Source organism: Homo sapiens, chromosome 6 (assembly GCF_000001405.40).
Source record: "Homo sapiens chromosome 6, GRCh38.p14 Primary Assembly".
Classification (NCBI taxonomy): Eukaryota; Metazoa; Chordata; class Mammalia; order Primates; family Hominidae; genus Homo; species Homo sapiens.
Window position 1 is genome coordinate 142,964,439 of NC_000006.12, and position 974,254 is coordinate 143,938,692.

The 974,254-nt window shown below is 39.6% G+C and overlaps 7 protein-coding genes, 6 long non-coding RNA genes and 6 pseudogenes across 59 annotated transcripts, besides 51 other annotated features; 14 read left to right on the forward strand and 5 right to left on the reverse strand.

Annotated features, from left to right (window-relative positions):
• Positions 1 to 1,982: 1,982 nt before the first annotated feature.
• On the reverse strand, positions 1,983 to 73,144 carry LINC01277 (long intergenic non-protein coding RNA 1277). The gene is made up of 3 exons (NR_038987.1): positions 72,551 to 73,144; positions 57,228 to 57,515; positions 1,983 to 3,003 (listed from the first exon to the last, which is right to left on the reverse strand). It is a non-coding gene; the product is annotated as a long intergenic non-protein coding RNA 1277 (long non-coding RNA).
• Positions 38,300 to 39,499: an enhancer, noted in NCBI's record as "BRD4-independent group 4 enhancer chr6:143323875-143325074 (GRCh37/hg19 assembly coordinates)". NCBI's record gives its function as "activates an origin of replication core promoter dependent on BRD2, P300/CBP, MED14 and CDK7 cofactors, and independent of BRD4, by STARR-seq in HCT116 cells {active_cell/tissue: HCT116}" and the evidence as "EXISTENCE:reporter gene assay evidence [ECO:0000049][PMID:35650434]".
• Positions 47,480 to 47,680: a silencer, noted in NCBI's record as "peak6176 fragment used in MPRA reporter construct". NCBI's record gives its function as "represses an SCP1 promoter by STARR-seq MPRAs in K562 erythroleukemia cells {active_cell/tissue: K562}" and the evidence as "EXISTENCE:reporter gene assay evidence [ECO:0000049][PMID:32103011]".
• Positions 70,520 to 70,689: an enhancer, noted in NCBI's record as "active region_25190". NCBI's record gives its function as "activates an Ori minimal core promoter by ATAC-STARR-seq in GM12878 lymphoblastoid cells {active_cell/tissue: GM12878}" and the evidence as "EXISTENCE:reporter gene assay evidence [ECO:0000049][PMID:35858748]".
• Positions 75,402 to 75,471: an enhancer, noted in NCBI's record as "active region_25191". NCBI's record gives its function as "activates an Ori minimal core promoter by ATAC-STARR-seq in GM12878 lymphoblastoid cells {active_cell/tissue: GM12878}" and the evidence as "EXISTENCE:reporter gene assay evidence [ECO:0000049][PMID:35858748]".
• AIG1 (androgen induced 1) lies at positions 94,775 to 379,445 on the forward strand. 26 transcript variants are annotated; one of them, NR_158896.1, is made up of 8 exons: positions 96,025 to 96,215; positions 96,509 to 96,628; positions 172,397 to 172,552; positions 200,644 to 200,745; positions 319,672 to 319,787; positions 368,844 to 369,007; positions 369,640 to 369,952; positions 375,201 to 376,620. NR_158896.1 is itself a non-coding variant. In NM_001366347.1 (8 exons), the coding sequence occupies exons 1-7, from the start codon at positions 96,488 to 96,490 to the stop codon at positions 370,651 to 370,653; spliced, it is 738 nt and encodes a 245-aa protein (NP_001353276.1). In that variant the 5' UTR covers positions 96,451 to 96,487; the 3' UTR covers positions 370,654 to 370,681; positions 375,201 to 376,620. The 26 variants fall into 26 exon arrangements, 24 of the variants coding, with proteins under 24 accessions (NP_001273516.1, NP_001353274.1, NP_001353280.1 ...); NM_001366347.1 differs by lacking the exon at positions 96,025 to 96,215 and adding an exon at positions 370,613 to 370,681 and having other exon boundaries at positions 96,451 to 96,628; positions 369,640 to 369,657; NM_001286587.2 differs by lacking the exons at positions 96,025 to 96,215; positions 369,640 to 369,952 and adding an exon at positions 94,775 to 94,972.
• Positions 95,447 to 96,385: an enhancer, noted in NCBI's record as "H3K27ac-H3K4me1 hESC enhancer chr6:143381022-143381960 (GRCh37/hg19 assembly coordinates)". NCBI's record gives its function as "activates a minimal SCP1, AML or CMV promoter by ChIP-STARR-seq in primed H9 embryonic stem cells {active_cell/tissue: H9 hESC(primed)}" and the evidence as "EXISTENCE:reporter gene assay evidence [ECO:0000049][PMID:30033119]".
• Positions 95,447 to 96,430: a biological region, named in NCBI's record as "H3K27ac-H3K4me1 hESC enhancer GRCh37_chr6:143381022-143381960".
• Positions 96,211 to 96,340: an enhancer, noted in NCBI's record as "active region_25192". NCBI's record gives its function as "activates an Ori minimal core promoter by ATAC-STARR-seq in GM12878 lymphoblastoid cells {active_cell/tissue: GM12878}" and the evidence as "EXISTENCE:reporter gene assay evidence [ECO:0000049][PMID:35858748]".
• Positions 96,341 to 96,430: a silencer, noted in NCBI's record as "silent region_17623". NCBI's record gives its function as "represses an Ori minimal core promoter by ATAC-STARR-seq in GM12878 lymphoblastoid cells {active_cell/tissue: GM12878}" and the evidence as "EXISTENCE:reporter gene assay evidence [ECO:0000049][PMID:35858748]".
• Positions 96,681 to 96,750: a silencer, noted in NCBI's record as "silent region_17624". NCBI's record gives its function as "represses an Ori minimal core promoter by ATAC-STARR-seq in GM12878 lymphoblastoid cells {active_cell/tissue: GM12878}" and the evidence as "EXISTENCE:reporter gene assay evidence [ECO:0000049][PMID:35858748]".
• Positions 96,941 to 96,990: an enhancer, noted in NCBI's record as "active region_25193". NCBI's record gives its function as "activates an Ori minimal core promoter by ATAC-STARR-seq in GM12878 lymphoblastoid cells {active_cell/tissue: GM12878}" and the evidence as "EXISTENCE:reporter gene assay evidence [ECO:0000049][PMID:35858748]".
• Positions 147,651 to 147,740: an enhancer, noted in NCBI's record as "active region_25194". NCBI's record gives its function as "activates an Ori minimal core promoter by ATAC-STARR-seq in GM12878 lymphoblastoid cells {active_cell/tissue: GM12878}" and the evidence as "EXISTENCE:reporter gene assay evidence [ECO:0000049][PMID:35858748]".
• Positions 150,953 to 200,650, reverse strand: LOC124901416 (uncharacterized). The gene is made up of 4 exons (XR_007059794.1): positions 200,466 to 200,650; positions 170,768 to 170,894; positions 155,038 to 155,136; positions 150,953 to 151,421 (listed from the first exon to the last, which is right to left on the reverse strand). It is a non-coding gene; the product is annotated as an uncharacterized LOC124901416 (long non-coding RNA).
• Positions 212,260 to 212,760: an enhancer, noted in NCBI's record as "H3K4me1 hESC enhancer chr6:143497835-143498335 (GRCh37/hg19 assembly coordinates)". NCBI's record gives its function as "activates a minimal SCP1, AML or CMV promoter by ChIP-STARR-seq in naive H9 embryonic stem cells {active_cell/tissue: H9 hESC(naive)}" and the evidence as "EXISTENCE:reporter gene assay evidence [ECO:0000049][PMID:30033119]".
• Positions 311,965 to 312,094: an enhancer, noted in NCBI's record as "active region_25195". NCBI's record gives its function as "activates an Ori minimal core promoter by ATAC-STARR-seq in GM12878 lymphoblastoid cells {active_cell/tissue: GM12878}" and the evidence as "EXISTENCE:reporter gene assay evidence [ECO:0000049][PMID:35858748]".
• Positions 314,994 to 315,288: a silencer, noted in NCBI's record as "tiled region #5457; HepG2 Repressive non-DNase unmatched - State 12:CtcfO". NCBI's record gives its function as "represses a minimal TATA promoter and a strong SV40 promoter by Sharpr-MPRA in HepG2 cells {active_cell/tissue: HepG2}" and the evidence as "EXISTENCE:reporter gene assay evidence [ECO:0000049][PMID:27701403]".
• Positions 324,207 to 325,090: an enhancer, noted in NCBI's record as "OCT4-NANOG-H3K27ac-H3K4me1 hESC enhancer chr6:143609782-143610665 (GRCh37/hg19 assembly coordinates)". NCBI's record gives its function as "activates a minimal SCP1, AML or CMV promoter by ChIP-STARR-seq in naive H9 embryonic stem cells {active_cell/tissue: H9 hESC(naive)}" and the evidence as "EXISTENCE:reporter gene assay evidence [ECO:0000049][PMID:30033119]".
• Positions 335,237 to 335,286: an enhancer, noted in NCBI's record as "active region_25196". NCBI's record gives its function as "activates an Ori minimal core promoter by ATAC-STARR-seq in GM12878 lymphoblastoid cells {active_cell/tissue: GM12878}" and the evidence as "EXISTENCE:reporter gene assay evidence [ECO:0000049][PMID:35858748]".
• On the forward strand, positions 362,796 to 363,187 carry RPL31P27 (ribosomal protein L31 pseudogene 27; annotated as a pseudogene).
• Positions 368,529 to 369,728: an enhancer, noted in NCBI's record as "CDK7 strongly-dependent group 2 enhancer chr6:143654104-143655303 (GRCh37/hg19 assembly coordinates)". NCBI's record gives its function as "activates an origin of replication core promoter dependent on BRD2, BRD4, P300/CBP, MED14 and CDK7 cofactors, with strong dependence on CDK7, by STARR-seq in HCT116 cells {active_cell/tissue: HCT116}" and the evidence as "EXISTENCE:reporter gene assay evidence [ECO:0000049][PMID:35650434]".
• Positions 377,801 to 379,139, forward strand: PARLP2 (PARL pseudogene 2; annotated as a pseudogene).
• Positions 410,857 to 410,916: an enhancer, noted in NCBI's record as "active region_25197". NCBI's record gives its function as "activates an Ori minimal core promoter by ATAC-STARR-seq in GM12878 lymphoblastoid cells {active_cell/tissue: GM12878}" and the evidence as "EXISTENCE:reporter gene assay evidence [ECO:0000049][PMID:35858748]".
• Positions 413,178 to 424,598, forward strand: LOC107986656 (uncharacterized). The gene is made up of 2 exons (XR_001744401.2): positions 413,178 to 417,952; positions 418,775 to 424,598. It is a non-coding gene; the product is annotated as an uncharacterized LOC107986656 (long non-coding RNA).
• Positions 424,474 to 425,108, forward strand: C4orf46P4 (C4orf46 pseudogene 4; annotated as a pseudogene).
• ADAT2 (adenosine deaminase tRNA specific 2) lies at positions 458,394 to 486,257 on the reverse strand. Of its 8 annotated transcripts, XM_011535439.3 has the most exons (9): positions 486,125 to 486,257; positions 482,397 to 482,460; positions 480,490 to 480,531; positions 477,000 to 477,010; positions 474,152 to 474,256; positions 469,393 to 469,543; positions 468,067 to 468,173; positions 464,174 to 464,246; positions 458,394 to 464,068 (listed from the first exon to the last, which is right to left on the reverse strand). In XM_011535439.3, the coding sequence occupies exons 1-9, from the start codon at positions 486,218 to 486,220 to the stop codon at positions 464,025 to 464,027; spliced, it is 693 nt and encodes a 230-aa protein (XP_011533741.1). In that variant the 5' UTR covers positions 486,221 to 486,257; the 3' UTR covers positions 458,394 to 464,024. The 8 variants fall into 8 exon arrangements, with proteins under 8 accessions (XP_011533741.1, XP_016865749.1, XP_047274145.1 ...); XM_017010260.3 differs by lacking the exon at positions 486,125 to 486,257 and adding an exon at positions 476,615 to 476,702 and having other exon boundaries at positions 477,000 to 480,531; positions 482,397 to 482,453; XM_047418189.1 differs by lacking the exons at positions 477,000 to 477,010; positions 482,397 to 482,460.
• Positions 463,031 to 463,100: an enhancer, noted in NCBI's record as "active region_25198". NCBI's record gives its function as "activates an Ori minimal core promoter by ATAC-STARR-seq in GM12878 lymphoblastoid cells {active_cell/tissue: GM12878}" and the evidence as "EXISTENCE:reporter gene assay evidence [ECO:0000049][PMID:35858748]".
• TUBB8P2 (tubulin beta 8 class VIII pseudogene 2) lies at positions 471,778 to 472,272 on the forward strand (annotated as a pseudogene).
• Positions 485,263 to 486,245: an enhancer, noted in NCBI's record as "H3K27ac hESC enhancer chr6:143770838-143771820 (GRCh37/hg19 assembly coordinates)". NCBI's record gives its function as "activates a minimal SCP1, AML or CMV promoter by ChIP-STARR-seq in primed H9 embryonic stem cells {active_cell/tissue: H9 hESC(primed)}" and the evidence as "EXISTENCE:reporter gene assay evidence [ECO:0000049][PMID:30033119]".
• Positions 485,288 to 485,367: a silencer, noted in NCBI's record as "silent region_17625". NCBI's record gives its function as "represses an Ori minimal core promoter by ATAC-STARR-seq in GM12878 lymphoblastoid cells {active_cell/tissue: GM12878}" and the evidence as "EXISTENCE:reporter gene assay evidence [ECO:0000049][PMID:35858748]".
• RNA5SP221 (RNA, 5S ribosomal pseudogene 221) lies at positions 485,371 to 485,473 on the forward strand (annotated as a pseudogene).
• Positions 485,428 to 485,507: a silencer, noted in NCBI's record as "silent region_17626". NCBI's record gives its function as "represses an Ori minimal core promoter by ATAC-STARR-seq in GM12878 lymphoblastoid cells {active_cell/tissue: GM12878}" and the evidence as "EXISTENCE:reporter gene assay evidence [ECO:0000049][PMID:35858748]".
• Positions 486,048 to 486,207: an enhancer, noted in NCBI's record as "active region_25199". NCBI's record gives its function as "activates an Ori minimal core promoter by ATAC-STARR-seq in GM12878 lymphoblastoid cells {active_cell/tissue: GM12878}" and the evidence as "EXISTENCE:reporter gene assay evidence [ECO:0000049][PMID:35858748]".
• PEX3 (peroxisomal biogenesis factor 3) lies at positions 486,367 to 526,178 on the forward strand. Its single transcript, NM_003630.3, has 12 exons — positions 486,367 to 486,677; positions 494,647 to 494,778; positions 498,478 to 498,559; positions 503,684 to 503,727; positions 506,523 to 506,647; positions 506,945 to 507,011; positions 507,119 to 507,173; positions 507,722 to 507,890; positions 510,348 to 510,418; positions 514,638 to 514,760; positions 520,714 to 520,810; positions 524,705 to 526,178. The coding sequence occupies exons 1-12, from the start codon at positions 486,605 to 486,607 to the stop codon at positions 524,786 to 524,788; spliced, it is 1,122 nt and encodes a 373-aa protein (NP_003621.1). The 5' UTR covers positions 486,367 to 486,604; the 3' UTR covers positions 524,789 to 526,178.
• Positions 526,070 to 527,760, forward strand: VDAC1P8 (voltage dependent anion channel 1 pseudogene 8; annotated as a pseudogene).
• On the reverse strand, positions 530,374 to 547,282 carry FUCA2 (alpha-L-fucosidase 2). Its single transcript, NM_032020.5, has 7 exons — positions 546,973 to 547,282; positions 542,799 to 542,986; positions 539,475 to 539,814; positions 537,917 to 538,127; positions 537,494 to 537,684; positions 532,951 to 533,059; positions 530,374 to 531,409 (listed from the first exon to the last, which is right to left on the reverse strand). The coding sequence occupies exons 1-7, from the start codon at positions 547,194 to 547,196 to the stop codon at positions 531,269 to 531,271; spliced, it is 1,404 nt and encodes a 467-aa protein (NP_114409.2). The 5' UTR covers positions 547,197 to 547,282; the 3' UTR covers positions 530,374 to 531,268.
• LOC124901417 (uncharacterized) lies at positions 540,978 to 542,892 on the forward strand. Its single transcript, XR_007059798.1, has 2 exons — positions 540,978 to 541,019; positions 541,532 to 542,892. It is a non-coding gene; the product is annotated as an uncharacterized LOC124901417 (long non-coding RNA).
• Positions 546,515 to 546,718: a silencer, noted in NCBI's record as "fragment chr6:143832090-143832293 (GRCh37/hg19 assembly coordinates)". NCBI's record gives its function as "represses an EF-1alpha promoter that drives an FKBP-Casp9 reporter gene in an ReSE screen in K562 erythroleukemia cells {active_cell/tissue: K562}" and the evidence as "EXISTENCE:reporter gene assay evidence [ECO:0000049][PMID:32094911]".
• Positions 546,919 to 547,581: an enhancer, noted in NCBI's record as "H3K27ac-H3K4me1 hESC enhancer chr6:143832494-143833156 (GRCh37/hg19 assembly coordinates)". NCBI's record gives its function as "activates a minimal SCP1, AML or CMV promoter by ChIP-STARR-seq in naive H9 embryonic stem cells {active_cell/tissue: H9 hESC(naive)}" and the evidence as "EXISTENCE:reporter gene assay evidence [ECO:0000049][PMID:30033119]".
• Positions 547,141 to 547,270: an enhancer, noted in NCBI's record as "active region_25200". NCBI's record gives its function as "activates an Ori minimal core promoter by ATAC-STARR-seq in GM12878 lymphoblastoid cells {active_cell/tissue: GM12878}" and the evidence as "EXISTENCE:reporter gene assay evidence [ECO:0000049][PMID:35858748]".
• Positions 547,347 to 561,485, forward strand: LOC105378035 (uncharacterized). Of its 4 annotated transcripts, none has more exons than XR_007059796.1 (4): positions 547,347 to 548,338; positions 548,556 to 550,971; positions 553,725 to 559,954; positions 560,041 to 561,485. It is a non-coding gene; the product is annotated as an uncharacterized LOC105378035 (long non-coding RNA). The 4 variants fall into 4 exon arrangements; XR_001744402.3 differs by lacking the exon at positions 547,347 to 548,338 and having other exon boundaries at positions 549,528 to 550,971; positions 553,725 to 553,797; positions 559,774 to 559,954; XR_007059795.1 differs by having other exon boundaries at positions 553,725 to 561,485.
• Positions 547,381 to 547,560: an enhancer, noted in NCBI's record as "active region_25201". NCBI's record gives its function as "activates an Ori minimal core promoter by ATAC-STARR-seq in GM12878 lymphoblastoid cells {active_cell/tissue: GM12878}" and the evidence as "EXISTENCE:reporter gene assay evidence [ECO:0000049][PMID:35858748]".
• Positions 547,582 to 548,242: an enhancer, noted in NCBI's record as "H3K27ac-H3K4me1 hESC enhancer chr6:143833157-143833817 (GRCh37/hg19 assembly coordinates)". NCBI's record gives its function as "activates a minimal SCP1, AML or CMV promoter by ChIP-STARR-seq in naive H9 embryonic stem cells {active_cell/tissue: H9 hESC(naive)}" and the evidence as "EXISTENCE:reporter gene assay evidence [ECO:0000049][PMID:30033119]".
• Positions 570,431 to 570,520: a silencer, noted in NCBI's record as "silent region_17627". NCBI's record gives its function as "represses an Ori minimal core promoter by ATAC-STARR-seq in GM12878 lymphoblastoid cells {active_cell/tissue: GM12878}" and the evidence as "EXISTENCE:reporter gene assay evidence [ECO:0000049][PMID:35858748]".
• Positions 572,107 to 572,536: a silencer, noted in NCBI's record as "silent region_17628". NCBI's record gives its function as "represses an Ori minimal core promoter by ATAC-STARR-seq in GM12878 lymphoblastoid cells {active_cell/tissue: GM12878}" and the evidence as "EXISTENCE:reporter gene assay evidence [ECO:0000049][PMID:35858748]".
• PHACTR2 (phosphatase and actin regulator 2) lies at positions 572,440 to 866,747 on the forward strand. Of its 8 annotated transcripts, NR_172205.1 has the most exons (14): positions 713,527 to 713,771; positions 747,578 to 747,745; positions 784,547 to 784,627; positions 789,316 to 789,474; positions 795,963 to 796,202; positions 800,823 to 801,360; positions 807,820 to 808,019; positions 809,621 to 809,777; positions 812,890 to 812,945; positions 818,781 to 818,842; positions 824,335 to 824,472; positions 825,327 to 825,782; positions 842,619 to 842,695; positions 859,236 to 866,747. NR_172205.1 is itself a non-coding variant. In NM_014721.3 (13 exons), the coding sequence occupies exons 1-13, from the start codon at positions 643,872 to 643,874 to the stop codon at positions 859,249 to 859,251; spliced, it is 1,905 nt and encodes a 634-aa protein (NP_055536.2). In that variant the 5' UTR covers positions 643,742 to 643,871; the 3' UTR covers positions 859,252 to 866,747. The 8 variants fall into 8 exon arrangements, 6 of the variants coding, with proteins under 6 accessions (NP_001381665.1, NP_055536.2, NP_001093636.1 ...); NR_172204.1 differs by lacking the exons at positions 713,527 to 713,771; positions 795,963 to 796,202 and adding an exon at positions 643,742 to 643,884; NM_014721.3 differs by lacking the exons at positions 713,527 to 713,771; positions 825,327 to 825,782 and adding an exon at positions 643,742 to 643,884.
• Positions 572,557 to 572,916: a silencer, noted in NCBI's record as "silent region_17629". NCBI's record gives its function as "represses an Ori minimal core promoter by ATAC-STARR-seq in GM12878 lymphoblastoid cells {active_cell/tissue: GM12878}" and the evidence as "EXISTENCE:reporter gene assay evidence [ECO:0000049][PMID:35858748]".
• Positions 574,750 to 574,799: an enhancer, noted in NCBI's record as "active region_25202". NCBI's record gives its function as "activates an Ori minimal core promoter by ATAC-STARR-seq in GM12878 lymphoblastoid cells {active_cell/tissue: GM12878}" and the evidence as "EXISTENCE:reporter gene assay evidence [ECO:0000049][PMID:35858748]".
• Positions 585,253 to 585,342: an enhancer, noted in NCBI's record as "active region_25203". NCBI's record gives its function as "activates an Ori minimal core promoter by ATAC-STARR-seq in GM12878 lymphoblastoid cells {active_cell/tissue: GM12878}" and the evidence as "EXISTENCE:reporter gene assay evidence [ECO:0000049][PMID:35858748]".
• On the reverse strand, positions 589,677 to 604,901 carry PHACTR2-AS1 (PHACTR2 antisense RNA 1). 4 transcript variants are annotated; one of them, NR_110148.1, is made up of 5 exons: positions 597,447 to 597,613; positions 596,729 to 597,030; positions 593,561 to 593,693; positions 593,093 to 593,303; positions 589,677 to 590,792 (listed from the first exon to the last, which is right to left on the reverse strand). It is a non-coding gene; the product is annotated as a PHACTR2 antisense RNA 1 (long non-coding RNA). The 4 variants fall into 4 exon arrangements; NR_027113.2 differs by lacking the exons at positions 593,093 to 593,303; positions 596,729 to 597,030; positions 597,447 to 597,613 and adding an exon at positions 604,422 to 604,901; NR_110149.1 differs by lacking the exons at positions 593,093 to 593,303; positions 596,729 to 597,030 and having other exon boundaries at positions 597,392 to 597,613.
• Positions 611,015 to 611,064: a silencer, noted in NCBI's record as "silent region_17630". NCBI's record gives its function as "represses an Ori minimal core promoter by ATAC-STARR-seq in GM12878 lymphoblastoid cells {active_cell/tissue: GM12878}" and the evidence as "EXISTENCE:reporter gene assay evidence [ECO:0000049][PMID:35858748]".
• Positions 639,140 to 639,340: a silencer, noted in NCBI's record as "peak6177 fragment used in MPRA reporter construct". NCBI's record gives its function as "represses an SCP1 promoter by STARR-seq MPRAs in K562 erythroleukemia cells {active_cell/tissue: K562}" and the evidence as "EXISTENCE:reporter gene assay evidence [ECO:0000049][PMID:32103011]".
• Positions 673,127 to 673,670: an enhancer, noted in NCBI's record as "OCT4-NANOG hESC enhancer chr6:143958702-143959245 (GRCh37/hg19 assembly coordinates)". NCBI's record gives its function as "activates a minimal SCP1, AML or CMV promoter by ChIP-STARR-seq in naive H9 embryonic stem cells {active_cell/tissue: H9 hESC(naive)}" and the evidence as "EXISTENCE:reporter gene assay evidence [ECO:0000049][PMID:30033119]".
• Positions 712,871 to 713,719: an enhancer, noted in NCBI's record as "NANOG-H3K27ac hESC enhancer chr6:143998446-143999294 (GRCh37/hg19 assembly coordinates)". NCBI's record gives its function as "activates a minimal SCP1, AML or CMV promoter by ChIP-STARR-seq in naive and primed H9 embryonic stem cells {active_cell/tissue: H9 hESC(naive and primed)}" and the evidence as "EXISTENCE:reporter gene assay evidence [ECO:0000049][PMID:30033119]".
• Positions 712,871 to 713,768: a biological region, named in NCBI's record as "NANOG-H3K27ac hESC enhancer GRCh37_chr6:143998446-143999294".
• Positions 713,469 to 713,768: a silencer, noted in NCBI's record as "silent region_17631". NCBI's record gives its function as "represses an Ori minimal core promoter by ATAC-STARR-seq in GM12878 lymphoblastoid cells {active_cell/tissue: GM12878}" and the evidence as "EXISTENCE:reporter gene assay evidence [ECO:0000049][PMID:35858748]".
• Positions 741,920 to 742,120: a silencer, noted in NCBI's record as "peak6179 fragment used in MPRA reporter construct". NCBI's record gives its function as "represses an SCP1 promoter by STARR-seq MPRAs in K562 erythroleukemia cells {active_cell/tissue: K562}" and the evidence as "EXISTENCE:reporter gene assay evidence [ECO:0000049][PMID:32103011]".
• Positions 774,345 to 774,845: an enhancer, noted in NCBI's record as "H3K27ac hESC enhancer chr6:144059920-144060420 (GRCh37/hg19 assembly coordinates)". NCBI's record gives its function as "activates a minimal SCP1, AML or CMV promoter by ChIP-STARR-seq in primed H9 embryonic stem cells {active_cell/tissue: H9 hESC(primed)}" and the evidence as "EXISTENCE:reporter gene assay evidence [ECO:0000049][PMID:30033119]".
• Positions 779,592 to 780,261: an enhancer, noted in NCBI's record as "H3K27ac-H3K4me1 hESC enhancer chr6:144065167-144065836 (GRCh37/hg19 assembly coordinates)". NCBI's record gives its function as "activates a minimal SCP1, AML or CMV promoter by ChIP-STARR-seq in primed H9 embryonic stem cells {active_cell/tissue: H9 hESC(primed)}" and the evidence as "EXISTENCE:reporter gene assay evidence [ECO:0000049][PMID:30033119]".
• Positions 781,603 to 782,273: an enhancer, noted in NCBI's record as "OCT4-NANOG-H3K27ac hESC enhancer chr6:144067178-144067848 (GRCh37/hg19 assembly coordinates)". NCBI's record gives its function as "activates a minimal SCP1, AML or CMV promoter by ChIP-STARR-seq in naive H9 embryonic stem cells {active_cell/tissue: H9 hESC(naive)}" and the evidence as "EXISTENCE:reporter gene assay evidence [ECO:0000049][PMID:30033119]".
• Positions 782,274 to 782,943: an enhancer, noted in NCBI's record as "OCT4-NANOG-H3K27ac-H3K4me1 hESC enhancer chr6:144067849-144068518 (GRCh37/hg19 assembly coordinates)". NCBI's record gives its function as "activates a minimal SCP1, AML or CMV promoter by ChIP-STARR-seq in naive H9 embryonic stem cells {active_cell/tissue: H9 hESC(naive)}" and the evidence as "EXISTENCE:reporter gene assay evidence [ECO:0000049][PMID:30033119]".
• Positions 782,944 to 783,613: an enhancer, noted in NCBI's record as "OCT4-NANOG-H3K27ac-H3K4me1 hESC enhancer chr6:144068519-144069188 (GRCh37/hg19 assembly coordinates)". NCBI's record gives its function as "activates a minimal SCP1, AML or CMV promoter by ChIP-STARR-seq in naive H9 embryonic stem cells {active_cell/tissue: H9 hESC(naive)}" and the evidence as "EXISTENCE:reporter gene assay evidence [ECO:0000049][PMID:30033119]".
• Positions 878,704 to 878,753: an enhancer, noted in NCBI's record as "active region_25204". NCBI's record gives its function as "activates an Ori minimal core promoter by ATAC-STARR-seq in GM12878 lymphoblastoid cells {active_cell/tissue: GM12878}" and the evidence as "EXISTENCE:reporter gene assay evidence [ECO:0000049][PMID:35858748]".
• LTV1 (LTV1 ribosome biogenesis factor) lies at positions 878,900 to 899,374 on the forward strand. 2 transcript variants are annotated; one of them, NM_001329953.2, is made up of 11 exons: positions 878,900 to 879,042; positions 880,048 to 880,179; positions 881,613 to 881,786; positions 885,693 to 885,780; positions 892,865 to 893,145; positions 893,314 to 893,569; positions 895,988 to 896,115; positions 897,666 to 897,805; positions 898,406 to 898,458; positions 898,648 to 898,848; positions 898,979 to 899,374. In NM_001329953.2, coding segments are annotated over exons 5-11 (891 nt in total). In that variant the 5' UTR covers positions 878,900 to 879,042; positions 880,048 to 880,179; positions 881,613 to 881,786; positions 885,693 to 885,780; positions 892,865 to 893,143; the 3' UTR covers positions 899,090 to 899,374. The 2 variants fall into 2 exon arrangements, with proteins under 2 accessions (NP_001316882.1, NP_116249.2); NM_032860.5 differs by having other exon boundaries at positions 892,865 to 893,006.
• Positions 878,934 to 879,143: an enhancer, noted in NCBI's record as "active region_25205". NCBI's record gives its function as "activates an Ori minimal core promoter by ATAC-STARR-seq in GM12878 lymphoblastoid cells {active_cell/tissue: GM12878}" and the evidence as "EXISTENCE:reporter gene assay evidence [ECO:0000049][PMID:35858748]".
• Positions 879,334 to 879,403: an enhancer, noted in NCBI's record as "active region_25206". NCBI's record gives its function as "activates an Ori minimal core promoter by ATAC-STARR-seq in GM12878 lymphoblastoid cells {active_cell/tissue: GM12878}" and the evidence as "EXISTENCE:reporter gene assay evidence [ECO:0000049][PMID:35858748]".
• A 661-nt stretch (positions 899,375 to 900,035) lies between the features above and the next one.
• Positions 900,036 to 973,905, forward strand: ZC2HC1B (zinc finger C2HC-type containing 1B). The gene is made up of 8 exons (NM_001013623.3): positions 900,036 to 900,129; positions 919,866 to 919,927; positions 921,594 to 921,713; positions 922,245 to 922,383; positions 934,114 to 934,253; positions 938,606 to 938,714; positions 973,211 to 973,295; positions 973,704 to 973,905. The coding sequence occupies exons 1-7, from the start codon at positions 900,102 to 900,104 to the stop codon at positions 973,279 to 973,281; spliced, it is 669 nt and encodes a 222-aa protein (NP_001013645.1). The 5' UTR covers positions 900,036 to 900,101; the 3' UTR covers positions 973,282 to 973,295; positions 973,704 to 973,905.
• Positions 902,040 to 902,240: a silencer, noted in NCBI's record as "peak6180 fragment used in MPRA reporter construct". NCBI's record gives its function as "represses an SCP1 promoter by STARR-seq MPRAs in K562 erythroleukemia cells {active_cell/tissue: K562}" and the evidence as "EXISTENCE:reporter gene assay evidence [ECO:0000049][PMID:32103011]".
• Positions 914,160 to 914,360: a silencer, noted in NCBI's record as "peak6181 fragment used in MPRA reporter construct". NCBI's record gives its function as "represses an SCP1 promoter by STARR-seq MPRAs in K562 erythroleukemia cells {active_cell/tissue: K562}" and the evidence as "EXISTENCE:reporter gene assay evidence [ECO:0000049][PMID:32103011]".
• Positions 937,496 to 937,715: an enhancer, noted in NCBI's record as "active region_25207". NCBI's record gives its function as "activates an Ori minimal core promoter by ATAC-STARR-seq in GM12878 lymphoblastoid cells {active_cell/tissue: GM12878}" and the evidence as "EXISTENCE:reporter gene assay evidence [ECO:0000049][PMID:35858748]".

Consider the following 974,254-nt stretch of genomic DNA (forward strand, 5'->3'; position numbering starts at 1 on the left):
TTAAAAGAAATACTCTTGTTGGCATTTTAAAAGTTGAGGTAAAATTACCATTCAATAAAATGTACATATCATAGTGTTCAGCTCAATGAGTTTTGAATAGGCCAGGCGCATTGACTCACTCCTGTAATCCCAGCACTTTGGGAAGCCAAGGCAGGTGGATCATGAGATCAGGAGTTCAAGACCAGCATGACCAACATGGTGAAACCCCGTCTCTGCTAAAGAATACAAAAATTAGCCAGGCGTGGTGGCACGTGCCTGTAGTCCCAGCTACTTGGGAGGCTGAGGCAGGAGAATCGCTTGAACCTGGGAGGCGGAGGCTGCAGTGAGCCGAGATAGCACCACTGCACTCCAGCCTGGGCGACAGAGCGAGACTCTGTCTCAAAAAGACAAAACAAATAGAGGGCATTTCCAGCATCCAGAAAGTTCCCTTTCTCATCCGTACCCCCTTCCTCATCCATCCTCACCCCCAGAGCAACCCTTTTCTAATTCTGTCACCATAATACATTTCGCCTACTCTCAGACTTCACATCAGTGGAATCACTCAGTATGTAATCTTTTGTGTCTTATTTTGCTCAGCATGATTTTGAGAATCAACCACATTGTTGCATGTATGGACAGTTTGTTCTGTCTTATTATGAAGTGTTATTTCACTATATAAATATACCATTATTTGTTTATTCATTCTCCTATCGATGGACATTTAGGTTCTTTCCAGCTGGGGCTGTTATTAATAAGGATGCTTTGAATGTTCTTATACAAGTCTTTGCATGGACATGTGTTTTCATTTCTCTTGGCTACCTATCTGAGAATACAATTGTTCAGTAATAGAGTAGATATATGTTTAACTTTATTAGAAACATGGCATATGTATTTTACGTACTCCCTCTATAAGAAAAACACAAAAACAAGACATGTAATTGTTGCACAATACTGAAGTGGCCCAAGAATTAGGGTTCCTTAAAGGAAGCCTTCTTCCACCTGTATTGATCATCCATGGTATTGATCATCCATGGCTCCTCACCAGGCATCATTCTTTGGGTCAGCTAGGCAGAATGACTTGCTGCTCCCTGAGTATGTGATGCAGTCTCTTCCCTATGAGTCTCCCTACTAGGTACTTCCTCTGACTGGCTGCTCTGCTCTCATCCTTTACCTGCCCTGTCTAATCTTAAAGACTGGATTTAATCATTTTCATCTCTGGGAGGCCTTTCATACCACCCTCCCCAAACCCCCATCATCACTGTCAAGGTTGAATTAAGTGTCTCTTCTCTGTGCTCCCATAGAAACTCAGGTTTTTCTCTATAACTGCTAGTCTATTTGTCTATCTCCACTGCTAGACTATAAGCTCCCTATGGGTGGAATCCTGTTCACTGTTATGATCTATTGCCTAGCAAAGTTCTTGACCCAGAATAGGTGCCTGACAAGTATCAATTGAATCCATGAATAAATAGTTGAGCAGGTTTGATGTTGTTGGCATTGGGTGAAGTTTATTTATACTTTATGATATTCAGGTAGAAATAGGTTGTTAGTTGTATAGGTCTGGAGTTCAAATATTGGGCTTACGGGCAGGAGGAGGACAAGAGGTATGGATATGGGAACTCCCCTTACTTTCAGTCACATTGTATACAGGTAAGAACTGAAAGTTTGGGATTCAATACAAATACTTGAGGAAAGTTTCCAGTTTTGAAGATAATTAAGAGAGAATGAGAGAAGGGGCCAAATTGCAGTAGATTATGGTGTAAATGAAAAGAGAAGGGGAGAAATGCAAACAGTATAGACAGATAATTCAAGAATTTTGGTGCTGAGATTCCAAGTAGAGCAATTACAATATGTCCCAACAAACAGATGAGATTGGATAATGTTGTTTCTTTCACTTTTATTTTTGTTAGTTTAAGAAGGAAAAGACAGCTAAGACTATCGAAGGACCAGTGTCATTGGACAGAGGAAATTCTGTGACAGGTATGAGAAGATACAAATGAGACAAATTTAGTTCATATAAAGTTTTTACTGAGGTCTCACACCATTAAGTCATGATATGAGTTGGTTGGTTTGTTTGTGTCATGAATAGGGACTGCCTGACACTGTATTTTCACTTCAAGGCATTGATTAAGTTGGGGGTCAAAAGTACTTAGGTGACTCAAAGCAGAAGCCTTTATCCATAATGAGTAGAACTCAGTGAAGGCTGTATGAGAAGTTTGAATTTCCAACAGGAACTTCATGTGTTTGTTCTACTTCTTGTATTACAGATCTCATAGTGCTAAGAGAGGCCATTTTATAATGGGTTTGAGGAAAATAATAACATTTGGAGCTGGAAATAAGCTTCGAGATGATCTTGTCCAGTAGCTAGGAGACTTTATTTCATGGTTGGGACACTGCTTAGGCATCATCTCTTCTGGGAATCCTTCCTTGGGATGTGAATAAACACTTTAAAAAAAGTCACAGGCAACTCTTCTGTCCTCCTGGAGTTTTCATAAGGCTTATGATAATTAAATGTACATGTTAAAGCCTCTTAGAAGTTCTACAGTAAATAAACCAATTTAATTCTGATTCACAAAATAGTTTTCCATCTTATTTGTACCTGGAAACCATCATACTCTTATTTTGTGGACACTTATATGCATCCAAGAAAGTCTTTTAAGAATCACTAATCTAATCTACTAATCCTTTCATTCAGACAGAGTCCAAGTCAGTATTTTTATCTCCTTATTTCACATATTTAAACTTAATAGCTGAAAACAATTTTATGATCTTGGTTGACTGGGATGATCTGGGATGACTGGGATGTTCCACATAATGTTAGCTGGGACTGCAGTTAGCTGTGGCTTGACTGATGCCTCTGCACAGATGCTGGGAGGCTGAGTGCAGCCCTGGATGCAGGCATGGCTGGCTTCTCCCTCCCCATCTAGTTTCAGGCCTCTAGCTCTTCACCTGTGCTCACCACACGTTATACCTCCTTATGGTGTCTTCATAAGGTAAGCAGACAATTTAGATAGTGGCTCAGGGTACCTGAAAGTACAAAATCAGAAACTTCTGACACTTTCTTCAGGTTTAGACTCAGAACTGGAATAACATCCCTTCTATCACATTATATTGGTTAAAGCAGTCACAGGGCCAGCCCAGATTCAAAAGGAGCAAAAACAAACTCTACCTTTCCATCAGGTGGTGTGCACGGAAGGAGAGATGACAAATAATTTACGGTCATATTTAATCCATCACACTTCTCATGGGCTTTTAGCATATTGTGAGATAAAGAACCTGTCCCCTGACACTGTAAAATTCCCCAGATAACTCTAAATACCTAAGCTTCTTGGCATCACAGAGATAGCTGGGTCCATTGATATCTTCCCTAATATCCAGGATCAGTATGTTAGGCAAATGGCCAATAGGACCCAGATCCAAACACATCAAATCAAGGAAATGGGCTTGGCATGGTGCCTCACACTTATAATCCTAGCACTTTGAGAAGCTGAAGTGGGCAGATTGTTTGAGCCCAGGAGTCTGAGACCAGCCTGGGCAACATGGCAGAAACTTGTCTCTACAGAAAAATACCAAAAAAAATTAGGCAGACATGGTGATATGTGCCTGTAGTCCCAGCTACTCAAGAAGTTGAGGTGAGAGGATCACTTGAGCCCACCAGGCCAAGGTTGTAGTGAGCCATAACTGCACTACTGCACTGCACTCTGAGTGACAGGGAAAGACCCTGTCTCGAAAAAAAACAAAACAAAAATGGGAAATATTGAAAGACTGACACTAGTTCTAATGGTCTGAACTAGAGGTGAGCAAACTACGTTCTGTAGGCCAAATCCACCTACTGCTGGTTTTTGTAAATAACATTTTGCTGGAACACTGCCACACCAATGCATTTGTCTATTGTCTATGGCTGCATTTGTGCTAAAAGTCAGAGTTGAATAGTTGCGACTAAGACCATCTGGCTTGCAAACCTAACATACTGATCATCTGGCCCTTTACATTAAAAGTTTGCCAGCCCCATTCTAGACTATATAAGCATTACAAAATGATGCCCACTTCATTGTGATTTGACTCTATCTATACATTAGGAAATGTGGAATATTAGCAAGCTATAAAACAGTTTCAATGGAGATAAAAATTATTGTACTGTTGCACGTATCAACAGAACACTCTTATTGCTGCTTGTATTCTATTTGATTATTGTAAATAAAGCTATTATGAACATTTATGTGCAGGTCTTTGAAGGAATATATGCTTTTATTTCTCTTGGGAAAATATGTAAGAGTTAAATGACTGGATCATGTGGTCAGGATATCTTTAACTTTTTAAAAAATTGCCAATATGTTTTCCAAATATTCTTATCAGCAGTTTAAGAGGGTTCCTGTTCCACCACATCCTTGTCTGCACTTGCTATAGTCAGTCCTTTAATTTTAGCCACTGTAATAGGTATGTAGTAGAATCACACTGTAGTTTTAACTTGCATTTTTCTAATGACTGATGATGTTTATCATCTTTTCATATGCTTATTTGACATCCACACACTTCTTTGATGAAGTGTCTGTTGAGATTTTTTGCCCATTTTCAAAAATTGAGGGTTTCTTATCGTTGAGTTTTGAGAACTCTTTATATATTTTGGGTAGAAATTCTTTATCAGATATGTAAATTATAAATATTTTTTCTAGTCTATGATTTGTCTTTCATTCTCTTTTGAAGAGAAGTTTTAAGGCCAGGCATGATGGCTCACACCTGTAATCCCAGCACTTTGGGAGGCTGAGGCAGGTGGATCATGAGGTCTGGAGTCTGAGACCAGCCTGGGCAACATAGTGAAACCCCATCTTTACTAAAAATACAAAAAAATTAGCCAGGTATGGTGGTGGGTGCCCATAATCCCAGCTACTTGGGAGGCTGAAGCAAGGAGAATCACTTGAACCTGGGAAGCGGAGGTTGCAATGAGCCAAGATCATGCCACTGTACTCCAGCCTGGGCAAGAGTGCGAGACTCTGTCTCAAAAACAAAAAAAAACAAAAAAAGATAAATAAAGAGAAGTTTTACATTTTTATGAAGTTCAGTATATCCATTTCTTTTCTTTTTTTTTTTTTCTTCTTTTTTTTGAGATGGAGTTTTGCTCTTGCTGCCCAGACTGAGTGCAATGGCATGATCTCGGCCCACTGCAACCTCCACCTCCCAGGTTCAAGCAATTCTCCTGCATCAGCCTCCTGAGTAGCTGGGATTATAGGTGCCCTCCACCACACCCAGCTAATTTTTCCATTTTTGGTAGAGACAGAGTTTCACCATGTTGGCCAGGCTAGTTTCGAACTCCTGATCTCAGGTGATCTGCCCACCTCAGCCTCCTAAAGTGCTGGGATTACAGGAGTGGCCACCATGCCTGGCCCATTTTTTTCTCTTATGGATAATACTTTTGGTATCATATAAGAAATCTCTGCCGGGCAGGTGGATCACGAGGTCAGGGGTTCGAGACCAGCCTGGCCAATATGGTGAAACCCCATCTCTACTAAAAATACAAAAATTAGCCAGGCGTGAAGGTGCATGCCTGTAATCCCAGCTACTGGGGAGGCTGAGGCAGAAGAATCGCTTGAACCCAAGAGGTGGCAGTTGCAGTGAGCCGAGATTGCACCACTGCACTCCAGCCAGGGTGACAGAGCAAGACTCCATCACACACACACACACACACACGCACACACAGAAATCTTTGCCTAATCAAAGGTCACAAACATTTCTGCTTATATTTTCTTCTAGAGGTGTGATTGTTTTAGGTTTTACATTTAGGTCAATAATCCATTTTGAGTTAATTTCTTTAATAAGGCACAAGATACGGTTTCAAGTTTATTTTCTTTTTTGGCATATGGGCATCCAATGATTCTAATATCACTTATTGAAAACACTATCCTTCCTCCATTAAACTGCATTTGCCCCTTTGTCAAAGATCAGTTGTCATTATTTTTGTATCTGGACTCTCTGTTCTGTTCCACAGATTTGTGTGTCTTGATGCCAGTACTGCAGTATTCTGATTACTGTAAATCTTGACATCAGAAAATATTAGTTCTCTATTTTTTTCTTTTTCAAAGCTGTTGCAGGCATTTTATGTCCTTTGTATTTCCATACTAATTTTAGAGTCAGTTTGTCAATTTCTGCCTGTAGCTTTGTTGAACAAATCCCATACACTCCAATGACTTGCTACTTTATGTAGCTGCCCCTCTCTGACTGAGGTTGTTCTCGGCCTGTAGACACATGCGCAATCCAAATGCTGGCAGGCCAGAAGTGCCTAGGAATGAATACCCCCAGGAACAACTCTCAACCACTAAGAGGCGTGAGTTGGAAAACAAATATCTAAACTTTCTTGTCCCTTTGGAGCTATTCTGAGGTGTGACTTAGGGTCTCCGAGGTTTCTAGCAAAACCAAGCTTCAATTGCCCACTCATTAACATATTAACATATCTTTTATTTACATATCTACCTTGATTTTCTCACCTCTCCACTACCTATTTATCTATTATTTCATTTTCACGTGGCTGATAAAGACATACCCAAAACTGGGAACAAAAAGAGGTTTAATTGGACTTACAGTTCCACATGGCTGGGGAGGCCTCAGAATCATGGCAGGAGGCGAAAGGCTCTTCTTACATGGTGACAGCAAGAGAAAAATGAGGAAGAAGCAAAAGTGGAAACCCCTGATTGACCCATTAGATTTCATGAGACTTAATCACTATCCTGAGAGTAGAATGGGAAAGACCAGCCCCCATGATTCAGTTACATCCTCGTGGGTCCCTCCCACAACACATGGGAATTCTAGGAGATACAATTCAAGTTGAGATTTAGGTGGGGACACAGCCAAACTATATCACTCACTGGGCTGCGTAGAACCATTTGAACTCAAATTCTTATCTCAGGGTCTGCTTTTGGTACCTGATCCAAGATTGTTGGTACCAGGAATGGTTCTAGAAGGGAGAACCTAGGAATGAAACTCTACAATGAAATAATGAACCTGAACTCCTTCTAATACCAGAAGACTCAAGGTACTCTCATAGCTCCCCAGTTACATTGTGGACAAAACAGAAGACAGGCAATAAATGGAATCCTGGACCAAATCCATCTCACAGTGGGTTCACAGACTCAACCTGTTCATGTTATCCCAGTCTCTGAGTGTCTCACCAAGATGGACAGACTTAAGTGCTTGCAGAAGCCCCCTTTTGGTTTCTGACTTGTGAGATAAGTGATATACTAGTAGGAAAAGCTAAGTGGAAGCACATGAAACTACTGCTTTCTCTCCAACCAGCCAAGACAGCAAATTGGAAGGAATACCACAAATTAGGCAGCAGGCAGTCATTAACAATACTCTCAGAGACTTACAGGATGCACAGGTAATGTTTTCCATCATGTCCCTATTTAACTCATCATTATGGCTTCTATTAAAAAAAAAGAGAATGGAGGTGGAACATGGTGGATTATAGTGGACTACTGTGAATGTAACCAAGGGAGGCCTCAGCCACAACTGCCATGCTATATATATGTGGCATCTTCCTAAAACAGATTAATACAGCCTCTGACACTTAATATGCAGATATTGATCTGACCAATGCCTTTCATATCCCCATTAGAAAGGATGATCCATAGCAAGTTGCATTCACCTGGAGTGGTGGCCCGAATACTTATTTTATTTTATTATTTGATTTTTTAGGTTTCCTTTTTTTTTCTAGTTTCATTTTCTCAGTTCCTCTACTCCTGTGATCACCTCCCAAATGCATAACTTGTAACCAAATCCTTATTTCAGAGTTTGCTTAAGGGGGAATCCAAACTAAAATAGTAATTAATTACCTTAGTGAAATCTTTTGGTGAATATAAATATATAAAAATATCAACAATTTCAATAAATCTAAATGAATTAAACTCATCAAACTTTCTGATTAAATTTTAAAGAAGATATACAAACCGCCAACAAACATATGAAAAAATGCTCAACATCACTAATCATCAGGGAAATGCAAATCAAAACCACAGTGAGATGCCACTTTACTCCTGCAAGAATGGCCATAATTAAAAAGTCAAGAAACAATAGATGTTGGCATGAGTGTGGTAAAAAGGGAACACTTTCACACTGCTGGTGGAATGTAAATTAGTACAACTACTACGGAAAACAGTATGGGGATTCCTTGAAGAACTAAAAGTCAATCTACCATTCAATCCAGCAATCCCACTAGTGGGTATCTACCCAAAGGAAAAAAGTTATTATATGTAAATGATATATGCATACACATGTTTATGGCAGCACAATTCGCAATTGCAAAGATATGGAACTAACCCACCTAAGTGCTCATTGACCAATGAGTGGATAAAGAAAATGTGGTATATTTACACCTTGGAATACTACTCAGCCATAAAAAGGAATGAAATAATGTCTTTTGCAACAACTCGGATGGAGCTGGAGGCCATTATTCTAAGTGAAGTAACTCAGAAATAGAAAACCAAATACCCTATGTTCTCACTTATAAGTGGGAGCTAAGCTATGAGAATGCAAAAACATATAGAGTGATATAAAGGACTATGGGAACTTGTGGTGGGGAGGTTGGGAGGAAGGTGAGAGATAAGAGACTGCATATTGGATACAGTGTACACCGTTAGGGTGATGGGTGCACTAAAATCTCAGAATATACTACTATAGAACTTATTTGAGTAACCAAAACCACCTGTACCCCAAAAGCTATTGAAATAAAAAAAATTCCAGATATGTGGCTTTTATAAGAGACATACTAAAGCATAGGATATGTTATGTCAGCCAGCTTTGGCTGTGTAGCAGCTGCATAATCTCAGTCTCATGCAATAACAGTTTCCTACTCATGCATCTGTGGATCAGCTTGGGTACAGCTGATTTTGCCCACCTGGGGTTTGCTCTAAAATATAGGTTCAGCCTTAGTCTGTTCCAAATATTTCTTACCTTCCTTGGACCAGTGGCTACCCAAGGCAGGGTCTTATCATGGCAAAAGTCAGGAATACAAGAGAATTTGTCCAACCTTTCAAGCATGTTTAAAGCCACTAACTGTATCATCCCACCAATATTCTGTTGGCTAAGGCAAGTCACATAACAAGGGTTCATAAGGTACCGAGAAGAGACAACAAACTGGGAATAACAATGCAATCTGTGTTAAAAATAATAGAATGGCAAAAATTAGAAAAATGGTAGCCAAAAGAAAGCTTGTGTGGCTGTATTACTGTCGGATCAAATGGATTTTAAGACAAAAACACGATTAGAGTCAGAGAAGATCTCTATTTATCTATCTATACACATCAATAAAGTATAAATATTCTAAACACCATGCACCTAATAGCCTCAAAATATATAAAGGGAGTAAACAAAGCTCCACCAAATAGTGAGAAATTTCATTAAATTTCCCTCATTGTTTGAAGTGTTAATCCATTGATTCTAAGCAAGAACATAGAAGATCTCAACAACACAATTTAAAAACTTGACCTAACGAACATAGATGGAATTCTGCACCCAACAATTAGATAATGTAAACTGCATTATTCTCAAGCACACATAGAACACTTACAAATATTGATCATGTATTTAGACAAAATATAAGCCTCAAAAATATCTTAAAATATATATAATATAGACCACATTTTCTGACATCAACTCAATTAAGTTAATAGATAATAAGAAAAAATAAGAAAAATATGAATTGCCCACTTATTTAAAACTTAAAAACATGCTCTTTTTTATTATTATACTTTAAGTTTTAGGGTACATGTGCACAACGTGCAGGTTTATTACATATGTATACATGTGCCATGTTGGTGTGCTGCACCCATTAACTCGTCATTTAACATTAGGTATATCCCCTAATGCTATCCCTCCCCCTCCCCCCACCCCACAACAGGCCCCGGTGTGTGATGTTCCCCTTCCTGTGTCCATGTCTTCTCATTGTTCAATTCCCACCTATGAGTGAGAACATGCGGTGTTTGGTTTTTTATCCTTGCGATAGTTTGCTGAGAATGATGGTTTCTAGCTTCATCCATGTCCGTACAAAGGACATGAACTCATCTCAATATCGTGAAAATGGCCATACTGCCCAAGGTAATTTATAGATTCAATGCCATCCCCATCAAGCTACCAATGACTTTCTTCACAGAATTGGAAAAAACTACTTTTTTTTTTTTTTTGAGACGGAGTCTCGCTCTGTCGCCCAGGCTGGAGTGCAGTGGCGGGATCTCGGCTCACTGCAAGCTCCGCCTCCCGGGTTCACGCCATTCTCCCGCCTCAGCCTCCCAAGTAGCTGGGACTACAGGCGCCCGCCACTACGCCCGGCTAATTTTTTGTATTTTTAGTAGAGACGGGGTTTCACCGTTTTAGCCGGGATGGTCTCGATCTCCTGACCTCGTGATCCGCCCGCCTCGGCCTCCCAAAGTGCTGGGATTACAGGCGTGAGCCACCGCGCCCGGCCGGAAAAAACTACTTTAAAGTTCATAAGGAACATGCTCTTTAAATGACTCATGAGGTAAAGAAATCCTAATGGAAATTTTAAAGTGAATGATAATGACAACATTACATATCAGAACTTGTGAGATCCAACCAGAGCTAAGACCCAGCAATTCACTCCTACATAAGCACCAAAGAGGAACTCTTGCACGTGTGCACCAGGGATCAGATGAAGATCTTTATAGCAATATTATTTTAAAAATAGCAAAGACCTAGGAACAACCTACATGCCTGTTGTCAGCAGAATGTATAAAATAACTGGTGACCATCAAATGATGAAATATTATATAGCATTCAAAATGAATGACCTTCAGCTTCACATCACAATATGAATGAATATTAACAATATTGAGTGTAAAAAATAAATAAATAAATTGATGATATCTAGATAGACAGATGTATAAAATAAATTCCCAAAGATACATACAGAAAACATTTTTATAAACTTTGAAACACTAAAACTAAAAGCAATACTTCTAGACTATATAGATATGAAATAGAACTATGTAAATAAAAAAGGAAGGAAATGATCAGCATGATTCAGGGTAGTGGTTACCTCAGGTGGAGACAAACAGGAAGAAACACTGCCCTTAGATCCAGGCAAGAGGACCTCTGGACTCTTCTCTACAGGCCCAAATCTGGTCATCTTCTAACTATGCCTCTCCCCTTAAGGCAAGGAGTCTGTAGCACAAAAGGGATGTTCACACTCAAAGCCTACAGCGCCCTCTTATAGATCATGCTCTGAATACCCGGAAGCCAGGACTTCCCTGTCCCTACAGTGAGGGCCTCTCTCAGTGACTCCGTGGACCTCTGGCCTAAGTCTATTCTTCCAAGTGCAGATCATGATGTCTTTGTGCTCTGAGGCCTATGGAGTGGCCAAGGGGTGCTATTTACCAGTATGTGGACTGATCTTTGGGCCGAGTATCCATGCGTGTGCTCAAAGGACAGGCTGCCTAAGACCATCTCTCCTCACACTACTGCCACGCTCCAATGTAGCTAGAAACCTAAGAATTCAAAATTCCAGCCTGGCCTTACATGTTGGTATGAATATATTTAGTGAGATGGAAGGATAGAATACATTTTATTTAACAGTCTTAGCTAGATTGATAACTTTTAAATATTTAAATATATAGTACATGGGCCTTTTTCTCCAGGCTCCATAAATGTTTAAAAGCCTAGCAGAGGGATAGAACTGGGGAGCACCAAATGGGCAGATATAACTTGCTTTCAAAGTTCTAGTACCTATGAATTTAGCAAAATGGCATCTTGACTGGATCAGACACATATGGATTTTTCATGGTAATGATTGGTTTGAGTGTATGTGTTGGGAGCAACAGCAAAAGATAAGCTAGAGAGGGAAGCAAGGCCCAGATCATACAAGGTCTTGTAAGTTATACTGTAGAGCTTGGACTATCCTTAGAGTAACAAGGAGATACTGGATGATTAAGAGTGAGGCTGACATAATCAGGCTTGCATTTTAGAAAGATTAATGTAGCTCCAAAGTGAATGTTGGTTAAGGGACAGGACTGGAAGAAGGAGAACAAGTAATGAGTCTATTTCAGTAATCCTTGGGTAGGAGATGCAGATGATTTGGAGTAGAATGAAGGTAATAAGAGTAAGGTCCACAGGATCAACTTACAGAGAAATAGAAATTAAGGCTGATTCCTAGGTTTTCGGCTGGTGAAGTTGGGTGAGTGTTGTCTTTCAACGGGATATAGAATTGAAGTGGAAGTTTGTGAAATGTATAGGGAAAGATATTGGATTTAATTTGGATATACTGTGCTTAAGGGCCTGTAGGCAGCTAGTAAGCTTTTGGCACAAACTAGGCACATAGTAATTGTGCAATGTAAGTAAAAATGAAAAAATGAAGTAAAACTTGTTAATTTTTTTTTATTATTTTTTCCCTGAGGTTGGAAAAGATGAGGAGAGCTTCCTTGACGGTCTAAGGGACATTGAATCAATTGCTGCTCTTGTCAATTAGCATACTCTATGTAGATGTGTCAAGATATGAAGCAATGCTATTATTAGAGAAATTTTATTTTGTTCTAGACTTGCTCATTGTATTCAACAGGTTATAACTCCAAAATTAGAGACCTATTCTAAAACTGATCACATAATTGGAAGTAAAACACTCCTCAGCAAATGCAAAAGAATGGAAATAATAACAGTCTCTCAGACCACAGCAAAATCAAATTAGAACTCAGGATGAAGAAACTCACTCAAAATTGCACAGCTACATGGAAACTGAACAACCTGCTCCTGAATGACTAGTGGGTAAATAAAGAAATCAAGGCAGAAATAAATAAGTTCCTTAAAACCAATGATAACGAAGACACGCATACCAGAATCTCTGGCACACAGATAAAGTAGTGTTTAGAGGGAAATTTATAGCACTAAATGCCCACAGGAGAAAGCCGGAAAGATCCAAAATGAACACCCTAACATCACAATTAAAAGAACTAGAGAAGCAAGAGCAAACAAATTCAAAAGCTAGCAGAAGACAAGAAATAACTAAGATCAGAGCAGAACTGAAGGAGATAGTGGCACGAAAAACCCTTCAAAAAATCAACGAATCCAGGAGCTGGTTTTGTGAAAGGATTAACAAAATTGATAGACCGCTAGCAAGACTAACAAAGAAGAAAAGAGAAGAATCAAATAGACACAATAAAAAGTGATAAAGGGGATATCACCACAGATCCCACAGAAATACAAACTACCATCAGAGAATACTATAAACACCTCTATGCAAATAAACTAGAAAATCTAGAAGAAATGGATAAATTCCTGGAGACACACACCCTCCCAAGACTAAACCAGGAAGAAGTCTAATCCCTGAATAGACCAATAACAAGTTCTGAAATTGAGGCAGTGATTAACAGCCTACCAACCTAAAAAAGCCCAGGACCAGATGGATTCACAGCCGAAAGCTACCAGAGTTACAAAGAGGAGCTGGTACCATTCCTTCTGTAACTCTTCCAAACAATAGAAAAAGAGGCACTCCTTCCTAACTCATTTTATGAGGCCAGCATCCTCCTGATACCAAAACCTGGCAGAGACGCAACAAAAAAAGAAAATTTCAGGCCAATATCCCTGAAGAACATAAACCGGAAAATCCTCAATAAAATACTGGCAAACCAAATCCAGCAGTACATCAAAAAGCTTATCCACCAAGATCAAGTCGGCCACATCCCTGGGATGCAAGGCTTGTTCAACATACACAAATCAATAAACGTAATCCATCGCATAAAGAGAACCAATGACAAAAACCACATGATTATCTCAGTAGATGCAGAAAAGGCATCCAATAAAATTCAACACCGCTTGATACTAAAAACTCTCAATAAACTAGATATTGATGGAATGTATCTCAAAGTAATAAGAGCTAGTTATGACAAACCCATAGCCAATATCATAATGAATGGGCAAAAGCTGTAAGCATTCCCTTTGAAAATCGCCACAAGACAAGGATACCCTCTCTCACCACTCCTATTTAACATAGTATTGGAAGTTCTGGCCAGGGCAACCAGGCAAAGGAAAGAAAGAAAGCATATTCAAATAGAAAGAGAGGAAGTCAAATTGTCTGTGTTTGCTGATGACATGATCATTTATTTAGAAAACCCCATCGTCTCAGCCCAGAATCTCCTTAAGCTGATAAGCAACTTCAGCAAAGTCTCAGGAAACAAAATCAATATGCAAAAATCACAAGCATTCCTACATACCAGTAACAGACAAATAGAGAGCCAAATCTTGAGTGAACTTCCATTCACAATTGCTACAAAGAGACAAACCTGACAAAAACAAGCAATGGGGAAAGGATTCCCTATTTAATAAATGGTGTTGGGAAAACTGGCTAGCCATATGCAGAAAACTGAAACTGGAACCCTTCCTTACACCTTACACAAAAATTAACATGAGATAGATTAAAGACTTAAATGTAAAACCTGAAACCACAAAAACCCTAGAAAACCTAGGCAACACCATTCAGGACATAGTCATGGGTAAAAACTTCATAACTAAAACACCAAAAGCAATGGCAACAGAAGCCAAAATTGACAAATGGGATCTAATTAAACTAAAGAGCTTCTGCACAGCAAAAGAAACTATCATCAGAGTGAACAGGCAACCTACAGAATGGGAGAAATTTTTTGCAATCTATCCATCTGACAAAGTGCTAATATCCAGAATCTACAAAGAACTTCACCATTTTACAATAAAAAAAAACAACCCCATCAAAAACTGGGTGAAGGATATGAACAGACACTTGTCAAAAGAAGACATTTATGTGGCCAACAAATGTATGAAAAAAAGCTCATCATCAATGGTCATTAAAGAAATGCAAATCAAAACCACAATGAGATACCATCTCAAGCCAGTTAAAATAGTGATCAAGCGTTCCTATTTCTCCACATCCTCTCCAGCACCTGTTGTTTCCTGACTTTTTAATGATCGCCATTCTAACTGATGAGAGATGGTATCTCATTGTGGTTTTGATTTGCATTTCTATGTTGAATAGGAGTGGTGAGAGAGGGCATCCTTGTGCTGGTTTTCAAAGGGAATTCTTCCAATTTTTGCCCATTCAGTATGATATTGGCTGTGGGTTTGCCATAAATAGCTCTTATTATTTTGAGATACATTCTATCAATACCTAGTATATTGAGAGTTTTTAGCATGAAGTGCTGTTTAATTTTGTCAAAGGCCTTTTCTGCATCTGTTGAGATAATCATGTGGGTTTTGTTGTTGGTTCTGTTTATGTGATGGATTACGTTTATTGATTTGCATATGTTGAACCAGCCTTGCATCCCAGGGATGAAGCCAACTTGATCCTGGTGGATAAGGTTTTTGATGTGCTGCTGGATTTGGTTTGCCAGTATTTTATTGAGGATTTTTGCATCAATGTTCATCAAGGATATTGACCGAAAATTCTCTTTTTTTGTTGTGTCTCTACCAGGCTTTGATATCAGGATGATGCTAGCCTCCTAAAATGAATTAGGGAGGATTCCCTCTTTTTCTATTGATTGGGATAGTTTCAGAAGGAATGGTACCAGCTCCTCTTTTTACCTCTGGTAGATTTCGGCTGTGAATCCATCTGATCCTGAACTTTTTTTGGTTGGTAGGCTCTTAATTATTGCCTCAACTTCAGAGCCTGTTATTGGTCAATTCAGGGATTCAATTTCTTCCTGGTTTAGTCTTGGGAGGGTGTATGTGTCCAGGAATTTATCCATTTCTTCTAGATTTTCTAGTTTATTTGCATAGAGGTGTTTATAATATTCTCTGATGGTAGTTTGTATCTCTGTGGGATTGGTGGTGATATCCCGTTTATCATTTTTTATTGAGCATATTTGATTCTTCTCTCTTTTCTTCTTTATAAGTCTTGCTAGCGGTCTATCAATTTTGTTGATCTTTTCAAAAAACCAGCTCCTGGATTCATTGATTTTTTGAAGGGCTTTTTTGTCTCTATCTCCTTCAGTTCTGCTCTGATCTTAGTTATTTCTTGCCTTCTGCTAGCTTTTCAATGTGTTTGCTCTTGCTTCTCTAGTTCTTTTAATTGTGATGTTAGCGTGTCAATTTTAGATCTTTCCTGCTTTCTCTTGTGGGCATTTAATGCTATAAATTTCCCTATACACACTGCTTTAAATGTGTCCCAGAGATTCTGGTATATTGTGTCTTTGTTCTCATTGGTTTGAAAGAACATCTTTCTTTCTGCCTTCATTTTGTTATGTATCCAGTAGTCATTCAGGAGCAGCTTGTTCAGTTTCCATATAGTTGAGTGGTTTTGAGTGAGTTTCTTACCCTGAGTCCTAGTTTGATTGCACTGTGGTCTGTTATAGTTTATTATAATTATAAATTTATATATATAAATTTATAAAATTATAGTTTGTTATAATTTCTGTTCTTTTACATTTGCTGAGGAGTGCTTTACTTCCAACTATGTGGTCAATTTTGGAATAAGTGTGATGTGGTGCTGAGAAGAATGTATATTCTGTTGATTTGGGGTGGAGAGTTCTGTAGATGTCTATTAGGATTGCTTAGTGCAGAGCTGAGTTCAATTCCTGGATATCCTTGTTAACTTTCTGTCTTGTGGATCTGTCTAATGTGGACAGTGGGGTGTTAAAGTCTCCCATTATTATTGTGTGGGAGTCTAAGTCTCTTTGTAGGTCTCTAAGGACTTGCTTTATGAATCTGGATGCTCCTGTATTGTGTGCATATATATTTAGGATAGTTAGCTCTTCTTGTTGAATTGATCCCTTTACCATTATGTCACGGCCTTCGTTGTCTCATTTCATCTTTGTTGGTTTAAAGTCTGTTTTATCAGCGAGTAGGATTGCAACCCCTGCTTTTTTTTTGTTTTCCATTTGCTTGGTAGGTCTTCCTCTATCCCTTTATTTTGAGACTATGTGTGTCTCTGCACGTGAGATGGGTCTCCTGAATACAGCACACTGATGGGTCTTGACTCTTTATCCAATTTGCCAGTCTGTGTCTTTTAATTGGAGCATTTAGCCCATGTACATTTAAGTTAATATTGTTATGTGTGAATTTGATCCTGTCATTATGATGTTAGCTGGTTATTTTGCTCATTAGTTGATGCAGTTTCTTCCTAGCATCGATGGTCTTTACAATTTGGCATGTTTTTGCAGTGGCTGGTACCCTTTCCATGTTTAGTCCTTCCTTCAGGAGCTCTTGTAAGGCAGGCCTGGTGGTGACAAAATCTCTCAGCATTTGCTTGTCTGTAAAGGATTTTATTTCTCCTTCACTTATGAAGCTTAGTTTGGCTGGGTATGAAATTCTGGGTTGAAAATTCTTTTCTTTAAGAATGTTGAATATTGGCCCCCACACTCTACTGGCTTGTAGAGTTTCTGCTGAGAGATCTGCTGTTAGTCTGATGGGTTTCCCTTTGTAGGTAATCTGACCTTTCTCTCTGGCTGCCCTTAACATTTTTTCCTTCATTTCAACTTTGGCGAATTTGACAATTATGTGTCTTGGAGTTGCTCTTCTCCAGGAGTATCTTTGCGGCATTCTCTGTATTTCCTGAATTTGAATGTTGGCCTCTCTTGCTAGGTTGGGGAAGTTCTCCTGGATAATATCCTGAAGAGTGTTTTCCAGCTTGGTTCTATTATCCCCGTCACTTTCAGGTACACCAGTGAGACGTAGATTTGGTCTTTTCACATAGTCCCATATTTCTTGGAGGCTTTGTTCATTTCTTTTTACTCTTTTTTTCTCTAAACTTCTCTTCTCACTTCATTTATTTGATCTTCCATCACTGATACCCTTTCTTCCAATTGATCGAATCAGCTACTGAAGCTTGTGCATGTGTCACGCAGTTCTCATGCCATGGTTTTCAGCTCCATCAGGTCATTTAAGGTCTTCTCTATGCTGGTTATTCTAGTTAGCCATTCGTCTAATCTGTTTTCAAGGTTTTTACCTTCTTTGTTATGGGTTTGAACATCCTCCTTTAGCTCAGAGAAGTTTGTTATTACTGATTGCCTGAAGCCTTCTTCTCTCAACTCATCAAAGTCATTCTCTGTCTAGCTTTGTTCCGTGGCTGGTGAGGAGCTGCTTTCCTTTAAGGGAGAAGAGGAGCTCTGAGTTTTAGAATTTTCAGCTTTTCTGCTCTGGTTTCTCCCCACCTTTGTGGTTTTATCTACCTTTGGTCTTTGATGATGGTGACGTACAGATGGAGTTTTGGTGTGGATGCCATTTCTGTTTGTTAGTTTTCCTTCTAACAGTCAGGACCCTCAGCTGCAGGTCTGTTGGAGTTTGCTGGAGGTCCACTCCAGACCCTGTTTGCCTTGGTATCACCAGCGGAGGCTGCAGGACCGCAAATATTGCAGAACGGCAAATGTTGCTGCCTGATCATTCCTCTGGAAGCTTCGTCTCAGAGGGGCACCAGGCCGTATGAGGTGTCAGTTGGCCCCTACTGGGAGGTGCCTCCCAGTTAGACTACTCAGGGGTCAGGGACCCATTTGAGGAGGCAGTCTGTCCGTTCTCAGATCTCAAACTCCATGCTGGGACACCCACTACTCTCTTCAAAGCTGTCAGACAGGGACATTTAAGTCTGCAGAACTTTCTGCTGCCTTTTGTTCAGCTACACCCTGCCCCCAGAGATGGAGTCTACAGAGGCAGGCAGGCCTCCTTGTGCTGAGGTGGTGGGCTCCACCCAGTTCGAGCTTCCTGGCTGCTTTGTTTACCTATTAAAGCCTCAGCAATGGCGGGTGCCCCTTCCCCAGCCTCGCTGCCACCTTGTAAATGGATCTCAGACTGCTGTGCTAGCTGTGAGCAAGGCTCTGTGGGCGTGGGACCCTCTGAGCCAGGCGTGGGATATAATCTCCTGGCATGCTATTTGCTAGACCATTGGAAAAGCGCAGTATTATGGTTGGAGTGAACCAATTTTCTAGGAGCCTTCTCTCACGGCTTCCCTTGGTTAGCAAAGGGAATTCCCTGACCCCTTGCACTTCCCAGGTGAAGTGATGCCTCGCCCTGCTTCGGCTCATGGTCCATGGGCTGCACCCACTGTCCTGCACCCACGTCTGACAAGCCCCAGTGAGATGAACCCATTACCTCAGTTGGAAATGCAGAAATCACCCATCTTCTGCATCGCTCACACTGGGAGCTGTAGACTGGAGCTATTCCTATTCAGCCATCTTGGAGCCTCCAGTTCCTACAATCTTATGAATCTTTGAGGTGTGGTTTGCAAGGGTGTCACACTGGACAATAGGACTGAAGAACTGCCAGATCTAGAAGTGGCTTACATCACCTCTGCCATACTCCATCTACCCAACAGAGTCACCTGGTCTCAATCCAATGCAAAGGGGCTGATTCATCCAGACCTTATGTGTGCCCAGGAATAGGAACTAGGGCTGGTGACCATTTAACCAGTATCTAGAACACTTGAAAATCAAGAAAGCCAGTTTTCAGGTAAGTGCTCAAATAACAAATGTGCAATTCAAATGTCAAAATGCCTGCTTCCATGCAGATTTGTTCTAAGAATGACATACTGCATAATTGCAAAATAAGATCACACCACTATCTTCAACTCATTTAAAGTGCTTTGTTATTTGCTTGTCACAAGTTTGCTTAATTCTTTTAGAAGAATTTGAACTATTTTGCTGAAGATAATACTTTGTGGTCTTTTCTTCTGCAGTCAGCACCATGAGAGTTAGCCACCATGACTACAGAGGAGAACTTGGCAAAATGAAATGGAGATCCCTAAGAGATGTTTAACTCAGATGTTTCAAGTTATAAAATGCCTAATGGCATTATTGAAAACATAAACTCTTTTTAGATATATTTTAATTAACATCTGGCATAACACAAAATAATCCCTTATAGTCATGATATCTTACATATTTTATCTTATTTGATTATCATGACTACATATTATATGTATAATATTTTATACCTAATATATTCTCTTTGTCATAATAGCACCTAGATTTTCTATGGGGAGCTACTATTCCTCACCTACTCTCAAATTCCCACTGTTTGGCTGGGGCTGGCTCTCCACCCAAATTACGGGATAGGCATATGAACTAGACCTGACCAATCAACTCTCACATCTGCCTGATTACAAAGAGTGATTCAGAGATAAACACAACATCCAAGTCATGCTAATTGGGGTCATTGCCAATCAATTATTGGACTACCATTGTAACAGTTGAGAAACAGACCTCTTTCTGAAGCCAGTTGGATATAAGCCTGGAGTTATTGGAGGCCGTCTTGCCCCATGAGGAGAGCCTACCAGAGACTTGGGTCTAACAGAGAAAACAGGGCCAAGGCATAGAGAGTGACTCAGTTCTAATGACATTGTTTGAGCCAGGATCCAACCACAGTGATGCCAAGGTACTCCTGGACTTTCATCTACAGGAGTCAACGCATTCTTTTTCTTTCCTTTTGCCATTTCGATTTGGGTATCTTTCATTAGCAGCTGAAAGAGTCCTAAGCTTTTGGTTGGTTGGGTTGTTTCTATTTTCTGTAGTTTATAGGAAAATAAACTGGGTTTAGATAGTTTAAGTAACTTACTATATATGTAGTTTACTTCAAATGTAGTTGGGCAAAACAGAAAGGAAAATTGACTTAAACTGCAGTGCTTTAATTATATTTTACTTAGTTAAGATTATTTTTCAGTTTCAAAGCAATGCTCCTTTTTTCTCAAGACTTATGAAAAGTTTTGTCAGGATAGAATAATTACCACATTGTGTCTGGATTGTTCAGCTTTTCCAATATTTATTGGCAGTAGTTGTGTAGCATTTTAGTATAATAAATATGAATGGCTGAGTCATTCTCAAGAAATAAATAGCAAAATTTAAGTACTTTATGAGCCATATGATAGATAATTCAGCTTCTGTTCTGTACTTGAAATGAAATTTTTTTCTATAGTCAAGCCCCAGATCTGATTTAAAAGCAGTAGAGAGATTTTGAAATACTCAAATGTGTGCTACTTATGAAATCCAGTGGTTTTATAAAAAAGCATGTATGTACTGTATACTTCAAAATAACTAAATAACAGTATTCTTAATGGGAAAAAAATCCCATTTTTTCCTGGAACTGTGAATGGAAAACTCAACTGCATACCATTCCAATTCCAAGATCTGTAATCTTAGACGATTGAAGAGTTCCCCTTTCCAAGCAATGTTTCTCTGTGTGGTTTCTAAACCTCCTGACTTTCTGCAAAAATGTAGCATACCCTGGGAAGCATAAGAGGAATAACAATGTAAGAATATCATAGCTCTTCTTAAAAATTCACGTCTGACATACAGTTTTTCCATTTTTATCTATCCTCTTTAGTCATAATCTCTACTTCATTTGACTTTTGTCTTTAGAATAAAACAGAGAGCTGTAAGGGAGTGAGAAGGATTTCCTCCTTTAAATCAAATGTGAAGATAAAGTTGCTTAGACTCAGACTTAGGTACCACAAAGACATGTAAACAGCCAAGTCGTTAGGAATCTGATGTTCTACTTTATTCTTTTAAAAGTAAGTGGTTGTCATTTTAATGAAACTCTGTATCATTCTTAATAAGATTATCTACTATTAATAGTTGGTACAACAGTAATTGCCTGCCTCCTCTTGATGCACCGTTGACAATAGCTCATATGAATAAATAGCCCAACCAGAGTAACAGACTGGGTGTAGAAGGAAGCCGTTCTCACCTTTATGCAGTGATAAGAGTGATCCTGAAGCACAGCAGAGGGGCTTTCTGATGTTGCTGCCCAGATGTTTGGCCCAGATGTTAACACTGTAGTGAGGATTAGGAAACATAATCATTTATCTCTGAGCCTCAGTTTCTTCAGCTGTAAATGGAAATACTAATGCTTCCCTCATGAGGATGTGTGAAGATTGAAAGGTTAAATGTTCTTTTATTGTTTACTTATTCTTTTTAAAAAAAGCACTGTAAATTCTTGTGGATGTAAGATATTATAGACAATTGAGCATCAATTTTAGCCCTCCCCTTCATGCAAATTATGAAAAGTATAGTCAAAATCCAAGAATTACACAACTACAGTTACAAAAAAACCTGTAACAAATTAAAATCTAGTTGCCATAAAGTAAAAGTAATTGTACAATTAAATTGTATTACTGACTACAGTTATATATATGTCTACAGACACATACACACACACACAGAGTTTTAGGTTTAGACCTGACCAATCAAATCTCATGTCTGCCTGATTACAAAGAGTGATTCAGTGATAAACACAACATCCAAGTCATGCTAATTGGGGTCAATTAGACTACAATTATATATATGTTATTATATATGTCTGCAGACACATACACACACACTCACACACACAGAGTTTTAATTTAAGTTTGGCCAAATGGAGAAATTGGGTCTGAAAAAAAGTCCTCTTTAGTAGCTGAAGACATTGGATGTGATTTCCATGGCAGTAGCATGATAATTCATCTCTCTACTACCATGGTTTCTTAATTAAGTTGAGACATTATAATTAGACCCTTTCTCATTTTTTTCATTTTCACTTCCTCCCAGCATCTTTGGGTGGGATTAATCCCTCCCCTGCCCCACCCTCAGTGCACTCCAGCCCAGCCCTGGCAGCTGCCAGCCAAATTGCCGCTAGCTAGGAAAAGCCTTTCATCAGCCATCTACAAGGAGAATCAAGTGGCAATAGGATGGAAATAAAATTTGTCTTTGCTATCCACCATTTCACCTCAGTTTCTTGGCTCTCACTGTCTTCTTTCTCCTAACCCTTTCCTTATGCTGATGGAGATCCCACTCCCACCCCACAGCTCCACTCCCTAGGAATCTGATGTCTTCCAGCTCAGCTGACTACTTTTGTCTGCCTTCTCTAAAGGGTCTCCAGTTTCCGAATGATTACCATTTTTCTCCCCCAGCTTCTCTTTCAATCAAACTCACATTCGTTTAAGCTTGCTGGTCTCAGCACAGTATAAACAGGCAAACCAACTAAGCAATCCTAACGTGTAAATAACCGCTTTTTTTTTTCTTTCTGGGATTTTGCATTTTAAGCATGTAAGTCAATATTCATCTACAATTAGTGAAATCCCATGGAATGTAAAAGGAGTCCTAGGCTACTGAGTGGTAATACCTATGGGCAACAGACTTTTCTTTGTTTCAACTCATAAGTTTTCTCCCCTTTGGTTAGGGCCACTCTCTAGAGGTTCTACAATTATTTCTTGAGAAGAATCATTGCTTAGGAATTAGCAATCACTTCTGGCTGCCATCTTGGATTTGACACCAAGGATGCAGCTTTGTTTATGGAGCATGCAAATGGCTTGCAGAGTCCTGCTGATTGGCATGAACTCATGAGGAAATAAAGTTTGTCATTCATGTGTGCATGCACACACCCTTTATGAGGCACTACTTCTTCCTTATTCACAGACAAACACAATTTAAACTGCATTAGGCACTTGTCATCTTTCTAGTTTTGGAACATAGAAAGAATACAGGTGTTACTGGGACCTGATTAAATCCTGAAGTGTCCATTAACAAGTGCAGATGCTAAAAATATCTACAGATCAAGTTCCTTGGTCTTTGATTAATTGTTGCTCTTTAGAGGACTCAGAGTCTTGAGAAGAATGAGTATTGTGTTTAAATTTTATTATTTTTGCTGAATATGTGAAGTTGCAGTGATTCTTTCCAGGGCAATATTCACAAATTATTGTGATGTCTTCTTTTTAATTGTTTTATATAAGCTTACATACAATTTGTTGGTAGAAATAAATTGCATTTATGGCTTATTTGCTATTTTTCATTTGTATCCTTTAAGCCCCAAGAACCAGGAAGATCAGAATGTTCTAGGAGCACAGAATCACATATTCCCTTAATCTGAGCACATACCCATGAATGGAATGAAAAATGTACATTGTATTCTAAGAAGCAAAAATAAAGATAGGGCTACCAACCTGCTCAGGTGGAAAAAAATTACCTGTGTGACAGATCTTGAAAAAATTGTCTCAACTTTCTTCACATGTAGAATCTATTTTCTACCTCCACCATACTTACTAAAATAATTCACAGACTGATTACCAATTAATTCCCAATTTTCATATTTTAAGGCATCATTTTAGTCCTTATATTATGCTGTTGATGCATTCTTTCATTGGCCCTTAAAGATTGGGGTTCCCAGGATTCCATGCCTCTTTTTTATTCTCACTCTTTTTCAAAGTTTTGTTTGTTTGTTTGTTTGTTTTTTGAGGTATAGTCCCCCTCTGTTGCCCAGGCTGGAGTGCAGTGGCAAAATCTCGGCTCACCGCAACCTCCACCTCTCTGGTATAAGCAATTCTCCTGCCTCAGCCTCCCGAGTAGCACCCGCCACTACGCCCAGCTGGTTTAGTTTTGGCACCTGCCACTACGCCCAGCTAATTTTTGTATTTTTAGTAGAGACGAGATTTCACTATGTTGGCCAGGCTGGTCTCAAACTCCTGGCCTCAAATGATCCCCCCATCTTGGCCTCCCAAAGTGCTGGGATTACAGGAGTGAGCTACCACACCAGGCTACAAAGTTCTTAACATGGAGGCCCACAAAAACTGGATAGAGCCCATAAACGAATTCAATTTTGGTTAGACAATATTTCAGACAAATTTAAAACCAGAGATGTTCATTTATTCATTTAGATTTCCCACGTTCTTTTAAACATGGGAAAAGACGTTCAAAAATGGAAAGATCTGACAACACTACACCAATACTTATGCATAGGAATCATTAATTGGAACTAAATAGAGATTGTTCTTTAGAGATTGGACATCCCTCTCCATTTACTCTAGTCCTCACCACCGCCTGTCACATTAAATCCCTGGCCCATTCACTTTATCATTCCCACAATGAGCATTTGTAATACTCCTTGCATATTCACCCCGTGTAATTTCATCCTTGCTGTGATTTGATCTACCTCACCGTAAAATTCTAATCCAGAGCACGTTCTTAAACACTATCCATATTATTTTCTTTCTTCTTTTCTTTTTTCTTTTTTTTTTTTTTGAGACAGGGTCTCTTTCTGTCATCCAGGCTGGAGTGTAGTGGCGTGATCTCAGCTCACTGCAGCCTCTGCCTCTCAGGATCAAATGATTCTCATACCTCAGCCTCCAGAGTAGCTGGGATTACAGATGTATGCCACCACATCCAGCTAATATTTTGCATGTTTTCAGTAGAAATGGGGTTTTCCCATGTTGACCAGACTGGTTTCGAACTCCTGGCCTCAAGTGGTCCACCTGCCTCGGCCTCTCAAAGTGCTGGGATTATAGGAAATGGGCCACCATGCCCGGCCAAGCACATTATTTTCTCTCATTAGCTACTAACTTTGTGTTTCCAGTATTCTCTACAGAGTTAGTAGTGTCACCATCTGTGATGATCAGTTTCATGTGTCAATTTGGATAGTCTGTAATACCCAGTTATTCACATAAACACTAATCAAAGTTTTGCTGTGAAAGTATTTTATAGATGTGGTTAACATCTACAATCAGTTGACTTTAAGTAATTATCTTTGATAATCTAAATGGGCTTCATCCAATCAGTTGCAAAGCCATAAGAGCAAAACAGTCTTCCTTGAAGAAGAAGAAATTCAGTTTCAAGACAGCAGCATCAGCTCCTTCCTGAGAGTTCCAGCCTGCGGGCCTATCCTGCATTCTTCCAACTTGCCAGGACCCACAGTCCTACAAGTTCTGTTTCTGTGGAAAACCCTGACTGATATCTCATTAATGTAGACCTCCATGCTAAAAATCTAAGAGACTACCTAAACACTTCCTCCTGCCGCTGGCTTTTATACAGTTGTAGACCTTTCAAATTATTCTTCAAAATAAATATCAGATCTAATCTTGTAATTCTAGCATTCAAGTCTGATGTCTATTACCTAGAGATCAAAGTCCAGACTCTTAAGTAGGGCAAACATGGTTGCTCATTTCTGGTCTCTGCTTACTAGTCCATTTACTGCTGTACTACTCACTTCCCTTGCACTTATCACCCAGAGGGAGATGCTTCCATATTTTTGAAGGCACCACCATATTTTATTCCTCTATGATTATGCTGCTCCTACAACCTCAAATATTTTTCCTTACAGAGCACCTGGCAAAAATATACTCAATGTTCAAGACTTAGTTGAAATGTCTTTTCTTCTAGGAAACTTCCAGATCTTTTTCTTTCCCAGTAGAACTGATCAAGTCTTCCTTTGTACTCCAGCCCCCTATTGTATACTTCACTCAAGCACAGTCATAAAATAGAAATTTGTTTCATTTGTTCATCCATATACCTGTCTTTCTCTGTTAAACTGTGAAGCCTAATTCATTTCCTAATTTAGTAGACCCTTGTGGCAATAATTGTTAATTACCTCTCAATATCTATTCTCCCCTTCTTGCAAATTAATAGAATTTCTAGCTAAGCACACAGCCAACTGGAGCAAAACCTACACTTTCAACCTCCCTTACAACTTGGTATGGCCATGTCACTAAGTTCCAACCAATGGAATTTAAGTGAAAGTGTCCTGTACCAGCATACAATGACCTTCCATCAGAGGCAATTGTCACAGGCTCTTTGCCTCTTCTTTTTTCCTTCTTCTAGCCTGCTGTTCAGAACATGAAGGTATGACTGAAATTCCATCTTTGTTCTTGAGCACAAGTTTGCTCTTAGCATGGTCAAATGGAAAGCCACAGGGAACCTCGGTCCCAGGGGACTTGGGAGAGCAAAAACCTATACCGGCTCTAGACTTGTTATGGGTCCGAGTCAGAGGGGAGCTGACAGTCTCAGGAGTGAGCTGGCTATGTTTGGGTTTTTAAGCTTGGATCCTATGTTTGCATATGGTCTTCTCTTGTTTGTACCGGTTATCTTCTGTGGTTCAACCTGGAGACTTTGACTTAGTTCCACCTCCAGTCCCTCAAGAACCCAATCCTTGACATGGTCTTCTCCACTTGGCCAGAATCTGACTGACTAGGCCAATTCCATCTCCTACAAGAGAGGGTGAGTTAGTGAAGCAAACAAAGAAGAGGAATGGCTAGGTTAGAGCCAAGATGGAGGCTAGATAGGAGGCTGTGAGCTGAGTGGAGAAAATGGCAACACATAGCGAAGAATTTGAGCCCATAGTTGGTGCACAAGGACAGTAAAACTAAGCAATGGGAGAGAAATATGTCAAATTATTGCTGGGGTGATTTGATTTACTCTTTCAAAAATCATTTTCATGACAGATAAATGGACACATTACGACCTTTCCCAACATGAGTGTAAGTAAATGCAAACTCTTATAGGAGTATAAATTGCTAAAAATTGGGGGAGGCCAACTTGACACTTCTCATAAATATTTTAACTGTGTATTCACTAGGAACCAAAGATGTTCTAAAAGGTGAAGAAGAAGCTCAGCAGAAACACTGAAAACATGTGTCTTCATTATTTAATACTGTTAACAAGGTTCTAGTTATGCATTATGACAGACTGACTCACACTCACGTGTCTACTCTATTCCCAACATAACAAGAATTAAGAAGCATTTATTATATACTTAACAAGAAATATGTAAAATCAATATAGAAAACAGTAAATTTTCTCTGATATTTACTTGAGGGCTAAAACTGTCTTTCTTAGATGATGCTATCTATTATTCTCATATACAGAAAACCAAGAGAAATAGTTGATTTATTAACATCAGAGTTCAGTAAGATGGCTAGAAATAAAGGAAATACATAGGATTAATATGTAGGTAGAATTAATACACCAGTAACAGTAATTTGAAAACATAATGGAGGAAAAAGGCAAAAATTCAAACTGGCAGAAAACTGATGAATTGATCAATAAATAGTTTTGGGAAATTTGATAACCAAAATAGAAAAAAAATTAACAGTCTTTCCTTACACAGCACACATATGCACACACACAAACAATCCAGATGGTTTGAATATGCAAATAAGAATACAAAGAATAAAGTAGGATAGCACTGAAACAAAACTTGGGGGATGATTTCTAGGGGTAAAAAAGGTATACTGTGACCCTCCGTAAAAGTCCAAAACCAGAAAGGAAAATATTGACAATTGATTACATAAAATTAGAAACTTAGAGACCATAGAAAACTTGGCCAGCAAATAACAAACTAGGAGAAAATATTTGTGATGCCTTTGAGGAGTTGAATATCTTTGTTATAAAGGGCACCTACATAATAAGAAAAAGTGAAATACTCATTAGAAAATGGGCAAAGACCCCCACTTCAAGGAGAACCACAAACCACAGCTCCGTAAGCTGATAAGCAACTTCAGCAAAGTCTCAGGATACAAAATCAATGTGCAAAAATCACAAGCATTCTTATACACCAATAACAGACAAACAGCCAAATCATGAGTGAACTCCCATTCACAATTGCTTCGAAGAGAATAAAATACCTAGGAATCCAACTTACAAGGGATGTGAAGGACCTCTTCAAGGAGAACTACAAACCACTGCTCAATGAAATAAAAGAGGACACAAACAAATGGAAAAACATTCTATGCTCATGGATAGGAAGAATCAATATCGTGAAAATGGCCATAGTGCCCAGAGTAATTTACAGATTTAATGCTATCCTCATCAAGCTACCATTGACTTTCTTCACAGAACTAGAAAAAAACTACTTTAAATTTCATATGGAATCAAAAAAAGAACCTGTATAGCCCAGACAATCCTAAGCAAAAAGAACAAAGCTGGAGGCATCATGCTGCCTGACTTCAAAATATACTACAAGTCTACAGTAACCAAAACAGTATGGTGCTGGTATCAAAACAGATATATAGACCAATGGAACAGAACAGAGGCCTCAGAAATAACACCACACATCTACAACCATCTGATCTTTGACAAACCTGACAAAAACAAGCAATGGGGAAAGCATTCCCTATTTAATAAATGGTGCTAGGAAAACAGGCTAGCCATATGCAGAAAACTGAAACTGAAACCCTTCCTTACACCTTATACAAAAATTAACACAAGATGGATTATAGACTTAAATGTAAAACCTGAAACCATAAAAACCCTACGAGAAAACCTAGGCAATACCACTCAGGACATAGACATGGGCAAAGACTTCATGACTAAAACAGCAAAACCAATTGCAACAAAAGCCAAAATTGACAAACAGGATCTAATTATACTAAAGAGCTTCTGCACAGCAAAAGAAACTATCATCAGAGTGAACAGGCAGCCTACAGAAAGGGAGAAAATGTTTACAATCTATCCATCTGATAAAGGGCTAATATCCAGAATCTACAAAGAACTTAAACAAATTTACAAAAAAAAATACAAACAACCTCATCAAAATGTGGGTGAAGAATATGAACAGACATTCCTCAAAAGAAGATATTTATGTGGCCAGCAAACATATGAAAAAAAGCTCACCATCACTGGTCATTAGAGAAATGCAAATCAAGAGTCTCTTCCAAGATGGCCTAATAGGAACAGCTCTGGTCTGCAGATCTCAGCGAGATCGACGCAGAAGATGGGTGATTTCTGCATTTCCAACTGAGGTACCTGGTTCATCTCACTGGGACTGGTTGGACAGTGGGTGCAGCCCCACAGAGGGTGAGCTGAAGCAGGGTGGGGTGTCGCCTTACCCGGGAAGGGCAAGGGGTCAGGGGATTTCCCTTTCCTAGCCAAGGGAAGCCATGAGAGACTGTACCTGGAGAAATGCTGCACTCTTGACCAAATATTGTGCTTTTCCCACAGTCTTAGCAACCAGTAGACCAGGAGATACCCTCCTATGACTGGTTCAGTGGGTCCCACACCTCGCTCAGTGGGTCCCACGCCAACGGAGCTTTGCTCACTGCTAGCGCAGCAGTTTGAGATTGACCTGCAATGCTAAGCAGCTTGACGGGGGGAGGGGCGTCCGCCATTACTGAGGCTTGAGTAGGTCACAGTGTAAAAAAAGAGGCTGGGAAGCATGAACTGGGCAGAGCCCACCACAGCTCAGCAAGGCCTACTGCCTCTATAGATTCCACCTCTGGGGACAGGGCATAGTAGAACAAAGGGCAGCAGACAGCTTCTGCCAACTTAAATGTCCCTGTCTGACATCTCTGAAGAGAGCAGTGGTTCTCTCAGCACAGCGTTTGAGCTCCAAGAATAGACAGACTGCTTCCTCAAGCAGGTCCCTGACCCCTGTGTACCCTGACTGGGAAACACCTCCCAGTAGCGGCCGACAGACACCACAGATGCCCCTCTGGGAAGAAGCTTCCAGAGGAAGGATCAGGCAGCAATATTTGCTGTTCTGCAGCCTCTGCTGGTGATACCCAGGCAAAGAGGGTCTGGAGTGAACTTCCAGCAAACTCCAACACACCTGCAGCTGAGAGGCCTGTTAGAAGGAAAACTAACAAACAGAAAGAGTAGCATCAACATCAACAAAAACGACATCCACACTAAAACCCCATCTGTAGGTCACCAACATTAAAGAACAAAGGTAGATAAAACCACAAAGATAGGGAGAAACCAGAGCAGAAAAGCTGAAAATTCCAAAAACCAGAGTGCCTCTTCTCCTCTAAAGGATTGCAGCTCCTTGTCAGCAAGGGAACAAAACTGGACAGAGAATGAGTTTGATGAGTTGACAGAAGTAGGCTTCAGAGGGTTGGTAACAACGAACTTCTCCAAACGGAAGAAGCATGTTCTAACCCATCACAAGGAAGCTAAAAACCTTGAAAAACTGTTAGACGAATGGGTAACTACAATAAACAGTGTAGAGAAGACCTTAAATGGCCTGATGGAGCTGAAAACCACGGCATAACTTCATGACACATGCACAAGCTTCAATAGCCAATTCAATCAAGTGGAAGAAACGCTATCAGTGATTCAAGATCAAATTAATGAAATAAAGTGAGAAGACAAGATTAGAGAAAAAAGAGTGACAAGAAACGAACAAAGCCTCCAAGAAATATGGGACTATGTGAAAAGACCAAATCTACATTTGAATGGTGTACTGGAAAGTGACGGGGAGAATGAAAACAAGTTAGAAAACATCTCTTCAGGATATTATCCAGGAGAATTTCCCTAACCTAGCAAGGCAGGCCAACATTCAAATTCAGGAAATACAGAGAACACTGCAAAGATACTCCTCAAGAAGAGTAGCTCCAAGACACATAATTGTCAGATTCAACAAGGTTGAAAGGAAGGAAAAAGTGTTAAGGGCAGCCAAAGAGAAAGGTTGGGTTGCCCACAAAGGGAAGCTCATCAGACTAACAGCAGATCTCTCAGCAGAAACCCTACAAGACAGAAGAGACTGGGGGCCAATATTCAACATTCTTAAAGAAAAGAATTTTCAAAGCAGAATTTCATATCCAGCCAAACTAAGCTTCAGAAGTGAAGGAGAAATAAAATCCTTTACAGACAAGCAAATGCTGAGAGATTTTGTCACCACCAGGCCTGCCTTACAAGAGCTCCTGAAGGAAGTACTAAACATGGAAAGGAACAACGGGTACCAGCCACTGCAAAAACATGCCAAATTGTAAAGACCATCAATGCTATGAAGAAACTGCATGAACGAACGGGCAAAATAACCAGCTAGCATCATAATGACAGGATCAAATTCACACATAACAATATTAACCTTAAATGTAAATGGGCTAAATGTCCCAATTAAAAGACACAGAATGGCAAATTGGATAAAGAGTCAAGACCCATCGGTGTGCTGTATTCAGGAGACACATCTCAGGTGCAAAGATGCATATGGGTTCAAAATAAAGGGATGCAGAAATATTTACCAAGCAAATGGAAAACAAAAAATGCAGGAGTTGCAGTCCTTGTCTCTGATAAAACAGACTTTAAACCAACAAAGATCAGAAGAGACAAAGAAGGCCACTACATAATGGTAAAGGGATCAATCCAACAAGAAGAGCTAACTATCCTAAATATATATGCACCCAATACAGGAGCATCCAGATTCATAAAGCAAGTCCTTAGAGACCTACAAAGAGACTTATTCTACCACATAATAATAATGGGAGAGTTTAACACCCCACTGTCAATATTAGACAGATCCACGAGACAGAAGGATAACAAGAATATCCAGGACTTGAACTCAGCTCTGGCCCAAGTGGAACTAATAGACATCTACAGAACTCTACAACCCAAATCAATAGAATATACATTCTTCTCAGCAGCACATTGCACTTATTCTAAAATTGACCACATAATTGCTAGTAAAACACTCCTCAGCAAATGTAAAAGAACAGAAATCACAACAAACTCTCCCTCACAACACAGTGCAATCACGACAGAACCCAGGATTAAGAAACTCACTCAAAACTGCACAACTACTTGGAAACTGAACTACCTGCTCCTGAATGACTACTGGGTAAATAACGAAATGAAGGCAGAAATAAAGATGTTCTTTCAAACCAATGAGAACAAAGACACAATGTACCAGAATATCTGGGACACATTTAAAGCAGTGTGTAGAGGGAAATTTATAGCACTCAATTCCCATAAGAGAAAGCAGGAAAGATCTAAAATCGACACCCTAACATCACAATTAAAAGAACTAGAGAAGCAAGAGCAAACAAATTCAAAAGCTAGCAGAAGGCAAGAAATAACCAAGATCAGAGCAGAACTGAAGGAGATAGAACCACAAAAAAACCTTCAAAAAATAGATGAATCAAGGAGCTGGTTTTTTGAAAAGATAAACAAAATAGACCACTAGCAAGACAAATAAAGAAGAAAAGAGAGAAGAATCAAATAGACACAACAAAAAATGATAAAGGGGATATCACCACTGATCCCACAGAAATACAAGCTACCATCAGAGAATATTATAAACGCCTCTATGCAAATAAACTAGAAAATCTAGAAGAAATGGATAAATTCCTGGACACATACACCCTCCCAAGACTAAACCAGGAAGAGGTTGAATCTCTGAATAGGCCAATAACAGGCTCTGAAATTAAGGCAATAATTAAGAGCCTACCCACCAAAAAAAGTCCAGGACCAGATGGATTCACAGCCGAAATCTACCAGAGGTAAAAAGAGGAGCTGGTACCATTCCTTCTGAAACTATCCCAATCAATAGAAAAAGAGGGAATCCTCCCTAACTCATTTTAGGAGGCTAGCATCATCCTGATATCAAAGCCTGGTAGAGACACAACAAAAAAAGAGAATTTTCGGCCAATATCCTTGATGAACATCGATGCAAAAATCCTCAATAAAATACTGGCAAACCAAATCCAGCAGCACATCAAAAACCTTATCCACCAGGATCAAGTTGGCTTCATCCCTGGGATGCAAGGCTGGTTCAACATACGCAAACCAATAAACTTAATCCATCACATACACAGAACCAACAACAAAACCCACATGATTATCTCAACAGATGAAGAAAAGGCCTTTGACAAAATTAAACGCACTTCATGCTAAAAACTCTCAATACACTAGGTATTGATAGAATGTATCTCAAAATAATAAGAGCTATTTATGACAAACCCACAGCCAATATCATACTGAATGGGCAAAAATTGGAAGAATTCCCTTTGAAAACCAGCACAAGGATGCCCTCTCTCACCACTCCTATTCAACACAGAAATGCAAATCAAAACCACAATGAGATACCATCTCTCGCCAGTTAGAATGGCGATCATTAAAAAGTCAGGAAACAACAGGTGCTGGAGAGGATGTGGAGAAGTAGGAAAACTTTTACACTGTTGGTGGGAGTGTAAATTAGTTCAACTGTTGTGGAAGACAGTGTGGCGATTCCTCAAGGATCTAGAACCAGAAATACCATTTGGCCCAGCAATTCTATTACTGGGTATATACCCATAGGATTTTAAATCATTCTACTATAAAGACACATGCACACATATGGTTATTGCAACACTATTCACAATAGCAAAGACTTGGAACCAACCCAAATGCCCATCAATGATAGACTGGATAAAGAAAATGTGGCACATATACACCATAGAATACTGTGCAGCTATGAAAAAGAATGAGTTCATGTCCTTTGCAGGGACATGGATGAAGCTGAAAACCATCATTCTCAGCAAACACACACAGGAACAGAAAACCAAACACCACATGTTCTCATTCATAAGTGGCAGCTGAACAATGAGAACACATGGACACAGGGAGGGGAACATCACACACAAGGGCCTGTTGGGGTGTGTAGGGAGAGTATTAGGACAAATACCTAATGCATGCAGGGCTTAAAACGTAGATGATGGGTTGACGGGTACAGCAAACCACCATGGCATATGTATACCTATGTTACAAACCTGCACGTTCTGCATATAAATCCCAGAACTTAACGTATAATAAATAAAATTTATTTTATTTTAATTATTTATTTATTATACTTTAAGTTCCAGGGTACATGTGCACAATGTGCAGGTTTGTTACATATGTATACATGTGCCATGTTGGTGTGCTGCACCCATTAACTCATCATTTACATTAGGTATATCTCCTAATGCTATCCATCCTCCCTCCCCCCACACCACTACAGGCCCCAGTGTGTGATGTTCCCCACCCTATGTCCAAGTGTTCTCATTGTTCAACTCCCACCTACGAGTGAGAACATGCAGTGTTTGGTTTTCTGTCCTTGTGATAGTTTGCTCAGAATGATGGTTTCCAGCTTCATCCACATCCCTACAAAAGACATGAACTCATCCTTTTTTATGGCTGCATAGTATTCCATGGTGTATATGTGCCACATTTTCTTAATCCAGTCTATCATTGATGGACATTCGGGTTGGTTCCAAGTCTTTGCTATTGTGAATAGTGCTGCAATAAACATACGTGTGCATGTGTCTTTATAGCAGCATGATTTATAATCCTTTAGGTATATACACAGTAATGGGATGGCTGGGTCAAATGGTATTTCTAGTTCTAGATCCTTGAGGAAACACCACACTGTCTTCCACAATAGTTGAACTAATTTACACTCCCACCAACAGTGTAAAAGCGTTCCTATTTCTCCACATCCTCTCCAGCATCTGTTGTTTCCTGACTTTTTAATGATCAGCATTCTAAGTGGTGAGAAATGGTATCTCATTGTGGTTTTGATTTGCATGTCTCTAATGACCAGGGATGATGAGCTTTTTTTCACATGTTTGTTGGCTGCATAAATGTTTTCTTTTGAAAAGTGTCTGTTCATATCCTTCGCCCACTTTTTGATGTGGTTTTTTTTTTCTCATAAATTTGTTTAAGTTCTTTGTAGCTTCTGCATATTAGCCCTTTGTCAAATGGATAGATTGCAAAAATTTTCTCCCATTCTGTAGGTTGCCTGAGTGATCAGGCACCTCTCCTAGCTTCTGACAGCTGCTGGTCAATCTCAGCATTCCTTGGCTTGTGGATGCATCTCTCCAATCTCTGCTTTATCATCATGTCACCTCTTTCCTTTTCTCTTATAATGACATTTGTCATTGGATTTAGGGCCCATTATAATTGAGTATGACCTCATCTAGAGATCTTTAACTTTACATGTGCAAAGACACTTTTTGCAAGTAAGTCACATTCACAGGTTCCCAGTGGGCATATCTTTTGTAGGGCACCACTCATCATGGGACAGATATGTAGTAAAATGTTCCAATGGAAAAATATTTGAAGGATGTTATTTTGGAAGATAATTTTTTTGATGTACTTTAAAAACAAATTAGCGGCCAGGTGCTGTGGCTTATGCCTATAATCCCAGCACTCTGAGAGGCCGAGGCGGGCTGTTCACAAGGTCAGGAGATTGAGACCATCCTGAATAACACGGTGAAATCCCGTCTCTACTAAAAATACAAAAAAATTAGCCGGGCATGGTGGCAGGCACCTGTAGTCCCAGCTACTCAGGAGGCTGAGGCAGGAGAATGGCGTGAACTCAGGAGGCGGAGCTTGCAGTGAGCCGAGATCATGCCACTGCACTCCAGCCTGGGTGACAGAGTGAGACTCCATCTCAAAAAAATGACACAAAATAAAATAAAATAAAATAAAATAAAATAAAATAAAATAAAATAAATTAGCATGCATTATTTCCCCAAAACCAATCGGAAAAATAGACTTGTTAGTTTGCTGAGGTGTAAGGAATTGGCATTTTTAAGTGCCATTGATAGAACTGTAGATTGGTAGAGCCTTTCAGATAGCAATTTGGCAGTTCTGTTTCTAGGAATTTATACTACAGAAGTATGTGCGTCTTTACCCAAAGATATATGCCCAATCATGCTCATTATAGCATTGTTTGTGATAGCAAAAATATTTTTTAAAAAAGTATTTTTTGTGTCTTTTTCTCCTAGGAGAAGTTTCCTTATGGACCTGGTGCAAAAGTAGACATACAATTCTAAATTATGTGATCATTAAAAATTAGGAGAGAGAAAGTTTTTTGTATATTGACAAGGATAAAAAGCCATAATATGCTGCTAAATAAAAATAGCAAGTTAAAAAACATTATTTATAGTGTGATCTCATTTTACAATCAGTATTTTTATACACTGAGGAAAAAAAATGAAAAGGATGTACGCAGCAATTATCTTTGAGTGATGGGACTACAGAACTTTCATTCTTGCTTTATACATTTCTAGATTGAGTAGGAACATTTCACAATGAGCATCTATCATTTCTATTATAAGGGAGAAAACAATGAAGATTTTTTTTAAAAAAAAAAAAGAAAGACAAATTCTACAGAGAGTGGCATTGTTCCAGGGCTGGGTCTCGGGCCAAGCTTTAGACTCCGCTGCAAAGCAGTGGACAGGACCTCCCTCAGCGGGGCTTGTGAATAGCATGATTGACACTTTCTGCCTGGCCTGGGCTTTCATGCATCTGGCCTGGGTCAGCTGGGAACTCCCTCAAAATTTCCACCAAGGGGCCTCTCCACCTTTTGTACAGTGTTGACCATTTCTTCATTTTCTGTAAAGCCAGAGAGCCAAGAATGCTATTAGCTATGGAGGACTTCAAGCTCCAATCAGCTCATACTTCTCAGCTGTACGACTTTGAGTAAGTTATTTAACTGCCCTAGCCTGCCTACCTCAAGGGTTGATTTTGGAGATGAAGTTTAAAAAATACATAAAATTATTTCATGGACATCGCAACATAGTAAGTACACATAAATGTCAATTCACACCCACCACCTCTTCTACCACTTCTTTCTTCTTGTCCACATTCCTGGGCAGGTAGTGGGTAATTTTCAACAGTGGTTCTCAATGAGAGCTCTATCATCCCCTTGGTGGCAGTTTTAAAATGGGGAAGAGCACATGTTTTGGTTGTCGCCATGATAAAGAAGCTACTGGCTTTGTCTAGATCTTTGGCAGGTTCCAGGAATGCCAGATGTCCTACAATACATGAGACAGTTCCAGAGAATAAAGAATTGCTTTGTATCCCACGTAACTTTTCACTGACCCACAAGATATCTGTATAAGTTAAAAACCTGTTTATGCGGGGCCAGGCGCAATGGCTCACGCCTGTAATCCCAGCACTTTGGTAGGCCGAGGTGAGTGGATCACAAGGTCAAGAGATCGAGACCAGCCTGGCCAACATGGTGAAACCCCATCTCTACTAAAAACACAAAAATTAGCTGGGCGTGGTGGCAGGCACCTGTAATCCCAGTTACTGGAGAGGGTGAGGCAGAAGAATCGCTTCAACCTGGGAGGTGGAAGCTGCAGTGAGCTGAGATGGTGCCACTGCACTCCAGCCTGGCGATAGAGCGAGACTCTATATCAAAAAAAAAACAAAACAAAACCTGTTTATGTGATTTGAACCTGGAAGCTAATTTCATTTCATATAACAACATTGCATTTCCCAAGGAGAATATTGTATTTGTTTTGTTTTGATTTTACCACATTTTTTGAAAATCATATTTTTTATTATTATTATACTTTGAGTTTTAGGGTACACGTGCACAACATGCAAGTTTGTTACATATGTATACATGTGCCATGTTGGTGTGCTGCACCCATTAACTTGTCATTTAACATTAGGTATATCTCCTAATGCTATCTCTCCCCCCTCCCCCCACCCCGAAAATCATATTCTGATAGCAACACTACTTATGCAATTTTTGCCTCGAAATAAAACACACTTCTTGTATCAAAACATCCCATTGTATCCCATAAATATGTACAATTATTATGTGTCAATTAAAAATAAAAATTAAAAAATTTCCACCTCTAACCATCTGCCTCTGCAGCTGTCACAAGTTGGTTTGGTGCATAGGTGCAATCACCTGACAATATTCTTATTCCTCTGGAATACTCATTCTTAAACATTTATATAATGAAATCCATACTAATCTATTATAAATTACTTTTCTCTTATTTCTCTTTATACTAGTTTGTGCATTATATTGATTTTTTTGAAGTGATGTGTAGGTAGATCATATTATCCATCATTTTTATTTCAGAATCATAAAAGAAGTATTACAAACTATTTATTACCAAAAGAGAACATGATAAGATCAAGGACTGGTCTAGAAGATCATAAAGTTTTTCAATTGCAGCAAAAACCCAGAGGGGAATGTATTAGTTCGTTTTCATGCTGCTGATAAAGACGTACCCAAAATTGGGAACAAAAAGAGGTTTCATTGGACTTACAGTTCCACATGGCTGGCGAGGCCTCAGAATCATGGCAGGAGGCCAAAGGCACTTCTTCTATGATGGCAGCAAGTGAAGAATGAGAGAAGCAAAAGCGGAAATCCTTCAGATCCCGTGAGACTTATTCACTATCACGATAATAGCACAGGAAAGACCGGCCCCCATGAATCAATTACCTCCCCCTGGGTCCCTCCCACAACACTTGAGAATTCTGGGAGATACAATTCAAGTCAAGATTTGGTGGTGACACAGCCAAACCATATCAAGAATCATTTCTCCTGTGAAGTAGGGTGGGTTCAACAATTGCATGTTTTCAATTGTAGAATAGTGACATTGGCAAAAATTCCAGCATTTCCGGATCCTAGGTTCAAGATAACAGCCAACATCTGTCCATCTGGAGCCAGAACCAAGGAGGCAACAGGGCCCAGAATGAATCTTATGAGAAAAGGTCCTTAGCTCAGAAGGAGAGATCAAGTAATTAGTTTGTCCTTTCTAGTTTGCCAGACCAGAAGGCAGGAGATATATCATGAGCCTGTAGAAGAAGCGAAGGTCAAGAAGCCAGAGAGGCAAGTCCACTGAGGAGGGGCAGGGGTGGGGACAATTGTTGCTGGTGGTTAACAAAGTAGTTAGTTGGACAAGGGGTAAGGTAAAGAATGCGGAACAGGTTTAGCCTCAGCATCATTTTAATATGTGGGTTGGGACTCCTAGATCTGTGTCCTTCTACCAAACACTGAATATTTGTTGCATGATTTCTTAAAGGTGCCATCCAGCATCTGAAAAATAAGGAATGAAGTCATCTGATTTCCTCAAGTTTCTTTGCTAGTGGGCCAAAAGGTGGATAAAAAATATTGAAAATTGCCAACGAATAAATCATTATTTGTAGTTTGGAATACTTCGTGTTACTTTTATTTTAGTTTATATCTACTAGTGATGGAAAATCTGTTTTCACGATTCACAGAGAACACCAACGCAGAATGAGCTATGGTAACGGTGGTCTAGTTTCCACAGTTTTCCAAATTATGAGGAAGTGAATGATTGCCAAGACCTCCTAACAGGCTCCAGACTACAGAGAGTTTGCAGAAGTAAAATGACAACAACAGCGGCAAAAATAAAAGACAGAGTGGATAATTTGAAAACATTACGTCCATAGTCTAGTTTATTTTAAATCCAAACAAAATTGAAAGCAAGATTTGCTTAGGATAATGTGCAAAATGGATGCACTGTATCCAAAGAATAAAGCACTATTCTATTAGAGTGAGGAACTATATTTGGAAAAGAGTAGTGTTAAAAATAACCCTAAAGGAGGAAGTCAGAAAGGAATCAGAAAGACATTTTACACAGATCAGAAGTGAAGGGTTATCAAAGATAGAAGTCCTAAGACAGCGTATAAGTGTTCTAAAATATTTAGTCTAAGACACATTTAGACAACCTCCTACATCAGGAGTACCCACCTTGTCACTCACCAGACCTATCATCTTAAGAATTATATTATATGCGGTTCGTGCAAAAGTAATTGCTGTTTTGCCATTACTTTTAATATAATATATGTAACATTATATTTATCTATATTTATTATGTATTCATACATACATATTCATAATGATAGATATAGATAAAGGTAGAAAAAGAGATATATTCACTTATAAAAGTAAATCTTGCTACATGTTATTTTTTTTAAATAAATAAATAAAATTAAATCTTTCCAACCTAGGCTATGTTGGGGTGTAACTGGTGTACAGGACAGGCACAGCCCTGCCCTCACAAAGATAGCCAAGTCAGGGAGTCAGGCTGCTAAATGGGCAATAATAACACAGACCCATGCTGGAGCAGTGCATGAGCTGTCAGAGAATCTTGGAAGGGCACTTGTTTGAGTCCTGGATAGTCAGAGGGAGATTCCCAGAGGAAATGATGTCTAAGCAGAGATCCAAAGGATGAGTTGGAATTTGCTGAGGAATGAGGGTGGCAGAGGGGCAGGAAGATTATATCCCATAGAGGTAACAACATTTAGAAAGGCCCGGAGAGGGTAAGGACTCATCAGAGAGACAAGTTCAATGTGACAAGATCAGTGGCATGGAGTGGAGTGGAAGCTACTGAGGTAAATAGGAACCAGATCATAATGAGGTGTCTTAAGGGTTTCTGCATCCTAAAAGCAATGGTGAGATTTTAAAGGGCTTGAGCAGGGAAGCAACGTAAGCAGGTGGAACATCATTCTGGCTACAGTGTGGAGAACGAATTAAAAGAAAGAAAACATATATATTGTTTGTATAGTAATGTATCTATTCAATCATTATATGTTGCTCACCTGCCTTTTCCTATTTTCTAAATCCTATGTCTTAACTGGCCAAGGTGAACCCAACATATCACTGTCTCATAAGCATTTTTAAAAGATATGCCAGTATTTCCTGATTAACATATTAGGAAAGAATGAAACAAGAACTATAGATAATAAGGCAAGATTTTAATTGATAGAGACTCTTGAAGCAATCAGAAAATAATTATAAATGCAAGATAAAGTGTCAGCTCACCTGATAGAGCTAGAGCCTTAAATAATCTTGTATCTATAATATGGGTAACAAAAATTGTAATTCATAAGAGCCCATTTTTAAAGGAATCCTGGGAAGGCCTCACGGAGGAGGTAGAATTTTTGTCTGGGTTGTTTTTAAAGGATAAGTAAGTTTAAGAAACTGAGAATGGGAAGTAGGGTGGAAGGATCTTCCTGAAAAAGGGTCAGGAGAAGACACTATACATACAAAGTGTAAGTTTTCTTTGCATCTGGGGTCACGATGCTGGACAAGTGCAGGACCCTGACTGCCACAACTCATGGCCTCCGGAATGGAGAACAATCAAGTTTTGAAGGAGGAAGGACTTCCAACTCTGCCCTAGGAAATCTAAGCTCCCTGTGACAGGTGGCATAGATTAAAGTCTGAGGACTAGTGGCAGGGAGACCAACCTAGCTTTAACTGTGCAAACACAATGTGAAAAAGGCATCAACTTGGTGGCTCAATGAATATTGGAAGGAAAGGATTTAGAGAGAATGTGAAGTGAGGGAAACTACAAGGAGGGTGAGAGAGAAGAAGCCCTTCTGAATACTTGGGAATGCTAGTTGAAAATGGGCCAGTCAGCCTTGTTCTCATGCAGAAACTATGGGGATCATGCCAAACCAACGCAAATGTCAGCATAAGTATTTGCGTCTACTAGGAATGTGAGTACTAAGTTACCAGCCCTTGTAATAAACACAATTAACAGCATGGAAGCCATTAGACTGGTTCTTGGAAAAGGGCTCATGAGAAACATTTGCTTTGAATACTTGGCTTTAGTGCTGTTAAAAAGCAGAGCAAGAGCCGGGCGTGGTGGCTCATGCCTGTAATCCTAGCACTTTGGGAGGCCAAGGCAGGCAGATCACTTGAGGTCAGGAGTTCAAGACCAGTCTGGCCAACATGGTGAGACCCCATCTCTACTAAAAATACAAAAATTAGCCAGGTGTGGTGGCATGCGCCTGTAATCCTAGCTACTTGGGAGGCTGAGACAGGAGAATCACTTGAACCCAGGAGGCGGAGGTTGCAGTGAGCCGAGATCGTACCACTGCACTCCAGCCTAGGAGATAGGAGACAGAGTGAGACTCCATCTCAAGAAAAAAAAAAAAAAAGCAGAGCTAGAAAGCTAAGTTATTGTTATTTGGCCAGGGGCTTGTTTGTATGAAGTAATAGCAAACAATCTTAATGGTTTTAAATAGCCCTGAACAATTCTCTGATTTTGAGAAAAGCTAGTGAGTACATTGTTGTCTTGATGTAAATTAGCACATGGAGCCACAGACAAAGTTGTTTTCTCCACTTTCTCCTCTGTGGTTTCTGATAATTCTGCACGTGCTTCCCTACCTGTTACCACTGGCCAAGGAAAAGCCAAAGTAATGTGTCCGTTACAGGATTCTCTTCTACATACCTAGAAGCCTTTCTGGAAAAGAGTATTCAGAGAAAAATAAGGACGAAGCAAATCACAGGGCATTACTGGCTGGGAAGCCTTGAAACTTAGTTTCCATACTAACCTTAAGAAACTGTCAATTGAGAGGCAAGTTTCTGAACAAGGTAGTAATAATGAAAATCGCATTTTAATATTTCAGTATAGTTGCTAATACAAGGTAAATGACGGGAGGGAAAGACCACAAGGATTTACAGGAGGTTCTAAGAGGAAGATGTCATTGTGAATAAAATAGAAAATGAGTGGAGTTTGAGGTTTTTTTGGCGCCTAGAAAAAGAGAAAAGAAATGGTTACAAAAGGTGTCTTAGGTAAAGAGACACCATTAGTTGAAGCTGGGCCATGTATGGGAATGCAGGGCAGGGATGAGAGGTGTGAAGACACAGGAGCTACCACAGAACAGAGTAGTGTTAATCCTGGTAATTCTCATCCACACCAGTACAGGTAGATAAAATTTAGAGATGAAAGGCCACCGTATTTAACCAGAAGAAATCACTGTTACTTTCAAATGGATAGCCAATTTGAGGAGAGTCTAAAGGGGGGTGGGGGGAAATGTTAATAGAAAGCAAAAGGATAATGAGATTACAAATAAAGATATGATGAAGGTGTGGGATTTGAAGGAAGAAAGCAACAAAATATGGCTGGACCTCAGAAGATAGTGAGGTATGTAGATGAAGGATAAATCTGATTTCAAAACCATGAGCAAAGGCCAGAATAGCTCTGGTGGTTTAACGCCCAGTGCTTTTTATTGCTTTATGAAATACAAATTGTGAAGCCTTAAAATTGTATTGCGCATAGCGAAACGTAGGGGGAGTCACCTCGGCCCACAGCCCCTCTGTCTTGTTAGTTGTTGTTGTCCCATCCATGAGAAGGACAAAGCGGTGCCATGAACACAGGGGAAGAGGAGAGACCCAGGGATGAAAGCCAGGACAGGAAAGATGAACTCAGTAATAGGAACAATGAGGAAACAGTGTGGGGAGGGAATAAACATTTATTTCCTAATACAAACCAGATGCTCTAAATATATTATCTCATTCAACCTTCACCACAGCCACGAGGAGCAGATAGATGATTGAAGAAACACGAGGTTGAGGAACTTGCCCAAGAACACAGAACTGCATTGAAGTTGAGACTCCATTCAGAACCTAATAACACAACATTCTTCTCCTCGAGATGGGAAAAATAGCACTTGTAGGATAGAAGAAACAAGAAGTTGAAAACTGAAGATGAAAGTTATTACACAGAAAAAAAAATCATAGAAACAGAATGTTGAAAACATATTAAGCCACTAGTATTCAACGTCAAGGGTGTTATTGGACTGTTATGGAAACGCCCTGGACTATTAAGATAACTATTTAAGAAAAGCTAATTTTCACACATGGAATGATCGGAAGAAACTTGTACAATCAACTGAGACATCCGATGAAAACCGTAAATAACGAGGAGAATGTCCTCTTTCCTCTGGCATAAAAATATTGCCAGATTGTGGCGACAGTTCAAAAATTTTATGAAGGAGACCCCCCCCAACCCAGCCCTGGAGAAAAGTCATCCTTCCTTTTCTTTCCCCCAGCTCCTTCTCTCAGCCAGCCCTTTCTCAGCCACTCTGATTTTGGGAAATAAAAACGGCAGGAAATTCAGTATTTGCTCTCGGCATCACTTCCTCTCTTTCCAAGCCGCCCCCCACATTTCCCATTCAATCTATGAATTATAATGTGTATCCCCATCTCATGTCCTTGAGAAAGGCTTTCAAATAAAACAAGTACTACCTGTTTTGATAAAAGTATCTCCTTCAAAAGTTATTTTCTTAAATGTCATTACCTTAAGTCTACATAGGATAAATAAATCAATAAAACACAAAATGTCTCTTCCCTGGACAAAAAAATTCTGAAAATTGTTTATTTCATGAGAAATGCATGACAGATGGTATGAGTAGTGGTGAGGCGTTCAAAACAGAACAAAGTTTCCTACTGTTCTGTCAGATGTTTCCACTCTCTGTTCCATCCATTAAACGCTGACTTATTTTTCTTCCACAAATTCAGTTTGGCTTCTAAAAAAAAAATAAATAATGCTTTGGGTATTCATTTAAGATTTTCTTATACCTTTACTGGAAACCTCAATCTGAAATGTAACCTTCACACCGCAGGGATTAAGTGGCTGGAAGCATCTGTGATAACTATCGCAGCACATAAAAAATGATGCTTATTGTTCAAGGGAGCACTCAATTACCTATGATCACTCAGATTATTAAACTGGATGCGTAGAGTGGTACATAAGTAATATTTAAATGTTTCATGGGCTGGGCATGGTGGCTCACACCTGTAATCCTAATACTTTGGGAGGCCTAGGTGGGTGGATCACTTGAGGTCAGGAGTTCCAGACCAGCCTGGCCAACATGGTAAAATCCTGTCTCTACAAAAAATACAAAAATTAGCCAGGCATGGTGGCAGGCGCCTGTAATCCCAGCTATTCGGGAGGCTGAGGCTCGAGAATTGGTTGAACATGGGAGGCGGAGGTTTCAGTGAGCAGAAATGGAGCCCCTGCACTCCAGCCTGGGGGACAGAGCAAGATGCTGACTCAAATAAATAAATAAATAAATAAGTTTCAGGAAAGAAGGTTACTGTTAAAATCCCAAATGTTCAATTTGTTAGTAATGGGTTTGCTAAAACAATACCCATATTGCCTCAAGGATGGTTCTACGAAGCTTGTCTAACCCACAGTCCACGGGCCTCATGTGGCCCAAGACAGCTTTAAATACAGCCCAACACAAACATTTCATAAACTTTCTTAAAACATTTTGAGGTTTTTTTGCAATTATTATTTTTTTTTAGCTCATAAGCTATTGTTAGTCTTAGTGTATTTTATGTGTGGCCCAAGACAATTCTTCTTCTTCCAATGTGGCTCAGAGAAGCTAAAAGATTGGACACCCCTGTTTAGGCTATATTTTGGTAAACAATGAAAGGTATTCTCATAGACGTCCACTGTACCTTATGACTGAGATAAATGATGATAAATCATTTATAATAAATCAGTCATAAATGCATGAAATGGAAGCATTTGCATGACTTTATGCCCAATGTGCATGCACACACACGCACACACACAACTTTCAACAAGACATGATTAAATATGGTCATGTATGAACTTTGCCAACTCCTACATGACCCAGATGATCCATGCCTACTACATACTTCTCTCTCATGCAGTTTGTTTTGTTTACTTCCCCTTTTTTATTCTTTTGAATAAAATTTTTGGATGTAAAGGAACAATGAGCTTGTAGAAGAAAACTTGTAGAGATGTGGATGATAAAGTTTTCAACGGGCATTCTAGATGACAAGTGGATCATATTTTTATTCTTCCTGCTGAGTCAGATCCTTTATAGAATTGAGTGACTCCGCTCAGAATATGCTGATTTATGATAGGAACTGAGATTTATATCACTCTATTAAAAAGACTGTAATCTCTAAAAAGAAAATAATTAGGCAAGACGTTAAAAGATCCTAATTAAAAGCAAAAAACTTCTCAGCAAAACCATATCTGCTAAAAATCAGAGAAACATTTTCAAGGTTATTCTGGAAACAAATTGACTCTACTTGGCAATCTTCACAAAATGGAAAGTACTGCAGTCTGTCCTGCCAGTTTTCTTGTGTGTAACTGACCACTGCTAAATAAGAAACGAACCCAAAACTCCATTGCTTTAATTATTCGTCTGATTGACCAGCAAACCAACATTAAATATTATTTTATTTTTACAGAGGAGATTTGCAAAGTGGGTTGCCATCTGTAATTGTTTTTTTAAAAACACAGCATTCAGTAGTATAATTGGCTAAAATATTGTTGTTGATAGAATCCTAATGGTAATTACAAACTGAAAAGAAACAAGAATATTGAAATCTGAATAATTTAAAGCAGAATTTTTAAAGTGACGGCAAAATTATTGTGCTACTTTCAAGGCAAAGACTTGCCCTCTGGGTTTCTTTTCTTCAGAATTCAAATCTGTGACATGCACAGGTTAGTACTTAAGCCTTAATAGATTTAACTGTTAACTTTTACAGGGGATTACCAGGGAGTGGGTTGAGAAAAGTGGACATACAGGGATTATCTGTAAATGTCCTTGCAACTTCTCTGAAAATCTAAAATAACTGTTTTTAATGTAAGGATTATGGTTATTTAGAGAAGGAAATCTGGGAGAGGAAAAGAGCTTAGGGAGAGCTCCATGGAGCAAGCCCTGTTTGTATTGGACGGGCAGAATTAATACACAAATTAATGTGTAATAGTTACTCATTAATTGCCCTAAAGAGGAAGGGCATTCTAAAGAGAGGTAAAAACATTGAAAAGTACAAAGAGGTACGGTCCTGGCTAACCAGGAAATGTCAAACAGCTTTCACTCCTTCATTAAGTAAGGTTTAGAAGCATTCCTCTGTGAGATCTAAGATTTAGTGGCCGATCACCACAGCTAGGATTTTGTATCAAGTCCCCAAACTTCTTGTCAATTATACACTCAACCCTGTTCTCCCAGGGACTATCTCTCCCTGTCTAGTGGATCAAATTTTCTTCCTTGACCCATGATGGCAGACACATCACACATTGATACAGCTACTTTGACCTTGCCATTTTGACATGGGAGTATTTTGGCATACCGTTGCCCATGTTACAATTCTAATTCACATGACATTTAAACGAGGAAGTCTCCCTTCCTTTCTCATGGATTCCTGAGCATTTTGCTGGAGGAGTCTTAGTACTCATCACTTTTTGCCTTGAAATGTTACCCATGCCTGAAAAAAAGACACAGGGCTACAATGGAGAAGCACTCAGGGTCTGGAGTTACTGCTTACACCTGCCAGTGGTATAAGGCATGACCATAGCCATCTCAATCAGCCTTTCTGAACTGTTTCTTCATCCTTGTGATGATAGCACTTTAAGCGCCAGGTTGCAGTAAGGAAGTAATGAAGTCCAGTGCCTGGAATAAAATAAGTACTTAATAAATGCTTGCTGTTCTCAAGAAGTTTCTTCTTAGGAAGAAAGAGTCTGTCCTATTCATCTCGGAATCCCCCATAACCCAGTGCCTTATGCCTATTATGCTGCATTCTCTTATGAAAAGATAAACAACCCTTAGAGATACCTTTCAATCATACTTGAGAATTGTACTGTATTTCTTGTCTTTCATGTACAGAAATTATAATGTTTTGTATTGTAGCTATATTATCATTAAAGGGCTCTCATTGTATACGTTTTGCACAAAGAAACTGAAAATCCAAGGGGGTCATTTGCTCAAGGGTATGCAAGCTAGTTATTGGGCATATTACTCCTATGAGCTACTTCCTATTTCATAACAGGTCAGCCTCCCGTCCTTAGCATAGCTTTTTCCTTCACTCATATCTGTTTTCTCTGTTGCCCTATGACCAACAAACTCGCCATAAGAAAACTCCAGTCACATTTGCTGAATAGAAGTAACACTGTCTAATGCTTTCATTAAGGACAAAACACATCTGCTTCTTCACTCTATGTGAAAATTGTACCTAGTTCTAAGAAGATATGATGTCACAATATGTGAAAAGCATAACAGTTCATGGTAAAGGAACATCAACATTCCCTAGTGCTTTTAATGCAAAATTGTGTGCTGCTGTGTTCCATTTCTGTGATTATACATATGCAAGCTTAATGTAACTGATTTTCTTATTTGTAAACACTAGAAAATGTAAACAAAACTTGACATGTTAGTCACAATATTGAGGTGGTTGGAATGAATGCCTTAATTTTTCTATCATATTTTTAAATTAATAATATTTTATAGCAACCTATATTGCTCTTTAGACTTAATATGAAATAGCCCTTAGAGTTGAAACAGAGTAAAAACCTGAATATGGTGGAAAGCTATATTAAGATATTTTAAAAATTATTTCTAATAAAGTTTTATAGACTTTAGGGCATGTAGCATTTGTCAAATTAACTATTAATACATAGTAATTTCATTATTATGGATTCCCTTTTTATATTTTAAGAAATATATGAATGGCTTGGTGTAAAAGATGTAGAATGCAAATCTCATTCCTATGTAAGCAAAGCACTGATACACGCCTAAGTTCTTCCATTTGTTTTTTGTGTTTTGTTTTTGTTTTTGGTTTTGAGACAGAGTCTCATTCTGTTGCCGAGGCTGGAGTGCAGTGGCACTGTGTCGGCTCACTGCAACCTCCGTCTCCTGGGTTCAAGCAATTCTCCTGCCTCAGCCTCCCAAGTAGCTGGGATTACAGGCGTCCACCACCATGCCCGGCTAGTTTTTATATTTTTAGTAGAGACGGGGTTTCACCATGTTGGCCAGGCTGGTCTTGAACTCCTGACCTCAGGTGATCCACCCGCCTCGGCCTCCCAAAGTGCTGGGATTACAGGCATGAGCCAACGTGCTCGGCCAAGTTCTTCCATTTGACCAAGGTAAATCTGTTTACATCCTCCTCTTTCTTCCTGAAAAATTACTTTCTGCCAATGTATTTATTACAAATGTTTGTTTTATGCTTGTTAATTCTCCATTTGTCAGGTACCATGCCTTTTTGTTTGACCTGCTGGGTCCTCATGTAGACATTAGGGTGGATGGGTACATAAAGATTTTTCTTAAATTTTGAGTCATTCTTTGTTTCCTGAGGATAATATCTTTTATTAGTCTTCTGCATAAAAATTTTATCCTTTGAGCTGTGGGCAGCTTACAGAAAAAATGCCTAGGACTATGACTAAAATATTTAAAAACCATTATATTTTAAAAGCCAGTATTTTTATTTTTTATTTACATATTTATTTAATTGTAAGTTGATGGATTATAGCTATATATATTTATGGAGAATAAAGTGATATCATGATTTATGAGTACAATGTGTAATAATTAATAAAGCTAATATTTTAAAATTTATGAATGTCTTCTATTGAAACATGACATGCATAATTGGTGTCCTGAAATATTATAATTTCAAAAGAATTGCTTTACTATAACTTCTTTCATAATTTGCCTACACATGCACTCCTCTGCTTGATCTTTTGTTTCTGTTATGACAAGGGAGAAGTTTTTTAAATTACGTGTCATTCACAAAGAGTCCTTTCACACAATTGACTCTTGAAAAGCAGATACCTTCAATAAGTCAGCCAAGTAAATTCCCATGAAGTCAAAAGACAGAAGTAAATGCTCCCTACTCTAGTCCTTTCTTCACATACTTTTTTTTTTTTTTTTTTGGTTCCAAAACCTCTTTCTAAAAATATGCAGGGTTTCCAGGACAATACTTGATTCTGTTATTTCTAGTACAAATTTACAGGTCTAAAATTCCTTCTAGTTTTATTCCAAAAATGAAATTCCAGGTCTCTTTAATAAGTTGTTTTATATGAATTCCCTCATTCATTGATTTTCCTAACAAATTTTTATTATCTGACTAAAATGCATCAACTACAATATTGTAATCTGAAGATAAAAATATGAATAAGAAAGTTTCCCACCTTCATAAACTAATGGTGATACAGGTTTAGAATCATCAGAATGCAATATGATAAAGTGCTAACTGATGAAGAAGCACTAAGGAGAAAGAAAGAGATGATATTTGAACGAACCAAGAAAAGCCTCCCAGAAGTGTTGGGTCATAAAAATTGGGTAGGTGCTCATCAGATGAAAAGGAAGAGGATGGGCCTTCTAAGTGGCAGGAGATAAATGATAGGGCAGGCAGGTCAAAAGAAGAGTCAAGGAAAAATAGGATGTTGCCAGACACTAAAGGGTCTATATACCAATTACCTTGAGGACATGGAGGATTCATAACAGGTTTTCAAATACCGATCGAAATAAACACATTTAAGGTCATAACTATCTGTATGCAATGTATATTATTATCCTTTTTTCTGGCACATAATATTAATAGGTTGTTTAATGTGACTGTTATCTTTAGATATGACTTTATTGATGTTCCAACTTTTACACAGCCAAAAATGGTCCAGAACCATTTCTTGTTTGTTTAATTAATTATTCTCTCCAAGTGCCTAGTGAGTACTCATAAAATACTACACGACTACAGGAAAGCACTCTCTTCTGTAAAGAGTTTGGTTATTGGACAATCAAGATATAGCACATCTTTATGTTTATTTAATACTTCTTTGAGCGTAAGCATGCCTCAATGTTTTACTTATTATTCATTTCACTAGCCTGATGTGGTCTCAGTTCCTGTTTAGGTTTCTGCTCTAAGGAATTGAATCATAAAAGTGAAGGAGAAAGCCCTGCACAGGCTATGAAACATAGGTCAATCTTTGGGAAAATAGGTGTAGGGAACAGTGGCTTTCTGAGACATAACTTAGCAAATCAAAAGAAAAATAGACTTTTGCATTCAGCCTTGATGGGGTAACAGGACACAGATTTACCTTCCCACCACAAACAACTGGAGCATTGGACAAAATATATGAACAACTGTCTTTAGATGTTTGGCAATGAACTCTGCATGTTTGTGATCCCTAATAAAACAGTACAAAATAAAAAGAATGGTGCATTAGTGACCTGTAGCAAGCTAATCTAACATGTGTGTTGTATTAGTCTATTTTCATGCTGCTGATAAAACCATACCTGAGACTGGGTGATTCATAAAGAAAAAGTGGTTTAATGGACTCACAGTTCCACATGGCTGGGGAGGCCTCACAATCATGGTGGAAGGCGAAAGGCACTTCTTACATAGCATCAAGCAAGACAGAATGAGAACCAAATGAAAGGGGTTTCCCGTTATAAAATCATCAGATCTTGTGAGACTTATTCACTGCCATGAGAACAGAATGGGGGAAATCACTCCCATGATTCAATTATCTCTCACTGGCTCCCTCCCGTGACACATGAGGATTGTGAAAACTACAATTCAAGATGAGATTCGGGTGGGGACACAGCCAAATCATATCATGTGTAATTTTGGTTATGGGGAAATACTTGAATAATGGAATTTTTTTTCGTAAATTTGGTGAAAACTGTAAATGCAAAGGTTCAAGAAATGCAACAAATCCCAAGACAGATAAACATATACACAAGAAGACACAAACATGCCAAAGCCCATCATAATTAAAAGGCTGATAATAAGTGATGATGAGAAAAAAACTTTTCTTGTTGTTGTTTTTGTTTTGTTTTTTTGTTTTTTGTTTTGAGACAGGGTCTCACTCTGTCCCCCAGGCTGGAGTGCAGTGGCGTGATCTCAGCTCAGAAATTCTGTGAGTCAAAAGACATCTATAAAGTACTAAATGAAAAACACTCATGACCTAGACATATCCAGCAGAAATATCCTTTACTAGATCCTTTAAAAATAAAGAAAAAATATAAAGTTATTTTAGACAAGCAAAAGTTGAAAAATATTTGTCACTAGCAAATCTGTACTACAGAAATGTTAAAGGTTGTTCTTCAGGAAAATTATGTAATAAACTTAAATCTTTGCAAAGTATTGAAATTGAAAAGTACAGAAATAGTAAATGTGAATAAACAAATATTTTTCTCATTTTTTGATTCCTTAAGAGATAATTGTCAGTAAAAAAAAAATCAATATATTATATGTTTTGTAATACATGTAGAAGTAAAGTCTATGCAAAAATACAGGTTGAATATCTGTTGGCCAAAATGCTGGGGACCAGAAGGGTTTTGAATTTTGGATTTTTTTGAATATTGGAATATTTGAATACACATAATGAGGTATCTTGGGAATGGGACCCAAGTCTAAACACAAAATTAATCCATGTTTTATATACACCTTATACACATATCCTGAAGGTAATTTTATGTAAAATATTTAATATTTTCGTGCATGAAACAAAGTTTGTATGCATTGAGTTGTAGAAGGCAAAGATGTCAGGTATGGAATTTTCCACTTGAAGCATCAATTTGGTGCTCAAAATGTTTTGAATTTTGGAGCATTTCAAATTTCAGACAGAAAAGATGAAAAAGATGTATCCTGTTGTACAGTTCTTACTTTTCATAGGAAGAGGCATAATATTAATTGAAGGTAGACTGTGAAAAGTTAATGATGCATATTGTAAATCTTAAAGCAAACATTTTTAAAAATGGAGAGAGTAAGTCATAGTGCCAATGAAACAGACTAATATAAAATACTTGATTTATATAATAGAAGGCAGGAAAAGAGAAAAAAGAACTCAGAACAAGTGGGTCAAAGAGAACACAAATAGTAAGACGATGAATTTCAACATAACTGTATTGATAATTACATTAAACCCAAACGGTATAAACAGTCTAATTAAAAGGCAGAGATTGTAAGACCGAATAAAAAAATATGACCTGCTACTTACATACTGTCTACAAGAAATTCACTTTAAATATCAAAAAAGGATAAAAGTAAAAGGATGATAAAAGATGTAACATGCAAACACTGATCATAATAAAGCTGAACTGTGTCTTTTAAGATTACATGGGAATTCAAAACAAGAAATATCACCAGGGATAAAGAGGGCATTTCATGAGACTAAAGTGTTCAATTTATCAAAATATCGTATCTGTTATCAGCCATAACAGACCTGAAGTCAACATTCACTAATTCTGTGATCTTAAAGCATGTGACTTCAGCTTTCTTAGTCTAAGTTCCTTAATTTTATAAAATGGGGTTACTGCTTGACAGGACCGTTGCTACTAAAAGTACTCTGAGTTCTATGTGAAATATGAAATTATTTCTCTGCCCATTTTCATATGTTTATTTTTAATTTTTTAACTCTTCATTTTTAAATCATTTCAGGTTTATAAAGCAGCTACAAAAAATCTTTGTACATTTTCACCAAAATTTCCCAGAAGTTAACATCTTATGTAACTAAATTATCAAAATCAGGAGATTAAACATTGATTCAGTACAATTATTAAACCTTCTTTAAAGTTTTACCAATTGTCTCTGTAATGTCATTTTTATTGTCCAGGATCCAATCCATGATCACATGCTGGTTTTGGCTGCCATGTATATCTACTCTCCTTTATTCTAGAACTGATTCTCAGTGCTTCTTCGTCTTTCATGTTCTTGTCACTTTTGAAGGGCACTGGTCAGTTATGTTTAGAAATATTTCTAAATTTAGGGTTATTATGTTTTTTTATTTGAGACAGTCTCACTCTGTCACCCAGGCTGGAGTGCAGTGGCACAATCTCGACTCACTGAAACCTCCTCCTCCCAGGTTCAAAAGATTTCCCTGCCTCAGCCTCCTGAGTAGCTGGGATTAGAGGCTTGTGCCACCTTGTCAGACTAAGTTTTGTATTTTTAGTGGAGAGGGTGTTTCACCACGTTGACCAGGCTGGTCTCGAACTCCTGACCTCAAGTGATACCCCCACCTTGGCCTCCCAAAGTGCTGGGATTACAGGCGTGAGCCATTGTGCCTGGCCAAATTTAGGGCTATCTGATAGATTCCACAATTAAATATACATTAATTATTTTGAGTAAAAAAATCACAGGAATTATGCCATGTCCTTTTGAGTGCAGCATATCGGGAGACATAGGCCGTTGATTTGTCTCTTACTGATGATGTTAACTTTGATTAGTAGGTTAAGGTGGTGTCTTCCAGGCTTCTTTACCTTAAAGTTACTATTTTTCTTTTTGAAACCCTCAGAAAGTGTACCCTGTCACGTTTTCCCATTCAGCTTGGCATAAACAGAGAGAGGGAGGGAGGAAGGGGGGTGGAGAGAGAGAGAGAGAGAGAAAGAGAGGGGAGAGAGAGAACGTGAGAGGGAGTGTATTCCTGACATCTTTTTAGAGTACATTGTATCCATTTCTGCATTTCCATATCTTTTCTTAAACTACTTTAATTTAAAAAAAGAGATAGAAGGAATCTACTCTATCCTCATCCCAATCAAGTTGGAGCTAACTTAAGACTTGCCAAAGATAAAGAACCCCGCAGGAGCTGGGTGTGGTGGGTTATGCCTATAATTCCAGAGTTTTGGGGAGCCAAGGCAAGAGAATCCCTTGAGACCAGGAGTTCGAGGCTCCTGTGAGCTATGATTGCTCCATGGCACTCCACCCTGGGCAACAGACAGAGAGAGAGAGAGAGACCCTGCCTCTGAAAAAAAAGGAACTCCTCGGGCACCTGAATTGTGCTGATGTTAACTCCTGTTTCAGTGGGAAAGTGTAAGACCTGTAAGGGGAACAAGAGGAATATTGGTCTCTCCTTGGGTTTTTCTCCAGGTGGCATGTCATTTTCCCCTCCATCAGCTGAAGTCTCTCATTCCACCCTAGGAAGTTGTTCTTGAACTCGGGCACAGGAGGAGTTTCCTTTCTGGGATGTTGAGCAAGTCCATTTTTACCTAATAACTTCATCCAATATTCATTCTTGGCTCTGAAAGCTGGTCCTCCCACGTGGTCTGCAAAACAACACACCCTCATCCTACTCTGCCTGTTTATGTCACTGCTTCATCTGACGAGTGTTTGTAATGGTCACATCTGTTGCTTATCTGCCTTGTAGGAGGCAGTGGAGATGACCAAGGTAATATGCATTCAAAGGAAAGGAAAACATGTCCCGCTCTGAGCCACACTCTTTTTCGGGGGCACAACATCACTGAAGTCATCATCTGCCCAGGATACCTCATGATTTAATCATAAGAGATATCTTTTTACATGTAGGAAACTATAATTCCCGAAGAGTGAAGGGACTTAGTGAAAACACAATTGAAGATGTAAATAATCCAAACTTAGAACTCAAATTTCCAGATTGTAAGGACTCTGTTTAAAACACTACTGGCTCTCTGATGCCATGAGCACCTAAGAAAGTTGTATGAAGATGAGCAAGACCCAATTTCATATTTACACAAAATTGCAGTATTCTAGACACTAAAGTAAAGACAGAAATAATTCTTCTCATGGGGAAATGCATTTACTTAGGAGTAAGTCCATGTGTAACAATTTAAAAAATAATTTTATAGCCATTGACTTTACATTCATATCAGCTGAGTTCTAACCATGGTTTTAATTAAAAAAATAATATTTATTCTTTTTTGGTTGAAAAAGCAATACAAGAACAATGTAAAATTTGAAATTGTAGAAAAAATGTATTATACAAAATGTAAGATGTAATGTAAAAAAATAAAAAGCACTGTTAAAGATAATCACTACTATAGTTTTGGTTAGTAAAATCCTCCAACTTTTCTGCCTATGTAATATAAAAATATTTATATGTTTTATATTATTTTCTATATTTAATTATATAAGTATATTGATAATTTATAATCATATATTATATAATTATATGTAAGTAATCATTATAAATATGTAATTATCATTATATTAAAATGAGATTATTCCTACTTCTTTGAGAAAGCTCCTTTTTACACTTATTATGAAGCTTTTCCTGTGAAGTTATACAACCTGAGTTTTAATGAGTGTAAAGTATTCTATTGGATGGTTGAACCATAATTTATGTAAATATTATATAATATTTATGTAAATAATATATTGTTGGGATATAAAGTAGTTTTTTTTAATGCTACTAACAATGACCATGACCAGCTTGGGCAACATGGCAAAACCCCATCTCCACAAAAACATTTTAAAAAATTAGCCAGGCATGGTAGCATGTACCTACAGTCCCAGCTACCCACTAGGCTGAGGTGGAAGGATCAGTTGAGCCTGGGAGATGAAGGCTACAGTGAGCCGTGATCATATCACTGCACTCCAGCCTGAATGACAGAGTGAGACTCAAATAAAACCCCAAACCCAAAATGATTAAATTAATATTCAAATATTTGAATCTTTATGTACATTCACAATAGGTAAAATATGTACAAATTAAAGTTTAAACTTATTTACTAATAAGTTACCAAAATCAGGAGATTTTTGTTACATATTTCTGTATTTCCTCTAGAAAGATTTACCCCAATTTACAATCTTCAAGCACTGTCTGTTTACTTCTTTGTTGTGACTATGAGGAGTGCATTGGCCACAGACAACAGAAAACCTGACCACAGCAGTAAAAGTAAGAAGTCTGTTTTTCTCAGACCACAAGAAGGCCAGAGGTTATCAATCTTTTCATATTTTTCATTCAGTAGTGCTTCACATGCATTTGCCTATATACCACCTGTATTAGCCCATTCTCACACTGCTATAAAGAACTGCCAGAGACTGGGTAATTTATGAAGAGGTTTAATTGACTCACAGTTCCACGTGGCTGGGGAGGCCTCAGGAAACTTACAATCATGATGGAAGGGAAAGCAAACACACCCTTCTTCACATGATGGCAGGAAGGAGAAGTGCCTAGCAAATGGGGGAAAGCCCCTTATAAAACCATCAGATATCGTGAGAACTCACTACCATGAGAAGAGCAGCATGGGGGTAACCAACCCCATGATTCAATTACCTCCCACTAGGTCCCTCCCATGACACATGGGGATTATGGAAACTACAATTCAATATGAGATTTGGGTAAGGACATAGCCAAACCATACACATCACACCATGCTTTTTAAAAGTTGACATCATCAAATGGCTATAATTATACAATAATTTTATTCTAATCATTCCCTAATTTTCCTTTTTATGTTATTTTAATTAATCCTGTTTTGAACAGCTTTATGTATAATTTTTAGTTTACATCTTGGATTATAAGAGTCCTATGACTAAGGATTTCTACCTATTTTGATACCGTGGTCTAGTATTCTAAATATTTTAAAAATTTATTTTAAAATGAACTTTGTATTCTAGAATGGTCTTAGATTTATAGGGAAGTTGCAAAGATAGTACACAGGGTTCCCACAACCCTGCACCCAGTTTCTCTAATTGTTAACATCTTCCGTTACTATGGTACATTTGTCAAAACTAATGAATCAATATTGATACATCATTATTAATTAAAGTTCACACTTTATTCGTATGTTCTTAGATTTTACCTGTTGTCCTTTTGCTGTTCCAGAAACCCACCCCGAATACCACTGAGTCATCACGTTTCCCTGGATTGTCTTTAGGCTGTGGCAGTTTCTCAGACTTTCCTTGCTTTTGATGACCTTGACAGTTTCGATGAATATTAATCAGGCATTTTGTAGAATCTTCCTCAATTTGGACTTGTATGATGTTTTCCTCATGATTAGATGGTGGTTACAAATTTTGGGGAGGAAGAACACAGAGGTAGAATGCCATTTTCCTCACATCACATCGAAGGTTCATGCTGTCAACGTGACCTGTCATGGATGATGTCAAATGCGATTATGTGGCTGAAGCAGAGTTATTTTCCAATAAGAGTTACTCTTTCCCTTCCCTCCATGCTGTGTTCTTTAGAAGGAAGTCACTATGTGCAGCCCATACTTATGGGGGTTGTTGCAGGGGGAGTTATTCTCCATATCTTTGAGGGAATAGCTATACAAATTATTTGGAATTCTTTTGTACATGTTATTTATTCAATAACTCATGAATATTTGTTTTATACATTGGGATATAATGTAATACTGCACTATTTATTTTCTTGCTCCAATTATCCCAGCTGGGGCCATTGGAATATCTTTCTGTTGGCTTCTATATTCCTTTAACATACTCCGTTTTTGTTTTGTTTTTAGCATTTCCTTATTTGATGACACTACACGATGCTGCAGACTTGTCTTGTATATTTTCTGCCCCATTCCTAGAATCGGCCGTTTCTCCACAGAACCTGATGCTTTTTATTGGAGAATAGTATTACAAATCAAGATCTAGAAACTGAGTATGCTTAATACTTTATAACCTGTAATCAGCGATATTTTTTTCTAATTTTAATCCCATTCTCATTGCAATTAAAAATTCATATACAGACATGTAAAATATCTGCAATTAAGCCTATTCTTTGTGTCTTGTTCTCGACAGAGATAAAGCAAGGATGTTCTCAGGTATATGCTGGATTTCTTTTAATATTAATATGACTAAGGGTGATGCATGGATAGTTGCCTGCTGGGCAGAATGCCTTTTCACCCTTTCAGAGGTTCACCTGAAATCTCAGCCTCGGCCTCAGGGTCACCTCCTATAAGCTCTGTGAATTGCACAGGAGGAGGAACAAGGTCCACTCTGTCATTCTGCCTCACCTCAGTAAACACAGCCATGAAAAGCTACTTCTATTCTCATTTCTCTGACTTCACACCTTCCATTAAACAAACCCAAGATTCCACCTCTGAAAAATAAATTGTATATAGCAAGGCAGTACAACAGCAAAACAGATCCTGATTTGAAGCTCCATTTTGTACCATTCCATTCGTAACACAATTTTTATGAAACGACAAGACCAAAAGAACAAATTTAAGAAATATGAAGAACCACGTTCATTTTCATGCAGTCATTATAGGCATTGTCCAATGATCAAGACCGTTGGCATTGGAGCTAAAATAAGAATGGAGAAGTATTACAGTGGAGAATCGAATCCATCAATCACATTAACAGTAAATTGCACACTAATCCTTTATCTATTATTTACAGTATCAATAAGTGTATCCTGTCTAGACTACAGAGTACTTAAACTCAAAGGTGTCAATAATAACAAAGAATAACATTATTAAATAATAAGCATCAATTAAAAATTAAAATGAATAGAATATAAGAAAAAGCACCCTATAGATTGTGTTTATAAACCTAGCCTATTTTGTGAAACTGTTATAGGAATTATGATTTATGCTAGCTGATAAATCTGATTTTGACAATTGGGTAAACAAAAAAACTAAGATTTTTAAAATTAAATTTTTTTTGCTGGAAGAAGGATCCCTATATGAATAAAATTTTAAATTTACATAATCAATGTTTTAGTATTTCCAAATGTTTTATGTGGTTTTCAAATTTGTATCTTATCAGGGTCATGTCAAATAAAAAGAGCTAAAGTAAATGGTTTATCTTGACCAAATTTAACAATCATGACTTCTATAGCTGCAAACAAAGCTTATCCGTTACCAAATGCAGTGTAGAATTTAACTTATATTTAGATAAAGTCAGGAAATGGCCTCTAAATGGTCCTCAATTTTCTTTCATTTAGACAAAAACTGAGTTTCCCCCTTTTGCTGAGTTGTTCAGTTAAAAGACTGTTTCATTTGGAGAGTGTGACTGATGGCTCCCTGTGAGAATGGGCAGGGCAGAGCCAGGCCTGACCGGAGAGGGAGCCACTCTGTCCCCTAGGAAGCTGACTCAGGTTCCAAGGCTTATGACCTGGGCTTTGGCCCATGGGCATTTACTCAGAGAAAATTTGTAGAGTACAATCACAGTTGTTGAGTATAATCATGATGGCCCCTGACCAGTCATTCATTTCATATAGGAACTACTTGGCATGTGTTTCAGAGGACTGGGCTGAGAGTGGAGATCCATGACATGATACCAGTGATCATGTGGGTCCTAAGGACAGGTGGTGCAGGTGTCCATGGCGAAACAAGGCCTTAGCTGGTAGACTGGATTTCCAGGACAGGATCCTAATACCCACCAGGAAATCTGTCTGGAAGAAAAACAAGCTCCTAGGTTTCTGAGAGGAAAACCAGATAGGTTATTTAACAAAGATCTTAAATTAGATTACTGCAGAAGCTCAACTTTAGAATCAGTGGCACATAGCAAGGTTGAGCTTATAGACAAGACCACCTTCTTTTAAGAGCCTGACACTGAAGGATGCGTGACTAGGGTGTGAGCATAGGAGTCAAATTCAGCAGGAGACATTGATCCTAGATCAGATTAAAAGCAAAGGGGTCTTAGCCTCAGAAAAGTAGCTGCTGGAACAGAGTACATGGAAGGCCTGTAATTTGGGACTGACTGGCTAACTTGGTAGCTTTTAGTATGGGGTCAAACCTAATGGGACTTGATATTAAGAATGGGACTTGATACTGAGGCTTCTGCCTGGGGGATTAGCACAGTTTAAATATGGCCTGACACAGGGGTGGAGTTGCTCTTGTATATGGGATGTCAGGAGTCCCAGCTGTGAGGAACTGGGAATTATACAGACTGAAATCAGAAGACATGATGACTAAATGTAATGTCACACACCCTGAATTGGATCCTGGGGCAGAAAGAGGTTATTAGGTAAAAAGTAAAAATATTTGAATAACGTTTGGTCTTTAGTTAATTAAAATATGTCAATAACCATTCACTAGTTGTTAAAAATGAATCATAGAGATGTGGTATGTTAACAATAACAGAAACTGGGTACAGGTTATATAGCCACCTTCTGTACTATCATCACGACTTTTTTTTGTAAATCTGAAACTATTCAAAAGTAAAAGTTTTTTTTTTTTTTTTAAATCAGGCACCTTATTATCTTCCTCTTCTTTTTTGTTTTCTCATGGAGAAAATAGCATTTCCATTTCATTTTATCTGAGTGCTTTAGTATCTTTCCAGTAATATGTTTTATGTTTTTTTGTCTCTGTCATATATAAAAATGAGCCCATTTTGCTTACATACTACAATGTCTTAGTCTAGTCAGGCTGCTATAACAAAAATGCCATAAACTGAGTGATTTCTATGCAATAGGAATTTATTTCTCATAGTTCAGAAGGCCAGGAAGCTCAAGAACAAGGTGCCAGCAGATTTGCTACCAGGTGAGGGCCCACTCTGGTTCACAGAAGGCATCTTTTCCACCCTCACTTGGTGGAAGGGGTAAGGGGTCTTTCTTGGACCTCTTGTAAAAGGCACAACCTATTCATGAGGGTTCCATCTTCATGATCTAATCATTTCCCAAAGGTCTCACCTCCTAATACTGTCACATAAGAGAAGTTTTCAACTATTGAATTTCGAGGCACAAACACTCAGATCATAGCATAACAAAAATTGTTCAATAACAAAAAATAACATGTACTATGACTTCAGGTATGATATTAATTGAAGAAATGATTTCATAAATGTGAATAAAGCATATTTTTAAAATAGTGTTTAAAAACAGAATAAATTTACTTTCAAGTCAATAAAGGTTACTTTTTAAATTAATGCTTGACATCATTTTAAATTTAATTTATCCCCTTACTTCCTTCTTTCATCTCTCTCTCTCTACCTGTTGCATTTTGTTAAAAATCTACAATTATATTTGATAGTTATAAAAAGCTTAGAGTTGTCATACCTTTGACACCATCTACTTCAATTCTATCTTTTGATAAGGAAATGGAGGTTCAGGATTTTGATAAGCTACCCAAAATGAGCTATGCAATTCTATTTATTAATAAATAGCAAAACTGGGCCTAGATCCAGTAGTCTACCAGTATTAGTCGGTTTTCATGCTGCTGATAAAGACATACCCAAGACTGGGCAATTTACTAAAGAAAGAGGTTTATTGGACTTAACAGTTCCATGTGACTGGGGAGGTCTCACATCATGGTGGAAAGCAAGGAGGAGTAAGTCACATTTTATGTGGATGGCAGCAGACAAAGAGACCTTGTGCAGGGAAACTCCCAGTTTTAAAACCATCAGATCTCGTGGGACCCATTCACTATCACAAGAAAAGCACGGGAAAGACCAGCCCCCATGATTCCATCATCTTCCACTGGGTCCCTCACACAACACATGGGAATTATGGGAGCTACAAGATGAGATTTGGGTGGGGACACAGAGCCAATCCACATGACTACCTCCTAACAAAAAGCACATTTTAATGCACAGTCTTGCCTTCACTCTATAAAAATTACTTTGTTTCTAGAGTTATTCTTGAAATTTCCCTTCCTATAAAGACAAAGACAAGTTTGTGTCAATGGCTATTTGCTTGGACTTTATCATCCATTGTTTCAGCAGGACTGATGTGAATCCTTTTACAGCTTAACTTTATAACCTCTTTAAAAGGAAATGCTGAAAAAAATTCATGATTCTCATACTTAGATAAAAATGCCAGCCAGTTAATAATTTATAAAATAATTTTGCTACTATATGGATTTTCTCCCATCTAGTCCAATTTTCTGAGTTGCATATATGTGCTAAAATTTTAAGAGTGTAAACAGCAAAGTTGTTTTTAAAATTAGCTCTCCAAAGAATTATAAAGCAGTAAAGGAAATGAAATATGTTAGCCTTGAAGGTGATGCTATAAAGATATACAGTTAGTGTAGGAAGAAACATGTTCATTTGTATATTCTGGGCTGTTCTTTATTTTGTGGCTGCAGTCTACTTGCTATGATTTTCCCTGAGGGAATTTCTGTTTCCATTCCAAGTGGTCTGTGTTCCAAAACAGCTACCAAAGTTTATTGCTAATGTTCTTTCCATTCCCTACAATTCAGTGTCTTGCCACATTAAAGAGGTGTTTTCATGTCTTCAGAGCATCTCTTCTGTACCCATCCCATCCCCAAACTACAGCTACCAGGGGCAGTTTCCCTGACAGCAGCTGCTGTCATCTTACGTGGCCTCCAGGGGTGGTTCAAGGAACAATGGAAAGGCATTTAGAAGTGAAAGAAAATAGGGCTTGACAGGTCAGATTACTGTTATGATAGGCCTGGGTTCCTGGATTTGTTGGTTGGGGGCCCTACCTTGCCATAGCTCCTAAGTTTAATTTGGGGCTTGGTGACTCTCTGGCGCCACACTCTGGCATCCTCATCATCGGCAAAACCCTTTGGACTCCATCAAGCAGTGCAGCGCAGATCATCACAGAGAAATGTGTGGAGAAAACAACGTAAAAATCTCTGTGAAATTTATCATATTCCAGAGATATAGGACTAACTTGAGGAATTTTCTTTCAAAATTTGTTTTCTTCAGGTATTTAAAGTCAGAGTTAGGCACAAGTTTGGCTTTGAGTTCCCCAGTTGTACCATATACTTCTTCATTTTCATTTTTTTCTATATACAAACAACATAGGCATCATTGAACAAACTTATTCAAAAGGAATAATGAAATCTCCACCCCATCCTTACACCATGCCTGAGAGAAAACCACTGATCGCAATTGGTCTATATCCTTCCAGTTTTTGGACTATGTTTATGCAAATATGTACACAAATATACTACAAAAAATATATCATACTGTGCGTGTATGTGTAACTTGCACTTGCCTTTTTACTAAACAATATACACTGGGTATCTTTCCATATCAATATACACAGAGTCATTTCATTCTTTTTAATAGCCACATAGTATTCCACTCTATTATACAGAGTTATTATAATCTATTTAACCAGTCCCGCAATGATAGGCATTTGGATTAGTTTCACACTTGTAATAAAAGTGGCATCATTATACATATATAATGATGTATATAATGATACATATATCTGTGATTACTTGGAGAAATATTTTTGCATAATAAATTTCTAGAAGAGAAAGACAAAATATATCAATGTATGCTTCCATCAAGAATGATTAAAGTCCATATTTTTTCCTATTATCATACCTAACAATGTAAATTTGTAATACATTTTGGTCTTTGTTAGTCTAATTTTTTTTTACTTAATTATAAGTGAGTTTGTGTATTTTTTAAGAGCTATCTTTAATGATCATCTGTGTTCTTTGTGAATTCTGTGTTCATATTTGTTGTTTATTTTCTGTAGTGGTGTTTTCCTTTATCTTACAGATTTGTGAAAGATAATTTTAACACATTGGGTATCATTGCAATTTCCCTCATTTTGTCATCTGTCTTTTATCTTGTTTATATAGTCATTTCATTCATTTTTTTCTTTATGGTTTCTACTTATCTGATGTGTTTAGAAAGGTGTTCCTTACATAAAAATTATTTTCCACTGGTACACTTATTATTTTTGTTATTTTTAAAACATTAACCAATCTAGAGACCTTTTAGGATATGGTTCTGAAGTAGGAATACAGATTCATTTCTTCCCAATTGGGTAGGAAAATTTTGTAGCCCATTTATTGAACAATATGTCTTTTCTCCACTAATATGAAATATCACTTTTATTATATAGTAAAGCTCATATATATCAAGGTCTATTTTTTATTATGAATAACTCCTTGACCTATTGATTTTTATCTCTATTAGTGTCAGAGTATTTTAATTGCTGTATTTTATAATATGTTTTAATAAATTACAGATGAGGACTTAATCATTTTCACATTGCTCATAGCATTATAACTTATTTATTACATTCCAAATGAAATTTTAAACTTATTTTTCAAGGTTCTGAAAATGCTTAATTTGGTTTTTAATTGTAATTGCAATAATTTTATTATAACTTACTACTTTATACTCTTCCCTCAATGTAGTTATGTTTCCTCATTTATTTTAGTCTTTCTTTTGTGTTTAACTGAAAATCTTGCATCTTTCTTATTGGATTTATTTCTAGGTATGTTTATTAGCATTACTAATGAGTCTTGTTTCCCACTTCATTTTCTAACTTTTATTGATTTTTGGTATATTAATCTTGTATTAACTGCTTTCTCGTACTTTCTGTTGCTGTAGCAGACAGTTTTCTTGATTTTACTCCAAGGTAGTTATATAATTTTTGGTAAATAATCATACATTTTACAACCAATATATACTTTTTTCCTTTCCTTATATTCTTTTATTGTCCATAAGTTCCAGAATCTTGTTGAATAATAGAAGTATTAATAGAAAGCATTCTCTATTTTTTTTATATTATACTTTAAGTTCTGGGGTACATGTGCACCAAGTGCAGGTTTGTTACGTAGGTATACATGTGCCATGTTGGTGTGCTGCACCCATCAACCCGTCATTTATATTAGGTATTTTTCCTAATGCTATCCCTCCCCCAGTCCCCCACCCACCTACAGGCCCCAGTGTGTGATGAGCCCCTCCCTGTGTCCATGTGTTCTCATTGTTCAATTCCCACTTATGAGTGAGAACATGTGGTGCTTGGTTTTCTGTCCTTGTGATAGTTTGCTGAGAATGATGGTTTCCACTTTCATTCATGTCCCTGTAAAGAACATGAACTCATCTTTTTTATGGCTGCATAGTATTCCATGGTGTATATGTGCCACATTTTCTTTATCCAGTCTATTACTGATGGGCATTTGGGTTGGTTCCAAGTCTTTGCTATTGTGAATAGTGTCACAATAAACATACATGTGCTTGTGTCTCTATAGCAGCATAATTTATAATCCTTTGGGTATATACCCACTAATGGGATTGCTGGGTTAAATGGTATTTCTAGTTCTAGATCCTTGAGGAATCACCACACTGTCTTCCACAACGGTTGAACTAATTTACACTCCCACCAACAGTGTAAAAGCATTCCTATTTCTCCACATCCTCTCCAGCACCTGTTTTTTCCTGACTTTTTAATGATCACTATTCTAACTGGTGAGAGATTGTATCTCATTGTAGTTTTGATTTGCATTTCTCTAATGACCAGTGATGATGAGCATTTTTTCATAAGTCTGTTGGCTGCATAAATGTCTTCTTTTGAGAAGTGTCTGTTCATATCCTTTGCCCACTTTTCGATGGGGTTGTTTTTTTCTTATAAATTTGTTGAAGTTCTTTGCAGATTCTGGATATTAGCCCTTTGTCAGATGGATAGATTGCAAAAATTTTCTCCAATTCTGTAGGTTGCCTGTTCACTCTGCTAAGAGTTTCTTTTGCTGTGCAGAAGCTCTTTAGTATAATTAGATCCCATTTGTCAATTTTGGCTTTTGTTGCCATTGCTTTTGGTGTTTTAGTCATGAAGTCTTTGCCCATGCCTATGTCCTGAATGGTAATGCTTAGGTTTTCTTCTAGGGTTTTTATGGTTTTAGATCTTACATTTAAGTCTTTAATCCACCTTGAGTTAATTTTTGTATATGGTGTAAGGAAGGAATCCAGTTTCAGCTTTCTACATATGGCTAGCCAGTTTTCCCAGCACCATTTATTAAATAGGGAATCCTTTCCCCATTGCTTGTTTTCGTCAGGTTTGTCAAATATCAGATGGTTGTAGATGTGTGGCATTATTTCTGAGGCCTCTGATCTGTTCCATTGGTCTATATAACTGTTTTGGTACCAGTAACACGCTGTTTTGGTTACTGTAGACTTGTAGTACAGTTTGAAGTCAGGTAGTGTGATGCCTCCAGCTTTGTTCTTTTTGCTTAGAATTGTCTTGGCTATGCGGGCCCTTTTTTTTCCCATATGAAATTTAAAGTAGTTTTTTCCAATTCTGTGAAGGAAGTCAGTGGTAGCTTGATGGGGATAGCATTGAAGGTATAAATTACCTTGGGCAGTATGGCCATTTTCACAATATTGATTCTTCCTATCCATAAGCATGAAATGTTCTTGTATTTGTTTGTGTCCTCTTTTATTTCATTGAGCAGTGGTTTGTAGTTCTCCTTCACATCCCTTGTAAGTTGCATTCCTAGGTATTTTATTCTCTTTGTAGCAATTGTGAATGGGAGTTCATTCATTATTTCACTCTCTATTTGCTTGTAATTGGTGTATAGATATACTTGTGATTTTTGCACACTGATTTTGTATCCTGAGACACTGCTGAAGTTGCTTATCAGCTTAAGGAAATTTGGGATGAGATGATGGGGTTTTCTAAATATATAATCATGTCATCTGCAAACAGAGACAATTTGACTTCCTCTTTTCATAATTGAATACCCTTTATTTCTTTCTCTTGTCTGATTGCCCTGGCCAGAACTTCCAATACTATGCTGAATAGGAGTGGTGAGAGAGGGTATACTTGTCTTGTGCCAGCTTTCAAAGGGAATGCTTCCAGTTTTTGCCCATTCAGTATGATATTGGCTGTGGGTTTGTCATAAATAGCTCTTATTATTTTGAGGTATGTCCCATCAATACCTAGTTTATTGAGAGTTTTTATCATGAAGGGCTGTTGAATTTTGTCAAAGGTCTTTTCTGCATCTATTAAGATAAGCATGTGGGTTTTGTCGTTGGTTCTGTTTATGTGATGGATTACGTTTATTGATTTGCATGTGTTGAACCAGCCTTGCATCCCAGGGATGAAGCCAACTTGATCATGGTGGATAAGTTTTTGATGTGCTGCTGGATTCGGCTTGCCACTATTTTATTGAGGATTTTTGCATCGATGTTTATCAGGGATACTGACCTAAAATTCTTTTTTTGTTGTGTCTCTGCCAGTCTTTGGTATCAGGATGATGCTGGCCTCCTAAAATGAGTTAGGGAGGATTCCCTCTTTTTCTATTGATTGGGATAGTTTCAGAAGGAACGGTACCAGCTCCTCTTTGTACCTCTGGTACAATTTGGCTGTGAATCCATCTGGTCCTGGACTTTTTTTGGTTGGTAGGCTATTAATTATTGCCTCATTTCAGAACTTGCTATTGGTCTATTCAGAGATACGACTTCTTCCTGGTTTAGTCTTGGGAGGGTGTATGTGTCCATGAATGTATCCATTTCTTCTAGATTTTCTAGTTTATTTGCATAGAGGTGTTTATAGTATTTTCTGATAGTAGTTTGTATTTCTGTGGGATTGGTGGTGATATCCCCTTTATCATTTTTTATTACGTCTATTTGATTCTTCTCTTTCTTCCTTATTAGTCTTTCTAGCAGTCCATGAATTTTGTTGATCTTCTCAAAAAACCAGATCCTGGGTTCATTGATTTTTTTGAAGGTTTTTTTTTTTGAGTCTCTATCTCCTTCGGTTCTGCTCTGATCTTAGTTATTTCTTGTCTTCTGCTAGCTTTTCAATTTGTTTGCTCTTGCTTCTCTAGTTCTTTTAATTGTGATGTTAGAGTGTTGATTTTAGATATTTCCTACTTTCTCTTGTTGGCATTTAGTGCTATAAATTTCCCTCTAACCACTGCTTTAAATGTGTCTAGAGAATCTGGTACGTTGTGTCTTCATTCTCAATGGTTTCAAAGAACATCTTTATTTCTGCCATCATTTCATTAGTTACCCAGTAGTCATTCAGGAGCAAGTTGTTCAGTTTCCATGTAGTTGAGTGGTTTTGAGTGAGTTTCTTAATCCTGAATTCTAATTTGATTGCACTGTGGTCTGAGAGACAGTTTGTTGTGATTTCTGTTATTTCCATTTGCTGAGGAGTGTTTTACTTCCAAACACTTCTCCTGGTCCATTTTAGAATAAGTGCGATGTGGTGCTGAGAAGAATGTATATTTTGTTGATTTGGGGTGGAGTGTTCTGTAGAAGTCTATTAGGTCTGCTTGGTCCAGAGCTGAGTTCAAGTCCTGGATATCCTTGTTAATTTTCTGTCTTGTTGATCTGTCTAATATTAACAATGGGGTGTTAAAGTCTCCCACTATTATTGTGTGGGAGTCACAGTCTCTTTGTAGGTCTCTAAGTACTTGCTTTATGAATCTGGGTGCTCCTGTATTGGGTGCATATATATTTAGGATAGTTAGCTCTTCTTGTTGAATTGATCCCTTTACCATTATGTAATGGCCTTCTTTGTCTCTTTTGATCTTTGTTGGTTTAAAGTCTGTTTTATCTTTGTTATTGTGAATAGTGCCACAAGTTGATGTGTGCAGCAAACCAAAATGGCACATGTATACTTATGTATCAAACCTGCATTTTGTGCACATGTACCGTAGAACTTAAAGTATAATAATACAAAAAAGTCTGTTTTATCACAGACAAGGATTGCAACCCCTGCTTTTTTTTGCTTTCCATTTACTTGGTAGATCTTCCTCCATCCCTTTATTTTGAGCCTATTTGTGTCTTTGCACACGAGATGGGTCTCCTGAATACAGCACACTGATGGGTCTTGACTCTTTATCCAATTTGCCAGTCTGTGTCTTTTAATTGGGGCATTTAGCACATTTACATTTAAGGTCAATATTATTATGTGTGAATTTGATCCTGTCATTATGATGCTAGCTGGTTATTTTGCCCGTTCGTTCATGCAGTTTCTTCATAGCATCAGTGGACTTCACTATTTGGCATGTTTTTGCAGTGGCTGGTACCCGTTGTTCCTTTCCACATTTAGTGCTTCCTTCAGGAGCTCTTGTAAGGCAGGCCTGGTGGTGACAAAATCTCTCAGCATTTGCTTGTCTATAAAGGATTTTATTTCTCCTTCCCTTGTGAAGCTTAGTTTGGCTGGATATGAAATTCTGCGCTGAAAATTCTTTCCTTTAAGAATGTTGAATATTGGCCCCCACTCTCTTCTGGCTTGTAGGGTGTCTGCCAAGAGATCCACTGTTAGTCTGATGGGCTTCCCTTTGTGGGTAACCTAACCTTTCTCTTTGGCTGCCCTTAACATTTTTTCCTTCATTTCAACCTTGGTGAATCTGATGATTATATGACTTGGGGTTGCTTTTCTCAAGGAATATCTTTGTGGTATTCTTTGTATTTCCTGAATTTGAATCTTGGCCTGTCTTGCTAGGTTGGGAAAGTTTTCCTAGATAATATCCTGAAGAGTGTTTTCTAACTTGGTTCCATTCTCCCCGTCACTTTCCGGTACACCAATCAAATGTAGATTTGGTCTTTTCACATAGTCCCATATTTCTTGGGGGCTTTATTCATTTCTTTTCATTCTTTTTTCTCTAATCTTGTCTTCTCACTTTATTTCATTAATTTGATCTTCAATCACTGATATCCTTTCTTCCATTTGATCTAATCAGCTATTGAAGCTTGTGTATGCTTCATGAAGTTCTCGTGCTGTTTTTTTCAGCTCCCTCAGGTAATTTATGTTTTTCTCTACACTAGTTATTCTTATTCTAGTTAGCCATGCCTCTAACCTTTTTTCAAGGTTCTTAGCTTCCTTGCAATGGGTCAGAACATGCTCCTTTCGCTCGGAGAAGTTTGTTATTACCCACCTTCTGAACCCTACTTCTGTCAATGCATCAAACTCATTCTCCGTCCAGTTTTGTTCCCTTACTGGCGAGGAGTTGTGATCCTTTGGAGGAGAAGAGGCTTTCTGGTTCTTGGAATTTTTAGCCTTTCTGCTCTGGTTTCTCCCCATCTTTGTGGTTTTATCTACCTTTGGTCTTTTATCTACCTTTGGTCTTGATGTTGGTTTTGGTGTGGATGTCCTTTTTGTTGATGTTGATGCTATTCCTTTCTGTTTCTTGGTTTTCCTTCTAACAGTCAGGTCCCTCAGTTTCAGATCTGTTGGAGTTTGCTGGAGGTCCACTCCAGACCCTGTTCGCCTGGGTATCACCAGTGGAGGCTGCAGAACAGCAAATATTGCTGCCTGATCCTTCCTCTGGAAGCTTTGTCCCAGAGGGGCACCCACCAGATGCCAGCAAGAGCTCTCCTTAATGAGGTGTCTCTCAGCCCCTACTGGGAAGTGTCTCCCAGGCAGGCTACATGAGGGTCAGGGACCCACTTAAGGAGGCAGTCCATCCATTATCAGAGCTCGACCACCATGCTGGGTGAGCCACTGCTCTTTTCAGAGGTGTCAGCCAGGGACATTTAAGTCTGGAGAAGCTGTGCCCACAGTTGCCCCTTCCCCCACGTGCTCTGTCCCAGAGGGACGAGGGTTTTATCTGTAACTCCCTGACTGGGGCTGCTGCCTTTTGTTCAGATATGCCGTGCCCACAGAGGTGAAATCTAGAGAGGCAGTCAGCCTTGCTGAGCTTCAGTGGGCTCCGCCCAGTTCCAGTTTCCCGACAGCTTTGTTTACTCTATGAGCATAAAACCACCTACTCAAGCCTCAGCAATGGTGGATGCCCCTCCCCCTGCCAAACTCCAGCGTCCCAGGTCAATTTCAGACTGCTGCCCTTGCAGTGAGAATTTCAAGCCAATGGATCTTAGCTTGCTGGACTCCATGGGCATGGGACCCACTGAGCGAGCCACTGGAGGGAATCTCCTGGTCTGCCAGTTGTGAAGACCATGGGAAAAGCGCAGTATTTGGGCAGAAGCGTACTGTTCCTCCTGGCACAGTCTCTCATGGCTTCCCTTGGCTAGGGAAGGGAAATCCCCTGACACCTTGTGCTTCCCAGGTGAGGCGACGCCCCACCCTCCTTCGGCTAGCCCTCTGTGGGATGCACCCACTGTCCAACCAGTCTCAATGAGATGAACCAGATACCTCAGTTGGAAATGAAGAAATCACCCATCTTCTGCATCGATCTCACTGGGAGCTGCAGACCGGAGTTCCTACTAGGCCATCTTGGAAGAGTCCCTGGTTTTTCTTCTTGTGCTCCCATGTCCTCTTATTTATCACTTTAATGTGATTATTTTTGGTATTTCATTATTAAGTATTATATTGGCTTTGGATTTCTAAAAAATACTTGTTACCAAGTTAAGAAAGTCTGCTTTTCCCTTGGCACACCAGGAATTTTAATCAAAAGTAACGTTAACATTTATAAAATGTCCTTTAGCATCTACCAAGATTACATTAGCATATTTCCTAAATTTGAACAATTTTTGTACTCTTGAATAAATTTGATCAGGTAAAGTGTATTGCTCTTTTAGTATACTGTTGGATTTGATATTTCATAACAGACTTTTTATTTGTGCTTATTAGATAGATTGGCCCATGGTTTTGTGACATATTTATCAGGTTTATTGTATCAAAGTTATGATTTCTATAGCTTTGTAACAATTAAGTACTACAGAACTTAACTATTCGTCAGTATTTGGTAAAAATTTCTGAGAAAATGAACATGGCCCAGAGCCATTTTACAGTATTTTTTTTACAAAAGTTTCAACTTTTCTATGGATATTGATCTATTTTGGCTTCCTATATTTTATTCAGGCAAATTGGTTGTTTGTAGTTTCCTTAAAAATATCTATTTTAAAATTTTATACTCAGAAAAGTACAAAAATTTTATTTAAAAATTATAATTTCCTTTGGTTATACCTTTTCTGTTTTCTAATATTGTATTTGTGTTCTCTTAGGTTTCCTTTGGCTAGACTTGCTAGGGATTGATTGGTTTGTTTTGTTTTTATAACTTTTCAAATACAAGATCACTGTTTTTATCAATAAATTGTAATGTTTGGCTTTCTCATGTTTAAGTCATTGCTTTTACATTCTTTTACTTTCTTTTGATTTATTTTCTTCTTTTTAATTTCCTGAGTTATACATTTATGTTATTTTAAACAAAATTTTTCATAAGGTAAGATTTGGTTACAATTCACAAGATTATATTATGTTATCAGGATTCTTTTTTCCTCTTTGATACAAGAGTTATCTAGAAGACTATTTTTATTTCCAGGTGATTTTTAGAAATGCTTTATTTTGATGCTGATGTCAGTATTTATTGCATGGAGTCAAACATATATTTCCTATACAAAATTATTCATTTTCAAATATATTTCTAATTATACAAGTAGCACATGAATACATTTTTATTGTGAAAGATTTATATAATGTAGACAAAACTATTTCCTCTAACCCCATCTCTAGTGGCAACATTAGTTACTGGCTTATTGTATATCATTTCAGTCTCTTTTCTATTCATCTGTGTCCTCTCACCAGGAACTGGTACCATCCTGTACTTACTGTATGTAGCACACTGATCCATACATGCATAGGCATTGCTCCCACCTGCAGGCTGCTGCCTAGCTTGTGGCTAATACGGGGATATAGAGAAGCCAATTCATCTGGTTGCTCCTGCTGAAGTACACCAACTAATCACCTTCTTGATTACTTCTGATGCACTCCTGCTCATTGTATCTGCCAACCCAGAGCATGAAGTAACTCTTTTATAGAAGTTTTTCCTGCATGCAGTTTGACCATACATTTCTCCTTCAAGTGATTGTGTTTTCATCTTTCAGTTATTCAACATAATTTTGTGTAGTCAGTATTCATTTACAGTTACCAACACATTTACCCATCCAGTATTCTTCATTCCCTCCTTGAATTTCCATCTTTTCAAATGAGATCATTTTTACTTTTGCTAGTAGAAATCCCTTCAGCATTTCAGTGTAAAACTCCTAGCAATAAATTATGTGAATTTTTGTTTTTTGTTTACTTTTTGCTTCTTTTTGTTGCTTGTTTGTTTGAAAATGTCATCATTTAACGTTCATTTCTGAAGATTGTTTTTCACACGTTGGCCTTTAGTTTCTTTCAGTACTCTAGAGATAGCATTCCATTATCTTCTGGCTTCTATTGTTGCTATTAGAGACAGCTGCCAGTCTCATTGTTGCTCTTTTGTAGATAATGTGTCTTTTTTCTTCTGGCTGGTTTTTCCATCTTCTCTGTCTTTGGTTCAGCAGTTTTATTGTGAGTTGCATAATTGTGGTTTTCTCTATACTTATCCTGCTTGAGGGTTTGCTGAGCTTCTTAACCAGTGGGTTAAATGTATTTTATCTGCTTTAGAAAATTCCCAACCATTATCCCTTTGAATATTGCTTCTGCTCTATTTCTTTCTCCTTGCCCTCTGAAACTTCAGTTTTACATGGTAGACCTTTCATACTTGTCCTGTATGTCTCTTACATTTGTTTCTTATTTTTTCTCTTTCTTTTTTTCTTCCATGCTTCACTTTGTATATTTTTCATTGATATGTTTCCAGTTCACAAGTCTTGTATTCAATAGTGTCCAACCTATTGTTAAACTCATATATTGAGTTTTTAAATTTAATTTTGAAATAATTTACTTTGAAATATTTTTATCAGAAAAGTTGCAAGAACAGTAGAATGAACTCCCACATTCTCTTCATCCAGATTCCTCAGTTAATAGTTTCATATTTTCTCCATCTCTTTTTGTAAAGATGATAGATAGATAGATAGATAGATAGATAGATAGATAGATAGATAGATGTGTATTTTCAAGGATATGATACCTTTTTTGAATATTTTGAGAGCAAGTTAAGCAAGTTGAAACCTTTATGTCCTATCATCTGTAAATATTCCTATTACTACTTCTCCCAAAGACACTCTCCTACAGAGTAATTGCCAAGCCTTTCAAATCAGAAAATGGACAGCGATAAATACCAGCATTCAAACCACAGTTCATTATTATCCAACGTTCCAGGCTTATCTTGAAATTTCTCTACCTCCATCCTTGAATCATCCACTTTTACAAGGAGTCCTTGTTGTTTGTTATGGAAATTGGAACCTACATACTTGTTATTAATTGCTACTGGGGTGTCATTGCACCTAGGTCCTCTCCATGGTCAGAATTTTGAAATATATGTATGTATTCATGGATATGTACACAGACATATTCACTTGCATTGATAATTTTTTTTGTTTCTTTCCTCCCTTCCCTTTCACTCTTTCCTTCTTTCCTTCCTTTTGCTCTTTCCTTCCTTCCTTCTTCCTTCTTACCATAACAATAGCAATGAGTTATTTTTTTCGCTTCCCCTTTTCATATTTGTAAATTTGTTTTCCCACAGAGAGAAATCCAGCTTCCATTAGCTTCAATATAGATACTTTCTTGATCAATCCTCCTTTACATAATTAATTTCCTAAAAATGCTAGGTACTGCCATGGCCAACTCATCACTCCTGATTTCATCTCCAGGCAAGTTGTCACTTTTGAACTCTTCTCCCCACCAAACCCTGGTCTGTTTGATATGCCACTGCCTCCATGCCCCTGTCTCCACCTTCTGGCTGTTAGACACATTGTTAACTGTGCACCCCAACTTACTCTTACCTTCACCTCCCTGGTGCTTCTTCTGCTGAGCATACAACTGCCACCATATGTACCCCCTATACATGCTTCCTTGGACACCAGGCACTCTGCTGCCTCCACATGGCTTTCCCATTATGACTTCTTTTGCCCCTATGCACATCACTATCTGTATGCCCGCCACCCTACTTTCTTGGCTGTTGGACACACTGCTATCTCTACTGATCCTTTCCACTGCAGTTTTCTCCATATATTGATTTCTTAACTGACGATAGTATATTTTTTCAAATTTAGAATGCCTAAAGAAATCTTTTTTATAGGTTAGTTTTACTGAAAATTGTCCATTTCCTCATCAATTTTGCACTTTATTTTCTTAAACATATTCATAAAAATTATTTGTAAATTCTCATTTGCTGATTACAATATCTTGATCATCTATAATTGTGTTTCTATTGTGTGTGTTTTTTTCTCTTGATTATTGGGCAAATGAACTTGATCTTCCACATCTAGTAATTTAAAAAATGTTAGACATTATGTATAATAAAACCATAAAGGGTCCAGATGATATTGCCTTCCACCGAAAGTGTTCCCTTTTTCTTCTGTTGGGCAGGTAGAATAGCCTTTGATCACCTCAATCGAGTCAGAGATTATTCTGAATCAGAAGCTGGTTTCAGTTTTGCTAAGTGTACCTCCGATTCACTTCTGTTCTTAGGGTGTAGCCCTCCAGGGCTTTCAATTGAGAGCCTGGTGGATCTCTGTCTTCCAGCCCTAAAAGATAACAGCAAGTTTTCAGTTTAGCTCTTTAACCTCCTGCTCCATAAAGCTTCAAAATTCAGCAACTCGCTTGAAAGGAAGACTGGCAATGTGTTTGGGACACTCTATAGTCTTCTGTGAAGAATAGAGATCTCTTTTGTTGTTTTCTTTGAGGGACAGCCTGTAGCTTTGCTCAGAATCTGTAAATATTCCCATCAAAAAACCACCTGTAAATTACCAATGTCAATTCCCTACTCCCTCTTATGTTTTTATATTTTACTTCTTTTGTTTTGGGGCTCCTCTTTTCCATAGCAGTTCGTTGATTCTCTAGCACCATGACACTGTGGGGGACTTCACTTTGCATTTCAGAAGTTTGGGGACTACTGTTTTAGCCTCCATACAGTCTCAGAATTCAGTTAATGTCTTAATCATGTATTTAGGGTTTCTCACACCTTCAGTGAGTCACCAAAGCCCCATATAACTGCTAAAAGTTTTGTTAGTTTAACTTTTTTCCGCAGCTGCATCTTTCTGCCTGGACTCAGCCTCATCCTTAGCCTGCACTCCAACCTGGCAATTTTGCCAAGAGGAAAAAATTGTGGACATCATCAAGTCATTACTGGAAAGTTCTCACTTCTCTGGAATTTTAATCCATTTAGTTCTTGTTTTTAAAACCCTCTGATTCCTTTATAAATATATAATTTACCTAGGTTTTTCTCGTTGTTAGTCCAAGTGTTGGCCTGCCACACTGACTATATCCTTTCTGGAAATAGAAATTCTCTCTGTTGCCCTTAATGAATTTAAAAAAATATTTTATACCACTTTATTGTTTATTCTTAGTCCAAAACATGTTTTCTACCATTGTTGGAAGCAGAAGTTCTGGAATTGGTTTCTATATATTTTCAGATCCCGTAAAAATGAATTAAGGTGAATTTGATTAATGTAAATTAGATTTATGTGAATAAAGGATAAATAGTTAAGTTCATCATTGTTGCAATTAGAGAAGTGGTACAGGTTCCCCATTCTAGCACTGAGTATTTGAAATCATACCTCTGCTAAGATCCTGCAAATATTTCAGCTCACTCCCTGTGTGCATTGACACATATTATCAGCCCTCTCTTTTCTTATATTAAACAGGGCCACAAGATGCAACACACGCTTTCTCATTGCTTCACAATTTTTTCTTCTTTCACTTTCATTCAGTCACTTCATATCAGCTATGTGTTAAGCATAGGAGATTTGTCAGTGAAAAAAGTATCAAACTCCTCATCTTTATGGAGATTACATTGTAGTAGGAAGAGACAAACAATAAACAAGAGCAATAACACGCTTCATAGTAGACATATAATTCCAAGCATGTGTACCTATTAGTCTTAAATACAGGAGAGACACTCAAGACAGAAATAAAATGTAATAAAATCCAAACCCTACAGTCTGCAGGGGACTTGGACAAGACCCCAAGATTCTTCAAGGATAGGATAGGGGGGGACAACCTGTAACAATTAATGAAGGTGTAGTATTCAGCTCTTCTATTTCTACTGATAAAGTTCTTTCTCCATACATTATAAAACTTAGATTGTTATTGTTTTAAATTGGGAAGGTTGAAAATGTTGTGATGTACAGGAATAAGGAAAATGAATTCTTACGGTCTGTATATCTTGGTTTAAAAAATGTATGCCCTGGAGTTAAGTTTCAGGTGCCATTTTCCCCTCTCCTATGAGTCTATCCCATACAAATGTTGTAACATCTCCCCAGTTTCTACTGGTTAGATCAGTATTTGTTTTTGTTTCCAGAATTTTCTGATTTCTTGCTGATCCATGAAATAGGAACTTCTTCTTACCTTCTGAAAATATTAAAAGGAGACTTACACCCTTCTTCCTATGCTCACTACTCTTGGTGAAGAGTGATTAAGTGGTGAAAATGGGGAAAAAAAAGCCTATTTTAAAATTCTCTTTCAGATGAACATTCTCACAAAATACATTTTTCTCTTCTGCCCAGGGTAAACTTACTGGGTCAAGCTGCGCCCTTATAAGAGAGGTCAATAGCTTTACATACATATATTCATTTTTGCCAGAGGTCCAAGTCACACTCTCTAAATCATCTTAACCAACAACAGAACTGATATTGGGTTCCAAGCTGGCTCCCTTCTCCACTGATTAAGAACCTATAGACAAAAGGAGCAATTAGTCTCTCCAAGACACTCAATGAATTTTTTGAGTTACTCCAGAACTCCTAAGGGCCACATCTTCCCCCAGATTTCTGCTATTTGTATTATTTAAGCATCGCCCTTTCTCTTGAAGACCCATAGTGTGTACGTTTTAGGAGGCAAAAGTTCATAAACGATAAATAGAATAAGAAGGTTATACTTATACAGAGGAGGCAGATTGGTTGGGGTGGCAGTAGTGATGAAGCGATGAGGATAATGCTGGGGTAAATGTCGATGACAATGTGAGAGAAGCAAAGATGATTGACTTGGACCTGGAGTTCAGTACCTTTTCTATTCTTTCCTTTCTCCTGTATGATTAAGGGAGAAGGAAAAATGACTACAAAGAAATAGTATTTTCTGACTTCAAAGAGGTTATACATTACTATAATGAGACCTTTTGAAAGGAAATGAAATTTAAAAAATACTAAATCATTGCACTGAAAGTTGTTCATGAAAATTAGGACTTAGTGGAATCAAAATTACCCTGAAGTCACAATCCATACAAGCAAGATGAACACGGAGTGAAATATTTAAGGTGTTGAAAGAAAAAACCACCAACCTAGGATTCTGTCCTGGGTCATCCTTCAGAAGTTAGAAGTAATACTTTTAGACAAGTAAAAATCATGGAAATTTGTTATCAGTAGACGTGCTTTGCAAGAAATGTTAAAAAAAAAAAAGTCCTTCAAAGAGAAGAAAAACATATAGGCTAGGATATAATTCAGGAAAGGGAGAATGTTACAGAAAGAATAAATAAGGGTAAAATAAAACATTTTTTTCTTTTCTTTTTTCTTTCTTTCTCTTTCTTTTTTTTTTTCTTTTTTTTTTTTTTTAGACAGAGTCTCACTCTGTTGCCCCGGGCTGGAGTGGTGGAGTGGAGTGGCACAATCTTGGCTCACTGCAACCTCCGCCTCCCAGGTTCAAGCGATTCTCCAGCCTCAGCCTCCCAAATAGCTTGGATTACAGGCATGCACCACCATGCCTGGCTGATTTTTGTATTTTTTGTAGAGATGGGGTTTCACCATGTTGGCCAGGATGGTCTCGATCTCTTGGCCTCTTGATCAACCTGCCTTGGCCTCCCAAAGTGCTGGGATTACAGGCATGAGCCACCGAGCCTGGCTGACAGAAATGTTACAAGGCATGAAAGTAAAAAATTGAAATACTCAAGGATAAGATACTTCCACTACCCTTGAAGTGATATAGTGTTACTTAAAAGTAGAATTGGATTATTTGTAAGTGAGTATTTTAAACTCTAGGATAACCTCTGACAAAAATTTTAAAAAGAAGTATAGTTGATATGGTAAGAGATGAGAAAAAAATGGCATAATATAAAATGCTCAATCAAAATCAGAAGGTCAGAAAAACAGTGGAAAACAAAAATAAAAGGAACAAAGCACAAGGGCAATGAATAGATACTATTCACAAATAAGACAGATATAAATCCAACTATATAAATAATAACTTTAAACATAGTCTAAATATACTAATTAAAAGACAGAGACTGTCAAAGTAGATAAAAAACAAGAACCAACAATATATTGTATACGAGAAACCCACTTTAGACATAATGATACAGATAAATTAATATGAAGGAATAGAGAAAGGCATATCAAGCTAACACTAATCAAGAGGAAGCTGAAGTAGCTATATTAATCTCGACAAAGCAGACTTCAGAACCATAAAAATGATCAGGAATAAGGAGGTGTACTACATAATGGTAAAGGGGTCAATTCTCCAAGAAGACATAACAGCCCTTAATGTACAGGCACCTAACAAAAAAGCATTAAAATACATGAGGCAAAAATTTACAGAATTTCTAGGAGAAATAAATAAATCTACTATTTTAGTTGGGGAAGTCAACAACCTTCTATCACTAATTGACAGATCCAGCAGGCAGGAAATAAGTAATGACATAATTGAACCAAACAGCACCATCAATCACCTAGATCTTATTGACATTTATAGAATACTTCCTCCAACAACAGCAGAATATATATTCTTCTTAAGCTCATACAGAATAGTCACCAAGATAGAACAAATTCTGGATTATCAAACACCCCTTAACAAATTTAAAAGAATAGAACTCATATGAAGTATGCTCTAAGACCACAATGGAATTAAACTAGAAATTGATAACAGAAAAATAGCTAGGAAAATCGCAAGATATTTGAAGATTAAACAACATACTTCTTTCTTTTTATTTTTGTAATCTTTTTCTTCAGCGTTTAAGTTCCAGGGTACATGTGCAGGATGTGCAGGTTTGTTATACAGGTAAACATGTGCCATTGTGATTTGCTGTGCAGATCAACCCCTCACCTAGGTATTAAGCCCAGACTCCATTAGCTATTCTTCCTGATGCTCTCCCTCTCCCTGCCCCCTCAACAAGCTCCTGTGTGTGTTGTTCCTCCCCATGTGTCCATGTATTCTCATCGTTCTGCTCCCACTTATAAGTGAGAACATACGGTGTTTGGTTTTCTGTTCCTGTGTTAGTTTGTTGAGGATAATGGCTCCCAACTTCATCCGTGTCCCTGCAAAGGACGTGATCTCATTCCTTTTTATGGCTGCATAGTATTCCATAATGTATATGTACCACATTTTCTTTATCTAGTCTATCACTGATGGACATGTGGGTTGATTTTGTGTCTTTGCCATTGTGAATAGTGCTGCAATGAACATATGCATGCAAGTATCTTTATATTAGAATGATTTATAATCTTTTGGGTATATACCCAATAATGGGATTGCTGGGTCAAATGATATTTCTACTTCTAGATCTTTGAGGAATCGTCACACTTCCACAATGATTGAACATTCACATTCCCACCAACAGTGTAAAAGGGTTCCTTTTCTTCCACAACCTTGCTGGCATCTGTTGTTTCTTGACTTTTTAAATAATCACCATTCTGACTGGCATGAGATGGTATCTCATTGTGGTTTTGATTTGCATTTCTCTCTCTCTCTCTATTTTTTTTAAGACCAAGTCTCATTCTGTCACCCAGGCTGGAGAGCATTGGCGTGATCTCAGTTCACTGTAACCTCTGCCTCCCGGGTTCAAGTGATCCTCCTGCTTCAGCCTCCCAAGTAGCTAGGATTATAAGCATATGCCACCATGCCCAGCTAATTTTCAGTAGACACAGGGTTTTGCCATGTTTGCCAGGCTAGTCTTGAACTCCTGATCTCAAGTGATCCGCCTGCCTTGGCCTTCCAAAGTTCTGGGATTACAGGCGAGAGACATTGCACCCAGTGTGCGTTTTTCTAATCATCAGTGATGTTGAGCTTTTCTTCATATGTTTGCTGGCTGCATGAATGTCGTCTTTTGAGAAGTGTCTGTTTGTGTCCTTTGCCCACTTTTTAATGTTGTTTTTTTTTTGTAAATTTGTGTAAGCTCCTTGTAGACTCTGGAAATTAGACCTTTGTCAGATGGATAGATTGCAAAATTTTTCTCCCATTCTGTAGGTTGTCTGTTCACTCTGATGATAATTTCTTTTGCTGTGCAGAAGTTCTTTAGTTTAATTAGATCCCATTTGACAATTTTTGCTTTTGTTGCAAAGGCTTTTGGTGTTTTTGTCATGAAATCTTTATCTGTGCCTATGTCCTGAATGGTATTGCCTAGATTTTCTTCTAGAGTTTTTATAGTTTTCATAAACAACACAATTCTAAACAACAAATGAGTCAAAGAAGAAGTCTTAAGAGAAATTGAAAAATATTTTGAACTAAATAAAAAATGAAAGTACAACTTATCCAAATTTATGGAATGTAGGGAAAGCAGTGCTTAGGGGGACATTTATGGCATTAAATGCATATTTAGGGAAGAAGAGACACTTAAAATCAGTCAGTAATCTAAGCCCTCAAATTAGAAAATTAGAAAAAGAAGAGCAAATTAAATACTAAGTAAGCAGAAGAAATAATAAAAATTAGAGTAGAAATCAATGAAATGGAAAACAATAAAGAAAATCAGCAAACCAAAAGCTAGTTCTTTCACAAGACAATAGATTCGGTAAGTCTGCAGTCCCACTAGTCAAGAAAAAAGAGAGAAGACACAAGTTCCTAATATCACAAATGAGAGAGAAGTCATCACTACTGATCCCACAGACATTAAAATAATAATAAAGGAATATTATTAACAACTCTATGCCCACAGATTTGATAACCCAGGTGAAATAAACAAACTCCTTGAAAGACACAGTATCAAAATTCACAGAACCAGAAATAGACAATTTAAAGAGACCTATATCTATTAAAGAAATTGAATAAATAATTAATGTCTTCTAAAACAGAGGGAACCAGGCCAGGAGGAATCACTAGTACATCCTATGAAACATTTAAGGAATTAATGACACAAATTCCATACAATCTCTTCCATAAAATAGATGCAGAGAGACTACTTCTTAAGTCATTCTATCAGGGCAATATTACTCTGATACCAAAACCAGAAAAAGACATTATAAGGAAAAAAAAAAAAAAAAACTACAGAGCAATATCTCTCATGAATACAAGCAACATTCCTCAACAAATTATTAGCAAATCGAACCCAACAATGTAGAAAAAGAATTATACAACATGATCAAGTGTGATTTATTTGAGGTGTGCCATGCTTCTTCAACATTAAAAAATCAATTAATGTAATCTACCACATCAACAGGTAAAAGAAGAGAAATCATATAATTATATAAATAGATGCAGAAAAAGCATTTCACAAAATCCAACACGCATTCATAATAAAGACTTAGCAAACTGGGAATAGAGGGGAATGTCTTCAATTTGACAAAGAATAGCTTTAAAAAACATATAGCTAACATCATACTTAATGGTGAGAAACTAAATACTCTCTCCCTAAGATCAAGAATATGACAATAATGTCCCCTCCCACCACTCCTATTCTACATTGTACTGGAAGTCCTAGCTAATTCAATAAGGTAAGAAAGGAAATAAAAGGTATACAGATCAGGAAGGAAGAAATAAAGCTGTTTTTGTTCACAGATATCATGATTGTGTAAACAGAAAATCCCAAAGAATAAACCAAAAATCTTCTGGAACTTATGAATGATTAAAAAAACTACAGGATAAAAGATTAATAGACAAAAGTCTACTTTTTTCTATAAAACATCAATAAACGAATGGAATTGGAAAGCAAAAACAAAACACCATTTACATTAGCACCAAAAAAATAAGCTATTTAGGTACAAGTCTAATAAAATATGCATAAAATCTACACGAGGAAAACTACAAAATTTTGATGAAAGAAATCAGAGATCTAAATAAATTGTGAGATATTCATGCTTATGGGTAAGAAGACTCAGTATTGTTAAAATGTCAGTTCTTTCTATTGTGCATATAGATTCAATGCAATCCCAGTTAAATATCAGCAAGTTATTTTGGAAAGCTATTTCAAAAGTTGATATGAAAAGGCAAAAGAACCAGAAAGCTAACACAAACAAAATTTGGAGGACTGATACTACTTGATTTCAAAATGTACTGTATAGTCCTTAAAACAGCTGTGGTATTAGAGAAAAAAATAAATACATCAATATCACAGAACAGAGAGCCCATAAATTGACATAAATATAGTCAACTGACCTTTGACAAAGAAGAAGAGGCAATATAATGGAGCAAAAATAGTCTTTTAAACAAATGATGCTGGAACAGCTGGACATCCACGTGGTAACGAAAATTAATCTGGACACAGAACTTATACCTTCACAAAAATTAACTCAAAATGGATCATAGACATAAATTTAAAATGAAAAAATATAAAGCTTCTAGAAGATAACAATATCAAAGTGAGAAAATCAAGGTGACCTTGGGTTTGAAAATGAGTTTTTAGAAAAGACACCAAACGCATGATCCATGAAAAAAAAATTTTAAGTGAGACTTCCATAAACTTAACACTTCTGCTCTGCAAAAGACACTGTTAAGAAAATGATAAGCAAGCCATAGACTGGGAGAAAATATTTGCAAAACATATCTGTTGAAGAATTCGTATAGGAAATATGCAACAAACTCTTAAAATAACAGTAAGAAAGCAAACCTAAGTTTAAAATAGGCAAAAGATCTGAACAGACACCTCACCAAAAAAGGCATTCAGATGGCAAATAAGCATACAAGGTACTCTACATTGTATCTCAGCATGGAATTTCAAATTAAAATAACAATGAGATACTACTATATACTAATTACGGCAGCTAAAATTCAACATTGACAACACCAAATGCTGATAAGGATGTGGAGCAATAGGAACTCTCATTTTTTTTCTCATGGGAATCCAAAATAGTACAGCCACTTTGGAAGATAGTTTGGCAGTCTCTTACAAAGCTGAAAATAATCTTACCACATGATCTTGCAATTGTGTTCCCTGGTGTTTATCCAAATGAATCGAAAGTTTATGTTCACACAAAAACCTGCAAATAAATATTTATTAATAAGCGCCAAGACTTGGAAACAACCAAGATGCTCTTAAGTGAAGGTATAAAGACACTGTGATACATCCATAGAATGGAATTTAACTCAACTATGAAAACTAATTAGTTAATTATCAAGCCATAAAGAGACATGCAGGAACCTTAAATGCAGGAACCTATTAAATGTTGCTAAGTGAAAGAAGCTAGTAGGAAAAGGCTATATACAATATGATTCCAACTATATGACACCTGGAAAAGACAACACAATAGGACAGTCATAAGATCAGTGGTTTCCAGGGTCCCAGGGAAAGGGAGGGAGGGATGCAGAGCATAGTGGACTTTTAGGGCATTCTGTATCATACACTAATAGTAAATATATGACATTATATATTTGTCCAAACCCTTAGAACTATACAACACAAACAGTGAACTCTAATGTAAACTATGGACTTTAGTTAGTGATGATAATTCAATATGGTTCATTGGTTATAATAAATGTACCACACTAATGCAACAAATTGATATTAGGGTAAACTATGCAAGGTGGGGCAGTTGGTGGGGATGGAATATACGGGAATACAGGAACTCTACTTTTTGCTCAATTTTTCTGTAAACCTAAAACTGCTCTAAAAATAGTTTATTATTTCAAACAAAAAGAAAAGAAAAGCTACCCTAATAAAAGTTTAGACCCAGCTCTGCTACTGTTGTTGCAGGATCTTTGGGGTGTTGTTTTTCTGGCCAGAAACCTCTGTGGCCAGTGGAGCCTTTGCCTGAGTTCTTGTCCTGCATCTGGGAAGAATGAGGTACCAGATAAGTGGAAGGTGAACAAGATGAATAGAAGCTTTATTGAGTGTTACAACAGCTCGGAGGAAACCCACAGTGGGTAATTCCTCTCCATAGACAGGTCATCTTGCGGAATGTTCAGCTCTCAGCAGAGAGGAGGCCCTGAGAGGGTAGCTCCTCTATGCTGCTGGTCCTCCCATCCTCTCTCCATCCTCTGCCCTGCTCTTGCTGAGCTGGGGCTTTTATGGACCTCAGAGGGGAGTAAGTGCGTGCTGATTGGTCCATGGGTGGCCATGGGTGGGCCTGGAGGAGGCACCACAAGTCCCTACTCCAGTCTGCAGGACTGGCAGCCTGGCCCTCAGCCTTCAGGCCCTCCTTGGCTTGAAGGTGGGGCCTTACTGGGGACCCATCCCCTTCCGCCCAGGAATCTGTCTGTCTCTCCTGCCATTCATAGTCCTGGGGCTCAGTCCCAACCCGGCTCTGAGATTAGAGCAAGCACAAGGAGAGGAGAGAGGCCAGGCAGTGGGAGTGGACATCCCCGAGCCAGCAGAAATTGAATGGGTGGGGCTTTCCCAGGCCCCTGGGGATGCAGGCTACAGAGACGCCTAGGTCCTGCACCTGGGAGGGCAGTCACAGCTGCACCCAGCGAGCTCCTGCTCCACCAACTCGGAAGGGGCAGGTCTCCAACTTGTCCCCGGCTCCTGCCTGCTCTGTGGATGGAGTGGGACAACCAGGTCTGCAGCTGCAGGTCGGGCAGCTGCAGCGGCACCCAGGAGGGCAGACCCTGCCTGCTTCTGGCTCCCCCGCTGTCATCACTACCAACTGACTGTGATGTTAGGAAAGTAATTTAACTCTTCTGAGCCTCAGTTTCATCATTTATAAAATGAAAGACCTGAGCTAGATGATCTCTAAGTTTTTCTCCATAGAAGATTCTGTCATTCTGCATCTATCAATATAAAGATGTCTGGCCTCTGACATATATTAAGGTAGAAAGAAAGAGGATTTTGAACAAAAATAATTAATCAATTTAAGTAAAACCTAAAGGGACATCTGGCAAATTAAAATTTGCTTAAAATTCCAGCAAATAAATGAAAATGAATATAATTCTTGGATGAATCTAATGATGGAATGTAATTTACGTGAAAGAAATAATGGGGAAATGGAGCATACATAGGAATTTGATGAAGCATTCATTTCAAGAAGAAAGGTAACACCAGATGGCTCAGATATCATAAAATAAAATGGCATTGCCAAATGATAACAAAAAGCTTGTCAATACATGGAAAGTCTACAAAAATTATGAAATGATGTGTGACTCTTGGAATTATTATCTAGAATTTTCTCATCCTTATGAATCAGACAATTATGTCTACAGAGATGCTGAAATATAGGCATTGTTTCTGCCCGATATGAATGTGAATCAGAACCTAGGATAGGATATGCACTGACTACCTATCAAGCAGCTCAGTGTAATGTTTAAGAACCAAAATGCATGGGTTTCCTATCTTAGCTCTGCCATTGACAGGTTGTGTGACTTTGGGCAGTTTATCTAATTTACTCTGTTCTTCCATTTCCTCTTTTGTAAAATGGAGATAATAGTAACCATCCTCAAAGAGGATAAAATGAGTTAAAATTTGTAAAGTGTAAAGCTCAGAGCCTGACCCATAGTATTAGATGCGTGTTTGTTATTTTTTAAAAAATGCATAAAATTTGAATCCTGGTCTCCTTAAGACTAGCCCACTATCTTATAATTCAGCACTTTTTATTTTATTTTATTTATTTATTTTTTGAGACAGAGATTGGCTCTGTCACCCAGACTGGAGTGCAGTGGTGTGATCTCAGCTCACTGCAACATCTGCCTCTCAGGTTCAAGCAATTCTCCTGCCTCAGCCTCCCAAGTAGCTGGGATCTGGGATTATAGGTATGTGTCAGTACGCCCGGCTAATTTTTTGTATTTTTAGTAGGGATGAGGTTTCACCATGTTGGCCAGGCTGGTCTCGAACTCCTGACCTCAAGTGATCCACCCACCTTGGCCTCCCAAAGTGCTGGGATTACAGACGTGAGTCACCACACCCAGTCAGTTCAGCACTTTTTAAAAGGATAATCATAAAGGCGGGGCACGGTATCTCATGCCTGTAATCCCAGAACTTTGGGAGGCCGAAGCAGGTGGATCACCTGAGGTCAGGAGTTCAAGACCAGCCTGGGCAACATGGAGAAACCCCCATCTTTACTAAAAATACAAAAATTAGCTTGGCGAGGTGGTGCATGCCTGTAATCCCAGCTACTCAAGAGGGTGAGGCAGGAGAATTGCTTAAGCCCAGGAGGCAGAGGTTGCAGTGAGCTGAGATTGCACCATTGTACTCCAGCCTGGGCAAGAGAGCCAGACTCCATCACATAAAAAAAAAAAAAAAAAAAAAAAGGCTGGGGTTCAGTGGCTCATGCCTGTAATCCCAGCACTTTGGGAGGCCAAGGCAGGCAGATCACAAGGTCAAGAGATTGAGACCATCCTGGCCAACATGGTGAAACCCTGTCACTACTGAAAGTACAAAAATCAGCTGGGCGTGGTGGCGGGCACCTGTAGTCCCAGCTATTCAGGAGGCTGATGCAGAAGAATTGTTTGAACCTGTAAGGTGGAGGTTGCAGTGAGCCGAGATCACGCCACTGCACTCACTCCAGTCCGGCAACAGAGCGAGACTCCGTCTCATTAAAAAAAAAAAAAAAAATTGAATACCAGGAAATAACCCCACATATCTCTTTGTACCACCATTTTGCTGCACATAAGAGAACACTGTACTCCATTGGCTTAAACAAATAGGGGGTTGTTTTTCTTAAATCACAAGAAGTCTGGAAGGTGGTAACTGCCCACTTGGTTCAGCAGGTTATTGATATCAGGGCAAATATCTATGAAATTCTCTGTTCTTTCTCTCACGCTTACAAGATGGCAACTGCACCTCCAGCCATGATACGCACAGTGAATTCAAAAAACAGGGAAAGAAAAGGACTACACTAATAAAATATTTCTCAGCAGTCCTTCCAGCAGATTCTGACTTGACTCAGAATCATGGCTTGGCCCAGCCACCTCACTGTATTCCAGGTAATCTTCTAAACGTCCTTGTGGGTCTGATCATCTTCTACAGCCACAGCCTAGACATCAGTGATGTGAGCCATTCATCTGCTTTTTTTTGACAGGTGAAGTTTTGAGGGGAATGGAAACCGGATGCTGAGCTCCTGGGGGAACAAGGTGTCAGAACAAGCTTTGGTTCTGACAGGCCTGCTAAGGTCTTCTCTCGGGCGAGGGAAGCTGGAGTCCTCTGGGCTCTCAGTTGGCTAGCGTCACAGATAATTTAAACTGGCTTTTGGCACTTGGCAGGGCAGCTTGGTGCTAACATCTCTCATGGCAAATCCCATGTCTCTTGAAAACTAAATAATGGTGCTTAGTTTAATTTTGTTGCACTCCTCTTTTGTGCTGGATGTTTATTATGCTAGTTTCTAAAACTGACTTTCAACTACCTCTGTGGATGACTAACACAGGGGCCCAATAAATGGACTGCAGGCATTTTAGCTGCCTTTAATTCAAGGGAAAAAGTTACTTAATATGGTAAGAAGTATCAACCCATCCTATCATCCCTGCATTCCACATTTCTGTAATACTGCTTTGTGCAGAGGCTATCAATTTCCCCAAAGCCTTGCCTTCTATGGACAGAGTCTGGGTACAAAGAGGATAGTTTAATTAGCTGCTTCACATATCTCAAACTATTGGGAAATAAGATTTCCATCTTACACAAGAGAGGGAATGCCTGCTGATAACTGCCTCACCTATGGATTGGCTACTTGGATGTGAAGAGCATCCCAGGGCAATTCCTATTATATGGGGGATGGTCATTGTGCAGGAATGCCCAAGGGTTGAGATGCCACAGACATCTTGAGAAGATGCCATGATTGCATTTAGTATAATGTGAAAGTGCTTTCTAGATGGCACAGTACTATGCAAATGCAGGCATTATTATAGAATTTCAACCAGAGCTGGCCCTTGGAAGATGAGTAGAATTTCAGCAGATGGAGAAGGTAATATGAATCATTAGTGCTTGAAGGGTGTGGAAAAGTAAAAGTAAATGCTGAGTTTTGGGAGAAAATATGTATTCCTATAATAACGGAATACATAATTATTTAGAAAGATGCAGTTACAGAAGTTCAAAAACGGGGTTAAGGTCAGCCAAACCACAGAGGATGTTGAATGCCATGCTAAGGGAGTGAGATTTCCTGCAGGTCATGAGAAATCACTGACAATTTTTTAGGAGAGAAGTAATCTAATCTGATCTATATTTTCAGGAAGATAATCCTAGTGGCAGTGATAAGGATGACATGGAAATGCAAACGTGGAGGCAGTAAGACCACTTACAGAGCTTACTCAGTAAGGCAACAGCAGGAAAAATAGACTTGAAGGTTCAAATTGGAGAAACGTTGCAGAGAACAAATTACTAGAATTATACTATTGATGGGAAATTGTGGTAACAACTGTTAGTGGTCTCCTAATATCTCCTTTCTCTCTTGGATTAGTCTGCTTGGGCTGCCACAACAAAGTAACACAAACTGGGTGGCTGAAGTGACAGAAACATATTGTCTCTCAGTTCTGGAGGATATACCTCTGAAATCAAAGTTTCAGTGGGGTTAGTTACTTGTGGGGGCTGTGCGGGAGAATCTGTTGCACGCCTCTCTCCTTGTTCCTAGTGACAGCAGGCAGTCCTTGATGTTTCTCCCGTGTGTTTCTGTCTTTTCTTCTCTTTTTCTTTTTTCTTTTCTTTTCTTTCTTTTCTTTTCTGTTCCTCCTCTCCTGTCTTCATTCTTCTTCTTCTTCCTCTTCTTCCTCTTCCTCCTCTTCTTCTTCTTCTTCCTTTTCTCTCTCTCTCTCTCTGTCTCTTTCTTCTTCTTTCAACAGAGTCTCACTTTGTCACCCAGTCTGGAGTGCAGTAGTGCAAAACCAACTCACTGCAGCTTCCACCTTCTGGGCTCAAACAATCCTCTGACTTCAGGACTCCTACTTCAGTCCCAAGTAGCTGGGACTGCAGGCAGATGCCACCACACTCGCTTAATTTTGGTATTTTTTGCAGAGATAGGGTTTTGTCATATTGCCCAGGCTGGTCTCCAACTCCTGAGATCAGGCAATCCCCACCTATCTCAGCCCCCCAAAGTGCTGGGATTACAGGTGTGAACTATCGCACCTGGCCTTTTCTGTTTCTTTATAAGGACACCAGTCATATTAGATAAGGGACTCACCTTACTCCAGTATGATGTCATCTTGACTAATTATATCTGCAATATCCCTGTTTCCAAATAATGCCACATTCTGAGGTACTGGGAATTAGAACTTCAACATATCTTGTTAGGGGACACAATTCAATCCAGGACATCTCATTTCCATGCTAATGGAGTTCTGATTTCCGGCTGGCACATTTCTACCCAGAAAGGAGGCTACTTTTCCCAGCTGTGGCCACATGGATAAATGTGGGCCAAAGAAGTGAAGGTGGAAGTGTTGTGTGACAGTATCTTCTGCAAACTTTTCTTAAGGGTCAGTGTACATGCCCCTTTTGACTCATCTTCATGTTTTCCTCCACCCTGCTTTAAGAAATAGAGTCGTAAATTCCAGCCAAAGTAGCCTTAACTCTTACAGATGAGGAGGAGGGCTTGAGTAGGATTCCAAACTGGGCCTGCCAGGGTCCTGCAGACACTGTGGGTAAGACATTCACAGGGCACTCTTTCAAACAAAAAATCCAGAAATCCCAACTGCAGTCCACTATGAGCTGACTCTAGCACAAAGGTGGGCATTTTTTAATTTTAATTTTTGGCTGACACAATTTTTAAATATTTGAATGGAAATGTCTTTACTAAAGAGTAAATGGCATTTGCTCCACTTTTTCAGAGACTCAATCGTGCCCTATTACCTTACATCTAGATTTACTTATGATACATGCCTGATCTTTAAAGAATTTGACTATTATATCCTTTAAATATTCAACACTTATTTAGAATAGAGGCTGAAGGCTTCTATTCTAGAATGATCTAGAAGGATTGGAGAAGGAAGGTCCTCTGGTAGGATGTCCACCTCTTCTCTACTACTCAGAGCAATTTAGCTCTGCTCCAACTCCTAAATACTTCATTCAGCAAAACAAAACCTGTGCAATTACTCGAATGACAGCAGCAGTCCTTGGGATTCCTGGGATCCTCATCATTCCAATCTCTGTCTCTGCCTTCACATCTCATTTTCCCTGTGTATCTCTGTCTTCTAATAAGGATGCCAGTCAAATTGCATAAGGGACCCATCCTACTCTAGCATTATGTCATCTTGACTAATTACATCTGCAATGTATACCCATCGGGGGTGGAGATTTTATAATCATTTACTGTCACTCTAGAATGCTTTAGAAAGTCTCTCTCACCAGTCACCACCATCCATCCAACCAAGTAGCTTGTGATAACATTTCTTTTAACATCATACAGTAGTCTCCCTGAGAAGAATTTGGGTGAGTATATTACTTTCAACTTGCTAGCTTCCAGGGACATTTTAGCACCATTAAGAGACTGGCACCTCCAGGCCATCTGGCTCTGTCCTGACTTTTCTAATTGCAGTGGGTCAGTTTTTGAGGAGGAAATAATGAGTATAATGAATGCATGTAGGATTTGTGTCACCAGTAAGCCATCCAGGTAGACCATTCAGAGCAGGGTGGCTACAACATATGTCCCAAAGAGGGACTGTCAGATGAAGTGGACTTAATTGAGTCTTGCTGGATGTGTTGGGTTTGGATACATGCACACGAAGAGAGAGCATTCCAAGCTTGATGAGGAGCACTGGTAAATGCACTTCTAGTACTAGAGAGTGACGGAGATGTTTTGCATCTGTATGAGATCATGCAAGACTCACGACTCATCTAGACCCTAATTTTTCTAACACTTTTCAATGACCCTCCATAGAATCCTCGGTGTTTAGAAATCTTATAGAGTTCTCTGTAGCAAAAACAGTCCATTTTAAAATCAGTGAAAACTTGCAGCATCAACACAACCACTAGTAGCTGCTGCTCATTTGGCCTGTAAAGAACAATTTTTACTGGTTAATAGCAAAAAAAAGACAAACAAACAAACCAAATCCAAAACAAAAAAACAACAACCCCCAAAACAAACACAAAAAACACCTGGCTAATTAAATGCATTGGTACTGCATTTTGTGTCTATGGCAATTTGAAAAAGCTGTAATAAGCATCAATTGTAAGGAAAAAAAAGAGTAATTTTTACCTACTTCTTTCTCTTAATCTTTCCCAACTGCCCTCCAGGGTAAAAGAACTCTGTCACCTCAGTTCATATAAACAAACATGAACAACACACAGTAGGTTCTAGAAGTGTAGTTTCTTAATTGGTTTTGAGTTCCATATAATCCTAAAAAGTAGCTTTCTCAATTCAAAATACAGACATTACTGTGTATTTAGTGGTGAAAACTTTAAAAGAACATAAATATCCAAAAAGAAAAAAAGTTTAAGCAAAATATATGTCCATATGATGTTGTGCTATGCAATCATTAAACATGAGTTTTACAATGTTTTAAATAGGAGAAAATTGCTATTAAACTTGAGGCAGAAGAAATCTCTGTGATGCAAGTTGTTATATAGTATGTCACAATCAGCTAACTCTATATTGTAAAAGACTTGCAGGAATATGCTAAAATGTTCATTGTTTTCTCTGGGTGGAGAGAGTGGGGAAAATGTTTTTTTAAAAGTAGCGTTTCCATTTTAGTATCATAAATACGCTACATTTATAATGAATAAAAATAATTCAGAGGTATCTTTTCTGTAATACTGAAGACTTTTTCCATGCCCAGGCCTCTGAGGGGGACATGTCCTAACTTTCACCCTTGAAGTACAGATAAATGGGGAGAAAAAATTTGTTCCAAATATATTGATATTGTTAGAAAATGCTTATCTCATGTAAATGCAGAACCAAAGGAAATGTGTAAATATCGAATACTGCAAGGATATGTATAAACACAATTCTTCCTCCTGAACTTTTAAGCAACGACCAATAGTTACATAAAGTTGGCTTCTTGGAATACAATTTAAGGGTGACATAGGAGTCCCAGTCATTTCCCAAATTAACAGGTATTATCATCAGTATGTCAGACAGACATCCTCCCTGATACGGTTTGGCTGTGTCCCCACCCAAATTTCATCTTGAATTGTAGCTCCCTTAATCTCCACGCATTGTAGGGGGGGAACTGGTGGGAGGTAATTGAATCATGGGGGCAGGTTTTCCTGTGCTGTTCTTGTGATAGTGAATAAGTCTCAGGAGATCTGATGGTTTTATAAAGGGCAGTTTCCTGCACACACTCTTTTGCCTGCCACCACGTAAGATGTGACTTTGCTCTTCCTTTATCTTCTGCCATGAGGGTGAAGCCTCCCCAGCCATGTGGAACTGTGAGTCCATTAAGACTCTTTTTCTCTATGAATTATCCAATCACAGGTATTTCTTCATAGCAGTATGAAAATGGACTAATACACCCCCCCTCCAAAAGAAAAAAAAGGAATGAACAGTCTGTCTCAATTATTAGAAGTACTTAAGAAAGGGTATCTTCAGCCCCATATATAGTCTAAGAAATATTACAACAATCAAAGAATATAGCTTGAAGCTAAAACGGGTTCTTGAAATCTTCCCTTGGTGTTTCTTATGTTTACTGCTATTGATGAAATTCAACTGGATGAGGCTTTTCTCCTCCAGTCTCACTAACTGTGTAGTAGAATGAAAAAGATAAAAAAAAAGACATGCAAATATTTCTTCTATACATAGAAAACAGTATTATCTAAATCAAATATGGAATCATCATAAGAATACTTAGAAGTGAATAATGTATTATAGTTCATAAAAAGTAATAACTTACCTAATGAAGTTTTAAAAGCAATTGTTTACGCTGTAAAAACACAATGTGTGTAGATTAATATTTTCCACAAAAGTTATCTGTAAAACATGACTAAGATTGTTAGATATGGTCTGAAAAGCACAGAAAGCAAGCCTGGACATGTTAATAGTTATCAAGAAGTTCCAAAAATTGTGAACTGACATTCTCATAAAATAGTATTTGAGTCAAGTTTTATACAAACGCTTCATTTTTTTAAAGCACAAAACTATCTGATCATGGTTGGCAAATCATGAAAAAACAAAAGCAAACCCAGCAGAATAGGTTCTAAATACTTAATTAAGAGTTATAGTTATTTATTTAAAAGAAACTGGTCGGGCGCAGTGACTCACACCTGTAATCCCAGCACTTTGGGAGGCCGAGGCAGGTGGATCATTTGAAGTCAGGAGTTCAAGACCAACCTGGCCAACATGGTGAAACCCCATCTCTACTAAAGATACAAAAAAAATTAGCCAGGTGTGGTGGCATGCGCCTGTAGTCCCAGCTACTTGGGAGGCTGAGGCAGGAGAATAGTTGAACCCAGGAGGCAGAGGTTGCAGTGAGCTGAGATCATGCCACTGCACTTCCGCCTGGGTGACAGAGCTAGACTCTGTCTCACAAAAAAACAAAAAGAAAAACAAAACAAAAAACCTGACCATTAAAAATGGCTTTATGAAAATATTATTTCATTTTGTAACAATGGGGTTGGGGAGTCTTAATAATTGTCTAACATGTAAAGTAGGAAGGGTATATCAAACTTTGCAAATATCACATTAACTCATAAAACTTTATTAAGGCTCTATTGAGAGGTGAGGCCAGCTGGACCTCCTGAGACAAGTGGGGACTTGGGGAACTTGCCTGTCTTACAAGAGGAGTGTAAAATGCACCAATCAGCGCTCTGTAAAAAGCACCAATCAGCACTCTGTAAAACACACTAATCAGCACTCTGTAAAACGCACCAATCAGCAAGATTTTAAAAGTAGCCAATCGCAGGGAGGACTGAAAAAAGGGCACTCTCATAGGACAGAAACAGAACACTGGAGAGGACAATAAGGGAATAAAAGCTGGCCACCCCAGCCAGCAGCAGCAACCCGCTCCAGTCCCCTTTCATGCTGTGGAAGCTTTGTCCTTTCACTCTTCACAATAAACCTTGCTATCGCTCACTCTGGGTCTGTGCCATCTTTAAGAGCTGTAACACTTACCACCAAGGTCTGCCGCTTCATTCTTGAAGTCACTGAGACCACTAATCTACCGGCAGGAACCAATTCCAGACACATTATTAAGGTAGGTAGATCTTCAATAGATCTACTCTTTTTTATTTTTATTTTTTTGGCAGTTTATAACCATGTACCAAGGATGCACAATTAAAAAAATAAAGCCAACTTTTACATTAAGATTTAACCAAAAATCATCAATAATACATCGTTTTAATGCTAGTAGAATCTTCTTCTGACATCAGTTCTATTAGCATAATTATAATGCCAATTAAAAAAATCTAGTGGGTCTCTTCATTTTAGTTTAGAGCTTGATTGGAAACATTCAGGAAAACATCCATGGCTTGCTTGCTACTTTCTCTTTACCTCTAGCACTATGCTTCTCCCCACCAGCCCTCCCTCCACATCCTCTGACTCAGAGACTATTTGAAGAGGACACCTGTTTTAAATGGATCCACAGGAAATACCTATGTTGCCTTTTCATAATCCGAACCTGCAACTGGTTGGCTGAAATGAAAATGTTGCCCACAGACTGATGCAACTTCAGTGTGACAACATTTACTGGAAGGCAGGAGGGACTCCAGTTTATATTTATTTTCCTTCCATTAAGCCCTGGTAGTGTAGTGTAAGAAAAAAGTAAGGGCAAAACCAGTTTAACAACCAGATGATTAGTATTAAATTACACGCAGGGGTTTTACATCCAAAATTGGAATTTTTTAAAGCTGAATGCAATCTTGTGGCAGAAAGTTATTTGAAAATCCTTTCTTTATAGCTTTTTATCTATAAACCTCTTGTCCAAAGTTCATATTCTAGCTGATGTTATATACTGATATGACATTATTCAATCTGTCATGGAAAAGTGCTGCGTAGCCTACCCATTGAAAGCAGAATTGAGAGAGTTTCCTAGTGATTGACAGTCGTTTGTCAACACTGAAAACCTTATTGCCCCAAAATACTGAAAGTCACTCGCGGCTGCCTGTGCTCGGGTTTACACCCCACGTTCACACCCCCACCGGATCCCTCCGCACGGGGCACCAGCTCTCGGCCAACTGCAACTACCCCAGGAAGCGTCACCGCGATTCCGGGGCGGGAACATTTGTGGACACTGGGGTCCACTCCTTCAGTCTAGGTTCCCCGCCCCCTCGCCCGGCCCGGCGCCCACTAGCCACAGGGCCCGCTTCCCCCTGGAGATCAGCGCGCACTTCCCGAGCCCTCGTAGCACTCAGAGGTCGCATCCACACCTGGGATGCCTAGGGGGCGCCTCCTGGCCGGGTGTCCCGGGACCCTGCGAACGCAGGAGCAGAATGACGAAGGTGACGAAAGAGATGACGACACGCCGCCTGCCAGGCCGCGGCCGGCAGTGGAGAGCGTCCGCAAACCGCGCCCGGCCAGTACAGGTCACCCGGGCGCTCGCGGCCGCGCCAGTCCCCGGGGGCGCGCGCCCCGCCCCCGCCCCCGCCCCCGCCCCGCCCCGCCCCGCGCCCGCGCCCGCGCCCGGGTTCCCACGGCGCCCGCCCCCGCGCGCCCGGCGCCTCCCTCACGCCCGCCCTCCTTGCCGCCCAGCCGGTCCAGGCCTCTGGCGAACATGGCGCTTGTCCCCTGCCAGGTGCTGCGGATGGCAATCCTGCTGTCTTACTGCTCTATCCTGTGTAACTACAAGGCCATCGAAATGCCCTCACACCAGACCTACGGAGGGAGCTGGAAATTCCTGACGTTCATTGATCTGGTAAGGCCGTCCCCTCCCCCTGCTCGCCCCGCACCCCGTGCCTGTGTGTGCGTGTGTGTGTGTGTGTGTGTGTGTGTGTGTGGATGCGCGAGCACCTGCGCACGTGCGCGCCTCCAGCATCCACCCGTGTCCTCGCCTCTTCCCCAGTGATTGCGTGTGAAGGCCTGGCTGCCCCCGCAGCGGCACCTTCTGAACCACTCACCGTTACCTGGTAGCTGGGTACCCTTACCTGGCAACTGGGGGACAAATGGAGGTGGGGCGCAGCCAGGTGGTGGGCTCTTTGGAGGGGGACACCGAACTGCTTCTAAGAGGTGACACGGGAAGAATCTTCAACAAAAGCATCGGACCTGATCCTGAATGGCCTGAGACCCATTCGCCCTCAAGGTGCTTTTCAGAGCACCCACCGTGGGATGAACTTGTTGCAACTGAAGGAAACTGGGTATTGTCTAGTGATTTGGAACTTCACCTGAAAGAACCAAATCCTTCTCATAAGGGAGAGAAAGCACCTAATAAAGTTGTCTTCTTTGCATCTGTTTTTTTCCCCCATTGTCAATAATTTACTTTCAACCTTTACCCCGTACATATTAGGAGACAGAGATGTTCAAAGTGCATTTCCAAGGTGACTGTACACACTTCTCTGTCTTCCCATGTACAAATTTACAGTAGTTTGCATAAGCAGCTCCTCTGTTGGCACAATATGATAATCTTGACAGGTGCAGGTTATTATTAGTATATCATTTTGAAAGTTTTTCTATTTCTGGCACTAAAAGGCCCTCTTCAACCTCCCTGGAGAACAGAACATGGGCATAAGGCCCAATAATGAACTCATGGATGGACCTAGGAATTTCAGGGTAAAGGTGACTAAGACACACGCTAAAAGATTATTAGGAAGAGGCTTAAAACAAAAGCAATGAAGTTCTAAAGCACTCAGAGAAATTGTAGAACCAATTCCTGGGACTCCCTGAACTGTTTATCCAAGACTATACAGTTGGTTGGCTACACCAGCAAGATTATAATCTCTTGTTGACCCTCCATTCTGATGAAGAGAACATGATACCTGTTTTAAAAATTTCCAAAGGCTTAGGATGCCTCAAAGAAATGCAGAGAGGCTTTTGGTTTAAAAATAACACCTTATATTTGCATTATATTAGATACTTTCAGAGTGGAATTTCAATTCTGTTGCCCAGCAGTCTCCAAACTGTGCACATACCCTTAGGCCCACAAGACTTCACAGGGTATAGAATGTTGCAAGGGTTTTAATTTTCAGATCCTCATCTTCCAACTCTGCTTGAAACTAATTTCCCTCTGAACATGCGTGATGCCTGCCAGTTCTCCTTTCATTCTCCCCATTCATCCAAGTGAGGAGCCCGTGACAAGACTCTGAGGTGTGCTTTTCTGTCTGTTCCTTTTAGCTTCCAGAAGATAGATGGTTGTCACCAGGGCTATCTTTATATTTGATTGAACAACAATGTCGGAGTTGCCTTGACAGAAAGTCTTATTGGGTTGATTGGCTTGTCAATGAGGATTGGCTTTGCCAATTATGTTGTGTAGCAGACATTTTCTGTATACTGAATGAGCTAAATCTGCAACCCTGAGGTTCTGATGCATATGTATATGAAGCAAGCATACCACCCATAGAGCGCCAGAAAGATGTCCCTTTTTCAAGTGTTTACACTTAACTATGTTAAGGATGTTGAGATGTTATTTAAAAATATGTGCATAGATTTTCAGAATTCTTTGAGGGGCTATGTGAGCAAAACTCCTTTTGGGACACTGCCTTATCCCATTCCTAAGTCAGATCTTACTTAGAGCTGGCCTATTTGAATGTTGCTAAAGAGCAGTGCTGGGCAAGAATACAGAGATGCTGTGGGAGCCATAGGTTCTAGAAACAGCCCTCAGCATCACTCTTGCAGTAGATGCTGTGTTGTGGGAGCAAGGCAGGGGTCAGCAGGTGAACAGAGGTAGAAATTGAGGGTGTTGGTTAACCCAAGAGATGCCTGCTTTTCATAATTAGCATTGCTTACTGTGCATTGAAAAACAAGGCTCAGAAGAAATGATATACCTCTCATAACCTTTGTGTGACATGAAACCATAGTAGAGTCAGCTTGATATGCTGTCATATAATTTATCTTTTAGCATTCAATGATTGGACTTGCCTGTTTTAAATACTAATCACCATACAGGACTTTTTCTATCCCAGAAGTCAGACAGTAGATTCAAATGTGAAACATTTACTTTGCTTCATATTTAGCTTCAGATTGTATAGGACCTTTAGCCAGCGTTGTAATTTTTTACTCTGTGGCTCCTGATTGAAACATAATAATTATCTTTAACAAAGAGTGCCTGTGAGAAAGTATGTCTGAGATATATTCATAAAAACATTCATGCAAAGTGTTATTCTTTTTATTATTTGAGATTTAGAATCCTTAGAGCTTAAGCATTGTACAGCTGTTAAAACAACCAACCTGTCAATCCTCAGTAATGGCATGAAATGATTAGGCTACTATAATTTAGCCATTTTACTTTTCACTTTTAATGTTAAAAAGACCGTAAACTTTATTACCTAGTGCCTTGTACAATATTAATGAGTCTAAGTTTATTGGAGTAATTTTGCAAGAGTTTAACTTTTTAAAATTGTAATGTGAAGGCCCTTTTTTCTAGCCAACTTGGATTGCAGGAATCATTTATCCTGATAGCCACAGTTGGATTCCATATTCCATGGCTTCAGTTTACCAGGATCTGAGTCAGGAATCTCAGGCTCTATGCATCCAGGAGCAGATGATTATGTGGCAGTGGCCATTCTGGCTGTATTCATTTCTCTCCTTGGGTATGAGGGTCATTCCAGTAGATTCAGAGCTTATGGTCAAAAACTGAAATACACATTGTTGCTACCAGTAATCTTATACTGTTATTCTCCAATGGTTTCTTTTCCTAGTATTGAGAAACTGTAAGAGAACTAAGGTGTTTTTGGAAAATTGAAGTTAGTAAATGGAAAAAGAACACTGTCTTGGTGTGGTAGGCAGAATAATGGGCCTCCAAAGATGTTTACATTCTCATGCCAGGAACCTGTGAATACATTAGGTTACATGGCAAAGGGAAATTAAAGTTGCAGATGGAATTAAGATTGCAAATCAATTGACCTTAAAATAGGGTAATTATCCTGAGTTATCCCATTGGGCCCAATGTAATTACAAGGGTCCTTAAAAGGAATAGGGAAACAGAAGACAAGAGCTTGTTGGAGGAAGATGTGACTGGAAGAAAGTCAGAGAGAGATACGACAATGCTGGGTTTGAAGATGGAGGATGGAGCCAGGAGACAAGGGGTGTGAGAGGTGTCTAGAAGCTGGAGAGGACAAAAAAATGGTTTTCCTCCTAGAGTTTCCAGGAACACATACCTGCTGACAGCTTAATGGTAGTGTATTTTGGACTTCTGACCTCCAGAATTGTAAAATAATAAATTTGTGTCATTTAAGCCATTCAATTGATAGTAATTGGTTACCACAGTAATAGAAAACTAGTATACTTGGCTTTAAAGCCTCTGACTTAGAAAAAAAACTTAACTCTTTTTGTACTTATATGAAATAAATGCAGTGACTCAGCTAGCCCTTTATGTATAGTAGATAACTGGTTAATTTTAGCTTTAACAAAAATGCAAGTTTTTTCCTACTTCATCCATGAAATTATGTGGAGGAGACATACATATGTGTAACAGTGGGCAATATGAGGATTTGTAAAGACTGGACTGTCAAGCGTGTCTGTGTGAAGAGACCACCAAACAGGCTTTGTGTGAGCAATAAAGCTTTTAATTCACCTGGGTGCAGGCGGACTGAGTCTGAGAAAGGAGTCAGCGAAGGGAGATGGGGAAGGGGTTGCTTTATAGAAGTTGGGTAGCTAATGGAAAATTACAGTAAAAGGTGGTTATTTATTGTTAGCAGAGAAGGGGGTGACAAGGTACATGGTGGGGAGATCATAAGACTTATTGTCCAGAAGAAGAATGTCACAAGGTCGGTTGATCAGTTAAGGTAGGGCAGGGACAAGTCACAACGGTGGAATGTTGTAATGTTGGTTAATCAGTTAAGGCAGGAATTGGCTGTTTTACTTCTTTTGTGGTTTTTCGGTTGCCCCAGACTTCTTGGCTCCTGCAGGCCATCTGGATGTATATGTGTAGGTCACAGGGGTTACAATGGCTGAGCTTCGGCTTAGAGGCCTGACATGGACAACTTTGGAAAAACTAGGTCTTTACTATGAAGTATTTCAGAGACTATCATTAAGTAACATGTCAGGCCAGGAGAAGAAATACACTTAATTGGAAATAAGCTGGAAAGAAAGAAAATTTAAACTAGCTGTTACTCAAATATTAACACTTTCTTAGTCAATATCACAGCTGATGAATTTTCTTCAAGTGATGTGGATTCATTCACTAGCAAAATGATTATGCTGTGTGTTACATGATAATTGCCCCAAAAGATAATAAAGAAGAATTAGGATAAAACCAACATAAATAAATGAAAAGAAAAAGGCAAATGTATTTTGAGGTCTTAAAGTAGTATTTGGGGTATAATAGGTGTTTAGTAAATGTTTAAGTAAATGGAAGCTTTCTCTTCCCAAATTTTCATTGAGTATTCTTTTCTTGTCCTGTCTCCTCCCAAAAACATTCAAAATGATAGGAATTTAAAAATGTATCAACCAGAACATTATTCATATGTATATGGTAGAGTCTAACAGATGAGTCAGAATCAACTTCTTTGAAAACCATGAACTGGATTTTTTAGAAAACTTAAAATATTGATGATGGATGTAAGACATCTTGATTTTTAAAGATTGAAACATATCTGGGAATCCCATTGGCTCTAGTTTGTAGTACTGGCCATTTTGAGAGTCATCCTCTCTTAGGGCCGTATCATACCCATTATTCCTCCTAGACTGGCTTTTCATTCATGTCATGGCAGAATATTGTTCAGGCCCTGCCTACTCAAAGTGCGGGCTGAGGACCAGCAGGATCAACTTTGTCTGGGAGCCTGTAAGAAATGTGGCATCTCCAGCTCCACCCCAGAGCTTCTGAATCAGAGTCTGCATTTTAATAAGATCATCAGGTGATTTCTATGCACATTCAAGGTTGATAAATGCTGCTCTAAGTTGCATTGTTTTTTCATTTACATGGATTAATTGTAGGACCCTGTAGAGCAGTCTTAATATATGAATTCTGCCTATTTTCTTTGTTTTTTTTTTGAGACAGAGTTTCACTCTGTCACCCAGGCGAGTGCAGTGGTGATCTTGGCTCACTTCAACCTCCGCCTCCCAGGTTCAAGAAATTCTCCTGTCTCAGCCTCCCGAGTAGCTGGGATTACAGGCACCTGCCACCACACCTGGCTAATTTTTGTATTTTTAGTAGAGACAGGGTTTTACTATGTTGGCCACACTGGTCTCAAACTCTTGACCTCAAGTGATCTGTCTGCATTGGCCTCCCAAAGTGCTGGGATTACAGGTGTGAGCCACCGCGCCTGGCCTGAATTCTGCCTATTTTCAAAACATATTACAGATTGACTTTCACTGTGATATAACAAAAAAATGTAAGAAATTACAATTTGAAAATAAAAGAAAGATATGTTTCAGATACGAGAGATGGGTTAGTTATTGCTATTGAGAAACAAATTTAAATAATCTTCAGGGCAACTAAGGTGAAAAACAATACACATTTGATTGTATTGTCCTTATGTTGAAAGAAAGGAGGTATAACAATTTATTGGGAAAAATACAGTTCTTTCCAGGCACTGACTTTTCAAGGTAATTTATCACTCAGATATTTATTTAAAGAACATTAAGGGTGGGTATGGTGGCTCACACCTGTAATCCCAGCACTGTGGGAGGCCATGGTAGGAGGCTTGCTTAAACCCAGGAGTTCGAGACCAGCCTGGGCATCACAGCAAGGCTCCCACTACAAAAAATTAAACATTATTTGGGGGTGCTTGCATGTGCCTGTAGTCCCAGCTATGTGGGGGCTGGGGCAGGAGGATGACTTGAGCCCAGGAGTTCGAGTTTGCAATGAGCTATGATAGTGCCACTGCACTCCAGCCTGAGTGACAGAGCCAAATCCTGTCTGTAAATAAAAATAAAAAAAAAACATTGGTTAGCATAGTAGATAATGTCTTTGATTGGTTTTTAGTGTAATATATAGAAAAATTTTTATGGTTAATGTTTCTTATTTGATGGTTTTATGAAAGCCAAAGGCATGGTCTTATATTTTGGCTAGGTGAAGGCATTTTTGTAGAAGTTTAAGGTAATATAATCTAGGTACTTTTTTTGTTATCTAAATCTGTATTGCAAAGGAATTTCAGAAAACCAGAGAGAGATGAGGATAAATAAAGTCTCAGATGTGGAAAAGCTTGGGGTGCTCAAAGAATAGGAAATAGTCAAGTGTACCTGGACGATACCATTTTTGCTTTTAGACATGCTGAGAATTTTTGACATTTAAAAAATGTTAAAGAGGGAAAATAAGCTGCTTAAGTATACTACATTTTGCATTTGAGTTAGTCTTATATTTATTTACATACTTATCATAAAACATATTCTTGTCTCTAGTTCATGACTTAATTTTAAATAGGAAATAAAATACCTTGAGAAGAGATTCTGCATGTCATTATGTAACTATGGTACTTAGTTTTGCCAGTCAAAACCACACATTGCCACGTGAAGGCCAGTAGTTTATTGAGTACTCAGGGAACAAAATTAGGTGGATTTTTTTCTGTTTTTTGTTTTTTGGGGTTTTGGATATTATACAGAGAGTGTAAAATTGCAATTTTTTTCTTCAGGAGACTCAGACTTGACCCTAAAATATGCATATAAACTTGAAGGCTCAAATAATGTTTTTTCCTAACCTGGAGGAAGAATTGTGAGAATAATGCTTTGCATAGAATCCTCTTCACCTTCTTTGCATGTTTCTTTTGGATCAGGCATAAAATAGGGGCCTGGTTTTGTTAGAGTGGGGGAAATAGTTGATGATATAATCACCCATTCCCTCTTAGTTGCAAATGGTATTGAAATTACAGAAAGTCATCTGACCACTAGTTGAGGTCACTTCTTTTCCCATTCCTGCCATTCCCCCATGTCTGGTATAACATTTGGCAAAATTGGTAACTGCTCTTGAGGGTTTTCATTTGTTTCTGTGTGTTCCTCTGAAATGTCATGTTTCTGGGGGAAGCAAGAACAACAGTACAATTTTCCACATTGAATCAGATGTTCATGTGATCCAAGCGTGCTTGGAAAAATCTTACTGCTTAGGATTCTATACAACATAGCTCTCTTGTGCAGTCTGTAGTTAGACAGTTAAAGGGCCCATGCCTCACCTGCAGGGTAGCCCTTCTGAGTGCGGTGGAAGCAGAGCTTTCTTGGAAAGTGAGACACCACTTGATCAGATCCATTGTGGAATTGAACAAGATGTAAGACAGAAGCATGGAATTCTGAAAAGTCAGACAATGCATTAGTGCACTCACATTGTCTTATATTTAGGTCTGTCAGGTTGTGTTATAATTTTAAAAATTAATTTCAAAAGCGATACATACTTATTATAGAAAATTTGTGCAAATACAGGAAACAATAGAAATACAGGGAAGAAAATATAGTCCATCTTAATTCTCCCTAATTTTCCTTGCATCTTAGCATTTTAGTGCTTCAGGATGGTATTTATTTTGGAACTTTAGTACATACAGGAACATAGAGAGACTACAGTATATATGTATATGTGTGTTCATACGTATGTAGTCAGATATCAGAAAAAATCATATTCTTTAAAACTTATTTTAAAATTACGGATATCACTTAGAGATACTGATGTTAGTATTTTGATATTTGACTTTTCAGTCATATATATACTTCTGTTAAAAAAACAAAAAATTCAATATGAACATATGGTTTTTATAAATTCTTCATCCACATACACTAAAATTTATTCCTTTTTTTTTTTTTCTCTTGAAATGGAGTCTCACTCTGTCGCCCAGGTTAGAGTGCACTGGCGTGATCTCGGCTCACTGCAACCTCCATCTCCTAGGTTCAAGTGACTCTCCCGCCTCAGCCTCCCGAGTAGCTGGGATTACAGGTGCATGCCGCCACTCCTGGCTAATTTTTTTGTATTTTTAGTAGAGACGGGGTTTCGCCATGTTGCCCAGGTTGGGCTCGAACTCCTGGGCTCAAGCGATCCACCTGCCTTGGCCTCCCGAAGTATTGGGATTACAGGCATGAGCCACCGCGCGCGGCCAATTTATTCTTTTTAGTATACAATACTGTAAGTTTTGACAGATGCATAGTTTTGATAGATGCACAGTTTTGATAGATGCACAATTTTCCAGAGTGGATGTGCCATGTTGCATTACCACCAGCAATGTGTGAGAGCTCCACAGATGGGAACTCATATTGTATCTTCAGAGTGTGGCGTTGTCAATTTTTCTTTTATTTCAGCCATTCTAATAGGTGTGTAGCACTATCTCATTGTGGTTTTGAGTTCCCCTCATGACTGAAGTTGTTAATTATCTTTTCCTGTGCCTTTTAATAATATATTCATGTTCTTTGTGAAGTTTGCCCATTTAAAAAATACTGGGTTGTTTTATTATTATTAAGCTTTGAGAGGTTTTATGTTTGCCAAATGAAAGCTCTTTGGCAAATATGTGATTTGCAAATGTTTTCTTCCTGTCTGTAGTTTATTTTATCAATAGTGTCTTAAACAGAGCAAAAGTTCATTTTGATGATACAAAATTTACCATTTTTCTTCTTTTTATGGAACCTCCTAGAAGTTTTAAAGTTTTAGGTTTTACATTTTTATCTATAATCCTTTTTTTCTGGTATATGTTGTGCAATTTTCCCTGCACCGTGTCTTGAAAAGATTGTCATTTTGCCATTGAATTACGTTTGCACCTTTGTCAAAAATCAATTGACTACATTTGTGTGTCTGTTTCTGGATTCTGTTCTGCTCCACTGATGTGTGTGTCCCTTCACAGGTACCACACATTGTTGATTGCAGCTTTATAGTAAATCTTCGAAGCAGGTAGTGAGAATCATCTAACTTTGTTCTTTTTCAAAATTTGTTTATGCTATTCTAATTACTTTTCCTTTTTGTTTAAATTTAGAATAATCTTGTTAATATCTACAGATAATTGTACTTGGATTTTTTAGTAGAATTTAATTGAATCTATAAAACGATTTGGGGAAAGTTGGACATCTTAACAATATTTACTTTTCCAACCCATGAACATGACATATCTCTTCATTTATTTAGATTTTTAAATTTCTTTCATTGATGTTTTGTAGTTTTCAGCATATAGTTTGTGCGTGTATTTTGTTAGGTTTATACCTATTTTATTTTTGATTAGTGCTATTGTGAATGGTATTTTTAATTTTTTTTTAGAAATTTTTATTTTCTTAGTCCATTTTGTGTTGCTATCACAGAATACCACAGACTGGGTAATTTATAAAGAAAAGAAACTTATGTCTTACAGTTCTGGAGGCTCAAAAGTACAAAAGCATGGTGCTGGCATCTGGTGAGAGCCTTCTTGATGCACCATAGCATGGTGGAAGGCATCACAGGACAAGAGAGGCATAAGAGAAAGAGCCAAACTAGCTTTTATGACAGACCCACTCTTGTGATAACTAACTCTCCTGTGATAATCTGTTAACACATTAATCCATTAATGGCAGAATCCTCATGACTCAATCACCTCTTAAAAGGCCTTACTTCTTAATACTGTTAGATTGGGGATTAAGCTTCCACATGAATTTTAGAGACAAAAACATTCAACGGCAGTGACCCTTTTATATTTAATTGACATTTTAATTGAGGTAATTGTAGATTCACTTCAGTTGTAAGAAATACAGAGAGATACTGTGTAGGCTTCACCCACTTTCTCCCAGTGGTTACACCTTGCAAAACTGTATTATAATATCACAACCAAGATATTGATATTAAAACAGTAAAGTTATAGAACCTTTCCATTATCACGAAGATACCTCATGTAGCCCTTTTATGGCCACAACTACCTTCTCCCTTTGACCCATCCCTAACCTTTGACAGCCATTAATTTGTTCTTTCTATGATTTTTGTCATTTCAAGAATATTGTGTATCCATAACCATACATATGTGACTTCTGGGGATTGCTTTTTTTAAAAATCAGAATAATTACCTAGAAAGTCACCCAAGGTGTTACATGTATCAGTAGTTCGTTCCTTTTTAATTGCTAGTAGTATTACATAGTATGCATACACCACAGTTTAGCCATTTATCCGTTAAGGGATATCTGGATTGTTTCCAGTTTTGGCTATTATAAATAAAGCTGCTGTGGACATTCATGCAGAGGTTTTTGTGTGACCATAAGTTTTTATTTCTCTGATATAAACATCCAAGAAGAAAAATGCTGTATTCTGTGATAGTTGCAATTTTTAGTTTTACCGGAAGCTACCAAATGGTTGTCCAGAGTGGCTGTACCATTTTATATCTCCACCAGAAATATGTGACAGATAAAATTTAGCCCCATTCTTGCCAGTTATTTGATGTTGTCAATATTTTTAATTTTAGCCATTTTAATTGGTGTATAGTGATATCTCATCGTGGTGGTGGTGGTAGTGGTGGTTCTTTTTTTGTTGTTGTTGTTGTTGTTCTTCTTCTTCCTCCTTCTCCCTCTTTCTCCTCCCCCTCTTCCTCCTTCTTCTCTTCTTTTTTTTTCTTTTCTTGTGTGTGTGTGTGTATGTGTGTGTGACTGAGTCTCGCTCTGTCACCCAGGCTGGAGTGCAGTGGCATGATCATAGCTCACTGTCATCTCAAACTTCTGGGCTCAGTTGATCCTCCTACCTCAGCCTCCCGAGTAGCTGGGACTATAGGCATGTGCCACCGTGCCCAGATTGTTTTTTTTTAAATTTTTTTTTTGTGCAGACAGGGCTTTGCTGCATTACCCAGGCTGGTCTCAAACTCTTGGCCTCAAGTGATCCTCCCATTTCAGTCACCGAAAGTGCTAGGATTACAGGTGTGAGCCACTATGCCTGGCTCATTGTGGTTTTAATTTTCATTTTTCAAATGGCTAACGACGTTGAATATATTTTCATGTGCTTACTTGCCATCTGTATATCCTCTTTAGTGAAACAAATAGTACTGTTTTGTTAAATTTTGCTTTCTGGTTGTTTATTGTTAGTGTATAGACATATTTAATGTGTATATTTTGACCTTATGTCCTGGTGATTTAACTAAACTTATTTATTAATTCAAGGAGCTTTGCTTTAGATTCTATGGGAGTTTCTTTTTTTTATTTAGACTATCATGTCACCTGTTAATAGAGACATTTTATTTCTTCCTTTTCAATATGGATAGCTTTTATTTCCTTTTTATGGTTTATTGCCTTGGTTAAGACTTCTAGTAGGTTTTAGGTAGATGAGGAGAGAGCAGATATCCTTAGAAGGATCCTTTCTTGTTTCTTGTTCCTATCTTAGGAGGAAAACATGTAGTCTTTTGCAATTAAGTATGATGTTAGATATAGATTTTTTTTTTGTATATGCCCCTTATCAGTTGATCAGTTGAGTAAGTTTCTTTCTATTCCAAGTTTGCCGAGAGATTTAAAAAAACTACAAATGGATGTTGAATTTCGTCTTATGCTTTGATTTGTTCATATGGTTTTTCTTGACTTTTTTCCAAATTTTTAAAAAATAAATTTCATTGTGTGTATTTAAGGTATACAACATGATGTTATGGGATATATTTAGATGGTAAAAAGATTACTGTATTGAGGCAAATTAGCATATCCATTATTTCACAGATTTGCCCATTTTTTGATTTTGTGGCAAGAGCCACTAAAAGCCACTTGTTTAGCATGAATCCCAGATACAGTACAATTTTATTACATAGAGTCCTCATTTTGTACATTAGATGTCTGGACTTGGTCATCCTACATATCTGCTACTTTATGTCCTCTGACCTACTTCTCCCCATTTCCTCCCCACTTCCCACTCCCGTGCCTGGTAACCACTGTTTTGTTTTCTATCTCTGTATATTTGAATTTTTTTTGGATTTCACGTATAAATGAGACCATGCAATATTTTTCTTTCTCTGTCTGGCTTATTTTACTTAGCATCATGTCCTCTAGGCTCATTCATGTTGTGACAAATGGATCTCATTCTTCTTTAGGGCTGAATTGTATGTATATATACACTGCAGTTTCATTGTCCATTTGTCTATCAACAGAGAGTTAGGTTGTTTCCATATCTTGGCTATTGTGAATGATGCTGCAATGAACATGGGAGTGCAGATATCTTTGTGAGATGGTGATTTCATTTCCTTTGGTTATATGCCCAGAAGAGGGGTTGCTGGGTATATGGTGGTTCTATTTTTTATTTAATTTTATTTTTTAGAAACCTCCATACTCTTTTTCGTATGGCTCTACCAACCTACATTCCTGCCAACAGTGTACAAGAGTTCTCTTTTATCCACACCTTTGCCAACATTTCTTCTTTTTTGACGTTTTGATAATAGCCATTCTAATGGGTGTGAGATGGTATCTCATAGTGGTTTTGGTTTTCATTTCCATACCTGAGACTGGGTAATTTATAAGAAAAGAGGTTTAATTGGCTCATGGTTCTGCAGGCTGTGTAGGAAACATAACACTAGCATCTACTTCTGGGGAGGCCTCTGGAAGTTTACAGTCATGGCAGAAAGTGAAGTGGAAGCTTGTATGTTATATGGCAAAAGCAGGAGTGAGAGAATTAAGTGCTAAACACTTGTAAACAGCCAGATCTCACGAGAGGTCACTCACTATCACAAGGACAGCAACAGGGATGGTGCTAAACCATTCATGAGAAATCACCATGATCCAATAACTTCGCACCAGGCCTCACCTCCAACATTGGGGATTACATTTCAATATGAGATTTAGGCAGGAAAACACATTCGAACTATATCAGTGATATTGAGCACCTTTTCATAGACCTGTTGGTGATTTTTATGTCTTATTTGGACAAATGTCTATTCAAGTCTTTTGCCTGTTTTTAATTGGGTCATTTGTTTTTCTATGATTGAGTTGCATCAGTTCTTTATGAATTTTAGATGTTAAACCCTTATCAAATGTTGGTTTGCAAATATTTTTCCCAATTTGTAAGTTGCCATTTGATTTCATTGTTTCCTTTGCTGTGCAAAAGACTTTTAGTTTGATGTAGTCTCATTTATTTACTTTTGATTTGTGGCCTGAGCTTTTGGTATGATATCCAAATAAATAAGTAAATCATTGCCAAGACCATTTTCTGGGAACTATTCCCGTGTATTCTCTTCTAGGAGTTTTATAGTTTCTGGCCTTACATTGATGTCGATTATGCATTTCATGTTGAATTTTGTATATGGCGCAAGAGAATGGTCTAATTTTATTCTTCTGCCTGTGAAAATCTAGTTTTTCCAGCACCATTTATTGAAGAGATTATCCTTTCCCCATTGTGTTCTTTTGGTGGCTTTGTCAAAAATTAGTTGACTATATATCTTTGAATTCATTTCTGAGCTCTTGATTCTGTTGCACTGGTCCATGTTTATATCAGCAACTTACTGTTTTGATTACCATAGCTTTGTAGTGTAATTTAAAATAATGATGTGCGATGATTTTTGACTCGAACCAAGCTTGCATTTGTGGGGTGAATGCTACTTGGTTATGAGGTATTGCTCATTTTAGATATAGCTGGATTTAATTTGCTAATATTTTGTTGAGTTTTTTTGCCTCTCAGTTCATGAGGAACATTTGTCAATAGTGTGTTTTTCTTTTATTGTTTTTGGCTTTGATATTAGGATATGTTGGCCTCATTCCTCTTAAGTGTTCTGGAAGAGATTAAGCAAAATTAGTGTTACTTCTGTCCAGAATGTTTGGTAGAATTTACCAGTGAAAACCACTGGGCTTGTGCTTTTCTTTATTGGAAAATTTTATTCACAAATTCTATTTGATTTCAAAATGTAGGACTATTAATGTCAATTTTTAAAACAGATTTGGTATCTTTCAAATAATTGGTCAATTTCATCTTTCAGCATTTCCTTTTTATCTTTCTCTTATTGTCTGTAGGGTCTGTAGTGATAATCATACTTCATTGCTGATATGGGTAATTTGTGCCTTATCTCCTTTTTCTTTATCAGTCTGGGTAGGAGTTAAACAAATTTTTATTGATTTGTTTCAAAGATCAGCTTTTGATTTTTTTCGTCTATTTTTATTGTTCTCAATTTCATTGATTTCTCTCTTTTTTTGTTGCTGTTTTTTGTTTTGTTTTGTTTTTTGAGAAAAGGTCTCACTCTGTCACCCAGGCTGGAGTGCAGCTCACTGCAGCCTCAACCTCCCAGGTTTAGGTGATCTTCCCACCTCAGCCCCCCAAGTAGCAGGGACTACTGGCACACACCACCATGCCCAGACAATTTTTTGTACTTTTTGGTAGGGACGGGGTTTTGCCATGTTGCCCAGGTTGGTCTTGAACTCCTAGGCTCAAGCAATCCACCCCACTCAGCCTCCTAAAGTGCTAAGACCACAGGCATAAGCCACTGTGCGAGGCTGATTTCTGTTTTTAACTTTTATTATTTTCTTCCTTTTGTTTGTTTTGGGTTTGTTTTGTTCTTCTTTAACTAATTTCTTAATGGGGAAGCTTACATGATTAATATGAACCCTTTATTCTTTCCTATATAAGCATTCGATGCTAAAAATTTTACCCTAGGCACCACTTTAAATGTATCTCATGCTTTAATACATCTTATTTTCATTCAATTAAAAATATTTTTAAAAATTTCCTTTGATTCTATTTTACAGTGAGTTGTACACTATATTTTTTTACAGATAGCTTTTCATGGTTTACTTCTAATTTAATTACATTACAATCAGAGATCATTGTTTGCATGATTTCAGTTCTTTTAAATTTGTTAAGTTTGGTTTTATGGCTGAGAATATGGGCCATCATGTTACATATTCAGTGTGCACTTGAAATATGTATTTTGCTTTTAGTAAGTGGAGTGTTTCTTAAATGTCAACTAGGAGAAGTTTGTTGATGGTGTTATTCAGGTCTTGTATATTCTTGCTTGTTTTCTGGGTCTCTCATTAACTGAGAAAGGAGAATCGAAGTCTCTAAGTATAATTGTGGGTTTGTCTATTTCCTAATTCAGTTTTATTAGTTCTTGCATCATATATTTTGGAATGTACACCTTGTTAAAAGTACATACACATTTGGAAATGCTATGTAGCTTGGTGGATTGACCCTTTATCACTATAAAATGTTCTTATTCCTAGGTAAATATTTTCCTTGCTCTAAAGTCTGCTTTGTCTGATATTAGTATAGCTTCTCCAGCTTTCTTTGTATTAGTGTTTGCATGGTATGTCTTTTTCCATATTTTTACTTTTAACTTATCTTTATAAACACATTTAAAGTGAATTTTTTTGTAGATAACATATAGTTGCATCTTATTTTTAAAGTTTAATTTGATAATCTCTATTCTTTAATAGGTACAGTTTATGTTTAATGTAATTATTAAAATAGTTGGACTTAGGGCTACCATTTTATTATTAGGTTTTTATTTATTATCCTTTTTTTGTTCCCCCACCTCCATTTCCTGCCTTCTTCTGGGTTATTTGAATTTTTTTTTTTTTTTTTGAGATGGAGTCTTGCTTTGTTGCCCAGGGTGTAGTGCAGTGGCACGATCTCAGCTCACTGCAAGCTCCGCTTCCTGGTTCAAGCGATTCTCCTGCCTCAGCCTCCCGAGTAGCTGAGACTGCAGGCACCTACCACCACGCCCGGCTAATTTCTTGTATTTTTGGTAGAGACAGGGTTTCACCATGTTAGCCAGGATGGTCTTGATCTCCTGACCTCATGATCCACCTGCCTCAGCCTCCCAAAGTGCTGGGATTACAGGTGTGAGCGACCGTGCCCGGCCTTGAATATTTTTTAATATTTAACTTTATCTGTCGGCTGTTTGTATATATCTCTTTGAATTATTTTAGTTGTTTTTCTAGTGATTACCATATACAAACTTAGCTTTACACAATCTACTTAGAGGGAATAGTTTATCACTTCAAGTGAAATATATAAACCTTGTCACTTTACCCTCCTTGATTTGTGTCATAGTTGTCATTTTCATTATATCTACATGACTTGAGAACCCTATAGATAAGGTTATAATTTTTGCTATTAACAATAAATATGTTAAAGAACTTAGTATAGTAAAATATTATGTTACCCAGATATTTACCATTTCTGTTGCTCTCTTTAGTTCTTATGTTGATATTTCCCTCTGATATCATTTCCCTTCAGCTTTAGAATTTATTTCAGCATTTCATTAAGAAATCTGCTGGCAAGAAGTCTCTTGGTTTTTCTTCATTGAGTATGCTTTGTTTTGCCTTCATTCCTGAAGGATATTTTTGCTGGATATAAAGTTCTGGTTAGCAGTTCTTTTCTTTCATCACTTAAAAGATGTGTCACTGTCATCTAGCCTGTGTGATTTCTGAAGAGAAATTTGCAATTATTTAAGCCATTGTGCTCTTAAAGGCATATGTTGTTTTCCTCTGGTTGCCTTTATATTTTTTTCCTCATCTTTGGTTTTCAGCAGTCTGCATATGATGTTTCTGGGTATGGTTTTATAAGTTTACTTTGGTAGGAGTGTGCTGAGCTTCTTGAATCTCCAATTATGTCTTTCACTCAGTTTGAGAAGTTTTCAGCCATTATTTCTTCAAATATTTTTTCTATGATTACCTCTTTCTTTCATTTCTTCTTCTGCCAATTAAAATTCCACTTTACATCCAACCATCACTTTGGCTTTGAAGCCGCCACTTAATATTAACACTTGGTAGATGTAGTATGACTATTCTTATATGTCTCTATCTACTGATGAGGATCCTACTCCTTTAATACTACTGAAGAGTACTCTTTTTAGATCCTGCTCTTCCAGGACTCCATTGATATGCATGTCAGATCTTTTTATTATCATTCCATAGGTTGCTGAGGACTTGTTCATTTTTTTCTGTCTCTCTTTTTCTCTGTTTTTTAGATTGTTTAATTTCTATTGATCAATCTTCAAATTCACTGACTCTTTCCACTGTCATCTACATATTGCTATTGCATCCATCTAGTGGATTTTTAAATTTCCAATATTGTGTATTTCAGTTCTAAAATGTCCACCGGGTTCCATTTTATGGTTACTGTTTCTCAGCAATTAATTTCTATCTTTCATTCATTTTAACAGTGTTCATCTTTACCTCATGGAGGATTATTGAAGAGCTGCCCTAAAGTCCTTGCCTGATAATTCCACCATTGGTGTCCTTTTGGGGTTGACATCTGTTGATTGTGGGTTTCCCTTAATATTGATCCATTTTTCCTGGCTCTTTGTATGTCAAATTGTTTTGGATTATACCATGAACATTTTGAATATTGTATTAGTCTGTTTTCACACTGCTGATAAAGACATATTCGAGACTCGGTAATTTATAAAGAAAAAGAGGTTTAATGGACTCACAGTTCTACATGGCTGGGGAGGCCTCACAATCGTGGTGGAAGGCAAAAGGCATGTCTTACATGGTGGCAGGAAAGACAGAATGAGAGCCAAGCAAAAGGGAAAACCCCTTATAAAACCATCAGACCTCATGACACTTATTCACTACCTTGAGAACAGTATGGAGGAAACCACCCCCATGATTCAATTATCTCCCACTGGGTCCCTCCCACAACATGTGGGAATTATGAGAGCTACAATTCAAGATGAGATTTGGGTGGGGACACAGCCAAACCATATCAAACATTATGTGGTGAGGCTCAAGGTCCTGTTAAAATTCTGTGGAGAAATGTTGATTTTGTTTATCTGTTTAAGCAGGCAACCAACCAAGTTTCCTTTTTCCAGCTCTTCTTTTTGTGATTTCTTTTATACTCTCCAGCTCTCAAGATGTCCCTTTTTATGGTTTCTGCAGCCAGAAAGAGTCTTCTCAAAATTTTAGCCTCTTATGATGTCATGCGGTTCACACAATTGGTGACGCCTTCACAGTGAGGCAGCAGGAGAAAAGAGAGAGAGAGAGAGGAAAAACAAAACAAAACAAAACGTATTTTCTCTCCACTATTTACACAGCAGGACTTCCTCTTGCTTGGTTCCTCTGGTCATTGAGTTGGATTTTTCTTGGGGTTTTAGGTACTCATGCTAAAGGAAAAAAAAAGAGGGAATCATAATCTCTAGCAGAGATTATGATAGAGGACTTTTCCTCTATCCTCAGACTGGAAAGAAGGGGCTTCTCCTGGAGTTTTTGCTGTCAGTGTTTGCTTCCCAGTTCTAGAATGCAGTCTGCACTCAGGTCAAATAAGGGGAAGAAAGGAGAGTAAAAATCCACAAACTGTACCCTTATGGGTCCTTATTTATTTTTGCTTTAGTTCCCAATGCACCTGTCATTGTGTAATTTTCAAAGTCCTCAGGCAGTTGATTTTTGTACTCTGTTCAGAGTTCTTAGTTGTAATCAATGGGATTGATAGGCTGTAGTCAGCTTACTCCATTTGGGCTGGCACCAGAAGCCTACATATGTTTTCAATATCTACTTTTTTACACTTAAAATATTTTATAAACATTTTTCCGTGCCATTATACATTCTCCCATAACATAATTTTTAAGACTGCATATTCATTCGAGTGTTTATATTGATTGTCTTAGTGAATATATGAATAAATAAATCTTTACACACATCTGTGATTATTTTCTTAGGATAGATTCCTTTTTTTTTTTTTTTTTTTTTTGCAGTTGCAAGATTTAATAGAGTGAAAACAGAGCTCCTATACAATGGGAGGGGACCCAAAGGGGGTTGCCACTCCGTGCTCAAATGCCTGTGTTTATATCCCGATCATTATCCCTGCCCCATGCTCTCTGGCGATATATGATTTGACTATTTCTTTACCTCCTCTTTTTAGCCTAATTTGTATTTTAGTGAGCCCTCTTTATACCTGATTGGCTGAGTGTGAGCTGAGTTACAAGCCCTGTGTTTAAAGGTAGGTGTGGTCACCTTTCCCAGCTAGGCCTAGGAATTCTTAGTCAGCCTAGGAAATCCAGCTAGTCCTGTCTCTCAGTCCCACCTCTCAACAGGAAAACCCAAGTGCTGTTGGGGAGGTTGGCTGACAACCGCTCTTAACTGCTTCATGCTGAATTGGGGCATAGTAGGGGTCGTGCAGTTGAGATTTCCTTGGGAGGGGTGCCTTCAATGTCATCAACATTGGAGCATGGGCTAGCAGGCCAGTCCAGGGGTCCGCGGTAGATCTTAGTCATGGACTGCATCTGGGGCTCCATTTGAAGAACCATTTGTAGTTTTACAGCTTCGATTCTGGAAGAGACAAACGTAACAAGGAGGTTAAAGATACAAGGATTGAAATGTACGGCCTGAAGTGCAGGGGCATATGAGTGTGGGCGGTGCAAGTGGGGTTTCCTTTAGAAAAACTCCGATACAATAGGGCATCAATATTTCTAGGAAGCCACATTCTCCATAGAAGCTCTCGGTAAGGGGAGCTACTGGTAGTACAGCAGCATACAGGGGGTGCAGTGAGAGTGAAAGGGGGTAAGAGAACAGTAAAAAGAAAAATATGACAAGGGAGGGCCAAGAGGATCTACGATTCTAGTTACTTTCCTCACGGTTGTCGCCTGAAGAGCAGGCGCAGATCCTCTAGAGGTTCACAGGAATAGCTAGCATTGTCTGCTGGATTTTCGGGTTCCTTTGGCAGTATCCAGGGTTTGGCTCGAGTGTGACTTATCCAAGACTCCACTCCAGCCACTTAACTGCGGTTAGGGTAGATAAAATGACTGGGTAGGGTCCTTCCCAGGATGTGTGTAGGGATGGGGAATTAAAGGGGAAGGGACTTGACTAATACCATGTCACCAGGGTGGAATAATTCCTTTCCCTCCTCTCAGGGACAGGTTCCCTGTAATGTTTTAAGAACTCGTTGATATTTGGCTAAGGAGGTGATGTCTGCAACTAAGTTGGCCGTCTCTCAGTCAAGCACAAGGTCATTGGTTAGGAAGGGCTGTCCATACAGCATCTCATATGGACTAAGTCCTGCTTTTTGGGGACAGTTTCGGATTCTTAGTAAGGCTATAGGCAACAGAGCAGGCCATGCAAGGTGGGTTTCTTGGGTTAGCTTTTTTAGATGTCGTTTGAGTGTTTCATTCATTTTCTCAACTTTTCCTGAGGATCGTGGCCTCCAGGCACAGTGTAAGTGATATTGTATACCTAACGCCTGGGATACTCCCTGCGTTACTGCAGCCTTGAAATTGGGGCCATTGTCACTCTGTAAACCTCAGGGAAGTCCGAATCTGGGAATTATTTCATGAATTAGTACTTTTATTACCTCTTGGGCCTTTTCTGTCCTACAAGGGAAGGCCTCCACCCAACCAGTGAAAGTACCCAGATTAGTAGATACTGAAATCTCTGAGATTTGGGCATGTGGGTAAAATCTAGTTGCTAGTCTTCTCCTGGGTAATGGCCTGTTCTTTGTTCTCCTGAAGGAGCTTGGCAATAAGGCAGGGGATTATTTCTTTGGCACACTTCACAGGCCCTGACTATCTGCTTGACAGTTTTGAAAAGGCCTGGTCCAGTAAATAATGATTTGGCCATCTGATGGGTGCTGTCAATGCCTAAGTGAAAGGTCTGGTGAAGGGTTTTAAGTAATTTCCATTGGTTAGCTGCAGGCAAAAGTATTTTTTCTTTGGTGGCTGGCCATCCTGAGGAGAGGAAACTATGTCCTCGTGAGTTTCCCCATTCCATTTCTTCTGCTGAGTACTGGAGCTTGGTTTCCCAGAGGGGATTACCCCATACTAGGGGTCCTTCTGTAAGCATTTCTAATGGAGAGTCCTGCCTTGTGGCTCTTTTGGCTTCAATATCTGCTTGGCGATTCCCTATATTTCCCTTTCCTTTCCTTTCCTTTCTGATGACCCCAGCAGTGTAAGACTGCCATCTCTTTAGGTTTCTGTACAGCCAATAATAATGTCCTAATGGTTTCCTGATGTTTGATACGTGTTCCCTCGGAAGTTAGGAATTCCCTTTCTCTCCATATTGCTGCATGGGCATGGAGGACTAGGTAAGCATACTTAGTCTGTATATATTTACCCTTTTTCCTTCTAATTCTAGTGCCTGAGTGACGGCTATTAGTTCTGCCAGCTGAGTGCTAGTTCCTGGAGTGAGGGGATTACTTTCAAGTATTCCATTATCACTGAACACTGCGTAAGCCGCCTTTCGAAGTCCTTTTTCTACAAAGGAGCTTCCATCAGTATACAAGTTGAGGTCGGGATCAGTCAAGGGAACCTCTAAAAGGTCCCCTTGAGCGGCATAGGTTTGAGCAATTACTTGTTGCCAGTTATGTTCTATTTTTTCTTCATTGTCTGGAAGAAATGTGGCTGGATTAAGAGTTGCGCAAGTGTGCAGTCACAGCACTGGTCCTTCAAGTAATAGAGCCCGATATTTAAGCAAACGGTTGTCTGACAGCCACAAGTCCCCTTTAGCAGTGAGTATGCTGTTCACATCATGAGATGTCCACACAGTAAGAGCTCTTCCTTGTATCATTTTAACTGCTTTAGATACTAAGACTGCTATTGCTGCCACTACCCGTAAACAGTGAGGCCAACGCTTTGCCACTACATCAATTTCCTTACTCAGGTATGCCACGGGTTGCAAGCTGGTCCCAGTTTCCTTACTCAGGTATGCCACGGGTTGCAAGCTGGTCCTTCGGACCTGTGTAAGGACTCTTAGAGCTGTTCATGTTTTTTCTGTGACATATAAAGAAAAGTCTTGCCTCGTTGGTAAGCTTAACACTGGGGCTTGGGTTAGGCCCTACTTTAGGACCTGAAAAGCCACTTCTGCTTCAGGTGTCTATCTTACTAAATGGGTATTGGCTTTCTGAGTTTCCTTAATTAGTGTGTATAATGGCCTGGCTATTTTGCCATACCTGTTAATCCATATTTGGCAGAAGCCTGTTATGCCAAGGAACATTCTTAATTGCTTCAGGGTTTTGGGATGAGGATAAGCCGATATAGGCTGGATACGTTCCTCACTGAGGGCCCTGGTGCCTTTGGATAATTTTAGCCGTAAGTGTTTAACCTGCTGTAAGCAGAGCTGAGCCTTTGGTTTGGAAACCTTGTAGCCACAAGTGGCGAGGAAGTTTAAAAGCGCTTGGGTGGCTTGATGGCACAAGGTTTCTGAACGGGCAGCTAGAAGTAAATCATCCATGTACCAAAGGACATGAGTGTCCAAGTATGAGAACTGGCTCAAGTCTTGGGCTAATGCCTGGCCAAACAGATAGGGGCTATCCCTGAACCCTTGGGGTAAAACAGTCCAGGTGAGTTGAGACATTGGGTTCAAAGGATCTTCAAAGGCAAATAAGAATTGAGAGTCAGGATGTACAGGGATGCAGAAAAAAGCATCCCTAAGGTCCAGGACTGTAAACCACTCTGCTTCCTCTAGTATTTGGGAAAGTGGAGTATAAGGGTTAGGTACAGCTGGGTATAGAGGGACAATGGCCTCATTGATAATCCTGAGATCTTGCACTAACCTCCATTGTCCATTGGGTTTCTGTACTCCTAAAATTGGAGTATTGCAGGGGCTACTGCATGGTTTTACTAGGCCTTGGGCTTTTAGGTCCTTAACAATCTTTTGGAGTCCTTGCTGGGCCTCGGGTCTAAGTGGGTACTGCCTTTGGTAGGGAAAGGAGGCAGAATCCTTTAGTTTAACTTGAATGGGATGAGCATTCTTTGCTCGTCCATATTTTCCTTCTGTTGCCCAGACTTCAGGATTAATTCCTTCCTCAAGTAGGGGACAACAAACGTGTGTTCCTTCTCCTATGTTCAGGTGTCTAATGGCCCCTGCTTTTGCTAGAATGTCCTCTCTAACAAAGGAGTGGGGCTTTCAGGCATAATTAGAAAGGCATGTGAAAAGAGTAAAGTTCCCCAGTTACAACTTATTGGCTGGGAGAAGTATCTAGTGACTGGCTGTCATAGGACCCCTCAGATAGTGACAGATCTGGAGGACAGTTGTCCGGGACAGGAGAGTAAGACTGAGAAGGCCGCACCAGTGTCCAGGAGACAGTTAACCTTCTGGCCCTCAATGGTCAAGCATACCCGAGGCTCTGTGACGGTGATGGTATGGGCTGGTGCTTGCCCCGGGCACCCTCAGTCCTGCTACCGGCTCATGTGGTTAGTGGCTTCTGACTCAGAGGACCTTCATCCCCTGGGGCAGTGGGCCTTCCAGTGACTCCCTTGACATAAGGGGCATGGACGAGGGGGTGGCTTATTTCTATTCGGACAATCTTTTTTACAGTGTCCTTGTAGACTGCACTGGAAGCAAGCCCTATTAGGCATTTGATTTGCCCAGCCTTTCCCTGTTCCAGAGCCTCCAAAGTCTGCTTGCCTGAGGGCCATGACTAAAGCGGTGGCCTTTTTCTTATCCCGTTTGTCCCATTCCACCTGCTCCTCCTGATCTCTATTATAAAAAACCGAGGTTGCCAAGTTCAGTAGCATTTCTAAGCTTTGCTCCAGGCCTAAGGCGGACTTTTGAAGTTTTTTTCTAATGTCTGCAGCTGACTGAGTGATAAACTTATCCTTTAAGATTAGTTGGCCTTCAATAGAGTCGGGTGACAGGGAGGTTTGCTTCCTCAATGCCTTCCTTAGTCTCTCCAGAAAGGCAGTAGGATTTTCTTCCTTTCCCTGTGTTATAGTGGACATCATTGAATAATTTATAGGCTTTCTCCTAGTTTCCCTTAGTCCTTCTAGCACACAAGTTAGTAAATGTCTGCAGCACCAATCTCCATGTTCTGATTCTGCATCCTAATGAGGGTCTACACTGGGAAGTGCTTGCTGGCCAGTGGGGAATTGTTCTTTTCTCTGTTGTCATCCTATCATTGACTTAACTGTAACTGAGATATCAGAGATCGCCAAACTCTCGGGCTGCAGTTACGGTGGCACTTCTCTCATTTGGGGTTAGTGTCTGATCTAGCAGTAACATTACATCTCTCCATGTCAGATCAAAGTATTGTCCTAACCCTTGTAAAACATCAATATAGCCATCAGGGTCATCTGAGAATTTACCTAGGTCTATTTTAATTTGCTTCAAGTCTGAGAGGGAAAAAGGTACATGCACTCTGACTGGGCTGAATTCTCCAGAATACATCTTAGGGGTGTTTTTGCCTTGTGGAGAACGTTTCCCATCTGAAAATAGAACATAGGGATGCCAGCACCCCTAGTCATTTTCTGATGAGCATTAGTCATAGGTGTCCTCTGTGGTCCTAATGCTTATTCCTTTCCAGGACGTATAACAACCCATGGACCTCTGCTTATTGGATTCGTTACGCTCACCGATGTAGCAGTCCTGCACCCCTTTTCCCACCTTTCTTGACCACAAAGAAAGGGGTCCAGGCTGCTGGATTCTAGTGGTCCTTTTCCAGCGTGCCCAACATTGCCTTTGTGCTCAGGGGTGAGTCCTAGAGCTGGGCTGGGTTCCTGAGTATTTCATAGCAACCCAGCTGCTCCATCAAGATGCATTCCCATAAACAACAGTCCTTATGCAAATTCATTTCAGAGAGGGTGTAGGTAACCTTTTGAGTCAGGATTGAGATAGAGTTTTTTTGATTCCGTAAGTACTTTGAGGCTTGGCTAAGTGCAAACAGCTCAGACATTTGAGCAGACCAATTATTAGGCAATTCTCCTAACTCTGCTTCCACAAGAGTCTCCCTATCAATTACTGAATACCCATTGTGGTTTTTCTCTCAATCACCCGGGAGGTGCCATCTGTCCTCCTGTCCTGAAGGGAGTTCCTCCTAGGTCTGGTCGGACCTTTGTATGGTAATTAAGATTTAAATCCCCTGTTAGGAAATCTGCTGGGTTAAGGGAATTTTCAGTGATTAATGTTAAATCAACTTTTTCTAACAGAATAGCCCCATACTTTAAGATTTTTGAGTTAGTAAGCTACCTTTTTGCTTTTTTGACTTAGAATAGTTCTGAACTGGTGAGGTGTGCTCACAATGAGGTTTCCTCTAAAGGTTATTTTTCTATTTTATTCTGTTAGCAAAGCAGTTGCTGCTACAGATTGAATGCATTTGGGCCATCCATGGCTGAGATAAGGATTTTTGATAGGAAGGCTACGGGTTGTCAGTGGTTTCACTGTTTTCAGGCTACACCCTTGTTTACACTGACAACAAGGTAGTATTGGAGTGTTATAGGGTCATGGAGAAGACCTTCAATTATCAATTATAGGTTTTAAATTTACCCTGGCTTTTAAAGGAATAGGGCACACTTTTTTTCTTTACTACTTCTATCTCTCTTTTTCTCTCTTTCTGCCTCTCTTTCCCCACCCCCTGCCTCTCTTTCCCCTCTCTCTCTCTGCCTTGACTTACTCAATTCACTTTCATCCTGATCTGTTATGTTGTTGTAGACCCAGTTCCAGTTGTTAAAGTACTGGGTCATCAGTTCTAAGGCCCTGGCAAGGATGGTGGGGAACAGGTGTCACATAACTGCCCATGTTGAGAGCTGTATGCCTAAATTGGGAGGGACACGAGGGACAAGACACCCTGGGTTCATAGCCTAGGGCCCTAAGGACACAGTGTAGAGCTTCCTTAGATCCCTTTGGAGATACAACTTGCTCTAATACTTGGGAGAGGAAGTGAAAGTCTGAAGCATTAGTACCTAGGAGGCAGGGATCAGAGGAAGTAGATTCAAAGGTAAGGAGAATTTTGGGGCTATACTTTCAAGAAAGTTGTGGTCGGGACCTAGGAGGTATAGGTCAGAAGGAAAGATGGGGCGCACGCATGGGCAACTGTTGAAGAGAGACTTCTGGCTGTGCCATGATCTCAGCTGGCTTATGCCGGGAGTTCAGGACGACAGCTCTCTGCCTCTAGTTGGCCCTCGGCTTCCCCCAGAAAAATTGTGAAAGCGGAAGCTGGTTCCAGGCAGACCAACGCTCCCAACCCAGAGGGTTGGGGGTTGTTAGAAAGCGTTTTCCCAGGAAGCCTCACACCTGAGTCTTAAGTCAGGCAGCCATGCTCATTGTTTTTAACTGGCCAACAGGTGCCTAGTATTTTCCTTCAATTCTAAGGAAGGATAGGACAGAATAGCAAGTGAAAGTGGTCTCATATTACTCACCTCTTTGGAGAATCCCAGTACGGTCTACCAAATGTTACCGGCGGGTCTTTGTTCTTAGAGCTCCCAAGATGGTGGCGGGCTGCTCCCAAGGTGGTGGCAAGCCTTTTGTTCTCTCACCTGGGGTTCTTGGCCTCACACATTCCAAGGAATGGAACCTTGGGCCATGTGGTGACTGTTGTAGCTCTATTAGAAGCTGTGGGTCATGGAAGAGAACCATGGAACCCAGTGACTAGTGTTCAGCTCAATTAGGATGAACCCAGGTGCTTAGCCGTGCCCGAACATTGGTGAGACTTTAGTCTGATCAGAGCAGCAATGGACGCCTCACTCGATCAGGAGTGCAGTGGACACCTTGCCAGATCCAGAGGGATGGAAGTCAGCGGCGGGTCTGCGACGGCGGCAAACAACAGTGGTGGACAGCGAGCGAAAGCTCAGCTCAAGCTGTGAAAAGCACAGACCAGAAGAGTGTGCAGTTGCAAGATTTAATAGAGTGAAAACAGAGCTCCCATACAATGGGAGGGGACCCAAAAGGGGTTGCCCTTAGGATAAATTCTTAAAGGCAGAATTGCTATACTGACATCTTTAAGAGAATATCTTAACTTTAAATCAATTTAGACACCCTCCAATACTTGGAGTACTGATTTCTCTATATTCTCGCTATAGAATGGGATAGAATAGATAGAAAAATAATGGCAATGATCACTCAGGGTGTGTAAACCTGACAATTTCCTGTTTAGTAGATTAACTGCAGATCTTTCGCCACATATCTCATAAATATAAGTGACTAGCTGTCTTTGGCTTGATGTTTATAAAATTCAGTGATATCAGGCACATTTGGTTTGGGCTCATAAAACCTTGAGCCAGACATAAATCTTCAGTTTCATAGAGCATCCTAATTAGGATAGAATCGGCATGGCTGAAGAGAGCAGGAATGGCTTTCTGTGTGCAGTAATCATGGGGTCTGCCTTATGCATTCCATTCATCTTGCATTAAAATTGTGCTTTAGTCATGAGTGATTTATTAGGTCCAATTTGAAGAGTTGGCTTCTCAACTTTAGGAGTCTGAGGAAAGGGTATTTTCTATAACACTGCACATCTTTTTTTTTTTGTAATTACATATGTATACCTTTGCTGTTTTAAAATAGACATATGAACATTAAAAATCCCTATAGAATAGGAAAATATACTCTTCTAAACTATTATGACATATACTATGCCAGAGAAGATTACTTCTGTATCAGCCCAAGCCCTGGCAGAGAAGAGAACTGGTGCACTCAAAGTGGGTAATTTGAATGAGTTTAGTGAAAGAACCATTTACAATTGAGGGCAGGATGTAGAGATCACAAAATATAGCACGAAACGTGTAGGTTAGTAACTGGGGACTGGAGAGTATCACTTCTAGGCCTGGAGCTTTGACCTTTGGTGCTCATCCAGTGTGCAGGCTGCCTTCAGAGGGTGTGTGAACAGAACAAAGACCTCATGTTTCCTGTTCTTTCTTTGTCCAATACTCATTGGACAGTACTCATTGATTAAACCTATCAGAAGTCAGAGGGTCAGCATGCCTTTCAATGCAATGAACACAGATCTACCAAAGTGAATACAGGAAACATGGGATTGAAATCTCCTTCCACAAATGTGTTCCACAAATGTTGCTGGCTAATTTGCAACTAATTGTAAATGATGGAAGAACATTTCTATTTCACCAGGTATTTATAGTAGAATATAAAATGATAATTCGTAACATAAGACTTCTTAGCAGTGCCAGGCATGGTGCCTCATGCCTGTAATCCCAGCACTTTGGGAGGCTGAGACAGGTGGATCACTGGAGGTCAGGAGTTCGAAACTAGCCTGGCCAACATGGTGAAACCCCATCTCTACTAAAAATACAAAATTAGCCACAGGTGGTGGTGGGTGCCTGTAATCCCAGCTACTCAAGAGGCAGAGGCAGGAGAATCGCTTGAACCTGGGTGGCAGAGGTGCAGTGAGCCAAGATCATGCCATTGCACTCCAGCCTGGGCAACAGAGTGAGACTATGTCTCAAAAAAAGAAAAAAAAAAAGACTGCTTAGCAAAATATACTACCAATTTATTAGAGAATTATATATAGCATATTATACATCTATTAATACCTATGATATGAGGAATATATTAGACTTTATAATATAAGGGATAAGCACTTGGGCTTGGGAGTTACACTTAGTTTGAATCCCCTCTTTTCCATCTATGAGCTCTCTGACTTGGGGTGAGCTTATTACCTTCTGTAAGTCATAAAGCTTCTATTTTGTTTGTTTCATACGTTACACAGGAATATAATAGTACCTACCATATAGGATTGTTGTGAGGATTAAATGAGATAATGTATTTTTCTTAGTCCATTTGTATTGCTATAAAGGAATACCTGAGATGGGGTAATTTATAGAGGAAAAAGATTTATTTGGCTCATGATTCTGCTGGCTGGAAGACTGGGCATCTGGTGAAAGTCTCAGGCTACATAAACTCATGGTGAAATGTAACGGGGAGCCTGAGTATGAAGAGATCACGTGGCAAGGGAGGAAGCAAGAGAGAGAGGAGAGGTGCCACACTCTTTTTAGCAACCAGCTCTTGTGGGAACTAATAGAGATATAACCCATTTACTGCCCCCCAGAGAGGGGATTTACCTATTCCTGAGTGATCCACCCCCATAACTCAATCAATTCCCATTAGGCCCCACCTCCAGCACTGGGAATTAAATTTCAACATGAGTTTTGGAAGGATCAAACTTTCAAACTACAGTAGTATGGAAATTGCATAAGCCAATGTCTGGCACATATTAAGTATTGTACTTAATAAATGTCTATTATTCTAATTGTTACACATGTGTGACCAGGGACAAGAATGAAGAGTTGAGTTGGTTCATCCTCTCCTCATTTTAGGATGAAACTAATTGCTTAACTTAGTGTTTAGAAAGGATAGAGAGTTTAGTAATTAAGGGCACAGGTTCTGGAGAAAAATCTTTTGAGTTTGCAGCCTAGTTCTGCCTCTAGCTGTTTCTTTGACAAATACTTATCTGCTCATCTTCTCAGTGCTTTAATTTCTTCATCTGAAAATTGGGTTTGATATCTCTATCATCTATCTATCTATCTGTCTTTCTATCTATCTATCCATCCATCCATCCATAGATATAGTTATATTTTTAAAAGTTTATATACTGTATATATAAAAAGATAAGTATGAAAATTCATTATAATATCAAAAACTTAGAATTTATAGTCGATCTGTTTTCAGGATGTGAGAACATAGTCCCACAGAAGCCAGATCTGGTGAAATTGTTTTCCAATATAGGCATACCTTGGTGAGATTGTGGGTTTGGGTTCAGACCACAGCAGTAAAGTGAATATTGCAATAAAGTGACGCACATGAATTTTTTGGTTTCACAGTACATATAAAAGTTATGTTTACACTTTACTGTAATCTACCAAGTGTGCAATGCCATTATGTCTAAAAAATGTACATGCCTTAATTTAAAAATACTTTATTGCTAAAATATCTTAATGATCATCTGAGCCCTCATTGAGTAATTGTCTTTTACTAGTGGAGGCTCTTGCCTTGATGTTGATGGCTGCTGATTGATCTGGGTGGTGGTTGCTGAAGGTTGGGGTGACTGGCAGTTTCCTAAAATAGGACACCTGTGAAGTTTGCTGCATTGATTGACTTGTCCTTTCATGAAAGATTGTTCTGTACCGTGCAATGCTTGGTAGCATTTTACCCACAATAGAACTTCTTTCACAATTGTTGTCAATCCTCTCAGATCCTGCTGCTGCTTTATCAACTAAGTGTATGTAATGTTCTAAATCCTTTGTTGTCATTTCAACAGTGTTCACAGTATCTTCAACAGGTGTAGATTCCATTTCAAGAAAGCATTTTCTTTGCTCGTCTATAAGAAGCAATACCTGATCTGTTCAAGTGTGTCATGACGTTGCAGCAATTCAATCATATCTTCAGACTCCACTTTTAATTCCATTTCTCTTGTAATTTCTACCACATCTGCAGTTAACTTTCTCCTCTGATGTCTTGAACTCCTCAAAATCATCCATGAGGGTTGGAATTGACTTCTTCCAAACTCCTGTTAATGTTGACATTTTGACTTCCTCCCATAAATTACAAATATTCTTAATAGCTTGTAGAATGGTGAATCCTCTGGTGTTTAGCTATGTATAGAATGGCTCACATTAACCAGGGTCTCTGCTCTGCTTTCAAAGAAGTTTCGATCTGACAGTGCAACTGCAGATTATAATGAGCTTAACACCAGAGAAATCTTTTAATATATGTTTTAAAATAAATGAATAATGACTGTATTAATAAATGCTAAAAATCACAATCCTTGCTGACAACGAAGAGAAAAAAAGCTGTGTCTCTATCTTTGAAAGCACTAGTCTATTCCAAGGCACAGTTACGATGGTAAAACAAAATATTGTTAGTCTCATAGATGCACATCAATGAAAGACAGTAGGTTGGCATCTTAATAGCCATAGCTATAGAAATGGCTCTGCGAAACTGTAATTAACAAAACAATATAAACTGGAGAGAAACATATTTTAGTATGAGAGTACTAAAGTTAAAGGTTCCAAATATTATCAATTAATTAATCCCTAATTCATTCCAGGAAGGAAAGCTATACACATGCATAAGATGAAATGTACTATTGCTTCTCTTTGTTTAATTTTGTTACTTTTTTCCTCTATAAAATAGTAAATTCCAAGATAGTCATAAAATTAGGTGAGAGGAAACACCATCTGTAAGCAACGTCTGGTGCTTTTTAGGTGTATTAGTAATATTAATAAAATAATATTTTACCTAAAAAAAAATGGTGAATCCTTTCCAGAAAGTTTTCCATTTATTTTGCCCAGATCCATCAGAGGAATCACTGCCTGTGGCAGCTACAGCCTTATGAAATACATTTATTTATTTATTTTTTGAGATAGGATATATCTCTCTCACCCATGCTGGAATGCAGTGGCATGAACATGGCTCACTGCAGCCTTGACCTCCTGGGCTCAAGAGATCCTCCTGCCTCAGCCTCTCATGTAGCTGGGACTACAGGTGTGCATCACCATGCTGGGCTAATTTTTTGATTTTTTTTTTTTTTTTTTTTGTAGAGACAGGGTCTCACTTTGTTGCCCAGACTGATCTCAAACTCCTGGGCTCAGGCAGTCCTCCTGCCTCAGCCTCTCAAAGTGTTGGTGTTACAGGGATCAGCTACCATCCCCAACCTATATTTCTTAAATAATAAGACTTGAAAGTCAAAATTCCCTCTTGATCCATGGGCTGCAGAATGGGTGTTGTGTCAGAAGGCATGAAAACATTAATTTTCCTTTACATCTGCATCAAAGCTCTTGGGTGACTAGGTGCATTGTCAATGAGCAGTTATATTTTGAAAGAAGTCCTTTTGTTTTCTGAGCAGTAGATCTCAGTAGTGGGCTTAAAATATTCAGTAAACCATGCTGTAAACAGAACCCTTAGATTTTCGAAATGGTAAATGAGCATTGGCCTCAACTTCAAGTCACCAGTCTCATTAGCCCCTAACAAGAGAGTAAGCCTGTCCATCAAAGCTTTGAGGTCAGGTCAGGTGCAGTGGCTTGTGGCTGTAATCCCAGCGTTTTGAGAGTCTGAGGCGGGAGGATTGCTTGAGGCCAGGAGATTGAGACTAGCCTGGGCAACATAGCATGAGTCTATCTCTACTTAAAATTTAAAAATTAGCTATGTGTGGTGTCATATGGCTATAGTCCCAGGTACTCAGGAGGCTGAGGTGGGAGCATTGCTTGAGCCCAGGAATTCAAGGCTGCAGTGAGCTGTGATTGCACCACTGCACTCTAGCCTGGGTGACACAGTGAGACTCTTGTCTCTGAAAAAAACAAAACAATCATCCCTCCCCTCACAAAAAAATCACTTTGAAGCCAGGCATTGACTTCTCATTTCTAGCTGTGAGAGTCCTAGATGGCATCTTCTTCTAATAGAAGGTTGTTTTGTCTACATTGAAAATCTGTTGTTTATTGCAGTCATCTTCAGCAATGATCTTAGTTGGATCTTCTGTATAACTTGCTGCAACTTCTACTTCAGCACTTGCTGCTTCACCTTGCAGTTTATGTTATGAAGACAGCTTTTTTCCTTAAACCTCATGAATCGACCTCTGCTAGCTTCCAACTTTTCTTCTTCAGCTTCCTCATCCCTCTCAGCCCTCATAGAATTGAAGAGAGTTAGGACCTTGCTCTGGATTAGGTTTTGGCTTAAGGGAATGTTGTGTCTGGTTTGATCTTCTCTCCAGATCACTCAAACTTTCTCCGTGTCAGCAATAAGGCTGTTTTCTTTTTTATCATTTCAGTGTTCACTGGAGTAGTACTTTTAATTTCTTTCAATAACTTTTCCTTTGCATTCACAACTTGGGTAACTGTTTAGCACAAGAGGCCTAGTTTTTGGCCTGTCTAGGTTTCTGACATGTCTGGTTTCCTCACCAGGCTTAATCATTTCTAGCTTTTGCTTTAAAGTGAGAGATGTGCAACTCTTCTTTTCCCTTGATCACTTAGAGGCCATTGTAGGGATATTAATAGGCCCAATTTCAATATTATTTAATCTTGGGAAATAGGGAGGCCTGAAGAGAAGGAGAAAAATGGGGGAATAGCCGGTTGGTGGAGCAGTCAAAACACACACAACATGTATGGATTGCACTTGCCATCTTCTATGGGTGAGGTTTGAGGTGCCCCAAAACAATTATAATAGTAAGATCAAGGATTGCTGATCATAGATCACCATAACAGATATAATAATAATGAAAAATTTGAAATATTGCAAGGATTACCAAAATGGGACAGAGAGACAGGAAGTAAGCATATGCTGTTGGAAAAATGGCACTGATACCCTTGCTTGATGCAGGGTTGCCACAAAACCTTTAATTTGTTAAAAACAAAACAAAACTACCCATCTGTGAGTTGAGTGCGGTAAAATGAGGTGTGCCTCTATGTGATTGATGTCCCCCCATATCTGCTGGTCTAAAATCTGAGGTGGCGTCCATAAGATTCTTTTCCGTTTGACTCAGAGATAATAAGCATCTCGAAAGGCTTCTTTTCATTTCAGGGTGGTAGATCTGGGAGGCAGCCAATGTGTTGCCAAATTGGTGGCAGAAACCTAGAAAATGGGTAGGAAGAAGTAGTAAAAGCACTAACAGAAGTACGTTACATCCTGGGAGATGTAATATACACAAATAAAGTGTTGTAGGTTGTTGCTAATGGTAAGAGTTAGCAGCAGTGTACACTGAGGCCTGTAGTTTCTATTTTATGTACTCCATTGCTTCGGAGTGAGAGAACCAGCCGGTGAGTAGGGGAAAATACCTTCTCAATAGAGCTGAGGTTTGTTGCATGGAGGCCTACAAAGCACTATTTTACTAAATTGAGCTAGAATTGTACATACAAACATTTTCAACCATAGATCTGGGACTAGAATAGCACCCAAGTAAAAAAGTGACCCCTAGATAAGTCTCCGTATCCTATCTATTGAAAAATATTAATACTAGCATTAGACAAATATTTCCTTGCTCCAGGTTGATCAAATAGAAAAAAAAAACAACTTTATGCAACCATTGAAAATTATTGTAGAACAAAGGAAATATATATCATCCTGAAAACTCGAAAGAACACCAGTGAAAATTATTTACAATAGGAAACAAAAAAGTTTAGAAAACTGTTCAGAATCCTCACTATATTGAAAAAGGTGTAGTCTCAGTGAAACAGAGCACAATGCCATGAGTTGAGAATTGAGAAATGAAAAGGCAACAGGATGAGTTGAAAAGGGGAGTGGATGAAATGAGGTTAGTTGCAAGACTCTAAAAATGCAATGGCAAAAACAAAAAAGGAAATGCAATAGCAAAATTAACATCCACAATGGGGGCAGTAAAAGGTAAAATTGATACTGTGGGAAACCAGATCAGTGTGATGGAGAATAAGCTAAAGAAATGTTTTCAGAATTTAGAAGAAAAGGAAAAAGAAAATAATGAAAGAGAAACCGTGAGGTAAAGAGAATGGAACTTCAGTAACAATTATTGATTATTCCTGAATAATAAACTATAGTAATTAGAAAAAAATAATAAAACAAAATTGAAGAAAATTACTAGTGCAGGAAGCAAAAAAAATTAAAAGACTACTGTATGAATTGAAAGGTTAATTGTCTTTCAGGCAAAACACATAAGAAATGACATTTAGCTGGACTCATCCTGGCAAAGTTTGAGGTTTAAAATAATGATCAGCTATCATATAAGTAGCCATGCAAGAAAAACCAAATAAAACATACACAAAGAGCACTCCAGAAAATTACCTAGTAAGGAGCAAAAATTACAGTTTTTTGAATCATCTAAATTTATTATGTATTATTTAGACTCTGAGTCAAAGAGAGTAACAGAGCAACACCTAAAGAATTTTGAGGCAAAAATTGTCTTCTAAAAATTTTATACCTGACCAAGTTATCTTCCTAAGATAATTAAAATATATTATCAGTTATGTAAGTTTTCAGAACATACTATGCATATACCTCATCTTGTTTTTTCATCCCTTTATTACTGCATTTTAATTGAACAAGCCAAGAAAGGAATTAAAATAAAAAATTCAACAATGAAGTAGAAATGATATAAAACTAAAATGTCACTAATTTGCAGACTATTGGTCAAAAATTGAGCTGAGTTAGTGTGGTTTTAATTACAGCTACTTTATCTTTTTTTTTTTTTTTTTTTTTTTTGAGATGGAGTCTCACTCTGTCACCAGGCTGGAGTGCAGTGGCACGATCTCGGCTCACTGCAACCTCTGCCTCCTGTGTTCAAGCTATTCTCCTGCCTCAGCCTCCCGAGTAGCTGGGACTACAGGCGTGTGCCACCATGCCCGGGTAATTTTTTGTATTTTTAGTAGAGACAGGGTTTCACCATATTAGCCAGGGTGGTCTCGATCTCCTGACCTTGGAATTTGCCTGCTTTGGCCTGCCAAAGTGCTGGGATTACAGGCGTGAGCCACCACGCCCGGCCCTAGATACTTTTTAATGCTGTTTTCCTGGTTAAAGTTACAGAGAAATAATCTGGCCAGATATTTCCTACAGAAATGCTACTTTAATGAGTACTTAAGAATTATTTGTTAATTAGCACCTGAAAGTACTGATCTGAATATGGGCTTTTCCTGCCTTCATTGCTGTTTACATGAATGAATATAAATTGATAAGCTGGCTAAGGTATCTCTTCTGAAATTTTAATATGCTTTATCATTGGTCAGTTTCAAAGGTAAATTGCAGTCTAATTTAGGCCTATCTAGCATGAGAGTGACTAAGTTATTTTAAAGACCTCACCCAGTCAGATGGCTTCTCTTCTTGCTCTTAAATTGCGGTTTTAAATAGCAGAATCAAAAAGAGAAGATGAAGAGTGTTGTATTATTGTCACTGTAAATAGACTTATGCTTAATAGCTCACTGTGGGAATTCCCCTGAGATTTCATTTATGGGTACAGTATCAGAATGTCATGCTGATATGGATGGCCAATAGATAAGTATATATTAATAATTGATAGTTTCTTAATGACGCTTCTGTCTTTGAAAAAATGATTTTAAAAGAAGGAATATCTTTCAATCCAGTTATGGATCTCTATCAAATATAAGTCAGAGGTTAATAGGACTGTGTCATTGATACTGTAATACAATTGCAATTGCCTTATTCCTACTTTACATTTTTATTGAAAGTCAACCTAGCATATAATTTTAAAATGATTTTTTCCATCTTATACATTTAATTTTTCTATATATTAGCACAAATTAAACTCATAGCTTGACTGTAATCAACATATGTGAACCAATATCTGGTTACCACAGAAAACCATTATTATATGACCTAATTTGATATTTAAAAAATTGCCATTAGTGACCTTAGGCACAAATAGAAAGGGAATAGCCCTGTAACAGCAGACTTAAATTGTAAAGGAAAAGTGAAGTTTTTTGTTTTTTTTTTTCCTAAGAGAATGCCTATCAGATAGAATCTCCCTTGCTTTTTGATGAAGTGGGGCTTGCTCTGTTACTTTGTAGTGGGAGAATTTCTCAGACATTCTGCTGTAGCAAAAAATTTAGACCTTATCACCTTTCCCAATCCTATACCCCCTCATTTCCTCATTATTTTTCTTAGTGGCTTAGAGTGCATGGCCCAACCTTATAAGCACACCCCCAGCATACCCTCATCATATCCTGTTTACCTTCAATCTTACTCATTTGAAAAATCTATAATCCGGATTAAACTCAACTACTTGTCTACTCATGCCTGTACACTAGCAGCTAAGAATGATTGAAGAAAATCACAGAAGCCTCCCGTGTGATCTTGCTTGATGTTTATAACCACAAATATCCAATGAGCGCTCCGTACTGTGCTGACCAACCAGCTACTACACTTACCTAGGCAGTTTCATCTTCGATTCTCACAGTGCCTCTTTCACCTGTTTTCCTCTATCCTCAAATCTTGGGCATCCCTCTCTAATCCTCTCACTCAGCTGTCTCTTTCACTCAGAGAGCAATCTTCATATTAGCCAAAGGGCATGGTGACCTTGCTGCTTGTTTCAGTATAAGACAACAAAAGCAATCGGAAGAAGCTTCTACATTCTCCCATCATCAAATTTCTCAAACCACCTCCACTTGAAACTCTACTATACTTTCTCTCCTATTGCAGTAGAAGAAGTGTCTGTGCTTCTAAGGACAACTCTTCCATGTATACCTTGGAATCTATAACCTCATACCTACTCGAGCATTTTATTACTCAGAGTATCTCTCCTCCCTCCTGTGTTACAGTTTTCCATTTCAATTGCTTCATTTCCATCAGTCCACAAACATAGTGTGCTATCATCTCTCATCTTACACGAAACAAGACAAAATAAAATTTGTCTTTGTCTTAAATCTCCTAGTGTCACTCTATTTTTCTGGTTCTATTTTCAGCAAAACTCCTTGGAAGAAGTCTACACTTCTGGTTTTCACTTCCTCTTCCTCCATTCTCTCTGAAACACACTCTGCCCCAGTGAAGGAAGTCTAATCAAGGTCATCAGTAACCACTGCGTCAACACATACAGTGGCTAATTCTGATTTTTTACTTACATAACTCACAGGAATGACTAGCCTAGTAAATAACCTTCTTTTTCTTGAAGGATTTTCTTAAAACTTGGATTCTGGGAAGTGACACTCTTACCTTTCTTCTGACCATTCTGGCTATTTTCTGTTTCTTCTTAGCCTCCCTTACTGGTTCCTCTTCCTCTTCTTAACCTCTCAATGTTGAATTCCTGAGAAATCAGTTCTAGACCATCTTCCCCTTATAGTCTACATTCACTACCTTGGGGAACTCAACTAGCATTATGGTGGCTTTAAATACATTCTATCTGATGTTGGTCCCCCAAATTTATATTTTGAGCCCCAGTCTCTCTTGAGCTCTATATTCTTGTATCTAACCACCTGCTTTTCAAACTTATGTTAAAAAACTTTTCTTGATTTTACCTCCCAAACCTGCTTCTACTCCCTTATTCTCTATCTAAATAAATGGCACCCCATCATCCAAGACTTTTGTGTTGTACAACTCCGGGGTATGTTGTTCTTATGGATTAATTGGACCTTTGTTAGCATCTTCTGTGCATTTTTTTCCCATGGGTATCTCATTTATTTGAATTGGACTAAAAAATGTAAACCGTTTGGTAGCTGTATTTAGCTCTTGAAAGTTTCAGTCTATCTGGGTAGCTGCTATACTAATTACATGATGAAAATGAACAGCTAATATTCTTTTGTTTGAGAAATTGCCAAAGATCAGAGAACCATCTTCATATTGACTAAAGTGCATAACTCAAAAAATAATAATTTTAACTTTAACTTCAGATCTTGGAAACATTTCAGTGAAGAGTTTTTGATTTAAAAAGACCATCAGTTTTCACTTACCATTTAGGATAATAACCATATAATATTTTTCGATTCCACCAAAAATGGCCACATTTCTCTTTGACTAAAAAGTAGTAAATATCAGCAGCTCTTTTTATTTGCTGCTACTACTGCAGAAAGCTTCATAAACTTTTCAGCCAGAAATATTGTAAAGATCAAAGAGCTTTCAAATGAGTTTCTAACTAACAATGTAGATACTCTGTCTGCATTAGCCAAACTTGCTATGCTCTGTTCCCTAGAGCACACCATATTCTAAGCAAGACAGGGATTATTAAAAAGTTAACCGTGGAATAAATAATCAACATAAAATAGTATGCATGATATGTGCATAAGTTTTTAAAGCTAATTATAAAGATAATTTTACCTCTACTGCTGTTTTCCATATCATGTTATTTTCCCAGACTGTAATTTTGCCTCCTGCCCTGAAGTAGCTGCCATCCTGAATTTTGTGTTTATATCCTCCTCCTTTTTTAGTAGTATATACTCCTAAACAAAATATTGTGTTGGTTAGTTTTGCTTGATTAGGGGCTTCATAAAAGTGGTTTCATTATGAAAGCTTTCTTTATCCAAATAGAAATAGTGTGTTTAAGTGGGGTAAGCTTGGCAGAACAATGGACCATTGTGATATCATTTACATGCTTATGTTTTTTATTGCCTTCAGTACTATGTAATTTGGTCTTGTCACTGATTAGCCAATTAGGAATTGGAAGGATGATATGTAAATGTTACTGTCTAACTGACAGAATGATTTATTAGAAGTGTGTATTTGTAGAATTTCACCTGCTTTGTTGTTTGGGAGGCTCAGTGCCAAACCTAAACACAAGGGTCAATGGCAGACCTGTGGCCAGCGGTTTATAAGAAAATTCAGCCACAGTTGAATTTCATTCAAGTACGGTTTTGTTTGCTTGCCAGTGGTGCCATGCTGACTTTAGAATATATTTACCTTTTCTATAGTTTCCATCAGCATTGTTGATTTCAGCATGTATGGATATAACCCGTGGGTCCTGATGCCACCCACTGACAGCACTGGCTTGGTTTTTGGCCCTGCTTGTGCTGGTACTTTCTATTCTTCCAATGTCAGTGTTTCTACTCTATTCTTACTGCCAAATGGATCCTCTGAACCGTAAGATTTACATGAAGAGGGCTTCCCTTTGCTCTTGGAAAACTGTGTGGCTCATTGACCTAGGTTGTTTCCTTTGATTTCAGAGATGGGAGAGGTTTTGTTCTCATTAAAAATATTCTTTTGATTTCACGATTTTGTCTTAATGTGTTTTGGATAGAAAAATGCTAAAAATAATACTCTTACAAAGAAAGCAGAAAAAAAGAAGGAACTGATATTTGTCCATAGCTTTAATCCACAAAATTAAAAAGCATTCACTTATTTTAAGAAATAATAGGAGTCATTTTTATGAAAATGTGTTAGTTAGAGCTTACTAAGTTTAATCTTCTGATGTCCTTATTCTCTTTATTTTAAAAAGCAAGCAATATATACATTGCAAGCCTCTGTAAAGATTGCGTAAGATGCTAATGGAGAGAAGATAGTAATATAGTCATACTTAAAGTTTATTCTCTTTTTTTTTTTTTGAGATGAAGTCTTGCTCTGTTGCCCAGGCTAGAGTGCAGTGGTGCTATCTCCACTCACTGCAACCTATGCCTCCAGGTTCAAGCGATTCTCCTGCCTCAGCCTCCTGAGGAGCTGGGATTACAGCCACTCACCACTACACCCGGCTAATTTTTGTATTTTTAGGAGAGATGGGGTTTCACCATGTTGGCCAGGCTGGTCTCAAACTCCTGACCTCAAGTGATCCACCCGCCTCGGCCTCCCAAAGTGCTGGGATTACAGGCCTGAGCCACCGTGCCCAGCCTATTCTCTTATATAATTAATTTAAGCTCACTCTTATAAAATTTTCAAGTTTTATTTCATGTCATCTTTTTATGCATGCCTGAGAGGTTATTTTTCATATAATTTTTTTTGCTTACTGATGCTTTAAATAACCAGTGTAGGTAATGTTTATTAAAGTGAGATGTCAGGTTGCTGGCTTTCATTGTTGAAGAGTCTGTTTTAGGTGAATAAGGAGAGAAAATGAGGTAATGAGGTGGCGCATATAGTAGCATCTCGGAGACCACTGAGACCAATGCAGGAAAATATCCTGGAGTGCACAGTCCATCAATTCCAGTATGAGTAGCCTGCAAGGATGATCCACATCAACATTCACAACATTGTGTAAATTACACTAATTAAGTAATCACTTTGTTTTTCTTCCACCATTTTAGAAGAATTTCCAAGGAATTATTGGTTGGGGGAAAGAGGGATAAGTTGGAATAGACAAGGAGAGGAAGATAGGATTAAGGGTCTAGATTCCTTCAGTGAATGGTGGCTCTGAGCAGGTAGAGATGAAGGGGAGGAGACTGGAGACTCTTAGAGGACTGTATGAGGGATAGAGCTCTGAAAACTGGGAAGACGGAATCCAGAGTGGTTTGTCAGGTGTGACACCGTAGAAACTGCCTATTGTGTTGGACTTTGGAGACTTAGGGGGAAAGGGTAGGAAGTGGGTGAGGGATAAAAGACTAGAAATTGGGTTCAGTATATACTGCTCAGGTTATGGGTGCACCAAAATCTCACAAATCACCATTAAAGAACTTATTCATGTAACGAAATGCCACCTGTTCCCCCAAAACCAATGGAAATAAGAAATTAATAATAATAATAAAAACTTCTACTCTAAAAAACAAGAAAACAAACAAAAACAATCACTTGGGGAGTTTTTACAATTTCTAATGCCCAAGTTTCCCTTTATATCAATTAAATAAGAATCTCTAGTGGTAGACATTGGCATCAGTATTTTTCAAAGATTTCCCAGGTTATTCCAATGTGTTAGCAAAGTTTGGGAAACAGACCTAGCCTATGCTATTCAGTCTCCTACAGTATTAATATATTCCTGAAAATGTGTAAGAGTAAAGTGATGTTTTTTGCTGTTGTAGAATATGTTCATCCCTAGAGAACTTAAAATATAAATATTTTATAGCTTGCTTTATGACATATTATTCACTATATTGATAATATTTTATATGACTTTATTCTTTGTTTACATTTGAACACAATCTTGTGGATATGTGGTGCTAATATTTTCCTCTTTTGGCACATCTAATTAGTTCCATGTTTTCTCACAATTAAGTTTATAAGACTGAAGGTTTTTATTCTTAAAAAACAAACAAAAAAAACACCTATTGTGACTCCTCAATTAATGTCCGAGAAAATATTTTCAGCCGGAAGGGAAGGACTTAAAACGTTTCATGAGATATTAAATGGAAATGCATTGTTCAGGGCCTCTTAGGATATATATATATATATAAAATATAATATATATAAAAATATATAATATGATACATAATATATAATATAATATGTAAAATATATAATATAGTATATAAAAGATAATGTTATATAAATATATATAATATAATATATATAGGGTCATAGAACATATCCCAGGGGAGATTATGTTAATTGTCTATCATTGCATTTAACATGTAACAGTATTCTAGATAAAATAATAGTGGTTGATATTGTTTTTTCATCCCCTCTCTACTCCTTTACATTTTGTTTTGGTTAACAGATAACTGACTTAATAAAATTAAAAAGTTAGTTATGAGCAGAGACACATGTAGACATGTCAAAATAGTCATGCATTTCCATGTCAAGCCAAATAGTCATGTATTTCCATGTCAAGCCAAAGGCAAACTAAAAGAAGCAAATAAAACTCCATACAATGGATTTTTACTTTATTTTTTTGTTTGTTTTATCCCAGAATCCTGAAGATTTACATTAGGTGAAAATCTAGTGTACATATATATCTTAGGAAATGGATATTAGAGTACAATCATTACTAGAGAATCTGTTCTTCCAGAAAGTACCACTAAATTACACATTTAAAACCAGAACAAAGGCAATGAAGGAACAGTCATTTTTATTAGTTGACTTATTTATTTGATAAACACTTTCTGGATACCAGTGTGCCACTCTGCTAGTTTTAGTAATACAATGACAAGTAACACACAGCTCCTGCCTTCAAAAATATTGTGATGTAATGGGGGTGTCAGGCCCAATCAACAGCATAGAAGTATAGTGAAAGAGGCATGTACAGGATATTACAAATGATTAAAAACTCTACCCCTTCCAATTATTGTTGGATTCTAAGGTAACATTGATTAGCTAAATTAAGTCCACCCACATTAGGAGCCACACTGCTTTGTGGAATGTATATATACATTCTGCCTTTGCCCTGGGGAAGTCAATGGCTGTATTTAGAAGTACAAAGTTTTAGCACTTTGAGGTCATTTATAGCATTGACAAAGTAGATGTGATAAATACAGAAGTTTTCTTTTTTTTTTTTTTTTTTTTTTTTGAGACGGAGTCTCGCTCTGTCGCCCAGGCTGGAGTGCAGTGGCGGGATCTCGGCTCACTGCAAGCTCCGCCTCCCGGGTTCACGCCATTCTCCTGCCTCAGCCTCCCGAGTAGCTGGGACTACAGGCGCCCGCCACTACGCCCGGCTAATTTTTTGTATTTTTAGTAGAGACGGGGTTTCACCATTTTAGCCGGGATGGTCTCGATCTCCTGACCTCGTGATCCGCCCGCCTCGGCCTCCCAAAGTGCTGGGATAGAAGTTTTCTAAAATGAGCTACTGAACATCCTTCTTCCTGATAAGTTCTAACACAAAATTGTTCACTTAAAGGAGCATTACCTGGGCCTTTGAAGAGGTTTGGTCACTGGCCAGGATTCATATTAGTAAGTGAATGAAAAGTACTCTACTCAAAATGATTTGCCTTCATTTTCTGCCCTAAATGGAAGGAATTGACAATGTTTCTGATTGCTGTTGCTGCTGGTGGTGACAATAGTGGTGGGGATGATGGGAAGAGATTTCTGTTTTTATTTTAATCAACCACAGACTTGTTCCCCAGAAGCCATGTGATCAGCAAATTTAGAGGTGAGGGTTGGTCTATACTGGTTTCTGAGAAAGTCCCCTTTGTTGCCTTACTAGTCCCTCTTTGGGACCTTTTTAATTTAAGAGTGAATCTTGCAGCCAACCATTCTGTGGAAATAGAAATGATGCTACAATTAAAAATAGAAACATTGAAAAGTTACCGTGCTTAGAGCCTATTACATAAAAGTCTTTACCTAATATTCCTCTCATCCCTTCACAGAAGTAAATGAAAGACTCTGCCTCTCTTTTAATTATGAGGGTGAAGCTTCCTTCTGACCTTGCTATAGTGAAGGGATTCCTTTCTCCATGGGAGTCCCTCATTCCAGGCTAAAGATGCCATCTGTGCAGAAATATAGTGGTTGTTTGTCCCAAGTGGGCATTTTGTAGTTCCAAAGACCTTTGAGTATGTGACATTTGTTCACCAAAGACCTCTTAGCCTTTCCCAGGTGTGAGCTCTTCTGTTTGTGTTTTTATGTTTTAGTGCTGGATCAGAGAAAACATAGAAACTATAGAATACCCTGAGTGTAGGGCTTATGGCTATAATCCCAGTACTTTGGGAGGCCGAGGCAGGGAGGACTGCTTGAGGCCAGGAGTTCAAGACCTGCCTGAGCAACACAGAAAGCTTCATCTCTACAAAAATAAAAAATAAAAAATTAGCTGAGCATGGTGATGTGCGCCTGATATCCTAGCTACTTGGGAGGCTGAGGCAGGAGGATTGCTTGAGCCTAGGAGTTCAAGACTTTGATGTGATGCTGCCACTGCACTCCAGCCTGGGTTACAGAGCAAGACCGTGTCTCAAAAAAAGAAAAAAAAAAAAAGAACATTCTGAATGTGTGCAAGAGATATAGCTAGTAGGCCTCGAATTGAACTCCAAAGGTGAGGCTTGTCTATGCTGGGCATAAAATGGCATATTAACAGTTAAGCTCAGGTAAGGTAAGATCTCATGATTCCTCCCAGCTCATTGCTGCATTTCTACATTTTGATAAAATTTTGAATAAAAATAAGGGCAACATGGCACAGACCAGTGAGATCATAGCATAGTAGTGAGGGTGTGGTCAAGCCAGGGTAAGACAGATGGTTAATGGAGCATCCCATGCCACAAGAGCCAGATAAATCAAAGACTGAGAGAACGTACATTACACCACCACGGCCAGATACACTGAAACAGCCTTGTGAGAGCAAAAGGAAGACCCTGCATGGCCCTCAGAAGCGGGTGTGAGTAGTGTTCAAGATGAGGTTGCTGAGGAACCCATGAGAGTGAGCCAGTAGGGCACAGGCCTTCACACACCAGGAAGCGCAGAAATCTGTTGTGCATTGTAATGATAATATTGCTCACATCCTTAAGTCCAAAATATTTGTCCAGGAGTATCATAGCTGGAATGCTTTTCTCAAGCTGACTATAAACACTATGGAGAGTGGGTTTTACTGAGAAAAAACTGCCGAATGATACCAATATTTCTCCCACAGCTCCAGAAAAATGTGTCCACAAGCACAGTCCTATCCTTGAATTGGCAATATAAGCGAAGGATCGTTTTAGGTTAGGGGATGTATTGCTGAGTTCTCTAACTTGTCTTTTGGACACTTTTGAGTAGTCTGGGTTCTGCCATGGGGCTTTGCTTTGAAAGTTAAGAACAAGGTCAGGCCCCTCACACAGCTGTCATATGCATTCAGTGGTAGTAGTACATGTTCCTTGAGGTTTTAGCTGTGCAGGCAGCCAACTTCCACAATGGGCAGATGGCAGAATCAGGGGACTGACTTTTGGAAATGGATGGTAGGAATGGAGGCCATTATGGAAATGGTGGCTTTTCCACGAGGATGCCCAAAGGTCTGGTGAATGGTTCTAGTGAGCTCGTGTGCTTTTCCCCTCTGTTCTCATTGCCTTTCTGAATTGTTAAAGATTGAATTGTGTCCCTCTAAAATTCATGTTGAGTTCCTAACCTCAGTACTTTGGAATGCAACCTTATTTGGAAATCAGCTCATTTCGATGTAATTAATGAAGTTTAGGTGAGGTCATCCTGGAGTAGGGCAGGCCCTGAATCTGATGTGACTGGTATTCTTATAAAAAGGGGAAATATGGAAACAGGCATGCACACAGGGAGAACACCATGTGAGCATGACGGCAGAGATGGGAGTGATGCTTCTACAAGCCAAGGAACACGGAAGGTTGCCAGCAAACCACCAGAGAAAAGATATGGAACAGGTTCTCCCTCACAGCCCATCCTGCCGACATCTTGATTTCAGACTTCTGGCCCCCAAAACTGTGAGACAGTAATTTCTGTTGTTTAAATCATCCAGTGTATGATGCTTTGTTATGGCGGCCCTAGCAGACAAATGCATGGTTATCTGTTACTTGGCTGTCTCTTCTAGGGCACTCTACATTCATTGAGGTCAGGGACTGTGTCCTGATCATTTCCAAATCCTCATCACATACAGCAGTCCTGGTACACTTAGGCCTCCCCAAAATATTTACCAAATACAAAAAGTAGATATGTTGATTTCTGCCAATAAACATTTAGCTATCTCTCAAGTAGGAAAGCATATATACTGTTTTCCCAATTCTCAAACTCATTTCAGTTTAGCAACCTTGACCTTGGGTTAGGTTTGGGGTGACTTCCCTGTGTCTTAGTCTATTTGGGCTGCTATAAGGAAATATCATAGACTAGACGGCTTATCAGCAACAGATTTATTTCTCATAGTTCCCTCAGGTGGGAAGTCCAAGATAAAGGTACTTACAGATTCCTTGTCTGATGAGGACAAGGAATGATGGCTTCCTAGTTCATAGACAGTGGAAGGGAGGAAGGCTCTCTCTCGGGCCTCTTTTATAAGGACACTAATACCATTTATGAGAGCTCTACCCTCATGACTAATCACTTCCCAAAGCTCCATCTTCAAATACCCTCACATTGGGTGTGGAGTTGCAACATATGAAAGTTAGAGAGACACACACATTCAAACCATAGCACCTTGATCAGTTCTTCGTCTCCCTAAGTCCCATCAATTACCCTCATTATACTGTATTTAAAAAGTTAAGCCTAACAACTTTCATAGTATCCACAGGTAAATGAAGTTTTTATAACGTAGCACTGTTTTAGGAAAGCCTTCATTAAAAGAATGTGTATAGGCAGTATCAAGAATTTGATTAAGATTTTCTTGAGAAGAAAAGAAATTACTTAATTTTCACACAAATGAAGGATATTTTAATATAAAGATACCTACTCATTGTGAAGACATGTCCTGAATAAATATGGAATATAAGTGGACAATTTATTTAGACAGATAAAAGTCTCCAAAACATATTACCATAGATGCAGACATCTGTCTTCTAGATTGTAGAAGCTAGCTGTATAAAATTATGGTGATATACGAGTGAACTGAGATATTTTTAAACTATAAGTGAAAATGTAGGTCCTTAAAAGTAAACTAGAATAAAGCTTCCTTCATAACTGCAAGCAAAAAAAAAATATGCCAACTGGCTATATCTGGAAACCTCAGTATCTATTTACTTGAATTTTAACCTTTGTGCTAAAGGTCTGGGAAGCAGAGGGAAAAGAGGCTGACTGGAATGAGATGACACAGGACAGGAAAGAGGGGAAGAATTCTAGGTCAGAGGTGGAAGGGACATATTCTGTAATAGTTTTCTGGGCCCTCGAGTTATAAGTCATTTCTGAAAGCTTAGAGATCAACTAAAATATCCTTCCACTGTGATAAGGTGGAAACATTTTTAACTTCATTTATCTTTTGTGTGTTCCATTTTCTGTGGTTTCTTGTGTTTCTTCTAACAGAGGGAAAAAAAGAATTCTTTATTAAATTCCTGATCTAGTTAAATATATGACAGACAGCATGATTTTACATAAGACTTTCTCTGGAAACTGATTTGCTTGATTTACTGTTGTTTTAAGTTGGCTTATATGTTTTGCTTAAACGTTTAGACCTGTCAAAATGGCCACCCAAAGCTTTGATGCCAGATTGCATCTCTCAACTGACAGTTAAGTAAAACATAGTTTTAGAATATAGGCAAGGTCTTACCCTATGTAACAGAAGCGACTCTGCAGCACTTTTCTCTACTGTTTGTTTACTGCATAAGCACATTGTAACGGGTGTGATTTAGAAGCACTAGACTCAAATCTGTTTAAAAATCATTCCAGATTTACTCTACTAAAAATACTAAGAGAAAATTTTTCTTTAAGATTTCTTACTTGCAACATAGCATTTAAGAAAAATTACTCAATGTAAGACAATATCTTGAGAAACCTAAAACCAAGTGAAAAGACTTGGAAAACATCTCCTGACCACGATGGTCAAATGTTTGTGGTGTCTATTTGATAGCACAACAAGCGAAATAGAATGCCTTAACTTTTCCTTTTCCCTGATCTAACCTCTGTTTCTAGGAATAAAAAACAGAAGGGCAGTTTGCAGCTCAGAGATTTCTCACTTAACAACTTCAGCTGGGATGGGGCCCAGAATCTGGCTCTGGTGTATAAAATTACACTTTTAACTGTATGTGAGGATATTAACACTTGCCTTCGCCAGTTTTCAACAGACACATATATGTGGGATGCATGTAGGTATTTAACTTTCTAAGATGTTTATAGTTAGAAATGCCTTTAAAACCCCTGGACTATGGGTGTTTTCCTGTGGAATGCCATTATCCTGTTTATTTGTTTATATTCAAAGCAGTGCACACATCTTACATGAATTGACTACAGCTTACAGTGTTCTGTTTATTTGTATATTTTTATTTTCAAAGCAAACCAGGTATACGGAGAAGTCTTATATGAACAGCTCAATGAGTTTTTAGGAAACACATCTGTGTAACCACCACCCACATCAACATATCAAACATCACCAATACCCCAGAAGCTACTCTATCCCTTCCGTGTCATTAGCCCCTTAAAGGTAACCACCATTCTGACCTCTGTCACTGTAGATTATAGCTGCTCATTCTTCAATTCTACAGATTTCCATAGAAATTCCTATGGTATTCTGTAGGAATCATGCAGCTTACGTTGCTGTTTTTTTTTCCCCTAGATTCTTTTCTTCAGTGTGCGTCTGTGAGGTTCATTCTTGTGGTTGTGTGTTCTTTTTCATTACTATACAGGACTGCATTTGTTCTTTTTCATTACTATACAAGATTCCATTTTGTATGTTTTAAAATTTATACTCCATTCTATTGCTGATGCATTTCTGTGTTGTTTCCAACTTTCAGCTATCAAGAATAATGCTTCTATGAACGTGCTTATACATGTAACATTGGTACACAGGGATATGCATTTCTGGCGAGGAAGAGACTTACTGGGTTATAGAGTCCACATATGTTCAGCTTCGTGGAGACTGCCAGTTTTCCAAAGTGGTTTTAACAATTTACATTCCCTGCAGCAGTGTTTAAAAGTTCCAGTTATCCTGTGTCCTCACCAATGCTTTGTAGTGTCAACGTTTTTTTCTGATTTATTATTTTTTTTAATTTTAGCTATTCTATTGGCTATGCAGTAATCTTTTGTTGTGATTTTAATTTGGATTTCTCTGATCACTAGTATTGTTAATCATTTTTATTTCCTTACCTGCCATTTGAAATTGGTCTTTTTAATGACGTGTGTGTTAAAGTCCTTTGCCGTTTAAAAATACTGGGTAGTCTTTCTTTTACTCTGGCTTGTAGAAGGCAAGTTTTAAAAAAAATTTGTTCATTTTCAGTTATATACATGACAAATATATTTTCTTTCTTTATGGCTTATCTTCCCTCTTTATGACATCTTTTGATCAACTGAAGTTCTTACTTTCAATGAAGTTTAACTTATTAATCCATTCTATTATTGCATTGTTGTTTTTTGTCCTTTTCAGAAATATTTACCCAATCCAAGGTCATGAAGATATTCTCCTCTGCTATCTTCTAGAAGCTCTGTCATTTTGCCTTTCGCATTTCTGGTCTGTCTGGGAGTAATTTTTTTGTATAATGTGAGGTAGGAGGCAAGGATCATTTTTTCTCACATGGGTATCCATTCTTTTTCCCAGTGGCAGCTTTGCCCTATAGCAGTTGACCGTTTATGTGTGGGTCTGTGTCTGGACTCTGTGCTGCCCCACTGGTCTATTTACCTATCCTTGCACTGATACCATACCATTCCGATGACTATAACTGTAAATTAAATCTTGATATCTGGTAATATAAGTTCTCCAACTTTGTTCTTCAATATAATTTTTTTTATTCTTGAGCTTTTGCATTTCCATGTAATTTTAGAATCAGCTTGCCAAATTTCACACACAAAGATTTAGATTATTAATTGGGATAATAATGAATCAATTTAAGTAGAATTGACATTTTTCAATATTGTACCTTCCAGGAACCTAGTAGATGCCTCCATTTCTTAAGTCTTCTTTCACCTTGTCAGTAAAGTTTTGGGTTTTCTTTGTGGAGGACTGCACATCGTTCACTGGCTTTATTCCTAGTTATGTGTCCTCTTTTCAGTAGAGAGCTGCTTCCAGTTTGTATAAAAGCAAAATCTTCCTTTACGGTCACACCCTTAAACAAAACATTATAGAGGAACTATTTTGAAGCTGAAGAGAGGAAGTGCCCTTGAACCTTGAGGAGGAGGTGCGGAGTTTTTTTTGGTTGTTGGTTTGAGGTAGGTGAGATGCAGTATGTCTTGTCCAGATGGAATCTTTGGAATATCCTTAAAGGCAGCAGATGTGTGTGGGAAGAATGACAGAGTATATCGAGAAGCAGACTTAATGCATTGAGTAATCGCATAGTTGAATGAATAAACCAATGCATATTTTAAGTATCTGAAGTACATTCATTGATGCAAAGCAAATGACCATTCTAAACATAGGTTATATCCTGGATTTACCTTCTTAAATCTTTGATTTACCATCCCCAGTTGCCAGAGATGAAGTTATAAATTAAATGATTAAAATATTATCAAGGTAATTGATGGTTTAGATTTACCACCAATTATATTTCCCATTAAATAAGAAACATTTTGAAATTTAATAACTCATGTGTGAGTCAGTGACAGCATACTGTTTTAGAGTTAAAGTCTCTTGGAGTTCCTGCTGGTTACTACTCTGTTTTTCTTTTCTTTCCCAATCATGCTTTGGGAAAGAATATTCCTTCTTGCTGACACCAGTGTCTCAGCTCCAATTCACTTCTCATACCAGCCCCTGACTCCTGACATCCATCAAAACTGTTTTCATCCTTAAGACCCAAAGACCTCATAATTGCCAGATTCAGTAAAGAAGTTTTCTTCAAGTTCTTTCGACATTTGAGATTATTGAACTATTCCTTCTCCTTAAAACTCTTCTTTTGCGGCTTTCTTGATATTTATTCTCCTTTCCTGGTCTCCTTCCTACCTCTCTGACTCTTTCTCAGGCTGTCTTCATTCCACAAATGTTGTTATTGCACATGGCCTGCTTCAGACTCATTGCTTCTTCATTGTGAATTCTCAATCTGGTGGAACTCGTTCACTCTGTGGCTTCCTGACAATCAGTCTTCTGACGTTTTTGAAAGCTTATCCTGAAATATCCTACACTACAAACACGTATATCCAACTACCTGTTGGACCTCTCCATTTGAGTGCCCCAGAGACACTTAAAACTTAACATGTCAGAACAGGAAACATCTTAACATGTTCTGCACCTTGGTGAATGCCACCCTTTCTCCTGGGCCAGCAGCCTGGAAGTGGTTATTGACTATTCTCTCTTTTTTGTTTCCCCATGTCTAGTGAAAACATCCAACTCGTCTTCCTCCTTAATAGCCTTAATATGTCTGCAGTCTTGACCCTCTTCTCTATATCTCTCTCTTTTTTCTGTTCCCAAATAGCCTTACACCTGGCTTTTTAAAACAGGCTCCTAACTGGTCTCTCTGCCCATTCAATATGGTCATCCTCCAATCTCATATCTGCTTTCAAGATGATCTTTCCAAAATGTACTACTTCTCTATTTAAAACTCTACAGTGGTTCTATTTTTCCTTCAGCACAAAAGCCAAGACCTTCAATATGGCTTTACAAACCTAGCCATAAGGGAGCTCCTTCTGCTTCTCTAGTCTCCTCTTGACACTACCCCTTTTCACCTGCCTGACCTGTTATCCAGAGCCCCTGCAGTTCCTTCCATCACTCTGTGCCTTCCCTTCATAAATACTCTGCTTCTGCCCAGAACAGTCACATCTCTATCCACAACTTCTTCTGTGGGTGGTTTCTTACTCATTCTCCAAAACTTACCTTGGTTATGTCATGCTCTAGGGGGAACCTTTTCTCATTCCCCTGCACACACCAGTCTGGAATATATTATATTGCATTATATGTGTTTCTTTATCTCACTCTGAACTTTTCAAAGGCGAAAAACACATTTTTTCACGTTTGTATCCTCCCTCTGCAGGTACTTTTAGAAATAGGCACTATGTTAGGCTCTAGAGATGCAAAGATGAATAAGACATTATCCCTGCCTATGAGGCTCTCATAGTATAGAAAGTAAAACAGAAACATCAAAAGATAGTTACCGTGCAGTTTGACAAGTACCAGATGACAGGTATTTTTAAAACATGGAAGATAGAGCACCTGATTCTGGGTCTGAGTGAGTTCTATTTAAGTGTATACAAGGATTGTTTGAGAAATATGGACGGACAAATAATCCTCAGAGTAAATATCCTCTCCAGGAAAACTCCTGGCAACCCCATCACCCATTTCACCAGTTGATCTCCAGAGACTGTGCATTTTTGATCCTCACATGTAGAGAACTGCATGGGAGATAAAATATTAACAAATAGGACCCAAACATGTAAATAAACATGATATGGCTTGGTGGGAGAGGTAAACGTATTAAGCCATATTTTAGGACTTAGTTGAGACTTGAAAAAATAAGCATCTTATTTTGTGTGCTCAGGAGCTGTCTGACAAAATCCTAAGCCTGACTGAGATCATAGTCCACCCTGACTTTGTCTAAAAATGTTGCTGACTGGGCATGGTGGCTCACGTCTGAGATCCTAGCACTTTGGGAGACTGAGGTGGGAAGATGGCTTGAGCCTAGGAGGTTGAGGCTGCAGTGAGCTGGGATCACGCCACTACTGCACTCCAGCCTGGGCGAAAGAGCAAGACCCTGAAAGACCCTGTCTCAAAAAAGAAAAAAAAAAAGAGAAAAAAGGCGTTTGCCTTTATGGTAATAAGAACAGCCTAAAGCCTTGAAAGATTCATTCTACTTTTTCAGATACAATGTTAAAAAATTATTAAAGATTTCTGGCGGGGCGTGGGGGCTCACACCTGAAATCCTGGCACTTTGGGAGGCTGAGGTGGGCGGATCACGAGGTCAGGAGTTCGAGACCAGCCTGGCCAACATAGTGAAACCCCATCTCTACTAAAAATACAAAAATTAGCCGGGCATGGTGGCATGCGCCTGTAGTCCCAGCTACTTGGTAGGCTGAGGCAGGTGAATCGCTTGAACTCAGGAGGCGGAGGTTGTGGTCAGCCGAGATCACGCCACTGCACTCCAGCCTAGGCAACAGAGAGAGACTCCATCTCAAAAAAAAAAAACAAAAAAAAAGTTACAGATTTCTTTTTTCCAAAGCAGATTCATAAGCTGTCCCTTACGCTATGAAACTTACTGGAACGACTTTTAGGTTTGGTGAGTTTTCTTAGGACAGACAAACACTGTAAATGTTTTCTTAACCTAGTCCATGTTTATCTTATGTAAATGTTTTCTTTTTTTTTTGAGACGGAGTCTCCCTCCGTCACCCAGGCTAGAGTGCAGTGGCGTGATCTCGGCTCACTGCAAGCTCTGCCTCCCGGGTTCATGGCATTCTCCTGCCTCAGCTTCCGGAGTAGCTGGGACTACAGGCACCCACCACCACGCCCGGCTAACTTTTTGTATTTTTAGTAGAGATGGGGTTTCACCGTGTTAGGCAGGATGGTCTTGATCTTCTGACCTCGTGATCCGCCTGCCTCGACCTCCCAAAGTGCTAGGATTACAGGTGTGAGCCACCGCGCCTGGCCGGAAATGTTTTCTTAACCTGTTAAACAAACAGAATTTCAAACCTAACAAATAACCCAAATACATAGGTAACTGCTTTCATTTCATGGCCCTGAATGGCTGGAAAGTTAGTAGAAAAGTATATCTTCAAGCTGAGCTTTCAAAACACATATCTGTTTTCAAAAATCTTGTACAGGTGAAATATGTAATGCTTGGTTTTGTTTTGGTTTTGTTTTTCTCCTAAAAAACCAGTGTGACTAGTTTAAAACAATGCTAAATAATTCCTAAGGGAAAATGCTGCGAGAACCTTTCACCTAATGAGTTTACTGCCTTAGCTTGCTGTTTTAGTTACATGTTTTCAAGAAGTTCTCAGACGTATGAATGGAAGAACATCTCTGATTCCACTTTAAAATAGATGGGAAAAAAATGCACCAAGGTGGAAGTGGTTGGCAGGCAAAGAAGAAGAATATGAACAATATGAGGGCAGCACTATTTTTATTTTATTAAGGATTAGACATAGTGCATTACAATTGGAATAAAACGTTCAGGTTGTAAGTATGTATTTTTCCACTTGAATAAGTCAGTTAAACTTAGAAACTATTCAATGGGTGTCAGCTTGCAGGTTCTGGATCAATAGAACATAGTATCATGGCATACTGTCTACCATTATAGTATCATGATTGTCAGTTATTTGGAGTATTCTGGCTAAATGCTTTATTTCTAAATCATTATTTCTTCTTATGTGTTTTAATAAATTTGAGGTTATGTTATATGTAATATGCTTTTCTGTGCCTCTACTTCTTCATTTGTGAGATAGAGATAGCTGGAGTCCTGGCTCGTGGAGTTGTTACGAAGAGTAGATGAGAGGGGTGACTAAAGTGCCCAGCACAGAGCCTGGTGCCCAGTCAGCATCCAAGTAGGGTTTGTTGTTGCCTTACTTGTTTTTTATACTTTATTATACATCGTGAGCATTTTCTCAAGTTGCTAACCATTATTCAAAACCATGATGTCTCATGGATATGTAACAACCCACTTTTCTCTTAAGATTTAAATAATGTCATTTTGGTCAGTTTTGCAATTTCCAGATTGGCAATAACATAAATTCCACTGAACTAAACATTCTTATGCAGAAGTCTTTGTGACCAAGTAAGATACATTTCTAAAATAGAATGATTGGTCAAAATGTATACATATTTTAAAGGCTTTCATTTTCATTCATATGTCCAAATTCCATCCCTGAAAGATTGTAGCCATTTGAAAGTACCCCTTTCTCTTGCCATGTTTAAAGAAGAACTAAGGAAATGTAAAAGCATGTGGCAAAAATAATAGAAGGCTGGAAGTTTTAGAGCCAGAATATTTGCATTTATTTATTACTTATACCATGGTATTTATTTATACCAGGGAGGGAAGATAAATAAATTCCTATAATTTCTCATATTTAAAAGGAGCTTTTGTGTGATAAAGTAAAAGCACTGCATTGACTTTAAGCAGCCTGTTTCTTATATTGACTGATACAGGATTAAACACCAGCTTGAGGAAGTCACTCTACCTCTCATAGTTACAGACTCACAATTTGCAAAACGGTGATATCATACGTATACTATAGGACTTTTGTGGCAGTTAAATAATATTCTGCATGAGAAGCACCAAGCAAAGGTCTTGGCACATAGTAAGCACCTGTAGTTGATCACAGGCTTATTGACCATGAGTATCATTTTTGCTGCAGAGCCAGCCTTCAGCTTTCCTCGCTTTATTGCATCTGTAGATTCATAAAGTAGTAGAGTTCCCGACAGGTGTACTGGCTGTGTCCTGAATGAGGAGAGGGCAGAAATCCATGACATTTTTCAGCTGTAATGTCAACACACTTGATGGTCCTGGTTAGCATTAACATGACATAGTTTTATGACTTGACTTAGTGCACATCTAGCCCCTGCTTTGTGTCAGACACTGAATCAAGAGTTGGTGATACAGGAATGAATAAAAGGTAATCTTTGTCCTCGAAGGGCTCATAATCTAGACAGGAAGTGTTTACCATCTTTTCTGGGTGAAATTCTTCTTCTGTTTATACTTATTGAACATTCATTTGTGCTGTTCCCGTAAGACATGCACTGGTAGGTATTTGGAGGTGAAAGTAAGTAATGATAAAGCCAGACTGTGCCCCTAAGATGTTTAGAATGTGGTGGGTAGTTCAGTTAATTGGCATGCTGTGGTAGGAAAATAATGGGCTTTCAGTCAGAAGACCTTAGTTCATATTCAGGCCTCAAAACATACTTGTGGAATGATGGGTTGGGCAGGGAAGGCCCTTGTGTTCTAAGCAAGAAAATGAAAAGAGTTAAAATCCAGTTATTCATTCATCCATTTGGCAAGTATTTATTGAGTACCTGGGATTCAGCAGGGAATAAAATATACAAAAATCCCTGCCCTCATGGAGCATAGATTCAGTGGGGGTGACGAAGGATGTAAAAACTGCTGCCATGAAATTTTTAAAAGGCAGTGAAGGAAGCTATGGAGAATTGGGGAGGAGAGGTGGCATGTTTACAGAGAGTGGCAGGAGAGGCCTATTTTGCCAAATCCCTTTTTAAGCCAATGGGGATGGCACCAGGTTCAAGAGGCAGAAGAGACCCAGAGCCAGCACACGAGATGGGGTTTTATTGGGGAACTTTCATACTGGGGAGAGAGTCTAGTAGTGGTGGGATGGACAGGAGAACCACCTTACATACAGTCCAGGGGCGGCAAGTGGGCTGGACAGGAAAACCACAATGGCTTGTGAAAGGCATCCAGTTTATATAGCATTTTCACTTAACACCCTCTCCATAATGACCTCCACCTGGCAACCTTCATGCAATCCCAAATCGGGGCCTTGATTCCATGGGCAGCCTGTGTTGCATAGGACAGTATGGGGGCTCAGATGTTCCTCATCGACAAGGAACGAATCTCTGTTTCGCCATTCCCGGATTCCCTAGCTCAGAACACACATTCAGTGTGTCTGCCGTACAGGGTCTTTCTCAGGGTGTGCTTAAGTTATTGCTGTCAGGTGCCTTTAACATACAGGGCCTCATTACAAACTAACATTTGAATGAAGAGCTGGAGGAAGTGAGGGTGCAGTTCAAAGAGACAGCCCCAAACCCAGGAGACCAGTGGCACTGGAGCAGAGCGTGTATGGGGTGCAGTTAGGGGGAAGTGGCAGTGGCAGGAGGCAGGGAAGGGCCTGTGGGACATGTTGATAAGGACTTTGGCTTTTACTGGGCATAAGATAGGAAGCCTTTGAAGGAGTGTGAACAGAGTGATGGAAGGATGTTCCCACAACCCAGGGAGATGTGGACCAATGAGATAGCAGTAGATGTGGTGCACAGGGTCAGATTATGGAGGTTATTTTTAAAGATAGAGCCAACAGGATTTGCTAAAGAATGGCATTAGCAGGGTTTAGAGCTGAGTTACTATGAAGCCTGAGTGGCCATCCATTGAGATGAGGATGACGGTGGAAGAAGCAGATTGTCGGGGAGAGCTCAAGGAGTTCAGATTTGCACCAGTTAAGTTTGAGATGCCTGTCTGACTTTCAAATGCAGAAGTCTGGCTAACTGGAGTTCAAGGGAGAGGTCCTGGCTGAGGACGAAAATACCAGGATCATTAACATAGAGGCAGTATCTAAAGTCAAGAGTCGATCAGATCTCTAAGGTAGTGATTGCAGCTGCAAAAGAGAAGAGCTCCAACGACTGAGCATTGTGGTAAACTATCATGTAGATAGTAGTTATAACTATTATGCACTTCTGGGAAAATGTGGTACCTCATGAGGTACCTTCACTCTGTTCACTGTGGCCGCCTCCAAAAACATTGTGTTTGTTTACTAAATGCTGTCTTCATGACATGAAAAATTGAAGGTTTTTTCCTATCAGGGATTGGATTGATTCAGGCACAAAGATAATTTGGGCACCACTGGAGTTGGGCATAGGCAGTTCTGTGCAGGATGCTTCACAATAGTATTTCAACAGATATAGTGATCTCGGCTTCTGATTTTGTTACATAAAAACACATTGATTCAGAAAAGGACAAAAGCAATGTAGGTCCACAAAGATTAAAACATCACTAGGCCGGGTGCAGTGGCTCACGCCCGGTGAGCACATCATGCCCGGTGAGCACATCATGCCCGGTGATGTAATCCCAGCACTTTGGGAGGCCAAGGCAGTCAGATCATGAGGTCAGGAGATCGAGAGCATCCTGGCCAACATGGTGAAACCCTGTCTCTACCAAAATACAAAAAATTAGCCGAGTCTGGTGGCAGGTGCCTGTAGTCCCAGCTACTCGAGAGGCTGAGGCAGGGGTATTGCTTGAACCCAGGAGGCAGAGGTTGCAGTGAGCTGAGATCGTGCCACTGCACTCCAGCCTGGCAACAGAGCGAGACTCCGTCTCAAAAAAAAAAAAAAAATCACTAAAATGGATGTGTACATTATGTACAGCATGCTTTCAACATTAAGGTAAAAAAAAATACCGAAAGATTGGACTTAAGACGGGCCAGTTTTTCTAGGTTAAAGATGCCTTTCAGAAAAATGTTTGTTCAGCCATGCTTTAGCAATCACTTATGTGTAGAGAACTTTTCCACGTCTCCTGTATTTATTCAATCAACAGGAATTAGCTTAGCAGCATAACCCAAAGACTTATCATTTATGTTGCCTTATGACTGATAGTGCTAATAAGTAACTAAGTCCTATGATCCTATTAAGAATTTTACAACAAAGAGGGGCTTGAGTGACCTAAATAAAAATCAGTGCCAAAAAATTCCTATATGGAACTTCTGGAGAGTGTCCCAAAGAAAGAATTTTCTTTTTTTTTTTTTTTGTCTTTTTGAGACAGGGTCTTATTCTGTCACCCAGGCTGGAGTACAGTGGTATGATCATGGCTCACTGCAACCTCGACCTCCTGGGCTCAATTGATCCTCCTGCTTCAGGCTCCTGAGTAGCTGGTACTACAAGTGTGCACCATTGCATCCAACTAGTTTTTCTATTTTTTGTAGAGACAGAATTTCATCATGTTGCCCAGGCTGGTCTCGAACTTCTAGGCCCAAGGGATCCACCCTCCTTGGCCTCCCAAAGAGCAAAAGAATTTTCAAAGTACATAGCGTGCTTATCACCTGCTGACAAATTTCTCAGATCATGTCTGGGAGCACGCTGGCTATGTGGGGATTGTAGATTTTTGCCTATAAATGCTCAATTTAAGTATCAAACACTCCATAAACCTTGCGGTGCATCTCTTTAGAGATTTTTAAAGGCTCTACAATTCAAAAGTATTGTAATAATTTTCAAAGTATGCCACATTCTCAAGAGGTGTCCATCTATGGGGTGATACTTGGGTAGGGGGAATAAAGTCCACTTCTGAATTGTGGGTAATAAACACAAGTCCAAAAGTGCACAGGCAGGCAGCTTGTACTTACCTTAACAGATGCATACTTTGGAAGTGAACAGCATTGAAGCATTAGGGCTTTCTACACTCCAGTGGCAGCGTGGGCCTTACAAAACTGTAGGGCCTTCACCTAAGACAAAGATAACACTTTTGTGTTTGCAGTAACTCATGGACACTTTGGACTTAGTTTCTAAGGGGCTTATCCCTTCTCCACTCAGTGTTTCTGGACTTCTTCCTGGAGTAAGGACCTTGGGAAGAAGCCTTCGTTCCTGTCTGTAACCCCTATTTAGTGCACTGATTGGGGTGCTTAGCACAATCACACATAACAAAGGAAAATAATGCCACTAAAAAGAAAGATTGTTCTGACTCAATATTTGAGAAAATTTCATTCAAGATATTTTGAAGTCACAGAAGAGAAGTTGGACTTTGTATATTTACCAAAACAATTTGTCCTGGGCTCAGTGTTGGTAATATTAATATGTCCTTTTTTATTTTTATTTTTGAGATGGAGTTTCGCTCTTGTTGCCCAGGTTGGAGTGCAATGGCATGATCTTGGCTCACCACAACCTCTGCCTCCTGGGTTCAAGCAATTCTCCTGCCTCAGCCTCCCGAGTAGCTGGGATTGCAGGCATGTGCCAGCAATGCCTGGCTAATTTTTTTTGTATTTTTAGCAGAGATGGGGTCTCTCCATATTGGTCAGGCTGATCTCGAACTCCCGATCTCAGGTGATCTGCCTGCCTTGGCCTCCCAAAGTGCTGGGATTACAGGTGTGAGCCACCACACCCAGCCCAATATTTCCTTTTTTAAAATAACTGAGGCAGATGTTGTGGGTATTACATATAAACTTCCTCATAGACAATCTGTAAGTTGGCAGAATTTGATGAACACCTTTGGATAATGTATTAGTCCATTCTCACGCTGCTAATAAAGACATACCTGAGACTGGGTAATTTATAAAGAAAAAGAGGTTTAATGGACTCACAGATTCACATGGCTGGGGAGGCCTCACATTCATGATGGAAGGTGAAGGAGGAGCAAAGGCATGTCTTACATAGAGGCAGGGAAGAGAGTGTGTGCAGGGGAACTCCCCTTTATAAAACCATCCGATCTCATGAGACTTATTCACTATCACGAGAACAGCATGGGAAAACCTGCCTCCATGATTCAATTACGTTCCACCAGGTCCCTGTCATAACACGCGGGGATTATGGGAACTAAAATTCAAGATGAGGTTTGGGTGGGGACACACAGCCAAACCATATTAGATAATATTTTCAGTTCAGCTCTGGGATTCACTGTCAATTATGGCAGAAAAGATGGATAGAGTTGTGTTGGGAGCAGGCCCTCCATAAACTGGCCCCAAAACTGGCCATAAACAAAATCTCTGCAGCACTGTGACATGTTCGTGATGGCCGTGATGCCCATGCTGGAAGGTTGTGGGTTTACTGGAATGAGGGCAAGGAACACCTGGCCCACCCAGGGCGGAAAACCGCTTAAAGGCATTCTTAATCCACAAACAATAGCATGAGCAATCTGTGCCTTAAGGACATGCTCCTGCTGCAGATAACTAGCCCAACCCATCCTTTTATTTCGGCCCATCCCTTTGTTTCCCATAAGGAATACTTTTAGTTAATCTATAATTGATTAAAACAATGCTTATCACTGGCTTGCTGTCAATAAATACATGGGTAAATCTCTGTTTGAGGCTCTCTGCTTTGAAGGCTGTGAGACCCCTGATTTCCCATTCCACACCTCTGTATTTCTGTGTGTGTGTCTTTAATTCCTCTAGCGCTGCTGGGTTAGGGTCTTCCCGACCAAGCTGGTCTCAGCAGAGTTGCTCTTGTTTGCCCAGTATGTCTTCAAGTATGTGATTTCTTCCAGCATTTACCAGTTTGAATCATCATCTCTCAGGTGCTGCTCTCTGATCAAGTTGAACATATCATGTAATATACATATATTTTTCAAAGTGCCTGAGCATACCACAACTTTACATTACATAATCCTTTTTTCCCAAAGATCATTTATCTTCCTTTCCCTTACTTCCCTTCCTCCTTTCCTTCCATCTATCCTTTCTTGTTTATCTACAGACAGAATTGCCACAAAGATGTCACTGTTAGCTATTTGGAGAAGCTATTAAAACCATTTGCTAGGAGCAATTCCAGTGTGTGTCTGGTTAGCAACCAGGGCTTTCTCTGACAACTGGTAGAAGGGTCCAGTTGTGCATGTCTTAACCATTCATAAACCATAGGTATTTTATTTTCACTAGTAAAACTGTGTGATAATTATTTCAAATAATGTTATTGTTAATGACTGATTTTTAAAACACTTCTCAGGAAAATATTACTTGGATTCACTTAGAAATTTATAAACATCTTTTCACTAAATGTAATATATCATACCAAGTTTTATGTCAACTTGTTTTTCCTCGCTATCTTTAAAAGTTAGTATAAATTTAGTAAGCTTCCTAATGTAAAATTTAATATACTTCCTGATTTCTAACAAAGCACAGTTTAGTTTTGTTTATGGTATTCTGGTGAAAAAATTATTGATAGTTTTAAAATTAGTGTACCTTATAAAGCAGCATAAATTATGTATTTTCTTTGTTCTGAGTTCTTAGAGCTCTTAGTGCTATTTCTTCCTGATTTTAGATTTGTAAATTTTGTTTGACTTTTTGATGTGTGGGCATTGAATTAGTTTCTCTTAGGAGAAGTTTCCAGATGAGTACTGCTTTTAGAAAAAGAAACATATATTTTTATTAATACCTGTTGGAACTTCTCTGGAAGGTTTTGGATTTGTTTTCTTTCTTCTGTCTACTACAAAAGTGATGAGACTAGCCTTATCCTTTCATGGAGTGCTTTCATCAAAAAAATGTTTGTTGTTCTGTCCATGTACAACTTTGACTATTGATGGTTCTATTTATTAGAATTTAAACATATACTTTGTATGTTTGTAAGAATAGAAAGGTAAAAAAAAATCAAAAGGATATGCATCACTTTAATGTAACTCAACAGAAAAAATGCCATTGTTTATATTTCTGTTGATGCAAGATACTCCATTACTATTCACTGTTTTATAAACATACAGTTTATATTAATAATTGTGTACATAGTTGATAGATTTATAAAATCTCTAATTTTTAGAACATATGTTTCTTTCTATTCGATTCTAATTTCTCTTAACTATTTTCTTGCCCTACAATTTACAGTAACATAATGGGTACATGAGATTAGTTCTTCATAGTGTTTTTTTATCTCCTCAAATCCACTGAGTTTTATCTCATCCACCTGGGAGCTTACTACCATGGCCACCCCTGGATTTCACTGTCATTGAGAACAGCTTGACCTTTAAAACCCCCTACTGGCACCACAGATTCCCATCTTTTAGTTTGTTCCCTCCCACCATACCTGTGATCTACCCAAGCACCCTTGTTTTCTCTCCCTCCTGACTCCATGTTTTTCTTTAATCATTCTAAGCCCTATGATCTATCTCTAATTATTCATCTCCTGATACCCTCAGTGCCCCAGTGTCTTGTTGAGCTTCCTTACAAACCCTCAGACCCATTAATTCCCATTGGCATGTCCTATAACTATGGCACTGGGCACTGTTGAAAAAACAATCCTGTAACAGGTGGAAATATACTATTATGGCATCCTTCCTTATGGGGCCCTCCGCATTTCCTGGCTGTCCTTCTACCAGTCCCAAGTCAGGTCCCCTCCCACTCCACTCAGCTGCCTTCACTGCTATATTAATTCTGTAATTGGTAAATATGCATTAATACTACATCCCAGATGTGTGCTAAGCTCTAGGGATATGATGTTGAAATAAAAACTCTACCCACATAGTCTGCAAGAGAGTCAGACACTTATAAAGTAGCAACACTAATGATGATTTCATTACACTTGAATCAAGCAGTGAAAAACAAAATGTTGCCTGAGAATAGATTGAGATAGAGTCAGGCAGACTCTAACTTGGCTATGTGCAGGCTTTTCTTACTATTATTGCCTTACTTTTCCTTATTGTTTACTATATGTGGATTCCTGGGTTAATATTGTTGTTTCTTTCATTTCTTTTCAAAATTTATTTAAATGACATTATACTTTTTCAGTCATTTATATCTTGCTTTTATTTTTCAACATTATGCCCGTGCAGTTCATCCATGTTGATACATGTTACTTTAGGCAGTTTGTTTTCCCTGCTGTATATATATTTTTTAATATTTCTATTTATTTATCTATGGTTGAGTCTGTACATATTTGGGCTACTTTCTATTTTTTGTTATTCTTTATAGAATTCTGATATGAGCAGGAAAGATGTGATAAAGATTGGTTAATTTTCAATATACAGTTTAAAGTTACCTTCAGCCATTCACTGTAGCCTTCTTTATCTAACATAAGCATCACACATTACTAATAAATTAGCCCACTTTGAATGTTCTACCATATTTAAAACAATAAGATAATGTCTTCATAGGTTTTCCTGATCTACTTTCTTTGGAAGAGGATTGAAAATAATTAAATGTCCAAAGTCAGAAAGACAGAACTCAGACTGCCAGTCTGAATAATTTAAAAGCAAATGTTTTAAAATGATTCTTCTGCAGTTCATAAGAAGAACTGAAATAGTGTCAGCAATGCTACTAAAAATCAACAAAGTCATGGTGAATTACATGCTATCATATATAACATCTTTCAGTTCCAAATCACCCTTCAACACCTTCTGTTCCTTAGCAGACTGGATTTTATGAGCATTTCTCCTTCACAGAAAGGCCGATGTTGAGCTTTCTCAGTAAAGAGCGCTGAAGGGCCATTGCAGGAGGAAGGGCCTCTCTTACTGTTTTCAGCTGCTGCCCCACTCATCAGTGGTGTAGGTGTAAGGACATCCAGTGTTGCTCTGCCCCAGCCACAGGCAAGGGAATGTGCAGTCCCTCAGTGACTTCACAGCCCCAGCCTGTTCCGGTGACCACTTTCCTGCAGCCCTCCCAACGAGGACACTACATGCTCCAGGTCTCCTGCCCACGGTGGACCGTGAACTCCTTCTGTGCACCTGCTCATCGGTGGTGGCTCACTTGCCCCTGGGAAGGCTGCTTCCTGCTTGCCCAGCTGCTGTGGCTCTTCCAGCAGGCTGCAAACACACCTTTTCCAGTGAGGTCTTGTATTAGTCTGTTCTCACACTGCTATGAAGAAATACCCGAGGGTAATTTACAAAGGATAGAGGTTTAATTGACTCACAGTTCCATGTTGCTGGGGAGGTCTCAGGAAACTTACAATCATGGTGGAAGGCAAAGGAGAAGCAGGTACCTTCTTTACAGGGTGGCAGGACAGGAGTGGGTGCAAGTGGGGGAATGCCAGATGCTTATAAAACCATCAGATCTCATGAGACTCACTCACTATCACAAGAACAGCATGTAGAAACCACCCCCATGATCCAATTACCTCCACCTGGTCCTGCCCTTGACATATGGGGATTATGGGGATTACAATTCAAGGTGAGATTTTGGGTGGGGACACAGCCAAACCATATCAGGTCTGAAGCCCATCTTTGGGGAGGACGTCCTTTTCCAAGTTTTGTTTTTTTGGGGTACTCTTCCTGAGCTCCAGGGTACCTTTTATACTTTATATTTCATTTAGGTTTCAGAGTTATCTAGCTCTTTAATGATATTTTTAGCAGTTAAATTATCTTCTGTTGAAGAAAATTGTTACCATGAATAAAAATTTAGTGGGACAAAATATTTTACAAAGTTAGAAAATTTACTGCACTTCAGAACATGATCAAAGATGCAACATCTTTTTTCCCCCAGTAATTGCTTATCACTATTATTGTGCTTAAATCTAAATGTCATATACTTAGCAAAAGGAGATACTGCTAAGTTAGAGGTTAGGCACTTAAAAGCATATTCACCTTTGTAGCAGAGTGCATACTGGTTTCATAGTGTGCCTTTCTGCATTAGTAGTTTACTAAGTGCTTTGTACATAGCAATCAATAATTATTTGTTAAAAAAATCAATGGTATATTTAATTCAGTGTTCAAAAAGTTCATGCTAATATTAACTATGTAAAAATCTTTAAGCTTGTAAGATTTTTGAGTAGCTCATAGAGTCAGCATCTGCTCCACCCGGGTAGCTGAGGAAGCTCAGTCAGAACACCCTGGGGGGGAATTTTCTATCATAATTTGCAGATTAGAATGGAGTCTCTGGGGAGGTCCCTGCTGTGTGTTTATCCAGCAATTGAGGGAACATGGCGTGACTGTACCCATTACTGTGTGAAGAATATCCAAATGCCTTCTTTAGACGGTTGTTGTTCTTGCTACTTATATATTAAAAGCAATTATGTGATATTGTAATGAATTATGTTGACAAGCTTTCATTCCCAAAGCTGCTTATCTATGTACATTATTTCTGACTGGAAAACTTATGTTTTTTCCTGCCCGTTTGAATGAATTGCTTGCCACTGGTGACTTATGGCCTGTTTCATCGATTTTCAGTAATGAGATGGAGCAGTATGAGGTAAATATCTATGCACAAAAGCAGGGATTCTAAATCACATTCTGCAAACCACACATTTGATGGTGCAGTTAGCCCATCTCCTCAAAAATGTTTGTGGTGAAGTTTCCTTGAAAAAGCTTGGGCTTAAAGCATGTCACTTAGATGACAGATTTAGAAAGAATTTCGGTCATTACAGTGAGAAGTCCTCTTTGGCTCAGTCAGGCTAACCCGCTCCAAGGGTAGGAGAGGATAATTCACCAGGCGGTGCATCTAATGGACATCGTCTCTGGATGAGGGAGGTAGAGAGAGCCTGTGGTTCTTTTAAATGCATTGATTTCTCTACGGAGTAGCATTCAAATATGTAACTGATCATGGACTCCAGGTAAGTGATGATGGACTCCCCTGGTTGTAGAATTGCTACCGGGTGTTCAGATGTCTCAGGCAAGGAAAGCAGTGAAAACAGAGGCAAAGGAAACCCTTGTGGGATTCACTCATCTGGTTTCATACTGAGTCACTGTCTCACGGGGATGAAGTACCGTTGGAGTTCACTCTTGATAACAGGGAGAAAGAATTATGCGCTGTTAAAAAGAAAGATGTCTGTGGAAAGCGGGGGATCCCTTGAAGATGGTGTTTTATAGAACTGCTATTTTATGGCTCTTATATCCTTTCCATGCATTATTTAACTTCTTTTAGTCTTTGCTGAACATGGATACTGCCTAGGTTGGTTTCCAGCAAGAACTGCATTGAAAGTTTGATGAACTGAAAACAAAATAACTTTTTATGCTATAAAGTACCTCATGATATGTGACTGTAGGTGAAATACAGGAAGGTCTCAAGCTCACACCATTTCTCTGAATGTGCTACTTTCATTTCTGCATATGACAAACTACTCTCTCTTTTATGTGTATATAACTATGTATGTTTTATATGTACATATCATATATATCATATATATCTAGATAGATATATATAGTCCCTACTTGTGCTCCCCTACTCGGGACTATAGTACCTATATAGTTGGTACTATATATTCGGTACTATATAGATACTATAGTCCCAAGTAGGGGAGAAGAAGTAGGGAGATCTACAGAGTAATATCTATCTATCTAGACATATGTGACTTTTATAGAGAGATTTTATATGTAGATAGACTATTCCTCTCTGGATTACATATAAATTTATTAAATGTCACATAATACTTTATGTTCTCTAGTTAGAAAAGAGACCAGGTCGATTTTTCATTTCTTCCTTATCATTTCCCCTTTAATTAATGGTTTTATCCTCATATGGGGACTCTTCCAGGCCTTTCTTTATGACACCAATAAATCTCACTGCCTCTTTCCCATTTGTTCTCTCCACAGTTTTCCTTCATTCCATGATCCATGTCATTCCAGTTTCCATTGCTGCCCTTCTCAGCATTCCGTCTTCTTGTTTCTTCTGTCTGCTGTGCCTAAAATTAACTTGAAAACATGAACCATCTTCAAGACAAATCTATGGTGTTCTTTACATTAATTTTATAAAAGTACACCATAATCAAAATGTGGAACACCTTGACTACCAGTCACTGGGGATATGGCCAAAGGTCAAGACAAATATACTCTGGCCTTTTAAAATTCATACAAATAATGATTCCATTTTTATTTAAAATGCTGCTTTTCTTATTTGATTAATTCTTGTGTTTTGCCTGAGTTTAGTCAATTATGTAGAAATGTACAAATTAGCAACTAATTAAGGACATAACTTGATATTGTTTTTTGGTGCTGACCTTTCTTGTTTTTTTTTTGAGACAGAGTCTTGCTGTATCATCAAGGCTGGAGTGCAGTGGTACAATCTTGGCTCACTACAGCCTTCACCTCCCATGTTCAAGTGATTCTTATGCCTCAGCCTCCCAAGTAGCTGAGATTACAGGCATGCACCACCACGCCCAGCTACCTTTTGTATTTTTAGTAGAGATGGAGTTTTACCATGTTGGCCAGGCTGGTCTGGAACTCCTGACCTCAAGTGATCCACCTGCCTTGGCCTCCAAAAATGCTGGGATTACAGGCATGAGCCACCACATCCAGCCATAATTAAATTTAGTTGAGGATATTGAAGATGATGTAATGGGATGAAATAAAAGCAATTCTGGATAAATTATATATGTTTTAGGAATAAATGGTAGAAGTCTAATGAATTTGTCCTATATTACAAACAGGAGTGTAATAGTTTAGTGCATTCCAGAGAAGAAAAATAATAGACTATTACATTAATTTAATCAAAACCAATTGTGCATTTCAAAAAAGATAAAGACATGAATGGAATTTGAGTATACTTCCATACTTGCGAAAATGAATTTAAAATCTAACATGACTCAGTAAATCAGCTATGATTTCCTGACAGGGAGAGTTGGGGAGGTGTAGAAAAAAGATGGAGAAGGAATTAAACAGTAGAGAAGATTTTAGAGAAATGAATACTGAGTGACTCCAAAGTAATCCTGGGATTTTTGTTGTTGTTGTTCTGATCTATTCCTATTTATATTTCTTGGAGAGACATGATACATTTGACCACTTCATTTCAGCATGCAACGTAAAATAATAAGAGCAACTAGCCTGCTAAGAACCCAAAGCCAGATGGTGTATATGTGTGTCATGCTGAGTTGATGGTTTGGAAGTGCCAGCTCTGCAGAATGGCTGGAGTCGAATAATACTTCAAGGTAATCCTGCTTAAGATCCACTTGTGCATCTCCATATAACTTTTACATTTTTAACAGTTAAGTTAATGAATTTTAAGTTGCAGTGGTCAGCAGGATTCATGTAGGCAACAGAAAAACACACATAAAATGTCTGTAATGGGATTTGTTAACTGTCAGTTCAAATCAAACTCTTATAAACTGACAGAAACCTCAAGTGTTTTAATAGTATTGGCAAACTGCTTCTTAAATAAGCAAATAGCCAAAAGTGAGTTTATGCTTCTTTCCTGAGAAGGATAGACTGTTTCATCATTTTTAGAGATTATCTTTTGAGGACTAACCAGTGTGAGTTAAAGAAATAGTAGCATAACCCAAACATGTCCTCTTTGTCTCCTTGTGTTTAGAAAATAGGAAAAAATGGCTGGGCGCGGTGGCTCATGCCTGTAATCCCAGCATTTTGGGAGGCCGAGGCAGGCAGATCACGAGGTCAAGAGATTGAGACCATCCTGGCTGACATGGTGAAACCCCATTTCTACTAAAAATACAAAAAATTAGGCGGGTGTGGGGGCAGGCACCTGTAGTCCCAGCTATTTGGGAGGCCGAGGCAGGCGAATGGCATGAACCTGGGAGGCGGAGCTTGCAGTGAGCCGAGATCGCACCACTGCACTCCAGCCTGGGCAACATAGTGAGACTCCGTCTCAAAAAAAATAAAAAAAGAAAAAAGAAAATAGGAAAAAATCATTTTGTAGTACCTCCTTTCCCTGACCTCCACGTACACTCTTTGGGGAAGTCTTCTTAGCAGTTCAGGTGAGGTGGGGGCTGTACTATAGTCCCAAGTAGGGGAGAACCAGTAGGGAGGTCTACAAAGAGTGACAGGTAATAGTGAGGGGACTGCTGTGTTAGATGACACCATTGGGTAAGAAGATGAATCAACTGTAGAAAAGTATAAGACTTCATTTGTACATACTGTTAATTATATAAATCTGAGAAAGTGTTGCTTAGACTATTACATTTAGATTTGCAGAAATTATTTTGTTTTTTCGCTCTCCTAGAATTCGAGATTCTGTTTTTCCCTTTTTTTCATGTTAAGCTTCCTTCCTATTCCTATTTCTTTTCTTTTAAGTCTTTATAAAAGCAACTGTTTCACAAGAATTAGTAAATTACTTATTTATACAAAAAATTGTTGAGTAATTTAGTTAAATTAGTTTCTTTTTCCTCTATTTTGAAGGTCTGATATTAGGTACATCTATATTTAAGATCATTATTTCTTCCTGATTAATTGATTTTTTATCATTATGAAATGTTCCTCTATTTTTGGTAATATTCCTTATGTAAATAGACACTTTTTTTTTTTTTTTTTGGACGATGTCTCCCTTGGTCACCAGGCTGGAGTGCAGTGGCATGATCCTGGCTCACTGCGACCTCTGCCTCCTGGGTTCAAGTGATTCTCCTGCCTCAGCCTCCTGAGTAGCTGGGACCACAGGTGTGCACCACCATGCCCAGCTAATTTTTGCACTTTTAATAGAGATGGGGGTTCACCATGTTGGCCAGGATAGTCTTGATCTCTTGACCTCGTGATCCACCCATCTCAGTCTCCCAAAGTGCTGGGATTATAGGTGTGAGCCACCGCGCCCTGCTGATAGATACTTTAAAAAAAATTAAAGTTATCTTTTTATTGAGATGCTGGCTATCCTGAAGTTTGTGAAGTAGGAAAATCTAAGGTCTCACAAAGAAAAATATATCTCTACAGTGTTGCTGACTATGAAGGCTCAAAAGAGAAAAAAGTGTTCCCTACTGTATGCTTAGCTTGCTCTGGAAACCTATTTAATAAAAAGAACTTTTGGGGCCAGGTGTGGTGGCTCACACCTGCAATCCCAGCACTTTGGGAGGCTGAGGCGGGTAGATCACGAGGTCAGGAGTTCGAAACCTGCCAGTCTGGTCAACGTGGTGAGACCCCATCTCTACTAAAAATACAAAAATTAGCTGGGTGTGGTGGTGCGTGCCTGTAATCCTAGCTACTGGGGAGGCTGAGACAGGAGAATCGATTTAACCCAGGGGGCAGAAGTTGCAGTGAACTGAGATCTCACAACTGCACTCCAGCTTGGGAGACAGAGCAAGACTCTGTCTCAAGAAAAATAAAAGAAGTTTTAAATTCAGGGGTACATGTGCAAATTTGTTACACAGGTAAATGTGCATCATTGGGGTTTGTTGTACAGATTGTTTCATCACCCAGGTATTAGCTTGGTACCCATTAGTTATTATTCCTAATCCTCTCCCTCTTCCCACCTCCACCCCTCAATAGACCCCACTGTGTGTTGTTCCCCTCTCTGTGTCCATGTGTTCTCATCATTTAGCTGTCTCAGTTATAAGTGAGAACATGCTGGAAACCTACTTTAATGTTAGTGTAGTTACTTCAGCCTTCTTATGGTTAGCATTTGCATTCATTTACTTTTAACCAACGTTACATTTATACTTACATGCTTTTTTTTGTTTTGGTTTGGTTTTTAAAATCCAGTCTGATAATCCCTGCCTTTGCATTGGAGAGCTTAAACCATTTATATTTAGTGTAATTACAGACATTGTTGGGTTAAGTCTGATATCCTATTTTAGTTTTCTTTTTGTTCCATTTATTCTTTCTTCCTTTCCCCCAATTTTTGACTTTCCTGAATTAATTTAATATTGCTAATATTTCATTTTATTTCCACTATTGGCTTACTAGCTATGGGAGACAAAATTTTTTAAATGGCCCCCAGAGATGTTTCACACTAATGTCAGGAACCTGTGAATATGATGAGATATAATTCCTTTCATTGTGTTATGATATATGGCCTTAAGAAATGAACACTATCCAGGTGGGCTTGATTATATCACATGAGTCTTAAAGGCAGAGAGCTTTTTCAAGCCAATGAGAGATGAGGAAAGCAGAAAGGAAAGTCAGAGATCTGAAGCATAAGAAGGATTCAACATTCTCTTGCTGGCTTTGAAGATGGAAGGGACCATGTACAAGGACTGGAGAACAGACACAAGGAGCCGAGAGTGACCCTAGCCAACAGCCAATAAAGAAACACGAATCTTAGTCTCACAATGTCAAGGGACTGGATTCTACCAACCTGAATGAGCTTGGAAGTAGATCTTTTCTTTTGGCCTCCACGTAAGGGCCTAGCTTGGCCAACACATTAATTTTGGTGTTGTGGTACCCTAACCATAAAACCTAGAGTAACCTTCCTGGGCACCTGACCTACAAGCTGAGGAGTAATATATTGGTGGTGTTTTAGCTGCTAAGTTTGTGGTAACTTGTTATGCAGCAATGGACAACTAATACATTAGCTGATCCCCTCTATTCTTTTGATGGTTGCTCTGTGGTTTACAATATGCATATTTAACTTATCACAGTCTGCTGTCAACTAATATTATACAACTTTATGTGTAATGTAAGAACCTTACAACTATATACCTTCCATTCTTTCTTGTCCTTGGTGCTGTTGTTATTATAAATTTTACTTCTAAATATTCTTAAAACCTCACAAAATAGTTATATTTTTGCTGTAGTTAATTATCGTTAATAAATGTAGAAATTAGAAAAGTAAAAATCTTTTATATTTATTTTCATATCTATATTATCCACATCTATTTTTCAGCAATTGTCATTGATCTGTATAGATTTCCATATGTGATATCATTTCTTCATTCCTCTAATATATCCTTTAGTGAAAGTCTAATGATATTTAATTCTCTCAGTTTCTGTTTATCTGAAAAAGTCTTTCACCTTTGAGAGTTTTTTCTCCATTATAAGACTTAAAAGATATTGTTTCATTGTTTCTTGGCTTGGATCGTTTTACACAAGAAATATGTGTTAATTCTTTTTGTTCTGTATGGTGATATGTTTTTTTTCCCTCCAGTGGCTTTAAAATTTCCATCTTTGTCAAAATTTTATGAAATTTGATTACACTGGGGATTGATACGGTTTTCTTTGTGTGTACTCCACTGTTGAGCTTCTTGGATCTGTGGGTTTATAGTTTTCAGAAAACTTCGAAAAACTTCAGCCATTATTTCTTCAGTTTTTTTTTTTCTACCTGACCTTTGGGTCTCCAATACACATATATTAGACTGCTTGATATTTTCTCACAGTTCACTTAGATTGTTAATATTTAAAGTCTTTCTTCTTTCAGTGATTAATTTTGGAAAGTTTCTTTTCATGTATTCATGTTTTCTATGTATTCAATTTTTAATCTTTTCTTTTTTGGTGTCTAATCTGCTATTATTTCCATACAGTGACTTTTTGATTTCAGATTTTTTTTAACTTTTGAATATTAACTTTGATTCTTTTTAATGTCTTATTTCTCTCGCTATTTTTATGTCTTCCTTTAACTTTTTGAACTGATTTAATTTAGTTATTTAATGCACTTGTCTACCAATTCCAATATTTCTGTTATTTCTACATCTGTTTTTATTGAATGGCTTTTATTTTGGTTAAGGATATTTTTCTACTGCTTGACATGTTCAGTAATTTTTATTGGATGATGGACATTGTGCGCTATGTTGTTGAATGTCTGGAATTTGTTGTCTTCCTTTAAATAAAGTAGAATTTTGTTTTTAATAGGCATTTAAACTACTTGTAGATCAGCTTTTTTTTGTTTGTTTGAGGGCTATTTTTAAGTATTGTTTGGGTGGATCTATGTTAGCCTTTATTCCAGGGCTATGTTAGTGCCACTATTTAGGCATGAGACTTCTTGGGTCTCTACTGAATGCCTGTTGTAGACAATAAGGCCTCTTCTATGTGATTAGTCAGAACTGGAATACATCTCTATCCTGAATGAGCTTTGAGAATTGTTTAGCCTATTGCTTGTAGTAGGTAGACTTCTAAAATGACCCCCAAAGACATTCACCTTTGTGTATTCCCCTCCAATTGAGTTTGGGCAGGATGTGAATATGATTATTCTTGTAACTACATTACTTTATGTGGGAAAAAGGAAAATTTTCTAAGATGGGCTTGATTTCATCTGGTAAGCCCTTTAAAAAGAGATTTATCTGACTGATTGCTGAGTAAAAAGTCCATTATCTGAAAAGCCTGGTTCATATATTTAGTCCAAATGTCTAGTTGTTTATGGTGTGAAGGCAAACCTGGTCCAGTTACTATATCATGGAGTTTTTAGGTGAACAGTTGTAGTGAATTAACTTGTCCTTGGAGGGTATCGCAATAGCTTTAACCAGAACTTTCTTTCTTGGACTTATCCTCCATCATGTTTCCTTGCTTTCCAGGCTGCATAAAACAATTAAGTGGTCTCCAGGTATTTACACTTTATCAGTACCAAGGCAATATTCTACTTCCTCTGCCTATAAACAAAAATCCCACAGAAATTTTACATATAATGCAGTAACTAGGCTTTTTGAGCTTACCAAACCCTATTTTTTAGTCAATCTTTAAAACTAAGGGATATTGAATTAGAAGGGAAGGATTTGAAAGAGGCTAGCCAACTATATTTCAAAAGAATAAAAACCACTCTCTTTAAACTTTTAAGTTATTTGAAAATATTTTACACCAGTGAAATATAGAGAGAATAATACAATCAATTTCAGTATGCCAAATAACCAACTTAAGAAATAAAATATTATTTGTACAGTTGAAGCCCTGTGCAGATAATATTTCCTCCAATCTTATCCTTCTCTCTCTAGAGGTACCTTAATGCAATGTTATTAATTCCCATGCATTTCTTCATGTATTACTTCATATCCCTGCATCCTTAAATTTATCTTTGCATTTTTTTTTGAAATTGATTTTAATTGTCAGAATTCTTTCCTGGTTTCCTTTTTTTTTTTTTTTTTGGTTTAACATTTTGTTGTGAAAATAAAATGTTTATATTGGTTTAGATTTCCATTGTATGAATATAACACCATTATTTATCCAGTCAACTATTAAGAAACATAGTTATTTCAACTTTTTTGAAGCAATGAACACTCAAATTAACCTTTGGTAGATATGACTAGTACACATATATGAGAGTTTCTGCAGGAAATGCCCTTTATAATTATATCACGAAATAAATAGAGTATATGCATCTTTAAGTTACTATAGATGGTCCACAACTCAGAATTTTTGACTTATTATATTTCGACTTTATGCTGGTGTGAAAGTGATCGCATTCAATAGAAACCATACTTTGAGTACTCATGAAGCCATTCTGTTTTTCATGTTCAGCACAATATTTAATAAGTTACATGATATTTTCAACATTTTATCATAAAACAGGCTTTGTGTTAGATGATTTCTCCCAACTGCAGGCTAATGTGTGTGTTCTGAGCACATTTTAGATAGGCTAAGCTAAGCTATGCTATTCTATAGGTCGGGTGTATTAAATGCATTTCCAACTTAAGATATTTTCAGTTTACTATGAGTTTATAGGGACGTAGCTGCATCATAAGTTGAGGAGCATCTGTAGATATTGTCAGTTGTTTTTCAAAGCGGTTGTCCAGATTTGCATTCCTACCATAAGCTTTCTGGTTGTTCTACATCTTTGTAACACTTGGTATTGTAAGAATTAAATTGTAAATAATTACACTGGTGAGAAATGCTACCTCATTGTGGTCTTAGTTTGCATTTCCCTGGTTGTTAGTTACCTTTTTATGTTTACTAGCCAGATTAGCTAGTAATGAAGAATAATGAAGATTATTCTCCTCTGGTAGGGTCACTCCAGTTTAATCAAACTCCATTAGGGCCAACATAGAGATTCAAACATCTAAAGTCCTAGGATATGAAAAATAGAAAGATATGAATAGGAATATATGAAAAATAGAAAATAGAACATTTTTCTAAGTATGAAATTATTCCCTGAGTCATTTAAGTTATTTCTAGTTATCAAAACATGACTCTTGCCAACACTTTTATTGTGTCGTTCTCAATTGTGGCAGTCTTAGCTTCTTTTACTCTGGCTTTTCTGGCTGCAGAAAGAATGACAGTAAACCTTAAGTCACTGAAGCTAAAGACAGGCTACGTTATGAGGAAACAGAACATTACTCTGCCTAAGACTGACTAATAATAGTAAGATTTGATGAACTCCAAAAAGCCTAGGTTAACAATTTCTGTGTTCTAGTGCTATGCTAAGTGATGGAACTAAATACTTTTTAGGATCCTTCTTCCCTTGTGAGGACCCTATCCACAGAGCTTTCACAGACTCTTTCTACTGCCAATGAGGAAATTTACCAAAAAAGGTCCTTGCTATCTTTTCTAAAGAGGCAATGAGTAAAATTGTGTCTTTTACAAAGATATCATCTGTAAACTATTTTCAGTAGGAAAAAAGCCAGAAAAATTTTCCTGAATCTATCCTTGGTGCTAATTGGGTATGACTTTGTGTGCAGGGGATACATTTTCTGCCCTTTCCATAATTTGAATGATCATCTATCTAGCTGCATTACAGTATGCTGCCTGCAGTGTTCTCCTTTGCAATAGTCCAAGTAAATAAAACATAGCTGATCTAAATGCTTCCATTCATAATTGATTTGAGGAATGTATAACCTGTAGTTTTTTTGGGGGGGCGGTTAGAGAAATTGTATGGGTATCTCTGTTTATATTACTTTGGAAATATTTTATTTCATAAATACTAAAAACCTGAGTAGAAGGTCATTTAGTTCAAGTTTGACAACAGAAACTTGTTTCATATCAGCCTTAATTATTACATTCAGTCGATTTTTTTATGACTCAAGGACCCACTTCCTACCACTTCCTTTGATAGAAAAAATATCTAAATGTAAGAGATGAAAGCATAGGAAAGTTTTTCACATTTAGACTGAATTGTCTTGTTATTCAGACAGTCCTCACCCTTTTGTTTTCACTTCTTAGATATTTGTTAAAACTCACTAGTTATATTGACTAGTAGAAACCATAGATGTGATTTAGACATGACATAGAAGAAACCATGACAAACCATAGACATGATGCTTTAAAATAATGGCCCTGCTGGTTTGATCGTTGATACTTCTTTCTGATGGGCCCTATTTAGATGTGTGTGTGCATGCATGTTTTGCACTTGTCCCGAGGTGAGTGAAAATGGAAGTGGTGTTTTAAAGATGAACTTTCTGTATAAAAGCAAGTTGTAAATGTCTGTTCTCTATTTCTAGGAGCAGCTCTTTAAAATATGCTTCTGATCCTTTCTTATTAGATGTCATGTTGTACACCAGCAGCTCATTTGCTGTTCCACAGCTTGGGTCTCCAGATCTTAATGACTCATACCGGCTGTTGTCCCCCTACAGGTTATCCAGGCTGTCTTTTTTGGCATCTGTGTGCTGACTGATCTTTCCAGTCTTCTGACTCGAGGAAGTGGGAACCAGGAGCAAGAGAGGCAGCTCAAGAAGCTCATCTCTCTCCGGGACTGGATGTTAGCTGTGTTGGCCTTTCCTGTTGGGGTTGTGAGTATGATGGAGGATGCATTTAGCCACAAAAGAAACTTGGCTCTTATTTCAGACTTCTAAGAGAAAAAAAAAGAGTTCATTATAAGAGGTTTCTGTATTATTAGTTTGCTGGAGCTGTCAGTACCACAGATGCGGTGGCTTAAACAACAAACATTTATTTTCTCGTAGTTCTGGAGGCTGAAGTCTGAGATGCAGTTGTCCACAGGGTTCGTTTCTTCTGAGGCCTCTCTCCCCTTGGCTTGCAGACAGCGCCTTCTGACTGTGTCTTCACACACTCATCCCTCTGTGCCTGTCTTTGCCTAAACTTCCTATTTTTATAAGGTATAGCAGTCATATTAGATTAGGGCCCCCTAATGACCTCATTCAACCATATATAATCACCTCTTGAGAAACCCAGTCTCCAAATACAGTCACATTGTGAGATTCTGGGGGTTAGGGCTTCCACATATGAATTTTGCAGAGGACACAATTCAGTCTATCAGTTTCTTAAGCAGCCCAAACTTGAAAGGTAGGGTCCTTGGGTCAACCAGGCTTTTGAACTTGGGAGAGGAGATCAGTATTAGCTCATACTTCTTCAGTTACCCAGCTGTGCCATTAGCTACTATCACTGAAGTAAATGCCTCTTAATGTTTGGGTCTGTTTTGACTTCATTGATTTTCATTGTTTTCAGTTAGATTCTCTTCATAACTCAACTTCCTTCACAAGTCTGTTAATTTTCCATTGTCTGCACATAAACCATGTTTTTTTAAAGGCCCTCAGAGACCCTACAGATTTTAACCTCTGTGTAGCCAGGAGAAGAGAACTCATATATATCACAAACTGTAAAGATGAGTAAGAAGTTGTTATTTAATTCAAATTCAGACCTTTCATTTGCCAGCTGATTTCGGGGGAAAACAGAAGTCTCAGTGATGTGGTCTAGCACATGCACCAAGTCCATTGTAGGAAGAATCAGAAAGTTGATCATAAGTCCTTCCAGTGGATTACTCATATTTGTCAGGTTTGTAGCTGGTAGAAGGCCCTACATGCTTGCTTTAAGACCAATTAGTAGACACTCAGATGGTCACTGAATTGCTTTTTCTGTGTGCCAAATTATATTTTCTTGGATGAAATAAATAGCCCTTAACCCTGAGAAAAACACAATGGCCAGAGAGCATTATAATTTGTTGACACTCCTCATTCCCTCATCCTTGTCCTCTGAAAACTTAAATAAATGAGTACTCAGATTGAAGCTAACCAGCAAATCTCTCAGATTCCATTGTTTAGCATAGCAGAGTTTAATGCTTTCCATATTACTTAATATTTCCTTCTTTGGACTTTCCATATAAAATTCAAATACTTTCTATCAGAATAGTCATCTAAGAGAAAATTTCCATTAGCATAAAGCACAAAGATACATACTTTCTGCATAAAAGAATTATCTAGAAAATCTCAGTCTCTCTGTGTGTACATGTATATGCATCTATATCTAATATCTAATATATGCATGTATATTATATATATCATGTATACATTTTTTCTTTTTTAACGTCTACTCCCTTGGAATTTCTATAGCCATGTCATTGCCTGTGGAAGCCTTCGTTGGCTAGAAGGATTACAATAGTAATACAATAAAAAAGTAGGCCAGGCGCAGTGGCTCACGCCTGTAATCCCAGCACTTTGGGAGGCCGAGGCGGGCAGATCATGAGGCCAGGAGATCAAGACCATCCTGGCTAACACAGTGAAACCCCATCTCTACTAAAAATACAAAAAATGAGCCGGGCGTGGTGGTGGGCTCCTTTAGTCCCAGCTACTCAGGAGGCTGATGCAGGAGAATAGCTTGAACCTGGGAGGTGGAGGTTGCAGTGAGCTGAGATCTCACCACTGCATTCCAGCCTGGGCAACAGAGCAAGACTCTGTCTCAAAAAAAAAAAAAAAAAAAGTAAACATGAGTATAGTGTTAACATGTTTTCTCTTAGCTCCCTTCTGTATGTGATATCAAATTATGTCTCTACAGGGAAAATTTTGACTTATGTTGTAAATTTTGCTACTCTCCTCAAAAGCTCATGGCATATGCCCTTTAGACATTTTTGACCTTCCTTTGGGGGAAACTTTTGCACCTGCCTGAAGCTTGAAGTATATGTCAACTCTTGGTGTCTTTCCTAAAGTTATCCCATGTATGTTTCATGGTTTATAAAACAAGTGGTGGCCTTTTTGTTTAGTTATTTGTTTTAGTACATCTGATATTTTCCTCCATCTATCACTGTCTTTGTTGTTTTGCCTATGTTTTAGAAAAAAGAGGAATAAAAGTGCCTTTCATCCCCACCCACCCCATCCCTCTTAAACCAGAAGTCCCAGCATCACACTTTCATGGCGTGTGGGTGCAGCTGTCCTAGTGGCTCTCTGACAGCCCAGCCAGTCCTCATCACTGCGCCAGGGCCTCCCGTGTCACCCAGCACATGGAGGGGATCAGTGCTCTTGAGAATCACAAAAGAAATCAAAGAATAGATAAGGAATCAGAGATGTGTAACTCACTGATGTTTTTAACTCATTTTTTTTTTGCCCATTGATATTTTGTAGTCACTATTTCCATCTTTCATAATCATCCCTGTTACTGTGAGTCACTGTTCCCTTCATAGTTACTAGTCTATTATTTTCCTAAACTTTTAAATGTTCCTTTCAAAGAAAGTGACATTTCTTTCTCTCTTTTCCCCCCTCCTTTCTCTCTCTCCTCTCCTCTGTTTTAAGAAGAATCTAGGTCAGTATTCTCTAGAAATCATCATATGTTTTCTACTGTTTCTGTCTTGCTATGCTATTTGATGTTTTGTATCTATTTATGCAATTTCCACCAGACTTCTCACTCTAATACACAGAAATTCATTTTGAGGCCAAAAAAAGCCTGATAAATTGTTCATTCCCAAATCCCATTAATTTTATTGCAAAGTCATATTTATACAATATATGAATGTGCCTCTTTACAAGTATTTGTATTTGTCTGTTCTCAGACTGCTAATGAAGACATACCCGAGACTTGAGTAATTTATAAAGGAAAGAGGTTTAATTGACTCACAGTTTCACATGGCTGTGGAGGCCTCACAATCATGGGGGAAGCCAAAGGAGGAGCAAAGTCACGTCTTACATGGTGGCAAGAGAGTGTGTTCAGGGGAACTCCCCTTTATAAAGCCATCAGATCTTGTGAGACTTATTCACTATCACGAGAACAGCATGGGAAAAACTCGCCCCCATGATTCAATTACCTCCCACTGGGTCCCTCCCACGACACACAGAGATTATGGGAGCTACAATTCAAGATGAGATTTGCGTGGGGACACAGCCAAACTATATCAGTATTTTAACACAAAATTTTTTTTTCACTAAAACATTTAATTTTGTGATTTTTCGTCTTTCTGTCTCTAATGTTATTTCCCACCTTTCCTTTCCAAGGTGCTCTGTCTTCACCGTGGCTTCAGAGCTTCCCCTGTCCTTTCTGTACCTTTTTCCCTGTTCCCGCAACTGCTCAAAAGGGTCTAGAATCCTGCTGTAGTTTCATTCTTATGACTTAGGACTTTCTTCCTTATTAAAATGCAAACTCTCCCTGGAGCAATGCCACAAGGAATCACATGAAGAAGCATCATTTTTACTTTTTCTGTGCCTCCTGGCCTGGAATGGAAGTGCCAACCTGGACGGTTCATTACATCAGAAGGATGGAAGAGCATTAATGGCCAGGAACTGATGGAAGCAGAATTATGCCTGTAGGAATCTGTAGCATAAAAATGCTTATCATGTGTGCAGATGATTAGTGATAACATTTAGAAGTAAACATCTTCATCACTTTGGTGGACACAGTCAAAATCCTAAGGGGCAGAATTCTTAAGCACCCTCTCTGTGCCAGGGGAGTACCAGACATCCTATAGCTACAGGCGCAGAGCCTCAGCTTTGAGTCCTCCTGCAGTCCCCAGAGGCCTCCCCTGCTCTACCACCCTGACTGCTGGGGCACTGCCAACCTTGCAGAGTGCTTCCCTGGCTATTATCTACTGTCTTTCTTTGCCTACTGCCTTTCTACTTTTTGTCAGTCAGAAGTTGAAAGGGAAAGCAAAGTTATTTTTGCTTCATGGTGCAGGCAAATGGCATCGGGCATAAAAAGAAAGTAAAGAGTGAATGCATTACCTCTGTACAGCTGGATTTATCAACTTTGCACAAGTTTTCCTGAAGAGACCTATTGGCCCCTGAGCTTTTCCTGATGCTCCCATTATCAGTCTCTTTCTTTCTCTCTCACCTCAGCTGAAACCATGGCAGCAAGAAAGACATGGGTGGTTTATCTGGGATTTGTATTTTCTACATTAATGCTTCCTCCAGTAACGAGGTTAATTGAGAGTTGACAGTAATTGCTGTATGTGAGCATGAAGCCCTAAATATGATTTTGTGACCCATGCACCTAGTGCATCCACTTCATGGTCTCTGTTCATCTCAAGGATACATAAAAATCATGAAACATTCCAATCAAAGATAATTGGAGGAAAGTTTTATTTCAGCATAACCTAGAAGAAATCAGGCAGGGTTGCTTGGATGAACATGGCATGTATCATCCTGATTTGTGTAGATTCCCATAAATACGAAGCTGGCCTTGATTAGTAATGCTAATGGCCGGAAACCACCACCACTCCCAAAGCCTTGCAACTAATTTTGCAGGGATAACCCATGGGAGGCTCTTCTTACCATGTGCAGTTTATTTCTGAACCCTGTCACCCTTTTAAAGAAGCATTACAAATAATTCTATGACATTATGTGGTCTGGAAGCACTGAAGTTTATTAGCAGCAATCAGACCAAGAATGTCTTTTGTCTCCTGTGAGTTTGTTGACTTTTGTGTTGGCAGATACCATTATGGCTAAGAGACTAGGCTTAGGCTTTTAACCAAAAAGGGGAGGGGAGGCATGAGAGAAGAGCAGAAACAGCAAATAAATAAATAAATAAAATATATATATATATGAGTTTAATGACTATGAAAGTGCCCCTCTCAGGAATCTTAAATGTGTCTCCAACTGCCTACCAAAGCAGCCGTTTAATGAAAAAGAACAATTATTTATATATTTTATACATTTTAAACTTTCTGTCTTTGTTTTATAGAGGCAGGGTTTCGCCCTGTTGCCCAGGCTGGAATGTAGTGCAATGATATTTCACTGCAGCCTAAACCCCCTGGGTTTAGGGGTCCTCTCACCTCAGTCTCCCAAGTAGCTAGGACTACAGGCATGCACCACTATGCCCTGCTAAGTTAAAAAAATTATTTTGGAGACAGGGGTCCCACTAAATTTCCCAGGCTGGTCTTGAACTCCTGGCCTCAAATGATTCTCCTGCCTCAGCCTCCTGAGTATCCAGATTACAGGGACAAGCTACCATACCCAGCTAATTATACATTTTTTATTCATTCTAGATTGTGCATCCTATTCATTTGTAGCTGCTTAACTTGAATAATGCATGTAATCTAACCTCATAACCTCACCAGTACACTTTTGCCCTGGTGTTGGTTTGGTTGCTCTAGCCCCAGTGCTGGTCTGCTGCATCGCGGTATGAAGATGATAGCCCTTTCTGAGTGGGCCTGAGGAGATCTTGGAGGTTTTGATCAGTTCTAACCTGGGATGGGTGTCCAGGTTATTAGGAGCAAACTGGCATGTGCCTGTATTAACTTTTCGGAAATTTGACCTTCTTATCTGAGTTTAGACTCAAAGCTGTTTGTTAAGTAACTATTTTTAGTGTTATAATCATGTCTTGTAAAGACTTAGTGAAGATTTTATAGGTATCAACCTATTCTAGAATCCTTTAAAACTTGATTTTACTTGTAATGGGACTGTATGGTATCTGCTTCCTTAGGAAACATGGAAAATGGATTTAAAATCTCAAATGCAAACTCAAAGAAAAAGTATATTGCTATTGTTTTAAACAAGTAATTCCCAAAAGTCTTCGTTTGTTGACATAGTAGCTAATTCTAAGCTATCTTTAAGAGGTTTTGAGATGCATATAAATTTAGATAGTCATAAACCTACAACTTAAAAATCGCAGTTTCATTACTGATTTTTAAATGAAAGAGATTGGCTTAAATGGGAAACCAGAAAATTAATATTGATGACTAATATTAAGGTCTGTTAATATAACACATAAAGGAAGAGAATTTGATTCTATTTGAGATTATAAATAAAAGCAAATGTCTTTCCTTCTGTTTTGATATTAAGGGGGAAATTAAAAAAAATAAATTGTTTACCTTATTCCACAAACTCTGGATTCAACTTAAAAATACACATTTTAAAAATGATCATGAGGTCAGGAGATCGAGACCATCCTGGCTAACACAGTGAAACCCCATCTCTACTAAAAAAAAAATACAAAAAATTAGCCGGGCTTGGTGGCGGGTGCCTGTAGTCCTAGCTACTTGGGAAGCTGAGGCAGGAGAATGGCGTGAACCCAGGAGGCGGAGCTTGCAGTGAGCCGAGATCATGCCACCACACTCCAGCCTGGGTGACAGAGCGAGACTTCATCTCAAAAAAAAAAAAAAAAAAAAAAAAAAAAATATATATATATATATATATATATATACACACACACTTAATATCTTCTGATCCTCTCTTTATTAAATTTTCACACAGGTACCTAAAGTCAAGACTTTTCTATTTTCTTTAAGCCTTAACTGATGTTTTAAGTTTCTTTAAATGTCCTTTTCCTTTCTTTTCACCTCTGAAGTTAAAAGTACATCAGCTAGGTCATGTTTTATGGTAGAACCCAGTACACTGCAGGTGGAGTTAATCAAATGCTTGCCCCCTGCACTGAAATAAGAAATGTGAATTGAGTTACCTAAGAAGGAAGGTTTATAGATGAGGATTTATTCAAGATCAATAAGGAAAATGAGCCATGTTTTCCCAATACCAGGAGAAAGACTCAGAAAACTGTAATTACCAAAACTAGGTGAGTGGTCTTACAATTATTTTTTAATAGCTTTTCAAAAGACCAAGGACATCATATGTTTAAATGTATGTACCTGATAAGAAACCAGGTTGCTTCTCAATCATCTCATATATTCTTTTCTCCTAAATGAGAACCAAAGATTTTCTGCTTAGGTGACCTATTTAATTTGCACACATTTATGCTAGCTCAGAGTGGTCAGCTTTTTTGATGCTTCCAAGACAAATTTCTTAAACACAATAGTCACACATTAACAAAATTTCACATAGATGCCCACTTTAAAATATATGACAGGGAAAACCGTGCATTTATATGTAGACTGTTCAAAGGACAGAAGTTCTTGTTAAATCAGTGATTATTTGTGGGACCATGGAGCCTACTGTGTAGCAAGTACTGAGTGCTAAGAGTCAGGATAGTGTTGGCTGAGAATCGATCTGTCCTTCAAAGGTTTCACAGCCTAGGGAGGGTGGCTTTATAAGCTATATCAATAAGTAAATTAAAATAGGGTGTCATGAGTATAATAATACATGTGTTTAAGGTGCAGAGAAGTATCCCCAAAGAGAGAGGGGTTAATTTAAGTGGGTGGGAGGTCCTGAAAGACTTCTCAGAAATAATGACATCTAAGCTCTGTTTGAAGAATGACTAAGAACTTATTGGATGTATAAGTTAATGAGGTATTCAGTTGCAAGTAAGAGAATACCCTCAGAAATCCACCTGGCTCACTCTTTCACTTCATTCAAGTCTGCTCAAATAAGCTCAGCAAAGCTGCTTTGAATGATCTATATGAATTAGCCTCTCATTATTCTCTGTTCCCTTACCTTGCTTTATTTTATCCATGATGATTACCACTACCTGGCATATTATGTTTATTCTTTTATTTGTGTAGTGTCTATCTTCTCTGACTTAGTTCAGACTCTGTGAGACCAGGGAAGTTGTGTGTTTCATTTACTGCTTTATCCCAGCATTAGGAGCAGTGTCTAAATAATTCAATATTAGTTGAGTGTAATCCAGCCAACTATGGTTTAAGTAATAAAGATATTTAATATCTCACAAGACGTGGAGCTTGTTGACAGGCAGTTTCAGGGTGGTATTGCTCAGTATTTTCATATTTTGTAGTTTTTATTGAGATAGGGTCTCACTGTGTTGCCTAGACTGGAGTGCAGTGGCATGATCTCAGCTCACTGCAAACTCCACCTCTCAGGCTCAAGTGATCCTCGCACCTCAGCATCCCGAGTAGCTGGGACCACAGGTGTGTGCCACCATGCGTGGCTAATTTTTGTATTTTTTGTAGACATGGGGTTTCACCATGTTGCCCAGGCTGGTCTCAAACTCCTGAGCTCAAGCGATCCACCACCTTGGCATCCCAAAGTGCTGGGATTCTAAGCATCAACCACCATGCCCAGCCAGTATTTTCATTTGAGACTTGTACATTTTCTATTATCCACGTCTGTCTTCAGAGTATTACCTTTTTGTACTTGGAGTTGCCACCTAAATCCTAAAGAGGGTTATTAAAGCACCAAGCATCACATCCTTCACAACCATGTTCAAGGACAGAAAAGGAAGAAACTCTAGGGAGCCCTCCCCCAGTGTATGTCTCTTCATCAGGTGAAGAGATTATTCCCAGAAGCTCCACCTGCAGATTTCACCATAGGTCTCATTGGTCAGAACCATCACATAGCTAGAACCAGCAGTGTGGGAGCCTGGGAAGGCAAGAAGAGGCAGAAGGAAATGAAGTTACCATGAGGGCTTAAACTAATTATGGTTTATCCTTAGGGGCTGGGCATATTGCTACCCAAACAAAATCAGGAGTTTTAAAAAATGTAATAAGTAACAAATTTAGGGAATAACAATATGTAAAATAAGTAAAAACTAGTAGGATTCTAGGTAATTTATTTTTTATGTTAGTATGAAAAATATATACAGTAAAGTTGATAAGACTAATCATGGACATTTTCTGTTGTAACCAAAAAGATATATTTTTCCCATTCATTCTCTACCAATATCATTTTTAGTACATTCTTACCAGTAGTATCATAAACAACAACTGAAATCTGATATTTGAAGAAGTCCTTCTCAAAGAAAGATTTCTTACACATTTGATGAAATGGTTTAATTTCTAAAGCTCCATATAAAATTTGTCAGAGGTGTCCCTTGCTTTAGACCACAAACTCAAGAGATTCAGACAACGGGTTCAATAAGTAAAATCTTCCTTGAACACCCTTCCCCCTAGAAATTATCATGTCCTATAGATCATTTCACAGAGTTCCTACTCTCTCTGGGGAAAAAAAAATCACAGAAATATCTCACAAAATGAAGATATTTTCTTCCCATAATCATAGTCATAAGTAAAATATGTATTTGAAATTTGAGATCAAAAAAAGGTAGAATTGATTTTCATGAACACTAGACATGTGATTCCTGTCCTCAACAATGTGACCCGCAAAACCAGGATCTTATATATGCCCTTGTTTTGGGGACCAGGGACAAGATGCAATATTCTTGATTTTAAAAGAAAAGAAAAAAAGGATTCACACTTCTTCCTTCCCTGCATATCTCACTCCCCCCTCTTTCCCTCTATCTCCCCAACACCCCCATCTTTCTCTCTCTCTCTCTGCCTCACCCTCTTCTCTCTTTCTCTCTCTACCTTTCTCCTTTCACCTCATCCCTCCGCCCTAAACATTGCTTTCTATGTAGAAAAGGAAACTAACTTATTGGCTGTGTGGGTGATCCTGAAATTACTACTGTCCCTGTGGGTTTTTTGAGGTAACTCTTAACTCCTTTAGCTGGACCAAAGTGTACTGTTACATCAGCTGATAAAAAAGTAATTTCCCTTTAAGGAAGGAACTAGTGGACCTTCCACCTACACAAAATTTACTAACTTAATCGTGCCCATGTGATTACCATTCCAATGATTTGCTTATTTTACCACAAATAGCCAGTCTGGGATAGGACTTTCATTCATTGTACCTTTTTCTAATCCTCTTAGGGAACAAAAGTTAAGGCATAATTCTGGCTATTGGGAAGGTGACGCAGAAAATCAGGTGGGAAGGTGGGAAGATGAGGAGAGGGCAGATGGTGAGGAGAGAGAGTGTAGCCCTGCCAGCCAGCTCACAGTCTCCTAAGCACCCCTGAAGAGCACATTTTCCAGAAGTTTCCCACCAGAGAATGTCCTTTTAGGTTAGGTCTGTACATAGGTAGGCTACGTTGGTACTTGATTTACCCATAGCAACAAATGTATACTAGGAGTTTGAATTGTGTTGGTGAAGCTGTTGCCACGTGAGGAAATTGAAGGAAGCTATGCCGCAGAGGGAGTGAAAGGAGCCCTTAAGCCTTGGTCTGCTTTTGTGCTTTTCTGGATTCTCTGCGACTTTGTTCATTTTTGACCAGAAAAGATTGGAGAGGAATGTGAAATAAGAAAAAATCCTAGACACAAAGGAGTGGCATGCCCAAGTTTACAGGCATGATGGGAGAGGAATTTTGTCACCTTGCCACTTGATCCTAAGGACATCTCCCCTCCCCTTTGTTTCCTTAAAAATCAACTATGAAATAAGAAGACTGCATTGATACACGCACACATAACTCAAAAGAAAGAAGACTCCGCACTCCCTTGGCCAGAGGGTACTGTGAGTATGCCCTGGCCCAGGGGGCGGCTATTACACTAGATAATAAAATTAGCATTGAGTCAACAAAGGAAAATGGCCCCCAGATTCATTAATAAAGCAACGTTTTGGTCTGAATATTCAGAAATGCTACCTGCACCCACCCCATTAGCTCAGAGTTCTGAAGAAGACACCACATACGGAAGCCTCTGCTGTCACCTCTGTTTTAGTTCCTGCCTGTGAATGAGCAGTTCCACTTGCACTTTCTGAGGCTTCTCACCGTAGCCCTTCCCAAGGTGGCAAAACCTACAAACAACCCAAGAGCCTGAAAAATGGAATAATGAGAGTTGACTTTCACTTACATGCTTGCTGTGGGCCAGGCACTGTGCTAAGGGCTATACTGGAACGATTTATTTAATCTTCACATCCCCAGAAGGTAGGAATTTCCATCATTTTACTTCGCAGAAGACTCTTCTGTTTTGCAGTTTTACAGATGGGATTCCCATTTTATAGCTTGCCTGCTTGAGGTCACACAGCAAGTAAATGATGCTGGTAAATCAACCAGGCTTTGAACCCTAACACTCCAACTAACGGAGTGCTTGCTCTTAGCAACCACAGTTATGTGCTGTATAATGACGTTTTCATCAGTGACAGATGACATATACAGCAGTGGTCCCATAAGATTATAAACCTATATTATGGACTGGACATGGCGGCTCACACCTGTAATCCCAGCACTTTGAGAGGCCGAGGCAGGCAGATCACTAGAGCCCAGGAGTTTGACACCAGCCTGGGGAACATAGTGAGATCCCATCTCTACAAAAAAAAAAAAAAAAAAAAAATTAGCTAAGTGTGGTGGCACACGCCTGTAGTCCCAGCTACTTGGGAGGCTGAGCTGGGAGGATCCCTTGAGCCCAGGAGGTGGAGGTTTTAGTGAGCTGAGATGGTGCCACTGCACTCCAGGCTGGGCGATGGAGTGAGACCTTGTCTCAAAAACAGAACAAAAAGCAAAACAACTGTATTAGGGGCCAGATGTGGTGGCTCATGCTTGTAATCTCAGTGCTTTGGGAGGCTGAGATGGGAGGATTGCTTGAAGCCAGGAGTTCAAGACCAGCCTGGGGAACAACCAAACCCTGTTTTTACAAAACATTTAAAAAGTAACCTGCTTGGTAGCATGCTCCTGTAGTCCCTGCTACATGGGAGACTGCAGTAAGACTGATTGCTTGAGCCTAGAGATTCGAGCTGCAGTGAGCTGTGATCACTGCATTCCAGCCTGGGCAACAAGAGCATGACTATGTCTCCAAAAAAAAAAAGAGAGAGAGAGAAAAGAGAAAACCACCAACAACCTGCCTTTACTATGTTTAGGTGTGTTTAAATACACAAATAGTTACAATTGTGTTGCCGTTGCCTGTGGTATTCAGTAGTCTGTAGCTTAGGAGCAATAGGCTACACCATCTATAGAGCCTAGGTATGCAGTAGGCTATACCACCTAGGTTTGTGTAAGTACACTCTATGATGTTTACAGGATGGTAAAATAGCCTAATGACACATTTCTCAGAACCTGTCTCTGTTGTTGAATGATGCGTTACTGTACTCCAAACTTTTTGACAAACCTAACCTAATTTTGCTCTTCATTATATGCCTGATAGACATTTTTATCTATGTACATGAGGCCTGAGCTGACCAAAATTTCTAACTTTGGAGAATGTATCAGAATAAGAGTAGGAGGCTGGGTGCGGTGGCTTACACCTGTAATCCCAGCACTTTGGGAGGCTGAGGCAGGCGGATCACAAGGTCAGGAGATCGAGACCATCCTGGCTAACATGGTGAAACCCCGTCCCTACTAAAAAATACAAAAAATTAGCCAGGCGTGGTGGCGGGTGCCTGTAGTCCCAGCTACTAGGGAGGCTGAGGCAGGAGAATGGTGTGAACCCTGAAGGCGGGGCTTGCAGTGAGCCGAGATCGCGCCACTGCACTCGCACTCTAGGCTGGGAGAGAGAGTGAGACTCTGTCTCAAAAAAAAAAAAAAAAAAAAAAAAAGAAAGAAAATAGGAGTTGTGTAGAATCTGGATCAAAAATAACTGCTTTATCTTTTTCCTTGAGGTGGCTTAACAAAAGACTATATTCATTTGAGCTTCTGTTGTTTCCCTTTGATACACTGTTTCACACTGTAGAGCCAATGGTTTTATACAGTTTTACGGAACAGCTTGCAAAGTGCAAGTTTTGACAAGAAAAGAAAATCTTTCCTGCTTTGTCTTCTCATTTCAAATATTGCATGCAGATTTAAGCTACCACATGTTTACCCAACGTGCTTGTTTCTAATATGTGAAAATAAGGTTGTATCAGTAGAATTAGCTACCTTTAAAAAATTGGTTGCAAAATGTATCCAGTATATCATCTGTGAATCATCCCTGGGCTTCCAAGAAGGCATGGTTTGTAGCTACACAACTGCAAAAAACTTTTTGGCAAGAAGTGATCCAATGCATTCCATAGAAGTAGCAGCATCCTAAAAACTGAATGACACCTACACCGTGAAATATTTTAAAAGAATTCCCAAAACTCTGCTTCATCAAGAGTGAATTTTCAGTCAAATCTGCTTTTCTTTTTAAATTTATAATTGATTCCTCCACCCATTTTAAACAAGGATTTGAGGTGGTGTAAGTCAAATCTGTCACTCAGGCAAACACTCTAGCATCCTGAGCCCTATTGTTCATCAAAGTCCTTCTGTAATTAATCTTGGCTGTTTGGGTAAGTGCCTTCTATATTTTGGTGTAAGAAAGGCAGAGCAACTTTCTTATGCCTTTTATCTTAAAAAGGGATGAAAGTAAGGAAAATGGAAAGAAGCCTTCAATAGACCTTCTGGCAAGTTCTGTTATATATTGAGTGCTAAGTGCCAGTCACTAAGCTAACCACTATCATATGATTTCACTGACTCTGGAAGAGGATCTTACCTAATAAATAAGAGACACTGAGCAACAGGAAGCCACTCATCCCTACAGATTGTGATGTCAGGAAGAAGACTGGGGCCCATTAGGGTGGGAAAACTACTGCCATTGTGGCTGTGGCAGCTGGTTCTTTCTCTGCCTCTGTCCTATCGCAAGAAAATGCCTGCCCTATTAGATCTGGTCAGTAATGTTTGATGAACCACATTTGTGCTTGAAGAGTCTCAAGCAAAAAAAGGGTAGTAAGAGAGGAGAAAGAAAGAAAAGCTCATGGGGGAAAAAAATCACCCACATGAAGTAGATTTACATTGGATCCCCAGGTTCCCTTCACAGATCAGCGTCAAAGCAGATGTTTCTCCCCAATCTTGGCACCTTCCTCAACTGCTGATACTCAAAGTTAATTAGTTTAGTATAACTTTGTGTCTCTTAATTGATGAAAAGTGTTTTTCAACAACAAAAATATCTATAATTGGTCCACAATTCTAGATGGGGCCTAGGCAGTTGACAGGGAATTCAGGTAGACCAAATGCCAAGAAAAAACGCTCTGAAGTGCTCTCAAACAGAAAGATTGCAGACTCGTGGACAGTATATGTCTATCTTTGAGTCATATTGGTTCCAAAGATGACCAATTTTTTTTGCTAACTCCTCCCACTTTATTTATACAGCATAGATCATCATAGGAAAATTTTAAAGGCAAAATACAAAAATCCACACCAATTTCCACAATAAGCACTTATTACCCTTATAATAAGAAAGCCCCACAGAAAGGTATTAGAAAAGCCCTCATACAACTACTCATGTTTGGGAAATAAATCACAATTGTGTTTGTAAGTGTGCTCCCATTTAGAGACATTCATGTTCTAAATGTAAATGGCAAATGGTTCATAGAGAAAAACAAAAAATATTGATATGTTATTGATACAATACCAAGAAACAAATATGCCAGCCTCTCCAAAAGTTCTTTTCCCATTGCAAATTATGTGTATAACTTGCTATATATTTTCCTAGTTTTTAATGTATATAATCTAAAATAAACAAAACACAGAAAGCCATAGCCTTCGTCCTCTCCTAGCCCCATAGCAATTCCAGAGCAGTGAGATAGTCATTTGTGGGTGTCCTAGTGTGCTAGGAAGTCCCGAAATATTCTTGTAGCCCAGGACACTCTGTTTTGTTAGTCTATTTTGAGATAATCCTTCTCTCAGTAAGTGAACTTATGCTAACGAAATGATTATAGACTAAAGATTAAATCAGACAGATAAATAATTTATGTTGTGAAAAAATTATCAGGTGGACTAAAAAATTGTCAGATTGTCCACACTCTCCCTAGAGGCAATAACTGAAGAAGCCAGAAGGGAAGCCGAATTCTGGGTGAACTTGAATTGGATGATACTAGTGGCTAGTAGTCAAATTACTATAATCTGATGAATTCGGTTGCACAGTAGGGATTGACTGGCTTGGTAGACCAGAATGCTTTCTTGGGTGGCCAGAGAACCCTGTCCTGTCTACAAAGCTGGTGATGCATTATTGCTCTTTAATGCCCATACACCTACTCACTATTAAGATCATTTTTCTTCTGTTAACATATCTTTCTTGGGTAGGCTGTATTTCATTTGATTAGCCTTCAGTTTCCACTGTTACAGTAGTATTCTGGTCATAGTATTCTGTTACTCTGCTACTACACCCAAGGCATCAAATAGAGGCATTGACACATAGTCATCTAACATAGGATGCTTCTAAAAAAAGCACGGTTGATTTATTAATTAACTTTTACTAGATTGGATTAAATTAGATTTTTCTTACTTTTATCCTCAGGTAACTGAGATGTGTTTAGCTGGATGTCTCTCCTGTGTACTTATAGCTACCCTTTGAATATTCATATTAATGTAATTTTATCGAATAACTATAGTCCCCTTTTATTTAAAAAATGAGAAAGAAAGACAGCAAGAGTTTGATTATTCAGTGATTTTATGGTGGAGAAAAGGCCCAAATAGTTTTTTTTTTCCAAAAGAAACTTAAATCAATCCTAATTGATAGTGGTTCCCTAACATATTAAAAGGTCTTATGTGAGGTTTATGGATATCTGTTTAATTATTTTATTTATTGTCACTTGACAGAGCGTGAAAGAAGCCTTGCTTTGTTTGTTTGGAGTGGAGTTCAATTCTAAATGGATCTAACTCTGGGCCCATAACAGGAGGGTTAGTTATTAGAATGGTAAAATGTTCACCTTATGGGATGATCTCACCTGTGTGAGGCATAAGACCACCAGATATACAAAAGTTTCCTCCCTCCAGGCCTTATTTTCGCCACACCCTACCCTCTCACAATGCACACCACCTTGCCAACCAGACCCTTCAGACATCACTCTTCACAAAATAAGACTGCCACCACTGGAAGCCAAGCCCAGGCAATTTGGGTTCTGTAGGTGGGAAAGAAAATCAAACCTAATAGCCATCATTCTCATGTTTTGGTCAGTGGCAAAACTGGCCAGATAGAGATGCTGAGGCTGTGAGAAGAGACAGAACTGCAGGCGTATGGCAAGATTGGTGTGGTTTCAGCCTAAAGTCACGGGATGACACAGGGTACAACCTCAGAGACCCCATCTGCAAATCCAGAGCGACAACTGGTCACAGGGATCCATCCATGCAAGCTGGCATTCTGGGGAAGGATTTCCACCTCAAAGATGAAGTGAGAATATGATAGGAGCCTATTAACTAAAATTTGAGTAGGGAAGGAAATGTGCGAGGTACAAGGCAAGACCCAGGTATCAGTTAGGACCAGCAAGTATTCTAAGTCACTGCTACTTCTCTTTCTTATGGATATGAATTTCCTAGAGGGAAGATGTACCTGGTCAAATAATCCTGGTTGAAATGCTTGAGATTTTATTAATGCTTTTTATTTTTATTTTTGAGATGGAGTCTCGCTCTGTCACCCAGGCTGGAGTGCAGTGGTGTGATCTCAGCTCACTGCAAGCTCCACCTCCCGGGTTCAAGTGATTCTCCTGCCTCAGCCTCCCGAGTAGCTGGGACTACAGGTGCCTGCCAGCATGCCTGGCTAATTTTTTTGTATTTTAGTACAGACGGGATTTCACCATATTGGCCAGGCTGGTCTCGAACTCCGTACCTCGTGATCCACCTGCCTCGGCCTCCCAAAGTGCTGGGATTACAGGCGTGAGCCACCGTGCCCAGCTGAGATTTTTTAAATGCATTTATTACTATAAAAGACAAGAATGCTGCTACCCTGTGGCCTTGTGAGGCATGTTCAATCCAGAGGACCAGCTTGATGATTTTTCACCATTCATGACCATTTTCCTTTGCCTTTAGTTTCTTCTAGAATGATTAACCACATTTACTCGCCAAAACTTGAGTTCTGACTATATGCAGGTTCTTCTAGGGGACCCAGAACTAGCTATGAAATAATAGTCTCTGACATTTAATTTATTTATTCAACCAATTATTAATAGATTCAAAAGTATCTAGTATGTACAAAAAATGTTTAGAGAGGTTGAAAGTGGCCAGGTGTGGTGGTTCATGCCTATAATCCCAGCACTTTGGGAGGCCAAGGCTGGAGGATCACTTGAAACCAGGAGTTCGTGACCAGACTGGAAACAAAGTGAAACTCTGTCTCTACTCCCCTCGCAAAAAAGTTAAAAGCATAGGGGTCTCACTGCCTGACCTCACATTCTGGTTTGGACATTATTAACTTTTTGACTCTGGGAAACTTACTAAAATTAAAATTTTCTAAAGATATGTTTTTTTTCATCTATAAGGCTGGATAAAATAATAGTAGCTACCTTAAAGTAGTTATGATTCTTAAAGAACATGTTGCTTGTGAAATCTCTGGCCCATACATTGTTAAGACTAAACGAAGTCAAGCCAGCCTTAATAAAGCACTGAGAAAGATTGCATGCATATAATAGTCTCAAAATGATGAAACTGTAGTGATGAAGAACAAATCAACAGTTGCCAGGAGCTAGTTAAGGTTGTGGGGAGGGTGTGACTATCAGGAGTTAGTACCAGGCCTCCCTGGGCGATAGAGTGAGACTCTGTGTAAAAAGAAAGAAAGAAAGAAAAAAAAAGTTAGTACCAGGGAGTTTCTTTGTAATAACAGAATACTTCTGTATCTCGAGCAGGCAGTCGTGATACAAATATATATGTGTGATACCGCTCCCACCTCCACCAAAAATGAGTGCGTGTCAAAGCTGGTGAAACCCGAATTTGGTCTATAGTTTATAGTATCGTATCAATGTTAATTTTCTGGTTTTGAGGATGTACCATGGCTATGTAAGATGATATCGCTGGGGGAAGGATACACAGGAACACTGTGTTATCTTCCAATTTATGAGTCTTAGATTATTTCAAAATTGAGGGCTTTTTTGTTTTGTTTTGTTGTTGTTCTGTTTTGTTTTTGAGACAGTGTCTCACTCTGTAGCCCAGGCTGGAGTGCAGCGGTGTGATCTCGGTGCACTGCAGCCTCTACCTTCCAGATTCAAGTGATTCTCCTGCCTCAGCCTCCTGAATAGCTGAGATTTCAGACATACACCACCACATCTGGCTATTTTTTTTTTTTTTTTTGTATTTTTAGTAGTGATGTGGTTTCGCCATGTTGGCCAAGCTGGTCTCGAACTTCTGGCCTCAAATGATCCACCCACCTCAGCCTCCCAAAGTGCTGGGATTACAGGCGGGAGCCACTCAAAATAGTTTAAAAATATAAGGCACGAAAAGAGATGTGACAGTGTAACAGAGAAGAGATAGACTTGTCTCTGCCCTTATGGAGTTTACATTCTACTGGGAAGAGAAACCAGTAATTACACAGTCAGTTATTTCATGGTAACTGTGCTCAGTGTTACGAAGGAAAAATGTAATGTGCTATGACAGCATGTGCAAAGACAAGGGGGCCCAAAGCTGGGGCAGCTCAGGAGAGGCTTCTTCTTGTGGGGGGGATATCTAAGCTCCCATTTCTATGGTCGGGTGAGCTGGGTGGGATGGTGGGAGGCGTTCTAGGGAAGGGAGCAACATTGATGGGGACCTGGAGGGTGAAAGAGCCTTTGGCAGCTTAGAGGAACTGGCCGCCGTGCAGGAATCAGAGTTAAGTAGGCCGGTGTTACAAGCACAGTGTTGTGGGGGTCAAGGAGAGAAGTATGTCTGACAAGAAACTGGGGGGAGAAAACAAGTGCACCATGATGGTAGCAATGGATAAAGCTTAGATTTTGAAATGGGTTGTTTTTTAATGAATTTAAAGCTGCAATTATAAAACGCACAAAGGAATGGATACTTCAAGTGTGTGATGAGTTTGGGAAGCCACACATAGTCTGGTGAAGAGGGTCCCTGGAAGAAACTGGAAGGGGACTGGGAAGAGCATTTGGGGCTTGACCACAAAGGAAGTTTGATTTTTTGTCCTGCAGGCATGGAGGAGCCATTGGGACTTCTGAGCTGGCAAGTTCTTCAAAGTTTACTCAGAGGCCAAGATAAAGCATAGATGGAGTTAAAGAGAACTGAAACCAGTGAGCCTGGCCAAGAGGCTACTGCAGGAGTCCAGGATAGGGACATTAGAGCCTGAAGCTGGGGTGAAGGGAGTGGTACTGGGACAGGGAGTGACAAAGGAGCCTCATGTCAGCAGGCCCAGCCAACAATAGGGACCTCAGATCCTGGAGCATCTCTCCTAGTATTTAGGTTGGTGCAAACGTAATTGTGCTTTTTGCAATTTATCCCTCTGAGGTCTCTTGTAGGTATATAAAAACATACATGTAACACATCTACTGTGGCCTTGTTGGAAATTGGGAAATTGGAAAGAATGCATGTATCCGTTAGTGAGTACTTGAGTAAACTATGGTACATAATCCTACAATGGGGTTCTATGGAGCACTTAAGAACCATGGAGTATCTTCTTAAAATATTAAGTCAGAAGAATTGCAGAAGACTAGGTATAGTATGACCTAATTTCATAGAATAATGTGTAGAGTGCATTTTACATGCATAGAAAAAGATCTTGAAAGATATACCTCTTCCTTTGGCAATAAAGATCTTTGCAGGTGGAGATTGTAAAGAATGTTTACTTTTTATACATTTCCTTATAGTGATTTATTTATTACAAATATGTTCATGCTTCAGTATATCTGTCTGTTGCACTTCTACGTGAATGGTGTTGTCTTAGATTGGACTCCTGTGACCAGGCTTTGAGATGGAGACCACATGCAGAAGGAGGCAGCCCTTGGGAGGTTCCCCTGTTAGGAAGTAAGGAAGACAGCATTGGGCAGAGAGGGAAGCTCACCCATATTGCAGTTGTAACTGAGACATACTAGGAGCTTTTGAGCTGGGATGACCCTTCAGAGTCATCCTAAATTGGGGCAGGGTCTTTATATCCTTGCGTTAGCCAGTCATTGGGTTTGGACTGCCTTGAGGAGGGAGCATGACCTTGGGCTAGTCCATTCCCTGTAGCTGAGGGCAACTCCTGTTGAAGGATGCAGCTAAGAATGGCCAGCAACTGATAGTCCTATGCACTGGCCAATGGATGCCCTGACTCTGAAGAGGGAATCTGGGAAAGCACTACAGTATCCATTACAGTTATTTGGTGTAAGTTTAAAATTTATTTTTAGACCTTGCAGACCTTGCTTAATTATCTTAACTTTGCTTTCACTAATACAAAGGTAAAAGAGGAAAAAATGATTATCTCAATGTGAAAAAAATTAAATGAAATTAAAAAACCTTTTTGATTAAAAAAGTCTTGGCAATTAGGAGTAAAAAGCAATTTATTTGCCCTGATAAAGAGTACTTTCTCCAGGCTCCCCTTTCTCTGAAGGTGTAGGCCCTCTGCGGGCCAGGCTCCTCTGGCTTAATTTCCTCCACCACATTGTGTGGCCTCAGGCCTTGCCTTCCTTCTCCTTGACCACAATCCGCAGAGTGCTCTGATTCTCATATTGGTATTTGCCTCCAGGCAGTCCCAGTTTCTGAATTTCCTTCTGTTTTCATTTTTCCTCTCTTCTTTTTTTTTTTTCCTTTTTTTTTTTTGTGGCTCCTAGTGATTTCCCTTCCTTTCTTGTGTGCTCAGCAATACATTTAAAAGTATATTTGTTGTAATTTATTTAGCACCTAGTGTTTCACAGCAGGAAGGTTTTTCAGTGTATCTGGTCCACAGTTCTGCAGAAAGCTAAACCCCGACTGTCTTCACCAAAGGCAATTTTTCCTTTTGCTGCCTCTAATGTGACTTTCAGTTTTATTTTTTATATTTTATTTATTTCATAAGTTCATTCACCTTTATCCTCTTCTCCTCTTGCTCTATCTTCTATCGAATCTCAGTTTTTCTTCTTTGACCTCTTTTCTTTAATGGAGAATTATTTGATCATGAATTATACCTATTGGGGCAAACTTTTCTGGTTTGTATCATTCAGCTGACTTTTTAAAATCATATTCCTCTCTATGTTTTTTGTGTTATCTATGACTACATTCCATACTGTTTCATTTCTTGTGATTATGCATTCTTAAATTGGTTTGTTCTTACCAAGCCAGCTATTTGTGAAAGGATAGAACTGGAGACAGACTAGGGAATGGAGCTAGGGCAGCTTGAATTTCCATCTATTTTCCACTACTGCCTTTCCTGGAGAACGGCCTCTGTGTGGGCTCAACTCATTTCTCTCTCCTCAGCTCATTTTTATCACAGCTCTTTTGGATGGTGACATAAAGCTTGGTCTCCATCAGCTGAGCATGAGCCATATATTCAGGCACCACTCTTTTCTTGTTGACCTTAGTACACCCACATCCTGCTCTGGCAGAGATGACACACTAGCCTGTTTCCACGTTTAGCATCATCACCTCTGACCCCTAATGCCAAACAGGGGTCAGAGCATTTCCCCAGTGCTCCCATGCATCGAGACCTCATGTTCCCAGCAAGGGTCATTTAATGTCCTTCAGGGTTTGCCACCTGTAAAGACCTCTCTGTTCTGCTCACTAAACTAGAGAGCTGCAGGATCTTGTTTCTTCCATCAGTCTCCCCATGTCCTTATTTAATTTTCCTAACACTTGGCAGCCTTTTAAAGAGTGATGTTTGGATTATGGGTGTTTCCTAGTGTTTCATCAGTTTCACTTCTGTTTGTCGTTCTCTTAATTTTTGGTTGACTTAAGGAAAGAGAGCTTTCAGTCTTGCACTTGATCTTGAAGTCCAGAGGATTATTATAGGATGATAGAAGACTTAAGCAGGTGAGGGACGAGCTATCTCATAGATGATCTGAGAAGGGCTGGGCCATAAGAGTAGCCTGGAAAGAAGGAGATTTCTTCCTTACACACAGAAGGACAAAAATCCACAGGGAACATACAGGAGGAATTTTAGGTCGATAGGAAGAAAAGGAGTAAAAAGGTACTTGCTCCTGTGGGAGATGTGGAGTCTGGCATGTACAAGGAACAGCAATAGACTTTATTCATTTATTCAGCAAATTTTTATCACATCCATGCTATATGCCAGGCAGTGGGGAACCAGTAATGAACAGGGCAAACCAATTCCTGTTCTCTGATACTTCACTTTCTCATAGAAGAGCCACAGAACAAAGAAGAACTGAGCAGCAGCAACAATAGCAAGAGCCTGTTTTCTGCCAGGTTCTAAAATAGACAACAGAGCCCTGGAGGGTCTAGTGGTGGCTTCCATGTGGAGGTGCTATTTAAGCTAGATGTGAAAGAACAGAGAATCCAGCCATGTGAAAGGAGGGGAAGAGCATTCCTGGCACAGAGTAGAAAATGCTATGGCCCTGAATCAGGAAAGAGCTTAATAATTTTCAGGAACAAACAAATTACTGGTTGGACTTGAAGGAGCAAGACAGAACATGGCACAGGCCGAGGTTGGAGAGAAAGGAAGGAACCAAATCATGTAGGCATTTGTAGGAGCTGGGTTTGTATTCTATCATTACTTCCTCAGTCAGTAGAGATAATGAAGAACAGAAATCTAGGCAAATATGGATAAATTATAAATGTACCAAAATGATGATAGTTAAAACCCACGAAAAAAAGAGCATAACATCAACAAGTGCTTTGGCAATTTTCTATGTGGAGATTCTGGTTTTAAGATAATTTGGGCAGAATTCATAGCATAAAAAATTAACATTACTCACAGACTTACATTCTAAGGAGAGGAATTCCATGTCATGCTTTTAGGAATGAATCCTAGAAACTGATTGTCCTCTGGAACAAAGGAGACTGTGGCATTTTAGAGAGCCCTAAGCTTCACTATGCGTTTCTGAATTTGAGGATATGGTTGAGGAAAATTAGTCAGAAGGAAAGGACTTGGACACTCAGGATTCCATAGATCTGGAAAGTAGGAAGGCAAGGGCTGTGCTGAAGGAGACATTCACTCTTTGCATGGGGGCCATCAGAGACGAAGCCAGATAGCATGCACAACACCCAGCTTATTCTCACACCCATACTTTCTCTGTTTGCAAAGAGAAATCACAATGGAAATATTTCTAAAGATTACCCTTCTGCAACAGAAAGAATTGACTGGAAAGTAAGTTATGAAAAAGAAATCTGGAAGCAAGGTAATAGAGCCCCAAACAGAATTTAAATCTTTTCCTATCAGTATTTGGTAGAGTCTGAGTACTGACTTATCAGAATATATATAGGATTTTATCCAGTTGAAGCTGCAGACTTTAAGGATGTATCCATTTCCTCCCCTCTTCCCTCTGTCCTTCCCTCCCTCAACAGTGAATGTTTGAGATGATGCTATCCAGCCTTTATAGACCAATCTATAGATAAGTGACTCTTCTTTTTAGCCTTCTTCATGGCGAATTTCTCTCCAACATTCTTTGCATTCTAATTGGTCTTACTCAATTCCAAAGAATTTCCCATTAATCAATAAAGCTTCTTCTTAGAAGTGGACTAAAGCTGAAGTTTCAGCTTCTGTCAGACTCCATGTGAGAGACTCCTTTCAAAAAGAGGCAAACTGTAAATCCAGTTTTCTTTTGGCATTAATTTCCTAGTAGTTCTGGGGGTTCAAATGAGACATCAGTGACTAGCTGTCACTCAAGTATTTTATCTCAAAGCTTAAAGGACTGGAAAGTGACTGTGCTCCTTCCACTCTCAGTTTAAGTACAGTATTCTGTTCCTGGCAGCCAAGAAGCAGCAGGTGTAGGATGAGGAATAGCTGGCCATTGCTCCTGGCCAGAGAAGGTGCTTCTTCACAACAGTGGAAGGTTTCAGTATCGCTTAGCCTGTCCAAGAGAAACTATTTTTGTTCCATATCCATGCCCTGGTAGGAGAGTTCAAATTTATTTTGGGTTTGCTGATGGCTATACTATCAGGAGGATATCAGTGCAGGAAGCCAAGAAGCTACCATCTGTGCTGTGTTTATATCTAAAGAATTATTTAGAAGACTGATTACTCAGTTAGCTGGGCCTCCTGACCTTCTAGTATTACACTTAGAAAGGTAACTAACACTTTCTTGAAAGTCACTTCACTTTTAATAACCCATATAATTCCCTCAATATAAGGTAGGGATCAAAGTATTGACCAAAGCTTCACACTGAGTCTCATGTGTTGTGGATGCTATGAATGATCACTTGTGGTTAACAGATAGTGACTCCTAACAGTGATATGTTAGTAAATATTTAACAATGGGCTCTCTAGGGAAAAATAACTGATTCATAGCATTTGCCAGTTTCCATGATGGAATAGTAAGAACAATTTTATAAATTCAAAAACATAGATGAAATATAGAAATTCCTCAAAAGACAATAATGACCAAAATCAACTCAAGCAAAGTAGGAAGCCCAAATAGCCCTATATTTATTAAAGAAAATGAATTCACAAATCTGCCCACCAGAAAAATTGCAAGTCCAGATGGCTTTACTAGGGAAGTATATCAATTGCATAAGGAATAAATTACACTAATCTTGCACAAAACCCTTCAGAAAATAGAGAGGAAACACTTCCCAACTCACCTTTTGATTCCAGAATTTATACTGTTACCAGAATTAGGTGAAGACATTATGAGAAAAGAAAATTATAGATCAGAAATCAGTATACTTCATGAATAGAGATGAAAAGAAAATTCTTTGCAAAGTATCAGCAGATTGAATCCAGTAAAAACATATATTATATATATATGTGTGTATATATATGTGTGTGTGTGTGTACATATATATATATATATAAATTATCATATATGATGACCAGGAATGTAAGGTTGGTTTGACTTTCAAAATCAACTGATATAATTCACCATATTAACAGAATAAAGAGGGAAAACTGTATGATTGTCTCAAGTATGAAACAAAACCATCTGAAAAAATGGAAAAATTCAGCACTTATTCTTTGTGTATGTATATAACTCCCAAATAAAGTAAGAATAGAAGAGATTTTTCTCAACTTGATAAAAGACAACTAAAAGAAGCCTGCAGCTAATATCAGACTTAAGTGTGGAAAGACTGACCACTTTCCCTAAGATAGAGATGAAGGCAAGGATGCTCACTCTCCATCACTTCTATTCAACATATTGCTGCAGATCACAGGCAGTGCAATAAAAAAAAAGAAGTAAAATGCATAAAATTGTAAGGGAAAAACACTGTCTTTATTTGCAGATCGTGTAAGTATAAAATGCAAAACTATTTCTAAAATAGCTACTAGAACTACTACATGAATTTAGCAAAGGTATAAGCTACATTGTCAATATTCAAAAATCAGTTCATTCTTATAAACTAACAAAAAAGAATGTAAAAAATGTAATACTCTCCACAGTAGCATCACAAAACATGAAATATTTATGGACAGGTTCAGCAAAATATGTGCAGTATCTGTGCATTGAAAACCACAAACATTGCTGAGAGAAATTAAAGAAGACCCAAGTTAGGGGATACAAATGATCTTCATGGATTGGAAAATTCAATATTGTTAAAATGTTAGCTCTCCCCAAACAGTCACCATGAGAATTCTAGCAGGATATTTGTGTAAATTAATAATTGGAGATTCTAACATTTAAATGGAAATGCAAAGGACTTAAAGCAGTCATAACAATTTGGAAAGGAAGAACACAGTGGGAGCCTATGATAAGCAGAATTCCAACATGATGCCAAGATTCCATCCCCTGCTGCACCAGTGTGTACAATCCCCTTCTGTAGAGTATGAGAGAGACCTGTGAATATGATGGGTTGTCACTCTCTTGATTAGGTTATGTTATATGGCAAAGGTGAAGAGATTTGCATCAGTGGCTCCATCCAAGACTGAAGTGGCTTGGTGCCTGTGTTTGGACACCCAGACCAAATGTAAACCTTTGGTCCTCACCCTCCAGAAACACATGTGCCTTTACCACCCCTCAGGTTAAGGCAAACACACATTTATCGCACAGTCTACCTTCGGGGTCAGACTGGGGGAGGAGGTCCACAAATGCCCTGAGGCATACTCATGACTATGTGGGCAGGGAATTCCAGGCTCACAGTTACTCCAGGTGTGATCTCGAAAGGAAGAGGTGCATGCTCCGCATAGGCAAGCCACTTGGCCACGGGATGTCTTCACTCCATGGGAAGGGAGGAGGCTCAAGGTGGCTGAAGTAGAGCCTCCCCAAGCAGAACATCTCAAACTTATATGTGCATAAGATCTTATTGAAATGCAGGATCAGAGCAGATCAGAGTGAGACCTGGGATCCTGCATATTTAAAAGCTTTCAGGTGACATGAGTGCTGCCGACCCACTTTGAATAGCAAGGCTGGAATCATGGGGCGGGGTAGTACTGCTGTGATGCCTGGCAGTGCATCCCTGGCATTGGAGCACATGATCAGCCCTAATTGGTTTGGTGTCACTTGTGAAATCTATCCAGCAAAAGAAGTGAAAACAGAATGGCTATCTTTAATTAAGTGTTTACTATCTGTCACTAATATCTTTAGGTGTGATAAGTCATGTAATTCATTGGTAACCACTCCTTGCCAAGTACCAGCTTAGAAACGCTAGCCAGTTGCTTAAAGACGTTCTTCTGATCTCATAGCATCCCTTATTTTCAACCTTTTATCTGTCCCAGTTACCCAAGCCATTGTGCTACAAAATTCCTAGGATCCTCAAGTTTTCCTAAACCCTCTTTTTCCTAAATCCTCATTTTCACGGACCTCAGGACAGCCTGGGAAAACATCCTGGTTGGTTCTACTACAAAATCTTGTTATTAGATCTCTGTGGGGTCCTCCTGATTCATGGCAGTCTTCCTTTTAAATATTTTATGGACTTCCTAGTACGTTATCCACAGCAGTGCCCCAAATCCACTCTTTGTGCTCAGCTCTATTTCCAACTGTCAGCAAAAGTGCTTGCATTTCACTTTAAAGGGAAGAATGCTTAATCTGTGTTTATAATCCTAATCCCTTTCTTTTCCTTGGCTTTGCTTATCAGTTGTTCCCTGTCTTTCTATCTCCTTTTACTCTGACTTTTAGCCAATCAAAATACTGCCTGGATCTCCTGTTTTGTAAGATCATATACACCCTCCTAATCCCTGTTACATGTCTCAGGCAGCCAGCCTCCTTTGCCTTCCCTCACTGCCCACTGCCATGAAACAGGAGTCACCTTTTACTGCCTCTACCTGCCACCTACAACCACTTTAATCTCTTGCATTCTGGCCTTTTCTTCCACCGACCTACGAAACCACCAATTTGAAGTGGTATTAAACTATTTATTATTTTTATTAATAAAATATGGGAGCATGAATGAGATATAAAATGAAGTCAAAATTGTTTCTAATATTTATGCTGTATTTTTCCATTTTGTAGCATTTTTTATTTTGAGGCATCACTCTACAGAGACTTTTATCTCTTCCTGTGGGATGGTTCCCTTTCTAGGCCACATTTTTTGACATTTACAAAAACACACACTTTTTCTTTTAAATTCAGTGCTGAAGGTTAAGACCTTGGGCCATTCATTATTTTATCTGAACTTCTTTTCTCACTATTATTTGGAAGAAGGGTAAAATAATACATTGAGTACTCTACTCTCTTTTGATGATTATGTTGCTCTTGGGCCAAAACAAACCTTTGGAACCTAGATGAACTTCTAAGTTATTCCAAGAGAATTAGGAATCTTCCTTTACCCTCCATGGACCCAGCTTCTCAGTGCAGCTAAAGCCCTTGCTTAGTCTGTATAAATTAATACATTTGCTGGAAATGTGACTTTAGGAGATTTTATAGCAGTGGTTTCAATGCTGCTAGTGGTGAAGTGGAAATTTGAGAATGTGAAGATTAGTTTAAACCACATGATGGGTTCAAGGAAAAGGGACATAGCTGGCAGTTTCCTGAATGTGTGCTAACTCTAGATAGTGGGTAATGGGATCCGAAAAAACCACCAGTGAACTTTTAAACCCTCTTGAGAGGAATCAAACCAGCACAATTAGCCCTGAAACGGAGCTGTACACGAAAACAGGCCTCTTCTCTCTCCCTCAGAAACCAATCCCTTTGCCTGAAAGAACACCATTCGGAGATCAGAGAGAGAGGAGGCACCTTACCTTTTACTGCTAATGGAATGAAGCTAGACCTGTGTTTCCAATCATTAGCTGGTTTACTGAGCTGTCTTTCATCATAGATTCCAAATTCTGTTGGATTCTTTCAACTATTGTTAACCAATAAATTGTATGTTGTGGATAGTCGATGAACTTGAAATAAAAGATTTCTTTTTCCTTCCAGTTTGTTGTAGCAGTGTTCTGGATCATTTATGCCTATGACAGAGAGATGATATACCCGAAGCTGCTGGATAATTTTATCCCAGGGTGGCTGAATCACGGAATGGTGAGTGGATTAAAACAAACGGCTTTCTTTTATTTTAAAAAATCTATTAAATAGCTATGATCTGCTATTTAGACCTTCCATAGAATTTGCCTAAAAAGCCATGAAATCTTGGAAGGTTATAATGGGAGATTAAAATTAGAGAATACTGTAATATTTACTGAATATAAATAGAAACTTCTTCCCATGGAATGGAGTCATTATTCAAACGATGTAGTAGATGAATCCACAGATTATTAAGGTTGGTGTGTCAGTGGTGTTAAATAATATAATTAGCCAATTCTGGGATGAATTTAATTTCTGTGCCATTAGAAGGCTTGTCCTCAGAGCCCAAGGATGGATTCCCATCTACACAGCCACCACCAGCCCTCCGCTCCACCTGCGCCTCACATCGTCTGGATTTTGTTTGAAGTAACTATTGCAGCTGGACAGTTTCCCTCAGATGGGCAGCAAGGCTGTGACTTTCTTTCAGAGATCTGCTGCAGGCATTTGGAAGTGTCTTTTGCAATGGAATTGTTTGCCTCGTAGGGTTCTTCCCAAGTTAGGGTGTTCGCCTGTGGCTTTGAGGCCTTTTCCTTCTTCTCAGTCTAATTCTTTCTGGTGCTTTAGCCATGATGTTGCCCTCACTAGTTTCAAATCCAGTGCTTTGGATGGTTTCCACATCATTTTACAACATTTGAGGATATATTTTCTGCAGTGAAATTTTGTTTCATCTTCCCTTTCAGTTTTTGGAATTGAGCACTACTTTGTTATTAACTAAGAAGCATGCATTTTGGTTACAGCAGTTTTTAGAATATGTCCCAGGGTGTTCCTGGTGAAAAGGGCAGCCCATCACAAGAAATTATAGGGGAAGGAAGAGCTGGAAATCATGAGTCTTGAGTACAAAATAACAGTTTCCCTTCTGCCCCCAATTTTGGTATATTTGAAGAAAAGTGGTGTGTCTAACAAACAAACATCACTGTACTGAAGGGTTTTGATCAATTCTTTCTTAAGCCAATTCATCAAAAGTGGCACATCTCAGAGAATTGGATTTTTTTTTAGTTCAATTAGAGCCACACTCTTGAAGGATTAACATGGCACCTCTGGTCTATTTCCAAACATATCAGCTGGGTCTTGTCAGTTCAATTTAGCCATCCACGGGGCCTGGCATGGTTACTATGGCCTTCTCCAACTTTTTCCTTTTCTTGAATGTGAAAAGCATGTCGTAACTCCATGGCTTTGCAATCTCCTGCCCCAAATGCCCTTCTCAGTCTTTCCTGACAAATTCCTGCTAGCTTAGTTCCTATCTTCTTTAAGAAGCCATTCCTAACTCCCCAAGCAAAGTTAGCTATTCCGTTACTTGTGCTTGCACAGCACTTTCATATCTCTATTATGCATGTCTGTATCCCCACAAAAATGTTAAGCTCCTAGTGCAAAACAGCCTTTGAATTCCAAGCACTTCGCCCAGTTGTCTGGCATACAGTAGGATCAATACATATTTATTAAATTGATGAATGAATTCGCTATAGCCAATTTCCATAATTCTTTGCCAGTTACATAGCTACTATTATTTTTTTTGTGCCAGGCACTCTACAGTGATTGTATCATTAAATTTTCACAGTGGCGCTACAAATAAGGAATGATCGCAATTACAAATGAAGAAACTGAATCTCAGAAACCTTATATAATTTGCCCAAATGACGTAGCTCAGGATGGTAGAAGTGGGATTTGAACCCAGGCCTATCTGGCCTCAAATGTGTGGCCACATTTTATCTGAACAAGCAAAACATTAATTGATTCTTGATAAAAACAGTTACATTGTATAGCTTTTATAACAGTAAGTTAACAAAATGTAAGAGGAACATCTTCAGGGTATTTTGAAGCTTAGTTTCAAACTGTTTAGCGTATTTCAGCTGTCTAAGATAAACCAGTCAATAATTAGGTACGTATTTTTAAGAAAAAGACATTATGAAATTCCTGATCTCCAAGAGCTGAGTTGTAAATGGAGATAGGCTTTGTAAATCATCACTTCAAACATTACACCAAAAAACATTGTCATGTGCTCAATCAGGAGCAGGCTCTGGCCAAAAGGCAAGCATATTCTTGTGCAAATAGTATCCTTTGTGATATCTCCAAATATGAGGAAGAGTAATATCACCTAGATAACTCTAATTAGAGTGTCCAAATTGTGAGTATTAAAGGGAGACTCTTGAAGTTGCTGCCTCCAGTTGAATGTGAAATGATGTCAGTTACCTTGTTCTGACATTACGAGAGACTTTGCTGACAACAAATAATTGCATCATGTGCTATAGAATTAAAGTCTCGGCCACTTTGGCTTATTGTTAACAGGCCTGAACTGCACAATATTACCTTCATGCCAGAGAATGAATCACAGCCTTTGTGGATCCTGGTTCTAAATTTTTAATGTTTTGAACAAATGGCTTATGAAGCATGTATCCAGCCATTAGAACTTTGACTTGCCTCTCTTAATTTTACCTTGATTCACTTTGATGTCTTAAAACTCTTACTCCTGGAGACAGATACTACTTAGAAACACAAGGAGGAATTGAATGACACAAATATTTAGGAAAGAGAAAAGATAAATTAGTTAATATGTCAAATCCTCTGAGAGATAATATGAGTTCAATAGATTCTTTCACAATGAATTTTGTGTCCTAATAGTGATAAATGACCAGTTCTTTGGTTTTCCTCATGTTCCAATTGATAGTTCCAGAATTACTGAGAAAAAAGAAGTTGCGCATGGTGGCTGATGTGTATTTTGCAATATTAAACAATTTACATTACTTGAATTCTGTATCTGTGCAACTATAGATACAAAATGGATAAACCATGATGCTGATCCTTTAGACTAGCAATTAAAATATGAACATTAAATGCTGGAATTATGAATAATTTTCATAAAATGTGTAATAAAATGACATTTCAAATAAATGAGCATTTTCTTGTTTAAATAATATTTAAAGTTTTAATAACTATTAATTTGTACTTGCTTTTAATTCTAATTGGTTTTTAATATTTAATTTAAAAATAGCATTTTTAAATATATGGAAATAAGTCCATTCCAAATTTCTTTTTTTTTAATTTTTTAAATTATACTTTAAGTTTTAGGGTATATGTGCACAACGTGCAGGTTTGTTACATATGTATACATGTGCCATGTTGGTGTGCTGCACCCATTAACTCTTCATTTAACATTAGGTATATCTCCTAATGCTATCCCTCTCCCCTCCCCCCACCCCACAACAGGCCCCAGTGTGTGATGTTCTCCTTCCTGTGTCCACGTGTTCTCATCGTTCAATTCCCACCTATGAGTGAGAACATGCGGTGTTTGGTTTTTTGTCCTTGCGATAGTTTGCTGAGAATGATAGTTTCCAGCTTCATCCATATTCCTACAAAGGACATGAACTCAATCCATTCCAAATTTCTTACCAGCCTGGATAACTTGGTGAAACCCTGTCTCTTAAAAAAAAAAATTAGCTGGATGTGGTGGTATGAACATGTAGTCCTAGCTACTCAGGTGGCTGAGGTGGGGGGATTGCTTGAGCCCATGAGATCAAGGCTATAGTGAACCATGATCATGCTACTGCACTCCAGCCTGAGTGACAGGAGTGAGACCCTGTCTCAAGAACAAAAAAATTCTCACATGTATTTTAATGTATGTATTTTATTGAAAATTCAAATTGCATAAATTTTGATTATTTTATTTTCAATTGATCTTTTAGATTATTACTATCAGTAGAGCGAACATTTTGTGAAACTTTCCATTATAATAGCATATTTAGTAATTTTGCTGACATGAAGGCAAGAAAAATATAGTTTTAGAATATTTATATTCATATATTAAATATTTTAATATTTATATTTATGGCTTAAAAATATATATGTTTTACTACTTATCCAATCACATATTTTCTATTTTGTTTTATAAAACTACATGTGACAATGTAGGAGGATAAAACATTTTATTTAGCACTTCATTAGCTTTATTTGTAGCTTTTTAAAAAAATGTATATACTTATTTTAATTTTCAATGGGTAACACATACATATGCATGAAATTTAAATGTTTCCCTGCCTCCTTTGTATACCAGCTACTTAATTCTTTTTTCCTTTACTTGTACCTTTGAAAATTAATTTTAACATACATGTAATTAACATAGTTACAGGGTACAGAGTGATATTTCAAAATATGTATATAATGTGTAATGGCCAAATCAGGGTAATTAGCATATATATTTTCTCAAACATTTATTATTTCTCTATGTTGAGAACATTCAAAATCCTCTCTTCTAGCTTTTTGAAAATAACAGTAAATTATTGTTAACCTATATTCATTCTGTATTGCTATAGAACACTGGAATTTATTCCTCCTATCTAGCTATAATTGTGTCTCTGCTAACCAGCCTCTCCATACTCTCCCCTCCTGGCTACCCTTCCCAACCTCTAATAACCACAATTCTACTCACTACTTCTATGAGCTCATCATTTTTAGCTCCATCTTATTCCAGATCTTAGAGGAAAAGCTTTCAGCTTTTGTCTCTTTAGTATGTTAGCTGTGGGTTTGTCATATATGGCCTTTATTGTATTAAGGTATATTCCATCTATACCTAATTTGTTGAGAGTTGTTATTGTAAATGATATTTAATTTTATCAAATACTTTTTCTGTGTCTATTGAGATAATCATTTGGGTTTTGTTCTTCATTTTGTTTATGAGATGTATCAAATTTATTCATTTGTGTATGTTGAATCATCCTTTCATCTCTGGGATAAATATAAACTTTTGGATGTGCTGTTGGATTTGGTTTGGTAGTATTTTGTTGAGGATTTTTGCATCTATGCTCATCAGAGATATTGGCCTATAGTTTAAATTTTTTGGTTCTGTCCTTGTCTGATTTTGGCATCATGGTAATGCTGGCATCATAGAATGAGTTAGGAATAATGCCCTCCCCTTTAATTTTTTGGAATATTTTCAGAAGTATTTGTGTTAGTTCTTCTTTGTAAGTTTGGTACAATCTAGCAGTAAACTGTTCTGTCCTGGGCTTTACATTGTTCGGATACTTTTTATTACTTATTCAATCTCATTGCTTGTTATTGGTCTATTCAGGTTTTCTGTTTTCTCCTGGCTCAATGTTGATAGGTTATATGTGTCCAGGAATTTATCCACTTCCTCTAGGTTTTTCAATTTGTTGGTACACAGTTGTTCATAATAATCTGTTATGATCCTTTGTATTTCTTGATCTGCAGTCAAGTGCTGTACCCCGGAGCTGTACCCCTCCTGATCCTTCGTATTTCTATGGTATCAGTTGTAATGTCTCCTTTTCTGATTTTATTTATTTGAGTCTTCTCTCTTTTTTCTTAGTCTACCTAATGGTATGTCAGTTTTGCTTATCTTTTCCAAAAAAACAAGTTTTTTTTTTTTTGTTGATCTTTTGAAATTTTTTGTCTCTATTTCAATTCTGTTCTGGTATTTATTATTTCTTTCCTTCTATTAATTTTAGGTTTTGTTTGTTCTTGCTTTTCTAGTTCCTTGAGGTGCATCTTTAGATTGTCTATTTGCCATCTTTTCTTTTTAGTACTTCATTAACTTTAATTGTAAATTTTCTTTGTTTATTTGAAATCTGATTTCTCAGAAATCACCACTAAAGAATTTATTCATGTAACTAGACACCACCTGTTCCCCAAAAACCTATTGAAATAAAAAAAAATCCATTCAGATGAAAAAGGAAGAAAAAGAAATAAAGAACAAAAAAACAATGAAGGAAGCCTGCAGGACAAATGGGACAACATTAAGGAAACAAATATTCCCATTATAGAAATTTCAGATGAATAAGAGATGGGAAAAGGCATAGGAAACCTATTCAATGAAATAATAGCTGAAAACTTTCCAAGTGTTGGGAGAGATATGAACATCCAGATACAGAAAGCTGAAAAATCAACAAGTAGATAAACCAAAAAAGGTTCTCTCTGAAGCAAATTATAGTCAAATTGTAGTCTTTTATCCCTCATCCACCTCCCACCCTTTCCCTTGAGTCCCCAAAGTCCATTTTATCATTCTTATGCCTTTGCATCCTCATAGCTTAGCTCCCACTCATGATTGAGAACATAATGATGTTTGATTTTCCATTCTCGAGTTACTTCACTTAGAATGATGGTTTCCAATTCCATCCAGGTTGCTGCAAATGCCAGTATTTTATTCCTTTTTATGGCTGCGTAGTATTCAATAGTGTGTGTATATATATATAATATATATAATATATATATAATATATATATTTAATATATATATTTAATATATATAATATATATTAAATATATAATATATATTTAATATATATAATATATATATTTAATATATATATTATATATATATAAAATCACATTTTCTTTATCCACTCGTTGATTGATGGGCATTTGGAAAGGTTCTATATTTTTGAAATTGCAAATTTTGCTGCTGTAAACATGCATGTGCAAGTATCTTTTTCATATAACAACTTCTTTTCCTCTGAGTAGATACCCGGGAGTGGGATTTCTGTATCAAATGGTAGATCTACTTTTTGTTATTTTAGGAAACTCCACACTGTTTTCCATAGTGGTTGTACTAGTTTACATTACCACCAACAGTGTAAAAGTGTTCCCTTTTCACCACATCCCTGCCAACATCTATTATTATTTGATTTTTCGATTATAGCCACCTTCACAGGAGTCAGATGGTATTGCATTGTGGTTTTGATTTGCATTTCCCGGATTATTAGTAATGTTGAGCATTTTTTCCTATGTTTGTTGGCCATTTGTATATCCTCCTTTGAGAATTGTCCATTCATATCCTTAGCCCACTTTTTGATGGGATTGTTTGATTTTTTTTTCTTGCTGATTTGTTTGAGATCCTTGTACATTCTGGATATTGGTCCTTTGTCAGAAGTATAGATTGTGAAGATTTTCTCCCATTCTGTGCATTGTCTGTTTACTCTGTTGATTGTTTCTTTTGCTGTGCAGAAGCTTTTTAGTTTGATTAAGTCCCATCTATTTATCTTTGTTTTTGTTGCATTTGCTTTTGGGTTCTTGGTCACGAAGCCTTTGCCTAAGCCAATGTCTAGAAGGGTTTTGCTGATGAGCCAACCTCTAGAATGGCTCCAATGAGATGATCATGTAATTATTTATTTTTAATTCTGTTCACATGGTGCATCACATTTATTGACTTGCAAATGTTAAACCATCCCTTCATCCCTGGTATAAATCCCACTTGATCATGGTGGATTATCTTTTTCACACGTTGTTGGATTCAGTTAGCTAGTATTTTATTGAGGATTTTTGCATCTATGTTCATCAGGAATATTGGTCTGTAGTTTTCTTTTGTTGTTATGCCCTTTCCTGGTTTTGGTATTAGGGTGATACTGGCTTCATAGAATGATTTAGGGAGGATTCCCTCTTTCTCTATCTTTTGGAATAGTGTATAATAGAATTGGTACCAATTCTTCTTTGAATGGCTGATAGAATTTAGCTGTAAGTCTGTCTGGCCCTGGACTTTTTTTGTTGGTAGCTTTTTATTACCATTTCAATCTCGCTTCTTGTTATTGGTCCATTTAGAGTTTCTATTTCTTCCTGGTTTAATCTAGGGAGGTTGTATATTTCCAGGAATTTATCCATCTCCTCTAGGTTTTCTAGTTTATGTGCATAAAGGTGTTCACCGTAGCCTTGAATGATCGTTTGTGTTTCTGTGGTATCAGTTGTAATGTCTCCCATTTCATTTCTAATTGAGCTTATTTGGATCTTCTCTCTTCTTTCTTGGTTAATCTCGCTAATGGTCTATCAATTTTTTTATCTTTATAAAGAGTCAACTTTTTGTTTCATTTATCTTTTGTATTTTTTTTTTACTTCAACTTCATTTAGTTTTTTTTTGACAGAGTTTCACCCTGTTGCCCAGGCTAGAGTGCAGTGGTACAATCTTGGTTCACTGCAACCTCCGCCTCCTGGGTTCAAGCAGTTCTCATGCCTCAGCCTCCTGAGTAGCTAGGATTACAGGCGTGCACCACCACACCTGTCTAATTTGTGTATTGTGTATTTTTAGTAGAGACAGTGTTTTGCCATGTTGGCCAGACTGGTCTTGAACTCCTGACCTCAAGTGATCCACCCACCTTGGCCTCCCAAAGTGCTGGGATTAAAGACGTGAGCTGCTGCGCCTAGACAGCCACCATGGCCTACCTCATTTAATTCTGCTGAGATCTTGGTTATTTCTTTTCTTCGGTTGGGTTTGGATTTGGTTTGTTCTTGTTTCTCTAGTTCCTAGAGATGTGACCTTAGATTGTCTATTTGCACTCTTTCAGACTTTTTGATGTAGGCATTTAATGCTATGAACTTTCCTCTTAGCACTGCTTTTGCTGTATCCCAGAGGTTTGGATAGGTTGTGTCACTATTATTGTTCAGTTCAAAGAATTTTTTGATTTCCACCTTGATTTCATTGTTGAGCCAATGATCATTCAGGAGCAACTTCTTTAATTTTCATATATTTGCATGGTTTTGAGGGTTCCTTTTGGAGTTGATTTCCAATTTTATTCCACTGTGGCCTGAGAGAGTACTTGATATAATTTAGATTTTCTTAAATTTGTTGAGACTTGTTTTGTGGCCTATCACATGGTCTATCTTGGAGAATATTTCATGTACTGATGAATAAAATGAATATTCTGCAATTGTTGGGTAGAATGTTCTGTAAATATCTGTGAAGTCCATTTGTTCTAGGGTATAGGTTAAGTCCATTGTTTCTCTGTTGACTTTCTGTGTTGATGACCAGTCTAGTGCTGTCAGTGGAGTATTGAAGTCCCGCACTATTATTGTGTTGTTGTCTATCTCACTTCTTAGGTCTAGTAGTAATTGTTTTATAAATTTGGGAACTCCAGTGTTAGATACATATATATTTAGGATTTTGATATTTCCCTGTTGAACTAGTCCTTTTATCGTTATATAATTTCCCTCTTTAAAGCAACTGCTGTTGCTTTAAAGTCTGTTTTGTCTGATATAAGAAAAGCTACTCCTGGCCAGGCATGGTGGCTCACGCCTGTAATCCCAGCACTTTGGGAGGCCAAGGCGGGTGGATCACGTGGTCAGGAGTTTGAGACCAGCCTGGCCAAGATAGTGAAACCCCATCTCTATTAAAAATGCAAAAATTAGCCAGGCGTGGTGGCAGGCACCTGTAATCCCGGCTACTTGGGAGGCTGAGGCAGGAGAATCACTTGAACCCAGGAGGTGGAAGTTGCAGTGAGCAGAGACCATACCATTGCACTCCAGCCTGGGTGACAGAGTGAGACTCCGTCTCAAAAAAAAAAAAAAAAAAAAAAGAAAAGCTACTCCTGCTCACTTTTAGTGTCCATTTGCATGGAATGTCTTTTCCTACCCCTTTACCTTAAGTTTATGTGAGTCTTTGTGTGTCAGGTGAGTCTCCTGAAGACACCAGATACTTGGTTGGTTAATTCTTATCCATTCTGCCATTTTGTGTCTGTCTTTTAAGTAGAGGATTTAGGCCATTTACATTCAATGTTATTATTGAGATGTGAGGTACTATTCACTTGGTTGGTTAATTCTTATCCATTCTGCCATTTTGTGTCTTTTAAGTAGAGGATTTAGGTCATTTACCTTCAATGTTATTATTGAGATATGAGCTATTATGCTATTCATCATGCTATTTGTTGCCTGAATACCTTGTTTTTTTCATTGTGTTATTGTTTTATAGGTACTGTAAGATTTATGCTTTAATGAAATTCTAATTTAGTGTATTTCGAGGATTTATTTCAAGATTTAGAGCTCCTTTTAGCAGTTCTTATAGTGCTGGCTTGGTATTGGCAGATTCTCTCAGCATTTGTTTGTCTGAGAAAGACTATATTTCCTTCATTTATGAAGCTTAGTTTTGCTGGATACAAAATTCTTGGCTGATAATTGTGTTAAGGAGGCTAAAGATAGGACCCCACTACCTTCTAGCTTGCAGGGTTTCTGCTGAGAAATCTGCGGTTAATCTGATAAGTTTTCCTTTGTAGGTTACCTGATGCTTTTGCCTCACAGCTCTTAAGATTCTTTCCTTTGTGTTGATTTTAGATAACCTGATGACTATATGCCTAGACTGTGATCTTTTTGTGATGAATTTCCCAGATGTTCTTTGAGCTACTTGTATTTGGATGTCCAGATCTCTAGCAAGGCCAGGGAAGTTTTGCTCGATTATTTCCTCAAACATGTTTTCCAGATATTTGGATTTCCCTTCTTCTTCAGGAACACCAATTATTCTTAGGTCTGGTCATTTAACACAATCCCAAACTTCTTGGAGCCTTTATTCATTTTTTTAAATTCTTTTTTTATTTGTCTTTGTTGAGTTGGGTTTATTCAAATGCCTTGTCTTTGAGCTCTGAAGTTGTTTCTTCTACTTGTTCAGTTCTATTACTGAGACTTTCCAGTGCATTTTGCATTTCTCTAAGTGTGATTTCTTCATTTCTAGAAGTTGTGATTATTTTTTATTTATGCTATTTCACTGGAGATTTTTCCATTCATATCCTGTATCAATTTTTGATTTCTTTTAAGTTGGATTCCACCTTTCTCTGGTGTGTCCTTGATTAGCTTAATAATTGACCTTCTGAATTCTTTTTCTGGCAATTCGGGGATTTCATCTTGGCTTGGATCCATTGCTGGTGAGCTACTGTGATCTTTTGGTGGTGCTAAATAACCTTGTTTTGTCATGTTACCAGAATTGTTTTTCTGGTTCCTTCTCATTTGAGTAAACTATGTCAGACGGAAGATCTGGGATTCAAGGCTGCTGTTCAGATTCTTTGGTCCCTCAGGGTGCTCCCGTGATGTGGTGCTGTACCCCTTCCCCTAAGGAGGGGGCTTCCTGAGAATCGAACTGCAGTGATTGTTATTTATCTTCTGGATCTAGCCACCCAGTGGAGCTGCCAGGCTCTGGCTTGGTACTGGGAAGTGTCTGCAGAGTCCTGTGATGTTATCTGTCTCCAGGTCCCTCAGCCGTGGATCCCAGCACCTGCTCTGGTGGAGGTAGCAGGGAAGAGAAGTGGACTCCATGAGGGTTCTTGGCTGTATTTTTGTGCACTGGTTTTGTGTTGGTTGGCCTCCAGCCAGGAGGTGGCGCTATGAAGAGTGCATCAGCTGCGGGAGTATAGGGAGGATATAAACTTACCCTAGGGTCGCCTTTGGGTAAGTATTCAAGTTTCTCAGGTGGTGGGGCCGGGCTATAGATCTCTCAAGAGATTGTTTTTTGTCTTGGGCTTCCAGGACGGGTAGAGAAAGACTATCAGGCTGGGACAGAGTTCAGCATGTCTGAGCTCAGACTCTTCTTCGGCAGGGCTTGCTCCAGCTGCTGTGGGAGATTGGGGGTGTAGTTCCCAGGCCAAGGGGGTTATGTTCCCGGGGGGGTTATAGCTGTCTCTGCTGTGTGACACAGGTCACCAGGGAAGTGAGGGAAAGCCATCAGCCACAGGCCTCACTTAGCTCCCATGCAGCCTGCTGCATGAAAAGCTGGTCTCGCTCCCACCTCCCACCATGCCACCCCCAACAGCACACAGTTTATTTCCAGGCAGCTGGTGAGCAGTGCTGAGAACTTGCCCCAGGCTACAAGCCTCCCAGCTGAGAAAGCAAGCCAACTCACAGTTCCTCAGCTGTCCCACAGGGCCTGCAGCGGCAATCCGCCTCCTTCAAAGGGTCTGTGGTTTCTCTTGGCTTTCCTGGTATGTTCCTGCAGTAGTTCTTGGAGCAAGTTCATGATGTGAGTCTCCACACATGGCTTTGTCTGAGTGGGAGCTGCAGGTTAGTCCTGCCTCTTATCTGCCATTTTTTCCCCCGCATTCTCCCTAAATGGATTATTTTAAAAGAACTGCCTTCAAGTTCAGAAACTCTTCTGCCTGATCTAGTCTATTATTGAAGTTCTCAATTTTATTTTTATTTCACTCACTGAGTTATTCAGTTCTAACATTTCTGTTTCGTTCTTTTTAATGATATCTATTTTTAAAAATTTCTCATTCAGATTATGAATTGTTTTTCTGATTTCATTGAATCTATTTGTGTTCTCTCGTATCTTCCCAGGTTTCCTTAAGATTGTTATTTTGCATTTTTTCAGGTGATTTTAGATTGGTTTTCCTTTGGGGTCTGTTACTTAGAGAATTGTTGTGTTCTTTTGAAGGTATCACGTTTCCTTACTTTTCCATATTTCTTGTTTCCCTATGTTGATATCCATGCGTCTGGTGACACATTGCCTCTTCTGATTTTATGGAGTAGCTTTCATAGGGAAAAATGTTTTTCTGTATATGTATACGTATCATAAATATACAGTTGGGTAAGGTGCTTTGGCTTTGGTTCAGTATGGGGGCAGTAATGTAGTCTCTGATTTCTTCAGCTATAATCAGCATCATTGGTGTCTGTGAGTACCTCAGTGGCCTGTGCTGTGGTTGCTTGTAGAGGCTATTGCACGGCTTTGCTGAGAGCAGGGACACCAGGCAGATCAGTTTGGGGGCTCCGGCAGTAGGGAGCATGGGTGTATGGCAGGTCTACCACTGGAGTGGGCAGGTTCTCTGACAACAGTGGGCCTGGGTGGCTTCATCACTGGAGGGGTCAGGGTCACTGGTGATGGCAGCAGCCCTGGACAGCTGGTCCTTGGGTCCCTGAGGGATGCACTTGAGCATGAAACCGATCTGCTGCTGGAGGGGCTGGGGTCGCCAGTGGTGGCATATCTTGGCCAGGCTGGTTCTTTGGCACCTGGAGGGCATGTGTGGGTGTGCAGCAGTTTTGCTCTGGAGGGAGCAGGTTGCCATCAGTGGTGGGCCTGGTCAGGCGGATCCACAGTCCTATGGGAGGGGCGTCTGCTCTGCTACTGCAAATGTTGGGGTTGCTGGTGGCAGCAGCAGCAGGCTTCAGGCAGGTAGCTCTTGGATTCTGAGGAGTGCGTGCATTGCCTCCCTCTTTTCCGTGGGCAGCCTTCCCACTGTATTAGACTGCCTGTTTTCTAGGGTGTGGAAATACTGTGTGTGCTCAGATTCTGGGGTCTTGGCTGCACAGCTGCTATCATGACTCTGCATCCCTCTGGGTGGATGTGGTGGGATGTCCCAGGGACCCCAAGGATGTGGAGATTTAGGGGTTTTTGGGCCCCAGGGCAAGATGCACACTGGTGGTGGCTCTGCTCTCAACATGATGATGTGCTGTGGCAGCCTGTGTCCTGCGGGCATGGGACCCAGCTTGATTTCCTCTATGGAACAATGCAATCACATGGTTTCCAGGTAGCTCCCTATACTGAGCTCAGGGCCTGTCAGGGCTGGGGGCTCTCCTCTTATTAGGACTACAGGCATCCAGCATGGAAATGTGGACTGCTGGGGATCTTCACCTTACCTTTTTCCTGTGCTTGAGGTCTCTCTGGGCTCTGAGCCGATCCTAGCCAGATGCTTTGCTTCCGTGTCTATGCTGCTGTCCCAAGTCTCCATCCCCAGAGGGGCTTTGTCACTTCTTTGCTGAATTCCAGTGTTCTCCCCTAGACTCTCTGTTCAACATGTGACTGGAGGAGGTGAATGCTGAGTACCTCTAGTCAGCCATCTTGATGATGTCTTCTGTAACTTTTCACTATTTCTGCAAATGGTTATGATACTGTAGGCCTGGCTGCCTGTGCTATAAATGGGGGAGTAGGTCTCTTTGTTGGAGTTTGTAAGGATCACTCCGTTATGGCCCCAGAAATCACACTGGGAGAGACATAAGAAATTAAAGGATCTGTTATATATACTCACAGGACTTAGGGACAAGAGGCATGGCAATCCCCACCACATAGGGCCCATATAGGAGCTCTGGGGAGTGGGCTCAACCAGGTAGATGGGGAGGGGAGAGAGAGAGAAAACCCATGGATAAGTGCCTTTATTGGGGGCTTGAGTAGAGTACACAAACAAAAGGTGTGAGGGGATTTCACTGATGTGTTTGAATGTCACTAGACCACTGTCAGGAGAGGGCTAATGGGAACTTGTGACAAGTACCAGCATTATCACACTGGTGCACCTGGTCACCTGGTTGGAGTGCTTGTAACCTGCTGGTGGGGGATGTTGAGGGATTGGGAAAATATGAATTTTTAAACATTTACAGTATACAGTCATTGCCTGTTGAGATCTGTATAATTAAAAGAATTCCAAGAAAGAATGCACACTTTTCTTGTGTGCAGAATCACATTCATTATTTGAAGAGTCTCTACATAGTTTCTAGGAATCTACAGCCCAGGACCACAGAACTGAGATATAGTTAAGTGTATCACGACACCATTTCAGAACACGTCATCAACTCGGTCTTGAATTTGCAGCATTCAACTGCCCAGCACAAAATTAGTGAGAAAACAGGCATAAGAAAGCTTACAGGATCTGAAATCCACAGGGCTTTCGTTTTTGATTTACACTAAAGTTTTAGAAGTTAGACATGATTATCATGAAAGGAGAATGTCATATCCCTTCCTTTCTATTGTCTACTTTTTTTTTCTCAGCAACCAATCCTAGAATTTATTTGAAGAGGAGAAGAAATGAGTAAATCGATGAATTAGAAAAGTAACGCAATCTTTTTGTATAAATACTAAGTTATCTCCAGGATCTATGAAAATATCAAAAGAGAGAATTATTGTTTTAATTTATTGTAATTAAAAATATAAGCATATACAATATAGCACATTTAAATGGAGCTGGCTCAATATCTAAAATCAAAAATCGTTCTCTCCTTATAGCCTATTTAACTTTATATTCTCAGCAACTTGCAGCACATGACAAACATTAGGCATTCAATAAATGTTGGTGATTGAAAGAATGTTTATGCATGTGCTTTTGAAACTTGGAAGAATGTCACATTTACATTTCTATCCTTCCACCGTCTTTCTGTCCTCAGTCCACTGATGATCAGATGAAAGAAAAGCACAGGTGGTGTTAGCAAATGAATCAGAATTTCCAAACTGTAATGCAGGTGGCCATGGACAGTTGTAGGAGAGAGTTCTCCATGGCCTGCAACATGTGGACCTGGACTTTGATATAATTCAATCTAACAAACATGTATTGTAAATCTATGATCTGCAAATCACCCTGATAGATATTGTGAGGCTGCAGGATGAGAAAAACACAAAACAGATGCAGTTTTAAAGGTTGGAAATGGCATATTTGAGATAGAAGAAGGCAAGTAGGAAAACAGCTCCGCAAGCCAACAGCATAGTCCCCAAAGGGCCATTTTCAGTTTGACAAGGAGAAGCACTGTCGTTATTCTGGCCTGTTTCCTCATTGCAAAAATAGAACCATGAACCTTTCTCTTCTGCTGATAATAATTTTAAAGCATTGTCAGTGAAGTAAATATATACTGAAAGCAATAAATAAATAAATATTTAAACTCCAGAAAGATTGCTGAGCTTCAGTGATGCTATAACAGGAAATAACAACAATCAGATAGTGCCTCGGCTTACTGAAGAACTAATTCATGTTTATAAAGTGCTTTCAGAATGCAAAGCACTGAAGAAGGTTAGGATATTATTATTATTACCAAAGATCTTTAAGCAGACAAGATCTTGGTATTCTTATAATCACAGCAGGAGTTGTTCATTTCCCATGTAATTTATGAGGAGAAAAAAATAATAAACCCCACCCCTCTTCACACTTGATTTGTCAGTTGTTCTTGTTATATGAAACTGATCCTCAAGGGAACCTTAATTTAGGCAACGATTTATTCTCTTCAATATTATTTTGACATTTGGTAATTACTACAGATTTTGTGCATCTGTCTTTCCCAGAAGAGAAGGCATTAAATGCCACTTGGATGATCATTGGTTTTGCAGGAACTCAGATTTGATGTTATTCTTTTGGTAGATAGCATGACTTATGGTAAGTTTCCAGCTCTGGGATACACAGATTGTGCCTTTCATTACTCATGGAGTCTGTGCCACACTGATATTAGATATTTCATAAAAATAAGCTATTGGTTGAAAGAAGAATATCTTAAATATTTCATATGAAAAAAAACTGGCCTTTTCCAATTTTCCACACGTATTCTAAAGTAACTAAGATATCTGGAAATTTTCAAAAATGAAAGTAAGAAACTGGAACAGAGATCAGAAATTCCTTAGGAACCTCTCTCTAGGACTCTCAAATGGACCTCCCAAAGAAAACAAATAAGACCCCCAAAAACCAGGAACAAGGAGAGTTACATCAACAATGAGTCAGATGCTTTCAGAACTGCTTCATGCTATTCCTGTACATAAGCTTTTTTCTTATCAAATTTTATGGATGATGATAGCTTCTTCCATTGTAAATTTTCATCTGTGATCATTAGTTCTAACAAGTCCAGTCCTCCCATGTTAGATTTTGCAGATTTAAATTTTAATATGAAGATTTGATTATTTTGTTTATTCAGATCAGTAATAAATTTCAAGGCATTTACTTTTGGCTATTGCCAATGATATTTTTTATTTGTTATTTTAACCAGAATATTATAAACTGGAAAAAATGTATTATTTTTAAGATGATGTCTGAATGAATTGTGAACTACTTTGTGAGATAGAAAGACAAGGAAAACTGGAGGGAGAAAGGGGAGACAGGGAGAGACCAGGATGGAGAAGGAAGAAAGATAGAGGAAAAGAGAAAAAGAAGGATAGTATCATGAATGAGAAGATGTGAGACGGCCATAGAAAAGAGGAAGACAGGATAAGAAGTTGGAAAAGGGGGAGACCAGAGGAGAAAGAGGGTTAAAAATGTTCTAGCATAAAGAAAGCAGAATGGCAGAGTCAAATCATACACTTCTCCATGGCTACTTAAGGTTTAGGGATTAATTTTTTCTCTCTTTCTCTCACTCTCTCTCTCTCTTTTTTTTTCTTTTTTTTCTTTTTAAAGACAGAGTCTCACTTTGTTGCACAGCCCAGGCTGAAGTGCATTGGTGCAGTCATAGCTCACTTTAACCTCAAACTCTTAGTCTTAAGGGATCCTCCTACCCCAGCCTCCTGAGAAGCTCAAACTACAGGCACACCCCACCATGCATGGCTAATTTTTAATGTTTAAAATTTTTTGTAGAGCCAGGTTCTCACTATGTTGCCTAGGCTGATCTCAAATTTCTGGACTCAAGCAATCCTCCTGCCTCAGCCTCCCAAAGTGCTGAGATTACAGGCATAAGCCACTGCACCTGGCCTTTTTTCTCTTTAGTGCCTGGTATAGTGCCTGGTATATTATAGGTACTCAATAATCATTTGATGAATCAGTAGATGTTAATGGATCAAGCTAGCCTCCTTCTGGTTCCTTGAGCACCCCAGGTACACTTCTCTTCTTGGACTGTGTCCCCAGAGATTTGCTTAGTTCACTTCTCTACCTCCTCCTCACCTTTTTAGTAATACCTACCCCGAGCAGCCAATTAGGAACTGCAGCTAACCCCATACTCCCCACTCACTGAAATCCCCTAACCCTGCTCCCCCTTCCCATGGCACTAATCATCCTTGATATATAATGTGGTTTTGCTTATATGTTATATTTATGGTTTATTGTCTATCTTCCCTTGCTAGAATGGAATTTCCATAGGGTAGGGGTCTTTATTTCAGTTGCTGATTTATCCCAAATACCTAGAACAATGCCTGTACAAAATGGACAATGAATATTTGTTGCATGAGTGAATCATCCTTATCAATATATGTCCATGTTTTCTCTTGTTCTCTTTTTCTCTCATTCATTCTCTCCTCCCCTTCATAATAGTTGACAGAGAATACAACCTCAAAGCATTTACTTATTTTCTAACTTGTATTTAACGTCACTCTTCAATTTCAGCTGCACTGCAGCAAAATCCTGCACACATGACCTGCTGTTCCCAGAAAGGGTCTTTTTGTGCATATTATATTGCCATTTTTGCCTGAGAAGGCCTGGACTGATGTCCAAAGAACATTCCAGAACACTGCAGAGCTACAGGTCAGCCTGGCTCAAATTTGTTGAAAAGCTCTTCTACATATTAATTGTTTTATCTGGGTATTAGTTATTCTCTCTCTAAGGAAATAATCGGACAATGGCTTTTTTTTTTTTTTTTTGGAGACGGAGTCTCGCTCTGTCGCCAGGCTGGAGTGCGATGGCGCAATCTTGGCTCACTGAAACCTCCAACTCCCTGGTTCAAGTGATTCCCCTGCCTCAGCCTCCCAAGTAGCTGGGATTACAGGCATGCACCACCACACACAGCTAATTTTTGTATTTTTAGTAGAGAGGGGGTTTCACCATGTTGGCCAGGATGGCCTCAATCTCCTGACCTCATGATCCGCTTGACTTGGCCTCCCAAAGTGCTGGGGTTACAGGCGTGAGACACCACGCCCGGTCAGACAATGGCTTTTTAAGGCAATTTCATGCCATCACAAATCCCTCTGGAGAACTAATTTGCCATGCTAGGGTAGAATTCAAGGCTAATGCTATTATTTGGCTTGTACTCTGCCCTTGTTGTTGCTTTGTTTAAATGATGAGTAGGCCCAGCAATAGTATTAGTTCATCAAAAAGTCTATAAGTTATATTCAGATAGTTTGAGGTCAGCAAAACCCAGAGTGTGGTTTACACAAGTGCTTTCTCCCCTAATCCTTAAATCCATAGATATTTCAAAGTAAACTTAATTCATATGTTTTCCATTCATTTGCCCTTAGGTCTTTATGTTTAGGGGAGGGGGTGGTGGAAGGCAGGAAGGTACTGTTCTAGGAACTGGCTTCCTTCTTCACTGCCACAGACAGATCATTCATTAGCCACAGACCTGGTTTCTTGGCAGAAGTCCATACCTGTATCCTTTCCAGTTCCCTGTTAATTGAAGCTCCAACCTCAGCACACATCATTGTTGCTGCCAAAGAAAGTAAAGTGGAAAGAGGCTGCATTTTCTATCATAGAACCACAGAATCCTAGAATCCTAAACTTGTGATTCTAAAGATCATCTGGTTCATCTACCATGTGAACCTTAAATCACCTCGACAGTATCCTGGCTAATTACCTTTCACCCTCTGATTAAGCATCTCCAGTGATGGAGCTTCAATAGCCAATAGCTTTAGGAAAGACTCTCAGAAGGAACTGAGTCTTGTTTTCTGCAGCCCAAATTTCTCCAGTCCCTTCATCCATTCAGCAAGATTTAAAACCAGTCCCCTGTGTTCCCCTCATGTTCTCTTTCCACGAAGATTTCACTCTCTCCCATGATTTCAGGTTCTGCACTACGTGTGTCCTTCCCTGGTCTGTGCTTCCTGATCCAGCTACCCCGTGGGCATCACATTCTGCCTCTGATACAAGGACCTTGAGATAAACCAAACTGACTGCTTAAGCTAACCCCTCCTTTAAATCTTGTTATTTGTCTTGTGTTGCCATTTCAAAAATGGCAAGATGCATCTCAAAGCTCCTCTTCCTATCACATCCCCCACAGTTAGGTGACAGATCCTATCAGCTGCACCTCCAAAATAGGTCCCGGATCGGCCCCAGCTTCCTCATGTCCACCATGTCTGCTTTAGTTTAAGATTTGGTCGTCTCTCAGCTGAACTGAGGCAGCAGCCTCGTCTCTCATCTCCTGGCCTCTGCCCTCTTTCTTCACCAGTCCCTTTTCCATGTTGCTTCCAAGTTTACCTTTCTCCAGATCATGGAGATAGCAAGAATGTGTTTATGGCCTCCCATCCTCATCTTATCTTTATGCTTCTTTATCCGGGTCTTGTGGAAAGATGGTCAGCTAAAGAGAAGCTAGGACAAGAGTGTGGCAACCCCCAATAGAAAATATTCAATCTCGGCTGAGTGCAATGGCTCACGCCTGTAGTCCCAGTACTTTGGGAGGCCGAGGTGGGCGGATCACAAGGTCAAGAGATGGAGACCATTCTGGCCGACATGGTGAAACCCGGTCTCTACTAAAAATACAAAAATTCGCTGGGTGTGGTGGTGCACGCCTGTAGTCCCACCTACTTGGGAGGCTGAGGCAGGATGCTAACTTGAATCTGGGAGGTGGAGGTTGCAGTGAGCTGAGATTGTGCCACTGCACTCCAGCCTGGCGACAGAGCGAGACTCCATCTCAAAAAAAAAAAAAAAATTCAATCTCATATATTTTTCATGACCCTTTGATTCTGAATCTGATCTACTGAATTTGTCCCCAAACTACCTGGTCCTTGAGGGATACTGAGGTGCTGGCTGACTTCCCTGAGCCCATTTATGCCTCTTCTTAAGGTGCAGCTTGTCCAGGAGGTCCTCAGCATCCTCCCTGCCCCCTTTAAGCTGTGGCTAACACAGCACTCCAGCCACACTGTACAGCCCCTGCACACTGCGCTCCTGAGCTGAGTGGTTGCAGAGCCCTTGTCTCCCATTCAGAACTCTGCTTATCAACTCCGAGTGTGCTCATGCATGCATCACCTCTCCAATGACATCACTTGCTCATGCATGCATTGCTTCTCCCCTGCCTATCCCTTATTTATGAGCCTCTTTATCCAGCAGGTACCTCTCCTGTAGCATCTGTTGTGCTGTATTTGTAGTTTGTTGCTACATTTTTTGGAAGTGGTTGTCCTTTGTGGGCAGGCACATGGTCTTAGCATCCTCTGCATATTCCATTATCTGGCTCGGTGGCACATAATAGGTCTCAAAAATGTTCTTTGAAAGAATGCATGAATGAATGGTTGAGGGAATGAACTTCTATCACATTTCCTTATTCTCCAAGTCTAGTAACACTTTCTGGAAAGGAAATACAATTATTTTCTCTAAGTGAACCTAAGCCGGTACCTATGATCATTTAATTTTCTACATCCTTCAGTGAGCCATTCTAGTCTTTCAGTGATTCATCATAGAACCTTATAGAACCCTTGTCAAGCTGATTGATTTATAATTTTCAGGATCCATATTCTTCTTTCAAACAAACAGCACAGCTATATCTGATGGCCTCCAAGTGCCCAGCCTAATAACTTGCCCAAGCGCTCACAGCCCATGAGAGCCAGGCTGGGAGTGGACCATTCAGGGGCTGCCCTATCTGTACCTGTGTGCCGTGGTACCTGCCCTCTCTGTACCTGTCTCCATGGAGCCTTGTAAACATCTAGTTAGAGATGCTGCTAAATTTAAATTGTCATTATATTTCACCAAACATATTTCATTAAGTCACTGATAAACATTCCTGGCATTTTTGATTATTTTCCTTTTCATTCAAGCAAGGATGTTTTTCTCCTATTGTTTTTACCATCTCTATATCTGTATCCAGGAACTGAGCTTACAGCTAATGATCTAATTCAGATATGTGTAAACCTGGGTATAATAATTAGCCCAGATTGGTGGAAACGTTTCCCCTTTACGCAACCCATTTCATCCTTATCAAGTACATTAATTCATTGGCTCTGGTAATATAGCTAATTACCCTGTATATTCAGGTGCTGCTGCTGATATTGCTGCTATCTCCATGTGCTGGGATAAACAGACTGTTGTTAGTAAACATTCCTTCTGATACCTACCTTCCGCCATCACTACGCACGTACTAATATGTCTTTTTTGCTCTGTTCTTTTTCCCACAACAGTTTAACCTAAAAAGGGCCACTTCATTTCCTTAGGCTGCACTTCTAATGAATGCAGACATTTGAAAGGGTCCTGAACCGGATAACCTTTCGAGTTTTCTCCAGTTTTATTATTCTGTGAAGACAGTTTGGTGTAAATGATTTAAGAGGTTAGTCAGAATGGAGTTCTCTGTTCAAATGATCTTCTTAAATTTCTGTACTGAGCTCTACTCATAGGAAACGTGGAGCTTGTTGTGGGATTCACAAGGTTGCCCTTGCAAGTACAGAATACCGTGCCTGCCACACAGTAGGTCCAATAAATAAAACAAAATTAAACAAAGTTAATTTAAACAAAATTAAAGCCTCCCTAGAGCTAATGATTTTAACTTATTACCATATAATAACTAGCAAGTTAGTGTCAATCTCAATCTAAATTTTCAAGGAAAACTGCCCCGGTAGAAATATTGTATTTTTATTAGCACTGAATTTGTACTCCTAACAAAAAATTAATGAAATTCCTTAAAAGCTGATATAAAATGTAAATTACTTATCCTTGGACAAAGAATTCAGATCTTCCTTATTTATTGTTAAGAATTCCCCCTTCATCATACCTATTTGAAAGATCTTGGCTTAAACTGAGAATTTGACTGCTAATATTCACACATATGGCAAATATGAACTAATCAGACCACAGATATTTTGCTGCATTCCATGGTGTCTCATTTATTTGTTTAATTTGCAGCTATAGCAACTAGATTCCACCACTTTGGGCTTTTACACAGAACTACAGTATGATCAGCTTGGTTGAAGTTTGGCACTCGACACTCTGCTCAATTGAAGACATATGCACAAAATCACTTACCACATTTTTTAACCTGTTTTTCACACTGGGTAGGCCTGTAATATTTGCATAAAAATATGAAAAGCAACCTTCTGCAGGGAGAGAAGGCAATTAAAAGATGTTGCGACCTTTCTTTCTGCAGCATTTCAAAGCTTAAAGTTTTCTTGGCACGCTTTTCAAACGCCCATCTGACTTTGAAGCAGGCTGCCTCTCCACAGAAAGCTTGCTCCAGCAATGACTAAAGGATTGACCTGGTGCCATGCATGCTGCTCTGCACAAGAAGGACATTTGGAAATGACCTTGAAGCGAAGTTTTGCCAAGTTGATGAAATACGGGCCTTCAAGAAGTGCCATTTCTCAAGCGATGTACAGAAGGGTATCCGCAGCATTGTCAAAAATTACCCCTTAATTTGGTGTTGGATGAACATGAATTTTTAACCTCCATAAGGAATGATACTTGCTCTTGATTTTATTAGTTGCATTTTGTAACAGGTTGGAAAAATTAGGTAATGGAGAACTTTGGCATACCACTTTTGTTTCTTTTAGGTGATTTTTAAAAAACATTTGCTGAAGGAGAGGTTGATGCTCAAAGGGTACAGTGATAAATGGAGAGACGGGAGTTTAAAATGAAGGATAAGCCGCAAATGAGGATGAAGTTAATGGATAGAGAAAAGATGGGAGGAAGAGGTATCTCTCTTTACTCGTAAGCTGCCCATCGATATGATTTAGACTCTAGGAGAGGGGCGTTTCTTTCCTCAGTAGGCACACTCATAGAGTAAACTGTTGCCGCTGTTTAAACATGTTAATTGATGTTGACACCAGTTGTTGCTATACAGTTTTCCATTTTACTGAGCGATGTATTTATGTTGCTGCATAATGTCGCCTGATTGCACTTCTCATGCTGGTGAAGTTGGCTGACATTTCAGGCTCTGGATAACATGAAGCTGTGCTTTAACCTTATTTGGAAGTCAGGGTTAGAGTGGCACTGGAAGGTCTCCTTCAGCTTCCCTTCCTGTGACCTGCCTACTATAACCCTGGCAAGGCTGAGACAGTCCAAGTTTGGGGCAGTCAAGGTGGGACAGCAGAAGATTTCAGGGTACAAGTCATCTATTCTCTTATGCCAGCTCTCAGATTTGTATATAAAATCTGATTCTACACTTCTTTTAACAAATAATAAATAAATAAATAGGACCATCCAACCCCTCTAGAGCTCTCTAAGGAGACTGTAGAAGACTTGTGGCCACTCTCATTTTAAAGATTCTAATAATCTCCACAAAGTAATCCTGGGAAACATACATCTGTAAGACCAGGGAAACATACTGGCAATAGCAACTTCCCAGAACATTCCTTTTTACACTGCCTGGGATTTTTCAATAAGAAATTTGGCATTTCTGTAAATTTAAAGTGTATTCAGTAAAATTAATGCGTTTTTTTCTTAAAAGCTCAAGCCTTCCAGACTCATCATTTTGTAGTTAAAAAAGTAAGCCATGCAACTGAGATAAAAGTCAAAGTTATAGATTATAACTGTTTGCACAACTGTTCACATTTTTAACTTTTTTTATTTTTTGGAGACTTTTTAAGAGTCTCACTGTGTCATCCAGGCTGGAATACACAGTGGCACTATCATGGCTCACCACACCCTTAAACTGCAGGGCTCAAGCAATCCTCCTGCCTCAGCCCCCCAAGTAGCTGGGACCACAGATGTGGACCACCACCCCTGGCTACTTTTTTAAAAATTTTTTTGTAGAGACAATGGGCTCACTATGTTTCCCAAGCTAGAGACAATGGCCTCATTATGTTTCCCAGGCTGGTCTCGAACTCCTGGCCTCAAGCGATCCTCCTGCCTCAGCCTTCCTGAAGTCCTAGGATTACATGCATGAGCTACCACACCCAGCCCCTGCTCACATTTTATATAGTAACTTATTTTAAGAATAGTAAAGTATTTGCAAAATAGTTTTTTAATACAGTAATTTATTATATATTGAAATCAAGCTTGATGATATTTCATTAGGTTTTGCTGAGTGTCATATGCTAAGTTATTTGCTTATGAATTTTTCTCCAATTGCCTGTATTTGGTAAGTTTGCATGGAAAGTTCTGACAGGAAACTCAGAAATATTTCATTGTTTTACCCTACTATCTTTTTTGATGTGTCTTAAAGTTGATTTGCTTTAAATTGCAGTATCATCCTTTTTTTCTGTACCTAAATGTTTTTAACTGAAGAACACAATTTCCCTCAAAACCCTCATCCCTAATTTAGAGCCCTCTTATATTAATATGAGTCATTTTAAATGTATTTCCTGAAACACTTCTCAACTTCGTAAATAAAAAAGAGATATATCTTAGTCCATTCAGGCTACTATAACAAAATAGCACAATTGGGTGGCTTATAAACAACATAAATTTATTTATCATAGTTCTAGAGCCTGGGAAGTCCAAGAGCTGGGTGCCAGCATGGTTGGGTTCTGATGAGGATCCTCTTCCAGATTACAGACTTCCAGCTTCTTGCTGTGTCCTCACATGGTGGAAGGAACAAGTAATCTCTCTGGAGCCTCTTTTAAAAGCCCACCAATCCCATTCATTGAGGATTCCACCCCAGTGACCTAATCACTTCCCAAAGGGCCATCTCCTAATGCTATAACCTTAGAGGTTAGGGTTTCAACATATGAATTTTGAGGGGACAGAAACATTCAGCCCATAGCAGGATGAGAAAAAGAAAGGAAAGTACAACAAAGAACATCAACCATAAGGAACACCATGACTTCTGATATTTAATATCATGGATCACAGATTGTAGGAGTCGAGAAACAGAATAAAAAGACAAGGCCCAGGCCCAGTGAGCTTTTGATGCTTGAGGCTCCTCATGCCCTTGCTCTCCCACTGACCTCAGTGCTCAGCACTGGCTTTCTTCTCCTGGTGATATTTTCCATTTATCTTTTGGTGTAAACATTTTAGAGATGAGAGAAGTAGGGAGCTTATCATTATTTAGTCTGATCAGACAATATCTTCACTTTTAAGTTATGTTCAGAATTTCATTGTCCTGTTCTTTTTAAGAATCATATGAGATTATTTTTGTGTATGTGAATAAACTATGAAGCATTTTCTTACAAAAAACTTCATTCAGTGTCCTGGCACAGATCCTCCAGTTGAACAGGGGCCTTCTTTCCAAAGCCCCAGGTAAGGACTTTCTCAACCTGTATTCTAACATGATGGGATGTTGTCTTCTTTGCTTTCCTATCTTATCATTGCAAACTCTCAAACATTTTCTACATTATCATCATTTATATTTATACTAGCACACATGTTTGAAAGCGATATGATCCCCATTGAAAACTCTTTTCCTTTAAAAGTCAATCCCATTTCTAGAGGTCTTGACAATGCTTTCTTCTTTCCATGCCATTGAAGTTGCATTAATGTTGGTCAACCCTGGATGGCTCGGGTCTCATACTCAGAGGTTCTGATGGATTCAGTCTGGGATAAGACTGAGACACTATCTATTTTTTTTTAATGCTCCCTTACATAGCTCCCTTACACGTTTGAAGATCTTTGAATTTGTTGGTCTCACAAGCATCCCTGGGGTTCAAAAAATGTGGGTATTGGAAGAACACAAAGTGAGGGAAGCTGTCCTGGTGATATCTAGATGTGAGCTGAATGGAGCTTATGGCAAAGAGACAAACCTGAGTTAATCTGCATAATCACGCACACTTAACTCTAATGGGTTAGTTATAGGGTGGTATCTCTGCCTCAGTTTCTATTGCAATAAAATACTGGCATCATCTCAAGATTCTCAGAAAATTTAATTAATATTAATATTTAATATAAGATTAAAAGCATACTACAAGTTTCAATTAGCATTAATCCTTTAAAATATGGAGTTAAATGATCTGTAACTAATTAAAGACTGCAGTTAACAGGGGACATGAGTTTTTTCTGGGTTATATGAAACAAAATATAAATCTTTTATATAACTCAATTTCCTACAGAAAAAAAACTTACTTGTCAGTGGGATTTTAAAGTTTTATTTTATTTTCTTGGATCTCATTACTTTTCCATGAATCCTATAAGCAGAATTACAATGAGGTGAGTCATAGACTTAACACTTTTTTGGAGTTTCTTCTGCCAAAGCAGCTTGAAATATAGAGGATTTTCAAAAACTGTGTTTGGGGAACATGGGAAGGTATGGGAAAGAAAGGAAGGGTGGGAGTCTAGGAGGAAAGGAGGAAGAAGGGAAAGAAAGGGAAAGGGAGAGGAAGGAAGGACACAAAACATTTTACTTTAGATTACATTTAAAAAATTTTAATGACATTTATAAAGGTAAAACTTTCCTGGTATCTCATTTGCATGTTTCAGACAACCCTGAGGTGCAAATGAATTTGGGTTTCAAAAGTTCATTCATGAGCCAGTTATTTGGAACTGGAAACATGTTTCCCCACGAAAGTTTTGTTATATAAGTGGTAGTTCATTTTTGAGGCTAGTTCCCAAACTCTCCTCATTCTGTTTTGAAGCTGAATTATCATGCATTTACAATGATAAACAGTAGATTATACAGTTGAAAACTTGTAGATGTAAAAAACATAAAAGTGATAAAATCAATTGTTTAATTGCTTTAAACTTTTAACTTCAGTGCTGGTGCTGGAGGGAAAACAGATTTAATTTGAGGAGTCTGAGGATGTTCAAGACATCTAAGGTTGATATTTGAGAGCATCTGTCAGAGAAGCAGCAGCCATTCTCTCGGGAGGGCCTCTGCCGCCATGCATGTGCTTCAATCTGGTCACTAAAAAGCCACATCCTTAGACTGAAGGAATAAGTCCTCAACAAAAATGCCTTCTTTTCTTCCTAGGCCAGGCATGGTGGCTCACGCCTGCAATCCCAGCACTTTGGGAGGCCAAGACAGGTGCATCACTTAAGGTCAGGAGTTCAAGCCCAGCCTGGCCAACATGGTGAAACCCCATCTCTACTAAGAATACAAAAATTAGCCGGGTGTGGTGGCACATGCCTGTAGTCCCAGCTTCTCGGGAGGCTGATGCAGGGGAATCGCTTAAACCCAGGAGGTGGAGGTTGCAATGAGCCAAGATCGTACTACTTGCACTCCAGCCTGGGCAACAGAGCGAGACTCCATCTCAAGAAAAAAAAAAAAAAGCCTTATTTTTTTCCTGTAACCAGTATCAATGGAGCACATATTATGGCTAGTGCTCCTCACTATTTATGCTAGCAGGCAAAACAGAAAGAACTCCTGTCCTTGTGAGTTTATAATCTAGTGAAGGAGACAAATATCCAAATAACTGCACAAGTAGATGACCTATGATCCATCCATTTTTATAAAAAGTTGTTGTATGAACATTCAAGTCCAAACAAATTTACAAGGAATAATGATGACACACAGAGGGTGGATCTGGAGAGTGGAGTACATAAATCTTTAAGTAACTGCTAGGGGCCAGCCACTTCCATATGCTGTCACATTTGTTCCCTAAGTAGCCCTGAGGGGGAGGAATCATCACCACCATTCCACAGGTGAGGAGCTGAGACTCAAAGGAGTTGAGGAATCTGTCCATGATGGTGCAACCAAGAGCCTGAGTTCAAATCAAGTGTGTCCAGCTCCAGGCACTTTCTGCCCATCTAAACTGCCTGCTCTGCAAAACCACTCTGAAGAGATTTTCTATTATTTTACTCAATATGAGTGTATCCATGCAATAATCTCTTTCTAAAATTTAGTGATAGAAGCCATATTGCCTCACCTGATACTGATATGTTCCTTTCTGTTAATAAGAGCTGTTTCCACTTCTCCTCTGACACGGTTAGTGCCTTTAAGCCGTAGCCAGCCTATCTGTGGCTTCCAATACAGTTTTCTGTCTTTCATTCCTACCATATATTTTGTCTGATTCTTCATTTTGTCTTGACTTTCACCACCCTGAGCCTTTTATTGCAAGCTACCTTGACCTTTTGAGAAGTAGTGAGAATATATAGAAAAGAAATAGACTTCTGTGGTGTAAATTCCACAAAGCTCTCTTTTTATATCCTCCACATGACCTAGAACAGGGCCTTGCACTTAGAAGTGAACAATAACTATTGGTTGTTAAATGATCATAGCAATAGCAATTCTGAAGGACAGTTCTGCTTATTTTAAGGACAACCAAGAAGTTGATGGCTCTGGCTTTATATGTGAACTTCATCATAAAATGTACTTACTGCTTTCCTATTCCTTAATAGAGATTTGTCTCTTGTATTTTCTTCTGTTTACCACTCATAAATGGAATGTGAAGGACAATGATCACAGCTCACTTGCGTCACATTCCTCCCTCTTGCTGTGCTAAGCCCTTTTAGATAGTATTTATTGAATCCTCACAACCTGATTATTATCCCATTTCATGGAAGGGCATACTGAAGGTTAGAGAATTTCAGGGGTTTAGGAGGAAAGTGAGGAAATAAGCTTTCTCCTGATGATTCAGCAAGAAATAGGAAAAAAATAGGGGAAGAAAAAGGATATATATTTCAGTATAGATGAGAGATACAAATTGCTTTAAGTATAATCAGTAAAATGTAGGAGAGGCTGGAGAAAGTCACAAATGATTTATGAGGGCATGATTCTTCCTGCTTATCCCCTGTATATTAGTCCACTCTCACACTGCTATAAAAATACTACTGGAGACTAGATAATTTATAAAGGAAAGAGATTTAATTGACTTACAGTTCTGTATGGCTGGGTAGGTCTCAGGAAACTTACAATCATGGCAGAAAAGGAAGCAGGCGTGTCTTACATGGCGGCAGGTGAGAAAGAGCAAGCATGTGAAGGAAGAACTGTCAAACACTCACAAAACCATTAGATCTCATGAGAACTCACTCACTATCACGAGAATAGCATGGGGCAAACTGCCCCCATGATCCCATCACCACCCACGAGTTCCCTCCCTCGACACGTAGGGGTTATGGGGATTACAATTCCAGATGAGATTTGGGTGGGGACACAGAGCCAAACCAAATCGCCCTATTATGTTGATGAGCACGGAAAAGTCCTCTGCAAACTGCTGTTTTTAAATATGAGACATTCTCTTGTCAGGTGATCATAACTTGGGTTGACTTATACATTTCTCGAATCCATCTATTTATTTGGATAATTTCAAGTTGAGTAGTTTATGTGTGGATAAAAACCTAAAGGTCTTCTCTATGGTTTCTCTGGCCTGGCTTGTGTTTTTGGGAGTCCCCCAAGATGCTGTAACCCCAGTACCCCTGGAGAACCTGAACGTGTGCTTGATGTCTCCACGTCACGGCAGGTGGCCCCCAGCATGCTGCCTGTCATCACTGTCCCCGATGCTGTCCCGCAGCAGCACCCCAAGGCTCTCTGGGCACATCTGCAGCTCTCTAGACCAGAACCATAAAGAAACAAGGTTCTCTCTGTCTAGTCCCACTGGAAAGAGGGAGAAGCCCCATTGTGAGCAGTACTACGGGGGAGTCCCTAGAAAGTGGGCCTCACCCAAAGAATGAAGAGGAGTCATAGTAAGAGATTTACCCATTCATGGAGATTGGCCCAACACATATTTATTTAACCCCTTGTTTGTGGGATTGTTCTGGATACTGACTGTGTTCCTCTTGAGAAAGAACAGCCAATAAAAGAGGGGAAATTAAAGCTCCTTGGAAGGGTGGAGAAGTGAAGAACTCTGGGACCACTCTAAAGGCTGACGGTGGGAGTTTAGGGTGGCTATGGTGATTTAGGGAGCAATTTCTGTTTCATGCTGAGTCTAGGGAACTTGGAATATTTACATATAGCTGGAAGAGGAGGTAAAGGTGGAGTATAGCTGGAGGTGTGGTTAGAGAAATAAGCAGGAGTTCAGATCCTGGAGACTCCTCCATACCAAAAACTAGTTTAGGTTTTACCCTCTAGGAAATAAGAAGCAAGGCTAAGTTGTGTGAGTACAATGATTAGTTTACACACTGGAGAAATGGGAAACAAAGGAAACGTGACTCAGTGTTATCCTGATAGCTTTGGGGAGTTGTTGAAGAGTTTTAAACAAGGGGAAGATGGGGTCAGATGAACATTTTAGAAGGCTTCCTTCTCCAGGGCTGCGGGGAAACGTTGACAAGCACAGGCTGGATTTAGGAAGGAATAGAAGAAGGCTGAGAGTGGAACCTTGGCGACTGGCCACCCTGAGGGAGCACGGGGGAGGACACAACACAGGGAAGCTGGGAGGGAGCCCTCGCCAGGGAGGGAGAATATCTTAGGGAGGAGGAGTGCAGGGTAGCTGAGGAGAGCACTTCCAGAAGGAGGCAGGGCTGGCAACGTCCTGGGCACACGGAGGTCTGACCAGACAAGGACAGTGGCTGGCACAGGTGCTCCCGAGTGCCAAAGTGACCACAAGAAAAGCCGCCAGAAGAAAAGAGGAGCCTTGCCTGGAAAACAAAAAGCAATTAAACATCTTGTCATGTGGCATGTTTTTAGGGGAAAGATGATGGATGGCTTCATCTTTTACTTGATCCCGAAGCAAGGGCAGATTGAGAAGCAGAGTCTGAGGGACAGATGATTTTCCCCTCTGGCCTTGGCTCCTTCTGACCTTCTATTTTCTCCCAGTGAAAGAGGTGCTGTTTCTGGCCTGTGGCCTTATTTAGCAGGCTCAGAACTTTTTCCCAGCTTCATGATAATGGCCTTTGGTGCTCTTTCTACTGCTTAATGTACTGTCATCCAGAATAATCCTTTTCTATATTGATCTGAATGGTAATCTGTAAATAAAAAGGAGAAATCATAGGAGAACTTGCAGAAAAATGGGAAAAAGTAGTTACTTGTTTTGCACATTTCTGGAGGGGAGGAGAGAGAATCTTTAAAATAATCTCCCATTTGTGCCTTCTCATTTGTCAGCACATCAAAAGCAACAAAAGCAACACACACACACACACACACACACACACACACACACACACACACACCCCAATTTGATAAGTTGGAAAACTGGCTGCACGACTTAGAGTATATGTCTTTCTTTAAAATTTTCTGAAATCTGATGTGGATATTTAAGAGCTTTCAGAAATTTCCATAGGCATGCCATTAGAGATAAGCCATTTGATTCTGAGGGGATTCAAAAAGGGAAATGTACTTTATCTAAAGAGATGAAATTGGACTCAACTTGGAGAAATGGTTCTCTGACCAGATGTCATTTAAAGGCATTGGACTTTGGGCTCCAGGCGTTGACTGTTTCTCAAGATAAATATGCATCTAGGAACCAAGAAGGGCATTTTCAAGGATTGCTGTGAGTTGGTATTATAATGTGCTAAGCACACCCCTGACGTCTTTGGAGGTCTGAGCATACAAATCAGACATAAATGCTTCTCAGTTCCTTCTCATAATTTCTCTGATCTTACTGGCAATAAAAAAAAGAAAAAAAAACTCTTCAGGAGCATAAAATGTTATTGAATTTGCAGCAGTCGTCATGGTTACCTGCATAGTTTCATTGCTTTATTAATGTGTAATTCCTCTTATTTCTGGAAATATCATTATAGTGAAACATAATAGTCTGCAGCCTCTTAGCAAGTTTCTCTGTGTATCTCAGAGATCCTGACAATGGCTGTGATGAATGTGTGTGTGGTTTCCGGGTCACTTGCATGCTGATGATCCAGCAACTGGGACATCATTGTTTAGGAAAAGACAACTTGAAGCTAATGACTCTTGAGAATCCCTTGAAAGTTCAAATGTTTCTCGACACAAAAGTGCTTTTTTTTTTTTTCCTGTAGGACAGTAATCCAAGGCTTTACTCTTTTTCTAACTAAAATAATTTATGTTTTTGTACATCAAAACTTTTTAAAGCAATTATTTTTACTTACTAAAGTCACTTTGAAGTGCTCAGGAAACTTTTTCTGATCAATTCTTTTTAAAATGATCTTTATTAAATTTGTTTCTTGTATCATAGAAGGGCTTTTGGGAGACACTGTTAGTAGAGGTTTTGAGCAAGTTTTTCTAAGTGTATTCTCCCACTACTCAAGAAGAAGCTAAATAAAATAGTTCATTAACTTATCTCTCAGGCCAACTGCTTAGGGCATACTGATCCTTATACTCATTTCTCTTTTTCTTGGGCACTCAACCAGAATATATTTTTCAGCATCCCCTGCAGTTGGTTCTGGCCATGAAAATCATGAGACAATGGAATGTGAGTGGACATTATGTAATAATTTGCAGATCTGTCCCATAAACACCTCCCACAGATCCTCTAGTCCCTTATTTCCAGGTTGGTTGGTAAGTCTGCCAGCCTAGATCCTTGAATAATTGGGTAGAACAGAGCCTCACTGTAGGTCAGGAACATCTGTTGTTAGAGAAAGGAGACAAACCCTCTGAGATGTGAGGGTTGTGTATTACATCAGCTGGTATTGCCCTAACTGTTGCATTGCTTGTCAAGCATTTCTTCTAAGTGGGCCATATGATCTTTGGGAGATAGATCATATTTTTCATCCACGAGTATCTCCCATAACTTCTTTCATAGCCTTTAAAAAAGAAGTTGGTGTTGTATACCCCAGGACTTTCCTATCAATGTCCTGTGATAATGTTGCTGTTTTGGAAGAGTCCTGGAGACTTGAATGGCTACAGCAATAGTGGATATTTTGAAAATTATCAGACCCTGTGACCTATGTGCAAAGAGAGCCAAAGGAAAGGAAATTAATCTTTTCTGGATACTTCTGTGTACCAAGTACTATGTTCAGTCCTCTATTTACTCTCTATAATTGATCTTCTATGAACAGCTATCATTCCATTTTACAGATTTTTAAGGTGTCATATACTTTAAATAACTTCTTCATAGCTAGGAGGTGGCGAGGGAAAATGCAAACAAAAGTTTGCCTAGAACCAAACCCAGCCAGCCTTTCTACTTTGCTGTTTTCCATGGCGTATGCTCAGTTAATGTCTGCTGATCACCATCTCCAGGACAGAATCTGACAGCTAGTAATAATTGGAAACATATGCAGACAACGTTTGATTATCTGTGGTGTTGGGAATAGATGCTCTCATTAGTTGTTAGAAAAATTATAAAACTGACATTGTTGAGTTTTACATTCTATCTTAAGATATCAGAACAGCTGTTTTAACAGATACCAAAATAACAGTCGTTTAAAATCGATGGTCTGGAGGTTGGCAGGCCAGTTCTTCCTCATGAGGTCATCTAGGGCCTGAGGCTCTTTCATCTGGTGGCTTGTGGATCTTCTGAGGTTGTTCCTCATCTGCATAGTGGCAGATGGCCTACCACACCACGTCTGCATTTAAGCCATTAGGAAAGAGGGGATGAGAGGGAAGGGCACATTTCTTTCCAGTTGAGGGCATGACCCAAAAATTGCACACATCACTTTTGCTCCCAAAAGTTGCAGGGTTGCACGGACATCTAACTGCAAGTGAGTCTAAGAAACGTCGTCTGTAAGTGCCAGTATGTCTATTCTTGTGGAAAAAGGAGAAAAGAGAGATTGTGGGACAAATAGCAGCCTTTGCCATACCTTCTTTCCTGTCCCAATCTTTGATAAACCTACAAATAAGAAAGATCCAAAACTGCAGTAGCAGAAAAGGGAAGGAAATGAATCATGGAAACTAGGTAATTCAGAAATTGAAGGTCTCCTTTCTCCTTAACCTCTTCCAGTGCATATGCTAAAAGAATCAACAGTTCGTTTCTTGCATTAAATTGCTTTAAAATAAGCTATAACTATTAAATCAGTATTCGTTGAATAAAATGATTGCAATGAATTGAGAATATTTGAACAAAGACTAGATGTTAAATCATATTAAATGATTAGAATTAATTTTGTTAGGTTTGACATGTGATTAAATTACAAAGCAAAACCTCATCTGGTAGAGACATTTACTAAGATATACATAAGTGAAATGATATGATGTCTGAATTTGCTTTAAAATACTCAAGCAAAAGATGGGGGGGTGATGAATAGTTGAAATTAAATCGGGAAAAATGTTAGTTGTTGAAGCTGGATGATGGGTTCATGGGGGTTTATTATGCTATTCTTTCTACTTTTATGTGTATTTGAAATATTCCATAATAAAAAGTTAAATAAATACTTGTTCCAAGAAACAAAAATAATTTTTGGCTGTGCCCTGATTTTCATATGAGCTCATTTCTGTACTCCAGTTAAGTGCTTTCTTAAGTTTCCAGTGTATTATTTATTCTGCATGCATATACCCAGAAAACTTATTTTCATCTAAATAATTCATTAACAATTTGCTTTTGAGTCAACTAAGCAAGATTTTGGTGAGTGGCCGCTTCATCCAGTGATAGAAGGGATGTAAAAAGCAAGTAAGATAAGGCCCCTCTCAACAAGTTTAAAGTCGACTCAGGCAAATAAGACAGTGCCTTAGATAAATCTAATTTAAGAGAAGTATACAAGAAGGCTTAAATGTTAGGAGATCACATCAAATTAGAAGGATCAGGAAGAGTTTCCTGGATTAGATATTATAAGCTTTAAAGGAAGGGTAGGCTTTTGACAGATGGAAGTGGTGGGGAGAGTAGGACCACCAGGAGAAAGGCTCCAAGCCAAAGAACATGTGATAGTTTCCTGGTGACAGGAAAGAATGATATGGTTTTGAGTGTGGGTATCTGGATGTCTCATTAGAGTAAATCAGGAAGTAAAGAGGATCTGACTGAGAAAATTGATACTTTTTATAAGGATGTATAGTTTTGAGACACTGGTGCATCTCAAGATGAGATGTTCATCTCAAAATACAGTATTGGAGCACAGAGAAAGGTTAGCGTGGATAGTCAGCTGCTGAATTTGAAAGTTGAAGCTGTAGGTAGAGTATGAGTTTACTACTGAAGAGAATAGAGAAAATATTTTTAAGCCAGTTTTATTGGAGTAGAAAATGGAAATTATGACAACATCATTGTGAAAATGACATAATGATTTCAGTTCACATTAAAGATACTATGAGTCACTGGTGTAACAACAGCTGTATTCCCTGCCCACCCCCACTACTGAATTCTCAGTACTTCCTTATCCACACAGTGCCCCCATATCTCTACTTTATTTCTCCTTTCTCCCTCACTCTAAGCTTCTCCAGAGTTGTCAACCCAGAATGTTTCCACTGCTTGACTTCCATTCATCTTTCAACCGACTCTGAATCAGAATTCCTTTACCACGCCACTGTAACTGTTAGTTATCAGTGACCGCCGTGTTGACCAATTCCATGAACACTTTTTACTCCTCAGTTCCCTTGACTCTCTGAGTAATGCTTGACCTATCAGGCAAGTCCCACTTTCTTGGAACTCTCTCTTCCTGGCCTCTGGTTTTGCTTTTCCGTTTCTTTGTAGGCTCCTCCTCTCCTGGACATTTACGTATTGTGTTGCCTCAGGACCATTGCTGGACTCTGCCTCTCTTCCTACAATCTCTTCTGGAGGGATTTCTTCCTACTCCACAGTTTCATCCCACAAAAGTCAACAAAGCACCCACATTTATATCTCATTTGAGTTCTAAACCTACCGAGTATCTCGTGGATTTCCCATAGACATTTCCTATGTAATACATCCATACTGAAATTTGGACTCCCACATCCCTCCCAAACCTATTTCCCGTCTCAGTAAATATCAGTCATCGCCATCTACCTTGCTGCTCAAGACAGTAAAGTAAATCATTTAGTTTGCAGAGAGTCCATGGGACAATTCTATCAGGAAGCCCAAGCAGATACTACTTTATTATGAAATATTCTTTGAACCCCAGACTGTTCCCAAAGTGGCTGAAGTTTGTAGTCCTTAAAAAGAAAAGTTCCCAAACTGAGTACAGTGGCTTGTGCCTGTAGTCCCAGCTATTTGGGAGGCTGAGGTGGGAGGATTGCTTGAGCCCTGGAGTTCGAGACTGTAGTGAGCTATGATCATACCACTGCACTCCAGCCTAGGTGACAAAGTGAGACTGTTTCAAAAAAAAAAAAATCTTAAAAATTAAAAAGGTAAATCTTTCTGATGTAACTTCATTGCTTCATAGCTGTTTGATTTAGGCACCAGTGCTAGCTTTAAATTTAAATCTGTGGTTGCCTTTGCGCTATATATTTTTAAAGGATATTGTGGGCTACTTATACTAAGAAGTTAAGCTCTTTGAGTCTGACCACACTTGGTTACAGACAGGACTATCCTCCGTGGGTCCCACAAGTAGAAGGGACCCTACGAATAATCTGAGAGATGCAGATGTTGCTCTTCTATCCATCAGATTAGAAATCCACCAGTGTGGACATCTCCAAAACCTTTACTATGCCCAACCTTTATTAACGCTTAATTCTCCTCTTTGTTACGGACCTGGGGATCCTTTCCTTCCTATCCTACTAGGTCTTGAGAAAATGAAATTAAAGTAGGCTTGCATTTTATTCAATCTGGAAAGGCACAATGATTTGGTGGAAAGATAGCCTGCTTCTAGTTCCACCTCAGGAACTAGCAAGTTAGTTGTAAACCTGATGAGTAGAGCCATCCTTACGTTTTTTCTGTACCTTCTTCCACATCAAACACATCAGAACAACGAACTCTGCTTGAGTATTTGCTTTGTGCCAGACACTGCCCTAAATAACAGATGAGGGAACTGAGGCTTAGAAAGTTAGTAAATGGCACAAAGATACCCAGTTAATGCAAACCCACAATTTAAATCCAGGCTATTCAAGTCTACTCTTACCAACTCTCTTATATCGTGTTGCCGAGAAACGACTTCTGGATTTCTTCTTCCTCTCATTCCTACTGTGCCATTGATGTAAGAGGTACCATCAATTTAATTTAATAACAGTTTTCAGGAAATAAAGTAAGCACTACCAAATCAAGTGTAGTTATAGTGGGCCTGCCTTTTAAAATTCTAACCAAGTTTTTTTCCTTCTTGGTAATTCCTTTTTTACTTCATGTCCCTGAAGCTAAAATCCTCAGGGACAGCTAATCACAAAAAAACAGGCAGATTCTTGGCTATTGACTTCTAAAATTGGGTCATGCAACTCATAAAAGATAGCCAGGAGCCAGGGTTGGTTTTTGATTTGGTTTGGTTTGAATTATAAGACAGAATTTGTTAAAGATAAACTTAAAAAAATTCTTTAATGTTTCCTTTGCATATCAAGGACTAAAGCCTGACAATTCTCACATCAACAGTAGAGTTTGGGGAGAATTAAGGATGATGTCAGAGAAGCTTCTTGTCCCAAAAGAGATTATGTTTTAGCTGCTGGCGGGAGGAGAATCTGCAGTTTAGGTGCTGAAGGACCCTGAGAAGGTTCTGCATTCCCTCGTGCCCCTGGAATGGGAGATCACTGAAACCCCAGAAGTGTTTTGAGAAATCCCAGCATATGGGGAACCTGGATTTGATTTCTAGAGCTTCACTTCCCGGGAGAGGAAGCAAGCAGCATCACAGAGGAGTGGAAGGCCGCAATCACTAGCGGAGGTGTCCCAGCAACATGGAAAATATTTTAAGATTCATGTCCCAAGAGGCTGCCCTGAGAGAGTCAGAAGGGCCTTGATAACCTGATGAGGGAACATCATTAGTAAATTTGATGTGCATTCTCTGTGCTGGAGGCTGTGGAAACAGAAACAATGTCTGCAGCAAAAGCAGTGTGGGTAGAAGTCTCCATCAAAGATGAGAAGGTAATGAACCAGATACCTCCCCTATGATGCCATGATACATATGGGCCTTCTTAGAATTACTATCCCAGGAAAAGATAAGGAAAGTTAGAACTCTAATTTGATCATGTTTAAATTCTGAATATGACTGCAAAATAACTGAACAAGATTTAATCTCTTGGAAATGGCTGTAGTTTCAGCAGCTGAATTACTGAAGGTCACATAGCTAGACAGTCCTGTGGCCAGGATTCTAGTCCAGGCAGTCTGACTTCACAGTCCATTCTCTAAACCTCCACACTGTTTTGTACTGTTCTATACTCTACTATCTCCATGTTTCCCACAGCCAGATGGAATAGTGGCTCGAGACCTTAAGTTAAATTACATTCAAGAAAGATAAAGGGTGATTACAAAATTCACCTTTTGACTTTCCACATTAATTTCAAGATGCATGTAAATTTCAGTAAAATGTTTTAGACTGGAAGAAGTTGAAGATATATTCACCTCTCTCCATCTCTACTACCAGTGCCTAATCTATGTCTTACCTAGACTGTGCCCTCTAAACTGGGGAGATTAGGCTTCTCTATGTACTTAGGAGCAAGAAAACTAGGACCAATGGATGGAAGCTTTAAAAACAGAATTCTGTATAGAATCAGAGAGAGTTTCTCACAGTCTCAGATATCCAGAGATAAAATGAATATCCTTGGTTGGATCCATGAGCCATATCCCTTGAGATGCTGTATCATGGATGAGACACCTACAACAAAGAAGGGACCTTATGAAGAAGAATTCGACAGAAGACATGGCTGGATGATTTTAGCCTTTTACGTCTCTTCCAATTTTGAAATTCTGCCACTTTAGAATGGAGGTTGTGAAAACCAAATTGCCTTGTGTTTGCAGAGTGGGAAGTGAGAAAATAAAAACAGTAGGTATAAAGTACTCTTTTAGAGATGGCTACCACTGAGGGAAGCAGAGTTTTATTGTATAACATGGTGGGACTGAGGGAAAATTTTAACACTGGGAAAAATTGAGCAGATTTGTAGATAGAAGAAGGAAGGGAATTAGTTTAAAAATGCAAAACTAAAGGTTAGAGAGGGCCCTGTTCCAGTATCCACTGTTGTATAATGTACTTCCTCAAAACTTACTGGCTTTAAACAATAATCACTTTGTTATAGCTTAGGATTGTGTTGGTCTGGAATTGAGGCAATGCTCAGCAGGATGATTCTTCTGTTCCACATGTGGATGACAGAGGTGACTCTGTGGTCTTTGGCTGACATTGTCTTGTGCCCTTGGTGGGAATGGCTGGAAGTCTGTGCTCAGCTAGAACTGTTGACCAGAGTGCCTACATGTGGCCTCCACAGCCTCTTAGGGTACTCTGACTTTTTTTGGCAGCTTGTAGTTCCCAGAGCAGTACTCCAGGAGGTGAATTCCACCAGCCTCTTAGGGTAGTCTGACTTTTTATTGGCAGCTTATAGTTCCCAGAGCAGTATTCCAGGTGAAACTACCAGGCTTCATAAGCCCTAGCCTCAGAAGGCCAGAGCATCACTTCTGCTGCTTCTTATTGGTCATCAGTCAAGTCCCTAAGGCCAGCTCAGATTCAAGCATAAGAACTAGATGCACCTCTCAGTGGAAGGAGTAGCAAAGAATGTATAGCCATCTTTCATCACCCATACAGACAATTGATAGAACGAGGTCCTGAACAATGTGCGGAGTCCAAATTGAGAGCAAAGGTAGAGTGATTATCTTTAGAATGGGGGAGGGACATGTCCACCTCAGAGATAAGGACAAAGAAAAGGAGTTCCAGAAGGTGGAAACAGAAATTTTGAGATGAAGATGAGGGAAAGGAGAAGGAGTCATTTCTACAGTTAAGTAATCCAAGCCTATCTAGTAGAAGAGGAGTTTCGCAAAATAAAAATTATGCTACCCACCATCCATGTCTTTTACCTCGGGGTTGTTTCCTCATTCTGATAATTTTGTTGTCACTGATTTTACCAGACATGTCTTCCACAGACTTCTGTCTGAAGACACTGTCTGCAAGATTTTTGGCTGACTTGTTCAATGCTCTTTGTGTACCAAACACATGTAGCACACCAAACTCTGGTGTAGTCCAGGGCAGTGGGGCAGGTAAATTGGCTTCCCTGGAAAATATGTCCATCTATGTGCCTTATTCCCAGTTCGTGCTTTTAAGGGATGGAGCACACCAGCCATGAACTAAGGCTGGAGTAGCAAAACATGAAATCTGCTTTCTACAAATTATCCAGATAATCTCTTCCAATCCCCTTCTGGAGGAAAAACAGAGCTGTATGAGGGTGACAGTCTGGCAGGTATTCAAAGCTGCAGTGACCATGGCTTGGCTCCTGTTGTATCCACAGAGCTGTTTGATTGGGTTAATTTATACAGTTTTTCCTGTATGAATCCTTTTGATAAGTATCTTTAGAAGCTTCTAATTCATTTTAAAGGAATGTTTCTCTTTGGCTTCATGTCTCATTCTTTTCACATTATATATTCTGGTGATAAATGATGGATCCATAAATACATTACCTTTGCTCAGTCAGTGTTTTCTGTTGTTGATGTAAAGTACACAAATTGGATTTGTTTCAGGATAGCTGAATTTGGAATATGACATTTTGCCAAGTCAGCATCACACTTGCCCATACAACACAGATGTGGATTTTGCAGTTGTTTTGTTTTTAAAATTGTATATGTCTGTGGTGCTATTGATTAATGTAATATTGCATTAATGTGCTATTACAACACTCTAGGGCATTCATGAGGTCTTTCAGCCAGCAGCAAAGAATTCCCCAAACAAAAGCTTTTAATAAAATACAGATTGCAGGGCAAAGAAAAGTATCAACCGTGAGAATTTATGGATAGCAGAAGTGCTTGAGGAATCAACTTTTGATGGCCTTGCCAATGGAAATACCGTGTAATTGTTATATTATTTCATTTCCCTCCAAATCATTAAAGATCATCTATATATCTATTCATTTGTTGAATCTGTGTTTTTAAATGACCAAGGTATTATGACTGTGTTGATCCATGACTTCTCTTTTTCTTATTAAGTTTCCACTTGCTCCAGTGCTTGTATAGACACACTGTCAGATCCAAAAGGTCAGCGAAGGCTGACACAACCACATGTGTGACATGGCATAAACTGCAGAAATTAAAATTGAATCCGTCACTGTCCATTGTAATAGCTGGCAGGCAACTTTCCACAATGCAGTGTTGATGTAATTCTGGCATGGAGTCATTCTGGATCTATTTTAAGTAACAACTACTTTTTTCCTTCTCAAGGTAGTTCTTAATCTTTAACCATTACATTTTCTCTATCACAAAAATCTGGAATAATATTTTTCTAAATCAATTAACTGATGTAAAATTTAAGTGAATAAAAATATCATTGGTATAATATACTCACCTTTGTAAATATAGGTGCCACTGCCAGCCTGCTAACAGAAAGACAAATCCAACTCCACTCATTTTCAGATTTCAGAGGTTGGTGGTAGTATTTTCAAATATCCATTTGATAAGAGAAGCAGAGGCAGATCTTTGCTTTTTTGGCATATGTCTACCATAGCCTTACAGTGGATTTAAAGTACAGAAAGTAATAGTTCTTTTAACCCTCTACAACTTGTGAGATCAGAAAGAAAGTAAAAAGATACAAAAACAAAACAAAAAAGCATAGAGGTCTTTAATTTAAAGAAAGTTTTTCTGTAACCAAATTTTATGAGTCAGCATTTTTATATCAATAATTTACGGCAATAATTATGAGATCATTAAGTTCAAGCATGCAGAAACCCATTTCATGGTCTTTGGTAATAGGGCTGATGGAGGCCAACTTAAATGAGCTAGGCCAGTGATTATAATAATATGCCTTCAGAAGTCCAACTAGTGTTGATGTTTAGAGTGGAGATAAAATAGAAGGCATTTCTCTTATATTTCAGTGCCTTTAGATCTGGACATTTTTTAATGGGCCCTGCAAAGTAAATGCCAATTAAGATGTCATAAGTAATATAAATTCAAGAGATATTAAGGTGCTGTCCCTGTATCTATAAGAGTGGTACATGGAGCATGTTGAGGAACAAGTGAGGGGAGTTGTATCACACCCTCCAGATATCTTCTTTTTGTGAATGCAGTTCTTTTCCCCTCCTTTGCCCCAGTTGCAATGACTTAAGACTTAGATTCCATTCCATGAGTGTCTTGCTAAAACCACCAGATAGAATACCTTCCATGTCCCAACTATACAGTCCTCTTGTGTTTTTCTGGTGTTTGTATTCCCATAGTTGCAAATAAAAAGTATATTTTTAGTTTTAGAATTTTCCTTTCCATTAAAAAAAAATCCCTGAAGATTTGTGGCACCACTGTTATTTCTGTTAATGTCATTGCTTCCATAGCAGCAAGCTAAGACTTTGTAAGAAACTGTGTTTACAGAAAGCAATTATCTAAGTGAACATTATAGCTACATGCAGCAAACTTTCAATTTAGATTTCCCGTAACCATTACAATACACACACACACACACACACACACACCCCTACTCCTTCCCATTTGTGTCATAAATACAGTGTCATCAGCTATATCCTCATATCCAGGAGCAAGGTGGAACTAGTTCTTTGGGCTTCCATAGCAGAATGAAAACTCAGGCAACTCACATTCTTGGTCATAGAAGGTGAGTTCTTCCCTGATCTCAGAATCCAAATGGTAGTAGAATATAAAATCAATGAGTTTGTGCTGGTCCTTAGGGTAGATTTCAGGAAAAATTAGAAAGGAAATGAAGAAAATAAATTGTTGGGTTTTTTTCACAGTACATTTTGCCAAGCATAAAACATAACATTGACAGACATAATTCATTTTGCCTAAAAGGTTTGTTGCCCTCAGAATTTCAGTCAGTAGAGTCATGTCTTTAATTTAGGATATTTCAGAGTTGCTTTACCATCTTCTAGGTGAGAGATTTTAGTGGCCATTCTATGAAGAGATGAAAAGAGATAAAGGGTAATTTCTAATTGGCTGTAACTCAGTATGAAATGAGACCAGAATGCCATCTAAAGCGTGCTAAGGAATGCACTGTAGAGGCTTTTGCTTCATGTGAGTAAGACTGGCCTCCTTGAATGTTCCAGTGTGCCTTGGTGTTACTAATTTTCTCTGACAAAAATGAATTCTGAAATCTTTCTGATGAACACTGCCCATGTCCTATTGCACGGGTAAAAGGTAAATAGGAAATAAAATTATCTTTCTATAGTATTTTCAAGCAACACTCTTTATTAAATAATCTAACTTAGCAACTTGTGGCCACAGAACTCTGTAGCCATTGGGTAGAAGTACAAGCAAAATAAGAGCCATGGGCCACTTTCTCCCTTCCTGCTGAGAGCTTACATTTGCATGGAGAACACAGCCATGAATTCAGAATAAAATAAATACATACAAATAAAAGAAGGAAAGTGACACATATGCAGCCAACTCTGTTATATAATCAGGGGCAGGAAGGGTCAGTGATGCTAGGTCTTGTTAGACTGTCAAGGCTCAATTCTTATGAGACATTTTAAGGAATGGAAGGCTGTAATTTAGTGAGGAGGAAGAATAGCATTTGTCAGATACATCCAGCAAAATAGTGGCATCATAAAATCAAGCAACGCTGCAGAAATTAAAAATTAAACTTACCATATTCATACTGCATAAAAGCAACCCCATAAAACTGTCTAATCTCACACTTCATCCATCAAAAGCCTTTCTAAACCATTTTAGATATTTTCCCCCCAGCTATTCTAAAATTCACTTTCCTTATCTGGAAAATGATCTCCTAGGATCCTTAAAAAAAATCTCCATTTATAATTCAGGAAAATTGCCACAGCCGACAGAAATGAAGGTGGTGGAGTGCTCAGGGAAGCTGCAGAGAGAAGCGATTGCTGAGAGGAGATGAAGAAAGATCACCACCCTGGGTCCTGCAGTAGCCAAATGGCAGCATCTAGACATAGAGGACAAGCAGGAGAAAGGCTGAGGGGTTTTGCCTCTGGAGCCTGATGTATTACTAGCAGGGACCCCTGAGTGTCTCTCTGCACTGGGAAAACTGTTAGTTAACCTAGAAGGTTGGCTGAAGCCACCTCACCCCTGCAGTTCCTGCAATAAAGAAAACACAGCCCTTGCTCTGATCCTTTAACAAGAAGCAAATGTATATCGTTGTGATCCATTTACCACGTACTGAATTTACCAAACATCTATTCTATATAGGTATTGAACAGGATACTAAAATCATGGTCACCCATTATATCATTGTGGTAGGCAGACTCATGTCCCCCAAAGGAGTCCTAATCCCCGGAACTTGTGAATACGTTATGTTACATGGCAAAGGGGAATTAAGGTTGTAGATGAGATGCAAATTGCTAATGAGCTAACTTTAAGATAAGGAGATTATCCTGGATTATCTCAGGGGGCCTATTGTAATCACGAGGGTCCTTTAAATGTGTAAAAGGGAGGCAGAAGAGTCAATGTCAGAGTAATATGATGTAAAAAAAACTTCACTGGCCATTGCTGGTTCTGAAGATGGAGGAGGGGGCAATGAACCAAGGAATGTGGACCCACTCTAGATCTGGGAAGTGCAAGAAAATGGATTCTCCCTTAGAGCTTCCAGAAGGAGCAGAGCCCTGACGGCTCCCTTGTTTTAGCCCAGTGAGACCCATGTCAGACTCCTGACCTTGGAATTGTGAGATAATAAATATGTATTGTTGTAGGCCCCCAAGTTCATGGTAATTGGTAATAGCAGCCATAGAAAACTAGTACAATCATACTGTTGATTTCTTTTGTAAGAATGTCAGAAATTGCCTTGTTCATTAGCTTGCTTATTTCTTACCATCTCCCTTCACACTCAAGAACGTCTCTTCTAGGAGGGCAAGGCCTTCCTTGCCTGTCGTGTTCACTGCTGTATCCCACAAGCCAGGAGCAGAGCGTCAAATACACTAGTTGATACAGTTTGGCTGTGTCCCCACCCAAATCTCACCTTGAATTGTAGTTCCCATAATCCCCACGTGTCATGGGAGGGACCTGGTGGGAGGTAATTTAATCATGGGGGCAGTTACCCTCATGCTGTTCTTGTGATAGTGAGTGAGTTCTTTTGAGATCTGACGAGTTTATAAGGGGCTTTTCCCCCTTCTGCTCATTCTTCTCCTCCTGCCACCATGTGAAGAAGGACATGTTTGCTTCCACTTCTGCCATGATTGTAAGTTTATTTAGGCCAACCCAGCCATGCTGAATTATGAGTCAAACCTTTTTCCTTTATAAGTTACCCAGTCTTGAGTATGTCTTTATTAGCAGCATGAGAATGGACTAATACACTGGTCTTAGTAAATGCTTCTTGAGTGTCAAGTGAATAATTGTATACCTAAGGGAATGACCAGAAATCATGATTCTCTCCCCAGAGCTTCCACAAGGTAGAAACATAGGAAATAGCAAAGGAAAGATGAAAAGTAGCAAGAGGTCAGGAACCTGAAGGAGTAGTAGATGTACAGAACACAGTAAAGTTTCAGAAAATTTGAATTAGAAAACAAAGTGTAAACCCTCTGTGTACTTGAAAGAGCCCTGTGATGCTGAAGAAGGTAACATTGTAGAAAGGCTGCTTGTATACAGGAAGGAGACTAGTGGGGTCAACCACAGAATACTCAGTTCCTTTCTTAGGTAGACTTACTAAAGTGCCGTAAATCAGTTTTTGTCAGGAGACAATAAAAAATGAAATTAACCTAGAGAAAATACGTAGAGAGAAACCAACATGGCAGAGAAACTGGGTGGAACATTTATTAAGTCAAATCAATATGGCAAAATTGTGTCTTCTGCTATGACTTTCAAGGCCTTTTGACTAAAAATATTAACATACAGCCTTCCACATAGATCACAAAGAAGAAAAGTCTTAAATTTTTTGAACACCAAAAAGGTAGAAGCCAATGTGTTTTATGAAGTTTTTTCCTCCTAATTTTTTAGGGGGCAGACAGATTTTTAACCCTATCTTTGCTTGCTTTTGGATGCTTCCCTCATCAACAAAATTTAGTAAGCATTTTGCACATATTAACTTATTTAGTTTTATCTGTGAGGTAGGCACCAGATATCCCTCTCTATATTGATGGGGAAACTGAGCCTTTGTTAAAGCTAAGTGACTTACCTAAGGTGACAGAGTGAGTGAGTGGTGAAGTATGGATTGAAACCCAGGCAGTTTGACTCAAGAGTTTACTCTCTTAGCTGCTCTTCCACCACCAGACACTGGTGGGCTCTGAGATAAACCAGAAGCACACCAGATCCAGTCGTTTGCTGTGGGAGATTTATATTCTAGTAGAGGAGGCATATAATAAATAAGAATTGCATTGATGTGTATTGCGGCTGGTGCTATGAAGGAGACATGGACCACAGGATCCTGAGAGTGAATTCTAGTGTGGGCTAACCCATTTGCAGGAACCACAGAGCCCCACCACATTGCAAATTTCCTAGTTTATACTCTGTACCAAGAGCAAATGAATATTTAATGTGAAAATATCCCATAAGTCCTTCATATGTGAACATTAGGTTAAGTGGAGATTGATGAGAAGGAGTCTAAACAATTTTTAAAAGTTCCAACAATTGGCCAGGTGTGGTGGCTCATGCCTGTAATCCCAGCACTTTGGGAGGCTGAGACGGATGGATCACTCGAGGTCAGGAGTTCGAGACCAGTCTGGCCAAGATGGTGAAATCCTGTCTCTACTAAAAATGCAAAAATTAGCTGGATGTGGTGGCACACGCTTGTAAGCCCAGTTATTCGGGAGGCTGAGGCAGGGGAATTGCTTGAACCCAGGATGTGGAGGTTGCAGTGCGCTGAGATCACACCACTGCACTCCTGTGTGGGCAACAGAGCGAGACCCTGTCTCAAAAAAAAAAAAAAATTCCAACGTAAGTTTATTTCTAAATTTTTCCTTTCCTGTGGTATCCTACTTGTTCTGAATGTCCTTTGTGTAACCCAGGGTTTCTCAGCCTCAGCATTATTGACTATTTGGGACCGGATAATTCTTGTTGGGTGGGGCCTGGGGGCTGTTCTGTGCATTGTAGAATGTTTAGCAACATCCCTGGCCTCTTCTTACCAGTAACAACCCCTCTTTCTACAATTTGTGACAGGCAAAAATGTCTCAAGACATTGCTGAATGTCCCCCAGAGAGCAAAATTGCCCTAGGTTGAAAAATGCTTGCAACCCACCAACAATTCAAATTCCACCTATTCTTGAAGACCAGTTTTAATTGCCTCATGCTTCGAGCCCATTCTTCTCTCCACCTTCTCAAAAACCCACAACTACACTATATAGACAGTCTTTAAAGCTCAGCAGATAGCATTTTCTGAAATCAGCCAACCCTTCTTTACCCCAGCCTCCCTGCAGGATGGGAAGGAGCACACAATGTGAGGAAATTAATCAGGACTTCAAGCTCCCTCTGCATCACCTGTGGTAGTACAAGATTTGTTTGGGGTTTTCTACCTCACTCTTAGAACAGGGTCTAAGGCAATGACTTCCAGACACGTTTTAAGCAAGTGACTGACCAGACCATGAATTCCTGAATAGGAATTCCTGTTGGTGAAAATGTCTCATTAATTTATAGTAGCACTTCATTCAGGCCTTCAAACTGAATCATAAAATGAAAACTCGGTGCCTCAGGGTGCCACACTCTTCAGGAGAGAGGTAAAACGTATGAGTGTAGAAGAGCTTCGAGTGTGTGTGTCTGTGGGCAGTGAGTCCCTTGAATTTGGCTCCTATTCAGACCAAAACATAGGAGCCTTTTCCTCCTATCAAGTAGCAGCATGGTGGGCTGACAAACAGAAAGCAGAGTGAATTTGAAAGGCATATATGCCCAGCATAACATCTCGTCTTCTAAGACAGCAACATAAGATTTCTGATTTTAAACCAAGGCAGAGTTAATCTGCAAAGCCTGTGCTTATTGTGAGAGATATGACAGAGGGAGAAAAAAATGGAACCACAATGCAGACATCTCTGGATCAACTTCTGAAAAAGCATTGTGATCCTCAATCTTAACAAATATCAAAATGGACCCCTAAATAGCCCCTTGAATACTCTGAAGTTGTTCTTAGCGCTTGTGTTTTCTTTTTGGCAGTAAAATTACAGAGAAAGTGGAAATCGTTTTAATGTGCTAAGGATTTTGATGCAGTATCATTTAAAATATAATTGTATGTGTTTAGTTACATTGTTGCTTCATTTTATTAATCTACAAATAATTATTGTTAGCTATTAAATGGCAATCACTGTGCCAGATGCTGGATATATAAAGATAAATAAATATCCTGTTGCTGACTTCAAGGATCTTACCATCGTTGAAGTGAGAAACAGGCAAGGAAGCTGACAATCATGAAGCAGGTTTCTAAGTGCTTTGACTGCACATTGGATAGTATAATAAATGAGGGGCAGCATCTAACTCAAACATGAAGGTTGGGAGAGGAGCACAAGTGCACAAGTGTCTGGAAAGTTCTTTCTTTTTCTTTCTTCTTTTTTTTTTTTTTTTTTTTTTTTTTGAGATGGAGTCTTGCTCTGTCACCCAGGCTGGAGTGCAGTGGCACAATCTCAGCTCACTGCAACCTCTGCCTCCTGGGTTCAAGCGATCGTCCTCCCTCAGCCTCCCAAGTAGCTGAGATTACAGGCACCCACCACCACGCCTGACTAATTTTTACATTTTTAGTAGAGACAGGGTTTCACCTTGTTGTCCAGGCTGGTCCCAAACTCCTGACCTCAGGTGACCCACCTGCCTCAGGCTCCCAAAGTGCTGGGATTACAGGGGTGAGCCACTATGCCTGGCCTGGGAAGTTCTTTCTGAGAAGACAACAATCTATGAGAACAAGTTAAAAAATTAAAATTTATTAAATATAGTTCACTTGAGACTTTAATATGTCTATTTTGATAATTCTTATGGCTCTCCATATAAATAATGCAAGATGGACTATAATCAAATAGAAAGCTGGAATGCTAGAGAAACAGATCTTTCATGAGTTTCTGAATAATTGCCACAACACTGAACAAAAGTATAATAAAACATATGCTTGATTTTTCCTATTAAGAGACTTTGCCAAAGCCTAGTAAAATACTCTTGATAACTTGCCTCATAAAGTAACAGAAGGGAAATGCCTCCGTGTTTTCCTACATTTAATGCCATCAAGATATGTTACTGCCAAAACATGCAGATAGTCCTGCCTGGACTGAATTTAGGGTGACCAGTCGAGTCTGGAATGCTCATTGCTCTCAACGTGCAGCAGAAAGAGAACTGGACTTGAGATCAGAAAACCTTAATGCAAGTCCCACTCTGTCATTCACTCACTGTGACATTTTACACAAGTCATTTAACCTTTCTGAACCTCAGTTACCTCTTCTGTAAGATGGAGCTTCCCAGGATGGCTATGAGGATTAAATGAAATCTAGGTTATTATTATTAGGCCTCTTTGCTAATTAGCTGTTGGGTGAGTGGATCTTCTTGTGCAACAATACAAGGTCATACTTTAACCTAAGCACCATTGCAGAATATGTGATGGGGTAAATAGAGGTTTTCTCCCTTGTCTTCCTGCCTTCCCATGCCATCCAAATCCTCCTCATTGTGGCCAGAATTTGATCCTTATGAAACACAGATTAGTCCTATCACTTCTCAGGGAACTCTTCAGTGCCTACTCATCACTGTCTGGATGAAACCCAACATCTTGGTGCCATGGTCCCTTCTGTTCTGGGTGTGATTTTTACTCACCTTCCTCCCCCTGCACACCTATGCTTCACCAGCCTCTCCATGCCTGTTCTCTCCCTTTCCCCTCCATGTCTTGGCACCTGCTGCTCCCTCATATTGGAATAGCTGTGCTCCTGTTTCTCCCTACAAACTCATCCCAACTGGTTCTTCAGCATGCACCTCAAATTGTAAGCCTTTCCTATGTGCTTTCCATGGTGTACAAATATACCGTGGTGTGGGAAATTTCCCACCCTCAATGGCCATTGTCCATTTACTTGTCTTTCTCCTTCATTGACCTGGGACTTCTTGGGGGCAGAGATTGGGTTCATTGCACTTCATATCCCTTTGCTTCACTCTCAGCCTGGAACATTGTAGGTGCTCCGTAGGTCTTGTTGAATTAATGAATTGATCAATCACTGACTGATTCATAATTGGCTAATATGCACACCAACTGATTAAACATAAGATAAAATAAATAGTATTTATGATGTCAGAATGCAAATTCTTCATTCTTTAAACATTTCCACCCCAAAAGTGGAAAAAGGTATGGATGAGCTGTGAATCCTGATACTCATGAGGTCACTAAATAATAGTGTTTTTTGGCAAAGACTGGTGCTAGCCTAACTCAGCATCCACTTTCTCCTTTCTCCAGAACAATAGACTCTTATTTTTATCTGGGTATGTGGCCACCAACAATAAAACACACAAACAAAAAACAGTATTTTCCAGTGCACCTTGCAGATAGATATTGCAAACCACTAAGTTCTGGCAAATAAAATAGAAGTGGAAGTGTTTTGTGGAACTATCAAGAGGACTGTTTAACGAGAGCTGACTCATCAAGGAGGAGCCCTCCTTCACCAGTGTCTACTTTTTCTCTTTCTTCGGGCCTGGATTTGAGATATTTAGATATGGCTGCTGAGTCCCAGCAGCACTTTGGACCATGAGATGACCTAGAAGATCCTAGCACCCATGTGCTAGGATATCAAAGCAAAAAGATGCAATGGGTTGGTTCTCTGATGGCACTATTAATCCTGTAGTCCCAGCCTCTAGACTTCTTTACATAAGAGAGTAATGAATGAACACTCTAAGGCAGTGGTTAGTAAACCTTTTTTTGTAAAAGGCCAGAAAATAAACATTTTAGGCTTTTTAGTCCATACAGTCTCAGACACAACTCCTCAGCTCTGCTGTCATAATTCAAAAGCAGCCACAGACAATACATAAACGAATGAGTGACTATGTTAGAATAAAATTTTAATTACAAAAACAGGTGGCTGGCTGGATTTGATTCATAGACTGTAGCCTACTGATCCCTGCTCTGAGGCACTGTGATTTTGAGTCCTTGTGATATATATAGCTAAATCTCACCCTAATGAACACATCTTATTGGTGAGATGAAACTTTTGATTTGAAGGAGAGAAACTGTCAAGACTCTTGTTTCATTTTAAAAAGGGTTTCCTTCAGTAGACCCTTTCTCCCTTAATTGATCCTTATTTTATTATACAAAGTTCTGACATTTCTGTTTCCAGACTCTTGATTATTAAGACCGGATGATCGAGGGCTTTTCTAAGTTTCTCAGTTCCATTATGTTCAGTTTGGAGGATTCCAGCAGAATATAAATGGGACAGTCATCAGGTATATGGACAGGGAGGATGGAGGACAAAAGGCAAGGCCTGTAGGAACTGAATGAAGAACACCATGCTGAGAACTCCTAAAATGTGTTTGAATTATATGACAAAACTTTCAGGCTGCCTGGATGATAGCTTACTGTACTCTGTTACCAGGGAGATTGTACAAGCTGAATTGATGTTTAGCAGCAGGACAAGAGCTACTCTTGGAGATTCTTTTCAGCAGAGACTTTACTTGTTGCTGCTAGGATGTCTTGGCTTTTCTGGTTTAACTTATCCTGTGAATGCAGAACAACATAGTACAGATCAGGAATGGCAAATTGATTTCTCCTTCCATGCAAACTCCAACTGATGGTTAGTACATAGCTGGAACTTTGTATTGAGAGAGATTATGTGGCTGCGTCCAGGTTTTAACTGAAGTGGTCTACGCTTCCCTACAGTGTCTTCCCCAGCTGCGTGAGGACAGTGAGGGGAGAGGAGGAATCTCAAACAGGTTGCCTCTCTTGATATAGACTCAAGTGACAAGGAAGCTATTAGGGCACCATCATTTAAATAATCTCTAATCTGGTTCTTCATTTTACACATGGCTGTAATATTAAGGCTGGGAAATGTAAAATAAGTCACACAGGGTTCTATGACTAGTTAGCAGCAAAACCACTGTTAGAAAGTCAACAGTAGTATTCTTCATTACACAATACTTGACATATTCAATTGAGAAGTTTTTATACTTTTCATTAATTTTTCATAATTTATTTCTAACATAGAATAGAACCAGCTTGTTGGTGTTCCAACAACCAAACTTCTAGAGCTCTTGTTGCTGGCATTTTACCAGCCTGATCCTTCAGACTCCATTTAATTTTGTGAGCCCCAGTCACCTTCCAATCACTGTGTTTTTTTGTTGTTGTGTTAATGATGTTCAGGGTCAGTTTCTATAGCCTACAATCAAAAACTTGGATTGATATGATGGTTGCATAATATTCCAAAGAGTACAGTCATTAAATTGTGATTATAAATTATTGAGGGATGGAAGTCTGCCTTAGTACACCCCACTCATGGTAAGATATTCAATTATCATTTGTTGAATTGAATTGAAATTTCTCACCTATTCTAAATATGTATTCTTTTAAACATTATTTAACAAACGTCTTTATGGTTATATCTTTCCACATTTTTTTTTGAGACAGAGTCTCGCTCTGTCGCCCAGGCTGGAGTGGAGTGGTGTGATCTCTGCTCCCTGCAGCCTCCACCTCCCAGGTCCAATCAATTCTCTTCCCTTAGCCTCCCAGGTAGCTGGGATTACAGGCACCTGCCACCACACCTGGCTAAGTTTTGTATTTTTAGTAGAGACAGGGTCTCACCATGTTGGCCAGGCTCATCTGGAACTTCTCATCTCAAGTGATCTGCCCACCTTGGCCTCCCAAAGTGCGGGGATTACAGGCGTAAGCCACCACACCCGACCACTTTCCACATAGTTTTGATTACTTAGGATAAATTCTCAAGGGTGGGATTACTGATCACGTGGTAGGATAATGTTTATGGCTCAATATGTATTACCAACCTACTTTCCAGAAGGGCTATATTGATTTACAATGCCCCATGCCATGCTTGAGATCACCAGTTTCCCTATAACCCTGTCAGCACTCATGCAATAGAAGGAAGTACAACAGCTCATTGTTATTTTAGCGTGAATGTTTTCTCATTTGCGTGTTGCTAATTGCATCGTCTCATTTGCGAATTCACTTACTTGTCTTTTGCAACCTAAATGAACTCCATAAAGAATGAAGATATTAACTTATACTGACTGTTAATATTGTCCTCACTTGGGGTTTGTTCTTTTATTTAGTTGTGGGATATTTGGGGAACATCTTTACTCTCGTTTGAAGAGAATCCTGTTTAACTTCTTCCAAAACCTTGAACTCTGAAAATTTCCAACGTTGTGAAAATGCTTGGGTCACCTGCCCTAGCTGCCAGCATTAATTAACCAAAGGAAGGCATCTTACCCACTACTGTCAGCTAATCTGGGAAACACTTTAGATACCTTTCCCTACATGCCAGGATCGCTTTCCATGGTCAAAAATAGAATAAAATATCATATGTTTCCCATCGTTACTGTTCTTTTCCAAATAGGAAATTCGTTGCTATTTAAGCCAAATCTCCAGCCCAACTTGCTGTCCCTGAAGCAAGGGTTTGACATATCCCTTTACAAATCTTTAGATTTCTTGCTTCCACTAAACCAGCTTCTAATGGTTTAAAGTATCCGGGTGGTATCCTCCACCACAAAAACTTGAGTGTAGATAGAACATAAACCATTCTTATGATACAAGATGGCGATTCTTAAAAATGGGCGTCACAGCACAAAGGAAGCCCTTGGCAAAAAGGTAAAAATGAAGGACGCTTCATTCATTCTCAACATTTTGAAAATTGTGTCTTTTATTATCTTCCTGAACCTCTGCTACTTTCTGACCCCTGATTCCATAGTTTTCTCTTTAACCAATTTTCAGCTTTAGTTTTCCCTCAGGTAACGCAGAGCAATTCAACATTTTTATAATCCTTTCAGAAATTGTTGCTTTAATCCTCTTCTCTCAAACCTCACTCCTAGACCCTGGCTGAAACATCTTTTGGTTCTGAGGAAACCTCTGTGAACTGAAAATATACTGAAAACTGGTCCTGTATTCGTTGTTCAAAATTAATTAAATAGAAGAGTTACTTTCCAAAATAGCAGAACTCATTAGAGCATCAGAACTCAGATACACACTTATATGAAAGGGAACACATACTGGTTGACATAGAGCTGAAGAGTAGCAAATGCCATATCTGTAAAGATCAGAATAAGTGTTCTAATGTAATAAAGCAGATGGGAAACATTAAATCAGAAGTCAAGAGATGGACCCTAGCCCCAGGTTGCTGCTAATTAGCTAATGACCTTCAGGCTCAGTTTGAGGCTCAGGTTCCTTATCTATAAAACTGCAGTCAGGCCAGGTGTGGTGGTGCATGCCTGTGGTCCCAGCTACTTGGGAGGCTGAGGTGGGAGGATCACTTGAGCCTAAGAGGTCGAGGCTGCCGTGATCTATGATTGTGCCACTGCACTCTTGCCCGGGTGACAGATTGAGCTCCTATCTCTAAAAACAAAACAAAACAAAACAAAACAAAACTGGAGTCAATTGGTGATTTTCAAGCCTTGGAGTTGTTTTTAGCAACGCAACTCAGTTTTCAAATGAAAAATATAACAAAAGAACAGATGCCTGTAGAACTCCTCTGATTGGAATAAGGGCCAGTGGCCTAGAATCCCACCCTCTTAACTCTCTCTTCCACTACTCAGGGCTTCAAGAAAGCCTCAGATTATTCATTATCATGATTGTTGATACATGAACAGGCCCAGTTTTTTTCCTGTTCTAAAATTCTCTACTCTCCCATGGTTAAAATATAGATTATGCTTTTAGATTGAGTAGGTTAGATTAGCAGAGTAGCATGGAAAACTTGTCCCTGTGCCCAGGCCTGGGCATTTTGGGGTGTCACCAGACAGGGAAGCCATGACCTCTGTCTGCCTTCACTACACAACGGCATTGCTATGTCATGGCGTTTTCAGAATGTGAATAATGACCCAACTGTTCTTTTTGCCAGATGCTTCCTTTGTCCTGTGAACTGTGCTGCAGATCCTCCCACCTTACCTCGAATTCTCACCACCAACCTCATCTTGAGCTGCTCATGCCAACCCACTTGAGACACACCAATCTAGCTTAGGGGGCAGGGGGCAGGGGGCAGGTCACAGGACCTTTGCTGCTTCCTCTGCTGGAGCTTGTCAAAGCTGGCCCCTTCTCTTATTTCAGGTTCCAGCTTGTATGTCACCTTCTGAGAGAAGTCTTCTTTGACCATCCTAACTAAAGATACCCTGGACGTCCTGTTTTATTGAATTCATAACATTTATTACTATGTACATATGTATTTAGTCAGTTTGTTATATTTATGTTTACTTGAATCCCTCTACACGCACTGAAATGTGAACCCATAGAGAAGAGAGATCTTATCTGTCTTGTCCCTCCCCCAGCATCCAGAAAAGTGCCTGGTCCAGAGTAGATGCTTTGTGAGTAACTTGTGAATGAAAGAATGAACACGAGACGTTGATATTATAATCTCTATCATACAGATGCAGAAACCGAGACTCAGAGTGGTTTAATTGCCAACTCTGAAGCTTCATCACGGGTAAGCAACTGATTCTAGATTCAAACTCAAGTTTGACCTAAGAGCAAATCTTGACTCTGCTATTTGGCCTCTCTAAGTGGAACCATTTTCAACTGTCATCAATGTTTACATCTACCTGAGAGGATGCTAATAAGATAATGATTACAATGACAATGAAAATTGTGATACCAATAACTGCTTACACTTCGAGTGTTTATTGGGCCTCTCCTTGATCACATGCAGAGCACACACCACCTCAGCTGGCAGCACATTTATTACTGGTTACCTCTAATTTTTTAAAAGTTCTTTCTTATCTTGAGCTAAAATCTACCACTATGCATCTTTCACCCACTGATCTCAGTGTATCCCTCTATAACAAACACAGTGAATCTCTTCTAGCTGCCAAGTAGAGAAAGTACGTGGCCTAAGAATGGACTTGGGGTCTGGATATCACTAGTTTTTATTGTTGTTGTTGTTGTTGTTGTTGTTTAACCGATTTGCAAATACCTAGTAAGTCAAGCATTCCCAGGTGGGTAATTTACAAGACAATTTACCTGCCACGGGTGCTTTAATGAGTATTATTATTGTAGTTTCATCTTAATTAATAGTGATATTCTTTTTCTTAGCTAGTAGATAAGCACACTCTTATTAAGGAAATTGGGTTGTCACCACTGGCTTTGAGTAATTCGTTTTGTCTATGCAAGCTGTCTTCATACGAAAAAGGTTTTCATACTATATCCAGTCCCCCCTCCAACTTGAATGTGATAAGGATTGATCAGGAGGAACCAGGTAAAACCTCTGAGCTCCTTAAAACCAAGGCCCAATACAAACCTGTTCAATTTTGTGGTCTCTGGCTTCAACTTTTGGCTTTTGAGAGCATTTTAGTCCAAACTACACTGTGGTCTCTGTGGTCTTTGCTGGTGGCAACTGGGGATCTTGTATGGCTCATAACTTTTATCTAGGTCCAAATTTTCTGTTCTGTTCCACACAAAGAAATAGAGAAAAATATGATACAGCAGCTAATATTTAGTATGTACTGTGAGCCAAGAATTGTTCTAAATCTTTTACTTGGATTATTGCATTTAATAGCTATATTATATTCTGGGAAAATAGCATAGGCCCTCTTTTCTTGTAATACATTTCATGCATTTTCTTCATTTCATCCTTAATTTCAATTTCCTACTTTATGATATTCTATCTTCCTCAGTGATATGACTGATTCAATGCAATAATTCATGTAACGTGCTTACAGCAGTGCCTCGGAGAGACTTAACACTCAAGAAATCCTAGCTGTTGTGATTACTGTATTTCTTTCTTGATGCTGAACAGATCAGTATTTTTGGATCTAGATTCACAGTGGAGCATGCAGTTTTCTGGCTTAAATCAACACACTGTACTACAGTCGACAGGATGATAAGGTAGAAATAGCAACATGCTGCAGGGCAAGAGATCTGGGGTCAGGCTTTAGCTCTGCACTTTAATAGGCTGCGAACACCCCAGCAGTTCCTCGACTCCTGAGAGCTTTGATTCCTCATTTATACATGAGATATATGAACCTGGTGATCTCTGAGATCCCTTACCTCATGTGAACCTTCCTTGACAGAATGTGAATTTCACCATAATGAGGATTATGTTTCTGTAGTCTCAGCTCACGTAGTACGTTAAAGAGACCCCAAAGCACCATAGTGGAAGATTCTTCAGGAAATGCTTGGTTAGTAAGGAACATCAGGAAAGGACCCTCCAGGACTCCCTTCTGTCTGTTCCCCCATAGCACTCACTAGTAGGTGAAGCCATCAGTAACTAATGGGGTTAGGAATTATCGGGAACGGCAGTGTGAAATGCACCATTGGTAGTATCTGGTTTTTTTTTTGTTGTTGTTGTTGTTTTATGTCAATTCGTTCTGATTCTTATTGCAAGGGAAGTAGTGTGGCGTGATAAGAAAAGTGCTGGCCCCAGAGTCCAGAGCCTGTGAATTTCATTTCAGCTCTGCCACTGTCTGGTTTTCTAGCAAATGACATTGACCTTCCCTGGGCCTTAGTTTTCGCAGTTGACAAACTAGAGGATTGCTAAAAATTTCTGGCAGTTTAAAAACTCTCTGCTACCAATTTCTTTATAGAAGGACAATACTCATATGAAATCCTATTGACAGAAAAGCATTTTGTCTCCCCTTTCTCTTTTTTTTTGCCAAGTGTAAAGAGAGTTGGTGTGGAAAAATATATTCTCCTGTGAAAAGGTTCATTCAGCCTTTTCTTAATAGATCAAGTGGTTGGTATTTCGGCTGGCTTCTGAAATACATTACAAATCACAATCTGGAAAAAGTTCCAAAGCAGCTCCAAGCCTTCCTGCTGAATTTGGATACATCTTTAAGTCTTACTCTGCAGCTCATCCTTAACAACTGACAAAATATTTACTTTGCTCAGTACAGAAAAGGGTAACATTTTCCAAAATATTAAACTAGGTTGGATTCAGAACACAGACAATGAGGCAAAAAGCTGGACCTCTGTTCGAAGCAGTATCATTGAATCATTTTCCAGAGTGCCATGAGAAACAGCCTTGGTGGATGTTTGTGCTCCACAGTAATTCTGAAAAAGGCAGAAGCCAGCCAGCCTCTGTCTAGCAGACCCACTGGTGTGCTGAGCAGTGATTCTCAAAGTGTAGTCCCTGTGCCAGCAGCATCAGCATCTACTGGCAACTGGTTAGAGATGCAGATTCTCACAATCCATCCCAGACCTACAAAATCAGAACGTTCCAAAATGTGGCCTCCCAATCTGTGCTGTAACGAGTCCTCCAGGTAAACAAGGAAAGTTTGTTTCCTTGTTTCCTGGTACTGAGGAAAGTTTGCAAACCATTGGTTTAGGCCTGTGAAGGCTACAGGTGTTTATTACCTTGCAATTGGAAGTTTGAAAAAAGGACAAGACTAGTAACTCAAGTTTTTGTTAATGAATTAATTTTTTTTCAAATGTAAATAATTTGAAATTTGGAGGTGTTGCTTTTTGAAATGCTGTCCCCTCTAAGTCTTTGTCCCTCTCTTCCCATCTCCCTCCCCAGCCCCACTTCATGCTTACGGCAACAGGGTCTGAATTATATTTGTCTGTTTTTAAGACAGTGAAAATGCACTGCAATTTGGTTTAATGTACTTGAATGTAGCTAGTAATTTTGATAAAAATTTAATTGCATTTTTTTAAACAGACTCTCACTTGAAGTTCCTCTATGATGAAAAGGTGGACAAAAATTGAATAACTACAATTTATAATGTTCTGTTCTATCAATGAGCCTTCTTTTTAACAGAATAACTATTTTTTATAAATAAATTGTGATTTATTTTAAATTAAATTACTGGAAATCAGTCTAGTCACCAGCTTTAATTAAGAAATAGACTACCATCATAAGGGCTGTAGTGTTGATTTTAAAATTGCAAATAATTTTTAGGGGAAATTATGATAGCCCTCATAAGACCTCCTCCTCCTCCCGAACGTCTCCTGCCTGCCCTGCCTCTTCTGTGTTACGTGCCTGGCCACTGCAGGAATCTGAGCTGTGACCTTTGTCCTGCAGTCTCGTGCTTGGTGATGTCATCCGGTCCCAGGGTTTCAACTCCTGCATCTGTTGATTTGGAAGGCACACAAATCTGTAACTAGAGGGTGATTTCGCTCCTGAGTTGTAGCCAATGTCACCAACTGCTTCAATGTCTTTCCAGCGCCTTAAGACCACACATCCAAACCGGAACTCCTCATCTTTTACCCTCCCTTTCCTCTTCCCAACATCCCTATTTCCTTTAATGGGCATTTCCCACCCATGACCTGCCATTAAGTTGAGGGCAGGAAACCAGGAATAGTAGGAGGTTCTGGGGTTTGGAACTATGTGGGTCTGGATTCAAATCCAGGTTGGCCACCTCTTGGTCAAGTGCCATTAGGCAACTCACTTCTCAGATCTTCAGCTTCTTCATTTGTAAACAGAGAATTGTTTGGAGAAATAAGAGAAGAAAAGTATATTAAAATTTGGTTGTGTAATGTATTATCCAAACCAGAGCATATTGACAGTGAATGTGGCTATTGTTAATAATTATTCCATGACCCTCCAAAAAAGACAAAATCTTAAGCTGCACCAAGCAAAACAGGATGTGTGTTCATTCTACGTGTTTAGTGCTATGAGTAATGTAGTAGGTCCTCAATAAATACATGTTCCCTTTCCCTTCCTTCCTGTTATAACAATGTTTGTCTTCAGTATTTTCTGAATCTGCCTGTGGTTTCCATCCCTCCTACCCCTACAGCTGTCCTCAGTCCCTGACATTAAGACCATTGTAATGTTCTCCCAACCAGGTTCCTTGCCTTCCATTTTTCCCGTCTAATAGATTCCATGTACGTTTGCCAGATTAATCTTCTGAAACCACATCTCTTAAACCATTCTCTGCCTCAAGACCCCTTAATGAGTGCCCATTGCCCGCTTAATAAAGTTAAAACTCTACAGCATGGTATTTAAAAGTCTTCCTGCTTGGAGTCCAGTAGCTTTCCTCCGACTTAATTCCAAGCACTGTCCTTTGTCTATACCAGGTTCTTGGCAAACTCTACCATTTCCCAACAGCCTTGCCTTCCCTGACTGCTGGAGTCTTCCCTCCTGTCTCTGCCTGTTCAAATCCACTGTCCTTTCTGCTGAAGTGTGGCCTCTTCCAGAAAGGCTTCCCTTGTCTGCCCAGTGAGAAGCTCTCCCCCACCCTAAATTATCTTAACAATGTTTTATTCATATCCCTCTCTTTTTTATATTGTAGTTGATCAGGTTCATGTCTTAGACATCCCACAAGGAAGGGGAATGGGAGGCAGTTCAAGCCTCTTTGCCTCAGATAATTCACACATGAGAGGAATTCAGAAAATGCTTGTTGAACAATGAATAAATGACTGACTGAAAGTCATTTTTGCCTTCAATAATTAAATACTGCCATTGCTTTATCTTTAAGTAAGCAAAACTTCGTAAAACATAAGGCAGGTATTCTTATTTATTTTGCTTCGTTTAAGAACTAGGAGATTGAAGTCTTTACTATTATTGACAGTAAAGATTCTAAAACTACAAATGACTTTTTCCTGCATCTTCATGTTGATGTTATTAGCTTTATTTGCCTAAAAGAGGCAGCTTATTTAATAATTAGAAAAAAAACCCTGTAGCTCCAAGAAGCGAATTTTACATATCATAAAGTAAAAGTCAGAACCTGCTTACAACTCAGGTATTGGAAAACACAGTTTGTCTCATTGACTGCCTGTCCCCAAACTCCAAACTGTATGGGGCAACTTTGTCTTGCTTTTCCCTTGTTTCTGTTTCAATTTTAGAGGCGAATTTGTATATATTTTAATGTAAGATGGCTCTACTCTCTCTTTTGGCATATTTGTTTTTATAATTGTTTTATAGTCAATAACACATATACTTTTTTTAAATAGCACATCTGTGACTAAGGGAATAGGTTTTAGCAAATTTAAAAAACAAAAAAAATTGCTCCAGATCTCTTTAAGAGAAAGCTGCTCATTTGCAAAGAGATCATTTGTAATTGCCGGTGAATCTTGTGTAATGATGATAGAGAAAACCAGTCATCATTGTTCTCTGACTTCTGTTTCAACATTTATCCACTTGTTTGTCTTACAAAAGTGCTCAGGTATAATGACAAGAGTCACATCTGTTCAGGCTTGCCTTAAAATGGCAGTTACACATTCCATTCTTCTTAACTATATATATATATTTTTTTTTTTTTGAGATGGAGTCTCACTCTGTCACCAGGCTGGAGTGCAGTGGGATGATCTCGGCTCACTGCAACTTCTGCCTCCAGGGTTCAAGCAATTGTCCTGCGTCAGCCTCCAAGTAGCTGCGACTACAGGCGTGCCCCACCGTGCCCAGCTAATTTTTGTATTTTTTTTTTTAGTAGAGATGGGGTTTCACCGTGTTGGCCAGGATGGTCTTGATCTCTTGACCTCGTGATCCACCCGCCTTGGCCTCCCAAAGTGCTGGGATTACAGACCTGAGCCACCACACCCGTCCTCTTCTTAACTTTTTAATTCAAGAGATCTTTTTCTTTGCATTACATAATTCCCCAAATAATTCTGTTAGCTGCTGCAAATATTTTTACCAGACTTTCATCTCAGTGTGTGTTTTTGGAAGTGAAAATATAGACAGTTAATTTTTATTGAATTTAAAATAGGTAGGCCTCAGAATTAGCATAATTTTGTGAAAATTGTGTAGAATCTACTTAGGTGGCCATTAAAAATGAATGGAGTTAGCAAGGGGTAGCTAATTCCCATCCTCTCTCAGGGAACTCTGGGATGTCAAGGCAGGCCACCAAGGATCTTATTTTTATGAAGAACCTAGTGCCCTAAAGCAAGCTTGTCCAACCTGTGGCCCGCAGCCGACATGCAGCCCAGGACAGCTTTGAATGCTACCCAACACAAATTTATAAACTTTCTTAAAACATTGAGTTTTTGTCTTTTTTTTTTTTTTTTTTTTTAGTTCATCAGCTATCGTTAGTGTTTAGTATAGTTTATGTGTGACCCAAGGCAATTCTTCTTCTTCCAATGTGGCCCAGAGAAGCCAAAAGATTGGACACCCATGTCCTAAAGAAGATAATTCACTGTCTGAACTTCTATCATCAAATTAAGTCTCTTGAACAAAGGTAAAAGACTTCTTGGAAGTCAGAAGGTTGTCCCAGAAAGCAAGAATTTTACCTGTAGCCAGTCAGTCACCCTGTCAACAAATGCTTAGTTATGTCCTGGGCCCTGGACAAAGTGTTGAGAATGGGATTGGAAACAGCCCAGCAGGGTCCTGTGTGGAGTATGCTGTCTGGTGGAGAGGAGCCATTACAGCTGCCCCGTGCCCCTGCCCCGTGCCCCTCCTTCATCCCCATTTGGCCCTATTGGCATCAGAGGAAGACTTCGGAAAGCACTAAGGAGAGATAATCTTAAAGTGTCCTCCAGCCTGGGGCCTGGAAAATTCTAAATTCTTGGATCTAAGAGATTGTAAAATTGAAAAAACAAAAGCACAAAAACAGGCTTTTAGGGCCTAAAATATTCCAATAACCTTGCAGAGTCTTATCCTCCAAATATAGGCCAAAAGAGCTTGATCTCTTTGGAGTAATTTTTTTTTTCAACATGGAAAGCCCTGACTGATATTTTAGGGTTCTTTCAACAGGGTTCTTTTGATGCAAAAACGAAGATTTAGTGGCCATAGGGGTTGGGTCTTGGAGGACCTAGGGGTGGGCTGGCAGCATCTACTATCAGGGTGCACATGCACAGGGACCCAGGACAGGCCAGGAGGAGCTGGGGCCATCGAAGGACCGAGCTGCAGGAAGAATGGAAGAGCATGGGTTGTCACCTCATGGTCCTTAATGTGACTCAGCAATTCCCCCAGAGCTTGCTGCATTCCTCTTTATCTGTTAGGTATCTATTATCTACCTCCCTTAACCTCCTCTCTTTCTATTTTATCTTTCTCTGTAGTGAGTTCAAACACTTTAAAGCCTGAAACTCTTTCTTCAAGTAACATCTTATATTTAAAGCTGATAAAAACTGAACTGCAAAGTGGCAGTAGGCTCAGCCCCTCCCACTCGGACCTCCCCTCATCCCTGCACCAGTCCCTGTGTTACCTCCAAAAGAACCCCAAAAGCAGCTTGGAATATGCTTTGAAAAATCTCTGCCCTGCCCTCTTAGATTTGGTTCTCTCATAGTTTACTGTTCTCCGTGACCTACAATGACCACTTTAGGCCCCCAAGGGGCTGTATTTTGTTTTTTTCGCATCAGGCCTCTTTACATACAGACTGGACTATTCTTGAATGAAGCGCCCACCTCTGACCAGTCAGTTGTGGCCAAGGCGAAGATGGAGTTAAGTTGTACAAAATGTGGCTAGGTAAGGCTACCTCTACAGCGGGGACTGAGAAAGACGGTGGCCCTCTGCAGGACTGTGTGTGGGACAGGCACCATGACTGCCATGTGTGGGTGGAGCAAGTGTCCCAACACCAAAACTAGGAGAGTCTACAGGCAGGCAACAGCATCAAACAGCCACAGACCCACATAAGGGAGAGAACAGCTGAGGAGCAGGAAAGAGGATTTGAGTCGCCATTAGAGGGTGGGACCACATTTACTTGGACAAACGAGAGGGACTCAGAGGGCTTCGACTCTGGGACTATTGAAAGCTCAAAACCAAATGAAGAAAAGATTGTCACAAAAGTGATGAATTGGCCCCAAGATGGGTGTGGTCTGGGGAACAGGGAAAATAAAAGTAACCTTCATCTGCTCCTTTGTGTAGGTGTGGAGCTCGCTTTTAAAAAATGTGTTCTTTTCATTTCCAAGATGTCAAGTATAAAACGCCAACTCACTTTAAATTTAAGAGTTCAATTCTTATTCTCTTAAAAGGCAAAGGTTGCTTTTGTGGCCACATGAGACACTGCTTTGAAGGATGCCTGGCTAAGATCTTTTTGGCAGTGCCGGATCATGCCATTGCCATGATAGAAACCCAGATTTGGGGCCAGTAGGAGGAACTGTGACTCTCCAAGCCAAAGGAGGCAGAATATGGCCCTAAGTGGGCCCTGTGCTTCAGTAGGGGCAAGGCCTGACTCCAGGAGTACCCTTGGACTTGGCCTTAAGGCAGTGTGAAGACAGCAGCTCTGTTTCTTGCAATTTGAACAAAGCACATGAAACAATTTGTACTTACTACTCATATATGAAGACTTTTGCCTCCAAAATGGAATTGGTTTGGAGACTTAAGTTGTAATTCTGGCTTTGACACTACCTTAGTGTGTAATTGTATTCCACTTTTTTAACCTTTTAGTTTCTTTTTTGGTGAAAGACATATTCACTTCTAATATATCCCAAATTGGGAATCCCAGCAAAGCATTCCTACAACCTGTTGTCCATTCCCTTCTAGCCTCTCTGGAGTTCTATCACAAACAGATAGGTGCAGCTTGTTGGGAAAAGTGTATTATTTTATCATGTAATGGACATTTTCACATTTGCAATTTAATGCTTTCCAACTCACCAGAACATGTAGACCATCATTAATGCTACCACACCCTCATTTACCAGGAGACTGCTATGATGTCATTGCTTGTGTCTCAAATGAGTTAAACCACCATGACAGTGACAACTCATCATTCTTCTTTCAGCAGATAATACCATCCCCACAGACCACACTCCACAGAAAAAGATGATCAAGGCAATGCCCTTTAGTTGTTTTTTTCTTAATCCTTTTGTAATAATTTCATTTTTAATGCCTCTCGTTTCTGGACTCTCAGAACAAAAAAAAAAAAAAAAAAAAGGATCTTTGACCAGAGTCAAGGAGGAAATCTGTGGGTTTCTGTGGTACTATTTCATATGCAACCTGTCCCATTTACAAGGCTTCATCATTCAGTGAGAGAAAATGACATTACATCAGATTCGATGGGACATTTCATGGTCTTATTGTCTTATTTTAAAAGTAATTAAAAATGTGATCCTGAGCTCATAGAACTTTCCTAACTTATAATTGACTAGCGCTAATATCTCATCTTCTTTCCATTTACCCTCAAACGTGGAGATTGGCTTCTATAAGTCTAAAATAGCAACCCGATTAGGTTTAAAATCTAATTAAATTCTAACCTGTGAAAGTTTAAGATCCTTTAATGGTTTGCTAATGTCCCTAGCAGTTTCCCAATGGAAGGTATGATATTGCTATTGATACATGAAATGATTTTAGGGGCATAGTGGGGAATGATTTTACTACTTATACAAACTTATGCTTATTTTACTATGTGTTAGTAAAAATTTAAATACATATTAAAGTAAAACTATAACATGTAAGATAGTTAAGTTATAACATACTATCTTATATGTTATAGTTTATATTATAGCTTACATATTATCATATTAGTATAATATATTATAATTTAAAAATACTGATTACCTGTTAAATGATAATATTTAGTGTTTGTTGAATTAAATAAGATATACTATTAAAGTTAACTTCACACTTTTCTTTTTTACACTCTTTTTTCTTTTATAATAATCATATTAGTATAATCATATTACAACTATAATATGATTAATATTAGTATAATATTAACTGTTATAAATTAAGAATATCCTATGCATTAATAAGACAAATATATCATTATATTTTTGCATTTTAATAATAATATATATGTATCAAACCATGGATATTATTACTTAGATGGTCAGTAAAATTAGTGAGTCAACCTAGAATTCATTTTCAAAATACTATAATAGCATAAGTTGTTCTTAGATATAGGAAAGCTCACGAAGACAGTAAGAGAATAACTAAAATTTGAGAACTATTAATCAACAGAGGAAAGTCTGACTCCTCAACTTGTCTCCAGTTTTACACCTTGCCCCTCTTTATTTCAGCCTTTCAGAACCATTTGTTGCTCCTTAAATGTACAATTAACTTTCACACCTCCCATTCTTGAATTAAAATGTTGGCTTAATCACATCACATGTGGATGACCTTGGGAAAGTCAGTTACACTCTTTGGCTTTAGTTTCCTCATCTAACAAATAGGCATAAAAATAAATGAACCGCCACCCAGCAAAACTTTCTTAAAGTTACTGGATATCATATAGTATTGTGTAAACTGTAGTAAATTATACAGATATAAGAGATTATAATACTTTATCTTAACATCTCTCACAGTGCATAGCAAGTGTTCATTACATAGGTGTTAGAGAATAAATGAATGCATACCACTGATGTTCAGGTTTGAAATGGCATTTATTTCATTAAGCAAGCATTCACAGAATGGCAGTACCTAATGCCGAAATAGTGGAGGAAGGATTTTTTCCTTCAAGATAGTGAAGGAGACTAACACCTAAAGAGGTAATTACAAATAAGGTATTATGCTAATTTTTAAAATAGACATAAGATGAGGCGCATTGACTTAGCTGGGAAAGCTTCCCAGAAGAGGTGATACTGAAGCTGCATCTTACAAGATGGGGAGGAACTATCTCGTGAACAGAGTGAAAAAGGGCTCTCTTGGCTGAGGGAGCATGGGCATAGCTATAGACCAGTAACGTCCAGCAGAAATATAATGCAAGCCACAAATGCAATGCAAACCAGATTAAACAGAAGTTCAAAGAAAGTGTGAAGTTAGCTGTAATAGTATATCTTATTTAATTCAACAAATACTAAATGTTACCATCTAACAGATAGCCAGTATTTTAAAATTATAAAGATATTTTACATGCTTTATTTTGTGCTCAAATAAATCTTCAAAATCTGGCATTTACACTTACAGCACATGTCAGTTTAGGCTAATCATATTTCAAGGGCTTAATAGCTACATGCATGTTGTAGCTACTGTGTTTGATAGCATACGTATAGATGATGGAGGAAAAGCCCAGAATACTAAATAAACCATGAGTTCTTTGATATGCCTCTGGCACAGATTCTAGGTGGAGACTGGTGGAAGATGAAAGGGAAATGTAGTCAGATATCAGAGCATGAAGGCCTCAGATACCAAGTCAGGGGATCTCTCCATTTAATCATAAAGGCATTGTGGAGCCTTTGCCACCTTTGAAAGATTTTATATAGATCAGATTTGAGGTTTTGAAAGATTCCTCTGGCAAATGTGTGAAGGATCAATTGTGGGGGCCACAGTGCAAAGAAAGTTGGAGGTATTTCTCAATCTGTTCTGTTTCTCTGTGTTTAATGGAATTTTCATATAAACCCCAGCAATTAGTAGACAGGCAGCCCTTCTGAATTAGCAGTGTTTCCTGAGTTTTTAATTCTACTCCAGAACTTCATGAGAATTAAGGGTATGGTGGAAGCAGAGCTAAGAATATCAGGTGTTAAGACAGAAAGTCTGGCATGTGGACACCCTGAGGCTCAGGCGGAGCAGCCCATGAAGTGCGGTTCTTAGTCAAATAGACTCTGTCCTCCACCAAACCATGGTGCACAGGCAGTACACCATCACCAAATGCATGTGTGCAGGCCAGCTGTCCCTGATTGTAAGGTATACATCAAAGGGAACTATCCACCATCCCCCAAACACCTTCTTTGCCAAGATGCTTCTTACCCCTAAACTCTAGATAATAATCCTTCCTTTGAGGTAAAAATTGATTTTTCTAGCCCATCTTTTCTAAAGAGGCAAATGTCTTGAGTAGGTTACATGTTTTTATCACCATAACCTGCTAATAACTGAGTTATTTGCTTCCCTTTCCCTTTATGGCAGAATACAAGCTTCCCAAATTCATTTTTCTCCCCAAAATTGCCTACTTCACAGGGTCCTTTCTTCTTCCTTTTATTTTGCCTTTCTGCCAATTTTGCTCCATGGCACCATATTAGCTCCATTGGCCTATAATCCAAAATTCTGCCTATCAGTACATGTTTATGTGTGGAAGGTGGTGCAAATGGACATAGACACTTAAAGCGATGTCCTTTCAGAGTCACACTGGCCATGCCTCCTGTTTCTTCTGTTCTGGGAGCTCCCAGGCCTATGCTAGTCCCCCTGAGCCAAATAATGACAACTGGCATGTGCATGAAGCAGTCAGCAAGCTTGGAGGCCACCACCAGAGGGAGGTATTGCCCTCTCTGGTGGAGTTGATATCCATGAGTCTCACTTCTGGACCCCTGGGATCTGCCCCCACTCCAGGCACCACCCAACCCTCTTGTCCCGGATGTCCAGAAAGGGGTTGAAGCATGAGGGGATTCTTATGGCCATCACCTTGGGGGCACGGACCATCAGGGTGGCTCTGCCTCGCACTGCAGACATTTTTTAAATCTGAAATTTAAAACCCAAATTTTTTAATCTAAAATTTTTTACATTTTAAAACCAAGTCCTGAGATTATATGACCTTGGGTGATTATTTTGCTCAAATTAGAACCCAGGAAATTTGGAAATATTTGGTGGTTTGACGAGATAAAGAAGAAGGGGGAAAATGAACCCTGCTTATGTATTGTTAAAAGGCAAACCATAGACAAGTTAAATTTAACAGACTTTGATTGAGTAAAGAATGATTTGTTAACCAGAGAGCCCCCAAACCAGAGTAGGTTCAGAGAGACTCTGGCCCTGCCACGTGGTCAAAGAAGATTTATGGACCAAAAAAAAAAAAGAAAAGAAAAGAAAAGAAAAAGAAAGCTGATGTGTAGAAAACAGAAGTGAGGTATAGAAATAGCCAGATTGGTTACACTTTAGCATTCATCTTATTTGAATGTGGTTTGAATAGTTGGCCACGTTTGATTGGCCTAAACTCAGTGATTGGTAGAAAAGTAGGTTACAATCTGTTTACACATTCAGATAGGTTACAGTTCACTATGTGCAGAAAACTCTTTAGGCTGAATTTCAAGTATGTAAGCAGTAGCTTTAGGCTAAACTTAATTTAACAGTATGAATGGGGAATTGCCTTCACTTTGCTGTGCCACATGTAAATAATTGTTATTTTTTTCTCTAGCATGCACATAGTTTGCCAAGTTAGTAAATTATTAGAAAGTCTTTTCTTCTTTCTTTTAAAAAAAGAACCTGTACTTTGGGTGAGATGCCGCTGGGAAGCCAGCTCCGTTGCCTCTCTGGCATCTGTCCATGGTGCTTGAACGGCAGGCAATGATACTCTGAAAACTACAAAGACCCCCCTAAACACACCTCTGCCCATCTAGGTCGGGGGTTGGTGGTCGGCGGGGGGACTATGTTGCTGTGAGGAGAGGAAGACTTGGACTTTGACAGTTTTTCCCACTGTTAAGTAAAACCTTAGGCAATTAGCCTTTTCAAAGGTAAAAGATTTCTTTTTATAATCTCTTGTTACACAAACACACACACACTTATAAAAGAAGAAAAAGTAATGTTGCTCAGGAAAATTGCAACAATGAGATTGACTCCTGTTGCTTTTGTCAATTGCCTTCTTTCAGAAATAGATTAGAGTGATGAGTGAGAATGCCATAAATATCCTAAGGGAGTTCCCCAAAGAAAAGAGAAAATCCTTCAGAGTTCCCCCACCTGGTTGGGAGCATCAGATGTCTTTCAGGAGCTTTGCTTCAAAAGAGAAGAAAACATTGATTGAGAGCTGACTAGGAATTGTCTTTCTTTGGGAAAAAGAAATAGTTCAGTTATTGGAGAAATAAGTAGGAAGGGGAAAAAAGTACCCATCCATCCAGTGTTGTCTCGCTGGGGCTTCCCTTTTTTTAACTGAGATTTTCAAGTGTTCTTTCTGGAATCGGGTGAGTGAGGATTCCTCACACAGATGCTGATTAGGATATTTCTGTCAGAAAAGAATGGATCAGAATTAGACTCAGGAACCTAAACCAACACCATTGATAATAAGATGGAACAAAAATGCTTGGACCTTTAATTTAGAAAGTGGCCTTTCATGACTCATGGTGGATATCCCATGATACATAACATGAGCAAACGCTACTTGGGAGATGAGGATGAAATGAACTCCAATCAGATTGTCTTGGAATGTGGCAAAGGGATTATTCCCTCTGAGTTAAATGCACTTCCCTTCCTGGGGCGGGGGTGGAGAGGCCTAATCATTACTACATAGCCCTGCATGCATGCATGTATTTATTCATTCATTCATCTGTCATTCATTGAAGGCCCACTGAAAGTTAGATGATGTGGTAGGAGGTAGGGATTTAAAGATGAACAACAGATGACAAGCTGAAATTCTAGTGGCAGAGTGGAAAATGGTGACATACAACCTAAGGTGGTAGGCTATGCCCCGGGTGCTGTGGAAACTCAGAAGACAGGATTTTTCATCAAATGAGATGCTTTGAGGACTTTATTCCATGCAAGTTTTTTTTTTCCTAAATAGAATTTAGTATTTCCTTTCATCATTGCTGGTCTCTGTGAGGACATACGTGTTTCTGTAACACTGGAAGAAGGAAAAACATCTGAAATTTGTATAGATACCTTTTCGCTTTGTGGCATGTGGTCATATTTTATAGAATAATGGCAGGGAAGGTATGTGGGAAATGTACATATCTACAGGACTTTTCTGACCTGAAGCTAAACCTGTGCATGAGAAGGGGAGTACATCAAAGAAGCTTCTGGAATGGAAAATGGTGGCCTTTTTCTGCTAAATGCCTCCCTGGCATGCCATGTTCCCAGGCTCCCCATCTCACTCTCTTCTCCCCTGATTCATTTGTAGGGGAAGAAGAAAAGTCTAGGTTCCTGGCTGAGGCCCCTATAACAAAGATAAATAAACAACAGAAAAGGATACCGTTGTATTTAGGTTTTACGTGACATGGATGCCTTCCTAAGGTAAAGGAAGACCTGAAGAAACAGGGAAACCATGTATTTTTTATGCTAGGTTTAACACAGAAGTGGATAGTTATGAAGTATAATTGGACTAAAAAGTGTGATCTACTGATAATAAACTGGAGGAAATCCTGTTTTTTCCAATTCTTCTCTTCAAAGATAAAGATGCTTCTTTCCTCTGGATCTAGGGAGGGCACCTCTCCAATGAGGGTCTCCCAAGCTTTGCTTCAAAGAAGGTAGGGCAGGGAAGGGAGGAGATGAGAAGACCTTCCTACTTCTGCCATTTTCCCAAATTCCTTCAGCTTAAAATATTTTCGGGTATATATACTGAACCCCATCACATTTTTATTTTCTTGTATTTAATAAGCCCCAAAAATGTGAGGTTTTATTTGACCAGGATATCTGGTTTCTGTTTCCTTTAATCCTGGGAAGCCTTCTTGGGCCTTACGAGTTGTGCCAGTTCTCATGAGTTGAGCGCATACGGCTGGTGTCCCTCCTGGTGACCTTCGCAGCCATCTGGGCTGGGGCCTGTGTCTGTCCGGCTCAGCCCAGCGGGGCAGGGCCTCTGCCGTGAGTTTGCAGATGCCTCATTCGGACTCCGAGTCTGTGACTCACGCCATCTGTTGGTAATTTGTCGTTGTTCTGGAGTCAGGAGTTTTCAAAGGATTCAGTCTTTGGTGTCCCTTCACAGGTGCACTGCCTGTGATTTTCTGACACCCTCTTGCCATCCGGCCTATGGCCAGAGCCCAGCACTGAGTCAAGCTACTGTGGATATAATGATGTTGTTCTTTGCACTTTAGAGAGCTTCACACCAAGTTCCTGCCCCCTTCTGAGCGAGTCACACTCTTTATGGGACTTGTTTGAAGTCCAGCCAAGCTGGCAACCGTGGGGTTCCACTTTTACAACCTCTAGCAACAGTAGGCTCCAGTCCTTTGTGTCACCGTGCCATCTGCTTAGCTTTTTTCCTCTTCAAACTGTAAGCAAAATGAGCTACCTAAACCAAAAAACGCCACCCCCCAACTAAAACACATTTGCATCAAGTCAACCTAAATGACACTGCTTTGTTTGCTCTAAACCACATGTATAAAAGAATTTCCATACTTCCTTAAGAAATTTTTTTCACCAAAAAAATAGACAACCATAGTAGCAATTATATTTTTTCTACACACCAGGCACTGTGCTACATGTTTTATGTTCATGATTCCATTTTATTCTCACAGAAACCCAGTGAAGGAGGTATTATCACTATCTTGGTTTTTTTGCATGTAAGGAAATTGGGGCTCAGACAAGTTAAATAACTTACAATGAGTATGCTACCGGTAAGCAAGGCATCTAAATCTAAACCCCACTGCCTGGCTCTACAGCACAAGAGTTTAACTGTTTTGTATACTGCACCCACTCCTTGATATTAATAATCTAATGCATTGAAGTTCAATGCCTTTAATTAATTTTTCAGTCCTTAAACATAGTGTCACACATCCATTAGCAATCCCCATCTATCTATCCAACAGATATTTTTGAGCATCTACTGTGTGCCATGTACCATGCTGGACCCTTGTCTCTTGAAGCTTATAATGTAGTTGAGGCTACAATTTATTCTATAATGTCTCATGAAGAAGTCTTGTCTCATGAAGCTTATAATGTAGTTGAGGCTACAATTTATTCATTTAATAAACCTTTATAAGGAACATACGGTATGCAGGCATTATGCTAGGGACTGGGGCTATGAAGTCAAGAAAGATACCATCTCTCTCAACTAATATATGATAAACTCACGATTAAACTTGAAATCAGAAAAGCAGGATATTTAGTATGTATTACCAATATTTAGTATGCATGTCCTGGCCAAATCATTGAACTTCTCTCTCCCCTAGTTTCTTCACCTATTCAGTAGATAACATGTAAGGTTACCACCAACTTTGGAAAAACAATTTCTACTCTAACCGAACCTAGCTTTGAAGTAACTTTTCTATTAGAAATGTAGGAGAAGAGAAAAGAGCTGAGTCTGGGTTCATGAGAGAAGCAGGAAAAAGAAATTATGAAGTATATCAGCCAGGAAGCTTTTGGCTACAAGTGAGAGAAAACATGACCAAAAGCTTGAAAACGTAGAAGTCTGTTTTCTCCCATAAAAAGAAGTCAAAGGGTAAGTGTTTCTGGTGTTACTTCCATTGCTCAACAGTGTCACCAAAGACCCATTTTATTTATTTATTTATTTTTTATTTTTTTGAGATGGAATCTCACTCTGTCACCTAGGCTGGAGTGCAGTGGCACGATCTCAGCTCACTGCAACCTTTGCCTCCTGGTTTCAAGCCATTCTCCTGCATCAGCCTCCCGAGTAACTGGGACTACAGGCGCCTACCACCATGCCTGGCTAATTTTTGTATTTTTAGTAGAGACGGGGTTTCACCATGTTGGCCAGGCTGGTCTCGAACTCCTGACCTCAGGTGGTCTGCCCACCTCGGGCTCCCAAAGTCCTGGGATTACAGGCGTGAGCCACCGCACCCGGCCCCATTTTGTTTTCAGGCTTCCTATCACCACCCTTAGTGTTGGCCTTTTGTGCTCAAAGTTATGGTCTCCTGTCCACAAAATGGCTCCTGTTGTGCCCAGAATTATTTTCTCATAACAACAACCCAGGCAGAAAGGAATCCATTATAGAGAAAGACTTTCTTCATACTATGGCATTTGTTTTTGTTTTAGTTTTCACTCTAGAAAGGGAGCCCTCCCCCAGCCAACTTTTCCTTTTATCTCATTGGCTACAACTGGGTCATATGTTGAGCCTAAGCCAATCATAACTTGTCCTTTGGGTCTGGGGGAGGGGTTCTGCATTCTCTGAGGTCATGGGATCTCTACCAGCTTAAAAAAAAATTATGTTTCATTTGAAAGGAAGAAAGTGAATAGACAATTAACAGTGTCTGTCATAGAGTTGGTTGGAAGCAGACACGCTAGCAATGGCCATTTGGCCCTAGAAAAGCTGGAATGTTTGAAGGAACTGTAATGAGTGGGAATGCCTAACAAGTAAATGCTAGAAAAGATAGATCCTGGAGCAAAACCTTTATTATCTAAAAAGATTTTGTCCCTAAAAGGGAAAAGTAGGGGATAAGATTGCCACTAAGAGACTCCTATAAAATCTGTATGACTAGCTTGTATTTGAAATGGAAGAGAACCAGTTACAACTTCCCTTTCATCTTGAATCCAGACACTGTAGACATAATTACCAGGATAGATTGACACTGGGGCAGCCTAAAAGAACCTCAGTCATCCAAAAGTCTTTATTGAACTGGCCACCATGAAACAAAGATGACTAAGACACAGTCCACTCATGGCAGAATTTTTAGGTATTGATGAATTTCCAGCTGTAATTGCAGCATAATACGTGCTTTGCCAAGGGTGTGCACAGAGTACAGTTGGAGCACTGGGGAGAGACTGGCAACACTGCTTGGAGTGGGGCAGGTGGTGATGAGGGGAGGATGTATAGCGGAAATGACATTTGGTGTGGCCCCTGAAGGAATAAAAGAGGCATTCAGAATTGAAATGTAAGAAAAGGGCAATCAAGTCCAGTGGAATCTCGTAACAGAAGTGAAAGTCCTCTGAATATTTCTGAGCAGATATTAATGGGAAAACCTTCACGACCCACAGAACCCATGCTAACACTGCCACTCAGAAATCTTGTGCTCACTTCCTTTGTTGGGTGAGACTGTGGCTGTGGCTTCAGAACGAGGAGATGGTGGATGCTTGTATCTGGCTGCTTGTTGATGAGCTGAGGCGCCACCACTGGCTGGAACAGCAGCCCCTGAAGAATGTAGGAAGGACCATGTGTTCTATCTCCCACCTCTTTCACCACACGATCTTGTTTCCCTCTCATCTTCCTGCTTCCACATCCATGTTTATAAGTCTACCTTACTCAGTAAACTTCTCCCCCTTCACATTAAGACATGTGTTATTGCATCTTGGTCTTTCCTGTGCCGTATCACAAGACCTGACCCATGGCCCGTGTTCAAAATGTGGATTTTGGACAATTGGATGATCAAATAAATGAAGTGAGAAGTTGGGCAGAGGGTGGCCTATGTGTTGGCCACATGGACAATTAGAACTCATCTCATATTCTCCTGGCTTCATTATATTAACCGTATCTGGCTCAGGATGTTTACCTGACTGGAACTTGTGAAATGTGGCAACAGGCAGAAAAGCAGAGGCCAAATAGCTCCCTGTAATTAGATGTATTTAACACTAGAGGTTCCAGGTAGAATTTCACTATTACCTAAAGCCCATCTAAAATGGACAAAGAGAATAAATGAACCAAGAGCAAACATTTATTGAAACCAATTATGAAAGAGAGTATGACATAGGCGATGAAGGAACAGACTCTTCAGCCAGACCTCCTGGGTTTAAATCTCAGCTGCATTGCTTCCTGGCTGTTTTACTTTGGGCAAGTCACTTAACCCCTCTATGCCTCAGTTTCCTCATCTACAGAATAGGAATGAAAATAGTGAATGCCTCTAAGGATTGTTGTAAGGGTGAAATGAGTATAGGTGGTGTAGTTTCATATTACAATAGGCCCTGGCGAATACAGAATACTGTACAAGTGCTGACTACTTGAGTTTCAGAACAACCCTAGAAATTAAGTATAACTTTTATATGTTACATATGATGAAAGTTTAGCTTGGAGAAGTTACATGTGGCAAGTCTATTGATCTTAACATGGCAAGATAATAGCTGGGATTTTCTATAAGGATTTTCTCAATTTCTACATAAAACATATAAACCACAGCCACCCTGTTCTGCCTAGGATAATGAAGTTATGACATCATAGACCGAGCACATCATCCAATCTTTGCTCCTTCCCTCTGGACCAATGGCTAGTGGAATTTTCCCAACAATTAAAGCTATCACTGGTAAGGGAGCATTTGTTTGGGTTTGGGGTTTTTGATTTTTAAAAAATTTCCAATCTGTCATGAACCAAAATCTGTACCAAATATAATAAAAAATTACTAGAAAAATAAATTTTTTAAAAAACCAGACAATATTCAGGGCCAACATTTTTTATTGGATTCAATGGGAAAGTGGCTTTAAAAATCCTTCAAGTGCTTACTCTCAATTCCCGTACTTATCTTTCTGTGAATTTATACCAATGGCCGGCCACCAGTCTGCAGACCATACTCTATGAGTATCTGACTTAAAGGACTTCCATGAAGAGTTAGTTACTCCTCAGATGGAAATGATACACATTCCCGTTTGCTCTTAGCTTGTGGAGAAGTTCTCAGATTTCTATAGATTTTCCTTTACAAACATTGACCTGATGTTTGTGAGGCTACCTGGAGAATCTCTATCCATCAGCAGAGGGTATTAGAAAAGTGGTCTGAAAAAAAAAAATCAACAACAACAAATAAAACCATAAAACACAGCCTTTACAGTTAATCCTGTGCTGGGCTCAAGGTAAATGTTAGTCACTTTTAACAAAGGCTCAAGACAGCCCTGGAAGTCCTTGACAAGGAAAGAAACAAGCCCTGGGAGTCCTTGAGAAACGCTGTTTCAGCGAACAACTATTCCAAACCCCTATGTGAAAACCCTGACCCTGGTGAGCAAGACTGAACCATTTTAGACTTGCGTGGAGCCCTTTTGCCCCTTGGCCTGTATCCCTGACTCAAACCAGACTTTCCTGACAACTTTTCCCTCAGGTCCAAACTCAGACTTGGCTGTCATCATCTTGCCACTTCTGGGATGAAGCATTAAGAGACAGAAAGAAAGTAGCTAGGGAAAGAGTTCATTTCCATGCCGCTCTACTGTTAAACTTCCTATCAAAAGCTTCACTTTGTACTTCATTTTATTTAACAAATACTTCCACTGTGCTCACTGTGTGTCAGGCACTGTTCTAAGGAATTTGCAAACATCAACTCATTATAATACTCAGGAAAACCCTGTGGGTGGGTTCTGTTTTTCTCCCTATTTTATAGGTGAGGGAACTGAAGCACAGAGCATTTAAGCAATGCAAGTCGAGCATCCCTAATCTGAAAACCTAAAATCTGAAATGCTCGCTCCCAAACCCAAAACTTTTTGAGAACTGATAAGACACCCCAAGTGGAAAACTTCACATGGAGATACCTAACACAAACTTTGTTTTATGCACAAAATTGTTTAAAATATCATGTAAAGTTACCTTCAGGCTGTGTGTATAAGGCATATGTAAAAAATAAATGAATTTCATGTTTAGATTTGGGTCCCATCGCCAAGATATTAGGTGTATGTAAATATTCCAAAATTCAAACTGCTTATGGTCCCAAGCATTTTGGATAAGGGATACTCAACCTGTGTATCCCTAAGTCACACAGCTGTGTTTTGATCTCTGTCGACACGTCTCCCCCTCCAGGATAAAGAGGAAAAGCAGTAGGGAGAAGGGCTTAGAATGAGCACGAGCAATAGCAATGTAAGGAGAAGTTATCCTCAGGCCAGGAGAAGCAAGAACGCAGCCAAATTTCAGAAACAACAAGGGATTCTAGTCACTGGCAAGAGAAAACAAACTGAAGACTGAGTGGCAGGGTTGCTGTGTAATATGAGGAAAATAGAACCCAAGCCACTATATTTCATGACCAAGCTCAAATTAGCGGACGTGATAACCCTTCTATAATAACAACCATAATAATAAAATAGCTATGCTTTTTGAAACTCTACTGTATGGCAGTTTTTATATGTAACTTTGTTTAATCCCCACAACTATATGGGGAAGGGGGCATTATCCCCATTTTTCAGATGAAAAAGTTAATCAAAGTACAAAGAGGTAAAATCACATGACCATAATCTCACAGCTAGTTATTGGCAGAGCCAGTATCGACATCCATTTCTGTCTAACTCTAAACCATGGGTTGTTTTGATGCAGCCACGTTGTTAGAGTTAGTGACCCAGTGCCATTATAGGGGTGCTTAGGAGAATCCTAAATCCATATGCTGAGTCACCACATGCCCAAGAAGTCTCAGAAAGATGGCACCTACAGATAAACCTAAATTAGTTTTTTTAAGCTTGGAAAATCCAAGAAAGATAAACTTAGCACCCATTAGCCTGACACAAAACACTTCCATTTTTTACAAATAGTAATGTTTCATGCATCTCTGCAGGAAGTGCATGCGACATCATGGCTGCGGATATGCCCCCATGGAGAGCCCTTGCTGGTCCTGGGGTATTTGTCTCTCTTATCCCAGGTTGCGTGTGGTTGTAGAAGGTGAAGTGCTGTTACTGAGACTAGCGCCTATCTGATGGCCTATATGAATGACCCACTAGAGTTATTGGGTTCTGCCAACATTATTTCCATCCTAGATCTACAAAATGTTTGTGGGCAGATAGAGCTGGTTCCTGAGATCAGGCTAGACGGTGTTTTTCATACTCCACAAGGCTTATATAAATTCACTATCTTCCTTTTAGAAAAAAATCCTTGGTCCAACTTCTTTTCAGTACTTGATAAATAATCAGTTGATGATGTGGGAACATTTGCAGCTGGGTATGTAGGTGCTAAAGCCTTATTACATGCAGAGTTGGAATTATAATAAGACATTCACCACTTATCTAAAACAATTCAAGAGGACAATAAAAGATAAATAATTCTAGAATGCATCATCAGGAGTGATATTCTTTCTATGCCAAATGAGATTATGAAAATAACACTAATAGAAGTTTCAAAAAAAGGAAGCCTGTACATTCTTGGAATTAGCAAGGTGCTTCCCATAATTATACACTTGCTTGGAACCCTAGCCTTTTATTTTTTTCATTGAATAGCCTCCCAGTTAAAAATAACCCAATAAAGTATCATAGACTACAAAATGCCCGGAATCTTTTTACCAGGTGACATCTCATCTTTCAAGATATCTGATCTTAAGTCACCCCAAATTAACTTGTACATTTTATTTGGCAGTAGACAGTGGTAACATAGGTATTGTTAAAGTATTGATATAGGACAGTGGAGGAAGGAGACTTTCGATGAATTGATCAAGAAGAAAAAGAACTCTGTGTTGCCACCTGGTTATGGTTCAGAAGTATTGCCCTGAACTGCCATACTACCACTGAGGGTGAAATAGGAAAACATATCCCAACATTATCAAGCACACACCTCTATGGGAAGACTGCATATGTGGCACTCATACCTCATCTCCCCTCCTGCTGCCAATACAGACATAGCTAATCCATCACAACACTCTTTCCTGCCAGGCCTAGATTTGCCATCAAAATCCTTCTCACCTCAGTGCTTCAGGCAGGTCCTTTCAAGCCATGACAGCTGGGTCATGAGTTGAAACCTGTTTACTTTCTATGATCAGCACTAGTAACGCAAAGATGAGTACACATGACACCTGCCCTCAAATAGCTGGCAGATTATTGAGGGAATCATACCCAGCAGCAGTTATAATATTGTGAGATAAAATGATAGAATGTATATGTTAAATGGTACTGGAAGACAGAAGGAGGAATAACTATTCCTGAAGGAGGTAAGGAGTGTTTCCCGGAGGAAATGAACACAGACGAGATTGGCAGGATGTGGGAGTTCCCTTATCAATCAAGGTAGACAAGGGGTGGAGGTAAATGGCATGGACTTTGCAGGTGCTTCCCCAGCCTAGGGGCTGAGTGGAGGAATAGCAAGAGGTTGGGGGGCAGCCTCAGGTCAAGACCTTGACCTCTTTGATTGCTAGGTAAGATGTTAAGGGTTTTTCTTGCAGAAAAAATCCCAGTCTAAGGTATGTAAACCCCTTGGGGGCCATGAGATTATTCCAAGGGCTGCATGAATTCACAGCACACTGAGTAGGCTCTGATAACGTACTAAATGGATCACATGGGTATGGGCTTTAATAATGTCACTGCTGAGAATGCACTATATACTTGTAGCAGATGATATAGCAAAGAGAAGGCTTTCACCTTCAATGGTTTGCTCTGAAGTTTCATAAACAAAACACTGTGAGCATCAAGGTATAGTCTGGAGAGCTGATTTAACTGCAAAGAGGTGCTGTCTGTGCAGGCTCTTTAGAGAAATCTTGGGATCTCAGTGTCTTATCAGGTGTTTTGTGATATGTTACAATATCAAGTTAATTCCTCTTTTTTTGAAAAATGTATAAATTCAGCTTGGGGTTCACAAGCTCCAAGCTATGTTACCACTAAAGCCTTTCTCACAACCCAAAGCACTTGAACTTACCTTCACTCTCTGAGAGGTCATTATATTTAAATAGCTACTCTAAGAAGGAAATATGCTCAGTCCTTCATTTGAACAACAGTTTAACCTTCAAAGTAGAAAAACAAAACAAATCTGTAATATCCCTGTCACTAAATCAGCATCATTAAGGATCAGCAGCCATTGTCTCTTTTAGTTGGAGAACGGTGGGTCACCCATCTCGAAGCCCAGTTAATGAACAAGGGTTTATTCAGTAAAACATTGAACATTACCCAAGTTAATATTATAATAATCTCTTATATTAGTAGAGTATAGTTGGCAAAACACTTTCTCTCACATACATTATATCATTTGATGCTTACAATAACCATTCAAGGTAGATGGAAGGTATTATTCAGTTTATTTCAGTGGAAAGTCCTACCACTATCCAAAGTCTGAATTTCTTTTTTAACAAATACAGAAGTATACAAAAAGAAAAAGCAACACAGCTTCCAGAGAAGATTTTGAGTGTGTAGAGTTTCATGGTGATTTGATTTTTTCCCCTGAGGCTCTGCACTAAATTTACTGCTTCTTTCATTTTATTGATACCATAATGGAATTTGATACACTCTAATTCAGAAACTGAAATGTTTATTCATTTCATATGTCAGTACAAAAATCCAATCAAGAATAAATATTGCCCCTCCCAAAGCTACAGTCATACAGAATGATAATTGCTTTGAAAAGAAATAAACAAGTTTGGGATGAGGGTGCTGAAGCAGTCCCAAAAGTGGGGCTCTTCATCCAGCTTTTTCCTACAGAATCATTTCAGTGTTTCTATCCTGTAAGGAAAAACACTGGAAACTTGATGTTTTTTGCTCTCATTTATTGAACACTTTCCTTGGGAGCCTGCAAACATCATCTGTAATCCTTACAGCAACGCATAGTTGGTGAATTCCTTCAGCAGAGGTATTTTATGAGGCGGTATAGCTTATCAGCTAAAAGCAGAGGCTTTCAAGACATATGGGTGTGTGTTCAGGTCACAAAGATCGGGGTTTAGGGCACGGTTGTCCCATCTTTTGGCTTCCCTGGGCCACATTGGAAGAAGAATTGTCTTGGGCCGCACATAAAATACACTAACACTAACAATAGCTGTTGAGCTTAAAAAAAAGTTGCAAAACAAATCTCCTCACGTTTTAAGAAAGTTTAGAAATTCGCTTTGGGTCACATTCAAAGCCATCCTGGGCTGCAGGTGGGACAAGCTTGGTTTAGGGCCTCACTTCTGCTCCTAATTGACTCAACTTAGGTAAACTACCGAAGCCCTCTAAGTTTCATTCAGTTTCCTCTTACAGTTAATTAGGAATTGTATTCATTTGTTTTCACACTGCTGATAAAGACATACCTGAGACTGGGCAATTTACAAAAAAAAAAAAGAGGTTTAATGGACTTACAGTTCCACGTGGCTAGGAAGGCCTCACAATCATCGTGGAAGGCAAGGAGGAGCAAGTCACATCTTACATGGGTGGCAGCAGGCAAAAAGAGAGCCTGTGCAGGGAAACTCCCCCTTATAAACCCATCAGATCTCATGAGACCCATTCACTATCACAAGAACAGCACAGGAAAGACCTGCCCCCATGATTCAATCACCTCCCACTGGGTCCCTCCCACAACACATGGCAATTTAAGATGAGATTTAGGTGGAGACACAGCCAAACCACATCAGGAATTAAATGAGACAATCTGCTTGAGCCATTCACCACAGAAATTTGCATTGAATGATAAGTAAATGTTTGTGTGTGGAGTTCATAAAATAATAGCCAACATTTACTGAGCACTTACATACCGTGTAATGTTCTGTGTGTTTTACATATAAAAACTCATGTAATCCTCTTGACAGCCAGTGAGAGAATGCAAAAGGTTTAGCCAACTATGAACAAAAGAACTAACTGTGAAATTAGAAGGAATAATGTCCTCATTTCACACCAATTGCTAGTTCAGGGGTTCCCAAAACACTCTCGGCTTCAAAAATAGAACAGAAAAAAAGGACTCACAGAACCCACTGGAAGCTGTTATATTCATGGCTATGGTTTATGACAGGAAAAGGATACAGAATAATGTCAGCCAAGGGAAGAGGCTCATACAGCAGAGCCTGGAAGGGGCTCAGATGTGCTTCCAGTTGTTCTGTCCCCATGGAGTTATAGGGCATTAACTCCTCTCTGTGATGCTGTGTGATAATATGGATGAAATATTGTCAACCAGGGAAGCTCACCTGGGCTTTGGTGTCCAAGATTTTTTTTTTTTAGACAGCATCTCACTCTGTCGCCAGGCTGGAGTGCAATGGCACAATCTTGGCTCACCACAACCTCCGCCTCCTGGGTTCAGGCGATTCCCCTGCTTCAGCCTCCCAAGTAACTGGGACTACAAGTGCACGCCACCATGCCCAGCTAATTTTTTGTATTTTAGTAGAGACGGGGCTTCCCCATGTTAGCCAGGATGGTCTTGATCTCCTAACCTCATAATCCACCCGCCTCAGCCTCCCAAAGTGTATCCAAGATTTTTAGGGGGACTTGATCACATACTTCCCATATTGCTGACTTTTAGTTTCCAGTTATTTCTGGAGGCAGAACTAATACCTCTTGGTTTAAAGACCCCGTCATAAATCACTGTTAGACTGTCTGGTGGCTAAAGCCCTAATAAACAAAGACACTTCTACCAGCCAGGACTTTCTAAGGGCCTAGTGGGTACCTTCCAGTAGCCAAGGGAAATGGCCAGACATCTCTTTGGGTAAGTTTATTCTTCACTGTTAATATTATTCCCATTTGATAGAGGAAGAAACTGAAGCACAGAAAGGTTAAGAAACTTGCCTAAGAACTCCTTGCTGGTACGTGAGAGAGCCAGGATTCTAAACCAGGCAGCCTTCCTCTGGGATCTCTAAACATTTCTCCTTGCTGCCTAAAAATAGGTTCATTGACTCTGCTGAAATCAGACTGACTGCTGGTAAATGTTAGGACCTGGTTTGAATCTGGGTGGATCTGATTCAGGAGGTCTTCATCTTTCCATTTTCCTCTGGTTTTTCCTTACAAAAACATGAGAGCCTCACTGAACACCGTCTAAAAGGCTCTTGCGTCTCATGGATGAAGTACTAATAACCCATATTGGGTTCTGCCTCTGGCAAACTGAGCCATGCTGAGCATCAGTATCTATCTCAAAAGTACTTGTTTGTGGTCTCCTGGGAGTGTCTTATGACTATTGAGAGTCAATGGAGTTTTTATGAGCCTCGAAAATAATATTATCCATGGGGCTAATAATTCTGCATTATTTCTGCAGGGAAAAAAACAGAAAACTCCTACCAGTACATACCAATATCTGCAAGTAAAGTTAAAAACAAGGGAGGATATTGATAGTCATGTGCCCTAAGTATGGAAATAGAGCTAGGGTTTGCCGCTGTTTGCATAGAGTACGTCACAATGGAACACATAAGGGCCTTCCTTCCTCCCATATTTTTGAAGGCACAGTTTTATGTTTCAGGAGGCTGTCTCCAGTACCCTCAAATATAGGGTGTAATTAGAGACACCAAGCTATAGCTTGTTGCTTTAAAGACTATGTCTCAGTTGCTCATCAGGGCTCGCTGGTTTTGCCAGTAGTGGGAGGAGATCAACACCTTCATCACCAGCACCCTCAGAGAACAGCTTTTCTGGGTAACCACTGCAAACAGAGAGGGATCACTGATGAAACCCAAAGGGGCGGGCATCTCCCACCCACAGATCAGCTTTGCTGATGTAAAAGGCCAGCTCATCCTGAGCCACGAGTCAAGCTCTATGAGTTCCGTTACCTGAATACTTGTTGAATCAAGGCAAAAAATAGGTGTGCTTCATCCTCCACTTCCTATCCAACCTCATCAGTTAGGTGAATTTCTCCTTCATCAGAATCTCAGAGTAAGGCATGAGCAACCATATTTTTAAAAGTCCCACAGGAGATCCTGAAGCACAGCAAATGTCAAGAATATAATAGATCAGAAATTATGCCATTTTAAACATTTTTCAAAAAAATTGAAACAAAACAACCCTGTCACCTAATACTAGTTTTCAGCATCGTGGGCAGGTTCATTCTTTAGAGGGAAATGAAATGACCAACCCCCACTTATATTTAATTTTGGTTTGTAAGAGGGGCTGTTTGTGTTAATTAAAAGTAAAGTATATAATTATATAGGATGAATATGTTAAAAATTAGGGTAAGTTTACCACAAAGTAATTTGATTGTCACTTGTAAATACATTGCAGTTTTTACAGTGTTTTCACCTGAGATGTTAATGACCACAGCAGAAGAAAATCCTAAAGCTACATCCAGGTATAGAGTTGTCCTTTGACTTGTACACCTTCTGTGGGGACAAAAGGTTGGTTTGAAGCTCTTTCCTCAATACACTGTCAGTAACATAGTGACGGAATGATCAGTTATTAAGTATTCCTCGACGACGACGATATTGGATATCCAGGCTGGGTTTTAAGTCCTTTCATGTTGTAGGAAAGAAACAAGCTTGGGTTACTGAAGTTATTATGAACCTAGTAGGGGGATGCATGGACATAAAACCAGCCAGGCACCTCACAGCCAGGCCTCGTGGAGGGGTGAACATTGTTCATTGTCGCAGCCAGGACAGGACAGTAGCTCCTTTCATCTGACAGTAGTTCTGGAAAGCCAATAACAACTTAGATAGCCTCCCAAGTTCAACACTTAGCTCTCCAATCTCTGCTCCTTTTTCTTCCAGAATGGACTTCCTACTGCACTACCAGTACATGGTTTCTCCACTGTTACAGACGACCCCTCTCCTGATAGTTTGCGTTACTCAGAGCCTCTACTGTCTTCTGGCTTCTGCCTACTTCCTTCTTGTGTCTTTTGCTTCAACCCCCCCTATGTTTGCTGATGCCCTATGTGTGTTTCATATGTAAAGCCTCTAAAAGAAAGAATGTGATTGGGGTCACCAGTCATAATTCCGTATTATGCACCTCCATTGGGCATGTAGTGAATCAAGGAGGTCACCCTAGGGGCCACTACCTGCCTGCAGAAGGCTGTCTTTGGATCAAGCCCTGGCTCCTTGTCCAGCTGGCTTTGACCAGGAAAGTGGAATACTGAGATGTACAGCCGTGGCAAGCAATGCACAAGAAATCTAGAAAAAGGAAACTGCATGTGTGGCAGGCACCATGGGGCCTCTAAGCATGGTGGCCTGCCCGGAGCAAGGCAGACCACTTTGGCATCCCTGCTGGTTGAGCCCAGGCGTGGTCCCCTGTCTTGGCCTAGCAGGTGCATGGGCCCTAGGGCTCAGTCACTCTTCTCCATGATTGTGATCACTTGTGTCTTCTTTCCTTCTCAAGGCTGGCCCTGGAATAGGAAGCAGCTCTTTATGTTATTCCACACCTTTCTTCTGTGGAATCTCCTGGAAGAATTACATGATTTTTACGTTTTAAATGTTTTCATGCCACTTACTCTGATCTGAGCATGGGATAACTAAAATGCCAATGGGCAAGTTATAAATTTCAAAGATTTCCTATGAGTAGTTTATATTGAAATCTAAACATTTTTAATAAAAAATATATCCACATGTAAATCTCCAGAACCTATGAAAATAACCTATTATGGCAAAAGAGTGATTATTAACATATGTGGCATAAAGGCACAATTAAGTTCAGGATCTTGAGAGGAGTTTATTCTGGATTACCTGGGTGGGCCCCAAATGCCATCACAGGTGTCCTTGTATAAGAAAGGCAGAGAGAAGTTAGACACACATTGAGCAGGGGCAGAGGCAGGATGACCACAGAGACAGAGATTGGAGTGACGCCGCTACAAGCCAAGGACTTCCAGCAGCCTCTAGATCAAGCTTGTCCAACCCACAGCCCATGGGCCACTTGCGGCCCAGGACAGCTTTGAATGCACCCCAACACAAATTTGTATGCTTTCTTAAAATATTATGACGGGTTGTTTTTTTGCGATTTATTTTTTATCATCAGCAATCATTAGTGTATTTTATGTGTGGCCTAAGACAATCATTTTTCCAATGTGGCCCAAGGAAGCCAAAAGATTAGACACCTCTGCTCTAGATGCTGGAAGAGGCAATCAAGAATTCTCCCCCTGGAGACTTCGGAGGGACTGCAGCCCTGCCACCACCTTAATTTCATGTTTTTATCTTCCAGAACTGTGACAGAATACATTGATTGTTGTTGTTGTTTTTGAGATGGAGTCTTGCTCTGTCACCCAGGCTGGAGTGCAGTGGCGCAATCTCGGCTCACTGAGACCTGTGCCTCCTGGGTGTAAGCAATTCTTTTGCCTCAGCCTCCTGAGAAGCTGGGATTACAGGCGTGCGCCACCACGCCCGGCTAATTTTGTATTTTTAGTAGAGATGGGGTTTCTCCATGTTGGCCAGGCTGGTCTCGAACTCCCGGCCTCAGGTGGTCCGCCTGCCTCAGCCTCCCAAAGTGCTGGGATTACAGGAGTGAGCCACCGTGCCCGGCCGATTGTTGTTTTAAATGACCCAAGCTGTAGTTATCTTTAGAACAGCCCTAAGAAATCAATTCACATACTTTCTTAACTGACCCATGGAAGTCTCCAGAGCTCTTATCTTGAAAACAAACACACCTGACACTGTTTGCAAACTAGATTGGACTCTTCAAATTTTGGCCTGGGGTAGAGGGTAACACCTTGACCAAGCCTTCTGAGGTCACTGGGCTGTAAGCTCTGGGAGAACAGCACTGTGCTGCCTATTATGGGTGCATAATACCTATTTGCTGAATGAATAAATAAATTCACTGGCCTGCTGTTTTTTTCAGGTTCTGTTTACCTAGATTCCTCTGGCCCCAGATGGTACTGCACTTTCAAGCTGCAACTTTTCTGGCCATTTTGGAGTCCCATCCTGGTCCTTGGCCTTTTACCATTCTTTCCACTGTTCTTCCTCCCACCATCTACATCTACACGCTGGATAAGAAAGACAATCTGCCCTCCCTTTTGTTTGCTTTAAATGAAGCAAACTATTGTTTCCCAGATAAATTCCATTACATCTTCTCTCCATTGATATGCTCCATTTCTTCATCTCCAAAGCTTAATCAAACTCCATCCCCCAGATAGTAAGTCTTCTTTTGGAATTTTCATGCCGCTTTGTCCCTTTCGCGTATCACTTATTTGTCTCTTGGAAAGCAGATATTTATGTGAGTACCATCCATTCTGCCAGACTTGAGGGTGGTCTTACCATTGGGTCCATTTTTCTCTTGCTTTTTCATCTTGTTTTGTTTTGTTTTTATTTTGAGGCAGTGTTTCACTCTTGTTGCCCAGGCTGGAGTGCAATGGCACGATCTCAGCTCACTGCAACCTCCACCTCCCATGTTCAAGCGATTCTCCCGCCTCAGTCTCCCGAGTAGCTGGGATTACAGATGTGTGCCACCACACCCAGCTAATTTTTTTAATTTTTAGTAGATATGGGGTTTCACCATGTTGGCCAGGCTGGTCTCAAACTCCTGACCTCAGGTGATCCACCCACCTTGGCCTCCCAAAGTGCTGGGATTACAGACGTGAGGGTCCATATTTCTCTTAACGCACAGTACAGAAACAGGCAGCAGTATAGGAATCCAAAATACTGGGTAATTGAATAAATGGAAAATGAGGATGGGGGGAGGCCAAGAGTGGGGAAATTTTTCATAAATTCCTTAATATACTATGAAGTTAAGAAGGTACATAAAATTCCTCTGAAACAACATTAGGGGCCCTGTTGAACTGGTTGTGGGCTAACCCGAACATGTATGAGTAAGGTCAGAATGGTTAGATGTCTACGTTTGGTTAGATCGTTTTCTGTTTTGCCCCATAACAAATCACCACAAATTTAGCAGCTTAAAACAACGCACATTTATCATTTCACGATTTCTGTAGATCAGGATTTCAGACAGGCCTAGCTAGGTCTTCTGTTTTAGAGGTTCTCAAAGTACAATCAAAATACCAGCCAGGATTGGCATCTTATCTGAGGGATTGACCGGGGAAAGATCTGCTTCCAAGTGCACATGGCTGTTGGCAGGTTTCAGCTCTTCAAAGGCTGTTGGATTGAGGGCCTCAGTTTCTAGCTGGCTTTTGGCCAGAGGATGCCCCTTCAGTTCTTGCTATGTCGGCCTCCCCACATGGCTGTTTGCTTCATCAAAGCCAAGGGAGGACACTCGCTAGCAAAACAGAAGCCACAATCATTTCTAGCCTAAATGTAGAAGCGACATCCTATCACTTTCACAATGTTCTGTAGGTTAGAAGCAAGTCACTAGGCCAGCCGCACTCGAGGGCATGAATACCGAGCACTTGGAATCATTGAAAAACATCTTACAATCTGGTCTGTCACACCTGGTAACAACCATAGGCATTTCCTAAGTATTGAATGGGTCATGTTCTAAAAATTTCTTGCTCAGTTGGAACTAAGAACTCAGTATGATTTTCTTTATACAAACAATGAAGTTAGGTTTCTGACCTTACCACCTAAATAAGACCCATTTTACCTAAAATATATCAAATATCATGCTAACCAAATCCCTCTAACCAACATTTATTTATTCCATTGTTATTCTGTGAAAAATGGTTTCCAAATTTCAAGTTGGAGTCCTGGCACAAATGTTTCAGTTAATTTGTCTTCAGCATAGCCATGCAGGGAAGTTAGGAGCTTTATACCTCCGCCATCAGTAACTCATTAACTGTTTCCCACAGTGCATATAAATAGATTATTCCTAAACAAAATATGTATCATGAGCTGATGGTCACCAAGGATGCATTTACTGTGTAGTTATTCTATGAAGTCCTCGGTTTTTGCACTGAAAATCTAAATGTTTAAACAAGGAGAGTAAATCATTTTCAGTTTTTCAGAATGTGTAATTCAAGGAAGCATTTCAAACCGTCTTCAAATTCTTAAAACTAAACAGAAACTTCCACTCCAACAACACTTAATCCCCTATCACGAAGTTACTGGTCTTGGTTTGTTTACATTGAATCTCATGGGTTAGTAAAAACGCCACCTCCTTTCCCTACAGCACAATATGAAAGAATCTCCCTATTAGGCTGGCAGTAGAAATTCTTTTGAATTTTTAGATTCATCAAAGACTGACCCTTTCTCTTTTTGAAGTCTTCTCTCGCTTCCTAGCTATCAGGGAGTGCTTTGAACTCAGCTCCCACGGACCGTTTCCTCTTCAAAGGCTTGCTCCCTTCTGTGCAGGGAGAAAGCGCCTTTTCAAAGTGGTGGGTTCCTGCCTTTTGTGGGTCTGTTGGAGTACACAGCAATAAACAAAAATAATAATAAGCAGCAGTAGCAGTTCTTGGTAATTACAGAGAGATCTGGGGAAAATGTGGAAAGCAAAGAAAGCCACTTTGCAACATGACTTAGAGGAAAGGGTGTTAAACATGCTTGATTCTCAGTTGTACTGAAGCTTTCTGTAACCTGCAAGAAGCAGGGAGGGGCATCTAAAGTGGTCCCTCCTCAGGTGGACATTTTGGCCCAGGTGGGCATCCTGGAGGCATCATGACAAATTTAAAACAACTTAAGTTATTTAAATGAGACTCTTCCCTGGACACTTGAACAGTTAGATCCCACCGCGAGGCAAAGTCCTAGACATCCTGGGGGTGTCTCTGCTTTGTTTTATCTGCAAACACAACCCGAAGCATGAACTTCTTTTTCTTCTTTTCCATCTTTTGTTTTGTTTTGTTTTTAGATATTGACTCATGGACTATTGAGTTGATTCTGTTCCCCCCTACCCCCGCAAGTCACTGACTTAGATAATATACAATTGTAGCTCTAATGAAGTGTTTATTATTTTGTTTCCTAAGGAAGATATTACTAGAGTTGTGATGCTTTGTGAGGCACTTAAAAATAGCCTCTTCTTGGCCAGGCACAGTGGTTCACGCTTGTATTCCTAGCAAGCGTGGTGGCCAAGACAGGCAGATTGCTTCAGCCCAGGAGTTTGAGACCAGCCTGGGCAACATGGCAAAACCCCGTCTCTACAAATAATAATAGTAGTAATAATTAGCCAGGCATGGTGGTGTGTGGTAGTGGGACTACTACAGCTGTAGTCCCAGCTGTCGGGAGGCTGAGGTGGGAGGATCACCTGAGCCCCAGGAGGTTAAGGCTGCAGTGAGCCCATGATCATTCTGCTGCACTCCAGCCTGAGTGACAGTGAGAACCTGTCTCAAAAGATTCTCCTCATTCTAGAAGTTTCTGATTCTGTAATCTTAGGTAAACTCTCACATAAGAACATCATCCAGCATGACTGCATAGAAGAGCCCCTTACTTTGCTTCGTAATACACAACAGTTCAGGTATGGAACAGCAGGGGCCTGCAGTTAGCAACAATAATTGAGCCACCCTCTTCTCTGTAACTGAAAATGGTTCTTTCAGTTATGAGGTATATTGTTCTGCTAAGGCTGCCATAACAAAAGACCACAGACTAGGTGGCTTAAACAACAGAAATTTGTTTTCCCACGTATCTGGAGGCTGGAAGCCCAAGATCAAGGTGTTGGCAGGTTTGGTTTCTCCTGAGGCCTCGATTCTTGGCTGGCGGATGGTGTTTTCTCCTCCTGTCCTCATGTGGCCTCTTCTTTGTGTAAGCATGCCCCTGGTGTCTCTGTCTTGTCCTATAAAGTTACCAGCCCTATTGCATTAGGGCCCCACTCTTATGACCTTGCCTAAGCTTAATTGCTTTTTTAAAGGTTCTAGCTCCAAATATAGTCACTGTGGGGGTTAATGCTTCACCATATGAATTTTGGGGAACACAATTCAGTTCATAATATGGGGTCACCCACATTATCCATGGGTGGATTGGAGGTCATAAATATTTTCTGAAAATGTGTATATGAGAGTATATGCCTATATGGATTTTTCTGGAGAGAGGGATCACACTCTATGGAAATTTGAGGGGATTCTAAAAGATAGGAAATATAAATTTATATTAACTTAATTATTTTTCTAGGTGTGATGTTATATGCTAATCCTTTCACAAAGAGTCTGTCATCCTATAACCCTGTTGCTCTTTTCTCTCTCAATTTTGAGATACTCTGTTTTGCAGAATATCTGTTTTACAAATCATTAATCTTTCAAAAGATTAAGGAGTGGTTGAAGAACATGTTTTCCTATCCTGAGTTGTCTAAAATTATGACATAGTTATTTTCATTATTGTACAGTTTTGGAGTCTTCCTTTACAAATGGTGGCTTAGGTGCTTGAGCAAATATATAAAACTTTATAAATCAAATTTCTGAGCTAGATAAACAGAATCCAAATTCAAAAGTAACTGAGATAAATTTTAGGGCAAAAATAAATTAGAATAAACAGAAGTAAACTTCCCAACATAGGCAGTGTTGTTTAAGTCTATGTAATGTGTAGAGGAAAGCAGTGAAAACAACTGGCTGGGAAATGGACACTATGATTAAAATCTAAGGAAAATTAGGATTTCTTAAGTGGAAAAAGAAAATCAATGATACTTTAAAAGTTCCTCCAACCTCTTGTTTTCTCTCCTTCCCTTCTAAGTCTACAGTTTTATTTATGTCATATCATAGGCTGGTTTCTGGGGCTACAACTTTTACTGTACATTATGCTACTGACTTCTTAAACTCGAACGTTGGCTGTTCATTTGCCATCAGTAAATTTTATTTTGTCAGGTTTAGACATTTTTCTTGCACAGTGATTTTCAAATGTTTCTTTAGTTATTGAACCCTAAATCCAAACAAAATCTTCCATGGACATCGAGCAGATAAAAATGGAACCGTTACAGCTGAAATAGGGTGGGAAAGGATCTTACTGAAATAAACATATACTATCAATATGGCATTTGCCTAATCCAGTGTATACTTTATATATATGATTCCCCACTTCATTGGCAGTTTGTAGCAAATTCTTATTTTCTTTGTTTGGCACTCTCTAGATTTTGACACATTAGAAGAAAAAATAAAGTTATATTATTTTAAAAACAGTCCAAATTAGCTGGAAGATACTTATTTTCTCTGACTCTTGTAAAAATGTCAGTAGGGTAAAAATGTCAATAGGGGATGCAAAAATTAAGACAACATACATGTCCTTTTCTTCATTTTATGACAATGGTGAGGAGGAGGCTAGAAATCTTAAATGATATAATTGGCTTTGGAAGCATTTTTAAGCTTTAGTCTCATTTGTCCATAAAGCATGCAGCTAGAGTCACAGAATCTACACATTTAAGATATCTTATGGCTTTCCAGTGAATGGCTATTTCTGAAGGAATCACGTCAAAGCTCCCATGTCATTTTTGCTGAAGTCACTGTGTCAATTGCAAAGGCAGCTGGCGCTCCCACTGCCTCCGTCCATGCCCGATGGCTTTCATGGAGCACTCCAAGATCCTGTGGTCTCATCCATTCCTGGAGTCAAGAACACCTGAATCACTAAAATAAAATGAGGTTTGAAATGTGGTGTTTACTATTTAGAGTGATCTTAAATATTTACAAGTAGCATAACTTTGTAAAAAAAACAAAAACAAAACAAAAACAAAAAAAAATTGTTATTCAGGGACCTTCTCGAACAAATGAGGAAATCTTTAAAAATCAAATTAAACTTCTGAAATTAGTACAAATAAACGCTTGTGAATCTTTAGGATTTTCAGTGGAAATACACAGTGAATTTTTGTATGTGTATATGTGTTTGAACGGTTATAGTTAAGCATTTATATTTTTACAGAAGGCTTTATGCCTGCTTTTTTTGGTTTCTTGTTTGTTTGGTTTGGTTTTGGTTCTTTGTTTTGTTTTATTTTAGTTCTCACAACATTTCCAACCCTAAATGGCTCAGCAAATAAAGTTGCCGTGTTTTATGTTATTTGCCTCAGGTCATGCAGAGGTTTTTAGCCAGGGTGTTTTTAATCTGCTGTTTTAACCTGTCAGCGCATCATTGTTGGGTCTTGGGTCATCTGTGAAGTTCTAGGTGCTGTGCTAAGGGCCTTGGAGACAGAAATATAAGTCATGAGTTCTAATTCTCACTTTTTTCAATACTATATGTGGAGGATGGAGACAGTTCTAAAAGTATGCACTTGAGTGAGAGGCTGAGACCCCCCTAAAGTTTGTCACTTCCTGCCACCCTCAGGCTCAGCATATCCCTGCACAGTGGCTAGTTCTTTTTCTAACTGGGATTTCAAAAGTTAAAGAGGAGGAAGGGAAAGGAACAGAAACTAATAACTACTGAATGCCTGTTATAAGCCAACCTGATGCCCAGAGTCCTCCAATTGAATCCATGGTATCAACAGTATTTGAATCTAGGTATCCCTACTGACAAAGGCCGGACATTTCTCACTAGAATTAACCATTTCTATAAAATGCTAAAGAAGGGCAGTCCCCAGTTTCCTCACCTGTAAAATGAAGACAAAAGCCTTCCACCCTGTCTCATCTGTCACTAAATGGGAGACTATTGATTGTGGCTGAACAAATTCAAATGAGCTCATGTTCATTCAGCCTCTTCATGAATTTTGTGAACAATCACCAGCATATTATAATTCAAATCATCAGTAGAATTGTTTGTACTGATTCAGCAATGCTGATTGTATGTGATTCCAATGCAAAAATTTCTTCTTAGCCACTGCTAACACTAAAGAGAGCAATATCTTCCATTCTTACCCATATCCTTTTGCAAAACTCACAAAATTTTTGTTTAAAGATTTTTCTTCTTGCAAATGCTTCTGACTGCAGCCTCTGCCAGCTAATGGAGGTATTTTATGGGCTTTATTGGCAGAGAGAGAATCAAGGAGGGGCATGAAGTAGAATAGAGAAAGAAACCAAGGAAGGAACTAGCACAGTTGAGGCAAAGAGACATTTTGAAGAGTATAAATGAAAGCTTAACTTGAAAATAATTTGAGGAACAATTGTGAAAAAAGTCTTATATTCTAGACCCACCCCCTGTCAAAACTGAGGTTGAAATTTGGTCCCCTCTGTGTTGGTGTTGGAAGATGTGGTCTAATGGGAGGTGTTTGGGTTATGGGGATGGACCCTCATGAATAGATGGATGTCCTCGTGCAGGAATGGATTAGTTACCATGAGAGCAGTCAGACTCTTTTTAACAATCTGCTCTCATGGGAACCACATCCAAACCATAGCAGAGGTCAACAGAGACCTTGGCAAAACCATTTCCAGCAGATGATGGGGGCAGAAGACAAAAGGGCAGTGGATCCTCTTAGCCCATATATCCAATCTAAACTCTTGGGTCTAGAATTTGACTTCCTCTCTCTTCATGTGATCTCTTTGCACACATCCACTTCCACTTCTGCTTTCTGCCATGAGTGAAGGCAGCATGAGGTCCTTATCAGATGCAGCTACCCAATTTTGGACTTTCCAGCCACCAGAATTGTGAGCCAAATAAACCTCTTTTCTTTATAAAATACTCAGCCTTGGGTATTATGTTATAGCAACACAAAACAGACTAAGACAACCTGCATTTGCCAGAACATCAATAGACATTTTTTAGTCCTAATTTTGCCTTTTCAGCAGCATTACATGCCATAGACCACTCTCTCCTTTTATTTTCTTCCCCTTGTCTTCCCTGATACTACACTTTCTGGTTTTCCTTTCATCTCTTTGGCTACTTTCTCTACTATGCATTGCGGGCTCATCTCTTCTGCCATCTAGCCATTAAACATGGAGTCCTTCAAGGTTTTTTCTTGGGCCCTGTTTTGGTCTTAATATATATGTATGCCTTTCTTTTAAATGAGCGTATTCACAATTATAGCTGCATTTATCACCTAGCTAAGAATTCTTTTACAAGCTCCAGACTCTCATTAAGTTGAACATCAAAAAGTTTTCTCATTCCTTGCGTGCTCATAACCAAAATTGGGAACGTACCCCCAAACTTAGTTCACTGCTAGTGTTCCCTGTTCAGTTTTACCAGCCAGAAACCCAAAGGGAAGTCAGGAATGACTCTCAATGTTTCATATGAGCAATTAGTTGGGCAGTGGATAGGGAGCACTAGGAGAGCAGTAGCGGGGCACAATAGCTGATCATAAATTTAGTTTTGGACTTACTGCATTTGAGTTGCCTAAAAGTTTTAGTATCATAAGATTTGAATGTAGTGACCTGGAAGCCAAGGGAAAAATTCTGTAGCGTATGTGGCCAAAGCTGCATTGGAGAAGGGAGTAATGAAGACAGTGAGGGTCTTGTGCTTCTTGTGCTTCTTTTTTTTTTTTTTTTTTTTTTTTGAGACGGAGTCTCACTCTGTCACCCAGGCTGAAGTGCAGTGGTGCGATCTCGGCTCACTGCAAGCTCCGCCTCCTGGATTCACAGCATTCTCCTCCTTCAGCCTCCCAAGTAGCTGGGACTACAGGTGCCCACCACCACGCCTGGTTAATTTTTTGTATTTTTAGTAGAGATGGAGTTTCACCATGGTCTTGATCTCTTGACCTCGTGATCCGCCCGCGTCGGCCTCCTGCCGACTGTAAAGGGCTGGGATTACAGGCATGAGCCACCGCATCTGGCGGGTCTTCTGCTTCTTAAAGACACCTCCCCCTATCCCATCCAACTTCTTCAGTTCAGTATATATTGTTGTGTTTGGTGTTTATTAAATAATTGGAATTTGAATCTATTCTCTGCTTTCCTTTGGAAACCAGTAAATTTTATTCATTCAGTTTTTCATTTATCCATGATAATAGATTCCCTGTTGGGTCCACTTAGTTCCAAGATAACTCAAAAACCTGTGGGGTGCTGTGGTCGCAAGAAAGAATCAGGAAAAGACCATAGCTCAAGCAATAAAATGATAACACAAACATTGACTGAGCACTTACCTTGTGCCAGGTACTGTAGTGACTGTTTTACATACATTGCCTGGTTTACTTCAGCACCACACCATTAGGTATTTATTCCTTTTTAAGCCCATTTTATAGCTGTGAGAATTGAGGCTTAAATAAGTTAAATGTCTTCCCCAAGGTCACAAAGCTAGTGAGTGCAAAGCTAGAATTCCAACCCAGGTGTAACTTCAGTAACCACTGGGCTTCCCATCCCACAACTGCAAAAGCCTGCAATTCATTGAACAGTATATTTTGCTTAAAGAAGCCCTAATTCCCCTTCACCCCCCCGCCATCCCTTTGCTCATTAAAATTAACAAACAAAAAGAATGTCTTTCTCTTTGGTTTCAGCTCTTTAGCTGGTGGGAAGAGGAGGAGAAATTAAAAGTAAGGAGACTCCCAGAGTTTCAAACCCACAAGCAAACAGCCTGGAGATGACTTGAGTCATCTTCCACAAACATCTGATGTTGCAGAGGAATGGGGAAGGAAGAAGGAAAGCATGAGTAGCTCTTTTTTTTTCTCTTTTGAGACAGAGTCTCCCTCTGTCACTCAGGCTGGAGTGCAGCGGCGCGATCTCAGCTCACTGCAATCTCCGCCTCCCGGGTTGAAGCGATTCTCCTGTCTCAGCCTCCCAACTAGCTGGGATTCCAGGCACACACCACCATGCACGGGTTATTTTTCTATTTTTAATAGAGACGAGGTTTCTCCATGTTGACCAAGCTGGTCTCGAACTCCTGACCTCAGGTGATCCACCCGCCTCGGCCTCTCAAAGTGCTGGGATTACAGATGTGAGCCAATGCGCCTGGCCACTGGTAGCTGTTAGGTGTTGGCATTTTCCAGCCCCTGCAAGGCTGAATTTGGGGGAGGTGTGTGAATACTGGTGGCCTTGGCCTAAGCAGGCAAAAGCTTCACCCTGAAAAGTAGCTTTGGTTAAATGTCAGAATTTATGTGGCAAAAAAATCTATTAAAAAGCATATATAAAGTATAGCCCTTACCTTTCCTCTATGCAATTTTTTTTAATGTTTGAGTCTAAAGCTTTTCAAACACACCTGGAGAAACTGAATCAACACCAGCCTATCCTCCACCAATGGGTTAAGTTCACAAAGATGGAAAGTTAGAGGAAACCTCATAAACTTAAAGAGTTACCATTGCTTCACAAGATAAAAAGAACTCTAGTTAAAGATACTCTAAACAAACAACTCTAGCTTTGCAGTGATTTAGGGAACGTCTTGATGTCTTTTTCCTCATTGATTTTGGTGCATTAAATTTAAGTTGGCTGATAATCCTTGCACTCTTGAAAAAGCTAATGGTTAGTTTACAGCAATTTCTCTTAATGATTATCTTTCAGAAAGCATTTGAGTTATGAGAGAGAGTATCTAACTTATCCTGCTGTTGATAAATAGAATTGGAAGACATATTCAAGGTGCTGCTGCAAAGACGCTTTCAGCAATTGCTGCAGCTCAGCCCATGGATGTTCAGTGAAATAAATAACAGAAAGCAGTCTAAGAATTTGCAAGAGGAAGTGTTTTTATATTGCTTAGCAAAATCATCTCTATATTAAAACCACTTGTAAATTTAAACTGTGCCAGGGGAGGGAAGGTAAATGGGCTTACATAATCCAAGTAGCATAGGAAATATTAAATACTTCATGTTGTTAAAACAGGGTGACATCATTTCCAAGGTACTTTTTTCTCCAGAAAATTGAAGGCTCCATCCGCAAGTAAGTAGTAGGAAGAATTATTTGCTGTGGGAGAAACTCTAACATACAGCTCTGCCTTACACTGATTCTGCAGCTGGAAAACGAGAACTCCCCTGTATTATTTCATTTTTTCAAGCTGCAAAGCAAATAGGGGAACAGAGGTAAAGAAACTAAGAAAATTCTGAGAAGCCATGCTCTTCAAATGATGGAAGGTGCTGCCAAGAATCACATTAACTTACTACTTGATAAATACAAATTTAAGAAATAGGGATTCTTACAGATTCCTACAATGACGAAAGGGATTTTACGCAGGATCAGAAAAAGGTAGAAGGAGGCAATATGCATCAAAACAGAACTAAAAATTGAAGACTCATTAGAAAAAAATAAAGGTTTATAGTCTAGCAAGGGAAGATCTTAAAAAGACTTATGTTATCTAGTAGAGTTTCCCAAAGGGCCAATCCAGGGATAGAAAATCATTAGGGGGACCACAGATGAATCATGCATTTTACACTTTTCTGCCAAAATGGTGGTCAGTTTTTCAAAAGTTCTCAAATGCGTTGTTATTGCAATGCTTTCTAATTTTCTCCCCTTTACATTCCTCCTCAAATAAATCTGCATAGCCATCCTGAAATATTATTCATAAAATTAACACCACAGATGAGCAGATTGACAGAAGAGAGCCACAAGTAGTATTTGTTAGGGCACTGATGTCCCAGAGGACTGACTTGAAAGCTTGAAATGACTCTTTTGGTCATGATTATGTATAAGGAAGATCCGATTAGTACATCACCTTTACTCCCCCCAGTTGTCTTTGGCCTTTCCCCAGTATTGCTTATGGTGACCAAGCATTTTTAAATGGTTCCCTAGCAAAGCAAAAGTCATCACTATTCAGCAATACCACTTTTATTTGATAGCTTCCCCTCTTTGTTTTCTATATCCTAGTCCTTTATTTGTTTTTTTTTTTCTTTCTTTCTTATAACTTACTTAAGCTTCTACTTCCTTCTCACTCTCTTATTTCTGATGTCAGGAACATGCCGATTTGCCCTTTCTCCTGCTCATCTGCTCAGCTTATTATAAGCCCTGCCCTGGTTCTTCATATTTCTGTGTTTTCTTGGAAACACTTTATTCAAATATTTTCCTGTACATACACCACATTTTCTTTAATGTATGCTTTAAAAAAATTTTATGAATGTAACTTTAATAACAAGGTAATACCCACAAATTAAAGAACATTCTAAAAAATATAAAAATGTAGAAACAAGAAAGATCACTCATGGTTCTTCAGACAAAGGAATCGGTGTTAACATTATGATGTGCTCCTTTTAGATTTTTCCATGTAATATTTATGAAACTAAATATGATAATATAAATATGTTTTGATGTTCTTTGATGTCTAAATGTGATGTATAAGTATTTTAGATGTTTTTAATGGTTGTATAATATTCCACCGAGTGGATATATCTTACTTGAAAAACCATTCCCCAATGGTAGATTATTAAGATTATTTTAAATTATTTTGCTACTGTAAGTAGGGCTAGGGAAAATATATTTGTTTACCAAGCTGAAGGAGAATGTGTTTTATCTTGTGTTTATTTCTTTTATTTAGGCTGGTTATTATTTCTTTAGCATAGATTCCTAGGAATCGAACTATAGTCCTTGTTAGTAGGGACAGTTTGCTTCCAAAACAGTGGTTGAGTTGTATTTTCTGTCCAGTATTCATGAGAGGTGCTTTTCACTTTATTCTTGCAACATGACAGATTCTTATAAGAAAAGTTTGCTAATTTAATATGTGTAAATGGTTTTTAACTTGATTATAACTGTTTATTTTATTCGTATGAGCGCGTATATGCTTGGGTATTTATTAGCCTTTATTCATTAATTTTTTCGCCCCTTTCATCTTTCCTTTATCTTGTGCCCACACTGCGGATTTCCAGTGCTTATCCTTATTCGCTCCTGCTCACTTTTCCTCCCTCAAAGTTATTTTTGCATTTTCTTTTGTCTGGTGTCCAGTAACTTGTGGGGCAGTGGGAACCAAATTGCATTTTAAGATCTTTTTTATGAGATGTTCTCAGCAGGCATCTTCAAGGCCCCAAATTCTCTTTTTGTCCCCCACTGTGAAAAACTGATTGGCATCTGGTGATGGGCAGGGCACGGGTGCCTGGCGCTTGCAGGAAGCCCCACAGGAGGTGCACAGAGCCATGGTGGATGAAGTGTGGCCAAGCCAGCACAAGGTGGGGGACCAGATGTCGCCCGATTATGTTCCATTGAAATCCAAACAAAGCCCCAGATTCAGGATCATTTCCTTGAGACTCCCCAGTTGGAAATTGGCACTGAGCCAGAATCTCACAACAGCTGGTCTCCCCATGCTAGGATTTATGTGCCTTACCAAAAACTTTACCTGCGTGTTATTGATTGGTTTCTGTAAAGCAATGAAACAATATTTTGAAGACCCAAAGCATACTGCTCTCTGCTGAAAATAAAAAGACCATATATCACTGAACACACCAGCAAGTCTTATTATAGGCTTGAGAACTCTGAGAAGGATGCGTTTTCCTTTTTATTTATGCCACCCATGTTAACCTTGAGGCTGTGTACTGACATTTGCAGCTTCGCAATGACAACACTCCACTCTTGTTAGGAGACCAAGTCCACCCTTTGGAAATAAATTATATTATAAAATAAGCTTTCAAGGGATACCAGCAGATGAGAAATCATGCTTATGTTTCTCATCATCTAGTTTGTGTTGAGAAATCGGAGAGTCTTCCCAAAATCTCATTACTTGTTATCATCCAGGTCATTTGCATTTATGTCCTTCTCCTTTCCTCCTGCAAAGGAAGATGAACTACAAGCCTGGCAGTTTCATTGTTGTGGATAACGAGGAGGAAAAACCTACAAACAAAAGCCACTCCATTCTGCCCCACCCTCAAAGATACTGAAGTTGGTTGTGCTGAGCCACAGGGGAAGATTGTAATTTAAAAACAAAAACTAGCATTTCTTTGTTAAATAATCGTCATGAAAGCATTTATATTCATATTATACTTGGCTAAATATGTATTCCTGATGTGAATCCAGGAACTCTGTTTTATGCATTGCCTTGATCCCTGGCTGCTGCTGCTATCTCAGTCACCTGATAATGTCTCAGTCTTTCTCTCATTCTCTTCCCTCTTCCCCTCTCTCTGCCCCTCTAGCTGCCTGGCGGTCCTCAACTCAGATTCTCAGACCTCACAGTGAGATTTTGGAGCTAACCCACTCCATTAGAAACAAACAAAATAAATTGTTTCCATTCCCCAAAGGAATGTGCTAAAGCCTTTTTCCTCTTTAACATGGATGCAATTTAAGTTTGGCAAGAGCTGAACACAATATACCTCACTAGGAGGAGAAAGATTTCTGAGACCCTGATAGAAAGAACTAAACACCCCCTCATCCTTCCTGTGAACTTAAAGTGACAAAAAGTAACCTGGTAATGCCTTCGGTATTCACAGTGTTTCTGCAAAATCCTCACTCATTCCCTCATTCCATAAACATGCATTAAGCACCTACTAACTGAAAACGCTGTGTGCACATTCCTTCCCAGCTGTTCCTTCAAGGTGCATTTCATTTCCTCAATCTCTAGCCCCTACCATGCCACAGGCATTCAAATGTCATTCAGTGGCATTTCTCTTCATTACTCTGATTTAGAATCCTGCTTATCTGTAGTGTTTCACAGGCGATGATTTGAAGGGCAATAAGAATAATATGGCCCATAAGCTGGGCGCCATGGCTCACGCCTGTAATCCCAGCACTGTGGGAGGCCGAGGCAGGTGGATCACGAGGTCAGGAGTTCAAGACCAGCCTGGCCAACATGGTGAAACCCCATCTCTACTAAAATACAAAAATTAGCCGAGCATGGTGGCGAGCGCCTGTAATCCCAGCTACTCGGGAGGCTGAGGTAAGAGAATCGCTTGAACCCAGGAGGCAGAGGTTGCAGTGAGTCGAGATCGTGCCATTGCACTCTGGCCTGGACAATAGAGTAAGAGTCCGTCTCAAAAAAAAAAAAAAAAAAAGAATAATAATATGGCCCATTCATTGCAGGTGTTAAATGGAAATCGCCTGAGATCAGCTGTCAAGAATTAATCAGGGATACTTACTGTATTATGTACTTGAAACTAAGAGGGTAGACCCTAAGTGTTAACACACACACACACAACTATGTGGGGTGTTGGATATATTAATTAGCTTGATTGTGGTAATCATTTAACAATGTATCCATATATCAGAACCCCAAGTTGTACACTTTAAATATATACAATTTCTGTTTGTCAATTATACCCCAGTACTGAAAAAAAAAATGGTCAAGAAGGGCTGGGCATGGTGGCTAACACCTACAATCCCAGTGCTTTGGGAGGCCAAGGCAAGAGGATCACTTGAGGGCAGGAGTTTGAGATCAGCTTGGGCAACATGATGAGACCTCATCTCTACAAAAAATAAATTAGCTGGGCATGGTGGAACACACCTGTAGTTTAGCCCTACGCAGGAGGCTGAAGTGGAAGGATTGCTTGAGACCAGGATTTCAAGGCTGCTGTGAACTATGATCACACCATGGCACTCCAGCCTGGGTAAGAATTCATTAAGGACAATAATATGATCTAGAACCAATTTAAGCAGAGCCAAAAGAAGGACCTGACCTCAAAGAATATGCACATGAATCAGAAAAGCGACCCAGTCCTTGTCAACGTCCTGCTTCTCTCTCTTTCTTTTCCCTTTCCTAATGCTCATCTCTTTGTAAAACATCTCCTCCTCATGGACTTAAAAGATTCAAACATCTTTGTTCAAATTCTGGAAGTCATGGTGCTTCCCCCAGACTGAGGTGATTGCCACTGAGGATCAGATCCCAGGTGAGTTGAGGGCAGAGGAAAGGGTCCTCTGAAGCCACGTTGGAGAAGGGCTTGTTAGACTTCCCTTTACTACAAGAACGCCTGCTATTCTTCATGCATCCTAGCTTTTCCTAGTCATTCTTTATTCCTTGATCATATTCACCCACTTACCAAAACACTTACTGGATTGATTTTTACTTTTAGTGTGTTCTACTTTCATAATCCATAAGCTGCCTATCCTCGTATAGCACAGCACACAGCTATTTTTATAATCCTCTACTCATTTGATTCCTAGCCCCAGTAATCCAGGAACTGGCCATTATATCTAGTTCATGCAACCCATAAAGTTGCACATTCTGTACCTTTTGAATAGTCTTTCTCTCATCTTTTTCCCCTTCATCCTTTCTGATTCTTGAAGCTGAAAAGATTCTCAAGGCTCCAAGTTAGCCCTGCCCTCATCTTGGTTCCTTCTTCAGTGGCTACCAGATATCATAGACTTATGACTATCAAAGCAAGAGGAATATGGAGTCAGGGAGATACATTGGCTGGAGCAAGGGGTGGGCCTGAAGACAAAAGTTGATGAGCAGTTTTTGAAGGTCCAGTCTCTGTTCATGAGGGAGGCTCCTGGTGAAGAGATAGAAATGCCACTCATCACTGTGTACACTGGGGACTTTTCCGTTTACCTGAGATAGTCACAGAATGGAGACCTGCCTCCTAGGGGTCAACCAAAGTAGGTACGAGGAAGGATCTGCAGCTGGTTTAAGCTTTAAAAATGTGCCTCTACCCAGGATTAGGCTGCAGAGGCTGATGAAAATGTCAGGTTTCTTTGATTTGGCTGAACTCTGTGAGCACAATGTTGTAATACTGTTGATCTCATGCTGATCTGAAGCTGGCCAAAATATATATCCATGATGAATTATAATAAAAATAGGGAGGATTATGACTTGATATATAAAGTTTGGGAAATAAAGCCATTTAAAATATTGGTCTGTGGGTGAAAATGACAAAACATAGGGCCATAAGGAGGAATAAAACCAAAGGTTGGTTGTGTGATCTACATGTGGAGCTCAGAGCATGTTTCTTCCTCCAGCCCCCTTCCCCGTTGCTCTGCCTCATGAGGGAATTAGCACTTGGTATTGTCTGTACGACTGGCATTGTTCCCTGAGCCTCGAGTCTACGGGGACCACAACTAGATGGTCTAACGTGTGCCTTATTCAGCTGAATAAGGTGTTGAATAGCTACAAATTGATAACAAGTTTTAAAGAGCATGAAGTGCCAACTATGCCCTGGCTAGTAAGAAAGCCAGTTATATGTCAAGGAGGCTTATTAGCTGTGCATGACCATATATAAAATTACAGGGGCTGACTATAGCACCAAAATTAGGTGGTGGTAAGGAATTTAATCATGTACTGACCAATTTCTTGTTTCATAAGAACACTAAGTCCCTGTAAGTGCCAATGTCAGCAGATTCATAACCCTGCAGCGCAATTTTGGATTGTCAGAATCTGTTAACTGTAGGTATGCCATCTATGGATTTTAAAATCAGAGGTTCAGACTAGCTGTATTACTTGGTGTAGTGTTAACCATGTTTGGTGGATGCCAGGATGTGCCACACAGGTCCCCTTTGGGGATTGGACTTACTTCCCCAGCAGGTGGGAGTGCCGTCAGTTTCAGCCCTCTGCTCTAAGCCCTCTCCAGAACTGCCCTTATGTGAAGACAGCAGCCTTACTAAGTTCAGACCCCCTTCCTGTGGCAGCCCTCATCCCATAACTGGTCCATGCTGGGGTATAAAGACCTGACCCACTTCCTCTATTAGGGGCAACTCTGAAGGGCAGGGCCTTCACAGCTTTGCAGCTCCTAGTAGGGTGGGCTCAGGCCCTTGTTCAGACTGCATTGCAAGGCCATACCTTCCTTACCTAGATCACACTTTCTTACTTTCCCTGGACAGGTGTTGGTCCTAGAACACTTCCCTAATAAACTTCTGCATGCTGATTTCCATCTCAGAATCTGCCACACAGGGAACCTGACCAGCAACAGTAGGACAATCTGGATGGCTTGAGTCAGAAGGTGATAAGTTAGAAATAAAGCACTGAAATTTAAAGGGCAAGCATGAGAATGACTCAAATGAAAAAGACAGTATCAAGTGCTGGCAAGGATTCAGAATAAGTGGAACTCTCATACACTGCTGACGGGAGGGTCTATTGGTACAATCATTTGGAAAACTCTTTGACTCTGTCTGTTAAAGTTGAATATCTGTGATCATGTCCTATGAGCTAGCAGTTTCTCTCCTCAGTATATATGCCTAAGAAAAATGCACGCATGCCCACCAAAAGAAGAATACACACAAATGGGCATAGCAGCACTCTTGCCAAATGCACCAAACTGGAGAGAACCACAGTGTCATCAATAACAGAATGAATAAATACATCATATTATAGTCACACAATGGAGTACTATGCAGCAATGAGAAGGAAAACTACAGCTCCACAAGGCAATACAGATGAATATCACAAATATAATATTGAACAAAAGCAGCCAGACACAAAAGAAGACATAACATATGATTCCATTTATACAAATGTAAACATCGGCAAAACTGATGTATGGTGTTTGAAGTCAGAGTGGTGGTTGCCTTTATGGAGATTCACTGTGACAAGAAGAAGTCTGAAGGGGATATTCTGGAAGGCTTTCGAAGCTGTTTTTGATCCAATTGCTGGTTACTGGAGTGAGTTCACTTTAGGAACATTTGTTGATTTTTCTGGACACTCACTATTTGTGCACTTTTCTGTGATATGGTATAGTATTTAAACTCAGAGTTTATATAGTGAAGGAAGAAGAAGGAAGGGCAGATGTAAACACTGGATACAAAAAATGTGACATCACGGATGTAGACAAAAATTCCCAAGATTCAAACAGGACCCCTACTGTCCAGTACTGCAGACTCCTATAGATGACAAGTCTGAGGTCCAGAAGGGCTCCAGTTGGCTCAAAGTTACATAGCCAGCTAATGGTGAAAGACTTCCTGGCCCCATCCTTTCCCCCTCTTCCCACACTTAGCAGAGCCAATGTGGTCACTAGAGTCTCCATTCATCTGAGCTCAGCATTGACCACAGAATCATCCAGGCAGCCTAAGCAAGATATGCAATGTACAGGGAAATAAAACATGAGCAAAGACCTGAAAAAGGCATAGGAATTTGATGTAACAGAAATGTTATCCATTTCTTAGAGGCCTTTCTCCACCTATTACCTACTGTCTTCCCACCCACGCTTCTATAACTACCCACAATGCTTTGTGTTGAAAGTGTGTCATTTTCTTTTTGCAAAGCCAAAGACTACGGAGAAAAGGTTTTGAGCTGTGAGCTAAATTGCCTTTTTCTCCCTTGGCTTTTTCCTATAATCTTTGGGAGAACTCTAGACTATACTGGGCTCTAAAGGCCCCTTTTGAGAGCATTGCCTTATGTCATGGAATCATTGTGAAAAACAGCTAAGTTATAACTACTTTATATGTCTTTAAATAAGTTAGTATTTCTCTAAGAGCTTTAATTTCATTTAATAGGTGATAGAGATGACCTTGAAGATTAAAGCTGAAATATTCTTCATTCTTTAAGTATGTTAATATGTGTGTGTGCACATTTGTGTGTGTGCACATGGGTATGTGTGCTTGTGTGTGTGTGCATGGATGAGTGTGTGTGTTTGCATGTGTGCAAATGCATGAATCTGTACTAGTATATAGGCTTGCATGTCGTGTGCTTGCGTATGTTTGCATGTGTGTGTGCATATGCACAGGCACATTCTCTGTTAATATAATGCCATTTGCAGGGTGCTTGCCAGTCTCTTGAGACTCATGGTTCTCTGCTTTCGATTACACTCAGACTAGTCCAAAACCCCTCTGAACTAATTCTAATCAACTTGGAAGCCACCACACTCAGGCATGAGGCCGTCAAATGTGAGTGTTTGCAGATGTCAGTGCAGAGATGGCAGTAATCCAGGAGGACAGATCAAGGCTTAGTCACTGAAAAATACATGCCAGTGCATCCCAGCTCCAGAGCACCATCTCAGCCCATAAGAAAAACATGTCATGACAGTAAATCAATAACCCCTTGGAGATGATTCGTTTCTGAAATATCCCTGATTAATTATGCCAGTCCATGCTTGGCAAGAGTACTTTGCTCCAGCATTAACCTAATGCTTTTTGCATGAAGCAGGATTATAACGGGTTCTCATAAGTCAAATTTGACATTTTAAATCAGGCTTTAAAGGTTTGGGTTATAGATTTTATAATGTCTCCATGTCAAACATAATTGCTCTTATTGCTGCTAGTAGACGTTTGCCAATCAATCAAAATAACATTTATTTTCATCATAAACAAGGGTAAATTAAAACCATTTGAAATCATTGTATTTGAAAACTTAGTGAAGAAGCATCTTTAGTACCATTGAAATTTGCTTCCTCACTGTGATACATGGGAGCGTGATGAAATTATAAAAGTCGATGGAAATGTGTTACTATTTTCACCTTGAAAAATTAATGCTTCTACATATTTTGTGAATACGCGGCTTAAATTTGGTGGCTTATTCCCATATGATTATGATTTGGGGCAAAATAGCTCCCTTTCTTTACATAATAGGAAATTATCATTTTTGTCCCTTAAAGATGAATATATCTTTCAGTTTGCTTATAAATTGCATTCAGAACTTATTTCTTATTCCTCTTAAATTGCAAGTGTTTTTTTCTCTAAGAAAAGTTAATGGAAAAAGAAGATTTGCTTAAGGGGAAGTCATACTAATAGGTTCCTTCAACAAAAGCTTAGCATACAATGGTCAACTGGTTTGTACATTCTCCCTAAAGTACTTCCAATGCATCAGGGTCACCTTCCCTTACGGTAATTATAGCATTATGTGGTATATTACTACTCTATTTCTATACTGTATGTGTATACTATTTCTATTTGATTATACTGAGATAGATCTCAGTATAGTCATTGAGTGCCATCATGTAGGTATGCAGTGGGAACACGAAAAAGAGGGATTAACTCCGCCCGAGACAGAGCTGACCTTATGGAATAGTGTATTAGTCAGAATAGGCTAACTTACCCGAAGATAGTAACTTCATTCTGAATTCTCTGTAGATTAACCCCACAAAGTTTCTCATTCACACAAAGTATGTTGTTATCCAGTTGACCCTCCAGAGCAGCTTTCTTCCAGGTGGTAATGCAGGGATCCAGAACCCTTCCATCTATGATCTTAACATGTGGCTCTCAGGTCACTATGGTAGAGAAGAGAGAGAGTGAACACACACCAGCTTTTAAATGCACTGGCCTAAGAGTGTCCACATCGCTTCTGTTAATAATAGGCCCATTGGCCAGGACTAGAGCTTACTGTGGCCCCGCCTAACTGAGGAAGCATAGAAATGTGAGGCTGATTCTTTGATGGGAGGAAAATGACTCTGCAATATGTATATACCAAGGATAAGATCCCAAATATTAAGGGATTGCAGTCAGAAAGAAGATGAACAAAGACGTGAAAGTTTGAGGTCTTTTAATGGAACAATAACAGTTGCCAGTCCAGAGTGGTATAAGATTAATCTAGAAAAGTAGGTTGAATCACATAGTAAGGGCCTTTGAAGGCAATGCCAAGAAACTTGGACTTCACCTGAAAATAGTGGGAAGATTTTGGCCAGGCGCGGTGGCTCATGCCTGTGATCCCAGCACTTTGGGAGGCCGAGGTGGGCGAATCACAAGGTCAGGAGTTCAAGACCAGCCTGGCCAACATGGTGAAACCCCATTTCTACTAAAAATACAAAAATTAGCTGGGCATCGTGATCGGCACCTGTTATCCCAGCTACTTGGGAGGCTGAGGCAGGAGAATTGCTTGAACCCGGGAGGCGGAGGTTGAAGTGAGCTGAGATCATGCCATTGCACTCCAGTCTGGGCGACAGAGTGAGACTTCGTCTCAAAAAAAAATATTGTGGGAATATTTTAAAGAAGAGAACCACATAGTCAGAATTATGTTTTTAAAGCCATACTCTGACATTGCAGGATGCTGATATCTACGAATAAGTGGATTCTACTGAGAAAATATCTGAAAAGCAGGTGAATAACATTAAAATCCTAGGTTATTGTTTTTCAAGCTTCCTTTTGTTAAATTTCAGAGTGCTGTGAATGATGTTTCATTTTTCTATAGTTGCTCCCCAAACTTGTCACTTTTCCGTGCTCTTTAAGAAAATACTTCAATGCTTTAAATTTTACTGAGTGCAGGAACACCTACTTGAGTTTCACTTTTCCCTTGCCATTCACCTCTGCTGTGTCCCCCATTGCTCTCTCTTCTTGCATTCTTCACCTCACTCCCCAGAATGTTTCTTTATTAGTCCATTTTCACGCTGCTGATAAAGACATACCTGAGACTGGGTAATTTATAAAGAATGAGAGGTTTAATGGACTCATAGTTCCACGTGACTGCGGAGGCCTCACAATCATGGTGGAAGGCGAAAGGCATGTCTTACATGGTGGCAGGCAAGAGAGCATGAGAGCCAAGCAAAAGGGGAAACCCCTTATAAAACCATCAGATCTTGTGAGACTTATTCACTACCATGAGAACAGTATGGGGGAAACTGCCCCCATGATTCAATTTTCTCCCACCAGGACCCTCCCAAACACATGGGAATTATGGGAGCTACAATTTAAGATGAGAATTGGGTGAGGACACAGCCAAACCATATCAGTTTCCAAAATACTATTAAGGAGAGTGGGCCACCAAAAACACAAGAAAGGTAGCACAAATCTCAGAAAGAGAATGCCTCTCCATGACAACAGCTTGGAGTTACTCTCCCTTCTTCCCCTCTACCTCCATGAGGCTCTTGCTACCTGTGGGATTTACCCTCTGACATGGGCATAAAGACTGACCTGTTGTCCCTCAGACCCTGGAATCTTAAGAAGCTGAATGGTGGGGCGATGAGAGACGATTTCAGGTTCCTTCTCCCAGGCACAGCCATGACACAGTCAGCTCCCCTTCCCTCATAGGAGATCTACCCCTGGCCATTCTTTTATCCTTCGGTTGTCCTGGTGCTCCATAGGCAGCAGAGCACTGGGAGTCAAACTGCCCAAGTCTGAGCACAAACTCACCACCTTCCAGTTGGATAAACTTGTGCAACTTTCTTAACTTCTTGTGCCTCAGTCTCTGTAAAATGGAATTGATGATGATAATAACATATACCTTGAGGCATTATCTTGAGAATTAAATGAGTTTTATTCCATGTAAAGCGATCAGTACAGTTCCTGGCATGCAATAAATAGATCTCATAGAATAACTTCAATTATTTGCATGTGTTGTGTGAGCCACTTCTACTCCAAGATCCTATACATGCAACCCCAGTGAATGAGATCTTTTCCAAGGTGAGAGACTTTAAATTTTTATTCACCTAATTGAGACATGTTTCCCAGAACAGCAGTCCGTTGGAGGCAAGGATGACTGGTGTATAGTAGGAATATAGTATTTATTGGATGAATGAATGAATGAATGAACAAACGAGCATGGGAAGCAGTGTGTGTCAGTAAAAGAGCATGTTTTAGAGTCAGGTAGATCTGGAATCAAATGTTGGCTACACCATTTATGAGTTCTACACTACCTTTGACAAGTGAACCCCTCTGTTCCTTCATTTCGTCATGTATAAAATGAAGAAGATAACTACTACATTAGGATTGCTGTGAGAATTAAATATGATAACAGTGGGAAATGTCTAGTATAAACTCAGCATATATTAGGAGCTCAGTAAATGGTAGCTATTATTATTGTTATTCCATATTTCTGCACATCCAGTTAATGATAGAGGAAGCAGCATAAACACAGAGGGATGAAATAAATATTTTCTTTGTTTACCTGTCAAATTGACATTTACAAAGTTAGACTAGCTTTCTTTTTGTTCTTTATCTTATGTTGTTGTCTGTATTGTGGAGCTTATTAAAGTAAAGGAGAAAAAGAAGAGTAGAAAGGGGGAAATTGTAGGTGACAAGGCTGCAGAGAGGTGAGGAAGAGGTGTGAGGCTGAGGAAGTGGCCTAGAAGAAAGTCATGGAAAGTCCCTTCCTTGAAAAGCCAGCAGGATAGGAACCAGGCAGGAGAGGGGAGCGACTTGACAGATAAATCTCTCCTCTCTTCACTCCCTTCTCCACTCTTTCTCCAGCTTAATCTTTCTACTATTAATATCCAAATTTGTTTCTCCTACTTCTCTAGATCTTAAACTCCATGGAAGATGTCTGAACCTATAGAGGAACGTCTGCTTCCTGCAGGGCAGACTCCAGCTCAAAGCCCTCTAGGGTTTGGCAGACACCTCCCTCACCCTCACCCGTGCAAACCCAGCTCTTCATCCTCTTTCATGTCTTGCAGTGGTAACAGTGCCCTTAGTGGACTGTGCTGTACCTTTACTTTTTCTTCTCCTTGGCCATGTGAATGAATGCTGTCCTTTACCCTTCTACTTATCAACCCCTAGTCACATTTAAAAACCCAGTTCTAATGTCCACCATGATATGAGATCTTTCCTTGACATAACCAAGCAGAGCAAATCACTCTGGCCTTTGTGCCATTGTTGGTCTGCAAGTCTGCATACAGCTCATCATAGTATAGTGGTTTGCCTGTCTGAGGGCATTCATTAGAGGTGCTATTCTGTGAGAACTACACATACTAATTGGGAAATCTTCGTGGAAGAAAGCAAACACTAAGTCACTTAAAAATGGATGTTATATTTTATGGTACAACATGGGTCATCTCTAGCATCCCAGTCACAAAAAGAATTCCTTAATTGGTGGCCCACAGGCTGCTGAGCTGAAAAGGAAAGAGAAAATACACACCGCACTGCAGCCTCCTGGTAATGCCATGGCCCCTTAGCACCTCCTGGGTGTCCTCATTAGGATTCAGCAAGAGATAGTTACTGCCTCAAGTCATATTTAAAATCTTTAAATGCAAAAGTAATAGCCCAGTAAAACGTGTCACTGTCCTAGTGTAATGGTTCCTATGACATATAGTTGCTCTTAATTGCAACGATATGCATGTCTTAATTAAGTGTGCAACACTATTTTATTTGGCGTAATTATTAAAACCATATCCTAAGAGTTGTTGGGGCTAATGTTAGAAGTGAGTAAATTCCAAATTTAGTCCTTAGCCTATAAAGAGTTTTGGAAGTGCCCAGAACATACTGGCACTCAGTAAGTATTGTTCTGTCTGAACCTGAGTTTTTCACCTTGGGTCACTGTTTCTAACCTCATTTTGAACATGAGGTTGTTCTGGTGTAAGAGCATCTCAGCCTGGTTTGACAGCCGGCAGGAACAGGTATCCAACATATGCCAAAAAGGCACAGTTAAAAAATGCCCTGGCAGTTTCTGGAGAGAGATTCTATGCCATGCTGATAGGTAGCACCAAACTAAAGCCAGCACTGGGCGCTGGGGAGAGGGAGACCCATGACAAGAGGAAGTTCTGTTTGACTTCTGGAGAAACAGAAACTATAGTGGCTGAGACTGGCAGTTCCTCATCATTCAAAACACTACAATGTCTCTACTAGGAAGGGAGGGAGGGAGGGTAGCAGATTTTGAGCTGACCAATTAGCGAAATTAATAATGATAGTTTCAAGATAAAACATTTTGTCAGATTTCCCGAGGTAAAAATTCAGGGGATTTTTTTGGAGCCTGCATCAGTTTTCTTTCCAAGCTACTTCGGATGTCATTTCTATCTCCCTTGAAGAGGAGAAACATCTCATCCAGCTAACACTGTTCAGTGGCCCCAAGGGCAGATCCACGTTGATTCTCTTCATGCCCTCACTAATGCTGCGTTTTCCTGTATTCTTCGAACATTTGACTTATTTGGGAAGCCTAGAAGCTTTGCCAAAGATTAGGATCAGCCAGAGATTGGTGATTTTTCTCAGTTTTTCTCATGTCCCCTTTCTATTGTTTTAGATCATGTTTTGCTAATGCAATGGGCTTTATTTCCAAACCTGGAAATTTCTTCTTGCTTTATTTCAAGATAAAAATGTTCTCATTTTTAATACCCTTTTGTTCTATGGGGGGGTGAGAGGAAACAGGAAAAAGTAAACAAAATATTCGAGTTACAATCTAGAGTGCACAATTTTTGTATCTTAGGATAGCTTTTCATACTATTCTTATTTACAATATAGCTATAAACTTATTGGACCTCCTAGGAACCCTTCCGTATCCCATCTTCGTAGGCAAGTCCAGTCACATCGCTGGCCCTGCCTGCAGTCCAGGTGCTTATAAGAATACAGGTGCACAGTAACACAAAGATATGCACGTTGCAAAGATATGCATGTCTTTATTAAGTGTGCAACACACACGCACATGCACACTGCCATCTTTTTATTTATGATCCAAAGTTGTCATTGGGTTATTAGAAAACATGAAGGCAAGAACAAGCTCCTCTAGTGATTTGATGCACACATAACTGTGCAAACACTTCCAGAGGCCTGCCTGTATCCTACAGGTGCCAGTAGCGGACAGGGGATTGCCAGGTCTCTTATGACCCAATGAGGTTGGCCACACCTCACATACAAAAGCTGGTTTTACTTCTGAGGAAAAAACGATTCTTGCCTGGTGTTCATATGATATGGGAGTAGTACCCTCCTATTAAAAAATATTTTGGAGAGAAGGAGAAAGACCAGAGAAATAGCAGTTGAACATAGTCTTCAAATATTGCCTATTAATTTTTGTGTTGTACACTCTGATTATAACTCTCAATTCTAGAGATCTAAAATAGTCTTGAGAGCTCCCCTAATTCATCCGTCTGACTTGCCTGGATTTATACCATCATGCAGCATAATTTTTGTCCTTCTATTAATCCACAGCGAAGATTATTCCAAAACTTCTCTGTAGTTTATAGGTCATTCATTGCCATCACAAATAGTCCAAAATTTTCCCCAGGAGCCAGTCCAGACCCTTCTTGTGTAGTGTGAACATTTTTCCTTTAATACCATTACATTCGTCTGTCAGAATCTAAACCTCCAACTCATCCATCTTTCCAGTTTCCTGGTGAAAGAACATCCATTCATAAATCAAATAATCTAGTAGTTAGAAGGTACAACTACAACTTATGAATAATCTATTCCAGTATACCCCAGTATGTAGGCTGTATAGCTCTTGTGTTTTGCAAGATAATTTATGTAGCACGGGGACGTGACATTAAATAATATTAAATTGCATAGTGAAAAGTTTATTCCCTCTGAATTATCTTTCAGTCCTTCTCATTCTGTTTAGGAGAGTCTCTCTTTCATGCCAGTATATCTTTTTTCTTTTCTTTTTTTTTTTTTTTTCTTTTTGAGACTGAGTCTCGCTCTGTCACCCAGGCTGCAGTGCGGTGGCGTGATCTCGGCTCACTGCAACCTCTGCCTCCCAGGTTCAAGTGATTCTCCTGCCTCAGCCTCCCAACTAGCTAGGATTACAGGCGCCTGCCACCAAGCCTGGCTAATTTTTGTTTTTTCAGTAGAGACGGGGTTTCGCCAAGTTGACCAGGCTGGTCTCGAACTCCTGACCTCAGGTGATCCGCCCGCCTCAGCCTCCCAAAGTGCTGGGATTACAGGCATGAGCCATTGTGTCCAGCTTCATGCCAGTATATCTTTAGTGCCCCTCTATACTTACTAATGTCCTTATTTAACACAGATAGGGGAGGCCTCAAAATAATCTAATAAGATTAATTCATTTTTATTGTATTTTGTTTTTGTGATTATCTTCTATTTATGACAAATGATATTCCATTTATGAGAGTTTACATACAGTTTTCCTTTAAGTACATTTATTTAAGAAAAATGTGAGTGAATTGGGTGAGAACTTTAAAAAAAAAATCAAGTAGCATGAACGGGGCCACAGTATGGCTTTTGTAGATTTTAAGCACTTTGTGTTAGTGAGTCCCTTCTTACATTAGTGTGTACGTGTGTATACGTATATGATGTTTTATGACAGCATTGGTATACAGATGAATATAATCTTCAACTCTGAAAGTTCATTTTTTTCTTCTGATTCTAAAAGAAACTAAGACATTTTCATGGGCCCTGGCACTGTGGCTACTGTCCCTAAAGCATAGGTGGGTCAGCCCTGGCATGTGTTATAGCAAAACTCATTAGCTCTTCAGGAGAAGCACTAATTTAATCCAACTGCCTCATTTTACAAAGAATAATACTAAGCTTCACACATGTGTGAGAACCTGCGGGTCTGAGAGTGAGGAAGGACAAAATCAGAACTAGATCTCAGATGCCAGCCTCCTAATCTTTCCACTTCATTACACTGCTGTCTTCCTTTGAGCCTCTTCTGCAAAAGCCCTTTTTCTTGTCCCATCTGCTTCCGAGTCTTCACATCAGAATTAATCATGGGTCCTTCCGTGAATCCAGCCCCACCTCAGGTGTGAGGACTGCTCTGTGTGGAGGTGACACCCCCTTGTGGATCTCTTCTGCAAATAGACCTTTGTCACGGGAGGCTGGTCAGTTCACAGCCTCCATGGCAGTGGAGTCAGTTCACTCCGCTCCATCACGGGGGACCCACCAAGACCCCATTAAGAAAAGCACAAATGATGCAATAAATCAGGATAGATTTAGGCTTCGTTTTTTGGACACAATCTTCCAAATGATAGCTCCTCATTAAAACTAGCTAAAATGGATGATAGAGCTTGGGATAGGTTCACCACTTATATCCTAGACCAGTACTTTCTAGGATGGACTTTATATGGAAGACCAAAGGTTTACTCCTTGGGCTGTCAACCTTCATTTTACTTAGCTCTTCAAACAAGTCAAGCCTTGTTTTTAGCTCAGCTCCTGGGGAATTGTTCTGTTGACAATGTACTGCAGAAAACAGTCCAAACAATTCTTAAGAGCTAAGAGCCACCTTTGGTGACTAGACTTTGTAACCATCTCATTTATCCAAGGTGGATCTACATCTACCTGAAAATACTGTAAGTTGTAAATGGTATTTGTGTTTGGGGAAACAGCAACAGATCATTCTTCAGCTCGCTTCCAGCCATCTGTAACTGTCATCATACCACTAGAAAGCTCTGACTTTCAAAAAGTAACAGATGCTGGTGAGGTTGCGAAGAAAAGGGAACACTTATACACTGTTGGTGGGAGTGTAATTCAACCCATTGTTGAAGGCAATATGACGATTCCTCAAAGAGCTAAAAGTAGAACTACCATTAGACCCAGCAATCCCATCACTGGGTACGTGCCCAGAAGAATAGAAATCATTCTACCATAAAGATATATGTGCACAAATGTTCATTGCAGCACCACTCACAATAGCGAAAACATGGAATCAACCTAAATGCCTATCAGTGACAGATTGGATAAGGAAAATGTGGTACCTGTACACCACAGAATACTATGCAGCCGTAAAAAAGAGTGAGATCACGTCTTTTGCAGGAGCATGGATGGAGATGGAGGCTGTAATCCTTAGCAAACTAATGCAGGAACAGAAAACCAAACACCGCATGTTCTCACTTATAAGTGGGAGCTAAATGATAAGAACTTATGAACACAAAGAAGGAAATAACAGACACTGGGGTCTACTTGAGGGGGAGGTTGGGAGGAGGGAGAGTAGCAGAAAAGATAACTATTGGGTACTGGGCTTAATACCTGGGTGATGAGATAATACGTACAATGAAACCCCATGACGTGTGTTTACCTATGTAACAAACCTTCACGTGTATCCCCAAATCTAAAATAAAAGTTAAAAAAAAGTTCTGACTTTATGCTAGCTAATGTTATTGTTTATTATTATTGATTGGATAATATATCACAGGAAAGACATATTTAGCAAAAATCATTTTTTACAGTGAAGACCTTTTTATTTGTTTTGAGGCCCAACCAAAAAATAATTCCAATCTGTTGGGAGATAATGTAAGTGATCTGCAATTATGCACTTCTACAGGTTTATTGATTCAAACATTATTCAACTGTGATATCTTTTAAAAATATAATACTAATGCAGAAAAAAGAGCATGAGATTTGGAGGCATACAGAACTAGTTTTGTATCCTACCTCCAGACCTACTAGCTCTGTGATCTTAGGCAAGATAATTAACCTTTCTGAGCCTTTTTTGCCCCATCTGCAGAATGGAGTTAATAATATCCATATAAGATGTTGTTTTGAAGATTAAATTATCTGGAAAAATATTGACTGAGTACCTCTCTTGTGCCAGGTTCTTTTCTAAGTGCTGCAGATACCACAGTGAGCAAAACACTAAGAGTGCTGTTCTTATGCAGTGATGATTTTAACTGGAGTTAAATATTTCCCTCCTGGTTCTTAAGTCATTGAAGCAGAGTATTGCCTGAGAATGGGTTGGAACTGGATTTCATGTAGCTGTAGTTCTAAAATAATTATCTCTCTTGCTGCTATAGATTTTAAGTTATAACTCAACTGCTAAAGGTTACTTATTCATCAGGACCATTCATAGTTTTTTACCATTCTTTTAGTTCACAAAACTTTAGTTATCTGTAAGGCAACATTTATATTTGCAGTAGGTATTTTCTGCTAATTTATGTTTGTTAATACGTACTATGTATAAATAAACATAATTTGCATTATAAATTTCTAGAGAGGGAGATACACAGTCTTTAGTGCATGAAAATTCCAAATGATAAGCTGTTATGACATAGAAAAACCTTCTACTAAGATTTGCCACTGGACAAACCTGCACATGCACAGCTAGCCACAAAAAGATCTTTTGTCTGTGGTTATGTCACTGATGGGACAAGTTGCTCCTGTTTAGTGGTGATGACACCAATGATGAAGTGATCTAGAAAGATATTCCTTTTTCAAATTGATTTTCTTCCTGGAATGGTTTAAAGTACATCCTGATTCTCCCAGATACATCTGATCATCAGCAAGTATCAGATGTCCTATCTGGAAGATATGCATACATTTTATCACTTTCCTTGATAAAATAATGACAACTGAATAAGCATATTCTGATTGGTTATTTATACAACCAATATATATTTATTTAAAAATGGAGGATTTTCTACTTCATTTGGAGCAATGAATGAAGGGTAGAACTTAAGAAATTTATTAATATCAGTGATCCAAAAGTAATGTCATTGTCATTTATGATCCACACAGGCCCTCAGGGTCAGCATTATCATCAGTGTAAAGGTTTGATCTGCAGGTATTTTTCTTTTATGTAAGATTTGATAAGACATAGCCTTATTGCTAGCTGTATATTTGAATTTTGCGTGAATGCACCATTGTAAAACTATTGTTGCCATCTCAAACTGTTGGCGACATTCCAGGCCGATGTCATCTGAGGTAACTAGATTATAATGAAAAACCAATAGATCTTTAAAATGCATACTGTCTCTGTACTAGCACACATGTACATTGGCTTGCATGACTTTCTTCAGAGCTAATTATACTGTTTTAAAAAAATAGTAATAAAGAAGATAAAAGATAAAGAAATATAAAGCTACCCAACTGTGGAATCACTCACCTGATTTTCTCAGAATGCCACACTCTAATTACTAATGTATTGGCAGTCAGCACAGTTATCTAGAGGAGAATGTTTAAGGCAAAGATCATCCACTGTCTTAATATTTCTTACAAAATCATGTCTTTCTATTTTTTTCTAGGAATATAAACAATAGGTTGCTCCTAAGATGTTCATTTAGATATCCCCAACATGCCTTTTGCCTGCCAAGGCCTACTTGCCACCTGGTTCTATTTTGCTAGAATGCTTATTAGACTTTGAAAATCATAATATTCAATTTCCTGCCTTTTCCTTGAATACACAAATAATACAGGAAGAGCAAGGCAACGATTCTTTCACGGCTGTTTAGGAAGTACTAAATAGAATTTAAACCTGCTGATGGGTCAGTTTTCAGTTCTGCCATCTTTATACTCTTGAGAAAGTCTCCAGTATTGGAAGGTAAATATATATCCTGGCCCAGTTTTATCTTAGAAACTCTTTGTTCCTTTTATCTGTCCACTAAATTTCAAAACCAAGGGCATTTGAATATCTGAAAGGTTTAAGAATTTTAGTTTCCTTTCTTCTTACCTATAGATGGGATAAATTTCATCTCCATCCTGTTCCAATAAACTTAGTGTCTAGAGTAATCACTGAATCAGAAAAACAAAAAGATGTTCTACTCAGCTTCTTGGGATTCTGCCTTCAGACATCATGTCTAAATTCATGCACTACTGGTCCAAACTGGCACACCATTTCTGGAAGCTGATTTGGCGTTGTTTGCTAACCTGCTGCTCGTGCACACATAATTTGGCATTATTTATCAACAGCCTTAAAATCATATAGCCTTTGACAATAAAAACATAATTTAACATTTGGACAAAGAGTTCTACGAAAGATGTTCATCATGATGTTTTTAATAAATGAAAGGTTGAAAATCTTTTGCATCTTGATATCCAAGAACAAGAATTGGTTAAATAAATCTTAGTATATCCATATAATGGAGTTCTCCAAAGCTATGGTCAAGACCGATGTTCTGGAAGAATTTCTAAACTACCATATCAAAAATTCTCATGCTGCAATATTATGATAAAAATCCAAAACAGAATTGCACACACAGTATGATATTAACTGTGTTTAAGTAATATGAACAGGGAGGGAAAAAATGGGACGTACACCAAAATGTTAACAGTGGTGATTGTTATTCCTCTCTTTGGTTCCAGTTTTTTCTTAGACATTTTTCTAGGTTATCAAAATTCTCTGTAATGGGCATAAAATACAATAAAATTTCAAAAATTAAGATACAGAAGAAAAATATTAATGGAGCAATCAACGCACTATGTGGTTTTACGTCCATTCTACTTCTTTGGCGAGCCATAGACTTCTTTCTGCCTGACACTTTCCTAGGAATTTATAGTGTGCATTCTCCTACTGGTGAAAAAACAACTATAGAGAGACAATGATAGCAATCTGTGTCACCTAGTCTCTGTTATTTTCCAGCACACGACGGTTCTGCCCTTTATATTAATCGAGATGAGGACATCGCACCATCAGTATCCCAGCAGGAGCAGCGGACTTACCGCCATATGTACCTTCTCTGTTGGCTATATATTATGGTAAGGACCATGCCTGCTGGGCTTTCTTATTGTATTAGATTTTGCACTGCTAAATTTGGGCACATATTTCATTATGGATATAATCACTAACAGATTCACGCTGTGTGCCGCATTTGGTCCAAGACCTGGGCTTTGTCTCGTTTCCCCAGATGCTTATATTTTTAGAAAGTATATGCCAAACCTCACACAACAGGAATTTGTTGAACAATCCCATGTAAGCAGTGGTTCTTCCAAGGCTACATTTTTCAACTCTTTTTCAAACTAAATGTTTTTGTTGGACACCGGTTTTATTGCTTAAGGGCTTTTTTGCTTGGGATTTTGTTGTTGTTGCTTTTGTTGGGGGGCAGGGGAGTTGCAGCAAACACAAATGAGAACAGAAGTGACCTCTTAGAGCAATGACTTAAAACTTACTAGGAAACAAGTGAAAATGTATGTTTTCCCTGGTCCATTTAAAACCTACTCCAGAATTAACTGTTACATGGAGAATGCATTAAACTGTTCTGTTTTTAAATATTGGGATAAATAAACCACAAGAAATCTTCATTTGATCTATTGTGCACAATTCAGATCCAAGTGTGAGGTGCCAAATTTATCTGATAAAAGAATTTTTGCCTGGCGAGTCTACTTCACATTAATTTCAGTTCTTATCAGGTTTTTAACACTTCAAAAATTATTTATCTTAACATAGAGAATTTCTTATTTCTCTTTATAATTCCAAGTCCTCTTTGACATATTAACACGCACAGAGGAGGTCCCTCCTGCCAGCATTTCTGCCTCTTGGGACTCTTTTGTCCTGAGTTCTGGTTCACCATCCCCTCCTTTAAGCCCAAAGGACTGGATAGTGTTCTTCCAAAAACCCCTCAATTGTACTTAATCCCCCCAAATCCTAGAGCTCTTTGGGAGGCCCTATCTCCATGGAGCATCTTGCTCCAGCTGGAGTTGAAAAATAAAATAAAGGTCACTACAGTACCTGACACACTTTGCATAAACAATCACATGATGCCCCAAATCTGAGCAGAAAGGAGATTTGCTTCAGGAAGTCACACCCTGTGGCTGGATATAAGGGGACATCCAGAGGATGTCCATGTGGACAAGCATGAGCCACCGCGTCCAGCTGGGAGGAGCTTTACGACCATGTGGTAAAGCTCCTCCCCAGCTGGGTGCTGTGGCTCACGCTTGTAATCCCAGCACTTTGGGACGCCCAGGCAGGCAGATCACTTGAGACCGGGAGTTCGAGACCAGTCTTGTCAACATGGTGAAACCCCATCTCTACTAAAAATACAAAAAATTAGCCAGGTGTGGTGGTGGGCGCCTGTAATCCCACCTACTCGGGAGGCTGAGGTGTTAAGAATCTCTTGAACCCGGGAGACAGAAGTTGCAGCGAGCCGAGATCACGCAACTGCACTCCACCCTGTCTCAAAAATAAACAAATAAATAAATAAGCTTCTCCCATTGGCCCCTCCATCAACTAGTAAAGACCACTTGCAAGGACTAGGGAAGTATTTGTTTTCCTAATTACTTTCTAAGTTTTTTGCCTCATCCAAAACCTTAAGTGTTGACTTTCTCTGATAAAAAATGTCCAAATGATCAGAACTCACACCTGCAATATGACTAAAGTTGTGTCTTAAAAATAGATTTATGTCCTTTATACATATGAACTTATATTCAAATGAGTGTTATCTTTCAGAATAGTCAAGTAGGGAGGCTGCACAATTATTCCAGGGATGCCACAGATGTTTAAAACATACCTGGAACTTCCTATAGCCATAGTTTAAAAATCAGTCTCGCATCCCACCCCCACCCCAAATACGGTCTTGTTACTTTGCACTCATATTTGCTTACCTGTGGAAAAGGCAAGTTCTTTACTCTGGGAACTCTAGGTATATTTCTGCAAATTCATTTATATGCTATTAAATTATCTGCATCTTGTAGAGCCCCAGAGATTTCAGGAACTATGTACTTTCTGATGGCCTGTCTTCCATTGTGGGTAGAATCAGTCCACGTTCCAAAGAGACACATGGGAAATACCACATAGTCCTCATTATAGACCCCCAAGATCCCTCATTAAAATGAAGCATTACTCATTCTCTGCATGCCAAGTGAGGCTTGCCAGCTCTGCGTACTCCCTAAGCAAACCAGTACTTGTTTGGACATGTATTTACATTAACCAGTGAATTCTCTCAGATTTGTTCTGAGAAAGCATTCAAAGTAGACTTTTTCCTTTGGTGTTCTGCCCTGGGCATTCATAACTGTGCCAAATGCTAAACAATGGCCCTCACGTCATGTCCCATTATGTAAATCCAAGATTTTAATTGTTATCAAAAAGGTACTGGCTTTTGCTTCCTTTCAGACTATGTTAGGGCCGACATACCCGTGACACAACAGCCAAAGGTTCGGGATATGAAATCTTTTGATAGCATACCAGGGTTGTAACTGGACATTCCAGAGCCCCATGCCAAGATGAAAGAAAGCATTCCTCTCATCACATGTAAATTATAAAAGAAATAGATGGCCTGTGCAATACTGAGTAAGGTTGAGCTAAATCTATACCTCAGGGGCTGACCAGGCTGCTGGCTGTTTTGCTGGGACTCTAACTTGCTATCCAGTGGCCCTCCGCATCTGAATCTATTCTCTTCCCAGGTTTGGGTAGTGAGAGTAGAGAAAGTAAGGGATACCTGGACTTTCCCCACTGACTGGTTCCCATTGAGCTCCCATTCTCGGTGGTTCTGTTTCCCAGCCCCGTTGCAGTCCTCCCCAAGCTTAGCATCTAAAGGCCATCCCGGTCTCCTTCCGTGATGACTTCTGCCTCCCTGCCATGTTTCTCTTTCCCCCAGCCCAAACATCACCTGTCCATTTGTGGGAAGCTCTTAACTCCTTTCCTGGACACCCCCCTCCATCATCAACCCTCCCACACACACATTTCTCTGCACCCCGTTTGTGAGATTTTCCCTAATCAATGAGAGGACCCTTAGCATTCCGGATACATACAGAGGTCTCCTTGGTGTCTGATATAAGAGTTTAAGTATCAGGAATCATAATGGGTACCATTCCTTTGAGCCAGACACTGTGCCAAGTTCAGTTCAAATATTATCTTATTTAGTTCCCCAAACAGTCCTTAGAGATAGGCATGATCTTGCCCATTTTACAGGGAAGTATGCTGAAGTTTAGAAAGAGTACATGACTTGCCCAGGGTGAGCCACTGGACTCTTGCCAGAACTACGGTGCAAGCCCCATTGTGTGGCTGCAGATTGTAGTCTGTTAACCGGACCCTCCACTGCCCTTGCTGTGTGAAGAGTAACTCTATGAATGAACATAGTGAGTTTTTTATTTTGTTTAGAAGAAATACATAAGAACCAGCCAAGCCTGGTAGCTGAGGCCACTTTCTGGGTTGGAAACATTTCTAGGCTTTAGCTTAATCAGAAGTAAAACAGAGAGGAGGACAGAATGTACCCCATAGTTGGAAAGACACTGTTATTGTATATAAAGCCCATAGAACAATGCCTGACTACAGTAAAAAAAAAAAAAAAAAAAAAAAAAAATCTATATTTGCTATTTATCAGTCCTGAGATGCTTCTCAACAAATAGTAGTATAAACAGTAATGTTTCCTTTTCAAGGCTTGAGAATTTTAGTTACCATAAGTGTTTTCTCTTCTTTTTACTCATTCTGGATCACTTGCACAAAATCAAAAACAATTTTAATAGTCATAAACAACTCTAAGGGATATGAAAATATCTTTTTTTTAATTATAAAAGAATGATTAGGAAATCTTACAGGGGTGCTGGGTAACACAGGGAGCTTTAAGATCATGGGCTCCTGTCTCTTGTCACCTTCTAGTTGACATGTATAAAAGAGAAGACATCTTTGCTCCACCTGGTGCAGCCGTCTGGGGCTGAATCTTTTCCCGGGCTGGCTCCACCCTCACTTCCAAGCACCTGGAATCCTTGTCTCTGCAGTTCTGCTTCTCATTGCTCTGCCTTTCAGTCTGCAAGATACAGAAAGAGGAAACCAACTCAGACCCTAGGAAATGTACACCCTCAAAGCTTCAAGAATGGTCTCTCTCCTAAGGAGTCTTCTTCCAGCCCCTGGCTATTCTCCCTCCTTCAGGGGTTTCTCATTCAATCAGAGCCCATGTGAGATCTCAGAAGCCATGTATAATACGTGCTGATCTCTCAACCCAGGACACATCAAGAGCAAGTAGGCCTTAGTGAAGGGGACAAAATGGATCCTGGGTGTTTCCACTTATGGATAAATATTCCTTGTCAACTGCTGTGAGTGTATTTAAAGCAAAATAGAGATGTCTGTTGTCTCTGCACCCTAGTGGTTTTAAACAAATTCCATATTCCAAATCTCATTTCCCCAAATGTGTTCACTGAATAACTTTCCAACACAGAAAATAAAACAAAGTCAAGTCAGAAGTGTTAATGGAAAAAGCAAACTCTGTAAAATATTTAAAGAGGTTTATTCTGAGGCAATACGAGTGACCATGGCCCAGGAAACAGTCTCAAGAGGTCCTGAGAAAGTGTGCCCAAGATGGTTGGGTTACAGTTTGGTTTTATACATTTTAAAGAGACAGAAGTTACAAGCAAAGACATAAATCTATACCTGTAAGGTATGCATTGATTTGACCTGAAAAGGTAGGATGTCTCAAAGAAGTAGTGGGTGGTTACAAGTCATAGGTGAATTCAAAGATTTCTGTGGTTGGGAGTTGTTTGAAAGAGTTAAGCTTTGTCTAAAGACTTTAAGTCAGTAGAAAGAAATGCTTGAGTTAAGATAAGGGAGGTTGTGGAGACCAAGGTTCTTGTTATGTAGATGAAGCCTCATACGTGGCAGCCTTCAGAGAGAATGGATGGTAAATGTCTCTTTTCAGACCCTAAATGGCATCAGGCTCTTTGTTAATCTCTCCTAGATCCAGGAAGGTCCTGGCTGTATTAATGGAGACTCTCTACAAATGCAAAGATCCCCCACAAAAGATGGCTCTGCAGAGCCATTTCAAAATATGTCAAAGAAATATATTTTGGGCTAAAATATGTTTGATTTCCTTCAGGACCTCCTATCTGTTATGTGATGCTACATCAAAATCAGGTTGAAATGTGGAATCTTATTGCCCCAAAGAGTTTGTTTTGTCAGTCTTATGATCTCTATTTTAATGTTAATCCTGGTCAGTTGTGCCTAAACTCCAAAAAGGAGAGGGTACAATTAGGCATGTCTAACCTGCCTTCCCCTAATGGCTGTGAGTTCCATTTTTCAGGTTTCTCTAGGGTCCCCTTGGCCCAGAGGGGGTCCATTCAGTTGGTTGAGAGGCTTAGAATTTTATTTTTGGTTTACAGAATGAAGTATGTTCATTCTTTTATGATCATTCCTAAATTATTTCATGTCAAAATTCTATCTCCCACAAAATTTGATTATCTCCTAACTGGGCAATTTTGGATGATTTTTTTGGCTTCTTGTTGAAATGGTTTTGTACCTCAAGTTTCTGCTGGAAACATACATTATTTTTTATTTACATACAGTATTTGTAAGCCAGAGAAAAAATTCTCAAACATAAAAATAAGAGTGTACTCAAATTTTAAAGTCTTAGAATTTTTAGCCATGAATGAGTAAAATTTTTAGGAAAAAATGTGTACCCTCTTTACTAAGAAAATGAAATTTTAGACCACATTCAATTCCTTCCATTTAATCAGATGTTTCTTCACCAGTTAAACAAATCTGGCCGACACGTGTTCTTTGACCAGCAGATGACATTTTTCTCTATTCAACTTGAATCTTTCACTCCACCATAGCTGTTGACTTTTACATCTGTAATGGTTTGTGTACATTTTTCTGATTTTCTGGCATTGGAGAACCGAGTCCAAGATGAATGAAGGTGATAATGTTACTGGCGGCATATATGTATGGGTCTGCAGCAACCTCAGTTCTTGCCGCCTCAGAAGAAATAATTTGACCAAGGGGCATAAGGCAGAGTGAGACTGAAGCAAGTTTTAGAACAGGAGTAAAAGTTTATTTAAAAGCTTTAGAGCAGGAATGAAAGGAAGTAAAGAACACTTGGAAGAGGGTCAAGTGGGCAACTTGGGAGATCAAGTGTGCAGTTTGACCCTTTGACCTGGTGTGTTATGTGTTGGCGTGCTTCCGGGGTCTTGTGTTCCTTTCTCCCTGATTCTTTCCTTGGAGTGGGCTGCCCACATGCACAGTGGCCTGCCAGCACTTGGCAGGGGCCGCATGCGCAGTGTGTTTACCGGAGTTGCGCGCATGCTCACTTGAGGCATCCCCCCTTACCAGTTGAATGCTCCTGGAAAGTCATATAACAATTAAACTCCACCATTTTTCCTCTTAGTGTGCATGACTGAGCCCACTCACCCAACTCCTGAGATCTTATCAGGAAGCTGTTGATCATGAGCTTTAGGTGTCTTTCTCTATTGGGAGACTGCCTTTCCCTGGTGCCAGCTGCAACCAATTATTATTTTAGAGAGGCAGTTTTAACAACAACCGACTGACCATCACCTGATGGTTGCCTGACATTCTTGTTTGTTGGGGGGTGGCAGGGGGATGCTCTCCTGCCCTTTCACGTCTGACTAGCTACCTGCTGTAACAATAAGTATCTCACATTCTGAAGAGAGCTACCTTTCTTGGGGCTTACAAGAGACAGCCGAAGGACTCTGCTCACTTACTATCACCAAGGCCATCCATGCTTCACTATGCCCGTCTTCCCCACCCTCTTCCCAAGATGGGGAAGAGGGACAGGGTCTTTGCAGTCTTGAGTTTTGGATCTAGGGGAGCTGTTGGGGGAAGGAAGGGCCTCTCCACACTGACCAAAGCCAAGTGTGAGGCTCTAAGAGAATCCCTGGTAAATAATAGCTATGAGGCAGGAATTTAGGAAGCTGACTCGTTAGCCTTCCTTATATCTCCTATTTAAGCAAGGAAAAGAGTCTTGGAAGGATATGGCAGGGCAGAGGGAGGGGGAGCTGTAAAGCCGCCTGTGATCCCATCATTGTACATGTCAAAGTTTCTTGTAGATCTGGTTTGACATAGAGGAAGGTTGCTGGAGTTGAGCTGTCTTGATGGTGGCCCACCCAAGAAAGAATGGCTCCTGGGCAAGAGTTTTCCAGCAGCAGGAAACCATGGGGTGTGCTGCCCTGGACAGGAGCCAGGGGGTGTTAAAGAGGTCTAGCTGGAGCCAGCCAGATCCCCCACATAAGGAAGCTCTTCATTTCAGAAACCCTTCAGAGACCCCTGCAAACCTCACACTTATGCACCCGACGCAGAGGTGAGCACCTGGACTTCAGCCTCACAGCACTAATCAGTGGGAAGCAGGGATTTGCCAATGACAGGGAAAGCCCCTTGCATAAGCACAGGCAGTGAAGTCAGAAGATATTCATCCTTCTTCCATTTCCCCCGCCAGAAAGGAAAGAGGCATCTCAGAACCAGTCCACGTCCTCCTCTTCTACTTCAGGGTCTTAGAGTGCATGGAATAAATAAGTAAACCCCCCTCCCATTCAGGGTTCCAGCAATAAGCCTGCTGTGTTCAAGGAAAGCAGAAGGCCACTGTGTGTTGAAGCAGAGTGAGGGAGAGTGCACAGAGCTCCTAGGGTGAGGGAAGGAGAGCATTAGAGGCCACTGGAAAGACTGTCCTTAATTCAGATTGGCAGTCATTGGAAGGTTTGGACAGAGACTTGACATGAACTGAGACATTTCTAAGGAATCACTTTGGCCAATGTGTTAAGAGTGGATTGAAGGCAAGGGTAGAACAAGGAGAAGAGAAGAGAAGGCTATAGAAGAAATCCTGATAAGAGATGAAGTGGCCTGGACCCTGGTGGTAGAAATGGCGTTAATAGGATTCTGGATATATTTTGAAGGTAGGGTCAATAGGATTTCCTGGCCAAATTTAAATTAAACCCTGGACTCAGCCCCTTTAATAATGTTTAACCTTGGTATGGAAGGCAAAATAATGCTCACCACAAGCCCCCAAAGATATCCACATCCTAAAATCCCCAGAACTTGTGGATATGTTCCCTGACATGGCATGTGGCAAAAGGGACTTTGCAGGTGTGATTAAGGTAAGGACCTTGTGATGGACAGGTTAGCCTGCTTTTGCAGGTGGACCCAGTCTAATCCCATGAATCCTTAAGAGTGGAGAGCCATTCACAACTGTGGTCAGAGAGAGACATGACTGCCGAAGGACAGTTAGAGAGATGCAGTGGAGAAAGGACTTGAACTGCCGTCACTGGCTTTGAAGACAGAGGAAGGGGCTGTGAGCACGGAACAAGGGCCCCCTCTAGAAGCCGAAAAAGGCAAGGAAAGGGATTCTCCCCTAGGGCTTCCAGAAAGGAACTCAGCCCTGCTGACACCTTAATTTTAGCTCAGTGACACCTATGTTATACTTCTAACCTGTAGAATTCTCCGATGAATATGTGTTGTTTTAAGCCACAAGTCTGTGGCAATGTGTCATAGTAGCAAGAAAAAAACGAATACTTGAACAAATCACTTAATCTCTATGGGCCTCAATTTCCTTATCCGAAACAAAAAAAGCATGATGATAGTGATCAGGCAGGATTGCCGTGAGCATCAGAAAAATGGGTATACAATGTCCAGCACCTAACTGGCACTCAGTTCCAGTGGCCATTGTTGTTCTGTTTATACGCTAGGAATACTCCATCCTAAGAGAGCCTCAGCTTAGTTCTTTCTGCAACTTTCTTCCCTCACGAACCTTACCCTGGAAGGCAGAAGTCTAGATCTTTGAAGTTAGATGCTCCTTGTTTAGTTCCCGTCTTCCTCGGGTCTTTGAGCAAATTACTTATCCTCTCTTAGCCTCATTGTTACCACCTTTAAAATGGGAAAGAATGCCTGCCTCACAGAGTTGTGAGGATTAATGAGCCCATAGGGATGCTCAGGAAATGAGAGCATCTTCCCTTCCTCTTAGGCGACAAAATTCCTGAATGCCTGCAGAGACCCTAGGAGAAAGGCTCATTTTCTTTTTTTCTCTCTCTCTCTTCCCCGCCACCCTTATTTTATTTTCATTTTATCCTCTGTTCTTCATACGGGCTTTGGTCCTACTTTACAGCATGTGTGGCTCTTCATAACCTATTGAGAAAGTTAAAGAGTTTTCTGAAATTTTCTTATGGTTCATATATTAAGTTATTTCCGGAGCTCTGCTTTTCCCATGAGATTCGAGAATGTCATTGCTTTCCCATTATTCCAATCTGCGTATTTTTACAAGCACTGTGCTGAGAATGCACTATTTTCTCATCTTCTAAGGAAAAGTCTATCTGGGCAGTTGAAAGCCTGACAACAGAGAGTATGTCTTGCCCTTGGTGCCTGAGAATGTCCACTTGGGTGTTGGTCAAATCAGCTTCTTAGACCTGCATCTGGACAGAAAAGGCTTGTGTATATAATCTGTCTCAATCCCCAGTATTTATTATTCTGAGTTTTTTGTTCTCCTACCCCCAACAGCTGGTTCTCAGACATTCTGGGAGTACATGAAGAACTAGAATTCCCCATGTGCTATTAACCTTGCCCCACCCTGAAGTCATGTTTTATGTGGTTATGATCCTTCCCCCACTCCCCAGCTTCCCTACAGCCATGCCTACACCACTGCTTCTTTTCCCCATAGTCTGCCCAAATCACCAGTGTGATGCTGCTTGTGCTCTTGATGCTACTTGGCAATTTTCCTGTGGATTTCTCCAGCCATCTCTATCCACTCCCCTCCACCTCCACCTCACTCTCCCAGTCCTCCCAGCAGATGGCCTGGCCTTTTATTTCACAGAGAAGATAAAAGACTCTAAACAGGGACTCCTTCGATCTCCCCCTACAAACATCATTTCTGCACCCATCCTCTCTTCACCTCCTGAGACAATAGGAAAAGGGCCTCTATGTTTTTCAGCAAGCAATCCTTCCTTCTGGACTCTGGCCTCATACCCTTCTACCTCTCCTGGGACCCCATTCATGCCCATCACTTCATTCTCCTGTAAGTTCAGTCTCACTGCTGGATCCTTTCAATCAGCATCTGAACACACTGTAGTCCTAGTCTCCACCTTACAACATTGCTCTTCTTGGACCAGCCCCTGTACATCTAGCTGCTTCCCTATTTCCCTACTCACAGCTGAGTGCCTTCAAAGAGTTGTCTGCATTGTCTCTACTCTCACACCGCAAAGGCTTAGAGACAAGGTGGTATAGTGGTTGAGATAGTGGATTCATGAGCCAGACTGCCTAAGCCTGTATTCTGCTTCTGCCATATGAACTGGGCCAAGTCACTTAACCTCTCTGTGCCTTGGTTTTCTCATCTGTAGAATGGGATAATAATAATAAGTCTCTCATCAGATTGGCATTACCATTAAACTAATACTACTCTTTAGTATATGTAAAATGCATAGGACAGTAACTCACACAGAGAATGTACTGTGGCTTCAGCTGTCATTACTTTAGCAAAATTTTGGCTGATGTCACCAGTGACTTCTCCTTTGCTGAATTTATGGAATGCTCTGTAGACCTCTTCTCAATTGACATTTCAGCAATTTGATACTAAAACAAACCCCCCCTCTTCCTGATACACTCTGTTCCTCTGATTTAGGTGTTGTAACCATTTATTTTCCCTCCATTCTGAAGATGATCCCTCTCAGCCTCATTTGCTGGCTCTTTCAACTCCCCCCAAACCTCAGTGTTGGAATTCTTCAGAGCTCACTTCCAGGTCCTCTTGTTTTACTACCCACTCTCCCTAGGTAAACCCATCCACATGTGTTTGCAATGCCTCCATTTCGGAACTCCATCCCATACCTCTCTCCTGAACCTACTCCATATCTACTCACTTAGCAACTGCAAACCAACCTCATGCCATGCCAGATGTCTGCATCCCACCCCAAACCTGCATCCCCTTGTCATCATCCCAAAACTAGTTGTTTATGCTGGAAATCTATGAGACATCCTCAACCCATCTCTCTTGGGCCCACTCCAGGCAGTTGTTCACCAGTTTCTGAGTTCTGTACCTCCAGTGTACTTGTAGAATCTTTATGCTTTGCTCCATCTCCACTGCCAACACTATGGTCCAAGCCTCAGTTATCTCTCCTCTCAACCACTGCTAGAACTGTCTATCCAAAGGATCCCAGAGTAATCTTTTATAAACAAATGTCATCATGCTACTCCCTTGCTCCAAGACTGTGGATGACTTCTCATTGCTCCTCAAGATAAGAACCAAAATTCCTTTACATGTTTTAGGGGGCCCTGCATTACCGGACCCCTGCTGACCTCTGGCCTCATCATATTCCTCCTTCCCTTTTGCTTGCTAGCTCCAGACACAGTGATCTTCTCTGATTGTCAAAAGCAATAAGCTTCATCCACCTTCAAAGCTTTCACTTTCTTTGTGCCACAAACAAATCCCACCTCTCCCCCAGTCATGTCTCGCACCAGTGTTAGTTTCAAATCCTGCTCCTCTTTCAGGCCTCAACTTAACTCTTTTTCTCGGGGAAGCCCTCTCTGATTCTCCAGACTTGGTTCAGCTTCTCTGTGCTACACTACTATAATCTGTTGATTTCTGCCAGGGGATTTAAAAAATAGTTGAAGTTTTGTGGTTATTTGATTAACTCTTTCTCCAAAGTCTGCCCCCAAAGTCCCCTCCCTTCACTATCTAGAGCAAGAAAGAGAATTAGCACTTCAAATTATCTTAAAGAAAATAAAGAGGGCTTCCTTGTCTCCAGTATTCTAAGAGTTAATCCAAGCACATTTTCTTTAGACATTACATCAATAAAATGCCACAGAAAATATTTCTAAGATAGACTTTAATAAGAGAAATTGCAACAGTGGGTTTTAGATGCAAGCAAATAGAGAAAATGAATATATATTACACATACACACACACCCACACACGCACACACATACACACACACCCCTACCTCTCTTACACTTAGTTCAATGGTAACCATATAAAGGGTTTACGACACCCCTGCCATCCATTTCTCCAATATTGAATTTCAGCTTTATTGTCTCTTCTCCCACCTGCCTGATTCATTTAAATTGCCAACTGAAGCTGATAAAGTTGTAGCAGAAACCTCACAGACTGCGCTCCTTGCCAGAGTGACTGACATCCTATAGGAGAGATGACCTAGTTCAGGCAATAAAAACATTCCACATAGAGGAAATATTCATTAATTAGCAAAATCATAACCTCTTCATTTCCCCGAGGGGTGCCTTCTTGGTGTCTTTGAGAGTATGAGAGCATTTTGAAGACTCAGAACATATTCTCTTGTGGGCTGCATGGGAGGGTACATGTATGTGAGCATCTTCACAGGGACCCCTATCCTGCCCAGTCCCACCTTTAGCAGATGGTTCCCACAGCTGACAGTAACTGAGAGGAAACCAGTCCCCAGGCATTTGTATCTCCCACAGCACCCAACAGAGGCACACATTAAAATCTGGTTAAAAGTAAACAATTCAGATGAAGAGTTATCTGTGCCAGAGATGAGCTTATACCCCAAGAGTCAACAGAAATTTATAGCCTAAAAGACCATTTGCTTGTTATGGGATGGAAATGGCAAGAGAAACTTGATCTAAAATAGCCATATAAAACATTGACTTTGTACATGTAAGTAGACCCATTTCCCTAATAATTTTCAAAGTAAGAGAAGCAACTGGCTTATTGTTATTGTAATATTTTAATTCTCCAATATTCTGAAAGATCTGGGTACATCTTGACTGGTGACAAAGTTCATTAACTCTCTCAAACAAGCACTTATTGAGTGCCTACCAGGTGTCAGGCATTATGCCAGGTGCAGGAGGTAGACTATGGAAGAAGCTTCAGCTCTGTCCTCAAGGAGCTTACAGTCTATTGAAGGATACAGGGAACTAAAAAGCAATAGTCATCCAGTTGATAACTGCTATTTGCAAGAGGAAAATAGAGTCTACGGAAGGTTCTCTAACCCAGACTTAGAGAGTTCTGAAAGGCTTCCCGGAGGAAATGACATGTAAGCTGCCTCTTGGAGGGTGAATAAGAGTTAGCTTTGTGAAGGTCCAGGATAAAAGTGTCCCAGGCAGAAAAAGCAGATGGCCTAGAAGCAACGGAGAGGAAACCATAGTCAGGGAGCCAAAGCAGTTCAGTGCACCTGGACCCATTGACATTTTGCCCTCCTCCTGTCACTGCAATATATATTCCACCTCAACTCTCCCCACCAAAACTGTTTTCATTTTTCCTTTCTACAGCATCCTTCTTTGACTGGTTATTTCATGATTGGGTGGGTGGTTATTTAGATGATTGGTTGGTTGGTTGGTTGGTTGGATGGTTTCTTGGGTGGTTGGATGGATGGTTGGGTGGTTGGATGGATGGTTGGGTGGTTGGATGGCTGGGTGATTGGATGGTTGGGTGGTTGGTTGGGTGGGTGGTTGCTTAGTTGGGTGATTGGTTGATTGGTAGAGTGGTTGGCCCATTTCCTGTAACACTGCTCCTACTCAGCCTCCTTGGGAGGCCCCATTCTTCATACTCTCTGATGCTCTAGCCCTCCTGGCAAGCTTTCATACACTGCCTCTCCTCCAATTTTCATGTCTCAGCCAGATAGTTTTTTTAAAATGCAAATTTTATCCTGTCAATCCTCCTACTTAAAAGTCTTCAATAGTTTATTTTTTCCAGTTTGGGTATTTTTTTTTCTTTCTGGTAGCACTTTTATTCTTCCTTGCACAATGACGTATCCTTGGGCTGTGATATTCTCACGCAACAGTAGAAAAACAAGATGTGTAAGTCACCCATAAAGCTGAGAATTACGTACAAAACTCTTACATAAATTAAAATGATGCATAAATTTACAGGTAAAAATACAAATCATTTTGCAACTAGAATGAGTAATTTAGCCCTGTGACATTCTGCTGCAAAAAAAAAAAACATTGGATAAGAAAGAAAATGGAGTCCTAGAGCCTGGGTTATGTACGTTTTCTACCTCTGCTGGAAGACTGCAACAAAGAAGTGACAATTCATTCATAAATTCTTGCCAGCCTCTGGAGAAATCCAGGAATTGTCATTTGTACTCTGTGGAGATCTGATCAGGCCCTAGAGGAGTGAACAGCTTGAAAGAAATTGTCAGTCAGCCAAAGACCCATCACATCAGGCCAAGTGCCTTCTATAAACATGTTCCCCTTATTCTCCCTTTGCCACACAAAGTGTCTAGCCACACATGCTAAACTTAAGCCAAAGATATGTAAAGAATGTTAGAAAATGTATTATAAAGAAATAGTTAATATGAATACAAGGTGAAACAGTGCTATTTGCCTATCAGACAAAGACAGGTATCTTTTTAAAAAGGCATCTTCCAAGTAGATAAGTCTAATATAAGATGCTATCCATTTAAAAGTAGCCAGGTGTGGTGGCTCATGTCTGTAACCCTAGTCAGGAGGCTCACCTAGGCCCAGGAGTTCAAAACCCAGCCTGGACAACATAGCAAGCTAATAGTCCCAGCTAATCAGGGGGCTGAGGTGGGAGGATTGCTTGAGCCCAGGAATTTGAGGCTGTAGTATAGTATGCTTGTGCCACTGCACTCCACCCTGGGCAACAGAGCAAGACTGTCTCTAAAATTGCAGTGGGCAATGGGCAGGTCAAACTCATCAGACTCTTGCTTGCTATTCCACATCTGCTGGAAGGTCAAGACAGTCGCTAGCCACAGTATGTGCACTCAGAAGAAGGGAAATCTTAATTTTTATTGTGTTTTTTTTTCCCAAGGCTGTGACATCTGTCTGTGTTCTAAAGCCAGTAATAGCAGGACACATGGTAGTACTACCAGACCAGATGGGATGTGTTGTGTTGGCATATAGATCTTTTCTAATATAAGCATCACATCTCATGGGTGACATGGAAGTGCTATCTTGAGTGCCACTGCTTTCATACCTGAGGAGGATGGCTGAAAAGAACTTCTGGGTCTATGACTCTCTCCTTGACAGAGGTGATCAACTGACTGTGAGGGAGCTTAGTGGTCTTCTCCAGGGTAGATGGTAAGCAATGGTAGCTCCTGTTTGACATCCAGGACAGAGCAGTACCACTTCTCCTTAGCATCATGTACAATTTCTTCTCTGCTGTGATAATGAAACTGTAATCTCTTCTTCTCACAGTCCTTAGGAATACTCTTCCAAGTCTCAGCTAGCAGAGTCGAGAAATAGCATGACATAGGGCAGGTGTAACTGTCATAGAAGGGCATTGTGTGGGTGCCACAATCATCTAAGTCTACCAGCAGTATATGACCAGAAGCATTACAGGAACAGCATGGCTGGAATAGCAGTACACATAGCTGGGCTACTGAAGGTGTCAAACAGAGCCTGTTACAGGTGTCATCAATTGATGGACATTTGGTTTGTTTCTTTTTGGCTAAAGATGGAAGTTTGAAGTTATGAAATACCCATATGCTTAAAGAGAGAAATGAGTAGCAGAGGGATTTCAAGCCACTGAGAGGGTCTGATTGAATTCGAAAACCACAGTATGATGCTGCACAGTCATGTAATTTATGACACACAAAACTCTTCAACAGTAGGCTCTGCCTCTTCTCAGAACGCCACACATCAGCTCTGCTAAACTGCTTGTAGTTCCACGAACTCACCTCTGGGATTTGCAGTGTTCTTCTCTTTGCCTAGATAATTTCCTTCCAGGTCTCACTGCCATTCCCAATCTAACCTTGAGTCTGAGATCAGATGTCACATCCTCCAGAAGCTTTCCCTGACATTCTGAGTCAGTGTCAGGTGCCCCTTTCAAGTGGCACCCTCCATTCACCCCATCATAGCATTTCTGACACTGCTGTGAAACATCCACCGTGCACCACCACCGGGCTAGAATCTTATGGGCAAGCACTGTGACATTCACCAGATGAGCCCCATGTCTGGCATGATGCCTGCTGCCTAAGAGGGGCTCAATAAATTTTAAAGGAATAAATCAGTGAATGAGTGGTGCATACTTTCAGAAACATGGATCTATGAGGGTTGAAGATGCTGAGAACTAGGACTGGGGACCAATGAGCATGTCACTCCAACACATTGGCAGTGGAAATTCTTCAGAGATGAATTTCTGCACTTTTAAAAATAGAGAACTGGAGTAATTAATGTTTGTCAAAACATACTTGTTTGTATTTCTGGACAAGTTTTTATCAAAGTTAAACATAAATCTTTCAGAAATATTAGCTTTGCAATTCTCCCGTTTTCTTTGTCCACATTTGGCGCTCCACTCTTGAATGATGGTTTCTAGAACACAACTGGAAAGAGGCAAGAGTCTATTTACCCAGTTGCACACAGGTAGAAAAGAATAAGTTACCAGCCAGGATTCCCAGTGTAATCTAGCATTAGAGATAACCCCTGATAGACATCAGAAGAGGGTGTAAGTCCCTTTTCAAAAGAAAAAATTAAAAACTACTAGTGATATGCCTTCCCTAACCATTGCTTTCAAAGACCTTTTAAATTATTTTTGTTAATTAAAATTTGACCATGTATACTTCTAAAAATTACTAAATTAAGGAAAGTCTTGATTTTTATAGCATATTGAGTTAATACGGATATTGCTTGACTTGACCAAATAAATTCTTTAAAATAGCCACACACAGAAAATAGAGCTATATTTTTTAAATTGTATACTGTAAGCCTTTGAATGAATTTTCCATGAAGAAGGCATCATGGAGAAGAATAAATGTCTGACACATACAAATGAGGTGAGGACAAACTATTGAGATGTAGCTGGCAATGATCCAGCTTCTTAGTTCACTTTTAATAGTTTATTTTATTTTTATTTTTATTTTATTTATTTCTTTTTTTTGAGACGGAGTCTCGCTCTGTCACCCAGGCTAGAGTGCAGTGGCACAATCTCAGCTCACTGCAAGTTAATAGTTTAAGTTCATGTATCTTTAAACTAACTGTGTAGCTTGTTTTTATAAAAGACAAATATTGGGAGATGGCCATAAGTTGACTCTTGCTTTGCAAACCAAAGTGTATCTTAAAACAAGTTCCCCTGTGCTTATCTAATAATGAGTTTGGACAAGAATAATGCTGCCTCGGATTGCAATGTTCAAGGCAGTCATTAAAGTTAATAATCAGTGCTCTTGTATAGAAGCTTTATGCCTAACATTGATCAGCCCTTTATTGTGTGGCATTTGCTAGTATTCAAGTAGCAAGGAGCTCACCACAAAGGCCATCAGGTAGGTTTCCATGGTAGCAGTCTTTCTTTTGTTATTCACCTTGGTAACACAGACTGGGTGCAAGCCCCAAGCCTTGGCAGCTTACACGTGGTGTTGGGCCATTCTCACGCTGCTATGAAGATATATTCAAGATGGAGTCATTTATAAAGGAAAGAGATTTAATTGACTCACAGTTCTGCAGCACTGCGGAGGCCTCAGGAAACTTACAATCATGGTGGAAGGGGAAGCAAATACGTCCTTCTTCACATGGCGGCAGCAAGAAGTACAGAGCAAAGGTGTGGAGAAGGCCCTTTATAAAGTGTCAGATCTCATGAGAACTCACTATCAAAAGAACAGCATGGGGGAAACTGCCCCCATGATTCAATTATCTTTACATGGTCCCTCCCTTGACAAGTGGGGATTATTATAATTCAAGGTGAGATTTGGGTGGGAACACAGAGCCAAACCATATCAGACAGTATCCAAATACTCACCATGTCACTGCTTAATGAAAATAAATAGAATATTGATAGTGCTAGTAGAGTCAAGAACCTGGTCTCTGGGTGTGACAACAAGGCAAGGCATGATGTCTACCAAGGTTTTCTTTTAAGCAGCTGTCCGCTAAGCTGGACTAGTGTCCTTTTGATCTTATTCCAGGTTAATAACCCTCCGTTGTCTTATATTATTGCCCTGGAGACAAATAGAACTCAATGGTGACTAGAATAGTTTCATTAATGCTGAATCTTATGAAAGACAAGTTTGTGATTGCACAGTAATAAAAGTACAATATAAAAACTATGGAAGAAAAGAGAATTCTACTTTTTTTTTTCAGAGAAACTAACACTTTTATTTTTTTATTTTTTATTTTTTTCTTTCTTTTTTTTAATTTAATTTTATTATTATTATACTTTAAGTTTTAGGGTACATGTGCACAATATGCAGGTTAGTTACCTATGTATACATGTGCCATGCTGGTGTGCTGCACCCATTAACTCCTCATTTAGCATTAGGTATATCTCCTAATGCTATCCCTCCCCACTCCCCCCGACCCCACAACAGTCCTCAGAGTGTGACATTCCCCTTCCTGTGTCCATGTGTTCTCATTGTTCAATTCCCACCTATGAGTGAGAATATGCGGTGTTTGGTTTTTTGTTCTTGCGATAGTTTACTGAGAATGATGATTTCCAATTTCATCCATGTCCCTACAAAGGACATGAACTCATCATTTTTTATGGCTGCATAGTATTCCATGGTGTATATGTACCACATTTTCTTAATCCAATCTATCATTGTTGGACATTTGGGTTGGTTCCAAGTCTTTGCTATTGTGAATAGTGCCGCAATAAACATACGTGTGCATGTGTCTTTATAGCAGCATGATTTGTAGTCCTTTGGGTATATATCCAGTAACGGGATGGCTGGGTCAAATGGCATTTCTAGTTCTAGATCCCTGAGGAATCGCCACACTGACTTCCACAATGGATGAACTAGTTTACAGTCTCACCAACAGTGTAAAAGTGTGCCTATTTCTCCACATCCTCTCCAGCACCTGTTGTTTCCTGACTTTTTAATGATTGCCATTCTAACTGGTGTGAAATGGTATCTCATTGTGGTTTTGATTTGCATTTCTCTGATGGCCAGTGATGGTGAGCATTTTTTCATGTGTTTTTTGGCTGCATAAATGTCTTCTTTTGAGAAGTGTCTGTTCATGTCCTTCGCCCACTTTTTGATGGGATTTTTTGTTTTTTTCTTGTCAATTTGTTTGAGTTCATTGTAGATTCTGGATATTAGCCCTTTGTCAGATGAGTAGGTTGTGAAAATTTTCTCCCATTTTGTAGGTTGCCTGTTCACTCTGATGGTAGTTTCTTTTGCTGTGCAGAAGCTCTTGAGTTTAATTAGATCCCATTTGTCAATTTTGGCTTTTGTTGCCATTGCTTTTGGTGTTTTAGACATGAAGTCCTTGCCCATGCCTATGTCCTGAATGGTAATGCCTAGGTTTTCTTCTAGGGTTTTTATGGTTTTAGGTCTAACATTTAAGTCTTTAATCTATCTTGAATTAATTTTTGTATAAGGTGTAAGGAAGGGATCCAGTTTCAGCTTTCTACATATGGCTAGCCAGTTTTCCCAGCACCATTTATTAAATAGGGAATCCTTTCCCCATTGCTTATTTTTCTCAGATTTGTCAAAGATTAGATAGTTGTAGATATGTGGCATTATTTCTGAGGGCTCTGTTCTGTTCCATTGATCTATATCTCTGTTTTGGTACCAGTACCATGCTGTTTTGGTTACTGTAGCCTTGTAGTATAGTTTGAAGTCAGGTAGCATGATGCCTCCAGCTTTGTTCTTTTGGCTTAGGATTGACTTGGCGATGCGGGCTCTTTTTTGGTTCCATATGAACTTTAAAGTAGTTTTTTCCAATTCTGTGAAGAAAGTCATTGGTAGCTTGATGGGGATGGCATTGAATCTGTAAATTACCTTGGGCAGTATGGCCATTTTCACGATATTGATTCTTCCTACCCATGAGCATGGAATGTTCTTCCATTTGTTTGTATCCTCTTTTATTTCATTGAGCAGTGGTTTGTAGTTCTCCTTGAAGAGGTGCTTCACATCCCTTGTAAATTGGATTCCTAGGTATTTTATTCTCTTTGAAGCAATTGTGAATGGGAGTTCACTCATGATTTGGCTCTCTGTTTGTCTGTTATTGGTGTATAAGAATGCTTGTGTTTTTGTGCATTGATTTTGTATCCTGAGACTTTGCTGAAGTTGCTTATCAGCTTAAGGAGATTTTGGGCTGAGACAATGGGGTTTTCTAAATTTACAATCATGTCATCTACAAACAGGGACAATTTGACTTCCTCTTTTCCTAATTGAATACCCTTTATTTCCTTCTCCTGCCTAATTGCCCTGGCCAGAACTTCCAACACTATGTTGAATAGGAGTGGTGAGAGAGGGCATCCCTGTCTTGTGCCAGTTTTCAAAGGGAATGCTTCCAGTTTTTGCCCATTCAGTATGATATTGGCTGTGGGTTTGTCATAGATAGCTCTTATTATTTTGAGATACGTCCCATCAGTACCTAATTTATTGAGAGTTTTTAGCATGAAGCGTTGTTGAATTTTGTCAAAGGCCTTTTCTGCATCTATTGAGATAATCATGTGGTTTTTGTCTTTGGTTCTATTTATATGCTGGATTACATTTATTGATTTGTGTATATTGAACCAGCCTTGCATCCCAGGGATGAAGCCCACTTGATCATGGTTGATAAGCTTTTTGATGTGCTGCTGGATTCAGTTTGCCAGTATTTTATTGAGGATTTTTGCATCAATGTTCATCAAGGATATTGATCTAAAATTCTCTTTTTTGGTTGTGTCTCTGCCAGGCTTTGGTATCAGAATGATGCTGGCCTCATAAAATGAGTTAGGGAGGATTCCCTCTTTTTCTATTGATTGGAATAGTTTCAGAAGGAATGGTACCAATTCCTCCTTGTACCTCTGGTAGAATTCGGCTGTGAATCCTTCTGGTCCTGGACTCTTTTTGGTTGGTAAGCTGTTGATTATTGCCACAATTTCAGAGCCTGTTATTGGTCTATTCAGAGATTCAACTTCTTCCTGGTTTAGTCCTGGGAGGGTGTATGTGTCCAGGAATTTATCCATTTCTTCTAGATTTTCTAGTTTATTTGCGTAGAGGTGTTTGTAGTATTCTCTGATGGTAGTTTGTGTTTCTGTGGGATCAGTGGTGATATCCCCTTTATCATTTTTTATTGTGTCTATCGGATTCTTCTCTCTTTTCTTCTTTATTAGTCTTGCTAGCAGTCTATCAATTTTGTTGATCCTTTCAAAAAACCAGCTCCTGGATTCATTAATTTTTTGAAGGGTTTTTTGTGTCTCTGTTTCCTTCAGTTTTGCTGTGATTTTAGTTATCTTGCCTTCTGCTAGCTTTTGAATGTGTTTGCTCTTGCTTTTCTAGTTCTTTTAATTGTGATGTTAGGGTGTCAGTTTTGGAACTTTCCTGCTTTCTTTTGTGGGCATTTAGTGCTATAAATTTCCCTCTACACACTGCTTTGAATGTGTCCCAGAGATTCTGGTATGTTGTGTCTTTGTTCTCGTTGGTTTCCAAGAACATCTTTATTTCTGCCTTCATTTTGTTATGTACCCAGTAGTCATTCAGGAGCAGGTTGTTCAGTTTCCATGTAGTTGAGTGATTTTGAGTGAGTTTCTTAATCCTGAGTTCTAGTTTGATTGCACTGTGGTCTGAGAGACAGTTTGTTATAATTTCTGTTCTTTTACATTTGCTGAGGAGAGCTTTACTTCCAACTATGTGGTCAATTTTGGAATAGGTGTGGTGCGGTGCTGAAAAAAATGTATATTCTGTTGATTTGGGGTGAAGAGTTCTGTAGATGTCTATTAGGTCCACTTGGTGCAGAGCTGAGTTCAATTCCTGGGTATCCTTGTTAACTTTCTGTCTCGTTGATCTGTCTAATGTTGACAGTGGGGTGTTAAAGTCTCCCATTATTATTGTGTGGGAGTCTAAGTCTCTTTGTAGGTCACTCAGGACTTGCTTTATGAAACTGGGTGCTCCTGTATTGGGTGCATATATATTTAGTATAGTTAACTCTTCTTGTTGAATTGATCCCTTTACCATTATGTAATGGCCTTCTTTGTCTCTTTTGATCTTTGTTGGTTTAAAGTCTGTTTTATCACAGACTAGGATTGCAACCCCTGCCTTTTTTTGTTTTCCATTTGCTTGGTAGATCTTCCTCCATCCTTTTATTTTGAGCCTATGTGTGTCTCTGCACGTGAGATGGGTTTCCTGAATACAGCACACTGATGGGTCTTGACTCTTTATCCAATTTACCAGTCTGTGTCTTTTAATTGGAGCATTTAGTCCATTTACATTTAAAGTTAATATTGTTATGTGTGAATTTGATCCTGTCATTTTGATGTTAGCTGGTTATTTTGCTCATTAGTTGATGCAGTTTCTTCCTAGCCTTGATGGTCTTTACAATTTGGCATGATTTTTCAGTGGCTGGTACTGGTTGTTCCTTTCCATGTTTAGTGCTTCCTTCAGGAGCTCTTTTAGGGCAGGCCTGGTGGTGACAAAATCTCTCAGCATTTGCTTGTCTGTAAAGGATTTTATTTTGCCTTCACTTATGAAGCTTAGTTTGGCTGGATATGAAATTCTGGGTTGAATATTGGCCCCCACTCTCTTCTGGCTTGTAGAGTTTCTGCTGAGAGATCCACTGTTAGTCTGATGGGCTTCCCTTTGTGGGTAACCCGACCTTTCTCTCTGGCTTCCCTTAACATTTTTTCCTTCATTTCAACTTTGGTGAATCTGACAATTATGTGTCTTGGAGTTGCTCTTCTCGAGGAGTATCTTTGTGGCGTTCTCTGTATTTCCTGAATCTGAACGTTGGCCTGCCTTGCTAGATTGGGGAAGTTCTCCTGGATAATATCCCGCAGAGTGTTTTCCAACTTGGTTCCATTCTCCCCGTCACTTTCAGGTACACCAATCAGACATAGATTTGGTCTTTTCACATAGTCCCATATTTCTTGGAGGCTTTGTTCATTTCTTTTTATTCTTTTTTCTCCAAACTTCCCTTCTCGCTTCATTTCATTCATTTCATCTTCCATCACTGATACCCTTTCTTCCAGTTGATCACATCGGCTCCTGAGGCTTCTGCATTCTTCACGTAGTTCTCGAGCCTTGGCTTTCAGCTCCATCAGCTCCTTTAAGCACTTCTCTGTATTGGTTATTCTAGTTATACATTCGTCTAAATTTTTTTCAAAGTTTTCAACTTCTTTGCCTTTGGTTTGAATTTCCTCCTGTAGCTCGGAGTAGTTTGATTGTCTGAAGCCTTCTTCTCTCAGCTCGTCAAAGTCATTCTCCATCCAGCTTTGTTCTGTTGCTGGTGAGAAACTGTGTTCCTTTGGAGGAGGAGAGGCTCTCTGCTTTTTAGAGTTGCCAGTTTTTCTGCTGTTTTTTCCCCATCTTTGTGGTTTTATCTACTTTTGGTCTTTGATGATGGTGATGTACAGATGGGTTTTTGATGTGGATGTCCTTTCTGTTTGTTAGTTTTCCTTCTAACAGACAGGACCCTCAGCTGCAGGTCTGTTGGAGTTTGCTAGAGGTCCACTCCAGACCCTGTTTGCCTGGGTAACAGCAGCGGTGGCTGCAGAACAGTGGATTTTCGTGAACCGCGAATGCTGCTGTCTGATCGTTCCTCTGGAAGTTTTATCTCAGAGGAGTACCTGGCAGTGTGAGGTGTCAGTCTGCCCCTACTGGGGGGTGCCTCCCAGTTAGGCTGCTCGGGGGTCAGGGGTCAGGGACCCACTTGAGGAGGCAGTCTGCCCATTCTCAGATCTCCAGCTGCGTGCTGGGAGAACCACTGCTCTCTTCAAAGCTGTCAGACAGGGACATTTAAGTCTGCAGAGGTTACTGCTGTCTTTTTGTTTGTCTGTGCCCTGCCCCCAGAGGTGGAGCCTACAGAGGCAGGCAGGCAGGCCTCCCTGAGCTGTGGTGGGCTCCACCCAGTTCAAGCTTCCCAGCTGCTTTGTTTACCTAAGCAAGCCTGGGCAATGGCGGGCGCCCCTCCCCCAGCCTCGCTGCCGCCTTGCAGTTTGATCTCAGACTGCTGTGCTAGCAATGAGTGAGAATCCATGGGCATAGGACCCTCTGAGCCATGTGCGGGATATAATCTCCTGGTGTGCCATTTTTTAAGCCCATCGGAGAAGCGCAGTATTGGGGTGGGAGTGACCCGATTTTCCAGGTGCCGTCTGTCACCCATTTCTTTGACTAGGAAAGGGAACTCCCTGACCCCTTGCGCTTCCTGAGTGAGGCAATGCCTCGCCCTGCTTCGGCTCGCGCACGGTGCGCTGCACCCACTGTCCTGTGCCCACTGTCTGGCACTCCATAGTGAGATGAACCTGGTACCTCAGATGGAAATGCAGAAATCACCCGTCTTCTGCATCGCTCACGCTGGGAGCTGTAGACCGGAGCTGTTCCTGTTCGGCCATCTTGGCTGCTTCCACAAGAATTCTACTTTTTAAGGTATAAGGATAACATTGAGGAATGAAAACAGCTTTGGATTTTTGTTAGTTTATGTGTCCTCATTTTTTCCAGTGACTCAACACCTGGGCTTGCTCATTGTCTCTATTGTCTAAAATAAATGCATTCTGATAAGCGTCACTTCTCTTTGATTGTGAATTGATTATTTGAGTTCATAGCAGCATGTGGGGGCTTTGTTATGCTGTCTGGCTTGTTCTGAGGTCAACAGGGAAGTCAACTAGTACTCAGTCATTCAAATAAGGAGAATAATGTACTCAGACTTAACATTGTTCTGGTATTCAGTCCTACCAAAACATCATTTCTGCCACTTACTCAGGAAAGAGTAAAAGCTCTAACTCTTAATTTAATTTACCTTTCTCCTTCCTATACGATACCTGAAAACATTTATGAATGAGTACGCCTTTAGTGCCTCCATTTTAGTTACTTTAATCTGTGAAATTTCCACAAAGCATTGTATGGCTTTCCCTTGTAGTTTTAGCCTTTATCATAAACAGTCTGAGTGTAACATCCATAGGGGTGTGTAAAGTTTCTGCCATATATAAAATATATTTAAAAAATATATTTAAAAGAAAAACTACAAATACCAAAGCCAAAGAGAAAATCTTGAAAGAAGCTGGTGGTGGGGAGTGGGAGAGTGGGGGGCTTCCTTTTACTTATAGAGAAAGAGGATAAGAATTATAATATACTTCTCATCAGAAATCATGCAAGCAAGAGGGGAATGGAGTAAAATATTAAAAGTATTGAGTATTGAAAGACAAAAGCCGTCAACCTAGAATTCTATATCTAGGGAAATTATCTTTCAAAAGTAAAGAAGAACTATTTTCTCAGACAAGCAAAAATGGAGAGAATTCATAATCCACAGACCTACCCTAGAATAAATATTAAAAGATGTTCTTCAAGGAGAAGAAAAATATAGTTCAGAAACATGGATCTACACTAAAAGAAGAGCATAGAATAAGGAATAAATAATCCTGAAATAAAACATATGATTTTTCTTTTTAAGTGAGGTATTAGAGAAGTGCTTTTTAATGTTACAAAGGCAACAACTTATTAGCTGATTATAGTATAGAAAAATTATAAAAAGAAATACTTTTAAGAATCAGAAGTATTGTAAGAGAGAAGAAAAAGCAGAATCATATAAAATACTCAAACCAAAGAAAACAGAAAGGGGGAAGGGCATAAAAAAAGAAAGAAATGCCCAGTGCAATGAATAGAAAGCAGTTAAAATATGGTAGTTATTAATCCAGCTATATCAATAATCACTTTAAATGTGAATAGCCTAATACACCAATTAAAAGACAAAGATTATTACATTAGATAAAATAACAAGACTAAAATATTATACATGTTTCTACAAGAAACTCACTTTAAACATAAAGACACAGCTGGGCTAAGAGTAAAATGATGAAGAAAGATATGCTAACACTAATCAAAATAAATCTGATGTTAGCTATATTAATTTCAGACAAAGCATACTTTGAACAAGGAAAATTATCAGAGATAAACAGGAGTACTACATAATAATGAAGGGATTAATTCACCAAGGGGACATAATCTTTAATGTATATGCACATAACAACAGAGCATAAAAATACATGAGACAAAACTGATAGAACTGCCAGGAAACATAGGCATATCCACTATTATAATTGGAGACTTCAACACCCCTCTTTTAGCAATTATTAGATAAAGCAGGCAAAAAATTCATACAGATATAGTTGACCTGAACAACCATCAATCAACTTGATCTAATTGACATCTATAGAATATTTTATTCATCAAAAGCAGACTACACATTCCACTCAAGCTTATGTAGGACATTCACCAATATCAACCCTATTCGGGGCAATAAAACATATCTTAACAGAGTTAAAAAAATAGAAATCATACCAAGTATGTTCACAGTCAACATGGGAGTTAAACTAGAAATCAATAAAAGAAAAATGGCTAGAAAAGTCCAAAGTATTTGGAAATTAAATAGCACACTAATAAATAACCCATGGTTCAAATAAGAAGTGGCAAGAGAAATTTACAAATACTTTGTACTAAAAGAAAATGAAAATATAACTCACCAAAATTTTTGAGATGCAAGGAAAGTAGTGCTTAGAGGTTAATTTAACATTAAATGCATATATTAGAAGTTTCTAATCTGATGTAAGACTAGAGAAGGAACAATTTAAGTCAAAAGTAAGAAGAAGAAATGAAATAATAAAAATTAAAGAAGAAATAAATAAAATTTAAAAAAAAACAATAAAAGCCAAGGCTGATTATTGTAACAGATTGATAAAATTATAAAACTCCAGCCAGGCTCAACAAGAAAAAAAGAAAGAATATACAAATTATTAATATAATAAATGAAAGAGGAATCCCACTACTGAGCCTATGGACATTAAAAGAATAATAAAGGAATATTATGAACAACTCTATGCCCACAAATTTGATAATCTAGATAAAATGGATCAAGTCCTGGAAAGAAACAATCACCAAAACTCATGCAAAGAGAAAAATAATATCTTAATAGACCTGTCTCTATTACAGAAATTGAATGAATAATTAGTAACCTTTTAAAACAGAAAACATTAGGTTCAGATGGCTTCACTGGCAAATCCTACCAAACATTTAAGGAAGAAATGATACCAATTCTTCACAATTTCTTTCAGAAAATAGAAGCAGAGGGAATACCTCCTAACTCATTCTCTGAGGCCAGCATTGCCTTAATACCAAAACAACTAGAGAAATACATTACAAGAAAGAAAACTTACAGACACGTATCTCTCATGAACATAGATGCAAAAAATCCTCAAAAATGTTTGCAAATCCAATTGAACAATGTATAAAAACAATTATTCCAAAATAGCTGGATGAGAGGACTTGAAATTTTCTCAACATATGGAAATGATAAATACTCAAGATGATGGAGACTCCCGAATACCCTGACTTGATCATGCATCAAGTATATGCACACAGTCTATGCATATAACAAAATATTGCATGTACCCCATAAATATATGTACAAATATTGTGTATCAATTTAAAAATAAAATAAATTTAAAATAATTATTCACCAAAACCAAGTGGAATGTATTCTAGGCATGCAAGGATGGTCAACATTCAAATACCAATTGATGTAATACACAACATCAATAAGCTAAAGAAGAATCATATGATCGTATTAAAAGATGCACAAGAAGAATTTGATAAAATCCAACATCCACTTGTGATTTAAAGGAAAAAAACCTCTCAGAAGACTATAAATAGAAGAGAACTCCCTCAAGTTGATGAAGAACATCTATTAAAAATTTATAGCTGGAAGTCCTAGCTAGAGCAATCAGACAAGAGAAAGAAATAGAGAGCATCCAAAATGGAAAGGAAGTCAAATTATCCTTGTTTGTATGATCTTATGTTTGGAAAAACCTAAAGACTCCAACAAAAAAACTGTTAGAAGTGATAAACAAATTCAGTAAAGTTGCAGGATACAAAATCAACATACAAAAATCAGTAGCATTTCAATATGCCAACATTGAAGAATCTGAAAAAGAAATCAAAAAGTAACCCCCTTTACAATAGCTACAAGGAAAATTAAATAACTAGTAATCAACTTAACAAAGACGTGAAAGAGCTCTACAATGAAAACTATAAAACATGGTGAAAGAAATCAAAGAGGACACACAAAAAGCGGAAGGATATTCCATGGTCATGGATTAGAAGAATAAATATTATTAAAATGTTCATACTACCCAAAGCAATTTACAGATTCAATTCAATCCCTATCAAAATACCAATGGCATTCTTTACATAAATAGAAAAAAGCAATGCTAAAATTTATGTGAAACTACAAAAGACCCAGAATAGCTAAAGCTATCTTGAGCAAAAAGAGCAGAACTGAAACACTCACATTACATGACTTCAAATTATACTACAGAGATATATTAATGAAAACAGCATAGTACTGGCATAAAAGCTGACACAGATCAATGAAACAGAATAGAGAACCCAGAAACAAATCCAAAGAACTGCAATAAACCCATTTTTGACAAAGGTGCCAAAAACATACATTAGGGAAAGGACAGTCTCTTCAATAAATGTTGCTGGGAAAACCGGATATCCATATGTACAAGAATGAAACTAGACCCCTATCTCTTGCTATATAGAAAAATCAAATCAAAATAGATTAAAGACTTAAATCTAATACCTCAAACTATGAAACCACTATAAGAAACATTGGGGAAATTCTCTAGGACATTGGACTGGCCAAAGATTTCTTGAGATACCCTACAAGCACAAGCAACCAAAGCAAAAAATGGACACATAGGATCACATCAAGTTAAAAAGCTTCTGCACAACAAAGGAAACCATCAATAAAGTGAAGAGATAACCCACAGATTGGGAAAAAAAATACTTGAAAACCACCTGTCTAACAACGGATTAATAACTAGAATATACAAGGAGCTCAAACAATTCTATAGGGAAAAAATAATAATCTGATTCAAAAATTGGCAAAAAATCTGAATAGACCTCAAAAGAAGACATACAAATGGCTAACTGGTATAGGAAAAGGTGCTCAACATCACTGATCATTAGAGAAGTGCAAATCAAAACTACAGTGAGATACCATCTCACCCCAGTAAAAATGGCTTTTATCCAAAGACAGCCAATAACAAATGTCGGGGAGGATGTGGAGAAAAGGGAACCCTTGTCCACTGTTGGTCGGAATGTAAATTAGTACAGCCACTATGGAAAACAGTTTGGAGCCTCTTCAAAAAACTGAAAATAGAGCTACCATATGATCCAGGAATCCCACTGCTAGGGACCCCAAAAGAAAGGAAATTAGTATATTGAAGAGACATCTGCACTCCCATGTTTATTGCAACACTATTCACAATAGCCAAGATTTGGAAACAACCTATGTGTCCAAAAACAGATGAATGGATAAAGAAAAATGTGGTACATATACACAATGGAGTACTACTCAGCCATGAAAAGAAGGAGGTTCTGCCATTTGCAACAACATGGATGGAACCTTAGGTCATTACGTTAAGTGAAATAAGCCAGGCGCGGAAAGACAAAATTCACATGTTCTCACTTATTTGTGGATGCTGAATAGGAAAACAGTTGAACTTATGGAGATAGGTAGTGGAAGGATGGTTATCAGAGGCGTGAAAAGTTAATGGTGGCAATGAGGGTTAAATGGGGATGATTAAAGGGTACAACAATAAAAAGAATGAATAAGATCTAGTATTTGATATCAATAAAAGGGTAACTATAGTCAATAACATTTAAAGATAACTAAAAGAGTATAACTGGAATGTTTGCAACACAAATGATAAATGCTTGAGGTGATGGATACCCCATTTACCCTGATATGATTATTATGCATTGTATGCCTGTATCCAAATATCTCATGTACCCCATAAATATATACACCTACTATGAACCCACAACAATCAAAACTTTTTAAAAATTTAAATTAAAAATTAAAATTAAAAAGCCCTACAGCTAACATGTTTAAACTAAGAAGCTTGATACTTGTCTCCTAAGATTGGGAACAAGGCAAGGATATTCCCTCTCACAACTCCTATTCGGCATCATATAGGAAATCCTACTTATTGCAATAAGACAAGAAGAGGAAATAAAATGTAAATACAAACTGGGAAGAAAGAAAAAATACTGGGCTGGGCACAGTGGTTCACAACTATAATCCTTGCACTTTAGAAGGCCAGAACTGCAGGATTGCTTGAGGCCAGGAGTTCAAGATCAGCCTGGGCAACAAAGCTGGAACCCATCTCTTAAAAAAAAAAAAAAAAAAAAAAAAAAGTTAAAGTAGCTGAGTGAGGTAGCCCATGCCTATAGTCCCAGCTACTCAGGAGACTGAGGCAGGAGGATCACTTGAGCCCAGGAGTTGAGCTATGATCCTACTACTACACTCCAGCCTGGGTGACAGAGTGAGATCCTGTAAGAAAGAGAGAAAGAGAGAGAAAAGGGAGAAAGAACTGTCTTTATTTATATAGATGACATGATTATCTATGCAGACAATCCCAAATAATTAATTTCTGGAACTTGTAAGTAATTATAAAAATATTGAAGAATACAAGGTTAATATGCAGAAATCAATTGCTTTCCTATAACTACAGTAAAGAGTCAGAATTTGAAGTTTGAACAATACCATTTACAATAGCACCAAAAAATAAATACTTAGATAACATCTAATAAAATATGCACAGGATCTATATGCAATAAACTATAAAACTCTCACAAAAGAAAGTAGATGTGAGTAAGTAGAACGATATTCTGTGTTCATGCATGGCAATACCCAATATTGTTAAGATACCAGTTCTTCTCCAGCTTAATCTATAGATTTAACCCTTTTCCATTTAGAAAATAAAAAAGTACAGCTCACTACCAGCACTCATTTAATTTTACATAAACACACTCTTTGAGGATGAAGCAAATCTGATTGATTTTCAATGTGAAAATATAAAAACTGTTCTTGGAGTTATTTCTAAACAAAACTAACATCAGAATTGTCTGAATCATCAGAATCATCTATTTTGGAAAAACTGGATTCGTCAAATGAATCTTTGGCCAACAACTGTTGGAGAATGATGTTAATATCACATGTAGGAATGCTACATTTTCTAGAATTTTACATATTCAGTGACCGAGAATTACTATATTTTCTAAGTGGAAATACCACTACCAAAAACAGAATGCTATAAATAGAATGATGTCTTTTGTTTCCAAAGTTGATATACTAAAGCAATGCGAAAATAATAATAAAAGGGAGATATTTCGTGGCAAAAGTATATCGGGGTAAATGCGACAGCTGCAAGCACTGCCGGCAAGTATTCTCAGGGCAAATGGGAAAAGGGTTTAATGTAAGCCTAACCAAAAATCCCAGTAAGTTATTTTGTAGATAGCAAAAACTGATTCTAAAGTTTATATTGAAAGTCAAAAGGCCCAGAACAGCCAGTGCAGTGTTGAAGAAGAACAAAGTAGGAGGACCGGCACTACCTGACTTCAAAACTTACTGTAAAGCTACAGTAATCAAGATATTGTGGAGTTGGAAAAAGAATAGACACATAGACCAATGGAACAAAATAAAGAGCTAGAAATAGACTCTCACAAATGTAGGCAACTGATATTTGACAGAGGAGCAAAGGCAATTCAAGAGAGAAAGGACATCTTTTTAACAAATGGCACTGCAGCAATTGGAAGTCCATATGGTAAAAAGCTGAATCAAGTCATAAATCTTACACCTTTCACAAAATTTAACCCAAAATGGATCATAGACTTAAATGTAGAAGTTGACACTTATAAAAATTCTAGAAGAAAATATAAGGAATTTGAATTTGACATAGAATTTTTAGATACAACACCAAAGGCATGAGAAAACAATAATAATCCACTTGACTCAGCCATGAGCAAAGGTTACATAATCATAATAATCATAAATACTGAGTACTGATTTAGTTTCTCAAAATATGATAAAACTAAACTTAGTTGATAACAGATAGGGGAAAAAAAGAGGGGAGAGATTGTAAGAGGACTGAAGCCATATCTTTTATTTTAGGAAATCAGATGATAATACATAAAACTGATAAATCAAGAAATAGCAGTATATAGATATTGTTAAGACATAGGGGTATAAAACCCAGAAAGAGGTTGACATCAGCAGCATGGCAGAATAGGAGGTCTCCAGCCTTGGCCATTACCCCCAAAAAAACACTGATTAAGCAACTATTCATGAAGAAGAATGCCTTTGTGAGATTTAGGGAACCCAAGAAAAAGGTTGCAGCACACCAATGGTGCAAAATATCTGAGAAAAGCTGCATTTAAAAGGATAAAATGAGTAGTTTCCCTCTATCAGATTTACACTTCCCCTAAGCTACCACAGCACAGTACCAAGAAAGATCCCCTTTGCCCACAATTTCTCCCATAGGGAGTTTCACTTATGAAACTTAGTTTCACTGGAAACAAAATTTTTGACTGATAATTGTTTTGTTTAAGGAGGCCAAAGATAGGACACCAATCCCTTCTAGCTTGTAAGGTTTCTGCTGAGAAATCTGCTGTTAATCTGTTACAGCAAAAGGGGATACAGCAAAAGCAGTGCTAAGAGGAAAGTTCATAGTATTAAATGCCTACATCAAAAGCTCTGAATGAGCACAAAGAGACAATCTAAGACCACACCTCAAAGAACTAGAGAAAGAAGAACAAACCAACCCAAACCCGGCACAAGAAAAGAAGTAACCAAGATCAGAGCTGAACTAAATGAAATTGAAACAAACAAAGAAAAAAAATACAAAAGATAAATGAAACAAAAAGCTGTTTCCTTGAAAAGATAGATAAAATTGATATACCATTAGCGAGATTAACCAAGAAAAGAATAGGGAAGATCCAAATAAGCTCAATTAGAAAAGAAACGGGAGATATTACAACTGATACCACAGAAATACAAGAGTTCATTCAAGGCCACTATGAATACCGTTATGCACACAAACTAGAAAACCTAGAGGAGATGAATAAATTTCTGGAAATATACAACCCTCCTAGATTAAACCAGGAAGAAATATAAATGCTGAACAGACCAGTAACAAGCAGTGAGACTGAAATGGTAATTTTTAAATTGCCAACAAAAAAAAAAATCCAGGACCAGTTGGATTCACAGCTGAATTCTATCAGACATTCAAAGAAGAATTGGTACCATTCCTATTGACACTATTCAAAAAAGTAGAGAAAGAGGGAGTCCTCCCTAAGTCATTCTATGAAGCCAGTATCACCCTAATACCAAAACGAGGAAAGGACATAACAACAAAAAAAGAAAACTACAGACCAATATCCCTGATGAACTTAGAAGCAAAAATCCTCAACTAGCTAACCGAATCCAACACCATATGAAAAAGATAATCCACCATGATCAAGTGTGTTTTATACCAGAGATGCAGGGATGGTTTAACATACACATATCAGTAAATGTGGTACCCCACATAAACAGAATTAAAAACAAAAATCACATGATCATCTCAATAGATGAAGAAAAAGCAGTTGACAAAATCCAGCATCCCTTTATTATTAAAACCCTCAGCAAAATTGGCATTGAAGGGGCATACCTTAATGTAATAAAGCCATCTACGACAAACCCACAGCCAACATAATACCAAACAGGGAAAAGTTGAAAGCATTCCCTCTGAGAACTGGAACAAGACAAGGATGCCCACTCTCACCACTTTTAGTCAACATAATACTGGAAGTCCTAGCAAGAGCAATCAGAAATAAAGGGCATCCAAATTGGTATAGAGGAAGTCAAACTGTCACTGTTTGCTGATGATATGATTGTATACCTAGAAAACCTTAACGACTCCTCCAGAAAGCTCCTAGAACTAATAAATGAATTCAGCAAAGTTTCAGGATACAAAATCAATCTACACAAATCAGTAGCTTTTCTATACACCAACAGTGACCAAGCTGAGAATCAAATCAAGAACTCAACCCATTTTACAGTAGCTGCAAAAAATAAAATAAAATACTTAGAAATATAACTAATCAAGGAGGTGAAAGACATCTACAAGGAAAACTCCAAAACACTGCTGAAAGAAATTATAGACTACACAAACAAATGGAAACACATCCCATGCTCATGGATAGGTAGAATCAATATCGTGAAAATGACCATACTGCCAAAAGCAATCTATAAATTCAAGGCAATTTCCATCAAAATACCACCATCATTATTCACAGAATTAGAAAAAACAATCCTAAAATTCATATGAAACCAAAAAAATGCAAGACTAAGCGAAAAGAACAAATCTGGAGGCATCACATTACCAGACTTCAAACTATACTGTAAGGCCATAGTCACCAAAACGGCATGGTACTGGTATAAAAATAGGCACATAGACCAATGGAACAGAATGGAGATCCCAGAAATAAAGCCAAATACTTACAGCCACTGATCTTCGATAAAGCAAACAAAAACACAAAGTGGGGAAAGAACACTCTATTCCACAAATGGTGCTGGGAGAATTGGCAAGCCACATGTAGAAGAATGAAACTGGATCCTCATCTTTCACCTTATACAGAAATCAACTCAAGATGGATCAAAGACTTAAATCCAAGACCTAAAACCATAAAAATTTTAGAAGATAACATCAAAAAAATCCTTCTAGATATTAGCTTAGGCAAAGACTTCATCACCAAGAACCCAAAAGCAAATGCAATGAAAACAAAGATAAATAGATGAAACTTAAACTGAAAAGCTTCTGTACAGGAAAAGAAACAATCAGCAGAGTAAACAGACAACCCACAGAGCGGGAGAAAATCTTCACAATCTGTACATCCAACAAAGGACCAATATCCAGAATCTACAAGAAACTCAAAGAAATCAGCAAGGAAAAAAAAAAATCCCATTAAAAAGTGGGCTAAGGACATAAATAGACAATGTTCAAATGAAGATATACAAATGGCCGACAAATACATGAAAAAATGCTCAACATCACTAATGATCAGGGAAATGAAAATCAAAACCAAATGTGATACCACCTTACTCCTGCAAGAATGGCCTTAATCAAAAAATAAAAAATAATAGATGTTGGCCTGGATGTGGGGAAAAGGGAACATTTTTACACTGCTGATGGGAATGTAAACTAGTACAACCACTATGGAAAACAGTGTGGAGATTCTTTAAAGAACTAAAAGTAGATCTACCATTTGATCCAGCAGTCCCACTACTGGGTATCTACCCAGAGGAAAATAAGTCATTATATGAAAAAGACACTTGCACATACATGTTCATAGCAGCACAATTCACAACTGCAAAAATATGGAACAAGCCCAAATGCCCATCAATCAACAAGTGGATAAAGAAAATTTGGTATGTATACACCACGGAATACTACTCAGCCATAAAAAGGAATGAAATAATGGCATTCGCAGCAACTTGGATGGAATGGTAGACCATTATTCTAAGTGAAGTAACTCAGGAATGGAAAACCAAACATCATATGTTCTCACTGATAAGTGGGAGCTAAGCTATGACGACACAAAGGCATAAGAATGATACAGTGGACTATGGGGACTCCAGGGAGAGTGGTAGGGGAGTAAGGAATAAAAAACTACACGTTGGGTACAATGTACACAGCTCTGGTGATGGGTGCAACAAAATCTTAGAAATCACCACAAAAGAACTTATCCATGTAATCAAACACCACCTGTTCCTCAAAAACTATTGAAATGAAACATAATAATTTTTAAAAGAAGATAACAACAAAGCTAAGAGTTGGGTTTTTTTTTGAAAAGATAAACAACATCAACAAGCCCCTAGCTAGATTACCTTTTTAAAAAGAGAAGACTCAAATAAATAAAATCAGACATCAAAGAGGAAACATTACAACTGAAGCAATAAAATGAAAAGATTTTAAGGGATTATTATGAACGATTATATGCCAAAAAACAGGCAACAAAAGCAATAATAGAGAAATGAGACGGCATCATATTAAAAAGCTTCTGCATAGCAAAACAATCAACAAAGTGAACAGGCAACTTATGGCATGGGAGAAAGTATTTGTAAATTATAGCTGATAAAGAATAAATATCCAAAATCTATAAGGACATCATCCAATGCAATAGCAAAAAAATAAATAAAAAATAACCTGATCAAAAAAATGGGCAAAAGACTTGAATAGACATTTCTTCAAAAAAGACACACACGGCCAGCAAATATACAAAAGCTCCCCTTCACTAATCATGAGGGAAATGCAAATTAAAGCTACAATAAGATATCACCTCACACCAGTTAAAATGGCTATTATAAAGAAAAAAAAGGATGAGTGTTTGCAAGGATATGGACAAAAGGGAACCCTTGTACACTGTTGATGGGAATGTTAATTGGTGCAGCCATTATGGAAAATAGTGTGGAAGATCCTCAAAAGTAGAAACAGAACTACCATATGATCCAGGATTCTAGTTATATACCCAAAAGAGTTGAAATCAGGGTCTCAAAGAGGCATCAGCATTCCCATGTTTTTGCAGCATTATTCACTGTGGTAAGGACATGGAAACAACCTAAATGTCCAATGAGAGATGAATGATAAATAAAAGGTGTATAGACATAGAATGGAATGTTATTCAGCCCTTAAAAAGGAATAAATCCTTCCATTTGCTAAAATGTGGATTAAGCCGAAATGACATTATTCTGAGTGAAATAAACCAGACTATATGATCCCACTTATATCAAGAATATAAAATAGCCAAAGTCATAGAAGCAGAGAGTAGAATGGTGGTTACCTGGGGCTGGGAAGGGAATCAAGGAGGTGTTGGTCAAAGGGTACATTTCAGTTATACAAGCTAAGTCCTGGAGATCTACTGTACAGCATAAAAGCCGTAATTAACAATATTCTACTGTGTACTTAAAACTTGTTAAGCGAGTAGATTTTTTTTTTTTTTTTTTGAGAAGGAGTTTCGCTCTTGTTGCCCAGGCTGGAGTGCAATGGCGCAATCTTGGCTCACCGCGACTTCTGTCTCCCGAGTTCAAGCGATTCTCCTGCCTCAGCCTCCCAAGTAGCTGGGATTACAGGCATGTGCCACCACCCTGGCTAATTTTGTATTTTTAGTAGAGATGGGGTTTCCCCATGTTGGCCAGGCTGGTCTTGAACTCCCCACCTCAGGTGATCCACCCACCTTGGCCTCCCAAAGTGCTGGGATTACAGGCGTGAGCCACTGCACCCGGCCGTGAGTAGATCTTATGTTAAATGTTTGTATCACCAAAAAACAGAGAGGAAGGTTTTACAGGTGATGGTTATGTTTATGGCACTGTTTATGGTGATGGTTTCAATGGACTTATACTTACCTGAAAACTCATCATGTATACATTAATTATGTATACCTTCTTGTATATAAATCATACTTCAATTTTTAAAAAATGAATTAGGCCAGGCAAAGTGGCTCACACCTGTAATCCCAGCACTTTGGGAGGCCAAGGCGGGTGATCACTTGAGGCCAGGAGTTCAAGACCAGCCTGGCCAACATGGCGAAACCCCATCTCTACTAAAAATACAAAAATTAGCCAGGTGTGGTTGCACGCACCTGTAATCCCAGCTACTCAGGAGTCTGAGGCAGAGAATCTCTTGAACCTGGGAGGCAAAGGTTGCAGTGAGCCGAGGTCACTTGTCCAGCCTGGGCGACAAGAGGAAGACTGTATAAAAAAAAAATTAAAATGAAATGAAATGAAATCTAGAAGGAACCGCTGAAAGGGTTGAATGTGGCTTCCTCTGGGGCAGAACAGGGCATGAAGAGGAAACTAAAGGGCAGTTGGTGGGGCAGGGAGTTTCTGCTTTTTTAATATAAACATTTTAGAACTTTTGATGGTTTCATTCTGATAAACATTAAAAAGGAACACTACAACACAACTGGGAAAAAAACCTGACACCACCACCCTTCCCTTGCTTAGTGAGGGTGTGATACTGTGGTGTCATCTAATGTCTGTGTTGCTGATAGACTGGGAGCTCTGTCACAGGGCAGGGACCACATCTACTTCATAGACTGCTGTATTCACAGGTCTGACACCTTCTAGGCGCCAATACGTATTTGTTGAATGAAAAAAATATATAAGAAACATTTCACAGTGGTAGAAGCAGCACCCAGAGGACAGATGTGACAAATGATACAGAGATAGCCTTACTACAGTTTGACATCAGGCACTGGCATAGAGCAGGAACTCAGAAAGGTCTGGAAATTTGCTCTTTATTAAAGGAGGTTGGTGATGAGAGAGAGAGGTTGGTAGTCCAAGGAGGTAGCGAGATCAAGGAAGACATTATCATGGCTGGGATATCAGGACATTGTTTGCAGTACCAAAAATAAGCATCTAGTGGAGGGAGGGATATAAGCGATGCCAGAGAGAGACACTGAAGATAATTTCTGCAAAATATGGAAAATTATGATTTTCTGTTGTGGAATTTCAGATGTTCTTCCTCCTCCCCCTCCAGAGCTAGCAGTTCTGCCGTGTTTTGATGATTGCTTGGGCCGTTACAGTGCCTTGCTAACCACACTCCCTACCTCCCTTCTGAAAGAACACATGTTCCCTACAATGTTCGATGTCTCTACTTAATGTTTGGCATCTATGTGCCTTGAGAAGCTCCAAATGATTCCAGTTAAGCAAAACAGGTCATGAATGTTATTCAGGGGAATTCAAATTGAATTCTCTCCAGGGTAACATCACCATAAAACCAGGTAGACTTTAGAAAGTGGGACTGCATGGAAGCACATCACTTAAAATCACTGTAGACGTGTGCCAGGAAATGTGTTGGAGGAAAATGTTCTGAAGGAGATTATTGGCCTCCTTTATGGATTAATCACTCTGATATTTGTGATTTAGAATCAGGAAGAAAGCACATTACCTCATTACAGGAATTCATTCTGGGAGGCATTCACAATTTGCCTCTTTCTCCAGGGATGGGCGGAGGGACTTGTAACCTTGAAAACATTCTTGCATGTGAGAAGTACAGAAAAATATTATATATTTCTGCATAAGGAGAAGCAGTAGAAAGTTTTTGTTTGTTCTGTTTGCTTTTTTTTAATCTAACATAAATTGACTATGCCAAAAACTACATTATCTGATGACCACGTCTCTAAGGTAGGCTGTATGGTTTATAGCACTTTACCAAAAGGGAAACTGAGGCTCAATGAAGTTAAATAGTATCCAAGGTGAACTAACAAATTTGTGGATGAGCTCAGAGTTGATCCCAAATATACGTAGGCAGGACCAGTTAATCGTTGATCTCATAACTACGTAGGCGGGACCAGTTAAATTTGTGATGCCCAGTGCAAAATAAAAATGCAGAGCCCCTTGTTCAAAAATGATGTAAGACTTTCAAGATGGTGACAGCATATCCTTAAACCAAGTGTGATCCCCTTCTGAGCACAACACCCTGTGTGACTGCACAGGATACAAATGCATAAGCCTGCCCCATGTATAGATACCTCCCAGATTCTGTACATTTGGGCTAGCTCCACTGAAAAAAAATTGGGACAGCTTTGATGAATATTAAACTATGATTATACCTTAAAATATTGTCTTGAAAAATACTGTAAACCCACTGTATATCAAAAATGGACTTCTACAATGATATTTGTACCTGAGTTAGAGATGATTTCAATATTATTTCAGATTGGCTCCTTCTATTTGAAATTGATGCATTAATTTTTTGGCTTTACCATACACTTTACTAAGGAGACCATTTTGAGCCCTGTTTCCATCTAAGCTGATGTCCTTTGTCCTATTCCTGGGACCTACAGGCTGTTCATCAGGAATCTTGGCAGACCCCCACACACACTGTGAGCCCCTCACAGCCACGCAATCCCCACTGCTGCTCACCCCACCTGACACAGAGTGAAGACTCAAGAAACATTCATTGAATAAATGAATGAGTGCATGAACTCTAGGAAACTGCAGCAGAATTTCAGATTTTCAAAAATGGAGCAAGAAGCAGTCTCCATGCAATCAATACTCAGGCAATGGTCCAAGGGACCTTTAGAATGGTTCTAAAATTAGACCATTAGGTCTCAAGAGAGGGCCAGGTCTAAAATCAGCATTTGAGCCAAAAGTCAAACCTGTCCTTGAAAAGTCCTTCAGGAGCTTCAGGTTGGAGGTACCATGAGAGGCTCACAGAAACCTACTGGGTGAGAAGCTGATGCACATCCCATATCTTATCCCACCCTGGGGCACATGCTCATTGCCTGCCAAGCCATGCAGTAAATTCCAGTAGGTTAAATGCACATGTGATGTAACTGTTTCTTAAGAGGTAAGTCAGTGCCTTCTCTGAAGGAAGTGTTTATTACTTTATGTCTGCAGCATTTCTTCCCCCTTCTCAGGGGAAGTTGTAAAATTCTGAACTCTGCGTTTTATAAGACACTTAGTCTTGCGTTAAAACTTCACCCAAAGTGATTTATCTTGCATCTTGCAACATTTCTGTATCTCACACATTTTCTATAATGAGCATGAATTACTTTTATAGTCAGTGGGAAAAAAACTTTACAGGGAGATTTTATACTTAGATCATTTTTTTGTTCTGAGCAAAACATTAAAAGAAAAGCTTTCCAGAGCCCTGTCCCCATCCATCACCATCTAGCCTTCAGAGCAGTACAGGAGCTTGGCATCCAGGCTGAACACTAAACTGCTGAAATGTGTATCTCAGATTCTCCACTTACTTAATCTGTCTAGGCCTCAGTGTCCTTATCTGTAAAATGGTACTAATACAATACCTTCTCCAAAGAGCTGCTCATATAAAGCCTTTAGCACATGTGCATTCAGTGTGGTTAGCTAATTAGCTCTTATTGCATATGAGTCTGTGTCTTCAGTGCTAATAGCCTAGATCTCAAGCAACCTAATTCCTTATCTAAATGTGAATGATAGAGCAAGTTTTTAAATCCTCTTTAAAGTAATCTCAAAAATAGAAAGGTGACATAGCTAGAAGAGTAAAGGATGATATATCGACCTCACTGCGCCCTCAAGGGCTCCAGTGACCACCCCAACTCATGACAGAATAGGATGAAATTTGGCCATGTAGCAAAAAGAGCTACTGAGCTTGACAATGTCATTTTTTCAACTGACTATATATCATTTATACCCAGTCAACATCCAAAGTAGATTCGAATGTTGTACATACCACTTGGAATCTGAAAATGCTTTCCCTTCCACTTTATTGGTGGCAAACCAGTTTTCTAATAATTCTCTATGAAGACCCTGTGCTAATAGATGCTGTCTACCTTTGAACCACTTGTCCCTTGGCTTTACAACATCACACTTTTCTATTTTGCTTCCCTGTTACTAGCCCATCTTTCTTGATCTCCTTTTTAGGCTCATCATCCTTGACCTTATCCCTTAAATCTTAACCTTTTCCAAGGCCCTTTCATGGGCCCACTTCCTTCAGACCCTGTACTCTTCCTGGGTCTCAGTCTGTCCTGATAGTTTCAACCACAATCTTCTTTTGCCAATGAACTTGATACCTGTATTGCCAAATCAGTCCTTTCTTCAAAGTCCAAATCCATAGAACTGACTGCCTTCAGAACATCTCCACTTGGATATTTTACAGGTACCTCAAACTCAACATGTCCAGACTGAACTCATCATCCCTTCAAACAGGCTCCCTTACAGCATTCCCTCTCTCAGGAAATGGCAGCTGTTTCCACCCTGCTAATCAAGCCAGGAATCTGTGATTAATCCTTAACTCATCTCAGTTTCCTCATTGCCTAAATCTAATCAATCACCATGTTGTCTTAACTATATTTGTTAAATCAGTGCCTGTCAAATTTCTTTTACAGGTATACACACATAACTGAAATAGAAGTTTCACAAAATAATTCTTATCATCATTATATGCAAGGCCCTGTAATATTTTCTCCTCTGTTCACTTCTGTTACTGTTTTAAAATGCTAGTAACAGTGAGTTACTGACAAATGTTTAACAACCAGCTAGGTCTTCTGGAGGCAAGGGAGGGAATACCTGATGTGTAACATTTGCCCATATCCTTGGTGTGACTATTCCCACCATGGCTGAATTCAAGCTACTGACCAACCAGCTTGCAAACCACCTAAAGATTTAACAACCAGCTCTCATGACAATCTCCAGCACGCCACACTCATGACTCAACAGTTTGATAGACACTGGTCTAAGTGTTCTTAAATCTTTCAGCTAATTTTCATTGCCAATGCTATTGTTCCTCTCCTAGCCACTACCATTTCTGATACAATTGGTTCAGCTCAATCTGATCTATTTCAGATTTATTTATTTTCAAAGACTTTATATTTGCACACTAGGACGGAGTCTACAATTCTTACCATGGCTTAAAAATCAACCCATGGTTTGGCACCTGCCTGCTCCTTCTGCCCTCTCTTCCTTGATCACAACAAAAGTGTTCTCTTCTTGAACTTCTGGGAGCGTTCTCTTGTTCTCAGTTCTTTAGACATGCCTTTTTTTGGCTAGAAAGTTCTTTCCTCCCATCTTTACTCAATGAATTCTTATCCTTTCTATCACAGTTTAAATGCTACTTTATTCATTCATTCATTCTTCTAGTGTGTGACAGGCATTCTGATAAGTGCTGAGGATCCAAGGAGAGGTAAAAATAAACAGTCCCTCACCCCACCGAACTTACACTGTAGAGGGGGAGAAACATATTATTTAAATAAAGATATTCAAATTTAAGTATGAATAAAAGAGCTTTAAAAATGAATGAGAGCCCTAGTTCTATAAGAACTTATAAAAATCTGTCCTAATCTGATGGATCAGGGGAGACTTTCCCGGAGTAAGTGATAATTGATCAGTTGTACCAGTTGAGCTAATATAGAAAAGATACATATAACCTAATTATTCTAAGTGGTGGCTAACTAACAGTACAGGCAGAAAGAAGAATATGTGAAAACCCACATTGCAGGAGGGAACATGACAAGATCAAGGAACCAAATGAAAGCCAGTGTGACAGGAATGCAAAGAGGAACAGGAGCAAGATATGGGATGGGGCCAAAGAGACCGATAGAAGCCACTCTATGAAGAGCACTCTAGACTTTGTTGAAACTTTGGGTCTCTAACAAAAAATCAGTGGGAGGCCTTTGACATGTTGAAAGCAGGGATATGGTGTGTTCATACTTCTGGTTTGGAAAGATCACTCTGGCAGCAGTGAGGATGACATGGAAGGAGGAAAAAATAGATGTAGAGACAAATTAGAAACTATCACAGTCCTCTAGACAGAAATGCTTCTAACACAAATTAAGATGCTGGTGATGCACATGGGAAAAATCAACATATTAGAGAGATGTAAGGGGTAACCTTGATAAGACAAGCTAATGGATTGGACAATCGCTACACTCTTCCTTTCCAACTTGGGCCTGGCAGAATGGTTCTCACAAAGAAGGATGGCAAGACAAAAAGGGCCACTCTGCCATCAACAAGGTGGTGACCTCGTTGATGATACACCATCAACATTCACAAGCGCGTCCATGGAGTGGGCTTCAAGAAGTCTGCCCCTTGGGCACTCAAAGAGATCTGGAAATTTGCCACGAAGGAGATGGGAACTCCAGATTTGCGCATTGATACCAGGCCCAACAAAACTGTCTGGGCCAAAGGAATAAGGAATGTCCCATACTGTAACCATGTGTGGTTGTCCAGAAAATATTCTGAGGATGAAGATTCACCAAATAAGCTCTATACTTCAGTTACCTATGTACCTGTTACCACTTTCAAAAATCTGCAGATAGTCAATGTGGATGAGAACTAACTGCTGATTGTCAAATACATCAAATAAAGTTATAAAATTGTAAAAAAAAAAAAAAGATAATGGATTAACTAAATGTGATGAAAGAGAGGGAAGTATCAAAGATGACTTGCAATGTTTGAGTTACAAAACTGAATGAATGATAGTACTATTTGCAGAAATAAGAAATACTGGAGGTTTGGGGAGAAAGAACATGATTTTGTCTTTAGATATATTGAGTTTGAGGTATCTTTAAGATGGGCAAAATGAGATGTCTTAAGAACAGTTTGATAAACTGCCTAGAATAGAGGAGAGATCTGGGTTAGGATATAAGTTTGTAAAATACCTGTGTATAAGTAGTGAACATGATGCCATAGCCATGAATGAACTCATCAACTGAGAATGCATAAGAGAAAACAGTTTGGAAACCAAGATTTAAGCAAATCCAAAAATTAGTGGTAGGGTAGTGAAGGGTGCACTGACAAAGGGAAGAGGAACAGCCAAGTGGTAGGAGGAAAACCAAGAGAAATTGATGTCAAAGAAACCAGTATCTTTTGGTCGAATAGCAAGAAGAGATGCCAGACTGCTGTGGGTGAAAGTGAGTACAATGTACAGATATGGTGTCAGTGAATCTGGACCACTTATTGGAGAAGTTTGCTTTTGAAGAGGAGAGACTTGAGTAGTACTTGTGAAGTATTTGGAAACTTTTGATTGTGCTTTAATGAAAGGCATCTGAACATATTCATCAGCTATGAAAAACATTGGTTTGAAAGAAAGTTAAATACACAAGAGAAAGAAAGACTAAAGGCAAGTGGGAGGTTTAAAAAAAGTTGGGGAATAATCCCTGTGTACCCATGGCACGCCTACACTTACCCTTTCTTAATTCTGACTACACTTGTAATTCTTAATTATCTGTGTTTCTCATTACACTGTACTCCATGAGGACAGGAGTTAGCTCTGCCTCATTTACTTTTTTTCATCGATGCATTATAGATGTACACAGTTTCAAGGTATATGTGTAATTTAATTCATTCATATAAGCCATTTACTTTGTATCATTTGTGAGTAACAAAGCACTCAGATAGGAGGCATGAATAAATGTTATTTTTTTAATTGTACATAAACGTGAATGCAAACGGAGGTACATTTAATAAAATAGACCATCCAAAAATCTTATTATGCTAATATGTGCATATATATGTATGCACACATATCATGGTTATTGATTTCTTAAGCTAAAATTAAAATTGGTACCATGACCATAAGCATATGTTATTTGATCACTAAGACAAGAAGACCTTAGAAGGAGAGAAATTAAAAGTCAGCCAAGAACTAAGCACTCTCCAGATAGATGGGCAAGGCCATGAGTCATCTTTGTGCAGAGAATTGAGCCCTGATAAAAATCAAGGAAACAAATGGTGAAAGCACAACTTGTTAAGACAAGTGGATGCATCATTCACACTGATCCAGGTGAAACCCCAAATAACAGGATTTCTTTATCTGAGATGGTTTGATGACCTAACAAGTTAAGAAAACCAAACCAAAACAAACAAGAAACGCTCAATTCCATTTTGGAGACAATATTGAATGCCTCATTTAGGGAAGCAAGTCCATGCAGCAAAAAAGAAATCAGATGTGCACTTCTTTCCCAGCTTTGCCAGTTTTATGATAAGTTCTTTAGTCTGATCTCAGTTTCTTTACCTGTTTAAAGAGAATAATCATACCTAATAGGGTGGTTGTACAAAGTAAAGGAGATTACATCTCATGTTTATAAGCACCACACTCAGAAGAGCTGTCTGCTTCTCTGCCTCGTAGGTTGCAAACCTGAGAATTTCACATTACATTAGCAGCTCTGACATAGTCTCATTTATACCCTATAAGCTCTGATTCATACAATAGTACGATGAGAATGCCATGCTATATCTAGAATTGCTGAGAAGACTAGATGACATTGTGTGCTGAAGGAACTTTGTGAAATACAAAGAACTACTTAAACAAGTAGTCAGCAGATGACAGCCGGTGTGCCAAATCCAGCCCACCACCTGGATTTTTGTTTGTTTGTTTGTTTTATGACTCAAAAGCTAAGAATGGTTTTCACATTTTTAAATAGTTGAAAAAATCAAAAGATGAATATTTCATGATGTGAAAATTACATCTAATTCAAATTTCAGTGTCTATAAATAAAGTTTTATTGGAACACATCCACACTCGTTTACATATTGTCTATGGCTGCTTTTGCACTACAATGGCGGAGTTGAGTAGGTGTGATCGAGACCATATGGGAATATTTACTATCTGGTTCTTTACAGAAAAGGTTTCCCTACTCCTGACTTAAATTAAATATAGTGACAAAAAGCATAAAGATTTTGGAGGTTTTTTTTGAGATTAAAAAAAATTCATAAGTTATTGGCGAAGTGCCTGCCATATAGTAATGGCTCAATAAACAGATGTTGCTGTTTATATTCCTTCATTAGATTATTAATTCAACAAATAGTTATTGAGTGCATACTCTGCCAGATACTGCTCCAAGAACCACAGAATACAGCAATGAACATAATTGGACAAAATTCCTTTGCTCATTGAATAGACAATAAACAGACAAATAAAAATAAGTAGAGTATATTATTTGGCTGGGAGAAAAAATAAAGGATGAAAGAATAGAGAGTTTGAGGGTAGAGGTTGCAATTTTTAGATACAGTGGCCAGGGAAGACATCACTGGAAAGGTGACATTTGAGTGAAAACCCGAAGGACACAAGGGAGCCCAAGGGGATGCTGTGGGGGTGGTGAGGAGTATTGTTCTGGGCAGGGGAATAATACAAAAGCCTGGAGGCAGAGAGAGCTTAGAGTGTTCGAGGAACACCAAGGAGTTGATGGGCTGGAGTGGCGGGGAACGATGGGGAGAATAACAGGAGATTAAATCAGAAAAGTGCGGGGTAGGGCCTTGAAGAACCATCTAGGGACTCTGGCTTGTACTCTGAGTGGGAGAGGAAGCAAGTTTTGAGCAGAATAGTGGCATGGCCTGACTCACATTTAATCCAGATCCATCCGACTGCTCCAGTGCAAACACCCTGTAGCACAGACTGATTAAAATTTTATAAGTTGATTTGCAACATCAATTACAGCTTAATGGTGTTAAATTGGGGGAATATTGCATATTCTCTCCATGGAAATTAATAAACCATTTGATGGGTACACAGCACCTTCCTTACATTATTTAAGACAATGTCAGAATGATGAAACTGCTTCTAATTTATGGACAAACAATATGATATCTCAGAATCCCACAGGGTAGTTCTAACCATTTAATTTCTGCGGATTCTCACAACTGCTTCAGCTTTTCTAACAGAATCTTTGGACTAACATGGCCTCTTTTTTTGATACAAATATTTTTGTTTGGACAGTGATTGAGACTGACCTGGACAGACCTAGAGAATGCCTCTTTGCTGTAAGATTGTTCCTCAATCTTTCTTTCATTACTACTTCCCTCTACCAAGGAACCTTTGTAGACCTGTTTTTTTTTTCCTAATTTCCACCACAGGAACATTTTTTATTGTGCTAAAATATACATAACATAATATTTGTCATTTTAGCTATTTGCAAGTATACTATTTAATGTCCTTAAATGTATTTACAACATTGTGTAACCATCACCAGTATCTATACCCAAAATTTTCTCATCATCCCCCCACATAAACTCTGTTCCCGTTAAACAATAACTCCCTATTCTCCACTCCCCCGAGTCCCTGGTAACTGATAGATACCATGCTTTCTGTCTCTGTGAAATTGCCTATTCTAGGTACCTCATATAAGTGGAATCATATACAATATGTGACCTGTGTCTGGCTTATTTTGCTTAGCATAATGTTTTCAAGGTCCATCCATGTTGTAGCATGTATCAACATTTTACTCCTCTTTATGGCTGAGTAATATTCCATTGCATGCATATGCCACATTTGATTGTTTGTTCACCTACTGATGTGTTTCTATATACATATATGTACATCTGTGTGTGTGTATATATGTGTGTGTGTATATGTGTGTGTGTGTGTATCTGTGCTTTCTACATAAAAAGTGCAAAATTGTTTTACCACCAACCCCAGAATGAATTTTCGCCTGCAAGAAGAGGGGGGATCTCACCCTCATTGATAACGCAGGTTCTCAGGTATAGATCCCCAGGTTTCCTGCCAAAAATGAGGTACATGTGTAGGTAATGTTTATTATTATTATTATTATTATTATTATTATTATTATTATTTTGAGACCAAGTCTCACTTTGTCACCCAGGCTGGAGTGCAGTGGTGTGATCTCAGCTCACTGCAACCTCTGCCTCCCAGGGTCAAGTGATGCTTGTGCCTCAGCCTCCCGAGTAGCTGGGATTACAGGCGCGCACCACCACGCCCAGCTAATTTTTGTATTTTTAATAGAGATGGGGTTTCGCCATGTTGGCCAGGCTGGTCTTGAACTCCTGACCTCAGGTGACCCACCCTCCTCAGCCTCCGAAAGTGCTGAGATTACAGATGTGAGCCACTGCACCCTGTCAGTAATATTTATATGTAGATAAACCACTTAGAGTGAAGCCAAGGATAAGGAAAATGACCTCAGAACACATAAGTATGAAAAGTCATCTTTATTCCCAATGCAATAGAGTTATCTGTATTTTATTTAGTCTTCACAATTGCCAACAGTTTATAAAGGAATGAACTCAAGAATGTTTGGAAAACAGCTGTAAGCAGTCATGTCAGGACCAAGCCAATGGAGCCGATATTCTAACTAAACTTTTGAAAGCAGTGGCAATTCATGATGTTACTATTCCCACTGAGTCAAAAATATTTCTGGAACACAAAGAGAATGATTAAGTAAGAATGTAAAATAGGAAAAAAAATGAAATCAATGTCACATCTGAAGATCAGAGGAGTGGGAAGCTGGTACCTGCTAGGGTATGCATGGTTGTGTCAGCATATGGCATGAGTGTTGGTGTCTAGTTGGAAGGCCATATGGCAAGGTATCTGGCACAGACTCACCTAGGTCTTATTCTCCTGTGGTTGCCCAATGCCATATTGTCTCATTCTGTAAAGAAGAGATTTAAAAGATTGTTGAACAGTGTTAATAAAGTCAGCCATTTCAAATACATGACCAGATTGTTTAACAGTGTTAATAAAGTCAGCCATTTCAAATACCCTTCAAATATCATCAAAGACAAGTAGAGACTGAGAAACTGCCAGAGTATGAGACTGCGGAGATGTGAAGACTGAAGACCACATGGGGTCCTGGATTGGATCCTGGAACAGAGAAAGGACATTCACAGGAATACTGGGAAATTCTGAATAAAGCCTATAATTTAGTACTGTCATATCAATGTTAATTTTTTAATTTTAGTCAATTGTCCCAGGATTATACAAGATGTTAACATGAGGGGAAGCTGAGTGTGTTGTGCTTCTTCTGTGAGTCTAAAATTATTTCAGAATAAAAAGTAAATGAAAATAAACAGCAACCAAGTTTCCAGTAGCTCCTGAGTATCAGAAGCGAACTTGAGACTGGCAAATGCTGAAGCATGGGGAGAGTGAGGGAGTGTATATTTGCATCATAGCAGCTTTGATGCCTGCCATAAGAGTGACTCCTGTCCTTGTCTCCTTTCCGATTCTTTTGCAGGGTGTGCTGGGTGCATCATGTAACTGGCATGTGGGTGTACCCTTTCCTGGAACACATTGGCCCAGGAGCCAGAATCATCTTCTTTGGGTCTACAACCATCTTAATGAACTTCCTGTACCTGCTGGGAGAAGTTCTGAACAACTATATCTGGGATACACAGAAAAGTAAGTATTGTCTGAGGGAACATAAAACAAGAGAATTACTGCCGGCAACAGTCTATGCAGAGACTGAGGGAAAATTCCACTGTAGCCTCTTCTTTTAGCCTTCACACAGGATCTCCTATAAAGAGCTCCATTTTTAAAACTACAATATGAATTTAAGAGCTGCTGACAGTTACCTGAAAGTTTTACTAGTCACTTGGTCTTGTTAGCTAGTAAAACCTCCAAATCTAAAGAGGAAAGAGGCATGTCTATAAAATTTTATAGGGAAAAATGTAGTGTTAGCAAAAAATATATATTAGGGAAATTTGTCCTCATTAACAACACAATGCTGCCTTAGTTAGCTAAAGGGACCTCAAATTAAATAGATACATTATTAAATGTAACCAATCTCCTTTAAAGTCACCCAGATCTCCACTTTCTATGTGGGTGCAGTCACCTGGGAGAGGTCTTACTACCATTCTGCTAGAGCTCTATCTAAGCAGTGTGTGATGCTCCGGCCACCTTGACTCACCAGTGGCTGTCACGGAAAGTCTGAAAGTGGCAAAGAGCTACAAGCAGTAAAAGATAATATTTCGTGGCTGGAAAAACTCTTTTAACCTGTGATTTGATTTCTCTTTTGTTTCCATTTATGGCAGAGCCTCCATCTTGGCAAGGCACGTAATCTTATCCAAGCTGTGCAAAACCTGTCCAAAGTGTATGTACAATAACATAAAAATTGAAAGGTGGAAAAAGCGCCAGCACAGACATGTAGTGATTGAGTCCTGCATGAAAATACATCCAAAGGCAAGATGGTTTGGAGATTTTAGGAAGCCCTGGCTCTTTCCTCTGACACAATCACAGCATTCTAGACATCCCCAGTAAATGGACTCTGTGACACAGACATTGAGCACCCTGCTTTGTGCCAGACACCCTGCCAGGAGCTCAATGGAATCAGACAAATAACGCACAGTGAGTGCATGGTTACTGTGCATGGTTACTGAATCAGACTTTTGTGTGTGTGGATCCTCTAAGATTGTATGTGTCAGGGTATTAGCCAATGTTAAATGGCGCAGAGGAATTTGAGGGTTTCTTTTCTCATCAGCTTTTGATTTTAATCAATGTTCTATTAGAAAAAGTATCAACATTTTTAATTCTGTTCAGGCCACAGCTTGGGGAACAAGACACTAATCTTTTAATAATGTTCCACCTGTTCAATGGAAATAGTGATCTTTCTCCATTAATTTACAGAAGTATTTAGTTACTTGACAAAAATATTTTGAGAACAAAATATAAACCTTTCTCAGCTTCTTGGAAGAAAAACTGTATTTAAACTTAAACGAATGTGTCCAATATATGTTATTCAGGAAGTACTTAAGTACCTGCTTACACTTGACTTGATTGATTTGACAGTCATTTGGCCACAGTTCTACTACTTCTATGAGAGGATGACCTGAAAACCACTAGAGAGAAATATCCACTCTACATTAATAGAATACTGCTTTTTAGCAGCTTTGAATGAGGAGTTAAAAATGAATAATGAAATTAAGGTTTTTTGAATGATTTGTTTAATTTATGCCATTCTTTTAAGTAACATAAGATTGACTAACTTTTTTTAAAAATTCATTTTAGATATGAAAATTAAGTTTATGTACCTAGGACCATCTAGTTAGTTCCACAAAGACAGATGTTTTGTGCCAAGTAAGTATCATCCTCATTTACAAGAGGGGTCACAAACTGCTGGCCTCCCCCAACTTCTACCTATCAAGTTCTGTTAGGCCTACATCGTGGAATTTTTGTTTTTGAATCAGTATTTTAAAATTGGGTGATTTTGGCTGGGCGCAGTGGCTCATGCCTGTAATCCCGGCACTTTGGGAGACTGAGGCAGGTGGATCACGAGGTCAAGAGATGGAGACCATCCTGGCCAACATGGTGAAATCCCATCTCTACTAAAAATACAAAAATTAGCCAGGCATGGTGGCGTGTGCCTGTAGTCCCAGGTACTCGGGAGGCTGAGGCAGGAGAACTGCTTGAACCCAGGAGGCAGAGGTTGCAGTGAGCTGAGATCATGCCACTGCACCCCAGCCTGGCAACAGAACAAGACTCCATCTCAAAAAAAAAAAAAAAAAAAATAGGAGATTTCACATGAAGGCCAGATTTTCAGCTTCTTAGGAAATATTTTAAGATCTGGAACACAGAGCCCACTGTTCTATTCTGGTGACAATGGTTTAGAATAGAGTATCAGTTATCCCTTGGCTGGGCACGGTGGCTTACACCTGTAATCTCAGAACTTTGGGAGGCTAAGGTGGGCAGATCACTTGAGCCCAGGAGTTCAAGACCAGTCTGGCCAACATTGCAAAACTCCATCTCTACTAAACATACAAAAATGAGCCGGGCGTACATGCCTGTAATCTCAGCTACTTGGGAGGCTAAGGCACGAGAATCGCTTCAACCTGGAGGCAGAGGTTGCAGTGAGCCAAGATCGTGCCACCACACTCCATCCTGAGCCACAGAGTGAAACTCTCAGAAAAAAAAAAAAAAAACAGAAAGAAAAGAAAAAAGAATTGAGTATCAGTTATCCACTTTAGATGACTAACTTTCCCTCGTTCTCACCTGGCCACTTTACTCAGTCACATTAGCTGCCTGATTCTGTTAGCTGTTGAGTCAAAAACTACTCACTAAAAGCAGTGTGTTAGGATGAATTGAGGACATGGGAGTACAGTACTACAATCCTGAGTATTTCACATCAGTTACTATACAATCCCCCAAGAAGAAGGAAGATTGCATTGGAGCCACCCTCCTTTTTCCATAATGGTTTTTAATAGCTCAACTCTGTCTACTTGGGTAACTTATGTTAGCTACAACTTCAAGATAAAAATCACATTATTGCAGAATCTTACTGCTGAAAGAGAGATTGGAAATCATCGAAACCGACCCTTTCCTTTCACCAAAAGTAACTGAGGCCCCAAAATCTTAAGTGACCCTCCAGAACAGGTGATGGCAGAGCCAGTGCCTTCTAACTGATGTTCAGTCCAGTCTCCAAATTTCCCCTTTGTATAAGAATACCAGTTGTATTTGATTAGGGCCCACCCTGATGACCTCATTTGTAAATACTTATCTCCAAGTAAAGTCACATTCTGACTTTAAAACCACATCCTGGGGGTTAGGATTTCAGCATATGAATTTGGAAGTGGGGGACAGAGTTCAGCTCATAATACTTCACTCTCTCCCCACCAGAATACATGTCCTTCACCCAATGAAAATATTCCATCCCAACAACCCCAAACGTCTTTCAGACATCAACTCTCAAGTCCAAAATCTCATCTTAAATATCATAAAATTGGGTATGCGTGACACTCAGGGTATGAGTCATCCTGAAGCAAAATTGTTCTCTAGCTGTGTGTGAACCTGGGAAACCAGACAAAAAGTTATCTGCTTCCAAAACAGAATGGTGGGACAGGCATAGAATATACATTCCCATTCTGTAAGGGAGAAGTTGCAGGGGGAAAAAAAAAGAAAGAATCATGGTTCCCAAGCAAGTCTGAAGCTAGCGGGGGAAATTCCATTCCATTTTAAGGCTTGAAAATAATCCTCTTTGGCTAGATGTTCTGTCCTCAGGGCTCACAGGGGAGGGGATGCATAGCCCTGCCTTCCAGGCACAGGGTCACAGGAGCCCCACCCCCACAGCCCTGGGCAATAGTTCTACCCTCTACAACCAAGGAGGAGCCAGTCGCTGAACCATCTTTGAAGCCATTGGTCCTTCATTTCATCCTGTCTCTGTCCCTTTCAGTCCATGCTGTCAATGTTTCTGCTGGTATAAAATTCTCAAAAACCTTATTGGCCTCCCATGCAAGTCATGGGGGTCCAAGCAGTCAGACAAGAGGGCACTCCGCGGATCTTTTTCAGATAACCACCTCTCTATTTCTGGCATCTACTGTGGAGGTTGATTGGATCCGTGAGTCACGTACCTAATTTCGTTAGCACATGGCTGTCCAGCCACACCCTTGGCATTCTCTCCCAATCTGAGGTACTGAGAGTTAAGCACTTCGATGTAGCAGTTTGGCGGGGTGGAGCGCGGGGGGGGACACAATTCACAGCTGAAATATTTCTTTACTTAAGCTAAGACTTTATCCCAATTTTGGTATATCTGACCAGTCTTACTAAAGCTACATTTTGTAAGACCAGAAATGAGTCTTTTCAAAACCAAAAGGTTGGTGTGAGGACAGAGAAAGTAGGCAAGCGGGGAGACAGGAGACGTCTATGTGTGCAGAAACCTGCACCTCTTCTCCTCCAGCTACCCGTGCAGGTCATTTCCCCCCAGGCCCATCCAGGTCTAGCGATGTCCCAGCACTGCCCCCTGGTGGAGCCCTCCACCGGCCTGCAGGAAGGGCATGTGACTGACTCCCTCAGCGCCCTGCAGTCTTGTCCCCTCTGGTCCCAAAAGTGTATCCTGCCTTCGCTTTGCGATAGGTTTCTTCCTGCCCTTTGCCTGGAAATTTTATCTCTGGTTCTTGCAAACATTATTTACAGCTGTCTAATTTTTTCTGTCTACCTCACAGCTGCCAAACTAAAGTAGGTGGGAAGCCATTTTCCCTCTCTAGGTCAATGAATACCCCCCGTTCTCCACCCGCGCTTTTGAAGATTCCAGCACTGCTGCCAAGTCAACCCATCTGCAGGAGAACGCTTTGGAAAAAACAGACTTTAAAAAGAAAAGCAAACTGCTCTTAGCCCCTGATAGCTTCTCCACAGGAGAGGGAATATGGACAGAGCTGAGGTTCAAGACACATGTGCTGTTTGAGCTGAATCTGTGCTGTTTTCTTCTTTCCGTGGTTACCCAACAACGAAGGCGTGTTGTACCTTCTTGCCTTCAAACCTGTTCCTCCTCCCGTCAGATGTCCTTACTCCTCAATTTGAAGTTTTCCTTCATAGGATTTCTGAGAAGGACTTTGGAAAAAGTGCTCCAGATCTCTGCCAGTTCCTTAGCCATGAAAACCAAACATAAAAGATCATCTGGGGACATTCATTCAGAGCACGTTACCCACATTCCACCACCACTACTCTGACAGCACAAAACATATACCAGGAGCTGGGGTTATGTGGTGGGGGAGTCCTTCCTATTGTAAGCCCTAACATTATGACCCTCTGGGGTTAAATTTTATAATTTTCATATTGTGGAGTCCCATATTTTGTTCTGCTTTCCACTAGTCCAGGCTTCTGAGGTCTTCTCTGTGTTCATTGCTTATTAATTTTATTCAGCAAAGATTAATTGAGCTCCTGCAATGAGACACACACACTATGTTAGGTGCTGGGGAACAAAATAGGGAAGGGCCCTACCCTCAGAAAGCTTGCAATTTATGAAAGAATACTAACAAAACCTGCAAAGTGGTATTTTAAGTTATTTTGTTTCATTTTTGCTATTGAAACAAAGAAACTGAGAATTTGGTATGATTCAAAAAATGTTTAGGTACAAGAAAAAGAAAAAAGCAAGAAGCACTTGCCAGATTTAACTATAATTCCTAAAAATGATGAACATTTTCATCTTCAGGAACATGAAACATCATCGACTATTCTCTACAGACAACAGGCAAAGGTTCTTACTGGTCCAGTACATACAAGTCCTTCAGGAAGAAAAACATGATTCTACCAGGATTGGGTTGAATAGAGAGAGAATTGCAGTTTAAGATTCATGAGTATGGAAATAAACAGCTCTTATGGCTAATAAACTCTCTATGAACTTTAAAAAGAAAACAAGAAAAAAAAAAGCATGGCTTTTTAAAATCCAAAGTCCTTGCCTTAGGAAGAGACAGGACTAAAGTAAAAATAAATGAAGTCTGTTTGAAACTCATGAGTTGCACACCTCATGTTGCCAGAAGCTGGTTTAAAAAGCAGTCTAGCTGGGATTTCCATGCAAACTCAGCAAGTCATGAATCAACTTGAAGCCTTGTCTCCCAGAGGCCATAGGAGCTGGGTGTGTCCCAGAGATGCTGTGTCCTGATTCTGTGGAAAGGGTGGGGAAGAGAGGTCACTGAGGATGTTTCTGGAGAAAGTTGTGCATGGCTTTCCTTCTTAGCTAGGAGGGAATAGGGGGTGTGTCAGGAGGGTGAATGGGAGAAGTGAGGGCAGATGAGTGGATGTGTGAGTAGTGTTAGCAAGCCAGATTAAACAAACTGCTTGTGGTTTAATCTGATGCTCAAATAAAACACTTTGCCTGTATTTCTAGGTATGGAAGAAGAGAAAGAAAAGCCTAAATTGGAATGAGATCCAAGTCTAAACGCAAGAGCTAGATTGAGCCGCCATTGAAGACTCCTTCCCCTCGGGCATTGGCAGTGGGGGAGAAAAGGCTTCAAAGGAACTTGGTGGCATCAGCACCCCCCTCCCCCAATGAGGACACCTTTTATATATAAATATGTATAAACATAGAATACAGTTGTTTCCAAAAGAACTCACCCTCACTGTGTGTTAAAGAATTCTTCCCAAAGTCATTACTGATAATAACATTTTTTCCTTTTCTAGTTTTAAAACCAGAATTGGACCTTGGATTTTTATTTTGGCAATTGTAACTCCATCTAATCAAGAAAGAATAAAAGTTTATTGCACTTCTTTTTGAGAAATATGTTAAAGTCAAAGGGGCATATATAGAGTAAGGCTTTTGTGTATTTAATCCTAAAGGTGGCTGTAATCATGAACCTAGGCCACCATGGGGACCTGAGAGGGAAGGGGACAGATGTTTCTCATTGCATAATGTCACAGTTGCCTCAAATGAGCACCATTTGTAATAATGATGTCAATTTCATGAAAAGCCTGAGTGTATTGCATCTCTTGATTTAATCATGTGAAACTTTTCCTAGATGCAAATGCTGACTAATAAAGACAAAGCCACCCTGAACCTGACGTCTGCATTGTGCATCTCAAAATCCTAACAGCATTAGTATCTCCTTTTCATTTTTATTACCTGTTGAAAATGGGTTTACTGAACCTGGTTCTTTCCTATAATTTTTGGATTTTAAAAAATGTGAATCTTTTTGATAACTCCAAAACAAATTTTTTTTTTCTTTTTTTCCAGATGGAGTCTCACTCTGTCGCCCAGGCTGGAGTACAGTGGCGTGATCTCAGCTCACGGCAAGCTCCGCTTCCCGGGTTCATGCCATTCTCCTGCCTTCTCAGCCTCCCGAGTAGCTGGGACTACAGGCGCCTGCCACACGCCCGGCTTATTTTTTGTATTTTTAGTAGAGACGGGGTTTCACCTTGTTAGCCAGGATGGTCTCGATCTCCTGACCTTGTGATCCACACGCCTCGGCCTCCCAAAGTGCTGGGATTACAGACATGAACCACCGCGCCCAGCCACAAAATTGTTTTTAAAAAAACTATTTTACAAAATCTTTGACCGTAATTATTTTTAAGATGAAAAATATGTTATATAAATTATAAAATGTTACTTAACACAAATATAAGTATTGATTGCCCAATGTTGAGAGAGATCAACAAATGATATAAAACCATTCACTCCAAAATTATAATTACATTTTAAAATTAAAAAATGAAAAGCATTAAACTTTTTAATTTGAAAAAAATTTAAACTCAAAAAGTTAATTTAAAATTAGTTACATTTAAATGTAATTAAATGCTAAAAATCTCTCTTCCTTCCGTCTCTCTGTCTCTCTCTTTCTCCCACACACATTCACTCTATATGCCCCCCATTTCTGAAAGCAAAATTGATAGAAATATAGAATGCATCTAGCAGCATTACCATATTAGTTTCCTAACTCATGGAGCTGGGACTTTTAAGTAGGAAAGTCAAGCAGAAATCCACCAAAACAGAAAAGCACAGCAATACCACATCCTTGGAATGACTGCTGCAGTTAGTACAGGATCAAAGACTTGAAGGATCCAGAGTTGGTTTCCATCACAACTACATGTATCTTACCTGTCTGACCTCTATTATGGGTTACATTGTGGCACTGTGTCCCCCTAAAATTTATATGTTGAACCCGTAACCCCTAGTGCCTTAGAATATGACTGTTTTTGGAGACAGGGCCTTTAAAGAGGGGATTAAGTTAAAATGAGGCCATTAAAATGGGCCCTAATCCAATCTGAGTAGTATCTTTGTAAAAAGGGGGAATTAGGACACACAAAGGGACACCAGGAATGTACATACACAGAGGAAAGACCATGTGAGGGCATGGGAAGAAGGTTGCCAACTGCAAGCCAAGGAGAGAGGACTCAGAGGAACCAAACCTGCTGACACCTTGATCTTGGACTTCTAGCCACCAGAACTTTGAGAAAATAAATTAATATTGTTTAAGCCACCAGTCAGTGGACTGACATTTTGCTATGTCAGTAACAGCAAATTAATACGAACTGTGTACAAACGATGGATGAATTTTGGAGGATGATAAATTATTGTAAGCTTACTTAGGCGGTGGCTCCACTGATAGCAGTGTTTCCAGAAGTCTTTTTGCTGGAGTAAAACAATATAATCCCTGGGATATCGAATGAAGGTACTAAAAAATTTTTTTTTGTTTTTGAAACGGAGTTTTGCTCTTGTTTCCCAGGCTGGAGTGCAATGGCACCATCTCAGCTCCCTGCAATCTCCGCCTCCCTGGTTCAAACGATTCTCCTGCCTCAACCTCCCAAGTAGCTGGGATTGCAGGCATGCACCACCAAGCCCTGCTAATTTTGTACTTTTCGTAGAGACGGGTTTCTCCATGTTGGTCAGGCTGGTCTCAAACTCCCGACCTTAGGTGATCACCCGCCTTGGCCTCTCAAAGTACTGGGATTACAGGCGTGAGCCATTGCGCCCGTCCTAAAATTTTCTTGTAGTGGGAAAATGGGGTGGCGAGGCTGGGCGCAGAGAGGCTGGGGCTGCGGCTCAGCGTGGGCTCCCCTGGTGCGCAGCAGCAGCTGCGAGGAGCTCACTGCGGTTCTAGCCCCGCCGCAGCTGCTTAGACGCAGGTTTAACTTCTTTATTCAGAAAAAAATGTGGTTCAGAAAAGAACCCAGTAAGGTTGAACCTCGAAGATCAGACACGGCAACAAGTGGTGAAGCATACAAGAGAAGTGCTTTGATTCCTCTGGTGGAAGAAACAGTCTTTTATCTTTCTCCCTATCCTATAAGGACTCTCATAAAACCTTTATTTTTTTACTGTTGGGTTTACAGGCTGTGCATTTGGATCAGCTGCTATTTGGCAATACGAATCACTGAAATCCAGGGGTCCAGAGTTATTTTGATGGCATAAAAGCTGATTGGTTGGATAGCATAAGACCACAAAAAGAAGGAGACTTCAGAAAGGAGATTAACAAGCGGTGGAATAACCTAAGTGATGGCCAGCGGACTCAGGTATCATAGCTGCAAACGTCCTTGTATTCTGTTTGTGGAGAGTACCTTCTCTGCAGTGGACAGTGATCTGATATTTCAAATCTAATCCAGCCTCAAAAGTCCGTTGTTCTCCAATGTTGCTGTCAACATTCAATCATTTCTCCTTATTTCACATGGCAGCAAATATGTATGTTTTGTGGAGCTTCTCCTTCAGTATAGTGAACATTCTGGGTCAAGAGCAGTTCATGGCAGTGTACCTATCTGCAGGTGTTATTTCCAATTTTGTCAGTTATGTGTGTAAAGTTGCCACACGAAGATATGGACCATCACTTGGTGCATCTCGCGCCATCATGATGATCCTCGCAGCTGTCCGCACTAAGATCCCAGAAGGGAGGCTTGCCATTATTTACTTCCAATGTTCACATTCACAGCAGGAAATGCCCTACAATCCATTAACGCCACGGATATGGCAGGAATGATCCTGGGACGGAAATTTTTTGATTATGCAGCACATCTTGGGGGAGCTCTCTTTGGAATATGGTATGTTACTTACCCTCATGAACTGATTTGGAAGAACAGGGAGCCTCTAGTGAAAATCTGGCATGAAATGAGGACTAATGCCCCCCCAAACAAGAGGTGGCTCTAAGTAAAACTGGGATTGCACAGTACCGGTGCACCTGTCTTGTCCTGCCGGAGAGCCCCAGGAGACATCGGCCCTAGAGTGATCATGGCTACGTTCCCGCCTGGAAGACGCCAGCATCTGGCCTCCCACTGTTTTCAGCTGTGTCCCCGGGTCCGTGTCTTTTCAGAAAGTGAAAATGACATAGTTGTGACGTAAAGGTTTACATCTAGTTCGTAAAAAATAAAAAAATAAAAATAAAAATACATTCCTTTTACCTTGCAAGGATAGCAGAATGCCCTCACTATATTTTCTCAAGGCTATTTCTTTGTGTGTTTGTGTATGTGTGTGTGTGTGCATGTGTTATAAATATTTTTAATTTAACTTTTAAGTTCAGAAATAAATGTACAGGTTTGTTATATAGGTAAACTTGTGTCATGGGGGCTTGTTCTATGGATTATTTTGTCACCCAGGTATTAAGACTAGTACCTATTAGTTGTTTTTAATAAATAAACAACAAATATAAAATGATCCTCTCCCTCCTCCCACTCTCCACCTTCTGAATGGCTCCAGTATATGTTGTTCCCCTCTATGTGTCCATGTGTTCTCATCATTTAGCTCCCATTTATAAGTGAGAGCATGCACTATTTGATTTTCTGTTCCTTTATTAGTTTGCTAAGGATAATGGCCTCCGGCTTCATCCCTGTTCCTGCAAAAGACATGATCTCATTCTTTTTTTATGGCCGCATAGTATTTCATGGTGTATATGTACCACATTTTCTTTATCTAGTCTACTATTGATGGGCATTTATGTTGAGTCCATGTCTTTGCTATTGTGAATAGGGCTGCAGTGAACATATGCATGCATGTGTCTTTATAATAGAATGATTTCTATTCCTTTGGTTATATACCCAGTAATGGAATTGCTGGGTCAAATAGTATTTCTGTTTTTAGGCCTTTGAGGAATCGCCGCACTGTCTTCTGCAATACTGGAACTAATTTACATTCCCACCAACAGTGTAGAAGCGTTCCTGTTTCTCCACAACCTCATCAGCATCTGTTATTTTTTTGACTTTTTAATAATACCCATTCTGACTGGTGTGAAATGGTATCTATCTCACTGTGGCTTTGATTTGCATTTCTCTAATGATCTGTGATGTTGAGCTTTTTTTCATGATTGTTGACCAAATGTATGTCTTCTTTTGAAAAATGTCTGTTCATGTACTTTGACCACTTTTTAATGGGGTTGTTTGCTTCTGATAAATTTATTTAAGTTCCTTATAGATGCTGGATATTAGACCTTTGTCAGATGTAGAGTTTGCAAATGTTTTCTCCAATTCTCTAGGTTGTCTGCCCAGTCTGTTGATAGTTTCCTTTGCTGTGCAGAAGCTCTTTAGTTTAATTTGATCCCATTTGTCAGTTTTTACTTCTGTTGCAATTGCTTTTGGTGTATTCATCATGAAATCTTTGCCCAATCCTATGCCCAGGATGGTATTGCGTCAGTTGTCTTCCAGGGTTTTTATAGTTTTGGGTTTTTCATTTAAGTCTTTAGTCCATCTTGAGTTAATTTTTATATATAGTGTAAGGAAGAGGTCTGGTTTCGTCTCCTGCATATGGCTTGCCAGTAATCCCAGCACCATTTATTGAATAGAAAATCCTTTCCCCATTGCTTGTTTTTTTGTCAGGTTTGTCAAAGCTCAGATAGTTGCAGGCATGTGGTCTTACTTCTGCATTCTCTATTCTGTTCCATTGGTCTATGTGCCTGTTTTTGTTCAGTACTGTGCTATTTTGGTTACTGCAGCCCTGTGGTATAGTTTGAAGTCAGGTAGCATGATGCTTCTGGCTTTATTCTTTTTGTTTAGGATTGCCTTCTCAAGGTTATTTCAATCATGGCTTTATATCATGATTTAGTCCACAGTGACCTTGTTTGTCTAACTGTCCCATGGGAAATCAAGTTTCTATTACATTGATTATATCACACTGCTAGAAGAATTCAGCAAGTAACCTAGATAACTTGAGAAGACACAGGCATGCCAGAGGGTAATAGATAAACAGCCCCCTTAAAAAAATTGGGCCATCTACCTTTGTGAAGTTTCTAGGGCTGCAGTGATCTGAATGAGACATATCAATATATGCCCTCTGAAGTAAAATCAAATTATTTCATTTTGCGTGCATTACTACTATGAAAGAAGCACATTGCTTGGTATGTCTTATTAGATTTTGAAGGAAGCATATGTCGCATTGAGTGTGCTGTTCTTATCTCTAGATCACAACCAGAGAAAAATTGAGTTATAAAAATTATAACAAAAAATCTAAAATCATTACAATTTGCTGATGAATGATTTTTTTTTTTTTTTTTTGAGACAGAGTCTCGCACTGTTGCCCAGGCTGGAGTGCAGCGGTGCCATCTCGGCTCACTGCAACCTCCGCCTCCCAGGTTCAAGCCATTCTCCTGCCTCAGCCTGCCAAGTAGCTGGGATTACAGGCGCCCACCACCACATTCAGCTAATTTTCTGTATTTTTAGTAGAGATGGGGTTTCACTATGTTGGCAAGGCTGGTCTCAAACTCCTGACCTTGTGATCCGCATCTATTACTGCCAAAAACCATCTCAAAACTTAGTTGTTTAGAATATTTATTTGCAAATGAATCTGCAACTTGGGCAGGACTTGGCAGCCTGAGCTTGTCTGTGTGCCACTGGTTATCTGCTGGGGTGACTTGAAGGCTGGTGGCAAGAATCCTCTGAAGTTTTGCTCACTTATATGCCCAGTGATTGCTGCTGGTGGTTGACTGAGGCCTCAGCTAAGGCTGTGACTGGAACAACTATATGTGGCCTCTCCACATTGCCTCTTGGCTTCACTCCATGTGACTGTGTGCCTTTTCCATGTGGTTGCTTGGCTTTATCACAATGTGGTGCCAGGATCTTAGCAGGCCCAGATGAAAAGTTTTTATTTAATATAACTTAGAGTCAGAAGTCACATAGTATCACTTCTGCTGCAGTCATAGTCTGACCTAAATTCAAAGTAAGGGAATGTAGATCCCCATGTCTTGATGAGAAACTATCAATGTTACATTGTAAAAAGAATATATGTGATTATGAAATATTGGTGGCTAGATTTGGAAACTACAATCTGTCACACACATCCAAAACAATAAACTGAAAGCTGACTTTGAAATTAAGATAATAAGGTTATAGAGTACAAATATATGCAAATCCATAGTTTTATTATCCATAAGATGTAATGGGATATAATGAAAGGAAAGGACCCTTTGCAATAGCAACAACTTTATGAAAAAATTTTTGAAACTATTAAATGATGCAAAAGAAGGTTTGAAGAAATGGAAACATATACCATGTGCTTAGAAAGCAAGACTATATCATAGATACCAAGTTCCAAGTTAATTTATAATTCAAAAATACAAACCTTTGTTTTTTATTTATATGCTTTGTTTATTTTTGAAACTAGACAAGTTAATCTTTAAGATCATATGTAAAAATTAACAAACAAGAATTGTTAGGAAAGCTCTGAGTTAAAAAAGCAATGAGAAAGAACTAGAAGACTAGCCCAACCAAATATTAAAATATAAATGCCTCATTTAAAAAAGCAGTATGAAATTGACTATGAATACACCAACTAATACAACAAAATAGGAAGAACAATAATAGAAATAAATACATGTGGGAATTTAGAATATAATAAAAGTAGTACCTCAAATCAGCAAGGAAGGAGATAGGTTATTCAATAAATATCATTAGGACAACTGGAAGGTGATCTGGATAAAAAAAAGCTGGGTCTATATCTTGCATCTTTTACCCTGACATATTTTTACAAATGGCTTATCTTCCTAATATATATAGAGATCCTTAAAAAAGAAAGAAAACAATAACCTAATAGGAAAATAATGGCAAGAAAACGTGAATAATTCAGAGAAAAACAAAGTATCTCTTAAACAAATGAAAAGAATGCAACTTCAATCATAATAAGAAAAAATACAAATTAAAGCCACACTGAATATCATTTATATCTATTGGATTGTCATAACTTCTAGCCTTTGACCACGCGTTGTATTGAATAAGAGTATAGACACTTTCATAATTGCTTGTGGAAGTACAAACAGGCACAGTCCTTATAGAAAGGAATTTGTCTATATCTTTTAAAATTGCAAATGCACAAATCATTTGACCTAGCAGTTCTGTTACTCAGAACTTATGCTAACTCCTGTTTCCACATATGTTAAGCTTATTAATTGCAGCAAAGTTTGTAATAGGAAAAAATGGAAACAATTGAAATGTTAATAATAGGAAACTGCTTTTAGAAATTATGATGCCTCCATTTAATGACTACTATAAAAAGGAGGAGCTGTAAAAAGAAGGAAGAAGAGAGAAAAGAAATGATGACATTCTGTGTACTGATATTGAAAATTTTCTAAAAATCTATTTTAAATTCTAAAAAGAAATATGTTGAATAGTGTGTATAGCATGCCGATTTTCAAAAAGGATGGGGGGAGATAAAAGAATGGATTTTTGCTTGTATACACATAAGAAAACTTTAGAAGGATACATAAAAGTGTAAAAAGTTGTCCGTTTAAATGGTAGAGGGGGAAACGGGACTGATAAAATGGAAATAAGAATTGGTGGGAGATTGTTCATTATACATGTTATTTTTTTATTTTTGAAAAACCTAATAATATTACCTGTTCTAAAAAAGGTAGTTAATAATCTTAAAACTAATTCTTTGAGGAAGGAAAAGTATGTTAAAGAGGAAAATTTAAAAGGGATTGCAATTTATTCAGGAAATAATGACACAATACCTCATAATTAAACTTAATGAATGTGGCCAAAGCTGTACACACAAAAAATGTAACCTTAGATTTTATTTTTATACAAAACTAAATGAAGAAAACAAACTACATATTCAGCAGAACAAGTAGAAAACAAAAACAAATCATAGAGAAATATAAGGAAATAATAAAAATAAAAGCAGAAGTTAAATAAGCAGAAAAACAGCAAAATTGATAAATTGATTAATAAATACAGTATCTCACCTATAAAAGTGTCAATAAATATGCAAACTAATGACATGTTAACTGGAAAGAAAGAGAGAGAGAGAAACACGAATACTTGACAATATAAACACAGATAGGAAGAAAATGTTTAATTACAGAACGTTTTTTAGCTTCATGGACACAAATTATTAGAAATCAATAAAATGTACAATTTTCAGGGAAAATTGATTCAGTAAGAATTAGAAAGCTTTAATAAGCTTACATTTAGGGAAGACATTTTAATTTTTCATTAACTATCTCCAAAAAAGGAATTGGGTCCAGAGCATTTGATGAGCAAGTCCTTAAAAAATCTTTCAAACAACAATTCTTGTGTTATTTTAAATGTTCCAAGATTGCAGAATGATGAAACACTTCCCAAATTACTTTTCAAAGTTAATATAATCCTTATAAAAGCCAACAAAGAAAAAAATGTACTTGCTTTAACTAAAATATTGGCAACATAAATTCAACACTAAATACGTTTTCATGTCTAAATAGTTCTATGCTAAAAATTCAAGGATGGCTTAATAGAATTTTCATTAACACTACTACCTCAATAATGCACAAAAGAAAAAAATCATGATATTCTCTATAGTTGTTCTAGGACATTTGAGAAAATTTAACATTGATTTATGATAATATTAGTGAAAGAAAAATATAAAAATATCCCATATCATTATAAGAAATAGCCATCTAAAACACCAAAGGCTTTCCCATTTAAAGTCAGAAATGAGACAAAAATATCCACAACACTGTTATTGTTCTTGTTTTTCTGAGGAGTTGGGGATGTCAGATCTAGCTTCAAATGAGTTATATTTTTACCTTCAATGAAGCATCATTTTTCCATTTTTAGTTGACATGTAATAATTGTGTATATTTATGGGATACAGTGTGACATTTTGATACATGTATACGATGTATAATGATCAAATCAGGGAAACTGGCATATTCATCACCTCAAACATTTATCATTTCTCTGTGTTTGAACCTTCAAAATCCCCTCTTCTGGCTTTTTTAAAATATCCAATAAATTATAGTTAACTATATTCATGCTGCAGAGCTTCAGAACACCAGAATTCATTTGCCCTATCTAGCTGTAATTTTGTATCTGTTAACTAACCTCTCCCCACGCTCCCCTCCCTCTACCCTTCCCAGCCTCTAGTATCCATAATTCTAACTCTTTTCTTCCATGAGCTGAATTTTTTTGTAGCTCCTACATATGAGTGAGAACATGCAGTATTTCTCTTTCTATGCCTATTTCACTTAATGTCCTATAGGCTCATTTATGCTACACAGATGGCAGGATTTCATTTTTTGTGGCTGAATAGTATTCCCTTGTGTGTGCATGTGTGTGTGTGCGTGTGTGTGTATGTGTGTGTGTATACACCATATTTTCTTTATCCACTCATCTGTTGATGGACATTTAGGTTGCTTTCATATCTTAGCTATTGTAAATAGTGCTGCAATAAATATAGGGATGCAGGTATCCCTTCAATATACTGATTTCCTTTCCTTCAGCTAAGTACCCAATACTGGGATTGCTGGCTCATATGCTAGTTCTAGTCTTAGTTTTTTGAGATAGCTCCATACTATTTTCCATAATGTCTGTACTAATTTACAGTCTCACCAACCGTGTATAAGAGTTACCTTTATTCCACATCCTTGCCAGCACTTATGTTTTGTTTGTTTGATAGTAGTCATTTCTAACTAGGGTGAGATGATATTTCATTGTGGTTTTGATTTGCATTTTCCTAATGATTAGTGATGTTGAGCATTTTTTATATGTTTGTTGCCCATTTGTATATCTTCTTTAGAGAAATGTTTATTCAGTTCCTTCGCCCACTTTTTAATCAGATTATTTGTTTCTGGTGTTGAGTTGTTTGAGTTTATGAGTTCACTGTATAATCTAGATATTAGCCCATAGTCAGGAAAACAGTTCGCAAACATTTTCTCACATTCTACAAGTTGTCTCTTCACTCTGTTGTTTTCTTTGTTGTGAAGAGCTTTTTTAGTTTACTATAATCTCATTTGCCTATTTCTGCTTTTGTTGCATGTGCTTATGAAGCCTTAACCATAAAATCTTTACCTAAATCAATCTCCTGAAGCATTTCACCTATGTCTTTAATTTTAATTGATTTTTGTATAGGTAAGAAATAAGAGTCTAGTATCATTCTTCTGCATATGAATGTCCAGTTTTCCTAGCACTGTTTATTTAAGAGGGTGTCCTTTCCCCAATGTATGTTCTTGGTGCCTCTATTGAAAATCAGTTGTATGTTTCTGGGTTCTATGTATGTTTCTGGGTTCTCTAGTATGTATGTTTCTGGGTTCTCTAGTCTGTTCCATTGGTCTGCATGTCTGGTTTTGTACCAATACAATGCTCTTTTGGTTATTATAGCTTTGTAATATATTTTGAACTCAGGTAGCATGATGGCTCCAGCTTTGTTCTTTACGTTCACTATTGCTTTGGCTATTTGGGGTCTCTTGTGGTTCCATATGAATTTTAGGAGGTTTTTTTAAAAATCTATTTCAGTGAAGAATATCATTGGTATTTTGATAAAGGTTGCATTGATTCTATACATTGCTTTGGGTAGTATGATCATTTAACAATATTAATTTTTCTAATTCATAAGTATAAAATTTCCATTTGTTTATATCCTTTTTAATTTCTTTCAAGTGTTTTGTAGTTTTTGTTGTGGAGTTTTCTTACTTCCTTGGTTAAATTTATTCTTATGTATTTTATTTTTTGTAGTCATTATAAATGGGATTGCTTTCTTGATATCTTTTTCAGTTAGTTTGTTATTGGTCTATAGAAATGCTATTGATTTTTCATGTTGATTTTGTATCACACAACTTTACAGAATTTGTTTATCAGCTCGAAGAGTTCTTTGGTAGAGTCTCTATGCTTTTCTATAAATAAGATTAGGTCATCTAAAAATGGGGACGATTTTATTTCCTCTTTTCCAATTTGGCTGCATTTGCTTTCTTTCTCTTGCCTAATTTCTCTGGCTATGATTTTCAGTAGCATATTGAATAAGAGTGGTTAAAATGGGCATCGTTGTCTTGTTCCAGTTCTTAGAGGAAAGGCTTTCAGCTTTTTCCCATTCAGTATGATGATAGCTGTGGGATGGTAATATATGGCCTGTGTTATGTTGAGGTATGTTCCTTCTAGGCCTCTTTGCTGAGATTTTTTTTTTACTTTAAGTTCTGGGATACATGAGCTGAACGTGCAGGTTTGTTACATAGGTAAATATGTGCCATAGTGGTTTGCTGCACCTATCAACCCACCACCTAGGTTTTAAGCCTCACATGCATTAGGTATTTGTCCTCATGCTCTCCCTCCCCTTTCCCTCCACCCTCTGACAGGCCCCAATGTGTGATGTTCCCCTCCCTGTGTCCATGTGTTATCATTTGTTCAGCTCCCAATTATGAGTGAGAACATGTGGTGTTTGGTTTTCTGTTCCTGTGTTAGTTTGCTGAGGATGATGGTTTCCAGCTTCATCCATGTCCCTGAAAAGGACATGAACTCATTCTTTTTAATGGCTGCATAGTATTCCATGGTGTATATGTGCCACATTTTCTTTATCCAGTCTATCATTGATAGGCATTTGGGGTGGTTCCAAGTCTTTGCTATTGTAAATAGTGCTGCAGTAAACATATGTGTGCATGTGTCTTTCTAGTAGAATGATTTATAATCCTTTGGATTGGCTTTGGTAGGGTAAGACTTTTTCTTGTGGGTGTAGCTATAGTGTTGCTTTGGTAGGATATTTTGGCTTTGATTCTGGGTGGCCAATGATTTATAATCCTTTGGGTGTATACCCAGTAATGAGATTGTTGGGTCAAATGGATTTCTGGTTCTAGATCCTTGAGGAATCACCACACAGACTTCCACAATGGTTGAACTAATTTACACTCCCACCAACAGTGTAAAAGCATTCCTATTTCTCCACATCCTCTCCAGCATCTTTTGTTTCCAGACTTTAACGATCGCCATTCTAACTGGTGTGAGATAGTATCTCATTGTGGTTTTGATTTGCATTTCTCTAATGACCAGTGATGATGAGCTTTTTTTCATATGTTTGTTGACCACATAAATGACTTCTTTTGAGAAGTGTCTGTTCATATCCTTTGCCCACTTTTTTTTTCTCAGCCCATTGTGGGCTGAGAAATACTTGATATAATTTCACTTCTTTTCAATTTGTTGAGAGTTGTTTTGTGGCCTAACGTGTGGTCTATCCTGAATAATGTTCCATGTGCTGATGAGAATAATGTGTATTCTGCAGCTGTTGGATAAAATGTTCTGTAAATGTCTGTTAGGTCCATTTGGTCTAAAGTGCAGATTAAATCTGTGTCTTTGTTGATTTTCTGACAAGATTAATCTGTCCAGTGCTAAGAGTGGGTTGTTGAAGTCCCCAACCATTATGGTATTGTGTCTCTCTCTTTCTCTCTTTAGCTCTAATAGTATGCACTATCTATATCTGGGTTCTCCGATATTGAGTTCACATATATTTATAATTGTCATATCCTCTTGCTGAATTCATTACTTGATTATTATAGAATGGCCTTCTTCATCTCTTTTTATGTTTTTTGACCCAAAGTCTGTTTTTTTCTGATATAAGTATAGCTATGACTACATGCTTTTGTTTTCTAATTGCAAGGAAAATTTTTACCACTTCTTCACTGTCAGTCTATGTGTTTTCAGGTGATATGAATTTCTTGCAGGTAGCTTATAGTTGGGTCTTTTTAAAAAATCCATTCATCTATCCTATGTCTTTTAATTGGGCAATATAAACCATTTACATTCAAGGTTGTTACTCCAGTCATTTTGTTAATTGTTTTCTGGTTGTTTTATATAGCCTTTGATTCTTTTTTTCCTCTTTTATTGTTTACCTTTACAATTTGGTGGGGATTTGCAGAGTTAATATGTGATTCTTTTATCTTTCTCTTTGTTATCTTCTCTATCAGTGAGTTTTATATCCTCATATTTTTTCACAAAAGTAGATATTGTCCTTTTGCTTTCACATGTAGGAATCCCTTACCATTTCTTGTAGAACTAGTTTAGTGATCATGAATTCCCTCCATTTTTATTTGTCTAGGAAATAATTTATTTTTCTTTTATTTCTGAAGGATAGCTTTGCTGGATATAGTATTTTGCCTGGAAATTTTTTTCTTTAAGTACTTTTACTATGTCATCCCATTCTCTCCTGGGCTATAAAGTTTCTGCTGAGAAATTCACCATTAGTCTGATGGGGACAGTTTTCTCTTGGTGTTTTTAGAATTTTCTTTTTGTCTTTGACTTTTGGCCTCTGGACTATAATATATATGAGAAAACCTTTTTGGATTTAATCTAGTTGGGAACTCTGAGCTTCCTGTATCTAAATGTCTGTATTGCTTGCAAGACTTGGGAAGTTTTCAGCTATTATTTTATTTAATAGGTTTTCTTTGCCTTGGCCCATTTATTCTCCTTCTTAACTCCCAAACATGAGATATTTGTTCACGTTATAGTGTCCCATATGTCACACAGGCTTTCTTCATTCTTTTTAATTTTTTATTCTTTTTCTTTCCTCTTTTTGTCTGAATGGGTTATTTCAAAAGACCTGTCTTCAAGTTCAAAAATTCTTTCTTCGACTTGATCTAGTTCATTGTTGAAGATCTTGATTATATTTTTTTCATTCATGGAATCTTTCAGTTCCAGGATTTCTGTTTGGTTCTTATGCATGATATTTATCTCATTGTTCAATTTCTCATTCCAAACATAAATTGTTTCCCTGATTTCTTTGTATCATTTTTCTGTGTTCTCTTTCATCTACCTGAGTTTTCTTAGGATCAATATTTTAAATTTTTTTGAGGCATTTAATAATTTCTTTTTCTTAGGCGTCTGTTACTGATGAATTATTATGTCCTTTTGGAGGTATCATGTTTCCTTTCTTTTTCATGTTTCTTGTGTCCTTACATTAATATCTGCACATCTGATGTAAAAGTCACTTTACAGTCTCTTCTTCCAATATTATGGATTGGCTTTGGTAGGGTAAGACTTTTTCTTGTGGGAGTAGCTATAGCATTGCTTTAGTAGGATGTTTTGGCTTTGATTCTGGGTGGCCATAGTACTGTAGTCACCATACAATTTATTCAGCTTTGCCCTCCAGTGTGGAGTTCCTTCTGGCTTTGAGCTGATTCTGGGCCAGCTTCTTCTTTGCTTTTCTCTCCTTCTGTGCCTCAAAGGTTCACTGCCACTTCCCTGCTGAATTTCAGTGTTCTGTAAAAATTTTTATTTGTTTTTAAAAAGTCTTATGTAACTATAGAATTGAAATTATTAATGGAATAGAAAATTAAATGTAAGAAAAAGCAAGAAGGAAGCAAGACCAATATTTAGGAGGCAATCATCTCTCCAGATGACTCACAGAAGAGGAAATCTCAAGGAGTAGATTATTTTTAAGAAGTTTCTGGTACAGTTCCTCTGAGGTCCTGTGACTACCCCTCCCCCAGGAAATAACTTTTTTATTTAACCACTACATTGACATCTACAGAAGTTGACACCTGTAAGTTTTAGACATAAAATTGATTCAACTTACAGTGCAACAATTTAAATGTATGCATCACTGCTATATTGAAAATATAATATGTCGTTAGACTTAAGACTTTCCTTTGTTTTGTCAAGTTTTTTTTTCTCATGGTGGGTTAGTTTGCTTTGGGAACCCCAGACCTAAACCTCAGCCATGCTTCTGGCAGCACACCCAGCACTGTCTCTCCAGGTGCTAGGAAGGCACTAAGACACACCCACCCAGTCCAGGTGGGCTAACTCACCAACTGACCCATCATAGCAACTTGGCTTGCCCAGCAGCATAGCCCATCCGGATGACTCTACCTACTGCTCTATAATCACTGTGTGGTGAGAAAAAAAAAGAAACTCTGCCTTGAAACCTCCTGTTCCCCCAACTAGTTCTCAGGAGAATGTTTGTGCTTTACTCTCTCTCTCTCTCACTCTCTCTCTCTTTCTCTCTCTCTCTGTGCCTATATGTAAAGACTGATCTGCAGTCTGCCATCATAGGGAGAAATGTGCTTCTAGCCTCACCTCTGGAAAAAGAAAATTAATAATTAATTAATTAAAGATCTTAAGATGGAGAGGTTATCCTGAATTACCCAGTGGTTCCAGTGTAATTACAAAGGTCCTTATAAGAGGGAGGCAGGAGAGTCAGAATGAGAGAAAGAAATGTGATGATAGTAGCAGAAATCGGAGTGATGCAAGGAAGGGGCCACAAGCCAAAGAATGCAAGTAGCCTCTAGGAGCTTGCAAAGGAAGGAAAATGGATTCTCCCTTAGAGCCCCCAAAGGAGTACTACACTATTGACACTTTGATTTGAGGACTTCTGACCTCCAGAAATGTTAAGTAATAAATGTGTATTTTAAGACATTAAGTTTGTGATAATGTTTTAATAGCAGTAATGGAACTAATGTATAAGAATTTTTACTTATTTATGTAGGCTACTCTTGTACTATGCTGAATAGTACATACAGTAATAACCATATGGTAATATCTAAAACTCATAACTGTGATTTTCTAATAATTGGGTGGCCAACAGTGTTGTCCCTCATTAAGCCAAAGCAATTATCCGGTGCTGACAAGCCAGTCAAAATCATTCAAATTCATGTATGTGATTGATTGAAATGGAAGCACTGAGGATCATTGAAGAAGTACCATGGAAACAGCATTTGCCATTCCAAGATATTTAGATGCTTTCATGACTACTCATCAATGAAGTAATGAAAATTTTGGGAACAGATGATCATAATTTTGAGTACGGTTCAAAGAATTTTAAAGTAATGACAAATGTCTATGCTTACTATAGGGAGATTTGCCAGAAAGAGAGAGAGTTATCTTATGTCCAAGCTTTATGAAAAATATATATTTTTAAAAGCTCAGTCAAAACAGTCCATGCATTAAAATCCTCTCAAAGGAATTTCACAAGCATGTAAAACCAAACACAACAAAAAAGCTGTCTGAATGCTATGTTTGGTTTCACATACTTGCATAAGCATATTAATATTTAATGAAATTGTCTTAACATAGATGTATGTAAGAATGAAATTTATTCATTTTCAAACAGCACAAAATATTCTGGGCCCACAGCCCTGCATTCTGACTAGGCCAGACATCTTATTTCTTTATCCCACTCAGGTTTAATATTTAATCTTGGGTTTTTTGAAATCAAACTTCAAAACTCCCTCTCCCTTCTCTTTCCCCTTGGTCCCTGGAGAAGGAGAATGACTTACGCTTTCATAGCAAATGACATCAGAGGTGGTGAGTTCCTTCTCTGCCTCTTGGTCCAATACAAAGGGACCAACATCAAGTGCTAGCATTGTCTTTCCAGTGGGGATGATGAAATTGTTAGCTCTTTAGGGAGCTCCATGAGGGCCCACCCTTGCACTGTCCTGTCCTCTTCTCCCTTAACGCCATGGCAACAAGCAGTCCACCCAAAAGTCTCTGCTTCTGATAAACCCAGACCATCTTCCATGGCATTTACTCATCCCTCCCTGCCCAGCCAAGGGAAGATCACAGGCTGCCATAGGGCATGCTCACAGTTTCAGCAACAATAGCATCAACTGTTCTGCCAGCTAAGTGGCATCCCCCAGGTCCCAACCCTGACAGTTCTTCCTGGGGGTATAGGGAAATTGGAGAACACAGATTTCATCAGAACAGGGTGGAACACATTGAAACTTCCTTGCTCCCTGCCTCCCAGTCTCTCCACCAAGGGAAGAGGAGGGAAAAGGCACTGTTCATGCTTTATGGACTCTGCTTCCTTCAGTGCTCCCATATCCTTGCCCTCTCTGTGTCCTTTATTTTATAAAACCCAAAAGAGTGGGGCTTAAGAAACTGGTTCTGCTGAATGCCTTATGCTAGCAAATCCCACAGTGGAGGACTGGCATTAAGAACCCATTTTTCTGCCCTTGAAAGGTGAGATATTTGGCAACTTTTATCCTGAACTATGGACTCTAGCAGGCTGTTCCAGGAAAGCACAAATGTCCCTTATGACCACTTTATCACTTTTTAAAAATATTAATTTCATACTATAGTAGTCATTAATTTTTGAATTTTTGTATTGCAAAATGGTTTTCCAAGACAGATTCCCAATTTATAACATTTTGCCTCTAAGAACTAAATTTTCCATTTAAACTAATTCAACTTGAGACTGTAATCTTGGCACTAATTAAGTTATAACTTGGGAGATCACTATATTGATTTCAAAACTCCAACTAAAGCTCTGGGATAAAAAGTTTTCTGAGAACTAGAAGTAATATAGATAAGGGGAGGATGTCTAAGACTAAACAGCTTTTCATTTATGAGAGATCCTAGCAATCTTCAGCATTTTTTTCTCACTCAAAGAATATTGAGGCAAAGTTCAAAGTATATTGTATCTGGGGAATTTCTGCTTCCATGTAATTCCTGCCAAATACTTGGGTCTGGATCACCACACACACACAGACACACACACACACACACACACACACACATGCATGCACACATACATGACTATAAATAACTAGAAAAATGGTAAAATATAATAAAAAACAATTTTCAGACATTAATCAGAACTGTTTAGGCCTGTGATCTCTGAAGAAAGGGAAATAAACGATGTGAGCCCTCTGTGAGCACTGGCTTTTTGCCTAGAGGCAATTCCCAGATTATAGCACTAAGAGGAGAATCCCAAACAAAGCCTGGTGGTCTCACTGGGTTAAGGAGACCAAAGTTCAGGGAGACTGAAGTGACTAGAATTTGTGGTGAAGAGAAAGAGCTCCAGAAATCTGTCTGGCATCCCCTCTAGTCTTTGGCTGACTCAGTCTGCACATGAATTAGGTAAAACTCTACAATTTTGGGGAAAGAACAGTTGCTGAGGCACCATAAGCTGAATAAATAGAAGAGTTCCATAAGGCCAGAAACCATTCAAGTTACCACTAGCCAGAGTGAAGAGGGCTCATTGAACATACAGGGCATTCAGTAAAGACCCTGGAAGAGTCAGATGTTTGTTACAAATCTTGAGTAAAGGATACTCTAGACCCACTCTTAAAAAGCTTTAAAAGAAGCCTCAAAATTATTAAACTAATCTTTAGCAATTTAACCACCTGCCAGAATAAATCACAATTCTCTTTAAGGAAGACAAAAAAAAAAATCCAACACTCAAGACATAAAATTTATGCCTGGCATCCAGTCAAATTTCTAGACATGCCAGGATGCAGGAGAACTTGCCCCAAAAACAGGGATAAAATTAATCAATAGAAATAGACACAGAATTGATAAAGGAGATGAAATTAGCAGACAAAGACATTAAAGCAGCTATTATAAATATATTTCATATGACAAGAAGGCAGAGGGAGAAATTAACATGTCTTGGAGACAAATAGAAGGTATAAAACTGTGAATAGAACTTTTACATATGAAAACTACACTGAACTGGATTAACAGATTAGAAACTGCAGGGGGAAAAAAATCAGTGAACATGAAGACATTGCAATAGGAGCTATCCAAACTGATGCACAGAGAATAAAAAGAGGAAACAAATTCAACATAGCCTTAGTGATCGGTGGAATAATATGTATGTAATTGGGCACCCACAAAAAGCGGAGAAAAAGGGGAGAGGAAGGAAAAATATATGAAGAAATAATGGCAGAAAATGTTTCACATTGGTTAGAAACTATAAACCCCCAAATCCAAAAAGCTCAACAAACCCCATGCAGAATAAAAAACCAAGAAAACTTCAAGAGAAATAATAATCATATTGCTGAAAACAAGTGATAAAGAGAAAAATCTTAAACGCATCCACAGAAAAAAAGGTACACTTAGAGAGGAACAAAGATAAAAATTATTATAGATTTCTCATCAGAAATGATGCAAGCCCAAAGAAATGGAACAATATCTTTAAAGTGCTGAAAAAACCTGTCAACCTAGAATTACATACCCAGAGAAACATTTTTCAAAAATTAAGACAAAAGATTTTTACAGACAAACAGAAGTTGACTCTTTGTCAACAAACTTGTGCTATAGGCAGAAGGTAAATGCAACCAGACGGAAACTTGGATCTCTACACAGAATGAAGAACATTAAAAATGGCAAATCTGCAGTTACATATAAGTCATTTTTTTCATCTTATAAACTCTCTAAAAGATAATGAATGTTTAAAACAAAAAATAAAACAATGTGTTGTGGGATTTAAAATATATTTAGAAGTAAAATATCTGAAAACATATAAAGCACAAAGGATGGGAGGGAGAAAATGAACGTGTATAGCTGTAAGTTTCTTCATTAATTCTTCATTGGTATGATACTGTTCGAAAGTAAACTATTATAAATTAAGGATAAAATTTGTAAACTCCAAGACAACCACTAAAAAACGGAGGTATAGCTAATAAACTAATAGTGGAGATAAGATGGAATACTAAAACTATCCTATTATTGAGGTGTTCTGTATCTTGATTATGTTGGTGATTCCATGTGAGTTTACAGCTGTCAAAACTCAACAAAGTATACACTTTAAGAAGACATGGTTTATTGTAAATAAGTAATTTCTCAATAAAGTTAATAAAAACAATCTAATGGAAAGCAAGAAAAAAGGGAAACATAAAACAAATGGGACAAAGAAAATAAATCAGAAGATTTTATATTTAAACCCAATCACTCGATAATTACATTAAATGTAAATAATCTAAACTATTCAACAAGAGACAGAAACTTTATGAAAGAGCACAAAGGCAAGACAAAAGTATATTCTACCTATAAGAAATTTATTTTAAAAATAAAGACACAGGTTAAAAGTAAAAGAATTAAAAATATAGACAATATACCACTAGTCACAAGAAAGGTGGAATAACTATATTAATCATAGGCAAAGTAAACTTTACAACAAAGAATATTACCAGGAATAAAGATGAACATGTTATAATGACAAAAGACTTAATTCTTCAAGAAGACATAACAATTTTAAATGTGCGTGCACCTAACGAATGAGTTTCAAAATGTACGAAGCAAAAAAGAATAGTTTTGAAAGAGAAATAGGCAAATCCATAATTATAATTGGATATTTCAAACTTCTCTCTCAGTAATTGATAGAGTAATTAGAAGAAATCAATAAAGATATAGAAAATTTAAATAACACCATCCACCAACTTGACCTAATTATCATTTATAGAACACTCCATCTAACAACTACAGAATACATATGCTTTTCAAATGCACATGGGATATACATCAGGATAGACCCTACATTGAGCCATAAAACAAGCCTCAAAATACTTAAAAAGACACTGAACCATAAAACAAGTCTCAAAATATTTAAAAATATTTTTTCTGACTCTCCTCTTTTTCTCTTCTTTTTGTGGGTGTCCAATTACATATATATTGTTCCACAGATATACTGTAATATACTGTAATCATACTAAATATATTATTCAACTACAATGGAATTAAATCCGACTAAGTAAAATTGAAAATTCAACATATCAAAATTTGTGTGCTATAGCTAAACGGGTGCTTAGAAGGAAATGTATAGTTGTAGATGCTTATTTTAGAAAAGTAGGACTAAAATAATCTTTCCCCTTAAGAAGGTAGAAGAAGGAATAAAAATAAACTTGAAGTAGAAGAAGAAAGAAGATAATATGGATAAGAGCAAGAATTAATAAAATAGAAAACAGCCAAACCATAGAGAAAACCAATGAAACCAAAAGCGGTTTCTTTGAAAATAATTGATAAACTTGTAGCTAGACTGGTCAAGAAAGTAAGAAGACAAATATTTGCCAATATCAGAAATAAAAGAGGGGAAATACTAAACTGCATAATAAATCCTATAGGCATTAACAATGTAATAAGGGAATATTATGAATTATTTTATGCCAATAATTTTAATTTAGATAAAATAGACAAATTCCTTGAAAAGCAAAAATTACCAAAATGAACTGAAGAAGAAAGAAAACTTGAATAGCCCTATAAAAACTGAAGAAATTTAATTCCTAATTTGATTTTCACAAAGTTAACTCCAGGCCCGGATGTCTTCACTGGTGAATTCTATCAAATATTTAAAGAAATAGCACCAATCCCATACAAACACAGACTACAGAGGAGAGGGGGAAACTCCCCAACTCATTCTGTAAGGCCTACATCATCCTGATATCCAGTACTGCCCTTGGACTCAAAAAAACTGGCCTCTGCTTCGTGCCCTTATGCTTCAGAAACTCCACTTGGCATGCCCTCCTCAAGATGTTCTAAGTCATGCTCTGCTGCCTGGAATCTGTTGGGGTTGGCAATGTCATCTGGGCAGGGTGCCTTGAGCTTGGACTGGGACTCTCATGGGCCCTATGCCTAGATTCTCCCTTCTCTGACCCTCTACACTGCTCATGGTATCAACCAGAAGCCCAAGGAACTCAGGGACTTACATCTCTGGGGTTATCCCAGGATCCCATGGCAAAGATCCAGCTCCAGGAGGGAGGCTTGGCAAGCAGATTGCTCCCTCCGGGCAACACAATATTGCTCTTGTAGGATCATGCAAGATTGGTCTCCCAGAATGATGCTGAAAACATGCTGATGTTGAGCGATTCTCACTTATGTCGGACACAGAGCAAGTTCAGGACTCTGACCTACCAAGAAGTCACTGCCAAGCCTTGGGTTTGAGCCACATGTTTGGACCCTTGCCTGGACTCTCACCCATCTACATCCTGACTGCAATGCTGCCCATGATCACAGCACCTAAAGGCAGCAGGTGTCTTTTGCCCATGGTAGCAAGAATCCTTTGCCCTGTACACTCCCACCTTTAACACCCAGGTTGGTCACTTGGCCCTTTCCATCAGCTTCATATGGTATGCCAGGCAGTCCCCTGGAAGCTAGGTCCAGAAACCATCTCCTCCAGTTGTTTATTACTAAAGGCATAGCTTCTAGCTTTGTTCTGTCTCTCACTTTGAGAAAATGTAGCAGTGCTGTTATTACTCACAATGCTGGAACCTGTTTTCATTGAAACAGCATAGATCATCTTACCTTTGCAATTCCCCAATACCACTTCTTTAATGTTCGTTACATCATTACTCATGATGCCACATCAACCATCTGCTACCCATGAATATTAGCTTTCAAAGACTCACAGTAAAAGTTGTTACTGTGCTTTGTTGGTGATGGCCACAAACGCAGGTCTTACCCACAGTGTGCAGAAAAAATGTGAGTGATATTTTGTGTTCTGGTCATGTCAATATTTAAAGAATTAGCCCGCTGGGGGGCCTTTGAGAACATTGCCCTGCAGCATCAATTGGCCTGATTGATGTTCTCTCTTGCCTCTGATTGGTGTGGTTGTGCTCTCCCAGGATGTTTTTAAGTCACACCAGATGAGGAATGGATATTTCTTGCACAAATGGGACTGCCTGCTTACCCTACCCACGGGCCCCTCGTGGCAGTGTGTAGATGGCAACAGCATAGTCAACATTGAAAGAGATCACATTCTAGAAATGCACTGGTTACAGTCTAAAGAGTCCAACATTTATGCTATAAAATCCTAAACAGTAAATTTAACATGACCAGAACACAAAATATCACCCACATTTTTTCTGCACACTGTGGGTAAGACCTGCGTTTGTGGCCATCACCAACAAAGCACAGTAACAACTTTTACTGTGAGTCTTTGAAAGCTAATATTCATGGGTAGCCGATGGTTGATGTGGCATCATGAGTAATGATGTAACGAACATTAAAGAAGTGATATTGGGGCATTGGAAAGGTAAGAAGATCTATGCTGTTTCAATGCAAACAGGTTCCAGCATTGTGAGTAATAACAGCATTGCTACATTTTCTCAAAATGGGAGACAGAACAGAAGCCAGAAGCTATGCCTTTGATAATAAACAACTGGAGGAGATGGTTTCTGGACCTAAACAGGAAGAGATGCTACCAAAATAAGCTTTTATGAACAATAATTAGACAATAAACAAATGTATAAGTACTTCTTCTCCACCCATTTTTCTAAATCTTTACTAGACCTCACATAGGCTGATGAATTTTGTAATATGTTTTAAATCAAATTGTTTATATAGACAAAGGCCTGGCAAAAAATATTTGTCTGGAGCTCTACATATTTTAGACATTCCTGCTAATATCAAAACCAAACAAACCAAGCAAAAAAGAAACCTACAGAGCGGCATCCCTCAAGATCATAAACACAAAAATTCTTAACAAAACATTAGCAAGTTGACTCCAGCAATATAAAAAAAAAGATAATATGCCACAAACAAGTAGCGTTTATCCCAGTAATACATTATTTGTTTGCTGTCATAAAATAAATCAATTTGCTATATTAGTTGAATAAAAAAGAAAACCATATGATAATCTCAACAGATGCAGAAAAAGCATTTGACAAAATTAAATATCTATTCATGAAAGAGTTGTTTTATGTCTGGCAGACACAGGGGCCTTCTGAAATAGAGACAGGCCTGATCCTGGGGTGAGACGGATTCATAATGGTATGTCTATCACATATCTTCCAGAAACTGAGGGGACTGAGATTGTAGGACCAGTGACATTCTGAAGAGCCCACTGCAGTCGGTGGCAGTGCTAAGATTCAGTGTTTTCCTGTCTGTCCCCAGAGCATCTCTTTCCCTATACCACAGTGTCTCCATATAAAGAATGACTGATTTCATAGAGTGAAACTGCATTTAGTACTATTAGGAAAAAAAGAAAACATTGAAATGCTATTTCCACTAAGAATAAAATGATATTTATTCCCTATATTGAGATATTCATGGGTATATTTTTGAGAGATGAAGTAAATGTGCCAAGATTACTAATTTTTTTTTCTATAACTGAATCAGGAGCAGATACAGTGTGGTAGGACAGCAGATTTAAGTATGTTGGAGGCCCTATTTAAGAAAAAATGTAATATGAAATTAGTAACATGAACATTTCTTCAAAAAATTATTAGTTTTACAAAGCTGACAAATGCCACACACAAAAATCCAGAACAGGGGCAGGGTGTGGTGGCTCATGCCTGTAATCCCAGCACTTTGGGAGGCCAAGGTGGGCAGATCACCTGAGGTCAAGAGTTCGAGACCAGCCTGGCCAACATGGTGAAACCACATCTCTACTAAAAATACAAAAAATTAGCCAGGCATGGTGGTGTGCGCCTGTAGTCCCAGCTACTCAGGAGGCTGAGGCATGAGAATTGCATGAACCTGGGAGGTGGAAGTTACAGTGAGCCGAGATGGTGCCACTGACCTCCAGCCTGGGTGACAGAGTGAGGCTCTGTTTCAAAAAAAAAATCCAGAACAGTAACAAATATTCTCATTCACTGAGTGCCTGCCACACCTCTATGCTACTTTTTCCTTGCCTTTCTTTTTTGTTGGAGTTGGGATTGTATATATTTTATTGGCTTTATATTATGATTTTCAATAGAGAAAATAGAAAGATAATTTAATTTTTTTCTAGCATAGTCAAATGCTTTTTTATTGATAGTCAGGATTCATAAAACATGCAAATTCACACACAAATGGACCATCTGCATGGTTTGTGTCCTATAAACATAGAGATCTGTATAAACTCTATTTCCACAATTCCCACCAAAAGAAAAATAAATGGTGCATTCATATTTTAATATACCACCTTATCAATTATATCTCTGCAAGAGAGGATTCCATATCAAAAGCAAGTTATGGAGTGCCTCTATGTGAGCAACCTCCAAATTGTGTGGTATTTCTCTCTTCCTGCTATATCCCACCAAGAAATTGACTCAACCCAGAGTAGGCTGCAAGGCCCCCTGTTCCGGTGTCTAACTCTCTTAGACCTATGCCAACTCTCTTCCCTTCCAGCTTAGAGGCTCTTCTTCTGGTTGTGACAGGGACTAGTGATAGCCTACTGCATCTTCTCCCAAATCACTCCTGCCTCACATTTGGGCTGAGGACTTTTGACATTCTTGTCCTCAAGTTCTGTGTGCCTCCAACTTTGTTATCTGGGCTGGGACAGAGTCCCAGAGAACAAGGGAAGAAATTCAATAAACAGGAGTGGGAAATATCTGGGTTAAGTCACCCACGAAGTGCCACAACCCAGTGGAACTAAATTCTCAGTCAGGATTGTTTTTTGAGGCAGATGTCTCTTGATAGGTGTCCTTCAAAATTTTGGAGTTATTTAATTTTTGCAAATAACATTCATGAAGTTAACTTCTTGCCACACAATCTAATAAAAAGTTATTTGGGGCCACAAAGTGCTCTATAATTTTAATATCAATTGAGACTATGGCCAGGAGAAAAGACTGTTTCCCCGCTGGAGGGCCTGAGCTTAAAGCACCTTTCCAATTCAGCTATGTAGGAGACAAGGGTGTAAGCCCTGGACACTGGGAAAAGCTATTTGCATCCCCAAAAGTTAATTTTTTTTTTACCTGCAATACACCCTTTTAAATAGTAAAGGAGAAAAAATTATCATCCCATACTCCCGGTAAAAATATATCTCCTTTCTTGCATGGTCACCCAGGAAAAGGACCTGTTTTACCTACTATGTGCTTTCTCACACTTTATTTAGGCATGAGATTGTAACGATGTAAAAATTAACATATATGTGTGTGTGTGTGTGTGTGTCTATAACATACTTTATATGTATATATTCTTTTACATGTATAAAATTCTACATTTTGAAAGATAGTACTAGAAAAATAACTTGAGGATGATTCTGGAATCCATCCCAAGCTAATGGTGGCTGTACACAATTTGCTCTTCTCACTGGGACCCCTTCTCTTTCTCCTGTCCCCTCCCCTTCTCCTCAGGGACTCTCCTCCTTCTTCTCACAGATTTCTGGCCATTTTCTAGCAAGCCTGTTTCTCAACTCATTATTTTTGCCTATTTATTAGGCTTCAGTCCCCTCTCTTTATTCTTGTCCACAACACTCCCTTCCCCACAACTTGCATTCTTTCTCCTTTTTTGAGACCGTGGGTTTCACAGCCTGCACTGGGAGTGGTGGTCATTCCCCACCACTGAGAAGCTTGACCGCTTTTCTCTAGAGGAATGACAGGTGAGGGGGCCTGAGACAAGGGTGTGGGTGTGGGTTCAGAGTGGACCTGGGATTCTGCCAGGCCCCCTGCTAACCTTGAACAGTATTCTATTGTGCTCCCCACCATACGGGATAGCAATGGAAAGAAGTTATTTCTGGACATTGGACATTTTACTGTTAAATTGTTTGAAGATTAAGTGATTAGCATATTGGTAATTGCCAGAGACCCGAAAACTCTGTCCCCAACATCCTCCAACATTCTCTTATTTCTGTCACTGTCCCAGCCATGGGACAGTGGAAAGGGGCAATCTTAAGAAACAGCAGAGAGATAAGAAAAGAGAGAAATGAACAGAATAACACCTTTCATTGCCTTTTGTGACATATTCCCAAGCTGACCTTTCTGAAGCTGAAAGAAAACTATTCTGTCTGAAACAAAAGGAAATGAATAGTCAGTTCAAATAGCATAGTTCTTAGGAGGAGCTCCAGCTGTAGATCCAGACAGGCATGGCTCTGATTCCCAGTTCTGCCATTCACTGGCTGGGGGACCCTGTTACTAACCTCTGTAAACCTCAGTTTTCTCATCCAAAAAGTGGAGATAATAATGTCTCCTTCCTCGCAGAGCTATTGTAAACATTCAATGAGCTGGCTATGAAGATGGCCTCACTTCTAATAAGAATTCAAGAGATAGAAGCCAGTGCTACTTTTTCAATGCAATGTGGTTGGAACTAAAGGGCAAATTCAAAGTGTAAGGTAATTTGCTGACTTTCATGAGTTCACAATCCAACTGAAGAAACGGAACACAAAGGAAAGATAAACCACAATGTAATTCAAGGAAAGATCAGTGTTTTTAGAACATGCCACATCTATAAATTACCCCAAAGAGAAATTGTCCACTTGGCTCTAATTAATGAAAAATAAAACCTGAATGTAAATCTTGGTAATTACAACAACAAAAAGAAAAGATTAGTGTTATAAATGATAGTCATGGTCAGGACTCTGAGACAAGAGAAATTTGTGAACACTGAGGGAGGAAGTCCAGATGCTATTAAGGGCAAATAATTTTTTTATTTTAAAAAAATAGTAATTTTTAATGTAAACAATTCCTATGCAGTGTTCATCATCCTTAAAGTTTGGAGGCAGTGGAAAATTACATAAGATTTAGAAGGATTAAATCTGTGACTACACATATTAAAATTGGCCTGAGTCTTAGTCTTTTGCCCTAATAGCTATAGGAGTCATATCAAAAGGGAAAACTGGAATAAACTGTTAAAAAGATTATTTTCAAGGGGGTTATGAGGTTGCTCGCCCCATTCCATGATCTTAGACATCTTGTAGGGACGGTCAACCACTGATAATACCAGCTCCTATTACACATCTCTTTTAGGTGTTCTTCAAGCTAATCAACCACAAGTCAAGGTCACCTTTCAGACATTCCATACCACCATGTCCTCAACTCTTGTGTTGCCTGCAAGGACCAATCCAGATCAGGTGATAAAAAAAAAATTTGTCCTCAAATAAATTTATTATTATTAATTATTTCACATATTAATAAATGTAAAATTTGATTAATAAAGAGTAGTCATTGTTCCTCTAATATTTTTAAAATCTCTTTGCCTTTTTGCTCTACTTTCTTGGAAATTTCTTGATTTTATCTTCTAATTCTTCAATTGAGTTCTTCAACTGCTAACAGCTTTTTAATTTCCAAAAGCTCTTTTTTAGTTTCCTGGATGTTCCTATCCTATAGCATCCTGTTCTTGCTTTCTGCATACAATGTCTTCTTTTGTTTCTTGAGGATATCAGTAAAGTTTTAAATACATTCTTTCTTTTGGTATAGCTTTTTTTCTGCAAGTTACTTTTGCTGCTGGTTCCCTTTCTTGTCTCTTTTTCATTTTAAGGACTTTCCTCAGAAGTGAGAGAGTTCTTGGCTGTCTCTTCATATTTAAGAGAGGAACATTAAAAATCAATATGTAGCTCTAAGTAGGTGGGAGGAACTGTCCACTGAACACTTCACATTAGAGGATTTATCTGGAGAGTTTGATGGCATCAAATTTTATTATCTGTATGTCTTTCTTGTTGGGTTTATTAGATGCCCTGAGAAGGCTCTTTCAAACTCCTGCCTGGAGGATTGGATGGTCTGAGGCCCAGTTATCAGGGTTCCAGCAGTCAAATAGGGAAGAGGCCTCAAGGGAGGGAATGAGTCAGCACTGCAGATTTAGTTTCATAGGTTTGTGTGATGTGTGTATATACTCTGCATAGTCATAGAGATGGTAGAGAGAGAATAAGTCACATAATTACCTCATGCACTTTCTGATTTTCAAACGATGACACGTAAAAGAGATGGGTAATAGGAACTGGTATGATCAGTGGTTGACTATCCCTACAAGATGTCTAAGATCATGAAACAGGGACAAGCAACCTCATAACCCTCTCCACAATTATTATTGCCTAGCATGAAACCTCAGAGTTTAAAAATGGTGAAATATTTGGAGGAGAATGGGGGGAGACTAAAATTGTATGAAATTATTTGTCTCCAACGAAGATAATTCAAGTACAGTCATGCACTGCATAACAACATTTCTGTAAACGATGAACCGCATATATGACAGTGGTCCCATAAGATTATACTATATTTTTACTGTACCTTTTCTACATTTAGTATGTTTAGATACACAAATACTTCCCATTGTGTTACAATTGCCTAAATTATTCAGTACAATAACATGTTGTAGTTTTCTAGCCTAGGAGCAATAAGCTATAACATATAACCTAGGTGTGTAGTAGGCTGAAGCATCTATGTTTGTGGAAATGCACTTTATGATGTTCAAACGATGACAAAATCACCTAATGGTACATTTATCTGAATGTACCCCCATCGTTGAATGATGCATGAATGTACACAATTTATTATGACCAAGAAAATTAGGCTTAAATCCTTTAGAAAAACATATTTAAAATACAATTTTATGTTTAATAAAATATATATAATATTCTAGAGTATGTATAAGCATGGAAAATACAGTTCAGGTATCAAAATGTCATCCATAGGATGATGTAAAATACACACATCAAACCTCCTACTCTATAAACAGAAATTGTACCTTCTTTTACAAGTCCACATAGAACACTCATAAAAATAGACATACATTAACCCACAAAGAAAGTCTCAATAGATTCCTAAAATAAATAGACTCACGTGCAGATGTCACGGGGCAAACTTTGCCACTTAATTGTCTAAAGAGCCAGGCATGGTAGCTTGCACGTGGAACCCCAGCACTTTGGGAGGCCCAGGAGAGAGGATCACTTTTGAGGTCCAGGTTTTGAGACAAACCTGGGCAAATTAGTGAGAATCCCCCATCTCTAAAAAAATATTTAAACTTAGCCAGGTATAGTGGTACACCCATGTAGTCCTATCTACACAGGAGGCTTAGGCGGGAGGATCACTTGAGCCCAGGAGTTTGAGACTGCAGCAAGCTATGATTGTGCCATTACACTCCAGCCTAGGTGACAAGAGTGAGACCCCATCTCTTAAAAAACAAAAAATCCAAGGAGAGCTGGAAGACTTCATAGGTATGATCATTTTCAAAATTTAAAAGTGTAAGCATAAATGCACCCAGTAGAGATGCAAACAGTGAGCTTCCTTGGCAAAGAGGAGCAAATTCGCTAATGTTTCTAGAGAACAGGAGCCTAGATAAAGGAGTAAAGAGACAGGGCAGAAAATGAGGACGGAAAGGTCCTTCCCTTAGCTTACATTTGCAAGAGTTTGGATTTCATCTTGTGGGGAAATTTGAGGGATTTTGAGCAGGAAGTAACCAGGGCAGATTTGCATTTTAGAAAGATTGCCCCAGTTTCTAAGTGGAGGCTAAAAGCAGAAGACCTCACCTTTGACAAGATCATAAAGTAAAGGCATAGAAATGAAAACGAGGGCTAAGTAGGAGAATTATTTACAGCAATGCTGTCCAATAGAACTTCCTGCAGTGCTGGTAATGTCCTGTGTCTGCACTCTCTAATAGGGTAGCCACTAGCCATATGAAACTATTGAGCATTTGAGGTGTGTCTAGTACAATGAAGGAATTTAATTTCTAATTTTATTTTATTTTAATTAAGTTAAATAACCATGGGAGTTCATTAGACAGTGTAGCTTTAGAAGGTGTGTGTGTGTGCATTTTTAAAATTTTAAAAATATCTTCACTGAGGTAGAGTTGGCATAAATTGCCCACACTTAAAACACATATTTTGATGTTTTGATGTATGTATATACCATGAAGTGATGACCACAGTCAAGATAGTGAGTATATCCATCACTCCAAAAGGTGTATATAAAATTAATGCACCTGAAAAGCAGATACTGGATAAATATGGAAGGACTCTGAATTTTATCAGCTATTTCTTTGTCTGCTTTAAGGATAAAAATGCAGCAATAAAACTCCATAAAACCTTATGCCATTTTTGTTTATTTTTTGCAATTTCAACACTATATAAAGAACCACACAGCTAAAGCAAAAGTTTTAGAATGGGAATGGGAAGTAAGAAATTCAGAAAATGATTCAGGGCACAGAAAAGAATAAAGCAGTTTCTGTACTATGGTTCTTCTTTTGCCTCAAGGGAAGCGCTGTCAACTCTTCCTGGAGCATTTTTTGCATAAAATTTGGGTTACTTCCAATAAATTACCATTAGGTTCCACTGTCCTTGAAAATTTCACCCTGAGATTAAAAATTTTCTGCACGTACTGCTTTTTTGTGTTTTGTTTTCAGTTTACACATTTTACCACTTAAAATTGGTGTGTCAGCAGATTTCTGTCTGAAACACATATGTGCTAACACGGGTAAGTTAACTATTTTCAATATTTCTGAGAAATAGACAACAATTTGGCAGAAATTTAATGGAGAAGAATTTTCTCTCTCGCACACTGCCCCTCCCCCGCCCCCCAACACACAACTTTTTTTTTAAGAAACAGGGTCTCCTTTAGTGGCCCAAGCTGGAGGGCAGTGGCACCATCACATCTCACTGCAGCCTTGAACTCCTGGGACCCAGCAATCCTCCCACCTCAGCCTCTGAAGTAGCTGGGACTACAGGCGCATGCCACCACATCTGGCTAATTTGTTTTTATTTTTTGCAGAAATGGGGTCTTCATATGTTGCCCAGGCCGGTCTTGAAATTCTGGGCTCAAGTGTTCCTCCCACCTCAGCCTTCCAGAGCACTGCAATTACAGGTGGGCACCACCATGCCTGGTCTATTTTCACCTCTCTTTTCTTTCTTTTTTTTTTTTTTAAGATGGAGTCTTGCTCTTGTCACCCAGACTGGAGTGCAGTGCCACGATCTCAGATCACTGCAACCTCCACCTCCAGGGTTCAAGCAATTCTCCTGTCTCAGCCTCCCAAGCAGCTGGGATTACAGGCATGCGCTGTAATCCACCCGGCTAACTTTGTATTTCAGTAAAGACGGGGTTTTACCATGTGGGCCAGACTGGTCTCGAACTCCTGACCTCAAGTGATTCACCCGCCTTGGCCTTCCAAAGTGCTGGGATTACAGGCCTGAGCCACTGTGCCCGGCCCCATTTTCACCTTTCTAAATGAAGAATTTAAAAACAAATTTAAACACATGTAGACTTTAAGCCGAGCTTCTCTTTTCATCTGAGGCTGTGAGGCTCCCTGGACCTGGGTGCAGTTTCCTGGGCACAGGCTCCACATGGCATCTGCCACAAGCTGGGTGTGCTCCTGGGCATTCTGCCCTCTCCCGAAGAGTTTTTAGAGCAAATTCTTATAATTCTAGGAAAAATTACTCATGTTGACAAAGGAAATCTCTGTACCTCTTCACTTAGTGATAAAGCTGAGAAAATTCCTTTTATTCAAAAACATATTTGTGATACATCCAAGCACTCTACTTAACACGGGTCATTTTCCCTCATCTCATAAACTCTGCCCTGTGTAAAACAACAGCACTCCATCCATCCATCCATCCATCCATCCATCCATCCACCCATCCGTCCGTCCATCCATCCAATCCATTCATCTATCCATCCATCCATCCAACCATCCATCCATCCATCCATTTATTGCATTCACTAAAGTATTCTATGTGCCAGGCACTTTTCTCAGAACTGGAGATACAACAGTGAACAATAAGAACAAAAGTCCTACTCTCATCCTACACACAGCCTTGCTAGCGGACATGGGTAAGACAGAACATTAAAACAACAATAGTAAATATATAGCAGGTCATATAAAGATAAGTGCTACAGCGAAAATAAAATCAAATAAGGGTGATAAGAATTGCCAGAGGAATGAGAGAAGTTATTTTATCAAGAAAGTCACTGATAAGGTGACATTTGATTATATTTTTGCAGCTAATGGAATCAGCCATGTGAATATTTAAGGAAAACGCCCTGAGGCAAGATTTTTTTGGAGGGGTGGGGTGTATTTGGGACCGGCTGGGGCTGAGCAAGCTGGAAGTCAGGGATGGGAGCAGGGAGTCAGACCATAAAAGGCATGGGAAGTATTATTACAAGGACTTTGGTTTTTACCCTAACAGACATCAAAAGTTATTGGAAGGTTTCAAATAGAGTTGTGATGTTATCCAGCATATGTTATTTGTTGTTTTTTTAGAGACTTGGTTTCTCTCTGTCGCCCAGGCTGGCATGCAGTGGTGTGATCATAGCTCACTGCAGCCTCCAACTCCTCAGCTTAAGCCATCCTCTCACCTTGGTTTCTGAAAGTGTTGGGATTACAGGTGTGAGCCACCACACCCAGCTAACATATGTTTTTTAATGGATCAGCCTGAGACTACTGTGGTAGGAATTGACATGATGCTGTAGGCAGAATAATGTCTATGTCTTCATCCCTGGCACCTCTGAATGTGTTATATCTCATGGCAAAGGAGAGTTAAGATTGCAGATGGAATTAAGGTTGCTAATCAGATTTGGAGAGATAGGGAGATTATCCTGTATTATCCTGCTGGGCCCAGTGTAACCACCAGCACTCTTATAAATGAAAGAGGGAGACAGAAGAGAAAAGAAAAATTAGGAAAATATAAATAATCCATTAACACAAGAAACACGACCACAAGAAAGAAGTGTTGAGTGAATGTCTGAATGAACAAAGATTTAATTACTTAATTCTGGGACAGTTTTTATTATTCTTATGTGTCCAGGGAAGAAGGAAACTGTTTAATCATAAAATTGCTCAGATTTTGCTGTAAAGTAAGTTTCAGTTCTCTATATCTTCATACAGTTGCACTTTGTAAAATGATACAGCTTTATCTGAAAAAAAAAAATAAGTTGCCCTAATATAATACAGAAATCTTTTCCAGATCAAATCTTACTTTCACACTCACGGAGTAAAAATTTTTCACTGAGTTGAAACACATTAAAACATGCTCATTATTTTACATGCCTAGGAAAATTTCGAATTCTTCATATTACTTTTCCCAGGCATCCAGATGGGTTCTAAGAAAAGTTCTAGTGAGATTATATTTCGTCTGTATGGTTAAAAGAAGGAGTATTGGCAGTCTCCTAATTTAGTGGTGGTTTTTAGCCCAAATTCCAGATTAAGGAGGTTTAAGTTTCTGCAATTACAGCTTTTAAAAACACAGCAATGAATCTTCACAGGTTTACCTTCATTACAAATTGTATCACTAAGAAGATGAGAGAAAATAATATCTTTTGAAATTTTGTAGATCCATTCTCTGGATGTTATGGAGATCTCTCATCTTAACTCTAACACCTTTAAGGTATCCAAGGAGAAAATCAGGTGCATGGATGGCAGGTCAACTTCGGGTATGCCTCTCTTACTAATCACTATTTTCATGGGGCCATAGAACTTCCTGTGGTTAATGGTTGACACCTTCTGGTGGCCTGCAGGACAGGTGGCAAACTCAGACACATTGGGACTCAAAGGGGGTCTTGAGAGGTCGTTGAAATCTATTTCTCTGCCTTCAGGCAGAACCACTGGGGAAATATGAGATACCATCATAGTTTTAAAAGACTGTCAAGAAAGTAAATTCCAGGACATAAGAACAATAACTCCAGGAAAAAAAAAAACAAACCCTCAGTGTCTAGTAACCCTCAGTGTCAACCCTTATTTTCATTGTGGAGCTATTTTAAATTAATAAGCCTGGAAAATAGATACATGGCACAACTGATCTCTGGATGTCAACACATCAGTTAATTGCATATGACTCCCTAGAAAGTATATGTAACTCACAACTTGCACCTTACAAAAGAAGAGTTCAAAGTCCCTATCATTACTAAAGGGATTCTAAGCCAGAGTCACTTCCATTCTTTTCAGAATAAAATAGTGATTTCAGGAAGGTGAAACCACCTGTCACATTTCTATTTACCAGAACCAGTCAAGATTTGGGCTTTTTAAACTGCTTTGCCATTTCGTTTCTTCTCCTCATTGAAATTTACTTTTCATAGGAAACATGAATGTGAACATGTACTTTAAGGACTTAAAAGGAAATACACCCTTTAAATGTTAACGATGTCTATAATTATTTAGCACCTGCTTAAATAAAGACAGGAATTGCTCCAGAGTGTTACTTATTTTCATTGATCATAGGATCCTAGAGAAGGCAGAATTTTGTTGGGGGGAAAAATAACACCCCAAGAGAATGACAAGGGGAAACTACTGAAAAGCTATGATAGTTACAAATCAAAATGTTCCCAGGCAACTGCCATATCTCTGGTTTTCCTTGATCACATCAAATCTCAATTCATATAGCAAATTACATCACGCTGTGGAGTTTGATGCTCTAACATCTGTACCGTAGAGCCAGGTGGTGTTTATGATTAGAAATACTTTCTCACACAACTTTTACTTTCTGAAGCTATTATAATAATAGCCTCATGTGTTTGCTTGCTTGCTTAATTTTTTAATTTCGCTATTACTAATCCTTACCCAAACTTTTCATCAGAAGCATGAAGTCCCTCTCAATAGGATCAAACACATCAGGCCATCTATCCATCTCATCATTTTACTTGAAAGGTTCTCTCTGGGGGCCTTCCTTCCTTTTGCTCCATGTGACCAGGCTGCTTGGCCTGCTCCACGGGTGACACCCTGAAACTTGCTGTCTCCATCCACCTGGAAACTCCCTTTTCTTCTCTCCCAAGTTTGAGCCGTTGTTTTGGGGACTCCATGTCTTCCTCTTTCTTGGTTTATTCTTTATTTACATAAGAAAAGCCTCAGAGCTGGGGGTGGTGGTTCACAGCTATAATCCCAACAGCTTGGAAGGCCAGAGGCAGGAGGAACACTTGATGCCGGGAGTTTGAAACCCACCTAGGCAACAAAATGAGATCCTATCTCTACAAAAATCTTAAAAATTAGCCACGTTGGTGGCACACACCTGTAGTCCCAGCTACCTGGGAGACTGAGCTGGGAGGATCACTTGAGCCCAGGAGCTGGTGGTTTCGGTGAGCTATGATGACACCACTGCACACCAACCTAGGCAACAGCACAAAGCCCTGTCTCAATAAAAGAAAGAAAGAGAAAAGAGAAGGAAAGAAGGAAGGGAAGAAGGAAGGAAGGAAGGAAGGAAGGAAGGAAGGAAGGGAGGGAGGGAGGGAGGGAGGGAGGGAGGGAGGGAGGGAGGGAGGGAGGGGCCTCCAAAGATTTCCCAAGAGAGAATACATGGGAAGTTGGGTTTTTTTGGTTTCTTTACTTGTTACATGTCTGGATGGGTCTTTATTCTGTCTTCATGGTTCATGAATAAGGACACAATTCTAGGTTAGAAATAATTTCCACTGATATTTAAAACTGTGCTTCACTGTTTTTGAGCTTCTTGAGTTGATGCTGAGAAGCCTAATACTTATTATAATCCCCATTTCTTTATTTGCCATTCTCTTTCTGTCTGTCTCTCTCTCTCTCTCTCAAAACTTTTTGGCCTGTCTCTTTATTCCCAGTGTTATTAAATTTCACAATGTGCCCTGGTGTGAGTCTTTTAAATTCAATGTACTGAGTTTTGTTAGGCGTTTACAATCTGAAAATGTATGTCTGCCAGTTCTCAGAAGTTTCCTTACATTATTTCTATAATATTTTTCCGACTTCCTCTGCTCTCTCTCTCTTACTCTTTCTCTCATTCTCTCTCTCTCTCTCTCTCTCTCTCTGCATCCTCTCCCCTTGCTCTCTGGAAAGCCATTAGACATTAAAATTCCTATGCTAATTGATATGATTTGGTTCTGTCCCCACCCAAATATCATCTTGAATTGCAGCTCTCCAATCCCCACATGTTGTGGAAGGGACCCGGTGAGAGGTCATCGAATCACAGGGGCAGGCTTTTCCCATGCTGTTCTTAGGATAGTGAATAAGTCTCATGAGAACTGATGGTTTTATAAAAGGGCAGTTTCCCTGCACACACTCTCTTGTCTGCTGCCATGTAAGATGTGACTTTGCTCCTCATTCACCTTCTGCCATAATTGTGATGCCTTCCCAGCCATGTGGAACTGTGAGTCCATTAAGCTGCTTTCCTTTGTAAATTATCCAGTCTCAGGTATGTCTTTATTAGCAGTGTGAGAACAGACTAATACACTCATCTTTTAAAGTTTCAGTACTGCACTCACTCTTCCTCTGCTGTGCCTGAGGGCTAAATGGCCCTGGTTCTTTATCTCCAAGAATAAATTCTTGTCTCTGACTGAGGTCATGGAAGTTCTCTGTAGAGTGAGTTTAACTCCTACTTAAAAGAACTTCTAACCAGACATACAACTTGCCAATAAACATGAAAAAATGCTGAACATCACTAAGCATCAGAGAAATGCAAATTAAAACCACAGTGAGATACCACCTCACACCAGTCAGAATGCCTAGTATTATAATGTCAAAAAAACAATAGATGTTGGCAAGGATGCAGAGAAAAGGGAACTCTTACACACTGTTGGTGGGAATGTAAATTCGTTCAACCCCTATGGAAAACAGTACAGAGATTTCTCAAAGAACTAAAAATAGAACTACCTTTCAACCCAGCAATCCCACTACTGGGTATCTACCCAAAGGAAAAGGAATCATTATATCAAAAAGACACCTGTACTCCTATGTTTATTGTAACACTATTCACAAGAGCAAAGTCACAAAATCACATAAGTGTCCATCAGCAGTTGATTGGGTAAAGGAAATGCAGCATTTATACATCATGGAATACTATGCAACCATAGAAAAAGAATAAATAATGTCCTTTTCAGCAACTCAGATGGAGCTGGAGGCCATTATCATAAGTGAAATAACTCAGTAACAGATAATCAAATACCACATGTTCTCACTTATAAGTAGAAGCTAAACAATGGCACACATAGACATAAAGATGGAAAAAATAGACACTGGAGGCTCCAAAAGAGGGGAGGATAAGAGGGTTGAAAAATTACCTATTGGTTGCTTGAAATTGCTTATAGGGGGAGGGTGTGCAACACAGAAATCAACAAACACTACAAATCAAAGATTTTCTTGTTTTGCTAGAGAGTTTCTTAACCAGCACACCACTGCGGGAAGTCCTTACTTCTGAGCCTTCCCAAAGCTCTGTAGCACACATCAACTGTTTCTTTCATATTCTCTTTCTGCAGATTGTTCGATTTCAGTTGTCCATATTCTGCTGTCAGTCACCAATTAATCTCCTTTCTTGATCCTAGAAAGACTTGTTGACATCTATCACCAATTGTCATCTCCTCTCCCACCAATCAGCCTATATTACTGATATGGTTTAGCTCTGTGTCCCAACCCAAATCTCACCATGAATTGCAATAATCCCCACGTCAAGGGCAGGACAAAGTGGAGATAATTGAGCCATGGGGTGGTTTCTCCCATGCTGTTCTCGTGATAGTGAGTTCTCATGAGATCTGATGGTTTTATAGGTGGCTTCCCCCTTCACTCAGCTCTCATTCTTCTTCCCACTGCCATGTGAAGAAGGACATGTTTGCTTCCCCTTCTACCATGATTGTAAGTTTCCTGAGGCCTCCCCAGCCACGCTAAACTGTGAGTCACTTAAACCCCTTGCCTTTATAAATTACCCAGTCTCAAGTGTGTCTTTATTAGCAGCATGAGAACAGATTAATACAATTACTTTTATATAGAAAAGAAAATGGTTATATTTCAATTTCAACAATTCTTTGAAAATAAAATAACATGAGAATGATTTATCATATAATTTACATGACATAAATATACATGCGATAGTGTTAATATACACAACTACACTTAAATCTTGGCTTTGCCATTTACTAGCTGTGTGAATTAGAGAAAGATACTTAACTTTTCTGGTGTTCAATTTTTTTCATTTGATAAATAGCAAGAACACTACCTATCTTGCATGGATACAGTTTGAAATGGAAATGTGTATAAAATGAAAATAATATACATCATGTGTATTAATGGCTCATACCAGATAGTCAGTATACAGTTGATATTATTAACATAAACATCAGTTATAATTTAAAATTATTTTGTATAAATATATCCTCTAAAAATTTTTTAAACTATCATGCCTCAAGTCAAATGATGCAAAAGGAGGTTAACGAACTATTAAAACATCGTTTTGCTGCTATTTCCTGGAGAAAATATGACTTAATTAGTCAGACTGAAATGGATTATTTTAAAGTGTAAGTAATTTGCAGGTATTAATAGCTAGCATTGCCCCTAGTATGGTCCAGATGGTCTTATCAGGTCTTATTGGGTTTCTTGTGCATTAAAAAACAGAGTTTAATGAGGCAATCGTACCCTAAAGCAGGTTTGCAATAAATTCAACAAATATACTGGCACCTCTCCAAGTGTGTAATAAACAACCTCCTCTGCTCCTTGCGGCAAAAGAAAATACTCTTGACTCCAGAGCATCACTTGCCTTCAGTGAACAGGGCTGTTGTAAAAATGCTTTAGAGAGCAAATGCCTTTAAAGAACTCAAAGACTTGGACATTATCATTTCCATTTGGTGACAGAAGGTCCAAAGAAGCATCTTTCCTCACCTATACGTATCACTGAGTTGTGAGAGGAAATGAAGAACAGACATCGGTGGGGAGACAGAAGGAAATGTTAGCAAGTGGAGGGGTTTTATGAAGTCAGGAGGTAAAGAGAGAAAGAGAGAGAGAGGAAAAAGGAGGAGGACAAGGAGGAGAAAAAATGAAGAAGAAGAAAGAAGGGAGAGAGGGAGGGTGGATAGAGAAATGCCCTCTCTTGGTTCTCAATGTCTCATCCACCTCCCTCATCCAAACCACAGACTAAAGCAGGCAAGGAAGTGGCTCCACCTTCTCCATTCCTTCAGAGGTCTGAAATATATCAATTATGTCCAGCAGGGTGATTATTTTTTAAACCTAACATAAGTAAGCCTTTCTGTTCTACTAGACTGTGCTCCTTAAGGGTGTAGAACATGGCTCATTCTTCTTTGCATCAACAATATTTAACACTTCTCAGATACATACTAGGCATCAATAAAAAAATTTTCTCATTAAAACATTTTAGGGCTTATATGCTCTATTTTTTTTCCCTGAGGTCCACTGCTTATACTGAACATGAAAAATTTAGCCTACATGTTAATAAAATCTTATATTTGGTCCTGGATCATAAAAAAAATAAGTTAAAAGCCCATTTTCTATAAGAAATTTGGGTCTTCTGCTGATGGACAGAGACGTTCTTCACTGAGACACACTTTGTGAATTCGGGAGTGGTAATCTCTACCCTCAGAGGGCAGTGGGGGTCAGTCATTGAACTCTTATTCTAAAAAATAAAAACATTAAATAAAGTTAAAATTAAGGATGCTTTATGGAATTTCAGGGTTTCGATGATGTGTAAAGCTAATGGCAACAGAGCAAAATTTACTCCTTTAAGGAGAGGAGAGCCTGAACATATTTTTTAAATAAGTAAATATCAAGTTAGAAAGGTTTGGAAAATAGTTGTTAAAATTATAACAAAGCTCTCTACTTTTCTTTTATCTTTTTCTGTTTTTGGATATTGGTCGACTAAATTAATTATGTAACAAAAATTCAAGTAGGGATTTAATTTGCCTCTGCTGGTAACTCCAGATCTCTAGGGTCTCATTTGCAGGAGTGCTCCTGAGGCACTAGGAGTGGATGCTAAAGAAGACTTTTTCAGACCAGAAGGGGAGAAAAGGGCTGCCCAGCATCCATGGGTAAGATAAGGTTGTCCCAGGTGGGGAAGATTTTGAAAACATCCTAAGGTGTTTTTACCTTAACATCTTTTGATAAGAGAATCAAGAGCATTTGATTCTCTTTTGATAAGAAAATCAAAAGATGTAAGCTATTGGGGATATTCAAGTGGGGTCAGGGAGAGTCACATGCCTTTCCTTCATCTTCTAGTACAGTCTTGGGTAAGGTGCTCTGAGGTCTTCAAGGCAGTGTTGTCATATTGAAGGAGCAGACTGCATGTTAGACACTGAAAAAGACCTCTGATTACTCTGAGGATGACACTGTCACCCACTCAGGGTCGAGCTGAGAAAACCTTGTCCATGAGTTGTGATGTAACTATGCTTCATCTTCAGAAGCCGTCGTGGTGGCTACAGCCAAACAGCAAGCCCAGAGGAGCAACAGGTAGGGACAAAGACACAAACAGAGGTAGCTATAAAAGCAACATCCACTGAATGAGGCCAACAAACACCAAGGCAGCAGGAAAATGATTACCAAGAAGAATGAGGTGCCATTTCATCAGAAGGAAGGAGAAAGGATTGGGGTGTCAGCACCCTAGTAACTGTACTGGGTGGGTATTAAGATGCAAAGGCCAGAGCATGATCAATAGTCTCATTAGCTGTTTACAATGCTAAAGTCACCAGGAGAAATAAAAGTTGAATGTCTATTTATTTAATGGCATTTGTTAAGCTCCTCATCAAATGATGTGCCCAGTATTGTGCTAGATTCTGAATATGAAACGGTGAGAGGAAAAAAATGTGCTTCCTGTCCTCCTTGAGCTAACAGTGTTGGGTCTAAATATTGCTTATAAACAGTACTGTTGGTTTTGTGGTAGTGGAGAACCCAAACACTTCTGTAGTTTTAAGACTTGTCCAATTATGTAATGGGCCACAGATCACACACAAGAGAATACTCAGAGACCTGTATGGCAGATTTCACATCCAACCTAAAGATTCACTGGCTTAACTTTGAGTACAGTCACTTGAATTACTTACTGTTACTTGAATTAGTTACTTGAATAGCTACTAAATAGGAACTGGTTTAAATAGTCATGACCTTGTGTAAACTGAAAACAGAAATTCATTAATACTCCCAATCTAATTGCATTTGGAAAATACTTGCAGAATCATGGAGTTGGAAAGTCATTATCTACTCAAAGAGACAATCCAGTCTCCTGCTTCTCTGTTTATTTATTCATTCATGTTGCAAATCCTGAGTGAGTGCCTACTGCATACCGGCAATGTAAGTACAAATCCCTCGCTCTAATGATACTTAAATTCTAGTGTTAAAGACAGACATAAGAAAACAAGAAAAAGTGAATAAATAATTTTCCAGTCGCGTTAAGTGCAATGAAGAAAAAAAAATAAGAAAGCAGGGTAGTGGTTAGGGAAAGGAAGGAAGGGAAAGAAGGAAAAAAATGCGGGATGGAGGAAGAGAAAGATGGGGCGGGCACTCTCTTACCCAGAGAGGGTCAGGAAGGCCTTCTCTTCGAGCAGATACCTGTGCATAATGAGGGTCTGAGCCACGCAAAGATCAGGGAGAAGAGCTTTCCAGGCAGAGAGAACAGGAGTGCAGGCCTGAAGCTAGACCAGGGCAGCCAAGGCAGAGTGAGGAGAAAATTGTGGGAAATGTTGCAGTCAGGGGCTAGATCTGCACAGACCACCCTCAGACATTTGCATTTCTCTCTGTGTGTGTGTGTGTGTGTGTGTGTGTGTGTGTGTGTGTTCTTTTTAAATGATGAGAAGCTGTTGGAGTGACAGGACTTCTTTTCAGCTGCCAAGCTTTTTGTGTTTGCACTTTTCCTTAACGCTTCTTCCAGATTAGGTTCTCCTTAAATTCTGTTTGCGGCTGGAAGTGATCCTAGACACCTCTGGCTCAGCTTCCCAACTCATGCAGGTAAGAATCTCGTTCAGAAGTGGTCATTAGACCTTCCAATGAGAGCACAAAAAATTGGAACTTCCAATGGGAGCACAAATGTTTATAATGATGGTGCGTCTAGGATGAGAATGAGAGAGCCCATTCTATGCGCGTCACTGTGAGCATGGAAAATCAGGGGTGACTGCCAGAGAGTAGTTTTCATGTATATCCATATTAGCAGGACTTCCTCCATGACCCTCCATCTCAATGAAGAGAGAACTTATTTTCATGTCCACATTGTGGATATACTAGTTCTTTCTCATCCTACACGTAGACATGTAGCTGGGAGTGTTGCAACAGGCCAGGTCAATGGAATGGAATAACAATAGTGTCTTAGTCAGCTCAGGCTGCTATAATAAAGTGCCATAGGCTGGGTGGACTATGAACAACAGAAACATTTCTTACAGTTCTGGAGGCTGGAAGTCCAAGATCAAGCTGCTAGCATGGTCAGGTTCTGGTGAGGGTCCTCTTCTGAGTGGCAGACTATTGACTTCTTGCTGTGTCTTCACATGGTGGAAAGAAAGCTAGCTAGCTCTCTGGCCTTTTCTTATAAGGGCACTAATCCCATTCATGAGGGCTCCACCCTCATGACCTAATCACCTTCCAATGGCTCGATCTTCAAATACTATCACATTGGGATTAGGGTTTCAACATAAAATTTTGAGGAGACACAAACGTTCAGTCCATTGCAAACAGCTGCTATCATAAAGTTCCTATCAAGTGCCAGTTGCTGTGTACTTAAATACGTCATCTCTAATTTTCAAAACCATCTCCTAAAATACCATCTTTTTTTTTTTATAGGAGAGGAACCTGAAGCTTAGATAGATTATGGAACTCGCTCGAGATCATACAAGAAGTGGCAATGCTGGGATTTGAGCCCACGATTGACAAAGCTTTTATTCTTTGCATTCTACCATGCTGCCTCCAAATAGGTCAAATGACTAGAAAAAGAGATTTAGGTTCATAATTGTCACTATGCATTTTTCCTACTATGGGAACAATTATGAACAATTCCATATGTGTCCAATTTTATAACAATAAAGCGCAAAAGAACATCTGTATCTTTCTGTTGTAGGGTAGCAGCCTTGAAATTTGTATCTTGGTTTATTGTATTAGATATTTCTTGAAATAAGCAGACCTTAATTGAAAAGTGGAAAATGTTTATCATATCTAATATGAATATTTTTAAATAAATAATTTTACTTAAGGAATTTCCTAGAACCTGAAATTGCTTTACTCTGTATAAATCTTATTTATACATCAGTGTACTGTGGGAAGTTAAAAAAATCTTATTTAAATACAGACATATAGCTAAACTGCAGAGAACAAAGCATTATTTCAGCGTTATTTATAAGTACTGGTACTTTTCTGTTGCTATTTTTCTAACAGAATCTGGCTCAGGACTGTCTCATTTTCATTTTCACCTCTCTGTCCTTGGTTTTGTTAATTCCATGTATTTTAACTTTGCACTTCTTGAAGCATAGCTGGCTCTCTCTCTCTCTCTCTCTCTCTCTCTCTGTGTGTCTTTCTCTGTCTCTCTCTCTCCCTCACACACATACACCTGTGTGCACATCTTCCACAGAAAAATTAACTCCATGGCAGATAGTTGTGCAGAATAGAATACATTTTGCCAGACCAACAAATCAGAGACAAGCCAACTCTCAGGCTCCAGATCCGGTGTCCCACTAACTCCTTTATTTAGCTCAATGCTGGAGTAACACACTTCAGATAAAGATTTTGCCCTGGTGGCTATAGACTATGAATCTGCTACACTAGTCTTCACAAACCAATAAGCACTAGGTAGCCGGACTAGAGCATTAAATGTTCAAGATATTGTCATTCAATCTCCATAATAAATAGATAACAAAGCCAAGGTCTTACTAAGGGGTTACTTGATAGTTAGGAGGTGAAATGAGACTAGATCCCAGGTCTTCTTACCTCTAGGAAAATTGTCTTCCTTCAAAACACCATGCTTTCCCCTGAATTTGAGATCACAAAAAACAAAAACAAAAACAAAAAAACTATGTCTTCTAGAAATACCAGAATTAGAACACATCTATATGAAAATCCTTGTCCTCTGATAGCAGTCACCTGTGATTTCCCGGGATAGAGCTCATTCCTCTTCCCCATCTTCCCAGGCCAGTGATAGTAACTTCTTTCCTTTGAAATGCTGCAATGCCTGTGAGCACTCACCTGTAGGGACTTCAGAATTCAGAACAAATCCTTGCTGAAATGGAAGGGCGGCAGAAAGAACATTGCCTCTTCCTGTGTAGAACTTTTATGGGATTTCTCCCAAGTGTGTAATATGTGTGTGGTGGTATTTTACGAAACTTTCATGAGAGTACTTCACTTCAGTTCTCCTCTGCCTTTTATGGTAATCCCGCTCCTATTATTTTTCTGTTAACTGAGATTTTATTTTTAAATATTAAATTGTGATTACGAAAAGAAGTTCTTTATTCCCAGAGCCACACTCATGTATATGTAACTTCTTCTGACTTATGTGGAAGCAACTCCCACGTTGGAGTTTCAGCCCTGGTCCCATAATTTGCAAGCATTAAATGGAAGCCTCATATTGCAATGCAAATTATAGTACCCAGGGACTGGCAGTATAATCACCCAGTTACAAAAAAAGGTAAAGAGGAGATGAAATTACCATAATGGGCCACAGAAAATACACAAGAGAATGTTCAGAGGCCTGCATGGCAGGTTTCATCACTATTCTAAAGATATGCTTGCTTTCCTCTGAAAATGTAAGGAAAGATGTTGTTGGCTCCACCTTGATGGAACTTGATCTTCAGCTGCTTTTACGATAGTGATGGACTGGGCTGAATTATTCATATCTTCTCATCCAAAGTGTGAAATGGCTAACCAGGATTTGGGATCGTTTTAGAAGCTGAACTGCAATGGACAAGTAGGTTGAAATATGGAAACATGGGGAGTGAGAGAGAACAGCATCTAGCAGGAGGAAGAGGATCATGCCAAGGTCTTGAGACAGGAAGCCCTGTTTGAAGAGAAGCACAGTCCAGCCAGGCTAGAGCTGGGGTGAGACATTTCTGGCACATAGTGATTTCAACTGAAGTCCAGCTTAGAGCCTGGGCCCTGGACCCCAGTGAATCAGCTCATCTGAAGGGAGAGCTCCCTCTGATACTTAAACATCCCTGGGCCAGGGTTCTAGAAAGCCTGCTCTAAGGGGAATGAAGGGAGACCTGAACTCTTCAATATCGATTCTTAGGATCTCTTCAATTAGCGGCAAATTACTATTTTCCTAGCCTGATACATAAAAGAATGCTGAACATAGGAGGTTCTTACTGAAATCATTTGGAAACTGACAAGAAAAAAAGTAGGACTTTAAGAAATATTTTCCCTAAGATTATGACCTCACCAATGCAAGTACTGGATGGTGTTATAAACAAATGTTTGAAAGATGACTTTAAAATGAAGATATAAGTAATTACATAGTGAGGCTTACAGTTTACAGCTGAAAAAACAGCTGTTCTATGGGTTCTTGTGACTTTTGAAAATATTTCCAGAGACACAATCACATCTGGACTCCAAAAATACAGTGTCTTAAACACCACAGAACTGACCACGATTTGCTCTAGAAAACAGTATTAATTCTACAGGAGGTTCCAGAGATGACAAAGCCCCTGCCGTCAAAATTACACATAAGGAATTTAAATGGAACTGTTTGATGAAATGTGAGTGATGATATTAAATTCTAAATTAGTATCTTATATTTTAAGCATGCATGTATAGCTAAATTAATAATTTAAATATAGCTAGGTAGACATTTGACTATCTATCAATTAAATTAGCTCCCCTCAAAAAATGTTGAGATTTATGGAGAGGATCTTCTAACTGGAAAAAAAAAAAAACACCACGGGGCTCTACTCTGAATGCCAGGTTCCCTTATATTTCGACATACGCAGTATTTTGAGAGTAAACCCTGCAGGACTTGATAGGTAGGTAGGATGTTGAGTGAGGGAGGAGGATAAGTCAGGTAAGTAGGTGGTGGTGTTACCAACTGAACTAGCCAATGGTAGAGACACAGTTTCACAGGTGGTAGGGTGGGCAAAGGGATATTAAAAGCTCACTGCTGGCAAGTAGTTGAAAGAGAGTTAGTGTTGGTTTGGCTGCTCTGGTTGGCTCTGCCATCCCAACCCTTCCCCATGGCTGACCCTGAGGAGTTGCAAGTTTCTTTACCACCCCTGCTGCCTTCCTTTTCTCCCTTAACTTCAGACTTCTCTTCGGCATCTTCCCTGAGCGCTCCCGTGAATTTGAGCTGGCCAGTTCCAAGCAGGGACAGCAGCCAAATGGTGGATCCACTGGAGGAACAGCAGCTGCAGATTGGAGATGCATTCTCATTAACCACACTTTTTTGTTTTCAACTTTCCTTTTAGGTTCAAGGGGTCCATGTTCAGGTTTGTTTGATAAATTGCATGTTGTGGGCATTTGAGTCACTCAGATAATTTTGTCACCCAGGTAATCAGCCTAATACCTGATAGGTGGTTTTTCAGTCCTCACTCTCCTCTCACCCACCTTCACCCTTAAATAGGCCCCAGATCTATTGTTCCCTTCTTTATGTCCATGTGTACTCAATATTTTGTTCCCACTTCTAAGTAAGAACATGTGGTATGTGGTTTTCTGTTTCTGCTTTAATTCACTTAGGATTATAGACTTAGGATAATGGCAGCCAGCTGCATCCATGTTTCTGCAAAGGCCATGATTTCATTCCTTTTTATGGCTGTGTGGTATTCCATGGTATATATGTACCACATTTTTTTTATCGAGTCCACCATTGATAGGCATCTAAGTTGATTACGTGTCTTTCCTATTGAGAAGAGCACTATGAACGAAACTTCTTGAAGCCCCATTTGCAGTATCAGCTCAAGTGGAAGAGTTTGCCTTCGGCTTGTCTACAGAAAATGCACGTTTCCTGAAAACGTGGTGGGAACTCTTGAAAGAGGGCTATGATTCTTCCTCAAAACCTGACAGCTGATTTGGCATGCTTCATTGTTTAATAACGACGGTGCAATAATTCATACTTCCTCATATATGATATTTGCACACGTGCAAAATGTATAGGATGATCTCTTTCCAGCATTTTTATGTATAATCAGAATGAATTTTTTCTTGGTTTTCTTGACTTTTGAGAAAGCAGAATTCTGATGCTGTTTTTGAAGCTGACTAGTACTTGTTTATCCTTAAATACATTCTGCCCTCTAAGCTTTTATAGAATCCTTTATGAGAGTTAATTTAATCAGTAGATAGTTAATATTAATAGTGCCATGGTGCTATAAGCAACAAACTAGGTACACTATTATTTGTTTTGTAACAAGATGCCAAGCATGCCAGAGTTTGAAGTAGAGTTTAATCTTATGGACCAAGGGAGATAACTTTAAGATTGCCAATGGTAGATCCACCTCTATTAGGCTAAGTTCTCTAGAACCAATGACTGTGTCTTATTTACTTCTCTGTCCTCAGCATCTGAAACAGTGTCACACAACACTCACTAAATGTATGTTGAATAAAAAAGTTGACAAACATAATTAAATGCTATTTTTTTTCCTATACTTAGCATGAAGACTATAATTGTTTCTCTAAAAAAATGTATAAATCAGAACTTCATTGACTTGAAGGAAAATATTCTCTTTTTTATGGAAACTTGAACTTTGATGGTAGCTTTAAAAAATATATGATAAATATTTTTTGCCCTTATATAATTTTTTTAAAGTCTTTACTTCAGAAAATAAAAGACTGTCTAGAAGGAAATCTTTTTTTTTTTTTTTTTTTGAGACAGAGCCTCACTCTGTCTCACCAGGCTGGAGTGGTGCAATGGCATGATCTCGGCTCACTGCAACCTCCGCCTCTTGGGTTCAAGCGATTCTCCTGCCTCAGCCTCCCAAGTAGCTGGGACTACAGGTGCGTGCCACCATGCCCAGCTAATTGTTGTATTTGTAGTAGAGACGAGGTTTCACCATTTTGGCCAGGATGATCCTGATCTCTTGACCTGGTGATCCACCTGCCTCGGCCTCCCAAAGTGCTGGGATTACAGGCATAAGCCACCGCGCCAGGCCAGGAATGCATATTTGATATGGTTTGGATCTGTGTCCCACCCAAATAGCATGGTCAATTGTAACCCCCAATGTTGGAAGTGGGGCCTAGTAGGAGGTGACTGGATCATGGGGGTGGAGTTTTCATGAATGGCTTAGCACCATCCCCCCATGGTACTCTATAGTGAGTGGGTTCTCACAAGATCTGGTTGTTTAAAAGTTTGTGGCACCTCTCCTATCTCTCTCTTCCTTCTACTCTGGTCATGTGAAGACGCTTGCTTCCCCTTTGCTTTCCACCATGATTGAAACTTTCCTGAGGCCCCCCCACCGAAGCCAAGCAGCCTCATGCTTCCTGTACTGCCTGCAGAACCATGAGCCAATGAAACCTCTTTTCTTTATAAGTTACCCAGTCTCAGATATTTCTTTATAGCAATATGAGAACAGGTTAATACAATATTTTTCCCTGTTTAGTTCTATGGTTACCGCTTTTAATATTTTTTATATTTGGTATTTTTATATGTTTGATTGCTGTCTTTAAAGTGCCTTATTAAAATCATTGCTCTGTGCTATTACTTTTGGAGTTTTGCAAGTTGTTTATGTAATTATTCTGAAGAAGTGACTTTGTTTTCAATGCATCTAATTTAAAGGATGTGATTGTCTTTCCATTATCTGACCTTAGTGACAATGTTCTATTTTGCTTGTCCTATATCTCATGTTGCTTTTTAGTGGTCTGTGTTATGCATCAGCAATTAAGCCAATTAATTCTCTACCAAATATAACTTCTGGATATCTTTGATATAGCATCTTAATTCTTTGTAGATATGGAGATGTGTACAGAAGTATATCCTAAAGCCCCACAATGGGGCTATGAAAAAGGACAGATGGACGGGCAAATAGTCTTGTTCAGCATATGAGGTCATAGTTCTTGATTAATTTTTTTAGTTAGAGATCACACATATAGTATGATTTCTATATCAAAGGTATGCTTATTTCAAAAAATATTTTTCTTACATGCCCTGAAAATTATAATTTTTTAAATGTGCAAAAATAAATTCTTATGAAAAGGAAATTTTAAATTCCCTGTTGGCCATGTTGAGTTTGAGATGCCTTTGGGGACACACAGAAGATTTTTGGATATAAAACTGCCTAAGGAAATAAGGAAGTTTATTTTCATTGGAACTATAGAAGGCAAGCAACAGCAGAAGACTGGAATAAGGGAGAAGTATAGAAACTGTGGGCATGGTCATCCAAGAGAGGTTAGATGACTGTAGGGTTTTATGTTTAAGGATGTTGACTAAAGTACCCGGAATATGTGGCACAGTAGAATCACATGGCTTCAGGATTTCTAATAGTGCCAATCTTAAGGGCTTCACTGATGAATGAGCTGACTCTACTATAGTCAAGACCTCGTGCAGCAAGTGCAGGGCACAAGGTAAGCACTGTGGTCTGTAGATTCAGACAGGGTGAGGCCTGAGGGGGTCAGAGGCCCTCTCTGTAGGGAATGAGGCCTGCTCAGGCACCAGGTTTCTCAGCTCTCCAACCTGAAGTCTGAAAAAAGAAGTGGATGGCATGGGCATGCACACATACACACACACAAATTACAGAAAAAGTTTAATTATTGTGCACTGCACATTTGCATCCCCATAAAATTCATATGTCAAAGCCCTAATCCCCAGTATGATGATACTAGGAGGTGGGGCCTGTGGGAGTGATTAGGTTAGGATGTGTCAAGAGGGTGGAGCCCCCATGATGATATTAGTGCTCCTGTAAGAGGAAGGGACACCTGAGCCTCCTCTTTCTGCTATATAAGAACACAGCAGAAGATGCTGAAGGTGATCATCTGCAAGACAGGAAAGGGGTCCTCACCGCATCTGCTGGCACCTTGACCTTGGACTCCTCAGCCTCCAGAACTGTGATAAATCAATTTCTGCTCCTTAAACCACCTAGTCTGTGGTATTTTGTAATGGCAGCTTGAGCAGACTAAGATAATCACGCTTCAAAGGATTTGTTTGGCTAGAGGGATTTTCCCTCTGCCCTTTCAGTGTGTTGGGCATCTCAGTTGCTGAAGAATGAGGCAAGGTACTTGATACTGATGGGAATAAATGATGGTTCACACCCCACAGTCAGCTTTCTACTTCACCATCTGTGAGAGGACAATGAGATCAGCCCCACTCTACCCCTTCCCTGCCACCCAGAGTGGAGGGAAAGCCCGCTTCTCATCCTTACTGGCTGGTCTGAGCCATACATGTGCCATGACCCAGTTACGGAACTTGCTTTCCCTGACACTGTTTCTGAAGTCACTGGCCCTCCAGACAGACATAAGCATCTCTTCTTTCTACAAACATCTGTTCTGTTGGGCCTCCAAGTGGGAGGGTGGGCACTTGGTGGCTGCCTGGCTCAGAAACTGCCCATTATGAGCAACAGATCATCTCGCCTTCCATTAAGTATGTGATTACAGCCAGATGCTGTGGTGATGGGCACACAGCTCCCTATAATAACCATAATTATGATCCTGGTGTTTCTTCAGCTCAACATACTCTGAACTTCTGAAGTCAGAAGAAATTTGGAAGAATTGCTTATTAGAGGCTGCAATCAAATGGAGGAGGAGAACTTTTTTTAAGAAGGGTGGAAATTCCCGCCTGACATCTTGGCTTCTGTACAACCTAACCTGACATCCTATGGTGTGGTTCTGGAGGCCGAAAGAACACACACTGGCTCCGCATTCCTGCTCTTATTTCTCTTCTTCCTTGATCTTTGCTCTGTCCCACCCCCATCTCTTCTGGCTTTTTCTCAGTTGCTTCTCCTGACTGGGAGGGAAAAACAAGCACCTGCTGGCCCACCAGCTCATGTTCCCCCTGCTATGGGGGCTTGCAGAGAGGTGCACCTCCCCTGCCCACTCGGGTGAAGTTCCTGGAATACCCAGGGAGAGGGGGTCGTTGGAAGTTAAAACTGGCGGCTTGCTGCGATGACTAACAGCCACCTGCGCTTGCCATTCTTGTGAGTCCATCTATTTGTGGAATATGGAGCTGTTTGGGGTATATTTGTGCATGTGCTAAGTCTTTACTTATAGGAGCACATTTAAAAGAGTCGGAAATCCAGTCTTTGAAGAAACATGTAATATTAGTTTGCTAGGGCTGCCATAACAAAGTTCCATACATTGGATGGCTTAAACAATACAAATTTGTTTCACAGTTCTAGAGGTAAGCAGTCCAAGATCAAGGTGTCAGCAGGGATAGTTTCTTCTGAGGGCTGTGAGGGAAGGGTCTATTTCAGGACTCTCTCTTTGGCTTGTAGATGGCTATTGATATACTTTAGATATCTGTCCCCACCCAAATCTCACATTGAAATGTAATCCCCAGTATTGGAGGTGGGCCTAGTGGGAGCTGTTTGGGCCACAGGGGTAGATCCCTCATGGCTTAGTGCTGTTCTCACCATAGTAAGGTCTCACAAGATCTGGTTGTTTAAAAGTGTGTGGCACTTCTCACCCCCTTGCTCCTGCTTTTGCCACGTGAGATTTCTGCTCCTACGTCACCTTCTGCCATGATTGGAAGCTTCCTGAAGCCTCCTCAGAAGCTGAGCTGATGCTAGTGCTATGCTTCCTGTACAGCCTGCAAAACATAAGCTAATTAAACCTCTTTTCTTTATAAATTACCCAGCCTCAGGTATTCCTTCATTGCAGTGCAAGAACAGCCTAACAGCTATCTTCTCCCAGTATATCTTCACATCACCTTCCATGTATGTGTGTGTCTTTATATTTTCATATGGTGTTTTGTTCTGTTTTGTTTTGTTTTTTTAGGCAGAGTCTTGCTCTGTTACCAGGCTGGGGTGCGGTGGTGCAATCTCGGCTCACTGCAACCTCCGCCTCCTGGATTCAAGTGATTCTCCTGCCTCAGCCTCCCGAGTATCTGGGACTACAGGCTCATGCCACCATGCCTGGCTAATTTTTGTGTTTTTATTAGAGACAGGGTTTCACCATGTTGGCCAGGACGGTCTTGATCTCTTGACCTCATGATCCACCTGCCTCGGCCTCCCAAAGTGCTGAGATAACAGGTGTGAGCCACCACGCCTGGCCATGGTGTTCTTATAAACACCAGTCATATTCAATCAGGGGCCTACCCTATTCCAGTATGACCTCATCTTAACTAACTCTATCTGCAACACCCCTATTTCCAAATCAGGCCACATTGTGGGGTACTGGGGATTGAGACTTCAACATATAAATTTGCTGGGGGGACACAATTCAACCCATAACATATGTACTATAAGTCTACTGCATGCCAGGCACTGTGCCAAGCTCCGGGGATACACTTTTGAACAAGAAAGACAGTTGCTACTCTCCTTCATGTTATTTGAGAGTAAAGAGAAAAATGACACAATAAAAAAGTAACCAATATGCTGTGATAGGGCCCTGAGAGGGACCGTGGGAGAACAGAGGAGAAGCAAAGAACCTCACAGTGGAGACCAGGGGAGGTCGCCCTGAGCAAGTCAGGTCAAAAGCCTGAAGTCTGAAGGAAGATAGGAGTTTACCAGGGAAAAGGTGGGGTGGAGCAGACGGATCTTCCAGGTGGAGGCAACTCAAAGTACCAAGGCCAGTGGGGACAGAGACAACAGCAATTCTGTGGGGTTGAAGTAATAGCATGTGCAAGTGTGTCCCAGACATTAAGGAGAGGAGGAAAAGAGTAATGAAGAGACACTGGAAGAAGAATGATGCAGACCCAGTAAGCCCACTGAGGAGTATGGCAGAAACCCGAGGGCACTCGGGAGCCACTGAAGAATGTCGTTTAGGAAATGACATGATCAGATTACATTTTAGAGAAGCCCTGCTGGCTGAGCCTGGAGAGGAGGAGAAGGAAGGAAGACCACTTAGAGGGGCACCTCTGTGCTCCAGATGAGAGATGGCAGTGGCCTGAGCTAGGAGACTAGCAGGAGATGGAGCTCACGGGACTTTGCTGCCTACTGGTCCTGCAGATCCCAGCCCAGGCATCTCAGAGCTCCCAGGGCTTCTCCATGTCTGTGTGCCAGTTTGACACTCATGTCCTCCTCCTATTTTTTATTCTTCAAATACTTGCATGGTATTTACCATATGCCAGGCACTGAGTGCATTAGAAATGCTAATTCATTATGTGCCAGAAAGTAACTATGAAGGAGGTACCGGGAGGCACTGTTATTAATCCATTGTACAATGGGAGGACAAGGTCACAGAGTTAACAGATGACAGTGCCAGGATGTGAATCTGGCTGTCTGGCTTCACAGTTAATACTCTTTTTTTTTTTTTCTTTTTTTTTTTTTTTTTTTGGAGACAGAGTCTCACTCTGTTGCCTATGCTGGAGTGCTGGAGTGCAGTGGCATGATCTTGGCTCACTGCAGCCTCCACCTCCTGGGCCCAAGTGGTCCTCCCACCTCAGCTTCTCTAGTAGCTGGGACATAGGCCCATGCCATCATGCCCAGCCAATTTTTAAGAAAATTTTTGTAGAGACAGAGTCTCCCTATGTTGCCCAGGGTGATCTTGAGCTCCTGGGCTCAAGCCATCCCCCAACCTCTGCCTCCCGAAGTTTTGGGGTTATAGGCATGAGCCACTGCTCTGGGCCACAGTTCGTACTCTTAACCATGACCCTACACTGCCTCTTATGAGGAGGTGGTCCTTTTATCATCACACTCACAAGAGGACCTGGCACATAATAGGGCCTTGATAAATACTTGTTGAATAAATGTTGGTGGTGATTGGATATATATGATGAAAATGGTGGGGGGATGCAGACTGGGGGATGGGGCCCAGTGTCAAAGATGACTTCCAAGACTTTCAGCTTGGGTTGGAGGTGAGGGTATTCGCTGAGTAGAGGACCACAAAAGAGAAAGCTGTCTCTAGGGAATGAGGAAAGAATAAACTTTAAATCTCTATACCAGAGACCTCCATGTGGAGGGGCAAACTGGAACGGCCTGATGGAGCACAGCTCTTCCTACTCCTCAAGCATCTAGAGCCTCAGCCACCCCTCGAAGGTGCATGTCACTCGCTGCCCTGGTGAGAACATCCATCTGAAACATTTTAGGCCTTACCCTGTAACAGCTGAATAACAGCTATTAGCTTTGGACTCTAGGCATTTTTATGAGATCTTAGTTCCAGGGCTTGAGGTTTGGCAAAATGAGCATATTATTCACACGCAAAACAACTGCATTAAAATAGCATTAAGCATCTGGCTTACACTGACAAAACCTAGGAAATTCAGAATTATGGTAATAAGTCTGTCCTGAGTTCACCCCCAACACTATGCCTGGTGCTGCTCCATTAAGTGTGGAGAGAAAGGTCCCCACTGGGCAGAAAGAGCCAGACCAGGGAGGTGGAAGGCAGGACAGGTGAGGGAAAAGAAGAGGAGGAGGAGTTGGGAAAAGAACACTGGGGCAGGGGCTATGGTCCCCTGACCCAGGCCTGCCACATGGCGTATGGTGATGTAGCCATGAAGTGCTGGCCCCCAAGGCCACTCCTCTGATCCTAGAGCCAGGCGACACTTGCCCACCCCAGGCACCGGCTCCGCTGGTCTGAGACTCCCTCCTAGAAGCTGATGAAGATGAGACACATTTGCCCCATGGAGTCGAAGCGTCTTTCAAGTTTGCATCCCCGCAGACCTCAGACACAGGGAGAACTAATACGCAGGTACATTTCTCCCCACTGAATTTCCATTTTCTTGAAAAGAATTAAAGAGAAAGAAGCTTGATAACAGATGAACAAAAAGCATTGTACTGTGTTCGAACATGGCAACATGGCTGATTATAGCATTAGGGCATCACTCTGTTAAGGATATTTGAGAATGTAAACAATTTTGATCTGGAGTTCCATTGAGAGTAGAAGAAAAAAGTGAGAAAAAGAAATTCCTTCCTCTTGGTCAAAAAAGAGACCTTTCTCCATTTGAGATGACGTGTAACCATTTGTTCCAATGATTTGTAGTAAAATCAGTAATTGGTTCTTGGGATGCATTTTGGGAAAAAATGTCTATAATTCCAGAATTCACCAAGGTAGTTTCTGTAAGAACTTCCTCTAATCTTTTAAAATAGTTAAGTATAATCCAAGAGCTCAAAAATGGGCCACGTTCTTTTTAAATACAATAAATGTGATCTCAGTCTAACCAACTTTGAGACGACAAAAATACGGTCCTTGGGGAAGCTGTATGAATGTAGCATAAGTGTCAGGGTGGCAGAGAAGGTGAGACACACCTACGTTTACAAGAACCCCAAATAACCTTTGTAAAATAAAAATGAAATGTCAATTCCACAAATTGATTGCCCTCTTCCAATAGTTTTCAGATTTCTTTAACCTTTTCACCTCCCGATCTCTCAGTGATTAACAAATCTCTTCTCTTTGCCCTACAATTACTATACACCAGAATAATAACCCAAGTAAATAAGCTCCTTTAACCCTTCCAATAATCCTATGAGGTAGCCACTCTTGATCATGGAATGATGTCATTTATCATTATGATACATAATGACATTAGGTTACTTGACCAAGGTCACACCACCAGTAAATGGAGGAGCTGGGACTGGAACCCCACGTGTTCCGTTCCAGAGGTTGTTCTAAGCACACTTTGAGTTCCCACGCCACCTGCCACCACCACATGTAATTTAAGCGGAGATTAGTAGTCCATCCCACCCAGACCTGGGTTGCCTGTAAAACCCAGCTGAGGACATCCAGAGCTGTAGGGGTCCTGATCCCTCTGGAAGTCCCCATCTTAGAATGAGAAACCCTGTTCTCTGTCAAACCAGCCAAGAGACAGAAAAAGGAGTTGTGTTCATTTCTAAATTGTTAAAAATGGTTCTGAAGGCCCATTTCTTTTATTCCTCCTCTTAAGTGGGAAAACCAAAAAAATTCTATGCTACCAGGTGAAAGCTGAGCCAGGCATAAAACACAAGAAAACTCAGGCTTTAGAAAACGACCTGGCAATCACTTTTCCAATGTGCTATAAAATCTTAATAATTCTGAGTAAACTGGCCCAAAATGCATGAAAGTGCAGAACAGCTGGAAGTTCAGGGAAAGTCATTTGTGTGCTCTTCTTGTCACTTAGCAAAGCAGGAACAACCTTGGCTCTGTTGTGTAGCTATTTAGATGTCACAGCCATGAATCCCTGACTCTCCATCAGAGGCCACTGGCAACACCTCCCCTTTTTTTGTTGTTTGGAAGAAAGAGATATAGGAGAAGTTGTTCAAATAAAATGACTGTTTGGGGTGGGGAACGGAGAGGCAGTGTAAACATGGCTAATAACAAGCGCAGAGAGAAACTCAGGACACAGTGACATCAGCAGAGCCAGGCATCTCAAAGCCGGTGACAGTCTGCACCAGCAGATTTCTTGTGGAGCTCTAGATATTTCTGTTCTGACTGGAGTCTTTATTTAACAGTCTTGATGAGTGCATTAACTGTGACTTAACTCTGAGTTTGAACGAAAAGTACAAGTATTTGACGTGTTTCTTGGCGACACCTTTTGACAAAAGGATGCATATATCCCTAGTTTTGTGCTAGAATTCTTTAGTGGGGACTCTCTGGAACTAAAACATCCTCTTTGGAGGTTAAATTTTAAGCCTTTTCACAGCTTCTCTATCCCACAGCCTCCTCTCTGCACATACACTCATGCACACACGTACATAGAAGCACCAACCCCGGGGGCGGACTCGCTTAGCCTAGATGCAAGCTGCTGGCCTGTGCACAGTGTATTTTCCCACAGGACAGAGGCAGAGGGAACCCAGTGGGACCAACACAGGAGGCCTAAGTTGGGTCTGAGGTCTCCCAACCTCCCAGAAAATGTTTCTCCTGGATCATGCTCTTTGGTTTCTTTCCTTGTTTGTTTTCTACTTGAGCGGCAGGGACGCAAGAGAAATTGACAGAAGAAAGAAACCGCCTGAGCATCAGACACAGGGGTGATGGGAAATGAAAATGATTTATAGAGTTTCGTTGGCCTCCACTCTCGCCTTTTCTGCTTTTTGTAGCTCAACATCCCACAGGTGTGAACACAGCAAACTATGTAGCCCTGTTTTATTGTGTAATTAAATAACACCCTACACTGAGTCAAGCTGAGTTGTGAAACCTCAAGGTTCGGAACATCAGGTAGAGGATGTGGGGAAATGCCTGCCGCCTGAGGTCACTGGGTTCATTTTCCTGGCACCAGTAGAGGTGAGGCAGCTGCCTTGTAATCAGCTCCTCCTGGAAATTACTACACCCACACAAACATTTGGGTCCCATGGAAACGGCAGGAATGCGGTCTGGTCTAGGAGCCTGGAACTGGGGCCTGAACATCTAGATTGGTTTGGCCCCACCACCGACTTCCTGTGTTGTCAGTTTACACCTCGACACCACAGTTTTGCCTTTGGAAACACCAAAGAGAGGGTCCTGCAAAGAGCAAATCTGCGGGAATGGTGTGAAAGCTCTCTATTTGCTTAGGATGCTTTAGCTTTGTTCCCGCCCAAGGCAGGAAAAAAGATGAAATGACTAACCCTATTATTCTACTCTGTAATTCTGCTACTGTGCTGAAAGGCTTCGCAGCGTCTTGCCTGTGGTGGGAGTTTGGCAGAGAAGACCTCCACAGCCCTTCCAACTCTGAGATTCACAATAGTCAGTGACTTCACTGAAAACCATGGAATTGCATGCTGTCATCACTGGAGAGGGCAGGCCATTCTGAATGGAAACACTCTTATTGGGCATTTTTAAACGTAGGCAGTAGACAAACATTCCTTTGTTGCTTTTCTCAGGAAAGAAATTACTTTCTGAAGACAATGGCAGGCACATTTAATAGAAGACACACAGGTAGCTTCAGCTAAGAAATAAAAAAAAGGCCAGGAACAGTGGCTCACGCCTGTAATCCCAACACTTCGGGGGGCCAAGGTGGGTGGATCACCTGAAGTCAGGAGTTCAAGACCAGCCTGGTCAATATGGTGAAACCCCATCTCTACTCAAAATACAAAAATTAGCCAAGCGTGTTGGCATGCACCTGTACTCCCAGCTACTTGAGAGGCTGAGGCAGGAGAATCACCTGAATCAGGGAGGCAGAGGTTGCAGTGAGTCAAGACTGCACCACTACATCTAGCCTGGGCGACAGAGCAAGACACTGTCAAAAAAAAAAAAAAAAAAAGTATTCTTGCCTATCCCCCTCCTCCCTACCAATGCACCAAAAGAAAAAGTAGCTTCCCTAGAAAAGAATGTCAGCCAAATATAAGTCAGGATGCTATCAGAGTGTAGAAGACATGCAGGGGAGAGGTGTGAAGGGAGGCAGGAGAGGAGGCTTCTGGGAAGGGCTTCCTCAGGCAGGCGGCTCCTGAGTCAGGCTTTAGGAGATACCAGTAGCATTCACCATCCGGAGGGAGAGAGTGGGTCACAACAGGACAAGGATGGGAGCAAGCAAGCGGATGTGGAAAATTCCATGGGGTAATAGAGTTTTACTTTTTCATCTCTCCAAGAGCCAGTGCTGTGAATCCCCTAGGAAGCACAGATTTATAACTTGGTAGGGACCACTGTTCGGTATAACTTTTTTGTAGTTTAGTTTGTTGTTGTTATTCTGACTCTCACGACATAACGCTGGCTTTGCAGAAAGCACATGTGCAGCCACTGAGTTCACAAATGTGGACTCAGCCACCACCCTGGGCCAGGTACCTGGAAAACACTGGCAATGTCCCTACTGCCATGGAGCTTGCATTCCTGCCTGGGAAACAGACAAATAGGAAATCAGTGAAACAAAGATCAGTTCTGAGAGTGATGAGTGCTTAGAGAAAAATAAAACATGTATGTGATGAAGTGGTGGGGAGGGAGTAACATTCAACAGAGGAGTTCGAAAAGACCTTTCCGAAGTTGTGACACGTGAGCAGAGACCTAAATCGCAAAAGCAGCCAACTTTGCCAAGTAAGATGTGCATTCCAGGCAGAAGGAATGGCGACAGCAGAGGTCCTGAGGAAATGACATCAGTGTGTTCTAAGAACAGAGGGAAGGCCAGTGTGGCTGAGAAGGAGAGTGATAGGAAGGGAGAGGTATAGGGGTGGACACTGGAGGGATAGGCAGGGACCAGATCATAGGGGCCCTTGTAACTGATAGCAAGGAATTGGACTTTATCTTTATCTGTAATAGGAAAGCAAGGTAGGAATGTAGGTTGAATAGGCTTATTATAATTCAACATGGAGACACAGTGATGAATTAGACCCTAGTGAATAATCCTAGAATCTCTCAGAATACCGGTGATATTAGTGAATGGATGACAACTGACTAGAAACCAGATAGGTGCCTGAGATTTATAAGGCAGACAGTTCCATACAGGAATTTAGAATCTTACCAGACTCTAAAACCTTCCACATATATATTTTCCCAAGTATACATACTGTGCCATGAATATCTAAATAACATTTCCCAAGCATGTGTGTGGTCGTGAATGACATCCAAATTTAAAATACAATGCATTCTGCATATTGCATACGGTTTTCTCAGTGGCTCTTCTAAGACACCGTTACTGGTGAGCATGTGCGAATACAGTCTGAAAGGGAGAGAGGAAAATCTCAGCTCTTCTTCCAAACCAGCCGCCATCCTCAGGAGGCCCCCACACCCTCAGGAAGAACCAATCTGCCTGGTCTTATCACTGTGACAGATCGAATGATGGGTATCAAGTCATCATTTCATGGCCAAGATTTTGTCCCAGACTGTAGCTCACTCATTTCTGACAATATGTTGAAAGTGAAATGTGCTTCCTCGCCCCTCCTAACTTCCTTTTACAATTTATGAATTTTGCAGTTTTGCTAAACACAAAAGCTGCTAGAAATTTTCAGAATAAGCCCTTTACACTCAGCATGCAGACGGCAAAGTCTCAAGGGACAGAAAATTATTAAACGTGGGACACACAGAAAGAGATTTAATGTTTTTAGGACCAAAAAGAGGATTATAAAATTCAGGCAGCACAACAAATACCAGCCGAAGCCTAACTGGCCAGGAGTGTGTCATAATTATTCCTAGTCATCAATTCTGATGGATTCTGGGCCCCAGCAGAGAAGTCACTTCATCCTCCATTGTCTAATGGATGCTGATGAAAAGGTTACAGTGCCAGGAAGGTGGTGCTCATCTCTAATCTTGCCTGCCTTGTTCTGTCAAGTCAGAGTTGATGAGAGAGACCCAGGTAACTCATTCTCTTGCTCTTGTCCTGATATCTGATCTCAGGATGGCATTCGAGCTGGTATTTACCATTTGGCCATGTGCCAGGAGTCCTGTATTTTAAAGATCTTTAAGTAGAAACACACATAACTCAAAATGTTAAGCTAGAAGTATCCTATTTTCTCTTCTAAATCTTTCAACTTACAATTTAGGAAACAGATCTAGAGTAAATGGGTAATTTTTTTGAGGCAGCAACAAAACCAGGACAGGAAGTCACACTTCCGTCTACCGAGTTCTCCCAATCCAAAGCTATCTGAAGTGGCTGTTTTAGATTTCCCCACCCACAAGACTTGGCCACAGTTCTCCTAATGCCCAACCCCTTGGCATCACAGCAGTAAAGGGAACTCTCCCTTATTGTGAACATAATATAACACAAGCTCTGAATAAAGAATACAATGTTGCTTTTACCATACTTTTTTCTTCTTCTTTGAAATTATGGTGATTCCTAGTTTATCTTAAATTACACTAGCCCAAACCTTTATCCACATAAAACAAAGCCAGAAATCAGGAAGTAAGCAAGAAAGGCACCTATAGTGAAAAAATAGCTTCTTGTGGTCCACGCTAAAGATTGCAGGATGTCCCATTTGGCCTTTGCTGATGTCTCTGATTCATGTTTAAAACCTTAACAAGCTTGTTTGCAGGGGTTGCAATCTTCCAGGAGCCTGAGAGCTGCCAAGACATAAAAAGAAGAGAAGTTTCTATGGGCCAAGAACCATAGGACAGACCCTCAGAGCACCAACAAAGCACTGCACACAGCCAGGAAAGAAACAACACAAACAAAGCATGAAAAGCAGGCAGAGTTTTAAAAGGAGCATTTCCAGGCTGGCTTACAAACCTCCACAGGCCCAGGAGCAAACTCCATCAATAGCGCGTGGCAGCCGTGGAGGTTTTTAAAGCTATCCCTGACTTAAATATCCAGAAAAGGTTTTCTTTTGGTCATCATGCTTTGAAGAAACAGAGAACTGTGATATATCTTAGCAAGACTGGCATGACTACCACTTAACATGGCGATTACTGTTGAGATTGTATTGTCTCAAGGGTGTAAACACACAAATGAACAAGTAAAACTCCTCAGCTATGTAAAACCCCCAGGGGCTTCAAACGATTCTGGTGTTTCTGAGGCTCTTCTCTTCAGCCTTCCCTGTACAACCAGCCCCAGGCAGCCCAGTGTGCTAGCTCCCCAATTTTTAAGCCAAGAAATGTTAATAGTTTTGGAAAACATCTTAGCTTCAATTACACCTGAATGCAAATTCCCAACCACGTGGGCCTTACACATTTTTGAGGTGTTGCTCACTGCAGTCCTAGCCCTATCTACAACACTCAGCAAAACCCTAAAGGGGGTGGCTGATTCTTTTACTTTTCCACCTAAAACAGCCACCTTCTGTACCCATTACTCTCAGCTTGTTCCCCTTGAAGAGTGATTTGTTTGGTACTTGGATTTTTTTTTTAATTTTATGGTGTCCTACAACATGCTGGTTAGACTAAGCCATTGTCATGTTGACTCTAAAATATTTGAAGAGATTTATTCTGCTCCAAATTTAAGTGACTAACAGCCTATGACACAGCCCCAGGAGGTCCTGAGAACATGTGTTCAAGGTGGCCAGGCTATAGTTTGGTTTTATACCACTTTAGGGAGACATAAGACATCAATCAATACATGTAAGATGTTCACTGGCATGGTCCGAAAAGGCAGGACAACGGGAAAGTGGGGGGAAGAGGGGACTTCCTGCTCATAGGCAGATTCAAACATTTTCTGATTGACAACTGGTTGAAAGTGTTATTATCTAAAGACCTGGAATCAACAGAAAGGAATGTCTGGGTTATAATAAGGAGTTGTGGAGAACAAGGTTTTATAATGCAGATGAAACCTCCAAGTAGCAGGTTTCAGAGAGAATAGATTGTAAATATTTCTTTCTTTCTTTCTCTCTCTCTCTCTCTTTCTTTCTTTCTTTCTTTCTTTTTTTTTTTTTTTTTGAGATGGTGTTTTGCTCTTGCTGCTCACTCAGGCTGGAGTGCAGTGGCATGATCTTGGGTCACTGCAACCTCCACCTCCCAGGTTCAAATGATTATGCTACCTTAGCCTCCTGAGTAGCTGGCAATACAGCTGCCCACCACTATGCACGGCTAATTTTTGTATTTTTAGTAGAGACTGGTTTTCACCATGTTGACCAGGCTGGTCTCGAATGTCTGACCTCAGATGATCCACCCGCCTCAGCCTCCCAAAGCGCTGGGAATACAGGCATGAGCCACCACGCCTGGCCAGCTTGTAAATATTTCTTATCAGACTTAGAGTTGTTCTGCTGGTCTTAGGGCTCTGTGTTGATGTTAATGCTGGTCAGCTGTGCCCGAATTCAAAAAGGGAGAAGTGTATAATGAGGCATGTCCAAATCCCACTTCCCATCATGGCCTGAACTAGTTTTTCAGGTTAACTTTGGAAAGTCCTTGGCTGAGATGAGGCATCCATTCAGATGGTTGAGGGGCTTAGAATTTTATTTTTGATTTTCAGTCAACTCAGCTATATTAAAGCATGCATTACTTTTTTGCTGTCTTTACCCCTCTCCTCCCAATATATTTTTGTGGCTCCTCCTCATAAAAATTTACTTGGAACCCGGAGAATATTATTAAAAAAAAGAAAAAGAAAATAAAAGACTCTCTCCTGAGGAAAAAGTTATTCCACCCACCAAAGTTACAAAACAGGAAATAATGGCTCAGTATGATCCTGGGGACACTCGGGTGCTCTTTTGAAGCTGTTTTCAAATAGGGCGGTTGTTCAAATCCAGAAACCTGGGTCACAAAATCTAAGTATGCAGGAGAAGCTGCCTCCTACAAGAGAAGGAGCCTCCATCCTGGCCTGTTGGAGCGGTCTTACAGGAGAGTCATGAACATAGAAATCAAGTCTTTTCTAATGTCAAAATCATAGACCTTAGGGAAGAAGGAGCTGAAGAGCTCTCCTCACTAGTGGCTGCCCACGAACGAAACCAGCTGCCCAGGGTGGCAATCTGTAAGAGAACAGAATTAATAAGGAAAAAAATGGCACCAATTAATGTGGATTCCATATTCCACTTTTACCTATGAGGCCAAATATAAGCTGGTCTTTTTCTTGCTGGAGTGAACAACCCAATAAAACAGAAAGTAAAAAGAACCAGAAAAAAAAAAAGATGCTCAACAGAATTGGCCTTTCCTTATCAAATAGCTGTTGTTTCTTTCTTCTCCTGTAAGGTAGACACACAAATAGCCATAGCCTAACTCAAACCACTCCACCAAGCCTGCAACAGACTGATAGTTTAGCTAAAATTGTCATCACAGTCCACTGGAATTTTGAAACTAAGTAACGTGGGGTTCGTGTACTGAAAATAAGTGAAATGTGCCATAATCAAAATGTAGAACCCTTTTGTATACCTCCCCAGACAGCAGCATTCTTGGGAAAACTGCAAAAGAATACTGAAGACAGTATAGGAACCAAAGATGATGAGGTGATATTTGACTGGCACGAAAGTCAAGAAAAAATAGTGTTTTTGAACAACACTATGTAACTAGAAATCTAAGTACGTTTTCTCTGCAATAAATGCATGTGACTGACAGAAGCCAGTTATGAGTATGCAGGCATCCAAAAAAAATGTAAAATGAAAGACAATTTCAAATAAGTTACAATGTTATGTTTCTGAAATTAAGCTTCTGGCTAAACATGTTTGAGGAAACAGGGATTTTACTCTACTCCTGTCTCTTAAAACTCATGGAAGAAAACTCTGTCTTTAATGAAACAAAGAAATGGCCATGCCCCGAACAAAACTACTGAACATTTCTACCAAAAATGCTAACGCCTGGTCTCAGGTGGGCAAGGAGGCTGAAGCCCACATTACAGCTCAGGCAACGTGTCAATTTCCCATTGGCTCTGCAAGACAAACTAGCATCCTTTCAGGGCCCCCAGGTAAGGTTGCACAGGTGGTGCCCCGCTAAAGCATGCCTGGCCCAGAGGGTGAATAAAAGAGGCTGGGATAGAGCCCCTTCCATGGTTTCTAAACAAAGCTAAGACAAACCACCCAGAGACACCCATCTGCTCATAAGCACTAGCCAGAGGGGTGCTTTCACCCAAAGAGGAGGCCTTGTAATTCACACTAGGCCCCAAGTGGGCTAATGGCAGCCCTGGGTCTTCACTTAGGGAGAGAAGATCCAGGAGCTGGGCAGGCCATGGATGAAGAAGTGAACTATCCATGTGGCGACCCAGTTCTGCACCCCCAGAATGGCATAGAGTCAGCCTCTGCTGGAGGCCTCTCACCACAGCTGCTCATTCCTTTTCTTGAAGACACATCTCCCATTTATTTTTGGGCCTGAAGAATGAGGGCGTCTCTCAGGAAATTCCCTTAAATAAAAAACAACCTGGTTATATGTGCTTCCTTCTCTCAAATTAAGCAAGCAGGAATAAACTGAGCATAAGTGAAAGCAGGTGAAGGACGTGCATCACAAGGAAAGACACTTCAGCCAGTAAGACTTCAAGCAAAAAAAAAAAAAAAAAAAAGAAGGAAAAGAAAGAAGAAAAAATTAGACAAAAGGAAAAGCAATTATAGAATGACAGAAAACAACTAAAAGTGAACTAACAAATATGCACATTTCAAATTTTGATCAACACTGATAATTGGGTATCTAAAGATGTCCGTCAATATTCTTTTCCGTCAAAATATATGAGAGTTTTCTTACATCCATGCTGACTTGGGGATAGTATCCATCTTTTGAATCTGGAGTAGTCTGTTGGATTTTAAAAAATGGCTTCTCTTATTTTTAATTAGCATTTCTCTGATGATTAGTGAGGTCAAGCAGATTTACATATATTGACTGATCATTTGCGTTTGGCTGCATTCAGAAGCAGCCCCTTGTGCTGGGAATAATCCTTAAAGGGAATGTGAATAACATTTTCAAATGGGGAGAAGCACACTCCGTACTTCTGAGGTCAGACTTAGCTGGCATTTTGGCATGTAGAGTAAGCTCGGTCATGAGGGACAGACTTACTTTTCAGAAAATCTAGAGAGCCAAATTATGTTATGAGGTTTTCTAAATTTGGGGTCAGCCAAAGGCACGGAAAAGAGAAGAAACAAAATCAGAGAAGTCAGAGAAACCTTCCTCAGGTTCAGACAAGGCAGTCTTCTTTCTACCCTGCATGACAGGGATAATCCACCAAAATATCCCTGCCAGCGCCTGAAACTTTGAAAACAATTATATGGGGGTCAGGCTTTGAATTTTCGAAAGTCCATGATTAAGCTACAAATAACCAAAGATTCTTGAGCACTTACTATGCACTAGCCAGTAAATCAAACGTACCATAATTCACCACAGCGTCTGGGTCAGGGAGAGGTGAGAAAATTCCTGACTCACAAATGACTCTGTGAAAAATGAGGATAAGAATGCCCAGTTCATAGAGAGCTATGATAATTACATGAAACACGGTATTTAAAGCACTTTTGCCTTGGACAAAGTTGGTGCTCTGTAACTATGAATTCCCTCTCCCTTTCCTCCAGTTCCCTCTAATAGTTAATGTGTCTTTATCAATCCTCATTAACTAAATGGTGTCCATGACCTGGAACACAGAATGGGAACCTCAGCTGCTCTGGGCAGTGGGGCAGGATGAGATGGTGCATGGGGATGAGCAAAGGGTGAGGTGGTACCTGCACAATCTTCTCACCAGGTGGGATGAACCAGGGGTTATCATACACTACCTGTTTATGAACAGATGCAGTGCTGGATTCTGTATAAGTGCCAGACTAAACATACAAAGCCCTTGAGCATGACATGTACCTTTTATATGCTTTTGAAGAATTTGGAGGGGTGCAAAGGGGCATCCAATCCTGCTTTCTTTGTGGGGCAGTGGGGGTTGGAAGGAGGAAGAAGTGAAATGTGTGTAGGGGATGTTGGGGGGTTAGGAACAATACAGCCCTCTATGGCAGGGAGCAGGATGGGAGTGAGGTGAGAGCCACAGCCGACAGCCAGGCCACAAGTTCTAACTCTCCACTCAAGACTGGGATGTTTTCTTACAGCAAAAACCAAACCTGATACCACCCCAAATTTTTATTTTATCATTAGCATTTTATTTCCTCAAATGTGTTTACTTTGCAGTAACAGTAATGTCAAAATATCCTGGACAAGGGTATCATGCCCAGGACTATTTAAAGAAAGGAACCCTTTGCCGTTTCCACAAACCCCGAAATGGCCTAAAATGTGAGAATTTGCATCAGATCTCACTGCCATGCAAATCAGAGAGTGGCTTGCATGGTGGCCTTATTTATTTTGGTAAATGCGTGGGCAGGGGAGGTAAAGGAGCTGTTTGAAATGCTTTTAAAATTTTTAGTTTCAAATTATTGAACACTCCAAGAAAAAAACTTAGATTTTTCTAGGGATAAAATAAAGCAAACCTTACTTCAGATATGTGTAAAGCATAAATACACTTAACACTCTTGAAAGCTATATTGTTGACTATTTGAAAAGAGGGCTGGGAATATTTTCTTCTTAATGAATAAGTAAATTCACTTCACCTGAGGACTTAGTACAAATGGGCTCCTACATCATCTTTACTGGCCCTTTCCCACCATGGTGTAAGGCTATGGTTCCTTCCTCTCTTCAGGGCACGGCCACCACTTCTCACCTTCTTATCTTGATGTTCTAGCCAACTGTGACTCCAGTTACGGTACTTACCTGGGGTTTGCCTCCTACCTCTATAATTTTCTTCACCCCAATCTGCGCTACTGGTGCTTTGTCCTCAATCTTCTTCTGGGGCCCAGGTCTCTGCATGACCTCCCATTGGCTGAATTATTAATTGTTAATGGGAATGTATCTCTGGGTCCCTGAATTGCTTCCTCAATTTGGTATCACATAAAATTAACTATCAAGGACGAGTTGTTATTAACATGAATATGGAAAGGTAAACATGCAAGAATAGCCAGGAAAGCAATTAAAATAACAACTGTGAAGAGAAATGCTCTGGTAGACACTGAAACATACTAGAAAGCCTCTATTAACACAGTCTGGGCCTGACCACAGGAATAGAAAAATAGGCCAGTGGGATAGAATAAAAAGTCCCCAAGGAGACCCAAGACATGGAAATGTAGGTGTATCCTAAACAGGTATTGCTAGGGCAGAGGTGGGGAAAATTTCCAATGCGGTAGCCATTGGAAAAAGATAAAATCTGTACTGCATACCATATACAAGAATAAACTCCAAATGGATCAGGGATCTAAATGTAAACATTTAAACTGTACAAATACAAGAAGCAAATATGGGTGAATTTTTCTTTAACCTTGATATAGGGACTTAAAATCCAGAAAAATTAAATATTGATAAATGTGTCTACATAAAATAATTAAAACATTTTTATTGCAGGAGAACCATAAACAAAGTCAAAAGGGAAAAATATGTATAATTTATAACATGGATAAGGGGTTAATATCCTCAATATTCAAATAATTCTTAGCGAGGGAAATGATTAAAGCTACCTGAAAAATAGAAAAAAAGACATGAACAGACAACTCATTTAAAAGCATATATATGGCATTTGAACTTATGAGAAGATATTCAAACAACCCATAATTAAAGACATGCAAGTTAAAACTATTGCATTTCTCACCTATCAGATAAGGAAAAATTTAAAAGTATGACAACACATTCTGTTGGCAAGAATAGAGGGAAACAGGTACTCTCATGCATTGCTGGTGGGAATACAGATTGGCACAACCCTTTTAGAGGGGGATTTGGTGATGACTAACAAAATGATTCATCCACTTACTTTTCAACTAAGCAGTCCTACTTCTAGGAATCCACCCTAAATATACATCTCTAAAAGTACAAAAATACATATACACAGGTTATTTATTATGATATTGGTTGGAAAGAGCTTGAATACTTAAGAGAGTAGGTGAATAAACTATAGTACACTCAGTGGAGTACTATGCAGCCATAAAAAATGAGTGATAAGGGATGCCTATGAACTGATATGCTGTGCTTACTAGGGTATACTGTTAATTGAAAGAAGCAAAATGTGAAAAAATAGAAAAGCCTATCTTTTGTGTAAGAAAAAAAGGAAATAAGAAATTATACACATATCTGCTCAATAGTGCAAAAATAAATAGAGAAAAAATAAACCAGAAACTAATGACTAGTTACACATAAGGAGAAGGGAATGACTCCTAGTCACATACAAGGAGAAGGGAATGACTCCTAGTCACATACAAGAAATAGGTAGAATTGGGTTGGAAAGGATGGGAAAATGAGAGCAGGATAGAATGGATAGTGGGGGGCAGAGGAGTGACTCTTTTCTGAGTAACCCTTCTTATAAAATTCTGACTTTTGGCAACCATAGTAGTGATTTATGTGCTCAAGATATATAGATAGACAAAATCAACAGGGATGATGAAAGAAATCCAAAATGGAATTTGTATCAGTCAAGAATCCAAGCCAGGAGGCACAAGTCATGCAGTAATTTGAATAGAGAAGTTCATTATGAACAGGGAAATAACTATGAAGGTGTAAAGACAGCCCTAAAGAATATTCTAGAGCTGAGAGTACAAAAAGAATAAACAAATTTGGAAGTGGCCCCTCTCCAAGGATGCGACTGAGATCTCATGGGAGGTGATGGAGATACTCAATAAATACTAAAAATTAATGGGTTTTCTGGGCCCAGAGCTGTACCACAGCCATCAGGCAAGTAAGAAATACACCCTTTGGTAGGCATGCCAAAGCTGGCAGGAAGAAATTGCAGCCAGGGCCAGCAAGCCAAAAGCAACCCTCTGGAGTGCAAGCAGTCAAGACTGGCAGAAGGGCATTGAGAATGACTCAGCATATTAGGAGCCCACTCATCAGCAGGGCAGCATGAGACCTGAGGTGTGCAGTGTTTACTTTAGGAGGGTCACATCGAGGTGGTCACCAGGCCAAGGCCAGAGCTGTGAGCTCACTAAGGCACCATGTGGTCTGAACAAGCAGCTGGGACAAAGCAGCACTAAATTTTTTCCCGCACACTGCTGGCCACCGTGTGGTAGGAGTGAAGAGATAAAACGGCAGCACATCAGGGCCGGGTGCAGTGGCTCACGCCTGTAATCCCAGCACTTTGGGAGGCCGAGGCGTGCGGATCACGAGGTCAGGAGATTGAGACCATCCTGGCTAACACGGTGAAACCCCGTCTCTACTAAAAATACAAAAAATTAATTAGCCGGACATGGTGGCGCCTGTAGTCCCACCTACCCCAGAGGCTGAGGCAGGGGAATGGCGTGAACCAGGGAGGCGGAGCTTGCAGTGAGCCTAGACCGAGCCACTGTGCTCCAGCCTGGGCAATAGAGTGAGACTCCGTCTCAAAAAAAAAAAAAAAAAATAGCAATGCATGGTGAATCTGCGGGCTTTGGAACCATCCAGATGTGGATTCGACTCTGACCTTGTAACTTAACTAATTGTGTGATGCCAGGCTAGTTACCTAATTTCCCTAAGCCTCAGTTTCCTCACCTGAAAAATGGGTCATCATAATAATATCTACTTTACGTTATTTATTGCAATTATCTCTATATTTATATTATGATTATTTATATTCAATGGATGATATTTGTAAAGAACTTACTACAAACTCAACCAGCAGAATTCATAATAGTTTGATATGGTTTGGCTGTGTCCCCACCCAAATCTCATCTTGAATTGAAATCCCCATAATCCCCACGTGTTGAGGGAGGGACCTGGTGGGAGATGACTGAATCATGGGGGTGGTTTCCCCATGCTGTTCTCATGATAGTGCATGACTTCTCATGAGATCTGATGGTTTTATAACTGTTTGATAGTTCGTCCTTCACAAGCACTCACTCTCTCCTGCTACCTTGTGAAGAGGGTGCCTGCTTCCCCTTCCACCATGATTGTAAGTTTCCTGAGGCCTCCCCAGCCATGCAGAACCATGAGTCAATTAAACCTCCTTTGTTTATAAATTATCCAGTCTCCGGTGTTTCATTATAGCAGTGTGAAAACAGACTAATGAATAGTTGTTATTGTGATTGTTGTAATGAGCCACATCAATGACTAGTTCACTTCTCCTTGAACAAACTATATACTATGCATTGAAGGCCCTATTTAACGACAGGCAGATACCCCATAGGTTATGTTTCTAAAGGTTTGATATAGCTCATTGTAAGTAAATCCAGGACATGAAATTTTAAACTTACAAAATAGATAAATAGTGAGTGATTATTTTTATTAAAACGTGATTCATGGCCTCTTTTGGAGCAAGTAGCATTTGGTTTCCTTTTAATGTTTGCAGAAACAGAACTATGACATAAAACAAAACAATTGTTTGTGTATTGCCTTAGGCAGACTGAGAAAGGGCCACTGCTGGGTGACTTAGGCATGGGAAAAATCTGGCTTAATAATAAGCCTTAACAATGTTGACTCTTTCAAAGGGGCAAAGAGAAGCCAAAGTCTCGCATTTATCTTTTCCAAACAGATTCTGAACTACTTAAATGTGATGACATAGATCAAATATTTGAGGTTAAGGATTGCTTGTAGGTTCATGCTTTTTCCTTTAATCCATTTTTTGAGGTAACTCCAGGAAAAATAATGGGCAAGCATAGAAAAAGGGTGAGTATAGCTAAACAGGATCCTATTTCAGTAAAACACTGCAATGTCTGGTGTTTCTAGTAATGCATTTATTTTATGAAAAGGATATAAAATCAAGACACTTCTGTGGCAACGTCTCCATTTATATAAGGGACACAAAATATCACAAATAAAATATGCCACCCTGCTGTCTTCCAAATATTTCCAATAATCCTTTAAGTCTAGGAACAAAGGCTAAATTCCTGAATAAATTATCTTATCTTTATAATCTGCTCCAAAGTTTTGGAAACCCTAGCTTTTGAATATTAACCAAAAAGTGTTTCCATCCAGTCATTTGGAAAAGCAACTGAAATTCATGCTAATTTTAACTTAGACAGAGATGTTGTTTTGCCATCTTTTTTTTTTTTTTTTTGAAATGGAGTTTCACTCTGTTGCCCAGGCTGGAGTGCAGTGGCAGATCTCAGCTCACTGCAACCTCTGCCTCCTGGGTTCAAGCGATTCTTGTGTTTCAGCCTCCCAAGTGCGTGCAACCATGCCCAGCTAATTTTTGCATTTTTAGTAGAGACAGGGTTTTATCTCTCCTAAAAATTGGCCAGGCATGTTGGCCAGGCTTGTCTTGAACCCCTGACCTCAAGTCATCTGGCCGCCTTGACCTCCCTAAGTGCTGAGATTACAGGTGTGAGCCACCACGCCTGGCCTGTTTTGTCATCTTTTACTGACTCCCTGTTGATCCCTATGTACTCTGACCACAGTAGAGATCCCAAAGCACCTTCACCTCTGAGTCCTCATCCAACACTGTACTCCTTCCCTTGGCAGTGACTTCTACCTTATATTGGTAAGATCTGGTATATCTAGAATAAGTGTCATCCAAATCATTGTACTGATATCTCAACATTCATCCACCCTATGCTCCAGCCTCTGAACAAGCAGGGACTCTATCCTTCCTCAAGATTCACCCCCTCACTTGGGTTCTCAATCTCATGTCTAGAAGGTTCTTCCAGCATATCCTTTATTTTGGATTTTCTTTCAAAAGTACATATGTCTCCTTTAAGCTTTTCCCAAATATTTGCTATTTAGTTATCTCTATACTTGCTGTTTCTCTGCCAGAATTATCTGTCCCTTTAAACTTAGCATTATCCTTACTTTCCTATTGACACAATTCCAAGGAATAATCATCTTCTTCTCCATTTTGCCACTTCTGACTCTGGTGGGGACATCTGACTCTATCTTAACTACAAGCCTTTTCTCCTCATTTAACACCACCTGAAATGTTCCCTCCTCCTCATTTATTTCATTCTTACTCATCCTTAAAGGTCTAGCTTAAGCCCCTTTAAAGTCTCACCAGAACGTCCCTTCTCTGTAAAGTCTCACCAGAATCTCCCTTCTCTGTACTTTAAGAATACTAACTGTTGGGAGGATCCACTGCATCTCCTAGTTGTACTCCAGTTGCGCTTTGGGGAACTACACAATCCCCATTTCATCAGTCTTGCCTAGCTATTCTTCCCTGGCCAAGGAGTGAGCCATGTATCCCTAGCCATGCCAACTGTACTTTCTCTCCCAGAAATGTGAATCTTGAATGAAGTGAACAAAGAAGGAAATGGATAGATACCCATTCTGGGTGCAGGGTCCTGGTAAACCTGTCTTGAAGGCCCTACCCCTCGATCCTGGTAGGTACAGAACCTTGTCTTTCCTGCACTTGGCCCCCCAGATTTCCTTCATTTCTGTGAGTCACATATTTTTCCCCCCTAAAGTTAGCCAGAGTAAACGTCTGTCCCTTTCATCCAAAAAAAACTCAACTAGGGCTCTCCTGTTGCCTTTTATTACTGTTTAATTTGAGGCAGGGGGCTCATGATGTCTTGTAAAACAAAGAGATAGGAAGTTTTTAAGGGCAGAAACTGTGTCTTATGACCCTATATATCTTAGACCACTTATGTACACTGTAATCAGACTGAAAATTTTCACTGAATCAACAAATACCACTACTTCCATTATTGTTTCAGCAAAAAAATTCTTTAAAATTTGAGTATTTATTTTATGTATCTTCTGTAACTGCATGATAATAAGTATATATGAAAATCTTCATCTCTAAAACAAAGGAACTAGAATAATTATCTGAGACTATCTTTGATTCTATATTGTAGTTAAGGATGAGTCATTAATTCTGTAAAGACATTCTGAGTGTCAGCTATTGACCATGCACTGTGTTAGGCGTTGAAGTTGTGGATAAGATGAAAAAGACATGATACTGGCTCTGGCTTTAGCACAATTGATTTGAGTTATCTGGTATTACTCTTACCAGTTTAACTTATGCCTTTTATAATGGTAGTACCCGGGATTAATTTGGCACTTTTTTTCCTGAAGCGTTTTCATATATGACACATCATTTGTTATTCCTGTTGCATACAGGGGAAAACTGCTGTTAGATCACATGACTAAGATCAAAACCAGAGCGAAAAGAAGACAGGTCCTTTGATTTACAGTGATGTTCCTTCCTTCCCTCTCCACTATAATAAGATACATTTCCTTTGGGACACAATTAAATACTGGAATTATATTTTATTTAATTTCTGCTTTACATCCAACTCACGGATTTTTCTCTTGTTGTACAAGGTAAAGGCAGTTTCTGAGTTCTTACCAGAGGAAAACACCAGAAGTATTAGTTGGTTACTGGTAAATTTGGCTAACAAATATTTATTTAGTGCATGCCAAACATAACACATTGGGCTACCCTTGACAATAACCCCAGTCAAGACATGTATATAGCCCCTACCCTTGCTGAATTTACACTCTTGTGGGAGAGCAGGTCAGAGCCACCTAATGTTGGAAACCAGGATGAGAAGATAAAACATATACTCAGGTTCACAAAACTTTTATGTTCACAAAGAATCTGAATTGAATTTCTCAGTCTGCTCCAATCACTTGTACATTGATTGAAATGTATCAGCTTTTTTTTCACCCTTCATTCTAGATGCAATGTCTTCATCTTCAAGGTGTTCCTTCTCTCCAAGTTTTTTTCTTTTTTCTTCATAGTCTCCCTCCCTAACTCCATATTTCAAAGTGATCCCCAATACCTTTTTCATCTGCAGAGCATTCACAAAGATCCTCATGAATCTTCAGTGGTCCTCAGAGCTCTATTCTTTCTTGATTCACTTGATGTTTTCTGATGATGTAAAAAAAATCCTTTCTTGAGAAGCAGAAAGCTGTCTCTGTTATATTGCCAATGGTCCAGGACAGGACCAGAGGGCCAAGAGCCAAAAGGGTACCCCAAATAATTTATCCTTTAGGAATGCAGTTTTGGCAAGCAGTGTGTCTGAATGTGCCCTTATGCTATTTTGCTTCTAGGGTCAATAGAAGTATATAAAGTGAACTTTCTTCAAAACATGTGCCATGAAATTGACTTAATAGGAAAAAGGAATAACAACAGTAGCAAGTAAGTTACAAAGCAAAATTAGGCTGGGACACATCTGTTAAAGGGGCAGTTGATATAAATCCACATTTGTCAATTGTTAAAATGTGCAGCTTTTTGTATAGTCTTAAAGATGTTACTATCATTTTTAAAAGCTGGACACCATTGATTGGAGTTACTATTATTTTTTAAAAAAGCAGTTTGTACAGGGTATCATTTTCACTTATAATTACTGCTAATATAGGCAAACTAGGACACTGCCATGTTGATTTGAGAGGGAGGGGAGTGAAGAATATTAAGAGATTTTAAGCCGGGCACGGTGGTACTTACCTGTAGTCCCAGCTACTTGGGAAGCTGAGTAGTCAATTTCAAGAGGAGCACTTGAAGCCAGGAGTAGGAGACTGCAGTGCATTATGATCATACCTGTGAATAACCACTGCATTCCAGCCTGGGCAACAAGCGAGACCCCCATCTCTAAAAAAGTTATTAAAAATTTTTTTACAAAGAGATTTTACAGTCATTACATTTCTAAACTATGGCAAATGAGAGAGCTCTAAAAGAATACAAAGTGTAAAAGGAGGTCAGTGATTTTAAAGTATATATTTCTTTGATCATAACACCAACACTTTTTCAGAGAATTTACTAACATTAATTACTCTTCACAGCATTCACATTACCTAATATCAACAGCTGCATTTTGTCTTCATTGGTGAAAATGCATAAAAAGGGAGTTAAAAGTTTGTTCATATCTGGAAAGGAATTTGAGACACAGCTAGTTTCTAAATCTTGCCTTTATACTACATCTTTAAGAGCTTCAGCTTTGAGGAAAGACAAACCCAGGTTGAAATTCCAGCTTTGCCACTTACTATCATGTGACCCTAGGGAAGCCACTTATTATCTAGGCCTTAGTTTCTCTATATGTAAAATGAGGATACGTCATAGATTGCAGCAGTGGGCCCAACTGTTCACCATTCTCTATATCCAGACCTTCTGCCATGCCATTTTCCAGTGCTCTCCGAAGGGATGGATGGAGTCCATTAAGGATGAAAGCCACATCTTTAGGCTTAGCCAAACAGACAGGTTGCAAGCAGAGGTTGAAATGGATTTATGCAATTAGGCTTCTCTGGAGCTTGTGATCAGAGCTTGTAGCTCTGCAATCGCCAACAGAACATAATCAGCCCAGCCTATTGGAGGCTGAGAGACACATGGGGGAGCTGAATTGCTCCATTCATCCCAACCAAGACCAGGCTAGATCAGTCTTCAGTGAGCCAAACTCTACATGTCATGAGCCAGCACCATCAAGACAGGCCAAGATCTCTTTAGCCAATCATGACAGCTTGTATGCCACTGAGGTTTTATGCATTTTTTGTTACACAGCATTGCTGTAACAATAGATAAGTAATACATGATGGTAGTACCTCTTATACACATTTCAATGTAAGTGGGAAAATATATGTAAATCACTTAGAACAATACCTAATGCTAACCACAACAGCAAAAACAATGATAATATGTTCTGTTCTTTTGGAGAAACACTTATAGAAACGCAAAAGTATTAGAAATTCATCTGTGGATTCTGAACAAGACCTGTCTCATTGAAAATGTTTACAAAATCATGAAATTTTACTTCCAGTTTTTGTAAAGGACCAAGATGTTGGCCCAACTGTGTTTTTTAAGCTATAAGTTTAAGTATCCTGGGACCTGTTCTCATGAGTAGAAGTGTTCATTTCTCTCTAGAAGAGTTACTTTGTTAAAATTAAAAAAAAAAAAATTCCACCCCCGCACCCCAACACAGAGTAGACAAAGACATTCAAACTTACAGCCTGCTGAGAGAAGCCAAAGGCTAGCCTCATGAATAAACCCAAGCTATGACCAGGAACGGTGCCTTGCGCCTGTAATCCCATCACTTTGGGAGGGCAAGGCGGGCGGATCACTTGAGGCCAGGAGTTTCAGACCATCCTGGTCAACATGGCAAAACTCTGTCTCTACTAAAAATACAAAAAAATTAGTTGGGCATGGTGGTGGATGCTTGTAATCCCAGCTACTCGGGAGGCTGAAGCAGGAGAATTGCTTGAACCCAGGAGGCGGAGGTTGCGGTGAGCTGAGATCGCACCACTGCATTCCAGCTTGGGCGACAGAGTAAGACTCTACCTTAAAAACAAAAACCCAAGTTATGAGGTTTTGTTCCCCTGGAGGACTGGACAGAAAATGACACTCATCACCGTCCTTTTTGTTCTTTTCCTATTTGGATAAACTTTTTGAAATAGTTTAGTATGATGGTTAGGAAATGTGAGCTCTGGAGTTAAAATTCTGGTTCTGCTACTCACTGGTTTTGTGATGTGAGCATTAAACTCCATAAAGCTCTCTTTCGTCACTCCTTAAGTGGGGATAAGAACAGTAACCTCCCAAGGTTACTGCAAGGATTATATGAAATTATAGCTGCAAAGTCCTTAGAGCCATGCCTGGCACACGATAGTCAATAAACATTAGCTATTACTAGTTATTCTAACAGATGAGTCTGCCTTCTGTCAGCTCCATTTCTAGTGAGCCTAGATTCTGTGGACCATGCTCTACCTAAGCTAGGTGAGCCTAATAGGCCTTGATTCAAAACAGGTCACTAGTACTGAACTACCTATGGTCATCCTAAGTAGAGATCAGAAATGGAATCTCAGATTTCATACCCAAATGTGAAGAAAAACCACACCCATGAGAGAGAAGGACAGGAGGCAGAGAGTTTGGACAAATGTCAAGAATAATGTTTCTCAGCCTACTTGCAAGCCATCTCACCCTTCCTTTTATGAGAAAAGAGAGTCCAAAGTGACTTTCAACTGTACACTGTAGTTCTGCCCACTAGCACAGAGACAAATCAAATGATCTTTACCTAATCAACTAATAGCATGAACAAAGAAGTGACTGTCCCTCCCTTACACACCAATGTTCTTCCTTTTTTGGCTATGTCTCTTCTTAATCTGGTGAAATTAACCACTGGAGCCATAGTCTACCCTCAGTGCTGCTGTCCTCCTCAGGTAACGAGATCAGGAGAGAATTCAAGAATATCCTGTCCTTCCTTCATGGAACCACTTCCTCAGTCCTTACCTCTCTTCCTCCATATCCTCCCAATGTTAAAGAGAGGGTCTTCATCAATGTGTCTTTGTTGTGGCCCCCAGAAGCTGCTGAAACAGATCAGGACATTGATTACATCAGCCACAATGCCACGATGAGCCCCAATTATCTTGCTCATCTCAAATCCTCTCAGTATGTTACCCGACCAAGCAGGGTGAACAAAGAGCACCAGATGAAAATATGGCCCAAATAATATGCCAGCGCTATAAAATTCTTGAAATTTACTGCCACCTTATAAACGTTAACAATATGAACATTTTCCCATTATCAATTCAATCTGTTGCTCCCACAGAGAAATCTCAGTCCAAAGTTCTGCTCTCTACCCTTTTTCCTTTTACTGGCTCAGTTACAGGCAGAAGAGATGGTATTTGGGGATCTGGGTGGACTCTGGGATCATTCTTTAGCAGCTGCACCCTGGGCCATCTGCCAATATAATTGGAGTAGCGCCTTAGCACCTCCAAAGTTTGATTATTTCAACCCTAAGACTCTCAGTTTCCTCTTTTCTAAAATACCTAAGGGTCAACAGAACACATGAGAATATCATAGCACCAGTCTTAATCCCACAAAATTCAGAAGCACAAACAAATTCCCAGTTAATAATATAAACATCAATTTCCATTGGATGGGCGTTCCCAAGCAAAAGATAACTTTCCCAGAGCCTAACCCATGTTATACTCCAGACGCTTGTTGCTAGTGCCAGTTACAGACCATTGTAAAGATTTGGTGTTATCTATGTCTGCAGGGAAACAAAAAAGGAGAAGGGCCTTTTCCTTTAGATTTCAGGATGCCAGCGAACTTATGCCAACTGTTAGAATTCAGGCCGTGGGTAGTCAAGTTCACAGGAGAAAGCCTGTATGAATCGTGTTGTGTACTCCTTGCCATACTTTGCCTACATAACAAGTTTATATCCACAATTAAAATGACAACTTAAAAATAAAGATGAAGGATGTTCTATTGCACTCATTGCTAACTCTGCTATTGCCAAGAGCAATCACCAGTGAAGAGACAGAACCATCAGTATTTGAATTTAAATGTTGAAATAATAATAAAGCCTATGGTCTCCCTAAGGTTAGTTTATAATAAAAATAACTTCTTGATCCTGGAAAACTTATCTGGTTTCTTTCTTCCTTTCATTCTCCACTTAATGACTGAAGTTATTATTTCCATGGTGGTCTCCAAACCACACTTGGTTTCTATGTAGATTGGCATGTCACCTCCAACAATTTCACCAGCTGCCTTTTCCTCTCAAGAGAATATGATTAAAATATTAATCCAGCTTCTGGACTAACCTAGCAAGAGAGTTATATAAATGTCTACACAGCACAGCACTTGCTGTTAAATATGTAACATGTCCTCCCTTTCATTTTTATGCCTCCACAGTTAAGTTAGCTCCTAGCAAAGCAGATATAAAAATTTTACCTTCCTGGCCAGGCGCGGTGGCTCACGCCTATAATCCCAGAACTTTGGGAGGCCGAGGCAGGCGTATCATGAGGTCAGGAGATCGAGACCATCCTGGCTAACGCAGTGAAACCCCGTCACTACTAAAAATACAAAAAATTAGCCAGGCATGGTGGTAGCTGCCTGTAGTCCCAGCTACTCAGGAGGCTGTGGTAGGAGAATGGCGTGAACCTGGGAGGTGGGGTTTGTAGTGAGCCAAGATCATGCCAGTGCACTCCAGCCTGGGTGACAGAGCAAGACTCTGTCTCAAAAAAAATCAAAATAAAATATTTTACCTTCCTGCCCCTCTACTGCTTGTTCTTTCTGACTTCTCAATACCAAATTTGAATAATTGCAAGCCCTAGTCCAAAATGTTGGTTTCCAATGGGCTGGAGGAAAACATCTGGGGGCCTAAGCTGAGCCACTGTGGCTGGCCAACTGTCTGGCAGCTATGACCTTTGCAAAGCCCCCGGTAAACAGAGGGCCTGCTCAGTAATCCACGACAGCGTCCTCTCGGTGGTGCCAATTCACCCATTTGTCCTGCTTACTGGAAACCGTCCAGAACTGCAAATCCATCACTCAGCATTTACAGAAACCACCTCTGGGCCTATCATTGGGCTAAATCCTTGCTTTTGAGGAGCTTACAATCTAAGTACTGTAATTAGAGACCAATTGAGTATTAAACTATGTGACACTAAGTAGGAGTTTGAAGAAAACGATTATTGTGGGCTGGAGTAATTGGGAAAGATTTCATAGAGATTGTGGAACGTTGAGGGGGAAAAGTAACATAATCCTTGAGGTCTATGAAGCTGATAAATGTGCTTAGGATAAGAGAACCCCAGGCAGTGTATCAGGCTTACCTGTGGAACTCATCACTAAGAGGATGGGACTCCTCTCAGGTCAAGAGGAAATTTAATCTTTCCTGAAATTCTTTAGCATTTGAATCATGATGGTGACATTGCTGACATAAAAATCAGACATCCTTCATTTATTCAGGCCTCCAATATAGAAATGTCATAGAAAGAAATGACTTTCTAACAATGCCAGCCCAAGCTAGATTAAGAGCTGACAGCAATTGCATATGAAGTCAGGATTACTGGTGGAGTTAGTAATAGGTCATTTCCAAAGGGCACAAACATCCAAGAGAGATAACTGGTAATACCTTCTGAGACTAGGATTAAAACTAGCAAACAGTAGAATTCTATCTGTTCCATTAATTTTTAAAAATCACACTGTAGGTTTTGGTTTAGTAATTAATAGCAATGGCAACACTTTATTATTTTCCCTTAATTATTAACTTTGCATTCTCCTGCATATTTTAATTGAAATATATGCATTACATGACAAAAGTGCCTCTGGAGAAACAATCAAAACCTGATCAGCTCTTCCCATGATTAATGACAGAACCGGTGGGCAGAGCTGACAGCATTTTTCAATATGGCAAACTTGATTTTCTGAAAGAAAAAAAGTCAAGGCCCATGTTCTCCCTCACACTTAGCTAAATTGGTAACTGAATCAACTAATGCAATGGGTTATCTTATCTCTAGAAATTATTATGTAAAACTGAAATATACCACTATTTCTCTCTTTTGGGTGGATTTCCTTTTAATGGAAGAGTAATCTTATTTTATTCCAAGTGTCATTTCCAGATCAGGTTTTCCATGAGGTAGACAGAGACCTTGCTCAGTTCGATGTTTCTGAACAGTCCCTCCTCACTTCAGCTGGGAAGTGACAGCAAAGTGGGTGGCTGCAGGCACGGGATGTGGGCTTTCTGTGGACATCAAAAGGTCAATCAAAGGAGATGTAATATTCTCTCAGCACTCTGCTGACGGTAATCCAGTCCATTTTTCTCTATTTAAGACTTTAATGTGGGCCTGAGACCCACCACTCCCACACACAATACTCAGTAGTTTATGACCATATTAGAAGTTCCCAGTTATGGGTACAGGCAGCAGGCTCATATCTGCATATTCTCAGCCAACACCATCTGGGAATTGAGTTTGTTGTGCTGACTACAAGCCTAGGACTCTTCCAGACCATCAGTTCCAGCCTTTAACCCTTCCCCTTCTCCAAAACAAGAAAGCATAGCAGAATGTTAGATGAGAGAGTATAGAGGCTTGATTCTACTAAAAGGTATGTTTTTAAAAATAATTAATTAAAAGGTTGGGCGGGGTGGCTCATGCCTATAATCCCAGCACTTTGGGAGGCTGAGGCGGGTGGACCACGAGGTCAGGAGATCGAAACCATCCTGGTGAACACTGAAACCCCATCTCTACTAAAAACACACAAAAAATTAGCCAGGCGTGGTGGCGGGTGCCTGTAGTCTCAGCTACTCGGGAGGCTGAGGCAGGAGAATGGCGTGAACCCGGGAGGCGGAGCTTGCAGTGAGCCGAGATCGCGCCACTGCACTCCAGCCTGGGTGACAGAGCGAGACTCTGTCTCAAAAAAATTAATTTTTTCTTTTGAGACGTTGCCTTGCTGTGTCACCCAGGCTGGAGCGCAGAGGTACTCATTGCAACCTCTGTTTCCTGGGTCAAGCAATCCTCCCACCTCAGCCTCCCAAGTAGCTGGGACTACAGGAGCGCTCTACCACCCTGGTTAATTTTTTGTATTTTTTGTAAAGACAAGGTCCTCACCATGTTGCTTTGGTTGGTCTCGAACTCAGGAGCTCAAGCAATCCACCTGCCTCGGCCTCCCAAAGTGCTGGGATTACAGGTGTGAGCCACCGCTCCCAGCTATGTTTTTAATTTAACAATAATTCATAAATGTTGGCACTTTAAGATAAAAAAATGAATTGAAACACTTCAGAGTTGCAGCACCATGCTGAGAACTGCTGCACTGAACTCTAAAGCTGCCTAAGTCACCCGGTGTCAAGTCACACAAGTCAACTGTAACTCCCTGACTAGCTGTCTGCCTGGCAGGCATTCTCTTTATAGAGAATGGACCAACACCCATGACTGTATATAGTTATAATTAAGAGCACAGACTCTGGGGCCAGCCTGCCTGAATTCAGATCCTAGCTTCACATTGTTTGCTCTTCATTGGAGCTGTTCACAAAAATTCCAATTCTCTTCTCCCTGATGTAGTTAATGGATTATATTATCTGCTGCCTTGAAGTTGGGCATGGCCATGTGACTTGCTTTAATTCTTTTGAGAGCAAAAGTGATGTGTCACTTCTGGGCAAAAGCCAGGAAGCCCTCCTTACTCAAAGTGTGGCCCATGGTCCAGCACTATGGGCATCACCTAGAAGGTTGATAGAAACATGGCATCTCAGGCCCTCCAGGACCTCCTGAATCAGAATGTGAATTTAATAAGCTCCCCAGGAGATGCCTATGCACGTTTAAGTTTGAGAAGCCCTGCCCTAAGGTATGAAGCATTATTCACCATGTTCTCTTCTCTGGCCACAGCAGCTGATGTCCCCGGTGGTGAAGTTTCCTTTAGCCTAGGCTCCTGGCCTGACCTGAGATGGACAAGAAGCAAGGCATGAGAAAAATAAGCTTTGGTTCTAAGCCACTAAAACTTGAAGGCTGTTACATTGGTTTAACTAGCTCCTTCTGAGTGATGTGATCACTTAGCACTCTGTGACCTTGGGCAAGTTACATAATCTCCCTGTGCCTCAGCTTACTTGATGTAAAACAGAGACAGTAACAGAAAATAATATTTTAAACATGATGATCATAAATAAAATGTATTATTTATTCTAAACCCAAATAAAATGATACATTATCTTTTCTCCTTGCCACTCTCTTAAAATGTATACAAGGAAATAAAACATTCTAAGCCAGAAAACATATTTTGGTATCTTAGATTTTTCCTTTACATTTATAGACCAACTTTTCAAAAGGAAAAAACAAAACCATGGTACTGAAGCAATTCACCATGAGCTGTACAATGAGCCACATCATTCGGTTCCAATCACAGAATTTGAACAAGCAGCTTCCAATCTCAGCCTTTTACCTACTCTAGACCAGGGGCAGCTAACATTTTCTCGAAGGGCCAGACGCTAAATATTTTAGGCCTTTGTGAGTCGCATGGTTTGTCACCACTGCTCAACTCTGCCATTGTAGCACACGAGCAGCCACAGACAACACAGAAACAAATGGGCATGGCTGTCATCCAATGTAACTTTATTTATGGACACTGAAATTTGATTGCCATATAAGGTTCATGGGTCACTAAATATTATCCTTCTTTTGATTTTTTTTCAATCACTCAGAATTGTAAGACCCATTTTTAAGTCATGAGTGGTACCGAAACCGGCAGCGGGCTGGATATGGCCCATGGGCCATACTTTGTGGACTCCTGCTCTAGATTCTCAAGTTCATGCTTCAACATGTTAAAGAAAAATTTATTTTGACACTTGTTAAGGTAAGGAAGACTTAATTCAGGACTACAGTGATAGGTTTTAAAACTATCGCAGGTTTTAAAACTATCCCAACAAGAGGAAGAGATCAGGCTCAGCTCTGAATACAACCAGAACATGTGGGGGTTTATAACTAATGGGCAGAGTGAGGGGGTCAGTGATTAGGAAATTACTAAGAGGAGATATCAAGAGTAGAGTTCTTGCAAAATGAACTTAACAGGCTTCTCGTTGAAGGGAGGCCAAGGACTTACACATCAAAAGTAGGGGATGAGAAATTTCATAGATATTGGGGATGTGGGATTCTCTCTAAACTAGCTTAGCAGGATTCTTGCTAAAGCTGGGCTGTATAGGCCCATCAAGAATGGGGGCCAAGGTGGAGGCCTGGTTAAAAAGAGGACTTAGGGCCTGACTGAAGTTTGGTCAAGGAGAGAGCCTTTGTCAAACTACACCATGAAGCCTCCTTAATAGTCATGGATATGTGGTGTTCAACCCAATATCCACTTAGAAATCAGGTGATAAATAGTCACGAGCCTGTTTTCATTAGCTCAACTTGAAGAAAATGTAAGATCCTAAAGATGTCAAACTTTCAGCAGAACTCACCAGTCTAATCCATAAAAATCACGTCGCCCATCGCTCCTTTCCTCACTACACAAAATTAGCAATTTACAAAGGAAATAGTTGGCAGTTGTCTTCATAGATGAAGTCAATGTAGTCTTATTCCTTTGCCAAAAGGCAGAGAAACCAATTCCTGGTGTCTGGTTTCCCTGGGGCTATAAGGCCAGTTCACGTAGGACCACTGGGAAAGACAAGCTTTGGCATCACCACAGATTTTTAACAAGGCGCTATACTACTTTTAAAAAAGATTTAAGTAATTTTTTCAAGAGCTTTGGCTTTTGCTATTTTTACTGACATTTTGAAAGTAGCAGTGCTTACAACATTTTAAGTCTAGATGTCTCTATGGAAACCCAAGATAACTCATATTTTATGACCAAATGACAACCTACCTAGAGTGTTTATCCCATTGGATCACCATAGGTCATCTGCAGTATCAGAAACATCTTAGGTCTATTTTCCAAAACCCTATCTTATCAGGCATAATGAAATTTATATAATTATTACTTTTGCTGAGGAGGAAATTAGGAAGGAAAGAATTTATTTCTCAGGCTTAATTTTGATGCTTATTAAGATATCACTATTTAAAACATTCTTATTAGAAAAATTTTTTTTATCAATTTTGGCAGACAGTAAAAGAGGAAGAATGCAATCAAATAATTTAATAGTTGCTTTGAAATTTATGTCATTAATTTTCCTCCTCTCCTTTCCATCAGTGTCAAATACATTTTCTGTTTAAAATGTAACAGCTCCTCTTCCCACAGACTGCTTATTCATTGCAACAGAGAAAAAAGGTAACTATATAGTGAAGGAATAGGACAACACCTTGACCAGATGACCAAAATTGACATCACCTTGGTGTGACGGCCTTTGTGTGCCTCCAGATGTGATATCCTGTGAGGAACTTAACATCAACCAGCACCTGAATCTAATCACAAGAAAATATCAAATAAATTTAAAACAAGGACCATTCTATTATTTAAAAAAAGAAGAAGAAAACAGAAAGGAGGCAAAATGACTGTATTATTTAAAAATGTCAATGTCATAAAAGACAAAGAAAGCCAGTGAAAATGTTCTAGACTAAAAGAAGCTAAAGGCAGACCGGTGCAGTGGCTCACGTCTATAATCCCAGTGCTTTGGGAGGCCAAGGAAGGAGGATTGCTTCAGCCTAGGAGTTCAAGACCAGCCTGGGCAACATAGTGAGACCTTGTCTCTACAAAAAAAAAAAAAAAAAAAAATTAGGTGTGGTGACATGAGTCTGTGGTCCCAGCTACTCAGGAGGCTGAGGAGGAAGGATTGCTTGAGCCAGGTTGAGGCTGCAGTGAGCTGTGATCATGCCACTGGACGACAGAGTGAGACCTATCTCAAAAAAAAAAAAAAAAAAGAAAAAGCTGGATTCAAGACAAGTAAATGTAATGCTGGACCCTAGACTGGACCTGGGATTATAGGGTAGTGGGAGAACTTCTTTACAGGACATTATTGGGTCAGCTGACAAAACTGTAATACAAATGATAGATTCAAGTATATCAATGTTAAATTTACTTAAGTCAATAACTATACTGAAGCATTTCGGGGTAAAGGGCCATGGTGTGTTGTGTTTGTGTGTGTGTGTGTGTGTGTGTGTGTGTGTGTGTGTGTGTGTGTATTTTATATATATATACTTTTCCCAGTAAAAAGTTTAAAGAAAAATTAAGAGTTCTTGCCTACACTGAAGCTCTTGGCCATCTATTTTCTCTCCATGATACTCCAAATACAACACAGGAAGAGATGGTTGTGCCAAGTAACAAGAAAGCACAAAGATATTTTAACATGATCTTTTATCAGTGATTGAAGCCTACCAAAGCATTACATACCACCCATTCTCCACAGTTTGTTGCAAAGACCAGCAAACACTGGATAACTCTAGCAGCTTCTAAATGTAATCATTTCCCCCTAATTTCTCTCAACAGGGCAGTGATTCTAAAACCTTTTTGTATCTCACCACTTTCAGAACTATTTTGTACACAAAACAAGTCTTTCAGCTGGTGTCTTGGACAGGCACTATCAGTATCAATCAATGGAATTCAAGCTGTTGAACTAGGACATCTTAATATTTTAACCCGTGTCTAAGTAGCTGGGGAATGTGGTACTCAGGAAGCTGAATGACCTCAACATATATCCATAATTCCTCACTGTCACTTGGAAATTGCTAGCAGAATTCCATAGAGCTAATGTCTATGACACCCTCAGTGGTCCTGCCCTCCAATCTGCAGTATGCCATATTAATGATTTTCTCCCAAAGCGATGGAGGGAACTGTGCCCCAGTCCAAACATTTAGGACAGATTTTCGATAGGTTAATTACTGAAGAGGGAACCAAAAAGATGGTAAACCACAATTAAATTGTTCAGCTATGCTTCAGAATCAGGAAACACTACTTATCCATCATTCTCCAAAACAGCAAAGACGGAACATATGTATATTGTTAAGTCTTTTCTATCCTTCCCTGTCTATCACTTTATTATTTCCTTCATTCTTTTAGTAGCGACAGTCTCTGGGCTAGAATGCTCATATACTATTTTCGGCTTTGGCTTTTTGTCCTAGATAGTCTTCTTATTCACTTTTCCCCAAATTTCAATCAGTAATTTCATTTAGCAAATGTTTACCAAGAACCTACTGGACATAAGATGCTCAGCCAGACTTACTGGGTGGTACTCTAGAGAGGCAAAACTCCAGGTTGGTTGTCCTACAAATAATCCCCAAGAAAATGATATGAACACAATAAATGCAATGAAATCTGCTTGCAGGAAAGCATAAGAAGCCAGAAATGAATTACGACCAACTGCAAAAAGGAACAAACTAGTAGAAGCACTAAAATTCAATGAGAAGATAATTTTTAAAGTGGATGAAATTGAAGGTGCATGTAACATTATCACAGATTTAAAATCATGCATATTCTCCATAAAACTTTTCAAATGCAGTTAAACACACACACACACACACACACACACACACACACACACAAAACCAAGCAATTATAAGTCCTCTGAAGCATGTAACTGTGATTAGCTGCTACTCTCAGCAATATAAAAATACTTTCACCACAATTACATTCCAGCCTGTAATGTAATTCAAAACAAACAAGTCAGAGACATCGCTCAAATGACAGAACCAACAAATACAGATGCTTTGCATCAAGGAAATGAATCTACTGAAGAAATGCAACTGAGGAGCAGCAGCCCCTCCAGGGCCTGGAGCTGAGCTTCTGGTGGAACGGCGAGGCCCCCTTCTGGGCAGAGGCACACAGTGCGCCCAGAGGGCTGTGCAAAGCTGCCCTGTAGTCATGGAGGTGAACTGGGGACTTCCTGCTGTGGATACCCTTTCCAGTGTTGTGTTCAAAATTTTACATTTTAGATTTTAAATTTATTATATGGATTATAAAAGAAATAACCATTTGTTTCAGATTAAATTGATCATTCTATTTTTCAGTCAGCATTCTCACCACCAAATGGCACCTATCCCCTTTACCCTGTGTTCCTTTTGCTTTTTGCCATAACTCTTATTGTCCTCCAATAAACTGTGTAATCTATCATATCCATCTCCCCTTGCTAGAATATAAGCTCCATGAGGGTGGGATAATTTGGTTTTTTGCTCAATAACAATTGTCCCATTTATGTCTTTATCTTTTAAGACTATTCATCTTCAAATAAGACATAAATAAGGTTTTATTATAGCAATATGCTATAATTTTTAAGTGACAACTCAAGCACTTGTTTTAAAAGTATGCATTTTTTCTAAATGCTTTATAAAAGCAAAGTCTTTTCTAAGGACCATATAATTATGGTCTCTATATACACAACTTATATACAATTTAGAGAGAAGTCACAGCCCCCAGTGCCCTGGAAGAACATCGTAGCTGCAAAAAATGAAGAATCTGATTCTGAAATGCCAGTCCTGGAGAAGGTGTTCTCAGGGTGGCAAACTGCAGTCCAAACACACTCCAGGTCCCTGGGTCTGGCCACACATTCTCTAAGAAGTCAGCACTTGCCTGGACTGGGCACTTGTGGCTAGAAGGGTATGCACTACTTGCTAATTTCTAAAACCTCAAACCTTAATTTTCCCCCATCTTAAAATGGGAATCAGCTTCTGGAAAAGCTAATAACTGTTTACAATTGTCAGACTTCTAAAAAGTGCTAATTTGTTCCCTTAACAGAGCAAATGATGAGAGACACCATTTTCCTGCAGATTAAAAACAATATATAAACATATGATTCAACGATGTCAACAGCTTTCAGTCTATGAATCTTGTCCAGGTCACTTTGGGTCACTTGGTTCTTTCATCAGAACATGTTCAAGATTTCTGACATTCCTTTTTCCGAACTTTCGATTTTGGTGCTGTGAAAAGAATAGAAAAGAAAAAGAAAATGAAGAGGTAAGCTCATAGCAGATTCTCTTTGTATGGATTTAAGGGAAGGACATTATCCACAACAGAAAACTGACCATTTGGATTTTCTTGTTTGTAGAAGGTCTTTAACATTTCCACTGCTTCCTCAGCCCGATATCCAGGGATACACTGATGGAATGAGAAAGTTGAGAATAAACATAGGCCTATGAAAATGTGTGCTGTATCCCATAAAAACAACATATATATACATGATTATGTAAACAGATTTCAGATGTTAATAAACTTTGGGGATATTAGTAACATGGGTAAGGAGGTACACTTCCAAAAGATGTTTGATATATCATCTTTTTCATTACTCCCAATCAACTGTTATTAGGCATCACTCCCAATCAACTGTTATTCATCCATTAACTATTATAGAAGTTACCAGCTTTGTGATCTTGGGTTAGGCACTTAAACTCTCCATGCCTTATTTATACAATGCTGGCAATAATAGCACTTACTTCAGGGGATTTTGTGAGGATTAAGTGAGATAATACCTGTTAAATACCAGGCACATCATAAGTGCTCATTAAGCATTAGTTATTTTTATCTGCTCCTATTTACTAGTGGTCCATTAAGCATTCCATGCTATAGAGCTAGGGTTGGCAAATTATACTTGGTGGACCAAATCTGTTCCATAGCTGAGAACTGTGAGCTAAGAATGGTTTTTATATCTTAAAAGCTTTGTTAAAGAAAAAAAAAGACTAGGTGACAGAGATGTAAGCGGCTCACAAAGGGTGAAATATTTACTAGTTAACCCTTTGCAGAAAAAGTTTATCAACCCTTGCTACAGAGGATTTTAAAAAATAAAATACAGCTTGTTCTATCTTTAGCATCTAACTGGGGAAAAGAAATCATAACATGTGAAAGAATAAATAAGAAATTGTGCTAACAGTAAGGAGTGTTATATGAAATATTACCTGAAGAACATGAAACTTGAACTTGCCTTAGAGATAGAGAATATTTAAAGAGGCTAAGCAGAGCATTTCAGGGAAAGGGCAAGAAGAAGCCTGGGTTGTGTGTGAGGAAATCAGCTGACAGAGGAGGAGACTATTAAGGAAGCATAAGGAAAGAAAGACAAAAAATTGGGGTAAAAATATGTACGGCTTTGAAAGCTTGTCAGAAGAGTTTGGACTTAAAACCAAGCACCCTTCTGAAGTGCATGAAGTGACACAATGAGCATCTGGAAGGAAGGAGCCAGAAAGCATAGGCACAGAGGACAGGAGGACCAGCTACTGTGAGATGCTGTTCAGAACGAACCTCCCATTCTCCTGTGTCTTCAGTCTGCCCTTGCCTGGGCCTCCGACACCTGCATAAACCTTCGCCATAACAAATAACCTTCCATCCACCCTGTCCCGTCAAAGGCTGACACCCTGCTCCTGCCTTCACTCCTCAGTGGCCTCATCTTCACTGGCTTGAGTTCCCAGCACTTCACTGAGTCTGCCCTCTCAGAAATCCCCAGGTCCCTACTGACCAAAACACTTGCCTCCTTTCAGATTCCTCAACTCTGCAGTCCTGGAGGCAACTGGCCACACCTGCTCTGTCTGACCGCTCTTGCCTCCCTTGGCTTCTCAGCATTTTACCATCCTAACCACTGCCAGCCAGTCCCGTCACAGCTGCCCCCTGCTTCCTGCTGTGTTAAGTGCTGGAGCTCCCCAGAGGTCCCCCTCCACTCCACTCGCACACTCAGAGCCCTCTCCTCTTACGTGGGATGAGAGCAGTGGTTCTCAACCATTGCTGCTCAGGAGAACCAGTTGGAACTCTCTGGAAACACAGCACTGTTGGCCCCCTGCCTTCTGATTCAGATGGTCTGGGGCAGGGACTGAGCAGAGTCAGGCACAGAAGCCTCCAGGTGATTCTAACGGGCAGTCCGGGATGAGAACTGCTGAGTTACAGGCCTCGAAGGAAACTGCACCGCCCTAACACACCAATATAATATATTATTTACATTTTCAAGTATCCATTATAGCAACAAATTTGTGGTGTTAATAAAAAGCAAACATTCATAATAATTTTTTTTTTTGAGACAGTCTCACTCTGTCGCCCAGGCTGGAGTGCAGTGGCGCAATCTCGGCTCACTCACTGCGAGCTCTGCCTCCCGGGTTCAGGCCATTCTCCTGCCTCGGCCTCCCAAGTAGCTGGGATCACAGGCGCCCGCCACCATGCCCGGCTAATTTTTTGTATTTTTAGTAGAGACGGGGTTTCACCATGTTAGCCAGGATGGTCTCGATCTCCTGACCTCATGATCTGCCCGCCTTGGCCTCCCAAAGTGCTGGGATTACAGGCATGAGCCACTGCACCCAGCCATAAAACAAAAATTTTAAAAAACAGAGCAGGTGTTATAATTAATCACCATCTTCTTTGAAAAGAATAGTTCTGTAGGCCTCTAGAAATTTTAATGCTGCTTATAATACAGCATGAAAAGAATCTGCAATTCTGCAGTAAGAAACAGTATCCCACCTCCCAATCACCTGCTGCCTCCTAAGCCCAGACGAATTAAAAAAAAAGAATACCCAGCATTCAGAGCCTGGGCCACCACTGTTCTCCTTAGAATCTAAAAGCACCTTTAAAAAAACCATAATTTGGCATTCAGCCTGGAGATATGGCTGCAAGCCACAGGCATTGATTTGCAGCTGAGCCGATGTGGCTAGGTATATACACTGCAAATGAACTTGTTTTGGTTCTGCTGCATCGACTACAAAGATGTGTGAGAAAGGACTGTGTTTGTGCCCTCATGTCACTGACATGTTGGAGAGAAATATTCCACCCATGTATGACATCAAAAGACTCATCTTTGTTCTGCCCAGAAACTGAAAAATTATTTAGATCATTCTCATAAAGGAAATATGGAGTCAGCAATTCATTTGCAAAGAGTTATGTAAGCAAAATTTGAGCTACTAACAGAAGTGATTGGAAAAATCAAATCACTTTCTAAATGTCTTTAATGATCAAACCAATTGTATCCTTTACTCTCCATCATTGCATTACAATTTCTTTTCTGATGTAATGTTAAACAGCATTTATTCTCAAATGCACAGAAGTTGATAGGAAAGCTAATGTTGAGCTAGAAAACTCAAGAACGTTTTAAAAACTCGTTCTCAGTGAGACTCAGCCAAATTTAGTCCTTCATAGGTCCTTAAAGTATTCTAGGAACCCCTGAGGTTTTTGAAGTGAACTGCCCAGCCATATCCAGCATCTGTTAAAGCTTTTTCTTTTTAAAGCACAATACTTTTACATTAACCTTACATCTTGGAGAGAAAAACAATCAAACCAATTAATGAAAGTAGGGGTATAGTCACAGGCCAAACTCTGAAATACAAATTCCTTTTGTTCATAGTCTGACCCATAAAAACTTTGGGAGAAGTGGCAAGATTAAACGGAAAGGAGAATTTCTAGGAGACTAAAGACATGGATTCTTAAGTCTGGGGGAAATTTCAACATTAAAAAGACACACAAAAAAAGACATGAAAATACAGTGATTGCTAGATACTAAAATAAGGATGTGGCAATCAAGCAAAATGATTAAATTTGTACAAAAATATTGTGTGTGCTGTAAATAGTCTCTAGCGTCACTGACACAGGCCAAGCATCACCAAACTTGGTAGAGCATAGAGCTGGTAACGTTCATTGAATAAAAACTCCAACAGCGAGAGTGTCTTCAGGCATACCTAACGGTGTTGGTGAAGAGTGTTCGGAGTCAGCTGCGAAGGGTGGACTCTCCTTCAGGAGGGAGTCTGTTAATGAAGAGAGGTAGGCACTCATCTAGAAACTCTTCCCTGTCATCTTATACTGAGGCATAAATGAACTCCACCAGAGGCCCTGAGATCAAAGATGTCTGATTCTATCATCGTTTCTTCGTATACTGGCCACACACTAGTTATTCACAAGCCCATAAAGAGATGAAAATAATTAGCAAGAAAGAAAAAGCATAAGCAGTTTGTATTACCTGAAATGGTCTCCCAGTGTTTGGTAGGTCAGCAGAGGCAATATTTAGAACAGAGCCACAACCACCAAATCGTTCATTCTGACAGCCATATACAACCAGCGGGATTTATAAGACAGAATTAAGGTCCTGCATAGAATGTACATTTCAAGTATGTATCGTGACAAAATCAGAGTAGGTTTATACCAGCCATCCTGGAGAGGAACGCTCATGCTACTCTTCAAACCAGTGAAGCTTAGGATTCGTCTTATAAACCATACAATCCAGCTACACAGAAGAAAAGGGGTTAAAGTATTGAGAAATTGACATTTAACAACTGCAAACAGAATGAAAACTGAGTATGTGTTTGCTTAAAGTTCACAGTTCAGGGCTCTCTCTGCTCTTTCCTAAATCACTTTTTCAGAATCATTAGGGAGTCAGAACCAGAAAGGATGCAGAAATTTAATCCAGGGATTTTCACCTTTTAGAAATAAAAGATTCTTCCCTGTTCTTGCCCCAAATAAAATATAACCTGTGCCCTAATACAAAATAGACTAAAGCTTAGCCACTCTGTAAGGCAGGATGAGGAGAGAATTCTAAGTTGCCTATAACAACCCTTTTATAGAGACTGTACATTTTATCATACCCAAAAACCTCTGTATTATTTTTAAAGTGTTAAAATTATCCATCCGTACATAGTAAAATAAGTACATAAAAAATAAGGAACTAAAAAGCTGAGTTTTTCAATTTTCAAATAATTTTTTAAAAAGATCTTTAGAAGTCCCTACAGAGTCTCTGCACTATTTAAGTTGCTTAATCCATGCAAGACAATCCAAAGAGCTGTAACTTTACTCATTTTCCATTTACAATCAGAATATCATAAAGGATTTCTTACTTCTTATTTACTTTTTACTGATAATGTTTGATACATTAGTATTCATGGCAAACAAACCAACCAGATAAACAGAGAAAAAAAAATTTAAACCACTCATAATCCATTATCCAAAGGCAAAACTTAGCTGCATATTCTTTAGGACTTTTCCTTTGCAAACTGTTTTATAATCCACTTCAACTTAATTTATGATTTACCTTTATATAACTGTTTAAGACAGTTCTAATATTTTCTTTCTCTAGATTATTTGTTTAATCATTCCATGTTTATTGATATGAAAAGAAATAGGTCATTTTACTATTTAAAAAGCTTTTCTTTTTTTTGGCTAAGACACACTATATTTTACAAGGTGTTTCCTAAGTCTGTGTTTTCATATTTTGGAAAACAGGCTACGTGTTTGGCCACTCTCTTGTTCACACGAATGGTACGATACATTAACTCATGAAGTCAAAGGATACTCATCAGGCGGAGAGCAGCTGCACACATAATGCACGGCTCCACAGTGACATACAACACAGTGTGTTCAAATACTTCAGAGGGACTCTTGCCACTTTGACGACACCAATCGAGGACCTGATCGATGGCCACCATTTCTGCATGTCGAGTAGCCTGAAAAGAGAAAGGGGCTTGCACTGATGCTGTTTGCTTCATGTGACTACTATTTTACAAATATACAAAAACTAAGTACAAAATATGCGCCTATCCTTTCTGCCAATATTTTAATGAATACAGTTTCAAGACACCCTTAGCAGTGGACAACGTATTCCCCAATTCAAGTACCATAACCTCACTTGCGAAAGATATCTAATCAGAGATGCCACAGGAATCATGCTGTATTTTTAGTTAAGTACCTAAGTACCTTAGGGAAAACTCTTTCAATTAAAATGCCATGGAGAAGGTAAGTCTAAAAAACAAAGAAAAAAAGATAAAGTCTATGGTTTCTGAATATTTCAGGGGAAGCAAAATTTTCATAAGCTTGTGCTCTAGTTTCAAATATATTTTCAAGGCTGTCACTGACCTCACTCCAAGCAAATCTACATTAAGTTCACTGGAATGTCATCTCTTACACTTTTGGGGAATGAGGTTTTATATACTGGAAGACTCTAGAGAAGTAGAGATTTGGTATTGGTTTCAGACACTTCATGGGAAGCAGTAGAGGATAGGAGAAATCACATAGCATGTGGAAGTGACTCCATTTAAATTTGAATTTTGACAGTGACATTACCAATTATGTGGACTTACGCAAGTAACTTAACTTCTGTAAGTCTAGGATTCCCCATATGTAAAATGGTATACACTGGTATCTACACTTATAAACCTTATAAATCTGAATTACATGAAGCATGGTGCCACATAATACTACACATGTACTCTGCTAGCTCTTGTCTCCTTTTCTTTCTCCCTTACTAAAATAGCTTAAAGTGAATCATAGATTCTATATGGAATAATTATTTATAATATTCATGACAATAGTATTTATCAATAATTTACACTGAGTATTAACCATGCACAAGCCACTGGGCTAAATAAATTCTGTGTAGGATAAAAAGTCTCTGTCCTCAACAAGCATAAAATCTGGTAGGGCTCATTTACCTGTGAGATAGGGCAGGGTATGAAAAGTGCTAGCACAGTGGCCCAAGATGCCATGGAAGCTAGAGGCAGATGGGAGCAGAGCTGGCCAAGGGGCTACATGGGTGAATCACAGAACTAATTACCAGAGATGGAAGGTACTTTACAGAAGAGGTTCCCAAACCTGGCTGCACACCAAAACTAAGTGGAGAGTTTAAAAAAAAAAAAAAAAAAAAGGTTTCCCCAACTTAGGTGCTTTCAAAAAATCAGATTTAGAATTATGGAATCAAATCTCCCTACAGCTCTCAATAAACAATTGCTGAACTCAATCATCTCAGTCAACTCTCTTACTACTAAAGAAAAAGAAGCTAAGCAAAGCTGGCATGTGTTAATCACATACAGCTGGGAGAGGAGGTGGTGGTGGCGACTGGGTAGTGGTGGTGGTATCAGATCCAAAAGTAGAACTCAGGTCTTCTCATTTGGGGTCAAGAGTCTTTCTATGCTGTAGTTATAGAGTAATCTTCTTTATGACACGGAATAACAAAATAAACCCAGGTTAATTTCAGCATATAGAAGAAACCCCGGTCACTGGATGGGGTTAGATGGGTATTGTTAGGACAGTCAAAGTTCTCATCTTAAGACATCATACACAAAATGCAAATTGGAAAATTTGACCACGATTTAAAATACAGAATTCTACTCCTAAATAAGTATCTATACATTCATTAATTGCTGTATTATGTTTATTACTTATCTCATGTTTTAATATCCTCTTAATAACTGCTTTGTGATTCAACATGAATGTAATTAAAACATTTTTAAAAATTCTTCAAAACATCTTTTTCAAAAAGAATTTTTGTATGTTTTACAGTATTTTAAATTGATATTTAAAATTATGTCATTTTTCAACAAACATCAGCTAATTGTTTGCAGAGGTATGTGTACATGCTTCTGTTTTTTTCTAACTGAAAAGGTAACGGCTAATTTAAAAATGTTAATTCTATATGGGAATGACTACCCTGGCAGTTATAATACTTCTCAGTGTTATAATGGTAATTATTTTAACATTGTTTGAAATTATTGCACATGTGAGTTAAAATTAAAAGACTGTATATATTTGTATATTGTTACATGATTTATATGAAAGAAAACTGTCTGGAAGAATATGGCAAAATTTTAATAGTTCTGCATAGAGAAATGAGATAGAACTGCTTCTACTTTCTGTATTTGAAATTTTAAAAAGGTATTTCAAAATGAGCATTTAAACAACAAAGAAGGCCCTGACAGTGGCTGAACTCCCCCAGCAGATGTCTGATGCTAAGAACATGATGGCTGCCTATGACCCCCAGTATGGCCTCTATCTAACAGAGGCTGCCATTTTCAGGGGCTGGATGTCCATGAGGGAGGTAGAGGAGAAAATGCTTCATGTCCAAACCAAGAACAGCAGCTACTTTGCTGACTGGATCCCCTACAATGGGAAAACAGCTTTCTGGGACATCCCATCCGCAGGACTAAAAACGTCCACCACTTTCATCAGTAACAACACGGCCATCCAGGAGCTGCTCAGAGACGTCTCAGAGCAGTTCACAGCCATGTTCAGGTGCAAGGCCTTCCTGCACTGGTACATGGGCGAGGGCAAGAATGAGATGGAATTCACTGGGGCCGAGAGCAACATGAATGACCTGGTATCAGAGTACCAACAGTATCAGGATGCCACTGTTGAGGAGGAGGGAGAGTCTGAGGAGTGGACTGAGGAAATGGGGGCGTAGAGCCTTCTGTTACTGGGTTAAGGGCGGGGGTGGTATGAATTCTTCATTTGCCCACAATGTGTTCTGTGATAGTCATGTCTGTGTGGGCACTTGCTGTTCTTGCTGTGTGTTCACCTCTATTAAAGCATTTCCATAGTAAAAAAAATAAATAAATAAATAAAAATTAAAAGTATGACTTACATATATTCATGCTTCTCACTTATTACAGGGTAAATTTAAAACTGATTCATTAAAAAGTTGTCTTTTTCAAGAATTCAAAGGACAAAGAATTTTGTGAAATACTATATTTTTATTTAAGTGTCTTTTTTCTTTCTAATTCTACACTTCGATCTACTATTTTTCATAAGCAAATTGATAAAAAAGTTTTTTTGGGGGGCTGACATATTAACTACAGATTTTCTATGCAGTGAACATGGTTATATATAAATCTGAATTGTCCAACTACTTTGTCGGAACAGTTCCTATTGATTGGAACTGCTAGGGCGAAGTATATGCAAAATCTACATTTTGAGTAAATTTCCTATAATCAATGTAAGCTTTCCCAGTGTTTGAACGTTTCCCATTCCCTAAAACTGTTCAAACATTAGATATCAGTATTTTTAATCACTGATAATCTAATGTTACAAAGAAATTGCTTTTTTCTTCTGTTAAAGTTAAGTTAGATCATCTTCATGTAGCCTTATTGGTTGTTATTTCATTTTCCTCTGTTCCTTTTATTTTCACTTCCCTTGTAATATTAGTCTCTCTGTTACTGATTTCTAAGAACTCATTTCTGATTAAGGATGTGAACATTTTGTCAAGCATTGCAAATGAAATACCATGTTTATTCCAGTTTATTTTACTGTGGTGTTTTATTTTTTTGGTTGTACAGAAGTTACGTATTAAAATATAATCCTGTTCTATTTTATGGCTAAAAATAAATAAGTAAATAAATGATTTGTGAATCTGGATTCCTATTTTACATGTGTTTTGCTAAATATCAGTTTTCTTTTCAATAGATGTGATTGATAGATGAACTAGTTCCCACAGCCCTGGTATCAACACCAGCTTATTCTCTGGCTCCCAAAATCATATGACAAGATAAAAGTCTGTGTGAATGGCATTACAGGTATAAGTGATCTTTGAGTCCACCTAGGAATTTTTGTAATCATAAAATTTGGTAGTTTACTTATACTTCCCAAGTATACTTATCATGACACACTATTGTGATACCATGTTTAAGAAGCATTGCCTTGAACCATGAACTTCCCAACCTAACCACAATAAAAGTCATACAAGCTATTAAAATGTACATGCTACATGTAGCTACAGAGGCAGCTGGTGTTGAAGACCCTATTTTGTTGAATTATCTGATAAAGGAATAGCTTCCTTTATATAATCCTCATACCTCCCTCCAAAGCTATACATTGAGGATACTTTTTTAACTTACTAGGATGAAAATATTATTTAAAGGTACTAAAAAAGGAATGTATTATGAGTTAAATTGACCTATTTTATAAAATGAAAATTTCATATATTAGATTGGCTTAAAGTAGAGACAGACTTGTTTCTTCCATGCTGACATTCTGATGAAATAAAATCCCCTCTTGGGTTTCACTCAAGCATTAGAGTAAAACTCTATGAAACAGAAAATTATTCACTAAGATTTTATGGCTTCATTAAATTGTTCTGAATTTTCCACAATAAAAAAAATCAACATGTATCACTTTCAAAATCAGGAAGAAAATGATACTGAAAAAGAGAGACGTTAAGAAAAGCTACCCACCACTGGCAGCTACGGGACTATATTCAGTCTCACCTTCACACCAACTGTGGTAAATTCTCTCCAGTCCACCCATCACTACTGTATGTTTGCAATTATACTGCTCAACTCACATACATTTTTGGTTTGGTTAACTTCATTTCTCCCCTTCCCTACAACTTCATTGTTGTAGACCATAAGACAGCCAACAGGAACTTCAGTATTTTCGAGGGCTTCTTTGGCCTGAAACACAAAGTGGAAAATGTAAGACGTAATACTCCATACTTGAAGAGAGTATAGGAGAGAAAGAGATGCAGCATGAACAAGATACACATGTACAAAGACTGAAACAAAGAAGTGCAGCCTTCCCTTTTCTGGAATATAGTTCCATTACGGTATTTAGTGCCCGTGTTCTGTGTTGTGTCCATGTTAAGGGAGACTCAAAAAAAATCCCCTTGATAGGTCCAGAGCCCCTGATGTCTTCTCATTGGAAATAGACGTGATCAAAGGAGACTGTGACTGACCACTGTTCTTGAAGTGCCAGGGTCTATGTGTCTTTTCAGAGATAGAATACATATTTGCAAAAAGGTAGGGGACTAAATAACACTTATAGATCCTTTATTACAATCCTTTCCTCACTGAAATTCCTTTGCTTCTCTAAAAATTATAGAAATTATCCTCTAGAGTCCCAATAGCTAAAGGTAACCAGACTGGATGTCACCCTGTCCCACAATTTCTACTCTATGTGAGACAATAAGAGTTTAGAAGTACTCTATGTAAAATGGCACAATCATTATGAAAAACGTTTTGGAAATTTCTTTAAAAAGTAAACACACACACAGTCTATAACAAAATTCCACTCCTAAGTATTTAAAAGAAGGGAATATGTGTCTACAAAAAAAAAAAAAAAAAGAAGAAGAAAGAAAGTTTGAAAAAGAACCAAAACCTTGAAAAAGAATGTTAATAGCCAAAACCTGAAACTGCACAGGTGGCCATCAACAAGAAAATGGATAAACAAACTGTGTCCTATTCATATAATGGAATACTAGTCGGCAATAAAAAGGAACTACTGATACTGTGACAACATGGATGAGCCTCATAGACATGCTAAGTAAAGGAAGTCACACACAAAAGCACACATACTATATGATTCCTTTTGCACAAAGTACCAGAATAGATAAAACTAAACTACAATGACAGAAACTGGAACAGTGGTTGCTTCATGGAGGAGGATGTGCAGATTGATTGGGGAGGTACACAAAAAAATTTTCTGAGGTGGTGAAAACTTTCTGGATCTTGATAAAGACATGGATTACAGAGATGTTTGCATTATTCAAAACAGATTGAAGGATACATTTACAACCTGTGCATCTCACTGTATATAAAGTATACCTCAACTGAAAAAAATCAATGAGAAAAACAAGTTTAGGAACACTTCCATGACTACCATCCCAGGAATGGCAAACCAATTATTATATTCTCAAAGTTCCCTTTATCACAGGCCATTCGTTTTTCTTCTTGTCCCATGATAGCAGCTCTGGGCCCTAGGAAAATTAACTCTACCTTCAGGCGGAGAGCTTAAGCAGGCAGGTTATGCCTCAGTATAACCTGATACTGCCTCTGAGAGTCAGAATAAGGGAAGAGTACAACCCTTGGACTAGTGTACATTCATTCCCATCTCAATGCAGTCAAAAGAATATAACTGCTGTACAGCTGTTTCCAGAAAGGCAAGGTATTCCTTACTGTGGCAGCCCTGAAGAGACTTTGGAAGACTTGATTCTCACTTAAGTGCAGGTACTTACACACATCATAGGGCATATAAAGTGCAAAGTTGAAGGCATTGTTAAAACAGTGTCTTCTGTCTCCTGCACCAGTCTCTTACTCCCAGTTCTACTTTATTTAACTAGTGACAACTTCCTATTATAAGGCATACAGGATTTCCTCAGTTATTCCCACCATGTTCAACGGACACTTATTCTTCATTTGGCCATTAGAGGAAAAAGGAGACGCCCACAGCAGGAGCAAACTGGGCCTCTCTTTTCTCCATCTGGTTGGTGGGTCAGAGATGGGGCATGGAGAGATGTGAGAAGACAGTATCTGATGCAGTAAGACTGCATTCAGGACTATTTTATGAACTATCCACAGGCCGGTTGTGTCCCAGTTCTGTGACAGTGGTTAAAGCATGTCCAGTTTATGCAAGTTCAAAAGGCTTGAAGAGTCCCGAGGTTTGGTTAATATAGACAAATGCACCATAGGCTACTATAGAGAAGAAAGCCAGGAAGAAGACGGACAGTTAAGGAGAATGGAAATGCTAACTACCAGTGTAGCTATGGCAATTATTATACTAAGAATTTTATTTAAGGTAAGTGTAGAATTACACAGAGATCAAGGTACACAGAAGAGACAAATCATTTATTCATGCAAAAAATATTTGTTGAGGATCTTGAGATGGAGAGATTATCCCAAATTCAGGTGGGTCCTGAAGGCACCCACAGAAGGCAAGAGGCGAAGTGATAACGGAAGGAGAGAGAGAGAGATTTGAAAATGCTGCACTGCTGGCTTTGAAGATGGAGGGATGGGTCATAAATGTCACTTCAGTACCTGGAAAAGGCAGGCTTCCAGAAGTTATTCGGCCCTGCCAAAACTTTGATTGGGGCTCACTAAAATTTCAGACTTCTGGCCTCCAGAACTATAAGAGAATAAACTTGTGTTGTTTTTAGCCACCATGTTTGTGATAATTTGTTACAGCAGCCATAGGAAACTAATACATGCAGCAAAGAGGAAGAAAAACATGCTAAAATAGGAAAAAACTTACAAACCACATCTCTGGCAACACTCTAGTATCTAGACTATATAAAGGACTCTTAAAACTCCACAATAAAATAATAATCCCATTAGAAAAAGACTGTTTTCATCTATTTGTGCTGCGATAAAGGAATACCTGAGGCTGGGTAGTTTATAAAGAGAAGAAGTTGATTTGGCTCACAGTTCTCCAGACTGTACAAGAAGTATGGTATCAGCATCTGCTTCCAGTGAGGGCCTCAGGAAGCTTCCACTCATGGCAGAAGGCAATGGGAGCAGGCATCACATGGTAAGAGAAGAAGAAAGAAAGGAGGGGATGGTATATTCTCATGATAATAATATAGTGAGAACTTGCCACTATAAAAATGATTTATGAGGTATCCTCCCCATGATCCAAACTTCCCACCAGGCCCTGCTACTAATACCAGGGATTCAATTTCAACATGAAATTTGGAGGCGACAAATATCCAAACTATATGAGAAGGCAAAAGACAGACATTTCACCAAAGAAGATAACACACATAGCAAATAAGTACACGAAAAGATGTTTTCACATCATTAGCCGGTAGAGAAATGTCAACTAAAACCACAATGAGGTATCACTACACACCCATCAGCATGACTAAAGTGAAACGTAAAAACAACATCAAATGCTGGCAAGGCTGTGGAGAAGTGATATTACTCATATACTGCTGGTCGGAATATAAAATGGTACAGCCACACTGGAAAATAGTTTGGCAGTTTCTTAAAAAGCTAAACATGCATTTAACTTATGACCCAACAATTCCACTCTTGGGCATTTATCCCAGAGAAATGAAAACCTATGCTCACACAATGTATGTCTGTGTGCACAAATATTCATAACAGCTTTATTTGTAATAGCCAAAAACTGGAAACAACTCAAATGCCCTTCAGTGGGTGAACTGCTAAACAAACTATGGTACACCTGTACCATGGGACACAATGCAGCAATAACAAGGAATGAACTATCGATAATCTCAACAACTTGGATGGATCTCATGGGAATCATGCTGAATGGAGAAAGCCAAGCCAAATGGTTACAGATTCATGTACATAGCATTTTTGAATTATAAAATTATAGACAGAGAACAGATTAGAAGCTGCAGCTATAAAGAGGTAGCACAAGGGAGCCATGTGGTAGTGAAACAGTTCCAGTGGTGGTTATACAAAGCTAAACATGACAAAATTGCATAGGCACGCATACACACACACACACACACACACACACACACACACGTACAAATAAAACTGATGACATCTTAATAAGCTCTGCAGTTTTCCCAATGCATTTTTCCTGGTTTTGATACTGAACTATAGCTATGCAAGATGTTACCACTGAAGGACACTAGACACTTGGGTCCTCCCAGTATATTATTATTGTAATTTCTTGTGAACTTATAATTATTTCAAAATGAAAGTTAAAAAATAAGTACAGGTAAACAAAAAGGATTTTGCAATGGGAATTAAAAAGAGATGTTTAGTGAGTTTAGAGAAATATTTGGTGTTACGGACAATCCCAGAAAAACACTAGGCCAAGAAGGAAGGGTGGTCAAGTGTGTCTAATTCAGCAAGGTGGTGGCAATTTAGGTGGAATGGTGGAGATGAAAACCAGTAGCTTGAACAGTGACTTATCTAAGAGGTTAAATTTTTAACTCCAGCTATACTTTCCCCAACAAACCTCTTAAGAGAGGTAATGTTTTGTCTGCATCTCGAGTATTCTGGTTCTGAGAGCTTGAACATAAGAGCTTACAATTTATTGAAAGCTTACTTTGATCCAGGACTAATTTAAGCATTTTATAAGTATTAATTCATTTCATTTACAAGCCTATAATGATCTTCCCCATTTTACAGATGAGGAAACTGAGGCACAGGGAGATTTTTTTTTATACATGTATATATCTCTCACTAGCGCATGTGAGAGAGCTGGGACTAGGGCATAGACAACCTGGCTCCACTTATTCATTTGTTCAACAAACATTTGTGGAGCACCTACCAAGGGCCAGATTCCAGGGCTCTCTGCCACTGTTCTGCCTCTAACTTCTACTTTAGTAACAACAGACACTTCACCGATCAGCTGCTTTATCAGGGTTTGAGTTTAGAGTGAATCAAGGGACCAAATGAGAGAGAACAGTTGGCAAGAGAGTGAGACATGGAAATTTTAAGGATAAAAAAAATGGCAAGAGGAGTTCAAGGCTGTAGTGAGCTATGATCATGCCACTACACTCCAGCCTGGGTAACACAGCAAGACCCCATCTCTAAAAAAAGTAAAAAATAGGCTGAGCACAGTGGCCCATGCCTGTAATCCCAGCACTTTAGGAGGCCAAGGCAGGTGGATCATCTTAGGTCAGGAGTTTGAGACCAGCCTGGCCAATATTGTGAAACCCCATCTCTACTAAAAATACAAAAATTAGCTGGGCATGGTGATGGGTGCCTGTAATCCTAGCTACTTGGGAGGCTGAGGCATGAGAATCGCTTGAACCCAGGAGGCGGAGGTTGCAGTGAGCCCAGATTGTGCCATTGCATTCCAGCCTGGGCGACAAAGTGAAACTCTGTCTTAAAAAAAAAAAAAGTTAAAAAAAAAAACAAAAACGGCAAGAGAATAAACAAATGGAGGCCATGTGATCAGGATTTTCTGTAAAAATATCTCCTGAAGAGCTCTACATTGGCTATGTGGGCCATCTCAAACCTGCAGAAGAGAATGCAGGGCCGAGTGGAAAGGACGTGAGTGGGATGGGAGATGAGATTCCATGTTGCCTGCAAGTTCTGTCTTGTTCACCTGGAGATAGCACCCACGCCACCATGTTACTGGGTTTGTGCCTTCCATTCCTTCCTTTGGATTTTTCTCTTTTTCCGTCTAGCAAATTTATTTCATTTCACTCCTCTCAATATTATCTTCATGTTTATTTTGAGTAACACAGTTTTTTTTCCTGAAATGCCTTCCACTGCTGTCCGAAACAGAGAGCAAATATGAGCGATCGGAATATTTTAAAAGGACAAATAACGTCATTGTTGAGGAATGGCCGAGCCTGCCATGCTGAGGATGAGTGGGTAAGCAACTGGAATGGTAGGCAGGGGAGGGGGCGGTGAGAATAACACAAAGCCCCATGGAAGTGAGTTGAGGGGAACTCCTTTACAACAATTAACATGTAGATTTGCTTCACTAACAAGTTCACAATAGATTTAATTAAGCTGGAAATCAATTTCACCCCATACCCATATCATACTTTCAAACTCTCCCAACAACTCTACTGTCAAGTCTGATCACTTCTTCACAAATGCAAAAAAGCTCAGGCAAAATGGGTCTGAAATTTGTGCAGGTAGCTTTGAATTTAACCTTTCTTGCCTTTTTTAGGGGGAAAGACCAAGATCAGATACTATTTAAAAATGGCTACAAGGTTTTTCATAAAGTAACAAATGATCAACCTTCAAAATTAAAGAATAAAATCTCTGTTCTTCCCAGCCCAAACACTGGTCTCTATTTTGTCCTTGAATATAATTTCTTTTTTTTCTCTAGTCAGGGCCTGCCCAGATACAGATAATGAAAGCACCTAGATGGAAGAGACTTCGTAGTTTATTATTTTCTCCAAAGACATTACTACTATAAACTGCTTTCTAGTGATGTCATGATAAAAGGGGGAGAGATGGAAACAGACCTTGTTTGCACACAGTTTGATGAGTCCTTAAAGAAATATTTCCTATAAAGACAAAAAATTAGGGGGAACAAACAAGTTAGCCAGAACTCTCAGGTAGAACATCATCCTGTCCAAAAGGCTAAACTATATAACTGTTTCTGCTAATTACTCTCTTCTGAGTGATTACTCTCTGAGTAATTAGCAGAAACAGTTATATAGTTTAACTTTGGGGATTTAAAAAGTGATAATGTTTTTATTCCATCAACTTTAAATTCTTCAATATGGCACTGAAGGTCTCCCAACTATCACCCACCCTCCCATTGGCCAACCGAACCAACCTAACTTTTCATTATTCATTTAGGTTATTAACCTTTTCAGAGCAGAAATCCCCTTTTAGACACTGATGAAAGTTATGGACTGTCTCACTTGAAAAAGGCACACGCACATAATATTTTATATATAGTTTCAGCGTTCATAGATCCCCCTAAACCTGAGCCTGAGGTCAGGGAGCCCTGTTCTAGATAGATAGATAGATCTCCTTCTAACCCAAAACAAAGTTCTTGATTTCTTTGGACATGACAGTATCTTTGCTTGGATCAACCTTTCCTTTCCACCAGCCCACATCCTTTTGGTCCCTTAAAATTTAGAAGGAATTCTATCATTTATCTCAACGGACGTGTTGAAGGACCTTGCCAGCTGTTATCTGACAGCACTTTATATCTGTCTCTTGTGGTCTTTGGACATGTTACTTACCAACCTTTTCATCTGTGCCTGACTTAATTTCATCAATTAAACAGTATGTTCCTGGAAGGCAAGCACTAGATCCAGGCACTACGAAGCTTCTCTTGCTCACCTCTGCAGCCTATGCACCCAGCACAAGGTCTAACACATAGCAAAAACTTAATCATACCACATTTGTTGAAATGGTGTCTGTGGTGTTTGCTTTCTTTTCGAATTTCCCTCAGAGCCTAGCATAATGTTATATTAATATCAATTGCCCCAAAAATGCACACTATAAAAAAATACAATTGACTTTTTTCTAGAAAACTTGCAACATTTTTTCTATACACATATGTATAGATAGTTAGTCAATCTTTCTTTTTTCCTAATTATAAAGTAAGATGTGTTCAAGGTGGAGAACTTAGCGATTAAAAAAAAAAAACCTCATGTATCAAAAAAAAAAAACCCACTAAGAATCCCAATACCCCAAAATATAATCCCTGTTATTCTGAAGCAACGGGGGTTTTTTCTGTTTTTTCCTATGCCCTGCATACACATATTTACAGTTTTTAAAAAGTCAAATAGATTTACACTGTATATACAGTTCAGCAGTCTGCCCTTTTCATTTAGAAATGTATTGTTAACCTTTCCCTATATTGGGTAATATTTTTTCATCACATGATTTTGTAAAGGTTGTACAGTATTTCTCCTTATGAACATATCTGATTCAACCAACTAGTCTCCTATTATTTGACATTTAAGTGATTCAAATTCTTCACTATTATAAACAAGTAAAGAACTTCTCTATATAAATATTTATATTGCTTCTTTGTGATTTATTCCTAGAAACAGCTGTAAAATACAAAGAGCTCCTACAGTGCGATTTTTTAAATCAAACTATTACAAAATTGGGGAAAGTATATGCCTCGGCAATTCACAGAAGAAAAAAATCTAAATGTTCAATTAAATTACACAGTAGATACACAGTATTCAGGTAAAGAAACTGAAAAGGAAGAAAGAGAGCAGAGGATATGTTGGCAAGCAGTGAGCTACCTAACACCGAGAGGCAGGCCAGGCCAGTATTTAACAGCAGATGACAGGCCTCAAATCACAGCCCCATCCTTCCCAGCTCTCTAACTTTGGGGAAGTTACTGAACTTTCTCAGCTTCAATATCCCATCTGAAAATGAGGACCATAATAATACTCACCTGATAGGGCTTCTGTGGGGCTTATAACATGGCCCACATGAAAACACTGTGCATAGCATAGTATCTGGAACACACCAAGAGTGCAACACTATTACTTAGTCATACTTCTTTTTTCCAAGCCTATCTTTAGAATGTTATGCTGAACATGTTATGATGATTAAAATGATAACCTATGATGATGCTATGCTTAGCTCTCAGAAAGAAACCTGCCATGAAAAATAATGGTTTTATTAAAAAGCAGTAAAGTTGATAACCTTATATGCTATCCAACAGATCCTTTTGTAGTGATGGAAATGTCCTTTGATCTGTACTGTCCAATACGGTAGCCAGTGGTTATATGTGGGTGCTGACTACTTGAAATGTGGCTAATACAACTGAGGAGCTAGATTTTATTTTATTTCACCTTAATTAATTTAAACTTAAATAGACACATGTGGTTAGTGGCTACGATATTAGGCATTATGGTTTTAGAAGGCAATACAGGAATATCTATATAATTTCAAAGCACATACATCCTTTGTCCCATTTTAGGTAGTCACTCCATAGCAACAGAAATACCATGAGGTAGGGAGGAGTGACTAATATATTAAGACTACCAAAAAAAACTGCTGATAATCAAAAAGAGAACATATAATTCCATTTATGCAAAAGTACATATGGCTGTTTACATATGGACAGAGAGATATGGAAGGATGCTCCCAAAATACTAATAGTATTATCTCTAATAGTAGGACTTTTAGGTAATTTTTACATAATTTGTTAACCCTTTTTTATAGTTTGAATTTTTTATGACCATGAATTATTTACATAACCAGAAAAAGAAAACATTAAAATATTTTCACTTTGGGAAAAAAAAAAAGGGCATTACTGGATCAAAGGATAAGCTCACTTTTAAGGCCTTTTATATCTGCCTAGCCAAATTGTCCTAATAAAAGGGTGTTCTACGCTTTTACACTGTTGGTGGGACTGTAAACTAGTTCAACCATTGTGGAAGACAGTGTGGCGATTCCTCAAGGATCTAAAACTAGAAATGCCATTTGACCCAGCCATCCCATTACTGAGCATATACCCAAAGGATTATAAATCATGCTGCTATAAAGACACATGCACAAGAATGTTTATTGAGGCACTATTCACAATAGCAAAGACTTGGAACTCAACCCAAATGTCCATCAATTATAGACTGGATTAAGCAAATGTGGCTCATATACACCATGGAATACTATGCAGCCATAAAAAAGGATGAGTTCATCCTTTTCATTTGTAGGGACATGGATGAAGCTGTTAACCATCATTCTGAGCAAACTATCACAAGGACAGAAAACCAAACACCGCATGTTCTCACTCATAGATGGGAATTGAACAATGAGAACACTTGGACACAGGGTGGGGAACATCACACACCGGGGCCTGTCATGGGGTTGGGGGGAGAGGGGAGGGATAGCATTAGGAGATATACCTAATGTAAATGACGAGTTAATGGGTGCAGCACACCAACATGGCACATGTATACATATGTAACAAACCTGCACATTGTGCACATGTACCCTAGAACTTAAAGTATAATAATTTAAAAAAAGTAAATTAAACTTAAAACTTTCAACTTTGGCTTAACTAGAGTTAACTTTATCAGCATATTAAATAAAAACTGTAATATACATGTTACATACAAAAAAAAAGGGTTTTCTAAATTCAGCTCCTCCCAACCAACAAACACCTCAAACATGCACACCCTTATTATCACCAAGCATTAAAATTGCTTTCACTTTTGCCAATTTAACAGGTAAAAAATTGTGTATCATTTTAATTTGAATTTCATTAATAGTGAAATTGTGTATTCATTTATTTGCTGGCTACTCACTCGTCACTTCTTTTAGAAATATCATGTTCAGGTGAGGTGTGGTAACTCACACCTGTAATCCCAGCACTTTGGGAGGCTGAGGTGGGACAACTGCCCGGGCCCAGGAGTTCAAGACCAGCTCGGGCAACACAGAGAGACCCTGTCTAAACCAAAAAAAAATCTTCTAAAAATAAAAAGAAATTTTAAAAAGAAATATATTCATAGCCTTTGACCTTTTTCAGTATTAGGGTATACATCTTTCCTTTTACGTCGGAAAGTACTTAGATTTTATATAAATTATATGCTACGGTTATTAAACCTGTCCTTTTATATATGTCGCAAATATTTTCCTTCTTTGTATTTCCTTTACTTTGTATCTTTTTCTTTTTTGAGACAGGGTCTGGCTCTGTCTCCCAGGTTGGAGTACAGTGGCACAGACACGGCTCACTGCGACCTCAATCTCCCAAGGCTCAAGCAATCCACCTTCCTCAGCCTCCTGAGTAGTTGGGACTACAGGCACATGCCACCATGCCCTACTAATTTTTAAATTTTTATTTAGTAGTGACGGGGTCTGGCTAAGTTGCCCAGGCTGTTCTTCAACTTTTGAGATCAAGAGATCCTCTTGCTTCTGCCTTCCAAAGTTTTGGGATTACAGGCATGAGCCACTGCATCTGGCCATGCTACTTTGTATCTTTTTAAACATGTAGATGTTTTCAAAGAATTTCTAGACCTCTCTGGCTTTGACATTTTTTGTCTCTTAATTGTATTATAAACACCTAGGGATGTGATTCCATAGTTTACGTCCTCCTACACAGGATTAAGGAGGCAGCTGCTTCTTGGGTTTTAGCATATACAAGTTTCTTCAAGGTCTTAAAGGAAAAAAAGTACTTGTTAGGAGGGCTACATGTCACTGGGCAACAGGAACTTTTCAGCTTCATTATAATCCTATAGCACCACCGCTGTATATGTGGTCCTATAAGATTATAATGGAGCTGAAAAGTGCTAGCGAGCTTCTTAACTGGGATAAAAGTTTGTTTGTAAACGTATGTAAATGTATTTACATGTGCTAGCCCAGGGTCAACCTAAAAGGTAGCGAAAGTGTTTAGCCCAGAAGTCTACATAGAAACTAGGGTTGTCTACCTCCATACCACCCTGAATGTCCCCCGATCTCGGAAGCTAAGCAGGGTCAGGCCTGGTTAGTACTTGGATGGGACAATAGGGCTAAGGTGAGTAGATTTAATGCTCCAGGATAACGACCTTTACCGACAGGTCATTGTGTGGCACGTGGCTGTATGTAGTTATTAAAATGTAAATACATATATTTACAAACAAACTTTTTTTCCCAGTTAAGAAGCTCGCTAGCACACAGCATTCTGTTGAAAGCCCCCTTTATTTCGCAGTCCTGAAGGGAGTGAGGGAAGGAAGTAAAAGGGCAGAGGAAATAATGAATGAATGCGAGACGCCGATTGTACAGGGACTTGTTTCCATACTGCTCTCTACCAGAAACGTTCTCAGTTTCCTTCCTTCTGCTGGACATGTTCCAAGGGCCAAAACCTCAAATAATGTGACTTTGTAGATTGGAGAGTGTGTGACCACAGAAAGGAAAGGGAGGCAGCACGTGCCAGCCGGCGACAGAATGTTAAGTCTGCAGCATACTCCACCGCAATGAAACAAATAATTTGTGTATTTCCTCCCCTTCCTTCGCCCAGAGCCACTGTGAGAATGGGCTACAGAAAGTTTCGAGGCAGTAAAGCCAGTTGTTCACCCAGAACATCTGACTGCCATAAAAATTATGGTGACGAGAAAGAACGTTTGCTCAAATGCCGGGGTCGGGTTGAGGGCTGGAGAAAGGTCCCACCCCGCAGCATCTACCTCCCGGGCTCCTCACCATGTGCATCGCCTCCTCCATCCACTTTTCGGTCTCCTCTGCCGACACCGAGCACGCGCCGCTTGCAGCTGGCTTGGGTGCCGCCTTCGCCTCCATACCCAGCCACCACTCAGCTACAGAGCCCGCGGCAGAGGAGGAGCGCGGGCAGCGGAACGCGGCGGGCCCGGGACCCCGTTTCCGGGGGTAGTCTAATGAAAAGGCACTCGGGAGCTATTTCTGAACGGACCTGGGCTTGTCGGACCAGTGAGCGGCGGCGGCTGCGCGGCGGCAGCGGCAGAAAGCGTAGCTGCTTTGCTGTAGTCCACGCCCCCTTGCCGCTCCGGTGACAGTCTCTGCGGAAAGTCACGTTTGTGATTTCGGGAGAGCACAGAACGGGACGACGGCGCTCTTGCTGGGTCATCTGGGCCAGGTGACGAAGAAACAGTTTCCTGGTGAAGCAGTCCCTCACCCCTAGTCAGCCCACACCCCTAGGGCCTAAAGATGCTGAGGTCTGTATGGAATTTTCTGAAACGCCACAAAAAGAAATGCATCTTCCTGGGCACGGTCCTTGGAGGTGGGTGACAACGTGCTTGAAAGGGGGCATTGGGAGAAGGGGGTGGGAGAGGTGACTTCTTCTAAAATAAGGACAGGCCGGGCGATCCTAGTCTGGGATATGTAGAGGGAGTTCGATCAACCATGGGATGAAAAGGGAGGTGGCCAACCTCCAGGGTTCTCCCATCTCTGCAGTTGAGAAATGCCTCTGTGCCCTTTGCCCTGTCACCGACTCTTAACTCTGTTTCTCACCTATCCTTTTTTCTCACGGACCTTTGGAGAACTCATCACAGTTTAAGTTTCTGTTTCAAGGCACCATTCTCTTACAGGAACTTTTTAAAAAAAATTCTGCTTTCCTGTGAGATTCTGCATTTCTCCTTGGCACTCTTGATACTTTGGCTCTCACCCTTCTCAGGAGTTTAATAATAATCTAGGGAAGTTACCTATAGGCTGCACTTCGGGTGGTGGTTAAAGTCGATTTGAATTTTTGAAAACAGCGCAGTTGTCCTAAAGGACTGAAAGATATGGATTAGATAAAGAAAAACAAATCAATATTTTAGCTCTGTTTCTGCCATTTTAGAATACAAACTATGGCAGTAAGAAAAATGCTTGAGGGATGTTGTGCAATCTTCCTCAGGATCTTCAAGGTTGGGATCATTGTAATCTAGCTGACATAACTGAGTTGCACAGGCCCAGAGGAGATTTAGAAACAGATAAGATAAAAATCTTGAGACGCTTTTCCCTCATACAATGCTCATGTGATAATATTCAGGGATTTGAAGGAGGGAATAAAAGTTTTGTGAATTATATGAAAAGGACATCTAGGAACTATAAAAGAGGAAATTTGTTAGAACTTGAGTTTTTGAGAAATAGTCTCATCACTTATTACATGCTATGTTTACAAAAGTACTTAAAATCAAGAACAGAGTTTCCCAAAGAATTTGGTTGGCTTTTCTCTTAGTATTAGATTGTATTCTGTTCTCCCCAAACAATTTGAAATTAACAGTACGTATTAGATTGTATTCTGTTCTCCCCAAACAATTTGCAATTAATACCTTTAGCATCAATAGTTCAGATTTTGGTGATGCTTGAAAGTTTGAAACAGAGTTCTTGTTGCTGAGCCAAGGATGGTGTTTTGCATGTCTCTGAGGTCTATCACACATCAATAATAAGCATATGTAAATTTTGAACACCTTCGAGAAATCCTTTATATATAAAAGGTATTTTCTGATATCTTCAGTCGCTAGTATCTAATGTATATTTAAATTATCCTAAGACTACAGAGTCCATTTTATTTATAAAAGCTAAAAATATATGTGTGATTGAAGAAATACAAATAAAGTATTTTTGCGTTTACTGAAGGAAGGAAAATTATCTCTTTAGCGATCTCAGAAGGAATACTCCTTCAGCTTATGGAACAACTTTGTAGTAGATTAGAAATAATCACAGGGGAAGCAAAAGAGTATACTTAAACTTATAATTTTTTTAAAAAACTAACAAGAGCTTTATAGTTACAGAATAAGAGGAATGCAAAAAATAGAAAAGTTCAGACGGCCAGAAAGAGAAAATAATCCTAGTGTTTTATATCAAAAAAGGAGTCAGTCTGAAAAGAAAGGAAGAGTAGATGACCGTGGTTGGCATTTGTTTGAGTCTCATGTTCTTTCTGCTTCAGGGAGAAAGTTCTACAGTGTGTTAGATTTTAATTAGTCTAACTTAAGAAATACCTATCAAGTGCCTGTAATGCTGAAGGTAATATAAATGGAAATACAAGATTTATATATTTTTAATAGTAACAGCTACTATTTATTGGGTGCCCACTTTACGCTGGGCATTGTGCTAAGCTCTTCCTATTTAAGCAGAATGACAAGAAGACAATTATTATTATCCCCATTCAAAAATGTGGCAGCAAGAACCCTAAGAATTTAAGAAACTTGCCTCAGGTCTCAGAATTAGTGAAGGGGAACTGGAATTCAAACCCAGGTGTGTTGGACCACAAAGCACATTCTATTTCCATATTATATCACTGTGCTTTCATGGCCTTTATAGTCTGATAGGAAGGAAAAGCAAGTATACATGTAATTAAGATACAGAAAAACAAGAGAGGTGAAAAAATGCTGTACAGATCACACTGGCAAGTAGCATATGCAGTTGTGAAAAATCAGGAAGAATTTCATGGAAGAAGAGACACATTTTGACAGGCTTGAAAGCTGGGTAGTATATCAACAGGCATGCGCAGAGAAGTTTGGGCATTCAATAGTGGGGGAAGTAAGTAAGTAAAACCTTGAGTAGCAGGCCTTCTTAAGTAACAATTTCTGTTTCCTCAGATTTTGGGTGGGTAACTAATTGGTTTACGCGTTTGTATAATTTGACCAGTTTGGGGGGTTTGGGTGTGTTCGGGTTTTGTGTTTTTTTGTTTTTTTGTTTTTCAGACAGGATCTTGCTCTGTTACCCACGCTAGAATACAATGGTGTGATCGTAGCTCACTGCAGCCTTGTTTTCTCCTTTGCTAGCTTTACAATGTAAGGCAAGTAGAAAGGCTTCCTTATGAAGATTTGCCTGACATCTTCACACTTTCCTCACTCATGCGATCCTCTCACCTCAGCCTCCCAAGTAGCTAGGACCACAGGTGTGCACCATCATGCTTGGCTAATTTTTAATTATTTTGTAGAGACAGGGGTCTCACTACATTGCTCAGACTGGTCTTGAACTCCTGGCCTCAAGCAATCGTCCTGCCTCAGCCTCCTAAAGTGCTGGAATTACAGGCATGAGCCACTGAGCCTGGCATAATTTGACCAGTTTGTGAAAAGACTAGAGAATTGACTCCCAAACTTTTTGATCTAAGGTCTCCTTTACACTCTGAAAAATTAAGGACCCTCAAAAGCTTTCTAAATTTTATATCTATTAATAGTTATGATATTCAAAATTAAAATGAAATTTTTTAAAATATTAATTCATTTTAAAATAATAAACCTATTACATATTAACATACATAACATTTTCAAAAAATTAATGAGTGTCATTGTTTTACATTTTGCAAATCTTTTTAATGTTTGGCTTAATTGAAGAAAGCTGGATTCTCATCTCTTTCTATATTCTGTCAGTTGTGGTATCACACATCATGTAACCTCTCAATTACTCCACTGTATACGCATGAGAGAATGAGAATGAAAAAGGCAAATAACATTTTAGTATTATTACGAAAACAGTTTTGATTTTATAGACTCCCTGAAATGGTCTTAAAGACCCCAGGGGTGCCCATGCCACACTTTGAGAACCATTGCACTGGAAAAAGTTTTGGAGAACAGAGAGCAACCAGATTGATATTTATTGACTTACTGGTTTCTGAAAACCTCAGAACATTGACTTGGATTTATACCTTAAATCCTGTAATCTCTGGCTTCACATTTTTTATTCATTCATTCATTCATTCTGTCATTGAACAAACATTTGAATGAGAGTAAGTGACTGATCTCACTGTACTTTACTCTGGAAATACAAAGGAATAAGACAGATCCTGACTTTGAACTCATGGTACAGAAATGGAAATAAAAGTAGTATGATAGTATAGTACAAAAATAGAGCAGGGTGTTGTGGGAGCATTGATGAGAAGAAAGTGTGAAGATGTCAGGCAAAGCTCCATAAGGAAGAATTTCTGCTTAAGTTGTAGAGCTAGCAAAGGAGAAAGGACACAGAAGGAAAAAGAGCAATTCAAGAGGTTCAGCAACATTGCTTTTTATGAATGAAACTGTATTTCACTATGGCTATGCAAATGAGAAGTGGCAAAAGATTAACTTGGAAAAGTAGCTAGAGTACAGATTGTGAAGGGCCTTATGAAGCCATTCTACATAATTTGGACATTATCCTTTGTATTGGTGCTTGCTAGAGTTTACTATGGATAAAAAAATCACTTAGGGAGCTTAATAAAACATAGGATCCTTTATTCCAGATTCTGATTCTTTAGGTTTAGAGTGCAGTTCAAGAATTCCTTAATTCAGCAAATATTTATTGCGTTCTGAGTCCCAGTCAGAGTTTATGTACTGGGGATGCAGCATCATGCAAGATAAGACATTTGGGGGTATTTTCTTTTCTTTTCTTTTCTTTTCTTTTCTTTTCTTTTGAGACGGAGTCTTGCTCTGTCGCCCAGGCTCGAGTGCAGTGGCTCGATCTCGGCTCACGGCAAGCTCCGCCTCCTGGGTTCACGCCATTCTCCTGCCTCAGCCTCTTGAGTAGCTGGGACTGCAGGCGCCCGCCACCACGCCCGGCTAATTTTTTTTTTTTTTTTTTTTTTTTTTTTTGTATTTTTAGTAGAGACGGGGTTTCACCATGTTAGCTAGGATGGTCTCGATTTCCTGACCTCGTGATCCGCCCACCTCGGCCTCCCAAAGTGCTGGGATTACAGGCATGAGCCACCGCGCCCTGCCCATTTAGGGGTATTTTCAAGGAGTGTCTTTAAAGGCTACATTTTTAATTGTCCCAAGTGATTCTAATGTAAGTGGAACAGGGAAACCACATTAAGAAATGATGGCAAGATGTTGAAGGATTCTAAAAACATGAGTGATATGAGATTTATGTTTTAGAAAATCACTTTGCATATATAAGATAGGTTAAACAGGTGTGTGACCAGAAAGTGAAGAGTTAGGGACCTATTGAACCAGTTCAAGAGCATTAATTTTTAGAGTCTAAGTGGTGACAGTGATAAAGAAGTTGTAGATAATTGGCAAGATTTAGAAAATGTGTCTGAAATAGAATCAGAATACTGTAGTAGGATTTTGTGATCTGTTGGATTGGGAACAATAGGTTATTTTCAAACTTTTTTTGAAATTATTAACCTTGTGAAATAGTTGCATTGTAGGGATTTTCATCCAGAAAGAGAAGACTAAGAGATGGTTTTAAAACAACTGAATTGTGGAAAGACTAGAAGTCTTATTTTCTAGTAATGTTATTAATGGAAAACTCAAAGCATTTGACATTTATTTTTTAAGGTATTTAGTAAATATTTTCATTGTTAATACATAAAGTCATAGCTACAAAAGAAACATTAAAGCTCATATAATCCCAGTCTTTCATATTGAGGATGAAGAAATTTAGACACAGAGGGAGGAAGGGACTTTCTCAAAAGTCACATAACTACTTGATACCAGAGCCGTCAATATCTCCTGTTTTCCAGGCTAGGCTGCCAGTCGAGTATATAGATAGTCATGAGCTCCATGTTTTAGCTAATGAATTACCTGTCCTCATTCTTATTTTTCTAAGGGAACAAATCTGACAAAATCAGAATTTATGAGCCTGGATGAATTAGACCTTGTATAAGAACTTAGTTCAGTGCTAAAATCAAGAAAAATAATGGATTGTGTGATTTTAGCCTGATTTCCAAGTACCACAAAATGGGCGGCTTAAGCAGCAGAAATGTATTATCTTACAATCCTGAAATTTAGAAGTCTAAGATCAGGATTGGTTCCTTCTGCAGAGTGTAAGGGAAAGATCTATTCCAACCCTCTCACCATGGCTCATAGATAGGCATCTCCTCTGTTTTTGCTTTGTCTTCCCTCTGCAATTGTCGATGTCCAAGTTTCCTTTTATAAGGACAAGTCTTATTGAATTAGGACCCACCCTAATGACCTCATTTTAACTTGATTACCACTGTAAAGATTCTATTTCCAAATAAGGTCACATTCTGAGGTGTTGGGGCTCCCATGGCAATTCATTTTCTTTTTTAGTTTAGTTAGAATATCAAAGTGTGGCTAACTAACTACTCTGTAATGTTCACATTCTGATTTCACGTTCAGGAAAATTTCGCACTCAGGAAAACTGACTTCCCCTCAGATATAGACCAAATGTACACACTTATATCATACTGCCTATGCTGAAATGTGTTAAATAGCAGTTCCTAAAAAAAATCATCAGATTTGTTGAGACTCTGATTAAAGCAGTGGACCTTCTCCCCAGAGAAACACACCAATCAAATTTACTATTGTTAAAGAAAAAAATTCTTAGCTGTGCAAAAAGTGTCATCTTAGTGTTGATTTTACAGTATAATTTGAGAAATAATCATTTTACATGTAACTTTCAGTAAGCTGTTGTGCAAATAAGATACAAACAATTCCTTCAGATCTATTATGTCAGAATTGCCTGTCATAGAGTAACTTTGTGAAATGTAAGTCAGTTTCCTTTGTTGGTATTGTAGCACTATCATCAGTTTCTTTAGAATGGAGTACAGGAAAGGTAGCCATGTAGCCACTTATATGAACTCTCATTTCTTCTTTAAGCTTGGTTATAATACATTAATTGCATATAAACATAGCAACAGCAATCATACTGTAGTTCTAATTGTTTTTAGCACATACCCTTTTACTGAACTACTATTTTTAAGAATATGTAATATCTTATCAGTTCACCTATAGCACCTGTATTAGTGAAAATAATTCAGGATATGTATTTGTTTTGCAGTTGCTAGAGGGCTACCCACTTTCTACCTGTGACAGACCAAATCTAATTACTTAGGTCATGCACAATTCTTAGGTTATGTTTAGTAGATACTGGGGGTCACAGACAGTGGGAGGTAGGTGAGCATTAGTTAATTCCTTACAGCCTTGCTCTCAGGTTATAATGAAACCAAGTTCTGGCACACTTAAAAACATCTACTGGCAAACAGAGATTAAAAGTAACACAACCTGTTCTGTAAGCTTATTGAAGTCCCAGTGTTCTGCCCTTGTTTCATGCTACCGCAGAACTGCTTATAAAAGATTTACCTGAAGAAAATGCAACAATATTCTAGCTGTAGGATTTGGTTGGCTACCTGGTTAACTCAGTTGACTAAGAATCCTTTGAACTAGCGGCTAAGGATCCCAGGCAAAGGTGAAGGACTTGCTTGATTTGTATATTCTAGTTCATATGAATATTACTAAAATGTTTTAGCTAGTCCAGTATCTTGAAAACCATTAATCTATGAAAATCCATTCCTGATAATCATTATGCTAATCAAAAATATTTGGTGCTAAATCAGTGATAAAAGCTAGTTGAAGAGCTTAAGCTTTGGAATGTGGCTTTTGATCAAGTGTGGCTAACTAACCACTCTGGAATGTTCACATTCCCAGCTAGGAAAACTGACTGCCCCTCAGATATAGACTAAAATGTACACATATATATCATACTGCCTATGCTGAAATCTGTTAAATCACAGGCCACATGACACCACCTATATTCTTATCCTGTGGTGTTAGAATTTAGGAGTTTCTGTACCCTCTTCCCTCTTTTTTTTCCAGTTAAGTTACTAATTTTTAGATGAGAGAGTTGTATTTTCTCTCCTTATCTCAAAGAGATTTTTCTAACACATGGATGGATAAATAGACTTCTGCCTGACTAACTACCTTTCTTTCATTGTTCCTTTTAAAATTTTTATCTTATAGTTTTAAAAAGCATTTTGTGTTCATTGAAGAAAATATAGAGGACAAAATGACCTGTTATCCCACCATTCAGCAATGATCATTGTTTGTTATATTTTAGAAATTAAAACTCACCTATTTTTTGTATCTGTTTCCATTAAAAAAAGTAACATTTCTGGGATCTTATTTTATCACCTAACAGTATAACATGGATATTTCCTTGAGTCATTATTTAGCAATGTGGTTTTTAATAACTACATAAGATTTCGTTGTATGGCTAGACTATCATTTATTTAAACAATTCTCCATTGCTGGACATGTAGAATATCTCTAGTCTACTAGTAAAGGCACTGCCAGACTTTTTAGATTTAATTCCTTTCCCTTCCTCAAACCTGGTCCTTATGTGCCCATCATTTCCTCTGTCATTGGCTGTAAAAATGCTAATTTCCTTTTCTTTGGGCCAATCTTACAAAATTCTTTATTTAGGTTTTAAAAATGTAATTTTAGCTATCCACTAATATAAAACTTATAATTGCATAAAGTAGGTTAAAAATACTGTGTAGAATTTTTGGTACTCTAATGAATATAGTACTTTTTTAATGATTGTAGGAGTATATATTCTGGGGAAATATGGACAGAAGAAAATCAGAGAAATACAGGAAAGGGAGGCTGCAGAATACATTGCCCAAGCACGACGACAATATCATTTTGAAAGTAACCAGAGGACTTGCAATATGACAGGTAAGACAGAGAAATATTTATACATGTGTAAAGTTGTTTGACGGTTGTATTAATTTGCATATCACCGGGATCAAATTTAGAGGAAAAGGCAAAGAAAAGATGGTAAATCTAGCAAGTGTTTGAATGATTTAACTGAATTACATCATTTTAATGTGAATTTTAAAAATCAGTTCATTCATTTTATTTATTCATTTAGCAAATACTTGTATCCAGGCCTGGGGAAGCAGGAAGTGAACAACAACAACAAAAAGCCCCTGACCTTTGGAGTTTATATTCTAGGGAGAGGAAAAGATGATAAACAACAAATAAGTAACTTTAGGCAGTGATGGCTGCCATATGGAACATAAAGCCATGTGAGGGCTGGAACGTTCTTTAAGACAGGGGATCAGTAGAGTCAGGTTTCTTTGAGGTAACATTTGAGCAGAAACCAAATGTTACAATGGAGGGAGCCATGTGAAATGCCTGAGGCGGGAACAAGCTTGGTACTCTCAGGACACAGCAAAAAGGCCATGTAGCTAGAGCAGAATGAACAATGGCAGTGATAGGAAACAAGGCTGCAGAAGTAGGCTTGATCCCATCGGGCCTGTGGGCCATAGGAAAGAGTCATTAAGTTTATTAAATTTACAGTAGGCAACTATAGACCTGTGAGTCGTCCACAATAGTATACACTCAGGCAATGTTAATTAATGGCAATAATTTAACCTCCAGAGCTAGAAACATAGTCCTGGGAGAATGCCATCACAAAATCAACCTGCCCATATTTGAAGAGAACAGTGTGTCCTAACTGGCATAACTGAAGAATTAGTTCTCAAATCCATGCAAAGCCTGTTTTTCTTTTCTATTGTTTAAAGCTTACTCATTTCTCTAACATTCTTTCAAGAACAATTAATTTAGAAACAATTTATAAAGGTACATTCTCCTTATTTAATTTTAAAATTAGAAATTTTTTAGAGTTAAAGGCCTTTATTATTAGTTTACTTACCTCATTTTACTTGAGGCTGAGATTAAGAAGGGTAAGAGGCACATCCAAAATTACAATTGGAGTATGATTTTTAATATTTGAAGTAGTAATACTCAGAAAAATACCTTCATTCTGCAAAGCGAATAGTAATCATAAATACTATACATAATGACAATTCTGAGAGTAAAATGAACATTATAAAAGCCACTTCATAAATGTTTTGTGAGGCCGTGATGAGATAATGCCTATACAGTGCTTGATGTATGATAAATACTTGGTAAATGATAACTTTTTAAATTTACATTTAGCATTCAATATATTGCCACTGCCTAGGACATTTTAATGAATTTTTAGGGAATGGTCCATTTCTGCTTATTATTTGAATTTTCAAAAAATAATAAAATGGGCCAGGCATGGTGGCTCACGCCTGTAATCCCAGCACTTTGGGAGGCCGAGGCTGGTGGATCACCTGAGGTTAGGAATTTGAGACCAGCCTGACCAACGTGGAGAAACCCCATCTCCACTAAAAATACAAAATTAGCCGGGCGTGGTGTTGCATGCCTGTAATCCCAACTACTTGGGAGGCTGAGGCAGGAGAATCACTTGAACCTGTTAGGTGGAGGTTGCGGTGAGCTGACATCACACCATTGCACTCCAGCCTGGGCAACAAGAGTGAAACTCTGTCTCAAAAAAAAAAAAAAAAAAAAGTAAAATGTAGCTGCTGGGGTCTTAAAATACATCGCAGTTTGACATGGACCCTTGTGTCAGTTTGGGTCCCCTGGGAAGCAGATGCTAGGATGGGATTAGATGTACAAGAGATCTACTAGTAGAAATGCCTGTAAAGGATAAAGGGGAAGGGAGGCAGAAGAAGGCAAGCGAAGCATTTAGGCCACAGTGCAGGTCTGACATTTGTGAAGGGAAAAAGACAAGGAAGGAAGAAAGATTAGGCAAGAAGAGTCTCAGACTACAGCACAGTTCTAAGAAAGCATTGGGAGACCATGAAGAGTCTGCAAGCCAAAGTTTCTGGTAGAGGAGACCTGCAGAAATGGGCCTGCTTTACTGTGCCCATACAAGCAGTGTCATTGGCTGGGAGCAGTGCAAACATGGTGATGGATCCAGAGCAGTGGCAGATGGGGTTGTCAATTATGTATGCTCCTCCAGCAAAAGATAGGGGTCACACGTTTCCATGATGCAACCCTAAGATGAACAAATAGCTGACTATAGGCAATTAAAAGTAAAATATTTAATCTCTAAGAGCCAAAATATAGGTTCAGTGAAACTTTCCAAATTAGCTTTCTGCACATTCTGCATTTTTTGTACAATTCATAACATGAGCAATGATAATGGTGTTACAAATAATATCAAATTTCTATTCCTTTGGATAAGATGTAATTGATATACTAGAAAAAAAAAAAAAGAGTGCTTTGGGGTAAATATAAGTAGTTTTCTTACCCAAGAAGTTTTCCCTTTTAGAATGTGGTGTTCATAGCCAGGTGTGGTGGCTCACACCTGTAATCCCAGCACTTTGGGAGGCAAAGGTGGGAGGATTGCTAGAGCCCAGGAGTTCAAGACAAGCTTGAGCAACATAGTGAGACCTCATCTGTACAAAAAATTTAAAACATTAGCTGGTCATGGAGGCCCACGCCTCTAGTCCTAACTACTCGGGAATCTGAGGCAGGAGGATCGCTTGAGCCCAGGAGGTCAAGGCTGCAGTGAGCCGTGATTGCACCACTGCACTCCAGCCTGGGTGACAGTGTGAGATTCTGTCTCAAAAAGAAAAGGAATGTGGTGGTCTTCATATTTTTTCATTTTGTTATCGTTACTTTTTTAGGGTTTAGAGACTCATTTTACATTTTTATATGTGTATTCCTCCATTTCTTTTTTTCTCTAATCCCATGACAGATTCTTATTCTCCAGCATTTCTTATTCCACATGTAGAGCCATAAATAAACTCCTAAAAATCACATGAAGTTTTTTTCCCATAGATTGCTAGTCTCATTTCATCTTCACATTATTCCTGGGAGTAAGAAACAATAACAAACAACAGCCACTGACAAAACTAAAACTAAAACTCAGCAACTTTTAGTTTCTAACCCAGTGCACTTTTATTTATGTTATAATAAATGTTTATTGCTTTGTAGTATTACAAACAGTAAACATGTACAATAAACAGTAACAAATAATACCCACTGACAAAACTAAAACTCAGCAACTCTTAGTTCCTAACCCAGTGCACTTTTGTCTAGGTTATAATAAATGTTTATTACTTTGTAGTATTTAATAAACTTTTTAAAAATTAGAATGAAAAATGAAGGAAAAAGTATAGCTGAATATAAAAATGCTTTTGATCATTGTCATTAAATCAGAAGTAAACACTTTTGTAAAAAATTTGGAGAGTATGGAAAAGAAAAAAAAGGAATTGTTCATAATCCATAGCTCAAAGACCACCACTGTTAAAATCTGAGAATAATTCTTTCTATTGTTTCTTCTGTGTGTACTTGTGTTGCTGTGATCATAATGTTTATATAATTTTGTTAAATTACATAAGCAGATAAATGATTTGTTAGGATATAATCGTTTTATAATAATAATAATAATTTGAATCGTCTAGCCCTGACTTTCCCTTCTGACTCTTGCTAGTTGCTAGCCCTATCATATAGCCTAAAACAATGCGCATTTCTTAGTGAGGGCAGTCATATCACTTGTGACCTTTTTTATTTTTTTTGTTTGTATTACAGTGCTGTCCATGCTTCCAACACTGAGAGAGGCCTTAATGCAGCAACTGAATTCCGAGAGCCTCACAGCTCTGCTAAAAAACAGGTAAATGCAAGTTACAGCATTTTCTGTTTAAGCACTACACTTAAAGTTTATAGAATGAACTGATAGACTTTTCAAAAATCTTTGTTATTTTTCTATCTAATGAAAGTTTATATAGGCTCAGTAAGAAAAATACTAACTATATCATTTAACCTACATTTAATTTTGTCTATGCTCTACTTTTTTGCATAAAGCATTCAAGGCAATGATATTTGTATGTATTGTTTTTCATATAAATAGACCTTATAGCACTTTGAAATTGTTCACAAATTTAATTATGCAGTGCTTGTGAAATGTGTTCCTGAACCAGATGCTGTGAAGCTAACAAAGTTACGTTAAATATTGTGCTTCTTTCTGAAAGAGCTTACGGTGTAATACAGCATGTGAACATACGTTTTAAATAAATAAGATATACAGGACTTATATCTTAAATTACTAACAAAATGAAATACAAACATAACATGAGCATGCAATACTAATAATTTACATTGCCATGGCAGTTTGCTGTTTCCAAAAGCACTTTCACATATGTAACCTTGTATATTGCATGTAGCATGTGTTGGGGTATTGTAATTTGGTATGATACTGTATTAGTTTGAGAAGACTTCCAGCAGGAAATGGCTTCTTATTTTGATGACAATGATGGGAGGGTGGGCAGGGAAATGGTTTCACTAAATAAATGTTAATCATTGTGGCCTTCCTAAAATAATCACTTGCCTTTAATCACCCTTCAAATAGCCAGGGGAAAAGTAGTTCTATTTCTAAACTGTCTCACTGTGCTAGCCCTGGTGCTAGGTACCTTCCATATATGCTCCCACTTAATTTACACAATATCCCTGTGAGGCGGTTACTATTATTCATTTTGCAGTAGGAATTGAGTGCTCAGACAGGCTACATAACAAGTGGGGAATTTTTTTAAAAACACTTACTATATTCAGAGAATACTTCCCAAAATAACAGTGGATTTGTGTACTTGAGATTTCTTTTATCTGATTAAAACAGAATGCTAGTGATGGGGGTTTTCCATTTTAAATTTCTTCATTCTTAGAGGTAGACAGACCTTCCTTCCTTCTTACAGATATAAGGTTTAGCTTATAAATTAGTTCATACAGTTTTATGAAGAAGAAACATATAAGCAGATTGCTTTTGATCAAATAAATAATTACCATTTGTGTGTACATAGGTAGGAATTGAAAAGAAGTAGATTTTAATTTCCTTTTTGTCATGATGAGAAGGCAAGACAAGTTAAATAAGTGAATAGCATTTTTATACAAGCAACATAATACAGATAAAATAATCGTGGTGGCATTCTTCCTTCTTGGTGAATCTGTTTCCTGCAAGGCCCTATGTTCCATGTGCTTTAGGGGATTTAATAGTTAAGATCAAGTCTCTTTAAGACCTTTTCATCCAAAGGAGGAAGTAGACTAAATAAATTATCGTAATTCCGGACATATTTAGTGCAATGACAAAAAGTAAAAGGAAAATTTAGGAGTATCAAAAAAACCAAAGGATTAATTTTGATAGATTATCCTGGACAGCTTTAAAGAAAAGATGTGATTCTTTTTTTCTTAATCGGTACACAGGGAGGAGAATTTCTTAAATTCTGGAGAATTTAAGGTGGGCCACAGTTCTCCTCATTCAGTTTCCTCTTTAAATATCTCAATGTTACTTCTTCTTGGCTTTCTTTTGATTTGAAATTACTATTTGTAATTTGGTGGGGGGAGAAGGGTAATATCCATTTGAAAAATATTTGCATAAATAAGGGCTTGATCCCTTACAAAGTATCATTAAATAAGGCCTCCAATCTTATGACTGCTTTTATATTAATTTTATATGAGACTCTGGTCTCATATAAGCCTGTTGAGCAAGTTTTTTTTTCTTTAAACTATTTGTGATAATAACTAAGATAATAACTAATGAGAAATAAGTAGATGATTTGATAGTCTTATTTTGCCAACTTCATAACAGCAAATAAACAGTTATCACTGTTTTTGATATTTGGCACTCTTCTTGAAGACTGATAATGGCAATGAAGTTTCAATGGCAAAAACAAAAAAATCTTAAACATCCTCCATCATAAGAGAAGTAGAACACTTCGAAAAGATTCGTTTAATTCTCTTTACTTTTTATTTCTCCATGAAGGTATTTTAGTGACATTAAAGAGTCTGGTTGTATTTAACTTGCAGTTGATTTCCATCAAACAAATCATTTGAAAGGAATATTTGTGTTGAAGGTACTTTTCTCTGTTCTACATAGATTTGGAATCTTTTATGTAGATTTTGGAGTTTTTTAAAAAAAAATAGCATCAGTATTTAAAAATCTACTTTTAAGGTCTAATAATGTTAAGTGTAAACATGAAGAAATGTCCTGGGTAACTATTACTGTCTTCTCCCACCAAAATCATCCCAAATAAAATACAGTTTTTTGTTCGTTTGGTTTTGGTTTTTTTTTAGATAGAGTCTTACTCTGTCGCCCAAGCTGGAGTACAGTGGCACAATCATGGCTCACTACTAAGCACTTTCTATATTGAAATTTTCGGAACCACTGTTTTCTTATCTTTTTTCTTTTAGAATTTTTATAAGAAGTACTTAGAAATTTTTCTGAGGGAGCATTCAAAAAGAGATATGAGTCACTTAGGATACATTAAATACCTCACCTTTGAATTGTGGTTGATTCCCAGTTTAATCCGAATACATATGACATTCTGCCGTGAGTCTTGAACACTAGATTAGATTAAGGTTGCAGCAGTGTCTTGCATGAGTTACTCAACACATTTTCTGAACCTGTGCCATCTAGGAAAGAGGTAACTGAAACTATAGAGTCTGCTCATTGGCAAAGAAAGACAAGAAGCTAGTAGTATCTTTAAAATTGTAATAGTAACTCAATTTCTTGTTGGAATGCAAATTTATGTCTGAAAGTAATAATAAAGAATATGGACTTGTGTTTTCTATATCTGTGGTTTTTTTTATTTCATGTTTTCTAGTAATTTATTTTTATTGTATTTAACAAAAGTGCTGCTCTGTGACAGATTGGAAAGGAAAAGGAAAAAAAATGGATCCTTCCACTAGTGGTTTGAAAAGCACTAAACTACCTCCACATAGTACATCCATACAATGGTGTACTACACGTTGGTTAGAAGAGAAAAGTGGCTACCATCTGTATACAATAGTCCCATCCACCTTATCCATGGTTTCACTTTCCAAGGTTTCAGTTAGCCATGACAACCATGGTCTAAAAATATTAAATGGAAAATTCCAGAAATAAACAATTCCTAAGCTTTCAGTTGTGTGCCATTGTGAATAACATGAAGAAATCTCCCTTTGTCCAGCGGATCCATGCTGTAGATGCTATCTACCTGTTAGTCACTTAGTAGCCATCTTGGCCATCAGATTGGATGTTGAGGTATTGCAGTGCTTTGTTTTTAAGGAACCTTTATTTTACTTAATAATGGCCCCAAAGTGCCAGAGTAATGATGCTGGCATATTACGGTTGTGCTATTTTATTGTGAGTTATTGTTGTTAATTTTTTACACTGCCTAGTTTATAAATTAAACTTTAACATAGGTATATATGTATAGGATAAAACATAGTATATGTAGGGGTTGGTACTATCTTCAGTTTCAGGCATCTACCGAGGGTCTTCAAACGTATCCCCCAAGGATAAGAAGGGACTACTGTAGTACTATGGAATGATTTCCACAAGATATATTGCTATATTTTTAAAAAGGTAAAGAAAAATGTGTATAATATTTTTCACTTATCTAAGGGGGCAGATATAAATGTATATATACATATTCACTTATATAAAGCAAAACAATGGAAAGTTTAAGCATTTTTTAAGTCGTCATCTATGAAGAAGGGAGAAAATGAAGGGGGTTAGGAACAGACTTTTTTGAATATACTGTATTATATAAATTTGACTTGGGAACCATATAAATATTTAATATTATAAAACTATAGTGTTTAAAAAATAATGTCCAAAAATATATAGTACCATAAATCAAATTAACCTAAATATGATTCTTGTTGGTAGTGTAACTACAAAGACAGAAACTGTGCTAAATTACTTTGAAACAGAAATTTCATGTATATCCTTAGTAGGATATATACTCTTCACACACAAAGAATTGGAAAAACAGAAACCTTAAACTCTTTTACACTGAGACTGTTGTGTATAGAGTGAGGGATGAAACAAATTAGTAATTATGTTGCTTTCACCTATTTTTTATGTGGACAAAAAGAAACACAGATGTAAGATCAATGAGATTAAGTTAAAAACCTTTTGACTAATTTTAGACTAATTTTCTAAATTTTGACTAATTTAGAAATATCAGTATGAATTCATGATGTATATTACCTTTTTGATCATATGCACATATAAATAAATAAATAAATAAACATTTATTAGCTTAGTTCACTGAAAAAATCTTAGAAATAATGACCTACCCAGTAGCAATGAACATTCTGCATCGAAGGTTTTGGTCTCTACCATTTCCTGCTATGAGAAAACAGGACCCAGTGAAATTGGTGATATCAAGTCTGCAGCAAGAATTAAATGAGATGAACCCAGAATAAGTTTTCATGTCAGAAACTGTAGATACTATAAAAGACTAATAAAAGATTATACAAATCAAAAGGATTCAGGAGGCAATGTGAATAGTCTTCCAGAAGTGAAAGATGGGCAGTTTGAACATCGATAGAGATAATAACTACAGTGGATTGATACACATGAAATATATGTGTAAATTCATGTGTTTATGATCGTAAAACAAAAAAAACTTCATATTTACCTTTGAAGGATTATAGGACCTACTTCATTATTTCTAAAACAGCAAGTTAGGGAAAAGAAAGAAATATTTCCTCTGCATTTCCTATATGATTTTGTAATCTATCTATACATAACACTCAAGGAGAAAAAGATTGTAAGAATATATACCAGTTAAAGTGGTTGTTATTGATTACTGGAATTAAAATTTTTTTTTACCGTATTTTGTGGGCTTGCTTTTCTGCAGTTATGCTGTGTTGCTTTTAATTTTTTTTAAAAAGTAAAAATAGATCTATAAAATTCAGAGTTTTCTATTAGATTATCTAGATTATTATTTTCATATTTTTAAATTTTGTTCTTTAGGCCTTCAAACAAGCTAGAAATATGGGAGGATCTGAAGATAATAAGTAAGCCTGCATATTCTGTGTGACAGCACATCCTTAAAATATTTATAAAGGGAAATGTTTGCATTCTATTAGGATGACTCTTCTTTACCTGCCTTTTAGAATTGTTGTTAGTATTAAATAATATAGTACAGGTAAAGCAAATAGATCAATGTCTGGTCATAGAAAGCATTCAGTAAATGTTAGTGGTAATGCTATTGTTATTATGATGATGATGGTAGGTAAAATTGTCCTAGACTACATATGCCTTTATTAGGTACTGATATCTCTAATGTGCTTTAAAGGAAGTTTTTATTCCAATCCAGATCATAGATTTACTTTGATATTGTATTGTAAATTTTTGTTAGTGATAAAAAATTGAAACAAAAAGCTAAACTAGGGCCTACGTATCTGCTTGTCTCAGAACTGTTATCCTGTTTTCCCATCCATTCAGCTAATCCTTGTCAGCAGAATGATGCTTAAGCCTTGCCTATTTGTTTTTTGTTGTTGTTGTTGTTGTTGTTTTCATTTTTATTATACTTTAAGTTCTGGGGTACATGTGCACAACCTGCAGGTTTGTTACATATGTATACATGTGCCATGTTGGTGTGCTGCACCCATTAACTCGTCATTTACATTAGGTATATCTCCTAATGCTATCCCCCCCCCCCCCACCCCACGACAGGCCCCAGTGTCGACAGGCCCCAGTGTGTGATGTTCCCCACCCTGTGTTCAAGTGTTCTCATTGTTCAATTCCCACCTATGAGTGAGAACATGTGGTGTTTGGTTTTCTGTCCTTGCAATAGTTTGCTCAGAATGATGGTTTCCAGCTTCATCCATGTCCCTACAAAAGGACATGAACTCGTCCTTTTTTGGGGCTGCATAGTATTCCTTGGTGTATATGTGCCACATTTTCTTAATCCAGTCTATCATTGATGGACATTTGGGTTGAATTCCAAGTCTTTGCTATTGTGAATAGTGCTGCAATAAACATATGTGTGCATGTGTCTTTATAGCAGCATGATTTATAATCCTTTAGGTATATACCCAGTAATGGGATGGCTGGGTCAAATGGTATTTCTAGTTCTAGATCCTTGAGGTATCACCACACTGTCTTCCACAATGGTTGAACTAGTTTACAGTCCCACCAACAGTGTAAAAGTGTTCCTATTTCTCCACATCTTTTCCAGCACCTGTTGTTTCCTGACTTTTTAATGATCGCCATTCTAACTGGTGTGAGATGATATCTCATTGTGGTTTTGATTTGCGTTTCTCTGATGGGCAGTGATGATGAGCATTTTTTCATGTGTCTGTTGGCTGCATAAATGTCTGCTTTTGAGAAGTGTCTGTTCATATCCTTTGCCCACTTTTTGATGGGGTTGTTTGATTTTTTCTTGTAAATTTGTTTAAGTTCTTTGTAGATTCTGGATGATAGCCCTTTGTCAGATGGGTAGATTGTAAAAATTTTCTCCCATTCTGTAGGTTGCCTGTTCACTCTCATGGTAGTTTCTTTTGCTGTGCAGAAGCTCTTTAGTTTAATTAGATGCCATTTGTCCATTTTGGCTTTTGTTGCCATTGCTTTTGGTGTTTTAGTCATGAAGTCCTTGCCCATGCCAATGTCCTGAATGGTATTGCCTAGGTTTTCTTCTGGGGTTTTTATGGTTTTAGGTCTAACATTTAAGTCTTTAATCCATCTTGAATTAATTTTTGTATAAGGTGTGAGAAAGGGATCCAATTTCAGCTAAGCCTTGCCTATTTGAAAACAAACCTTTCTAGTTCCCTGTAGTTCCTTTCAGCTTTTATACTTCCTTTTCTGGGGGGTGAGGGGAGATGGAGTCTTGCTCTGTTGCCAGGGTAGAGTGCAGTGGTGCAATCTTGGCTCACTGCAACCTCCACCTCCTGGGTTCAAGCGATTCTCTTGCCTTAGCCTCCCGAGTAGCTGGCTCTACAGGTGCGTGCTGCCATGCCCAGCTAATTTTTGTATTTTTGGTAGAGACAGGGTTTTACCATGTTGGCCAGGATGGTCTCAATCTCTTGACCTTGTGATCCGCCCGCCTCGGCCTCCCAAAGTGCTGGGATTACAGGCATAAGCCACCGTGCCTAGCCTATGCTTTCTTATAATCCTTATGACCAAGATTTCTACATTCCCTTTCTTCTCTTCACTCCCTCACGCTTTGATGTACTACAGCCCTGCAGCCTGGCTTCCACACCTGTGTCTTCACCTAAGCAGGTCTCTCAAGCGTCAGTAACAACTTCTGTGTTACCAGATCTGCTGGACATTTTCCTTCTGCTAGGACTCTCGGCAGCAGTCAACACCTTCACTCTCTCCTCTGTTTTGAACACCCTGTCCTAAGCTACTGGGAGGCCTGTCTTACCAGGCTTCCCCAGTCTTTCTGTACTTTCCTGTAGTCCTTAAACAGGCTCATCCTCCTCGGGCTGCCATTGAAGGCTAGAGTTCTTCCACACTCAGCCTTCTTCTCTTACTTGAAAATAGCTCCATTGACAACTAAGAGTTCTGAAGCTACAATTCTTTGTGCTTCCCAGACTTTTCCTTGTTTTCCTTTCTAAGCTAATAGTATATACCTCTTTCACCTAATATATTTCATTGGTTATTGTTTCAATTAAGGGATCATACCTAATTTTTATTAAACAATTGTGAGGAGAGACTGAAATATTTTGAATTGATATATTTTTATACTAGAAACAGTTGTAAATATGTTTTTAAAAGTCATCTTACAAAAAAATAACCTTAGGATGGTTCATGATTTTACACATTTGTATTAATCACAGTACCAAATGCTTTTCTTTTCTCTGTGAAGGTTTCACAAGAAGTACTGTGGCTGTATACAGTACCTGTATGCTGGTTGTTCTTTTGCGGGTCCAGTTAAACATAATTGGTGGATATATTTACCTGGATAATGCAGCAGTTGGCAAAAATGGCACTGTAAGTTTAATAGACTTAAATAGACATTGTTCTTTCCCTCAGGAGGTTCAAAGTTTAACTTATTTATCCTGATAACAATTTCTATGAAATAAATATTTTTATATTTCATGTGATTGTGAACTTTTAGTATTATGAATAATTTTTATATGTTGAAACTAGAATTTTTGGTGTGTTAAAAATTACTATTTTTCCCGTCATTTCAGATCTTGAAAAATCTCAGCCAAAGTTTTATTGAAAACATTTCTTATTTACCAGTTTAAAACTTGGATAATTGAACTGTATTTCTGTTTTATACAGACAATTCTTGCTCCCCCAGATGTCCAACAGCAGTATTTATCAAGTATTCAGCACCTACTTGGAGATGGTAAGATTCTTATTTGTGACTTTTATACTAATTTTAATTCATTTATTTTTATTATTGAGGAATTTTTAAACTAAGCAAGGCTTTTAGGTTTGTTTTTTCTTTAATAGGCCTGACAGAATTGATCACTGTCATTAAACAAGCTGTGCAGAAGGTTTTAGGAAGGTAAGGCATTTTTCTTTGACTTTTCTGACTTCTTGATTCTAATGAGTGAAAGAAAATTAGAATTGTTCTAGTGAAACCAGTGACTTGACAAACGGTGATTTGTGAAACTCTTTGTAATAAAATCAGATACCATCCTAGGATATTGCATTGTGGGATCCATTTTCTTTATCTTTTTTTTTATACAGAGGGGAAAGTTTTAATGTTTCATTGTTAATTGATTGATTTCATACAAATCAGAAATATTTGGGTCATGAGATAAAAGACCTACTTTAAAATCTGCCTCTGAGGCTTTTACCTCCCATTTATACTAGTAATATCTATAATTACAGTAGGAATTCTCTTATGGAATCCAGAGAAATACTTTTCTTGGCTCTGTAGTAATGGCCCTTAACTAGTGGCTGATTTCGTAATCCATTCTATTCCAGTCAGCAGTTACAGGTGTAAGCAGAAGAAACAGGATTTTAGATAGTAGCCTGTTAAGAAAAGAGTGTATATAGGATGTGTTGTATAGTTTCTATTTATCCCAATTCCCTTTTCTCTGTTTCTAGTGTTTCTCTTAAACATTCTTTGTCCCTTTTGGACTTGGAGCAAAAACTAAAAGAAATCAGAAATCTCGTTGAGCAGCATAAGTCTTCTTCTTGGATTAATAAAGATGGATCCAAACCTTTATTATGCCATTATATGATGCCAGATGAAGAAACTCCATTAGCAGTGCAGGTGCTTAATTCATAACCATTTAACCAAACCAGTTACTCTATTCTTTTAAAATTTTACTCTCTTGAAATTTTGATTTCTGAGTCTCTTGAAAGGTAAGTGATTGAAAAGCATATATTTCAGTAATTGAAGTAAAACCCATTAATTTAGAAAAACAGCCATTATGAGTGATTTCTAGTAAGAAGCACTTAACAATTTTAGATATTCAGTACATTTTTATTATCAGGTATGTGACAGTAGATACTGTGATGTATTCTGGAGATGTAAAATGTGTAAGACATGTTCATTACACCTGGGGAACTGAAGATACAAATTCAATTGGTGGGCTGCAGCGTATTTTTGTATCAGATCAAGTAGCAGAACATAGAGCTGAAGGTCAGGGCAAGATTATAAAGAGCTTTATATGCCAAGATAACGAGTCTGAACTCCAATTTGTAGACAAAGAAAGGTAGATTTTAACCAGTCCAATAACACAATCACCTTTGCTTTTTAAAAAAGTTAATGATGAAAGTACAAAAATGGACTGAGGAGGTTATAGTCATCCACTTGAGAAACAATGTCTAATCCAAAAATTATCAACTATAGTGTTGCTAAACACTGGTGTGTCCTGGGTAGTTGTTACGTAAGTTATTCATTGATTAAAAATAATAGAAATGCCAGATTGCAGGTTATGGCTCATTTCCTAAATTAGTAATTTTTCGTTTGTCTGCTGGTTTGCACTCATTCTTTGTAATTGGGAGAACAGCTCTTACTTGACAACTGGAAAAGCCTTAGAACAGAGAGGCCCCCTATGCCATACCTCAGCAGAGAGGCCCTGTTAGAACAGAATGCCTTGTTTTCATTGCCTGCAGGATTTCCCATTGCCAGAGACAAAGATGAACCTGTTTGGGTGCTGAGAGATCCTACATTCATGAGTAGGCCAAAAAAAAAGTTGCATCCCATTTAAGGAAACCCTGTAACTTGAAAGATAGAGACTAAACTGATCAAACAGAACAGATGGAACAGAATTAATGAAACAGGAGACAACTTACAAAATAGAATCTCAAGGAGACGCAATAAGAGTATTAAGAAATCTTTTTAGGACTCTAAAGTAATTTACAGTTTTCAAAATTCAAAACAGGACCAAAAAGAAAACAAAAGAACAGATGAAGAGAGAAATGATGGACCAGATCTTACTGAACTGAATTAAAACCTGAAATTTAAGATTGAAAGGACACATAGAGTCTCAGACTAGATTGATGAAAAAAGACACACACATATCCTGATAAAATCTCTTACTGATAAAAGAAAAAAGCATAGGAGGTTGACGGGGAGGATCACTTGGGTCCAGGAGTTCAGGACCAGCCTGGGCAACATAGCGAGATCCTGTCTCTAAAAATTAAAATTAAAAAAATCAGTCAGATGGGCATAGTGGTGCATGGCTATAGTCCCAGCTACTCAGGAGGCTGAGGAGGAAGGATTTTTTAAGCTCAGCAGTTCGAGTCCGTGGTGTGCTATGGTTGCACCATTGCACTCCAGACTGGGCAACACCAATCTGTCTCTTAAAAAAAAAATGCTTTGGGAGGCCAAGGCAAGAGGATGGCTTGAGGCCAGGAATTTGAGACCAGCCTGGGAAGCATAACAAGACCCTACCCCTACAAAAAAAAAAAAAATGAAAAATTAGTATGGTGGCCCATGCCTGTAGTCCTAACTACTACTTAGGAAGCTGAGGCAGGAGGATCACTTGAGCCCACGAGTTCGAGGTTGCCTAAGCTATGATCATGCCACTGCACTCCAGTCTGGATGACAGAGTGAGACCCTTTCTCAAAAAAATAATAATAGTAAAATTAAATTAAAAAAAAAGGCCGGGTGCGGTGGTGCACGCCTGTAATCCCAGCACTTTGGGAGGCCGAGGCAGGCGGATCACGAGGTCAGGAGTTCGAGACCAGTCTGACCAATATGGTGAAACCCTGTCTCTACTAAAAATACAAATAAAAATACAAACTTAGCCGGTCGTGGTGGCGCACGCTTGTAATCCCAGCTACTCAGGAGGTTGAGGCAGGAGAATCACTTGAACCTCGGAGGCAGAGGTTTCAGGGAGCCAAGATCATGCCATTGCACTCCAGCCTGGGCGACAGAGCGAGACTCCGTCTCAAAAAAAAAAAAAAAAACCCAGACCTCTGCAAACTCAAAACCTATTTCTTCTTTGTCTGACTATACTAGAAATCTATCCAAGAAGGGCCAGATAAACAGAGCTCTTACTAAGTATAATTTTACTTTTACTCATGTCTTAAATTCTACTTATTTGCACACATAAACCATTACAGGTTTTTATTTTGGTGGGGGAGGGTCTAACTTTTTTTATTGTTGATAGAACATAGACTTAGATTTCCTAAACTCTTTATTTATGAATGTGATTAGTTTCATCATAACCCTGTGCTAATGTTTGAAAACCTTAAGTGTGACATTTTAATTCTATAGGCCTGTGGACTTTCTCCTCGAGACATTACCACTATTAAACTTCTCAATGAAACTAGAGACATGTTGGAAAGGTATGTATACTTCATGTAGCAGGAAAAATATGTGTGTATGTTGAATGTACTTGAGACTATTTTTTAGTTTTTCTTGAACAACATGGTCGGTATAATATTATATTAAAATTAAATTTTTGACTCTGTTCCCCAGCCTTTAGATAAGATTTCCTACTCAAACTGGAGGGAAGCAGGGATTTCTTAGGGTAACTCAGCTACTAACTCTACTATCTGAATTCATCGAGTTCCAGTCTTTTGTTTTTCCTCAGTAGGATTGTCCACTTTTTTGTTATTCAGATTTCCACCTCATCATTTCATGAAGCTCTGGAGAAGGTCATCAGTGATCTTTTGCCATATCCAATGAACCTGTAATGTTCATCTTACTTGACCTTTCTCTGATATTTGACACTGCCTTTCTTGAAATTCTTTGCTCACATGACTTTCATGACAGTATAATCTATATTTTTCTCCCACCTCTCAAATCATTTCTTAGATTTTTCTATCTCTGTCTTTCCTTTAAACATCAGTGTTTCCAACCTGGTGCAGCAGCTCATGCTTGTAATCCCAGCACTTTGAGTGGCCGAGGCAGGTAGATTGCTTGAGCCTAGGAGTTCAAGACCAGCCTGGGTAACATGGCAAAAACCCCATCTTAAACAAAAGAAAAAAAATTAGCCAGGCATGGTGGTGCACACCTGTGGTCCCAGTTACTTGGGAGGCTGAGGTGGAAGGATCACCTGAGCCCTGGCAGGTTGAGGCTATGGTGAGCCGTGATTGCACCACTGTACTCCAGCCTGGGCAACAGAGTAAGATCCTGTCTCAAACAAACAAAACAAAACAAAAAAGGCCATCAGTGTTTCCCAGGTATTTGTTCTTTCTTCATTGGCAACTGCCTCCCAGGCAATGTTTTATACTCCCATTACTTTACTATGCTAGTAGTTAAAGCCAAATGTATAGCCCTAGTCCTCCACCCTCAGGAGCTTGTCTGGATTGAAATTTCTACACTTCATAGATAGAAATAATTTGTTCATTCACTTAATTCATTTATCTCATTGAATTATTCATCAACTATGTATTGGCTGTCTGTGGTATATTAGGTACTGTTCTAAATGCTAGGTCTTCATCCCTACTGGAATGTGTATGTTAGTGGGAGAGAAAAATAATCAACTAATAAATTTGATGTAATGTCAAGTATGTATAACTTTGTTGATGAAACACAAAGCAGGGTAAGGGGTTAGAGAGTGACCAGGGATGCTGTTTGTAATAGGTTGGTCAGAAAAGGCCTCTTTGAGGAGATGTCATTTGAGCAGAGACCTGAATATACTGTGGAAGTGAACCTTGTAACCCAGAAGAATACAGTTCAAGGCAGAAGAACAGTTGCAGTGATCCTAATGCTTGGCCTGTTCAAGGAATAGCAAGGAGGCCATTGTTGGCTGGAGCACAGTGAATGAGAAAAGTAATAGGGAAGTGAGATTGGAGAGATAGATGGAAACTCCAGAGTATGTTGAACCTTGTAGTCCATGATAGGAAATTTGTTTTTTATTCTTAATGTATGGGAAGCCATTGGAGAATTTTAAGCAGGGCAGTGACATCATCTGTGTTTATAAAAGATCTCATTGCTCTATGGTAAGCTGACTATAAAGAGATAAGAATAGAAGGAGGGAACCAATTTCAAGAGTTGAAGTAGTCTAATCAAGAGACAGTTGCAGTTTGAACTGGGTGGTAGCAGTGGTGGCAATAACAAGTGGCTAAATAATAGATTTATTTTTAAGGTTGAACCAGTAGTACTTGTGGAATTATTTAGTGTGGGTTATGAAAGAGGAGGCAAGGATGACTCCTAGGTATTGGGGCTGAGCATTTGAGGAAATAGGAACTGCCATTTACATTTTGGCAGTGTTAAGCATATCCAAGTGGATATGCCTATTGGCAATTGAATATGCAAGTCTGGAATTCAAGTTAGTTTACAAATATAATGTTGGGAGTCATCACTTTGTATATGGTATTTAAAGACATGGGAATAGGAACAGATAGAGACTAGAAGACAACTAAGTCATAGAGCAGTCCAACATTTAGAGTTTGGGATCGGGGGAAGAGCCAGCAAAGGAGACTGAGTAGGAGCTGCCAGCGAAAGAAAAGAAACACCAAAAGAATGAGGTATTTTGGAAGACAATTGAAGAAATGTTTCAAGGAGACTGTGATTGATTGGGTCTAATGCTCCTGAAAGGCCAAAGGAGATAAAGACAGAGAAATAACATTAGATGGAGTTGTTGATTGATCTTGTTGAGAAGTTTCAGAGGAGCAGTGGAGATAAGCTAATTCAAAAGAATTAGAGTTTAGCAGAGACCAAGCACAGACAACTGTTGCAACATTTTGCTTTGAGAGATTCTGAGAAATAGACAGTATTTAAGGGGAATGTGGGAGCCAGGAGATTTTGACTTTAACACTTTTTTATATACACCTTTCTACTAAACTCCATGAGACGAGTAATTTTTGTCTGTTTAGCTCACCAATGTATCTTCAGCTCTTAGAACAGTGCCTTGCATGTAGTAGATGCTCAATAAGTATTTACTGAATTGATAGAGGGAAAAATTGATGTAGAAAAGCTCATTAATTTTAAGAACAAAGTACTTTGAATAGGAGAAAGGAATGAGATTCAATACACAGTAAAATAGTTTAGGAGTCAGGTAGGGATGGCTGAGGATAGGTCAGATGCATGTAAGTGGGTAGATGGGTGGGACAAGTATGTGGAAGTTCTCTTTGCTTCTATTTTTATGTGTGTGAAATAGGAAGCAAGCTCACCTATTTCTCATTTCTTTCATTGGCCTAAATGAATTCAATTCAATAATAAGAATAAAAACTAACATTTTTGAGTGCTTATGCAGCAAGCACTGTTCTATACTGCTTTATCTATCTTAACTCACTTAAACCTTACAGTAACCCTAGGAGGTAGGTACTATGATGATCTTTTCTTCAGTTTCCATTTCTTCAACTTTCATCCCCTTAATCATTTTTCTTCTTGGAACCTTACCATATTACCTTTAAAAGAATAAAGTTCAGCCCAAATTACCGTGCAACCCAGCAATTCCACTCCTAGGTATCTACCAAAAAGAATGAAAACATCTCTAGACAAAAACTTGTTCAGATTTTTCACAACAGCATTATTCACAATAGCCAAAAAGTGGAAACAGTCCAGATTTCTATTAACTAACAAAAGGATAAAATCTGATGTATTCATATAATGGAGCCCTATGTAGCAAAAAAGGGGAGCAAACCACTGATACATGCTACAGCATAGAAGAACCTTCAAAACATGCTAAGTGAAAGAAGCCAGACACAAAAGACCACATATGTATGACTGTTTCTATGAAATGTCCAGAAAACTATATAGACCAAAAGTAGATTAATGGTTACCTGGGGCTAAGACTGAGATGAGAATTGGCTGGAAATGGGCCTAGTGGGTGATGAAAATGTTCTAAAATTGGATTGTAGCGATAGTTGCACAACTATGCAAATTTACTCAAAATCATTGACTTGTGCATTTAAAATGGGTGAATTTTATGCCCTCTAAGTCCTACTTCAATAAAGCCGTTAAAATGCTTTTAAAATAGAGATGACTAAGGAGAAAAGGTAGGTAGATAGAAAGATACACACATACACATGCACACTGTAGTCAAGAAATTGGAACATAACTAGGTATTTTCTAGCTTTCTTGGCATCTTTATATATTATTCTTTATATTAAAGAGTTTTGTGAGGAACTAAGAGAGTATAATTAAGATCAAAAAACCCCGGTCTCATGTTTGAGCTCCCCAATTTACTAATCACAGGCCTTTCGTCAAGCTTCTTCATCCCTCAAGTATCATTTCCTCATCTGTACACAATAATATTTTCTGTCTCACTGAAATATCATGCTAGAGGATGTAAAGCCAACTAATCTATGACTATAAGGAAATTTAAGAGTTTCCTCAAAATTAGTAGTACTAGTACTGATATTTTTTAAAAAATTCATTGTACAAAGTGCTGACTAGTATAAAAAATCTGAAGTGGATGAATATTCTCATTATGTTGTGCTAAATAAGCTCATTTTTAAATACTTTTTAAAGATTGATTTCTTGATATATTTTACAGTATTAGATTATGACTAGAAATGTTGGTGGCTTTCAAAGGTAACCACGTTATTACTGAATTTGTTTTCTCTTCCATTCAGAGTCTAAAAAGTAACTTATACTTCTTACTTTATATAGCCCAGATTTTAGTACAGTTTTGAATACCTGTTTAAACCGAGGTTTTAGTAGACTTCTAGACAATATGGCTGAGTTCTTTCGACCTACTGAACAGGACCTGCAACATGGTAACTCTATGAATAGGTAAGATGACATATAAAAATGTTATACTAATGAATGCTCTAAAAAAATGGTGCTTTGCTTGTCTTTTTGTTCCAGATAACAACAACAAACCTATTAAATTTGAGTGCCTCATTTTTTAACAAATTAAACTCTGTTAAACCAACAACTTCTTCACTAGCAGAAGCTCCTTCTTGGTTTCAGTATTAAAACTTGGAGTCTTCCAGAAACTTTGCCACTATATTGAAGTACTTTAGTTGTAATTACCTTTCTATAAGTTGAATTCCAATTATTGTTTTTTTTTAACTCTTTAGAATACAAAACTCACAATATGTTTTAATTTTAATGCATTCTCTAATGTTATTCCATTACTGCAGGCCATTTTGGTCTGCATATTTCAATATTTTGTTCCTTATAATACCCGGGCATTGTTGGTATAGATTCTCATTTGATGAATTAGCTCCTTATAGTTCTACAAATGCTTAAATGTATTCATTCCAGTCCTTATTACAGAATTAGGAACATGTATTAGTGCAATTGTTAGTGATTTTAATCATAACTATTACTAAATCATGGACTTATGTATGCCATAAGGTATCTTACGGTTTTTTATATCTTTGTTATCCCAACACAAATATCTTTGGTCTCATATTAGAATTTATACTCTTTAAGGATTTCTATTTTGCAGTTTTTTATGTCAAACTCGGAAAATAATGGGTACTAAATTAATGTTGACTGACTGTAAACTCATTCATTAAAATTTGAGACACATCCTTTGAAGTAGCTTTAAAATTTTTTTTTTAATTGGGGACACAGTAATTGATAGGCAATATGTATGTGCAATATCCAATTTAATTCTTAAATACATAGGGCCAGAAGTTACTTACCAGATTCTCTGAGACCCTTCTTTATTGTAGAGAAAAGATTAATTTGACATTGACATTAAGCATTTGGAATGCTTACAGCCATAAAGTATATTCTCTGAAGTAATTTAAATATCAACATAAAATCTTTAAAAAAATTTTAAGTTATACAAAAATAAATTTCAGCTCAAGACCAATCCTATATACTGTATAAATCAAGGTGCTCCAATTAGTAAAATTTCACCATAATCTGTATATAGCAAGATATTCGTTATTTTGCAAGTAGTGATACATAATTGTAATGGTTATTTTAACATAAATACTTGATTTTGTACACTGAAGAATTGTAAAAATTATACTACAGCCACAACAGCCATGATAGTGTTTCTTTTCTGAACTATAGTAATCATTATCTGTACTTTCATGTACAACCTACATGTGCTACCTTGAATTGGAGTTTTATTCCTCAGTTACATTTTAAGCCTCCTCTCAAAAGTCAAAAACTATCTTGTGCCCTTTCATGTCTCTTTACTCATACAAGGCACTCAGTAGATATTTTCTATATAAGTTTTTCTGTTTCATCTCAATAACCAACTTCATGCTCCATGATTGAACCCTAGAAACATTTCCATCAAGCCTATTGTCATCATTGTTTAATGTGTTGTGAAAGTCTAGCCATCATAGTAAGTCAAGAAAAAACAAATGGCTAAGGCCTGTAATCCCAGCACCTTGGGAGGCTGAGGTGGGTGGATTGCACGAGCCCAGGAGTTCAAGACCAGCCTGGGAAACATAGGGAGAGACCCTATCTCTACAACAAATACAAAAATTAGCTGGGCATGCGGCACATGCCTGTAGTCCCAGCTAATTGGAAGGCTGAGGTGAGAAAATCACCTGAGCCCGGGAAGTCAAGGCTGCAATGAGCTGTGATTGTGCTACTGCACTTCATCCTGGGCGAGGGAGTGAGACCCCCCTGCCCCCCCAAAAAAAGAAGTAAGGTTTTTAACTATTGGCAAAGACACAAAGTATATTATTTACGTGTATTATAATTAATAAGCCAGACCTCTGAAGAGAATCAACTGAAAAATGAGGTAAACTAATAAAGGCTTTAATTTATATATATATATATATATATAAAATATATATGCAACATATATGTATTAATGTATTATATGTATTACATATGCATGTAATATAATGTATAATGGATATTTAAAAGTCAAAAGTGCAAAATGAAATCCAGAAGTATATTACAATAATAATAGCAGCTAATACTTTTTCCATGTGCTAGTTTGATGATAGGTATTTTTCAGAATGTCTCTCATTGAATTCTTAAAATAATCCTAGGAAATACGTACTAGTATTCTTCATTTTCCAGGTGAGGAGACTAAGACACAGAAAAATTAAATAACTTCAGGTCAAGTGGTAAAGCCAGTTGTTCAATAATGTCTATCTGAGATAGAAATTTTTCTCCAAATTTTTAATTATTCTCCAACACTATGATTAATTAAGGTTTAAGAATGTAAGGAGGGTTAAAACTAGAAAAGCTATTTTGGTAATCCATAACATTAATAAGCTAATAAGATAAAAAACATTATCTTCAGTGTTGCTGAAAAGACATTCAATAAAACAACATTTATTATGGATAAAACCTCTTACTAGAAATAAAAAATACATTTTTATATAATAAAATAATATTTGAGTCAGGTATGATAGCTCACTTCTGTAATCCTGATGCTTTTGGAGGCCAAGGCAGGAAGATTGCTTGAGGCAGGAATTCAAGACCAGCCTGGGGAATATAGCAAGACTCCTGTCTCTACAAAAATTTTTAAAACCACCAAGAGGATTGCTTGAGCCCCAGAGTTCAAGGCCACAGTGAGCTATGATCATGCCACTGTACTCCAGTCTGAGTGACAGAATAAGACCCTGTCTCTTAAAAAAATATATAAAAAAAGAGTATTTGAAATCAAAAGCAAATATACTTAATAGTAAAACTGGAATGATTTCCATTAAGTTCAAAAACAGTATAAAGATGGTCACTATTGACAGATTATTCAGCATCATTCTATTATTCTATCTAATGGAGTAAGGCTAGGAGAAGACCAATTTTGAGATTCAATTAAGGAAAGCTGTTGATTTTTTTCTATACTTATATCTTGAAAATAGGTAACTTTTACTGTTGGATAGCGAAAAAAGAAAGAAAATAGACAATTTACTGAGTGTTCTTACCATTTTAATAAACTGTTAGTTGACCGTTGGTTTTCTAAGTTAAACTCATGCTATCTTTAAAAATGATATCAATTTTGAAAAGGGAGAAGAAAAAGCTATTGTTATATGAAGGGGACAGACTTTATACTTAGAAACCCAAGAGAGTCAACTAAAAAGTGTAAAATTAGCCTTCCAAAATTAATCTAAAATATAATCAAAATATTATCAAAATTCTATTGGAGATTGGAGGATGGTTGATTTTTTTCATCTTAAACCTGACAAATGATAATAAAGGTAATATGGAGGAATAATGGAATGAGAATGTTTAAGCAGTTATTGGAAAAGAAGAGCAATGGATATGCTTTTCCTATATAATATATAATATAAGGTATAATTATTGTTACTCATAAAATAATAGGTAAGTCAGTGAAATAGAATGTAAAATCCAGAAGTAGCCCTAAAAATTGTAGGATGTTAGTAATGATTGTGGGCAAAATATATGTTGGTAAGACGAATAACAATTAGTCATTTTACAATGACTAATAAAATTCAGGAGGTTTAAGCATTTAAATATACTAAGTAAAAACAAATATACTGATCGAAAACAGGTGACTATGTGACCTCAAGATGGAGAAGGTATTTCTAAGAATGAAAGTAAAGAACTTTATATAAAAGAAGTCTAGGTTTGACTGTATAATTTTTAAAACTTCAAGATCAAACAAGCTTTTTATAAGCTTTTCATCAATATTAAATGCAAATAATATACAGGAGGAAATGTTTGCTCTCTTTATGTATATATATCATCCATGAGTGTAATGACATTATATACAGAACTTTTGCACATCAGTTAAGGAAGCAAACACCTAAGGAAAGAAAAATTTTCTTTCTTAGAAAATGTGCATCAAAGACACAGATAATTCACAAAAGAGCAGATGGAAATGGCCAGTTTGTTAATCTAAGATTTATTGAACACGTGTTATGAATCAGGCACTGTATTAGGTTTCTGTTCCCATAGATCTTACAATCTAATTGGGGAAATAGTAAATATAATTGTATAAACTATGAGAAGTGTTATAAAGGAGAAGAACACTGAACGTATAATAGAAAAATTTAAACAAAAGTAGACAGTCAAGCAGTTTTCCTGAGGAAATAATTTGAACTACTAAGATTGGAAGCTATTAAATATGACCCTAGACTACAGTGGGACAGTTGACATTCTGGGCAGAAGCTACAGGGCAAAGGTTTTGAAGCCACCTAAGTACATTTTAAGACTTATAAAGAGGCTGGCATGGTAGCTGAATACATAGAACAAGAGTGGTGTCAGACAAAGCTGGAGAATGCAGCATATACAGATATGGCTGTCATCTGAGAACACTGGAAGGCTGCTGGAGAGTTTTGAGCAGGAGAGTGATGTAATGGAATTTACATTGTATGATTTCTTTGACTGGTTTGTGGAAAAGGAATTGGGTAAACAGGGACTGGGGCAGGACAGACAAATGGATGAATGAAGACTTATTAATCAATTCAACAAGTATGTATTGGATGTCCACTGTACACAAGACCTTTTACTATGTGCTGGGACAATACAGTGCATAAGATAGACATGGTGTGTAACCTCATGGAGCTTGCATGATAGTGAGGGGAGACAGAGCAATCAAGTAATCAAAATCATGATAGATTTTGAAAAATGCCACAAAGGTACCATGAAAAAAAAAATGCCTGCTTCCCTCAGGAATACATAAATCTTCCCACTTCCTTTATTCTTTTTTAAGCATTGCCTCAAATCTCAGCATAGCACACTGGTTGTACACCCTAGCTTCAGCACTTGCATGATATTTAAAAGGAAATTTTTAGTGTAGCCCTAGGTTGAAATGTATGAGATGTCATATTTAATGTAATAAGACTAAATCTACAACCCCAACGCAAAAATGAGTCTTGTTGTTTAAGTCATTGCATCACATACATACAGTGATACATACATGTATTCATTTATGCATCCAACAAATGTTTATTGTGCTCTAACAAGTTAAAAAGTTATTGCTGTAGTCCAGGCAAGAGATAATGCTCAGCTTGGAATCTGTTGGGCAACGGGGAGAATTCTTGGCACTTATTTGAATATAGGCAAGGGAAAGAAGTGCCAAGGATTTTCAAAAGATTTTAAGATTATTAAAAGATTTCTTTTGAGAAATCTTTAGAATATCTGATTGGGTATAGGCAAGAGAAAGAAGTGCCAGGGATAATGCCCATATTTGCTGCTTCTAGAACCTGATAGATAATGGTGTGGTTCACTGGAGTAGGGGGGAAATACTCAACATTGTTAGTAATTAAGAGAAATGCAGATTTAACCTGTAAGATACTATTTTCACCTATCAGATGTGAAAGATTAAAGAAAAGGATAATGTTGGATGTTGAAAGAAGGCATAATGGAGCAGATACATTCATACCCTTTGACCCAGTGATTTCATGTTTATACAAAATCTTACTTAGATTAAGAAAATTTAGGCAAAAACTGAAATGCCCAACTCTAGGGAACTCATGATATAAATTGTCACAGCTAGAGGACAGATTACTGTATAGTCATTAAAAAACAATCAGACAAACACTTTAGAACTTTTAATAAGATGGAAAATACTCATAACAATAAAAATGCAAAAACAGTGTGCTTAGGAGGTTAGAGGTTTTTGGTAGACACAAAAAAACAAAGATATGTGTAAAAAAACGCCAAAAGAAATTGGTCATGATGTCAATTAGAGTTGTTATTTCTAAGCGATAGAATTGTGGGGTTTTTTTTCCTTTTTAATAGATTTCCAAAAATATTCTACAATGGCTATGTATTACTTTTATAATTAAGATGTTAAAGTCCTGTGGGGTCATTTCAGAAAATAATCATTACTGTAATGATTTTTCAGTCTTTCCAGTGTCAGCCTGCCTTTAGCTAAGATAATTCCAATAGTAAACGGACAGATCCATTCAGTTTGCAGTGAAACACCTAGTCATTTTGTTCAGGTAAGAAGAAAGCTTGGGAGTGTTATTAAAAGCAAATTATATTTGTGGTGGTGGTCATGTTTGTCTAACATAAAGTTACATTCTCTGCTGAGAGGTTTTTTCAAAAAATCACAGAACTTGGAACTACATGTAGAGTATGGTAGAGTGTCCCATGAGAGTAATAACGGACCATAGCAAATGTGTAAGTTTGGAGTACCTTTCTCCGTGTTGTAGTCCAACACTGTGGGACTACATTTTAGTCCAGGTGTATTATAGTGGTCAGTTGAATTTATATAGCATGAATGTTTGCATTAAGCTGTGCTAGTAAGAAGATTGATCCTTGGGGCAGATCAAGGATCCTGTTCTACACATTTTGAGGAAAACTAAAAAAATTTGTGGAGAAGTAAAGCATTTTAGTGATTAATAAAATGTAACAGTTAATAGTGCATCAATAATATGCTCACTAAAAGCCACATAAACAGTGGGTCATTTAAATGTTTTATCAGACTACCTATAACTCCATCTTATTTCTTCATTTCCATTTGGAATGCATGGAGTAATTCAGTAATTCATTGAGTAATTCAGTAATTCATTGAGTAAGACAAATATTATAAACAAAATAACTTTGAATTTCTGAGTCATGTGCAAACTTGGAAACTGTGTTATAAGTTAAAAAATTGTTTGCAATGCCAGTTGCAAACTGCTTCAATAATGTACAATGAGAAGAGACCCTATGGCCTAAGCATAAAGCTGACATCTTCTTAGTGTAACTTGTCTCAGACAATTTAGTGTATCCTCTCTGTAGACTTTTTACTCTTGGGAACGTGGAGAGCACTGAGACTAAGAGTTCGTTTCCTCCTTTCACTGTGGTGTCATCAGCCTGTCCTTCACATGCACATTTTCCCACACTGGACTCTTCAGTCTTCTGTCCTCTTTCTCACCCCTAAGAGCTTGGCACTCATATTGCAGAAGAAATAGTGAATAAGACTGATCTCATTTTACTGAATGTTAAGCTTCACATCTATATCAATGTGAGAAAAAGGTCATAACTTGGGGCATTTAAACCTTACCTTTACCTTTGTCCTCTTCTGTAGAAGTCCCTGGCTTGGCCAGTAGGCTGTTCATTTTGACAGATGAGTGGAAATTACAACCAAGCATAAAGCATCATCAGCCTTAATGCTTAAATAATTTTATGCACTACACTTTAATTAAAATCGATATAATTGATAATAAAAACAAATGTTTCAATATGGTAAAAACGCCATTGATACTAATGTTTAGTAAAGTTTTTTACTGTAACTGGATGTATATTAAATGTATATACTAGACCATTGATTGACAAGGCTATTACAATTATAGTTTAATTTTTTAAACTATAATTTCTATGAGTTAAAATACCAAGTGGTCTTCTTAATAAATTGTCATATGCTTTACTATTTCCACTTATCTTTTTATAAAGCCTTTGCCTTGATTAGAATGCTAATTTACATAAAATTAGTCCTTTCGAATTACTGCTACTACTTCAACTACAATGGTGTGTAGGAGAGCCTATGGTGGGAATGCTGTAGAACAGGGGTTTGGCAAACTGTACAGGGCCAGATAGTACATACTTTAGGCTTAATGCAACATACATTCTCTACAGAAACTATTCAACTCTGCTCTGGCAGTGTGAAAGCAGTCAGAAACGTACATGAACAAAAGAGTATGGCTGTTTCAACAAAACTTTATATACAAAAACAGGCGGCAGTGGATTTGGCCTGCAGGCCATACTTTGCTGACCCCTTTGGTAGAAGATATTAGGATGGTAGTTGGTAAAGGTAGGAAATGGGAGAATCAGAAAACAATCGAGAAAGGTGGTTTTTCAAATTATTTTCAAATAGCTTTCAAATAACATAAGCAGGAGATAAATTATTTCAGATTGCTTTCAGATAACATAAGGAAAGAGCTTTTATAGTGTGAACCAACCCTATGATACATAATTTTTATCTCAGACTACTGAAACATCCTAGAAGCTGCATCAGGATACAGTATTTGAACAGATTAAAGTCTTTATTATAAAGCTGATATAAGTTAGCTATGACCTATGAGCCAAATCCAGCCAAGCACCAGCTTTTGTAAGTTTTATTGGGTGACAGCATGCCCATTGGTTTATGTGTTGTTTATGGCTGCTTTTGCACTACAATGGTAGTATTTCTCAGATTTGTCCATACACCTCACATACATATGTACACACATATACCACAGTCCTCCAGTGTTTAAATCATTTTTAGTGTATAAATTAAAAACTCAATAAGATCCTTAAGATTAGAGCTTTTTCGTAACTCAAAACCAAAGCACTTTTATTGTCAAGTAGAATCTAAATTACAAAAAAAGATTGTTCTATAATATGGCTGACGTCTACTATTAATAATTTGTTGTGCCAAAGTGAATGTGGACCTGTCTGCTACTGTTCATGCTGTTGAGCATTCAGCCTGCATTTTCTGAAGCTGACTTGCTAGTATTTTTTTTTTTATCTACTGTAACTATTCTGAAAGCTTCATTTGTATCATGTGTTTTACATGATTTGGTCTTCATTTGAAAGATTTTCTGCCTCTGTTCTTCTCTCATTAGCACAAGACAGTTAAAGTAATGTTACTTAAAGCCAATAAGAACATAAATATAAACAAATGCCCTAAAATCAGGAACAATAGTAGGTTATATATTTTATCTTCTCAATAATCAAGAGCGTGTTTGAGTTTTCTTTACATTTTCATAGAAATCAAAACACAAAATTTCCCCTCAAATTCTTGGGCCCCTGAAAGTATGTCTGTAAATTCTGGTTTGAGAAACATTGATCTAAACCTATGTTTCATTGAACACCTAGACTGAATACTTGAAACTAAATAACATCAAATTCTCTGATGAGATAATTTAACCATGAATTGATTGAGATTAGGACATGTCTAAACCTCACTTGGATTTTCCGATACTTAAGAAACAGAGATCACTAGGGACAGGTTTACTTCCCATTTCTTTGACACTCTCAGAGGCTGTCAACCTTTTCTATCATGGACCCTTTCACAGACTGGTGAAGCCTATGGACCCCTTCTCAGAACAATATTTATAAGTGCATACAATAAAATACATAATATTATAAAGGAAACCAATCATATATAGTTTTCAAAATTTCTTTTAAAATTAAGTGTATGATATAGCGGTATTGCTTCTTTATTCATGCATTAAATACCAAGATATAATGAGAGTTCTGATAACTTCCACAACTGTCATATGACATGAAAATGCCTATGATTTCTATTGAAGACAAAGTCATACAACCTGCTAATATTATCACAGTTTGTTGCCTACATTCATAATTGAAAGAGATACCAGATTTTGGTTAGAAGTTAAAGAAAATGAAGGTGTAATTTTTTTCTTATCTTCACATTCGCAAATCCCTTGGGGTGTTAATAACCCTTACACTATAGTGTATATGTGTGGTTCATGTATGTGTGTATATGTAAAATATGCACTTACTACACATATTCATACCGTATGTTAGATCTTCTAGAAAGTAATACACCCTTAACCGTGTTATGTCAGCTTCCAGCAAAAGTACCTTTACTCCTACAATTATTTATTCAACAGATACCTATCTAGCACTTGACATACACCAAAATTCATTTGAAGACTATTTGGGGTTTTTGTCCCTCAAAGTCACACTTGAACGCTTATGATACCATCATCCCTCATATAAGAACCTAAATAATAACTATCTCCTAGAATTTATTACAAGAAAAACTACTCATTTTCTTAAATGGTTTGCCTCTTGGCCTTTACCACAAAACTTAGAGCTGAATTCATCGCTTGATTGCAGAAATTAATTCAAATTAGCTATATGTTTTGCAAACTATAATGTTATATTATCATCTTTGCTAGGATCTGTTGACAATGGAGCAAGTGAAAGACTTTGCTGCTAATGTGTATGAAGCTTTTAGTACCCCTCAGCAACTGGAGAAATGATTTTTCCTTCAAGAAAAACTACAGTGGGATTCATTTACTTTTTAAAATACACTGGGTAAATCACCTATACTTAGAGTAACAGTTTGTTATCAAAATGCCTGATAAAATATATTCTTAATAAAAGTCTTCATTTCATAATGAAATCAATTTATTTGGCATCTTAATATATTTTTTTAGATTCATCAACAGACCAGTTTTTGTGGGCATATATATATACACGTGCAAATATCAGAATTGTTAATAATTTGTTACACATGGACATTTGTTCCAAACTGACTAAAAATCAATATAGATATTTTATATACATATATATATATAAAAATACAAAATTCAGTGTACTTTACCATATTAATACTGAGGAAAAATCTGTTGGAGACATAGGTCTAGGATGTGTGAAGTTTGGAAAAATATGCTATTTAATTATAATGTTCCCTAGACTGCTGTAAACAGAAGTGAATCAGACTTTTCTCCAGCTACCTTTCAAAATAATAAATTATTTGTCTCAAATATACCTTGATGGAGGACTTTTTTATTCTTATGGAAATAGTGAATTCCAACAACTATGATGAACTATGTTCTTTGCTATTTCTTCACTATATTTTTTAAGGTTTTATTAAAAAGCCTTAGAAAGTTACATATTGGTTTAGAGGCTAAAATTGTGTTGATGCTGTTTACTCACCTAATTACATAGTTTTAATCATTTGTACATAATTTTAAAAACTTACTTTGTATTGATTTTGAATACAGTGAAAATCTTATTGCAATAAACTATTTTAGTAAAATATTATTTTGTTGAGTTAATATTTTTCAGCTATTAATTTACTTATCCCATAGCATTTTTGTTATTATTTCGGAAGAGAGAGCATGCTAGTTTAAGTTTCATTTTAATTGGTCGTGTACTTGGTGCTTTTTTGTTGTTGTTAACTTGTTCATTTAGTAAAAAGCAAATAGCTTTACTTTCTGAAAAAGAAATAATTCATTATCTCTAGTAATACATCTGTAATTCTTCATTTAGAAGGGTAATTAGGGCAAAAGTAAATAAATCATTATATATCATTAGTATGTTGACATATATTTTCAGTAACATTGTTTTATGTTCCTCCAGCGTAACATGTAGCTGAACAGTAGAAGGTAGAAAATAAATTATGACATCTCTTCTAAGGCCTGGCTAGGCCTGAAGCTCACTGCCAGGGAGTTTGTGTCTAGAATGTTTTTAAAAATAGGTAGTGGAGCCATAGCCCTCACCATAGACACCTCTGAGCCCACTGGCATTGTCTCTGAGCAGAAGATGGCTGTGCCACTCACATATGCTAATCTTGGCAAATCTGCCAAGCATGTCTTCACCAAGGGATATGGATTTGGCTTAATAAAACCTGATTTGAAAACAAAATCTGAGAATGGATTGGAATTTACAAGCTCAGGCTCAGCCAACACTGAGACCACCAAAGTGACAGGCAGTCTGGAAACCAAGTACAGATAGACCGAATATGGCCTGACATTTGCAAAGAAATGGAACACTGACAACACACTAGGCACCGAGATTACTATGGAAGACCAGTTAGCATGTGGACTGAAGCTGACCCTCCATTCATCCTTCTCGCCTAACACTGGGGGAAAAGTGCTAAAATCAAGACAGGATACAAGTGGGAGCACATTAACCTGGGCTGCGACGTGGATTTGGACATTGCTGAGCCTTCAGTCCGAGGCACTCTTAAGTGCTGGGTTATGAGGATTGGCTGGCCAGCTACCAGGTCAATTTTGAGACCACAAAGTCCTGAGTGACCCAGAGCAACTTTGCGGTTGGCCACAAGACTGATGAATTCCAGCTTCACACTAATGTGAATGACGGGACAGAGTTTGGCAGCTCCAATTAGCAGAAGGTGAGCAAGAAGTTGGAGACTGCTGTCAGTCTCGCTGGGACAGCAAGAAACAGGAACACTCGCTTCAGAATAGCAGCCAAGTATCAGATCGATCCTAAAGCCCACTTCTCCACTAAAGTGAACAACTCCAGCCTGATAGGTTTAGGATACACTTAAACCCTAAAGCCAGGTTTCATACTGACACTGTCAGCTCTCCTGGGTGGCAAGAACATCTATGCTAGTGGCCACAAGCTTGGTCTAGGACTGGAATTTCAAGCATAAATGAATGCTGTAGAATTGTTTAAATTATTTTGCAGCATAGATACCTTCACAATTTAGTGTATCTTTTAATGTTGTATGGCTGGGATGCAAGTATTGCTAAATGTCATATTGGACCTCCAGGTTAAAGATGATTCAGCTTTAAGGTGTTACCCTTTCAGGGGTACAGAAGAAACCCAGTTCCAAAAAGGTCCCTTCAGTGGTAGATTTGGGGAACTTGGTGGCCCCTGTAGAGATGCCAGGTTTCTTTTTTATCTAGAAATGGCTGCAAGTGGAAGCTGATAATATATAGGCACCTTGTAAATTCATATTGAGTAAATGAATGAAATTGTGATTTCCTGAGAATTGAACCTTGGTTTCCTAACCCTAACTGATGAGAGGCTTGTTGCTTGATGGTGTGTACAAATTTACCTGAAAGGGACCTTTTAAAGACAGATCTTCATGACTTGTTCCCATCCCAGGTCTTCATTACCTCTTTTACACAAAAAGATCTACAGGGTGTGGTCACTGTTTCTTTTGTGCTGTTTTGGGGTGGAGAGGGTGGATGTGATGAAGCCAATAATTCAGGACTTAATTCCTTCCTGAGTTGTGGTTTTTTTGTCCTTGCATCAGTGTATAAAATAGCTTCCAGGAGCTCTAGCTATAAGCTTGGAAGAGTCTGTATAATTGTAATCACAGGGTGACAGCACTCAGAATCTAAACTGGGCTTATGTGGTATTCTCACCACTCAATTTATTTTTTAGCAGTTTAATGGGTACATTTTAGAGTCTTCCATTTTGTGTGGAATTAGATCCTCTTCCTCAAATGCTGTAATTAACTTTAAAAAAAAAAAAAAAAAAGGTAATGGTCCAGCCTGGGCAACATGGTGAAATCTTGTCTCTACAAAAAAATTAGCCACGCATGGTGGCATGTGTCCGTAGTCCCAGCTACTTGTAGGGATGAGGTGAGAGAATCACTTGAGCCGAGTAAGTCAAGGCTGCATGCAGTGAGCTATGATTGCACCACTGCACTCTAGCCTGGGTGACAGAGTGAGACCCTGTCTGGGAAAAAAAAAAAAAAGTAGTGGTGGAGAGGAGGGAATATGCTTCTTTTCAAAATTTGACAAAATATGATATTCTCACTTTTAATGGGGCAAATGAAAAATAGCATTTTGGTAAATTTGGGAATGAGTGTGTAATGGGCACACATCTCTTCCAACAAAATTAACCCAGGATTTCATCCAGGGAAAATTTGAGACTAAACAGGTGTAGCCTTGTAAGGATACAAATTTGATCAGCTGAAAATTATCTCCTGGAATCATATGCGTCTGTATAACTGTGGCAGTGGAAGAGATGACAAGGTAAAAACCACATGTATTTAAAGCTACTTGGGAGGCCGAGGCCGGAGAATCGCTTGAACCTGGGAGGCGGAGGTTGCAGTGAGCTGAGATCATGCCACTGCACTCCAGCCTGGGCGACAGAGTGAGACTCTGTCTCAAAAAAATGAATAAATACAAAAATAAAGTTAATTGTTCTTAGATAGTACAAATCTGCCTTCTAATAGTATAGCAGGAGCCCTCTCATCAGAAACCTTTAGTTGTTTGGTTAATCTAAAAAGTTATTTAAATCAGGGTGTCATAAAAAGTACATATATAGACATTTTAACTTTAAATATTCTATATTTACCACTTATTTACTATAGGATCCAGGTTTTTTCTAACTTTTTAGTGTACATCTACTCAGTCGGGCTGTTGGTGATATAGTGGTACAGCATAGCTGCCTTCCCATATAGGTCTGCTGATAGATGTTCTCTAATTGTCTTTCTTGAATTCCTGGCCTCAAGGATCCTCCCACCTCAGCCTCTCAAGTAGCTGGGATTACAAGCTGGAGCTTGTAATCTAATTATCTTTCTTATACAAATTACATGCATTACATTACATAGGTGTGAACCACAGATGCAGAATTCTTGAAGATTTTTACTATATTTTCCCCCAATCTTTTAGAGCAGTTTTGCCCACAGTTAACCAATAGCTTTTTTTTTTTTTTAAATTTTTAAAGTCAACAAACTTTTATCTAGTCTTTCCAAAGTATTTAACTTGGCTTTAACAGAAACTAGAACTCTTCACGCTTGCGTCCTTGGCTCATATTATCATCATAAAAAGTTCACCTGGCATAATCAGTTTGTTTGGTAACTGTATTTGTTTCCTAGAGCAGTTGTAACAAATTACCACTCCACAAGTGGCTTAAAATGAGAAATTTATTCTCTCACACTTCCGGTGGCTAGAAATCCAAAATCAAGGCGTCAGCAGGGCCATGCTCCCTCTCCAATCTCTGCCTAGTCGTCACATGGCCTTCTGTCTCTGTGTCCTTTTCTGTCATTTATAAGGATACTGTCATTGGATTTAGAACCTACTCATATCCAATATCAGCTTATCTCAATACTTACCTATTACATCTGCAAAGACATGATTTCCAAGTGAGAATACATTCTGAGGTTGCAGGTGGACATAAATTACTGGGGAACACTATTTGACCCACTACAGTCACAAACTCAAACAGCCTTTGGTAAACATACCTTGCAGCAAATGGGAATAGAAAACACAACCCCTACTCAGGTTAAACAACAGAAATTTATTTTCTCACAGTGTTGGAGGCTGAAAATCCAAGATCAAGGTATCAGCAGATTTGGTTTCTTCAAAGACTTCTCTCCTTGACTTGCAGATGGCACCTTCTCACTGTCTTTATATGGCCTTTCCTCTGTGCACTTGTATCCCTGGTGTGTCTTCCCCTTCTTATAAGGACATCAATCCTATTGGCTTTAGGGCCCCACCCTTATGACCTCACTTAACCTTAGTTACCTCTTTAAAGGCCCTGTTTCGAAATATAGCCATGTACCACATAACAGCTTTTCAGTCAATAATGGACTGCATATATGTTGGTGGTGCCATACGATTATAATGGAGCTAAAAATTCCTATCACCTAGTGACATCATAGCCATCATAAGGTAGCACAACACGATAATCATGTTGTTTATGGTGATGCTGGTATAAACAAACCTGTGCTGCCAGTCATATAAAAATCTAGCACATAAAATGATGTAAGGTATATAGTACTTAATAAATGGCTAGGTTACTGGTTTATGCATTACTGTGCTATATGTTTTGTCATTATTTTAGAGTGTACTTCTACTTAAAAAAAAGTTAACTGTGAAACAGCATAAGGCAGGCCCTTCAGGAGGTCTGTGAGAAGAAGGCATTGTTACAGGAGATGACAGCTCCGTGGGTATTATTGCCCCTGAAAACCTTCTAAGCAGGACAAGATGTGGAGATGGAAGACAGTGACATTGATGATCCTGACCCCGTGTAGGCCTAGGCTAATGTGTGTGTTTCTGTAAAAGTAAAAAGTTAAAAATTTTAAAAATAGAAAAAAGCTTATAGAATAAGAATATGAAGAAAGAAAATATTTTTGTACATTTGCACAATGAGTTTATGTTTTAAGCTAAGTGTTATTACAAAAGAGCCAAAAAGGTTTTAAAAATTAAAACGTTTGTAAAGTTACAGTACACTTATGTTAATTTATAATTGAAGAAAGAAAAACTTTTTTTTATAAATGTAGTGTAGCCTAAGCATACAGTATTTATAAAGTCTGGCAGTGTTCAATAATGTCCTAGGCCTTCACATTCACTCACTGACTCACCCAGAGCAACTTCCAGTCCTGTAAGCTCCATTCGTGGTAAGTGCCCTATACAGGTGCACCATTTATTTTACAGTATTTTTACTGTACCTTCTCTATGTTTCCATATGTTTCGATATACAAATACCACTGTTACTATTGCCTACAGTATTCAGTAACATGCTGTATATGTCTGTAGCCTAGGAGCAACAGTCTATACCATACACATTAGGTGTGTAGTAGGCTATGCCATCTAGGATTTTGTAAATACACTCTATGATGTTGGCACAAAAAAAAATTGACTAGCAATGCATTTCCCAGAAAATATCCCCATATTAAGTGATGCATAACTATATAATCATGGGGGATATGGCTTCAACATAAAATTTTCAGTTCGGTCCATAATACCACCAATTCCTTGCTACTATAATGTGAAAAAATTCTCACCTCTGAGTCACACATGGAAACAAATCAATGTGAAGAGACTTTAATGGCAAAGTGCACTGGAGAGTTAAAATGGTTACATGGGTAATTTAAGAAAAAATTTAGTGGGAAAAAGGGAAAGGGCTGAACTGCCAAAATAATTTTCTTATCCAGTTTTACATTTGCTTTCTCCATGTGCTACAATTATAGACACCTGATAGTTCCTAGCCTTAGACATAACTTGCAGCATCAGCCACTCTGCTGCACTTTAGATCACATTAGTCAGGGCTAGAGCCCAGCCCCATTTACACGGCATCTGATGAATGGTTAGCTGTGGCAGTTCTACCATAATGCCATTTTGCTCCAAAGAAATCCAGTTAAGTGGCTGTCCATGGCCCAGTAGTTTCACCTGAAATTAAAAACATACATGCAAATGTCTCCAAATTTATCTCTTTATCTCACCCACTTTCTATTGGGAAGGAGTGATTAGTAGTTCAAACAAAATTGTAGACAAGAGGTTCATTTTTACCTTTATTTAGTGATTCACAATCACTCTTCATCCAATTGAGTGTATGTATCTTGCCTCTATATTCTTGCTTCTATTTTACTCTCAAGAGGGAAATAGAAGTGTGCAGGGGTTGGGGAAGGAGAATTTTCAAGACTGAATGGAGTCTCAGAGTGGAGAAAAAGCTAAAGAGAGGATCAGGAGCAGAAAGTGGCTCTGAAACCAGAGTCTGCCCAAGTATCTACTCAGCGTTCCTCCCCCAGATTTTCTAATAACCTCCACTAATCAATAATACATAAATTTGATCAATTATTACTGTAATTGTTTTATATTCTTAGTCTTACTATACTAAGCAAATTCAAATAAGTTCCCTACATATTCTAGGGTTATTTTGAACCAAAAACTTTGCTTCTCAGGTGGATCAATATGAAAACAAAGCCCATGAGCTTTTAAATAATAATGTTAATTGGCACCAAAAAGAACATAGATAAAATAAAAACATAATCAGTATCATACCTGGGCTACTAAGCTGTAATTAAACATTAGATTTGAACTCATCTTCTTTCTGCCTCATCAACCACATGTATTAGAAATGAAATGCAGAAAAGTGATGCAAGGAGAACCCCCATATGGACAGTTCACCTCCAAAGGGATAATTTATTTAAAAAAATAAGTTATAAAATATATCAGAATGAACTCAATGCCAGATCTGGTGGTTTCAACAGTTAGATTAATCTCTAACTTTCTCCAAAATGTTTTATAAACATAAAATAGTAGAGTCATGACATCTTGTATTCAGATATGTTCTGGGGTGGGGTGTCAGGGAAAGCATCCGAATTCTAGTTTTATGAGAAGAATCATTTTGGATGCATGCAGTGAACTTGAACAACGTAAAATGACTGTGAAGAATAATGTCTATTTTACAGTGATATGCATAGAGATACTGCAGCTGTTTTATCAGCTTAGTTTTCTGGGAAACAAAAAGTTTCAAAGATTTTGACCAAACACTGTCATTGGTGAAATTCATTTTATTTTATTATATTTTATTTTATTTTTTCAGAGACAGGCTGAAGTGGTGCAGTCATAGCTTACTGTAGTCTTGACCTACTGGGCTCAAGCAATCCTCCTGCCTCAGCCTCCTGAGTAACTAGGACTACAGGTGCGTGCCACCATGCTCAGCTAACTTTAAAAAAAATTTTTGTAGACAGGGGTCTTGCTATGTTGCCCAGGCTAGTCTCAAACTTCTGGCCTCAAGACATCCTCCTGCCTTAGCCTCCCAAAGTGCTGGAATTACAGTGTGAGCCACAATGCTTGGCTGGAGCTCATTTACAATTCCTTTTATGAAGTATAAGTGAAACAGTTATAAGGCTCCCCTTAAAAGTTAATGTTTGCATCAAGATGTTCTAATCAGCAATTTAAAGGAATAAGGTAAAATTCCCTCTTACCTCTGTTGCCCCCAGAATAGCTTTGGGATGGCCAAGGAACAGCTGTCCTGATGTGGGCCATTTAAGAAAAATGGCATAGACTAATTTTTCTTTAGGCTTGGATGTGTACCTGGTTAAAAGAAAAAAATAAAGAGCATAGTAGCAAGTTACATCCCATGTTTCTCACTATTTATGGATCAGGAACAATCTGGAATTATTTTACAGATACTTCCACAATGTCACCACTAATAGAAGGGAAGGAAAAATAGCCTCATGGTGGTATAAAAAAACACCTTCCTCCCCCAAGACCAAAAGGAAGTTCTTGGAAGACAAAGATTTTCCTGAGCTAGCATTCCTCTTCATCAGACTGCTCTCATGGAGCTGAAAAGGGGAGGGAGATGATCTAAGGGGACAGGATGCAAGAGCTTCATGGCTTTTCATGTATTATTCAAATTTTTATATTCATTCATTCATTCAACAAGACAAGATATGCATGTGTCAATTCTGTGCCTAGTACTGTGCTCAGTGTTAGAGTTACAATAAAAAACAAAACACACATAGTCCTTGTTCTTATGGAGCTTAGACTAGAGTGGGGAAAGCAGACACTAAACAATCACACAAATAATATGAAAGTGTGAGTTCTGATAAGCACCATGAAAGAAAAGGAAATTGAGAGATTATAACAAAAGGATCTCTTTAGATTAGAACATCAGAAAGAAGCCTCTCCAGGAACATAACATTTAATCTGAGACTTAAAGGATGAATGGGAGCAAAGAAGAAGGTAAGGGAAGTATGCTGTGGACAAAAAAAAAAGTGGATTTCATTCATTTATTCATTCAATTACTCAAGAAATACTTATTGAAATCTTAAAATGCTAGACACTGTTTTAGAGCTATATACAACATTGAACAAAGTCCTTGTCCTCATGGGGCTTACATTCTAGTGGAAGAAATTAGAATCAACAAATATGTCAGGTGTTGATTAAATGCTATGGAGAAAACAAGCCAGGTTAGAAGGACAGGGCATGCTAGGTAGGAAAGGAGGGGCCTGGGAGTGTTATTTTAAACAGAATAGTCAGGGAAGACTTCTTAGAGGTGGCATGGAAGAGAACCATGGGAGCGCCATAAGAGCACCACGGGAGCGTCTGGGGAAAACCTTCCAGACAGAATGACAAGTGCAGGAGCCCCAGTGCAAGAGTGTGCTCTGCCTGTTGATGCACTAGCAAGGCAGAGTGCCTGAAGGAGAGGAAGTGGGGGAGGGTGATGGCAGATAAGATCAGAGAGGCGATAGGAGCCAGATTTTATAGGCCCTTGTAAGCATCTATGGGACCTGGCCTTCTCTCTGAGACTGGAAGCCATTGGAGAAATGTGACCATGGGAGTGGCATTATTATTTAAAAGTATACTCTGATTGCTTTGTGGTGAATAGGTTAAAGGGTAGAAATAGAGACCTATTAAGAAGCTACTGAAATAATCCAGGCAGGGGCGAGACAATGGAAACTAAAAGGATGAGGGTTGCCACAGAGAGGATAAGAAGTGGACAGATTCTGAATATATTTCAAAGATGCAGAGGATGATATCTGCTAATGGGTTGGCTGTGACTATAAAAGAAGGGGAAACTAAGGGCTTCAAGGTTTTGGGCTTGACAACCACCTAAAGGATGAAGCTGCCGTTAACTGAGATGGGAAAGACCATGGGTGGAGCTAGTTGATAGCAAAATTTTAAAACTCAGGATTTCAGTTTTGGATGTACAGGTCTAAGATGCTATGCATCTAAGTGGAAATGCTGAGTAGGAAGTTATTGAGGCTGGAGTTCGGAAAGAGGTCTGCACTGGAAATAGAAATGTGGAGATCATCAATATGGCATTTAAAGCCATGAAAATGGATAAGATCACCTGGGACATTAAGATAAACGCAGTGGCTCACGCCTGTAATCCCAGCACTTTGGGAGGCCAAGGCAAGCGGGTCACCTGAGGTCAGGAGTTCGAGACCAGCCTGGCCAAACATGGTGAAACCCCATCTCTACTAAAAATACAAAAAAATTAGCCAGGCTTGGTGGCGGACACCTGTAATCCCAGCTACTCAGGAGGCTGAGGCAGGAGAATCACTTGAACCTGGGAGGTGGAGGTTGCCGTGAGCCAAGATCGCACCAGTGCACTCAAAAAAAGATAGAGAAGAATGGAAGTCCAAAGACTAAACCTCAGGGCACTTCAAGATTTAGAGGTTGGAAAAATGAGATGAAATCAGCAAAGGAACTAACTAAGAAGGAAGAGCCAAAAGGTACGACAAACACCAGGAGAGACAGTGATAAACTGAGGCAGACACTGCCAGTAAGTTAAGAAAATGAGCACTGGGGACTCATCACTGGAACTGGCAAGGCAGATGTTATTGTGGGCCTTGAGAAGAGCAATTCTGGAGTGTGGGGGTGGAAGCTCGACCAGAGGGGGTTCAAGAGAAAAACTGTAGCAAGGAATTAGAGATAGCAAGTGAAAACAATCCTTTCAAGACGTTTTACTACAAAGGAAAGGAGAGAAATGGGAAGATCACTAGAAATGCAAGTGAAATTGAGTTAAAGGGGAGAATTGCTATAACAATCCTTGGGTGGATGATTTGCAATGGGATCAGGACACAAGGGTTGACCTTAAAGCCAAAAGTGAGATAATTTTACATTGTATGTGTCTGGGTGCGTGTGTGTGTGTGTGTGTTTCCATAGTTAACAGTTAGCTGTCCAGAAGCAGGCATGGAATAAGTAGATCTGTATTTAAAGTTGATGTTCCGTCAAGTGAGTATGGCAGAGGGAGCAAGGGTTCAGGAGTTGGGTGTATGCAATAGATTAGTTACAGTGATGGGCCACAGAATCTGTCCCGGATAAGGAAAAAGACAGAGAAAAGATGATAGGATTAAAAGATAGTATGATCACTGGATTATAGATCCCTTTGGAAGCCGAAGTGCCATGCAGAGTGAGCCAAAATATAAGAAGTGGTAGGTAGATGGCAGAATCCTTCAAACTGGAGCCGTGGAAGGGGTTCAGTTATTGGTAATGCAAAGTCTAAAGTATGTTTATAAAAGAAAGGGAAGTTAAGGACACCAAGGTTTTTGGCCTGACAACCACCTAAAGGATAAAGCTGCCATTAACTGAGATGGAGAAGACCGTGGGTGGAGCTAGTCTACAGCAAAAATTTAAAACTCAGGGCTTCAGTTGTGGACGTACAGGTCTAAGATGCTATGCATCCAAGTGGAAGTGTTGAGTAAGAAGTTCGACTTTGCATTACCAATATGACCTTGTATATTGATAATGCAAAGGAACAGGTAACAAAGGTCAAGCGGACAAGACCCCTAGAAGACAGGAGGTGCAGGTAATTAGAACTGTGAATAAAAATTTAAATCTCTAAGAATTATGTGAAGAGTAGTTCTGGGGACAGGGACAGCAAGCCAGGGCTCTCTCAAAGGATTTTAAGGGTTGACCTGGGAGTCTGTAGGTGACTGCAAGAAGGTGGGCATGATGAACCCTGGGGGAAGAAGGCTCCTATGGTGAGGAGGGAGAGCAGGACCACTCAGTGGCAGGGAAGTTGGTAGGAGCCAGACTCACAGTTTTATAAGCCACATTAAATATTTAGCTTTTATGTTTATTTCTTGAAATAAACACAATAGAATAATGGTTAATGATTGTGAAGTCCCAGATCAGATACCCTCATATTCAAATGTAAGTATTCAAAAGTAAGAAGCAAATTCCAAAACCAGATTTCTACTATTCTCTGTCACATGAGAGATTGGTATTGAGTTCTCATTATGGCTTCTCCCAGATCAACATTTTAAAATTCCACAATTATTTGCTCTGTCCAGATTGCCTTACTCCATTTTATTCAATGGGTTGTTAATGTTTTAAGTCATAAGTCAAGTAGATTGAAGAACAATTAGTCTAATCTTTCGGTTCCTATTTGATCAGACAGTACTCAGGTGGCAACTGAAAGCGAATTTTTAGAACTTCACCAATACTCATCTTATTTTATATATGTTAAGAAACCATATCAGAAACTGTCATATTTGTGGAGTCTGATTCGGGTACTCATTGACACACAGAACCTCCTCAAGCTCAGAGAGAAGCATCTTCCCTGAACCCTCCCTATTTTGATTCATTTTTAATCTAACATTTTCTCTGCCATTGGGTACCTCTTGTTTGCTAATTTCATGGGATGCAACATCTGCAAAAGTCAGAATTTACCGAACTGGTTAAACAGTAATCTCCGTTTTAGACTAACCATTCAGCATTTTTCATTGGTCTGAACAGCTTACAATTTTTCTAAGAGCTGAGTACTTTCAGCCAAAATTTGTCCACTACTGGGAGATACCTAGAAATGATGTAAGCTCAATCTGATAAACAATAAATGTTTCAAAACATGCAAATTCTTCCCCTTCTCTTTATATTAGAGTAAGCAAAGTTTGGAAAGTGCTTTGTATATGTAGGAATTCATCCAATTTCTCTTTTTATCCTACTCTTCTTTATATGTCTGATAAATTTTAAATCTCTTCCTTTATAAAAGAGTACTTGGTAACAAGAATGACTTACCACACATCTGGGGTGACAGTGTCATTCTGGGATCGCCAGGTATGGGTTTCATAAATAGCTTCTCCATTGACTTTTAGCCAGGACCCCATTTGCCTCAGTCGCTCCTCAAAAACTACAGAAATGGTGCCATCTAGTGTGGGCCCAATATTCATCAAAAGATTTCCTCCACATGAAACTGTCTCTACAAGTTGCTAAAAAATTAAGAATAATGTTTTTAGATAAATAAAATAATTCCATCTTTAATGTGCTAATATGTTGCATTTATATATTTATACATGTATATATAGTCACTGCCTAGAAGAACAAACACAGGATAGAACAATGTCCTATATTTATAGGCCATTGAGCCATAGAAGAAATAATTCCTACATGACCACACTATTAAGAATATTATGTTAATAGCCACCAGACATTTCACTGTACCTTCACCAATTCTTCAATTGTAAGATAGTCAGAGATTCCAGCTTCCCTCCTATAGCCCCAGGACAGTTTGTCTATTGTCATGCAGTTTTCCCATTTATGTGGCAAAAGATGTCCTGGGTTATAACGATCACTGCAGGTATAGAAGCCACCATGCTTACAGATGCTACCAGCTCCCCAACGATCATTGGTGACTACTGTGCCCCGAACTGGGCTGAAATGAAACATACAATTTTTTAAAACAAAAGGTATAAGCTTTTTATACAAAAAGAAATGTCACTGAAAAGACATGTAATTGAAATACAATTCTGAAAAGGGACCATGGCATAGTACAGTGGAAAGCCCATGGTTTTGAAGTCAAACAGACCTGAGTTGATTGGAGTTCTGGCTTTGTCACTTTCTAGCTCCCAGACCTAGAGCAAATTACCTGACTCCTCTGAATAATGAATTTCCTCATCTATGATTAGAACAAAAATAAGTTATGTAAAACATTAGCCTGGTACCCAGCACATATAGCACTCATAAGAGTATTATATGAATATTTTAAGCTCCCTTCCATATTGTAAATGGTAGCCAAAACTGAATTTATACCCAAGACACTTTTCTTTTCAATGATTCAATGATCTCATACATGTAGTCTAGCCTTTCTTTTTCTCTTACCATTGTGCCTAATATTGAAAAATCTCAGAAAATTTGACTGTTGATATCATGTGAAATATCCCCACAATATTGCTTATCATAGCAGGTGGCATATTTAAGAGGGAAATACACGCCACATAGAGGGAACAGTTTTGAGTCACAAATTGAAGTGATGGCTCCCAGTTTTTTCCCTTGGAAGGAGTACCTGGACACACTGCTGTTTTAAGTATCAAGAGTTCTTCAGAATATTTGTATTTGTGCCCTTTGTGGGCCCAGGAAGTGCAAGCAGAAGGTTGCCTGACTTCGTAGCACAATACCCAGTGCTTTCTAGTGTACATGCAAATTTGGTCCATATAGTTTAAGCCTAATGGAGGAGTTTAATCAGAACTCCCTGTTCTAATAGGGCAGCCTTGAACATACCAGGAAGCAATAGGAAAAAACTGGAGAAAGTGAAAAGGCTGCGATGAAGGAAAAGAGGAGACAAACAAGGGTGACATTGGCTGGGCAGCAAAGATGACCAAAAGGTAAGAGGATAAAAAGAAGCAGTCTGCGGGATTCAGAAGCAAATAGTCAGAAATAGTGATGAAGAAACAGAGTTGTCCCAGAATAGAGGCCATAAAGGACCAGGGTAGGAGAGAAAAAGGGGGGACCCACAAAATTAACACCTTCAAAGTTCTTGATCCTGTGATTTTTAGTCTGATCTCAAAATCAGACCATTGAGTTGGATTTTACTCCTGATTTATTTACCCTTGATTATGTTGAGTAAATAGTGATATATCTAATAAGTATTATTTACAATGATTTTCTCCCCCCATACCACCAATGACTTAAAATGAAATATTTCAAGAGGTGAAGGAATTAAAATGTTAGAAATATATTAGGAATATGGAGGGTAACTGCAGCAATCTCATAGCATACACACCTTTCATTATATAACCAGGCCAAGAAGCCTGTGCTGTTCCAGTATTGATCCGGTGCTCCTCCGTCACCATCCGACCACAGAACCTCAGGCTGATAGTTGTTCACTAACTCATAGAGCTCTGGCAATGTCTTAGAAACTGGAAATTGCCGCTTATGGAATGAACTGGATTCATCCTCAAGGAAGAGCGGATGAAACCATTCAAAAAGGGAATAGTACAGTCCAAAACGCAGGTCAGTTCTGTTCCTAATGGCTACCTCAAGTTCCTTGACAATGTCCCTCTTGGGCCCCTCATCTATGGCATTCCAGTTCCACGAATATTCTGACCCCCACAAGGTAAAGCCTAGAAAATTATAGTGAAAACCCTTGTAAGCATGTCAACTTTATTTTAGTAAATTTCAACCCACACAAATGCCCAAACAAATCACATAGTACATGCGATATATAAATACCTGCTCCTACAAATGACTGTTTTATGGCCATTTTTTCATAGCATATATTGTGCTTTTATATGAGAAGTGAGAATTTAAACAAGGTGAGACAGGTTTTTAAAAGCAACTTTCAGGGTATATCACTGTACGGTCTGATCTATCTCCAGTATTTTCCCTCTTAGATTTTAAGGTCCTTAAGGGATTGCATCATGTCTGCAGTGCTCCCTGCTATGTCTCCAGCCAACTGCTAGCACAAGGTATAAACAATCAACAATAGCAGCTCACAACTAAGATGGGAACATATACATGTACCATGCTAAATGATGACTACCACTATTTATTATGAAGATCCTGAGATGCACTCCTGCAAGATTCTTAGTGTCTTCTAAACCAAAGCTTGAAGTCTACTGCTTAGTTTTAGGATTGTTTATTTTATTATAGTGTGATTCTTAGAACACTGGTGATCCACGTATAGCAAATCTCTTTTAGCCTGATTATTTATTTAACCAGAGGGGCAAAAAAAAACCCCTACTATTCCCAATAGTTCTATACTTTAAAATATACTCACCACGTGTAATCTCATCCTACTATAAAATCATAAGCTTGGATGTTCCTCTTTAATAAAATTACCCAAAAGTGAATAGTCTACCAACTACATAGATAAGAAAAACAATGTATACCTTTATACAAACACTTAGAAGTGGTTCGTTTTTAAGAGGAATTTGTATTTAGATTACTGATTGTTCCATATAAAAATGTTAGAAGAGATATATAAACTGAAATACTTAAAACATAATAAATATGAAAGCCTCAAAAATTTCATCAGTGCCTAGAGACTTAAATACATTGTTACTATTCCACTAAAATCTAAAAGAATCTTTGAGAATAGACATTTATAAGGTACATTTGGTGAAACATTTTACTCTTGGTAAATTAGAACAAGTCTAAGAATGACTCATACTTTCGATTTTTTTTTTTTTTTTTTTTTTTTTGAGACAGGTTCTGGCTCTGTCACCCAGGCTGGAGTTCAGTGGTGCGAACTTCGCTCACTGCATCCTCGACCTCCTGGGCTCAAGTGATGCTCCCACCTCAGCCTACCAAGTAGCTAGGACTACAGGTGTGTACTCCACCACGCCCAGCTAATTTTGTCTATTTTTTCAGAGACAGGGTCTCACTTTGCTGCCTAGGCCAGTCTCAAACTCCTGGCCTCAAGCAATCCTCCTTCCTTGGCCTCCCAAAGTGTTGGAATTATAGATGTGAGCCACTGCACCTAGCCTTAGATTCATTTTAATAAGCTTTTTAAAACAGCTCACTCTTGTTCCTATCATTTCTGTGGTAAGCTTCAGAGCAGTGTTGATATCTAAAGTCATACTCAAAGTTACTCAACTTGACAGGCCCTAATGTCAGACAGTACTAAAACCACTTGAGTCTTCATTTGAATATCACCACCATAAGCTTACACTGCGACGTTCCTTCCTGAGCTTAGTATGCATTTTCCATGAGCAATGAAAACATCTGACAACATGGGTCCCAGAAAATGTATACATGTGGGCTACATCATCTCTCCTCACAGTTTGATTAACAATTTTTATTAAATAAACTCACTATGTAATGTTTTGTGCCATACAGCTTGGGAAAGTTCCTAGACATCAGGAAATCAGCATGTTCTCAAGCAAATACACTTGATAGACATTCATCTCAGCAGGATAAATATCTACAGGAGAAAATCATGAAGCTACCAGAATGTGGCCAAAGGGAAAAATATCCTATGATCATTCCAGATTTTTTGTGTTGGTTCTCCTCTCCTATTCCCATCCCATCCCTGGAGAAAACAATAAGGCAAAGTTTCCCGTTTTTTTTTTTTTTTTTTTTTGAGACAGGATCTCCCTCCGCCACCTAGACTGGAGTGTAGTAAGCCTATCTCCGCTCACTGCAGCCTCAAGCAGTCCTCCAACCTAAGCCTCCCAAGTAGCTGGGACTACAGAGACATACCACTACGCTAATTTTTTAGTTTTTGTTTGTTTGTTTGTTTTTGTAGAGACAGGGTCTCACTATGTTGCCCAGGCTGGTCTTGAACCCCTGGGCTCAAATGATCCTCCTTCCTCGGCCTCCCAAAATTTTGGGATTACAGACATGAGCGACCACATCCAGTGCAAATTTTTTTATACCAAGGCAAAGATGATCATGCAAAAGAAACTAATGAATGAACAAGCCGTTGGAACAAAAACAATTTGTTAATGCTTCCCTGGCCTTACAAATACTGGAGTGGTAATGGGTGGAATCCATTCTATTAAAATAGAATGGATTTTAAATGTGTGGGGGTTTAGATATTCTTCTACCACCTCTGATTTTTCTGGAAACCATTACAGTTCCACAATCCTTTTCCCTCCAGGTGATCTGGGTCACTTTCATCACTTTCATCACTATCAGTTCATCCACTATTTGCACCATTTGGCCAGCTAAGAGTTGGCTAAAAGTGCAGCCAGGTGTGTCGTAATGATGCAAGACTATAGCAGTATAATCCCCATGATGCATTCACAGGATGCATTACAGAGAAGGGGAAGGAAAGAGTGCAATTCCAAGATGAACTTTGACTTGCAACCCACACTCCCTTCAACAAACAGCTTTAAGTAAATCTTGGAAATATTGTTCAAAATACATGTGACAAAACGTGACCATCTTTCCTCTGTTACGTGGCGGGTATGATCCTTTCTGTATTCCTAACATCTCTCAATTTGGGTTGAATGTGCAGTCCCTAAGTCATAAGCAAGTGCCAGTCACCACTTATGGTTGCTCCGAAGAGAAAATTAGACCTTGCTTTAGTTTTTTCTTCCAAAAGAACAACTTTTCATTTCTTAACCATTGTCAGCAATTTCCATAGGCTGGATTGACTTACCTTCATGATGTTTGGAAGTTAAGACAATGTATTTGGCACCAGAGGCCTGAAAAATATCTGCCCACTGGTTGGCATTAAAAAATTTTGCTGTAAATAGTGGTCCAAAATCTTCATATTTGAAACTAGGAGGGTAATTATCTTTCATAAATTCCACATACTTCGGTATCTTTTCCTTTTGCCAATACCACCTAAGGGGAGGAAAGGAAAGAGTGCATAAACAGCACATACACACATATTTAAAAGAACTGCTCCAGCTCCCCTTACCATTTACCCCTCACACAGATAGGACCCAGATTCTCTTTCTCACTTCCCCATTAGTTTGACTTGGCTTTAAAGATAGCTTATGCAAACTAAACCCCCTCTCATTTTCCACCTATCCCCCTGTGATATCCACTCAGCTCATAAACTAGAGCATTCTAGGCAACTCAGCTACCCATTCTCTCTTTTTTTTAAGACAGGGTCTCACTCTGTCACTCAGGTTGGAATGCAGTAATGGAATCATGGTTCACTGCAACCTTGACCTCCTGTGCTCAAGCAATCCTCTCGCCTTAGCCTCCTGAGTAGCTAGGACCACAGGCACGTGCCACCACACCTGGCTATTTTTTTTTTCTTTGTAGAGATGTGGTTTCCATATGTTGCCCAGGCTGGTCTTAAACTCCTGGGCTCAAGCGATCTTCCTGCTTCAGTCTCCCGAAGTGTTAGGATTACAGGCATGAGTCACCGTGTCCAGCCCCATTCTCTTTTAATTCTTCACTTTTAAATCACAACATGTAGTATATGTCTTTACACATTGTCCCTTGTAACATAAGTGATTAGGGCTTCTAAAAGGAAGACTACATGCCTAAAACATAATATGCATCTATTATATTCAGTAGTAGAGAACACTTTGGAGGCACAGGACAGAAAGGGAGGCAAAAGTAAAATTAAAAAGATGCTGTTATTTTAATAAATGGACTCAACCTTCAACAATTACTTGCTATACGCATTCATTCTAAGCAATGGTATATTGACCCTAAACTGCGTAAGCAAGACTTCATGAGGAAAAGCACATCTACACATTTTAGATAAACACAGCAGTAACTATCCTCATGAAATAGATGCAACCCCCATTTTTGACCCACCTCCTGCTTTTTCTATCACCATTCCTTTCATATGAGTATTTCTACAGGATAAGCAAATCCATAATCAGCACTATATTTCCCAAGACGATCAGGAGACTCTGCTAAGAAGAAATAATTGAAGGGCATACTATGCGGCAGGCATGCTGTTTGCCTGCCCAAAAGTCGTATTTACGTAATTTCCCAGCTTCCACTACAGCTGCGACAGGGATGTGAGATCCATGCTGGCCAAGGGAACTTGAGGGAAAGCCAACTTTGGGGACTGTGGAAATGGTTTCCCTCCTAATGAAAAGAGACACTGGCCTTCCTGCCTTTGGGCAGGGTTGTGTGAAGTTATGGTGCCTGGCTGCCATCCTGTGACCATGAAGGGACAAGTCCCCAGGCTGAGGATGAAAGAAAGAGCCCGTGTCTTTGATTTCATCAATGAACCGACTACTCTAAATTTCCTGTTATGTGAGATAACAAGCCCCTATCATTATACCTTTTAGTTGGGTTTAAAATCCTTGAAGCATTTTTATTATTTATTTATTTATTATTGATTAATTGATTGGTTGAGACAGGGTCTTGCTCCATTACCCAGTTTGGAGTGCAGTGTCATGATCATACCACACCACAGCCTTGAACTCCTGGGCTCAAGCGATCGTCCCACCTCACCCTCCTGAGTATCTGGGACTACGGGCATTACATTTTAAATTGAACTGCAAAAGAGAAACTGGGACATTCAGAAAGTTGAACAAGAATAAGGAATTTCTCCTAGCATCATCTAATTTGAACCTGCACTGTCCCCTACAGTCTAGACTTGAATTTCATGCTGAGAGATGAAAAGAGGCATTTATGGTAAAGGTCTATCATTTATATTTGGTTTTTAATAGACATTTAAAACAGTCACATATACTCATCTATACTGTTGATTCCCCGAAAGTCAAATTGAGAGTGAGGAGCAGAGGATACAAAGGGAAATCACAGGTAATTAAAGAATCTTCCACAGGGTTAATGCATTTTCAGATCATCAGGAATCTGTTCTCTATTTTGTTTAGTATGAGAAGTATCTTTATTATTCTAGGTCAAAATAACCATGGGTTTATCTGTAGAAAATGAAGTTATTCATAGCAAAGAATAAAATGACTCAAAACTAGCTGTTTTATTTTGGCATAGTACTAGTCTCAGTCAAAAATGTCAAATCCTCTTTGGCACCAATATATCTTTACCTAATCTTCATGGTTGAACAAAATGATAATATAAGATACAATTTAGGGGGAAGAAAGTTGTTAATTATGTACCACACTAATCTAAAATATTTCCAAAACAAGCTCAAGATTCCTTACAGCCCAAAACATGCAAATAAAGATTTGTAACATCTTTTTGAAGTAGCTATGTTTTGGCATAAGAATAAAGAGTCTCTGTTTTAGAAGGTGAATTATTTAAAATATGAATAATTCTCCATAGCTTATCCAGTTTTATTTTTTACATCAATTGACCTACCAATAAGAAAGGTTACTGGTTGCAGGTAGTCAATTTCTTTGTCATGAAAGGGTTAAAATATGCTATTTTGGCACATTTTTAAAGGTAAAGAAACTCGAAAAATAGCAGGTGCATGAAGAGCACTTTGCCCTTTGTGCTGTTTCTTAGGAGAGAAGATGAAATTCCAGTATGAAAGGCACTCTGTACTAGAAGGAAAGGCAACATCCTAAGCTTCAAAGACAAGAAGTAGAATACTGTACAGAACTTGCTAAAATTTATTATTTAAGTCTCCCCACATAATTTAGTCACACAATGTCAATTTAATTCTTGGACCCAGCAGAGACCCTAACAGAATGGAGGTGTAATTTTTCTACCCCTAGAGTAGAGCATGGTACCATGTATACTATGTAATGTTAATATAATATATAGTTCATACTCTGTATTGTGTCTACTAAATATAGTATGTTAATTTGGATGTATACTATTTATGTAGTATATAGTTGATTCAAATAAATACTGTTTAATGATTCCGTTCTTTTACTTAAGAATATATTATGTGTCCCAAAGTCCTGGAATTACAGGTATGAGCCACCGCGGATCACCTGAGGTCAGGAGTTCAAGACCAGCCTGGCTAACATGGCAAAACCCCGTTTCTACTAAAAAATACAAAAAAATTGGCCAGGCATGGTGGCGTGCGCCTGTAGTCCCAGCTACTCAGGAGGCTAAGGCGCGAGAATCGTTTGAACCCGGGCGGCGAAGGTTGCAGTGAGCCGAGATGGTGCCACTGCACTCCAGCCTGGGTGACAGAATGAGACTATGTCTCAAAAAAAAAAAAAAAAGAATATATTATGTGTATGTTTCTATATATGCACACAAAATATTTCTGTTTTGAAGGACTTAATACTTGTAGCATTTAGTCAGAAAAGACATGTGCAACAGTTTAAGAAATTACATGCACATTTTCACATAGATCTCAAGGTAAAATCTAACGCACAGATTTTTGTGTAGCACCTTTCATACGGCAGTATGATAACTGGGTTGTGTTAAGAGTACCATTCTAGAACCTCTTTAAAAAGTTCCTAGAGCCACACATGGGTAACATGTTAACATTAAGTAGCCAATGGTGTTCAATGAACAGTCGTTTCACATACTCATGACTATGTTTTAACCATAACTTCATGGCAGAACGACTGTAAATTGGCAGGTAGCAGCAGAGCAACCATAGGCCATTGTGCCTGAGTCACCGCTCGTGTGATGCCCCTGCACAAACTGATGAATGTCTGTAGTAGCTCGATGTTGTAGTGTCATAACTACAGCTTAATATGCGCAACTATGAAGAAGCTGAGGAGTCAGGAGTATCTGAAAACTCTTACAGTCACACGGAAGAAAAATTCCCTGTTCATCCAGCAGAAGCACTTAGGCAGGAAACCACATATTCGACACCCGGAAGTGCGAAACGCGGGTAACGCAGTGGGAGGTGAAACCGACGAGGGTGCAGGCAGCACCAGGCGGCGAACCAGGCCCGCTGGGTGGTGGCTGGAGGCTGCGGGTGGGGACAAAAGCGCGGCAGACGAGACAAAAGGGAGCGCACTCACCAGAACCACTCGCTACCGAAGCTGGGCACGGAAAACACTCCCCAGTGGATGAAGATGCCGAACTTGGCCTGGTCAAACCACGCGGGCAGCTGGCGGGCGTCCAGGGACTCCCAGGTGGGGTCGAAGCGCGTGGCGCTGTGGGCAGGGCACGGCGGCGGCGGCAGCAGCAGCAACAGCAACAGCAGCAACGGGAACGCGAGCCTGGGGAGCTCCTGGGGCCGCATGTCCCGGCGCAGGCCGGCTGTCCTCTCTGCAGGCTCCCGCGGCCTCGGGAGCGCTGTTCTTCCGTCTCTGCCGCTGAGTATGCCGCGCCGCGGTCACCTGACCAAGTCGGACTTGGAAACCGGCCACCCTTCCCCCTCTGGGGCGGGAGTGGCCACTCTCCCGGGCGTTCCGAATGACCTCAGGAGGGCTGCATCGCTCAGCATAACTAAGGCCAGCATTACCCCAAAGCCAGCTGGGACGGCTTTGCTAAGGCTCTGTCCTCTTGAGGGGAAAATATGAGTCTGAGTCAGGGCCTTGTGGCCAGCGCCTCTGCCCTCAAGCAGACACGACCCTGACCAAGAAACTGCCCAAGAAGACAATGCCCCCAGCCCACCCTGGTGGCTGCTCCACACGTCCGAAGCGTGCACGAGAAGGTCAAGGCAGGAACTTCAGCCGGGTCTCGCCATGATGGAACATGGAAAGCAACCTAGATCCTTCTCGGCCTCTGTATCAGCTCCCAAGATCCTGCATGTTAGAACCGTGGTTGTCAACCTTGAATTTGTATCAGATGAAATTCCAAGAGCTTCAGATTCAGCAGTTAGGTTGGGGCCCAAGAATTTGCGTTTCTACCCAGTTCCTACTTCTAGGATGTTCTGATGTTGGGCCGGGCGCGGTGGCTCACTCCTGTAATCCCAACACTTTGGGAGGCCGAGGCGGGCGGATCACAAGGTCAGAAGATCGAGACCATCCTGACTAACACGGTGAAACCCCGTCCCTACTAAAAATACAAAAAATTAGCGGGACGTGGTGGCGGACGCCTGTAGTCCCAGTTACTCGGGAGGCTGAGGCAGGAGAATCGCTTGAACCCGGGAGGCAGTTACAGTGAGCAGAGACGGTGCCACTGCACTCCAGCCTGGGCTACAGAGTGAGACTCCATCTCAAAAAAAAAAAAAAAAAGAAAGAAAACAAAATTGTGATGTTTCTGATTGGTGGTCCAAACTTTCCTGAGAACCACTGCATTGAACAAGGAGATGATCTGAGACAGGTGAAACCAGTGGAATGAATGTTTAAGAAACCTGCAAGCTTGGGAAAAAAGGCCAGCAACTTGGAAAGATTAATCAAAAGGATATTTGGGAAGCTTATCACCTCCACCTCTTGTTTGGTTTGTTTGTTTGTTTGTTTGTTTGTTTGTTTGTTTGTTTTTGAGACAGAGTCTCGCTCTCTCGCCCAGGCTTGAGTGCAGTAACATGATCTAGGCTCACTGCAGCCTCTGCCTCCCGGGTTCAAGGATTCTCCTGCCTCAGCCTCCAGAGTAGCTGGGACTACAGGCACATGCCACTGTGCCAGACTAATTTTTGTATTTTTCTTTTCTTTTTTAGTAGAGACAGGGTTTCACCATGTTGGACAAGCTGGTCTCAAACTCTTGACCTCAGGTGATCTGCCCGCCTTGGCCTCCCAAAGTGCTAGAATTACAGGCATGAGCCACCAAGCCCAGCCTCTCCTCCACCTCGTAAGTGTTTTCAAAGTAAAGCCAGAATCCTCAACTGCTTCTGCCCCCATGAAATCATTACCCTTCAATGAGCCAATTCAAATGCTGCTTCTTTTGTGAAGCTTTCTGCCACCACCCTTCCCTCCCAGAATGTTGTACTTTCCCTGATCTGCTTCATAACACCTCCTTCCAAGCACACATAGGATTTCACGCATCCTCTAGTAGCTAGGTGGTACAGGTCTGATTTCCCATCAGACTGTGAGCTTTTTGAGGGCATTCATAATGACCTTCTTTTCTGTAGTGCCTACAATTACAGCAGAAAAGCAGCACTCAAAATGTTTGTTGAAGCTCTCCAGTGAACTGGGGTTCTAATTATTGAGTGAAGAACTTGACACTAAGTGGCTGTTGCCTGCATTATCCCAACCCATCTCTGCAGAGAGATGGGAGCAGCAGAGGGCGCTGTCACTGCAGGTGTAGGGGCATTTTTCCTCTCCATGACATGCCAGATGGCCCCCCGGGGCCACAGCTCCACCGTAAGAGTCCCCAATTTTGTTTTGTTTTTTTACAGTGAGGGTGTTCTAGAGGAAAGGGCTCAACGAATCCAATTGCAATAGCTCCAGTTTGTGATAAAGATGACAATTTTTTTTTATTTGAGACAGAGTCTGGTTCTGTTGCCCAGGCTGGAGTGCAGTGGCACAGTGTTGACTCACTGCCACCTCCACCCCCGGGGATTCAAGCAATTATCGTGTCTCAGCCTCCCGAGTAGCTGGGATTACAGACCCCAACCTCCAGCTAACTTTTGTATTTTCACCATGTTGGCAAGGCTGGTTTTGAACCCCTGATCTCAAGTCATCCTCCTGCCTCAGCCTCTCAAAGTGCTGGGATTACAGGCATGAGCCACGGTGCCTGGGCTGACAAATATTTATTATTGAGTTTGTGGAACCCAGAATGATCTAGGGCCTCAGTGGCCACTGAACCCTGGGGCACACTTGAACAAAAATATGGGCTTCTCAGCCACTATGCCTTGACATCCTCTCTAATCAGAAGTTTGTGTAATAAGTGCAAAAGACAATATTCACAGTGACAATGATACTGTGAACTGCCATAGGGAGAGTAGACATGACTGTGGTGACAATGCAGCGGCAGCAGGACCCTGTCCTCTCATAAGTGGGCATCCTTTCCCCATGTGAACACCACATAGCAGAAACGCCCATCTTCCAAAGCCCTTTTATCATGTTATGAATTATTTACACTTCCATATATTTCAGTTAAAGAGTGGTAATCAGATCTGTATGGATGCCACTTGGGTCATTTGTCATTTCACTTGAAGGCAAAGAAATGTTTTTAACTGGTAAGTACAACCTTATCATAAAAGTCTATTTTCTGTAAGAAATACTGAAAATATATTAAAGACCTCCCTTAGTGCCCTTCAGGACACATAAGAATCCTAATATACCAGGTTGGGAACCATTGCTATAGGATTTGAAAGGAATAGTAAATAGTATTATCTGAAAGTGAAGAGGAAGAAGAGATTCTACTTAAAAATATTTGTTAAATGACTGAAAGAAATAAATCTATGAAGTCGTTTAGAACATGGTCCTTTAGGGAAAGACCTGCCTGCTGTAGATTCCATTCACATTTTATACGTTTGTAATGCCTTACAAAGCTAGTCTTTGCACTTAAAGCTACTGCTAACTGAGCAATAGAATCACACCTCATAAGGCTTAAACTGTGTATTTAAAGGTTTTGATAGGGGATCCAGAAATCTGAGTGAAACCCTGGGTTCTGCAGGTACACATGGCTCATGTATAAGGCATTTGAAGGGCTTGTGGCCTTGATGGGGAACACTGTCAACTCTGATCCTGTTTGTCTGAGGTTACTTGGGGTACAAGATGAAGACAGAAGGGCGTGCCTCCCTTCTGGAACCATCACGGCCAGCAGCCGCATGTTGGGCAGCTGCTGATACTCAGGGTGCCCAGGCGGGAGATGGTGAGAGGCCAGCCCTAGCCAAATTCCTTGCTGCTGCCAGAGGAAGCAGTCTTGCCATGTGTGTCCACAGGGATAAGATTAGCTGCCGAGGTGGAGCTGATATCTGAGCGAGGCTCTCGAGGACACATTCTGGATAGATCTCCATATGGGAGTTGGATGACTGCCACCAGCCAGTCTTGGCAGTCCCCAGAATTCTTCTGAAGTGGACAGTGGAAGAAGTGAAACATTTGCCTGGCAGCTGGCATCAATGCAGTCTCTCTCTGGACATGCAGAAGAAAAGGTTCAAAAGGAACTGAACCCAAACCAGTCTTTATTTGGTAAATATCCCAGCTTCACGGTAGAAGAGCAGGCATGGGGGAAATAAAAGAAAACCCGCCTTTTTCAGGCCAGGGGGCAGGGAAGAGAAGCAGAGAGGAATAAAGGGAGGAGGCCCCGGGGTGTCAGCAGAGAGGGGAGAGCTGCCAGGCTGTGGCCCCACGCCAGCCTCTGCCATAGGGCTGTGTAATCCTGGGGAAGGCGTTCAACCTCTGTGCCTCAGTTTCTTCACCTATTAAATGTGAGTGATAATCGTGCATCTCCCTCCTAGGGGTGTTGTGAGAATTAAATCATGAGAAGTACATGTTAAGCCTCGTCTACGTGTGGACCAGTATTACCATGTGTGTGTTAGATCAATTCAGGGGAGCCTACAGAAAGCAGAGATTTTGTCCTGATTCCCATTTAACCTGAAGTCCTAAATGAGAATCAGGACAGAAATGTCCTGATTAGGACTCAGGCTAACTGGCAAGTGTAGCAAGGTACAGCCATGTTAGACAGATGGAGAGGCTGCTTTTTACCTTTCCTGGGGTGACCTTGATATTCGAGTGACACAAACAGGACCCAGAAGTAGCCAAGAACCTAACTGGAAATCTGTCCTGAGTGGTTCTCTGTGGCAGGGCCTCCTGTGCCAAGGACCTGGGGTTCACAGCCATTCCTCAGAGGACTCTTGCCTGTCTGTGGAAACTGAGTGGTGGGGGCAGGAGCCCGATACAGACCAGATCTTGAATTAGAGCAGCTTCAGGCTTCATCTGGGAACAGTGAAAGAACGGGTGTCAGCACTCCAGGACCAGAGAAGGCAGGGACGGCGTGTTCCTTCCCAGAAGCTGGAGAACCCCGCCCCTACTCCATGCCACCTTAGAGAGAAGCAGGGGAGGGGGAGGCATCTGCAATATTGAGCGTTGTTACCCAAAGAACAGCCTACATATTTGCTGAAGATGCTGTTTAATTGACAAGATTTGACTATGTTTAATGCAGGTAGAATAATTAAATTTGATCACCAACCACCCAGTGTGTGCATGGGGGACAGGAGCATGCTGTCTGCTGAGGCAAGTAGGGTGACTAGAAACAAGAACAAATTGCCACTTTTTCTCTGCACCAGGGTTGTCAGTGGCAGGTAATTTAATGATCCTAGTATGCAGCTAAGCATCAGAACACATGACACATTTGCCTTCTACTTCCGTCCTTCCCAATGTCTTCCGGGAAAAATGAATGATCTAATGAGTGGCTGTGCACGGAGGCCTAATTCAGGGAGATGAGGTCTCAGTCACACATTGAGTCTCCTTTCCAGTGGCCCTTATGGCTGAGGGAGACAGTGTCCCCTGGGCTGCACCAGTTGGAAGAGAAGGCGGAGTTTTCACAGCCCTGGTTAGAAGTGGGAGGGAAGAGGTCAGGTCCTCAAGAGGAAGAGGAAGCAAAAAAAGAAAGAAGGAACTGACAGAACTGAGATAGGGCTGGGCAAGAGGGAGAAAGGAGATGAAAGAAAAAAAGAAAGAAAAGAAAAGAAGGAAGGAAAAGAAAGAGAGAGAGAGAGAGAGAAGGAAGGAAGGAAGGAAGGAAGGAGAAGGAAAGAAGGAAAGAAAAAAGAAAGAAAGGAAAGAAAGAAAGAGAAAGGAAAGAAGGGAGGGAGGGAAGGAAGGGAGAAGAGAGAGAGGAAGAAAGGAAGGAAGGAAGAAAAAGAAAGAAAGAGGAAGGGAGGGAGGGAAAAAGAGAGAGAGAGAAAGGACATCAGAGAATGGAGCTGGGGGGGAAAAAAAGATTCAAACACAAAGAAATTCAAAACCAAGAGTGTCCCAAAATTAGAATAAAAAAGAAACTAAAACACAAAGACAAACAATAAGCGAGAATAATGAATAAAGACAAGAGAAGAGGGGAGAGGTGGAGGTATCAAGAGGAGATGCTAAAATAAACCCCAAAACCAAAGCAACATGAGAAGCCTCAGGCTGAGCTCATCACAGCAGGCATGCCAGCAGGGGCACAGGGGAGGAGACAGCAAGGGAGGAACCAAGGAGGGACTGGCAAAGGTGAGCACAAGCAGGTGCAGGAAATATGTTGGGGAGGCAACGGGCAAGGGCTGAAGAACAAGTGGGGAAGAAGACACGGATGAAAGAGAGTGAAGAGGAGTCCTCCTGAAATAAGGAACCGAAATAAAGACCAATGAATGAATGAATGCAGTGTTTTCATTCACATAATAACCAGAGTCTAGGCAGCTTTCCTCAGTTTAGCAGGATGATTAAAAACATGGGCCCTACACTACTTAGCAAGTTATTCATGGGTGCACACACTTTTGGGGGTTAGAACCCACATAGAAAGGTTACCTAGTGCTGAGATGTCCTTTCTCAATTAGCAGTCTGTCCTTGCCATACACTATTCTGATGGTGTATGATGTATTCTGTATGTATAGGTAAGTATTCTGTATATATATATATGTATTCTGTATGTATATGTAGGTATTCTGATGATGTATGATGTATTCTGATGGTGTATGAATGTTGTAAAGCCACACTGGTGTTTTGATTCTTTCATTTCACTGTCGAGTGAAGCCTCTGATGCAGAGGAGCAGGTTAAGAACTGCCAGGCTGTGCTGTGACTTTCCTGGGCCCTGGGCACCTTTGCCTTCACAGACCTCTTATTCCTCCATTTAAAAAAAAAAGTCATAGAGGTGTATTCTACAACAATGTTGGTAAACAGGTGAATGTATGAATATTACATATTAAAACATTTTCTTTGACTTACAAGGTTTTTTTTTCTCCTTCAGATTTTAGATGGAATTAAAACATTTTTGTGGGTCTCGACAAGTATTGCCAGCACTGCACCTGCCACCCTGATAGGTAAGTCAGCTCTGGAGAACTTAGAGATACAGAGTGACAACCACTAAAAATATACAAAGAGATTTGATTAAATATTTATATCAATGTGAGCCAAGGTAGGTACGTTAAAATAGCAATGATTTGGTGTAGTGATCATGGAAATTTCATGATTCAAGACAAAGGTGGTTTCTTTAGGGTGCTGGCATATACTTACTGAGTTTAGTGCTTACTATAAGCTAGGCTGTTCTGAATAATATATTTAGGCTTTTATTAAGTCCTCATAAGGTACATTCAAGTATATAAAGTACCTCCAAATGTACTTTTATTATCCTCAATCTACAGATAAGGACAAGAGGCAGAGAGAGTTAAATAACTTGCTAAATAGTGTAGGGCCCAGGTTTTTAACCATCCTGCTAAACTGAGGAAAGCTGCCTAGACTCGGTTTATTATGTGAATGAAAACACTATATTCATTCATTCATTGGTCATTATTTCTGTTCCTTATTTCAGTTATTAATTACCAATTTACTTTGTGTGTGTGAGAGACGGGTCTCGCTCTGTCACCCAGGCTGGAGTGCAGTGGTGCGATTCCGGCTCACTGCAACCTCCACCTCCCGGGCTCAAGCGATTCTGCCACCTCAGCCTCTGAAGTAGCTGGGACTGCAGATGTGCGCCACCATGCCCAGCTAATTTTTGTACTTTTTGTAGAGACGAGGTTACGCCATGTTGGCCAGGCTGGTCTCCAACTCCTGAACTCAACCTATCCTCTCACTGCAGCCTCTCAAGGTGGTGGGATTACAGGCATGAGCCACTACACCCCACCTGTTAATTGCGTCTTTATCTCAGTAGGTTGAAGTATATTTATACAGCCTCTGCTCTGTGTCAAGTACTGAGCTGAGCTCAGCAGTTGCAATGGCAGGAACACAGACCCAGCCCTATTCCTTATATGGCTGACTCTCTAGTGGGAAATATGGACATTAAACAAACGACCACCTAAATATAACACTGCAAACTGGAGTTCATGGCATGAACCATGGAATGCTATCAAAGCACTGGGATCCCAATCTAATCTGGGCATCAGAGAAAGCTTCCCTGAGGAATTAAAATTTGGATGAGGTCTCAATAATTAGTTGATGAATTAGGCAAACAGTGGGAGCAAGGATGTTCCAGGCAGAGGCCAACTACATGGGTCAGGTGCACAGGACATAAACCGAGCCATCAAGAAGCTTCCAATGTGAAAAGAGAATAAACCCATAGAGACAAGCAATGAAGTGCTGCCATGAGACAGATGTGTGGAGCATTTGAACAATGGGAAAGTGCTGCTAGGAGAGAGGTGGTGTTCAATTCAATGAAAGCAATGTAGGATGAGATCTGTAAGGAAGACTAGATAAGCCAAGAGGCATGCAGAGGATCTTATCCATTTTAGAGCCCTGGGGGCTATTTACTGGAGTAGCTGAAGATAGCACCGTGGACACAGGCTGAAAAGGAAGGAATTGCTATGAGCTCCATGTGAGGCATCATAGATGAGACCTATGGAGCTATCCAAGATCATATCCTGACACAGTGGTCAAAATAAAGAAGCAAGTGTGAGCAGTGGTGAGGTGATGGCTCATTTAAAGAAAAGCCATGCCCTGCAGACTGGTCCCAAGCTGGAGACCCCTTTCTCTAATTGTCTGAAGAATCCCTTTGGCAGGCTGTGTAATACGCATGACTCCAATCTCTTGAAGTCTCTAGATGGAGGCCACATCCCATTGCCTTTACAAAACATCCTCTTTATCCATGGATGTTGATACTTGAGAACTTAACAGAAAGAACTTCATTCCTTCTGTGAAGATCAGTGAAGCTCATATTATTATCTGACTACAGAACTGCTCAATGTTCATCCCAAAAAAGTAAGACTCCCTTAAATATCTGCATAAGATTCATTTTCTGTGTTTTATTTTCCTAATTTTCTTCAAAGAAGATGTGTTACTTTTGTTAATAAAATATTAAAAATGTAAACCATGGAATCAGGGAAGGAAAATGGCAGATAGGAGGCAGGACTAAATTACAGCTGACACTCAGAGGGACAGAGCAGCATGTGGAGACTCACGTTGTGAATTTTTGCTCCAGAACTACTACTGCAGGATTATACCAGGAAAGCCAAGAGAATCCACAGACCCTCTGAAGGAAGTGGATAGCTCCTGCAGGACCCAGGAGACAGCCCAAATACTACACAGCAAGAAGGTGCAATCTATGAACCAGAAAGTGGGCCCTCACCAGACACTGAATCAGCTGTTTGTGTCTAGTGTCTTGACCTTGGACTTCCCAGCCACCAGAACTGCCAGAAATAAATTTCTATTTTTTATTAGTTAAAAAAAAGTAAGCCATGTAGATTATTCATTAACATATGAAGCAAAATGGAATCATAAAAATGAAACATTCATTACAATTTTTTGGAAACTGCTATTTGTTTTGTTTTGTTTTTGAGACTAAGCCTCGCTGTGTTGCTCAGGCTGGAGTGCACTGGCTGTTCACAGATGTGACCATGGCACGCTGCATCTCAAACTCCTGGCCTCAAGTGATCCTCCTGCCTCAGTCTCCTGAAGAGTTGGGACTACAGGGGTGTACCACCACACCCAGCCTTGTTTGTTTTTGAAGATAAGATCCATATCTGAATTTTTTAAATCAGTGACTGAGCAACATAAAACATGAGGATTTCCCAGATTGCCCTTCTTTTGTTGAAAATATTAAAAAGTGATCTTAAATGTATGGATACATATAAAACACTAAGATTTCTCCATTTGGTTTATGTACTTCATAATAGCTTGTGACATGCTCAAAATAACATGATTTTTTTCAATTATTTCTTTTGCTCTTTTAAAAATCACATTTTATTGAATTTATTCATTCATTCATTTTGAACACCTAACATATACTAACAAATGTGCCAAGTCCAGAAGATTCAAGGCTGAATCAGAGGACATCCTTGACTTTAAAAAGCTGACAGACTAGAAGAGCCAAGCCTACATGAAAATAAATAAATGCAATACGGACCAAAAGCACAATTATCGAAATATGTGCAGGGTAGAGGTGCTGAGCAGTGGGAAGATACAGAATAACTAATGCCTGTTAGCTGCTTCTGTATGTATGCCAGGTAGTGTTCTAAGTGCTTTACTTACATATATTAGCTCATCGCCAACCTGTGATCGTTTCCATTATCATATTGTTACACTCATTTTATAGATGAGGGACTGAGACAAAGAGTGGTTGCCTAGCTTGCCCAAAGTCACTCAGCTATACTGAGTGGCAGAACCAGGATTTAAATAATATGAACTCTGTGCTCTCAACCTCTACACATTTGCTGTCCAGACTGTCCAGCAGACTGTCTAGGAAGAAATGCAAAGCACTTTAAGCAGAGAGGGCAGCTTGGGCAAGGGCACTAGTGCAGGAAAGACACAAGCACCTTGTGGAGTCAAGCAGATAGGATACCAGAAGGCTGAGGAATATGCCACATCATAGGGAGGCTTGGATCAGTTTTGGTAGACAATGAGAGGACATTGAAGGATTTTAGTCAGAGGAGTGATGGGGCAGATCTGTTTCTTAAAAAGATTATTTTGACTGTGTTAGGGAGGATGTGCTGCAGAGGATCTGGATGCAGGTGGGGAAGGGAGGATGTGTTGCAGGAGGATGTGTTGCAGAGGGAGGATGTGCTGCAGAGGGTCTGGATGCAGGTGGGGGAACCCCCTTTAGAGACGACTTCTCCCAGGTAAGAAAAGGCTGTAGCAGTGGAGTTGGAGAGAGAAGAATGGACCAGAGCTATTTTAAGGAAGACTAGGCCAGTGCTGGTTTTGATTAGTGGATGTCAAACTTAGTGGTCGTTTGGTATTTTTACACGAAACCTTCAACAGAATCAACAGTGTGCTTCATGAAGGCAGAGCCCAGATTTGTTTTTCTCGCCGTTGTACTCCCAAGACTTGGTAATGTGCTCAGGAAATGCTTATTGATTGAATGAGTTAATGAATAAGTGAATAAACCAAGAAGTAAATAAAAAAAAGAATGAATCAAAGAAATGACTCAGTATTGGATTAGACCAAGTGCATAAGAGAAGAAGTTAATGGACTCTCAAATGACTTGCCGAAAAGATTAAGTCAATTTCTCTTTTCTTATGCAATACATTTTGTGTCCAGGCCTTTCTTATGAGTATTGTGTGTGGAACATAAAGCAACCAACTTAGCTCCACGATTTAGCTATTGGGAGACCCATGAAAGAGCCTACCCAGCCCTGCCTGCCTCTGGGGGTCTCGGTCATGTCATGTGACTACATCGCTTGGCTCTGTTTCCAAGTTCCCCACCTCTAACCTCTCTGGAGCTCACATTCATCTTTCAAAAACATCACTTCTGTTATATCACCCATCACTCACTCCCTTCACTACACATCTCTTTGCCCTGCTTTAGTTTTCATCTGAGCACTTACTGTTTCCTGACATTATGTCATTCATTCATTCATTCATTTATTCATTTTATTTGGTTCTATCTCTCTGTTAGTTTCCTATTGCTGCAGTAGCAAATTACCATAAACTTAGTGGCTGAAAACAGATTTATCTTGCAGTTCTTGAGGACAGAAATCTGAAATGGGCCTCACTGAGATAAAGTCACTGTGGCCAGGGCTGCATTATTTCTGGAAGCTCCAGGGGACAATCTGTTTCCTTACCTCTTTCAGCTTCTAGAGGCTGCCCTCATTTCTTATTTTGTGGACCCCTTTGATCTTTAAAGCCAGCAAAGGCAGCTTGAGTCTTTCTCATGATGCTGTCTCTCTGGTCTCACTCTTCTGCCTTCCGCTTCCCCATTCAAGGACTCTTGTGATTATATTGGGCTTGCCTAGATAAAGCAGGATAATCTTATTTTAAGGTCAGCTGATTAGCAACTTTAATTCTAGCTGCAATTTTAATTCCCCCTTGCCATGTAACAACATATTTATAGATTACAAGGATTAGGATGTGGATGTATTTTTTTTTTTTTTTTTTGAGACGGTGTCTTGCTCTGTCACCCAGGCTGGAGTGCAGTGGCACAATCTCGGCTCACTGAAACCTCCACCTCCCGAGTTCAAGCAATTCTCCTGCCTCAGTCTCCCAAGTAGCTGGGATTACAGGCATGCGCCACCAAACCCAGCTAATTTTTGTATTTTTAGTAGAGACAGGGTTTCACCATGTTGGCAGGCTGATCTTGAACTCCTGACCTTGTGATCCACCCGCCTCGGCCTCCCAAAGTGCTGGGATTACAGGCATGAGCCACCGCACCTGGCCCAGGATATGGATGTCTTTGAGGGGCCATTTCCTGCTTAGCACAATCTGCCTCTTATAGAATTTAAGTCTCTTGAGAGCAAAACTTTATCTACTTTGCTCTCTACAGTACAGCCATTGATTAGAAGAGGGCCAGTATATTGTAAGCATGCAGTAAATATGTTTTGAATAAATCAGCAAATCTTGTCCTTCTTTTTCACAATCCATCTCATACCAAGGCAGAATAATTTTCCTTCATATCAGCATGGATCATAATATACTCTTTGATATGGTTTGGCTGTATTCCCACCCAAATCTTATCTTGAATTGTAGTTCCCATAATCCCCATATGTCATGGGAGAGAGCCGGTGGGAGGTAATGAATCATGAGAGAGGTTACCCTCATGCTGCTGTTCTCATAATAGTGAGTGAGTTCTTACAAGATCTGACGATTTTATAAGGGGCTTCCCACCTTTTGCTCTGCACTTCTCTTTCCTGCTGCCATGTGAAGAAGTACGTGTTTGCTTCCCCTTCTGCCATGATTGTAAGTTTCCTGAGGCCTCCCCAGCACTGTGGAACTGTGAGTCAAATAAACCTCTTTCCTTTATAAATTACCCAGCTTGGGTATGTCTTTATTAGAATCATAAGAATGGAGTAATACACTCTTGCTCAGAGAACATGAATCGAGCACTTCTAGGTGAGATGGCAGCTTGGCCCCAGCCACTTTGTTCTTTCCTAGCAAACTCCAGTGGAAGTAACAGCAGATCTTGCAAATAGAGAAACATCTGCCTCAGTTCTGAAGCAAGCAAGTGACCATCCTCATGCCACAAAATAGAAGAACTTCTGCTAGATCCAGAACTGTCACCCCTGGGTCGCATGGAGGCCTTGAGGGTTGGGATTCAATCCTCATTCCTGAGAAGGTGAGAAGCATAGCAAGGAGGTCAGGGGATCTGAGGGGCTTCAGTGATGCCCCTTACTTGAGCTCTCTCTGATCTCTCTTAACCAGGAGCTCTAGAACCCCATTGTGAATGTGGACATTGTTATGGATGCAAATGTCCACCTGTGCAGAGAATTAGGCAAGACAGAGAGAGGTGTTTTTCTGGGAAGACTGTCTGAGCGAGCAACCACAAAGTTTCTGGTCATGGTTCCTGCCCTGCCTCCCTCTCTACTTTGGAGCTCCTGTAACTCCAAGTGGATAATATACGGTTTTGTTTTTGTCATTGTTATTGTTGATGTTGCTTGTCTTTACTTTGTAAAATATGAACCTTTCATCATATGAGTGATTTTGGCAAAATGCACCTCAGACATTCAAATACTTCCTATTTATTAAGCGCCTCCCACTGTGCAATCCATATGCTAGGCACTGCAGATGATGTCTTAGTCTTTATAACAACCTTGCAGGTTGGATAGCATTGTTCCCTTTTCAGAAATGTGGGAACATGCCCAAGGTTCAGGGTATTCTAAGTGGGAGAATTCAGATCCAGCTCACTCAGAGGTCTCTGCTGGCCCAGGTCTGTCCATTGTCTTCTAGTGTAAATGAAGGCAGCTGCTCTGAAGGCAGGAGGACCAGGCTTAATCTGAAACCTGTGATCATTGAAACAAGCATGGCCTGCTCTGCACAGGGTTCAAATGAATAGGTCTCTATTTTCTCCTTTCTACATAATCACTCAAATAAGATAGGGACTAGAGTCAGGCAAGTGAGACTCTCATCCCAGGAAGAAAATAGAAGGGAGCACAAAAAAACTCAGTAATCAAGATAAATAATAACTTTAATACAATACAGTGTTTTAAAAAATCAAGTCCTCAAACTATAGCTGTCTGCCTAGCTATTTTTAAACATAAAGCTTTACCAAGGCTGGGATGAGGCTTGAGCAAATGAGGCCAGTTGTACAAGTTCAGTGTCAGATCCTATTTAAAGTTTTGATATTTTGTTCATCATGTTTATTTTTTTCATTAATTCTATCTGAAGCACCCACCCACCTTCTCAGCAGATATCTCCCTCTGGGGCTACCCTTTCCACATGAGTTATAGGGACCTGTGATGTGCAAAAGGAAGTTACACAACTTCTCTTCATGATTTCTGTCTTTTGGGCACAAAATTCTGACTTTTGAAGAATACAGTTGCATAATCACCACCACAATCAAGATATACAACAGTTCCATTATCCTAAATAGTCATCCCATCCTCCACTCCCAATAACTGGCAACTACCGGTCTGTTTTTCTGTCCCTATAGTTTTGCCTTTTCCAGAATGTCATTTACATGGAACAATATAGTATGAAGCCTCTTGAGCCTGGCTCCTTTCATTTAGTATAAGTATCTGAGAGTCTTCCATGTTGTGTGTAGCAGTAGTTCCTATCTTTGTATTGCTGGCTAGTATTCCATTGTTGGATGTACTTATTTGGGTTGTTTTCAGCTTGGGGAGGCTATGAATAAACCACTGTAAACACTTGCTTTCAGAGTTTTACATGCATATAAGTTTTCATTTACTTTGGGTAAATACCTATGAGTGGGTTTATTGGATCATTTGATATGTCTACTTTTCACTTTCTAAGAAACTGCCAGACTAGTTTCCAAAGGGGCCCTTTTGCATTCCCACCAGCAATTGACTTTAGTTTTTGAGGGTGGGACTAAGGAGGACCCAATCCCCAGGTGTGTTGACATCCCTACCTCCCAACTGTGAATGGGGTCAAGACCTCTGGCATCTTAGTGACGGGCACCTTAGCACTCCCCAGCAATCTCTGAGGAGTGAGGACATGGAAGGAGGGATTTCTGGGTTGTCTTGGAGATCTACTCAAAGGACGTTGTGAAACCTAGGTGTTCAACAACAAATAAATAGATAAAGAAAATGCGGTGTATATATACCATGGAATACTATTCAGCCATAAAAATGAAATCCTGTCATTCGAGGCAACATGGATGGAACTGGAGTCCCTTATGTTAAGTGAAATAAAGCCAGGCACAGAGAGTTAAACACCGCATGTTCTCACTCATATATGGAAGCTAAAAAAAGTTTATCTCACAGAAGTGAAAAGTAGAGCAGAAGATACTAGAGGCTGGGAAGAGTAGAGGGAAGGAAGGAATAGGAACAGATTTGTTAAAGGGTACAAAATTATAGCTAGACAGAAGAAATAAGTTCTAGTGTCCTATACCATTATAGGATGACTATAGTTAACAATAACATATTATATAGTTTCAAATGGCTAGAAGGAGGATATTGAATGTTCCCAACACAAAGAAATGATAAATGTTTGGGATAAGGGATATGCTAATTACCCTGATGTGATCATATACATTATATGTATTGAAACATCGCTATGTACCCCACGAATATGCACAATTATTGTGTGTCAATTAAAAATAAAGGTATAAAAGAAAAAAAAACCCATGGCTGAGTGTAGCAGGGATGGAAGGAGTCCCTAGTGAATCACTTGCCTTCAATGAGAGAGTTAGAGTCACAGAAGCAGCAATTGCTGAGGCTAACACTCAAGATAGTCCCCTCCTGTCTTCCTACACTCATAAGCCCAAAAGTTCTTGTTTGGTTCAAGACAAGGAAGGCATCCTGGAAAATGTCTTTTAGGCAATGTTTGTAGAAGGAGCTGAGCTAGGTGTGATTTATAGAAACAAAGAAATAGAATGTGTATCCTGAATGTCTTAGAGCAGTGCTCCTACTACATGCCATTCATTACACCCAGTGCTTTATATACACGAATTTCAATCCTGAAAACACCACCACAAATTAAACGTATGCATTACTTAGGGATCAAATTGAGGTATCAAAATTGAAGCAAAAGACAGTGATGCTGATCACATTTCTTCTGTGCCTAAATCTTTTTACAGGCCTCTGTTTCACATTCCAGCACGTCCCCGCTCTCCTCCAAGCCTCCAGCCATACTCACCTCCCTCCTCTTCGCTTCCATTTTCCTGCCTTGGGCCCGCATGCATGGTATTTTCCCTGCCTGGGATGCCTTCCCTGCCTCTTCCTCTTTTTTATCCCTACTCACTTGTATAAGCCACTTCTTGTGTCCTGAAACTTTTCCTGACTCACCCCAAAAGGGTCAATTATTCCCTCCTTTATCTCTCCACTGTAGTTTGTACACCCCTGTCTCCTATGCTGCTAGTCCAAGATTAGAGAGATTCCTATTCACTTCTGTGTGCCCAGCACAGAGCCTGAGCCTGTTAGGACATAGTAGCTGTTTTAATTTATTTATGTTTTATTGTATTTTTAATTGACAAGTAATAATTGCATATATTTATAGCATACATGAAGTTTCAAGGCATGTATAGATTGTGGAATGATCAAATCAAGACAATTAGCCTATCTATTACTGCAAATATTTATCTTTTTTTGAGATGGGGTCTCACTGTGTTGCCCAGGCTGGAGTATAGTGGCTCAATCATGGCTTACTGCAGCCTCAACCTCCCTGGGCTCAGGTGATCCTCCCACCTCAGACACCAGAGTCTCTGGGAGTACAGGTGCACATCACCACACCTGGCTAATTTTTGTAGTTTTTTTGTAGTGATGGGGTTTTGCCATATTGCCCAGGCTGGTCTTGAACTCGTGGGCTTAAGCAATCTGCCTGTCTCAACCTCCCAAAACTAGGATTACGGGCGTGAGCCACTGCATCTGGCCCAAATATTTATCATTTCTTTGTTGTGAGAACACCTAAAATGCTCTCTTTTCATTATTCCACAAAATGTATATATTCCAAAATATGTATAGTCACCATGCTGTTGCGATACAGCACCAGACCTATTCCTCCTCCCGTCTGACTGACTGAAACCCTGGACCTGTTGAGTAACATCTCCTCTTTCTCCATCCACCCCATCGCACCCCAGTCTCTGATAACCACCATCCTACACTCCACTTCTATGAGTTTGTTTTAGAGTAAGAAGAAGAAAGGAAGAGTGGGAGGAAGAGAGCATGGTAAAGGAGGTGTTTACTTTTGCAGCCTGGTACTCTAGAGGGAAATGGTGGGATGGGCTCAAAACTATGAGCCAGCTTTGGCCTCTCTCATAAAATGAATTCATCTTCGATTTTAAAATGAAAACAAAGAAAAAATTTCACAGAACCATCACATTCCACACCAGAAGAGGCCTTAGAGACCATCAAAACTAACTTCCTGTTTTTTGTTTCTCTCTCTTTTTTTTAAGTGACTTTAAAAGCAGGCCTACTTTCACTATCAGATGGTGATTTATCCTCACTCTGCTGATTACCTGGATTCCTTGCCTTTCTCTTATTTCATTTTCATCGTGTATCGTCAATTTTGATCTCTGCCGTTTCTTTTCAGATAATATTTTGATCTTTCTCTTACTTGCAGTCATTTTTATCTGCCTATATTAAGGAAATGCTATTGTCAGTGAAAGACACTTAGTTCTAATGCCAAGTATTTTGGGAAAATATTTCATAAGAAAACATACCATATTTTTATGTGCATGTTTTGCATATAAACTCTGAGAAATAAAACTTTTTAATATATTTGGGGGATGGGGAAGATAGCAAAAGAAAACTGCAATTATAAAAATAATTAGTTAGAAGGGGATGGGTATTGTCTCAAGGAATGCCTTCAGGAAGTTTTGATTTTAACCAGAGTGTCACACCTGTTTCCATTACCATGAAAAATCCACATTCATGCATCTAAAGACTACTAGTGATGAAATAGGGACAAATTCAGTTACAAAGGTCGTTTAGCTCCCTAGCTTGTCTAATTTATGAAATGTGGATAGCTTTCATTATGTATTAAAGCCTTTGAATAACAATTCCTCCTTCTGTAAGTGAATCTGCAATGTATAAAGAGCCCTCCAAGTGGCACTGTGGCTTTAAGAGGGGCTCCTGGCACAGCAAGGAGGAGGAAGACACTGGCCAGAGATGAGACAGATCCCAGCCCACATTTGGGCTCCTGCTGAAGGCAGTGTTCCTAGCACTGATGGGCGGAACAAGCTAGTTGATAAATTTTCATTTATTTCTTTTATAATCTTACATAAGTCATCACTTTAAAGAGAGTGGTAAAGCAGTGAGGTACAGTTTTTTTGTTTCTGTTATTTTTTTTAATTTTATTTTTGGTATTAAACACTCTTATATGATTAAAACTATGCTTATTTCATCTTCAGTTTTTATCCCTAACCTTTTGGAAATGGTATTCAATGAAAATAGCTAAATAAACTAATAGAGTTTAGAAACATTTTGCTTTGAAAAGCTGTACTGGATGCCTCTTTTTTTAAAATCAGTGTCAAACAGGCACATTTCCTACGTGCTGGCCAACATGTCCGTGGTACCAAGGGACAAGTCTAAGGAGAAAGAAATCTTTTTTTTTTTTTTTTTTTTTTGAGACGGAGTCTCGCTCTGTCGCCCAGGCTGGAGTGCAGTGGCGCGATCTCCGCTCACTGCAAGCTCCGCCTCCCGGGTTCACGCCATTCTCCTGCCTCAGCCTCCCGAGTAGCTGGGACTACAGGCGCCCGCTACCACGCCCGGCTAATTTTTTGTATTTTTTAGTAGAGACGGGGTTTCACCGTGTTAGCCAGGATGGTCTCGATCTCCTGACCTCGTGATCAGCCCGCCTCGGCCTCCCAAAGTGCTGGGATTACAGGCGTGAGCCACCGCGCCCGGCCGGAAAAAGAAATCTTATAGCATAGGTGGGACAGGATAAACAAAACTGGAAGTAAACAAAACCTCAAATAAGCAGGATGCCTAATCATTTTAGGATTGCATAGACTTAGTGGTATTTGAAAAGTGAATCCTAGCCCACCTTTGTCCACCTCGTCAGGTTCAAAACTGAACTACTCCCCACAGGGTTCCTCTTCTGCAGTGCTACATTACAGCATCCAGAGGAGCCCCAGGTCCTCAAGGCTCTGTCCTTGCAGATGACCTTCCTCATCCGGGGGTGCCTTTGCATTGCAGACACCACATCCTCTGGGAAGCCTTCCCTGGTTCTCCACCCCAAGCGGGTTAGGTGACTGCTCCTCTGAGTTTCCTCAGCCCTTCTACATAAATCTCAGTTTTGTCAGTTGCCATGGACTGCCAAGTAATTATTTGTTAATGTCTACTCCCCAAATAGACTTCATTTATTGATTCATTCATTCAATACACAGTGGTGCTGGGAAAATAAAGGCAAGAATCAGTACTTACTGTCTTAAGGTAGCTCAAAGGGAGTAGGGGTGACAGATTAGCACCCCAGCCACTGCAATCCTGTGTAAAAAGTGACATAAGAGCCTGATGGTACTGTTTAGGATGGGCACTTCACCTGGCTTGGAGGTTGGGGAAGTGTCAGGAAAGCTTCCTGGATGGTGCTGTGGTTTGAATATTTGTCCCCTCCAGAATGCCTATACATTGCTGGTGGGAATGTAAATTAGTACAACCTCTTTGGAAAACAGTGTGGAGATTCCTTAAAGAACTAAAAGTAGATCTACCATTCAATCCAGCAATCCTACTACTGGGTTTCTACCCAGAGGAAAAGGAGTCACTGCATGAAAACAACCCATTCACGTATATGTTTATTGCAGCCCAATTCACAATTCCAAAGATATGGAACCAACCTAAGTGCCCACTGACCAATGAGTAGATAAATAAAATGTGGTATATATACAACACGGAATACTAATCAGACATAAAAAAGAACAAAATAGTGTATTTTGCAGCAACTTGGATGGAGCTGGAAGCCATTATTCTAAGTGAACTCACTCAAGAATGGAAAACCAAATACTGTATGTTGTTACTTATAAGTAGGAACTAAGTTATGAGTATGCAGAGGCAGAGACAGTGATATAATAGACTTTGGAGACTCAGAAAGGGGAGGGTGAGAGGAGAGCACGGAATAAAAACTACATATTGGGTACAACATACACTACTCAAGTGACAGGTGCGTTAAAATCTCAGAATGCATCACCATATAATTCATCCATTTAACCAAAAACCGCTTGTACTCCAAAAGCTATTGAAATAAAAAATACACATTAAAAAAGAAAAAAGAACATTTGTCCCCTCCAAACTCTTGTTGAAATTTAATCCCCCACCTGGCAGTATTGAGAGGTGGGACCTTTAGGAAGTGATTAGATCATGAGGGCTCTGCCCTAATGAATGGAATAATCCATTCATGGATTAATGGGTTTATCATGGGAATGGGATTGGTGGCTTTATAAGAGGGGGAAGAGAGACATGAGCTAATACGCTCAGCCCTCTCGCCATGTGATGCCCTGCACCACCTCCGGACCCTGCAGGGAGTCCCCACCAGCAAGAAGGCCCTCACCAAGATGTGACCCTTTGACCTTGGACTTTGCCTCCATAACTATAAGGAAAATTCATTTTCTTTATAAATTACTAACTTTCAGGTATTCTATTAGAAGCAACAGAAAACAAACTAAGACAGATGAGGAGACGCTTGACCTGAGGCTTGAAGGATGAGTGACAGTTGGTCAATTAGGTCATGCTAGAGAAGGCGGGGGATGATGCTGCAGACAAAGGAAACGGGAGTTCAAAGGCACCCCGAGAGGAAGAGGAGGTGCCATTCAGAGAATGATGAATTGGTCTGCATGGCTAGGGAGTGGAGTATTGTGCAGAGAGGGAAGATTTTCTGCCCTCTGAGGGTGTGATAATTGAGTCTATGAAAAATGGACAGTAGGCAGATTAACAGGAAAAAAACATATTTAATTATGTATATATGCACAGGAGTCCCACAAAATCTGAGACTGGAAGAAGAGTCAGATGATTGAAGCTCATATAGTATCCCTGAGCTACAGAAAGCAAGAGGGGCTTGGTGCTTCTGGGAGTGGTGGTGACACACATCATGGGAGGGTGAGGGGAGGAAATGTGTGGCAAACAAAGGTTGTCTTATTGTGCAGATAAAAATTCTCTCGGGTAATAAAAGTTGTTTCAGAGTAGCCTATCAGAAGAATCTGTATCAGCCTGTGACAAAGTCCATCTGGGCAAGGTGTCAACCTTCATTCTCATCTTCTATGATAAGATCTTCCCTGGTTGATGAGAATCCTAAAAAATTGTTTTCCTTTACAGAAGTAAATTTCTTTTACCAAAGGACAGCTTTTCAGAGCTACTCCTGTGTCTGCAGTTTCTCAGAATAACCCGCTCAAAATATGCCAAAGAAGTATATCCCAGAGTGGCATATTTTGGCCTCCTACAGTCATATTTTGAGGTGTTGTGTCCTGAGCCGCCACAGTATGTATAACAGCAGCAAGGAAAGAGTTTGGGGTAGGGTACGGAACCCTGATATGCCATGCTGAGGAATATACACTTTATTCTGTGTATATTCATAGACACTTGCTTTGAGGGAATTAAAATGGAGGGGTAGCGAAGTCTTGTGAGTACTTTGGAAAGATCATTCCAGAAATGGGATGGGGGCAGAGTAGAAGAAAGTGAGTATGGAGATAGAGAGTTCCTTTAGGAGAAAATAGAAGATGGAGGCTCAAACTAAAGAGGTGGCAATGGAATAGCAGGGAGGAAACCGATTCTGAGGATATTTATTTAAGGTATTAAGATATTTATTTATCTAAGAGAATAGACAGAGCATGTTCATGAGGAGGAGGAGGAGGAGTTCAGCTCAGGGAGTGTTGACTGCCAAATGTCAATGAAACATCAAGAAGGGAAGCCCAGGAAGCAACTAGATGCTGGGATCTGAAGCCCAGGAGAGAGGTCTGGGGTGGAGAGAGTCATTTGTGTGTAAGTCAAAGCCGAAGCTGGGATCTCCCAGGAGAAACAAGTCAAGTGGGAAGAGAAGAGGGCTGATGCTGGACATCTGGGGAACAGTACCTATGGGCAGATGGAAAAAAGAGACCCTGACAAGAGGGTAACAAGGAAGCAGAGGGGCTGAAGGAACACCTGGGGAGATGAGTGTCCTAGAAACCAGGGAAGCAGAGCCCACAAAACGAGTCAGTGGTCGAGAGTGTTAAAAGCGACAGAAGACATCAGATTAAGTAAGACCTGAGAGGTTCCCAGTACATTTGACAATGAGCTGCTCAGATGTGATCTTTGCTAAAGCAGCTCCATGCAGTAGGGCGAGCAGTAGTCATACTACAGATGGTAGAAGAATGAATGGGGAAGGGGGACTGTAAGAACTTGGGAATAGCTTCTGGAGTATACGCTACTCTCTGTAGAAGATTGACTGTCATGGGAAAATGAATGGAGGAATATTGGGCTGAGAGGTTCCTTGACGATATGGAGAGCCTAGCACAGTGCCTGGCCCAAAAAGGCACTCAAATATGTAATTATCTAATAAAAGTTGAAATGATGAATTGCTAAATAACTGAAAAATGAGTCAGAGAAGACTTCTTGTATTTGAAAGCATTTAATTCCTCATTTAATTCCTCTCTTCACAAGAGAGGACACAGAAGATTAACCAGAAAAGGAAAAAGCATGCAGTCCAGAAGAATGTATGAACATTCATGTTGTAAGCAATGGGGAGAGAAAATTGGGGTGAGACCCAGGCATAGGCAACTGGAATGTGTGCCCCAGAGAGAAGGCAGCTTGTGAAGGGGGAGCTTCTTGCTGAGGAAGTGCACTGAGGGAATACAGACAGCATCATCAGGTAATACAATACACTAGATAGCAAACGGTGCTGAGAAATGCCATTGTAATCTAATGCTGGTTATTCAGGGTAACTGTAAAATCCATCTCAGTGCACTCTCAATCTTATCGATGACCTATTGTCTAAAGTAACGCATAGTGAATTCTCTAAAGGCAGAGATACCTTTTTTTCCTATCATAAACTACACAAGATATCAAGAAAGTAAGGTCACATTTGGAGTAGTATAAATTTAAACAGACTGTTAGTAGCAAATATTTAGAGCAAGACCAGACAACATTGGCTGACTTTGTGAAAAGGGGCCTGTATTTGGACAGATTTGATTTATTAGTTTTGCTATTTTATTTTATTTTATTTCATTTTATTTTGAGACAGGCTCTTGCACTGTTGCCCAGGCTAGTGTGCCGTGGCATGACCATAGCTCACTGTAAACTTGAACTCCTGGGTTCAGGCGATCCTCCTTCCTCAGCCTCCCGAGTAGCTAGGACTAGAGGCTTGCCTCACCAGCTGGACTAAAATTTTTTTATTTTTAATTTCTGCAGAGATGGGGACTTGCTATACTGCCCAGGCTGGATATGAACTCTTTGCCTCAAAGGATCCTTCCATCTCAGCCTCTCAAAATACTGGGACTGCAGGTGTGAGCCACCATGCCTGGCCTGTATTTGGACAGTTGTTGCAGCACCATGCTTAGCCTATATTTGGACAGTTTTTGCAGCAAAGATGGAATAATCATATCTTCCCTACAGAGTTCCTGTGAGAATTATAAGTGAAAGCCCTTTTAAATGATCAAGGGTGAGCTGTGTGTGTGTGTGTGTGTGTGTGTGTGTGTGTGTGTGTGTGTGTATCATGACCTAGTTGCTACTAAGGCCTTTGTGCGTGTCGGTGTGCTTCTGCAGCATGTACTCTTGGTTTTTGTTCCTCTTTTCTCTTACCTTCTTGATTAGGTTTGTTCTCTTATTAAATGATATAATACGTGCAAAATGCCTGACATAGCACCTAGAATCGGGGTGTGTGTGTTAACAGGAGTAATTGCCAGCGCTGTCCCTTCTTTCCCCCCATATCTCCATCTCTTCTCACTGGCTATCTATGGTCTGTGGGTGAACCAAGGGACGTTCCTCCTTTGCCATGAACTTTCAGAGGACTGATGACTCCTGAGCCTGACTTACAGTCTTTTAATTCTGGGCGAGTCACAACTTGGGGGCCTAATCGTGAGATTGATAAAGCTTAGGCTTTGAAATCACCAGCTGAATCAGCATAATCTCCACTGCTCATTCTGCAAAATCCTACAAGGTGTGGCATTAACTAAGATATTTCTAATCAATGCAGCTGCCTTTCCTTTAGAAAGCATTGACTCAGACATCAAATCTGTGATATTTATTTAGTTCTCGGAAGACTGGCTTTTTAAACATGACCTTTGAGTATTTACTTATGAAGGAGTTCAGAAAATGCTGCTCCAAAATACGCTGCTTTGGCAGGCTGGTTACTTCAAACTGAGGGTGCTTGGGGAAGGCAATTGCAAGAAGGAGCTTTCTCCGAACTTCCTTTTATCTGCCTAAAGACAGATCCTTCAGCCTGTAATCCCAGCACTTTGGGAGGCGGAGGCAGGTGGATCACCCTGAGGTCAGGAGTTCGAGACCACCCTGGCCAACATGGTGAAACCCTGTCTCTACTAAAAAACAAAAACCAACCAACCAACCCAACAAAAAACAAAAATTAGCTGGGTGTGGTGGCGGGCATCTGTAATCCCAGCTACTGGAGAGGGTGAGGCAGGAGAATCACTTGAACCCAGGAGGCAGAGGTTGCAGTGAGCCGAGATCAAGCCATTGCACTCCAGACTGGGCCACAAGAGTGAAACTCCTTCCCCTCCCCAAAAAAAGGCAGATCCTCTAATAGGAATTCATCTGTCAGGAATGGAAAAATCTGGGATCACAGCAGGCCCAGACAGATTAACACCTATGCTTCCGCTAGAAAACAACTCCTTATTACCTGATCAGCTTTTTAAAATTTGCACGAGACAACCTTTATTCTTTATACACTTCCTCCCCGACCCTCCCATAACTTGTGTCACCTGCCCGCCCCCCAAATTCCAAGATCCTGTTCTTTTCTGTAACTCAGGACGCTATACAGGCTTCAATCATCTGACCCTTTGAGCCTCATATTTTGTGAAACTCCCATGTGAACGTTGGTAATTAAAATGGGTTTTCTTTGTCCTGTTAATCTGCCTTATGGCAGTTTAATTCATAGGCCAGCCAAAGAACCTAGAAGGGTGGAGGGAAGCTATTTTTTGCTCCCTACACCCAGCAGACAGATACCCAGGGATGTGGGCAACCGTGAGAGGTAGAGATGGGCTTTGAGGGCAAGGGGTGTGGGTGCGGATGGGGAAGGGCATTAGGCTTCACTTCACAAGGGACTCCAGAATCTGCCCCTAATCCACCCGGCAAGTGCAATGCATTTTTGCGCCGGAGTTTCCTATCTGTTAACTGGGTATGATCATTCTTGCTCCATCATAGGGCAGCTCACGTATGTGTACATGGCACCCCCACCCACCACAATGGAAATGATATCGTTAGCTCTGACCTTGCATCCCAGCTCCAGAAGCCCAAACTCGGCTTTTCTGCGGCCGGATTGCTGGGTGAACAGAGCTTCGCGGAGGGGACCCCCTGCTGCCATCCTGCCGGGGGCCAGTGCCCGGGGCTTGGGGGAGGAGCAGCCGGGCAGGTTCGCGGGCACCGAGGGCGGCCCAGCTCCGAGCCCTGCAGCTTTCGCCCGCTGGAGCGAGAGCCGGCTGTAGGCGGCTCCTTCCTGTGCAAACTTTTCTGTCCTCTTCCTCCTCCCGCCCTCCGCACCGGCTCCTCGGCGCCCGGCGTCCACCTCCCCGCCCTTCTCGCTGCCTCCGGGTCGCGGCGCGCGGGGCAGAGCCGGGCAGCAGCGGGCAGCGCAGCCCTCGGCGCCGGCCCCACCCGGTGCTCCGGCCCCGCCGCCGGGAGCCGATGGCCGAGGCGGGCTGGCGCCCCGCGGCGTCCCCGGTCGATCCGGCCGGGCAGGCGGCGGCGGTCCCAGTCCCCGAGCCCGAGGCGCCCGCCCCGCCGGCGGCGCCTGCCCTGCGCTGGCTTCCCGGGGACCCGAGCCCCCGCGGCCGCTCACAGAGCGACCTCTCGTCGTCCTCGAGCAGGGGCCGCCCGCTCCGGGTCCACATCTCCGGCTCAGGTAAGAGCGGCTCGGGGCGCGGGCCGGGGAGGGCCGGCCGCGGGCAGGTGGCCGCGAGGGCGACGCGGCCAACCCGGGGCGCCCGCGGGCACTGGCCCGGCAGGCTGGCGGCGGGGTGGGGGTGGGGGACAGGGGAGGGCGGAGGCTGAACTCCCCACACTGCCGCCTCCTCGGCCGCCCGGGCTCGGCGACCCTAGGCGGAAGATGCTAAAAGCAGGCGACGGCTTGGTGCGCCTTGCGGGGCGAGTGTGCAGCCTGGGTTGGGGTAGGGAGCGCTCCCTCTCGGCTGCACGGCGCCAGGCAGCACCGCAGCTTGGCTTCCGAGGCTTTTCCATCAGAAAGAGGAACATTCTCGGTCTTCGGCGCGACTTTGGTCCCTCGGAAGGGTGCGGTTCCCTCACTTTGCGGGCTGGGACCAGGGCAGGTCTTGGGAGGCTTCCCAACTAACTGCTTATGGTTCTGAAATAAAGACGCCTTTTGCGGGTTGCTGGTAAGAGGACCCGGGATATGAGTTTTTCCTCCTTGCAAAAACCCATGAGGTTAATGGGGGAGAGCAGGGGAGAGTTTGGCGGGCTGTTTGTGCCTCTCATCCTTTAACATGTTTTGAAAAAGCCTCGGCCAGGAGCGGTGGCTCACGCCTGTAATTCCAGAGCTTTGGGAGGCCCAAGGCCGGCCGATCACTTGAGGTCAAAAGTTCGAGACCGGCCTGGCCAACATGGTCAGGAAACTTCGTCCCTACTAAAAATACAAAAAATTAGCCGCCGAGGCGGCGCATGCCTGTAGTCCTAGCTACTCAGGAGGCTGAGGCAGGAGAATCGCTTGAACCTGGGAGGCAGAGGTTGCACCACTGCACTCCAGCCTGAATGAAAAAGTGAGACTCCGTCTTACACACACACACACACACACAAACACACAAAAGCCTCAAGCTAGCCCCTCTGCGGTAGCACCGGCCCATGTGTTCTCAGAGGCTGCCCTGTGCCCCGTGCACCGGGACCGACGAAATCAGGAACTCAGCTAAGGCCGATGCTGCCGGCCGAGTTGTGTGACGTTGGGCAAATCACTTAACCTTGTCTCTCCTATCTCAGTATTCAGAGTGGGAATCATAGTATGGTACCACCACATTGGGAGGTTATGTGGATTAAGTAATCATTTTAAACTGCTTTTGAACAAAGCATTAGCCTAAGAATTGTAGGACTGTTTTTTAAAAGTCCACCAGATGCGTCAAGTTTCCACCAGTTGTCTGATGTGCAATCTTTGTAGGATGCATGGGAGCTGGGAAATTAGAAATGAAGCTAGCTAGCATCAAAAACTACCCATAGCGGCAAAAGCCCTGCCGGGGCGTGAACGTGCACTGTACCAGCTACCACTGCCCTGGTTTTCAGGCTCTGTGCTCCGGGATCAGGCCTTCTTTGGGTTCTAACTCAACCTCAGCTAAAGCTGAGCTTCCTGTTCAAAAAAGCACATTTCCATGCCTCTGACTCCACTTCAGCTGGCTAACTCTCTCACCATAGCCTTCTGTCTTCTTATTCTTGTCATATTGTTTTTGCCGCCCAACATGTGTACTTGAAAAACCTCAAAAGCATTGCCGTTGTGACTTTGTAGATCGCATTGGATGAAACAAGTCAGAACTGTTAGAATAGAGGTAGTGGGATTTGTGTAAAGATTCATCCTCTGAATTTGTATTGTGAAAAGCATTGAGTCCGAATGTTTTTAACCACCTGCTCTTGGTGTGCTGGCCAAACTGAACTCGAGCCATGGATTATTTTGATTGATTTCTACAAAGATTAACTGTTCAGAGACTCTAAAGAGACCACTGAGAATTCACCTAGTTGGTGATTGTAGACAAAGTATAGCTTGCATCGCCATTTTTCATTTTCATGGATGGAAATTATGGCCTGTATGCCGAAAAAGGACAGCAAAGACATTTAAAATGTGAGTGTGCAAAGTGTACATCATGTGAACCATGGGCTCCAATTTATAAAATTATTTTACTTCTGAGGACTCTTTGTCTTTTCTGTGTCCTCTTAACGGATGCTAGGAAGTGAAACCTTTCAGCTCAGTTGTCCCATGTGCCGCAGGATGCTGGCACAGATGTAGAAGAGTGAACATCTTTCATGTACCTGATTTCATTTTCAGAACTGAGCCTCGGATCCCTTTAAGAGCAGACTAAATGTGATCAGGAGCTCCCTGCTCTTAGAGTCAGAGAGAAAAAGAATGAGCAGGTCCTTCACTGACACACAGAGTATTTCTCCAGCATGCCCCACAGCCTCTGCAGCCTCTGTAAGCCATGCAGGATGGATCTGAGAATCAGCAAGATGACTGTGCTGGGATCTCTGAATTATCTCAGAGGCACAATAAGAGGGTTACACGCCTTGTAAAAACATTCCTTGGCCTAACACTATAGTAGCCCAATTTCCAGCCCTTCTCCAGAAGCTCTGGGCACACACAGAGGCAGCACCTAGAGCAAGGTCATGTGTGGCTTGCCAAAACAGCCCCGGACCAGCATCTGTGGCCTCATCTCAGAATCTCAGGCCCCACCCTAGGCCTGCTTAACTGAATCTGCATTTTAATAAGATCCCCAGGTTGTTCTTAGTCACCTTGCAGTTTGAAAAGTGCTGCTCTCCCACACTGGTTTTCAAACTTGGCTACACGTAGGAATTGCTTGGGGAGTTAACAACGAAGCAACCTGTGGCTGGGTCGCACACCTAGGGATTCTGATTTCATTGGCATCAGGTGCATCCTGGCCATTAGATGACGCTAATGAGTAGCGAAGTTTGAGAACTGCTGTCCTGTGCCATATTATGTCACCCTGGCTTGCTGCCGTATGTCTTGTGATACCGTGATACAAGTGTAAGTTTGAAGAATTTGTTTTAGTACCTTCTCACATCCCTATTGCTACATCCTCTCTTCTACTACTGCAGTCTCCCAAGCAGCCTTCCTTGCTCCTATTTTTGATTCCAGCTAGTTGTCAGATGTTCTTCCTAAGGGATAATTTCTAATCATGAGTTAACTCCCTGCTGTGGGTCCTTAGAAGAGTGTTGAGGGGAAAAGGAAATCACCTTTTGCAGTGACAGTGACCTGAAATGGAGAAGAGGAAGGGGAAGAAAGAGTGCTTGCCAAGAGTTGTCAGAGAACAGCCTCCCTCCAGAACGACAGACCATCCTTGCTACCTGCAATCATTACCCCAGCCTCCCCCACAGCTCCACCTCCATCCTTCTTTCCAGGAAAGAATAATAAAAACTTGGAACTCAGCCTCTAAAATCTTGCCCACTGCTGCAAACAGTCAGTCTAATACTAAATATATATTTTTAAAGACCTGTTCTGTGCTAGCACTGTGTTGATAAATACCGTGAGGGTACCCCAAGAGAATCGGCTTCCCCTGACTATGCTAGATTATTACTAGATTTTTGTCAAGACAAGCGTCTCAGACTTCAAGGGATTTTATTTAATTTGTGGCTTGAGGAATTTTTCACATAAGAATGCAAGTGCTTTATCAGAAAAAAAAAACCCAAGCCAGTTTTATATTTCAAAATCTATACAAAAAAGTTAAGAAAACAAAATATTTTCAAATAAGCAATTTTTAAAGATAGAATTGAAGTAACAGTGGAATTTATGAATAAACTCTTTTATTATGTTTATAAAAACGTGGATTCATTTTGCCATATGGTTTTTGAACTCACACTTCTGGAATTCAACAAAAGTTCTGAATTTATTTTTCTTTTTTTGAGATGGAGTCTTGCTGTGTTGTCCAAGCTGGAGTACAATGGCTGTTCGCCAGTACAACCATAGTGCACTGCAGCCTCAAACCCTGAGGCTCAAGGGATCCTGCTGCCTCAGCCTCCTGAGTAGCTGGTGTTATAGGCGCATGCCACTGCTCCCAGCCTTGGATTTTTAAAATCCAGTATTTCTTTGTAAATAAAGTGATGTTTAACTCAATTTTTAAAGTAAAATCTTGAAACAAGGTTCTCATAGTATATGGTCATGTATTCTCTTAAGTTTTAGACAGATCCTGTTCGGTATTAAGGAGCTTTGATAACTTTTTAGTGGTTTCTGATGTGCTGTTCTGATAAGCACAGTGTTTAGTAAGTAAAGAACCTGAAGACACACAGCCAGGGGCATAGACCATGTAAAGATTCAGCAAGTACCGACTGTTGGCCTACTGGGTGCCAGGTGCTGTTCTGGACCTGTGTGGGCTATAGGGAGGACCAAAAGATGTTTTTATTTTCATGTGATGATGCTTAGTCTTGCACATTGCACATTGGGCTGCATAGATCAGAGAACCATTCAAGCCACCTCCAAAAAAAGCAGTATAGGTGTGTGGACCACTTCATTAGCTTAATGTGCAAGTACAATCTCATCTTTTTATTACTGTGATTCATCTCTTCAGTATCCCTATGCCCTGGTATATATAGGCATAGGGGTAACAGCAAATCCAGGATCTTTTTCTCAAATCTTTAATTCCTGGTGTGTTCAGTGCTGAGTGGAAGTGAGAAATCTCGCATACCTCAATGTACTATCAGTTCATATGCACTGCTTCCTGGCCACTTCCATGAGATACTGCTGTCCAAGACCAGTTCTGCTGTTGGGTCACCTGTGCTGTTGGGGGAAGCTTGTGCTTGCTTATCCCTTGCTGGTGCTTCTACTATGTTTCTTACTGACCTCCAAGGTTGTAACTCTTTGAGTTGATGCTTTGTGCTCCGAAAGGGTGTCTGGGTCCCAAGAGGCTTCTGAGCCCCAGCCACGAGCTAAGCTGGAGGTGCCCTAGGCCAGGAACAATGAACACCTGCTCACTTTACATTTGTGTAACTCAGAGTGGGTTTTTTTCCAAACAAAGACCATCTGGTTCTAAGTTTACTTTCTGTCTCTCCCTGGTCAGGGAATAGCAAGGCCACCCTGCCCAGGCCAGCTCGGACAGTACAAGAGGGTGCTGGATGGAGCAGGTGCTGGTGGGCTCAGGTCCAGCCTGCGCTTTGCCCAGGTCAAGCTGTGTACCTGGTGTGGACATGTGTGCCTTCCTTCTCCCCCAGGGAGAGCACCCTTTTCTTTGCACAAAAGCCATGGGCTTCTCATCTACCCAGGAGCCTGACCGCCGGTCAGGCTTCATTCCAGAAGGGGCATCTCCTATCTGATTCTTACCAAGTTACCATAGCAGCTGATGACAGTCCTGTATCAGAGCTTGGCACATTTGAAAAATTGGCTTCACCTGTTAAGTCAGGAGGTCCTTATTAGGTCAGATTGCACCTGACCTGGGGCTGACACCAGAGAGTTGTCAGGAATTGAGGCAACCAATTCCTCTTTCTCTAGCCCTTTCCTAGGCTGGCATGGTTTCAGCAGGCTTGAGCTTCTGTTTGTCTCTCTGTTGACCAGCTTTCTTATTCTCTAATCAAAACAGATTATCTCTCCTTCATAGGTGTTTCCTCATCCATCTGCTTAAAATGGCACATCAGGGGTCCTACCTACCTGACAGCAATCTTCCTCTGTTTCCTTTTAGCTCTTGCCTTGTGTTTACCTGGGGAAAATTTCTTCATATTTCATAGTTCAAATTCTCTAGAAAAGACCTATTGTGTGAAGCCACCTTTATACAGCAAGACAGAGATCATATGCCCCATAGGTGCCTCTGGATTTGTTGCCTTTGATCAGATACTCACTGGAGCCGAAACCAGTTGTGGAGCATGAAGTCACAGTGCCAACATGGCCATGTAGAAGGGACTGAGCCTGGCCAGTTTCCATTCGTCCATTCATTCAATTAGTCTTTATTGATTACTGCTATGTGCCAGGTACTGTTCCAGGCACTGGGCATACAAAGGTGAGCAGATGTGATTCTGTGATTCTGGAGTTAGACTGAAAGCAGAGAGGATACTCAGAAAGGGTGTGGCAGGCCAGACACAGCAGTGTCTCTGGTGATCTAAGCTATAGGCCTTGCATCATGCTCAGTAAATAACATGATGATGATGATGACTGTTCTTGTTTTCAGAGGATGCATGAAGAGCTAATTTACTTAAACTAGTTAAGCTCTAGTTTGTGTCAGTACCTCAGTGGCAGCTCTGAGACAGATATTAAAGCCGTGGATTTATTCTGGCCCCTACGTACTGATGAAGATGCTGTAGGCAAGGGCATATCTTGATTTTTCATTTCTTCTTTCAATCAACAAATGGCTAGTGAGCTAACACAAAGGTTGCAAAGACATCCCTCAGGAACTCACAGTTTAGTGGGGAAAGACAGGCCAATAAGCCAAAGACCACAGTGCAATAAAGTATAAGCTATGATTAGTGCCCTGTCCTGGGCCTGGGGGAGAACCTAGGATGGTCGGCTATAGGGAATGGCTGTGGGGAGAAAATGCCTCTGGCAAGAGGTGAAACCTGGGCTATCTCTATGCAAAAGGAGGAACTGAAAGATGGAGTTGGGTTGGGGAGGAAGAGTGTTTGGGGATGGGAAACAGTACATGTAAAAGGCCTGAAACAAACTGGCATAATCAGAAAACACTCAGCAGTTGCTTTTGGCTCTGAGCAGGGTTCTTTTGGGAGAGAAGGGAGAGTAGAGAGCTGGGCAGAGACTGAGTATGGGAGGTTGCTGTGTTTGCCTTTTTCCTGGGAGACACAATTTAGGCATTTGCAAGTTTGATATGGATATATTCTGAGTATATTCTGACATGAACACTGAAAGACAGAGACAATGGTAGAAAGAGCACAGACAACTGAGATTGGGACTGTCAGGGCTCAGAAAACAATACCGCAAAGCGTGGTGCTTTGATGTGCTGAGTATTTCTAACTGAAGGACATTGGAAGGGCCTCAGAAGTAAAGCCTCTCTCTGACCTTCTCTTGCCCTTCTCTTGACCTCCTATCTTCTGTTCCCCTTTCTCCCAAAATGCAGGCCACAGAGACTAGAATTCCTCTTCCCTGAGGTGGGTTGTAGAAACTAGGAATGTTACTCTAAACTTGCCCTGCCTTTTTGTGTAGGAACTAGCCGTAAAGAAATTCTTTGACCTGCCTTGTGTGATAGTAGGTCATAAGACCTTCATTCCAGGAGGGAGGGAGGGAGGGAGTGGGAAGGAAGGAAGGCGGGCAGGCTCCCATATCAAATAAAACTTTGATTCAAGAAGTTTGTTAGGCTTTCCTCTTGTTAACCTGTCTTGTGTTACAGGAGTGTTGCCATGACCCTTACGATAGGTGAGAAAAGGTATCACACCTTTCTCCCCCATACACAGAATCTGGTTATTATCTGTGTAATCTTAGGACAGATTGACACCTGCCACCTCCCTATGCTAGGTTTAAGTCACCTCCCTATGCTAGGTTTCCTTATATCTGACCTGAAAATAATTAGTAACAGTAACACATAGCTCATAGGATTATTGTGAGGCTGAAATGTGTGAAAAGTGCTTTTGAACTTTAAAGTACTGTGTAAGTGGTGGCACCTTCGCATGCTTCCATTGTAAGGCTTACTGTGCTGCATTCAAATGATGCATGGATTTTTCTCCTTCCCTGCACCATAAAATCATTGAAGATGGAAAGCATATTTTATTTATTTTTGCATTCTCAGTACCTACTAGAGAGCCTGGTACACACTAGGTGCTCAGTAGATACTTGTAGAATTAATGCATGAATTACCTTAAAAATAGTTCTTTTGACATTAAGTATCTATAAATCAAAAACTAGCCTAAAACGATTTTTTAAAAATGTGTAAATAGAAGATTGGGTAAAAATGGGGATTTCCAAAATTTAAAAATAATGAGAGATTTTTGTTTTTTTTTTTTCTTTGAGACAGGTCTCACTCTGTCACCCAGGCTGGAATGCAGTGGTGCCATCTCAGCTCACTACAACCTCTGCCTCCCATGTTCAAGCGATTCTCCCACCCCAGCCTCCTGAATAGCTGGGACTACAGGCATGTGCCATCATGCCTGGCTAATTGTTGTATTTTTGGGTAGAGATGGGGTTTCACTATGTTGGCCAGGATGGTCTCGAACTCCTGACCTCAAGTGAGCCACCCACCTAGGCCTCCCAAAGTGCTGGGATTACAAGCATAAGCCACTGCTCCTGGCCTGTTTTTGTTTTTTATACAGCTACCCATGAGATCATTAGAACTTCCTTGGGGTTAGTGTGTAAACCTCACTTGGCAACACCTATGGAAGTGAAGAGTGAAAAGGAAGTCATAAGTGTCAGTTCAGCCTGAGGCTAGTGGTGATGGAACCCCAGCCACGGGGACTCTGCAGCCTCCTGGGAATGTTGGTGCTGGGTATTGGATGCAAGAGTGTAGGCAAACGAAGGCAGAAGGAAGTGCACTCATGCTAGCCCAATCCTGCATTATTTCCCCACATGATCACACTCTATAGCAACCCTGTGAGAGAACAGTGTATCAGCTCCTTTTTTCAGGTAAGGAACCTGGTTTCAGAAGAGTGGAGTAATCCACCCAAGTCCCTCAGGCAGCAGGGAAGGAATAGAACCAAGACTCAAATCTTCATGACTTCAAAATGCATACTCTTTTCTTACCCTACCCCACCCTAGTACATATCTATCACCCCTCATAGAAACAACTCATGTTTATCTCCACCAACAGAGGGAAAATCGCATTATGTTTTACTCTGAATTATGAAAGAGATCATCAGAATAAATATCACTTTCTATCAAAAAGTATTTTTAAGGCCCCAGTCAATGGTCGTCTACTTTAAGGTGCATTCAACACCACATTTCTAGCATAAAGAACAAATTTGACTTACTCGTGATGGAGTGTTCTGCCGTGTTTTCAGGCTAGCACATTTCGGTGATCATTACTTAGGTGGATTCTTTTAATCTAAAACAACTCAGTTTTAGAATCATGTGTTTAATTCATGCCCAAGAACCATATCTTGTCTCAAGGTACAAGTGTAGTTTCGGTTACAGTGAAACTCAGGAAAAAACATTGAAGCAGCTTTAGTGTTTTTAAAATACCATGCTGAGTGACTCATTATCTTTGATCACACTTGCTGAAATTTGCACAGAGAAGTAGGTTGCAGCAGCGTGCCTTAGAAAGATTTCTGAGCTCTAACTTATTTTGTGACCTGTTGGCTAAAATTTGACATTTATATGCCTTACTTTGCAGTTTCTTGATACCTCTGTGAAGTCTTGAGAAAGAGTAGCTATTGCTTATCCCTCGTAACAGGAAGAAACTTGTGACTTAAAAAAAAAAAAAAACATGTTATCTCTCTCTAGAACTTTGGACTGTGGCTAGGGCAAGAATGTCAGAGGTACAATGCTTTGATTTTGGGTCCATAACTCACATACTGTAAGCATGTGACATAATAATTAATGGTCATTAGTCAGGTCATCAATGTTGATTTATGATCTTTTTTGTTTTATGTATATTTTCACCTACCTGAATGTTTGGCATATCTTCTTTGGAGGTATAATTTCTATTAAATAATCTTCAAGTAGCCTAAATATCAAGAACAAACATATTAAACCCCTTTTCTCCAAACTACTGGTCATTATAAATCTTTGATTTTTACTCCAGATGTTTGGAGAACAAGACAGAAAGGTGTGATAATGATAAAGAATGTGATTTAGCCTGGGCGCAGTGGCTTACACATGTAATCCCAACATTTTGGGAGGTGGAGGCAGAAGGATTGCTTGAGTCCAGGAGCTTGAGACAAGCCTGGGCAACATAGTGAGACCCCATCTCAAAAAAAAAAAAAATAAAAAATAAAAAATTAGCCAGGTGAACTGGTGCGCACCTGTAGTCCTTGCTACTCAGGAGGCTGAAGTGGAAAGATTGCTTGAATCCAGCAGTTCGATGCTGCAGTGAGCTGTGATTGTGGCACTGCACTCCAGCCTGGGTAACAAAGTGTGACCCCATCTAAAAAAAAAAAAGAATATGGCTTATGGTTAGTAAGTGTTATAGAATTTATGTCTTCAAATGAGTGTTATCTTTTAGAGTTGTCATATTGGAAGAGTATGTACTCATTCCCATTATAATCTTATTAGGCAAAACAGTGTTCAACAAAAGTTTTGTGACTAAAATATGTGACCCATATTTTTATCCTCTTGCCCTAACTATACCTCAATTGTAGCTCTTTCTAAAAATCATGTCTACATTTGAGTGACATAGATGTACTGTCACTGAGGAAGATTTGAAAAAGCATTCCATAAATGGCAGTAACAGTGGCCACATAGTAGGAATACATTTATTGTCTCCCAGCATGATTATTTTGGTGGGAATAACAATCATTTGGACAGCTAAGTCATTCACATTACTTTATAGTAACACTGCGTACCTCCAAAATATATAACCACACAAGGTCATATGTGCTAACCAAGCAGATCAGTTGGAACTGTTAACACAGTGACTGTGAGATCTAGAAAGTAAAGGAGCTTTGAAACAGCCACTGTGACATTTGTAGAAGGGACCCAATCAGATATGAATGAGAGGATTACTAAGTAATAGCAAGGGTTTGAACAAAATGAACAAATTTCTATAGTTAGCAATAGAGACTCCCTTCTTCGAATGAAGGAAAAGGGGTTTGTTTGTCTATTTGTTAACAAGAGCAGCCATTAACCGGGAAGGAGAGTGTGGCTTCATGATACCTTGCGGCCAGGAACTGATACATTGATACATTGGTTGTGATCAAGGAGGGCACTCTCTTTTTGTTTCCAGGGATTGATCTAACTCTCTCTTGCCCGCTGTATCTATGTATGTATGTATGTACGTATGTATCTATCTATCTATCTATCATCTATCTATCCATCTATCCATTCATCATCCATCATCTATTAATCTATCTATCTTCATCATCATCATCATGTGTATCATCTATCTATCTTATTTTGGCCTACTATAACAAACTGTCATAGACTGGTTGGCTTATAAATAAGAGAAGTTTATTTCTCTTATTATGTCTCACAGTTCTGGAGGCTGGAAGTTCAAGATCAAGACACTGGCAGATTCAGTGTTTGGCGAGGGCCTGCTTCCTGGTTCATAGATGGCCATCTTCTTGCTGTGTCCTCACATGGCAGAGGGAGGAAGAAAGCTCTCTGTGAGCTCCTATAATGACACTAATTTCATTCATGAAGGTTCCACCCTCAATACCTCATCTAATCCTTATTACCTCCCAAAGACTCCACCTCATAATACCATCATGTTAGGGGATAGGGTTCTAATGTTTGGATTTTGAAGGGATATAAGCATTCAGTCCGTAACACTACCTAACTAATCTGTCTTTCCATCCATTCAACCGTCCATCCTTCTGTCTTTCCCTCCCTCCCAGACTTCTCTGATGCTGTGAGCATATATTCTCCTCAGATTTCCCCTATTTACATGTCTTCTGTTAAAGCTAGCAGAGAGGGCTTCCCTTGGAATCCAATTCCACACACCAGCCTGGGCCAGGTAGCCATTCCTGACACCAGCTATATCCGTTTTGTTGGACAGAGACCACTGGGGTGTATTCTTGCAGGTGTGGAGAGCACAGTTCCTCGATGAGAGGTGGGGGACTGGGAAAACACAACAAAAGCATTCATTACCTCCTTGTACCTGGGGCCCGGGGAGGTAAGAAATTGCAGGGCTTCTGGGAAGCCTACGTGTCACAGAGAAAAGCCTAATGTCTTTTAGGTAAGAAAGAAAGGAAAGAGTAGAGTAAGAAAACTATGTGAAATAAGGAAGCATTTTTTTAACATAACAAAGTGGATGTTTCATTGCACCATAGGTGTTTTAGAGTTGTGGGGGAAACAAGCAAGAATGAGGCATGTTCCTAGGGAACAACAAGATAAGAATAGGAAGGATGATGGAAATCATTGGCTGGGGTGAGGTGGGGGCACCTGTGGCTTGAGGAGTATAAAGAGTACAGGGAAGAAGGCTTGGCCATGAAGACAGGCATTCTCTCCCCCCGACCCAGATTGACATGGTGCCTGATCTCCTCCCCAGCGAACATGCCAGTCTGTAGGGTGCACATTTCCACAGAGCTGTCTGGGCCCCTTTGGTTTCCATTCAAGGCAGCCCTCAGTGGTCATTTAACCAGATCTCCTCATTCCTTCAGGAAGATTAATAGTGGGCCTCACATGGCAGATCAGGCCTAGGTCTCTTCCCAAATGGAACAATATGGTAGTGAGGCCAGTTCAAACCCTTGCTTTCTGGGGATTACGTCCCCAAGGGTGACCCTGGATTCAGAGGCCTGCTCGGGGTGCGGGATGGCATTCCTTTGGCTTAATCTGATGAAACATTTCTCAGCAAGGGTTTAGAGTTTGCATGAGGTCACATGTGATTATCCAGATCTGGATTTATTGTTTTTTTATGGGGGTGACTGCTCCTTAGGCAGCTGACACATTCTCAGAAGGCCGGCCACAGGCAATGGCAAGATGAGAATGTTTGCCCAAGCCCAGGAACCTGCTGGGGGGTACTCAGCAGCTGCTAAGCAGCTATGGAGGGAGAAAGGTGTTTTGAAATTTCTGGTGCTGAAAAACCTGCCTTGTACATTAAAATCTGTAAGCAAATGTCCCTGTTCCACCTCCCCTTCCTGAGCTGCCTGGCTGCCACTCCTCCCTTCTTCTGCACACGCCTACTTTAACAGTTGCTCATTGAGCCTTCTTCTAAGGCTTCCCTTGATGTTCATGTTTGCAGGCCCTCACCTGTGTTAAAGTCATGCTTAGGAGTGGGGGTGGGGTGTCTCGGTATGATTCAGCCGGTCCCTGGCCTCAACAAGCAAGCTCTTAATCCTAGGTTGTGGTTTTCAGCCATGATCACTTTGCTGCACTGTTAATAGACAATAGGCAACAAAGGCACACCACAAAGGATGAAAACTGAGAGTCCCGGTCAGCTTACACCAGAAAGTGCCAAGGCTACCATTTTTTGCTAGGTGGGAGTTGGAGTGATATCCCAATGCATCAGTGGACTACTCAAATCAAACGTAATGGCCTGCTGACCAGAGCTCCCACTCTGAGTTCACATATGAGTAGATGACAGAGTCGTATTATCTAATGTAGCATTTCTCATATCTAATGTAGACTTTCTCATACACATTCTAACATAGGAATCACCCGGGGATCTTGTTGAAATGCAGTAGGTTTTGAGTGGGAATTGAGCTTGTGCACTTTCTAACAGGCTTCTAAGTTTTGCTGACGCTGCTGGTCCTCGGACCACACTTCAAGGGAAGCAAGTCTGTATGGAGAGCTTTTAATGGGCCTGTCAACTATTTTAAGGACTGATTCCTTATAGCACTGATGTACCTCAACATCCCATCCATGGAAACTTCCATGCTACTTAAAAGTCTACTCTTGCTTTCCTGTTTGGCAAACCTTACTATATATTATCTATATAGTAAATAATGGGCGGAGGGTGTCATGCTTTTTCATGAAGTTTTTTGATGAAGTATCTAAACTAATCCACGCTTTGAAGGATCTAGAGAGAGAGCATGGCTTTAGAACTTTTACCTACAAAAAATATTTTGCTTCAAGAGTGTCCATATGAATTGGCTTCTGGGACTTTCTCTGAAAAACCTCTAGTGTCCAGTGTCTAGAGGACTGTACAATTAAGAGGCGGGAATAGATTTAAAAAAACAAACAACAACAAAAACAAACAAACAAAGATTAGGGGCGAGTGCGGTGGCTCACGCCTGTAATCCTAGCACTTTAGGAGGCCTAGGAGGGCAGATCATTTGAGCCCAGGGGTTCGAGATCAGCCTGGGCAACATGGTGAAACCCCATCTCTAGAAAAAATACAAAAATTAGCTGAGTGTGGTGGCATGTGTCTGTAGTCCCAGCTACTTGGGAACTGAGGCAGGAGGATCACTTGAGCCTGGGAGGTTGAGACTACATGAACCATGATTGCACCACTGCACTCCAGCCTGGGTGACAAAGTGAAATCCTGTCTCCAACAACAAACAAAAAGACAACAAAAAAAAACCCCAAAGACTAACACATTTTATTCACAGAAAACTCAAATCCATTCTTTAAGGTGACATTACCCAAAACATGAAAAGACAAGAGTAGAAGATGGATATACAGCAGTCCCCCCTTATCTATGGGGGATTCATTCCAAGACACCTAGTAGATGCCCGAAACCTGCAGATAGCAACTGCTGAACCCTGTGTATACACTGTATTTTTTTCCATTCATACATACCTATGATAGAGTTTAATTTTAAAATTAGGTACAGTAAGGACAACAATAACTAATAATTATAATGTAAGAAGTATGTGAATGTGTTCTCTCACTCTCAAAATACCTTACTTCACTGTGGAAAGTAAAACCTCAGATAAGTGTGGATTACTGTGGACTTTTGAAAAGTTTTACAATTGTGAAGCATTTTTAATTCTTCATTTCTCAGTGTCTGTTGTGCCTTTTGTAGACTAGAAAAAGGTAAGGCTGAACAAGATGAGCTGGGTTTCTCAACACCCGGACCAGGGCTGTGATGATAGGAACAGGAAGGAAGGGAGACCTTGGGAACTATTGCTTCTATGGGTTGAACATAGGGACCTCCTTCTAGGGAGACTAAAGATGCTGAGATACACCTTAGTATCAGAGTGTCGGTGGCGGCAATGATAATTATGAAGATGTTGGAAAATAGGGTTGAGGCTGCAATAAGAAGATATGTTAATTTTGTTATCTGTGGTTGATATTATAATACCCATTGAAAATGCCCTGTAGAAGAGAGAAATGTAATAATGGGGGGAGGCTAAGCTCTAAATGGAGAACTTTGACTTGCTGGTTGGATTAATAATGTGACCATTTATTATTGCCTTGGGTATCACTGGAATTTTCCTACATAGCTTTGTTCACATGAAAAATTAAAGTTTACTGCATAGTGCTTGCTTAATAATTTGTTCAGCAAGCAATATGCAATAAACTTTAACTTTTCATGTGAGTATAGACTGTCTCCCTCTCTTCGAGTTCACTTTGAGTAGTAGACTTTTGTAATCTCAATGGTGCCTCATCCATAGTAGTTGTTTATAAGGCATTTGTTGGAAAGCGACTGATTATACTTGGGAGTATTTGTAGTCACCTGAAAATAGTGAGAAGCCACAGCTGGAAAAAAAAAATTAGAAGTCTAGGGAAGAAAGAGTGTGGTGAGGGAGGTTAATGGCCCCCAGCTCACCTAAGAGAACCTAAAGAATAAAAACTGAAAGGACATCTTCAGATTGCATCTGAAGGAAGTCACTGGAATTCACAGCCAAAGCATTTCTGATGAAGTTCTAAGAATGAAAACCCAGAGAGTCACTGAGGGAGTAGGAGTTGAAGGGAAGTTTAAGGAGCAAAACCACAAATGGAAATAAAGGGCAGGGAAGCAGGGAAATAACAACAACCAACAAGAAAAGTTCCTGTGAAGCAAGTACTCTTCACCCAGTACCTTTCAATAATCTTTCATTAACATGATCTTCTGTGCTCAGACATGTCTGTTTATGGATAATATTAAGCATGTAGTAGATGGTGCTCTATCAGAATTAAAAAAAAATTGAAGGCTGGATGCGGTGGCTCATACCTATAATCCCAGCACTTTGGAAGGCCAAGGCAGGTGGATCACTTGAGGTCAGGAGTTTGAGACTAGCCTGGCCAACATGGTGAAACCCTGTCTCTACTAAAAATACAAAAATGAGCCGGGCATGGTGGTGGGTAGTCCCAGGTACTCAGGAGGTTGAGGCCAGAGAATTGCAGAGGTTGCAGTGAGCCAAGATCGTGCCACTGCACTCCAGCCTTGGCAACTGAGCAAGACTCCATCTCAAAAAGAAAAAAAAAAAAAAAAAAAAGCAAAAAACTAACCAACCAACCGAACAAACCAAAAAACACATTGAAGAAACCTTTAGGAAAACCGGCATGATCTCTGATGTCCAGCTGCCTGTCACTTGCCAGGTATTTAAGGAGTGAAATGAGCAATGATGTTTCATCCAGATGCTTAAACATGCTTATCCCAGCCCAGAAGTGTGGCTGAGGGGCTAAAACCCATGCACCACTCTTGACCCATCAACAAGGTTCAGCAAGTATTTACTGAGTCTCTATTATGTGCCAGTGAGAAAACAAAAATCCAGCTCATAGAGACTGCAGTATAGTGAGGGTGTCAAAGATAAAGCTGGAAACTAAAGTGGCAAGGAGAGATTTTAATGAGTGATAGACTATTGCTATAGAGAACTATTCAGTGTGAACTGAACAACTTCAATTTGTACAGAAGTGACTGTGCATTTTAAAGAGAGAATGAAGGAGTATAGAGGGAGGTGAACAGAGGTTCAGTAAATTCACGGAAGTGAAAATATCATACAAACCAGGAAGAGGGGAGTTGGTGCATGTAAACCCAGCTGGGTTTGTTAACTGGTGCTTATGGAAGTCAGGCTCCCACCCTCCCACAGAGGCTGGAGACAGGAGCCCCATCTTCAGATGTTAGATGAACAAACAGTAAATTATTTTGACAGTTTTGAGTTTTCTCAGACAGGCACTTTAAGGTGAGTTAAGGTCATTCTAGAGATGCAGGCCTTGAGCTGTTAGAAACTGTATTCATGTTTTATTCGAGTCTCTATAGGCTGAGGTTGAGGCCTAGTTGAGAAGAGGGCTCAGGGGAGCTGACTAGAGTTTGATCAAGAAAAGAGTCTTGCTGGGAGACAGAGACAATACACAAACTAAATAAACAATATTAGATGGTGATTACAAAGCAGAGGAAGGGTATAGGTCGTGCCGGGGTGAAGGTGTGCAGATTGCAACCTTAAGTATGGCAACCAAGGCAGGCCCCACTGAGAAGGTGGCATTTGAAGAAAGGCCTGAGAGAAGTTAAGGGGTGATCCTTCCAGGCAGAGAGAAGAGCAAGGGCAAAGGCCCCAAGGAACAGAAAAGAATCCCGGGTTGGGCCCCTGTAGACCACCGCAATGACGTTGACATTTTCTCTGAGTGAGACTGGGGATCCAGTGGCGGGGGCGCTGGGCAGAGGGGCATCATGTTTTTTGATACAAATGTAGAAAGCAAAGTTTGGGAGATAACTATTTCATTCATATCAATATCAACTTAGGAGTGAATCCACAGTATGCAGGGCTATGGTGTCTGCTTCTTCTCAGGAAGGGACAGTAACTAGCCAATTGATGGAGATTTTAACATTACGTGGAAGTAGCTAAACTAATTGAAGACATTTAAAAATGTCTTTACCTCCAACAATTTGCTGTTAAAAAATTATTCGATGACACTTGTTCAAGCACGGTAAGGCAGGTTTTATTTAGGACCATTGCAATAGGTATAGGGACCACTGCTATCGATTTTGTAGTCGGGGAGTGGGATTGGGCTCAACTCTGAATGTAACAGGGAAAATAACTTATAGCCAAGGAGCAGTGTATCTTGCTCCTTGGCTATAAATTACAAGTGGGTGTCAGTGGATGGAAAATTACTAAAAGGAAACGTCAGCGTTAGAGCAGTCTTGCTGAAGACAGGACAGGATGATCAGCCCTCACCTGAGGAAAGGTGAAGGGCTAAGGAACTCGATTGAGGGTGGGAGTTCTCGGTAAACCAATTTAGCAGGGCTTTTGTTAAAACTGTATTTTACGAGGAAGTGCCCAGATGGGCCTAGAAGATCCAGGAGCCTGACTAAAGCTTGGTCACTCAAATAATCTTTGTCACTGCCAGTCTAAGAGGTCAAAAGTGTAATTTTGTCTTTCCCTGATTACTATTGAACCTAGGAAATATTTTATATTATTAGCCATTTGCATTTTCTTTCTCTGTGGTCTTCCCAGTACATATCCTTTGCCCTTTGTTCCTGTTGCATTATTTTCTTAACTCTTGGTGTGTTGAGTTGATAAATAATCCTTTGTGGTATATACATTGGAAGTATTTTTCTGCTATTTGGTTTTCTTTCATTTTGTTCTTAGGACGTTTTGTTACTCAGGAACAAATCCAGTTTTGATGTGTGAAGGTGTGTGTTTCCATACACATACGGAGGATTTACAAATATGCTGTAGATGTCTGTATTTGCTTTGAAATGCCCTTCAATAAAAACCATCCCAGCTTCTGTGATTCTTATCTTCCCTTTTTAGTGTGGGAGGCTTCCTGCTTTGCTTTGTCTGCACATTTACGTCGAGCCTGCCGAGCTTAATTTTAACCTGGGGAAAAATACAGAAGAGAAGCTATTTTCAGTCAGGTCATATTACTGAGAACACCTGTGAAATTCAGGATATTTTCTTGGGGGTAAGTTAAAATGTAGGACGCCACCTTGCCTGAAGCACATTTCTATTGTGGTTGCTGTACAAATTGGGAGGTGTTACTTGGAGCCAAAAACCTTATCACTTTCACACCAGCACTGCTTCTAAGTTGCATGCCTCCAACCCTCAATCCTTGGTATTAATTCTGAAACAACTAGTATAACCATCTGTTGAAAAGTTCTGTGGGAAAAAAAGGGGTCTTTGTGGCCTGTGTTATTCACTTCCCTGATGATCAACACAGAAATATTTTACATTTTGGTTATCAGTCTATTTTTTCCTGCTTTTCCTCTTGCTCCAGTTTGCCTTCCTAAATGTCTGGCCATAGGCAAATAAAATATACCCCCACCCTAGATGATTATGGTGTCAAAATTCCCTTAATCACACAGTAGCCCCAGCCAGCTGTTTGAGTAATATTTTTCCTACCTCATCGTGTGAATTGTCTTATTGTTTTGGTGAAATGTTGACGCTACCACCTACTCTCATCCTCCCACCTCCATTTGCAGATAAAATCTAATTATCACCTCAGGATGGTTTCTTGACATACAATATAATCACCACCGACACAAAAGAATTTAGGGCACTATGACATTTAGCTTTTTTTTTTTTTTTAAAGACTGTTGTTCAAAAAAATGATCCTTTTAAATTTGCTATTTCACAATTAATTTTTTTAAAAAGAAACAGAAAAAAAACAAAAAGAAAAGAGACCAAACCTTTTACTCTTAGTAATTAATCTATTTGTAGTGTTACATTGAAGGTAGTAGCAGAAGGGACAGTGAAAACTCATGATGGTTAAGAAATTAACAAAGGAGCATGCTTTTAGGACTTCAGGCAGGGATCATTACTAAAGTCCCTAGCTTTGATTAGAATTTTGTGATACCAGCTACTGTATAATTCGGCCCCAGTTCATTTCAGACTTTCTTCCTTAAATTCATTTATTTATTTCAGGACATTAAGGTATGGACTTTAGGTGTGGGGCATCTCCAATGCTCCTGCGTGCCAGGCACAAGGCGTGGGCCAGGAGAGTGAATATCTGGTGGAGGGAGGTGAGGAATACAGGAAGTAGTGCATTTTACTAAATGGAGAAAACATTGAAGGCAGCCAGCTTGATAGAATCATCAAAAATAAAAATTGAGGCATATAACAAAACCAGAAAGTACATTCATAACTCCGTATGTCAAACTAGAGAGAGGAAAGTGAAAAAGATGAGAAAAAATATTTTGAGAAAAGTTGACTAGCTCCTCTGCAGTGACAGCATTCAAAAAATCAATCTAAACGCAGCCCTAGAGCAGCAATTCAGCTTCCCAGCTTGGAGGACTCTAGGTTTGAAGCTTTCAGCTGCTATCAGATTTGAACCTCTCAGCTCACAGGGTGCTAACTAGAGGAGAAGGAAGACGTACATCACCACAGGACCACAGCGACGCATCACCATGGAATTTTCAGACTCAACGCACTGGCCACACCATGGGGTCCAATTGCTGCCATTTAGAAAAGCATGCTTTTAAAGTGTGTCATTTAAGAGTAAGTATTCTTTTTTAAAAATATGGGCCAGGAACTAATAAAAATGATGCACAAAGACGTGAGAAGATATGCTGCCTGTCTGTCCTCCTCCCTCAGAGAGACCACATTTCCTTTTGAAACAAAAATGAGGCCAGAAAGAAAGGGCCTCCCTCCCTAACCCCAGCCTCAGTTAGAGAGGGCCACAGGAGCTCGCCTACCATCTCTCTCCAAAATATGTTCTCCATGTGGTTCGGCAAGAGGATTCACTTGGTTTGACAAACTTTTCCCTTTGAAGAGTAAACACTTCCTGAAGGGTTAAAGGCCAGGTAATGGCCATTCACATTATTTTGCAAGTAAGTTACTTTAATCATCATCATCACTAGTATTGCAGAGAAGTTTAAAAGGATTCTCATCTCTCAACCATATTTCATCCTCATAACCTTTTGAATCCAGTGGGACTTTTATTTGCCCCATTTCACAGATGGGGAAAGTGGAGAGGGAGGTAAATCATCTTGGGTCATACAGCCAGTAAGTGCAGAGGCAGAATTTAAAGCCAAGTCTTCTGAGTCCAAGTTCAGGGCTGCTGCCGTAACCCCATTCGTTGCACTCCCACATTTGCTGGAACTGGAGCTTTGGGTGGGATTGGGGAAGGAGGGAAGAGAAGGTCTGGAAGTGTTGGAGGTGGCATGGGCAGGGAGGTATACCTTCCTGCTAAGATGGCTCACCCTCACCACACAGGGTCTCGATTTTTCGAGAACTGACCGGACCATGTGGACCTGGTCCAGCTCTTCCAGACTCTTCCACACTCCAGTCGTTTTTCCTTGGCTGACTTCTTTCTCCGTAAGGTCTTGTCGCGAGTCCTAGAGGCAACCAGTTCCTTGCGTACCCCACCCTCCTTCGTCAGCATGCTGCCACCTTTGAAACACAGGCGTGTTGTTTCTTTTGCCTGAACCCCAATAGAAATGTAAAAGTTGACACCTTGTCAGTGGGAAGCGAAGTCAGGTCATGTTCTTGAAGGTAAAATTAGGCCAGGGTTCTACGGAATAAGCTGGAACCATCTTCCATGAGAATTGTGCTTTTTTTCCCCCTTTGCTTTGTTTTGTTTTCTCATTCCTGCCTCAGCAATACCCTTGAAGGATGGATGGGATCCTTCATGTCCAGGTGTACCTCACCTGCTTCAGGAGACACCAGACTGAACTCTTTCTCTCTGACGTTCTCCTTGGGTCCATCCCACATGCTGCCTGGGAGCTTCTTCCTTGTCACCTAAGGTCCCTTATGTCTTCATTTTTGCCCTGGATCCAGCGCCTATAGATGGAAAGAGATTTATAAGAAACACTGCACAATCAAAATATATGGACTTTGTTTGAATTCTTATTCAAAGTGTAAGAAAAAAAAGTTATCCTGGATATATTTGATGATATTAAGGAATTAATGTTCCTTCTTAGGTGTGAAATAATATTGTGGTTGTGTTTTAAGAAAGAGTTTTCCCCTATTTACATGTAAAAATATGATAGGAGAAAAAAGATGTCTACTTTTTTGCTTCAAAATCTTCAACTCTCCCTTTCACCTACCTCTTTCCCGTTACTATGTAAACATGTCCTATTTGCATTAGAAATATTAAATTTCTAAATTCATATGTAGTAAAACTACTAGGTTTTAAAAAAATTGAGTGTCAGATCTGTTATGAGGATGAAATTAACTGTTTCCATGTCCATTTTCATTTTTTAGGCTACATGGTGGGGAGACCAGAAAGCTCACTATTTCACTTATTCCTGTCTCCTTTGTCATTTTCTTTAGTAATATTCTGGGTAGAGAAAGGTAAGGAGTGTGTACCAATGACCTCTGTAGTGCTAAGATACATTCATGCGTTTTTCCAATGCGAGGAGGTAGAGATCGTTTTACAAAGTCGAGCTCATGCTCTTTGTTTCCCAACTGGCCTTTGAGTACAGGTACGTTAGGATTTGTAGACCTCTGAGGAGGATTTCAGGACCTTGCTGCAAACAGTGGACCAGTAATGGTGATTAGGTAGCTCGAGGGCCCCTAAACACCTCCCTGATGATTGACCAGCTGAAATGCATGTGTATGGCTTAGGCCTCTCCCATCCCCACTCCCTGGGAGAAGGGGAGATCTGTTACAAGTGCACTGAAAGGGTCTCTCCAGACACTTGACAATCAGAAGCAGATATGGTAGCTTTTAGCCCCCTCGGCCCATCTTTGACTTCTGCTACCCATGTGGTTGGGCTGTACCCAGTAAGAAACCACCTCATCTTCAATGGTCGTGAAGATTTCCTGGAATGAGATCAAGGCTTTCCCCTGCTATAATATATAGATGACTCTTCCAATAGAGCAAGTGCCTTCATGCTCCGCTCCTTTGGGGTAGCTTTGGATTTTGGCTGGAATGTTCTCATTACTGACATCTGCTTTTAATTTGCATATGATCAAGCAGGTCAGCCCCAACTGCATCTCTCAGGCTATTAAGAATTCAGAGGCAGAATCCCCTGAATGTGATGTGAGACCAGGCTGTTTCAAAATCGTCACTGATCCTACTGAGGAAATATCAGGAGAAAGGAAGGAGAGGAAGAAGCAGAGGATTCATGAGTTATTTATTAGTTTGTGATGCTACATATATCAATGGTAACCCTATCCTGACATCTCTCCCTCCTACCTCCACTCCTAATTCTTTCTGGATCTGAAGTGGAAAGAGACAATGAAGGAAGGAACTGAATATAATTCATTCATGAGCATGTAAGATAACCCCTTCTCCTCTTCCCTCTCTTATTCTGCCATGTAACAAATATTGTTAAGTATACCAGTTATTTTCTAATACTAGAAATATCAATAAAAATACCAGTGATTTTTCTTTTCTTTTTTTTTTTTTTTTTTTTTTTTTTTTTTTTTTTTGGAGACAGAGTTTTGCTCTTGTTTTCCAGGCTGGAGTGCAATGGTGTGATCTCGGCTCACTGCAACCTCTGCTTCCCAGGTTCAATCGATTCTCCTGCCTCAGCCTCCCAAGTAGCTGGGGTTACAGGCATGCACCATCACACCTAGCTAATTTTTGTATTTTTAGTAGAGACGGGGTTTCTCCATGTTGATCAGGCTGGTCTTGAAATCCCAACCTCAGGTAATCCACCTGCCTGGGCCTCCCAAAGGGCTGGGATTACAGGTGTGAGCCACCGTGCCCAGCTGTTATTTTTCAATACTAAAACAAAAATTGAGAGTAGGGGTTATGAGGATTGTTATGAAAACATAAGTTGTAAATTTCTTGCACATTTGGGAGTTGTTTCGGGAAAACAGAAAGTTGGTGTTTTTAAAACATTTTTAGTAATAATTGTATGGTGTTATTTATGAAAAAATAATTCACTAGGTTTTAAAAATTAAAATCTGTCCTTAATTAAATAACTCAGTACTCACAGAAAGGATTTTGAAGAAAAGTGTCTTGTAGAATTTCTGTCTTTACAAACAGAGCCCTGCAGTTGCAATGGATTGATCTAATCAGTCAATTCATTGATTAGAAACTGAACCAAGTATTTGATTCTGTATCTTTAAATTAGTCTAATTCATCCATAATCCATGTGATTTACTGGTAGCAAGTTAAAAATGACAAGAAACCCAGCCTAGTTTGTGGCAACTGTCTTGAGCTCTTCCACTTTGATTCTACCATTTACCCACTCATTCATTTAATCAGCTCTGAATGAGACTCTACTATGTGGACAGCAATGAGTAAGATACCATTAGTTGCTGTGTCTGGGTGCTTATTTTGGTGTAAACAGACCTTTGACTAGTTCATTTAGGTTACATTTCAACATAATGTAATATGGGCTATAGTAGGAGGGAGACCTGACCTAGACTGGGATTGCCAAGAGAGGTCACCCAGAGGAGGTATTGGATACCTAAGCTGTCATGAAGGATCCAGTAGGTGCTCGCTGGGGAGGGAGCGGAACTTGTTCCAGCCAAGGGTAGCAGCTTGGGTGCACAGATGAGAGGGCATATAAGGACTTTATTTTGGGAAATAGTGAGGAACTCTGGGGGATTGGGATATAAAATGCAAAGCAGAGGGGTGTGTGTGTGTGTGTGTGTGTGTGTGTGTGTGTGTGTGTGTGTTAGGTAGGAGAGTTGGAGGAGGGTAATGTCAAGAGTTGACAGGAGTTCTAGGCTTAGAACCAGCAAGGACTCTGGGGGGCTTTAAGTAATAAACTGGCCAGACTCCTGAAGCTGGCTGCTGGGCTGGGCTGATTAGTCTTAGGACAAGATAGGCTTCACTGGCTGCCAGCCTGGGCCAGGCCCCACACACCTCAAACACAAGCAGGGATTGAAGGAGAGGAAGATGCAGTAGGCACTGACCTTCTGACCTTGGCGGGATGCTTGAACCATTCTGCCCTTTCAGAAGGTTCTGCCCCTCTGAGCTCATTTCCCCTCCTCACCCTGTGATGACAGTCTTAGCACTCAAGATGTGGTGACCTGTCGGGAAGCGGGGGCAGGGGCCTGCTGTCTCCTTTTTAACTCGGTCTCCAGAGCCCAGAAGATTAGGTTGTTGCTCAATGTTTGTTGAATGAATAACTGAATGTGAGAAGTTGTTGGAGAAGAACGTTCAGGAAGAAATTTTGTGGTGATCACCACCCAGGTCCTGTGGTTGAAGTCTCAGCCTTTTGGAGGAAGGCGTTGCAAGGTTAATACGGGCTGGTATACAGGGTTGCTGTGGGCCCAGAGTGCAGGGGAGATGCCTGGTCCCCTCCTCCAGTCAGTCCTCCCTGGAGCTGGGCATAGTGAAGTCTCTGGGGAGGGCAGCACCCACAGGCTCTGGCCTGGCCTCTGCATTCCCACAGAAGTAGTGGTGAGAGGAGTCAAGTTACCACGTGACCTTGAATGAAAGACGTTTGAGGGGAGTGGAAGGACAGGAATGGAGACTCCCAAACTCATGGGGACAGCTTTGCTGAGTACCAGAAGGCCAGTAAGTAAGGCAGTGAGCCAGGGAGAGCTGGGTTATTACTGCTTGTGTGATCTCACCCTTCACCGCCAGCTCATGAAGTCTGAGGAAATTCAGGTTGCCTTTGATATTAACCTCCATGAAGACTATCACTGATTGAATGATAGCCTTCGGTTACTCTCTGTTCTCCAAATACATCCTCTCTTTTTGCCCCATGTCTTGACATGAGTGGTTCCTTTGCTTGGAGGGCCTCCTGTCTCTTCTTCATCTGACGCAGAGCTTCTGCTCATTCTTCAAAACCCTAGTCAGATATTGTTACTTCACTGAAAACTCTCACCGCCAGCCAGAGTTCCTTGTTCTTCCCTTTGTGACCTCGTAGCCTTGTCACAGTGCTCTCTGTTGTGTTGGAATAATCTGTTTACTTGATGTATTAGGCCATTCTTGCACTGCTATGAATAAATACCTGAGACTGGGTAATTTAGAAAGAAAAGAGGTTTAATTAGCTCACAGTTCTGCAGGCTGTACAGGAAGCACGGTGCTGGCATCTGCTTGGCCTCCCCAGGCCTCAGGAAGTTTACAATGAGGCTGGAAAGCAAAGGGGAAGCAGGCCCGTCACATGGCCAGAGCAGGAGCAAGACAGCCAGAGACTGGGTTGGAGGTGCCACTTACTTTTAAGTGACCAGGTCTCACGAGAACTCACTCACTATTGCAAAGACAGCACCAAGCCATGAGGAATCTGCTCCCATGACGCAAACACCTCCCACCAGGCCCCACCTCCAGCACTGGGGATTACAATTTAACATAAGATTTGGGTGGGGACAAATATCCAAACTATATCACTTGACTGCCTCTCCAGTGTGACTCTGAGTTTCAAGGGTAATAATCCTGTCTTAAAATTTATGTATATACAATTCATGCCACAGACTCTCATTGTGAAAGAAAAAAGCACATTAAAGAACATATCTAAGGCATTGGAAATAGATCATCCACAGTTATTCCTAAAAGGTAATGAGTAGTTGAATTAACAAAATATGGTATTTATGTACATGAGTATTATCCAGCCATAAAGAGGAACATATGCTGCAACATGGCTTGAAAACATTCTGCTCAATGAAATAAGCCAGACACAGATGGATAAATATTGTATGATTCCACGTAGAGGATTTACCTAGAATAGGCAAATTCCTAGAGATAGAAAATAGAGTATAAGCTTCTAGGGGCTGGAGGAAAGGGGAGAAAAGGAGTTATTGTTTAACAGGTTTGGAGTTTCTGTTTGGGTTGATGAAAAGTTCTGGAAACAGTGGTGAATGTACGTAATGCCACTAAATTGCACACATAAAAATGGTTGATGTAGTAAATTTTATTTTAAGTATTTTTTACCACAATTCTTTTTTTAAAAAAAGCAACAAGAAGGGAAGAAACAACTGAAAAAATTAGCAGTAAAGTGTTCCAATGACCCAAATGCAGAGAGTAGTTCAAAAGTATGTAAACCAGTTACGTGTGAGACAGGGCACTATAGGCTTTTTATCAAGAGAAGAAACCCGGGGGCTCAAGCCTGTACTCCCAGCACTTTGAGAGGCCGAGGTGGGTGGATCACGAGGTCAGCAGATCGAGACCATCCTTGCGAACATGGTGAAACCGCATCTCTACGAAAAATTAAGCCAGGCATGGTGGCACACACCTGTAGTTCCAGGTACTCAGGAGGCTGAGGCAGGAGAATTATTTGAACCCGGGAGGTGGAGATTGCAGTGAGCCAAGATCGCGCCACTGCACTCCAGCCTGGGCGACACAAACTCCGTCTCAAAAAAAAAAAAAAAAAAAAGAAGAAACCCTGTGTTCTTTCTCTTGACATAGTGTTTAGGGAATCAGTAAGATTCCATCAACATAAGCATCATATTCTCTTATTTTTCTGCAAAATCATCAGCAGCAAGTGCTTTTTCCTAACATTAAAATATATTTATTCTGGCTGCGCACGGTGGCTCATGCCTGTAATCCCAGCACTTTGGGAGGACAAGGCAGGTGGATCACTTGAGCTTGAGAGTTCAAGACCAGCCTGGGCAACATGGTGAAACCCTGTCTCTACAAAAAAAAAAAAATACAAAAAATTAGCAGGGTGTGGTGGCGCACACCTGTGGTCCCAGCTATTTGGGAGGTTGAGGTGGGAGGATTGCTGGAACCCTTGAGGTCGAGGCTGCATTGAGCTGAGATCGTGTCACTGCACTCTAGTCTGGGTGACAGAGTGAGATCCTGTCTCAAATAAATAAATAATTGAAAGTTAATTATACTTCTGTCTATGGAATTTTTTACTTCACATAAGCTGAGAGAAGTCAAACTTGGGTTATTGAAATGCTTTAGAAAATTGTTAAACTGTTTACTTTTTTAAGTTTTTAGTCTGTCTTAGTTATATGTGTGTGTGCATATATGTGTGTGTGTATGTGTGTGTGTGCATATATATATATATATATATATATATATATATATATATATGTATGCCACTGCACTCTAACCTTGGCAACAGAGTGAGAACCTGTCTCTAAAAAATAGTAAAAAATAAGTTAATAATAAAATAAGTTGGCCAGGTGCAGTGGCTCATGCCTGTAATCACAGCACTTTGCAAGGCTGAGACACATAATAATGCCCAAGAGTAAAAATTAAGTAAACAGTTATAACATGATTAGTCATTTTATTTATTTTATTTTGCTGGATTGGAGTCTGCTGTTATATCATATAAAACATTTGCTAGGATTTTGTATTTTTAACACCCATGCACATTTATGGGAATTCATTAGAGGGGGAAGCCTGGATTTAAAATTTCCCTCCATGAAACAGTTAAAGATCAAGAGGTGAATCGTGTGGGATATGAAGCATGTCATGGCTGAGCTGCTGACGAGGCCTCGGCTGTGCTTTGCATCATGTAAGGGCTCAGCACCCTGAGAAGGTGCCTGGTAAATGCCACTGGCTGATCGGACGGCAGTTCTCGGAAGGCCTGCTGATCAGAAACAGAGCCTTTGGCAGAATCTCAATGGCAAAGTCACAAACAGTAACAGTCCCTAAAATAACAACTGCAACCTCAGCAAAATGAAAACCTTCTATGTGGGAGGTATAATGGGAAATGTATTGATTGGTATTTTTCTCCAGATACATGAATAGTGATCACAAGTAGAGATGCTCCCCTTTTCTACAAAGGAAAAGGTGTAAAACATTGGTTTTACAATGTAGGAAAACCAATAAAATGGTGGTATAAAACATTGATCACCATCAGCAGATTCTTCTAGCAAGAATGGCAGTTCAAGCCAATAGATATGTTTCATGAATTTTGTGGTTGCAAGTGGCTGGAATGGAATGAAAATCAGCTTTCACGAATCCATTCTCTCATTCTTCTCATTTTAATGAGCACCTACTGCATGCTAGGCATTGTTCTAGGTATGTGCAGGATATCAGCGAGCCTAGCCAAGATTAAATTCTCTCTGCTCAGATACAGAAAATAAGGGATACACATCATACAAAAATACATAATATGTTAGAAAGTGGAAAAAGTAAGTAGAAAAAAGAAAAAGTACAGCAGCAAGGGAAATTCAAGAGTGCCAGGCCGGGCGCGGTGGCTCACGCCTGTAATCCCGGCACTTTGGGAGTCCAAGGTGGGCGGATCACGAGGTCAGGAGATCGAGACCATCCTGGCTAACACGGTGAAACCCCGTCTCTACTAAAAATACAAAAAATTAGCCGGGCGTGGTGGTGGGCGCTACACGGGAAGCTGAGGCAGGAGAATGGCGTGAACCCGGGAGGCGGAGCTTGCAGTGAGCCAAGATCGCGCCACTGCACTCCAGCCTGGGTGACAGAGCGAGACTCCGTCTCAAAAAAAAAAAAAAAAAAAGAGTGCCAAAAAATGGTGGGCATGGAGCAGGGGCATTAGGTGGGCAGAGGCAGCTCTGCTGAGATGGTGATAAGTGAACAGAGTCCTGGAGCAGAAAACCAGTGGATGATGGGGGAAGAGCATTCCGGGTAAAGGAGGTAGGAGGGCCCCAGAATGGAGCCTGCCAAGCTGGATCTGGGCCTATGGTTGCTGCAGGGTGGAGTGAGGGCAGGGTCTTGCGGGCTTTCACTTTGGGCGGGAAGGGGAGTCTGCGCAGGGTCCTGAGCAGAGGAGTGAACTGACCTACAGATAATTTTTAAAAAGCATTCACTTTGCTGCTGTGTTGGAAATAGAGGGTAGGGGCATGGGCAGGGTGGAAGTCAGGAGGCTTGTGGGGGGTTATCCTTAGGTCCCAATGAGACACAGTGAAGGGCTGATCACCAGCCTCCAACTTCTGGGCTCAAGCAATCCTCCCGCCTTAGCTTTCTGAGTAGCTAGGCCTTCTGGTGCACATCATGCCCTGCTAATTTTTCTATTTTTTTGTAGAGATGGCATCTCGCTATGTTGCCCAAGCTGGCCTTGAACTCCAGGCCTCAAGCAATCCTCCTGCCTCAGCCTCCCAAAGTGCTGGGATTACAGGCATGAACCACTGCATCTTGCCAGTTTATTTTATTATTATCATTTATTTACTTATTTTGTATTTTTTTTTAGAGACAGGGTCTCACTCTGTTGCCAGGCTGGAGTTCAGTGGTACAATCGTAGCTCACTGCAGCCTCCAACTCCTGGGCTCAAGCCATCCTCCCACCTCAGCCTCACAAGTAGCTGGGACTACAGGCACATGCCACCATGCCCAGCTATTCTTTTGTTGTTGTTGTTGTTTTGTAGAGAAAGGGGTCTTACTGTGTTGCCCAGGCTGATGTTGAACTCCTGGCCTCAAGCAATCCTCCTACCTTGGCTTTCCAAAGTGCTTGGATTACAGATGTGAGCCACTGTGTCCAGCCATTTTTTAGTAAAACTTAAATATAAACCAAAAGTAGGTAGAATAGTCTAATGATCCCTCATGCACATGGTCCCTGTCCCTCTTACTAACTCATAGTCAAAATTGTTTCTTCCTCATGCCTATCTGCTTGCCTTCCCTAACCTCAGAATATTTTTAAATGAATTCCAGACATCATATTATTTTTCCCACAAATATTTCAGCATGTAATACTAAAGAATAAGGACTTTTCAAAAAAAAAAACCCCACAATGCCATTATCATACTAAAAAAAATTTAACATTAATAACATTAGCTAGTCAGTCAGCATTCAAATTTCCCCCATTGTCTCATCAATGAATGTTTGGATCAGGATCCGATTAAGTTTGACCCATTCCATTTGGTTCAGAATTTCCTTTTGAAGCGTCTCTGTAGATGATTTATCTAAAGCCATTAGCAGCCACACACTCAGTTCCGTGTTCCTCATCATCTACACGTCGCGCTCCTTTCTGTGTCTTTCCCAGAGCAGTGGCCTCTCTTGTCACTGTAACACTTTCACTTCTTTAATTCACTACCTCGAAGTACCAAAGTGACTTTAGCGCCCCAAGTATTCTGGAGTCATTGTGAAAGCTGCAGATGTGGTTTAAGTGTGTTTGGCTTTTGAAAACCCCCAAAAATTTAGATACGCAGCAAAATTCATGGTTCCCTCCCTCTCTCGTTCTCTCATTTAGAGAGAAGAGACACTTTCTCCTATAGTTTTCTCCATACAGGCTTTGGTCTTTGATTTTTATTATTTATTGACTTTTATTTATTTATTTATTTACTTATTTACTTATTTTGAGACAGAGTCTTGCTCTGTCATCCAGGCTGGAGTGCAGTGGCATGATCTCAGCTCACTGCAACCTCCACCTCCTGGATTCAAGTGATTCTTCTGTCTGAGCCTCCTGCGTAGCTGGAACTACAGGCACACGCCGCCGCGCCTGGTGAATTTTTGTATTTTTAATAGAGACAGGGTTTCACCATATTGGTCAGGCTGGTCTCGATCTCCTGACCTCAGGTGATCCACCTACCTCTGCCTCTCAAAGTGCTGGGATTACAGGCGTGAGCCACCGCCCCCTATCTTTGATTTTGAAATGCCAGTCTGCATCAGCTAGAACCTTCCCTACACTGGGGTACTGAGTTGAGGAATGAACTTCCCTCTGTGTTGTTTGCTCTGTGAAACTTTTGACCTGTCTGTGTAATCCTTAGATGTATCGAGGTTTAAAGTATGCTCTGAGATTTGGGAGAGAAGAGAAGGGGTTTTAAAAACAGAAGCAATTGAAGCATTGAGCGTCAAACTTTACCTCTAGAAACGTTCCAGCGATTCCCACGACTCTGTCATGCCCTGGAGAGAATTTTGGTATAGTCGCTATGCATCTTTTCACATAATTATAATCACATACGCAATTTTACCCTTTCTAAATTCACCATGATATTATAAACACTTATTTTCTGTTGTTACATATTTTCCTTTACCTTGATTTTTTTAAAAAAATCCATAATATCCAGGCCTTCTTCCTTGGAAAACAAAACCACTGAGTAGTGACACTCAAGAGTTAAGGGAACAGAATCCCAGACCTGGTTTTGCCACCAACTAGAGATACCACCAAAGGATTGTCCCCTGAGTTCCCTGAGTTTTCTCCTCCATGAAATGGGTACCATAATTCTTACTTCACAGGACTGTTACAGAGATGAGATGAATTAAGGTTATAGGGCCCTTGTAAACTCTAAATTAATATTCAAAAATAAGGTGTTAATGTCTATCTTTAGAGGCAGTAAGCAAAGCTGTAGAAACTAGGTAGTTAGTTCTCTCTGCTGATCAAGGCTATGGTACTCAAACCTTGAATCTAGAGCCCAACACTTAAGGAGGGAGAACCTGTGTGTTCAGGCTGTGCTCCAGCTGCTGGCTCAGGGTAGGGGGTCTTCCTCCCACATATAAGCAAGAGGAATCACTAAAGCAGAGTTCAAATATTCAATCCAGAAAGCAATCAGTAATGGAAGAACTGTAACTCTGGTTTCTTTATAAATGGAGCTGAGAATCCCAGGTATTTCTGATAATTTAATGAAGGTTTATGAAATTTTCTTAGTCTTCCCATGCCTTTGTATTTTGATTTTTAGAATGAATGTACTTCAAGCTTAGCACGTCCCTTATACACTGTAGGAGTATGATAGATCTATGTTGACCTGAATGAAGGTATGAGCAGAGGGGAATTATCCACGCAAGTATGGTATTATTTACTTTCCTCTTATTATTGAGCTGGTGATTCCAGTATTTCCACGGAATAGTAGATCAACAGGCACATTTCGGATTTGACTAATCAGAGCTGCAGATGTGGTCTGACAGTTCCTCTCATCCACTCAGTTCTGCTCTCTTGGTTGCTTTCTCGATTCCTATTCCCAGATATATTTCTCCCTGGAGACTGTTTTCTTCTGGACTAGTCTCTTAATCTTCCCAACCCATATTTGGAGAGATGTTTCGTGCTCACCCGTGACCATGAGAAAGTGTTGCACTTTCTGGCCTCCCTTGCAGTTAGGCAGGGCTATGTGATTGGTTCCAGCCAGTGTGGGCTGTGAGGGAAAGAGGTGTGTTACTTGTGGGCTGAGACAGTGAGAAGCTCGTGCATAATTCTCCAGGCTTTCTTTCTTCACCTCATCAACTGAGGAGACCACAAGTTCAGGAATCATAGCCACAGGATGGTGGAGCCGCCATTGGCCTCAACTCTGAGTCACCATGGCAACAGTCTCCTTGGAGAATCATGTGGCCCACAATGGACTTTATGTAATTGAGAAATCCATTTTTGTGATGTCAAGCCAATGATATCTGGGGATTATTTGTGACAGTGGCACAATTGTGTTTATTCTGACTACACATTCCATCTCTAAAATGGCCTCAGTCTGTTCTCTGATTTTAAACCTTTCTTGTATGTGGGGAGTACATCCTGAAAATTTTGATGTATTTATATTATTTAGATTATATTGCCATATTTTCCAAACTGTGGCCTACATACCACTGGTGGTATGTAGGATATTTTTATGTGGAATATAGATAGACATACCTGTTTTTTAAATATTTACATGTATAATTCTTTTCCACTTATGGCAAGTGATGTGTCTTTCCCATTCTTAGTGGTTGCATAAATGCTTCTTTTACAATAACATTGGAGAAAATGAAGTGACTTAAGGAGAAATATCCAGCAGATAAAAGTATAATTGATGTGCAGATATGGCAAAAGTCTGAGAAATGCTATTCAAATGACTGAAGATTTGGGAAGTGCTGCGTGTGATAAGTTATATGGTGGAATGTCTTAAAGAAATCTCCACCAGACCAGGAGATTTTCATTTTTGACAACCAGTTCACAGAATTCGATTCAGTAGATGTTTTTGAATGAGTAAACATTACTATAAAAAATGTTTAAATCTAGGAACCTAAATAATAAAAGTCCCAGTCCAATCCTTTGAGGTCAATTTCATTGTTTTTCTCCTTATTCTCTGCTCTTAAGAGATTCTGTTTCCCTTAAGTGTGTTAGGCTCAAATCAGATTTAACCAAAGATCAGCATTCGTGGCATCATAACATTTAAGAATTTAAAATGTGTGCATGACATTTTTAGAAATAATGATTTGCTTTGCTGATATTAAAAAACGAGGTTGCTGTTGGTCTGAGTCACAGGTGAAGCCCCATTTGTTTTTCCATTCAGCCACCCGCTGGCCCTAATCACAAATGTCTTTGTACTCACAGTCATCTTATGCAGGGTTTGTACTTCGGCTTCTCTCACTGTGCTGGAGATTAAAATGTGAGATGAGGAGTAACACACTTGCCAGTGACATGGAAGTAAATATTATTGTTTTTGGGGGGTGACATCGACTGCATTTCAAATACAGCCATGAAAATGTTCTATCAATAGCTTTCTATCGATTGGCAGTTTTGTGCCTTTTCAGTTCAGCTCCCAGAGCTGGTCCTGATGAGGTGACTGGCAACTCACCCCAGGTGTGGCAGGCCCCTCCCCACTCTCCTGGGGCTCTCCCTCTCCCCGCTTGCTCTCCTTCCCTAATCCCCACACCTTTTTATGAAGATCAGTCCTTTGCACAGCAGCCATGGCCAGCGTGAGGTGCATGTGCAAGTGGAGAAGTAGCAGGTTCATCGACTCGTTCTGGTAGGGGGCCTCTATCTTATTGAGCACACTTTTGACGGTGGAGATGCCGCTTTATTGCAAATCCCTCCCCGGACTCCTCCTCTTCTTCCAAAATTCAGGCTGAAGACAATTGCCCTGATTCCCTAACCTAAGGGATGGCTCTGCAAGTGGTGATCGATGTTTATCAAATGCCCCTGAGACTCGAAGACGCAAATTATATTCCTATTTTTCATGAAATTTAAAAAACTTTCTAATTTAAGATCATTTAACTTTTAGCTGCTGCAAAACTGGTACATGGAGTTCTCGTATACTCTTCACCTGGACTCCCCAAATGGTAATATCTTACAAAACTGTAGTACAACGATGGAAATCAAGAAGGGAATGTAGGTAAAGAGCAGTACAGTACAGTACTTCTAACTAATCTGCAGCTGTCATTCAAATTTAGCCAATTATCCCACTAACAATTATCATTGTTAGTAACAATTATCATTGCGGTGTTTGTCAGATGGTGACTTTCTAGTTATCATCCTTCTGCATTTATCAATTGGAATTCTACTACAATGAAGAGCTACCTCTTCTGAGCTATTTATTCATTCAGTTATTTATTTGTATTAGTGTGGTCTCATGGATATTTCCTTTATCCTATAATCCATTACTATCTACTTTATTTCTTTTTTTAGAGACCCTCCAGCTCTGTCACCCAGGCTGGTGCAGTGGTGCAATCATAGCTCACTGTGGCCTCAAAGTCTTGACTGAGCTCAAACAATCCTCCCACCTCAGCCTCCTGAGCAGCTGGGACTACAGGTGTGCACTGCCACACCTGGTTAATTTTTTTTAAAATTTTTTTATAGAGATGAGGTCTTGCTATGTTTCCCAGGCCGGTCAATCATCACTCATTTTGTTGCCCACATTGTTGTACAATTGGCTATCGAGAGTTTGGTACAAGTTTACTCCTGTGTCCATTTGCCATGCTCCCATCATTAAAAAAATCATTTCCTTACTTTCTGGGACCACAAGACGTTCCAGACTCATCTTGTGTTTTCTCTGTCCCTGCTTTAGAATCAGTCTTTTCTCCTATGAGCCCTGCTTTCAGTATTATTTTAATGTTAGATTTATAACGTTCTGTTCATGTTCTTGGAAAATTAATATTTACCATATGGGAGATCTCTATGTAGGAGATATTAGATATTCTTCTACCATCTACAGAACTGATTTCTTATGAAACACTGGTCCCAAAAACATGTCAGATTATGAGGAGCATAGCCTATTTTGATACATATGCTAAAAAATGGGAAGCCACACAACTAGGATTTTCACCAAAAAATCTGTTTTACTCTTTCTTGCTTCTATATTTCTTTTTAGTAGGTAACTACAGGTCCAATATCTTTTAGACTTTTTGTTGTTGTAGACTTTGTTTTTTGCTAAGAAATTCTTTTGGCCCCGTGTAAATATCTTCTGCAGTTTAGCTCCTCACTGGCTTGAATTCTCCCCTCATCATATTTTGTCCTGACACCTTCCCTCTTTGCTGAATTTTTGATAACAGCATCTCTGTTTCTCTGGATCTCATGACAATTTTCCAGTCAATCTGATCAATATATACAGCCTCAACACTGAAGTGAACCTGAAAGTTTCTTGACCAAAACTAGAGTCTAATGCCTCCATCAAATATATCCCAACTATATATTTTTTCAAAATAGAATGTGTGTGAGTGTTTGTGACTATGTGTTTATTATAGATTGATTCATACTCAAACACTAACAGTGGTTTTTTTGTTTGTTTGTTTTTTTGTTTTGTTTTGGTCATTGTGGTTGTTGTTGTTTTTGAAATGGAGAATCTCTCCATTGCCCCAGGTTGGAGTGCAGTGGCACGATCTAGGCTCATTGCAACCTCCACCTCCCGGGCTCAAGCAATCCTCATGCCTCAGCCTCCTAAGTAGCTGGGATTACAGGCACATGCCACCACACCCAGCTAATTTTTGTATTTTTGGTAGAGACACGGTTTCACCATGTTGGCCAGGCTGGTCTCAAACTCCTGACCTCAAGCAATCCACCTGCCTCTGCCTCCCAAAGTGCTGGGATTACAGGCATGAGCCACCGTGCCCAGCCAACAGTGGTTTATTTTCTTTTGAAATTCACAAATCTTACTGCTATGAATCTATTATCATCAAATTCTAAAAGCATAATGTCTTTTATCTGTGGAAGTTTGGTCATCATCAGATAAGAATCCAAAATAAAAAATGAAATGTTTTTTACTTTCTAATTTGAAATAATTCTGTCCTTACAAAACTGGCAAGACTAGTACCTAATGTTCTCATAGACCCTTCACTGGGTATATGTATAATTTTCTTATATATTGCATTTCATTGTATATTACATTCGTGATCTTCCTACTCAGAACTAGTAGGGTCATGTGGTAAACATCTGTTGAAAATGCCTTAGTGTTATATTCCTGTGGGGAAACCACCTCTAACCCACATTATCAACCATGTGATTTAGAGAGATTGACCCATTCTTTGTTCCTGGGCTTTACTTGGCTTTGGCCAGTCATCAATGGCTGCGTGCTTGGTTTAAGGGTGTGTCCTTGATCCAATTCAGGCCATCGAGATGCATGGAGACTTTCACTAGGTCTTATGGAAGTTTCTTCTCTATTCCATGGAGGTCCCTGGATGCTACATTATTATGTTTGTCATCCATGGGAGCCAGCCCAACTGTGAAGGTTAAGAGAGAAGAGCCTAGAGAATTTCTGAGCTTTGAGAATGGATGCAATTAAGCCTGAGGCCAGCCCTACCTCCAAACCAGTTTTGTGAACCCATGAATTTTCTTTCCCTCCTTTTTTTTTTTTTCTAAGTATTTTTGATTTTGGTTTTCTGTAGCTTGGAAAAGTTTCTGTTGATAACAGATCTTTTTCTGTGCATTCTATCATGTTATTTGTCCCTGTGTTGGCACTTATCTTAGTTAATTATGTGGCTGTTTTTCTTCAACTAAATTATGATGTCCTTGAAACTGTGGACTAAATCACTTACCTGCCTTTCTTATATTTGTATGGAGCTTAGTCCTTCCATTTAGCAGCACTCTGAGGGCCTAATTTCCACTAGGCCCAGAACTGGGTCTGGTTCTCCATAACTGTTTATGGAATCGTGAATTTTATTTAATATGCTACCTGTTTTCGCTTTCTATTATTGCATAGCAAATTACCACAATCCTAGTGGCTGAAACAAGTTACAGGTTCTATGGGTCAGGAGCCTGCGAGCAGCTCAGCTGGGTTCTCTGCTTAGGGTCTTGCCAGGTCACACTCAAGGTGTCAGCTGGGCTGTGTTCTCATCTGGAGCCTGACTGGGGAAGAATTTATTTTAAGCTCATTACACCTGCAGGCAGGATTCAGTTCGTGCAGCTGTGTGGCTGAGTGCCCCTGGTTTGCTGGCTGTTCACTGGAAGCTGCTAGAGGCTCTCACTGTGGGCTTCCTCAGCGTGGCTGCTCAGTTCCTCAAGGCAGGAAGGAGAATCCCGGTCTCTAGTTCACTAAGGCAGAGTCTTAGATAATGTAACATAATCACAGAGTGGTGTCCTGTTCCCTTTGCCACATTCTATCGATAAAAACAAGTCACAAGTTTCATTTACACTCAAGGCTAAGGGATTGTACAAAGGCATGGCCATTGGAGGTCTGTCCTCCATGCTACCTTAAAAGTTCCTGTTCAAAGAGTTTTCTTTAAACATAAAAGTGGGTTCAATGTCTCTCAACATTGATACCTCTCATAGTAGGCAATTAGATTTTTAAAGTTATAACTATTTTTTTTTCTACTCAGGAGTGGCATTAAGTTTGCTTGAAATTTCTTCTTATGATCACCTGTATTTTATTTAGGTTGAATCGTTTTGCAAATACTGGTAAAATGATTCCCCGGAATGTGTTTAACTTTTCAAAATACTTTTATATTCTTTTGATGGCATTAAAAAAAAAAAAGCAGTGGCTCTGAGTCAGTTATGTTGGAAATTTGATGTGAATATTTTCCAAGAGCCCAAAGGACTAAGGACTGTCTCCTATAAATATTTCATTTTTGTTCTAAATCTAACAGCTGGCCTTCTCCTCCTCTCCCCCAATTTTTTAAAAACTAAAGGCGTGGTGTAAAACAGCAACAACAACAACAACCTCCTACACTCCTTTACCCAAAGTAAAAATTAACACGTTAATAGACTTGTGAAATTTGGCCAGATTTTCCTTTATCTATACAGAATTCCTAGATGTTGACTGGCAGATTAGATTTCTCAGTATTTACTTGGCTAGTTAATTGTAACAAATAATCCATTTGGAACATAATTAAGAGATGATAAACAAAAAATAGGCAAATAAATAATCATCAACACTCCAAAAACATTTTCAGCCAGTTATTTTCTTGCATATATTTTCATGTTTTTAATGTTTTACTTTACATCTACGAATTAATTTCTCCATATTGTTTATACATAGTCTTTGAACATCATGATTTCTATCCGTGGTTCATAGTTCGATGAGATAGCTTTCTCTTTTACAAAAAGTCTTTTAAAAATAACTTACCATATTCCTATCTTTAGGTTTTAAACATCGTTTTACATAATTTGTGTACTTTTTTATAAGCACCATGTCTTAATTTTCTAGCACACCTGGAAATGTTATAATGTGACTTAGTCTTTATATGAATGATCTGTCCTTTATATTCTTGATGATGAACTATCAAAACGCCAGTTTAGAGGATGGCTTTCAGAAAGATGGACTTGGAGAAAAAGCGCTCCCTAGCTGCTGTTTTACCGTGTGGACACTAGATGGTGCAGTGGTCATACTGATCAGCCAATGTAATACTGGTAAGACACCAGAGACTTGATGTTGGTGCTTAATAGCTTCCATTGAAAAGACAGATGTACCTATAAATGTATTGTTTGAATAGTTCTCTCTCGTGAAGTACTAAAGTCCTTGAGAAGCAATATGAGATAAATTACTTTTTGTTTTTAACTATTTAATGTTTATTTATCTTCCAATCATTTTAAAACCTTTATTGAACCGTTTTGTTAAGTAAAAATCCAGTCCCTATTGGGGTAAATTGTTTGCAGAGTACAATTGATTCTTAAGTACATTAAGTCTTTCTAAGTGGACATTTGTTTTCAATTTAGAAAAAAAAAGTCTATGTTCCAGTTCTTCGAACAAATATTTTTGAAGTTTTTTAGAAACTTTTTAAGAGTTGCTGTTTTCAGCCAATAGAGCATAATCACATTTCTGGAATGAGATATATCAGACAAAGCCAATGTCCTTGACTAAATTGAATCTTTTCTAAATTGATGTCCAACAGAACTAACATAGATGTTATAATCTGCATATCCAAAGGGTTTTTCTTTATCTTGGCTGGAAACTTGGAGCATCTGCAAGCTTGGTGTCTTCACATTAGATTACTCTTTGTGTGCTAGAATTTGCGATCCAAGCCTGAATCCTTTAATTACCTTTGAGTTATATAACACCCAGGGGACAAACTGGAAGAGATGCTGCTGTATAACACTCCGCTCTCATGACATAGCTTTGGAAGGTCTCTCTTCTCACGCATTTTCTAGATTACGTATTTTACAAGTCGTGGGGTGATTTTCTGTTCCTGAAAAAGCAAGTTTGCTGAATTGCATTAATTCAAAAAGAAGCTGTGCTTAAAATACAAGAAAACAAAAAGTTTAACAGATTTTACATTTATTTACTTTAAGCATAGTGTTCATGACTACGTAAATGGCTTCAAGGGAAAAGTTTATTTCTAACATTTAGCTTTTCAGTTTTAAAACAGAAGTTGAAAGAGGGAATATTTGTGGTTTTTAAAGTTAACTTAAAAATTGTTTGAAGAGGGGCTGGGAGCGGTGGCTCAGGCCTGTAATCCTGGCACTTTGGGAGGCAGAGGTGGGTGGATCACTTGAGGTCAGGAGTTCGAGACCAGCCTGGCCAACATGGCAAAACCCCATCTCTACTAAAAATACAAAATTAACCGGGTGTGGTGGCACACACTTGTAGTCTCAGCTACTCGGTAGGTTGAAGCATGAGAATCACTTGAACCCAGGAGGCCGAGGTTGCAGTGAGCCGAACTCGTACCACTACACTCCAGCCTGGGTGACAGAGTGAGACTCTGTCTCAAAAAAAAAAAAAAAAAAAAAAAAAAAAAAAAATTATTTGAAGAAGTCTAAATTTTCTGACACTGCTTGTATTATAGGTATATACTACTTAAAACTCTATGCTAACATACACAAAAAGCAACAAACTACTATATCAGATTATATATTTATGTGCTTTAATTTGTATAAAATATATTTTGGGGGTTGTTATTTACCCTTATAATTAGATGAACTTCTTTTGAGAAGTTGAATGAAATGTAAAAAACATTTTTCAATTTTAAGTTATATTTTAAGAACACCAAGAATTTTGCTGCAGTGGATCTTCTGGTAGAGGGAAGATTCAGTCTTTTAAAATTGTATTTTAGCATGCTCTGTGTCCAAAACCCTGTGCCAGGCAACAAAAAAGACACATAAAAGTAGCCAACTTGGTCCCTGCCCTTGGGCACTCACAGTCAAGGTCATCAGTATTTTAAAATAAAATATCACCTAACATAGGGAAATAAAATTATGATCCCAGATAACAGTAGAGAAGATGAGAGAAGGACCCTAGCAGTTAAAAAGGTCAGGAGAGGCTTTGTGAGAAGGGAAACATTAAATAGTATTAAAGATTATGTAAGATTTTGACTTAGCAAAAAAAGGTGTGAAAAAAACTCCAACCAGGAGAAATGTGATGAGCAGAGGCATTGAGATGAGAATGCCCCGTGTGAGTTTTCAGTTTCGCTGGAATTACAAGCTAGAAGAGGAGATGAGACCAAATTGATATATCGGAACCCTATTGTGCAAGGCTTTGAATCACAAAACTCAGACATTTGAACTACAGCCTCTAAACAGTAGATAACAGTTGAAAATGTTTGGGTACCAGTGTGAGATCCTGAAAACCATTTAAAGAGATTAACCTGGTAACCATATCGTCGATGGAAAAAAAAAAAGTGAGAGAGGAGAGATGCAAGGAGAGCCTAGAAGCACCTGTTTAGGTAGCTTACATATGAAATAAGAGCTTCAGCAAAGGTTCAAGAAGTGCAACCAAAACCAAGGGAAAGCGAGAGGTATGGTAAGAGAAATATGACTATCAATATAATGTTATAGTAGCATGTACTGTGCAGGTAAGTTCTCATTATTTATTTTTCTAGATTTGTCTAAATCTGGTCCAAGACACTCTATCCCCCGTTCGTTTGCCAACACCTGTGAGAATTCCACAGTCAACTTGCTTACTAGGCCCCTCCCTTTCCCTCTCATGGATTAAATCAGCCATAGTCCAAATGCAAAGAGGGAAGGAGCTTCATTTACTGTTGTTCCTTCACAAAGGAACCATTGCAGTCAAGTGCAGGGCTCCATGAGAGCTGGAGAGGGGTCCCCAGACCTCCATCCTCACGGTCCAGGATGGGGAAGTCATAGCCAGATTTAGCAGTTCCCCTTTGTCAGTGCAATGCCTCATCCTCCATGTTTCCCCTTCTAGGATGATCTAGTTTGATTCAACTCTTCTTGGCCCTTAACTTTCCTCAGGGAGGCAGGGGAGGCCAGAAGTCAAGAGAATAGATACGTGGCATTAGGCTTTCCCCATAAGAAAGGTTGAGCATGGTAGCCATGGAAGGATGTGTAGGTTGTTCACTGCTCAAGAGCATTGACTGTGGGGAAGAATGGGGCCGAAATGCAGCCCATACCCTGCTTGCCAAGCTGGGTACAAAATCACTCCTGCCAACAAGAAAAGGAGGAAAAGGACCTTTTAAAAAAATTTGCTGTTGACTTGGATGCTGAGGGCTACGTGGAGGGCCTGGACAATGAGGAGAGGATGAGGAGGAGGAGGAGGAGGAAGGAGAAGAGGAGGACATGAGTGCAGAAGAGGAGGATGAAGACGATTATAACAATGGAGAGGTAGATGATGAAGAAGATGAAGAAGACCTTGGTGAAGAAGAAAGGAGTCAGAAGTGAAAGCAGCTCAAAGATGAGGGAGAAGACGATGACCAAGTGGAATAACGTATTTTCAAAAATGCCTATTGTGATTTGTGTTTTTACCCATATCCCCTCTACCCTCATAATCCTGCCCCCAAAACTTTTTTTTTTGTTGTTGAGACAGGATCTTGTTCTGGCACCCAGGCTGGAGTGCAGTGGCGTGATCACAGCTCACTGCAACCTCCGTCTCCCGGGTTCAAGCCATCCTCCTGCCTCAGCCTCTTGAGTAGCTGGGACTACAGGTGCATGCCACCACACCTGGCTAATTTTTGTGTTTTTTGTAGAGATAGGGTTTTGCCATGTTGCCCAGGACGGTCTTGAACTCCTGGGCTCAAGTGATCCCCCCACCTTGGCCTCCCAAAGTGCTGGGATTACAGGCATGAGCCACTGTGACCTGCTCCAAAACTTATTTTTTTCTTATTGTAACATAGCTGTGTGAACAAGAAGGGAAAGGTGTACTGGGGGTTGTTGGAGGAGGGAAAGTGTGGGGGAAATAAAATACTATTTTTATTGTCAAAAAATTTGCATAAAGGAGACTTATGGGCCAAGAGAGGTCCTGGTTGAAGGAAGGAAAACATTTTGCTTTGCAGGGAGGATGAGTCTTTAGTAGAAAACAAAACAACAACAACAACAAAACATCCCCCAAACCAGCAAAAATGCCCATTTTAGCAAATTGCCCTATTATGTGTGTAGTTTTTAAGTAGATTTTCATATATAAGAGAGACAAGGAAAGAGGCGAGCGGACAGCTGTGATGAAAGAGCCCAAGGAACCCCCCCAATAAGGCACCATCTCAGAGAAGGCACTTCTTTGGGGGTCACTCAGTGAGACCTGGGAAGGTGAGCGGAAGGGGCCTCTTCTGCAGATGGTGGCCTGGAGGAGAAGACCCTTTTCCACTGCACCGAGACGATCAGCGGGAAGAATGAGTGGGTGTGTATTCATTATCTATTGCTGTATGAAAAACTACCCTACAGTGTAGCTGCTTAGGAAATACATTTATTGTTTCTGTGAGTCAGGAATCCAGGCACATTTAGCTGGGCCCTCTGGCTCAGGATCTCTCCCAGATTGCAATCAAGGTATGCGCCAGGGCTGCAGTCATCTCCTGGCTCTGCCGGGAGGAGCTGCGTCCAAGCTGACTCACGTAGTTGTTGGCAGGGTTCTGTTTTCTGTGAGCTGTGGGACTGGGGACCTTAGTTCCCCATGGGCTGTTGTTTTGCAGGCCACCCTCAGTTTCTTGCCACGTGGGCCTCTCCATAGGGCAGCTCACAACATGACCACTGTCTTCTCTCAGCATGAGCCAGAAAGAAAATCAAGAGAGGGATAGCAAGATGGGAGTCATGATCTTTCTATAGCTTCGTCTCAAAAGTGATATCCCATCCCTTTAGAAGGGAGTCAACTTGGGGCCGGGCGCAGTGGCTCACTCCTGTAATCCCAGCACTTTGGGAGGCCAAGGCAGGCAGATCACGAGGTCAGGAAATCGAGACCATCTTGGCCAACACGGTGAAACCCCGTCTCTACTAAAAATACAAAAAATTAGCCCGGCTTGGTGGCGGGCGCCTGTAGTCCCAGCTACTCTGGAGGCTGAGGCAGGAGAATGGCGTGAACCCAGGAGGCGGGGCTTGCAGTGAGCCGAGATCGTGCCACTGCACTCCAGCCTGGGCGACAGAGCGAGACTCCGTCTCAAACAAAACAAAACAAAACAAAACAAAAAATACAAACAATTAGCTGGGCGTGGTGGCACACACCTGTAATCCCAGCTACTTGGGAGGCTGAGGCAGGAGAATTGCTTGAACCCGGGAGGCAGAGGTTGCAGTGAACTGAGATCATGCCACTGTACTCCAGCCTGGGTGACAGAGCAAGACTCCGTCTCAAAAAATAAAATAAAATAAAACAATAAAAAATAAAAGAAGGGAGCCACTTAGTCCTGGCCTCCATAGTGTGGGTGGCTGAAGGAACGTGAAGATAAATGTCTCTGAAGACAAGAAGGTGAGATAATTAAGAGACTTAGGTTTTGGATGGGTCACCTACACAAATGAAGTGACCCAGAATGCTGAGGGAACCAGGGTGGAGGTAAACTGGGAGGTGGGTGCTAAAACTTCTAGGGTGGGAGAGAGAGTGACACCAGGTGTTGAAATTACAGAAGGGACCATTTCTGGCAACACAGCAGACCAGATATCCTATAAAAGTCTTCCATTACAGAACACCTACACATCAGGAGCTCAAAAACAGATATATTCTTTAAATGTCTAGCCAACATTTTGGAAAAGTGTGGGAAATCCCTCAGGGCCAAAACCAGAGGGAGTTGGACACCAGAGTGATAAGCAGACACTGAAGGCAAGGCCAACCTCAGGGCTTGGCTCAATATTCTAGAACTTTACCCTTGTTCTCAAGTCTCCGTGTGGACAGGGGATGAGGGTTACCTGGTTTCTGCTCCTTTGACTATGGCATAGACTCTGTAGATGTCTGTAATTGACCGGGAGGTATGTAGATGACTGTATCAAGTTATCCTCCTGACCGGGCGCAGTGGTTCATGCCTGTAATCCCAGCACTTTGGGAGGTCAAGACAAGGAAGGAGGTGAGCTGACAGATGTGCTGGAAGAGCACAAGGAACCCACCAGTCAGGCATGATCTCGGAGAGGGCGCTTGTTTGGGGGTTACTCAGTGAGACCTGGGAAGGAGAGAAGGGACCTTTTCTGCAGACGGTGGCCTGGAGAAGAAGCTCTTTTTCCACTGAAACAGGAGGAATGGCGGGAAGGATGAATGGATATGTGTATTAATTATCTATTGCTGCATGACAAATACGGATCACTCAAGTCCAGGAGTTTGAGACCAGGCTGGGCAACATGATGAAACCCTGTCTCTACCAAAAAATACGAACATTAGCTGGACATGGTGGTGGGTGCCTGTAATCCCAGCTAGTCAGGAGGGTGAGGCAGGAGGATCACCTGAGCCTGGGAAAGTCGAGGCTGCAGTGAGCCATGATCACGCCACTGCACTCCAGCCTGGGTGACAGAGTGAGAACCCTGTTCCCCTCCCCACCCCTCAAAAAGGAAAGAAAGTTATCCTGCCCTTGCCTAGACTTAGATGAACCCAGTCTATTTTTTGCAGTTATACATGGGGATGGCAAAAGGCAGAATCCTGGGCATTGGCATGAAGGCCTTGGGTCTTAATGCCTAAGTGAGTCACATAAACCCTGGACAAAAGGCTGTACCGTCAATATGAGGAAAAGCTAGAAAAAAAGACCTATCACTCTCATAAAAATTCATAACCATAGTCCACACCCTCACATAGATTTGGCACTAGAATTTATACCACCTGTTTAGGTCTGTAAATGCCAAGCCAAACTAATAATTGAAAGTGGTTCTAGTTGGAGAACTGTGGGGCACCCAGCACAATTCAGAGCAAATCGTTTTGGAAATAGAATCTCAGCCCAGGTTTCCTGCAATTCCCATACATTGCTCAACTAAACATGAGTTCAGAAGTCAAAATTACAAAATACCCTAGGAAACACGCCACTAGGAGAGTGAGTCAGAAGGAAAATAAGATAGTAGAAAAATTAGATTCTAAATTACCAGAGACAAGCAGGATACCAGGAAGACAGGAAGCAGGTGATTTGACCCAGTGACAGGTACCTGGAAACAGTTTGGTTGTTTAGTTATGAAGCTTAAAAACTGTCATTCATTTTTATTTAGCAATTTTATTCCTGCAACTTTTTTCCTGAGGAATGATCAGGTATGGATTTATAATGATATTCAAATAGTGTCATTTATAACATTAAAAAAAAAACTTGGGAACAACCTTCATATCTAAGAAAAGGGAAATGAATAAACAAACGATAGAAATTACAGGGTATTATTCATATTTGTAAACAGTTTTAATGACATGGGAATTTGTTTACAATATAATATTAAAGAATAAGAGCAAGATAAGAAAATGCTTTCTAAATGTGGCTGTATTTAGCTCTCCAAATTATTTAGCTAAACAAAACTATTTCATTCTTCTAGCATTCTGTTTAAGTAGGTACGTGATGTATTTGGCAGCAGAAAAAGGGCATAAGAAAATTGATGGCTCTGCCAAGATTTTATTGAGGGATTCAGTTGTATTGAAAGAAAAAAGGCTACAGAGATTTTAGGTATAAAAATATATAAATAATAGCTTTCACAAATAGAATTTAATTTCAAACTCTGAAGCACTTAAAACATGCAATCACCATTCACATACTTTAATTAGAAACATCATAATGAGTCTTTCTATTTTGGATATGAAGACTTCTCAGAGAATTTAGAATTTAGTTAAATTTCTATTCTTGTCTTTGAATATAATGATGGGGCGACCATTCTTGCCATAATAGCCAGGATTTGGTATCTGTGAATTCACCATGGCCACGGTAGTGATAAAGAGCATTCCTCCACAATCCGTCCATTTCTGGGAACCCAGAAGATTGAGTCCCTTTTACTAAACCATGATTTAGTGAATGAAAGCACTTATACCATGTGAGAATGGGTTACAGAAACACATGCTAGCAGCAGTCCTCAGATTGTTGCCCAGAACCGTTTACAATGACAATATGATCCCTTTCTCACTTTTATGATTGGTAAAAAATTGGTTTATCCTCTCTCAAAGTTTATCCTAAAGTTGCTGAGTGACACAATGATATTTTTGTACTTAATCACAAAAGCAGAGAGTCTGACAAGAATTTGAAAAAGGGTGTATAGAATACAAATACTGTTGAATGGTGCAGCAACAGAGCTGTACAACACCTTTGTCTTGCCTGGAAGGCAGTGTGTTAGTATGGAGAGAGCGAGGGCTAAAGTAGAGACTGTAGATATTATGTGCCTAATACTGTAATTTTCCCAGAACTGATAGCTTGATTTTGCCAGTTATACACCCAAAGACTTTGGACATTGGTGTGGAAATACATTTGCTCACTACATGCTAGATGCCAGACTATCATTTGTTGATTGGTTGATTCATTGTTTGGAAAATACCTGGACTACTATAATAGGTGCCAGGCATCATACCCAGAGAGGGACCTAGCATAACCAGAATTCATTCAAAGGAGGACTTCCAGAATTCTGAGAGGTCTAGAGTGCTGGGACGGTGTCTTATTTATCTCTACACTTTTTCTTCCTAGCACTGTGTCTAGCACTCAGGATATTCATAATAAAAGTTTGATAAAACAATGGATTTACAAATGGTGGTTGAGGCTCTTTTACCCACTGGCAGGCTATCTTCCTGAAGTTGCCTATATCCCTGTCTGCCTGTTAGCTGTTAATACCTCCTAAGCCAGGATGTTCCACTACTGTGCTGTGCCAAACAGCTGTGACCCATCACCACCTCCTGTGAGATACATTCTTTTTACCCTGCATCATGCTAAAGATGTTAACTCTTGACTAGAACCACTTCTTGGGGCTGTGGTTGTACTTTTGGAGGCCCGTCATGGACTGGGACCAGAAAACTGGAGACTTGAATATGAACAGAGATCAATGGACTAGAGACTTCATTTTGCGTCTCCGAGTGTTGGATGAGGCATCCTGAGTCCCTCCACTGTACAGACAGGATTGGGCTTAGCTACTCAGGGGGACTGAACTTTCAAGGGAAGATCAACTAGCCTCAGTTCTGGAGGAAAAAAGATAAAGAGTGGAACAAACAGCGCCTAATTCAAATAAGGCATCACATTCCCTATAGTCATGACATCAGAACAGGCTGCCTTTACTGATGGCATTCCCTGGAGAGCCTAAGGTACATTGTCATTCAGCCTAGAAGACCTCAGAAGGTCCAAACTCAAGCCTGATGTATAGGATTTGATGTAACTATTCAACAAATGTTGGTCAAGTTCTACTACTTGTTTGTAGGAAATGAGCAAATGTGTATTGTCTATCAGTGCAGTGACCTCTTCACACACAAAACTTGGCCCAGTGAGTGTCAGGCTCTGGGTAATCATTTTAGCCACTGCTGTCATGAGGAGGGACAAGTATAGGGTTAGAAGGAGTGGCTGAGTTCGGGTCAGAAGTTTCCTTCTTTGGGACCCAAGTAATGGGCAGGTAATAAAGATTAGGACTCGGGCACCAGGGAGGAGAAGAACATAAGGCTAGGAAGCAGGGGAGGGAGAGAAGAGTTTCCCTGATGCTGGCATTCTCCTCTAAACCCCAAGACCCTGGCTGGTCCTACCCAGATTAAAAAAAAAAAAAAAAAGCTATAGGCTTGGCTGTCATACCTTCTATAGGCTTGGCTGTCATAACTCAAGTTGTTGGGGGACACATGACTATTTAAGCAGCAATTATGGAGTTGTTGACGGGCAGGACCAAGGCCTGGCAGTAGACCCGTACACCAAGGGGGACCAGTGGAAGAGTCTAGCAGGCTACAGGGACAGAGAGTGGGGGCTTAGTGGGGTAGAGACTGCATCTGCACCATGAGGCAGCAAGAATATGGAGGAAGGGAATTTGAGGTAGAGAAGGTGTTGGAAACCCAGCTAAGAAGTCACTGTCAGGAAGCAGGTCTGTCCATTGGAGCAAGATTCCAGCTACCAGGAAGAGGCTGGAAGCAGAATTCCAGTCTTCAGGGAAAGAATGACTTGGCCAGGGCCAAATCTCAGTTAAAATAGAAGCTGAGATTCCAGGCAGCACAAGAACAACACATTGGAACTAGGAAACCAGGTTTGCAGTTAACCTAGGGCTTCAGGAGTAAGGAACTGGATTCAGAAACAAGAGCTGCCAGTGCCGCATACCAAGCAGGAGGCCATACTGTGGCCCTGTAGCTCAGGGAACATACTGGAGTCTGATGGTGTCATCTTGGGAACACTGTGTTCTGAAAAAGACTAATTGGGACCAGAAAGCAAGCTCCATGAAGGCAGAGACCCTCCCTGCTTATCACCAGGCGTGGCACCTGATAGGTGCTCAAAAAATACCTGTGTGCGAATGAACTCTGTGAGCAATTTTGTCCCCCAGCTCCTCAAAATGATGTGGGAGAATAAGACTTCTTAGGTAATTTCTGTTTCAAATTAGATTTGGCTAGGGAATTAATGTAGCGCTGAATGTTTAAACGGGAAGTGGATGAGCCCAGCAGCAGGGGATTTTAAGCTGGGGCCGCTAGCACTTCATGGCAGGGACACATTATTTTTCTTCTTTGAAACAATCCATAAACTTTGGAAACACATTATCATGTGCTTGGATGAGACCCTGGCCTTATGCATCATATTAAATGGAAGAGAAGTTTTTATCTTAGCAATTGAGATTTTTGTTATTGTTATTTTTTTTCTGGTGGTAATTAGCTAGGAAGTTCAGCTAATTACCACTCCTGGTCCACATCAACTGCATGAAGACAGACGATCATCTATTTGCCATCGTGGAAAGACATGATAATTATTCTAAATGTTAAATCAAATTACTTGGCTGCAAGTGTAGAAAAAGAGAGAGAGAAGGAGAGAGAGGGTTGTAACTAATAGTCCTGCTGTACAGCATTTGACTGTTTATCTTATTTTTCTACGAAACCATCACACTTTACTTTTTGGCAATGAAAGATGATACCAACATTCAAGTAACATTTACAGAGTATCTATGTGAAATCATATAGATAAATCCACAAATTATTTTTGTCCATGGAATCAAAGGCTGATATGAGATAAATTATTGATGCAGAGCAGGCAAGTCCCAAAGTGGAGCTTAGCCCACAAGGGTTCTTGGCTTTGCCCAGGAAAGAACTTAAAGGCAACCCCAAGGCAGAAGAGAACAGCGTTATTGAAGAGGCAGTGTTTCAGCTCCGTGACTGCTGCTGCAGAGCAGGCTACCCAGTAGGCAAAGTGGCAGCCCAGGGCAGTTTTGCAGTCATATTTATACCCAGTTTTAATTGCATGAAGATTAAAAGGCGGTTTATGCAGAAATTTCTAGGGAAGAGATAAGAACTCCAGGGTCATTGGGTCACTGCCATGAAAAGGGGCGGTAACTCCCAGGTGTTGCCATGGTACTGGTAAACTGACATGGCACCCTGGTGGGAGTGTCTAATTGAAAACTGCTTCTGCCCTGCCCTATTTTAACTAGTCCTCAATCTGGTCCAGTGTTCGAGCCCCAGCCTTTGAAGTCGAGTCCCGCCTCCTACCTCATTATGTTGTCCAAAGTTTTATATTAATAAAGACAATCTGATGTTGTTTCTAACTTACCTCTCAGTAACATGAAATGGTTTGTGGCAGTGAACTATAATGGATTAATTGTGTCGAAAGCCTGTTAGCTCCTCATATAAGATTAGATTAACCCTTTTCCTGTTTAGAAAAAAAAGGTACAGCTCACTACCAGTGTTCATTTAATTTTACATAAACACGCTCTTTGAGGCTGAAGCAAGTTTCCTGATTTTCAGTGTGAAAATAGAACATAAAAACTTCTTGGATTTATTTCTAAACAGAACTAACATCAGAATCATCTGAATCATCAGAATAATCTATTTCGGAAAAATTAGATTCATCAAATGAATCTTCGGCCAACAACTGTTCAAGAACGATGTTAACATCAGGCATAGACATAGGAATGCTACGTTTTCTAGGATTTGACATTTTCAGCGATCAAGAATTACTATATTTTGTAAATGAAAATACCACTACTAAAAACAGAATGTTGTAAATAGAATAATGTCTTTTATTTCCAAAGTCAACATACTAGAGCGATACAATAATAATAATAAAAGCAAGATATTTGGTGGCAAAGTTATCTTGGAGCAAACACTGCAGCCGCAAGCACTGCCAGTGAGTATTCTTGGGGCAAGTGGAATGATTAAGTCCAGAGTTTGTTGAGAAAAAAGGTGAGATAGTTTTTTGTGGTCATATTCAAAAAATGAATGAGATATTTAAAGGTAAGAGTTTTCTATTTTGAAATTGAGACTCACTACTTTTTCATCCATCCCATGGGAACTCTACCTGAAGGGTTATTGAAAGTAAAATATTGGCCGGGCGCAGTGGCTCATACCTGTAATCCCAGCACTTTGGGAGGCTGAGGCGGGCGGATCACCTGTGGTCAGGAGTTAGAGACCAGCCTGACCAACATGGAGAAACCCCGTCTCTACTAAAAATACAAAATTAGCCAGGCGTGATGGCACATGCCTGTAATCCCAGCTACTCAGGAGGCTGAGGCAAAAGAATTGCTTGAGTTCGGGAAGCAGTGGTTGCAGTGAGCTGAGATCGTGCCATTGCCCTCCAGCCTGGCAACAAGAGTGAAACTCTGTCTCTAAAATAAAATAAAATAAAATAAAATAAAATAAAATAAAATACTAGTCTAATGCTCAGCACAAATTCTAAATATTACTGGCAGTGAAAGATCTTCTAAAGCCTTTTTATACTTAAGATCATTGATCTTATACAAGTAGATAGAATTACAGGATCCCAATTTAAAAGGGTTCTGGCATTGACAAATATGGAAAGATTTTCCCTAGCTATAAGGTGGTACTTAGTAACTCCAGTATGTTGTCAATAGAAATATAAGTGTCTACAAGTACTAAACATTATGATGTTGGAGAAACAAACCTCATTGGCCTGGTCATTCAATAATCTTCAAATTTTTGAGAACATTTCATTTTTAGAAAATGGAACCCTTTTTTCCCCAAATTTTACGGAAGCCCAACTGATCAAAGTAGAGCCGCTTTGATGAAAAGATCTGAACATTCTCAAAGGTATGAGTGGCTCTCCAGAGTAACCTCTGAGACACCACCAGAGTGTCACTAGGGTCTTGCAGAGCAGAGTTTGAAAACCAGATGTCCCAAATGTCAGTCCTCAGAGTAAGGCTTTCTCAGAATCTACCCAAAGAAAGCAGGAAGAATGTAATAAAGATAAATGTAAGAGTTCATGAAATAGAAAACAAATATATGAGGATCAACGAAACTAAAAGTCAGTTCTATGAAAAGACTGATGAAAATGACACACCTGGGAATATCCATGAGAGAGAAGAAAGCACAAAAAACAGTATTAGAAATAAAAAGGAACAAGCCTGTAGAAGTTGCAGAAATTAAAAGGTAGCAAGAAGATATTATAAACAATTTGATATCTATGAATTTGAAAACAGATGAAATGTATATGTTCCTAAAAAATGTAGCTTACTGAAACTGGCTTATGACAAAATAAAAAATTAAAAAGACCTATAACTATTAGCTAATTTGAATCAATGATCAAAATGCTTCATAAGACTCTGAAGATTTTATGAGTTCAATTCAACCTTCAAGGAACAAATCACTCTCATCGTATGAGTTTGCTAGAGCTGCCACAACAAAATGCCACAGATTGGGTGGCTTAAATAACAGAAATTTATTTTCTCACAGCTCTGGAGGCTGGAAGTCCAAGATCAAGGTGTTAGCAGGTATGGTCTCTTCCTAGGTATCTCTCCTTGGCTTGCAGATGGCTGCTGACATGGTTTCGATTTGTGTCCCACCCAAATCTCATGTCCAGTTGTAATCTCCAGTGTTGGAGGAGGGGTCTGGTGGGAGGTGATTGGATCATGGGGGTGGATTTCCCCCTTGCTGTTGTCATGATAGTGAATGACTTCTCACGATATCTGGTTGTTTAAAAGTGTGGGGCACCTCACCCTTTGCTCTCTTCCTCCTGCTCCAGCCATGTAAGACGTGCCTGCTTCCTCTTTGCCTTTTGCCATGATTCCAAGTTTCCTGAGGCCTCCCCAGTCATGCTTCCTGTACAGCCTGTGGAACCATGAGCCAAGGAAACCTTTTTTCTTTATTAATTACTCAGTCTCAGGTAGTTCTTGCAATGCGAGAACAGACTGATACAACTGCCGTCTTGTATCCTCAGGTGGTCTTTTCTCTGTGTGTTCACTTCCGGTGTCTCTGTGTCCAAATTTCCTCTTCTTATACAAACACCAGCCAGATTGAAGTGGGGCTCACTCTAACAGCTTCATTTTAATACCATCATCTCTTTTAAAGGCCCTATCTCCAAATACAGTCACATTTCAAGGTCCTGGAAGCCAGGGCTTCAACATATAAATTTAGGGGAGGGGACACAATTCAGTCCATTGCACTAATCTTATGCAAACTATTTCATATTATAGAAGATGACGATACACATCCCAGCTCATTCTAGAACCAGGCAAGGATAATAGGAGAAGGGAAAATGGCAGACTAGTCTCAATTATCAAAGTAGATGGCAAATTCCTAAACAAAACGTAACCTAACCCAGCAATGTGTCTAAAAATATAATGATCATGCCCAGGTTGAATTTATTACAGAATATTATAGTCACGAAAACTCTGTGCTCAGCAATTAAAACTCATGGTAGCAGAGTTTAAAATTCGTTAGTTTACTGGTTCTTAGTGATAAAAGAAAATTTTACTTACTTAAAAATAAATTTGATTTACATAAGAGTGGAATTTTAGGTAGCCTTATGTTCATTAAAATCTGTCTTTTTATAAAATGGATTTTTAGTTTGGTATTTTCCCCGTATTTGGTCTTCCAGTCAGTAAAACTTTTCATGTGCTGCAGATGACTTTTAGGAACTCACCACCATGAAGATGGAGGACCCACATTCATAAAAACATCACAGTGTTTCATGCAAGGCCTAATGAGCTTCTGGAATTGTTCAGAGGAGAATGCCAGTCTGTGACTTCAAATGTGCTTTTGCAGAAAATGTCTGTCAGCCTGTGGTTGCTTAAGTCTGTTATTTTAAGACACTCATCAAGAGGAACATAGCATTTCACCTCCTCCATGCTGTTTACATGACTTAATGTAAGATCAGTGTTAGAAAGCTAATTACAGCATCCTAGATTGAACAGTAATTAGGCATTTGCAATCACAAGTGGGTGCTATTGAAAAAGAGAAAGGAAGAAAACACCAAATGAACACCATTCAGTGCAATTTTTAGGTTTAAATATCACTCCAGGAGTTCAATGGCTTTCTTTCTATCTCTCTATGTACAGGAACACGCTGTCTTAGATGTTATATCTGAAGATCTAAGAAAGAAAAAGCCTTATGTCTTAATAGCTGAATTTCTGTGCTAAGGAAGTTCAGGCCTCTAGACCCTTCCCTTGAAGGGTCTATTATGATACCTTCCTGTGGATGGTTAATTTTGCCCTGTTGTGTGGCCTCAGCCCATTCCCTATCCCAATGACAATCTTGCCAGCACATGCTGCGTGTCACTAGATGGACTGGCCGAGACCAAAAATGAAGCAGAACAAATCCATACCCACTACCATGAAAACTCGACGTGTATATCCTACCAACAGTCGGCCAAGTAGAATTGTACTTGTATAAAAATACAGCATTTCTTATGATAATTTTATGTAAGTATTTGAGACAATATTTTGAAATATTAACAGGTTTTTTTTCTGTAATTCTTTGTGCCTTGTGATGCTTCCTTTTGCCCCATCAGCCAAGACATTCCACGTTCATTTGCTTGGGAATACGTGACAGAGCTGAAGGCAGAGAACAATGAAGTCAGCTCCTGACTTTTGAATTTCAAAAGTGTAGGCCAGGCATAAGATAAAAGGTGGGAAGAATTCTTTAGAGATAAGCATGGAGGTGGGCCATTCCAGGGTACATTTAGGACACTCTGGAATGACCCTGCATCAAGCATGTTGAGAAAGAAAGAGAAACTTCCTGTTTTTTTCTAGGTGTTCCAGGTAGGTGGCCAAGGAGAGTGTCATCAAGTTCCCTGTTCCACAGCTTGTTACAGGAGCAGAGAAAGAGCATATGAGACCAGGAGGGACTAAGGTGGTCCTTTCCCAGCCAGGGGTTATGTGTTTCCAAGAGCAGCATGAACACAGCCCAGAGAGGCCGCAGACCTGAGGCTGCTGTGAGTTCAGGAAGGAGGCATGACACAACAGTGACCTCCATGAACCTCTTGCCTAGGGCTGTGAAGGCCAAATGGAATTGAGGACATCTCAGAGAATTCCAGTGGCGATAGATGACGATCCCAATGCTGCACTGACATGTGGGCATAAGGGGCCTCCCTGCTCTGGGCGCCACCTTGGCCTCCTCCAATTATCCATCTCTCCCAGGGTAGGGAATGTGGAGCCACCTGGAACCCAGACATCCTTTCCTATGCCATGTTTTGGTTACTTTGGGCCCTAGAATTCCTGGCTCAAACAGGGAATTTGTCCACTTCCAGGTTTTCCTGGGCCACTTCCCTAGATCTATTTTTAGGAGATTGAAGGCAGATTGTACTTCTGGTCTTCCTAGACCCGAGGGTTAGCCTGGGCATGGCTGTTTGTGGGTTGTGTTGACAGAAGTGCATTTGTGGATATGAGAGGTGCATGCAGACTCTGACACAATGGGACAGACCTGGTGGTGCTCTGAGGAGTGGGTGCTTCAGGCCAGGAGCCAACTCTCTCAGTGCCACCATGTTCCAGATCATTATGAAGGTGTATTGGTTAAGGCTGGAGGATAGAACATATGGTAACTAATAGTTCGTTAGCTTGATTTACAGCTTTTAAATATTTAGGCATATGGGATGGGGGCTTCCATTTGTGTACTTGCCCCAGTCCCTACAAATGTAATGGGCAGGCTTGGATAACACCAATGGTAAGATGAACCATCCTCTCCATCCAGATCCCCTGCATGTTTACTATTGTTTAGTAAGTTTTCTAGAGCTTTACCCAATTTCAGGAAAAGGTAAGCCTAAGAAGAGGTAGGGAACCCCAATTAACTGAGATTTTTCCATCCAAAGCCTTGGATGGAAATCCTAATTCCAAGATGTCCCAGTCACACTAGGACTTGTACTCCAGGGGGCGCTATTCACATCGACTAATACTCTATAGGGGCCATTCCCTTGATTTGGTCACTCATCCTCTTTCCGGTCGTTTGTTTATGCTCTTTCCATTAACCTAGTAATGTCCTTCCCTCTGTCTGTCCATCTCATCGATAAAGCCATGCGTATATGAAGCATAAATGAATTTCCTACTTAGACTTGGGTTCCATCCCCAGTTCATTCCATATTCATTGTCTACATTACACAAATTAGCTATTGTTAAGAATCCCAACCTTGGGCTGGGCACGGTGGCTCAAGCCTGTAATCCCAGCACTTTGGGAGGCCAAGGCGAGCAGATTACTTGAGCCTAGGAGTTTGAGACCCAGGCTGCAAAATGGCGAAACCCTGTCTCTACAAAAAATAAAAAAAAATAGCCGGACATGGTGACACACATCCCAGCTACTTGTGAGGGTGAGGTGGGAGGATCGCTTGAGCCTGGGAAGTCGATACTATTGTAAGCTGAGATCATGCCACTGCACCTGCACTCCGGCCTGGGTGACAGAGCAAGACCCTGCCTCAAAAAAAAAAAAAAAAAAAAAAAAGGAACCCCCATGAGATTATCTATTTGAGAGGAAAAATTCCATTTCACATCTAAACTCATTGAACAGGTATTTATTGAACATCCACTAGGCATCAGGTTGTGTGGTTGTGTATTAGATGCTGGGAATTCAAAGCAAATTATGGCCCTGTCCTCATAGGAAGTCCTGTGGGGGCTGCAGAGCAGTGGCCAGACAGTTGCTATGCCATATGGTAAGTGGGTAAGTGTTAGGGTGATGGAAGGTCAGGATCTCAAGGAGGAAACACAGGGGGTGTCTAACTGGTCTCGGTAGGCCAGAGAATACTTTCTAGAAAAAAGGTATCTCAGTTGAAACTGGAAGGATGTTTATTGGAGATTATTGGCATATCTTCATTTCTGCTTCAAATAGTTACAGAAGAGACTCTTAGTTCAGCAGTAACAGCACAGCAAGTTTATTTTGGGGTTAAAGATACATATTCTTTTCATATCTTGAATGGGTATTAATTCATTCAAAAGCCAAATGATAGAAACTTTGGTTAAGCAATTTAAGTAAAACCTAATTTTATCTATAGAAGTCCTATAGAAGTTCTTCATAATTTTGTTTATATTCAGAGGTAGAAGATCTGTAAATGTAGATCACTGAAATGTTTATAAGATGATTCCTACATTATCTGATTAAAGTATTGATTCATTTAAATATTGAATGCCCACGAGGAGCTTATAGGGAAATAGTGAATGTGTTAGGCCCTGTACTGGACACCTTCCTCTATGTTATCTCACTTCAAAAACACAAACGTGACATTCAAGTTCTATGATAATAGCAACCATTTCTCCATGCTCTTGTATTTGACAATATTCTAATGCATACTTTTTCTCTGCTGTCCCTACTGTGGATGTAAGGCTGTAAACTAGCCCTAGTTTTTTAAAAGAATATTCCAGTTGTCTGTTTTTATCCATGTTGCAGATCGAGCATCCCTAATCTGAAAATCTGAAATGTGAAATGCTCCAAAATCTGAAACTTTTTGAGAACCAATATGAAATAGTGATACCATTGTTTTCTGATGGTTCAATATATACAAACTTTGTTTCCTGCACAAAACTATTAAAAGATGTTGAATAAAATTACCATCAGGCTACATGTATAAGGTGTATATGAAACATAAATGAATTTTCTGTTTAGACTTGGGTCCCATCCCCAAAAGATCTCATTATGTCTGGTCCCAAACATTTTGAATAAGGGACAGTCGACCTGTACTATGAATGAAAACCATTGACATTGCATGTGTATTATCCCCCCACCACACTATGATGTCTCAGAGCAGGGTCTTGTTGACTGTTGAGTCCCTACTGCTCTGCCCAATGCCTGGCTTATGCCAGCACTCAGTGAGTGTCAGTGGAATGAATTTGTTCAAGAAAATAGTGTGTTTGAGAGCTGTTCACCTGAAAAACCATTAAAGGCTAATTATTTGTGTTGAGAACCAATGTAAGTATCCTGGTGGAATATGGAAACAATCCACGATGATTGGTGGAGATTCAGCCCCACTCCTTCTCTACTGAATGAAAACTGGGTATTGCTGCTACTGGAGGGGAAGTGAAGTAAGGAATGCCCCTGATTTGATTATGGTCCAGGGAGCAAGCCCAGGCTTCTGCCTCAGTGCTGGCCTTGGCCTATACCTAGCCAGCCGCACATGGGCTTCCTCTAGAGTTTGCCGTCCATGGATCTGGAACCAACAGCCTGAGCTACAGAGACTGGGCTGGAGCTGCTACCAAGTGCTTGGCCCTGTTTTGCTCTCATTAACCAGGTCAGAATTGCTGGCTGCCGTTGCTGTCAGGTGGGGTGAGTCAGGTCTGTGGGGATGTTTGACATCATAGGCGCCCTCTTATTCTAATCAGCTTGTTTTAGCAGAGCTCCTTTGTATAAACACATCAGCTGAAGGAAGCTCTGAAATGAAGACTGTTACATAATGATTTTATGAATAACATACAGCTTCCTAAAATCAGTCTTTTTCTGTTAGATCTTCAAACCAGGTTTTAGAAGCAAGACAATTTTAGATTCTCATAGTAAGAACAAATTTAGACACCTTCATAAGGTGTGACGCATTTGATGCAAAATATAGATGGACGAGGAATGATGTTGCTTATTAAAAAGTTCAATTAGAGGATGGGCACTAAAATATATATGAACTAAGTTAAGTATGTCAAATGACACACTAAAGGCTAATTAGGTAAAGGGAGAAGTGTACATGACAGGTTTCTGATTTTCTAGCTTTTTAACAGTAAAGGTAACTTTATTTCCAGCATTCGACCAAAATGCAGGGATTTGGGCCACATTTACTTGGCTCCGGGGGAGTTTTTCAATCCTGTTGAAGCACAGCAGGCAAGGCCTGGGTCATGAGAATTCTATGGTGCTGACTGCATTTGGAGCTTAATTATTTAAATGTTTCCAGACTCAAATGACTGATGAGCTAACATATTTTTAATTCAGACTTTCACAGAGCAAGCTATAAGGTGTGTCTTGAGAAACTGATGCTCACTTGAAGTTCCATGCCATGTATTTTATTTCAATAGCCACATTTTAGATGACAAATTTAAAATTGTATCCAAATTTCAAGGGAACAGAGTCCTACATTAGTTCCAGTACCCAGCCCTCTTTCGTGAAGAGGACTAGAGGTGGTTTTGTTGTTGTTTTTAAAGAGAGAAAAAAGTGCTGTTAGAATAAAAATAAAGAATGTTACCAGAATGTTCTACTTAATTTAGCTTTCCAAAGATAAACACACTGGTGAATCATTACATGCTGATGGTGCTATTTAAACATTAATCCTTTAACCTTTTCCTTCTCCCTTCCTGTCTACTGAGTTGGGTGGGTTATAGGTAGCGTCACTTAGGGAAAAGTTTGTTCCTTTTTAGTTTTTCTATGGTTCAAACTATTTCTCGTATAAGCACTATCTACTGGAGACTCTTAAAATAGTACTTTAAAGAATAAAAGAACACTTGAGAATGATTCAGTTGGCGGAGATTCTATAAATTTAGATAATTTACTAATCATTATGCTTATTAAGTAATTTAACTATCTCAAATGAATTACAGATATTTTATAGCACTATCCACATGTTAATTGAATCTTGATCCTCAGGCCTGCAAAACTGGCCATGAAAAATACTTTTGTTGTCCCCAGCAAGCCAGATCTGTGAGTCCCTTTATTCCTCTAGGTCTTCATTTGGTGTCTTTTTAGCGTATGTTCTGTTTTCCAAGTTGGGAGCGGCTAACTAAGCGGGTCGTCCTTTCTCAGAAGGTTTATTTCTTGGTGGTGATCTTGTTATTGAGGCTCACATTTACCTGAACTGCATTAAGAGAGAGACACTCTTACTTATATTTGTATCCCCAGATTGTTAGCAGAATATCAGTAATAAATGCTTAACAGCCAGTGTTTTTGAGTGGATAATATAATAGGTTTTCGACAAGTGAATGTTTTTGAAAACACCAAAACTCTGTGTAAGAATCACAGCCATCAGGCCGGGCACTGTGGCTCATGCCTGTAATCCCAGCATTATGGGATGCCAAGGTGGGAGGATCACATGAGCCTAGTAGTTTGAGATCAGCCTGGGCAACATAGTGAGACCCCATTTTACTAAAAATAAAAAAGTTAGCTGGCTGTGGTGGTATGTGACAGTAGTCCCAGCTACTTGGGAGGCTAAGGCAGGAGGATCGCTTAAGCCCAGGAGTTTGAGGTTGCAGTGAACTGTGATCGTGCCACAGCATTCCAGCTTGAGTGACAGAGTGAGACCTCATCTCAAAAAAAATAAAAATAAAAATAAAAAGAATCATGGCGTCCAACTCTGGGGCTGTTGCTAGGGCTCTGCAGCCCTTGCTGAAAGTCCTGTGAACTTACTTGCTGGCCAGCAGCCCCATCTGCCTTCTGCCTGTGTCTTGCAACAGCCCTATTGCTGCCAGCACAGCCCTCCTGCCTCCTTCCCTCCTGCGTTTCTGCTCCCAGTATGCACATCAAGGTCACATTCTTCTGCTCTATACTCTGGATCTTTCTACACTTGGCATGTATTTTCCCCTCTGTGTTCTCACGCTCCACACTGTGGAAGAACACATTCTCTTGGGAAAACCCATTGTAGGGAGGGACAGGAATGACTTCCAGGAAGATAGTTGCTCAACCTAGCCTCCAAGAAATGAAAGACATACCATTCGTGAGCTGCTTGCTGTCCCTCCCTTGAAGGAATATTGAGGTGGTCTAGGGTATCTCAGTGGTTTTGCTTTTTTGCCTTGAGCAGTTGTACGGAAACATAATACTGGCTTCCAGGTGAGTAGTAAAGACCTCATGCATTTTCATTAAATGTGATTTCTTTTATTCAAGGTGAATATCATCCTCTACCCACAGACCATCCTAAAAATAAAGTGAAATCCCTACTCTCTACAACCCACATGCCAAATGTGAGCAAACATGTTTGGAATAAGGTGTATTACATATGTCATCTTTGCAGAGTTCAGTTGTAATTTGTCCTGGACTCTTGGATTCCTCTTCTGCTGTCTGTTTTTCCTGATGGGAGCCAGTGATAAAAGGATTAAGGAGATCTGATTCCCCCTTCAAACAATACATGGTTCCATTTGTGTTCTAGCATAGAGGTTTTTAAAGTCTTTATTCAGCATTGACCTAAACACTTCTTCCTTTAAGCCACTGAACATGCTGGACCCAGGCTTTGGAATGCCATATAGAGCTAGATTATTGGAAATCCTCCAGGTCCATTATATTGACATTCTTTTTTATAATTTCGCTACCATTTTATCCTGAGAAATTCTCTTTCATTACCTGCTCAAAGCCCATTGCTGGTGCCCTTCCTGATGCTCCTCCTACCACCTGCCATATTTTCTACCTGTTACTCAGCACGCAAGACTTCAGGTGCACCTACGGAAGTAGCGGTGGGGGCTTTGGCTGTTTCTGAGCCTGTTCCTGGGGAGAGGCAACTTTAGTTAAGGTGACTTGATGCATGTAGTTTGTTAAGACAGTGATGATATAGTAGGTCGAAGAATGCCCCCCGCGCCCCCAAAAAAGAACCATATCTTAACCCCTTAAACCTGTGAATATGTTACTTTACATGGCAAAAGGGACTTTGCAGATGTGAAGACGTTAAGGATGTTGACTTAATGATCCTGGGCGAAATGATCCTACATTATTTGGCTGGGCTCAGTGTAATCACAGGATTCCTTATAAGAGGGACAAGAAGGTTAAAAGAGGAGAAGGCAATGTGACAATGAAGACAAATTTTGGAGCAATGAGGCTGTAACCAAAGAATGCAACTGAGCCTAGGAGGTGGAAGAGACCAAGCCAGAGCCTCCAGAGGAATGCAGCCCTTCAGAACACCTTGATTTGAGCCCTACAAGATAAGACTAATTTTGGATTTCTGACCCAGAACCATCAGAGTAAATTTTGGCTGTTTTAAGCCACTAAATTGGTGGTAATTTGTTACAGTAGCAACAGGAAACTAATACTGATGAAAAGATAATAGGAAAGGAAAGTAAAAGCAGAAGTGTGGGCCAGGGAGGGATCGCAGTCATCTGATGGCAAAGCACTTCTCTAAGAACAACCACATGGCTTCCCCTTCCTGGCCTATGTCCCTGTGGATATGTTAGAACCTGGTTAACCTTGACTGTTATCCAGTGCCTTTCCTGGCTTTGTCCTTCGTATCAGATGCAGATGTTTTATCTCCTTTTTTTATGGCTCCCAGGAACTTTCTATGACCCCCTTAGAGGAATCACTAGACCTCATGTCTCAAAGACTAGCTAAGTGTTTGCTGTGGTCCTAACAAGTCCACCTAGAGCCATTTAAATGGCTGGCATTGATGCTTTCTGTTATCTGTTCCAGGTTTAGTGGCGTGAATAGTAAACATAGTAGATTAGTCCTTTGTAATTAAATTTAGATAGCATCTCACCCCTGACTCTTTTAGAACAATGATGGCAGTGGGAGGAGTCAGAGAGGTCAGTCCCCAGTTAAATCAGTCAGGCATTTATTGATGACCCTCTGGGTACTCAGCGCTTTGCTCTAGGTGTCCTAAGCTGATCTGAAAAATTGGGGTCACCTCCAATTCTTTTTTCAATGAAGTCCTGGATAAGGAGACAAAAGCAGAATGGTGAAAAAGAATCATTCTCTCAATTAATCTAAAGCCTATGTGTTAATACTCTTTAAAAAAATAAAACTACTAGATGGCAAGTGTACTTTCGTAGGAGAAAACTAAACTTTCATTAGGCTATTTAAGGAGATCAGGCAGAAATTGATTCATGAGAGAAAAAAGTAACATGCTTTTTAGGCATTTTTAGGAATTTTGGCCCTGCCTGGACCACACTGTTTATTGATTCATCCATCACTTATCTGGTCATGTATTTATTCTAGAAACAATTGTTGAGTACTCAGTAGTGTTCTGGGAGCTACGAGGAAGACCTTGACAAGATTTCTACGTCTTTCATGGAAGCAATCAATACATGTTTGATAAGAAGTAACCCAACTTAACAAATGTCGTATTACTAAAGAAATGCTTATTAATTTAAATTTAAGTCAAGCAGAGCCTAGAATACTTGTTTGATGAATCCCAAACAGCCTACGGAGGAAATTTTTTGAGTTGCAAAGGGTGCTTCCCTTGCTAGCCTATAAGAACAGCTCATTAAGATCCAACCTATACCTTTCCCCCTTTCTATGCTGTATTAAGACATACCACCCTTTCTTTATAGAGTCATGAGTCTGCAAGGGATTTGAGAGGTCAGCAGGCCATTCTGCTGACTTGGGCCCAAATGCTTTCAGGAGCCAGGCAGGCCATGTAAGTGTGTGTAGCTCAATGTGAGACAATTGGGAGTGGTGGAAACTTTGGCAAACTCAGAGCAGATGCCTTGTCTAAAGCTTTCAAGGTTTGGCCTGGCCAAATGATCATGTCAGTGAGCTGGATTTGATTAGACTACCAGTTGGCAGCTCATGATTCTAATCTGAGAAAACAGTAGTCTGACCCTTTCTTAAAGTCTACTAGAGAGAATCACCTTTTTGAGTATGGATAGCAGGCTGCCCGCCGTCCGGCCGGCATGAGCCTGCCAGCCACATCATTGGAGGGGAACTTGCTATGTTATTAGGATGGGTACCCATCATATTTCCAACTAACTGGTGGCTTGTGGAGAGAACTTGTGCAAGCTGTATATTCCTGAAGCAGCTTCTCTGAACCAGTTTTTCCCTTTGTTTGCTGGTTTTGTAACAGTAGACTCATCCATAAGCAGCTGTAACTGCCCTTTAAGCAACAGGCTACCCCTTTGGCTGATCGATATGTTCAGAAGCCCTTTTTTGCCAATAGTCAGCACCATGTCAAACAGATGCCTTCCTCTGCATTCCAGTGACCTGGTGGCATTGCTGCCAACTCAATAATTTTTTGAGCATTGGCCATAATAAAGTATAGGTACAGTTCTTAAAAACTATTTTTAAAAATCCTTGAAGTGATAAATAGATTGAGCTAAATAATGGTAAGCATATATCCTTCTGCTTTGATTTACAGATTTATAATTTAGTCTTCCTTCAGGAATAATTTTTAAATGCAGCCATCTCCTGGAATTTAGAAAGAGGCCTGTATCTCAATGCCTTTTACAGGCAGTAATTCTACCATGTTTATTTTCATACCAAGACTATTGAGTGCTATTGAGGGCGAAGTGATTGTTTTGTTTAGTTTTGTTTTGTTTTGCCAAGGCAAAAAGAATAGCTTTAAACATTTCATTAGTCAAATTGAGACAGAAGCCTGAAGCTTTAAAAGAAATTATGCTTTTGCATTGAAAGCAGAAGTTCAATAAAATAAGATTCTATAAAAAGAAGTTGGGCCTATACATTGAGCCTGGCCATTCCTGGTAAATATTGTAGAATGAAGAGATGACACATGAACATGCTACAATACGAAAGACCTGAGTTTGAATCCAGATCTATCATTTGTGCATCTTGAGGCACATTTCTTAACCTCTCCAAGCCTTAGTTTCTTCATCTATAAAATGGGAATAATAATAGTACCAAACTCATTCTTGCTGTTATGTTTTAATGAAATAAATGCATAAAGAAAGTATTAGGCACCGTGCCTGGTAAATAGTCAATGTTCAAAAAATGAAAGCTGTGGTCTCTGGCTTGAGACTCAGATACAGGTGTCAGTTGTGGGTTCCAATTCTGGAGGAGAAGGAAGAAAGCCCAGAATCTTCTTTGAGAAAATCAGAATCTTCTGGAAAAAAAGGCCGTCTTGGGATGGCCTTTAGATCTGTACAGGTTGCTGGTCAAAGTGTCTGATGAATTGATTTTCACTGCAATGGCCAGAGCTTCCCCAACATGTTTTTGCAGGGCCAGGCCAATGTTGAGCCTCCTTCTCAGAGGGCTGCTTGCAGGTTTTTTTAGGAGTACAATGCTGGGCTAAGGCACACTAGACTGACACCTAAGAAATCTCATTTAGATGTCAGAATTTGCTTCCTAAGCACTCTTGGGTTAACTGGTTTTATTAGAAAAGCTAAACATATTTCACATATTGAGGAACCCTCTCTCTATGACTTTGGCAGAGTTCCTTTTGTGCCTTTCACGGAGATAGGCTTTTTAGTTTTCCAGCCACCAGGGCATTCACTTTGAGATTCATTGCTGAGTAAGTGCCATCTGTGTGGACTCCTGGGTCCCAGATGGTCCTTTGTTTTTGCTCATTCTTCTGCATTGTTACTGTAAGAGAAATACATTCCCACGCTTTTTATGTATTAGCAATCTTAAAATATTTTGGAATTCAACTCATGCCTTCATTTTCAGTGGAAGGTCTTTTTTGTTTGTTTGCTTGTTTGTGGTTTTAATTTTTAAAAAATTTTTAATTATTATTGATACATAATAGTTATACATATGGGTTACATCTGATATTTTGATGCAATCATACAACTTGTAATGACCAAATCAAGGTAATGGAGATATTCATTGCCTCAAGCATTTATCATTTTTTATGTTAGGAACATTCCAATTCCACTCTTTTAGTTATTTTGAAATATAAAATACGATTGTTAACTATAGTCACCTCATTGTGCTGCCTAACATTAGTTCCTTTAGTTTTGTTTTCACTCTCGCTCTCCCCCTCCCTAATAGTTTTATGGTTTTGAAGTCATCTCCACCTTGTCCCTCTAACCTTCCCATCTAGTCAGGTTTTCTAATGACATCTTGAGGAAATTTCTGCTCAATTTTGAGGGCATACTGCCGATCCAGTATTTAGGGACCCACGTGAAGCTTAGTTAATTATTGATTATGAAGACTTATCCTCTCCCTGCCCCTCAAGGCTTTATAAAGCCATGGCTCCTGGAACTAAGGCATCAGCCATTTGTTTTTCCAACCTCATTTCTTGAGCCAGGACTCTCCATTCAAGCAGAGCCTGGCTCTGATTGCTCCTTTCTCATGTGGAGCTCTTTTAGAGCCATTACTACATAGGAGCTGCGCATCTGGCCTTGACCTCTGCTTTTGTCCCTTGGGTACAGCAGGACATTGCAGAAACCTCACCCACAGCCTTCAGCTTTTGGCTCCCTGCTCATTCATCGAAATGGTCAGCTAGCTTCTTGTGCCTAGCTGTGATTTACCTATTTAATATTTTATCTATCATTGCTATGTGTTTGGAGCAGTGGGGTGTTGTCCAAGTGTGGATTCACCAAACCACCTTGGCCAAAAGTCCAAACTTGTCGGAAGACTGTGTCTGATGGATGTTGCCTTATGTAAGGTCCAGACACCAGGCAATCTGGATGTGCAGAAAAGTTTCACAGCCTCTGCATTAAGATGGTAAAGAGGGTAAGTGTGGGCTGGGCACAGTGGCTCATGCCTGTAACCCCAGCACTTTGGGAGGCCGAGGTGGGCAGATCACCCGTGGTCAGGAGTTTGAGACCAGCCTGGCCAACATGGCAAAACCCCGTCTCTACTAAAAATACAAAAACTAGCCAGACATGGTGGTGCATGCCTGTAATCCCAGCTACTCAGGAGGCTGAGACAGGAGAACTGCTAGAATCCATGAGACGGAGGCTGCAGTGAGCCAAGATTGCACCACTGCACTCTAGCCTGGGTGACAAGAGCAAGACTCTGTCTCAAAAAAAAAAAAAAAAAAAAAATACTTGGAAGTAGCTAAACTAATTGAAGACATTTAAAAATGTCTTTACCTCCAACAATTTGCTGTTAAAAAATTATTCGATGACACTTGTTCAAGCACGGTAAGGCAGGTTTTATTTGGGACCATTGCAATAGGTATAGGGACCACTGCCATGGGATTTTGCAGTCGGGGAGAGGGATTGGACTCAACTTTGAATATAACAGGGAAAAAAATTATAGCCAAGGAGCAGTGTATGTTGCTCTGCCTTAAAAAAAAAAAAAGAGGTATCAGGCACACTCCAAGGACCATGAATAAGGGAAGAGAAGCAAACGTTATCCAGAAATTCAGGAGACCCCTCCCCACACCTTACATCAGAAGAGAAACCTCAAAAGGAGAATAGTTAGGCAGAATAGAAAACAGTCATGTCAAATAGCATTGGCCTAAAATCCACATAGTAGAACATTGGATAAATGTATAATCTTTCTTGCCCAGATCTTCCTGGAAACACTATCTGTTGCAAAACTTTCTCCTATCAACTGTTTTTGGTTAATAGTTCAGGGATTTGGTTTAGTACCTTGGAGAGCTATATATCCAAGCATTTTGCTTGTCAAAACTATTTGATAGCTGTATTTGTAAAAGCAGTGGCTCAAATGTTTTTAGAAGAGATTTTCAGCTGGGTGGGGTGGCTCATGCCTGTAATCCCAGCACTTTGAGAGACCGAGGTGGGTGGATCACTTGAGGTCAGGAGTTCAAGACAACCTGGCCAACATGGTGAAACACTGTCTCTACTAAAAATACAAAAAGTTACCTGGGCATGGTGACAGGTGCCTGTAACCCCAGCTATCCAGGAACTGAGGCTCGAGAATCACTTGAACCCGGGAGGCAGAGGTTGCAGTGAGCCGAGATCATGCCACTGCACTCCAGCCTGGTGACAGAGAGAGACTCTGATTCAAAAAAAAAAAAAAAAAAGAGAAAAGAAAAGAAGACACTTTCAGTAGAATATGTTCCAAAATGAATAGGGAGCAAGCTTTCTCATTGGTAGTCAATGTTCTGATTCTTTGGATGAATCAGAAACTCAAAAGGTTGAAATAGTCAGATAGGCCCATTTGAGTATCCAAGAGATCTACTGGACCAAGCAATCTAATTACGTGGACAGTTTACTCTTTTACTTCTCCATCCTGAGAAACAGAGCCTGATCTTGTAAGAAAGGATTCCAATTCATCCTCTAAAAGTAAAACTATGTTCTTTTTAGCCTGTGATTTTGGAGTCTCTCTGCCCCTTGGAGTGGTGTTTCTGCTCTTTTTCTCCATAGAATCCATCTGAACTGGCCTTTATCCCCCTGGGCTCGAATTTCAGTTAGGAAAGGCAGAGTATTATTGCCACCTATTGCCATCAGTTCTTCTCTGTGCTTCCAATAAGTGAGAGCTTCTCGTAGGAAAGTTAAGAAGTAATGTGACCCAGTGCACTGGCTCATGCCTGTAATCCCAGCACTTTGGGAGGCAGAGGCGGGTGGATCACCTGCGGTCAGGAGTTCAAGACCAGCCTGATCAACATGGTGAAACCCATCTCTACTGAAAATACAAAAATTAGCCAGGCGGTGGTGATTACAGGTGGTGAGCACCTGTAATCCCAGCTACTCGCGAGGCTGAGGCATGAGAATTGCTTGAACCCAGGAGGTGGAGGTTGCAGTGAACCAAGATTGCGCCATTGCACTCCAGCCTAGGCAACAGAGCAAGACTCCGTCTCAAAAAAAAAAAAGAGAAAAAAAAGAAAAGCAAGCAGAACTTTTATAGGGAGCCAAGACATTATCTTCTTTGTTAAAACTGAGAGAGACAGTTGCTAATAGGGTTTTTTTTTTTGTAGAAAGATGTGCTTGGTGATGCGTTTGAAGACTCAGGGCCCCACAGCAGCCTTGCTGTTGCCACCTCAGCCAGACAGGCCCGGCATCCCAAACATCATACAACCAACCCCAGGCAAACACTCTCTTAAAAAACCCAGATAGTGAGGGGTTGTGTCCTTCTTTCGAAGGTGGGATCACACTGAGGGTACTTGGATGCAGGTGCTCCAAATTACCCCAGCCTCAAACAAGTTTGTCGAACTCTAGGCAAGCTGAGTATATACTCATGGGAAGGTTAATAAAAATGGGAACGAACCCCATGTTTAGAAACATAATGGAGAACATTAGGCTTATCGATGCCTCTACCATGCCCACAGCATCTCTGGGGCCATAGGAAAGGGCCTGGTGAACATTTTATAACCAGGCATTCCCCAGCTACAGCATATTAATTGTGGGTGTGAATTAAATCAAGGGAGGGAGTGGATTCTCCCTGGAGCTTGAGGAAAATGGTCCACTTACTGTGCTTTTTCACGGTTGCATTGCCCTTCCTCTGATGCTGGGGAGGGACAGAGGAGGGGCAGTGGTGGAGCCAGTTACCAATACAGAGAATTGGGAAGCAGTTAGGTCCTCGGCAATGAATGCAGTTTTTGAACAGGGCTTAATTTATAATGGACACTCAACATTAATTTTCTGATTTCTAGACATTTTTCCATGTTGCCCATTTCTTGTTTATCTCTTAGTGGAGATGTTTAAGTATTTATAGGCAAGGGAGGGAGATGTTAAGTTCCTAAATACCTAGGGGAATCCTGTGACAAAATAGTATTAAGAATTATTTTCTGCCATTTTATTTTTATTTTATTGTAAATTGACAAATTATAACTGTATATATTTATGGGGTATGATGTGATATAATGACATATGTGTACAATGTGGGATGATTAAATCCAGCTAATTAACACATCCATCACCACAAATACTTGTCATCTACCATTTTAAATTGCAAAAATGGACTGAAGGACCACAGTCCTTCAACTGAAACCCTTGGAGTCAGTTGTGTTTCAGAATTCAGAATTTTATTTTAGAAAGGTAATAGAAAACATATGCTACTTATTATGAATCACTCCTAGCAGGATCTGGGAAGATTCTTAGAACCTATAATATTAAACATTTCTGTAGCAAACATGATTATTTGCTCTAAGTGGAATAAGTAAAGATTTTTAATAGCGTCACGTCACTTCAAGTTATGACACTAAATGCATTTTGGAGCGAAACTTACAAAAAACAATATTTTTAAAACTTTCTGGATTTTAGACTTGTGAGTAAAGATTAGATTTTATATAAATCGCATTGTGAGTTAGGGAGTGCTTAATGGACTGGCCTTGGAAGCCAGTCAGTATTTATGGAAAAAAAAGTGTGTTTCGAACGACCAATAAAATGAACTTTTGGAACATAATCCATTTGTCATTTAAGGACTAACAGTATTAATAAAAATGACTGAGAGTCAGATTTTGAACTGTGGACAAAGCTAATATAAATATATTCATATTAGGCAATAGGCACTGCCAATAGATGAGACTTCTTAGCTACTCCTTACCCACATCTCAGCTTTGATGATGTATCTTCTCTCTCTGTTACCTTTATTTCCCTGTTATCTCCTCTTTTTTTTCTTAAAAATAGTTAGTTTGTCCTAGATTTGGAGCTTATAACACTCACTCTGGATAGTTGGCAGGTCTTAATCAGGGCAAGTAGACGAGGTATAGAAACCCAGTGATTTCAGTCTTACGGGATCCAAGCAAATTTTTTAAAAATATATAAAGATGATTTTTTAAATTCATAGAGTGATATACCTTTAAAATTGTGTGACAGAATTGAAATGACAGGGTTAAAAATCTCAGGTTAAAAATCACTGAGAAATTCAGCTTTTATTTGAGGAAAACATTTCTGAACTATCACTGACGTAAACAAAGTGTTTTGTTTAAACAATAAAAGAACCTCATATCTATAGGAAATCCTGAAGTTACATTAAAAACAAAAATACTTAAACCTAGAAGCTGTTACAATGGGAAACTAGACTATAAATAATTTGTGACCGGTGTGTCACTAGGAATTCCAATGGCATAAAGAAATGCTTAATAAACAAATTGCCTTTCAAATTTGGCAACTCTGGGGATATAACACTATGAACTGTTTTTTTAAAATTCTGTCTGTATAAAAGACCTGGAGAGCCTAACTATACTGTGGATTCATTTCATCGTAGGTCCTATGAGGTCATTGCAAATCTTTGTACTATATTTGAGAAAACAGTTGCGCTGTCCCCAGCATCTAATGTCATGACAGCCACGAGGCCTGGCACCTGATTTCTCCAGCACTGTGTTCACCCTTGTGTCCTGACAGCGTAAGCAGTTTTTGGTGTCTTTGAGAGTCATCTTTACACAGCCAAATTAAACGAAAGAAGTGAAGTAGGGCCTTCCTGTGTTAGTCAGTCTTTCCTGATCTTCACATTTCTTTAGCCACAGATGATAACGGACTGTAGAATCCCCTAACCTCTTTTGACAGTTCTTTCTTGAATTATTAGTGACATTCGGTGAAAATATTTGAATTTCTCTGTTAGGATAGGTGAGCAGAAATGCTGATCAGAAATAGAAGAACTAGTCATGATGAACATAACTAAAATGGAATGGCAATACTCAACTTCCTAATATTTATTTGGAACAGAGATATTAAAGATAGTCTTTATTTTTCAATGTTTTATCTGCTACTCCCTGCCTCCTCCCCCAACAACAACCAAAACACTTTAAAATTTTAAATTGAAAAGTTGCCCAGTCATTCAGTGAGGTCAATGATAAAGGCTGAACCATATTTAGACAAACCCCAAGGAAAGGATAATGTATTGTATTTTTAAATATTCCTTTTTACCTTTTCATGATCAGTGCCTCTTCCTGCTCCTGTTTGCCCTGGCATCTTTTGGAAAGCTCTGTGTTTTGCATAGCATGTGCACTTTTTTTCCTGAAATGTGCAACACATTCAACATTGCAGTGATTTTTTTCCCCCTCCTTAGCTTAGAGCAGAGGTGGAAACCCCAGGGGATTCAAGTACCCACTTGATAGGCTCAGTCTCTCTTAATCAGCCTGTAATGGAGCTAATGGCTGTTTGTCATCCTTGGAGATATAAATTTCCTGGCGGTGTCTCCTGCAGACAGTGCATGAAGTATGCTCAGTGTGCCAGCAAGGGCTGATAATCAGCAGAAGGACAGGGTGCTTCGTTAGTCAGAAGAGCCAGGGCTTCCCGGCTGCCAGGCTACAGAACTCGCCTCGCCACTCCTGAGACATGGACAACGCCGGTGGGTAAATCAAGCATGAATTCTTCATAGCTGCTGGCTTCCTTTGCAGCCCGCATCCTTTACTGCGGAAGGTTTGCCTATTTGTTGCTCTCGTTTTGCACTTAAATGTTCAAGACTGAGACGCGTGTAATATGTGAACCCCGATGCATTGTCCACAAGACAATTAGTGTTTACTTTGAAGTTTAGGAACTGGGAATGCAGATTGTATTCCAAATTCACCTTTTGTGAAGACTACTGCTATTTAGGCTGAAGCAAGTGTGGTGTTTGATTCTTTTGTGCTCAGAGCGATGGGTGGAAAATGCATACAGTTAGTGAAAAAACTATTACTAAGGGATGGCACAAGGTAGATGGAATTAAGTTAATGAGCTGAGCAAAAATTCTGTGTAAATATTACAATATGCACAGTGTAACAGCATAAGAGCTCTTTGGTCTGATGCTTTCATCTTCACGTTAGGATGCAATGTCGAAAATGTTTCGATAGCCTCTGATATTTTAATTTCAGAATAGAGACATTAGTGGTCAATTGTGAACCTTTAAAAATGTACTTATTTTTAGTATCTTTACTTGATAACTAGACAAACAGATGATTGAAGTATGTTAATGTCAATTAAATAATTAGCATAAAATTATCAGGTGGAACTTTTTTCTTTTTACTTTGCTGTATTGAACTTTTAGAGGAGATATACTGTGAGATCATGCCCCATTTCAGTGTTGTCGGCACTCAAGCAGAATTCTCCCAGCTGTGTTATGGATTATCTGTCTCCTGAAGCTCATTAGTTCAGTTACGCAGCTGGTATCAGCTTGAAGGTGATGCTTCCCATGCCTTGAGACACGGTCAGCTCTTCTAAGAGGTTACATCATTTAAAACACATTCTACACTACAAGACCACCCATTGATGGTGAAACATATTTGTTTATGAAATTGAGCTAGTTCAGTCCTCGGCACAGGTAGCATAGGCTAGCAGAGATTTTAAAGTCAGCGTGTATTAGGTTCTTTTATGAAATAGCTTACCAGGAACAAAACTCTGTGACTAACATTATTTGGTCATTGCCATTGAAGATATTGAAATAAAGTGGAACAGTATAATATCAGGGATGAAAATGTTAGGGTGGTGGAAGAAATGAAACAAGTGTAAGGATGTGTGTGTAGTAGTAGCAGGAGTGAAGCTGGATGCATGTATATGGATTATACCCCCATTCTGGTCATTAAAAAAAATGTACTATAGGGCTTGTCATAAAAGCAGGTAGGTATGGTATTCCATGACAAGGCACAATTTGAAGATCAACCAAAAGCTTCTCTAATTACAGTGGTAGAGTGAGTAAAAATTAAATAAATAAACTTAGAATCTCTAATTTAGCCTCATTTAAAACTTCTGCCACCCACAATTTATTATACTGACATTCTGGCAGAACGATCACTTTAATTCAAGTAAATGCCTTTTTAAACTGACTCATATATTTATTTAAAGGCCATTTAAAAAAAGGAAAGAAACTCCTGTGGCAGACTTTATGTAGGCTTAAAAATGCTAAGGGTTATTTTTCTTTTTTGGGTAACTAGAGCTTTGGGGGATGTTTTCACAATCTCTAGTTATGTTATTAAATGCAATTAATAAAATACCTCTGCTCTTGATGAGTTTAAGATTATTTAAACACTGTGGAGAGTGGCTTGTAAAGTAGCAATTTCTATATCATTTCAAATTTTAGGTGTAATCTCAAATATAGCCATACATACCTTTGAATAGAATAACGGGTTTTAAATCACATAATTTGAATGCTTCAGAAATAGCATGTTTCTTATAATGGCTTATAATTGGCTGTCAGTGATCACTTTTCATGGTAATTTTTTGATGAGGTAAGCAGCCTCTCTTACAGGAGGAAAATGTAAACATCCATTATATACAGACATTTCAATACATTATATTGACTGTAAGGGAAGCATTTAAGATAAAACTGGTAAGTGGCAAAAAAAAAAATCTGAAAAATCTGAAATAACTTGGAGCACTACAGTTTCTCCAATTTAATTTAAAGAAGATAATGATGTTGAGTATTTGCCTAAATTTTTCTAATCAGAAATGAATTGAGGCCCTGGATTTCAGAGCTAGTAGTTTAGAGCGGGGCACTCGTACTGACAACTGGATCATTAGTTTCAAGGAGCCAGACCTTCTTCTAGCAAGGCTTTCTGTGTGGGAGTTTGGATAATTGACAGGCAGAAGCACAGCAATGGGTCCACACAGGTTGAATGTCCCTCATTTATTCAAGTCACATAGAACGCTGCATCAGGATATTTGTGCATGGTTTCTGCTGTTAACAAGTAAAGTAAGATGAGCTGCTTGGGACTCCGGCCCTTTTGGTGGGTGTGTGTACATTTCAGCTATCATGGCATTGTGAATCTGTCCTTTCTCTCCTTAGCAGCAAAGAGCTGACATTCCTACTATCTCAGAGAAGGAGACATCCCTTCCCCATAATTGCTGGCTTCTGTATTCCTTTAAAAGCTTTTCCTGGAATAACAATAAAATATTTATCAAACTGTGTGTGTGGAATATGTCAGGGCAATTTTAGCAATATCTAACATTTTCTTCTTTTTTTTTCAAATGGCTATTTCTTCTTAGAAGTTATATAACAAGTCAAATAGATGGTGCTTTAGAATGGCACACCTGTGACTACAAGCATCATCAGCATTCTGCCAGTGCCACTATCCTCCTTACCTCCATCAAGTGGTTCTCGTGAATGAACTGTGATAAGACATTCAGAGGCAAAGTTGATTGGTGTGTGTTTTTTATCTGAAACACAATTTTTGAAATGTAATCCCATATTCTACAGTGCAGAGTACTGTTAAAAAAAAAAAGTTCTGCAGAATTTATTGTGTTGGGTTTTCCCTACTTGATATCAAGATATTTCAGTTACCATGTGTGGGTTGAAAGAGCCACACTCATTTGGAGGGGAGGTGGCAGCTGCTGAGAGCCCCTGCGCCTTCACCGTGCATTCTAGCTCAGTGGTTCAAAGCCTTTTGACAATTGATGTACATTCATTGAGTTTGAGAAGGTCACAGTCTGCCAGCTCCCTGCAAAAGAGACTCGAGAGTTATTTGGAGCCAGACTGAGGAAGGGTTTGGAGTGGAGTAGTCGAGAGCATCAGATAATTTTAGCTGAACGTTGGCTCTGCTACCTGTCATCCCAGTGACTGTGAACAAGTAATAGAAACTCTATGCATTTAATTTTCTCATTGGTAAGGGGTGACAATAATGGTACCCATCTCATAGGATTGCTATGAGGAGAAAATAAGATAACTCCTGTAAAGCTTTTGGTACAATGGCTGGCATATGGCAGCATACAATGCATGTTGGCGTTTTAGAGAGTCATCAAAAGATTGAAGCAGGTTGCTTTATGAACAAATAAATATATGCTCCAGCAGCGTGGCTCTGAAAGTGGTGTGGATGACAGTGTGGGAAAGTGAGCAATTCTGAGCAAAGAGACTAGTCAAGTGGCTGTCTCAGAAGTAGAACTGGAAATTTATGTGGGTGGTGCAATGGGCATGGGGTTGGGGGATGCATTGGATATGCATCAGCAGAGCACGACGAGTGGATATGGAGGCAGGGAGAACTGCAGCAGTCAAAGGAGACCCTGGAGGTTTCCCGTTAGAGAATTTAAGACAGTAGTCCTGCACTACTGAACACAAGATGAGTTTTCAGAGAAAGACAGTGAGTTCCATTTTGACATTGTTGGGTTTGAAATACCTTGTGTGTTGCCCACTAGCCATAGTAGTTGGTTCACTGATGACTATTTAATCCACTTAAAGGATTAAAAAGGATTCCTGCCTCCTCTCCCTCCAGTCTGTGGGAGATTCTATGGGATGGTACAGAGAAAGGAAACTTTCAAATGCTTCATCTTTTTTTATAGATGGAAATAAGACCAGGCAAAGAGAAACATGCTCCTAAGCATTGCAATAATTAGGGTAAAGGCCAGGCTGTCACATAAGAAAATGTAAGCACGAAGACATTTCATTTCAAGCTGGTTCAAAACCTTAGCAGCCCAGGTTGTCATGCCAAAGTTCCTGAACAGCTAAAGATGGTGACTCAGGAGAAGGGTTACCTAATGGGGCAGAGATCCAATAAGAATGCATATGTTTTGAAAGAGGATGCTTTCTAGAATATTTGACTATGTTTGCAAACTCTATTTTTTGCAATTAAAATTTTGTTTCCTCTAATCCTCCACTTTCATGATCTCTTGGTCTTACTATCTATAATTTTGTTAACCATGATACTTTTTAGAAATTTATTAATGTTATATATACACACACACACACGTACATAATATGTACACATGCATTTGCATGTGTATTGTTAATATATGTACGTATGTGTGGATTCTTTATTTAGGGGATTGTCAGCCTTGATGTAGGGGAATGTAATGTTGCTAGCTCTTCTAAAAAACTTGATAAAAAATTAGAACAGATTTTCTTTTAAATTAAAAAAGAAACTCATTCTTATCCTCTGAAATGCCTTTATGTTGTAAAGATTATTATTTAACATTTTATTAACTACCAAGCAAATGACAGTATTTTCCTTTGAATTTATTGTGAAACCCATTGTGCTATTTTAGCATTTTAGGTTTCACAAAATAAATATTCTTAGAAGCATCCAGGATTCATGTAAATATATTTTTGTTTTTCTTTTTTTTGAGACGGAGTCTTGCTCTGTCGCCCGGGAGTGCGGTGGCGCAATCTCGGCTCACTGCAAGCTCCGCCTCCCAGGTTCACGCCATTCCCTGGCCTCAGCCTCCCGAGTAGCTGGGACTACAGGCGCCTGCCCCCATGCCCGGCTAATTTTTACATTTTCAGTAGAGACGGGGTTTCACCGTGTTAGCCAGGATGGTCTCAGTCTCCCGACCTCGTGATCCACCCGCCTCGGCCTCCCGAAGTGCTGGGATTACAGGCGTGAGCCACCGCGCCCGGCCCATGTAAAGATATTTTTCTAAGCAAAAAGTTAAAATTTGATAAATAATCTGTTTTTTGGAGCATCTGTTTTCAAAATGCTAGTATTACCAAAATAACTGTTTTAAAATAAAAATGCCAAAAGGAAAAATCAGTTCATATATAAACATAAAAGTACTGTGAAAGTGGGACTAAATTTTCTTCCTAGTTTTACTCTAATAGTGTAGTGACTGTGACCTCCTGCGAGTAAACTGACAGTCATGGCCCAAGAGTGTGCAGAAGCAGGACAAAGTCTTTGTTTTTGAAATGAAGTTTTGACTTTTGTTTCAGGATCACTGGAATTTGTTCTGAGCGTTTCTTTCTTTGCAAACGCTCATCTTTCCAAAGGCAGAATGAATTGTGATTTTTCTGTATCACCAAGATGAAATAGAAATCCTTGTCAAATGGCTTCTGTCGAGAACAACTGTTAGAAAAGATATAAAGCACAAGCAAAAATGCATTTTGGTGATAGAGGAATCAGTAATCAACATTTTCTAAATTATACGCCATTCCATATTAATTCCACAGGTTATTAAATAAACTCCCCAACCCACCTCCACACACAAAGAATTTAGCATTCAGGCAATTTTAAGAATTGTTGAGTTTAACAGCATTCAACAGGTTTCTTAGCATGTTAAGAAACATGCTGAGGCCGGGCGTGGTGGCTCACATCTGTGATCTCAGCACTTGGGGAGGCCAAGGCAGGCAGATCACAAGGTCAGGAGTTCGAGACCAGCCTGACCAACATAATGAAACCCCCATCTCTACTAAAAATACAAAAATTAGCCAGGTGTGCTGGCACATACCTGTAGTTCCAGCTACTTGGATGCCTGAGGTGGGAGAATTGCTTGAACCCGGGAGGCAGAGGTTGCAGTGAGCCGAGACCACGCCATTGCACTCCAGCCTGGGTGACAGAGTGAGACTCCGTCTCAAAAAAGAAAGATGCTGATAGAATTGGCATATAATTTCCTGTGGGTGCTAATATTTGTTGTGAATTCCTAAGATGGAATACAGAATGCAGCATTTCCCAATCATATTAACCTCAGGTTCTCCAGGGGATACCAAGTTACAAGGTAGATAACTCCAATTTGGAATGCACTGTTAAGATCCCTTCATTCACAGTTTCACTTTCCATTTTTACCTTATTCTTCCTCTCCGGAGTTCTTCTCAACTTCCTGTTTCCAAATATAGGAAGCCATTTTTGGTAACTAGCAAAGTTACCAAAAAGTTACTTTTGGTAAGTAACTTTTAACATAGATATTTAATTTCTAAACAATCAAGCATTCATACTTCCATAAGTATGTACATTTCATGTACATGAAATTCCATTGCACATGTACATGAATATGTACATTTCATGATACTTAACTTCCATAAGTGTCAGTGCTTGATTGTTTAGAAATTAAATATCTGTGTCATCTATGTCCAGGATTTCTCTTCTCTTTCCTTGCCTCTAACCTTTCACTGCTCATAAACATCACCATCAGATGAAGTAAAGAAAGAAAGGGAGCTAGGCCTTGAACCTGCTTTGGAAAGGAGTGGAATTCAATGACATCTATGAGATTGGGGGTCATGCACAGATTTTATCAATCCAAATGTAACAATTCACATGAAATGTTAAAAATAGATGATGTAAGATGTTATATGTAAAAAGTCAACTTCAAAGTTCTATTTTTGTAAATCAGGTACCAAGAACATATATAACAAAGGCAAATCATATTTAGCTAAATGTCAAATGTCTTAAAAGGAAGGAACCTTACTTTTTTGAGTGTCCATTATGTCCTAGGCATCAAGTTAGGTATTTTACACATGTTACATCATTAATACTTGCAGTCACTCTGTAAGTAAATATTATCTCCCCCAAGTTACATATAAGTAGCTGAGGCTAAGAGCTCACCCAATAAATAAGCCAGTAATTTATAAACTTGAATCTAGCCTTTTGTAACAATAGCAAAATTCAACTCATCATTTTTCATGTTGTTTTACTGCTTTAAGAGTGGGGATTCTTGGTCTTTGTGTTTTCCATAGCATTGAGCACCGTGCTTGGGCTGTAGTAAGTGTATAGTAAATGTTTGCTGAATTAAGTCAACAAACATTTAATGATGTTTAATTAAGTTGGAGCAATTTTTTTAAAAAGCAAATTAATTTGTAAATATCAATGTCATATGATCTTATTATACATCTGAATACCCTCTTGGATAGAAGTTAGTATATGGATAAGACAAAATATAGTTGTGAAGTGTTTCTTTCATAAACATTCATAAATTTATGACAATTTATAAAATAGAATGCTTTTTGATAGAGCCCACCTATGAAATCTGTTACCATTGTAAAAAAAATTATTCAAAATTTTCATTTGAAAGATGTGATAATATTAGAGTCATTAACAAAAATTATGGAAAGAGCCTTTCCCATATGTTTTTAATGATATTTAAATGAAATGCAGACACACCTTTCTGGAATATGAAAGAATTTTACTTTTTCTCTCTTCTTCTTCCAGAGAGATCATGATTAGAGGGAAGACCACAGAGTACCTGTGCCTTTGTCTCATCTGACCACACCTGTGCCTGAATAGTCCTTTTTCTTTCACTAGTAATGCTAACACGTTACATTCCACATGACTCTTTCCAAACTCTGTACTACTCTGTGAACCAGTACAAGATTTGACAAACACACAGTGAAACAATAATCTCATTTAAATTTTGATATCTATGTCAAGAGAAGCCATAGTTTCAAAGTTTCAGTTTCAGGTTTCAGAGCTATGGTTTCAAAGTTTCAGGGTTTCCTACCACTTGGTATAAAGTATCTGCCTAATTGTTTTTATAGGTAGCTCTTTTATTATTTTTATAGATAATTCCCAACATCCAGCTATCTCCCCAAAATTATTTTGAATTTTTTTCACATAAACCAATTTTTTCCAAATATTTAATCTTCTAATTAGGAATAGTGATTGAAATTGTGCCTCAGGACTGGACTTTAGAATCATAATTTCCTTTCTTAGACCTGAATCATTCAGTCCTGGCACAGCATTTATACCTTTACAGGTGTCAAGTTCAAATCCTTATATTTATTGTTATTAGTAATGATTATATTTGACTTATTAACCTGTATCTTCTGTTATTTTCCATGTATCCTCTACATCTACCAGTCTGTTCCACGTCTGTTCTGTATCCACAAAAGCATTTGTACCTTCATTCTTGCTGTTCTTCCCACCTAGAACGCCTTCTCCTCCTTGCCATTCAGTCGTTAATTCATCCATACATCCTGGTGATGTTTCCTGGTCACCCACTCTGTGCCACGCAATGTCCTAGTTAGTGTGGATATGAGAGAATGAAACGGAGCTTCTGTCAGCATGCTCCTTCCTTCTAGTAGAGAAAGCAAAATTAGTAATGAATAGACAAAATGCTTGGGGTTGTGATCAGTGCTGCTAAGTTAATCAACTGGTATTTGGATAAGGAATGAGGTTGGGGTGGAGGCTACGCCAGACTCGGTAGTCAGAGAAAGCTTCCTAAGGAGGTGGCATGCAGGCTGAGGCCTAAGGAATGAAAAGGAATCAGCCACGTGAGAGCCAGGGTAAAAATGTGTCAAGCTGAGTGGCCGGCAAACACACACGCCCCCAGACAGGACGTTGACTGGGATGTCTGAGCAACAAGGCCAGTGTGTCTGGGGCCTGATGAGAGGTAGGGGCCTCAGACCAATCAGGGAGGGCCTTGAGGCTTGGCCTCTGTCCTACCAGCTTTCAGGAGCCTTTGAAGGGTTTTACGAGACTGGGAAGAATGGACTGGAAAGAAGTAAGAGTGGAAGCTCCTAAGAATGAAATCCACTTAGAAGGCTCTTGATGGAGGTGGTGGCAGTGGGGAAGGGGAGAGGAAACTTACTTCAATCCCAGCCCTGTGTCAAGGCCCAGCACATATCCCATCTTACAACGTCTTCCCAACTGGTCTCCAAGCCCTGAATTTTCTCATGACGCTGATGGAATTCAACACCCAGTTTTGTACTTACTGGAAGTTCATCTGAGATTACTCTCCAGTTGAGTCTTCCCTTCCCAACCAGATTTAAAAGTCTTGAGGGCAGATGCCACATCATAGACATCTTTTATGTCTTCCAAAGAGTTAGAGTGGTCATTCTCAACTCTAGCTACTCATTAGAATCCCCTGGAAATCTTTTAAATACCCATCTCTGTGCCCCACCCTAGACAAATTCAGTCCGGGACTTTGGAGTGGGGTCAGGACATTGGTGTTTGTTTAAAAGCTCCCCACTATATTCTAATGAGCCATGAGGGTGACAACCACTGTTAGAGTCCTCTCTCTTTCTCTCTTTTCTTTCCCCTTTCTCTCCCTCCTTCCTCCCTCCAGTCTAGCAGGCCAGTCTAGCTGAGATTTTGTGCTTGGGAATTATCTGCTTCCAGGTGAGATGTGAGGCTGTGAGATTAATGAGACCTCCAAGGAAATGGCTGAAAGAAAAGAGCAGAGGTGAAATACTGCTTCCAGGCAATGTATCAGGATAGGAACAACGGAAACTGAAGCCAGACTTTCTATAATCCACCCTTGTGGAGTCTGTAGACTGGATCAAAGAAGGTGGTTACGGAGAGACTTAGTCACCTACTTCCTAATCAGGAAGGTTGGTTTCTTTTCCAACATCTTAGAAGCAAATTAAATACTAAAAGTGAAGATTCACCACAGTGGCAAAAACTATTTCTAAAGAGACTACATGTGAAATTTAACTAAAAAGAGATGTTAAACATCTCTTGTCAAATTCTGTATAATAGAAGAGGTACATTATTAGACCCCCAAATAGCACTGCTATGATTTAATCATCACTAACTGTATCTGTACCAAGAGGCTGGGTCAGAGCCACGATTAGACATCGATGCTATATTTGCTGTATCCATGTGACTTACCACAGGCGCCCTGCTTTTTAGTGATAGAGAAATAGGTCCTGTTCCACCTTGTACTTCCTGCTCCAAACACACACACACACACACACACACACACACGCACACTCCAGAATGAGTTTCAGATCATTTTAAATTGATAGTGACCTTAAATATTAAAGCCTAGGGATGCTTTGATAACTTGCTTTTCTGGCGTTTTGGTTAATAAATGGTGTTTTTTACAACATGGTTAATATATGCTTTCTAATAGAAACAGCGCAATTTAGTAAAACCATCTTTTACAATGTTTGACTTAACTACCTCACATGGTCATGAGCGTCACTTGAGAAGGTGTCAGTGTCAGAGGGTTTTAAACTCCAAATGTTTATACAAGTGAAGCATCTAGTATTGGGAGGATCCACCAGGGACTGGCAGGGGAGGCTGGGGGGGGATAGGGGTTGAATGTTTCCCTAACTGCCCCTCCTGCTCCAGCCCCCACCATTTCTCCCCAGACCCTCTCACTTGCATGTCCCCTATTGCCATATTGCAAAGCCTCCTCCTTGTCTTAGCCTCAGCTCAAGTGTCCCCGTTTGCTCCAAACCATCCTCAACTCCTCTGGATAGAATGAGTGTTCTCACTCCTCTCCTCTCCTCCCCGAAAACTCTCTTCTACCCCTGTTGGAACACGTAGCAGATATACCATCATGCTGCTTCACGTGCTCCTCAAGAACAGGGCCACGTCTCCTTCTTGAGCCTTATACTAAGTACTGTACCTGGCAGAGGAGGTGTGTTCCATAAGCAGGCAAATGAATACACTAGCTGAAATCAAGCCTGAGCTGTGTCTTTTATTGTGTGCTACTACTTATATAGAAACTCTGAATTAATTCTTACTGGAATTGAATGCTGTGGCCATATGCAATTTAATATGAGCAGCAGTTCTTCAACTGAGGAGCCCATTAGAATCACTTGTGCAATTAAAATCTTCCTGCCTGTCTGTCTGTCCATCCATCCATCCATCTACCTGCATGCTTACCTACCTGTGATCTATTTTTCTGTCTACCTATCATTGATCAAGAGCCCTACCAGCCCCACTCCAGACCTAGTTAATTCAGAATCTCCCATGGGAAGAAAGGGGTACTTTTAAGAAATGCTTCACAGATGATTCCTCTACGCCCTGGTGAGACCCATTATCGGTCTAAGAAACATATAATGAAGCCACTCAGACAAAATAGGTTTCTACTGTTTCGTGTGCTATTAAGATACTTGCTTATTGCCAGTGTGAAAGCACATTATTATTAGAATGCTAAAGATCTTGTGCCTTGCACAAAAATGCTCTGAAATACCCTACTGAAGGGTACACAGTGTTGACCTGTACACAAAGAAGCATCTTTCTTTGAGACTGTTGCATGGGAATGGTGGTACATTCTGTTTTCTCTTCCTCCACTTACTGTGGAAAGGGACTCGGTAGCTTTTGTATCATTAACTGAGACTTGCTTAAAACTGTACACCCAACTTGTCTTTAATTTACCACCTGCTGCATGCCTCTGCACTTCACATCCTGGGTCTTATTTTCTTAGTAAGGGAAATTTGGCAACCCTCCATTTTTAAAGCAGCTTGACTTGGGGCATTTTTAATAAGGGGATAAAAGGAAATATAGCCAGTCCCAAACTTTGACAGCGGTCAGTATGGTATAAAGAGTGAAAATATCTTAGGTCCCCTGTGTGAGATTCTATAGTCTTCACAGCGCCGATCATGCTTGCTTGTGGTACTTACAGAACATGTCACTCGGTCGGGGGTGGGGGGTCAGTTCATTTGTTCAAACAGTAAGCATTTCACAACATTCATTAACCTTAGGGTCACTTTTTTAAGTTAAGGAAGTTCAAAGACATTTGTTTAAATAACTGTATGACTGTGACGATAGTTGAAAAAAGCCAGATAGTTGAAAATTAAAGCCAACTTTGTTTTTAAAATCCAGACTTCGTGGAAAACCAGGAGCTCTGTAGCATACATTTAGAATAAAGCTCCAGCTTTAACTTCTAAATATCCTGGCTTATGTCAGTCTTTTTGTCACAGCCCTAATGCTCCATAAACAAAGGTGTCTCTTATACTAACAGATGTGGGCTTTGTCTTTAGCTGTCTCAGGGAAGGTTTTCATGGAACCTCGAAACTACAAAAACTCCCAAAGTACCCTTGAGCACCTGGGTTACTGTAAAACAAAATCATGTCCCAGAAAATTATGTTTTCAATGCAGGGCTAGTAAGAAATGAAGTTTTTTTTTTTTGGAAAAAAAAAATGCTGTACATACTTCACCAAATTCCTCTCATCTTCAAAAATGCTTACAAATATAGCTTGTTTCTCACAGTTCTCCGGTGAATTATGTAAATACTTCAAATCATCAGTTCTGCTTTTATAGATATGAAACTAAGGCAGAGAAGTTTATTTATTTATTTTTTCAGACAGCAGCCTCATGCACAGCTTAACTGCACATAAAAAATGTTGCCCTGACATATAAAATCCATGTCTGCTTGAGTATATGCTTGGCCATCGGCCAACCCACAAGGCATAGGCCATGCCAAATGTGATTTCCATTGGCTTTTATGCAGGGGGAAAGCCAGGCACAGTTTACCCTTTGGGACGCATGCAATATTGTTTTTAGGGAAATGTGGTTGTATTTGCCCTGGCCTCAAAGGCTGTCTCACTGGAGGACAGGCTTTGGTCACAGTTTTGGTCACAAAACACAACTGTCCCCATCAGCTATGTTGAAGCTCTCTGTACTAGGATATGCAACCAGGTGATCAGGGACTGGAAATCAGCTGGAAATTCCAATAGAGGCTCATTAATTAGTGGAGCCCACATATGCAGGGCATATACTTATATGGCAGGTGGGCAGCAGATGGGGGACAGTGCAAACCTCCAGGAAAAGAACAAGAGCAGGATCATTAAAGAAGCCTTAGCATTTTCACACAGAGACTGAGCTTGGAAATCCAGTTTCAGAGAAGGGATTGGAGGATTGGGTAGGGAATGTGGACAGATTATAGGGAGAGACCAAGGTAGACACCTGGCTTATGAAACGGGTCTACAGAAAACATCAGGAGGCCCCCACAGGTTTCATTCTGGCTTCTTCAATTTGGTGTGAATTGACAACAAAGAAAACTCAGGAGGGCGCGAATGAGTTCCTGTGGATCCCGAGCCCTCTCAGGCCTCCTCGGTGCAGAAGGGCAAATCCTTCCCATAGTTCCTGCCTCTCTCTCTAGAGTAGCACAGGACTTGGGAAGCCAGCAGCTACAAGGAAGCTCACCTGTCAAGCACCAACGCTTTATTTTAATTGGTATTTTGCATGAGAATCATTAAATTGCAACTCTTTCTTATATTTAATCACATTTACTGGCTTTCTCAAATTGAACATACCCCAACCCTTGAATAGTGTGGGATTGTGCAAAGGAATGGAATTAGAGTTGTAAAAGAAGAATGCAGTTCCTGGCTGAGCCTGTTCTACCTGCTGGTATGGGGCCTTGGGCATATCCATGAGCCTCACTTTCCTCATCTGTAGTTTAGGGTTGATTGTACTTGGCTTGAGTAGTAAGTATTATGTAACATAGATTCATTTTGCACCTACGTGGACTTTAAATCTTTGCGAACAGTAGCTCATTTCTTCCTCTCAGCTACCTCCCAAGGTGATCACTTGGCCCCAGGTCCCCCTGCTCTGGCTCCCTGAGTTCCTGCCTTGCTCACCTCTCACATTTTGCTGTTGTGCACTTGCTTCTGGCAGCTCCCATCTCCCTCCTTCTAATCTGCTGTTTTCTTCTTTTTGTGTGTGTGGTCTGGGAAACCAAATAATCAAGAGTGTTATCCTTTTGTTCAAAATGATAGTACACAGACCCCACTGAGGCCTTGGGCAGTGTATGATTCACTTGTGTGGGCTGGAGTTTGTGAATTTTTTACATTTATTCGGGCCGAGTTGCAGTTCGGTTGATTTCCTGGTTCTTGACATAATGGAGGTGGACAGCTAGGTTATATCTTTTAATGTTTCCTCATCATCCAATTTAGAAATCTCCAGAGATCCTGCCCAAACCTCAGGATAAAATTCAAGCCCAAAACGTCACACAAGGCCCCTGTGTCACCAGCACTGTCACCACCTCTGGTCATGTAGTCCTAGGTCCCAGCTCCCCAGACTCTTCCTCTCATCCCAAGTACTGTGTGTTCCTGCTGCTTTGCTTGGCAATGTGCTGTTCTCCTCGCGTACATCTGGTCTCCCCACTGGCCAGGAAACTGCTCAAGGGCAATGTTACCTTACCGTTGGTTTCCTTAGTCCTACCCCAGATGTGGCACACAGTAAGTATTTAATGCATGCTGGCTGACTCACTTCTTCTGCCATTGTTACCAAGCTACAGAATGTTCTATAGAGCACAATGATGTATATAGACCATCTCATTACATAGATTTTAAAAATATTTAAGGAGAAAAGGACAGTTTAGAGAAATGTAGCCAAATGCAAACGATGCAAAATGCAGCTTAATGAGGTTAGTAAAAATCCTTATCAACCCAGAAAAGTCCTTGTGAACCTTGATTTTTTTGTGTGTGTGTTTGACATTAAACCAAATTTAGAATTTAAAAATATATATTTTGTAGGGATTCCTTGCAGGAGAAGATAGAACATGTAATAATTACAGTAACAAGTGTATTGAATTTGATTATCTCATGAAGGAAGATGTACCATATACTTTAAAAAAATGTTCTCAAGGAAGATTTGATTATATCAAAGGCATAAGACCTGTGAAATTTGGCCCTAAGTTGAGGAGTACAAAGAAGCCAGCCTTCACCTAAAGAAGGCTCAGTCTAGTGACATTGTTTATCCATTTGCTTTGAACTTTTCAGATTACCTTCCCTAACACTGATGTCAAATATGCCGGTGAAGAGTTTGAATAAAATGTTTTCAGGAAATGTGAGAGTGGAAAAAAGCAATTTTTAAAAATAGCATATTTTTAGACATGATTTAGTATATGTATTTTAAACTAAATTAATAAATTAAATATTGTTATAAGAAAAAAGCCAAATTACCTTCCCTAGAAAAAGAAATTATTTTCAAACTCCTAAAATGTATTAGTATATTTAAATTGTCCCTTGCTCTTAATATATGGAGAGAGAAAAAAATGTCATCATAATACCCAAATGAAGGCCCAGGTGAGCAGATCACTTGAAGTCAGGAGTTCAAGACCAGCCTGGCCAACATGGTGAAACCCTGTCTCTACTAAATATACAAAAATTAGCCGGGCATGGTGGTGCATGCCTGTAGTCCCAGCTACGTGGGAGGCTGAGGCAGGAGAATCACTTGAGCTCGGAAGGAGAAGGTTGCAGTGAGCCAAGATCATGCCACTGCACTCCAGCATGGGCAACAGAGTGAGACTCTGACTCGAAATAATAATAATAGTAATAATAATAATAATACCAAATGAGAGAGAAATAATTCTGAACTCTTGTTGAAAATCAGTTCATGGGAGTACAGCATACAAAGTTGGTTTTATTTTTATAAAAACATTTTGTGTGTGCATAGAGCAATGCTCAATCCCTGAAGAATAACAGAAAGAATAAAAGGGGAATTTTTATATTTTACTCTAGACTTTTCTATTTTTGGTTTTGTTTGTACAGTCATTGTGTCCTGCTTTAAAAGCCAATAAATTATGTTTTAATCAGTTAACTGGATAGCAGCACATATTATATTGTCTTACCATGTATGATGCACAATATTCTGGGTACACTCAGAGCACCCCCATAATAAGTTGCTAATGACATGGGTCCCTACCCCAGAGTAACTTGGGGTGAGTGATATGAAGACCCTGCCTCCCCACCCACTCCCCACCCTGCCCCAGTGTAAGCTATTATTGAACTTGTTTCTTTGTTAATTAGAACTAGCTCTGAAATCTTGTTAATTTTTTTTGTTGTTTTTTTTGTTTGTTTGTTTGTTTTTAGACAGTATTGCTCTTTTGCCCAGGCTGGAGTGCAGTGGCCCAATCTCGGCTCATTACAACCTCTGCCCCCTGGGTTGAAGCAATTCTCCTGCCTCAGCTTCCCGAGTAGCTGGGATTACAGGTGCCTGCCACCACACCTGACTAATTTTTGTATTTTTAGGCGAGACAGGGTTTCCCCCTGTTGGCCAGGCTGGTCTCGAACTCCTGACCTCAGGTGATCCACCCACCTTGGCCTCCTAAAGTGCTAGGATTACAGGCGTGAGCCACCGTGCCTGGCCAAAATCTTGTTAATTCTTATGACCAAGACGCAGTCATAGTTACTAATTCATATTCACACAATATCACCACAACATGGACATTTCAACTAGATTTTCTTCCACCTTCCTAAATTGAGGACAGACTTGAGGCCAAAATCAGCAATTTGGGATTATATCACCACTCTTTTTTAATGTTGTGGGAAGCAGTTTATTTTCATGGTATGCGGCTTTTTTCACATGGCTAAATTCCAGCCTGTGTCTGCTTGGATGGGGACATGTGTTCAATCTGCCCTTGAGGAGCTCCAGGCCTAAAGCTGGAACCCCACGGTTGCCCTGGATCAGCTGAGGTGGTTACTAGAGAGGCTGAGTGTGTAAAGGCTTGGCCAGGATGGTAAAGCTGCGTTTGTCATTGTGCCTACAAGCTGAGTACAGTGTCAGATATCAGAGATGGAGACCACAGCAAAGAGCTGATAAAGTATAGTCAAGGAGGCCGGGAACGGTGCCTCACACCTGTAATCCCAGTACTTTGGGAGGCCGAGGCGGGCGGATCATTTGAGGTCAGGAGTACAAGACCAGCCTGGTCAACATGGTGAAAACCCGTATCTACTGAAAATAGAAAAATTAGCTGAGCGTGGTGGTGCATGCCTGTAATCCTAGCTACAGGGGAGGCTGAGGCAGGAGAATTGCTTGAACCCGGGAGATGGAGGTTGCAGTAAGCCAAGATTGCACCACTACACTCCAACATGGAGTGTAGAGACAGAATGAGACTTCATCTCAAAAAAAAAAAGTATAGTCAAGGAATATGGTGTTATGAATATTTGCTGAGGGCATCATGTGACTATCGTTTAAAATACAGTCATGTATACGTACAATAGAATTAGATAGTTTCTGTGCCAGAATTCTTATTTATTGTGAGATATATCAAATTTTTACTTGGTGATTCAGAATTTAAACTATATCACTACCTGTACAGTTTATTCAAAAAATAAATATTTAAGTTATAAATTTATTAGTTATTTATAACTTAATCTTTATAAGCAAATATTATTTATAACTTAAGCCACATACCGTGAAAATAAACTACTCACAACATCAAAAAGGATAATAAATATTATTGATAACTTATCGAATAGGTAATTGCTGCATATTGATTTCCATTTCCCCTTGTGCGGTGTGTCTCCAATAGATGTAATATCACCAGTGACTGTGGGAACTTTGCAATTTGCTAAAAATAACTGATGAAGCTTATTAGTTCTTATTTTCTTTGTTTATCATAATTTTAGAATATAATTTAGTTGAAAGACATATTTAGCAAATATGAATTGAGTGCCTACTGGGTCAGGCACTCTTCCGGGTGCAGTGAATGGGGCAGTGATGAGACACATGGAGTCCCTGCTCCCATGGAGCTTACATTCTATTGAAGCCAACAGACAGTGACCAGATCAACAAGTAAATGTATGATAAAATGCCAGGAAGTGGTAAGAACCATGAAGAAAGGTAAAGCAGAGTGGTGGGGCAGGGACAACTGAAGAGCTCTTTTAGGTAAGGTGAGTTTCTTTCCAGTGACTGGCCATCTAAATGTGACTGGGTTACAAAATTTGGGAGATTTGCAAGCATAGCTTTGTAAAACCTTCTTTGATCAGTTTGGTGCAGTTTCAGGTGAACGCTATTTTTTATTTCAATTTGCTTAAATGCTTTTAAGTTTTGTGCTGTTTCAAGCTTCAGGAAGTGGCCCAGTTCAAAGAAAGATGCTAAGAATTTTACCTTGTTTTGTGTGACAACAGAATGAAGGCACATAATTACACCGACTATCCCTTACCCCTGCCAAACCTTTAGTGGCCCAAATTGGTTTAAAATTTAGCACAAAACCGGCCGGGCACGGTTGCTCACGCCCGTAATCCCAGCACTTTGGGAGGCCGAGATGGGTGGATCACGAGGTCAGGAGATTAAGACCATCCTGGCTAACACGGTGAAACCCCGTCTCTACTGAAAATAAAAAAAATTAGCCGGGCGCGGTGGTGGGCGCCTTTAGTCCCAGGTACTCCGGAGGCTGAGGCAGGAGAATGGCGTGAACCCGGAAGGCGGAGCTTGCAGTGAGCCGAGATTGCGCCACTGCAGTCCATCCTGGGCAGCAGAGCGAGACTCCGTCTCAAAAAAAAAAAAAAATTAGCACAAAACTGCATTGTTATCAGAAGATGTTCCCATGTCTTAAGAAAAACCTTGCAGTATTAAGGTGGCAGCTTGATTACACAAATAATAAATCATGTCTTCCTTAATAACAAAGACCTGTTGTTTATCCTTATAGAGACCAAATTAACACGTTTATTTCGGGAAAACGTTGCTCTTAAGAGCTTCTGCCTGCCTGTGCTATGTACACCAGGGGCATGATGTGAAGCGTGTCAATTAAAGAAAGACAGGGAAGGGTTTTAGCAAAGACATTAGAATTTAAACAACCAAGGAGATTTTCTTTCAGCTATCACATTGAGCAGGTATATATTCAATTTAATATATTGATATTACTCAAAACAAGTTTGGAATTCCTCTTTTAGAATTGTCTTTGGAGCTACTTTACAAGACAAACTAAAACGTTAGGTTGATTATTAGTGCTTTCCTTTGCCAACTTGGCGCTTCCTGCTCAGTGTATGTCAATAGATTAGAACTATTTCTTACCCTTGAGACGCCAACACTGTTGTGAGGAGACCGATGAGACATAGAACTGGAAGTGCTTAGGTATCTATGAACCAAACAAGTTAGAAGGTCCAGGAGGGAAGTGCCACTTGGTGATGTAGGGGAGGCTCCAAGGGTGATGATATTTGGGCTGGGATGTTTGAAGAACAGGTTCAAGTTTGCTAGGCAGAGGGAAATGTGAGTCTCTAACTTTGTAGCTAAACATTATTATTTTCAAAACTAAGATAGCTTTACTCAGTTCGATAACTTGCCTTATTCATCAGACTTAGACCAGAATGATCTTGACTAATTTAAAAAAATTTGTGGAACACAGATATTTTATACCATTTAATTTCATAAATATTTATTGAGTTCCTAATTATGGGTAATATACTCAGCTACTACGTCAGGTAGCCTTGCGGAATTCAAGAGTCTTTCCCCATCTTTTAATTTTTGTATTAAGGTGAGATTCGCATGACATAAAATTAACTATTTTGAAGTGTCCAATTCAGTGGCATTCAGTACATTCACAATGTTGTACAACCACCACTTCCTTTTTTTTTTTTTGAGAAGAAGTCTCGCTCTGTCACCCAGGCTGGAATGCAGTGGCACGATCTCGGCTCACTGCAACCTCCGCCTCCCAGGTTCAAGCGATTCTCCTGCCTCAGCCTCTCTAGTAGCTGGGACTACAGGCTCGTACCGCCACGCCCAGCTAATTTTTTGTATTTTTAGTAGAGATGGAGTTTCACTATGTTAGCCAGGTTGGTCTCGATCTCCTGACCTTGTGATCCGCCCACCTCGGCCTCCCAAAGTACAACCACCACTTCTATCTGGTTCCAAAGCCTTTTCATCTACCTCAAGAAAACCCTATACCCATTGTGCAGTCATGACTATTGTCCCCCTCCCCCAGACTCTTGCAAACACCAGTCTGCTTTCTATCTCTATTGATTTACCTATTTGGGATATTTCTTATAAATGGAATCATAAAATATGTTACCTTTTGTGTCTGGCTTTTCAAATTGAACCTAATGTTTTCAAGGTTCATCCAGGTTGTAGCAGGTTATCAATACTTCATTCCTTTGTATGGCTGAATAATATTCCATTCTATGGATGTACCACGTTTTGTTTCTCTATTCATTTGCTAAAGTACATTGGGTTTTCCCCACCATTTAGCTATCATGAATAGTGCTGCTATGAATGTTTGTGTACATGCATTTGTCTGCATTAGTTTCCTATTGTTGCTGTAACAAATTGCCACAAACTTTGTGACTGAAGGCAGCATATATTTATTACCTGACAGTTCTGGAAGTCAGAAGTCTAGCAGTCTAGTGTCAGCAGGGCTGCATTCCTTCTGGAGGCACTGGGGGAGAATCTGTTTCCTTGCCTTTACCGACTTGTTAGAGGCTGCTGGCATTCCCTAGCCTGTGGTCCCTTCTCCTAGGTTCTAAGCCATCAGAGTAGCATCTTCTCATCTCAGACCTCTGCTCCTGTCTTTGCACCTTCTCCCTCTGACTCTGGCCCTTCGCCTCCCTCTTATAAGGACCCTTGTGATTACATTAGGCCCATCCAGATAATCCAGGGTAATAGCCTCATCTCAGAATCCTTAATTTAATCATGTCTGCAAAGTTCCTTTTGCCATATAAGGTACCATTTATAGGCTCTAGGGATTAGGAGGTAGATATCTCAGGGCAGGGAGGGGCTGAAGGTGGGGGAAGAGGGAGATCATTGTTTACCCTACCCATGGTCTTTCTCACTTGAGCAAAGTCTGATTTCTTTAGCAGTGCTGGTCACAATCCTCACTAGGCTAATATTTTCATTATTCAGTTTACTTTCTGGCCAATGGGAAAGAAGATGAATGTTTAAATGCAGGAGATATATATATATATATATATATATATATATATATATATATATATATATATATATACTGCAAATCCTTGAGGGCAGAGATGGCCTTATTCAACTCTTGATCTCCAGTACCTAATAGAGTTCAAGTCACATGTTCAGTAAGTACAGAAGATAATGGTGGTGAGTTATATCCTGAAATGAGGGAGGGTATCATTTTATAGTTTTCTTAAAGATGTCCATAGAAATAATAAGATTCTGTAACTCCAAATACAAATACAGATCTATTATATGAAAATCATATTGGTCATATGCCCTCTCCCTAAGCATCTTCTGGAGGGGGAAAGAGATAGACATCTAACCACGTCTGCTGAGGGGGACAGAATTTTACCATCTGAGAAAGAGCAGAACATATTTTTGGCACTCAGTCTAAATTTTTCCTTTCAGTGGTATTTTTAAAACCACGTGAAGTTTCAGCATTTGAATTATTATCAAGCTCCACATTGGACAAGGAATTAGCTAAATATTAAATTAGGTAATTTGGGCTTTATTCCAAACTAACCAGTACCTCACGGTGATGGAGAAATACAGTTTGGCATCCTAATGGTACCTCTACAAAATGTCCTTGAGTATTGCGATGGAAGCTCATACAAATTAGTGAGAACTGTGGGTGTGAGTAGGTTGAAGATTTTACTAGCCACTTTATGGAGTATGAGTATGCTCCACCGTGTAGGTGGCCCTTAGCTTGAAATATTGTGTCACGGTACATAAGTACTGTGGAGTTGTTTACATGTTGAGTGTGCTGCCAAGAGGAGGAAAAAATTCCAAGGAGATGCGTATTGAGAGGGAGCCCAAAACAGAGCAGTGCGCTCTTCCATGATGAGAATGTCAAGCCCTGAGATAATGAAATTCAAATGAAAGGAGCGGTCAGGGTGCTGCTCAGCTTCGTTTGGAGTGTTCTGTGTCGTGTGTTATTCATTGCTGGGAACAACCTGTAAAATGTGCCATCTGCAACATGTGGCATCATAGCCTTCGTGAGTGAGCAGATGATGTGATCCAAGCTGCCCTCTGAAAAGCAATCAACAGTATTACAGCTCTTCTGTTTTCATCTTCTTGTGGTTCACAGTTCTATTAAGGTAATCTCTGTGACAAGAAGAAGATGAAAATCTTGGATACATGACCAAAATAACTTTAATAGTGGGATTTGAGTCATTCTTAATATTATAAGTCATTATATTTCATAATTATAATTCATAATATTAAGATAAATGTTTATAAATATTATTTGAATGAAGATCAAAAAATTAAAAGACTTTATTTACTATCATTTAAAATATTTTCTTGTTTTGTATGAATGCAAACATTGAGGAAACAAAGTATGTCTAGAAAGCTATAGTAAGGCATATTCCTTCTGGCTACCTTTAGAGGAAATTTAAGAAATAATGTTAATATACCAAATGTTTGACTTGATGACATGTTTAAATTAAATACAATTGTAGAATCTCTATAACTACCTACCAGTTTTATCCAAATTGTATTATTAATCTGAAACCTCCATGCCTTAATTATAGCTCAAAAACAAATTAAAAGTGTTGTGATAACTGTTATTGACTCAGTAAACAACTATCATTAATCCTTCATAGGGTCGTTGCAGGATTAAATGAGTTAACCTTTCAAAGCCCCATTCCTGACACATTATTTATAAAATGAATAAAAATCATGGTAATGAATTCACTCATCCAACACGCTTGGCAAGGCAAAGTAAATTCCTTTGTTTAATTGAAACTGAACAGAGCAGGTCTACATCATACGTAATTCACATGTTATGGTACAATGCCATTTATACTGGAAAATTGAAACTAATAAGTGAAAATAAGTAGTGATGGAACTAAGCCAGAAATACACTGGTATGGATCAGCCTTTGGAGCAGGGAAAGAACTGAGATGGTTCACATTGGAGAGAACTCTTGAACTCCAAGTCTTTCTCACAAAAAGTCATTCCTAGGTCTTCTTAATAACCAGTGCTTCATGCAAGTCATGTATTTAATGGCTGCTCGAAGTGACACAAACTGTAGCAACAAGTTATGCCACAAATCCTTTCTTCTCTCCCTTCTTCAATACCAGCCTTCCTTGTTGGAAGGTACAAAGCAAGGAATTAAATACTTAACACAAACACTGAATGCCCACAGCAGCATTTTATAAGAGGAGTTTTATGTAGTATCTAACATGCCATATGTTACATCATTTCAAGAAGATTTAACCTTCTAGTAGAAAGCATTCTTTTTTATTTTTATTTATTCATTTGTTTTTTAGAGACAGGGTCTCACTCTGTTGCCCAGGCTGGAGTGCAGTGGTATAATCATAGCTCACTGCAGCCTCAACCTCCTGGGCTCAAGCGATCCTCCTGCCTCAGCCTCCCTAGTAGCTAGGACCACAGGTGCAGACCACCACCCCTGGCTAATTTAAAAAAAATTTTTTTTAGAGATAGGGTCTCACTGTGCTGCCCAGTCTGGTCTTAAACTCATGGCCTCAGACAATCCTCCTTCCTCGGCCTCCTAAAGTGTTGGGATTAGACGCCTGAGCCACTGAGCCTGGCCAGGCAAGCTTTTTTTAGCCTGCTTCCTGGCTCCATCTGCAGAGCTTGTGTGCTTCCGTGCCTATGGTACACCCAGTTACTTTGTATTAAATTGAATGGAAGACTTTCTCACACTAATAGGGAAAAGACAAGGCCATAAATTCAGCTGAATTCTTAACCGATAATGTCCAGCTTCATTTTCAAACCCCACAAACGAGGTCTCATTGACAAAGTTCAGTCTGCAGTCTGGTCCTGGGAACCCTGTGCACATTCTAGGAGTGAGACAATTTTAGAAATGTTGAGCTTCTCGTAAAGTGGACACACTCTAGAAAACATCATTAAGAGACAAGCAGAGTAGAAAGAGACAAAAATGATGGAAACCCTAAGATTCTGTCTTTATTTGGCAGTCCCTTTTTTGATCAAATTTGTTCCATTTCTAGGGCTATGACTATATCTGTTATAGTACCATGCCATTTATGCTGGAAAATTGAAACTAATACATGAAAGTAAGTAGTGATGGGGCTAAGCCAGAAATGCACTGTTATGGATCAGCCCTTGGAACAGGGAAAAGAACAAAGATGGTTCACCTCCCAACCTGGCCCCCTGCCCCTCCCTGGCCCTGACTCTAAGCAGATGGTCAATTTGCATTGTTCCAGAAGTAGAGAAGCAGGAGTACATCAACTACAAGGAGAGCCTCAAGCTGCCTTTTTTGTTTTCCCTATCTCGAGCACTGCCTCAAACTCACCTAGGGAAGGCTGCTGCTTTGAGGTCCACATGATATTGTTCTTTAGACTGCTTCTATTTGGGGAAGAATAAGAATATTTTTAATATTCTATCTTGTATTTTACCTAAGTATGTATGTTATTTTAAAGAAACTATTTAGATACCCCCGCCACCAATTTATTAAAATAGGCTAGAATTTGCAAATAAAGGCAAATAAATGTGTTTGACTTTTTAAAAGTTAATGAACTTTGTTTTTTAGAGGAGTTTTAGGTTTACAGCAACATAAAGAGCAAAGTACAATGAATTCTCACAGGTGTCAGGGGATGTCTCCCCCCGACTATGGACATCCACCACTAGAATGGTGGATGATTTGTTAGAATCAATGAAACTACATTGACTCATCATTATCACCTAAAGCCCAACATTAGGGTTCACTCTTGGTGTTGTACATTTTATGGATTTTGACAACGTATAATGACATACATTCACTGATACAGTGTTATATACAGCAGTAGTTATATACAGTAGTTTTTCTGATCTAAAAAATCCTCTGTGCCCCACCTATTCATCCCTTTTCCCCCCTAAATCCTGGCAACCACTGACCTTTTTACTGTCTCCATAGTTTTGCCTTTTTCAGAACATCATATAGTTGGAATCATATGGTATATAACCTTTTCAGATTGGCTCCTTTCACTTAGTAGTATGCACTTAAGGTTCCTCCATGTCTTTTCACGTCTTGATAGCTCATTTCTTTTTAGCACAGAATAATATTCCACTGTCTGGACATACCACATTTTATTTATCCATTCACCCACTGAAGGACATCTTGGTTACTTTCAAGTTTTGTCAATTATGAATGAAGCTGCTATAAACATCTGTGTGCAGGGCTTTTTGCTGACATAATCTTTCAGCCGATTTGGTTAAATACCAAGGCGTGCAATTGCTGAATCATAGGGTGAGAGTATATTTAGTTTTATAAGAAACTGCTAAACTGTCTTCCAAAGTGGCTGTACCATTTTGCATTCCCATCAGCAAAGAATGAGAGTTCCTGTTGCTCCACGTCTCTACCAGGATTTGGTGTTGTCAATGTTCTGGATTTTGACCATTCTCAAAGATGAGTAGTGGCATCTTGTTGCTTCAATTTGCAATTCCCTATCGGCATATGATGCTGAACATCTTTTCATATGCTCACTTGCCTTTTCCACCTGTATATCTTCTTTGGTGAGGTCTTCCTTTTTAGTGAGGACCTCTTTAGAGAGACCTTCTGTTCAGGTCTTTTGTCCATTTTTAAATTGGATTCTTCATTCCCTTATTGTTGTGCTTGAAGAGTTTATATTTTGGGTAACCATCATTTATCAGATATGTCTTCTGCAAGTAGTTTTTCCCAGTCTGTGGCTTGTCTTCTCATTATCTTGACATTGTCTTTCAGAGAGTAGAAGTTGTTAATTTTAATGAAGTCAAGCATATTAATTATTTATTTCATGGATCATGCCTTTGGTGTAGTATCTAAAAAGTCATTGCCATACTGAAGGTCACCTAGATTTTCTCCTACGTTATCTTCTGGGAATTCTGTAGTTTTGTACTTTATATTTAGATCCATAATCGATTTTGATATTTTATAAAGGTCTCTGTCTAGATTCATTTTTTCGCATTTAGATGTCCAGTTACCTTTTGAAGATGAACTTTGTAAGATGAACTATAGATTTAAGATGAAAGTAAAAACGGTCCTCGTTTAGAAGCCAATATTTTACTTAACAAGGCAGTATCATAAAATGACTATGATAATTATATTTTATCCTACTTTTACAAAATACTAGTCAGTGCAGGTATGCCTACTGACATCATTTTTACTGTACTACGGCAGGTCTTCCAACAGGGAAGTAAAATAATCTCATGTAGAAAATGGCCTAGAAAATGTTAAGCTCTGAGTCCCATGTTGGCCTTTTGCAGTGTGATAACTTTCAGAACAAGATTTCTTTTTCCTTTTGCAGCTAATCCAACAATAAAAATATAATTATGGAATTGCAACCTCTTTGGGAGAAGGTCCTAATATATGTTCTAAGTTCTCTTCTGGAAAGTTACATCTTAAGAATGTACCGTTCCTTTCAAAGGCTATAATTAAACAATATGTTTTCCTGCTGCCTGATCTTGCCAGAATAGGAACACTTAGTCCTTTTCATTTAATAAGAGAGCAGTTTTGCTAAAAATGAAACTTAATTTTAAAAATTTTGATATGTGCCATTGTATATATTTGAAGATGGTATTTATATCCTCAGAGGTTATTGAAGAAGAGGTCATCTGATTTTAAACAGAGGTCTTGGTGCCAGCTGTGCCTTGTGCTACTGATCAGTTTGTGTTCATTGTACCATAAGTGTTTACAACAAAGGAGTCTGATAGTGAGGATGAGCCAGTTAGATGATTTATCTCTGGTTTATTCCATTGGAGAATGAGGCTTGGATTCATGCCAAGATGATAAAAGACAATAGTATCTGTGTTATAAGGTGTCAGGCTGATGACTTTGTAGTTGGGCATATGCAGATAGCTTCAGGCAGATCTTGGGTAATTTGCATACCACAAATATTTGCTCACCGTCTATGGCTAGCAAATGAAACAAATACCACAGCAAATATAAAACCTGGCCTTGCCTTCATGGGATCTCATAGCCACAAATTAGTGGGGCGTCACAAATTTAAAAATCAGCACCAATATTTTAAATCATTTTCTCATTTTTTTTTTAGAAAGGAAAGACTAATTTAGATAGCCTGAGGAACTGAAGTAATTTCTACGCACAGAACATGTATCTACTCTAAGAAAAATGAACTTTCTTAGGGTCACTATTATCATTAAGATGGTGCACAAATATATTCAAAAGCATGACATTTATCCTCTCCACATTCTTGTTCTCTGCAGATGGCATGTGTTACTTTATCTCCATTAGTATATCTTTTCTTTTTAAAACCCAAATTAGATTATACATATTGTTACATCACAATAATTTTTCACTTAACAGTATCCATTGGATATCTATCCATATTGATATACATGGATATTTTAAATACTATTCCATTATTTGCATGTACTCAAATGCATTTAACTAGTTCATATTGACGGAGCATTTAGGATGTGTGTGTGTGTGTGTGTGTGTGTGTGTGTGTGTTTTCTGTTACAAAAATGCCACATAAAGCACACATTTCAGAAATCTTCAGTTACTTAAATAAATGTAGGACAAACTCTTCAAAGTTGGAATTGTGGGATCAAAAGTACGTAGCTTTAAAATCTTGATAGATACTGCCGAGTTTTCCTTCTAAATGTTTCTAACTATTTATACTCCCACAGTCAGTGTATGAGAGTGCCTCTGTTTCCCACCAACCTCAGCAACAATTAATATTAGCAGGCCTATAAATCTTTGGCAACCCAATAGGTGAAAAATCATTTCTAATTATTGTTTTAATTTGTTTTGTCTAGTGCCAGTCGTATGTACTTCTTTTCTGTGACCAACTCTTCATTCTTAGCTTTTCCCCATTTTACTTTAAGGTCGTCTTGTTGATTTATAATGGCTCTTTATATTAGGGATATTATGCCTTTATCATGAATGACACAAATGCAGGCCTTTTTTATTTGTATGTAAATAAGAAAGCTTTTCATCTTTATAAGCTTTTTATTTAAGGCTTCTAGATTTTGTATCCCATTTAGAAAAGCTCTCCCCTTCCTAATTTATTTTTTCAAAACTGGACCAGGTGTGGTGGCTCATGCCTGTAATTCCAGCACTTTGAGAGGCCGAGGTGGGCAGATCACTTGAGGCCAGGAGTTCGAGGCCAGCCTGGCCAACATGGCAAAACCTTGTCTCTACTAAAAGTAAAAAACTAAAAAATTAGCCAGGCATGGTGGTACACACCTGTAGTCCCAGCTAGTCAGGAGGCTGAGGCAGGAGAATCTTTGAACCCAAGAGGCAGAGGTTGCAGTGAGCTGAGATTGTGCCACTGCACTCCAGCCTGGGTGACAGAGTCAGACCTGTCTCAGAAAAAAAAAAAAAAATTAAACCATGCTTTCCTCTGCTGCCTTTATGGTTTCTTTTTGTTATATGCATGAAAGGTTATATATATTTTATTATATATGAAATGTATTTTTACATAAGGGGTGAGGTTGGGATCCCCATTTATTTTCTTTGCCAATGCGCTTCTACACATCATTCATTAATTTTCTGATTCATTTGAAGTATCACCTTTGTTACATATTATTTTCCATACACGTTGAGACCTATTTCTGAATGCTTTATATCAGTGTTTTTCAAAGAGTAGCCAATAAATCACTTAAGGTTGTCTGCAGTCTATCAGGCAGTCTATAGGCAGTTGGATTCCAAGAAAAATGTTATTAAACTATTTGATTCACAAATTTAAAATAGAAGATAAATTATTACTTTCACAGAAATTCCATGCTTTCTTAATTATTTTCATGCCTTTAAACATTGCCCATGCATTAGCTCATCTTGGGTAGCATATATTTAACAGGATAGATTTTGCCATGAACAATGAATTTTCAGGTCATTTGTATATTATTGTTTTCATTATGAAGTTTGCTTCTTATTTCTGTTGGGCTATGATACATACCCAACTCACCAAACAAGATGAATGGCTTCAAAGTCATTCATTAAAGCATAAATGTCGAGTCCTTTTGGTTGTCTCATATCTTAGTACCTTTCTCATGTAGATGAATATAATTCTAGCTGAAAGTGGAATAGATCTTCCCTCTGCCATCTCCTGGCCATCAGCCCTTGGGCACATGGCCACATGGCCCTAGGTGTCACCATTAGATGCTCTCAATCCAGATTCTCAACACGAGGGTTGCCATAAAGGTACAGGCCTGAAGAGATTTGCCATGGTGGCCTTCAGTGGTAGGGATGGAGTGTCCAGGGGTTGCATAGTTTGGCAGCGTGACTAACCGGGGGTGGTGCAAATGGTGGTGTGCTAAGCATGTGGTTCTTCTGAGGGATCCTTGCTGTGCCTTGCTCCCTTGTTTTTGCTCTAACCTCAATTCCATGAGCCACTCAATATCCTTCCAAATAATTTTTTTTCTAAGTTAACCATTCTTTTGTTTTTCTAAGTTAACCATTCTTTTGTTGTTTGAAAAAAAAAAGAAAGGAAGAAAAGGAAGGAAGGAAGGAAGGAAAAAAGGATGAAGGAAAGTAAAGAGCACAGGAAACGTAACAATGATATTTAGTTTTTCTTGGACTGGTAGCTTATCTATTCCTAGTCCTCAATATGTTCTCAGTAAGACTTTGCGAAATTGAAGTATATTCATTTTCTATGTTGCATAACAAATTATCACAAATTTAGCAGCTTAACACAACACATATTAACTATGTCACAGCTTGTATGGGTCAGGAGTTCAGGCACAACTTAGCTGGGTCTTCTGCAAGGCTACACTTTAGGTGTTGGGCAGGACACAGTCCTCATGTGGAGGCTTGACTGGGGAAAAGGGACTGGTCCCATGTTAGCAGAGTCAGTTCTTTGCAGCTGCAGCACTCATGGCAGCTTGCTTCTTCAAAGCCAGCAAGGAGAGCAAGGCTCTAATGCAAATCTGCTGTAGCAATGGGAGTCTTTTATAACATAATACAATCACAGGAGAAACATCCCTTCGCCTTTGGCAAACGTGATAACATAGTCATGGGAGTGACATCCCGTCACCTTTGCTATGTTCTAGTTGTTAGAAACAAGACACAGGTCCCACCCATACTTAAAGGGAGAGGATTACACAAAGGCTTGAACACCAGGAGGCAGTGATCATGGGGGGATCATCTAAGTGTCAGTCCACCACAAAGCTTTCATGTCAATTTCAAACAAAAGCAATAGCATTTCTGGTAAAAACAATCTAATGATTCCAGAGCAAGGTTACAATAATATTTTTAGTGTGTAGTTGATGAATTATTTCAGTAAATATAGACAGAAACCACAAATACTAAGGTCTTCCTTGTAGCAAATAGAGACTTAAGTTATAGTATTGCTGAGAGCTTGATTGGCAGTTACAAATTCAGTGATCGCTATGGCTTAAAAAGAAGCAGAGGAATGCCAGGTGCAGTGGCTCATGCCTATCATCCCAGCACTTTGGGAAGCCAAGGTGGGAGGATCACTTTAGGCCAGGAGTTTGAAACCAGCCTGGGCAACATAGCAAGACCCCGTCTATACAAAAATAATAATTAAAAGATTAGCTGGGCATGGTGGTGCATGCCCATAGTCCCAGCTACTCAGGAGGCTGAGATGGGAGGATTGCTTGAGCCCAGGAGTTCAAGGCTGCAGTGACTATGATCATACCACTGCACTCCAGCCTGGGCCACAGAGCAAGACCTTGTCTCAAAAAAAAAAAAAAGTATTACACACACACACATACACACACACACACACACACACACCCAGCTATCCAAGTTTTGAGCTAATTTTTCATTTTATATTAAGCATTAAACACCCCAAATGTATATTTGCTTAAGAAAAAATGCTAAATACATACTTTTAAAAAAGGGCAGTGAAGTTAGAAGATGAATGTTAGCAGGCAGATTCATCATACTTTTCCTTCAAATATTTTAAGAATAGTAAATCCACAGACAATGCTTCTTGCATATAGGGAAGTACATGTGTCTTGTCCATTGCTCTTTCTAGCAATATAGATAAATTCCTTTGTTCTACTCTGTCAATTTTCCTGCCCAATTGCATATTTGTCCTTAATAATCAGTAGTTTACAAAATTTATTCTGTCTAAAAATTGTAATTTAGAGTGTTCGTAGCTTCCCCAAAACTATGAATGACATTATCTCCTTAATGATCATTTTCTCTTTGCCCAGTTGTCAGGCAATAAAATTATTCAGTGTAGCATCAAAAGCCTCAGCCAAGGGCTGATAAAGTCAGATGAATCTACATACTTATGCATAATTTTTTAACAGTGTCCAATATTCTTCTGAATTATTTTTGAATCATTACATCTTTCTGCTTTCATGAGCCACCAATGACATGCTTCATAAAATGACAATTGCTGCAAAGTACCTGAAGTACAGTCTGTCTTTCCAAAACAAATTAATGGTAAGATATACCTATAGCAATGTAATGTTGTAAAACAAATGTAACAGAACTTTATATAGTGATTTAATCTTTAAATCACGTTGGGAGTTAGTGTTTATGCCATCAAGGCTATCATTGCTCAAAACATTTCAAAAATTACTAAGTGAAAGCATATTCAGAGCCATTTTATAAGTGACACAAGCAAAATAATTCTTATTTTTAATTCACACTTTTGTTTTCTGCTTATGTAGATCACCTATTTTTACTTTTGGCATCTAGATGACATTTGGCCCATTCAAAAAGAATTAATTGTGCTGGGGAAAAGTCTTTAGGTTTGGGAGTGAGAAAGCCTGATTATAGCGGGAGGGATTACTAACTCTCCCTTTGATGATGGATTAGCATACCCCATCATGAGTAAGGATAGCGATGGTTTGAGCAAGACAGTTGACAAGCTTGATGTAATTGATCAAGAACTCTGCACACAACAAGTAGATATTCATTCCTCTTAGGCAAATATGAAACATACACAAATATTGACTATTTACACAGTCACAAAAGAAGTTTTAAGAACCACTGAAGGGTGATTTGATTTGCATTACATTTTCTCACTGTAGTGCAATGAAATTAGAAGTCAACATAACTACTCTAAAGATAATGTGTTCTGGTTCCTAGCCTCCAGAAGCTGGAGGAAGCAAGGAATAACAACTTGTTATTAATAGAGTCATGTGCTACATAATGATGTTTCTGCCAACAGTGGGCCACATATATGATGGTAATTCTGTGTAACTGTAATAGAGTTGAAGAATTCCTATAACCTAGTGATGTCACAGTTGTTGTGCTGTCATAGTGCAAATGCTTTACTCACAAGTTTGTGCTGATGCTGGTGTAAACAAACCTACTGCACTGCCAGTTGTATATAAGTGTAGCACATATAATTATGTACAGTGCATAATGCTTGATAATGACAACAAATGTCTATGTTACCGGTTTGTGGATTTACTATACTTTTAATCACCATTTTAGAGTGTACTGCTTCTACTTACTGTTTTTTAAAAGGTCACTGTAAAACAGCCTCAGTCAGTTCCTCCAGAAGGTATTCCAGAAGAAGACACAAAAGATGGATAGATGAGCAAAGTTAACCAGGTCACTCAGTCAAATAGAATAGAATAACGTTCTCAAACAAAAGACTTACAGAGAGACATAAGGAGAGCAACTTGCTATCTAGCTAGATGCGTTTATGGAAGTGCAGAGATGGAGGAGAAGTGAGCCAGGAGACGAGGCTGGAAGGTGAAGCAGACCTCACAGAACCAGTCAATGCCTACAAAAGGTCAATGGGTTTTGTATTCCTCTTGATTGAGCCTCAGAACAAACATTTTCCCTTTCTGTTTTCTGTCAACTAATTTAGTGCTATTAATACATTAATAAACTACTACTTAATCTGAAAAATGCTAAAAGTATTTTTTCAAATACAAGGGACATTCTCAAGCAATTGTGTAGTGGACTGCATAGTGGCTCCTCAAAAGATATGTCTATGTCCTAACTTCCAGAACCTGTGAACGTGACTTTATTTGAAAAAAAGACCTTTACAGGTGTAATTAAGTTAAGGATCTTAAGATGAGATACTCCTGGATGACCCAGGTGGGCCCTAAATCCAGTAAGTTTCCTTATGAGAGACAGAAGAGGAGAAAATAGACACACAGAAGAGAAGGCATGTGTCTTAGTCTGTTTTATGCTTCTGTAACAGAATATCTGAGACAGGGTAATTTATAATGAATGAGAATGTATTTCTCATAGTTCTGGAGGTTGGTGGTCCACGATCAAGGTGCTGGCATCTGCTGAGGGCATTCTTCATGACTCAGGGAGGCAGGTGTCACATGGCAGAAGGGCAAAGAGAGAGCAAGAGGGGGTTCAAACTTGCCATTTTATCGCAACATTAATCCCACCCTTTGCAGTGGAGACCTCATGGCTTAATCATGATTTAAAGGTCCCACCTCTTAATACTGTGATAATGGCAATGAAGTTTCAACATGAAGTTTTTAGAGGACAAACATTCAAACCATAGCAGCATGTGAAGATGGAGGCAGAGATTGGAATGGTATAGCCATAAGTCAAGGAATGCCTGGAGCTTCCAGAAGCTGGAGGAGGAAAGGAAGGATTCTCCTCCAGTGCCTTGAGAACGAGCACTGCCCTGCCAATTCCTGACTTCTTACCTTCAGATCTGTGAAATAATACATTTCTGTTGTTGATTTGTTTGTTTGTTTGTGTGTTTGTTGTTGTTGTTTTTGAGACAGAGTTTCGCTCTTGTTACCCAGGCTGGAGTACAATGGCATGATCTCGGCTAACCACAACCTCCGCCTCCCAGGTTCAAGCGATTCTCCTGCCTCAGCCTCCTGAGTAGCTGGGATTACAGGCATGCACCACCCTGCCCAGCTAATTTTGTATTTTGAATAGAGACGGGGTTTCTCCATGTTGGTCAGGCTGGTCTTGAACTCCCAACCTCAGGTGATCCACTGGCCTCAGCCTCCGAAAGTGCTGGGATTACAGGTATGAGCCACCGCACCCAGCCAAATTTCTGTTGTTTTAAGTCACCAAGCTTGTGGTAATTTGTCATGACAGCCACAAGAAGCAAATACAAGCAGCTGAGATGAAATGGAGTTCTATATACATTTTTTCTCTTGTGACACTAAAGAATGCCTAGATATTTATGCATCTAACTAGGTAATCGTGTTTGTCCCACTCATGCATGGCCAACAGCTACATAGAGGTGAATTATATATAGCTCCTCTGCAGTTAAGTACACTGTAGCGCCTCTTTAATAATACCAGATCCTTGATTCAGAATGTCCTTTCCATTCCACATACTATAGTCCCAAACCCTAGATGAGGTCAGGATACACTGGCCTTATACTGACACTGTTGTAAAATGCATAGGAATTTAATCAATGTCCTATTATTATTATTTGTAATTTCCTCTTGGTCTTGGAATGTCCTACAGTTTTTGAAGATCCAGCTTCTGTACCACATTGTTATTAGGGAGAAATTATTTATTGTCTGCATCGCAAGCAGGCTTGCTTTGGAAGCACTTCGCGAACCTAAAAAATGTGATCTGTTGACCAGAACAATGAACAACTATGGTAATATAAGTAAGCAAAATTCACAAATAAACACCTCATTGTGTCAAAGATTTGCACCTTCTTATCTTCAGAGCTCTTAGAAGAACTGCAGTCAGATGTAGTGGTTTGGGCATGGCTTGTTTGATTGTGTTATGGATTGAGCCGTGTCCCTACAGCCTTGCATGTTGAAGTCCTAACCCGTAGTACCTCAGAACATGACCTTATTTGGAATAGGGTTGTTGCAGATGTAATTGGTTTAGTTTGGATGAGGTCATTAGGGTAGGCTCTAATCCAGTATGACTGGTGTTCTTATAAAAAGAGGGAATTTGGACACAGAGATACCCACACAGGGAGAACACTATGTGAAGATGAAGACAGAGATTGGGTGATGCTTCTACAAACCTAGGAATGTCAAAGTTTGCCAGCAAACCATCAGAAACTAGGAGAGGGACATGGAACAGATTCTCCCTCACAGCCCATTCCACCAATGCTCTTGTCTTGGGACTTCTAGTCTATGGCACTGTGAGACAATACATTTATGTTCTTTAAGCCACCCAGTTTATGGTACTTTGTTACAGTAACCCTAGCATACTAATAGTTTGGCTATTCCCTATTAATTTGCTTGGAAGTTGTTCATGAGTACTAAGATAGCTCATGAAAATACAAAGCAAAAGACTGTATTTAAATTATATTTCAGGTAGTTTCATTGTAAATTATTTTGGAATTAACTATACTAAAAAGATTTTATAGTGCATATATAATAATGAATTGAGTACATCATTATTTTACAGAGACATCATTGGTGAGGCTATTTATCCAAATTATTGTTTAAATGGGTCTTTTTTTTGCAAAAAATATTTCATAAATAATCTATCCCCTGACTACTTGATTGGCTTCAGAAGTGTTTTGATATAGACATCGTCTCAAACCAAATTTAACGTCCCTTCTAGTTGGAGAATTTTTAGTGGTTCGATTTAGAAATATTTTCTTAAAAATCCACAGATGGGGTCATACTATGCACAAGTTACTTCTGAAAATTGGTTAGTTTATAGTCCAAAAGTAATTAATATTTGCATTTAATTCAGTTTGGAATTCAGTAAATTTTAGTAACATTCCTTTGTGAAGTCAAGTCACTGGTTATAACAATGTTTTAACCATCAGTTGTTTATAATGCATTGTTTCATCTATATATAAGTCATGGGCATTGAGGAAGGAAAATGTACCTTCAGTGAACTTTGAAATTTAGTTCCTCAAAGGAGGGCTATTACTAGAAGTGAACAGAAGTAAAACAAAATAATAACTAAGTATACAGCTCATAAATGTTCAGATCTAGATAATTATGTTTAATTTCTGCTTTTGCTTACCATTTAAGATCAAACCTCTAGGTATCTTTTAATCTAGCTCTTTAGATTGTTAAAATGTTTTATGTGAAATGCACATTTAGTTTATAAGCAGCAATTTAGTGTCCTGTTTCCATGAGACATTGATATTAAATAAAACACTAGAAAGAAGTAATCTAACTTTTTTCTCCTTTGTACAAGCCCCTCTTTGCACCTCATGTGATGTTGCTTACTGGATATCAAAAAAGATTAGAAGCAGGGTGATTTCAGATCAAAGAAGAAGCATCTGCCTACCCCCAGGGTTTTTAAATATTTAAATATTTTTCTCGTTAAAAAAGTAACTCAACAGAACTCTAAATAAAATACAATTTTAAGGAACCAATGTATAGTCATTTTAAGCTATTGCCAGCAAACCACCAGAAGCGAGGTGAAAGGCAAGCTATTATATAATCACACTTTTTCCATTGTATTGAAAGTTAAATTCAGCTTATTTGCCAAAGAATGCTTCAAATACACTGAAATTTTACATAATAGTACAGGCTAAGGCGGGTGGAACACAAGGTCAGGAGATCGAGACCATCCTGGCTAACACGGTGAAACCCCATCTCTACTAAAAATACAAAAGAATGAGCCGGGCATGGTGGCGGGCGCTTGTAGTCCCAGCTACTCAGGAGGCTGAGGCAGGAGAATGGGGTGAACCCGGGAGGCGGAGCTTGCAGTGAGCCGAGATCGCACCACTGCACTGCAGCCTAGGTGACAGAGTGGGACTCCATCTCAAAAAAAAAAAAAAAAAAGTACAGTTATGAACCTGTATTATTATATCACAGTTAGACTCAAATGACTCTTAATGACATTTATTTGGACTCATGTATATTTTAGGCTTTTTTTTTAGCATAATTCATTGACTCTAAGATGTAATACTTTTCACATTTTATCAGCTTTAAAGTCAGGATATGTATTATAATCAATGGTTTCTTACAAATATAATTGGCAACCATGTTTTGTTTTTCTTAGTGGTATGTAAAACAATGGTGTATCTTAAAATCAATCATGGCATCTTAGGGTTTGTTTTTTTTTTTTGCCTTTTAAGTAATGTTTATTTTTCATTTGCTTGTTTTTTCTGTTTTTTGATATTTTTAATTTTATGTCTGTAGGCTATTGGGGAACAGGTGGTGTTTGGTTACATGAGTAAGTTCTTTAGTGGTGATTTGTGAAATTTTGGTGCACCCATCACCTGAGCAGTATACACTGCACCCCATTTGTAGTCTTTTATCCCTCACCCCCTTCCCACCCACCCTGAGTCCCCAAAGTCAATTGTGTCATTCTTATGCCTTTGCATCTTCATAAGTTAGTTCCCACTTATGAGTGAGAACATACAACTATGGAAAACAGTGTGGAGATTCCTTAAAGAACTAAAAGTAGATCTACTATTTGATCCAGCAACCCACTACTGGGCATCTACCCAGAGGAAAAGAAGTCGTTATACAAAAAAGATACTTGCACACAGATGTTTATAACAACACAATTCACAATTCCAGAAATATGGAGCCAGCCCAAATGCCCATCAATCAACGAGTGGAAAAGAAACTGTAATATATATATATATGAATATATATGAATATATATAGATGATGGAATACTACTCAGCCATGAAAAGGAGTGAGTTAATGGCATTCGCAGTGACCTGGTTGAGTTTGGAGACTATTATTCTAAGTGAAGTAACTCAGGAATGAAATGAAACATCATATGTTATTTGGTTTTTATAACAGGAGATATAGCTTGTTTATTTCAAGCCACACTCAGTGTTGGAAAATGCTGTTTCTTATTCTGTAGGTCCAGCATTCCCAAGCTAAAAGAAAGTTGTGTGGCGCTAAAGTGTTTGGCAAGGTTGTATTATTGATAGGTGAATTGCTCATAGGAAGAGAAAAATTTAAGTGACTATATTAAGAATGTTCTGGTATTTATAGTTCTCTGTCTTTTCCATTCTTGAGAATGTAATGTTCTTTGTGTTACTCTTTAAAGCAATGGAGAATAAATAAATTGTTTAGTAAGTCATGTTGACATTATTCCTTAAAAAATTGAAAGAGACTGTATGTCCCTTCCTCATAGAATACACAAAACTAAATTACAGCTGAATTAAAGATTTACATCTAAAAGCACTTAAAAGTACCAGAAGAAAATATTTTTTAAAGTGTGTATTCGTATCACTAGAGTGTGGAAGTCATTCCATAATATGACACTAATATCAAAATTTATAAAGAAATGATTGAAAGGATTGATTACCTCAAAATATATAACAATAGTCTATCAGAAAAGATGAAGCATAGATTTAAAAAAACTGGAGAAGAATAATTATGCAGAGATAAACGTGTCAGAAACAATAGAATACTTTTTTTAATATTTTACATCAAAATGTATATTCTCCAGTCCTTAAACAGGCATTCAATGAGCATCTCTTATGTCTGAGGTCATAGGCTGGGTACAAGAGAGGTATAAATTAGGCTCAAATGGGGCCCACAAAGAGCCCCAAATCTAGGGTTTTATTTTCATTGTTAGAGTGTCTATGTCTATGTCAGTAATTGGGATTATTTTTAAACTGAAAAACTCTATCCCACTTTAAAACTCCTAAATAGAACAAGCATTTATCTAACCTTAATATCATAGCATAACTCCTTAAAGTTTATTGACTTTAAAATAACTAAATTCAGTAGCTCTCAAATATCCATAGTATGAGTGACAGACCTGTAAAATCTAATTGACTTTATTTGGCAGACACAGGCAAACACATACATGTATTTTAACATAATATGATGACTACTTAGACATAACCTGATCCTTCAAATATAACTGAAAAAAAGGTGCTCCATTTTGCATGATTTATTATTGAACTAGAGTTCCCTTTCCTAGGTACATGGAGCAAATAGAGAAGATAATTAGAATTCCACTTTTCTTGAAATGTCAAGAAGGGCAGGTGTACTCTGACCTCAGCTTTAAGTTTAACCAAATATATAGGGGGATTTGAGACTGCTCCACATGTTTCTCATGGAATTTCCCCCAAGCACTACTCTCTGAAGAGCCTGAAAAAGTATGTAAGAAAAGCCTTGTTCTCTCTTGACATGAAGTTATGCTCAGCCTGCTTATTATGCTAGAGCTTAGTGTCTGAATAGCAGAGAACGTTTTCTCATCCTTAGTTATGTTTGTTGTTCTAACATAACAGTCTTCTGATCACGATGATTCTCTATAATCAACATTTCTTAAGTGCCCAGTGAGGTAAGCCTTGCTTCTAAAGAATTTTAAAATGTATTTTTAGCAAGGCTCTAAAGATTAAGTCTTCACCTTGCTGTCAGCAGTTACATTTTTTTCTAAGGGGTAAAAAGCACAAACCAGAATTATGCTAGATCTCCATTAAGATATAAAACATTTTATGGTGCCGGGTTGCTGTTGACCTACATTGATAATTGGAAATATTACAACTTATTGCAAAGGTACTAAGTATTATCTATTATAATATGTGTTTTGCATCCCTTTCTGTGATGTAGATAATATTAGTCCTATTTTGCAGATGAGGAAACCAAGACTCTGAAAGCTAAAAAGCTTGCTAAAGTCACGTGGCTAATGAGTAATAACAAGATTCAAAATCAAAACAACCTGACCCTGAAACCCTCCTGTTAACCAGTGACCTTTTCTCCTCTCAAAATTCTGCAGTAAATGGAAACCATTTCACATGTGTTTATTCATTCACACCTACAGTGTGCCAGCTCCCAGTGTAGTCTAGGTATACTATCCATGGTGAAGAGGACAGCCTAGGTCGTTGCCCTCATGGGCTTGCATTCCATTGAGACAGATACATTTCTCAGTGCTTAATTTAGTTAAGTGAGATGGGGGCGGGAAAGAAGAGAAAATAGAGAGACAGAGAATCATGGGGTTTTGACTTTACGCGGGAGTCAGGGAAGGCCTCCGTGAGGATTTGTTAGCTGAAAGGAAACCTTGGTTGAAGTGAGGGAGGAGGAAACCTTGCAGATATCTTGGGAGAAGAGCACCTGTACAGAAAGAACAGCAAGTGCACAGCCCCCTGTGCTGGGAATAGGCTTGTGTCTGAGAACCACAAAAAAAGCCAGTGTGGCTGGAAAGGGCAGGTAAGGGAGAGCATAAGGGGAAATGGGCACAGAGCTAGCCACAGCCAACTCAGGGAGGCGTTGTAGGCCCTGGTAAGGATTTAGGACTTTCTTTTGACTTCTGTGATAAGAAACCAGTGAAGGGTTGGGCTTGGGGAAGTTGCCCCTGGCTGTGTGGCCGCAGTGGAAATAAGGGAAGCAGGTAGGATCCTGCCGTGACCCGAGAGAGATGTATGGCTGCGACAGAGCCACAACAGTTGGGAACTGGTGGGTGATGACATTTGGGGTCTGTTTTGAGAATTCAGGGGATTTATCATCTCGTTGGTGGCAGGAACAAAACTCATAGCAGCATAGTGCAAGAATACAGACAGCATCCTGTTAAGGACCGCAGTGTTTTCTGCAACTTCTTCCATGTGTCTACTGCAAATTGTCTGAGAAGGGCAGGGCCTAGGAAACATGGTGGAAGTTTTGAGATAAAAATATTGCAGCCCATCTGCATTTCCCTGGGAGCTCAATTAGTCATCACTTTGCCTTATTATTTACTAAGCGTTCATCATAGTTCTAAATAGATTCCTCAAAAGAATTAAATTCAAAGGGCAAAGGGGTAGAAAATGGATCTGACTGTCTCTGCACTGGGAGTCCCTGGGAGGGGGGGACGAGGAGGAACAGACCAAACAAAGCATGGCTGATAGAAAGGGAAGCCTGCGATGGGTGGGTTGAGTCAGGTAAGACAGAGAAGCTTGCTAAGGTGGAGTGGAAGGAAATCCTATCATTACTGTGGCTGCCCTCTGAGGTAGGAAGGAATGAAGAGCCCGGGAGGTTTAAAGTGCTCTGAAGCACTGATACTGTAAATGTGGCATGCTAGCATAGGGGAAAGTGTAATTCAGACAGGCAGACTACTCTGTCTGCATTCCTACAACTGCTTCTCCTCCCCAGGATGTGCACGTGTGTGTGTCTCTGTGTGTGTGTGGGCATGTGTCTCTGTGTGTGTCTGTGTATGTCTATGTGTATATCTGTGTGTATACAAGTGTGTGTCTGTGTATGTGTCCATGTGTGTGTCTATGCATATGTGTCTATGTATGTTTGTGTGTGTGTGTGTGTCTGTCTGGGTCTATGTGTATGTCTATGTCTATGTATGTTTGTGTGTGTCTGTGTGTCTATGTGTATGACTGTTTCTATGTATGTCTCTGTGTGTCTCTGTGTGTGTCTGTGTGTCTATGTGCATGACTGTGTGTGTCTGCATACACTCAAAATGCTTCTGTGGAATAAAGTCAATTAGATTTTGCCTTTCCACATGGCTTCTGTATGACCTGTGCTTGACCAACCATCAACCAAAGCCCACGGCTTTTCCTCTGAAAGGGATGCCACATTTTTGTGTGTGTCTGTTTGTAAACAGTGACATTCAAGCACAAGGGTTAGGGATGGAGTGGATAAGGAGGGTGTGAAACAGCACAAATCAGAGAAAATTTAAGAGGTACAAGAAGAAGGTTTTTTGCCTTGGCTTTAAAATGCTGGTAAACACTAACTAATTCTATGAGGCCAGCATCATCCTGATACCAAAACCTGGCAGAGATACAACAAAAAAAGAAAACTTCATGCCAATATCCTTAATGAAACACCAATGCAAAAATCCTCAACAAAATACTGGCAAACCAAATCCAGCAGCACATCAAAAAGCTTATTCACCATGATTCAGTAGGCTTCATCCTCAGGATGCAAGGTTGGTTCAACATATACAAATCAATAAATGTGATTCATCACATAAACAGAACTAAAGACAAAAAAACCACATGATTATCTCAATAGATGCAGAAAAGGCCTTCAATAAAATTCAACATCGCTTCATGTTAGAAACTCTTAATAAACTAGGTATTGAAGGAACATAACTCAAAATAATAAGCACCATATATGACAAACCCACAGCCAATATCATACTGAATGGGAAAAGCTGGAAGCATTCACCTGAAAACCAGCACAAGACAAGGATGTCCTCTCTCACCACTCCTATTCAACACAGTATTGGAAGTTCTGGTCAGGGCAATCAGGCAAGAGAAAGAAATAAAGGGTATCCAAACAGGAAGAGGAAGTCAAATATCTTTGTTTGCAGATGACATGATCCCATATCTAGAAAACTCCATTGTCTCAGCCCAAAAACTTCTTAAGCTGATAAGCAACTTCAGCAAAGTCTCAGGATACACAATCAATGTACAAAAATTATTAGCATTCCTTTACATCAACAACAGGCAAGCTGAGAGCCAAATCATGAATGAACTACCATTCACAATGGCCACAAAAAAATAAAATACCTAGGAATACAGCTAACAAGGGAAGTGAAGGACCTCTTCAAGGAGAACTACAAACCACTGCTCAGAGAAATCAGAGATGACACCAAAAAATGGAAGAACATTCCATGCTCATGGATAGGAAGGATCAATATCATGGAAGTGGCCATACTGCTCAGAGGGATTTATAGATTCAATGCTATTTCCATTAAACTGCCATCGACAATCTTCACAGAATTAGAAAAATCTATGTTAAAATTCATGTGGAACCAAAAAAGAGCCCAAATAGCCGAGGCAATCCTAAGCAAAAAGAACAAAGCTGGAGGCATCACCCTACCCAACTTCAAACAAAACTACAGTAACAAAAATAGCATGGTACTGGTGCAAGAACAGACACATAAACCAATGGAACAGAATAGAGAAGCCAGAACTAAGACCACACACCTATAATCATCTGATCTTCAACAAACCTGACAAAAACAAACAATGGGGAAAGGATTCCCTATTTAATAAATGGTGCTGGGAGAACAGGCTAGCCATACGCAGAAAATTGAAACTGGAGTCCTTCCTTACATCTTATAGAAAAATCAACTCAAGATGGATTAAAGACTTAAGTGTAAAACCCAAAACTATAAAAATCCTAGAAGAAAGTCTAGGCAATACCATTTAGAACATAGGCATGGGCAAAGATTTCATGACGAAAACACCAAAATCAATTGCAACAAATGCAAAAATTGGCAAATGGAATCTAATCAAACTAAAGAGCTTCTGAACAACAAAAAAAACTGTCATCAGAATGAACAGACAACCTACAGAATGGGAGAAAATGTTTGCAATCTATCCATCTGACAAAGGTCTAATATCCAGCATCTATTAATACAAGGAACTTAAACAAATTTACCAAAAAAAACAAACAACCCCATTAAAAAGTGGGCAAAGGACATGAACAGACACTTTTTTTAAAAAAGATATATATGCAGCCAACAAACATATGAAAAAAAAGCTCAACATCACTGATCATTAGAAAAATGCAAACCGAAACCACATTGAGATGCCATCTCATGCCAGTCAGGATAGCTATTATTAAAAAGTCAAAAAGCAACAGATGCTGGCAATGTTGTGGAGAAAAAGGAACACTCTTACACTCTTGGTGGGAGTGTGAATTAGTTCAACCTTTGTGGAAGACAGTGTGGTGATTGCTCAAAGACCTAGGAGCAGAAATACCATTCGACCCAACAATCTCATTACTGGGTGTATACCCAAAGAAATGTAAACCATTCTGTTATAAAGATACATGCATGTGTATGTTCATTGCAACACTATCCACAAAAGCAAAGACATGGAATCAACCTAAATGCCCATCAATGATAGACTGGATAAAGAAAATGTGGTATATATACACCGTGGAATACTATGCAGCCATAAAAAGGAATGAGATAAAGTCCTTTGCAGAGACATGATGGAGCTGGAAGCCATTATCCTCAGCAAACTAATGCAGGAACAAAAATCAAACACCGCATGTTCTCACTTATAAGTGGGAGCTGAATGATGAGAACACATGGACACATGGCAGCGAAACAACACACACTGGGGCCTGTTAGGGGGTGGGAGGGTGCAGGGAGGGAGAGCGTCAGGAAGAATAGCTAATAGATGCTGGGCTTAATATCTAGGTGATGGGGTTGATCTGTACAGCAAACCACCATGGCATACACTTACCTATGTAACAAACCTGCATATCCTGCACATGTACCCACAAATTTAAAATAAAAAAATATATAATATATATATAAAAGAAAATGTGGATACACAGAGACACCAGACATAGGCACTCACACAGAAAAGGCCATGTGAGGACATAGAGAAAAGGCAGCCACCTACAAACCCAGAAGAAAGGCCTCAGAAGAAACCAAATCAACTGATGCCTTCATCTTGGATTTCTAGCCTCCAGCCTGAGAAATTAAAGTTCTGTTGTTTAAGCAAAAAAAAAAAAAAAGGCCGGTAAACACTGGTGATTCTGCTTTATACTAAAAATGATGGCGGTGATGGGGGAACCGTTTACTAGGTACAACCACAAGATATTTGGTCAAAAAGGATTGAAAGCCACTACTTGCTTTCATTTCTTGAAATACATTTCTTTAAATACATACCATTTCTTGAAATACATTTATTAAGCACAGATGAGTGTTGTTTTGGTTTTTGTTTAGTGATTAAGTGTACAATCCCCAATAAAATATTTTGAAGTTTTTCCAAAGAAAAGAAACTCTGCCTGGCTGCATCAGCTAGACAAAGGTACCTGCGCTGCTGTTTGTTTGTTTGTTTGTTTGTTTGTTTTTCCCTGTATCTGCTGGAATATTTTAGCTGATGGACATTTGAGCTGGCATTACTTAAATGAGAATCTCTTCAAAGTGATGCACGCTGTGTTTTTCCCTGTGAGACGTGTGAATGCCTTGTGGATATTTGTGAGTACACTTAAGTGTTTTTGTTTTCCACTATGCTAGGTCAGTTTTCAGATCTTATTAAAAAGCTCAGGGTTTCGGGAATCCGACTGTTCTGCAAATGCCTGCTGCTGTTGTTAAGTGGCCTGTACCATCCTTGAGTAGGCAAGAAGAGCTGAGATTTCACCAGAAACAGTGACATTCACACCCAGGGGCTGAAATAAGGCGGAATGCCCACCTGGAGATAAGTCTTGGCTGTCACACCTGGACCGCCTGCTCTGGTCATGTGTGTGTGTGATCTATAATAGGGTCACAGCTTTATGAAATTCAGTCACTTTGTAGCAGCCACTCTAAGGAGGATGATTCATGGTCCCTGTGCAGGCACTGCACCCAGCACCTTCTCAGGAACATTCACATTATTTCCAGCTGGATTGAGGCTGGAAGCTCCCTGGCAAGCAATAGAAAAGCACCAGGTGTTCCCAGCAGCGCTCTCTTTCACCCTTGCAAGCTGCAACTGGCAAGAGAATTGTACTTGATGGCACACGGTGTGATGGTTGCCTCACTGCCAGAGCATTTGTTCTGGATGCCTCTGTCCCCAGGTGTCTCAGAAGTAATCCTAATCATTGAACTTTGGCCCTCTGGAAACAAGGCCAGTCGCAAGACACGTCAGGAAGCAATTTGTGCATCGAGACTCGAGCTGCTTTGGAGTTTCCCTCTGGATTTTAGTCAAGCTGTCACAAAGTTCATGACTTGGTTTTTCCACTCTTGTAAAATGAAGGCTGCTCTGACTCCTGCCTGCAATCTCCAGCTTATTGCCTTTAATACTTCCCTGTTGCTATTGCTAAACCCCTTACCTTATACAGACTGTGGAGATGGGCAAAGGAAAAAAATCTCCAAGCTTTTTGATATGGTGCTTTGAAGACACAGTTTACTAATGGCCTGAAAGAATTCATTGCAGCTTCCCACATGCAAAGTTTATTTTCGGAGAGTAGTTTATATATGGAATAAATGGAATAGAATTGAGTCCAGAAATAAACTCTCACATTTTTAGAAAATTGGTTGTCAACAAGGATGCCAAGACAATTCAATGGGGAAAGAAATGTCTTATCAGCAAACAGTGCTAGGGCAACTAGATATCTATGTGAAGAAGAATAAAGTGAGAACTCTACCTTACATCATATTAAAAAATTAACTCAAGATTGATCAAAGACCTAGATGTAAGAGCTAAAACTATAACAGGCTTAGAAGAAAACATAGGTGTAAATTTTCATGACCTTGAATTAGGCAATTATTTCTTTAAAATATGACACTAAAAGCACGAAAAACAAAAGAAACAATAATAATTTGGACATCATCAAACTAAAAATGTTGTGGCTCAAAGGACACCATCTATAAAGTGAAAAGACTACCCAGAGAATGGGAGGAAAGTTTTGTAATGTTGTATCTGAAAAGGGAAGTATCTATATAGAGAACAATTACAATGCAATAATAAAAAGACAAATACTCCAATGTTCAAATGGGCAAAGGATTTGAAAAGACATTTCTCCAAAGAAGATATTCAGATATCTAATAAACACATGAAAAGATGCTCAGCATCATTAACCATCAGGGAAATACAAATCAAAACCACAAGAGACCACTTTATACCCATGGGAATGTCTATAATCAGAAAGACAGGTAATAACAAGTGTTTGCAAGGATTTGGAGAAATTGATGGTGGAAATTTAAAATGATATAGTCACTTTAGAAAACACTCTGGCAGTTCCTCAAACAATCAATCATAGAGTTACCATATGAACAGCAATTCTACTTCTAGGTATATACCCAAAAAAATGAAAACATATATTCACCAGAAACTTGTTTATGAAGTGCAGAGCAGCATTATTCTTAACAGCCTAAAAGTGGAAACAACCCAAATGTTCATCAAACTGATGAATTCGTAAATAAAATATACTATATCCACTCAATAGAATATTATTTGCCAATTAAAAAAAATAAAGGCTGGATACTGTGGCTCACACCTGTAATCTTGGCACTTTGGGAGACTGAGGTGGGAGGATCACTCGAGGCCTGGAGTTCAAGACCAGCCTGAGCAACATAGCAAGACTCCATCTCTACAAAAAGTAAAAAATTAGCCAAGCATGGTGGTGCACGCCTGTAGTCCTAGTGACTTGGGAGGCTGAGGTTGGAGGACTGCTTAAGCCCAGGAGTTCAAGGCTGCAGTGAGCAATGATCATGCCACCACACTCCCGCCTAGGTTGCAGAGCAAGACCTTGTCTCTACAAATAAACAAAAACTAAATGAAGTATTGATACATGCCACAACATGGACGACTCTTAAAAACATCATGCTAGCCGGGCACTGTGGCTCACGCCTGTAATCCCAGCACTTTGGGAGGCCGAGGTGGGTGGATCACCTGAGGTCAGGAGTTCAAGACCAGCCTGGCCAACATGGAGAAACCCCATCTCTACTAAAAATAAAAAATTAGCCGGGTGTGATGGCACATGCCTGTAATCCCAGCTACTTGGGAGGATGAGGTAGGAGAATTGCTTGAACCTGGGAGGCGGAGGTTGCGGTGAGCCGAGATCGTGCCACTGCACTCCAGCCTGAGCAACAAGAGTGAAACTCCGTCTCAAAAAAAAAAAAAAAAAGAAAAAGAAAAAAAAGAAAACATCATGCTAAGTGAAAGAAACCAGGATGAACGTTGTATGATTCTATTTATATGAAATGTCCAGAATAGGCAAATTCCTAGAGAAAGAAAGTACATTAGTGGTTGTCTAGGGTTGGGGGAATTGTGGGGAACAGGAAGTGATGCTAATGGGCATAGGGTTTCTTACTGGGTTGATGACAATACCATAAAATTGATGGTAGTGATGGTCACACAACTCTATGAATATACTAAAAACCATTCCACTGTATACTTTAAATTGGTGAATTGTATGCTATGTGGATTATATTTCAATAAAGAAGATATTTAAAAATCACAAAATATAGATGATTAGAGAATATGGAATATGTCATTAATTATAGATTTTTTCTGCATTTTTAATACTTTCTTTGACTTCACTTGCTTTCTCAGATGTTTCTTAGAAAACATCCAAAGCAAAGATTTACAACTCTGTACGGAAGCCACAGATTTTGTAAGAAAAGGCTAAAGAGAAAAAGATTACTGCAATGTAGTGTTTGCATTTATGATTTACTTTCTATTCACGTTTCAGACTTAGTTATTTACTTTGCACCTATTACCACATACTTGCTATTATCTCTCCATACACATGAAAGTTCTTCGGAATTTTTAGTAAAATGTCCTCAGTTTCTGAGTCAAACCTGTCTACTGAGAATCAAATATAGTTTTCACTAAAGTTGCTTCCTACGAATTGCCATGTGAGAAAAAGAAGAAAACAGACGGGCAGCAGATACACTATTTTCTCCTAGTTGATGGCAAAAATTAGATCTCTATCAAGATCAAAAAAGAGTTCTTTATTCCATGAACTAAGTTTCTTATCCTAAGGTGATTACCGGGGGAAATATTTAAAAGAAGCATCAGTGGAGGGAAGGGTAAATCGTGGGATAAAATACACTCATTGACTTTCTTCTCCAAGCCAAACTGCAGAGGAAATAACAGGCGCAGAGACTTCTAGCAGGGTTGTCTGGTGGGACATGCCCTGGGATATGGGGTCAGTCCATTCCTGTCCAGACCAGGGACTTCCTCTGACCTTGGCAACTCAGTTACCTCCTGTGAGCCTAAGCTTTCTTGTCTGCAAACTGAGAGATCTCTCAAGTCTTTCCTGGCTGTAACAGTTACAGGGGCGTCCAATCTTTTGGCTTCCCTGGGCCACATTGGAAGTAGAATTGTCTTGGGCCACACATAAAATACACTAACACTAATGATAGTGGATGAGATTTTTTTTTAATTGCAAGAACATCTCATAGTGTTTTAAGAAAGTTTACGTATTTGTTTTGGGCTGCATTCAAAGCCATCCTGGGCTGTGTGTGTCCCACAGGCTGCAGGTTGGGCAAGTTTGGTCTATGATTTTATAATCTGATCTAGTATTCTCTGAGACATCAATGCTAGATGAGGATACAGGTAGATGAATGAATATTGTAGTTGAGTAAATATTACACCCGGTGTGTTGATTAATGAATAGATGTGATCATAGAAGAAGCAATATCAAGATTTTTCACCAGCCTCTGGAGTTATCACTGATTAGCAAAGCATTTTAATTAATAACTCAAACAGAAAAAGCATGTCTGTTAGTTTTGCAATCCGCAAAAAGATGAACACAATAGACATGTTAATTCCCAAACTTAGTTTCAAAAAAACTATCTGCCAGGTTTCAAATGAACATAGGCTTGATTGGCCACACGAAAATTTAAATATTATGAATGTTGAATGGCCAACCATAAGTTCAACTTGAACTAAGTTTGATGTGGCTACTTTTTATTTTTTACTTTTCAAAAATTGTGGTACACACTGCATCTTCTCACTCATAAGTAGGAGTTGAACAATGAGAACACATGGATGCAGGGAGGGGAACACCACACACTGGGGCCTGTTTGGGGGTCGGGGGCAAGGGGAGGGAGAGCATTAAGACAAATACCGAATGCATGCAGGGCTTAAAACCTAGATGACGGGTTGATAGGTGCAGCAAATCACCATGGCACATGTAAACCTATGTAACAAACTTGCACATTCTGCACATGTATCCCAGAATTTAAGTAAAAAAAAAAATTGTGGTACAATGTACATACAGTGAACAATTCAGAGTTTTGTCAATTTCATACAGCCATGCACTCCACACCCCTATCAAGATGTAGAATATTTCCAACCCCTGAAAAAAGATCCTTCATGCCCTTCCCAGTCAGTCCCCACCGAGGCAAACACTGATCTGATTTCTCCCCAGTACGTGTTTTTCCAATCCTAGAACTTCATCAGTCATAGAATATGTACTCTTTTGTGTCTGGTTTCTTACACTCAGGAAAATGGTTTTGAAGGTCATCCATTTTCTTGGTTTTATGAGTAGTTTCTCGCAGGTTGTATTCCCTGGGAAGAGACAGAGATGAACACGCAGGGCATTGATAAAGGAGTTCTCTTAGAAGCCACGTCTTTTGAAAGGCAGGGAAAGAAGTCAGATTGAGCAGATTGGGGAATAGAGCTGTGAGGCAGCTCCAGCCCCAGCCTCAGTGCATCCCAGTGGGGGTACTGGCGTGAGATTGTCTGTCAGTTATCTCAAGGTGGGGTGTGGGGACCTTGATGCTTGCCCCGTGTTGATCAGGCATTGGATGTGGGCTCCTTCTACAGGAAGGTGGTATCTCGGGCAAGCCTGCAGCTTTCAGGCAGGGAAGTTCTCCTTATAAAAAGCTGACAGCTGAGGGCTGTCTCCCAGCAGCACTCCTAGCAGCCAGGGGAAATAATCCCTTTATTTCTGAGGGGGGGTCCAGGCAGCACATCACAGTGTTTTATTGCTGAGTAGTATTCCATTAATGGACATACCACAATTTATTTACCCACTCTTCTGTTGAGGGACGTTTGGCCTGTCCAGTTTGGGGCTATTATGAACAAAGCTGCTATGAACATTCCTAAACTGGTCTTTTTATGGATATATGTTTTTATTTCTGCTGAATAAATGACAAGTAGAATTTCTGAGTCATAGGGTAGGTGTATGTTTAACATTACAGAAACTGCCAGACTAACCTGAGCTTCAACAACAAATGTGATTTTAAAATAAATTTGGGTACAAATATAGAAATACACCTTCAAATTAACAAGGGAAATTCAGGTGAAACTTAAATATGAACTTAAAACTTAACCTGAAGTTGACCTCCTTAATGATAAGGTTCTCCTGTGCAGTATTTGAAAACGAATTACAGCACTCAGTCTCTTTTTCCCAACAGATTTTTTTCAATAAAGTACAACCATGCATTGCTTAAAGACAGGGATACAATCTGAGGTGTGTTGTTAAGTGATTTTGTCATTGTGTAAACATGATAGAGTGTATTTTAACAAACCTGGATGGAATAGCCTACTATACAACCTAGGCTGTATGGTATAGCTTATTTCTCCCAAGCTACAAATCTGTGCAGCATGTTACTGCACTGAATACTACAGACAATTATAACACAATGGTAAGCATTTGTGTATCTAAACATATATCTAAACATAGAAAAGGTATAGCAAAACTATAGTGTAAAGATTAAAAAACAAACAAACAAAAAATGGGGTTGGGCACAGTGACTCTGCCTGTAATCTCAGCACTTCGGGAGGCCAAGGTGGCAGGATCACTTGAGGTCAAGAGTTCGAGACCAGCCTAACCAACATGGTGAAACCTCATCTCTACTAAAAATACAAAACTTAGCCGGTCAGGGTGGCATGCGCCTATAATCTCAGCTGCTCTGAGGCTGAGGCAGGAGAATCGCTTGAACCCAGGAGGTGGAGGCTGAAGTGAGCTGAGATCATGCCACTGCACTCCAGCCTGGGCAACAAAGCAAGATTCTGTCTCAAAAAAAAAAAAAAAGATAAAAAATGGCACACTTCTATAGGACACTTACCATGAATGGAGCTTGCAGGACTGGAGGTTGCCCTAGGTAAGTCTGTGAGTGAGTGATGGGTGAATGTGAAAGCCTTGGATATTATTCTACACCACTATAGACTTTATAAACACTGTACACTTAGCCTACACTAAATTTATATTTAAAATTTCTTTTCCTAATAATAAATTAACCTTAGCTTATTGTAACTTTTTTACTTTATAAACTTTAAAAATTTTTTAAACTTTTTTACTGTTTTGTAGCAACACGTAGCTTAAGACACAAACTCACTGTACAGCTGTATAAAAACCCTCTGCTGAGGGTGTCAGGGTCTCATGAAGCTGCAGTCAAGGTGTCAGTAGGGATGTCGTCTCATCCAAGGCTTGACTGAGGAAGGATACACCTGGAAGTGCATGTGGTCACTGGGCAGCACGCCATTCCTTGCAGAATGCCAGACTGAGGGCTCAGTTTCTTGCTGGCTGTGAGTGGGAGGTTGCCCTCTGTTCCTTGTCCTTTCCATGTGGCAGCTCACAACATGGCAGCTTGCTTCTTTAAAGCCAGGTGAAGAGCCAGTGTCCCCTAGCAAGACAGACGTGCCCTCTCAGGGGGAGGGGATCACACAAAGGTGGATTACCTGGGGTCTACCTTCACATCTGTCCACCATGCTCCCAATGGTAAGAAGCATTTATTGTAGTACCTCAGTTAGTCAAATATTTCCTTCCTCCAAAAGCAGAGGAAACTAGAACTCCCTTCCAGTTTGTTCATCCATACACAGTGATTTGTCAGGTAATGAATGTTCCTGATTAGCTTTAGCACTGGTGTATTTCAACCAAATCAATTTTTAAACAAAAGACAAAGGCCAGTAACATTAAAAGAGAAGTTGAACAGAACTTTAACTGGGAACACTAAAAACTTAAATGTATGTATTTAGTAGGTACATATTAAATGTCATTATGGTAATATTCAGATCTGGTGTTTTCTCAGTTACTGCATTAAAAAACTTAAGTGCTCATTTGTAAATGGTGTTCTATTGACAATACTGCTTACTACTGGTAGGCCTAGCAGTAAAGCTGCTCTCCATACTTTCAATAAATCCTCAATCTCCTTTTCCTATTTCTCCTGGTACCCACAGACCTTGTATTAGTCCATTTTCATGCTGCTGATAAAGACATACCCAAGACCGAGCAATTTACAAAAAAAAAAAAAAGGTTTATTGGACTTAGAGTTCTACATGGCTAAGGAGGCCTCACAATCATGGCAGAAGGCAAGGAGGAGCAAGTCACATCTTACATGGATGGCAGCAGGCAAAGAGAGAGCTTGTGCAGGGAAACTCCCATTTTTAAAACCATCAGATCCATGAGACATATTCACTATCACAAGAACAGCACAGGAAAGAGACTCCCCCATGATTCAATTGCCTCCCACCAGGTCCCTCCCACAACATACGGGAATTGGAGATGAGATTTGGGTGGGGACACAGCCAAACCATATCAGACATAAGCAGTGTATTGATACGGATCAGGTTCATTTATTCATTCATTCATGTATAAAACAAATACCTACTGAGCACTTACCCGTGCACTGACTGTGCTGGTGTTTCAGTAGTAAATGAAACATGGCCTCCAAATAACATTCAGTCCAGACAGATGAGGAAACGCTGCACAATAAACTCCACTGAGGAATTTGCTATGGAAATACATAAATTAAGGGCCGAGAGAACTTGATATCCAAGTGGCACGCTCCTTAGAAAACAAATTATAGGAGAAGTACAGGCCAGATATTGAGAGTTAATCAAGTAGAAAGAAAATAAAACCTCAAGGAAGGATGTGTCCCTTAGATGGTAATAGAATACAGAGACAAACAGAGGCTTGAGAACTGAGGCTTTAGAAAAATCTAAATAGAAGATGGGAAGAAAAATAACCCACAAATTTTAAGTAGCTGCAGTGTTGGCAAGCTGTGAAGTAAAGTCTCACTCTTCAAATGGCAATATCAGTTTTCAGATACTAGCTATTTCTATACTGACATAAATAATGGAATACAAGTAAAATATTCATAAAAAATTCATAGTAAAATTTGCATACAATGAAAAACTCTAGATGAAGTAAGATAATATTTAAGGTGGGAACAAAGTAAAAATTATCACCTAAAGTCACAGACCCAGGTGAGAAATGCATATTAATGTTGACTGTTTTATTAATGCATGTAGTTAAATATAATAGTATTCAGTGTTGGTTTGTAGAAACAAATCACTGCATGTGTTACTGGTTCACAAGAAAACACTGTAACACATCTATAAAGAAGAAATTCAATAATCTAAAATGCAGTGGAATCTGGGGCTTCATGTGGGTTTTAGAATATTTAGAGCAAAACAAAATCTAGAGCACTTTATCCTATATAGTAAATAAATAAATATATCAAAGTATAACAATAATTTTGCAAATAAAATAAAAAAGCTTTTAGGTAAAGATTGTTTCTTATCGTATATTTGGCCCTTTTCTAAAATTTTCTTTCTTTTTTTTTTTTTTTCTTTGAGGCAGTCTCGCTCTGTCACCCAAGCTGGAATGTGGCACAATCTCGGCTCACTACAACCTCCTATTCCCAGGTTCAAAGGGAAGCTACTCAACCTCCCAAGTAGCTGGGACTACAGACATGCACCACCACACCTGGCTAATTTTTTGTATTTTTGGTAGAGAAGGGGTTTCACCAGGTTGACCAGGCTGATGTCGAACTCCTGGCCTCATGTGATTCGCTTGCCTTAGCCTCCAAAAGTGCTGGGATTACAAGCATGAGCCACTGCACCTGACCTAAAATTTTCCCTTGTGCATTCTCAAAATTGCAAGTTCTCTACCTGGAAAATTTGGAGGAATGAAAACCCCTCAGCAAAAGACCCTCATTGCATTGGAGGGTGATGTGTGGATTTAAAATGGCAATATTCCAAGCACATTTTGTATATGTACTTCTTAATTGTGTGATTACATGATTTCTCCCTGAATAAATCTTGTTTTGATGAAAGATTAAGTCAGAGCACCTGCAAGCTTCATTGCTCCTCCCCCTTTCTCAGCTCCCATCTTTATCACCTGTTTGGAGAATGTGTCAACATTCCCTAATTGAGAAGTAATTTGCAGTTACTGAAATCCATTTTATATTAAAAAGCCTCTTCAATATGCACAACTTACCCTAGAGAGCTGTTTTACTTGGAGGCATTTCTTAGATTTAAGTTCTAATAAAACTAAGTGTGTTTTAGGAAATAACTTTATAGCTTTTTTTCCCCTATTTTAAAATACAAGGAACATAAAAGTAAAGAAGAGATGAAGTTAAGCCTGTTAAATATAAGAAACTACTTATTTTGTTTGTTATTCCCTTAAGATGTCGTTTGGAGTTTTAAAGATATCATTGTACTACAAATAAAAAATATTACAGATATCTATTTACTCTTCAGAAAGTAAAAATAAGTAGTGGGTAGGAGTTCTTCATCTGTTTTTAGTTATAAAATGCTGAACTATTGAATAATGAAAGTGTTTTAAACAACACTAAAAATGCATCTGTATTTTTCCCTGAATGCAAAACAGTAATATTTAAATTCACCTTCCTACTAGGGATGTTTCAGTTCTTATGACTACCAGGCAGTTTTGTTTTTCATCTTGAATTGTGAATTGTCTTCACCTATATTACAATTAGTTTTTTCTTTTTTTCTTTAATTTCGGCTTTTATTTTTGATACAGGGGGTATGTATGGAGGACTGTTATATGGGTGTATATTGCACCCAGACAGTGAGCAGAGTACCCAATAGGTAGTTTTTCAACCCACATTCTTCTCCTTTCCCCCTATAGTACACAGTGTCTATTGTTCTCATGTTTATGTCCATGTGTGCTCAATGTTTAGCTCCCACTTATAAGTGAGAATATGTGATATTTGGTTTTCTGTTCCTGTATTAATTTGCTTAGGATATGATCTCCAGCTGCATCCATGTTGCTGCAAAGGACATTATTTCATTCTTTTTTTATGGCTGTATAATATTCCCTGGTGTATTTGTACCACGTTTTCTCTAGCCAGGCCCCCACTAATGAGCACCTAGGTTGATTCCATGTCTCTGCTATTGTGAATAGCACAGTGATGAACGTACGAGTGCATGTGTCTTTTTGCTATAGTGATCTATTTCCCTTTGAGTATATACCCAGTAATGATATTTTTGGGTCACATGGTAACTCTGTTTTAAGTTCTTCCAATTACATTTTTCATTCAAAGTTGCAGAGCACTCTCTCAACATGCTGAGTGAAGGCTTGCCCTCCCCGTGGATGAATGAAGTACTGAATATCCCAAAGCATTGAATCACTTCTCTTGATTTTAAGATTCTGTTTCATTGGTGCCCTTGTTTTTATCATTTTGTTTTTTACTCTGTTCTTTTTTCTTTTCTTTCCCTTTTTAGCTTTATCATTTAATATTGACCTAATTCATTTGTGTGATTATCTTTCCCTGAATAGATCTTTTCTTTGTTTTTTTAAATAAATGCGATTAAAGCTTTAAATATAGCTCTAATTACCACATTAGCTTAATTCTACATGTTTTATAGTGCTTTCATTGTTGTTTAGTTCTAAATATTTTATGCTACAATTGGATTTTCTTGTGTTACTTAGGAGTATGTTTCTTTCAGTTTCTAAAAATGTGTGGGAGGGGTTTTTATTTCTGTTTTTAACTAGGTTTTCTTGTTGATTTTTAATTTAATTACATTATGGTCAGAGATCAGGGATTACTTAATATGAATTACTTAAAATTTATTGAGATTTCTGTTATGATCTAGTGTTAAATCAATGTACAGTTGCCATTTTCTTGAGTACAAGTCTCTACACGTTTGTGTATTACATCAAGCTTGTCAATGGGATTGTTTAAATTCATGACCTTAAAAATATTTTGTTTTCATGATCTATTAGTTTTTGATGGTATGTTAAAAATCTCTCCTTATTATTGTGGATCTGTCCGTTTATCATTGTAATTCTGTTAGTTTTTGCTTTAGATATATATATGGTTCTGATGTCAGGGATATATGAGATAATAATTTGAACATCCTGTTAGATTATAATTTTTGTCATTACACTATATAATATGTCCCTCTATACTATTTGTTATTTTACCTTCAGTTTTAATTTATCTATTATTAATATTGAGATTATAAATTTTCTTTTGGTAAGAATTTTCTTAGTAAATATTTTTCATACTTTTATTTTCAGCTTTTGCTGTTTGGGGTGTGTCTTCTAAAAATGACAGATAAAGAAAGAGATGTACTATGTTTCTGCTGCTCACAATTTTTTAGTCTTTGTCATTAGATAAGAAAGCTTATTCCTTTCATATTTATTGAGATTACTAATTTGGACTTACATTGCCATCTTAATTTGTGTCATCTTTTTAAGCATGCTCTTCTTCAATTTTCTTTCATTTTCTCATTATTTGGATTAGTGAAGCTTTCTTTAATCCCCTTCTTTTGTTTAGTGATTTGGAAGCTTATAGTTATATCTTTCTTACTATTTGAAACAGTTACTTTTTCTAACAAAGTTTAAAATTATTTAGTACATATATCTTTCCCCGATCAAAATCAGGACTTTAACATACATGTTAAAACTTCACTACTTCCTCATTTGCAGAGCCGATAGTTTATTAAATTCACCATCATGTCCTCACTTTCTGTGCTCACTGTTGTTTCATGCATACCACCCTTACCTCTAGGTTCATTTTCTTTCTTTATTTTTATTTTATTTTATTATTATTATTTTGAGACACTGTCTTGCTCTGTCACCCAGGCTGGAGTGCAGTGGTGCAATCTCGGTTCACTGCAACCTCTGCCTCCCTGGTTCAAGTGATTCCCCTGACTCGGCCTCCCAAGTAGCTGGCATTACAGGCACCTGCCACCACACCCGGCTATTTTCTTGTATTTTTAGTAGAGATGGGGTTTCACCATGTTGGCCAAGCTGGTCTGAACTCCTGACCTCAAGTGATCTGCCAGCCTCGGCCTCCCAAAGTGCTGGGATTACAGGCATGAGCCACCGCACCCAGCCTGGGTTCATTTTCTTTCTTGCTGAGGAATATCCTGTAGATGTTTTCAGTGATTAATTACTTTTAGTGAATGATTGATTTAGTGAATGAGTGTTTACCTGGATATAGAATTCTAAGTTGACAGTTGCTTCTTCAAAACACTAAGAAAAAATAGTTTTTCATTTACTTGGATTTATTATGATTCCTTAAAGTGGGATTTGCCTTTTCTGTCTCCTGCTTTCTAAATTTTCTCTACATTTCTGCTGCTCAGTTTCACTAGGATGTGTTTAGGTATACATTGATTTGTTCTTTCCCTTGGCGACACATGGGATTGTTTTTATTCTGTATTTGGAAGTCTAGCAGACATCTCAAAACTGAACTTCTAATTTTCTATTCCAAATCCACTCCACTCACTGTTGTGCTAGTTTTAAGTAATGGCAATTTGATCTTTTCAGTTGCTCAGAAAAAAATTTTGAAGTCTTCCTTCCATCATCTTTTGTCTCCCACACCCCACATTCAATCCATAGGGAATATTGGTTCTGTTTTCAAAATGAACCCAGAATCCAGATGCATTTCATTACACCCACTGCTACCAACCTGGTCTAAGCCACTATCATTTCTAGTCTGGATTATTCCTGTAGTCTCTCCTGGTCTCTTTGCTTCTAATGTTGTCTCCTCTGTTCTCTACTCAGAAGCCACAGTGATTTTTAAAACAAAAGCCAGATCATGTTATTACTTTGTTCGAAACTGTCATTGCAACCTTATCGCACTCGTAGTAAAAGCTAAAGTATTTTTTATTATTTTTATTTTATTATACTTTAAGTTCTGGGATACATGTGCAGAATGTGCAGGTTTGTTACATAGGTATATACATGCCATGGTGGTTTGCTGCACCCATAAACCCGTCATCTACATTAGGTATTTATCCTAATGCTATCCCTCCCCTAGGCCCCCAAACCACCCCCCAACAGGCCCCAGTGTGTGATGTTCCCCTCTCTATGTCCATGTATTCTCATTGTTCAACTCCCACTTATGAGTGAGAACATGTGGTGTTTGGTTTTCCGTTCCTGTGTGAATTTGCTGAGGATGATGGTTTCCAGCTTCATCCATGTCCCTGGAAAGGACATGAACTAATCCTTTTTTATGGCTGCATAGTATTCCATGGTGTATATGTGCCACATCTTCTTTATCCAGTCTATCATTGATGTACATTTGGCTTGGTTCCAAGTCTTTGCTATTGTGAAGAGTGCTGCAATAAACATAAGTGTGCATGTGTCTTTATAGCAGCATGATTTCTAATCCTTTGGGTATATATCCAGTAATGGGATTGCTGGGTCAGTTGGTATTTCTGGTTCTAGATCCTTGAAGAATCACCACAGTGTCTTCCACAATGTTTGAACTAATTTACATGCCCAACAACAGTGTAACAGCATTCCCATGTTTCCACAACCTCTCCAGCATCAGTTGTTTCCTGACTTTTTAATGATCGCCATTCTAACTGGCATGAGATAGTTTCTCATTGTGGTTTTGATTTGCATTTCTTTAATGACCAGTGATGATGAGTTTTCTTCCATATGTTTGTTGGCCGCATAAATGTCTTCTTTTGAGAAATGTCTGTTCATATCCTTTGCCCACTTTTTGATGGGATCATTTGTTTTTTCTTGTAAATTTGTTTAAGATCTTTGTAGATTCTGGATGTTAGCCCTTTGTCAGATGGATAGATTGCAAAAGTTTTCTCCCATTCTGTAGGTTGCCTGTTCACTCTGCTGAGAGTTTCTTTCGCTGTGCAGAAACTCTTTAGTTTAATTAGATCCCATTTGTCAATTTTGGCTTTTGTTGCCATTGCTTTTGGTGTTTTAGTCATGAAGTCTTTGCCCATGCCTATGTCCTGAATGGTATTGCCGAGGTTTTCTTCTAGGGTTTTTATGGTGTTAGGTCTTACATTTAAGTCTTTAATCCATCTTGAGTTAATTTTTGTATGAAGTGTAAGGAAGGGGCCCAGTTTAAGTTTTCTGCATATGGCTAGCCAGTTTTCCCAACACCATTTATTAAGTAGGGAATCCTTTCTCCATTGCTTGTTTTTGTAAGATATGTCAGAGATCAGATAGTTGTAGATGTGTGGCATTATTTCTGAGGCCTCGGTTCTGTTCCATTGGTCTATATATCTGTTTTGGTACCAGTACCATGCTGCTTTGGTTACTGTAGCCTTGTAGTATAGTTTGAAGTCAGGTAGTGTGATGCCTCCAGCTTTGTTCTTTTTGCTTAGGATTGTCTTGGCTATACAAGTTCTTTTTTGGTTCTATATGAAATTTAAAGTAGTTTTTTAAAAATTCTTTGAAGTCAGTGGTAGCTTGATGGGGATAGCATTGAATCTATAAATTACTTTGGACAGTATGGCCATTTTTATGATATTGATTCTTCCTATCCGTGAGCATGGAATGCTTTTCCATTTGTTTGTGTCCTCTCTTATTTCCTTGAGCAGTGATTTGCAGTTCTCCTTGAAGAGGTCCTTCACATCCCTTGTAAGTTGGATTCCTAGGTATTTTATTCTCTTCGTAGCAATTGTGAATGGGAGTTCACTCATGATTTGGCTCTCTGTTTGTCTGTGACTGATGTATAGGAATGCTTATGATTTTTGCACATTGATTTTATATCCTGAGACTTTGCTGAAGTTGCTTATCAGCTTAAGGAGATTTTGGGCTGAGACGATGGAGTTTTCTAAATATACAATCAAATCATGTCATCTACAAACAGAGACAATTTGACTTCCTGTCTTCCTATTTGAATACGCTTTATTTCTTTCTCTTGCCTTATTGCCCTGGCCAGAACTTCCAATACAATGTTGAATAGGAGTGGTGAGAGAGGGCATCCTTGTCTTGTGCTGGTTTTCAAAGGGAATGCTTCCAGCTTTTTCTATTCAGTATGCTATTGGCTGTGGGTTTATCATAAATAGCTCTTATTATTTTGAGATACGTTTTATCAACACCTAGTTTATTTAGCATTTTTAGCATGAAGGGATGTTTTGTCAAAGGCCTCTTCTGCATCTATTGAGATAATCATGTGTTTTTTGTCATTCGTTCTGTTTATGTGATGGATTACATTTATTGATTTGCGTATGTTGAACCAGCCTTGCATCCCACGGATGCAGCCGACTTGATCGTTGTGGATAAGATTTTTGATGTGCTGCTGGATTCGGTTTGCCAGTATTTATTGAGGATTTTTGCATCTATGTTCATCAGGTCTATTGGCCTGAAATTTTCTTTTTTTGTGGTGTCTCTGCCAGGTTTTGGTATCAGGATGATGTTGGCCTCATAAAATGAGTTAGGGAGGAGTCCCTCTTTTTCTATTGTTTGGAATAATTTCATAAGGAATGGTACCAGCTCCTCTCTGTACCTCTGGTAGAATTCGGCTCTGAATCTGTCTGGTCCTGGGCTGTTTTTTGGTTGGTAGGCTATTAATTACTGCCTCTATTTCAGAACTTGTTATTGGTCTATTCAGGGATTCGACTTCTTCCTGGTTTAGTCTTGGGAGGATGTATGTGTACAGGAATTTATCTATTTCTTCCAGATTTTCTAGTTTATTTGGATAGAGGTGTTTATAGTATTCTCTGATAGTAGTTCGTATTTCTGTAGGATCAGTGGTAATATCCCCTTTATCATTTTTTATCGTGTCTATTTGATTCTTCTCTCTTCTCTTCTTTATTAGTCTGGTAGTGGTCTATTTTGTTAATCTTTTCAAAAAACCAGCTCCTGGATTCATTTATTTTTTGAAGGGTTTTTCATTTATCTTTCTCCTTCAGTTCTGCTCTGGTCTTAGTTATTTCTTGTTTTCTGCTAGCTTTTGAATTTGTTTGCTCTTGCTTCTCTAGTTCTTTTAATTGTGATGTTAGGGTGTCGATTTTAGATCTTTCCTGCTTTCTCCTGTAGGCATTTAGTGCTATAAATTTCCCTCTACACACTGCTTTAGCTGTGTCCCAGAGATTCTGGTGTGTTGTGTCTTTTTTTCTCATTGGTTTCAAATAACTTATTTATTTCTGCCTTAATTTCGTTATTTACCCAGTAGTCATTCAGGAGCAGGTTGTTCAGTTTCCATGTAGTTGTGCGGTTTTGAGTAAGTTTCTTAATCCTGAGTTCTAATTTGATTGCACTGTGTTCTGAGAGACAGTTTGTTGTGATTTCTGTTCTTTTACATTTGCTGAGGAGTGTTTTACTTCCAATTATGTGGTCAATTTTAGAATAGGTGCAATGTGGTGCTGAGAAGAATGTATATTCTGCTGATTTGGGGTGTAGAGTTCTGCAGATATCTATTAGGTCTGCTTTGTCCAGAGCTGAGTTCAAGTCCTGAATATCCTTGTTAATATTCTGTCTCGTTGATCTGTCCAATATTGACAGTGGGGTGTTAAAGTCTCCCACTATTATTGCATGGGAGTCTAAGTCTCTTTGTAGGTCTCTAAGAACTTGCTTTATAAATCAGGGTGCTCCTATATTTTGTGCATATATATTTAGGATAGTTAATTCTTCTTGTTGCATCGATCCCTTTACCATTATGTAATGGCCTTCTTTGTCTCTTTTGATCTTTGTTGGTTTAAAGTCTGTTTTATCAGAGACTAGGATTGCAACCCCTGCTTTTTTTTTTCTTTCTTTCCATTTGCTTGGTAAATATTCCTCCATCCCTTTATTTTGAGCCTATGTGTATCTTTGCACACTGATAAGTCTTGGCTCTTTATCCAACTTGCCAATCTGTGTCTTTTAATTGGGGCATTTAGTCTGTTTACATTTAAGGTTAATATTGTTATGTGTGAATTTGATCCTGTCATTATGATGCTAGCTAGTTATATAGCCTGTTAGTTGATGCAGTTTGTTCATAGTGTCGATGGACTTTACAATTTGGTATGTTTTTGCAGTGGCTGGTACCAGTTTTTCCTTTCCATATTTAGTACTTCCTTCAGGAACTCTTGTAAGGCAGGCTGGTAGTGATATTTCTCAGCATTTGCTTGTCTGTAAAGGATTTTATTTCTCCTTTGCTTATGAAGCTTAGTTTGGTTGGATATGAAATTCTGGGTTGAAAATTCTTTTAAGAATGTTGAATATTGGCCCCCACTGTCCTCTGGCTTGTAGGGTTTATGCAGAGAGATCCGCTGTTAGTCTGATGGGCTTCTTTTTGTGGGTAACCCAACCTTTCTCTCTGGCTGCCCTTAACATTTTCCCTTCATTTCAACCCTAGTGAATCTGATAATTATGTGTCTTGGGGTTGCTCTTCTCGAGGAGTGTCTTTGTGGTGTTCTCTGTATTTCCCGAATTTGAATGTTGGCGTGTCTTGTTAGGTTGGGAGAGTTCCCCTGGATAATATCCTGAAGAGTGTTTTCCAACTTGGTTTCACTCTCCCCGTCACTTTCAGGTAGACCATTCAAACGTAGGTTTGGTCTTTTCACATAGTCCTATATTTCTTGGAGGCTTTGTTCATTCCCTTTTATTCTTTTTTTTCTAATCTTGGTCTTCATGCTTTGTTTCATTATGTTGATCCTCAATCTCTGATATCCTTTCTTCTGCCTGATCAATTCGACTATTGATACTTGTGTATCTTCATGAAGTTCTTGTGCTGTGTTTTTGAGCTCCATCAGGTCATTTATGTTCTTCTCTAAACTGGTGATTCTAGTTAGCAATTCCTCTAACCTTTTTTCCAGGTTCTTAGCTTCCTTGCATTGGGTTAGAACATGCTCCTTTAGCTCAGAGGAGTTTATTACCCACCTTTTGAAGCCTACTTCTATCAATTCATCAAACTCATTCTCCATCCATTTTTGTTCCCTTGCTGGCGAGGAGTTCTGATTCTTTGGAGGAGAAGAAGGCCAAGGCCTTTTTTTTTTTTTGAAATGGAGTCTCGCTCTGCAGCCCAGGCTGGAGTACAGTGGCACGATCTCGACTCACTGCAACCTCCACCTCCCAGTTCCAGGTTCAAGCAATTCTCCTGCCTCAGCCTCCCGAGTAGCTGGGATTACAGGAATGCGCCACCATGCCCAGCTAATTTTTGTATTTTTAGTAGAGATGGGGTTCCACCACGTTGGTCAGGCTGGTCTTGAACTCCTGACATCATGATCCGCCTGCCTCAGCAGCCTCCCAAAGTGCTGAGATTACAGGTCTGAACCACTGCACCTGGCCCAAAGTCTTTATAGTTAACTGCAAGGTCCTATGTGGTTATAATCTCCTTCTCCTCATCTTTACCTCTCTTATTCTATGTACTCCAACCACACCATTTCCCCTGGATTCCTCAAACATATGCCATGCTCCTGTCTTTATATTAACTGGTCTTTCTTCTTGGAACACCTCTCCCCCAGATAGCCATATGGTTAACTCCATTACCTCCTTTGTGTTTTTGCTTAAACATTATCTTCTCAGTGAGGACAACTGTGAACACCACATGCCAGTCCAATCTCTCTTACTCTTCTGAATTTCATAGCACTTTTCATCTTCTAAATTGTTATAAAGTTTACTGATTTATTATGTTTACTGCTTATTTTCTGTCATTCCATTAGAAGGGAAGCTCTATGAGTGCAGGTGTTTTTGTATTTTGTATAATTCTGTCTCCTAAGTACCTAGAACAAAGACTGGTAAAAAGGAGATGCATAATAAATATTTGTTGAGTGGTGAACCAATCAATGAGTTATTATTAATATAGAACTAGCATATATGTAACACAATATAGACCCAAAGTCTTTTCATGGAGCAGGAATACAGTGAAATACAGTTACATCCCAAATGCCCATTAACTGGTAAACAGATAAACAAACTTTTGTATAGCCATACAATGGAAGGCAACCTAGAACAAAAAGGAACAAAATACAGATACACAGAGCAACATGGATGAATATCAAAAACATATGAAACAAGCCAGATTAAAAAAAACTGTACATAATATTATTCCATTTGTAAGAAATTTTAGATAAATCAAAAGTATGGACATGGAAAGCAGGTTGGCAGTTCCCTAATGCCAAGGGTGGTACAGGGATGTGAAACAGGAATTAACTGCAAAAGGACATGATGGAATACCTTAGGGATCTCAAAGTTTTCTGACACTTGAGTGTGCTGTTGGTTGGACTACATGTTTATTAAAACTTATTGAACTGTTTGCTTTAAATGGGTACATTTTAGGGTCCATAACTTATTCTTCAAAAAGCTGCAAGCAAGCCTGGGCAATATAGTGAGACCCTATCTCTACAAAAAAAAAAAAAATTACAAATAATTAGCTGGGCATGGTGGCAGGCACCCATAGTCCCAGCTACTCTGGAGGCTGAGGTGGGAGGATTGCTTGAGCCCAGGAGTTCAAGGCTACAGTAAGCAATGATTATACCACTGCACTCCAGCCTGGGCCACAGAGCAAGACGCTGTCTCAAAAACAAAAAACAAACAAAAAAAGCTGCAAGCAATAAACAAACAAATACAGTTAATTCTGACCACCTACTATTAGAATTTAATCTTTCTTTAATTCAGGAAGCACTTCACAATCTTAGGGCACCTTCAGAATGAATGAGCACCTCTGTGTGGCAAAAATGTGGATTTAGTAATTTGCTAAAGTTCAGAGCCTTCTCTGTACTAACCTACTGGGCATCCCTAGCACTTGGAGGAACAAACTTCTTCTTTTTTATTTTTATTTTTATTTATTTATTTCTTTTTGAGACAGAGTCTCACTCTGTTGCCCAGGCTGGAATGCAATGGCTCAACCTCAGCTCATTGCAACCTCCGCCTCCCAGGTTCAAGTGATTCTCCGGCCTCAGCCTCCCAAGTAGCTGAGATTACAGGAGTGCACCACCACGCCTGGCTAATTTTTGTATTTTTAGTAGAGACAGGGTTTCACCATGTTGGCCAGGCTGGTCTCAAGCTCCTGACCTCAGGTGATCCGCCCACCTCGGCCTCCCAAAGTGCTGGGATTACAGGCATGAGTCACCACTCCCAGCTGGAGGAACAAACTTCTCTTCCTCCACTGTTAGGATCATGTATTTGTAGGCTGCAACACCCACCCTCCACCGTACCCATACTATGACCTCCGCCACAGGAGAGTCCATACCTCACTTATCCTTATGCCCATGTGCTAGAGGTACCACGCCCATGGGAAGTCCTCAGTCAATTCTAGGTGAATGAGTAGATGATTATTTCAGAGGGGCATACAAAAGAAAATTTACAGTCACAGACAGACTCGATATTCTCTTGCTATGGAGTCAACATTCTATATTATTACCAAAATTTTACATGTATTCCCAGATTTTTTTTTTTGTCCATACTTGGAAGTTACCATTAAGGAGATAACATAAATGCTTATTTTTAATTTATCATCTATGTATTCAGTACCCTCTATTTGCCAGGCAAATTTTGTTAGTTTCTAGGGATGGATGTGATGGTTAACAAAACAAAGATTTGGGCCTTACTGGAAGCAATTATTTTGTGTAAATTGGGCAGTCATATAAAAGATGTCTTTAAGGACTGTTCTCTTTAGATTTTGGTCAATAAATTAAAGATTATTCATTTTATAGCAGTTTTTAGAGTTTTAATACTATGGATGAGTACTTTGTTTTGCTTATGAAATGAAGTAGAGCAAAATTACAGACGCTTTTCCTCCCAGGGTAGGGAGAATGTCTTTGGAAAAGGAAATTCCAGCACCACCCCTTGAGGTCTTTATTTTCCAGCATAAATCTTCCAACTGTGGGGCTCACTCACTAAGCAAGCACACGTGAGCCACACCCCGCCTCTGCAGAGACTCACGCAGGGTGAGGCAGAGGCAAGGTATTTTGTTAATCCTTTTAGCTTGAGCAAGCAGAAGAAGGAAAACTCAGGAAATAAATCACATGAAAATATGAGAACAATAGGAAAGAAAAGCCTGTCTTTCAGGTTTGTTTCCTGTTCTAATACTTGTGGAATGTGGTCTTCTACTGATGCTTAATATAACTAGAATATGCAAAGTTGTAATTCTTTCCTTAACAAAAGTTTTCCTTTATCTGTTAGCATTATCCTGTTCAAACCAGCATCTCTCAGAATTGTTAAAATCTAAGATATAGTAGCCATTTAGTTGCAACTTTACCATAGAGTAACATTTTACAAAGTAAACATTAGTTACATATACAGAGTTTTCACTGAGTTTATATTATCTAGTAAAGCTCCCATTTGCTTTTTATATTTTTCTAAGTAAGCTGACTCTTACAAAATGTAGCCAAGTTTTGAAGACATACAAAGTTTTTAAAAACCAGAAGATCTTCTAGTAAAAACTACCCAAATAGTTAAAACAACTTTTGCATATCGTTTTTAGTATACTATTAGGAAAACTGCTAAGTTTTCATTCATTTCCTTCCCATTAAGAAATAATTTTTCTATTGCTACAATTCCCATTAGCCAAGGAAATGTCACTAATTCACAGGGTGTCTATGGTCAAATCTAGAAATAAGGGTGTAAATTAATGTAATCTTCATCTGCTTGTATATGGCCACTATCAACCACTGTTGCCTCCCAGGTCACTGCTGTTCTGATCAACCATCTCATCTCTTGGGACTCTGCCTAACCCTTCCCTCCCATCATAATTCCTCCACCCCTAACATCTGGTGTCTCAAAATGAATCCTCACACAGCTGGCAGCATCTGGACAAGGCAGAGACCTCCAGGATTAGTATTCATGGCATTTGTGTTCTGAGGAAGGTTCCTTCTTCTTCCTGCTCCAGGCTAGATTTGGCTGCCTAGAAAAATCTGGCAGTAACCTAAGTTATAGGATTTGGTAGTGGTGACTGTAGTAATTGTAAACCATCTTCTCTAAAGGCACCAAGTTGTATGTCTGCCATTTGGACTTTGACCTAGAAAAGAACTTTCTCACAAATGGTCCAGATTGCCAATGTTTAGGCTTTTGTCCGCTTTAACTTTAACCTAATAGATATAGTGGCTTCCATCCAGGAGGAGTGCAAGTGTCACTTTGGGTACCCCAGGTGGGTGAGTCTAAGACTTCCCACATCAGACAAGCCAGTGAAGTCTGTGTTACAGGGTAGAATGCTTGAAAACCTGATAAGTACAACTTTGTGTCATAAAGGCACACTGGCTTTCAGAAGGGGAAATTCTATCTCACTAATTCACTTTCTTTAGTTTCTTTCTGGAAATAAATGAATAAATCACAGTAGTTCTTTCAGAGCTTGAAAAATATTTAGAGTGTTCCATGGAAAAAATCAGTAGATGCCATTAGTCTATATTTTTAGGAAGGCTAAATAGAAGCTATTCCTCAAACTCAGCCATGGTATGATATGATGCGGCATTATTATAACAGAGAAAAGTAGCGGTGTGCTGAAGGCAGTTCACACAGGCTGGTGGGCCAAATTGTTACATTTCAAGGAATTTTGCAAGCTGTTTGATATCAGTTTTGCTAGCTGGTTGAAGGCCTGTAGAATAGGTTATTGTAGGAGTATTTACATCACAGTAAACAAAGCAGTCTGAGGCCCCCTCCTGCCTCCTCACCCCCAGCCCAAACCAGTTAAGCATTTACCAAGATATCACTGGATAAGAGATTGGTTTAGAAATAGAGAACAAAGGGTGGGACCAATGGGATAAATGCTGAAGAATTATAAATAGATAGCTTCCTCAGAGTTAGGTATTGGGTCTAATCCTGTTTAGCATTTTAATAAATTCCCTAGAGAGAGGTAGTATACAGAGAAATGTCCATGCCTTTCAGATGACATTAAATGTTTCCAGAGTTAAACTATAAACCCATGGGATTAACACCCAGAACTCTTAGTAAAACTGTGTGAGTTCTAATAAGGCAAGAGTAAGGCAATTTGGGGGAAAATTATCTTAAAATTCTCTTGTTAGGTGATAATATCTAACCTTTGCGTTACAACCTAGAAATGAAATTTAGAGATTTCTGTAGACGTTTTCTATGTTCATTAGTATAACTTGTTAGCTGTGATAAAAAGGCCACTTAAATGCCAAGTTCCATCAGAAGCTCTAGAAACCAAGAACAAGAACTGTCCCACTCTTAGAAAGAAAACTTAGTGCACACTTCCTGCAGTTTTGGTTGACATGCTTCAAGGATAATGTAATGGAACTGGAAGAGTTTCAGAGAAAATTGCATAACCTGGTTAGGGTATTATAGGAATCCCAGATGAGGCTGAAGATTATATTAACTAGCAAATCATGAAAGGTCTTGAATAAGGTAAATATAGCTGTATTAAGCAATTCCTGAAAAACTGGAACTATAGTGCACCTCCTTGATCTTTGAAATAAGAATTTATAGAAGTAATAGAAATATGCTATTGTTTCTCAAGGAAAAGAAGAAATGATAGCAACCTTAAAGTTTAACTTTTATCAGTATTTAAAAATTATTACAGTTACATATTTTGAATGTGCAAAAGGTACTGTATATTTCCTCTGATCAGTGACCTCCCTTTATCAGAAAGACTGTCAAAAGGAAGAGTGAAACATTCTCCCTCTTAACTTACCTTTAACCACTTTTGTTTGTTTGTTTTTTTCTTACGGCAACTCAAAGCAAAGAGCTGGAGGAGCCAGCCATTATAATTGCTTACTCTCATCGCTTAGCGCCCCAGGTGGGATGTGTTTCCAAAACACATTTTTGTATTTATAAGGAAATGTAGTTAGGATTAATTTTATTGTCCTAATTAGAACTCACATTTTGGTTAAATCCTCAATTTCATTAAAAAAAAAAAAATCAGTGTTTCTTAAGAGTGAATTAGGCAAAGGGAAGAAGACAATGGATCACACTTTTTTAGGGAAAAGATCTTCCTCACAGTGGTGGGTGGGCTATTTGGGTGTGAAAAAACATAGGGCAACTTAATTAACCATGACAAAACAGACAAGTAAGTGCCTTTCAAAAAAATCAAACAAGGCTCTGCACGATCTTAATAATAAAAATTTTAGAAAAAAATGATTTTCATGTTAGTTCAGAGTTGATTGTCTAGGATAAATTAAAAAATGAAAGCTGTGGTAAATGACCTAAATATATTGCACTTTCTGATATTTTTTACATTTTAATGAAATATATGCCTTCAGCAAAGTGCACACATCATTACAGACATCTCAATGAATTTTCATAAAATGAACACATCCAGTAACCACCATCCAATCTAATGCACCATATACAGATGTTCCATATACTGTATATATATATACACACATTATATATATATAGCATGAAGATTACTTATACTAATTAATCATTAACTGTAAATATGAAGAATATTTATTTGTATTCATATTTTTAAGAAGATTGAGATTTAACAGGATATTATAGAAGGGTTTAATTCACCTTTCAAGTTTGTTATAGTTTTTTTCCCCTTTTGTGTATTTTAATCACTTTATTTCACAGTAATTCTTTTGAAATAAAGGAGAGGTCAGCACTCCAGAGTTTTAGGTGGGAGACAGCAAAAAGTATATTTTGTTGATCTCACACGTAGACCTACCATTTAGATTTGTTGTCAAGCCTGATTGAGGCCATTAGTGCCGTTTTTAAAAAATTATATTTGTTAAAAGGAAGATAATTTTTAAAACGAGAAAAAAATGGGCACAAGACATGAGAGTGCCACAATACTGCAAATAGAATGTAAGGAAGGAAATAACTTTTAAGAAACAAATTTTGTTAAATTAAGTACCGTGACTAAATACTTTAATTCCTTTTCTTGTAGCCCGTAAGGATCATTTGACTTTGAACCTTTTAAGTCAAAGAGGAGTAGTCTGAAAGCCTGAACTCCCTACCACCCTGAGGGGGTGCGGGTGCGGCGGGGCCGGCTGGGGGCTTCCCCCACCCCCTGCTCCTGCGCCCTCCCCCCGCTTCCCCCTCCTCCCCTCCCTATCGCCCTCACCCCCCTTCTTCCCCCGTGACCCCTGACCCCAGCTAATCTGCATAGAGGAATGACAGGCATCCGCTGGGCAGGATCCGCCGCGCCGGCTGCGGCCGGCCGGGCTGGGAGACCCGCGCGGGGTAGAAGGTGAGGGGACCCGGCGGGCCGCTCGGCACAGGCCGGGACATGAACGCCTGGAAGTCTGGCTGGGAGCGGACCCATGATCGAAGGACCAAAGGAGCCGCTTGATCGCTGGACCTGGCCCTGCGACCCCAGTCATGGGCCAGACCTCGGTGTCCACGCTGTCCCCGCAGCCCGGCAGCGGTGAGTCCGGGGCGCACGCGATGCGCTCCCGCCGCGCGGGCGCAGGGCTGGCGGCGGGGCCCCGGGGCAGGCAGGGTTAGTCGTCTGGTCGGGTTCCGCTCGGACCCGCCAAGTCCCTCGGAGAAACCCCAGAGGTAGCGCTCGCCAAACTCTTTGTCGTGAAAGAGGAATGCCTTTTGGGATCCAGCCGATTTTACCTTAAAGGCACAGGCTCCATTTTTCTGTGCGCGATGCCTCGCTGTGGTTTTTTATCCAAATTATTTCGGAGCCAGAAACTTACGGGAAACGCCATTTGCGTATTACAGTGTTTTTAAAAACGCGAAACTTAGAGAGCAAGAGAAACATGCCAACAGGTTTTTCTGTATTTACGCTTGGCTTCCGAACAGACTAGGACTGAATGCTTTCAAGCTTGTCAACTGATTTATGGTTTGTTATTCGGAGTAGAAGCGCTGATCGCCTTATCCTGGCAGACGCTGAATACTTAATAACTAGCCCCGAAATGCGTAATTGTTTCAAATGAGACTTGTTTTGTTTATAGTAGATACAGCAGCTATAACATTTAGGGAAACATATCTCATGAACTTAGTTCTCCAGGACTAAAGTTAGTTTTATGGAGACGTGTGTAACGTGTCTGAGTTCTAATGCTCTGTTTTAAAAGTTTCTTTTTTCCATTTTCTTAAACAAAAAGAGGGAAGGAAGGTACGTCTGGCATTTCCCCGACAGTGTAGGGATAAAAAAAAAAAAAACTGTTTGGTGGTGTTACTTGTGATTGGATAAGGAAATAAATTTAAAAGGTACTATTTTGATATTTTTCCATCAACGATTAAAAATAAATAATACTCGAAGGGACCGTTTATGTTACTCATTGAGATATTTGATACACTTTTTAAATTGTGCAAACATCAACAGGATCTTGCTGAAAGGAAATGACAGGGTACAGAGGAAGGTTTTTTAATCTGCCTCAGGATGTCTAGCTAGATAGCATTCTGTCATTCCAACCCCCCACCCCACTTTATACCCAGTGGGTTTCTTTAGGTAGCACAGCTTCACTCCCTGAGATACCACAAGCTTTGCTGAGGTTTCTGTTAATACCACAGAAGACCCTTCTGCAAAGAAGAGACATCAGAATCAGAATATACCTTCTTTACCATTAATGACATGGCTACAGCTCTGAAATCAAAGACCTCATGTTGACAGCTTTTTGAGAGATATTTGCGGGGAGGGGTTGAGTAGGATTTTAAATTTAGTAAACTATTTTGTGCAAATAAGACTTGGTTTCCTTTGTCTTACCTTAAAGTGGTGTGAGACTTCTTTTCATTTCAAGGAAGGGTTATATTTTTACATTTGTGCACCGGCGAAGATAGAATTAAATCTGTACTCCAATACAAGAGTATACAGAAAGTATTGTCCTGAATTTAGTGATTTTATCACAAAATATTACTCGAGTGAATATTAGAAAAGCAAATTTTGCCTTAATAAAAATCAAGGAATATTATATAAATGATGTCTAAGAAGCAAATAAAATCCTAAAGTGAGACTCCCTACGTCTTAGTACAGCAAAAAAACCCGGATTGCTATAATTCCAAATAAAATGACTGATTATAATGAGAAACTGTAATCTACTTAAGTAAAAAGTGTTTTAAACAAAAATTTATGCTTGATCATGAAAGATAATTCAGAGAAATATCTCACGGAACGGTGTTATACTTAAATTGCAGGTCCTCAGTTTTGCGGATTAAAAGTTTGTATGAATTGAAATGACCAATCCATACATCATAAATACAGGGTTTTTTATTTTTCAGTTAAGGAATGACAGTGGTTATGACTTAAGTTGTGGTATTGTAAAAGAACAGTTTTCTCGTGGTATCCAGTGTCTCTAAATCCGTTAGAGCTACCCTGTTTCCCTGAAGGTTTGCCATCAGATTCCAAATGAAAACCAAAAAAAAAAAAATTTAAATTAAATAACGTTTGCTGAGTTTTATATTCATGTCTGTATTTTTCTGAGTCTGAGACTGTCAAACTCTCTACTATTCCAGGTATTTTGTTCACTCCTTGTTAACTGTTTAACTCTGGCTTTACAGATGGCGTGAAGATCCTTGTTCTGTTTGATCTTAGCCATTGACTAGTTGTTTAAGTCTGGAGCAGCTGCTTAGGATTACAGTATTAAAGATGATTCTCATCTTAAATGCTTAGTGGGCGAAAATCTGTTTAAGTCAAAGGAATCAATAGCACAGAGTTTAATTATTCATACTTATCGCTCAATTTGGCCTTTTGTAAAAATCTTCATTATAGGCTAGAAGTTAGCTTGCTTTCCCCGTTTTGACTTTAGGCTCTCTAGAGCCTTTCAGTTTAGGTTGCACCTAATTCTCTGGGTTCTAGGAAGACCATTAATAATTTTTTCTGAAAATATGCAGTTAGATCCATTATTAAAAAGAACAGCTGTATTGATGTATAATTCACATACTATAAAATTCACCCATGGAAAGTGTACAGTTCATTGTTTTTCAGTGTGTTCACAGTGTTGTGTGACCCTCAATCTCTGTTCCCACCCTATTCAACCAGTGGGCTCTACCTTAATGAAACACTAATCAACTTTTCTGTCTCTATAGATTTTCTTATTGAGAACATTTCATGTCAATGGAATCATAATGTGTCATTTTGTGACTGGCTTCTTTCAGTTAGCATAATGTTTTCAAGGGTCATCCATGTTGTAGCATGTATCAGTTGTTCATTTCTTTTTATTGCCAAATAATATTCTACTGTATGAATATGCCACATTTTATTTATCCATTTATCAGTTGATGGACATTTGGGTTATTTCTGCTTTGGGCTATTTATGAATAATGCTGCTCTGAACTTAATGTACAAGTTGTTGTGAAGATATGTTTTCATTTCTCAGGTATATATTTAGTAGTGGAATTGCTAGATTATATGGTAGGTAGTTCTATGTTTAACCTTTTATGGTGTTGCCAAACAGTTTCCAAAGAAGTTAGACCATTTTACATTCCCACCAGCAGTGTATGAAAGTTACAGTTTCTCCACATCCTTACCAACATTTGTTACTGTCTTTTTGATTATAGCCATCTTAGTAGGTGTGAAGTTATATCTCATGGTTTTGATTTCCTTTTCCCTAATTACTAATGACCTTGAGCATCTTTTCATGTGCTATTGGCCATTTGTATATCTTCTTTGGAAAAAATGTCTTCAGATCCTTTGCCTAATTTTAGTTGGATAATTTGACTTCTGTTGGAGTTTTAGTTCTTTGTATACTAGATCCAAATCCCTTGTCAGGTACATGATTTGCAAATATTTTCTGCCATTCTCTGGGTTGTCTTTTCATCTTGGTAGAGTGATTTGCAGCTCAGAATTTTAAAGTTTTGATGATGAGCAGTTTATCAATTTTTTTCTTTTGTTGTTTGTGTTTTTGGTATCACATCTGAGAACTACAGCCTAACCAAGGCAAGAAGACTTACACCTGTGTTTTCTTCCAAGCGTTTTATAATTTTGGCTGTTACATTTAGGTCAGTAATACATTTTGAGTTAATTTTTATGTATGGCGTCATGTAGGGTTTCATTCTTTTACATGTGAATATCCAATTGTTCCAGCACCATTTGTTGAAATGACCGTTCTTTCCCCATTGAATGGTGTTCCACCGTTGCCAAAAATTGATTGACTGTGTACATAAGGGTTTACTTCTGGATTCTCAATTCTGCTCCATTGTCTCTTCTTATGCCAGTTACCACAATGTCTAGATTACTGTAGCTTTGTAGTAAATTTTGAAACCTAGAAGTATGAGTTTTTCAATTTTGTTCCTTTAAAAGTTTCTACTGGTTATTCTGGTTCCCTTACATTTTCATATGAATTTTGCAATCAACCTGTCAATTTCTGCAAAAAAGCCAATTAGAGTTTTGATAGCAATGATATTGAACCTGTAGATCAATTTGGGTAGTACTGCTGTCTTAACAATATGAAGTCTTCTAATCCATGAACATAGATGCCTTTCCATTTCTTTGTATCTTCTTTCTTTTCACCATGTTTTGTAGTTTTCAGTGTAGTGCAGTGGTGCGATCATGGCTTATCCACTGCACCCTCAACCTTCTGGGCTCAAGCGATCCTCCAACCTCAGCCTCCTGAGCAGCTGGGACCACTGGTGCCCACCACCATGCCCAGCTACTTTGTATTGTTGGTAGAGATGGGGTTTTCTGTGTTGCCCAGGCTGGTCTCAAATTCGAGATCTCAAGAGATCCACCCACCTGGGCCTTCCAATATTGCAGGGATTATAGGCATGAGCCACCATGCCTGGCCTGAACTCATTTTTTAGTCCTAGTAGTTTTTCAGTGGATTCCTTATGATTTTCTATATACATGATCATACTATATACAAGATCTATTTACATGTGCAAAGAAACAACATTTTAATTCCTCCTTTTAGAGTTGAATGCCTTTTATTTTATTTTTTTCTTACTTAATAGTTCTGGCTAGAACCTTTAGTCCAATGTTAAGTAGAAGTGGCAGTTGTGAGCATTTTTGTCTTGTTCCTGATCTAACAAAAAAAGTTGTTTTTTTGTTTTTTGTTTTTTGTTTTTTTTTACCATTAACTGTGCTATTAGCTATGGGTTTCTTCATAGGTTCACTTTGTCAAAAAGTTCTCTGCTATTCCTACTTTGTCAGTGTTTTTATCATGAAAGATTGTTCAATTTTGTCAAAGGTTTTTCCTGCCTCTATTGAGGTGATCATATGGTTTTTGTCCTTTATCCTATTCATTTGTCATGTTACGTTAATTGATTTTTGGTTGTTAAACCAACCTTGCATTCCTAGGATAAATCCCACTTGGGTAATGTGTATAATCCTTTTTGTATGTTGCTGGGTTAGGTTTACAAAAGTATTTTACTGAGAATTGGATCCATTATTTCTAAGTACAGGCTAAAACGATATGCCCTCAAATAGGATGGTTTCGGTACCCTCTGGCATCATGCCCTAGGAGGATTGAGACTTCTAGTATTTCATTGTGAAGTGTAGAGCATGGTAGATTGGATACAATACATTTTTGATGAATATATGAATGAGTCAACAAATAGTCTCAATAAGCAGCCTGACTGCTTTAAACCAATGATTATATGAATGAGAGGTATGTATTTTTTATATTCTTTTTTTAGTCCAAGAATTACATTACTCTGGCTCTATTGTCTGAAGGGTGGTATCTGAATCTAGTAATTATTTCTTCTAGTTTTTTCCAACCCCACCCCATTTTCACGGTGCCACAGATCAGCACTTGGCTGCTTCTCCTCAATCCTTGGGTTGAAAGGGCAGACAATGCCACTGTCCCCATTTTTAAGAGACAAGAGAACAAGTAAATAAAGTGTGCAGGATCACACCTATGTTGTGATAGAACCTGTATTCATCTGTGTCTCTGGGTTTCCAAGTTTTGTTCAGGGCCCTGTATTTGTCTTGTCCAGAATATTTATCCATTTCCTTGTAAACCAGGCACAGGAAGAGGTCCTAAAGGCAAAAGCTGATGGAGTTTGTTTTCTTTATTCCATAATATATACATGGTAGGAAGTCAAACATTACAAGATGGTTTGGGATAAAAATGAATTTACTCCCTCCCAGAATCCTCCAGTCCCACTTTTCATCTATAACCCAGCATGAACAGTTTTTTTCATTCCACACAGTTTTCATTCATAGATATATCTTTATCAGCAGTCAAACAAGACATACTATACTTACTGCTCTATACTTTGAATTTTTCGTGTAATATAACTTGAAAATACTTCCAACTTGTTCTCTTTAATTCTATAAATGAACACTATTATAGTATGTGGATATATGAAAACTTCCTTTAAAAGAATCCTGTTGTATTTTAATATTGTTCCTGGGTTCTTTGCATATGTATATGCTCTTATGAACAATACTGAAATGAACATCCATATCTATGACCTCTCTCTGCACTCCAGGCTCAAATATGCAACTCCCTATTTGACAGGTCTGCTTGAAAACTTGCTGGGCATCCCAGAGGTAACATGGATCTAATGGAAGGTTTGATTTTGTCCTCCAAGCCAGTTCTTCCCTTGACTTTCTACATTTCACCAAATGATACCCCAACCACTCACTTATTCTAGCCCAAGATCTAGGAGTTATTCTTAGGTTTTCCTTTCCCCCTCCACATGGATCCATCAGCAGGTCTTGTTCTTTTTTCTTCCCAAATATATCTCAAGTCCATGCTCTTCTGTCTGTCCCTACTGCCACTATCCAAGCTCTGAGGCCATCCATTACATGGACAACTATAAACTACATGTCCTAATGACATATTAGCAGTAGAGTTGCTAGGTCAAAAGATTTGTGTGTTTTATTTTGATAGACTTTGCTACATTATTCTCAAAGAGGCTTTCTCAGTGTTATCTGCTTATTATATGAGAATTTCTGTTTCTGTACTCTGTCACCACCACTGAATATCAGGGTCACTCTTAGCCCATAGCCTCGTGAGAATTAGAAGTCACTTCCTCTGGGTGAGGCAGCTAGCTCCACAGCACAGACTTAACAAGTGGAACTTTAGCATGTATTTAATTCCCACTCATTCTCTTACCTATGTGTCCTTCTGCAGTCAACACTCTACACAACTGTACATGACCACAATGCTGTGCATAAATAATTTTTTAGACTCTTTGTAAATCTATATGTAAAAAATGGCATCTTATTTTGATTATGAGTGATGTAGGACATTTATATTTCTTTTTCTTTGAATTGCCTATTTATAGACTTTCCTTATTTTTATGGTTTCTTACAAATTTGTATATTCAGGAGATTAACCTAATGTCTATCATATATTTTAACATTAAAAATTTTTTTCTTGTACCTTAAGTTTGTTTATAGTACTTTTTTATAGAAACCTTTAAATTTTTAAGTCAAGTTGATTAGTCGTTTTCTTTCTTACAGACTAGGGCTATTTCAAAAATGCTTTCCTCTGCTATTTTTCTCATGTTTTGAATATTTGATCTCTGTAATTTATTCTAGCTTAAGATGAATAGATTTAATAGTATAAAATTTTTAAACTTTTACATGGCCAAAAAAAATTAACATCAGAAAGTTGAAAAGGAAAATCATAAAGTTGAAAGAAATATTTAATTATATATGGAAAATAATAGTTAATATCATTAATGTAGTAAGACCTCTTAAAAGTCAGTAACAAAAAGATAAGCAACCACATAGGAAAACAAGTAAACAACATGAACAGGCATTTTCCAAAATACCTAATGGTTACAATTGTGAACTCACTATGGGCCAGGAACTACTCTAAGTGCTTTACTTGAATTAACTTTTTAAAACTTATGACGTTCATCCGGGGTAACTAATATTAATATCCCCATTTTATAAATGAGGAAAACCAAAGTACGAGAGCTAAGAAACTTGCCTATGTTACCTGACCAAAGAAGAACATAAGTGATCACTTGGTAAATGAAATAAGGTTTAAGCAATTAAATGAAAAAAAAAAAAAAAAAGGGATGCAACTGATCACCTATGAGTTTAGCAAAGATTAAAATGAGTAATTCCCAAAAGACAATTGTTTTGTGGTAATTTAAATTGGTACAACTTATCAGAAAAGCAGTTTGGCAATATATATTAAGTCATAAAATGTGCACTTAGGCCGGGCGTGGTGGCTCACACCTGTAATCCCAGCACTTTGGGAAGCCAAGGCAGGTGGATCACCTGGGGTCAGGAGTTTGAGACTAGTCTGAACAAAATGGTGAAACCCCGTCTCTATTAAAAATATAGAAATTAGCCAGGTGTGGTGGCGGGCGCCCGTAATCTCAGCTACTTGAGAGGCTGAGACAGGAGAATTGCTTGAACTCGGGAGGCGAAGGTTGTAGTGAGCCAAGATTGCACCATTGTACTCCAGCCTGGACGACAGAGTGAGATTCTGTCTCAAAAAAAAAAAAAAAAGTGCACTTAGACTACACTTAGACCCAGTAGTTCTGCTCATAGAAGTATATTGTAAAAGAAATAATTAATTGCTCATAAAAACAATTTTTACAAAAGCCAAAAATTGGAATTAACTTAATAGTCAAGCATCAAGAGACTTGTTGAATTGATTGAGATAGACATGTGGTAGAATAAGCCATTTAAAAATGATGTAAAAATATTTTTAAAAGGCAATTTTTATGATAAATAACATCAACATGTGAAAAGGCAGGTTATGAAGTAATATGATTCCATTTTTAAAATATGTAAAGAAAAATTTATATGTACACACACATAGAGGAGAGGAACTTCATTCTTTTTTTTTTTTTTTTTTTTTTTTGAGACAGAGTCTCGCTCTTTTACCTAGGCTGGAGTGCAGTGGCATGATCTCGGCTCACTGCAACCTCCACCTTCTGGTTTCAAGTGATTCTCCTGCCTCAGCCTCCCAGGTAGCTGGAATTACAGGCGTGAGCCACCATGCCCAGCTAATTTTTGTATTTTAATAGAGATGAGATTTCATCATGTTGGCCAGGCTCGTCTCGAACTCCTGACCTCGTGATCCACCTGCCTCGGCCTCCCAAAGTGCTGGGATTACAGGTGTGAGCCACTGCGCCCACCCAGGAACTTCATTCTTGAAGAGTTAGTGTGACAGTCATGGCTTTCCCCTGCTTTGGACATGATCGAACCCAAGGTTTCCATATCCACTGTCCACCTGGACCTTGACCGTAATTAAAGTCATGAGCTCACCTGCAACTGTACTAGCTTTTCTCCAGCTGCGTGGATTCTGAGCTTTAAGCTCAGTGGCTGGTTTTCAGCTACTTTTTTTTCCTTTGTCAGTGATGAAAATGAAAACATTGGTCCCAATATAGCCACCTTCTTTTTAGGTTTAATTGTTTTTTTAGTCTGTTCGATAATAATGTGAATGTCTCTTACTTTGAGAGAAAGAATGTGAGCAAAATTTCAACATCACCTACTTCTCTTTGGTCCATAGCTCATCAGATTTGGTCAGTGACTAATATCCCAAATATTTTAATTTTATTTTTAGCAGTCTGAAATAGAAAATAATAAATTTATTTTATTTTTAGCAGTCTGAAAACATAATGACTAATGAGCAAGTCACACGTCACCTCTTGCCTTCTTAATGCAGTGGGGAAGGAAACAAGAATTGTAAGAATTGGTCTTACAATTAAGCCTATTTAATTTGAATAGAGGGAAAATTCCAACATCTTTTCTTTGGGGACTTTACTGTAGCAGGTTAACTGCTAGTCTCTATTCTTGGGAGAAAATATTAATATTTAGTGAAGACTCAACTGATGCAAAAGTGATATTAAGGATAGAAATAGTCTTAAGAAAATAAACACTTCTTGTTTCCTCCCCACAAAAGCAGGGGAACAAAAACCAAAACTACAGAAATGCGGAAAGGAATGGGCAAATCACATTACTTGCTAAAAGGTCGGTCTAACCATTATCATTTATATTTATAAACCATCCCTCCATTTATTTTCATTTCAAGGGGCTGGATGTTTTTATTCACATCAACCTTCTGGCAAGTAAAACACTGCAGCCCTTAACACTAAGGAAATTTGGCTGCCAAGGAAGGACTGAAGTGCTATTTTGCTTAAGAATATCCTGGAAAGCTGTGCTGGTATGTGCTTGGCAGGTATAGTCCTACAAATCAGCCTGTTTTATGAGGGGATATTAAGAAGGAGAAGAGTGGCACCTTCATGCAGCAAACAGTTCCTAAATTAAAGTTATTATGTGTAAGGTGTTATGCTAAGCAAGGTGGGAAGTTTCAAAGATAAATCCTACACAGACCCTGCCCACAAAGCGTCCAGTCTAGAAGATGCTTAGTGAAAATGTGCAGAAATGAGAGTGGAAGGGAAGGGATATGTAGAGAATTGTAGGACTAGATCAGGAGGCAAAACACATAATGGGGACAAGAATTCAGGCTCTGAAAAGGAAAGGGGTGGAAGGCAATACTGAAAGCCACAGGCAATGGGAACCACTGACGCTTTTTTTTTTTTAAATCAAACCAGAGAAATGATTATTGCTTTGCCTCCGGAGATGAGTTGGCCTGCCGCATGCAGTATAGATTTCATGGGGAGAGACTGAAAGTGGGACCAAGAAGTAGGCTGGAATAATCCAGCAAGGTGAAGTGGATGCCTGATCTGGGGTGAGGGGTGGGTAGAGAAATGGGAGTAGGGTCTCACCCAACTCTCAACTCCCAGAGTTACCCAGTTTGTGTCTGCAACTCTGACCTTTCTCTGCACTGCAGGCTCAAATGTGCAACTCCCTATTTGACAGGTCTGCTTGAAAACTTGTGGGCATCCCAGAGGTAACATAAGTCTATACAGAAGGTTTGATTTTGTCCTCCAAGCCAGTTCTTCCCTTGACTTTCTACATTTCACCAAATGATACCCCAACCACTCACTTATTCTAGCCCAAGATCTAGGAGTTATTCTTAAGTTTTCCTTTCCCCCTCCATATGGATCCATCAGCAGGTCTTGTCCTTTTCTCTTCCCAAATATATCTCAAGTCCATGCTCTTCCGTCTGTCCCTACTGCCACCGTCCAAGCTCTGGGGCCATCCATTACATGGACAACTGCAGTAGATTCCAGCTGCTCTCCTGCTTCTGTTCCCACCCTTCTGCAATTCATTTTCCACAGAACAGCTAAAGTAATTTCTTAAAGCATAAATCATGTCACTCACTCACTCAAAACCTTCCTGTCCTCCCACTGCACTTGGAATGAAATCCAGATTGCATAGTATGGCCCTCGAGGCTCTACATGAGCCTATATGATCCCTGCCCACCTCTCTGACCTCATCTTCCATCACTTTGCTCTGGTCCCCTCACTGCCTTTTTCAGTCCTCAAACAAGCCTGGATCAGTCCCACCCATGGACCTTGGCCGTTGCTGCACCCTGTTTGAGACACTCTTCCCTTCGCTCTTCGCCAAGCTGACTCCTTGTTTCGGCTGGATCCTTGTGCTTCATAGAGACCTTCCCTGCCTACCCCTCTCCAGAATAACCCACCCAGGTCCCACCCACAGCTCTCTGTGCCTTCACTGCACTTAGCACTCAGATGATCTTGTTTGTTTGTTTTATTCATTGTCTCTCTTTTCTAGAACATAAGCTCCATGATCTAAAAGACGTTATCTGTCTTGTTCACCAATGTCTCTTCTTATTCCTAGGTATATGCCTGACACCAAAACTATTTGTCAAATAAATGAATAGCTCTGTTTGGCCAGGTCATACATTAGTAGAGTAGTGGGAACTGAGTAGAAAGTTCAGGGGCATCTAAGAAATGTGGAGTTGTTTAAACTGATTCTTTAATTCTCCAGTCTCTAAATAGCATGCTCTTTGCTACCTATTGATTGATTTTTCAGCATGACACATTATCTACTGAGCTCACAGTATGGAAACCGAACACGTAGTTCTCTTTTTTACCCTACCCCAACCCCTGCCTCTCCCCATTTCAGAATCATACATTTCCTATTATTTCCCATTTTCCCATTTTCTCATCTTCTCAAGTCTTTTTTTTTTTTTTGAGATGGAGTGTCGCTCTGTTGCCCAGGCTGGAGTGCAGTGGCCTGATTTCAGCTCACTGCAACCTCCGGCTCCTGGGTTCAAGTGATTCTCCTGCCTCAGCCTCCCGATTAGCTGGGATTACAGGCACCTGCCACCACGCCCGGCTAATTTTTGTATTTTTAGTAGCGACAGGGTTTCGCCAGGCTGGTCTTGGCAATCTGGTCTTGAACTTCTGAACTCAGGTGATACACCCACCTCAGCTCCCAAAATGCTGGGATTACCCGTGTGAGCCACTGTGCCCAGCCCCAACATTCTTATATTGTGTTTTTGATTTTATCAGTCATCCATGTAATAGCAGAAATGCCAACGATAGCTAAGGCTTGTGGTAAACCACGATTTCTTTTTCTCTCCTGCATACCTTTTGTTTTTCCTACTGGTGTTTTTGTTAGCTTGCTAAGTGTCCTACATACCATCCCCACACTTTCTCTTGTTATGTATTTAACGAATCGCTTCTCAATATGTTCAAATACTCGAGTTATTCTTACAGGTTCATCTTTAAGAGCTTCATACATAGCCTTTGTCCTCTTCCCATGTGGACTGGATTTTCTCTGAGCCCACTGTCCAGCTGTTGTCTTGGGATCTCTCTTCATCACACCAGGGGGATTCCTTCCACTTTCCTCTTGCATTGAATCTTCAGATTGCTGGATCCCATGCCCCCTTTTTTTTTCTGGGTCTATTTCCTTATTTTGGCAGAGCACACAGGGTGCTTCTTGAGAAAAGCTCACGGGGTGTATGGTTTTTGAGTCTTTGTATTAGAACGTGGCTTTATTCTGGCTTCATGCTTGGTCGAGAGCTTGGCTGGGACATAAGGTAGCAAAGCAGACTTGCTGCAGTATGCACAAACACTGCCATCCCTCCCAATTAATCAGGATGAACGTTTTCCTTTTATCTGGAAGACTTAGTTTTTCTCTTTAGCAGATAGCTTTTAACTGATTTCAAAAGACTTTCTTGGGTGATGGTCACACAAGATCTCAACTTTGACCTGGCTTGTTGCAATGGTCTAAAAAATATTTTATGGACGTTTAAAAGTTTTGTGGTACATAGACTAATTTAAAAATGTGTTTACTGTGATAATAATGTGCTGGCATTTTTTAAGAAGACTCACATTTAAGATCTACATTGAATAATTGTGGTATTCCTGTATTTTTCTGTGTTTTTATTTTAGGGATGCGTCATCTTTATGGGATGCTCGTTCTGATAGGATCCTGGGGGTATTACAAACTACCATTGATATTTCACAAAAGTGCCCAATTGTGAAACTCACCTAGTGTGCAAAATACTGATTGCTGGGTCCCATATTATAGGTCAGCAAAATCAAAGTCTTTTGGAGAGGGGTCTCAGAGTCTGTGTTCTCAACAAACATTCCAGAGGATTCCTAAGGTGAGAAACATCTTCTGGAAAACAAATTATAGGTTAGTGGTACTGTACAGATGGTCCTCAACTTATGATGGGATTACATCTTGATAAGCCCATCATAAAGTAAACAAAAATAGTAAGTCAAACCATGGTAAGTCAGGGACCTTCTGTATTTAAATTAAAAAAAAAAAATTCTCATTTGAATCTTTATGTGTGTCTTTCTCTTTACTTGAGGCAAAAGTTACAAAATATCCAGTTCAGAGACTCAGATGTTCTGTACACAAATGCCGGGATGAATTGGGTCATTCATATTTACTGTTCATGAGCAAATATTCCTATTGTCAAGTAGAATGTTGAGATTCTGATGGAATATTATTGCCAGAAACCTGTTTGCTTTTATGTACATTTTGTTAATATTATAAGCAGCAAAATGATGCATTTCCCACAACAACTAGGTTTGAAGTAAATATATAGTTACATTCGAAGGCAAGGAAGTTATCAGCAGAATGCCAATTACTGTTTAGGAAAAGACCACAGAATTTCAACTCGTTGCCTTTTCAAGAAGACCTCTGTGAACTTCATCTGGGGTTGCTGCATACTAATTACTTAACCCAAAACCAAAGTCAAAGAACAGGGCACTAGATGAAAATAGCTGTTTAATAATGAGAAGGAAGAACTATAAGAAAGATTTTTGTAAAATACATTTCTGAAAAGGAGGCTGAGCCCTTTTCCCTTTTAGAACTGTAGGCGGCAAATTCTGAAAATTCCAAAAGGAAGCAATCATTTATTTAAGACTTCTGTTCATGCATTCTGTCTTGGATAATGTTTGGCTTTTTATTTTCGCCTCTGTTTGTACTTCAGGCATCCTTTCCTTTCAATTGTGTGCCTATTTGCAGCCCATTGCCCACTGTGAAGTAAATTCCATTCAGTCTTAATTGGGGTCTCTTAAAAGCTTTTTCTAAAGAATTTTTCAGCCTCCCTATGGAAGGCCACTGTTCGTTGCCTAAGGTGTTTCAGGGTGTGCTGAGCATTCCCTCTGACCTTCCTTCTTGTATAAAGATGTTTCTGACAACAGCTGGGTGGCTCACAGGACTGGGGAGGGCAGTCTAAAGGGATGATTCAGGATTGCACTGATCAATTTCATCTATTATAAAGGGATTTTGTGTTTTTCAAAATTTCTTCTGCATCTGTAAAGTTAGCTTGTGTTGACCTGCCAACCTGTTTATGAAAGAGCCGGGTGAGAATGGAAACTTGGAATAAACCAGAACAAGTTAACTGAGCTCATGCCGTGGGTTCCTGTTGGCCTGACTGCGCTGTTTCATTTTCCTAAAGGCCTCTAAACCAGAATTGTATACATCTAATGTTCTGTCGCTTGGAAAGTACTTGACTGCCAATTTTTTAAAGAAAACATGAAAAGAATAAAATCAAACATGAGATTTTTAGAAGAATTTAGAACTGTACACTTTTAAAAAACTGAATCCCCTTCAGTCATCCAACCACAGAATGTCAGAACACACGTATACCTCATTTTCCAAACAAGAATGTTTTAATTTAGGAAGCCATTATAAAGTAATCATAGCAAAATCCTTCAAAGAACTTTTCTTTTTCCTTCTTTCAAGTGGGCTGAGGTGGAGGTGAGGTTGAAAGCTGTGTGACATTTTCACTTTACCTTCGACATGTTAATAAATAACTTTGCAGATAATAGTAAATGTCTGTACAGTATTCGTCTGCTAAGGCTGTCGTAACACCATACCACAGACTGAGTGGCTGCAACAACAGAAATGTATTTCCTCACTGTTCTGGAGGCTAGAGGTCTAAGATCAAGGTGTCAGCAGGGTTAGCTTCTGCTCAGAGCCTCTGTCTTTAACTTGTAGATGTCTGCCTTCCCTCTGTGTCCTCATATGGTCCATCCTCTGTGCCCACACACATCTGTGCTCAAATATTTTCCTCTTATAAGAACCCCATTGGAGTAGGGCCCACCCATATGACCTCATTTTACCTTAATTTTACTTTTTTAAAGGACCTGTATTCAAATATGGTCCCATGTTGAGGTACTGGGAGTTAAGACTTTAACGTATGAATTTTGAGGGACACAATTCAGCCCATAGTAGTGTCCTTTTTTTGTTTTTGTTTTGTTTTTATTTTTTTGAGACGGAGTCTTACTCCATCACCCAGGCTGGAGTGCAGTGGTGTGATCTTGGCTCACTGCAACCTCCACTTCCCAGGTTCCAGCGGTTCTCCTGCCTCAGCCTCCCAAGTAGCTGGGACTACAGGCACGCACCACCACACCTGGCTAATTTTTGTATTTTTAGTAGAGACGGGGTTTCGCCCTGTTGGCCAGGCTGGTCTCGAAATCCTGACCTCAGGTGATCCACCTGCCTTGGCCTCCCAAAGTGCTGGGATTACAGGCATGAGCCACCGTGCCCAGCCCCTTTTTTCTGTATTTTTTAAATAGGCCATTTAAGGACTTTAAGCAATGTCCCTAAAACCAATGTACAAACCAGGACTTATTAGCAATGTCCCAAAGCACACTGCATCCATTGTCTTTTTTCTGATTTTTGAGTTTCATTTCTTAACCAATTAAGGCCTCTTCCCCACTCACCTCAACAGTGCCATATTCATATTACTTGAGTAAGAGGAGGCATTGAAGGTGATTTTCAGCAATGGAAATTAACCAGTGTGACTAGGCAGTACACTTAGGAAGTAAAGCATAGGCTGTAGAGCATATGGGGTAAATTTAGAAAATGGAATATGTGTTCATGACCAGCCTGGGCAATGTGGCGAAACCCGTCTATACAAAGAACAGAAAAAATTATGTGGGTGTGGTGGTGTGCACCTCTAGTCCCAGATACCCAAGAGTCCAAGATGGGAGGATCACCCGAACCCAGGAGATCAAGCCTGTGGTGATCCTTGATCACACCACTGCACTCCAGCCTGGGTGACAGACAGAGTGAGACCCTATCTTAAAGAAAAAGAAGGAAGGAGGGAAAGAAGGAAGGGAGGGAAGAAGGAAGGAAAGAAGGAAGGAAGGAAGGAAGGAAGGCCTGCGACAGGGAGTGGGGAGGGAAGGAAGGAGGGAGGGAGGGAGGAAAGGAAGGAGGAAGAAGTAGAAGGAGGAAGGAAAAAAGGAAGGAAGGGAGGGAAAGGAAAGGAAGGAAGAAAAAAGGAAATAAATAAAGAAAGAAATGGAATATGTGACATTATGTTTCTGCCATTGTGTAAGAAATCAATACCAGTATCTTGTGATTGGAGCACCAAATTGATCGAGTAATGTTCAGGAAAGAAACCCCCAAACTACTTATCAAGATCCTAATCCCAGTGTGGTCAGTAACTAATGTGGCCACCTGACTGGTTTTATAATCTTCTTTGAGGGCCCTGAATGTGAAGCCCTGTATTTGGAGAAATGTTTTGTTCTCAAATGTCACTACATATATAGTCTTCCTTTTCTGTGTTTGGTTTTGCTGGCTCTGTATGCTTTCATTGTCTTAGATGTGTTTGAAATCCGCAGGGTGACATGTCTCTTTTCAAAGAGCTGCTAAAATAAGAAAGAAAATGAATAAGCGTGTTAAAGAAAGATGGTGTTTAAACACCTGTCAAAGTAAAGTCAGAACAAGAATGTTCTTGCCAGAAAACGCAGAGCCCCATTGAGACAGGTTGGTAATTCGAAGATGATTCATTACGACTAACTGCATTTGTATTCTAGCCCATATGCATTGTAAACCACCTAGCAGGCTTCCAATGATGTCTTCCTATCAATTCGTAAATCTCACAGGAAACTTTTAACTGGTGCAGTCAGTTTTGGTGGACTGCTTATCTTGTCAACGTGAAGATAATGCTTCAACAGCACACCCACCTCCTCTAGGTTCAAAATTCCTTATTTTATTGAAAAAGGTCCCTCAAGCTGGTTAAGCACACAAATAAGAATTGGGTGCATCAGAATCTAGTGACCCTAGGTCCTTTTGTAAAATGATTAAAACTCTCCTTAAACCTCAGAAATTATTTAATTTTATAGGCATCTCTTGGACCAGGAATTGCCTTGAGATGGCGAGATACAAGCATTCTACAAAGGCTGCAAACAAGACTCACTTCTCTTAGGCCCTGATCCGAATCCAGATTATGATGGATTGGGCATGGGGATCAGGGCATGCAGAAGCTCTTAGCCAAACCTCTACACCCTTTAGTTGTGACTCTGTCATTGTAGACTTTTAAGGCATCTTGCAGATTAGAATATGCTGAGCACTCAATCTGAGGAAGGTTAAAAGTCATAGAATATTGGTGTTCTTCCAAGTTGAGAACAGAACACTTGGATCCAAGACCCTATTTCAGATTCAACATTCAATACCCTAAGGCATAAAAATGGCGTCTTACTATAGACAGTGGAAATAACTGATAAGGATTTAATTAATTGCTTGTGGTTTTGCAGTGCCAGTCCAGGTTTATTTTCATTGCTGGGCACTGCAGTCCTAGAGGCAAAGGGAATGAGCATAAGGTTCCTGCTAGATCTTTAAAAGGGAAGGGCAGAATAAACAGAGGGCCCTTTGATAATGATTTCTTAGCCAGTCCAGTGGATAACATGAGTCTCATAATCAAGAATCCTCTGGGACTTTGTCATCTACATTGAATTTATAGGTGGTCTTTACTTAAAATATCTGAAGTTAATGGAATCATAAAACAGATCTTTCTTTTCTCTTTAGATTGTGACATTAGGCACATGTGGAAACAACAGTAAAATGCAACTTCCTGTGTTTAGCAGCCGTAGCAACACATCTTATACGGTGCAGGATTTTTAAAAACCAAAAGGAACAACAATTTGTATCTGACTAAATAGCGCCTAATCAGTTTCACCTTGATTTACTAAGCGTTGTATTAATCAAGTAAGCAACTGGCCTTTTCTATAAAATAGTTTTATGTTTGTTGGTTTGATTTTTAAAATTTTTTATTTTTTGCAGGTGCAAGCATAAAAATAAAAAATTCGCAATTTCCCAGCTGGTAGGAAATAGAGCCACGTCCAACTCTTAGCTCCTCTCTCATTCTTGTATATGATGTCAACCTTCTTGCTTAGTTTCTTTCCTTAATCCAGGGCATTTCTGCTATAGAGTAGTGGGGATTTCCCTCGAGTCTTAGTTGGTTTTAGCAGCTCCCAGCAATTATCTTGAGACCAACGGAGAATGCAGGTAACTGTTTTGGGTGGGTATACAGGAGTTTATTTATTTCAGGGGGCATTTTTGTTTTCCTGGAGACCTCTAGAAGACCAGGAAAATATTTTTCCAAGAAATTTTGCTGCCCCAATTGCTCCAAATCATAAATAACCCACTCTCCATTTTTATTCCCCACAAAACCTCTTATCAGCCTTTTTCCACTTGCTTACATGTATTATCTCTATTAACAGTAGCCACAACCCAAATCATGAATTGTATTACCCCATTCTACAGATGAGGAAGGGACTCTGAAAGGTTGAATTACAGACCTAAGGTTACCAGCTAGGATGGGGAGGAACAGATTATTACATTCAGATCTTTCTGGCACTGGAAGCCCATGTTTTTCCTTTGCAGTACTCACAGGTCTGTGTTTATATTTAAATGGCTATTTCCTATTTTTTAAGCATACGCAAAGTCATATCAGGGTGACACATAGCTAAAGAGTTAAACAAAACAAACCATTTTCTTCTCTGGAAGCTTTAGTGTGGAAATACCTAAGTGTCAGCCCTCTCTCCACTTGTGTTTGCTCCCCTTAGGGTACTGTTCTAACAGGAGATATTTGCTTCACAGTGGAAAGGTGAGATAGGAGAGGTGGTGTGTTCTGTTTAAATTGGAATAAAAACTTGTTGCTGGCTGCCAGTCTTAAAGAATGATTCCTCGTCATTGAACATGTTACATTGTAGAGTCAGATGTTTGCCACCACAACACTGGGCTATTATGCAAGGTAGTTCTACCTTGTAGTTCCGATATATTTAGTTAATTGAAAGCCTAAAATATTGCCACATAACTGAACATCTGTCATAATGCTATATTATCAAAGAATTTAATTTCAGATTAAAATGGTTTTATAGTTTTCTATATTGTTCCACTGTTTTCTAAGAGATTCACATTCTCGTGTGTGATGCCTAAAGAGAATGGAAAAAACAAAAGCAGTTTGGATTTAGTTCCAATTTAGTTAGGTAACTTATTTTCTTGTTTCTTTGCCATGGAACAAAATTGCTTTTCTGGCTTCCCCAATTAGGAGAAAGAAGGTTAAGACTGAAGAAAAATCTGAGATGAGAAAGAAGGAAATGTTAACAAAGAGAGTGCTCTTGAAGAAATTAATTTTCACCACTCATCACCGGGTGAAAATAGAAACTTCTTAAAAGACAATTTCACATATAAATTATTCCAGCTGTTTTTCAATTATTTGTCTTTGATGAATTGTCTTTCAATTACCTTGTAAAGAGCAATTAAGTGTTTGCTTACCTGAAAACTGTGTCAGCAATGTCTGTACCATTCTTATGAGTGTTAATCATCCTTCCTGCTGGCTCTGATATTTTCCCAATTTCAAACATTAGTGTTTGTTATATTATCTTTCAAAATATTTGGAATTCTACAGGAAGGCACTGTTGGAAACAATTTCCTCTGTGAAAAATCTAAAGACCTGCTAAAATAAATCATAGCCTAGGCCTTGTAAATTATTGCCCCACATTTACCCATGACTTATTCTTTTTGTAAATATTTTTAGGGACCTTTTTGTGGCCTAAGTACAGTATAGGGGCACCACCAGGAATAAAATCAACTTGCTCCCTGTCCTCATGGGACTCCTAATCTAGTGGTGAGAAGTATTATTTTTTCTTGCTTCTCAGAGAGGTAGTCTTTTTTTTAACCTACTCACTTAATAACAACAACAATTAAAAATCATTTTTATGGTTTCTGAAAACATTGGTGAATTGCAACTGGCTATTCTGAGGTTCTGTTACGGGCTTTTTCCCATCATTCTAGAACATGTTCAATGTTTCTTCAGACCAGTATTGAAAATCTAAATAAAAATTATATTAGAAAAGGATTTTGGAATAAGCTAGTTGGTTTGATGGTGCTCTAATTGGATTCAGAGGCTTTCTGTGTGTGTTTTATCCAAATCCTGCTGGAGCAACTCATTCTCTGGAATGCTTGCTTAACACACCTGTCATTTTAAAGAAAGAAACCAAAATAGAACATCTCGCAAGTGGGGCATCCTCAATAACTATGTTAGAAAAAGTATAAAATCAATGCTAAAGGCATCATTATTATAAAATTATTTTTTTAAAAAGCAACTAGTGGAATTGTTTCTCTCAAGAGAATTAGGTGTACAAACCAAGGAATGTTAATCTTTTGCTTTTCAGTGGCTTTTAAATGGTTTCCTGTTTAATTTGCATAGGATATTTCTACCTTTTAGGCAATGCTATGAAACTAGACTAAACCTCTGTAGCCCTCAAACAATTTTACCCTGAATTTTAACTCATAATTTGGAGGCCATCTTGTGCTATGTCTGCCGTGGGAACTAATGCCACAGTACCACCGTGTGAGCCTCTGGGGTCCCCCACATTTCCTACTCACTACACACTGCAGGTCTACGTTTGGGTGGATGGTTGTTTGACTAATGTCAGCCTCTCTCATGGCCTGCAAGCCTCCTAAGGGCAGAGATCTGATCTGTTTTTGCTTACCATTGTAGCCCTTCCTCTATAATAGCTGCTCAGTTAATTGTGCATGAATGTTTCCGTTCCACAGTGAACACACTTTTCTACAGCCTCATTATTTTTGCAGATATCTCCTTCCTCCTCTCCCTTGGATTGTCCGAACCCTGGGTCTCCTTGGCAACACTGTTGCCCTGGTAATTCTCTTCAATGGTGGCTCTGTTGTCCTTTACCTCTCCTATCACAGGGGGCGCTGACATTGCATCAACTCCCCAGTGCTATTCCCTGCTCATTTTGCGTCCAGTCTTGTGCATGCCCTCATCTGAGGTAGGTGCCGTCTGCTGAGTTTTCCTTCACATTTCTTTGGTGCTGTCATCTCCTGACTTCCTGGTCATTTCCTCATATTCACTGGATGAAGTTCAGACTCTCCCTCTCCACCCCAAATCTCGCTATGACCTGAAGGAATTCAGTCCCCATGCAGTCCCCGTGTGGCTGGTCTGACATCCTGGCTGGTGCAGCTCTGCAGCCCTTCTTCTTTCTTGCATCTTCAACACCCCGACACCCAGGGCTCCTTCTCCTCAGCCCATGAACCTGCTTGAGTGTCCTTCACACTTTATGAACTTAAAACAAACAGCAAACAAAACCTTTTTCTTTACTTGTTCATTCTCAATGCCAAAGGAGTTCAACGTTCTTTATTGTGCAAAGCCCACTTGCTCCTAAATGTAATCATTCTCTAGGAGTTTACCCCTGGTCCTCAACAGCTGCTTTTGTTTAGAAGACTCCACCAAATAACTTCAACTCCAGCTTCTTGCTAGAGTGCCAGTAATGCATTTCTGACTGTCCGTTGGACATCTTCCCTTGAATGTTCTGCCAGCACCTGAAGTTCATGGTGCCTGAATACAAGCTAAAGGTCTCTCCTCCAAATCTTCTCTCTTCTTGACATCCAGCCATACCCTTGTAGAGGTTCAGGCCATGGAGTTCTCAGGCAGTTCCTCAGACTCCTCTCTTCTTTCTCCTCAGTGTCCCTCAGATCATCCATCATTTCCAGTCCCTTTTCGCTCCTTCTCTCCAAGTTCAGATGCCTGGGTTGCTGCAGTCATCTCTTAACTGAGCTATAAGGACGTAAATCTGGGAGCCTTGGGGACTCCGTATGACTAATTGACATAAATTCTTCTCCATGGGATGGATCTCCCAGCATCCTGTTTTCCATAGTACATGCCTGCAGGTTTCATGTCTGCCTTGGGGAGATTGTCCGGGATACTACATGTGGCCACGGTCTCTCCACAGATACCGGCCTTGGGGACCCTGTATGACTGCCAGGAGGCTCTTGGACATAGAGAGAACGTTAGTCACATTATATATATTCTCTGGGCTTTTATTTATCCACCAGCCTTTCGACTTAAATATATTGGTCTAGATTTAATGTGTTATTTTAATAATATTTGTGTTACATTCATCCTCAATGGGAATTTTTTCATAATTTTGTCTGAAACAAAATTTAGCCCCTTACTTAAAAACTGTGATATTTCAGCCAGGCGCGGTGGCTCATGCCTGTAAACCAAACACTTTGGGAGGCTGAGGTGGGCGGATCACTTGAGCTTAGGAGTTTGAGACTGGCCTGGCCAACATGGTGAAACCGCGTCTCTACTAAAAATACAGAAATTAGCAAGGCATGGTGGCATGCACCTGTAATCCCAGCTACTCGGGAGGCTGAGGCAAGAGAATCACTTGGACCCAGGAGCCGGAGGTTGCAGTGAGCTGAGATCTCACCACTGCACTCCATCTGGGTGACAGAACGAGACTCCATTGATTGGGGGCAGTGGGGAGGGGGGGCGAGAGGAGAACTGTGATATTTCAGTATATTTTATTTCACAAATTATATATAAGGTCTACCAGCTTCTCCCCTAAAGTTCTGTGCTGACGCACATTCCCAGCATGAACAGGGTGATCATTATCCTATCATGGATGAGTTGAAATTCTTTCACTTGGCAGATTGTCCATTGGGGATATATCAGCTTTTTCTTCCTTTTCACAAACACAGCACACACTCTACACACCATGACCTGCTCCACTTCAGACTCCGGGAGTTGTTGTATATGACTAACATCTACGGGGAACAAGATAGGTTGTTGGTTGATTCCTGTCACGTTTTTCCTCTCTGTAGCGACATCTTGCTATTCCTAAGCAGTCATCCTATCTGTTCATAGAGACAACCCTTCCCTTGTAGCGATAACAGTGGCATTCAAAACGTAAAATGCTTTTATTTACATTAAAATTGATTTTTCCATTAGCAAAGTGGCCCTTTGCCTACTCAATCAGAATTTCTGTAAACCCCAAATAAGAGCGACTTTATTTAATCTGTTAAATATCCTGTAGCAAGTCTAGGGGATGTTGTTCATGTCAGTGAATCAGGATGTCATGCAGCTGCACAAACATATTCGTTCTGCAGGCCTGTTGGCCACAAGTTTAAACTCTGGAATTCTCTGTCAGTGCTTGCAGGCAGATGGAAGTCTTTAGTAGCTTTTCCCTCTGGGAGTTTAAAAATAATGTCTGCCTCTGTTAAAAAAACAAGTTTAAAAATTGATAGTATCAAACTTCTAAAATTAATATTATGATAAATAAGGATTCTGTACAATCAAATTACTTTAGTCAGTATAAAGTATAGAGTACACTGCCTGCCGCCAGCGTGAAATTAACCGTGATGACACTGGGCATTGTTTTAGACAGCAAAACAGTACCTACCCTAACTCCTTGGATTAGCCCAATAAGTGGCTGGGAGTTGAATTGAGTTACTACTCATTAGGGTTTATCTCTTGCCTTATCTTAAAATAAAAATCCACTCCCACCCACTACCCTCCTCCCCATTTTTGTACAGGGAATACTTGGGAGGTAAACTCCCTGAGTTTAAATCCTGCTTACCAGCTGTGGGATCTTGCTAGTTGCTTGGTCTCTCAGCCTCAACTTCCTCATCTATAAAATGGGAATACTAATAGCAACTACTTCGCAGGGTTGTAGTAATGATGAAAGAGGCAGTATTGATAAAGCACTTAGAACAGGTCCTTTTTTTAGCATAATAAAATATCAAGTAATAGAATAGGTCTTAATGTGACCTACAAGACTGATACACTCAGCACAAAGCAATATGAAGTCATAGAATTTTTAAAGTTGGAAAGGAGCCTAGAGATCATTTAACCTAGTCTCCTAATTTCAGCAATGAAAAATTGGGATCCTAGCACAAGGTCACAGGGCTGATTAAGTAGCAGAGTTGGAACTAGGCTCCAACTCTCTTCTTGGCTTACAGTTTACCATCCCAGTTGGGTGGTCAAAACCCAGAACAATAACACAGATTTATTGCTTGTCCTGATTGTGCAATGTCTTCTTTGCTTTTTTTTTTTTTTTTTTTTTTGAGAAGGGATTGCAGTGGCATGATCTTGGCTCACTGCAACCTCCGCCTTCCTGGTTCAAGCGATCCTCCTGCCTCAGCCTCCAGAGTAGCTGGGACTACAGGTGCGCACCACGACAGCTAGCTAATTTTTTGTATTTTTAGTAGAGATGAGGTTTCACCATGTTGGCCGGGATGGTCTCGATCTCTTGACCTTGTGATCTGCCCGCCTCGTCCTCCCAAAGTGCTGGGATTACAGGCGTGAGCCACGGCACCCAGCCTGCTTTTTTGTTTTTTACAAATAGTCTTACTGCTATTTTAGAGCTACTAGGAGTGTTGCTGGTTCACCATGAGTTTAGCTATCATATGCCAATGGAGACAGCCTGGTATAGTGGGAAATAAGCCTGGATCAGGAATCAGGTGACCTAGACTCTTATCTCTTTCACTAGTTAACAATTTGGGAAGCCAGATAGCCTTCCTGGCTCCCAGTTTCCTTATATATAGGGCTTTAATATATAGCATAATGTGAAAGTACTAAACATGATAGTTGTCCCATGGTGGATAACACTGTAACCCAGTGCTTTTATAAATTACATTGCTCAGAACTACTGAGTGCTCTAATATGCATTGTAAGAATATATATACAACTTTTTTTTTTTTTTTTTTTTTTTTTTACAGAAAATAAACTACTGCTCTACCTTTAATCTTGCTTCGGTGAAATTCTAATTTATCATGGCTTCAGGGCAACATCAAAAGATGGTAGAGAAGTAGATTAGCTTTCCCAGAAACCAAGTAAGGGAAAAAAGTTTATAGATGAATCTCACAGACATTCAGTGAAAGAAATACAAAAGATTATATTGTGTAATTCCACTAAGTTAAAGTTCAAGAAGTGATAAAACAGGCCAGGGCACAGTGGCTAACACCTGTAATCCCAGCACTTTGGGAGGCCCAGGCAGGTGGATCACTTGAGTCCAGGAGTTTGAGACCAGCCTGGACAACATGGTAAAACCCTGTCTCTACAAAAAATTACTAAAAAAAAAAAAAAAAAAAAAGAACAGGTAACACAAATCAATGCTGCTGGAAGTCAAAATAGTGGTTATCTGGGGGAATAGAGGTGAGAGGGTGGTATTGATTTGGAAGAAGCATAAGGAGGATTTCTGGGGCTTTGGAATGATTGACACTTTGGTCTGAATGTGATTGTGAGTGCAATATCATTTACATTCTGTCTGTATGCCTCGAAAAAATCTTTTTGGAAAATCTCCATAGTATTAATTTTAATGACTGTGGGAACAACTGATCTTATCCCAACTGCCTTTAGATAACTTTGTAGTTTCTTTCAAGTGATGGGGGAATGGAAATTGGCAAATTGGGAGGCATGTATGAATAGCAGGGTTACGAGCAATCTTCCTCCAGAGCGACTAAAATCCTTTCAATACATTCTAATATAGTAATGTTTTCACATTCTGTTCTTTTTCTTTAAATTTAATTTCTTGCTTACATTCTGTTCTTTTACTCTTAGGGATTTAAAAAGATGATGGCAAAATAATTTTTCAAATACTTTTGCCATGATTATTACCTTAATGCCGATTATTTTTAAAGGAACCATCAGCTGATAAAAAGCAATTTTCTTCTGAGCCAAGATCTTTTCTAACTCTAAAATTCTATTATTTTCAGATTTTTAAGTGAGGGAATACATTTATATATAGAAAGTTCAAAAATAATCTAAAATTTTAGATTATTTAGATATTTAGATCGTTTCTTTAAAAATTTTTACATTTAACCATTTCACATGTTCAAGGACATGACTATAAATTTGTTTTAATTTTTTCCCATAAATATGTATCATATGTCTCTGATGAACACAGTACTGATAATGAGAAAATTTTTCTTGGCATTACTTTAAAAGGTCAGCCAGCCTTGATTTATTCACTTCATGGTAAGTCCATCATGGGTGTGTGTGTGTGTGTGTCTGTGTGTGTGTGTGTGTGTGTGTGTGTGGTGGAGGGATGTTTGGAATCTCTTCTTTGTGTATTGTTTACACAGTAACTGTGGATGTATACCTCCTGATGCGTGCTGGAGCTGGGCCCATTGTCTACCATTTTGCAAGGTGTTGAATACTACTTACCTTATCTGGATCCATCATGTGCTAAAAAGTGTTGAAACAGCCATTTAAATGTTCTCTTACTTATAGAATACTGGGAATGGAAGTATTAGTAAAGGGAGAATTTTGGAGAGAAAGATGGCCAAGTCTGAAGTATATTACTTTCCAAAACTCTTTCAGCTGAAATCTTTACTGTTGGTAAAAGACAGTAGGCACCGAGGCCCCTTCGAGCGGACTTCCTCACTCCTAAGAAAAAAATCTTTATCCTCATTTACCTCCATGATAGCGAATGCCACATTTTAAAATATAAACTTGATTTTAGAATAGTTTTAGATTCGCAGAAAAGCTGAAAAAATGGTACAGAGAGATCTTATATCAGCATGATACATTTGTTACAACCAAGGAACAAACACTGATACTATTCCTGTTAACTAAACTCTACAGTTCATTAGGATTTCAGTAGTTTTTCCCTAATGTCGTCTTTTTTTTGTTCCAGGATGCATTCAGGATGCCATGTTACATGTAGCAGTGGTGTCTCCTTAGGCTTCTCTGGTCTGACAGTTTCTCAGACCTTCCTTGTTTTGAATGACCTTGGCAGTTTTGTTTTTGTTTTTGTCTTTGAGATGGGATCTCGCTCAGTTGCCCAGGCTGGAGTGCAGTGGCGCGATCTCGGCTCACTGCAACCTCTGCCTCCTGGGTTCAAGGATCCTCCTGCCTCAGCCTCCCGAGTAGCGGGACTACACACACGCTCCACCATGCCCGGATAATGTTTTGCATTTTTAGTAGAGACAGGGTTTCACTGTGTTAGCCAGATGGTCTCCATCTCCTGACCTTGTGATCTGCCTGCCTCGGCCTCCCAAATTGCTGGGATTACAGGCGTGAGCCACCGCGCCCGGCCTTGTTTTATTTTTGAGACAAGTCTCGCTCTGTAGCCCAGGCTGGAGTAAAGTGGCGCGATCTTGGCTCACTGCAGCCTCCACTTGCTGAGTTCAAGTGATTCTCCTGCCTCAGCCTCCCAAGTAGCTGAGATTACAAGCGCCTGCTACAAAGTCTGGCTAATTTTTGCATTTTTTTTTTTTTTTTTTTGAGACGGAGTCTTGCTCTGTAGCCCAGGCTGGAGTGCAGTGGCGCAATCTTGGTTCACTGCAAGCTCTGCCTCCCGGGTTCACGCCATTCTCCTGCCTCAGCCTCCCGAGTAGCTGGGACTACAGGCGCCCGCCACTGCGCCCAGCCAATTTTTTGTATTTTTAGTAGAGATGGGGTTTCACCATGTTAGCCAAGATGGTCTCGATCTCCTGACCTCGCGTGATCTGCCCACCTCAGCCTTCCAAAGTGCTGGGATTACAGGCATGAGCCACCGTGCCTGGCCAGACCTTGAAAATTTTGAGATGTACTGGTCAGGTATTTTAGAAATGTTTCTCAATTTAGTTTTGCCTGATGTTTCCCTTGTAGTTACTACAGGGTTGTGGGTTTTGAAGTACCATTCTCCTTATATCATATCAAGAGTACATACTGTCAGCACAGCTTATCACTGGTGATGTGAACCTCGATCCCTGGCTAAGGTCCTGTTTGTCAGCATCTTCACCGTAAAGCCACCCCTTTCTCCTCTCTTTCCATACTGCACTCTTTGGAAGGAAGTCACTATGGATAGCCCACATTTAAGCAGTTAGGAGTTAAGCTCCACTTTCTTGAGAGAGGGTTATGTATATAAATTATTTGGAGTTCTGTAAGGACTTACCTCTTCTCCCACATTCATTTATTCATTCAATATTTATCTATATGAGTATGGATTTGTGGATGTTTATTTTATACTTTGGGTTATAATCTAATACTATAATTTTACTTTGTTGCTGAGATTATTCCAGCTTTGGCCTTTGGAAACTCTTGAGTGGGCTCCTCTGTCCCTTTAACCTACCTCCTCCCATCAGTTTGCTTTTTGAGCACTTTCTGGGACTACAAGATGTTGCAGGGCTCATCTGGTGTTTTCCATGCCCCAGCTCTTGAAGCAGCCTTTTCTGTAAGGAGGTGGTGCTTGCCTATTGGAGAATGCTATTAGAAACCAAGATCTGTGCGTTGGGCGTGCTCATTGCTACTGGGGTGTTACTGCTTCTAGGCCTTCTGAGAGGACAGAGCTAGCAAATACATGTGTGTAAGCAAACCCATGCATATATACATGTCTATAATTCATTTACTTATCTATCTGTCTACCTGGGCAAACACGGGTTCATGCAGATGTCTCCAACTCTCATCAGGGCTGCATGGATCATTCTAGCTTTACTCTCTCGCTTATCTGTAACTTCTCTCTCCAGTAGTGAGAAACCTGGCTTCCACCATCTGCCACTCCCGTACTTCCTTGTTTGATCCCAATATACATGTTCAGCAGTTTCAGAATTTTTAACCTGCACCCCGTGTGATGCCACACATTTTGATTCTTCTGTTCATTTTCTCTTCTCCATTTGCCATTTATCTTACCCTTAAAAGGAAGATATTTGACCCAATCTGCTGTAAACTCTGATTAGCAAGAGAGTAAGGAACTCCTTTAGACAACGGAAGGCAAGGATAGCCACTTGGCTGCCTTAGAAACCATGATCCAAGCTCATCTGTGATGGCTTATACCATCACTTCACCCTGACCTCATCACTGGCTTATACCATCAGTTCACCCTAACCAGTAGTGGGTAGCTTCTGTGCCCAGATGTTGTACATCCGCCCTTGTTTAATGATAGCATGTATCTTAAGTTATTGTTTCAATTGAGAGAGAGAAAGAGACCTCATGTAAATGTAGGTAATAAAGTTAAATCTTCCCTAAGCACTGTTCTAATTTTTCTTTGCCATATGTTCTGTGGCTTTTAAAGGGGAAAGTGACAGAATTATAATGGAAATACAAAAACTGTAATAGAAATAAAAATATACACAGATAATCTTAATATTGTAAAAACATAATAAAGCACAAAAAAATAACAAAGCCTGGAAACCATATTTTAAGGAAATAGAGTTTGATATCCTTAGTGTTTTAACTTTCTTAAAGCATACACAGCAGAGTGTTATCAAAGCATTGTTTACCACACATGATTTCTCCTAGTTATTTTTGCTATGATTGGGCTTCAAAAATGCATTCTCATCGACCTTCAGATATTTAAGGATATTTGGAGAAAAGTTGAGACCATGTTTTTTGCCACCTACTTTTTTCCCGCAGGGCGGCTCTCAGTTTGTACAAAATTAGTACCAGGAGTTCTTTTATGGAGATTCTTTTCTAAATGGTCCTTCAGTTACAACATTTGTGAGCTGGAATACTATGCCACATTAGTCTCAGTTTCTCAGTGCCTGAAATAATTATGTGTGGTGAAAAATTAATATCTAAAATGTCATATCTATTAAATAGTATAAACATACAACAAACTCTATTAGGTAGAATCAATTTTTCTAAGAATCTCTATAATTTATTTATCAAATTTCAAAGGGAAGACTATTCAAACCTACAATTTATTTCATATGTATATTAGTCTGTTCTCGCACTGCTGTAAAGAAATACCAGAGACTGGGTAATTTATGTAGAAAAGAGGTTTAATTGGCTCATAGTTCTGCAGGCCAGCTTCTGCTTAGCTTCTGGGAAGATCTCAGGAAACTTATAATCATGGCACGTGAGTGAAGGGGAAGCAAGCTTGTCTTATATGGCTGGATCAGGAGGAAGAGAGAGAGGGAGGTGCTACACACTTTTAAACAACTGGAATTCATATGATTTCACTCACTATACAGTATCAAGAGGGGACGGTGCTAAGCAATTCATGAAAACTCTGCCACCATGATCCATACCTCCCACCAGGCTCCACCTCCAACACTGAGGATTATAATTTGACATGAGATTTGGGTGAGGATACATTTCTAAACCTTATCAATATGATAATTATCTAGCCTCATTTATTTTTGGCTTATATGGTCACATTTGCACTGGGACTGCCTAACTGATACATTTCTGTTTAAATAAAAAATAAAACCTGTGTATATTTTCTGATTTCTTAGCAATTGGTGTTGTGGGGAAATTCTGTTAGGGGTGGGCTTGTTTCAGTGGGAAGATAGACTGAGCTGTGTCATTTAAAGTCTCTACATTTGATTAGCTAATGACTGTATTTCAAAATATGCTGTGTTTTAAAATGTAGAACTCAAGTGTGAAAAGGTAAGTTCTGATGAATGACAAGTTACTCTTAGTAACATAAAAATGGATCAAAATTAATGCTGAAAACAATCAGGAAATTTTACCTTTCATCTGGGATTTACCTGGCAGTTTGTTCTTATCTGCATGTAAATGCAAAATTCACCAGACTTACTGTGAAATAATTTATGGAAAGTTTCAAATGGATTTTAATGGAAAACTGATCCACAAGAAAAATTATAGAAATATCAATAGCAATGCCCAGTGTCCTGGGTATCTAAAGAGGAGAGTTAATATTCTGCCCATACTACTCAAAAGCAGATGACAGTGGTCCTCACATTCATGATTTAAGAGAAGTACAATGGCACATCGGCCAACTGTGCCAACATATGGTTTCTAATTGCAAATATGGTCTATGATAGGGGAAAAATAGGCTGTTCTTAATTGCTTCAGAGGGAAAGTAGAATTTTTATGCAGCATCAGGGAACTGGATATGTGGATTGGGAGAGAAAGATCCCATGTATTGTAAGAAAATGAAAACTGGACATGTAGCCACAGAGATGAATTTGAGATGGAAACTTTTGTTTCTATGTTCATAATAATTAGCCCTTTTATATTTTACAACATTTAAGTTGTTCAAAGTTAAGCCCTTCCATGAGAGTTCAGCACAAAGTCTTCATGAAGAAGTAAAACCATACTCTCAGTTCCCCCTGGGTTTGCCCTCTGGTTCAAAGAGGGAAGTTGGACAGGAGTTAAATTGAAGTAATAAATATTTTGCTCCTTTACTCTGAATTAGCTTCAAAATCAGTCTGTCCCCTGTATCTCTATCTGTTGTGCTATGGCTGAAAGTAGGGTTAGGAACCACTTTCAGAAGAATCAGTTAGCGTAGGACTTGAATCTCCAATTTTCCCTAGCAATGCACAGTGTCTGCCCATCTCTGCCCAGATAGTACCTGAAATTAGAGTAGACTTCACTAGTGGAAGGAATAGGATTTATTCCAATTTGTGTGGAAGGAGAACTCATAAGGATTTAGGAAGTGGCATCTATTGATTGTCTGTCTTCATTCAGTTTGAGATTTTCCTGGTTCTTAGTGTGTCAAGTGATTTTCGATGGAAACTTGGACATTTTTGTATTATGTTATGTGACTCTAGATCTTGTTTGAAACCTTTGGTTTTAACTGGCTTTGTCTGACACCTCTATAGCAGGGGAAGCAGTGGGTGCCGCCTTGTCACCCCGACATGGAGGTAAAAATCCCATTTCTCCACCTGTCCTCTGTTGACATGCTGTGTATGTGTGTGGGGTGTCCTTGTTACTGTTGGGCACAGGTAGAATTTCCAGATCCCCATGTGGTCTCCCTTGATACCACAGTTGGGGTGGTCTTGTTCCCAGTGTGCAATGATTTGGCCACCTCTGTATTAGGGGGAAGGGGAGAGATACCCAGTTATTGCTGGGTAGGGCTGGATGTCACGGCTTCCTACATGGTCTCCACTGACACTGTGGAAGATGCTTCATTATCAGCCACCAGGCATAAAGGTGCTAGTTTCCTGCTTGGTCTTCTCTGACACCACTCTAGTAGGGGTATTAGGGGTCCTTTTCAGAGCCTCATGAGGGTGGAAATCTAGTAACTCCATTCAGCCTTTGCTGGCATGCATGGTCACAGGTTCTTCTATGGTGCTCGGCTGTAGTAGAGCAGTTATTGTCTAAAAGTTTCTTATGTTGCTACTCTGCCCCTTTCCTGGTTATGTGGCTAGAGAGTGCAGACGTTTGTGGTCTGTGCCCATTGGTGTTTCTGGGTTGCTGGCTTCCATGCTTGTTGGCCTTTCGAGGTTTCTTACTTCTTCAGCTACGAGTCTGGGATATTTGAGGCAAAAAGAAAACCCAGGAATCTCACCACCGTGTTGTTTCTTGGGTTCTGAGGTCCCAGGCTTGTCTACCTTCCCTTGGCCTTACAGAATTTTCTTACATTTTTATGTAACACCCGTGGTTGTTTTTTTTAGTTGTATTTAGCCAGAGGAATAAGAAAAAGTTAAGTTTGGGCTGCGTGTGGTGGCTCACGCCTGTAATCCCAGCAGTTTGGGAGGCTGAGGCGGGTGGATCACTTGAGGTCAGGAGTTCAAGACCAGCCTGGGCAACATGGTGAAACCCCGTCTCTACTAAAAATACAAAAATTAGCCAGGCCTGGTGGCATGTGCCTGTAGTCAGTCCCAGCTGCTTGGGAGGCTGAGGCAGGAGAATTGCTTGAACCAAGGAGGCGGTGGTTGCAGTGAGCTGAGATCGCGCCACTGCACTCCAGCCTGGGCGACAGAGCAAGACTCTATCTCAAAAAGAAAAAGTAAGTCTGTTTCATCTTCTTGGAAGCAGAAGTCCTTGCTCTTCAATTTTTGTTTTTATTTGTTTTACTATGACCAATATTATATTAAGAAAGTTGTTAAAAATACAGAGAAGATAAAAGAATTGGTATCACGCCTCATATGCGTATCTACCAGCTGGATTCAACACTTAACATTTTGCTATATTTTACTTTATTGCACTTTTATCCATCTGCCTTTTCCATCTATCTATCCAGTTATTATTTTTGACGGACATCAGTACACTTCACCTCTAAACACTTCAGCATACATGTCATTAATTAGACTTCACTGTCAGTTTACGGTTTTTTAAAGGTAAATTTTACAAAAGTGAAATGCAAAAAATTGTAAATACCATTTGATGAGTTTTGGGTAATCCAACCATCGTTGAGATAATTTCCATCACCGCTATACGTTCCCTCAAGTTTCTTCTCAGGTTATTTCTGCCTCCAAGAAAAAACTACTGTTTTGATTTTTTCTTTTTTGCCATAATTTCAAGTGCTATTTTATTGATGGAATAATATTATAGTTCATCCCTTCTGGCCTGCTTCCAGTTCTTTGCCATTAAAATTTGATAGTTGGTGTAACATAAGTCATTGCTATCTTCTGTCAGCCTAGAACACAGTGCAAGCAAGGCAACTTAAGATTTTGTGCATTTCTTCTGATTAATAAAATAGTGAAGACATACAAAGACATGTTTTTATCACACACAGTACCCAAATTTTCCACATATTTCTTGTTGTTAGTGTAGTTATCAGTTTCTTTGAAGCTCAAAACCTTTTTTGTAATAGAAGCAAAAGATAGTTTTAGCCTTGTAAAAATAGAATTTAGCTTCCTGGCACCAAATTTTATTTTGTGAATGAGAAACCATGATTTTAACTACACCATAACTGTAATATTCATTACTGAGAATGTCAGACTAGTCTCTGGAGGAACAGCCTATTTCACAAATACTTAGAATACTCTATTCCTGTACAAAATATTGATGGGGTTGTTGCAGATGGATTCAGCTGTGTTGCACAGACACTCATTTGTCTGGCCCCATCTATAATGTAAGTCTCTTGCTTCTAGTCTGTTTCCCCAGAATGATTTTCTAAGTGGGCTGTAATTTCTGATTGACTGATTGATATGAGGGAAGTCCTACCAGCTGTGAAATGGGACAAATAAACTTTATGTGAGATTCCAATTAGAGTGGACGTGCTTACCGTTAACAGCCCAGGGACCAATTGATGATGTGGTTTTATTACAACCTTTTTTACAACCTTTCTCTGTCTATATCTTTCTTTATACAGTTGACGGACTGGACAAAGCTTCTATAGCAAACTCAGATGGCCCCACAGCAGGTTCCCAAACACCTCCCTTCAAAAGAAAGGGGAAACTATCCACCATTGGTAAAATCTTTAAGCCTTGGAAATGGAGGAAAAAGAAGACCAGCGACAAATTTAGAGAAACCTCGGCAGGTATGAGTATCATAACTTGTTAGAAGATGGGATAAATTGTAAAACGTTTTAAAAGGTAGAAAATTATGTTTTACAGTGTGTTTTTTCCCAGAAAAAAATTAATCCGTATTTGAAATGAAATTCTTTATTTTAAGAATAAAATAAGGATGAAACAACTTAAGAGTTCTGATTTGCCTTCTTTCTATACTGACCTTGACTTTCTAATATATTCTTATTTAAAAATATATATTTGTAAATTTATATAAAAAATGGATTGGTGAGGCGAGGGAGTGAAATAGTAGAAAATGATAAGTGGAAATGCTATTCATCAACATTGTGATGACAGGTATCCATTTTTATATACACATGATGTTATATATTTAGTTAGACTATACTATTTATATTAATATATAAATATTTAACGATTTAACTAGTAGACTATACTGCTATACACATAACGTAATGTTAACGGTCTTGTTCGTTAATTAAAACTTTTTTAAAAATGTATTTTTTGATGTATTTATTCTTTAGGAAAGATTTTAGTGGCTATATGAAAGAAAAGTTTTGTTATATTTGATTTTAGATTTCTATCATATCCTTAGGACAAATAAATGGTCTCTGTCTTAAGAGAGTAGAGGCACAACCCTATTGGTGTGAAAATGTTTGATTGTTAATTTAGTTTGTAGATTTGTGAAACCTTAAAAGTTACATTGCTTAGTGCCTTTCATATCAACTCGTGGACAAAGCTGGCTTTAAATCTCAGGCCAGAATTCAGCCCAATTTAAACAAGTGTTAGTGTGAGTGTATTGTGTCTAAGATAGAAAAGTGTTTAGTAAGTTCAACGTTCCCCATGCTTACTGTCCAAGGCAATCCCTTCATCAAAATTCCTCACTGCACCACAGTCTAATATTGTTAGTGGATGTACAGGGTCACAGAGCATATCTTATTGGTCTGTACTAAGATAAGAACCAGAGTTTTGTTCTAGAGCTGTGAAATGAAATTAAAAATACTACACACAATGCAAGGATATGGAATAGGAGCATCAAAGCTCCCCAAAAAAGTGGTCTCGGATGCATTTGCAGCTATATAGTTTATTTGAGCATTTTATATTTAACAAGAAATAATGATAGGCTACCTGGAATTTGTTTCAAAATAATCCTGGAGGAGTGTGAGGTAGGTAAGATTATAGATAAAGGAAGACTGGCAATGGGTTGTTCAAGCTGGGCAATGGGTCCATGGTGGTTATTATTCTCATTTCTCTGCTTATAGATATTGGAAAATTTCTGTAATAAAAAGATAGAGAAAGAAGAGAAACTTGGCTTAAGGGAAAATAATGCTAGTTTGGTTATTGGGTCCTCTTCAGCACCTAAGTGGCTTTCTGGGTTAGGAGGCAGTGAGAGGTGAGGGACAGGGTGCTGTGCTGTGTGAGGACACCCGGCTGGGTGACTTTGAACAGGTCAGATCAGCCTCAGTTTTCTCGCCTGCAAAATCGGGTAGTTGAATGTGCTAAACTCGGAGGTGCTTCAGTTCCTGATTCTGTTGTTGGTCTCCAGAGACACCCTTACACCCTTGACTCCTTCCAGTCCCTGGCTGGGCATCTTGTTCTCCTCTGTTTTTTGGTTGTGGAAGGAACCTCACTGGCCTTCTTCAAGTGCCTCCCTCTCACATGTGCTTAAGCATTGGGAGAATCTGGCTCTTCACGTTACCAAGACTACCCAAGATGGGAGCAGGGCTCCAGACGTAACGTACGAAAACGAACATAAGATACAAAATGGTGTATCATACATTAGTTTTTTTCACATTGGAGAAAGATGTCATATCTAGAGGAAAACTGATATATTCAGTTGGTGCAAAAGTAGTTGCGATTTTTGCCATTACTTTTAGTGGCAAAAAACCGCAATTACTTTTGCACAAAACTAATATTTGGATATAACCAAGAGAAAGTTATTTTCTTCTTTAAAAAATTATCTCAAGCAGTGGAATCAAGCTGTTTGGATATGATCAGGGCCATTTGCTGTCTGATAATCAATGAAGTACACCTTAGGCCAGACCCACAACATCTTGAGGTATAAAAGAAAGTTCATTTCTTCCAAGAAAAGTAACTCTTCTACGTTTGTCCTTCTCTTAAACTCCTGGGTTGGTATTCACATGGATATGAACCTTATTGTGTTCTGCCGCACAGCGATAAATACCACTTTTCCTGGTATGGGTTTCTGTTATAGGAATTCTTAATTGGTAGTAGATAGGATGTAACACTAATTTATTAATGCATTGTAATAGCATGTTTATTATTGTAGTGGGAGTTAAGAAGGGTCCCATTCGTGGCCAGTTTTGGTGGTCCTTGAATCAGTTGTATTTTGGAGTGCTCATTCTACGTCTAAAGGACATCTTGCCCTATAAGGCAGGCTGGGCTTATGCCCCAGCTTCCAGTTCTCTGGCCTTGTTTTAAAGCAGAAAGTTTCCAATATCTTCAACTCTGATTTAGGCTGTTCAGTGTCTGGCTGTTAGATTCTAGGGCAGGAGAATAGATCTCTTTTCCGTCCACTTCTCTCAGATACCCCCCTTCATTTCTTTTCTTCTCCTGCATGAGAGGTCCCACGTAAGCTCTAGGTTCTTCTATCCCTTCCCTATTGTTAGAACTCAAAATGGCATTTACATCTTTTTTTCCCCTACATAATCATTTTTTCCCATTTTGCTTTGATTTGATTTGATTTGGTGGGAGGTGAGGATATAAACATCCTTCCTTTGGATTTTTATATATGCTTGTATCTCCCCAAAGCTAAGAGTACAAATGCCCTGCCTAAATAAACACAGTTGTTTCTCTAACTTATCACAGTGTATTACCATCAAAACCAAACTTACTGAAAATCTAACCTATCTCTGCTGCCTCTACTTTCTTTCTTCCCACATTCTCATTCCTTTTCCCACTGCAATCTATCTCTGTGTCCTGTATTCACCGAGGTTACTCCAAGCCTCCGAACCATTAAATTTAGTGTCGTTCTCTTATTTTCATTCATTTCAACCTCTACAACATTTTCCATTACTGAACAGTCAGTCCTGCCTTAATGTCCAAAATACCTCTTCCTTAATTTACAAAAGCTACCATTGTCTTGTTTGTCTTTGACTTCTCTTTCTCTCTTTTGCCTTTTCTCTTCTTCTTCTCATCACCCCTAACCCCCAGCAGGAAGGTTGCTATGTGCCTTAGCCCTTCTGTTGCTTTGAATATGCACTTCTTTCCTATACCCACATCCCTCAAACTGGCCCAGGCTCCAGCTGATGCCCATGCACATCTACCCAAGCACCTGATGGGTAGCACTATTTGAGGACAGCATGTTAACTCAAAATCCATTCATATGGTCTAAATGTATTTCTGTGGAAAACATGCTAGTTGCTAGGCACTGTTCTGGAAGCTGGTGTTCTGCAGCCAATAAGCAAGTGAGGTTCCTGCCCTCATGGAGCTTTCATTCTAGACAGGTAGGGTACTAATAAATGCTATGATGGACACAGGGAGTGAAGGAAGAGGGAGTGGAAAAGTACTATCTATAAATGCATTCCAACCAAAACAGATCCCCTGCCAACCCCAGCTATCCTTGTTACTGTAGACATGGCTTCCTTTGGCATCCAGACTTTGAACCACGGAGTTCTTTGACTCTTCTTTCTCTCACCATCTTCTACATTCTATCAGTTCCTAAAACGTTTGATTTATTTTCTCCTCACGCAGAGTCTTTAACATCAGCCTATCCTGTCAATTCCTGTTGTCTAGTCCTATCACCTAATGTCTCAATTAGTGCAACGTAGCTTTTTTGCTATGCTTATTTGTAGCTAGCTATAGAAATCTGTAGGCCACTAGAGAAGACAGGAAGAGGTAGGGTTCTAGCAGCAAGCTTACCTACGAGGGGAACCTGACCTAGCTGGTGAGGCTGACAGGGGAGGTTTGGGATGTCACAGGCTGTCAGGAAGCCGAGTGACCAAGATAATGACTTTACAAGTATCAAGCCTGGCAAATAGAGCAATGAGTACTTCACTACAAAATGGCACAAGTTCCAACAGGTAGGGTAAATCTCAGAGCATCCAGGTGAGCAGTATTAGAAAATTCAGGCAGTCCTCAGTAACCAGGGTATTCTTTTCTCAGGTAGGAGTATTTAGGTGGGGCAGATGGTGTCTGTTATGGGAATCAGAAAGACTTGAACAGGGCCTTGGTCACCCAGGCTGGTGTGCAGTGGTGCTATCACAGCTCACTGCAGCCTCAATCTCCTGGCTTCAAGAAATCCTCCCGCCTCAGCCTCCCAAGCAGCTGGGACCACAGGCACACGCCACGATGCCCAGTTAATTTTTGTACTTTTCTGCTGTACTTTTAGTAGAGATGGGGTTTCACCATGTTGCCCAGGTTGGTCTCAAACTCCCGGGCTCAAGCAATCTGCCCACCTCAGCTTACTGAAGTGCTGAGAGTACAGGCGTGAGCCACCTCACTCAGTCTATGGCCTTATCCTTTTTTAAAGAACAAGGGAATAGAGCTGATAAGTAGGACAGGAACTTACCAAAGGACTCAGGACAGAAACTTGCTATATAAAGTGGAACACAGGGAATGGATTTGGAAGAGGAGTCTCCCAAGATCCTAAGCCTGTGGTGCTGGAGCTACTGTTGCTAGAAATGACATAGCCCAAGAGCTGGGTGAGCAGGGAGAGGAGGGCTTGCTCTGGTCAGCAGCAGTGGCCCAACATGTGTGGATCTGGGGACATAGGTGGGCAGAGCACCCGTCTCCCCTCTTGCCCCTCCATATCCTCTTGGATAACCACCATCAGGAAACATTCCTCAGATGGGACTTTGCTCCTGTCACTTCTTGCTCAAAAAGTGTGACTGGGTCTGCATTGCTTCTTCAGTGAAACCCAGACTCCTCAGCTCTTCTCAGTTTAACCCAAACTGACCTTATCTTTTCTATTCGTCCATAGCTCTTGGACTTCAGTCATGCTGGGTCACTGGCTCAGCATGCCCCAAGCCTTCTTGGTCCCTTGGCTTTTCTTCTTGCTCTCTCCTGTTCCTATGAGCACCTCCTTCCTCCAGCTATACCTATTGAAATACTACCAATCATTCAAGGGTCAGTAACATGTCTCTTCCTCCTGCAGATATTCTTGACTTTGATTCAGCACCAGCTGATCCTCCTTTGCCTGTACTCCTGTTAGGACATGTTTATTTTAACTTGTTTTCTTGTTTAAGTGTCTGTCTTATGCTCCTAATTTACTACGTAAAGTATTTAAGGGCAGAGACTATCACATTCACTTTTGCTGCACTTCACATAGGTTCTTTATGTAATAACATACATGGGATGTAATAAAAAAAACATGCCTTGAATTGCTTCTTTATTAAATACCCACTGTAACCAAAAATGCAGTACTGGGTGCTTTAGGACTTTTTTTTTTTTTGGTGGGGGAAGGGGGTCTCATTCTGTTCCCCCAGGCTGGAGTGCAGTGGCACAATCACAACTCACTGCATCCTCAACCTCCCTAGGCTCAGATGATCCTCCCACCTGAGCCTCCCAAATAGCCGAGACTACAGGCACACACCACCACACTCGGCTAATTTTTGTGTTTTTTGTAGAGACAGGGTTTCACTGTGTTGCCGGGCTGTTCTCAAACTCCTGGGCTCAAACAATTCATCCTCCTTGGCTTCTCAAAGTGCTGGGATTACAGGCATGAACCATCATACCCTGCCTATGCTTTGGGACTTTATAAAAGAAATTGAAGATTTTAAAAATTATAACAAATTAAAATACTAACAAAACATGTACTTCACAATTACAGCCATGTACCACTGTTAAGAAGCCAATAAAATTGGAAAAAAATATTTTCCTATCTTTTGTCCTTATTTAAAAGTAAGTTATACTCCTGTATAAAGAAAATCAAGGCAACTTATCTTCAATAAAATGGAGACTTTTATTTGTGTTGGTGGTAATAGAAAAAGAATGCCTGTCTAGATTTTTAGGTAGCATTCTAGGAATCAGATCTTTGATTTTCTGAAGGTACTGTGTACTCCCTAATAGTAATAATAATGGCTAATTTTTATTGAATGCTGTTAGGTACCAGGTTCTGCTCCAAGAACTTGATTCATATTAACTCACTAAATCATCAGTACAACCTCATGAACTGCAATCTTTAAGGGCTACTATTATCCCAGTTCTACTGATGAGGAGACTGGGGCTAGAACATTCAGATGACTTGCCCAAGAAAACACACCTGGCAGTAGGCAAAGGCAATATTTGAACCTAAGCAATGAGGTCCCATAGCCAGTACTTTCGACCATTCACTAGTTGCATCTCTAAAAGGTGTCTTCCTACCCACATCAGAAAGGACTGATCACTGAAAGGTGGCTCTAATATATGGTTTTGCCTCACACATTAGTTTTTGCTGTAAGAAGGATTTTGTCTGAAGAATTACTTTATTTCTACTTGACTGGCCTGCTTTCCTCAGTGCACATGTAGAAAAATGGTTGGCAAGGATCAAAGTTATGTTTGGTCCTATTAAAGGATAATATTCTCTTGTAACCATAGAGACCTAATGTTGCTATTTAGGATTATTTTCCACATCTAGAAAGTAGGGCGAAGTTAAAGGATTTGCTTAAGGTGATATTTGTTAAGGATTGCTCTGGTTGCATTAATAAATGACAGCATTTTGATTTTGCTTGTCTTATTCCACTAAGAAGTTGGAAAGTTGGAAGTGTTTTTTTTTTTTTTTTTTTTTTTTGGAGACAGAGTCTCGCTCTGTCATCCAAGCTGGAGTGCAGTGGTATGATCTCGGCTCACTGCAACCTCTGCCTCCTGAGTTCAAGTGATTCTCCTGCCTCAGCCTCCTGAGTAGCAGGGACTACAGGCGTGTGCCATTACGCCCAGCTAATTTTTGTATTTTTAATAGAGACAGGGTTTCACCATGTTAGCCAGGCTGGTCTTGAACTCCTGACCTCAGGTGATCCACCTGCCTCGGCCTCCTAAAGTCCTGGGATTACAGGCGTGAGCAACCGTGCCTGGCCTAGAAGTGCTTTTATTTATCATTCACCCTCACATCATATTGGAGGAAGAGGAAGGAATCTTTCCTTTTTCCTAATTTACTGTATCAGGGAGAAGTTACGTAACCAGCCAAAGGCCACACAGCACATCTAGATCCACAGAGGGCTTCTTGCTTTGTGTTCGACACTTCTTTTTTTTTTTTTTTTTTTTTGAGACAGAGTCTCACTCTCGCCCAGGCTGGAGTGCAATGGCGTAATCTCACTCACTGCAACCTCCACCTCCCAGGTTCAAGCAATTCTCCTGCCTCAGCCTCCTGAGTAGCTGGGATTATAGGCATGCACCACCACACCCAGCTAATTTTTGTATTTTTAGTAGAGACAGGGTTTCACCATGTTAGCCAGGCTGGTCTTGAACTCCTGACCTCAGGTGATCCACCTGCCTCGGCCTCCTAAAGTCCTGGGATTACAGGCGTGAGCAACCGTGCCTGGCCTAGAAGTGCTTTTATTTATCATTCACCCTCACATCATATTGGAGGAAGAGGAAGGAATCTTTCCTTTTTCCCAATTTACTGTGTCAGGGAGAAGTTACGTAACCAGCCAAAGGCCACACAGCACATCTAGATCCACAGAGGGCTTCTTGCTTTGTGTTCGACACTTTTTTTTTTTTTTTTTTTGAGACAGAGTCTCACTCTCGCCCAGGCTGGAGTGCAATGGCGTAATCTCACTCACTGCAACCTCCACCTCCCAGGTTCAAGCAATTCTCCTGCCTCAGCCTTCTGAGTAGCTGGGATTATAGGCATGCACCACCACACCCAGCTAATTTTTATATTTTTAGTAGAGACGGGGTTTCAACGTGTTGGCCAGGCTGGTCTCAAACTCCTGACCTCAGGTGATTCACCCACCTAAGCCTCCCAAAGTCCTGGGATTATAAGTGTGCGCCACTGTGCCCAGCCAAGTGTTCGACACTTCTTTGTCCTCAGCAAGTGTTTACTGACCATCTTCATCTATTGTATGTGATACATACAATATGTCAGGAACTGTTACAGGCTCTAGGGATACTCTCATAGATTTTAGTGACATAAAAGAGACAATCTTCCTTCTTGCAAAAACTTGCATTCTAGTAGGAGAAGGAAGCAGAAAATAAACCCAAATAAGTTAGATACTGTACTAGAAAGTGAGAAGAGAAAATTAAAGCAAGGAATTGGAGTAGAGAATATGGGAGGGAGGTTACAGTTTCAAATCGGGAAATGTTCCTGGGAAGGTAACATTGAAGGAAAGGCAGGAAGGAGGGAAGGGAAAGCACTGAGAGAATCCTGGGAAGTCATCACAGAGTTAGCAATAGCATGCACTTTCAGTAATGGTGTGGACACATTGTGATTCTAGGCCTTTACAAATTTTGTCTGATAATGTAACCATTAAAATGCCTCACATTCACGAACCTCATGGTTGTTAATCTTTTTGTTGTTGAGACAGGATCTCACTGTGTTACCCAAGCTGGAGTGGAGTGCAATGGAGTGATCATGGCTCACTGAAGGCTTGACCGCCTGGGCTCAAGCAATCCTCCCACCTCAAGTCCCCTGAGTCATTGGGACCACAGGCATGGACCACCATGCCTGGCTAATTTTTGTGTTATTTGTGGAGACGAGATCTCGCTATGTTGCCCAGGCTGGTCTCAAACTCCTGATCTCAGGTGATTCTCCCACCCTGGCCTCCCAAAGTATTGGGATTACAGGCGTGAGCCACTGCACCTGCCTTGGTTGTCAATCTTGATATCTACTGCAGCTCCATGGCTCCTAACAAATTATGGAACTTCATTCTATACAATTTTACCAGAAGAGGAGCAGGGTTTAACTCTATAATATAAGCATTTTGTTATGGCTTTCTTTCTTCAACTCAAATTCGCAAGGCAGATTCTGACCCACCATCAAACCAAAAGTCAGAAAGCCAACCTCATGGAGTTCCAGTTTAGAATGGCGCATATGTTGGTGTTTTCTGGTGGACACAGTATCAAGTCCTATTGAGACTGCCTTTCTAAGTTGAAATAATAATGCATTATTGCCTCTGTCTTAAGCAATCCTTAACTTACAGACTGGTGGTGTCTCTGGTACTGCATTTTTAGATTATTTGGAATTATGGGTATGCTCCCAAACTAATTTACAAAATTGAGTTTAACCCATAATACGCCTGAAGCCTGGGACTATTAATATTTATTCAAATACAGCCAAACACTATTTATTGTTACTATAGTAAAACACTTTCATAATTTTCAATTGAAATTAAGAATTTTTGAGTTGTAAAGGATCTTAGCCATCTAGTTCTCTCTCTAGGGCAGGAATCAACCCTGTCTCCAGCAGCCCTGATAACATGCAGTCATTGAGCTTCTCCCTGAATTCCTTATTCCCAGCTCTAATTGTTGAGGAGGTTTCCTTTTGTGTTGGCCTGAAACAAATTATCTCCAGTCTTTCTAACTATCTTCTGATGTGTGTGTGTGTGTGTGTCTGTGTGTGTGTGTGTGTATCTCCTAATTACATTGTTACATGATCATCCTTCCATCTTTTCTTTAAGTTTGTTCATCCCTTTATCTATTGTCAGTTTCAGAGTTTCTCACCACAGGAGTGTACTAGATTGTCTAGGTCACTCAGTTTTTATGGAGTTCCTGGCCCAGTGCAGGTGTGTGCTAGGGACATGGTCATAAACAAGCCTGACCAGTTCCCTGTGCTCATGGAGTCCACAGGGTGCCTGTGCATCTGGCAGTACCTCATGTGTTCTTTCTTAGCTATTTTTAATCCTAAGCTAACATGGTGACTTTTCCAAAAGTTCTTATTATTTCTACTTCACCAACCACATTTTCAGTATTTAGAATTAAGTCTAGAATAGAATTTCATCTTACTTAAAGAGGAATTTACCAGTAAGAATTAAGCATCTTGTAAATGTCTAGGGAGCTGGAAGTTCCCATGAAAACTCTCTATCACTTTTCTGCTTATTTAATGTTCTCTTTGTGGAAAATATCACCCAGAGCCTCCTAACAGGGTGATCTGTTTTATTTTTTTATAACAATATATTTTCTGTTCTTTCTCTGTACCCTCATGTGGATATATGTACATATCATATCCACATTTCTTGGATGCTAGTTTCTCCGAAAGCACTAGAAGTCTCTGGCATTGGTTTTTTTTTCTATTCTGGCCACTGTCCTCCATGATATCTGGTTTTATACCATTTTGTGGGTGTTTTCTTCTCTCTTGAATTCAACTTTAAGATTCTCTTCAATAGGCCAATTTGGTGAGCATCTTCTTGGCATGTCATTTTTTTCTTAAATTTTTTTATTTTTAATGAATGCATAATTTTCGTACATATTTTGGGGTATATGTGATATTTTTATATAAGCATACAATGTGTAATGTTTAAATCAAGGTAATTGAGATATACATCACCTCAAACATTTATCGTTTCTTTTTGTTAGAAATAGTCCAGTTCCACTCTTTTAGTTATTTTGAGATATACAATATTGTTAGCTATAGTCACCCCATTGTGCTACTGAACACTAGATCTATTCTTTCTATCTAACTGTACATTTGTACCCCTTAACCATCCCTCCTCCCCACTACCCTTCCCAGCTTCTGGTAACTGTCGTTCTACTCTATCTCCATGAGTTCAGTTTTTTTGTTTTAGCTCCCACATATGAGTGAGAACATGCAACATTTGTCTTTCTGTACCTGGCTTATTTTACTTAACATAATGTCCTTCAGTTCCATCCGTGTTGCTACAAATGACAGAATTTTATTCTTTTTTATGGCTGAATAGTATTCCATTATGGTGGAATAATATTCCATTGTGTATATGTACTACATTTTCTTTACCCATTCATCTGTTGATGGACACTTAGGTTGATTCTATGTCTTGGCTGTTGTGAACAGTCTGGCATCTCATTCCTATTTTCATGTAATGAACCACATGTCTTGTCAGGCTATTGTAGGACTGTTATGGTCCAGAAAGTCAGATCTTGTCTTCGACACCATCAGTTGAAATGGCTTTTCCCATTTCTTTATCCACTCTTTTCATATGTCATGATCTCTAGCCAGAAGAGAAGAGAACCACATCTCACCTTCCACGCCTTCCTGTTTTCCACTCAGGACTTCTGACTAGCTAGACCATCCAGATGGCTTCTGAGGAAGACAATTATTCTTATTTTTAAAAATCAGTAGAGGAGGGTTTGAGGAGTTTTGATGTGCCCTCTTTCATGTCCTAAGAAACACATTGCAAGAAGACAGCGTTCCTTCTGATTAGCCAGGCAGGTCTATGCAAGGCTGTCATCTCTAGCACTGGCACCTCATCAAGAGCTCCTCAGTGACCACTTTTGACTTTTCCTGCTGGGTCTCATGAATCCTCCTTGTCATCCATTCATACAGCAAATATTCACTGAGCTTCTACCCTATGCCCAGATTCTGTTCTAGAGAAACAAGCTCATGAAGCTGCTATTCCAGGGAAGAAATACCAGGGAAGGGTGTTGTGGGGAAAATCAGAGTATACGTGGAGATCGAGAATAGCGGTCAGTGAGAGAAGCAAGACACTGGGTCGGAGTCTCTGGTACACCACCCTTCTCTATCTTACCTACTGCTCCATGCCAGATCTACACAGCACATCAATTCTCCCTCTCCTGTGTGTTATCTTTTTTCTCCTATTAACTCTTGACAGGACATCTTGGTTTTGTCAAGAGGTTGATCTCTTGGTTCCTATTTTTTCCTCAAAACATTTCTTTTTGTGTGGCTTTCTTAACTGTATAATTCTTCCGTTTTTTTCTTTTTTCTTTTTTTCTTTTTTTTTTGAGACAGAGTCTTGCTGTGTCTCCCAGACTGGAGTGCAGTGACATGATCTCAGCTCACTGCAGCCTCTGCCTCCCAGGTTCAAGCGATTGTCCTGCCTCAGCCTCCCGAGTACCTGGGATTACACGTGTGTGAGACCCCACTTGGCTAATTTTTGTTTGTTTGTTGTTGTTTTGAGATGGAGTCTCACTCTGTCACCCAGGCTGGACTGTAGTGGCACGATCTCGGCTCACCGCAAGCTCCGCCTCCTTCATGCCATTCTCTTGCCTCAGCCTCCCGAGTAGGTGGGACCACAGGTTCCCGCCACCACGCCTGGCTAATTTTTTTGTATTTTTAGTAGAGACGGGGTTTCACTGTGTTAGCCAGGATGGTCTCGATCTCCCGAACTCGTGATCCACCCGCCTCAGCCTCCCAAAGTGCTGGGATTACAGGCATGAGCCACCGCGCCCAGCCTAATTCTTTCATTTTTTTCTAGAAAACATTCACCTTTTCCAGACTAGAGCAAAGGATGATGCGACCCAACTTCTTTCACCTTCCCTTTTAGTGGGAAAGCTGGTTTATATTTATAGATTGCCTCTTGGTGGCTCCTCTCCAAGGAAGAAAAATAGAGGTCCCAGCCCCGAGTTTCTACACAGTCCCAGACCATGGGGTGTCAGGGTTACCTTTGGTTGTTTTTGGCAGCCCCTCTTGGAAACATTTCCTGTAAATAGCCCCTCAACAAACTGGGCCTTTAAAAATGGGGCTTTTTTGTTGAGCCCTGGTTTGTGCCAGCTATGTCAATCCCTTGACCTTTCAGAAAACACAAGTAGCTTTTTGACTTTTCCAAAATGTTTTCCTGCCTTGCCTCTCTCTTTGGTTGTGGCCATGGGCCAATGAGCCTATAGTTCACTGGAAAATGTATGTATTCATTCTGACAGCTCCAGTGTGGACTCCTGAGATTCTTCTTAGAAATAGCTGTGGTGTGGCATATGCTGGAGGCAGATGTACAAAGGTACCATGAACAAGTTCACTTTCTATGGCGAATATGTGATCATGACCTTCTCCAAAGAGGTTATCTCTTGGTCATTCACCATGTGGGTGTTTCCTCTTTGTTTTATATGTGTCTGTGTATATGTGTGTATAGTGCTAAGAATTTTAATATACGTATAGTTTTGCATAATCGCTACCACAGTCAGGATATATCAGAGTTCTGTCACTCCCCAAATCTCCTTTGTGCTGTCTTTTTTTTTTTTTTTTTTTTTTTTTTTGAGGCGAAGTCTCTCTCTGTCACCCAGGCTGGAGTGCAGTGGCGTGATCTCGGCAAGCTCCGCCTCCTGGGTTCATGACATTCTCCTGCCTCAGCCTCCCGAGTAGCTGGGACTACAGGCGCCCGCCACCATACCCGGCTAATTTTTTGTATTTTTAGTAGAGACGGGGTTTCACCATGTTAGCCAGGATGGTCTCGATCTCCTGACCTCGTGATCCGCCCACTTCAGCCTCCCAAAGTGCTGGGATTACAGGCGTGAGCCACCGCGCCCGGCCTGTGCTGTCTTTTTATAGTCACGCCTTCCCAACCCCTAACTTCTGGCAACTACTGGTCTGTTCTTCTTCACCATAGTTTTGTTGTTTCAAGAATGTCATAGGCTGGGCAGGTGGATCACGAGGTCAAGAGATCAAGACCATCCTGGCCAATATGGTGAAACCCCGTCTCTACGAAAAATACAAAAAATTAGCTGGGCATCGCCTGTAATCCCAGCTACTGGGAGGCTGAGGCAGGACAATCACTTGAACCCGGGAGGCAGAGCTTGCAGTGAGCCGAGACTGAGCCACTGCACACCAGCCTGGCAATAGAGACTCTGTCTCAAAAAAAAAAAAAAAAGAATGTCATATAAATGGAATCATTCAGTGTGAAATCTTTGGAGACTGGTTTCTTCCACTTTGCAGAGTGACTCACGAGAGCTTCCTCCAGGTTGTTGCATGTATTCATCATTCCATTTTTTGTTGAATAGTATTTCATGGAATAGATGTACCACAGTTTATCCATACATGAAAGACACATGGGTTGTTTCTAGTTTGGGGTAATTATAAATAAAGTTGCTATAAACATTCTTGTGTACATTCTTGTGTGAGCAAAAGTTTTCATTTCTTTAGGGAAAATGTGTAGGAATGGGATCTTGGGGTCATATGTTAAATGTGTGTTTAACTTTATAAGCAAATGCCAAACAGTTTTCCAGAGTTTTGCATTCCTGCAAGTAGCAGAGAAAAGTTTCAGTTGCTCCACATCCTTGTCAACACTTGGTATTGTCATTATTTTTTGTTGTTAAGGTAAAAACATTTGTCATAAAATTCACTATCTTAACCATTTTTAAACGTGCAGCTCAGTAGTGTTCAATATATTTACATTGTTCTATGAATAGATCTCCGGAACTTTTTCATCCTGCAGAACTGAAACTCTACATCTATTAGCCAACTTCCTTTTTGCCCCCCCAGTAACCCACCATTCTACTTTCTATCACTATGAATTTGACTACTTTAGATCCCTCATATAAGTGGACTCAGATAGTATTTTTTTGTGACTAGTTTATTTCACCTAGCATAATGTCCTCAAGTTTCCTCCATGCTGTAGCATGTGACAAGATTTCCTTTTTTCAAAGACTGTGTAGTATACTACATTGTTTAAATCCATTCATTGGTCAGTGGACATTTGGGCTGCATCCATCTCTTGGCTATTGTGGATACTGCTGCTCTGAACATAGGTGTGCTGTAATTAGTTTTATGTTAACCATTCTAGTAGGTATGTAGTGGTATTTTGTCATGGTTTTAATTTCCCTAATGGGCTAATGATGTTGAACTTTTTTATTGATACATAATATTTGTGTATATTTATAGGATACATGTGATATTTTGTTCCATTCATATACTGGGTCATGATCAGGTCAGGGTATTTAGGATATCCATCACCTCAAACATGTATCATTTCTACCATTGGGGACATTTCAAATCCTCTTTTCTAGCTGTTTTGTAATATACAATACATTGTTGCAATTGCAGTCACCCTACTGTGCTATTAAACATTAGAACTTATTTATTTGATGTAACTGTATGTTTGTACCCATTAATCTGCCTCTCTTTATCCCTTCCCCCACTGACACCCACACACCCTTCCCAGCCTCTCGTAACTGTCATTCTACTCTCTACCTCTATCAGATCAACTGTTTTAAACTCCCACCTATGAGTAAGAACATGTATTTGTCTTCCTGTGCCTGGATTATTTTACTTAACATAATTTCCTCCAGTTGTATCTATGTTGCTGCAAATGACAGGATTTTATTCTTTTTTTTTTATGGCCAAACAGCATTCCATTGTGTGTACATAATCATATTTTCTTTATCCATTCATCTTTGATGGACACTTAGGTTGATTCCATATCTTGGCTATTGTTAACAGTGCTACAATAAACATGGGCATGCAGGTATCCTTTTGATATACTGAGTTCCATTTTTGTGGGGGTGAGTACCTGGTAGCGGGATTGCTGGATCATATGGTGGCTCTATTTTTAGTTTTTTTGAGAAACCTCCATACTGTTTTCTGTAATGGCTGTACTAATGTACATTCTTACCAACACCGTGTAAGAGTTCCCATTTCTTTGAATCCTCACCAACATCTGTCATTTTTTGTCTTTTTGATAATAGCCATGCTAACTGAAGTAAGATATATCATTGTGGTTTTGATTTGCATTTCCCTGATGATTAGTGGTTTTTTCATATACCTGTTTGCCATTTGTATGTGTTTTTGAGAAATATCTATTCATATCTTTTGCCCACATTTTAATGGGATTATTTGGTGTTTTGTTGTTGAGTTATTTGAGTTCCCTGTACATACCTCAACATATTAAAGCCCTTATATGACAAACCAACAGCTAACATAATGCTGAATGGGGAAAAGTTAAAAGCCTTTCCTCTAAGAACTGGAACAAGACAAGGATGCCCACTTTCACCTCTCCTATTGAACTGGAAGTCCTAGCCAGAGCAATTAGGCAAGAGAAAGAAATAAAAGGCATCCAGAATGGAAAAGAGAAAGACAAACTGCAGATGACATGATTTTATATCTAGAAACTCTTAGATCTGATAAACAAATTCAGTAAAGTTACAAGATACAAAATCAACATAAAAATCAGTGGTGACTCTTTTCTTTCTTTCATTCTTTCTTTCGTTCATTCGTTCTTTTGTTCTTCTTTCTTTCCTTTTTTTTTTTCTTTCTTTTTTTTTTTTTTTTTTTGAGACAGGGTCTTACTCTGTCACTTAGGCTGGAGTGCTGCATAGATGCTTACTGCAGCATCTACCTACAGGGCTTAGGTGATCCTCCCACCTCAGCCTCCCGAGTAGCTGGGACTACAGGCGCACACCACCACACCTGGCTAGTTTTTTATATTTTTTTGTGGAGACAGGGTTTCACCATGTTGCCCAGGCTGGTTTCAAACTCCTGGGCTCAAGTGATCCACCAGCCTCATGAGATTTTTCACAGACGTAGAAAAATTTGTATGGAACTAAAAAAGAGCCCAAACAGCCAAAGCAATCCTGAGCAAAAAGAAGAAAGCTGGAAGCATCATAGTACCTGACTTCAAAATATATTACAAGTCTATAGTAACCAAAACAGCATGGTATTTGTATAAAAACAGACACATAGACCAATGGAATAGAATAGAGAACCCAGAAATAAAACTACACATTTACAGCCAACTGATTTTTGATAAAGGTGCCAAGAATATAGATTAGGGAAAGAACATCCTCTTCAATAAATGGTGCTGGAAAAAGTGAATATCTAAACACAAAAGAATGAAAATAGACACCTATGTCTCACAGTATATAAAAATCAACGCAAAATGGATTAAAGACTTAAACAGAAGACCTAAAACTATGAAACTACTAGAAGAAAACATAGGAGAAACACTCTAGAACATCAGTCTAGGCAAAGATTTTATGTCTAAGACCTCAAAAGTATAGGCAACAAAACAAAAAAGCACAAATTTGACTATATTAAACTATTAATAAAAAGTTTCTGCTCAGCAAAGGAAGCAGTCAACAGAGTGAAGAGACAATCTGTGGAATGGGAGAAAATATTTGCAAAATATTCATCCAACAATGAACTTCTTTTCATGTACGCATCTGCCATCCATATATCCTCTTTGATGAAGTTTCTATTCAGGTCTTTTGCCTGTTTTTTAATTGGGTTATTTGTTTTCTTACTATTGAATTTTGAGATTTCTTTATATATTCTAGATACAAGCTCTTTGTTGTATATGTGATTTGCAAATATTTTCTCCCACTCTGTAGATTGTCTTTTCATTCTTATAACAGTACCTTTTGCAGAGGAAAAATTTTTAATTTTAATGAAATCCACCGTATCAGCTTCTTTTAAAATAGATCATGCTTTTGGTCTCCTGTCATGCCTAATCTCAGGTCACAAAGATTTTTATCCTATGTTTTCTTCTAAATGTTTTTATAGTTTTATGTTTTACATTTAGATCTATGATCAGTTTTAGGATCATTTTTATGCAAGGGGTGAGGTTTGGGTCAAGGCTGGTTTTTTGCATGTAAATGTCTAGTTATTTCAATATCATTTGTTGAAAAGATCATCCTTTTTCTATTAAGTTGCCTTTGTACTGTTTTAAAAATCAATAAGCATATATTGTTCTTCCACATATTCTCTTTGGTAAAAGTCTTTTGTCCAATTTTTACTGAGTAGTTTGTTTTCTTAATGTTCAGTTTGAGAGTATTATATCTTCTAGGTTCAATGCCTTTGTCAGATATGTTACTTGGTGATATTTTCTGCCAGGCTCTAGTAGCTTGTCTTTCCATTCTTTAACAGTGTCTTTTAAGAGCAAAGGCTCTTAATTTTGATGAAATACCATTTTTTTTCTCTTTTCAGATCATGCTTTTGGTGTCATGTGTAAGAAATTTCAACAGCATTTGTTGAAACGACTATTACCTTTGCACCTTTGTTCAAAAATTGATTGGCAACATATATGTGGTCTATTTCTGGACTCACTATTTTATTCTCTTAATCTGTGTCTATTCTTTCACCAATATCACACTATCTTGATTATTATAGCTTTATAAGTCTGAAAATTAGGTAGTGTGATTTTCCAACCTTATTCTTCATTTAAAATTGTTTTAACTAATCTAGTTTGTTTGGCTTTCATTTAAATTTTAGAACCAACTTGTTTTTATTGTTGAAAAATTACTGCTGGGGTACTTTTTTTTGGCTAGGATTTTTATTTAAACTGCATTAAATCTATGCTGCAGTTTGGGTAGAACTGATACCTATACCATATTGAACTTTCTAATTTATGAACTGGTATGCCTCTCCATTTGATTAGCTTTTCCATTTTTTTATTAGCTTTTGAAGTTTTTAGAAAACAGTTAATAAGTTTATACTTCAGTATTTGTTTTCTTTATTTTTTAGCTACTGTAAATTATATATATTTTTAAATGTCAATTTCCAGTTGTTCCTTGTATCATGCTACCTTATTAAACTCACTTATCAGTTCTAGTAGTTCTAGTGAAAATACCTTAGGATTTTCTACATGGACAATTATGTCATCTGTGAATGGGAATCATTTTATTTCTTCCATTCTAACCTGCATGTTTTTTATTTTTTCTTCCCTTTTTTCACCAGCTAGGACTTGTACTACAATAGTAAACAGCAGTGTTGAAGGAGATATCCATGCTTTGTTCCTATTCTTAGGGGGAAAGCATTCATTAAGTATGATGTTGGTGTAAGATTTTTTGTGTGTGTTTGTTTGTTTGAGACGGAGTCTTGCTCTGTGGCCCAGGCTGGAGTGCAGTGGCGCGATCTCGGCTCACTGTAACCTCCGCCTCTTGGGTTCAAGCGATTCTCCTGCTTCAGCCTCCTGAGTAGCTGGGACTACAGGCACGTGCCACTGCACCTGGCTAATTTTTGTATTTTTAGTAGAGACGGGGTTTCACTATGTTGGCCCCAGGCTGGTCTGGAATTCCTGACAACATGATCCGCCTGCCTCAGCCTTCAAAAGTGCTGAGATTACAGGCGTGAGCCACCACGTCCAGCCCAGTTGAAGGTTTTTATACATGCCCTTTATTAGGTTGAGGAAGTTCCTTTTTGTTCCTGACTTTCTAAGAGTATTTATTATGAATAGATATTGGATTTCTCAAACGCATTTTTCTGGATCAATTGATATGGTCATTTCAGTTTTTTTCTTTAGACCACTATTATGGTTGATTACATTGGCAGATTTTTGAATTTTGAACCAGTTTTTGCATCCTTAGGATAAGTCCCACTGTGTTGTTTTGTTTTGTTTTGTTTTTTGAGACGGAGTTTCGCTCTTGTTGCCCAGGCTGGAGTGCAATGGCACGGTCTTGGCTCACAGCAACCTCCGCCTCCCAGGTTCAAGTGATTCTCCTGCCTCAGCCTCCGGAGTAGCTGGGATTATAGGCATGAGCCACCACGCCCGGCTAATTCTGTATTTTTAGTAGAGATTGGGTTTCTCCATGTTGGTCAGGCTGGTCTCGAACTCTGGACCTCAGGTGATCTGCCCGCCTCGGCCTCCCAAAGTGCTGGGATTACAGGCATGAGCTACGGCGCCCAGCCAGCCCCACTGTGTTGTGGTGTAGTATTCTTTTTATATGTTGCTGGATTTTATTGAATAATATTTTGTTGAGGATTCATGGTATTGATCTGTAGTGTTCTTGCACTATCTTTGTCTAGGTTTGATATCAGGGCAACACCAACTTTATACAATCAGTTGGCAACTGTTCCCTCCTCTTCTGTTCCTGGAAGAGACTGTGTAGATTTGTTGTTATTTTCTTCTTGAAATGTTTGGTAGAATAAACAGTAAAGCATTATGGACCTGAAGATTTCTCTTTTGAAAGATTTAAATAGCATATTCAATTTCTTTTATAGTTATAGGACCATTCAGGTGATCTCTTTTAACTTGGGTAAGTTTAAGCAGGCCCTCTGGTGCTTTGAAATGGAAAAGAAAGTGAAACTTTTCCTCTAGATTTCTTTATGGTTAACCAACTGCCTTATCTCCTTCCATAAAGTCTATGTGCAAATGCTACTTTCTCAGTGAGATCTATCTGGATTGTTCTATTTCAAATCTCTCCTCTCCCCCAGAATTCTTTAAATTAAATGGCCTTGTTGACATATAATTGATATACCAAACAGTTCACCCATTTAACGTGTGCAACTCAATAGGTTTTAGTAATATTCATGAGCTGTGAAACCATCACCACAATCAATTTTAAACATTTCCATCACTCTAGAAAGAAATCCCATACTCATTAGCAGTCATTCCCCATTTCACCAGTCTCCCAGCTCTACTTTCTATCTCTGCGGGTTTGCCTATTCTTGATATCTCATACAGATGGAATCATACAATACATATGTGGTCTTTTATGACTGATATCTTTCACTTAGCAAGCTTTCATTGGTCATCTATGTTGTAGCGTGTATCAGTACATCATTTCATTATCAAATACCAAACATTCCATTGTATGAATATACCACATTTTATTTATTCATCAGTTGCTGGACGTTGGGTTTCTTTCTATTGGCGGCTATTATGAATAATGTTGCTGTGTGCATTTGTATATAAGTTTTTGTGTACATATATGTTTTCACTTCTCTTGGTTTCATTTCTCTTGGTTATATACCTAGAAATGGAATTGCTTAGTCATGTGGTAATTCAATGTTTAACATTTTGAGGAACTGCCAAACTGTTTTTCAATGCAGCCACACCATTTTATATTCCTACTAGCAGTGTATGAGCATTCTAATTTCTCTACACTCCAGCCAACATTTATTACTACCTGTCTTTTTTTATTATTGCTATCCTGGTGGGTATAAAGTAGCTCCACCCAGCACTTTTGATTACTCCTTGTCTTTTCTTTTCTGATTTATTTATTTATTTGAGACAGGGTCTTGCTCATTCACCCATGCTGGAGTGCAGTGGTGTGATCATTTCTACTGCAGCCTCTAACTCCTGGGCTCAAAGCAATCCTCCTGCCTCAGCCTCCCAAGTTGCTAGGACCAAAGGCATGCACCACAACACCCAACTTAATTTTAAAAAAAAATTTTTTTTCATAGAGATGGAGGCTTGCTCAGCTGCCCAGGCTGGGTGTCCAACTGGCTTCAAGTGATTGTCCTACCTTGACCTCCCAAAGTGCTGGGATTATAGATGTGAGCCACCATGCCTAGCCTGATTCCTCCTCTTTTTCTACCTTACTTTTTTCATTTTCCATAGCACATTTTACCGTCTAACATCTATAAATTATTTCTATTGTTTGTTATCTGACCCCACTTCCTAGTAGATTATAAATTCCATGAGAACAGGGATTTTTGTTTTCTTCTTTGGTGAGATCTCAAAGAAACTTGTATAGTGCCTGGCTTATGTTAAACATTCAGTAAATGTATATTGAATGAACGAATGAATGAATGAATGGCTCTTGATGGACCTTATCCCATCCTATATATGGAGCATTTGCAAGTGAATCTTTTCGATTTGGAAAGTGCTGGATTTGGGGTGAGGGGTAGGGAATGACTGCTTGTTTTCAATCCTTCTTTAGTGTTCATACCACTGAGAGTTGCTTAAAACAGCCTCAAGAAACCCTGAAAAGCCATAACAGACTAAATGAATATTTTACCAATTTAGTGGGTAGGGTGGGGAGCTATTCTCTCATGAATGGATAATGACCTTAAGTAACTGTGACTGCTCTGTATGGCAGCATTGCAAAGGTCAATGTGGGAACATCTTTCTCAGAAAGGAAGTGTGGTGGGGGTTGTATTTTAATTCAACCATTTGTGTTCTTGTGTATTTCACAACAAAACCTAATGAGACCAAATGAGTGCTAGAAATTCTGTGGGCAAGAGATATTATATAATAATTTTATTACGTATGCTTTTAAAAAATATCGTCTATTATTTTCCTAAAGGTATATAATTGTGTTAAAACAGATTTCCTCTATGTGCTCTAAATATAAAGGAGACTAATTATTTCTCCCCTTTTCTTCTCCCAGTAGAATGGATTTTTTTTCTTGGTTCAATCTTTTTATACATAGGTGGATGGAAAGACTCATTATGGCCCATCTTTTTATTTATGGAGCATTTATTATTCATTATAGGTCTATTCTAGTGGTAAAACCCATTTATGGGAAAGAGTAATAGAATATGAGTGCTAACTTTTTGTGCATTTGTCATAATTGAAGTTAGTGGTTTTATAAATATGGGATGCTTCCACCATGGGTTTAGAATAGCCCAGCTGCACAATAAATGGCCTAACCATCAGGTCCTACCTCTTACAGATCGATAAAACCATGAAATCTTTTTTTCTAAATGGAGTTGAGGAGTCTCCCTTGCTTCCTGTACATTCTGGAAAAAGTGGGATATTGTGTTTAATCCAAGCCGAGCTCTGGATTTAAATGGGTTGCACCATAGACCTGACTAGTATCTCAAGTCTCCCGTCTTTTCCAGGGGGAGTTAGGTTTTTCTAGTGAATTCAGATAAGCAAGGCATTTTCACTGAGCATTCTGTGAAAGCATTCTCAAATGAGACATGGATGCTACTGATTTTGCTGATTTCTGATTACAAATGACACATTTTAAAAATCACACACATAGAATGAATTGCAGAATTGTTAACTTGCTTTCCCTTTTTTTTCCATCACATTTGATTGCTAAGGGGGATGTGGAGAAAAGGAGCACTGTTCCCACCCACATCTTAATTAAATAAGGCCTCCATTGGGTTGAGACAAAGTGGGTTTGTATTGCTTTAAGAGAAGATCCGATTGTTTATATCCCTTGCTTGGGTGGATAATTTCCTAATTTCATTTTCCTTTGGAGTGGTGCCACTTTAAACACTTTTAAAGGTACTACAGAAGCCCTTCTGGCCTGGGTCAGAGAATTCATGTCAGGAAAGTCCATTATTTTATTTCCTTTGCATATTATTTCCCTTTGTGGTTTTGTTTTGTCTTTTTCATCCTGTGATATGAATCTGGTCCTTATCACTGAGGGCTAAGTCCTGGAAAGTGACTGTTTTTTGGCTTACATATTTTCCTGATTTATTTCTCACTTAGAATATAAGATGCAATCTTAATTTTTACTTCTTTTGTGTTAGGTGTTTGCTCACCTAGGCTTATAACACTTTTTGTCCGAAGGTTTCTCCAACTGATTCCCAAGCCTAGACTGTAAGTTTTGAAATTGGTACTCATGAAGTTTCCTTTATTCCAAAGTATAAGTGTTTACTTAGTACCCATAAGACAGGGCGTAAGAGGCTATATACAAAAATACAAGATAATAAAAAAACATGATTGGAAAGAAGACTAGATATTAGAAAATTATTAGAAAACTGATTATGCATTATCGTGATGAAAATTCTTTCTTGTCTGTTTTTCATTTCAGCATTTATAGAAATCTATAGTCCTAAAATATTTTACAATTTGATTTTATTTTAAAATCCATAATGTAAATTTACCATCTTAGCCATTTTAGGTTTACGGTTCAGTAGTGTTAAGTATATTCACATCGTTGTGCAACAGACCTCCCGAACTTTTTCATCTTGCAAAATGAAAACTCTGTGCCCATTCAACAACTTCCCATCCCCCCACCCCACCACTTACCCTCTGTAATGTTTTTTTAAAAAAACTTCAGATGAATCAAATGCAAAACATTATTGACACCAATGAAAGTTTAATCACCTGTGTTAAGTAAGACAGTGACATATTGCTGGCATTCCGTCATCTTTTCTTTTTGCTGAGTTTTTCATTTCAATTCAATGCTAAAAAGTTCAAATTAGTTACTACCCCATGAGGCTTGAAAATGTTCCCTTTGGATAATTTGGGTAATTTCTATATGTGTAGCATTGTGAAGTAAAGTAGTTTTTCCTAAAAAAATTAAAGTTTAAAAAATGTATTTCTGTTACTCATTTGAAGTTTCATTTAGGATTAAACTTAATATAGGAAAAAGATATGTGGGTATTAATAATAATGATAACTAACTCATTGAGTATTTACTATGTGTCAGGCACTCTTTTAATTAATTATTAATAAATTTTTATAGACACGTTCTCTCTCTGTCACCCAGGTGGGAGTGCAATGGCACAATCATAACTCACCTTAACCTCTAACTCCTGGGTACAAGCGATCCTCCTGCCTCATCCAGATAATTTTTTAATTTTTTGTCGAAATGGAGTCTCACTATGTTGCTCAGCCTGTGATACTATTTTAAATGCCTGCAATCTTCTCAGTTACCCTATGATGCAGGTTACTATTATAATCTCACTTTTACTCCTGAGTAAACTAGCGAGGCACAGAAAAGTTAGGTAATCACCCTAAGTTCCAGGCCTTATGCAAAGCATAGCCAGTATTTAATCCTCAGAACCCTGCCTTGAGTTTGCATTCTTAATCCCTATACTATGCTGCCTTCTAGGTCAATAAGCATGTCAAATGAAAATATTGGTGGATTATTATCAAGGAATATGCAAATGTATACAGGAGAAATGGAAAGTAGAGGAGAAAAAAACTCCTATTTCTTTGGTCTGTAATTTATGCCAAACCCTTTACAATTTTTTTTTTTTTTTTTTTTTTTTTTTTTTTTTTTTTTGAGACGGAGCCTTGCTCTGTCACCCAGGCTGGAGTGCAGTGGCAAGATCTCGGCTCACTGCAAGCCCCGCCTCCCAGGTTCAAGCCATTCTCCTGCCTGAGCCTCGGAGTAGCTGGGACTACAGGCACCCGCCACCATGCCCGGCTAATTTTTTTGTATTTTTAATAGAGACGGGGTTTTACTGTGTTAGCCAGGATGGTCTCGATCTCCTGACCTCGTGATCCGCCCGCCTCGGCCTCCCAAAGTGCTGGGATTACTGGCGTGAGCCAACACGTCCGGCCTACAAGATATTTTAATCATCCTAACGTCTATTCATGCTAGGTTTTAGTGCCTGTGTTTTCACATGTGGAAATAAAGGCTCAGAGAAGTTGGGGAGTTTGCCTGTGTTCACCTACCAATAACTTGCAGGGTCTGGATTTGAACACAAAGGTATATTCTTAAGAGGACTGGAATACATCCTATATAAAAGTATTCTATTATATAGAGTCTATTATATATAATGTAATATAACATCGTGAACTTCTATATAAATATTATATAGGAATGATATTTATTTTATACCTTTCTGTAAATATTATACAGGAAACAATATAGGACAAGAATACTTCTACACATAACATATTCTAGACCTCTTAAGAATTATATATATTATATATATGTCTATGTAGTATATAGCAGTCTATTCTTTTTAAATTAAATTAAATTTTATTTATTATTATTTTTTAGAGTGATGGTGTCTCACTGTATTGCCCAGGGTGGTCTCGAACTCTGGGCTCAAGTGATCCTCCTGTCTCGGCCTCTCAAAGCTTTGGGATTACAGGCATGAGCTGCCACACCCAGCCCAGTCTATTCTAACCTATTGTATGAAATATTCTATTATATATAGTATGTATTAAGATAAATATATTCTTCCTTCTACATTTCATAGCCTTTCAGTCTTCAAGAAGGATGAGACCCTGATATTACCCAAATAATCACAATATTTGAAACACAGAGTGGCAAGGAGGGATTATTGAAAAGAGCATAATGTCTAAGTACAAACTTAGCTTTGCTATCAAACCTTAAGTGTTACAGTTTCAGCTACAGTGAAAAGTTACCTTTCCCCAAACTGCATTTTTGTGTTTATCTTAGAAAATAAAAACTTCAGTTGAAACTACCCATTTTCCTATCACTGCAGGGTTGGGCAGGAATCAGGTGTAGTTTATCTTTCCTGCTTTAGTTTAGGCCTGGACCAGTTTTGCCAAAGGAATACTGTTCTTTACAAATACTGTGCTCTCTGTTGTGTAGGCAAGATGGTAGGTAGTGGACAGAATGTGAAGAATGCTCCAGAAAATAAACTTTTTAATCATCTTAAGAAACCTGGTCTGATTGGATATGTAAAATGAAAGTAATAAACATGGATTTGGGGAAATTCCTACTCAAATCTTCTTACAACTTAGACTGGTTATCCCCACCTACCTGAGTTGGTGTTGTTTTAATATGTATTGTTCATGGCTCAACTCAATAAAAAATAGGCTTTTAAAGATTATACATTTTTGGCCAGGCGCTGTGGCCCACGCCTGTAATCCTAGCACTTTGGGAGTCCTAGGCAGGCGGATCACAAGGTCAGGAGTTCGAAACCAGTGGGGGGCGCCTGTAATCCCAGCTACTCAGGAGGCTGAGGCAGGAGAATCGCTTGACCCGGGAGGCAGAGGTTGCAGTGAGCCGAGATTGTGACACTGCACTCCAGCCTGGGCGACAGAGGGAGACTCCATCTCAAAACAAAACAAAACAAAAGATTATACATTTTTTTTCATGACCCCCCTGAAAAGATCAACCTAAAATATAAAGAATTTCAGCCACCTTTACCCCAGGGCAATAGAATTAGATCTTTAAATGAGTTGGGACCAGCACAGTGACTCATGCCTGTAATCCTAGCACTTTGGGAGGCCAAGGTAAATGGATCACTTGAGCTCACGACCAGCCTGGGCAACATGACAAAACCCCATCTCTTAAAAAAAATACAAAACAAAAATTAGCTGGGCATGGTGGTGCATGCCTGTAGTCCCAGCTACTTAGGAGGCTAAGGTGAGAGGATGGCTTGAGCCCGGGAGGCGGAGGCTGCAGTGAGCCAAGATCGTGCAACTGTACTCCAGCCTGGGTGATAGAGCAGGACCTTGTCTCAAAAAAAAAAGAAAGAAAGAAAGAAAGAAAATTAAATGAATGGAAATGTCTTCATTTAGGATGCTTTAGTGTCACTAAGATTTCTTTTCTATCTAATCTTGCTTGCTGTTGACTGATGAAATGAGATATTATCCCATCTTGATCAAAGGTGTTGAGTCCCTGAAATGTGTAGATTGAAAGCAGATCATGGAGAAGGGTGTTAGAAGTTCAGGCTCTCTGGAGCTTCTCTTCCAATGGCTATTGTTTATGATCTCTTAGTTTGAAAAGCTTCATTACCATTTACAGCTGAGATTCACTTTATTTATTTATTATTTATTTATTTATTTTTGAGACGGAGTCTCTCTCTGTCCCGAGGCTGGAGTGCAGTGGCACGGTTTTGGCTCACTGCAAGCTCCGCCTCCCGGGTTCACTCCGTTCTCCTGCCTCAGCCTCCCAAGTAGCTGGGACTATAGGCGTGCACCACCACGCCCATCTAATTTTTGTATTTTTAGTAAAGACAGGGTTTCACCATGTTAGCCAGGATGGTCTCGATCTGCTGACCTCATGATCCACCAGCCTCGGCATCCCAAAGTGCTGGGATTACAGGTGTGAGCCACCGCACCCGGCTGCGAGATTCACTTTAAAATCAGTTCTCTAGCCTGTTCTTTTTGGGACGAGATTAGAGTGTAATTTCTCTAGGGATGATTATCATTATTCGTATTTCAAACATTGGTCCCCTCTGTGGTGTCACTGTGTCTTAGGTTTACCATCTTTTACTGTAAAGAAACAGGAAATGGAAACACGCAAGCTTTTCTTTGAACTAGATGAATTCAAAAACACCTGTCTTAGGCATTCGTGTTTCTTATGAGTTTGCGAGAGTCCGAGTGAAGGGGAAGGACAGGCTGTGTTACACGTAGCACTCAAATCTTCGCTTCTAATTACTCTCCTGAGATTGCTTGTACTTCCTGGCCCTTCTGGGATTGAGGACTTGCTCATTGTTTGAATCTTGGACCTTTATTCCTTCGGAATTAGAACCATAGGTCCCCATGGGCTGATCTCCCATGTCCATTCCCTTCTGCTGTTTGCGCAGGTCTAAGACAATCACCTCTTCCCTCCTCCCACCTCGGTCTTATCTGTGACCTCCTACTACCTGAAATTTGTAAACTATTATATACTTTTGTTACAGGAACTGGGTCCTGCTCAAGACCCCAAGAGAGGGTTCTTGGATCTCGGACAAGAAAGAATTCAGGGGGAGTCCATAAAGTGAAGTGAAAGCAAGTTTATTAAGAAAGTAAAGGAATAAGAGAATGGTTACTCCATAGACGGAGCAGCCCTGAGGGCTGCTGGTTGCCGTTTTTATGGTTATGTCATGATTACATGCTAAACAAGGGGTGGATTGTTCATGCCTCCCCTTTTTAGACCGTATAGGGTAACTTCCTAACATTGCCATGCCATTTGTAAACTGTCATAGCGCTGGTGGGAGTGTAGCAGTGAGGATGAACAGAGATCACTCTTGTGGCCATCTTGGTTTTGGTGGGTTTTAGCTGGCTTCTTTATTGCAACCTGTTTTGTCATCAAGATCTTTAAGACCTGTATCTTGTGTTGACCTCCTAGCTCATCCTGTGATTTGGAATGCCCTAACCATCTGGAATGCAGCCCAGCAGGTCTTAGCCTCCTTGTACCCAGCCTCTATTCAAGATGGAGTTGCTCTGGCTCACACGCCTCTGACACTTTTACAAAAACAAAACAACTATTACAAAACATCCTTTTAATTAAAAAAAAAAAAAAAGGAAAAAATAAAATGAATATTTGTTCAAGTATGTCTGGAAGGATACACGAGACACTAATAAAAGTGGAGAATTGCTTGTGGAGTAAGGCTGAGGTTCAAGTCTAATAGTTGGGAGGCGGGGTGAGAGTGAGAATTTACACTGTATCCTTTTATAATTTGAACTCTGTGAGAATGTACTACCATTTTAAAAATACCCATTTAAAATTAACTTTAAAAAGTGTTCTGCTGTCTGCTTTCTTAAGAAAAATCAGAAAGCAGCGTACCTCTGGTGGGAAAGTTGGAATCTTTACAATTATGAACTCAGATTGGAGAATACAAAGCAGGAGTCTTTTGGTTACACACACCTGGGTTCAACCAGGTTCCTACTGTGTGACTGGAAAATGTATTTAGTCTCTGTAAGTCTCAATACCCTTATCTGAGGAGGAAAATAAAAATAATTGCTTAGCTGAGCGCAGTGGCTCACGCCTGTCATCCCAGCACTTTGGAGGCTGAGGCAGGCGGATCACTTGAGGTCAGGAGTTCGAGACCAGCCTGGCCAACATGGCGAAAACCCATCTCTACTAAAAATGCAAAAATTAGCCGGGCATGGTGGCGCATGCCTGTAATCCCAGCTACTCAGGAGGCTGAGGCAGGAGAATGAGTCAGGAGTTCAAGACCAGCCTGGCCAACATGGGGAAACCCCATCTCTACTAAAAATACAAAAATTAGCCAGTCATGGTGGCGCACGCCTTTAATCCCAGCTACTCAGAAGGCTGAGGCAGGAGTTCAATACCAGCCTGGCCAACATGGCCAAACCCCATCTCTACTAAAAATATAAAAATTAGCCAGGCATGGTGGCGCATGCCTGTAATCCCAGCTACTCAGTAGGCTGAGGCAGGAGAATCGCTTGAACCCGGGAGGCAGAGGTTACAGTGAGCCAAGATGGCCCCACTGTACTCCAGCTTGAGTGACAAAGTGAGATTCCATCTGAAAACAAAAATAACAATAATAATAAGAAGAAGAATTGCTTAGCTTATCTTTTAGGGATAGTGGGTAGAAAATAAATAGGAAAATGTTCTCCAAGCACATAAGAAATAGATGATTACTATCAGATTTCTGGGTGAAATTGCGACAGTAATTTCCCAAGAGGAGGAAGGAACACAGATCTTCCTCTTTCTTAAGTCCTGGCCAAGTTTCAAACTCTTGAGTGGGTAAAGAGGGGCTATATTAGTTCTCCTTTCATATTTCTGCCCTCAAAAACCTAGAGAATCTGTGGTGACTACTGGAAGAAAATTCAATTTAAAAACATTTATTTGAGGCTGGGCGCAGTGGCTCATGCCTGTAATCCAAGTACTTTGGGAGGCTCAGGCAGGCGGATCACCTGAGGTCAGGAGTTCGAGACCAGCCTGGCCAACGTGGTGAAACCCCATCTCTACCAAAAATACAAAAAAAATTAGCTGGGCATGGTGGCGGGCACCTGTAATCCCAGCTACTTGGGAGGCTGAGGCAGGAGAATTGCCTGAACGCGGGAGGTGGAGGTTGCAGTGAGCTGGGATCGCGCCACTGCACTGCAGCCTGGGTGACAAGAGTGAAACTCCATCTCAAAAAAAAAAAACAACAACATTTATTTGATACTTTTTTGATTAGTCAGGGCTCTTCACTGCTGATGAATCATGACAAACTTAATGAAAGAGAGAACTCATTGGCTCATGTAACTGAAAAATCCAGGGGCAGAAAACCTTCAGGCGTGGTTGGATCCAGGTGCTTACAAGCTATCTCATTAAGAACCTGTCTCGCTCCCTCTTTTGAGTCTGTATTTCCTCCCTGTTGGCTTTTGTTGTTGTTGTGGTTGTTAACTTCAGTTCTCCTCTTGCGGAGGCAAGGTGGCCACTAGCCACTCTTGCTCATATTTGTCTGGTTTTAACAGCTCCAGAAGAAAGAGAAAGCCTTGCTTTCCTATTGTTCCAGCAAATTTTTTGGGCCTGGATCTTATTTCTGCAACTTGAGCATGTGTCCCTCTCTGAACCAGTCACCAGTGCCAGGGAGAAACTGGGCTCTGATTGGATAAGCCCAGGAGCCCAAGAGCCTTGTGCCCAGGGATGAGGTTAGCCTTCTACAAATAACATGGACTAAGAGAGGGGGAATGTGGCTTCCCAAAGGAAAAATGTCAGGAAGGCCATTTCTAAAAGAAGTAGAAGAGGATGCTAGACATGCCTTTCCTCCTTCCCCCCAAAAAGACACTTAGGTCCCCAATATCTACTCTGTGCGATATATTATTTTGGGCATTATGGGAATGACATGATAAACACGACATCCCTCAGAAGGCTTAGACTAGAATCATGTGATTATGCAATCGCATACACATGAATTTAGTAATGAACAACTTAGTAAGTGCTATAACAGAAATAATAGTTAATAGCTAATATGTATTGAATGCTTTCTAGATCCTAGGTACTGGTCTCAGTATTTTACTTGGTTTAACCTATTTAGTCTCCAAAAGAACCAGGAAAGTAGTTGCTATCTCTCCATTTTGCAGATGAGGACGCTGAGGCACAGAGAAGTTGGTTGAAAGTGCTTTTGGAACACAAAGTTCTAGCCCATCAGGATAGTGAGATCTCCATGCAGAGCTACTGTGTGAAGAGAACTTAACATTTTAGGGTAGATTTCACCCGAGAGGGATAGGGAAACAGTCTAAATTCTAGGAAGAAGGAACAATACATGAAGGAATGGAGCTGAAGAACCGCAGATGTTTAGGAAATGGCAAGAAGTAAAGTTTGACTTTAACACCAGGCTTGCAAAAAAGAGATGGAAGGAAAGTGATGGGAAAAATGGTTCGCTGGGACGGGTTGTAAAGCTTGGCTGCCGTTCCAAGTCCAGCTGGTTCCACAGACTGTAGAATTCTTTAGTAGGGGAGTGGCTGGAGCAGATAAACAAAAAAATCGCCAGACCCCTGAGTGTTTTTAGGTGGGGATGTTGGCTTTGTATCTCTGCTGTACATTCTTGGGATGTTTTGGAAGGTTTTTGCAAATGTCCTGTTGGGTGGCATTGAAGCGGTTGTTTCTTTAAATGACTTAGCTCTGCCTTAGTGAAGATCTTGTTAAAAGCAGACCATTTTCTGACATTCTGTTTTCTGCAACTGCTATTGAAGAGGGGCAAAGCCGAGCCAGGCTCTTGTAGAACACTTTCAACACAAGACAAGTGGTTTTGTGTGTTTCTGTCACAGTTTTACAGTGAGGCCATTCAGTACTCAGAACTGAGAAGATAGCATGGCACGCTTATTTAATAGTCTTCTATTTGCTCTTCTATTTTGTCCAGTCATTAAATGGTGTTAGAATTGAGAATTAGGACTCTCTTTCCTCGCCAAAGAAAAACACAAGTGACTTGTTGACTACAAGATTTACTCTCACAGATATTTCCAGAGTAATATGAAATCCCAGCCAAGTATCCGCAGAAAAAAGCCAGCGGCATATGCTCCAGCCTCTTTTCCTGAGTGCAGCTCCACAGCTACCTCTCCATGCCCAGAAGGACATCATAAATCATTTCTAATTTATGAGGAGCCCAGTCGTGTACTACACCCTGCTAGGTGCTGGTGTTTGTCGTCTACAGACTGTGAGCTCCCTTCTTCAGTGCATACAGAGACTTTTTCAGATCATCCATAGGACAGAAGGTTGAGAATTTTTTTCCCTAGGACTGGCCCAGCCAAGAATTAAGGAGGGAGAAGACAGAAGATTCTTGTCGCTCAGGGTTTTGCCACAAGCCTCACTTGCTTTTTCCCAAATTGAGGACTGGGAAGGGGCAGAAACAATACCATTCTCATGATTAGCTATTTTCTTTTATTCAACAAATACACATATTTTTTCAAAGCCAACAGCCTGCAAGTCAACGTTGGGGACACAGCAGTAAGCAAAACAGAATTTTGGTTCTCAATGAGATTATACTTACACATGTTAGGAGGTGACGATGGGTTTTGCAGGGAAAGAAGAGATAAAGTTGGGAAGGGGAATAGCCATTCTACATCAGGAGTTCAGGGAAGGGACTTCCACTAAGGTGACCTTTGAGCAGAGACTTGTGGGACAGGATGGAGTGAGTCTAGCAGTTGTCTGGGGATATGGCCTCCTGGGAAGGACAGAGGCCACCATGCAGGGCCCCAAGAAATTGAAGCCAAGAGCCAGAAAGAAGTGGTTAGGAGCCAGGCACGTGGGAGGCGGGACAGCCTAAGGGGCTGCGGTGAGTTCAGGGATTGTTGGAAGTAAGATGGGCAGCCATGGGAAGTTTTTGGAAGATTACCAGAGTATAAGCCTGAAGTCAGGAAAATACAGGGCAGTGTTTCCTTCACTTCCCAGAGAGAATTAGAGTGTGCGCTGCTGTTATCAGAATTGAACTGTCAAAACATCAATTAGCCCAATGCAGAGTGAAACAGAAATCATGGCTTTGTTTGATCTTGGTATAAAAAAAGCTCTTATGCTTTTCCAGTTGGGATAAAAGTGAGAGGCCATGAGTCATTTATTTACTCAACTGGCGATAATACTTTTCATGGAGACACCTTAGCTACTGTATTCAGCTACGACATTCAGCGACCTGTGCCCCACTAGCGTCTTCCCTGGCAGTATCTTGGTTGTGCTGTAGCTGTGGTGCATAGATTTCTGTGCATAGATTGGTGTAAGCTTCAAAGTCAAAGAGCAGCTGGTGGGATACTTGGGATCAGATTCGAGCAGGCTGCAATAACAGCAGGCTCTCAGTGATGACCTGGAGCCGACTGCTGCCGTTTTCTGCTCACAAACAACTGACTTTAGTCCGGAGCTACAGAGAGCTTGGGTTAGATTGATGCGCAGAAGTTACAGGGAGTGCGATTTGACTCCTTCTCTGGAATACCTTCCTCAAAATGAGGGTGATCGATACTGAAGTGGGTTGCGCCTTAAAGTGAGCATCTTCCCTCTGAATGATTTTAAGCAGGTGAGCACATCTCAGGAATATTCTGAGACAGCCCCTGCTTTGTGCGGTGTGTTGGACTAGAATGACCTCTCAGATTCATTGCAATGCAAACCCCCTCTGAGCCCATGAAAAAGTGTCCAGTGAATGTGCTCTGCAAACATGCAGGCACTATATAAACAAGAGGCAAATATTTTAAAAGGTGAAGAATGAGATACTTGTACTGCTGTGAGAGCGGTGGTTGGAATGTTGTGCCCCAGCAACATACTTTCCGTGCTCGGTCGCCTGCAGTTTGTTCTCATTGGCCCTGTACAGAGGTATCCGCATTGTGTGTTAAATACGCTCTCAGCGAAAGACCAAACAAATAGCCAACGGCATTTTCCTATCAGAGCCTGTTTATAGGAGGTAGAGCAAAAGAACAAAGCTGTTGGTTTTGATTCTTGGCAGGAAGCCAAGGCTGCTGCTTCAAAGCTCCAGAGTTTACAAGGAAGAAAGAGGGGGAATTTTTAGTTTACAAGGAAGAAAGGGGGAATTTTTAGCTGAGACTAAGTTAGAATTTAAGCAAAACTCAAAACTAAAACTAAAGAATCCTCCGGGATCCATAATGGAAAGGCAGAATAAGAAACCTGGTATGTTTCAGGCTATCGGATGATTTTTTAGTGCAAGAACGAACGTTTTAAAAGGTGCCCGAGCAGAGATTACAGACAGCCTCGATTAATGACACAGGATCACTCAGCATTTGAGCTGGATGAATTGTCCTTAGTGATCCTTGAATTGTGTCCCTTATTTTACAGATAATGGATTAGAGGCCCAGGAACTCAAAATGACTGCCCAGGGTCACTCAACAAGTTGTAGGAATTCAAGGACTAGAATCCAGGACTCCTGGCAGCCATTTTGTGTTTTGGGCAATTTTAAAGAAGCAGCAAACCAGTAAAAGTTTTGTTTCTTATGAGCAAAGGGCCGGTTAGGAAGACAGCCACCGTGATTGAATGCTGAATTGGCAGTGCATTTGGTTTGCGAGAATGTGGCCCGATCCCTAGGCCAGCGGCACTTGCTCTTGCAGTTGCCACCTTCATCCTTAAGTTTAGGGCAGAACAGCCGTGAATCTCTGGGCCTGTTCCCAGGAATGGAGGCCAAGACAACTGTTGGAGGAGGTCTACAGAGTCCCGCCACCCCTCAGAGCCCAGTCAAGCATGAATGGGCTTTTACAATCCGTAGGAGGCTGCAGTGGTCAAGGTCCTTCTAAAGCACCTGCAAAATCCCAGCAGTGTCCCACCTGTCACTGTGGGTGTTCTTTGGCTTCCTGCCGTTGATAAGAGTTCTCTCCTTTTTGACAAGAGGCCGAACAAATTGAAACTGTATTTAAATAACAACACTCTTTTTACATAATAGAACACCCAGTTTAAAAAAAAAAAAAAGACTCTTTGCCCGGTTAACTTTTTTCATTGAAATTACTAACCTTTAAGTGAGCTGTTGTTACTTGCTTCTGGAAGATACAGGAAGAATGGGGTCAGTGAGGAATCTAAAGGAAGGGAGGGAAGCCTTCTGTGTATGTCTCCTTTTTAACCCAAAGCTGTTCGTTGTCATTCTTTTGACCATTTATTCATTCATTCACTCATTTTCCTGTTTGTTTCTATTCTGATTCTATCCAAAAAAAGTTTGACAAAATGTGCAGTAAAGAGCTTATATATTGTACATAAAATATAAGTCAAGTCAGGTTTTAGAGAAGGAGGAAACAGAGATTCCATCCACGAATTGTCATATGAAATCTGTGTCAAATATCCAGTTTTACTCTGATCTTTCTAGCAACCAGGATTTAAAAAGGAATACACAATTTCTATTATCAGAAAGGAAAAAAAAATCCAGGTTCTTCAAGAGACTAAGCGTTGCTATTCTGTGGCACATGCAATTAGCAAACACTTAAGGAAGACTTTCATGCACTTACTACAAAGCTGGCTGCCCAGGGCGCATCCTCCCACCCTGTCTCCTATCAGTGTCCTTGCTTGAGGCCCTGGAGCCCCTGAGCAAACATGTTCTTAGTGTTATCACAAATGTCTTCTTAGTGTTATCACCTGCTCCCTTTGGATGTGTCAGAACCTGGTTTGGGGTAATGGCTTTAGTTTAGTTGAAACGATGTTGTCTAGAGCAGTTCCAGGATTTGCAGATAATGAGCCCAGGAGTAGGAATCGGGGAACGTCAGAAATCTCGTGCTACTGCAGCTGCATGTTGTCTACCAGTGTAGCTTTCCTGCTCTTCAAAGTGCCCTAGACTCCTTATCTGGCCCTTCGCTGCTGTATCAAAGTGCATTTTTGAACAGAAGGTCTGGAGGAAATAGAGTTCTGCAGAACACGCTTTGGGAAATGTTGACTCAGGATTAATAGATGACATGACCACATGTTAATTTTACGCACCTTCTTGGCCCCTGAAAGTGAGGAATGGACTTTGCAGTTGCATGGACATATAGAGCACAGGATTTAATACTATACACACTCAAGGGGAACACAATTGAGATCCTGCTCCGGAGCTCCCAAGCCCCATTCCAAAGTTCTACCAGGCATTTACATTTGTTCCAGAAGAAGGAAGAATCAATGTTAAGATCCCCATGGCTTTACATGTCTGTGAAAACTGATTATTATTATTTTTTTTTTTCTGAGATGGAGTTTCGCTCTTGTCGCCCAGGCTGGAGTGCAATGGCACGATCTTGGCTCACTGCAACTTCAGCCTCCTGGGTTCAGGCGATTTTCCTGCCTCAGCCTCCCAAATAGCTGGGGTTACAGGTGCCCACCACCATGACCAGCTAATTTTTGTATTTTTCGGAGATGGGGTTTTGCCATGTTGGCCAGGCTGGTCTCAAACTCCTGACCTCAGGTGATCCACCCACCTCGGCCCCCGCCAAAGTGCTAGGATTACAGGCATGAGCCACCGTTCCTGGCTGAAAGCTGATTATTCTTAACTGCCTTCTCCATCCTCCTAAGACCTGGGGATTGTCAGCTAATATATAAGAACTCTCTAGAATTAGTGAGAACGCAGGGGAAAGAGTTATAGAAATATGATGTGTTGGGCTTTTGTAATAGATGGAGTGAGAGAGAAAACACTAGAAAATAGTTCATTTTCCTGGAATGCAAATGGGTTACCCAGAATATTTACTGATGTTTATGTGTTTTTTTCTTTAATGTAAGCATACATATCTTCTTCATACACTGCATATCCATAGAATTATATGTTTTAGAATGCAACATTTCTAGCTTCAGCGTGAGAAGCAGGCTTTATGCTCTCTAGTTGCTATGTAATAATATGCCTGGACGCCAGGCCAAAGGTGGCCATTTGAAAGACCAGGGATGGCGGTTGGACTTCAGATCATGGGCTGCAGCCATTTGCTCTTGTCATAGCTGTGTTGATTCCACTCAGATCATGTGTTTTTTTTAAGCAACTAAGAAAACGAGTTTGAGCCCTCATGTGAGGAGAATAAATGTGCTCAATTCTACTTGGAATGTTTTTCATAATTATCTTAAGGAATGACTTGATTCTTACTTGTGCTTGTTCTTTTTAAAAGTATTAGAAAGGAAGATATCCACACGACAAAGTAGAGAGGAGCTGATAAGAAGGGGAGTGCTTAAGGAATTGCCTGATCAAGGTGAGGAAATTAATCATACATTTTAAATATTTTGGTCCTTCATTCTTTGGTTTTTCTTTTGTTTTCTTTTGAAATTTAAAGGGATCATGGTCTTTGTAAGGTAAAGCGGTGATTACTGCATTCCAAGCGCCGTGCTTCCATTGGTAATGCCTTTGTGAGCTGCAGAGAATCTGAAATATTATAGAATTCTAGTGACTTTCCTGGTGAATCCATCACCATATGTCATTCTAAACCTAAAACTCTGCAAAGGTACATCCGAGGGCAATACAGATGAGATACAAATGCTTACGGCTCCTTCTCTTCTCTATTCTTGAGCTTCAGTCTTTCTATTCACATGAAACTCATGTGTTTGAGTAAATGCAAAGTTTTAGCTTGGTTCATGCTATTTTGTTTCTTAAGACTACCAATAAAAGAGAAGAGAGAAGGCACACATACCTCTTGTCCTTTGCACTCTATAATAACACTGAAATGTACAATCAATAAAGCATGAATAGGCAAACTAAACTAACCTGCTTTCTGCTTTCTCTCATGTAATTTTGCAGTACTGTTCTCTTTTCATTTCTCTGAATCTTTCCCTAGCAATGATTATTTCTAATTTTTTCCCCTATCTCTGATCTTCTCTTTTTTTCTCTATCCTCCCGAGGAGGAACTTTGTTCAGAAAAGACAAGGATCAGATAGAAACTGGTACTGACCCTCAAAAGAAGACGCTAACATTGGTTATTTCTCCAAATAAATAATACCTAATGATTTTCATCGCTTCCACTATTAAATTTAAAATTAAAGGACATTTTGTTGCAATTTTGTTGATTAAGCTCATGCCTCCCTTCCCCTCACATTTACTGTAATAATAAAGTATTATTATTGTACTTTTATGGGAACAAATAAAATGCTATTAATTTAGAATTGAAATTGAAATTGAAATAATAATACAGCTGTTTTCCTGATATATGTTCCTTGCAAAGGACTTAACATTTTTTGGCATTCACTATTTGTAAATCAAAATGACATGCTTTTTTCCAGCATCTGAATAATTCCAGAGTGGAGCTGAGAAATGCTTTCCTGTTTTTCTCCTGATTCAAAGAAAGTAGGGAACTCTGCAGTGAATAGTAGCATTTTCTTAAGCCCTCGCAATTTTAGGTATTTTACTTCAATTTCTGACCTGTCAAACTTTTCTTACTCTACTTTATGAATGAATTTTATGTTTTCCCTGTTTTTCTATTATTTTGAAGCTATTTATTTCCTGTTTGAGACTTTTAAGAGTTAAAAATGCACATTTCTAACTTTTTAAACTTAAAGGTAGGCTTGCAATATCAAAATTAATCCCCTGTCCAATGTCTCTGAAGGCAATAGAGAAATAATATACCCATTGAAAGCTTAACACTGGGCCATCAGCTTTATGGGATGGGCCAATGCATTTATTAGACATCGTTTATTTAGAAATATTTTAAAGAAAGTACAAAATGGAAAATTTTATGATTGAAACTGTTAATGGGTTTAAATGTGAAGATTAAAAGCCCATCTTTTTTTCCTAATTAAAATTTGTAGGTAGAAAAAGAATTTGCTCTGTCTGAAAACCAAGTAGCAATAGTCAATTTAAAGAAATGATTTTTATTCTGCCGAATCTGTGAAACTATTTGCCTCATAGATTATAATTTCTTGGGCCAACATATACTTCTCAGAAATCTGACTCTCTGATCTTTTTATTTAACTTTTCCAGTGGAAACTAAAAGTTTTAAAACATAAAAGAACAAAACAATTTTTTAACCTAAGCATAATATAATAATAGGCTTAATGTTTGAGAAGTCATAAAATACTAGATTTTACTTTCCAGCTTTTCCATGGTCCCTATCTAGAACCGTAGAAATTATCTAATGGTTGAAGGTTCCTGAGGATGTCAGTAGTAAATGGAGTCCTTCCCCTTTTCAGCTGAGGGCTGGAGAAAATAGTTTTCTGTGATTTTCCCAAAAGCAATTATCTGGAGAATTTCAGTCTGAGAGACTAGAAGCTGCTGTTCTTGGTAACAACCTCCTTTCTGCTGCCAGTGAAGATTCATTGTTTGCCTTGATCTTCTTGACCTTGCGTCTGCTCTTGACAGTGCCTGTCCATCAAGCCCTTTATTCAGTGAGCCAGATAGACTTTAAAAATCCCTCTAGCTACCCTGAGTCTGACCCCATCCCACCATATCCCATACTCTCCCGGCTATTGTTATTTTTCCTTTTAGGTTCTCTTATTTACATCCAGACATACCTTCAACCTAAAAGTTCAGTGATTCGTCTTCTCTCCTGGGAAGTCTATGATCTAGTCCAAGTTTGCTGCTTACCTCTGCTTTTTTCCCTCCATCTTTTCCCTTAGCTTTTGACATGAGGTTGTGGAGGTGGTTTTGCCTGTGTGCCATCCTTTCCTTTTCTCCCACTGTGGACTTTTGTCACTTGCCTTTTGGTCATACATGATTTTCTCTTTCTATCTGTCCCTCCTTTAACTATGATATATCCCCAATACACCTGTTTACTAGAAGGAGGTGACCCCCTTCAAACACCCTCGTGTTCCTTATTTAACCACTTGTTCCTGTTTGTGCTTTATCTCTGTTTTCTTTAAGCTGACAACTACGTTTTGAGTTTTCTCTTTCCTTTGCTCTCGTGAGATGTGTTGACTTGGGCCGCTTATTGTCACCTGCCATCCAGCTCAGCATCTTCTTGCCTTCCTTTGCTCTGCTTGTATTTTACTTACACACACACACACACACACACACACACACACACTATATCAAGGATTTAACTTATTTTAATTCTAAAACAACTTCCTTAACACTCAATACTAGAAAGCCTTTTCAATATACACACCAGCTAATTAATAACTTTACTTCCCCTCTGTTTTGTTCTTGAATTCCATATTTATCACAAATGTGTCTCTTTTTTCTACAATTATTTTCATACTAACTAGCTTTATTTCATGCCTCAAAGTAAGTATTTTCCACATTGTTGACTATTTCTCTCTATCATAGGATAAGACACTTTCTTCTTGTGTCACAGCTATTAAAATTTCCAGGTTTTTCTAAATTTAATAAATCAGTTATTTAACTAAAGAATTTTAATATAATAATGCTTAAAATAGAATTAAATTGTCATTGACATGACTTCAATATACTTTTATTATCAACTAACTAAAGTCAAAGAAAACAAAGATAAATTTATATTTGAGTTACCTAAAAACTGAAGATTTTTATACATAAGCAAGTGGTTTTCTATTTTGTTTGGAATTTTCCATTCTTCATTTTTATTTTATCTGGATATATTGTGTTCTCCTCCTTTTTATAGCTAATTTCTTGGGATTTAATAATAGGATTTAAGAATCATTTGGGTTCTCTTTGTTTTGATGTATAGTCTTTTAAAAATTCTTACTTTAATTTTATTAAAATAGTTGAGATTTACTTGTAATGGCATTGCCTTCAATTATTGTTTATTTTAGTTTTACACGGGACTTAGTTATAGGTTATTGGGAGTTATATGACTAAGCAACGATTGCTTTTTCATTCTAAAAATGACATAATTTCATGATATGTAGTTGATTTATTAAAATGTCATGTCTGTTTGTTCAGAAGGCAAATGGATTTTATTGTTAAGCCAAAGCAATTCAATCCTATTTAATGACAATTTGGGAAATGGTTTCTGTTTTATAATGATTGCCAAGATAAGAGTAGTAAAAAATTGAAAGAGCTGTAATCAAGCAGATTTTTAAGTTTGCTCAAACCTTCCATTTGTTAATTTTTCTTTTACAATGCTAGCAAAGCCTCTTAAAATTTTCCAGATATAAAGTAGGGTTAATCTTTTCAAGAATCACTGAATTAAATGTTTCTGCAAAGTCTCTTTCACTTTAGAAACCCCCAGGAATTATGGAAATACAGGAGTTAAAATTAGTAATTTATGATTTAGATCTCTCAACATTGTATCCATTATGGTTTTTTAAAATTCCTTTGTGATTACTTTTTTATGTGTGTTTTTTTTTTCTCGAATGTTTTCAAATTATTTTTAGGACAACTTAGGGACTTTTTGGCTAGTTATATATAATAATTACCTGAGTATACTTTAATCTTTCCATAAACAAATAAAAATAAAAATAGCCTTGCTATCATGTTTTCCCTGAACATAGAGTAGCAGTTATATTACTGTGTGAAGTTAGCACATCATATACTTAATATATTCTGGAACCAGTAGTACTTGGAAATTTTCATATTCTCCCACTTATTGTTTGTATGTGTAATTACATTTCATGTTATTTGTGTATTTGCATTCACCTTGTGTTTTTGGTGCTTGTAAAATGTTTATTCCATTTTCCAGATTATTCCTCTCGCCATTCTGTTTCTGAATGACAAAGAAACACATAACTATTGACTTCAGACAAACCTAAGCACATGAACGAGGGACTCTGCTGCCCTGGGATATTGGATAATTAGGATGATCATTCCTGTTGTCTTGAAATGGCGCATAGATATTCCCTCCATAGCAGCTTTTCCCCAAGACAGAGGATTTTCTAGCTCTTTTGTTTTGAATAAACCGGTGAAACAGTGCAGGGTGTATTTGGTTCCCAGGGACTGAAACATGAATCTAAATTTTACAATCCTAGTAACTGGAAAACTTGTTTTTAAGAAAGCCAGCAAGTTAGACATCTAGGTGTTTCTTTCCCATTTTAGATGGAGATGTAACAGTTAACTTTGAAAATTCAAACGGGCACATGATACCCATCGGAGAGGAATCTACCCGAGAGGAAAATGTAGTAAAGTCTGAAGAAGGTAATGGCTCTGTATCTGAAAAAACACCACCTCTGGAGGAACAGGCAGAAGATAAGAAAGGTAAAATAAAGACAAACCCATATTATTTACTTTAGTATATAGCTCAATGTCTAGAACCAGCACTTAGGCTCCAACTAGTGACTCTAAAACCAGCAGTCTGCAGAGGAGAGGTTTACAAATAGAAAAAAGAAAGAAATGATAACTAGTAAAGTGAAATCGGATGATTTTCTCAGGTAGATGCATCCATTTTATAAGCACAGTATTTGTTTTTTCAATTATTAAAAATGTTAATTAAAAGTAATAATCAGAAGGGGTGGCCTCTTTAATCATTAGAGATGTCTGGGAAGATTATCCTTTCTTAGGAGCTTTGTCTCAGGATCATAATGAAAGTGAGAAATCTGAACATCTTTCTCTGCTGGTTACAATTGGACCCGTGAGCAGTTCAGCATGGAGGAATATCAAAACCCACATGGCTTGTTCAGCCCAGCACTGTCTCCAGCAGTGGGAACTTGGCAGGTGGCATCCACATATCCAGCATCATAGGTTCCAGACGTTTCTGAGAGAGACCCAGGAATAGCTCCCAGAGATGCCACGGACTGTGGTTGCTCTGCTGGCTGATTCCCACAGCCTCTGTGCAATTGGAAACTTCAAAATGTGCCAGAGGCGATTATGCTATTCCCAGAAGACTTCTTTAGAGACCTTGGTTCCTAGAGTGAATATGCTACAGTAGATTGAGATACCTGCAAAATACATGTCTATCAGGGACTCCCAGAACATTCACAAATTCCTAGTTATGGATTGATGACATCTCGATACCACTGCTGTGATGCGTAGGAACCTCCAAACATGAAATGAAACTTCTAAAAGGAAAGGTTTTGTGGGGAGATTCTAGATGCCTCCATGCAGCATAGAAAGGAATCTTTAGGAAATATACTATTTCCTATTTTATAATGTCTGTCTCTAAGTTGAATGGTAAAATTTTGTCAAACCTAGTGTGTGTTCTGTGGGCATTTTGAACTCTTAGAAACTGATGAAAGTGAATTCTCTTCCTCTGTTCTTGACCCAGATCCTTGAGAGCGAAAGGGAAAAAAGATTATTTGATGGCCCTATTAAACACACCATTGTAACTTAAAATCATCCTCTGTGGAAGTTCATAACCGTTCATTATTTGCATATATATTAGCCTTTAAAAGTTTTAGAAGCCTGTGTAAATAATCTGTTGGAAATGTATTATTTTGCTTTATTTCAAGGGCTTTATCTAGCCTTGTTCCATTGAAGGACTCTGGTTAAGCTTATGTACACAAATTATGAAATTAACTAATACTTTCAATGATAATATTCCTGGAACATAAAAAGAAAGTAGACTTAAATAAATTTTAGTGGGATTCAGTTGAAAGTATTAACGCAAGTAGTGATGTTTTTTGTTTAAGTCTTTCTGTCCTGTCTCGCCAGACTGTTGAATTTCAAATCCATCTGTGGTTTGTCCCTGGCAGCCTTCTCACATCCAAGAATCGCATCCTGCATTACGTAACAGTGCCATCTCTGGTGCCTGGTCCGTGCAGGGTATTCGTCACTGGACTGGCCAGACATCAAAGGAAGTGTTTCCCTTATCAACATAATAAAAAGTTCCTGACAGTTTTATATGAATTAACCAACAGACCTTGATGTTCTTGAAAGAAGATAGCAGACCTTATGGGTCCATGAATAGTTGAGAGATGTTTTTCTTTGCTTAGAATTAGTACATTCAATTCTTCCTTATCTGATAAGGTCCAAGAGAGCCTGTTGCTTGGCTAGTAGGTACATGAGGAAGGAGCTGGGAGTGCTGGATGCTGACATACCACTAAAGAGGCAGTGCGGCTGTCTCCTGTGTGGAAAGTGCACACACCAAAGCCACAAGGAGAAGCGCTAGGTATAGAAGCCACTTCGTGAGACTGAAAAGAATGTCACGCATAACTAATATTACAGTGTATTATGTTAATTAGAAAATGCCTTATGACAAAGGTAACAATTTATTTCTCTAGAAAAACATTTTTCATTCTGAAGACCAACTCAAGCTTCACTTTTGCCTCTGCTCCTCTTCTGGTCTCACTGCTTGTGTGAGCTCACTGCCGTGCAAACCCCACCATCCCATGATCTTAATTCACCCTTTATTTTGGGATACAGTGCTCCCTTTCCTCCTGCATGAAGCCAACTTATTCAAGAGCATTCTGTCATCTATTTGGTTATATTTGCCAAACCATATCATCTGCCTTTAGAGCCCTAGATGTGTATTATATCTCTTCATAAGACAATATCTCAATACTTTAATATTTGAAACATCACCGTCAAAGAAAGCAAAACAAATGGCACGTGGTGTCCTTCACACTTGCTCTGTGAGTAGATTCCACCCAGGCCCCCTGGGCATTTCTGGGGCTCCTGAAGGCACCTGATTCTGCAGTTGGTACAGTGGTCTTGGGCCTCCTCTGCCTAATACTAGAGACTTCTTCCTTAAGGTCTTTGGGGCTCTTGGTCTCCCATTATTCTTTCTCAGTAAGTGCCTTTATATATATAAGAGCAGAAAAGGCCGGGCGCCGTGGCTCACGCCTGTAATCCCAGCACTTTGGGAGGCCGAGGCGGGCGGATCACGAGGTCAGGAGATCGAGACCATCCTGGCTAACACGGTGAAACCCCGTCTCTACTAAAAATACAAAAAAAAAATTAGCCGGGCGTGGTGGCGGGCGCCTGTAGTCCCAGCTACTCGGGAGGCTGAGGCAGGAGAATGGCGTGAACCCGGGAGGCGGAGCTTGCAGTGAGCCGAGATCGCACCACTGCACTCCAGCCTGGGCGACAGAGCGAGACTCCGTCTCAAAAAAAAAAAAAAAAAGAGCAGAAAAACTCACTTGCTCCCTGTTAAACAAAGCTTAGTATTAAATATAAGAAATCTTATGGCTCACGCCTGTAATCTCAGCACTTTGAGAGGCCAAGGCGGGCAGATCAGCTGAGGTCAGGAGTTCGATACCAGCCTGGCCAACAGGGCAAAGCCCCATCTCTACTAAAAATACAAAAATAGCTGGGTGTGGTGGTGGGCACCTGTAATCCCAGCTACTGGGAAGCTGAGGCAGGGAGAATTGCTTGAACCTGGGAGGTGGAGGTTGTAGTGAGCTGAGTTCAGGCACCATTGCACTCCAGCCTGGGTGACAGCCAGTCTCAAAAAAAGAAAATAATAATAATTTTAAATAATAAGATTTTATAAGAATTCTAAGAAATCTTGCTTGACATTATTTTTATTAAGTTATTATTTTAAAATCTTCAATGAAATAACAAGTGATGAACACTTATTTGTTCCACAAATAATGAAAGTCTACCATAGGTGAGACTCTACTAGGGGCCAGGAAAAGAGTAGTAAATGAAAAATGGCCTTTGCCTTAAGAGCATGACCTGTGAGGAGACCAGAATGCAAACGGGCAATTGTAGTGCAAGATGCGAAGTACCGTAGAAGGCCTGAGCACAGCAACCCAAGGGAGCTCACAGTGAGGGCCAACATTGGTTCTCAGAGGAAGATATTTATGAACTAAGACATGAAGGAAACAAGAAGGAGGTCATCAAGTGAAGCAGAGGAATTGGGTAAGAATTGCATTCTAGGCAGGGTGAGGACCACATGCAGCCCCAGGCTTGTTCTAAGTATCGTTGACCTCAAACCTTCCAGGGCTCAAAGGAGCCAAGCCTGGAAGTATGGGAAACAGCTTGTTTTCCAGACCGCATTGCTGGAAAGGCTAGCGTCCTTATCAAGCCAGAATGACGAGGCAGCCCTTTCTCAACCTTCTCTTGAAGTGATAATACTCCTATATGCCATCAGTTTATATCATGTCTTCAGATCACATGGTAAGTGTAAAATATACAACTTGACATAATTCATTACCTCCCAGCTCCAACTAAAGCTCTGTTTTCTACTGATGTGTGTGTCAATAACTATTAGACAGTCAGTCCCATTCGTTGAATAGACATAGTGTTTACAGCATTGTGTTCGATGGAATTTTAAATTTCAGACAAAAGGAGTTTATAATTCAGTCAAAAAATTATACTATTTGCATACTCATATGTCCCTGCGTGTGTGTGCATGCACACGTGCGCGCACACACACACACACACACACACACATAACTTAAGAATTACCAGAATGACAAATGTTCACACATAGTTGGTAGCGTTCGAAGAGTCAAGAGGAGCGGACGTATTCTCTAAGGAGCCAGGAGAAAGTCTGTTTGCAGTGTGTTCATTTTCTCCCTAGTAGGTCTTGTCATTGCCAACCAATCTGGTGAACTATCTCCTCCTTCCCAAACCCAGAAGCTGGATTCTTTCCGGTATACCTTTAGAATTTTAAGCCTTAGGCAGAAAGGAAAAACATCCCTCAGTGACATGCTATTAAGGGAGAGGATAAAACATGTGTAGAGTTTGTGGTATATAAGAGAATTAAGGTGACATGTGTTACAGATCAGTTTGACTTTCACTATGGATGACACTATTGGGCTTAGTCTCCATACTTCATGGTATTATACTGGGGGCTAAAGTTACAAAGATGTATTTAAAGAATAGACTTCAACCATATGTCAGAAGACTGGGAAATTAATGTATATTTATATATTTTAAGTTAAAATTAAATTTTATAGGTGTGTATCAACTTGTATCATTCTCAAACCTAACTGACTTTTGTGATTTACTTGCCTGGTTAAGACTGGCTGAGTTAAGAGGGCCATTACTATTAGTATACATGATACTCAGCTTAGTTGAGGAGACAAGATATATAAACAGAAAGGCAAAAATACAAAATAGCTTCTGATAAATGTTGAGTAAGTGGCTCACACAATAAGCCCAAGTAAGTTCAGAGATAGAAGGGTCAACTTGGGCCACAGTGACAGAAGAGGATTTTGTGGCTGAGGCAGGATCAAAGGTGAACTTTAAAAGTAAAGCTTTATTGATTACCTATTGTAACTGAAGTCATCTATGCTAATTATATATGTGGATTGATGGGGAATGTGGTTAAAAGAGAATTCTATACTTCACACTCATTAGGATAAGAAACAAAATAATATAAATAATAATAAAATGCAGTATATTCCAATATTAAAACCCTTTCTAGAGCATTCAATTATGGGAGCCTTGGTTAAGGCTCGATCTTGTCTTAACACTGTCTCAAGGTTTTTATTGTGCCCCATTTTTAAAGAAATGCTGCTTAGCTTTTTGGACTAGAATGGTATTTTAGTTTAATTCTCATCAGCCACTATTAGAAAGAATACAGATGTGAATATATGAATGAACTTTCAGCATCTCATCTGTCTTTCAGTAACAAGAGACTAATACTCTTTCTCCTCCGGTTACACAAAACCTTGTGAGAAGCTGCTATTCTTAGGTATGAGTTTTGGATGAATTTTAGCCTTTGTCTTTCCAAAATAATTATTTGGTTTACATTACAAAATAGACCTAAGTATTTCTTCGATTCGGCACCATCTAGATGTACCTATAGTTGTGACAGTATTTGAAAAGGCCAGGCATGGTGGCTCATGCCTGTAATCCCGGCACTTTGGGAGGCCAAGGCAGGCAAATTGCTTGAGCCCAGGAGTTCAAGACCAGCCTGGGCAATGTGGCAAAACCCCATCTCTACAAAACATTCAAAAATTAGCTGGGCGTGGTGGCAAACACCTGTGGTCTCAGCTACACAGGAGGCTGAGGTTAGAGGCTGCAGTGAGCCGTGATCATACCACTGCACTCTAGCCTGAGTGAGAGAGCGAGACCCTATCTGAAAAAAAAAAAAAATTTTTTTTTTAAGATTTTCTTTCATGCACACACATACAAAAAAAAAAAAAGAAAAGAAAAGGAAGGAAGGAAAGGGCAGAGGAAGTTATTTTAGAACAGGAAGCTGCCAATGTACTGGGAAAGCTTTAGAAAATTTTGCTAGTAGAAGATGATTCATTCTAAAGCGCATTGTTGCCTCATGTAAAAGATTCTCCAGAGTCTCTCTTAGCTTACAAAATAATTGGGTTTTGATCACAGCGAGGCTGAACACAGATCCCTTTCAGATGGATCAGGCTTGAGTTCTCAAGGGTAACCATGAGTCCAGCAGTTGCTGTAGCTGTCATTCCTCACCCCACAGCAGTGACTGTAACGTGTTCATCTGCCACTCTCCAGGAGCCTTCAACTTTGTTAAATCATTGTTTGTTCAATTTAAATGTAGCACTTCATGCCCACATCATCATCCAGCAACCCCAGATCCAAGGCTGGAACTGAGGCCCCTGACTGCAAACATTTACACACATCCTCAACCTAATTTCGTCAAAGTAGTTTGTATAACCCGGTTTTATTAAAGGGTGATTCGTGTACCCTGAGAACACTTCTCAGTTTGTCTTTCAGCCTTTGTTTTCACCCTAAACTGTGCTCTGTCTGGTGCAGAACTCCATGCTGATTCTCAAGTACCAAGCAGACACGCTTTGTGTCACTATCGTCATGTCTTGCTCCTTGTGTTTATATGGTGTGTGTCTGTATCAGTCTGCTTCTGTTCACTTTCTCGTTTATAGAGAACACTGAAAACCACTCTGAAACACCGGCAGCTCCTGCTCTACCTCCTTCTGCTCCTCCTAAGCCTAGACCCAAACCTAAACCCAAAAAATCACCTGTGCCTCCGAAAGGGGCCACTGCTGGGGCCAGCCACAAAGGTGATGAAGTGCCTCCCATTAAAAAAAATACCAAGGCTCCTGGTAAGCAGGCCCCCGTCCCTCCACCCAAGCCAGCAAGCCGAAACACGACCCGAGAGGCTGGTGAGTATGCCCCCAGTGCCCTGTGGGGTCACTTCTAGGGTGCTTGGCTCTGGGATGGGGCTAATTGTTTCTTCTAGGTGTGATGGGCTTTTGGTGTCTTAGGACATTACACCAGCAGGTTCAGCTTTGACACAAAGAATGCCCAGGAGATTCCTTTGTTGCTCTCTACCAAAGGAAATTCAACCCATTGAATAGTTCACCTCATTAGTTTTTGAGTGAATATACTGGTTTCATCTTGAGTATCCACTATCAGCACCAGTTGAAGGATACTGGGAGTAGTATGCCTGATGAATGACAATGATCTGATATAACATTATTTAGACATTGACTGACCTTCTACCTATATGAGCCTATGGGTGGCTTTTTGGCTTGGATTTTCTTTCAAAATATCTAAGGTTTGCATATAAAAATGTGACAATTATAACTTTGATATATTTACTGGATGTTAATGTGTTAAATCCTCAGCATCCATAGTCATCTCCCTTCTGATAAATGACAAAGGGTTCATGTCACTTGTTTCAGCTCCACCCCACCACTTTCTACTGCAGTGAAAACTATTTCAGTGGAGTGGAAAGTTACACTCTCAGTGTTCCACACCTCCCCTGTAGACTTGTGTGTTCTAAGGCAAAACATCCTGGTGTCATGTGGTTATAAGTTACTATTATAAATCACCAGTGGATGTTTGAGTGACCTGCAATAACTCATGCAATATGTATCCAGCTTTGCTTTACAATCAGATATGCTTGATGCAAAGTGGAAACTCCCATTTTTTTAGTGAAGAGGAAGAAAGATGCCTACCATGTCATTTATCTTTTAAAAGGACATTAATCAGGCCAGGCCCAGTGGCTCACACCCGTAATCCCAGCACTTTGGGAGGCTGATGCGGATCGATCACTTGAGGTCAGGAGTTCGAGACCAACCTGGTCAACATGGTGAAACCCTGTCTCTGCTAAAAATACAAGAATTAGCCAGGCGTCGTGGCGTGCACCTCTAATCCCAGCTACTCAGGAGGCTGAGGCAGGAAAATCGCTTGAACCCAGGAGGCAGAAGTTGCGGTGAGCTGAGATCGCGCCACTGCACTCCAGCCTGGGCGACAGAATGAGACTCCATCTCAAAAAAAAAAAATCTATTTTCCTTAAAATCAACAGCAACTTTCTAGCAGTTGACTGTCAGGATTTGCCTTGGTGTTGATCTTTTTCCTCTCATAATGTATGACCATAATGCTCAAATTCAGAGAGCGGTTTAGTTGACAGTATAACAGATCTCTGAATGCCAATAGACATCCCTCTCCCTGTGCTCCTCATGTCCCGCCTTTGACCTTTAGTGTCTGGGTCTCTTCTAATAAGCTCTAAACTGAAATTTCCCAGAATGATGTGCCAACAGTGCCCAGTGGCCATCTCCTCAGGGAGCAGCTGTCCTCACCCATCAGTGTCCATTCTTGTTGGGATCTGTGTGTGTTTTCTAGACTTCCTAGAAAACCCTAGAAGCACTGCTTAAAGTGAGGGAGGCACTGATCTTCTTCTTAAAGAACAGCCCCAAATGATCACTCTGTCATTGGGAATTAAGCTCCTGTCTTGCACTAACTTCTCCACTTTCCCATTCTCCACGTGGTAGTGGCTCACTCTGAACTCAGCTTGGACTCTCTTTACTTCCCTCAGAAGAAAGCCGATGATTAACACCAGGTCAGGGGACAGCTTTCATAAACGATTTTGAGGTTTTTCCAGATATTTTGCTTGAAGATTTATTTAGGCACTCATGATGCTCCTAAGAGAATAGTACAGTCATTTTATTCATTGTATTGTAAAAGGCCTGACTTTTCCAGAGGCTATCACAGAGAAAACAGGGGTTGCACTTAAGTACACCAACAAGCCCATCATGTAAGAATCGTTTTATCAAATATTGATAATATCCCTTTATGATCCTACTGATAGTCCATTTGTAACCGTTTAGAACTTTCTGCATAGTAACTTTGTTTTATTTGAATAATATGGACCTTCTAGAAAAGTTTGTTCAAATGCTACTCTTGATGTTCAGCCCAGTGATTTAAGTTGTTAAAACAACCATAAGTTAAGATTCTTTCTCTATTACTAAGTTAGTGTAGACCTGTAGCTACCTAGGTATCGGTTTTAGAACATTCAGCTTCTTTGCCAGAGAAATCGGGTTAAATCTCCTTGATTTTTGTTTCTCATTGTTACACATTATTAACAACAAAAGTACTTAACTGAGGAGAGGCGACATTTTTTTTTATCATGCCCTTAATTGAAGGTAACTTAAGCAACATGTTTGATTTCAACAAAGACCTGTTATTTAAGAAGATTCTTTAAGAAAAACTATAATGTGGCTTGAATTTGCACTCTGGGCAGTGAAAAAAAATGTATCTTTTTCCTCAAGCCAAACTAAAATTAACTTTTCTGTTAATGATGAAAGAATTTTATTGGCCAGGCATTGTGACTCACACCTGTAATCCCAGCACTTTGGGAGGCCGAGGCAGGTGGATCACCTGAGGTCAAGAGTTCGAGACCAGCCTGTACAACATGGTGAAACCCCATCTCTACTAAAAATACAAAAATTACCCAGGCGTGGTGGTGGGCACCTGTAATCCCAACTATTTGGGAGACTGAGGCAGGAGAATCACTTGAACCCGGGAGGCAGAGGTTGCAGTGAGCCAAGATTGTGCCACTGCACTCCAGTCTGGGTGACAGAGGGAGACTCTGTCTCAAAAAAAACAAAAAAAAAGAATTTTCTTTAACAAATTATTAGAATTGTTATGTGGAAAGGATTCTGTTTAACTTAGCTAAGAAAATAATTGAACATGGTTAGGCACCGAATCCTTAGCGTCTTTGTTGTGAAAAGTAAATGTAGACTGGACTTAGATTGAAGGAGTGTGCTTAATGAGTTTGACTTCTAGGCTAGGGAAGGTTGTTTTCTATAAAGTAACAGGTCTAGATTTGGGGAAGAAGAATTCTAGTTATGTATATCTTAAACGATAAAGACCCCAAAACCATAGGGATTCCTTTTAAGCCTGGAACCTGTCACTAAATAAGACTGGCTTCTTTAGTATCAGTCTAATCAGAATAAATGAAGTCTTACATCTCATTGTCTATTCTTTCATTTATTCTTCATCTCTTCACCCTCCCAATTGACTTCAATAAAGTCATAACTGGAGGTAAGTTATAATAACATCTGTATACAGTGTGGATTGGCTTCACAATGCTAACAAGATGTTTTCTAATCGTTCTGTGAAAGATAGTTGAACCCTTCATGAAGAGAAGGAGCATAACAACATTATAACAGAAGAAGCCATTAGGATAAATTTATAGGTCATGAAAGAAAAGAGTATTCTCATAGGAGTTTATTTTATCATCATATATTTACTAAGATGACATAAAGAAAAAAGTAGTTAATCTTTTTGTTTTGAAACTGTTTTGATTGAGGGTGCCCTATCCGGAAGTAGGCAAATATACCATAGCTATCCTTCGATGAAGACCTTCTTGGAACTTAAGCATTAAGGAAGATCACATTTGCGAAGGTGGAGTCAGAAGACCTGAGAATGATATCCTTTCCATTCACATTATTTAGAACCAGACACGGTGGCTCACACCTGTAATTCTTTGGAGCCACCAAAGCCTCTCACTTTGGGAGGCTGAGATGGGTGAATCCCTTGAGCCCAGGAGTTCAAGACCAGCCTGGGCAACATGACAAAACCCTGTCTCAACAAAAATACATTAAAGTTAGCCAGGCATGGTGGTACACACCTGTAGTCCCAGCTACTCAGGAGGCTAAGGCAGGAGGATCACTTGAGCCCAGGAGGCAGAAGTTATAGTGAGCCGATATTGCACCACTGCATTCCAGCCTGGGCGACAGAACAAGACCTTGTCTCAAAAAAAAAAAAAAAAAGGAGCAACCCATGTAAATAGGTTTTGTAAACAACAAGTTTTTTTCTGGCCTTTTGATGCTTTGAAGGGAGTGTACCTTTCCTGTGTGGCCATGGGTTTTCCCTTTACCCCATCTCTACTGCAGATGGAAGTAGAGTCCAGCATGGCGAGCTTTCTTCTCTGGAGCTACTGGAAAGCTGGTGTGGATTTTCTCTTTTAGCAGTAAGATGAGTGATTTTGTTTTTGACCCAGAAAGAAGCTGGATATATACCCCAGTCTCTTCTGAATACAGGCCACCACTCTATTCCTAGAAAGACAGCATAGAACATGTATAATTTATGATGAGCCTAATTGTGTGCTACACCCAGCTAGCTGCTGATGTCTGTCCTTTACGCACCATAACATTCCTTCTTGAGAGCATACCGGGCTTTTTTCAAGTGAACCATAGACAAGGGGCAGAAGATTCTCCCTTTGGCTGGCTCAGCTAAAGACTAAAGTGAGAGAAGACAGAGGACTCTTGTTCCTCTGAGTTTTGCCGTAAATATCACTTGCTCCTTGCTGGATTGGAGGAAGGGAGGGGCAGAAGACAAGACTATTATCATGATTAGCCTATTTTCTCTTATACATTTATTCAACAAACTTTAAAGGGAACATTTTAAATGTTGTTGACAGTTACACCTTGGTTACTTTATTTTAAAAAGCATTGTATTCTTTGATTTTTTAATGCAAGGTCTCTCTATTGTAGCTGGCTCCTCTCATTCAAAAAAAACAACTGGCTCTAAAGCATCAGCTTCGCCATCCACTTCATCCACCTCATCTCGTCCCAAAGCTTCAAAGGAGACAGTTTCTAGCAAAGCAGGGACAGTGGGGACCACCAAGGGCAAGAGAAAAACTGACAAGCAGCCAATAACTTCTCACCTGTCCTCAGACACAACAACTTCTGGCACATCCGACCTGAAAGGAGAGCCTGCAGAGACCAGAGTGGAGAGTTTCAAACTCGAACAGACTGTCCCTGGAGCTGAGGAGCAGAACACAGGCAAATTCAAGTCCATGGTCCCTCCACCCCCTGTGGCTCCAGCACCTTCTCCTCTGGCCCCCCCTCTCCCTCTTGAGGATCAGTGCATTACTGCCTCAGACACTCCAGTTGTCCTCGTCAGCGTTGGAGCTGACCTGCCCGTCTCTGCCTTAGACCCAAGTCAGCTTCTTTGGGCTGAAGAGCCGACGAACAGAACCACTCTCTACTCAGGCACTGGCTTAAGTGTTAACAGAGAAAATGCAAAATGGTGAGTTGGGGAACAAACCCCCTATTTTATCTGAGAACTAAAGATCACTAATATATTCTGTTGGAAATGAAGCACCGGGTTTGCTTTCTTATATAATTTAATCTACTGAGTGTTAGGTAGGCATACATGTGATCCAACCATTGCTTTGTCAGAGCCCTGCCCTGGGAATGCCTAGGGCTGCTGGAGAAAATTACATTGGTAGAGCTGACAAATACCACTTGAGATCAATGTTTTCAAGTACACTTAGAACCTGCTTCAGCACTGCTCAGCAGTCCACAGTTCCCTTCTCTTTCCTTTCAGTGCTTATTTTAAATCTTTACTTTACCATTGTGCTTACCTACTCATGTCAGCAAGTTACTGAGCCTTCCCCTTCACCAAGAACATAAAGAAGATCAGAAGAGAACTCTCAAATTTGAACTCTTTTTTCTCCATCAGTAGAGTTGTCCCCTTTCTTGTTCCTTTAAATTCCCACCCAGCTTAAATGTTATGTCCTCTGTGAAGCCATTCAGTACTTCTAGACAGAATTGGTTATTGTGTCTACTATACTTAACCCTGTGGGACAGAATTAGCCAACATGTCTTACATAAGACACCTCTGTGTGCCCAGCAACCACTCCAGAGTCTGATATGCCATAGGCACACAAAGGATGCTCATTGAATTGTTGAAAGAAAATAAAAAAGGGATTTAAGATGGTTATAGATAAAGTCAGCCTACTTTAACATTGCGGAAGCAGCATTGAAGATAAGATGACCCTATTGCTAGATTTTGTAGAGTATAATGGAAGATAAAAGATAGTGCTCAAGTAGTCTTAGTTTCATTTAAGAAGGTACCTGAACAAAATGGGCCAAGGAACTCAATGTTACCTCACCCTCATCCAGTTGGTGGGTTAGTTGCTTTACCACCACCCAGTTGCCCAAGCTGGAAACCTGGGGTTCATCCAAGGGTCCTCATTCTCTTTCATTCTTTGCATTTCATCACTCACAAAGTCCTATAAATATTCTACTTACAGGTAAATAAAACATATTAGCCCTGTCTCACGAGTATGAAGGGATGGATGGCTGTCAGAGTATAGTAGACGCAATGATAAATTCTGTCTGGCAAAGGCTTAGAGCTCTTGCATCCTGGCTTTTTGCTCCTGAGTCTAAGAACAAAACCTGTATTCATTGTTCAAATCATGTAAAAGGTTCTCTTTCAAAACAATCTGTCATGTTAGACTTAAAAAAAATTATTACATTAATTAGGTTGGTTTTGGTCAAGAAACTAAAATATCAACTTTAATTCTTTAATTGCTAATGATAATAACCTTTATTTATTGAATACTCATTTAGTGTCAGGAACTAAGCACTGTACATGTATTATCATTTTATTTACACAAGTCTTCCCAAAAGTATCCCTGTTTTATAGATAAGAAAACTGGCACTGAGAGAGCTAAAATAGTTTGCACCAGACTGCCCAGTTGGTGGTGGTGAAGCCAGAATGCATACCCAATTCCATGCTCTGAATGAATAATTTCATGTTTTCCAAAGCAGTGGCTTCTACTTCTACTGCCATTTCTCTTCTGTTAGTTTCTTTGGGTTTTTTTAAGTCATTTTGAGCACCAATATTTGAAGGACAGCCAAGAAAAAATAAATGTCAAATTACAAATTAATTTATTTTCTTTGTTTGACATTTTAATAAAAGATATGGGAAAAGAAGATTTATTGAAATGAACGGTTATGGTGTCTTTCTTAGGACATTTTGTGCTGCTGTAATAGAGTACCTGAGACTGGGTAATTTATAATGATTAGAATATTGGCTTACAGTCCTAGGGGCTGAGAAGTCCAAGATCAAGGCAGCAGCATTTGGCAAGGATCTTCTTTCCATGTCATCACATGGTGGAAGGTGGAAGGGCAGAGAGCACAACAGAGTGAACCTACCCCTGTGAGCCCTTTTGAAAATGGCATTAATCTATTCACGAGGGCAGAGCCTTCATGACTTAAACACCTCCCACTAGGCCCTACCTCTCAACACTTTCACACTGAGGATGAAGGTTTTTGTTTTGTTTTGTTTTGTTTTTTGAGACAGAATCTTGCACTGTCACCCAGGCTGGAGTACAGTGGCATGATCTCGGCTCACCTCAACCTCTGCCTCCCAGGTTCAAGCAATTCTCCTGCCTCAGCCTCCCCAGTAACTGGAACTACGGGTGCCTGCCACCACGCCTGGCTAATTTTTGTATTTTTAGTAGAGATGGGGTTTCACCATATAGGCCAAGCTGGTCTTGAACTCTTGACCTTGTGATCCGCCTGCCTCAGCCTTCCAAAGTGCTGGGACTACAGGCGTGAGCCACCATACCCAGCTAGGATTAAATTTTAACCCATGAATTCTGAGGGACACATTCAAACCCTAGGAGCATTCTTAATACTTCCAGCACACAGCAAATGTCTTCATTTAACTATAGTGAGTATTTTCCAACATTGCCATCACTTCCAACCATTAGAACTGAACATTCATTCTTACAGCATATATTTTTTGATTGCCTTTTCTGTGCTGGGCAATGTACTAAGCACCAAGGATACAAAAGTGAGCAAGGCAATATAGTTAAGACTAGCTTTTACCAAAATATTGTCTGATGTGCCCAGGAAGTATAATGTTTAAGGTAACATCTGAATTTTGGGAACTAGATTGGGTATACGGGATTATTGTTCAATATACTAAAGAATAAGGTGCAACATGTAAAGTGTTTCCTGATATAGTCTTAAACACTCAGAGAGCTCATATCCAAAGGTGGCCTGACTCTATCCCGTTCATTTCCACAAATATTTAAGGAGTTCATTTTATTGTGCTAAACAACACACAACATACTAAGGGCTTAATATCAGTCTTCATCTCAAGTATATGAAGAACTGTCAGACCAAAGAGGTAAGCATCTGTTCTTCATTCCTACTGGGACTATAATCAGAGGGAGTGAGCTTAGTACATCATTAGCCATTGAGGCTATTTATAATAGATATTCCTGTCCATCAAGGTAGTTATAATGCTTTCCTAGAAGAGGCCATAGGGATTTTCTTCTCTGTATATTCTTCAAAATTTAAATTTCAGTTCATCCTACAGGGATGGTTTGTGTTTGCTCTTGAATTAATGAACCTGGAGTAAGTAGTCTCTCAAATTTCCTTCCAAATTCCTTCTGCCTTTTTCAAGTGGATATTTGGATTAGAATATCTGGCTCTTAGTCACTTTCTTTACTTAGAACTTTCCTTCTGAGTTATGTTTCATCAACTAATGTGTGAAAATCTTGTCATTTTATGAAGAGACTTCTGTTTGGAATACAAATATCAAAACTTTCAAGAAGACAAGTGGCTATGTATAAAAATACCTACCTCTCTTCCCATATGGCAGGGTACTAATTATTTGGTAGGCTTCCATTCATGGGCAGCTTCATCAGTAACACATATGTGTGATACAATATAAGGTGAAAACTAATAAGCCCATTTGGAGGCCATATCCAAAAGGCTACTTTGTACAGTTCATTTTCACAAACATGTATAGAATGCACTATATTGTCCAGTGTGCCCAGGAACCCGAGGGGGAAAAATGAGGGGTAAGTCATGAGTTGATTAATACAAATTTGGAATATATTTAACATCAGATATAATTTATAACATAACTCATTAAGTGTAAAATATAATAGTATAATAAATGTAAAATTTAATAGGTAGACCGAGTCTTCAGTCTGGATTCTAGACAAGACTTGCTACCTTGGTTAGGCAACTCACTCATGGTCTTCTTTGATTCCATGAACTATAAGTTATCTGCCCTCCTTATACAATAGAATACTTGTAAATTGTAGATGTATGCTGGACTCTTTGAAAACCATGAAACAAAATACAAATAGTAAGATTAGAATAATAATCAATATGATAATTAATTAGTGAACAATGACACCAACAAATAAAGGACTCATCTCTCAAATTTGTTCTGTTATTCAGAACATATTATTAATTGGCATGTATTTTAAACATTCTGTGATCACCCATAATGGCAGCCAATTCAAACAAGAATGGCTTCCAGTGGCAATCAACTAAAAACCCAGACTGTGGAAAATTTTTCCTATAAAAATAGATCTTCTCTTATTTAAGATGAGATTTCACACTGTGGAAAACAGTATGGTGGTTCTTCAAAAAATTAAACATAGAATTACCATGTGATCCAGCAATTCTACTTCCATGTATATAGCCAAAATAATTGAAAGCAGGCACTTGAATTTGTACACCAGTGCTCAAAGCAGTATTATTCACAATAGCCAAAAGGTGAAAACATACAGATGTGTATTGATTGGTGAATGGATAAACAAAATGTGTTATATACATAGAGTGGAATATCATTCAGCCTTAAAAAGGAAGCAGATTCTCACACATGCTACGACATGAATGAAGGAACCTTGAAGACATTATGCTAAGTGAAGTATGTTACATACAAAAAGACAAACATTGTATAATTTCTCTTAGAGAAGGTGCTTAGAATAGTCAAATTATAGAGACAAAAAGTAGAATGGTAGTTGCCAATGGCTGGGAGATAATGGTTATGGGGAGTTGTTTAATGGGTAGAGTTTCAATTTGGGAAGACGAAAAAGTTCTGAAGATGGTTGGTGGTGGTAGTTACACGGTAATGTGAATGTGTCTAATGCCAGTGAACTGTACACTTAAAACTGGTTAAAATGGCAAATTTTATGTTATGTATATTTTACACAATAAAAATGAGATTTCCTATTTCCCTGTTTGAGAACAAGAATATAGTCTGTTGGGTTTTTCTGATAAGTGAGAAACAAAATTTTGACAGTGATCACTCAGGTTTATAACTATGAAGTAGGGTTTTAAATACCTCATATTCTGATAAAGTTTATCTGTGTTTATTGCTGGAAGAACTTTTTACCAGAAAGCAATTTGGGGGATCTTTGTGTCTTAAAATGAAGATTACATTATTTTTGATGTGATGTTTTTATGTAAATTACTATGTATTTTTTAGTCTAGTCTTTGAAAATTGGCAATCTTTGTACATTAATAGTAACTCTTTAAATCATAGACTTTTACTAGGCTAAATAATAGAAAATTATTGCTTCCTTGCATATCACCTTTTTTCTTTCTTTCTTTCTTTTTTTTTTTTTTTTGAGATGGAGTCTCGCTCTGTCACCCAGGCTAGAGTCATATTACCTTTTTTCTAAAAAGTGTATTTAACTTGCACATTGTCTGTTATGTTACAAGAGGCAGTTTTAAAAATGAAAACACACATAGGATAAATGAGTTTTTACTATTTACATATTGGGATAAAAGCAGGATTAATTCATATATGTACTTTACATATATATATATGTATATATATATATGTATATATATATATATGTATATATATATATATGTGTGTATATATATATATATATATATATATATATATATATATATATGCTTTTTTTTATTTTTTTGAGACAGGGTCTCACTCTGTTACCCAGGCTGGAGTACAGTGGTGCTAGCATGGCTCACTGCAGTCTCGATTTCCCAGGCTCAAGCAATCCTTCCCAGGCTCAAGCTGGGACTACAGGCAAGCGCCACCATGCCCAGCTAATTTTTTATTATTTTATTTTATTTTATTTTATTTATGTATTTATTTAATTTATTTATTTTTGAGACGGAGTTTTGCTCTTGTTGCCCAGGCTGGAGTGCAATGGCGCGATCTTGGCTCACTGCAACCTCCACCTCCCGGGTTCAAGCGATTCTCCTGCCTCAGCCTCCCGAGTAGTTGGGACTACAGGTGCCGGCCACCACTGCTGGCTAATATTTTGTATTTTTAGTGGAGACAAGGTCCCCTATGTTGCCCAGGCTGGTCTTGAACTCCTAGGCTCAAGTGATTCTCCCACTTCAGCCTTCCAAAGTGCTGGAGTTACAGGTGTGAGCCACCGAACCCAGCCATATATTAATGAAAGAAGATGTACTTTTCTACGTCATTACCTTCTGGGTGCTGTGATGCAAAACAATGAGTCTCACTTTTCCAGGAACTTGTGGGATTGAGAAGGCAGAGAAGCAATGGGTGGTCAAGATGTAGTATGCTAAGCACTCTAGCGGGATCGTCTTCAGGTCCCCATGGGACAGACGTGGGGGCAAGGAATTAAACTGAAGGTCCATGAAAGCTTCCTGAAGGAGCTGAGGCTGTAGCTGACACTTGAAGGAAAAAATAATTTGCAAAATGTAGTTTTACCCTATTTGTTTGCTAAATGTATCAGATACCAAGCGTTTGCATTTTACAGATGAAAAATGTAAAACCTTGAGAATTAAGGTTTCATTTCAGTGACTTTAGCCTGGCCTATGTCAAGTGTCTGCTTTCCTCAGCCTGAAGGAAGCCCATGAAACTAGAGCTCTTTTTCTTAGTGTCAGTGCCGCCAAGGGTTGCTCTGAGCTTCACATCACTCCCATGCTTTTCTGCCTTTAACAGTTTCACAACCAAAGAGGAGCTGGGGAAGACAGTGCCTCAGCTACTGACTCCTGGGCTGATGGGCGAATCTTCAGAATCCTTTAGTGCCTCAGAAGATGAAGGCCACAGGGAATACCAAGCCAATGACTCTGACTCGGACGGGCCTATCTTGTACACCGATGATGAGGACGAAGACGAAGATGAGGATGGCAGTGGAGAAAGTAAGACTGTTTTCAAGAGGCAGGGAGGAGCGTGGGTGATAAGCAGAAGCAGCTGCAGTTTATAAAGAATAAAAGCCTCATTAGGAACCAGACATCTGATGTTTTCTTTCCCCTCATCCTCCTTTCTCAAATTAGAAATGTGTATATCCTAAAGTTTAGCTTTTGATGGGAGGCCTTTCCAGAAGATGATGTCACATGGCTGGATCTGGCCTTTGTCGATGAGCTAGATGAGCTAGATGTGCTAGATGTGCATATTAGTATTTGTGCTGAGAATCAAAGCTTTCTAATAACAGAGACCTTTCTCACTATGACCAAAGAGAGCCCTTCCACTCTGGGCCTGTTGTTGAAGAAAGAAAGTCAGTGCAGATTCATAGGCTTACTCATTGGAGGTGTTTGAAATTTTCACTCGCTTTTGTACTGGGGTTTATAGAAAGGGGAAGGAGGAATGAGTCAAGAATGCCAAATACCTCATTAGCATTAAGAGGCTGGGCACGGTGGCTCATGTCTAATTTTGGGAGGCTAACGTGGGTGAATCCCTTGAGGTCAGGAGTTCGAGACTAGCCTAGCCAACATGGCGAAGCCCTATCTTTACTAAAAATACAAAATCCAGATGGGCATGCTAGCGCACGCCTGTAATTCCAGCTGCTCGGGAGGCTGAGGCAGGAGAATCGCTTGAACCCAGGAGGCAGAAGTTGCACTGAGCTGAGATCGCGCCACTGCACTCCAGCCTGGGAGACAGAGCGAGACTCCATCTCAAAAAATAATAATAAAAAGAATGCTAAATACCTTGCTAGCATTAAAAAAAATCATACTTCCACAATAAGTAAGATAGTAGGCCTTCTAGGAAATAATAATATCATTTATGTATTAAAAATAATGGCAAAAACCACAATTACTTTTGCATCAACCTAATATAACTTAGAGATATGGAAAGTGCTTTTATTTTTTTTTAACTTTGTGCTGGATAACATGGGAGGGATTCACTGTGGACTGAATTTGTAGATTATGGCAAGTTATTACTATATTAGTGATTAAATGGCACTTTTTCAAATCCCTTTTAATTTGCATGGAGCAAAAAAAAAAAAAAACCATTATCATCCATGTGGTGTTACTTATCATTTGTTGAAATTTTCAGGATTCTGGGGTAATTAAGGGTTAAACATTGGTAGACTCTGCCAGGATGGCGTCTGAGTAGAGGAAAGGAGGAGACAAGGATTAACTGTACAGAATAAAAGCAAAAGAACTAAGTTTTTTAAACTTGAAAAAGAAACAGAATTGTGCAATCATTCATTTCTATGATCCACCCTCTCAGCAAAATAAACTGCAGCTATCACTTTCCAAACGATGAAGTGATACTTCTAAGTTTTTTCATGGTGTCCCAATATTTTTCAGAACATTAAAAAGAAATAGCGCTTCAGTCCTCTCAAAATGAACTGCATCCAACTCAAAGTCTTTTTTTCCTTAGGTTAATTAAGATTCTCCTCCTGCATGAGGAGAAAGAATTTGGTCTGGGCTCTATTTAAAGTCCATGCCATGTGTAACCTGAGTGCCACTGGCTAAAAGCCTCTCTCTCTGCATTTCTGCTCTTTTTCAATCCTCAGGTGCTTTGGCAAGTAAAATACGCCGGAGGGATACTCTTGCTATCAAACTTGGCAACAGACCATCTAAGAAAGAACTAGAGGACAAAAACATCTTGCAGCGTACATCTGAAGAAGAGAGGCAGGAAATCCGACAACAAATTGGAACCAAGTTAGTCAGGTAATTGCTAACATTTTAGGACAGTACTGACTAATTTGTATTTTTCTCCCTCCCAAAGCTTCCTACCTAACTGGGGTCATTGTGAATTCCTTATGTACAGATACATCTGGCCTACTGGGTCTTTTAAAGTTGGTCTTGCATGATGAAACACTCGAAGAACCTGTCCTTTGGCCCAGCTAGCCAGTGGCTTTGAGGTCACCAAAGCCTATTCCAGGAGTCAAAAACTTTTTTTTAAAGACCAGTTGGCAAACATTTCAGGCTTTGCTGGCCAGACAGTCTCTGTTGCAGCTACTCAACTGCGCTGCTGTAGCATAAAAGCAGCCATAAATAATAGATAAACAAATGAGTGTGGCCATGTTCCAATAAAACTTTATTTATTCATAAAGCTGGATTTGGCCTGCAGATCACAGTTTGCTCAACAATCCTGGCCTAATTTATGGACTCACTAGCATTCCTGGGAATGCCATGAGGTTCTGCCCTGTGGACTGTGAGACTGCAGAAATATTATTTGCCTTCAATGGTCTGCCTCCATCCAAGTCAGGTAGCCTTAACCCTCATATCTGAACATCCCTCTTCCAACTTCAAGTAAATGGATCATCTGACATCTCTTCCTGCCTCCAACCATTGTATAGGATTTTTGCTTTTGCCACTGGTGACTTTACAAGTCCCTTTAACTGGCAGTTTTAATAGAAGTGAGCATTCATGCCAGAGGTCTTATTTTTGATGATCAGTTTAAGCACATGTAAGAATTAGTTGTTCTGCTGACTTGTCTTACTCTGCATACACAACAGGGTGCATAACTGGGAGAAAGGAACTGTCTAGAATCCCAGAGCAGGATTTGGAGGTGGGGGGAAAATTGCTGTCCTTGCTTGGAAGTGGTATAACTGGAGGCAGGATTGGCATGGAGGCTGCTGACCATTTCTCCAGAGGAAGAGTAACCCCTAAGGCACCTCCTTACAGCTGAGTTGTGCAGAAAGGTGTCAGAGACAGCAGCTGTGGCATCTATCTGAAGGAAAAGCACAGCCTACCAGGGAACCTCGGGGGAGGCTTAGAGGGTCTCTCTGTTCTGTAAACCCTCTTGCGACTCTGGAAGAAATTTGGGAATGTTTACCAGTGGTCTCTCTCGCTCTCGTCTTCTTAATTCAGCCCTAACCTGTGACCATTTCTGGCTTCGGGAAAAAGCCAGCAGAAGCAAGAGGGACTAACGTGATTAATGGTATCGAGCTGGAAAAACCTACAGTTCTAAACTTGCCATCTTACCAAGGAAAAACAAGGGGCCTCTCTGAGGCCCAGAGAGATTAAGGAAATGTCTCAAGGACAGACATGCAGTTACTGAGTAGCAGAACCAGAATTAGAATTTCGCTCCTGGGCTCTCTGCCCAATTTTCTTTTGTATACTGTCTCCTGTTTTGTACTTTCTACTCTATGTAAGAGAGTATATGCTTCTAGGTTTTCTGATTGTTTTATTACTCTTGTTTATGTTTTACTATGAAGAAGAATGTAAATCATTGAATAATATTTGCATAAAATAATAATAGTGTTATCATAGTAAGGAGTAAAAAAGTGTGAAGTATCCTATACCCACCTCAATAAATGTCAAAGTAGCAGTAAAGAAAATTTTGTAAGTTTTTGTTAAAATCCTAAACAAACGAGGAGTTGTAATCCCAGCACTTTGGGAGGCCAAGGCAGGCAGATCACCTGAGGTCAGGAGTTCAAGACCGGCCTGGCCAACATGGCGAAATACCGTTTCTACTAAAAATACAAATATTAGCCAGCTATGATGACTGGCACCTGTAATCCCAGCTACTCAGGAGGCTGAGGCAGTAATTTTGGAGGCAGAGGTTGCAGTGAGCCGAGATTGTACCACTGCACACCAGCCTGGGCAACAGAGTGAGACTCCATCTCAAAAAAAATGTAAAAATAAATTTAAAAAATATATACTAAATATCTTACTATAGGGAGAAACCCTAAAGTCATTTCCTTTAAAAACAGAAGCAAAGAAAAATTCCTTAACCTTACTGTGCTAAAAGTCTGGTCACAATTATTTGTGGTGAAGAAAAGGTATAAATTGTAGGAAAGATATACTGTTATTATACATGGTTGTATACCTAGAAAGCTCTAAAAACTGACCCAAAATTGCTATATATAATGATTTCAGCAGGTTTGCTTGATGTAAGATTAACCTATAAAAATCAACATTATGTTTATATAACATTGTTACATAGAAGAAAATACAATGAAAAAGGGAGATTGCGTTCACGGCATAGCAACAACCGCATTTTAAATACTTAACTATTCACAGGCAGAAGTCCGTAGTCAGGTACCTAGCTAACATCCAGGCCGATCTGTTGCTAGAAGGAAAGGAGACTGTGTAATGGGGGTCAGTGAGCAGCCTCAGCCATGATCTGTAGGCCCACACATACCTGGTTTGAACCACTGCAGTTTTTGGTCTCTGCTACAGCTTAGCTTATAGTCTAATTAATATATAGCTCATTAGGGTCTAAAATAGGATGCTGTGCCTGGCCAGGTAATCTTAATATTACTGTCACATGACACTCCCCAGGTAGGTGAGCGATCCAGTATGGTGGGAGCATGGCTCCTTGAAGTCTGCCTGGCAGCCCCATTCCTTCTGTCTTGCTGCTCTCCCATCCCCTAGATGGTCTCAGCTGCATGATCAAAGCTGGCTCACACCATCATGCTGAAGTTCTAGCCTGTGGAAAAAGGAAAGAGAAAGAAGGGAGCATGCACCCAGGCATTTTAAGGATGAGAAGGGGAAGTAACAAACATCATTCTGCTCACATCCCATTGCAGAAACTCAGTCACAGCACGATACCTGGCTTCTAGGGAGGCAGAAGTCTGTAGTCAGGTACCTAGCTAACATCCAGGCCGCTCTGTTGCTAAAAGGAAAGGAGACTGTGTAATGGGGGTCGGTGAGCAGCCTCAGCCATGATCTGTAGTCTCCAAACTAATGGGAAGGAGACTTTTATTTTGCAGCTTTAAAAATGGATTTTTATTTCTCAAAACATGAAAAATAGAGCTTTGTTGTTTTATTCTGAGTCTCCTACTAGGGTACCTTGTTTTTAACCTGTAATATATCCTTTTTGTCATCATAGGAGGCTGAGCCAGAGGCCCACAACTGAAGAATTAGAGCAAAGAAACATCCTAAAACGTGAGTATTCTATACTATAGAATGATTCCTTGTGTAATCGCTAACAAGCTGCCTCTACAGATGATCGATTTATCAGTAAGAAACCATCATATATTCATTTACTCAAGATGGACTGAAATAGTCCATTTATGTCACATTTATATGTAATTGTTTATATATTTTTTTAATTTCTTGAATTTGATATTTGATTTTATGGCTTTGAGCCTTATACCCGCCCCTAGAGCAGAGTCATGGTCATGACAATTGTGTTTAAGAAAGATGAAATATATTCCATGTATTCTTTCACCCAAATATTAAATAGAAAAAGAATGCTCTAGTCTTCTCGCAAATAAATGTCAAAGAAAAGGCCAAAAGAATCCACAAGGAAACAAATCAAACATTCCTATATTATTATTAACAATACAGTTTGTTGCTAGTTTAACAAATGGCTCAATTCAAAACAAAATTTTCAATCCATTGCATTTTCCTATGTTATGATAACTCGGCTTCCTTCTTGAGTTGTTTATAATTTCTCAGCACTAAAACGTTCTCCATTCATTTTCCTACTTTATTTTCCCATTCTGTTTTTCCCTCTGTTCTCTTTGACTTTAGTTTTTACTCATCCCTGCAGTAGTATTTATTGGAGTTAGTATGTTAAAGCTATAAAGCTAATAGAAATACAGTTTGTCATGCTATTGTGTGTCAGTGTGGACAGGCACTGCAGTGAGTTAAGAAACGGATATTTTTAAATTGAGCCTAGCTGTAGTTTTATATATTGTTAACCCAGTTTCAAAAGATCTTTTTATTGTATGAAATATCAAAGAACAGGGATGGGTAAAACTCCGGCTAGTACTGCAATGGTAGTGACCCATGGTGTGGGGGAAATCCTTGTCAGCCAGGCTTTTCGAGTTATCTTGGCCTGCTAGAAGACCCCTCTTCTCCAATCTAAGATACTTTCTTTCCTTTAGGGAAGAAAGATTTTAGTAGCATATTGTATTACAGTTGTTAGTACGAAATCAATTCAACAATGAAAATGAACTACCATCCAGTGAGAGGAACTACCATCCACCCAGTCTATGGGATCACTTTCTTTGGAATGCTTTTTTCTGGCTTTTTTTTTTTTGACATAACTAGAATACAGCTCCAGGAAGGACTTAAGTGGCTACTAATGTATAGAAGAGCCAATTTGGAGGAGGAAAAATTCACGGCTAGAAAAGAAGGAAAATTTTGTGTTTTTGCTTTGCTGAGGAAGAGTAGAAGCAGCATCTCATTTTGACACAAAACAAACCAAAAAGGTTCATTGCTTTTCATGATAGGTTCCTGGGAAATGCTTGTTGAATTAAGTTTTAAGCATGCTCAAATGCAGACCCTACGCTCCTAAAAAACACAGAGATTATGTCTTACTGGATGCCTGATCCAATACCTAGAAGAAAAAGGGAAGAGCACATTTTGGGTAATTCTTTCTTGATCCTGTGAGATAAATAGTGCCAAACCACAATGGAGTTTGGTTATCTGAGGAACTGTTTCATAGATCTAGAAACTTACCGCGTGTTGATCTTAAGTGCTGCATTGGCCTTTATATCCCATTTTCCTGGAGGTTTGGGAAAGAGTGAGACACTTCAGATTTGACTCCAGCCCTTTTTTTCCTTCCTTCTAAGTTCACCTAAGCATATTTATTTCTGGAAACAGAGGCATATTTCCAGCCTAGAGAGGCTGATAACTGGCTTATGATTTCCTGACCCACTATTGTACAGCCAAGGGAGGCAGAAGAAAACTGGGAGAGGTCATCTTTCCCTGAGCAGTCACAGGAAACTGAATGGCCTAACTTACAAACACTCTACTCAGCCCGTTTGTGTCTTGGTTCTTCCACATAGATTGCTCTTGTTCGTTTGTTTGTATGTTTCATCTCCAGCTTTTGTTCAAGAACAGTAGAAAAGTATGTGATACAGTGTGGTTTTTAAGGACGTTTACTTTAACTAGGTCATCTTTTTTTTTTTTTTTTTCTGAGACGGAGCCTTGCTCTGTTGCCCAGGCTGGAGGGCAGTGGCACTATCTCGGCTCACTGCAACCCCGCCTCCTGGGTTCAAGTGATTTTCCTGCCTCAGTCGTCCCGAGTAGCTGGGACTACAGGTGCGCATCACCATGCCTGGCTAATTTTTGTATTTTTAGTAGAGGTGGAGTTTTGCTATGTTGGCCAGGCTGGTCTCGAACTCCTGACTTCGTGATTCGCCCACCTTGGCCTCCCAAAGTGCTGGGATTACGGGTGTAAGCCACCGTGCCCGGCCCTAACTAGGGCATCTTTTCTGGCAAACTAGAAAACTAATTCACAGAATAAAACATTCAACAATTTTTAGAGCCCATCACTAGTTCAATAAACATGAGTCAGATGCCAATAAATGTCATTAGTTTTCATTGGTGACCACAGGACAAATTATATTTCTTAGTGTCAATTCACCATGCCAGTCCTTACTTGATGTCTTTCCTAATTATTTTGGTGATACTAGAGCTTTTTAAAAAGACATATTACATATACGTATTTATATTATATTATATTATATTATATTATATTATATTATATTATATTATATTTAGTTATTCATTTTAGAACCAGTTCCTAAAAACTGATAAAATAGAAAGCAACTTTTGGTACTTAAAAGTTCAACTTTTGCTAATCAAGAAAGGTGATGTATTTAGCTGAGAATGTAATTCTAGCCATGTCTTCTATAGAGAAAAATGAATTAGGCCATTGAGTTCTGCATATATTTTTCCCCAACATTTTATTATGAAAATTTTTAAACATGAAGAAAAGTTGGAGGAATTTTACAGTAAATCCGCATATATCTACCATCTATAGTCTGTCATTAACATCTTGCTTTATGACATATCTATGCATCTGTTGATCCAGCTTTTTTTAATGCACTTTAAGTTTATGTGTGTCTTTTTCATTTGCTAAAAACACCCATATGAGGCCAGGTAAGGTGGCTTATGCCTGTAATCCCAAAGCCTTGTGAGGCCAAGGCAGGAGAATTGCTTGATGCCAGGAGTTTGAGACCAGCCTGGGCAATATAGTGAGATCTCATCTCCACCAAAAATTGAAAAAACAAAACATCTACATGGAAACATGTAAAAAGCAGAAAGAAAAACAAATCCACAAAAAAATTTGGCTTTTTGAACCCATTTTATCTGAATTAACAACTCAAGAAGATAATACTCCAATTGCTGGTATTTTTATACTTTTCTTTCTTCTTTTAGCTCATCCACAAAATTCTCTGGGTAACATTGCTCGCTAGGCGGGTTTCCTGTGGTGCTTGCTGCTGTTTAACCACATGTATTATTTGTTTATTTATCGGAAATGCTTCTTGCGGGTCGTCCGAAATGTTCGCCCCTCTCTGCTCTGATGAGAGTCACTGAGAGCAAGATTTGTCAATGAACCACGTCACTTCCTTCATGCATATCCCACCAGCCTGTTTAAATTGACCAGAAAGATTTGCATCCTACTTTATAATTAGTCCTCTAGTGAATCAAAAAATGAAGGAAGCATACAAAAAACTTGGTGTATTTTCAAATACTGAGTTTAAGGTTTAAACTTGACTCTATGAGAGATTTTACAATGACTGTTTAATAAGATTCAGAGAAGCTGTCATGGTAGCTCATGCTGGTAATCCCAGCTACTTGGGATGCTGAGGCGGGAGGATCACTTGAGTCCTGGAGATCAAGACAAGCTTGGACTACATAGGGACAGCCCATCTCTACAAGATGAAAGTAAAGATTCAGAGGAACAGTCATGTTGGCTTCCCTCTACCTCTCACCCTCGTCCTCTAACTTCACTAAAAGTACAATTTTGAACATGGAAAACTTAAAGAAATCAGTTTCTGATGTCAAAAATGAATTCAATTCCCTAACTGCATTTGGCCCTTCTCTTTTTAGACATCACTGTTACCTGGTAGCACTAGCTGAACAATATGCTTAATAAGGCAAAACTTTCAAATATTCCCTTCAAGGAAATATCATTTTTGCGTATTTAATGACGACTGGAGCATTTGTTAGCTTTGGGATGTATTATATCCAATTTTTTAATCTTTGAAAAGTACCTTAAAAATATAGCATAAATACTGTATAGGAAGAATTGACAAAAATGTTCTCAGAATTATATTTTTCTTTTTATTAATAATGTCATCAATATCACTAACAATATCATCACTTTTTATCAACAATATCAACAATGTTATTTTCACTATCGTGTCACCTTGTAAAGCTCTGGTTTAAATCACAAGAACCACAGTGTGGCATTTGTTTATTATGTATTTTGACAATCCACAAGCTTTATCCAACTCATATGAGGTAATTCTTTGAACCTAAGTATGCATTTTTAAGGATATGAAAGGATATATATTTTGTGAAGCAATTAAAACCCTAGAGTACTTTCATAGGAAGAAATTTAAATTATAACCAAATTTGTTTGACTGGCACAAAATGAAAGGATATTAACTCATTGTTTCTTGTCTTGTGGATGATTACAGTTTATGTCCACTCTTTGTCTAATCACCTTCTTTCTTATGCATTAAAGTTATTATTTCAGAAGAACATAGAAACTTTTCCCTGTTCAGAGAAGGAAAACTGATAGAGAATTTAGCCTGTTCAACTAACAAATACAGCTGTTGCAAATATTGAATACTGATATGTTATTCACAGTAAAAATAATCTTAGTTGTAAGAAGTCTATTTGAATTATAAAATAAATATATTTCATACCTGTCATGGATTAAAAAAATTTTTTTTAATTGAACCCGGGAAGCGGAGGTTGCGGTGAGCCAAGATCGCGCCACTGCACTCTAGCCTGGGTGACAGAGCGAGAATCCGTTTCAAAAAATAAAATAAAAATAAAAATAAATAAACAAATAGAAGAAGTTTTCCTTTTTCAACCTTTTGGTCAAGGCTTTATATGGTGTTATTTTCCTGCAAAAGAGTTCATAATAGCACTTTCTAAAACATAATCTTTCATAAGCATCGGTATCCAAGAAGCAAAATGTATGCTCACTGATCAAACAGATGATCAGCTAAACGAAGCAACAGAGAGATGTTCCTCAAGTAAGCAACAACCAGCAAAACCTGAAGGGGTGTTTATTTCTTTAAAAATTTTGGACATTTTTCTTTAAATCCCATCTGTTGGGCAGCATAAAATCGTACTACTTGGTGAATCACTAGAGAACGAGAAGACTTTGGAAAGGCAAAGTCACAAGAAAATAAATAATTTCCACCCAGAGTACATCATAACCTCATTTAGAACATTCTGGTTTGAAAGCAAAGTCCAAGGAAATGCTTACATTCTGCTTCTATGGAAACGAAGGAAGACAAATCAAATATTTTGGTTGGATTTGAGTGGAAATCAGCAGCTCAGACATGCATCGGATGGTTCTAATTTGCTCTTTTAATATGTCTCAGATTTTCACACGAAGGCCAGATCCAGAAGTAAATTTTTATCTGAATTCTGGTAAATTGTGCTTATAAGCCCATGAAATGATCAGCAATAGAGGGCTTTCATTAGAATATGGGCACTCCTGTGGTTTTTTTAAGAATACAACAAGACATCAGGAAGCAAAAACGTTTAAAATTAGTAAAGCAAACCAGTCCTACAAAAAAAGCATGTGTGTGTGTGTGTGTGTGTGTGTGTGTGTATGTGTGTGTGTGTGTAAGATGATCAACCTTCCTACAAAATATTTTGACAACTTTTTAACAATGTTGGTTGTGTGTTTGATCATTATTTGTTAGAGTCACATGATCGTGGCCTGATACACTTTTCTGAATATGAAATCATCTATAGTAACTGTCATCACGACTTTCCTCCTTTAATAAACAGAAAAGAATGAAGAAGAGGAACAAGAAGCAAAAATGGAACTTAAACGCAGACTCAGCAGAAAGGTAATGAAATCATAACTATTAATGAGCATATGTGTTTTGAGATATACTTTTAAAAAAAAATACTAATCCTCTCTGTATGTGTAAATCAGATGTTTAGAAATAATTATTCCTATTAGTCTATAATCATAGACATCAAAATCACAAGCCTGGGCAACATGGTGAAACCCTAGCTCTACAAAAAATAAAAAAATTAGCCGGCATGGTGGCACATGCCTGTAGTTCCAGCTACTCAGGAGGCTGAGGTGGGAAGATTGCTTCAGCCTGGGAGGCAGAGGTTGCTGTGACCTGATATCGTGCCACTGCACTCCAGGCTGGGAGACAGAATGAGACCCTGTCTCAAAAAAATGAAATAAAATAAAATAAAACAAATCAATATAATGCACATGCTATGAGTGATGTTTCTGATTGTGTGTTGTGCTAATTTTGAATAATTAACAAGGGTTTTAAGTTGCATTTACTCCATGAAAGTATGTACTCTGTGTGAAAATTTTTAAAGACACAAAAAAAGAAAAAAATAAAATCATGTCTTTCATTCAGAGACAGCCATTATTAACATTTCAATGCATGTATTTCCATTTTAAAAAATTGTTTTGAGTCAGGTGCAATGGCACGCACCTGTAGTCCCAGCTACTTGGAAGCTGAGGCAGGAGGATTGCTTGAGCCCAGGAGGTCAAGACCAGCCTGGACAACATAGTGAGACCTTGTTTCAAAAAAAAAGAATTAATTGAAAATTAATCTCGCTTGATTAGAACAATGAAAAAAAAAAAGAAAAAAAGAAGTGAAAAAAGTTTTTAATTATGATAAAAATTATTTCTTAAAATGCTCACACTTTCCATTTAGTGTTGGAAATATTAAACAAGTAAGTAATTTGTTACTCCTGAAGATTTCCCACTATTCCACATCACAGCTGGGTAAGTAATTTATTAAGTGAACTTGATCATCCAGCCTGCCTGCTACAGTGCTACCCAGATTGACAAATGTCTTACCTCCCAAACTCAGACAATTGTTGCCACTTATTTATGAATATATAAATCTGATGTTAGGGCCATCACTTTTTTCTGTGTTAAAGTAATAGCCTTTGGAAAAATCAAGCACCATCAGAGTTTATATTTCATTATAAATCCTTCTAATCATTCTTCAGGCATACCTTATGCACCTAAAAATGGATAAAGTGACTAAAATGTGACATCTACATGAAGTGTGACCTGACCCACATTTTTGTGGGCTGGCCAGGGAGTCTTCAACAAAAGCATTCCAAGGCAGATGGAGGCAATGCTTCATTCCCACAGAAAAGCTATGGGACTATGTTGAAAGTGTTTGGTTCTGTTTTTCAAGGAAAAACATCCTTAATTTATCCATTGTATTAGTCCATTTTCACACTGCTGATAAAGACACACCTGAGACTGGGAAGAAAAAGAGATTTAATTGGACTTATAGTTCCACATGGCTGGGGAGGCCTCAGAATCATGGCAGGAGGCAAAAGGCTCTTCTAACATGGTGGCGGCAAAAGAAAATGAGGAGGGGAAGCAAAACTGGAAACCCCTGATAAACACATCAGATCTTGTGAGACTTTTTGACTATCACAAGAATAGAATGGGAAAGACCGAGCCCCATGATTCAATTACCTCTTCCTGGGTCCCTCCCACAACACATGGGAATTCTGGGAGATACAATTCAAGTTGAGATTTGGGTGGGGACACAGCCAAACCATATCATTCTGCCCCTGGCCCCTCCAAATCTCATGTCCTCACATTTCAAAACCAATCATGCCTTCCCAACAGTCCACCAAAGTCTTAACTCATTTCGGCAGTATCCCAAAATCCACAGTCCAAAGTCTCATCTGAGACAAGGCAAATCCCTTCCACCCATGAGCCTGTAAAATCAAAAGCAAGCTAGTTACTTCCTAGATAAAATGCGGGTACAGGCATTGGGTAAATACAGCTAGCTGTTCCAAATGGGAGATATTGGCCAAAACAAAGGGGTTGCAGGGCCCATGGCAAGTCTGAAATCCAGTGGGGCAGCCAAATTTTAAAGGTCCAAAATTATCTCCTTTGAATCCAGGTCTCACATCCAGGTCACACTGATGCAAGAGGTGGGTTCCCATGGTCTTGGGCAGCTCCACCTCTGTGGCTTTGCAGGGTACAGCCTCCCTCTTGGCTGCTTTCACAGACTAGTGTTGAGTGTCTGCAGCTTTTCTAGACACATGGTGCATGCTGTTGGTGGATCTACCATTCTGGGTTCTGGAGGACAGTGACCCTCTTTGCACAGCTCCACTAGGCAGTGCCCCAGTAGGGACTCTGTGTGGGGGTTCCAACCCCACATTTCCCTTCTGCACTGCCCTAGCAGAGGTTCTCCATGAGCCCCACCCCACCCCCAACCCTGCCCATGGCAAACTTTGGCCTGGGCATCTAGACAGAGGTTCCCAAACCTCAGTTTCTGACTTCTTTTCACCCACAAGCTCAACACCATATGGAAGCTGCCAAGGCTTGGGGCTTCCACGATCTGAAGCCACAGCCCAAGTTCTACATTTGCCCCTTTCAGCCACAGCTGGAGTGGCTGGGGCACAGGGCACCAAGTCCCTAGGCTGCACACAGCACAGGGACCCTGGGCCCTGCCCACAAAACCACTTTTTCCTCCTGGGCCTTCAGGCCTGTGATGGGAGGAGCTGTCATGAAGGTCTCTGACATGGCCTGGAGACATTTTCCCCATGGTCTTGAGGATTAACATTAGCTTCCTTGCTACTTAGGCAAATTTCTGCAGCCAGCTTGAATTTCTCCTCAAAAAATGGGTTCTTTTCTGCTGCATCCTCAGGCTGCAAATTTTCTGAACTTTTATGCTCTGTTTCCCTTTTAAAATGGAATGCTTTTAACAGCACCCAAGTCACCTTTTGAATGCTTTGCTGCTTAGAAATTTCTTCTGCCAGATACCCTAAATCATCTCTCTCAAGTTCAAAGTTCCACGAATCTCTAGGGCAGGGGCAAAATGCCGCCATTCTTTTTGCTAAAACATAATAAGAGTCACCTTTGCTCCAGTTCCCAACAAGTTCCTTATCTCCATCTGAGACCACCTCAGCCTGGACCTTATTGTCCATATTGCTATCAGCATTTTTGTCAAAGCCATTTAACAAGTCTCTAGGAAGTTCCAAACTTTCCCACCTTTTCCTATCTTCTTCTGAGCCTTCCAAACTGTTCCAACATCTGCCTGTTACCCAGTTCCAAAGTTGATTCCACATTTTTGGGTATCTTTTCAGGAACACCCCACTCCTGGTACCAACTTACTGTATTAGTCTGTTTCCATGCTGCTGATAAAGGCATACCCTAGACTGGGAAGAAAAAGAGGTTTAATTGGACTTACAGTTCCACATGGCTGGGGAGGCCTCAGAATCCTGACAGGAGGCAAAAGGCATTTCTTACATTGTGGCAGCAAGATAAAATGAGGAGAAAGCAAAAGCAGAAACCCTTGATAAACCCATCAGATCTCATGAGACTCATTCACTATCACGAGAATAGCATGGGAAAGACCAGCCCCCATGATTCAATTACCTCCCCCTGGGTCCCTCCCACAACATGTGGGAATTCTGGAGATACAATTCAAGTTGAGATTTGGGTGAGGACACCGCCAAACCATATCATTTTTTTTTCTCAAAGCTCATAAATGTCAAATAATGATCAAACTGAAAGACTTTATTGACTCAATTTCTAGGGATGACTCTAGTTTTCAATGGCCCTTAAGTTACCATCTGTAGACAATCAATCACCCCCTCCTTATTGCCCTGGGCACAGTCTTGTGATACAAATCATCTTTCTCAATCCAGCTGGGCCCCTCCATGAGGCAGCAGTGCCAGCCCTTACCCTCTGCACCCACTTGCCTCCACCATACATAGCTCCATGCCGTAGGTGCAGGTCAGCCCGTAGCACTGGTAGCTACCCCATGACTGGGACAGTCCTGAGGACAAGACTGGATGGAGAATTTCTAACCTATATTGCCATTGGTCACTTTCCTTCTAGCCAGTTCTTAGGAGCAAGGGCTTCTCTACCTCCTTATTTCCACCTGCCCCAAAGTGGCAGCAAGAAGCTAGCAATATAGATTGGACAGCAACTAGACTATAGCAGATCACTTAGATTATTCTTTCTCTTGTCCATTGCCTACCGGGGCTCTATGAAGATAGAGGGAGCCATAGTTGGCACATCCCTGCTCCAGTGGGCTCAGGGTATGGGCCTAGGCCTTCTAAAAGTCCTTGAGTGCTTTGAATATTACAGTATTGGCTTAGTTCAGAAGGAAACTGAGGCCCAGGAAAGGGCTGTTAATGACTACAGAATGTAGACCCAGTGCAAAATAAGGAATATCTCTGGACAGGTGTTGTGGCTTATGCCTGTAACCCCAGCACTTTGGGAGGCTGAGATGGGAGAATCGCTTGAGCCCAAGAGTTCAAGACCAGCCTGAGCAACATAGAGAGACCCCCCACCCACTCTGTTTAAATAAAAAAAAAATAAGCAATATCTCCGGAGAGGACCACTTAGATGATGGGTAGTCTGGCTGTATACAGAGTATATATAAGAGAGGAAATATATGAAAATGGGCCCTATGGCTACAATAGAGGTCTAAGTCTACCTCTCTGGAGATAACTGTGATACCACCCAACTAAGAAAGACCAAAATGGGAGTGAACCTCCGTAGCAGAGAGTAGATAATGCCTGTTTACCAAGGGGCCAGCTTTCTTTCACCTGTCAGAGTCTTATTCTTCGGTTTGAGAAAGGACCCAGAAAGAAAAGCAATATAATTACAAATCTGAATTTGACAAAGACCACAAGGAGGAACCGAAGTTGTTAGAAGTATCTTAAAGGTTGGAGTTGATTTTAAGCAGTGATGGCCTCAAGGAAGTACAGTTCTCCATCAACTCTCCCCTCCCCATTCGTGTACATCGGTTTTTCTGGCCAAGGGCATGTGTCTGATTGGGGTCTTGTCCTTATTATGAATATCTTAAGGACAGCTGTGCTGTAGGCACACCCTTTATTGGACCCTTTCTATGTCATAACTTTGTACATTTCTGAGTGTATGGGCTTAATATTATAGGAACAGGTTTTTATTCCCATTTCTAAAAATTCCATGGCTTTTGCCTTGATAATTCAATCACCAAACCAGCCATTCTGTATCTGGGTTACTATTGTGTCTGCGCATTGCATGTTCCTTGCGTCAGGGATGATAGACCTTTATCACAGTGCCAGGCAAGTTGGGGAAAATAGCATAATGCAGGTGGTTGCCAAAGACTGTGACCTATCTAAAACGATGATTTTTTTATAGTCTCAAAAATTAGGGCACATGGCTTTCTAGTTCTCATTAGAAATTCCCAAGATGCTGTTGCCTTTTTTTTTTTTTTTGATCTGAAAGTGACCTTATTTAACCATAACTTTGAAGTGTTCTCTATAGAAAACTTGCCACCATGAGGCTGTAAGTGGTTTACTGAACTCTGCCTTTTTCCTTGTCCTCCTGCAGCTCAGCCTGAGACCCACAGTGGCAGAGCTACAAGCTCGAAGGATCCTGCGATTTAACGAGTATGTAGAAGTCACGGATTCTCCTGACTATGACCGCCGAGCAGACAAGCCCTGGGCCAGGTTAACACCTGCAGACAAGGCAAGAATCCCAGTGGATTTTGTGTTGATTGTATTGCTTTTCTGGAAGCTCCAATATCCACATCCCCCCTACTTAAGTCATCCCAGGGGACGAGATCTTACCAAATATTACAACAGTTTTCTGCCTCTGATTATTTAAGCCACTTAAGTGATACATTTAGTGATATCAATGTAGTTCTTTCAACTAAGTCTCAGAGAAAAGTAGTTATTTACCATATAACCTACCTGCTTTCATACCTGGATGAGGAGGGCTTTCTCACATCCAGGATTTATCCTTACTCTTAGAAAATATAACTTATACAACTTATCATTTTAAAGGGATATGTTAATAGAAAGGTTTAATCTTCGTCGAGACTGGCACACTTTTAATAGAAATGACAAGACAGCAAATAGTTTAGGCTATGTGGGCCATACAATCTTTGTTGCAACTGCCCAGTTCTGCCATTGTAGCATGAAAACAGCCACAGACAATGTGTAATTGAATGGATATGTATATGCTCCAATAAAACTTTATCTACAAAAACAGATGGTGGGCCAAATTTGACCTGCAGGTCAGGCTTACCAACCCCTAATCTAAATCATTGCACACAATTCCTGAAAAATGAAATATACAGTGGGTTCTATCAATGTAGAAAGACTTTTACCTTATTAGTACCATTGTTCCATAGGCAAAGATTCGTGCCAACCGTTTGTTTTTAAATTGTTCTAATTTTTATCTCTTAGCAAAATCTGGTATTGAATAAACTCGTGCTATACCCAGTTTTTTTTAATCATAAGTACTTTTGCTTAAACATGCCACATCTTAATGCTAAAACTAGGCATTTAATCATGCTCTGTGCTGACTCTTTTTAATAGGAAGCTTCATTATTTAAAATACCTGCTATGCATCAAGCATATACTGGAGATACAGATTCAGAAATCCTTAGCTCATAAGTAGAAATGAAAAGTAAGAAGGAATAAGATCACAAAGGAAGAATGTTCAGAACAAGAATAGAAGAGAAGGAGGCTGAGAAAAGCACTCCAGGGATGTTTTAGGAAGAAGCAGCAGAAGAATATTGAGAAGAAATGTCCGTGAAGTGGGGAAAGAGGAGAAGCTGGTAGCACAGCAGCTTGGAAGGACTGTGTCAGGGAGGACGGACGGCCACATGTGTGCAGTGACATGGTGAGAGGGAGCATTTTGGTGGCCTGATGGGTGGAAGCCTGTGGTGGAGACAACGAGGATCAAACACAATCCTGAGAATTTGGGCTCTGAAGTATGATGAGGCAGTTGTTCAACGTATGGCTGGTGATTGTGAAGGTCAATAAGCTTGGGTGCGTAAATTTGGAAAATGAGATACAGTATCAAGGGAGTGATTTTTTTTTAATTTATGGGAAATACTTGAACAATTTTTTATGTGGTGAAGGGGTCAAAAGAAAGGGAGAGGTTGAACATACAGGCGGAAAAGTCAGTAACTGATAGCGTGGGAAAAATCACTGGAGTAGCAGGTCAGTACTTATGTGAAAGAGGCAAGGAGCAGACCCTTGAGGACGGAGGGAGAGCACAGGCTGAGGAAGCTAGGAAGTCGTATCTCATTGTGCTTTTACTTTGCCTTTCGTTCATTATGAATGAGATTGAACATATTTTCATATGCCTATTGGGCATTTGGATACCACTCCACCGAAGTGCCTTTTGCCCATTTTCTTTTGGGTTGTCAATTTTTTCTGATTCATAGGAGTTCTTCATATATTCCAGTTATGTATGTTGCAAATATTGATTTAACAAGATTCTTTTTTTTTTTTTTTGAGACGGAGTCTCACTCTGTCACCCAGGCTGGAGTGCTGTGGCTCGATCTCAGCTCACTGCAAGCTCCACCTCCTGTGTTCACGCCATTCTCCTGCTTCAGCCTCCCGAGTGGCTGGGACTACAGGCGCCCGCCACCACGCCCAGCTATTTTTTACAAAATATTTTTAGTAGAGATGGGGTTTCACCGTGTTAGCCAGGATGGTCTCCATCTCCTGACATTGTGATCTGCCCGCCTCGGCCTCCCAAAGTGCTGGGATTACAGGCGTGAGCCATGGCGCCCGGCCAACAAGATTCTTAAACTTAATACAGTCGAATTTATCAACCTTTTTCTTTATGGCTTATGATTTTGTTTCTGGTTTTAAAAATTCTTTGCATACCAAAATGATAGATATATTCTCATATACTGTCTTCTAAATTGTTTATAATTTTGCTTTTCACATTTAACTTTTTTGTTTACCTGGAGTTGTTTTTTGGGGGAAGGTATAAGATATGCTTTCAGTTTGCTTGGTCATCTGTATTATATGTTTGTTTTCTATGTCATTATTTGTTCTTTTCTCTTCTTCCTCCTAATTTTTTGGGCTTTATTGGCTATTCTGTTCTAACCTAAGATAGACTCTCCAGATCATTAATTTTCATCCTTCCTTACTTTCTGATACAAGCACTGAAGGTTAGAAATGACTCTGTGTGTCAGTGATTTGCAACCTTGGCTACAAATTGGAATCACCTATAGATCTTTAAGAATGTGGATGTCTGGGTCCCATCTCCAGAGATGCTGATCTCATTGGTCTGGGATGTGGCCTTCATATTGGGATTTTTAGTAATTATAAATATCTCACATGTCCTTGAAAACAATATGTGTTCTATGGTTTGAGGGTGTGCAAATTTTCCTGTAAGATCAATCTTGCTAGTTCTATTCAGATTTCTGTACCCTTAGTTATTTTTTTGTCAGTTTGATCCATCAGGTAACAAACAAGACATGTTAAATCTCCCACTATGTGGATTTTTTTTTTTACTTCTCCTTATAATTCTGTTAATTTTGCTTCATTTATTGTGAGGTGTATCATTAGATATATATGTTTAGAATGCATACATTTTCTTGATGAAACTTTGTTATATTTAAAAATATAATTTTTAAACTGGATTGTCAAAATGAGTTATTTTATACTACCTTAGTACTATGAATTGAAGCAGCAAACCTCTGTGATGTTTAGCTGATGGCTTCAAATTTTCAGGGTACATTTCATCACTCCCTGCCTATCCCCTTACTTACTAAGCACCAGCTTGCAATTTTTTGTTTGTCCTTGGAGGGTCAGATATTCTAGCTTACCCTTACACTGAGGGTATGCCATTTGGTCCCCAATTTATGGAGAGAGAATTATTTATTAGACCTGAGTGGGTTTTGTGTGTCTTCTGTATTTCACCAAATCATAAAGATGCCTGCTCAAATTCACTAGATTTAACACAAGTGCCCTCAAGGTCAAAGCCAGTTTCATTTCTCACTTACCTTATTTTTCTGGCCATGATCTTCTTTTACTCATTCTCATCAAAGTATTTTTTACTCTTTTCCCAGCTGTTTAGTACATTTAAAGCAGTTTTTAGATGCCATGTTTAGCATTTTAATTGTTTTTCAATAGAAGAGTTAGTCAAGGCATCTGGTATGCCATTTTGCTAGAAATAGTACTGCATTATGAACTTGGTGCAAGGTTTCTTCCATCCTCCTTTCCTTTCAGTTGTGGGCTTCTGGTCATTCACCTCTCATTTAGTGGCTCCTAGTTGACCCTGCTCTAGTCACTGTTTCTGTGCAGTGACCTTCCCCAAAACTTAGTGATTGAAAACAGCAGCTATTTTATATCTTACAGATTTTGTAGGTTGGGGATTTAGTCAGGGCTCAGCTAGGTGATTCTTCTGCTCTTCATGAGGTTGACTAAGGTCACTCAATGTTATTCAGCTGACAAATAGGCTACTTTGGAGGCTCCAAGATAACCTCTCTAACATGTCTGGTGTCTTGGTAAGGAAGGCTCAGAGACTGGGCTCAATTCTGGCTCCTAGTCCGCCAAACTACCTATACATGGCCTCTTCAGCATGGTGGCCCGAGTCATCAGTCTTCTTACTTGGTGGCTCAGCAAATGTCCCAAGAGAACCAGGTAAAAGCTATATGGCCTTTCCTGATCTGGCTTTGGAAGGCATCCAGCCTCACTTCCACTACGTTCTATTAGTAACAGGCAAATCATAAGACCAGCTCAAGCTTCAAGGAAAGGGGAATTAATTAGCTCCACTTCTTGACAGGGGAGTGGCAAGATCACAATTGTGGCCAAATTTGGAAAATACAATTTTCCACACCCACCATTCCCAGCTATCTTATTATTCAAATGCAAAACTTCAGAAAGGCAGGTAGGGCCAGATAAATGAGTAAAGATCACTGCAGTTGCCAAGTATGCAAGCAGGGAGAGTCTAAATGACTAACCACCCTCATGTGGAAACTAAATTGTCCAAACCCTAGAAACAGTTCCTTTTGACTCTTGTTCTTTTGTTGGAAGGTAAAGCTCATTCATCTCTAGCTGTAACAGAGAGGATTTTTTTTTTTAATTTTATGTTGAAACAAAAATGGGATTTTGTTCTGGACTTCTAGGTTGCAGGGGAAAGGTACATGACCAGGTTTTCTGCCACAGGCTTTGTTTCTGTTCATGAGTGCTTTGAAGGCATATGACTTTGACATCTCCCTTGCAGATCTGAGCCCCAGAGCACAGCCACTGCCCCTCTCTCCTCACACATGGGCCTCATTTTCTCCCTCTGACAGTATCTCTCACATTTCTCCTGAGGCTTTTTAAAGTCTAAAAAGCAGCATTTTTAGAAGTGGATTTTTATTGTGTATGTGTGTGTTTCTCTGGAAGAAAATTAAGAGGTAGAATTTCTTTTAAATAGAAAAAATATTGGCCAGGCATGGTGGCTCATGCCTGTAATCCTAGCACTTTGGGAGGCCAAGGTTTCTTGAGCTCAAGATTTCTTGAGCTCAGGAGTTTGAGACCAGCCTGAGCAATGTGGTGAAACTCTGCCTCTACTAAAAAATACAAAAAATTAGCCGGGTGTGGTGGCGCGTACCTGTAGTCCCAGCTACTCGGGAAGCTGAGGTGGGAGAATTGCTTGAGCCCAGGAGCAGGAGGCTGCAGTGAGCCATGCCACGGCACTCCAGCCTGGGCAACAGAGCTAGACCTTATCTCAAAATAAATAAATAAATAAATAATATGGTACACTTTTTAAAGATAAAAAATAGAAAAATGCAACAATTTAAGATGTTTATGTGTAGTATATTGTATATACACAAGTGATGAATATTCATTGGGCCATATCTGAATATTCAAAAATGCAAAAATAAAAAAAGAACCACTTTAATGCACGGTACTTTTAATAATTTCTAAAAATACCATTTACTACCTAACACTGAAAAAAATTGTTCCCTCTAGTTGTTAAAAGATAAGTGTGATGAAATAGTACAATATTATTGCCCAAAGATCCTAAGACTATCAATGGTCTTAGTGTATATTTTATTTTAGAATGAAAATAACACATGCTAATCACCATTATTAACAAGCATTTCTGGTTTTTGTTGCTTTTTACCTTAAAACATTTTATAATATATTATTTATTATATATATTTAGATCAGATTTAAAATATTGTATTAAGTTAATTCATGTAAAAATTATAATTTAGCTATTAGGTTTAAAAATGAGTTTTATTTTTAACTTTTGAGCTCTATATCCCATTTTTAAAAACTATTCAAAGTAAATATTTCCACCTCTGCTTTAAAAAATAAACAATGAGGCCAGGTGCAGTGGCTCATGCCTGTAATCCAAGTGCTTTGAGAGGGTGAGTTGGGTGGATCACTTGAGGTCAGGAGTTCAAGACCAGCCTGGCCAACATGGTGAAACCCCATCTCTACTAAAAATACAAAAATTAGCTGTGCATGGTGGCTCCTGCCTGTAGTCCCAGCTGCTTGGGAGACTGAAGCAGGAGAATCACTTGAACCCAGGAGACAGAAGTTGCAGTGAGCTAAGATTATGCCGCCGCACTCCAGCCTGGGTGACAAAGCGAGACTCCATCTCAAAAACTGAACCAAACCAAACAAACAAACAAACAAAAAATGAGCTTCCTTTCAGCCTAAAGGAGACATCTTTTTTCTTTCTCTTATCTTAGTGCCATTTTCTTAGCCCCATTAAGCTACCACCTTGCATTTTAAAGAGTAGTAGCCAATCAGTCAGTAATTAATCAATGCCTCTCCTTTCTGTGAAGGAGGAAGGCCCTTGCTGGTTGTGGTGGGGAATCTCCGGAATCTGGTAGTCTGGTTAAATGGCTCATGTTGGAAAAGAGAAGTGGTGGGAGAAATGCCTTATTAATTGTGAACTTGATTGAGCTTTATTCACCTTTAAAATAAAATTTTCAGGTCGGGGCACAATGACTCACACTTGTAATGTTAGCACTTTGGGAGGCCAAGGTGGGAGGGTCACTTGAGGCCAGGAGTTAAAGACCAGCCTGAGCAACATAGCAAGACCCTCTCTCTACAAAAACTAAAAAAATTAGCCAGGTGTGGTGGCACACCCATGTATTCCTACCTACTTGGAAGGCTGAGGCAGGAGGATCCCTTGAGTCTGGGAGTTCAAGACTGCAATGAGCTGTGATTGTGCCACTGCACTGCAGCCTGGGCAACAGAATGAGACCCTGTCTCTAAAACAAAAATAAACAAAATAAAATTTTCAGTTTTAGAATATATGTACTTAGAGCACTAGAAACAGATATATGTACAGTAAAATAGAGATGGCCTGGTTTCCTGCACTGAGGTAGATAGACGAGCTGGCCCTTCAGTGGCAGAGAGGTGAGGTCAGAGAAGGCCATTGAATTGGCCTGAAGACCTAGGCTTGCCTGCCAGTAACCATCTCCTTAGAGTAGAACTTGGAAGCTCCATGGAGGAGAGAGGGGCAGGCTTTAGAACTGGGCACTTCTAGGATGGATTGATCCTTGACTTGGCCACTTAGTAGTTGTTTGACCTTGGCCAAGTCATTTAACCTAGGTTTACTTACTAGTAAAATAAAGTCAATTATATCTATCTTGAGAATTAGGTAGAATATCTCTAGAATTCCTGCTTGTCAATAAATGGTAGCTATTACCAATATTATACTCATAGTCAGGGATGAGAAGCCAAGCTTTGTTCCCCATTGGTGATATTTTCACCGTTGATTCCTGAGTTTACGATCTAGTCTAAAATTATCCAGTGAAAGAGAGTGTAGAATTTTTTCAGATGAGATGTGCTTTTGTCCAACAGGTCACTCAGTAATCACTTATTAAAACCCTTACAATATATTAGGTATCGTCCTAGATACTGGGGATATAAAATTGAATAAGACAAACTGTCTTTCCAGGAACACAGTGTCTAAACAGGTCCTAAGAAAGCCTGAGATTTTTGTTGTCCCTAAGCTATTCTTTGCCCTGTTCATTGATGCCTTAGCAGCAGAAGGGAGTACACTTGCCTCCCTGTGGCATTGAACTTGATTGATGAGTAGTCCAGAAATCCTCTCCACATCCCATCATAATTTTATCCAAGAAATAAAGGATATCAAAATGGCAATTCTAGTTAATTCTGGCCCCACAGCTCATGCTATTTGAGAAGGCAGCAAGGTCTGCATTTTCTTTTTCTTTTCTTTCTTTCTTTCTTTCTTTCTTTCTTTCTTTCTTTGTTTTTATTATACTTTAAGTTCTGGGTTACATGTGCAGAACGTGTAGGTTTGTTACATAGGTATACACGTGCCATGGTGGTTTGCTGCACCCATCAACCCATCACCTACATTAGGTATTTCTCCTAATATTATCCCTCCCCTAGTCCCCCACCCCCTACAGGCCCCAGTGTGTGATGTTCCCCTCCCTGTGTCCATGTGTTCTTATTGTTCAACTCCCACTTATGAGTGAGAACATGCGGTGTTTGGTTTTCTGATCTTGTGATAGTTTGCTGAGAATGATGGTTTCCAGCTTCATCCGTGTCCCTGCAAAGGACATCAACTCATCCTTTTTTATGGCTGCATAGTGTTCCATGGTGTATATGTGCCACATTTTCTTAATCCAGTCTATCACTGATGGACATATGGGTTGGTTCCATGTCTTTGCTATTGTGAATAGTGCCTCAGTAAACATACATGTGCATGTGTCTTTATTGTAGAATAATTTCTAATCCTTTGGGTATACATCCAGTAATGGAATTGCTGGGTCAAGTGGTATTTCTAGTTCTAGATCCTTGAGGAATCGCCACACTGTCTTCCAAATGGTTGAACTAATTTACACTCCCACTAACAGCGTAAAAGCATTCCTATTTCTCCACATCCTCTCCAGCATCTGTTGTTTCCTGACTTTTGAATGATCGCCATTCTAACTGGCATGAGATGGTATCTCATTCTGGTTTTGATTTGCATTTCTCTCATGACCAGTGATGATGAGCATCTTTTCATATGTCTGTTGGCTGCATAAATGTCTTCATTTGAGAAGTTTCTGTTCATATCCTTAGCCCATTTTTTGATGGGGTTGTTTGCTTTTTTCTTGTAAATTTGTTTAAGTTCTTTGTAGATTCTGGATATTAGCCCTTTGTCAGATGAATAGATTGCAAAAATTTTCTCCCATTCTGTAGGTTGCCTGTTCACTCTGGTGATAATTTCTTTTGCTGTGCAGAAACTCTTCAGTTTAATTAGATCCCCGTTTGTCAATTTTGGCTTTTGTTGCCGTTTGCTTTTGGCGTTTTAGACATGAAGTCTTTGCCCATGCCTATGTCCTGAATGGTATTGCCCAGGTTTTCTTCTAGGATTTTTATGGTCCTAGGTCTTACATTTAAGTCTTTGATCCATCTTGAGTTGATTTTTGTATAAGGTGTAAGGAAGGGGTCCAGTTCCAGTTTTCTGCATATGGCCAGCCAGTTTTCCCAACACCGTTTATTAAATAGGGAATCTTCCCCATCGCTTGTATGTGTCAGGTTTGTCAAAGATCAGGTGGTGGATGTGTGGTGTTATTTCTCCGTTCTGTTCCATCAGTCTGTGTATCTGTTTTGGCACCAGTACCATGCTGTTTTGGTTACTGTAGCCTTGTAAAGTTTGTAGTCAGGTAGCAAGATGCCTCCAGCTTTGTCCTTCTTGCCCAGGATTGTCTTGGATATGCGAGCTCTTTTTTGGTTCCATATGAGGTTTAAAGTAGTTTTTTCCAATTCTGTGAAGAAAGTCAGTGGTAGCTGGATGGGGATAGCATTGAATCTGTAAATTACTTTGGGCAGTAAGGCCATTTTCACGATATTGATTCTTCCTATCCATGAGCATGGAATGTTTTTCCATTTGTTTCTGTCCTCTCTTATTTCCTTGAGCAGTGGTTTGTAGTTCTCCTTGAAGAGGTCCTTCATATCCCTTGTAAGTTGTGTCCCTACGTATTTTATTCTCTTTGTAGCAATTGTGAATGGGAGTTCACTCATGATTTGGCTCTCTGTTTGTCTGTTATTGATGTATAGGAATGCTTGTGATTTTTGCACATTGATTTTGTATCCTGAGACTTTGCTGAAGTTGCTTATCAGCTTCAGGAGATTTTGGGCTGAGACGATGGGGTTTTCCAAATATACAGTCATGTCGTCTGCAAACAAAGATAATTGGACTTCCTCTCTTCCTATTTGAATACCTTTTATTGCTTTCTCTTGCCTGATTGCCCTGGCCAGAACTTCCAACATTATGTTGAATAGGAGTGGTGAGAGAGGTCATCCTTGTCTTGTGCCGGTTTTCAAAGGGAATGCTTCCAGTGTTTGTCCATTCAGTATGATATTGTCTGTGGGTTTGTCATAAACAGCTCTTATTATTTTGAGATACGTTCCATCGATACCTAGTTTAGCATGAAAGGCTGTTGAATTTTGTCCAAGGCCTTTTCTGCATCTATTGAGATAATCATGTGGTTTTTGTCATTGGTTCTGTTTATGTGATGGATTATGTTTATTGATTTGTGTATGTTGAACCAGCCTTGCATTGCAGGGATGAAGCTGACTTGATCATGGTGGATCAGCTTTTTGATGTTCTGCTGGATTGGGTTTGCCAGTATTTTACTGAGGATTTTTGCACTGATGTTCATCGGGGATATTGGCCTAAAATTCTCTCTTTTTGTTGTGTCTCTGCCAGGCTTTGGTATCAGGATGATGCTGGCCTCATAAAATGAGTTAGGGAGGATTCCCTCTTTTTCTATTGATTGGGATAGTTTCAGAAGGAATGGTACCAGCTCCTCTTTGTACTTCTGGTAGAATTTGGCTGTGAATCCGTCTGGTCCTGGACTCTTTTTGGTTGGTAGACTATTAATTATTGCCTCAATTTCAGAGCTTATTTTGGTCTATTCAGAGATTCAACTTCTTCCTGGTTTAGTCTTGGGAGGGGGTATGTGTCCAGGAATTTATCCATTTCTTCTAGATTTTCTGGTTTATTTGTGTAGAGGTTTTTATAGTATCCTCTGATGGTAGTTTGTGTTTCTGTGGGATCAGTGGTGATATCCCCTTTATCATTTTTTATTGCGTCTATTTGATTCTTCTCTCTTTTCTTCTTTATTAGTCTTGCTGGCAGTCTATCTATTTTGTTAATCTTTTCAAAAAGCCAGTTCCTGGATTCATTGATTTTTTGAAGGGTTTTTTGTGTCTCTATCTTCTTCAGTTCTGCTCTGATCTTAGTTATTTCTTGCCTTCTGCTAGCTTTTGAATGTGTTTGTTCTTGCTTCTCCAGTTCTTTTAATTGTGATGTTAGGGTGTCGATTTTAGATCTCTCTTGCTTTCTCTTGTGGGCATTTAATGCTATAAATTTCCCTCTACACACTGCTTTAGCTGTGTCCCAGAGATTCTGGTACATTGTGTCTTTGTTCTCATTGGTTTCAAAGAACATCTTTATTTCTGCCTTCATTTCGTTATTTATCAAGTAGTCATTCAGGAGCAGGTTGTTCAGTTTCCACGTAGCTGTGCGGTTTTGAGTGAGATTCTTAATCCTGAGTTCTAATTTTATTGCACTGTGGTCTGAGAGACAGTTTGATTTCTGTTCGTTTACATTTGCTGAGGAGTGTTTTACTTCCAATTATGTTGTCAATTTTAGAATAAGTGCAATGTGGTGCTAAGGAGAATGTATATTCTGTTGATTTGGGGTGGAGAATACTGTAGATGTCTATTAGGTCCACTTGGTCCAGAGCTGAGTTCAAGTCCTGGATATCCTTGTTAATTTTCTGTCTTATTGATCTGTCCAGTATTGACAGTGGGGTGTTAAAGTCTCCCATTATTATTGTGTGGGAGTCTAAGTTTCTTTGTAAGTCTCTAAGAACTTGCTTTATGAATCTGGTGCTCGTGTACTGGATGCATATATATTTAGGATAGTTAACTCTTTTTGTTGAATTGATCCCTTCACCATTACGTAATGGCCTTCTTTGTCTCTTTTGATCTTTGTTGGTTTAAAGTCTGTTTTATCAGAGACCAGGATTGCAACCTGTGCTATTTTTTTACTTTCTATTTGCTTGGTAGGTCTTCCTCCATCCCTTTATTTTTTTTATTTTTTATTTTTTTGAGACCGAGTCTGGCTCTGTTGCCCAGGCTGGAGTGCAGTGGTGCAATCTCCGCTCACAGCAAGCTCCGCCTCCCAGGGTCACCCTATTCTCCTGCCTCAGCCTCCTGAGTAGCTGGGACTACAGGTGCCCGCCACCATGCCCAGTTAATTTTTTGTATTTTTAGTAGAGACGGGGTTTCACTGTGTTAGCCAGGATGGTCTCGATCTCCTGACTTCGTGATCTGCCTGCATCGGCCTCCCAAAGTGCTGGGATTACAGGTGTGAGCCACCGCACCCAGCCCATCCCTTTATTTTGAGCCTATGTGTGTCTTTGCATGTGAGATGGGTCTCCTGAATACAGCACACTGATGGGTCTAGACTCTTTATCCAATTTGCCAATCTGTGTCTTTTAATTGGGGCATTTAGCCCATTTACATTTAAGGTTAATATTGTTATGTTTGAATTTGATCCTGTCATTATGATGTTAGCTGGTTATTTTGCCCGTTAGTTGATGCAGTTTCTTCCTAGCATCAGTGGTCTTTACAATTTGGCATGTTTTTGCAGTGGCTGGGACTGGTTGTTCCTTTCCACGTTTAGTGCTTCCTTCAGGAGCTCTTGTAAGGCAGGCCTGGTGATGACAAAATCTCTCAGCATTTGCTTGTGTGGAAAGGATTTTATTTCTCCTTCACTTATGAAGCTTAGTTCAGCTGGATATGAAATTTTGGGTTGAAAATTCTTTTCTTTAAGAATGTTGAATATTGACCCCCACTCTCTTCTGGCTGGTAGGGTATCTGCAGAGAGATCCACTGTTAGTCTGATGGCTTCCCTTTGTGGTTAACCCAACCTTTCTCTCTGGCTGCCCTTAACATTTTTTCCTCCATTTCAACCTTCGTGAATCTGACAGTTATGTGTCTTGGGGTTGCTCTTCTCGGGCAATCTCTTTGTGGTGTATTCTCTGTATTTCCTGAATTTGAATGTTGGCCTCTCTTGCTAGGTTGGGGAAGTTCTCCTGGATAATATCCTGAAGAGTGTTTTTCAACTTGGTTCTATTCTCCCCATCACTTTCAGGTACACCAATCAAACGTAGATTTGGTCTTTTCACATAGTCTCATATTTATTGGAGGCTTTGTTCATTTCTTTTCACTCCTTATTCTCTAATCTTGTCTTCTCACTTTATTTCATTAATTTGATCTTCAATCACTGATATACTTTCTTCCGCTTGATCGAAGTGGCTATTGAGGCTTGTGTATGCTTCACGGAGTTCTCGTACTGTAGTTTTCAGCTCCATCAGGTTATTTAAGCTCTTCTCTACACTGGTTATTCTAGTTAGCCATTCATCTAACCTTTTTTCAACGTTTTTAGCTTCCTTGAAATGGATTAGATCATGCTCCTTTAGCTCGGAGAAGTTTGTTATTACTGACCTTCTGAAGCCTACTCTGTCAACTCATCAAACTCATTCTCCGTCCAGTTTTGTTCCCTTGCTGGCGAGGAGTTGTGATCCTTTGGAGGAGAAGAGGCATTCTGGTTTTTGGAATTTTCAGCCTTTCTGCCTTGGTTTCTCCCCATCTTTGTGGTTTTATTTACCTTTGGTCTTTGATGTTGGTGACCTACAGATGGGGTTTGGGTGTGGATGTCCTTTTTGTTGATGTTGATACTATTCCTTTCTGTTTGCTCATTTTCCTTCTAACAGATAGGCCCCTCAGCTGCAGGTCTGTTGGAGTTTACTGGAGGTCCACTCCAGGGTCTGCATTTTCAACAAATCACCTGTTGCTTCTTCCCGGCATAACGCCTGAGCTGACTGGGACTGATGAAGCAGACCTGTTACCACTCACCACTGGCCAATTTTAAACTTAGTTTCAGACATTTTTGTTTCCTTTTTCCTCTCTATAATTCTCATGATGCCAAAATGACTACATATTTGGTCTCAGTTGCTATCTCATAGAGCTTTGTTGTTGTTGTTGTTTCTACTCTAGAAATACCTAGTTTTGGCTCAATGGCTTCCCATTGGTTGTACAACCCAGCACCATTGGAGCTCTGATCCCCCATAACCTCAGCCCAGCTCTTTCTATCTCATGTCTTTCAACAAAATCAGTCCCAGACTGGGTGTGGTGGCTCATGGCTGTAATCCCAACAATTTGGGTAGGCCAAGGCGGGAGGATTGCTTAAGCCCAGGAGTTCAAGACCAGCCTGGGCAACACAGCAAAACCTCATCTCCACAAATTTTTTTTTTTTTTTAATTAGCCAGATGTGGTGGCCACACACCTATGGTCCCAGCTACTTGGGAGGCTGAGGTGGGAGGGTGTCTTCAGCCTTGGAATTTGAGGCTACAATGAGCTGTGATCACACCACCTGCACTCCAGCCTGGGTGACAGAACAAGACCCTGTCTCAAAAAAAAAAAAAAAAATCAGTCCTAATTACATATATGTGAAGAATTATTAGGCCTAAAACCTGGTCTCCTTTGCAAAGAAGAGAGTTAAGTTTATTATACATGTATTTGTCTAAAGTGTCTGATTTACTTTTTTTCCTGTTTTAAACTCTCTCAGGAAATCTTTCTCTTTATTCCAAGAGGAAGTAGCTCTTGTAATAAAACTATGATCAATCTTCAGTGAATTTTAAAAATAAGCATTCTATTTCTTTAATTGCCTGTAGTCACATCTTTCTGGTATATTTTTTTCAAACAACTAGTCCTTACAATTTCACATCACTTCCATTGCCATATCATTCACATAACTGACTCATCATTTCTAATTGTAAGCCAGCACACACAACATGCAGATCTGAAGCAATTTTCCTGATGACAGGGGCCCAGAAGCTCATATTAATGGAAAGACTGTAGGATGTGAGGTTAAAAGGCTTGTGTATGAGCCCCATGTTTGTCATTTAACCCTCATCCTGTTTAGAGAAAGAAAGTGCACCTCGCTGCCAGTGCTGATTTAATTTTACATAAACACGCTCTTTGAGGCTGAAGCAAATCTGACAGATTTTCAATGTGAAAATAAAATAGAGGCCGATTGCAGTGGCTCACGCCTGTAGTTCCAGCACTTTGGGAGGCCGAAGTGGGGAGATTGCTTGAGCCTAGGAGTTTGAGACCAGCCTGGCCAACATTGCGAAATCCATCTCCACAAAAGATACAAAAAATTAGCCAGGCATGATGGCGCACACCTGTAGGCCCAGCCACTCAGGAGGCTGAGGTGGGAGAATTGTTTGAACCCAGGAGGCAGAGGTTGCAGTGAGCTGAGATCACGCCACTGCACTCCAACCTGAATGACACAGTGAGACCCTGTCTCAAATAAATAAAAATAAATAAATGAATATAAAAACTGTTCTTGGAGTTGTTTCTAAATAGAACATCAAAATCATCTATTTTGGAAAAATCAGATTCATCGAACGATTTTTTGGCCAACAACTGTTTGAGAATGATGTTAACATCACACATAGAAAGGCTGTGTTTTCTAGGATTTGACATTTTCAGCAATAGAGAAATACTGTATTTTGTAAATAGGAATACCACTACTAAAACCATAATGCTATAAATAGAATGATGTCTTTTGTTTCCAAAGTCGATATACTAGAGCGTTGCGAAAATAAAAGCAAGATATTTCATGACAAACTTATCCTGAGGTAAACAACTGCAGCCGTTAGTGTTGCCAGGCAAATATTCTCAGGGCAAACAGGAAAAGGGTTAATGCGCATCTCTCTCTAGCAAGTCATGTGACCTCTCTAGGCCTCCATTGCATCAGCTGTAAGGTAAAAGCCTTGGAATAGTTTTCAGGTTATCAACTGCTTTTTAACAAACCACCCCAGAATTTAGTGGCTTTTAAAACAGCTATTTATTTTGCTCTCAATTCTGAGTTATGAATTTGGGAAGGGCTCGGCCCAGCAGTTTGTTTGGGATCCCTGTGGCATCAGGTGAGATGCTGGGTTAGATAATTCACTTCCAAGACAGCTTCTTCACTAACCGTCGGTGCCTTTTGCTCCTTGGCCTCTCTCTCTCTATCTACCCAGCATCTTAACCTCCAGGGCCTTTCCCTGTATCTTGGGTTTCTCACAGCATGGTTTTCTGAGAGTAGTCACTTTTTTTTACATGGCAGCTGGCTTTAAAGTAGCAAGAAGCAAAAGGTGCCAGGCCAGTTAAGGGCCACATCAGACTGGCACGTATCACCTCTACTGTGTGCATTTGTTGAAAGTGGTTACAGGACTCACCCAGAGTCAAGGCTGGAGAGACAGACTTCACCTCTTGATGGGGGAATAGCAAAGTCACATTGCAGATGAGCCAGTAGGATATGCCTGTAAATAGTAAACTGTCTCTCTTATGCATATGTATATGGTCATCAGTGAATTATAAATTGTATCAATATGATGGATCTATAGCACACAATTTACAATTGTAATGTTTTGTAAATTCCATATCTCAGTTGATGCTCACAGAATGCTTTCATTGATTTTTGCCATACTCTTAGATCAGTAGTAGCCAACCTACTATTGCAAATAAGGACTTTATCTTATTCATGGTTAAGTCAACTTCGGTGGCATTATCTTCTTCCATTCCAGTGGACTCTTCATAAATAAAAGTGAAAGAATTGTGAATCCCAATCACAAACTAGAATAATTTGTTTTTCAAGAGGCTCATAATAATGACATTTTATTGACTCTACAGTGTACAAAGCACTTTCAAATATGCTCTTGATTAATTCTCATGATATTGTGAAGAATTTCCTCCTGGTTTTCCAGATAAGAAAATTGGGGTTTGGAGTGAAGTGACTCACTAAGGGTCACACTGCTAATGAGGGCATAGCCAAGACTAGAATCCCTGCCTTCTGACTCCCAGTGGACCGCTTTTCACTTCCTCTGCTGAAACCTTACATTTGGAGAAGAAATTTAAAATGAACATCAAGACAGGATTCTCTGCCACTATTCAAATTAAAATACCTCCTTTCGGCCGGGCACGGTGGCTCATGCCTGTAATCCCAGCATTTTGGGAGGCCGAGGCGGGCGGATCACAAAGTCAGGAGTTTGAGACCAGCCTGGCCAACATGGTGAAACCTCGTCTCTACTAAAAATACAAAAAATTAGCCAGGCACGGTGGTGCATGCATGTAATCCCAGCTGCTCGGGAGGCTGAGGCAGGAGAATCACTTGAACCTGGGAGGCGGAGGTTGCAGTGAGCCAAGATCGTACCACTGCACTCCAGCCTGGGTGACAAGAGTGAAACTCCGTCTCAAAAAAAAAAAAAAAAAAAAACCTCCTTTCAAGGAAGAACGTTTTATAGATGTTAATTGGCGAGTGGTATAGAGCAGCCTCACTCTTTCTCCTTCTGGTTCTAGGCATCACTTTTTGCAGTAAGCAAAAGTATCCTCACTGTTGATCGGACTAGTGAGACAAACTGGACAGCCATGTCACAGAGGACTCAGGCTCACACATATTTCTCTGCTTGCTTCTTCATTTCCAAAAGTCAGTAGCAAGCATTATTGTCACAGTTCCTAGTCACAGGTTCTCCATAGAAACTACAGGGGCTGAGGAATATATCTGGGGAGAAGAGACAATCTGTGACATGGACTTAAATATAGCATTGAAAGGAGTGTTGAGGGAAAGGCTCGTGTATTGCAGAATGATGGTTAGTTATGAGAGAGAGCTAGAGACAGGCCTCAGGGCTTTTTTTCTGTCTGTTCCCTTTCCTAAAATGTATTATTTTCCAACCACAAAGAAGACTTTTTATCTCCCAGTGAAGTCACTCCCTGTGACTTATCATTCTTAGTTTTGGCTGAAGAGTCCATTTTGCCTAGAGGTTACAGGGGTGTTTTTATTAGCACCTTTTTAAAAACATGAGTAAAACATTCTTTATAGAGAAGTTAGGAAATAAAAATAAGCAAAAATTTGAAACCACGAACCATCTGTAATCCTGCCACTATTTGTTAACAGATAACTAATGTTAACATTTCAGTCTGAATGGCGTAAGCATCCCCTCAAATACCAAAAATTACGTGACACGGATTATGTGTTCTTTAAATAGCAATGCATTCTATTTGATATTTTCTTTGGGTAGCTTTAAGGATTATGCTGAAATTATAAGTTCTATTTCTATAAACTTCCAATATTAAAGAATATATAAGCAACTGCTTTCTCTGTAGCTCTCTGGCAGCTAGTCAAAGCCATGTTGTTGTAGGCAATATTCTATGTAGAACTTTCCATAGGAAAATGGTATTGCTTCTCAGAAAATGTCATGACCTGCACTTTCCTTGTGGTCATCGTGGGTGGGGGATGTTCCGTGTGACTCATAGACCAGACTCAAGGATGAGTTTAGCAAAGGCCCGCTCCCACTCCCTCTTGCCAATGGCACTTGAAGGAAGTCTATCATGGTTTTAGTTTGGCTATAGTATGATATTATATTTATTACACCTTAAAAGAATGTCTAAGCTCAGTATGGTGGCTCATGCCTGTAATTTCAGCACTTTGAGAAACTGAGGTGAGAGGATCACTTGAGCCTAGAAGTTCGAGATCAGCCTGGGCAACATCTTGAGACTGTGTCTCTACCAAAAAAAATTTAAAAATTAGCTGAGCATGGTGGCGCACACCTGTAATCCGAGCTACTGGGAATGCTGAGTTGGGAGGATCACTTGAGCCCAGGAGTTTGAGGCTGCAATGAGCCATGATCTCGCCACTCCACTCCAGCTTGGATGACAGAGCGAGACTCTATCTCTTAAAAAAAAAAAAAAGGTCTGCTTCATTGATGCTGTATATACTGGGGCAATATATGACCTAAATAACAGTTCTGTTTATCTATTTTTTTTCCTGTTTAGGCAGCAATAAGGAAAGAACTAAATGAATTTAAAAGCACAGAAATGGAAGTTCATGAAGAGAGTCGACAGTTTACAAGGTAGGTGACAAAATGCAGCTTAGAAATTGAAAATGCTTAAGATGTGATCCCATGTTGAGTTGGTTAAAAAAAGAAATTGCTTACAATGGTAAATTTTATGATAGGTATATTTCATCACAATTAAAAAATGTTTTTAAACAGTTTAGCTTAAAACCATCTTATGAACATTTCCGCTTCTCTCACATTCATCCTTGTTGGCTTTTAAGAACCTAATAGTCAATGTGACAGTTTTAAAGATATGACTAGATAAGATTGTAAATTTCTAGAATTTCATAATAAACTCAGCTATCTCCTTCAAGAACACTAAAACTAATCATGCTGAATAAGAATTTCTAAAATTAAATCTTTTCTTTCAAGGAAGTCTGAATCATTCCATGGGGCTACATTTTGGTTCCTTTCTTCGTTTTTTTCTGGGTCTGAAGACATCATTTATTCTGCTCTTGAACAGACTTAGTTGAAGTTGTATGCCCAGAATAGATGCTGGCGAGAGTCAGTGTGGGCACATACATAACACTTTGGTTTCACAATAGACATAACACAGGATTGAAGCTGACTTTTCAGAAGATGTAACTTTAGGATGGGAATCCTGATTTTACTGGTGACGAAGGAGATCGCTATCATCTTACCATTTTTCCCTCAGTCCCTTTCGGTTTCTTTCACAGGTTACCTAACCCGGTAACAAATATTGATCCCCTAAGCTACAGCCATACATCCTGGTGCCACTGTTCCTGCAGTCCCGGTGATGATGGTACTGTGTGCTGGGAGCATGTCACAATATAAAGGAAGTTGCTGTATAACCTCCAACTTTAACAGCAAACTTCCCTGAAATTGATGGGGGAGGAGTGAGGTTTGTTATCATAGACTTGCTCCACAGCTTTTCTTCCTATCTTACTGTCTTGTGTGCCAGAGAAACTCCCCTTTCTTTCAGGGTTACAGTTGGCCTTCCATATCTATGGGTTCCCCATCTGTGGAGTCAACTGACCACAATCCAAAATTTTTTTTTTTTTTTTTTTTGAGACAGAGTCTTGCTCTGTCACCCAGGCTGGGGTGCAGTGATGCAATCTCAGCTTACTGCAACCTCCACCTCCCGGGTTCAAGCGATTCTCCTGTGTCAGCCTCCAAGTAGCTGGGATTACAGGCATGTGCCACCATACCTGGCTAATTTTTGTATTAATAGCAGAGACAGGGTTTCACCATGTTGGTCCAGCTGGTCTCAAACTCCTAACCTAGAGTGATCCGCCCACCTCAGCCTCTCAGAATGCTGGGATTACAGGCATAAGCCACCACACCCAGCCCAAAATATTTTTTAAAACAAATATAAAATAACACCACAACAATAAAAATAACACAGAGCATAAAACGATACTGTATAATAGCTATTTATACAGCATTTACATTGTATTAGGTAGTATAAGTAATCTAAAGATTATTTAAAGTATACAAGAGGATGGGTGTAGGTTGTATGTAAATTCTACACCATTTTCTATCAGGGACTTGAGGAATCCATGGATTTTGGTATCTGAAGGGGTCCTGGAATGAATCCCCTGCAGACACCAAGAGCTGAATGTACTTCTTCTTTATTTTTTTATTTCCTCCTATATCATTTGTTTTTATATACATGTAGAGCGTTCCAACATCCTGAATGGATTTTTATCTATTTGAGGGCTTTATTCTATCATAATCTACTCTGAGACCAACAACATGTCCCTATCAAGCCAGACATTTTTGTCCCCCTCTTTTCTCCCTTCCACTTCTAGGGTCGGGAAAAATGTATGCTAAAATGTGACACCTGTAGTTGCTCTTCTGAAGTAAAGTTGATTATTAAAAGGTGGAATATTTTGAGTGACATCATGCTGGCTGGGGCCTCCGGGCAACTGGGAAGATAGAGTGCTTGGTGCAGTTGGGTCCTGATCCCTGAGCTGCAGTGACTGCACTCAACCCATACATTATCATTCGGGATAGTTTTGCTTCTGCATAGTTTTCCTAGAAGTTGGAGTATCTGATAGCCTTATCTTCATTTGATAGCATGATATAAAGAACAAATTACAGTCAAAAGGAATCAAATTTTAAAAGTACATTTTTATGGAAGTTCTCATTTTATGAAAAATAAATATTTATACTAAAAGAGGTTCTTTCTGTTCTGTTGTACTCTATATGAAGAAGCACAATAAAATTGGAGTACAGGGAGAAGTAAGGGTCATTTTGTTTTTGTGGGGGTATTTTTTGTTTTTTTGTTTGTTTGTTTGTTTGTTTTTTTAGTAGAGATGAGGTCTTGCTATGTTGCCCAGGCTGGTCTTGAAGTCCTGAGCTCAAGCGATCCTCCCAGCTCAGTCTACCAAAGTGTTGTGATTAAAGGCATGAGCCACTGCACCTGGCTTCTTTTTTATATATGTATTTGTATGTACAAAAATAATATATTCTAATTAAGCATTCAAGCAATACAAAATTCTATTAAGTATAAATGAAAAACCTTCACTCCTTTCCCAACCTCATTTCTGTTCTCACAGGTATCCACTAGTAAAAGCTTGATGTAGATCCTTTTAGATGTTTTTCCATGCATTTATAAATGTGTGTATGTGTGTATATATATATATATATTAAATATGTGTATGTACATGTATGCATTTATATGTACCCTCTCTCACACATAAACACAGCATCTAAGAAATCTTTCTATAATAATATATATCTCATTCAGCTGGATGCAGTGGCTCAGGCCTGTAATCCCGGCACTTGGGGAGGCCGAGGTGGGCAGATCTTTTGAGCTCAGGAGTTCGAGACCAGCCTGGACAACATAGCAAACCCTGTCTCTACTAAAAATACAAAAATTAGCTGAGCGTAGTGGCTCACAGCTGTAGTCCCAGCTACTTGGTAGGCTGAGGTGGGAGGATCACTTGATCCCAGGAGGCAGAGGTGGCAGTGAGCCCAGATCACACCACTGCACTCCAGCCTAGGCAACAGAAAGAAATCCTGTCTCGAAAAAAAAATTATGTATATATTTGTGTATATATATATTTCATTTGAATGACTGACATTTCATAGATAATATGCCAAAAAGTTATTGAACAATTACACTATTGATGGATGTTTATGGAGTTTTCAGTTTTTCATTATTAAAACAATGTTGCCTTGACTTTCTTTATGCATATATCTTTGTGCACACATGCCAGTATTTCTGTGGTAGTCCCATAAGTGGATTTGCTAGGTTTCTGGGCATATACATTTTGCATTTTGGAATAAACTATTCCATTATCCTCCAAAAAGAGCACTTAGTTTACAGATCTACAGTTTAAGAGCATGCCTAGTCTACTCACTACTCATGTGGTCGAGAGGTTTATATTCTAAAGGATGAACAATAATACCCCATTTCATTGATTTCTATTAGATTGGGCATCTTAACATACCTTTATTGATCACTTATTTTTTATTATTTGATTTGACTATCCAAAACTTCTGACCAGCTGAGGCAGGAGGATTGCTTAGCCCAGGAGTTCTCTACCAGCCTGGTCAACATAGTGAGACCCCATCTCTAGAAAAAAATTTTAAAAATTAGCTTAGCATGGTGGCACTTGCATGTAGTCTCAGCTACTTGGGTGGCTGAGGTGAGAGAATCGCCTGAGCCCAGGAAATGGAGGCTGCAGTGAGGCATGGCTACACCACTGCACTCCAGCCTGGGTGACAAAGTGAGACCCTGTCTCAAAAAAAAAAAAAATTATGTGATCAATTTTTTGGGTAGTTGTTTGTCTTTTATATGGATTGGTAACATCTTCTTAGATATCATGGATATCAGCCCTTTATTGCCTATGTTGCAATATTTTTTCCAATTTATTGTTAACTTTTAAACTTTTTAATGGTATTTTGTTTAAATTTTTGTATATTCAAATCTATCTGTATTGTTATGTTTTACTTCATTGTTTTGTGTCTTATGGACGGAGGCCAAGAGTATAAAACTATTATTTTTACCTGTTATCTATGCTTTGGAGAGGTGCATTTATTTGTGTGTATGATTCAGAAAGTAAACTAACTTTACTTTTTTCTAAATCAGTAGTTGATTCTCTCAATGCCACTTTTTTCCCTGTGGATGTGAAATTCTCTTTTAATATACACATCGGTCAATTTCTGGATTGCTTATTATGTTCTAATGAGCTGTTTGTCTATCCATGTCTATATCCTACTGTTTAATTTGGATAGATTTGTAGTGTACTTTTATATTTGATGGGGCATTTTTTCACCCTCAAAATTCTATTGGCTATTTTTTTTATTTACTCATCTAGAGAAATTTAGTATATGCTTCTTGTATTTCATAAAAGTCTATTGATATTTTTATTGCTTATGTAAATATAAACAGATGCAAATATATAAGCTTTCAGGGAGAGTAACAGCTAATATCAAGGGTAAATTTTAAAAGTTCTCCAAAACATAAATTGATTAACACTCTTTAATACCTTTCCAGATAAGGAAAAATTAAATATTCATATCACCAAAATAAATATGCCTTGCTTAAGTATTCTTAAACCTTGGCAGTAAAGCAAATGTTACTGCTATTTTTCCATTAACTTATGACATCATTCGAGATATATTCCAGTAGGGATATAGTTTGTCTCCAAGACATAAAAATAATGCTTATGATTTTCAAGCTGTTTTCAGTAATTCTTTTAAGGGGAAAAAGTTCTGGTAATCACTACTCTTTCTAATAAAAATAATACAAAAACATGATCCAGTTTTACATTTAGCAAATTGTTCATAAAAAAGGTGGTGGTACTCTTAGTACCAGCCTCTCTTGGGGAAAATAAACACCTTATGAATCATTACCTTGCCCTTTCAATGCAACCTAGATACACAGCAGCTCTCCTTTCCTCTTATTAGCATGAGACATTGTCTCCTTATACCAAGTAAGGCTTCCCTTCAAAACCTCAATCTGTGAACTCCTTGCAGATTTGGGGTGGTTAATAAATGGGCTGACTCCTCTTCTCGGGCACCTCTTTATCTAGAGGCCATTTCCAACCCAGTGATGTACTGGTGTACAATGGAAGGACCCACTTCTGTATATAGCTTCCTTTGCTTCTCTATCTCCGGAGAGAGACACAAGCTGGTGGCCAAGGGCAGGCATGGGAGGGAGACTTCTCACAACTCACCCTTTTGAACCTTTTGAATTTTTGAAACATTATGAATGTATTACCTAGTCAAAAACAAACATTTAAAAGAAAAAATAAAGAATCCATTCTCTAAGTCCTTGTTTCTGTAAATGAAGATTACGTCGTGGTGGCTTTTCTTGACTAATGTGTTGGCACTAATATTAATTGTGACACTTCCACGTCTTGTGCACTGAGGGGGTACCTCTGATACTTCTGTCATGGAATACATTCCATGACATATTTGGTCTGTAGTGATGAAGAACTGTGGTGCTCTACTCTTTCATCTAATTCTCCCAGTTTCTCCCAGTATTTTCCAGATGGTGCCCTGGAATTGGAATGGATGCTAGGGCAAGAAAGGTAGGGACAAATGGTCCCCACAAGAAGTCATCCCGTGGCCCTATAGGTACCAAGCCCTAACCTCAGTTGCTTAGACCTTGCTGCTTGTCTGGCCACATTCTGCATTTTCTACCCCTCAACAGTGCCCACTCAGCCCACTGTTCAAAACCAAAAAGTCCATTTGAGGGTGATAGATCATTAGATAGTATCATTGCATTCTCGAAGGAGACCAACATGGCAAACAAAAGCCACTTCCTTTTCCATAGTAAATGGAATTTCTACAATATAAAATAACTCTCTAAATTCTAAAGATAAATTGCATGAAAGGTCAAATTTTACTTAAGTTCTAAACTGTAAAGTAGTTACAGCTGAGCAGTAAGATTTTGAGTAATTTTAATTTTCCTTTGGATATTTATTCTCTGTTTTCCCAACAGAGAAAGTGTTAACATGTATCAGATTTGTTATCAAGAGAGAATATCGCTTTTTAAAAATAAACTTCTCATTTTGTAAATGATGACATTTTTGGAGTATACAAAGTAGTTTCATATTTGTATCAGCTTGTAAATTATTTACTTCTTATATTAAGGAGTCTTACTGAAGACTCATAGAATCATTGAATTGAGGCTCTTAGAGTTAAAATGAGCCGCAAGAGATCATTGGCATAATGTCAAGTGGGAAAGTCAGGATATTGACTAACTGTAGCAGCAGTATATTTTATTTAAAATTCAGATGCAGCCGGGTGCGGTGGCTCACGCCTGTAATCCCAGCACTTTGGGAGGCTGAGGTCGGTGGATCACGAGGTCAGGAGATTGAGATCATCCTGGCTAACACGGTGAAACCCCATCTCTACTAAAAATACAAAAAATTAGCTGGCGTGGTGGTGGGCGCCTGTAGTGCCAGCTACTCCAGAGGCTGAGGCGGGAGAATGCCGTGAACCCGGGAGGCGGAGCTTGCAGTGAGCCGAGATCGCGCCACTGCACTCCAGCCTGGGCAACAGAGCGAGACTCCGCCTCAAAAAAAAAAAAAAAAAAAAAAAATTCAGATGCCTGGAAATAAAGATTAGGAAATAACTTCAAAAATTCTTAGTGCTTTATTATAGAGTGGGGTTATAGTAATCTTTTTTTCTTTTATCTACTTTTCAAATTTTCTTAATGGTAAGAAGTTTTTCTTCATGTTGAGAAGTTTCTTAATGTTGAGAAGTTTTCTCATGTTGAGACTGAGATATTCACATACAGTGACCCTTGAACAACCTGGGTGTTAGGGGCACTGATCCCCACTCACAGTCAAAAATACACGTATAACTTTTGATTCTCCCAAAACGTAACTACTAAAACCTACTGGTGACTGGAATCCTTACTGATAACATAGTCAATCAACACATATTTTGTATGTTACATGTGTTATGTACTATGTTCTTACCAGTAAAGTAGGCTACAGGAAAGAAAATGTTACTTTAAAAATCATAAGGAGGCCAGGCACAGTGGCTCATGCCTGTAATCCCAGTACTTTGGGGGGCCGTGGCCAGAGGATCACATGAGGTCAGGAGTTCGAGACGAGCTTGGCCAACATGGAGAATCCCTGTCTCTACTAACAATACAAAAATTAGCTGGGTGTGGTGGTACACATCTGTAATCCCAGCTACTTGGTAGGCTGAGGCACAAGAATTGCTTGAACCTGGAAGGTGGAGGTTGAAGTAAGCTGAGATCGCCTGGGCAACAGAGTGAGAATCTGTCTCGAAAATAGTAATAATAATAAATCATAAGGAAGAGAAAACATATTTACTATTCATTAGGTGGAATTGGATAATCATAAAGGTCTTCATCCTCATCGTCTTCATGTTGAATAGGCTGAGGAGAAGGAGGGGGTTGGTCTTGCTGTTTCAGGGGTGGCAGAGGTGAAAGAACGTCCAATTATAAGTGGACTCATGCAGTTCAAACCCATGTTATTCAGAGGTCAACTGTATATACGTATGGACACATAGACATACACACTTTTTTTTTTTTTTTTTTTTTTTTTAAGACGGAGTCTCGCTCTGTCGCCCAGGCTGGAGTGCAGTGGCGCCATCTCTGCTCACTGCAAGCTCCGCCTCCTCGGTTCACGCCATTCTCCTGCCTCAGCCTCCCAAATAGCTGGGACTACAGGCGCCCACCACTACGCCTGGCTAATTTTTTGTATTTTTAGTAGAGACGGGGTTTCACCGTGTTAGCCAGGATGGTCCCAATCTGCTGACCTCGTGATCCGCCCGCCTCGGCCTCCCAAAGTGCTGGGATTACAGGCGTGAGCCACCGCCGCCGGCCCATATAAGTATTTTTTAAAGCAATGATCTCATTCTATACTTTCTTGAGGTGTTACTATCCTATGTGGGTTTACGGTTAAAGTAAACCACTCTTTTCAGCTTCTAGATATGCTTATCAAAATATGACATCACAGGAACTATACTTGAAACTGCAATGAAAATTAATAAGGGGTCCTCCACCGAGGAATGGAAAGGCTGCTTTTGTAGTGGCACTGCCTTTCATGGATACTCCATTTACTTGCTACCTGGACAGAAATTAAAAGAGTTGCAAAATGCTGCTTTAACTACTACCAGAGTTGAAAGCAAGGCTCAGTATTGGGAATGATAAGAGCCCAGCCAGTGTGTGGTCTAGCCTCTCAGGTAGAACAAGGAGCTGTAATTTAAGAGAGCCTCTTCCTTTGTTTAACATAAGTATATGTACAGGAGGATCCCCTGAGCCCCAGAGTTCCAGGCAGCAGTGAGCTATGATCCGGCCACTGCACTCCAGCCGTATGACAAAGCCAAACCCTGTCTCTTTAAAATAAATAAATAAATAAATAAAATTTAAAAATAATAAGTATAGGTGGCGTGACAATGAAACTCTTTTAAAGAAAAGGGGAATGAATTATTTAGGAGTTTTATATCTATCAAGTAGGGAAGTACAAGAAAGTAATATTTTACCTTTGTGAGTAATTATATATTTTATGTTATGTGAATAAATTTACAGGAAGGGCTGGGCGCAGTGGCTCATGCCTGTAATCCCAGCACTTTGGGAGGCCGAGGTAGGTGGATCACCTGAGGTCAGGGGTTCAAGACCAGCCTTGCCAACATGGTGAACCCTGTCTCTACTAAAAATACAAAAATTAGCCGGGCATGGTGGTGCATGCCTGTATTCCCAGCTACTCTGGAGGCTAAGGCAGGAGAATCACTTGAACCCGGGAGGTGGAGGCTGCAGTGAATCAAGATTGCACCACTGCACACTAGCCTAGGCAAAAGAGCAAGACTCTGTCTCAAGAAAAAAAAAAAAAAAAGAATTTATAGGAAGATGAATAATTTTTTAAAATTAAATTATAAAGGAACCGCCTTTATTGAAATCATTATCTTTATCTGAATTCCATAACTTAAAAATAGCTTTTCCCCCATTCCCTCCCTCTCAACAGTATGAAAATAAGAAAAAATGTATTGCAGTTTTAAAAGAAAGAAGAAAATATGTATGACTTTAGATTGGAGTCTCAGGAAAGTTCTGAAAAGAGGGTGGACAAAAGGCTTCAGTATCCTTAGGGCACAGTAAATCTATTTATTCCTCCACCAACTTGAAGCCTAAAGCCAAAACTGTCATGCTGTCACATAGACAAACTTCTCAAGACGTAAAGCTGAACTTCTCCTACCTTAAAATGAATGCAAACTACCGAGAAATAGCAAAATACCGAGAAATAACAAACTGAAGAGTATTTTGCATTTTCAGTACCTCTAACCACAGCGTTTTAGAGCTGAATTTGAAGATAAGCTGAGTAATTTAAACAGGATAAAAGTGTCATTTTCAGATTGGATAGAGCAGGAAAATATATGGCTTTTGTTTTCCTTCTGGTTGTTACTTTTTACCGAATCTGGGCAATCTATCTAAAGAGGGGTCATAGTTCTGACCTCTGGCTTTGTGAGCATATTATTGCACGCACGGTATCAATTGGTCACCTTCTTTTCCTAGCCAGCCCTTGAAGCTGTGTTGGTGGCCTGTGACCTTCCAATGCAATCTAGACTGTGGAACTCACTGTGTACTGCGATCCATGGGCAAATGGTGTGTGCAGGAAAAAAAAAAAAATCTTACACTGTCCTCAGTTATTTTTGAAAATTAAATACAGAATACTTTCCAGGATAATATTGGGCTTTCAAAGATTATCTCTTCTGGCTGGGTGCGGTGGCTCATGCCTGTAATCCCAGCACTTTGGGAGGCTGAGGCGGGAGGATCGCTTGAGGCCAGGAGTTCAAGACCAGCCTGGTCAACATGGCACAATGCTGTCTCTACAAAAAATACAAAAATTAGCCAAGTGTGGTGGCGAGTGCCTGTATTCCCAGCTACTTGGGAGGCTGAGGCAGGAGAATCTCTTGAATCCAGGAGGCAGGGTTTGCAGTGAGCCGAGATCATGCCACTGCACTCCAGACTGTGTGACAGAGTGAGACGGTGTCCCCCCCACCCCCCAAAAAAGAAGATTATCTCTTCTGGTCCATTGACTACTCCCTTTGTTATCCAACCCAAAATTTCATTTACCTTCTTCATCCCACAGACATTACCAATGGAGAGAGAAAACATCAGGTTTCCTTATCCTTGCCCCTTGAATTCAAGATTAGATGAACATCTGAAGATTAGGACACTGTGGAATGTTTGGTACGCAAAGCCCAGCAGATTTGGCGAGGGCTAAATAATTGCTAAGTTAGATGAGCTTTTAACTAATTTTTAGAAAAGCTGAACCTTAGAAAGATAGGCCTTTGGTAGCTCATGGTGTGAGGGTCCTGGAGGTACAATGCACTGTGTTGTCAGGGCTCCCTGGGTTGCTGCTCCCTTTCTGGAGTATGGACAATGCTGGTGTGCCCTGCTCAGAGGGAGATGCTGCTGCTAGTTTGGGGTATCACTGGATGGGCTCTTCAAGTCATTGTGAAAAGTTTAAGAATAGACTGTAGCAATCAAAGTGTGACCTGAGAGGGTGGAACAGGATTTTTCTCTGGTCAAAATTGATCAGAACTTGAATGGATAATGAAATTGTGGTATACATACACAATGGAATACTACTCAGCCACAAGAAAGAATGAAATTCTGTCATTTACACCAGCATGGATGAACCTGGAGGATATTATGTTATGTGAAATAAGGCAGGCACAGAAAGATAAACACCACACATTCTCACTTACACATAGAAGCTAAAAAGTTGATCTCATTGAAGTAGAGAGTAGACTAGTGGTTATTAGAAGATAAAGAGGGTAGGGGAAAGGAGATAGGGTGCAGTTGGTTAACAGATACAGCTAGATGGGTGGAATAAGTTCTAGTGTTCTATAGCACTGTAGGGGGACTATAGTTAATAATTTATTGCATATGTTCAAAAAGCTAGAAGAGAGAATTTTGAATGTTCCTGACACAAAGAAATGATAAATGTGTAGGATGATTGATTTGCTAGTTTGATCATTACACATTTTATGCCATCAAAATATCACTCTGTACCCCATAAATATGAACAATTATGTGTCAATTAAAAATATAATAAAATAATCAATAAAAAATTTAAATAAAATTTGATTAAAATGGACAGAGGTAGAAATTCAGATGATCACCTTTTCTATTCCATGCTACCCAGAGAACACCAGAAAATCACCCCTTCAAATAGAAGTACAGATGAAGACATGTTTTGATCTCATACTGAAATGTAGGTTAGGAAGACAGTCTGGAGCATAGCGCGTCCACTTACCAGCTGTCTCTCTCTGCCTTGGGCAAATGAGTTAGCATCCCCATGCCTCAGTTTCCACATCTGTACAAAGATGATATAGGAGTACTTTCATCGTAAGATTGTTTTGGGGATTAAATGAGGAAATAGATGCATAGCACTTGGACTTGTAAGCTCTGGTAAGTATTATATTAGGATTGTTATTATTATCTGTGTATTAGTCCATTCTCATGCTGTTATAAGGACATACCCGAGACTGGGTAATTTATAAAGGAAAGAGATTTAATTGACTCACAGTTCCATGTGGCTGGGGAGGTCTCAGGAAACCTGCAATCCTGGCAGAAGGCACCTCTTCACAGGGCAGCAGGAGAGAGAATGAGTGCCGAGTGCAGGGAGAAGCCCAATCAGATCTCGTGAGTACTCACTGTCACGAGAACAGCATGGGGGAAACCACTCGCCTGATTCAATTACCTCCCACCAGGTCCCTCCCACAACATGTGGGGATTATGAGATTACAATTCAAGGTGAGGTTTCGGAGGGAACACAGCCAAACCATATCAATTTGCCTTTCACATTGTATATAAAATATTTGATTTAAGAGGTTTTCAGTTACTCTTTGAAATATTTTTATAGAACTTCCATATTTTGCTTCAGGTTGTGGTTGACTCTTCCTAGAAAACATTTTGGAATGTCCTGTCAGGTGGGTTATTGTATATTAGTATACATTTACTTGTAATTAAGTTTAGGGGCTTCTGATTGGACTCCTCAGTCATATAGAATTATTTATAGAGCTAACAAATAACTTCCTAGATACCCCTGTGTATATGTGTTCAGTGACTTATGCATTCAACAAATAGTTATTGAGCACATCCCTAGTGAGCCAGATTGTGTTCTGGACCCTGAGAGTTTAGGACCTGTCTCATAAGGTCCTCAGGTGGTTATGTTCCAGTAGAGAAGCAAACTATTACCAAGTCAACAATAAATACACATGAGCATTTCAGATAGTGCTAAGGACTGTGAAGAAAAGGTAATAGGACAGGGGTGGGTATAGATCCGATGGCCAAGAAAGGGGTCTGTATCTGTCTGAGTTCTCCAGAGAAACAAAACCAATAAGATATATGTATATAGATATATGAGAGGGGATTTATTAGGGCAATTGGCTCACATGATAATGGATGCTGAGAAGTCCCAGAACAGGCTGTCGGCAACCTGGAGACCCTGAGATGCTGGTAGCCTGGCTCAGTCCAAGGCTGGAGGCCTGAGAGCTCGAGGCAGTGGGGAGTACTGGTGTAAGTTCTGGAGTACAAAGGGTGGGGAGCCTGGAGTTGTTGTTCAAGGACAAGAGAGGAAGAGCATGTATCCCAGCTCCAGTAGATAGATTGACATAGTCTCCTTTTCTCTGTTTTTGTCCTCTCTGGCTCTCTGGCAGATTGGCTGTGGCCACCGACACTGAGGGAAGATCTTCCCTACCTAGTCCACTCAGACTCACAAGCCAGTCCCTGAAAACACCCTCACAGACTGTATTAGGCCATTCTTGACTGCTATAAAGAAATACCTGAGACTAGGTAATTTATAAGAAAACAGGTTTAATTGGCTCACAGTTCTGCAGGCTGTACAGGAAGCATAGCAGCATCTGCTTCTGGGGAGGCCTCAGAAAGCCTCCAATCACGGCAGAAAGCGAAGGGGGAGCAGGCACATCACATGGCAAGAATGGGAGAAAGAGTGGAGGAGAAGTGCCCCACACTTTTAAACCAGACCTCGTGAGAAGTCACTCACCATCACAAAGACAGTACCAAGCCATAGGGATCCACCCCCAGGACCCAAACACCTCCCAGCCCCACCTCCAGCATTGGGGATTATATTCCAACATGAGATTTGGCAGGGACAAATATCCAAACTGTATCATTTTGACCCTGGCTGCTCCCAAATCTCATGTCCTTCTCACATTTCAAAATGCTTTCCCAAAAGTCCCCCAAAGTCTTAATTCATTCCAGCATTAACTCAAAAGTTCAAAATCTCATCTGAAAAAAGGCAAATCCTTTCCACCTATGATCCTGTAAAATAAAAAACAAGTAAGTTATTTCCAAGATATGGTGGAGATCTATACTGGGTAAACATTCCCGTTCCCAAAGGGAGAAATCAGACAAAAGAAGGTGGCTACAGGCCCCATGCAAGTTCAAAACCCAACAAGGCAGTTGTTAAATCATAAAGCTCCAAAATAATCTCCTCTGACTCCATGTCCCATGTCCTGGGTACTCTGGTGTAAGTGGGCAGCTCTACCCCTGTGGATTTGCAAGGTGCAGCCCCCAGGCTGATCTCACAGGCTGGCGTTGAATGTCTGTGGCTTTTCCAGGCACAGGGTGCAAGCTGCCAGTGGATCTACCATTCTGGGGTCTGGAGGACAGTGACTTCCTTTTCACAGTTCCACTAGGCAATGCCCCAGCAGAGACCCTTTGTGGAATCCCCAACTCCTCATTTCCCTTCCACACTGCCCTAGTAGAGGTTCTCTGTGGGGGCTGTGCCCTTCCAGTAGGCTTCTGCCTGGACACCCAGGCTTTTCCATGTATCCCCTGAAATCTAGGTGGAGTGTCTGAAGCTTCCATCACTTTTGCATTCTGTGCATCTGCAGGCTTAACATCATGTAGAAGCTGTCAAGGCTTTCAGCTTGCACCCTCTGAAGCAGAAGCCTGAGCTGTATCTGGGGCCCTTTGCGCCAAGGCTGGAGCCAAAGTGGCTGGGATGCAGGGAACAATGTCCTGAGGCTGCACGAGGCAGCAGGGCCCTTGACCTGGCCCTCGAAAAAGTGAAAGAGTGATGTTGCCTCTGTGTATCAAATGCAGGCATGGCGGTCCTCACATCTGCCCAAGGTTACAGTCAGGGATAGACTAAGAACAGAACTCAAAGTGGACACATTCCTGCTTTAGTAATAAATTGCCTACCAGTTTTGTAAAGCTTGGTATATCTTATTTTTCTTTTGACTTTTGTCAAACACAGAAGTAATATAAGTCCCTCGTATCCAACTAGCAGCTCCTCAGTTATCAATTCGTGGCCCATCTCATTTCACCTGCTCTTATTTTTTAGTTTTTCATTTTGTAATGCTTGTATTCAACACAGTGACGTTTAGTAAGTACTATCACGTGCCGGAGATTGTATTCAATGAGTATGTAAAAATGGATAAGAAAGTTTCCTTCCTCAGCTTCTCATGATCCAATAGCAAAGGCACATGTATCCAAAGATTATATAATGTAAGCAATAACTGGCATAAGCCAAAGGTTATGGGAACACAGGAAAGAGAGCAATTAGTGCTTCCCTGAGCAGTGGAGAAAAGAGTTTGGAGAACTCACAGAGTGAGACTGCATAAAGCGCAGATGGTAAGAGAGATAAAGGTAGAAGAAAGAGTAGGCCAGGTGTGGTGGATCAAACCTGTAATCGCAGCACGCTGGGAGGCCGAGGACAGATTGCTTGAGTGCAGGAGTTTGAGAACAGCCTGAGCAACATAGCAAAACCCCATTTCTACTAAAAATACAAATATTAGCTGGGCATGGTGGTGCATGCTTGTAGTTTCAGCTACTTGGATGCTGAGGTGGGAGAATCACCTGAGCCCAGGAGGTTGAAGCTGCAGTGAGCTGAGATCGCACCACTGCACTCCAGCCTGGGCAATAGGAGTGAAACCCTGTCCCCCTCTGGAGCTCCCCCCAACCCACCCTGCAAAAAGTAGGTAGAGGAAAGGGCATTAGCGCAAAAGCCTTTTTGGGGCAAGTGATTGAAATGGAGAGTATTTGGAAGCAGTGATAGAGATATAGCTAGAACCATGAGTTGGGCCACTTTCTGAAAAGCCTTACTTGCTACTCCAGGAACTTTAAATTTTATTTTGTTGGCTTTCTTATTTTAATTTTGTTAAGGGACAGGGTCTTACTATGTGCCCAGACTTGTCTTGAACTCCTGGACTCAAGGCTGTCCTCCCACCTCAACCTCCCAAGCAGCTGGGATTACAGGTGTATGCTACCATGCCCAGCTTAAATTTTATTTTGTAGGTAATGGGGAACAATACGATCCTTTTGAGAAAGAACTGGGTTGGGCGCAGTGGCTCGTACCTGTAATCACAGCACTGTGGAAGGCAAAGGTGGGCAAATCGCTTGAGACCAGGAGTTCAAGACCAGCCTAGGTAACATAGCGAGACCCCCATATCTAATTAAAAATAAAAAAAGATTTTAAAAACCCCAAGAACTGAAATGATGGAACCAGTATTTTTAAGGATAGTGTGAGCAACAGTGAGGAGCATAGATTTGATGGAGAGAGCCTGGGACAGGGAAACCAATTAGGAGACTGGCTGACCAGAGCAGATGAGCATTCGACTGTAGAAGACAGAGTGAAATGCTAGGCAGAGTTGCATAAATGTGGAATTGCAGAAGTAGGCTGAAGAGCTTGATCACTTAAGGCTTTATGGAGAAGATAACTTTTGACCTTGATCTTGAAAATGAAAACATAGATAGGAAATGAAGGGAAGGAATTGCAGTATTAGTGAACAGCATGTTCAAAAGCACCGGGCTACAAAAATGCAAGGAATGTTCAGGAACTCACAAGGAGGGAAAGGAAGCCAGCTGGCTGGCTAACAAGCATACCGTAAAAGTAGTGCCAGCAAAAGATGGAACTTTAATGATTCCAAGACAGGCAGTTGAGGCAGGACTTGGTGACTAATAGGAAATGCTGGATGAGGGAGAGAAATGAATTGCTAATCTGAGGTTTCTAGACCAAAAATATTTTTAAAGATAGAATATTAAATAAGACAAAGTGCAAAGGCAGGTTAACAAGGAAAGCTTTGTATAGTTGTGGACATGCTTAGTATATACCTGTGGAACATCTGGGGGGAAGCGCCCTGTGGGCTTTTGGAAATTCAAGTGTAGAAAGTAGATTTGGAGTCGTCAGCAGGAGATGATGAGAGGCTGAAGCTAATGAAAAAGTGTCTATTTGTTACTGTGCTTTTATAATACAGACGAGGTGTACCAAAATCCCTTTGTGAAACATCTCCCTCTGCTTGATAAAGGTTAGAGCACGATGCTCAAGAATAGTGATGTTTTCTGTCTTGGTTGCTGTGTAACTTGAATACTATAACCAGCATCTTTTATATAAGGTTTCCTTATATGCTTATATGTAAACATATATATAAGGAAAGCGTTTATATATGCTTTCCTTAATAATATTTGTAACAGTATTTTGTTATGACAGAAATTTGTAAACAGTAATTCAGTTGGGGGATATCTGGGGTACCTTTTCATTGTAAACATGACCACGCCTTATTCAGCTCACTGCATGCAGAATGTGCTCCTAGGCCACAGGCTTATAGTTTCTATTTCTTACTCCAGGTTTCATCGTCCATAACGAAGAGTGAGACTATTTGGAAACAGAGACTGATCATCTTTGGGGGAAGCCCTGCTTCCTGAAAACCTGATATTGCACTGGGATTTGAATGTGTGTGTTTCCGTTTAACTTGTGGTGAAGGAAGTGTGTGACTCAGCTTGGCTGGGAAGTGCTCCTCACCTGTGTGGCCCAGATGGCTCCAACAAGCAAAAGGAAGGATGCAGTGACTCTTGCTGCCCAGAATGCACAGCGATGGTAAGAGACACCGTGGATATTCTTCATCAGAAGCTTTAATCAAAGAAGATGAGCAGAAGACAATCACTGGCTCCCTGTTACCAGAAAGCCAAATTTTATAATGCGGGTGAAAGAAAAATATAGATTAAAATTGCTGGGCACTGAAAAGGGGTGGGAGTTGGAAATCAGAAAGAAAGAGAAATATTTCATTATGTTAATGAAGAAAAGAGAAAATTGAAGCATAAATGTATTTTTGAAGTAGTTATTCGGTAGCTGAGAACTTATTAAGGGATTTAGGAATTTAACCTCCTGATGTGGATTCCTCAAAGACTTGATCGGAGAATACTCTTGTTTCACCATTATGTTGGTACAGTATAGTACCATTATTTTATGTTGTGCCAGTGAATCCAGTTGCCAGAAATAAGTCTGAATGTTTTCATGCATCTTTTTCTTAAATGCAAGAGCTTCTACTGACTCTTAACAAGCATGCTTACCCAAATTTTGTTGCATGCTTTTAAGTAGCATTAGCTATGCACACTTGACATTTTTAAATATCCCTTTCCTAGTGTACCAGCCTTCACAGGATAAGAGGACTGGGAATAAAGTCAGATGTAATGTGACCCTAGAAAACTGTAGCAAGCTTCAGAAATAAATCTTTTGATCTTTCCCTATCTTGATTAGATCCAAAGTCAAAGCAACCATACTTCACCTAGAGAAGACAGTATTGGCAATCATGACACCTGTAATAAAAACTTGAATCCAAAGTCAAAACTTAAGCAAGATACAAATGTGCTGCCTGCAGTTAGTCCTGCATGGGAATAAGGACTAGTTATTTTTTTAGTGCTGCATTTTTTTAAAGTTGGATTGCTGCTATTTAAAAAAAAAAAAAGGACACAGATCAAAAAAACACCCAAAGGCTTAACAGAACATGGAAAGTTCCCACTAAGTTGTGTGTGAGGAAATCCTCATCTTGTATTTTAAGAATCTGCAGATGGCATCCATAGATACAGTACAGTATTTACTGTCAATGCAAAAGAATCAGTGAGGTTAAAGTAGTGGAAGTTTTCCCTATGAGCCTACAGTCTGTATTGTTTACATTAAGAAACTCTCTATTATTGTGTTGCTATTTTCCATGGAGTCACAGGCACACTATGACTTCTGCTCCCAAATACATATGACCATATGTAAATACCACCTTGCATTTCATTGTTCTTCACAAGTGCTTTGTGCCCCTTTAATTAAAAACACATGAAATGAATAACAAAACAAGACCCAAATAGAGTTTATTTTATTCTCAGAGTTTGGACTACAATTTTCTAAGATGTTTCTGGTTCAAGACTGTCATTTTCTATTTCAACCGAAAAGTAAGCATTTAACCCGGTGAATAAATGTAGATCCTGCCATTCATTGGTATTTTAAAGAACCACTTGAAATCGGATCATTTTATTTAAAAATAAAAAATGTTAATGCCAGTTGGCCTACTATAAAAAGCCAGGACCATGTTAGAATTAGGAAAAGTAACCAGCATTACTGCACCTCTTGTTAGACTCTGTGCATTAATAAAACACACCTAGAGTCTGTTGTCATTTCACTAATAGGATAAGACAAATTTTTTGCTTTGAAAAAATTTTTCTGCATGCCCAGGTGTCTGTCTCTGGCTGAGGTTTTGTCTATTTTACAGTGTTTCAATCCAGCCATAAAAATTAACTTGTGATTTTTTTTTTCCCAAAGTCATGCTTTTCCTTAATTATATTTTTATTTTATTATTTTAGTGTCTTGAGAAAAATACCAAGAGATATAATGTTTCTTTTAATTGTCTATGCTTAATCATCTTTAAACACTTTTTAAATTTCTAACCACAAGACCTCTCTATAATGGTAAATGTAAGACATCACCATTTTATCACTCAAAGTATGTTATTGAAAGTTTCTATTTGGTTGATAAAAGGAACAATTTTTTCCCACTTTTGATGCCTGTGATGCAATTTTTTATTGCCTACAATGAGATACACTTAGTACAAAAAATGAAAATCTGGTATTTCAAAATTGCATTTCTTGTATAATAGGTCAGATTTATTAACTACTCATACTTTTTCTTTACACTAATCGATACATTTAGAAAAAATTTTCTAAGTTAGAGACAAGTTTAAAAGTAAAAAAAAAAAAAAATTAGCCACTGCTAGTCTACTGTTTAGGTAATCGGAATCACCAATTATTTTATTAGAATGATGGCTTGAGTAAAAAGCTGTGGAAAGAATTAAAGGATTATGAGCTAAGCTGTATTTTGCAGAATATGGTTCTATTTTAGTAGAGCAGAGATGAGACATATCCCCACCGGCCACCCAGCCAGAGGTCTCCTACCTGGGGGCCCTAAAGGGATGCAGAGGTCTGGCCCACCCTCCGTGCATAGGCACCTCTGTCCACCACCAGCGTTTCAGCAATCCAACCAGTAAGCATATGCTGTATAGGAAAAATAAAAGTGTGTGGGAATTGGATTTCTTTTGTTGTAACACAATTCCAGGTTTTTGGCTATTTAAAGTTTGACATTAGGCTGACATCGAGGAAGTAAGTGGGTTTTCCTGAGTTCCCAAGATATGATTAAGGAAGAAAACAAACCCATCTCCAGGAAGATCCCAGGCAGGAAAGAACTAGACAGATGTAGAAACCAAAGTGACCATTTTAGTTTTTTTATTGGAGAATAAAACATTAATATTAGGGTATTAAGAAGATGCTCAGCAAGCTTGATCAGAATCTTCATGGTCATTACCAATCAGTCTGACAAAATAGTTCTCTGGTAGTCAGCATTCATTTAAGGCAGCTTGCCTGATAATTTCCTGTGTTATGTGAAGTGTCTTGCACTTTCACATGTTAGCTATAATTCCTTAAATTACTTAACTGAAATCTGTAATAGAGAACCATTTTGGCATTTGAACAGCTATTTTACATGGAGAAAAAGCAAACACATCTGTTTGCTTTACCCAGAAAAACTGACTTTCTGGTTTCATCTTCATATTGTTTAGTAGCATAATGAGAGTAGTCCTTTATCTTTCTCTAATGTTAGTAAATATATTCTGTTAGTAGGAAGTTCTGAAATTGAAGGGAAAATATATTTAAGGAAATAAAGGAATTCAATACACCCTTCAAAAGTCACCAAATACTGAAAATAAGAGATGAGTCCTTAAAACCTGAGTCAAAAAAGGTCCAGTTTTACAGCCTGCAATTAATTCAGGGCTGCGTTGGCATTAAAAAAGAAAATATATATATATATATATATATATATATATATATATATATATATGTATATTATATATACAGTAGCTTACACTTAAAAGAGGAAAAATTTGCATTAACATTGCATATTCTGATATGTACCATATTAACACATAACAGGCATTTTATTTATGCTTCATAGAATCAGACAGACACAACTTTCAAAAATCTTACTGTATTCACAATAGAAAAGGGTAGTCTTGTCTACCACAGAGGAGTATGTCCACACTTAATAATGAAAACTTTCTTCCTTTCCTGCCCAAAAATTTCTTCAGTCTGTTATTATTTTTAAGTGCCCCTTGCTGCAAATTTCAAACAGAGCAAGAAATCTTCCTCAGAGTAGGTGGTATGAAATTAAACTAGTACAATATATATGAATTCATGTCATTTACCCCTGAGTATGGTAGAATTGTTAAAGCATTCTTAAATTCCAATTATATGAAGCCTATCATTACTAGGAAAAGTATATTCTTTGGGATAAGAATTAATTTCTTCACACTATTAGAGCATGTTGTGAGTAGTAAGGAACTACTTAGATGCAATTTATTTACAGAATTGTCCCTTGACCTCTTGAAATGGCTAGATCTTTCACTACTGTGTAGGTAGTCTCTACTTACTGGTAGGATAGATTACATTGCTTTACTGGACAAAGCAGAATGAACTTATATAACTAAAATATGTCCTATATTGGCTGGGTGCGGTGGCTTACACCTGTAATACCAGCACTTTGGGAGGCCAAGGTGGGTGGATCAGTTGAGGTCAGGAGTTCGAGACCAGCCTGGCCAACATGGTGAAACCCTGTCTCTACTGAAAATACAAAAAAAAAAAAGTATCTGGGCATGGTGGCTTGTGCCTGTAATCCCAGCTACTTGGGAGGCTGAGGCAGGGAAATCGCTTAAACCCGGGAGGTGGAGGTTGCAGTGGGCCCAGATCGTGCCACTCCACTCCAGCCTGGGAGACAGAGCAAGACTCCATCTCAAAATAATAATAATAGTAATAATGAATAAAATAAAATAAAATATGTCCTCCAGGGAAAAGCAATGACAGAGTAATCACCAAATTAATAGGAACATCTTTCTAGAGAAAGTACATGCCCAGTTAGTTCAAACCCAGGTTTCAAAGAAGTAGCACTGGGCTCTACTGTAAAGGCAGGCAGTGACCAAGAGGTGGTGGGGAGAGAGGTAGAGTACCCTCAAATCATTCCCATTTTCACTTCCAATTTCCCTTTTGTAATCATTAAGCTTAAGCTATGTATGGAAATGCAAAGCACCATTAGCATTTCTAGAAAGCAGCTGGAACCTTACCCACCAATGCTTTTTTGAAGACAGTATCATCCCAAATTTAAAAATCCTATTGTATATGTTGTAAAATTTCTGGCAAAGAAATGGAGGATCCTGTGGCAGCTATTCCCACCTAAAGCCAACCCTATAAGGATGGGTCATTTTTTAGCCATGCTAGGATTTACTGCACACACAAAAAATGTCATTTAGCTTGTCACATTGCTAGCACAGCTGCACATATGAGCAAAGCACTGTTGGTCTGTGTTTCTCAGTGGGGGTACTCTTGGCATTTGGAGCTGGATAGGTCTTTGCTGTACAGAATCATCCCATGCATTGCCAGATGTTTAATATCCCAGGCCCCTGCTGACTAAATGTCAGTAGCATTCTCAGTCATTGTAAACACCAAGAATAAAAAGCATTCCCCCAGGTTCAAATGCCCTCCCTGGGAGGTTGGTATCACCTCCCCTGAATGCCACTGTCTACTGCATTTTGAGGACACAGGGAGAAAAAGTGCCTATCCTCAAACATTGTCTCTGCTGCCTTGCATTTCTTTGGGCCCTGAATGGTTTTTCTCCCTTCATTTTTCGAGCCTTTCTCTCAGTGCAGCTGTTCTTCAGGGAGGAGGTTACTGGGCAGCCTTGGCCATTCAGTGGGCATGGGGACTTGGCCTAGTCCCTATATATATATACTTAAAGTCCCTATATATACTTAAAGGAGAGATCATACATGAAGAAAGCTTTTTTTTTTTTTTTTTTTTTTGCCTTACAACTTTTCTTTAGAACCACATTATTGGTCATAATCCTTGTTACTGTCATGAGGATTGTTGCATGGGTTAAACACAAACACAGACTAGCAATGCACTTGAACAAACCTGGTGGTCTTTGGAAATAAATCACCATTAGATTTCACCTGGTTATGCTGCATCCCATAAGTTCCAAATGAATCACCTGCTTATCCTATTAACGAAGCATTTAATTCACACACAAATGCTTGAATTTCCCCTGTATAAATGTAGTCATGCGATTCAACTTTTCTAATAAGATTTGTGAATGCTGCATCATGATGAAAATGTGGATTAACTGTGGGTTGCATGCCTGTTGTTCATACTTCAGTGATGGTCACACACAAAACAAGATGAGTTTTACTTAGGTGAAACATTATTAAACTGTACTAACAATACAGAAACATATTCTCTTTGTCGCTTTTTATCACCAAAACTGAATGGCAAATATGTCTTGACATTACTTGGATGAACTGTGGCTAGCAAAATGGAATTAACTTAGCCACTATAATTTTTTAAAACATTAAAGTTTCTAAATTGTTTTTGGGGCCGAGTAACGCAGAGTCAATAAAGGTGGTTATATTGTAAGCTTTTAGATGGTGCTTAAGAATTCTTATCTTTTTAAATAGCAGTATTTTTTTTTTAAGAATAAATTGTAAGGAGCAAATAAGGCAGAATGCCACTCTACCCTCAGGTCAATTTTATGGTATATGAAAATGCCAGTAATATTTGTGCCACTTGCCAACTCGGGGGAGGAGGGGCTTTTCCCTTACTGGATACTTTTGTTATAGTTTGACTATGTCATTATGTTGTTTAGAGAGCCTCCACAATGAGAAGTTGCCACTGCAGGGCTAACTCGCCTTCAGAAATAATCAGAATGATTCAAGGGTCAAACCACTTTCATCCCTTAAAATATAGGGACTAATATTTCTTTTTCTTTTTTTTAAAAAAAACATTTCTTCTGTGGCTTAGAAATGTGCCAGTGTGTTCAAAACATTTACACCAATTTCACCAGATTTAGGACCTATTAAAAATTCAAACAAGTTTCTTTTTTTTTTTTTTTTTTCTGTGTAACAGGGATTTTTAAATAACGGACTATATGCATTCTTTTGTTATTTCACACTTCAGTTAAAGTGATAACAATGGTAAACTGTGATCATTATCAGACTGACTGAATGCTTTCTGATTTCCAGTGAGTGATCTAGTTCTACGTATTACACAGGTGTAATATCTGTGAGTGTAAATAACTGGAACTGTACACTGATTAACATGACAGTTTCTCTTTTGTTGTTCTTATCTGTACTGTATTATAGTATGTGGGTATAAATATCTACAAGTATACACACATATGTACTTGTATTCCACTATTGTAACCTGAAAGAAAGACTATGTATTCCCTTTTTTAATTCCGTACTGGTATTTGTGTTATTTAAAAAGCAAAATTCTGCTCTATTTAGTTGTATAATATTAGAGGATACTTTGCTGTGCACAATTCCAAGTGCCTTAGAACATTGTTTAGCTTTCCTAAGTATATATAAATGCATATATGTATAAAATTGGGAAAAGTTACCTCAATAAAATCATTGGGAAATCCCCAGTTTTAGTTTGTTCCAGTTTCTCTTATATTTGGATAGTGCTCAGCCTTTTTAAATGAAAAAAGAAAAAAGAGTAAGACAACTTCCCTAATTGCCTGTTATTTCAGCTTCACCTAAGTTTTTAACACCTCTTTGTATGTAAGGTCTTGAGACATGTAAGGCCTGGTACTTTTTATTTAAAATGTCTGTCTAAAGAATTACTGCTCTTAAAAGAAACTTCCAGTATTTTTTTTAACTTGCTATCTTTTTATGTCTGAGGTATTTGATATTGATGTTTTTATTGCCATTATTATATGTAAACATAAAAGATAGTCCATTTAGAGTTTATAATATAGAAAATAAACAGACTTCCTCATTATGCTTGCTATTTAATGTATTACAAGCAAGGAGTGAGGTTGGGAGCATATTTTGACCATGAAAAGAATTGGAATATACTTTTTGTGACTTTCAACATCAGTTACAAATAGTAACTTTACCTCCCCGCACTCCAGGACAAGGTCAAAGATGTAAGGGGAAACTTGAAAGCAACGTGCTTGCTGGTATCCTAGACAGAAGACCGGAGGATTGGAACCAAAAAATTAAAAAGTAGGTTTGAAAAATTTGTCCGAAGCATGCTATTGAAAACGAGAGGTACATCTTCAAGGCAGGCATAGTAGTTGTTGCAATTCTATTTCTTTCTCAGACAAAACCAAGTTCTACATAGAAACATTACTGTCTAAAACCCAATGGAGGTAAGAAATGGGCAATTTTTCATTTTACACAATGCTATGGTGACCTCTGATTTATTGTAATTTAACTATTCAATGAAAAAATAAAAATTAAAAAATTGAAACATAAATTTTAAAAGGCCAGGTGCAGTGGCTCATGACTGTAATTCCAGCACTTTGGGAGGCCAAGGCGGGAAGACTGCTTGAGCCCAAGAGTTTGAGACCAGCCTGGGCAACACAGTGAAACCCCATCTCTATAAAAAATAAAAATAGAAAAACAAATGAACTAGTCATGAGCCTCAATTCAAACTTCTGCATGGAGTTGCTGCTATGAGCACTGCTGCCCACAGACACCCAAGTCCTCACTTAGTTTGTGAATTTTAAACTCTTTGCTCTTTAAAGGGTGGTCTCTAATAGTGGAACACGTAAAATCTAGAGATAGGCTAAGAACCTAAAGTTCGTGTGAAGATTTTTTTGCTCTTTTGTTAAAAAGAGACACCATTTCTAAGGATTTGAATTAAAAAAAAAGCTGCAGATGTTAGCTTTTTGAAATTAGATGAATATCATAGGGAAGAGAGAAGTAGCATTTTCAGTGCTTGTCTACTCAATGATTTGATTTCGGATGGACTTTTTGACCTTGGTTGTCCCAGGTCAGACAAACTAGAGAAGCGGGTATTTAACATAAGGCAAGAATTTGCCTCTAATTTTTCAGGTAGCAGTATGCAGCAAACTGAGCTGCAAAATCTTTTCCCACAGTCAGTCCTTGTTTTTTTGTGTGTGGTTTTTTTGGTTTTTTGGTTTTTGTTTTTTTTTTTTTTTTTTTGGAGACAGGGTCTTGCTCTGTCACACAGGCTGGAGTACAGTGGCACAGTCATGGCTCACGGCATCCTGGAACTCCGGGGCTCAAGCCGTCCTCCTGCCTCAGCCTCCAAAATAGCTGGGACTACAGGCATGCTCCACCATGCCTGGCTAATTCTTTTTTTGTTGTTTTTTGTATTTTTTGTAGAGATGGGGCTCTCTTTGTTGTCCCAGCTAGTTTTGAACTCCTGGACTCAAGCAATCCTCCCACCTCAACCTCCCAAAGTACTGGGATCACTGGCATGAGCCACCGTGCCCAAATGGCATTAATCTTCCTAAAGCACACTCTTATCTAATTCCTGCTTAGAATTGTCCAGTACCTGCTGAATAACTCCCAGGTGCTTTAATCTAGCCCTCAAGAGCTGTAGTTACAGCCAGGCACAGTGGCTCGAGCCTGTAATACCAGCACTTTGGGAGGCCAAGGCCGGTGGATCCTTTGTGCCAAGGAGTTCAAGACCAGCCTGGCCAACATGGTGAAACCCTGTCTCTACCAAAAATACAAAAATTAGCCAGATGTGGTGGTGTGCACCTGTAGTCCCAGCTACTTAGGAGGCTGAGGCTCGAGAATTGCTTGAACCCGGGAGGCGGAGGTTACAGTAAGCTGAGACCTCCCCACTGCAAAGCGAGACCCTGTCTCAAAAAAAAAAAATCTATAGTCTAACCACATGCCACAGTTCCAGATTACACTCCTTTATTTCACACTTGGACCAAATCAAATGAAACTCATTGTTCCCCAAGTATGTGATGCACTCTTTGCAAATCACAACTTTGATTAAGCCATTCCCTCCAACTGGAGCTTTTTATGTGTTAATATCCAACTCATCCTTCTGGGAACAATGCAAATGTCTTCTCTAGCTATTCCATTATAGTTTCTTTAAAGTTTTTCTTGAAATAGCATATATAAATTCGGCAGATTTTATTTTCTGTATAATCATTTCAAATGCCCAAATGTGACTATAACAAGCATTTAACAACACTTTTAAATCTAATGCATTATATATGCAGTAAATCTACTTTTCTTAGATATTTCAGTATTATTTACAAATGTAGAAATGTTCTTATACTCTTTAATTTTACAAGTCTAAAATTAGTTACATAGTTTAAGTTGGAATTGCATGGCCAATAAGTCAGATTCTACAATATTCCAGTTTTTTTTAAATTGTAAGTGCTTTAATACCAAGTACATATAGATTATCTTAATAATTATAAAATATAATTAAATGTAACACAAAAGTATTATCTTGACTTTGATTTAATATCCATATTTAATTCCCGGGCTTGTAGAAACAGATACTAAGAAAACAGATTTTAAAACCTCAAGCAAACTGATTACTAGATTGACAATTCACTATTTGCTTAATGGGGAAAAAAAAATCCACGACTGATAAATGCGTCCTAAGCGTTACATACTTCTGGGAAGAATCTACTTCAACCACAGGGACATACTCGGAACCAGTTTTCAATCCTTATATCGTTAGAGGGTCTCCAAATTCACAGCCTTCAGAAATAATTGGTTTTGTTATACCTGATTCAAACTGCATCCTAAAAAGTTCTTTGATAGGTAGAAGGAAGTTTGGCTGGCACAGTGGTTCCTGCCTATAACCCCAGTGCTTTGTGAGGCCAAAGCAGGAGGATTGCCTGAGTCCAGAAGTTTGAGACCAGCCTGGGCAACATAGCAAGACCCTGACTCTACAAATAATTTAAAAAGTTAGCCAAGCCTGGTGGCGTACCTATAGTCCCAGCCACTTGGTAGGCTGAGGCAGGGAGATTGCTTGAACCTAGGCGGTCAAGGCTGCAGTGAGCTATGGTCACAACACTGCACTCTCGCCTGGGTGACAGAGTGAGACCCTTTCTCTAAAAGAAAAAAGAAAACAAGATGTAGAAAAGTAGAAGGAACTCTCAAGTTGCAGTTAATTTCCTTCAACAATCTTTCACTGGCCTACTTGAGACTTTGCATTTTTTCCATATTCTCTCTCTCCAACTAGACATAATTTATTTAAATGACATTTAATTTTTAAAAAGCTTTCTTATAGAGACAGAGGTCTCACTAGGTTACCCAGGCTGGTCTCAAACAACTAGCCTCAAGCAATCCTTCCTCTTCGGCCTTCCAAAATGTTGGGATTACAAGCATGAGCCACCACACCCAGCCATGGCATCTAATTAGATTGCACATTTATCCCATACCAATGTCTAATCTAGATTTTTTCCTGTGACCAGAACTCTATAGTTGTGCTCAGAATGGCACAATTAAGTATTAAAGCTGAGCCAAAGATAGAAGCTGTAATGAGACTAAAGAGATAAACGAAGACTAAATCTTGAGGGTCCTTTGAAACCTTGTCAAAGAATTTAGAACTTATCCTTGAGACAATAGAGATTCACCAAAGTATTTTAAGCTCAGGGGTAACATCATCAGATTTGCCCTAATCATCCTGGCCACAGTGGATTGGATTGAAGGAATGGATTAGATCGGAGGAAGCAATATTGGAAGCATGGTGGCCATTACTACTGCCATAATCTTGTTGGGAGGTGATGGTGGCCCCAAACAAGGTATTAACTATTGGAATGAAGAGACATAAACAGACTCAAAGGACAGTTATGAAGTGGAAATGATTGTTCCATATGGTAAATGGAGGAGATGGAAAAGTTAAGATTATACCTATCATGTGACTGGCTTGAGCGGATGGTGGTGATGCCACTTGCTGAAATAGAAAACAGCAGCGCTGAGGCTGATGTGAGGCTAGATTGGAGGGCAGGGAAGAGCAAGAGAGCATAGGAAGTACAGAAAGGGGAGGCATTCAAATTTGGAAATGCAATTCAATTTGTTTGAATTGCCTTCTGTTAGGACGTCCACATGTGGATAGATGTACAGTAGTCAGTTGGATATATGAGTCTGAAAGTCAGGAAAAAAGTCTGGGCTACAGATAGGAAGCTGAGAATCAGCAGCACGTGTAATGGAAGCTGTGGAAGTGGATAAACCTCTTCAACAGACAATGTAGCTTAAGACCATGAAGAAATTACTACAATAAAAATCTAATAAACTATTCTCTCATTGCCGGGTTTTGTCTCCAAGGCTGCAAAATCAAATCATTTATTCATCATCTAAGTGCTTAGGATGTTTGTCTTAATTTTAATGAGTTTTATGGGATAGCTTAACTTTAAATAAAATGGAATACTACATTATGTAGGGGGGTAAGTTGTAAAGCAAAAATTATATTTAAAAATGCCTTATATTGCTTGCACGTTGGTTCAATGTGCAAGCAAACAGATTCTCATGAAGTGAACCTGATTTGAAGCAAAGCTCGTGCCCCCTGACGCATCCTAGATACTGAAGGTCCTGTTTCAGGAAACGATCGTCCTGAAGTACAATGCAGTGAGGTGAATAACTACATTCAGCTGAGAAAACGACAGTAGCTCACGTTCATCAAATGCTTACTAGAAGCCAAGCACAGGTCCAAGTACTTCATACCCATCCTCTCATTTAATCCAACAACAACTCTGGAAGGTACGTATTAATATCATTCCCATTTTACATTCAGGTAAGTAAACTGAGGTCCATTTAGCCCGAGTTGCATAATACGAATGAAACAAATGCCAGAGACTACTTCCAGCTAGTATACAATGCATACTACTGTCATCAGTTAATATTGTAGGGGAAAATTTGTGCTTCGTGAGAAATGATGCATTGTAGAGACAAGCACACCTTTTGATTCTGATTTTATGAGGGTTCTGTGCCTCTCCTTATCTTTGAGCTATTTTACAACATTGTAAATTTCAGAAAGCTGACAGTCATGCAAAACAATTCTTGTCTCTAAACATCTACATAAATTCTGTCCAGTAGAGATTTCAACTCACTTCCCTCCCTCATCGTGGAAGAAGTAAGTTGTGTCTCCATTTGCACATTCTTCACAATATTCCTGCTCTATAAATGTTTCTGTTCTTTGGATTGTCCTTTGAACTAATTGTAACATCTTACTGGTTCCTTCATTAATCATGTGTAAAATAAGATCTTTAACATGTGCTCACTTTATATATGAGAGCCATGACATTAAATCCTGCTATAAGGATTTAATGGGTAAATGTATGTAAAGCACTTTGAACAGTGCGATTATTATTGAGCCTTCAATATGCTAGGCCCTGAAGAAGTCAAGTCAGCAAGACAAAGATCCTTGCTTTTGAGTAGGTGACTGAAGTCTAGTTCTAGAGACAGATGAAAATAAGAATTTACAACTTAGCATAACTGAGCAGGGTAGTGTGATCACAGGATACAGTGAGAACATTCGGGATGAGCCCCAGTTATGAAGAGCATTATCGTTCAACAATATTTATTGAACCAAATTATATTAGTGCCTCTTTCCTTTTATTTTTAAGTATTGCTACTTTATATATACATATAAAACCAAATGTAATACTTTAAGTCTTCACTCTAATCACATAAACATTGAAGAAATATCTCATATAGACACTGAAAGTTCCCTGCAATCCCATCCCAGCTCTTTGTGAATAATCGTTGTTGACAATTTGGTGCATAGTCTCCCAGATTTTTTTTACACTTGCACTATGATATTTCTTTTTTTTTTTTTTTTTTGAGACAGAGTCTTGCTCTGCTGCCCAGGCTGGAGCACGTTGGCGCAGTCTCGGCTCACTGCAAGCTCCGCCTCCCAGGTTCACACCATTCTTCTGCCTCAGCCTCCCAAGTAGCTGGGATTACAGGCGCCCGCCACCACGCCTGGCTAATTTTTTTGTGTTTTCAGTAGAGACGGGGTTTCACCATGTTAGCCAGGATGGTCTCGATCTCCTGACCTCGTGATCCACCCGCCTCGGCCTCCCAAAGTGCTGGGATTACAGGCGTGAGCCACCGTGCCTGGCTGCACTATGATATTTCTTTGTAACATATTTTTCTTTTTTCATACATTTTTAACAAAAAGAAGCCAGGCACAGTGATGTGCTTATAGTCCCAGCTACTTGGGAGGCTGAGGCAAGAGGATCAATTGAGGCCAGGAGCTTGAAACCAGCTTGGGCAACATAGCAAGACCCCATCTCAAAAACACAAAACTTGATCTAAATTAAACCAGCATCACAGTAGCTCGTTGTATGAATGGTTGGTTGGTTTGTTTGTTTGTTTTAATTAATCCTTTACTAACGAAATTTTTCTTTTTTTAAGATATAGAGTCTTGCTATGTTGCCTAGGCTGGACTCAAACTCCTGGGCACCACAACGGGCTCACTAATGAAATTTTAATTGTTTTATTTTTACCAGCAGCGTTACATTGAACATCCTGGTACATCCATTTTGCTGCACTTTTCCTTTTTATAAACTAAGTACCGGCTGGGTGCGGTGGCTCACACCTGTAATCACAGCACTTTGGGAAGCTGAGTTGGGGAGATCACTTGAGATCAGGAGTCTGAGACCAGCCTGGCCAATATGGTGACATCCCATCTTTACTAAAAATACAAAAATTAGCCAGGTGTGGTGGTGGACACTTGTAGTCCCAGCTACTTGAGGGACTGAGGCACAAAAATCGCTTGAGCCAGGGAGGCGGAGGTTGCAGTGAGCCGAGATCATGTAACTGCACTCCAGCCTGGGCAACAGAGCAAGATTCCATCTCAAAACACAAAAATAAAATAAGTACCTCCATAAGCTTTATTAGGATTTTCAAACATGTAATTTATAACTCCTAGAAGTTACTGCTTCAGGTTCTAATTAGTTTTCTCGGCACTTCTGTGTACATTGGCTTCCTGGTGCTTGGGACTCCTTGAGTGATGTTGACGGAAGAGGGAGAACCAGTGAATGTGATATGAATGCGAATAAAACCATAATTTCAATGGCTTAGTTCCATATAAAAAATTTTTAAAAACTTATTCAAAGCCTAGACTAAGCCAGAAATTCTGTTTAATCACTTTAACATGGACACCAGTAATTAGAGCATACTAAAAGAGTAGAAGTATTGCTTGAATTTATTATCATTACTATAATATTTCAATTATTTTTGCTTTCACTGGAGGCGAATAACATTTTTCTACATTAAGACAGCACTCGGAACAGTCTCTGACACATATAAGCTCATGTTATATGTTGGAGTATTTTGTAACAAGGTGGTTTTCTGAAACGGGGTGTACAGTACTGTAATGGTAGGGTGTGACTCCGAAGCTACAACTGAGTTCACATTCTGGCTTCCTCACTTATGGACTTTGTACCCTGGGGCAAAAGTCACTTAACTTTCTGTTCTGTAATCTCTGCTGAGTAGAAAAGGGTAATTGCATGTCTACTTAAATCTGCTATAAGGATTTAATGAGTAAATGTAGGTAAAATACTTGGAACAGTGCAATTATTATTGAGCCTTTACTATGCTAGGCCCTAAAGACGTTCAAGTCAGCAAGACAAGGATCCTTGCTTTTGAGTAGGTGACTGCAGTCTGGTTCTAGAGATAGATGAAAATAAGAATTCACAATTCAGCATAACTGAGTAGAGTAGTGTGTACAGGATACAGTGAGAACATTCGGAATGATCCCCAGTTTTGAAGAGTATGAAAATGTTTCCTAGAGGCAGAGATGGTGTAGGGTCCCTCAGAGCCCCCCACTTTCTTTCTGTGTCCTGACTAACATAGAGTGCCTCGACCACTCTGTGACCTGGCCAGCTGCATGGGTTTTTTTTTTCCCCCTGTAGGCTTAAAGTTAAGCCTGGGCCTTGAACATTCCCAGGCACTGATAAAGTTGTGTAGGCTATTGCTTCAAACACTGAAAGATCAAAATATGTTACTAAACACATAGAAACTAGCCCCAGCCCTAAGCCAAATTCCCTAAACCCTCACAAACTCCATAACCTGACTTCTCACTGCTGGCATACCTACGTAGAAACATCTCTTTTCGCCCTGTCCACTTAAGCACTCTGTATGTAACTTCTCTAATAAATGCTTTGGACTGATCACCCCAGCGTTTATTGCTTCTTTCTTTGGAATTCTGTCCAGCCCCATCTCGGGATGGTTTGGGGCAGTCCTTCACAGGAATTCCCCTCCTACCCCTTTTGGGTCAACTTAGCTTCAGCTAGACTTGGGTTCAGCCAGAAAAAACAGATGGCTAAACTAGGACTTGGCAAACAAGGAGAGGAGAGAAAGAAAGAGCCTTTTAGATGGGCAGGAGAGAGCCAATGTCTTTCAGGTACATTTGGGAACTGCACAGTTTCACAGGGCTGGATCATGAGTGGAATGTGGGGGAGTAAGGAGACATAGTGTTAAACTGATGGCTGGAGACCAGAAGATATAAAATCTTGGTTGCTCTGCAAAAATAGTTTATCCTGAAGCCCAAGGGTAGACATCAAGGGATTTTTTTTTTTTTTTGAGATGGGGTCTCGCTCTGTTGCCCAAGCTGGAGTGCAGTGGCATGGTCTTGACTCAGTGCACCCTCTGCCTCCTGGGTACGAGCAATTTTCCTGCCTCAAACTCCCAAGTAGTTGGAACTACAGGTGTGTGCCACCATGCCTGGCTAATTTTTGTATTTTTTAGTAGAGACAGGGTTTTGCTATGTTGGCCAGGCTGATCTTGAACTCCTGGCCTCAGGTGATCCGCCTGTCTTGGCCTCCCAAAGTGCTGGGATTACAGGTGTGTGCCACCACGCCTGGCCCATCGAAGGATTTTATACAGGAAAGTGACTTGAGTTTAAAATGATAAATTTGATAAAATGAATAACGAAGTGATACATGTGGATATTTAGAAAGCAGGATGAACAAAATTTGCTGGTTGACTGCCTCAGGGAGGTAGTATAGTATATGGATAAGGGAATGGCCTTCCTAAACAAGCCTGATGGACTACACTTCTAGGCTTTTCTACTTACTGTGTGACCTTAAGTAAATAACTTCAATTCTCTGAACCTCAGATTTCACATCTGCAAGATTGGTTTAGTGTCATTTAATTGTACTTCACTGGCTTGCTGAGGGAATTAGACATCATGAATAAAAAGTGCTTAGCACTGTGTGTTTAGTGTTTAGAATGACAAATATATAAAGTAAGCAGGCTGGCCACAGTGGCCTGTAATCCCAACACTTTGGAAGGCTGTGGTGAGAGGCTCACTTGAGTCCAGGCGTTCAAGACTAGTCTGGGCAACACAGTGAGACCCCTATCTCTACAAAAAATAAAAACATTAGCCGGGCATAGTGGCACACACCTGTGGTCCCAGCTACTCAGCAGGCTGAGGTTAGAGGATTGCTTGAGCCCAGGAGGTCAAGCTGCAGTGAGCCATGTTTACACCGCTGCACTCCAGCCTGGTTGACAGAGCAAGATCCTGTCTCAGAAAAAACAAAGCAGAATATTACTCAGAAGAAAAAAACAAACAAGCAACATGATTAGGTGGCCAGGCTCTAGTTAGGCTCCTTAGGTTTAAATCTCTGCTCTGCCATTTACTAGTGATATGACCTTAAGAAAGGGTATCAGTCCGTTCCCACACTGCTGATAAAGACATACCGGAGGCTGGGTAATTTACAAAGAAAAAGAGGCTTAATGGACTCAGAGTTCCAAGTGGTAAGGAGGCCTCACAATCATGGTGGAAGGCGAAAGGCATGTCTTACATGGCAGCAGGCAAAAGAGAATGAGAGCCAAGTGAAAGGGGAAACCTCTTACAAAACCATCAGACCTCATGAGACTTATTCACTTCCATGAGAACAGTATGGGGAAAACTGCCCCCATGATTCAATTATCTCCCACTGGGTCCCTCTTACAACACATGGGAATTATGAGAGCTATGATTCAAGATGAGATTTGGGTGGCGACACAACCAAACCAAGGTGGGGACACAGCCAAACCATATCAGAAGGTAACTTTCTTATGCTTTTGACCTAAAGAACGATGAGGTGCATAAGGGTTTCAGCCTGCAGAGTGGCCTGACAGGCTGGGAAGCGTAGCCTCCAGCCTGAAGCCAAAAACATACATTCTGAGGGAGGGACAAAGTGAGAGGAAGCAGGGTGGCAGAATATACATATTTAATAAGCTATAGGAGGAATCATGAATATTTATGAAAGGAGAAACATGTACATGTGCAATTGAGCTTCATTGCCCCTTCATGGGTCCTAGGTACAAACAATGGGGCATCAGCATGATCTGAAGAGTTTTCAGCCTCTGATGTCAAAAGGTGAAGTAGAGGCCAATAAAACCCTTACTGTGCCTGCTCCGTAGATTGGCCAGAACCATTCCATAGTGGGTAGTCTGTTACGCACAAAACGGAGGGCAGCAACAGGCTGATATCAGTGGTGGAGTCTTTTGAAAGGGATGGTTTCTATTTATCCCTTAGGGAAGAAAGCCTGATCCTGGTTAGTGAGGGAGGGGATATAACAAGGCAAAGCAAGAACTCAGTTTTCAAGGTTACTCTGGGTCCCCTTGGCCAAAAGGGAGTCCGTTCAGTCAGCTGGGGGGCTTAGTACTTAGTTTGTATTTCTCTTGCCTCATTTTTAGGATTTGTAAGATGCTGAAGATAATTGCGTCTCTTTCATAGTGTTGCAGTGAGGATGAAATGAGATGATTCAGATAAAGTGCCAGAACATTAATTCATTTAAATAAATACTTACTGAGCATATATGCCCCATGCATCAGGCCCCTGATGATACAGCAGTAAGTACAACTGATTGAAAGGAAATGAAAACTGCCCCCTTGGATCTTTTAATTCTATATAATGAATAATAACAACGAATCTCTGGCACATAGGAGTGCTATGTATTATCTCTGTTACAAAGCAATATCCTAAGACAAGTTTTATGGTCCTAACCTAAATTATTTCTATATATATATATTTTTGAGACAGAGTTTCGCTCTTGTCGCCCAGGCTGGAGTGCAATGGCATGATCTCAGCTCACTGCAACCTCTGCCTCCCGGGTTCAAGCTATTCTCCTGCCTCAACCTCCCAAGTAGTTGGGATTACAGGCACCTGCCATCACACCTGGCTAAGTTTTGTATTTTTAGTAGAGACGGGGTTTCACCACGTTGGCTAGTCTGGTCTTGAACTCCTGACCTCAGGTGATCCACCCGCTTCGGCCTCCCAAAGTGCTGGGATGACAGACATGAGCCACCGCGCCTGGCCTATTTCTATAATTTTTACTGTAATAAAAGAATAATACTCCACAAATACTTACAGTGATAATGCCTACGGCATAAAGACACAATCCAGGGTAAGCCATTCATTGAGAGGTCACCAGAAACTGGGAAGTTGGGGAAACAAATTTGAAAAAAAGGTCTGCTGATGAAAGTGACTGCATTTACCACACACTTTCGTCCAAGAAAAGCTATGTGAGTACGCCAACGCCGGCCTGAAATCTTCCTAAGAATGCGTGCTTATAGCCTATTTGTTTAAACAGGGGGAGAAAGTTAACATTCAAACACCAGAGATTCTGAATATATTTTATTAGTTCAAATGCCTCTACAGTTAACAGAGTCTCGGGGGTTTGGTTAACAGGGCAGATGAAAGCAGTTCATGAAACAGTGGAAAATATAACCTGATCAAGTCTGATGCAGTCTATAAAGGCAAGGCCCCAGCCTCCGTTGCTACGGCAACCGACTCCGCCCCCACCCGGAGAGGGAACCTGAAACTTGGCGACCCCAGCACCCCAGCGGGGTGGTCGCCTCCCTTCCGTGTCCGCGGCTTTGTTTTTTATGGTTGGGAATAGGTAAGGGACACAAGTCAAGGGGGATGCTAGATTCGTCCCCTCTGGTCTCCGTAGAGGGAGCTATAAAAGGTTCGTCCACAAGCAGAAACCCCTCTGTGGCGCCTCAACGTTAAGGACCCCCACGATTCCCTTTGCCCGGCGGGAGACTAAAGGCCGGAAAAGTACAGCCCGCCCAGGGGTGGGAGCCGAGCTAGCCCCACCTCCCGGTGGCTTCTCGCGATCGTGGAGACGCAGCGAGCCTATGTAACTTCCGGTCGCGACCCATCAGCTCCTCGGCGATTGGTCCGTTTCCACGGCCGGCTGGGTGACGTTATCGCCGGGTCCTGGGGCTGCACGTGTGGTGAGGCCTACAGAAGCGGCCTTCAGCTGGACCTTGGTCTCCCCGCCGGACTTCGAGGGTGTCATCGCCGCCCCTGTTGGGGGTGAGCGCCGCGCGGCTGCAGCATGGTGAGCAAGCCTTGCTTGTTTCGGCGGCCGAGCGCTGTGGTTTTGCAGAGGCCAGGCTGCTTCCGGTAATACCTTGGCTACTGCGGCCCGGGTCTGGGTCATGCCAGAGGCTGCTTGCGGCACGGTACCCCGAAATGGGCCAACGTCACCACCGTGGGCATTCTTTGCAAGTTACAGTCTCCCACCGCCGAGCCTCCCTGGGATGTGGCCCGGAGAGGAGAATGGCCTTTTTGTTTTATCCCTGGGAGCCTGCAGCCCTGCGTGATTTCGGTTAACTAAAAGCTGGTGACTGCCGACACAAACGCGCAACCCTGTGCTTCTTGGGGTCGAGCAGAGGGAGCTGCTGGTCTCCCTCAGCGTTGGAGTGGCAGGTGTCTGCCTGTCTGTTTCCTCTGAGAAAGGGAACTTGTGGGAGAGCATAAGGTTGGGCCCAAAGTAAAGCCACTTAATTGGTTTCCCAGTTTAGAGAATCAAAATTGAATAGCGAAGTAAGAATGTAGAAAGAGGTGATGGATCTTATTAAACTTTAGCTGTTTGTGTCGTGATTTTATTTACTGGTTGGTAGATGCTCTGTGTGGAGCTGTCTACTCCAGATTATGTTGTGGCAGGCTTCTTGTCATTCTAGTTCAGTCGGCCAGGGGCCTTCCCTGAGCAGCCAGTGTAAAGTAGCTTTTAAGGCATTTTCACGTCACTGTCTTATATTTTCTTCACCGGAAATTATCTTGATTTTCTTGCTAAGAACAGGGACTTTATCTGACTTTCCCACTTCTGTATTCTCAGTTCCCATAACAAGGTCTGGCACAAAGTAGGTGCTCAAGGAATGTTTGTTGAAGGAAGGTTAAGTATGGATTCTGCAGAACACAGCTGATGTTGCCTGCCCTAGAAGTGTAGATTTTTAAAAAGTATCTTTAACATGACTACTAAAGATGCATGTGTGGACTATGGAATTATTCTCCGTCTTTTTGTTCTGTTTTAATTAATTGTTGTGATTTTGTTCCTTTGAAGCCTCACAGGAAGAAAAAGCCCTTTATAGAGAAGAAGAAAGCTGTGTCTTTTCACTTGGTCCACCGGAGCCAACGAGATCCTTTAGCAGCAGATGAGAGTGCACCCCAGAGGGTTCTATTGCCCACACAAAAAGTAGGTCCTGTTCTTTAGCCAGTCAGTTTGTAGGTAGACAATAGTTTTTTTTTTCTTTTTTTTTTTTTAAATAAATAGAGTCTTAGCACGTTGCCCAGGCTGGTCTCGAACTCCTGGACTTAAGCAGTCCTCCCAGCTTGGCCTCCAAAAGTGCTGGGATTACAGGCATGAGCCACCACGCCTTGCTATGTTAATAGTTTTTAATAAATTGTTAGCCAGCTGTTATTCTCAGATAACTGATATTCTGGGAAATAATCTATAAGTTAATTTTCAGTACAATTGGTGATTTTTACATCATTCACATTATTTTGATTGGGAAGACAAAGATCTTTATTTGAGATGTTTAAACGAGCAAATCTTGTAGAATAATGGTAAATATTTACCAAAGCACCAGCTACAATGCGGCATGATGTTATTTAGGGCACCGATATATGCTCAAACTGTGCTTTCTCTAAGATCCTGCCGTTTCATAACCGCAAACTGCATTTTGCCTCCTGCTTGCTCATCTTAGGAAATGTAAAATATCTGAGCTCCTTGGTTAGCTCAGGGAACTTTGCAAGGGAGCCTGGTAAAGATTGACTTAATGTTAGACTCTACTTATTAAGACTCTTAATGTTACACAACACTTATTAAGTGTAGATATTATGAAACAGAGTGTTGGGAAACAGAGTACTGGGGGACATGGGCCACGTTTAGCTTTTCAGTAAAGCCAGTTTTGTTGTATGTTGAGAAGGGTTTTTTTGCATATAAATACAAGAAATTGTACTTACCTTTCAAGGCGCCCAAATCTCTGTTTCCCAGGCTGGCATGCAAAGTGGCTCCATCTCAGCTCACTGCAACTTCTACCTCTTGGGCTCAAGCGATCCTCCCACCTTAGCCTCCAGAGTAGCCGGTACTACAGGCACACGCCACCTGGCCTGGCTGATTTTTAAAATTATTTTGTAGAAACGAGGTCTCACTATTTTGCCCAGGCTGGTCTTGAACTCCAAGGCTCAAGTGATCCTCCTACCTCAGCATCCCAAAGTGCTGGGATTATAGGCATGAGCCACTGCACCTGGCCCCCCAGGTCTTTTCTTATAACCCTCCAAATAGATGATAAAATAAATTGTATGTTTGTTTCTTGACTCAAAATGTTGCACAGAAATGTCTAGTGGAAGGAGCAATTGTTATTTATTTTTATTGCCCTTTTAAAAGCATGAATGTTTTCATTCCATTTTAATGTTACGTAGCACTCTGGTTTTGAAGCTGTACATTTCCTGTTTGTCAAGAATTCTTTGTCTTTTTCCCATCAGCCAAAATGTTCATGTGCCATCTGCCTCCTACTTGGAAAGCTGTACTCATTGTAATATTCCCATGCCTTATCCTTGGAAGGCTTACTGATTCCATTTTGTTTATAGATAGTGAAGAAAGTACTAATTCCATTTCGTTTATAGATAGACAATGAAGAAAGGCGAGCAGAACAGAGGAAGTATGGAGTGTTCTTTGATGACGACTATGACTACCTGCAGCACCTGAAGGAACCATCTGGGCCTTCAGAGCTTATTCCCTCAAGTACCTTCAGTGCACACAACAGGAGAGAGGAGAAAGAAGAAACGCTAGTAATTCCAGTAAGGCTTTTCAGCAATTTAATTGTGGGAGTGAGGTGAAGAAATCATTTTTGAATCAAGATATCTGTTTGGGGCAAGAAATGGTGTCCGTATGAAGAGCACAAAGATAGACCACGCCTCCACTTAAAATTATATATGTGTATGCATGTGTATACCATCAGGAGAGAATAGGTCACGTCTTCTCTGGTGGCAGGTGTCAACAGTAACAGCCTTTTTATAGGTTCAGAACTTTTGATTGATAGACATGGCCATGTTAGACAGCACTTTTCAATAGGAGAAAAGCAGCTGACATTCTACATGTTAACAACATAACTGTTTTCAGGATCATAAACTCTTGTTCTAAGATAGGACTTAACTTTTGTGGAATATTCAGATCTTTAACACTTTTGTAAAAGCTGCAGGCTACTCATAAGCAAACAGAATGAGTGGATGATAATAACATTCCTGTCTTGTAAACAAATGTTCGGTCCACTTTAATACCTTCTCTTTCAGGACAAATGATAGTACGTGTTTATAAGAAATTAGTGCTGTTAGTCTAAGTTCTGTTTTCTCCCCTGTTTATGTTAAGAATGCCCATGTTGTATGCCTCCGTGACCTTATTTTTAATTTGATGTAGAGTAAATTTTCCTGTGGGAAACTTTTATATCACCTAGCACTTTAAAAAAAGGAGACATTCATTAGGTTTATAAGCAAAAGGTAAGAGATAGAAAGGGCACCAGTTTACCCTGCTCCTCATTCCCCAATTCTGTCATGGTCTAGGCATTCCTTTCCTTGGGGAAGATGTGATTGTAGTTCTTATAGGCAATAGCTTGTTGCTTAAGGAGACTCAGAAAGGTTAGGTTTCAGGATACCATCCCAAAGAAAGGTAATAACTGCAGCTGCTCGTTCACTAAGTAGGTTGTGGCTCTTTTGTAACGCCCCAAATCCCACCACATCTCTGTCATAGAGAACCAACTTCTTTATTCCTTCTTCCTCAAGGCTTTATTGGTAGTAGGGACTTATTGGCTCACTTGCTTCTATAACCTATTGAAGGAGAGAAGGGGTTCCTTAGTGGCTCAACTTGTTTATCTAAGGGAGAAAATTCTTAGTAAAGTCTTGCCTGGCTTGTATTGACCAGTACAAGACTAACTTTTGTTGTTGTTGTTATTGTTGTTGAGACGGAGTTTTGCTCCTGTTGCCCAGGCTGGAGTGCAGTGGCACGATCTCGGCTCACCGCAACCTCCGCCTCCCGGGTTCAAGCGATTCTCCTGCCTCAGCCTCCCTAGAAGCTGGGATTGCAGGCATGTGGCACTGTGCCCGGCTAATTTTGTATTTTTAGTAGAGCCGGGGTTTCTCCGTGTTGGTCAGGCTGGTCTTGAACTCCCGACTTCAGGTGATCTGCCTGCCTCGGCCTCCCAAAGTGCTGGGATTACAGGCGTGAGCCACCGCGCCCGGTCGTATAAGACTAACTTTTAATCCTTAATTCATTTTGAGTAAAAGCAATCACTAATTGGCTTTTTAACAGGATAAGGCTCTTAAATGGACACTTCAGTGACCTTTGCAGGGACAGCTGAATTGTATTTAAAAACAGAAGTGTGGTTGGTTTTCTGAAGAGCTATGAAAAAATATGGATTAGTCCCATATACTTTTTTTACTTTAATTTGTAACACACCACCAAATTCGAGTAGATTAGAAATAATGAATAACCCCTAGAAACAGTGTAAGACAGTGTAAAAAGGCAGTATAGAAATGATTGATGCTTGAGCAGGCCCTGATTTTGACATGAAAGAAAGATGGTGGTGCTGTTGTGGAAAGTAGCTGGGCAAATGTCATGTAGTTGAGAACTACTGCAACCAATGAAAACACAGCACTCCTCTAAAAACAGAGTAATTTCTCTTTAAACTCTTAATCGTGTATGTGATTGACTACTTTTCAAGATTTGAAAAATATCTCACAAAGGTAAATTCATTTAACACAAACTGACCTTGTGTTTAACCCCAAACTTCTAAGGATAAATATCACAAAGGTACCTTTTTAAAAACCTAAAAGACTATGTAGATTTTACTACAATTTTAAGTAATTAATAATGTAATATCCTTAAAAAACATTAAATTGTACACTTTAGGTGAATTGTATGTGAATGATGTCTTAGTAAAGCTGTTTTCTTAAAAATATACTCTACAGCAAAATAACATCTTTGCCCATGTTTGTGCTACTGAGAAACTCATTTTGGAAGCCATAACATCTTGCTGTGTGTACACTGCCATATGTAGCCTTTACTCATGCTCCTCAGAGGCTTCCAATTCAGAGAGCTTTCTCAGTGAGCCAATGAGGATGCACATTCCAGCTTTGTGCCTCCTCCTGGGCTGAGGATAGGGCAGGTGGTGAGGTGCACAGAGATAAATAACACATGGCGGTTGTCCTCACGTTATGAACTGTTTGGTCAAGGAGAGGAAACAAGCATAAGAACCAGTCAGAGAATGTAGGCTAGCAAGCACATGTTTGAGTAGATTGCAGCGTGTGAAGAAGGCGGGAAGTTCACACAAAGGGAAGTTCTAGGACAGTGATCAGAAAGGGCTTCATGTCGGAGGGTAGGAACCGAGCTGGCCACCAAGTGGTGGGTACTGTTGACAGGAGAAGGAACATTTTCAGTCAGGCTGCCGAGACAGTGAGCACTGTGGTTCCGTGTCAGGCACATGCGCGCCAAGTAAAGTGTTTTGCATTATTACATGACTGAGGAATGAACTTGATTTGCATGGTCATATAGAATAACTGAGAAATTTGGATACACAGAGTAGGCCTTGATTTTATAGGTCCTTGAGAACCAGGGCCTTAAATACAGAGTGAAAAATTGAGACCTGTCAGAAACTCAAGAAGGTCACATGAAAAACTATTAAAGGAGCTTAATCTCGCCATGGGTATGAAGGTTGTAGTAGATATAGACTAGCTATATGAGCGGTTGCAGTCATTTATGTTTTGGTTAACTATAAATGAGGTGATGCCCCAAAGAATAGAGTGAAATCACTGTATGTAAGAGATTTCAAGGGGACATAGGACAGAGCAAAATGATTTATAACCACCCGAGGATTTAAGATTGCCAATTCATACAAGGGCTGTGCCATTACTAGAGATTAGGACATTATCTCTAGTTTAAGAGGAAAATGTTTAATTTTGGTTTGAAATTTCAGGCAAGTGGAGTTAAGAAACTCTGGGATTTGAATCCCAGAATCTCACTTACTGATCATTCTCAGGCAGGTGGGCCATTTAAACTTTCCTAGTTTTTGTTCTTTTGGTAAAACATGGTGATACCTCATGGGATCTGAGGGATAAATGGAATAATTTGCTAGAGAAGGCATTGTGATGTATTATAGAGAGTTACTTTTGGGTTTATGATGGAATATACATGTTTAACATATATACAACCTGGAGCACAGGTGAGAGAACACAGAATGTAGTTGTAATAGTTTCCTAGGACTGCAGTAACAAATTACCACAAACTAGGTGACTTAAAACAACAGAAATTTCTTCCTTCATGGTTCTGGAGGTCAGAAGTTTGAGATGAAGGTATCAGCAGGTTTGGTTTTTTTCTTGGGGGCTTAGAGGGAGAGGCTGTTGAATGGCTCATTCCTAACTTCCGAAGGTTACCGGTGATCATTCCTTGGAATTCCTTGCCTTATAGAGGCCTCACTCCAGTCTGCTGTCATCTGCACATGGCATTCTCCCCTGTGAGTCTCTGTCTTCATGTGGTCTCGTTATAGGACCATGGTCCAGTAAGACCTCATCTTATTATAGTTGAGAGGACCCTATTTCAAATATGGTCAGTCTAAGGTTCTGGATGGACATTGATTTGGGGGGGACTTCAACCCGGTACACTAGTTAAGAAGAATTTCCAAATAAACCTAACCATTGTGCAATTTCTTTTTCAAGAGCACTGGAATTAAGTTGCCTTCATCAGTGTTTGCTTCAGAGTTTGAGGAAGATGTTGGATTGTTAAATAAAGCAGCTCCAGTTTCAGGTATTTTTAATTGCTTTATCTTTTCATATGGATAAATGTATTTTGCAAAACATAAAGAAATGATGTAGGATTTTTCTATCCCCAGTAAAGTATTGAAACAATTGAGATATGTCTGGAATTCAGATCAGGGATTATTAGGAAGGGATGAATGTGATCTTTGTATTTTTGTATTCCTACCATCAAATCTTTATATCTTTTGAGTTCCTGTTTGGAGAGGAAAGTGGGGAAACTATTCTTGGTAATCTAGTTAGGGGAATTGTAACCTTCACATAACCTCTTGCAAAGATAGTGGTATTAATTATTCATTACTTGTAGTGTAATTTTGAAAAATAATCTGTTTTTCAGAATTTCTCCCCAGAGCATACAGGTATTTTTATGGAAGTTCATTTTGCCATCTACACATATATTGGGGGAAATTTTTTATTTTTAATTTGTAGTACCAACACTGTATTTCAGAACAAACACAAAAGTCTACAGAAGTGGTGTTGGTATTTTCTCCCAAGTTGCCTTAATTATTAACTAACACCTGTCCTGTGGCATTCATTAATTAATTTATTGTACAGATTTTTGAGTTGCCACTGTCTGTGTGGCAGGGCCTTGGGTTAAAACAGAATAAAGCATAGTCTCTGACCCAAGAATTTACCTCATTTGGGAAAAATAAACAATAAATGATAAATTACAGTATAGATGGATATTAATAGTGGGGTGAGTAGCACCAAACCCAGCATCACAGGGTTGGGCAAGGCTTTCTAAAGAAGGTGATATCTAGTTTGTTTCTTAAGTAAAAGTTAGGTAGGTGGAAGAAGGAGGGGGAGGGGTGGGGACCAGAGGATGTTCCAGACAGAGGACTGTATGTCCTAAGGCAAGAGAACGTGAATATAGGTAACTATACACATTTTAGCCTGCCCAGAAGGAAGGGTATGGATTAAAAAGAAATGAGGCTGGAGGGTTAAGTAATGGCCATGTAGCAGAGGGTGTTGGAGGCCATGTCAGATGATAAATTTGGAGTTGAAAGTTTTTCATGAACTTGAGTTTTTTGTTTTCATTTTCTGCTCCTTGTGGAGCAGGGCTAAGTCCTAAGCAGTGTGCCCAGAGTCAGCCTAGTATATTTATAGATGGAAGAACATATCTGAAGAAACAGGTAGGTATTTATTAAAATCGCAAAGTCAGAAAATACTGAAAGTATAACAGTCTAAAAATTGTTCGAGTTATTTTTAACAGGTGAATTTAAAGGCCAGTTTCTTCTTGCAGACAAAAGCTTTGAATTATGCTAGACAAAGTTAAACATTATAGATGTTTAATGGAACATTATTTTCACCAGTGGATATTAAAAGGAGAAGCATCATTTCTTTTTTCATTTTTTTTTTTAAATTATACTTTAAGTCCTGGGATATATATGCAGAATGTGCAGGTTTGTTATGTAGGTATACACGTCATGGTGGTTTGCTGCACCCATCAACCCATCATCTACATTAGGCATTTCTCCTAATGCTATCCCTCCCCTAGGCCCCCATCCCCCAACAGGCCCCAGTGTGTGATGTTCCCCTCCCTGTGTCCATATGTTCTCATTGTTCAACTCCCACTTATGAGTGAGAACATGCGGTGTTTGGTTTTCTGTTCCTGTGTTAGTTTGCTGAGAGTGATGGTTTCCAGCTTCATCCATGTCCCTGCAGAGGACATGAACGTGTCCTTTTTTATGGCTGCATAGTATTCCATGGTGTATATGTGCCACATTTTCTTTATCCAGTCTGTCATTGATGGGCATTTAAGTTGGTTCCAAGTCTTTGCTATTGTGAACAGTGCTACAATAAACCTACGTGTGCATGTGTCTTTATAGTAGAATGATTTATTATCCTTTGGGTATGTACCCAGTAATGGGATTGCTGGGTCAAATGGTATTTCTGGTTCTAGATCCTTGAGGAATCGCCACACTGTCTTCCACAATGGTTGAACTAATTTACACTCCCAACAACAACATAAAAGCGTTCCTATTTCTCCACATCCTCTCCAGAATCTGTTGTTTCCTGACTTTTTAATGATTGCCATTCTAACTGGCGTGAGATAGTTTCTCATTGTGGTTTTAATTTGCATTTCTATAATGACCAGTGATGATGAGCTTTTTTTCATGTTTGTTGGCTGCATAAATGTCTTCATTTGAGAAATATCTGTTCCTATCTTTTGCCCACTTTTCAATGGGGTTGTTTGTTTTTTTCTTGTAAATTTAAGTTCTTTGTAGATTCTGGATATTAGCCCTTTGTCAGATGGATTGATTGCAAAAATTTTCTCCCATTGTGTGGGTTGCCTGTTGACTCTGATGATAGTTTCTTTTGCTCTGCAGAAGCTCTTTAATTTAATTAGATCCCATTTGTCAATTTTGGCTTTTGTTGACATTGCTTTTGATGTTTTAGTCAAGAAGTCTTTGCCCATGCCTATATCCTGAATGGTATTGCTTAGGTTTTCTTCTAGAGTTTTTATGGTTTTAGGTCTTACGTTGAAGTCTTTAATCCATCTTGAGTTAATTTTTGTATAAGGTGTAAAGAAGGGGTCCAATTTCAGTTTTCTGCATATGGCTAGCCAGTTTTCCCAATGCCATTTATTAAATACGGAATCCTTTCCCCATTGCTTGTTTTTGTTAGGATTGTCAAAGATCAGATGGCTGTAGATGTGTGGTGTTATTTCTGAGGCCTCTGTTTTGTTCCATTGGTCTATATATCTGTTTTGGTACCAGTACCATGCTGTTTTGATTACTGTAGCCATGTAGTATAGTTTGAAGTCAGGTAGTGTGATGCCTCCAGCTTTGTTCTTTCTGCTTAGGATTATCTTGTAAATTACTTTGGGCAGTATGGCCATTTTTATGATATTGATTCTTCCTATCCATGAGCATGGAATGTTTTTCCATTTGTTTGTGTCCCCTCTGATTTCTTTGAGCAGTGGTTTGTAGTTCTCCTTGAAGAGGTCCTTCACATCCCTTGTAAGTTGGATTCCTAGGTATTTTATTCTCTTTGTAGCAATTGTGAATGGGAGTTCCCTCACAATTTGGCTCTCTGTTTGTCTATTATTGGTATATAGGAATGCTTGTGATTTTTGCACATTGATTTTGTATCCTGAGACTTTGCTGAAGTTGCTTATCAGCTTAAGGAGATTTTGGGCTGAGATGATGGGGTTTTCTAAATAGACAGTGATGTTAATCTGCAAACAGAGACAATTTGACTTCCTCTCTTCCTATTGGAATACGCTTTATTTCTTTCTCTTGCCTGATTGCCCTGGCCAGAACTTCCAATACTGTGTTGAATAGGATTGGTGAGAGAGGGCATCCTTGTCTTGTGCCGGTTTTCAAAGGGAATGCTTCCAGCTTTTGCCCATTCAGTATGATATTGGCTGAGGGTTTGTCATAAATAGCTCTTATTATTTTGAGATATGTTCCATCAATACCTAGTTTATTGAGAGTTTTTAGCATGAAGGGGTGTTGAATTTTATCAAAGGCCTTTTCTGCATCTATTGAGATAATCATGTGGTTTTTGTCATTGGTTCTGTTTATGTAATGGATTACGTTGAACCAGCCTTGCATCCCAGGGATGAAGCCAACTTGATTGTGGTGAATAAGCTTTTTGATGTGCTGCTGGATTTGTTTTGCCAGTTTTTTATTGACGATTTTCGCATTGATGTTCATCAGGGATATTGGCCTGAAATTTTCTTTTTTTGTTGTGTCTCTGCCAGGTTTTGGTATCAGGATGATGCTGGCCTCATAAAATGAGTTAGAGAGGAGTCCCTCTTTTTCTATTGTTTGGAATAGTTTCAGAAGGAGTGGTATCAGCTCCTCTCTGTACCTCTGGTAGAATTTGGCTGTGAATCTGTCTGGTCCTGGGCTTCTCTTTTGGTTGGTAGGCTATTGCTGCCTCTATTTCAGAACATGTTATTGGTCTATTCAGGGATTCCACTTCCTCCTGATTTAGCCTTGGGAGGGTGTATGTGTCCAGGAATTTATCCATTTCTTCTAGATTTTCTAGTTTATTTTCATAGAGGTGTTTATAGTATTCTCTGATGGTAATTTGTATTTCTGTGGGATCGGTGGTGATATCCCCTTTATCAATTTTTATTGTGTCTATTTGATTCTTCTCTCTTTTCTTCTTTATTAGTCTGGCTAGCAGTCTATCTATTTTGTTAATCTTTTCAAAAAACTAGCTCCTGGATTCATTGGTTTTTTTGAAGGGTTTTCGTGTCTCTATCTCCTTCAGTTCTGCTGTGTTTTAGTTATGTCTTGTCTTCTAGGTTTTGAATTTGTTTGCTCTTGTTTCTCTACTTCTTTTAATTGTGATGTTAGGGTGTCGATTTTAGATCTTTCCTGCTTTCTCCTGTGGGAATTTAGTGCTATAAATTTCCCCTTAAACACTGCTTTAGCTGTGTCCCAGAGATTCTGGTATGTTGTGTCTTTTTTCTCATTGGTTTCGAAGAACTTATTTATTTCTACCTTATTTTTGTTATTTACCCCGTAGGCATTCAGGAGCAGGTTGTTCAGTTTCCAAGTAGTTGTGCATTTTTGAGTGGATTTCTTAAACCTGAGTTCTAATTTGATTGCAGTGTGGTCTGAGAGACTGTTTGTTATGATTGCCATTCTTTTGCATTTGCTGAGGAGTGTTTTACTTCCAATTATGTGGTCAATTTTAGGATAAGTGCAATGTGGTGCTGAGAAGAATGTATATTCTGTTGATTTGGGGTGGAGAGTTACGTCACTGTCTATTAGGTCTGCTTGGTCCAGGGCTGAGTTCAAGTCCTGAAGATCCTTGTGAATTTTCTGTCTCGTTGATCTGTCTAATATTGACAGTGGGGTGTTAAAGTCTCCCATTATTATTGTGTGGGAGTCTAAGTCTCTTTGTAGGTCTCTTAGAACTTGCTTTATGAATCTGGGTGCTCCTGTATTAGGTGCATATATATTTAGGGTAGTTAGCTCTTCTTGTTGCATTGTTCCCTTTACTATTATGTAATGCCCTTCTTTGTGTTTTTTGATCTTTGTTGGTTTAGAGTCTGTTTTATCAGAGACTAGGATTGCAACACTTGCTGTTTTTGCTTTCCATTTGCTTGGTAAATATCCTCCATTCCTTTATTTTGAGTCTGTGTGCGTCTTTGCACATGAGATAGGTCTCCTGAATACAGCACACTGATGGGTCTTGACTCTTTATCCAATTTGCCAATCTGTGTCTTTTAATTGGGGCTTTTATCCCATTTACATTTAAGGTTAATATTGTAATGTGTTATTTGATTCTGTCATTATGATGCTAGCTGGTTATTTTGCCCATTAGTTTATGCAGTTTCTTCTTAGTATCGATGGTCTTTACTGTTTGGTACGTTTTGCAGTGGCTGGTACCAGTTTTTCCTTTCCATATTTAGTGCTTCCTTCAGGAGCTCTTGTAAGGCAGGCCTGGTGGTGACAAAATCTCTCAGCATTTGCTTATCTGGAAAGGATTTTATTTCTCCTTCACTTACAAAACTTAATTTGGCTGGATATGAGATTCTAAGTTGAAAATTCTTTACTTTAAGGATGTTGAGTATTGGCCCCCACTTTCTTCTGACTTGTACGGTTTCTGCTGAGAGATCCACTGTTAGTCTGATGGGCTTCTCTTTGTGGGTAACCCGACCTTTCTCTCTGGCTGCCCTTAACATTTTTTTCTTCATTTCAACCTTCGTGAATCTGACGATTATGTGTCTTGGGGTTGCTCTTCTCGAGGAGTATCTTTGTGGTTCCTGAATTTGAATGTTGGCCTCTCTTGCTAGGTTGGGTAAGTTCTCCTGGATAATATCCTGAAGAGTGTTTTTCAACTTGGTTCCATTCTCCCTATCACTTTCAGGTACACCAATCAAACATAGAGATTTGGTCTTTTCACATAGTCCCATATTTGTTGGAGGCTTTGTTCGTTCCTTTTCATTCTTTTTTCTCTAATCTTGTCTTCACGCTTTATTTCATTAAGTTGATCTTCAATCGCTGATGTCCTTTCTTCCACTTGATCAATTCGGCTATTGATACTTGTGTATGCTTCACAAAGTTCCCTTGCTGTGTTTTTCAGCTCCATCAGGTCATTTATGTTCTTCTCTAAACTGGTAATTCTAGTTAGCAATTCCTCTAACCTTTTTTCAAGGTTTTTAGCTTCCTTGCGTTGGGTTAGAACATGCTCCTTTAGCTCCAAGGAGTTTGTTACTACCCACCTTCTGAAGCATACTTCTGTCAATTCATCAAACGCATTCTCCGTCCAGTTTTGTTCCCTTGCCGGCGAGGAGTTGTGATCCTTTGAAGAGAAGAGGCATTCTGGTTTTTGGAAATTTCAGCCTTTTTGTGCTGGTTTTTCCTCATCTTCTTGGATTTATCTACCTTTGGTCATTGTTGTTGGTGACCTTTGGATGGGGTTTCTGTGTGGACGTCCTATTTGTTGATGTTGATGCTATTCCTTTCTGTTAGGTTTATTTCTAACAGTCAGACCCCTCTGCTGTAGGTCTGCTGGAGTTTGCTGGAGGTCCAGTCCAGTCCCTGTTTGCCTGGGTATCACCAGCAGAGGCTGCAGAACAGCAAAGATTGCTGCTTGTTCCTTCCTCTGGAAGCTTTGTCCCAGAGGGGTACCCGCCAGATGCCAACCAGAGCTCTCCTCTATGAGGTGTCTATTGACCCCTGATGGGAGGTGTCTCCTAGGCAGGAGGCACAGGGGTCAGGGACCCACTTGAGGAGGCAGTCTGTCCCTTAGCAGAGCTTGAGCACTGTGCCGGGAGATCCGCTGCTCTCTTCAGAGCCGGCAGGCAGGAACGTTTGAGTCTGCTGAAGCTGTGCCCACAGCCGCCCCTTCCCCCAGGTGCTCTGTCCCAGGAAGATGGGAGTTTTATTTATAAGGTCCTGACTGGGGCTGAGGCAGCATTTTGTTTCCTTTTTTTGTCTTGGAGTGTTCATTCTTTATTCTTCACTAGACTGAACTTAGTTCTTAATCGTTCTTTTATCCTCAATATATTAATAGACTCTTGCTATCATAGGTCCTTATATTGTGAGTTAAGTGAATGAATTGTTGCTATCTTGGGAATTACTGCTTAATTTTTGTTTTCCTTCTAGGACCTCGACTGGATTTTGATCCTGACATTGTTGCAGCTCTTGATGATGATTTTGACTTTGATGATCCAGATAATCTGCTTGAGGATGACTTTATTCTTCAGGCCAATAAGGCAACAGGAGAGGAAGAGGGAATGGATATACAGTATGTGTGGTTTGTTTCAAAGCAGAGATGATGACCTAAGTGTTACTGCTTCAGTGGGATGGTAACCATAGAACGTTACAGTTGGAAGAGACCTTCAAGAGCATTTAATCTGAGACTTCTGTATTTTAGAGCAGAAAATGTGAGATTCATTGCTTTTCCTACCAAACCAGATTGATCAAACACCCTCACTCTTCCTGCCTAGACAAGAACCCTTCCTGAAATACCTTCCAATTTTACTTGTGTAAAGTGGTTTTGTTCTGTTACTTTTTAAGTTGTTTTGGTAGGTAATTTATGACCTTTACTTTAGGAAATCTGAGAATGAAGATGACAGCGAGTGGGAAGATGTGGATGATGAGAAGGGAGATAGCAATGATGACTATGACTCTGCAGGCCTATTGTCAGATGAAGACTGTATGTCTGTGCCCGGAAAAACTCACAGAGCTATAGCAGATCACTTGTTCTGGAGTGAGGAAACAAAGAGTCGCTTCACGGAGTATTCGATGACTTCCTCAGTCATGAGGAGAAATGAACAGCTGACCCTACATGATGAGAGGTTTGAGAAGGTAAGGTCCCCACATAAGGGATGCTTTAGTACTATCTTATGTTAAATTTTTTTTTTTAATACCTGTCAGCTTTAGCCCAGGTTGAAGTGCTCACCAACCACAAAGTCAATCATAGGAAGTTTACAACTATCCAGCTATAGGTTCGTGTAGCCAGCATAAAGCAGAAGGGTATCAGTGCAGTACAGGAGCACAAAGACTGCAAAGGGAGCATAGAACTGTGCAGAAGAAGAGTAATTGGTTAGGAGGATGTGACTTTTCCAATTTACATCACACGCTTACACCAGGAGGTGGCTCAAATGATGCCTCATTCAACCTGAATGGGTAACCAAAAGTAGCTGTAATAGTTTTATTCTCACTAACTGTGGTAGGACAACTCACTTGAGTTTCTATTTGGCCCTTAAAACCCCCAGAAGTGGCCCTTAAACCCTCACCATCTCTAATGTTGTGCTTCTTTATTATGTATGTCATATATGGATTTGTCTCAGATTAGAATGTGAATCCCCCAAGGGCAGAGAGTTTTTTATATTTTGCTCACGATACATCTGAAAGCCTAAAATGGTGTCTTGGCATGTAGTAGAAGTTTAAAGTGTTCCATAAATGATAAATGAATGAAGGAATAGTTTCCTTCAAGGTGACTCTAAAGATAGAAGCAGTCCACTCAAGGACCTTGACGAAGCCGAGCGGGTTGAGGTTGATCTGGAAACTGGAACATCCTCTGGCCAAGTCAGCTGATCCGCCCGCGAGCTAAGTAGATGTTAGGCGCCTTGCTGTGTGCCTTGTTTTTTTTTGTTATTTTTCTTTTTTTATTTTTTAAAAAGAGAGATTGGGACCCAAAGCTAAAACTTTTGAGTGTTGAAAACAGCGTATCTCTTTATTAAAACAGAGCATAAAAGCACCTTAGTTATTGTCGTTTTCCCTTTACATATTCTATGAGGCCAGTCACCCTAGTTTTGATTCTGGAAAGAACGTGTGTAGGTCAAAAGGAGTTGGCTGATCAAACGTTCTTATTTTCCCCCTTGAATTCTGACATCCTGATTCTGAATTTCTCCAACAGTAATCCATAAGATGCTATATTTCTGAAGTATTGGCCTGATTGAGCACATCAAAATTCCATTTCTTTCCGTTTCTCATCTGGTGTTTTCAGACATAACTAACACTGAGGAATAGAATGGAAGTAGAGTATAAGACACTTTTGAAAGCTTGTATTTTCATATACTCTATTTGGTTCTGTTGTAACAGATTAGCTCCAGGGTTTATAATCCCAACCTATAGACTGTTTATACAGGTTTTTAATCCCACCTATCCTGTTGTTTGTTCTGTAGCACATAACACCTCCTAACATCATCTCTAATGTTGTGCTTTATTATGTATGTTATATATAGATTTGTCTCAGATTAGAATGTGAATTCCCCAAGGGCAGAGAGTTCTTTGTATTTTGCTCACGGATACATCCAAAAGCCTAAAATGGTGTCTTGGCATGTAATAGAAGTTTAAAGTGTTCCATAAATGATAAATGAATGAAGGAATAGTTGCCATCCAGGTGAATCTAAAATAAAGGCTGTTACCTTGCTACCTTCTCACCTAATACTATTTTCCCTCTTCTCTTGAGGGAGAAACAAACTGTTGCTACAAATCTCACTCTTCAGGAGATATATCCCCCCCATTTACTCTTTGTCAAAGCTTAACAGTGTCAACACCATTTGCATAATATAGTAATTATTGTCTAAACAAGAACAAATATATACATTAGTAGGTGAATTTTCAGTTGCACAATCTTTTAGTTTGCATAACTAAGGAATATGAAAATATCTTTAGTCTAGGCGTAGTGTCTCGTGCCTATAATCTCAGAACTGTGGGAGGCCGAAGCAGATGGATCACTTGAGCCTAGGAGTTTGAGACTGTCTTGGGCAGTGCAGACCCTGTTTCTATTTAAAAAAATAAATAAAATGGCCTGGTATGGTGGCATGTGCCTGTGGTCCCAGCTGCTTGAGAGGCTGAGGTGGGAAGATTGCTTGAGCCTGAGAGTTTGAGGCTGCAGTGAACTATGATCACGCCACTGTACTCCAGGCTGGGAGACAGTGAGATACTTAAAAAAAAGAAAAAGTATCTTCAAAAATGTTCTGACGTAATCTGTGCTGCCTAGCATTTTGTTCTCCAAGCTGAGTGGAATAATGCCTTTCATTTACATGTTAAATGGAAGCCTATTTTTAGGCTAAATGTAAGTCTTAAAGTACTGAGCAGAAATATCTTCCACATCCTATTGTTGCATTAAATCCCTACTGATATTTTAATGGTAATTGTGATAGTACCTGAATAACTATTGTGTAAGAATAAAGTTAATGTAAAAAAATTTTTAAGTGTGTAGTCTTACTGAGTACATTTGCTTTTCATGGTATCTTTTCTCTGTTTATATTCAAGTTTTATGAGCAATATGATGATGATGAAATTGGAGCTCTGGATAATGCAGAATTGGAAGGTTCTATTCAAGTGGACAGCAATCGCTTACAGGAAGTTTTGAATGACTACTATAAAGAGAAGGCAGAGAAGTATAGTGACTTTTCCTTCCTTGTTTAGCTGTTCTTTTTTTTAAAAAAGAAAAAATTCCAAAGAAAGGTCTATAGTATAACTGAATTGAGGAAAAAATTAACCTAGTCAAAATACATATTGAGAAAATGAAAAAGGAAAAAAGAAAAGGGGAAAAAAAAAGATAGGGCGGAAAAAAGAAAGTGGTACATTTTCCATAAACTTGGGTCATGTATAGCTCATTGTTTTGCCTACATTTTGGTGTTAAATGTTCTGAAGTAGAACGTAATGGGAATATACGAGGAGCCACTTTCTCCGTATCTTTGACTGGAGAAGAGTCATGGTAGAATGTGTATTCGTTTATTAAATTTTTTTTTTTTTTTGAGACGGAGTCTTGCTCTGTTGCCCAGGCTGGAATGCAGTGGTGCGATCTCAGCTCACCTGCAACCTCCGCCTCCCAGGTTCAGGTGATTCTCCTGCCTCAGCCTCCTGAGCAGATGTGATTACAGGTGCACACCACCATGCCCAGCTAATTTTTGTATTTTTAGTAGAGATGGGGTTCCACCATGTTGGCCAGGCTGGTCTCAAACTCTTGACCTCATGTAATATGCCTGCCTCGGTCTCCCAAAGTGCTGGGATTATAGGTCTGAGCCACTGTGCCTGGCCAATTTTTAATTTTTTTTTAACTTTTATTTATTTTGCTTAAAAGTTTTGTTTTGATAGAAGCATGAATATTATTAGGGTGTGAAATATAAGGACAGGCTGGGCGTGGTGGTGTACACCTGTAATCCCAGCTGTTTGGGAGGCTGAGACAGGATCACTTGAACCTGGAAGGCAGAGGTTGCAGTGAGCTGAGATAGCACCACTGCTTCCAGCCTGGGTGACAGGGCGAGACTCTGTCTCAAAAAAAAAAAAAGAAATAAAGGGACACATTCCCCTTGGAAAATAAGATCGTGTTTCTAGTCTTTTGGGCTGAAGAATTATTCCAAGCATACGCTTTTTTCATCTTTCTGAAATGCCAGGTGTTCTGAGAAGTAGGTATTTACATCTCGTGGAAAGACAAGAATTTGTCTCTCCAGCTGGATTAGCGGAACTGACCAGCCAGTTATTTTGGCAAATCAGCATCCACATCAAGGTGACTCTTCTCTGAGAGAAACTGATGAAGTGTTCAAATCAGCTAGAAAGGTCTGATGTTCCATGATCACTATAATATATAGATCCCATAGCAGAAAAAGAAGCTATATAGTTGAGTGAAATATTCGAATACTTTGCAGAGACAGATGAGTTATGCTTTTTTAGGCTTTAAAAACCTGTTTTCTTAGGAAGCTGCCTTGGAAAGACACAGCTAGATGTTACCTTCCTATCAGCCGAGTGAATGTCCAAAACTCACTGGAGGGAAGAGGCAGGGCTGGGTAGAACAGAGTTTGACAGAAAATAACGGATGGGTCACTGGAATATGTGCATTTAAAACATTGGTTTTTCCACAGCTAAAAATTGCAGTTTTAGTGACATAGTATAATAATAGGTCATTTTTCCCCCTCTTGGTCTTCACTTTTAAAAACTCGTCTAAAAGTTGTGTAAAATTGAATACCCTTGAACCCTTGGAGGATCAAGACCTGCCAATGAATGAGCTTGATGAGTCTGAGGAGGAAGAAATGATTACTGTAGTCCTTGAAGAAGCCAAAGAGAAGTGGGATTGTGAATCTATTTGTAGTAAGTATATTCACTTTATGATAGTAATTTTAAAGTATTAAAGTATATCAACTTTAGGCTGGGTGCGGTGCCTCACGCCTGTAGTAATCCCAGCACTTTGGGAGGCCGAGGCGGGTGGGTCACCTGATGTCAGGAGTTCAAGACCAGCCTGGCCAACATGGTGAAACCCCGTGTCTACTAAAAAATACAAAAATTAGCCAGGTATGGTGGCAGGCAACTGTAATCCCAGCTGCTCGAGAGGCTGAGGCAGGAGAATAGCTTGAACCTGGGAGGCAGAGGTTGCAATGAGCCGAGATCATGCCATTGCACTCCAACCTGGGCAACAAGAGCAAAACTCTGTCTAAAAAAAAACATATATCAACTTTGAAAAAATACATATATTTTAATAAGAGTTAGGCTTTTAGGAAATTTGTGAAAAATTATTTGGAAAGAGTAATATTCCAATACTGAGTTGTAAGCAATTTATAAAACATTGATCAGAGACTCCAGTGTTATTTTGCACTATGAAAACACAAGGTCAGAAATATAGTAGGAATTCAGTAATGCTTTGTGGAACTGAAAACATGCTTACTGATACATGACTTTTATTTGTTTGTTTAGGTACATACTCAAATTTATATAACCATCCACAGCTTATCAAGTATCAACCAAAGGTAAGTCCTAGTGTGCTGAGCTATTTGAAGGATGCAGTGCATAAAAAATAGAGTGCACATTTTCGCACAATAACTTTTTATCTTTATGGCTAGAGTGATATTAGAAAAAGCATCAACAGTATGTCATTAATGAGCTATTTTTTAATAGGAATGAGAAGTAACTCTAGTACCATTTTATCTGTATTTCAGCCCAAACAAATTCGAATATCTTCTAAAACAGGAATACCTCTCAATGTCTTACCAAAGAAAGGACTCACAGCAAAGCAAACTGAAAGAATACAGATGATTAATGGCAGTGATCTTCCTAAAGTATCAACTCAGCCACGTTCTAAAAATGAAAGCAAAGAAGATAAAAGAGCAAGAAAGCAAGCTATAAAAGAAGAGCGCAAGGTAAAATATATTTTTCAAATGTGAGATTTACAAAGAGCTGGTGGAGGGGAAATTAGGGGAATTTTGTAAAAGCAGTCTGTATCAGTTTAAAGATGTGAATAATACAAGTATATTCTTGTACTTATAACAGGAACGAAGAGTGGAGAAGAAAGCTAACAAATTAGCATTTAAACTGGAGAAAAGAAGGCAAGAAAAAGAGCTGCTGAACTTGAAGAAGAATGTTGAGGGTCTAAAGCTATAGACAGTGGAGCATACAGGGCAAGGCACTTTATTAGGGGCTCCTCATCTTTGGTTATTGACTAGAAACTTCAGAAAGACAAAACTGTTTGCCATTTTTACTGGCAGATAAGAGGAAAATACAATATTTGTATTATTTTTATACTAGTAAGTGTCCCCTGCCAACCATCTTGTAAATATTGTAATACTTTAATTTTTAATATTATAAGCTTACATTTGCTCTGAAGTAAATGACTTCATGAATGTGAAATGTTTGATAAATTAAAGGAAAATATCTTCATAACGTGAATGGAATTGGTGTATTCATTTATTTGTATGGTTGTCATAGTTGTTTTTTGCAGATGTTTTCAAATATTTCTTTGAATCCTCTCCACGCCTTTTCAGGAATTACATGGTTTAATTTGCTGTAAATAGAAAAGTGGCCTGGTTAAACTCAATTTTGAAATGCTGACTTTATTCTGTTTAGTGTAAGATGAGTTTTTCTGAGAAGGTTCCACTGTTAGGAAGCTAAGTTTTCCCTTGCTGTATACAAAGGACTGTTTCAAAAGTGTGGCAAAACTGAATATTAAGGTTCTTAAGATTCATATTTCCTGTTATATTACTGGATGACTTGCTTTTGGGATTTAGGAACAGTGAAGGCAGGAAACAGAATAGTCAAGGAAATAAGAAAACTTATTTGGCTTCAGTGAGTCCCTAGTTCAAAATCAGAAATATTTATTTCAGTTTAAACTGGGGAGTTTGTCTTTTCAACATCAGTTAATGCTTGGAACCATTCATACTTGATTAAAATACATCGTTGAAAACTTTCCCTGTTTTTGATGAGTTGATTTTTGTTTTAACTGATTTAAACTTTTTCAAGGTTTAGGCAATGACATCATCACAATTGTTGATTATTTGGTAAACTATGACTTCTTGCAACAGATTAGTGGTCCTGGTTTATGTTCTTGACTAGTATGATGTTATCTGGACTGGGCTGTAAAAATCTGTGAACACTGTTGCTCTGAGTTAGGAACAGAATGGCTGGGGCAGAACCATTTTTGGCAGGTGAGCTGCACTTGATATCTAAATTATTAGAAAATGCCTTCATCTGTAATCATTCATTTATGGCTTTTCCAAAGCTGGTAGGTATTAGCTTGTTCTACCATGTGTGATCCGTTTAAATCTAAGTATTGTAGGATTTTTAAAGAGTTGTCAAAACTGATGGCATTAGGTATTCTACCAACATTGGCTAGAAAAAAATCTTGACTGAAGAGCTTGTCATTGCAGAAGTAGGATACTGGAGAGAATGTATTTAAATGCCAACCTGTGAAGTAAAGGGTCAGATGATGGTTTATGTCAATATTGAGAATGTAAGTACTAAAAGGATTGGCCATTTATTTTGATAGCTGTCTCAACTGAAGATTCTCAAAAACAGCAAGAGTCTTAATAGGCATTGGATGTTTCTTTGTCATGTTACTCAAATTCTGTGTTATGAGGTGCTAACTTCACTGTGTTTAAATCCATATATTATATATTTTGCAATTAAGAGAAAAAGACTAGGCCATGAGTCTTGATGAAGCATATTGTGATTTAGGCAGGTTATACTCCAAACTTAAATATTTTAATTTTATTCTGAAGAACAAATTCATGATACTTTAAATGAATTTTCTGATATCTTGGTTCTCTAAAAATCTATAAATGATGATTGGGAACTGAACATAAAAGCTCCATGCTAAATGTTGGGAGCCCAAGAGATCAGAGGGTTTTTGCCTTCAGGAGCCACATGGTCTGAGGAGGCAGGATAGGTGCAGCGAAATGTAACTGGCAATACTATCGTGGTAAGTACCACTTGTAATTAGAATCTTGGTACTTGCTGTTCCCCCAGAAGTGCTTTCACTGCAGACAGACCTTCCTCATGGTTGGTGCTCAGCTGTAACCTTCACTATAGGCTATTCCCTGAGCTTGTATTTAAAAATCCTGCACGCATCCCTCCCCTGCATCCTTGACCCTCCTTCCCTGGTTTATGTTCTCCACAACATCTGTTGACGCAGAGGACTGTTTTTCAGTCTCCTCTCGCAGGACAAACCCTGAAGGCACAGTGTTTTATTTATTGCTTTATCCTTAGGTCTGGAAGGGTGCCTGGCATTCAGTATACAGTCACAAAGTAGTGTATGAATGAATGGATAGATGGGAAAGATTTCAGAAAAGAATTAAACATAGAACCATAGCAGGGCCTAGAATCACTGGGGTTAGGGAGGAGAGAAAGGCCTAAGAGATCCAGGCAGGGGGCAAAATCTTGAAGAATTTGTATCTTAAACTTTTTTTTTTTGCCAAGACAGGTCTTGCTCTGGCGCCCGAGCTGGAGCGCAGTAGTGCGATCTCATCTCACTGCAACCTCCAACTCCCGGGTTCAGGCGATTCCCCTGCCTCAGCCTCCCGAGTAGCTGGGATTACAGGTGTGCACCACCATGCCCAGCTAATTTTTGTATTCTTAGTAGAGACAGGGTTTCGCCATGTTGGCCAGGCTGGTCTCAAAACTCTTGACCTTATGATCCGCCCGCCTCGGCCTCCCAAAGTGCTGGGATTACAGGCATGAGCCGCCAACACCCGGCCCACCTATTTTGTTTAAGCACTGCCCGTGAATGGTGTAAAACCACTTGGATATCATAGTACCACAGATGCTCCTTGACTCGTGGTGGGATTATGCCCTGATAAGCCCACCATAAGCTGAAAACATGGTAAGCCAAAAATGCATTTACTACACCTAACCTACTGAACATCATAGCTCAGCCTAGCCTACCTTAAACTTGCTCAGAATACTTTCCATTAGCCCACAGTTGTGCAAAACCATCTGGCAATACAGCACGCTGTAGAGTTATCAATTTGCCCTCGTGATCACATGGCTGACTGGGAGCAGTGGCTCACCACTGCTGCCCAGCATCACGAGAGGATTGTACCACTTTCTACTGAATACATATGCTTTCTCACCATCATGGAAAAATTGTTAACTTGAACCATCATAAGTTGAGGACTGTCTGTTACTTTACAAGTCTAAGTGTCTGAAGTGCAGTTACCGCTTGTGTCTATTACCTGTGATGCCCTGTATCTACATCTCCATTTTGATGTCATCAAGTCACCTCAGTTGAAAGAACTCTAACCTCTTGTAACTTTACTGTTACATTTTCAATAATTTTATGTTACTTCTTCATGTGGGTTGACATTGGTATGCTTTATCAGTCTTGTTCCAGTTAAAGGGCAGAGAAGGTAGAAATTCTAATGGCCTTGCATTTTAATTGTGAAACTTACAGGAGAATATTTAAAGCAAACACAGGGCCACTGTTCAAGTTAAGAAATAGAACATAGAAGTCCCCTGTGAATCCATCCTTGATTTCATTTCACTCTTTCCCCTCAGGTAATTCTTGCATAGTATCCAGCTGTCATAGAAGTTGAACATCTCTAATCCAAAATCCAAAAACGTTGAGTGCCAATGTGAGACAACAAATAGAAAATACCGTGTATAAGTACTTAATACAAGCTTTGTTTCATGCACAAAAGTATTTAAAATATTGCAAAAAGTTACTTTCAGGCTGTGTGTGTAAGGTGACATACGAAATAAAGTGTTTAGACTTGGGTCCCATCCCCATGATATCTTGTTCCAAAGTCTGAAAAAAAATCTGAAACACTTCTGGTCCCAAGCATTTTGGATAAGGGATACTTAACCTGCATTAAGTATTTCCTTCTTTTTTAAAGCCACTTGTATAGTATCCTTAAACACAACATCTTGTTTCATTTTGAACAACTGAAATAAACAAACTTAGCTTTTTGAGGTCAGTGTTTGCTACCAATTAGATGAAAGCATCCTAGGGAAGATGAACTGTGAACAGTCCCTGGGTCTGACTTCCATTTCCAGAGTTTACAAGAACCCATGTTTAGATGTCAGTGAGCAAGGTGATGAGTGAGTTTTAGGGAACAAGTCACAGTTTAGGCATCCAGGATCTGCAGAAATATGCTTAGAGGATTGCATTCTTGTTTTATATTTTCTGCTTCTAAACTCACCCTGACCTCTCAAGATCAATGCAGAACCTTCCTATGGGGTGAAATGAGTGTCTCCAACTGATCTAGAGATCAGGACACAAAAGGGAGAGCAGGCACTTTATTAGAATATAGCCAAACATGACAAGTGTAGAACAAAATGGGAGCCAGACTTCCTTGAATATACTATCTTGAGATTATGAAGGCAGTGAATATCTTAGTCGTGATAGCCGTCAACACGTCTGTCTCTAATCACACACCTCAAACCTCGACTGGTTGCTCTTTGGTTGTTGTGCCCAGCTATCATACTGGGAATTCCCTTTTCTCTATCCAGTCTATAATTGCCTTTTCCTATATCTCATTCACATGCTTGTGGATCACGTCCTCCAGTAATTCATGAAATGGGGTACAGGGGATGTAGACTTTTTGGGAACTTGGATGTCTGGAAATATATTCTACTCTTATGTTGGATTGACAGCTTGACTGAATATAGAATTCTTGGTTGTAGATTATTTTACCTCAGAAGTTTAAAGGGTTTCTTCCATTTGTTTCCATTTCCAATTTTGCTTTTTGGGAATCTGAAGCCATCCTGATTGCTGATCATTTGTATCTGATTTTTCTTTGGAAGTCTGTAGAATCTGTCTTCACTGTTCTGAAACTTCCATTTTACTGAGTCTTTTAAATCAGAAGGTGTATTAGGGTTCTCTAGAGGGATGGAACTAATAGGCTAGATCTGTATATAAAGGGGAATTTATTAAGTATTAACTCACAATCACAAGGTCCCACAATAGGCCGTCTGCAAGCTGAGGAGCAAGGACAACCAGTACAGTGCCAAAACTGAAGAACTTGGAGTTCAATGTTTGAGGGCAGGAAGCATCCAGCACAGGAGAAAGATGTAGGCTGGGAGGCTAGGCCAGTCTAGTCTTTTCACATTTTTTTTTTCTGCCTGCTTTAGATTCGATCTGCGCTGGCAGGTGACTAGGTGGTGCCCACCCAGATTAAGGATGAGTCTGCCTTCCCCAGCCCACTAACTCAAATGTTAATCTCCTCTGGTAACACCCTCTCAGACACACCCAGGATCAATAACTTTGCATCCTTCTTTCCAATCAGGTTGACACTCAGTATTAACCATCACAAGTCTACCTCTTGTCAACTTCAACCCATACCCATCTCCTGAGATCATACATAATCTTCAAATAAAGACAATAATAAGGTCATAATTATGCCTAACGTAATACAACTATCCTTAATACAACCAGAAATGCACCAATCCCCAACCCAAATACTATTACATAAAGTTAACAATTCTTAAATGCTGATGCGAAGTCAATAAATCTTATGTCACATGATGAAGGAAAAAGTAAATAAAATGAAGATATCTTCTTAGTACACGTGTGTACATGCACAAACATGTTTTTAACAAAAGAAGGAGGAAATACTAATGACAATTACAGTCCTCATTTCTGCAGCTGGTCACGTGGTCATAGCTGGTATTGATGACTACATTCTTCTACTACCCATTCTGTATTCCCTTTTTCTTCAGCAAGCACCTCAGCAGGTCATGGTTTTTTCCTGGTGGAGTGACCCAAACCTTCATTCCTGAAGGGTCTGGGCCATTTGTAGTCCTGCCTGGATTAGGCTGTTGTAGTTTCCCATTGACCTGAATCACAGGACATGGTAATACTAAGAGACACCCTAATAGATCTCCTGTATTCCATGCCTACTCTTCCTTACCTCTGTTGTGGAGTAGTAGAGCATACACGATCTTCTGGAGAACTTTACCCCAGCCCTTCAACGTATTGTCACCTAGTTGTTGTAATTGTGACTTCAAAAGGCCATCCCACCGTTATATCAATCCAACTGCTTCAGGATGATGAAGAACATGGTGAGACCAGTGAATTCCATGAGCATGCGCCCACTGCTGCACTTCTTTATCTGTAAAGTGAGTGCCTCTCTCTCTGTAAAGAGAGGCAATGCTGTGTGGAATACCATGACAGTGGATAAGGCATGCTATGAGTCCATGGATGGTAGTCTTGGCAGAAGCATTGCATGGAGGATAGGCAAACCCATATCCAGAGTGAGTGTTTATTCCAGTGAGGAGAAACCTCTGCCTTTTCCATGATGGAAGAGGTTCAATGTAATCAACCTGCCAGCAGGTAGCTGGCTGATCACCCTGAGAAGTGGTGCCATATCGAGGTCTCAGTGTTGGTCTCTGCTGCTGGCAAATTGGGCACTCAGCAGTGGCTGTAGTCAGGTCAGCTTTGGTGAGTGGAAGTCCATGTTGCTGAGTCCATGCATAACCTTCATTCCTGCCACCATGGCCACTTTGTTCATGGGCCCATTGGGCGACAACAGGGGTGGCTGGGGAAAGAGGCTGAGTGGTGTCCACAGAACGGGTCATCCTATCCACTTGATTATTAAAATCCTCCTCTGCTGAGGTCACCAGTTGGTGAGCATTCACATGGGATACAAATATCTTTCCAGTTTTTGACCACTCAGAGAGGTCCATCCACATACCTCTTCCCCAAATTTCTTTGTCACCAATTTTCCAATCATGCTTCTTCCAAGTCCCTGACTATCCAGCCAAACTACTGGCAACAGCCCATGAATCAGTATATAATTGCACATCTGACCATTTCTCCTTTCATGCAAAGTGCACAAGCAAGTGCACTGTTCAAAGTTCTGCCCACTGGGAAAATTTTCCCTCACCACTTTCAGGGATGTCCTAGGAAGGGGCTGTCCTTCAGGGATGTCCTAGAAAGGCAGCTGTCCACTTTTGGGTGGTGCCTCCATATTGTGCAGAACCATCTGTGAACCGGGCTCTAGTCTTCTCTTTTTCTGTCAACTGATCATAGAGAACTCCTCATGAGGCCATTGGTGCAGGCTAGGGGAGAGAAGGCAAGGTGGCAGGAGTCTCCACCTTGGGCATTTGAGCCACTTCCTCATGTAACTTACTTGTGCCTTTAGGACCTGCTTGAGTCCAATCATGTATATACACTTCCATTTGATGATGGATGCTGCTGTGCATGACCCACTTTATGGCTAGATGGGTCAGAAAGCACTCAGTTCATGATAGGCAGGTCAGGTTGCATGGTGACTTGATGACCCACAGTCAAACGTTCAGTTTCCACCAAAGCCCAGTAACAGGCCAAGAGCTGTCTCTCAAAAGAAGAGTAATTATCTGTAGAAGATGGCAGAGCCTTGCTCCAAAATCCTAGAGGCCTCCACTGTGATTCACCTTTGGGGGCCTGCCAAAGGCTCCAAACAGCATCGCCATCTGCCACTGACACCTCAAGTACCATTGGATCTGCTGGGTCATATGGCCCAATTGACAGAGCAGCTTGCACAGCAGCCTGGACCTGTTGTAGAGCCTTCTCCTGTTCTGGACCCCACTCAAAACTGGCAGCTTCAGGTCACTTGATAAATGGGCCGGATTAACACACCCACATGAGAAATGTGTTGCCTCCAAAATCCAAATAGATCCACTAGACATTGTGCCTCTTTCTTGGTGGTAGGAGGGGCCAAATGCAGCAACTTATCCTTCATCTTAGAAGGAATATCTCAACAGGACCCATACCACTGGACCCCTAGAAATTTTATTGTGGAAGAAGTTCCCTAAATTTTCATCAGATTTCCCATCCTCTGGCACGCAAATATCTCACCAATAAGTCCAGTGTGTTTACTACTTCTTGCTCACTGGATCCAGTCAGCATAATGTCATCAATGTAATGGACCAGTGTGATACCTTGTGGAAGCAAAAAGTGATCAAGGTCTCTCTGAATAAGATTATGACACAAAGCCAAACAGTTAATATACCTCTGAGGTAGAACAGTAAAGGTATATTGCTGGCCTTGCCAGCTGAAGGCAAATTGCTTCTGGTGGGCCTTACAGACAGGAATGGAGAAAAGGGCATTTGCCAAGTCAATGGCTGCATACCAGGTACCAAGAAATGTGTTAATTGGCTCAAACAATGAAACCACATCTGGTACAGCAGCTGCAGTTGGAGTCATCACTTGGTTAAGCTTATGATAATCCACTCTCATTCTTCCAGATCCATCTGTCTTCTGCACAGGCCAAATGGGAGAGTTGAACAGGGATGTGGTAGGAATCACCACCCTGAGTCTTTCAAGTCCTTGATGGTGGTACTAATCGCCACAGTCTCTGCAGGGATGTGATACTGTTTTTGATTTACTATTTTTCTAGGTAAAGACAGTGCTTATGGCTTCCATTTGGCCTTTCTCACCATAATAATCCTCACCCGACCAATCAGGGAGCCAATGTGGGGGTTCTGCCAGCTGCTAAGTATGTCTATGCCAATTTTGCATTCTGGCACTGGGGAAATGACCACAGGATGAGTCCAGGGATCCACTGGACCCACTGTAATTCGGACCTGAGCTGAAACTCCATTATTACCTGACCTCCATAAGCCCGTACGTTAACTGGAGGACCATAATGACGTTTTGGGTCCCCTGGAATCAACATCAGCTCAGAGCCAGTGTCCAGTAGTTTCCGAAATGTCTGATCATTTCCTTTTTCCCCAATGCATAGTTACCCTGGTACAAGGCCAGAGGTCTTCTTGGGGAAGGATGGGAGAAAGATTAACAGCATAAATTGTCAGTAGTGTAATGGAGTCCTTTTTCAAGGGGACCCGGCCTCCCCTTCATTCAAGCAGCTCTGGGTTCGTAAACTGGCTCAAGTCTGGAAATTAAGGGGCCATGATTCTCTGTTTTTATAATTCAGATTAGTCTTTTGTCCATTTGACCTAGAAGTTTTCTGCTTATATAAATTAAGTAAAAATACAGTAGGCTTCCTTTCAGTTTCACTTCTAGAAACACTGTGATTAGTCAGTGCCAGAGCTCTATATGTGTCAGACTATTCTGATTGTTGCCACTTTGCCTCTGCAGTCCATTACAGTAGCTACATCCACCTTGCCTTTGATGGCTGAGTGCTGCCACTTGGCCCCTGCCACCTCGGGATCCAAATATTCCCACTATATTTATTTTTTATTTTTTAAATTTATGTATTAGTCTATTTTCATGCTGCTGATAAAGACATACCTGAGACTGGGAAGAAAAAGAGGTTTAATCAGACTTACAGTTCCACATGGCTGGGGAGGCCTCAGAATCATGGCAGAAGGCAAAAGGCACTACTTACATGGTGGCAGCAAGAGAAAATGAGGAAAAAGCAAAAGTGGAAATCCCTCATAAATCCATCAGATCTCATGAGACTCAATCACTATCATAAGAATAGCATGGGAAAGACCGGCCCCCATTTAGTTATCTTCCTCTGGGTCCCTCCCACAACACACAAGAATTCTGGGAGATAAAATTCAAGTGGAGATTTGGGTAGGGACACAACCAAACCATATCATTCTGCCCCTGGCCCCTGAAAATCTCATGTCCTCACATTTCAAAACCAATCATGCCTCCCCAACAGTCTCCCAAAGTCTTAACTCATTTCAGCATTAATCCAAAACTCCACAGTCCAAAGTCTCATCTGAAACAAGGCAAGTCCCTTCCACCTATGAACTGTAAAATCAAAAGCAAGCTAGTTACTTCCTAGATAAAATGAGGGTGCAGGTATTGGGTAAATACAGCCATTTCAAATGGGAGAAACTGGCCAAAACAAAGGGGTTACAGGGCCCATGCAAATGTGAAATCCAGCAGGGCAGTCAAATTTTACAGTTCCAAAATGATCTCCTTTGACTCCATGTCTCACATCCAGGTCATGCTGATGCAAGAGGTGGGTTCCCAAGGTCTTGGCAGCTCTGCCTCTGTGGCTTTGCAGGGTACAGCCTCCTTCCTGCCTGCTTTCATGGGTTGGTGTTGAGTGTCCATGGCTTTTCGAGCCACACAGTTCAAGCTGTCAGTGGATCTACCATTCTGGGGTCTGGAGGACAGTGGCCCTCTTCTCACAGCTCCACCAGGGACTCTGTGTGGGGGCTCTACCCCCAGATTTCCCTTCCTCACTGCCCTAGCAGAGGTTCTCCATGAGGACCCCACCCCTGCAGCAAACTTTTGCCTGAGAATCCAGGCGTTTCCATACATCTTCTGAAATCTAGGGGGAAGTTCCCAAACCTCAATTCTTCACTTCTGTGCACCCGCAAGCTCAACACCATATGGAAGCTGCCAAGGCTTGGGGCTTCCACCCTCTGAAGGCATAGCCCGAGCTGTACATTGGCCCCAATCAGCCACAGCTGAAGTGGCTGGGACACAGGGCACCAAGTCCCTAGGCTGTACATGGGTACCCTGGGCCCTGCCCCAGGAAACCACTTTTTCCTCCTAGACCTCTGGGCGTTCGATGGGAGGGGCTGCTGTGAAGGTCTCTGAAATGGCCTGGAGACATTTTTTCCATGGTCTTGGGGATTAACATTAGACTCCTTGCTACTTATGCAAATTTCTGCAGCTGGCTTTAATTTCTTCTCAAAAAATGGGTTTTCCTTTTCTACTGCATCATCAAGTTGCAAATTTTCTGAACTTTTATCGTCTATTTCCCTTTTAAAATGGAATATTTTTAACAGCACCCAAGTCACCTTTTGATGCTTTCCTGCTTAGAAATTTCTTCCACCAGGTACCCTACGTCATATCTCTCAAGTTCAAATTTCCACAAATCTCTAGGGCGGGGCGAAATGCCATCAGTCTCTTTGATAAAAAATAACAAGAGTCACCCTTGCTTCAGTTCCCAACAAGTTCCTCATCTCCATCTGAGATCACCTCAACCTGGACCTTATTGTTCATATCACCATCAGCATTTTGTCAAAGCCATTCAACAAGTCTCTTGGAGGTTCCAAGCTTTCCCACATTTTCCTGTCTTCTTCTGAGCCCTCCAAACTGTTCCAACCTCTGCCTGTTACCCAGTTCCAAAGTCACTTCCACATTTTCGGGTATCTTTTCAGGAACACCCCACTCTACTGGTACCAATTTACTGTATTAGTCTGTTTTCACACTGCTGATAAAGACATACCTGAGACTGGGAAGAAAAAGAGGTATAATTGGACTTACAGTACCACATGGCTGGGGAGGACTCAGAATCATGGCAGGAGGTGAAAGGCATTTCTTACATGGTGGCAGCAAGAGAAAATGAGGAAGAAGCAAAAGTGGAAACCCCTGAAAAACCCATCAGATCTCATGAGACTCATTTACTATCACAAGAACAGCATGGGAAAGACCAGCCCCCATGATTCAATTACCTTCCCCTGGGTCCCTCCCACAACATGTGGTAATTCTCAGAGATACAATTCAAGTTGAGAGTTTGGTGGAGACAGAACCAAATCATATCAATTTATTTATTTATTCTTTTATTTATTTTTTGTTTTTGAGATGAGGTCTCTTTCTGTTACCCAGACTGCAGTGCAGTGGCAAAATCTCAGCTCACTGCAACCACCACCTCCCAGGTTCAAAGGATTCTCCCGCCTCAGCCCCCCGGGTATGTGGGACTGCAGGTGCTCACCACCACTTCCAGCTAATTTTTGTATTTTTAGTAGAGACAGGGTTTCATCATATTGGCCAGGGTGGTCTCGAACTCCTGACCTCAAGTGATCTGCCCACCTCAGCTTTCCAGAGTGTTCAGATTACAGGCATGAGCCACCACTGCACCTGGCCTATTCCCATTGTTTTTAAATTTTGTAGTTGAGTGACTGTGTATCCCACTGTTAGATGTGACATACAGAGAAAGGCAATTACAGGGATCTTCAGAGATGCAGGTGCTGCCCTCACAAATCTGTTTTACAAGGCCTTGGTCAAGGGTATATTTTCTGGACCCTCCCTGATGGGATGAGTAGGTCTAAAGTGACTAATCCACTCCACCATCATTATGCCTTTGGATCCCTTCTTCTACATTAAACCAAGAGAGATCAGGCATTTCCAGCTTGCTCCCAGTGGGCCATCTTTTAATCCATATTTCAGCTAACCAAGCAAATAAACTATTAGAATTTTTTTTAACTCCCTGAGCTGCAACAGTAAATGCAGAGTCTCTACTAGTGTCCCCAAATCTATAAATTCAGCCCGATCCAACTCTATGTTCCTTCCACCATTATACCACACCCTTAATATCCATTCCCATGCCTGTTCTCCAGATTTCTGTTTATATAAGTTAGAAAACAATTCTTTTCGAGTGTATCGCACCTCCTCATGGGTCACATTCTCAACCTCACCTCTAGGGCCCCACAGGAATTTTGTCTATAGATCTAGAAGCAAACAGAGGTGTTGGAGGTGGTTTCTGAGGAGAATCAACATTATCTTGCCTGGCAACTGTCTCAGGGGAGGCCATCACTGTTGCCTCAGGCAGCACAGGGTTTATCTCCTCAGACAAAGGTGGAAAGGCTGACAGCAGCACGGGTCGGAGAAGGGATGTTGCTACCACTGGGGAGGGGGAAGCTGTTTCTTCTGGCAAAAAAGCCTCATCAGAGTTTACAAACTCAGTGTCCCCAGCTTCATCAGGGTCTTCCCATATGTCCCCATTCAAAGTTGCAGGGTCCCATTCTTTTCTAATCAATTCCCTCACTTTAACAGTAGACACTTGGCAAGGCTGTGCATGCACCTTTCATTGCAGGTCAGCCACTTGCATGATAAGAGCTTGTATCTGTTTTTCCACAATTTCAGCTCTTTCTCTACAGGAGATAAGACTCTCACTCAGGGCAATCTTAGGAGATTTGAGGCTTAGTATCTGCTTCTGAAGCTGGGAGTTAAAATCCCTGAATTCATCATTTTCTTTCATTACTCTGTCCCCTGAACTTAGGAGCAACCAACCAGCTTCATTATGTTCCTTGGTTCTCCACATGTGGTCAAAGGTATTATGTATAGAGTAACTAAACTCCTTGCCTCTCATGAGCAATGAATCAGGAGTGTCAAATGCATTTATTTTGTGTAACTCTCTAAACAGTTCATGCCAAAGTCTATCAGTGTTCTGCATACTATTAGAAGTAGAGTCATTAGCATTTTTGGGTCTAATTATATTAAGCAGCCAACTCCAGAAACCCCAAAACCAATGAAAGAACCCCATTCTTAATATTCTGTTCTTCTAGAACTCCTGGTACAAAAATCTGTATTAGTCAGGGTTCTCTAGAGAGACAGAACTAATAGGAAATATATATAAGGGGAATATATATATAAAGGGAAATGTATTAAGTATTAACTCACATGATCACAAGGTCCCACAATAGGCCATCTGCAAGCTGAGGAGCAAGGAGAGCCAGTCTGAGTCCCAAAACTGAAGAACTTGGAGTCTGATGTTCAAGGGCTAGAAGCATCCAGCACAGGAGAAAGGTGTAGGCTAGGAGGTTAGGCCAGTCTAGTTTTTTTCGTATTTTTCTGCCTGCTTTATATTCTAGCCTTGCTGGCAGCTGATTAGATGGTGCCCACTGAGATTGAGGGTGGGTCTGCCTTTCCCAGCCCACTGACTCAAGTGTTAATCTCCTTTGGCAACACCCTCACAGACACACCCACGATGAATACTTTGCATCCTTCAATTCAGTCAAGTTGACACTCAATATTAACCACCACAGGAGGTTTATGTCCTTCTTTTTTGGAAATAATTAAAAATTATTTTTATTCTCTTCCTTGTATTTTCTCCTTTTTCTCTCTTGAAGTATTATTTGGAGTAGACCCGTCTGGACTGGTATTCTAATTTGCTTGTTTCTTTCCCATTTCTATGCCATTTTACTTTATTTTCTGGGAGATTTTCCTAATTTTATCTTTCAACTCTCTGTTGAGTTTTTCTCCTAAAGATTTTTTTAATTTCTTTTTTTTTTTTTTTTTTTTTTTTTTTGAGACAGAGTTTTGCTCTTTTTGCCCAGCCTGGAGTGCAATGGCGCCATCTCAGTTCACCAAAACCTCCACCTCCTGGGTTCAAGCTATTCTCCTGCCTCAGCCTCCTGAGTAGCTGGAATTACAGGCATGTACCACCACGCCTGGCTAATTTTTGTATTTTTAGTAGAGACAGGGTTTCTCCATGTTGGTCAGGCTGGTCTCAAACTACCAACCTCGGGTGATCCGCCCGCCTCTGCCTCCCAAAGTGCTGGGATTACAGGCGTGAGCCACTGTGCCCAGCAAGACTTTTTTAATTTCTAAGAGTTATAATTTTCCTTTAATTTTTTTTTTGTCTGTTTTGGACTTACCTGCTAGAGACGTTCTTCAGATCTTTGGAAATTCCTGTCTGTTTGCTCATCATTAAGACTGGAAGAGGAAAAAAATGGAAATAATGAACAAGTGAGCAGTATTTCATGACTGAGCTGTATTGTAGGGTGGTCTGAGTGAGCTGTTTGGGAATCTCCCAATATCAGTATCTTTACATATTTGCTAGTGGAATAATTTGATTCCCAGAGAAGTTACATTTTGCCCTGAGGGTAAGGGTTTGGCAAGCAGAGTCCTCTAAGCCAAGTAGAAGAAGATGGGCATGTGGATATTCTCTGCTTTCAGTATCACTATTCATGAAATTAATCACTAGATTGTATATATGTACCTGTATACATGTATATGTAGACATGCATACATATATAGCTGATTCTTGTTATTCATGGATTCCCTGTTTGCAAATTTACCTACTTGCTAAAACTTACTTGTAACCCTAACATCAGTACTTGTGGCACTTTTACAGTCATTTGCAGACATGCACATAGTGATAAAAAAGTTGAGTCATTCAGCACATTTTCCCAGTTGAGGGTGAACAAGGTAGTACTCTACTTTCTTGTTTTAGTGTTCATAATGTACTCAAGTTCCTTCCATGGGCTATTTAGTGCCACATTTTCCACATTTTTGTGCTTTTTCTTTGGTGATTTCACTGTTTAAAATGGCCATGTTAGCCAGGTGTGGTGGTGTGGGCCTGTGCTCCCAGCTACTCAGGAGGCTGAGGTGGGAGGATCGCTTGAATCCAGGAGGCAGAGGTTGCAGTGTGCCAAGATCGCACCACTGTACTCCAGCCTGGGTGACAGAGCAAGACCTTGTCTCAAAGGCGGAAGGGGAGGGGAAAGGCTGCCTAGAACATTGCTGAAGTGCTGTCTAGTGTTCCTAAGCTCAAGGCTGTGATTTGCCCTAAGGAGAAAATATGTGCATTAGGTAAACATTCAGTCATGAGTTACAGCACTATTGGCATGAGTTCAACATTACTGAATCAACACTATAAAGAAGGTGTCTTTAAACAGAAACATGCATAAAACAAGGTTTTGTATTGATCCATTAACAAAAATGTTGTGACCAGAGACTCACAGGAACCTAACCCTATATTTCCCCTAGGAGCCACAGTTCAGTATTTGCTAATTCAGTGCTCACAGTGACTTTATAGAACTTAACTACCAAAAATAATGAGAATTGACTGTATGTCTGTATCTATACCTACCTATCTGTGTTTGCTGTATACTCATGCCTTCAGACATGCCTTATATTGACTAATGCACAGACTGCATATTTTTTCCTTTCCAGAAAGTAGAATCACCTAGAGACAGGGAAGGGCATTTATCCAAGGAGTAGGAGACTTGCGGTGTGGGGCAGGGGTTGGGGGCAGGGCGCGATCTAGGAATCTTAACTTCTTTCAAACAGCTTTCCCCTTGGTCCTCCATATTTTGACAGTCTCTTCCTCCTCATTCGCCTGCCTCAGTTTTAGAGGTACATGCTGTCCAGGAGTTGCTGTGACTTTTAAGAGTCTGTAGTGTGAATCTGGATGGTTCTCAGTTCTCCCTTACTGTTAGTTTGGGAAGTAGAGTTTGGTGTTGCTTTAAGTCCTCCAAGTCAGTTACAATGTCTATTAGCTTTCCAAATTTTAGGTTTCTTGTTTTCTTTCCTCCCTGTCCTATGTTTCTATGTCCCTTTGTCACTTTACTATAGCTTTATTGGGGTTTAGGGAGAAAGCAAAATTAGACGGGAAGCTCTAAATTAGATAGGATCTGCTATCCTGAGTCTTAATTCTTTTTCTTATCTTATGACTTATGTTCCTGAGATAAATTTTATTGGTAAGTTGAGGCCGTTATTCCACCCCCTTGCCATAGGGCCTAGGAAGATGTTGATATTGCTAAATATTTGCATGTTCTGGACTGCAAAGAACTGAAGAGTTCTGTGATTTGCAGGCATCTGAATGAGAAAGTGTCTTCCTTTTTTCTTCTCTACCATGCTCCTTTAAGAAAATGTGAATAGCTTAGTTCTCTACAAAGCATTCTTAACTTCCAGCTCAAGAAAGAGAATATCTGGTCAAAAGTAAAGTAAAACTTTTTCAATTTTAATCTAACCCTAATTCTCTCCATGCTTCTTTGTAATGTTTGTTTGTTTTTGTTTTTTTTTTTTTCCTGCTCAAGTTGTCCCTGATTTTTTTTTTTTTTTTTTTTTTTTTGAGACAGGGTCTAGCTCTGTTGCCCAGCAGGCACAATCAATCATGGCTCACTGCAACCTCAGCCTCCTGGACTCAAGTGATTCTTTGGCCTCAGCCTCCTGAGTAACTGGGACCACAAGTGCATGCTACCATGCCTGGCTAATTTTTAAAATTTTTTGTAGAGATGAGAGTCTCACTGTGTTTCCCAGGCTGGTATTGAACTCCTGGGCTCAAGCAATCCTCTCACCTTAGCCTCCCAAATATGCTGGGATTACAGTTGTGAGCCACCATTCCTGGCCTATGTTTTATTTTTGATGTGTTAAACAAAGCTTTATCACTCCCAGATTACTTTCTGTTACTCATTTTTAACATTTTCAAAGATTATAAACCAATGTTTAAAAATAATAGCCACTATAATAGTTTACCAAGTATGATTCCAGATAGAGAGGAAAAAGAAATCTCTGAGGTGATACTCATTGTTTTAGAACATTTTCTTCCAAAGGGTTTCTTTTTATTTTTTGAAAGGCACTCATTTGTTCTGATTTTTAAAATAGTGATGCATAATTTTCATTAAAAGTTTGGAAATACAGAAAACTAAAAGTAATATTCATCTTTATTCATACCCAAAGTAATTACTCTGTGTGTGCCCTTCCAGTCTTTATTAGTAAATATGTGAACAAAATGTTTCATTAATATTTTTCCATGTTATTCTCCCACAAATTCCTTTAAATTAATATAAAAATGGTTCAGCAATTTTTGGCAACCTATTTCTGTCAGAGGCCAAGTAGCATAATTTTTGGCTTTGCAGGTCATATGGCCTTCATCGAAAGTATTAAACTCTGCTGTTGGAGCAGGAAAGCAGCAATAAATGCTATGTATACAAATGAGCATGGCTGTGTTCCTATAAAACTTTATTTACAAAAAAAAAAGGCGTCAGATTTGGCCCACTGGCTACAGTTTGCTGACCCCTAGATATTGTTTTTAAACTTTTTATTTTGCCGTAATTATAGTTTTACAAAATGTTACAAAATAGCACAGAGAGATGCTGTATGCCATTTACCCAGTTTTCCCTAAGTTACATCTTAAATAACTATAGTACAATATCAAAACCAGGAAACTAACATTAGTATATGGTGTGTTCAGAGTCTGTACCATTTGATAACACGCAGAACCACCTCACAGTGAAGATACACAACTATTCCATCACACAGAGATCTCCCTCATTCTAACCCCATAGAATCACAACCACCTTCCACCCCACTCCCACTCATCTTTATCCTTTTACAGTCTCTAATCTGTGTCCTATCTCTCTAATTTTTGTCATTTTTTAATAAGTTGTGCAGGTGAAATCACACAGTATGTGACCTTTGAAGATGGGCTCGTTTCACCCAGCATTGAAATCCATCCAGATTATTGCATGTATCAGTGGTGTTCTTTTTCAGCTGGGCACGGTGGCTTACACCTGCAATCCCAATACTTTGGGAGGCCAAGGTGGGAGGACTGCTTGAGCCCAAGAGTTCGAGACCAGTCTAAGCAATATAGTGAGACCCCGTCTCCACAAAAAATAAAAAAGCTAGCTGGGTGTGGTGGCACATGCCTGTTGTCCTAGCTACTCAAGAAGCTGAGGTGGGAGGATTGCTTGAGTCCAGAAAGTAGAGGCTGTAATGAGCCGTGATCATCCCACTGTACCCTAGCCTGGGTGAAAGACCGAGACCCTGTCTCAAAAAAAAAAAAAAAAAAAAAAAAAAAGAAAAAGTGGTCTTTTTATTGCTGAGCAGTATTCCAGGCTATAGATGTACCACAGTTTGTTTAACCGTTCACCTACTGAAAGGCATTTTAGAAGTCTCAAAAGGTTCTTTTAATGTTCTAGCAATCACATATTCCATGTGATTCAATACACAGAAACAAACACTGCAGACCACATTGATCTCCCTGTTTGATTCAGCTGGCTAGGTAAGTGTTCCCTTCCTTCCTTATACTCAAGCTTCTGAGTTGAATGTGGTTCAGAAGGTGGTGGTCCATCTGTATCCAAGTATTGAATTGAATCATATCATTTGTATCTGTCAGTATTTTAAATTCATTGACTCACTGATTTCAACCAGAGGTCATTGATCCTCTAGGGACTTCTAGTTGTTTTCAGGTGAGTACTAACATCTCTCTAGTTGTAGTGACGGTTGAATTAACAGTCTTAATACTTGGAAAGAGACTCAAATTCAAGTCTCAGTATTACCACTTACTACCTGCAGTCTTAGAGAAGTTGCCTACTTGGGCCTCCGTTTTCTCATTTGTAAAATAGAAATAGTACTAACCCTGTCTTATAGGGTCACTGTAAGGATCACATGAGATAACATAGGAAAACACCACACAAATGTTACTGTAATATTCATAAAAATAGATTATCCTTCACTAGTGTTTTAGAAAGAGCAGCAGTAGTTTTATAATCAAGATGAGTAGTTTCAGGTTGTGGTACCCTTGCTTAAAATATGTATACATATTTTATATTTTTTATATATATATATATATATATATATATATATATATTTAGATGAAGTTTTACAAACTGCACCAAAAGAACAGGGAGGGCAAGAGGTATTTCTGTGTGCTGTGATGGATGGCCTGTGTTGAAAATACAATACCAATTAGTAGATGTGACAAGAAATCATTTAAATCAACAATGTCTGTAGCAGGCTACCCATCTGCTTCCTGTTAACTAGGGCTTCCTTTTTCAAACTGTCTTCCTTCAATTTCCATGACCCTGTTCTCTCCTGTTTCTCCTCCTGGCTTATCATCATCATTTTCTTGGCCTTAAATATAAGTTTCCCTAAGGATCATCTCTGCACTTCTCTTTCCATGACTTCTTCCCTGGCAATATCATGCCTTTACTTCATTTCTCAAAGCCTACATCTGTGTCTCTAACCCTGACCTCCCTCATTTCCATCCTGCTGGCCGGACAACTCTATTTCAACTCAGTGTTTCCAAAGCTGAAGTCATTTTTCTTCCTAAGATGGCCCTTCTTTTCAAGTTTCCTGTTTCTATCCCACACTCCCAGCATCTTCTCAGTCCTTCTGCCTCTAAACGTAGAATAGTCCTCAAGCATTCTTTTCTCTTTGCCACCTCCTAACTCCCACAAATCTAATCAGGCTGTTGACTCTTTGATACAGAATCACTCATCTCCTATTTCCTTTCCATTTCAGGCCTCCACCTTCAGCTTTTTTGTGTGTAAGTGGGGGAGACAGGATCTTGCTCTGTCTCCCAGGCTGGAGTGCAGTGTTATGATCATGGCTCACTGCAACTTCTGCCTCCTGGGCTCAAGTGATCCTCTCACCTCAGCCTCCTGAGTAGCTGGGACCACAGGCGCGAGCCACCAAGCCCAACTAATTTTTTATTTTGTGTAGAGACACAATCTCCCTATGTTGCCCAAGCTGGTCTCGAATCCTTAGGCTCAAGCAATCCTCCTGCTTCAGCCTCCCATAGTGTTGGGATTACAGGCGTGAGCCACCACACCTGACCCACCTGCAGCTTTTTCACTAAACTCCGCTCTTCTCCCACTATACTCGCAATCCATTTGCCCCTTCTTGCCTTTCTCACATCTATCTTCCACAGCTCTGTTTAATTCTTCCAACTTAATGTCCCTTGTTGCTTTCTTTGCATGTAGAGTAAAGCCCAGATGACTGGTCTAATATAAAGTCTATGCTCAGACCTCAAACTGCTTTTTTTATTAACCTAAGACATCATAGCTTTGATAGAAGTGCTTTTTAAATCTTTACATATTTGACTCCTGATGAACCAAAAGGAAGTAATACAAAAAACCTTTTTTCAGAATTTCATAATATTTTGCTTTTCTCATGATACTTTTCCAATGTCATTAATTTATCTGCATACTTTTTTTCTGTGCTGGTCCCATGTATGATTTCTCCCAATATTTCCACAGAATTGCATATAGCCAATATCTATTTATCGAATGAATGTTTCTATGTTAGAAATTCAATTCTTGCTTGGCCCATGCATTCAACCAATACCTTGAGTACCTTACTATGGGTCAAGTACTTGCATTGGGCATAAAATAGGCACAGTCTCAGCTTTCACAGAACTTACATTCTAGTAGGAGTCCCAAAGATGTTACCACTGGTGGTAAAAATACCACCTTATACTAAGGTATTTTTTTGCTTATGTCTCAAGCAAAGTTATCAGGCACTTCATGTAAGAATATATTAAATATTAAATCAAATAATTATACTCTGGTTGCCTGAAGGATATGGAATTTACTTGTTTAGTGAAGTGAGGAGTTTATATCAGGAAAGGAAAACACAGGTGAGTTTAGTTTACACAGGGTCTTCCCAAAGGGAAGAAGCAGTTGGTGGGGAGGGAAAAGAGAGTGAGGATATCAAGCTATTGAGGTCACCTCCAGTCAGTCATTTCTTCTCAGCGAGGAAATTCCATGAAACTAACATAATGTGCTCTTGAATTTTACACAGATGGCAATCAGGAATTGTTTCCCTGTGAAGTCTGTGGAAGACGTTTTGCAGCAGATGTTCTGGTAAACATAAAGACATTTTGTAGATGTGTTTCATTGGACTTAAATGAACTGTCAAGTCAGTGAGGAGGCGGCAGTGCAAAGATTAAAGACAGATGTGGAGGGGAAGCAAGGGAAGAGGAAAAGTACATAACCTATGGCTGGTGGGCCCAGAGAACACTGAGGCAGATTGATGCTGCCTCATTCAAGAGCGACCCTATTAAACATGGTCCTCCTGAAATGATGCCAGATGGAAGTCTCTTGGCATCGTCAATGATCCCTCAAGAGGTTTTGGCTCTTCCACCTTTTCTTTAAGCATCGAAAATTCAAATTTCAAGGCCAAAGCACCAGGGAAATTAGCTAGTCAAGAGGAATGAGCATTGAATTTTAGACATCTGGAAACCTGGCTTTTAGCCTCAAATTTGTCACTAATCCTGACAAGTCCTTTAACCTTCCTGTTTTCTGCTTTGCCACGTATACAGAACCTTCAAATTTGAGGGTTTTTATACCATTTGAACAAAATGATACATGGATGTAAGTCCTGTTCCAAGATCTAATTGTTGTACAGATTCAAGCTAACGGCATGTCAAGTCCCCGATTGATGGCTATAAAGTTGAATAAAAGCTTGATTTATTTCAAAATTAGGGAATCAAATAGATGGTATGCCCCAATATTATAAAGGGGTTCCCAAGAAAGATGATTTTTTTTCAAAAAGAAAATCTAAGATGATAATACAGCTGTCAGTTGGGACATTTTAGATAAAGGAGACTTATCTGGAACTTAAAGGATGTGGACTGTAAGCCTGACTATGTTTTGGACAAAAGACTATAAAATGAGGTTGTAGGTTTTATTTTTCTGGAGAATTTAAAAAATGAAATAGCTGTCTTTTAGTTAACTGTGGTTAGAGCCTCCTGAAACTAGAGGGAGAGCTTGCGGGGCTGGTTGTGGCCCTGTAGTCCACCAGTGTGTGTCACTGCCTTTGCCAGACTGGAGCCACACCCCCTGAGAATTAGTTTGAGACCTGGGAGGTTCCATTTGCAGAGGGATCTCTAAATGTCAGGTACATCTTGGATACTTTTGAGTTTCATTTCCTAAGCCTATTTCTAGGCTATGGAGGGCATTGATCAAATGATTTGATCTTTCTCTCTCCTTTAGCTTAAAATGGATGGCTTGTTCTTAGCCAGTGCAGTGATTTTTATAGAGCTTGTATTTTGTGGGGTCTGACAAAGCTACTGTGTCAATGATGGTTATTATGTGTCACACATCCACGAAGGGAGAGGGCCAAGGTCCCATAGTGGTACAGTAGCACATTTTATACAGGTGGTACACAGGGAAAGCTCTGCATGTTAGCTCTTCAGTTTTTGTATCAGAAATGTTGAATACTTGAAGGACTACTGATTGGAGTAAAGAACATACTGCCCACATTTGAGTTAAATATATAAACCCAAATTTGAAGTAAGTCTTTTAGCTATAAAGGCATTTTATTGTCTTTGCTCAAGCACAATATCTAGTTATATGTAACATGGATGAGAAGAGCCAGATGGATTTGCTCTGCTGTGACCTGTTAGAGAATGAACTAGGCTCTGAGGAGCAAACATAGTCCCTGGAGTGGGGGCTGTCTAGGTACACCTAGGCATTAAAAACTGATTGTGCACTTTAGAAATTCCAATCCCTACTCTTCGTTTTCTAGGAAAGGCATGGACCAATATGTAAGAAACTCTTCAACAGAAAGCGTAAACCTTTCAGTTCTTTGAAGCAAAGATTACAGGGCACTGACATTCCTACTGTGAAGAAGACTCCACAATCCAAGGTACTCCTGATATCTTCTTTAGTGTTTGTTATTACATTCTGCGGTACTGTAAGGCCTATTTCTGGGATTTCTGGTTTCATTTTTGCTTGATAATACAGTAATGTAATGTAACTGTAATCCACCTTTACTTTTTTCTTTATAATCTTGCTCACTTAGATTTCCAGATATACTTCAGATATTTTCCAGATGTAGCAAAAAATAATCTTGTTTATGTTTTCATTAGAGTGGCTTTAAATCTAGCAATTAACCTGAGAAGAAAGTCACTTTTAATCTACATTTGCTTTTCTTTAAAGTTTTATAGTTTCTTTATTTTTCTGATTTTTATTTTGTGTTTTCCCTCACTCTTGTGGCTTGCAAATTATATTACTGTACTTTCCAAACCTCTTTAAGGAGTACTTTTGAAAAACAAACTCTCCTTTTCCCCAATTTTCACAGTTCTGTTTCCTGTGAATTCAAATTCCAGCTTTAAACAAAATTGTAATGGAGAGGTATATAGTCTAGGGTATTATTTGTTGGTTTTATTTTTTACAGTCTCCACCTGTGAGGAAGTCTAACTGGAGACAACAACATGAAGACTTTATTAATGCAATCCGATCAGCAAAGCAGTGTATGCTAGCCATTAAAGAAGGCCGACCCCTCCCACCTCCACCCCCTCCATCCTTGAACCCAGGTGTGTAGACATTTTGGGTTGCTTTTGAGGCTATGCTTGACTTTTGACCAAATCATCATGCCCTCTATGCACTCTGAAATTGACAATAACAATTACATAGAAGTAATTTTATTAATTATATAAAAGTAAACATCCTATTTTTTTCAATTCTGCATAAAGATTCTGTGTTTCCTTCTAACTCTGTCTCAACGTGGGAACACCACTGTAGCTGTGCTGTAGTATTACATGACTCCAAGAAACACCAGACACCTCTTAGCCGATAGGTATGGAGCTATGCAGAGCAAACTAACCAACTCTGCAACAGCCCCATCGTGTCAGATACCCACAGCAATTTTTTTTTTCCAGGTAAAATTCCCAAAACATGAAATTTAGCATTTTAACCATTTGAAGCTGTACAATTTAGTACCCACAGCTTTTTTTACTGGAAACATTTTATTTGAAAATTTAAAAATCTACAGAAAAGAGGAAGGAATAGTACACATGCCCTCCACTGAAATTTGGCAATTGTTGACGCTGTTGCCATAATTTCTCCTTTATCTTTTTTTCTTTGGCAGAACCATTTAAAAGTAAGTTCCAAGCATCATTAATACTTTAGCTATTTTAGTATGCGTCTCTTAAGTATGAGTTCCTTTTCCTGCATAATCACAATACTATTATCACACTTGATATATATTAATATGTTTTCCCAATTAGCTTAAGAATGGTTTTTAAAGCTCTCTTCTCACCCATGTTCAGCCACAACCCAGGATCCAATCACAGTTTACATATTACCTTTTGTTATCTCTTCGGTCTTTATTAAATCTTGAACAATATCCCTACCAGGCTATTCACCTTTTAGAATGTCTCATGTTCTGTATTTCTCCACTTATTTAGTCATATTGTTAAATTTTTTCCTCTATCTCATCTTTATGTAAACTGAAAGTTAGGGCTAGAATCTCAATGAGATTAGCATAAATATTAATATAAGATTATTAATATATCAATATTAATCTTATCAGATACAATACATGATTTGCAAATATTGTCTCCAGTTCTGTGGACTGTCTTTTTCTCTCTCTCTTGATAATAGCCTTTAATACACAAAAGTTTTTCATTTTGATGATGTCCAGTGTATCTGTTTTTTCTTTTGTTGCCTGTGCTTTTGATGTCATATCCAGAAATTAATCACCAAACCTACATCATGAAACTTGCCCATGCTTTCTTCTTTTAGTTTTAGCTCTTATGTTTAGATTTTTTAAAATCTATTTTAAGTCGATTTTTGTGTGTAATATAAGTTTCCAACATCGTTTTTTTGCATGTGGATATCCAGTTATCTCAGCACCATTTGTTAAAGAGACTTTTCTTCCCCATTGAATAATCTTGGCACCATTATCAAAAGTCACTTGACCATATGTTTGAGGATTTATTCCTGGGCTCTCTGTTCTATTCCATTGGTCTATATGTCTGTCTTTACACCAGTACCAAACTGTTTTGAATACTGTAGTATTCTAGTAATTTTTGACATCAGGAAGTTTGAGTTCTGCAAAATATACTCAAGTTTGTTTTTGCTATTCAAGGTCCTTTGAGAGTCCATATGAATTTTAGGATTTTTGTTCTATTTCTGTAAAAATATTATAATGAGATTTTTTAGGGATTGAACTGAATATATAGAATGTTTTGGGTACTATTGTCATCTTAACAATATTAAGTTTTCCAATCCATGAACATGGGATATCTTTCTATTATTTACATCTTCTTTAATTTCTTTTAGCAAAATATTGTAGTTTTCAATGGACAAGTCTTTCACCTCATTGGTTAAATTTATTTCTAAGTATTTTATTCATTTTGACATTATTATAAATGGAGTTGTTAACTTTCTTTTCATATTGTTCATTTTTAGTGTATAAAAATATAATGGATCTTTGTATGTTGACTTTGTATCCTGTAACTTGTGCTGAATTCATTTATAATATTATTGCTGATAGTGTTTTTGTGGAATCTATAGGATTTTATACAATAAGATTATGTCACCTGAAACAGAGATAAGTTTACTTCCCCCTTCCCAATTGATATGTCTTTTATTTCTTTTTCGAACCTAAATCCTCTGGCTAGAACTTTTCGTACTATATCGAATAGGAGTGGCAAAAGTAGACATCCTTGTCTTGTGTTTTCCATTGAGGATAATATCAACTATGGGTTACTAGTTACTTTTTAAAGCATAAATAATAGCATATAATGGGTATTATAACATGGAAGTGAAATGTATGAAAACAATAGCACAAGGTTGAGTGAGGAAAATGGACATATATTGTAAGGTTCTTATATTATACATGAATAGGTATAGTGTCATTTAAAGGTAGACTATCATATGGTAAAGATACCTATTGTAAACTCTAGAGTAACCACTAAAAAATATTGCTATTTAGCTAATAAGACAATACATGGAGTAGAGATAAAAAATGCAAAAAAATTCAATCCAAAGGGGGAAAAAGGCACAAAGAGCAAGGTGGGATAAAGACAGATAACAAGATGGTAGACTTAAACCTAACCATATGCATAATTGCATATTAATGGCCTACACATTCCAGATAAAAGACAGAAATTGTCAAACTGAATAATAAAGCAAGACCCAACTATAAGTATTCCATAAGAAAAACACATTGATATAAAGACACAAATAAGAGCACGGGAAAAGATATACATGCAGACAATAATCATAAAGCTGGAATGACTGTATTAATATAGCACAAAGTTAACTGCAGGGCAAGTATTAACAGATGATGATTCAAATGATAAATACATCAAGAAGACCTATCAGTTTTAAATGTTTATGTACCTAGTAACAGAGCTTCTAAGAATGTGAAACAAAAACTGACAAAACTGGAAGGAGAAGTAGACAAATTCACAATTATATTTGGAGATTTTATCACTCTTCTCTTAGTAACTGATAGAATACACAGCAGGAAAATCAGTAAAGATATAGAAGAGTTGAGCAGCAGTAACCAATTTGACCTAATTGACATTTATACTTATCCTATGACACATAGCCACAGCAGAAGACAGTGTTTTCAAGTATACGTGGAACAGTCACCTAAGAGAGACCATTACAGGACCACAAAGTAGGTCTCAAATTTAGAATTGAAATCATACATAATATGTTCTCTGATCAGAATAGAATTAAATTAGAAATGTATGACAAAAATATATCTGGAAAATTCCTGAATATTTGGAAATCAACAAGTCATTTCTAAATAACCCTTGGATCTAAGAAGAAATCACAAGAGAAATTAGAAAATAGTTTTAACTGAATGATAATGAAAACATCTAACTTTGTGGGATGCAGCTTAATTCATTCTTAGAGGGAATTTTATAGCTTTAAATGTTTATAATAGAAAAGAGAAAAGTTTTAGTTCAATTATCTTAAACTTTCTCTTTAAAAGATTAGGAAAAGAGCAAATGAGACCTAAATTAGGTCAAAAGAAGAAAATGATGTAATCCATCAAATTAACAAAATATTTTTAAAAGCATATGATCATCTCAATAGAGAAAAAGCCTTCCACAAAGTGTAATTCCTTACATGTTAAAAACAATACAATACAAAAAAAAAAAAAAAAACTTCTCAGCAAGATAGAATTAGAAAGGAACTTCCTCCATAAAGGTCATCCTTGAGAAATCTACAGCTAACATCACACTTAATAGTGAAAAACTGAACACTTTCCCACTGAGATCAGGAAAAAAACAAGGATATTCATTCTGACCACTTCTATTCAACACTGTACTATTGATAATGCTCAGTGTAATAAGGCAAGAAATGAATTAAAATATTATATTTACATGTAAAAAGCATGTAAATTGGGGAAGAAGATGTAAAACTATCTTTATTCACAGACAACATAATTGTGAATGAGTAAATATAGAAAATTCTAGGGAACTACAAAAAAGCTACTGGAATTAAAGTGAATTTAACAACATTTCAGGATATAAGGTATAAACAAGTGAGTTGTAGTTCTATATACTAGGCATAAACAATTAAAAAATGAAATTTAAGGCTGGGCGCAGTGGCTCATACCTGTAATTCCAGCACTTTGGGAGGCCGAGGCAGGTGGATCACGAGGTCAGGTGTTCGAGACCAGACTGGCCAAGATGGTGAAACCCCGTCTCTACTAAAAAAAATACAAAAATTAGCCGGGTGCAGTGGTGGGTACCTGTAATCCCAGTTACTCGGGAGGCTGAGGCAGGAGAATCACTTGCACCCAGGAGGCAGAGGTTGCAGTAAGCTGAGATCGCACCACTGCAGTCTATCCTGGGTGACAGAGCAAGACTCCATCTCAAAAAAAAAAAAAAAGAAATTTAATAAATTTATAATAACATAAAAATAGTAAATATTTAGGGGTGTATTTAACAAAATATATGCAGAACCTATAAAATGAAAATCTCATAGCATTCCTTCAAGAAATTAAAGAGGACCAGAATAAATGATGAGATTTACCATTTTTCTGGTTTGGAAGACTCAAGATTGTGTTATGATGTCAATTCTACCCAAATTAACCTATGGATTCAATGTAATTCCACTAGAAATACCTAGAAGTTATTTTTGCTGAGTAGAAATTGACTAGCTGGCCAGGCGTGGTGGCTCACACCTATAATCCCAGCACTTTGGGAGGCCGAGGCAGGTGGATCACTTGAGGTCAAGAGTTTGAGACCAGCTTGGTCAACACAGTGAAACCCCATCTCTACTAAAAACACAAAAAATTAGCTGGATGTGGTGGTGGGCATTTGTAATCCCTGCTACTCAGGAGACTGAGGGAGGAGAATCCGGGAGGCAGAGGTTGCAGTGAGCAGAGATGGCACCACTGCACTCCAGTCTGGGTGACAAGAGCGAAACTCTGTCTCAAAAAAAAAAAAAAAGAAAGAAAAAAGAAAAAAAAGAAATTGACTAGCTGATTCAAAGATTTTATGGAACTGGAAAGGATCTGGAATAGGCAATATAGTTTTTAAAAAGCACAAAATTGGAGTATTTACATTACCTGATGTCAAGACTTATTATAACAGTACAGTGATCATGACAACTTGGTATGGTGTATCAATTTAACAGAAAATAGAATCTAGATATAGACACCCCCCTATCTGTGGGTAATTGATTTTCTTAAAAGATGCCAAGGTAATTCACTGGGTGAAAGGCTAGTCTTATCAACAAATGATGGTAGAACAACTGGATATCCATATGGAAAAATGAACCTTGATTCTTATACCATTGTCTTAATCTGTTTGTGTTGCTATAAAGAAATACCTGAGGCTGGGTAATTTATAAAGAAAAGGGGGTTTTTTGGCTCACAGTTCTGCAGGTTGTACAAGAAGCATGGCACTGGCATCTGCTTCTCTCGAGGATCTCAGGAAGTCTCCAATCATGATGGAAGGTGAAGGGGAGCAGGCATCACATGTCAAGAGAGAAAGCAAGAGGGAAGGGAAGGAGGTGGGAAGGAGGAGTGACAGGCTCTTTTTTTTTTTTTTTTCAGAGGGAGTCTCACTATGTCACCCAGGCTGGAGTGCAGTGGCATGATCTCAGCTCACTGCAACCTCTGCCTCCCACACTCAAGCTATCCTCCCACCTCAGCCTCCTGAGTAGCTGGGACCACAGATGTATGCCACTGTGCCTGGCTAATTTTTTTGTATTTTTGGTAGAGGTGGGGTTTCTCCATGTTGCCCAGGCTGGTCTTGAATTCCTGAACTCAAGCAATCCGCCTGCCTCGGCCTCTCAAAGTGTTGGGATTACAGGCGTGAGCCACTGCGCCCAGCCCAGGCTCTTCTTAACAATAAGTTATGATGGGAGCTAATAGAGCAAGAACTTACTCCTTAGCAAAAGGACAGTACCAAGCTTGTTCATAATACATCCACCCCCATGATCCAAACACCTCACACTAGGACTGCCTCCGACACTGAAGATCAAATTTCAACATGAGATTTGAAGAGGACAAATATCTAAACTATATCAACCATATATAAAAAGTCATTCAAAAAGGATCATTGACCTAATATAATTGTTACAACTAAAGGCCAACAAAGATTTCCCAGGCAGGACACAAAATCCACTAATAATTTTTTTTTAAAAAAAGGAAATTAGTAAATTGAGCCTTACCAAAATTAAACATTTCAGTTTAAGACTTAAGAAAATGGATCTGGTCTGAAGAAATGATGAATAAAGAAAAAAAAAAATGGAAAGGCAAGTTACAGACTGGGAGAAAATATTCATAATTTGTATATCTGACAAAGAACTCATATCAAGAACATGTAAAGAACTCTTAAAACTCAGTAATAAGGAGACAACCCAATCAGAAAAGGTAAACAGATTTATTTGAACAGACACATCACAAAATAATAGCCAATAGCACACGAAAAGATACTCAACATCATTTTCATTAGGAAAATGCAAATTAAAAACCATAATGAGATACCACTACACATCCACTTCAGTGGCTAAAATTAAAGACTCTGACAATACAACACTTGTAATCTCAGCACTTTGGGAGGCCAAGGTAGGCGGATCCCTTGAGGCCGGGAGTTTGAGACCAGCCCGGCCAACATGGCAAAACCCTGTCTCTACTAAAAATACAAAAAAAATTAGCCAGGCATGGTGGCTCACTCCTGTAATCCCAGCTACTTGGGAGGCTGAGGCATGAAAATCATTTGAACCTGGAGGCAGAGGTTGCAGTGAGCAGAGATTGTGCTAATGCGCTCCAGCCTGGGTGACAGAGTGAGACTGTCTCAAAAAACAAAGAAGAAAAAGACTGACGCTATGAGTGTTTGCTATGATGTGGACCAACTGGAAGTCTCATACACTGCTGATAGAAGTATAAAACAGTACAACCATTTTGCACTGGTATTTTCTTTTCTTTCTTTTCTTTTTGAGACAGAGTCTTGCTCTGTCACCCAGGCTGGAGTGCAGTGGCACCATCTCGGCTCACTGCAAGCTCCGCCTCCCAGGTTCACGCCATTCTCCTGCTTCAGCCTCCCAAGTAGCTGGGACTACAGGCACCCACCACCACACCCAGCTAATGTTTTGTATTTTCAGTAGAGACAGGATTTCACCGTGTTAGCCAGGATGGTCTTGATCTCCTGACCTCGTGATCCACCCACCTCAGCCTCCCAAAGTGTTGGGATTACAGGTGTGAGCCACCGCGCCCGGCCTGCACTGGTATTTTCTTAATAAGTTAAACATACACTTAGCCTATAAAGCAATTCCATTTCTTGATATTTATACAAAAAATGAAAACATGTCCATAAAAAAGATTTACATGATTGTTCATAGCTTTATTCATATAGCGTAAACTGGAAACAACTGAAAATGTCTATCAACAATTGAATAGATAAACAGATTGTGGAATATTTACAAAATGGTCTAGTACTCAACTATAAGGAGGAAATACATGCAGCAACATAGATGTTCTATTATATGAAATTATAGGACAGGGAAATCTTATGAATAGTAATAGGAAATAGATAATTGGCTGCCTGAGACTGGGTTTTGCAAAATATTGACTGAAAGGGGGCATGAGGGAACTTTTTGGGGTGACGAAAATGTTCTGTATTTTAATTGAGGTGGTTAAAATGGATACATTCGTCAAAACTCATTGAACTGTACATGTAAAATAGGTGCATTTAGTTGTGTGTAAATTATTCCTCAAAAAGACTATTTAAGAAAGTGCAAAAACAAAAAGCCACAGTGTAGTCATACTATAAAATCATCTGAAAAATATGTCATCTGAACTTCTATACCAGAAAATAATCCTCATATTTGCTTCCCTTTTATTGAGTGCTAATGAAAATATATCTTGAAATAATGTGTTGTCTTAAGATATTCAGTAGAAAGATCTGTGCTGTGATTTTAGTAATAATGTAAGTACTTTGGCAACAAGTTTCATATAACAAAAAACATCTTTTATGAGAAATATATTCATTTTAAGATTAGAAACTACAGGGTTGATGGCTACCTTATGGTTCTTTAATTGAATAAGTGAAACCATGTCAGATGTCCTGCTGTGTGAATTTCTCTCACATTTTAGATCCAACTTGGATCTAACCGTGACTTGGATCTAAAATGTGGGGATTATTGTTTCTCTAAAAAAAATTCCTTTTGTAAGTCCTCACCAAATGTTCAATTTATTTTTCTTTGTATTTCTATGCTAACACATAATTTTATAATTAACTTCTTTCTTGTGTCCTTAACATAATTTTATGCAACAAACCAAATGATTATATGCACTCCCAACATTTTCACCACGGTTTGATGATTTTGTTTGTGCAAGGATTTTATATTAGCCCAGAATTCTCAGGCTTAAGTTCTAGAGAATTTATTTGTTTTTTGTTGTTGTTGTTGTTTTTGAGACAGAGTTTTGCTCTTGTTGCCCAGACTGGAGTGCAATGGCAGGACCTCGGGTCACTGCAAACTCCGCCTCCCAGGTTCAAGCAATTCTCCTGTTTCAGCCTCCTGAGTAGCTGGGATTACAGGCGCCCGCCACCACGCCCAGCTGATTTCTGTATTTTTAGTAGAGATGGGGTTTCATCATATTGGTCAGGCTGATCTTGAACTCCTGACCTCAGGTAATGCACATGCCTCGGCCTCCCAAAGTGCTGGGATTACAGGCATGAGCCACTGCACCCGGCCAGTACTAAAGAATTTATATACATATAACTAGAGTTATATATAACATGGCCTAACATGCATGAATGTGCCAGTAATTTCCCTTTTTTCCTCAGCATGATTCCCTATTTTCATGATTCAGTTTTTGAGACATGCCTATATTCTACTTTTTAGTGACTTAGCTAAGTCTGTCAATGATTTAAATTTCTAGGATACTGTGACAGTTTATGGGGACAGTGATATAGAATATTTATAATTGTTATTTTTCTATGAGGCCTGGGACATTCAGTTACCATTTTGCATAGCTACATAGACACGGATACACAGCACAATATTGGCATTTTAAAATAATGCTTGGTTTTCCACTTTTCTCTGAGATCTGGCCACCATATTCCTCGAAAGAATTCATTTGGACTCTGACTTTTAAAATCATTACCTATTGAAATAAATAGGACATGGTGATTTTATGAAAACATTATTGATAGAGGAAGAGAGGTGACTCCGATTGAGCTGAGTGTAGAACATGTAGCTCAGTTATGCTGGGTTCAGATTATTGTTGCAGAAAATACAACAATTCTCAAAATATGTGAAGTTCAACATAAATAGAAATCAGCAACCTTGAATGCTCAGCCACAGGACTCTCTCCTGCCTGCTCTCTGCCCCTCTGGTGGGGCCTTATGTTCCTTCTGTAGGGTCCCAGAGGCCCTAGTGCCTCTTCTTCTACAGTTTATCCCACCAAGCAGTAATTGTCTGTTTGCCTAATCATCTCTGAGATTTTCATTGGCAGGGAAATAGACTTCAACTTTGCTGTCTCCATGGTGATATGTAGTACCAAACACAGAAGGGTGGCAGTGAGTGAATGAGCAAGTGGGATTAAGGAAGCAACTCAGTATTGCCATGATCATTGTCTTTGCCTAATGTGAGTAGGGTTTATGGTTGCAGCATTTCTTATGTAAGACTTCACTTTCCAGCTGGCAAAATTGAAGAAATAACCACCAAGCTAAAAGCCATGTTCTAGATGGTTCTTCTAAACCATTGTAAATGAATTCTGAATGATAATGGCACTTTCTATTGTACTTTTTTCCTAGGCAGTTTCACTTCTATTTGGTAGTTGGAAACACAACCTTGCTGAACCTGTTTCCTTATAGCAATAGCTAGCATTTACAAAACATTTAGTATGTTCCACCCCGCCCACTGTGCCAGGCCCTTATGTGGATTTTCATAGTTAACTTTCACAACAACCCGATGAAACAGGTGATATGTAGGTGCTGGGAAAATGGAAGCTTAAGGAGGTTGGGTAACTTGCCCGAGTTCACACACATAGCAAGTAAAGAACTCAGGCTCAAAACCAGTCAGGCAAGCTCCAGCACTGGGCTTTTTATCATTTCCCAATGCTGTCCTGTTCTATTTTTTTTCAAGGCATTTATCTCCGTGTGAAATTTTTATTTATTTGTTTCTGTGCTAGAATGCTTACTCCTTGATTTCAGAGACATTGCATCCCCAGGTGTAAGACAGCACCTGGCACCAAGTAGATGCTCAGTCAGTGTTAAATTAATGATGAGGTACTGCCTTCTGGATGGAGTAAGAAATAAAGGATAAGGCTACCAGATAATTCCTAAGTGCTTAACAATTGTTACATCTTATGAATATACATTTTAGGAAATGATTTGTTCAAATAGGAAACTCCCCAAACTGCTTAAAAAGGTGGCTTACAAAAAATTCTTAACATCACTACATGAAATACCCATCCACGCATGTAGGAATTTTGACTATACACTAACACAAGTTCTACACTGAGTTTGAGGTTGATGCAGTTTCACACCCTTCCTGGGGTCGGGGCGGTGGGATTATTTTATGTTGCTGATATCTAGTGTGCTATCCCTTTAAGGTGCCTGAAACAAAACAAAGCAAACACCAATCCCTGCTTGATTTAGAGGGGTAGTTGCCAACCTAGTTTTGCTATGAGCAGCTCCACATTCTAAGAAGATCTTGCCTGTTTCCCACTTCTCATTTCTCTCCGTAACCAATTATGTCTGTTAATTGCAAATGAAAGAAGAAAAAAAAGATATTATACAGAACCACAGAGAACCTGGGGCCGACAGGAGCTGCCTGGGCCATTGCATCTCTGGAAGCTGAAGCTGTTTTCGGTGAACTTTCCTATCATCCCTCCTTCTTTCCCTTTTCTGTTTTTTGAGTCCTCACCTTTTATCCTATTACTATCTCCTTCCTGAATATATTGCCTGCTCACTTAGTAGTTAAGTGAAAAAAAAAATCTAGCCACTGCAAAAGCAGTATGTCTTTCTGCCAGTGACACAGTCCCATTGACTTCCATTCATATCTCCCAAACCCACATTTTGAAACATCCCATCTCCCTCTGTAACTCTGTAACTTCTCTAAGACCCACCCAGCACTACAACCTATGCTTTTGAATATTCTGTGCCCTACTGTGCCATCAATACTAACATTCTGTGATTCTAGAACTACTTTCTTTACACAGGATTTACTAAATAATTCATTTCATTGAGAAGTTCTTAAGATTAATTTTCTTTGTTTTTCTGGAAAAGTACATCACTTAAACATTTCAAGGACAGACAATTGAAATGAATGCACAGGTTGTGACATTTTTCCATGCCATGTCCTTTAGTTGAGCCCTGCATGTCTTGCCCTTTGGAATAGTCTCAAACCAGAGTTTGGGACCTTGTTCTTTCATGTTGGAGCAGAGTTCATATCATTACTTACATATTTATTTATTTACTTATTTGAAATAGGGTCTTGTTCTGTTGCCCAGGCTGGAGTGCTGTGGCATGATCACAGCTGACTGCAGCCTTGACCTTCTGGGCTCAAGCTATCCTCTCAAGTGGCTGGAACCACAGGCACACACCACCACACCTGGCTAATTTTTTGTAGGGACGGGGTTTTGCCGTGTTGCCCAGGCTGGTCTCAAACTCCTGGACTCAAGCAGTCCACTCACCTCAGCCTCACAGAGTGCTGGGATTACTGGCATGAGCCATCATATCCTTATTTCACTTCATGTAGTTCATTCTATAATTCTATAGTATTCTATAGTTGTTTTTGAAGTGCTAATTGCCATTTGTTGTTATCTTTACATTCAGATTATATTCAACGTCCATATTGTATGAGAAGGTTTAATGAAAGCGCAGCTGAGCGACATACTAATTTCTGCAAGGATCAGTCTTCTCGCCGAGTCTTTAATCCAGCTCAGACAGCAGCCAAATTGGCATCCAGAGCTCAGGTAACTATCTCTCCCCAGGTGTTGGCTCTTGTGCCCTTGAATGCCTAGGGGTGAGCCGGTAGAACTCCCTAGAGAACCTCAGTTACCCATCCTAAGAAGTGTAAGCGTGAAGAGAGCTGATCATGATTGCTCACCCCTGTGGGAGCTGACTTCTTTTGCAGGAGAATGCTTTCCAGCTAAGGCACCTTTGGGTGTTGTAGAAAAAAATATTTCTAAAGTATTTGAAGCTTCTTTGGGTGAAGACTTGAATACATAGTGTTTCTATAGCATTATGGCAAAACTCTTTATCCAACAGTATCAACCTTAATCACCCAGAAAAGAATTGCGAACCTGAAGTGAAACTGCCTGAGTGGGACAGGCTGTCCCAAGGCAACTGCCCCACAGGTCATGTGTTTTGCTCTATAGAGGAGGGGTCTTCACCTTTTATTTAAAGTCACAGAATCAGCAAGTTAAAGGGATATGTGGATGAATGGAAGCAGCTGTTAACATTAGGTGCAAATCAGTAAAATAACAACCTGAAGTGGAAGACAGTAGATTTATAAACCACAGAACTGGAGCCAGCAAACAGCACCATACAGTCGAAGGTCTCAGGTACATACTTACAATATAGCATAAAAACTATTAGTTTCATAGACGTGGCTTAGATGCCATGAAAAGTTGGTCTGGATACTTTAAGTGTATACAGACTGTTTATTTATTTTTGAGACAGGGGCTCACTCTGTTGCCCAGGCTGGAGTGCAATGGTGTAATCATGGCTCATTGCAGCTTTGACCTCCCAGGTGCAGGTGATACTCCCACCTCGGCCTCCTGAGTAGCTGGAACTACAGGTGCATAGCACCACGCCCAGCTAATTTTTTGTATTTTTAGTAGAGATGGGGTCTCACTGTGTTGCTCAGGCTGGTCTCAAACTCCTGGGCCCAAGCAATCTGCCCTCTTCAGCCTCCCAAAGTGCTAGAACTACAAGTGTGAGCATCGTGCCTGGCCCCTACAGCCTGTTTAGAAAGCTTCTGGTTAAATCCAGTATGTAATGGGGTGGGACCGTTTCCAACAAAAGCGGATCCCACAGACTGTGGATCCTGAGCGCTATCCCCTTAAGCATTAGAAGGTTATTGACTATCAACTATGTACCAGAAACTGCGCTAGGTACTGGTTTGATCAAGAATTTGTCATTGAAAGATGGAGGGGGACTTAGAGCTGGTACAGTTGGCATATATAGGAGAGCTATGGAAGAAGAAGTCACTGCAATTCCTGGAAGTCTTCAAAGGCAAGCAAACTTTTTGCCCTTAAATATCAAAATGGGTTCACCAGCCTAGAGTTGGGGTTGGGAAGGGCTTTATGCACAAAACATCCAGCTTGTGGCCTGAGGCACCCATCTGGGGAGCGAAAGCATAGAGTACCTACGAAAGAGGTACAGGGTGCTGGGTGTGGTGGCTCACGCCTGTAATCCCAGCACTTTGGGGGGCTGAAGTGGGCAGATCACCTGAGGTAGGGAGTTTGAGACCAGCCTGACCAACATGGAGAAACCCCGTCTCTACTAAAAATACAAAATCAGCCGTGTGTGGTGTCACATGCCTGTAATCCCAGCTATTTGTGAGGCTGAGGCAGGAGAATTGCTTGAACCTGGGGAGGCAGAGGTTGTGGTGAGCCAAGATCATGCCATTGCACTCCAGCCTGGGCAACAAGAGCAAAACTCCGTCTCAAAAAAAAAAAAAAAGAAAAAGAAAAGAAAAAAGAGGTACAGGGACAGGCAAGACAGGCAGACAGGCAGCCAGAACTAGAAGGGCTTTAACTCAAGCCAGTTGAGAGAGGAAGAAAAGAGGAATTGATTGAATAAATGCCCTAAAATCAAGGACTGTCCTTGATTGACAGGTCCTTGATTAACAGGTCCTTGATTAACAGGTCCTTGAATGAGGGCCTGGAATAGGACGATTAATAGAGTTGTGTGGGAGGGAGAATCTAAGAAATAATTGATGAGACTGAGAAAATGATTAGACATAGGATAAAAGAGGGAATCAGGGTTGACAATAAGGTTTTCAGCTCCAGAGCCTGGAGAGACAGGAAGACAATCTCTGTAGATAATAGAACACAGGAGGGAGGACATATGGGTGGTGAGAGGCAGTGGTTACAATAAATACAGTTTTATAGATTGTTTTGTTTTTGTTTTTGAGATGGAGTCTCACTCTGTTGCCCAGGCTTGAGTGCAGTGGCACAATCTCGGCTCACTGCAACCTCCGCCTCCTGGGTTCAAGCGATTCTCCGGCCTCAGCCTCCCAAGTAGCTGGGATTACAATCACCCACCACCATGCCTGACTAATTTTTGTATGTTCAGAAGAGATGGAGTTTCACCATGTTGGCCAGGCTGGTCACAAACCCCTGACCTCAAGTGATCCGCTTGCCTCAGCCTCCCAAAGTGCTGGGATGACAGGCATGAGCCACCACACGCGGCCTAGATTCAGTCTTGACATCTGAGATAGCATGAAAAGAAGTGCAATGTAGAAAAAGCCAGGATTCTACAGTCAGTAGTCAGGGTTTGAATTTCTTTCTTTCTTTCTTTCTTCCTTTTTTTTTTTTTTTTTTTTTTTTTTTGAGACAGAGTCTCACTCTGTTGCCCAGGCTGGAGTGCAGTGGTGTGATCTCGGCTCACTGCAACCTCCGCCTCCCGGGTTCAAGCGATTCTTGTGACCCAGCCTTCCAAGTAGCTTGGATTACAGGCTCCCACCACCATGCCTGGCTACCTTTTGTATTTTTAGTAGAGACGAGGTTTCACCATGTTGGCCAGGCTGGTCTCGAACTCCTGACCTCAGGTGATCTGCCTGCCTTGGTCTCCCAAAGTGCTGGGATTACAGGCATGAGACCCCGTGCCCGGCCAGGGTTTGAATTTTAATTCTATAATTTAGGTAAACTTGGCCGAGTTACTTAAATTCTTTGGGATTCACTTTAATCTGTAAAATGGGGTTAATCATGTGTACCTTGCTGAGTTGTTGGGGGACTTATAGATAAGTGAAGGGCCCGGTTCAGTGTCTTGCACACAGGGGCTCCTCCTTTCCTCTCTCTACATTACCCCACCCTCCCCTTCTCCAGTAGCCTTTTCCAGTTGATACGATTGGCATGACACTTTTGGAGGAATATGACTACTTTGGGCTTGAACACAGCCTAATTATGGAAAAGTTTGTATGTATAAGTCTACCTACAGTCTGTAAAGCAGTAAAGGGTGAGTTACATTTCTGCAGATGGTTCTTCTTACTGGTCTCCAGAGTTAGTCTGCTTTAGTGGGGCCAAAGAGAGCACAGGAAAGCAGCAAACGGAAGTGTTTTTATTCCTGAAGAAGGCCAGCTGGCTGTCAGTGTAACCAGTGACTTGGCCCCACTCCTCTCCTTGTTTTCCAGAGCTGAGTGGTGATTGCGAACACAGAAGAAAAATTGCTTGCTTTGTGAATTCCTTCACTCACTGTAGAGTATATCTGAACAGCCGTATTTGTTTCCTTTGTGCCAGCTTCACCACTTTGGGGCCTTGTCTAATAGTGAAGCTTATTCAAAAATGGAACAAGAAAGGAGGGGTTGTTTCAGTTTTGAAGGGCTGTTAACACAGCCGAAATATGTTTCTATTTTAAACATAATCAACTTTTAAAATGTGTCATACTCTTAACCAAAAGAGACCAATATAGGCCTCTAAAAATAGCTTTATTTGTGTGAATGGGGATGAGCTGCCTCCTATAGTCTCTCAGCCATTCTTGCCCAAGTGAGAATTCTCACTTGGTGTAACAGGTTATCTTTATCCTGCAGTTCCGTGGAACTGGAGGTGGGATCAGTGGCAAGATAAAAGGAGCATGTGAGAAACCTTTTGGTCCTTATTTCGTTTTAATGTAACTATTCTGCTGCTGCTGCTCTGCAGGGAGGGGGATGGTGTAGGGATGTTGGAATTTCATGCTTCAAACATTTGCTGCCTGCCAATCTGTTTTTCTTTGTTCATGTTAAAAAAAACAAAATAGTCTTCAAGTGTAATGAAAAAAATAAAATGTTCTTTAAATATATCCTTTATTGACATTAAGTGATTTCTTATGTCTCCATACAACTAATTTTATAGGATAAATATACCACCACCAACCCCAAGGGCTTAATTATGGAAGGGAAGCTTCAAAACCCAGATATTGCTTTGAGCACCAGCTGGGAGGACAAGAACCAGGCTAACTGAAGTGCAGGGTGTGTGTCTGTCCCCTTCCCCTGGATTCAGGGAGTCCCTGCAGATGATACCATTCTGCTGCTGGTTAAGTGGGAACAGCTGTACCTCCTATGTGGCACCTGAGGTTACATACAGAAGGTGTTCTCTTTGTCTCTTTCTTTCTCTCTCTGTAGGGTAGGGCTCAGATGGGTCCAAAAAAAGAACCAACTGTTACCAGTGCTGTGGGAGCTTTGCTGCAGAACAGGGTCCTGGTGGCCACGAATGAAGTCCCAACCAAGTCAGGTGAGTCAAAGCACGCATTTCATCTCTCAAATGATGGGGGTCAGAGGAGATCACTGTTGGGTTTGGGATTCACTGGTAGTCTGCAAAAGCTCTAAGACATTCACTGTTGCTTTTGGATGCAAAGATATTTGGGTTAGAGGTTAAAGCTTATTTGCCAAAAGGGAATATTTCTTAATTTATCAGGATTACACAACTTTCACAATGTACAAGTCAAATTCGATTACTGCAATGGGAGTCTAAACCATTGTTCTCCGGTCTAGTAAAATTGAAGAGATTGAAAATAGGAGAAGACCACGTGTCATATGTTTGTGTTGAAAATAAGGGGAAAGTTTCTTTTCTAGAAATAAATACAGATCCTCCTCAATTTATGATGGGGCTATGTCCTGATAAGCCCATTGTAAATAGAAATATTATAAGTCAAAAATGCATTTAACATCCCAATTAACCCATGTAAAGTTGAAAAATCTTATGTCAAACTAACATAAGTCAAGAATTTCTGTACAGTCATCCCTCGGTATCCACAGGGGATTGGTCCCAGGGCCCTAGTGGGTACCAAAACCTGAGATGTTGAAGTCCCTGATATAAAATGGCGTAGAATTTGTATATAACCTAGGCACATCCTCCTGTATACACTAAATCATCTCCAGATTACTTATAATACCTAAGGCAATGTAAATGCTATGTAAGTAGTTGTTATGCTATATTAAAATTGTTGTATTATTTTTTATTATTGGTACACTTGGGTTTTATTTATCTATTTATTTATTTTTAAATGTTCTCCATCTGTAGTTGTTAAATCTGCAGATGTGGAACCCATGGGAACAGAGGCTGACTGTAATTTCTTCAAAGTAGCAACAAGGCAGAACCATAGGAGCCATCCTAATGGGGATGAGGTGGTATCTCATTTTAGTTTTAATTTGCATATCTCTAATGACTTATGAGGTTAAGCCTCTTTTCAAGTGCTTATTGGTCATTTGTATATATTCTTTGAAAAAATGTCTGCTCAAGTCCTTTGCCCATTTTTGAATTGTTTTTGTTGTTTTGGTTTTTGCTAACTTAATCACCAGTGTGATTGGTTGTTTTTGTTGTTGACTTTTAGGAATTCTCTATGTATTCTGGATATTAATCCCTTATCAGCCATATGGTTTATAAATATTCTTTTCTTTCCTATTCCATGGGTTGCCTTTTTCCTCTGTTGATATTCTTTTTTGTGTGTGTTTTTTGTTTGTTTGAGACAGGGTCTCTGTTGCCCAGGCTGGAGTGCAGTGGCACAATCATAGCTCACTGCAGCTTCAACCTGCCAGGCTCAAGTGATCCTCCCACCTCAGCCTCCCAAGTACCCAGGACTATACGCATGTGCCAACATGCCCAGATAATTTTTAAATTTTTCGTAGAGATGAGTTCTCACTATGCTGATATTCTCTTGATTCATAAATTTTTAAAATTTTAGTGAAGTCCAATTTGTCTGTTTTTCTTTGGTTGCCTCTGGTGACCAAGGAATCCAAGAAATTGGATTAATCCTTGCCTAATCCAGGGTCAGAGAGGTTTACTCCTATGTTTTTGTCTAAGCTAAGGCTAGCTTTAGATCTTACGTTTTAGTTCTTTGATCCATTTTGAGTTAATTTTTAATATATGGTGTTAGGTAAGAGTCCAGCTTCATTCTTTTGAATGTAGATGTCCAGTTTCCCCATTCAACCAATGGTCTTGCACCCTTGTCAAAAATCATTTGACCATGTATACAAGGGTTTATTTCTGGACTCTATTCTATTTCATTGGTTTATATGTCTGTCTTTATGCCAGTATTATATTTCCTTGATTACTATAGCTTTTAGTAAGTTTTGACATCAGGAACTGTGAGTCCTCCAAGGTACAGCCAAGATTGTTTTGGCTATTTGGGATCCCTTGAGATTCCATGTGAATTTTAGGTTGGGCTTTTTTATTTCTGCAAGAAACATCATTGAGATTTTAACCGTGATTGCACTGAATCTGCAGATTGCTTTGGTTAGTATGGACATCTTAACAATAGTAAGTTTTCAAATCCATGAACATGGAATATATTTCTGTTTATTTATGTCCTCTTTAATTTCTTTCAGCAATGTTTTGTAGTTTTCATTGTACAAATCTTTCACCTCATTGCTTAAGTTCATTCCTAAGTGTTCTTTTTGATGTTATTGTAAATGTAGTTGTCTTCATAATTTTTTTTGATTGTTCATTGTCAGTATATAGAAACACAACTAATTTTCCTGTGTTGACTTTCTGTTCTACTTTGCTGAATTAATTTATTGCTTCTAATAAGTTTTTTGGTGATATCTTTAGGATTTTCTGCTTATAAGATCATAGCATCTGTGAACAGAGATAATTTTACTTCCTCCTTTCCAATTTGGATGCCTTTTAATTTTTTTCTTCCTAATTGCTCTGGTTGGAACTTCTAGTACTTCATTAAATAGAAGTGGTGAAAATTAGCACACTTGCATTGTTCTTGATCTCAGAGGGAAAGTTTTCAGTCTTTCAGCATTGAGTATGGTGATCTCTGTGGGTTTTACATGTATGGTTTTTATTATGTTGAGGTAGTTTCCTTCTATTCTTAGTTTGTTGAGTGTTTTTATCATGAAAGGGTGTTGAATTTTCTCAAATGGTTTTTTTTGCATCAATTGAGATGATGATGTAATTTTTGTCCTTTATTCTGTAAATGTAGTGTACATTGATCGATTTTCATGTGTTGAACCATCCCTGTATCCCAGGAACAAATCTCACATGGTCATGGTGTATAATCCTTTTAACATGCTACTGAACTTGATTTGTTAGTATTTTATTGAGGATTTTTGCATTAATGTTCATAAGAGATGTAGTTTTCTTATAGCATCTTTGAAGTCAGGGTATCCTTCACCTTATGGAATGAATTAGGAATGTTCCTACTTCTTCAACACATTTGGGAAAAGTCTGAGAAGGGTTGGTGTTAGTTTTTCTTTAAATGTTTGGTGGAATTCGCCAGTGAAGCCCTCAGGTCCGGAGCATTTTAATGTCATGAGATTTTTTATTATTAATTCTATCTCCTTACTAGTTATCAGTCTATTCAAATATTCTATTCGTTCATGATTTACTCTAGGTAGGTGTTGTGTTTTTTAGGAATTCATCCATTTCATCTAGGTTCTCCAATTTTTTGGTATATATTTTTTCATAATACTCTCATGAAATCCTTTTTTATTTCTATAGCATTGGTAGTCATATCTCCATTTTCTTTTCTGATTTGAGTAATTTGAGTGTTTTCTCTTTTTTAATTTTAATTTTAATTTTTTTTTGTTTTGTTTTGAGAGAGAGCCTCACTCTGTTGCCAAGGCTGGATTGCAGTGGCGAAATCTTAGCTCACTGCAACCTCCACCTCCTGGCTTCAGGTGATTCTCCTGTCTCAGCCTCTCCAGTAGCTAGAACCACAGGCACACACCACCACACCTGGCTAATTTTTGTATTTTTAATAGAGATAGAGTTTTGCCATGTTAGCTAGGCTGGTCTCTAAATTATGGCCTCAAGTGATCTTCCCGCCTTGGCCTTGCAAAGTGCTGGGATTACAGGCATTAGCCACTGTGCCCAGCCCCTCTTTTTTTTTTTTTTATTAGTCTATCAAGCTAATGGTTTTCTTTTCATTTTAAGTTCAGGGGTACATGTGCAGGATGTGCAGGTTTATTACATAGGTAAGCATGTGCTACGGTGATTTGCTGCCAGATCATCCTAGGTATTAAGCTGAGCATCCATGAGCTATTCTTCCTCATGCTCTCCCTCCTTCCCCCCATTCTCCAGCAGGCCCCATTGTGTGTTGTTCTCCACTATGTGTCCATGTTTTCTCATCATCCAGCTCCCACTTATAAGTGAGAACATGTGGGATTTGGTTTTCTGTTCCTGCATTAGTTTGTGGAAGATAATGGCCTCCAGCTCCATCCACGTCCCTGCAAAGGACACCATCTCATTCCTTTTTATGGCTGTATGGTATTCCATGGTGTATATGTACCACATTTTCTTTATCCAGTCTATCACTGATGGACATTTAGGTTGATTCCATGTCTTTGCTATTGTGAATAGTGCTGCAATGAAAATACATGTGCATGTATCTTTATAATAGAATAATTTATATTCCTTTGGGTATATACCCAGTAATGGGATTGCTGGGTCAAATGGTATTTCTGCCTCTAGATCTTTGAGGAATCACCACACTGTCTTCCACAATGGTTAAACTAATTTATAGTTCCACCAACAGTGTACAGTGTTCCTTTTTCTCCACAACCTTGCCAGCATCTGTTATTTTTTAACTTTTTAATAATAGCTATTCTGATTGGTGTAAGATGGTATCTCATTGTGGTTTTGATTTGCATTTCTCTAATGTTCAGTGATGTTGAGCTCTTTTCATATGTTTGTTGGCTGCATGTATGTCTTCTTTTGAGAAGTGTCTGTTCATGTCCTTTGCCTACATTTTAATGAAGTTGTTTTTATCTTTTAAATTTGTATAAGTTCCTTGTAGATGCTACATATTTGACCTTTGTCAGATGGATAGATTGCAAACATTTTCTCCCATTCTGTAAATTGTGTGTTCACTCTATTGGTAGTTTCTTTTGCTGTACAGAAGTTCTTTAGTTTAACTAGATCCCATTTGTCAATTTTTGCATTTGTTGCAATTGCTTTTGGTGTCTTCATCATGAAATCTTTGCCCATGCCTATGTTCTGAATGGTATTGCCTAGATTTTCTTCTATGGTTTTTCTAGTTTTTGGGCTTTACATTTAAGTCCTTAATCCATCTTGAGTTGATTTTTGCAGATGGTGTAAGGAAGGGATCCAGTTTCAATTCTCTGCATATGGCTGGCCAGTTATCCCAGCACCATTTATTAAATAAAGAATTCTTTCCCCATTGCTTGTTTTTGTCAGGTTTGTTGAAGATCAGATGGTTTTAGGTGTGCAATCTTATTTCTGGGTTCTCTATTCTGTTCCATTGGTCTCTGAGTCTTTTTGTACTAGTGTAATGCTGTTTTGGTTACTGTAGCCTTGTAGTGTAGTTTGAAGTTGGGTAGCGTGATGGCTCCAGCTTTGTTCTTTTTGCTTAGGATTGTCTTGACTATTTGGGCTCTGTTTTGATTTCATATGAATTTTAAAATAGTTTTTTCTAATTCTGTGAAGAATGTCAATGGTAGTTTAATGGAAATTGCATTGAATCTGTAAATTGCTTTGAGCAGTATGTCAATTTTCATGATATTGATTCTTCCTATTCATGAGCATGGTATATTTTTCCATTTGTTTGTGTCATCTCTGATTTCTTTGAGCAGTGGTTTATAGTTCTCTTTGAAGAGATTCTTCACTTTCCTTGTTAGCTGTATTCCTGGGCATTTTATTCTTTCTGTGACAATTGTGAATGGAGGTTCACTCATGATTTGGCTCTCAGCTTGCCTGTTGTTTGTGTATAGGAATGCTAGCAATTTTTGCACATTGATTTTGTATTTTGAGACTTTGCTGAAGTTGCTTACCAACTTAAGAAGCTTTTGGCCTGAGACAATGGGGTTTTCTAGATATAGGATCCTGTCATCTGCAAACAAAGATAGTTTGACTTCCTCTCTTCCTGTTGGAATCTTCTTTCTTTCTTTGTTTTGCCTGATTGCCCTGGACAGAACTTCCAGTACTATGTTCAATAGGAGTGGTGAGAGAGGGCCTCTTTGTCTTGTGCCAGTTTTCAAGGGGAAATCTTCCAGCTTTTGCCGAATCAGTATGATATTGGCTGTGGGTTTGTCATATGTGACACTTATTATTTTGAAGTGTGTTCCTTTAATACCTAGTTTATTGAGCGTTTTTAACATAAAGGGATGTTGAAATTTATTGAAGGTCCTTTCTGTATCCATTAAGAAATTCATATCTTTAGATCTGTTTATGTAATGTATCACATTTATTGATTTGTGTACATTGAACCAACCTTGCATCTCAGGGATGAAGCCTACTGAATTGTAGTGGATAAGCTTTTTGATGTGCTGCTGGATTTGGTTTGCCAGTATTTTGTTGAGGATTTTTGCATTGATGTTCATCAAGGGTATTGGCCTGAAGTTTTTGTTGTTGGTTGTGTATCTCTGACAGGTTTTGGTGGTGGGCTCCTGTAATCCCAGCTACTCAGGAGGCTGAGGCATGAGAGTCACATGAACCTGGGAGGCAGAGGTTGCAGTGAGCTGAGATTGACCCACTGCACTCCAGCCTGGGTGACAGAGCTAGACTCCATCTCAAAAAAGAAAAAAAAATAAGTTAGGGAAGATTCCCCCTCCTTTTCAATTTTTTGGAATAGTTTCAGTAGAAATAGTACCAGCTCTTCTTTGTACCTTTAGTTGAATTCATCTGTGAATCTCTCTGGTCCTGGGCTTTTTTTTTTTTTTTTTCCCGGCTGGTAGGCTATTTATTTCTGCCTCAATTTCAGAACTTGTTATTGGTCTATTCAGGCATTCTGTTTCTTCCCTGTTCAGTCTTGGGAGGATGTATGTGTCCAGGAATTTATCCATTTCTTCTAGAATTTCTAGTGTATGTGCATAGGGTTGTTTATAGTATTCTCTGATGGTTGTTTGTATCTCTGTGGGGTCAGTGGTGATATCCCCCTTATCATTTCCGATTGTGTTTATATAAATCTTCTCTCTTTTCTTCTTTACTAGTCTAGCTAGCAGTCTATCTGTCTTATTAATCTTAAAAAAGCAGTTATTGGATTCATTGATTTTTTGAAGGGTTTTGTTTTGTTTGTTTTTACCTTCTTCAGTTTAGCTCTGATCTTGATTATTTCTTGTCTTCTACTAGCTTTGGGTTTATTTGCTCTTGGTTCTGTAGCTCTTTTAGTAGTTAAGTTGTCAATTTGAGCTCTTTCTAGCTTTTCGATGTGGGCATTTAGTGCTGTAAATTTTCCTCTTAACACTGCTTTAGCTGCATCCCAGAGATTCTGGTACACTGTATCTTTGTTCTCATTAATTTCAAAGAACTTGATTTCGGCCTTGATTTCATTATTTGCCCACAAGTCATTCAGGAGCAGGTTCCATGTAGTGTTCAGTTTCCATGTAGTGATGTGGTTTTGAATGAATTTCTTAATCTTGAGTTGTTCAGTTTCCATGTGATGTGTGTTTTTGAGTGAATTTCTTACTCTTGAGTTCTAATTTGATTGTGCTGTGGTCTGACAGACTGGTTGTTATGATTTCAGCTCTTTTGCTTTTGTTGAGGAGTGTTTTACTTCTGATTATGTGATCAATTTTAGAGTTAAGTGCCATGTGGCAATGAGAAGAATGTATATTCTGTTGTTTTGGGGTGGAGAGTTCTTTAGATATCTATCAGGCCCACTTGATCCAGAGCTGAGTTCAAGTCCCGAATATCTTTGTTAATTTTCTGTCTTGATGATCTGTCTAATAGTGTTGGTGTGGTGTTAAAGTCTCCCACTATTACTATTTGCAAGTCTAAGTCTCTGAAAGCCTCTAAGAACTTGCTTTATGAATCTACATGCTCCTGTATTGGGTGCATATATATTTAGGATAGTAAGCTCTTCTTGTTGAATTGAACCCTTTACCTTTATGTAATGCCCTTCTTTTGTCTTTTTTGATCTTTTTTAGTTTATTTGTTTGTTTATTTTTGAGATGGAGTCTTGCTCTGTCTCCCAGGCTGGAGTGCAGTGGCACGATCTTGGCTCATTGCAACCTCCACCTCCTGGTTCAAGTGATTCTCCTGCCTCAGCTTCCCGAGTAGCTGAGATTACGGGCACCCACCACCATGCCCAGCTGGTTTTTGTACTTTTTGTGGAGATGGGGTTTAACCATGTTGGCCAGGGTAGTCTCAAACTCCTAATCTCAGGTTATTCACCTGCCTCGGCCTCCCAAAGTGCTAGGATTACAGGCATGAGCCACTGCGCCCAGCCCTTTGTTGGTTTAAAGCCTGTTTTGTCAGAAACTAGGATTGCAACCCCTGCTTTTTTCAATATTTTCCATTTGCTTGGTAAATTTTCCTTCATCCCTTTATTTTGAGCCTATGTATGTCTTTGCAAGTAAGATGGGTCTCTTGAAGACAGCATATTGATGGGTCCTGGTTCTTTATCCAGTTTGCTGCTCTATATCTTTTAATTGGGGCATTTAGCCCATTTAAATTTAAGGTTAGTATTGTTATGTGTGAATTAGATCCTGTCATCATGATGCTAGTTAGTTATTTTGTAGACTTCTTTCTGTGTTTGCTTCATAGTGTCACTGGTCTGTGTATTTCAGTGTGTTTTTGTAATGGCTTTTCCTTTCCATACTTAGTGCTTCCTTCAGGAGCTCTTGCAAGGCAGGTCTGGTGGTAACAAATTCCCTCATCATTTGCTTGTCTGAAAAGGATGTTGTTTCTCCTTTGCTTATGAAGCTTAGTTTGACTGGATATGAAATTCTGGGTTGGAAATTCTTTTCTTTAAGAATGTTGAATTTTGGCCCCCAGTCTCTTCTACCTTCTAGGGTTTCCACTGAGAGGTCTACTGTTAGTCTGATGGCTTGCCTTTGTAGGTGACCTGGCCTTTCTCTCTGGCTGCCCTTAACCATTTTTTCTTTCATTTCAATCTTGAAGAATCTGATTATTATGTGTCTTGGGGATGATCTTCTCAGGGAGTATTTTACTGGGGTTCTCCACATTTCCTGAATTTGAATATTGGCCTGTCATGCTAGGTTGGGGAAGTGCTGGATTATATCCTAAAGTGTGTTTTCCAACTTGGTTCCATTCTCTCTGTCTCTTTCAGGTACCCCAATCAGTTGTAGATTTGGTCTCTTTACATAATCCCATGTTTCTCAGAGGTTTTGTTCTTTTTTTTCATTCTTTTTTCTCTATTTTTGTCAGCCTGTCTTATTTCAGAAAGATAGTCTTCAAGCTCTGAGATTCTTTCTTCCACATAGTCTATTCTGCTATTAATATTTGTGATTGCATTGTGAAGTCCTGTACTGTGCTTTTCAGCTCTAACAGATTAGTTATGTTTCTCTTTAAACTGGCTATTTGGGCTCTCGGCTCCTGTATTGTTTTATCATGATTCTTAGCTTCTTTGCATTGGTTTACAACATGCTCTTTTATCTCAGCGAAGTTTATTACCCACCTTCTGAAACCTACTTCTGTCATTTCAACCATCTCAGCCTCAGCCCAGTTCTCAGCCCTTGCTGGAGAGGTGTTGCAGTCATTTTAAGGAAAAGGGGCACTCTGGCTTTTTGAGTTTTCAGTGTTTTTGCATTGCTTCTTTCTCATCTTAGTGGGCTTATCTACCTTTGATTTTTTACATTGCTGATTTTTGGATGGGTTTTGTTGTTGTTGTTTTCTATTTGTTTGTTTTTCTTTTAACAGCCTGGCAACTCATCCATAGGGCTGCTAAGGTTTGCTGGGGGTCCACTCTAAACCTTAGTTTTCTTGTTTATTTTCTGTACCTTGAGGTATCACCTGTGAAGGCTGTGAAATAGCAAAGATGGCAGCCAACTTTTTTCCTCTAGAAGCTCTATCCTGGGGTACTGACCTATTGCTGGCCCAAATTTGCCTGTAGGAGGTGGCTGAAGACTCCTGTTGGGGGGTCTTACCCAGTCAGGGTCAGGAACCCACTTAAAGAAGCAGTCTGGATGCTTTTGATAGAGCAGCTGTGCTGTATTGGAGATCCCTTCTGCCCCTGATCGGTTTGGGCTCTCCAAGGCCCACAGGCTGGACAAGCTGAGAAGCCAAATGGCCAAGTTGGCAGCCTGCCCCACCCTTCAGGCACTTTGTCCCAGGGACAACACAGGCCAGGGTGACCAGAGGCCCCTGTGGGTGGGACCTGACTGGGAGTACCTGCCCCAGGATCCAAGGAGGAGTGGATCAGGGTCTTGCTTAAAGAAGCAGTCTGGCCATACCTCAACAAAACAGCTGTGCTGTGGTGATGAACTGCCTCTGCCCCTGTCAACTTGGTCTCTCCAAAGCCCACAGTCCAGAACAGCTAAGTCATCCAACCAACCCAGGTGACAGCCCTCCCCTCCTCTGGGCACTTCATCCCAGGGAGAGATCAGAGCTCTGTCCCTAATATGTGCAGGCAGGTGTGGCTGGAGTGTCCAGCTAGAAGGTTCTACCCAGTGAGGAAGAAGCAGTCTGGCTGTGATCTGGCAAAGCTGCTGTGTTGTACTTCTAGGGAAACCCTTCCTTGTCTGGACGGTTTCGACTCTCCAGAGTCCACAGGCTGGAATAGCTGAATTGACCAAACAGCAGAGGTGTTGCCCACCACTCTCCCCTTGAGGCTCCATCCTGTCTCAGGCAGGCTCCGCCCTGTTGCTGATGGCTTACTGGAATTCCAAGACAGTGGGTCTTATCTTGTCAGGTGTGGTGGAAGTGGGGTCTACAGAATGATGCTGCTTGGCTCCCTGGATTCTGCCCCTTCCTAGGGATATATGCAGACCACCTACCTTGCCTGTGTTGCAGAAAGACTGGTGTATTTAAAGCTCCTGGGTTTCTGTGTGTGCCTGAGCAGTTGCTCTGCCAAGACTCTACCCAGTTCTATGTGACAGATCCAAGGCTCTGGTGGCATAGGCTCACAAGGGGATCTCCTGATCCACAGGTTGCAAAGATTCATGGGAGAAGCATGGTTTCCTGGGTCACATAGTCACTAATTGCTTCCCTTGGCTGGGGGTGGGTGTTTCCTTGGCTCCATGTCACTCCTGGTGGGCCATTGCGCCACCCTACTTTTCTTCATTCTCCGTGTATTGAGTTGTTTCCCTAATCAGTCCCAGTGTGAGAACCTGGATGTTTCAGTTGAAAGCTGTATTCACTTGCCTGTTTTGTTCCTTTCTGTGAGTGCTGTGGACCACAGCTGCTTCTAATCGGCCATCTTGGCCCCTCTCCCAATGGTTTTTCAATTTATTGATTCTTTTCAAAGAACCAACTTTTGGTTTTATTGATTTTTCTCTATTTTTCTATTCTTGATTTCATTTCTCTCCGTCTAACCTTTATTATCTACTTTCTTCCACTAGCTTTTGATTTCATTTGTTCTTCTCGCATTCCTTAATTTGCAAAATTGGATTGTTGATTTGAGATCTTTTTTGTTTTTTTAATGTAAGCATTTATAGGTGTAAATTCCCCCTTAGCACTGCTGTTTCTAAGTCCCATAAGTTTCAGTGTGTTTTTTCTTGAGCTTCATTCATCTCCAAATATTTTCTAATTTCTCTTGTGATTTCTTCCTTGATAACATTGGTTGCTTAAGAGTGTGTTGTTTAATTTCCACAAATTTATGAATTTTATAGTTTTATTTCTGCTTTATCTCACCGTGGTTGGAGAAGACACTTCATATGATATATGTCTTTTTAAATTTACTGAGACTTAATTTGTGGCCTAACATGTGGTTCATTCTGGAAAATGTTGCATGTGCCCTTGAGAAACATATATTGCTGTTTTTGAGTAGAGTGTTCTGAATAAGTCTGTTAGATCTAGTTGGTTTATTGTATTAAATCTTCTATTTTCTTATGTATCTTTATCTGGTTGGTGTTGAGAGTGGAGTATTGAAGTCTCCAACTATTGTTGTAGAACTGTCTATTTCTCCCTTTAGTTCTGTTGATTTTTGCTTCATATATTTTGATGGTCTGTCAGTAGGTTCCTCTTTGTGTCTTGTAATCTTTTTTGACTTAAAGTTTATTTTGTCTAATATTAGTGTGGCCACTAATATTAGTGGCCTCTGCTCTCTCTGGTTATTATTTGCATGCTATATCTTTTTCCATCCTTTCAATTTCAATCTATTTTTGTCTTTGGATCTAAAATGAGTATCTTATAGGCAGCATGTAGTTTTATTCATTCTGCCAATCTCTGTCTATTGATTAGACAGTTTAATCGATTTACATTTCAAGTAATTACTGATAAGGAGAGACATTTGTCATTCTGGTATATGTTTTCTATATGCCTTACAGCTTTTTTGTTCCTCGTTTCCTGCATCACTGTTGATATGATTTGGCTGTGTCCTCACCCAAATTTCATCTTGAATTCCCACGTGTTGTGGGAGGGACCCAGTGGGAAGTAATTGAATCATGGGGGCAAGTCTTCCCTGTGCTATTCTTATGACAATGAGTAAGTCTCACGAGATCTGATGGTTTTAAAAAGAGGAGTTCCCCTGCACAATCTCTGTGGTCTCTTTGCTGCCATGTGAGATATGCCTTTCACCTTCCACCATGATTGTGTGGCCTTCCCAGCCATGTGGAACTGTAAGTCCAATAAACTTCTTTCTTTTGTAAATTGCCCAGCCTTGGGTATGTCTTTTTCGGCAGCATGAAAACAGACGAATACAGTAAATTGGTACCAGTAGAGTGGGGCGCTGCTGAAAAGATATCTGAAAATGTGGAAGTGACTTTGGAACAGGGTAACAGGCAGAGGTTGGAACAGTTTGGAGGCCTCAGAAAAAGGCAGGAAAATGTGAGAAAGTTTGGAACTTCCTAGAGACTTGTTGAATGGCTTTGACCAAAATGTTGATAGTGATACGGACAATGAAATCCAGGCTGAAGTGGTCTCAGATGGAGATGAGGAACTTGTTGGGAACTGGATCAAAGGTTCCTCTTGTTATGTTTTAGCAAAGAGACTGGTGGCATTTTGCCCCTGCCATAGAGATGTGTGGAACTTTGGACTTCAGGGAGATGACTTAGGGTATCTGGCAGAATAAATTTCTAAGCAGCAAAGCATTCAATATGTGACTTGGGTGCTGTTAAAGGCATTCAGTTTTAAAAGGGAAACTGAGCATAAAAGTTTGGAAAAGTTGCAGCCTGACAATGCAATAGAAAAGAAAATCCCATTTTCTGGGGAGAAATTCAAACTGGCTGCAGAAATTTGTATAGGTAATGAGGAGCTGAATGTTAGTCCCCAAGACAATGAGGAAAATGTCTCCACAGCATGTCAGAGCCCTTTGTGGCAGCACCTCCCATCATAGGCCCGAGGTTTAAGGGGAAAAAATGGTTTTGTGGGCCAAGCCCAGCATCCATCTGATGTGTGCAGTCTAGGGACTTGGTGCCCTGTGTCCCAGCTGCTCCAGCCCTGACTAAAAGGGGCCAAGGTACAGCTCAGGCTGTTGCTTCAGAGGGTGGAAGCCCCAAGCCTTGGCAGCTTCCACGTGGTGTTGAGCCTGTGGGTGCACAGAAGTCAAGAACTGAGGTTTGGGAACCTCTGTCTAGATTTCAGAAGATGTATGGAAACACCTGGATGCCCAAGCTAAAGTTTGCTGCAGGGGTGGGGCCCTCATGGAGAACCTCTGCTAGGGCAGTGTGGAAGGGAAATGTGGGGTCAGAGCCCCCACACAGAGTCCCTACTGGGGCACCGTCTAGTGGAGCTGTGAGAAGAGGGCTGGCTGCCGTCCTCCAGACCCCACAATGGTAGATCCACTGACAGTGTGCACTGTGCACCTGGAAAAGCCGCAGACACTCAACACCAGCCCACGAAAGCAGCCAGGAGGGGCTGTATCCTACAAAGCCCCAGGGGTGGAGCTACCCAAGGCTGTGGGAGTACACCTCTTGCATCAGAGTGACCTGGATGTGAGATATGGAGTCAAAGGAGATTATTTTGGAGCTTCAAGATTTGACTGCCCCACTGGGTTTCAGATTTGTGTGGGGCCTATAGCCCCTTTGTTTGGCCAATGTCTCCCATTTGGAATGGCTGTATTTACCCAGCACCTGTACCCCCATTGTATCTAGGAAGTAACTAATTTGCTTTTGATTTACAGGCTCATAGGTGGAAGGGTCTTGCCTTGTCTCAGATGAGACTTTGGATTGTGGACTTTTGCGTTAATGCTGAAATGAGTTAAGACTTTGGGGGACTGTTGGGAAGGCATGATTGGTTTTGAAATGTGAAGACATGAGATTTGGGAGGGGCCAGGGACAAAATGATATAGTTTGGCTCTGTCCCTACCCAAATATCATCTTGAATTCCCATGTGTTTTTGGAGGGACCCAGTGGGAGGTAACTGAATCATGGGGGCAAGTCTTTCCTGTGCTATTCTCGTGATAGTGAGTAAGTCTCATGAGATCTGACGACTTTAAAAAGAGGAGCTCCCCTGCACAAGCTCTCTGTTCTCTTGTCTGCTGCCATGTGAGACGTGCCTTTCACCTTCCACTGTGATTGTTAGGCCTTCCCAGCCACATGGAACTGTAAGTCCAATAAACCTCTTTCTTTTGTAAATTGCCCAGTCTTGGATATGTCTTTATCAGCAGCATGAAAACAGACTAATACTACCGTCTTCTTTTGTTTTTAGTTGATTTTTGAAGCAAAACATTTATATTCCTTCCTCATTTCCTTTTGTATGTATAACTATTTTCTTAGTAGTTACCATGGGGACTACATTTAACTTCCTAATGTTATCACATTCTCATTTGAATTTATTCCAGCTTATCTTCATAACATACAATAACTGCTCCTTCAGCAATGTCTTTTCCACCCATTTTGTTATTGATGTCACAAAATTACATCTTTATACAGGTTGAATGCTCCTAATCTAAAAATCTGAAATCTAAAATGCTCCAACATCTGAAACTTTTTGAGCACTGACATGACATGCAATTGATTTTTGGATTAGTGATGTTCAACCAGTAAGTATAATGCAAATATTCCAAAATTTAAAAAAAAATCTGCAACACTTTGGTCCCAAGCATTTCAGATAAGGGATCCTTAATTTGTGCTTTGTATAGTAAACTAATAATTCCTACATTTGGTCTCTTAAATTATGTATAAAACAAAACGTGGAGTTACAAACCAGTTACAGTACTAGTTTTTAGACTAATAATTGTTTTTTAAAATGTGTTAGTCTCTTCGATCATGTAGAAAACAAAAAAGTGGAGTTGCAAACCATTATTACAATAGTACTAGCTTTTATAATTGTCCATGCATTTACCTTTATTGAGATTTTGATTTCTTCATACAGCTTCAAGTTTCTGTCTAGGATCCTCCCACTTCACCTTGCAGGACTCCCTTGAGTATTTCTTGCAGGGCAGGTCTCATGATAATGAACTTCCTCAGCTTTTGTTTATCTGGGAATGTCTTAATTTCTTCTTCGCCTTTTTTTGGTAAGAGACAGGATCTTACTTGTTGCCCAGGCTGAACTCAAGCTCCTGGGCTCAAGCAATCCTCCTACCCCAGCCTCCTGAGTAGCTGAGACTAGAGGCATGCACCTCTGTACCCATCTCTTCCCTTACTTTTTGAAGGACAGTTTTTCTGTATATGAGATTTTTGGTTGACAGTTTTTTTCTTTTACCACTTTGAATATGTTGGCCCACTGTGTTTCATCCTCCATGGTTTCTGATGAGAAGTCTGCTGATCTTATTGAACATTCCTGGTTTGTGACAGGTCATTTTTTTTCTTGCTACTCTGATTATTTTTTGTCTTTTTCTTTTGAAAGTTTGATTATAATGTGTCTCAGTGTTGGTCTCTTTGAGTTTGTCTTACTTTTAGTTTTTGAATGATTCTTAAATGTTTATAGTCATGTCTTTTGTTAAATCTGGCAAGTTTTCAGCCATTATTTCTCTCTGCTCTTTTCTCTCTCTGCTCCTTCAGGTATTCCCACAATGCATATGTTGGTCAGTTTGACAGTGTCCCACAGGTCCCTAAGGCTCTGTTCACCTTTCCTTAAGTTTTTCTCTTTCTGTTCCTCAGACTTGATAATTTCCATTGTCCTGTCTTTAAGTTTGCTGAGTCTTTCCTCTGTTTGTTCAAATGTATTCTTGAATCCTACTAGTAAAGTTTTCATTTCATTTATTCTATTTTTCAGTTCTAGAATTTTATTTGGTTTCTTTTCAGGATTTATCTTCGTGGATATTTCCATTTTGTTCATAGATCTTTTTCTTGAGTCTCTTCACATCTTTTTTTAGTTCCCTGAGCATCTTCAGTTGTTTAAAAGTATTTGTCTAATAGATCTGTTTAGCAGATCTGTCATCAGGTCTTTTTTTGGGAACAGTTGTGTTGATTTTTTTTCTTTGAAGGTGCTATACTTTTCTTTTTCTTTGTCTGGCTTGTCATTTTCTTTGTTGTAAATTGGACATTTGGACCTAATAATATGTAACTGTGGAAATTAGATATTCTCCCTTCTGCAGGGTTTGCTATTCTCTGTGTGTGTGTGTGTGTGTGTGTGTGTGTGTGTGTGTGTGTGTGTGTGTATGTGACTGTCTCTGTGCCAAGGATCAGTCTTAGGTGTCAACTTAAGGTCTTCTCAGTATTTTTGAGCTTGTGCCTTTCTCTGGGTGTGTCATGTTCACCTTCTAATTTCCTCATATATGTAGTTTTTTAAAAAAACATTGTAGTTTTTAATGTCTAGTTTCCAAAAGGGAGAAAAGACAAAAATAAAAGGAGAGAAGGGCACTGTCCCTTTAAATCCCCTGGAAGTTACTTCAGCCAGAGCAGAAGGGGCTTACAACAATGATGGGAGGTACAACAACAATGGCCACCTGCCTCTTTGTACCTCTTTGATCAGAAACAACAATCAGTGATCAGAGCATAAATCTCTGATAGTTAGAGATTCTTATTTGGGTTCTTATTTGCCTACCATGGCTCCCACAGGCCATGTCCAGATTGATCCAGGAATATGTGCAGAGCTCTGCCACACAGCACAGCTGAGGGGTGGAGGATGTGTAGCTGTGCTAAGATCTGAAATTGGTGAAATTAACTGTATCTTACTGTTCAAGCCTTCCCCTGGAAGTTGCAAGTCTTCAATAGACTCCAGAGTCCAAAATAGTTATATGGGACACATTGTGCCAGCGCAATTGTTATCTAGGAGGGGAGACAAATTCCTGGTGCTTCCTACTCTTCTATCTTTCCAGAATTCTGACAAGTAATTAGTTTTTTCCTCATTTGGGAAAAACTTAACAGTGAGGTAGATACTAGTTTTCAGTAAGAAAAAAAAATTTAAATTGTATGTGTATTCATTTGGTAAAACTTTTACCAATAAGCTTTTTTCTAAAGTACAATGCTTAGTGTCCTTCAGAAAAATAAAAAAACAATTTCTTTATATTATGGTTTCTTTTTTTTATTTTCCAGAGATAATACATATGAGAATGCTTAAAGGAGAAAAAAACACTCCTTTAAGTTTGAGGTCAAATTTTATTTCTCAAGAAGGAATATTTCTTAAGTTATAAGGATTAGATAACAAATCAACACGAGGGTCTAGAACCATTGAGCTCTTGTTTAGTAAACTTGGAAAGAGATCGTGAATGGGAAAAGACAGCATGTCAGTTACGGTGTTGAAAATCAGAAAAGAATTTCCTTCCTTGAACTGATTTATTTAAAGTAGCAACAAGACATAAGAGAAAAGGTCCCAAATTAGGAATCAAAAGTCCTGTGTCCTAGTATGTGATGTTAAGCAGAACATTATAAAGATACCATTCTAACACATAAGAAAATAGACTAGTAGATCAGTAAATATAAGCAAAATGGTATTATGTTTGCTCTTGACTAGTTAGTGAGGATTTATAAGTACTGTGATGTCACTAAGTAAAAGGCAAAGTTCTTAAAATGGTTGACACGGCTGGGCGTGGTGGCTCACACCTGTAATCCCAGTACTTTGGGAGGCCTAGGCAGGCAGATCACAAGTCAGGAGATCGAGACCATCCTGGCCAACATGGTGAAACCCCGTCTCTACTAAAAATACAAAAATTAGCCAGGTGTGGTGGGACGTGCCTGTAATCCCAGCTACTCGGGAGGCTGAGGCAGGAGAATCGCTTGAACCCAGGAGTCGGAGGTTACAGTGAGCCAAGATCGCCACTGCACTCCAGCCTGACAACACAGCGAGAGACTCCGTCTCAAAAAAAAAAAAAAAAAAGGTTGACACTAGTTTCCATAATACCATCTGAGCTCACCTTCTCCTATTTCTCCTTTTTTGAAAAAAACCGAATCCCAAATGTAATACAATGCTGTTTCTTCTTAATCCTGCTCCAGCTACAAGTGGCCCCAGGTTGTTCCTTGACCATAGCAGCCATACACACTCCTGTCTCATGACCTTTGTACTGGCTGCCCCCTCTGCTGAAAACAAAAACACTCTCCCAGTAATCTGCACTGCTCACTCATTCACTTCCTTCAGTTCTTTGCTAAAGTGTCGCCTCAGTGAGACTTCTCCAACCTCTGTATTTAAAACTAACCAAGCCTTCCCTAATTCCTTTGTAATTATTTCCACATAGCATTTATCACCATCTAATATTCAATATATATTTAACTCATTCGTCTCTCATGTACCAAAAAGAAATGGAATATAAGTTTCAAGAAAGGGGAATTCTCTACTGTATCTTTCTCTATTGTACTGGAATATCCCTACTTTTTAGAGTTGTTTGTGGCACACAAGAGGGACTCAGTAAATACTTGTTGAATGAAATGTATGAGGAGAAGTGGAAATCTTGATTCTATCATTTCACACTCAAATTATTATCATAGAATAGAATTATCATGTTAATTAGCTTTAAGAGATAGCTTTGTTTTATTTCAAGCTCAAGATGCTTTTTAAATTTAATTTCTTACTCTCTACTTGCTTAAGTAAAAAAATATAATTGCTGGCTGGGTGTGGTGGCTCACATTTATAATCCCGGTGCTTTGGGAGGCCAAAGTCAGAGGATCACTGGATGCCAGAAGTTCAAGACCAGCCTGGGCAACATAGCAAGACCCTGTCTCTACAAGAAAAATTTAAAAATTTGCTACATGTGGTGGCACCCACTTGTAGCTCTTGCTACCCAGGAGACTGAGGTGGGAGGATTGCTTGAGTCCAGTACAAGTGTTCAAGGCTGCAATGAGCTATGATCGTGCCACTGCACACCAGTCTGGGTGACAAAGTAAGTCCTTTTCTCTTAAAAAAAATAAAAATAAAGTTGCTAGGGTTAATGTGTCTTTAAATTAGTCACATATAATTTGGAGCCATTCTGGGGAGGAATTAGAAGCATACTGGGTGAAGGTGAATCTCTAAAGTGTTTAAGGACTTGGAGAAAAGTACCAAATGCCTTTCGTTGATACAAACAAGCCCATGCATTAGTTAGAATCTCACTTAGTGAGATTTCCTTCGTTCTGTTCTGATACTAGTCTACTTGTAATATGTGGTCTTTTTGTTGATATATAATATTTGTACATGTTTATGGAATACATGTGGTATTTTGATACATGAATAAAATGTGTAATGATCAAATCAGGGTATTTAAGATATCTATGACCTCAAACATTTATTATTTATTTGACTTGGGAACATTTCAAATCTTCTTTTCCAGTTATTCTGAAATATGGAATATATTGTTGTTAACTGCAGTCACCCTACTGTGCTATCAAACACTAGAACTTATTCTTTCTATCTAACTGTATTTCGTACCTACTAACCAACCTCTCCACCAGCACCCTGCCACACACATACCCTTCCCGTCCTCTAGTAACTATCATTCTATTCCCTACATCACTGAAATCAACTTTTTTAGCTCCCACATATGAATGAGAACATGTGATATTTGTCTTTCTGTGTCTGGCTTAATTCATTTAACAATAATGACCTCTAGTTCCATACACATTGCTGCAAATGACAGGATATCATTCTTTTTTTGTGGCTGAATAGTATTCCACTGAGTATATATACCACATTTTCTTTTTTTCAAATTTTATTCACATGTTTTATTCATTCATCCATTAATGAACATTTAGATTGATTTCATATGTTGCTATTGTGAATAGTCCTGCCATAAACAAGAGGATATGGGTATCCCTTTGATATACTGATTTCCTTTCCTTTGAATAAATACCCAAGAGTGAGATTACTAGATTTTGTGTTAGTTGTATTGTTAGTTTGTTGAGGAAACTTCATTCTGTCTTCTGCAAGGGCTGTACTAATTTACTTTCCAACCAACAGTGTATAATATAGAGTTCCCTTTTCTCCGCATCCTCACAAGCATCTGTTATTTCTTGCCTTTTTGATAAGAGCCATTCTAACAAGGGTAAGATTTTGTCTCATTGCGTCTTGGATTGGCATTTCCCTGATAATTAATTATGTTGAACATTTTTTCCATATACCTGTTGTCCATTTTTAAGTCCTTTTTTTTTTCCCTGTAACCAGGGGTGAGAGAGGTATGTCTTCTTTTGAGAAATGCCTACTCAGATCCTTTGCCCACTTTTTCATGGGATTATTAGTTTTTTTGCTGTTAAGTTGTTTGAATTCCTCAGGTATATGTGTTGTGTTAGATAAAAAACACAAAAAGTTGTTTGAGTTCCTTGCTTATTCTGAATATTAGTTCCTTGGGAGATGAATGGTTTGCAAATATTTTCTCCTATTTAGCATGTTGTCCTTCTCACTCTGTTGATTGCTTCCTTTGCTGCATAGAAGCTTTTTAGTTTATATAGTCCCATTTGTTTATTTTATTTTTGTTGCCTGTGCTTTTGAAGTCATGGCCACAAATTTTTTGCCTAGACCAATGTCTGAGAGCATTTTCCCTATTTTCTTCTAGTAGTTTCATAGTTTTGGGTCTTATGTTTAAGTCTTTCATCAATTTTGGGTTGATTTTTGTATATTGTGAGACATAGGGATCTAGTTTCATTTTTCTGTACTTGGATATCCAGTTTTCCCTGTACCATTATTGAAGAGGATGCCTTTCCCCAATTTATATTCTTAATGGCTTTGTTGAAAATCAGTTAGCTGTAAATACATGCATGTATTCCTGGAGTGTCTATTCTGTTTCATTGGTTTATGTGTCTGTTTTTATACCAATATCTTGCTGTTTTAGTTACTACAGCTTTTTAATATATTTTGAAATCAGGTATGTGATGCCTCCAGCTTTGTTTTTTTTTACTCAGGAACACTATGGCTATTTGAGCTCTTTAATGGTTCTATACAAATTTTAGGATTTTTTTGTATTTATATAAAGAATGTCATTGGTGTTTTGATAGGGATTACATTGAATCTGTAGATTGCTTTGGGTAGTATGGTCATTTTAACAATAGTAATTCTTCTGAGTCATGAGCATGGGATATCTTTCCATTTGTTTGTGTCCTCTTAACATTCTTTCATCAGTGTTTTGAAGTTTTCCTCGTAAGCGTCTTTCACTTTCTTGGTTTAATTTATTCCTAAGTATTTTATTTTTTGTAGCTATTGTAAATGAGATTGTTTTCTTTTTTAGCCAGTTTATTATTGGCACATAGAAATGCTGCTGATTTTTATATGTTGATTTTGTATCCTGCAATTTTACTAAATTCATTTATTCTAGGAGTGTTTTTGGTGGAGTCTTTAGGTTTTATATATATATATATGTATTACATATATATATCCATGTATATATAATACACACACACACATATATCCATGTTATCTACAAAGAGGGACAGTTTGACTTCCTCTATTCCAATTTAGATGACATTTATTTATTTCTCTTGCCTGATTGCTCTGGCAAGGACTTCCAGTACTATGTTGAATAAAAGTGATGACCCTATCTCTAAATAAATAATAAAAATGAAGTGGTGGAACTGGGTATCCAATGTCTTGTTACAGGTCTTTCAGCTTCTCCCCACTCAGTATTATGTTAGCTATGCATTTGTCAGATATGACCTTTACTATGCTGAGGCATGTTTCTTCTATGCCTAATTTGTTAAGAGTTTTAATCATGAAAAGAAGTTGAATTTTATAAAATTCCTTTTCTCTGTCTCTTGAAATGATCATATTGTTTTTGTCTTTCATTCTGTTGTTGTGAGGTATCACATTTATTGACTTGCATGGGTGGAACCATCCTTTCATCTGATGTATTATCCTTTTATGGTGCTGTTGGATTCACTTTGCTAGTATTTTGTTGAAGCTTTTTTGTGTCTGTGTTCATCAGGGGTATTGGCCTGTAGTTTTCTATTTCCATTATGTCCTTGTCTGGTTTTGGTATCAGGGTAATACTGGCCTCACAGAATGAGTAAGGAAGAATTTCCTCCTTTGAATTTTCTGAAATAGTTTGAGAAGAATATGTGTTAGTTTTTCTTTACAAGTTTGATAGCATTTGGAAGTAAAGACATCCGGTGCTGAGCTTTTCTTTGTTGGGAGACTTTTTATTACTGATTCAATCTCATTCCTTTTTTTTTTTTTTTTTTTTTTTTTTTTGAGACAGAGTCTCACTCTGTCGCCCAGGCTGGAGTGCAGTGGTGCGATCTCCCCTCACTGCAAGCTCCGCCTCCCGGGTTCACGCCATTCTCCTGCGTCAGCCTCCCGAGCAGCTGGGAGTATAGGCACCCGCCACCATGCCTGGCTAATTTTTTGTATTTTTAGTAGAGACGGGGTTTCACTTTGTTAGCCAGGATGGTCTCGATCTCCTGACTTCGTGATCCGCCTGCCTACGGCCTCCCAAAGTGCTGAGATTACAGGTGTGAGCCACTGCTCCCAGCCCATTACTTGTTATTGGTCTATTCAGGTTTTCTCTTTCTTCCTTATTCATTCTTTTCTTTTCTTTTTTTTTTTTTTTTTGAGACGGAGTTTCGCTCTTGTTGCCCAGGCTGAAGTGTAGTGGCGCGATCTCGTCTCGCCGCAACCTCCGCCTCCCGTGCTCAAGCAATTCTCCTGCCTCAGTCTCCCGAGTAGCTGGGATTATAGGCATGCGCCATCACACCAGGCTAATTTTTTTGTATTTTTAGTAGAGATGGGGTTTCTCCATGTTGGTCAGGCTGGTCTCGAACTCCTGACCTCAGGAAGCCCACCTTGGCCTCCCAAAGTGCTGGGATTACAGGCATGAGCCACGGTGCCCAGCCCTGATTTATTCTTAGTAGATTGTATGTGTCCAGGAATTTATCCATTTCCTCTAGCTTTTCTAATTTGTTAGCATATAGTTCTTTATAAGTCTCTGATGATTTCTTGTATTTCTGTGGTATCAGTTGTAATGTCTCCCTTTTTGTTTGTGATTTTGCTAATTCACATCCTCTCTCTTATTTTCTTGGTTAGTCTAGCTAGTGATTTATCAATTTTGTTTATCTTTTCAAAAAACTAACTTTTCATTCCATTGACCTTTGTATTTTTTTTTAAAGTCTCTATTACATTTAGTTCTGCTCTGATCTTTATTGTTTCTTTCCTTCCGCTAATTTTGGATTTGGTCTGCTCTTGCTTTTCTAGTTATTGAGGGGGCATCCTTAGCTTGATTATTTGAAATGTTTCTACTTCTTGATATACGCATTTATTGCTATGAAATTCCCTCTTAGCACTTCTTTTGCTACATCCCATGGGTTTTGATATGTTGTGTTTCCATTCTCATTTGTCTCAAGACGTTTATTTCCTTCTGTCTTCTTCATTGACCCAATGGCTGTTAAGCATGTTATTTAATTTCCATGTATTTGTATAGTTTCCAAAGTTCCTGTTGTTATTGATTTCTAGTTTTATCCTATTGTGATCTGAAAGGTATTTGATATGATTTTGATTTTTTTTTTAAATTTAGACTTGCTTCGTGGCCTAGCATATGGTCTATACTAGAGAATGTTCCATGTGTTGATGAGAAGAATGTATATTCTGTTGCTATTGGATAAAATATTCCATGCATGTCTTTTAGGTACGTTGATCTGAAGTGCAATTTAAATCTAATGTTCCTTTGATGATTTTCTGTCTTGACGATCTGTCTAATATAGAGAGTAGGGTGTTGAAGTCTTCAACTATTATTGTATTGGAGTCTATCTCTCCCTTCAGATCTAATAATATTTGCTATATATAACTGGATGTTCTGGTGTTAAGTTCATATATATTTAGAATTGTATCTTCTTTTTTTTTTTTTTTTTTTTTTTTTTGAGACGGAGTCTCGCTCTGTCGCCCAGGCCGCTGCAAGCTCCGCTTCCCGGGTTCACGCCATTCTCCTGCCTCAGCCTCCCGAGTAGCTGGGACTACAGGCGCCCGGCTAATTTTTTGTATTTTTAGTAGAGACGGGGTTTCACCTTGTTAGCCAGGATGGTCTCGATCTCCTGACCTCATGATCCACCCGCCTCGGCCTCCCAAAGTGCTGGGATTACAGGCGTGAGCCACCGCGCCCGGCCCGAATTGTATCTTCTTACCGAACGAATCCCTTTATCATTATATGGTGACCTTGTTTATTTATTTATAATAGATTTAGGGGGTACAAATACAGCTTTGTTACATGGGTATATTGCGTAGTGTTGAGGTCTGGGCTTTTAGTGTAACCATCACCTGAATAGTGTTTATTGTACCCATTAGGTAATTTTTCATCCCTTACCCGCCTCCCACCTTCCCACCTTTCCAAGTCTCTAATACCTGTTATTCCAATCTGTATGTCCATGTGTGCATACTATTTATCTTTCATTTAGAAGTGAGAACATGCAGTATTTTGCTTTCTGTTTTTGTTATTTTACTTGAGATAATGGCCTCCAAATCCATACATGTAGCTGCAAAAGACATTATATTATTTTTTTCATGGATACATAGTATTCCATATATATATTTACCACATTTTCTTTATCCAATCATCCATTGATGGTTATTTAGGTTGATTCGGTATCTGTCATGACTAGTGCTGTGATAAACATGAGTGCATGTATCTTTTTGATAAAATGATTCTTTTCCTTTGAGTATATGCCCAGTAGTTGGATTGCTGGATCAAAGGGTAGTTCTATTTTTAATTCTTTGAGAAATCTCTATACTGTTTTCCATAGAAGTTGTCTAATTTACATTTCTACCAACATTTATAAGTGTTCCCTTTTCTCTGCATCTTTGCCAACATCTGTTATTTTTTGACTTTTTAACAGTAGCCATTCTGACTGGTATAAGATGGCACCTCATGGTTTAAATTTGCATTTCTCTGATGATTAGTGATGTTGAATATTTTTTCATATGCTTTTTGGGCATTTTTATGTTTACTTTTGAAAAATGTCTATGTTCTTTGCTCACTTCCTAATGCTTTTTGTTGTTGTTGACTTGTTTGAATTCCTTGTAGATTCCAGATATTAGTCCCTTGTCAGATGCACAGTTTGCAAATATTTTCTCCCATTCTGCAGGTTGTCTGTTCTTGTCTGTCTATTTCTTTTACTCTACAGAAGCATTTGTTTAATTAAGTCCCATTTGTCTATATTTGTAATTGGTGCATTAGCTTTGAAATCTTAGTCTTGAATTCTTTGTGTAGGCCAATGTCCAGAAGAGTTGTTCCTAGGTTTTCTTGTAGAATTTTTAGTTTTCGCATCATACATTTCAGTCTTTAACTCATCTTAATTTTTGTATATGATGACAGATAAATCCAGTTCATTCTTTTGCATGTGGCTATACAATTTTCCCAGCACCGTTTATTGAGTAGGGTGTCCTTTCTCTGATGTATGTTTTTGTCAACTTTGTCGAATATCAGTTGGCTATAGGTATGTGGCTTTATTTCTGGGTCTTCTATTCTGTTCTGTTGATCTATATGTCTATGTTTATACCAGTACCATGCTGTTTGATTACTATAGACTTATAGTATAATGTGGAGTTAGGTAATGTGATGCCTGCTTTTGCTATTTGGGTTCTTTTCAGTTCCATATGAATTTTAGGATTTTTTTTTTCTAATTCTGTGAAAAATGTCATTGCTATTTTGATAGGAATTCTGTTAAGTCTGTAGATTGCTTTGGGCAATGTGGTCATTTTAACAACATTGATTCTTCTAATCTGTGAGAATGGAATGTTTTCCCATTTATTTGTGTCCTCTTAACTCTCTTTCATCAGTATTTTGTAGTTTTCCTTGTAGACATCTATCACTCCTTGTTTAAATGTATTCCTAGGGTTTTTTTTTTTGTTCTTTTTTTTTTAACTATTGGAAATGGGATTGACTTTTGATTTGGTTCTTAGCATGATTATTATTGCTGTATAGAAATGCTACTGATTTTTGTCGATTTTGTATCCTGGAACTTTACTGAATTCATTTATCAAATCTAGCAGTCTTTTGGAGAGGAGTCTTTAGGGTTTTCTAGATATAAGATCATTTCATCAGCAAACAAAGATAATCTGACTTCCTCTTTTCCCATTTTGATGGCTTTTATTTTTTTCTCTTGCCTGATTGCTCTGGCTAGGACCTCCTGTACTGTGCTGAATAGCAGTGGTGAACATGGACATACTTGTCTTGTTCTAGTTCTTAAGGGAAATTCTTTCAACTTTTTCCCAGTGTGTTATTGGCTGTGGGTTTGTTATACATGGCTTTTATTGTTTTGAGGTATGTTCCTTCTATGCCTTGTTTGTTGAGGGCATCATGATAGGATGGTCAATTTTATCAAATGCTTTTTCTAATCTATTGAGATGATAATATGGTTTTTGTTTTTCATTCACTTGATGTGATGAATCACATTTATTGATATGCATATGTTGTACCAACCTTGCATCCCTTGCAAAACCCACTTGATCATATTGTATTATCTTTTTGATGTGCTGTATGATTTTGTTTGCTTGTATTTTGTTAAGGAATTTTGCACCTATGTTCATGAAAGGTATTAGTCTGTAATTTTCTTTTTTTGTTGTGTTCTCTACTGATGTTGGTAGCAAAGTGATACTTTGTAGAATTAGGGAAGAGTCCCTCCTCTTCAGTGTTTTGGGACAGTTTCAGTTGGATTGGTAGCACTTCTTTTATGTCTGATAAAATTTGGCTGTGAATCTGTCTGCTCCTGGGCTCTTTTGTTGTTGTTGTTGTTGTTATTTGGGGGAGATATTTTTAAATTACTAATCATATCTCACTACTTATTATTGTTCTGCTCAGGATTTCTATTTCTTCCTGGTTCAATCTTGGGAGGTTGTATAGATTCCACAAATTTATCCCCTTCCTCTAAATTTTCCAGTTTGTGAGCATATAAATAGTCATAGTAGTCTCTGATGATCTTTTGCATTTCTGTAGTATCAGTTGTAATGTCTCCTTTTTCTTTTCTGATTGTGCTTATTTGAATCTTCTTTCTTCCTTCCTAGGTTAGTTGACCTAGTGGTCTACCAATCTTGTTTATTTCTTCAAATGAACAACTTTTTGTTTTGTTGATCTTTTGTATTGTGTTTTTGGTCTCAAGTTCATTTAGTTCTGCTCTGAGCTTTGTCATTTCTTTTCTTCTGCTAGCTTTGGGTTTGGTTTGTTTCTTTTGTTTCTTGATGTGTAACATTATGATGTTAATTCAGGATCTTTCTTTTTTTAATGTAGGTGTTTAATGCTAATACTGCTTTTGCTGTTTGTCAAAGGTTTTGATATGTTGTGTCTCTGTTTCCTTTTGTTTCAAAAATGTAAATTTTTGTCTTTTGTCATTGACCCAAAAATCATTCAGGAGCAGGTTGTTTAACTTTCATGTATTTGTATAGTTTTGAGAGTTTCTTTTTTTTTTTTTTTTTTTTCCTGAGACGGAGTCTTGCTCTGTCGCCCAGGCTGGAGTGCATTGGTGCGATCTCAGCTCACTGCAAGCTCCGCCTCCTGGGTTCATGCCATTCTCCTGCCTCAGCCTCTCCGAGTAGCTGGGACTACAGGCGCCCGCCACCACGCCCGGCTAATTTTTTTTATATTTTTAGTAGAGACGGGATTTCACCGTGGTCTCGATCTCCTGACCTTGTGATCTGCCTGCCTCGGCCTCCCAAAGTGCTGGGATTACAAGCGTGAGCCACCGCGCCCAGCCAGTTTTGAGAGTTTCTTTTGGAATCACTTTATAGTTTTATTCCACTGTGGTCTCAGAAGATACTTGATATGATTTCAATTTCTAAAATGTACTGAGGCTTATTTTGTTGCATAACATGTTGTCTATCTTGGAGAATGTTCCATGCACTGATGAGAATAATGTATATTCTGCAGTTATTGGGTAGAATATTCTGTAAATGTCTGTAAGGTCCATTTGGTCTACAGTGATTAAGTCCAGTGCTTCTCTGTTGATTTTTCTGTCTTGATGATCTGTTTGGTGCTGTCAGTAGAGTGCTGAAGTCCCCACTATTAGTGTAATGCATCTCTTTTCTTAGGATTGTGGTATTTTCCATTGGACTGGTCCTTGTATAATTATATAATGTCTCTCTTTGTCTTTTTTAACTGTTCTTGTTTTAAAGTCTGTTTTGTTTGATATGAGAATAGCTACTCCTGCTTGCTTTTGGTTTCCATTTGCATGGAATATCTTTTTCCACTCCTTTACCTTAAGTCTATGTGAGTCTTTATGCATTAGCTGAGTCTCTTGAAGACAACAGATACTTCATCGGTGGATTTTTGTCCATTCTGCCATTCTTTACCTTTTAAGTGAAGCATTTAGGCCATTTACATTCAGCATTATTTTTGAGATGTCAGGTACTGTTTTATTCTTCATGCTAGATGTTGCCCAAATACCTTGTGGGTTTTTTGTTGTTGTTTGTTTTGCTTTTTTCATTTCATTATTGTTTTATAGGCCCTGTGAGATTTATGCTTTAAAGAGGTTCTATTTTGGTGTATTTGGAGGTTTTAAGGTTTAAAGCTCCTTTTAGCAGTTCTTGTAGTGCTGGCATGGTAGTGGTGAATTCTCTCAGCATTTGTTTGTCTGAAAAAGACTTTATCTCTCCTTCATTTATGATGCTTAGTTTTGCTGGACACAGAAGTCTTGGCTGGCAATTATTTTGTTTGAGGAGGCAAAAGATAATACCCCAATCCCATCTGGTTTATAGGGTTTCTGCTGAAAAATCTGTTGTTAATCTGATATCTTTTCCTTTATAGGTTACCTGATGCTTTTGCCTCAGAGCTCTTAAGATTCTTTCCTTTGTCTTGACTTTTGATAACCTGATGACTGTTTGCCTAGGTGATTATTTTTTGTGATGAATTTCCAAGGTGTTCTTTGAACTTCTTCTTCTTCTTCTTTTTTTTTTTTTTTTTTAACGGAGTTTCACTTTTGTTGCCCAAAGCTGGAGTGCAATGGCATGATCTCGGCTCACTGCAACCTCCACCTCCCAGGTTCAAGCGATTCTCCTGCTTCAGCCTCCCAAGTAGCTAGGATTACAGGCACTACAGGTGTGCACCACCACACCCAGCTAATTTTTAGTATTTTTAGTAGAAACAGTGTTTCACCATGTTAGCCAGGCTGGTCTCGAACTCCTGACCTCAGGTGATCCTCACACCTTGGCCTCCCAAAGTGCTGGGATTACAGATGTGAGCTACTGCACCTAGCCTCTTTGAACTTCATATTTAGATGTCTAGATCTCTAGTGAGCTCAGGGAAGTTTTCCTCAATTATCATCACAAATATGTCTTCCAAGAAGATTTCTCTTCTTCGCCAGGAACACCAATTATTTTAGGTTTGGCTGTTTAACATAATCTCAAACTTCTTGGAGGCTTTGATCATTTAAAAGAAATGTTTTTTCTTTGTCTTTGTCTCATTGGGTTACTTTGAAAGCCTTTTCTTTAAGCTCTAAAGTTCTTTCTTCTACTTGTTTGATTCTATTGTGGAAACTTTCCAGTGCATTTTGTATTTCTCTAAGTGTGTCTTTCATTTCCAGAAGTTGTGATTGTTTTTTCTTTATGATATCTGTTTCTCTGAAGCATTTTTCCTCCATATCCTGTATTGTCTTTGAAATTTATTTAAGTTGGCTTTTACCTTTCTCTGGTATCTCCTTGAGTAGCTTAATAATCAGCCTTCTGAATTCTTTATCTGGCAGTTCAGAGATTGCTTCTTGGTTTGGATCCATTGCTGGGGAGCTGGTGTGGTCTTTTGGGGGTGTTATAGAACCTTGTTTTGTCATATTGCCAGAATTGCTTTTCTGATTTTTTTCTCATTTGGATACACTATTTCAGTGGAAAAATCTGGAACTCAAGGGCAGCTGTTCAGATTCTTTTGTCCCACAGGGTGAACCCTTGATGTGGTACCCTCCCCCTTTCCCTAGGAGCCAGATTGTGGTGATTGTTCTTGCTATTCTAGGTCTAGCCACTCAGCAGGGCTACCAGGCTATTGGCTGGTTCTGGGGAATGTCTGCCGAGTCCTGTGATGCAATTTGTCTTCGGGTCTACCAGCCGTGGATACCAGCACCTGTTCTGATGGAGGTGGCAGGGGAGTCAGGTAGACTCTGTGAGAGTCCTTGGTTGTAAATATGTTTACTGTGTTGTCTTTCTTGAATGCTGGTTATGCTAGCAGCGAAGTTGTCATGTGGACAGACTCGGGACCACTGGTTAGCCAGGATGTTTCAGGCAGTGGAATTAGCTGCTGTTTTTTCCTTCATTAGAGCAGGGTTGTTCTGTTATGAGTTGCTATAATGTTCTGAGTTGGTTAACCTTGAGCCAGGAGGTGGTGCTTTTGAGAGTGCGCCAGCCAGCTGCAATAGTAGAGGGGGATATAAGCTTGCTCTAATTTGGCCAGGACAAGTATTCAGGCTTCTCAGGTGATGGATGGGATCATAAAGCTCCCAAGAGTTTATGTCTTTTGTGATTCACTATTGGACCGGGTAGAGAAATACTATCAGGTGCAGGCAGGATTAGGTAGGTTTGAGCTCAGACTCTCCTTGGGTGGGGGTTGCTGTGGCCACTGTGGGGAGATCAGGGGATGGTTCTTGGGCCAATGGAGTTATGTTCCAGAGGGAATTATGGCTGCCTCTGTCACCAGGGAAGTGGGCGAAAGCTGGTAGCAACAGGCCTCACCCAGCTCCCACACAGTTGGCAAGGCCAGTCTCACTCCCACCGTGCCCTGCTAACCGTGCCAAGTTTATCTCTAGGCAGCCTGCAGCCTGGGACTCAGATCTAGTCCCAGGCTCTAAGTTTCCCCACTGAGGAAGCAAGCACTGCTTTCAGGCCACACCTTTGCCAATCTGCCACACTGTCAGCCGCATCTCCACTGTGCTTTCTGCAACAGTTCCTGTTTGCCCCCAGATTCTTCTCAAGAGGGTTTGCACCCAGTCAAAATTATTACAAAGTTCAGTTGGAAGCTTCTTTCACCCTGTGACCCCTCTCAAATTCTGCCAGTTGCCTTCCCCGAGGGCTCTTGTGAGATAGAGTCAGGGATGGCTTCCCTGGGCTTGAGCTGGAGAATGGGACTGCCTACAAGGCTTGTCCCACTGCTGCTTCTACTTTTACATTTCACAGCAAATCAATTTCAGCTCTAGGTAAGGCTAAATTCTTCTCCCGTAATCTGGATTTTTCAGGTTCCTCAGTGGGGACGTGTGCTTGGAAGCAGATGTGTCCCCTCTCAGACTTTGGGAACTTACGAATTTTCACCTGTCTTGCAGAATTTGCAATAGCCTGCCACTTCTTTCAAAGGATCTGTGATTTCTTTTGTTTTTCCTGGTATGCTCCTGCAGTTGTTCCTGGAGCAAACGACCACAGAGTGAGTGTCCACACGCTGTTCTGTCCATCCAAGTGGGAGCTACTTATCAGCCCTGTCCCCTATCTGCCATCTTCCCTCTCTTTCAATATGCTTTTTTAATATTATGATTTTGAATTCCTTTTCTGGCATTTCATCAATTTTTTTGTTGCAATCTGTTGCTGGAGAATTGTATTCCTTTGGAGGAGTCATATTTTCTTGCATTTTTATGTTTCTTGTGTTCCTATGCCAATATCTCTGCATCTGGTGTAACAGTCACTTCTTCCAATTTTTGAATTGGCCTTCATAGGAAAGACTTCTTCCTACATATGTATCTATAGTGATAGTTGGGTAGGGCACTTTAGCTTTGATACTGGAGCATACAGTAATTGCGTGTCCATGATTTTTTGGCTGTAATTACTATCAGTGGTGTCTATGAATTCCTTAGTGACTTAAACTGCAGTTGTTATTGGAAGCTGTGGTGAGGCTTTGCTGGGGATGGGGACACAAGGTGAGCTGGTCTTCAGGCCTCAGTGGTGGCAGCAGTAGACTGAGCCTGCCTGTCCTTGGGACCCCAGGTAGCATACGTGGGCACTGGTGTTAGCAGGTCCAGGCAGACCAATCTTTGGACCTCCAGATGGCTTGCTCAGGTGCCAGCAGTGGCGATGGTGGGTGGCTCTTCAGGTTCCTGGGTGGCATGCATGGGGTTGCCAATAACATTGATGGTGGTAGACCAACCCTCTGGCTCCTAGGCAGTATCCATAGGGTACTAGTGGTGGCAGTAGTGAGCTGGGCGGCCCCATCCTTAGTCCCCTAGGAGGAGTATGTGGACGCTGCAGATGCTGGTGGTGGTGGGTCAATCTCCAAGTCCATGGATGATGTATGCAGGTACCAATAGGCTGAGCAGACTCACCCTCAGGCACCTGGTAGGGGTGGGTAGAAGCTGACCACAGGCAGGGTGAGCTGACCACAGGCAGGGTGGGTTGATCCCCAGGCCCCAACAATGCACAGAAGCACTGGTGGGCATGACACCACATGGGTCAAGCCTGTCATCAGCTTCCCAATGGTGGGCACAAGCACAGGCTGTGATGGTCAGGGCTGCTCAATCTCCAGGCTCCCAGTCAGTGTCCATTGGTGCCAGCAGGGTGGGTGGCCCTGTCCTCAGGCCCAGTGAGGGTTTGCATGGGTTTCTGTGGCAGGGGTCAGGGCAGCTCATAAGGGTCTTTTTTTTTCTTTTCATTATACAATGCTATATAAAAATAAAGGTCTTTAAAAATTGTTGTTGTTGGGTTTTTTGTTATTGCTATTAATATATTCAGATTGACAATCAGTAGTTTAGGCCACTTGGTATCACTCTTTTTTTTTTTTTTTTTTTTTTTTTTTTGAGACAGGATCTCTCTGTCGCCCAGGCTATAGTGCAGTAGCTTGATCAAAGCTCTCTACAGCCTTGACTTCCTGGGTACAAGTGACCCTCTCACCTCAGCCTCCTGAGTATATGGGATGACAGGCATGTACCACCATACCCAGATAATTTTTTTTATTTGTAGAGGTGAGGTATTATGTTTCCCAGACTGGTCTTGAACTCCTAGGCTCAAGCAATCCTCCTGCCTTGGCCTCTCAAAGTATTGGCATTACAGGTGTGAGCCACTGCCCCTGTCTTCTTTTTTAAGTAATATCTACTTATGGTATCATATATTATAAATCTAGTTGTTGTCTTTCATCTAGATAGCAGTTAGCCTCCTAAAACTCGGGCTTTCATCCTTCAACTCTCTTGAGTAAAATAAGCATTTAGTATCTTGTACCTCCCACATATAACAGTTTTAAAATTCATACCAGAGGAGACACATGTGTGTACAAGTCAACAGCCTTATTGATCCCAGAGTCTTATGAGAAGACATAGCATGCACAGGAAAACTTCTAATACAAAAAGAGCACCTGGTATTAAGTGAAGTTACCATGCCAGTTAAGCAACTGGCGTATGAACTCATTTAATTCTCACAATAGCGTGAGGAGGTCGATGTACTATTCATATCTCTATTTTACAGATGAGGAAAGCACAGAGAGGTTAAGCAACATGGGCAAGCTATTTAATAGGAAGGAGCAGAGCTTTGTACGTTTTGGGAAAAATGGGTCCAAAAATATAAATATTAAGGCTATTGATACATATTTGGAAATTATTTTAGAAAAAGAAGTGGCTCTTCTCGCATTCCTAAAAGATTCTAATGTTCAGATGGGGAATGAGTGTATAGCCTAGTCAGCAAATATGTACTGATGGCTGTTTTCTGGAGGCTTTTGTTATATGAATGATGGATATACTGGAAGGTACTGCCAAGAAGCTGCTTCTCTGAGATCTTCGTACAGAGACTAATGTCACTATGAGCATGTAGTTCTGGGATCTAGACCTGCATTGCTTTGTATATTTAGTAGTGGATTGCATTTGTACAGCTTTGCTGGTGTGGGCTCTACTTTACTTCTGGAGCCAGTGGATTTTTATCAAGTTAAGCATTTTACCTGCACTAGCATTCCATTCTTTACCTAATTTAGTTGTGTAGCAAACCTGTTGAGCATCACAGTTGTGGATTCTTTGGCAGAAGTAAAACCAGTTTATGTTTCAGTAAAACTAACACTGAAAGCTCTTTCTATTCCTATGTCCTTTGAGAGTTTGATTCACAATTTCCTTGTTATTGCTCCTTCATAAAACACTGAGTAGAAAGGAGGCTTCTTAGGACAGAGGGGACTTGTTCCTTTTTTATTTTTTAACAAAAAAAAGAACCTCTGAGAATCCTGTCCCCTACGATGTGGTCAAAACTAAGCCATGGTGTGGTGTGCCCATATCCATAAACTTGTGTATCTCCATACCTAACAACACTGCTGGGCTCAAGGGAAAAGAATACTGTTTGTGGAATGAATCCATTGTCACGTAGATAACCCTAAGCAGGGAAGGCAGCTTATGCTTCCGTAAGGCTTAGCAAAGTCTTCTCATGTGAGAGCTAGCAAATAATTTGAAGATCCAAAATATCAGGGTCCATTTTGAAAGCTGGGGCAATAGCGGAGGGGATGTCGAAAGTCCTAGTGTATAAAGGGTGGGTCACTTGAGGTGCAGTCCAAAGTCCATGAATAAACAGAGGTTAGGGGCAGAGGAAAGAAGGCACCTGAGGTAGCCCCTGTTTTCCTTATTTGGTTATTTGTCTGTAGCTACCCCACCCTCATTGCCCTCCCCACCACACTCCCCCACCTCCCACCAAAAAAAAGGAAGAATAGAAACTTTTGAACCCATGTGGGGATTTCACAATCATGTCTTTTTTTCTTGGTAATGTTCTGCTTTGACATAATAACAAATCTGTTTATGTTTGCAAAGGATTAGCTATGGACCCTGCTTCTGGAGCAAAACTCAGACAAGGATTTAGTAAATCTTCTAAAAAAGATTAACTCCTAGAAGCCAGGTAAGAAAAAAAAATCACCGCTAATCCAGCTGTTGCTGACCAGTTAATGACTTTTAAGAGAATGGATGCATAGTAAGCAAACTGAAGAGACATCTGGACAAACTCCAAGTTGGGTTAACAAAATGTATGCTCTTGAAACTGACTCTGCTGTTAAACATACAGTTTAAAGAGGATATTCAGTTTTTGATTCATGACTTAATAGGAAAGGGGAATGATCCCTCACTTTTGACCTGAAAGGTTACTGCCTTTTCCCTTTTTCTAAGCACCTTACCCTCACAAAGAATAGTTCCCTGAGGGTGTGAATTGTTTGTAAAATAATTAAAAGTCTGAAGAGGCCTATGTTATTTAGCATTCTCAATGTGGAAACAATGACATTCTAAAGTAAATGCCTCTTCTTTCTGCTTTCAGACTGCCTCCCTGAAACCCATCAGCCTGGATGGTTGCGTACCCGAGAATGCCACCTAAGGGGAAGGAACGGTAGATGTGATGTCTGTTTTTACACCCTTGATTCTTCTTGAAGCATCACTTAGAACAAGTAAAACTTGCTTCAGATTTTTATTTACTCCCTTTGAAGTTTTCAAAACAAAAGCATTAAACACATCAACCTGTATAATGCATGATTCAAATTCACTTGAAGTTTAATTGGACATTTGATGGGTTTTTAAAGACAATGTTGCTTTGATATTAGAACCTTTTTAGTAGACTAGTAATTGGAATACTAACATTATTTACTTACTAGGAAAATCTTTCTTTAACTGGCTTCATTTTATATACTAGCTGTGAAATCTCAGTTTTGATATTGGTATCTAGTAAGTATTAAATTATAGCTATTATATTTGTTTTAAATGTTTATGTATATACTGTGTAGAAGTGTCTGACACATACCAATCACACAGACCATATCTGGGAGGAAACACTGAAGTGGAAGAGAAAAGATTACCAAAATCTTCCATCCTGTG

Bases quoted from the DNA above. Each gene is read 5' to 3' on its own strand.
- AIG1 (NM_001366344.1), top strand. From the start codon at position 96,488: ATGGCGCTTGTCCCCTGCCAGGTGCTGCGGATGGCAATCCTGCTGTCT. The intron at 131,632-172,396 runs GTAATTTTTTGT...GTCCCCCTACAG, and splicing joins GCGTGTGCCACCATGCCCGG to GTTATCCAGGCTGTCTTTTT. The intron at 369,008-375,200 runs GTAAGTATTGTC...CTGTATTTCTAG, and splicing joins TATCTGGGATACACAGAAAA to GTATGGAAGAAGAGAAAGAA.
- ADAT2 (XM_011535439.3), bottom strand. From the start codon at position 486,220: ATGGAGGCGAAGGCGGCACCCAAGCCAGCTGCAAGCGGCGCGTGCTCG. The intron at 480,532-482,396 runs GTGAGTATTATT...TTGTCTTTATAG, and splicing joins CCCCACAGAAGCCCTATCAG to GAAATATTTCTTTAAGGACT. The intron at 464,247-468,066 runs GTAATACAAACT...TCATTCCATCAG, and splicing joins ACACTGGGAGACCATTTCAG to TGTATCCCTGGATATCGGGC.
- PEX3 (NM_003630.3), top strand. From the start codon at position 486,605: ATGCTGAGGTCTGTATGGAATTTTCTGAAACGCCACAAAAAGAAATGC. The intron at 507,012-507,118 runs GTAAGATTCTTA...TTTCTTTAATAG, and splicing joins TCAGCACCTACTTGGAGATG to GCCTGACAGAATTGATCACT. The intron at 507,891-510,347 runs GTGCTTAATTCA...TTAATTCTATAG, and splicing joins AAACTCCATTAGCAGTGCAG to GCCTGTGGACTTTCTCCTCG.
- FUCA2 (NM_032020.5), bottom strand. From the start codon at position 547,196: ATGCGGCCCCAGGAGCTCCCCAGGCTCGCGTTCCCGTTGCTGCTGTTG. The intron at 533,060-537,493 runs GTAAGTCATTCT...TCTTTTAACCAG, and splicing joins ACTGTCACCCCAGATGTGTG to GTACACATCCAAGCCTAAAG. The intron at 531,410-532,950 runs GTAAGAGGGAAT...TTTTAATTTCAG, and splicing joins CTATTCTGGGGGCAACAGAG to GTGAAACTACTGGGCCATGG.
- PHACTR2 (NM_001100164.2), top strand. From the start codon at position 713,726: ATGGGCCAGACCTCGGTGTCCACGCTGTCCCCGCAGCCCGGCAGCG. The intron at 713,772-747,577 runs GTGAGTCCGGGG...TTCTTTATACAG, and splicing joins GTCCCCGCAGCCCGGCAGCG to TTGACGGACTGGACAAAGCT. The intron at 796,203-800,822 runs GTGAGTATGCCC...TCTCTATTGTAG, and splicing joins AAACACGACCCGAGAGGCTG to CTGGCTCCTCTCATTCAAAA.
- LTV1 (NM_032860.5), top strand. The intron at 881,787-885,692 runs GTAAGGCTTTTC...TTCTTTTTCAAG, and splicing joins AAGAAACGCTAGTAATTCCA to AGCACTGGAATTAAGTTGCC. The intron at 893,007-893,313 runs GTATGTGTGGTT...CCTTTACTTTAG, and splicing joins GAAGAGGGAATGGATATACA to GAAATCTGAGAATGAAGATG.
- ZC2HC1B (NM_001013623.3), top strand. From the start codon at position 900,102: ATGGCTGGGGCAGAACCATTTTTGGCAG. The intron at 919,928-921,593 runs GTAAACATAAAG...TTCGTTTTCTAG, and splicing joins GTTTTGCAGCAGATGTTCTG to GAAAGGCATGGACCAATATG. The intron at 922,384-934,113 runs GTGTGTAGACAT...CTTTACATTCAG, and splicing joins CCCTCCATCCTTGAACCCAG to ATTATATTCAACGTCCATAT.